Raw genomic sequence first — 1136250 nt, 5'->3', positions numbered from 1 at the left:
TGCGAGCATGCACAACCTGGCCTGGGGCAAGGAGGAGAAAGAAGGCCCTGGAGCTGAACCAGCACAGCAGCCTGAAGTGGTGGAGCAGTTCCAGCCTCTGCAGAAGGGTGAGTGGCAGAGCTGGGCTGCAGGGCTGGTGCCTGCAGCCAGCTTGGCCCCATCCCATCCCATCCCATCCCATCCCATCCCATCCCATCCCATCCCATCCCATCCCATCCCATCCCATCCCATCCCATCCCATCCCATCCCCTGGGGCCATGCCCATGGACAGGATGGAATAGGGGCCGGGCAGACACCCCACAGCTGTGCTCCGTGCCCTGGGCCGTCGCGGGGCTGTCCCTGCCTGGGCAGCGCAGGGCTGGGCTGTGTTCTCCGGCCTCTCCCGCAGCCCCTCAGCTCGGGCTGCGCTCGCTCTTTGCCAGGTGCAGCCGTGCAGCGCACACGAGAGCAGGAACGCACCCGTGGCCGCTTCCGCAGAACAGCGCAGGTACCTGCAGCCATCCCCACCTGGGCTGGGCCTGCTGGCACTGCTCAGCCCAGCAGCACGCCTGCAGCACTCCGTGGCTTCTTGCCCTTCTCCTACAGCTTGTTTGCAAATTCATCAAGAGAATTCAGCAGGAAGAGACCAGCGCCATGGGCCCTGGGCTCAGAGCATACTCAGAGCTCCTCGGACATGAGACCAGTGCCGCCCTGCTGGATTTGCTTGTGCAGAGGGGTGTTTCCAGAGCAGAGCAAGTAAGCAGATGTGGCCAGGCTTCAATTCCCCCATGAGTCACACGGCTTCCCAAGCCACAGTGCTGGGCCCTGTGAGCCTTTGAGGCAATTGCACTGTGGTGGGAAGGGAAGCACTTCTCTGGGGACACTGGGAACCCTGCTCCCTCTGGCAGCTTTCCAAGTCTCCCTGAGCCTTCTCCAGGTGCCTGTCATGGAGAGATACATCCACAAGTGGTTCATGGCCAATGATTCTGCTGTGCACAGGATGGACATCACCCTGCTGTATCTCACAGAAGCGCAGCCAAATGACGCGGTAATGACACTCCTGCGTGTGGCCCCATCCTGTGACAGGTATGGGGCCCACCTGCCCAGAGGGCTCAGGGCTCACCCCAACCCATCGCCCTGTACAGCGTGTCCCAAGTGTCTGACCAACAGAGAGTCTAAGGGCCCTCTGGCTGCTCCCTTTGCCAGCCCAGGCATGTCAGCCCCCGAGCCTGCTGCCATGCTCCCTCGCTGCCCCACAGGGGCCTGTCCCCACAGGGCTGGGCTGCCTGGCTGCTGCTGGAGAGGGACAGTGGGCAGAGGCAGAGCCAGTGGTCAACCTGGGCCCCTAGAGATGCCCAGGCCACGGTGCTGTGTCTGAGATCCCCTGAGACAGATCTCTAACCCTGCAGAGCTGCCATGGCCATGTGGAAGAGCATCATGTGCATGCCCTGGACTGCAGAGCTGGCACAGCAGATACTCCTGGATGTGCTGGGGAGCTGGCCAGAGCACAGCACGTGCACCTCCGATGGGGACAAAATGGGTGTCTTTGTCCTGACTGTGAGTTTCTGCCAGTGGCCTTTGCTGGCCCCAAGGCCACCTCTCCAGCAGCTCTCCATCCTCCTTCCCCCACTGCATCTCCCTGCCTCAGGCACTGGCCTGAAAGCTGGCCTAGGGACAGCTGCAGGGCCACCAGGTCCGGTGCTCCCCCTGTGTCTCTCTGGGCCTCTCCCTGCCACACTCAGGCCCTGCCACATGAACACCTTGGCACTGAGCGCTGTCTCAGGGGGCTTTGTCCTTTGCAGGCAACTGTGGTAATATGGAAGCTCCTCCAGGAGCCCTGTGTCCAAGATATAGTGATGGTGCATTTCCCACAGTTATTTTTGCATCTGCTCTTCCATGTGTTCTTCAGCACCAAAGAGATGCCAGAGGTGGTCTATACCTTCTGGAAGGGATGCCAGGAAGAACACGGCCTTGCCAGCAGCCCCAACAGGTGCTCTATCCCAATCCTTCTGTCCCTGCCACATGGCCAGGGCAGGAGCCAGTGCTCCCAGTGTGACCCGGGCTTTGACCTGCACTCAGGTTTGCAGTGAGGACCCTGAAGTCCCTGCTGTGCCGAATGGACTATGAGGATGTGGTGGTGTCAATGGAACGCAAGCGTGGCTGGGACACGCTGCTCTGTGCTGACACCCACCATTATGCCGTGGGTCTGCTGGCCAGGTGAGACCCCCTTCTCCCCATTGCTCCCGGCATTTGTGCTTTGTGTCTGGGGTATCCCACTCAGTCCCCATGGCTGTGGGCCAGAGGGATGAGGGATGGCCAAGCAGACTGGGGAAGGCTGGGAGAGGAGGGTGCCCAGTAGCAGCCACATCTCAAAGGGCCCAGGTCCCCCTGCAGGGTGGGGGGTAAAGACAAGAACTGCATCAGTCTGTCTTGGGAGGGGCTTCCCCACCATGGATCAGGGTCTTAGTGTTGTAGGAGCGGGCCCCCGGCCAAGTAATCATTATCACTGACTCCATGTATTGCAGAAGTCTGATCAATAATAATCTTTAGTAAGAAACCCATTGTTCTTATAGATAGTTATGATATAGGTTGATTTTAATTGCTTTTCTAGTCTAAACACAATCACCATTAGATAATTAAGATAGCACCCTTTGGTAGACAAATCTCTGTAACATATTCCAGATGTTCACAATACCAGGTGCAGCATGTTAAGATAAGAATGTTTTTTCGTTCTTTCCTCTTATCTTTCTCAGACTTTCTCAGGCAATGCCTGGGAAAGTTGTCTGTTTCTCTCTGAGGCCAGAGAGCTGCTGCCACATCTTAATGCCATTTACCACCTTGCAGGGAGATGCTCAATGAATCCATCTGCTTGTGCAAAAGCATCTCAGGCTGTCATCTTGAGTTGCTCATCAAAGAGATGCCGTACTGGAACTTCCCTGCCCTGGCATTCCTTGTGGAGGTGAGTCTGAAGGCCGGCGCTGCCTCCGAGCTCTCTGCCCTCTCGTAGCCGCAGCTGCCTGGGATGGTGCCCACGCCCTGCGCTGCTGCCTGGTCCCCGCCCTGTGCGGTTCTGGGCTCCCGCCGGCCGGGTCCCCTGTCACTGCCCTGTGCCTTTCAGGTCCTGCATTGCCTGGACTTGAGAGCATGCAGTGACAGCATCATGGATCTCTTGTCGAGGCACTTGCTGAGTGAGTGCACAGAGATGCGCCGCCAGGTTCTGAGGGCCCTCCTCTTGCTCAGGGATAATCCCTCGCTGGTAAGGAGGGGCAACAGCTGAAGCCGTGCAGGCAGCGTGGGGCTGGGGAACGCAGTCGCTGGAACTTGGCTGGGCTTCAGGCACTGGGGCAGCCGTTCCCAGCTCTCCTGCCTCCCACTTCAGCTGCCCGAGTGCTGCGGGACAGGCCTTTGGCCTCTGGGCCCTGTGGCAGCAGGGTGGCCTTTCACACACTTTTGTTCCAAATAGGCCAAAAGAATGTGGAGCCTGACTGAGGTCTTGCAGTGCTCACCAAGGATCCTTGGATGGTGAGAAGGGGGCAGTGGCTGAAGCTGCGCTGGGCAGAGCAGCCCCTTGGGCTTGCAGGGCTTCAGGAGATGAGGCAGCTGCTCCCAGCTCTCCTGCCTCACCTACCCCAGGGCTTTGGGACAGGACTGCGGCCTCTCTGTGATGTCACACGGACATCTCTGTGATGTCACACTGAAACTGTGAGGTCACATAGCTGTTTGTGATGTCACAATCACAGCTATATGATGTCTCAAAGCCCTCTGTGATGTCCCACAAACATTTCTGTGATATCATACAACTTCCTGTGATGTCACACTGACATCTCTGTGATGTCACACAGCTCTCTGTGATTTCACAGGGACATCTTTCTGATGTCACAATATCTCTTGTGATGTACACAGACAACTCTGTGACGCCACAAAGCTCTATGTGATGTCGCATGGACATCGCTGTGCTCTCACACATCCTCCTCTGATGTCACAGAGACATTTTTGTGATGTCACACTGACATCTCTCTAATGTCAGACAGCTCTCTGTGATGTCACATAGACATCTCTGTGATGTCACACAACTCTCTTTGATGTCACACTGACATGTCTGTGACATCACACAGCTCTCTGTGTTGTCACACTGAGACCTCTGTGATGTCACACAATTGCCTGTGAGGTCACACAATCATCTCTGTGATGTCACACAGCTTTTTGTGAGGTCACACAGACATCTCTCTGATGTCACACAACTCTCTTTGATGTCACACTGACATTTCTGTGACGTCACACAACTGTCTTTAATGTCACATAGATCTCTGTGATGTCACACAGCTTTTTGTGATGTCACATGGACATCTCTGTGATGTCACACTGCTCTCTGTCATGTCGCAAGGTCATCTTTGTGATGTCACACAACCTCCACTTGATGTCACATAGACATCTGTGTGAGGTCACTCTGACATCTCTGTGATGTCACACAGCTCTCTGTGATGCCACACGGTCATCTCAGTGATGTCATACAACCTCCTATGATGTCACAATGACATCTCTATGATGTCACACTGAAACCTTTGTGACGTGGCACAGCTCTCTCTGATGTCGCACTAACCCTGTGATGTCACAAAGCTCTCTGTGAGGCCACACTGACATCTCTGTGATGTCACACAACTTCCTGTCCTGTGATGTCAGAGAGACATATCTGTGAGGTCACACTTACATATCTGTGACGTCACAGAGCTCTCTGTGACGTCACATGGACATCTCTGTGATGTCACACAACCTCCTGTGATGTCACACAAACATCTCTGTGATGTCACACTGACATCTCTCTGATGTCACACAGCTCCCTGTGATGTCACATTGACTTCCCTGTGATGTCACACACTCTGTGATGTCATAATGACATCTCTGTGATGTCACACCGCTCTCTGTGATGTCACATGGACACCTTTGTGATGTCACACAACTTCCTGTGATGTCACAGAGACATTTTTGTGATGTCATATTGACTCACTGTGATGTCACACAGCTCTCTGTGATGTCACACGGTCATCTCTGTTATGTCACACTGAGATCTCAGTGATGTCACACAACTCTCTTTGATGTCACACTGACATTTCTGTGATGTCACACAACTCTCTTTAATGTCAAACAGCTCTCTGTGGTGTCACACAACTTTTTGTGATGTCACACGGACATCTCTGTGATGTAACACTGTCATATCCGTGATGTCGCACCAAATACTGTGATATCACATTGGCATCCCTTTGGTGTCACACAGCTCTCTGTCATTTCACGCGGTCACATCTGTGATGTCACACTGACATTTCTGTGATGTCACACAGCTTTTTGTGACGTCACATGGACATCTCTTTGACGTCACACAACTCTCTGTCATGTCACACTGTTCTCTGTCATGTCACAAGGTCATCTTTGTGATGTCACACAAGCTCCACTTTATGTCACCTAGACATCTTTGTGATGGCACTCTGACATCCCTGTGATGTCACATTGACATGTCTGTGATGTCACACTGACATGTCTGTGATGTCACACTGACATCACAGCCTGGATCAGAGCCCGCGCGGCCTCGGGCTGCAGCAGCGGGCAGGGGCACAGCTGCCAGCCCGCACACCGAGCACCGCGCTCAGGGGCTGCTCCAGGCTGGGGCTGCGGCTTCCCGGCCCTCCTTACCAGGATCTCTATGAACTTCCACAGTTTCTCCTTCTTTACAGATTTTTCAAGATCTCTCCTATTCAGGAATTTGGCCAAACAAAGCAGGGTTTCCTGAGAAGACTGGAGAGCAATAGAGACACGGAAATGTCCCCACAGCCCAGGGCCCAGATTCAGTATCCCAGTGCCAGGGCCAGGAGGAGGCTGCAGCCCGCCAGGCACCAGGGCAGGAGACAGCCGAGCCCCCTCCCAGGGGGACAGCAGCAGCCCGCGAGTCCTCACCTCTGCCACACACTGATTCTCATCATGGCAGTGGAAGAAGAGTGGGAGCAGGCTCTGACACACTTGTGTCATCAGGGGCTTTTTTCCGTCTTCTGCTACAGCAGACAGCAAGGTTCGAAATACAAACATGGAGAGCTGCTGCACGTGGCTATCATCCTGTGGAACAGGAAGGAAACAAGACCTTGGCATCAGCTGATTCTGGCCCACGTGGGCGCAGGCCTGCATCTCCACAGGGCACCAAGTGTCTGGGCAGCAGCCAGTGGCCGTGGCTGAGGGCACAGAGACTTACGTGGTCAAAGAGTGGCAGGAGCACCTTAGCCAGCTGCAGGGCGATGGGGCTGGGTATTGGGGTGTCATTACCCAGGAACAAATCACTAACTAGAACAATGGCCATCCTGACCACATCACTGTCATTTTCCTGCAGGAGCTCCCCGAGGCTTTCGGTCAGGCTCCACATTCTTTTGGCCTGTTTGGAACAAAAGTGTGCGAAAGGCCACCCTGCTGCCACAGTGCCCAGAGGCCAAAGGCCTGTCCCGCAGCCCTCGGGCAGCTGAAGTGGGAGGCAGGAGAGCTGGGAGCGGCTGCCCCAGTGCCTGAAGCCCAGCCAAGTTCCAGCGACTGCGTTCCCCAGCCCCACGCTGCCTGCACGGCTTCAGCTGTTGCCCCTCCTTACCAGCGAGGGATTATCCCTGAGCAAGAGGAGGGCCCTCAGAACCTGGCGGCGCATCTCTGTGCACTCACTCAGCAAGTGCCTCGACAAGAGATCCATGATGCTGTCACTGCATGCTCTCAAGTCCAGGCAATGCAGGACCTGAAAGGCACAGGGCAGTGACAGGGGACCCGGCCGGCAGGAGCCCAGAACCGCACAGGGCGGGGACCAGGCAGCAGCGCAGGGCGTGGGCACCATCCCAGGCAGCTGCGGCTACGAGAGGGCAGAGAGCTGGGAGGCAGCCCCAGCCTTCAGACTCACCCCCACAAGGAATGCCATGGTAGGGAAGTTCCAGTATGGCATCTCTTTGCTTAGCAACTCAAGGAGACAGCCTGTGATGCTTTTGCACAAGCAGATGGATTCATTGAGCATCTCCCTGCAAGGTGGAAAATGGCACTAACATGTGGCAGCAGCTCTCTGGCCTCAGAGAGAAACAGACAGCCTTCCCAGGCATCGCCTGAGAAAGTCTGAGAAAGATCAGAGGAAAGAATGAAAAAACATTCTTATCTTAACATGCTGCACCTGGTATTGTGAACATGTGGAATATGTTACGGAGATTTGTCTACCAAAGGGTGCTTTCTTAATTAACTAATGGTGATAGTTTTTAGACTAGAAAACCAATTAAAATCAACCTATATCATAACTATCTATAAGAACAATGGTTTTCCTAATAAAGATTATTATTGATCAGACTTCTGCAATACATGGAGTCAGTGATAATGATTACCTGGCCGGGGGCCTGCTCCTATGACACTAAGACCCTGAGCCGAGGGGGGAAGCCCCTCCCAGGACAGACTGACGCAGTTCTTGTCTTTACCCCCCACCCTGCAGGGGGACCTGGGCTGTTTGAGATGTGGCTGCTACTGGGCACCCTCCTCTCCCAGCCTTTCCCAGTCTGCTTGGCCATCCGTCGTCCCTCTGGCCCACGGCCACGGGGACTGAGTGGAATACCCCAGACACAGAGCACAAATGCCGGGAGCAATGGGGAGAAGAGGGTCTCACCTGGCCAGGAGACCCACGGCATAATGGTGGGTGTCAGCACAGAGCAGCGTGTCCCAGCCACGCTTGCGCTCCATTGACAACACCACATCCTCATAGTCAATTCGGCACAGCAGGGACTTCAGGGTCCTCACTGCAAACCTGAGTGCAGATCAAAGCCCGGGTCACAATGGGAGCACTGGCTCCTGCCCTGGCCGTGTGGCAGGGACAGAAGGATTGGGATAGAGCACCTGTTGGGGCTGCTGGCAAGGCCATGTTCTTCCTGGCATCCCTTCCAGAAGGTACCAACCGCCTCTGGCATCTCTTTGGTGCTGAAGAACACTTGGAAGAGCAGATGCACAAATAACTGCGGGAAATGCTCATCCACTATATCTGGGACACAGGGCTCCTGGAGGATCTTCCACATCACCACAGTTGCCTGCAAAGGACAAAGCCCCCCAATACAGCGCTCAGTGCCGAGGTGCCTGTGTGACAGGGTCTGGGCGTGGCAGGGAGAGGCCCAGAGAGACACAGGGGGAGCACCGGACCTGGTGGCCCTGCAGCTGTCCCTAGGCCAGCTTTCAGGCCCTGAGGCAGGGAGATGCAGTGGGGGAAGGAGGATGGAGAGCTGCTGGAGAGGTGGCCTTGGGGCCAGCAAAGGCCACTGACAGAAACTCACAGCCAGGACAAAGACACCCATTTTGTCCCCATCGGAGGTGCACGTGCTGTGCTCTGGCCACCTCCCCAGCACATCCAGGAGTATCTGCTGTGCCAGCTCTGCAGTCCAGGGCGTGCACATGATGGTCTTCCACATGGCCATGGCAGCTCTGCGGGGTTAGAGCTCTGTCTCAGGGCATCTCAGACACAGCACCGTGGCCTGGGCATCTCTAGGGGTCCGGGCTGACCGCCGGCTCTGCCTTTGTCCACTGCCCCTCTCCAGCAGCAGCCAGGCAGCCCAGCCCTGTGGGGACAGGCCCCTGTGGGGCAGCGAGGAAGAATGGCAGCAGGCTCGGGGGCTGACGTGCCAGGGCTGGCAGAGGGAGCAGCCAGAGGGCCCTGGGACTCTCTGTTGGTCAGAAACCTGGCCCAGGCTGTACAGGGCGATGGGTTGGGGTGAGCCCTGAGCCCTCTGGGCAGGTGGGCCCCGTACCTGTCACAGGATGGGGCCACACGCAGGAGTGTCTTTACTGCGTCATTTGGCTGCGCTTCTGTGAGATACAGCAGGGCGTTGTCCAGCCTGTGCTCAGCAGAATCATTGGCCATGAGCCACTGGTGGATGTATCTCACCATGCCGGGCACCTGGAGAAGGCACAGGGAGACTTGGAAAGCTGCCAGAGGGATCAGCGTTCCCAGGGTCCCCAGAGAAGTGCTTCCCTTCCCGCCGCACTGCGATGGCCTCAAAGGCTCACAGGGGCCAGCACTAGTGGCTTGGGAAGCCATGTGACTCATGGGGCAATTGAAGCCTGTCCACATCTGCTTACTTGCTCTGCTCTGGGAACACCACTCTGCACAAGCAAATCCAGCAGGGCGGCACTGGTCTCATGTCCGAGGAGCTCTGAGTATGCTCTGAGCCCAGGGCTCATGACACTGGTCTCTTCCTGCCGAATTCTCTTGATGAATTTGCAAACGAGCTGTAGGAGAAGAGCAAGAAGCCATGGAGTGCTGCAGGTGTGCTGCTGGGCTGAGCAGTGACAGCAGGCCCAGCCCAGGTGGGGATGGCTGCAGGTACCTGTGCTGTTCTGTGGAAGCGGCCATGGGCGGGTTCCTGCTCTTGTGTCTGGTCCAGGGCTGCATCTGGGAAATAGCGAGCGCAGCCAGGGCTGAGGGTCTGCGGGAGAGGCCGGAGAACACAGCCCAGCCCTGCGCTCCCCAGGCAGGGACAGCCCCAGGATGCCCCAGGTGGATGGAGCACGGCCACTGTGGGGTGTCTGCCCGGGCCCCTTTTTGGTCCTGTCCATGGGCACGTCCCCAGGGGATGGGACAGGACGGGATGGGATGTGACAGCGTGTGATGGGATGGGGTGGGATGGAGCCAAGCTGGCTGAAGGCACCAGCCCTGTGGCCTGGCTCGGCCACTCACCCTCCTGTGCTGGATGGAACGGCACCACCTCTTCAGTCTCCAGTGCTGGAGCAGCTGCAGGGCCGCATTCTTCCTCCTCCATCCAGCTCAGCTTGGGCACTCTCAGGGCTCCCTGCCCCATGTCACTGCCCGGATTTTTGGCTACCCTCAAGAGGGATGCCTCAGAAAACTCTGGGTCACCAAGTCCCACGGTGTGTCCTCAAAGGCACCTGCAGAATTGAAGCCTCGGAAGGCCACAGGTCACCAAGTCCTGTGCTCTGGCCTCGAGGTCAGCTGCAGGAACAATGCCTCAGAAACGCTCCAGGTAGGGCAGGAACAAGCGTGCTGTGCAGGGGCTCCTCACAGCACCGCTCTGTCCCGTCCTGTCCCGTCGCCTGCTCTGAGCACTGTGGCGTGCTCTTGCCACTTACAGCTCCTATGTCAGCACGTGTCACAAAGGGCCCTTGGAGACCTGGATCCGTTCCATGCTGCACCGTGTCACCAAGGGCACTTGGAGACCTGGGTCCGTTCCATGCTGCACCGTGGCACCAAGGGCCCTTGGACACCCGGCTCCATTCCGTGCTGTATGTGTCACAAAGGGCCTTGCACACACTGCCACCTGCCCTGGGGCCACCCCGTGCTCACCCAAAGTGGCCCAGGTGGGAAGGAATCCCTGGCCCCAAGTGTCTGAGACAGCCCGACGGGATCTTTAGGAATGACTCAGACCATCAGCCAACGCTGCCCTGCTCTGCGGGCTCAGGGCAGCAGAAGGAGCCCCCACGGGCTCTGCAGGAGCTGGCAGAGGCTGCCCAGCAGGGAGGCCATGGGGCACAGAGCCCCAAGGCTGCCCAGGGCCCCACGGCACAGGGGCCGTTCCCAGCCCCAATGCTCCTGTCCTGGCCTGGGCTGCACAGGGGCTGTGGCACCATGGCTGGGCCAGCACAGGGCCACAAAGGGGCCCCGCAGCCGCTGCCGGGGCTGGCAGCAAGTCCGGGCACAGACAAGGAATTGCTGAGCATGGCCTGCGCTGGCCAGGGCTGACTGTGCCAAAGGCAGAGCTCAGCTGCTCTTGATGCCTGCAGGAAAAGTCAAGAGGCCAAAGAGCCTCCATGGCTGTGCTGGGGACAGAGGCTGGAGGAGGGAAATGCAGGGAAGCTGTGGCATGGGGAGGACATGCAATTCCAGCAGACACCTCAGCCTGCAAGGTGCTCTGCTCTACCTCAGCTCCTCTCTTAGATATGCCAATCCCAGCTCAGCACCTCAGGGTACTGGGGCCCAACAAGTAGAACATGCCTGTTCATGGAAAGGGGAGCAGGTTTCAATATCTCTCTGTTCCATAACATACAAGCAAATCTTTATTATCTGCCTCACTGGAGAACTTTGAAGAAATGGTAATGTTTTCCCACCCAGAACAGGAATTTCCTGGCTCTACTGCTTTCTTCTACTGATGGCAGGAGAAGAAATACTCATCTTCCCCTCTACCTCTGCCACCAACATTCAGTATAATATTTCATGACGCGCTTCCTTTGGGTGTTTCCAGGACTCCTGGTTAAATGGCCCTATCTAAGGACATCTCTTCATTTAGAGCAGCTGCATGTATGTCCTTCCCATTGCTCCCAGATTTCCTCCTGCAGCTGTTCTCTGGTCATTCCAATGCATCTCCTTTAAATGGCTTCATGCTTTGAGCTTTTGGGAGTTTCCCAATTTTTCAGAAGTTTAAATAACTCCTTACTCAGCATCTTATTGTAAGTTTTACCTATCACCTCTTCTTATGCCTTTGTCTAAAATCCTGCCTTTATGGCAATGCCTTGTAGATGGTGGACATGTCAGATGCTGCTGGGATGTCACAAGGAGCAGAGGGAAGGGTTTTGCTTGATTCAATTTATCATATTCACATTTTTTGATGTTGGCCATGAAGAGAAAGTTTTCAGTACCCTCTTACCCCTGCCTCTGTGCGAACTGGCCAAGGAGAGACCGGGCGGGGGCGGGAAAAGTCTGCAGGCGGTGCCAGGGAGTCTGATGGGGCAGGGTGGGGCGCTCCCAACCATGGCTGGGCGGGGGCCGCGACAGACAGGGGCAGGGGCAGGGGCAGGGGCAGGGGCAGGGGCAGGGGCAGGGGCAGGGGCAGGGGCAGGGGCAGGGCAGGGCAAGGGCGGGGAGAGAGGGGATGCGAGAGTGTGCGGCCGTGCGAGCGGGAGCGGCGGGGGCGGTGGGGAGCGGTGGTGTCTGAGGAGCCGGGCGTGTGTCCCTGTGTCTGTCTCTCTCTCTGTGTCAACGAGGCCCGAGGGCGGGCGGCTTCGTGCCGGCCCCGGGCGCCTCGGCACCGAGCCCCCGCGGCCCCCCAGGCTCCTTCCGAGCACCGAAGACCTCTGCGGGCCCTGAAGGAACCGGCCCCAAAGCGGCCGCCCGCTTGCCGGCGGTGCTGCCGGCGGCGGGCCGGGCCGGGCCGAGTCGCACCGGGGCCGGCGGCTGCGAGCTGATTTCCGCCGCACGGACGGGCTTCTCTTCCCCGCTGGCCCCGCTGACATTCTCTTCTGCGGGGCAGGGCTGTGTCGGCTCCCGGACGGGGGGCGGGGGGCACTGGGGACGCCGTTTCCACAGTTCTGCACCTCAGGAGACCCCAGCACAGGGCACGGGCTGCCCGTCGGCTCGCCTGCGGGTGCTCTGCATAATAAAGGAAACTGAACAAAATCTGCCAAGAAAATTTCTTTTTCGGCTAAGTTTCTCATACCAGGCAAATAGAAGAGCCATTCTTTCAAGAAAGGAGAAAATGGGGGGGAATAAAACCCTAAAGACAAACTGAATAAAACCCCAAACCAAAAAAATCTCAAAACAAAACACAAAACCCAAAGGAAAAAAACCCAAAAAATCCAAAACAAAACCAGAAAACCCAAAACAAAAGCCCTGCACCTCACCTGCCCTCCAAAAAAACACCCCAAAAAACGAAATACAACCCAGAAAAATACAAAAATATGTGTTGGTCTTGAAAGTGGGCGGTTTATGGGCTGGGATGGGGCTGCTAGAGCTGTCCGGCTCTGGGCTGTAAGGAGGCTGTGAGCTTCCCCTGGCTCCAGGGCCGCCGGTGCTGGGTCGGCACCCTTGCGGCAAGCGTTGTCAGGGGGCAGCAGGTCTACTCTTGCTCCAGGCAAGCCTGGAGCAATCAGGTCTACCCGTCTCCGGAGCCATCAGGTCTACCGGGATCTGGGGACTCCCGGCTCTTGGCGGTGCCCGTGCCACGGGCAGTGACGGGTGACATCAGGTCATCCCCAACTCCGCGCCGGCCCAGGGTTATCAGGTCTACCCAGCTCCAGGGTCACCTGCTTCGTGGCAGGACCTTCATGGCCAGGGTCAACAGGTCTACCCCGATGCTGAGTGACCGTAAGGTGTTGTGGCCAGGACAACAGGTCTACCCTGGCTCCGGGGCTGCTGGGTTCATTGCAGAGCCCTGGATGTGAGTGGTGGCGGGGGACAAAAGGTCTACCCTGGCTCCGGGCCGGCCCGGGGCCATCAGGACTACCCCTCTCCACGGCCGCCGTGCTCGTGGTTGCGCTCAAGCTGCGGGTGGGATTGACAGCTAGCAGAACAGAATGGTTGGAAAAAGATCTGCCACCACCAGACACCAGACCACACCCAACAGGGTCACCCACCTCCTCTTGTCTATGGACGGTAATTAGGGGACCCGAAGACTTAAAACTAATTTTAAAAAACTTGCTAGAAGCTGATATACAGTAAGGTAGTAATAACCATTTCTGAGTTAAAGTACCACAGTAAAAGTTTAAACACTTTGTAATTCTTTAATAAGTGTCCTTTAGCCAAGGAAGTCAACTGAAGAAAGTTTTAGTTAGAATATTATTAAGTCTCACTTAGTTGCTAGGAATTAAGAGAATTACCCAAAGAAGCTAACCCTCAAAAGCCAGAGACTGTAAGTTGATGCGGGCTTAAGCCCGATCAAAGAAATAGTGGAGGGATTTATTATGAACAAAACAGCCTTGCTGAGACATTTCGGTTTGGGCTAAGTACTGACATTGAAATATTAATTAGCGAATTGCTCCTGGGAATCACCTACACCCCCACCCACACTACCATTCTAGGACTGGGATGCAAAATAGAGAGACCAGTGGAATCACGGGAGGGGGTTTTGGGGATGAAAACACCCCTAAGTGGAAGGCTGGGCACAGTGGAGGGGGCTGGATGGGTGCGCTGCTTGGGGAAAAGGGAACCACATCCCTGGTCTGTGTCTGACCTGTCACCATAGCCTGCAGGGGACCAGACTGGACTGGGCTGTGGGAAGCAGGAACAAAGGAACAACTCTTCCTGGTGTTCCCAGGAGGGAAGGACAGGGGACAGCTGCTGCTGCACTTTGGCAGCAGGCTCTGCACATGCCCTCACCCTTCGGCTACCAGGACTTCAGACACAGACTGCACACCTCTTCACCTCCGGCTACCAGTGTGCCACGGAGACTCCAGGGACAGACTCTGCAGCCTTCTCGCCCTTTGGCTACTGGGATAAAGCTACAACAGCGGGGGTGAGCTCTGTATTGAGCTCCCTTGCTCTGCTGATCTTTTGAATAAAGAGCTGAACATTAATAAAGGCACGAGCCCTGTTTACTACATGAAGGCCCCCAAAATTCCACTAAAAAGCCCCAAAATCCCCTAAAAATCACCGCTGTTGTGCCCCCGTCCCCCGAATCCCCCATACCCCATTCAGGGTGGGCCTGGGACTGCCTGGGACCCCCAGATCTCCATAGGACCCCCTCCAGGAACCCCAAATCTTCCCCAGAGCCCCCCGCCAAAGTTGGCCCAGGACCCCCTGAGAGCCCCCAGACCCCAATTGCACCCAGCCCAGGATGCCCCCTGAGACCCCCCCAGACCCTTCCCAAGACCCCCCCCAGGACCCTTCCAGGACCCTCCAGACCCCGCCCCAAACCCAACTCTGGACCCCCCAGCCTCTCCCCAGATCCCTCCAGGACCTCTCCCAAAAACCCCCAACCCCCCCCAGACCCTCTCTGGGACCCTTCCAGATCCCCCAAAGCCCCTCCCCAAAACCTCCAAAACCTCCTAGGACGCCACCAGGACCCCCCAAACCGCTCCCCCAACTCCGCCCAGACCCTCCCAAGACCCCCCCTCCAGGCCCCTCTCAGGACCCATCCCCACCCCCCAGGTCCCCCCACAATGCTCCAAGACCCCTCCCCAGACTCTCCCTGACACCTCCAGGACCCCTCAGGATCCCCCACCCAAGAGCCCTCCAGGACGCCCAGACTGCCCCGAGGACTCCTCCATGAGCCATCCAGGACCCCCCAGAGCCCTCCCTAAACTCCCCCCGGCTCCCTCCCCAAAGGCCCCCGATCCCCCCAGGACCCCTCCCCAGCCCCCCCAGCCCCTCCCAGCCCCCGGCCCCTGTGCGGAGCCCCCTCCCCAGCGTTGCGGCCCCCGCGGCTCCCGCGGCTCCCGCCTCTCCCAGCGCCTCCCCCGCTCTGGCAGCGCCGCCCGCAGGGCCCGCCCGAGCCCGGGGGGCGGGGCCGCCGGGGGAGGGGCGCCGCTCCCGGCTCCCTCTGATTGGCTGCAGCCGCGCGCTGATTGGTTGGTTCGGCACGGGGCGCGCCGCTATTGGCTGGAGGAGCCCGCGCGCGCGGTGCAGGCGGGAAATTGTCAGGGGAGCGCGGCTGAGGAGGGGCTGAGGTGGGGCCGGGGAAACTGAACGGGGGGTTTGGGGCGGCTCGGGGAGAAATTGGGGATTTCTGGGGAACTGACAGGAAATAGGCGTGTGTCTGCTGGGTTTGGGGGAATGAGGGGGCTTTAGGAAGCTTTGGGGGGAGCTTGAGAGCTTCTGGAGCGTTCTCCGTTGGGTTTAGGGGGATCTGAGGGTAATTGCGGGGGTCCGAGGGGACTTTGGCGGAGTTGTGAGAGGAACTGGGGGGATCTGGGTGTTCTGAGGTGGGTCTGGGGTCAATTTTGGGGTAAAGTGGGGGGATCTGAGGGTAATTTGGGGGCTTTAGGTGGGTCTGGGGTGGATTTGGGGCTCTGGGGACACCTAAAGGGGTGCCAGGGGGTGAAGGGGTCGCAGCCCCCCAGACGCCCCCTGAAGCCCCCCTGTCCCCACAGAGGGGTCCCGGCCCTGGCGGTGCAGGACCCCCGGCCCCAGCCCAGCATCTCCATCAACCACCTGAACCGGGACACCAAGGAGGACGGGGATGGCTGGGGGGTCCTGGGGGCTCTGAGAGTGTCCGTGCCTGTCCCCAGGGGCTCAGGCTGTCCCCTGGGTGTCCCCGAGCTGGAGAAGTCCCTCTGCGCCGTTTCCTCGCCGTTTGGGCAGATTTTGGACATTTTGGTGCGGCGCAGTCTCGGCCTGCGGGGCCAGGCCTTCCTCACCTTCAGGGAGATGAGCAGCGCCACCAACGCCCTGCGCTCCCTGCAGGGCTTCCCCTCCTGCGGCCAACCCGTGGGGAGACAGCGACTGGGGGAGTTCTGGCACTGGGGAAAGAACTGCAATGCTGGGGAAAAACCGCCAAACTCTGGCCTCAGATATCCCCAAAGTCCAACTTGGAATCCCACCAAATTCATTCACCCTGAACACCCCAAAGCTTCCCTTTCTATGACAAGCCCATGGTAAGACAGAAATGCTGGGTGAAATCCTGGAATTCTCATGGAAAAAACCCAAAATCCTGAGGAAAAAAAACAAACCCAACCAGGATTCCCCCCAAAATCCCATCAAGAATCCCTGAAATTGAGTTGGAAACACCCCTAAATCCAACCAGGAACCCCCCAAAGCTTCCCCTTCTATGACAAGTCCATGGTGAGACCCAAATCCTTGGGAAAATCCTGACATTTTGGGAAAAAAACCTGAAATTCTGGGAGAAATCCTGAATTCCTGGGGGGAAAACTCAAAATGCAGCCTCAAATATCCCCAAAATCCAACCAGGAACCGCCCCAAAGCTTCCCCTTCTACCAAATGTCCATGGTAAGAGACAAATCAGAGTAGAAGTCCTGGGATTTTGGGAACAATCCTGAAATTCTGGGAAAAACTCCAAAATCCTTGGGAAAAAACCCAAATCCAGCCTCAGTTATCCCTAAAATTCACCCTAACGCCGCCCCCCCCCCCCCCCCACCAAAGCTTCCCCTTCCGGGACAAACCAGTGGTAATAGCAGAATCTTCAGGCAAATACCCAAATTTTGGGAAAAATCCTGAAATTCTGGGACAAAAGCACAAAATTCAATTGGGAACCCACCCCAAATCCGTCCAGGAGCCCCCAAGAATTCACCCTGAATCTCCTAAACCTTCCCCTTCTACCCCACAGTGAGACCCAAATTCAGGGAAAAATCCACAGATTCTTGAAAAAACAGGAAATCTCGGGAAAAAGCCTGAAATCTGGGGAAGAAACGGAAATCTCACCAGAAATCCACCCCCCAATCCCCTGGGAATGACCCCAAATCCCTGCTGGAACCTCCCCAATTCCTCTGAATTACCCCAAAATCCTGCTGAAATTCCCTGAATTCCTTATAGGACTTGCCAAAATCCCTCAAAAACGTCCCTGATTGCTTCTGGAACTGCCCCAGATCCATTCTGGAGCATCCCCAAATCCCTCCGAACTTCTGAAAATCCCTTGGAAGACCCCAAAATCCCTCTTGAAACTCTCCCAGATCCCCTCAGAATTCCCCCAGATCCCTCAGAAAGCCCCAGATCCCCTCTGGAGCCTCTTCCAGATCCCCCCAAAATCCTCGGGAACAACCCCAAACCCCCCGAGCCGTCCCCAGCTCCCCCCGGACTGATCCCAAATCCCCCCGGAGCCAGCCCAGGTCCCCTCTGGAAGCTCCCCGAGTCCCTCGGGAAGCCGCAGATCCCCGGGAGCCGCCGGGCAGCGCCGGGAAAGCCCAAAGCCCCGCGGCAGTGCCGCATCCCGGCCGGAGCTGCCCCGGGAGCCCCGCGGGGCCGGGGCCGGGGCCGGGATGCGCCGTCCCAGCGGATCCAGCGCGCCCGGCCGGGCTCGGCCAGCGCGGCCCAGGGCAGGGAGCGCTGGTGGGGCGGGAGCGGGAGCGGAGCGCGAACGGGACCAGCGCAGAGCCAAGGGGGGAGAGGCCCCGGCCCCACAGAGAGCGGGGCCGGAGCGCGGGGCCGGGCGGGGATGGCTCGGCGATTGTTCCGGGCGATTCGGGCACTCGCAGCGATCTCTGCGGGATTCTTGGGCTGCTCCTGGGAGGTTTGGCTGGGATTTTGAGGGAAGTTTTCGTGGGGATTTTTTGGGTGGATTTCCTCGCACTTCGGGTGGGATGTGATAGGACTTGGGGGCATTTTTTGGGGAATTTGAGAGGGGTTTGGTGGGATTTCGGCGCGGATTTTTTGAGTGTATTTGGTGTGGATTTTGCGGGGGTTTAGGGAAATTTTGGTCGGATATTTTGGGTGATTTGGTGGGATTTTTTGTGTGGATTTTGTGTGATTGGGGGATTTTTGGCTGCATTTTTGTACAAATTTTTCTCTGTGGATTCTGTGGGATTTTCATGGGGATTTAGTGGGACTTTTTGTGGAATTTTTGTGTGGCATTTAAGGGGATTTTGGGGGCGATTTTTATGGGGATTTTGAGGGATTTCTGTGAGCCTTGGGGTGATTTTTTGTGGATTTTTTTGGGTGAGTTTTGTGGGCTTTTGGGTGGAATTTTTGTGGAGATTTACCTGGGATTTTGTGTGGTTTTTCTGGCATTTTCAAGGAATCTACAGTGGAATTTTTGTGGGAATTTTATGATATTTTTGGTGGGATTTTTTGTGAGGATTTTGAGTCGATTTCTATTGGATTTTGGGGAGTTTTGGGGGATTTTTTAGGAAGATTTTAGTTGGGTTTTGGGTGTTTTGGGGGGGATTTTTATGGGATTTTGATGATATTTTTGTGAGGACTTTTGGTGATATTTTTGTGAGGGTGAGTGGTGCCTTTGGTTCCAACCAACTTTCCTCCCCGAGCCAACGTTACCCACTCCCTCACACGTCCCCCCGTGCCTTCCCACTGCCTTGTCCTGTCTGGGCTTCCACAGCCCCTCATCCCTTCGTGGCCCCGTCCCCTCAGGGTCTCCCCCAGCCTGGCCAACCTGCCCCATCAAGAGGCACCTGGGAGCCCTCAGCATTCCAGGCAGCAACACACGGGCAGGAGGACACGGATGGCGCTTCCTGCCTGGGACAGGGCTTGTGGCCATCTCCAGGCACCGCTCTCACAGAGATCCCCACAGCTCCAGCCCCTGCCCATCTGCTCTGTGGGCAGCACAAAGGCTTCAGCAGAACCACCAAAGGCCAAGGGGCTTCTGGCCATTTTCCCTGCAACCCTGCATGCCTGGGCAGCTTGCTGAGCCCAGGAACCCTTTTCTCCCTCTTCCCCTAGGCCCTGCAGAGCCTGGGCAGCAAAAGAAAGATCCTGGGAGTCTGTCTATTACAACACATCCTATATTTCTATGCTAAAGAAAAACAAAAAGAAGAAAAGAACAATCCTAAAGAAACGAAATATTCCTGCTGGCTCGGGTGGTCCCAGCAGACAGAGCCTCTGGGATCAGCTCTCTGCAGAGCTGCAGCAGCGCAGCCAGCCGAGCCCCGACAGACGAGGCTGTCTCCTCCATGCCCTGCAGAGCCGATCATGCAGGCTGTGGAAGCGGGAATATCGAGCTCTCTCTATTCCCTGGAGGACATATAACGTTTGAACTCCCAGGCTCGCAACGGCAACACTGATGTCATTGGCCGTGTCTTCTAGGGCTGAAAGAGAGAGGAACAGCGCCATGGTCAGTTCCCGCATCTGAGGGGACCCGAGGAGATCCCTGTGCCAGGGCCATCCCAGCCGGCTCTGGCCATGGCCAGCAGGGAGCAGGGACCAGCTGGATCAGCCCAAACCTGCTGGCCACGAATCCCCCAGGTGCCCTGAAAGCTCTGTGTGCTCTGTCCACGCCGCCCCTGGTCTGCACAGGGAGCAGAGCCCTCCACAGCCAGGGCAGGGCTCGCAGCTCCCCCGCCAGCCCTCGCTGGCAGCCCGCTGCCCTCACTCACCCTCACAGATGAGATGGAGCTCTTCCTTCCTCCCCCTCAGGTGCCGCCCGGCCGTCCCTGGGAACACAGAGCCTGTCAGGCCCAGCGGCACAGCTCCCTGCCAGCAGCTCTGCCAGCCCTGTGCCCACACGCCCTCCTGGCCCAGCTCGTGGCTCACCCATGAACCTGACGGCCGCCTCTCGCAGGGGCTCCTGTGGGCTCTGCAGGTAGGGCAGGGCCCGGCGCAGGTGCTCGGCCACGCTGCTGCTGTCCTCTGCCAGCTGGAGAGAGCGACAGGAGGGAAGGGTTGGCCCCGCAGCCCCCCGGGCCGGGGCTCCATGGGCACCCGGCTGGGGCCGCAGGAGCCTGGAGCAGAGCCCACGCGGCCTCGGGCTGCAGCAGCGGGCAGGGGCACAGCTGCCAGCCCGCACACCGAGCACCGCGCTCAGGGGCTGCTCCAGGCTGGGGCTGCGGCTTCCCGGCCCTCCTTACCAGGATCTCAATGAACCTCCACAGTTTCTCCTTCTTTACAGGTTTTTCAAGATCTCTCCTGTTTAAGAATTTGGCCACACAAAGCAGGGTTTCCCAAGAAGCCTGGAGAGCAGTAGAGACACGGAAATGGCCCCACAGCCCAGGATCAGCATCCCTGTGCCAGGGCCGGGAGGAGGATGCAGCCTGCCAGGCGCCAGGGCAGGAGGCAGCCAAGCCCCCTCCCAGGGCGACAGCAGCAGCCCGTGAGTCCTCACCTCTGCCACACTCTGATTCTCATCATGGCAGTGGAAGAAGAGTGGGAGCAGGCTGTGACACACTTGTGTCATCAGGAGCTTTTTCTCTTCTTCCACTACAGTAGACAGCAAGGCTCGAAATACAAACATGGAGATCCACTGCACATGCCAGTCATCCTGTGTAACAGGAAGGAAACAAGACCTTGGCATCAGCTGATTCTGGCCCACCTTGGCGCAGGCCTGCATCTCCACAGGGCACCAAGTGTCTGGGCAGCAGCCAGTGGCCGTGGCTGAGGGCACAGAGCCTTACGTGTTCAAAGAGTGGCAGGAGCACCTTAGCCAGCTGCAGGGTGATGGGGCTGGGTATTGGGGTGTCATTATCCAAGAACAAATCACTAAGTAGAACAATGCTCATCCTGACCACATCACTATCATTTTCCTGCAGGAGCTCCCCGAGGCTTTCGGTCAGGCTCCGCATTCTTTTGGCCTGTGCGGAACAAAAGTGTGTGAAAGGCCACCCTGCTGCCACAGGGCCCAGAGGCCAAAGGCCTGTCCCGCAGCCCTCGGGCAGCTGAAGTGGGAGGCAGGAGAGCTGGGAGCGGCTGACCCAGTGCCTGAAGACCAGCAACTGTGTTCCCCAGCACCACGCTGCCTGCACGGCTTCAGCTGCTGCCCCCTCCTTACCAGCGAGGGATTATCCCTGACCAAGAGGAGGGCTCTCAGAACCTGGCGGCGCATCTCTGTGTGCTCACTCAGCAAGTGCCTCGACAAGAGATCCATGATGCTGTCACTGCATGCGCTCAAGTCCAGGCAATGCAGGACCTGAAAGGCACAGGGCAGTGACAGGGGACCCGGCCGGCAGGAGCCCAGAACCGCACAGGGCGGGGACCAGGCAGCAGCGCAGGGCGTGGGCACCATCCCAGGCAGCTGCGGCTACGAGAGGGCAGAGAGCTGGGAGGCAGCGCCGGCCTTCCGACTCACCTCCACAAGGAATGCCAGGGCAGGGAAGTGCCAGTATGGCATCTCTTTGCGGAGCAACTGAAGGAGATAGTCTAAGATGCTTTTACACAAGTCGATGGATTCTTTGCCCATCTCCCTGGAAGGCAGAAAATGGCACTAAGATGTGGCAGCAGCTCTCTGGCCTCAGAGAGAAACAAACAACTTTCCCAGGCATCGCCTGAGAAAGTCTGAGAAGATCAGAGGAAAGAATGAAAAAACATTCTTATCTTAACATGCTGCACCTGGCATTGTGAACATTCGGAATATGTTACAGAGATTTGTCTACCAAAATGTGCTTTCTTAAGTAACTAATGGTATAGTGTTTAGACTAGAAAACACATTAAATCAACCTATATCATAACTATCTATAAGAACAATGGGTTTCTTAATAATAATTATTATTGATCGGACCTCTGAAATACATGGAGTCAGTGATAATTACTGGCCGGGGGCCCGCTCCTACGACACTAAGACCCTGAGCCGGTGGGGGAAGCCCCTCCCAGGACAGACTGATGCAGTTCTTGTCTTTACCCCCCACCCTGCAGGGGGACCTGGGCCCTTTGAGATGTGGCTGCTGCTGGGCACCCTCCTCTCCCAGCCTTTCCCAGTCTGCTTGGCTGTCCCTCGTCCCTCTGGCCCATGGCCATGGGGACTGAGTGGGATATCCCAGCCACAGAGCACAAATGCCGGGAGCAATGGGGAGAAGGGGGTCTCACCTGGCCAGCAGACCCACGGCATAAATGTGGGTGTCAGCACAGAGCAGCGTGTCCCAGCCACGCTTGCGCTCCATTGACAACACCACATCCTCATAGTCCATTTGGCACAGCAGGGACTTCAGGGTCCTCACTGCAAACCTGAGTGCAGAGCAAAGCCCGGGTCACACTGGGAGCACTGGCTCCTGCCCTGGCCATGTGGCAGGGACAGAAGGATTGGGATAGAGCACCTGTTGGGGCTGCTGGCAAGGCCGTGTTCTTCCTGGCATCCCTTCCAGAAGGTATCCACCTCCTCTGGCATCTCTTTGGTGCTGAAGAACACTTGGAAGAGCAGATGCACAAATAACTGCGGGAAATGCTCATCCACTATATCTGGGACACAGCGCTCCTGGAGGATCTTCCATATCACCACAGTTGCCTGCAAAGGACAAAGCCCCCCGAGGCAGCGTTCAATGCCAAGGTGTCCGTGGGACAGGGCCCGAGCGTGGCAGGGAGAGGCCCAGAGAGACACAGGGGGAGCAGCGGGCCTGGTGGCCCTGCAGCTGTCCCTAGGCCAGCTTTCAGGCCAGTGCCTGAGGCAGGGAGATGCAGTGGGGAAAGGAGGATGGAGAGCTGCTGGACAGGTGGCCTTGGGGCCAGCAAAGTCCACTGGCAGAAACTCACAGCCAGGGCAAAGACACCCGTTTTGTCCCCATCGCAGGTGCTCGTGCTGTGCTCTGGCCAGCTCCCCAACACATCCAGGAGTATCTGCTGTGCCAGCTCTGCAGTCCAGGGTGTGCACATGATGGTCTTCCACATGGCCATGGCAGCTCTGCGGGGTTAGAGCTCTGTCTCAGGGCATCTCAGACACAGCACCGTGGTCTGGGCATCTCTAGAGGCCCGGGTTGACTGCCGGCTCTGCCTTTGCCCACTGCCCCTCTCCAGCAGCAGCCAGGCAGCCCAGCCCTGTGGGGACAGGCCCCTGTGGGGCAGCGAGGGAGCATGGCAGCAGGCTTGGGGCTGACATGCCAGGGCCTGGAAAGGGAGCAGCCAGAGGGCCCTGGGACTCTCTGTTGGTCAGAAACCTGGCCCAGGCTGTACAGGGCGATGGGTTGGGGTGAGCCCTGAGCCCTCTGGGCAGATGGGCCCCATACCTGTCACAGGATGGGGCCACACGCAGGAGTGTCATTACTGCCTCATTTGGCTGCGCTTCTGTGAGATACAGCAGGGCGTTGTCCAGCCTGTGCTCAGCAGAATCATTGGCCATGAGCCACTGGTGGATGTATCTCACCATGCCGGGCACCTGGAGAAGGCACAGGGAGACTTGGAAAGCTGCCAGAGGGATCAGCGTTCCCAGGGTCCCCAGAGAAGTGCTTCCCTTCCCGCCGCACTGCGATGGCCTCAAAGGCTCACAGGGGCCAGCACTAGTGGCTTGGGAAGCTATGTGACTCATGGGGCAATTGAAGCCTGGCCACATCTGCTTACTTGCTCTGCTCTGGGAACACCCCTCTGCACAAGCAAATCCAGCAGGGCGGCACTGGTCTCATGTCCGAGGAGCTCTGAGTATGCTCTGAGCCCAGGGCTCATGACACTGGTCTCTTCCTGCCGAATTCTCTTGATGAATTTGCAAACGAGCTGTAGGAGAAGAGCAAGAAGCCATGGCATGCTGCAGGTGTGCTGCTGGGCTGAGCAGTGCCAGCAGGCCCAGCCCAGGTGGGGATGGCTGCAGGTACCTGCGCTGTTCTGCGGAAGCGGCCACGGGTGCGTTCCTGCTCTCGTGTGCGCTGCACGGCTGCACCTGGCAAAGAGCGAGCGCAGCCCGAGCTGAGGGGCTGCGGGAGAGGCCGGAGAACAGAGCCCAGCCCTGCGCTGCCCAGGCAGGGACAGCCCCGCGACGGCCCAGGGCACGGAGCACGGCTGTGGGGTGTCTGCCCGGCCCCTATTCCATCCTGACCATGGGCATGGCCCCAGGGGATGGGATGGCATGGCATGGCATGGCATGGCATGGCATGGCATGGCATGGCATGGCATGGCATGGCATGGCATGGCATGGGGCCAAGCTGGCTGCAGGCACCAGCCCTGTGGCCCAGCTCTGCCACTCACCCTTCTGCCGTGGCTGGAACTGCTCCAGCTCTTCAGGCTGCTGTGCTGGGGCAGTTCCAGGGCCTTCTTTCTCCTCCTTCCCCCAGGCCAGCTTGGGCACGCTCACAGGTCTGTGCTCTACGACACTGCCTGGATTCATGGCTGCTTGCAGAAGGTGAAAAGGAAAAGGTCCAAGTCAGCAAGTGCTGCAGTCGTGCCTTGAGGGCACCTGCAAGTGTGAAGACTTGGCAAGGCTACAGGACAGCAAGTCCTGCACTCTGCTCTTGGGGCTCCAGCCACAAGGACAGGAGACTCCTGTCAAGGACAGTGAAAAGCAAATGCCACAGTCTGCCCTCGAGGGCAGCTGCAGAAGATTTGCCTTGGGAAGGCCAGGGGTCACCAAGTGCTCTGCTCTGGCCACGAGCTCACCTGCAGGAGTAATACCTTGGGAAAGCTCTGGGTCAGCAAGGCACGAGTGGCTGTGCGAGGGCTCCTCACAGCACCGCTCTCTCGCGTCCTCTCTCGTCGTGTGCACCGAGCACTGTGGAGTGTAACTGTAACTTGTAACTGCCAACACCTCTGCCAGAGCGTGTCACCAAGGGCCCTTGGAATCCCTGTCCCGTTCCATTCCATGGTGACCATGCTGCACCGTGTCACCAAGGGCCCTTGGATCCCCTGTCCCGTTCCATTCCACGGTGACCATGCTGCACTGTGTCACCAAGGGCCCTTGCACGCACTGCCACCTGGCCTGGGGCCACCCCCAGCCCCCCAGAGTGGCCCAGGGTGGAAGGAATGCCTTGCCCCAGGTGTGTCAGACAGCCCAACAGGATCTTTGGGAAGGGCTCAGCCCATCAGCAAACGCTGCCCTGCTCTGCGGGCTCAGAGCAGCAGGAGCCCCCGCAGCTGCCGACGCAGCCGCGGCGGGAAGGGCACGGGGCCTCCACAGAAGCTGGCACGGCCTCCTCGGGACACGTCCCACATGGTGGCCGTCCTAAGCACGGCCGTGGGACACAGACCGGGAACGTGTGGGCCAGGGCAGGAATGCTGCTCTGAGCCCTGGGGCCCGGGCAGCGCTGACAGCAGCAGGTGAGGCACAGTCCCCGCCCAAGCAGAGTTCCCCCGAGCCCTGGCAGCACCGGTGCCCGTCTCCTGCCCAGAAACCTGTGCCCCAAAAGGGCTTCTCTGCCAGAGGGCAGCCAAAGCTGGTGTGCACTGGGGGCTGTGCTCTGTCCTACAGGGGCTATTGGGAGCAGCACCTGGAGCAACTGGTGGCAACATTTGGTGCGTGTCAGATGTTGTTGCTCCTTCCCAGAATGATTTTTTCATGGAGGGGATTAGCAGTAGCACAGAAACACCAACAGCTACTGAACTTCACAGGACAAAGGGACTCCACCGAAACACTGCCATGTTTCCTTGTGCTTTTGCGTCTTTCTTGCACTCTGAAAGAAAAAGAATTGGCCCAAGCCCTGCTATTCAAATCTCCAGCTGCTGTGTGTCTTCCTGTGGCAGCTCTCTGCGAACAAAACTGGCTGCCTGCTCAGCTGGGCAATGGACGGCCACAAACAGGGAGGGCCCTGGTGAACATCTCTTTGGTCTCGTGGGGCAGCGAGGGCACAGGAGACAAAGACTGCTCCTCCCGAGTTCATGGGGCAACAGAGAGATTTTATTTCCCAAGTCCACCCTTACACAGGGCATTTGAAAGACCAGGCCTGGAAGCTCTCATTGGTTTGAGCTCCACGCCCCTTCAGGTTCTGGCCTGTGAGGTGCCTGCAGTTTTGGGAGATATTTGATTGGTCAAGACCCCTGTCAATCATGGGAACACCTCACCCTCCTTTTCTTTATAAAATTCTGTGTATTGTTCTCTGTCACCCATCTGCAAGGGCCCTTTGCCAACATGGTGACAGAGGACAGCGTGCATCTAATTTGCACTGGAGCTGCAGCATTCCCCTCCAGGAACTGTTAGGGGAGAACTCAGGCCACAGGCATAATGCTTCTTGGTTACAAATTGAACTTATCTCTAAAAGCAGAAAGCTATTTAATCCTGAGCCCATTAAACACTTAGAGAAAAACCCAATTTTAAAAAACAACCTTTAAGCACTTGATCCCTTGGGGAAAAACCAAACTTCCAGAAAACAATCTGTAAACAGAAAAACTGTTTGTAAACTTGAGAAATAATTTGTAAACAAATCAAATCCATCTATGAACTGTCCATGAGGCAGGTGATCATTTGTAATGCTGTCTGTGGTTTCCAGTGTCCATATTTTAGGCAGCTGTATTGTACTGTTGTAGGATTTATTGTAAAACATGAGAACAGACTCAGAGGGGAGGAGGGTGTACCCTCAATCCAACCCCTTTCCCCTTTTTTCTTTGTATAAAAATAATAATAGGAACAGAACATGGACTTTGAATACTATTAACTTATGCAACGTTTCATCCACATTTACTGAAAAGGTTCAGGGCAAAGAACTTGATTGGGAGATGTTTTGATCAGGGCAAGGAACTTGGTTGGGAGACATTTTCTGTATTTATATTTTATCTAGTGCAAACCATATACTTTTTTCCCTTTGTTAGAAGTTAGAAATTTTGTTATTGACTTTAATAGCTGACTTTTCACTTTTAAAATGATGACAAGTGGCAGAATGTCAGTGAAAATCTCTGCAACTGCAATTTGCTTATGATATATCGATGTTCTATGTGTACCTCAGTGGATATTCTTTGAATCATACCAGTTTATCTTAAAGCAATGCAAGAATAATTACTCGAATATTAAGAAAAGACATGTTAATGCACATACTAGGACTTCTTTAGGACAATGATTTACTAAAATATGAATATCAATCTAATATCGATATCCAACTGAGATGGACAAAAACTCTCTAAGAGTTTAAAGTTAGAAAGTGTATGTTTATTGAGACAGCCGGGCAGTACCTGGGATAATTCCCTAATGCACACTGCAAAAATCACAGGTATTACAAAGCTTTTCTATTTACAGAAGTCTTGAATACACAAAATATGAATGCATATTCATATCCCTGTCACTTCCTCTGATCCGCTTCACATGCTAATTGGCAAAAAGGCAATTAAGCATGTGTAGTTCTGTTCCCTGAAATGAGTCTGGGGTCCATTTTGGGGAGGGGTTTCCAAAATGAGGAAGTAAAATAAGTCTTCCTCGTTCTGACCTTTCTGCCTTTCCCATGCACACGTGACAAATGAATCCTTGCCGTTTTCCTGTGCTTAATGGATTCCTAAAGTATGGGAAGTCTGCAACTGTTTTTGTGTCCCTGAAATCTGTTTATCACATTCTGTTTCACATGATAAGCACAGCTACCCAAGCATAAAGCTGGCAAGCAATGAGTTAATAGATCCTGGATATCTTATCTAAGATCCAGCTACTGTTAACTATGAACAAAGCCCATTTATCTACTTTCGATAAGTCAGCAACATCTAATTTAACTATCATCTTAACTTTCCTAAAATTCTTAATTCTTCAAAATTAATGTCTCACCGGGATTGGGGACAGGGAATGGGAATGGGGACAGGGAATGGGAATGGGGACAGGGAATGGGGAATGGGAATGGAGACAGGGACTGGGAGTGGTGACAGAGACAGGGAATGGGGACAGGGACCAGGAATGGGGACAGGGAATAGGACTGGGACAGGGACAGGGACAGGGAATACGGTACAAGGATCAAGAATGGGGTCCGGATTGGGATGGGAGCAGGACGGGAACGGGACGGGGGGACACGGGAACAGGCAGGGCCAGGGGAGTATGGAAGGGGAGTAAGGAATGGGGCAGCCGCTGCAGGTGGACGAGGCGTTGGGATGGGGCACATGGAGACAGTTCCAGGGCAGGGGATCCTTGACCAGCTGCCCAGAACCTCCACCAGGGTCTCCCAGGGCAACTGGAGCCGCTCAGCCTGGGGTGCCCAAAGCCCTGAGCAACTCCCAGGTCCCTCCCAGGAACCCCCAAGTCCTTCAAACCCAGCATCCCCCATATCCCCTGCAAGACCCCCCCCTCCATGTTCCTATCCTTGTCTTAGCTCAACATCTTTATTTTTGCCTGCTTTTAAGAGTTTTGAAAGGGCAAAGAGAAATGAAAAGAAAATCCAGGCCACGGGGAGCCAGGAGGATGTGGATCCCCCCAGCCGGGTGTCTTCCCAACATGGATCAGCAGCACCACGGGTCACCGTGGCTCTGCCCACTGGGGCTCACTGGGGATCAACCAGCACAGATCCTCCCATGGGGGATGGAGCTGGAGCAGTGCACGGAGCTCTTCCCACACTGGGGCACTCACAGAGCTGCCCTTCGTCTATGCCAGGCCAGGGGGACAGGCCGTGCCCCCTGTCCCCTGCTGCTGGGCCAGGGGTGTTATGGACAAATTCAATTGGGGAGGCTAATTATAGATAAATCAATTAACAAGAATTGATTAAGCAAGTGGTATTAAGCAAATGAACAGTGCTGGGCGGCTGGGGAGCCTCTGCTCTGCCACGGCGCACCTTCCCCCTTTTACCTTTTTGTTTTTATAGTCCCTTTTTATTTCCTGTTGACGCATTTTCTCTCGATGCACTCTGTGTCGGTGCAATTGGTTCCTGGGGGGGTCTTTTGTTCTGCCCTTGGTGGTCATAGGAATGAAGGCTCCTCCTCTTCCTTGCAGATTGTCCTTGGCCTAAAAGTTAACTTGTATATAATTAGTTACACAGTCTTCTATGCTAATTGCATTCCCTACTCAGTTCAGATTCTTATCTCCTATATCGCTCGTTTTGATGAGCAAAACAATTTTTATTTATTACAATTCCCCCTTTTTCTCTTTACCAATTTGTTCATTAAAACGCTTTAACTCTTGGTAGCTTAAGACCAGGGTTTCATCTACTTCTAAGTCCCTGGGCAATGTTTCCTACCTATCTCTAATAAGTGTTAGATGAGCTGCCTCTAATCTTCCTTTTACAATGTCTATGATTTTATTAAAAATGTAAGGTCTGAAAGTTAAACTTAGTAACAACAATATTACGGGACCTGCAATCTCCCTTATACAGAATTTCTCCTTGAGTGCCATACCCCGGAGTTTTGCACCCCTCAGGGTACCATGAGGTCTTTAAAAATTTACCTGGATGGGTGACAGCCAAGGCGGTTGCTATGGTTTCACAGCCCCAATACCCACACAGATATTCCCCGGGATAATGACAATATCCCCTCCAAGGATTGGAACTAGGACGCCAATAGGTAGCCCGGAGTTCAGGTTTACTCCATCTCCACATAGAGTCTGCCAAGTCTTTGTTAGTAACAAAAAAAATGGGAGCTACAGTGGTGGCATTATGCTTAACAACTTTCCCTTGGTCTATTTTGGTCAGAGTCCAATTAAATGGCTGGTGTGCATAGTCCCCTTGACCAGGCCAGGTACAACATATAACTAATATGCACAGAATTTGCCAGCAAGGGTGGAGTCCAAACTGCCCCAGGGTTTGATTATCATTATCTCCCCATTCCCAGTGTTTGTTTTGACATGTTATTGCCGGGCTCACCTTTACCCTTGGGAGATCAGTATCCTTGAGGCAGTTCTTGAAATACTTTCAATTGTCCCAGTCTGAGGGCTCTTTCCTCCACCGCTTCTTATCCCTCTGCCTCGCTCGCCGACTCGGTTGCTCCAAGCCACGAGGTGCACCATCTTCTCGGAACAAGGATATTCTTCAAGAGGACCCAAACTCTGTTTTTGCTGCCTCTTTTTGAATGATTTCCAGTTTTTATCCTTCACTTGTGGTGAGTCACACTGAATCCCAGGTAAAGTTTTCCAGCAATTCCCTTTTATAATTTGAACAATTAAGGGAATTGGTTCATTGGAGTGGAAACAACAATTTTCAGGTCTGGCCCCCTTAGTAAACACCTCCCATCACTCTTGGGATTCCCTTGGTAGGGTCCCGTTCTCTTCTCCAATCCTTAGGACTGACTTTGTCAGTTCTCTTTCTAACTGATAACACCCTTAACAAATACCCCTAGGAGGAGTGCCTCTGTAACTATGGACCCACCACCGTTCCTGGCAAATTTTACAAATATAGCATACAAAAGGGTAACAATCACAATCCTTATTTGTACAATATACTCTAAAATCATTAGTTATAGGATATCCATAGTCCAATATCTCACTCTACCAGCTGGTTCGTACAATTTTTACTGAGTCCATTCAGTCCATTTAAATGTGACCTTAAGGTCCCCGGGCTGGCTGGTTATTCTCCAGGGCTCTTGGGCAGCAGCAGGAATCGCTCCCTTTATTTGGCTCGCATGGGTCCACCCCTTCTCGGCGGTTCTGACTGCAGTTTCTGTAGTGAGTAAAACAACATAGGGGGCTTCCCAGTTTGGGGTTAGTGAGGTTTCTTTCTAGGTTTCTTATTAAAACCTTATCACCTGGATTTATATTGTGGATTGCTAGGTCTAAAGGAGGTTGTTGCACTAGTAACCCAGCTCTTCTAAGCCCTTCCTGAGCCTTCACAAGTTGCATGACATATTGGTTAATTTGTTGATTACTTATTTCAGGGTGATCTATAGGAGAATCCATGTCATAAGGCATCCCATAAAGCATTTCAAATGGAGAAATTCCAATATCGGTTCTGGGCAGAGTTCTTATATTTAACAAGGCTAAAGGTAAACATTTTACCCAAGATAACTGTGTTTTATACATCAATTTAGTTAGTTGTTTCTTAATTTTCCCATTTACCCTTTTCACTTTACCTGAGCTTTGTGGATGCTGGGGAGTATGATATTGCCACTTTGTTCCTAGAGCTGTAACTACTTCTTTAATTATTTTGGAGGCAAAGTGTGGCCCTCTGTCTGAGTCTAGTACTTCTGCTAGTCTGTAGCAGGGGATTATCTCTTCTAATAGTATTTTTACTACTGTTTGTGTACTTGCCCTGGAGGTAGGGAATGCCTCTACAAAGTGAGTCAAGTGATCTGTTATCACCAATAAGTGTTTATACCTTCCTACTTCAGGCAAATCAGTAAAATAGATTTGAATGTGGGAAAACGGTCTATGTGCCAATTCCCGCCTCCCCCATTTCCCACACCACTCAGGATTTCTCACACCTGGGTCTACTCCTGGGTCAGGGGTCTCTTCAGCCCCGCTAGAAATCTCAGCCCTCATTCTAGAGAGACTGCAGACTGTATAGAGAAAGTTACCAGATTAAACACCAGGAAGATGGTCTCTTTAACAGTCAGGGGAAACGGAACATTCTCTAATAGGGAGCTAAGAGATTCTGAGGAGAAGAAGGAAAGCAAAGGCTGAAAAGCCTCATCCCCTGCTTCCCCTCTAACAAACTGGCTGCACAACCATGACCATGAGCCATGCATTCCTGGAACAGACTTCAGCACCTTTATAAACCCTCTGCAAGCCATTACACCCATGCCCAGCCCGATGGATATTCTGGTTAGTGCCCTTCTACTGCAAAAGCTACGTATTAGGGACAATACCAGAGCTATTCCTGAATAAGAAAATAAACCTAGGGACCATAGAGGGATTAAGATCTCAAAAAAATTTAGGGACCAGAAACACATACAGGCCTCCACTCTAAAAGACACTCTGAATTCAATCAACAAAGCCAGTAACTGCTCCATACTAACACAAAGTAATTGGAACCAAAATATGATTAGAATGGGGTTTGTTTTTTCACTCTCTCCAGCCACGAAATGGGCAGCAAAATATTTGTCCTCGTTTAGGGCAAATCTGGGGAAAAACCTCTGGAAGGAGCCCCCAGAAAACAATCCCCCACAGCCCCTCCCCACCCACCTGAATCAGGAAGAATTTTCTCTGAGAGAAGTGGAAAAGAACCTGTTTATTTAACAAACAAAACCCTTCCCAGCACTAAAAAAATGAACAACACCAGATGACAACAAAACTCTTTCACCACTCTGCAGAGATGACAAATCCAGAAAGTCTCTCCTGGGAGTGGTCGCCCGGGTCTGGGCGCTGGGGATTGCTCTGGGCACTGGGGATGGCTGCTGCAGATCACAGAGCGCAGGCTCTCGGTGCTTCTCGGTGTTTAGAGGGTCCCAGTCCAGAGCAGGTTGGATGGTATTCAGGAAAGGGAAAGGGAAAAGAAACAGTCCAGGGAAAGAATTGGACTGCTTAGCTAAACTAATTTAAAAAGCAAAGGCAAAAGCAAAAGCAAGCAAAAAAGCAAAGCAAAGCAAGCAAAAGCCAGCAAGCAAAAGAAAGCAAGTCAGTCAACACTGGCCTCTTCTAGACAGCAGACCATGGGGGCAGGTGAGCCGGCCGATAACAAGGCAAAACAAACCTTCACTTTCTGAGTCAGTTCTGAAAGCAAAGAACATAATATCAAACATAAACAGAACACACGATTGGAGATACAAACACCATAATGTCACCCTTGGACATTCCACCCCTTACCTCCATATCTTCAACATCATGTAAAAACTCCATCAAGTAAAAACTTCCATCTTTCACTTACTCATACACATTTCCTTCTATTTCACTTGCTCAAACCTTTGAGCCTTACACATTTCCTTCTGTCTCATGTCTGTGTGTTTTCGTGTACAGACACTGGCAGTAAAATCCAGCAAATAGTGATATTTGCACGAGTCTCACCCCACAGTCAGATCCCCCTGAGGTACACATCATGTTGCTCCATCTCTCTGCATTATCCACCATGTACAACCTGGTCCCTGAGCAAAGACAATCCCACAAATGGGTTTTTCTTACTTGAGGCAGAATTGATCCACACTGATTTCCCTAACAAACCTCTGGCATGTGCCACTGGGACTTTATCTCCATCTACTATATTCAGGGGCTCAGACTGGGCAGGACCTGCTCAATTGGTGGAACCTCGGCTGTTAACTAACCAGGTGGCCTTTGCTAAATGCTGCTCCCAATTTTTGAAAGAACCCCCACCCAATGCTTTTAAGATTGTTTTTAACAGTCCATTGTGCCTCTCCACTTTGCCTGCAGCTGGTGCATGGTTTGGGATGTGGTACGCCCACTCAATGCCATGTTCCCTAGCCCAGGTGTTGATAAGGCTGTTCTTGAAATGAGTCCCATTTTCTGACTCAATCCTCTCAGGGGTACCATGCCTCCAAAGGACCTGCTTCTCAAGGCCCAGGATGGTGTTACGGGCTGTAGCATGAGACACAGGGTAGCTTTCCAACCATCCAGTGGTGGCTTCTACCATGGTCAGCACGTAGCGCTTGCCTTGGCGTGTCTGGGGCAGTGTGATATAGTCAATCTGCCAGGCCTCCCCATACTTGTCCTTGGACCACCGCCCACCATACCATAGGGGCTTTACGTGCTTCGCCTGTTTGATGGCAGCACACGTCTCACAGTCATGGATCACCTGAGAAACACTGTCCATGGTTAGAGCCACCCCTCGGTCTCGTGCCCGCTTGTAGGTGGCATCTCTGCCCTGATGGCCTGAGGTATCATGGGCCCATCGAGGCAGGAACAACTCCCCCTTATGGTGCCAGTCTAAGTCTATCTTTGACACCTCTATTCCTGCTGCCTGATCTACCTGCTCATTGTTTTGGTGCTCCTCATTAGCCCGACTTTTGGGGACATGGGCATCTACATGATGGACTTTCACTGTTAGTTTATCCACCCGAGAGGCAATGTCTTTCCATATATCAGCAGCCCAGATTGGTTTTCCTCTACGTTGCCAGTTGGCCTTTCTCCACCTTCCCAGCCAGATCCACAGAGCATTGGCTACCATCCATGAATCAGTATAAAGGTTGAGCTTTGGCCACTTCTCCCTTTCAGCAATGTCCAGAGCCAGCTGAACGGCCTTGAGTTCAGCGAGTTGGCTCGATCCACCTTCTCCTTCGGTAGCTTGTGCAACTTGGCGTGTGGTGCTCCATATGGCTGCTTTCCACTTCCGGTTCATCCCTAAGATGCGACAGGAACCGTCAGTGAAAAGAGCGTAGCAGGTCTCCTCTGCTGGTAGTTGGTTGTATGGTGGAGCTTCTTCAGCCTGTGTCACTTCTCCCTGCTCTTTTTTGTTAGTGAGGCCAAAGTTTTCACTTTCCGTCCAGTCTGTAATTATCTCCAAAATCCCAGGGTGATTCGGGTTTCCAATACGGCATGCTGTGTGATGAGGGCAATCCACTCGCTCCATGTGGCGTCAGTGGCATGGTGGGTGGAGGGAACCTTTGCTTTGAACATCCACCCCAGCACCGGCAGTCAGGGTGCCAGGAGGAGTTGTGCTTCTGTGCCAATCACCTCCGAGGCAGCTTGAACTCCTTCATAGGAAGCCAAGATTCCCTTCTCTGTTGGGATGTAGCTGGCTTCAGACCATCTGTAACTTTGGATCCAGAATCCCAATGGTGGGCCTCGAATCTGCCCAGGCACCTTCTGCCAAAGGCTCCAGGACAGACCATTGTTCCCAGATACAGAGTAGAGCACATTCCTCAACTCTGGTCCTGTCCTGACTGGGCCAAGGGCCACAGCATGAGCGATCTCCTGCTTGATCTGGGTGAAGGCTTGTTGCTGCTCAAGGCCCCAGTGGAAATCATTCTTCTTTCGGGTAACCAGATAAAGAGGGCTCACAATCTGGCTATACTCGGGAATATGCATTCTCCAGAAACCTATGGCACCTAGGAAAGCTTGTGTTTCCTTTTTGCTGGTTGGTGGGGACATAGCCCTGATCTTGTTGATGACCTCAGTGGGAATCTGGTGCCATCCGTCATGCCATTTCAGTCCCAGGAACTGGATCTCTTCAGCAGGTCCATTGACTTTGCTTTTCTTGATGGCGAAGCTTCTAGTAGTATCTGGATGATCTTCTCACCTGTGTCAAACACTTCCATTGCCGTGTTCCCCCACACAATGATGCCATTTATGTACTGCAGGTGTTCTGGAGCCTCACCCTTTTCCAGTGCAGCCTGGATCAGTCCATGGCAGATGGTGGGGCTGTGCTTCCACACCTGGAGCAGTCAGTTCCAGGAGTACTGCACACCCTTCTGGGTGAAAGGAAACTGAGGCCTGCATTCTACTGCCAGAGGAATGGAGAAAAATGCATTAGCAATGTCAGCAGGGGTGTACCACTTTGCTGCCTTGGACTCCAGCTCATACTGGAGTTCCAGCATGTCCAGCACAGCAGCGCTCAGCGGTGGAGTCACTTCATTCAAGCCACAATAATCCACAGTCAATCTCCATTCTCCATCAGACATGTGCACAGGCCAGATGGGGCTGTGGAAGGGTGAGTGGGCCTTACTGACCACCCCTTGGCTCTCCAGCTCACAGATCATTCTGTGGATGGGGATCAAAGCACCTTGATTTGTCTGATACTGCCGGTTGTGCACTGTTGAGGTGGCAATTGGTACTCATTGCTCTTCCACCCTCAGGAGTCCTACTGCAGATGGGTTCTCAGACAGTCCAGGCAAGGTGTTCAATTACTTAATGTCCTCTGCCTCTGCAGCAGCTATGCCAAAAGCCCACCTGAGTCCCTTTGGGTCTCTGTAACATCCGTTCTGGAGGAAGTCTATGCCCAGAACACACGGGGCCTCTGGGCCGGTCACAATGGATGTTTCTGCTGCTCATTCCCAGCCAGGCTCACCTCAGCTCCCAACAGGGTCAATTGCTGTGATCCCCCCGCCACCCCGGCAATGGAAACAGGTTCTGCCCCCACATGTCCCGATGGCATTGGGGTACACTGCGCACCAGTGTCACCTAAGGCTTCAAATTTCTGTGGCTCTGATGTGCCAGGCCATCGGATCCACACCATCCAGAAGATCCAGTTTTCCAGTGCTTCTCCCTGGCTAGAGACAGGGCCCCTCTAACCCTGGTTATTGTTTCTTTCCTAGGCATACATGGTAGAGGTATTTTAAAGGTGATCTGACAAATCATACTCAGCAGCTCGGTCATGGGAGGCTGAGGCTACCTTCACTTTACTGGAATTCCCTCGGTCAGTGCTTCCCTCCTTGAGCTGACACACCCACGCTGCCAGGACAGAAATGGGTTTCCCATCCCACCTTCCCATGTCTTCCCCATGGTCACGCAGAAAGAGCCCCAGGCCAGCCCGTGGGGCGTACCCTCTCTCTCTGGCTGGGGAACGTTGGGCTCTGACTTTGGGGCCTGTGACTCGCACTGGGGCAATGTGGGAACTGTTCCTCCTCACCTCCTCCCTCATCTCCCTCATGTCCTCTTTGAGTTCCTTGCCCACAGCAGAGCCATGAGCCTGCACTGGGCCATAGATCATACTCTCACAATTTCTCAGCTGTTGGCAGCAGAGCCCACTGTCTCTCGGCTGTTATCAGCATTAATCGTGGCAATGAAGGTGGTGTACTGAGATGGCCCCAGCCTTGCCAGACTCAACAGCATTTTCCCTGTGCCCCTGACCTTGTCGGGGTCATTATCATGCTGTCCATCCCTCCCAAAGAGTACCTCCAATGCTGCCATTTCCTTCAGCTGTTGGTCCCTTCCTCAAGGGTTTTCCATCATGTTCTGTGCTGGTGCTCCTGCATTCTCACCCTGTGAACAAACCTCTCTCTGGCACTCATTAAAATCCACTCCCAGAGGGAAAGGGACCCTGGCTCCCTTACAAAAATCTGATTCATACCTGAGCCGTGGGTCAAGGGTCCCATATTCCTTGCCTCACCACCATCCAGCTGGACACCTGTACCCATGAGGTCTCAGACTTGAAGCAGTCAGGTTGTATAAGCCTCACGTCTCTGACGTACAATGTCCTTGTGCAGGTTACGGAGACTTTTGTACATCAGGGACTCGGTGATGATCGCAACCTCTGGTTCCCCTGTGGGTTGTGAGGGCCTTCCCTTATCTGGGTGCTCTGATTCCATCTTAGACCTCCTTGTTTCTACAGGGGCGACTGCTGCTGGCTGTGGCTGCCTTTGTGGCTCAGCTGGAACCTGGACAGTTCTAACATCTGTGGGTTCCACTGCTGCCCCATCAGACTCTCCTTTTTCGAGGCAGGGGGAGGGCTTCTCACCAGCTGGGGAAATGCACTCCTTCAGCATCTCCTGCATCTCCCTCAGCAGACCCCCACCCAGTCTGGGTGGTTCATATCTGGGGTGGCTGTGGGGCAGGGTCAGGCTCTGGGGCAGCAGCATCCCTGGTCTCTGGGGCCGTGTCAGGTTCTGGGCTGGGTGTCAGGGTGGTTATCCAGGTTAATCTTCCCTTGTCTCTCAGTGCCAAATAGAACAGGGCTAACAGCAACACAGCCCCTGTATGATATCATTGGTATTTGGAGTGGATCTGAGCCCTTCACAAACTGGTGGGGCAGCCCCAAAGAGATGGTTAAAGGCTTGGGAGAAAATTTCCCCCGGTGTCATTTCCTCACAGTAGGTGCCATTATTAAAGTAACCCCAAAAGCACACAGTTAGTGTGTGATAGCTGTGAATCCATGTGCCTGCTTCCCAGAGGAAGTTAAAGATCCTGAATTCTTCCCCTTATTCACCCATAAAACAAACCAGAGAACAGCCACAGCAGCCTTGGCTGTAGGAGCCGTGTTTAGATCAGGGCCTGCAAATGGAGAAATGCAGCCACGGTTCCGTGTCACCCAAACCACGGCAGGCTGGAGCACAGGGTGCCGCTTAACGAGGTTTCTGTAGCAGCACACAAAAATCAAAAATTGGATTACTCAAGAACTGTTATTCCCTTTTTTGTTTCTTTGCCTTCGAGCTACACTTTGGGTGCCAAAATCTGTCTTGGTTTGCAAAGACAGGAGTCTGCTAAGGAAGGCAGGAGCCTCCCTGAAATGGGGAAAAAAATAAATGTAGAACCCCCTCCCTGTAAATTGCTATAAATTTGAAGTTAAGGGTGACTCTCAGGCAAAAATATGGGAGCAGGAAAAACAGTTCTTTATTAGGGAAGAAAACTAAAAGATAAAATAAACAATGCAGTGAACCAACCTCTAACAGATGGCAATTGAATACATCTTGCCTTGCAGTCTAGGACAACAACTTATTCAGCATGAATCACATCCATTTACCACATGCCCCTTACCGACAGATATTGCCCACCTGGGGCTGACATGCCAAAAGTTTTTTAAAAAATTATGCATTTTTTCATAATTAAAATTTAATTAAATCTTAATAAACGAATACAATTAATTAATTTTAGCTTAATAACAATTACAATTTAATTTTGCTTATGCATAAAAATATTATTAAATCTTTTATTATTTCATTTTAATGCTTCTATAAAAAAATCTCTATATGTGTTTTCTAACTAAAAACTTATTGGTCATTGGTTCTAAGTAACACAATTCCCTTCATTAATTCATTGACCACTCTTGGCTATTGATTTTGCCCTCTTTATTCTAATTTTTGTTTATTTGTATTATTTTTGTCATAATTTCTTATCATTTTCACAGGCAGGGTAAAAGCGGCCACTTTGGGGCCCACGGAGACATTTCTGGGCACATTTGGGGCAGTTTTGTGTCTGGGGAGGGAATTCAGAGAGAACTTGAGGGTCTGGGGACCCCTGGGGGAGCCGGGAGGGCGCTTGGAGGGGCACTCAGGGATCCTGAGGGGCAGTTCGGGGTCCGGGGGAGCACTCGGGGGGCTCGGGCGGGGCTCGCTGGGCGCGGGGGCTGATGGGAGTTGTAGGCGCGGGTACAATGCGGTGTAACGGGGCCGCGGAGCATCACGGGAGTTCTAGGCGCAGCTACAGCTGCTCTCGGTGGGGCGCGGGGCATGACGGGAGATGAAGTCACGGCTGGAACAGCGCTGCCCGTGCGCCGCGGAGCATGACGGGAGCTGTATCCCGGAAGTGTCTCGGACGCGGCGTTTGGGGTCCGGGAAGGCCTCGGGAGACACTTTTGTATGGGGCAGATGGGGGCGGATACTGGAGGGGGGGAGGGTGTCTTTGTAGAGCGCGGGGCATGCCGGGCGTTGTAGTCCCGGCCCCAATGGGGCTCTATTGGGCTGCGGGGCATTATGGGAGTTGTAAGCAAAAAGAATAGACGCCGCTGACTCCAGGCACCGCCCCCAAAGCCATGATCCCTGACGCTGATTGGTTGGGAGCTGTGATGGGCGGGAGCCTCGGCAAATGGGAGGTGGCAGAGGCGGGAACGGCCATTCAACCCCTCCAATTCCTCCCAGCACAGCCCAGTTCATCCCCAGTACAGCCCAGTACAGACCCAGTGCCCCTCCAGTCCCTCCCAGCACAGCCCAGTTCATCCCAAGCACAGCCCAGTACAGCCCCTGTGCCCCTCCAGTCCCTCCCAGCACAGCCCAGTCCCTCCCAATACACCTGAGTTCATTCCCAGGCCCTCCCAGTCCCCCCAGTGCCATCCATATCCCGCTCCAGTGTCCCCCAGTCTTCCCCACAGCGTTCCCGCCCATTGCGTGGCAGCGGCGCAGACGGAATGTCCTGCGGCCCAAACCTCCTGCTCCTGCCACACAGCGCCAGCCTTCTCCCCTCCTCCTCCTCTCCCAGCACGGCACAAATTCCAGCTTGGAGGAGGCTTCCCCAGAAAGGGCTCCGGCTCCTGTCTCAGCCCGAGTGTCCCTGCAGAGGAACTGGGCATCTGTCAGGCACTTCCACAAGCTCAGGGTTCCCATTTCATGGGGAATCTGGGATGAAAATGGCCTTTTTCAGAAAGACAAATGCAGAGGAGATGGATTAGAAATTATTTGGGAAAAGTGACCCTTCTTCCAGACAAAGTTCACCAAGTCATTGCCTGCATTTCTCCTTTTCAGGTTCTTACAGTCATCTCCTGAAAGGTCCAGATTGTTCTGGTGCTTTTCATGAACTGATTGAACTCTTGATATATATCAGTGCATGAGATGTGGAAGCTTCTAAAATGAACACAGAAACAAACTCCCTCTGTCAGCCCATTTTCATCTTCTACATCACCTTCAAGCTGTCCATAGGGATGTTGGAATGATTATCACAGAGCTCCCCATTTCTGGCTGCAGGCTCTGGAGATTCTTTCTCTGCATTCAGTCAGGCTTGCATTCCCTGACAATTCCTGGTAGCCCATCATGGTTTCTTAGGGCAGAACAATAACAGTGAGAATCTCACCAATGGCCCAACTGCCCAGCCCACAAGGAAAAGAAAGAACAAGTTGTAAAATTCTTCAACTATTTGTCCCACTTTTCTGCAAGAGTCGAGCTGCACACACGGTGTGGAAAGCCAAGAGAAGCTGCAGCTGGTGGCACATCTTGTGACAGAAGCTGCTCAAAGCTTCCTTGTCCTCCAGCAAAGGTTCTTGGAAACAGCAAACAGGACTGTGGAGAAGATTCTAGGAAAACGGAAACAGCTTTTAAGAAATGAAATGAAAATGGAAAGAAACAATCCAAGATGTTTTTCTCTGTTTATTTTTAGGCTACCCTTTTCTATCTTTCACTACTTCTCCTTCCCACTAATTGCAAATGGATCTCACTTCTAAGATCCACGACTTGGCAAGTTTTAGACAGTGTAAAATACCATGAGCTTCACACAGTTTGCCTTCCCCTGGTTTGTTTTTTTTTTTTTTTCTTTTTTTGGATATCAGTGCTGGGGACTAAGTGCAGTTCTTGGGTCAGGTACAAATTCAGCATTGAGGGAATGTGCTCCAAGAGCGTTTGACCCTCAGCAGGGACAATGAACAGCAGTGACCGAGGGGATTCCTGTGCCCCTGAGCAGGAGTCCAGACTCTGGGTCTGGGCTGGACACGGCAAAGTTCCCGTGTTTGGACAGGCTCAGGGGCTGCCCCGGGGAGCGCGGGGCTGGGCGCGGGGGTGAGCGGGCAGCGGATACACGGACACGGGACACACGGACACAGGGACACACGGATATGGACACACAGACACAGGGACACACAGACATGGGGACACATGGACACAGGGACACATGGACACAGGGACACATGGACACGGAGCTTCAGCTGCAGCGGCAGCAGCGGCAGCGAAAGCAGCGAAAGCAGCGAAAGCAGCGAAAGCATCCGGCACCGGGGCGAGCTGGTGAGCGAGCGGGGCCAGCGGCAGAAGCCGGGCCGTGCCGGGCGGGGCTGAGCCGGGCCCGGCAGGGTGGGAGCTGCCAGGACGCCTGGAGGGAGAGCGGGCGTGGGGCCAGCGCAGGGCGCAGAGCATCCCGGGCTGGCCGAGGGGTTCCCGACCCCCGGCACGGCATCAGCCCCACTGACGGCATCGTGCTCCTCCCGCAGCCCCACGGCACCAGCGCAGCCCTGGAGATCGCGCTGCTGGACAAGGTCTCCTCTGGCTGTGCTGGTGTCATTCAGCTCCTGCAGTGGCTTCAGCTCCCCGACAGCTTTGTGCTGGTGCTGGAGCATCCGGAGCGGTGCCAGGACCTGTCGGGTTTCCTGGCGGAGCGGGGGTTCCTGCTGGAGGAGGAGGCGCGGGGGCTGCTCTGCCAGGTGCTGGAGGCCGTGCGGCGCTGCCCCAGCTGCGGGGTCCTGCACAGGGACATCAAACCAGGGAACATCCTGCTCGACCTGGCCACCGGGCAGCTGACACTGATCGACTTTGGCTGTGGCACTTTCCTCCAAGACACAGCCTACACCCAGTTTGCAGGTGAGCCCTGCCAGGGGATGCTCCTGGGCGTTTCATGGCCCAGCCGAGGTGCAGCACCGGGGCTTCCCCTATTGCAGCCGGGATGGGATTAATGCTGGAGCCAGGTTGATTTGTGTGGGGTGTGAGGGGGCCAACTCCCATCCCTGCCGACAGCCTTCAGCACCCACTGTGCCCTGGGCTGGGACTGGAGCTGGGGCAGCCAGCCCGACAAAAACCCTCATGGGGGTAGCAGAGAGGGGGTCTGACCCCGTGCCCAGACGGTTTGGTGTGCAGGTGAGGAAGGGCTTGGACTGCTGTGCTCCCCTTGTTTGCCTTGGCTTATTAACATTTTGTGGGGCCATGCAAGCACGGAGGAGAGGGGGTTTTCTCCACTACTGGGTGAGCTTTTCTTTTGTGTGTCATGGTTGTGCCTTCCCAGGGCTTCTGCTGCCCTCTTCCAGCACCAGTGGCTTCTTTTCCAGCCCTGTGTCTGTACACAAGTCCCAGGTGCTGGCGAGAGGGCAGCGGTCACACCGTGTGCCACTGGGGCAGCCCCCGCATGCCCAGGGGTGCTGGGGCCAGGCTCTGGGAGCAGCAGCATCCCCCTGATGAACTGTCTGTGTTCCACAGGAACCCTGTCCTACAGCCCACCAGAGTGGATCCGCCAGCAACGCTACCACGGCGAGGCAGCGACGATCTGGTCCCTGGGCCTCCTGCTGCACCACCTGGTCATGGGGAAGCACCCGTTCAGGAGGGGCCAGGAGATATCTGGGGCAGATCTTGTTCCCAAGACGGCTCTCTCAAGGTGGAGTCTCATCGCTGGGCACAGGGGCAAAGCCAGTGCTGGGAGACAGCAGCAGCTTGTGAGCATCTCACTCTGGCAGCTGCTGAGGAGGTGGCACATGTCCTGTTCTCCTGCTCTCCTCCAAACAGAGAATCCATGGGGAAGTTTAGGCCCAGCTCTGGGCACACCCAGCATGGCCTGGGCATGGGAACAGGGGGCAACTTCTCCAGCTGACTGGTGGATTGCTGGTTTCTCTCCCCAGAGTGCCAGGATGTCATTAAGAGGGGTTTGTCCATGCAGCCCTTGGACAGGCCATCCTTAGAAGAGCTTTTCCGTGATCCTTGGGTGCAGGGAGTTCCTCTGCCCTAGAAGATGGGAGAGATCCAAGTGCACAGTTAGATCCAGGGGCCTGGCAGGTAACAGCTCCACACATCTCTTGGCACTCAGTGGCAAAGCTAACCGGACAGGTTTTGTCCTGCCTGTAGCTCTAAGCAGGGGTCAGCAGAAGGGAAGACGCAGCTCTTGGGCTGGAGCTGAGCTGGAGACCTGGTGTGGCAAGCACTGGGGGCCACCATCCCCCTGGTTTTGCTTGCCATGGTTCATGGATGGCTGGGGCCCTGGGCAGAGCCCTGACAGCCTGGTCTGGCCCAGGGAAGGAGAAGGAACCCCTGGAGAAGCTGTCCCAGGTGGGGCTGCTGCTGCTGGGGACAGCGAGGACAACACCAAGGATGACAACCTCTTGCACCACCTGACCACTGGCAGGCTGAAGATGATGGACTTTGATTCCGACATCTCATTCAAAGTCAGGTTCCACAGGGAATTTGCAGATGAGTCCACACACAGGGGGATGCTCCCAGATTTGGGCATTGCACAGCCTGGCTGGGAACCAAAGGTTTCCCCTTTGCTGGGGCAGATGCAGCTGATCCTTCAGTTGGCTGCCAGGCTGCTTTTGGCAGGGCTGGGGGCATGGGCTGGGGTGGATATGAAATGAGAGTGGGATCCTGGCCCTGACAACAGCCCCCAGCACCCACCGTGCCCCAGGCTGGGGCTGGGCTTGGGCAGCCAGCCCGACACAAACAAACCCCCATGGTGGGAGCAGAGGTGGGACTCCAGACCCTGTGCAGGGGCTGCTTTGCTTTGCAGGCAAGGAAGGGCTTGGGCTGCTCCACTGCCCTTGTTTGCTTTGGGATCACCATGGGGGCAGTGCAGGGGAAGAGAGAAAGCCTGGGATTCCCTCACCCATGGTGGGTTTTTCCCTGGCATGCAGGGGTTGGGCCTTCCTTAAGGCCCTGACAGAGGTAAGATCTTTGACCTTTTTTCTTGTTCCCCTTTTTGTCTGTAACCTATTTTCCATAATTTGATGTTTGTTTTTCTAGAGGAAGCGTTCCAGGTGGGGCCCAGTCTGGATCAGGAAGTGCTTGGGAGCAGCTGCGGCGTGGATGGGCTGTGCCCTTGGAGAAGGCTGAGGGCATCGTTTGGGAGCAGCTTTTCTTCCAGCCGGGGATGGCGTGAGGTGGGTCCTGTCTGCTGGGGATGGTGGGATCAGAGCTCTGGGGAGATGGCAGCGAGCACAGGAGCGTCCTGCTCTGGGCAGCTGCTGAGGGCTGGAGGTGCCGTGGCTGGCTGCAGGCTGGGCACATGTCCTGCCCTCCTGCTCTGCTCCCAAAGGCAGCAGTGATGGGCAGCTCTGGGCACAGCTCTGGCACGGCCAGCATGGCCTGGGCACCGCGGGCGGCTGGGACAAGGGGACAGGAGCCTTCAGCTGACGGGGCTTTCTGGTTTCTCTCCTTGCAGCCGGGCTCTGCGGGTGCTGAGGCTGCTCTGGGCTCTGCCAGGGTTCTGCTGGAGCTCAGCACCGGGCCGCAATCAGCCAAAGAAGAAATGGGGTGCCCTGCAGCACAGACTGGCTTGAGCATTTCAGCAACACAGCTCAAGTTTGCGGGGTGTACACCTCCAAGGAAAAACATGGCACCACTCAAAAAATAAACTTGTTCAATATCTTCTGAAATGAAAACAATCTCAGATGACCCCAAATTACTTTTTGCAGCTTGCTCAAGCTGTAGCTCAGCCCTTCTCTGAACTGTTCTCTCCCCGACCTGCCTTTTACTTCCCAACTGCTCCCTCTTTTCCCCCAGAGAGTTCCCAGCCCATTCCAGTCTCCATCACACTGTTGCCTTCCTTGGTGCCCCTCACCATGAGGAAGGCCAAGCCCCAGGCTTATGGACTCATCCTGTCACTGGCTGAGGAGCAGCAATGTCTCAGAGGCCTGGTGGGATTTTAGTGTCATTCAGAGCTGCTCTCCAGCCCCCAGCTCTCCTCACTGCTGTGTTCCCACTCCATTTTCCTCGTCCTTGCAGCAGGATGAGCTCTGTGAATCCCCTTGAGCCTCCCCACTCTTCCCAGCCCATGCACCACCTCAGTTAGGCTGAAGCTGCAGCTTCTCTGTCTCCTCTGGCACACAAGTGCAGTCCCCTGTGCGGGGAGCCCCAGCCCCAGAGCACAGCACTCAGCAGTGCAGTCGGGGCTGGAGCAGCTGCCCTGCAGCCCTGCCTTGGCTCTTTGTGGCAGGGAATGCTCCCTGTTTGCAGCTGTCCCTGCAGGATGGCCCCAGGGCAGAGCCCAGCCGGGCTCCCACTGCAGCCCCTGAAGCTTGGGGCAGACAGTGGTCCCAGAGCTGAGGTTCACGGGGAGCACCCGGAGCTGTGCCTCGCACTCTGTTGCCGTGTGTCACCGCGCAGGCTGGCTTGTACTGGGTGAATGTACCAGCCCTGGTTTGACTGACAGGGGCCTGGCTCATCACATCTCTCCCAAGGCTGCAGGCATTCCCTAGGCCAGAATCTGAAGGGGCACAGAGATTAGACCAGTGAAATCATCCAGACTGCATTTTTCAAAGGCCCTTTAGAAGGAAGATCTTGAGAATAAACGTGCTGTTTGCCACATGAACATTGGGGTGAGTGGTCTCTTTGGCTCCAACCCATTTTCCTCCCTGAGCCAACGTTACCCACTCCCTCACACGTCCCCCCCGTGCCTTCCCACTGCCTTGTCCTGTCAGGGCTTCCGCAGCCCCTCATCCCTTCGTGGCCCTGTCCCCTCAGGGTCTCCCCCAGCCTGGCCAACCTGCCCCATCAAGAGGCACCTGGGAGCCCTCAGCATTCCAGGCAGCAACACACGGGCAGGAGGACACGGATGGCGCTTCCTGCCTGGGACAGGGCTTGTGGCCATCTCCAGGCACCGCTCTCACAGAGATCCCCATAGCTCCAGCCCCTGCCAATCTGCTCTGTGGGCAGCACAAAGGCTTCAGCAGAACCACCAAAGGCCAAGGGGCTTCTGGCCATTTTCCCTGCAACCCTGCATGCCTGGGCAGCTTGCTGAGCCCAGGAACCCTTTTCTCCCTCTTCCCCTAGGCCCTGCAGAGCCTGGGCAGCAAAAGAAAGATCCTGGGAGTCTGTCTATTACAACACATCCTATATTTCTATGCTAAAGAAAAACAAAAAAATGGAAAGAGCTATCTTGAATAAATGAAACATTCCTGCTGGCTCGGGTGGTCCCAGCAGACAGAGCCTCTGGGATCAGCTCTCTGCAGAGCTGCAGCAGCGCAGCCAGCCGAGCCCCGACAGACGAGGCCGTCTCCTCCATGCCCTGCAGAGCCGATCATGCAGGCTGTGGAAGCGGGAATATCGAGCTCTCTCTATTCCCTGGAGGACATATAACGTTTGAACTCCCAGGCTCGCAACGGCAACACTAATGTCATTGGCCGTGTCTTCTAGGGCTGAAAGAGAGAGGAACAGCGCCATGGTCAGTTCCCGCATCTGAGGGGACCCGAGGAGATCCCTGTGCCAGGGCCATCCCAGCCGGCTCTGGCCATGGCCAGCAGGGAGCAGGGACCAGCTGGATCAGCCCAAAGCTGCTGGCCATGAATCCCCCAGGTGCCCTGAAAGCTCTGTGTGCTCTGCCCACGCCGCCCCTGGTCTGCACAGGGAGCAGAGCCCTCCACAGCCGGGGCAGGGCTCGCAGCTCCCCCGGCAGCCCCCGCTGGCAGCCCGCTGCCCTCACTCACCCTCACAGATGAGCTGGAGCTCTTCCTTCCTCCCCCTCAGGTACCGCCCGGCCGTCCCTGAGAACACAGAGCCTGTCAGGCCCAGCGGCACAGCTCCCTGCCAGCGGCGCCGCCAGCCCTGTGCCCACACGCCCTCCTGGCCCAGCTCGTGGCTCACCCATGAACCTGACGGCCGCCTCTCGCAGGGGCTCCTGTGGGCTCTGCAGGTAGGGCAGGGCCCGGCGCAGGTGCTCGGCCACGCTGCTGCTGTCCTCTGCCAGCTGGAGAGAGCGACAGGAGGGAAGGGTTGGCCCCGCAGCCCCTCGGGCCGGGGCTCCATGGGCACCCGGCTGGGGCCGCAGGAGCCTGGAGCAGAGCCCGCGCAGCCTCGGGCTGCAGCAGCGGGCAGGGGCACAGCTGCCAGCCCGCACACCGAGCACCGCACTCAGGGGCTGCTCCAGGCTGGGGCTGCGGCTTCCCGGCCCTCCTTACCAGGATCTCAATGAACCTCCACAGTTTCTCCTTCTTTACAGGTTTTTCAAGATCTCTCCTGTTTAAGAATTTGGCCACACAAAGCAGGGTTTCCCAAGAAGCCTGGAGAGCAGTAGAGACACGGAAATGGCCCCACAGCCCAGGATCAGCATCCCTGTGCCAGGGCCAGGAGGAGGATGCAGCCTGCCAGGCACCAGGGCAGGAGGCAGCCAAGCCCCCTCCCAGGGCGACAGCAGCAGCCCGTGAGTCCTCACCTCTGCCACACTCTGATTCTCATCATGGCAGTGGAAGAAGAGTGGGAGCAGGCTGTGACACACTTGTGTCATCAGGAGCTTTTTCTCTTCTTCCACTACAGTAGACAGCAAGGCTCGAAATACAAACATGGAGATCCACTGCACATGCCAGTCATCCTGTGTAACAGGAAGGAAACAAGACCTTGGCATCAGCTGATTCTGGCCCACCTTGGCGCAGGCCTGCATCTCCACAGGGCACCAAGTGTCTGGGCAGCAGCCAGTGGCCGTGGCTGAGGGCACAGAGCCTTACGTGTTCAAAGAGTGGCAGGAGCACCTTAGCCAGCTGCAGGGCGATGGGGCTGGGTATTGGGGTGTCATTATCCAAGAAGAAATCACTAAGTAGAACAATGCTCATCCTGACCACATCACTATCATTTTCCTGCAGGAGCTCCCCGAGGCTTTCGGTCAGGCTCCGCATTCTTTTGGCCTGTGCGGAACAAAAGTGTGTGAAAGGCCACCCTGCTGCCACAGGGCCCAGAGGCCAAAGGCCTGTCCCGCAGCCCTCGGGCAGCTGAAGTGGGAGGCAGGAGAGCTGGGAGCGGCTGACCCAGTGCCTGAAGACCAGCAACTGTGTTCCCCAGCACCACGCTGCCTGCACGGCTTCAGCTGCTGCCCCCTCCTTACCAGCGAGGGATTATCCCTGAGCAAGAGGAGGGCTCTCAGAACCTGGCGGCGCATCTCTGTGTGCTCACTCAGCAAGTGCCTCGACAAGAGATCCATGATGCTGTCACTGCATGCACTCAAGTCCAGGCAATGCAGGACCTGAAAGGCACAGGGCAGTGACAGGGGACCCGGCCGGCAGGAGCCCAGAACCGCACAGGGCGGGGACCAGGCAGCAGCACAGGGCGTGGGCACCATCCCAGGCAGCTGCGGCTACGAGAGGGCAGAGAGCTGGGAGGCAGCGCCGGCCTTCCGACTCACCTCCACAAGGAATGCCAGGGCAGGGAAGTGCCAGTATGGCATCTCTTTGCGGAGCAACTGAAGGAGATAGTCTAAGATGCTTTTACACTCATCGATGGATTCTTTGCCCATCTCCCTGGAAGGCAGAAAATGGCACTAAGATGTGGCAGCAGCTCTCTGGCCTCAGAGAGAAACAAACAACTTTCCCAGGCATCGCCTGAGAAAGTCTGAGAAGATCAGAGGAAAGAATGAAAAAACATTCTTATCTTAACATGCTGCACCTGGCATTGTGAACATTCGGAATATGTTACAGAGATTTGTCTACCAAAATGTGCTTTCTTAAGTAACTAATGGTATAGTGTTTAGACTAGAAAACACATTAAATCAACCTATATCATAACTATCTATAAGAACAATGGGTTTCTTAATAATAATTATTATTGATCGGACCTCTGAAATACATGGAGTCAGTGATAATTACTGGCCGGGGGCCCGCTCCTACGACACTAAGACCCTGAGTCGGGGGGGGAAGCCCCTCCCAGGACAGACTGATGCAGTTCTTGTCTTTACCCCCCACCCTGCAGGGGGACCTGGGCCCCTTGAGATGTGGCTGCTGCTGGGCACCCTCCTCTCCCAGCCTTTCCCAGTCTGCTTGGCTGTCCCTCGTCCCTCTGGCCCATGGCCATGGGGACTGAGTGGGATATCCCAGCCACAGAGCACAAATGCCGGGAGCAATGGGGAGAAGGGGGTCTCACCTGGCCAGCAGACCCACGGCATAAATGTGGGTGTCAGCACAGAGCAGCGTGTCCCAGCCACGCTTGCGCTCCATTGACAACACCACATCCTCATAGTCCATTTGGCACAGCAGGGACTTCAGGGTCCTCACTGCAAACCTGAGTGCAGAGCAAAGCCCGGGTCACACTGGGAGCACTGGCTCCTGCCCTGGCCATGTGGCAGGGACAGAAGGATTGGGATAGAGCACCTGTTGGGGCTGCTGGCAAGGCCATGTTCTTCCTGGCATCCCTTCCAGAAGGTATCCACCTCCTCTGGCATCTCTTTGGTGCTGAAGAACACTTGGAAGAGCAGATGCACAAATAACTGCGGGAAATGCTCATCCACTATATCTGGGACACAGCGCTCCTGGAGGATCTTCCATATCACCACAGTTGCCTGCAAAGGACAAAGCCCCCCGAGGCAGCGTTCAGTGCCAAGGTGTCCGTGGGACAGGGCCCGAGCGTGGCAGGGAGAGGCCCAGAGAGACACAGGGGGAGCAGCGGGCCTGGTGGCCCTGCAGCTGTCCCTAGGCCAGCTTTCAGGCCAGTGCCTGAGGCAGGGAGATGCAGTGGGGGAAGGAGGATGGAGAGCTGCTGGACAGGTGGCCTTGGGGCCAGCAAAGTCCACTGGCAGAAACTCACAGCCAGGGCAAAGACACCCGTTTTGTCCCCATCGGAGGTGCACGTGCTGTGCTCTGGCCAGCTCCCCAGCACATCCAGGAGTATCTGCTGTGCCAGCTCTGCAGTCCAGGGTGTGCACATGATGGTCTTCCACATGGCCATGGCAGCTCTGCGGGGTTAGAGCTCTGTCTCAGGGGATCTCAGACACAGCACCGTGGTCTGGGCATCTCTAGAGGCCCGGGTTGACTGCCGGCTCTGCCTTTGCCCACTGCCCCTCTTCAGTAGCGGCCAGGCAGCCCGGCCCTGTGGGGACAGGCCCCTGTGGGACAACGAGGGAGCATGGCAGCAGGCTTGGGGCTGACATGCCAGGGCCTGGAAAGGGAGCAGCCAGAGGGCCCTGGGACTCTCTGTTGGTCAGAAACCTGGCCCAGGCTGTACAGGGCGATGGGTTGGGGTGAGCCCTGAGCCCTCTGGGCAGATGGGCCCCATACCTGTCACAGGATGGGGCCACACGCAGGAGTGTCATTACTGCCTCATTTGGCTGCGCTTCTGTGAGATACAGCAGGGCGTTGTCCAGCCTGTGCTCAGCAGAATCATTGGCCATGAGCCACTGGTGGATGTATCTCACCATGCCGGGCACCTGGAGAAGGCACAGGGAGACTTGGAAAGCTGCCAGAGGGATCAGCGTTCCCAGGGTCCCCAGAGAAGTGCTTCCCTTCCCGCCGCACTGCGATGGCCTCAAAGGCTCACAGGGGCCAGCACTAGTGGCTTGGAAAGCCATGTGACTCATGGGGCAATTGAAGCCTGGCCACATCTGCTTACTTGCTCTGCTCTGGGAACACCACTCTGCACAAGCAAATCCAGCAGGGCGGCACTGGTCTCATGTCCGAGGAGCTCTGAGTATGCTCTGAGCCCAGGGCTCATGACACTGGTCTCTTCCTGCCGAATTCTCTTGATGAATTTGCAAACAAGCTGTAGGAGAAGAGCAAGAAGCCATGGGGTGCTGCAGGTGTGCTGCTGGGCTGAGCAGTGACAGCAGGCCCAGCCCAGGTGGGGATGGCTGCAGGTACCTGTGCTGTTCTGTGGAAGCGGCCATGGGCGGGTTCCTGCTCTTGTGTCTGGTCCAGGGCTGCATCTGGGAAAGAGTGAGCGCAGCCAGGGCTGAGGGTCTGCGGGAGAGGCCAGAGAACACAGCCCAGCCCTGCGCTGCCCAGGCAGGGACAGCCCCGCAACGGCCCAGAGCATGGAGCATGGCTGTGGGGTGTCTGCCCGGCCTCTATTCCATCCTGACCATGGGCATGGCCCCAGGGGATGGGATGGCATGGCATGGCATGGCATGGCATGGCATGGCATGGCATGGCATGGCATGGCATGGCATGGCATGGCATGGCATGGCATGGCATGGCATGGCATGGGGCCAAGCTGGCTGCAGGCACCAGCCCTGTGGCCCAGCTCTGCCACTCACCCTTCTGCCGTGGCTGGAACTGCTCCAGCTCTTCAGGCTGCTGTGCTGGGGCAGTTCCAGGGCCTTCTTTCTCCTCCTTCCCCCAGGCCAGCTTGGGCACGCTCGCAGGTCTGTGCTCTACGACACTGCCTGGATTCATGGCTGCTTGCAGAAGGTGAAAAGGAAAAGGTCCAAGTCAGCAAGTGCTGCAGTCGTGCCTTGAGGGCACCTGCAAGTGTGAAGACTTGGCAAGGCTACAGGACAGCAAGTCCTGCACTCTGCTCTTGGGGCTCCAGCCACAAGGACAGGAGACTCCTGTCAAGGACAGTGAAAAGCAAATGCCACAGTCTGCCCTCGAGGGCAGCTGCAGAAGATTTGCCTTGGGAAGGCCAGGGGTCACCAAGTGCTCTGCTCTGGCCACGAGCTCACCTGCAGGAGTAATACCTCGGGAAAGCTCTGGGTCAGCAAGGAACGAGTGGCTGTGCGAGGGCTCCTCACAGCACCGCTCTCTCGCGTCCTCTCTCGTCGTGTGCACCGAGCACTGTGGAGTGTAACTGTAACTTGTAACTGCCAACACCTCTGCCAGAGCGTGTCACCAAGGGCCCTTGGAATCCCTGCCCCGTTCCATTCCATGGTGACCATGCTGCACGGTGTCACCAAGGGCCCTTGGAATCCCTGTCCCGTTCCATTCCATAGTGACCATGCTGCACCCTGTCACCAAGGGCCCTTGCACGCACTGCCACCTGCCCTGGGGCCACCCCGTGCCCACCCAAAGTGGCCCAGGTTGGAAGGAATCCCTGGCCCCAAGTGTCTGAGACAGCCCGACGGGATCTTTAGGAATGACTCAGACCATCAGCCAACGCTGCCCTGCTCTGCAGGCTCAGGGCAGCAGAAGGAGCCCCCACGGGCTCTGCAGGAGCTGGCAGAGGCTGCCCAGCAGGGAGGCCATGGGGCACAGAGCCCCAAGGCTGCCCAGGGCCCCACGGCACAGGGGCCGTTCCCAGCCCCAATGCTCCTGTCCTGGCCTGGGCTGCACAGGGGCTGTGGCACCATGGCTGGGCCAGCACAGGGCCACAAAGGGGCCCCGCAGCCGCTGCCGGGGCTGGCAGCAAGTCCGGGCACAGACAAGGAATTGCTGAGCATGGCCGGCGCTGGCCAGGGCTGACTGTGCCAAAGGCAGAGCTCAGCTGCTCTTGATGCCTGCAGGAAAAGTCAAGAGGCCAAAGAGCCTCCATGGCTGTGCTGGGGACAGAGGCTGGAGGAGGGAAATGCAGGGAAGCTGTGGCATGGGGAGGACATGCAATTCCAGCAGACACCTCAGCCTGCAAGGTGCTCTGCTCTACCTCAGCTCCTGTCTTAGATATGCCAATCCCAGCTCAGCACCTCAGGGTACTGGGGCCCAACAAGTAGAACATGCCTGTTCATGGAAAGGGGAGCAGGTTTCAATATCTCTCTGTTCCATAACATACAAGCAAATCTTTATTATCTGGGTCACTGGAGAACTTTGAAGAAATGGTAATGTTTTCCCACCCAGAACAGGAATTTCCTGGCTCTACTGCTTTCTTCTACTGATGGCAGGAGAAGAAATACTCATCTTCCCCTCTACCTCTGCCACCAACATTCAGTATAATATTTCATGACGCGCTTCCTTTGGGTGTTTCCAGGACTCCTGGTTAAATGGCCCTATCTAAGGACATCTCTTCATTTAGAGCAGCTGCATGTATGTCCTTCCCATTGCTCCCAGATTTCCTCCTGCAGCTGTTCTCTGGTCATTCCAATGCATCTCCTTTAAATGGCTTCATGCTTTGAGCTTTTGGGAGTTTCCCAATTTTTCAGAAGTTTAAATAACTCCTTACTCAGCATCTTATTGTAAGTTTTACCTATCACCTCTTCTTATGCCTTTGTCTAAAATCCTGCCTTTATGGCAATGCCTTGTAGATGGTGGACATGTCAGATGCTGCTGGGATGTCACAAGGAGCAGAGGGAAGGGTTTTGCTTGATTCAATTTATCATATTCACATTTTTTGATGTTGGCCATGAAGAGAAAGTTTTCAGTACCCTCCTACCCCTGCCTCTGTGCGAACTGGCCAAGGAGAGACCGGGCGGGGGCGGCAAAAGTCTGCAGGCGGTGCCAGGGAGTCTGATGGGGCAGGGCGGGGCGCTCCCAACCATGGCTGGGCGGGGGCCGCGACAGACAGGGGCAGGGGCAGGGGCAGGGGCAGGGGCAGGGGCAGGGGCAGGGGCAGGGGCAGGGGCAGGGCAGGGGCAGGGCAGGGGCGGGGAGAGAGGGGATGCGAGAGTGTGCGGCCGTGCGAGCGGGAGCGGCGGGGGCGGTGGGGAGCGGTGGTGTCTGAGGAGCCGGGCGTGTGTCCCTGTGTCTGTCTCTCTCTCTGTGTCAACGAGGCCCGAGGGCGGGCGGCTTCGTGCCGGCCCCGGGCGCCTCGGCACCGAGCCCCCGCGGCCCCCCAGGCTCCTTCCGAGCACCGAAGACCTCTGCGGGCCCTGAAGGAACCGGCCCCAAAGCGGCCGCCCGCTTGCCGGCGGTGCTGCCGGCGGCGGGGCGGGCCGGGCCGAGTCGCACCGGGGCCGGCGGCTGCGAGCTGATTTCCGCCGCACGGACGGGCTTCTCTTCCCCGCTGGCCCCGCTGACATTCTCTTCTGCGGGGCAGGGCTGTGTCGGCTCCCGGACGGGGGGCGGGGGGCACTGGGGACGCCGTTTCCACAGTTCTGCACCTCAGGAGACCCCAGCACAGGGCACGGGCTGCCCGTCGGCTCGCCTGCGAGTGCTCTGCATAATAAAGGAAACTGAACAAAATCTGCCAAGAAAATTTCTTTTTCGGCTAAGTTTCTCATACCAGGCAAATAGAAGAGCCATTCTTTCAAGAAAGGAGAAAATGGGGGGGAATAAAACCCTAAAGACAAACTGAATAAAACCCCAAACCAAAAAAATCTCAAAACAAAACACAAAACCCAAAGGAAAAAAACCCAAAAAATCCAAAACAAAACCAGAAAACCCAAAACAAAAGCCCTGCACCTCACCTGCCCTCCAAAAAACCACCCCAAAAAACGAAATACAACCCAGAAAAATACAAAAATATGTGTTGGTCTTGAAAGTGGGCGGTTTATGGGCTGGGATGGGGCTGCTAGAGCTGTCCGGCTCTGGGCTGTAAGGAGGCTGTGAGCTTCCCCTGGCTCCAGGGCCGCCGGTGCTGGGTCGGCACCCTTGCGGCAAGCGTTGTCAGGGGGCAGCAGGTCTACTCTTGCTCCAGGCAAGCCTGGAGCAATCAGGTCTACCCGTCTCCGGAGCCATCAGGTCTACCAGGATCTGGGGACTCCCGGCTCTTGGCGGTGCCCGTGCCACGGGCAGTGACGGGTGACATCAGGTCATCCCCAACTCCGCGCCGGCCCAGGGTTATCAGGTCTACCCAGCTCCAGGGTCACCTGCTTCGTGGCAGGACCTTCATGGCCAGGGTCAACAGGTCTACCCCGATGCTGAGTGACCGTAAGGTGTTGTGGCCAGGACAACAGGTCTACCCTGGCTCCGCGGCTGCTGGGTTCATTGCAGTGCCCTGGATGTGAGCGGTGGCGGGGGACAAAAGGTCTACCCTGGCTCCGGGCCGGCCCGGGGCCATCAGGACTACCCCTCTCCACGGCCGCCGTGCTCGTGGTTGCGCTCAAGCTGCGGGTGGGATTGACAGCTAGCAGAACAGAATGGTTGGAAAAAGATCTGCCACCACCAGACACCAGACCACACCCAACAGGGTCACCCACCTCCTCTTGTATATGGACGGTAATTAGGGGACCCGAAGACTTAAAACTAATTTAAAAAAACTTGCTAGAAGCTGATATACAGTAAGGTAGTAATAACCATTTCTGAGTTAAAGTACCACAGTAAAAGTTTAAACACTTTGTAATTCTTTAATAAGTGTCCTTTAGCCAAGCAGGTCAACTGAAGAAAGTTTTAGTTAGAATATTATTAAGTCTCACTTAGTTGCTAGGAATTAAGAGAATTACCCAAAGAAGCTAACCCTCAAAAGCCAGAGACTGTAAGTTGATGCGGGCTTAAGCCCGATCAAAGAAATAGTGGAGGGATTTATTATGAACAAAACAGCCTTGCTGAGACATTTCGGTTTGGGCTAAGTACTGACATTGAAATATTAATTAGCGAATTGCTCCTGGGAATCACCTACACCCCCACCCACACTACCATTCTAGGACTGGGATGCAAAATAGAGAGACCAGTGGAATCACGGGAGGGGGTTTTGGGGATGAAAACACCCCTAAGTGGAAGGCTGGGCACAGTGGAGGGGGCTGGATGGGTGCGCTGGTTGGGGAAAAGGGAACCACATCCCTGGTCTGTGTCTGACCTGTCACCATAGCCTGCAGGGGACCAGACTGGACTGGGCTGTGGGAAGCAGGAACAAAGGAACAACTCTTCCTGGTGTTCCCAGGAGGGAAGGACAGGGGACAGCTGCTGCTGCACTTTGGCAGCAGGCTCTGCACATGCCCTCACCCTTCGGCTACCAGGACTTCAGACACAGACTGCACACCTCTTCACCTCCGGCTACCAGTGTGCCACGGAGACTCCAGGGACAGACTCTGCAGCCTTCTCGCCCTTTGGCTACTGGGAAAAAGCTACAACAGCGGGGGTGAGCTCTGTATTGAGCTCCCTTGCTCTGCTGATCTTTTTAATAAAGAGCTGAACATTAATAAAGGCACGAGCCCTGTTTACTACATGAAGGCCCCCAAAATTCCACTAAAAAGCCCCAAAATCCCCTAAAAATCACCGCTGTTGTGCCCCCGTCCCCCGAATCCCCCATACCCCATTCAGGGTGAGCCTGGGACTGCCTGGGACCCCCAGATCTCCATAGGACCCCCTCCAGGAACCCCAAATCTTCCCCAGAGCCCCCCGCCAAAGTTGGCCCAGGACCCCCTGAGAGCCCCCAGACCCCAATTGCACCCAGCCCAGGATGCCCCCTGAGACCCCCTGAGACCCTTCCCAAGACCCCACCCAGGACCCTTCCAGGACCCTCCAGACCCCGCCCCAAACCCAACTCTGGACCCCCCAGCCTCTCCCCAGATCCCTCCAGGACCTCTCCCAAAAACCCCCAACCCCCCCCAGACCCTCTCTGGGACCCTTCCAGATCCCCCAAAGCCCCTCCCCAAAACCTCCAAAACCTCCTAGGACGCCACCAGGACCCCCCAAACCGCTCCCCCAACTCCGCCCAGACCCTCCCAAGACCCCCCCTCCAGGCCCCTCTCAGGACCCATCCCCACCCCCCAGGTCCCCCCACAATGCTCCAAGACCCCTCCCCAGACTCTCCCTGACACCTCCAGGACCCCTCAGGATCCCCCACCCAAGAGCCCTCCAGGACGCCCAGACTGCCCCGAGGACTCCTCCATGAGCCATCCAGGACCCCCCAGAGCCCTCCCTAAACTCCCCCCGGCTCCCTCCCCAAAGGCCCCCGATCCCCCCAGGACCCCTCCCCAGCCCCCCCAGCCCCTCCCAGCCCCCGGCCCCTGTGCGGAGCCCCCTCCCCAGCGTTGCGGCCCCCGCGGCTCCCGCGGCTCCCGCCTCTCCCAGCGCCTCCCCCGCTCTGGCAGCGCCGCCCGCAGGGCCCGCCCGAGCCCGGGGGGCGGGGCCGCCGGGGGAGGGGCGCCGCTCCCGGCTCCCTCTGATTGGCTGCAGCCGCGCGCTGATTGGTTGGTTCGGCACGGGGCGCGCCGCTATTGGCTGGAGGAGCCCGCGCGCGCGGTGCAGGCGGGAAATTGTCAGGGGAGCGCGGCTGAGGAGGGGCTGAGGTGGGGCCGGGGAAACTGAACGGGGGGTTTGGGGCGGCTCGGGGAGAAATTGGGGATTTCTGGGGAACTGACAGGAAATAGGCGTGTGTCTGCTGGGTTTGGGGGAATGAGGGGACTTTAGGGAGCTTTGGGGGGAGCTTGAGAGCTTCTGGAGCGTTCTCCGTTGGGTTTAGGGGGATCTGAGGGTAATTGCGGGGGTCCGAGGGGACTTTGGCGGAGTTGTGAGAGGAACTGGAGGGATCTGGGGGTTCTGAGGTGGGTCTGGGGTCAATTTTGGGGTAAAGTGGGGGGATCTGAGGGTAATTTGGGGGCTTTAGGTGGGTCTGGGGTGGATTTGGGGCTCTGGGGACACCTAAAGGGGTGCCAGGGGGTGAAGGGGTCGCAGCCCCCCAGACGCCCCCTGAAGCCCCCCTGTCCCCACAGAGGGGTCCTGGCCCTGGCGGTGCAGGACCCCCGGCCCCAGCCCAGCATCTCCATCAACCACCTGAACCGGGACACCAAGGAGGACGGGGATGGCTGGGGGGTCCTGGGGGCTCTGAGAGTGTCCGTGCCTGTCCCCAGGGGCTCAGGCTGTCCCCTGGGTGTCCCCGAGCTGGAGAAGTCCCTCTGCGCCGTTTCCTCACCGTTTGGGCAGATTTTGGACATTTTGGTGCGGCGCAGTCTCGGCCTGCGGGGCCAGGCCTTCCTCACCTTCAGGGAGATGAGCAGCGCCACCAACGCCCTGCGCTCCCTGCAGGGCTTCCCCTCCTGCGGCCAACCCGTGGGGAGACAGCGACTGGGGGAGTTCTGGCACTGGGGAAAGAACTGCAATGCTGGGGAAAAACCGCCAAACTCTGGCCTCAGATACCCCCAAAGTCCAACTTGGAATCCCACCAAATTCATTCACCCTGAACACCCCAAAGCTTCCCTTTCTATGACAAGCCCATGGTAAGACAGAAATGCTGGGTGAAATCCTGGAATTCTCATGGAAAAAACCCAAAATCCTGAGGAAAAAAAACAAACCCAACCAGGATTCCCCCCAAAATCCCATCAAGAATCCCTGAAATTGAGTTGGAAACACCCCTAAATCCAACCAGGAACCCCCCAAAGCTTGCCCTTCTATGACAAGTCCATGGTGAGACCCAAATCCTTGGGAAAATCCTGACATTTTGGGAAAAAATCCTGAAATTCTGGGAGAAATCCTGAATTCCTGGGGGAAAAACTCAAAATGCAGCCTCAAATATCCCCAAAATCCAACCAGGAACCGCCCCAAAGCTTCCCCTTCTACCAAATGTCCATGGTAAGAGACAAATCAGAGTAGAAGTCCTGGGATTTTGGGAACAATCCTGAAATTCTGGGAAAAACTCCAAAATCCTTGGGAAAAAACCCAAATCCAGCCTCAGTTATCCCTAAAATTCACCCTAACGCCCCCCCCCCCCCCCCCCCCTCGCCCGCCAAAGCTTCCCCTTCCGGGACAAACCTGTGGTAATAGCAGAATCTTCAGGCAAATACCCAAATTTTGGGAAAAATCCTGTAATTCTGGGACAAAAGCACAAAATTCAATTGGGAACCCACCCCAAATCCGTCCAGGAGCCCCCAAGAATTCACCCTGAATCTCCTAAACCTTCCCCTTCTACCCCACAGTGAGACCCAAATTCAGGGAAAAATCCACAGATTCTTGAAAAAACAGGAAATCTCGGGAAAAAGCCTGAAATCTGGGGAAGAAACGGAAATCTCACCAGAAATCCACCCCCCAATCCCCTGGGAATGACCCCAAATCCCTGCTGGAACCTCCCCAATTCCTCTGAATTACCCCAAAATCCTGCTGAAATTCCCTGAATTCCTTCTAGGACTTGCCAAAATCCCTCAAAAACGTCCCTGATTGCTTCTGGAACTGCCCCAGATCCATTCTGGAGCATCCCCAAATCCCTCCGAACTTCTGAAAATCCCTTGGAAGACCCCAAAATCCCTCTTGAAACTCTCCCAGATCCCCTCAGAATTCCCCCAGATCCCTCAGAAAGCCCCAGATCCCCTCTGGAGCCTCTTCCAGATCCCCCCAAAATCCTCGGGAACAACCCCAAACCCCCCGAGCCGTCCCCAGCTCCCCCCGGAGTGATCCCAAATCCCCCCGGAGCCAGCCCAGGTCCCCTCTGGAAGCTCCCCGAGTCCCTCGGGAAGCCGCAGATCCCCGGGAGCCGCCGGGCAGCGCCGGGAGAGCCCAAAGCCCCGCGGCAGTGCCGCATCCCGGCCGGAGCTGCCCCGGGAGCCCCGCGGGGCCGGGGCCGGGGCCGGGATGCGCCGTCCCAGCGGATCCAGCGCGCCCGGCCGGGCTCGGCCAGCGCGGCCCAGGGCAGGGAGCGCTGGTGGGGCGGGAGCGGGAGCGGAGCGCGAACGGGACCAGCGCAGAGCCAAGGGGGGAGAGGCCCCGGCCCCACAGAGAGCGGGGCCGGAGCGCGGGGCCGGGCGGGGATGGCTCGGGGATTGTTCCGGGCGATTCGGGCACTCGCAGCGATCTCTGCGGGATTCTTGGGCTGCTCCTGGGAGGTTTGGCTGGGATTTTGAGGGAAGTTTTCGTGGGGATTTTTTGGGTGGATTTCCTCGCACTTCGGGTGGGATGTGATAGGACTTGGGGGCATTTTTTGGGGAATTTGAGAGGGGTTTGGTGGGATTTCGGCGCGGATTTTTTGAGTGTATTTGGTGTGGATTTTGCGGGGTTTAGGGAAATTTTGGTCGGATATTTTGGGTGATTTGGTGGGATTTTTTGTGTGGATTTTGTGTGATTGGGGGATTTTTGGCTGCATTTTTGTACAAATTTTTCTCTGTGGATTCTGTGGGATTTTCATGGGGATTTAGTGGGACTTTTTGTGGGATTTTTGTGTGGCATTTAAGGGGATTTTGGGGGCGATTTTTATGGGGATTTTGAGGGATTTCTGTGAGCCTTGGGGTGATTTTTTGTGGATTTTTTTGGGTGAGTTTTGTGGGCTTTTGGGTGGAATTTTTGTGGAGATTTACCTGGGATTTTGTGTGGTTTTTCTGGCATTTTCAAGGAATCTACAGTGGAATTTTTGTGGGAATTTTATGGTATTTTTGGTGGGATTTTTTGTGAGGATTTTGAGTCGATTTCTATTGGATTTTGGGGAGTTTTGGGGGATTTTTTAGGAAGATTTTAGTTGGGTTTTGGGTGTTTTGGGGGGGATTTTTATGGGATTTTGATGATATTTTTGTGAGGACTTTTGGTGATATTTTTGTGAGGGTGAGTGGTGCCTTTGGTTCCAACCAACTTTCCTCCCCGAGCCAACGTTACCCACTCCCTCACACGTCCCCCCGTGCCTTCCCACTGCCTTGTCCTGTCTGGGCTTCCACAGCCCCTCATCCCTTCGTGGCCCCGTCCCCTCAGGGTCTCCCCCAGCCTGGCCAACCTGATCCATCAAGAGGCACCTGGGAGCTCTCAGCATTCCAGGCAGCAACACACGGGCAGGAGGACACGGATGGCGCTTCCTGCCTGGGACAGGGCTTGTGGCCATCTCCAGGCACCGCTCTCACAGAGATCCCCACAGCTCCAGCCCCTGCCCATCTGCTCTGTGGGCAGCACAAAGGCTTCAGCAGAACCACCAAAGGCCAAGGGGCTTCTGGCCATTTTCCCTGCAACCCTGCATGCCTGGGCAGCTTGCTGAGCCCAGGAACCCTTTTCTCCCTCTTCCCCTAGGCCCTGCAGAGCCTGGGCAGCAAAAGAAAGATCCTGGGAGTCTGTCTATTACAACACATCCTATATTTCTATGCTAAAGAAAAACAAAAAGAAGAAAAGAACAATCCTAAAGAAACGAAACATTCCTGCTGGCTCGAGTGGCCCCAGCAGACAGAGCCTCTGGGATCAGCTCTCTGCAGAGCTGCAGCAGCGCAGCCAGCCGAGCCCCGACAGACGAGGCCGTCTCCTCCATGCCCTGCAGAGCCGACCATGCAGGCTGTGGAAGCGGGAATATCGAGCTCTCTCTATTCCCTGGAGGACAGACAATGTTTGAACTGCCAGGCTCGCAACGGCGACACTGATGTCATTGGCCGTGTCTTCTAGGGCTGAAAGAGAGAGGAACAGCGCCATGGTCAGTTCCCGCATCTGAGGGGACCCGAGGAGATCCCTGTGCCAGGGCCATCCCAGCCGGCTCTGGCCATGGCCAGCAGGGAGCAGGGACCAGCCGGATCAGCCCAAAGCTGCTGGCCACGAATCCCCCAGGTGCCCTGAAAGCTCTGTGTGCTCTGTCCACGCTGCCCCTGGTCTGCACAGGGAGCAGAGCCCTCCACAGCCGGGTCAGGGCTTGCAGCTCCCCCGGCAGCCCTCGCGTGCAGCCCGCTGCCCTCACTCACCCTCACAGATGAGCTGGAGCTCTTCCTTCCTCCCCCTCAGGTGCCGCCCGGCCGTCCCTGGGAACACAGAGCCTGTCAGGCCCAGGGCACAGCTCCCTGCCAGCGGCACCGCCAGCCCTGTGCCCACACGCCCTCCTGGCCCGGCTCGTGGCTCACCCATGAACCTGATGGCCGCCTCTCGCAGGGGCTCCTGTGGGCTCTGCAGGTAGGGCAGGGCCCGGCGCAGGTGCTCGGCCACGCTGCTGCTGTCCTCTGCCAGCTGCAGAGAGCGACAGGAGGGAAGGGTTGGCCCTGCAGCCCCCCGGGCCGGGGCTCCATGGGCACCCGGCTCGGGCCGCAGGAGCCTGGAGCAGAGCCCGCGCGGCCTCGGGCTGCAGCAGCGGGCAGGGGCACAGCTGCCAGCCCGCACACCGAGCACCGCACTCAGGGGCTGCTCCAGGCTGGGGCTGCGGCTTCCCGGCCCTCCTTACCAGGATCTCAATGAACTTCCACAGTTTCTCCTTCTTTACAGATTTTTCAAGATCTCTCCTGTTCAGGAATTTGGCCACACAAAGGAGAGTTTCCTGAGAAGCCTGGAGAGCAGTAGAGACACGGAAATCGCCCTACAGCCCAGGATCAGCATCCCTGTGCCAGGGCCAGGAGGAGGATCCAGCCTACTAGGTGCCAGGGCAGGAGGCAGCCAAGCCCTCTCCCAGGGGGACAGCAGCAGCCCGCGAGTCCTCACCTCTGCCACACTCTGATTCTCATCATGGCAGTGGAAGAAGAGTGGGAGCAGGCTGTGACACACTTGTGTCATCAGGAGCTTTTTTCCTTCTTCTTCTACAGCAGACAGCAAGGTTCGAAATACAAACATGGAGATCCACTGCACATGCCTGTCATCCTGTGTATCAGGAAGGAAACAAGACCTTGGCATCAGCTGATTCTGGCCCACGTTGGTGCAGGCCTGCATCTCCACAGGGCACCAAGTGTCTGGGCAGCAGCCAGTGGCCGTGGCTGAGGGCACAGAGCCTTACGTGTTCAAAGAGTGGCAGGAGCACCTTAGCCAGCTGCAGGGTGATGAGGCTGGGTATTGGGGCATCATTATCCAGGAACAAATCACTAACTAGAACAATGGCCATCCTGACCACATCACTATCATTTTCCTGCAGGAGCTCCCCGAGGCTTTCGGTCAGGCTCCACATTCTTTTGGCCTGTTTGGAACAAAAGTGTGTGAAAGGCCACCCTGCTGCCACAGTGCCCAGAGGCCAAAGGCCTGTCCCACAGCCCTCGGGCAGCTGAAGTGGGAGGTAGGAGAGCTGGGAGCGGCTGCCCCAGTGCCTGAAGCCCAGCCAAGTTCCAGCGACTGCGTTCCCCAGCCCCACGCTGCCTGCACGGCTTCAGCTGCTGCCCCTCCTTACCAGCGAGGGATTATCCCTGAGCAAGAGGAGGGCCCTCAGAACCTGGCGGCGCATCTCTGTGCACTCACTCAGCAAGTGCCTCGACAAGAGATCCATGATGCTGTCACTGCATGCGCTCAAGTCCAGGCAATGCAGGACCTGAAAGGCACAGGGCAGTGACAGGGGACCCGGCCGGCAGGAGCCCAGAACCGCACAGGGCGGGGACCAGGCAGCAGCGCAGGGCGTGGGCACCGTCCCAGGCAGCTGCGGCTACGAGAGGGCAGAGAGCTGGGAGGCAGCGCTGGCCTTCAGACTCACCTCCACAAGGAATGCCATGGCAGGGAAGTTCCAGTATGGCATCTCTTTGCTGAGCAACTCGAGACAGCCTGAGATGCTTTTACACAAATCGATGGATTCATTGTGCATCTCCCTGGAAGGCGGAAAATGGCACTAAGATGTGGCAGCATCTCTCTGGCCTCAGAGAGAAACAGACAACCTTCCCAGGCATCGCCTGAGAAAGTCTGAGAAGATCAGAGGAAAGAATGAAAAAACATTCTTATCTTAACATGCTGCACCTGGTATTGTGAACATCTGAATATGTTACGGAGATTTGTCTACCTAAGCGTGATTTTTTAATTAACTAATGGTGATAATGTTTGGACTTGAAAACCCATTAAATCAATCTATATCATAACAATCTATAAGAACACTGGGTTTCTTAATAATAATTATTATTGATGGAACCTCTGAAATATATGGAGTCAGTGATAATGATTACCCAGCTGGGGGCCTGCTCCTATGACACTAAGACCCTGAGCCAGGGGGGGAAGCCCCTCCCAGGACAGACTGATGCAGTTCTTGTCTTTACCCCCCACCCTGCAGGGGGACCTGGGCCCTTTGAGATGTGCCTGCTACTGGGCACCCTCCTCTCCCAGCCTTTCCCAGTCTGCTTGGCCGTCCCTCGTGCCTCTGGCCCACAGCCACAGGGACTGAGTGGAATACCCCAGACACAGAGCACAAATGCCGGGAGCAATGGGGAGAAGGGGGTCTCACCTGGCCAGCAGACCCACGGCATAAATGTGGGTGTCAGCACAGAGCAGCGTGTCCCAGCCACGCTTGCGCTCCATTGACAACACCACATCCTCATAGTCCATTTGGCACAGCAGGGACTTCAGGGTCCTCACTGCAAACCTGAGTGCAGAGCAAAGCCCGGGTCACACTGGGAGCACTGGCTCCTGCCCTGGCCATGTGGCAGGGAGAGAAGGACTGGGATGGAGCACCTGCTGGGGCTGGTGGCAAGGCCATGTTCTTCCTGGCATCCCTTCCAGAAGGTACCAACCGCCTCTGGCATCTCTTTGGTGCTGAAGAACACTTGGAAGAGCAGATGCACAAATAACTGCGGGAAATGCTCATCCACTATATCTGGGACACGGTGCTCCTGGAGGATCTTCCATATCACCACAGTTGCCTGCAAAGGACAAAGCCCCCCAAGACAGCGCTCAGTGCCGAGGTGTTCGTGTGACAGGGCCCGAGTGTGGCAGGGAGAGGCCCAGAGAGACACAGGGGGAGCAGCGGGCCTGGTGGCCCTGCAGCTGTCCCTAGGCCAGCTTTCAGGCCCTGAGGCAGGGAGATGCAGTGGGGGAAGGAGGATGGAGAGCTGCTGGACAGGTGACCTTGGGGCCAGCAAAGGCCACTGGCAGAAACTCACAGCCAGGACAAAGACACCCGTTTTGTCCCCATCGGAGGTGCACGTGCTGTGCTCTGGCCAGCTCCCCAGCACATCCAGGAGTATCTGCTGTGCCAGCTCTGCAGTCCAGGGCGTGCACATGATGGTCTTCCACATGGCCATGGCAGCTCTGTGGGGTTAGAGATCTGTCTCAGGGGATCTCAGACACAGCACCGTGGCCTGGGCATCTCTAGGGGCCTGGGTTGACCGACGGCTCTGCCTTTGCCCACTGCCCCTCTCCAGCAGCAGCCAGGCAGCCCAGCCCTGTGGGGACAGGCCCCTGTGGGGCAGCGAGGGAGCATGGCAGCAGGCTTGGGGCTGACATGCCAGGGCCTGGAAAGGGAGCAGCCAGAGGGCCCTGGGACTCTCTGTTGGTCAGAAACCTGGCCCAGGCTGTACAGGGCGATGGGTTGGGGTGAGCCCTGAGCCCTCTGGGCAGATGGGCCCCATACCTGTCACAGGATGGGGCCACACGCAGGAGTGTCATTACTGCGTCATTTGGCTGCGCTTCTGTGAGATACAGCAGGGCGTTGTCCAGCCTGTGCTCAGCAGAATCATTGGCCATGAGCCACTGGTGGATGTATCTCACCATGCCAGCACCTGGAGAAGGCACAGGGAGACTTGGAAAGCTGCCAGAGGGAGCAGTGTTCCCAGTGTCCCCAGAGAAGTGCTTCCCTTCCCACCGCACTGTGATGGCCTCAAAGGCTCACAGGGCCCAGCACTGTGGCTTGGGAAGCCGTGTGACTCATGGGGGAATTGAAGCCTGGCCACAGCTGCCTACTTGCTCTGCTCTGGAAACACCCCTCTGCACAAGCAAATCCAGCAGGGCGGCACTGGTCTCATGTCCGAGGAGCTCTAGAGCCCATGGTGCTGGTCTCTTCCTGCCGAATTCTCTTGATGAATTTGCAAACGAGCTGTAGGAGAAGGGCAAGAAGCCACGGAGTGTTGCAGGCGTGCTGCTGGGCTGAGCAGTGCCAGCAGGCCCAGCCAAGGTGGGGATGGCTGCAGGTACCTGCGCTGTTCTGCGGAAGCGGCCACGGGTGCGTTCCTGCTCTCGTGTGCGCTGCACGGCTGCACCTGGCAAAGAGCGAGCGCAGCCCGAGCTGAGGGGCTGCGGGAGAGGCCGGAGAACACAGCCCAGCCCTGCGCTGCCCAGGCAGGGACAGCCCCGCGCCGGCCCTGGGCACGGAGCACGGCTGTGGGGTGTCTGGCCGGCCCCTATTCCATCCTGTCCATGGGCATGGCCCCAGGGGATGGGATGGGATGGGATGGGATGGGATGGGATGGGATGGGATGGGATGGGATGGGATGGGATGGGATGGGATGGGATGGGATGGGATGGGATGGGATGGGGACAAGCTGGCTGAAGGCACCGGCCCTGTGGCCCAGCTCTGCCACTCACCCTTCTGCCGTGGCTGGAACTGCTCCACCTCTTCAGGCTGCTGTGCTGGGGCAGCTCCAGGGCCTTTTTTCTCCTCCTTCCCCCAGGCCAGCTTGGGCACGCTCGCAGGTCTGTGATCTACGTCACAGCCTGGATTCATGGCTGCTTGCAGAAGGTGAAAAGGAAAAGGTCCGAGTCAGCAAGTGATGCAGTCGTGCCTTGAGGGCACCTGCAAGAGTGAAGACTTGGCAAGCTACAGGACAGCAAGTCCTGCACTCTGCTCTTGGGGCTCCAGCCACAAGGACAGGAGACTCCTGTCAAGGACAGTGCTAAGCAAATGCCACAGTCTGCCCTCGAGGGTCAGCTGCAGAAGAGATGCCTCGGGAAGGCCAGGGGTCACCAAGTGCTCTGGTCTGGCCACGAGGTCACCTGCAGGAGTAACACCTCGGGAAAGCCTCAGAGTCATCAAGGAACGAGTGGCTGTGCGAGAGCTCTTCACAGCACCTCTCTGTCCTGTCCTGTCCTGTCGCGTGCACCGAGCACTGTGGCGTGGCCATGTCACTGCCAATGCCACAGCGTGTCACAAAGGGCCCTTGGATCCCCTGTCCCGTTCCATTCCATGGTGACCATGCTGCACCGTGTCACAAAGGGCCCTTGCACGCACTGCCACCTGCCCTGGGGCCACCCCCAGCCCCCCAGAGTGGCCCAGGTTGGAAGGAATGCCTTGCCCCAGGTGTGTCAGACAGCCCAACAGGATCTTTAGGAAGGGCTCAGCCCATCAGCAAACGCTGCCCTGCTCTGCGGGCTCAGAGCAGCAGGAGCCCCCGCAGCTGCCGACGCAGCCGCGGCGGGAAGGGCACGGGGCCTCCACAGAAGCTGGCACGGCCTCCTCGGGACACGTCCCACATGGTGGCCATCCTGAGCATGGCTGTGGGACACAGACCAGGAACGTGTGGGCCAGGGCAGGAATGCTGCTCTGAGCCCTGGGGCCTGGGCAGCGCTGACAGCAGCAGGTGAGGCACAGTCCCTGCCCAAGCAGAGTTCCCCCGAGCCCTGGCAGCACCGGTGCCCGTCTCCTGCCCCAGAAACCTGTGCCCCAAAAGGGCTTCTCTGCCAGAGGGCAGCCAAAGCTGGTTTCTGTTGGAGCAGTGGTCCTGTAGAAAAGGTGTAGTTGGTCCAGTGGAAAACCCCAGCTGTGTCCTCTTGGAAAGCTGTGGGAAGGCTGCCTCTCTGTCTAGAAATCCCAGGTTAAATCTAGGTGGGAATGTTTAGCTCTTCTCCCCTGGGTGGAGCATCTCACCATGGGCTGATTTCATTCTGAGTAACACAGTGGGTCCTTGATAAAAACCAGGAATGTCATAAAATGGGAAAGCTGGCCGGACAGAATGCACATCCAACCAATATTATTAATGCAACGTTCTCTGCTTATTTGAGAGAAGATGGCAGTTTTTATACACATCTACATAGTTTACAATTTACAAAGGTACTCTGATTGGCAAGCTAACATTGTTTATCTTTGTCTTAAGGTGGCCAAAACCTTACACTATAAACCTATACTACTTCACACCCAGACAGCCCAGTGCTCCCCATCACACCTTAATACAATTTCTAACTGCGCCACAAACTATTAATTTCTAACTGCGTCAGAGGCTGGAAGGCCTCACAAGGCCCAAATCTGAGGCCCAGACTGGAGTAGCTCAAATCTCATTCCAAACATAAATCATGATCTTTCTCTCTCAGAAATGCTGCAACACTTGATCCCCTGTTAAACAGAAATGGCTCTGGAGGGAGTTATCTCTGAGCCATGTGGGGAGACACTGATGGGCCCATTCACAGGAGATAAGGAAAACAGTCCAGAGGCAACTGCTACACAGATGGCAATAGAAAACATCTGGACTCTCAATCTCAGACAACAAACGAACTGTAGGTTTACTGATAAATGAAATTGGATATTGAAAGATGAAAGAAATGATGGGGAAAAAACATAGATTCCATGAAAATTAAAATCTAAAAGTGAGGGTCATATATTAGAGGGGAATCTTTGGTATCAGACATATCAGGAAGTCTGTACCGCATAAGTGCCTCATCCAGTGTGGGAAGACAGAAGGGAAATTAGGATAAAAAGGAGGCTGCATCCTCCAAAAATTGGAAAGACCTCAAGAGAATGCCCCATGGCCTCTCCCTTTATTTGAATAAAATAAAAGGACTCCTCTGTCTCTGTTTAGGACATAAACCTGTGGCAGCAGCTCTCTGGCCACAGAGAGAAACAACTTTCCCAGGCATTGTCCTGGGGGCAGGCTGTGAGAAGATCAGAGAAAAGAATGAGAAACAATTCTTATCTTCACTTGCTGCACCTGCTGTTGTGAACATATGGAATGTGTTATGGAGATTTGTTTGCCAAAAGGGTGTTTTTTTAATTAGCCAATGGTGGTGGTGTTTGGATTGGTGGACCAATTAGGTCCAGGTGTATTATAACTGTATAAAAGCAATGGATTTCTTAATAATGATATATAATATAATGAAGAGGTTGATCAGCCTTCTGTGAATCATGGGGTCAATGCTAATTATTACCCAGCTGGGGGCATGTGACAATGACATAAACCTCTGTTGTTTGTGGATTAATTTTCCTGACAAGTTCTTCCCAAACTGTTCCAACGGGGATCACTCTTCCACAGAGCGCAGTCCTTCAAGGACAGCCTGCTCCAGCTCGGGTCCCCCCAGGATCACACGTCCGACCAGGAAACCTCCTCTGGGGTGGGCTCCTCTCTCCACAGGTCTGCAGGTCCCTGCCAGCAATCTGTTCCAGCACAGGCCTCCCACGGGCTCACAGCCTCCTCTCAGGCATCCTCCTGCTGGGGCATGTGCTCCTGCAGGGCTGCAGGGCAATCTCAGCATCCCCGTGCCCTCCCTGTGCTCAGGGCTCAGCTGCCTCCCCAGGGCTGCCCCAGGGCTGCAGGGCAATCTCAGCATCCCTGTGCCTGGAGCACCTCCTGCCCCTCCTGCAGGGACCTGGCTGTCTGCAGGGCTGCTCCTCTCATACATCCTCACTCCTTTCTGGACACAATTCCTTTGCTGCACTTGCTTTTCCCTTCTTCAGTGAGTTTACATATTCACAGCAATAACAGAGGCATCAGCACATCCCTGATGGGCCCGGCCCAAGCCAGTGGGCCTCTCCTGGAGCCGGCTGGCATTTGCTCTGTGGGCATGGGGGAGCTTCCAACAGCTTCTTACAGAAACCATTACTTCACCTACCAAAACCTGGCCATGCTAACCCAACAGACTTTCTTATCTATTTCCCACCTCCTCACTACACTAAGAATTTAATGCTAGTGATGATAATCATCAAGTGGTGACCAAGAGAGATATTTAACATGTAAGTCTGCAGGCACTGAAGTTCACACTACAGACTAAATGAAAAAATGCCTCAAACCTACTCATCAAAGAGTCTAACTGTTGGCACATTTGTACATGTGCATTTATTCAATAAAACTCATAATTAGTTGTAATGTTTAGGCTGAATACTAATTTCGCACCAAGATCCAGGTGGCACTGAATTTTAATGTTAAGAGGGACTGGAACATACTACATTCTTTATAATGATTTACATTGACAGTTCACCCTTACTGCTTATGTCACAGCCCTCAGGTATCCAGCTGACACTACAGACTGTCTTTCTCAGGTTCAACACCTACACAAACAGAGAGATGGCCTCCCATCACATCTGCATAGGTAAGATGGGTAAAACGAGAGAAAAATTTCCTTTTCTGATTGTCCAAGATTGGAGCACCAAGATGTTTCTTATTACCATCTGAGTAGGAGCTGCCTCTGGGCAGTTTTCCTTAACTCCTGTTAATGGCCCATCAATGTCTTGCCTCATGGCTCAGAGACACTCTCCAGGAGACAGTTCTGTTCAACAGGTGATCAAGGACACACCTCGTGACTCAGAATAACATCAGCCAATTGTGAGATGCTCCAGCCAGGGGGGAGCAGCTAGGCATTCCCACCTGGATAAAACCGGGACTTTCTAGACAGAGAGGCAGTCTTTCCACAGGTTTCCAAGAAGACACAGCAACCACATCTACCAATCCAAGAGAACTGCAGCCACTCCAATTTGGACTGCTACCAGCATGCTGGCCAGAGGGGTGTTAGGTTGTATTCTGACTTTGTCAGTGGTCTTCTTTTTGTATTATTGCAGATATTTTTGGGTTTTTTTCTCTTTTCCCAATACATTGTATTTCTGACTTACAGTCTCTCACTGGTTTTTCTTTCAAACCAGAACATTGATACAAAATAAAGAGGAAAGCTGGCAGTCCTCACCCAGAGCTCTGCAGAAGGCTCTGTGGGGAGAGCACCTGATGTTATTGAAGCTGTGTGTTCAGCCCAGAGCCCTGGAAAGATGGGATTGGCCTGGCTGCCTCAGCCTGTTTGGCGCTGGCTCTTGCGCCGTTCTGGCCCTGCTGGTACAGCACTCACTGCTTGCCCAGCTTCCCTGCCATGTGTTGTACATGTTCCTGACCCATAAATCCTGTGAGACTATTGCTGATGGAATAGGGAGGAGTCACACTTTGAAAGAATCCTCTTCAGTTCCCCTTTGTTTGAACAGAGGTAATTCAACAAGTCTATCCACAAATGCTGGAAGATATCCTCCAGTTCTGCCCATGGAGATGCAAATGGCCCTGAGCAGCACAAGGGCTTTGGCAGGAAGGCCACTCCTTTCCAGGCTTTCCCCAGGAGCCCCGGGTCAGTCTTTTCTTCTCTGTGCTCCCCTCTGGCTCCATTGCTACGCTGCCTCCAGATCATGAATGTGGCAGGGACAGCCAAGCAAACCACCGTGCATGTGTGACAATGGATCTTTCCTCCAGTTCCCACAAAGGCCATGCCAGACACTCCTGTCTGGCTTCCAGGTCTGCAATTTCCTCCTCCAAGTGCAGCTGATGCTGCCGAAGGGTTACCTCCTGCTCCTTCATCCTCTGGGCAATTCCTTTGTCGTCCTCAGGAGAAATCCCATTTTTTCCAGGGGGCTGGTTGATGCTGACAATGGCCATCAGCACCAGGTACCTATGGAAGATTCCTTCAGCCATGGCTGATCCTTCCCTGAAAGACAAAGAAAGGAAGACAGAGCCAAGATCCAGACTATATTGCCTCGGGAAGAGACAGGAAAGAGGCTCGCCCCTGGCAGGAAGGCTCTGGCCAGCCCTGCAGAAAGGCTGGAGGCCAGAGGTGCTCCTCAGGGCTCACCTGCTGCTGCCAGTTCCAGTCCAGCTGCCCAAAGAGGCTCCATGAGTATGTGATAAGGAGGAAGAGGAGGAAGTGTGAGACACAGGGACACAAACCTGAGCAGCTGGGTCTGAGGAGAAAGAAGCTCAGCATTGTAGATGGCAGGAGAAACCAAGCCCAGTCCCCCAAGCAGGAGGAGGAGAGGAAGGGCGCCCAAGCTGGCTGCAGGTAGACAATGGAGACCTTGCCCAGATGTTCCCAAATGGGCTGGGGGGAGGGAATACACGGCCTTGCTTTCCAGCTGCTCCCACCACTTCTGTCCCTGCCACTGACTTGAGACAAAGCCTGATGAAATCCTGCTCAGCATGGGCAAATGAGACCTTGAAGGGCTTAGTGTCAGGTCAAGGCTTCCTTTCCCTCCCAAAGCCTTCCCTTGGCAGCCTTGGGCAGGGGATTCATCCTCCCTCCCTCGCTCCTTCCCACAGACCTGCTCTGAACCACTCCATGGGCACTTTCCATTCTCTGTGTCTGTCCTCAAGTGCTTTGCCAGCCTAGGTCAGTCCTGGCTCTGTCCTGAGCTCCCAGGAGCTCACAGGCTGAGATGGCAATGCTCAGCCACACCAGGGCACTGCCCCTGCCAGCAGCACCTCCAACAGCAGCAGCAGCAGCAGCAGCAGCAGCAGCAGCTGCAGTCGCCTCTCAGCTGTTGGTGCCCCTGCACTGCAGCCCCTCCCGCTGGCACCAACGTTCCCCTGTGACCTTGGAGACAGTCCTGAATCCATCCATGGGGTCACAGAGCCATGGAATCCCAGAGTTCCAGGTTCCTGTAATCCTAGAGTCATTGAATCCTGAGAACCACACTCAGAGGAGGAGGAGGGGGAGGAGGACGAGGACGAGGATGATGATGAGGAGGAGGAGGATGAGGAGGAGGACAAAGAGGAGGTGGAAAATGAGGAGGAGGAATAGGAGGAGGAAGAGAGAGAACAAGGACAAAGAGGATGATGAGGAGGATGAGGAGGAAGAGGAGGAGAACGAGGAGGAGGAGGAGGAGGAGGAGGAGAAGGAGGAGGAGGAGGAGGGGGAGGAAAAGGATGAAGAAGAGGAGAACAAGGAGGACACGGAGGAGGATGACAAGGAGGAGAATAATGAGGAGGAGGAGGAGGAGGGGGAGGAAAAGGATGAAGAAGAGGAGAACAAGGAGGACACGGAGGAGGATGACAAGGAGGAGAATAATGAGGAGGAGGAGGAGGAGGACAAGGATGAAGAGGACCAGGAGGAGAAGGGCAAGGAGGATGCGGAAAAGCAGGATGGGGAGGACGAGGAGGAAGTGGAGGAGGAAGATGAGGAGGAGGAGAAAGAGGAGAATGAGGATGAGGAAGAGGACGATGAGGAGTAGGAGGAGGATAAGGATGAGGAGGATGAGGAGGAGGATGATGAGGATGAGGAAAAGGACAATGATGAGGAGGACAAGGAGGATGAGGAGGACAAGGAGGACAAGGAGGAGGAGGACGAGGATGAGGAAAAGGACAAGGATGAGCAGGACAAGGAGGATGAGGAGGACAAGGAGGACAAGGAGGAGGAGGACGAGGAAGATGAGGAGGAGGAGGAATAGGAGAAGGAAGAGGAGGAGAATGAGGATGTGGAGGAGGATGATGAGGACGAGGAGGATAAGGATGAGCAGGACAAGGAGGACGAGGATGAGGAGAAGAAGGAGGAGGAGGAGTAGGAGGACAAGTAAATGGAGGAGGAGGATGAGGAGGAGCAAGAGGACAAGGAGGATGAGGAAGACCAGTAGGAGGAGGACGAAGAGGAGGAGGAGGAGAAGGAGGAGGAGGAGGAGGAGGACGAGGAGGAGGAGGCGGAGAAGGGGTTGTTCAAAGAGCAGTTAAAGAATGAGTGCTGGGAACCTGTCCCCATGGAGAACCCATCTCCAGATGTGCTCCATGCCCTTAACAATGGCCCCGGGGGAAATGGAAACCCCCTGGCTGTGCACGGCTGCTCCCAGTGTGCAAATACAGCCCTGGGCAGTGATACTGGGACTGCCTGGGAAATTATTCTGGGTGTGATGGCCCTGGCAGGGCCAGCCCAGAGGCTGCAGAACTGGACCTTCATCCACTGGAATTAGTTAGGATAAATCAGAAGCAAAGGAGAGTTAACAATGCAGGAACAGGAATCCAGATTCCTCCAGGACACTTTGGTAACTGCTCTCTGGAGCTTGGCCTTGCAAAGTGCTCATGTCATGGGAGGAGGAACTGATGCAGATTATCAAGGAGAAATTGAAGTAATTTGGTTAAAGAATAGTGAACAAGATGGGATTATTCAACCCCATGACAGGGTAGCACAATTATTGATATTGTCAGGGTTTAAAACAATTAGGAAAAAAGGAGATCCACCTCAAATCACTGCTGTTGGTGGAGATAAAGGGTTTGGATCCAGCAGTGCTAATAATGGAGCCAGAGTGTGGCTCCAGAGGCCAAAAGGCCTCCCGAGGCAGCTGAAGGAACAGCTCCTGGGAAGGACAGCAGTGTTTGAATCCTGAAACCTGGGCAGGAACGATGGGAATGTGTCCCTGCAGCCAAGTGCTCTGTGTGAGAACAAGTAGATATCACAGGAGATTGTTTTACACATCCTGCCAGACCAAATCCCCCTGTTTGCCCCAGTGAAAACTCGTGACCTGGACTCCATTCTAGGATGGAGCCAGGGCCAGGCTCTTGTACTGCCAAAGGTGTATCCCTTGAAGGCCTTTTAATAAATACCTGCTTTATTCCTTTAACACTGCCTAGCTCTGTTCTAGGCAGCCTCTCAAGGCATCACCACCAAACCAAGGGAGCACAGACCAGGTCTGGCTGGCTGGGCCTCCTGGGGACCACCTGACCACCTTGGCATGTCGAGGGCTGCTTCTCATCTGTCCTGAGGCACTGGGGCTCTGGGCTTTCCTTCCGATGGGAGAGAACTCTCCTTCTCCTCCGTGGGCCATGGCCAAAACCGGGATTCATCCTCCAAGACAGTACATCCAAGGATTGCTGCTAAGTGAAAGATGCAGGACAGACAGGTCTGGCTGCCCTTGGCTTCTAAGGGGTCATCTCTCATCTGCTTTCCAAACATTGGGGCTTGGTGCTTTCCTTCTCATGAATGGAATTGTCCTTCTTCTCAAGGTGACTGTGGTCAAAATAGAGATTCCTCCTCCCAGATTCCCTATATCCAATGATTCCTCCATGACAAAAGCTGCCAGGAAGAACAGGTCTGGTGGCTGAGCCTCCCAGGAGCCACCTCTTTCTGCTTCTGCCTTTGAAACACTTGGGCTCTGTGCTTTCCTTCCTATGGAAAAGAAAGGTCCTTCTTATCTACGCAGGAATGGCTGGAATTTGTTGTCCACCTCCCAAATTCCCTATATCCAAGGGTTGCTCCCAGGCAAAAGTTACCAGAACAGAGAGATCTGGCTGACCTTAGGCCTCTGGTGTCCGCCTTTCATCTGTCCCTCAAACACCGGTGTTCTGTCCATTCCTTCCTTTGGAAAAAACACATCATTCTACTCCATGTGTGAAAGTGAGATTCCACCTCTAAAATTCCTTATATCCAAGGGTTGCTTCCAGCCAAAATCTGCCAGTACCATAAAGTCTGGCTGGCCTTGGCTTCTGCTGGCTGCCCCTGCCACACTGGGGCTCGGTTCTTTCCTTCCCATGGAGATCACTGTGACACTGTGGGCACCTCATGGAACCAAGGGGATCATTGTGGCACCACTGGAGCCCATGGAACCAAGGGGCCATGGTGACACCGCGGGGCTTCATGGACCCAGAGACCATTATGACTCTGTGGGGCCTGTTGGAACCGTGGAGACCATTCCCACCCTTCAGGGCCTGGTGTCACCAAGGGGACATTGTGACACCTCAGGGCCTCCTGGAAGCCAGGGACCATTGGGACACTGTGGGGCCCCATGGAAGCGAGGGAACATGGAACAGGTCTAGCTGACTTGGCCTGCCAGGGGCCACCTGACAGGTCTGGCTGACCTTGGAATGTCAAGGGTTGCCTCTCATCAGCTCCTGGAGCACTGGAGCTCTGTGCTTTCCTTTGTATGGAAAAGAACAGTCTTTCTTTTCAGATGCCCATTGCCAAAACTGACACTCTGCCTAAAAAATTTCTGATATTCAAGGGTCTCTCTCAGAACAAAATCTGGCAGCTCTGGCTGGCTTTGTCCTCTTGTGGTCACCTCTCATCTGCCCCTAAAATAGTGACACTCTGTTCCTTCATTCCTATGACAAACAACTGGTATTCATGTCCCGGAACCATGGCCAAAATTAGAATTGGCTAATGAGCCTGGCTGGGCTAACGGAACCATCTGCAGCCCCGGGCAGATATTGACTCTGCCAGTGCTGCCATCCTCCCTCCAGTGAGAGAAAAGGACACAGGGCAGGCACACAGAGGAGCAGCATGGACACACAGAGGTCACTGAAGAGGAAGTTGAGTCCCAGATTGGAGGGATGAGGAGATGCCTTGATCTTAGGGCTGAAATCCTCTGGTAAAGCTATGGAGAAGGATGTCATTGATACATCAGACTCTCTTTTAAGGGAAAATTATGGGGAGATTACTTGTTCAGCAAAGGCCTCCATGCTAAAGTAAGCAAAGATTGAAGTAGCTGTGATCCCATGAGAAGTTTGAACAGAGAAACAGAGTAAAGTGATGAGACCCTGTGTCCTCAGGGAGAGAAGACCTCTGTTCCCAGAGATGAAGATGATTTCAGAAATAGATGAAGAGAACATTTACTCTTAAACAGATCATCTTGAAACTAATACCTCATAAATGGACATGGCCCCTAAACACAGCTGTGGGAAAACTGAAAAAATGGAAGGGACTTCATGAAGGCAGATTCTTCCAGATAGCTGCTATTCATGGTAATGAAAAGACATGAGATAACTATTTTATTGTGGAGAAGTCTCCATAACATTAACAAGAAGGACTTCTCTCCCTAAGTGAACTGAAGAAAGACTATTATAGAGGTAGAAAACTGACTGAAAATGTTAGGTTTTGTCTCTTTACATTGTCAGTAAGAAAGAAGATTTTGTAGAGAGAGGGGATGGGTTCTGAAAGTTTTGTTCTGATCCTTATTACTCTTGCTTTTAGTTACTGTTAATAAACTTTTCTTTATACTCTTAAAGCTTGAGGCCACTTTGCCTTTCTCCTAATCCTACCTCACAGCAGGAAATGAGTAAGTATATTCTAGAGAGTGCACTGGTAATTAGCCAGCACTGAACCTACCACACTAATTGAAGCATTGGCCGAAAAATCTCAAAATGTTGAACCAAAACCACTACAGAAACTTCCTGATGAACTGGGCAAGAGCAGAGGGAAATCAAGGCAGAGCCATGGTTTTTCAGGACTTGCTTGATCCTAATGAGCCCCGTGGTGCATTTGGAGCTAAGACCTGGAACCTCAGGGCCTGAGAGGAAATTGCAAAAACTTTTCCCAGAGTCAAAGTCAGAAGAAGACACCAAAGTTTTTCAAGGCAGTTGAAGGGATCATCAAAGGAATGTTTGAACATTTACAGAGACTCCAGAACTGTGACTTTGGGTGGTCAGTGTCTCTGCTGGGAGCCTCCCAAAGGGCCTTCAGCCACTCCTCAGCCCTGGGCAGCAGCAGCAGCATCACCTCTGCAGGTGGGGTAACAAGCCCATCCAGTCCGTCACCTTCTCTCAGCCACAAGGAATCCTTTGCCTCTCACATCTCTCAGTGCCAAACTCTGAGTGCAGCAGGAACGCTGGGGATTTCTGACCTCAGAGAGCCAGCAATGGTGTGTGGGTAGGAAAAACATTCCCTACATATTTTCCCTGCTGTCCATGTCCTCCAGACATGGTAGTGCAGATGGTACCAAACCCTTCTGCAGTATGAGCAATTCCCCTGACAACTCCTGAATATCCAGCCTTGTCCCTCTGCCACATGGCCACAAACCCATGGCAGTAGGGCAGGGATGGCTCCTTGAGTGCCCGCACACACAGGCCTGGCTGCTCCTGGCACACTCAGCCAGCACAACTGGAGCTCAGGCAGGGACCTGGGTGAAGGTTTTCCCAGAGCAGGAACAAGGGTGGGTGAGTCCCAGCAGGACAGCCTGCAGGGAATGGCCCAGGTTTGGCTGCAAGCATCCTCTCCTGACTTGTCCCTGTCCTTTCTCCATGAACAGGTGCCCATGTGCAGCCACAGCAAATGTCCAACAGCAGCTCCATCAGCCACTTCCTCCTGCTGGCACTGGCAGACACGCGGCAGCTGCAGCTCCTGCACTTCTGCCTCTTCCTGGGCATCTCCCTGGCTGCCCTCCTGGGCAACGGCCTCATCATCAGCGCCGTAGCCTGCGGCCACCACCTGCACACGCCCATGTTCTTCTTCCTGCTCAACCTGGCCCTCAGCGACCTGGGCTCCATCTGCACCACTGTCCCCAAAGCCATGCACAATTCCCTCTGGAACACCAGGAACATCTCCTACACAGGATGTGCTGCACAGGTCTTGTTCTTCATGTTCTTCATCTCAGCAGAGTATTTCCTCCTGACCATCATGTGCTAAGACCGCTACATGTCCATCTGCAAACCCCTGCACTATGGGACCCTCCTGGGCAGCAGAGCTTGTGCCCACATGGCAGCAGCTGCCTGGGCCAGTGCCTTTCTCTATTCACTGCTGCACACAGCCAATACATTTTCCCTGCCCCTGTGCCATGGCAATGTCCTGGGCCAGTTCTTCTGTGAAATACCCCAGATCCTCAAGCTCTCCTGCTCCAAATACTACCTCAGGGAACTTGGGCTTCTTGCTGTTAGTGTGTGTGTAGGACTCAGATGTTTTGTGTTCATTGTTTTCTCCTATGTGCAGATCTTCAGGGCTGTGCTGAGGATCCCCTCTGAGCAGGGACAGCACAAAGCCTTTTCTACCTGCCTCCCTCACCTGGCTGTGGTCTCCTTGTTCCTCAGCACTGCAGCGTTTGGCAATCTCAAGCCCCCCTCGATGTCCTCCCCATCCCTGGATCTGGCCCTGTCAGTTCTGTACTCAGTGATGCCTCCAGCCCTGAACCCCCTCATCTACAGCCTGAGGAACCAGGAGCTCAAGGCTGCACTGTGGAGACTGATGAGAGGAAGGTTTCAGGAACATTAAACTGCTGTCCAATTTCTGCAAATAACCTGTAATAAAAGTAATCTGTGATGCTTCTTATTGGTTTCATTTTGGAGGTTCTTTTTCTTTGTTTTATTTCTTAATCTTGTCCACAAAGGAAAGCCATTCCATGTGCCATTTCTCATTTTGCTTCTTTCCACCTTCCTTGTGCCCACAGACTGTGTCAATGAGGGGCTGCACTCTCAGTGGCTTTAAAGGAACTAAAGGATCTCTCAGCAGAGTTTTCTGCAGAGATGTGCTTTTGTTGACTTCTCTGGAGCTGCAGCAGCATTGTCTGTGTGCAGAGCTGGGGCAGATCAGTGCTGGCACAGCAGCTCTGCTCCTGCTGGCCACACCATTCCTGATCCAGGCCAGGAGCCATTGGCCTTCTTGGCCACCTGGGCACACTGCTGGCTCATGTCCAGCCTGCTGTCCATCAGTCCCTGCAGGTCCCTTTCTGCCTGGCTGCTGTCCAGCCCCTCTCTCCCCAGCCTGTAGCACTGCAGGGGTTGCTGTGGCCAAAGTGCAGGACCCGGCACTTGGACTTGTTAAACCTCACCTTGTTGGATTTGGGCCCTGGATCCAGCCTGGCCAGGGCCCTGTGCAGAGCCCTCCTACCCTCCAGCAGACTAACACTCCCAGCCAACTTGGCGTCCCCAGGGTTCCATGAGGCCCCAGAGTGTCCCAATGGTCTCCATGATTCCATGAGGCCTCCCAGTGTCACAATGTCCCTTTGGTTCCATGGGACCCCTTGGTATCACAAAATCCCTTGGATCCTTGGGCCCTGCAGTGTCACAATGTCACCGTGGTCCCCCAAGGCCCTGCAGTGTCACAGTGGATCCTTGGTTCCATGATGTCTGGCAGGGCAGCAATGCTCTCCTTGCTCCCACAGTGTCACAAAGGCCTCTTGGTCCCAAGGGACACTGTCAGTCTGTGGTGGTGGCGGGCACAACTTTCCCTGGGAGTGTTTTGTGCTCACGGGTAGGAGCCACGGGAGCCCAGCACACACACAAGCACACACACACACACATGGAGCTGCTCAGCAGTGAGGACACGGGAGGGCCCAGGCATGGAGCTCCAGCGAGGGTTTATCTGGCGGTCAAGGGGTCTGGGGGTTAAAGACAAAGGAGGGTTTAGGGTATAAATACAGGAACAGAGGGGGTTGAGGAGAGCATCAGGGATGTCAGGGTTTAGGGGTGGTACACAGGAAAAGGGACTAATAGGGAATGCCAGGGTGGATAGGCGGGGACATAAAGCAATGAGAAGACAGGGAAGGGAGAACTTGCTAGAACATGAACATATGAGGGTAAAAAGGTTAGGAAAGGCCAACAGGCCAATTTGGAGGACAGATCTGGGACAAATTAACACAGTGCTGCAGAGTACCATGGGGGAAGCTTCTGTCCTCACCCTGAGCTGTGAGGAATGCCCAGAGCCTAAGGTGCATCTCTCCAGGGCATTGCTGTTGCCCTCTCCCCAGTAAGCTCACAGGCCTCCACACACACACACTGGAGATGTCTGGGGCCATTCATCATTTCTCTGCTCTCAGCACCGAGGCAATGGACTCTGGCACAGCACTGAGCTCATGCCTGTGGCAACCACCCCTGGCCATGGGGCTCCATGGAACTGCTTTCAGGAGACCCCCCAAGAGTTTGGGAGTGCCCCAAAACTGCTTCAGGAATGTGAGATACCCCAGCATCTCTTCATGAATGTAGACTATTCAAAAACTCACTCAGTAACGGGTTCCCCCTATCTTAATCATCCCCAAACTTTGGCTGTCTATTCCAGACCCCACCCCACCTTCCCAATGCCAACCCCAACTCACCCCACCCATCCTGGACATCAATACCTCTTCCCAGGCTGTACTTCCCCCATTTCACACCTCCCAAACCCCATCCCACCCATCCCGCCCCACCCAATGCCCATCCTGATTTGCATCCCACTTTGCCCAATCTCCTTGCAACCTAATTTCACCCTGAGATGCAGTGGAAGCAAGTAGTTTTGGGGTGGGATTCAGTAGTTTTTAGTGGCACTGAGTGGTTTTGAGCTGACAGATCTGTCCCTCTCACCTTTGGAGTGCCAAGAAATAAAGACAACTAAACCAAATACGCTGAACACCCCCATTTCCTCACAGATATCTCCTGGAATTGAAGATTCCCCAAAACACAAGTAAAATGTGAGGCTTTAGATGCCTTTGATGAATTTGTTGATTTTTACCACAATTTTCTGTGTTTTGAATGGAGGAAGAGAAAAGATAACTGGAGCAAAAATAAAAGGAACACCAGCCAATTCCCTTGTGTATCACAGGGAATGTGGTCACCAGGGCTCTGACCAGGGCGGGTCCTCTGATGGGGATGGAGCTGGAGCAGCACACGAAGCTCTTCCTGCAGGCGGGGTTCTCGCAGGGCTTCCTTTACTGGTGCCTCCGCTGGTGCTGGATAAAGAACGAGCGGTCTGAGAGGCTCTTCCCACACAGGAGACACTCGTAGGGCCTCTCCCCAGTGTGGATGGGCCAGTGGGTGACAAGGGCAGAGCTGCAGCTGAAGCCCTTCCCACACTCCCTACACTGTGAGGCCTGTGAGACCAAGGGACCATTGTGACACTGTGAGGTCTCATGGAATCCTGGAGAGCACTGTGACATTGCTGGGCCTCATGGAACCAAGGAGACTGTAGTGACACTGTGTGACTCCAGGGAATGTCGGGATCATTGTGACACTGAGAAGCCCCATCAAACCAAGGGTCCATTGTGACACCACGGGGCTTCATGGAACCATGGAGACCATTATGACTCTTTGGGGTGTCATGGGACCAAGGGACCATTGTGACACGGTGAGACCCCAGGGAGCCAAAGGTCCATTGTGACATTGGAAGGCCTCATGGAGTCATAGAGACACCATGAAGAGACTTCACAGCCTCATGGAACCAAGGGGCCATTGTGACACTGTGGGGCACTTTGGAACCAAGGAGACCATTGTGACACTGAGGGGACTCATGGGATCATGGAGACCATTGGGACACTATGAGGCCCCATGGAATAAGCAAATCATTGTGACACTGTGATGTGGCTGCAACTCTCTGGCCACAGAGCTGCAGGCACAACTTTCCCAGGCATCATCCTGGGGAAAGCTGTGAGAAGCTCAGAGAAAAGATTGAGAAATAATTCTTACCTTCACTTGCTGCACCTGCTGTTGCGAACATGTGGAATGTGTTATGGAGATTTGTTACCAAAAGGTGATGTCTTAAATGGCCAGTGGTGCTGTTGTTTGCATTCAAGGACCAATCTGTTCTGAGTGCATTGGACTGTCTGTAAGCACAATGAGTTTGTCTGAATAAGTATAGTATAGTATAGTATAGTATAGTATAGTATAGTATAGTATAGTATAGTATAGTATAATATAATAAAGCAGTTGATCAGCCTTCTGGAATGATAAAGTCAATGCTAATTATCACCACGATGGGGATATTATGCTACAATACTGTGAGGCCTCACGGCACCAGTGAGACCATTGTGACTATGGGGGGTCCCCACAGAACCAAGGGGACCATTGTGACACTGTGGGGCCTCGTGAAACCAAGAGGCCTTTGTGGCACTGCAGGGCTGCAGGGAACCAAAGGTCCATTGTGACACTGCAGGGCCTCGTGTCATCAGTGTTCTATTGTGACCCTGTGGAGCCAAAGGAGATCATTGTGACATCGCAAAACCCCAGGGCCCAAAGATCCATTGTGACATTGTGGCCTCATGGAACAGAGGAGTCACGTGCCATTGTGGGGCCTCAAGGAACCATGGAGACCAATGTGACACTTGAGGGTCCCATGGAACCAAAGGTCCATTGTGACACTGCAGGGCCTCGCGTCATCAGTGTTCCATTGTGACACTGTGGAGCCAAAGGAGACCATTGTGACATCACAAACCCCCAGGGTCCAAAGGTCCATTGTGACATTGCGGCCTCATAGAACAGAGGAGTCACGTGTCATTATGGGGCCTGAGAAACCACGGAGACCCCTGGGACACTGCGGGGCCCCAGGGAACCAAGGGAACACGGAACAGGTCTGGCTGGTTTGGCCTCCAGGGGCTGCCTGACAGCTTGGCACCTGCAGGGTCTCTTCTCATCTGCTATTGAAGCACTGGGGCTCGGGGTTTCCTTCCTATGGAAAAGAACTCTCCTTCTCCTCTAGGCACACATGGCCAGAATTGGGATTTCACCTCCATTTCCTTATATCCAGGGATTGTTCCCATGGACATACTGCCAGGACAAATCTGGCAGGAAGTTGTTTGGAAAGGGTCACTGCTTATCTGCCTCCAAAACACGGGGGAAGGCTCCACACTTTCCTTCCTTTGGGAAAGAACTGTCCTGCTTCTCCAGGTGCCATGGCCAAAATTGAGATTGTCTCCAAAGACTGCCCCTGGACAAAATCTGCCATTCCTGACAAGTCTGCCTGGCCTTGACCTAGTGAGGCTCTCACCTGCCTTCCAAACACTGGGGCTCTGTGCTTTCCTTCCTATGGAAAAGAACTGTCCTTCTCCTGCAGGTGCCAATGGCCATATTGGGATTTCACCTCCAATGTTGACTATTGTGACAGACTGGAGGAGATTACTGGCTGGAAATATTTCATGTGTGGGGGAGGAAGGGGCAGGTCCAGCCTTGCCCTATCCTGGAACCCCAGCACTGCCCTGCCCTGGAACCCCAATCCCCCCAGAGCCTCTATCCCAGCCCAGCAGTGTCTGCCAGTTCCTGGCACAGCACAGGCAATGCTCCACAGCCACCTCTGGAGCCCCAGCCCAGCTCCTGAGTGACCAAATGACCCCAAGTCCCACCTGGGGGAAGGGCCCAGGAAGACCAAGGAGTATTTAAGGCTGACTGCAAGGCAAGCACACATCTTGACCCTACCTCCTCTTGGAATTTCCATCTGAACATTGCTGGAATCCAGGAGTTGGTAACTGAGTGTGTGCTCCTCTGTATCTTCTTGTTCTCTCTTTTTGTATCTATTTCTTCTATTTCTGTACTTATGCAAATATTGATTAACTTTAAATTGAACAGGCTTAAAGTTTGTGAGGTTGAATGGGCCAAGTCAATACTTTGAGAAGTTTTTTTTTGTTGATTGAATGCCATATTAAAATGTTTGCCAAAGTTTCTCTGATTTTCTAGATTTCCCAGTAAAGGCTGTTTTGTTGTTTAGAGCTCCTGAGAAACTCTTGATAGTATTGCTCCAGTGCATCCAACTCAGAGGACACAAATTATTGTCATTCCTTTTAAATGTCTCCATGAAAGAGTTTTTTAGTGGGTGGGGGTCAGGGCTTGTGTGTCCTGCTTGGCACAGCCCAGGCAGGGCTTTCACAGCCCCATCCCACACTCCATTTCCCACCTGGAGCTGTGGTGCCTCTGAGTTCTGCTGCCCCAGCCCCAGGGACGCTCTCCTTGTCTGCCCATTCCCCCAGGGTCTCTGGGCAGGGATGGCCTCAGTGGGGGCTGCTGACATCCTCAGCAACTTGGAGGCTGCTGCTGAATTTTACTGCTCCAGAGGCTTCTTCAGCCTTCAGTTCTTCAGTTCAGGAATTCAGCGCCCCAGGGCTCATTAATATTCAGAACACCTTAACAAGCCAAGCCTCTGGGAATAATTTGATTTAAGCTTTCAAATCCTTTGTGGTTGACTAGGTGAATTCCATTAGTTTAGTTGAAATAAATGAATTTTATTTACACAGGGAGTGAGAAAACATTTTTTAGGTCCTGTTTTGATTTTTTAGTTAATACATTGATATGTGCAATCTCCAATTGAGACTGAATCCAACTACCTCCCCATGCAGTTGGAATAGATATGAATATCAAGACCCTTTATGGCTGACAATCCATCAGACTCTGTCCCTACCCTCACCCCACCATTTCCCCCATCCCAGCCCTGGCACTCAGAGCAGCCTTGTGCAAATCTGAGCTTCCTCCAGCCCAGGCTGCACCTGCAGGTTTCAGCTCCTTGGCTCCCATTCCCACCTGCTTTCCTTGGAGAAAGAGCTGCCCCAGACACAGAGGGATGTTCATTTATTGCCAGCCAAAAAAGCCTGGGGAAGGCACAGCTCCATCAAATGCAAAAGTCATTCCTCTGCTGGATATTAAACCCACTGTGCACAGCAGACAGTCTCAGAGCAATGGAAAACACCTTCTGTGCCCAGCACAGATCCCAAGGTCCCCCCAAACCCTCCCTGCCCCGATTCTTCCTAGATTTGCTCTTTGCACACATGAGTCACAGGCTGAAGTCCGGAGCTGCCTCCATGGCCAGAGGGAGGAAGAGAGGGAAAGTGGATGAAGAGCTCTCCTGTGCAGAGCCAAGGTCCAAGTGCAGCCCCTGCAGTGAGAACCACAACTCATCAAAGAGGAGAGCTGGAAACACCTGAAGGAAGAGGGAGAGGAAATAATAAACAGAATATTGGTGACACTAGTCAACAGGAAGATTAATATTTCTTCTCCTGCCACTTGCAGGGAATTCCTGTTTCTGGTGGGAAAACTTTGCCATTTCTTAAAAGTACTCAAACGACCCAGATAATAAAGATGACCTTGAATATTATGAAACTAACAGGTATTAATACCTGCACCCTTTCCAGGCAGACATCAGCTGTGTGCCCATGAACAGACAGTGCCACTTGTGCCCTGAGGTGCTGAGATGGGATTGGATCTCTCAGAGAGGAGCTGAGGGAGGGCACAGCACCTTGCAAACTGCAGGTCCCTGCCAGCCCCGCAGGGCTCCTGTGCCATCAACATCTGCTCTGCTCCAGTCTGGAACAGGGCCCAGCACGGTGCCAGGATCATCAGAGAGCTGAGGTGTGTGCTGGAATCCCATGCCCTCCCCATGGCGCAGCAGCCCTGCATTTCCCTGCTCCAGCCTTGGTCTCCAGCACAGCCATGGAGGCTCTTTGGGCTCCTGAGTGTTCCTGCAGCCCCCAAGGGCAGCTGAGCTCTGCCTTGGGCACAGGCAGCCCTGGCCAGCGCAGGCCATGCTCAGCAATTCCTTGTCTGTGCCCGGCCTTGCTGCCAGCCCCGGCAGCGGCTGCGTGGCCCCTCTGTGGCCCTGTGCTGGCCCAGCCATGGCGCCACAGCCCCTGTGCAGCCCAGCCCAGGACAGGAGCATTGGGGCTGGGAACGGCCCCTGTGCCGTGGGGCCCTGGGCAGCCTTGGGGCTCTGTGCCCCATGGCCTCCCTGCTGGGCAGCCTCTGCCAGCTCCTGCCGAGCCCGTGGCACCTGTGGGGCTGCACAGACAGCCCTGCCCGGGCTCTGCCGGCCTCGGGGCCAGCAGAGAGGCGGCCAGGGCTGGCCATGGCCGGGAACAGGCCCTGAGCCCCGCAGGAGGATGGAGCTGGGCCACAGCCAAACTCAGCCCAGGGCAGAGCTGGGCTCAGCAGCCAGGGCTGCCCAGGGCTGGCACAGACAGAGGCTGGCGCTGACAAATGTCCTGGGCCCCTCCCTGCTCTGTCCGTGCCCCAAGGGCACAGAGCAGCCTCCTCTCTCGGGCTCTTGCCTGTTTTCAATGCCTGCCCAGGCGCTGGCCCTGCCCCACAAGGCCTGGGCTGAGTCCTGCCTCTGCCCGCTCAGCCAGGCTGAGATGGACACTGATGGTTCCTGTGCCAGGCTCTCCCAGCCCAGCCCAGCTCCCTGCCAGCTCTGCCAGCTGCCCTGAGCTCTGGGCAGCACCAAGGGCCTCTCCCCAGCACAGCCCAGCCGGCTCTGGCCCCACAGCTCTGCTCAGCCCAGGCTGCTCTGGGCACTGCCCCACGGCCTCAGCCCCTGCCAAGGGCACAGCAGCAGCTGCAGCTCAGCCAGGACTCAGCCCCACCATGGGGGAAGGAGCTTGGCCAAGGCCAAAGGAGCTCCCTGGCTGCCCTGCTCCCCTCTGCCTGAGGTGCTGAGAGCTCTGCAGCCCCTCCTGCCATCCCATCTGCCCAGGCCAGCACAAGAGCCCCGGCCCTGGGGCCCTCCAGAGCTGCTCCTGCTCCAGGCCCAGGGCCCATCCCAGAGCTGGGGCAGCCACAAAGCTGTGCCCATTTCTGCTCATTGCTGCTCTGATGGGGATGCATCCTCAGCCATTTGGAGTTTGATGATGAATTTTACTGCTCCAGAGGTCTCTTCCTTCTTTAGCCCTTCATTCAGGAATTCAGTGAGAAATGCTCATAAATATTTGTTCAAAATACCCAAACAAGAAAAACCTCTGGGAATAATTGGAGTTTTCAGTTATTCTGTGGTTAATTGAACAGATTATGGAAGTTTATTCAAAGTGAATATACTATATTGAAAACAATGCAGAGAGAATTGTTTTGTCCTGATAAGTTTTCTTTTCTTGTTTATTGATTGATATCAGCAATGTCCAATTAATACTGATCCCCAGAACCTTCTAATGCAGTCTAAAAATATATGAGAATCAAGACCCTTCATGTCTGATAATCAATAACACTTTGTCCCCACTCCCTCCCCACCATGTCCCTCATCAAATCCCTGACAATCCTATGGATCAGGAATGTTGTGGCCATCAGGAGCAGGGCACTGATTCTTCCCCTGTGCCTCCCACTGGTTGGGCAGCACCTTGAGTGCTGTGTCCAGCTCTGGGCCCCCAATTTAGGAAGGACATGGAGGGTCTGGAGTTTGTCCAAAGAAGGGCAACAAGGCTGATGAGGTGTCTGGAGTACAAGTCTTATGAGGAGTGGAGGTGGGGTTGTTGATCCTGATGACACTGCAGTGACTAAGGATCTTAGGGACTTTGTGACACCAAGGGGCCCCATGGAACCAAAGGGACATTGTGACACTGGGAGGCCTCATGGAATCATGGACACCATTGGGACACTCTGGGGCCTCATGGAACCCTGGTGGCACCAAGTTGGCTGGGAGTGCTAATCTGCTGGAGGGTAGAAGGGCTCTGCACAGGGCCCTGGACAGGCTGGATCCCGGGCCCAAATCCAACAAGGTGAGGTTTAACAAGTCCAAGTGCTGGGTCCTGCACTTTGGCCACAACAACCCCTGCAGTGCTACAGGCTGGGGAGAGAGGGGCTGGACAGCAGCCAGGCAGAAAGGGACCTGCAGGGACTGATGGACAGCAGGCTGGACATGAGCCAGCAGAGTGCCCAGGTGGCCAAGAAGGCCAATGGCTCCTGGTCTGGATCAGGAATGGTGTGGCCAGCAGGAGCAGGGCAGTGATTCTTCCCCTGTGCTGGGCACTGGTTAGGCAGCACCTCGAGTGCTGTGTCCAGTTCTGGGCCCCCAATTAAGGAAGGACATGAAGGGGATGGAGCATGTCCAGAGAAGGGCAACAAGGTTGGTGAGGTGTCTGGAGCACAAGTGCTGTGAGGAGCGGCTGAGGGAGCTGGTGTTGTTGATATTGGAGAAGAGGAGGCTCAGGGAAGAAAAGGTGGTGTCAGGGCACACATTGGACTTGATGATATCCAGGGTCTTTTCCAACCTTGCTGGTTCTGTGATTCTCTGAAACCACCCTTGGAGCAGCTGCAGGAGGAGCCCTGGGCCTCCTCTTCAGAAGCTCCAGCAGCCCAGGTCCCTCAGCTTCTCCTCACAGCCCCAAAGCCCATCCTGTCAGTCCTGCAGAGCCTCTGCAGCTCCTCCTCACTGCCCAGAACAGGGAGCCCCAGAGCCAGACACAGCAGCCCAGATGTGCACCCTGGCCTGGGGTGCCTCTGGCAGGGGAGCAGCACCAGACACTGCAGGAGCCTGCAGACAATTCCTGCAGCACTTGTGGGATGATCCTGCTCCCCAAGGGACGTTCCCATGGTGCTGAGCCAGGAACTGCAATGGGGAGTGGGGCCAGAGAGGAAAGGGCAAACAGGGATGGGCTGTGTGCAGGGGAGGGAACAGGGGTGTGCAAGAGGAAGAAATCTGTGGCAGGAAGAGTAAAGAAAGCAAAGGTGAAGCCAAGGAAATGCTCAGGGCAGTTTGGGGGTGGCTGCCAGGCAGCCCTGGCTCTGAGCAGCAGTGTCTGCAGTGGGACAGGAAACTCCCAGCTGATGGGAACAAACTTTCTGGCTGACTGCAGAGGCCAGGACAAAGCTGAGTGGTTTCCCTGGCATCCCCCAGCCCTTCCTGGCCCCAGGGCCTGATGGCATTTGTGCTGCCTCAGGTTCATGTCCCCACTGCACCAGCATGGGGGTGCTCCTGCCTGCTGTGTGCAATGCAAACAGGGGCTGCTGAGCCAGTGCTGCCGTGTCTGTGCCTGCAAGGATGCGGCACCTCTGTGAGCTGGGGAAGAGGCCAGGGCTGCAGAGGGGGGATGTTGTTGGCAGCTCCATGAGGACGCTCTGGGACGCTGCCCTGGGCTGTGCAGCGCACTGGGGATGGATCAGCCCCTGCTCTGCTGCTCCTTCCCGTCTTCCCCAGGGCCCCTGCAGAGCATCAGCCATGCTGTTTGCCCCCAGCCTGCCCACGGCCAGCCTGGGGCTGCTCACGGGGGTTTTCTGTGCTGAGCATTGGCCTGGCCGTGTTCTTGAGACAGCCTGGGCAAGGAGCCTGGAGCCCCCAGGCCCTGGCCTGAGGCGTCAGCGCTGCCCCAGCAGTGCCCATGGCCTGTCCCTGCTGCAGCCCTGGCACTGCCACCCCCAGGACTGTGCCCGGCCCCGAGAGCACTCAGGCCCTGCAGCAACACCAGGGCCACCAGGACAGCGGGGCAGGGCCATGGGAGCAGCACTGGCAGCACCAAGTGCTGCTGCTCCTGGGCACAGCTGCTGTGCCAGCACTGATCTGCCCCAGCTCTGCACACAGACATTGCTGCTGCAGCTCCAGAGAAGGCAACAAAAGGGCATCTCTGCAGAAAACTCTGCTGGGAGATCCTTTAGTTCCTTGAAAGCCACTGAGAGCGCAGACTCTCATTGACACAGTCTGTGGCCACAGGGAAGGTGCAGAGAAACAAAATGAGAAATGGCACAAGCAAAGGCATTTCTTTGTTGATAACATTAAAAAGTAAAACAAAGGAAAAGCACCTTCAAAATGAAACCAACAAGAAGTATCAAAAATTACTTTTATTACAAGTGATTTGCAGAAATTGGCCAGGCGTTTAATGTCCCTGGAAGCATCCAGTCATCAGTCTCCTCACTGCAGCCTTGAGCTCCTGGTTCCTCAGGCTATAGATGACGGGGTTCAGGGCTGGAGAAACCACTGAGTACAGAACTGACAGGGCCAGATCCAGGGATTGGGAGGACATCGAGGGGGGCTTGAGATTGGCAAATGCTGCAGTGCTGAGGAACAGGGAGACCACGGCCAGGTGAGGGAGGCAAGTGGAAAAGGCTTTGTGCCGTCCCTGCTCAGAGGGGATCCTCAGCACAGCCCTGAAGATCTGCACATAAGAGAAAACAATGAACACAAAACAACCAAATGCCAAGCAGGCACTAACAGCAAGAAGCCCAAGTTCCCTGAGGTGGGATTTGGAGCAGGAGACCTTGAGGATCTGTGGGATTTCGCAGAAGAACTGGCCCAGGGCATTGCCATGGCACAGGGGCAGGGAAAATGTATTGGCTGTGTGCATGAGAGCATAGAGAAAGGCACTGGCCCAGGCAGCTGCTGCCATGAGGGCACAAGCTCTGCTGCCCAGGAGGGTCCCGTAGTGCAGGGGTTTGCAGATGGACACGTAGCGGTCGTAGCACATGATGGTCAGGAGGGAAAACTCTCCTGAGATGAAGAACGCAAAAAAATATAGTTGGGCAGCACATCCTGTGTAGGAGATGTTCCTGGTGTTCCAGAGGGAATTGTGCATGGCTTTGGGGACAGTGGTGCAGATGGAGCCCAGGTCGCTGAGGGCCAGGTTGAGCAGGAAGAAGAACATGGGCGTGTGCAGGTGGTGGCCGCAGGCTACGGCGCTGATGATGAGGCCGTTGCCCAGGAGGGCAGCCAGGGAGATGCCCAGGAAGAGGCAGAAGTGCAGGAGCTGCAGCTGCCGCGTGTCTGCCAGTGCCAGCAGGAGGAAGTGGCTGATGGAGCTGCTGTTGGACATTTGCTGTGGCTGAACATGGGCACCTGTTCATGGAGAAAGGACAGTGAAGTGCTAGAGGAGATACCTGTAACCAAAATCAAAGACATTTCCCATACACTCTCCCCTGGAGCACACATAGACAGCCTTTTGTGTTCTACAGTTCTGGGGTTTTCTTCATAAACACCCTTATATCAGTCCTGGTGTTCCTGGAAATCAGAAACCTTCAGCATTTCTGCTGCACTCAGGGAGAGCAGAGCACATTATATGCGGCAAAGTGATGAGAGGAGAGTGAGGGGAGATGGTCTGATATTCTGATCTTTTTAGAATTTCTCTGGGCTTTGACCTTTCTCCCGAGGAGGATGATCAGCTTCCCACATTTTCCCTAAAAAACCCCCAGGTACAGCTGAGAGGAGATGGATCCACCACAGCCCAGCTCCACATTTGTAGCCAAGGACTCACATTGCTTATTTCACCAACCCAGTGGTATTTTCAGTGTCTCAAAACCTCTGCCTTTTCCCATCAATCTTATAACTCAGAGATGCTCTAGGACAGGTTTGCACCCTGGATTGAAGCTCCCTGCTTGGACTGAAATCCCAGGCACATTTCCAAGTGTCCTTCTGATGGCACTGGATGAAGGGAGGTGCAGCTCCTTCCCTGGCTGCACTGCCAGCACTGCCCAGAGCCGGGCACTGGGGACAGCTGTGTCACCCTGAGCCAGCTGTGCCCCCTGCCAGAGCCCCCAGTGCCGGGCAGCTGCTCCCAGCCCTGTGCTCTGCAGAGGGAACTGGGCCCGGGGCTGCAGAGCTGCCCCACGGCTCTGCTGCAGCTCTGCCTGCACAGGAGGGGCTGCACGCCTTGGAGCCCCGGCCCTGAGGGCAGAGGCTTGGCTGGGGCAGAGGAGGGAGGGGGCTTGTGCAGAGGGAGGGGCTGCACTGGAGGGGATCCTCTGGACATCTCTAAACTCTCCCTGGCTCAGCATTTCTGGGTTTTCTTTTCTCTCCTTCCCTGATCTTCTCTCTGCTTCCTGGAGATTTTCCTCCTGCAAGTGTTTCCCTGTGCCTGATCTCTCCCTGCCAGCACTCCCAGACCCCAAATCTCTGTGCACTCTCCTTGGCCTGACAGAACCCTGCCTGTTTGAGGGGCACTGGCTGGGGCAGGTTCTGTTTACAGCTTGGAGAAAGGACAGCTCAGACTGAGCCTGATGGCTCCAGCAAAGGTGATGCTGGTGCTGTCCATGGGCAGAGTGGCTGAAAGCACATTAGGGATCTCCTCTGAAGCTATTGATCACTAAAATAACAGTTCTAATGTCTCATGCGCTTGTCAAAATTCATAATCCACCATTAATATTAATCCCCCTTCCCTGCCACTCTCCAATAACAGGAAAGTGAATAAAAAGTCTTACAATATTTTCTCATTTTTATCAAAATCTTTGTCTTGGAAATATTCTATGAATGATCAGAACCCCTCAGCATGTCAGAGCTTCATGAGCATTTCACCTCCCCTCATCAGAAATACTCAGAGTTGTACTCACAGGGTCTGTGGGCATTGGCATGTTCCAGCTTTAGGAGATCACTCCAGGAGCTGCAGCTGCATTGTCCTGCAGCCAGAGGTTCCTGTGCCAAGGGCTGGCAGTGATTCTGCCCCAGGCACTTCTCAGCCCCTTCCCAGCCCTGACTGATTGAAGCTCTCTGTGCCTCTGTGCTGTGCCCGGGCTGCCTGCAGGCAGTGCCCCAGCCCTGCTGGGCTGGGAGAAGAGCTGCTCAGCAAGAGAAATGTGCTTTTGAAGCTCTGCTTGGTTACCAGGATCACCCTCTGTGCCAGGAGCCCGGCCCAGCTCAGCAGCACAGACACAGCACAAGGACTTTAATCACCCTCTGGGGCTTTGTGCTCAGGCCCTGAACATCAGGCCCTGAGAGGGAGCTGCAGAAACCTCTCCAGAACTCCAAGTCAGAATCCAACTCCAAAGTTTCTTGGACTTTTAATGGATCCCACTGAGGGACGCAACTGAGAAAGTGTCCCCAGGCCCCAGGCAGAGCAGAGAACTGGAGGCACTGATGACAGGAGGGGACAAAGAGAAGCCAAGTCTTGGTGCCCTGGGGCACAGCAGGCTCTGTGCCACCAAGGGCTGTGAGGAGACACCTTGGCCTGAGGCCCTGGGGCCTCCTGGCACAGCCCCAGCCAGGCTGGGCACTGTCAGCCCCTGGTCTTGCCCTCAGCATCCCCCCCTAGTCCACATCCCAGTGGCCTCAAGGATCTGCTGGAAGGAGTCCCTGGGGAGCCTTGGTCAGGAATGGCCCTGGGGGCTCCTTCATGCTGCCAGGGACTGCAGGTTTTTCAAAGGACTTTGGCTTTTGCTTTTGCCTTGGAGTCTCTGAGAGGTTTGGCAATCATGGCCTCTAATTATCTGCTGCAATTAGTCCCTGGAGAGGCTTTGAAATTAACAACACTCAGTGGAGCCCTTTAATGCTTCAAGGTACTTCAGTTATTTTAATGTACTTGGTGTTTCCCTTTTGATACCAACTCTGTGAGAGGTTTGTGCAATCATGACCCAAATTATCTGCTTTAATGAGTCCCTTGAGAGCTTTGTTCTGACACTCAGTGGAGCTCATTAATACTCTGAAATATTCAACTTTTTTGTGGTACTTTGCATTTTCCTTTGAACACTGAGAGGGTCTTATGCCATTTTGAGTCTCTGAGAGGTTTTTGAGACATGCTGGCCTTCAATTCTCTCCTCCAAGAAGTCCATGAGGAGCCTGCGTTGGGGATGGACCTCAGTGGGACCCATTATTGCCTCGAAAAACTTTGGGGTCTTCTGGCTTTGACTGCAAGAAAAGTTTGTGCAATCTCCTCTATGGCCCTGAGGTTCAAGGTCTCAGCTCCAAATGCACCACGGGGCTCATTAGGATCAAGCAAGTCCTGAGAAACCATGGCTCTGCCTTGATTTGCCACTGTTGTCGTGCAGTTCATCAGGAAGTTTCTGTGGTGGTTTTGGTTCAACATTTTGAGATTTCTCGGCCAATGCATTAATTAGTGTGGTAGGTTCAGTGTTGGCTAATTACAAGTGCACTCACTAGAATATACTTACTCATTTCCTGCTGTGAGGTAGGATTAGGAGAAAGGCAAAGTGGGCTCATGTCCTGGTTTGTAAGATAAGCTTGTATTCTATTTGCCATCTGTTGGAGGTTGGGCAGTTTTGTTATCTCTTCCAAGAACAATGGTTTGCTCCTAAGAGGTAATGGTTTGTTAATGGGCCATTGACTGACTCACTGCAGGGCTGGTAACGTAACACCATCCCATTGTGAGATGCTCCACCCAGAGGGGGAAGCCAAGCACTCTTTTATTGTATAAAGGGGTACCTTTTGGGGGACAGAGCAGCTCTCTCTTTGCGGGATTTCCCAGAGAAGCAGCTCCTTCGGCAGAACTCCCGAGAGAAGCAGCTGGAGCGCGGTGAGGCGGTGGCGGCGGAGCTCGGAGGCGGCCCCGGCCCAAAGGAAGACCGGCCCAACTGCCACCAGATCTTCAGAGAAAACTATACCCTTTTGAAGATCACCACTTCAGCTGCAATTCATCAGCCACTGCAAGAGAAGCAGCTATCATTTCAACCGGACTGCTACCAACACCCCGAATCCTCAGGTTGTGGACTTTATCACTAGTTTTGTTTGTACCAATTGCATTTGCCTTTTTAAATTGTTATCTAGTTTTCTCCTAGTAAAGAATTGTTACTCCCATTCCCATATCTTTGCCTGAGAGCCTTTTAATTTAAAAATCCTGGTAATTCGGAGGGAGGGGGTTTACCTTCCCAATGCACAGGAGGCTTTTGCCCTCCTCCACAGACTCCTGTCTTGTCAAACCAAGGCAGCATGGCCACCAGAATCCAATGCACCGGGTACCACAAGCCTGAGCAGGGACTGTTATAAACGAGCACAATAGGCTGTCTAATCCAATTAAAAGGATTTATTAATAGTAGAAAGCGAAAGCAAATCAGCGCGCGCTGGGCGGCAGTTGTTCCAACTACCGCGCTTCGTTCCCCGTTTCCCCCCCACTTATTGGGTCGTCTCTTCCGGATGTGTGACAGTCTGGTGACGCTCTGGTGTCTTTTCTGCGCAGGCGCACCCTGTTGTTAGGTGGTCGTTTTCTGCCTCTTGGTGGCGCCAGTAGTCTTCCTCGAGGTTGTCTCTGTGACCTGGAAATTTTCTCAAAACAAGAAATGTTATCTCTAGGCACGTTTACATGTTTTGCTAAGTCTGTAACGGAACTGTCCTTGAAAGATATTCACTCGCTTAGGTGTTTAGGTGCCTAGCAGCAACTTTCTCAAAACAGTTTCAACTCCCTAAAAAGTTTGTAACGGAATTGTCCTTGAGAGATATTTACTGGAATGTCTGGCAAAATGAGAACATGTTCAGACAAGTGAAAACTCTAAGTAAAAACTCTATTCTGTGAATGTGAGAAAACTCTATATTATGAACAAAAAGGCCTTATTTTCCTAACAATATCCCCCCTTTTTATTTTTAACCCCCTTTTTGTTCATTAAAGCGCTCTAATTCCCTTTTGCTCAATTCTAAATACTCTTCAGTCTCTACTCCGCTAAGTGGCTCATACTTTGGCCTTACTATCATTAAATGTGCAGCTTCTAACCTATTTTTCACTAGTGTAATAAGCTTGCTAAGAATACATGGCCCAAAAGTAAGTATTAGAATTAGTAAAATTACTGGTCCTGCAAGGGTGGATAATAGAGTGGTTAGCCAGGGAGAATAGGTGAACCAGGATTCATACCAACTCTGCTGGGATTCTCTTTCTCTTTTTCGTTGTTCTATTTGTTTGCGTAACTCAGCCATCGTGTCTTTTACAATACCTGTGTGATCTACATAAGCACAACATTCTTCTTGCAAAGCAACACACAGTCCCCCTTGCTGTAAGAATAACAAATCTAATCCCCTTCGGTTTTGGAGGACTACCTCAGAAAGGGATTTTATTGATTTAACTAGTTCACTTATGGCTTTATCTATTCTACTCAGATCTTCATCTACAGATGTGCGCAGAGCTTTCATACCCTGGGTTTGACTTACTAAGGAAGCGACCCCTGTTCCTACTCCCCCTCCTCCTATGCTGAGCAAAATTGCTACTGTTAGTGCTGTAAGTGGTTCCCTTTTAACCAGGTAGTGTTCAGGGGTCTTCTGATGTTCTAATACATATTCTTTTGGATGGTATACGATTCTGGGGATTATTAGAACTTGAATGCAGAAGTCTGAATTATTAAAGGCTCTTACCGATAGGCAGGGTGTGACTCCAAGTTGTTGACATACCCACTTAGTATTGACTGCTGGCATAAGCCAATCAGAAGGCTTGTCTGTTCTGCTAATGCTCATTGTTGTGTTGCAGAGGTGTCGCATATCTGCTGGAACTTTCCCTACACACCTTCCTTGTCCACTAACCTGGGACAGGGTAATGCCTGAAACATTATCTCCTTCCTTTTTCCAGAGACACTCTTTTGGATTTGTACCATTTATTTCCCTTGCCTCAGATGTAATCCCAATAGCTTCATAAAAGGGTGGATTTATCATATAGCAAAGCCAACATCCTTTAGTTAGGTTAGGATGGGTATGATTCAAAACTCCAGAAGTAGCTTGCATAATTTTCCATAAGGTTGTATACTTCTGCACTAATAGCTGAGGTTCTTGATTACCTTTGTTTGATTTTATAACATTATCTCTGGTTTTATTACTCTCCTTTAAGTCATTGCTTATTACTGGATTTGGGCCTATAGGGCTAGGGTCATGTGGTGCTACCTCCTTTTTTATTTGTATCAGATTCCCTGGATCATGTCCTTCTATCCAATCCCTAATCCCCCATGTTTTGCCTATTAACCATCCAGAATCACTTGGTTGAGTGACATTTAGGTAAAGAAAGGTGCAGTTCCCAAGTAAGTTTTTCCCAGTCCAAGGCCACTCTCGTGGTCATTTACACCCTGCTGGTCCATGTCCTACTTTTAAATATTTGTCTAATCCTCCACCCGGAGCCCACGCTGATGCTATTGTTTCACAGCCCCAATAGGCGCAGTAATAATGTTCGGGGTAATTACAGTATTGCTTCCCTGGGTTCGAAGCAGGGCACATATAGAAGCTTGTTAAATTTAACAGTCGCCCGCATTTTAAATTTCGAGTTAGATCACAGATCCCAACCTTGAAGCTTGGTGCTCCAGGTCCCGTTATTGTCTGTAAAATATGACGGGTATCGTGATCCTCCCATCTGCTTAAGGTCCGTTTAAAGGGTTCATGTATATTAACTGTGGCACTCTGAAGGGGAAGCCATACAAACATAAAAACCCATAGGATTGAGTGATACGCACTGCAGGGGAGGGTGTTACTTATCATGCTCAGTTTTACATTCCCATTCTCCCTCCTTCCGTTGTCACCATTCTCATACTCATGATGATTTACGTTCTTTTTCAAGGTTTGGGAGGGCCCCTCATCCCCACTACCTACCTCTCTGTCTCGCCTGTCAACTTGGTTGCTACAAGTTACAGGGCAAGCCATCTTCCCGACAGCAGAGATATTCTTCAGGGGTGGGATCGTTCCCTCTCTCCCACTTTGATCTCCGGGAGTTCCAATTTTTCGTATTCAACTGTGGAGTGTCGCACCTGAGCCTTTTGACTAATTTGCGACACTTGACCTGGACTATATCCGTGAGGAACGGACCCAGGGGTTCATTGGAATGGTAACAGTGGAATTCAGGGTTTATTCCTTTTATGAAAACCTCCCACCACTCAGGGGATCCTTTAGTCAATTCCCGAGTGGCAACCTTGTAATTTAGTACTTCAGATGTCAATTTGCGCTGCTCCAGCCAGCAGCGTTGACATACACTTCTTGGAGCTCTCCCCTTTCTGCAGTGAGCCCACCACAATCCTTTACAGATTTTGCAGGAAAAACAGGCAAAAGGGTAACAATGACAATCTAACCAGCTACACCTTACTCTAATACTTTGATGTTCAGCATGGCCCTCCCCTTCCCAAGGTCTCTGTTCTTTTTCAAGTCGGATGAACCGATAAAAGGGCTGCTGGGCTGAATCCTCTAGACGTTTACAGTATCCTGGGGGCTTTGTTTCTCCAACTAGTTGTACTTTCAGCCCCCAGTTATCTCCAACCCAAATGTCCCTAGAGCTGATAGAGTTCATGAAAATTATTTGTAAGTCCTTTTTACTGTTAGCTTTAAATCCCCCGGCTTCCCGTCAATTTTCCAGCTCGTTTCTCTGGAAGCTGTATGAAATCGAGTTGGATCCACCGGCCCCTTTATTCTGCTAGCATGAGTCCATCCCTTCTCTGCTGTGCGGACTGTGGAGTCAGTGGTGATTAAAACCAGGTATGGTCCGTCCCACTTTGGGGTGATTGAATCTTCTTTCCAGCTCCGGATGAGGACCCAGTCGCCGGGTTGTACCTGGTGTAACACAAGATCTAGGGGTGGTCTTTGGGCCCACATCCCCTTTTCCCATAACTGTTTTTTATATTTCATTAAAATGGTTAAATATTTATTAATACTTTGATCAGTAATGTTAGGATTGGTTTGAACTTTTTCTAGGGAATAGGGCATCCCATACAGCATTTCAAATGGGGACAGTCCTATATCAGCTCGTGGCTGAGTTCGAACATTTAATAATGCCAACGGCAAACATTTTATCCAGGATAATTTAGTTTCTAGTACTAATTTGGTGAGTTGTTTCTTAATTTCCCCATTCATTCTTTCTACCCTCCCCGAACTCTGTGGATGCCAGGGAGTATGTTGTTCCCATCTTATGCCCAGAGCTTCTGCTAGCATCTGTGTTATTTTTGAAGTGAAATGGGGGCCTTTATCAGAGTCTATCGTCTCTGGGACCCCATATCTAGGTATTATTTCTTCCAGCAAGGCTTTTGTTACTGTCCGAGCTGTCTCTCTGGCAGTGGGGATTACTTCCACATAATGTGTTAAATGATCCACTATAACTAAAAGATATTTTAGTCTCCCTATCTTGGGGAGCTCAGTAAAGTCTACTTGCAGATTTGAAAAGGGTCTCTTTGCCACTGGCCTCCCACCCAGGGGTAGTTTCCTTAGATTTTTCCTGTTTACCCGTAGACAGGTTGGACAACTCCTAGTAATCCCTTTCGCTAAGTCATGTAGGCCCACCGTCATATAATGGGTGGCAAAGTGATCCACTAGTCCTTGAGCGCCCCAGTGTGTTCTCTGGTGTAATTTACTGAGCACCCGCTGGGCTATGGCTCTAGGTAGAACTTCCCTCCCATCCTTTAACAGCCATTTCCCTGATTCCTCTTTTATTCCTAATTTTGTAAGCTTCTCCTGTTCTTCTATTGTAAATATAAGCTTATCCTGGGTAGTCGACTCAGGGTCCTTTGGGGTATCCACAAGGTCCTTCCTAATTCCCTCACTTAAAGTTAGTGTTTTAATAATTGCAGCCTTCTTTGCCTCATAATCTGCCGCATTGTTACCCCTACTCCGGTAATCCATTCCCCGTTGATGCCCTTTTAAATGGACCACTGCTATCCTGGTAGGGCCTCTCAAAGCCCTCAGGAGGGCTATTATTAGTTTCTGATGTATTAAGTCCCTTCCCTGTGAGTTCACGAGGCCCCTCTCTTCCCATAACTTCCCAAAAGTGTGCACCACCCCGTATCCACATTTAGAATCTGTATAGATGGTCCCCTCTTTTCCTTCTAATAGTTCCAAGGCTCTTAGGATAGCGTATATCTCGCAGGCTTGGGCTGACCATGTTTTGTCTAGGGGTCCAGATTCGATTACTTTTAAGTCAGGCCCCCCCACTATGGCATATCCTGATCTTCCTTGACCCTCGACTACTCTGGATGATCCATCAACAAACAATTTTTCTCCAGTCTCTAATTCCTCTTCCTCTAGGTCAGGTCTAATTTTGGTTTGTTCTTCTATAGTGATTACACAGTCGTGCATCAGTGATTCAGTTTCGGGCTCTCCGAAGAGGAAGGAGGCTGGATTTTGCAATGAGGTGGTTTCTAAAGTGAAATTAGGGGTTTCTAATAGAATCCCCTCATACTTTAGGAGCCTGGCATCAGAGATCCATTTGTCTGCTTTTTGCTGCATCACACTCCGTATGTTATGTGGAGTTAACACCTTCAGAGTGGCATTAAAGGTGATCTTCCTTGCTTCTTCTACTAACTCCGCACAGCCTGCAATTATTTGTAAACAGCCCGGCCATCCCCTACTTACAGGGTCTAAAATTTTAGACAGATATGCAATAGGTTTCTTTTTCCCCGCCCAGTCCTGGGTAAGTACTCCATAAGTTACCCCATCTGTGATATTGACAAATGAAAAGAAGGGCCTCTTTAAATCTGGGAGGCTTAGGACTGGAGCATGGACCAGAGTTTCTTTTAATTCCTGGAATTTAGATTTTTCCTCTTCTGTCCACTTAAGGTGCCCATCTTGGGTAAGTTTTTGATACAGAAATCTTGCCTTCCCAATATAGTGCTCAATCCACTGCCTACAATACCCTGTAAGTCCTAATATCTGACGAATTTGTCGTTTATTTTGCGGTAGAGGCAGGGATAGGATTGCTTGTACTCTATCTGGATCAATTCTCTTTTCTCCCTTTTTCAAATAATGTCCCAGGTACCTAACTTCCTCTTCTACAAATTGTAGTTTTGCTTTAGAGACTTTTAATCCTTTCAGTCCCAGGAAATTCAATAGTTTGATACTTTCTTTCTGGACTTTGTCTTCTTCTTTACCTGCTATTAACAAATCATCCACATACTGAACTAGCTTTACCTCTGGGTCTGTTTTATAATCTTGCAAAGTTTGTTCCAGGGCTTGCCCAAATAAATTGGGCGATTCCGTAAAGCCTTGAGGTAATACAGCCCACCTGAGTTGCTGTCGCCTCCCCGTGTCAGGGTCCTCCCATTCAAAGGCAAAATAATCTCGACTGGATTCGTCCAGAGGGCAGGCCCAAAAGGCATCTTTCAGGTCTATGACACTATACCACTCGTTCTCAGGTCCCAGTTTGCTTAAAAGAGTATAGGGATTTGCCACTACTGGGAATCGGGCCACGGTTCGCTTATTAATTTCCCTAAGGTCGTGCACCAAACGATAGGATCCATCTGCCTTTTTTACCGGGAGTATAGGGGTGTTAAAAGGCGACATACATGTTCTAGCAGTCCTTGGTTTAACAGCCTTTCAACCTCAGGTTTTAACCCTCTCCTCCCTTCTAGTGAAATTGGATACTGTTTTATTCTTACCGGGACCTCGGGATTTCTGATTTTTACTGTAAATGGGGTTATATTTAATTTGCCTACGGTCCCTGGATTATACCACACTTCGGGGTTTATTTTCTCTTCATCTTCTAAACGGAGGGAACAGAGTCTGATCTTTAACTCCTTCTCTACCACCTCAATTTGAACTCCTAATTCAACAATCAAGTCTCTCCCTAACAAATTGTAGTCTGCTTCAGGAACTAATAGGAAGTCACCCATCCCCATTTTAGTTCCCGATTCTACCACCACCCCTTTAATAATTTGTACTTCAAATGGTTCCCCCTTAGCCCCTATTACCGTGGCTGTCTGTTTCGATAAATTACAGCCCTGAGGCAGAAATTGAATAGTAGATCTTTCTGCCCCCGTATCGACCAAGAAATCTATTTCCTGGCCCTGGGGACCCACCTTCAATTTTATCAAGGGCTCTTTTTGATGTTTCCTGGTCCCCATAAAGTAGAGCCCCTGACTCCCCTATTCGATTTTGAACTCCTCCTCGTCCCTTAGCCTCCTTCTGCACTCCTTCTTGAAATGTTCCTTCTTACCGCAATAATAACACACCCTTTCTCCTACCTTTCCCTTGTCACCCTCCCTATTCCGAGTGACTCTCTTCTGTCCTTCCTCCGCCCGCCTGCTTTCCCTCACTGCAGCAACCATCATTTTCACCTGTCTCTTCTGACTTTCATCCTCTCTTCGGACATAAACCTTCTGCGCCTCTCGCAATAATTCTGCTAAATCCCTGTCCTGCCAATCATCCATTTTCTGTATCTTTCTCCTAATATCATCCCAGGATTTAGAGACAAACTGGACTTTAAGAATTGCCTGTCCCATTGGGTTATTCGGGTCTAACCCCGAGTACAGCTGAAAACTTTTCCTTAACCTCTCTAACCATTCAGTGGGGGTTTCATCCTTCTTTTGTCTGTCATTAAATGCTTTATTTATATTCTGGCCCCTAGGAACGGACTCTCTTATGCCATCAATTAATATGGTCCGAAAGTCCCGCATGTTAGCTCTATGGGCCGCATCCTGGTTATTCCAATTAGGATTCTGGAGAGGCCATTTGGTATCGGCCGGGTGCTGGGCATGTGCGGGTTGGGCATCCCAGGCCCGCATTCCAGCAGTTCTTATCATGTTCTTTTCCTCAGCCGTGAATAAAATGTTAAGTATAGATTGTAATTCCTCCCAAGTGTATATATTAGGACCTAAAAATTGATCCACCCGCTCTGCCACGCCCAGGGGGTCTTCTAGCAAATTTCCCATCTCCTTCTTAAAGTCTCTAACATCCCCCGAACTCAAGGGCACCGAAATAAACCCAATCCCCGGCTGTGGTCCCCCCATCGGCATTTCCCTTAAAGGAAATAGTTTGCCTTGCGTCTTACTTCGGGTAAGAGGACCACGCGAGCCTGAGGGTTGATCAGAGTCTGAGTCTGATTCTTCCCCATCCGATTGTGGAGGAGGAGGGGGTGCATTTGGCGCAGGGGGAATGTAGGGCGGGGGTGCAATAATTACTTCTTCCGCTCGCCCCTTCTTTTTCTTTCCTCCTGAAACCCCCGAGAGTTTAAACACGAGCACCTCCGGCTTTTCTGTCCAGACTCGGGCATAGGCACTCTCCTCAGGGTTAGAAGGTTGTTTAGCGTGTATCCAACCATTCAACAGTTGCTTTACCCAGTCCTCTGAGGACCCAAAGATGGGCCAAAACACACCTTTAGAAATCTCTTGTCCTCCCCATACTTCTATGCAATAATGTATCATCTTTGCCTTATCCTTCCCAAGTGCCCCTGGAAAGTGCTCCCAATTTGTCAGCATAAACCCTAAGGGACTATCCTTAGGAATTGGGGGAAGTTTTACCCCCACAAGGGAGGGGGATTTACTCTTGCTCTTCCCCTGCCCCATGTCCTCCAGAGTACCTTCAATCACTCACGACAGCACAATCGCTTCCCCTGGTTCGTGGCCCAGGCCCTCGCGGGCTCTGGAAAACGCACTACTAAGGGTCCACACTCGCTTGGAGAATCCGGCTGCCGGTTCTCCTCTCATTCACACACACACTCGCCGTACTCCGGGATCCCGAACCCCGCCCGGACGGATCCCCTTTATACTTACGCGTCCTGCGTCTTCGTCCGGACTTTTGTGCACAAAAATTAAGGGGTACCCTGGGCCCGCTTCCCTTTCTTTGCTTTCGCTCTCTAGGCTTTTAGGTTCGTCGGTCGGGATGAGGGTGAAAACCCCGATCTGAGTCCGCTCAAAGGAGCGGAATCGTGGCGCCCCTCTCAGAGAGAGGTTCCCCAGATCCCGATCCGAGTCACGGCACCAAATTGTTATAAACGAGAACAATAGGCTGTCTAATCCAATTAAAAGGATTTATTAATAGTAGAAAGCGAAAGCAAATCAGCGCGCGCTGGGCGGCAGTCGTTCCAACTACCGCGCTTCGTTCCCCGTTTCCCCCCCACTTATTGGGTCGTCTCTTCCGGATGTGTGACAGTCTGGTGACGTTCTGGTGTCTTTTCTGCGCAGGCGCACCCTGTTGTTAGGTGGTCGTTTTCTGCCTCTTGGTGGCGCCAGTAGTCTTCCTCGAGGTTGTCTCTGTGACCTGGAAATTTTCTCAAAACAAGAAATGTTATCTCTAGGCACGTTTACGTGTTTTGCTAAGTCTGTAACGGAACTGTCCTTGAAAGATATTCACTTGCTTAGGTGTTTGGGTGATTAGCAGCAACTTTCTCAAAACAGTTTCAACTCCCTAAAAAGTTTGTAACGGAATTGTCCTTGAGAGATATTTACTGGAATGTCTGGCAAAATGAGAACATGTTCAGACAAGTGAAAACTCTAAGTAAAAACTCTATTCTGTGAATGTGAGAAAACTCTATATTATGAACAAAAAGGCCTTATTTTCCTAACAGGGACCACCCAGCCTAGCCCCGCCCCAGCCTGGCTGCAGGGAACCCACTCTGCCTGTGGGGACCACATGCCTCTCCTGCTGCTGGCATTGGTCTTCATCGCAGGACCATGGCCTCCTCTTCATCTTTTTCATCTATGTCCATGTCCTCGGTGTACTCCTCCATGTCCACGTCCATCTCCTCTTCCACATCCACATCCACCTCCATCTCTTCCTCTCCAGTCTGTTCTCCACCCACCTCCATCTCCTCCTCCGTATCAATTGGTGTGTCCACCTCCATCTCTTCCTCTCCTGTCTTTTCTCCCTCCACTTTCATCTTCTCCTCCCTATCAGTCTGTGTGTCCACCTCCATCTTGTCCTCTCTGCCTGCCACAGCCTGCAGAGGTAGCAAACCTCAGAGTGGGGTCCCTATCCCACCCCATCCCCCCAGAACTCCAGCCCACCCGGGCAGCTGGGGGGATCCACCTCCATGGAATGGCACGTAACCTTCCTCAGGACAAATGTCAGCATCCTGCAGGGATGGATGGTACAATCCAGGCCTTAGGCAGCAGAGTCCAGGCTGGAGTCAAATGGCATCAGGAACGGAGAGATGGAAGCTTTAGGCCCAGCTTTGCCTCTAAATGTTCAAAATTGAATAAGAGTGGAGGGCAAATGGTGGGACACTGGTTTAGCTCTAATTGGTGAATATAGTCTCTGGTTTTTTCTTTTTTTCTTTCATGCTGTTGCAGGTTTAGCTGTTTGAAAGGAAGCTTGGCACAATATCCATTGTCTTCTCCATTTATGAAACACTGAGCAGAGTCTGGGCAAGCTGATGTTGCAGAGCAAAACCTGCCAATGTACTGGTGATCCTAAGCCTGGAGGATTCAATTAAACCCAGCCAAAAGTAATTTCTGGAAAGTCAAGCCTGGTGTAAATTTTCTTGAGTTTGGCTATGCCAACTTCAACTGGGTTTTATAATACAGCAAACAAAAACCTCAAACCGAAAACGACAAAACCCAGAAACAAACAAACCCACGCAATCAAACAAATAGATTTAAAAAATCCAAATAAAACCAAAGGGAATGAGGAGTTAGTATTAGGTTTGAGTTCATCACAGCAGGCAAGTGGCTACTTTCCACGGGATCACCATAAAAAGCCACAGATAACAGCTGCTCCAAAATACACCCAACAGGAGAACCATCAAAGTCATACATAGCAACTCTGGGGGCAGCTCCCCATGAAGGTGAGGGATGAGCACACAGTGGTACAGCTCCAGCCTTCCCCAGCCTCCAGGCTGCTCTTTGCTCCTGATGTAAGAGCCGTGCAGGACTGTGGCCCCTCTCAGTGCATTGTAACTCATTCCCACAGCTCTCACTTGAGCCCCTGGCATTTCCAGAGCGAGATGCAGGCACAATCCTACTGCCTGCTGAGCCTCTCTGGGAGATCCTCAGCATCTTCCTGCCTAGAGCCACAAAAGAGCTCAGGCTCTCCCTGAACTGGGTTTTCAGGGGAAGTTTCCATGTCCCTGCGAGATGTGTTCATCGTTCATCAGGCTGTGCCCAGCCTGGATCAGGACAGGTTGGATGCCACATGGGATCCATCCTTTGTCCTACCATGTGATCCTCAATGCAGTGGGGATAAAAGCCCAGCATTGGGGAACCCCCAGGTGCTGCAGCAGTGATACTTTTGGGAGAAACACGGAGCTGTGCATGGCCAGCTTGAAGTCTGCACTGCTGTGAGCACCAGGCCTGCCATGCTGAGCCCAGGGCCACAACCAGTGCTCACCCTGACTGGGACATTGAGTCCCAACATGGGATCCCGTGGGACAGGGCACGCTGGGATTTGCCCCTGCAGCTACCCAGTGTGTCCAGAGAGACTGCAAGGAGACAGTGACTTCTGTCAGTGGGACCCTCTGAGTGGGACAACCACTCCTGGGGTGGCTGTGCCAGCTCCCCCATGAACCTCCAGCCCTGGGAACCTGGAGCAAGTGGAAACCGCAACTTGGCCAATACAGCCTGTGCCTGAAGCAAATGGAAAGAGAACTGGGGTGGGAAAAATCACGGTTGTTTATTTACAGAAGAACAGCAATGAAAACACAGAACACATTTAGATTTGTAAGAATATTTGTAATAACAACAGTTTATAGAAGGTATATACCTAAGAACATATCTAACAACAATATCTGAAATGTATTTACAGAAGACAAAACAACGCCCTAAAACCTATATCCTAAAGGCAACAACAAACTCTAAAAACTATGTACAAAAGGGTGCCATCTCTGTCCGGGATCTCCATCACTCGAGGAAGAAAAGCAGGTGCCATGGTCACTGCAGTCAGGCACAGAGGGCTCTTCCGTGTGTCCCAAGGCTAGCACAGCAGGACTCAGCTGCCAGAGCTGAGGCCGGCTGGGTCTGGGGGCTGGGCCCCAGGCACTGCCATGGGGCTTGTGTGGCCCAAAGCAAGCACAGGACAGGCTGGGCATGGCCACCAGAATCCAATGCACTGGGTACCACGGGCCTGAGCAGAGACCACCCAGCCCAGCCCCGCCCCAGCCTGGCTGCAGGGAACCCACTCTGCCTGTGGGGACCACATGCCTGTCCTGCTGCTGGCATCGGTCTTCATCCCAGGACCATGGCCTCCTCTTCATCTTTTTCATCTATGTCCATGTCCTCGGTGTACTCTTCCATGTCCACGTCCATCTCCTCTTCCACATCCACATCCACCTCCATCTCTTCCTCTCCAGTCTGCTCTCCATCCACCTCCATCTCCTCCTCCATATCAATTTCTGTGTCCACCTCCATCTCTTCCTCTCCTGTCTTTTCTCCCTCCACTTCCATCTTCTCCTCTCTATCAGTTTGTGTGTCCACCTCCATCTTGTCCTCTCTGCCTGCCACAGCCTGCAGAGGTAGCAAAACCTCAGAGTGGGGTCCCTGTCCCACCCCATCCCCCCAGAACTCCAGCCCACCCGGGCAGCTGGGGGGATCCACCTCCATGGAATGGCACCGTACCTTCCTCAGGACAAATGTCAGCATCCTGCAGGGATGGATGGCACAATCCAGGCCTTAGGCAGCTTTGGAGACTGATGCTCTGAGGTATCGGGGCAGGAAAAAGAAGGGTGACAGGAGCAGCAGGAGCAGCGTGCAGCGTGTGCTGAGCCCAGGGCCAGCGGTTGTGTTGTGCTGCTTGCTGGCTGCTGGCAGTTCCAGATGGGACATGGATTGTGACATGACCATTGAGCTAGAGAGCCTTTGGTTCCATGCTTAGCAACGTTCCCCCAGACCATGGTGCTCAGAGCCCTGTTCCCAAGGATGGGGCATCCACAGCCTGGGCCAGTGCCTCAGCACCCTCAGTGGCAAAGAGCAGCTTCCTTAGATCCAGCTTCAATCTGCCTCCTGCAGGTGAAAGCCGTCCCCCCTTGTCCTGGTGCCACAGGCCCTGTGGAACACTCTGTCCCAGTCTTTCTTGTGGCACCCTTGCAGTGCTGCAGAGCTGCAGTGAGGCCTCCCCAGGGTCTCCTCTTTCCAGGCTGAGCATCCCCAGCCCCACGTGGACAGCAGGCAGTGTGATCAGGGGGAGTCCAGGCTGGAGTCAAATGGCATCAGGAACTGGGAGATGGAAGCTTTAGGCCCAGCTTTGCCTCTCAATGTACAAAATTAATAAGAGTGGAGGGCAAGATGGTGGGACACTGGTTCTGCACTAATTGGTGAATATAGTCTCTGGTTTTTTCTTTTTTTCTGTCATGCTGATGCAGGTTTGGCTGTTTGAAAGGAAGCTTGGCACAATATCCACTGTCTTCTCCATTTGTGAAACACCGAGCAGAGTCTGGTCAAGCTGATGTTGCAGAGCAAAACCTGCCAATGTACTGGTGATCCTGAGCCTGGAGGATTCAATTAAACCCAGCCAAAAGTAATTTCTGGAAAGTCAAGCCTGGTGTACATTTTCTTGAGTTTGGCTATGCCAACTTCACCTGAGTCTTATGAAAAAGCAAACAGAAAACTCAAACCAAAACAGACAAAACCCAGAAGCAAACAAACCCACGCAAACCAATCAAACACAGAGACTAAAATAGCCCAGATGAAACCAAAGGGAATGAGGAATTAGTATTAGTTTTGAGATCATCACGGCAGGCAAATGGCTGCTTTCCACGGGATCACCATAAAAAGCCACAGATAACAGCTGCTCCAAAATACACCCAACGGGAGAACCATCAAAGTGATACATAGCAACTCTGGGGGCAGCTCCCCATGAGGGTGAGGGATGAGCACACAATGGTACAGCTCCAGCCTTCCCCAGCCTCCAGGCTGCTCTTTGCTCCTGATGTAAGAGCCGTGCAGGACTGTGGCCCCTCTCAGTGCATTCTAAATCATTCCCACAGCTCTCACTTGAGCCCCTGGCATTTCCAGAGCGAGATGCAGGCACAATCCTACTGCCTGCTGAGCCTCTCTGGGAGATCCTCAGCATCTTCCTGCCTAGAGCCACAAAAGAGCTCAGGCTCTCCCTGAACTGGGTTTTCAGGGGAAGTTTCCATGTCCCTGCGAGATGTGTTCATCGTTCATCAGGCTGTGCCCAGCCTGGATCAGGGCAGCTTGGATGCCACATGGGATCCATCCTTTGCCCTGCCATGTGATCCTCCATGCAGTGGGGATAAAAAGCCAAGCACTGGGGAAACCCCAGGTGCTGCAGCAGTGATATTTTTGGGAGAAACACGGAGCTGTGCATGGCCAGCTTGAAGTCTGCACTGGTGTGAGCACCAGGCCTGCCATGCTGAGCCCAGGGCCACAAGCAGTGCTCACCCTGGCTGAGACATTGAGTCCAAACATGGGATCCCGTGGGACAGGGCACGCTGGGATTTGCCCCTGCAGCTACCCAGTGTGTCCAGAGAGACTGCAAGGAGACAGTGACCTCTGTCAGCGGGACCCTCTGAGTGGGACAACCACTCCTGGGGTGGCTGTGCCAGCTCCTCCATGAACCTCCAGCCCTGGGAACCTGGAGCAAGTGGAAACCACAGCTTGGCCAATACAGCCTGTGCCCGAAGCAATTGGAAAGAGAACTGGGGTGGGAAAAATCACGGTTGTTTATTTACAGAAGAACAGCAATGAAAACACAGAACACATCTAGATTTGTAAGAATATTTGTAATAACAACAGTTTATAGAAGGTATATACCTAAGAACATATCTAACAACAATATCTGAAATGTATTTACAGAAGACAAAACAACGCCCTAAAACCTATATCCTAAAAGCAACAACAAACTGTAAAAACTATGTACAAAAGGGTGGCATCTCTGTCCGGGATCTCCATCAGTCAGGAACAAAAGCAGGTGCCATGGCCACTGCAGTCAGGCACAGAGGGCTCTTCCCTGTGTCCCCAGGCTGGCACAGCAGGACTCTGCTGCCAGAGCTGAGGCTGGCTGGGTCTGGGGGCTGGGCCCCAGGCACTGCCATGGGGCTTGTGTGGCCCAAAGCAAGCACAGGACAGGCTGGGCATGGCCACCAGAATCCAAGGCACTGGGTACCACGGGCCTGAGCAGAGACTACCCAGCCCAGCCCCGCCCCAGCCTGGCTGCAGGGAACCCACTCTGCCTGTGGGGACCACATGCCTCTCCTGCTGCTGGCATTGGTCTTCATCGCAGGACCATGGCCTCCTCTTCATCTTTTTCATCTATGTCCATGTCCTCGGTGTACTCTTCCATGTCCACGTCCATCTCCTCTTCCACATCCACATCCACCTCCATCTCTTCCTCTCCAGTCTGCTCTCCATCCACCTCCATCTCCTCCTCCATATCAATTTCTGTGTCCACCTCCATCTCTTCCTCTCCTATCTTTTCTCCCTCCACTTCCATCTCCTCCTCTCTATCAGTTTGTGTGTCCACCTCCATCTTGTCCTCTCTGCCTGCCACAGACTTCAGAGGTAGCAAAACCTCAGAGTGGGGTCCCTGTCCCACCCCATCCCTCCAGAACTCCAGCCCACCCGGGCAGCTGGGGGGATCCACCTCCATGGAATGGCACCGTACCTTCCTCAGGACAAATGTCAGCATCCTGCAGGGATGGATGACACAATCCAGGCCTTAGGCAGCTTTGGAGACTGAAGAGATGAGCTATCTGGGCAGGAACAAGAAGGGTGACAGGAGCAGCAGGAGCAGCGTGCAGCGTGTGCTGAGCCCAGGGCCAGCGGTTGTGTTGTGCTGCTTGCTGGCTGCTGGCAGTTCCAGATGGGACATGGATTGTGATATGACCATTGAGCTAGAGAGCCTTTGGTTCCATGCTTAGCAACGTTCCCCCAGACCATGGTGCTCGGAGCCCTGTTCCCAAGGATGGGGCATCCACAGCCTGGGCCAGTGCCTCAGCACCCTCAGTGGCAAAGAGCAGCTTCCTTAGATCCAACTTCAATCAGCCTCCTGCAGCTGAAAGCCGTCCCCCCTTGTCCTGGTGCCTTAGGCCCTGTGCAACACTCTGTCCCAGTCTTTCTTGTGGCACCCTTGCAGTGCTGCAGAGCTGCAGTGAGGCCTCCCCAGGGTCTCCTCTTTCCAGGCTGAGCATCCCCAGCCCCACATGGACAGCAGGCAGTGTGATCAGGGGGAGTCCAGGCTGGAGTCAAATGGCATCAGGAACGGAGAGATGGAAGCTTTAGGCCCAGCTTTGCCTCTCAATGTAGAAAATTAATAACAGTGGAGGTCAAAATGGTGGGACACTGGTTCTGCACTAATTGGTGAATATAGTCTCTGTTTTTTTTCTTTTTTTCTCTCATGCAGTTGCAGTTTTGGCTGTTTGAAAGGAAGCTTGGCACAATATCCACTGTCTTCTCCATTTGTGAAACACTGAGCAGAGTCTGGTCAAGCTGATGTTGCAGAGCAAAACCTGCCAATGTACTGGTGATCCTGAGCCTGGAGGATTCAATTAAACCCAGCCAAAAGTAATTTCTGGAAAGTCAAGCCTGGTGTACATTCTCTTGACTTTGGCTTTGCCAACTTCACCTGAGTCTTATGAAAAAGCAAACAAAAAACTCAAACCAAAACAGACAAAACCCAGAAACAAACAAACCCACGCAAACCAATCAAACAAATAGATTTAAAAAATCCAAATAAAACCAAAGGGAATGAGGTATTAGTATTAGTTTTGAGTTCATCACAGCAGGCAAGTGGCTGCTTTCCACGGGACCACCGTAAAAAGCCACAGATAACAGCTGCTCCAAAATACACCCAACAGGAGAACCATCAAAGTCATACATAGCAACTCTGGGGGCAGCTCCCCATGAAGGTGAGGGATGAGCACACAGTGGTACAGCTCCAGCCTTCCCCAGCCTCCAGGCTGCTCTTTGCTCCTGATGTAGTAGCCGTGCAGGACTGTGGCCCCTCTCAGTGCATTCTAAATCATTCCCACAGCTCTCACTTGAGCCACTGGCATTTCCAGAGCGAGATGCAGGCACAATCCTACTGCCTGCTGAGCCTCTCTGGGAGATCCTCAGCATCTTTCTGCCTAGAGCCACAAAAGAGCTCAGGCTCTCCCTGAACTGGGTTTTCAGGGGACGTTTCCATGTCCCTGCGAGATGTGTTCATCGTTCATCAGGCTGTGCCCAGCCTGGATCAGGGCAGCTTGGATGCCACATGGGATCCATCCTTTGCCCTGCCATGTGATCCTCCATGCAGTGGGGATAAAAAGCCGAGCACTGGGGAACCCCCAGGTGCTGCAGCAGTGATATTTTTGGGAGAAACACGGAGCTGTGCATGGCCAGCTTGAAGTCTGCACTGGTGTGAGCACCAGGCCTGCCATGCTGAGCCCAGGGCCACAAGCAGTGCTCACCCTGGCTGGGACATTGAGTCCCAACATGGGATCCCATGGGACAGGGCACGCTGGGATTTGCCCCTGCAGCTACCCAGTGTGTCCAGAGAGACTGCAAGGAGACAGTGACCTCTGTCAGCGGGACCCTCTGAGTGGGACAACCAGTCCTGGGGTGGCTATGCCAGCTCCTCCATGAACCTCCAGCCCTGGGAACCTGGAGCAAGTGGAAACCGCAACTTGGCCAATACAGCCTGTGCCTGAAGCAAATGGAAAGAGAACTGGGGTGGGAAAAATCACGGTTGTTTATTTACAGAAGAACAGCAATGAAAACACAGAACACATCTAGATTTGTAAGAATATTTGTAATAACAACAGTTTATAGAAGGTATATACCTAAGAACATATCTAACAACAATATCTGAAATGTATTTACAGAAGACAAAACAAAGCCCTAAAACCTATATCCTAAAGTCAACAACAAACTGTAAAAACTATGTACAAAAGGGTGCCATCTCTGTCCGGGATCTCCATCACTCCAGGAAGAAAAGCAGGTGCCATGGTCACTGCAGTCAGGCACAGAGGGCTCTTCCGTGTGTCCCCAGGCTGGCACAGTGGGACTCTGCTGCCAGAGCTGAGGCTGGCTGGGTCTGGGGGCTGGGCCCCAGGCACTGGCATGGGGCTTGTGTGGCCCAAAGCAAGCACAGGACAGGCTGGGCATGGCCACCAGAATCCAAGGCACTGGGTACCACGGGCCTGAGCAGAGACCACCCAGCCCAGCCCCGCCCCAGCCTGGCTGCAGGGAACCCACTCTGCCTGTGGGGACCACATGCCTGTCCTGCTGCTGGCATCGGTCTTCATCCCAGGACCATGGCCTCCTCTTCATCTTTTTCATCTATGTCCATGTCCTCGGTGTACTCTTCCATGTCCACGTCCATCTCCTCTTCCACATCCACATCCACCTCCATCTCTTCCTCTCCAGTCTGCTCTCCATCCACCTCCATCTCCTCCTCCGTATCAATTGGGGTGTCCACCTCCATCTCTTCCTCTCCTGTCTTTTCTCCCTCCACTTCCATGTTCTCCTCTCTATCAGTTTGTGTGTCCACCTCCATCTTGTCCTCTCTGCCTGCCACAGCCTGCAGAGGTAGCAAAACCTCAGAGTGGGGTCCCTGTCCCACCCCATCCCCCCAGAACTCCAGCCCACCCAGGCAGCTGGGGGGATCCACCTCCATGGAATGGCACCGTACCTTCCTCAGGACAAATGTCAGCATCCTGCAGGGATGGATGACACAATCCAGGCCTTAGGCAGCTTTGGAGACTGAAGAGATGAGCTATCTGGGCAGGAACAAGAAGGGTGACAGGAGCAGCAGGAGCAGCGTGCAGCGTGTGCTGAGCCCAGGGCCAGCGGTTGTGTTGTGCTGCTTGCTGGCTGCTGGCAGTTCCAGATGGGACATGGATTGTGACATGACCATTGAGCTAGAGAGCCTTTGGTTCCATGCTTAGCAACGTTCCCCCAGACCATGGTGCTCAGAGCCCTGTTCCCAAGGATGGGGCATCCACAGCCTGGGCCAGTGCCTCAGCACCCTCAGTGGCAAAGAGCAGCTTCCTTAGATCCAACTTCAATCAGCCTCCTGCAGCTGAAAGCCGTCCCCCCTTGTCCTGGTGCCACAGGCCCTGTGGAACACTCTGTCCCAGTCTTTCTTGTGGCACCCTTGCAGTGCTGCAGAGCTGCAGTGAGGCCTCCCCAGGGTCTCCTCTTTCCAGGCTGAGCATCCCCAGCCCCACGTGGACAGCAGGCAGTGTGATCAGGGGAAGTCCAGGCTGGAGTCAAATGGCATCAGGAACGGAGAGATGGAAGCTTTAGGCCCAGCTTTGCCTCTCAATGTAGAAAATTAATAAGAGTGGAGGGCAAGATGGTGGGACACTGGTTCTGCACTAATTGGTGAATATAGTCTCTGTTTTTTTTCTTTTTTTCTGTCATGCAGTTGCAGTTTTGGCTGTTTGAAAGGAAGCTTGGCACAATATCCACTGTCTTCTCCATTTGTGAAACACCGAGCAGAGTCTGGTCAAGCTGATGTTGCAGAGCAAAACCTGCCAATGTACTGGTGATCCTGAGCCTGGAGGATTCAATTAAACCCAGCCAAAAGTAATTTCTGGAAAGTCAAGCCTGGTGTACATTTTCTTGAGTTTGGCTATGCCAACTTCACCTGAGTCTTATGAAAAAGCAAACAGAAAACTCAAACCAAAACAGACAAAACCCAGAAGCAAACAAACCCACGCAAACCAATCAAACACAGAGACTAAAATAGCCCAGATGAAACCAAAGGGAATGAGGAATTAGTATTAGTTTTGAGATCATCACGGCAGGCAAATGGCTGCTTTCCACGGGATCACCATAAAAATACACAGATAACAGCTGCTCCAAAATACACCCAACGGGAGAACCATCAAAGTGATACATAGCAACTCTGGGGGCAGCTCCACATGAAGGTGAGGGATGAGCACACAGTGGTACAGCTCCAGCCTTCCCCAGCCTCCAGGCTGCTCTTTGCTCCTGATGTAAGAGCCGTGCAGGACTGTGGCCCCTCTCAGTGCATTCTAAATCATTCCCACAGCTCTCACTTGAGCCCCTGGCATTTCCAGAGCGAGATGCAGGCACAATCCTACTGCCTGCTGAGCCTCTCTGGGAGATCCTCAGCATCTTCCTGCCTAGAGCCACAAAAGAGCTCAGGCTCTCCCTGAACTGGGTTTTCAGGGGAAGTTTCCATGTCCCTGCGAGATGTGTTCATCGTTCATCAGGCTGTGCCCAGCCTGGATCAGGGCAGCTTGGATGCCACATGGGATCCATCCTTTGCCCTGCCATGTGATCCTCCATGCAGTGGGGATAAAAAGCCAAGCACTGGGGAACCCCCAGGTGCTGCAGCAGTGATATTTTTGGGAGAAACACGGAGCTGTGCATGGCCAGCTTGAAGTCTGCACTGGTGTGAGCACCAGGCCTGCCATGCTGAGCCCAGGGCCACAAGCAGTGCTCACCCTGGCTGGGACATTGAGTCCCAACATGGGATCCCATGGGACAGGGCACGCTGGGATTTGCCCCTGCAGCTACCCAGTGTGTCCAGAGAGACTGCAAGGAGACAGTGACCTCTGTCAGCGGGACCCTCTGAGTGGGACAACCAGTCCTGGGGTGGCTATGCCAGCTCCTCCATGAACCTCCAGCCCTGGGAACCTGGAGCAAGTGGAAACCGCAACTTGGCCAATACAGCCTGTGCCTGAAGCAAATGGAAAGAGAACTGGGGTGGGAAAAATCACGGTTGTTTATTTACAGAAGAACAGCAATGAAAACACAGAACACATCTAGATTTGTAAGAATATTTGTAATAACAACAGTTTATAGAAGGTATATACCTAAGAACATATCTAACAACAATATCTGAAATGTATTTACAGAAGACAAAACAAAGCCCTAAAACCTATATCCTAAAGTCAACAACAAACTGTAAAAACTATGTACAAAAGGGTGCCATCTCTGTCCGGGATCTCCATCACTCCAGGAAGAAAAGCAGGTGCCATGGTCACTGCAGTCAGGCACAGAGGGCTCTTCCGTGTGTCCCCAGGCTGGCACAGTGGGACTCTGCTGCCAGAGCTGAGGCTGGCTGGGTCTGGGGGCTGGGCCCCAGGCACTGGCATGGGGCTTGTGTGGCCCAAAGCAAGCACAGGACAGGCTGGGCATGGCCACCAGAATCCAAGGCACTGGGTACCACGGGCCTGAGCAGAGACCACCCAGCCCAGCCCCGCCCCAGCCTGGCTGCAGGGAACCCACTCTGCCTGTGGGGACCACATGCCTGTCCTGCTGCTGGCATCGGTCTTCATCCCAGGACCATGGCCTCCTCTTCATCTTTTTCATCTATGTCCATGTCCTCGGTGTACTCTTCCATGTCCACGTCCATCTCCTCTTCCACATCCACATCCACCTCCATCTCTTCCTCTCCAGTCTGCTCTCCATCCACCTCCATCTCCTCCTCCGTATCAATTGGGGTGTCCACCTCCATCTCTTCCTCTCCTGTCTTTTCTCCCTCCACTTCCATGTTCTCCTCTCTATCAGTTTGTGTGTCCACCTCCATCTTGTCCTCTCTGCCTGCCACAGCCTGCAGAGGTAGCAAAACCTCAGAGTGGGGTCCCTGTCCCACCCCATCCCCCCAGAACTCCAGCCCACCCAGGCAGCTGGGGGGATCCACCTCCATGGAATGGCACCGTACCTTCCTCAGGACAAATGTCAGCATCCTGCAGGGATGGATGACACAATCCAGGCCTTAGGCAGCTTTGGAGACTGAAGAGATGAGCTATCTGGGCAGGAACAAGAAGGGTGACAGGAGCAGCAGGAGCAGCGTGCAGCGTGTGCTGAGCCCAGGGCCAGCGGTTGTGTTGTGCTGCTTGCTGGCTGCTGGCAGTTCCAGATGGGACATGGATTGTGACATGACCATTGAGCTAGAGAGCCTTTGGTTCCATGCTTAGCAACGTTCCCCCAGACCATGGTGCTCAGAGCCCTGTTCCCAAGGATGGGGCATCCACAGCCTGGGCCAGTGCCTCAGCACCCTCAGTGGCAAAGAGCAGCTTCCTTAGATCCAACTTCAATCAGCCTCCTGCAGCTGAAAGCCGTCCCCCCTTGTCCTGGTGCCACAGGCCCTGTGGAACACTCTGTCCCAGTCTTTCTTGTGGCACCCTTGCAGTGCTGCAGAGCTGCAGTGAGGCCTCCCCAGGGTCTCCTCTTTCCAGGCTGAGCATCCCCAGCCCCACGTGGACAGCAGGCAGTGTGATCAGGGGAAGTCCAGGCTGGAGTCAAATGGCATCAGGAACGGAGAGATGGAAGCTTTAGGCCCAGCTTTGCCTCTCAATGTAGAAAATTAATAAGAGTGGAGGGCAAGATGGTGGGACACTGGTTCTGCACTAATTGGTGAATATAGTCTCTGTTTTTTTTCTTTTTTTCTGTCATGCAGTTGCAGTTTTGGCTGTTTGAAAGGAAGCTTGGCACAATATCCACTGTCTTCTCCATTTGTGAAACACCGAGCAGAGTCTGGTCAAGCTGATGTTGCAGAGCAAAACCTGCCAATGTACTGGTGATCCTGAGCCTGGAGGATTCAATTAAACCCAGCCAAAAGTAATTTCTGGAAAGTCAAGCCTGGTGTACATTTTCTTGAGTTTGGCTATGCCAACTTCACCTGAGTCTTATGAAAAAGCAAACAGAAAACTCAAACCAAAACAGACAAAACCCAGAAGCAAACAAACCCACGCAAACCAATCAAACACAGAGACTAAAATAGCCCAGATGAAACCAAAGGGAATGAGGAATTAGTATTAGTTTTGAGATCATCACGGCAGGCAAATGGCTGCTTTCCACGGGATCACCATAAAAATACACAGATAACAGCTGCTCCAAAATACACCCAACGGGAGAACCATCAAAGTGATACATAGCAACTCTGGGGGCAGCTCCACATGAAGGTGAGGGATGAGCACACAGTGGTACAGCTCCAGCCTTCCCCAGCCTCCAGGCTGCTCTTTGCTCCTGATGTAAGAGCCGTGCAGGACTGTGGCCCCTCTCAGTGCATTCTAAATCATTCCCACAGCTCTCACTTGAGCCCCTGGCATTTCCAGAGCGAGATGCAGGCACAATCCTACTGCCTGCTGAGCCTCTCTGGGAGATCCTCAGCATCTTCCTGCCTAGAGCCACAAAAGAGCTCAGGCTCTCCCTGAACTGGGTTTTCAGGGGAAGTTTCCATGTCCCTGCGAGATGTGTTCATCGTTCATCAGGCTGTGCCCAGCCTGGATCAGGGCAGCTTGGATGCCACATGGGATCCATCCTTTGCCCTGCCATGTGATCCTCCATGCAGTGGGGATAAAAAGCCAAGCACTGGGGAACCCCCAGGTGCTGCAGCAGTGATATTTTTGGGAGAAACACGGAGCTGTGCATGGCCAGCTTGAAGTCTGCACTGCTGTGAGCACCAGGCCTGCCATGCTGAGCCCAGGGCCACAAGCAGTGCTCACCCTGGCTGAGACATTGAGTCCCAACATGGGATCCCATGGGACAGGGCACGCTGGGATTTGCCCCTGCAGCTACCCAGTGTGTCCAGAGAGACTGCAAGGAGACAGTGACCTCTGTCAGCGGGACCCTCTGAGTGGGACAACCACTCCTGGGGTGGCTGTGCCAGCTCCCCCATGAACCTCCAGCCCTGGGAACCTGGAGCAAGTGGAAACCACAGCTTGGCCAATACAGCCTGTGCCCGAAGCAATTGGAAAGAGAACTGGGGTGGGAAAAATCACGGTTGTTTATTTACAGAAGAACAGCAATGAAAACACAGAACACATTTAGATTTGTAAGAATATTTGTAATAACAACAGTTTATAGAAGGTATATACCTAAGAACATATCTAACAACAATATCTGAAATGTATTTACAGAAGACAAAACAACGCCCTAAAACCTATATCCTAAAAGCAACAACAAACTGTAAAAACTATGTACAAAAGGGTGCCATCTCTGTCCGGGATCTCCATCAGTCAGGAACAAAAGCAGGTGCCATGGTCACTGCAGTCAGGCACAGAGGGCTCTTCCCTGTGTCCCCAGGCTGGCACAGCGGGACTCTGCTGCCAGAGCTGAGGCTGGCTGGGTCTGGGGGCTGGGCCCCAGGCACTGGCATGGGGCTTGTGTGGCCCAAAGCAAGCACAGGACAGGCTGGGCATGGCCACCAGAATCCAAGGCACTGGGTACCACGGGCCTGAGCAGAGACCACCCAGCCCAGCCCCGCCCCAGCCTGGCTGCAGGGAACCCACTCTGCCTGTGGGGACCACATGCCTGTCCTGCTGCTGGCATCGGTCTTCATCCCAGGACCATGGCCTCCTCTTCATCTTTTTCATCTATGTCCATGTCCTCGGTGTACTCTTCCATGTCCACGTCCATCTCCTCTTCCACATCCACATCCACCTCCATCTCTTCCTCTCCAGTCTGCTCTCCATCCACCTCCATCTCCTCCTCCATATCAATTTCTGTGTCCACCTCCATCTCTTCCTCTCCTGTCTTTTCTCCCTCCACTTCCATCTTCTCCTCTCTATCAGTTTGTGTGTCCACCTCCATCTTGTCCTCTCTGCGTGCCACAGCCTGCAAAGGTAGCAAAACCTCAGAGTGGGGTCCCTGTCCCACCCCATCCCCCCAGAACTCCAGCCCACCTGGGCAGCTGGGGGGATCCACCTCCATGGAATGGCACCGTACCTTCCTCAGGACAAATGTCAGCATCCTGCAGGGATGGATGACACAATCCAGGCCTTAGGCAGCTTTGGAGACTGAAGAGATGAGCTATCTGGGTAGGAACAAGAAGGGTGACAGGAGCAGCAGGAGCAGCGTGCAGCGTGTGCTGAGCCCAGGGCCAGCGGTTGTGTTGTGCTGCTTGCTGGCTGCTGGCAGTTCCAGATGGGACATGGATTGTGACATGACCATTGAGCTAGAGAGCCTTTGGTTCCATGCTTAGCAACGTTCCCCCAGACCATGGTGCTCGGAGCCCTGTTCCCAAGGATGGGGCATCCACAGCCTGGGCCAGTGCCTCAGCACCCTCAGTGGCAAAGAGCAGCTTCCTTAGATCCAACTTCAATCAGCCTCCTGCAGCTGAAAGCCGTCCCCCCTTGTCCTGGTGCCTTAGGCCCTGTGGAACACTCTGTCCCAGTCTTTCTTGTGGCACCCTTGCAGTGCTGCAGAGCTGCAGTGAGGCCTCCCCAGGGTCTCCTCTTTCCAGGCTGAGCATCCCCAGCCCCACATGGACAGCAGGCAGTGTGATCAGGGGAAGTCCAGGCTGGAGTCAAATGGCATCAGGAACGGAGAGATGGAAGCTTTAGGCCCAGCTTTGCCTCTCAATGTAGAAAATTAATAAGAGTGGAGGGCAAGATGGTGGGACACTGGTTCTGCACTAATTGGTGAATATAGTCTCTGTTTTTTTTCTTTTTTTCTGTCATGCAGTTGCAGTTTTGGCTGTTTGAAAGGAAGCTTGGCACAATATCCACTGTCTTCTCCATTTGTGAAACACCGAGCAGAGTCTGGTCAAGCTGATGTTGCAGAGCAAAACCTGCCAATGTACTGGTGATCCTGAGCCTGGAGGATTCAATTAAACCCAGCCAAAAGTAATTTCTGGAAAGTCAAGCCTGGTGTACATTTTCTTGAGTTTGGCTATGCCAACTTCACCTGAGTCTTATGAAAAAGCAAACAGAAAACTCAAACCAAAACAGACAAAACCCAGAAGCAAACAAACCCACGCAAACCAATCAAACACAGAGACTAAAATAGCCCAGATGAAACCAAAGGGAATGAGGAATTAGTATTAGTTTTGAGATCATCACGGCAGGCAAATGGCTGCTTTCCACGGGATCACCATAAAAATACACAGATAACAGCTGCTCCAAAATACACCCAACGGGAGAACCATCAAAGTGATACATAGCAACTCTGGGGGCAGCTCCACATGAAGGTGAGGGATGAGCACACAGTGGTACAGCTCCAGCCTTCCCCAGCCTCCAGGCTGCTCTTTGCTCCTGATGTAAGAGCCGTGCAGGACTGTGGCCCCTCTCAGTGCATTCTAAATCATTCCCACAGCTCTCACTTGAGCCCCTGGCATTTCCAGAGCGAGATGCAGGCACAATCCTACTGCCTGCTGAGCCTCTCTGGGAGATCCTCAGCATCTTCCTGCCTAGAGCCACAAAAGAGCTCAGGCTCTCCCTGAACTGGGTTTTCAGGGGAAGTTTCCATGTCCCTGCGAGATGTGTTCATCGTTCATCAGGCTGTGCCCAGCCTGGATCAGGGCAGCTTGGATGCCACATGGGATCCATCCTTTGCCCTGCCATGTGATCCTCCATGCAGTGGGGATAAAAAGCCAAGCACTGGGGAACCCCCAGGTGCTGCAGCAGTGATATTTTTGGGAGAAACACGGAGCTGTGCATGGCCAGCTTGAAGTCTGCACTGCTGTGAGCACCAGGCCTGCCATGCTGAGCCCAGGGCCACAAGCAGTGCTCACCCTGGCTGAGACATTGAGTCCCAACATGGGATCCCATGGGACAGGGCACGCTGGGATTTGCCCCTGCAGCTACCCAGTGTGTCCAGAGAGACTGCAAGGAGACAGTGACCTCTGTCAGCGGGACCCTCTGAGTGGGACAACCACTCCTGGGGTGGCTGTGCCAGCTCCCCCATGAACCTCCAGCCCTGGGAACCTGGAGCAAGTGGAAACCACAGCTTGGCCAATACAGCCTGTGCCCGAAGCAATTGGAAAGAGAACTGGGGTGGGAAAAATCACGGTTGTTTATTTACAGAAGAACAGCAATGAAAACACAGAACACATTTAGATTTGTAAGAATATTTGTAATAACAACAGTTTATAGAAGGTATATACCTAAGAACATATCTAACAACAATATCTGAAATGTATTTACAGAAGACAAAACAACGCCCTAAAACCTATATCCTAAAAGCAACAACAAACTGTAAAAACTATGTACAAAAGGGTGCCATCTCTGTCCGGGATCTCCATCAGTCAGGAACAAAAGCAGGTGCCATGGTCACTGCAGTCAGGCACAGAGGGCTCTTCCCTGTGTCCCCAGGCTGGCACAGCGGGACTCTGCTGCCAGAGCTGAGGCTGGCTGGGTCTGGGGGCTGGGCCCCAGGCACTGGCATGGGGCTTGTGTGGCCCAAAGCAAGCACAGGACAGGCTGGGCATGGCCACCAGAATCCAAGGCACTGGGTACCACGGGCCTGAGCAGAGACCACCCAGCCCAGCCCCGCCCCAGCCTGGCTGCAGGGAACCCACTCTGCCTGTGGGGACCACATGCCTGTCCTGCTGCTGGCATCGGTCTTCATCCCAGGACCATGGCCTCCTCTTCATCTTTTTCATCTATGTCCATGTCCTCGGTGTACTCTTCCATGTCCACGTCCATCTCCTCTTCCACATCCACATCCACCTCCATCTCTTCCTCTCCAGTCTGCTCTCCATCCACCTCCATCTCCTCCTCCATATCAATTTCTGTGTCCACCTCCATCTCTTCCTCTCCTGTCTTTTCTCCCTCCACTTCCATCTTCTCCTCTCTATCAGTTTGTGTGTCCACCTCCATCTTGTCCTCTCTGCGTGCCACAGCCTGCAAAGGTAGCAAAACCTCAGAGTGGGGTCCCTGTCCCACCCCATCCCCCCAGAACTCCAGCCCACCTGGGCAGCTGGGGGGATCCACCTCCATGGAATGGCACCGTACCTTCCTCAGGACAAATGTCAGCATCCTGCAGGGATGGATGACACAATCCAGGCCTTAGGCAGCTTTGGAGACTGAAGAGATGAGCTATCTGGGTAGGAACAAGAAGGGTGACAGGAGCAGCAGGAGCAGCGTGCAGCGTGTGCTGAGCCCAGGGCCAGCGGTTGTGTTGTGCTGCTTGCTGGCTGCTGGCAGTTCCAGATGGGACATGGATTGTGACATGACCATTGAGCTAGAGAGCCTTTGGTTCCATGCTTAGCAACGTTCCCCCAGACCATGGTGCTCGGAGCCCTGTTCCCAAGGATGGGGCATCCACAGCCTGGGCCAGTGCCTCAGCACCCTCAGTGGCAAAGAGCAGCTTCCTTAGATCCAACTTCAATCAGCCTCCTGCAGCTGAAAGCCGTCCCCCCTTGTCCTGGTGCCTTAGGCCCTGTGCAACACTCTGTCCCAGTCTTTCTTGTGGCACCCTTGCAGTGCTGCAGAGCTGCAGTGAGGCCTCCCCAGGGTCTCCTCTTTCCAGGCTGAGCATCCCCAGCCCCACATGGACAGCAGGCAGTGTGATCAGGGGAAGTCCAGGCTGGAGTCAAATGGCATCAGGAACGGAGAGATGGAAGCTTTAGGCCCAGCTTTGCCTCTCAATGTAGAAAATTAATAACAGTGGAGGTCAAAATGGTGGGACACTGGTTCTGCACTAATTGGTGAATATAGTCTCTGTTTTTTTTCTTTTTTTCTCTCATGCAGTTGCAGTTTTGGCTGTTTGAAAGGAAGCTTGGCACAATATCCACTGTCTTCTCCATTTGTGAAACACCGAGCAGAGTCTGGTCAAGCTGATGTTGCAGAGCAAAACCTGCCAATGTACTGGTGATCCTGAGCCTGGAGGATTCAATTAAACACAGCCAAAAGTAATTTCTGGAAAGTCAAGCCTGGTGTACATTCTCTTGACTTTGGCTTTGCCAACTTCACCTGAGTCTTATGAAAAAGCAAACAAAAAACTCAAACCAAAACAGACAAAACCCAGAAACAAACAAACCCACGCAAACCAATCAAACAAATAGATTTAAAAAATCCAAATAAAACCAAAGGGAATGAGGTATTAGTATTAGTTTTGAGTTCATCACAGCAGGCAAGTGGCTGCTTTCCACGGGACCACCGTAAAAAGCCACAGATAACAGCTGCTCCAAAATACACCCAACAGGAGAACCATAAAAGTGGTACATAGCAACTCTGGGGGAAGCTCCCCATGAAGGTGAGGGATGAGCACACAGTGGTACAGCTCCAGCCTTCCCCAGCCTCCAGGCTGCTCTTTGCTCCTGATGTAGGAGCCGTGCAGGACTGTGGCCCCTCTCAGTGCATTCTAAATCATTCCCACAGCTCTCACTTGAGCCACTGGCATTTCCAGAGCGAGATGCAGGCACAATCCTACTGCCTGCTGAGCCTCTCTGGGAGATCCTCAGCATCTTTCTGCCTAGAGCCACAAAAGAGCTCAGGCTCTCCCTGAACTGGGTTTTCAGGGGACGTTTCCATGTCCCTGCGAGATGTGTTCATCGTTCATCAGGCTGTGCCCAGCCTGGATCAGGGCAGCTTGGATGCCACATGGGATCCATCCTTTGCCTTGCCATGTGATCCTCCATGCAGTGGGGATAAAAAGCCGAGCACTGGGGAACCCCCAGGTGCTGCAGCAGTGATATTTTTGGGAGAAAAACGGAGCTGTGCATGGCCAGCTTGAAGTCTGCACTGGTGTGAGCACCAGGCCTGCCATGCTGAGCCCAGGGCCACAAGCAGTGCTCACCCTGGCTGGGACATTGAGTCCCAACATGGGATCCCATGGGACAGGGCACGCTGGGATTTGCCCCTGCAGCTACCCAGTGTGTCCAGAGAGACTGCAAGGAGACAGTGACCTCTGTCAGCGGGACCCTCTGAGTGGGACAACCAGTCCTGGGGTGGCTATGCCAGCTCCTCCATGAACCTCCAGCCCTGGGAACCTGGAGCAAGTGGAAACCGCAACTTGGCCAATACAGCCTGTGCCTGAAGCAAATGGAAAGAGAACTGGGGTGGGAAAAATCACGGTTGTTTATTTACAGAAGAACAGCAATGAAAACACAGAACACATCTAGATTTGTAAGAATATTTGTAATAACAACAGTTTATAGAAGGTATATACCTAAGAACATATCTAACAACAATATTGGAAATGTATTTACAGAAGACAAAACAAAGCCCTAAAACCTATATCCTAAAGTCAACAACAAACTGTAAAAACTATGTACAAAAGGGTGCCATCTCTGTCCGGGATCTCCATCACTCCAGGAAGAAAAGCAGGTGCCATGGTCACTGCAGTCAGGCACAGAGGGCTCTTCCGTGTGTCCCCAGGCTGGCACAGTGGGACTCTGCTGCCAGAGCTGAGGCTGGCTGGGTCTGGGGGCTGGGCCCCAGGCACTGGCATGGGGCTTGTGTGGCCCAAAGCAAGCACAGGACAGGCTGGGCATGGCCACCAGAATCCAAGGCACTGGGTACCACGGGCCTGAGCAGAGACCACCCAGCCCAGCCCCGCCCCAGCCTGGCTGCAGGGAACCCACTCTGCCTGTGGGGACCACATGCCTGTCCTGCTGCTGGCATCGGTCTTCATCCCAGGACCATGGCCTCCTCTTCATCTTTTTCATCTATGTCCATGTCCTCGGTGTACTCTTCCATGTCCACGTCCATCTCCTCTTCCACATCCACATCCACCTCCATCTCTTCCTCTCCAGTCTGCTCTCCATCCACCTCCATCTCCTCCTCCGTATCAATTGGGGTGTCCACCTCCATCTCTTCCTCTCCTGTCTTTTCTCCCTCCACTTCCATGTTCTCCTCTCTATCAGTTTGTGTGTCCACCTCCATCTTGTCCTCTCTGCCTGCCACAGCCTGCAGAGGTAGCAAAACCTCAGAGTGGGGTCCCTGTCCCACCCCATCCCCCCAGAACTCCAGCCCACCCGGGCAGCTGGGGGGATCCACCTCCATGGAATGGCACCGTACCTTCCTCAGGACAAATGTCAGCATCCTGCAGGGATGGATGACACAATCCAGGCCTTAGGCAGCTTTGGAGACTGAAGAGATGAGCTATCTGGGCAGGAACAAGAAGGGTGACAGGAGCAGCAGGAGCAGCGTGCAGCGTGTGCTGAGCCCAGGGCCAGCGGTTGTGTTGTGCTGCTTGCTGGCTGCTGGCAGTTCCAGATGGGACATGGATTGTGACATGACCATTGAGCTAGAGAGCCTTTGGTTCCATGCTTAGCAACGTTCCCCCAGACCATGGTGCTCGGAGCCCTGTTCCCAAGGATGGGGCATCCACAGTCTGGGCCAGTGCCTCAGCACCCTCAGTGGCAAAGAGCAGCTTCCTTAGATCCAACTTCAATCAGCCTCCTGCAGCTGAAAGCCGTCCCCCCTTGTCCTGGTGCCACAGGCCCTGTGGAACACTCTGTCCCAGTCTTTCTTGTGGCACCCTTGCAGTGCTGCAGAGCTGCAGTGAGGCCTCCCCAGGGTCTCTTCTTTCCAGGCTGAGCATCCCCAGCCCCACATGGACAGCAGGCAGTGTGATCAGGGGAAGTCCAGGCTGGAGTCAAATGGCATCAGGAACGGAGAGATGGAAGCTTTAGGCCCAGCTTTGCCTCTCAATGTAGAAAATTAATAAGAGTGGAGGGCAAGATGGTGGGACACTGGTTCTGCACTAATTGGTGAATATAGTCTCTGTTTTTTTTCTTTTTTTCTGTCATGCAGTTGCAGTTTTGGCTGTTTGAAAGGAAGCTTGGCACAATATCCACTGTCTTCTCCATTTGTGAAACACCGAGCAGAGTCTGGTCAAGCTGATGTTGCAGAGCAAAACCTGCCAATGTACTGGTGATCCTGAGCCTGGAGGATTCAATTAAACCCAGCCAAAAGTAATTTCTGGAAAGTCAAGCCTGGTGTACATTTTCTTGAGTTTGGCTATGCCAACTTCACCTGAGTCTTATGAAAAAGCAAACAGAAAACTCAAACCAAAACAGACAAAACCCAGAAGCAAACAAACCCACGCAAACCAATCAAACACAGAGACTAAAATAGCCCAGATGAAACCAAAGGGAATGAGGAATTAGTATTAGTTTTGAGATCATCACGGCAGGCAAATGGCTGCTTTCCACGGGATCACCATAAAAATACACAGATAACAGCTGCTCCAAAATACACCCAACAGGAGAACCATAAAAGTGGTACATAGCAACTCTGGGGGCAGCTCCACATGAAGGTGAGGGATGAGCACACAGTGGTACAGCTCCAGCCTTCCCCAGCCTCCAGGCTGCTCTTTGCTCCTGATGTAAGAGCCGTGCAGGACTGTGGCCCCTCTCAGTGCATTCTAAATCATTCCCACAGCTCTCACTTGAGCCCCTGGCATTTCCAGAGCGAGATGCAGGCACAATCCTACTGCCTGCTGAGCCTCTCTGGGAGATCCTCAGCATCTTCCTGCCTAGAGCCACAAAAGAGCTCAGGCTCTCCCTGAACTGGGTTTTCAGGGGACGTTTCCATGTCCCTGCGAGATGTGTTCATCGTTCATCAGGCTGTGCCCAGCCTGGATCAGGGCAGCTTGGATGCCACATGGGATCCATCCTTTGCCCTGCCATGTGATCCTCCATGCAGTGGGGATAAAAAGCCAAGCACTGGGGAACCCCCAGGTGCTGCAGCAGTGATATTTTTGGGAGAAACACGGAGCTGTGCATGGCCAGCTTGAAGTCTGCACTGCTGTGAGCACCAGGCCTGCCATGCTGAGCCCAGGGCCACAAGCAGTGCTCACCCTGGCTGGGACATTGAGTCCCAACATGGGATCCCGTGGGACAGGGCACGCTGGGATTTGCCCCTGCAGCTACCCAGTGTGTCCAGAGAGACTGCAAGGAGACAGTGACTTCTGTCAGTGGGACCCTTTGAGTGGGACAACCACTCCTGGGGTGGCTGTGCCAGCTCCTCCATGAACCTCCAGCCCTGGGAACCTGGAGCAAGTGGAAACCACAGCTTTGCCAATACAGCTTGTGCCCGAAGCAATTGGAAAGAGAACTGGGGTGGGAAAAATCACGGTTGTTTATTTACAGAAGAACAGCAATGAAAACACAGAACACATTTAGATTTGTAAGAATATTTGTAATAACAACAGTTTATAGAAGGTATATACCTAAGAACATATCTAACAACAGTATCTGAAATGTATTTACAGAAGACAAAACAACGCCCTAAAACCTATATCCTAAAAGCAACAACAAACTGTAAAAACTATGTACAAAAGGGTGGCATCTCTGTCCGGGATCTCCATCAGTCAGGAACAAAAGCAGGTGCCATGGTCACTGCAGTCAGGCACAGAGGGCTCTTCCGTGTGTCCCCAGGCTGGCACAGCGGGACTCTGCTGCCAGAGCTGAGGCTGGCTGGGTCTGGGGGCTGGGCCCCAGGCACTGTCATGGGGCTTGTGTGGCCCAAAGCAAGCACAGGACAGGCTGGGCATGGCCACCAGAATCCAATGCACTGGGTACCACGGGCCTGAGCAGAGACCACCCAGCCCAGCCCCGCCCCAGCCTGGCTGCAGGGAACCCACTCTGCCTGTGGGGACCACATGCCTGTCCTGCTGCTGGCATCGGTCTTCATCCCAGGACCATGGCCTCCTCTTCATCTTTTTCATCTATGTCCATGTCCTCGGTGTACTCTTCCATGTCCACGTCCATCTCCTCTTCCACATCCACATCCACCTCCATCTCTTCCTCTCCAGTCTGCTCTCCATCCACCTCCATCTCCTCCTCCATATCAATTTCTGTGTCCACCTCCATCTCTTCCTCTCCTGTCTTTTCTCCCTCCACTTCCATCTTCTCCTCTCTATCAGTTTGTGTGTCCACCTCCATCTTGTCCTCTCTGCCTGCCACAGCCTGCAGAGGTAGCAAAACCTCAGAGTGGGGTCCCTGTCCCACCCCATCCCCCCAGAACTCCAGCCCACCTGGGCAGCTGGGGGGATCCACCTCCATGGAATGGCACCGTACCTTCCTCAGGACAAATGTCAGCATCCTGCAGGGATGGATGACACAATCCAGGCCTTAGGCAGCTTTGGAGACTGAAGAGATGAGCTATCTGGGTAGGAACAAGAAGGGTGACAGGAGCAGCAGGAGCAGCGTGCAGCGTGTGCTGAGCCCAGGGCCAGCGGTTGTGTTGTGCTGCTTGCTGGCTGCTGGCAGTTCCAGATGGGACATGGATTGTGACATGACCATTGAGCTAGAGAGCCTTTGGTTCCATGCTTAGCAACGTTCCCCCAGACCATGGTGCTCGGAGCCCTGTTCCCAAGGATGGGGCATCCACAGCCTGGGCCAGTGCCTCAGCACCCTCAGTGGCAAAGAGCAGCTTCCTTAGATCCAACTTCAATCAGCCTCCTGCAGCTGAAAGCCGTCCCCCCTTGTCCTGGTGCCTTAGGCCCTGTGCAACACTCTGTCCCAGTCTTTCTTGTGGCACCCTTGCAGTGCTGCAGAGCTGCAGTGAGGCCTCCCCAGGGTCTCCTCTTTCCAGGCTGAGCATCCCCAGCCCCACATGGACAGCAGGCAGTGTGATCAGGGGAAGTCCAGGCTGGAGTCAAATGGCATCAGGAACGGAGAGATGGAAGCTTTAGGCCCAGCTTTGCCTCTCAATGTAGAAAATTAATAACAGTGGAGGTCAAAATGGTGGGACACTGGTTCTGCACTAATTGGTGAATATAGTCTCTGTTTTTTTTCTTTTTTTCTCTCATGCAGTTGCAGTTTTGGCTGTTTGAAAGGAAGCTTGGCACAATATCCACTGTCTTCTCCATTTGTGAAACACCGAGCAGAGTCTGGTCAAGCTGATGTTGCAGAGCAAAACCTGCCAATGTACTGGTGATCCTGAGCCTGGAGGATTCAATTAAACACAGCCAAAAGTAATTTCTGGAAAGTCAAGCCTGGTGTACATTCTCTTGACTTTGGCTTTGCCAACTTCACCTGAGTCTTATGAAAAAGCAAACAAAAAACTCAAACCAAAACAGACAAAACCCAGAAACAAACAAACCCACGCAAACCAATCAAACAAATAGATTTAAAAAATCCAAATAAAACCAAAGGGAATGAGGTATTAGTATTAGTTTTGAGTTCATCACAGCAGGCAAGTGGCTGCTTTCCACGGGACCACCGTAAAAAGCCACAGATAACAGCTGCTCCAAAATACACCCAACAGGAGAACCATAAAAGTGGTACATAGCAACTCTGGGGGAAGCTCCCCATGAAGGTGAGGGATGAGCACACAGTGGTACAGCTCCAGCCTTCCCCAGCCTCCAGGCTGCTCTTTGCTCCTGATGTAGGAGCCGTGCAGGACTGTGGCCCCTCTCAGTGCATTCTAAATCATTCCCACAGCTCTCACTTGAGCCACTGGCATTTCCAGAGCGAGATGCAGGCACAATCCTACTGCCTGCTGAGCCTCTCTGGGAGATCCTCAGCATCTTTCTGCCTAGAGCCACAAAAGAGCTCAGGCTCTCCCTGAACTGGGTTTTCAGGGGACGTTTCCTTGTCCCTGCGAGATGTGTTCATCGTTCATCAGGCTGTGCCCAGCCTGGATCAGGGCAGCTTGGATGCCACATGGGATCCATCCTTTGCCTTGCCATGTGATCCTCCATGCAGTGGGGATAAAAAGCCGAGCACTGGGGAACCCCCAGGTGCTGCAGCAGTGATATTTTTGGGAGAAAAACGGAGCTGTGCATGGCCAGCTTGAAGTCTGCACTGGTGTGAGCACCAGGCCTGCCATGCTGAGCCCAGGGCCACAAGCAGTGCTCACCCTGGCTGGGACATTGAGTCCCAACATGGGATCCCATGGGACAGGGCACGCTGGGATTTGCCCCTGCAGCTACCCAGTGTGTCCAGAGAGACTGCAAGGAGACAGTGACCTCTGTCAGCGGGACCCTCTGAGTGGGACAACCAGTCCTGGGGTGGCTATGCCAGCTCCTCCATGAACCTCCAGCCCTGGGAACCTGGAGCAAGTGGAAACCGCAACTTGGCCAATACAGCCTGTGCCTGAAGCAAATGGAAAGAGAACTGGGGTGGGAAAAATCACGGTTGTTTATTTACAGAAGAACAGCAATGAAAACACAGAACACATCTAGATTTGTAAGAATATTTGTAATAACAACAGTTTATAGAAGGTATATACCTAAGAACATATCTAACAACAATATTGGAAATGTATTTACAGAAGACAAAACAAAGCCCTAAAACCTATATCCTAAAGTCAACAACAAACTGTAAAAACTATGTACAAAAGGGTGCCATCTCTGTCCGGGATCTCCATCACTCCAGGAAGAAAAGCAGGTGCCATGGTCACTGCAGTCAGGCACAGAGGGCTCTTCCGTGTGTCCCCAGGCTGGCACAGTGGGACTCTGCTGCCAGAGCTGAGGCTGGCTGGGTCTGGGGGCTGGGCCCCAGGCACTGGCATGGGGCTTGTGTGGCCCAAAGCAAGCACAGGACAGGCTGGGCATGGCCACCAGAATCCAAGGCACTGGGTACCACGGGCCTGAGCAGAGACCACCCAGCCCAGCCCCGCCCCAGCCTGGCTGCAGGGAACCCACTCTGCCTGTGGGGACCACATGCCTGTCCTGCTGCTGGCATCGGTCTTCATCCCAGGACCATGGCCTCCTCTTCATCTTTTTCATCTATGTCCATGTCCTCGGTGTACTCTTCCATGTCCACGTCCATCTCCTCTTCCACATCCACATCCACCTCCATCTCTTCCTCTCCAGTCTGCTCTCCATCCACCTCCATCTCCTCCTCCGTATCAATTGGGGTGTCCACCTCCATCTCTTCCTCTCCTGTCTTTTCTCCCTCCACTTCCATGTTCTCCTCTCTATCAGTTTGTGTGTCCACCTCCATCTTGTCCTCTCTGCCTGCCACAGCCTGCAGAGGTAGCAAAACCTCAGAGTGGGGTCCCTGTCCCACCCCATCCCCCCAGAACTCCAGCCCACCCAGGCAGCTGGGGGGATCCACCTCCATGGAATGGCACCGTACCTTCCTCAGGACAAATGTCAGCATCCTGCAGGGATGGATGACACAATCCAGGCCTTAGGCAGCTTTGGAGACTGAAGAGATGAGCTATCTGGGCAGGAACAAGAAGGGTGACAGGAGCAGCAGGAGCAGCGTGCAGCGTGTGCTGAGCCCAGGGCCAGCGGTTGTGTTGTGCTGCTTGCTGGCTGCTGGCAGTTCCAGATGGGACATGGATTGTGACATGACCATTGAGCTAGAGAGACTCTGGTTCCATGCTTAGCAACGTTCCCCCAGACCATGGTGCTCGGAGCCCTGTTCCCAAGGATGGGGCATCCACAGTCTGGGCCAGTGCCTCAGCACCCTCAGTGGCAAAGAGCAGCTTCCTTAGATCCAACTTCAATCTGCCTCCTGCAGCTGAAAGCCGTCCCCCCTTGTCCTGGTGCCACAGGCCCTGTGCAACACTCTGTCCCAGTCTTTCTTGTGGCACCCTTGCAGTGCTGCAGAGCTGCAGTGAGGCCTCCCCAGGGTCTCCTCTTTCCAGGCTGAGCATCCCCAGCCCCACGTGGACAGCAGGCAGTGTGATCAGGGGAAGTCCAGGCTGGAGTCAAATGGCATCAGGAACGGAGAGATGGAAGCTTTAGGCCCAGCTTTGCCTCTCAATGTAGAAAATTAATAAGAGTGGAGGGCAAGATGGTGGGACACTGGTTCTGCACTAATTGGTGAATATAGTCTCTGTTTTTTTTCTTTTTTTCTGTCATGCAGTTGCAGTTTTGGCTGTTTGAAAGGAAGCTTGGCACAATATCCACTGTCTTCTCCATTTGTGAAACACCGAGCAGAGTCTGGTCAAGCTGATGTTGCAGAGCAAAACCTGCCAATGTACTGGTGATCCTGAGCCTGGAGGATTCAATTAAACCCAGCCAAAAGTAATTTCTGGAAAGTCAAGCCTGGTGTACATTTTCTTGAGTTTGGCTATGCCAACTTCACCTGAGTCTTATGAAAAAGCAAACAGAAAACTCAAACCAAAACAGACAAAACCCAGAAGCAAACAAACCCACGCAAACCAATCAAACACAGAGACTAAAATAGCCCAGATGAAACCAAAGGGAATGAGGAATTAGTATTAGTTTTGAGATCATCACGGCAGGCAAATGGCTGCTTTCCACGGGATCACCATAAAAATACACAGATAACAGCTGCTCCAAAATACACCCAACAGGAGAACCATAAAAGTGGTACATAGCAACTCTGGGGGCAGCTCCACATGAAGGTGAGGGATGAGCACACAGTGGTACAGCTCCAGCCTTCCCCAGCCTCCAGGCTGCTCTTTGCTCCTGATGTAAGAGCCGTGCAGGACTGTGGCCCCTCTCAGTGCATTCTAAATCATTCCCACAGCTCTCACTTGAGCCCCTGGCATTTCCAGAGCGAGATGCAGGCACAATCCTACTGCCTGCTGAGCCTCTCTGGGAGATCCTCAGCATCTTCCTGCCTAGAGCCACAAAAGAGCTCAGGCTCTCCCTGAACTGGGTTTTCAGGGGACGTTTCCATGTCCCTGCGAGATGTGTTCATCGTTCATCAGGCTGTGCCCAGCCTGGATCAGGGCAGCTTGGATGCCACATGGGATCCATCCTTTGCCCTGCCATGTGATCCTCCATGCAGTGGGGATAAAAAGCCAAGCACTGGGGAACCCCCAGGTGCTGCAGCAGTGATATTTTTGGGAGAAACACGGAGCTGTGCATGGCCAGCTTGAAGTCTGCACTGCTGTGAGCACCAGGCCTGCCATGCTGAGCCCAGGGCCACAAGCAGTGCTCACCCTGGCTGGGACATTGAGTCCCAACATGGGATCCCGTGGGACAGGGCACGCTGGGATTTGCCCCTGCAGCTACCCAGTGTGTCCAGAGAGACTGCAAGGAGACAGTGACTTCTGTCAGTGGGACCCTTTGAGTGGGACAACCACTCCTGGGGTGGCTGTGCCAGCTCCTCCATGAACCTCCAGCCCTGGGAACCTGGAGCAAGTGGAAACCACAGCTTTGCCAATACAGCTTGTGCCCGAAGCAATTGGAAAGAGAACTGGGGTGGGAAAAATCACGGTTGTTTATTTACAGAAGAACAGCAATGAAAACACAGAACACGTTTAGATTTGTAAGAATATTTGTAATAACAACAGTTTATAGAAGGTATATACCTAAGAACATATCTAACAACAGTATCTGAAATGTATTTACAGAAGACAAAACAACGCCCTAAAACCTATATCCTAAAAGCAACAACAAACTGTAAAAACTATGTACAAAAGGGTGGCATCTCTGTCCGGGATCTCCATCAGTCAGGAACAAAAGCAGGTGCCATGGTCACTGCAGTCAGGCACAGAGGGCTCTTCCGTGTGTCCCCAGGCTGGCACAGCGGGACTCTGCTGCCAGAGCTGAGGCTGGCTGGGTCTGGGGGCTGGGCCCCAGGCACTGTCATGGGGCTTGTGTGGCCCAAAGCAAGCACAGGACAGGCTGGGCATGGCCACCAGAATCCAATGCACTGGGTACCACGGGCCTGAGCAGAGACCACCCAGCCCAGCCCCGCCCCAGCCTGGCTGCAGGGAACCCACTCTGCCTGTGGGGACCACATGCCTGTCCTGCTGCTGGCATCGGTCTTCATCCCAGGACCATGGCCTCCTCTTCATCTTTTTCATCTATGTCCATGTCCTCGGTGTACTCTTCCATGTCCACGTCCATCTCCTCTTCCACATCCACATCCACCTCCATCTCTTCCTCTCCAGTCTGCTCTCCATCCACCTCCATCTCCTCCTCCATATCAATTTCTGTGTCCACCTCCATCTCTTCCTCTCCTGTCTTTTCTCCCTCCACTTCCATCTTCTCCTCTCTATCAGTTTGTGTGTCCACCTCCATCTTGTCCTCTCTGCCTGCCACAGCCTGCAGAGGTAGCAAAACCTCAGAGTGGGGTCCCTGTCCCACCCCATCCCCCCAGAACTCCAGCCCACCCAGGCAGCTGGGGGGATCCACCTCCATGGAATGGCACCGTACCTTCCTCAGGACAAATGTCAGCATCCTGCAGGGATGGATGACACAATCCAGGCCTTAGGCAGCTTTGGAGACTGAAGAGATGAGCTATCTGGGCAGGAACAAGAAGGGTGACAGGAGCAGCAGGAGCAGCGTGCAGCGTGTGCTGAGCCCAGGGCCAGCGGTTGTGTTGTGCTGCTTGCTGGCTGCTGGCAGTTCCAGATGGGACATGGATTGTGACATGACCACTGAGCTAGAGAGCCTTTGGTTCCATGCTTAGCAACGTTCCCCCAGACCATGGTGCTCAGAGCCCTGTTCCCAAGGATGGGGCATCCACAGCCTGGGCCAGTGCCTCAGCACCCTCAGTGGCAAAGAGCAGCTTCCTTAGATCCAGCTTCAATCTGCCTCCTGCAGGTGAAAGCCGTCCCCCCTTGTCCTGGTGCCACAGGCCCTGTGCAACACTCTGTCCCAGTCTTTCTTGTGGCACCCTTGCAGTGCTGCAGAGCTGCAGTGAGGCCTCCCCAGGGTCTCCTCTTTCCAGGCTGAGCATCCCCAGCCCCACGTGGACAGCAGGCAGTGTGATCAGGGGGAGTCCAGGCTGGAGTCAAATGGCATTAGGAACGGAGAGATGGAAGCTTTAGGCCCAGCTTTGCCTCTCAATGTACAAAATTAATAAGAGTGGAGGGCAAAATGGTGGGACACTGGTTCTGCACTAATTGGTGAATATAGTCTCTGGTTTTTTCTTTTTTTCTGTCATGCTGATGCAGGTTTGGCTGTTTGAAAGGAAGCTTGGCACAATATCCACTGTCTTCTCCATTTGTGAAACACCGAGCAGAGTCTGGTCAAGCTGATGTTGCAGAGCAAAACCTGCCAATTTACTGGTGATCCTGAGCCTGGAGGATTCAATTAAACCCAGCCAAAAGTAATTTCTGGAAAGTCAAGCCTGGTGTACATTTTCTTGAGTTTGGCTATGCCAACTTCACCTGAGTCTTATGAAAAAGCAAACAGAAAACTCAAACCAAAACAGACAAAACCCAGAAGCAAACAAACCCACGCAAACCAATCAAACACAGAGACTAAAATAGCCCAGATGAAACCAAAGGGAATGAGGAATTAGTATTAGTTTTGAGATCATCACGGCAGGCAAATGGCTGCTTTCCACGGGATCACCATAAAAATACACAGATAACAGCTGCTCCAAAATACACCCAACGGGAGAACCATCAAAGTGATACATAGCAACTCTGGGGGCAGCTCCACATGAAGGTGAGGGATGAGCACACAGTGGTACAGCTCCAGCCTTCCCCAGCCTCCAGGCTGCTCTTTGCTCCTGATGTAAGAGCCGTGCAGGACTGTGGCCCCTCTCAGTGCATTCTAAATCATTCCCACAGCTCTCACTTGAGCCACTGGCATTTCCAGAGCGAGATGCAGGCACAATCCTACTGCCTGCTGAGCCTCTCTGGGAGATCCTCAGCATCTTCCTGCCTAGAGCCACAAAAGAGCTCAGGCTCTCCCTGAACTGGGTTTTCAGGGGAAGTTTCCATGTCCCTGCGAGATGTGTTCATCATTCATCAGGCTGTGCCCAGCCTGGATCAGGGCAGCTTGGATGCCACATGGGATCCATCCTTTGCCCTGCCATGTGATCCTCCATGCAGTGGGGATAAAAAGCCAAGCACTGGGGAACCCCCAGGTGCTGCAGCAGTGATATTTTTGGGAGAAACACGGAGCTGTGCATGGCCAGCTTGAAGTCTGCACTGCTGTGAGCACCAGGCCTGCCATGCTGAGCCCAGGGCCACAAGCAGTGCTCACCCTGGCTGAGACATTGAGTCCCAACATGGGATCCCATGGGACAGGGCACGCTGGGATTTGCCCCTGCAGCTACCCAGTGTGTCCAGAGAGACTGCAAGGAGACAGTGACTTCTGTCAGCGGGACCCTCTGAGTGAGACAACCACTCCTGGGGTGGCTGTGCCAGCTCCTCCATGAACCTCCAGCCCTGGGAACCTGGAGCAAGTGGAAACCACAGCTTGGCCAATACAGCCTGTGCCCGAAGCAATTGGAAAGAGAACTGGGGTGGGAAAAATCACAGTTGTTTATTTACAGAAGAACAGCAATGAAAACACAGAACACATTTAGAGTTGTAAGAATATTTGTAATAACAACAGTTTATAGAAGGTATATACCTAAGAACATATCTAACAACAATATCTGAAATGTATTTACAGAAGACAAAACAACGCCCTAAAACCTATATCCTAAAAGCAACAACAAACTGTAAAAACTATGTACAAAAGGGTGGCATCTCTGTCCGGGATCTCCATCAGTCAGGAACAAAAGCAGGTGCCATGGTCACTGCAGTCAGGCACAGAGGGCTCTTCCCTGTGTCCCCAGGCTGGCACAGCGGGACTCTGCTGCCAGAGCTGAGGCTGGCTGGGTCTGGGGGCTGGGCCCCAGGCACTGTCATGGGGCTTGTGTGGCCCAAAGCAAGCACAGAACAGGCTGGGCATGGCCACCAGAATCCAATGCACTGGGTACCACGGGCCTGAGCAGAGACCACCCAGCCCAGCCCCGCCCCAGCCTGGCTGCAGGGAACCCACTCTGCCTGTGGGGACCACATGCCTCTCCTGCTGCTGGCATCGGTCTTCATCCCAGGACCATGGCCTCCTCTTCATCTTTTTCATCTATGTCCATGTCCTCGGTGTACTCTTCCATGTCCACGTCCATCTCCTCTTCCACATCCACATCCACCTCCATCTCTTCCTCTCCAGTCTGCTCTCCATCCACCTCCATCTCCTCCTCCATATCAATTTCTGTGTCCACCTCCATCTCTTCCTCTCCTGTCTTTTCTCCCTCCACTTCCATCTTCTCCTCTCTATCAGTTTGTGTGTCCACCTCCATCTTGTCCTCTCTGCCTGCCACAGCCTGCAGAGGTAGCAAAACCTCAGAGTGGGGTCCCTGTCCCACCCCATCCCCCCAGAACTCCAGCCCACCTGGGCAGCTGGGGGGATCCACCTCCATGGAATGGCACCGTACCTTCCTCAGGACAAATGTCAGCATCCTGCAGGGATGGATGACACAATCCAGGCCTTAGGCAGCTTTGGAGACTGAAGAGATGAGCTATCTGGGCAGGAACAAGAAGGGTGAGAGGAGCAGCAGGAGCAGCGTGCAGCGTGTGCTGAGCCCAGGGCCAGCGGTTGTGTTGTGCTGCTTGCTGGCTGCTGGCAGTTCCAGATGGGACATGGATTGTGACATGACCATTGAGCTAGAGAGCCTTTGGTTCCATGCTTAGCAACGTTCCCCCAGACCATGGTGCTCGGAGCCCTGTTCCCAAGGATGGGGCATCCACAGCCTGGGCCAGTGCCTCAGCACCCTCAGTGGCAAAGAGCAGCTTCCTTAGATCCAACTTCAATCAGCATCCTGCAGGTGAAAGCCGTCCCCCCTTGTCCTGGTGCCACAGGCCCTGTGCAACACTCTGTCCCAGTCTTTCTTGTGGCACCCTTGCAGTGCTGCAGAGCTGCAGTGAGGCCTCCCCAGGGTCTCCTCTTTCCAGGCTGAGCATCCCCAGCCCCACGTGGACAGCAGGCAGTGTGATCAGGGGGAGTCCAGGCTGGAGTCAAATGGCATCAGGAACGGAGAGATGGAAGCTTTAGGCCCAGCTTTGCCTCTCAGTGTAGAAAATTAATAACAGTGGAGGTCAAAACGGTGGGACACTGGTTCTGCACTAATTGGTGAATATAGTCTCTGTTTTTTTTCTTTTTTTCTCTCATGCAGTTGCAGTTTTGGCTGTTTGAAAGGAAGCTTGGCACAATATCCATTGTCTTCTCCATTTGTGAAACACCGAGCAGAGTCTGGTCAAGCTGATGTTGCAGAGCAAAACCTGCCAATGTACTGGTGATCCTGAGCCTGGAGGATTCAATTAAACACAGCCAAAAGTAATTTCTGGAAAGTCAAGCCTGGTGTACATTTTCTTGAGTTAGGCTATGCCAACTTCACCTGAGTCTTATGAAAAAGCAAACAGAAAACTCAAACCAAAACAGACAAAACCCAGAAGCAAACAAACCCACGCAAACCAATCAAACACAGAGACTAAAATAGCCCAGATGAAACCAAAGGGAATGAGGAATTAGTATTAGTTTTGAGATCATCACGGCAGGCAAATGGCTGCTTTCCATGGGATCACCATAAAAATACACAGATAACAGCTGCTCCAAAATACACCCAACGGGAGAACCATCAAAGTGATACATAGCAACTCTGGGGGCAGCTCCCCATGAAGGTGAGGGATGAGCACACAGTGGTACAGCTCCAGCCTTCCCCAGCCTCCAGGCTGCTCTTTGCTCCTGATGTAAGAGCCGTGCAGGACTGTGGCCCCTCTCAGTGCATTCTAAATCATTCCCACAGCTCTCACTTGAGCCCCTGGCATTTCCAGAGCGAGATGCAGGCACAATCCTACTGCCTGCTGAGCCTCTCTGGGAGATCCTCAGCATCTTCCTGCCTAGAGCCACAAAAGAGCTCAGGCTCTCCCTGAACTGGGTTTTCAGGGGAAGTTTCCATGTCCCTGCGAGATGTGTTCATCGTTCATCAGGCTGTGCCCAGCCTGGATCAGGGCAGCTTGGATGCCACATGGGATCCATCCTTTGCCCTGCCATGTGATCCTCCATGCAGTGGGGATAAAAAGCCGAGCACTGGGGAATCCCAGGTGCTGCAGCAGTGATATTTTTGGGAGAAACACGGAGCTGTGCATGGCCAGCTTGAAGTCTGCACTGGTGTGAGCACCAGGCCTGCCATGCTGAACCCAGGGCACCAAGCAGAGGTCACCCTGGCTGGGACATTGAGTCCCAACATGGGATCCCATGGGACAGGGCACGCTGGGATTTGCCCCTGCAGCTACCCAGTGTGTCCAGAGAGACTGCAAGGAGACAGTGACCTCTGTCAGCGGGACCCTCTGAGTGGGACAACCACTCCTGGGGTGGCTGTGCCAGCTCCTCCATGAACCTCCAGCCCTGGGAACCTGGAGCAAGTGGAAACCACAACTTGGCTAATACTGCCTGTGCCTGAAGCAAATGGAAAGAGAACTGGGGTGGGAAAAATCACGGTTGTTTATTTACAGAAGAACAGCAATGAAAACACAGAACACATCTAGATTTGTAAGAATATTTGTAATAACAACAGTTTATAGAAGGTATATACCTAAGAACATATCTAACAACAATATCTGAAATGTATTTACAGAAGACAAAACAAAGCCCTAAAACCTATATCCTAAAGTCAACAACAAACTGTAAAAACTATGTACAAAAGGGTGCCATCTCTGTCCGGTATCTCCATCAGTCAGGAAGAAAAGCAGGTGCCATGGTCACTGCAGTCAGGCACAGAGGGCTCTTCCGTGTGTCCCCAGGCTGGCACAGTGGGACTCTGCTGCCAGAGCTGAGGCTGGCTGGGTCTGGGGGCTGGGCCCCAGGCACTGGCATGGGGCTTGTGTGGCCCAAAGCAAGCACAGGACAGGCTGGGCATGGCCACCAGAATCCAATGCACTGGGTACCACGGGCCTGAGCAGAGACCACCCAGCCCAGCCCCGCCCCAGCCTGGCTGCAGGGAACCCACTCTGCCTGTGGGGACCACATGCCTGCCCTGCTGCTGGCATCGGTCTTCATCCCAGGACCATGGCCTCCTCTTCATCTTTTTCATCTATGTCCATGTCCTCGGTGTACTCTTCCATGTCCATGTCCATCTCCTCTTCCACATCCACATCCACCTCCATCTCTTCCTCTCCAGTCTGCTCTCCATCCACCTCCATCTCCTCCTCCATATCAATTTCTGTGTCCACCTCCATCTCTTCCTCTCCTGTCTTTTCTCCCTCCACTTCCATCTTCTCCTCTCTATCAGTTTGTGTGTCCACCTCCATCTTGTCCTCTCTGCCTGCCACAGCCTGCAGAGGTAGCAAAACCTCAGAGTGGGGTCCCTGTCCCACCCCATCCCCCCAGAACTCCAGCCCACCCGGGCAGCTGGGGGGATCCACCTCCATGGAATGGCACCGTACCTTCCTCAGGACAAATGTCAGCATCCTGCAGGGATGGATGACACAATCCAGGCCTTAGGCAGCTTTGGAGACTGAAGAGATGAGCTATCTGGGCAGGAACAAGAAGGGTGACAGGAGCAGCAGGGGCAGCGTGCAGTGCGTGCTGAGCCCAGGGCCAGCGGTTGTGTTGTGCTGCTTGCTGGCTGCTGGCAGTTCCAGATGGGACATGGATTGTGACATGACCATTGAGCTAGAAAGCCTTTGGTTCCAAGCTTAGCAACGTTCCCCCAGAGCATGGTGCTCAGAGCCCTGTTCCCAAGGATGGGGCATCCACAGCCTGGGCCAGTGCCTCAGCACCCTCAGTGGCAAAGAGCAGCTTCCTTAGATCCAACTTCAATCAGCCTCCTGCAGGTGAAAGCCGTCCCCCCTTGTCCTGGTGCCACAGGCCCTGTGGAACACTCTGTCCCAATCTTTCTTGTGGCACCCTTGCAGTGCTGCAGAGCTGCAGTGAGGCCTCCCCAGGGTCTCCTCTTTCCAGGCTGAGCATCCGCAGTGCCACGTGGACAGCAGGCAGTGTGATCAGGGGGAGTCCAGGCTGGAGTCAAATGGCATCAGGAACGGAGAGATGGAAGCTTTAGGCCCAGCTTTGCCTCTCAATGTAGAAAATTAATAACAGTGGAGGTCAAAACAGTGGGACACTGGTTCTGCACTAATTGGTGAATATAGTCTCTGTTTTTTTTCTTTTTTTCTGTCATGCAGTTGCAGTTTTGGCTGTTTGAAAGGAAGCTTGGCACAATATCCATTGTCTTCTCCATTTGTGAAACACCGAGCAGAGTCTGGGCAGACTGATGTTGCAGAGCAAAACCTGCCAAAGTACTGGTGATCCTGAGCCTGGAGGTTTCCATTAAACCCAGCCAAAAGTAATTTCTGGAAAGTCAAGCCTGGTGTACATTCTCTTGACTTTGGCTTTGCCAACTTCACCTGAGTCTTATGAAAAAGCAAACAAAAAACTCAAACCAAAACAGACAAAACCCAGAAACAAACAAACCCACGCAAACCAATCAAACAAATAGATTTAAAAAATCCAAATAAAACCAAAGGGAATGAGGTATTAGTATTAGTTTTGAGTTCATCACAGCAGGCAAGTGGCTGCTTTCCACGGGATCACCGTAAAAAGCCACAGATAACAGCTGCTCCAAAATACACCCAACAGGAGAACCATAAAAGTGGTACATAGCAACTCTGGGGGAAGCTCCCCATGAAGGTGAGGGATGAGCACACAGTGGTACAGCTCCAGCCTTCCCCAGCCTCCAGGCTGCTCTTTGCTCCTGATGTAAGAGCCGTGCAGGACTGTGGCTCCTCTCAGTGCATTCTAAATCATTCCCACAGCTCTCACTTGAGCCACTGGCATCTCCAGAGCGAGATGCAGGAACAATCCTACTGCCTGCTGAGCCTCTCTGGGAGATCCTCAGCATCTTCCTGCCTAGAGCCACAGAAGAGCTCAGGCTCTCCCTGAACTGGGTTTTCAGGGGACGTTTCCATGTCCCTGCAAGATGTGTTCATCGTTCATCAGGCTGTGCCCAGCCTGGATCAGGGCAGCTTGGATGCCACATGGGATCCATCCTTTGCCCTGCCATGTGATCCTCCATGCAGTGGGGATAAAAAGCCGAGCACTGGGGAATCCCAGGTGCTGCAGCAGTGATATTTTTGGGAGAAACACGGAGCTGTGCATGGCCAGCTTGAAGTCTGCACTGGTGTGAGCACCAGGCCTGCCATGCTGAACCCAGGGCACCAAGCAGAGCTCACCCTGGCTGGGACATTGAGTCCCAACATGGGATCCCATGGGACAGGGCACGCTGGGATTTGCCCCTGCAGCTACCCAGTGTGTCCAGAGAGACTGCAAGGAGACAGTGACCTCTGTCAGCGGGACCCTCTGAGTGGGACAACCACTCCTGGGGTGGCTGTGCCAGCTCCTCCATGAACCTCCAGCCCTGGGAACCTGGAGCAAGTGGAAACCGCAACTTGGCTAATACTGCCTGTGCCTGAAGCAAATGGAAAGAGAACTGGGGTGGGAAAAATCACGGTTGTTTATTTACAGAAGAACAGCAATGAAAACACAGAACACATCTAGATTTGTAAGAATATTTGTAATAACAACAGTTTATAGAAGGTATATACCTAAGAACATATCTAACAACAATATCTGAAATGTATTTACAGAAGACAAAACAAAGCCCTAAAACCTATATCCTAAAGTCAACAACAAACTGTAAAAACTATGTACAAAAGGGTGCCATCTCTGTCCGTGATCTCCATCAGTCAGGAAGAAAAGCAGGTGCCATGGTCACTGCAGTCAGGCACAGAGGGCTCTTCCATGTGTCCCCAGGCTGGCACAGTGGGACTCTGCTGCCAGAGCTGAGGCTGGCTGGGTCTGGGGGCTGGGCCCCAGGCACTGGCATGGGGCTTGTGTGGCCCAAAGCAAGCACAGGACAGGCTGGGCATGGCCACCAGAATCCAATGCACTGGGTACCACGGGCCTGAGCAGAGACCACCCAGCCCAGCCCCGCCCCAGCCTGGCTGCAGGGAACCCACTCTGCCCGTGGGGACCACATGCCTGTCCTGCTGCTGGCATCGGTCTTCATCCCAGGACCATGGCCTCCTCTTCATCTTTTTCATCTATGTCCATGTCCTCGGTGTACTCTTCCATGTCCACGTCCATCTCCTCTTCCACATCCACATCCATCTCCATCTCTTCCTCTCCAGTCTGCTCTCCATCCACCTCCATCTCCTCCTCCATATCAATTTCTGTGTCCACCTCCATCTCTTCCTCTCCTGTCTTTTCTCCCTCCACTTCCATCTTCTCCTCTCTATCAGTTTGTGTGTCCACCTCCATCTTGTCCTCTCTGCCTGCCACAGCCTGCAGAGGTAGCAAAACCTCAGAGTGGGGTCCCTGTCCCACCCCATCCCCCCAGAACTCCAGCCCACCCGGGCAGCTGGGGGGATCCACCTCCATGGAATGGCACCGTACCTTCCTCAGGACAAATGTCAGCATCCTGCAGGGATGGATGACACAATCCAGGCCTTAGGCAGCTTTGGAGACTGAAGAGATGAGCTATCTGGGCAGGAACAAGAAGGGTGACAGGAGCAGCAGGAGCAGCGTGCAGCGTGTGCTGAGCCCAGGGCCAGCGGTTGTGTTGTGCTGCTTGCTGGCTGCTGGCAGTTCCAGATGGGACATGGATTGTGACATGACCATTGAGCTAGAGAGCCTTTGGTTCCATGCTTAGCAACGTTCCCCCAGAGCATGGTGCTCAGAGCCCTGTTCCCAAGGATGGGGCATCCACAGCCTGGGCCAGTGCCTCAGCACCCTCAGTGGAAGAGAGCAGCTTCCTCAGATCCAACTTCAATCTGCCTCCTGCAGCTGAAAGCCGTCCCCCCTTGTCCTGGTGCCACAGGCCCTGTGCAACACTCTGTCCCAGTCTTTCTTGTGGCACCCTTGCAGTGCTGCAGAGCTGCAGTGAGGCCTCCCCAGGGTCTCCTCTTTCCAGGCTGAGCATCCGCAGTGCCACGTGGACAGCAGGCAGTGTGATCAGGGGGAGTCCAGGCTGGAGTCAAATGGCATCAGGAACGGAGAGATGGAAGCTTTAGGCCCAGCTTTGCCTCTCAATGTAGAAAATTAATAACAGTGGAGGTCAAAACAGTGGGACACTTGTTCTGCACTAATTGGTGAATATAGTCTCTGTTTTTTTCTTTTTTTCTCTCATGCAGTTGCAGTTTTGGCTGTTTGAAAGGAAGCTTGGCACAATATCCATTGTCTTCTCCATTTGTGAAACACCGAGCAGAGTCTGGGCAGACTGATGTTGCAGAGCAAAACCTGCCAAAGTACTGGTGATCCTGAGCCTGGAGGTTTCCATTAAACCCAGCCAAAAGTAATTTCTGGAAAGTCAAGCCTGGTGTACATTCTCTTGACTTTGGCTTTGCCAACTTCACCTGAGTCTTATGAAAAAGCAAACAAAAAACTCAAACCAAAACAGACAAAACCCAGAAACAAACAAACCCACGCAAACCAATCAAACAAATAGATTTAAAAAATCCAAATAAAACCAAAGGGAATGAGGTATTAGTATTAGTTTTGAGTTCATCACAGCAGGCAAGTGGCTGCTTTCCACGGGATCACCGTAAAAAGCCACAGATAACAGCAGCTCCAAAATACACCCAACAGGAGAACCATAAAAGTGGTACATAGCAACTCTGGGGGAAGCTCCCCATGAAGGTGGGGGATGAGCACACAGTGGTACAGCTCCAGCCTTCCCCAGCCTCCAGGCTGCTCTTTGCTCCTGATGTAAGAGCCGTGCAGGACTGTGGCTCCTCTCAGTGCATTCTAAATCATTCCCACAGCTCTCACTTGAGCCACTGGCATGTCCAGAGCGAGATGCAGGCACAATCCTACTGCCTGCTGAGCCTCTCTGGGAGATCCTCAGCATCTTCCTGCCTAGAGCCACAAAAGAGCTCAGGCTCTCCCTGAACTGGGTTTTCAGGGGACGTTTCCATATCCCTGCGAGATGTGTTCATCATTCATCAGGCTGTGCCCAGCCTGGATCAGGGCAGCTTGGATGCCACATGGGATCCATCCTTTGCCCTGCCATGTGATTCTCCATGCAGTGGGGATAAAAAGCCGAGCACTGGGGAATCCCAGGTGCTGCAGCAGTGATATTTTTGGGAGAAACACGGAGCTGTGCATGGCCAGCTTGAAGTCTGCACTGGTGTGAGCACCAGGCCTGCCATGCTGAACCCAGGGCCACAAGCAGAGCTCACTCTGGCTGGGACATTGAGTCCCAACATGGGATCCCGTGGGACAGGGCACGCTGGGATTTGCCCCTGCAGCTACCCAGTGTGTCCAGAGAGACTGCAAGGAGACAGTGACCTCTGTCAGCGGGACCCTCTGAGTGGGACAACCACTCTTGGGGTGGCTGTGCCAGCTCCTCCATGAACCTCCAGCCCTGGGAACCTGGAGCAAGTGGAAACCGCAACTTGGCTAATACTGCCTGTGCCTGAAGCAAATGGAAAGAGAACTGGGGTGGGAAAAATCACGGTTGTTTATTTACAGAAGAACAGCAATGAAAACACAGAACACATCTAGATTTGTAAGAATATTTGTAATAACAACAGTTTATAGAAGGTATATACCTAAGAACATATCTAACAACAATATCTGAAATGTATTTACAGAAGACAAAACAAAGCCCTAAAACCTATATCCTAAAGTCAACAACAAACTGTAAAAACTATGTACAAAAGGGTGCCATCTCTGTCCGGTATCTCCATCAGTCAGGAAGAAAAGCAGGTGCCATGGTCACTGCAGTCAGGCACAGAGGGCTCTTCCGTGTGTCCCCAGGCTGGCACAGTGGGACTCTGCTGCCAGAGCTGAGGCTGGCTGGGTCTGGGGGCTGGGCCCCAGGCACTGGCATGGGGCTTGTGTGGCCCAAAGCAAGCACAGGACAGGCTGGGCATGGCCACCAGAATCCAATGCACTGGGTACCACGGGCCTGAGCAGAGACCACCCAGCCCAGCCCCGCCCCAGCCTGGCTGCAGGGAACCCACTCTGCCTGTGGGCACCACATGCCTGTCCTGCTGCTGGCATTGGTCTTCATCCCAGGACCATGGCCTCCTCTTCATCTTTTTCATCTATGTCCATGTCCTCGGTGTACTCTTCCATGTCCACGTCCATCTCCTCTTCCACATCCACATCCACCTCCATCTCTTCCTCTCCAGTCTGCTCTCCATCCACCTCCATCTCCTCCTCCATATCAATTTCTGTGTCCACCTCCATCTCTTCCTCTCCTGTCTTTTCTCCCTCCACTTCCATCTTCTCCTCTCTATCAGTTTGTGTGTCCACCTCCATCTTGTCCTCTCTGCCTGCCACAGCCTGCAGAGGTAGCAAAACCTCAGAGTGGGGTCCCTGTCCCACCCCATCCCCCCAGAACTCCAGCCCACCCGGGCAGCTGGGGGGATCCACCTCCATGGAATGGCACCGTACCTTCCTCAGGACAAATGTCAGCATCCTGCAGGGATGGATTGCACAATCCAGGCCTTAGGCAGCTTTGGAGACTGATGATAGAAGGTATCGGGGCAGGAACAAGAAGGGTGACAGGAGCAGCAGGAGCAGCGTGCAGCGTGTGCTGAGCCCAGGGCCAGCGGTTGTGTTGTGCTGCTTGCTGGCTGCTGGCAGTTCCAGATGGGACATGGATTGTGACATGACCATTGAGCTAGAGAGCCTTTGGTTCCATGCTTAGCAACGTTCCCCCAGAGCATGGTGCTCAGAGCCCTGTTCCCAAGGATGGGGCATCCACAGCCTGGGCCAGTGCCTCAGCACCCTCAGTGGCAAAGAGCAGCTTCCTGAGATCCAGCTTCAATCAGCCTCCTGCAGGTGAAAGCCGTCCCCCCTTGTCCTGGTGCCACAGGCCCTGTGCAACACTCTGTCCCAGTCTTTCTTGTGGCACCCTTGCAGTGCTGCAGAGCTGCAGTGAGGCCTCCCCAGGGTCTCCTCTTTCCAGGCTGAGCATCCGCAGTGCCACGTGGACAGCAGGCAGTGTGATCAGGGGGAGTCCAGGCTGGAGTCAAATGGCATCAGGAACGGAGAGATGGAAGCTTTAGGCCCAGCTTTGCCTCTCAATGTAGAAAATTAATAACAGTGGAGGTCAAAACAGTGGGACACTGGTTCTGCACTAATTGGTGAATATAGTCTCTGTTTTTTTTCTTTTTTTCTGTCATGCAGTTGCAGTTTTGGCTGTTTGAAAGGAAGCTTGGCACAATATCCATTGTCTTCTCCATTTGTGAAACACCGAGCAGAGTCTGGGCAGACTGATGTTGCAGAGCAAAACCTGCCAAAGTACTGGTGATCCTGAGCCTGGAGGTTTCCATTAAACCCAGCCAAAAGTAATTTCTGGAAAGTCAAGCCTGGTGTACATTCTCTTGACTTTGGCTTTGCCAACTTCACCTGAGTCTTATGAAAAAGCAAACAAAAAACTCAAACCAAAACAGACAAAACCCAGAAACAAACAAACCCACGCAAACCAATCAAACAAATAGATTTAAAAAATCCAAATAAAACCAAAGGGAATGAGGTATTAGTATTAGTTTTGAGTTCATCACAGCAGGCAAGTGGCTGCTTTCCACGGGATCACCGTAAAAAGCCACAGATAACAGCAGCTCCAAAATACACCCAACAGGAGAACCATAAAAGTGGTACATAGCAACTCTGGGGGAAGCTCCCCATGAAGGTGGGGGATGAGCACACAGTGGTACAGCTCCAGCCTTCCCCAGCCTCCAGGCTGCTCTTTGCTCCTGATGTAAGAGCCGTGCAGGACTGTGGCTCCTCTCAGTGCATTCTAAATCATTCCCACAGCTCTCACTTGAGCCACTGGCATGTCCAGAGCGAGATGCAGGCACAATCCTACTGCCTGCTGAGCCTCTCTGGGAGATCCTCAGCATCTTCCTGCCTAGAGCCACAAAAGAGCTCAGGCTCTCCCTGAACTGGGTTTTCAGGGGACGTTTCCATATCCCTGCGAGATGTGTTCATCATTCATCAGGCTGTGCCCAGCCTGGATCAGGGCAGCTTGGATGCCACATGGGATCCATCCTTTGCCCTGCCATGTGATCCTCCATGCAGTGGGGATAAAAAGCCGAGCACTGGGGAATCCCAGGTGCTGCAGCAGTGATATTTTTGGGAGAAACACGGAGCTGTGCATGGCCAGCTTGAAGTCTGCACTGCTGTGAGCACCAGGCCTGCCATGCTGAACCCAGGGCCACAAGCAGAGCTCACCCTGGCTGGGACATTGAGTCCCAACATGGGATCCAATGGGACAGGGCACGCTGGGATTTGCCCCTGCAGCTACCCAGTGTGTCCAGAGAGACTGCAAGGAGACAGTGACCTCTGTCAGCGGGACCCTCTGAGTGGGACAACCACTCCTGGGGTGGCTGTGCCAGCTCCTCCATGAACCTCCAGCCCTGGGAACCTGGAGCAAGTGGAAACCGCAACTTGGCTAATACTGCCTGTGCCTGAAGCAAATGGAAAGAGAACTGGGGTGGGAAAAATCACGGTTGTTTATTTACAGAAGAACAGCAATGAAAACACAGAACACATCTAGATTTGTAAGAATATTTGTAATAACAACAGTTTATAGAAGGTATATACCTAAGAACATATCTAACAACAATATCTGAAATGTATTTACAGAAGACAAAACAAAGCCCTAAAACCTATATCCTAAAGTCAACAACAAACTGTAAAACCTATGTACAAAAGGGTGCCATCTCTGTCCGGTATCTTCATCAGTCAGGAAGAAAAGCAGGTGCCATGGTCACTGCAGTCAGGCACAGAGGGCTCTTCCGTGTGTCCCCAGGCTGGCACAGTGGGACTCTGCTGCCAGAGCTGAGGCTGGCTGGGTCTGTGGGCTGGGCCCCAGGCACTGGCATGGGGCTTGTGTGGCCCAAAGCAAGCACAGGACAGGCTGGGCATGGCCACCAGAATCCAATGCACTGGGTACCACGTGCCTGAGCAGAGACCACCCAGCCCAGCCCCGCCCCAGCCTGGCTGCAGGGAACCCACTCTGCCTGTGGGCACCACATGCCTGTCCTGCTGCTGGCATCGGTCTTCATCCCAGGACCATGGCCTCCTCTTCATCTTTTTCATCTATGTCCATGTCCTCGGTGTACTCTTCCATGTCCACATCCATCTCCTCTTCCACATCCACATCCACCTCCATCTCTTCCTCTCCAGTCTGCTCTCCATCCACCTCCATCTCCTCCTCCATATCAATTTCTGTGTCCACCTCCATCTCTTCCTCTCCTGTCTTTTCTCCCTCCACTTCCATCTTCTCCTCTCTATCAGTTTGTGTGTCCACCTCCATCTTGTCCTCTCTGCCTGCCACAGCCTGCAGAGGTAGCAAAACCTCAGAGTGGGGTCCCTGTCCCACCCCATCCCCCCAGAACTCCAGCCCACCCGGGCAGCTGGGGGGATCCACCTCCATGGAATGGCACCGTACCTTCCTCAGGACAAATGTCAGCATCCTGCAGGGATGGATTGCACAATCCAGGCCTTAGGCAGCTTTGGAGACTGATGATAGAAGGTATCGGGGCAGGAACAAGAAGGGTGACAGGAGCAGCAGGAGCAGCGTGCAGCGTGTGCTGAGCCCAGGGCCAGCGGTTGTGTTGTGCTGCTTGCTGGCTGCTGGCAGTTCCAGATGGGACATGGATTGTGACATGACCATTGAGCTAGAGAGCCTTTGGTTCCATGCTTAGCAACGTTCCCCCAGAGCATGGTGCTCAGAGCCCTGTTCCCAAGGATGGGGCATCCACAGCCTGGGCCAGTGCCTCAGCACCCTCAGTGGCAAAGAGCAGCTTCCTTAGATCCAGCTTCAATCAGCCTCCTGCAGCTGAAAGCCGTCCCCCCTTGTCCTGGTGCCACAGGCCCTGTGCAACACTCTGTCCCAGTCTTTCTTGTGGCACCCTTGCAGTGCTGCAGAGCTGCAGTGAGGCCTCCCCAGGGTCTCCTCTTTCCAGGCTGAGCATCCGCAGTGCCAGGTGGACAGCAGGCAGTGTGATCAGGGGGAGTCCAGGCTGGAGTCAAATGGCATCAGGAACGGAGAGATGGAAGCTTTAGGCCCAGCTTTGCCTCTCAATGTAGAAAATTAATAACAGTGGAGGTCAAAACAGTGGGACACTGGTTCTGCACTAATTGGTGAATATAGTCTCTGTTTTTTTCTTTTTTTCTCTCATGCAGTTGCAGTTTTGGCTGTTTGAAAGGAAGCTTGGCACAATATCCATTGTCTTCTCCATTTGTGAAACACCGAGCAGAGTCTGGGCAGACTGATGTTGCAGAGCAAAACCTGCCAAAGTACTGGTGATCCTGAGCCTGGAGGTTTCCATTAAACCCAGCCAAAAGTAATTTCTGGAAAGTCAAGCCTGGTGTACATTCTCTTGACTTTGGCTTTGCCAACTTCACCTGAGTCTTATGAAAAAGCAAACAAAAAACTCAAACCAAAACAGACAAAACCCAGAAACAAACAAACCCACGCAAACCAATCAAACAAATAGATTTAAAAAATCCAAATAAAACCAAAGGGAATGAGGTATTAGTATTAGTTTTGAGTTCATCACAGCAGGCAAGTGGCTGCTTTCCACGGGATCACCGTAAAAAGCCACAGATAACAGCTGCTCCAAAATACACCCAACAGGAGAACCATAAAAGTGGTACATAGCAACTCTGGGGGAAGCTCCCCATGAAGGTGGGGGATGAGCACACAGTGGTACAGCTCCAGCCTTCCCCAGCCTCCAGGCTGCTCTTTGCTCCTGATGTAAGAGCCGTGCAGGACTGTGGCTCCTCTCAGTGCATTCTAAATCATTCCCACAGCTCTCACTTGAGCCACTGGCATGTCCAGAGCGAGATGCAGGCACAATCCTACTGCCTGCTGAGCCTCTCTGGGAGATCCTCAGCATCTTCCTGCCTAGAGCCACAAAAGAGCTCAGGCTCTCCCTGAACTGGGTTTTCAGGGGACGTTTCCATATCCCTGCGAGATGTGTTCATCATTCATCAGGCTGTGCCCAGCCTGGATCAGGGCAGCTTGGATGCCACATGGGATCCATCCTTTGCCCTGCCATGTGATCCTCCATGCAGTGGGGATAAAAAGCCGAGCACTGGGGAATCCCAGGTGCTGCAGCAGTGATATTTTTGGGAGAAACACGGAGCTGTGCATGGCCAGCTTGAAGTCTGCACTGCTGTGAGCACCAGGCCTGCCATGCTGAGCCCAGGGCCACAAGCAGTGCTCACCCTGGCTGGGACATTGAGTCCCAACATGGGATTCCGTGGGACAGGGCACGCTGGGATTTGCCCCTGCAGCTACCCAGTGTGTCCAGAGAGACTGCAAGGAGACAGTGACCTCTGTCAGCGGGACCCTCTGAGTGGGACAACCAGTCCTGGGGTGGCTCTGCCAGCTCCCCCATGAACCTCCAGCCCTGGGAACCTGGAGCAAGTGGAAACCGCAACTTGGCCAATACAGCCTTTGCCTGAAGCAAATGGAAAGAGAACTGGGGTGGGAAAAATCACGGTTGTTTATTTACAGAAGAACAGCAATGAAAACACAGAACACATCTAGATTTGTAAGAATATTTGTAATAACAACAGTTTATAGAAGGTATATACCTAAGAACATATCTAACAACAATATCTGAAATGTATTTACAGAAGACAAAAAAAAGCCCTAAAACCTATATCCTAAAGTCAACAACAAACTGTAAAAACTATGTACAAAAGGGTGGCATCTCTGTCTGGTATCTCCATCACTCCAGGAAGAAAAGCAGGTGCCATGGTCACTGCAGTCAGGCACAGAGGGCTCTTCCGTGTGTCCCCAGGCTGGCACAGTGGGACTCTGCTTCCAGAGCTGAGGCTGGCTGGGTCTGGGGGCTGGGCCCCAGGCACTGGCATGGGGCTTGTGTGGCCCAAAGCAAGCACAGGACAGGCTGGGCATGGCCACCAGAATCCAATGCACTGGGTACCACGGGCCTGAGCAGAGACCACCCAGCCCAGCCCTGCCCCAGCCTGGCTGCAGGGAACCCACTCTGCCTGTGGGCACCACATGCCTGTCCTGCTGCTGACATCGGTCTTCATCCCAGGACCATGGCCTCCTCTTCATCTTTTTCATCTATGTCCATGTCCTCGGTGTACTCTTCCATGTCCACGTCCATCTCCTCTTCCACATCCACATCCACCTCCATCTCTTCCTCTCCAGTCTGCTCTCCATCCACCTCCATCTCCTCCTCCATATCAATTTCTGTGTCCACCTCCATCTCTTCCTCTCCTGTCTTTTCTCCCTCCACTTCCATCTTCTCCTCTCTATCAGTTTGTGTGTCCACCTCCATCTTGTCCTCTCTGCCTGCCACAGCCTGCAGAGGTAGCAAAACCTCAGAGTGGGGTCCCTGTCCCACCCCATCCCCCCAGAACTCCAGCCCACCCGGGCAGCTGGGGGGATCCACCTCCATGGAATGGCACCGTACCTTCCTCAGGACAAATGACAGCATCCTGCAGGGATGGATTGCACAATCCAGGCCTTAGGCAGCTTTGGAGACTGATGATAGAAGGTATCGGGGCAGGAACAAGAAGGGTGACAGGAGCAGCAGGAGCAGCGTGCAGCGTGTGCTGAGCCCAGGGCCAGCGGTTGTGTTGTGCTGCTTGCTGGCTGCTGGCAGTTCCAGATGGGACATGGATTGTGACATGACCATTGAGCTAGAGAGCCTTTGGTTCCATGCTTAGCAACGTTCCTCCAGGGCATGGTGCTCAGAGCCCTGTTCCCAAGGATGGGGCATCCACAGCCTGGGCCAGTGCCTCAGCACCCTCAGTGGCAAAGAGCAGCTTCCTTAGATCCAGCTTCAATCAGCCTCCTGCAGCTGAAAGACGTCCCCCCTTGTCCTGGTGCCACAGGCCCTGTGCAACACTCTGTCCCAGTCTTTCTTGTGGCACCCTTGCAGTGCTGCAGAGCTGCAGTGAGGCCTCCCCAGGGTCTCTTCTTTCCAGGCTGAGCATCCCAACCCCCATGTGGACAGCAGGCAGTGTGATCTGGGGATGTCCAGGCTAGAGTCAAATGGCATCAGGAACGGAGAGAGGGAAGCTTTAGGCCCAGCTTTGCCTCTCAATGTAGAAAATTAATAACAGTGGAGGTCAAAACAGTGGGACACTGGTTCTGCACTAATTGGTGAATATAGTCTCTGTTTTCTTCTTTTTTTCTCTCATGCAGTTGCAGTTTTGGCTGTTTGAAAGGAAGCTTGGCACAATATCCATTGTCTTCTCCTTTTGTGAAACACCGAGCAGAGTCTGGGCAAGCTGATGTTGCAGAGCAAAACCTGCCAATGTACTGGTGATCCGGAGCCCGGAGGATTCAATTAAACCCAGCCAAAAGTAATTTCTGGAAAGTCAAGCCTGGTGTACATTTTCTTGAGTTTGGCTATGCCAACTTCACCTGAGTCTTATAATAAAGCAAACAAAAAACTCAAACCGAAACCAACAAAACCCAGAAGCAAACAAACCCACGCAAACCAATCAAACAAATAGATTTTAAAAAATCCAAATAAAACCAAAGGGAATGAGGAATTAGTATTAGTTTTGAGTTCATCACAGCAGGCAAGTGGCTGCTTTCCACGGGATCACCATAAAAACCACAGATAAGAGCTGCTCCAAAATACACCCAACGGGGGTGGATCAGGGCAGGTTGGATTCCACATGGGATCCATCCTTTGCCCTGCCATGTTATCCTCCATGCAGTGGGATGTCCTGGTTTGTAAGATAAGCTTGTATTTGATTTGCCATCTGTTGGTGGTTGATCAGGTTTGTTATCTCTTCCAAGAACAATGGCTTGCTCTGAAGAGGTAATAATTTGTTAATGGGCCATTGACTCACTCACTGCAGGGCTGGTAACGTAACACCATCCCATTGTGAGATGCTCCACACAGTGGGGGAAGCCAAGCACTCTATTATTGTATAAAGGGGTACCTTTTCGGAGACAGAGCTGCTCTCTCTCTTTGCAGGATTCCCAGAGAAGCAGCTCCTTTGGTGGGATTCCCAGAGAAGCAGCTCCTTCGGCAGGATTCCCAGAGAAATGGCCGGAGCGCGGTGAGGCGGCAGTGGCAGAGCTCAGAGGCGGCCCAACTGCCACCAGATCTTCAGAGAAAACTATACCCTTTTAAAGATCACCACTTCAGCTGCAATTCATCAGCCACTGCAAGAGGAGCAGCTATCATTTCAACCGGACTGCTACCAACACCCCGAATCCTCAGGTTGTGGACTTTATCACTAGTTTTGTTTGTACCAATTGCATTTGCCTTTTTAAATTGTTATCTAGTTTTCTCCTAGTAAAGAACTGTTACTCCCATTCCCATATCTTTGCCTGAGAGCATTTTAATTTAAAAATCCTAGTAATTCGGAGGGAGGGGGTTTACCTTCTCCATTGCACAGGACGCTTTTGCCCTCCTTCACAGACTCCTGTCTTGTCAAACCAAGACAGATTTTGGCGCCCAATGTGGGGTTCGAGGGCATTGAGAGGGAAAAAGGATTAACAGTTCTTAAGTAATTTGTTTTTTGTTGTGTGTAGAAATATCTTAAGCATCACTATGTGGTCTAGTTTAGCTTGGTTTGGTGATCGTAGCTATACTTTTCCCATTTGCAGACCCTTATCTAAAAATGGGTCCTATAACTAAGGCTACTGTGTCTATTATCAAGTTTGGCTTCTGGGTTAATTGGGTGAGGAATTCATGGATCTTTAATTTCCTCTGGAAGGCAGGTACATGGATTCATAGCTATCACACACTAACTGTATGTTTTTGGGGTTACTTTAATAACGGTACCTACTGCGAGGAAATAGCACCGGGGAAACTTTCTCCCAACCTTTTAACCATCTTTTTGGGTCTGCTCCACCAGTTCTCAAAGGGTTAAGATCCTCTCTAAGTGCTAATGATATCACACAATGGGTGGTGTTGCTGATAGTCCTGTTATATTTAGCACTCAGAGATAAGGCAAGATTAACCTGGATAACTACCCTCACACCTACACCAGAGGCAAGGGATGCTCCTGCAGAACCTGACACTGCCCCAGAGATTCGAGATGCTGCTGCTCCAGAGCATGACCCTGCCCCACAGCCCACCTCAGAAATGAACCGCCCAGATTGGGTGAGGGTTCTGGTTAAGGAGATACGAGAGATGCTGAAGGAGTGCATTTCCCCAGCTGGTGAGAAACCGGCCCTTTGCCTTGAGGAAGGACAGTCTAATAGTACAGCTGTGGAACCCACTAATGTTACAACTGTCCAGGTTCCAGCTGAACCACAAAGGCAGTCACAGCCAGCAGCAGTTGCCCCGGTAGAAACAAGGAGGTCTAAGATGAAAGCAGACCACCCTGCAGATAGGGACAGGAATGGAGGAACCTCACAACCCACAGGGGACCCAGAGATTGCTATCATCACCGAGTCCCTGACGTACGAAAGTCTTTAATCTGCATAAAGAACTTGTGCGACGAGGGCGTGAGTCTTATACTACCTGGTTACTCCGGGTTTGGGATCTTACGGGTACAGGCGTGCAGCTGGACGGTGGTGAGGCAAGGAACTTGGGACCCTTGACCCAGGACTCGGGTATAAATCAGGTTTTTGTAAGGGAACCAGGGTCCCTTTCTCTCTGGGAGCAGCTCTTAATGAGTGTCAGGGAGAGGTTTGTCCACAGGGACAGAATGCAGGAACACCATCATAGAATGCGCTGGAAGACCCTCGAGGAAGGGATCCAACAGCTGAGGGAAGTGGCAGTATTGGAGGTACTCTTTGGGAGGGATGGACGACACAATAATGACCCTGACAAGGTCAGGTGTACGGGACAAATGCTGTGGAGTCTGGCAAATCTTGGGCCATCTCAATACACCACTTTCATTGCAACAATCAATGCTGACGCTCACTGAGAGACAGTGGGCTCTGTTGCCAACAAACTTAGGAATTATGAGAGTGATTAATGGCCCAATGCAGGCTCATATCTCAGCCGTGATTAAGGAGTTTAAAGAGGAGATGAGGGAGGAGATAAGGAAGGTTAATACAGCACCCATGAGAGTCACAGGCCCCAGAATCAGCGCCCAACAATCCCCAGCTAGAGAGAGAGGGTACACCCCAAGGGCTAATCTGTGGTTCTTCCTGTGTGACCATGGGGAAGACATGGGGAGGTGGGATGGGAAACCCACTTCTGTCCTGGCAGCCAGGGTCCGTCAACTCAAGGAGGGAAACTAACCAGGGGAGTTCCACCAAAGTGAAGGTAGCCTCAACCTCCCGTGACCAAGCTTGTGGGTACGATCTGTCAGACCCCCTTGAAGGGACCTCTAGTATGTTTGCCCAGGAAAGGAATGATAACCAGTGCTAGAGGGGCCCTGTCTCTAGCCAGGGAGAGGCACGGGAAAACCATGTCTTCTGGACAGTGTGGATCCGATGGCCTGGCACATCAGAGCCACAAAAATATGATGCTTTAGTTGATACTGGTGCACAGTGTACTCTGATACCATCGGGACATGTGGGGGCAGAGCCTGTTTCCATTGCTGGTGTGACAGCGGGATCACAACAATTGACTCTGGTGGAAGCTGAGGTGAGCCTGACTGGGAAGGAGTGGAAGAAACATCCTATAGTGACTGGCCCAGATGCTCCGTGTATCCTAGGCATAGACTTCCTCCGGAACGGCTATTACAAAGACCCAAAGGGACTCAGGTGGGCTTTTGGAATAGCCGCTGTAGAGGCAGAAGACATTAAGCAATTGAACGCCTTGCCTGGACTGTCAGAAAACCCCTCTGCAGTAGGACTCCTAAGGGTGGAAGAACAACACGTGCCAATTGCGACCTCGACAGTGCACCGCCGGCAGTATCGGACGGATCGAGATGCCGTGATCCCCATCCACAAAATGATTCGGGAGCTGGAGAGCCAAGGGGTGGTCAGCAAAACCCACTCACCCTTCAACAGCCCCATCTGGCCTGTGCGCAAATCTGACAAAGAATGGAGATTGACTGTGGACTATCGTGGCTTAAATGAAGTGACTCCGCCACTGAGCGCTGCTGTACCAGATATGCTGGAACTCCAGTACGAGCTGGAGTCCAAGGCAGCAAAGTGGTATGCCACCATTGATATTGCTAATGCGTTTTTCTCCATTCCTCTGGCAGCAGAATGCAGGCCTCAGTTTGCTTTCACCTGGAGCGGCGTGCAGTACACCTGGAACCGACTGCCCCAGGGGTGGAAACACAGCCCCACCATCTGCCATGGACTGATCCAGGCTGCACTAGAAAAGGGTGAGGCTCCAGAACATCTACAGTATATTGATGATATCATTGTGTGGAGGAACACAGCAGCAGAAGTGTTCGAGAAAGAAGAGAAAATCATCCAGATACTACTAGAAGCTGGCTTCGCCATCAAGGAGAGCAAAGTCAAGGGACCTGCCCGAGAGATCCAGTTCCTGGGAGTGAAATGGCAAGACGGACGGTGCCAGATTCCCACTGAGGTCATCAACAAGATCACAGCTATGTCCCCACCAACCAGCAAAAAGGAAACACAAGCTTTCCTAGGTGCCATCGGTTTCTGGAGAATGCACATTCCCGAGTATAGCCAGATTGTGAGCCCTCTTTACCTGGTTACCCGCAAGAAGAATGATTTCCAGTGGGGCCCTGAGCAGCAACAAACATTCACCCAGATCAAGCAGGAGATCGCTCATGCTGTAGCCCTTGGCCCAGTCAGGACGGGACCAGAGGTCAAGAATGTGCTCTACTCTGCAGCCGGGAGCCATGGTTTGTCCTGGAGCCTTTGGCAGAAAGTGCCTGGGGAGACTCGAGGCCGACCACTGGGATTCTGGAGTTGGAGCTACAGAGGGTCTGAAGCCAACTACACTCCCACAGAGAAGGAAATCTTGGCTGCCCATGAAGGAGTCCAGGCCACCTCAGAGGTGATTGGCACAGAAGCACAACTCCTCCTGGCACCCCGACTGCCGGTGCTGGGCTGGATGTTCAGAGGAAAGGTTCCTTCTACCCACCATGACACCAGAGCTACATGGAGCAAGTGGACTGCTCTCATCATGCAGCGTGCCCATATTGGTAAACTGAATCGCCCTGGGATTTTGGAATTAATTACAAATTGGCCCAAAGGTGAAAGTTTTGGTGTCACAGATGAAGAAGAACCAGTGACACGGGCTGAAGAAGCTCCACCATACAACCAACTGCCAGCAGAGGAAACACGCTATGCTCTTTTTACTGATGGTTCCTGTCGCATCGTAGGGATGAACCGGAAGTGGAAAGCAGCCATATGGAGTCCCACATGACAGGTTGCAGAGGCCACTGAAGGAGAAGGTGGATCAAGCCAGCTTGCTGAACTCAAAGCCATTCAACATTGCAGAAAGGGAGAAGTGGCCAAAGCTCTACCTCTACACTGATTCATGGATGGTAGCTAGTGCTCTGTGGGGGTGGCTGGAGAGGTGGAAAGAGGCTAACTGGCAGTGTAGAGGAAAACCAATTTGGACTGCTGAAGAATGGAAAGATATCGCTACCCGGGTAGAGAAGCTACCTGTGAAGGTTCTCCACGTAGATGCCCATGTCCCCAGAAGTAGAGCTAATGAAGAGCAGAAAAACAATCAGCAGGTAGATCAGGCTGCAAAGATAGGGGTATCAAAGATAGACTTCGATTGGGAACACAAGGGAGAGTTGTTCCTAGCACGATGGGCCCGTGATGCCTCAGGCCATCAGGGCAGAGATGCCACCTACAAGTGGGCATGAGACCGAGGGGTGGATCTAACCATGGACAGTGTTTCCCAGGTGATCTATGACTGTGAGACCTGTGCTGCCATCAAACAGGCCAAGAGGATGAAGCCCCTCTGGTATGGTGGGCGGGGGTCCAAGTACAAGTATGGGGAGGCCTGGCAGATTGACTACATCACACTGCCCCAGACACGCCAAGGCAAGCGCTACGTGCTCACAATGGTAAAAGCCACCACTGGATGGTTGGAAACCTACCCTGTGTCTCATGTTACAGCCTGTAACACCATCCTGGGCCTTGAGAAGCAGGTCCTTTGGAGGCATGGTACCCCTGAGAGGATTGAGTCAGACCATGGGACTCATTTCAAGAACAGTCTTATCAACACCTGGGCTAGGGAATATGGCATTGAGTGGGTGTACCACATCCCAAACCATGCACCAGCTGCAGGCAAAGTGGAGAGGTACAATGGACTGTTAAAAACCACCTTAAAAGCATTGGGTGGGGGATCTTTCAAAAATTGGGAGCAACATTTAGCAAAGGCCACCTGGTTAGTTAACAGCCGAGGTTCCACCAGTCGAGCAGGTCCTGCCCAGTCTGAGCCCCTGAATATAGTAGATTGAGATAAAGTCCCAGTGGCACATGCCAGAGGTTTGTTAGGGAAATCAGTGTGGATCAATTCTGCCTCGAGTACAGACAAACCTATTTGTGGGATTGTCTTTGCTCAGGGACCAGGTTGTACATGGTGGATAATGCAGAGAGATGGAACAGCACGATGTGTACCTCAGGGAGATCTGATTGTGGGGTGAGACTTATATGCAAATATCACTGTTTGCTGGATGTTACTGCCAGTGTCTGTAAACGAAAACACACAGACATGAGACAGAAAAAATATGTAAGGCTCAAAGGTTTAAGCAAGTGAAATAGAAGGAAATGTGTGTCAAAGGTATGAGTAAGTGAAAGGTGGAAGTTTTAACTTGATGGAGTTTTTAACATGATGTTAAAGACATGGAGATAAGGGGTGGAATGTCCAAAGGTGACGTTATGGTGTTTGTATCTCCAATCGTGTGTTCTGTTTATGTTTGATATTATGTTCTGTGCTTTCAGAACTGGCTCTGAAAGTGAAGGTTTGTTTTGCCTTGTTATCAGCCGGCTCACCTCCCCCCATGCTCTGCTGTCTAGAAGAGGCCAGTGCTGGCTGGCTTGCTTTGCTTTGCTTGCTGGCTTTTGCTTGCTTTGCTTTGCTTTTTTGCTTGCTTTTGCTTTTGCTTTTGCTTTTTAAATTAGTTTAGCTAAGCAGTCCAATTCTTTCCCTGGACTGTTTCTTTTCCCTTTCCCTTTCCTGAATATCATCTAACCTGCTCCAGACTGGGATCTGGGAAACACCGAGGAGCACCCAGAGCCTGCGCTCTGTGATCTGCAGCAGCCATCCCCAGTGCCCAGAGCAATCCCCAGCGCCCAGACCCGGGCGACCACTCCCAGGAGAGACTTTCTGGATTTGTCATCTCTTCAGAGTGGTGAAAGAGTTTGTTGTCATCTGGTGTTGTTCATTTTTCTAGTGCTGGGAAGGGTTTTGTTTGTTAAATAAACAGGTCATTTTCCACTTCTCTCAGAGAAAATTCTTCCCGAATCAGGTGGGTGGGGAGGGGCCGTGGGGGATTGTTTTCTGGGGGCTCCTTCCAGAGGTTTTTCTCACAAAATTTGCCCTAAACGAGGACAAATATTTTCCTGCCCATTTCGTGGCTGGAGAGAGTGAAAAAACAAACCCCGTTCTAATCATATTTTGGTTCCAATCACTTTGTGTTAGTATGGAGCAGTTACTGGCTTTGTTGTTTGAATCATAGTGTCTTTTAGAGTGAAGGCCTGTATGTGTTTCTGGTCCCTAGGATTTTTTTGAGATCTTAATTCCTCTATGGTCCCTATGTTTATATTCTTATCCAGGAATAGCTCTGGTATTGTCCCTAGTACGTAGTTTTTGCAGTAGGGCACTGACAAGAATATCCATCGGGCTGGGCTTGGGTGTCATGGCTTGCAAGGGGGTTTATGAAGGTGCTGAAGTCTGTTCCAGGAATGCATGGCTCATAGTCATGGTTGTGCAGCCAGTTTGTTAGAGGGGAAGCAGGGGATGAGGCTTTTCAGCCGTTGCTTTCCTTCTTCTCCTCTGAATCTCTTAGCTCCCTATTAGAGAATGTTCCGTTTCCCCTGACTGTTAAAGAGACCATCTTCCTGGTGTTTAATCTGGTAAGCTTTCTCTCTACAGTCTGCAGTCTCTCTAGAATGAGGGCTGAGATTTCTAGAGGGGCTGAAGAGACCCCTGACCCAGGAGTAGACCCAGGTGTGAGAAATCCTGAGTGGTGTGGGAAATGGGGGAGATGGGAATTGGCACATAGAGGGTTTTCCCACATTCAAAATGATTTTACTGATTTGCCTAAAGTAGGAAGGTATAAACACTTATTGGTGATAATAGATCACTTGACTCACTTTGTAGAGGCATTCCCTACCTCCAGGGCAACTACACAAACATAGTAAAAATATTATTAGAAGTGATAATCCCCTGCTACAGACTAGCAGAAGTAATAGACTCAGACAGAGGGCCACACTTTGCCCCCAAAATAATTAAAGAAGTAGTTACAGCTCTAGGAACAAAGTGGCAATATCATACTCCCTGACATCCACAAAGCTCAGGTAAAGTGTAAAGGGTAGATGGGAAAATTAAGAAACAACTAACTAAATTGATGTATAAAACACAGTTATCTTGGGTAATATGTTTACCTTTAGCCTTGTTAAATATAAGAACTCTGCCCAGAACCGATATTGGAATCTCTCCATTTGAAATGCTTTATGGGATGCCTTATGACATGGATTCTCCTATAGATCATCCTGAAATAAGTAATCAACAAATTAACCAATATGTCATGCAACTTGTGAAGGCTCGGGAAGGGCTTAGAAGAGCTGAGTTACTAGTGCAACAACCTCCTTTAGACCTAGCAATCCACAATATAAATCCAGGTGATAAGGTTTTAATAAGAAACCTAGAAAGAAACCTCACAACCCCAAATTGGGAAGCCTCCTATGTTGTTTTACTCACTATAGAAACTGCAGTCAGAACCGCCGAGGAGGGGTGGACCCATGCGAGCCGAATAAAGGGAGCGATTCCTGCTGCTGCCTAAGAGCCCTGGAGAATAACCAGCCAGCCCGGGGATCTTAAGGTCACACTTAAATGGACTGAATGGACTCAGTAAGAAATGTACGAACCAGCTGGTAGAGTGAGATATTTGACTATGGATATCCTATAACTAATGATTTTAGAGTATATTGTGCAAATAAGGATTGTGGTTGTTACCCTTTTTTATGCTATATTTGTAAAATTTGCAGGAACGGTGGTGGGTCCATAGTTACAGAGGCACTCCTCCTAGGGGTATTTGTTAAGGGTGTTATCAGTTAGAAAGAGAACTGACAGAGTCAGTCCTAAGGATTGGAGAAGAGAATGGGACCCTACCAAGGGAATCCCAAGAGTGGTGGGAGGTGTTTATTAAGGGGGCTAGACCTGAAAATTGTTGTTTCCACTCCAATGAACCAATTCCCCTAATTGTTCAAATTATCAAAGGGATTTGCCGGAAATCTTTACCTGGGATTCAGTGTGACTCACCACAAGTGAAGGATAAAAGCTGGGAATCATTCAAAAAGAGGCAACAAAAGCAGAGTTTGGGTCCTCCTGAAGAATATCCTTGCTGCTGAGAAGATGGTGCGCTTCGCGGCTTGGAGCAACCGAGTCGGTGAGCGAGGCAGAGGGATGAGAAGCGGTGGAGGAAAGAGCCCTCAGACTGGGACAATTCAAAGTATTTCAAGAACTGCCTCAAGGATACTGATCTCCCAAGGGTAAAGGTGAGCCCGGCAATAACATGTCAAAACAAACACTGGGAATGGGGAGATAATGATAATCAAATCCTGGGGCAGTTTGGACTCCACCCTTGCTGGCAAATTCTGTGCATATTAGTTATATGTTGTACCTGGCCTGGTCAAGGGGACTATGCACACCAGCCATTTAATTGGACTCTGACCAAAACAGACCAAGGGAAAGTTGTTAAGCATAATGCCACCACTGTAGCTCCCATTTTTTTGTTACTAACAAAGGCTTGATAAACTCTATGTGGGGATGGAGTAAACCTGAACTCCAGGCTACCCATTGGCGTCCTAGTTCCAATCCTGGGAGGGGATATTGTCATTATCCTGGGTAATATCTGTGTGGGTATTGGGGCTGTGAAGCCATAGCAACCGCCCAGGCTGTCACCCATCCAGATAAATTTTTAAAGACCTCATGGTACCCTGAGGGGTGTAAAATTCCGGGGTATGGCACTCAAGGAGAAATTCTGTATAAGGGGGATTGCAGGTCCCGTAACATTGTTGTTACTAAGTTTAACTTTCAAACCTTATATTTTTAATAAAATCATCGACATTGTAAACAGAAGATTAGAGGCAGCTCATCTAACACTTATTAGAGATAGGTAGGAAACATTGCCCAGGGACTTAGAAGTAGATGAAACCCTGGTCTTAAGCTACCAAGAGTTAAAGCGTTTTAATGAACAAATTGGTAAAGAGAAAAAGGGGGGTTTGTAATAAATAAAAATTATTTTGCTCATCAAACAAGCGATAAAGGAGATAAGAATTTGAACTGAGTAGGGAATACAACTAGCATAGAAGACTGTGTAACTAATTATGTACAAGTTAACTTTTAGGCCAAGGACAATCTGCAAGGAAGATGAGGAGCCTTCATTCCTATGACCACCAAGGGCAGAAAAAGAGACCCCCCAGGAACCAATTGTACCGGCACAGAGTGCACAGAGAGAAAATACGTCAACCAGAAATAAAAAGGGACTATAAAAACAAAAAGGTAAAAGGGGGAAGGTGCGCCGTGGTGGAAGAGAGGCTCCCTGGCCACCCAGCGCTGTTCTTTTGCTTAATACCACTTGCTTAATAAATTCTTGGTAATTGATTTATCTATAATTAGCCTCCCCAATTGAATTTGTCCATAACACCCCTGGCCCAGCAGCAGGGGACAGGGGGCACGGCCTGTCCCCCTGGCCCAGCAGCAGGGGACAGGGGGCACGGCCTGTCCCCCTGGCCCAGCAGCAGCCCCGTGCCCTGCCCAAGGCGCTCCCAGCAGGGGCTGGGCCCCAGAGGCAGGGGCAGACCCCAGTCCCGGGGCAGCGTTTCTGCCCCGTCCCCTGTCCAGCCCAGCCTGCCCCGTGTGCGCAGTGACCGCTGGCACGGGCTGCCCTGGACACTGTGACCTGCTGGGGACACTGAGAGCTGCCCCGCTGTGACACTGCCCTTGGGATTGCACAGGCACCAAACAAACCCCAGCCAGCACCGCCCCGTGTCATGTCCCAGGCACCGGAGAGCATCAGAGCCAGCCCCGCTTGTGGTGATGTCCCAGGCACCAGGGCACATCCCAGCCCCGCTCCTGATGATGTCCCAGGCACCAAGGCACATCTCAGCCCTGTTCCTGGTGATGTCCCAGGCACCAGGGCACATCCCAGCCCTGCTCCTGGTGATGTCCCAGGCACCAGGGCACATCCCAGCCCTCTTCCTGGTGAAGTTCCAGGCCCTATGAATGTCCCCAGTGTGGGAAGAGCTCATCACACAGCTCAGCCTTGACCCAAAACCAGCAGAGGCACCACAAAGGGCAGCCCTGCGAGTGCCCCAGTGTTGGAGGAGCTCCATGCGCTGCTCCAGCTCCATCCCCCACAGGAGGATCCGTGCTGGATGATCCCCAGTGAGCCCCGGTGGGCAGAGTCCTGGTGACCCGTGGTGCTGCTGATCCATGTTGGGAAGACACCCAGCTGGGGGGCTCAACATTCTCCTGGTTCCCCGTGGCCTGGATTTTCTTTTCATTTCTCTTTGCCCTTTCAAAACTCTTAAAAGCAGGTAAAAATAAAGATGTTGAGCTAAGACAAGGATGGGGACATGGGGAGGGTCTTGCAGGGGATGTGGGGGATGCTGGGTTTGAGGGACTTGAGGGTTCCTGGGAGGGACCTGGGAGTTTCTCAGGGCTTTGGGCACCCCAGGCTGAGCGGCTCCGGTTGCCCTGGGAGACCCTGGTGGAGGTTCTGGGCAGCTGGTCAAGGACCCCCTGCCCTGGAACTGTCCCCATGTGCCCCTGCAGCAGCTGCCCCATTCCTTACTCCCCTTCCATACTCCCCTTGCCCCTGCCTGTTCCCGTGTCCCCCCTGTCCCGTTCCATCCTGTTCCCATCCCAATCCGGGCCCCGTTCTTGATCCCTGTACCGTATTCCCTGTCCCTGTCCCCATTCCCAGTCCTATTCCCTGTCCCCATTCCTGGTCCCTGTCCCCATTCCCTGTCTCTGTCACCACTCCCAGTCCCTGTCTCCATTCCCATTCCCATTCCCTGTCCCCATTCCCGGTGAGACATTAATTTTGAAGAATTTAGAATTTTAGGAAAGTTAAGATGATAGTTAAATTGGATGTTGCTGACTTATTGGAAGTAGATAAATCGACTTTGTTCATAGTTAACAGTAGCTGGATCTTAGATAAGATATCCAGGATCTATTAACTCATTGCTTGCCAGCTTTTTGTTTGGGTAGATGTGCTTATCATGAGAATGTGATAAACAGATTTCAGGGACACAAAAACAGTTGCAGACTTCCCATACTTTAGGAATCCATTAAGCACAGGAAAACAGCAAGGATTCATTTCTCACGTATGCATGGGAAAGGCAGAAAGGTCAGAACAAGGAAGACTTATTTTACTTCTTCATTTTGGAGACCCCTCCCCAAAATGGACCCCCGACTCATTTCAGGGAACAGAACCACACATGCTTAATTGCCTTTTTGCCAATTAGCATGTGAAGCGGATCAGAGGAAGTGACAGGGATATGAATATGCATTCATATTTTGTGTATTCAAGACTTCTGCAAATAAAAAAGCTTTGTAATACCTGTGATTTTTGCAGTGTGCATTAGGGAATTATCCGACGTACTGCCCATCTGTCTCAATAAACATACACTTTATAACTTTAAACTCTTAGAGAGTTTTTGTCTGTCTCAATTGGATATCGATATTAGATTGATATTCATATTTCAGTAAATCATTGTCTTAAAGAAGTCCTAGTATGTGTATTAACATGCCCTTTCTTAATATTCTAGTAATTATTCTTGCATTGCTTCAAGATAAACTGGTATGATTCAAAGAAGATCTACGGGGGTACACATAGAACATCTATTTGTCATAAGCAAATTGTAGTTGCAAAGATTTTCACTGAAATTCTGCCACTTGTCATCATTTTAAAAGTTAAAAGTCAGCTTTTATTAAAGTCAATAAAAGATTTCTAATTTCTAACAAAAAGGGAAAAGTATATGGTTTGCACTAGATAAAATATAAATACAGAAAATTTCTCCTAACCGAGTTCCTTGCCCATATCAAAACATCTCCCAATCAAGTTCTTTGCCCTGAACCTGGCTGGTAAAGAAAAATATTATCAGTAAACGTGGATGAAACTTTGCATAAGTTAATAGTATTCAAAATCCATGTGTTGTTCCTATTATTACTTATTATACAAAGAAAAAAGGGGAAAGGGGTTGGATTGAGGGTACACCCTCCTCCCCTCTGAGTCTGTTCTCATGTTTTACAATAAATCCTACAACAGTACAATGCAGCTGCCTAAAATATGGACACTGGAAGCCACAGACAGCATTACAAATGATCACCTGCCTCATGGACAGTTCATAGAAGGACTTGATTTGTTTACTAATTATTTCTCATGTTTACAAACAGTTTTTCTTTTTACAGATTGTTTTCTGGGAGTTCGGTTTTTCCCCAAGGGATCAAGTGCTTAAAGGTTGTTTTTTAAAATTGGGTTTTCCTCTAAGGGTTAAATGGGCTCAGGGTTAAATAGCTTTCTGCTTTTAGAGATAAGTTCAATTTGTAACCAAGAAGCATTATGCCTGTAGCCTGAGTTCTCCCCTAACAGTTCCTGGAGGGGAATGCTGCAGCTCCAGTGCAAATTAGATGCACGCTGTCCTCTGTCCCCATGTTTGCAAAGGGCCCTTGCAGATGGGTGACAGAGAACAATACACAGAATTTTATAAAGAAAAGAAGGGTGAGGTGTTACCATGATTGACAGGGGTCTTGACCAATCAAATATCTCCCAAAACTGCAGGCACCTCACAGGCCAGAACCTGAAGGGGCGTGGAGCTCAAACCAATGAGAGCTTCCAGGCCTGGTCTTTCAAATGTCCTGTGTAAGGGGGGGCTTGGGAAATAAAATCTCTTTGTTGCCCCATGAACTCGGGAGGAGCAGTCTTTGTCTCCTGTGCCCTCACTGCCCCACGAGACCAAAGAGATGTTCACCAGGGCTCTCCCTGTTTGTGGCCGTCCATTGCCCAGCTGAGCAGGCAGCCAGTTGTGTTTACAGTGAGCTGCCACAGGAAGACACACAGCAGCTGGAGATTTGAATAGCAGGGCTTGGGCCAATTCTTCTTCTTTCAGAGTGCAAGAAAGACGCAAAAGCACATGGAAACATGGCAGTGTTTCGGTGGAGTCTCTTTGTCCTGTGAAGTTCAGTAGCTGTTAGTGTTTCTGTGCTGCTGCTAATCCCTTCCATGAAAAAATCATTCTGGGAAGGAGCAACAACATCTATTAAGCACCAAGTGTTGCCACCAGTTGCTCCAGGTGCTGCTACCAACAGCCCCTGTAGGACAGAGCACAGCCCCCAGTGCACACCAGCTTTGGCTGCCCTCTGGCAGAGAAGCCCTTTTGGGGCACAGGTTTCTGGGGCAGGAGACGGGCACCGGTGCTGCCAGGGCTCGGGGGAACTCTGCTTGGGCAGGGACTGTGCCTCACCTGCTGCTGTCAGCGCTGCCCGGGCCCCAGGGCTCAGAGCAGCATTCCTGCCCTGGCCCACACGTTCCTGGTCTGTGTCCCACGGCCGTGCTCAGGACGGCCACCATGTGGGACGTGTCCCGAGGAGGCCGTGCCAGCTTCTGTGGAGGCCCCGTGCCCTTCTCGCCGCGGCTGCGTCGGCAGCTGCGGGGGCTCCTGCTGCTCTGAGCCCGCAGAGCAGGGCAGCGTTTGCTGATGGGCTGAGCCCTTCCTAAAGATCCTGTTGGGCTGTCTGACACACCTGGGGCAAGGCATTCCTTCCACCCTGGGCCACTTTGGGTGGGCACGGGGTGGCCCCAGGGCAGGTGGCAGTGCGTGCAAGGGCCCTTGGTGACACGGTGCAGCATGGTCACCGTGGAATGGAACGGGACAGGGGATCCAAGGGCCCTTTGTGACACGGTGCAGCATGGTCACCGTGGAATGGAACGGGACGAGGGATCCAAGGGCCCTTTGTGACACGCTGTGCCAGAGGTCTTGGCAGTGGCAGGGCCACGCCAGAGTGCTCCGTGCACGCGACGAGAGAGGACGGGAGAGAGCGGTGCTGTGAGGAGCCCTCACACAGCCACTCATTCCTTGATGACTCTGAGGCTTTCCCAAGGTATTACTCCTGCAGGTGAGCTTGTGGCCAGACCAGAGCACTTGGTGACCCCTGGCCTTCCCGAGGCATCTCTTCTGCAGCTGCCCTCGAGGTCAGACCGTGGCATTTGCTTTTCACCATCCTTGACAGGAGTCTCCTGTCCTTCTGGCTGGTGCCCCCAGGACCAGAGTGCAGGACTTGCTGTCCTGTAGCCTTGCCAAGACTTCACTCTTGCAGGTGCCCTCAAGGCACGACTGCAGCACTTGCTGACTCGGACCTTTTCCTTTTCACCTTCTGCAAGTAGCCATGAATCCAGGCAGTGTCGTAGAGCACAGACCTGCGAGCGGGCCCAAGCTGGCCTGGGGCAAGGAGGAGAAAGAAGGCCCTGGAGCTGCCCCAGCAGAGCAGCCTGAAGAGGTGGAGCAGTTCCAGCCACAGCAGAAGGGTGAGTGGCAGAGCTGGGCCACAGGGTTGGTGCCTGCAGCCAGCTTGGCCCCATGCCATGCCATGCCATGCCATGCCATGCCATGCCATGCCATGCCATCCCATCCCATCCCATCCCATCCCATCCCATCCCATCCCATCCCCTCCCCTGGGGCCATGCCCATGGACAGGATGGAATAGGGGCCGGGCAGACACCCCACAGCCGTGCTCCGTGCCCTGGGCCGTCGCGGGGCTGTCCCTGCCTGGGCAGCGCAGGGCTGGGCTGTGTTCTCCGGCCTCTCCCGCAGCCCCTCAGCTCGGGCTGCGCTCGCTCTTTGCCAGGTGCAGCCGTGCAGCGCACACGAGAGCAGGAACGCACCCGTGGCCGCTTCCGCAGAACAGCACAGGTACCTGCAGCCATCCCCACCTGGGCTGGGCCTGCTGGCACTGCTCAGCCCAGCACTGTGCTCAGAGCACTCCATGCAGCATCCCGGGCTTCTTGCCCTTCTGCTGCAGATGGTTTGCAAATTCATGAAGAGGATTCGGGAGGAAGAGAGCAGCGCCATGGGCACCGTGCTCAGAGTGTACTCTCCCATCTTCAAAACCAAGACCAGCGCTGCCCTGCTGGATATGCTTGTGGAGGAGGGTCCTTCCAGCCCAAAGCAAGTAAGCAGCCTGTGGCCTGGCTTTTCTCCTCCCAGCAATTGCTTGGCCTCCCAAGCCATGCCTGCTGCTCCCTGGGAGCCTTTGAGGCCATGGCAGTGTGGTGGCAAGGGAAGCACTTCTCTGGGGCAGCTGGGCACATTCCTTCCTCCAGCAGCTTTCCAAGTCTCCCCTTCCTTCTCCAGGTGCCCGCCATGGTGAGGTACATCCACCAGTGGCTCGTGGCCAATGAGTTTCCTGAGTACAATCTGTACAGGCCCCTTCTGGATCTGACAGAGGCACAGCCCTCTGACGTGGTGATGGCTCTCCTGCGTGTGGCCCCATTGTGTGACAGGTATGGGGCTCACCTGCCCAGAGGGCTCAGGGCTCAGCAGCCCTTCCCCATGTGCAGCCTTTCCCAGGTGTCTGACACAGAGAATTCCAGGGCCCTCTGGCTGCTCCCTTTGCCAGCCCTGGCCCCTGCCAGCCCCCCAGCGTGCTGCCATGCTTTCCCCCTGCCCCTCAGGGGCCAGTGCCCACAGGGCTGGGCTGCCTGCGTGCTGCCAGTGAGGGGCAGTGGGCAGAGGCAGGGCTGGCAGAGCAGCTCAGCTCCCCGCTGCCGCCCAGGCCACGCTGCTGTGTCCCAGACTCCTCTGAGACAGAGCTCTGACCCCACAGAGCTGCTCTGGCCATGTGGAAGAACATCATGTGCTCGCTGAGGACTGCAGAGCCGGCCATGCTCGTACTCCTGGATGTGCTGGGGAGCTGGCCAGAGCACAGCACGTGCACCTCCGATGGGGACCACACGGCTGTCCTTGCCCTGGCTGTGAGTTTCTGCCTCTGCTGGCCCCAAGGCCACCTCTCCAGCAGCTCTCCATCCTCCCTCCCCCACGGCGTCTCCCTGCCTCAGGCGCTGGGCTGAAACCTGGCCTCGGGGCAGCTCCAGGGTCACCAGGCCCGGTGCTCCCCCTGCGTCTCTCCGGGCCTCTCCCTCCCGTGCTCGGGCCCTGCCACACGGACACCTCGGCACTGAACGCTGTCTCGGGCTGCTCTGTCCTTTGCAGGCAACCGTGGTGATGTGGAAGATCCTCCAGCTGCCCTGTGTGCCACATGTAGTCACCGTGTATTTCCCCGGCCTCTTTGTGCATCTGCTCTTCCAAGTGCTCTTCAGCACTCTGGATGTGCCAGAGGAGGTCGATACCTTCTGGAAGGGATGCCAGCAGCAACACGGCCTTGCCACCAGCCCCAGCAGGTGCTCCATGCCAGTCCTCCTGTCCCTGCCATGTGCCCAGGGCAGGGGCCAGTGCTCCCAGTGTAACCTCAGCTTTGCTCTGTGCACAGCTTTGCAGAGCAGACCCTCAAGGCCCTGCTCTGCCAACTTCACTATGAGGATGTGGTGGTGGCCATGGAAGACAAGCGTGGCTGGGACACACTGCTCTGTGCTGACACCCACCACTGTGCTGTGGGCGTGCTGGCCAGGTGAGACCCCCTGCTCCCCAGCTGTCCCCGGCATGTGTGCCCTGTGCCCGAGGTGCCCCACACAGTCCCTGTGGCCGTGGGCCAGAAGGCCTTGTCACCAAGGGACGGCCAAGGAGGCTGCAAAAGGCTGGGAGAGGAGCGTGCCCAAGAGCAGCAACCTCCCAGAGGGCTCAGCTGCCCCTTGCAGGGTGGTGGAGAAAGGCCAGAGCTCTGTGAGGCAGTCCTGGGAGAGGTTTGCCCCCACTGGCTAAGGGCTTTGACTCGTGTTTCCTCCTGTCAGAGAAATGCACCGCGCATCCGAAGCCGCGTGTTCCAGGATTGCGTTCCACCTGCTCGGGCTGCTCAGCAAGGACACGCCGTGCCGGGATTTGGCTGCCCTGGCGTTCCTTGTGGAGGTGAGCCTGAAGGCCAGCGCTGCCTCGCTGAGCTGCCTCCCGGCTCTCTGCCCTCTCTTGGCCGCAGTGCCTGGGACGGAGCCCGTGCCCTGTGCTGCTACCTGGGCCCGGCCCTGGGCAGTTCTGGGCTCCCGCAGGCCGCTCCCCCGTCACCGGCCTGTGCCTTTCAGATCCTGGAACACCTGAACTTGAGTGAGCGCCGTGACAGCGTCCTGCAGTTCCTGTCCAAGCACCTGCAGGGCGAGTGCAGGGGGAGGCGTCGCTTGGCGCTCCGAGGCCTCGTGGCGCTCGGCACCACCAGTGTCTCGGTGAGAAGAGCGCAGGGGCTGAAGCCGTGCTGCCAGCGTGGGGCTGGGGAAGGCAGTCCCTGGGGCTTGGCTGGCCTTGGGGCACTGAGGCAGCTGCTGCCAGCTCTCCTGCCTCCTGCTGCAGCTGCCCCAGGGCTTTGGCACAGGCCTTGGGCCCCTGGGCCCTGTGGCAGCAGGATGGTGTTTCACACACTTGTGTTCCACAAATAGATGGCCATAAGGATGTGGAGCCTGCATGAGAGGCTCGTGGAACTCCTGAAGGAAGATGACAGCACCATGCTCAGGATGACCACGGTTCTCCTCAGAGCTTTATTTTTCTGCAATGGTGCCCCAATAACCAGCACCATCGCCCTGCAGCTGGCTGAGGCACTCCTGCCACTCTTTGACAATGTAAGGGTCTGCGCCTCCAGCCACGGCCAGTGCGTGCTGCCCGCACACTTTGTGCCCTGTGCACTCACAGGCTGTGCCCAGGTGGGCCTGAAGCAGCTGATGCTGAGGTCTTTCTTCCTTCCTTTCCTACAGGAGGACAGCCAGGTGCAGTTGTGCTCCCTGTTTGTCTTCAAGGAGATGCTGGATTTTTTTCCGGAAGAGGAGAGAAAGGTCCTGAAGGCACACGTGCGCCAGAGCCTGCTGCCACTCTCCTTGCACTGCCACGATGAGAACCAGAGAGTGGCAGAGGTGAGGACTCGGCAGCTGCCGCTGGCCCCTGGCAGGGGCTGGGCTGGCCCTGCCCTGGTGCCTCGCAGGCTGCAGCTCCTGCTGGCCTTGGCACAGGGACGGGGTCCTGCGCCCTGGGCTGTGGGGCCATCTCCGCGTCTCTGCTGCTCTCCAGGCTTCTCAGGAAACACTGCTCTGTGCGGCCGAGTTCCTCAAGAGGAGGGATCTTGGAGAACTGGTGCAGAACCAGAAGCTGTGGCAGTTCCCCGAGTGCCTGGTAAGGAGGGCCGGGAAGCCGCAGCCCCAGCCTGGAGCAGCCCCTGAGCGCGGTGCTCGGTGTGCGGGCTGGCAGCTGTGCCCCTGCCCGCTGCTGCAGCCCGAGGCCGCGCGGGCTCTGCTCCAGGCTCCTGCGGCCTGAGCCGGGTGCCCATGGAGCCCCAGCCCGGGGGGCTGCGGGGCCAACCCTTCCCTCCTGCCGCTCTCTCCAGCTGGCAGAGGACAGCAGCAGCGTGGCCAAGCACCTGCGCCGGGCCCTGCCCTACCTGCAGAGCCCACAGGAGCCCCTGCGAGAGGCGGCCGTCAGGTTCATGGGTGAGCCACGAGCCGGGCCAGGAGGGCGTGTGGGCACAGGGCTGGCGGCGCCGCTGGCAGGGAGCTGTGCCCTGGGCCTGACAGGCTCTGTGTTCCCAGGGACGGCCGGGCGGCACCTGAGGGGGAGGAAGGAAGAGCTCCAGCTCCTCTCTGAGGGTGAGCGAGGGCAGCGGGCTGCCAGCGGGGGCTGCCGGGGGAGCTGCGAGCCCTGCCCCGGCTGCGGAGGGCTCTGCTCCCTGTGCGGACCAGGGCCGGCGTGGGCAGAGCACACAGAGCTTTCAGGGCACCTGGGGGATTCGTGGCCAGCAGCTTCGGGCTAATCCAGCTGGTCCCTGCTCCCTGCTGGCCATGGCCAGAGCCGGCTGGGATGGCCCTGGCACAGAGTCTTCTTGGGTCCCCTCAGATGTGGGAACTGACCATGGCTCTGTTCCTCTCTCTTTCAGCCCTTGAAGGCATGGAAAATGACACCAGCGTCGCCGTCGCAAGCCTGGCAGTACAAACATTGTGCATCCTCCAGGAAGCAGAGAGAGCTCCATATTCCATCTTTGACAACCTGCAGGATCGGCTCCGCAGGGCATGGAGGAGACGGCCTCGTCTGTCGGGGCTCGGCTGGCTGCGCTGCTGCAGCTCTGCAGAGAGCTGATCCCAGAGGCTCTGTCTGCTGGGGCCACCCGAGCCAGCAGGAATGTCTCGTTTCTTTAAGATTGTTCTTTTCTTTCTTTTTGTTTTTCTTTAGCGTATAAATATAGGATGTGTTGCTATAGACAGACTGCCAGGATCTTTATTTTGCTGCCCAGGCTCTGCAGGGCCGAGGGGAAGAGGGTGTAAAAGGGTTCCTGGGCTCAGCAAGCTGCCCAGGCATGCAGGGTTGCAGGGAAAATGGCCAGAAGCCCCTTGGCCTTTGGTGGCTCTGCTGAAGCCTTTGTGCTGCCCACAGAGCAGATGGGCAGGGGCTGGAGCTGTGGGGATCTCTGTGATAGCGGTGCCTGGAGATGGCCACAAGCCCTGTCCCAGGCAGGAAGCGCCATCCGTGTCCTCCTGCCCGTGTGTTGCTGGCTGGATTGCTGAGGGCTCCCAGGTGCCTCTTGGTGGGGCTCCTCTGGAGCTCCTGTGGGGCTGTGGCGCTGCTGCCGGGCAGGTTGGCCGGGCTGGGGAGACCCTGAGGGGACGGGGCCACGAAGGGATGAGGGGCTGTGGGAGCCCTGACAGGACAAGGCAGTGGGAAGGCACAGGGGGGACGTGTGAGGGAGTGGGTAACGTTGGCTCGGGGAGGAAAGTGGGTTGGAGCCAAAGAGACCACTCACCCCGATGTTCGTGTGGCAAACAGAGCACGTTTATTCTCAAGCCCTTCCTTCTAAAGGGCCTTTGAAAACCCAGTCTGGATGATTTCACTGCTCTGATCTCTGTGCCCCTTCAGATTCTGGCCTGGGCAATGCCTGCAGCCTTGGGAGAGATGTGATGGGCCCGGCCCCTGTCAGTCAAAGCAGGGCTGGTACATTCACCCCGTACAAGCCAGCCTGCACGGTGACACGGCAACAGAGTGCGAGGCACAGCTCCGGGGGCTCCCCGTGAACCTCAGCTCTGGGACCACTGTCTGCCTCAAGCTTCAGGGGCTGCATTGGGAGCCCGGCTGGGCTCTGCCCTGGGGCCATCCTGCAGGGACAGCTGCAAACAGGGAGCATTCCCTGCCACCAAGAGCCAAGGCAGGGCTGCAGGGCAGCTGCTCCAGCCCCGACTGCACTGCTGAGTGCTGTGCTCTGGGGCTGGGGCTCCCCGCACAGGGGACTGCACTGGTGTGCCAGAGGAGACACAGAAGCTGCAGCTTCAGCCTAACTGAGGTGGGTGCGTGGGCTGGGAAGAGTGGGGAGGCTCCAGGGGATTCACAGAGCTCATCCTGCTGCAAGGACGAGGAAAAGGGACCGGGAACTCAGCAGTGAGGAGAGCTAGGGGCTGGAGAGCAGCTCTGAATGACACTAAAATCCCACCAGACCTCTGAGACATTGCTGCTCCTCAGCCAGTGACAGGATGAGTCCCTAAGCCTGGGACTGGGCCTTCCTCATGGTGAGGGGCAGCAAGGAAGGCAACAGTGTGCTGGAGACTGGAATGGGCTGGGAACTCACTGGGGGAAAAGAGGGAGCAGTTGGGAAGTAAAAAGCAGGTGTGGGAGAGAACAGTTCAGAGAAGGGCTGAGCTACTGCTTGAGCAAGCTGCAAAAAGTCATTTGGGGTCATCCCAGATTGATTTCATTTCAGAAGTTATTGAACAAGTTTATTTTTTGGGTGGCTGTGTGTTTTTCCTTGGAGGTGTACACTCTGCAGACTTGAGCTGTGTTGCTGAAATGCTCAAGCCAGTCTGTGCTGCAGGGCACCCCATTTCTCCTTTGGCTGATTGCAGTCCGGTGCTGAGCTCCAGCAGGGCCCTGGCAGAGCCCAGAGCAGCCTCAGCACCCACAGAGCCCGGCTGCAAGGAGAGAAACCAGAAAGCCCAGTCAGCTGAAGGCTCCTGTCCCCTTGTCCCAGCCGCCCGCGGTGCCCAGGCCATGCTGGCCGTGCCAGAGCTGTGCCCAGAGCTGCCCATCACTGCTGCCTTTGGGAGCAGAGCAGGAGGGCAGGACATGTGCCCAGCCTGCAGCCGGCCACGGCACCTCCAGCCCTCAGCAGCTGCCCAGAGCAGGACGCTCCTGTGCTCGCTGCCATCTCCCCAGAGCTCTGATCCCACCATCCCCAGCAGACAGGACCCACCTCACGCCATCCCCTGCTGGAAGAAAAGCTGGTCCCAAACGATGCCCTCAGCCTTCTCCAAGGGCACGGCCCATCCACGCCGCAGCTGCTCCCAGGCACGGCCTGATCCAGACTGGACCCCACCTGGAACGCTTCCTCAAGGAAAACAAACATCAAATTATTGATAATAGATTACAGACAAAAAGGGGAACAAGAAAAAAGGTCAAAGATCTTATCTCTGTCAGGGCCTTAAGGAAGGCCCAACCCCTGCATGCCAGGGAAAAACCCACCATGGGGAGGGAACCCCAGGCTTTCTCCCTTCCCCTGCACGGCCCCCATGATGATCCCAAAGCAAACAAGGGCAGTGGAGCAGCCCAAGCCCTTCCTTGCCTGCAAAGCAAAGCAGCCCCTGCACAGGGTCTGGAGTCCCACCTCTGCTCCCACCATGGGGGTTTGTTTGTGTCGGGCTGGCTGCCCCAGCCCAGCCCCAGCCCGGGGCACGGTGGGTGCTGGGGGCTGTTGGCAGGGCCAGGAGCCCACTCCCATTTCGTACCCACCCCAGCCCATGCCCCAGCCCTGCCAAAAGCAGCCTGGCAGCCGACTGAAGGATCAGCTGCATCCGCCCCAGCAAAGGGGGAACCTTTGGTTCCCAGCCAGGCTGTACAATGCCCAAATCTGGGAGCATCCCCCTGCGTGTGGACTCATCTGCAAACTCCCTGTGGAACCTGGCTTTGAAGGAGATGTCAGAATCAAAGTCCACCATCTTCAGCCTGCCGGTGGTCAGGTGGAGCAAGAGGTTGTCATCCTTGACATCGTCCTCGCTGCCCCCAGCAGCAGCAGGGCCCGACCCTGCTCAGCTCCCGAGATCAGACGAGACCGGGCGCTCTCAGGGCGGTGTGCCATGGGCACCTGGCAGCCCCCAGCAGCGACCTTCAACCCACCCCAGAACCCTCCTGGCACAAGCCCAGAAAACCACGGGGGCTCCGCACGGCCAACAGGGCCGCCCCTGCCTACAAGGGGATCTAGAGACAGACCCGAGCCCACAACACACACACAAGGGACAAAAAACGAACAAGGACCATGTCTAGGTTTGAAAAGACAGGAGTCTGTGAAGGAAGGCAAAAGCCTCCTGTGAAATGGAAAAGGTAAACCCCCTCCCTCCGAATTACCACAATTTAAGAAAAGGCTCTCAGGCAAAGATATGGGAATGGAATAACAGTTCTTTACTAGGAGTAAAACTAAATTAAAATAATAATTTTTAAAAAATGTAATTAGTATGAATAAAACTAGTGATGGAGTCAGAAACCTGACACCCTGAGGAGTCAGGGTGTTGGTAGTAGTCCAGTTAAATGGTGGCTGCTCCTCCTGGAGTGGCAGATGAAATGCTGCTGAAGCAGTGATCTCTAGAAGGGTGGAGTTTTCTCTGAAGTGCTGGTAGTAGTTGGGCTTGGTCTTCCTCTGGGAATTCAGCAGAGAAGAAGCTGCTCCTCGGGGAATCCAGCGAAGTGGCTGTCCAGTGCCCCAAAAATGCTGATTTTATTCAGGTAGGGGTGCTTGGCTCCTCCCTCTGGGTGGAGCATCTCACAATGGGATGATGTAACTTTACCGGTCATGCAGTGAGTCATTCAATGGTCCATGAACAGAAGATATCTCCCCGGAGGGAGACATTGTTCTTGGAAGAGATAAGAATACTGCCCGACCTCCAACAGATGGCAATAGAATACATGCTTATCTTACAAGCCAGGACATCCCACATCCCCATTTTCCACATTGTCCCCCCACTGTCCCAATGTCCCCAATGTCCCTGATGTCTCTGATGTCCCCAGTGTCCCCCCATTGTCCCCATTATCCCTATTGTCCCCACATCCCCAATGTGACCCCAATGTCCCCATGTCCCCGATGTCCACCCATTATCCCAATGTCTCTGATGTCCCCAATGTCCCCCCAGATGTTCCCACATCCCTGATGTCCCCCTATTGTCCCCGATGTCCCCATTATCCCCACGTCTCCTACATCCCTGATGTCCCCGATGTCCCCCCAGATCCGCATTGTTCCCAATGTCTCTGGTGTCCCCAATGTCCCCCCACTTCCCTGATGTCCCCACATCCCCAATGTTCCCCCGGTGTCCCCGATGTCCGCACACCCATGACGCCCTGTCCCACCGTGCAGTGTCCCTGTTGGTGTCCACGCGGATGCCGCAGATGTGGGCGCTGCTGGGGGCGCCGGGGCGGCTGCATTGCGCCTTTGCGCCCCGGCCGGGCCCTTCACGCTGCAGCGGCTGCGGCACCGCCACGGCGCCACGCGGCGCCTGCTGGCCTTCGACTCGGCCGCCGCCCGCCGCACCGAGGCCGTGCCGGGGGTGCTGCTGCTCCTGGGGGGCCACGGGAGCCCCCCCGGCACCGCGCAGGGGAGGGGAGGGGAGGGGCTGCGGAGCCCTGCGGGGACAGCGGGGGGCGCCGCCGAGCGGGGGGGTAGTTCAAATCCTCCTGGCCGCCAGGGGGCGCTGCTGGGAGTGGGCGGCCTCAGTCCTCCCAGCCGGTAGGGGGCGCCAATGGACAGCCTTGGTCCTCCTGGCCACCAGGGGGCGCTGTGGGCCTGGAACAGCCGTGGTCCTCCTGGCCGCTAGGGGGCGCTGCAGGCATGGAACTGCTTTGGTCCTCCCAGCCGCTAGGGGACGCCACTGGCAGTGGATGGTTTTGGCCCTCCCGGCCACCAGGGGGCGCCACTGGCACGGGACAGCCTTGAACCTGCTGGCCACTAGGGGGCGCTGTGGGCATTGAATGGTTTTTTGGAAGGTTTTGGGAGCATTTTTGGGGCTTTTTGGGAGGTCCTGGAGCAGTTTGGTGGGTGATTTCTGGGGGTTTTGAGGGCATTTTTTGCGTTTTTTTGGGGGAGTTTTGGGGGTGATTTCTGGCGACTTTTTTAATGTGTTTCTGGAAGGGTTTAGGGGGCAATTTTTGAGGGGTTTTGGGAGTATTTTTTGGGGTTTTTTTGGGGGGGTTCTGGTGTGATTTTGGGCACAGACCAGCCACGGTCCTCCCAGCCGCCGGGGGGCGCCACTGAGGCCGAACGTTTCCTCGGTCCTCCCAGCCGCCGGGGGGCGCCAGGGTGGTGTCGCTGCAGCTGCCGCCGCTCTCGGGGTCGGACGACGGCGCCTTCGTCTGCTCCGTGAGCGCGCCCAGGGCAGGTGCAGCAGGTGCTGCGGCTGCGCCTGATTGGTCAGTGCCGGGAATGGGCGGGGCCGGGGCTCCCAGGGGCTCCCAGTATGTCCCAGTCCCTCCCAGTATGTCCCAGTCCTTCCCAGTTCCTCCCAGTCCCTCCCAGTATGTCCCAGTTCCCTCCCAGTTTCCTCCCAGTCCCTCCCAGTTCCTTCCCAATCCATTCCCAGTCCCTCCCAGTTCCCTCCCAGTCCCTCCCAGTTCCTCCCAGTATCCCCAGCTCACTGTCCCGTGTCCCAGCCCCTCCCAGGGTGTCCCTGCTGCCGTCCCGGCTGTCCCCGGGGCTCCCGGCCGAGCTGCGCTGCGACGCCGTCGGCTTCTTCCCGCTGGACGTGGAGATCCGCTGGGAGCGCCGTGCCCGCGGCCACGCCCGGCCACGCCTGGAGGACACCTTGGGGGACACTTTGGGGGACACTTTGGGGGACACCCCGGTGACCACCCTGGGGCCCAGCTGGAGCTCCGGGCACCAGCACGCGGCCGACGGCACCTTCAGCCGCAGCGCAGGGCTGCGCGTGGCTGCAGCGGTGCCAGGGGACAGCTACAGCTGCCTGGTGACACACGCGCCATGGGACACCCCACACCGGGTCACCGTGGTGGTGGCAGGTGAGGGACACCTGGGGACACACCTGGAGACATCAGGGATGGGGTCTGGGGATGCCTGGGGACATCTAGGACAGGGTTTGGGCACAGCTGGGAATATTGGGGACATCTGGGGACATCAAGGACAGGGTTTGTGGACACCTGAGGACATCAGGGATGGAGTTTGGGAGACTTGAAAACATCAGGGATGCGGTTAGGGACAACTGGGGACATCAGGGATGGGGTGTGGAGGGTCTTGGGACACCAGGACTGGAGCTGGGGACACCTGGGGTGGAGTTGGGGACACAGGAGCAAGGCTGGGGACACCTGCAGCTGGGTTTGGAGGGTCTTGGATACCAGGACTGGGGCTGGGGACACCTGGGATGGGGTTGGGGACATCAGGAATGGTGTTGGGGACACTGAGGATAGAGTTGGGAACACCAGGATGGGGTTGGGGACATCAGGAGTGGGGTTTGGGACACTTGGGGACATTGGGAACGGGGTTTGGAGGGTCTTGGGACACCAGGGATGCCTGGGGACACTGGGGACAGGGTTGGAGACACCTGGGTTGGAATTGGGGACAGGGTTGGAGACACCTGGGAAGGGGTTGGGGATACTGGGGACAGGGTTGGGGACACAGGGATGGAGATGGGGACAGCTGGGACAGGGTTGGGAACACTTGGGACAGGACTGGGATCTCCTATGGGACATCAGGAGCAGAGCTGGGGACATTGGGGTGAGGCCGGTGCCACCAGGACGGGCTCAGTGCCACCCGGGGGTGTCGGTGACGCGTCCCCAATGTCCCCACAGGTGCCACCGGGCCCAGCGTGGAGGACATGGTGGGGATGGCCCTGGTGACCATCGTCATCGGGGCGCTCAGCCTGCGCCTGTGGCCCTCGGCGGGGAGGTGACACTGGTGTCCCCAATGTCCCCAGTGTCCCACTTCATCTCCGTGTCCCCAGTGTCCCAATGTGTCCCCTCCTCTCTCACTCCAGTGGGGCTCTTCATGTGACAGCTCTGATGTCCCCAAACCCCCAAAAATGTCCCCAACCACCCCCCCACCCAAAATGTCCCCAACCACAAATTTCCCCAGTGTCCCCAAATGTCCCCAGTGTCACCAAATATTTCCAAAATAAACGGGGGTTGACATCCACCCCCCAAACCGAAGTGTCCTGAGTGGGGATTTGGAACATTTGGAGACATTTGGGGACATTGGGGACACTGGTGGGGTTGGTGGCACTGGAGGAGTTTGTTCCAGTTTGGATTTTAAGGTTCTTTTTTAAAGCATTGATTAAAAAACCCAAAGCACAAATTTAAAGTCATTAAAGAACCAATTACCCAGCTCCAATTGTTCATTGGATTTTTTTTTAAAAAGCAATTTTAGAAAAGTTTCGTTTCCCATTTTATCGATTTCTCATCAAATCTTCACTTTTGTCACAGGAGAGAGAGGGGCAAAAAAAGGAGGAAAAAATGGGGGGAAAAAAAGTGACAAAAAAAGGGGGAAAAAAATGGGGGAGGAAAGGAAAAAAAAGGAGTTTCCTCCCCCCGGGTTCCTTCATCTCCCCACCTCCAATTCAATAACAGTGAGTTATCAATAATCAACAGCAGTTACTTATCAATAATCAACAGCAGTGAGTTATCAATAATCAATAGCAGTGAGTTATCAATGACCAATAGCAGATTATCAATAATCAATAGCAGATTATCAATAATAAATAGCAGTGAGTTATCAATAGTCAATAGCAAATTATCAATAATCAATAGCAGATTATCAATAATAGTAAGTTATCAATGATCAGTAGCAGGGAGTTATCAATAATCAATAGCAGAGAGTTATCAACAATCAATAGCAGATTATCAACAATCAATAGCAGAGAGTTATCAATAATCCGAAGCAGTGAGTCATCAATAATCAATAGGAGGGACTTATCAATAATCAATAGCAGGGAGTTACCAATGAGCAATAGCAACAAGTTATCAATAACCAATAGCAGTGAATCATCAATAATCAGTATCAGTGAGTTATCAATAATCAACAGCTGCGCATCATTCAATCGGCATTTTTAACAATATTACAAATAAATCAATCCAATATTAATTATTGATTATTGATTATTGATACTTGATTATTACTAACCATTACAAATAAATTTATCCGATATCAACTATTGATTATTAATTAATCAATATTGCAGAGAAATAAATTCAGTACTAATTATTAATTCTTTATTATTACTAGCATTGCAAAGAAATAGACCCAATATCAACTATTGATTATTAATTAATCAACACTAAAAAGAAATTGATCTATTATCAATTATTAAGGATTAATTAATCAATATTACAAAGAAATCTATCCAATATTAATTATTAATTATTGATTATTAAGAATCAATATTACACGTAAATTAATCCTATGTTATTATTTATTTATTATTAATCAATATTACAAGAAAATCAATCCTATATTATTAATTATTATTAATATTACAAAGTAACAAATCCAATAGTGTTAATCAATGTTAAAAATAAAATAATCCAATATAAATTATAAATTATTAATCAATATCACAAAGGAATCTATCTATGTTATTAGATATTAGTAATTATTAATTATTAATCACTCGATATTACAGAAACTTTTATCCACTCATTATTATTTAATATTAATCAATGCTACAGAGAAATCAATCCTATGTCAATTATTTATTATTAATTAATCAATATCACAAATTAATAGTTCCAATATTAGTTATTAATTATTGATTATTGAACAATGTCACACAGGAATCGATCAAGCATTAGTTATTGATTATTGATTATTGATCAGTATCACACAGGAATCGATCCAGCATTAGTTATTGATTATTGATTATTGATCAATGTCACAAATTAATTGATCCACCATTAGTTATTGATTATTGATCAATGTCACACAGGAATCGATCCATCATTAGTTATTGATTATTGATCAGTATCACACAGGAATCGATCCATCATTAGTTATTGATTATTGATCAGTATCACACAGGAATCGATCCAAAGCTCGTTCCCGTGTAACATTTCCCGCTCGCCGCGAGCTCTGAAAGCGCTGATCGCGCGTCTGTAAAATCACAAACCAATCACTGATTACACAAGTTAATTAGTAATTAATTAATTATTACACAAGTTAGTAATAAATTAATAGCTAAACAAGTTAATTAGTAATAAATTAATAATTATAATAGCGATAAAATCGGAGCAATAAAAATGTGGACAATGAGGGTCAGGACACCACAAGAAGATAAAAAATGAAGAATTTTGGACATCTGGGAGTTTTGGGCACTGTTAAAACACCAGTCAGTTGTTCTTGAAATTTTAAAAAATTATTAGAAATAAAATAGTTATTAAAAAAGAAAATAAAATATTAAAATAATAAAAAATAAAATTAAAATAAAAAATAAAATCAGAGTAATCAAAATCTGGACAATGACATTTAGGCCACCACGAGGCGATAAAAAGAAAAAAATTTTGGATGCCCGGATGTTTTTGGGCACCATGAAAAATACCAGTTCTGCTTCTTTAAAATCTTTTAAAAATTACTGATTCAAACAAGTTAATTATTAATAGAGTAAGTATAAAAATAGCAATAAAATAGGATTAATAAAAATTTGGACAATGAGAGTCAGAGCACCACGAGACGATAAAAAATGAAGAATTTCAGACATCCAGCAGTTTTTGGGCGCTGTGAAAACACTGATCAGATGTTTCTGAAATGTTAAAAGTTTATTAGTAATAAAATAGTTATTAAAAATATAAACAATAAAAATAAAATAAGAAAAAAATAAAATAAAAATAAAATAAAATTTAAAAATAAAATCAGAGTAATAAAAATGTGGACAGCGAGGGTCAGGCACCACAAGCCGATGAAAAACAAAGAATTTCGGACATCTGCGAGTTTTTGGGCACTGTGGAAAATAACAATCAGTTATTTTTTAAATTTTAAAAATTTATTAGTAATAAAATAGTTATTAAAAATAAAAATAAAAATACAATAGTAACAAAAAAAATAAACTAATAAATAATATCAGAGTAATAAAAATGTGGACAATGAGGATGAGGACACCATGAGACGATAAAAAATGAAGAATTTTGGACATCCAGGAGTTCTTGGGCACCATGAAAAATGCCACTCGCTGGTTTTGAAAATGTTAAAAAATTAGTGATTCAAAAAGTTAATTAGTAATAAAATAGTTATAAAAATAGCAATGAAATCGGAGCAATAAGAATCTGGACAATGAGGGTCAGGACGATGACAAGACAATAAAAAGTGAAGAATTTCGGACATCCGGATGTTTTTGGGCACTGCAAAAAATGCCAATCAGTTGGTTTTTAAAATTGTAAAAGTTTATTAGTAATAAAACAGTTACTAAAAACCAGCGATAAAATCAGAGCAATAACAATGTGGACAATGAGGTCAGGACAGTGACAAGACAATAAAAAGCGAGGGATTACGGACGTCCGGATGGTTCGGGCACTGAGCTGCCAAAGCCACGCCTTGAACAAGGAATAACCCAAAAGCAGCAGCCTGTTGCATATTCATCGATCTCATGCATGATGCATCAATCCTGTCCAGCCACAGAGCCCGGAGCAGTGGCAGCCTCTTCTCAATCCCGCGGCGCCCGCAGGGCTGAGCGGGGCACGGAGAGTGAATTTCCTTTAATCAGGGAGCGCTTGTGGCAGCACATTGCTCTGCCTCCCAGCATTTTCCACAGAGGAGCACAGAGGGAAACGAAAGAGAAAACAATTTCTGTTTCTGCTCCTTGTTTTAGTATGTGGAACGTGTTTGGAGAATTGTTTAACGATTTGTTACCCAAATTGTTGTGGGGTGGTTGCTGGGTTGGGCTCTGGTGAGGATCGTTTGAGCCTGGGGCCAATCCAACCCACCTGGGGCTGGAATCTCAGAGAGGGTCACGAGTTGTGAGGAGTTCGATTTGGGAGTTAGAAAAAGCAGGTTTGTAATTTTAGTATCTCCTTTAAACAGTATATTAATAGAAAAAGCGGGTTTGTAGTTTTAGTATCTCCTTTAAATAGAGTATTAATAGAAAAAGCAGGTTTGTAGTTTTAGTGTCTCCTTTAAACAGTATATTAATGTATATTAGTATAGTTCTAATAAAGAAACCATTCATCCTTCTGAGCTGGAGTCAGGCATCGTCATTTCTTCCCCCCGGCTCGCCTGCATTTACAATAAGCTGTAAATTCTTTTTCTCTGCAAGATTTCGGTGTCCTGCGGCTGCTGTCCCGGTGCAAGTACCTCATTCCTTTCTTCCCACACACAGAGTTTCTGTTTTAACCACAAAAGCTCCGTTTTAACCACAAATCTGCATTTACCCTACCATTAAAATGTTAATACAGCACTACTAATCAATGTAACATAATACAAATCCTATTCAATTTAATACTTGCAAAAGCCAACCATAAAATATGCATTTTTCACAGAGGACATCCCGAGGCTGCTGCAGGGACAGCGATGTCACCGCTGTGACGTCGTCGGGGACGGTGACATCATCAGGGACATCGCTGCTGTCACTTCTCCCCTCTCCCCTCCCCACGCGGGATTTGAGACGAATTCGGGGAATTTTCTGGGAATTTTCATTGCAATTGTCCCAAATGCTGATGGGAATTCCTGGGGTGACGTCACTGGGGACACTTGGGGACATTCTGAGGACGCTCTGGGGACACTGATGGGGTGGAGGTGGGTCAGGGGCTGAATGAGCCCCTCGGTGCCTTGCAGCAGAGCCAGGTTATAAATGACAATAGAATAATCAGCTTTTGAAATTCTGTATTGCCTTCTGCACGTTGTTATTGAGCAGGAGGATTTTGCTGTGGTACTTGGTATTGATATTGATTACTGATAATTCCTTGCAGCTGTTCGCTGGTAAAATAAAATCGATCAGTTTATGTGTGCAGTGTATAATAAATTTACTGCTTGAGTAATAAACAGATATTGTATCATAGGCCTTAATAAATTAAAAATAGATAAACATTAAATAGATTAATAACAAATACTGAAATAGAGACTATGCAATGTTAAAATACTTTTGTGTGACTGACTCAGGTGTAAAACAATTCAGTTGTTTCCCACATCTGCGGACCAGCCTCACCAGGTGATACCAGTGACACAAAGCTCAGAAGAATTTATGAATTTATCAGGGGGCCTGAAACAACAGGGTGGAACCATGAGAAGAAATCAAATATATCGACTTAATCTACAGAATGTTCTGCAGACAAGTCAGAGGTGAGACCCAAACACGAGTTCCTGGGACACCCAAACCTCCCGGGAGTGTTTGAATAATGTCAAAACTCAGGAGTGTGTTCGTGGCCCTGCAGTGGAACCGGATCCGGAGAACAAAGGGTCAAGTTGAGGGGGAGTTCTTTGGCCGAGCCCCAAAACCCTTTTTTATCCCTGATTAACTTTGTTTAGTAATCCCTTAGTGAACTTTGTTTTTCACACCCCACTGGGATTTGGGGGGGCCGGGGGGGGTCCCTGGACAGCCCCCGCTGCTGAGCACTGACCCCCCCTCACCGAGCACCGGGACCCCCCAAAAACCGCACCCGCACCCCTTCAGTGCCCCCGACCTCCCCGAGCACTGGGCCCGGACCCCCCTTTGTGCCCCCCACCCATCACGGGGGTTCCGCCCCCTCCCCTTTGACCCCCAGAGCCACGGGACCCCCGGGAACAGCACCGGGACCGGGGGGGCCCAGGGATGTGAGAATTGGATTCGTAAAGGATTCCCAAATCCTGGCAGAAAGCTCACACTGCCTTGGACTTGTCCATGCACACTCTGAGATTTTATTGTGCCAGGAATCCCCGGCCCGGATGGCAGCGATGGCCGCGTCCCAGCGGGCGTCGCGGAGCTCGGTGGCATCCCAGGCCAGCAGGGCCCGGCTGTCCTTGAGCCTGACCACCAACTCCTGCCAGGCCCAGCCCGCAGCTCTCACATCGGCCCAGGTGCCCCTGGGGTGGCCCCAAGCACGGCCAGGGCCTGGCCCAGGGAGGGGACACCACGGTGGCCCAGGGAGGTGACATCGCCCTGCTCGAGGGTCTCACCGAGACTCCAGGTGAAGTTCCTCAGGTTCCCGTGCAGGGACTCTGGGGACATGAGCTGCTGCTCGTCCCTCTGTAACCTGGTCACGGTGGCTGCCACACACAGGGTGGCCACCACATTCACCAGTGACTCCAGCTGGTACGGGGACACCTGGGGAGGGGACAAGGGAGGTGTCAGGGACCTGGTGGCACTTGTGGCCTCCAGCGGTGGCCCCTGTGTCCTCCCAGGGTCCCCTTTGTCCCCTCCCTGGAGGGCTCTGTTGTCCTCTCTGTCCCTTTGTCACCCCCTCATCCCCTCTGTCACACCCCTGTCACCCCCCACTGTCCCTTCTTCTTGCCCAGGGAGACAAACTGTGTCTGTGTCTCCCACAGTTTCTGCTCAGTCAGGCCTCAGATGTCGGGCCCCTTTATCAGCTCCATTGCTTTACTCTCTGTTTTATTCCCCATACAGGGACACCAGGGCTCTGCCCCACGGGGGTCACTGGGGATCATCCAGCCCGGATCCTCCCATGGGGGATGGAGCTGCAGCAGCGCACCAAGCTCTTCCCTCACTCTCTTCCCTCACTCCAAACTTCTTCCCTCACTCGGGGCACTCACAGGGCTTCCCTTAGTGGGGCGTCCGTTGGTGTTTGGTCAAGGTTGATCTCTGTGTGAAGCTCTTCCCACACTTCCCACACTCGTAGGGCCTCTCTCCAGTGTGGATGCGCTGGTGCTCAGTGAGGTGGGAGTTGTGCTTGAAGCCCTTCCCGCAGTCGGGGCAGCGGTAGGGCCTCTCCTCTGTGTGAATCCGCTCATGTAGGAGGACACTGGAGCTGGTCTGAAACCTCTTCCCACACTGGGGACACTCGTAGAGCCTCTCCGCAGTGTGGATGCGCTGGTGTTTTCTCAGGGCAGTGATCCACCCAAAGCTCTTCCCACATTCCAAGCACTCATAGGGCCGTTCCCCAGTGTGGACCACCTGGTGCTTGATCAGGCAAGACCTGTCTATGAAGCTCTTCCCACACTTCCCACACTCGTAGGGCCTCTCCCCAGTGTGGATGCGCCGGTGCTCAGTGAGGCTGGAGTTGTGCTTGAAGCCCTTCCCACAGTCGGGGCAGCGGTAGGGCCTCTCCCCTGAGTGACTCCGCTCATGTCTGAGGAGATGGGAGCTGGTCCGAAACCTCTTCCCACACTCCCCACACTCGTAGGGCCTCTCCCCAGTGTGGATCCTCTCGTGCCGGATCAGGTGGTAGCTCCGGCTGAAACCCTTCCCACATTCCAAGCACTTGTGGGGCTTCTCCCTGCCATGAGGCTTCTCCACCAGCTCCGAGCTCCGCCTGGATCTCCGCCTGCCTTCCTGGCTCAGGGGGGCTCTTTCCTTCCCACTGCTCCCTGGGCTGGGTTTGCAGCTCCTCCTCCTGCAGCATCTCCGGGGCTTTCCCTCCTCCTCCATCCAGCCACGCCCTGGAAATGAAAAATCCTGGTTTGAGGGAAAAAACAAGAGAAGAGCACCTTGGACTGGAGGTTCCTCCTTGCCCAAGTTGATCTCAGGAAGTCATCGGGAATCTTGTGTCTGTAAGAACCTCCAAAACACCAAGATTCAGCCCAAAAATCCCGTAAACTTTCAAGACACAAACCAAAAACACCCCAAACACCAAAAGCCAGCAAAACCCTCCTCCAAAAGATAAATATTCAGCTGCCAAATAAAACCAAAGCACCAACATTTAGCTCAAGAAATCTCAGAAACACCAAGATTCACCCCGTGAAAATCGTGAATCCCCCTCAACGGTCACCTGCTACATGTGGAGGGAGCAGCGCTCCTGGGGCTGGGGGGAGGCTGCAACTATAAGGAGTGGTGGAAACTTGTACTGCTTCCTCTTTCTGCTCCTTCTCCTCCTCCTCTTGTGTCTCTACTCTTCCTCACACTCCTCTTCCTCCTGCTATTCCTCCTTCTCCTGCACAATCCCATCTTCTCCCGCCACCTGCATCACTTGACCATTTTGTTCCTCAAGCCTGCTTCTCCTTCCCTTCTCCTCCTGCCCCCAGCCCCAGCACCCACTGCCGGCTCCTTTCCATCCCTGGTTTCCAGGAGAGGAAAAGCAGGAGGTCAGGATGCCAGGGGTTTCTCTGCGGTGGCAGCGGCAGCACCGGGCGCAGAGGTGCGGCACCGGGAGCACGGGCTGGGGCCTGTGGGGAGCTGCGGGGCCGGGCCGGGGCTGTGGGGCAGCCGGGGCTCAGCGCCGGGCGCTGCCTGACCCCACCAGCCCCGGGCAGGGCCGGCAGTGGCCCCCGGCCCCCAGGAGGCTGCGGGACGCCCCGGCCGCTGCCCGGCCCCGGGGAGCTGCCGGCCCTGCCCGCCGGGGGGGCCGCCTTTGGACACTGCGGCAGGACAGGCACCGGCTCTGCCACACGGGCTGGGCAGGGACCCTGAGCACAACGGGGAAAACAAAGGAACAGCTGGGAAATGCAGAGTGCACATGGAAGGATCAGGATTTGCTGTTCAGGATTTGCTTTGGGTCCCTGCAGAAAGGAAAGGTTTTGCAGAAAGCTCAGCAGCTCTCAGAGGATGAGCACCCACGGGCAGTGACCGGGGCTGCAGGAGTGGCACAAGAAGGCCCTGCAGCACTTGGGCACAAGGGCACAGCAGCTGAAAGCAAGAAGGGATGAGCAAAAGGCCAAGCTGAAGGCAAAGGCCATGGCAGAGTTCCCACAGCCCCTGAGGGATCAACCCCAGGGCCCAAGGGGGCCCCAGCACCCAGGGCATGACGGGGTCGGCCACAAGCACCTGGCAGAGGCATTGCCCTCCTGGCCAGGGCAGAGCCCACCCAAACAGCCCCTGGGAAGGAGTCAGGGCTCCAGCTGCAGCCCACAAGGACACTGCAAGCACAGACAGCAGCACCCTCAGCAGGAGCAAGTCCACCCCTGCATGGACATGGATTGTCAGGGCTCTCTGAGCTCCCATCCCACTGGGGACCCACCACACTGGAGCCCTGGAGAACATTCAGGCTGCGTCTGCATCCAGAGGAGGCCTCTCCTGATGGACACAGGGGCCTCTCCATCCACTCTGAATCTTACACCTAAGGGGGGAAAATTGTAAAGGTATGTTTAATTATTAAGGGAATAAATGGGAAAGCTGAGCTGGTGTCATTTGTTCAATCACTATTAGGAGCTGAAGAGAATAGGTTTGAAATAAACTAATTTATTTCTCTTCCTACTGTCATTTTTATGAACCAGGAAGGAATTTGATGGTGGTATTGTAATATTGTAAAAGGTGATACAGAGGCTATTGCTGCTGTACCTTTGTGTCAAATGTCAGGCAAGGCCTGTGCTGAAGGGAACCCAGAGGTGTGGGCAGCCCCAGGGGGAAAATTTGATGTGGAGCCTCTCCAAGTTACTCGGAAGCAACCAGGCCAAGTGAGGGCTAAAAGCAACACCCTGTTCCAGGGGAGGGAAGGAAGGGCTCAGCCTGGTATGGAGCCCCTGCTAAAGGCAGGGCTCTTGGAGCCAGGGATGTCTCCCTACAGCACTCCTATCCTGCCAGTCAGGGAATCGGATGGCTCCAATGAGGAGGACAAGGAGAAGTGGCAGACTAAGCCCCTGTGAAATAGCTCAATTTGCTATCTAAAAAATACCTTTTGAGTATCTGAAAAAGAAGTGCAAATGCTGGAGAAAAAGGTTAAACATTTGAGAAATAGTGGGACTGAAGATTCCTGGTGGATTGACCCAGAGAGGGTCTGGGCAATCTCAGAAGTAACATTTCCCAGCACCAAAAACGAGCTGAGACAATTCGAAAGATAAATAGGGAAGTACACAGCCTGGATTGAGGATTCTCTGTTCCAGCCAGAACATTGTAGGACTTTTTAATCCCACACAGCCTCCATGCTGTGGTATGGACAGGAGAAAGTGAGCAAAACTTGGGAAAATGAAGAACCAAAAATATTGATGCCTCAGCTGGGGCTCTTCCAGACTCAGAAAAGAAATTGGAATTGTAGGTGAATGTTCAACAGGGCCATGCCAAAGGAATCCTTGGGCCAAAATATTTCACCCAGTGGCCAGAGTGGCCTCATTGCCTGCAGAATTGTGCAGCCACAGCTTCAACAGAACCGAGGCTCAAAACCTGATGACAACAGGATCTCCAACTGTTCCAGTCTGCCATCAAGTTCAAGCTTTGATAACCAAAAGAACCTCACAATGGATGAGGAGTGCTCGGTTATTACAGTGTGAAACTTGTTCAGTGGCACAGGAGGATTCAGAACTGAGGACAGGGGAAGGGTTTAACCCAGCCTCCTGTTTGAACAGCCCACAGAGGGGCTGGGAAGAAACCCAGCACTGCATTCAAGTGACACAGCTCCAGACCCAGCCTGGGGGAGATTCAGGAGACATTGCCTGGCCTGAGGCAGAAAATGTCTTGGTGGATGGCTCTTCAAGGGCAGCAGAAGGGAAAAGAGTTCCAAGACACGCTGTTATTGAGGAAAGGGAATCAGACAAAGCACAGGTTACCCCCATGGTCAGCTCAACCGGCACAGCTGTGTGTGCTTGTAAGAGCCTGGCACTGAAATGCCCTGAGCAGGAAGGCTTCAATATCTTCTGGTGACACCATCTCACCTAACAGGGGGGCAAAAGCAATTCTGATTGCTCAGCAACCACTGGATCACTTATTAAGGTATTTCTAAAAGACATAATTTCAAGAAAAGGGATTGTGGAAGCAACAGACTCAGAGAGCAGAACTCATTCTCCAGGAACGATCCTCCAGGGGGCTATGGGAGCTTTAGGAACACAATGGGACCTCCAGAACCCCTGGCACCCCCAGAGCTCAGGCTGGGTACAAAGAATGAATGGGGAAAGAAAGAAACACCTTTGGAAGCTGGGGATAGAAACCAAGATGCCATGGGGACGGCTTTTGCCATTGGCTTGGGCAAGAAGAAGAGTCAGACCTAGGGCAGATATTCAATTATTTCCCCTTGCAATTGATCTCAGGAATTCCTTACCCTGGGAATTCTCCACCTAGTGCAGGGTGGAGATAAGGGATGCACATTTAAAGCAGTCTGTGGCCAGAATCCTGTCTCTGGTGCAATCTCTCTCCCAGCAAGCTGGGCTGGCACAGAGCCTGCCTTGGCACTTTGCTGCTGCCAACATCCAAGCAGGACATGGGCTCTGCCTAAGGAGTGCAAAGCAGCACCACTGGTGGCCAAGTGGCGTGGCCCATGCCAAGGGGCCCCGAGGCCAGAAACAGCCGCCAGCACAGCTGAACACGGGGGGACCCCTCAGCCTGGGCTCCAGGTCTCTGCAGCCCCGGAGATTTGCACTTCCCGCCTGCAGCAGGAGGATGGGAGGCCCCCCTGAGCCTGCACTGAAGGCAGCGCAGCAGCAGCCAGGGCTCCACAGCGGGGCAAGGCCCTGGGCCTGCCCACACCTCCTCTGCTGAAATCCTCGGCCTGGCCACCCTCCCTGGGCAGCTCCAGCCACCGGGGCCAGCCCTTGCTGCCACTGCTGCAGCTTCAGTGCTCTCTGGGCCTGCACTGCCACAGCTGCTGGGGACACACCGGGACAATTCCACTCACTTACACTCACACTGCATTAGCTGGGTTGGTGGAAAATGTAGCAAGTTTCATTAAAAAAAAAAATTATTTCTCTACTCAGGCTTGCTTTGCCTTGGCCTTGGGGAAAGAAATGTTAAAGGTTTTGTTAAGGGATGTTACACCACTCCGTGGAGATGAGTTTAACATCTCAACCCACTGGGAATACCCCAAAAGATACCCACAAAACATCAGTGCCCAGCAGGAAACAGCAACCAACACCTACCCCAGACACTGCCCCCGGCAGAGTTAGAGGCACCTGGTCTGCAAAAGGCTGAGAAGGAAATCCAGGAGTTCGAACCTAATTAACATCAGAGGCAAAGAAATCTGGGTCCAGTAGGAAACCAAATACTAAAAACTACACAACTTGGAAGCAATGAACATTAAACCAATGGATTTAGATTAGTTCAGACTGTATAAATTTAGGAAAATCTAGTAAAACTCACATGTCATGGGATAATTTTCTCTGCACAGCCGGCCTATGTGTGAATGAAATGATTTCTGTTGCACATCTTTGCCAGAACCAAGGAATGCCTTGACTCTCTAGCACTAAAGATATTGTTGGAAATTTTTTTTCCCTGCAGTTTCAGAGACAAGATTACACTATGAGAATAATTTTCCGTAATAATTGTCCTGGCTTGTAAGAGAAGCATGTATCCTATCTGCCATCTGTTGGAGGTTGGGCAGTTTTCTTATCTCTTCCAAGAACAAATGTCTCCCTCTGGGGAGATATCTTCAGTTCATGGACCATCGATAGACTCACTGCATGACCAGTAAAGTTACATCATCCCATTGTGAGATGCTCCACCCAGAAGGAGGAGCCAAGCACCCCTACCTGTATAAAATCAGCACTTTTTGGGACACTGAGCAGCTATTAGCTAGATTCCCAGAAAAGCAGCTCTTTTCTCTGCTGGATTCCCAGAGGAAGACCAAGCCCAACTACTACCAGACCTCCAAAGAAAACTCCACCCTTCTAGAGATCACCAATCCAGCAGCATTTCATCTGCCACTCCAGGAAAAACAGCCACCATTTAACTAGACTACTGCCAACACCCTAACTCCTCAGGGTGTTAGGTTTCTGACTCTATCACTAGTTTTGTTTGTACTAATTACATTTTTATTGTTATTATTTTTATTTAATTTTTCTCCTAATAAGGTACTGTTATTCCCATTCCCATATCTTTACCTAAGAGCTTTTTTTGAAATTGTGGTAATTCGGAGAGAGGGAGTTTACCTTTTCCATTTCACAAGAGGCTTTTGCCTTCCTTCACAGACTCCTGCCTTCTCAAACCAAGACAGAGCCCTTGGACAATCTTCCACCCCTGTACCTGAATTCTCCTCCCCAGGCTCAGGCCCCTGTGCCTGCACCAGCAGGGCACCCGCCTCAGCCTGCACAGGCACAGGCACCGCCGTTTAACACACAGCCCTCGGCTCCGCTGCTGCCGGACCCATCAGGTCCCTCCCAGCCCCACCTGCACCACAACAGGCAGACGATCCCGGGCACACACCTCCCCCTGGGAAAACTGCTTATCCTCCAGCTAGCAGAACACGGTGCAAGACACGGAGAGAAAACCATGATGATAGTGAGGAGGAAGGGGACAGACCCAGTCTTTACCCTCTAAGGGAAGTACCAACCGCTCCCGGAGTCATTGGGTACGTAAATGTGCCGATCAATATGGGAGATGTAAGAGCTTTCAGCAAGGAAATGCGGAAATTAATGGATAATCCTCTAGGGGTGGCAGAGAGGCTGGATGAATTTTTGGGGAACATCATCTATTCATATGATGACATCTGCGCCATTCTAAGGTCGTTATTCAACGCCGAGGAACGGGACATGATACGGCAGGCTGCAATAAATGATTGAGAACACAGGAATCCCCAGGGAGGGAGTGGCACGAGAGAAAGCCTGAACAGAGGCCATCATAGAACACCCAGGCAGAGAAGGATCAGTCTAAAATGATAGGGCTAAGGAACATGGTAATACAGGGAATTTGGGGGATGGTACCAAAGGGACAGAACATTAGTAAAGCATTGGGGGAATGCCAGGGGAGGGATGAAATACCCACCAAATGGCTGGAGAGGCTGAGAAAGAGCCTCCAAATGTATTCGGGCACCGACCCTAATTCACCTGTCAGGGGTATTCTGTTTAAAACACAATTTGTTGCTAAATCATGGGAGGACATATGGAAAAAGCTAGAAAAAAGAGAAACTTGTCAAGAGAAAAGCCTCCAAGAATTGCTAAGGGAGACACAGAAGGCTTACATGAGAAGGAATGATGAAAAATAAAAAGCACAGGCAAGGATACTGGTGGCACGATAAGGGAAGTGCAAAAACAGGAGCAGATACAAAATCCCGGAAAGCTGGCACAAACACAACAGCCCCAGGGAAAACCTAACCCCTCTCAGAAGAAAGGCATAAACAAACAGGTTAGCAGCCCTGAGTGCTTTTACTGTCAACAGAAAGGGCACTTCAAAAGAGACTGTAAAAGAGAATGAAGGATGAACAGATCTTCCAGAAGGATTAGAGGTGTCAGGGGCTTTATAATTTGGGGTCCAGAACACCTGGAGAGCCCTTGATAAAATTAAAAATTAGACCCCAAAAACAAGAATTGGTGGTTTTGGTCAATTCAGGAGCAGAAAGAACTACAGTTCAGCGACTGCCACCTGGATGTACTAAAAGCAAGGATTCAATGGTGGTCATTGGGGCTAAAGGGGAACCCTTTAAGGTTCCGGTTTTAACAAATGTGGAAATAGAAAATAAGTTTTGTCTGGGGAACATAGTACTGGTAGAAGAAGCAGATTATAATTTGCTGGGGGGGGATCTAATGGTAGCTCTGGGGATAAGCCTGATAGCACAGGACTCCCAGCTCACAGTAAGTTTATACAAAATAACTGCTGAGGACAAAAATGAGATAAATCCCAAAGTGTGATTTGGGAAGAGGCGGGGAGGTTAAACACTCCACTCAGGAAGAGGCGGGGAGGTTAAACATGGAGCCAATTCACACTGAGATCCAGAGACTGGAGGATCCAATCAGGATTAAACAGTACTGCATTCCCATGAAAGGCAGGAATGGACTGAAGGCTGTAATAGAAGATCTAAGAAAGAAAGGCACATTGGAACTGTGCATGTCAAGACATTACACTCCTACCTTGGCAGTACAGAAGGCAGATGGTAATTACAGGCTGGTGCAAGATTTGAGGGTGGTAAATCTATTCTCTGTACTCACCAAACCTATTTGGACAAGCCCTTGAAAAACTCTTAAGTGAGTTTGTGCCCATTAAAGGGACCAAATTACTACAATACGTAGATGACCTATTGGCAGCCGGACTTAGGGAGGAGGATGTGTGGGACCATAGCACTATTAAACTTCTTTGGGGAAAAAGGGTTGAAGGTCTCAAACTGAAATTACAGTTCACAGAGCCTGAGGTCAAGTACCTAGGGCATTGGTTAACAAAAGGTAAGAAGTTGGATCCGGACAGGATAACAGGTATCATTACTTTACCCCCTCCATGAACAAAAAAGGAGGTCAGGCAGCTGCTGGGGCTTCCAGGATACTGCAGGCAATGGATCGAGGGATATAGTGAGAAGGAAAAGTTTCTTCATGAAAAGCTTATCACGGACAAGCTAAAGTAGACAGAGCAGGATGAGGAGGGTTCCAAGAAATTAAAAGAAACCCTCGCAGCAGCTCCAGAGTTGAGCCTCCCTGATGTAAAGAAACCTTTTCAGCTGTTCCTGGACATCAGTAATCACACTGCCCATGGGGTTTTAACGCAGGATTGGGCAGGGGCCAAGAAGCTGGTGGGGTATGTATCAAAGCTTTTAGATCCTGTAAGCAGGGATCTTACAAGCAATTGTAGCAGTGACAGTATTGGTGGAGGAGGCTAAGAAGGTGACTGTTACAGAATTTCTGAGAGAGAGGGCATGATTTATGTCTGAAGTGAGAATTGAGCTTCCCCTCAGTCTAGGCCACAGATTTGGGGCTTGTGAGGCCTTCCAGCCTCTGACGCAGTTAGAAATGAAGAGCTTGTGGCGCAGATAGAAATTGTATTAAGGTGTGATGCGAAGCACTGGGCTGTCTGGGTGTAAAGTAGTATAGGTTTATAGTGTAAGGTTTAGGCCACTTTAAGACAAAGGTAAACAATGTTAGCTTGCCAATGAGAGTGCTTTGTAAACTATAAACTGTATAGAAGTGTATAAAAACTGCCATCTTCTCTCAAATAAATGGAGAACATTGCATTAATCATATTGGTTGGATGTGTGTTCTGTCCTGTCCAGCTTCCCGTTATCTGAGGTCCCTGGTTGCAGGTGACCGTCGGGGCATTCTGCAGCAAAAGGCTGACAAGTGGCCAACTGACGCCAGGCTCCTACAATATGAGGCTGTATTAATCCACTCCCGGGATTTGGAATTGTGAACTACCTCGGTGCAAAATCACGCGCGATTCCTGGCTGGGGAAGCCGCAGGAGTGCCTTCCCATGACTGCGCAGAAGTGGTGGAGCTGCAGATCAAAATAATGCCAGATTTAGAAGAAGGTGAAAAATGGTTTGTGGGTGGTTCTGCAAGGGTCATAGATGAGAAAAGGAAATCAGGATATTTCCTGATGGCAAAACCGGGGAGGTAGTGGAATCAGGACCCCTGAATCCCGGATGGTCAGCACAAGCTTGTGAGTTGTACGCAGTATTGAGGGCCCTGTGGAAATTAGAAGGGAAAAAAGGAACAATTTTTACAGATTCAAATTATGCATTTAGGGTGGTACACATATTTGGAAAGATTTGGGAAGAACGAGGGTTACTCAATACTCAGGGAAAGAGGCTAGTGCATGAAGAAATAATCAGGCAAATCTTAAAGGTTATAAGGGGGCCAGAGGCAATTGCCATAGTCCACGTGAAAGGGCACCAGACAGGAATGCAGTTCAGGACCCAAGGGAACAATTTAGCAGACAAAGAGGCCAAAAGCGTGCCTCTAATGAAGGTAAGTACCCCAGGAATCGAAGAAGGGGAGTTTCAGGAATATCCTCCCCACCCCTTCCTGAAGGAAATCGAGGGGTACAAGAAGATAGGAGGCCAGCTAGAAGGAGGTAAGTGGAAATTGCCAGATGGGAGGGAGCTGTTGTCTAAAGACTACAGCAGAAACATCCTGAGGAGATTACATCAACAAACACACTGGGGATTCCAGGCCCTGGCAGAGCAATTCCCTGGATTCTTCGGGTGCAAGGGGATTTATGAACTGGTAAAACAAGAGGTGCAGGGGTGTATGATTTGTCAAAAGATTAATCAGGCAAAAACACGGCAGCTGGCACTGGGAAGTCACCCAGTGGCATACAGACCTTTCAAAAGGATTCAGGTAGATTTTACTGATCTGCCTAAGGTGGGGAGATATAAATTTTTATTGGTAATAGTGGACAAACTAACCCACAGGGTAGAAGCTCTCCTGAGCTCTCAGGTGATGGCTCAGACAGTATCAAAATTTCTACTAGAAGAAATCATACCCTGATATGGGTTAGTAAAATACATAGATGCGGACCAGGAGACACACTTCACCTCAAAAATTATTAGACAACAAGCCAACGCTCTGGGGATCCAGTGGGAATACCACACCCCATGGCATCCTCAGAGCTCTGAACAAGTTGAAAGGATAAATCAAACATTAAAGGTTCAATTAGCAAAATTGATTTTGGAAACAAAAATGTCCTGGTTAGAGCGCCTCCCTTTAGCCTTGCTGAATATCCAGACCATGCCTCACTCCGAGACTGGAGTGTCACCTTTCAAAATGCTGTATGGGATGCCATATGAACATGGTATGCCAGTGGGGCATCCGAGGATAGAAGATGCACAGACACAGCCGTATCTCATAGCCATAAGTAAGAATCTGCAGGAATTGCGGAAGCAGGGAATAATAACACAAGGTGCCCCTTTAGGTTTTTCCACACATAAAGTACAACCTGGGGACAAAGTGCTCATAAAAACGTGGAGAGAAGCCCCACTGACACCTCACTGGGAAAGCCCTTTTCTTGTCCTCTTAACCACAGATACAGCAATACAAACAGCAGAAAAGGGGTGGACACACGCATCCCGAGTGAAGAAGGTCGAGCACCAGGAAGAGATGCCAGAGTGAAAAGTCACCTCTCCTCCTGGGGATTTGAAGATAACCTTGTGGTGGCCAAGTAAATGACTGACAGGGATCTGATAAGATGCACTGAACCTCATTGTGAATGTTATCCATTTGTATATTTCAAATGTGAGTATTGTAACAAGGTTTGGGTCACACACTGTAGAAGGGAATATTGGCCAAAGGGTTTATGTGATAAGTGCCTAGAAGGGGAACTAGCCATATCTTAGAGCTGTGGGTCTCAGATTCAGTCAAAGAAAGAAACTGAGAATTTCTAGCCAGGCAAAAAAGCTGGGAAAGAGCTGGGGAAGAATGTAAATAATGCTTTATTTCTCTTGTTTTTCACATTGTTTATAGTTAAGTTCTATCACTGTGTGTCAAGCACTTTTGCACCAATGCTCTGGATGGTTTTCACTTCAGAACAAATAGATTTGATCCTTGCGAAGCTCTGTATAAAAGAGCTGTGTATTTTGAATAAATGGGAGTTTTACTCTCAGCAGCCTTCTGAGTCAAGTCTATTCATTCCCATCCTGCCTCGACAGCAACAAGAGCTTGCCACAAGCCTAGGAATAATAGAAGCGGACTCTGAGATCTGCTTTCATTTGTTTCAAAACAGGCTAAGGGGAAAATTGAGATCAAAAGCTCAAATCATTACTGTTGAGTGCCGGAGGTTAAATAAAGTACCCTGCAGTGCAGATACAGTTAAACTACCAAGGTGGAGCATCTTTTAACGGAGGTATGCAGCTCAGTCCAGGTATGACACCACAGAAGACTATTCTTGCTGCCGAGAAAATGGTTTACCTCACCACTGGTGGCAACCCAGTGAGCACAGGCAAAGGCAGAGGAATAATAATCGTGGGGATCCTGATCAATCTGAGTCCAGCAATGTGCCTCAGGACCAGCACGCGTTGCACTAACTGGCCCAGCACAGAGGTGTGAGGCCCCGGTGAAGGTGCGGGCTCTGCATACAGACTGTCCGGAGAGCACACGGGGAATCGGAGGCTCCGACAGCCCCAGCCCCAAGGAACTGCGGCAAGGGTAAGATAAGCGGGCACTGTCCCATAAACGGCACCCTGCAGGGGATACGCGAGCTAAAAGAAAGAATAAGGTGTTACTCACAAAGGGCGACCCCCAAGGACGGGCAGTCAGAGCACAAGGTACACAAAAGAAATGTTGAACAGATATCTGTCCCAATCTGTGATAAATGTAACCGCACAGTATGGACTGGGAGAAGGATGGAGTCAGTGTTTGTAGCATACTTTCAGGCTAACCCATTGTGTTATGACAATAACCACTTGGGAATGTGTGTTATGGGTGGACAGACATACTGGGTCGGGAAGAATTTAAATATGAGACCAAGATGTCCCTCAAAAATGAGCCAAAAATGGACCTTTTAGAGGATTGGGATGACCGCGTTTGTTTGCAATATGACAGGATGTTCTGCTTTTCAAGAACAAAGAGGGAGTGGACCCGGAGAGCAAAATTAAACAGGTATCACAGGAACTAAAAAGACAAGAGGCAGAGATGAGAAAAAGAAGGATGGAGCAAGAAAGGCTGAGAACTCTAAGCGAGCAATATGATCAGCTCAAAAAACAATATACCAGTTGGAGTTTCCCTGCCTCCAATCAAAACCTATTTGTGGATCTGATGCAAGAAACTGCAACAGAATTGGGGCTGTCCAATTGCTGGATCTGCAGAGGGCTCAAGTCTGCAGAGAAGTGGCCTTGAAAAGGTGAGAGCTTAGCTCTAGATCAACTCCTGAAATGGGATAATGCTATACTTGGGACATTTTGCATTAGCAGGGAGGGAAAGGAGCACACTGAAATGGTGGGATACACTTCATGTCTGTCCACTCCAACAGTAAATTCCTTTAACAAAAGCCAGTACCTAGTAGGTACCTAGTAGGGTACTGGAGCTGGGAAAAAGGCACTAAATGTGAATGGAGAGAAAAAAATCGAACACTGCTGGAACAAAGGCTCTGGAGCTAACCCTTACCAATCCTTAGAGAATTGAGAGGATTCTGGAGTAAACCCAAAAACACAAAAGTCAGGTGGAAAGCCCTGAATGGTTTATATTGGATTTGTGGGAAGAAAGCATACAGCAAACTACCTCAGTGGTGGAGAGGATCATGCACTATTCAATTGATCAGACACGTTTTCTTTACCCTACCTCAATCAGAACACAGCTCACTAGGGGCCCCCTTATACAAAACTTTGAGCAGAAGAAGGGATTTGAAAAAGAAATTCCCTATCTTTGGTGGGGGTCAGACCTGGGGCGAGAAGTGGCCAGCAGAAAGAATAATAGAGGATTATGGTCCTGCAACATGGGCCCAGGATGAAAGCTGGGGGTATAGGACCCCAATTTATCTGTTAAACCGACTAATAAGACTTTGGGCAGTGGTAGACATGGTCTCTAACCACACCTCAAATGCCCTTGAGCTGTTGTCTAAACAACACTCCCAAATGAGGGCCTTCGTGTATCAAAACAGAATAGCCCTGGACTATTTACTAGCAGAGGGAGTAGGGGTCTGTGGAAAGTTTAATGAATCATAATGCTCTATAGAGATTGATGACTATGGAGAAACCATCAGAGGCCTGTGACAGAAATTAAAAGGGTAGCACATGTCCCAGTACAAAAATGGAACTCCGTACTCCAAGCATCCTGGTGGGATCATCTGTTTGATGGAGCATGGTGGAAAAAGGTAATATTTTTTTATATTGTGTTCAATAGCTGGGATCATATTCCTACCCTGCCTGATACCATGCTTTATCAGGTCGATACACTCAGTAGTGCAGGGTATGCAGGTGGCTGCCATGCCCACAGACCCAGAATGTGCTATGGGAAAAACAAATCAGGTATCAAAAATAATGAAATTGGGGGAGGAAAATCTACATGGTAGGGCAGCAGATGCTTTGGCCAGATTCAAAGAGCAGATACAGGGAGAAGGGGATGTCTACAAATTGTACCAGGGAATTCCAAGACAAGAGTGGGATAATAAGCCTTCAGGGAACTAAGAGGATTATTTCCTTCTTATAAAGAACTAGGAAATGAGATAGTAGTATAGGGTAAAGTCACACATAATTATGTAGAAAGTTTAGAAATCAGGAATTACTATGTTTATGTAGAAGGGGAGGGATTGTTTTGTGTATATGGGATAATTCATGCAGATAAAAATTGCCATATATATTTTATGTATGTATTGGTAAGAAATACCCTTATAAAAAGATTTTTAAGCACACAAGTCAGTGTCCGGGATTGCATCACAGCGTTGAAACCACCTGGACAAGAGGAAGGAGATCTTCATTTACAAATGAATGAATGTGGCCAGCCCAGAGATGGGTGTTCCTCAAGGTGATCCACCAGGATGATGAATACCTGATAAATATCTAAGACTGAGATAGCTGGAGCCATCTGTGAGATACATCTCAATACTGGATTCCTGGATTCTGGGAACACATCGTGGATGTTTATCACTCCCCGGACATGGTTTTGTTCCCTGGATGTTTATCACTCCCCGGCCATGGTTTTGTTCAGCTCCTTGCAGAGAAAGAACTCCACAGGAATATGTGCAGACCTGAAAGGAAGAAAAGGGACTCTGCCTCGGGCAGGAAAAATCATATAAAGACCTCTCAGCAGGACAGTCGGTGTGAAACAGAGGGGACCCTCTGCTGTAGCGATCAGACCTGTGTCTCGCCCAGCACCGGTACCCAGGCTCTGCACTGACCCTTTTTGACTGGATTGTGGCTCTTCTTTTTTTTTTTTTCTCTAAATTTATACTTTGATCATTTAATAAATTTTCATTAATTAATAAATTGGAGCATTCATTTATCACAAAGGTAATCCTTTAACTCATTAACAGTTAATAGTGTGTTTAAAAATATGCTTTAAAAAGAAAAAATAAAACCAGCATATTCTGGGGTGGCCACATATGAGTCATCCAATGGCTGATCTGGAAGAGAATTTTCCTTCCAGCAGCCTGGAGAGGAGCTTAAGAAATGCAAATTAACAGTGCTGGGGTAAAGCATGGACAATGTATTTGGGTTTCTTGCCTGGGGCTGGAATTGGGCTGATTCCCTCTGCCCCCTCACCCCAAACTCTGCCATCTCCCACAGATGGAATTTGCACAGCTGAAGGCAGAGCCCATGCTGAGGATCTCTGACTCTGCAACAGAAATGGCTGAAGCTGCAAAGGGAAACAGCAAATGGAGAATGTTGGGAAAACTTCACCAAAATAAGGGAGGGATCATCCCTCTGCCCACTCCAACATCTGCTGTCACAGTCTGTGTTTTATAGGGTGGATTCGAGCATGGGGGTTTTGCTACCACAAATTCAGAAAAATCAGTTAGAATACAAGTATTTGATGTTTACATTAGAGAAAATCAGTCAATTGATGGAGCCCCAGCTGAAGGGAGCACCCCAAAATGGGGAAAAGATGAAGGGCCACCAGAACAAATCCTACAACACCATGGACCAGCCCCTGAGAACCCAAACCAATTCCTATCAGGAGACAGATAAACCATTTATCATTTCAATGGCATCATTAAATTACAAGCTGTCCTCCAAATAAGAACCAACCAGACAACTCCAACTCCTGACCTTCCTGCTGACCAAGCCACTGAAATGAGGAACACAACATTTCACCAGGGGATGGGATCAGATTATCTGTTAGCAGAAAAAGGAGGAGTTTATGGAAAACTCAGTGACTCAAACTGCTGTTGGCAAAGAGATGACCAAGGAAAACTGGTGAAAAAGCTAACAAAGGAAATAAGAAAGCAGCTCATGTTCTGGCCCAAATGTGGAAAGGATGGGAATGGGACACGATTTTGTGGTGCACTGGCAGACCATGGGTTAAACGAATGCTGCTTCTCCTCTTCTGTGCTGCAGCAACTCTCATCTTTTTACCATGCTCCACACCTTGGCAGTGCAGCTCATCCAGAAGCTGAGCCAGGGCATGCAGGTGGCAGCCAGGCCTCCTGATCCACAAACGGCTACAAAAGGACAGGGAATGAGGGCAGTGAGAATAATCCCAAAACCAAAGAGGACCCGAGAAGAACAAAACAGAGTCAAGGAGTGAATCTGCCTGGAGATAGGGCCAGGCACTTGTAGATAAGGAAGCAACGTGAGAAACCATCAGTTCAATTAAATGTTACAAATCGACCCAGACAGCTGCTCAAAGTCCCGCTACATTCCCGAACTTCGAGGAGAAGAACAAAGACTTAACAGAGCCATGAATATCGGCTGTTCTACAAAAGGAGGGTGCACATTAACGAGGACAGGCAGCAGGCGCATCGGGAAGTCGGAACCTGCCAAGGAACTCAGCCGGTGGGCAAAGGCAGAGGGAGATGCGGCCGGGAAAATGAGGATAAAAAGGAGGCTGCGGACTACAAGCACGGCAGAGAGCGCACGGCAAATGCCCCACGGCCTCTGCCCCTGCTCGGCAATAAAGTCACTTTGACAGGACTCCTCGCTCTCCCCCGGGCACACGAACCTCCGGCGACGGGAATTTCCCCGCCCGCTCCCGGCCGCGGGGCAGCCCCTCTGTCCTACCCACAGCAGCCGGGCCGAGCCAGCGCTGCTCCGGCAGCGGCTCCTGCCCGGCCCCGGCGGGAAGGAGACCGCGGGCAGCCGCTCCCGCAGCGCCCTCAGCCCGGGGCCGGCACGGGCCGGACACGGCACCGGCGAGCCGCCGGAGCCCCCTGCCGCCCCCTCCGCCCGCAGCCGGCCCCGAGCCCCCGCAGAGCCCAGCGCGGCTCCCACCTGCGCCGGGGCCGCCTCCGAGCTCCGCCGCCGCCGCCTCACCGCGCTCCGGCCGCTGCCGCCGCTGCCGGGCCCGCACAGCCGCTCGGCCAATGGCGGCGCTGCGCGGCCACGGCCGCCCTCAGCCCGCCGCCGGGGCCGCGCCGCGCCCCGCTCCCACCAATCAGCGCGCCGCAACCGCGACTGACGGCACCGGCGGCCAATGGCAGCGAGCTCGGGGCGGGCTCTGCGCACGGCCCCGCCTCGCCCCGCGCTCTCGGCGGCCCCGGGCTGCGTGAGGGGAAAGCCGGAGATGAGGAACAGCCCCGGCACGGGCCCGGGCCCGAGCCGGGATTGAGCTGCCCACACAAACAAACTTCTCCGCGCCTCCCGCCACGGCTTTCCCGGCCCTGCGCCTCCCGTGCCTCCGCCTCTGCGGGAAGCCCAGGAGCCTCACTTCTCCTGCCCCTCGTTAGCGCATCAGTGCTTCGCTTTGATTTCCCCCGAAAAGGGAAACCTGCCCCAAGCCCTGTGGGTGGGTGGGGCAGGGGAGAGATTTCTGGCGGAAAACTCCAAAGACTCGGAGCAGGAGAAGGAGAAGTCAGTGCAGAGCCTTAAATGCAGCTTTCCCCACGCCTCCCTGCTCCCAGCTGCACCTCCTCCCCCGGCAGGGCAGGAGACAGGGAATGGGGCCATGCTCAGCTCATCCCCCGGGGCTTCTCCCTCTGCTCAGGGACAGGAGTCGTTCCCTGCTGCACCCTGCGCTCTCTCCCGGCCGAGACTTCTCCAGGAACTTCTCGGAGCGGAGTCCATCCCCTGGGCACAGCCCCCTCCGAGTGCTGCAGCGTGGGTCACTGTGCCACGGGCTCAGTCCTGCCAGGACAGGCTGCTCCAGCGGGGCCCCTCTGCCCGCGGGCTCACAGCCTCCTCTCGGGCATCGCCGAGCTCCAGCCCGGCTCCTCCAGGGGCTGCAGGGGATCTCTGCATCCCCACGGACCTGCAGGGGATCTCTGCATCCCCATGGACCTGCAGGGGATCTCTGCATCCCCAGGGACCTGCAGGGAGATTTCCGCAGCCCCATTGTAATATATGTTATGGAATAATTCGTGCTTATATAAAATATGCATCAAGTCAGTTGTGCTTGTACAAAAAGATTCTTAAAGTTTTAAATGACCAGTGGCTGCAGCCGGGGCTGGAGAAACCACAGTTGGCAGAGAGAGAAAGACCTAATTTACAAATGAAAAAAGGTAGCTCGGTGCAGAGATGGGCGCTTTCCGGGGACAATCCAGAAGACTCCCAACGTTTAACCCCTGGTCTGCCGGGGAGCCAGAAAACCGTGTCTCATTCCCATCCTTTCCATGCTTAGACCCATACAGAAACTGCTTTCCTATTTCCTTTATTATCTTTTTCAACACTTTCCCCATGTCATCTCTTTGCCAGCAGCAGTTTGAGTCATTTAGTTTTCCTCAAACTGCTTTTTTCCTGCACACAGATAATCTGATCCCATCCCCATGTGAAATGTTGTGTTCCTCATTTCAGTGGCTTGGTCGGCAGGAAGGTCAGGAGCTGGAGCTGTCTGGTTGGTTCTTATTCCGAGGACAGCTTTTAATCTAATGATGCCATTGAAATGATAAATTGTTTCTCTGTCTCCTGATAGGAATTTGTGAAAAATGCCAATCACTTGGTTTTTAGAATTTTAAAAGTTTAATAATAATAAAATGGTGGAAAAAATAGGAATAGAATTAGACTGATAAAAATTTAGAGTTAAGACAATTACAAGACAATAAAAAAGAAAGAATATCTGAGGTCCAGATGCTCTCTGGTACTTAAGCCAAGAGGAATGTACCTTGTGAATAAAGGAATCACCCCTAAAACAATACACTGTTGCATATTCATATATCCTTCATGGTTATGCATACATTCTATTTGAAACAAAAAACTCTGTCTGTTTTATGTCAACTGCTTTCTTTAATTCCCACGGGGTCTTCGAGTCTGAGCAAGGTGTGAAGAAATCAGCTTCTTCTAATAAGAAAACCATAAATTGCTCTTCTCTGGAGAATTTGCGTGTTCCTTGAAGCGAGTATCTCATTCCTTAAACCCCCCCCCCCCCAACACACACATACATAGTTTCTTTTTTAACTACTAAAGCTTCATTTTATCTACAAAGCTACATTTACCATACTGTTATATGTAGCAGATATAATTGGTGCCGATTCTAATATGATATATGTGATATTGAATATTTGTTAGATTTGTTAGAACACTCTAACACTCTACACGTTTGTATTAGGATTCCCCCCCACCCTCGCAGGTGAGACCGGGTGTATATTGGAAACTGATTTACAAGTAAGAAGGTGCGGCTCCCCAGGAGATGGGCCATGGCTGGGGAGATACAGGAACCCCCGGTGCTGATCCTTGCCTGAAGGACCCGAGATGGATATCATGGAAATCCTTGGGCAGACACAGGTGAATGCAGCGTTCCCTCCCGTAAATTTCATCAAGGGATTCAACAAACTCCAGACACTGAATTGTTCTCCCTCATCACCAAAAAAGAAAATCTCATTAACATATAGACTCTTGATGGAAGAAAAGACTGATTGCTGAAATCTTGGCCTCAGGCAGAATTTTCCCTATAAAACCTGCATGTGCCAGGATGGAGGTGTGTGGGCTTAGAGGAAAACCTCTGCTGAGGCTGACCTCTTTGTTGCACACCCAGGGCCGACCCCGGGCTCGGCTCTGTTCTTTCCTTGTGGCTGGCTAGGTAGAATTTGATTGCAAAATAAATATTTTATTTTTTAATTTAATTTGTCTAGACAAACTTTAATTTATAACAGTTATAATACATAAAACGAAGAATCCCCATTTCTTCCACCATCCCATGCTCAATACATTACCCCACTAGTTAGTTTTTAACATTGTTTTCCCATTTTTGGTCTGGTATCTGGGTTGTTTTTTTCTAGGATGACTCCCCGTTGTCATCTATTTTCAACAATCTGATATATTAAACTTTCCACAAACACCCTTTCATTAGCCAATAAATGGTCTAAAGCCAACCTATTCTGGTACACTGCAGTTTTTGTTTGGCCTTTATGATTTGATATTAATTCCAGTGCCTGAGCAGCTTTGTTTGTTATCTCCTCTATAACAGCGTGGAGGCCTATAATATGATGCAGTATATAATTTGGAGTCAAAACAGAGCTAGATTGCTGTGCTGGTTTCACCTTTTTGTTTATTAATTGTCTTTATACCAAATCTTGGACTATATCTCTAAGATCAAATGTAAAGCAAATCCATCTCTCTCAGACATTCGATGCCCCATCTATTATCACATTTTCCTAATTTCCTTGTAATCCAATATTTTTCCCCATTTTGCCTGCAGGTACTCAATTTGGGTGGGTCTGTGGCTGTTGACATGGGTGTGTGTGACAAAAAGGAACTTTGGGTTCTTTCCGTGTAATACTTTCTGTAACATTTGTGACACGATCTTGCTGCTATCTCAGAAGGGAAAAGACAACAAATGAGAGACAGAAACAGGAATGACAGAGGTCTGGCATGGCTTATACCCCCACCTCCCCTGCCTGTGGGGTTGCTGCCCACAGCAGGTACGTGTGATCTTCTCGCTGGTGAGTACAGTGCTCAATCCAGGCTTGCCCTCTGTTTCCCTTGTCACTCCTTTTTACTGATATTTTTAGGCAAGTCCTTTTTGACACTCCTTAACTGTGGTTTCACATTGTTCCTCAGGTATCTCTCAGTCAACAGGCACTAATAATTCCCATCCACAAAACAGAGTTATTACTTCAGTTGTTTTGAGTTCTATCTGTATTGGGAATTGATTCAGTACTGATACCTCTTGCAACAAGAACATAGATTTTGTGAGATACAACACCAATTATTCTCATAATTTGAACATTCACTTGTCACCCAGCTGGCGTGTCCAGTATTGGGATGAATCACATAAAGTATACAGCATAGCACTGATGGCAATTTCCTTTCTTCCCTGTACAAGTCACAGGCTAAGGCCAGACTATAAGAACTCTTTGACTCAAACACTCCCGATCCTCCTGTTTGAAGTGACAGTGTTCCTCTGCCAAGGAGGTGTCGGAGGCGTCTCAGGGCTTATTCAGGCAGGGCTTAGAACCAGTGATGCAAGCTTTGCCTTATTTCTCAGTTAGGTGTTATTCTTTGTACCTGCCTTGGATCATTTGGGTCTTCCCAAACCATTACCACCCAGTCCTGGTTGAAAGTCAATTTGGTGTCACCAGTTTAGATGTGATAGTCCATTCCTCACGTTTCTTCACAAGTCCTCTGCCTCTGTTTCCCACTTTCTCTAACAACCTGAATACCACCTTCTTTCAACTACTCAAAAAGTCCTTTCTCTCACAATACCATTCAACACAATCCACCTCCCTCCAAGGAGATAAAGTAAAGCTCAAAATAAACAATCTACATTATATACACTTCCATTAATCTACATTTACTCACTTTTATTTTTCACTCACTCTCACATACAACAAGAAGATACCTTTCACTTTCAAACAGTCTACATTACATATCTACATCCTGAGTGCTCATGGAATGTTAATCCATCAACCCAGCATGTTTAATCCTGGATGTCTCTCAACCCAGCAGAATTTTAGGTGTTAATGTTACTGTTGTCCAACCCCAGATCCCCGTGGGCATATCCTCAATCTGGCAACCCTGGGTGCTCTTGGAATGCAAATCCCTCAACCCAGCAGGTTTAATCCTGGATGCTCTTGGGCACACTTATCCCTCAATCCAGCAGAATTTTTTGGGGCCCCTTATTTTTTCTTTTTTTTTCAAATTTTTTTCCACCTGTTTTTCCACTGCCAGGAAAACTTTTGGCTTCTCTCCACGAGGTTCCACTTCTTCCCTAAGACCCAGTCCCAGTTTCCCCGGGGTGGGGGGGATTCTCTCTTTTTTATCACTCCCTTGGTCTCTTTACTGGCCGCTTTTCTCACGAAAAAGACAAAACACAGCATGAGAGACTGCAGCAATCACTCATTCCCCCCTTATCCACCCCATCCCAACAAATACTCACCTGTCCTTTGTCCTTGGGTCTTGGTTCTTCGTGTACACTTTAGTCTCAGGGGCTAATTACCAAGGGTTTAGGGAATCCTTTCCCTTTTCTTTGTTTTATTGTCTCCTTTTGCCCATGGATCATAACCTGTGTCTGTGGTCACACACCAGGGGAACAGAGCGAGGCTGCCTAAATAGGGCAGGACCCATCTTCCTCACCCTGACTCTCCTCAGGCCCCGGCAGAGAGGTGTTAGAAACCATCTTTGCCACCATAGTTGTGAAAAACGCCAATCACTTGGCCTTGAAAATTTTAATAATAATAACATAGTTATTAAAATACTAATACAATTAGAGTGATAAAAATTTAGAGTTAGGACAATTAAACACAATAAAAACAAAAGACTTAAGGATGTCTGGATGCTCTTGGGAACTTAAGCCACAACATGCATACTTTGTGAACAAAGGGATCACCCTTAAAATTACACTATTGCATATTCATATATCCTTCATGGTTATGCATACATTCTATTTAAAACAAGACACTCTGACTGTTCTATGACAAGTGTTTCCTTTAATCTCCATGGCGTCTTTGAGTCTGAGCAAGGGATGAAGAAATTTGCTTCTTCTGATAAGAAAGCCATAATTTCCTATTCACTGGAAGACTTAGGTGTTCTGTGATGGTTACCTCAAAGCGAGTATCTCATGCCTTAAAAGAAAAGCCACATAGATATTTTATGTTTTAACTACTAAAGCTTCATTTTAACTATGAAACTACATTTACCATGCTATTAAAATGTTAATACAGCACTACTAATTAAACTAACATATATGCATTCTTCATGTTGGGTGTCTGCTGGATTTTCCCCGGAAAGGACCCATCTCTGCACAAAGCCACCTTTTTTCATTTCTAAATTAAGTCTTTCTTTCTCTGCCAACTGTGGTTTCTCCACCCCGGCTGCAGCCACTGGTCATTTAAAACTTTAAGAATCTTTTTGTACAAGCACAACTGACTTGATGTATATTTTACATAAGAACGAATTATTCCGCAACATATATTAGAATGGGGCTGCAGAGACCCACCGGCAGATCCATGCGGCTGCAGAGACCCACCTGCAGATCCATGGGGATGCAGAGATCCCCCTGCAGGTCCGTGGGGATGCAGAGATCCCCTGCAGTTCCATGGGGATGCAGAGATTCCCATGCAGGTCCAGGGGGATGCAGAGATCCCCTGCAGGTCCATGGGGGTGCAGAGATCCCCTGCAGCCCCTGCAGGAGCCGGGCTGGAGCTCGGCGATGCCCGAGAGGAGGCTGTGAGCCCGCGGGCAGAGGGGCCCCGCTGGAGCAGCCTGTCCTGGCAGGACTGAGCCCGTGGCACAGTGACCCACGCTGCAGCACTCGGAGGGGGCTGTGCCCAGGGGATGGACTCCGCTCCGAGAAGTTCCTGGAGAAGTCTCGGCCGGGAGAGAGCGCAGGGTGCAGCAGGGAACGACTCCTGTCCCTGAGCAGAGGGAGAAGCCCCGGGGGATGAGCTGAGCATGGCCCCATTCCCTGTCTCCTGCCCTGCCGGGGGAGGAGGTGCAGCTGGGAGCAGGGAGGCGTGGGGAAAGCTGCATTTAAGGCTCTGCACTGACTTCTCCTGCTCTTGCTCCGAGTCTTTGGAGTTTTCTGCCAGAAATCTCTCCCCTGCCCCACCCACCCACAGGGCTTGGGGCAGGTTTCCCTTTTCGGGGGAAATCAAAGCGAAGCACTGATGCGCTAACGAGGGGCAGGAGAAGTGAGGCTCCTGGGCTTCCCGCAGAGGCGGAGGCACGGGAGGCGCAGGGCCGGGAAAGCCGTGGCGGGAGGCGGGAGAAGTTTGTTTGTGTGGGCAGCTCAATCCCGGCTCGGCCCGGGCCCGTGCCGGGGCTGTTCCTCATCTCCGGCTTTCCCCTCACGCAGCCCGGGGCCGCCGAGAGCGCGGGGCGAGGCGGGGCCGTGCGCAGAGCCCGCCCCGAGCTCGCTGCCATTGGCCGCCGGTGCCGTCAGTCGCGGTTGCGGCGCGCTGATTGGTGGGAGCGGGGCGCGGCGCGGCCCCGGCGGCGGGCTGAGGGCGGCCGTGGCCGCGCAGCGCCGCCATTGGCCGAGCGGCTGTGCGGGCCCGGCAGCGGCGGCAGCGGCCGGAGCGCGGTGAGGCGGCGGCGGCGGAGCTCGGAGGCGGCCCCGGCGCAGGTGGGAGCCGCGCTGGGCTCTGCAGGGGCTCGGGGCTGGCTGCGGGCGGAGGGGGCGGCAGGGGGCTCCGGCGGCTCGCCGGTGCCGTGTCCGGCCCGTGCCGGCCCCGGGCTGAGGGCGCTGCGGGAGCGGCTGCCCGCGGTCTCCTTCCCGCCGGGGCCGGGCAGGAGCCGCTGCCGGAGCAGCGCTGGCTCGGCCCGGCTGCTGTGGGTAGGACAGAGGGGCTGCCCCGCGGCCGGGAGCGGGCGGGGAAATTCCCGTCGCCGGAGGTTTGTGTGCCCGGAGGAGAGCGAGGAGTCCTGTCAAAGTGACTTTATTGCCGAGCAGGGGCAGAGGCCGTGGGGCATTTGCCGTGCGCTCTCTGCCGTGCTCGTAGTCCGCAGCCTCCTTTTTATCCTCATTTTCCCGGCCGCATCTCCCTCTGCCTTTGCCCACCGGCTGAGTTCCTTGGAAGGTTCCGACTTCCCGATGCGCCTGGAGCCTGTCCTCGTTAATGTGCACCCTCCTTTTGTAGAACAGCCGATATTCATGGCTCTGTTAAGTCTTTGTTCTTCTCCTCGAAGTTCGGGAATGTAGCGGCACTTTGAGCAGCTGTCTGTGTCTATTTGAAACATTTATTGGACCTGATGGTTTCTCCCCTTATCTACAAGTGCCTGGCCCTATCTCCAGGCAGATTCACTCCTTGACTCTGTTTTGTTCTTCCCGGGTCCTCTTTGGTTTTGGGATTATTCTCGGTGCCCTCATTCCCTGTCCTTTTGTAGCCGTTTGTGGATCAGGAGGCCTGGCTGCCACCTGCGTGCCCTGGCTCAGCTGCTGGATGAGCTGCACTGCCAAGGTGTGGAGCATGGTAAAAAGATGAGAGTTGCTGCAGCACAGAAGAGGAGAAGCAGCATTCGTTTGACCCCTGGTCTGCTGGGGAGCCGGGGAACCGTGTCCCATTCCCATCCTTTCCATGTTTGGACCAATACATAAAGTGCTCTCCTATTTCCTTTGTTATCTTTTTTAGCAGTTTTCTCTTGTCATGTCTTTGCCGACTGCAGTTTGAGCCACTTTGTTTCCCCCAGACTCCTGTTTTTTCTGCTCACAGATAATCTGATCCCATCCTTTGGTGAAATGTTGTGTTCCTCATTTTAGTGGCTTGGTCGGCAGGAAGGTCAGGAGCTGGAGCTGTCTGGTTGGTTCTTATTCCGAGGATAGCTTGTAATCTAATGATGCCATTGAAATGATAAATTGTTTCTCTGTGTCCTGATATTAATTGATTCGGGTCCCAGGGGCTGGTCCATGGTGTTGTAGGATTTGTTCTGATGGTCCTTTAATTCTTTTGCCCATTTTTGTGTGTTCCCTCCATCCGGGGCTGTGTCAATTGATTGCTTTTTTCTAATTACATTATCAAATAGTTGAATTCCAACTGATTTCCTTGAACTTGTTATAGCAAAATCCCCAGTGCTCTGATACACCCTGTACAGCACAGACAGTGACAGCAGATGTTGGAGTGGGCAGAGGGATGATCCCCCCCTTATTTTAGTGAAGTTTTCCCAACATTCTCCATTTGCTGTTTCCCTTTGCAGCTTCAGCCGTTTCTGTTGCAGAGTCAGAGATCCTCAGCATGGGCTCTGCCTTCAGCTGTGCAGATTCCATCTGTGCAAGCAGGCAGAGCTTGGGGTGAGGGGCAGAGGGAATCAGCCAATTCCTGCCTCAGGCAAGAAGAGCCAGGTACATTGTCCCCACTTTGCCCCAGCAGTGTTAATTTGCATTTCTGAAGTTCCTTCTGGGTGCCTGGAATGCAGCTTCTCTTCCAGAGGAGCTTCAGCAGCCTCACATGTGCCCCCCCCACAACCTGCTGCTTTTTTTTTTTCCCCTTCAAATGATCCATTTAATATTTGTGACATAAAGGGTGACCTTTAAATCTCTTCTATTTTTGTGAAGTACAGCCTAAAGGTGAATGTTGAAAAACCCAGAAAAAAATTTTTGTATCTCTTACAGAAACATACTCAAACAATTCCAAGGCAATTCAGTTCTTTTCTACTTCTCCTTGGAGTAAAAATTCATTTTCACATCTCTGACCCAAACCTAACCGGCAATATAGAAGAGGGATTATTAGAAAAATATACTCTAATTCTCTAAACTTTGCATTGGAACTGCAGGAAAAAGAAAAACTCCACCAATAGGTTTAGTGTTAGAGTCAAGGCATTCCTTGATTCTGGCCAGGATGTGCAACAGAAATCATTCCATCCCCACACAGCCCGGGTGTGCAAAGAAAATTGTTCCATGACATGTGGGTTTTAGTCTATTTTTCCCAAACTGGATACAGTCTAAATGCATTGGTTTAATGTTCTGTAGTTTCGAGTTGTGCAGTTTTTAGTATTTGGTTTCCTGTTGGACCCGGATTTCTTTGCTTGTGCTGTTAATGAGGTGGGAAGTGCTGGATTTCCTTCTCAGCCTTTTGCAGACCAGGTGTCTGCAGCCCTGCCGGGGGCAGTGTCTGGGGTAGGTGTTGGTTGCTGTTTGCTGCTGGGGTTGATGTTTTGCTGCTGGTCGTTATCTTTGTGGGTATCTTTTGGGCCATTCCCAGTGTGTTGAGATGTTAAACTCATCTCCACTGAGTGGTGTAACATCCCTTAACAAAACCTTTAACATTTCTTTCCCCAAGGCCAAGGCAAAGCATGCCTGAGTAGAGAAATCAAAGGTTAACAATGTTCAAGTCTATGAGCTGGTCTATTTTCCATGGATGCACTGGCAGGCAGGGCAGTGTGTGAGTGTGAGTGAGAGCCAGAGTGGAATTGTCCCGGTGTGTCCCCAGCAGCTGTGGCAGTGCAGGCCCAGAGAGCACTGAAGCTGCAGCAGTGGCAGCAAGGGCTGGCCCCGGTGGCTGGAGCTGCCCAAGGAGGGTGGCCAGGCCGAGGATTTCAGCAGAGGAGGTGTGGGCAGGCCCAGGGCCTTGCCCCGCTGTGGAGCCCTGGCTGCTGCTGCGCTGCCTTCAGTGCAGGCTCAGGGGGGCCTCCCATCCTCCTGCTGCAGGCGGGAAGTGCAAATCTCCGGGGCTGCAGAGACCTGGAGCCCAGGCTGAGGGGTCCCCCCGTGTTCAGCTGTGCTGGCGGCTGTTTCTGGCCTCGGGGCCCCTTGGCATGGCCCACGCCACTTGGCCACCAGTGGTGCTGCTTTGCACTCCTTAGGCAGAGCCCATGTCCTGCTTGGATGTTGGCAGCAGCAAAGTGCCAAGGCAGGCTCTGTGCCAGCCCAGCTTCCTGGGGGAGAGATTGCACCAGAGACAGGATTCTGGCCACAGACTGCTTTAAATGTGCATCCCTTATCTCCACCCTGCACTAGGTGGAGAATTCCCAGGGTAAGGAATTCCTGATATCAATTGCAAGGGGAAATAATTGAATATCTGCCTTGGGTCTGGCTCTTCTTCTTGCCCAAGCCAATGGCAAAAGCCGTACCCATGGCATCTTGGTTTCTATCCCCAGCTTCCAAAGGTGTTTCTTTCTTTCCCCATTCATTTTTTGTACTCAGCCTGAGCTGTGGGGGTGCCAAGGGTTCTGGAGGTCCCACTGTATTCCTAAAGCTGCCATAACCCCCTGGAGGATCTTTCCTGTCAAATGAGTTCTGCTCTCTGAGTCTGTTGCTTCCACAATCCCTTTTATTGGAATTATGTCTTATAAAAATACCTTAATAAGTGATCCAGTGGTTGCTGAGCAATCAGAATTGCTTTTGCCCCACTGTTAGGTGAGATGGTGTCACCAGAAGATATTGAAGCCTTCCTGCTCAGGGCATTTCAGTGCCAGGCTCTTACAAGCACACACAGCTGTGCTGGTTGAGCTGACCATGGGGGGTAACCTGTGCTTTGTCTGATTCCCTTTCCTCAATAACAGCTTGTCTTGGAACTCTTTTCCCTTCTGCTGCCCTTGAAGAGCCATCCACAAAGACATTTTCTGCCTCAGGCCAGGCAATGTCTCCTGAATCTCCCCCAGGCTGGGTCTGGAGCTGTGTCACTTGAATGCAGTGCTGGGTTTCTTCCCAGCCCCTCTGTGGGCTGTTCAAACAGGAGGCTGGGTTAAACCCTTCCCCTGTGCTCAGTTCTGAATCCTCCTGTGCCACTGCACAAGTTTCACACTGTAATAACCGAGCACTGCTCATCCGTTGCGAGGCTCTTTTGGTTATCAAAGCTTGAACTTGATGGCAGACTGGAACAATTGGAGATCCTGTTGTCAACAGGTTTTGGGCCTCGGTTCCCGGTGAAGCTGTGGCTGCACAATTCTGCAGACATGAGGCCACTTTGGCCACTGGGTGAAACATTTTGGCCCAAGAATTCCTTTGGCATGGCCCTGTTGAACATTCACCTGCAATTCCAATTTCTTTTCTGAGTCTGGAAGAGCCCCAGCTGAGACATCAATATTTTTGGTTCTTCATTTTCCCAAGTTTTGCTCACTTTCTCCTGTCCATACCACAGCATGGAGGCTGTGTGATGTTAAAAATTCCTACAATGTCCTGGCTGGGAAGAGAATCCTCAATCCGGGCTGTGTAATTCCCTGTTAATCCTCAGTATTGTCTCAGCTCCTTTTTGGTCCTGGGAAATGTTACTTCTGAGATTGCCCAGACTCTCTCTGGGTCAATCTACCCAGAATCTTCAGTCCCAGTGTTTACCAAATATTTAACCTCTTTCTGCATCATTAGCACTTCTTTTTCAGATACTCAAAAGGTATTTTTTAGATTGCAAATTGAGCTATTTCACAGGGGCTTTGTCTGCCACTTCTCCTTGTCCTCCTCATTGGAGCCATCTGATTCCCTGACTGGCAGGATAGGAGTGCTGTAGGGAGACATCCCTGGCTCCAAGAGCCCTGCCTTTAGCAGGGACTCCATACCAGGCTGTGAGCCCTTCCTTCCCTCCCCTGGAACAGGGTGTTGCTTTTAGACACCACTTGTCCTGGTTGCTTCCAAGTAATGTGGAGAGGCTCCACATCAAATTTTCCCCCTGGGGGTGCCCACACCTCTGGGTTCCCTTCAGCACAGGCCTTGCCAGACATTTGACACAAAGGTACAGCAGCAGTAGCCTCTGTATCACCTTTTACAATATTAAAATGCCACCATCAAATTCCTTCCTGGTTCATAAAAATGACAGTAGGAAGAGAAATAAATTAGTTTATTTCAAACCTATCCCTCACAGCTCCTAATAGTGATTAAACAAATGATACCAGCTCAGCTTTCGCATCTATTCCCTTAATAATTAAACATTCCTTTACAATTTTCCCCCCTTAGGTGTAAGATTCAGAGTGGATGGAGAGGCCCCTGTGTCCATCAGGAGAGGCCTCCTCTGGATGCAGACCCAGCCTGAATGTTCTGCAGGGCTCCAGTGTGGTGGGTCCCCGGTGGGATGGGAGCTCAGAGAGCCCTGACAATCCATGTCCATGCAGGGGTGGACTTGCTCCTGCTGAGGGTGCTGCTGTCTGTGCTTGCAGTGTCCTTGTGGGCTGCAGCTGGAGCCCTGACTCCTTCCCAGGGGCTGTTTGGGTGGGCTCTGCCCTGGCCAGGAGGGCAATGCCTCTGCCAGGTGCTTGTGGCCGACCCCGTCATGCCCTGGGTGCTGGGGCCCCCTTGGGCCCTGGGGTTGATCCCTCAGGGGCTGTGGGAACTCTGCCATGGCCTTTGCCTTCAGCTTGGCCTTTTGCTCATCCCTTCTTGCCTTCAGCTGCTGTGCCTTTGTGCCCAAGTGCTGCAGGGCCTTCTTGTGCCACTCCTGCAGCCCCTGTCACTGCCTGTGGGTGCTCATCCTCTGAGAGCTGCTGAGCTTTCTGCAAAACCTTTCCTTTCTGCAGGGACCCAAAGCAAATCCTGAACAGCAAATCCTGATCCTTCCATGTGCACTCTGCATTTCCCAGCTGTTCCTTTGTTTTCCCCGTTGTGCTCAGGGTCCCTGCCCAGCCCGTGTGGCAGAGCCGGTGCCTGTCCTGCCGCAGTGTCCAAAGGCGGCCCCCCCGGCGGGCAGGGCCGGCAGCTCCCCGGGGCCGGGCAGCGGCCGGGGCGTCCCGCAGCCTCCTGGGGGCCGGGGGCCACTGCCGGCCCTGCCCGGGGCTGGTGGGGTCAGGCAGCGCCCGGCGCTGAGCCCCGGCTGCCCCACAGCCCCGGCCCGGCCCCGCAGCTCCCCACAGGCCCCAGCCCGTGCTCCCGGTGCCGCACCTCTGCGCCCGGTGCTGCCGCTGCCACCGCAGAGAAACCCCTGGCATCCTGACCTTCTTCTTCTCCTCTCCTGGAAACCGGGGATGGAAAGGATCTGGATCAGCTGGCAAATTGTGAGGATAAAACAGTGCTGGAAAACAAAACAATCCAGAGTATTTTTCTCTTCCTCCTCTTTCCTCATCCTTTTTCTTACCACACAGATTCCTCCTGCTGCTTCTTGCCTGAACAATATTGCTGCACTCTCCTTCACCCAATCCCTTCCCAGCACACCAACATCATCCATCCCCTGTTGTCCAAATCCCTTCTCCACTTCCCTTGTTGCCTCCCTGGGTGTCCATGTCCTTAATTACCTCTGGGGGAATGTGTAAACTACCTCAACATTCTCCCAAGGGACCCTTCAGAGACATTTTGGGATCATCATCCCTTTGGCCAGGACCCCTCCCTGGCTTTCCCTTTTCTCCCCTCCATGGGTGCCCTGCCATGTTCACTCCCCGAGGATCCCAGGGCACTCACTGATGAGATTTTCAGTGCTCTCTCCCTGCTGACTCTTCACAGACCCCCCTGATGTGTCACTCGTCTGTCTCCTGGTCACTCCCGGGTCCCCAATCAATCCCCGGTGCCGCCGCCATCCAAGGGAGGCGATCACCCAAAGTGGGTGAGGCACCTTCAGCTGCACTCCCTGCCCGCCGCCCCGGAGGGTGGAAGGAATTCGGGATGAACCCCAGGGTGTGTGGAAAAATAGACATCAGCAGAGGATTCTGTCCACAAAGCAGACAGAGGAGTCCTGTGAAAGTAATTTCATTCTTAAAAATGGGAGAGGCCAAGGGACATTCCCCATGGGATCTCTCCAATTGTTGGAGGACACAGTCTCTTTTTCATCTGAACTTTCCTGGCCACATCTCCCTCTGCTTTCCCCACTGGCTGAAGTTCTTGAGAGCTACAGACTTCTCAGTCCACCTACTAGATACCCACCTTGATATGTTCCCTGCTGTTATATAGGAAATTATATTTATGGCTCTGTTAAGTCTTTGTTGTTGTTCTTCTGGAAGTTCGTGAATTGTGCAGGACCTTGGCTGAGCAGCAGTTTGTGTCATCAATTGATAACATTTTCTGAAACTGATGGTGTCTCCTGTCATTTCCTTATGTACAGGTTCCTGGCCGTATCTCCGGGCAGCTTCAGAGCATCTGTTTGTAAAGACACTTTCTTGTTGTTCCTTTCGTGGGTTCCCCGTTTGTGGGACATCCCCCCTGGAGCAGGGTGTCCCCTCTGTGCTGCAGCCCCAGGGCTCGGGCAGAGCTCAGCCAATCAGAGCCCGCGGCGCTGATGACTCACCAGTTGCCAGGCAGACTCGCAGCTCCCCGCGTTCCCCACCTGGACCCACCTGCGCCCCCCCCTCGGCCCCATGGCCCCGCGAGGGGAATTTGGGGAGGTGGGAGTGGGGCAGCGCCAAGGCCGGGCCCCCCCGCGCTGTCCTGGCGGGAGCGGCTGCAGTGGGGACCGAGTGCGGGCGGGAGCGGCCGAGAGCCCAGCGCTGCCCCAGCCCGACCTGCCCCAGCTCCATCCCTGCCCCTGCGCTGGGATGCTGTGGGTGTGGGGGGAAGAGGGAGCCGGCAGTGGGTGCTGGGCCTGGGGGCAGGAGGAGAAGGGAAGGAGAAGCAGGCTTGAGGAACAGAATGGTCAAACGGTGCAGGTGGCAGGAGAGGGTGGGATTGTGCAGGAGAAGGAGGAATAGCAGGAGGAAGAGGAATCTGAGGAAGAGGAGAGACAGAGGAGGAGGAGGAGCAGAAAGAGGAAGCAGCAGAAGGTTCCACCCCTCCCTGTGTCTGCAGCCTCCCCCCAGCCCCAGGAGTGCTGCTCCCCCCACATGCAGCAGGTGACTGTGGAGGGGGATCCACAATTTTCACGGGGTGAATCTTGGTGTTTCTGAGCTTTCTTGGGCTAAATGTTGCTGCTTTGGTTTTATGTGGCAGCTGAATCTTTATGTTTTGGAGGAGGTTTTTCCTGAGCTGTGATGTTTAGGGAGTTTTTGTTCTGTGTCTTGAAGTTTGCAGGATTTTTGGGCTGAATCTTGGTGTTTTGTGTCTTAAGAAACCTTGCTTTCCCTGGGGTTTCTTATAGACACAAGATTCCCAATAACTTCCTCCTTGGGCAAGGAGGAACCTCCAGTCCAAGATGCTCTCCTCTTGTTTTTTCCCCAAACCAGGATTTGACATTACCAGGGCGTGCCTGATGGAGGAGGAAAAGCCCCGGAGATGCTGCAGGAGGAGGAGCTGCAAACCCAGCCCAGGTAGCAGCGGGAAGGAAAGAGCCCCCTGAGCCAGGAAGGCGAGCGGAGATCCAGGCGGAGCTCGGAGCTGGTGGAGAAGCCTCATGGCAGGGAGAAGCCCCACAAGTGCTTGGAATGTGGGAAGGATTTCAGCCGGAGCTCCAGACTGGTCTGTCATCAGAGGATCCACACTGGGGAGAGGCCCTACGAGTGTGGGGAGTGTGGGAAGAGGTTTAGGACCACTGCCAATCTCCTCGTACATGAGCGGATTCACACAGAGGAGACGCCCTACCGCTGCCCCGACTGTGGGAAGGGCTTCAAGCAAAACTCCAACCTCACTATGCACCGGCGCATCCACACCGGGGAGAGGCCCTACGAGTGTGGGAAGTGTCAGAAGAGTTTCATACACATGTCTGGCCTGATCGAGCACCAGGTGATCCACACTGGGGAACGGCCCTACGAGTGCTTGGAATGTGGGAAGAGCTTTGGGTGGAGCTCTGCCCTGAGAACACACCAGCGGATCCACACTGGGGAACGGCCCTACGAGTGTCCCCAGTGTGGGAAGAGGTTTCAGACCAGCTCCAGTGTCCTCAGACATGAGCGGATTCACACAGAGGAGAGGCCCTACCGCTGCCCCGACTGCGGGAAGGGCTTCAAGCGAAACTGCCACCTCACCATGCACCAGCGCATCCACACCGGGGAGAGGCCCTACGAGTGTGGGAAGTGTGGGAAGAGCTTCTCCACGAGCTCAAACTTGACCACACACCAACGGAGGCACCACTAAGGGAAGCCCTGTGAGTGCCCTGAGTGAGGAAAGAGCTTGGAGTGAGGGAAGAGAGTGAGGGAAGAGCTCAGTGTTACCAGGTGATGTGATGTCATGAAGAATGTGTACCCAATGGGAAATTGTTACCAAAAACAGAGCCCTCTATAAGCCCCATACAAGTCAATCCCTGTATAAACACCTGGTAGACGCAATAAAATTGGCTTTGGTCTAAACTCGTATGTCTCCGTCTGGATGATCCCCAGTGACCCCCGTTGGGCAGAGCCCTGGTGCCCCCGTATGGGGAATAAAACAGAGAGTAAAGCAATGGAGCTGATAAAGGGGCTTGATACCTGAGGTCTGACTGAGCAGAAACTGTATTAGACACAGACACACTTGAAGTCTCCCTGGGCAAGAAGTGACCAGAAAAAATGCTGTGAGACTTTGTGATAAGATAAATGTTCCCAGGTTACTGGATGTCACCAAGAATGTGTATCCAATGGGAAATTGTTACCAAAAACAGAGCCCTCTATAAGCACCATACAAGTCAATCCCTGTATAAACACCTGGTACACTTAATAAAATTGGCTTTGTTCTAAACTCGGATGTCCCCGTCTCTCCATGGTGGATAACCCTGTTGTGGGTGATCCCTGTTGGGTGGGGGAAGGTGCTGGAGGGATTTCTTTCCCTTCTCCTGGTGCTGCCGTGGTTTGGTTGGTAATAAATTCCCTCCCTGTGCCCAGGCTGGGTCTGTTGTCCCCGTGCCGGTGCTCGGGGCGGGATCTCTCCCGTTCCTTCTCTGCACTGCCGGGCCTCTCCTCAGCCAATGAGAGAACGCGGTGGAGAAGAGTCAGCCAATGAGAGCGAGCGGGGCTGATGACTCACCAGTTGCCGGGCAGACCCGCAGCAGGCAGTGTTCCTCACCTGGACCCGCCCTCCCTGCCCAGGGCCGGCCCCGCCGTGGGGTCCCCCCAAGTCCCTCCCCAGTGCCCCCATGAACTGGGCTGGGTTTAACTGGGAAGCTTTACTGGGAACACTGGGAGCAGGGGGCAGGGGCAGAGTGACAGCAGGGCTGGGGGACACTCAATCCCCCCAAAATCAGCGTGGGGATAGAGCCGGGGGGGTGTCCTGGCTGGGCCCGAGGCCACAGGGAGGGGCTGCGGCCGCCGGCGGCTCAGGAGCTCTGTGGGCAGATGTCATGGTTTGACACTGGGAACAGAGCAAAGCAGGCCCAAGCTTAATAATAGAAAAAAACTTTATTAAACTACTACTACTAAAGAAAAGAGAAAACTAAAGAACGGGAAAAAAAAACACACAAAGATCAAATGAAAACCTTGCAAAACATTCCTTCCCCCACCACCCAACTCCAACAAACCACAGTGAGACACAATCTGGACCCCAATCAGGTTTCCACCCTCCAAACAACCGATACTCAGTCTATCGAGGGAACAGAGTCTCTCCTGTGCCACAGACTCCCCCAAGAAACACAGCTCCACATCCTGTGCTTCCATGTCACACATGGCACCGCCCGGAGAAAAAGTTTGCCATGGTGACCCTTCTCCTTTCCATGCACAGTGCTCTCACCACCAATGCATGGATGGACAGACTGCTTTTAGGATTTTTCCTTTCAAGGATGCCCTGCCAAGAGGGGAGAAAAACAACAGTTCAGTTTTCATTGTTTGGGACCACAGTCCCCTCCATTTTCCCCTGGGGCCGAGGGCTCAAGAACAGAGATCTTCTCTTCTCTTTCCTTTCCAGGACTAGGAGGCGCCACCACAAACCCCCTAACTTTTTCTCTGTTCACTCCAATTTTGTCTTTTTCCCAGCTGAAGCAGGTCTCTTGACTCACTGGCATCCTCCCAAAACACAGTCTCTCTCAGAGGAGAAGATTGGTTCAGGTTGTGGCTAACACGGAAAAGTCCAGCCAAAAGCCACTCCTTGTCCCCCTCCCATCCAGAATTCCTCCTTCCAACATCACAGGGTCCAAGGTGTCCCTCTTCCTCTCTTTCAAACCGAGGAGGGGAAGGAAAAATTCACAAGCTTTCATTTCTCAAGGAAGGGTTAAAAGTCCGAACTCCCAGGGATGGCCCGATGCCCGGACATCCAGCAACTCCCACACAACTGGGCACCTTGCAGCTTCCCCCGCTCCGCTGACTGCCACTGTCTCTATTCTCTCTCCCTGTCGGGAGAGAAACTCTGGGCAGGGGGGAACGGAGACATCCCAGATTTCTTCCACATTTCCATCTGCAGGGGCCAGCCTGGTTCCAGTCCCTCCACCCTTCGGAGTTACCTCCATCAGGCCATGGGGCTTCACCTCTCCCACCCGGCTCGTGGCTGGGCAGGGGAGGTTTGCACTGCACGCTGACCGGAACCAAAGAGAGCGAGTTCCCCTGGGAATTCTGCTTTCAACCCCTCTGTGTTCTCAGAGGCGTGCCTACTTTCAATTGGTCAATATCTAAATTGACCTCTTCCTTCCGGAAAAAATTCTCTTTCCGTGTCAAACCACAACATTCGGGAAAGTCCCGCTTCAGCATTCCTCTGTAAACCCCCTTCTCCCCACCCCTGAGCAGTTCCCATTGGACCTGGCCTCTGGGGTGGTTCTGATGTGCCTTAGCTGAACACTGTCTCTATTGTTTAGACCTTCTCTCTTAATTTTGCTGTATAAAACTGTATCTGGGCAATAGCCCGGGGCCTTTGGTCCCTGCTACCATTCAGGCAATACAATCTCTCTGGACAGCATACCATTGGTTTCTCTTGGTCTCTTTATCTCGAATCCTAGCGGCGACCGAGGCAACGCCGCAGCTCGGACCGTGCTAACCCAGATGCTGCCTGGTAAGCCCAGGGCAGCGGGACCGCGGAAAACCCTGGCCCCGGAGGGGACAGCTAGCCGGAGGGTCCCGGGGGGCCGGGGCAGGGACGGGGGACAGCAGCGAGGAACCCTCAAAAGCAACAAGTGGCAGTCCAAAGAGAAGCAACAAGTGGCGCACCAATGTTGGGCTTTGCATTGGTCTGAGCGAGTGAGGCCCCAGCCGTTGTGGACAGTGCACTGGCTAGGAGCTTTTCCAGACGCTTTGCAGCGTCACCGCGAGCGACAGAGTGGCGAGCGGTGCGAATAAACCATCAGGCAGGCTGTCAGCTCCATGGGGAAAAGCTCTTGGATCACGCTGGTGGTGAGGCATTTGCCTCTCCATGCAGCCCACTGTGGAGACAGACGCCTATTTCTGTCCGGTGCGGTCTCCGCGAGTGCGGGCGTCACCTCCCAACACCCGGGAAACCGCCCGCGGATGCGGGAACCGTTGCTGCAGTTGGTGTCTAAAGGACGGTGGTGGGTGAGTCTCGGTACTGGGGGGCAGGGGCCCTGCCAGGAGACATTGGCTCTCGTGTGCCCGTGGGGGAACACACCAGCGCGCAGGCATGACGAGAGTTTCCGTCGTCGCTTTAGAACTTTGGGGTTTGTTGCAGTAACTGGTTGAGACTTGCTCTAAAGGCAGCGATGGGTGTTACGCTGACTACACAGCAGAAAGAGATTTATAAACAAGTTCAGGAACCCCTGCAGAGAGCAGGTGTCAAATTTCCTAAGAGCCTTGTGAAAGAGTTTGTCAGATGGTTATCAGTAAGTTTTCCGGAGGTAACAGAGCAAGTAGTGAGAGAAAGACGATTTTGGAAGCGTGTGGGTGCAGTGCTGACAAAGGCAGGAGATCCCTCAGTGAAAGAAGGTTTTATGAGAATGTTTTTGTTCATTTACAATGTTGTGAAAGAGAGTGCAGACACTCAGGGCGCCTGGGGAGAAGAAAAGGGCCCCGTCGCGTCCCCTGTGTCCCCCCGCACCCCCTGCGGTGAAAAAACTAACCGTGAAGATGTAGATTTAGTTTCTAACCCTTCTCCATCTCCTGCTTTCGCTCCCGCAGCTGAAAATCCATGCTTTGCACTCCCCACCCCAAACCCCCCCCCGTGCAGCCCCCACAAGATGGAGGCGGCCACGCGGTGTTCCCTGTGCTCCCTGTGCCAGCCCTCGCACCCCTCCCTTCGCCCGTCCCCGATCCCAACGCCTCCTCCCTTGTGGCGATTCAGCCCCCGGCTCAACCCACATTCCAGCCCCCATTCCAGCCCGCAGTCCAGCCCTCAGCTCCTCCTCTCGCAGTTGCATCACCATCCCCTGGCCCCGCCCCACTCCACATGGCCCCGCCGGCTGCGGCCACTCCCACACAAGCCGGCCCCTCTCCCTCTCTCTCTCTCCCAGTCTCCCTGACAATGGCAGTGCCGAGACTGTCAGCACGAGGAACCGGGAAGCGGTCAGTGACACCGACCCTGCGTTCCTGGCCCCTGTGATCTATAATGCCAGGGGACAGAATGCCAAATGGGAGCCCCTTTCATAGGATAGTATTAGGGAACTTTGCAAAACAAAGCGTGAGTTTGGGGAAAGAAGTGATTTTTTAAAGAGCATTTTAAAAGCTACTCTAAGCTTCAAAACATATGTCCCTGCTGACTTGAAACGTCTTTTCAGTTGCTTGCTCCCTCAGTCTGAGTTTAGATTGTGGGAAAGAACCTGGAAAAGGATTGCAGGACATCTCCTCCCAGAGATTTTGCAAAGTCCAAGCCATTCCACAGATATAGAGGATGAGGAAATCACTTTAGAACATCTAGTGGGTGAGGGTGATTGGAGCCAAGCTGAAAAGCAAGCCGCAGGCATCCCCAGAGCAGTGTTGGACCTGTCCAGGGATGCAGCAGAAAGTGCATTTTTTAACATGCCTTCTAAAGAACCTGTTGTTTCTTATACCGCTTTGAAGCAGTCTGTTGCAGAACCATTCATGGATTTTGTGGATCGAGTGCGAGCCTCTGTGGAAAAGAGGGTGCAAAATCCAGAGCTCCAAGACCAACTTACATTAGAACTTGTCACCGCAAATGCAAATGAAGCCTGTCAGCGAGTCATCCTGGCCCTTCCATCATCGCCTCCCCCCACACTCGATCAGCTCATCGAGGAGTGCACCAGGAAAGCTGTGCTGATGACAGAGGACTCAGTGATAAAGCCACGGGAAAGGGTGGTTGCTTCAGCAGCAGCAACCCCTTAGACTCCTGGGTCCGCAGGGCCTCCTCAACAAGGGGGGAAAGTGGGAGCGTGGGGAATCTTTTTCCTTTATACTGGCAGAGCAAATTGTATCTTTTTCAGAGTTAGTTCACTTTGTTGTATGATTTTATCTTTCTTTCAGACTAGCAGAATGTCAATTTCCACATTCCTGCTCATCGTTTGGTTCCAGGGAATGGCCATCTACCCTTCCACAGTGGATGCATGGATTGTTCCACAGCCCAAGAAAAATGTATGGGTCAGGCTAGCCCAAGCCTTGCAACAAGATCATATGTGTTTGTCCACTGCCTCAGCAGAAAATCCAATGTCCACATGTTTAATAGGGGTGCCAAGTAAGGAGGATGAGTTTCCAATTGATCTGGTCCATTTGCAAAACCAGGTGAACGAAAATAAAATACCTAAAGGTGCAGGACAAATTAAAGCACCAGTGCGAAACCCCCTCATTTTGTGGCAAGGATGGGTCTCACATTTGCCCACTGCCAAGGGAGAGCCCCAGGAATTAGAACTCCTAGGCTCTGCAAAAGCTGAATTTTGCATTCAATTTGATTTTTCCCCAACCAAAGAAGTAAAATTATATGAGCATGTCAAACAGTACAAGGTAGAATTCAGAGCAGGTCAATGGTGCACAGCTGTCTATAAGCTGAAATTTGCATCCACCACTGATTTCCGTCCACGCAAGCTGGACAAGGGAATGTTTCTTATCTGTGGGGACAGAGCATACCCAGGAATCCCCTCTCGTCTTATTGGAGGTCCAAGCACTTTTGGGCATCTGACCCTTGCTTCCCCCAACATGACCCAAATTCCAATTAGGCAAGCAAAAGGTGAGAAAAAAATTACTAAGCGGAGTGCGAGTCAATTTGATGAACATTGTGATGCAGAAATTTACCATTGGGCAAAATCCAAAAGAGTTGCCGTATCTGGGTTTTTACCATGGGTTGCGGCAGCCAAAGCATTGAGTGAATTAGGCAATCTAGAATGCTGGGTGACCAAGCAGGCAAATTTAACATCAGTGGCCCTGAGTGACCTCCTGGAAGATGAGGAAATAACCAGAAATGCTACCCTCCAAAATAGGGCAGCTATTGATTTCCTGTTGGCACATGGTCATGGATGTAAAGAATTTGATGGGTTGTGTTGTTTTGATCTGTCATCTAAAGGTCAGAGTGTCCACTCGTCCATTCAGGAAATGAGAAGCCTCATTGGGAGTGTGAAGCAAGAAAATGAGGATTGGTTTAAAAATCTGTTCAAAGATTGGGATCTTTCTGGGTGGGAAGTGATTCTTTTAAAAGACATCCTTTACTTTCTAGTTGCATTGTTTTTAGTTCTGTTAGCATTCGGGATTCTGAAGCGAATCATCTCCAAGGTCATCACCTCGAAGCTGAAGGCTTCTGCACCAGTTTTCATCGCTGCTGCCGACACGGAAAGCGATTGGTGGGAAGACGACAAGCAGAAAGACACTGCAGTTTAAGAGCCACAGTTTTACTTTCTCCCAAGGCACTGTTCTTCTTAATAAGTAAAGAAGGGGGAATTGTAGCTATCATGCTGGCATGGTAGCATGGAGGAAGGTTTTGGAAAGGCCTTGGGAATGGTAAACTGAGGAAAAGGATACATTCATGTATGCCCCATTGTTTTAGAAAGGCTTTGGGAATGAGAAACTGAAGGAAAAGATAAATTTATGTATGCTCCACTGTCTTGGGAAAGTCCCGCTTCAGCATTCCTCTGTAAACCCCCTTCTCCCCACCCCTGAGCAGTTCCCATTGGACCTGGCCTCTGGGGTGGTTCTGATGTGCCTTAGCTGGACACTGCCTCTATTGTTTAGACCTTATCTCTTAATTTTGCTGCATAAAACTGTATCTGGGCAATAGCCCGGGGCCTTTGGTCCCTGCTACCGTTCAGGCAATATAATCTCTCTGGACAAGCATACCATTGGTTTCTCTTGGTCTCTTTATCTCGAATCCTAGTGGCAACTGAGGCAACGCCGCAGCTCGGGCCGTGCTAACCCAGACGCTGCCTGGTAAGCCCAGGGCAGCGGGACCGCGGAAAACCCCGGCCCTGGAGGGGACAGCTAGCAGGCGGGTCCCAGGGGGCCAGGGAGGGACGGGGGACAGCAGCGAGGAACCCTCAAAAGCAACAAGTGGCAGTCCAAAGAGAAGCAACAAGAAAACAGATTATCCAGAACCACACTTGATCTGTCTCCTCTCACTCCCTGCACTTGGAGAAGGTGCTGGATAAATGACGGAGGGCAAGTGTAGGAAATCAGGAGGAACTCTGATTTTACTCCCCGTGTGCTGCCATGCAGCCTCGGAAAGGAGAGGAGCTTTTGTGCACGGCTGAAGCGTGCGAGTCCTCCGGGAGTTCCACAACCATTCTGAAGCCTTGGACCCAGCTAGGGGTTTTTCCCTGATGCTGCTCAGTTTTGCTTCATTGTGCCCAAAATAAAAAAGATCACAGGAAACAAATTTAAACATGGTAAAAGACAAGAGCTACAGGTGACAAGACTCTGAAAATTTTTGATAGCCTAGCTTTTTCTTTTATTGAATCTTTTGTTAGTAGAGATGTTGCTAACTATTTGTTTATGACTTTTTACCCTCAGGGACCTCTAATTATGCCAGTTTAGTGTTTATGATTTTTTTCACACCACTGTACGACAGAATAGTTCAATCAAAAGCGGTTTTCTATCCCAAGGAGACCGAAACATTCATTTCTCTCTCCCAAGAAGACTAAAGCCTGTGGGTTTAGTGTCACATCCCACAGAGCTCGGGCCTGGAGCGCTGCTGCCGCGGCCGAGCGCAGCCCCGGGGCCGCTGTGCGGGTGCATTGGAAGGGCACGGACACAATGGCAGCGCCGTGTGTCTTTGTGCTCCAGGTTTGCGCTGCCCGTGCGGGCGGAGCGGGGCTGGCGGGAGCCGCGCTCCCCTCAGAGCCCCTGAGGGCGGCAGCGATGGCGGCGCCGCTCCCTCAGCGCCCGGCCCCGGCCCCGGCGGGCGGGGAGCCCTCGGCAGCGCCCGGCCGGCAGCAGGGAGCGAGCCCCGGCCCGGCCGTGCGGCCAATTCCTCGTGCCCTGGGCAGCGCAGCCCGCACGGCCAGGGCTCAGCACTGCGGGGCTGGGCTGCCGTGGGCCAGCGGGGCCAAAGCCTCGCAGGGCTCGGGGCACAGCAGGGCCCGCCAGGACACCGCTCCGGGGATGCTCCCGGCCAGCTCCTGCCCGAGCCCCCGGAACCCGGGCTGGCTCTGTGCGCTCCGGCAGCCACGACGGGACCGGCCAACAGCCGGGGACTGGGCTTTGCCCACGGCTGAACCTGCAGAGCTGCAAGCTCTGCCCTGCACGCTCTTACAGCCACGGCAGGGACCAGGCAAAGGAGGAAGGAAGAGCCTCTATGCCTTCAGCTTCCATGGAGAAGGTTTATTCGAGGTGCAGAGAGCGGGATAAAAAAGAGCCACTCATCCTCATTTGCAAGGGGTTTTGCTCAGATCCACATCAGGCGGTGGGCACAAACAGCGAAGCAACAGGGAATCCTCACGGCAGGAGTGAGAGGATTATATCAACACTGTGGGACCATCAGGATCGGGAAAGGCACAGGGGACAATGGGGCAACCTGGATTAGGAGATTTCCAAGTGGGGGTTTCAATCAGGGGTTGGCTAAGGGGCTGAGTGGCAGGGAACAGTCAGGAGAAAGTGGCAGAGTTGCCTGGACAGGCAGGGAAGGGACTGGGACAAAGGGAGGGGAATAACTTGAGCGAAGGCATAAAAGGGAGTGTACAACGTTGGGGAAAAAAAACGACTTGAGGAAAACGTGGCGGGATAACAGAATGAACCAGTTAACAATAACTTAATGAAATAAACATAAACTGCAACAGGTTCCTCTATGCTCCAGTGCCGTTGGGGTGCCGGGGCTGGCCCTTTAAAACACGGCACATGGTGTCATGGCCCTTTGTGATGTGGGCCATGATGGTGGCCGGAGACCCTTGTGACATCAGGGAGCCCCGCCCGGGCTGAGGGTCTCCAAGGGGCGCAGAGCCCTGGGGTGCCCAGTCCCAGGAGAGCCGCTCTCTGAGGAGGACGCAGCTCCCTGGCTCTGTCTGCGCCAGACGCCGACAGCGACAGCGGCCGACAGCGACAGACAGAGACAGCGACGAGGACAAAGCCAACTCCACCTCCCGGTCCCACAGCACCTTGCCCAGCTGGCTGGAAGCCACCAGTGAGCTGTGGTCAGGGGCAGTGGGCAGCTCAGTCCTGCCACTGTCACAGACTGAGGAGGAGGAGAGGCTCTTCGTGAAAATGGACCGTGAGCTTTCCCAGAGGGAAGATGTGGAAGAGACCCGCCAGAGAGGAGGTCCAGGAGACCAAGAAGTGTCCCAGCATGGAGCCTGGTGCAGCCAAGAGCTGTACCAAGGCCAGGTACGTGTGGGAGTTTGGGGAGTTTCCCAGTCCAGATGGGGGACACATCAAGAGCTCAATGAAGGGGAAGAAACCATCAGAGCTCAGGAGCTGTCCCAGTGGGAGGAGGACAGTGAGATGTATCAAGAGGGGTGGGAGAGGGAAGAACGTGTGACAACCCAAGAGATTTCCCAGTGGGGAATAGATGTGAGTGGGCAGCAGGAGATGGGATGGGGAGAAGATGAGAGGTGCCATGAGCTGTACCTGCAGAGAGATCTGAGTGTCCCAGAGGATTCCCAAGGGGATGATGCCCAAGAGCATTCCCAGAGCGAAGGTGAGAGGTACCAGGACCTCTCAGCATGGGTACAAGGTGTACACTCCCACATGTCCCAATGGGAAGACAGGAGAGAGCTGGAATTGTCCCAAGTGAGAGACAGCAGTGTCAGGGAGCTGTGCCAAGGACCAGACGCTGCAGCCCAAGAGCTGCCCCAGTGGGACAATGTGAGTGAGCGAAAGCTGTCCCAAAGGGGGGAAGATGTGAGCAGGCAGGAGCTGTCCCAATGGGGACACAACATCAGCTCTGAGATCTGGGACAGACCCTTGTGCCCAGGGAGGGACGAGGAGCCTCAGCCTTGTCCCCCAGAGGGGCCCAGCTCTGCCAGCCCCGCGGACACAGAGGTGGCAGCAGAGGCAGTGCCTGCCCTGACCAGCGCCTCTCCTTCCCTGCAGAGTCCCACGGAGGCCGAGCCGGCAGCTGCTGCCCCGGCTGGAGCTGCTGAGGAGGACGAGGAGCCCTCTGAGCCTCTCTTGACCCAAGGGGAAGATTTGGGAAACCAAGAGCTGCTCCCTTGGGACGACGATGTCAGCTCCAGTTCTTTGGAGAACCCACTGGGCTCAGTGAAGGAGAAGAACACCCAGACTTGTTCCTCATCCAGTGACGAGGAGCTGTCCCAGGTCGAAGAGGCCATCGAGCTCCCTCCAGGGGACGGCAACACTGACCCAGAGCTGTCCTCAGTGGAAGAGGCAATTGAGGACATCCCATGGGACAGCACAAGTGACCAGGAGCTGTCCCCAGTGAAAGAGTCCATTGAGGGCATTCCAGAGGACAGCACAAGAGAGAAGGAGCTGTCCTCAGTGGAAGAGGACGTCGAGGTTGTTCCAGAGGACAGCAGAAATGAGCAAGAGCTGTCCTCAGTGGAAGAGGCCATCAACAACATTCCAGAGGACAGCACAAGAGACCAGGAGCTGTCCTTAGTGGAAGAGGCAAGTGATGATTTTGCATGGGACAGCACAAGTGACCCAGAGCTGTCCTCAGTGGAAGAGGCAATTGAAGATATTCCATGGGACAGCACAAGTGACCCAGAGCTGTCCTCCGTGGAAGAGGCCCTCAAGGATATTCCAGAGGACAGCACAAGCGACCAGGAGCTGTCCTCAGTGGACAAAACCATCAAGATTTTTCCAAAGGATGGTACAAGTGCCGAGGAGTTGTCCCCAGTGGAAGAGGCCATTGAGAACATTCCAGAGGACAGCACAAGTGATCAGGAGCTGTCCTCAGTGGAAGAGGCCATCGAGGTTGCTCCAGAAGAGAGCACAAGTGATCAGGAGCTGTCCTCAGTGGAAGAAGACATCGAGGTTGGTCCAGAAGAGAGCACAAGTGACCAGGAGCTGTCGTCAGTGGAAAAGGACATCGAGAACAATCCAGAGGACAGTGAGAGTGACCAGGAGCTGTCCTCAGTGGAAGAAGACATAGAGAACATTCCAGAGGACAGTATGAGTGACCAGGAACTGTCCTCAGTGGAAGAAGACATCGAGAACATTCCAGAGGACAGTGAGAGTGACCAGGAGCTGTCCTCAGTGGAAGAAGACATCGAGAACATTCCCGAGGACAGTATGAGTGACCAGGAGCTGTCCCCAGTGGAAGAGGACATTGAGGTCTCTGAAGGGGACAGCACAAGAGAGGAGAAGCTGTCCCCTGCAGTACAGGACATCATGGTCTCTTCAGGGTACAGTCTGATTGCTGAGGGGCAGTCCAAAGTGGAATTGGCCAGCAAGCTTAGTCCCGAGGACAGCACAGCTCTTCCCCCAGAGGGGCCCAGCTCTGCCAGCCCCGTGGGCACAGAGGTGGCAGCAGAGGCAGCCCCTGCCCTGCCCAGCGCCTCCCCTGCCCCAGGCAGTCCCAGGGAGGCCGAGCCGGGAGCTGCTGCCCCGTCCGGAGCTGCTGAGGAGGCAGAAGTGTGGTCAGGGCTGGCAGTGCAGGAGAGGATGGACGGCTCCGATGAGGAAAACAAAAGTTGGCAATTCTTGCATGACCTGGAGCCTTTCCTGCTTGGAGACCCTGAGCTGTCCCAGGAAGCGTCCTACAGTGAAGAATGCACGGAGGATGATCTGCCCCACGGGGAAGTCACGAGTTACCACCAACACTTTGACTGGGAAAAATATTTGGACCAAGACCTGTCCCAGGGAGAAGTCAGCAGCTCCCAAGACCCCTCGGACTGGGAAGAATGCATTGAGCAAGTGCTGTCCGGAGGAGATGTCGTCAGCTATGCAGAAATTTCAGACTGGGAAGAATACGTTGGCCAAAACGTTTCCAGAGGGAATGGCAGCAGACCCTCAGGACTCTCCAACTGGGAAAATGACAGCAACACGGGGCTCGTGCAGGAGAACTGGCCCAAGCATGTGATCTTGGCCAAGCCCTTGTACCCAGAGGACGACGAGTGGGACGATGTGAGCCTCCTGGAGCTGCCCCCAGAACAGGACAAAGAAAAGAATGTGGACAAGTGGAAAGTTTTTGTGTCAGAGGGGCTCGCAGTGCCCGTCCCTCGGGAGGCCTGGGCTGAGTGCCCGGCACAGGAGCCGTGCAGCCGAGGGCCGGCGCCTGCCCCGCACAGCCCCCCCAGCCCCCGGCCTGCCCGGCTGGGAGCCCAGGCCCTCCGCGGGCAGCCGGCTGCCCCCAGGAAACGTCCCTCCCGCTTCAGGCGGGCGCTGCGGGTGCTGCGGGGGCTGTTCCGCTGTCCCTGCCTCAGGCCACGCTCTGAAGACTGAAAGAGACACAGAGAAAGGTGAAGAAGATGAGGAGAAGGAAGGTGAAGAACAGGAGGAAGATGAAGATGACTTCTCCTGCCAGTCCCGCTCCTCTGTGTCGGAGCAGCAGCTGTCCGGTTCGGCTCGAGGGGCTCAGAGATTGCTGCTGCAGCTCCTCCAAGCCAGGGAAGAGAAAAGCCTTTGGATGGGCCAAGCAAGCCAAGCAAAACCCAACCAGGCAGAGCCACGAAGGCCTGGGCAGTGGGGCTTGGAAAATGCCCACCCAAAGAGCCCAAAGCTCCCCCATCCCTGCCCCGCACACACCCGGCCCCGGGCTGGAAGGTGCAGCAACCACTTCTGGGGCACAAAGCAGAGGGTCCTGAAACAGACTCTGAGCACAAACCGCTCCAGGACAATGGCAAAGACGACAAAGACAAAGATGAAGACAAAGACACAGAAAAAGAGGACAAAGACGACATAGAAGATGAAGAAGATGAAGACTGTGAAGAAGATGAAGACAATGAAGAAGGTGAAGACAAATAGGAAGAAGAAGATGAAGACAGCAAAGAGGAAGAAGACAAAGATGAAGACTAAAAAGACAAGACATAGAATGATTATTTAAGAATAGATAGAAGAAGTATAGTAATAAGAATTTAGAAATACTTAGAAGAGTACTAGGAATAGGAATTTCAATATATGCAGAAGAAAAAGTATAGGAATAGGAATAAGAATTTCAAAATATGTCGAAGAAGAATAGGAATAGGAATAAGAATATAAAAATACATAGAAGTAGCAAAGAAGAAGAAGAATAGAAAAGAGTAGGAAAAGAACCATAAGAAGAATAAGAATAGAAAAGTGAAGAGAAAATTGAAGGAATAAGGAAAACTAGCAATTAATTTATTTTTATTACATATTGTATATTTCTATAACAGTTATGGAATAAAAACATTACTCTACATTATTTTGTAATCACAATGTGGTCGAGAACAGATCAAAGCAGACTGAAGCTTAAGAACAAGGGAAAAACTTTATTAAGCTACTACTATTATGCTACTATAAAATAAAAAAAGAAAGGAAAAAAAAAATACGCACAAAATTTAAAATGAAGACATTTTCAAACATTCAGAATCTTACCACCTAACTTGAACAAAGTACAGTGAGACATAACATGGACCATAATCGGTTCCCACTCTCTAGATAATTAATAAAAAGAGAGAGTTCTCCTGGGAATTCTGCTTTTAACACCTCTCTGTTCACAGAGGCGTGTCCACCTTCAAGTGGTCAGTATCCAAACTGACCTCTTCTTTCCAATAAAATTCTTTATCCTCATCAAACCACGACAGGATCTCAATCAGGGAGTGGCCCAGGGGCTGAGTGGCAGGGAACATTCAGGAAAAAGTGGCAGGGTTGCCTGGACAGGCAGGGAAGGGACTGGGACAAAGGGAGGGGAATAATTGAGGGACACCTTTAAAGGGAGTGTGCAACATAGGGAAAAAAAACAACTAGGTAAAACCATGGGAAGTCAAAAAAATGTACCACTTAACAATAACTTAATGAAATAAACATAAACTGCAACAGGTTCCTGTCTGCTCCAGTGCTGTTGGGGTGCCGGGGGTGGCCCTTTGTGACACGGCACATGGTGTCACGGCCCTTTGTGATGTGGGACGTGGTGGTGGCCAGAGACCCTTGTGACATCAGGGAGCCCCGCCCGGGCTGAGGGTCTCCAAGGGGCGCAGAGCCCTGGGGTGCCCAGTCCCAGGAGAGCCGCTCTCTGAGGAGGACGCAGCTCCCTGTCTCTGCGCCAGACGCCGACAGCGACAGCGGCCGACAGCGACAGACAGAGACAGCGACGAGGACAAAGCCAACTCCACCTCCCGGTCCCAAAGCACCTTGCCCAGCTGGCTGGAAGCCACCAGTGAGCCGTGGTCAGGGGCAGTGGGCAGCTCAGTCCTGCCACTGTCACAGCCTGAGGAGGAGGAGAGGCTCTTCGTGAAAATGGACCGAGAGCTTTCCCGGAGAGAAGATGTGGAAGAGACCTGCAGGAGAGAAGTTCCAGGAGCCCAAGAAATGTCCCGGTGGGGAGCCTGGAGCAGCCAAGAGCTGTACCAAGGCCAGGTACGTGTGGGAGTTTGGGAAGTTTCCCAGTCCAGAGGGGGGACACACCAAGCGCTCAATGAAGGGGAAGAAACCATCAGAGCTCAGGAGCTGTCCCAGTGGGAGGAGGACAGTGAGATGTACCAAGAGGGGTGGGAGAGGGAAGAATGTGTGACAACCCAAGAGATTTCCCAGTGGAAAATAAATGTGAGTGGGCGGTAGGAGATGGGATGGGGAGAAGACGAGAGGTGCCACGAGCTGTCCCTGCAGAGAGATCTGAGTGTCCCAGAGGATTCCCAAGGGGATGATGCCCAAGAGCATTCCCAGAGGGAAGGTGAGAGGTACCAAGACCTCTCAGCATGGGGACAAGGTGTACACTCCCACATGTCCCAATGGGAAGACAGGAGAGAGCTGGAATTGTCCCAAGTGGGAGACAGCAGTGTCAGGGAGCTGTGCCAAGGACCAGACGCTGCAGCCCAAGAGCTGCCCCAGTGGGATGATGTGAGTGAGCGAAAGCTGTCCCAAAGGGGGGAAGATGTGAGCAGGCAGGAGCTGTCCCAATGGGGACACAACATCAGCTCTGAGATCTGGGACAGACCCTTGTGCCCAGTGAGGGACGAGGAGCCTCAGCCTTGTCCCCCAGAGGGGCCCAGCTCTGCCAGCCCCGCGGACACAGAGGTGGCAGCAGAGGCAGTGCCTGCCCTGACCAGCGCCTCTCCTTCCCTGCAGAGTCCCACGGAGGCCGAGCCGGCAGCTGCTGCCCCGGCTGGAGCTGCTGAGGAGGACGAGGAGCCCTCTGAGCCTCTCCTGTCCCAAGGGGAAGATTTGGGAAACCAAGAGCTGCTCCCTTGGGAGGACGATGTCAGCTCCAGTTCTTTGGAGAACCCACTGGGCTCAGTGAAGGAGGAGAAGAACACCCAGACTTGTTCCTCATCCAGTGACGAGGAGCTGTCCCAGGTCGAAGAGGCCATCGAGCTCCCTCCAGGGGACAGCAACACTGACCCAGAGCTGTCCTCAGTGGAAGAGGCAATTGAGGACATCCCATGGGACAGCACAAGTGACCAGGAGCTGTCCCCAGTGAAAGAGTCCCTTGAGGGCATTCCAGAGGACAGCACAAGAGAGAAGGAGCTGTCCTCAGTGGAAGAGGACGTCGAGGTTGTTCCAGAGGACAGCAGAAATGAGCAAGAGCTGTCCTCCGTGGAAGAGGCCATCAACAACATTCCAGAGGACAGCACAAGAGACAAGGAGCTGTCCTTAGTGGAAGAGGCAAGTGATGATTTTGCATGGGACAGCACAAGTGACCCAGAGCTGTCCTCAGTGGAAGAGGCAATTGAAGATATTCCATGGGACAGCACAAGTGACCCAGAGCTGTCCTCCGTGGAAGAGGCCCTCGAGAACATTCCAGAGGACAGCACAAGCGACCAGGAGCTGTCCTCAGGGGAAAAAACCATCAAGATTTTTCCAAAGGATGGTACAAGTGCCGAGGAGTTGTCCCCAGTGGAAGAGGCCATTGAGAACATTCCAGAGGACAGCACAAGTGATCAGGAGCTCTCCTCTGTGGAAGAGGCCATCGAGGTTGCTCCAGAGGATGGCACAAGTGACCAGGAGCTGTCCTCAGTGGAAGAAGACATCGAGGTTGCTCCAGAAGAGAGCACAAGTGACCAGGAGCTGTCCTCAGTGGAAGAGGCCATCGAGAACATTCCAGAGGACAGTGAGAGTGACCAGGAGCTGTCCTCAGTGGAAGAAGACATAGAGAACATTCCAGAGGACAGCATGAGTGACCAGAAGTTGTCCTCAGTGGAAGAAGACATCGAGAACATTCCAGAGGACAGTGAGAGTGACCAGGAGCTGTCCTCAGTGGAAGAAGACATCGAGAACATTCCCGAGGACAGTGAGAGTGACCAGGAGCTGTCCTCAGTTGAAGAAGACATCGAGAACATTCCCGAGGACAGTATGAGTGACCAGGAGCTGTCCCCAGTGGAAGAGGACATTGAGGTCTCTGAAGGGGACAGCACGAGAGAGGAGAAGCTGTCCCCTGCAGGAGAGGACATCATGCTCTCTTCAGGGTACAGTCTGATTGCTGAGGGGCAGTCCAAAGTGGAATTGGCCAGCAAGCTTAGTCCCGAGGACAGCACAGCTCTTCCCCCAGAGGGGCCCAGCTCTGCCAGCCCCGTGGGCACAGAGGTGGCAGCAGAGGCAGCCCCTGCCCTGCCCAGCGCCTCCCCTGCCCCAGGCAGTCCCAGGGAGGCCGAGCCGGGAGCTGCTGCCCCGTCCGGAGCTGCTGAGGAGGCAGCAGTGTGGTCAGAGCTGGCAGTGCAGGAGAGGATGGACGGCTCCGATGAGGAAAACAAAAGTTGGCAATTCTTGCATGACCTGGAGCCTTTCCTGCTTGGAGACCCTGAGCTGTCCCAGGAAGCGTCCTACAGTGAAGAATGCACGGAGGATGATCTGCCCCACGGGGAAGTCACGAGTTACCACCAACATTTTGACTGGGAAAAATATTTGGACCAAGACCTGTCCCAGGGAGAAGTCAGCAGCTCCCAAGACCCCTCGGACTGGGAAGAATGCATTGAGCAAGTGCTGTCCGGAGGAGATGTCGTCAGCTATGCAGAAATTTCAGACTGGGAAGAATACGTTGGCCAAAACGTTTCCAGAGGGAATGGCAGCAGACCCTCAGGACTCTCCAACTGGGAAAATGACAGCAACACGGGGCTCATGCAGGAGAACTGGCCCAAGCATGTGATCTTGGCCAAGCCCTTGTACCCAGAGGATGACGAGTGGGACAATGTGAGCCTCCTGGAGCTGCCCCCAGAACAGGACAAAGAAAAGAATGTGGACAAGTGGAAAGTTTTTGTGTCAGAGGGGCTCGCAGTGCCCGTCCCTTGGGAGGCCTGGGCTGAGTGCCCGGCACAGGAGCCGTGCAGCCGAGGGCCGGCGCCTGTCCCGCACAGCCCCCCCAGCCCCCGGCCTGCCCGGCTGGGAGCCCAGGCCCTCCGCGGGCAGCCGGCTGCCCCCAGGAAACGTCCCTCCCGCTTCAGGCGGGCGCTGCGGGGGCTGTTCCGCTGTCCCTGCCTCAGGCCACGCTCTGAGGACTGAAAGAGACACAGAGAAAGGTGAAGAAGATGAGGGGAAGGAAGGTGAAGAACAGGAAGAAGATGAAGATGACTTCTCCTGCCAGTCCCGCTCCTCTGTGTCGGAGCAGCGGCTGTCCGGTTCGGCTCGAGGGGCTCAGAGATTGCTGCTGCAGCTCCTCCAAGCCAGGGAAGAGAAAAGCCTTTGGATGGGCCAAGCAAGCCAAGCAAAACCCAACCAGGCAGAGCCACGAAGGCCTGGGCAGTGGGGCTTGGAAAATGCCCACCCAAAGAGCCCAAAGCTCCCCCATCCCTGCCCCGCACACACCCGGCCCCGGGCTGGAAGGTGCAGCAACCACTTCTGGGGCACAAAGCAGAGGCTCCTGGAACTGACTCTGAGCACAAACCGCTCCAGGACAATGGCAAAGACGACAAAGACAAAGATGAAGACAAAGACACAGAAAAAGAGGGCAAAGACGACATAGCAGATGAAGAAGATGAAGACTGTGAAGAAGATGAAGACAATGAAGAAGGTGAAGACAAATAGGATGAAGAAGATGAAGACAGCAAAGAGGAAGAAGACAAAGATGAAGACTAAAAAGACAAGACATAGAATGATTATTTAAGAGTAGATAGAAGAAGTATAGTAATAAGAATTTAGAAATACTTAGAAGAGTACTAGGAATAGGAATTTCAATATATGCAGAAGAAAAAGTATAGGAATAGGAATAAGAATTTCAAAATATGTCGAAGAAGAATAGGAATAGGAATAAGAATATAAAAATACATAGAAGTAGCAAAGAAGAAGAAGAATAGAAAAGAGTAGGAAAAGAACCATAAGAAGAATAAGAATAGAAAAGTGAAGAGAAAATTGAAGGAATAAGGAAAACTAGCAATTAATTTATTTTTATTACATATTGTATATTTCTATAACAGTTATGGAATAAAAACATTACTCTACATTATGTTGTAATCACAATGTGGTCGAGAACAGATCAAAGCAGACTGAAGCTTAAGAACAAGGGAAAAACTTTATTAAGCTACTACTATTATGCTATTATAAAATAAAAAAAGAAAGGAAAAAAAAAATACGCACAAAATTTAAAATGAAGACATTTTCAAACATTCAGAATCTTACCACCTAACTTGAACAAAGTACAGTGAGACATAACATGGACCATAATCGGTTCCCACTCTCTAGATAATTAATAAAAAGAGAGAGTTCTCCTGGGAATTCTGCTTTTAACACCTCTCTGTTCACAGAGGCGTGTCCACCTTCAAGTGGTCAGTATCCAAACTGACCTCTTCTTTCCAATAAAATTCTTTATCCTCATCAAACCACGACAGGATCTCAATCAGGGAGTGGCCCAGGGGCTGAGTGGCAGGGAACATTCAGGAAAAAGTGGCAGGGTTGCCTGGACAGGCAGGGAAGGGACTGGGACAAAGGGAGGGGAATAATTGAGGGACACCTTTAAAGGGAGTGTGCAACATAGGGAAAAAAAACAACTAGGTAAAACCATGGGAAGTCAAAAAAATGTACCACTTAACAATAACTTAATGAAATAAACATAAACTGCAACAGGTTCCTGTCTGCTCCAGTGCTGTTGGGGTGCCGGGGGTGGCCCTTTGTGACACGGCACATGGTGTCACGGCCCTTTGTGATGTGGGACGTGGTGGTGGCCAGAGACCCTTGTGACATCAGGGAGCCCCGCCCGGGCTGAGGGTCTCCAAGGGGCGCAGAGCCCTGGGGTGCCCAGTCCCAGGAGAGCCGCTCTCTGAGGAGGACACAGCTCCCTGTCTCTGCGCCAGACGCCGACAGCGACAGCGGCCGACAGCGACAGACAGAGACAGCGACGAGGACAAAGCCAACTCCACCTCCCGGTCCCACAGCACCTTGCCCAGCTGGCTGGAAGCCAGCAGCGAGCTGTGGTCAGGGGCAGTGGGCAGCTCAGTCCTGCCACTGTCACAAACTGAGGAGGAGGAGAGGCCCTTCGCCAAAATGGACCGAGAGCTTTCCCGGAGAGAAGATGTGGAAGAGACCTGCAGGAGAGAAGTTCCAGGAGCCCAAGAAATGTCCCGGTGGGGAGCCTGGAGCAGCCAAGAGCTGTACCAAGGCCAGGTACGTGTGGGAGTTTGGGAAGTTTCCCAGTCCAGAGGGGGGACACACCAAGCGCTCAATGAAGGGGAAGAAACCATCAGAGCTCAGGAGCTGTCCCAGTGGGAGGAGGACAGTGAGATGTACCAAGAGGGGTGGGAGAGGGAAGAATGTGTGACAACCCAAGAGATTTCCCAGTGGAAAATAAATGTGAGTGGGCGGTAGGAGATGGGATGGGGAGAAGACGAGAGGTGCCACGAGCTGTCCCTGCAGAGAGATCTGAGTGTCCCAGAGGATTCCCAAGGGGATGATGCCCAAGAGCATTCCCAGAGGGAAGGTGAGAGGTACCAAGACCTCTCAGCATGGGGACAAGGTGTACACTCCCACATGTCCCAATGGGAAGACAGGAGAGAGCTGGAATTGTCCCAAGTGGGAGACAGCAGTGTCAGGGAGCTGTGCCAAGGACCAGACGCTGCAGCCCAAGAGCTGCCCCAGTGGGATGATGTGAGTGAGCGAAAGCTGTCCCAAAGGGGGGAAGATGTGAGCAGGCAGGAGCTGTCCCAATGGGGACACAACATCAGCTCTGAGATCTGGGACAGACCCTTGTGCCCAGTGAGGGACGAGGAGCCTCAGCCTTGTCCCCCAGAGGGGCCCAGCTCTGCCAGCCCCGCGGACACAGAGGTGGCAGCAGAGGCAGTGCCTGCCCTGACCAGCGCCTCTCCTTCCCTGCAGAGTCCCACGGAGGCCGAGCCGGCAGCTGCTGCCCCGGCTGGAGCTGCTGAGGAGGACGAGGAGCCCTCTGAGCCTCTCCTGTCCCAAGGGGAAGATTTGGGAAACCAAGAGCTGCTCCCTTGGGAGGACGATGTCAGCTCCAGTTCTTTGGAGAACCCACTGGGCTCAGTGAAGGAGGAGAAGAACACCCAGACTTGTTCCTCATCCAGTGACGAGGAGCTGTCCCAGGTCGAAGAGGCCATCGAGCTCCCTCCAGGGGACAGCAACACTGACCCAGAGCTGTCCTCAGTGGAAGAGGCAATTGAGGACATCCCATGGGACAGCACAAGTGACCAGGAGCTGTCCCCAGTGAAAGAGTCCCTTGAGGGCATTCCAGAGGACAGCACAAGAGAGAAGGAGCTGTCCTCAGTGGAAGAGGACGTCGAGGTTGTTCCAGAGGACAGCAGAAATGAGCAAGAGCTGTCCTCCGTGGAAGAGGCCATCAACAACATTCCAGAGGACAGCACAAGAGACAAGGAGCTGTCCTTAGTGGAAGAGGCAAGTGATGATTTTGCATGGGACAGCACAAGTGACCCAGAGCTGTCCTCTGTGGAAGAGGCAATTGAAGATATTCCATGGGACAGCACAAGTGACCCAGAGCTGTCCTCCGTGGAAGAGGCCCTCGAGAACATTCCAGAGGACAGCACAAGCGACCAGGAGCTGTCCTCAGGGGAAAAAACCATCAAGATTTTTCCAAAGGATGGTACAAGTGCCGAGGAGTTGTCCCCAGTGGAAGAGGCCATTGAGAACATTCCAGAGGACAGCACAAGTGATCAGGAGCTCTCCTCTGTGGAAGAGGCCATCGAGGTTGCTCCAGAGGATGGCACAAGTGACCAGGAGCTGTCCTCAGTGGAAGAAGACATCGAGGTTGCTCCAGAAGAGAGCACAAGTGACCAGGAGCTGTCCTCAGTGGAAGAGGCCATCGAGAACATTCCAGAGGACAGTGAGAGTGACCAGGAGCTGTCCTCAGTGGAAGAAGACATAGAGAACATTCCAGAGGACAGCATGAGTGACCAGAAGTTGTCCTCAGTGGAAGAAGACATCGAGAACATTCCAGAGGACAGTGAGAGTGACCAGGAGCTGTCCTCAGTGGAAGAAGACATCGAGAACATTCCCGAGGACAGTGAGAGTGACCAGGAGCTGTCCTCAGTTGAAGAAGACATCGAGAACATTCCCGAGGACAGTATGAGTGACCAGGAGCTGTCCCCAGTGGAAGAGGACATTGAGGTCTCTGAAGGGGACAGCACGAGAGAGGAGAAGCTGTCCCCTGCAGGAGAGGACATCATGCTCTCTTCAGGGTACAGTCTGATTGCTGAGGGGCAGTCCAAAGTGGAATTGGCCAGCAAGCTTAGTCCCGAGGACAGCACAGCTCTTCCCCCAGAGGGGCCCAGCTCTGCCAGCCCCGTGGGCACAGAGGTGGCAGCAGAGGCAGCCCCTGCCCTGCCCAGCGCCTCCCCTGCCCCAGGCAGTCCCAGGGAGGCCGAGCCGGGAGCTGCTGCCCCGTCCGGAGCTGCTGAGGAGGCAGCAGTGTGGTCAGAGCTGGCAGTGCAGGAGAGGATGGACGGCTCCGATGAGGAAAACAAAAGTTGGCAATTCTTGCATGACCTGGAGCCTTTCCTGCTTGGAGACCCTGAGCTGTCCCAGGAAGCGTCCTACAGTGAAGAATGCACGGAGGATGATCTGCCCCACGGGGAAGTCACGAGTTACCACCAACATTTTGACTGGGAAAAATATTTGGACCAAGACCTGTCCCAGGGAGAAGTCAGCAGCTCCCAAGACCCCTCGGACTGGGAAGAATGCATTGAGCAAGTGCTGTCCGGAGGAGATGTCGTCAGCTATGCAGAAATTTCAGACTGGGAAGAATACGTTGGCCAAAACGTTTCCAGAGGGAATGGCAGCAGACCCTCAGGACTCTCCAACTGGGAAAATGACAGCAACACGGGGCTCATGCAGGAGAACTGGCCCAAGCATGTGATCTTGGCCAAGCCCTTGTACCCAGAGGATGACGAGTGGGACAATGTGAGCCTCCTGGAGCTGCCCCCAGAACAGGACAAAGAAAAGAATGTGGACAAGTGGAAAGTTTTTGTGTCAGAGGGGCTCGCAGTGCCCGTCCCTCGGGAGGCCTGGGCTGAGTGCCCGGCACAGGAGCCGTGCAGCCGAGGGCCGGCGCCTGCCCCGCACAGCCCCCCCAGCCCCCGGCCTGCCCGGCTGGGAGCCCAGGCCCTCCGCGGGCAGCCGGCTGCCCCCAGGAAACGTCCCTCCCGCTTCAGGCGGGCGCTGCGGGGGCTGTTCCGCTGTCCCTGCCTCAGGCCACGCTCTGAGGACTGAAAGAGACACAGAGAAAGGTGAAGAAGATGAGGGGAAGGAAGGTGAAGAACAGGAAGAAGATGAAGATGACTTCTCCTGCCAGTCCCGCTCCTCTGTGTCGGAGCAGCGGCTGTCCGGTTCGGCTCGAGGGGCTCAGAGATTGCTGCTGCAGCTCCTCCAAGCCAGGGAAGAGAAAAGCCTTTGGATGGGCCAAGCAAGCCAAGCAAAACCCAACCAGGCAGAGCCACGAAGGCCTGGGCAGTGGGGCTTGGAAAATGCCCACCCAAAGAGCCCAAAGCTCCCCCATCCCTGCCCCGCACACACCCGGCCCCGGGCTGGAAGGTGCAGCAACCACTTCTGGGGCACAAAGCAGAGGCTCCTGGAACTGACTCTGAGCACAAACCGCTCCAGGACAATGGCAAAGACGACAAAGACAAAGATGAAGACAATGACACAGAAAAAGAGGGCAAAGACGACATAGCAGATGAAGAAGATGAAGACTGTGAAGAAGATGAAGACAATGAAGAAGGTGAAGACAAATAGGATGAAGAAGATGAAGACAGCAAAGAGGAAGAAGACAAAGATGAAGACTAAAAAGACAAGACATAGAATGATTATTTAAGAGTAGATAGAAGAAGTATAGTAATAAGAATTTAGAAATACTTAGAAGAGTACTAGGAATAGGAATTTCAATATATGCAGAAGAAAAAGTATAGGAATAGGAATAAGAATTTCAAAATATGTCGAAGAAGAATAGGAATAGGAATAAGAATATAAAAATACATAGAAGTAGCAAAGAAGAAGAAGAATAGAAAAGAGTAGGAAAAGAACCATAAGAAGAATAAGAATAGAAAAGTGAAGAGAAAATTGAAGGAATAAGGAAAACTAGCAATTAATTTATTTTTATTACATATTGTATATTTCTATAACAGTTATGGAATAAAAACATTACTCTACATTATGTTGTAATCACAATGTGGTCGAGAACAGATCAAAGCAGACTGAAGCTTAAGAACAAGGGAAAAACTTTATTAAGCTACTACTATTATGCTACTATAAAATAAAAAAAGAAAGGAAAAAAAAAATACGCACAAAATTTAAAATGAAGACATTTTCAAACATTCAGAATCTTACCACCTAACTTGAACAAAGTACAGTGAGACATAACATGGACCATAATCGGTTCCCACTCTCTAGATAATTAATAAAAAGAGAGAGTTCTCCTGGGAATTCTGCTTTTAACACCTCTCTGTTCACAGAGGCGTGTCCACCTTCAAGTGGTCAGTATCCAAACTGACCTCTTCTTTCCAATAAAATTCTTTTTCCTCATCAAACCACGACAGGATCTCAATCAGGGAGTGGCCCAGGGGCTGAGTGGCAGGGAACATTCAGGAAAAAGTGGCAGGGTTGCCTGGACAGGCAGGGAAGGGACTGGGACAAAGGGAGGGGAATAATTGAGGGACACCTTTAAAGGGAGTGTGCAACATAGGGAAAAAAAACAACTAGGTAAAACCATGGGAAGTCAAAAAAATGTACCACTTAACAATAACTTAATGAAATAAACATAAACTGCAACAGGTTCCTGTCTGCTCCAGTGCTGTTGGGGTGCCGGGGGTGGCCCTTTGTGACACGGCACATGGTGTCACGGCCCTTTGTGATGTGGGACGTGGTGGTGGCCAGAGACCCTTGTGACATCAGGGAGCCCCGCCCGGGCTGAGGGTCTCCAAGGGGCGCAGAGCCCTGGGGTGCCCAGTCCCAGGAGAGCCGCTCTCTGAGGAGGACACAGCTCCCTGTCTCTGCGCCAGACGCCGACAGCGACAGCGGCCGACAGCGACAGACAGAGACAGCGACGAGGACAAAGCCAACTCCACCTCCCGGTCCCACAGCACCTTGCCCAGCTGGCTGGAAGCCAGCAGCGAGCTGTGGTCAGGGGCAGTGGGCAGCTCAGTCCTGCCACTGTCACAAACTGAGGAGGAGGAGAGGCCCTTCGCCAAAATGGACCGAGAGCTTTCCCGGAGAGAAGATGTGGAAGAGACCTGCAGGAGAGAAGTTCCAGGAGCCCAAGAAATGTCCCGGTGGGGAGCCTGGAGCAGCCAAGAGCTGTACCAAGGCCAGGTACGTGTGGGAGTTTGGGAAGTTTCCCAGTCCAGAGGGGGGACACACCAAGCGCTCAATGAAGGGGAAGAAACCATCAGAGCTCAGGAGCTGTCCCAGTGGGAGGAGGACAGTGAGATGTACCAAGAGGGGTGGGAGAGGGAAGAATGTGTGACAACCCAAGAGATTTCCCAGTGGAAAATAAATGTGAGTGGGCGGTAGGAGATGGGATGGGGAGAAGACGAGAGGTGCCACGAGCTGTCCCTGCAGAGAGATCTGAGTGTCCCAGAGGATTCCCAAGGGGATGATGCCCAAGAGCATTCCCAGAGGGAAGGTGAGAGGTACCAAGACCTCTCAGCATGGGGACAAGGTGTACACTCCCACATGTCCCAATGGGAAGACAGGAGAGAGCTGGAATTGTCCCAAGTGGGAGACAGCAGTGTCAGGGAGCTGTGCCAAGGACCAGACGCTGCAGCCCAAGAGCTGCCCCAGTGGGATGATGTGAGTGAGCGAAAGCTGTCCCAAAGGGGGGAAGATGTGAGCAGGCAGGAGCTGTCCCAATGGGGACACAACATCAGCTCTGAGATCTGGGACAGACCCTTGTGCCCAGTGAGGGACGAGGAGCCTCAGCCTTGTCCCCCAGAGGGGCCCAGCTCTGCCAGCCCCGCGGACACAGAGGTGGCAGCAGAGGCAGTGCCTGCCCTGACCAGCGCCTCTCCTTCCCTGCAGAGTCCCACGGAGGCCGAGCCGGCAGCTGCTGCCCCGGCTGGAGCTGCTGAGGAGGACGAGGAGCCCTCTGAGCCTCTCCTGTCCCAAGGGGAAGATTTGGGAAACCAAGAGCTGCTCCCTTGGGAGGACGATGTCAGCTCCAGTTCTTTGGAGAACCCACTGGGCTCAGTGAAGGAGGAGAAGAACACCCAGACTTGTTCCTCATCCAGTGACGAGGAGCTGTCCCAGGTCGAAGAGGCCATCGAGCTCCCTCCAGGGGACAGCAACACTGACCCAGAGCTGTCCTCAGTGGAAGAGGCAATTGAGGACATCCCATGGGACAGCACAAGTGACCAGGAGCTGTCCCCAGTGAAAGAGTCCCTTGAGGGCATTCCAGAGGACAGCACAAGAGAGAAGGAGCTGTCCTCAGTGGAAGAGGACGTCGAGGTTGTTCCAGAGGACAGCAGAAATGAGCAAGAGCTGTCCTCCGTGGAAGAGGCCATCAACAACATTCCAGAGGACAGCACAAGAGACAAGGAGCTGTCCTTAGTGGAAGAGGCAAGTGATGATTTTGCATGGGACAGCACAAGTGACCCAGAGCTGTCCTCTGTGGAAGAGGCAATTGAAGATATTCCATGGGACAGCACAAGTGACCCAGAGCTGTCCTCCGTGGAAGAGGCCCTCGAGAACATTCCAGAGGACAGCACAAGCGACCAGGAGCTGTCCTCAGGGGAAAAAACCATCAAGATTTTTCCAAAGGATGGTACAAGTGCCGAGGAGTTGTCCCCAGTGGAAGAGGCCATTGAGAACATTCCAGAGGACAGCACAAGTGATCAGGAGCTCTCCTCTGTGGAAGAGGCCATCGAGGTTGCTCCAGAGGATGGCACAAGTGACCAGGAGCTGTCCTCAGTGGAAGAAGACATCGAGGTTGCTCCAGAAGAGAGCACAAGTGACCAGGAGCTGTCCTCAGTGGAAGAGGCCATCGAGAACATTCCAGAGGACAGTGAGAGTGACCAGGAGCTGTCCTCAGTGGAAGAAGACATAGAGAACATTCCAGAGGACAGCATGAGTGACCAGAAGTTGTCCTCAGTGGAAGAAGACATCGAGAACATTCCAGAGGACAGTGAGAGTGACCAGGAGCTGTCCTCAGTGGAAGAAGACATCGAGAACATTCCCGAGGACAGTGAGAGTGACCAGGAGCTGTCCTCAGTTGAAGAAGACATCGAGAACATTCCCGAGGACAGTATGAGTGACCAGGAGCTGTCCCCAGTGGAAGAGGACATTGAGGTCTCTGAAGGGGACAGCACGAGAGAGGAGAAGCTGTCCCCTGCAGGAGAGGACATCATGCTCTCTTCAGGGTACAGTCTGATTGCTGAGGGGCAGTCCAAAGTGGAATTGGCCAGCAAGCTTAGTCCCGAGGACAGCACAGCTCTTCCCCCAGAGGGGCCCAGCTCTGCCAGCCCCGTGGGCACAGAGGTGGCAGCAGAGGCAGCCCCTGCCCTGCCCAGCGCCTCCCCTGCCCCAGGCAGTCCCAGGGAGGCCGAGCCGGGAGCTGCTGCCCCGTCCGGAGCTGCTGAGGAGGCAGCAGTGTGGTCAGAGCTGGCAGTGCAGGAGAGGATGGACGGCTCCGATGAGGAAAACAAAAGTTGGCAATTCTTGCATGACCTGGAGCCTTTCCTGCTTGGAGACCCTGAGCTGTCCCAGGAAGCGTCCTACAGTGAAGAATGCACGGAGGATGATCTGCCCCACGGGGAAGTCACGAGTTACCACCAACATTTTGACTGGGAAAAATATTTGGACCAAGACCTGTCCCAGGGAGAAGTCAGCAGCTCCCAAGACCCCTCGGACTGGGAAGAATGCATTGAGCAAGTGCTGTCCGGAGGAGATGTCGTCAGCTATGCAGAAATTTCAGACTGGGAAGAATACGTTGGCCAAAACGTTTCCAGAGGGAATGGCAGCAGACCCTCAGGACTCTCCAACTGGGAAAATGACAGCAACACGGGGCTCATGCAGGAGAACTGGCCCAAGCATGTGATCTTGGCCAAGCCCTTGTACCCAGAGGATGACGAGTGGGACAATGTGAGCCTCCTGGAGCTGCCCCCAGAACAGGACAAAGAAAAGAATGTGGACAAGTGGAAAGTTTTTGTGTCAGAGGGGCTCACAGTGCCCGTCCCTCGGGAGGCCTGGGCTGAGTGCCCGGCACAGGAGCCGTGCAGCCGAGGGCCGGCGCCTGCCCCGCACAGCCCCGCCAGCCCCCGGCCTGCCCGGCTGGGAGCCCAGGCCCTCCGCGGGCAGCCGGCTGCCCCCAGGAAACGTCCCTCCCGCTTCAGGCGGGCGCTGCGGGGGCTGTTCCGCTGTCCCTGCCTCAGGCCACGCTCTGAGGACTGAAAGAGACACAGAGAAAGGTGAAGAAGATGAGGGGAAGGAAGGTGAAGAACAGGAAGAAGATGAAGATGACTTCTCCTGCCAGTCCCGCTCCTCTGTGTCGGAGCAGCGGCTGTCCGGTTCGGCTCGAGGGGCTCAGAGATTGCTGCTGCAGCTCCTCCAAGCCAGGGAAGAGAAAAGCCTTTGGATGGGCCAAGCAAGCCAAGCAAAACCCAACCAGGCAGAGCCACGAAGGCCTGGGCAGTGGGGCTTGGAAAATGCCCACCCAAAGAGCCCAAAGCTCCCCCATCCCTGCCCCGCACACACCCGGCCCCGGGCTGGAAGGTGCAGCAACCACTTCTGGGGCACAAAGCAGAGGCTCCTGGAACTGACTCTGAGCACAAACCGCTCCAGGACAATGGCAAAGACGACAAAGACAAAGATGAAGACAATGACACAGAAAAAGAGGGCAAAGACGACATAGCAGATGAAGAAGATGAAGACTGTGAAGAAGATGAAGACAATGAAGAAGGTGAAGACAAATAGGATGAAGAAGATGAAGACAGCAAAGAGGAAGAAGACAAAGATGAAGACTAAAAAGACAAGACATAGAATGATTATTTAAGAGTAGATAGAAGAAGTATAGTAATAAGAATTTAGAAATACTTAGAAGAGTACTAGGAATAGGAATTTCAATATATGCAGAAGAAAAAGTATAGGAATAGGAATAAGAATTTCAAAATATGTCGAAGAAGAATAGGAATAGGAATAAGAATATAAAAATACATAGAAGTAGCAAAGAAGAAGAAGAATAGAAAAGAGTAGGAAAAGAACCATAAGAAGAATAAGAATAGAAAAGTGAAGAGAAAATTGAAGGAATAAGGAAAACTAGCAATTAATTTATTTTTATTACATATTGTATATTTCTATAACAGTTATGGAATAAAAACATTACTCTACATTATGTTGTAATCACAATGTGGTCGAGAACAGATCAAAGCAGACTGAAGCTTAAGAACAAGGGAAAAACTTTATTAAGCTACTACTATTATGCTACTATAAAATAAAAAAAGAAAGGAAAAAAAAAATACGCACAAAATTTAAAATGAAGACATTTTCAAACATTCAGAATCTTACCACCTAACTTGAACAAAGTACAGTGAGACATAACATGGACCATAATCGGTTCCCACTCTCTAGATAATTAATAAAAAGAGAGAGTTCTCCTGGGAATTCTGCTTTTAACACCTCTCTGTTCACAGAGGCGTGTCCACCTTCAAGTGGTCAGTATCCAAACTGACCTCTTCTTTCCAATAAAATTCTTTTTCCTCATCAAACCACGACAGGATCTCAATCAGGGAGTGGCCCAGGGGCTGAGTGGCAGGGAACATTCAGGAAAAAGTGGCAGGGTTGCCTGGACAGGCAGGGAAGGGACTGGGACAAAGGGAGGGGAATAATTGAGGGACACCTTTAAAGGGAGTGTGCAACATAGGGAAAAAAAACAACTAGGTAAAACCATGGGAAGTCAAAAAAATGTACCACTTAACAATAACTTAATGAAATAAACATAAACTGCAACAGGTTCCTGTCTGCTCCAGTGCTGTTGGGGTGCCGGGGGTGGCCCTTTGTGACACGGCACATGGTGTCACGGCCCTTTGTGATGTGGGACGTGGTGGTGGCCAGAGACCCTTGTGACATCAGGGAGCCCCGCCCGGGCTGAGGGTCTCCAAGGGGCGCAGAGCCCTGGGGTGCCCAGTCCCAGGAGAGCCGCTCTCTGAGGAGGACACAGCTCCCTGTCTCTGCGCCAGACGCCGACAGCGACAGCGGCCGACAGCGACAGACAGAGACAGCGACGAGGACAAAGCCAACTCCACCTCCCGGTCCCACAGCACCTTGCCCAGCTGGCTGGAAGCCAGCAGCGAGCTGTGGTCAGGGGCAGTGGGCAGCTCAGTCCTGCCACTGTCACAAACTGAGGAGGAGGAGAGGCCCTTCGCCAAAATGGACCGAGAGCTTTCCCGGAGAGAAGATGTGGAAGAGACCTGCAGGAGAGAAGTTCCAGGAGCCCAAGAAATGTCCCGGTGGGGAGCCTGGAGCAGCCAAGAGCTGTACCAAGGCCAGGTACGTGTGGGAGTTTGGGAAGTTTCCCAGTCCAGAGGGGGGACACACCAAGCGCTCAATGAAGGGGAAGAAACCATCAGAGCTCAGGAGCTGTCCCAGTGGGAGGAGGACAGTGAGATGTACCAAGAGGGGTGGGAGAGGGAAGAATGTGTGACAACCCAAGAGATTTCCCAGTGGAAAATAAATGTGAGTGGGCGGTAGGAGATGGGATGGGGAGAAGACGAGAGGTGCCACGAGCTGTCCCTGCAGAGAGATCTGAGTGTCCCAGAGGATTCCCAAGGGGATGATGCCCAAGAGCATTCCCAGAGGGAAGGTGAGAGGTACCAAGACCTCTCAGCATGGGGACAAGGTGTACACTCCCACATGTCCCAATGGGAAGACAGGAGAGAGCTGGAATTGTCCCAAGTGGGAGACAGCAGTGTCAGGGAGCTGTGCCAAGGACCAGACGCTGCAGCCCAAGAGCTGCCCCGGTGGGACAATGTGAGTGAGCGAAAGCTGTCCCAAAGGGGGGAAGATGTGAGCAGGCAGGAGCTGTCCCAATGGGGACACAACATCAGCTCTGAGATCTGGGACAGACCCTTGTGCCCAGTGAGGGACGAGGAGCCTCAGCCTTGTCCCCCAGAGGGGCCCAGCTCTGCCAGCCCCGCGGACACAGAGGTGGCAGCAGAGGCAGTGCCTGCCCTGACCAGCGCCTCTCCTTCCCTGCAGAGTCCCACGGAGGCCGAGCCGGCAGCTGCTGCCCCGGCTGGAGCTGCTGAGGAGGACGAGGAGCCCTCTGAGCCTCTCCTGTCCCAAGGGGAAGATTTGGGAAACCAAGAGCTGCTCCCTTGGGAGGACGATGTCAGCTCCAGTTCTTTGGAGAACCCACTGGGCTCAGTGAAGGAGGAGAAGAACACCCAGACTTGTTCCTCATCCAGTGACGAGGAGCTGTCCCAGGTCGAAGAGGCCATCGAGCTCCCTCCAGGGGACAGCAACACTGACCCAGAGCTGTCCTCAGTGGAAGAGGCAATTGAGGACATCCCATGGGACAGCACAAGTGACCAGGAGCTGTCCCCAGTGAAAGAGTCCCTTGAGGGCATTCCAGAGGACAGCACAAGAGAGAAGGAGCTGTCCTCAGTGGAAGAGGACGTCGAGGTTGTTCCAGAGGACAGCAGAAATGAGCAAGAGCTGTCCTCAGTGGAAGAGGCCATCAACAACATTCCAGAGGACAGCACAAGAGACAAGGAGCTGTCCTTAGTGGAAGAGGCAAGTGATGATTTTGCATGGGACAGCACAAGTGACCCAGAGCTGTCCTCTGTGGAAGAGGCAATTGAAGATATTCCATGGGACAGCACAAGTGACCCAGAGCTGTCCTCCGTGGAAGAGGCCCTCGAGAACATTCCAGAGGACAGCACAAGCGACCAGGAGCTGTCCTCAGGGGAAAAAACCATCAAGATTTTTCCAAAGGATGGTACAAGTGCCGAGGAGCTGTCCCCAGTGGAAGAGGCCATTGAGAACATTCCAGAGGACAGCACAAGTGATCAGGAGCTGTCCTCTGTGGAAGAGGCCATCGAGGTTGCTCCAGAGGATGGCACAAGTGACCAGGAGCTGTCCTCAGTGGAAGAAGACATCGAGGTTGCTCCAGAAGAGAGCACAAGTGACCAGGAGCTGTCCTCAGTGGAAGAAGACATCGAGAACATTCCAGAGGACAGTGAGAGTGACCAGGAGCTGTCCTCAGTGGAAGAAGACATAGAGAACATTCCAGAGGACAGCATGAGTGACCAGAAGTTGTCCTCAGTGGAAGAAGACATCGAGAACATTCCAGAGGACAGTGAGAGTGACCAGGAGCTGTCCTCAGTGGAAGAAGACATCGAGAACATTCCAGAGGACAGTATGAGTGACCAGGAGCTGTCCCCAGTGGAAGAGGACATTGAGGTCTCTGAAGGGGACAGCACGAGAGAGGAGAAGCTGTCCCCTGCAGGAGAGGACATCATGCTCTCTTCAGGGTACAGTCTGATTGCTGAGGGGCAGTCCAAAGTGGAATTGGCCAGCAAGCTTAGTCCCGAGGACAGCACAGCTCTTCCCCCAGAGGGGCCCAGCTCTGCCAGCCCCGTGGGCACAGAGGTGGCAGCAGAGGCAGCCCCTGCCCTGCCCAGCGCCTCCCCTGCCCCAGGCAGTCCCAGGGAGGCCGAGCCGGGAGCTGCTGCCCCGTCCGGAGCTGCTGAGGAGGCAGCAGTGTGGTCAGAGCTGGCAGTGCAGGAGAGGATGGACGGCTCCGATGAGGAAAACAAAAGTTGGCAATTCTTGCATGACCTGGAGCCTTTCCTGCTTGGAGACCCTGAGCTGTCCCAGGAAGCGTCCTACAGTGAAGAATGCACGGAGGATGATCTGCCCCACGGGGAAGTCACGAGTTACCACCAACATTTTGACTGGGAAAAATATTTGGACCAAGACCTGTCCCAGGGAGAAGTCAGCAGCTCCCAAGACCCCTCGGACTGGGAAGAATGCATTGAGCAAGTGCTGTCCGGAGGAGATGTCGTCAGCTATGCAGAAATTTCAGACTGGGAAGAATACGTTGGCCAAAACGTTTCCAGAGGGAATGGCAGCAGACCCTCAGGACTCTCCAACTGGGAAAATGACAGCAACACGGGGCTCATGCAGGAGAACTGGCCCAAGCATGTGATCTTGGCCAAGCCCTTGTACCCAGAGGATGACGAGTGGGACAATGTGAGCCTCCTGGAGCTGCCCCCAGAACAGGACAAAGAAAAGAATGTGGACAAGTGGAAAGTTTTTGTGTCAGAGGGGCTCGCAGTGCCCGTCCCTCGGGAGGCCTGGGCTGAGTGCCCGGCACAGGAGCCGTGCAGCCGAGGGCCGGCGCCTGCCCCGCACAGCCCCCCCAGCCCCCGGCCTGCCCGGCTGGGAGCCCAGGCCCTCCGCGGGCAGCCGGCTGCCCCCAGGAAACGTCCCTCCCGCTTCAGGCGGGCGCTGCGGGGGCTGTTCCGCTGTCCCTGCCTCAGGCCACGCTCTGAGGACTGAAAGAGACACAGAGAAAGGTTAAGAAGATGAGGGGAAGGAAGGTGAAGAACAGGAAGAAGATGAAGATGACTTCTCCTGCCAGTCCCGCTCCTCTGTGTCGGAGCAGCGGCTGTCCGGTTTGGCTCGAGGGGCTCAGAGATTGCTGCTGCAGCTCCTCCAAGCCAGGGAACAGAAAAGCCTTTGGATGGGCCAAGCAAGCCAAGCAAAACCTAACCAGGCAGAGCCACGAAGGCCTGGGCAGTGGGGCTTGGAAAATGCCCACCCAAAGAGCCCAAAGCTCCCCCATCCCTGCCCCACACACACCCGGCCCCGGGCTGGAAGGTGCAGCAACCACTTCTGGGGCACAAAGCAGAGGCTCCTGGAACGGACTCTCAGCACAAACCACTCCAGGACAATGGCAAAGACGACAAAGACAAAGATGAAGACAATGACACAGAAAAAGAGGGCAAAGACGACATAGCAGATGAAGAAGATGAAGACTGTGAAGAAGATGAAGACAATGAAGAAGGTGAAGACAAATAGGATGAAGAAGATGAAGACAGCAAAGAGGAAGAAGACAAAGATGAAGACTAAAAAGACAAGACATAGAATGATTATTTAAGAGTAGATAGAAGAAGTATAGTAATAAGAATTTAGAAATACTTAGAAGAGTACTAGGAATAGGAATTTCAATATATGCAGAAGAAAAAGTATAGGAATAGGAATAAGAATTTCAAAATATGTCGAAGAAGAATAGGAATAGGAATAAGAATATAAAAATACATAGAAGTAGCAAAGAAGAAGAAGAATAGAAAAGAGTAGGAAAAGAACCATAAGAAGAATAAGAATAGAAAAGTGAAGAGAAAATTGAAGGAATAAGGAAAACTAGCAATTAATTTATTTTTATTACATATTGTATATTTCTATAACAGTTATGGAATAAAAACATTACTCTACATTATGTTGTAATCACAATGTGGTCGAGAACAGATCAAAGCAGACTGAAGCTTAAGAACAAGGGAAAAACTTTATTAAGCTACTACTATTATGCTACTATAAAATAAAAAAAGAAAGGAAAAAAAAAATACGCACAAAATTTAAAATGAAGACATTTTCAAACATTCAGAATCTTACCACCTAACTTGAACAAAGTACAGTGAGACATAACATGGACCATAATCGGTTCCCACTCTCTAGATAATTAATAAAAAGAGAGAGTTCTCCTGGGAATTCTGCTTTTAACACCTCTCTGTTCACAGAGGCGTGTCCACCTTCAAGTGGTCAGTATCCAAACTGACCTCTTCTTTCCAATAAAATTCTTTTTCCTCATCAAACCACGACAGGATCTCAATCAGGGAGTGGCCCAGGGGCTGAGTGGCAGGGAACATTCAGGAAAAAGTGGCAGGGTTGCCTGGACAGGCAGGGAAGGGACTGGGACAAAGGGAGGGGAATAATTGAGGGACACCTTTAAAGGGAGTGTGCAACATAGGGAAAAAAAACAACTAGGTAAAACCATGGGAAGTCAAAAAAATGTACCACTTAACAATAACTTAATGAAATAAACATAAACTGCAACAGGTTCCTGTCTGCTCCAGTGCTGTTGGGGTGCCGGGGGTGGCCCTTTGTGACACGGCACATGGTGTCACGGCCCTTTGTGATGTGGGACGTGGTGGTGGCCAGAGACCCTTGTGACATCAGGGAGCCCCGCCCGGGCTGAGGGTCTCCAAGGGGCGCAGAGCCCTGGGGTGCCCAGTCCCAGGAGAGCCGCTCTCTGAGGAGGACGCAGCTCCCTGTCTCTGCGCCAGACGCCGACAGCGACAGCGGCCGACAGCGACAGACAGAGACAGCGACGAGGACAAAGCCAACTCCACCTCCCGGTCCCAAAGCACCTTGCCCAGCTGGCTGGAAGCCACCAGTGAGCCGTGGTCAGGGGCAGTGGGCAGCTCAGTCCTGCCACTGTCACAGCCTGAGGAGGAGGAGAGGCTCTTCGTGAAAATGGACCGAGAGCTTTCCCGGAGAGAAGATGTGGAAGAGACCTGCAGGAGAGAAGTTCCAGGAGCCCAAGAAATGTCCCGGTGGGGAGCCTGGAGCAGCCAAGAGCTGTACCAAGGCCAGGTACGTGTGGGAGTTTGGGAAGTTTCCCAGTCCAGAGGGGGGACACACCAAGCGCTCAATGAAGGGGAAGAAACCATCAGAGCTCAGGAGCTGTCCCAGTGGGAGGAGGACAGTGAGATGTACCAAGAGGGGTGGGAGAGGGAAGAATGTGTGACAACCCAAGAGATTTCCCAGTGGAAAATAAATGTGAGTGGGCGGTAGGAGATGGGATGGGGAGAAGACGAGAGGTGCCACGAGCTGTCCCTGCAGAGAGATCTGAGTGTCCCAGAGGATTCCCAAGGGGATGATGCCCAAGAGCATTCCCAGAGGGAAGGTGAGAGGTACCAAGACCTCTCAGCATGGGGACAAGGTGTACACTCCCACATGTCCCAATGGGAAGACAGGAGAGAGCTGGAATTGTCCCAAGTGGGAGACAGCAGTGTCAGGGAGCTGTGCCAAGGACCAGACGCTGCAGCCCAAGAGCTGCCCCAGTGGGATGATGTGAGTGAGCGAAAGCTGTCCCAAAGGGGGGAAGATGTGAGCAGGCAGGAGCTGTCCCAATGGGGACACAACATCAGCTCTGAGATCTGGGACAGACCCTTGTGCCCAGTGAGGGACGAGGAGCCTCAGCCTTGTCCCCCAGAGGGGCCCAGCTCTGCCAGCCCCGCGGACACAGAGGTGGCAGCAGAGGCAGTGCCTGCCCTGACCAGCGCCTCTCCTTCCCTGCAGAGTCCCACGGAGGCCGAGCCGGCAGCTGCTGCCCCGGCTGGAGCTGCTGAGGAGGACGAGGAGCCCTCTGAGCCTCTCCTGTCCCAAGGGGAAGATTTGGGAAACCAAGAGCTGCTCCCTTGGGAGGACGATGTCAGCTCCAGTTCTTTGGAGAACCCACTGGGCTCAGTGAAGGAGGAGAAGAACACCCAGACTTGTTCCTCATCCAGTGACGAGGAGCTGTCCCAGGTCGAAGAGGCCATCGAGCTCCCTCCAGGGGACAGCAACACTGACCCAGAGCTGTCCTCAGTGGAAGAGGCAATTGAGGACATCCCATGGGACAGCACAAGTGACCAGGAGCTGTCCCCAGTGAAAGAGTCCCTTGAGGGCATTCCAGAGGACAGCACAAGAGAGAAGGAGCTGTCCTCAGTGGAAGAGGACGTCGAGGTTGTTCCAGAGGACAGCAGAAATGAGCAAGAGCTGTCCTCCGTGGAAGAGGCCATCAACAACATTCCAGAGGACAGCACAAGAGACAAGGAGCTGTCCTTAGTGGAAGAGGCAAGTGATGATTTTGCATGGGACAGCACAAGTGACCCAGAGCTGTCCTCTGTGGAAGAGGCAATTGAAGATATTCCATGGGACAGCACAAGTGACCCAGAGCTGTCCTCCGTGGAAGAGGCCCTCGAGAACATTCCAGAGGACAGCACAAGCGACCAGGAGCTGTCCTCAGGGGAAAAAACCATCAAGATTTTTCCAAAGGATGGTACAAGTGCCGAGGAGTTGTCCCCAGTGGAAGAGGCCATTGAGAACATTCCAGAGGACAGCACAAGTGATCAGGAGCTGTCCTCTGTGGAAGAGGCCATCGAGGTTGCTCCAGAGGATGGCACAAGTGACCAGGAGCTCTCCTCAGTGGAAGAAGACATCAAGGTTGCTCCAGAAGAGAGCACAAGTGACCAGGAGCTGTCCTCAGTGGAAGAGGCCATCGAGAACATTACAGAGGACAGTGAGAGTGACCAGGAGCTGTCCTCAGTGGAAGAAGACATAGAGAACATTCCAGAGGACAGTGAGAGTGACCAGGAGCTGTCCTCAGTGGAAGAAGACATCGAGAACATTCCCGAGGACAGTATGAGTGACCAGGAGCTGTCCCCAGTGGAAGAGGACATTGAGGTCTCTGAAGGGGACAGCACGAGAGAGGAGAAGCTGTCCCCTGCAGGAGAGGACATCATGCTCTCTTCAGGGTACAGTCTGATTGCTGAGGGGCAGTCCAAAGTGGAATTGGCCAGCAAGCTTAGTCCCGAGGACAGCACAGCTCTTCCCCCAGAGGGGCCCAGCTCTGCCAGCCCCGTGGGCACAGAGGTGGCAGCAGAGGCAGCCCCTGCCCTGCCCAGCGCCTCCCCTGCCCCAGGCAGTCCCAGGGAGGCCGAGCCGGGAGCTGCTGCCCCATCCGGAGCTGCTGAGGAGGCAGCAGTGTGGTCAGAGCTGGCAGTGCAGGAGAGGATGGACGGCTCCGATGAGGAAAACAAAAGTTGGCAATTCTTGCATGACCTGGAGCCTTTCCTGCTTGGAGACCCTGAGCTGTCCCAGGAAGCGTCCTACAGTGAAGAATGCACGGAGGATGATCTGCCCCACGGGGAAGTCACGAGTTACCACCAACATTTTGACTGGGAAAAATATTTGGACCAAGACCTGTCCCAGGGAGAAGTCAGCAGCTCCCAAGACCCCTCGGACTGGGAAGAATGCATTGAGCAAGTGCTGTCCGGAGGAGATGTCGTCAGCTATGCAGAAATTTCAGACTGGGAAGAATACGTTGGCCAAAACGTTTCCAGAGGGAATGGCAGCAGACCCTCAGGACTCTCCAACTGGGAAAATGACAGCAACACGGGGCTCATGCAGGAGAACTGGCCCAAGCATGTGATCTTGGCCAAGCCCTTGTACCCAGAGGATGACGAGTGGGACAATGTGAGCCTCCTGGAGCTGCCCCCAGAACAGGACAAAGAAAAGAATGTGGACAAGTGGAAAGTTTTTGTGTCAGAGGGGCTCGCAGTGCCCGTCCCTCGGGAGGCCTGGGCTGAGTGCCCGGCACAGGAGCCGTGCAGCCGAGGGCCGGCGCCTGTCCCGCACAGCCCCCCCAGCCCCCGGCCTGCCCGGCTGGGAGCCCAGGCCCTCCGCGGGCAGCCGGCTGCCCCCAGGAAACGTCCCTCCCGCTTCAGGCGGGCGCTGCGGGGGCTGTTCCGCTGTCCCTGCCTCAGGCCACGCTCTGAGGACTGAAAGAGACACAGAGAAAGGTGAAGAAGATGAGGGGAAGGAAGGTGAAGAACAGGAAGAAGATGAAGATGACTTCTCCTGCCAGTCCCGCTCCTCTGTGTCGGAGCAGCGGCTGACCGGTTTGGCTCGAGGGGCTCAGAGATTGCTGCTGCAGCTCCTCCAAGCCAGGGAACAGAAAAGCCTTTGGATGGGCCAAGCAAGCCAAGCAAAACCTAACCAGGCAGAGCCACGAAGGCCTGGGCAGTGGGGCTTGGAAAATGCCCACCCAAAGAGCCCAAAGCTCCCCCATCCCTGCCCCACACACACCCGGCCCCGGGCTGGAAGGTGCAGCAACCACTTCTGGGGCACAAAGCAGAGGCTCCTGGAACAGACTCTCAGCACAAACCACTCCAGGACAATGGCAAAGACGACAAAGACAAAGATGAAGACAAAGACACAGAAAAAGAGGGCAAAGACGACATAGCAGATGAAGAAGATGAAGACTGTGAAGAAGATGAAGACAATGAAGAAGGTGAAGACAAATAGGATGAAGAAGATGAAGACAGCAAAGAGGAAGAAGACAAAGATGAAGACTAAAAAGACAAGACATAGAATGATTATTTAAGAGTAGATAGAAGAAGTATAGTAATAAGAATTTAGAAATACTTAGAAGAGTACTAGGAATAGGAATTTCAATATATGCAGAAGAAAAAGTATAGGAATAGGAATAAGAATTTCAAAATATGTCGAAGAAGAATAGGAATAGGAATAAGAATATAAAAATACATAGAAGTAGCAAAGAAGAAGAAGAATAGAAAAGAGTAGGAAAAGAACCATAAGAAGAATAAGAATAGAAAAGTGAAGAGAAAATTGAAGGAATAAGGAAAACTAGCAATTAATTTATTTTTATTACATATTGTATATTTCTATAACAGTTATGGAATAAAAACATTACTCTACATTATGTTGTAATCACAATGTGGTCGAGAACAGATCAAAGCAGACTGAAGCTTAAGAACAAGGGAAAAACTTTATTAAGCTACTACTATTATGCTACTATAAAATAAAAAAAGAAAGGAAAAAAAAAATACGCACAAAATTTAAAATGAAGACATTTTCAAACATTCAGAATCTTACCACCTAACTTGAACAAAGTACAGTGAGACATAACATGGACCATAATCGGTTCCCACTCTCTAGATAATTAATAAAAAGAGAGAGTTCTCCTGGGAATTCTGCTTTTAACACCTCTCTGTTCACAGAGGCGTGTCCACCTTCAAGTGGTCAGTATCCAAACTGACCTCTTCTTTCCAATAAAATTCTTTTTCCTCATCAAACCACGACAGGATCTCAATCAGGGAGTGGCCCAGGGGCTGAGTGGCAGGGAACATTCAGGAAAAAGTGGCAGGGTTGCCTGGACAGGCAGGGAAGGGACTGGGACAAAGGGAGGGGAATAATTGAGGGACACCTTTAAAGGGAGTGTGCAACATAGGGAAAAAAAACAACTAGGTAAAACCATGGGAAGTCAAAAAAATGTACCACTTAACAATAACTTAATGAAATAAACATAAACTGCAACAGGTTCCTGTCTGCTCCAGTGCTGTTGGGGTGCCGGGGGTGGCCCTTTGTGACACGGCACATGGTGTCACGGCCCTTTGTGATGTGGGACGTGGTGGTGGCCAGAGACCCTTGTGACATCAGGGAGCCCCGCCCGGGCTGAGGGTCTCCAAGGGGCGCAGAGCCCTGGGGTGCCCAGTCCCAGGAGAGCCGCTCTCTGAGGAGGACACAGCTCCCTGTCTCTGCGCCAGACGCCGACAGCGACAGCGGCCGACAGCGACAGACAGAGACAGCGACGAGGACAAAGCCAACTCCACCTCCCGGTCCCACAGCACCTTGCCCAGCTGGCTGGAAGCCAGCAGCGAGCTGTGGTCAGGGGCAGTGGGCAGCTCAGTCCTGCCACTGTCACAAACTGAGGAGGAGGAGAGGCCCTTCGCCAAAATGGACCGAGAGCTTTCCCGGAGAGAAGATGTGGAAGAGACCTGCAGGAGAGAAGTTCCAGGAGCCCAAGAAATGTCCCGGTGGGGAGCCTGGAGCAGCCAAGAGCTGTACCAAGGCCAGGTACGTGTGGGAGTTTGGGAAGTTTCCCAGTCCAGAGGGGGGACACACCAAGCGCTCAATGAAGGGGAAGAAACCATCAGAGCTCAGGAGCTGTCCCAGTGGGAGGAGGACAGTGAGATGTACCAAGAGGGGTGGGAGAGGGAAGAATGTGTGACAACCCAAGAGATTTCCCAGTGGAAAATAAATGTGAGTGGGCGGTAGGAGATGGGATGGGGAGAAGACGAGAGGTGCCACGAGCTGTCCCTGCAGAGAGATCTGAGTGTCCCAGAGGATTCCCAAGGGGATGATGCCCAAGAGCATTCCCAGAGGGAAGGTGAGAGGTACCAAGACCTCTCAGCATGGGGACAAGGTGTACACTCCCACATGTCCCAATGGGAAGACAGGAGAGAGCTGGAATTGTCCCAAGTGGGAGACAGCAGTGTCAGGGAGCTGTGCCAAGGACCAGACGCTGCAGCCCAAGAGCTGCCCCAGTGGGATGATGTGAGTGAGCGAAAGCTGTCCCAAAGGGGGGAAGATGTGAGCAGGCAGGAGCTGTCCCAATGGGAACACAACATCAGCTCTGAGATCTGGGACAGACCCTTGTGCCCAGTGAGGGACGAGGAGCCTCAGCCTTGTCCCCCAGAGGGGCCCAGCTCTGCCAGCCCCGCGGACACAGAGGTGGCAGCAGAGGCAGTGCCTGCCCTGACCAGCGCCTCTCCTTCCCTGCAGAGTCCCACGGAGGCCGAGCCGGCAGCTGCTGCCCCGGCTGGAGCTGCTGAGGAGGACGAGGAGCCCTCTGAGCCTCTCCTGTCCCAAGGGGAAGATTTGGGAAACCAAGAGCTGCTCCCTTGGGAGGACGATGTCAGCTCCAGTTCTTTGGAGAACCCACTGGGCTCAGTGAAGGAGGAGAAGAACACCCAGACTTGTTCCTCATCCAGTGACGAGGAGCTGTCCCAGGTCGAAGAGGCCATCGAGCTCCCTCCAGGGGACAGCAACACTGACCCAGAGCTGTCCTCAGTGGAAGAGGCAATTGAGGACATCCCATGGGACAGCACAAGTGACCAGGAGCTGTCCCCAGTGAAAGAGTCCCTTGAGGGCATTCCAGAGGACAGCACAAGAGAGAAGGAGCTGTCCTCAGTGGAAGAGGACGTCGAGGTTGTTCCAGAGGACAGCAGAAATGAGCAAGAGCTGTCCTCCGTGGAAGAGGCCATCAACAACATTCCAGAGGACAGCACAAGAGACAAGGAGCTGTCCTTAGTGGAAGAGGCAAGTGATGATTTTGCATGGGACAGCACAAGTGACCCAGAGCTGTCCTCTGTGGAAGAGGCAATTGAAGATATTCCATGGGACAGCACAAGTGACCCAGAGCTGTCCTCCGTGGAAGAGGCCCTCGAGAACATTCCAGAGGACAGCACAAGCGACCAGGAGCTGTCCTCAGGGGAAAAAACCATCAAGATTTTTCCAAAGGATGGTACAAGTGCCGAGGAGTTGTCCCCAGTGGAAGAGGCCATTGAGAACATTCCAGAGGACAGCACAAGTGATCAGGAGCTCTCCTCTGTGGAAGAGGCCATCGAGGTTGCTCCAGAGGATGGCACAAGTGACCAGGAGCTGTCCTCAGTGGAAGAAGACATCGAGGTTGCTCCAGAAGAGAGCACAAGTGACCAGGAGCTGTCCTCAGTGGAAGAGGCCATCGAGAACATTCCAGAGGACAGTGAGAGTGACCAGGAGCTGTCCTCAGTGGAAGAAGACATAGAGAACATTCCAGAGGACAGCATGAGTGACCAGAAGTTGTCCTCAGTGGAAGAAGACATCAAGAACATTCCAGAGGACAGTGAGAGTGACCAGGAGCTGTCCTCAGTGGAAGAAGACATCGAGAACATTCCCGAGGACAGTGAGAGTGACCAGGAGCTGTCCTCAGTTGAAGAAGACATCGAGAACATTCCCGAGGACAGTATGAGTGACCAGGAGCTGTCCCCAGTGGAAGAGGACATTGAGGTCTCTGAAGGGGACAGCACGAGAGAGGAGAAGCTGTCCCCTGCAGGAGAGGACATCATGCTCTCTTCAGGGTACAGTCTGATTGCTGAGGGGCAGTCCAAAGTGGAATTGGCCAGCAAGCTTAGTCCCGAGGACAGCACAGCTCTTCCCCCAGAGGGGCCCAGCTCTGCCAGCCCCGTGGGCACAGAGGTGGCAGCAGAGGCAGCCCCTGCCCTGCCCAGCGCCTCCCCTGCCCCAGGCAGTCCCAGGGAGGCCGAGCCGGGAGCTGCTGCCCCGTCCGGAGCTGCTGAGGAGGCAGCAGTGTGGTCAGAGCTGGCAGTGCAGGAGAGGATGGACGGCTCCGATGAGGAAAACAAAAGTTGGCAATTCTTGCATGACCTGGAGCCTTTCCTGCTTGGAGACCCTGAGCTGTCCCAGGAAGCGTCCTACAGTGAAGAATGCACGGAGGATGATCTGCCCCACGGGGAAGTCACGAGTTACCACCAACATTTTGACTGGGAAAAATATTTGGACCAAGACCTGTCCCAGGGAGAAGTCAGCAGCTCCCAAGACCCCTCGGACTGGGAAGAATGCATTGAGCAAGTGCTGTCCGGAGGAGATGTCGTCAGCTATGCAGAAATTTCAGACTGGGAAGAATACGTTGGCCAAAACGTTTCCAGAGGGAATGGCAGCAGACCCTCAGGACTCTCCAACTGGGAAAATGACAGCAACACGGGGCTCATGCAGGAGAACTGGCCCAAGCATGTGATCTTGGCCAAGCCCTTGTACCCAGAGGATGACAAGTGGGACAATGTGAGCCTCCTGGAGCTGCCCCCAGAACAGGACAAAGAAAAGAATGTGGACAAGTGGAAAGTTTTTGTGTCAGAGGGGCTCGCAGTGCCCGTCCCTCGGGAGGCCTGGGCTGAGTGCCCGGCACAGGAGCCGTGCAGCCGAGGGCCGGCGCCTGTCCCGCACAGCCCCCCCAGCCCCCGGCCTGCCCGGCTGGGAGCCCAGGCCCTCCGCGGGCAGCCGGCTGCCCCCAGGAAACGTCCCTCCCGCTTCAGGCGGGCGCTGCGGGGGCTGTTCCGCTGTCCCTGCCTCAGGCCACGCTCTGAGGACTGAAAGAGACACAGAGAAAGGTGAAGAAGATGAGGGGAAGGAAGGTGAAGAACAGGAAGAAGATGAAGATGACTTCTCCTGCCAGTCCCGCTCCTCTGTGTCGGAGCAGCGGCTGTCCGGTTCGGCTCGAGGGGCTCAGAGATTGCTGCTGCAGCTCCTCCAAGCCAGGGAAGAGAAAAGCCTTTGGATGGGCCAAGCAAGCCAAGCAAAACCCAACCAGGCAGAGCCACGAAGGCCTGGGCAGTGGGGCTTGGAAAATGCCCACCCAAAGAGCCCAAAGCTCCCCCATCCCTGCCCCGCACACACCCGGCCCCGGGCTGGAAGGTGCAGCAACCACTTCTGGGGCACAAAGCAGAGGCTCCTGGAACTGACTCTGAGCACAAACCGCTCCAGGACAATGGCAAAGACGACAAAGACAAAGATGAAGACAATGACACAGAAAAAGAGGGCAAAGACGACATAGCAGATGAAGAAGATGAAGACTGTGAAGAAGATGAAGACAATGAAGAAGGTGAAGACAAATAGGATGAAGAAGATGAAGACAGCAAAGAGGAAGAAGACAAAGATGAAGACTAAAAAGACAAGACATAGAATGATTATTTAAGAGTAGATAGAAGAAGTATAGTAATAAGAATTTAGAAATACTTAGAAGAGTACTAGGAATAGGAATTTCAATATATGCAGAAGAAAAAGTATAGGAATAGGAATAAGAATTTCAAAATATGTCGAAGAAGAATAGGAATAGGAATAAGAATATAAAAATACATAGAAGTAGCAAAGAAGAAGAAGAATAGAAAAGAGTAGGAAAAGAACCATAAGAAGAATAAGAATAGAAAAGTGAAGAGAAAATTGAAGGAATAAGGAAAACTAGCAATTAATTTATTTTTATTACATATTGTATATTTCTATAACAGTTATGGAATAAAAACATTACTCTACATTATGTTGTAATCACAATGTGGTCGAGAACAGATCAAAGCAGACTGAAGCTTAAGAACAAGGGAAAAACTTTATTAAGCTACTACTATTATGCTACTATAAAATAAAAAAAGAAAGGAAAAAAAAAATACGCACAAAATTTAAAATGAAGACATTTTCAAACATTCAGAATCTTACCACCTAACTTGAACAAAGTACAGTGAGACATAACATGGACCATAATCGGTTCCCACTCTCTAGATAATTAATAAAAAGAGAGAGTTCTCCTGGGAATTCTGCTTTTAACACCTCTCTGTTCACAGAGGCGTGTCCACCTTCAAGTGGTCAGTATCCAAACTGACCTCTTCTTTCCAATAAAATTCTTTATCCTCATCAAACCACGACAGGATCTCAATCAGGGAGTGGCCCAGGGGCTGAGTGGCAGGGAACATTCAGGAAAAAGTGGCAGGGTTGCCTGGACAGGCAGGGAAGGGACTGGGACAAAGGGAGGGGAATAATTGAGGGACACCTTTAAAGGGAGTGTGCAACATAGGGAAAAAAAACAACTAGGTAAAACCATGGGAAGTCAAAAAAATGTACCACTTAACAATAACTTAATGAAATAAACATAAACTGCAACAGGTTCCTGTCTGCTCCAGTGCTGTTGGGGTGCCGGGGGTGGCCCTTTGTGACACGGCACATGGTGTCACGGCCCTTTGTGATGTGGGACGTGGTGGTGGCCAGAGACCCTTGTGACATCAGGGAGCCCCGCCCGGGCTGAGGGTCTCCAAGGGGCGCAGAGCCCTGGGGTGCCCAGTCCCAGGAGAGCCGCTCTCTGAGGAGGACGCAGCTCCCTGTCTCTGCGCCAGACGCCGACAGCGACAGCGGCCGACAGCGACAGACAGAGACAGCGACGAGGACAAAGCCAACTCCACCTCCCGGTCCCACAGCACCTTGCCCAGCTGGCTGGAAGCCAGCAGCGAGCTGTGGTCAGGGGCAGTGGGCAGCTCAGTCCTGCCACTGTCACAAACTGAGGAGGAGGAGAGGCTCTTCGTGAAAATGGACCGAGAGGTTTCCCAGAGGGAAGATGTGGAAGAGACCTGCAGGAGAGAAGTTCCAGGAGCCCAAGAAATGTCCCGGTGGGGAGCCTGGAGCAGCCAAGAGCTGTACCAAGGCCAGGTACGTGTGGGAGTTTGGGAAGTTTCCCAGTCCAGAGGGGGGACACACCAAGCGCTCAATGAAGGGGAAGAAACCATCAGAGCTCAGGAGCTGTCCCAGTGGGAGGAGGACAGTGAGATGTACCAAGAGGGGTGGGAGAGGGAAGAATGTGTGACAACCCAAGAGATTTCCCAGTGGAAAATAAATGTGAGTGGGCGGTAGGAGATGGGATGGGGAGAAGACGAGAGGTGCCACGAGCTGTCCCTGCAGAGAGATCTGAGTGTCCCAGAGGATTCCCAAGGGGATGATGCCCAAGAGCATTCCCAGAGGGAAGGTGAGAGGTACCAAGACCTCTCAGCATGGGGACAAGGTGTACACTCCCACATGTCCCAATGGGAAGACAGGAGAGAGCTGGAATTGTCCCAAGTGGGAGACAGCAGTGGCAGGGAGCTGTGCCAAGGACCAGACGCTGCAGCCCAAGAGCTGCCCCAGTGGGACGATGTGAGTGAGCGAAAGCTGTCCCAAAGGGGGGAAGATGTGAGCAGGCAGGAGCTGTCCCAATGGGGACACAACATCAGCTCTGAGATCTGGGACAGACCCTTGTGCCCAGTGAGGGACGAGGAGCCTCAGCCTTGTCCCCCAGAGGGGCCCAGCTCTGCCAGCCCCGCGGACACAGAGGTGGCAGCAGAGGCAGTGCCTGCCCTGACCAGCGCCTCTCCTTCCCTGCAGAGTCCCACGGAGGCCGAGCCGGCAGCTGCTGCCCCGGCTGGAGCTGCTGAGGAGGACGAGGAGCCCTCTGAGCCTCTCCTGTCCCAAGGGGAAGATTTGGGAAACCAAGAGCTGCTCCCTTGGGAGGACGATGTCAGCTCCAGTTCTTTGGAGAACCCACTGGGCTCAGTGAAGGAGGAGAAGAACACCCAGACTTGTTCCTCATCCAGTGACGAGGAGCTGTCCCAGGTCGAAGAGGCCATCGAGCTCCCTCCAGGGGACAGCAACACTGACCCAGAGCTGTCCTCAGTGGAAGAGGCAATTGAGGACATCCCATGGGACAGCACAAGTGACCAGGAGCTGTCCCCAGTGAAAGAGTCCCTTGAGGGCATTCCAGAGGACAGCACAAGAGAGAAGGAGCTGTCCTCAGTGGAAGAGGACGTCGAGGTTGTTCCAGAGGACAGCAGAAATGAGCAAGAGCTGTCCTCAGTGGAAGAGGCCATCAACAACATTCCAGAGGACAGCACAAGAGACAAGGAGCTGTCCTTAGTGGAAGAGGCAAGTGATGATTTTGCATGGGACAGCACAAGTGACCCAGAGCTGTCCTCTGTGGAAGAGGCAATTGAAGATATTCCATGGGACAGCACAAGTGACCCAGAGCTGTCCTCCGTGGAAGAGGCCCTCGAGAACATTCCAGAGGACAGCACAAGCGACCAGGAGCTGTCCTCAGGGGAAAAAACCATCAAGATTTTTCCAAAGGATGGTACAAGTGCCGAGGAGTTGTCCCCAGTGGAAGAGGCCATTGAGAACATTCCAGAGGACAGCACAAGTGACCAGGAGCTCTCCTCAGTGGAAGAAGACATCAAGGTTGCTCCAGAAGAGAGCACAAGTGACCAGGAGCTGTCCTCAGTGGAAGAGGCCATCGAGAACATTACAGAGGACAGTGAGAGTGACCAGGAGCTATCCTCAGTGGAAGAAGACATAGAGAACATTCCAGAGGACAGTGAGAGTGACCAGGAGCTGTCCTCAGTGGAAGAAGACATCGAGAACATTCCCGAGGACAGTATGAGTGACCAGGAGCTGTCCCCAGTGGAAGAGGACATTGAGGTCTCTGAAGGGGACAGCACGAGAGAGGAGAAGCTGTCCCCTGCAGGAGAGGACATCATGCTCTCTTCAGGGTACAGTCTGATTGCTGAGGGGCAGTCCAAAGTGGAATTGGCCAGCAAGCTTAGTCCCGAGGACAGCACAGCTCTTCCCCCAGAGGGGCCCAGCTCTGCCAGCCCCGTGGGCACAGAGGTGGCAGCAGAGGCAGCCCCTGCCCTGCCCAGCGCCTCCCCTGCCCCAGGCAGTCCCAGGGAGGCCGAGCCGGGAGCTGCTGCCCTGTCCGGAGCTGCTGAGGAGGCAGCAGTGTGGTCAGAGCTGGCAGTGCAGGAGAGGATGGACGGCTCCGATGAGGAAAACAAAAGTTGGCAATTCTTGCATGACCTGGAGCCTTTCCTGCTTGGAGACCCTGAGCTGTCCCAGGAAGCGTCCTACAGTGAAGAATGCACGGAGGATGATCTGCCCCACGGGGAAGTCACGAGTTACCACCAACATTTTGACTGGGAAAAATATTTGGACCAAGACCTGTCCCAGGGAGAAGTCAGCAGCTCCCAAGACCCCTCGGACTGGGAAGAATGCATTGAGCAAGTGCTGTCCGGAGGAGATGTCGTCAGCTATGCAGAAATTTCAGACTGGGAAGAATACGTTGGCCAAAACGTTTCCAGAGGGAATGGCAGCAGACCCTCAGGACTCTCCAACTGGGAAAATGACAGCAACACGGGGCTCATGCAGGAGAACTGGCCCAAGCATGTGATCTTGGCCAAGCCCTTGTACCCAGAGGATGACAAGTGGGACAATCTGAGCCTCCTGGAGCTGTCCCCAGAACAGGACAAAGAAAAGAATGTGGACAAGTGGAAAGTTTTTGTGTCAGAGGGGCTCGCAGTGCCCGTCCCTCGGGAGGCCTGGGCTGAGTGCCCGGCACAGGAGCCGTGCAGCCGAGGGCCGGCGCCTGTCCCGCACAGCCCCCCCAGCCCCCGGCCTGCCCGGCTGGGAGCCCAGGCCCTCCGCGGGCAGCCGGCTGCCCCCAGGAAACGTCCCTCCCGCTTCAGGCGGGCGCTGCGGGGGCTGTTCCGCTGTCCCTGCCTCAGGCCACGCTCTGAGGACTGAAAGAGACACAGAGAAAGGTGAAGAAGATGAGGGGAAGGAAGGTGAAGAACAGGAAGAAGATGAAGATGACTTCTCCTGCCAGTCCCGCTCCTCTGTGTCGGAGCAGCGGCTGTCCGGTTTGGCTCGAGGGGCTCAGAGATTGCTGCTGCAGCTCCTCCAAGCCAGGGAAGAGAAAAGCCTTTGGATGGGCCAAGCAAGCCAAGCAAAACCCAACCAGGCAGAGCCACGAAGGCCTGGGCAGTGGGGCTTGGAAAATGCCCACCCAAAGAGCCCAAAGCTCCCCCATCCCTGCCCCGCACACACCCGGCCCTGGGCTGGAAGGTGCAGCAACCACTTCTGGGGCACAAAGCAGAGGCTCCTGGAACAGACTCTCAGCACAAACCACTCCAGGACAATGGCAAAGACGACAAAGACAAAGATGAAGACAATGACACAGAAAAAGAGGGCAAAGACGACATAGCAGATGAAGAAGATGAAGACTGTGAAGAAGATGAAGACAATGAAGAAGGTGAAGACAAATAGGATGAAGAAGATGAAGACAGCAAAGAGGAAGAAGACAAAGATGAAGACTAAAAAGACAAGACATAGAATGATTATTTAAGAGTAGATAGAAGAAGTATAGTAATAAGAATTTAGAAATACTTAGAAGAGTACTAGGAATAGGAATTTCAATATATGCAGAAGAAAAAGTATAGGAATAGGAATAAGAATTTCAAAATATGTCGAAGAAGAATAGGAATAGGAATAAGAATATAAAAATACATAGAAGTAGCAAAGAAGAAGAAGAATAGAAAAGAGTAGGAAAAGAACCATAAGAAGAATAAGAATAGAAAAGTGAAGAGAAAATTGAAGGAATAAGGAAAACTAGCAATTAATTTATTTTTATTACATATTGTATATTTCTATAACAGTTATGGAATAAAAACATTACTCTACATTATGTTGTAATCACAATGTGGTCGAGAACAGATCAAAGCAGACTGAAGCTTAAGAACAAGGGAAAAACTTTATTAAGCTACTACTATTATGCTACTATAAAATAAAAAAAGAAAGGAAAAAAAAAATACGCACAAAATTTAAAATGAAGACATTTTCAAACATTCAGAATCTTACCACCTAACTTGAACAAAGTACAGTGAGACATAACATGGACCATAATCGGTTCCCACTCTCTAGATAATTAATAAAAAGAGAGAGTTCTCCTGGGAATTCTGCTTTTAACACCTCTCTGTTCACAGAGGCGTGTCCACCTTCAAGTGGTCAGTATCCAAACTGACCTCTTCTTTCCAATAAAATTCTTTTTCCTCATCAAACCACGACAGGATCTCAATCAGGGAGTGGCCCAGGGGCTGAGTGGCAGGGAACATTCAGGAAAAAGTGGCAGGGTTGCCTGGACAGGCAGGGAAGGGACTGGGACAAAGGGAGGGGAATAATTGAGGGACACCTTTAAAGGGAGTGTGCAACATAGGGAAAAAAAACAACTAGGTAAAACCATGGGAAGTCAAAAAAATGTACCACTTAACAATAACTTAATGAAATAAACATAAACTGCAACAGGTTCCTGTCTGCTCCAGTGCTGTTGGGGTGCCGGGGGTGGCCCTTTGTGACACGGCACATGGTGTCACGGCCCTTTGTGATGTGGGACGTGGTGGTGGCCAGAGACCCTTGTGACATCAGGGAGCCCCGCCCGGGCTGAGGGTCTCCAAGGGGCGCAGAGCCCTGGGGTGCCCAGTCCCAGGAGAGCCGCTCTCTGAGGAGGACGCAGCTCCCTGTCTCTGCGCCAGACGCCGACAGCGACAGCGGCCGACAGCGACAGACAGAGACAGCGACGAGGACAAAGCCAACTCCACCTCCCGGTCCCACAGCACCTTGCCCAGCTGGCTGGAAGCCAGCAGCGAGCTGTGGTCAGGGGCAGTGGGCAGCTCAGTCCTGCCACTGTCACAAACTGAGGAGGAGGAGAGGCCCTTCGCCAAAATGGACCGAGAGCTTTCCCGGAGAGAAGATGTGGAAGAGACCTGCAGGAGAGAAGTTCCAGGAGCCCAAGAAATGTCCCGGTGGGGAGCCTGGAGCAGCCAAGAGCTGTACCAAGGCCAGGTACGTGTGGGAGTTTGGGAAGTTTCCCAGTCCAGAGGGGGGACACACCAAGCGCTCAATGAAGGGGAAGAAACCATCAGAGCTCAGGAGCTGTCCCAGTGGGAGGAGGACAGTGAGATGTACCAAGAGGGGTGGGAGAGGGAAGAATGTGTGACAACCCAAGAGATTTCCCAGTGGAAAATAAATGTGAGTGGGCGGTAGGAGATGGGATGGGGAGAAGACGAGAGGTGCCACGAGCTGTCCCTGCAGAGAGATCTGAGTGTCCCAGAGGATTCCCAAGGGGATGATGCCCAAGAGCATTCCCAGAGGGAAGGTGAGAGGTACCAAGACCTCTCAGCATGGGGACAAGGTGTACACTCCCACATGTCCCAATGGGAAGACAGGAGAGAGCTGGAATTGTCCCAAGTGGGAGACAGCAGTGGCAGGGAGCTGTGCCAAGGACCAGACGCTGCAGCCCAAGAGCTGCCCCAGTGGGATGATGTGAGTGAGCGAAAGCTGTCCCAAAGGGGGGAAGATGTGAGCAGGCAGGAGCTGTCCCAATGGGGACACAACATCAGCTCTGAGATCTGGGACAGACCCTTGTGCCCAGTGAGGGACGAGGAGCCTCAGCCTTGTCCCCCAGAGGGGCCCAGCTCTGCCAGCCCCGCGGACACAGAGGTGGCAGCAGAGGCAGTGCCTGCCCTGACCAGCGCCTCTCCTTCCCTGCAGAGTCCCACGGAGGCCGAGCCGGCAGCTGCTGCCCCGGCTGGAGCTGCTGAGGAGGACGAGGAGCCCTCTGAGCCTCTCCTGTCCCAAGGGGAAGATTTGGGAAACCAAGAGCTGCTCCCTTGGGAGGACGATGTCAGCTCCAGTTCTTTGGAGAACCCACTGGGCTCAGTGAAGGAGGAGAAGAACACCCAGACTTGTTCCTCATCCAGTGACGAGGAGCTGTCCCAGGTCGAAGAGGCCATCGAGCTCCCTCCAGGGGACAGCAACACTGACCCAGAGCTGTCCTCAGTGGAAGAGGCAATTGAGGACATCCCATGGGACAGCACAAGTGACCAGGAGCTGTCCCCAGTGAAAGAGTCCCTTGAGGGCATTCCAGAGGACAGCACAAGAGAGAAGGAGCTGTCCTCAGTGGAAGAGGACGTCGAGGTTGTTCCAGAGGACAGCAGAAATGAGCAAGAGCTGTCCTCCGTGGAAGAGGCCATCAACAACATTCCAGAGGACAGCACAAGAGACAAGGAGCTGTCCTTAGTGGAAGAGGCAAGTGATGATTTTGCATGGGACAGCACAAGTGACCCAGAGCTGTCCTCTGTGGAAGAGGCAATTGAAGATATTCCATGGGACAGCACAAGTGACCCAGAGCTGTCCTCCGTGGAAGAGGCCCTCGAGAACATTCCAGAGGACAGCACAAGCGACCAGGAGCTGTCCTCAGGGGAAAAAACCATCAAGATTTTTCCAAAGGATGGTACAAGTGCCGAGGAGTTGTCCCCAGTGGAAGAGGCCATTGAGAACATTCCAGAGGACAGCACAAGTGATCAGGAGCTGTCCTCTGTGGAAGAGGCCATCGAGGTTGCTCCAGAGGATGGCACAAGTGACCAGGAGCTGTCCTCAGTGGAAGAAGACATCGAGGTTGCTCCAGAAGAGAGCACAAGTGACCAGGAGCTGTCCTCAGTGGAAGAGGCCATCGAGAACATTCCAGAGGACAGTGAGAGTGACCAGGAGCTGTCCTCAGTGGAAGAAGACATAGAGAACATTCCAGAGGACAGCATGAGTGACCAGAAGTTGTCCTCAGTGGAAGAAGACATCGAGAACATTCCAGAGGACAGTGAGAGTGACCAGGAGCTGTCCTCAGTGGAAGAAGACATCGAGAACATTCCCGAGGACAGTATGAGTGACCAGGAGCTGTCCCCAGTGGAAGAGGACATTGAGGTCTCTGAAGGGGACAGCACGAGAGAGGAGAAGCTGTCCCCTGCAGGAGAGGACATCATGCTCTCTTCAGGGTACAGTCTGATTGCTGAGGGGCAGTCCAAAGTGGAATTGGCCAGCAAGCTTAGTCCCGAGGACAGCACAGCTCTTCCCCCAGAGGGGCCCAGCTCTGCCAGCCCCGTGGGCACAGAGGTGGCAGCAGAGGCAGCCCCTGCCCTGCCCAGCGCCTCCCCTGCCCCAGGCAGTCCCAGGGAGGCCGAGCCGGGAGCTGCTGCCCCGTCCGGAGCTGCTGAGGAGGCAGCAGTGTGGTCAGAGCTGGCAGTGCAGGAGAGGATGGACGGCTCCGATGAGGAAAACAAAAGTTGGCAATTCTTGCATGACCTGGAGCCTTTCCTGCTTGGAGACCCTGAGCTGTCCCAGGAAGCGTCCTACAGTGAAGAATGCACGGAGGATGATCTGCCCCACGGGGAAGTCACGAGTTACCACCAACATTTTGACTGGGAAAAATATTTGGACCAAGACCTGTCCCAGGGAGAAGTCAGCAGCTCCCAAGACCCCTCGGACTGGGAAGAATGCATTGAGCAAGTGCTGTCCGGAGGAGATGTCGTCAGCTATGCAGAAATTTCAGACTGGGAAGAATACGTTGGCCAAAACGTTTCCAGAGGGAATGGCAGCAGACCCTCAGGACTCTCCAACTGGGAAAATGACAGCAACACGGGGCTCATGCAGGAGAACTGGCCCAAGCATGTGATCTTGGCCAAGCCCTTGTACCCAGAGGATGACAAGTGGGACAATCTGAGCCTCCTGGAGCTGTCCCCAGAACAGGACAAAGAAAAGAATGTGGACAAGTGGAAAGTTTTTGTGTCAGAGGGGCTCGCAGTGCCCGTCCCTCGGGAGGCCTGGGCTGAGTGCCCGGCACAGGAGCCGTGCAGCCGAGGGCCGGCGCCTGTCCCGCACAGCCCCCCCAGCCCCCGGCCTGCCCGGCTGGGAGCCCAGGCCCTCCGCGGGCAGCCGGCTGCCCCCAGGAAACGTCCCTCCCGCTTCAGGCGGGCGCTGCGGGGGCTGTTCCGCTGTCCCTGCCTCAGGCCACGCTCTGAGGACTGAAAGAGACACAGAGAAAGGTGAAGAAGATGAGGGGAAGGAAGGTGAAGAACAGGAAGAAGATGAAGATGACTTCTCCTGCCAGTCCCGCTCCTCTGTGTCGGAGCAGCGGCTGTCCGGTTCGGCTCGAGGGGCTCAGAGATTGCTGCTGCAGCTCCTCCAAGCCAGGGAAGAGAAAAGCCTTTGGATGGGCCAAGCAAGCCAAGCAAAACCCAACCAGGCAGAGCCACGAAGGCCTGGGCAGTGGGGCTTGGAAAATGCCCACCCAAAGAGCCCAAAGCTCCCCCATCCCTGCCCTGCACACACCCGGCCCCGGGCTGGAAGGTGCAGCAACCACTTCTGGGGCACAAAGCAGAGGCTCCTGGAACTGACTCTGAGCACAAACCGCTCCAGGACAATGGCAAAGACGACAAAGACAAAGATGAAGACAATGACACAGAAAAAGAGGGCAAAGACGACATAGCAGATGAAGAAGATGAAGACTGTGAAGAAGATGAAGACAATGAAGAAGGTGAAGACAAATAGGATGAAGAAGATGAAGACAGCAAAGAGGAAGAAGACAAAGATGAAGACTAAAAAGACAAGACATAGAATGATTATTTAAGAGTAGATAGAAGAAGTATAGTAATAAGAATTTAGAAATACTTAGAAGAGTACTAGGAATAGGAATTTCAATATATGCAGAAGAAAAAGTATAGGAATAGGAATAAGAATTTCAAAATATGTCGAAGAAGAATAGGAATAGGAATAAGAATATAAAAATACATAGAAGTAGCAAAGAAGAAGAAGAATAGAAAAGAGTAGGAAAAGAACCATAAGAAGAATAAGAATAGAAAAGTGAAGAGAAAATTGAAGGAATAAGGAAAACTAGCAATTAATTTATTTTTATTACATATTGTATATTTCTATAACAGTTATGGAATAAAAACATTACTCTACATTATGTTGTAATCACAATGTGGTCGAGAACAGATCAAAGCAGACTGAAGCTTAAGAACAAGGGAAAAACTTTATTAAGCTACTACTATTATGCTACTATAAAATAAAAAAAGAAAGGAAAAAAAAAATACGCACAAAATTTAAAATGAAGACATTTTCAAACATTCAGAATCTTACCACCTAACTTGAACAAAGTACAGTGAGACATAACATGGACCATAATCGGTTCCCACTCTCTAGATAATTAATAAAAAGAGAGAGTTCTCCTGGGAATTCTGCTTTTAACACCTCTCTGTTCACAGAGGCGTGTCCACCTTCAAGTGGTCAGTATCCAAACTGACCTCTTCTTTCCAATAAAATTCTTTTTCCTCATCAAACCACGACAGGATCTCAATCAGGGAGTGGCCCAGGGGCTGAGTGGCAGGGAACATTCAGGAAAAAGTGGCAGGGTTGCCTGGACAGGCAGGGAAGGGACTGGGACAAAGGGAGGGGAATAATTGAGGGACACCTTTAAAGGGAGTGTGCAACATAGGGAAAAAAAACAACTAGGTAAAACCATGGGAAGTCAAAAAAATGTACCACTTAACAATAACTTAATGAAATAAACATAAACTGCAACAGGTTCCTGTCTGCTCCAGTGCTGTTGGGGTGCCGGGGGTGGCCCTTTGTGACACGGCACATGGTGTCACGGCCCTTTGTGATGTGGGACGTGGTGGTGGCCAGAGACCCTTGTGACATCAGGGAGCCCCGCCCGGGCTGAGGGTCTCCAAGGGGCGCAGAGCCCTGGGGTGCCCAGTCCCAGGAGAGCCGCTCTCTGAGGAGGACGCAGCTCCCTGTCTCTGCGCCAGACGCCGACAGCGACAGCGGCCGACAGCGACAGACAGAGACAGCGACGAGGACAAAGCCAACTCCACCTCCCGGTCCCACAGCACCTTGCCCAGCTGGCTGGAAGCCAGCAGCGAGCTGTGGTCAGGGGCAGTGGGCAGCTCAGTCCTGCCACTGTCACAAACTGAGGAGGAGGAGAGGCCCTTCGCCAAAATGGACCGAGAGCTTTCCCGGAGAGAAGATGTGGAAGAGACCTGCAGGAGAGAAGTTCCAGGAGCCCAAGAAATGTCCCGGTGGGGAGCCTGGAGCAGCCAAGAGCTGTACCAAGGCCAGGTACGTGTGGGAGTTTGGGAAGTTTCCCAGTCCAGAGGGGGGACACACCAAGCGCTCAATGAAGGGGAAGAAACCATCAGAGCTCAGGAGCTGTCCCAGTGGGAGGAGGACAGTGAGATGTACCAAGAGGGGTGGGAGAGGGAAGAATGTGTGACAACCCAAGAGATTTCCCAGTGGAAAATAAATGTGAGTGGGCGGTAGGAGATGGGATGGGGAGAAGACGAGAGGTGCCACGAGCTGTCCCTGCAGAGAGATCTGAGTGTCCCAGAGGATTCCCAAGGGGATGATGCCCAAGAGCATTCCCAGAGGGAAGGTGAGAGGTACCAAGACCTCTCAGCATGGGGACAAGGTGTACACTCCCACATGTCCCAATGGGAAGACAGGAGAGAGCTGGAATTGTCCCAAGTGGGAGACAGCAGTGGCAGGGAGCTGTGCCAAGGACCAGACGCTGCAGCCCAAGAGCTGCCCCAGTGGGACGATGTGAGTGAGCGAAAGCTGTCCCAAAGGGGGGAAGATGTGAGCAGGCAGGAGCTGTCCCAATGGGGACACAACATCAGCTCTGAGATCTGGGACAGACCCTTGTGCCCAGTGAGGGACGAGGAGCCTCAGCCTTGTCCCCCAGAGGGGCCCAGCTCTGCCAGCCCCGCGGACACAGAGGTGGCAGCAGAGGCAGTGCCTGCCCTGACCAGCGCCTCTCCTTCCCTGCAGAGTCCCACGGAGGCCGAGCCGGCAGCTGCTGCCCCGGCTGGAGCTGCTGAGGAGGACGAGGAGCCCTCTGAGCCTCTCCTGTCCCAAGGGGAAGATTTGGGAAACCAAGAGCTGCTCCCTTGGGAGGACGATGTCAGCTCCAGTTCTTTGGAGAACCCACTGGGCTCAGTGAAGGAGGAGAAGAACACCCAGACTTGTTCCTCATCCAGTGACGAGGAGCTGTCCCAGGTCGAAGAGGCCATCGAGCTCCCTCCAGGGGACAGCAACACTGACCCAGAGCTGTCCTCAGTGGAAGAGGCAATTGAGGACATCCCATGGGACAGCACAAGTGACCAGGAGCTGTCCCCAGTGAAAGAGTCCCTTGAGGGCATTCCAGAGGACAGCACAAGAGAGAAGGAGCTGTCCTCAGTGGAAGAGGACGTCGAGGTTGTTCCAGAGGACAGCAGAAATGAGCAAGAGCTGTCCTCAGTGGAAGAGGCCATCAACAACATTCCAGAGGACAGCACAAGAGACAAGGAGCTGTCCTTAGTGGAAGAGGCAAGTGATGATTTTGCATGGGACAGCACAAGTGACCCAGAGCTGTCCTCTGTGGAAGAGGCAATTGAAGATATTCCATGGGACAGCACAAGTGACCCAGAGCTGTCCTCCGTGGAAGAGGCCCTCGAGAACATTCCAGAGGACAGCACAAGCGACCAGGAGCTGTCCTCAGGGGAAAAAACCATCAAGATTTTTCCAAAGGATGGTACAAGTGCCGAGGAGTTGTCCCCAGTGGAAGAGGCCATTGAGAACATTCCAGAGGACAGCACAAGTGATCAGGAGCTGTCCTCTGTGGAAGAGGCCATCGAGGTTGCTCCAGAGGATGGCACAAGTGACCAGGAGCTCTCCTCAGTGGAAGAAGACATCAAGGTTGCTCCAGAAGAGAGCACAAGTGACCAGGAGCTGTCCTCAGTGGAAGAGGCCATCGAGAACATTACAGAGGACAGTGAGAGTGACCAGGAGCTATCCTCAGTGGAAGAAGACATAGAGAACATTCCAGAGGACAGTGAGAGTGACCAGGAGCTGTCCTCAGTGGAAGAAGACATCGAGAACATTCCCGAGGACAGTATGAGTGACCAGGAGCTGTCCCCAGTGGAAGAGGACATTGAGGTCTCTGAAGGGGACAGCACGAGAGAGGAGAAGCTGTCCCCTGCAGGAGAGGACATCATGCTCTCTTCAGGGTACAGTCTGATTGCTGAGGGGCAGTCCAAAGTGGAATTGGCCAGCAAGCTTAGTCCCGAGGACAGCACAGCTCTTCCCCCAGAGGGGCCCAGCTCTGCCAGCCCCGTGGGCACAGAGGTGGCAGCAGAGGCAGCCCCTGCCCTGCCCAGCGCCTCCCCTGCCCCAGGCAGTCCCAGGGAGGCCGAGCCGGGAGCTGCTGCCCCGTCCGGAGCTGCTGAGGAGGCAGCAGTGTGGTCAGAGCTGGCAGTGCAGGAGAGGATGGACGGCTCCGATGAGGAAAACAAAAGTTGGCAATTCTTGCATGACCTGGAGCCTTTCCTGCTTGGAGACCCTGAGCTGTCCCAGGAAGCGTCCTACAGTGAAGAATGCACGGAGGATGATCTGCCCCACGGGGAAGTCACGAGTTACCACCAACATTTTGACTGGGAAAAATATTTGGACCAAGACCTGTCCCAGGGAGAAGTCAGCAGCTCCCAAGACCCCTCGGACTGGGAAGAATGCATTGAGCAAGTGCTGTCCGGAGGAGATGTCGTCAGCTATGCAGAAATTTCAGACTGGGAAGAATACGTTGGCCAAAACGTTTCCAGAGGGAATGGCAGCAGACCCTCAGGACTCTCCAACTGGGAAAATGACAGCAACACGGGGCTCATGCAGGAGAACTGGCCCAAGCATGTGATCTTGGCCAAGCCCTTGTACCCAGAGGATGACAAGTGGGACAATCTGAGCCTCCTGGAGCTGCCCCCAGAACAGGACAAAGAAAAGAATGTGGACAAGTGGAAAGTTTTTGTGTCAGAGGGGCTCGCAGTGCCCATCCCTCGGGAGGCCTGGGCTGAGTGCCCGGCACAGGAGCCGTGCAGCCGAGGGCCGGCGCCTGTCCCGCACAGCCCCCCCAGCCCCCGGCCTGCCCGGCTGGGAGCCCAGGCCTTCCGCGGGCAGCCGGCTGCCCCCAGGAAACGTCCCTCCCGCTTCAGGCGGGCGCTGCGGGGGCTGTTCCGCTGTCCCTGCCTCAGGCCACGCTCTGAGGACTGAAAGAGACACAGAGAAAGGTGAAGAAGATGAGGGGAAGGAAGGTGAAGAACAGGAAGAAGATGAAGATGACTTCTCCTGCCAGTCCCGCTCCTCTGTGTCGGAGCAGCGGCTGTCCGGTTTGGCTCGAGGGGCTCAGAGATTGCTGCTGCAGCTCCTCCAAGCCAGGGAAGAGAAAAGCCTTTGGATGGGCCAAGCAAGCCAAGCAAAACCCAACCAGGCAGAGCCACGAAGGCCTGGGCAGTGGGGCTTGGAAAATGCCCACCCAAAGAGCCCAAAGCTCCCCCATCCCTGCCCCGCACACACCCGGCCCCGGGCTGGAAGGTGCAGCAACCACTTCTGGGGCACAAAGCAGAGGCTCCTGGAACAGACTCTCAGCACAAACCACTCCAGGACAATGGCAAAGACGACAAAGACAAAGATGAAGACAATGACACAGAAAAAGAGGGCAAAGACGACATAGCAGATGAAGAAGATGAAGACTGTGAAGAAGATGAAGACAATGAAGAAGGTGAAGACAAATAGGATGAAGAAGATGAAGACAGCAAAGAGGAAGAAGACAAAGATGAAGACTAAAAAGACAAGACATAGAATGATTATTTAAGAGTAGATAGAAGAAGTATAGTAATAAGAATTTAGAAATACTTAGAAGAGTACTAGGAATAGGAATTTCAATATATGCAGAAGAAAAAGTATAGGAATAGGAATAAGAATTTCAAAATATGTCGAAGAAGAATAGGAATAGGAATAAGAATATAAAAATACATAGAAGTAGCAAAGAAGAAGAAGAATAGAAAAGAGTAGGAAAAGAACCATAAGAAGAATAAGAATAGAAAAGTGAAGAGAAAATTGAAGGAATAAGGAAAACTAGCAATTAATTTATTTTTATTACATATTGTATATTTCTATAACAGTTATGGAATAAAAACATTACTCTACATTATGTTGTAATCACAATGTGGTCGAGAACAGATCAAAGCAGACTGAAGCTTAAGAACAAGGGAAAAACTTTATTAAGCTACTACTATTATGCTACTATAAAATAAAAAAAGAAAGGAAAAAAAAAATACGCACAAAATTTAAAATGAAGACATTTTCAAACATTCAGAATCTTACCACCTAACTTGAACAAAGTACAGTGAGACATAACATGGACCATAATCGGTTCCCACTCTCTAGATAATTAATAAAAAGAGAGAGTTCTCCTGGGAATTCTGCTTTTAACACCTCTCTGTTCACAGAGGCGTGTCCACCTTCAAGTGGTCAGTATCCAAACTGACCTCTTCTTTCCAATAAAATTCTTTTTCCTCATCAAACCACGACAGGATCTCAATCAGGGAGTGGCCCAGGGGCTGAGTGGCAGGGAACATTCAGGAAAAAGTGGCAGGGTTGCCTGGACAGGCAGGGAAGGGACTGGGACAAAGGGAGGGGAATAATTGAGGGACACCTTTAAAGGGAGTGTGCAACATAGGGAAAAAAAACAACTAGGTAAAACCATGGGAAGTCAAAAAAATGTACCACTTAACAATAACTTAATGAAATAAACATAAACTGCAACAGGTTCCTGTCTGCTCCAGTGCTGTTGGGGTGCCGGGGGTGGCCCTTTGTGACACGGCACATGGTGTCACGGCCCTTTGTGATGTGGGACGTGGTGGTGGCCAGAGACCCTTGTGACATCAGGGAGCCCCGCCCGGGCTGAGGGTCTCCAAGGGGCGCAGAGCCCTGGGGTGCCCAGTCCCAGGAGAGCCGCTCTCTGAGGAGGACGCAGCTCCCTGTCTCTGCGCCAGACGCCGACAGCGACAGCGGCCGACAGCGACAGACAGAGACAGCGACGAGGACAAAGCCAACTCCACCTCCCGGTCCCACAGCACCTTGCCCAGCTGGCTGGAAGCCAGCAGCGAGCTGTGGTCAGGGGCAGTGGGCAGCTCAGTCCTGCCACTGTCACAAACTGAGGAGGAGGAGAGGCCCTTCGCCAAAATGGACCGAGAGCTTTCCCGGAGAGAAGATGTGGAAGAGACCTGCAGGAGAGAAGTTCCAGGAGCCCAAGAAATGTCCCGGTGGGGAGCCTGGAGCAGCCAAGAGCTGTACCAAGGCCAGGTACGTGTGGGAGTTTGGGAAGTTTCCCAGTCCAGAGGGGGGACACACCAAGCGCTCAATGAAGGGGAAGAAACCATCAGAGCTCAGGAGCTGTCCCAGTGGGAGGAGGACAGTGAGATGTACCAAGAGGGGTGGGAGAGGGAAGAATGTGTGACAACCCAAGAGATTTCCCAGTGGAAAATAAATGTGAGTGGGCGGTAGGAGATGGGATGGGGAGAAGACGAGAGGTGCCACGAGCTGTCCCTGCAGAGAGATCTGAGTGTCCCAGAGGATTCCCAAGGGGATGATGCCCAAGAGCATTCCCAGAGGGAAGGTGAGAGGTACCAAGACCTCTCAGCATGGGGACAAGGTGTACACTCCCACATGTCCCAATGGGAAGACAGGAGAGAGCTGGAATTGTCCCAAGTGGGAGACAGCAGTGGCAGGGAGCTGTGCCAAGGACCAGACGCTGCAGCCCAAGAGCTGCCCCAGTGGGACGATGTGAGTGAGCGAAAGCTGTCCCAAAGGGGGGAAGATGTGAGCAGGCAGGAGCTGTCCCAATGGGGACACAACATCAGCTCTGAGATCTGGGACAGACCCTTGTGCCCAGTGAGGGACGAGGAGCCTCAGCCTTGTCCCCCAGAGGGGCCCAGCTCTGCCAGCCCCGCGGACACAGAGGTGGCAGCAGAGGCAGTGCCTGCCCTGACCAGCGCCTCTCCTTCCCTGCAGAGTCCCACGGAGGCCGAGCCGGCAGCTGCTGCCCCGGCTGGAGCTGCTGAGGAGGACGAGGAGCCCTCTGAGCCTCTCCTGTCCCAAGGGGAAGATTTGGGAAACCAAGAGCTGCTCCCTTGGGAGGACGATGTCAGCTCCAGTTCTTTGGAGAACCCACTGGGCTCAGTGAAGGAGGAGAAGAACACCCAGACTTGTTCCTCATCCAGTGACGAGGAGCTGTCCCAGGTCGAAGAGGCCATCGAGCTCCCTCCAGGGGACAGCAACACTGACCCAGAGCTGTCCTCAGTGGAAGAGGCAATTGAGGACATCCCATGGGACAGCACAAGTGACCAGGAGCTGTCCCCAGTGAAAGAGTCCCTTGAGGGCATTCCAGAGGACAGCACAAGAGAGAAGGAGCTGTCCTCAGTGGAAGAGGACGTCGAGGTTGTTCCAGAGGACAGCAGAAATGAGCAAGAGCTGTCCTCAGTGGAAGAGGCCATCAACAACATTCCAGAGGACAGCACAAGAGACAAGGAGCTGTCCTTAGTGGAAGAGGCAAGTGATGATTTTGCATGGGACAGCACAAGTGACCCAGAGCTGTCCTCTGTGGAAGAGGCAATTGAAGATATTCCATGGGACAGCACAAGTGACCCAGAGCTGTCCTCCGTGGAAGAGGCCCTCGAGAACATTCCAGAGGACAGCACAAGCGACCAGGAGCTGTCCTCAGGGGAAAAAACCATCAAGATTTTTCCAAAGGATGGTACAAGTGCCGAGGAGTTGTCCCCAGTGGAAGAGGCCATTGAGAACATTCCAGAGGACAGCACAAGTGATCAGGAGCTGTCCTCTGTGGAAGAGGCCATCGAGGTTGCTCCAGAGGATGGCACAAGTGACCAGGAGCTGTCCTCAGTGGAAGAAGACATCGAGGTTGCTCCAGAAGAGAGCACAAGTGACCAGGAGCTGTCCTCAGTGGAAGAGGCCATCGAGAACATTCCAGAGGACAGTGAGAGTGACCAGGAGCTGTCCTCAGTGGAAGAAGACATAGAGAACATTCCAGAGGACAGCATGAGTGACCAGAAGTTGTCCTCAGTGGAAGAAGACATCGAGAACATTCCAGAGGACAGTGAGAGTGACCAGGAGCTGTCCTCAGTGGAAGAAGACATCGAGAACATTCCAGAGGACAGTGAGAGTGACCAGGAGCTGTCCTCAGTGGAAGAAGACATCGAGAACATTCCCGAGGACAGTATGAGTGACCAGGAGCTGTCCCCAGTGGAAGAGGACATTGAGGTCTCTGAAGGGGACAGCACGAGAGAGGAGAAGCTGTCCCCTGCAGGAGAGGACATCATGCTCTCTTCAGGGTACAGTCTGATTGCTGAGGGGCAGTCCAAAGTGGAATTGGCCAGCAAGCTTAGTCCCGAGGACAGCACAGCTCTTCCCCCAGAGGGGCCCAGCTCTGCCAGCCCCGTGGGCACAGAGGTGGCAGCAGAGGCAGCCCCTGCCCTGCCCAGCGCCTCCCCTGCCCCAGGCAGTCCCAGGGAGGCCGAGCCGGGAGCTGCTGCCCCGTCCGGAGCTGCTGAGGAGGCAGCAGTGTGGTCAGAGCTGGCAGTGCAGGAGAGGATGGACGGCTCCGATGAGGAAAACAAAAGTTGGCAATTCTTGCATGACCTGGAGCCTTTCCTGCTTGGAGACCCTGAGCTGTCCCAGGAAGCGTCCTACAGTGAAGAATGCACGGAGGATGATCTGCCCCACGGGGAAGTCACGAGTTACCACCAACATTTTGACTGGGAAAAATATTTGGACCAAGACCTGTCCCAGGGAGAAGTCAGCAGCTCCCAAGACCCCTCGGACTGGGAAGAATGCATTGAGCAAGTGCTGTCCGGAGGAGATGTCGTCAGCTATGCAGAAATTTCAGACTGGGAAGAATACGTTGGCCAAAACGTTTCCAGAGGGAATGGCAGCAGACCCTCAGGACTCTCCAACTGGGAAAATGACAGCAACACGGGGCTCATGCAGGAGAACTGGCCCAAGCATGTGATCTTGGCCAAGCCCTTGTACCCAGAGGATGACAAGTGGGACAATGTGAGCCTCCTGGAGCTGCCCCCAGAACAGGACAAAGAAAAGAATGTGGACAAGTGGAAAGTTTTTGTGTCAGAGGGGCTCGCAGTGCCCGTCCCTCGGGAGGCCTGGGCTGAGTGCCCGGCACAGGAGCCGTGCAGCCGAGGGCCGGCGCCTGTCCCGCACAGCCCCCCCAGCCCCCGGCCTGCCCGGCTGGGAGCCCAGGCCCTCCGCGGGCAGCCGGCTGCCCCCAGGAAACGTCCCTCCCGCTTCAGGCGGGCGCTGCGGGGGCTGTTCCGCTGTCCCTGCCTCAGGCCACGCTCTGAGGACTGAAAGAGACACAGAGAAAGGTGAAGAAGATGAGGGGAAGGAAGGTGAAGAACAGGAAGAAGATGAAGATGACTTCTCCTGCCAGTCCCGCTCCTCTGTGTCGGAGCAGCGGCTGTCCGGTTTGGCTCGAGGGGCTCAGAGATTGCTGCTGCAGCTCCTCCAAGCCAGGGAAGAGAAAAGCCTTTGGATGGGCCAAGCAAGCCAAGCAAAACCCAACCAGGCAGAGCCACGAAGGCCTGGGCAGTGGGGCTTGGAAAATGCCCACCCAAAGAGCCCAAAGCTCCCCCATCCCTGCCCCGCACACACCCGGCCCTGGGCTGGAAGGTGCAGCAACCACTTCTGGGGCACAAAGCAGAGGCTCCTGGAACAGACTCTCAGCACAAACCACTCCAGGACAATGGCAAAGACGACAAAGACAAAGATGAAGACAATGACACAGAAAAAGAGGGCAAAGACGACATAGCAGATGAAGAAGATGAAGACTGTGAAGAAGATGAAGACAATGAAGAAGGTGAAGACAAATAGGATGAAGAAGATGAAGACAGCAAAGAGGAAGAAGACAAAGATGAAGACTAAAAAGACAAGACATAGAATGATTATTTAAGAGTAGATAGAAGAAGTATAGTAATAAGAATTTAGAAATACTTAGAAGAGTACTAGGAATAGGAATTTCAATATATGCAGAAGAAAAAGTATAGGAATAGGAATAAGAATTTCAAAATATGTCGAAGAAGAATAGGAATAGGAATAAGAATATAAAAATACATAGAAGTAGCAAAGAAGAAGAAGAATAGAAAAGAGTAGGAAAAGAACCATAAGAAGAATAAGAATAGAAAAGTGAAGAGAAAATTGAAGGAATAAGGAAAACTAGCAATTAATTTATTTTTATTACATATTGTATATTTCTATAACAGTTATGGAATAAAAACATTACTCTACATTATGTTGTAATCACAATGTGGTCGAGAACAGATCAAAGCAGACTGAAGCTTAAGAACAAGGGAAAAACTTTATTAAGCTACTACTATTATGCTACTATAAAATAAAAAAAGAAAGGAAAAAAAAAATACGCACAAAATTTAAAATGAAGACATTTTCAAACATTCAGAATCTTACCACCTAACTTGAACAAAGTACAGTGAGACATAACATGGACCATAATCGGTTCCCACTCTCTAGATAATTAATAAAAAGAGAGAGTTCTCCTGGGAATTCTGCTTTTAACACCTCTCTGTTCACAGAGGCGTGTCCACCTTCAAGTGGTCAGTATCCAAACTGACCTCTTCTTTCCAATAAAATTCTTTTTCCTCATCAAACCACGACAGGATCTCAATCAGGGAGTGGCCCAGGGGCTGAGTGGCAGGGAACATTCAGGAAAAAGTGGCAGGGTTGCCTGGACAGGCAGGGAAGGGACTGGGACAAAGGGAGGGGAATAATTGAGGGACACCTTTAAAGGGAGTGTGCAACATAGGGAAAAAAAACAACTAGGTAAAACCATGGGAAGTCAAAAAAATGTACCACTTAACAATAACTTAATGAAATAAACATAAACTGCAACAGGTTCCTGTCTGCTCCAGTGCTGTTGGGGTGCCGGGGGTGGCCCTTTGTGACACGGCACATGGTGTCACGGCCCTTTGTGATGTGGGACGTGGTGGTGGCCAGAGACCCTTGTGACATCAGGGAGCCCCGCCCGGGCTGAGGGTCTCCAAGGGGCGCAGAGCCCTGGGGTGCCCAGTCCCAGAAGAGCCGCTCTCTGAGGAGGACGCAGCTCCCTGTCTCTGCGCCAGACGCCGACAGCGACAGCGGCCGACAGCGACAGACAGAGACAGCGACGAGGACAAAGCCAACTCCACCTCCCGGTCCCACAGCACCTTGCCCAGCTGGCTGGAAGCCAGCAGCGAGCTGTGGTCAGGGGCAGTGGGCAGCTCAGTCCTGCCACTGTCACAAACTGAGGAGGAGGAGAGGCCCTTCGCCAAAATGGACCGAGAGCTTTCCCGGAGAGAAGATGTGGAAGAGACCTGCAGGAGAGAAGTTCCAGGAGCCCAAGAAATGTCCCGGTGGGGAGCCTGGAGCAGCCAAGAGCTGTACCAAGGCCAGGTACGTGTGGGAGTTTGGGAAGTTTCCCAGTCCAGAGGGGGGACACACCAAGCGCTCAATGAAGGGGAAGAAACCATCAGAGCTCAGGAGCTGTCCCAGTGGGAGGAGGACAGTGAGATGTACCAAGAGGGGTGGGAGAGGGAAGAATGTGTGACAACCCAAGAGATTTCCCAGTGGAAAATAAATGTGAGTGGGCGGTAGGAGATGGGATGGGGAGAAGACGAGAGGTGCCACGAGCTGTCCCTGCAGAGAGATCTGAGTGTCCCAGAGGATTCCCAAGGGGATGATGCCCAAGAGCATTCCCAGAGGGAAGGTGAGAGGTACCAAGACCTCTCAGCATGGGGACAAGGTGTACACTCCCACATGTCCCAATGGGAAGACAGGAGAGAGCTGGAATTGTCCCAAGTGGGAGACAGCAGTGTCAGGGAGCTGTGCCAAGGACCAGACGCTGCAGCCCAAGAGCTGCCCCAGTGGGACAATGTGAGTGAGCGAAAGCTGTCCCAAAGGGGGGAAGATGTGAGCAGGCAGGAGCTGTCCCAATGGGGACACAACATCAGCTCTGAGATCTGGGACAGACCCTTGTGCCCAGTGAGGGACGAGGAGCCTCAGCCTTGTCCCCCAGAGGGGCCCAGCTCTGCCAGCCCCGCGGACACAGAGGTGGCAGCAGAGGCAGTGCCTGCCCTGACCAGCGCCTCTCCTTCCCTGCAGAGTCCCACGGAGGCCGAGCCGGCAGCTGCTGCCCCGGCTGGAGCTGCTGAGGAGGACGAGGAGCCCTCTGAGCCTCTCCTGTCCCAAGGGGAAGATTTGGGAAACCAAGAGCTGCTCCCTTGGGAGGACGATGTCAGCTCCAGTTCTTTGGAGAACCCACTGGGCTCAGTGAAGGAGGAGAAGAACACCCAGACTTGTTCCTCATCCAGTGACGAGGAGCTGTCCCAGGTCGAAGAGGCCATCGAGCTCCCTCCAGGGGACAGCAACACTGACCCAGAGCTGTCCTCAGTGGAAGAGGCAATTGAGGACATCCCATGGGACAGCACAAGTGACCAGGAGCTGTCCCCAGTGAAAGAGTCCCTTGAGGGCATTCCAGAGGACAGCACAAGAGAGAAGGAGCTGTCCTCAGTGGAAGAGGACGTTGAGGTTGTTCCAGAGGACAGCAGAAATGAGCAAGAGCTGTCCTCCGTGGAAGAGGCCATCAACAACATTCCAGAGGACAGCACAAGAGACAAGGAGCTGTCCTTAGTGGAAGAGGCAAGTGATGATTTTGCATGGGACAGCACAAGTGACCCAGAGCTGTCCTCTGTGGAAGAGGCAATTGAAGATATTCCATGGGACAGCACAAGTGACCCAGAGCTGTCCTCCGTGGAAGAGGCCCTCGAGAACATTCCAGAGGACAGCACAAGCGACCAGGAGCTGTCCTCAGGGGAAAAAACCATCAAGATTTTTCCAAAGGATGGTACAAGTGCCGAGGAGTTGTCCCCAGTGGAAGAGGCCATTGAGAACATTCCAGAGGACAGCACAAGTGATCAGGAGCTCTCCTCTGTGGAAGAGGCCATCGAGGTTGCTCCAGAGGATGGCACAAGTGACCAGGAGCTGTCCTTAGTGGAAGAAGACATCGAGGTTGCTCCAGAAGAGAGCACAAGTGACCAGGAGCTGTCCTCAGTGGAAGAGGCCATCGAGAACATTCCAGAGGACAGTGAGAGTGACCAGGAGCTGTCCTCAGTGGAAGAAGACATCGAGAACATTCCAGAGGACAGTGAGAGTGACCAGGAGCTGTCCTCAGTGGAAGAAGACATCGAGAACATTCCCGAGGACAGTATGAGTGACCAGGAGCTGTCCCCAGTGGAAGAGGACATTGAGGTCTCTGAAGGGGACAGCACGAGAGAGGAGAAGCTGTCCCCTGCAGGAGAGGACATCATGCTCTCTTCAGGGTACAGTCTGATTGCTGAGGGGCAGTCCAAAGTGGAATTGGCCAGCAAGCTTAGTCCCGAGGACAGCACAGCTCTTCCCCCAGAGGGGCCCAGCTCTGCCAGCCCCGTGGGCACAGAGGTGGCAGCAGAGGCAGCCCCTGCCCTGCCCAGCGCCTCCCCTGCCCCAGGCAGTCCCAGGGAGGCCGAGCCGGGAGCTGCTGCCCCGTCCGGAGCTGCTGAGGAGGCAGCAGTGTGGTCAGAGCTGGCAGTGCAGGAGAGGATGGACGGCTCCGATGAGGAAAACAAAAGTTGGCAATTCTTGCATGACCTGGAGCCTTTCCTGCTTGGAGACCCTGAGCTGTCCCAGGAAGCGTCCTACAGTGAAGAATGCACGGAGGATGATCTGCCCCACGGGGAAGTCACGAGTTACCACCAACATTTTGACTGGGAAAAATATTTGGACCAAGACCTGTCCCAGGGAGAAGTCAGCAGCTCCCAAGACCCCTCGGACTGGGAAGAATGCATTGAGCAAGTGCTGTCCGGAGGAGATGTCGTCAGCTATGCAGAAATTTCAGACTGGGAAGAATACGTTGGCCAAAACGTTTCCAGAGGGAATGGCAGCAGACCCTCAGGACTCTCCAACTGGGAAAATGACAGCAACACGGGGCTCATGCAGGAGAACTGGCCCAAGCATGTGATCTTGGCCAAGCCCTTGTACCCAGAGGATGACGAGTGGGACAATGTGAGCCTCCTGGAGCTGCCCCCAGAACAGGACAAAGAAAAGAATGTGGACAAGTGGAAAGTTTTTGTGTCAGAGGGGCTCGCAGTGCCCGTCCCTCGGGAGGCCTGGGCTGAGTGCCCGGCACAGGAGCCGTGCAGCCGAGGGCCGGCGCCTGTCCCGCACAGCCCCCCCAGCCCCCGGCCTGCCCGGCTGGGAGCCCAGGCCCTCCGCGGGCAGCCGGCTGCCCCCAGGAAACGTCCCTCCCGCTTCAGGCGGGCACTGCGGGCGCTGCGGGGGCTGTTCCGCTGTCCCTGCCTCAGGCCACGCTCTGAGGACTGAAAGAGACACAGAGAAAGGTGAAGAAGATGAGGAGAAGGAAGGTGAAGAACAGGAAGAAGATGAAGATGACTTCTCCTGCCAGTCCCGCTCCTCTGTGTCGGAGCAGCGGCTGTCCGGTTCGGCTCGAGGGGCTCAGAGATTGCTGCTGCAGCTCCTCCAAGCCAGGGAACAGAAAAGCCTTTGGATGGGCCAAGCAAGCCAAGCAAAACCCAACCAGGCAGAGCCACGAAGGCCTGGGCAGTGGGGCTTGGAAAATGCCCACCCAAAGAGCCCAAAGCTCCCCCATCCCTGCCCTGCACACACCCGGCCCCGGGCTGGAAGGTGCAGCAACCATTTCTGGGGCACAAAGCAGAGGCTCCTGGAACTGACTCTGAGCAAAAACCACTCCAGGACAACGGCAAAGAAGACAAAGACAAAGATGAAGACAATGACACAGAAAAAGAGGACAAAGACGACATAGCAGATGAAGAAGATGAAGACTGTGAAGAAGACAAAGATAAACAGGATGAAGACGATGAGGAAGACAGCAAAGAGGAAGAAGACAAAGATGAAGACTAAAAAGACAAGACATAGAACTTTTATTTTAGAATAGATAGATGAAATATAGTCATAAGAATTTAGAAATACTTAGAAGAAGAAGTGTACTAGGAATAGGAATTTCAAAATATGTAGAAGAAGAAGAAGAAGAATAGGAGAAAGAATTTAAAACTACATAGAAGTAGCAAAGAAGAAGTAGAATAGTAAAGAGTAGGAAAAGAAGAACAATAAGAAGAATAAGAATAGAAAAGAGAAAATTGAAGGAATAAGTAAAACAAGCAAATAATTTCTTGTTATTATATATTGTATATTTCTATTACGGTTATGAAATAAAAAATTAATATACATTATCTTCTAATCGCAATGCATTCTAATGTCCCCACGCTGTTCCTCTTATTGAAAAATCTGTGTGTTTCTAATAAAGTCTGTAGGGCACCAGAGCAGAGTGCCGGATTCCATGTCCTGTCTCCCCGAGGTGCCGATGGATTGTCCCAGCCCGAGCCACGGAGCGCCCCGCGAGCAGCGCGGGCTCAGCCCCGGCGGCAGCGGGAGAGTTCCCGGCCGGGCCGGCGGGGCAGGGCTGTCGCTGCTCTCTGCAGGCAAACGGGAGGCGCAGGCTGAGCCCGGCTGGCAGAGAGCTGTGCCGGGCAGCCCTTTGCAGCAGGGCTGTGCAGCCAGCACAGCGAAGGCAGCAGAGCCCCGCTCTGCCGCTGCCCGTGGCCGGGGAGCCGGGCCGGGGCTGTTCCTGCAGCCCTGCCTGCCTCCGGCAGCCCCGGGCCGGGCGGGAGGGGTTCCCCCGCTGCAGCCCCAGCTGAGGCAGCAGCAGCAGCTCTGTGCTGCTCCTGGCACATCCCTGCGGCAGCAGCTGCACGGGGCTGGGCAGCCGCAGAGCCCAAAGCAGCACAGCAGCAGCGCAGCAGCAGCGCAGCTCTGGGGCTCTGCTGCTGCTGCTGCTGCTGCTGGGCAGCCCCACAGGGCTCAGGGCTGTGCAGCCGTGCCTGGAGCCCGCTCCTGGCTCCCCCAGCCTCGGGGCTGCTCCTCTGCTGCTCCAGGGCAGGGCCTTTCTCCGGGACTGGCTTTTCTTTCTGCTGGGAGAACTCTCTCACAAACCCCAGGATCCCCGGGGCTGGAAAACCCCTCCCAGCCCAGGGAGTCCCAGCTGGGCCCCATGCCCACCTTGTCCCCAGCCCAGAGCACTCAGTGCCACCTCCAGGGGACACCTGCAGGGATGGGCACTCCAAAGCTCCCTGGGCAGCCCCTGCCAGGGCCTGAGCACCCTTTCCATGGGGAAATTCCTGCTGCTGTCCCAGCTGAGCCTGCCCTGGCCCAGCCTGAGGCCGTTCCCTCTCCTCCTCTCCCTGTTCCCTGGGAGCAGAGCCCGACCCCCCGGCTGTCCCCTCCTGGCAGGGGCTACAGAAGGATTGCTCCTTTCCTAGGCCCTCTCCTCCTCTTCTCTGCTTTCCAAAACTAAAAAGGAATCACTGAAGGATGACAAATCCCATACGAATATTTGGGACTGGATGTTGGCCCATTTCTTGTGTCCACAGGGACAACCAAGTGTCTCCCTCCTCCCATGCCCAATATCCAACCGCAGAGAGTCCCTAGGCCAGCATTCTCTCTATGGGAGCAGCAGGAAGGAAGTTTGAGAACTTCTGCAGCCCTGAGAGAGGGGAAGGCAGGAATTCTCCTTTCTTTCTGTCTTTTCCACACCAAAGGAGATTCCTGCAATGGGAAAAGAAATTGTTCATGGTGGTGCTGCCCCGTGGGGCTCCAGCCCACAGGAGAATCCTGCAGGATATCAGGTGTGCTCCCACCTGCAGGTTGGCACTTCATAGCTGTGCCAGGAGTGGAAAAAATGGAGAGAAAATGTAGCTATCATGCTGGCATGGTAGCATCGAGGAAAGTTTTGGAAAGGCCTTGGGAATGGTAAACTGAGGAAAAGGATACATTCATGTATGCCCCATTGTTTTAGAAAGGCTTTGGGAATGAGAAACTGAGGGAAAAGATAAATTTATGTATGCTCCACTGTTTCGGGAAAGTCCTGCTTCAGCATTCCTCTGTAAACCCCCTTCTCCCCACCCCTGAGCAGTTCCCATTGGACCTGGCCCCTGGGGTGGTTCTGATGTGCTTTAGCTGAACACTGCCTCTATTGTTTAGACCTTATCTCTTAATTTTGCTGTATAAAACCGTATCTGGGCAATAGCCCGGGGCCTTTGGTCCCTGCTACCATTCAGGCAATACAATCTCTCTGGACAAGCATACCATTGGTCTCTCTTGGTCTCTTTATCTCGAATCCTAGCGGTGACTGAGGCAACGCCGCAGCTCGGACCGTGCTAACCCAGACGCTGCCTGGTAAGCCCAGGGCAGTGGGACCGCGGAAAACCCCGGCCCCGAGAGGGGACAGCTAGCCGGAGGGTCCCGGGGGGCCGGGGGAGGAACGGGGGACAGCAGCGAGGAACCCTCAAAAGCAACAAGTGGCAGTCCAAAGAGAAGCAACAAGTGGCGCACCAACGTTGGGCTTTGCATTGGTCTGAGCGAGCGAGGCCCCAGCCGTTGTGGACAGTGCACTGGCTAGGAGCTTTTCCAGATGCTTTGCAGTGTCACCGCGAGCCACAGAGTGGCGAGCGGTGCGAATAAGCCGCCACGCAGGCTGTCAGCTACGCGGGGAGAAGCTCTCGGATCACGCTGGTGGTGAGGCATTTGCCTCTCCACGCAGCCCGGTGGGACTGTTGCCGTGGGGACAGACGCCGATTTCTGTCCGGCACGGTCTCCGCGGGTTTGGACGACACCTCCCAACACCCGGGAAACCGCCCGCGGATTCGGGAACCGTTGCAGCAGTTGATGTCTAAAGGATGGCAGTGGGTGAGTCTCGGTACTGGGGGGCAGGGGCCCTGCCAGGAGACATTGGGTCTCGTGTGCCCGAGAGGGGACACGCCAGCGCGCAGGCGTGACGAGAGTTTCCGTCGTCACTTTAGAACTTTGGTGTTTGCTGCAGTAACTGGTTGAGATTTGCTGTGAAGGCAGCAATGGGTGTTACGCTGACTACACAGCAGAAAAAGATTTATAAACAAGTTCAGGAACCCCTGCAGAGAGCAGGTGTCAAATTTCCTAAGAGCCTTGTGAAAGAGTTTGTCAGATGGTTATCAGTAAGTTTTCCGAAGGTAACAGAGCAAGTAGTGAGAGAAAGACGATTTTGGAAGCGTGTGGGTGCAGTGCTGAGTGAAAGGACAAAGGCAGGAGATCCCTCAGTGAAAGAAGGTTTTATGAGAATGTTTTTGTTCATTTACGATGTTGTGAAAGAGAGTGCAGACACTCAGGGCGCCCGGGAGCAAAAAAGAGCCCCGTCGCGTCCCCTGTGTCCCCCCGCACCCCCTGCGGTGATAAAACTAACCGTGAAGATGTAGATTTAGTTCTTAATTCTTCTCCATCTCCTGCTTTCGCTCCTGCAGCTGAAAATCCATGCTTTGCACCCACCATCCCCCTCGTGCAGCCACCAAAAGATGGAGGCGGCCACGCGGTGTTCCCTGTCCTCCCTCTGCCAGACTTCGCACCCCTCCCTTCGCCCATCCCCAATCCCAACCCCTCCTCCCTTGTGGCGATTCAGCCCCCGGCTCAGCCCACATTCCAGCCCACATTCCAGCCCGCAGTCCAGCCCTCAGCTCCTCCTCTCGCAGTAGCATCACCACCCCCTGTCCCTGCTCCGCTCCACATGGCCCCGCCGGCTGCGGCCACTCCCACACAAGCCGGCCCCTCTCCCTCTCTCTCTCCCAGTCTCCCTGACAACGGCAGTGCCGAGACTGTCAGCACGAGGAACCGGGAAGCGGTCAGTGACACCGACCCTGCGTTCCTGGTCCCTGTGATCTATAATGCCAGGGGACAGAACGCCAAATGGGAGCCCCTTTCGTAGGATAGTATTAGGGAACTTTGCAAAACAAAGCGTGAGTTTGGGGAAAGAAGTGAATTTTTAAAGAACATTTTAAAAGCTACTCTAAGCTTCAAAACATATGTCCCTGCTGACTTGAAACGTCTTTTCAGTTGCTTGCTCCCTCAGTCTGAGTTTAGATTGTGGGAAAGAACCTGGAAAAGGATTGCAGGACATCTCCTCCCAGAGATTTTGCAAAGTCCAAGCCATTCCACAGATATAGAGGTTGAGGAAATCACTTTAGAACATCTAGTGGGTGAGGGTGATTGGAGCCAAGCTGAAAAGCAAGCCGCAGGCATCCCCAGAGCAGTGTTGGACCTGTCCAGGGATGCAGCAGAAAGTGCATTTTTTAACATGCCTTCTAAAGAACCTGTTGTTTCTTATACCGCTTTGAAGCAGTCTGTTGCAGAACCATTCATGGATTTTGTGGATCGAGTGCGAGCCTCTGTGGAAAAGAGGGTGCAAAATCCAGAGCTCCAAGACCAACTTACATTAGAACTTGTCACCGCAAATGCAAATGAAGCCTGTCAGCGAGTCATCCTGGCCCTTCCATCATCGCCTCCCCCCACACTCGATCAGCTCATCGAGGAGTGCACCAGGAAAGCTGTGCTGATAACAGAGGACTCAGTGATAAAGCCACGGGAAAGGGTGGTTGCTTCAGCAGCAGCAACCCCTAGGACTCCAGGGTCTGAAGGGCTTCCTCAACAAGGGGGGAAAGTGGGAGGGGGGGGAATCTTTTTCCTTTATACTGGCAGAGCAAATTGTATCTTTTTCAGAGTTAGTTCACTTTGTTGTATGACTTTATCTTTCTTTCAGACTAGCAGAATGTCAATTTCCACATTCCTGCTCATCGTTTGGTTCCAGGGAATGGCCATCTACCCTTCCACAGTGGATGCATGGATTGTTCCACAGCCCAAGAAAAATGTATGGGTCAGGCTAGCCCAAGCCTTGCAACAAGATCATATGTGTTTGTCCACTGCCTCAGCAGAAAATCCAATGTCCACATGTTTAATAGGGGTGCCAAGTAAGGAGGATGAGTTCCCAATTGATCTGGTCCATTTGCAAAACCAGGTGAATGAAAATAAAATACCTAAAGGTGCAGGACAAATTAAAGCACCAGTGCGAAACCCCCTCATTTTGTGGCAAGGATGGGTCTCACATTTACCCACTGCCAAGGGAGAGCCCCAGGAATTAGAACTCCTAGGCTCTGCAAAAGCTGAATTTTGCATTCAATTTGATTTTTCCCCAACCAAAGAAGTAAAATTATATGAGCATGTCAAACAGTACAAGGTAGAATTCAGAGCAGGTCAATGGTGCACAGCTGTCTATAAGCTGAAATTTGCATCCACCACTGATTTCCGTCCACGCAAGCTGGACAAGGGAATGTTTCTTATCTGTGGGGACAGAGCATACCCAGGAATCCCCTCTCGTCTTATTGGAGGTCCATGCACTTTTGGGCATCTGACCCTTGCTCCCCCCAACATGACCCAAATTCCAATTGGGCAAGCAAAAGGTGAGAAAAAAATTACTAAGCGGAGTGCGAGTCAATTTGATGAACATTGTGATGCAGAAATTTACCATTGGGCAAAATCCAAAAGAGTTGCCGTATCTGGGTTTTTACCATGGGTTGCGGCAGCCAAAGCATTGAGTGAATTAGGCAATCTAGAATGCTGGGTGACCAAGCAGGCAAATTTAACATCAGTGGCCCTGAGTGACCTCCTGGAAGATGAGGAAATAACCAGAAATGCTACCCTCCAAAATAGGGCAGCTATTGATTTCCTGCTGTTGGCACATGGTCATGGATGTAAAGAATTTGATGGGTTGTGTTGTTTTGATCTGTCATCTAAAGGTCAGAGTGTCCACTCGTCCATTCAGGAAATGAGAAGCCTCATTGGGAGTGTGAAGCAAGAAAATGAGGATTGGTTTAAAAATCTGTTCAAAGATTGGGATCTTTCTGGGTGGGAAGTGATTCTTTTAAAAGACATCCTTTACTTTCTAGTTGCATTGTTTTTAGTTCTGTTAGCATTCGGGATTCTGAAGCGAATCATCTCCAAGGTCATCACCTCGAAGCTGAAGGCTTCTGCACCAGTTTTCATCGCTGCTGCCGACACGGAAAGCGATTGGTGGGAAGACGACAAGCAGAAAGACACTGCAGTTTAAGAGCCACAGTTTTACTTTCTCCCAAGGCACTGTTCTTCTTAATAAGTAAAGAAGGGGGAATTGTAGCTATCATGCTGGCATGGTAGCATGGAGGAAGGTTTTGGAAAGGCCATGGGAATGGTAAACTGAGGAAAAGGATACATTCATGTATGCCCCATTGTTTTAGAAAGGCTTTGGGAATGGTAAACTGAGGGAAAAGATACATTTATGTATGCTCCACTGTCTCGGGAAAGTCCCGCTTCAGCATTCCTCTGTAAACTCCCTTCTCCCCACCCCTGAGCAGTTCCCATTGGACCTGGCCCCTGGGGTGGTTCTGATGTGCCTTAGCTGGACACTGTCTCTATTGTTTAGACCTTATCTCTTAATTTTGCTGCATAAAACTGTATCTGGGCAATAGCCCGGGGCCTTTGGTCCCTGCTACCATTCAGGCAATATAATCTCTCTGGACAAGCATACCATTGGTCTCTCTTGGTCTCTTTATCTCGAATCCTAGCGGCGACTGAGGCAACACCGCAGCTTAGACCGTGCTAACCCAGATGCTGCCTGGTAAGCCCAGGGCAGCGGGACCGCGGAAAACCCCGGCCCTGGAGGGGACAGCTAGCCGGCGGGTCCTGGCGGGCCAAGGAGGGATGGGGGACAGCAGCGAGGAACCCTCAAAAGCAACAAGTGGCAGTCCAAAGAGAAGCAACAAGAAAACAGATTATCCAGAACCACACGTGATCTGTCTCCTCTCACTCCCTGCACTTGGAGAAGGTGCTGGATAAATGACGGAGGGCAAGTGTAGGAAATCAGGAGGAACTCTGATTTTACTCCCCGTGTGCTGCCGTGCAGCCTCGGAAAGGAGAGGAGCTTTTGTGCACGGCTGAAGCGTGCGAGTCCTCCGGGAGTTCCACAACCATTCTGAAGCCTTGGACCCAGCTAGGGGTTTTTCCCTGATGCTGCTCAGTTTTGCTTCATTGTGCCCAAAATAAAAAAGATCACAGGAAACAAATTTAAACATGGTAAAAGACAAGAGCAACAGGTGACAAGACTCTGAAAATTTTTGATAGCCTAGCTTTTTCTTTTATTGAATCTTTTGTTAGTAGAGATGTTGCTAACTATTTGTTTATGACTTTTGACCCACAGGGACCTCTAATAATGCCAGTTTAGTGTTTATGATTTTTTTCACACCACTGTACGACAGAATAGTTAAATCAAAAGCGGTTTTCTATCCCAAGGAGACCGAAACATTAATTTGTCTCTCCCAAGAAGACTAAAGCCTGTGGGTTTAGTGTCACATCCCACAGAGCTCGGGCCTGGAGCGCTGCTGCCGCGACCGAGCGCAGCCCCGGGGCCGCTGTGCGGGTGCATTGGAAGGGCACGGACACAATGGCAGCGCCGTGTGTCTTTGTGCTCCAGGTTTGCGCTGCCCGTGCGGGCGGAGCGGGGCTGGCGGGAGCCGCGCTCCCCTCAGAGCCCCTGAGGGCGGCAGCGATGGCGGCGCCGCTCCCTCAGCGCCCGGCCCCGGCCCCGGCGGGCGGGGAGCCCTCGGCAGCGCCCGGCCGGCAGCAGGGAGCGAGCCCCGGCCCGGCCGCTGTGCCCTGGCGCCGCAGGAGCCGCTGCCTCGGGCCCTGCCCCGGGCCGGGGGCAGCGGCCGGGCCCCGGCCCCGCGGCAGCGCAGGAGGCTCTGGCGGTGCCGCTTCTCCAGCTCGGCCCGGTGCCCGGGCACGGCCCCGGCCTCGGGGCTGCCCCTGCCCCGCTCGGCTGCCCGTGCCCTGCCCGGCCGCCGAGGCCGCGCTCGCTGCCCCCGGGTGCCGCTGCTGCGGGCAGGGCCGAGCCCCGGGGCCCGGGCACAGCCCTGAGGGACACCCCTGCTCCCCGGGCTGCCGCGGCTCCTGGAGCCGCTGCCCACGAGCCCCCGGCACGGCTGTGCGGCCAATTCCTCGTGCCCTGGGCAGCGCAGCCCGCACGGCCAGGGCTCGGCACTGCGGGGCCGGGCTGCCGTGGGCCAGCGGGGCCAAAGCCTCGCAGGGCTCGGGGCACAGCAGGGCCCGCCAGGACACCGCTCCGGGGATGCTCCCGGCCAGCTCCTGCCCGAGCCCCCGGAACCCGGGCTGGCTCTGTGCGCTCCGGCAGCCACGACGGGACCGACCAACAGCCGGGGACTGGGCTTTGCCCACAGGTGAACCTGCAGAGCTGCAAGCTCTGCCCTGCACGCTGTTACAGCCACGGCAGGGACCAGGCCAGGGAGGAAGGAGGAGCCTCTTTGCCTTCAGCTTCCATGGAGAAGGTTTATTCGAGGTGCAGAGAGCGGGATAAAAAAGAGCCACTCACCCTCGTTTGCAAGGGGTTTTGCTCAGATCCACATCAGGCGGTGGGCACAAACAGCAAAGAAACAGGGAATCCTCACGGCAGGAGTGAGAGGATTATATCAACACTGTGGGACCATCAGGATCGGGAAAGGCACAGGGGACAATGGGGCAACCTGGATTAGGAGATTTCCAAGTGGGGGTTTCAATCAGGGGTTGGCTAAGGGGCTGAGTGGCAGGGAAAAGTCAGGAAAAAGTGGCAGAGTTGCCTGGACAGGCAGGGAAGGGACTGGGACAAAGGGAGGGGAATAACTTGAGCGAAGGCATAAAAGGGAGTGTACAACGTTGGGGAAAAAAAATGACTTGAGGAAAACGTGGTGGGATAACAGAATGAACCAGTTAACAATAACTTAATGAAATAAACATAAACTGCAACAGGTTCCTCTATGCTCCAGTGCCGTTGGGGTGCCGGGGCTGGCCCTTTAAAACACAGAACATGGTGTCATGGCCCTTTGTGATGTGGGCCATGATGGTGGCCAGAGACCCTTGTGACATCAGGGAGCCCCGCCCGGGCTGAGGGTCTCCAAGGGGCGCAGAGCCCTGGGGTGCCCAGTCCCAGGAGAGCCGCTCTCTGAGGAGGACGCAGCTCCCTGGCTCTGTCTGCGCCAGACGCCGACAGCGACAGCGGCCGACAGCGACAGACAGAGACAGCGACGAGGACAAAGCCAACTCCACCTCCCGGTCCCACAGCACCTTGCCCAGCTGGCTGGAAGCCACCAGTGAGCCGTGGTCAGGGGCAGTGGCAGCTCAGTCCTGCCACTGTCACAGACTGAGGAGGAGGAGAGGCCCTTCGCCAAAATGGACCGAGAGCTTTCCCCTAGAGAAGATGTGGAAGAGACCCGCCAGAGAGGAGTTCCAGGAGCCCAAGAAATGTCCCGGCAGGGAGCTAGGAGCAGCCAAGAGCTGTATCAAGGCCAGGTACGTGTGGGAGTTTGGGAAGTTTCCCAGTCCAGAGGGGGGACACATCAAGAGCTCAATGAAGGGGAAGAAACCATCAGAGCTCAGGAGCTGTCCCAGTGGGAGGAGGACAGTGAGATGTACCAAGAGGGGTGGGAGAGGGAAGAATGTGTGACAACCCAAGAGATTTCCCAGTGGGAAATAGATGTGAGTGGGCAGCAGGAGATGGGATGGGGAGAAGATGAGAGGTGCCACGAGCTGTACCTGCAGAGAGATCTGAGTGTCCCAGAGGATTCCCAAGGGGATGATGCCCAAGAGCATTCCCGGAAGGAAGGTGAGAGTTACCAAGACCTCTCAGCATGGGGACATGGTATGGACTCCCACATGTCCCAATTGGCAGACAGGAGAGAGCTGGAATTGTCCCAAGTGAGAGACAGCAGTGGCAGCGAGCTGTGCCAAGGACCAGACGCTGCAGCCCAAGAGCTGCCCCAGTGGGACAATGTGAGTGAGCGAAAGCTGTCCCAAAGGGAGGAAGATGTGAGCAGGCAGGAGCTGTCCCAATGGGGACACAACATCAGCTCTGAGATCTGGGACAGACCCTTGTGCCCAGGGAGGGACAAGGAGCCTCAGCCTTGTCCCCCAGAGGGGCCCAGCTCTGCCAGCCCCGCGGGCACAGAGGTGGCAGCAGAGGCAGTGCCTGCCCTGACCAGCGCCTCTCCTTCCCTGCAGAGTCCCACGGAGGCCGAGCCGGCAGCTGCTGCCCCGGCTGGAGCTGCTGAGGAGGACGAGGAGCCCTCTGAGCCTCTCCTGTCCCAAGGGGAAGATTTGGGAAACCAAGAGCTGCTCCCTTGGGAGGACGATGTCAGCTCCAGTTCTTTGGAGAACCCACTGGGCTCAGTGAAGGAGGAGAAGAACACCCAGACTTGTTCCTCATCCAGTGACGAGGAGCTGTCCCAGGTCGAAGAGGCCATCGAGCTCCCTCCAGGGGACAGCAACACTGACCCAGAGCTGTCCTCAGTGGAAGAGGCAATTGAGGACATCCCATGGGACAGCACAAGTGACCAGGAGCTGTCCCCAGTGAAAGAGTCCCTTGAGGGCATTCCAGAGGACAGCACAAGAGAGAAGGAGCTGTCCTCAGTGGAAGAGGACATCGAGGTTGTTCCAGAGGACAGCAGAAATGAGCAAGAGCTGTCCTCAGTGGTAGAGGCCATCAACAACATTCCAGAGGACAGCACAAGTGACCAGGAGCTGTCCTTAGTGGAAGAGGCAAGTGATGATTTTGCATGGGACAGCACAAGTGACCCAGAGCTGTCCTCTGTGGAAGAGGCAATTGAAGATATTCCATGGGACAGCACAAGTGACCCAGAGCTGTCCTCCGTGGAAGAGGCCCTCGAGAACATTCCAGAGGACAGCACAAGTGACCAGGAGCTGTCCTCAGGGGAAAAAACCATCAAGATTTTTCCAAAGGATGGTACAAGTGCCGAGGAGTTGTTCCCAGTGGAAGAGGCCATTGAGAACATTCCAGAGGACAGCACAAGTGATCAGGAGCTGTCCTCAGTGGAAGAGGCCATCGAGGTTGCTCCAGAGGATGGCACAAGTGACCAGGAGCTGTCCTCAGTGGAAGAGGCCATCGAGAACATTCCAGAGGACAGTGCGAGTGACCAGGAGCTGTCCTCAGTGGAAGAGGCCATCGAGAACATTCCAGAGGACAGTGAGAGTGACCAGGAGTTGTCCTCAGTGGAAGAAGACATAGAGAACATTCCAGAGGACAGCATGAGTGACCAGGAGCTGTCCTCAGTGGAAGAAGACATAGAGAACATTCCCGAGGACAGTATGAGTGACCAGGAGCTGTCCTCAGTGGAAGAGGACATCAAATCTATTCTGGAGGACAGCACAAGGGATGAGGAGCTGTCCCCAGTGGAAGAGGACATTGAGGTCTCTGAAGGGAACAGCACAAGAGAGGAGAAGCTGTCCCCTGCAGGAGAGGACATCATGCTCTCTTCAGGGTACAGTCTGATTACTGAGGGGCAGTCCAAAGTGGAAGCGGCCATCAAGCTTAGTCCCGACGACAGCACGGCTCTTCCCCCAGAGGGGCCCAGCTCTGCCAGCCCCGTGGGCACAGAGGTGGCAGCAGAGGCAGCCCCTGCCCTGCCCAGCGCCTCTCCTGCCCCAGGCAGTCCCACGAAGGCCAAGCCGGGAGCTGCTGCCCCATCCGGAGCTGCTGAGGAGGCAGCAGTGTGGTCAGGGCTGGCAGTGCAGGAGAGGATGGACAGCTCCGATGAGGAAAACAAAAGTTGGCAATTCTTGCATGACCTGGAGCCTTTCCTGCTTGGAGACCCTGAGCTGTCCCAGGAAGCGTCCTACAGTGAAGAATGCATGGAGGAAGATCTGCCCAACGGGGATGTCACGAGTTACCACCAACACTTTGACTGGGAAAAATATTTGGACCAAGACCTGTCCCATGGAGAAGTCAGCAGCTCCCAAGACCCCTCGGACTGGGAAGAATGCATTGAGCAAGTGCTGTCCGGAGGAGATGTCGTCAGCTATGCAGAAATTTCAGACTGGGAAGAATACGTTGGCCAAAACGTTTCCAGAGGGAATGGCAGCAGACCCTCAGGACTCTCCAACTGGGAAAATGACAGCAACACGGGGCTCGTGCAGGAGAACTGGCCCAAGCATGTGATCTTGGCCAAGCCCTTATACCCAGAGGATGACGAGTGGGACGATGTGAGCCTCCTGGAGCTGCCCCCAGAACAGGACAAAGAAAAGAATGTGGACAAGTGGAAAGTTTTTGTGTCAGAGGGGCTCGCAGTGCCCGTCCCTCGGGAGGCCTGGGCTGAGTGCCCGGCACAGGAGCCGTGCAGCCGAGGGCCGGCGCCTGTCCCGCACAGCCCCCCCAGCCCCCGGCCTGCCCGGCTGGGAGCCCAGGCCCTCCGCGGGCAGCCGGCTGCCCCCAGGAAACGTCCCTCCCGCTTCAGGCGGGCACTGCGGGCACTGCGGGGGCTGTTCCGCTGTCCCTGCCTCAGGCCACGCTCTGAAGACTGAAAGAGACACAGAGAAAGGTGAAGAAGATGAGGAGAAGGAAGGTGAAGAACAGGAAGAAGATGAAGATGACTTCTCCTGCCAGTCCCGCTCCTCTGTGTCGGAGCAGCAGCTCTCCGGTTCGGCTCGAGGGGCTCAGAGATTGCTGCTGCAGCTCCTCCAAGCCAGGGAAGAGAAAAGCCTTTGGATGGGCCAAGCAAGCCAAGCAAAACCCAACCAGGCAGAGCCACGAAGGCCTGGGCAGTGGGGCTTGGAAAATGCCCACCCAAAGAGCCCAAAGCTCCCCCATCCCTGCCCCGCACACACCCGGCCCCGGGCTGGAAGGTGCAGCAACCACTTCTGGGGCACAAAGCAGAGGCTCCTGGAACTGACTCTGAGCACAAACCGCTCCAGGACAATGGCAAAGAAGACAAAGACAAAGATGAAGACAATGACACAGAAAAAGAGGGCAAAGACGACATAGCAGATGAAGAAGATGAAGACTGTGAAGAAGATGAAGACAATGAAGAAGGTGAAGACAAATAGGATGAAGAAGATGAAGACAGCAAAGAGGAAGAAGACAAAGATGAAGACTAAAAAGACAAGACATAGAATGATTATTTAAGAGTAGATAGAAGAAGTATAGTAATAAGAATTTAGAAATACTTAGAAGAGTACTAGGAATAGGAATTTCAATATATGCAGAACAAAAAGTATAGGAATAGGAATAAGAATTTCAAAATATGTAGAAGAAGAAGAAGAATAGGAGTAAGAATTTAAAACTACATAGAAGAAGCAAAGAAGAAGAAGAATAGTAAAGAGTAGGAAAAGAAGAACAATAATAAGAATAAGAATAGGAAAGAGAAAATTGAAGGAATAAGTAAAACTAGCAAATAATTTCTTGTTATTATATATTGTATATTTCTATTACAGTTATTAAATAAAAAATTAATATACATTATCTTCTAATCGCAATGCATTCTAATGTCCCCACGCTGTTCCTCTTATTGAAGAATCTGTGTGTTTCTAATAAAGTCTGTAGGGCACCAGAGCAGAGTGCCGGATCCCATGTCCTGTCTCCCCGAGGTGCCGATGGATTGTCCCAGCCCGTGGCACGGAGCGCCCCGCGAGCAGCGCGGGCTCAGCCCCGGCGGCAGCGGGAGAGTTCCCGGCCGGGCCGGCGGGGCAGGGCTGTCGCTGCTCTCTGCAGGCAAACGGGAGGCGCAGGCTGAGCCCGGCTGGCAGAGAGCTGTGCCGGGCAGCCCTTTGCAGCAGGGCTGTGCAGCCAGCACAGCGAAGGCAGCAGAGCCCCGCTCTGCCGCTGCCCGTGGCCGGGGAGCCGGGCCGGGGCTGTTCCTGCAGCCCTGCCTGCCTCCGGCAGCCCCGGGCCGGGCGGGAGGGGTTCCCCCGCTGCAGCCCCAGCTGAGGCAGCAGCAGCAGCTCTGTGCTGCTCCTGGCACATCCCTGCGGCAGCAGCTGCACGGGGCTGGGCAGCCGCAGAGCCCAAAGCAGCGCAGCAGCAGCGCAGCAGCAGCGCAGCTCTGGGGCTCTGCTGCTGCTGCTGGGTGGAGAAGATAAAGATGATGAAAATATTAAATATACATAGAAGTAGAATAGTCATAGGAACTGAAAAATACGTCGAAGAAGACAAGGATAAAAACAGTAGTAATATTAATGTAAATTATAAGAGGAATAACAATTTAAGAATATACAAATGATAATATTTAATGAATAACAGAGGTACAGCTCCAATCTCTGCTCCCTGGGACAGGGACAGCACCAGGGAGCAGCTGGGGCTGGCCCAGGAGGGATTTAGGGTGGGTTTTAGGGAAAGCTTATTCCCCAGAGGTGCTGGCACTGCCCAGGCTGCCCAGGGAATGGGCACGGCCCCGAGGCTGCCAGAGCTGCAGGAGCCTTTGGCCAGCGCTGCCAGGGATGCCCAGGGTGGGGTTGGTGGTGAGTCTGGGCTGGGACAGGACTTGGACTGGATGGATCCCTTGCAGCTCAGGATATTCTGTGATTTCATGGAATTTCAGGAGAGTGGGCAGCAGGTGCAGAACAGAAGGGTCTGGCTCAGCATAGATAGAATTCCCAAGCTCTGAGGCTTTTCTGAGCATGTTGGTGCCATCACCTCTGGAGACTTTAAGAACAGGCTGGAGAAATACCTCTCAAGAATAACAATTTTTTAAGACAGCTGACGTTTCTAGTCCCTTCCAGCCCTCTGTTTCTACCATTTGGGGACTTTTCTTAAATAATACTTTTGAAAGCTCACCCTGGGGGTAAATTTACTGGGTTACATCTCTAACAAGTGCAGCAGGAATGTGCCATCTATTGGGCTCTGCTACTGTAGGTCTGAGAAGCAGCAGGAATTCAGGTGTCACTTCTACATCCACCTTTCCACCACGAAAAATACTCCCCAAAAAGCTTTGAGGTGAAGGGAGCAGCCAGTTTGTAATTCTGAGGCTGTTACTTCCAGAGAGATATGAGACATTAGCAGCTAAATGAGAAAATCGGCACAAATCCAGACTGCACCATCCCATCCACAAATGGAATAAAACTTTTCTTTATTTCTACATTTTTTCTTTATTCTCCCTTATCTTGATTTGTTTTCTCTTCACTGAACTTTGCACAAGTGGCTGGAATCAGGTATTCCCTTGACTCCACTCAAAACAATATCCCCAAACTCCTCTGGCAGTGCAGGCAGGAAAACGCCTGGACAAGTGGCTCACAGAGACCACATCGAAGAGAGAAAAATTATTTAAATTATTAAAAAAAAAAAAACAAAAAAACCAAAAACAAACTGCAGCCTGCTGTTAATTGGCGCCGTCCAAATGCCGATGTACACGGAGGGCAGGCAGTGGTGCAGTGTGTTAAGAGATGTCTGTATCTCTCCTGGTAAATAAATTGTTTAGAGCTCTCAGATTTCCAGCTAAATGGTGGTGAAGTTTATCAGAGAGTGTTGGTTCAAAAGAGGAACTGGCAATTATCACTCAATTACAGCCCCTGGAAATCAGACAATGAGGCACCATTGGCACAGCCCCAGGAAAACACTGAGGACAAAGATACTCCTCGGGCTGGTGCTCCTCACAGCGAACAAGACATTCATTTTAATGTCATGTACACTGAGCACTTGGATGTTGTCAGATCAATTTGCCCCTTTGATTTTCCAGAGGCCCCGTGAAGAAATATTCATCCCAGCTATTCCATTATTTACCAGGCGTTGCAGCTGAGCTTTTATGGGGGATTTAAAGCCTGGAAGAAGGAGGGGAAGCATGGAACAAACTGCTGAAAGGCAGGGACTCAACCCCCCGGTCACCCATGGCAGCTCCACAGAGATTTTCTGATGGGATATTTGAATGGAAAAAAATCAGATTTTTAAGCAGCAAGGATTTCTCCCATCAGCATTGCCTGGGGAGGGGGGTGAGGGCAAACAGAGCAGCAAAAAAAAGTGAAGTGGGAGAAATGGGGTGAGTTAAATAAACTGGAAGATTAAAAAGTTTTTTGTTTTAAACTTTTAAAAAAAAGTTTAAAGGGGGTGGAACTGAATGAGCTGCAAGTTCCTCTCCAACCCAAACCATTCCAGGATTCCATGAGGTGAAAGCACAGCTGTACAAATCAGAGAAATGCCCCGTGGAGGAGATGCAGATGCTTCACCTCAGACCAGGAGGGCACTTTAAACAAATTATCGTGTCAGACTTGATGGTATTTGTCTGATTGGTCCCAGTCAGAGAGCTGAGAAATGAACAATGACATCAATAAAAGATAAAAATATTTCCTAGAGGGAAGATGAAACAGTTGCCACTGATTTTTCTCAGAATCTTGCAGAGGAAGAAATCTTCCAAGAAAATATCAGATCAGTAGAAACTGTGAAGCAGAAGTGGAAAACTTTCTGCAGAACCTGAATTTGCTCATTTAGAAACAATGGGTATCATTTATTGGAAGGCCCCAAGAAATGTCACAGAAACACCAAAAAAGACCTAAATTTAAATGCACAGATTGATGCTCAGATAGGGTTAACTTGTTCTTTTATCAGGAATGACATGCTCTAGGCTTTGATAATTCAATTACAAGATAACACAAGTGGAGCAAGAAAATGTTTTCAAGTGTTTTTATCAAAAGGCTTTGGTTTGGGAAAGGGCTTCCTAGATTCTTTTCTGATCAGTCAAAGCTTCTTCTTTTGTATAAAATAATGATTTTTGTTCATTTTCTAAGGGAATTAAAGAGAGAATTCTATTCAAAATAAGCGTTGCTTACAAAAATTTCTTACATTAAGCCCCAAGACCATTCCAGTACCTAAAGAAGGCTGGAGAGGGACTTTTCCCAAGGGCATGGAGGGACAGGAAAAGAGGGAATGGCCTTAAACTGAAGGAGGACAGGGCTGGATGAGAGATTGGGAATTAGGAATTGTTCCCAGGGCAGGGCTGGGATGGAATTCCCAGATTCCCCTGGATCCCTGGCAGTGCCCAAGGCCAGGTTGGACACTGGGGCTAGAGCAGCCTGGGACAGTGGGAGGTGTCCCTGCCATGGCAGGGGTGGCACTGGGTGGGATTTGGGGTCCCTCTAACCCAAAATGATTCTCTGAACCGAGACAAGTTGTGCACAACGGCTGTCAGGCAGCAAATTGCTGGAATTGGACAAATAACTGGAATAATCACCTAAAACTGTCATGGGAGGCAAGGGTCAGCACTTCTTGATGCTACAGGTGATGAATTTGGTGTTCAGGGAAAAAAAAAAAATCTTTCTAAATTCCCAAAAGCCTTTTAGCATCCAGCTGGCCCTTCCACCTATTCCTCACCTGCGGGTAGGAATTTGATCCATCCCATGGAATTGCCGTGGGATAATCCCCTGTGAAGGGAATAATGCAGCTTTTTCTCATTGTGGAGCAGCAGGAACCACCGTGCTGGCAGGCAGCAGCAGAGTTTCCTCCCTGTCCCTGTGTCTGTCTCACAGAACCAGTTCCTCCTGCCCCTGCTTTCTCAGAACCCCACGCTGTATCTCAGCTATTTGCAGCTACTTCTGCTCCGAGGCACAGATGTGTGGGATGCCAGATAAACGAAGGGTAGGAAATAAATCCCCAGCGCTCTGCTTGGGTTTTCTTCCCCAGCAGAAAGGGATCCTCATCTCTCTGCACTCTCAGCTCCCTGCAGGGACAGACGAACGCTGTGCTTTGCCTGGCTGTGGTGTTGATGCTCTGCACCTCTGTTTTGGCTCAGCTCTGGAGAAAAACTGAGAAAAAACATGATTTCTTCCAGTCCGAGTTGCTCAGATTTCATATCCTGGCTTGGGTTTGGGTCAGTTTTATAAAGCTGAGGTGTGGAAAAAAAAAGTCTATTTTCCAGCAGACTAATTTCTCCTTTGCCAGCTGTGCTGGCTTCTGCCTCTCCTTTCTTGTAAGTGAAAAAAACCCCACCCAAATATAATCTGTCTCCCTGAAGGGGAATTTTAGCCTCAGCTCAGCAGGTTTCTCCAATTGCTCACATGCATTCCCTGTCTCACTTCTTAACAGCTGGAGGGGAAAGAATGGAAGGGGCTGAGCACAAAGGGTGGGATGAGGAAAACAGGAGAGCACAGGAGAGGAGCACCTTTGGAAGGGGACCAGCACAGGCTGGCAAACTGGGATCTGGTTTTACTCCCTGGAAATTGGGTAGAAAAGTGTTGTGACAGGATTTGAGTCTGCCAGAGCTCTCATCCTTCTGGAGAGCTCCTCAGGGATGGATTAAACCACAAAAGTGCTAAAAAAATGAGGTCATAAGCAAAGAAATTAAGTGTTTATCCACATATCTCCACCTGCCCACTGTGTCTTTGTGGGGTTTTGGTCCTAGAAAATCTTTGTCCGGGGTCTTTTCCCAAATATTCTTTTTGAGGTCTCAAGAGGTGTTTGCTCCTTGTTTATCTCAATTATTTCTCTTCCCTGCCATCCCTGGCTTGGGCAACTGTATCATTTTTTGAAGAGAGCCTGACAGAGGAATGGTTGAACGACAAGGGACATGATACTGTAAAATTAATCCAAATAGGGAGGACTATGTTATAAACGAGCACAATAGGCTGTCAAATCCAATTAAAAGGATTTATTAATAGCGGAAAGCGAAAGCAAACCAGCGCGCGCTGGGCGGCAGTCGTTTCAACTACCGCGCCTAGCTCTCCGTTTCCCCCCCACTTATTGGGTCGTCCCTTCCGGATGTGTGACGTTCTGGTGACGCTCTGATGTTTCTTCTGCGCAGGCGCACCCTGTTGTTAGGTGGTCATTCTTTGCCTCTTGGTGGCGCCAGTGGTCTTCTTTAAGGTTGTCTCTGCGACCTGGAAATTCCCTCAAAAACAAGAAATGTTATCTCTAGGCACGTTTACATGTTTTGCCAAGTCTGTAACGGAACTATCCTTGAAACATATCTATTTGCTTAGGTGTTTGGGTGCCTAGCAGCAGCTTTTTCAAAACAGTTTTAACTCCCTAAAAAGTTTGTAACGAAGTTGTCCTTGAGAGATAGTCACTGGAATGCATGAGATAGACACTGGAATGCCTGGCAAGATGAGAACATGTTCAGACAAGTAAAAACTTTAATTAAAACTCTATTCTGTGAATATGAGAGACTCTATATGAACAAAAAGGCCTTATTTTCCTAACAATATCCCCCCTTTTTATTTTAACCTCCTTTTTGTTCATTAAAGCGTTCTAATTCTTTCTTGCTCAATTCTAAATACTCTTCAGTCTCTACTTCGCTAAGTGGCTCATACTTTGGCCTTACTATCATTAAATGTGCAGCTTCTAACCTATTTTTCACTAGTGTAATAAGTTTGCTAAGAATGCATGGCCCAAAAGTAAGTATTAGAATTAGTAAAATTACTGGTCCTGCAAGGGTGGACAATAGAGTGGTCAGCCAGGGAGAATATGTAAACCAGGATTCATACCAACTTTGCTGGGATTCTCTTTCTCTTTTTCGTTGTTCTATTTGTTTGCGTAACTCAGCCATCGTGTCTTTTACAATACCTGTGTGATCTACATAAGCGCAACATTCTTCTTGTAAAGCAACACATAGTCCCCCTTGCTGTAAGAACAACAAATCTAATCCCCTTCGGTTTTGGAGGACTACCTCAGAAAGGGATTTTACTGATTTAACTAGTTCACTTATGGCTTTATCTATTCTACTCAGATCCTCATCTACAGATGTGCGCAGAGCTTTCATACCTTGGGTTTGACTTACCAGGGAGGCGACCCCTGTTCCTACTCCTGCTCCTCCTATGCTGAGCAAGATTGCTACCGTTAGTGCTGTAAGTGGTTCTCTCTTAACCAGGTAGTGTTCAGGGGTCTTTTGATGTTCTAACACGTATTCTTTTGGGTGGTATACGATTCTGGGGATTATTAGAACTTGAATGCAGAAGTCTGAATTATTAAAGGCTCTTACCGATAGGCAGGGTGTAACTCCAAGTTGTTGACATACCCATTTAGTATTGACTGCTGGCATAAGCCAATCAAAAGGCTTGTCTGTTCTGCTAATGCTCATTGTTGTGTTGCAGAGGTGTCGCATATCTGCTGGAACTTCTCCTACACATCTTCCTTGCCCACTAACCTGGGACAAGGTAATGCCTGGAACATTATCTCTTTCTTTTTCCCAGAGACACTCTTTTGGATTTGTACCATTTATTTCCCTTGCCTCAGATGTAATCCCAATAGCTTCATAAAAGGGTGGATTTATCATATAGCAAAGCCAACATCCTTTAGTTAGGTTAGGATGGGTATGATTCAAAACTCCAAAAGTAGCTTGCATGATTTTCCATAAAGTTGTATACCTCTGCACTAATAACTGAGGTTCTTGATTACCTTTGTCTATAACATTATCTCTGGCTTTATTACTTTCTTTTAAGTCATTGCTTATTACTGGGTTTGGGCCTATAGGGCTAGGGTCGTGTGGCGCTACTTCTTTTTTTATTTGAATCAGATTTCCCGGATCATGTCCTTCTATCCAATGCCTAACTCCCCATGTTTTGCCTATTAACCACCCAGAATCGCTTGGTTGAGTGACATTTAGGTAAAGAAAGGTGCAGTTCCCAAGTAAGTTTTTCCCAGTCTAAGGCCACTCTCGTGGTCGTTTACATCCTACTGGTCCATGTCCTACCTTTAAATATTTGTCTAATCCCCCACCCGGAGCCCACGCTGATGCTATTGTTTCACAGCCCCAATAGGCACAGTAATAATGTTTGGGGTAATTACAGTATTGCTTCCCTGGGTTTGAAGCGGGGCACATATAGAAGCTTGTTAAGTTTAACAGTTGCCCGCATTTTAAATTCCGAGTTAAATCACAGATCCCAACTTTGAAGCTTGGTGCTCCAGGTCCCGTTATTGTTTGTAAAATATGACGGGTATCGTGATCCTCCCATCTGCTTAAGGTCCATTTAAAGGGTTCATGTGAATTAACTGTAGCACTCTGAAGGGGAAACCATACAAACATAAAAACCCATAGGATTGAGTGATACGCACTGCAGGGGAGGATGTTACTTATCATGCTCAGTTTTACATTCCCATTTTCCCCCATTCCGTTGTCACCATTCTCATACTCATGATGATTTACGTTCTCTTTCAAGGTTTGGGAGGGCCCCTCATCCCCACTATCTACCTCTCTGTCTCGCCTGTCAACTTGGTTGCTACAAGTTACAGGGCAAGCCATCTTCCCGACAGCAGAGATATTCTTCAGGGGTGGGATCGTTCCCTCTCTCCCACTTTGATCTCCGGGAGATCCAATTTTTTGTATTCAACTGTGGGGTGTCACACCTGAGTTTTTTAACTAATTTGCGACACTTGACCTGGACTATATCCGTGAGGAACGGACCCAGGGGCTCGTTGGAATGGTAACAGTGGAATTCAGGGTTTATTCCCTTTATGAAAACCTCCCACCACTCAGGGGATCCTTTAGTCAATTCCCGAGTGGCAACTTTGTAATTTAGTACTTCAGATGTCAATTTGCGCTGCTCCAGCCAGCAGCGTTGACATACACTTTTTGGAGCTCTCCCCTTTCTGCAGTGAGCCCACCACAATCCTTTACAGATTTTGCAGGAAAAACAGCCAAAAGGGTAACAATGACAATCTAACCAGCTACACCTTACTCTAATACTTTGATGTTCAGCGTGGCCCTCCCCTTCCCAAGGTCTCTGTTCTTTTTCAAGTCGGATGAACCGATAGAAGGGCTGCTGGGCTGAATCCTCTAGACGTTTACAGTATCCTGGAGGTTTTGTTTCTCCAACTAGTTGTACTTGCAGTTCCCAGTTATCTCCAACCCAAATGTCTTTAGAGCTGATAGAGTTCATGAAAATTATTTGTAAGTTCTCTTTACTGTTAGCTTTAAATCCCCCGGCTTCCCGTCAATTTTCCAGCTCGCTTCTTTGGAAGCTGTATGAAATCGAGTTGGATCCACTGGCCCCTTTATTCTGCTAGCATGAGTCCATCCCTTCTCTGCTGTACGGACTGCGGAGTCAGTGGTGATTAAAACCAGGTATGGTCCGTCCCACTTTGGGGTGATTGAATCTTCCTTCCAGCTCCGGATGAGGACCCAGTCGCCGGGTTGTACCTGGTGTAACACAAGATCTAGGGGTGGTCTTTGGGCCCACATCCCTTTTTCCCATAACTGTTTTTTATATTTCATTAAAATGGTTAAGTATTTATTAATACTTTGATCAGTAATATTAGGATTGGTTTGAACTTTTTCTAGGGAATAGGGCATCCCATATAGCATTTCAAATGGGGACAGTCCTATATCAGCTCGTGGCTGAGTTCGAACATTTAATAATGCCAACGGCAAACATTTTATCCAGGATAATTTAGTTTCTAGTGCTAATTTGGTGAGTTGTTTCTTAATTTCCCCATTCATTCTTTCTACCCTCCCCGAACTCTGTGGATGCCAGGGAGTATGTTGTTCCCATTTTGTGCCCAGAGCTTCTGCTAGCATCTGTGTTATTTTTGAAGTGAAATGGGGGCCTTTATCAGAGTCTATCGTTTCTGGGACCCCATATCTAGGTATTATTTCTTCCAGCAAGGCTTTTGTTACTGTCCGAGCTGTTTCTCTGGCAGTGGGGATTGCTTCTACATAATGTGTTAAATGGTCCACTATAACCAAAAGATATTTTAGTCTCCCTATCTTGGGGAGCTCAGTAAAGTCTACTTGCAGATTTGAAAAGGGCCTCTTTGCCACTGGCCTCCCACCCAGGGGTAGTTTCCTTAGGTTTCTTCTGTTTACTCGTAGACAGGTTGGACAACTTCTAGTAATCCCTTTCGCTAAGTCATGTAGGCCCACCGTCATATAATGGGTGGCAAAGTGATCCACCAGTCCTTGAGCGCCCCAGTGTGTTCTCTGGTGTAATTTACTGAGCATCCGCTGGGCTATGGCTCTAGGTAAAACCTCCCTCCCATCCTTTAACAGCCATTTCCCTGATTCCTCTTTTATTCCCAATTTTGTAAGCTTCTCCTGTTCTTCTATTGTAAATATAAGCTTATCCTGGGTAGTCGACCCAGGGTTCTTTGGGGTATCCACAAGGTCCTTCCTAATTCCCTCACTTAAGGTTAATGTCTTAATAATTGCAGCTTTCTTTGCCTCATAGTCTGCCGCATTGTTACCCCTACTCCGGTAATCCATTCCCCGTTGATGCCCTTTTAAATGGACCACCGCTATTCTGGTAGGGCCTCTCAAAGCCCTCAGGAGGGCTACTATTAGTTTCTGATGTATTAAGTCCCTTCCCTGTGAGTTCACGAGGCCCCTCTCTTCCCATAATTTCCCAAAAGTGTGTACCACCCCGTATCCATATTTAGAATCTGTATAGATGGTCCCCTCTTTTCCTTCTAATAGCTCCAAGGCTCTTAGGATAGCGTATATCTCGCAGGCTTGGGCTGACCATGTTTTGTCTAGGGCTCCAGATTCGATTACCTTTAAATCAGGCCCCCCCACTATGGCATATCCTGATCTCCTTTGACCCTCAACTACTCTGGATGATCCATCAACAAACAATTTTTCCCCAGTCTCTAATTCCTCTTCCTCCAGGTCAGGTCTAATTTTGGTTTGTTCTTCTATAGTAATTACACAGTCATGTATCAGTGATTCAGTTTCGGGCTCTCCGAAGAGGAAGGAGGCTGGATTTTGTAATGAGGTGGTTTCTAAAGTGAAATTAGGGGTTTCTAATAGAATCCCCTCATATTTTAGGAGCCTGGCATCGGAGATCCATTTGTCTGCTTTTTGCTGCATTACACTCCGTATGTTATGTGGAGTTAATACCTTCAGAGTGGCATTAAAGGTGATCTTCCTTGCTTCTTCTACTAACTCTGCACAGCCTGCAATTATTTGTAAACAGCCTGGCCATCCCCTGCTTACAGGGTCTAAAATTTTAGACAGATATGCAATAGGTTTCTTTTTCCCCGCCCAGTCCTGGGTAAGTACTCCATAAGTTACTCCATCTGTGATATTAACAAATAAAAAGAAGGGCCTCTTTAAATCTGGGAGGCTTAGGACTGGAGCATGGACCAGAGTTTCTTTTAATTCTTGGAATTTAGATTTTTCCTCCTCTGTCCACTTGAGGTGCCCGTCTTGGGTAAGTTTTTGATACAGAAATCTTGCCTTCCCGCTATAGTTCTCAATCCACTGCCTACAATATCCTGTAAGTCCTAATACCTGACGAATTTGTCGTTTACTTTGCGGTAGAGGCAGAGATAGGATTGCTTGTACTCTATCTGGATCAATTCTCTTTTCTCCCTTTTTCAAATAATGTCCCAGGTACCTAACTTCTTCTTCCACAAATTGTAGTTTTGCTTTAGAGACTTTTAATCCTTTCAGTCCCAGGAAATTCAATAGTTTAATACTTTCCTTCCGGACTTTGTCTTCTTCTTTACCTGCTATTAACAAATCATCCACATACTGAACTAGCTTTACCTCTGGGTCTGTTTTATAGTCTTGCAAAATTTGTTCCAGGGCTTGCCCGAATAAATTGGGTGATTCCGTAAAGCCTTGTGGAAGTACCGCCCACCTGAGTTGCTGTCGCCTCCCCGTGTCAGGATCTTCCCATTCAAAGGCAAAATAATCTCGACTGGATTCGTCCAGAGGGCAGGCCCAAAAGGCATCCTTCAGGTCTATTACACTATACCACTCATTTTCAGGTCCCAGTTTGCTTAAAAGAGTATAGGGATTTGCCACTACTGGGAATCGGGCTACAGTTCGCTTATTAATTTCCCTAAGGTCGTGCACCAGCCGATAGGATCCGTCTGCCTTTTTTACCGGGAGTATAGGGGTGTTAAAAGGCGACATACAAGGCTCTAGCAGTCCTTGGTTTAACAGCCTTTCAACCTCAGGTTTTAACCCTCTCCTCCCTTCTAGTGAAATTGGATACTGTTTTATTCTTACCGGGATTTCGGGATTTCTGATCTTCACTGTAAATGGGGTTATATTTAATTTGCCCACAGTCCCTGGATTATACCACACTTCGGGGTTTATTTTCTCTTCATCTTCTAAACGGAGGGAACAAAGTCTGATCTTTAATTCCTTCTCTACCACCTCAATTTGAACTCCCAATTCGACAATCAAGTCTCTCCCTAACAAATTGTAATCTGCTTCAGGAACTAATAGGAAGTCACCCAACCCCACTTTAGTTCCCGATTCCACCACCACCCCTTTAATAATTTATACTTCAAAAGGTTCCCCCTTAGCCCCTATTACCGTGGCTGTCTGTTTTGACAAATTACAGCCCTGAGGCAGAAATTGAATAGTAGATCTTTCTGCCCCTGTATCGACCAGGAAATCTATTTCCTGGCCCTGGGGACCCACCTTCAATTTTATCAAGGGCTCTTTCTGATGTTTCCTGGTCCCCATAAAATAGAGCCCCTGACTCCCCTATTCGATTTTGAACTCCTCCTCGTCCCTTAGCCTCCTCCTGCACTCCCTCTTGAAATGTCCCTTCTTACCGCAATAATAGCATACCCTTTCTCCTACCTTTCCCTTGTCACCCCCCCCCCTTCCGAGTGACTCTCTTTTGTTCTTCCTCTACCCGCCTGCTTTCCCTCACTGCAGCAACCATCATTTTCACCTGTCTCTTCTGACTTTCATCCTCTCTGCGGACATAAACCTTCTGCGCCTCTCGCAATAATTCTGCTAAATCCCTATCCTGCCAATCATCCATTTTCTGTATCTTCCTCCTAATATCATCCCAAGATTTAGAGACAAACTGGACTTTGAGAATTGCCTGTCCCATTGGGTTATTCGGGTCTAACCCCGAGTACAGCTGGAAACTTTTCCTTAACCTCTCTAACCATTCAGTGGGGGTTTCATCCTTCCTTTGTCTGTCGTTAAATGCTTTATTTATATTCTGGCCCCTAGGAACGGACTCTCTTATGCCATCAATTAATATGGTTCGAAAGTCCTGCATATTAGCTCTATGGGCCGCATCCTGGTTATTCCAATTGGGGTTCTGGAGAGGCCATTTGGTGTCGGCTGGCTGCTGGGCATGCGCGGGTAGGGCATCCCAGGCTCGCATTCCAGCAATTCTTATCATGTTCTTTTCCTCGGCCGTGAATAAAATGTTAAGTATAGCTTGTAATTCCTCCCAAGTGTATATATTAGGACCTAAAAATTGATCCACCCGCTCTGCCACACCCAGGGGGTCTTCTAGCAAATTTCCCATCTCCTTCTTAAAGTCTCTAACATCCCCCGAACTTAAGGGCACCGAAATAAATCCAATCCCCGGCTGTGGTCCCCCCATCGGCATTTCCCTTAAAGGAAATAGTTTGCCTTGCGTCTTACTCCGGGTAAGAGGACCACGCGAGCCTGAGGGTTGATCAGAGTCTGAGTCTGATTCTTCCTCATCCGATTGTGGAGGAGGAGGGGGTGCATTTGGTGCAGGGGGAATGTAGGGCGGGGGTGCAATAATTACTTCTTCCGCTCGCCCCTTCTTTTTCTTTCCCCCTGAAACCTCCGAGAGTTTAAACACGAGCACCTCCGGCTTTTCTATCCAGACTTGGGCATAGGCACTCTCCTCAAGGTTAGAAGGTTGTTTAGCGTGTACCCAACCATTCAACAGTTGCTTTACCCAGTCCTCTGAGGACCCAAAGATGGGCCAAAACACACCTTTAGAAATCTCTTGTCCTCCCCATACTTCTATGCAATAGTGTATCATCTTTGCCTTATCCTTCCCAGGTGCCCCTGGAAAGTGCTCCCAATTTGTTAGCATAAACCCTAAGGGACTCCCCTTAGGAATTGGGGGAAGTTTTACCCCCACCGGGGAGGGGGATTTATCCTTGCTTCTCCCCTGCCCCATGTCCTCCAGAGTACCTTCAATCACTCACGACAGCACAATCGCTTCCCCTGGTTCGTGGCCCAGGCCCTCGCGGGCTCTGGAAAACGCACTACTGAGGGTCCACACTCGCTTGGAGAATCCGGCTGCCAGTCCTCCTCTCACACACACACACACTCGCCGTACTCCGGGATCCCGAACCCCGCCCGAACGGATCCCCTTTATACTCACGCGTCCTGCGCCTTCGTCCGGACTTTTGTGCACAAAAATTACGGGGTACCCTGGGCCCGCTTCCCTTTCTTTGCTTTCGCTCTCTAGGCTTTTAGGTTCGTCGGTCGGGATGAGGGTAAAAACCCCGGTCTGAGTCCGCTCAAGGGAGCGGAATCGTGGCGCCCCTCTCAGAGAGAGGTTCCCCAGATCCCGATCCGAGTCACGGCACCAAATTGTTATAAACGAGCACAATAGGCTGTCAAATCCAATTAAAAGGATTTATTAATAGCGGAAAGCGAAAGCAAACCAGCGCGCGCTGGGCGGCAGTCGTTTCAACTACCGCGCCTAGCTCTCCGTTTCCCCCCCACTTATTGGGTTGTCTCTTCCGGATGTGTGACGTTCTGGTGACGCTCTGATGTTTCTTCTGCGCAGGCGCACCCTGTTGTTAGGTGGTCATTCTTTGCCTCTTGGTGGCGCCAGTGGTCTTCTTTAAGGTTGTCTCTGCGACCTGGAAATTCCCTCAAAAACAAGAAATGTTATCTCTAGGCACGTTTACATGTTTTGCCAAGTCTGTAACGGAACTATCCTTGAAACATATCTATTTGCTTAGGTGTTTGGGTGCCTAGCAGCAGCTTTTTCAAAACAGTTTTAACTCCCTAAAAAGTTTGTAACGAAGTCGTCCTTGAGAGATAGTCACTGGAATGCATGAGATAGACACTGGAATGCCTGGCAAGATGAGAACATGTTCAGACAAGTAAAAACTTTAATTAAAACTCTATTCTGTGAATATGAGAGACTCTATATGAACAAAAAGGCCTTATTTTCCTAACAGCTACGTGACTGCTGCAAAGTTCGCATGGCCCTGAAGAGTAGATGGTGTGCAGAAAGCAGGATATTGAAACTGCTTGGTATGTAGAAGTAGATAGAGAAGAACAAAGGGGTACTAAGCTGTTCTAACTGCAAGGCCAGCTGGACAGGCATGTATCGATCATAAAGATACTTTTAAGATAATAGTACAAGTCACATAGCAACCAATCATGAGCTCGGCTTTTGCAATATGTATGAGCTAATTAACGACATATATAAACTGTGTAAGCTGTTGTTAGGAAAATAGGGCCTTTTTGTTCATAATATAGAGTTTTCTCACATCCATAGAATAGAGTTTTTACTTAGAGTTTTCACTTGTCTGAACATGTTCTCATTTTGCCAGACATTCCAGTAAGTATCTCTCAAGGACAATTCCGTTACAAACTTTTTAGGGAGTTGAAACTGTTTTAGGGAGTTAATGCTGCTAGGCACCTAAACACCTAAGCGAGTGAGTATCTTTCAAGGACAGTTCCGTTACGGGCTTAGCAAAACATGTACTCTTGTGGAATGCAAGTAAACGTGCCTAGAGATAACATTTCTTGTTTTGAGAAAGTTCCCAGATCACAGGGACAACCTTGAGGGGACAACCCTGAGGAAGACTACTGGCACCACCTAGAGGCAGAAAACGACCACCTAGCAACAGAGTGCGCCTGCGCAGACAAGACACCAGAACGTCACACATCCGGAAGAGAAGACCCAATAAGTGGGGGGGAACGGGAGACAAAGGCGCGGTAGTTGGAATAACTGCCGCCCAGCGCAGCGCTGATTTTGCTTTCGCTTTCTACTACTAATAAATCTTTTTAATTGGATTAGAAAGCCTATTGTGCTCGTTCATAACACATTGTAGGGCTCATTAAAGTACACAAAACCCTCATTGGGGCGGGCTTCCTCTTCCTGCAATTCTCTACAAGTTTTCAGGCCCTGTACAGCAGATTGGAGTCAGTTTAAAGATCCTTTAAGAAGAGAGTTTTAATAAAACATTAATTATTTATTTTAACAGAGCATTTTTTATTTCCCAGTTCGGAGAAGAGCTGATAGAAGCATTCCCCAGGTGATCTTGACACTGAAGTTCTCCTTAGGAGGTCTGGGCATATAGAAGAATGAGCCCCTTGAGGGCTGACCCTGTTTGGACAAGCTGCTCCTCACCCCCATCCTCACCATGTCTGACATCACCCACCTGGCACTGACATCCCTGTGCCCTGCAGCAGAACCTTGTCCCTGAGCTCTGCAGCTCCACGTCCTAGCCCATTGCACCGTGTCCCACCAGCTCTCCTCAGGGCTCTGCCTGCACACAGGCCCAGGAGAAGTTTTCCTCGTGGGAAGGAAAGAATGGAAAAGCCTGAGCAGGTTTCCTGAACAACAAACCCTGTTGTAGTGCGGCAATGCGCTCCCGTCGCCGCGATACCCCGAGCAGTGCCGTGCTGGGCTGCGAGAGGGAAGAGAACGGGCGGCCGCTCCCCCTGCGAAGCTCTGCAGTCCCAGTCGGTGGTGCGGGAACAGATGGAGGCGACACGGGACTTGGGGGTGAACAGGATGATTTTATTCAGTGAGCCCCAAGACCCCTCGGGAGCGGGAGCAGAGGTTTTATACAAGAATTCAGGGAGACGGGTGTAGGAACAGCAACCAATGAGGGAACAGCAGGGGAGGAGTTTAGGGCAGAACTAACATATCACAAACCTATCAGGGGGAGCAGGGAAGTGAAATAACACAAAATAAGCAATAGGGTTTTGAGTCTCACTAAACAGACAGGGAATGCTCTGGAAGCAGAGGAGGGGGCTAGGATGAATGACAGGGAAGGTTCCAGGGAAAGGGGCAGGGAAAGGGAGGATTGACAACTTGGAGATGAGGGGGTTAGGGGAGAGCTAGGGAAGACTGACAACTGGGGAGAGGCGGAGATTAGGGATGGGGGCGGGGGGGGAAACAGATATTGAACAAAAATCAAATAAAGACATACCACCGCAAAACCCCACTCAGGAGCCACCTGCTCAGTACAGGCTGCCTGGAATTGTGTCACCTTTCTACAAGGGACAGTGTGGCCAGAAATGATCTCTGGAAGCAGAAATCTCTGAGTCTCCCAGCTGAATTCTCTGTCCCTGCCCTTTCCCTGGACCTCTGTTGCAGATGGAAGCTGCTGCCGCCATCCTCACCTTTAACCTATTTCTAGAATGCAAGCAGATATTCCCAGCTGTGTTAAGCAGGATTTCCTCAATGTTTCTATAAATCTTTTGTGTCCCCCATGGAACGAAGGGGACATTTTGGCACTGAGGGAGTGACATGGAAGCAAGGAGTCAATTGTGACCCTGGGGTCCCATGGAACCAAGGGGCCATGGTGACACAGCAGGGCCACGTGGATCCAGTGGCCCATTGTGACACTGTGGATCCAAGGAGACCATGGAGACACCCCCAGAACCTCATGGAATCAAGGAGTCCACCCAGCGGGGCTGCATGGAGCCAATGGTCCATGGTGACACTGCCCATCCAAGGAGGCCATTTGGACACTGCAAAAGCTCATGGAGCGAGGTGGCCATTGTGACACTGAAGAACTTCATGACACCAAATATCCATGGGGGACACAGCAGGGTATCATGGAACCCAGGAACTGCTGATGGCAGTGCAGAAACTCCTGGAACCAGGGGCTGTTGTGGCACTGCAGAACCAACACAGCTGCTGCACCTTGTCCCCTGCCCTGCACAGCTCCTTGGGAGGCACAGCAGGAGCAGCACCCTGAGAGCCTCGGGAATGCCCCTCTGGGATCCATGGCACACGCTCTCAGGGTCCAGTTCCCAGCCAGAAAAAGATGTTCCTGGCCTTGAAGGCAAAGCTCTTAAGAAAGGGCCAAAAGCCAAGTGGAGCAAGATCCTACAGGGACATTTCACTGCCAGCCTTCATAACTTCACCCATGGTTGTTGTAGCTCATGGATTGGGAATGAAATCAGGGCAGGGTCTTTGGTGAGAGCTTCCCTGGGTCAAAGGAGACACTGAGAGAGAAACAGAGAAGGCAAAGGAAGGCAGGAGAGAAAGGAGGTGTTTTAATTTGGAAAGACAGGTGTCTTCTAAGGAAGGCAGGAGCCTCCCCTGAAATTTAAAAATGTAGACTCTTTCTGAATTGTTATAAATTTGAAATTAAGGGGGCTCTCAGGTAAAAATATGGAAGCAGGAATGACTGTTTTTTATTAGGGAAGAAAATTAAAAGATAAAATAAACAATGCAGTGAACTAAAACAACACTGACAGAGTCAGAATAAAACCTGACACCCTGTTGGACAGGGTGTCAGCCACAGTCCAATTGGAATTGTGGCTGCAGTCCTCCAGGAGTGTCAGGTGTGGTTCTGTTGGAGAAGTGATCCTGTAGGAATGGGAGTCTTCCTCTGAAGAGGAAGAGGAAGAGGCAGCTGTTCCTCTGGGAAAATCCAGCCCAGAAAAGTTGTGTTGGTGGGCCAGAATCTCAAGACTAGATGCAGGTAGGAATGCTTGGCTCCTCCCTCCGGGTGGAACATCTCACAATGGGATGTTACAGTTCTTATCAGTCATGCAGTGACATTCAATAGCCCATTATCAGCAGATGTCTCCCCTGAGGGAGGATTGATTGTGGAAGAGATAAGGGAAAACTGCCCACTTAACACAGGACAACTGCTATACAGATGGCAAAAAGAACACATCTTGCTTTTCAGTCAGGGACAGGAGGTCACAAAATCAGCTGAGAAGGCGGCACTCTGAAAAGCAAACCAGAGCTGACAGAAAAGGAATGGGACAGAAATCAATAATTCTGATCGTTTTATTTATTATCAAAATAAACGACACCCACCGGTCCCCACGCAATCCTGATCCCACACCCTCATATCACACCCTTATATCTCACTTCTCCCGATCTCCTTCCAACCCCATCTCATCGTGGAGGCTGAGGAATTGAGCAATTTTGGCATGGGACTGAGGTGGGAACCAGCCATTTTGAGATGGGATTGAGTCATTTTGGGGTAAGATTGAGGGGTTTTGAGTGGGATTGAGTCATTTTGAGGTGACAGATAAATCCACCTTGGATTTTGGAGTGCAAAGATATGGAGAATACTCCCATATATCCCCCAAGAACCCACAAATCCTCCAGAATATGTTCCCAAACAGTAAATTCCACCTCAAATACCTCTAAAATGGTGGGACTTCTGACATCTCTGGTCAATACTCTTTTTAGTAATTTTTCAGGTGTTTTTAAGTGATAAAGACAAATCAGAAGAAAATTAGGTCCAAACCAAAACTAGAGACACCTTGAGCATCCCCTGGGCACTGGACAAAACAAACTCAGCAGAAATCAAATTTAACCCTCCATAAAATGCCTTGAGGAAGATTTGCTCTTCCCACATGTCACTTCTGATGGAAACACAAACAAATCCCAAACATTAATAGACCAACAACAGAAGCAATTCTGTGGTAATTCCAAATTTCATCAGTTTCTGCACAGCTGGCAGGTTCCAAAAAAAGAAATATGGAAATTTGACCCAATACAGATTATTAAAAGGAAGGGAAAGGTCTGTGTAGCTGTCACAAAGGTGACAGGGATGAAGAAAATAATGATTCTCCCCCCAGACATGTGAATTCAGAAGTTATTTGGGAATAACTTGAGCTGGGCTTCTTGTAGGACTTTAGTAGCCTTGTGTTTTCTCACCTTGGGTGTGAATGATCCTTGTCAGTCTCGCTGGTATCATTTGGTTCCTTTCCTCCAGTGATTTTAACAGACTTTTCAAAGAAGGAAAACAAAATATTTTCTTTACACTGGCCACCCACAACTTCCACTTTTCTCATAAGGTCTCCTAAAAGTTGCTCAGAGGAAGCTGCATCCAAGTTTCCAAGAGTTCCTTGGGAAAGAGGCAGAACCTCCGCGAGGAGGAAACCAGGCTGTTGTCAAAGGAGCTTGGGGTCCGACAACAGTGCCCTGAACTCACTGTGCAAAATAATATTGCACTCTGGTTAATAAAATTGTTAGAGAGATGCCCCTGCCCCAATTCAGGTGCTAAGGTGACCAAATCCTAAGTGGATTTTATTGAACAGTAAATGTGAGGTAGAGAGACATGGAAAGAAAAAGAAAAGGGGGGAGAGCAAGGGAGTGACAAGGACAGAGATCTCCCCTGGGGCAGGGCAAGTGTGACATTGTCCCCTGTGTGCGTGGCCTCCCCAGGGTGGGGGTTTTACACCTGAGCCAGTTTGGGTAAGGGGGGTGGTGTTCACCCCCCACCCCGAGCAGGGATTGCCTCACTGTTTCAGGTTACAGTGTCAGATGTAACCAAAAGTGTTTTCAGTCCCCATCTCCATAAACTGTTATCAACAGGTGGGGCAGTGTTCTTTATCTCTTCCATGGCTCAGCCCTGATAACGCCCTCCAGGGGCCATCTTCTGTTAATGGGCCATTGAGTGTCACTGCAGGACTGATAAAATTACATCATCCCATTGTGGGATGCTCCGCCCAGGGGGAGGAACCAAGCATTCCTACCTGGATATAATCTCACCCTTGCAACACCACAACCACCTTGCCTACTGCATTCCTAGAGGACAAGAGCTCCATAACCACCACTGGACTTTCCGAGCAAGACCATACTGTTCTACAGGATCACTGCTTTGACAGAATCACGTTGATCACTCCAGCCGGACTGCAGTCACCATTTCATCAGACTGCTACCACCACCCTGACCAACGGGGTGTCCGGTTACATCCTGACTCTGTGAGTTTAAACCAGTGTTTCTCTATTATTGCCGTGATCTTAATTTTCTTATTCAATTGTCATTCTGGCTTAGACTCTCCCCCTGGTTTGCTTTGAAGCCAGTACAAAACTCACTGTGCTCATCACTTGTTTTCCTCCCAAAACAGGATTTCCCATACCCAAACGTTCACCAGATAGAGAAGGTTGCAAGGAAGAGGAACATGCCCTGGGACACCGAGGCAGGTGAGGAGGAAGTCAGTGCCCCTTTTCCCCCTCTCTCCTGCTCCATCTCCCAGCCTGGCCCCCAGCTGCAGGACAGTCCCGCTGCCGGTGCCCTCCTGCTGGAGATGCACTGGGGGGATCTCCTTGCCCTTCCCTGTGGCACGGAGGCAAATCCCACCTACTCCTTGTCATTTCCTCCCCCAGAGCAGGAGCTGAGGATGGAGACCAGGAAGGACAAATCCCTGCAGCAGAACCTCATGGAAGAGGCCGTTTTGAGCAACTCCACAGCGCAGGAATCCAACAGGGAGGAAAATCCCTGGAGGTCTCACAGGAGGAGGGGCTGCAAGCCCAGCCCAGGATGCTCTGAGGAGGAAAGACCCACTCTGGGCCAGGAAGGTGGGCAGAGCTTCAGCCAGAGCTTGGAGCTGGTGGTCCCTGAGAAGCTTCCTGATGGGCAGAAGCCCTACAAGTGCTTGGAGTGTGGGAAGAGCTTCAGGGAGAGCAAGAGTCTGAAACGCCACCTGATGATCCACACTGGGGAATGGGCCTACGAGTGTGGGGAGTGTGGAAAGGGATTCAGCTCCAACTCTCACCTTGTCAGCCACCAACACATCCACACCGGGGAATGGCCCTACGAGTGTGGGGAATGTGGGAAGGGCTTCAGACGGAGCTCCGACCTCATCATTCACCAACGCATCCACACTGGGGAGAGGCCCTACGAGTGTCCTGAGTGTCAGAAGAGGTTTCACAGCAGCTCTGGTCTCCTCAGACACCAGTGGATTCACGTGGATGAGAGGCCCTTCCGCTGCCCTGACTGCAGGAAGGGCTTCAAGCGCAACTCCACCCTCATCACACACCAGCGCATCCACACCGGGGAGAGGCTCTACATGTGCCCCACTTGTGGGAAGATGTTTAACAGCAGCTCAGATCTCCTCCAGCATGAGCGGATTCACTCCGAGGAGAGGCATTTCCTCTGCCCTGACTGTGGCAAGGGCTTCAAGCAAAAGTCCAATCTTGTCAGCCACCAACGCATCCACACTGGGGAGAGGCCCTACGAGTGTCCCCAGTGTGGGAAAAGCTTCACCTGGAGCTCTGGCTTGACCAAACACCAACGGAGGCACCGGTAAGGGAAATCCTGAAAGTTCCCCAGCTGCAGGAAGAGCTTTGTGCACTGCTCCAGCTTCATCCCCCATTAAAAAACCCACATTGGGAAGAGCCTTGGTGATCCATGTTCCCTGTGATCCATGCTGGGAAGACACCTGTCCCTTTTCCTGCCCCTACCAATGGCCTGATATGGGATTGAAGGGCATGAGGGTCTGGCCATGGCCCTGTCACTGCATTCACTCCCACCTCAGGTCATTGCCAGGGGCAGGAAAGGGACTCTCTCTCTCTTTCCCTGAGGAGACGGGTGTCCTTTCCATGCAGGAGGAAACATGTGGCCAGGAAGATACAATTGATGGTGATGTAGCTTTCCCTGTAAGTAGTTTTTCTTATCCCTTCTGTTGTCAATTTTTTTTCTGTTTCTGTTTGTTCCTTATCTCATTGCTGTTCCCAGTAAATTGTTCTTATCCCAGCTAGGGATCTTTACCTTTTTTCCTTCAATGGAAGGTGGGAGGGCAACGAGCACCAGCCGGGTTTTAGCGAGAGCAGGAAATTGGGGAATCCCATTCCTGAACCCCGGCCCCTGGAAATGGAGCATCCCAGCTTGTGCCAGCCCTGGTGGCCATGGCAGCAGCCTTGGGAGCGGGTCCCTGGCTGGGGCTGAGGGAACCTCTTCACTCTGGTGCCCAGGGACAGGAGTGGAGGGAGCGGCTGCAACTGAGTCGGGGCAGGCTTAGGTTGGATCTCAGGAAAAGGTTTTTGCCCAGAGGCTGCTGGGGCACTGCCCAGGCTCCCCAGGGAAGGGTCACAGCTCCAGGGCTCTCTGAGCTCCAGCAGCGTTTGGACAGCGCTGCCAGGCCCAGGCTGGCAGTGTTGGGGTGTCCTGTGCAGGGCCAGCAGTTGGTCTCCATGAAGCTGCCCAGGGACTGACCATAGCAACAGGGGCTGGGGATGGTTGCCATGGAAACTGACCATAGCAACAGGGGTTGGGGATGGTTGCCATGGAAACTGACCATAGCAACAGGGTTTCCTGGTGATGGTTGCCTTCTAAGGATGAGATTTGTCACTGGACCTCAGAGGGGTTCCATGGGGACTTTCCAAGAGTCTCCAGGCTGTTCAAGAGCTGGAATGTCACACACAAAGACAGGGGCTCCATGGAGCCATCCCAACCATTTCTGGGGATGGCAAAGAGCCGTGTGGTCAGAGGCAGTCACAGCCATTCCATGGTGACATCCCAGGGCACCTTGGCCTGCAAAGGCACCGATCTGTCACAGGCACTCACGGGGGCTCCACAGTGACATCCCCAGGCTGCCAAAGAGCCAGGATGTCACAGGTACTCACAGGGGTTCCTGTCATGGGCAGAGTGGGATCTTCAGGCAAAAGCTTTATTTCATTATTGGAGAAACTCCTGCTGAGTCATGAGATGGAGACACACAGCAGCCACCATGGGTTCTAAAACCCCTGCAGGGCCCCCAGACTTCTAAAATTCCTTTTAAGAGAGGAGACTGGGAGTGACTGGATCCAATCCCGGCCCCAGAATTTGTCAAAGGTTTATGTATAAACTATTGGACAGGTAGAATTGAACAATTTGTCAATGCAATTTTTCCTACAGGATTAATGATGGAATACCAGATATATTTATATAAATACAATCTGATCATGATTAGACAATAAGCTCTTAACCAGAGTTATTTACTCCACAGTCCAGAATCTATAACAATTATAGGATATTCTGCTCTAGGAAGCAATTTTGAAGTCAGCAGGGCCTTGCTGGAGTGGTTTGAGCCCATTGCAGGCAGAGCCTCCTGCTCCAGCAGGAACTGCCTTTCCTGTGCCAGGAGCAGGGCAGGTCCCGCTGCAGGAACAGCCCCAGGCCAGCCCCAGCACAGGGAAGGCCTCGGGCACAAGGGCAGAGTGCCATGCTGGGAGCTGTGCCAGGGACAGCCCGAGGCACCAAAGGCACCTTGGCAGCAGCAGCTGCTTGCAGGGCATGGCCAGAAGCCTCCCTTGGCACCTGGCCTGGTGGCCAGCGCTGCAGAGCTGCTGCCTCAGGGCTCATTTCTGGCTGGGCTCTGAAAAGCCACTTCTGCTCCAGGACCCTGACTGGGAAGCCATTCGCCCAGCACCTTGGGGACAAGATATTAATGACAAAACTCTTCATGCCAGCAGATGTTGGAGGGTGCCACGGGAGACAAGACTCATGATATCATGATCATCAAGTCTCAGTTTATTGTGACAGATTACATAGTTTATATATGTTTGTTAATTAGCTCATACATATTGCAAAAGTTGAGCTCATGATTGGTTGCTATGTGACTTGTACTATTATCTTAAAACTCTGCTTGTGATTGCTACTTGCCTGTCCAGCTGGCCTTGCAGTTAGAACAGCTTAGCACTTCTTTGTTCTTCTCTATCTATTTCTACATACCAAGCAGTTTCAATATCCTGCTTTCTGCACACCATCTGCTCTTCAGGGTCATGCGAACTTTGCAGCAGTCACGTAGCCCTCCCTACTTGGATTAATTTTACAGTATCATGTCCCCTGCTGTACAACCATTCTTCTGCCAAGCTCTCTTCATCTCCCCCGTTTTCTTTTTGTATAAGAAGATGTGCATTCAGCATTTTCTGCAAAAGCTGTTGTATCAGGCCTTGTAAGCAAGTAAACACACAGGGCAAAACAAGCAAAAGTATTATAATTATGCTTAGAACTATTATGCTGTATTTGATAATGTCTCTTAACCATGGTCCGATCCCCAATCCCTTCAGCCAGCATTCTAGACCCAATCCGTCCTCCACCTTTAATTGTTGAGTTAGCTCAGTCAATTTTCGTATTTGCTTATGGATAGATGTAGAGTGATCAGATAAGTTCATGCAGCACATTCCTTCAAATTTTTTACAACTATGACCTTGGGCTAGAAGAAGTAAATTAGTGGCAGCTGCTCTGTTTTGCAGAACTGCATGACAGATACTACCTATATTTGTGGCAAGCTCACTTAATATTTTAGATGGAATACTAATTTATTTTTCTGTCCAGTAGGCTAGGATTTTTAATTGTGTGAGAGCTTGCACTGAAGTAACTCGTGGGGTGAAAAATGAGGTTAGTATTACAGAAGTGCACCCCACTTCATATTTCTCATGTTTTTGATTGTTCTGTTTAATATGAAAGGAACAAACTTAATTCTAAAGACAAACTATATTTATGATAAACTTAATGTTATGCTTTTGATTATCTAATTGATTGTATATTATTATCTATAAAAACTCAAAGACAGAGATTACAAACTCAATACTAAAATTCTATCAGATGACATTTTCTCAACTCTTTGTTCTCAGAGACATTTTTGGTAATTAAATCATTACTAACATTTCTATCTTTATACAGTGATTTTTATCTATATCATATTTGAAATAACATTGATTCACATAATGTTCATCCTTCTTGGTATCTTGGAAAACACTCGGTACTGCTGTACTTTTTCATTACGTCTTCTGACTCTTGTAAGAAATTGGGAAGATGCTGTTGAAATTTTTGCTGTAGTGTTGCGATCCTGCCACCGGCGGCGCTGCTGCTCTCGGCGTTGTCGCTGCCATGGCAACCAGGACTGTGCCGCCATCTCCGCCGCCATTGCTGGGCGCTGCGGGGAGATGAGGGGCGGTGCCGCCTCGCTCCCGTCCTTGTTGTGTCACCTTGTGGATGGGAGAAGAGACACCCCCGCCACGGCCGCGCCCCGCCTGCTCCGGCTCCAGCGCGGCCGAGCCCCAGGAACGCCCCTCTCCCCCCTTGCGCTGCTGCTCGGCAGCAAGGAGCCTTCCGTCTCTCGGCTGATGTCTGCTCCGCCCCGGGCTCGCCTCCGGCTCGGTGCTGGCCGGCCCCGCTCTGTCTGGCCCCGCGCCCGCCGCTCCGCGCTGCCGCTTCTGCGCTCCGCCCGGGCGGCTGGCCGGTGCTCACCGCCGCAGCCCGCTGCCTTAGTTCTGCCAACCTCCAACCTCCGCGGGTTGCTGCGCTCGCTTTTCTTCGGCAAGGCAGCACTCCCGCTCCAGCTCCCGGCCCCGGCCACGTCCACACCCGCCGTTTGGGTTCCTCGTGAACGCCGAGGTCTTCACTGCTCCAGCGGACTCTCACAAACAAACAACAATGCGAAAAGTATTTTTCCTCCGTTGGAAACGGCCCAATTTGGAGTCTGGAGACTTTTACTCTGTTCTACCTGATTCCTGTTCACAAAAAGTGAATTTGGGATCCCAGTCCCGTTGCCATAAAGCAATTTGGATCTCAATTTCCAGCACCTCAATGCTACTAGTGTCTATGGGAGGTACAGGCATTTCAGGAGCAGAGATGGGAACGGGAAAATTTGTGAGAACCGGAGGGTTTGGCTCACTGGAGAGAAGCGAGGATTTACATTCCTTATTTTTCTCCAGAGCTGTCCGTATCACTTCCACCGCCCTCTTTTCTGCCTGACACATTAACAATTCGTTATCAACCACTCTCCAAAGTTTACTCATTTTCTTGCCCGGTTTATCCTCATCTAACACTAATTCCCACAACTTATCCCTATATCTTCTCCATTCTGAAAGTTTATGAACACTATGGGGGTTAACGAAAAAGCCGTAAGACTCAGCATGATGCAATAGCGAGGGGAGATCCTTATCTAAGTCAATCCCCCTAATCTACCTTTTTCTAAGAGAAGCACTAAATAAATCATATGCTGCTTGCCTTTCCATGATTACGTCGGTACCGTTGCTGGCTCCTTCAGGCTTCGGCAGCACGTATCGGCTGAGCCCGCTGCTGCGGTCACTCAGGGCGCGGAGCAGAGAGTATCGGCTCTTTCGCCATCCTTCCAGCTGCAGGACCCGAACCCCAACGCAGCACCTCTCTCGCCTTAGGCTCGGATCAGGTCCCTGCTTTCGGGAGCCAGTTGTTAGAGGGAATGCCGCGGGAGACAAGACTCATGATATCATGATCATCAAGTCTCAGTTTATTGTGACAGATTACACAGTTTATATATGTTCGTTAATTAGCTCGTACATATTGCAAAAGCCAAGCTCATGATTGGTTGCTATGTGACTTGTACTATTATCTTAAAAGTATCTTTATGATCGATACATGCCTGTCCAGCTGGCCTTGCAGTTAGAACAGCTTAGTACTCCTTTGTTCTTCTCTATCTACTTCTACATACCAAGCAGTTTCAATATCCTGCTTTCTGCACACCATCTACTCTTCAGGGCCATGAGAACTTTGCAGCAGTCACACCTGAGAACCAAAATGATTTTGTGAAAAATACATGTTATATGGCTCTGTGCAGATAGTTACTATATGTATTATGTTATATTGATTAGCTGTGCTGTATTAACATTTTAACAGTATGGTAAATGTAGCTTTGTAGATAAAATGAAGCTTTAGTAGTTAAAAGAGAAAATATGCATGCAAGGGTTTACGAAATGAGAACACCTAAATTCGCTCTAGGAACACTTAAATTCTCCAGACAAGAGGAATTTATGGTCTTCTTACTAGAAGAATCTAATTTCTTCAGGCCATGCTCAGACTGGACGATGCCGTGGGGATTAAAAAAAACAGTTGACATACAAAAGACAGAGTTTCTTGTTGAAATAGAATGTATGCATAACCATGAAGGATATATGAATATGCAACAGTGTATTTTTTTAGGGGTGATTCCTTTATTCACAAGATATGCTTGTTGTGGCTTAAGTGCCCAAGAGACCATCCAGACATATGTAAGTCTTTGTTTTTATTGTCTTGCAATTGTCCTAACTCTAAATTTTTATTAGTTTAATTGTATTCCTACTTTTATAACCATTTTACTAGTATTAAACTTCTAACATTTTAAAAACCAAGTGATTGGCGTTTCTCACAAATTCCTATCAGGAGACAGAGAACCCATTTAGCATTTCAATGCCATAATTAGCTTACAATCTGTCCTCGGAATAAGAAACAACCAGACAGCTCCAGCTCCTGACCTTCCTGCCGACCAAGCCACTAAAATGAGGAACAAAACATTTCACCAGGGGATGGGATCAGATTATCTGTTGGCAGAAAAAAACAGAAGTTTGTGGAAAACTAACTTACTCAAACTGATGTAGGCAAAGAGATGACAAGAGAAAACTGCTAAAAAAGATAACAAAGGAAATAGGAGAGCAGTTTATGTATTGCTCCAAACATGGAAAGGATGGAAATGAAAGACGGTTCCCCGGCTCCCCAGCAGACCAGGGGTTAAACGAATGCTGCTTCTCCTCTTCTGTGCTGCAGCAACTCTCATCTTTTTACCATGCTCCACACCTTGGCAGTGCAGCTCATCCAGCAGCTGAGCCAGGGCATGCAGGTGGCAGCCAGGCCTCCTGATCCACAAACGGCTACAAAAGGACAGGGAATGAGGGCACCGAGAATAATCCCAAAACCAAAGAGGACCCGGGAAGAACAAAACAGAGTCAAGGAGTGAATCTGCCTAGAAATAGGGCCAGGCACTTGTAGAGAAGGGGAGAAACCATCAGTTCCAATAAATGTTACAAATTGACCCAGACAGCTGCTCATAGTCCCGCCACATTCCCGAACTTCGAGGAGAAGAACAAAGACTTAACAGAGCCATGAATATCGGCTGTTCTACAAAAGGAGGGTGCACATTAACGAGGACAGGCTCCAGGCGCATCGGGAAGTCGGAACCTTCCAAGGAACTCAGCCGGTGGGCAAAGGCAGAGGGAGATGCGGCCGGAAAAATGAGGATAAAAAGGAGGCTGCGGGCTACAAGCACGGCAGAGAGCGCACGGCAAATGCCCCACGGCCTCTGCCCCTGCTCGGCAATAAAGTCACTTTGACAGGACTCCTCGCTCTCCGCCGGGCACACAAACCTCCGGCGACGGGAATTTCCCCGCCCGCTCCCGGCCGCGGGGCAGCCCCTCTGTCCTACCCACAGCAGCCGGGCCGAGCCAGCGCTGCTCCGGCAGCGGCTCCTGCCCGGCCCCGGCAGGAAGGAGACCGCGGGCAGCCGCTCCCGCAGCGCCCTCAGCCCGGGGCCGGCACGGGCCGGACACGGCACCGGCGAGCCGCCGGAGCCCCCTGCCGCCCCCTCCGCCCGCAGCCAGCCCCGAGCCCCCGCAGAGCCCAGCGCGGCTCCCACCTGCGCCGGGGCCGCCTCCGAGCTCCGCCGCCGCCGCCTCACCGCGCTCCGGCCGCTGCCGCCGCTGCCGGGCCCGCACAGCCGCTCGGCCAATGGCGGCGCTGCGCGGCCACGGCCGCCCTCAGCCCGCCGCCGGGGCCGCGCCGCGCCCCGCTCCCACCAATCAGCGCGCCGCAACCGCGACTGACGGCACCGGCGGCCAATGGCAGCGAGCTCGGGGCGGGCTCTGCGCACGGCCCCGCCTCGCCCCGCGCTCTCGGCGCCCCCGGGCTGCGTGAGGGGAAAGCCGGAGATGAGGAACAGCCCCGGCACGGGCCCGGGCCGAGCCGGGATTGAGCTGCCCACACAAACAAACTTCTCCGCGCCTCCCGCCACGGCTTTCCCGGCCCTGCGCCTCCCGTGCCTCCGCCTCTGCGGGAAGCCCAGGAGCCTCACTTCTCCTGCCCCTCTTTAGCGCATCAGTGCTTCGCTTTGATTTCCCCCGAAAAGGGAAACCTGCCCGAAGCCCTGTGGGTGGGTGGGGCAGGGGAGAGATTTCTGTCAGAAAACTCCAAAGACTCGGAGCAGGAGAAGGAGAAGTCAGTGCAGAGCCTTAAATGCAGCTTTCCCCACGCCTCCCTGCTCCCAGCTGCACCTCCTCCCCCGGCAGGGCAGGAGACAGGGAATGGGGCTCAGCTCATCCCCCGGGGCTTCTCCCTCTGCTCAGGGACAGGAGTCGTTCCCTGCTGCACCCTGCGCTCTCTCCCGGCCGAGACTTCTCCAGGAACTTCTCGGAGCGGAGTCCATCCCCTGGGCACAGCCCCCTCCGAGTGCTGCAGCGTGGGTCACTGTGCCACGGGCTCAGTCCTGCCAGGACAGGCTGCTCCAGCGGGGCCCCTCTGCCCGCGGGCTCACAGCCTCCTCTCAGGCATCGCCGAGCTCCAGCCCGGCTCCTCCAGGGGCTGCAGGGGATCTCTGCATCCCCATGGACCTGCATGGGGATCTCTGCATCCCCATGGACCTGCAGGGGATCTCTGCATCCCCAGGGACCTGCAGGGGATCTCTGCATCCCCATGGACCTGCAGGGGGATTGTGGCAGTCCAGGGCGTCGCTTTGGCTGCCCTGAAGTCCTGGGTCCCTGGCAGGGGTCAGGAACCCCTCTGTACAGACCCCCCATAGACACTGTCTCTGATCTCTGTCCATGGAAAAGAGTTTTCAATCTTACAGGATGAATTACAAGCTCTGTTTGATATAAGTAATAAGAAAGTATGGCACGTGTGCAAAAGTAAAATTTTAGGATTCTCGATAAGTGGCCCAAAGGGGACAAGATGGAAGAAATTGCATGTGTCTTGTCCTTTTTCTTCTTCATGCCCTCCATGTTTCACTGTAGTTTTGGCATTTTTCTGTTGGTTTAGGCTGGGGACACACTGTTCAACGTAGGTGACAGATATTGGCACATTATTGTAAATATAGCACAGGTAGTTTCTGGTATTTAATGTTTGTAACATCCCACTGAGGACAGAGCCCCACACGCTGCCTTGCAGGACAGAGCTGCGGCAGGGCAGCAGAACATGTTAGAGATAAACAGAATAAACAACCTTGAAACCAGCACAGACGATTTATTACTTCTTCTTTGGCAGCAGGGCTGACAGAGACTTCCTACAATCTTGGAACCATCAATACCACAGATTCCAACAGGGGATCTCTGCATCCCCATGGATCTGCAGGAGGATTTCTGCAGCCCTACTGTAATATATGTTATGGAATTATTCGTGCTTACGTAAAGTGTACAGGTAATAAGTTGTGCTTGTATAAAAATATTCTCAAAGTTATAAAAGACCACAAGCTGCAGCCGGGGAAAGATTGCAAAACCACAGATGGCAGCAGAAAGAAAGTCCTAATACACAAAAGAAAATTTCCACCAGAACCGGCAGAATTTCGCACAAAGAGCTGGGCATTTTGCACAGAACCGCCGGAATCGCACACAAATATTCGGGAATTTCGCGCAGACCCGCCCGGACGGCGAATCCCGGAGCCGCCCGCAGCGCGCCCCGCATGGCGGGGGCGGGTCCCGCCCCTCGCAGCCCTCACCTGCCGCCCAGGTGAGCTGGTGCAGCTCGGCCGAGGTGTTTTGTGCCACTGCGGGAAGGCGTTCTCGCAGCGCAGCGCGAGCGGCGCCTGAACCTGCACCTGGGCCCGCGGCCTTCACCTGCGCGCAGCGCCGCGAGCGCTTCGGGATGAAACAGCGCTGCCGAGACATGGAACCCACCCCGGGCTGCGGCCCTGCACCCGCAGCACCTGCGAGCGCACCTTCGTGTGGAGGGACGGCTTCGTCAGGCACCGGGACACCTGTGCGGGGACAGCTGGCACACCTGAGTGACACCTGGATGACACATGGCACACCTGAGTGACACCTGAGTGACACCTGAGTGACCCCTGAGCGACACCTGGCACACTTAAGTGACACCTGAGTGACACCTGGCACACCTGAGTGACACCTGGGTGACACATGGTACACCTGAGTGACACCTGAGTGACACCTGAGTGACCCCTGAGCAACACCTGAGCCACATCTGAGTGACACCTGAGTGACACCTGAGCCACATCTGAGTGACACCTGGCACACCTGGACACAGGTACATCACACCTCAGTAACACCTGAGTAACACCTGGGTGACACCTGGGCACAGGTAATGTTACAGCTAGGGACGGATGTCACACCTTGGCACAGGTGATGTCACACCTGGGTGGGTGCAGGGACACAGAGCCACCTGTGCAGGGACACGGTGATGTCACGTGCGTGACATTATCACATATGGGGGATGAGACACCTGGGGACGGGGGGGAACATCACAGCTGGTGAGGTGACATCACACCTGGTGGATTTAGTGACATCACACCTGGTGGAGTGACATCACACCTGGTGGAGTTGGTGACATCACACCTGGTGGGCTGGAGAGGTGACAGGGGAGGGGACAGGTGGGCACGACAGTGATGTCACGCCCAGATGAGCCTGGAGGTCACACATCTGGATGATGTCACAGCTGGGCAGGAGGGGTGTGTGGACAGGTGATGTCATGGCCAGGTGAGCTGGTGATGTCACACCTGGGTGGGGGGGAGGTCATAACCAGGTGACACCACACCTGAGTGGAGAGGTGATGTCACACCTGGGTAGGTGGGTGATGTCATAACCAGGTGACATCACACCTGGATAACCAGGTCCCACCCACACCTGGGCACCTGGAACCCTCACACCTGCTTTCCTCTCACCTAGATCCCTCATACCTGAGTCCCAGCCCACCCAGATGTTGGGGTGCCTGCCCACCTGGATCACCAGTTCCCAGAACACCTGGGCATCTGCACCCCGCCCAGACACACCTGGATCCACCCAGGACACCAGGATCCCTCCAAAAAACACCTGGAGCCATGGAGGAACACCTGGAACTGCCCCCAGGATACCTGAGACCCCTCCCAGGCACACCTGGATGCCTCCTGAACACAGCAGGAACCCCCAGGCACACCTGGATTCCCCCAAAAAACACCTGGGACACGCCCAAAAACACCTGGAAATGCCTCAGGGACACCTGGATCACCCCTGGGACATCTGAACCTCCCTCAAGGACACCTGGATCCCCCCAAAAACCACCTGGGCCCACCCAAAACCCACTTGGACCCACCCAGGAACACCAGGGACCCCCCAAACTCATTTGGACCCCCCCCAAAGCCCACCTAGAACCCCCTAAAAATCCCACCTGGCCCCTCCCCCGTGACATCACAGGTGTGGTCCTGCTCCCCCACTAGCCTGGGTTTGAAATTTTGGGTCGATTTGTGGCGATTCTTGGTTTCCATTGATAAAACTATCTACTATGGGGCGGGGCCAAGGTTGATTCGGGGCGGGGCCTCAGGGGGGGCGGGCCCAGAACGCGGAGCTGGGAATGGGGAGGGGCGGGGCCTGAGGGGGCGGGGCGCTCGGTGGGCGTGTCCAGCAGCGAGGGGCGGGGCTAAAACACGGGGCGGGGCCCAAGGGGGCGGGGTCAGTGTCTGGGGGTTCGTCCTGCCCCCACCCACCCCCCCAAATTCCCCCAGACCCTCCCTCACCGCCCCTCCCCCACCCATGGGACACACCCCGAAACCTCCCCAGCCCCTCCCCCCTCGGTCCCCCGGAGCTGTTTTCACCTGGGAACCCCCAAATCTTTGGGAATTCTCACCTGGGACACCCTAAAGCTCACCTGCACCCCTCCAAAATCTCCTCAGGACCCTGCAAACCTCACCTGGGACCCCCAAACCTCACCTGGAACCCCCCAAACTCTCACCTGAGACCCCCAAACTTCTCCTGGGACCCCCAGACCTCACCTGGGCAGCTGGGAAACCACAAATCATTGGGAATTCTCCTCTGGGACCCTCCAAACCCTCACCTGGGACCCCCTAAAGCTCACCTAGGACTTCCCCAAAATCTCCTCAGGACTCCCCAAAAGCGGCCAAAGGTGGGGCGGGGCCGGGGCGATGATGTCACCTCTTCCTGTTTTCCCTCCCCAGCCATGTTCCCGCGTGTCCCCAAGTGTACCCGGCCGTGTCCCCTCCCCGGAGTGTCCCCAGCAGCCATGGAGCCCCACGAGGTGCGACAATCCCGGCTTGGGGGCGGGAGGGGACTGGGGGCACACGGGTGGCAGAGGGACAGAGGCGTGGCAGGAGGGGACAGTGGGGACACGGGGGGGGGGCAGAGGGGTGGAGGGGACTGAAGGTGGCAGGAGGGAACAGGGAGGGACAGTGGGGGATGAGGGGGTGGCAAAGGGACAGAGGGGACAGCAGAGCCCTCCAGGGAGGGGACAATGGAACCCTGGGAGGGCACAGGGGCCACTGTAGGAGGCCACAAGTGCCACCAGGTCCCTGACACCTCCCTTGTCCCCTCCCAAGCTGTCCCCCCACCAGCTGCTGGAGGCGATGGTGGCCGTGGTGGCCACACTGGGCAAGCTGGTGGCCACCCTGAGAGAACTGATGGCCACCGTGGCCAGGCCGCACAGGGACGTGCTGCTGGCCGTGTCCCCAGAGTTCCTGCGCGTGGCTGTGGGGACCTTGATCTTTCACCTCCAGGACGCCCTGCGCCACTACCGTGTCCCCTACCTGTGCCACCGCCCTGTCCCCTCCCTGGGCCACCGCCCTGTCCCCTCCCTGGGCTGGACCCTGGCCCACCTCGGGGACACCCCAGGGACCACCTGGGCCGATGTGAGAGCCCTGGCCAGTGCCTGGCAGTGTGTCCTGGACAGGCTCATGGACAGCTGGGCCCGGCTGGCCAAGGGGGCCACCAAGCTCCGCGATGCCTGCAGGGATGCGGCCACCAGGAGCGGACAGCGGCTGGAGCTGCACCTGGGGCTGCTGGGGGACTTGGTGGCCGCGTGTGACGAAGCCACCGCGTTCCCCCGGGAGCTGCAGCGCCGGCTCGGGGACATCGAGGCTGCCCTGGAGGGGACAATGGAGGTGTCCCCTGATTTCCGTGTGGCCTTGGTGGCCACAGTGACCGAGGCTGAGCAGCTGTGGGAGGCCAGTGCCCGCCTGGCCACGCGTCACCTGCTGGGGACACTTGGGGACATCAACACCCTCTTCTTCTGTCCCTCTCCTGGCCACGGTGGCCGCGTGGTGGCCGAGCAGTGCCAAAGAGCCTTGGAGGACATCCCGAGGCTGCTATGCACAGAGCAACATCACCACTGGGCTGTAATCAGGCCGGTGTCACCTCTGCAGAGACTCGGGGACATCCTGATGGCACTTTGGGAGCACTTGGGGACACTTTGGGAAGGCGTGTGGCGACGCTGGTGGGGGCAGGGGGGTGAACGAGCCTCCCCTCAGTGCCCTGCAGGAGACCCGGCTGGGATTTGGGGGCCGGGGGGGTCCCCAGGCAGCCCCCGCTGCTGAGCACTGACCCTGCCCAGGGGGGTGCCAGGACCCCCCAAAAACCGCACCCGCACCCCCTTCAGTGCCCCCGAACCCCGTCGAGCCCTGACCCCCCCTCACCGGGCACTGGGACGAGTGGAAACCCTCCCTCAGTTTTCTGGTGGTCGAGATGACCCCGAGATTGTGAAAAGTCCTTTTCTCCCAGCCCACGCGGGCAGAGAAGGAGTCGAGATGTGGAGCTTTGCTTCTCAGGGCCGTTTATTTTCCCTTGTCTCTAACACGCTTTGTCTGCTCTGCTGAGCTCTGTCTGGCAGCTCGGTCTGTGGCAGCCTCCCTGCCCTCAGGGCGCTGTTTGCCTTTTACACTAAAAACTACCTGTACTGTGTTTACATTAACGTGCCAATATCTATAATTTATGTTGGACAGTGAATAGAATAGTGTCATCATCTCAGCAAGACATGGAGGGCAAGAAGAAGGAGAAGAAAGTCAGGACACGCCCAAATCCCTCCATCTTCTTCCCTTAAACCCCGTATTGTAAAACCCTAAAATTTTACTTTTCCACCCTGTGTTAATTCACCTACCACGCTACTCAAACCCTTGTATTTTGTAATTCCTCATACAAAGTTGGCAATTTTCTCCAGGGGCTAAAACCAAAGCCACTGTTGTTCTTGACACCGTGCCAAGGTCTCTGAGCCCACTGCCAGGGTCTCGAGCCATCCTGGCAGCCAGAGGAATGTCCTGGATTCCGACACCCCCCAATTACCGAGCAGTGGGAGCCCCCCGGGCACTGTCCCCCCCTCACCAGGCACCGGGATAGGGACCGAACCCCCCTCAAACCCTGGGAACCCCCCAGGCACCGGTACCCCCGGGCAGCACCACCCCCATGCACCGGGACAGGGACCGGGTCCCCCTCGTGCTCTGACCCCCCCAAGCACTGGGCCTGGATTCCCCTTTGTGTCCCCCACCCATGACGGAGGTTCCATCCCCTCCCCTTTGATCCCCCCAGAGCTGTGGGACCCCCAGGAACAGTGCTGTGACTGGGGGGGACCCCAAGCACTGAGGGGGCTTGGGGGGTTCACCAGCACCAGGGGAGTCCCTTAGGGTTTGGTCTTTCCCCCCCCCCCCCCACCCGCCCCGTTATCTCCCAGGACCCCCTGTTATCATCAGGGTCTCCCCCAGTTTACTGGGACCCCCCCAATACCTGCTTCCCCTCTTCACCGATCCCCCCAAAAGCACTGGGACCCCCCGAGCCATGAGCCCCCCCAGTGCACCAGGACCCCCACTCACCTCCCATCCCCCATCCATGGGAACCCACCAAAATCACAGCAGCACAAGGAGAAAAAGCCAACACCTTCCCCACACCCAACAGGGATCACCAGGAACACGGATCATCAGGGCTCTGCCCAACGGGGGTCACTGGGGATCATCCAGGCCTGATCCTCCCATGGGGGATGGAGCTGCAGCAGCACACCAAGCTCTTCCCTCACTTCAAGCTCTTCCCTCACTCTGAGCACTTACAGGGCTTCCCTTAGTGGTGCCTCTGTTGGTGCTGGGTCAAGTTTGAGCTCATGGAGAAGTTCTTCCCACACTTCCCACACTTGTAGGGCCTCTCCCCGGTGTGGATGCGCTGGTGCTCAGTGAGGTGGGAGTTTCGCTTGAAGCCCTTCCCGCAGTCGGGGCAGCGGTAGGGCCTCTCCTCTGTGTGAATCCGCTCATGTAGGAGGACACTGGAGCTGGTCCGAAAGCTCTTCCCACACTCCCCACACTCGTAGGGCCTCTCCCCAGTGTGGATGCGCCGGTGCACGGTGAGGTAGGAGTTGTGCTTGAAGCCCTTCCCGCAGTCGGGGCAGCGGAAGGGCCTCTCCTCTGTGTGAATCCGCTCATGGAGGAGGAGATGGGAGCTGGTCCGAAACCTCTTCCCACACTCCCCACACTCGTAGGGCCTCTCCCCGGTGTGGATGCGCCGGTGCATGGTGAGGTGGGAGTTTTGCTTGAAGCCCTTCCCGCAGTCAGGGCAGCGGAAGGGCCTCTCCTCTGTGTGAATCTGCTCGTGTCTGAGGAGATTGGAGCTGGTCTGAAACCTCTTCCCACACTCCCCACACATGTAGGGCCTCTCCCCAGTGTGGATGCGCTGGTGTTTTCTCAGGCCTGACCTCCTCCCAAAGCTCTTCCCACATTCCAAGCACTCAAAGGGCCGTTCCCCAGTGTGGACCACCTGGTGCTCATTCAGGACAGACATGTCTTTGAAACCCTTCCCACACTTCCCACACTCGTAGGGCCTCTCCCCAGTGTGGATGCGCCGGTGCACAGTGAGGTAGGAGTTGTGCTTGAAGCCCTTCCCGCAGTCGGGGCAGCGGAAGGGCCTCTCCTCTGTGTGAATCCGCTCATGGAGGAGGAGATGGGAGCTGGTCCGAAACCTCTTCCCACACTCCCCACACTCGTAGGGCCTCTCCCCAGTGTGGATCCTCTGGTGCTCGATCAGTTGGTAGCTCCAGCTGAAACCCTTCCCACATTCCAAGCACTTGTGGGGCTTCTCCCTGCCATGAGGCTTCTCCACCAGCTCCGAGCTCCGCCTGGATCTCCGCCCGCCTTCCTGGCTCAGGGGGGCTCTTTCCTACCTGAAGCTCCCTGGGCTGGGTTTGCAGCTCCTCCTCCTGCAGCATCTCCGGGGCTTTTCCTCCTCCTCCATCCAGCCACACCCAGGGAATGACAAATCCTGGTTTGAGGGAAAAACAAGAGGAGAGCTGCTTGGACTGGAAGTTCCTTCTTCCCAAGTTCATCTCAGGAAGTCATTGGGAATCTTGTGTCTGTAAGAACCTCCAAAACACCAAGATTCAGCCCAAAAATCCCACAAACTTTAAGACACAAATCAAAACCTCCCCAAACATCACAGCTCAGCAAAAACCTCCTCCAAAATATAAAGATTCAGCTGCCACATAAAACCAAAGCACCAACATTTAGCCCAAGCAAGCTCAGAAACACCAAGATTCACCCCGTGAAAATCATGGATCCACTTCCACAGTCACCTGCTGCATGTGGAGGGAGCAGCGCTCCTGGGGCTGGGGGAGGCTGCAGACACAGGGAGTGGTGGAACCTTCTGCTACTTCCTCTTTCTGCTCCTTCTCCTCCTCCTCTTGTGTCTCTACTCTTCCTCACACTCCTCTTCCTCCTGCTATTCCTCCTTCTCCTGCACAATCCCACCTTCTCATGCCACCTGCACCGTTTGACCATTCTGTTCCTCAAGCCTGCTTCTCCTTCCCTTCTCCTCCTGCCCCCAGGCCCAGCACCCACTGCCGGCTCCCTCTTCCCCCCAGACCCACCGCATCCCAGCGCAGGGGCAGGGATGGAGCTGGGGCAGGTCGGGCTGGGGCAGCGCTGGGCTCTCGGCCGCTCCCGCCCGCACTCGGTCCCCACTGCAGCCGCTCCCGCCAGGACAGCGCGGGGGGGCCCGGCCTTGGCGCTGCCCCACTCCCACCTCCCCAAATTCCCCTCGCGGGGCCATGGGGCCGAGGGGGGGCGCAGGTGGGTCCAGGTGGGGAACGCGGGGAGCTGCGAGTCTGCCTGGCAACTGGTGAGTCATCAGCGCCGCGGGCTCTGATTGGCTGAGCTCTGCCCGAGCCCTGGGGCTGCAGCACAGAGGGGACACCCTGCTCCAGGGGGGATGTCCCACAAACGGGGGACCCCATGAAAGGAACAACAGGAAAGTGTCTTTACAAACAGATGCTCTGAATCTGCTCGGAGATAGGGCCAGGGAGCTGTAAAAAAGGAAATGACAGGAGACACCATCAGTTTCAGAAAATGTTATCAATTGATGACACAAACTGCTGCTCAGCCAAGGTCCTTCCCTATTCATGAAATTCCAGAAGAACAACAAAGACTTAACAGAGCCATGAATATCGTTTGCTATATAACAGCAGGGAACATATCAAGGTATGTAGTAGGTGGATTGGGAAGTCTGTACCTGTCAAGTGCTTCAGCCAGTGGGGAGAGCACAGGGAGATGTGGCCAAGAAAGTTCAGATGAAAAAGAGACTGTGTCCTCCAACAATTGGAGATATCCCATGGGGAATGTCCCATGGCCTCTCCCATTTTTAGGAATGAAATTACATTTACAGGACTCCTCTGTCTGCTCTGTGGACAGAATCGTCTGGTGATGTCAATTTTTCCGCACACCCTGGGGCTCATCCCGAATTCCTTCCACCCTCCAGGGCAGCGGGCAGGGAGGGCAGCTGAAGGTGCCTCACCCACTTTGGGTGATCAGCTCCCTTGGCTGGCGGCGGCACCGGGGATTGATTGGGGACCCGGGAGTGATCAGGAGACAGACGAGTGACACATCAGGGGGGTCTGTGAAGAGTCAGCAGGGAGAGAGCACTGAAAATCTCATCAGTGAGTGCCCGGGATCTTCGGGGAGTGAACATGGCAGGGCACCCATGGAGGGGAGAAAAGGGAAAGCCAGGGAGGGGGCCTAGCCAAAGGGATGATGATCCCAAAATGTCTCTGAAGGGTCCCTTGGGAGAATGTTGAGGTAGTTTGCACATTCCCCCAGAGCTAATTAAGGACATGGACACCCAGGGAGGCAACAAGGAAAGTGGAGAAGGCATTTAGACAACAGGGGATGGATGGTATTCGTGTCCTGGGAAGGAATCAGGTGAAGGGGAGTGTGCAGCAATATGGTTCTGGCAAGAAGCAGCAGGAGGAATCTGTGTGGTAAGAAAAAGGATGATAGCAAAGAGGAGGAAGAGAAAAATACTCTGGATTGGGATGTTTTTCCACAGAGTCTTAACCTCACAATTTGCCAGCTAATATTTTGAAGTCCCAGTTGCCCAAGACAAGAAAAGCAGGAGGTCAGGATGCCAGGGGTTTCTCTGCGGTGGCAGCGGCAGCACCGGGCGCAGAGGTGCGGCACCGGGAGCACGGGCTGGGGCCTGTGGGGAGCTGCGGGGCCGGGCCGGGGCTGTGGGGCAGCCGGGGCTCAGCGCCGGGCGCTGCCTGACCCCACCAGCCCCGGGCAGGGCCGGCAGTGGCCCCCGGCCCCCAGGAGGCTGCGGGACGCCCCGGCCGCTGCCCGGCCCCGGGGAGCTGCCGGCCCTGCCCGCCGGGGGGGCCGCCTTTGGACACTGCGGCAGGACAGGCACCGGCTCTGCCACACGGGCTGGGCAGGGACCCTGAGCACAACGGGGAACACAAAGGAACAGCTGGGAAATGCAGAGTGCACATGGAAGGATCAGGATTTTCTGTGCAGGATTTGCTTTGGGTCCCTGCAGAAAGGAAAGGTTTTGCAGAAAGCTCAGCAGCTCTCAGAGGATGAGCACCCACAGGCAGTGACCGGGCCTGCAGGACTGGCAGAAGAAGCCCTGCAGCACTTGGGCACAAAGGCACAGCAGCTGAAGGCAAGAAGGGATGAGCAAAAGGCCAAGCTGAAGGCAAAGGCCACGGCAGAGTTCCCACAGCCCCTGAGGGATCAACCCCAGGGCCCAAGGGGGCCCCAGCACCCAGGACATGACGGGGTCGGCCACAAGCACCTGGCAGAGGCATTGCCCTCCTGGCCAGGGCAGAGCCCACCCAAACAGCCCCTGGGAAGGAGTCAGGGCTCCAGCTGCAGCCCACAAGGACACTGCAAGCACAGACAGCAGCACCCTCAGCAGCAGCAAGTCCACCCCTGCATGGACATGGATTGTCAGGGCTCTCTGAGCTCCCATCCCACCGGGGACCCACCACACTGGAGCCCTGGAGAACACTCAGTCTTCGTCTGAAAATGGAGAAAATGTGTTTGTGGATGGCTCTTCAGGGGCAGCAGAAGGGAAAAGACTTCCACGACACGCTGTTATTGAGGAAAGGGAATCAGACAAAGCGCAGGTTACCCCCCATGGTCAGCTCAACCAGCACAGCTGTGTGTGCTTGTAAGAGTCTGGCACTGAAATGCCCTGAGCAGGAAGGCTTCAATATCTTCTGGTGACACCATCTCACCTAACAGTGGGGCAAAAGCAATTCTGATTGCTCAGCAACCACTGGATCACTTATTAAGGTATCTGTAAAAGAAGTAATTAATATAAAAGGGATTGTGGAAGAAACAGACTCAGACAAGCAGAACTCATTCTCCAGGAAAGATCCTCCAGGGGCTTATGGAAGCTTTAGGAATACAGTGGGACCTCCAGAACCCCTGGCACCCCCACAGCTCAGGCTGGGTACAAAGAATGAATGGGGAAAGAAAGAAACACCTTTGGAAGCTGGGGATAGAGACCAAGATGCCATGGGTACAGCTTTTGCCATTGGCTTGGGCAAGAAGAAGAGCCAGACCCAGGGCAGATACTAAATTATTTCCCTTGCACTTGATCTCGGGAATTCCTTACCCTGGGAATTCTCCACCTAGTGCAGGGTGCAGATAAGGGATGCACATTTAAAGCAGTCTGTGGCCAGAATCCTGTCTCTGGTGCAATCTCTCCCCCAGGAAGCTGGGCTGGCACAGAGCCTGCCTTGGCACTTTGCTGTTGCCAACATCCAAGCAGGACATGGGCTCTGCCTAAGGAGTGCAAAGCAGCACCACTGGTGGCCAAGTGGCGTGGCCCATGCCAAGGGGCCCCGAGGCCAGAAACAGCCGCCAGCACAGCTGAACACGGGGGGACCCCTCAGCCTGGGCTCCAGGTCTCTGCAGCCCCGGAGATTTGCACTTCCCGCCTGCAGCAGGAGGATGGGAGGCCCCCCTGAGCCTGCACTGAAGGCAGCGCAGCAGCAGCCAGGGCTCCACAGCGGGGCAAGGCCCTGGGCCTGCCCACACCTCCTCTGCTGAAATCCTCGGCCTGGCCACCCTCCTTGGGCAGCTCCAGCCACCGGGGCCAGCCCTTGCTGCCACTGCTGCAGCTTCAGTGCTCGCTGGGCCTGCACTGCCACAGCTGCTGGGGACACACCGGGACAATTCCACTGTGGCTCTCACTCACACTCACACACTGCCCTGCCTGCCAGTGCATCCATGGAAAATAGACCAGCTCATAGACTTGAACATTGTTAACCTTTGATTTCTCTACTCAGGCTTGCTTTGCCTTGGCCTTGGGGAAACAAATGTTAAAGGTTTTGTTAAGGGATGTTACACCACTCAGTGGAGATGAATTTAACATCTCAACACACTGGTAATGGCCCAAAAGAGACCCACAAAGATAACGACCAGCAGCAAAACATCAACCCCAGCAGCAAACAGCAACCAACATCTACCCCAGACACTGCCCCCGGCAGGGCTGCAGACACCTGGTCTGCAAAAGGCTGAGAAGGAAATCCAGCACTTCCCACCTCATTAACAGCACAAACCAATAAATCCGGGTCCAATAGGAAACCAAATAATATAAACTGCACAACTTGAAACTACAGAATATTAAACCAGTTGATTTAGATTGCTTCAGACTGCACAAATTTGGGGAAAACCTAGTAAAACCCGCATGTAATGGAACTATTTTCTCTGCACACCTGGGCTATGTGGGAATGGAATGATTTTTGTTGCACATCCTGGCCAGAATCAAGGAATGCCTCGACTCTAACACTAAAAAGATTAGTGAAGTTTTTCTTTTTCCTGAAGTTTCAGTGCAAAGTTTAGAGCATTAGAGTATTTTTTTATTACTCATACTTCTATATAGTGCTTAGGTTTGGGTAAAGGATGTGAGAATGAGTTTTTCTTCCGAGAGGAAGTAGAAAAAACTGAATTACCTTGAGCCTTTTTCTCTATGTTTTTGTGAAGCTGTAAAAGATACAAAAATTTTGATCTGGGTTTTTCAAAGTTCACCTTTAGGCTGCATCACTAGAAGAGATTTAAAGGTGACCCCTTAATGTTTAAACAGGTAGCCTGGATAGGAGCTTTAGAAATGCAAATTAGCACTGCAGGGGCAAAGTGAGGACAAGGTACCTGGCTCTTCTTGCCTGGGGCAGGAATTGGCTGATTCCCTCTGCCCCTCACCCCAAGCTCTGCCTGCTTGCACAGATGGAATCTGCACAGCTGAAGGCAGAGCCCATGCTGAGGATCTCTGACTCTGCAACAGAAATGGCTGAAGCTGCAAAGGGAAACAGCAAATGGAGAATGTTGGGAAAACTTCACTAAAATAAGGGGGGGATCATCCCTCTGCCCACTCCAACATCTGCTGTCACTGTATGTGCTGTACAGGGTGTATCAGAGCACTGGGGTTTTTGCTAGAACAAGTTCAGGAAAATCAGTTGGAATTCAAGTATTTGATGATGTAATTAGAAAAAAGCGGTCAATTGATGGAGTCCCAGCTGAAGGGAGCACCCAAAAATGGGGAAAAGATTAATGGCCACCAGAAGAAATCCTACAACACCATGGACCAGCCCCTGAGAACCCGAACCAATTCATATCAGGAGACAGAGAACCCATTTATCATTTCAATGGCATCATTACATTACAAGCGGTCCTCAAAAGAAGAACGAACCAGACAGCTCCAGCTCCTGACCTTCCTGCCGACCAATCCACTGAAATGAGGAACACAACATTTCACCAGGGGATGGGATCAGATTATCTGTGAGCAGAAAAAACAGGAGTTTGTGGAAAACTAAATTACTCAAACTACTGCTGGTAAGAGATGACAAGTGAAAAGTGGTGAAAAGGATAACAAAGGAAATAGGAGAGCAGTTTATGTATTGGTCAGTCACGGAAAGGATGGAAATGGGACACGCTTTCCTGGCTCCCCACCAGACCAGGGGTTAAAGGAATGCGGCTTCTCTTCTTCTGTGCTGCAGCAACTCTCATCTTTTTACCATGCTCCACACCTTGGCAGTGCAGCTCATCCAGCAGCTGAGCCAGGGCAGGCAGGTGGCAGCCAGGCCTCCTGATCCACAAACGGCTACAAAAGGACAGGGAATGAGGGCACCGAGAATAATCCCAAAACCAAAGAGGACCCGGGAAGAACAAAACAGAGTCAAGGAGTGAATCTGCCTGGAGATAGGGCCGGGCACCTGTAGATAAGGGGAGAAACCATCAGGTCCAATAAATGTTCCAAATTGACCCAGACAGCTGCTCAAAGTCCCGCTGCATTCCCGAACTTCGAGGAGGAGAACAAAGACTTAACAGAGCCATGAATATCGGCTGTTCTACAAAAGGAGGGTGCACATTAACGAGGACAGGCTCCAGGCACATCGGGAAGTCGGAACCTGCCAAGGATCTCAGCCGGTGGGCAAAGGCAGAGGGAGATCGGCCGGGAAAATGAGGATAAAAAGGAGGCTGCGGACTACAGCCACGGCAGAGAGCGCACGGCAAATGCCCCACGGCCTCTGCCCCTGCTCGGCAATAAAGTCACTTTGACAGGACTCCTCGCTCTCCGCCGGGCACACGAACCTCCGGCGACGGGAATTTCCCCGCCCGCTCCCGGCCGCGGGGCAGCCCCTCTGTCCCACCCACAGCAGCCGGGCCGAGCCAGCGCTGCTCCGGCAGCGGCTCCTGCCCGGCCCCGGCGGGAAGGAGACCGCGGGCAGCCGCTCCCGCAGCGCCCTCAGCCCGGGGCCGGCACGGGCCGGACACGGCACCGGCGAGCCGCCGGAGCCCCCTGCCGCCCCCTCCGCCCGCAGCCAGCCCCGAGCCCCCGCAGAGCCCAGCGCGGCTCCCACCTGCGCCGGGGCCGCCTCCGAGCTCCGCCGCCGCCGCCTCACCGCGCTCCGGCCGCTGCCGCCGCTGCCGGGCCCGCACAGCCGCTCGGCCAATGGCGGCGCTGCGCGGCCACGGCCGCCCTCAGCCCGCCGCCGGGGCCGCGCCGCGCCCCGCTCCCACCAATCAGCGCGCCGCGACCGCGACTGACGGCACCGGCGGCCAATGGCAGCGAGCTCGGGGCGGGCTCTGCGCACGGCCCCGCCTCGCCCCGCGCTCTCGGCGCCCCCGGGCTGCGTGAGGGGAAAGCCGGAGATGAGGAACAGCCCCGGCACGGGCCCGGGCCCGAGCCGGGATTGAGCTGCCCACACAAACAAACTTCTCCGCGCCTCCCGCCACGGCTTTCCCGGCCCTGCGCCTCCCGTGCCTCCGCCTCTGCGGGAAGCCCAGGAGCCTCACTTCTCCTGCCCCTCGTTAGCGCATCAGTGCTTCGCTTTGATTTCCCCCCTAAAGGGAAACCTGCCCAAAGCCCTGTGGGTGGGTGGGGCAGGGGAGAGATTTCTGTCAGAAAACTCCAAAGACTCGGAGCAGGAGAAGGAGAAGTCAGTGCAGAGCCTTAAATGCAGCTTTCCCCACGCCTCCCTGCTCCCAGCTGCGGGATCTCTGCATCCCCATGGATCTGCAGGGGCATCTCCGCAGCCCCATTGTAATATATATTATGGAATAATTCGTGCTTATGAAAAATATACATCAAGTCAGTTTTGCTTGTAGAAAAAGAATCTTCAAGTTTTAAATGAGCAGTGGCTGCAGCCGGGGCTGGAGACACCACAGTTGGCAGAGAAAGAAAGACCTAATTTACAAATGAAAAAAGGTATCTCTGTGCAGAGATGGGCCCTTTCCGGGGAAAATCCAGGAGACACCCAACGTTTAACCCCTGGTCTGCCGGGGAGCCAGGAAACCGTGTCCCATTCCCATCCTTTCCATGTTTGGACCAATACATAAACTGATCTCCTATTTACTCTTTTATCTTTTTCAGGACTTTCCCCTTCTCTTTGCCAACATCAGTTTGAGAGATTTAGTTTTCCACAAACTCCTCCTTTTTCTGCTCACAGATAATCTGATCCCATCCCCTGGTGAAATGTTGTGTTCCTCATTTTAGTGGCTTGGTCGGCAGGAAGGTCAGGAGCTGGAGCTGTCTGGTTGGTTCTTATTCCGAGGACAGCTTGTAATCAAATGATGCCATTGAAATGATGAATGGGTTCTCTGTCTCCTGATAGGAATTTGTGAAAAATGCCAATCATTTGATTTTTAGAATTTTAAAAGTTTAGTAATAATAAAATGGTGAAAAAATAGGAATAGAATTAGAGTGATAAAAATTTAGAGTTAGGACAATTACAAGACAATAAAAAAGAAAGAATATCTGAGGTCCAGATGCTCTGAGGCACTTAAGCCAAGAGGAATGTACCTTGTGAATGAAGGAATCACAATACACTGTTGCATATTCATATATCCTTCATGGTTATGCATACATTCTATTTGAAACAAAAAACTCTGTCTGTTGTATGTCAACTGTTTTCTTTAATCCCCACGGGGTCTTCAAGTCTGAGCAAGGCATGAAGAATCCAGCTTCTTCTAATAAGAAAACCATAAATTGCTCTTCTCTGGAGAATTTGCGTGTTCCTTGAAGCGAGTATCTCATTCCTTAAATCCCCCCCCCAACACACACATACATAGTTTCTTTTTTACTACTAAAGCTTCATTTTATCTACAAAGCTACATTTACCATACTGTTATATGTAGCAGATATAATTGGTGCCATTTCTAATATGATATATGTGACACTGAATATTTGTTAGATTTGTTAGAACACTGTAACACTCTACACGTTTGTATTAGGATTCCCCCCCTCCCTCGCAGGTGAGACCGGGTGTATATTGGAAACTGATTTACAAGTAAGAAGGTGCGGCTCCCCAGGAGATGGGCCATGGCTGGGGAGATACAGGAACCCCCGGTGCTGATCCCTGCCTGAAGGACCCGAGATGGATATCATGGAAATCCTTGGGCAGACACAGGTGAATGCAGCGTTCCCTCCCGTAAATTTCATCAAGGGATTCAACAAACTCCAGACACTGAATTGTTCTCCCTCATCACCAAAGCAGAAAATCTTATTAACATGTGGACTCTGAAGAGAAGACTGACTGCCGAAATCTTGGCCTCAGGCAGAATTTTCCCTATAAAAACCGCTTGTGCCAGGATGGAGGTGTGTGGGCTTAGAGAAAAACCTCTGCTGAGGCTGACCTCTTTGTTGCACACCCAGGGCCGACCCCGGGCTCGGCTCTGTTCTTTCCTTGTGGCTGGCCAGGTAGAATTTGATTGCAAAATAAATATTTTATTTTTTCATATTAATTTGGCTGGACAAATTTTCATTTATAACAGTTGTAACACATAAAAGGAAGAATCCCCATTTATTCCACCATCCCAGCCTCAATACATTACCCCACCAGTTAATTTTTAACACTGTTTTCCCATTTTTGGATTGGTGTCTGGGTTGTTTTTTTCTAGGATGACCTCCCCGTTGTCATCTATTTTCAACAGTCTGATATATTAAACTTTCCACAAACACCCCTTCATTAGCCAATAAATAGTCTAAAGCCAGCCTATTCTGGTACACTGCAGTTTTTCCCCATTTTGCCTGCAGGTACTCAATTTGGGTGGGTCTGTGGCTGTTGACATGGGTGTGTGTACCAAAAAGGAACTTTGGTATCTTTCCGTGTAATACTTTCTGTAGCATTTGTGACACGATCTTGCTGCTATCTCAGAAGGGAAAAGACAACAAATGAGAGACAGAAACAGGAATGACAGAGGTCTGGCATGGCTTATACCCCCACCTCCCCTGCCTGTGGGGTTGCTGCCCACAGCAGGTACGTGTGATCTTCTCACTGGTGCGTACAGTGCTCAATCCAGGCTTGCCCTCTGTTTCCCTTGTCACTCCTTTTTGCTGATTTTTCTAGGCAAGTCCTTTTCAACACTCCTTTGGTGTGTTTTGGTGTTGCCCATTTTAGATGTGATAGTCCATTCCTCACGTTTCTTCACAAGTCCTCTGCCTCTGTTTCCCACTTTCTCTAACAACCTGAATACCACCTTCTTTCAACTACTCAAAAAGTCCTTTCTCTCACAATACCATTCAACACAATCCACCTGCCTCCAAGGAGATAAAGTAAAGCTCAAAATAAACAATCTACATTATATATACTTCCATTCATCTACATTTACTCACTTCTATTTTTCACTCACTTTCACATACAAGGTACCTTTTACTTTCAAACAGTCTACATTACATATCTACACCCTGAGTGCTCATGGAATGTTAATCCATCAACCCAGCAGGTTTAATCCTGGATGTCTCCCAACCCAGCAGAATTTTAGGTGTTACTGTTTTCCAACCCCAGATCCCCTTGGACATTTTTAACCTTCAGTCCAGCTGTGTTGTCCAACCCCAGATCCCCTTGGGCATAACCTCAATCCGCAACCCTGAGTGCTCTTGGAATGCAAATCCCCCAACCCTCTGGAAGGAGCCCCCAGAAAACAAACCCCCACGGCTCCTCCCCACCCACCTGATTTGGGAAGAATTTTCTCTGAGAGAAGTGGAAAAGAACCTGTTTATTTAACAAACAAAACACTCCCCAGCACTAAAAAAAATGAACAACACCAGATGACAACAAAACTCTTTCACCACTCTGAAGAGATGACAAATCCAGAAAGTCTCTCCTGGGGGTGGTCGCCCGGGTCTGGGCACTGGGGATTGCTCTGGGCACTGGGGATGGCTGCTGCAGATCACAGAGCGCAGGCTCCCGGTGCTCCTCGGGGTTCCCAGGTCCCAGTCCAGAGCAGGTTGGATGGTATTCAGAAGAAGGAAAGGGAAAGAAACAGTCCAGGGAAAAAATTGGACTGCCTAGTTAAACTAACTAACAGGAAAAAGCAAAGGCAAGAGCGGAAGCAAGAGCAAGCAAACAAAGCCAGCAAAAGCAAGCCAAGCCAGCCCACACAAGCCTCTTGTGGAGAACAGACCATGGGGGGAGGTGAGACAGCTGATAACAAGACAAAACAAACCTTCACTTTCAGAGTCAGTTCTGAGAGCACAGAACAGAATATCAAACATGAACAGAACCTACAACTGGGGATACAAACACCAGAACCTCACCCTGGGACACCTGGGTTTCCACATCAGCAGGAGACAGTTCCTGACAGTCGAAGGATCAGCGGCAGGGTCCTCATCACACCCGTTCCTTAAATGTTATCTGGCCATGCAGACGGTTTTAGCTACTTCCACAAGTACTTTAAATCAACATTGGCTGTTTCACAAATACCTCTGAGTTATTACTGTCAGTTAGTTACAAAAATAAAAGCATTAGTTATTATTTCACAACTACAGCTACTTCTGCAAAAGTTAACATTCTAATGCACAAACCATGGCATCCAGTTCAATATTTTGCAAAAGCCAAAAGTAGTATGTATGTTTTTCACACTGTGCACAAACTAAACTATCATCCAAGAATGATGTTCTGAGGATATGAGCTACACAGGGGCCAGGGCATTGGCCACAAAAAGCTGACAAATTATATTACAGCAAAAGCAGTTAAAAGTGATTACAAACTATACTGCATCAAAATCGTTGTGACTAAGAATAAGTTGCAGAAGTCAAGACATAAGAGCAAAAGCCACCAACTACATAGTTCTCTATAACAAACCCAGGGCAGGTGTTTCCCTTGCAGGGAGCACTGGGGCCTTCCCCGGGCCCCTTCTGCCCTCTGGCAGAGCCGGTGGCATTTTCCAGCACACGCAGTTTGTAACCAAGAGTCGGGTGCAGCCCAGAAGGCTCCGAGCGCCTCCTCCCAGGCTGACTCTGCAGATCCGAGGCTGCTCTGGGCTCTGCCAGGGCTCTGCTGGGGCTCAGCTCTGGGCCAGGCTGGGCCCGCTCTCCCCTCACATTGCTCCGGGCAGCCGAGTCACAGAGGGAGGAGGAAGGGACACCTCAAGGGAGTTGAGGTTTAAGAGAGTTTTTATTCAAAAAACTGCCATACCAAACAGGCTGTCATAAGAGCCATAACAAACAGGCTGTCCTAACTACCATAACCAACTAGCACTGCTAGCTGCCATCACTAACTAGTTGTCCTAACTAACTACTGTAACTAAAAGCTGTCCTCAAGTGCTTCATCTCCTCTGCTGCTCCCTCAGTTGCTTTGCTGCGGTGATCAGAGGGGTCAGGCTGGAGAGAGGCTTGGCTGATGATAAAAATGGGTGCTGCCCAAAGGATAAAAAAAAGAAAGAAATGAACTGTTACTTTCCAGAGCAACTTTCTCACAGGCTCTGTTGCAACAGGACAAAGGGAAATGGTCTGAAACTCAGGAGAGGGAAGCAGGCTCAGGTTAGATCGAAGGCAGAATATTTTTGCCAGGAGAGTGGGGAAACACTGACAGAAGGTGCCCAGGGATGTGGGAGGTGCCTCCTCCCTGGGAACATCCAAGCTCAGGCCAGGCAGGGCTCTGAGCACCAGACCTGCCTGAAGATGGCCCTGCTTCTTGTGGGGCACCAGGGGCAGATGCCCTCGAAAGGACCCTGCCAAGCCAAACCCGGTGAGGATTCTGCTTGCTTTGCGTGTGGAACGCAGCGAGGCTGGAGACTATCGGAGGGGCCCCAGCAGAAAACCCCTCCCTGGCGCTGCTGCTTCCCCTCGGCCGCTCGGCATTCACCTGCAGCAGCTCCTGGGCAGACCAGCGCTGCTCCTCGTCCGGCTCCAGGCTGCACTCGAGGAAGTCCCGCAGCAGAGCCGACAGGCGCCGGGGCTCCTGCAGCTGCGGGGTCCCGTTGTGCCGGATCAGAGCGCGAGCCTGCAGGAAAAGCAAACTCAGCGCTCTGCCAGCTTCCTTCCCACCCACAGGTGCTCACAGCGACCCCGGGTTCTCAGCCCCAGCTCCAGGGGCACTTTCCTCCCTGGCAGAGATGCTGCTCACAGCTCATTGTCCTGTGCTAACCAAAAAACCCAAACCCTGGTGCTGCCACAGTCATTTGAAACAGCTGATGCACTTGCATCACATTTTCAGGTCATCCTCACAGCCAGAAGAGCTGCAACAGCATAAATCCCAAAGCAAATTGTTGCTGGAGACTGCGGAATCTTTGTCTGTGTTGAGGCTCAAGTCCTCTGGGAATTCCCTTCCCCAGGTGCAGAAACCTCCAGCTGCTGCTCCCAGTGCAGGGTCACCCTGTGCTCACAGGGCTCTGCAGCCCCTGGAGAATTTGCCTCTTACCATGGCCCTCATTTCCTTGAAGTAAGGAGGTTCTCCTTCCACCATCTCGATGGTCACAATGCCAAAGGACCAGATGTCCACCTTGGGGCCATAAGGAGAACTGGTCACAACTTCTGGGGCCATCCAGTGAGCAGTGCCCACCATGGAGCTGCGCCGGTCCTGCTCAGAGCTGAGCTGAGCACAGAGGCCAAAATCAGCTGAGGACAGAAACAAACACTGTCAACGGCAGCTGGAATGAGGAAACCAAGCACCAAGACTCCCCACTCTCAGTCTGAGAATGCAGTAGTGAAGTGAGCTGGAAAAGTGCTCAGGGCTGTAGCCAAGGGAAGGTGGAACTGGACCCTTAAAGAAACCCTCAGCTTTTGTGCAGTGGCTTTTACTGATTCCCTTGAAGCTTTAGATTCCAACTCCTGCCCCTCTGGCAGGGCCATACCCAGAGCAAAGCCACCCCTGGCACCCTGCTGCTCTCCGGAGCTCTCTGCAGGGGCAGCCGCTCTCAGCTGGCAGCAGGGGCCGGGCAGTGCCCCCAGCAGCCCTTGTGGGGCTCTGGCCGGCACTGGGAAGCAGCCCCACAGCCGCACCCGGGAGCGCCGTGCCTGGCCAGGAACACCCACCCAGCTTGACAGAGCCGGCCATGCCCAGGAGGATGTTGGAGCTCTTCAGATCTCTGTGGATCACCCGGTTCGCATGGAGGAAATCCAGGCCCTGCAGGCACTGAGAGAGAACAAGAAACACCAGGACAAAAACCAATGGCCGGAATCTATCACACAAGAAAGGACAGGTTGGAATTCTGCCAGCAGCAGCTTTGCTGTGACAGGCCAGGAGTGCAGAGCAGACAGGCTCCAGGCAAACGGTTCAGGGCAAAGCTGAGAACAGCACATCAAATCCAGAACAGACAGAGAGTGCCACAACAGCAGGAAAGAGAGCAAGAACAGAGCAGAACTGCAGCGATGCTGGCAGGCCGTTCACTGCAGAGCCTCTTTCTTCTCCAGCTCATAAAAACAACAGAGAAACAGAACCCTGAGCATGGAGCCACTCCTGTTCTCACGCCTCTGTGGAAGGACCATCGTGTCCAAGCCGTGGCAGCCACAGGCAGGATCCCTCACCTCCCGACTGACAGCTGCCATCTCTCCTTCAGCCATGCGTGTCTGTCTGACAACGTCCTGCAAAGTTCCTCCATCCATGTATTCCATCACCAGCCAGAGATCTCCGTCAACAAGGAAGCTGGAAGAGAAAAGCAGTGACATGGAGACGAATGTGCAGTGCTCAATTCCCCCATGGAAAAGCCTGGAGTGTAGTTTTGTTTCCAGGTCACTTGTTCATGAGGACAGAATCAGATGGAGAGACATTCCTGCCAGGCTGCAGAGTCCTTGGAATCTGCACAGTCTAAAGGAAGAGACACCTGTGAGAAAGGAGATGCCTTAGATGGCAAGCAGGTGAAAAAAGCAGTTTAGCAACAGCCCAGATCAGTGTGGAACCACAACACTGGCCCCCAGCTGGTTCAGCTTCTGAGCTCATCAGTTCCACCATTCCCTGCAGAACAAGGCACCACAACCCCCAGGGTTATCCAGGGGAGGAGGCCGTGCAGCACTTGGGACAAAAGCAATCAGAAAACCTTTCAGAAAGTCCCTTCAGAAACAGGCAAGGCCAGTGCAAAATGGGCAAATGAGGCATTTCTGGAAACAAGGCCCTGGTTTTCCTGGCATCTGCAGCAATGGAAAAGGGCTGGGAAGAAGAAGCCAAGGGAAATAATTTCTGCTGTGATTTATCAGCACTTGCTGTAAGACACAGAAAACGGGGTCAACTTGAAGGAAAAAACAAACCAAAGTAACCAAAGCACACGGAGGGAGCGAACTGCCAGGCTGTTGTTTTGGGAAGATACGGCTGGGTCAGGCATTTTCAAAACAGGCTACAGACTACGGGTGCCAGGAAAGGTTGAGGCAGGGCCCGTGCACGGGGTGAGGCCTGAAGCACTCACCTGTCCAAAGAGTTGACAATGTTGGGGTTCTTCTTGTCCTTCAGGAGCAGGAGCTCATTCACAGCGTGTTCCCCGTTCTGCCCTCTGAGACTCATTTTCTTTATGGCCACCTGAGGGGACATTGCAGACCTTTAACTGGAGGAGTCTGTGGCAGGAGGCCACAGCCAACACGGGGCGAGGCTTTTTGGAGCGACGGAGCCGGGCTGTGCCAAACTGCCCTGGGATGGGCACCAGAGCTCAGCAAGGGCCACTCCCACAGCCCATTGCTCTGCTCGCTGGGGCTGCTTACAGGACACACGGCCAGAGACATTTGGCCTTGCAAGCTCTGCAGAAATGGCCCCTCAGCTGTCAGCCTCCAAGCTCTAACCACATTCTCTGCACCTACAGTCTTCTCAAATGGCCTCAACACTCTCATTACTATTCAAACACATTTTGCAAGCAGGAGGTCATTCTGGTTCTGTGAAAACAGAGCAAAACAGCCAGGAGCCCTTTAGCAATTCCATGGGATTTGGTCATGATTTCAGATGCAGCTGCTTTGTTTGGGATTGCACAACAAAGCAAACACACACATCCATTGCTCAGGTGATCCCTGTCACAGGCTGTCACTGACCCCAGACCCAAACAACTGCAGGGTTTAGGAGAGAGCTTTGCCCTGGACATCCATCTTCTCATTTCTCTCCCTCTCTCTCTGTGGACAGCTGAAGTGGAATTAAATCCCCAAATTGACCCCAAGCAGGATCTCACCCTAATTAGGCCTTGAGGTACCCTTTGAAGATGAAAGGCTGGATGGAAAAACTGCTAAATAATGCTCCTGTCTGAGGCTGGGGTGAAGATAAATTGAGCCTCAGTCTCCAGCCCTGATCCATTCACACTTTTAGATATGAAGAGCAAGCCAGCGCGTCCTGCTCTGACAGACACCGCTGCCCTCCTTGCATCCCTTTGGGCACTCCAGAAGGACCAAGTGTGTCCCAGCTGTGCTCTGCAGGCTGACACTGCTCTGCCTTCAGAGGAGCAGCCTGTGCAGGAAAGCTCTGCTGGCCCCCAGAGCTGCAGCCACAGCTCCCAGCAGAGGGGAGAGCCCTGGAGAGCTGCCAGACGTGCTGGGCGTGTTGGCACTGACCTCTCCTCCAGTGGCCCTGTCGAGTCCTTTGGAAACGGTTCCGAAAGCCCTCGAGACAAAACAGCAGAGAAGAAAGAAGCAGCGCTTGAGGCCCTGGGAGTGAAAGCCAGCCCAGACAGGAGATCTCTGCTGCCTGCAGTGCTCACAAACACCTGGGTGCATCAACCCTTGCAACAACAGCACAGCAGCCACCAGCCCTCTGCCATGCCAGGTGTGCAAGGGAAAACTGAGACCCAACACGAAGGAATTGGGCTGGAGCAAATCCCAAATGTCCACACTTAATTGCTTTAGTTCAAAACCTGAAGTGAGCAATGGGTGTCTAAAGAACTGGAAAAGAATGCATTTCATCCTTTTCCATTTCCTGCCTAAGACCTGCAGGATCCACAAGGGCCCTGCCATCAGGCAGGTGATGCATTTTCCCCCAGAGTGCATCAGCTCTGTGTCTGTTGCTGAATGTATGGGCTCTACAAGCTGTGCTAGAATAGAGCACTTATTAGTTCATCTCTGGTTCCTGTTTCCAAACCATTAGGTTGTTAATGCTGACTGGAGGATATTTTTTGAAGCAAAATATTTGAAAGAAATCTCCTTGAGAGCTGTTGTCTGACAGTCACCAGATGGTGAGTGGCTCTTTTAAGCAATCCAGTTCCAGACACAGAAGATCTCCCAGGTCCTGCTCCTTGCTGCAGGCAGGACACTGCCAGCCTCAGGGGCCTGTGACGGCTCCTTCTGACCACAGTTCTCAATTCTGATCAGGACTGAGAGACAGCAGGATGGCACCCCAGTGTCTGAAGGTGTTTGCAGCTCTCCTGACTTCTCCCTTGATCCTGCATCAGCACAGCCCCTGGGCTGCTTGTGCAGAAGTAGCTGCCGTGCACTTACCCTTGGCCAATCTGCTCCACTTCCAGGTATTTCTCGGCAGGCTCCTCCACGCTCACGATGTTCCCTGAAAGAAACCACATGGAAGAGGCTCCCTCCCAGAGCGAGACCCCACCAGAGCAGAGCCAGAATGCAGCCCCACTCCCTGGGGCCGTGAGCCCCTTGGTCTCAGCTGGGGAAGGACAATAAATGCCCCTGTGACATTCAGCTGCAGAGCAACGCTGGCTGCAGCTGATGCCGAGACACACACACAGCCCCTGCTCTGAACACAGGAACAGAGCAGACGTACTCAGCTGCACCAGGCACCACTCCCCTCTCCCCTCTGGCTGCAGGGCTGTGCTGCTGTCAGAACCTTCAGCCCAGGATCCCACAGCGGAGGGAGGTTCCGTGTCCTCTTCCCAAGCACAGGGAGGATCAGTGTCCTCTTCCCAAGCACAGGGAGGTTCTCCATCCTCTTCCCAAGCACAGGGAGATTCTCCATCCTCTTCCCAAAACGCTGCAGGTTCGCCATCATCTTTCCAAGCCACAGGACATTCACTGTCCTCTTCCCATGCTGGGAGAAGTTCACCCTCCTCTTCCCAAGGCACAGGATGTCCTCTGTCCTCATCCCACACTATGGGGGCTTGGCCATCCTCGTCCCGCACCAGGGGACATCCACCGCCCTCGTCCCACGCCGGGAGATGTCCACTGTCCTTGTCCCATGCCGTGGGAGCCTCGCCGCTGTATTCCCACAGCGTGGGATGTTCGCCCTCGTCTCCCAGAGCAGCGGGAAGTTCACTGTCATCCCCCGGCACCGAGGGAAGTTCACCAGCGTCCCCCAGAACAGCGGGGAGCTCACTGCTGTCTTCCTCCTCTTTGGCCTCCTCTTTGGGAGCAGAGGGAGCCAGAGGAGGGGCTGGTGCTGCTTTTGTGCCCTGTGGACAGACGGCAGCGTGAGGGACGGGAAGTTCTATCTCAGTGATCACCTTATTTACCTTCAGCTGCACATCCAGCTGCACGAAGCAGAAATTTGGTTTGGAGTACTTCAAACTAACAATGGGCTAAAGTCCGCATTGCCACTTATTGTTGGGAATTCCATATTCCACCGTGGCTAAAGCCAGCAAGCAATCCTCTGCCTGCAAAACCAGACCTGCAGCTCTTCAAAAGCTCTGCAGCAGAAAAGGAGAAATCTGCTGGGATCCCTTTGCTGCTGCTGCTGCTGCTGCAAAGACTCTGACAGGAACTTTCCTTCAGCCTCCCAGGCTGGCACTCGGCTGCCACATGCCGAGCTCACAGCTTGCTGCACAATTCCAAACACCAAAGGTTCCTTTCCCACTCACCGGAGGAGGAGCTGCTCGGAATCCACACATGAGGTGCCCTGCAACGGGAGAGGGAACATGAACCAGATGCTATCAGGAAAAACTGCCTGTGGTGGGAAATGCAACGGAGCAAGGCAACCACGAGAGAGCATTTTGCTTTCCCAGCGTCCCTCCAGGAGCCACAGTCCCTTCCCACAGCAAGAGAACAGCACAAAATGCTGGGCTGGGTCAGTTCTTGGCAGGGCAGGGAGTTCCCGGCTCTGCTGCCACAGACTCCCCGCTGGAGGGAACAGAACCCCCCAGGGCTCATTGCAAATGCTGTGCACGCCCCGCTGGCTGCAGACACCCCCTTTTTCAGCTGCAGCTGCTGGCAGGAGCTCTCCCAAAGCAATGGTGCCTTCATGGCCATTTGGTTACAAAGTCAGCTCGGGTCCAGAGGAGGAACAGAAAGCACACAGCAAGCCCAAAGCCACAGCAGCGAGGGAAAACCTCGACTTACGTGCCAAGTGGGTTAAAAAATAGCCCGAATAAGCCACAGAGTACAGCATGCAAACTGCAGCAGCCACGTGCTGGATCATTTTGGCTGAGCTGCACACGTCTGCAGACTGCAGCCCTGCAAGCACACAAGGACACCCCTCAGGGCTGGGCTGGTGCTGAGAATGCCTCGGGCAGGAGGATCCTCCGGCAAGGAGCAGTGCCCAGAGCCACTGGGGACACTGAGGCCTCCGTGTCCCACAGCCACGGGAGCACCTCGGGGACGTGGCAGTGCTCCTGTGACATCACAGCAGCAGCTCACGCAGAAACCGCCCGGAAGGTTCTCCTGGGTCACAAAGGAGCACAAAGAACCCTCCCAGGGCACAGCCTATTGCCCAAAGGCTCCAGGAGGAGCTCTGAAAATGCAGCAAACAGGGACACCCCATAGCCCAGCCTGAACACTGAGGAGGAACAAGGACGGGAGCACAGCAGAGGAAACAGGACCTTTAGTCACTGCTACTTCTGACTAAAGCCAGCAAGCCGTGTTCCCGCGGGGATCTTTGTTCTCGCTCTAAAAACAAGCAAGGTGCTCCACTCTAAATATACAGAAGGCAGGAACTGGGCAGGAGGTGGGATTAGGAAGGAGGAGGAGGAGGGAGAGAGGAAAAGGAGGAGGAAGAGGAGGATGAGGAGCAGGAAAAGGAGGAGAAACAGGAGGTTCCAGTGCCCCCTGAGGCCGCAGCACCCTTGGCCCCAGGACCATCGCCCCCAGCTCATCCTGCAGGTGAGAGGGGAGGGGGAGCTTGTCCCAAATATATCGGGGAGTCTCTGAGAGGGTTTTTTATTGGGGTGTGTTGGGAGCTTGCAGATTGTGGAATTGAGCCCCAGATGTCGTCTGGGAGGCCCAAATAAACCCTGGGAGGTTTTTTTCTGTGTGTGTGTGTAGGTTTGGATCTTTCAGGACCCCAAAGCTGAGCCCCCTGGGGGATCTTTGGGAGTCCACGTGGCCATTGCCCAGTGTCACCAGGGGGAGGACATTGGTCCTGGGGACCCCCGGGGGAGCAGAGGAGGGGAACCCCTGGGACCCCCGGAGTGGGGAGAGCAGAGAGGGGCGATCCTGGAGCTGGGGGACCCCCGGCTGGCTGGAAAGGGGGGGAGCCTGGAGAGGAAGGACCTCTGGGATCTCAAAGTAGAGCATCAGGGGAGAAGGGACCCCATGGAGCCCCAACAGCCCCTGGATCATCCCTAAGCAAGACACCTGAGAAGGGGGAACCCCTGAAGACATTGGACCCCCATCATCCCAAGGAAAGGAAACCTCTGGAACCCCAAAAGTGGAGAGATCAGAGATAGGGAACTCCTGGGAGTGTTGTTTTGGGCTGAACCTTGATACTGTGGAGATTTTCATGGACACAAGAGTCCTGCTGAGTTCTAGGGATGGACTTGGGCAGGAGGAGCCTCCAGTCCAAGGCGCTCCCACCTTGTTTTTCCCCAAACCAGGATTTTTCATTCCCAGGGCATGGCTGGATGGCAGAGGAGGAAAAGCCCCGGAGATGCTGCAGGAGGAGGAGCTGCAAACCCAGCCCAGGGAGCCAAGTGATTGGCGTTTTTCACAATTATGGTAGCACAGGATGATTTCTAACACCTCTCTGCCGGGGCTTGAGGAGAGTCAGGGTGAGGAAGATGGGTCCTGCCCTATTTAGGCAGCCTCGCTCTGTTTCCCTGGGGTGTGACCACAGACACAGGTTATGATCCATGGGCAGAAGGAGACAATAAAACAAAGAAAAGGGAAAGGATTCCCTAAAACTGCGGTAATTAGCCCCTGAGACTAAAGTGTACACGAAGAACCAAGGACAAAGGACAGGTGAGTATTTGTTGGGATGGGGCGGATAAGGGGGGAATGAATGTGTGTGACAGAGGCTGCTGGGTACCCCAGACTTGCCAAGTGATTGCTGCAGCCTCTCACGCTGCTTTTCGTCTTTTTCGTGGGAAAAGCGGCCAGTAAAGAGACCAAGGGAGTGATAAAAAAGAGAGAATCCCCCCCGGGGAAACTGGGACTGGGTCTTAGGAAGAAGAGGAACCCCGTGGAGAGGAGAAGCCGAGGGTTTCCTGGCCACTGTTATAACCCATCCAAATTAAGTGCCTGCAGGAAAAAGGGGGAAAATTATTAGATTGCAAAGAACTTAAGAAAAAATAGTAATACATAAAACATAGAATATCCAAAAGGAGAGAGATGCATTTGTTTTACATTTAATCTTAAAAACATAGTCCAAAATCCAGTAAAAAACAATTAGTAAACAAAAAAAAAAAAAGTAAAACCAACACAACAGTCTAACTCTGTATTAACCCCCAATTTTATACTAAATCATATTATAAAACTCCAAACAGTTATAAGGAAGATAACAAACAAAGATACTCAAACATTAGAATTAATATTAAGTCAGGAAATCCAAACAAAAACTGCAGTGTATTAAAATATGTTAGCTTTAAACTATTTATTATCTAAAAAAAAGAGTATACAAATTATTAAAAATAGATAGCAATAGGGAAGTCATCCTAGAAAAGAAAAAAAAAAACCAAAACCAAAAGATATATTAAAAAAATTATGACCCAGGTATCAGTCCAAAAATGAGAAAATAATGTTAAAAACTAAGAAGTGGGTTACTGTATTGAGAATTAAATAGTAGAAAAAATTAAAATTCTTCCTTTTATGTGTTACAAGTGTTTTAATGTTTCTTCTTTGTTTAATCCCATGTTTTATTAGATTACCAACGGAGTCCAAAGAATACAAGTAAATAAAAAATATTGTTCAAGCCAAATGATTTATAAAATATAAGAAGAAAGATTGTGAAAAATGCATATTTTATGACTGGCTTTTTGCAAATATTATAATGAATATTATATGTGTAATGTTAGAAAGTTATTCTGTATTCATTCTCTTAAGTAGTGTGTTAAATAAACTAGTGGTGTAAGTTTTAGGTTCCAAAATAATATTAAAATAGAGACTATGTATGTGGTGGGAGTTTGTTTTTTTTTTTTTAGAATGAGATACTCACTTTGAAGAACACCTAAATCTTTAAAAAAAAAAAAAAAGAATTTATAATTTTGTTATCAAAAGAAGCTAATTTCTTCAAGCTTTATTCAGAGTCGAAGATGCCTTAAGAATTAAAAGAAAGTTTACATACAACAGACAGAGATATTGTTTTAAATAGAATGTATGCATAACCATGGAAGATATATGAATATGCAGCCAGCTATTGTTTTTAAAGCTATTCCTTTGTCCACAAAGACTGCTTTTGGTAACTTAGTGTGCAAGAGCATCCAGACGTCCGTAATTCTTTGCTTTTTATTGTCTTATAATTATCTTAACTCTAAACTTTATTAATCTAATTGTATTATTATTTTTATAACAATTTTATTATTAGGAAAGATTTAAAATTTTAATTCACAACGGGGATGCCTGAGAGGAGGCTGTGAGCCCGCGGGCAGAGGGGCCCCGCTGGAGCAGCCTGTCCTGGCAGGACTGAGCCCGTGGCACAGTGACCCACGCTGCAGCACTCGGAGGGGGCTGTGCCCAGGGGATGGACTCCGCTCCGAGAAGTTCCTGGAGAAGTCTCGGCCGGGAGAGAGCGCAGGGTGCAGCAGGGAACGACTCCTGTCCCTGAGCAGAGGGAGAAGCCCCGGGGGATGAGCTGAGCATGGCCCCATTCCCTGTCTCCTGCCCTGCCGGGGGAGGAGGTGCAGCTGGGAGCAGGGAGGCGTGGGGAAAGGTGCATTTAAGGCTCTGCACTGACTTCTCCTGCTCCTGCTCCGAGTCTTTGGAGTTTTCTGCCAGAAATCTCTCCCCTGTCCCACCCACCCACAGGGCTTGGGGCAGGTTTCCCTTTTCGGGGGAAATCAAAGCGAAGCACTGATGCGCTAACGAGGGGCAGGAGAAGTGAGGCTCCTGGGCTTCCCGCAGAGGCGGAGGCACGGGAGGCGCAGGGCCGGGAAAGCCGTGGCGGGAGGCGCGGAGAAGTTTGTTTGTGTGGGCAGCTCAATCCCGGCTCGGCCCGGGCCCGTGCCGGGGCTGTTCCTCATCTCCGGCTTTCCCCTCACGCAGCCCGGGGGCGCCGAGAGCGCGGGGCGAGGCGGGGCCGTGCGCAGAGCCCGCCCCGAGCTCGCTGCCATTGGCCGCCGGTGCCGTCAGTCGCGGTCGCGGCGCGCTGATTGGTGGGAGCGGGGCGCGGCGCGGCCCCGGCGGCGGGCTGAGGGCGGCCGTGGCCGCGCAGCGCCGCCATTGGCCGAGCGGCTGTGCGGGCCCGGCAGCGGCGGCAGCGGCCGGAGCGCGGTGAGGCGGCGGCGGCGGAGCTCGGAGGCGGCCCCGGCGCAGGTGGGAGCCGCGCTGGGCTCTGCGGGGGCTCGGGGCTGGCTGCGGGCGGAGGGGGCGGCAGGGGGCTCCGGCGGCTCGCCGGTGCCGTGTCCGGCCCGTGCCGGCCCCGGGCTGAGGGCGCTGCGGGAGCGGCTGCCCGCGGTCTCCTTCCCGCCGGGGCCGGGCAGGAGCCGCTGCCGGAGCAGCGCTGGCTCGGCCCGGCTGCTGTGGGTAGGACAGAGGGGCTGCCCCGCGGCCGGGAGCGGGCGGGGAAATTCCCGTCGCCGGAGGTTTGTGTGCCCGGAGGAGAGCGAGGAGTCCTGTCAAAGTGACTTTATTGCCGAGCAGGGGCAGAGGCCGTGGGGCATTTGCCGTGCGCTCTCTGCCGTGCTTGTAGCCCGCAGCCTCCTTTTTATCCTCATTTTCCCGGCCGCATCTCCCTCTGCCTTTGCCCACCGGCTGAGTTCCTTGGAAGGTTCCGACTTCCCGATGCGCCTGGAGCCTGTCCTCGTTAATGTGCACCCTCCTTTTGTAGAACAGCCGATATTCATGGCTCTGTTAAGTCTTTGTTCTTCTCCTCGAAGTTCGGGAATGTAGCGGAACTTTGAGCAGCTGTCTGGGTCAACTTGTAACATTTATTGGAACTGATTTTTTCTCGCCTTGCTTCCTTCTCTACAAGTGCCTGGCCCTATCTCCAGGCAGATTCACTCCTTGACTCTGTTTTGTCCTTCCCGGGTCCTCTTTGGTTTTGGGATTATTCTCGGTGCCCTCATTCCCTGTCCTTTTGTAGCCGTTTGTGGATCAGGAGGCCTGGCTGCCACCTGCATGCCCTGGCTCAGCTGCTGGATGAGCTGCACTGCCAAGGTGTGGAGCATGGTAAAAAGATGAGAGTTGCTGCAGCACAGAAGAGGAGAAGCAGCATTCGTTTAACTCCTGGTCTGCTGGGGAGCCGGGGAACCGTCTCTCATTTCCATCCTTTCCATGTTTGGACCAGTACATAAACTGCTCTCCTATTTCCTTTGTTAGCTTTTTTAGCAGTTTTCTCTTGTCATCTCTTTGCCAATATAAGTTTGAGTCATTTACTTTTCCACAAACTCCTGTTTTTTCTGCACACAGATAATCTGATCCCATCCCCTGGTGAAATTTTGTGTTCCTCATTTTAGTGGCTTGGTCGGCAGGAAGGTCAGGAGCTGGAGCTGTCTGGTTGGTTCTTATTCCGAGGACAGCTTGTAAGCTAATTATGGCATTGAAATGCTAAATGGGTTCTCTCTCTCCCGATATGAATTTGTGAGAAACGCCAATCACTTGGTTTTTAAAATGTTAGAAGTTTAATACTAGTAAAATGGTGATAAAAGTAGGAATACAATTAGACCAATAAAAATTTAGAGTTAGGACAATTGCAAGACAATAAAAACAAAGACTTACATATGTCTGGATGGTCTCTTGGGCACTTAAGCCACAACAAGCATATCTTGTGAATAAAGGAATCACCCCTAAAAAAATACACTGTTGCATATTCATATATCCTTCATGATTATGTATACATTCTATTTCAAACAAGAAACTCTGTCTGTTGTATGTCAACTGTTTTTTTTAATCCCCACGGCATCCTCCAGTCTGAGCATGGCCTGAAGAAATTAGATTCTTCTAGTAAGAAGACCATAAATTCCTCTTGTCTGGAGAATTTAAGTGTTCCTAGAGCGAATTTCGGTGTTCTCATTTCGTAAACCCCCGCATGCATATTTTCTCTTTTAACTACTAAAGCTTCATTTTATCTACAAAGCTACATTTACCATACTGTTAAAATGTTAATACAGCACAACTAATCAATATAACATAATACATATAGTAACTATCTGCACAGAGCCATATAACATGTATTTTTCACAAAATCATTTTGGTTCCCAGGGGCTGGTCCATGGTGTTGTAGGATTTGTTCTGGTGGCCCTTCATCTTTTCCCCATGTTTGGGCGCTCTCTCAAACTGGGGCTGCATCAATTGACCATTTTTTTTCTTACTCCTTCATCATATACTTGAATTCCAACTGATTTCCCTGAACATGTTATAGCAAAACCCCATTGCTCTGATACACCCTGTACAGCACAGACAGAGGCAGCAGATGTTGGAGTGGGCAGAGGGATGATCCCCCCCCCCCCCTTATTTTAGTGAAGTTTTCCCAACATTCTCCATTTGCTGTTTCCCTTTGCAGCTTCAGCCATTTCTGTTGCAGAGTCAGAGATCCTCAGCATGGGCTCTGCCTTCAGCTGTGCAGATTCCATCTGTGCAAGCAGGCAGAGCTTGGGGTGAGGGGCAGAGGGGATCAGCCAATTCCTGCCCCAGGCAAGAAGAGCCAGGTACATTGTCCCCAGTTTGCCCCAGCAGTGTTAATTTGCATTTCTAAAGTTCCTCCCGGGTGCCTGGAATGCAGCTTCTCTTCCACAGCAGCCTTCAGCAGCCTCACTTGTGCCCCCCCCACAACCTGCTGCTTTTTTTTCCCCCTTCAAATCATCTATTTATTGTTTATGAGTTAAAGGGTCACTTTTAAATCTCATCTAGTTTTGTACATTTTGAAAAAATCCAATCATTTTGTTTTTAAAATTTTATAAGTATCATAATAATAATATGGTTATAAAAATAATAATACAATTAGAGTAATACGGTTTAGAGTTAGGACAATTACAAGACAATAAAAAGCAAAGAATTACGGATGTCCCAAGAAAAGCATGACTTGTGAACAAAGGAATCACCCTTAAACCAATACACTTGTTGCATATTCATACATCCTTCATGGTTATGCACACATTCTATTCTAAACAAGAAACTCTGTTGTATGTCAACTGTTTCCTTTAATCCCCTGGTGTCTTCAAGTCTGAGCAGGGCCTGAAGAAATTATCTTCTTCTGATAAGAAGCCATAAATTCCTCTCCTTTGGAAGATTTAGGTGTTCTTCGAAGGGAGCATCTCATTCCTAAAAAGAAAACTCCCCCCACATACATAATCTCTATTTTAACTATTTATGTTGTAACATAAAACTACACTTAACACAATACTTAAGGGAATTAATACAGCATAACTTTCTAACTTTACATATATATTATTCATTGTAACATTTGCGAAAAGCCAATCTTAAATATGCATTTTTCACAATCCCGCCTCTTATTAATTATAAATCATTTGGCTTGAGCAATATTTCTTATCCTCTTCCATTCTTTGGACTTTGTTGGTAATCAAATAAAACATGGGATTAAACAAAGAAGAAATATCAAAACACTTGTAACACATAAAAGGAAGAATCCTAATTTCTTCCAGCATCCCATTCTCAATACCTTACCCCACCTGCTAGTTTTTAACATTATTTTCCCATTTTTGGACTAGGTCAATACCTGGGTCATAATTTTTTTCTGATATCCTTTGTTTTTTCCAGGATGACATCCTCATTGCCATCTATTTTCAACAATCTGTACGCCCCATTCTTTAGCCAATAAATAGCGTAAAGCCAACCTATTTTAATACACTGCAGGTGATGTTTGGCTTTGCAGACTCAATATTTACTCCAATGCCTGAGCAGCTTTGTTTGTTATCTTCTCTATAAGTGCTTGGAGTCGTTTAATATGATTCAGGATATAATTTGGTGTTAATACAGAGCTAGACTGCTGTGCTTGTTTTACTTTTTTTTTACTAATTGTCTCTTTACCGAATCTTGGACTATATTTCTAAGATCAAATGTAAAACAAATGAATCTCTCTCCTTTTGGACATTCCATGCCCCAAGTATTACTACTTTTCCCTAAGTTCTTTGTAATGTGATAATTTTCCCCCTTTTTCCTGCAGGTACTTAATTTGGATGGGTTATAACAGTGGCTGTTGACATGGGTGTGTGTACCAAAAAGGAACTTTGGTTTCTTTCCATGTAACACTTTCTGTAGCATTTGTGACATGATCTTGCTGCTATCTCAGAAGGGAAAAGACAACAAATGAGAGACAGAAACAGGAATGACAGAGGTCTGGCTTGGCTTATACCCCCACCTCCCCTGCCTGTGGGGTGCTGCCCACAGCAGGTACGTGTGATCTTCTCGCTGGTGAGTACAGTGCTCAATCCAGGCTTGCCCTCTGTTTCCCTTGTCACTCCTTTTTTACTCATTTCCAGGCAAATTGGTTTTGACACCTTTTAACTGTGGTTTTCCATCATTCCTCAGGTATCTCTCAGTCCACAGGCACTGATTATTCCCATCTACAAAAGCAATTTATTACTTCAATTTTTGAGGTCTTTCTGTATAGGGGATTGATTCAGTACTCAATACTACTTGCAACAAGAACATAGATTTTGTGAACTACAATGCCAATTATTCTCATAATTTAAACATTCACTTATAACCCAGCTGCCATGCCCAATGTGGGGATGAATCAAATAAAGTATACAGCATAGTATTAATGGTAATTTCCCTTCTTGCCTGTACAAGTCACAGGCTAAGGCCAGACTATAAGAACTCTTTGACTCAAACACTCCCGATCCTCCTGTTTGAAGTGGCAGTGTTCCTCTGCCAAGGAGGTGTCGGAGGCGTCTCAGGGCTTATTCAGGCAGGGCTTAGAACCAGTGATGCAAGCTTTGCCTTATTTCTCAGTTAGGTGTTGTTCTTTGTACCTGCCTTGGATCATGTGGGTCTTCCCAAACCATTACCACCCAGTCCTGGTTGAAAGTCAATTTGGTGTCACCCAGTTTGGATGTGATAGTCCATTCCTCACGTTTCTTCACAAAATCTTTTATTTTGCTGTCATGAATTCACCCTCTTTCCATGGTTGGGATTGCTGCTTTAGTAGTACCTGGAAAGGACTTCTCAATCGCACAGTGTTAAAAGAAAAACAATTCTGCATTAACTTTTACCATTAGTTTTCTTCAAAACTTTCTGTGTTTAACTAAAAACTTTTTCTATAGCTGCTTCTTCTTCTTGTATCCAGCTGTGCTAATTGCTGCAGAGGCCAATTCTTCTTCCTGTGAGTTATAATTAGTTAAATAAAAAAAGACTAGCCCAAATTTAACACAAGATGTATCACATCTCTTGGGTTTTTGCTTTTTAGGCAACATCTAACTGTTTTAGTCTTACAGACCCATTCTTCAGAACAAAACCCTCCTTTCCTTAACAACAAAAATCAGAAGGAAAAAAAAGAAGTCTTGTTTAAAAAAATAAACCATATTGTGAGAGTGAGCTATCTCTGCTTTGATCTTATCTCTATTGGTGGTCCAGCTCTCCCTGTTTTTCACAGCTTTGGTTTTGACTCTGTCCTTGTCACTCCCCTCCCCTTGTTGTCACTCTGTCTAGCAGGAATGGGGGAGAACTTACAAATATCGACGGTATGGGGACTTTGGGGTGTATTTCGCTCTCCCTCTCTCTCTCTCTTTCTCTTTTCCTTTCTCTCTCTTTCGCTCTCTTTTTCTCTCTTCATATTTCAACATCCACATTCCAATATCAGTCCACTTTCTAACATTAGTCCTACATCCTGGAGAGGTGAGTCTGCCAATCACCTCTCCCTCCTTTTCCAACTTCCTTACAAATTTAATTACTTTTGTTTAATGTATTCTGCAGGCCTGTAATTCACGGCACCCTCCGCCAAGGGCTACCAGCTACCCACAGCTGACAGTGCTAAAACTAAAGACTTATTTTGCTGTCACAATTTTCCATTCACAAGCTTGGAAGGGTTGTAGGAACAAGGTAGACAACAACTTACTTCCAAAGTGACCTTGCCTGCACTAAAAAATTTAAGGCAATCCTTGTTGATGCAATATGATTTGCAAAGAAGCCAAGGTTTGATTTGGGAAGGGCATCTGAGGACACAGAGCATGAGTTTTACCAATCTATAATTTGAAGAGGGAATACACAAAATGTGGATACAGTGGGGGAGACGGCAAGTAAGGAATTTATCTCTGCAATACTCTCTTTTTGACTGCCAGGAAACACTCTCTGAAGAGGTTTCTACGGTACACACAATAACTGGATGGGAAGAGGCACTCCTGAATTTAAGCTTTGATGTCAAAATAGGAAACTGCCCCTGAGCACTGCAGTGCTGGAGCACCCTGCCTGCAAACTCACCAGAGGCAAGCCACTGCTGCCACGCTGCAGGGCTGCCTGCAGCACAGAGGGAATCATGGCCAAGCCCTCCCTGCAGGCCTGGGTAATCCACACAAGGAATCACAGTTGCTTCATAGCTCTCTAACTCATCAAAGAAATAGGAAACTGTAGTAAACAGAGATCTCCCTCACCATCTTTTTCATATGTGTGTCACACACCCACTGTGACGCTGAAACTAACAAATTAACAATTTACATTAGAAGATACTGAAATTTTTCTTCATCTAGCTTTGTAGGTTCCCTTTTCTATATGTAGCCATCTCCCATTCTGGGAAAAAATGAGCCCTATGTTTTTTACAAGTGTTTTTTATGCACATTTTTAATTGCTGTTCTAGATACACTGCAAGTAGTTAGCACTTCCAGAAAAACTAGCAAACAAACAAAACAAAAAAACTAAGAAAGCAAAATACATTTGGGTACTTGAAAAAGGACTGGTTGGAAGGAAAAATGTTTCTCATTGACCTACCAAGCAGCTGGTGTTACCTTTAGTTTAACTTTACACACTGAGAACACTTGATTGAACAACCTGCATTGACTCAAATTAATAGCAGGTTTTTCTATGTCACAGCTGTAAACTAGTTTTTCAATGTTAGAGTACAGTAAGTTATGTCTTTCAAGATAAAAATCACAGTGCAAATTGGAAGAAATTTAGTACACAATTAATTTACCTCCAAAAGTCAGTTTACGACTTTCCTCTACCAGGATTGCAGAAGCTGCTATAGCTTGAATACACACTGGCCAACCTTGATTTACTGGATCCCACATCTTTGATAAATAAGCCATGGGTCTCTTTACTCCTCCCCACTCTTGAAACAAAACCCTATTTTGAGCTACCCCCTTTTCTTCATTTACATACAGATGAAAGGGTTTTGCTAGTGCAGGTAAGCTTAAAGTTGATATTGGGGCTAGTATTAACTTCTTTTTTCTTTGTTTTTCATTATCCTTTTTGGTCCATTTTATATCATCTCCCTCTGTAATTTTTTTAATTCAAAAATTTTACTGCCTGTGTATATCCTTCAATCCACAATTTATAATATCCCAATAATCTGAGTAGCTTTCTGATTTCCCCCTTTGAAGGGGGAGGGGGAAGGGATAGAATCCCTGTGTTTCATTCTGGGTTGAGCTTTCAACTACCCTTCCTAATCAAGTGTCCAAGATATTTTACCTCTGATTCTACAAATTGCAGCTTCCCTTTTGATACCTTTAATCCTTTTTCCCCAAGAAAATTCAAAAGCTTTATAGTAGCCTCTCTAACTTCAGCTTCAGCTTCCCCAGAAAGTAAAAGATCATCTATACATTAAATAACTTGTATTCCATGGGGAGTGGGGAAAGTTTGTAGTATTGTTTCTAAAGCTTGTCCAAATAAGTTTGGGGATTCTGTAAAGCCCTGTGGTAGTTTTGTCCATCTTAATTGCTGTTTTCTCCCAGTTAGTGGGTCCTTCCATTCAAAAGCAAAGATTACTTGCTCTCCTGGGCTAATGGGCAAGCCCAAAAGGCATCTTTAAGGTCCACTACACTAAACCACTGATGCTGGGGAGGAACTTTACTGAAAAGAGTATAAGGATTTGGTACCACTGGATAGCGGGTCTGAGTTCTTTTGTTAACCTCCCTTAAGGCTTGTACCAGTCTATAGCTCCCATCAGGCTTCTTTACTGGGAGTATTGGGGTATTATGGGGAGACATACAAGGTTCTAATGTCCCATCCTTTATTAGTCCTTCTATTACTGGCTTTAAACATTCCCGTCCTTCTAAAGATACAGGATACTGCCGTTCACGTATGGGACAATTTTTTTTCCTCAATTGTAATCTTTATGGAGTCAATATTTAATCTTCCCCTATTTCCCTCCCCAGCCCAAACTTCCTTGTTAATTCTTCTTCCATCCTCCTGGCCTAGTTTTAAAGGTCTAGCTGTCATCTTCCCATCTTCTGGAACAACCCCTATTCCTAATTTCACTTGTAAATCTTGTCCCAGTAAATTGTACCTGCCCCTGGGACCAAGAAAACATCCGTCATCCAAAATCTAGTTTCTCCCTCTATTGCCACATTTTTAATAACGGGTACTGTGAAACTCTCTCCTTTTGCTCCTGTTACTTTTAGAGTATCTTTGCTTACACTATAACCTTATGGAATATTTAACAGAAAAGTTCTTTCTGCCCCTGTGTCTACCACAAACTCCAATTTTTCTTCTTGGGGACCCACTCTTGAAATTATCTCAGCATTCCCCACCTGGACCCCACCTGCGACCCCCCCTCGGCCCCATGGCCCCGCGAGGGGAATTTGGGGAGGTGGGAGTGGGGCAGCGCCAAGGCCGGGCCCCCCCGCGCTGTCCTGGCGGGAGCGGCTGCAGTGGGGACCGAGTGCGGGCGGGAGCGGCCGAGAGCCCAGCGCTGCCCCAGCCCGACCTGCCCCAGCTCCATCCCTGCCCCTGCGCTGGGATGCTGTGGGTGTGGGGGGAAGAGGGAGCCGGCAGTGGGTGCTGGGCCTGGGGGCAGGAGGAGAAGGGAAGGAGAAGCAGCCTTGAGGAACAAAATGGTCAAACGATGTAGGTGGCAGGAGAGGGTGGGATTGTGCAGGAGAAGGAGGAACAGCAGGAGCAAGAGGAGTGTGAGGAAGAGCAGAGACACAGGAGGAGGAGGAGGAGCAGAAAGAGGAAGCAACAGAAGGTTCCACCCCTCCCTGTGTCTGCAGCCTCCCCCCAGCCCCAGGAGCGCTGCTCCCCCCACATGCAGCAGGTGACTGTGGAGGGGGATCCACAATTTTCACGGGGTGAATCTTGGTGTTTCTGAGCTTGCTTGGGCTAAATGTTGGTGCTTTGGTTTTATGTGGGAACTGAATCTTTATCTTGTAGAGGAGGTTTTTGCTGACTTGTGATGTTCAGGGAGTTTTTGATTTGTGTCTTGAAGTTTGTGGGATTTTTGGGCTGAATCTTGGTGTTTTGGAGGTTCTTACAGATACAAGATTCCCAATGACTTCCAGGGATGAACTTGGGCAAGGCGGAACCTCCAGTCCAAGCAGCTCTTCTGTTGTTTTTCCCTCTAACCAGGATTTGTCATTTCCAGGGTGTGGCTGAATGGAGGAGGAGGAAAAGCCCCGGAGATGCTGCAGGAGGAGGAGCTGCAAACCCAGCCCAGGGAGCTGCGGGGAGGAAAGAGCCCCCCTGAGCCAGGAAGGCGGGCGGAGATCCAGGCGGAGCTCGGACCTGGTGCAGAAGCCGCATGGCAGGGAGAAGCCCCACAAGTGCTTGGAATGTGGGAAGGATTTCAGCCGGAGCTGCCACCTGATCCGGCACCAGAGGATCCACACTGGGGAGAGGCCCTATGAGTGTGGGGAGTGTGGGAAGAGGTTTCAGAGAAGCTCCCATCTGCTCCTACATGAGCGGATTCACACAGAGGAGAGGCCCTACCGCTGCCCCAACTGCGGGAAGGGCTTCAAGGAAAACTCCAGCCTCACCATGCACCAGCGCATCCACACTGGGGAGAGGCCCTACGAGTGTGGGGAGTGTGGGAAGAGCTTCATAGACAGGTCTGGCCTGATCAAGCACCAGGTGGTCCACACTGGGGAACGGCCCTATGAGTGCTTGGAATGTGGGAAGAGCTTTGGGTGGAGCTCATACCTGCGAGCACATCAGCGCATCCACACTGGGGAAAGGCCCTATGAGTGTCCCCAGTGTGGGAAGAGGTTTCCGACCAGCTCCGATGTCCTCAGACATGAGCGGAGTCATACAGAGGAGAGGCCCTACCGCTGCCCCAACTGTGGGAAGGGCTTCAAGCAAAACTCCAATCTCACTGTGCACCGGCGCATCCACACTGGGGAGAGGCCCTACGAGTGTGGGAAGTGTGGGAAGAGCTTCTCCAGGAGCTCTCAACTGACACAACACCAACGGAGGCACCACTAAGGGAAGCCCTGTGAGTGCCCCACATGAGGGAAGAGCTTGGAGTGAGGGAAGAGAGTGAGGGAAGAGCTTGGAGTGAGGGAAGAGAGTGAGGGAAGAGCTTGGAGTGCTGCTGCAGCTCCATCCCCCATGGGAGGATCCGGGCTGGATGATCCCCAGTGACCCCCGTGGGGCAGAGCCCTGATGTCCCCGTATGGGGAATAAAACAGAGAGTAAAGCAATGGAGCTGATAAAGGGGCCCGATATCTGAGGCCTGACTGAGCAGAAACTGTGGGAGACACAGACACAGTTTCAGTCTCCCTGGGCAAGAAGTGACCAGGCAACATGGTGTGAGACTTTGTGATAAGATAAATGCTCCCAGGTTACTGGATGTCACAAAGAATGTGTAACCAATGGGAAATTGTTACCAAAAACAGAGCCCTCTATAAGCCCCATACAAGTAAATCCCTGTATAAACACCTGGTACACTCAATAAAATTGGCTGTGGTCTAAACTGGGATGTCCCCGTCTCTCCATGGTGGATAACCCTGTTGTGGGTGATCCCCGTTGGGTGGGGGAAGGTGCTGGAGGGATTTCTTTCCCTTCTCCTGGTGCTGCCGTGGTTTGGTTGGTAATAAATTCCCTCCCTGTGCCCAGGCCGGGTCTGTTGTCCCCGTGCCGGTGCTCGGGGCGGGATCTCTCCCGTTCCTTCTCTGCACTGCCGGGCCTCTCCTCAGCCAATGAGAGAACGCGGTGGAGAAGAGTCAGCCAATGAGAGCGAGCGGGGCTGATGACTCACCAGTTGCCGGGCAGACCCGCAGCAGGCAGTGTTCCCCACCTGGACCCGCCCTCCCTGCCCAGTGCCGGCCCCGCCGTGGGGTCCCCCCAAGTCCCTCCCCAGTGCCCCCATGAACTGGGCTGGGTTTAACTGGGAAGCTTTACTGGGAACACTGGGAGCAGGCGGGCAGGGGCAGAGTGACAGCAGGGCTGGGGGGACACGACCCCCCCAAAATCAGTGTGGGGATGGAGGGTGGGTTCTCGACTGGGCTCCAGGCCTCGGGGAGCGGCTGCGGCCGCCGGCGGATCAGGACCTCTGTGGGCAGAGAAAAGGGGGTGACATCGGATTGGGAGCCCCGGGGAGCACACACGTTCCAGAGGAGGGGAGACACGACTCACGGGACCTACCTGACTCTTGCGCCGGTAGAACCCGATCCCCAGTGCCAGGAAGACGAAGCCCAACTCGGGAGTCTCCAGTTCCTGTCAGCATCTTGCTGCGGCATCATCCAGCAGAATCTCTGGGGTTTCCACAGTGGTCAGGATCTCCCAAAAACTCTCATAGACACCCAAAGCCCCTCCAACCACCATCCTCATCACTCCCAGCCCACTCAGGATCCCCTGAAACCTCCCTCTTGATCCTTTCCTGACCTCCACAGGACCCACCAAAGTTCCTCCTGTCCCTCTCAAGATCCCGCAGCCTCCTTCCAGTCGCCCCCACTGCCCCAAGACCCCCAAATCCTCTCCCAGTCCCTTCCCAGTGCCCACCAGGACCCCCAGAACATCATCCCACCCTCCCCAGTATCCCCCAAACCCCTTCTTAGCCCTTCCAAACCCACAACCTCCTCTCCCAGTTGAAACCAGGCTCTCTCCAACTCCCTCCCAGGTGCTCCCAGCACATCCCAGTGGCTCTCCCAGCACCCCCGGTTCCTCCCGTGTACCCCAGTGTCAGCTCACAGGGTGCTCCAGGCTGACGTGCTCCACTTGGCAGGTGGAGGTGAGTCTGGCCCGGGTTGGGGTTTCCAGCAGCACCAGGAGCTGGTGGGTCCAGTCCCTGTTGGGGACCACGTTGGTGGCCACCACAGAGAGCTCCTGCTGGCCCTGGAACCACCTCAGATGGATGGGAGCAGGCGGCCGGGGCCGGGCCAGGAGCTCGAGGGCAGCAGAGAGATGGACACACTGGGGGGCACTGGGAGAGAGTGGGTGTAATAAATAAAATGGTCGTTGTTCATCAAAATGAATGTTAAAGGAGATAATTTGAATTGAGTAGGGAATGCAACTAGCATAGAAGACTGTGTAACTAATTATATACAAGTTGACTTTTAGGTCAAGGACAATCTGCAAGGAAGATGAGGAGCCTTCATTCCTATGACCACCAAGGGCAGAAAAAAAAGACCCCCAGCAACCAATTGCACCGGCACAGAGTGCATCAAGAGAAAATACATCAACTGGAAATAAAAAGGGACTATAAAAACAAAAAGGTCAAAGTGGGAAGGTGTGCCGTGGCAGAGCAGAGGCTCCCTGGCTGCCCAGCGTTGTTCTTTTGCGCCCTGGGCTGTGGGGCCATCTCCGCGTCTCTGCTGCTCTCCAGGCTTCTCAGGAAACGCTGCTCTGTGCGGCCGAGTTCCTCAAGAGGAGGGATCTTGGAGAGCTGGTGCAGAACCAGAAGCTATGGCAGTTCCCCGAGTGCCTGGTAAGGAGGGCCGGGAAGCCGCAGCCCCAGCCTGGTGCAGCCCCTGAGCGCGGTGCTCGGTGTGCGGGCTGGCAGCTGTGCCCCTGCCCGCTGCTGCAGCCCGAGGCCGCGCAGGCTCTGCTCCAGGCTCCTGCAGCCCCAGCCGGGTGCCCATGGAGCCCCGGCCCGGGGGGCTGCGGGGCCAACCCTTCCCTCCTGTCGCTCTCTCCAGCTGGCAGAGGACAGCAGCAGCGTGGCCGAGCACCTGCGCCGGGCCCTGCCCTACCTGCAGAGCCCACAGGAGCCCCTGCGAGAGGCGGCCGTCAGGTTCATGGGTGAGCCACGAGCCGGGCCAGGAGGGCGTGTGGGCACAGGGCTGGCAGAGCCGCTGGCAGGGAGCTGTGCCCTGGGCCTGACAGGCTCTGTGTTCCCAGGGACGGCCGGGCGGCACCTGAGGGGGAGGAAGGAAGAGCTCCAGCTCCTCTCTGAGGGTGAGTGAGGGCAGCGGGCTGCCAGCGGGGGCTGCCTGGGGAGCTGCGAGCCCTGCCCCGGCTGCGGAGGGCTCTGCTCCCTGTGCGGACCAGGGCCGGCGTGGGCAGAGCACACAGAGCTTTCAGGGCACCTGGGGGATTCGTGGCCAGCAGCTTCGGGCTGATCCAGCTGGTCCCTGCTCCCTGCTGGCCATGGCCAGAGCCGGCTGGGATGGCCCTGGCACAGAGTCCCCTCGGGTCCCCTCAGATGTGGGAACTGACCATGGCTCTGTTCCTCTCTCTTCCAGCCCTTGAAGGCATGGAAAATGACACCAGCGTCACCGTCGCAAGCCTGGCAGTACAAACATTGTGCATCCTCCAGGAAGCAGAGAGAGCTCCATATTCCATCTTTGACAACCTGCAGGATCGGCTCTGCAGGGCATGGAGGAGACGGCCTCATCTGTCGGGGCTCGGCTGGCTGCGCTGCTGGAGCTCTGCAGAGAGCTGATCCCAGAGGCTCTGTCTGCTGGGGCCACCCGAGCCAGCAGGAATGTTTAGTTTCTTTAAGATTGTTCTTTTATTTCTTTTTGTTTTTCTTTTGCTTTAAATATAGGATGTGTATAGACAGACTCCCAGGATCTTTCTTTGGCTGCCCAGGCTCTGCAGGGCCTAGGGGTAGAGGGACAAAAGGGTTCCTGGGCTCAGCAAGCTGCCCAGGCTTGCAGGGTTGCAGGGAAAATGGCCACAAGCCCCTTGGCCTTTGGTGATTCTGCCAAAGCCTCTGTGCTGCCCACAGAGCAGATGGGCAGGGGCTGGAGCTGTGGGGATCTCTGTGAGAGTGGTGCCTGGAGATGGCCACAAGCCCTGTCCCAGGCAGGAAGCGCCATCCGTGTCCTCCTGCCCGTGTGTTGCTGGCTGGATTGCTGAGGGCTCCCAGGTGCCTCTTGGTGGGGCTCCTCTGGAGCTCCTGTGGGGCTGCGGCGCTGCTGCCGGGCAGGTTGGCCGGGCTGGGGAGACCCTGAGGGGACGGGGCCACGAAGGGATGAGGGGCTGCGGAAGCCCTGACAGGACAAGGCAGTGGGAAGGCACGGGGGGGACGTGTGAGGGAGTGGGTAATGTTGGCTCGGGGAGGAAAGTGGGTTGGAGCCAAAGAGACCACTCACCCCGATGTTCGTGAGGCAAACAGAGCACATTTATTCTCAAGCCCTTCCTTCTAAAGGGCCTTTGAAAACCCAGTCTGGATGATTTCACTGCTCTGATCTCTGTGCGCCTTCAGATTCTGGCCTGGGCAATGCCTGCAGCCTTGGGAGAGATGTGATGGGCCAGGCCCCTGTCAGTCAAAGCAGGGCTGGTACATTCACCCCGTACAAGCCAGCCTGCACGGGGACACGGCAACAGAGTGCGAGGCACAGCTCCGGGAGCTCCCCGTGAACCTCAGCTCTGGGACCACTGTCTGCCCCAAGCTTCAGGGGCTGCAGTGGGAGCCCGGCTGGGCTCTGCCCTGGGGCCATCCTGCAGGGACAGCTGCAAACAGGGAGCATTCCCTGCCACAAAGAGCCAAGGCAGGGCTGCAGGGCAGCTGCTCCAGCCCCGACTGCACTGCTGAGTGCTGTGCTCTGGGGCTGGGGCTCCCCGCACAGGGGACTGCACTGGTGTGCCAGAGGGGACAGAGAAGCTGCAGCTTCAGCCTAACTGAGGTGGGTGCGTGGGCTGGGAAGAGTGGGGAGGCTCCAGGGGATTCACAGAGCTCATCCTGCTGCAAGGACGAGGAAAATGGAGCAGGAACTCAGCAGTGAGGAGAGCTCGGGGCTGGAGAGCAGCTATGAATGACACTAAAATCCCACCAGACCTCTGAGACATTGCTGTTTCTCTGCCAGTGACAGGATGAGTCCCTAAGTCTGGGGCTCAGCCTTCCTCATGGTGAGGGGCAACAAGGAACACAACAGTGTGATGGAGACTGGAATGGGCTGGGAACTCACTGGGGGAAAAGAGGGAGCAGTTGGGAAGTAAAAGGCAGGTGGGGGAGAGAACAGTTCAGAGAAGGGCTGAGCTGCTGCTTGAGCAAGCTGCAAAAAGTCATTTGGGGTCATCCCAGATTGATTTAATTTCAGAAGTTATTGAACAAGTTTATTTTTTGGGTGGCTGCATGTTTTCTCTTGGAGGTGTGCACTCTGCAGACTTGACCAGTGTTGCTGAAATGCTCAAGCCAGTCTGTGCTGCAGGTCACCCCATTTCTCCTTTGGCTGATTGCAGCCCGGTGCTGAGCTCCAGCAGGGCCCTGGCAGAGCCCAGAGCAGCCTCAGCACCCGCAGAGCCCGGCTGCAAGGAGAGAAACCAGAAAGCCCCGTCAGCTGAAGGCTCCTGTCCCCTTGTCCCAGCCGCCCGCGGTGCCCAGGCCATGCTGGCCGTGCCAGAGCTGTGCCCAGAGCTGCCCATCACTGCTGCCTTTGGGAGCAGAGCAGGAGGGCAGGACATGTGCCCAGCCTGCAGCCAGCCACGGCACCTCCAGCCCTCAGCAGCTGCCCAGAGCAGGACGCTCCTGTGCTCGCTGCCATCTCCCCAGAGCTCTGATCCCACCATCCCCAGCAGACAGGACCCACCTCACGCCATCCCCCGCTGGAAGAAAAGCTGCTCCCAAACGATGCCCTCAGCCTTCTCCAAGGGCACGGCCCATCCACGCCGCAGCTGCTCCCAAGCACGTCCTGATCCAGACTGGACCCCACCTGAAACACTTCCTCTAGAAAGACAAACATCAAATTATTGAAAATAGATTACAGACAAAAAGGGGAACAAGAAAAAAGGTCAAAGATCTTATCTCTGTCAGGGCCTTAAGGAAGGCCCAACCCCTGCATGCCAGGGAAAAACCCACCATGGGTAAGGGAATCCCAGGCTTTCTCCCTTCCCCTGCACGGCCCCCATGGTGATCCCAAAGCAAACAAGGGCAGTGGAGCAGCCCAAGCCCTTCCTTGCCTGCAAAGCAAAGCAGCCCCTGCACAGGGTCTGGAGTCCCACCTCTGCTCCCACCATGGGGGTTTGTTTGTGTCGGGTTGGCTGCCCCAGCCCAGCCCCAGCCCGGGGCACGGTGGGTGCTGGGGGCTGTTGGCAGGGCCAGGAGCCCACTCCCATTTCGTACCCACCCCAGCCCATGCCCCAGCCCTGCCAAAAGCAGCCTGGCAGCCGACTGAAGGATCAGCTGCATCCGCCCCAGCAAAGGGGAAACCTTTGGTTCCCAGCCAGGCTGTGCAATGCCCAAATCTGGGAGCATCCCCCTGCGTGTGGACTCATCTGCAAATTCCCTGTGGAACCTGGCTTTGAAGGAGATGTCAGAATCAAAGTCCACCATCTTCAGCCTGCCGCTGGTCAGGTGGAGCAAGAGGTTGTCATCCTTGACATCGTCCTTGCTGCCCCCAGCAGCAGCAGGGCCCGACCCTGCTCAGCTTCCGAGATCAGACGAGACCGGATGCTCTCAGGGTGGTGTGCCAGAGGCACCTGGCAGCCCCTCAGCAGCTCCCTTCAACCCACCACAGAACCCTCCAGGCACAAGTCCTGAACATCACGGGGGCCGCACACAGCCAACAGGGATGCCCATGCCCACAAGAAAATCCAGAGACAGACCAGAGATGTCCTAGTTTAGGGAAAATTTGGGAGAAAAACCTCTGGAAGTAGCCCCCAGAAAACAAACCCCCACGACCCCTGCCCACCCGCCTGGTTTGGGAAAAAATTTTATCTGAGAGAAGTGGAAAAAGACCTGTTTATTTAACAAAAAAACCCCTTCCCAGCACTAAAAAAATGAACAACACCAGATGCCAAAAAACTCTTTCACCACTCTGCAGAGATGACAAATCCAGAAAGTGCCTCCTGGGAGTGGTCGCCCGGGTCTGGGTGCTGGGGATTGCTCCGGGCACTGGGGATGGCTGCTGCAGATCAGAAAATGCAGGCTTCTGGTGTTCCTTGGGGTTTCCCAGATCCCAGTCCGGAGCAGGCTGGATGGTATCCAGGAAGAGGAAAGGAAAAGAAACAGTCCAGGGAAAGAACTGGACTGCTCAGCTAAACTAACTGGGAAGCAAAGGCAAAAGCAGAAGCAAGCAAAGCAAAGCAAGCCAGCCAGCACTGGCCTCTTCTAGACAGCAGATCATGGGGCGACTTGAGCCGGCTGATAACAAGGCAAAACAGACCTTCACTTTCAGAGTCAGTTCTGAAAGCACAAAACAGAATATCAAACATAAACAGAACACATGATTGCAGATACAAACACCATAATGTCACCCTTGGACATTCCACCCCTTATCTCCATATCTTCAACATCATGTAAAAATTCCATCAAGTTAAAACTTCTATCTTTCACTTGCTCAAACCTTTGACACGTACCCATTTCTTTCTGTCTCACGTCTGTGTGTTTTCTTGCACAGACACTGGCAGCAACATCCAGCAAACAGGGATTTTTGCCATGAGTCTCATCCCACAATCAGATCTCCCTGAGGTACACATCGTGTTGCTCCATCTCTCTGCATTATCCACCATGTACAACCTGGTCCCTGAGCAAAGACAATCCCACAAATGGGTTTGTCTGTACTCGAGGCAGAATTGATCCACACTGATTTCCCTAATAAACCTCTGGCATGTGCCGCTGGGACTTTATCTCCATCTGCTATACTTAGGGGCTCAGATTGGGCAGGACCTGCTCGATTGGTGGAACCTCAGCTGTTAACTAACCAGGTGGCCTTTGCTAAATGCTGCTCCCAATTTTTGAAAGATCCCCCACCCAATGCTTTTAAGGTGGTTTTTAACAGTCCATTGTGCCTCTCCACTTTGCCTGCAGCTGGGGCATGGTTTGGGATGTGGCACACCCACTCAATGCCATGTTCCCTAGGCCAGGTGTTGATAAGGCTGTTCTTGACATGAGTCCCATGGTCTGACTCAATCCTCTCAGGGGTACCATGCCTCCACAGGACCTGCTTTTCAAGGCCCAGGATGGTGTTACGGGCTGTAGCATGAGACACAGGGTAGGTTTCCAACCATCCAGTGGTGGCTTTTACCATGGTCAGCACGTAGTGCTTGCCTTGGCGTGTCTGGGGCAGTGTGATGTGGTCAATCTGCCAGGCCTCCCCATACTTGTACTTGGACCACCGCCCACCATACCACAGGGGCTTCACCTGCTTGGCCTGTTTGATGGCAGCACAGGTCTCACAGTCATGGATCACCTGAGAAATACTGTCCATGGTTAGATCCACCCCTCGGTCTCGTGCCCACTTGTAGGTGGCATCTCTGCCCTGATGGCCTGAGGCATCATTGGCCCATTGTGCTCGTAGCAACAGCCACTGGTTGAGGCTCACAGTCTGGTTTAGCTGCTGGCTTAGGCTCAGTGTCTGGTTTAGCTGCTGGCTTAGGCTCACTGTCTGGTTTAGCTGCTGGCTTCCAGCCGGGGCTGTTGGCTGCAGCCTGAGTGACTGGGATCGCTGCTGATTTATCTCCCTGCCCCCCTTCCTCTGTCTGCTGCCCTACAGTATCTAGCAGGGTGTGATAAGCACATGCCAGGGCCCAGCTCACTGCAATGATACTTTTCTCCTTAGACTTATCATGGCATTTCTCTTTCAGGTACCTTGCCACCTCAGCTGGATTCTGAATTTGTTCACATGGGAAGTCCCAGGCTATAGGGTCAGAAAATTCCTTTAAGATTTGGCCCATATTTCCCATTTCTTTCTTGAACTCCCTCACATCTCCTGAGTTGAGAGGTACCTCCACATGACCTATTCCCAGAATTTGGGTTGGTTGTCCCTGCTGACCAGCACTGGGGTTAGGGATCATTCCCAAAGCTACTTCCCTTCATGGATATAGAGCTTGCCCTTCCCTTTCTCTTTCCCCCCTTGTTAGACTACGAGTAACACAGCGATTTTCTTCAGGGACCGGCTCTGGGATTTCTACCTCTTGGTTCTCAAAATCTCCCCCTTGATCTAAATCGGGGTAGACTGTGGGTGGTGCTGGTGGGGGTGGAGGCGGGGGAGGTATGTATGGTAGAGGGGGTGCAGTTGGAACTTCCTCAGGCTTTTTATTTTTCTTTTTCCCTCCCTGGGTGCTTCAGGCAAAAAGTTTTGCTCTTGTTTCCCCCACTATCCAGAGAGCAGCATACTTGCTCTCTTCCATATCAAAAGGTTCTTTAGAATTTACGTAAATGTTTAATGCCTGGAAAATCCAGTCTTTCAAGTTTCCAAACACTGGCCAAAATAAATTATCACTACAGATGTGTTTTCCTCCCCATACTTTTATACAATAATGTATCATTTTTGCCCTATCCTTCCCTTTCCTTGAAGGATATTCATCCCAAGATTTTATCATTAGACCTAACGGACTGTCAGGGGGGATCTGGGGAAGCGTTACCGGGGTCCCCGTCCCCATGGAAGCAGAGGGCTTGCTTTTCCTCTGTCCCATCTCCCAGGACACCTTCAGGCACACACACACTCGCGGCCCCTGTTGGTGCCCAGCCCCTCGCGGGCTCTGCAAACCGCACTACTCAGAGCTCTGCCCGTGCCTCGTCCTACAAGGACGTCTCACGCGTTATGTCCTGGGATCCCAGCCCAACCCAGCGGATCCCCACTTTTATACTCACGCTGTCCTGCGTCTTCGCCCGGCTTCGTGCACGAAGATTACGGGGTTACCGGTATCCCTTGTGCTCAATACCGAATTTGGGTTCGTCGGTAAGGGTCTGGGAAGGAAAAGCCTGCACCAGGGCCGCTGCAGAGGCAGCGGGGCGCCTCCCTGATTAGGAATTCCCACCCGGTCGCCCTTATCCGAGTCACGGCACCAAATTTGTTATGGACAAATTCAACTGGGGAGGCTAATTATAGATAAATCAATTAACAAGAATTAATTAAGCAAGCGGTATTAAGCAAAAGAACAGCGCTGGGCTGCCAGGGAGCCTCTGCTCTGCCACGGAGCACCTTCCCCCTTTGACCTTTTTGTTTTTATAGTCCCTTTTTTATTTCCGGTTGACGTATTTTCTCTCGATGCACTCTGTGCCGGTGCAATTGGTTGCTGGGGGTCTTTTTTTCTGCCTTGGTGGTCATAGGAATGTAGGCTCCTCATCTTCCTTGCAGATTGTCCTTGGCCTAAAAGTTAACTTGTATATAATTAGTTACACAGTCTTCTATGCTAGTTGCATTCCCTACTCAGTTCAAATTCTTGTCTCCTTTAACACTCATTTTGATGAACAACGACCTTTTTATTTATTACACCCACTCTCTCCCAGTGCCCCCCAGCGTGTCCATCTCTCTGCTGCCCTCGAGCTCCCGGCCCGGCCCCGGCCGCCTGCTCCCATCCAGCTGAGGTGGTTCCAGGGCCAGCAGGAGCTCTCTGTGGTGGCCACCGACGTGGTCCCCAACGGGGACTGGACCCACCAGCTCCTGGTGCTGCTGGAAACCCCAGCCCAGGGCGGGCTCACCTCAGTCTGGAACACCATGTGAGCCAGAACTGGGGTACGGGGGAGGAACTGGGGGTGCTGGGAGAGCCACTGGGATGTGCTGGGAGCACCTGGGAGGGAGATGGAGAGAGCCTGGTTTCAACTGGGAGACGAGGTTGGGGGTTTGGAAGGGCTAAGAAGGGGTTTGAAGGATACTGGGGAGGGTGGGATGGGGTTCTGGGGGTCCTGGTGGGCACTGGGAAGAGACTGGGAGAGGATTTGGGGGTCCTGGGGCAGTGGGGGTGACTGGAAAGAGGCTGTGGGATCCTGAGAGGGACAGGAGGGGCTTTGGTGGGTCCTGGGGAGGTCAGGAAGGGATCAAGAGGGAGGTTTCAGGGGATCCTAAGTGGGCTGGGAGTGACCTGGAGGGTGCTTGGAGGGGCCTGGGTGTCTGTGAGAGTTTTTGGGAGATCCTGACCCCTCTGGACCCCCCAGAGATGCTGCTGGATGCTGCCGCAGCAAGATGCTGACAGGAACTGGAGACTCCCGAGTTCGGTTTTGTCTTCCTGGCACGGGGGATCGGGTTCTACCTGTGCAAGAGAGTCTGGGGGGTCCCGTGAGTCGTGTCCCCCCTCCTCTGGAATGTGTGTGCTACGCTGGGCCCCCAGCCCGGTGTCACCCCCTTTTCTCTGCCCACAGAGCTCCTGAGCCGCCGGCGGCCGCAGCCGCTCCCCGTGGCCTCGGGCCTTGCCGGGACGCCCCGCTCTATCCCCACGCTGATTTTGGGGGATCCTGTGCCCCCAGCCCTGCTGTCACTCTACCCCTGCCCGCCTGCTCCCAGTGTTCCCAGTAAAGCTTCCCAGTTAAACCCAGCCCAGTTCATGGGGGCACTGGGGAGGGACTTGGGGGGACCCCACGGCGGGGCCGGCCCTGGGCAGGGAGGGCGGGTCCAGGTGGGGAACACTGCCTGCTGCGGGTCTGCCCGGCAACTGGTGAGTCATCAGCCCCGCTCGCTCTCATTGGCTGACTCTTCTCCACCGCGTTCTCTCATTGGCTGAGGAGAGGCCCGGCAGTGCAGAGAAGGAACGGGAGAGATCCCGCCCCGAGCACCGGCACGGGGACAACAGACCCGGCCTGGGCACAGGGAGGGAATTTATTACCAACCAAACCACGGCAGCACCAGGAGAAGGGAAAGAAATCCCTCCAGCACCTTCCCCCACCCAACGGGGATCACCCACAACAGGGTTATCCACCATGGAGAGACGGGGACATCCCAGTTTAGACCACAGACAATTTTATTGAGTGTACCAGGTGTTTATACAGGGATTTACTTGTATGGGGCTTATAGAGGGCTCTGTTTTTGGTAACAATTTCCCATTGGTTTCACATTCTTGGTGACATCCAGTAACCTGGGAACATTTATCTTATCACAAAGTCTCACACCATGTTGCTTGGTCACTTCTTGCCCAGGGAGACTGAAACTGTGTCTGTGTCTCCCACAGTTTCTGCTCAGTCAGGCCTCAGATATCGGGCCCCTTTATCAGCTCCATTGCTTTACTCTCTGTTTTATTCCCCATACGGGGACACCAGGGCTCTGCCCAACGGGGGTCACTGGGGATCATCCAGCCCGGATCCTCCCATGGGGGATGGAGCTGCAGCAGCACACCAAGCTCTTCCCTCACTCTCTTCCCTCACTCCAAGCTCTTCCCTCATGTGGGGCACTCACAGGGCTTCCCTTAGTGGTGCCTCCGTTGGTGCTGGGTCAAGTGAAAGCTCCTGGAGAAACTCTTCCCACACTTCCCACACTCGTAGGGCCTCTCCCCAGTGTGGATGCGCCGGTGCACAGTGAGATTGGAGTTTTGCTTGAAGCCCTTCCCACAGTCGGGGCAGCGGTAGGGCCTCTCCTCTGTGTGAATCCGCTCATGTCTGAGGACATCAGAGCTGGTGTGAAACCTCTTCCCACACCGGGGACACTCGTAGGGCCTCTCCCCAGTGTGGATGCGCTGGTGTGCTTGCAGGTATGAGCTCCACCCAAAGGTCTTCCCACATTCCAAGCACTCATAGGGCCGTTCCCCAGTGTGGACCACCTGGTGATTGATCAGGCCAGACCTGTCTATGAAGCTCTTCCCACACTTCCCACACTCGTAGGGCCTCTCTCCAGTGTGGATGCGCTGGTGCTCAGTGAGGCTGGAGTTGTGCTTGAAGCCCTTCCCGCAGTCGGGGCAGCGGTAGGGCCTCTCCTCTGTGTGAATCCGCTCATGACTGAGGAGATGGGAGCTGGTCCGAAACCTCTTCCCACACTCCCCACACTCGTAGGGCCTCTCCCCAGTGTGGATGCGCTGGTGCAAAGTGAGGCTGGAGTTTTCCTTGAAGCCCTTCCCGCAGTCGGGGCAGCGGTAGGGCCTCTCCTCTGTGTGAATCCGCTCATGTAGGAGGAGATGGGAGCTTCTCTGAAACCTCTTCCCACACTCCCCACACTCGTAGGGCCTCTCCCCAGTGTGGATGCGCTGGTGTGCTCGCAGGTGTGAGCTCCACCCAAATCTCTTCCCACATTCCAAGCACTCGTAGGGCCGTTCCCCAGTGTGGATCACCATGTGCCGGACCAGGTCCGAGCTGTCTCTGAGACTCTTCCCACACTCCCCACACTCGTAGGGCCTCTCCCCAGTGTGGATCCTCTGGTGCCGGATCAGGTGGCAGCTCCGGCTGAAACCCTTCCCACATTCCAAGCACTTGTGGGGCTTCTCCCTGCCATGAAGCTTCTGCACCAGCTCCGAGCTCCGGCTGGATCTCCGCCCGCCTTCCTGGCTCAGGGGGGCTCTTTCCTCCCCGCAGCTCCCTGGGCTGGGTTTGCAGCTCCTCCTCCTGCAGCATCTCCGGGGCTTTTCCTCCTCCTCCATCCAGCCACGCCCTGGAAATGACAAATCCTGGTTTGAGGGAAAAACAAGAGAAGAGCACCTTGGACTGGAGGTTCCTCCTTGCCCAAGTTCATCTCAGGAAGTCATTGGGAATCTTGTGTCTGTAAGAACCTCCAAAACACGAAGTTCCAGCCCAAAAATCCCACAAACTTCAAGACACAGATGAAGCTCAGAAACACCAAGATTCACCCCGTGAAGATCGTGGATCCATCTCCATAGTCACCTGCTGCATGTGGGGGGAGCAGCGCTCCTGGGGCTGGGGGGAGGCTGCAGACACAGCGAGTGGTGGAACCTTCTGCTGCTTCCTCTTTCTGCTCCTCCTCCTCCTCTTGTGTCCCTGGTCTTCCTCACACTCCTCTTCCTCCTGCTATTCCTCCTTCTCCTGCACAATCCCACCCTCTCCTGCCACCTATATTGTTTGACCATTTTGTTCCTCAAGCCTGCTTCTCCTTCCCTTCTCCTCCTGGCCCCAGGCCCAGCACCCACTGCCGGCTCCCTCTTCCCCCCAGCCCCACAGCATCCCAGCGCAGGGGCAGGGATGGAGCTGGGGCAGGTCGGGCTGGGGCAGCGCTGGGCTCTCGGCCGCTCCCGCCCGCACTCGGTCCCCACTGCAGCCGCTCCCGCCAGGACAGCGCGGGGGGGCCCGGCCTTGGCGCTGCCCCACTCCCACCTCCCCAAATTCCCCTCGCGGGGGCCATGGGGCCGAGGGGGGGGCGCAGGTGGGTCCAGGTGGGGAATGCTGAGATAACTTTAAGAGTGGGTCCCCAAGAAGAAGAATTGGAATTTGTAGTAGACACAGGGGCAAAAAGAACCTTTATGTTAAATATTCCAAAAGGTTATAGTGTAAGCAAAGATACTCTAAAAGTAACAGGAGCAAAAGGAGAGAGTTTCACAGTACCCATTATTAAAAATGTGGCAATAGAGGGAGAAACTAGATTTTGGATGAGGGATGTTTTCTTGGTCCCAGGAGCAGGTAGCAATTTATTGGGACAAGATTTACAAGTGAAATTACGAATAGGGGTTGATCCAAAACATGGGAAGATGACAGGTAGACTTTTAAAACTAGGCCAGGAGGATGGAAGAAGAATTAACAAGGAAGTTTGGGCTGGGGAGGGAAATAGGGGAAGATTAAATATTGACCCCATAAAGATTACAATTGAGGAAAAAAAAATTGTCCCATACGTGTACGGCAGTATCCTGTATCTTTAGAAGGACGGGAATGTTTAAAGCCAGTAATAGAAGGACTAATAAAGGATGGGACATTAGAACCTTGTATGTCTCCCCATAATACCCCAATACTCCCAGTAAAGAAGCCTGATGGGAGCTATAGACTGGTACAAGCCTTAAGGGAGGTTAACAAAAGAACTCAGACCCGCTATCCAGTGGTACCAAATCCTTATACTCTTTTCAGTAAAGTTCCTCCCCAGCATCAGTGGTTTAGTGTAGTGGACCTTAAAGATGCCTTTTGGGCTTGCCCATTAGCCCAGGAGAGCAAGTTATCTTTGCTTTTGAATGGAAGGACCCACTAACTGGGAGAAAACAGCAATTAAGATGGACAAAACTACCACAGGGCTTTACAGAATCCCCAAACTTATTTGGACAAGCTTTAGAAACAATACTACAAACATTCCCCACTCCCCCTGGAATACAAGTTATCTAATGCATAGATGATCTTTTACTTTCTGGGAAAGCTGAAGCTGAAGTTAGAGAGGCTACTATAAAGCTTTTGAATTTTCTTGGGGAAAAAGGATTAAAGGTATCAAAAGGGAAGCTGCAATTTGTAGAATCAGAGTTAAAATATCTTGGACACTTGATTAGGAAGGGTAGTTGAAAGCTCAACCCAGAATGAAACACAGGGATTCTATCCCTTCCCCCTCCCCCTTCAAAGGGGGAAATCAGAAAGATACTCAGATTATTGGGATATTATAGATTGTGGATTGAAGGATATACACAGGCAGTAAAATTTTTGAATAAAAAAATTGACAGAGGGAAATGATATAAAATGGACCAAAAAGGATAATGAAAAACTAAGAAAAATGAAGTTAAAACTAGCCCCAATATCAACTTTAAGCTTACCTGCACTAGCAAAACCCTTTCATTTGTATGTAAATGAAGAAAGGGGGGTAGCTCATAGGGTTTTGTTTCCAGAGTGGGGAGGAGTAAAGAGACCCGTGGCTTATTTATCAAAGATGTGGGATCCAGTAAATCAAGGCTGGCCAGTGTGTATTCAAGCTATAGCAGCTTCTGTAATCCTGGTAGAGGAAAGTCGTAAACTGACTTTTGGAGGTAAATTAATTGTGTACTAAATTTCTTCCAATTTGCATTGTGATTTTTATCTTGAAATACATAATTTACTGTACTCTAGGATTGAAAAACTAGCTTACAGCTGTGACATAGCAAAACCTGCTATTAATTTGAGTCAATGCAGGCTGTTCAATCAAGTGTTCTCAGTGTGTAAAGTTAAACTAAAGGTAACACCAGCTGCTTGGTAGGTCAATGAGAAACATTTTTCCTTCCAACCAGTCCTTTTTCAAGTACCCAAATGTATTTTGCTTTCTTAGTTTTTTTGTTTTGTTTGTTTGTTAGTTTTTCTGGAAGTGCTAACTACTTGCAGTGCATCTAGAACAGCAATTCAAGTTGTGCATACAAAACACTTGTAAAAAAATAGTGCTCATTTTTTCCCAGAATGGGAGGTGGCTACATATAGAAAAGGGAACCTACAAAGCTAGATGAAGAAAAATTTCAGTATCTTCTACTGTAAACTGTTAATTTGTTACTTTCAGCATCACAGTGGGTGTGTGACAGAGACATATGAAAAAGATGGTGAGGGAGATCTCTGTTTACTATGGTTTCCTATTTCTTGAATGAGTTAGAGAGCTATGAAGCAATTGTGATTCCTTGTGTGGATTACCCAGGCCTGCAGGGAGGGCTTGGCCATGGTTCCCTCTGTGCTGCAGGCAGCCCTGCAGCGTGGCAGCAGTGGCTTGCCTCTGGTGAGTTTGCAGGCAGGGTGCTCCAGCACTGCAGTGCTCAGGGGCAGTTTCCTACTTTGACATCAAAGCTTAAATTCAGGAGTGCCTCTTCCCATCCAGTTATTTTTTGTACTGTAGAAACCTCTTCAGAGAGTGTTTCCTGGCAGTCAAAAAGAGAGTATTGCAGAGATAAATTCCTTACTTGCTGTCTCCCCCACTGTATCCACATTTTGTCTATTCCCTCTTCAAATTATAGATTGGTAAAACTCATGCTCTGTGTCCTCAGATGCCCTTCCCAAATCAAACCTTGGCTTCTTTGCAAATTAAATTGCATGAACAAGGATTGCCTTAAATTTTTTAGTGCAGGCAAGGTCACTTTGGAAGTAAGTTGTTGTTTACCTTGTTCCTACAACCCTTTCAAGCTTGTGACTGGAAAATTGTGACAGCAAAATAAGTCTTTAGTTTTAGCACTGTCAGCTGTGGGTAGCTGGTAGCCCTTGGCGGAGGGTGCCGTGAATTACAGGCCTGCAGAACACACATAACAAAAGTAATTTAATTTGTAAGGAAGTTGAAAAAGGGGGGAGAGGTGATTGGCAGACTCACGTCTCCAGGATGTAGGATTAATGTTAGAAAGTGGACTGATATTGCAATGTGGATGTTGAAATGTGAAGAGAGAAAAAGAGAGCGAAAGAGAGAGAAAAGGAGAAATAAAAAGAGACAGAGAGGGAGAGCGAAATACACCCCAAAGTCCCCATACTGTCGATATTTGTAAGTTCTCCCCCATTCCTGCTAGACAGAGTGACAACAAGGGGAGGGGAGTGACAAGGACAGAGTCAAAACCAAAGCTGTGAAAAACAGGGAGAGCTGGACCACCAATACAGATAAGATCAAAGCAGAGGTCGCTGACTCTCACAATGTGGTTTATTTTTTTAAACAAGACTTCTTTTTTTTCCTTCTGATTTTTGTTGTGAAGCAAAGGAGAGTTTTGCTCTGAAGAATGTGTCTGTAAGACTAAAACAGTTAGATGTTGCCTAAAAAGCAAAAAACCAAGAGATGTGATACATCTTGTGTTAAATTTGGGCTAGTCTTTTTTTAACTACTTATAGCTCACAGGAAGAAGAATTGGCCTCTGCAGGAATTAGCACAGCTGGATACAAGAAGAAGAAGCAGCTATAGAAAAAGTTTTTAGTTAAACCCAGAAAGTTTTGAAGAAAACTAATGGTAAAAGTTAATGCAGTATTGTTTTTCTTTTAACACTGTGCTATTAAGAAGTCCTTTCCAGATACCAATGAAGCAGCAATCCCAACCATGGAAAAGAGGGTGAATTCATGACAGCAAAATAAAAGATTTTGTGAAGAAACGTGAGGAATGGACTATCACATCTAAACCGGGTGACACCAAATTGACTTTCAACCAGGACTGGGTGGTAATGGTTTGGGAAGACCCACATGATCCAAGGCAGGTACAAAGAATAACACCTAACTGAGAAATAAGGCAAAGCTTGCATCACTGGTTCTAAGCCCTGCCTGAATAAGCCCTGAGACGCCTCCGACACCTCCTTGGCAGAGGAACACTGCCACTTCAAACAGGAGGATCGGGAGTGTTTGAGTCAAGAGTTCTTATAGTCTGGCCTTAGCCAGTGACTTGTACAGGGAAGAAAGGAAATTGCCATCAGTGCTATACTGTATACTTTATGTGATTCATCCCAATACTGGACACGCTAGCTGGGTTACAAGTGAATATTAAAATTATGGGAATAATTGGTGTTATAGTTCACAAAATCTATGTTCTCGTTGCAAGAGGTATCAGTACTGAATCAATCCCCTAGACAGAGAGAACCCAAACCAACTGAAGTAATAACTCTGTTTTGTAGATGGGAATTATCAGTGCCTGTGGACTGAGAGATACCTGAGGAATGGTGGGAAACCACAGTTAAAAGGTGTCAAAAACAATTTGCCTGGAAATGAGTAAAAAAGGAGTGACAAGGGAAACAGAGGGCAAGCCTGGATTGAGCACTGTACTCACCAGCGAGAAGATCACACGTACCTGCTGTGGGCAGCAACCCCACAGGCAGGGGAGGTGGGGGTATAAGCCATGCCAGACCTCTGTCATTCCTGTTTCTGTCTCTCATTTGTTGTCTTTTCCTTTCTGAGATAGCAGCAAGATCGTGTCACAAATGCTACAGAAAGTGTTACATGAAAAGAAACCAAAGTTCCTTTTTGGTACACACCCCCATGTCAACAGCCACTGTTATAACCCATCCAAATTAAGTACCTGCAGGAAAAAGGGGGAAAATTATCACATTACAAAGAACTTAGGGAAAAGTAGTAATACTTGGGGCATGGAATGTCCAAAAGGAGAGAGATGGATTTGTTTTACATTTGATCTTAGAAATATAGTCCAAGATTCTGTAAAGAGACAATTAGTAAACAAAAGGTAAAACAAGCACAGCAGTCTAGCTCTGTATTAACCCCAAATTATATCCTGAGTCATATTAAATGACTCCAAGCAGTTATAGAGAAGATAATAAACAAAGCTGCTCAGGCATTGGAATTAATATTGAGTCTGCAAAGCCAAACATCACCTGCAGTGTGTTAAAATATGTTGGCTTTATGCTATTTATTGGCTAAAGAATGGGGTGTACAGATTGTTAAAAATAGATGGCAATGAGGATGTCATCCTGGAAAAAAAAAAGGATATCAGAAAAAAATTATGACCCAGGTATCAGTCCAAAAATGAGAAAATAATGTTAAAAACTAAGAAGTGGGGTAATGTATTGAGAATGGGATGCTGGAAGAAATTAGGATTCTTCCTTTTATGTGTTACAAGTGTTTTGATATTTCTTCTTTGTTTAATCCCATGTTTTATTTGATTACCAACAGAGTCCAAAGAATGCAAGAGGATAAGAAATATTGCTCAAACCAAATGAATTATAATGATTAAGAGGTGGGATTGTGAAAAATGCATATTTAAGATTGGCTTTTCGCAAATGTTACAATGAATAATATATATGTAATGTTAGAAAGTTATGCTGTATTAATTCCTGTACGTATTAAGTGTAGTTTTATGTTACAACATAATGTTAAAATAGAGATTATGTATGTGGGGGGAGTTTTCTTTTTTGGAATGAGATGCTCCCTTCCAAGAACACCTAAATCTTCCAAAGGAGAGGAATTTATGGCTTCTTATCAGAAGAAGATAATTTCTTCAGGCCTTGCTCAGACTTGAAGACACCAGGGGATTAAAGGGAACAGTTGACATACAACAGAGTTTCTTGTTTAGAATAGAATGTGTGCATAACCATGAAGGATGTATGAAGATGCAACAAGTGTATTGGTTTAAGGGTGATTCCTTTGTTCACAAGTCATGCTTTTCTTGGGATGTCTGTAATTCTTTGCTTTTTATTGTCTTGTAATTGTCCTAACTCCAAAATGTATTACTCTAATTGTATTATTATTTTTATAACCATTTTATTATTATGATACTTATAAAATTTTAAAAACAAAATGATTGAAATTTTTCAAAATTTACAAAACTAGATGAGATTTAAAAGTGACCCTTTAACTCATAAACAATAAATAGATGATTTGAAGGGGGAAAAAAAAGCAGCAGGTTGTGGGGGGGGCACAAGTGAGGCTGCTGAAGGCTGCTGTGGAAGAGAAGCTGCATTCCAGGCACCCGGGAGGAACTTTAGAAATGCAAATTAACACTGCCAGGGCAAAGTGGGACAATGTACCTGGCTCTTCTTGCCTGGGGCAGGAATTGGCTGATTCCCTCTGCCCCTCACCCCAAGCTCTGCCTGCTTGCACAGATGGAATCTGCACAGCTGAAGGCAGAGCCCATGCTGAGGATCTCTGACTCTGCAACAGAAATGGCTGAAGCTGCAAAGGGAAACAGCAAATGGAGAATGTTGGGAAAACTTCACTAAAATAAGGGGGGGATCATCCCTCTGCCCACTCCAACATCTGCTGTCACTGTCTGTGCTGTACAGGGTGTATCAGAGCACTGGGATTTTGCTATAACAAGTTCAGGAGTAAGAAAAAAAATGATCAATTGATGCAGCCCCAGTTTGAGGGAGTGCCCAAACATGGGAAAAAGATGAAGGGGCACCAGAACAAATCCTACAACACCATGGACCAGCCCCTGGGAACCAAAATTATTTTGTGGAAAATGCATGTTATATGGCTCTGTGCAGACAGTTACTATATGTATTATGTTATATTGATTAGTTGTGCTGTATTAACATTTTAACAGTATGGTAAATGTAGCTTTAAGGAATGAGAACAACTAAATTCACTCTAGGAACACATAAATTGTCCAGACAAGAGGAATTTATGGTTTTCTTACTAGAAGTTAATTTCTTGTTAATTTCTGGAGGATGCCGTGGGGATTAAAAAAAACAGCTGACATACAACAGACAGAGTTTCTTGTTTGAAATAGAATGTATGCATAACCATGAAGGATATATGAATATGCAATAGTTTATTTTTTTAGGGGTGATTCCTTTATTCACAAGGTATGCTTGTTGTGGTTTAAGTGCCCAAGAGAGCATCCAGACATCTGTAAGTCTTTGTTTTTATTGTCTTGCAATTGTCCTAACTCTAAATTTTTATTAGTCTAATTGTATTCCTTTTTTTTTAACCATTTTATTACTATTATACTTCTAATATTTTAAAAACCAAGTGATTGGCTTTTCTCACAAATTCATATCAGGAGACAGAGAACCAATTTATCATTTCAATGGCATCATTAGATTAAAAGCTGTCCTCGGAATAAGAACCAACCAGACAGCTCCAACTCCTGACCTTCCTGCCGACCAAGCCATGAAATGAGGAACACAACATTTCACGAGGGGATGGGATCAGATTATCTGTGTGCAGAAAAAACAGGAGTTTGTGGAAAACTAAATGACTCAAACTTATATTGGCAAAGAGATGACAAGAGAAAACTGCTAAAAAAGCTAACAAAGGAAATAGGAGAGCAGTTTATGTACTGGTCCAAACATGGAAAGGATGGAAATGAAAGACGGTTCCCCGGCTCCCCAGCAGACCAGGGGTTAAAGGAATGCTGCTTCTCCTCTTCTGTGCTGCAGCAACTCTCATCTTTTTACCATGCTCCACACCTTGGCAGTGCAGCTCATCCAGCAGCTGAGCCAGGGCATGCAGGTGGCAGCCAGGCCTCCTGATCCACAAACGGCTACAAAAGGACAGGGAATGAGGGCACCGAGAATAATTCCAAAACCAAAGAGGACCCGGGAAGAACAAAACAGACTCAAGGAGTGAATCTGCCTGGAGATAGGGCCGGGCACTTGTAGATAAGGAAGTAACGGGAGAAACCATCAGTTCCAATAAATGTTCCAAATTGACCCAGACAGCTGCTCAAAGTGCCGCTACATTCCCGAACTTCGAGGAGAAGAACAAAGACTTAACAGAGCCATGAATATCGGCTGTTCTACAAAAGGAGGGTGCACATTAACGAGGACAGGCTCCAGGCGCATCGGGAAGTCGGAACCTTCCAAGGAACTCAGCCGGTGGGCAAAGGCAGAGGGAGATGCGGCCGGGAAAATGAGGATAAAAAGGAGGCTGCGGACTACGAGCACGGCAGAGAGCGCACGGCAAATGCCCCACGGCCTCTGCCCCTGCTCGGCAATAAAGTCACTTTGACAGGACTCCTCGCTCTCCGCCGGGCACACGAACCTCCGGCGACGGGAATTTCCCCGCCCGCTCCCGGCCGCGGGGCAGCCCCTCTGTCCCACCCACAGCAGCCGGGCCGAGCCAGCGCTGCTCCGGCAGCGGCTCCTGCCCGGCCCCGGCGGGAAGGAGACCGCGGGCAGCCGCTCCCGCAGCGCCCTCAGCCCGGGGCCGGCACGGGCCGGACACGGCACCGGCGAGCCGCCGGAGCCCCCTGCCGCCCCCTCCGCCCGCAGCCAGCCCCGAGCCCCCGCAGAGCCCAGCGCGGCTCCCACCTGCGCCGGGGCCGCCTCCGAGCTCCGCCGCCGCCGCCTCACCGCGCTCCGGCCGCTGCCGCCGCTGCCGGGCCCGCACAGCCGCTCGGCCAATGGCGGCGCTGGGCGGCCACGGCCGCCCTCAGCCCGCCGCCGGGGCCGCGCCGCGCCCCGCTCCCACCAATCAGCGCGCCGCGACCGCGACTGACGGCACCGGCGGCCAATGGCAGCGAGCTCGGGGCGGGCTCTGCGCACGGCCCCGCCTCGCCCCGCGCTCTCGGCGCCCCCGGGCTGCGTGAGGGGAAAGCCGGAGATGAGGAACAGCCCCGGCACGGGCCCGGGCCGAGCCGGGATTGAGCTGCCCACACAAACAAACTTCTCCGCGCCTCCCGCCACGGCTTTCCCGGCCCTGCGCCTCCCGTGCCTCCGCCTCTGCGGGAAGCCCAGGAGCCTCACTTCTCCTGCCCCTCGTTGGCGCATCAGTGCTTCGCTTTGATTTCCCCCGAAAAGGGAAACCAGCCCCAAGCCCTGTGGGTGGGTGGGGCAGGGGAGAGATTTCTGTCAGAAAACTCCAAAGACTCGGAGCAGGAGAAGGAGAAGTCAGTGCAGAGCCTTAAATGCAGCTTTCCCCACGCCTCCCTGCTCCCAGCTGCACCTCCTCCCCCGGCAGGGCAGGAGACAGGGAATGGGGCCATGCTCAGCTCATCCCCCGGGGCTTCTCCCTCTGCTCAGGGACAGGAGTCGTTCCCTGCTGCACCCTGCGCTCTCTCCCGGCCGAGACTTCTCCAGGAACTTCTCGGAGCGGAGTCCATCCCCTGGGCACAGCCCCCTCCGAGTGCTGCAGCGTGGGTCACTGTGCCACGGGCTCAGTCCTGCCAGGACAGGCTGCTCCAGCGGGGCCCCTCTGCCCGCGGGCTCACAGCCTCCTCTCAGGCATCGCCGAGCTCCAGCCCGGCTCCTGCAGGGGCTGCAGGGGATCTCTGCATCCCCATGGACCTGCAGGGGATCTCTGCATCCCCAGGGACCTGCAGGGGGATCTCCGCAGCCCCATTGTAATATATGTTATGGAATAATTTGTGCTTATGAAAAATATACATCAAGTCAGTTGTGCTTGTAGAAAAAGATTCTTAAAGTTTTATATGACCGGTGGCTGCAGCCGGGGCTGGAGAAACCACAGTTGGCAGAGAAAGAAAGACCTAATTTACAAATGAAAAAAGGTGTCTCTGTGCAGAGATGGGCGCTTTCCGGGGACAATCCAGGAGACACCCAACGTTTAACCCCTGGTCTGCCGGGGAGCCAAGAAACCGTGTCCCATTCCCATCTTTTCCTTGCTTGGACCAATACAGAAACTGCTTTCCTATTTCCTTTATTATCTTTTTCAACACTTTCCCCTTGTCATCTCTTTGCCAACATCAGTTTGAGTAATTTAGTTTTCCACAAACTGCTTTTTTTTCTGCTAACAGATAACCTGATCCCATCCCCTGGTGAAATTTGTTCCTCATTTCAGTGGCTTGGTCGGCAGGAAGGTCAGGAGCTGGAGCTGTCTGGTTGGTTCTCATTCCGAGGACAGCTTGTAATCTACTGATGCCATTGAAATGATAAATTGTTTCTCTGTCTCCTGATAGGATTTTGTGAAAAATGCCAATCACTTGGTTTTTAGAATTTTAAAAGTTTAATAATAATAAAATGGTGAAAAAAATAGGAATATAATTAGACTGATAAAAATTTAGAGTTAAGACAATTACAAGACAAAAAAAAGGAAAGAATATCTGAGGTCCAGATGCTCTCAGGCACTTAAACCAAGATGAATGTACCTTGTGAACAAAGGAATCACCCCTAAAACAATACACTGTTGCATATTCATATATCCTTCATGGTTATGCATACATTCTATTTGAAACAAAAAACTCTGTCTGTTTTATGTCAACTGCTTTCTTTAATTCCCACGGGGTCTTCAAGTCTGAGCAAGGCGTGAAGAAATCAGCTTCTTCTAATAAGAAAACCATAAATTGCTCTTCTCTGGAGAATTTGCGTGTTCCTTGAAGCGAGTATCTCATTCCTTAAACCCCCCCCAACACACACATACATAGTTTCTTTTTTACTACTAAAGCTTCATTTTATCTACAAAGCTACATTTACCATACTGTTATATGTAGCAGATATAATTGGCGCCATTTCTAATATGATATATGTGATATTGAATATTTGTTAGATTTGTTAGAACACTCTAACACTCTACACGTTTGTATTAGGATTCTCCCCCTCCCTCGCAGGTGAGACCGGGTGTATATTGGAAACTGATTTACAAGTAAGAAGGTGCGGCTCCCCAGGAGATGGGCCATGGCTGGGGAGATACAGGAACCCCCGGTGCTGATCCCTGCCTGAAGGACCCGAGATGGATATCATGGAAATCCTTGGGCAGACACAGGTGAATGCAGCCTTCCCTCCCGTAAATTTAATCAAGGGATTCAACAAACTCCAGACACTGAATTGTTCTCCCTCATCACCAAAGCAGAAAATCTTGTTAACATGTGGACTCTGAAGAGAAGACTGACTGCCGAAATCTTGGCCTCAGGCAGAATTTTCCCTATAAAAACCGCTTGTGCCAGGATGGAGGTGTGTGGGCATAGAGGAAAACCTCTGATGAGGCTGACCTCTTTGTTGCACACCCAGGGCCGATCCCGGGCTCGGCTCTGTTCTTTCCTTCTGGCTGGCTAGGTAGAATTTGATTGCAAAATAAATATTTTATTTTTTCATATTAATTTGGCTGGACAAATTTTCATTTATAACAGTTGTAACACATAAAAGGAAGAATTCCCATTTCTTCCACATCCCAGCCTCAATACATTACCCCACCAGTTAGTTTTTAACATTGTTTTCCCATTTTTGGATTGGTGTCTGGGTTGTTTTTTTCTAGGATGACCTCCCCATTGTCATCTATTTTCAACAATCTGATACATTAAACTTTCCACAAACACCCCTTCATTAGCCAATAAATAGTCTAAAGCCAACCTATTCTGGTACACTGCAGTTTTTCCCCATTTTGCTTGCAGGTACTCAATTTGGGTGGGTCTGTGGCTGTTGACATGGGTGTGTGTACCAAAAAGGAACTTTGGTTTCTTTCCATGTAATACTTTCTGTAGCATTTGTGACACGATCTTGCTGCTATCTCAGAAGGGAAAAGACAACAAATGAGAGACAGAAACAGGAATGACAGAGGTCTGGCATGGCTTATACCCCCACCTCCCCTGCCTGTGGGGTTGCTGCCCACAGCAGGTACGTGTGATCTTCTCGCTGGTGAGTACAGTGCTCAGTCCAGGCTTGCCCTCTGTTTCCCTTGTCACTCCTTTTTGCTGATTTTTCTATGCAAGTCCTTTTCAACACTCCTTTGGTGTGTTTTGGTGTTGCCCATTTTAGATGTGATAGTCCATTCCTCACGTTTCTTCACAAGTCCTCTGCCTCTGTTTCCCACTTTCTCTAACAACCTGAATACCACCTTCTTTCAACTACTCAAAAAGTCCTTTCTCTCACAATACCATTCAACATAATCTACCTGCCTCCAAGGAGATAAAGTAAAGCTCAAAAAAAACAATCTACATTATATATACTTCCATTCATCTACATTTACTCCCTTTTATTTTTCACTCACTTTCACATACAAGGTACCTTTTACTTTCAAACAGTCTACATTACATATCTACACCCTGAGTGCTCATGGAATGTTAATCCATCAACCCAGTAGGTTTAATCCTGGATGTCTCTCAACTCAGCAGAATTTTAGGTGTTACTGTTGTCCAACCCCAGATCCCCTTGGGCATAACCTCTATCCGCAACCCTGAGTGCTCTTGGAATGCAAATCCACCAGATCCTCCTCTGAAGGAGCCCCCAGAAAACAAACCCCCACGGCTCCTCCCCACCCACCTGATTTGGGAAGAATTTTCTCTGAGAGAAGTGGAAAAGAACCGGTTTATTTAACAAACAAAACACTCCCCAGCACTAAAAAAAATGAACAACACCAGATGACAAGAAAACTCTTTCACCACTCTGAAGAGATGACAAATCCAGAAAGTCTCTCCTGGGGGTGGTCGCCCGGGTCTGGGCGCTGGGGATTGCTCTGGGCACTGGGGATGGCTGCTGCAGATCACAGAGCGCAGGCTCCCGGTGCTCCTCGGGGTTCCCAGGTCCCAGTCCAGAGCAGGTTGGATGGTATTCAGGAAAGGGAAATGGAAAGAAACAGTCCAGGGAAAAAAATGGAATGCCTAGTTAAACTAACTAACAGGAAAAAGCAAAGGCAAGAGCGGAAGCAAGAGCAAGCAAACAAAGCCAGCAAAAGCAAGCCAAGCCAGCCCGCACAAGCCTCTTGTAGAGAACAGACCATGGGGGGAGGTGAGCCAGCTGATAACAAGACAAAACAAACCTTCACTTTCAGAGTCAGTTCTGAGAACACAGAACAGAATATCAAACATGAACAGAACCCACGACTGGGGATACAAACACCAGAACCTCACCCTGGGACACCTGGGTTTCCACATCAGCAGGAGACAGTTCCTGACAGTCGAAGGGTCAGCGGCAGGGTCCTCATCACACCCGTTCCTTAAATGTTATCTGGCCATGCAGACGGTTTTAGCTACTTCCACAAGTACTTTAAATCAACATTGGCTGTTTCACAAATACCTCTGAGTTATTACTGTCAGTTAGTTACAAAAATAAAAGCATTAGTTATTATTTCACAACTACAGCTACTTCTGCAAATGTTAACATTCTAATGCATGATACATGGCATCCACTTCAATATTTTGCAAAAGCCAAAACTAGTATGTATGTTTTTCACACTGTGCACAAACTAAACTATCAGCCATGAATGATGTTCTGAGGATATGAGCTACACAGGGGCCAGGGCACTGGCCACAAAAAGCTAACAAATTATACTACAGCAAAAGCAGTTAAAAGTGATTACAAACTGTACTGTATCAAAATCGTTGTGACTAAGAATAAGTTGCAGAAGTCAAGACATAAGAGCAAAAGCCACCAACTACATAGTTCTCTATAACAAACCCAGGGCAGGTGTTTCCCTTGCAGGGAGCACTGGGGCCTTCCCCGGGCCCCTTCTGCCCTCTGGCAGAGCCGGTGGCATTTTCCAGCACACGCAGTTTGTAACCAAGAGTCGGGTGCAGCCCAGAAGGCTCCGAGCGCCTCCTCCCAGGCTGACTCTGCAGATCCGAGGCTGCTCTGGGCTCTGCCAGGGCTCTGCTGGGGCTCAGCTCTGGGCCAGGCTGGGCCCGCTCTCCCCTCACATTGCTCCGGGCAGCCGAGTCACAGAGGGAGGAGGAAGGGACACCTCAAGGGAGTTGAGGTTTAAGAGAGGTTTTATTCAAAAAACTGCCATACCAAACAGGCTGTCATAAGAGCCGTAACAAACAGGCTGTCCTAACTACCATAACCAACTAGCACTGCTAGCTACCATCACTAACTAGTTGTCCTAACTAACTACTGTAACTAAAAGCTGTCCTCCAGTGCTTCATCTCCTCTGCTGCTCCCTCAGTTGCTTTGCTGCGGTGATCAGAGGGGTCAGGCTGGAGAGAGGCTTGGCTGATTATAAAAATGGGTGCTGCCCAAAGGATAAAAAAAAGAAAGAAATGAACTGTTACTTTCCAAAGCCAACTTTCTCACAGGCTCTGTTGCAACAGGACAAAGGGAAATGGTCTGAAACTCAGGAGAGGGAAGCAGGCTCAGGTTAGATCGAAGGCAGAATATTTTTGCCAGGAGAGTGGGGAAACACTGACAGAAGGTGCCCAGAGATGTGGGAGGTGCCTCCTCCCTGGGAACATCCAAGCTCAGGCCAGGCAGGGCTCTGAGCACCGGACCTGCCTGAAGATGGCCCTGCTCCTTGTGGGGCACCAGGGGCAGATGCCCTCGAAAGGACCCTGCCAAGCCAAACCCGGCGAGGATTCTGCTTGCTTTGCGTGTGGAACGCAGCGAGGCTGGAGACTATCGGAGGGGCCCCAGCAGAAAACCCCTCCCTGGCGCTGCTGCTTCCCCTCGGCCGCTCGGCATTCACCTGCAGCAGCTCCTGGGCAGACCAGCGCTGCTCCTCGTCCGGCTCCAGGCTGCACTCGAGGAAGTCCCGCAGCAGAGCCGACAGGCGCCGGGGCTCCTGCAGCTGCGGGGTCCCGTTGTGCCGGATCAGAGCGCGAGCCTGCAGGAAAAGCAAACTCAGCGCTCTGCCAGCTTCCTTCCCACCCACAGGTGCTCAAAGCGACCCCGGGTTCTCAGCCCCAGCTCCAGGGGCACTTTCCTCCCTGGCAGAGATGCTGCTCACAGCTCATTTTCCTGTGCCAACCAAAAAACCCAAACCCTGGTGCTGCCACAGCCATTGGAAAGAGCTGATGCGCTTGCTTCACATTTTCAGGTCACCCTCAGAGCCAGAAGAGCTGGAACAGCATAAATCCCAAAGCAAATTGTTGCTGGAGACTGCAAAATATTTGTCTGTGTTGAGGCTCAAGTGCTCTGGGAATTCCCTTCCCCAGGTGCAGAAACCTCCAGCTGCTGCTCCCAGTGCAGGGTCACCCTGTGCTCACAGGGCTCTGCAGCCCCTGGAGAATTTGCCTCTTACCATGGCCCTCGTTTCCTTGAAGTAAGGAGGTTCTCCTTCCACCATCTCGATGGTGACAATGCCAAAGGACCAGATGTCCACCTTGGGGCCATAAGGAGAACTGGTCACAACTTCTGGGGCCATCCAGTGAGCAGTGCCCACCATGGAGCTGCGCCGGTCCTGCTCAGAGCTGAGCTGAGCACAGAGGCCAAAATCAGCTGAGGACAGAAACAAACACTGTCAAAGGCAGCTGGAATGAGGAAACCAAGCACCAAGACTCCCCACTCTCAGTCTGAGAATGCAGTAGTGAAGTGAGCTGGAAAAGTGCTCAGGGCTGTAGCCAAGGGAAGGTGGAACTGGACCCTTAAAGAAACCCTCAGCTTTTGTGCAGTGGCTTTTACTGATTCCCTTGAAGCTTTAGATTCCAACTCCTGCCCTCTGGGAGGGCCATACCCAGAGCAAAGCCACCCCTGGCACCCTGCTGCTCTCCGGAGCTCTCTGCAGGGGCAGCCGCTCTCAGCTGGCAGCAGGGGCCGGGCAGTGCCCCCAGCAGCCCTTGTGGGGCTCTGGCCGGCACTGGGAAGCAGCCCCACAGCCGCACCCGGGAGCGCCGTGCCTGGCCAGGAACACCCACCCAGCTTGACAGAGCCGGTCATGCCCAGGAGGATGTTGGAGCTCTTCAGATCTCTGTGGATCACCCGGTTTGCATGGAGGAAATCCAGACCCTGCAGGCACTGAGAGAGAACAAGAAACACCAGGACAAAAACCAATGGCCAGAATCTATCACACAAGAAAGGACAGGTCGGAATTCTGCCAGCAGCAGCTTTGCTGTGACAGGCCAGGAGTGCAGAGCAGACAAGCTCCAGGCAAATGGTTCAGGGCAAAGCTGAGAACAGCACATCAAATCCAGAACAGACAGAGAGTGCCACAACAGCAGGAAAGAGAGCAAGAACAGAGCAGAAGTGCAGCGATGCTGGCAGGCCGTTCACTGCAGAGGCTCTTTCTTCTCCAGCTCATAAAAACAACAGAGAAACAGAGCCCTGAGCATGGAGCCACTCCTGTTCTCACGCCTGTGTGGAAGGACCATCGTGTCCAAGCCGTGGCAGCCACAGGCAGGATCCCTCACCTCCCGACTGACAGCTGCCATCTCTCCTTCAGCCATGCGTGTCTGTCTGACAACGTCCTGCAAAGTTCCTCCATCCATGTATTCCATCACCAACCAGAGATCTCCGCAACAAGGAAGCTGGAAGAAAAAAGAAGTGACATGGAGACGAATGTGCAGTGCTCAATTCCCCCATGGAAAAGCCTGGAGTGTAGTTTTGTTTCCAGGTCACTTGTCCAGGAGGACAGAATCTGATGGAGAGACATTCCTGCCAGGCTGCAGAGTCCTTGGAATCTGCACAGTCTAAAGGAGGAGACACCTGTGAGAAAGGAGAGGCCTTAGATGGCAAGCAGGTGAAAAATGCAGTTTAGCAACAGCCCAGATCAGTGTGGAACCACAACACTGGCCCCCAGCTGGTTCAGCTTCTGAGCTCATCAGTTCCACCATTCCCTGCAGAACAAGGCAACACAACTCCCAGGGTTATCCAGGGGAGGAGGCCATGCAGCACTTGGGACAAAAGCAATCAGAAACCTTTCAGAAAGTCCCTTCAGAAACAGGCAAGGCCAGTGAAAAATGGGCAAATGAGGCATTTCTGGAAACAAGGCCCTGGTTTTCCTGGCATCTGCAGCAATGGAAAAGGGCTGGGAAGAAGAAGCCAAGGGAAATAATTTCTGCTGTGGTTTATCAGCACTTGTTGTAAGACACAGAAAATGGGGTCAACTTGAAGGAAAAAACAAACCAAAGTAACCAAAGCACATGGAGGGAGCGAACTGCCAGGCTGCTGTTTTGGGAAGATACGGCTGGGTCAGGCATTTTCAAAACAGGCTACAGACTACGGGTGCCAGGAAAGGTTAAGGCAGGGCCCGTGCACGGGGTGAGGCCTGGAGCACTCACCTGTCCAAAGAGTTGACAATGTTGGGGTTCTTCTTGTCCTTCAGGAGCAGGAGCTCATTCACAGCGCGTTCCCTGTTCTGCCCTCTGAGACTCATTTTCTTTATGGCCACCTGAGGGGACATTGCAGACCTTTAACTGGAGGAGTCTGTGGCAGGAGGCCACAGCCAACACGGGGTGAGGCTTTTTGGAGCGACGGAGCCGGGCTGTGCCAAACTGCCCTGGGATGGGCACCAGAGCTCAGCAAGGGCCACTCCCACAGCCCATTGCTCTGCTCGCTGGGGCTGCTTACAGGACACACGGCCAGAGACATTTGGCCTTGCAAGCTCTGCAGAAATGGCCCCTCAGCTGTCAGCCTCCCAGCTCTAACCACATTCTCTGCACCTACAGTCTTCTCAAATGGCCTCAACACTCTCATTATTATTCAAACACATTTTGCAAGCAGGAGGTAATTCTGGTTCTGTGAAAACAGAGCAAAACAGCCAGGAACCCTTTAGCAATTCCATGGGATTTGGTCATGATTTCAGATGCAGCTGCTTTTTTTGGGATTGCACAACAAAGCAAACACACATATCCATTGCTCAGGTGATCCCTGTCACAGGCTGTCACTGACCCCAGACCCAAACACAACTGCAGGGTTTAGGAGAGAGCTTTGCCCTGGACATCCATCTTCTCATTTCTCTCCCTCTCTCTCTGTGGACAGCTGAAGTGGAACTAAAGCCCCAAATTGAGCCCAAGCAGAATCTCTCCCTAATTAGGCCTTGAGGTACCCTTTGAAGATGAAAGGCAGGATGGAAAAACTGCTAAATAGTGTTCCTGTCTGAGGCTGGGGTGAAGATAAATTGGGCCTCAGTCTCCAGCACTGATCCATTCACACTTTTAGATGTGAAGAGCAAGCCAGCGCGTCCTGCTCTGACAGACACCGCTGCCCTCCTTGCATCCCTTTGGGCACTCCAGAAGGACCAAGTGTGTCCCAGCTGTGCTCTGCAGGCTGACACTGCTCTGCCTTCAGAGGAGCAGCCTGTGCAGGAAAGCTCTGCTGGCCCCCAGAGCTCCAGCCACAGCTCCCAGCAGAGGGGAGAGCCCTGGAGAGCTGCCAGATGTGCATATTTCCTAAAATATGAATATCGATCTAATATCGATCTCCAACTGAGACAGACAAAAACTCTCTAAGTGTTTAAAGTTAGAAAGTGTACGTTTATTGACACAGCCAGGCAGTACGTGGGATAATTCCCTAATGCACACTGCAAAAATCACAGGTATTATAAAGCTTTTTTATTTACAGAAGTCTTGAATACACAACATATGAATGCATATTCATATCCCTGTCACTTCCTCTGCTCCGCTTCACATGCTAATTGGCAAAAAGGCAATTAAGCATGTGTGGTTCTGTTGCCTGAAATGAGTCGGGGGTCCATTTTGGGGAGGGATCTCCAAAATGAAGAAGTAAAATAAGTCTTCCTCGTTCTGACCTTTCTGCCTTTCCCATGCACACGTGACAAATGAATCCTTGCCGTTTCCCTGTGCTTAATGGATTCCTAAAGAATGGGAAGTCTGCAACTGTTTTTATCATCTTCAGTTTTGGCCCTGGCCCACACTGGGAAGGAGTCAGATAAACCCAGTGGGCATTTCCCTTCCCAAGGGGCTCCTGGGGAGACAAAGGAGACAAGAAGGATTCCCCATCTCGTGACATTCCCTTTTTTCCTTCAGTAGCCCTATTGCAGTCACTGCATACAAGAGTTTACTTGATCCCTTTGGTGCCAGGGAGCACCCAGAACTTGAACCTTGCTGGATCCAGCCCTGTCTGCCCATCACAGAGGGAAAAGATAAAGAACCTGGGTGGGGGTTGAGCCAAAATGGCATTTTGCCACTTCTGATCTGCTCCCAGCTTTTGCAGCAGGGCAACAACCCCATCTCTGCAAACCAATCCCTTTTGCAAGGCACACGTGGACCTCACTGGCAGCTCAGGGCTCCTGAAGGGGCTGCTGCAGTTGGCAACTGGAGCTGTTGTTGAACTTTTCACATTGATAAACCCCCCCTGCCAAATGCCATCAACTACCTGAGGAAGGACACAAAAATATTACCCTAGAGGAAGTGGGGCCAAAAGCTTGGAAAAGGATGAAAGAAATGTTCTGATGATGACAATGACAAAAAAACACAATTTATTTTTGACAGCAAATGAGTACTCACAGCCCTCCAGCCCTCCCAGACTGGCAGCCGAGTGGGGCCGTTTCCATGGCATGAGGAGCTGGCAGCCTGCAGAGAGAAACCAGAGAGCCACGGTCAGTCACAGAAGGCTCCTGTGCCCCTGTCCCACCACGGCCTGTGCCTGGGCCAGGCTGCTGTGTGCTCAGAGCCCAAACCTCCTGACCCATTCTCCGTTTTTAGAGAAGGGCAGAGTGGTAAGCCACATTCCATCTCCTCTGCTGAAGCACAGCCCAGCAGCCTCCTCAGCAGCTGCAAGGGCGGGATGCCCGTGTGCTCGGTTTCCTGGCTCCCCGGCAGACCAGGGGTTAAACGTTGGGTGTCTCCTGGATTTTCCCCGGAAAGAGCCCATCTCTGCACCGAGATACCTTTTTTCATTTGTAAATTAGGTCTTTCTTTCTCTGCCATCTGTGGTTTCTCCAGCCCCGGCTGCAGCCACTGGTCATTTAAAACTTGAAGATTCTTTTTCTACAAGCAAAACTGACATGATGTATATTTTACAAAAGCACAAATTATTCCATAACATATATTACAATGAGGCCGCAGAGATCCCCCTGCAGGTCCATGGGGGTGCAGAGATCCCCTGCAGGTCCGTGGGGATGCAGAGATCCCCCTGCAGGTCCGTGGGGATGCAGAGATCCCCTGCAGCCCCTGGAGGAGCCGGGCTGGAGCTCGGCGATGCCTGAGAGGAGGCTGTGAGCCCGCGGGCAGAGGGGCCCCGCTGGAGCAGCCTGTCCTGGCAGGACTGAGCCCGTGGCACAGTGACCCACGCTGCAGCACTCGGAGGGGGCTGTGCCCAGGGGATGGACTCCGCTCCGAGAAGTTCCTGGAGAAGTCTCGGCCGGGAGAGAGCGCAGGGTGCAGCAGGGAACGACTCCTGTCCCTGAGCAGAGGGAGAAGCCCCGGGGGATGAGCTGAGCATGGCCCCATTCCCTGTCTCCTGCCCTGCCGGGGGAGGAGGTGCAGCTGGGAGCAGGGAGGCGTGGGGAAAGGTGCATTTAAGGCTCTGCACTGACTTCTCCTTCTCCTGCTCCGAGTCTTTGGAGTTTTCTGACAGAAATCTCTCCCCTGCCCCACCCACCCACAGGGCTTGGGGCTGGTTTCCCTTTTCGGGGGAAATCAAAGCGAAGCACTGATGCGCTAACGAGGGGCAGGAGAAGTGAGGCTCCTGGGCTTCCCGCAGAGGCGGAGGCACGGGAGGCGCAGGGCCGGGAAAGCCGTGGCGGGAGGCGCGGAGAAGTTTGTTTGTGTGGGCAGCTCAATCCCGGCTCGGGCCCGGGCCCGTGCCGGGGCTGTTCCTCATCTCCGGCTTTCCCCTCACGCAGCCCGGGGGCGCCGAGAGCGCGGGGCGAGGCGGGGCCGTGCGCAGAGCCCGCCCCGAGCTCGCTGCCATTGGCCGCCGGTGCCGTCAGTCGCGGTTGCGGCGCGCTGATTGGTGGGAGCGGGGCGCGGCGCGGCCCCGGCGGCGGGCTGAGGGCGGCCGTGGCCGCGCAGCGCCGCCATTGGCCGAGCGGCTGTGCGGGCCCGGCAGCGGCGGCAGCGGCCGGAGCGCGGTGAGGCGGCGGCGGCGGAGCTCGGAGGCGGCCCCGGCGCAGGTGGGAGCCGCGCTGGGCTCTGCGGGGGCTCGGGGCCGGCTGCGGGCGGAGGGGGCGGCAGGGGGCTCCGGCGGCTCGCCGGTGCCGTGTCCGGCCCGTGCCGGCCCCGGGCTGAGGGCGCTGCGGGAGCGGCTGCCCGCGGTCTCCTTCCCGCCGGGGCCGGGCAGGAGCCGCTGCCGGAGCAGCGCTGGCTCGGCCCGGCTGCTGTGGGTAGGACAGAGGGGCTGCCCCGCGGCCGGCAGCGGGCGGGGAAATTCCCGTCGCCGGAGGTTTGTGTGCCCGGCGGAGAGCGAGGAGTCCTGTCAAAGTGACTTTATTGCCGAGCAGGGGCAGAGGCCGTGGGGCATTTGCCGTGCGCTCTCTGCCGTGCTTGTAGTCCGCAGCCTCCTTTTTATCCTCATTTTCCCGGCCGCATCTCCCTCTGCCTTTGCCCACCGGCTGAGTTCCTTGGCAGGTTCCGACTTCCCGATGCGCCTGGAGCCTGTCCTCGTTAATGTGCACCCTCCTTTTGTAGAACAGCCGATATTCATGGCTCTGTTAAGTCTTTGTTCTTCTCCTCGAAGTTCGGGAATGTAGCGGCACTTTGAGCAGCTGTCTGGGTCAATTTGTAACATTTATTGGGACTGATGGTTTCTCCCGTTACTTTCTTCTCTACAAGTGCTTGGCCCTATCTCCAGGCAGATTCACTCCTTGACTTTTGTTTTGTTCTTCCCGGGTCCTCTTTGGTTTGGGGATTATTCTCGGTGTCCTCATTCCCTGTCCTTTTGTAGCCGTTTGTGGATCAGGAGGCCTGGCTGCCACCTGCATCCCCTGGTTCAGCTGCTGGATGAGCTGCACTGCCAAGGTGTGGAGCATGGTAAAAAGATGAGAGTTGCTGCAGCACAGAAGAGGAGAAGCAGCATTCCTTTAACCTCTGGTGTGCCTGGGAGCCACGAAAACTTGTCCCATTTCCATCCTTTCCATGTTTGGACCAGTACATAAACTGCTCTCCTATTTCCTTTCTTAGCTTTTTCACCACTTTTCCCTTGCCATCTCTTTACCAGCAGCAGTTTGAGACACTTAGTTTTCCACAAACTCCTCCTTTTTCTGCTAACAGATAATCTGATCCCATCCCCTCGTGAAATGTTGTGTTCCTCATTTTAGTGGCTTGGTCGGCAGGAAGGTCAGGAGCTGGAGCTCTCTGGTTGGTTCTTATTCTGAGGACATATTGAAATCTAATGATGCCATTGAAATGATAAATGGGTTCTCTGTCTCCTGATATGAATTTGTGAGAAACGCCAATGACTTGGTTTTTAAAATGTTAGAAGTTTAATACAGTAAAATGGTGATAAAAGTAGGAATACAATTAGACCAATAAAAATTTAGAGTTAGGACAATTGCAAGACAATAAAAAGCAAAGACTTACAGATGTCTGGATGCTGTCTTGGGCACTTAAGCCACAACAAGCATATCTTGTGAATAAAGGAATCACCCCTAAAAAAATACACTGTTGCATATTCATATATCCTTCATGATTATGTATACATTCTATTTCAAACAAGAAAGTCTGTCTGTTGTATGTCAACTGTTTTTTTTAATCCCCACGGCATCCTCCAGTCTGAGCATGGCCTGAAGAAATTAGATTCTTCTAGTAAGAAGACCATAAATTCCTCTTGTCTGGAGAATTTAAGTGTTCCTAGAGCGAATTTAGGTGTTCTCATTTCGTAAACCCCCGCATGCATATTTTCTCTTTTAACTACTAAAGCTTCATTTTATCTACAAAGCTACATTTACCATACTGTTAAAATGTTAATACAGCACAACTAATCAATATAACATAATACATATAGTAACTATCTGCCCAGAGCCATATAACATGTATTTTTCACAAAATCATTTTGCTTCCTAGGGGCTGGTCCATGGTGTTGTAGGATTTGTTCTGGTGCCCCTTCATCTTTTCCCCATGTTTGGGCGTTCCCTCAAGCTGGGGCTGCATCAATTGACCATTTTTTTTCTTACTCCATCATATACTTGAATTCCAACTGATTTCCCTGAACTTGTTATAGCAAAACCCCACTGCTCTGATACACCCTGTAGAGCACAGACAGAGGCAGTAGATCTTGGAGTGGGCAGAGGGATGATCCCCCCTGTGAGAACCCCGGCCTTGCTCTGGGGTCTCATGTGGTGGTGAAATTCCTCCTCCAACCTGTGCTTCCAAAGAAAAACTCCACAGGCTTTAGCTGTTCAGTCTCAAGGCAGTTTATTGCTAGTTATCTAACAGATTATGTTCTTGGACTGTGGCTATTTGATCAGCGGCCTGGGTAGAGGCACACACACCCTGACATCCTCTCTATCTGCTGTCTTCTTCGTCTCTTCCCCCACCCAGGGCTGCTGCTATATTTTATATGATATATTACGTATAACATGTTTACAATTATTCCCCAATACCTACTACCTACGTTGCCAAGTGTTTTTCTACTCTAAACCAATCTGTGAGTGCCAACATCACCAAGAACATGGAGGTAAAGAAGAAGAAGGAGGAAGAACAGGATCAGCCCACTTTCCTCCATGTTAGAACTTCTGACCCCCATGTACAAAGTGAAAACCCCCCTGTACAAGTGTTAAAACCCCCCTGTACGATACTAAAAAAATTTCCCCTCTACTTTGTAATTACTTATACTATACTATTTAACCTTTTGTGACTGCTTGTTCCATCTCCAAAGTTGGTCATTCATTCCATGGCTCAAACTCAAAATCACAGCTGTTTTTCAGCTGTCTGCCAGGGTCTAGAATGCTTCTGACCAGGGCCTGGAACCTCTAAAAATGTCTGAGAGACATTTTGAGTTCCCACACCTTTTTATTAGTCCGGCACCAGTGTGATTGTGAAATGTACTCCCTGAATCCTAAGCAAAGACAAACTTGCTGGCTTTAACCTGCCTGTGGTAGGGAATTCTGCAAAAGAAAGCCTGAAAATATTGCTTTGCCTGTTTTTTATAATGCAAAAAGGAATACTGCTGCTTCTGGTTATGCTGGCTGAGCCCCGCTCTCTCTGCAGGCCAGGTCAGTGCTGAAGGTGTTGTGCCTTCTGGTGTTCCACAGCTGACTGACACACTTTGCCAAGTTACTTCCTTATCTACAAGTGCCCGGCCCTATCTCCAGGCAGATTCACTCCTTGACTCTGTTTTGTCCTTCCCGGGTCCTCTTTGGTTTTGGGATTATTCTCGGTGCCCTCATTCCCTGTCCTTTTGTAGCCGTTTGTGGATCAGGAGGCCTGGCTGCCACCTGCATGCCCTGGCTCAGCTGCTGGATGAGCTGCACTGCCAAGGTGTGGAGCATGGTAAAAAGATGAGAGTTGCTGCAGCACAGAAGAGGAGAAGCAGCATTCCTTTAACCCCTGGTGTGCTGGGGAGCCAGGAAAGTGTGTCCCATTTCCATCCTTTCCATGTTTGGACCAATACATAAACTACTCTCCCATTTCCTTTGTTATCTTTTTCAGCACTTTTCCTTTGTCTTCTCTTTGCCAACATCAGTTTGAGTCACTTAGTTTTCCACAAACTCCTGTTTTTTCTTCTAACAGATAACCTGATCCCATCCCCTGGTGAAATGTTGTGTTCCTCATTTCAGTGGCTTGGTCAGCAGGAAGGTCAGGAGCTGGAGCTGTCTGGTTGGTTCTTATTCCGAGGACAGCTTGTAATCTAATTATGCCATTTAAATAATAAATGGGTTCTCTGCATTTTGATAGGAATTTGTGAAAAACTCAATCACTTGGTTTTTAAAATTTTAAAGGTTTAATAATAGTAAAAAGGTGAAAAAAGTAATAATACATTTAGAGTAATAAAAATTTAGAGTTAGGACATGTACATGACAATAAAAAACAAAGAATTACGGAGGTCCGGATGCTCAGGCACTTAAACCAAGACGAGCATACCTTGGGATCTAGAGGAATCACCCTTAAAACAATACACAATTAGCTTCTTATAGTAAGAAAACCATAACTTCCTCTTCTCTGGAAAATTTAGGTGTTCCTTGAGTGAGTATCTCATTCCTTAAACCCCTCCTCCACATACATAGTTTCTCTTTTAACTACTAAAGCTTCATTTTATCTGCAAAGCTACATTTATTATACTATTAATATGTTAATACAGCACAACTAATCAATATGACATAAGACATATAGTAACTATCTGCGTAGAGCCATATAATATGCATTTTTAACAAATTTGTTGGGGTTCCCAGTGGCTGGTCCATGGTGTTGTAGAATTTGTTCTGGTGGCTGTTAAACTTTTCCCAGTTTTTGGGCTCTGCCTCAAGCTGGGGCTGCATCAATTGACCCCGTTTTTCTTATTCCATCATCATATACATGAATTCCAACTGATTTCCCTGAACTTGTTATAGCAAAACCCCCAGTGCTCTGATACACCCTGTACAGCACAGACAGGGACAGCAGATGTTGGAGTGGGCAGAGGGATGATCCCCCCCTTATTTTAGTGCAGTTTTCTCAACATTCTCCATTTGCTGTTTCCCTTTGCAGCTTCAGCCATTTCTGTTGCAGAGTCAGAGATCCTCAGCATGGGCTCTGCCTTCAGCTGTGCAGATTCCATCTGTGCAAGCAGGCAGAGCTTGGGGTGAGGGGCAGAGGGAATCAGCCAATTCCTGCCCCAGGCAAGAAGAGCCAGGTACATTGTCCCCACTTTGCCCCAGCGGTGTTAATTTGCATTTCTGAAGCTCCTTCTGGGTGCCTGGAATGCAGCTTCTCTTCCAGCAGCCTCACATGTGCCACCTCCCCCACAACCTGCTGCTTTATTTTTTTTTCCTTCAAATAATCCATTTAGTATTTGTGACTTAAAGGGTCACCTTTAAATCTCTTCTAGTTTTGTGAAGTGCAGCCTAAAGGTGTGTGTTGAAAAACCCAGACCAAAATTTTGGTATCTCTTACAGAAACATACACAAAAAAATTCCAAGGCAATTCAGTTTTTTCTACTTCTCGGAGTAAAAATTCATTCTCACATCCCTAACCGAAACCTAACCAGAAATACAGAAGTAGGATTATTACAAAAAATACTCTAATGCTCTAAACTTTGCACTGGAACTGCAGGAAAAAGGAAAACTCCACCAATATGTTTATTGTTAGAGTCAAGGCATTCCTTGATTCTGGCCAGGATGTGCAACAGAAATCATTCCAGCCCCACATAGCCCGGGTGTGCAGAGAAAATAGTTCCATTACATGTGGGTTTTACTCGAGTTTTCCCAAAATTGATACAGTCTAAAGCAATCTAAATCCATTGGTTTAATGTTCTGTAGTTTCAAGTTGTGCAGTTTTGAGTGTTCCTTTGCTTCTACTGTTAATGAGGTGGGAAGTGCTGGATTTCCTTCTCAGCCTTTTGCAGACCAGGTGTCTGCAGCCCTGCCGGGGGCAGTGTCTGGGGTAGGTGTTGGTTGCTGTTTGCTGCTGGGGTTGATGTTTTGCTGCTGGTCGTTATCTTTGTGGGTATCTTTTGGGCCATTCCCAGTGTGTTGAGGTGTGAAACTCATCTCCACTGAGTGGTGTAACAGCCCTTAACAAAACCTTTAACATTTGTTTCCCCAAGGCCAAGGCAAAGCAAGCCTGAGTAGAGAAATCAAAGGTTAACAATGTTCAAGTCTATGAGCTGGTCTATTTTCCATGGATGCAGTGGCAGGCAGGGCAGTGTGTGAGTGTGAGTGAGAGCCAGAGTGGAATTGTCCCGGTGTGTCCCCAGCAGCTGTGGCAGTGCAGGCCCAGCGAGCACTGAAGCTGCAGCAGTGGCAGCAAGGGCTGGCCCCGGTGGCTGGAGCTGCCCAAGGAGGGTGGCCAGGCCGAGGATTTCAGCAGAGGAGGTGTGGGCAGGCCCAGGGCCTTGCCCCACTGTGGAGCCCTGGCTGCTGCTGCGCTGCCTTCAGTGCAGGCTCAGGGGGGCCTCCCATCCTCCTGCTGCAGGCGGGAAGTGCAAATCTCCGGGGCTGCAGAGACCTGGAGCCCAGGCTGAGGGGTCCCCCCGTGTTCAGCTGTGCTGGCGGCTGTTTCTGGCCTCGGGGCCCCTTGGCATGGGCCACGCCACTTGGCCACCAGTGGTGCTGCTTTGCACTCCTTAGGCAGAGCCCATGTCCTGCTTGGATGTTGGCAACAGCAAAGTGCCAAGGAAGGCTCTGTGCCAGCCCAGCTTCCTGGGGGAGAGATTGCACCAGAGACAGGATTCTGGCCACAGACTGCTTTAAATGTGCATCCCTTATCTCCACCCTGCACTAGGTGGAGAACTCCCAGGGTATGGAATTCCCGAGATCAATTCCAAGGGAAATAATTGAATATCTGCCCTGGGTCTGGCTCTTCTTCTTGCCCAAGCCAATGTCAAAAGCCGTACCCATGGCATCTTGGTTTCTATCCCCAGCTTCCACAGGTGTTTCTTTCCCCATTCATTCTTTGTACCCAGCCTGAGCTCTGGGGGTGCCAGGGGTTATGGAGGTCCCATTGTATTCCTAAAGCTGCCATAAGCCCCTGGAGGATATCTCCTGTAAAATGAGTTCTGCTTCCTGAGTCTGTTGCTTCCACAGTCCCTTTTCTTGAAATTATGTCTTTTAGACATACCCTAATAAGTGATCCAGTGGTTGCTGAGCAATCAGAATTGCTTTTGCCCCCCTGTTAGGTGAGATGGTGTCACCAGAAGATATTGAAGCCTTCCTGCTCAGGGCATTTCAGTGCCAGGCTCTTACAAGCACACACAGCTGTGCCGGTTGAGCTGACCATGGGGGTAACCTGCGCTTTGTCTGATTCCCTTTCCTCAATAACAGCGTGTCTTGGAACTCTTTTCCCTTCTGCTGCCCTTGAAGAGCCATCCACAAAGACATTTTCTGCCTCAGGCCAGGCAATGTCTCCTGAATCTCCCCCAGGCTGGGTCTGGAGCTGTGTCACTTGAATGCAGTGCTGGGTTTCTTCCCAGCCCCTCTGTGGGCTGTTCAAACAGGAGGCTGGGTTAAACCCTTCCCGTGTGCTCAGTTCTGAATCCTCCTGTGCCACTGCACAAGTTTCACACTGTAATAACCGAGCACTGCTCATCCATTGCGAGGCTCTTTTGGTTATCAAAGCTTGAACTTGATGGCAGACTGGAACAATTGGAGATCCTGTTGTCATCAGGTTTTGGGCCTCAGTTCTGTTGAATCTGTGGCTGCCCAATTCTGCAGACAATGAGGCCACTCTGGCCACTGGGTGAAACATTTTGGCCCAAGAGTTCCTTTGGCATGGCCCTGTTTAATATTCACCTACAATTCCAATTTCTTTTCTGAGTCTGGAAGAGCCAGGGCTGAGGCATCAATATTTTTGGGTTTTCATTTTCTCAAGTTTTGCTCACTTTTTCCTTTCCATACCACAGCATGGAGGCTGTCTGGGGTTACAAAGTCCTACAATGTTCTGTCCGGAACAGAGAATCCTCAGTCCAGGCTGTGTAATTCCCTGTTAATCCTCAGAATTATCGCAGCTCCTTTTTGGTGCTGGGAAATGTTACTTCTGAGATTTCCCAGACCCTCTTTGTGTCAAACCACAACAAACCTTCAATCCCATTATGTCCCAAATATTTAATCTTTGTCTCCATTATTTGCACTTCTTTTTTTTTTCAGATACTTAAAAGATGTTTTAGCCAAGAAATTCAGCGTTTTCACAGAGGCTTTGTCTAGCACTTTTTCTTGTCCTCCTCATTGGAGCCATCCGATTCCCTGACTGGCAGGATAGGAGTGCTGTAGGGAGACATCCCTGGCTCCAAGAGCCCTGCCTTTAGCTGGGACTCCATACCAGGCTGTGAGCCCTTCCTTCCCTCCCCTGGAACAGGGTGTTGCTTTTAGCCCCCACTTGTCCTGGTTGCTTCCGAGTAACTTGGAGAGCCTCTACATCAAATTTTCCTTTTGGGGCTGCCCACGCCTCTGAGTTCACTGAGCAGAGGCCTTGCCAGACATTTGACACAAAGGTACAGCAGCAATAGCCTCTGTACCACCTTTTACAATATTCCAATGCCACCATCAAATTCCTTCCTGGTTCATAAAAATGACAGTAGGAAGAAAAATAAAAAAGTTCATTTCAAACATATCCTCCACAGATCCTAATAGTGATTGAACAAATGATACCAGTTCAACTTTCCCATTTATTCCCTTAATAATTGAAACATTCCTTTACAATTTTCCCTCCTTAGGTGTAAAATTCAGAGTGGATGGAAAGGCCCCTGTGTCCATCAGGAGAGGCCTCCTCTGGATGCAGACCCAGCCTGAATGTTCTGCAGGGCTCCAGTGTGGTGGGTCCCCGGTGGGATGGGAGCTCAGAGAGCCCTGACAATCCATGTCCATGCAGGGGTGGACTTGCTCCTGCTGAGGGTGCTGCTGTCTGTGCTTGCAGTGTCCTTGTGGGCTGCAGCTGGAGCCCTGACTCCTTCCCAGGGGCTGTTTGGGTGGGCTCTGCCCTGGCCAGGAGGGCAATGCCTCTGCCAGGTGCTTGTGGCCGACCCCATCATGCCCTGGGTGCTGGGGCCCCCTTGGGCCCTGGGGTTGATCCCTCAGGGGCTGTGGGAACTCTGCCATGGCCTTTGCCTTCAGCTTGGCCTTTTGCTCATCCCTTCTTGCCTTCAGCTGCTGTGCCTTTGTGCCCAAGTGCTGCAGGGCCTTCTTGTGCCACTCCTGCAGCCCCGGTCACTGCCCGTGGGTGCTCATCCTCTGAGAGCTGCTGAGCTTTCTGCAAAACCTTTCCTTTCTGCAGGGACCCAAAGCAGATCCTGAACAGCAAATCCTGATCCTTCCATGTGCACTCTGCATTTCCCAGCTGTTCCTTTGTTTTCCCCGTTGTGCTCAGGGTCCCTGCCCAGCCCGTGTGGCAGAGCCGGTGCCTGTCCTGCCGCAGTGTCCAAAGGCGGCCCCCCCGGCGGGCAGGGCCGGCAGCTCCCCGGGGCCGGGCAGCGGCCGGGGCGTCCCGCAGCCTCCTGGGGGCCGGGGGCCACTGCCGGCCCTGCCCGGGGCTGGTGGGGTCAGGCAGCGCCCGGCGCTGAGCCCCGGCTGCCCCACAGCCCCGGCCCGGCCCCGCAGCTCCCCACAGGCCCCAGCCCGTGCTCCCGGTGCCGCACCTCTGCGCCCGGTGCTGCCGCTGCCACCGCAGAGAAACCCCTGGCATCCTGACCTCCTCCTTTTACTCTCCTGGAAACTGGGGATGGAAAGGATCTGGATCAGCTGGCAAATTCTGAGGATAAGACCCTGCTGAAAATCATCCCAATCGTGACTAATTTTCTCTTTCTCCTCTTTTCCATCATACTTTTTCTTGCCACATAGATTCCTCCTGCTGCTTCTTGCCTGAACCATATTGCTGCACACTCCCCTTCACCTGATCCCTTCCCAGCACACCAACACCATCCATCCCCTGTTGTACAAATGCCTTCTCTACTTCACTTATTGCTCCCCTGGGTGTCCATACCTTAATTAGCTCTGGGGGAATGTGCAAACTATTTCAGCATTCTCCCAAGGGACCCTTCAGAGACATTTTGGGATCATCATCCCTTTGGCCAGGCCCCTTCCCTGGCTTTCCCTTTTCTCCCCTCCATGGGAACCCTGCCATGTTCACTCCCCGAGGATCCCAGGGCACTCACTGATGAGATTTTCAGTGCTCTCTCCCTGCTGACTCTTCCCAGACCCCCCTGATGTGTCACTCGTCTGTCTCCTGGTCACTCCCGGGTCCCCAATCAATGCCCGGTGCCTCCGCCAGCCATGGGAGCCGATCACCCAAAGTGGGTGAGGCACCTTCAGCTGAACTCCCTGCCTCCCGCTCCGGATGGTGGAAGGAATTGGGGATGAGCCCCAGGGTGTGTGGAAAAATTGACATCAGCAGAGGATTCTGTCCACAAAGCAGACAGAGTTGTCTCTAAAAGTAATTTCATTCCTAAAACTGGGAGAGGCCATGGGACATTCCCCATGGGATCTTCCTAATTATTGGAGGACACAGCTTCGTTTTCATCCTAATTCTCCTGGCCACATCTCCCTCTGCTTTCCCCATTGGCTGAAGTGCTTGAGAGGTACAGACTTCCCAATCCACCTACTACATACCCACCGTAATATGCTCCCCACTTTTGTATAGCAAACGATATTCATGGCTCTGTTAAGGCTTTGTTGTTCGTCTGGAAGTTAATGAATTGAGCAGGACCTTGTCTGAGCAGCAGTCTGTGTCATCAACTGATGACATTTTCTGACACCGTTGGCTTCTCCTGTCACTCCCTTAAGTACAGGTATCTTGCCCTCTGAGCATTCCCTACCTGGACCAACCCCCCTCGGCCCCATGGCCCCGCGAGGGGAATTTGGGGAGGTGGGAGTGGGGCAGCGCCAAGGCCGGGCCCCCCCGCGCTGTCCTGGCGGGAGCGGCTGCAGTGGGGACCGAGTGCGGGCGGGAGCGGCCGAGAGCCCAGCGCTGCCCCAGCCCGACCTGCCCCAGCTCCATCCCTGCCCCTGCGCTGGGATGCTGTGGGTGTGGGGGGAAGAGGGAGCCGGCAGTGGGTGCTGGGCCTGGGGGCAGGAGGAGAGGGGAAGGAGAAGCAGGCTTGAGGAACAAAATGGTCAAACGATGCAGGTGGCAGGAGAGGGTGGGATTGTGCAGGAGAAGGAGGAATAGCAGGAGGAAGAGGAGTGTGAGGAAGAGCAGAGACACAGGAGGAGGAGGAGGAGCAGAAAGAGGAAGCAGCAGAAGGTTCCACCCCTCCCTGTGTCTGCAGCCTCCCCCCAGCCCCAGGAGCGCTGCTCCCTCCACATGCAGCAGGTGACTGTAGAGGGGGATCCAAGATTTTCAGGGGGTGAATCTTGTTGTTTCTGAGCTTTCTTGGGTTAAATGTTGGTGCTTTGGTTTTATGTGGCAGCTGAATCTTTATGTTTTGGAGAAGGATTTGCTGACTTGTGATGTTTGGGGAGTTTTTGATCTGTGTCTTGAAGTTTGTGGGATTTTTGGGCTGAATCTTGGTGTTATGGAGGTTCTTACAGACACAAGATTCCCAATGACTTCCTGAGATCAACTTGGGCAAGGAGGAACCTGCAGTCCAAGGTGCTCTTCTCTTGTTTTTCTGTCAAACCAGGATTTGTCATTACCTGGGTGTGGCTGGATGGAGGAGGAGGAAAAGCCCCGGAGATGCTGCAGGAGGAGGAGCTGCAAACCCAGCCCAGGGAGCTGCAGGGAGGAAAGAGTCCCCCTGAGCCAGGAAGGCGGGCGGAGATGCAGGCAGAGCTCGGAGCTGGTGGAGAAGCCTCATGGCAGGGAGAAGCCCCACAAGTGCTTGGAATGTGGGAAGGGTTTCAGCCGGAGATCCAGCCTGATCGAGCACCAGAGGATCCACACTGGGGAGAGGCCCTACGAGTGTGGGGAGTGTGGGAAGAGGTTTCAGACCAGCTCCCATCTCCTCAGACACGAGCGGAGTCACACAGAGGAGAGGCCATTCCGCTGCCCCGACTGCGGGAAGGGCTTCAAGCACGACTCCAGCCTCACCGTGCACCGGCGCATCCACACCGGGGAGAGGCCCTACGAGTGTGGGAAGTGTGGGGAGAGCTTCAAAGACAGGTCTGGCCTGATCCAGCACCGGGTTATCCACACTGGGGAACGGCCCTTTGAGTGCTTGGAATGTGGGAAGAACTTTGGGTGGAGCTCTGCCCTGAGATCACACCAGCTCATCCACACTGGGGAGAGGCCCTACGAGTGTCCCCAGTGTGGGAAGAGGTTTCGGACCAGCTCCAGTGTCCTCCTACATGAGCGGATTCACACAGAGGAGAGGCCCTACCGCTGCCCTGACTGCGGGAGGGGCTTCAAACACAACTCCCACCTCATCAGGCACCAGCGCATCCACACCGGGGAGAGGCCCTACGAGTGTGGGAAGTGTGGGAAGAGCTTCTCACAGAGCTCAGTCTTGATCAGACACCAATGGAGGCACCACTAAAGGAAGCCCTTTGAGTGCCATGAGTGAGGGAAGAGAGTGAGGGAAGAGCTTGGAGTGAGGGAAGAGAGTGAGGGAAGAGCTTGGTGTGCTGCTGCAGCTCCATCCCCCATGGGAGGATCCGGGCTGGATGATCCCCAGTGACCCCCGTGGGGCAGAGCCCTGGTGCCCCGGTATGGGGAATAAAACAGAGAGTAAAGCAATGGAGCTGATAAAGGGGCCCGATATCTGAGGCCTGACTGAGCAGAAACTGTGGGAGACACAGATGCAGTTTAAGTCTCCCTGGGCAAGAAGTGACCAGAATAAATGGTGCGAGTGTTTGTGATAAGATAAATGTTCCCAGGTTACTGGATGTCACGAAGAATGTGTAACCAATGGCAAATTGTTACCAAAAACAGAGCCCTCTATAAGCCCCATACAAGTCAATCCCTGTATAAACACCTGGTACACTCAATAAAATTGGCTTTGTTCTAAACTCGGATGTCCCCGTCTCTCCATGGTGGATTACCCTGTTGTGGGTGATCCCCGTTGGGTGGGGGAAGGTGCTGGAGGGATTTCTTTCCCTTCTCCTGGTGCTGCCGTGGTTTGGTTGGTAATAAATTCCCTCCCTGTGCCCAGGCCGGGTCTGTTGTCCCCGTGCCGGTGCTCGGGGCGGGATCTCTCCCGTTCCTTCTCTGCACTGCCGGGCCTCTCCTCAGCCAATGAGAGAACGCGGTGGAGAAGAGTCAGCCAATGAGAGCGAGCGGGGCTGATGACTCACCAGTTGCCGGGCAGACCCGCAGCAGGCAGTGTTCCCCACCTGGACCCGCCCTCCCTGCCCAGTGCCGGCCCCGCCGTGGGGTCCCCCCAAGTCCCTCCCCAGTGCCCCCATGAACTGGGCTGGGTTTAACTGGGGAGCTTTACTGGGAACACTGGGAGCAGGGGGCAGGGGCAGAGTGACAGCAGGGCTGGGGGCACTCAATCACCCCAAAATCAGCGTGGGGATACAGCTGGGGGGGGTCCTGGCTGGGCCCGAGGCCACGGGGAGGGGCTGCGGCCGCTGGCGGCTCAGGAGCTCTGTGGGCAGATGTCATGGTTTGACACTGGCACAATGCCAGTGCCCCCATGAAAATGTGATCCCTCCCTTGAATGCTGTGAAGTGGAATCTAGAACAGAGCAAAGCAGGCCCAAGCTTAATAACAGAAAAAAACTTTATTAAACTACTACTACTAAAGAAAAGAGAAAACTAAAGAACGGGAAAAAAAAAACACACAAAGATCAAATGAAAACCTTGCAAAACATTCCTTCCCCCACCACCCAACTCCAACAAACCACAGTGAGACACAATCTGGACCCCAATCAGGTTTCCACCCTCCAAACAACCGATACTCAGTCTATCGAGGGAACAGAGTCTCTCCTGTGCCACAGACTCCCCCAAGAAACACAGCTCCACATCCTGTGCTTCCATGTCACACATGGCACCGCCCGGAGAAAAAGTTTGCCATGGTGACCCTTCTCCTTTCCATGCACAGTGCTCTCACCACCAATGCATGGATGGACAGACTGCTTTTAGGATTTTTCCTTTCAAGGATGCCCTGCCAAGAGGGGAGAAAAACAACAGTTCAGTTTTCATTGTTTGGGACCACAGTCCCCCCCATTTTCCCCTGGGGCCGAGGGCTCAAGAACAGAGATCTTCTTCTCTTCTCTTTCCTTTCCAGGACTAGGAGGCGCCACCACAAACCCCCTAACTTTTTCTCTGTTCACTCCAATTTTGTCTTTTTCCCAGATGAAGCAGGTCTCTTGACTCACTGGCATCCTCCCAAAACACAGTCTCTCTCAGAGGAGAAGATTGGTTCAGGTTGTGGCTAACACGGAAAAGTCCAGCCAAAAGCCACTCCTTGTCCCCCTCCCATCCAGAATTCCTCCTTCCAACATGACAGGGTCCAAGGTGTCCCTCTTCCTCTCTTTCAAACCGAGGAGGGGAAGGAAAAATTCACAAAATTTCTCAAGGAAGGGTTAAAAGTCCGAACTCCCAGGGATGGCCCGATGCCCGGACATCCAGCAACTCCCACACAACTGGGCACCTTGCAGCTTCCCCCGCTCCGCTGACTGCCACTGTCTCTATTCTCTCTCCCTGTCGGGAGAGAAACTCTGGGCAGGGGGGAACGGAGACATCCCAGATTTCTTCCACATTTCCATCTGCAGGGGCCAGCCTGGTTCCAGTCCCTCCACCCTTCGGAGTTACCTCCATCAGGCCATGGGGCTTCACCTCTCCCACCCGGCTCGTGGCTGGGCAGGGGAGGTTTGCACTGCACGCTGACCGGAACCAAAGAGAGCGAGTTCCCCTGGGAATTCTGCTTTCAACCCCTCTGTGTTCTCAGAGGCGTGCCTACTTTCAATTGGTCAATATCTAAATTGACCTCTTCCTTCCGGAAAAAATTCTCTTTCCGTGTCAAACCACGACAGCAGAGAAAAGGGGGTGACACTGGGCTGGGGGCCCCAGGGAGCACACACACTCCAGAGGAGAGGGGACAAAACTCAGGGGATCCCCCAGACTTCCTTGCGCCGATCCCCAGTGCCAGGAAGATAAAACCCAACTCAGGAGTCTCCAGTTCCTGTCAGCATCTTGCTGCGGCAGCATCCAGCAGCATCTCTGGGGTTTCCACAGGGGTCAGGATCTCCCAAAAACTCTCACAGGCACCCAGGCCCCTGCAAGCACCCTCCTGGTCGCTCCCAACCCACTCAGGATCCCCTGAAACCTCCCTCTTGATCCCTTCCTGACCTCCTCAGGACCCACCAAAGCCCCTCCTGTCCCTCTCAGAATCCCACAGCCTCCTTCCAGTTGCCCCCACTGCCCCAGGACCCCCAAATCCTCTCCCAGTCACATCCCAGTGCCCTCCAGGGACCCCCAGAACCCCATCCCACCCTCCTACCCTCCCCAGAATCCTTCAAACACTTTCTTAGCCCTTCCAAACCCACAACCTTCTCTCCCAGTTGAAACCAGGCTCTCTCCAGCTCACTCCCAATTGCTCCCAGCATATTCCAGTGGCTCTCCCAGTGCCCCCAATTCCTCCCTCGTACCTCAGTTCCGGCTCACAGGGTGCTCCGGGATGATGTGCTCCACCTGGCAGGTGGAGGTGAGTCCGGCCCGGGTTGGGGTTTCCAGCAGCACCAGGAGCTGGTAGGTCCAGTCCCCACTGGGGACCACGTCGGTGGCCACCACAGAGAGCTCCTGCTGGCCCTGGAACCACCTCAGCTGGATGGGAGCAGGCGGCCGGGGCCGGGCTGGGAACTCGAGGGCAGCAGCGAGATGGACACGCTGGGGGTCACTCGGAGAGAGCGGGGACACACTGGGATCAACTGTGGGGAACTGGGAGAGAGAGGGGAGGCGTGGTGTGGCCTTGGGGCAGACTGGGAGTGGACTGGGAAGGATTGGGGTGGCACTCAGAGAGATGGGAGGGGATGGGGGGGCACTGGCAGAGAGGGTGGAGATCTCGGAGTGAACTGGGGAGGAACTGGGAATGGGCTGGGAAGGAGTGGGAGGGACGGGGGCGGCACTGGGAGGAACTGGGAATGGGCTGGGAAGGAGTGGGAGGGACTGGGGCGGCACTGGGAGGAACTGGGAATGGGCTGGGAAGGAGTGGGAGGGACTGGGGCGGCACTGGGAGGAACTGGGAATGGGCTGGGAAGGAGTGGGAGGGACTGGGGCGGCACTGGGAGGAACTGGGAATGGGCTGGGAAGGAGTGGGAGGGACTGGGGCGGCACTGGGAGGAACTGGGAATGGGCTGGGAAGGAGTGGGAGGGACTGGGGCGGCACTGGGAGGAACTGGGAATGGGCTGGGAAGGAGTGGGAGGGACTGGGGCGGCACTGGGAGGAACTGGGAATGGGCTGGGAAGGAGTGGGAGGGACTGGGGCGGCACTGGGAGGAACTGGGAATGAAGCGCGCGGCACTGGGAGGCCGAGTCCAGCGCGGGGCACGCGGCGCTGCGGGTCTGCCTGGCAACTGATGAGTCATCAGAGACTCGCGCTCTGATTGGCTGCGGGGCGGCAGCGCCACGCCAGGCTGAGATGGACAGCCGGGAGGCACTGGGAGAGACTGGGATGGACTGGGAGAGCCACGGGGTCAGTGTCAGGGACAGAAGGTCTCGGGGATGGGCACAAGGAGGGCTGAGGGCTCTGGGGCGATTCCCAGGGAGGTTTTGAGGGCCCTCAGGGTCATTGCCAGAGCAGGGCTCGAGGGCACACGCTCTGCCCCACGCTCACCTCGGCGCTCCCTGAGGAACGGGCTGAGATACTCGTGGTTGCACCGGCAGAGCCAGTCCACCGCAGTCCTTCTTTGCTCCATAACGTGCGGGTCGCTGTTGCAGTACCTGGCTGCTGTCCCTGGAGTATCTGTCCCGTGGTATCTGTGGATACCATGCAAAGGCCTTTTCTGCTTCTTTACCCTGCACTCTCCTCGTAGCAGTTCAGGCTGGAACAAATGGCTCCCAGAACAGGGACCTTGGACAGTTGTCCAGTCCCGGAGAGCGTCTCCTGAAGGTCATCGGATCCGGGATCTTTGGGAATTCAAGCGCCGTTTGGGACCAGCTCCAGGAGGAGCTTCTTCCTTCGCTTTGTGAGGACTGTTTCTCCTGGCCTGTCGGCACCCCTTTGGAATTCTGAGGGAAGGCTGCCGCTTTGGAAGGGAAGCTTTCAGAATCCAAAGGACCGGCAGGAGCCCACCAGCCCCCTCGAGGTTTCGCTTTTCCTTCGTGTCCCTCGCATTGGTGAGTACTCGCAGCGTGGGCTGCCAGGTGCCCGGGGGAGAGCACCACACACGAACACATTTATCTTCAGTTAATCCTTTTGCCTCGTGGGGGGGAATTTTGGGTTGTTTGGGGAACATGGACAATCATTTATCCCCAGCTCAACGAGAGATTTATATTCATATTAAAGCAACTTTAGTACTAGGGAATGTTTCATTTAAAAAGAGGGATCTTAAAACTTTTGTTCAGTTTTTGTTTGAGCACTTTCCTGAGGCTTCCCAGGAAGATGTTTTGTCACTTTCATTCTGGGGGAAAGTTGGGTGATGCATTTATGATATACAAGTGGGGGGGAATTATAAAGTGGGCAAGTTTAATCCTATTTTCAATTTGATTTTTAAATTAGTAAAGCCTAAGTGAGAAAGTTGGGTCCCTGGTTTTTGTTCCCCGTGTTCCTCCCTCCCTGATCCTAACCCTGCTTCCCCTATGGGTGGGATGGGAGCCAGACCCTGCCCACGGGCACAGGGCTGTCACCTACTCCCTGCTGCCTCCTGCCCCACTCAGTCCCTCTCTCGGGCTGGCCCTGGCCACTCCAGCCCGAGCCTTCCCCGCTCCCTTGTCCCCGACTGCCCTGTCCCCAGTTTGGTCCCCAGCTCCAGGAATGTCAGTTGTACAGCCCCGCCTCGGGTCCCTCCTCTGCGCTCGCAGCTGCGTCGATGGTGTCACCATTGGGACCAGCCCCTTCTGTCCCCTGCCCACATCCCCGAGTGGGCCCTTGAGGGTGGTTCCCTCCTTCTCCAGCCCATCCCGGTTCCCACGCCGCGGAACCGAACGCGGGCCTGGCTGGAAGCCTGCCATGCTGGCCTGCAGGCCCCGAGTCACCGGGCCCCACCGCTCCGCCGGAGGCTGCGCGCTCCAGCCCGCCCCGACCCACCTTCCGAAGAGGATGAGGACGGCGGCACCCCGGCAGTAACAACAGGCCGGGAGGAGGCTGGACACGGATCAGGGAGGAGCCCTGTGGGATGGGGACCTGGACTTGGTGAGAGATCTCGATTGCCTTGTGGCGCCTGTCGTCATTAAACGGGGAAAGGAGCCGCGATGGGAGCGGATTCCTCACACTGAGGGGAAGGAGTTGAGAAAAGCGGCCAGAGACTACGGCCACAATTCTCCATATTTTAAAAATGTATTGGACTAAACTTTCACAGGATATACCTTAATTCCCCATGCCTTCCATTACATTACCACTGCACTATTGTAGTGGAAAAAACTTTTAAAGCCAATCCTATCCAAGTATGACTTGAGTGAAGTTTTAGGCGAAGGCCAGGAAGGCATTGAGGCTTTGGCAGGAGAGGGGGAATTTAGCAGACCAGAGGATCAGGTCATGCTGCCCAACAATGTCTTAGATGACATCAAATCTGCTGCAAAGACTGCTCTTTTAAAAATCCCTGATGGAACCACCCTTGTCCAAAACTTTTCTTCAATCCATCATGGGGTTGAAGAGACATTTGTTAGGTTTGTTGACCACCTCCCAGAGGCCATCGATCACCAAATTGATAATGTAGAGGCCAGGGATGAACTCCTGGGAAAAATGGCAATGTCTAACGCCAACCCGGAAACCAAAAAGATTCTCGGAGCTCTTCCCCAAGATCCAGAGCCACTCATCGCACAGATGGTCGACACCTGCACTAAGGCCTCTTCTTCAGAAACTGCTTTAGCCCTGGCCCTGAGCAAAGGGGTGGGGGAGGCAGTGGTGCCCATTAACAACGAGAGGTGCTTGAACTGTGGCCAGTTCGGCCATTTCCAAGCAAACTGCCCTCACTGGCCTCCTGTGCACTTTAACTCACCTCGCTGCCCTCTCCAGAACACCTAGAAATGATCAGCCCTCGCAGCGTCCGGGAAACGGGCGGGGAGCGCGGCACGGTCCCGCACGGAGACAACGAGCGGCAGCCGCGGCCCCGGGGCCGAGGGCGGGCGGGCGAGGCCGGCGGGCGGGCAGCCCCGCCGGGGGCGGCTCAGAACCGCAGTCCTGGGGCGAAACTGCCGCCCCCGCCCCGCTGCTGCTCCGGAGCTCCTGCGCCTGCAGCGTCCGCGGGCACCGGCCGGGACAGAGCCCGGGAAGGAGAAGGGGCCGAGCCTCGGCGCGGCCGCCAGCGCCGGGAGCGGGACGAGCCCCGCACGGCAGCGCCCCAGCACCGGCGCCACGTCCAGCATCACCAACACACACGCAAACCCGCTGGCCAAGGTAAAAAAGTCCTTGCCATGAACATTCTGGGGACAGGAAATGGTTCAATGTCAAAAACAGATACCGTTTCATAACCCAGAATGATAACAAACAAGATGTGCTTGTTCATCAGACTGCTATAAAAAAGAATAACCCCAGGAAATAACTCCACAGTCTAGGAGATGGAGAAATTGTGGAATTTAATATAATACAAGGAAGAAAAGGCCCCCAAGCAGCCGATGTGACAGGACCTGGTGGAGTTCCAGTGCAAGGTGGCAAACATGCACCAAACTGCAAACCTGCAAAATATTACCCATGTCATGGAAGTCCTCCACACTCCTACCGGGGAAATAAAACCCAAAACCAACAACCAAATCCCAGCAACAGCCCAAAAGCTGAAAGAGCACAGAACACCAACAAGCCGCCCTCCATCCAAGACTCCACCTCCATATCAAAACAACTTTCCAGTCCGATAAATCTCACTTCTTCTACTACCCTTCCCCAATTCCTGTGGCCTCCCTGCCCCCCTCCCACTTTCCCCGTTTCCTTTCCGTTGTCCTATTACCCCTTTTTTATGTTCCCACAAATTCCTACCTCCTTTTCCCCCTTTCCATGGCCTCCCTCCACTAGTCCCTTTCCCCAGAGTTCCTTCATAATACCCGAGGGAGTGTAATTGGGGGGAAAGAAAGGAAGATTTTCCTAAAGTAACTATCTTTTTCTTAAAAGGTAATGATTTCTATTTGGAGTTTCCAACAGGCACACCACCACCTACATTACCTCGTACAAAGTCTGTCACAGCCAGCAGCACTGCCACAGGGGCCAGAGAACCAGTCCCTACTGAAGGCTCCTGACTCCATCTCCTGATAAACTGGACTAAGAAAACCCCACATCCCTCCTGCCAGCTTGTCCTGGGTTGTAAGATAAGCTTGTATTCCATTTGCCATCTGTTGAAGGCAAACCGGTTGGACAGGTTTTTGTTATCTCTCTCAGAGACAATGGTTTGCCCTGTAGAGGCAATGGTTTGTTTATACACCATTGACTGATCCAATGCAGGGCTGGTAAATGTAACACCGTGAGGGGTCCCACCCAGAGGGGGGAAGCCAAGCACTCTATTGTTGTTTAAAGGGGTAGCTTTTTGGGGAGAGGAGGCAGCTCTCTGGGCGGGACTCCGAGAGAAGCAGCTCTCTCTCTCTCTCTTCGCGGGATTCCCGGGGAAGCAGCTCGCTCTCGCTCTCTTTTCGGCGACACTCACAGCGAAGCAGCTGGCGCGCGGAGGCGACGGCAGCGGAGCTCAGAGGCAACCCCGGCGCAGAGGAAGACCGGCCCCACTGCCACCAGATCTTCAGAGGAAAACTATACCCTTCTAAAGATCACCACTGCAGCTAAAATTCATCAGTCACTGCAAGGGAAGCAATTGTCCCAGCGGAACTGATACTGGCACCCCTCAGGTTCTGGACTTTTTCTTTCACTGGTTTTGTTTGTACCGATTGCATTTGCCTTTTTAAATTGTTGTCTAGTTTTCTCCTAGTAAAGAATTGTTACTCCCACTCCCATACCTTTGCCTGAGAGCCTTTTAATTTAAAGACCCTGGTAATTCAGAGGGAGGGGGGTTTGCCGTTCTCCATTGCACAGGAGGCTTTGCCCTCTTTCACAGACTCCTGTCTTGTCGAACCAAGACACAGCTCTAAGAAAATCTATTTGGACATTAGAGACTCAGAATTGTTTGCATTTTGAAAATTGTCATATGAGCGCTTTTGATTGTTTTTATCATTTTGTGTTGATTCAGTTGATCCTCCAGAGAAGCTTTCTTAATAATATAAAAAGGGGAATTGTGGGGACCCTGGGGGGCATTTCCCTGGTTTGGGGAGACGCAGGAGGCTTCCCTCAAGGGGCTGCTGGACTCCGTTTGCTCCTTTCCCTGTTCCTGTGTCTGTTCCTGTGTCCCTGGGCCACTCCCTCCCTGTTCCCTGACTGGGCCTCATCTTTGTACTGCCCAGGGACCAGGGTCACCCCCACCCCGACTCCTCGGGACAGGGAGAGCTGAGAGTTGGAGCAGGGGGATGGGTGTGCTGGGGAAAACCCTGAACATCTCATGGCATGGCTGAATCAAACATCTGTGGATACCATGCAAAGGCCTTTTCTGCTTCTTTACCCTGGACTCTCCTTGTAGCAGCTCAGGCTGCAACAACTGGGGACCGTCCAGCCCAGATCCTCCCATGGGGATGGAGCTGGAGCAGCGCACGAAGCTCTGCCCCCACTCAGGACACCCGCAGAGCCTCCCTGGTGTGGAGGTGCTGGTGAGTGATGATCTCTGAATTCCACCTGAAGCTCTTCTGACATTCCAAGCACTCATAGGGCCTCTCCCCAGTGTGGATCCTCTGGTGTTCCATCAGGTGGTAGCTCCGGCTAAAACCCTTCCCACATTCCAAGCACTTGTGGGGCTTCTCCCTGCCATGAGGCTTCTCCACCAGCTCCGAGCTCCGCCTGGATCTCCGCCCGCCTTCCTGGCTCAGGGGGGCTCTTTCCTCCCCACAGCTCCCTGGGCTGGGTTTACAGCTCCTCCTCCTGCAGCATCTCTGGGGCTTTTCCTCCTCCTCCATCTAGCCACGCGCAGGGAATGACAAATCCTGGTTTGGGGGAAAAACAAGAGGAGAGCACCTTGGACTGGAGGCTCCTCCTGCCCAAGTCCATCCCTAGAACTCAGCAGGGCTCTTGTGTCCATGAAAATCTCCACAGTATCAAGGTTCAGCCCAAAACAACTCTCCCAGGAGTTCCCTATCTCTGATCTCTCCACTTTTGGGGTTCCAGAGGTTTCCTTTCCTTGGGATGATGGGGGTCCAATGGCTCCAGGGGTTCCCCCTTCTCAGGTGTCCTGCTTAGGGATGATCCAGGGGCTGTTGGGGCTCCATGGGGTCCCTTCTCCCCTGATGCTCTACTTTGAGATCCCAGAGGTCCTTCCTCTCCAGGCTCCCCCCCTTTCCAGCCAGCCGGGGGTCCCCCAGCTCCAGGATCACCCCTCTCTGCTCTCCCCACTCCGGGGGTCCCAGGGGTTCCCCTCCTCTGCTCCCCCGGGGGTCCCCAGGACCAATGTCCTCCCCCTGGTGACACTGGGCAATGGCCACGTGGACTCCCAAAGATCCCCCAGGGGGCTCAGCTTTGGGGTCCTGCAAGATCCAAACCCACACACACACACAGAAAAAAACCTCCCAGGGTTTATTTGGGCCTCCCAGATGACATCTGGGGCTCAATTCCACAATCTGCACATTCCCAACACACCCCAATAAAAAACCCTCTCAGGGACCCCCCGAAAGATTTGGGACGAGCTTCCCCTCCCCTCTCACCTGCAGGATGAGCTGGGGGCGATGGTCCTGGGGCCAAGGGTGCTGCGGCCTCAGGGGGCACTGGAACCACCTGTTTCTCCTTTTCCTGCTCCTCATCCTCCTCTTCCTGTTCCTCCTTTTCCTCTCTCCCTCCTCCTCCTCCTTCCTAATCCCACCTCCTGCCCAGTTCCTGCCTTCTGTATATTTAGAGTGGAGCACCTTGCTTGTTTTTATAGGGAGAACAAAGATCCCAGTGGGAACACGGCTTGCTGGCTTCAGTCAGAAGTAGCAGTGACTAAAGGTCCTGTTTCCTCTGCTGTGCTCCCGTCCTTGTTCCTCCTCAGTGTTCAGGCTGGGCTATGGGGTGTCCCTGTTTGCTGCATTTTCAGAGCTCCTCCTGGAGCCTTTGGGCAATAGGCTGTGCCCTGGGAGGGTTCTTTGTGCTCCTTTGTGACCCAGGAGAACCTTCCGGGCGGTTTCTGCGTGAGCTGCTGCTGTGATGTCACAGGAGCACTGCCACGTCCCCGAGGTGCTCCCGTGGCTGTGGGACACGGAGGCCTCAGTGTCCCCAGTGGCTCTGGGCACTGCTCCTTGCTGGAGGATCCTCCTGCCCGAGGCATTCTCAGCACCAGCCCAGCCCTGACGGGTGTCCTTGTGTGCTTGCAGGGCTGCAGTCTGCAGACGTGTGCAGTGCAGCCAAAATGATCCAGTGCGCGCTGTACTCTGTGGCTTATTCGGGCTATTTTTTAACCCACTTGGCACGTAAGTCGAGGTTTTCCCTCGGTGCTGTGGCTTTGGGCTTGCTGTGTGCTTTCTGTTCTTCCTCTGGACCCGAGCTGACTTTGTAACCAAATGGCCATGAAGGCTCCATTGCTTTGGGAGAGCTCCTGCCAGCAGCTGCAGCTGAAAAAGGGGGTGTCTGCAGCCAGCGGGGCGTGCACAGCATTTGCAATGAGCCCTGGGGGGTTCTGTTCCCTCCAGCGGGGAGTCTGTGGCAGCAGAGCCGGGAACTCCCTGCCCTGCCAAGAACTGACCCAGCCCAGCATTTTGTGCTGTTCTCTTGCTGTGGGAAGGGACTGTGGCTCCTGGAGGGATGCTGGGAAAGCAAAATGCTCTCTCGGGGTTGCCCTGCTCCGTGGCATTTCCCACCACAGGCAGTTTTTTCCTGACAGCACCTGGTTCATGTTCCCTCTCCCGTTGCAGGGCACCTCATGTGTGGATTCCGAGCAGCTCCTCCTCCGGTGAGTGGGAAAGGAATCTTTGGTGTTTGGAATTGTGCAGCAAGCTGTGAGCTTGGCGTGTGGCAGCCGAGTGCCAGCTTAGGAGGCTGAAGGAAAGTTCCTGTCAGAGTCTTTGCAGCAGCAGCAGCAGCAGCGGGATCCCAGCAGATTTCTCCTTTTCTGCTGCAGAGCTTTTGAAGAGCTGCAGGTCTGGTTTTGCAGGCAGAGGATTGCTTGATGGCTTTAGCCACGGTGGAATATTGTTTTCCCAACAATAAGTGGCAATGTCGACTTTAGCCCATTGTTAGTTTGAAGAGCCCCAATCCCAATTTCTGCTTCGTGCAGCTGGATGTGCAGCTGAAGGTAAATAAGGTGATCTCTGAGATAGAACTTCCTGTCCCTCACGCTGCCGTCTGTCCACAGGGCACAAAAGCAGCACCAGCCCCTCCTCTGGCTCCCTCTGCTCCCAAAGAGGAGGCCAAAGACGAGGAAGACAGCAGTGAGCTCCCCACTGTTCTGGGGGACGCTGGTGAACTTCCCTCGGTGCCGGGAGATGACAGTGAACTTCCCGCTGCTCTGGGAGACGAGGGCGAACATCCCGCGCTGTGGGAATACAGCGGCGAGGCTCCCGCGGCGTGGGACAAGGACAGTGGACATCTCCCGGCGTGGGACGAGGGCGGTGGATGTCCCCTGGTGCGGGATGAGGATGGCCAAGCCCCCATGGTGTGGGATGAGGACAGAGGACATCCTGTGCCTTGGGAAGAGGAGGCTGAACTTCTCCAGCATGGGAAGAGGACAGTGAATGTCCCATGGCTTGGAAAGATGATGGAGAACCTGCAGCGTTTTGGGAAGAGGATGGAGAATCTCCCTGTGCTTGGGAAGAGGATGGAGAACCTCCCTGTGCTTGGGAAGAGGACATGGAACCTCCCTCCGCTGTGGGATCCTGGGCTGAAGGTTCTGACAGCAGCACAGCCCTGCAGCCAGAGGGGAGAGGGGAGTGGTGCCTGGTGCAGCTGAGTACGTCTGCTCTGTTCCTGTGTTCAGAGCAGGGGCTGTGTGTGTGTCTCGGCATCAGCTGCAGCCAGCGTTGCTCTGCAGCTGAATGTCACAGGGGCATTTATTGTCCTTCCCAGCTGAGACCAAGGGGCTCACGGCCCCAGGGAGTGGGGCTGCATTCTGGCTCTGCTCTGGTGGGGTCTGGCTCTGGGAGGGAGCCTCTTCCACGTGGTTTCTTTCAGGGAACATCGTGAGCGTGGCGGAGCCTGCCGAGAAATACCTGGAAGTGGAGCAGATTGGCCAAGGGTAAGTGCACGGCAGCTACTTCTGCACAAGCAGCCCAGGGGCTGTGCTGGTGCAGGATCAAGGGAGAAGTCAGGAGAGCTGCAAACACCTTCAGACACTGGGGTGCCATCCTGCTGTCTCTCAGTCCTGATCAGAATTGAGAACTCTGGTCAGAAGGAGCCATCACAGGCCCCTGAGGCTGGCAGTGTCCTGCCTGCAGCAAGGAGCAGGACATGGAAGATCTTCTGTGTCTGGAGCTGGATTGCCTAAAAGAGCCACTCACCATCTGGTGACTGTCAGAAAACAGTTCTCAAGGAGATTTCTTTCAAATATTTTGCTTCAAAAAATATCCTTCAGTCAGCATTAACAACCTAATGGTTTAGAAACAGGAACCAGAGATGAACTAATGAGTGCTCTATTCTAGCACAGCTTGTAGAGCCCATACATTCAGCAACAGACACAGAGCTGATGCACTCTGGGGGAAAATGCATCACCTGCCTGATGGCAGGACCCTTGTGGATCCTGCAGATCTTAGGCAGGAAATGGAAAAGGATGAAATGCATTCTTTTCCAGCTCTTTAGACACCCATTGCTCACCTCAGGTTTTGAACTAAAGCAATTAAGTGTGGACATTTGGGATTTGCTCCAGCCCAATTCCTTCGTGTTGGGTCTCAGTATTCCCTTGCACACCTGGCATGGCAGAGGGCTGGTGGCTGCTGCACTGTTGTTGCAAGGGTCGATGCACCCAGGTGTTTGTGAGCGCTGCAGGCAGCAGAGATCTCCTGTCTGGGCTGGCTTTCACTCCCAGGGCCTCAAGCGCTGCTTCTTTCTTCTCTGCTGTTTTGTCTCCAGGGCTTTCGGAACCGTTTCCAAAGGACTCGACAGGGCCACTGGAGGAGAGGCTATTTGAGAAGACTGTAGGTGCAGAGAATGTGGTTAGAGCTTGGAGGCTGACAGCTGAGGGGCCATTTCTGCAGAGCTTGCAAGGCCAAATGTCTCTGGCCGTGTGTCCTGTAAGCAGCCCCAGCGAGCAGAGCAATGGGCTGTGGGAGTGGCCCTTGCTGAGCTCTGGTGCCCATCCCAGGGCAGTTTGGCACAGCCCGGCTCCGTCGCTCCAAAAAGCCTCGCCCCGTGTTGGCTGTGGCCTCCTGCCACAGACTCCTCCAGTTAAAGGTCTGCAATGTCCCCTCAGGTGGCCATAAAGAAAATGAGTCTCAGAGGGCAGAACGGGGAACGCGCTGTGAATGAGCTCCTGCTCCTGAAGGACAAGAAGAACCCCAACATTGTCAACTCTTTGGACCGGTGAGTGCTCCAGGCCTCACTCCGTGCACGGGCCCTGCCTTAACCTTTCCTGGCACCCGTAGTCTGTAGCCTGTTTTGAAAATGCCTGACCCAGCCATATCTTCCAAAAACAGCAGCCTGGCAGTTCGCTCCCTTTGTGTGCTTTGGTTGCTTTGGTTTGGTTTTTCCTTCAAGTTGACCCCGTTTTCTGTGTCTTACAGCAAGGGCTGATAAACCACAGCAGAAATTATTTCCCTTGGCTTCTTCTTCCCAGCCCTTTTCCATTGCTGCAGATGCCAGGAAGACCAGCGCCTTGTTTCCAGAAATGCCTCATTTGCCCATTTTGCACTGGCCTTGCCTGTTTCTGAAGGGACTTTCTGAAAGGTTTTCTGATTGCTTTTGTCCCAAGTGCTGCACGGCCTCCTCCCCTGGATAACCCTGGGGGTTGTGTTGCCTTGTTCTGCAGGGAATGGTGGAACTGATGAGCTCAGAAGCTGAACCAGCTGGGGGCCAGTGTTGTGGTTCCACACTGATCTGGGCTTTTGCTAAACTGCATTTTTCACCTGCTTGCCATCTAAGGCCTCTCCTTTCTCACAGGTGTCTCCTCCTTTAGACTGTGCAGATTCCAAGGACTCTGCAGCCTGGCAGGAATGTCTCTCCATCAGATTCTGTCCTCATGAACAAGTGACCTGGAAACAAAACTCCACTCCAGGCTTTTCCATGGGGGAATTGAGCACTGCACATTCGTCTCCATGCCACTGCTTTCCTCTTCCAGCTTCCTTGTTGGCGGAGATCTCTGGCTGGTGATGGAATACATGGATGGAGGAACTTTGCAGGACGTTGTCAGACAGACACGCATGGCTGAAGGAGAGATGGCAGCTGTCAGTCGGGAGGTGAGGGATCCTGCCTGTGGCTGCCACGGCTTGGACACGATGGTCCTTCCACAGAGGCGTGAGAACAGGAGTGGCTCCATGCTCAGGGCTCTGTTTCTCTGTTGTTTTAATGAGCTGGAGAAGAAAGAGCCTCTGCAGTGAACGGCCTGCCAGCATCGCTGCACTTCTGCTCTGTTCTTGCTCTCTTTCCTGCTGTTGTGGCACTCTCTGTCTGGTCTGGATTTGATGTGCTGTTCTCAGCTTTGCCCTGAACCATTTGCCTGGAGCCTGTCTGCTCTGCACTCCTGGCCTGTCACAGCAAAGCTGCTGCTGGCAGAATTCCGACCTGTCCTTTCTTGTGTGATAGATTCTGGCCATTGGTTTTTGTCCTGGTGTTTCTTGTTCTCTCTCAGTGCCTGCAGGGCCTGGATTTCCTCCATGCGAACCGGGTGATCCACAGAGATCTGAAGAGCTCCAACATCCTCCTGGGCATGGCCGGCTCTGTCAAGCTGGGTGGGTGTTCCTGGCCAGGCACGGCGCTCCCGGGTGCGGCTGTGGGGCTGTGGGGCCAGAGGGGCAGGAGTTGGAATCTAAAGCTTCAAGGGAATCAGTAAAAGCCACTGCACAAAAGCTGAGGGTTTCTTTAAGGGTCCAGTTCCACCTTCCCTTGGCTACAGCCCTGAGCACTTTTCCAGCTGACTTCACTACTCCATTCTCAGACTGAGAGTGGGGAGTCTTGGTGCTCAGTTTCCTCATTCCAGCTGCCTTTGACAGTGTTTGTTTCTGTCCTCAGCTGATTTTGGCCTCTGTGCTCAGCTCAGCTCTGAGCAGGACTGGCGCAGCTCCATGGTGGGCACTGCTCACTGGATGGCCCCAGAAGTTGTGACCAGTTCTCCTTATGGCCCCAAGGTGGACATCTGGTCCTTTGGCATTGTGACCATCGAGATGGTGGAAGGAGAACCTCCTTACTTCAAGGAAACGAGGGCCATGGTAAGAGGCAAAATCTCCAGGGGCTGCAGAGCCCTGTGAGCACAGGGTGACCCTGCACTGGGAGCAGCAGCTGGAGGTTTCTGCACCTGGGGAAGGGAATTCCCAGAGCACTCGAGCCTCAACACAGACAAATATTCCGCAGTCTCCAGCAACAATTTGCTTTGGGATTTATGCTGTGTCAGCTCTTCTGGCTCTGAGGATGACCTGAAAATGTGAAGCAAGTGCATCAGCTCTTTCCAATGGCTGTGGCAGCACCAGGCTTTGGGTTTCTTGGTTGGCACAGGAAAATAAGCTGTGAGCAGCATCTCTGCCAGGGAGGAAAGTGCCCCTGGAGCTGGGGCTGAGAACCCGGGGTCGCTGTGAGCACCTGTGGGTGGGAAGGAAGCTGGCAGAGCGCTGAGTTTTCTTTTCCTGCAGGCTCGCGCTCTGATCCGGCACAACGGGACCCCGCAGCTGCAGGAGCCCCGGCGCCTGTCGGCTCTGCTGCGGGACTTCCTCGAGTGCAGCCTGGAGCCGGACGAGGAGCAGCGCTGGTCTGCCCAGGAGCTGCTGCAGGTGAATGCCGAGCGGCTGAGGGGAAGCAGCAGCACCAGGGAGGGGTTTTCTGCTGGGGCCCCTCTGATAGTCTCCAGCCTCGCTGCGTTCCACACGCAAAGCAAGCAGAATCCTCGCCGGGTTTGGCTTGGCAGGGTCCTTTCGAGGGCATCTGCCCCTGGTGCCCCACAAGGAGCAGGGCCATCTTCAGGCAGGTCCGGTGCTCAGAGCCCTGCCTGGCCTGAGCTTGGATGTTCCCAGGGAGGAGGCACCTCCCACATCTCTGGGCACCTTCTGTCAGTGTTTCCCCACTCCTGGCAAAAAGATTCTGCCTTTGATCTAACCTGAGCCTGCTTCCCTCTCCTGAGTTTCAGACCATTTCCCTTTGTCCTGTTGCAACAGAGCCTGTGAGTAAGTTGGCTTTGGAAAGTAACAGTTCATTTCTTTCTTTTTTATCCTTTGGGCAGCACCCATTTTTATCATCAGCCAAGCCTCTCTCCAGCCTGACCCCTCTGATCACCACAGCAAAGCAACTGAGAGAGCAGCAGAGGAGATGAAGCACTGGAGGAAAGCTGTTAGTTACAGTAGTTAGTTAGGACAACCAGTTAGTGATGGTAGTTAGCAGTGCTAGTTGGTTATGGTAGTTAGGACAGCCTGTTTGTTACAGCTCTTATGACAGCCTGTTTTGTATGGCAGTTTTTTGAATAAAAACTCTCTTAAACCTCAACTCCCTTGAGGTGTCCCTTCCTCCTCCCTCCGTGACTCGGCTGCCCGCAGCAATGTGAGGGGAGAGCGGGCCCAGCCTGGCCCAGAGCTGAGCCCCAGCAGAGCCCTGGCAGAGCCCAGAGCAGCCTCGGATCTGCAGAGTCAGCCTGGGAGGAGGCGCTCGGAGCCTTCTGGGCTGCACCCGACTCTTGGTTACAAACTGCGTGTGCTGGAAAATGCCACCGGCTCTGCCAGAGGGCAGAAGGGGCCCGGGGAAGGCCCCAGTGCTCCCTGCAAGGGAAACACCTGCCCTGGGTTTGTTATAGAGAACTATGTAGTTGGTGGCTTTTGCTCTTATGTCTTGACTTCTGCAACTTATTCTTAATCACAACGATTTTGATACAGTACAATTTGTAATCACTTTTAACTGCTTTTGCTGTAGTATAATTTGTCAGCTTTTTGTGGCCAATGCCCTGGCCCCTGTGTAGCTCATATCCTCAGAACATCATTCATGGCTGATAGTTTAGTTTGTGCACAGTGTGAAAAACATACATACTAGTTTTGGCTTTTGCAAAATATTGAAGTGGATGCCATGTGTTGTGCATTAGAATGTTAACTTTTGCAGAAGTAGCTGTAGTTGTGAAATAATAACTAATGCTATTATTTTTGTGTGTGAACTCAAAATGTCTCTCAGACATTTTTAGAGGTTCCAGGCCTTGGTCAGAAGCATTCTAGACCCTGGCAGACAACTGAAAAACAGTTGTGATTTTGAGTTTGAGCCATGGAATGAATTGCCAACTTTGGAGGTGGAACAAGCAATCACAAAAGGTGAGATAGTATAGTAAAAGTAGTTACAAAATAGAGGGGAATTTTTTTTAGTATTGTACAGGGGGGTTTTAACACATGTACAGGGGGGTTTTCACTTTGTACATGGGGGTCAGAAGTTCTGAGATGGAGGAAAGTGGGCTGATCCTGTTCTTCCTCCTTCTTTTTCCTTACCTCCATGTTCTTGGTGATGTTGGCACTCACAGATTGGTTTAGAATAGAAAAACACTTGGCAACGTAGGTAGTAGGTATTGGGGAATAATTGTAAACATGTTATACGTAATATATCTTATAAAAGATAGCAGCAGCCCTGGGAGGGGAGAGAGACGAAGAAGACAGCAGACAGAGAGGATGTCAGGGTGTGTGTGCCTCTACCCAGGCCGCTGATCAAATAGCCGCAGTCCAAGAACATAATCTGTTAGATAACTAGCAATAAACTGCCTTGAGACCGAACAGCTAAAGCCTGCGGAGTTTTTCTTTGGAAGCACGGGTTGGAGGAGGAATTTCACCACCACATGAGACCCCAGAGCAAGGCCAGGGTTCTCACATTTTTGTAACTAACTGACAGTAATAACTCAGAGGTATTTGTGAAACAGCCAATGTTGATTTAAAGTACTTGTGGAAGTAGCTAAAACCGTCTGCATGGCCAGATAACATTTAAGGAACGAGTGTGATGAGGACCCTGCCGCTGACCCTTTGACTGTCAGGAACTGTCTCCTGCTGATGTGGAAATCCAGGTGTCCCAGGGTGAGGTTCTGGTGTTTGTATCCCCAATCGTGGGTTCTGTTCATGTTTGATATTCTGTTCTGTGCTCTCAGAACTGACTCTGAAAGTGAAGGTTTGTTTTGTCTTGTTATCAGCTGTCTCACCTCCCCCCATGGTCTGTTCTCCACAAGAGGCTTGTGCGGGCTGGCTTGGCTTGCTTTTGCTGGCTTTGTTTGCTTGCTCTTGCTTCCGCTCTTGCCTTTGCTTTTTCCTGTTAGTTAGTTTAACTAGGCATTCCAATTTTTTCCCTGGACTGTTTCTTTCCCTTTCCTTCTTCTGAATACCATCCAACCTGCTCCAGACTGGGACCCTGTAAACACCGAGGAGCACCGGGAGCCTGCGCTCTGTGATCTGCAGCAGCCATCCCCAGTGCCCAGAGCAATCCCCAGCACCCAGACCCGGGCGACCACCCCCAGGAGAGACTTTCTGGATTTGTCATCTCTGCAGAGTGGTGAAAGAGTTTTGTTGTCATCTGGTGTTGTTCATTTTTTAGTGCTGGGGAGTATTTTGTTTGTTAAATAAACAGGTTCTTTTCCACTTCTCTCAGAGAAAGTTCTTCCCGAATCAGGTGGGTGGGGAGGAGCTGTGGGGGTTTGTTTTCTGGGGGCTCCTTCCAGAGGGTTGGGGGATTTGCATTCCAAGAGCACTCAGGGTTGCGTGTTGAGGTTATGCCCAAGGGGATCTGGGGTTGGACAACACAGCAGGACTGAAGGTTAAAAATGTCCAAGGGGATCTGGGGTTGGAAAACAGTAACACCTAAAATTCTGCTGGTTTGAGAGACATCCAGGATTAAACCTGCTGGGTTGATGGATTAACATTCCATGAGTACTCACGGTGTAGATATGTAATGTAGACTGTTTGAAAGTAAAAGGTACCTTGTATGTGAGAGTGAGTGAAAAATAAAAGTGAGTAAATGTAGATTGATGGAAGTTTATATAATGTAGATTGTTTATTTTGAGCTTTATCTCCTTGGAGGGAGGTGGATTGTGTTGAATGGTATTGTGAGAGAAAGGACTTTTTGAGTAGTTGAAAGAAGGTGGTATTCAGGTTGTTAGAGAAAGTGGGAAACAGAGGCAGAGGACTTGTGAAGAAACGTGAGGAATGGACTATCACATCTAAAATGGGCAACACCAAAACACACCAAAGGAGCGTTGAAAAGGACTTGCTTAGAAAAATCAGCAAAAAGGAGTGACAAGGGAAACAGAGGGCAAGCCTGGATTGAGCACTGTACTCACCAGCGAGAAGATCACACGTACCTGCTGTGGGCAGCAACCCCACAGGCAGGGGAGGTGGGGGTATAAGCCATGCCAGACCTCTGTCATTCCTGTTTCTGTCTCCCATTTGTTGTCTTTTCCCTTCTGAGATACAAGCAAGGTCATGTCACAAATGCTACAGAAAGTGTTACATGGAAAGAACCCAAAGTTCATTTTTGGTACACACACCCATGTCAACAGCCACAGACCCACCCAAATTGAGTACCTGCAGGCAAAATGGGGAAAAACTGCAGTGTACCAGAATAGGCTGGCTTTAGACTGTTTATTGGCTAATGAAGGGGGTGTTTGTGGAAAGTTTAATATATCAGACTGTTGAAAATAGATGACAACGGGGAGGTCATCCTAGAAAAAAACAACCCAGACACCAATCCAAATATGGGAAAACAGTGTTAAAAATTAACTGGTGGGGTAATGTATTGAGGATGGGATGGTGGAAGGAATGGGGATTCTTCCTTTTATGTGTTACAACTGTTATAAATGAAAATTTGTCCAGCCAAATTAACATGAAAAAAAAAATATTTATTTTGCAATCAAATTCTATCTAGGCCAGCCACAAGGAAAGAACAGAGCCGAGCCCGGGGTCGGCCCTGGGTGTGCAACAAAGAGGTCAGCCTCAGCAGAAGTTTTCCTCTAAGCCCACACACCTCCATCCTGGCACAAGCGGTTTTTATAGGGAAAATTCTGCCTGAGGCCAAGATTTCGGCAGTCAGTCTTCTCTTCAGAGTCCACATGTTAATAAGATTTTCTGCTTTGGTGATGAGGGAGAACAGTGTCTGGAGTTTGTTGAATCCCTTGATGAAATTTACGGGAGAGAACGCTGCATTCACCTGTGTCTGCCCAAGGATTTCCATGATATCCATCTCGGGTCCTTCCAGCAAGGATCAGCACCGGGGGTTCCTGTATCTCCCCAGCCATGGCCCATCTCCTGGGGAGCCGCACCTTCTTACTTGTAAATCAGTTTCCAATATACACCCGGTCTCACCTGCGAGGGTGGGGGGGAATCCTAATACAAACGTGTAGAGTGTTAGAGTGTTCTAACAAATCTAACAAATATTCAATATCACATATATCATATTAGAAATGGCGCCAATTATATCTGCTACATATAACAGTATGGTAAATGTAGCTTTGTAGGTAAAATGAAGCTTTAGTAGTTAAAAGAGAAACTATGTATGTGTGTGTTGTGGGGGGCGGGGGGTTTAAGGAATGAGATACTCGCTTCAAGGAACACGCAAATTCTCCAGGGAAAAGCAATTTATGGTTTTCTTATTAGAATAAGCTGATTTCTTCACGCCTTCCTCAGACTCGAAGACCCCGTGGGAATTAAAGGAAACAGCTGACATACAACAGACAGAGTTTTTTGTTTCAAATATAATGTATGTATAACCATAAAGGATATATGAATATGCAACAGTGTATTGTTTTAGGGGTGATTCCTTCATTCACAAGGTACATTGCTCTTGGCTTAAGCGCCTGAGAGCATCTGGACCTCAGATATTCTTTCCTTTTTATTGTCTTGTAATTGTCTTAACTCTAAATTTTTATCAGTCTAATTATATTCCTATTTTTTTCACCATTTTATTATTATTAAACTTTTAAAATTCTAAAAACCAAGTGATTGCCATTTTTCACAAATTCCTATCAGGAGACAGAGAACCCATTCATCATTTCAATGGCATAATTAGCTTACAAGCTGTTCTCGGAATAAGAACCAACCAGACAGCTCCAGCTCCTGACCTTCCTGCCGACCAAGCCACTGAAATGAGGAACACAACATTTCACATGGGGATGGGATCAGATTATCTGTGTGCAGAAAAAACAGGAGTTTGTGGAAAACTAAATTACTCAAACTGATGTTGGCAAAGAGAAGGGGAAAGTGTTGAAAAAGATAAAAAAGGAAATAGGAGAGCAGTTTATGTATTGGTCCAAGCATGGAAAGGATGGGAATGAGACACGGTTTCCTGGCTCCCCGGCAGACCAGGGGTTAAACGTTGGGTGTCTCCTGGATTTTCCCCGGAAAGCGCCCATCTCTGCACAGAGACACCTTTTTTCATTTGTAAATTAGGTCTTTCTTTCTCTGCCAACAGTGGTTTCTCCAGCCCCGGCTGTAGCCACTGCTCATTTAAAACTTGAAGAATCTTTTTCTACAAGCACAACTGAATTGATGTATATTTTTCATAAGCCGAATTATTCCATAACATATATTACAATGGCGATGCAGAGATCCCGCAGCTGGGAGCAGGGAGGCGTTGGGAAAGCTGCATTTAAGGCTCTGCACCGACTTCTCTTTCTCCTGCTCCGAGTCTTTGGAGTTTTCTGACAGAAATCTCTCCCCTGCCCCACCCACCCACAGGGCTTGGGGCTGGTTTCCCTTTTTGGGGGAAATCAAAGCGAAGCACTGATGCGCTAACGAGGGGCAGGAGAAGTGAGGCTCCTGGGCTTCCCGCAGAGGCGGAGGCACGGGAGGCGCAGGGCCGGGAAAGCCGTGGCGGGAGGCGCGGAGAAGTTTGTTTGTGTGGGCAGCTCAATCCCGGCTCGGGCCCGGGCCCGTGCCGGGGCTGTTCCTCATCTCCGGCTTTCCCCTCACGCAGCCCGGGGGCGCCGAGAGCGCGGGGCGAGGCGGGGCCGTGCGCAGAGCCCGCCCCGAGCTCGCTGCCATTGGCCGCCGGTGCCGTCAGTCGCGGTTGCGGCGCGCTGATTGGTGGGAGCGGGGCGCGGCGCGGCCCCGGCGGCGGGCTGAGGGCGGCCGTGGCCGCGCAGCGCCGCCATTGGCCGAGCGGCTGTGCGGGCCCGGCAGCGGCGGCAGCGGCCGGAGCGCGGTGAGGCGGCGGCGGCGGAGCTCGGAGGCGGCCCCGGCGCAGGTGGGAGCCGCGCTGGGCTCTGCGGGGGCTCGGGGCTGGCTGCGGGCGGAGGGGGCGGCAGGGGGCTCCGGCGGCTCGCCGGTGCCGTGTCCGGCCCGTGCCGGCCCCGGGCTGAGGGCGCTGCGGGAGCGGCTGCCCGCGGTCTCCTTCCCGCCGGGGCCGGGCAGGAGCCGCTGCCGGAGCAGCGCTGGCTCGGCCCGGCTGCTGTGGGTAGGACAGAGGGGCTGCCCCGCGGCCGGGAGCGGGCGGGGAAATTCCCGTCGCCGGAGGTTCGTGTGCCCGGCGGAGAGCGAGGAGTCCTGTCAAAGTGACTTTATTGCCGAGCAGGGGCAGAGGCCGTGGGGCATTTGCCGTGCGCTCTCTGCCGTGCTCGTAGTCCGCAGCCTCCTTTTTATCCTCATTTTCCCGGCCGCATCTCCCTCTGCCTTTGACCACCGGCTGAGTTCCTTGGAATGTTCCGACTTCCCGATGCGCCTGGAGCCTGTCCTCGTTAATGTGCACCCTCCTTTTGTAGAACAGCCGATATTCATGGCTCTGTTAAGTCTTTGTTCTTCTCGAAGTTCGGGAATGTAGCGGGACTTTGAGCAGCTGTCTGGGTCAATTTGAAACACTTATTGGAACTGATGGTTTCTCCCCTTATCTACATGTGCCTGGCCCTATCTCCAGGCAGATTCACTCCTTGAATCTGTTTTGTTCTTCCCGGGTCCTCTTTGGTTTTGGGATTATTCTCGGTGCCCTCATTCCCTGTCCTTTTGTAGCCGTTTGTGGATCAGGAGGCCTGGCTGCCACCTGCATGCCCTGGCTCAGCTGCTGGATGAGCTGCACTGCCAAGGTGTGGAGCATGGTAAAAAGATGAGAGTTGCTGCAGCACAGAAGAGGAGAAGCAGCATTCCTTTAACCCCTGGTGTGCCTGGGAGCCACGAAAGCGTGTCCCATGCTCATCCTTTTCATGTTTGGACCAATATATAAACTGCTCTCATATTTCCTTTCTTATCTTGTCAGCACTTTTCCCTTGTCATCCCTTTGCCAGCAGCTGTTTGAGCCACTTTGTTTCCCCCAAACTCCTGTTTTTTCTGCTCACAGATAATCTGATCCCATCCCCATGTGAAATGTTGTGTTCCTTATTTCAGTGGATTGGTCAGCAGGAATATCAGGAGCTGGAGCTGTCTGGTTGGTTCTTATTCCGAGGACAGCTTGAAATCTAATGATGCCATTGAAATGATAAATGGTTTCTCTGTGTCTGATATGAATTGGTTCGGGTCCCAGGGCCTGGCCCATGGTGTTGTAGGATTTGTTCTGGTGGCCCTTCAATTCTTTTGCCCATTTTTGGGTGTTCCCTCCATCCGGGGCTGCGTCAATTGACTGCTTTTTTCTAATTACATCATCAAATACTTGAATTCCAGCTGATTTCCCTGAACTTGTTATAGCAAAACCCCCAGTGCTCTGATACACCCTGTACAGAATAGACAGTGACAGCAGATGTTGGAGTGGGCAGAGGGATGATCCCCCCTTTATTTTAGTGAAGTTTTCACAGCATTCTCCATTTGCTGTTTCCCTTTGCAGCTTCAGCCATTTCTGTTGCAGAGTCAGAGATCCTCAGCATGGGCTCTGCCTTCAGCTGTGCAGATTCCATCCCTGCAAGCAGGCAGAGCTTGGGGTAAGGGGCAGAGGGAATCAGCCATTTCCTGCCCCAGGCAAGAAGAGCCAGGTACATTGTCCCCACTTTGCCCCAGCGGTGTTAATTTGCATTTCTGAAGCTCCTTCTGGGTGCCTGGAATGCAGTTTCTCTTCCACAGCAGCCTCAGCTGTCCCCCTCCCCCTGAACCTGCTGCTTTTTTTTTTCCCCTTCAAATAATCCATTTAATATTTGTGACTTAAAGGGTCACCTTTAAATCTCTTCTAGTTTTGCAAAGTGCAGCTTAAAGGTCAATGTGGAAAAACACAGACCAAAATTTTGGTATCTCTTACAGAAACATACACAAAAAATTCCAAGGCAATTCACTCTTTTCTACTTCTCCTCAGAGTAAAAGTTCATTCTCACATCTCTGACCCAGACATAACTGACAATACAGAAGTGGGATTATTACAAAAAAATACTCTAATGCTCTAAACTTTGCACTGGAACTGCAGGAAAAAGAAAAACTCCACCAATATGTTTAGTGTTAGAGTCAAGGCATTCCTTGATTCTGGCCAGGATAAGCAACAGAAATCATTCCATCCCACACAGCCCGGGTGTGCAAAGAAAATTGTTCCATGACACGTGGGTTTTACTAGATTTTTCCCCAAACTTGATACAGTCTGAAGCAATCTAGGCCCACTGGTTTAATGTTCTGTAGTTTCAAGTTGTGCAGTTTTTAGTATTCCTTTGCTTGTGCTCTTAATGAGGTGGGAAGTGCTGGATTTCCTTCTCAGCCTTTTGCAGACCAGGTGTCTGCAGCCCTGCCCGGGGCAGTGTCTGGGGTAGGTGTTGGTTGCTGTTTGCTGCTGGGGTTGATGTTTTGCTGCTGGTCGTTATCTTTGTGGGTATCTTTTGGGCCATTCCCAGTGTGTTGAGGTGTGAAACTCATCTCCACTGAGTGGTGTAACAGCCCTTAACAAAACCTTTAACATTTGTTTCCCCAAGGCCAAGGCAAAGCAAGCCTGAGTAGAGAAATCAAAGGTTAACCATGCTCAAGTCTATGAGCTGGTCTATTTTCCATGGATGCACTGGCAGGCAGGGCAGTGTGTGTGTGTGAGTGAGAGCCAGAGTGGAATTGTCCCGGTGTCTCCCCAGCAGCTGTGGCAGTGCAGGCCCAGAGAGCACTGAAGCTGCAGCAGTGGCAGCAAGGGCTGGCCCCGGTGGCTGGAGCTGCCCAAGGAGGGTGGCCAGGCCGAGGATTTCAGCAGAGGAGGTGTGGGCAGGCCCAGGGCCTTGCCCCGCTGTGGAGCCCTGGCTGCTGCTGCGCTGCCTTCAGTGCAGGCTCAGGGGGGGCCTCCCATCCTCCTGCTGCAGGCGGGAAGTGCAAATCTCCGGGGCTGCAGAGACCTGGAGCCCAGGCTGAGGGGTCCCCCCGTGTTCAGCTGTGCTGGCGGCTGTTTCTGGCCTCGGGGCCCCTTGGCATGGGCCACGCCACTTGGCCACCAGTGGTGCTGCTTTGCACTCCTTAGGCAGAGCCCATGTCCTGCTTGGATGGTGGCAGCAGCAAAGTGCCAAGGCAGGCTCTGTGCCAGCCCAGCTTCCTGGGGGAGAGATTGCACCAGAGACAGGATTCTGGCCACAGACTGCTTTAAATGTGCATCCCTTATCTCCACACTGCACTAGGTGGAGAATTCCCAGGGTGAGGAATTCCTGAGATCAATTGCAAGGGAAATAATGGAATATCTGCCCTGGGTCTGGCCCTTCTTCTTGCCCAAGCCAATGGCAAAAACCATACCCATGTCATCTTGGTCTCTATCCCCAGCTTCCAAAGGTGTTTCTTTCTTTCCCCATTCATTCTTTGTACCCAGCCTGAGCTCTGGGGTTGCCAAGAGGTTACGGAGGTCCCATTGTATTCCTAAAGCTGCCATAACCCCCTGGAGGATCTTTCCTGTAAAATGAGTTCTGCTTCCTGAGTCTGTTGCTTCCACAATCCCTTTTATTGGAATTATGTCTTTTAGAAATACCTTAGTAAGTGATCCAGTGGTTGCTGAGCAATCAGAATTGCTTTTGCCCCCCTGTTAGGTGAGATGGTGTCACCAGAAGATATTGAAGCCTTCCTGCTCAGGGCATTTCAGTGCCAGGCTCTTACAGGCACACACAGCTGTGCCGGTTGAGCTGACCATGGGGGTAACCTGCACTTTGTCTGATTCCCTTTCCTCAATAACAGCGTGTCTTGGAACTCTTTTCCCTTCTGCTGCCCTTGAAGAGCCATCCACAAAGACATTTTCTGCCTCAGGCCAGGCAATGTCTCCTGAATCTCCCCCAGGCTGGGTCTGGAGCTGTGTCACTTGAATGCAGTGCTGGGTTTCTTCCCAGCCCCTCTGTGGGCTGTTCAAACAGGAGGCTGGGTTAAACCCTTCCCCTGTGCTCAGTTCTGAATCCTCCTGTGCCACTGCACAAGTTTCACACTGTAATAACCGAGCACTGCTCATCCATTGCGAGGCTCTTTTGGTTATCAAAGCTTGAACTTGATGGCAGACTGGAACAGTTGGAGATCCTGTTGTCATCAGGTTTTGGGCCTCAGTTCTGTTGAAGCTGTGGCTGCCCAATTCTGCAGACAATGAGGCCACTCTGGCCACTGGGTGAAACATTTTGGTGCAAGAGTTCCTTTGGCATGGCCCTGTTGAACATTCACCTACAATTCCAATTTCTTTTCTGAGTCTGGAAGAGCCAGGGCTGAGGCATCAATATTTTTGGGTTTTCATTTTCTCAAGTTTTGCTCACTTTTTCCTTTCCATACCACAGCATGGAGGCTGTCTGGGGTTACAAAGTCCTACAATGTTCTGTCTGGAACAGAGAATCCTCATTCCAGGCTGTGTAATTCCCTGTTAATCCTCAGAATTGTCGCAGCTCCTTTTTGGTGCTGGGAAATGTTACTTCTGAGATTTCCCAGACCCTCTTTGTGTCAAACCACAACAAACCTTCAGTCCCATTATGTCCCAAATATTTAATCTTTGTCTCCATTATTTGCACTTCTTTTTTTTTTCAGATACTTAAAAGATGTTTTAGCCAAGAAATTCAGCCATTTCACAGGGGCTTTGTCTAGCACTTGTTCTTGTCCTCCTCATTGGAGCCATCTGATTCCCTGACTGGCAGGATAGGAGTGCTGTAGGGAGACATCCCTGGCTCCAAGAGCCCTGCCTTTAGCAGGGACTCCATACCAGGCTGTGAGCCCTTCCTTCCCTCCCCTGGAACAGGGTGTTGCTTTTAGCCCCCACTTGTCCTGGTTGCTTCCAAGTAACTTGGAGAGGCTCCACATCAAATTTTCCCCCTGCGGCTGCCCACATCTTTGGGTTCCCTTCAGCACAGGCCTTGCCAGACATTTGACCCAAAGGTACAGCAGCAATAGCCTCTGTACCACCTTTTACAGTATTCCAATGCCACCATCAAATTCCTTCCTGGTTCATAAAAATGACAGTAGGAAGAAAAATAAAAAAGTTCATTTCAAACATATCCTCCACAGATCCTAATAGTGATTGAACAAATGATACCAGTTCAACTTTCCCATTTATTCCCTTAATAATTGAAACATTCCTTTACAATTTTCCCTCCTTAGGTGTAAAATTCAGAGTGGATGGAGAGGCCCCTGTGTCCATCAGGAGAGGCCTCCTCTGGATGCAGACCCAGCCTGAATGTTCTCCAGGGCTCCAGTGTGGTGGGTCCCCGGTGGGATGGGAGCTCAGAGAGCCCTGCCAATCCATGTCCATGCAGGGGTGGACTTGCTCCTGCTGAGGGTGCTGCTGTCTGTGCTTGCAGTGTCCTTGTGGGCTGCAGCTGGAGCCCTGACTCCTTCCCAGGGGCTGTTTGGGTGGGCTCTGCCCTGGCCAGGAGGGCAATGCCTCTGCCAGGTGCTTGTGGCCGACCCCGTCATCCCCTGGGTGCTGGGGCCCCCTTGGGCCCTGGGGTTGATCCCTCAGGGGCTGTGGGAACTCTGCCATGGCCTTTGCCTTCAGCTTGGCCTTTTGCTCATCCCTTCTTGCCTTCAGCTGCTGTGCCTTTGTGCCCAAGTGCTGCAGGGCCTTCTTGTGCCACTCCTGCAGCCCCGGTCACTGCCTGTGGGTGCTCATCCTCTGAGAGCTGCTGAGCTTTCTGCAAAACCTTTCCTTTCTGCAGGGACCCAAAGCAAATCCTGAACAGCAAATCCTGATCCTTCCATGTGCACTCTGCATTTCCCAGCTGTTCCTTTGTTTTCCCCGTTGTGCTCAGGGTCCCTGCCCAGCCCGTGTGGCAGAGCCGGTGCCTGTCCTGCCGCAGTGTCCAAAGGCGGCCCCCCCGGCGGGCAGGGCCGGCAGCTCCCCGGGGCCGGGCAGCGGCCGGGGCGTCCCGCAGCCTCCTGGGGGCCGGGGGCCACTGCCGGCCCTGCCCGGGGCTGGTGGGGTCAGGCAGCGCCCGGCGCTGAGCCCCGGCTGCCCCACAGCCCCGGCCCGGCCCCGCAGCTCCCCACAGGCCCCAGCCCGTGCTCCCGGTGCCGCACCTCTGCGCCCGGTGCTGCCGCTGCCACCGCAGAGAAACCCCTGGCATCCTGACCTCCTGCTTTTCCTCTCCTGGAAACTGGGAATTCAAAATATTAGCTGGCAAATTGTGAGGTTAAGACTCTGTGGAAAAACATCCCTATCCAGAGTATTTTTCTCTTCCTCCTCTTTGCTATCATCCTTTTTCTTACCACATCGATTCCTCCTGCTGCTTCTTGCCTGAACCATATTGCTGCACACTCCCCTTCACCTGATTCCTTCCCAGCACACCAACTCCATCCATCCCCTGTTGTCCAAATCCCTTCTCCACTTCTTCTGCATTCTCCCAAGGGACCCTTCAGAGACATTTTGGGATCATCATCCCTTTGGCCAGGACCCCTCCCTGGCTTTCCCTTTTCTCCCCTCCATGGGTGCCCTGCCATGTTCACTCCCCGAGGATCCCAGGGCACTCACTGATGAGATTTTCAGTGCTCTCTCCCTGCTGACTCTTCACAGACCCCCTGATGTGTCACTCGTCTGTCTCCTGGTCACTCCCGGGTCCCCAATCAATCCCCGGTGCCGCCGCCAGTCAAGGGAGCCGATCACCCGAAGTGGGTGAGGCACCTTCAGCTGCACTCCCTGCCCGCCGCCCCGGACAGTGGAAGGAATTCCGGATGGGCCCCAGGGTGTGTGGAAAAATTGACATCAGCAGAGGATTCTGTCCACAAAGCAGACAGAGAATCCTGTAAAATAATTTAATTCCTAAAAATGGGAAAGAGTAGGGGACAGTCCTCATGGGATCTCTCCACTTGTTGGAGGACACAGCCTCCTTTTCCTCCTATTTCTCCTGGCCACATCTCCCTCTGCTTTCCCCATTGGCTGAAGTACTTGAGAGGTACAGACTTCCCAATCCACCTATTACATACCCACCTTGATATACTCCGTGCTTTCATATAGCAAACGATATTCATGGCTCTGTTAAGTCTTGTTCTTCTGGAAGCTCATGAATAGAGCAGGACCTTGGCTGAGCAGCAGTCTCTATCATCAATTAGTAACATTTTCTGAAACCGATGTCTTCTCCTGTCACTTCCTAACATAAAAGTTCTTTGGCCCTATCTCCGAGCAGATTCAGAGCATCTGTTTGTGAAGACACTTTCCTGTTGTTCCTTTCATGGGGTCCCCCGTTTGTGGGACATCCCCCCTGGAGCAGGGTGTCCCCTCTGTGCTGCAGCCCCAGGGCTCGGGCCGAGCTCAGCCAATCAGAGCCCGCGGCGCTGATGACTCACCAGTTGCCAGGCAGACTCGCAGCTCCCCGCGTTCCCCACCTGGACCCACCTGCGCCCCCCCCTCGGCCCCATGGCCCCGCGAGGGGAATTTGGGGAGGTGGGAGTGGGGCAGCGCCAAGGCCGGGCCCCCCCGCGCTGTCCTGGCGGGAGCGGCTGCAGTGGGGACCGAGTGCGGGCGGGAGCGGCCGAGAGCCCAGCGCTGCCCCAGCCCGACCTGCCCCAGCTCCATCCCTGCCCCTGCGCTGGGATGCTGTGGGTGTGGGGGGAAGAGGGAGCCGGCAGTGGGTGCTGGGCCTGGGGGCAGGAGGAGAAGGGAAGGAGAAGCAAGCTTGAGGAATGAGATGGTGAAACGATGGACGTGGCAGGAGAAGGAGGAATAGCAGGAGGAAGAGGAGTGTGAGGAAGAGTAGGGACACAAGAGGAGGAGCAGAAAGAGGAAGCAGCAGAAGGTTCCGCCCCTCCCTGTGTCTGCAGCCTCCCCCCAGCCCCAGGAGTGCTGCTCCCCGCACATGCAGCAGGTGATTGTGGAGGGGGATCCATGATTTTCACAGGGTGAATCTTGGTGTTTCTGAGTTTTCTTGGGCTAAATGTTGGTGCTTTGGTTTTATGTGGCAGCTGAATCTTTGTGTTTTGGAGGAGGTTTTTGCTGAGCTGTGATGTTTGGGGAGGTTTTGTTTTGTGTCTTAAAGTTTGTGGGATTCTTGGGCTGAATCTTGGTGTTTTGGAGGTTCTTACAGACACAAGATTCCCAATGACTTCCTGAGATGAACTTGGGCAAGGAGGAACCTCCAGCCCAAGGTGCTCTTCTCTTGTTTTTCCCTCAAACCAGGATTTGTCATTTCCAGGGCGTGGCTGGATGGAGGAGGAGGAAAAGCCCCGGAGATGCTGCAGGAGGAGGAGCTGCAAACCCAGCCCAGGGAGCTGCGGGGAGGAAAGAGCCCCCCTGAGCCAGGAAGGCGGGCGGAGATCCAGGCAGAGCTCGGAGCTGGTGGAGAAGCCTCATGGCAGGGAGAAGCCCCACAAGTGCTTGGAATGTGGGAAGGGTTTCAGCCAGAGCTGCACCCTGATCCGGCACGAGAGGATCCACACTGGGGAGAGGCCCTACGAGTGTGGGGAGTGTGGGAAGAGTGTCAGAGACAGCTCGGACCTGCTCCGGCACATGGTGATCCACACTGGGGAACGGCCCTATGAGTGCTTGGAATGTGGGAAGAGCTTTGGGTGGAGCTCAGACCTGAGAAAACACCAGCGCATCCACACTGGGGAAAGGCCCTACGAGTGTTCCCAGTGTGGGAAGAGGTTTCGGACCAGCTCCAGTGTCCTCAGACACGAGCGGATTCACACAGAGGAGAGGCCCTTCCGCTGCCCCGACTGCGGGAAGGGCTTCAAGCAAAACTCCAGCCTCACCGTGCACCGGCGCATCCACACTGGGGAGAGGCCCTACAAGTGTGGGAAGTGTGGGAAGGGCTTTTCACAGATCTCAAACTTGACCCAACACCAACGGAGGCACCACTAAGGGAAGCCCTGTGAGTGCCCCGAGTGAGGGAAGAGCTTGGAGTGAGGGAAGAGAGTGAGGGAAGAGCTTGGTGTGCTGCTGCAGCTCCATCCCCCATGGGAGGATCCGGGCTGGATGATCCCCAGTGACCCCCGTGGGGCAGAGCCCTGGTGCCCCGGTATGGGGAATAAAACAGAGAGTAAAGCAATGGAGCTGATAAAGGGGCTTGATACCTGAGGCCTGACTGAGCAGAAACTGTGGGAGACACAGACACAGTTTAAGTCTCCCTGGGCAAGAAGTGGCCAAGCAACATGGTGTGAGACTTTGTGATAAAATAAATGTTCCCAGGTTACTGGATGTCACCAAGAATGTGTAACCAATGGCAAATTGTTACCAAAAACAGAGCCCTCTATAAGCCCCATACAAGTCAATCCCTGTATAAACACCTGGTACACTCAATAAAATTGGCTTTGTTCTAAACTCGGATGTCCCCGTCTCTCCATGGTGGATTACCCTGTTGTGGGTGATCCCCGTTGGGTGGGGGAAGGTGCTGGAGGGATTTCTTTCCCTTCTCCTGGTGCTGCCGTGGTTTGGTTGGTAATAAATTCCCTCCCTGTGCCCAGGCTGGGTCTGTTGTCCCCGTGCCGGTGCTCGGGGCGGGATCTCTCCCGTTCCTTCTCTGCACTGCCGGGCCTCTCCTCAGCCAATGAGAGAACGCGGTGGAGAAGAGTCAGCCAATGAGAGCAAGCGGGGCTGATGACTCACCAGTTGCCGGGCAGACCCGCAGCAGGCAGTGTTCCCCACCTGGACCCGCCCTCCCTGCCCAGTGCCGGCCCCGCCGTGGGGTCCCCCCAAGTCCCTCCCCAGTGCCCCCATGAACTGGGCTGGGTTTAACTGGGAAGCTTTACTGGGAACACTGGGAGCAGGCTGGCAGGGGCAGAGTGACAGCAGGGCTGGGGGGACACTCAATCCCCCTTAAAATCACCGTGGAGTTGGAGTGGGGGTCCCGGCCAAGCTCAAGGGCACGGGGAGCGGCTGCGGCCGCCGGCGGCTCAGGAGCTCTGTGGGCAGAGAAAAGGGGGTGACACCGGGCGGGAGGGGCCCGTGGGCAGCACACACCCTGGGGGAAGGGGGGACACGACTCCTGGGATCCCCCTAACCTTGCACAGGTAGAAGCCATGCCCAAGCGCCAGGAAGACGAAGCCCAACACTAAACCCTCAGTGTCTGACAGCATCTTGCTGCATGCAGCATGTCTGGGGGGTTCCGCAGGGATCAGATCCCCTAAAAGCTCTCACAAACACCCCAAGCCCCTCCAAGCACCTTCCCAATCGCTCCCACCCAGCCAGGACCCACTGAAACCTTTCCCCAATCCCTTCCCGGCCTTTCCAGGACCCACCAAAGCCATTCCCATCCCTCTCAGGATCCCACAACCCCCTTTCAGTTGCCCTCCACTGCCCCAGGACCCCCAAACCCTCTTCCAGTTCTTTCCCAGCCCCACCAGGACTCACCCAGACCTCTCCCAGTGTCTTCCCAGTACAGCCAACTTCATCCCAAGCTTCAGTAATCCATCCCCAATCTCCTTCCAGCCCCTCCAGGCTCTCTCCAATCTCTCCCGTCACACCCAGTACCCCCAGACTCCTCCCCAGTTCCCACCAGGACCCCCAGAACCCCATTCCTCCCTCCCCTGTATTCTTCAAACCCATTCTTAGCTCTTCCAAACCCACAACCTTCTCTGCCAGTTGAAACCAGGCTCTCTCCAACTCCCTCCCAGTTGCTCCCACCACATCCCAGTGGCTCTCCCAGCGCCCCCAATTCCTCCCCTGTACCCCAGTGGTGGCTCAGGGGGTGCTCCAGGCTGACGTGCTGCACCTGGCAGGTGGAGGTGACCCTGGCCCAGGCTGGGGTTTCCAGCAGCACCAGGAGCTGGTGGATCCAGTCCCTGTTGGGGACCACGTCGGTGGCCACCACAGAGAGCTCCTGCTGGCCCTGGAACCACCTCAGCTGGGTGTGGGCCGGGTAGAAATCCACCAAGGAGCAGAGCAGGTGCCGGGGCTGGGCTGGGAGCTCGAGGGCACCAGCGAGATGGACACGCTGGGTGGGGGGCACTGGGAGAGAGGAGGGAGGGTTGGTGTGGCCTTGGGGAAGTCTGGAAATTGACTGGGAGATACTGGGAATGGACTGGGAAGACTGGGGTGGCACCCAGAGAGAGGGGAGGGGATGGGGGGCACAGGGAGAGAGCGTGGAGATCTCGGAATGAACTGGGGAGGAACTGGGAATGGGCTGGGAAGGAGTGGGAGGGACTGGGGCGGCACTGGGAGGAACTGGGAATGGGCTGGGAAGGAGTGGGAGGGACTGGGGCGGCACTGGGAGGAACTGGGAACGGGCTGGGAAGGAGTGGGAGGGACTGGGGCGGCACTGGGAGGAACTGGGAATGAAGCGCGCGGCACTGGGAGGCCGAGTCCAGCGCGGGGCACGCGGCGCTGCGGGTCTGCCTGGCAACTGATGAGTCATCAGAGACTCGCGCTCTGATTGGCTGAGGGGCGGCAGCGCCACGCCAGGCTGAGATGGACAGCCGGGAGGCACTGGGAGAGACTGGGATGGACTGGGAGAGCCACGGGGTCAGTAATTAGTTGGTTGGTCCGTACTTGGGATGCTGCAGGCGAGGCTACAATTCTGGATGGCACTGAAGTGAGACATTTGGGATCCCTGTCACATGATCCTGTCATTGATCAAGAAATGATGAGGGGGGCTAACCCTCACAGCCTCTGGGCACGGGTTCTGGAAAGTGTAGCACAAAGATACCTGTGTGCAGATGATCTTTATATGCAGCAGACTCAGTGGAAGACTATAGAAAACAAGGGATCCAATATCTGAGAGAAATGGCAGTGGCAGAGATTATCTTCTCAGATGAAATAACAACTAGGAATCCAGGCTTGGTACCATGTACATCTGTGATGTGGCGAAAACCTTTATGGCTTGGGCCACATGAATACGCTTCTGCTTTAGCAATAATGAAGCAGGAGAAGAGGGATGAGACCGTGCTCAACATGGCAAGGAAACTCCAAGCATATGCAGATGCTGTACATGGCCCAACCCATGCCAGAATTGCAGCAGTGCAAACACGTCTGCAGAAATTAGACGATAAGATAGAGGAGAATCATAAAAGACTCGGAGGACATTAAGGAGGACCTTTTCCAAATCTCAGCAGTACAGATCAGAGGTTCTGGTATGCAATGTAGATGTTCCTCAGATGGTGAGAGAAGGTACACCCCACAAGCTGAGCTGTGGTTCTTCCTGCGCGACTGCAGAGAAAACATGAGGAGATGGGACGGAAAATCTACTGCTGCTCTGGCACAACGGGTGCATGAATTGAAGGAAGGCAAGACCCAGAGAGGAAGTGCCACCAAAAGGAGAACAGCTCCAGTTGCCCGTAGCCAAACTGCCAGGCATGATGATGATGATGACATGTCCGATCCCCTTGAAGGAACCTCTAAGACATACGCCCAAGGCAAGAAGGATAGCCAGGCTTAGAGGGGCCCTGCCTCTAGCCAGGTAGAGGCGAGGGAAAACCGTGTTTTCTGGACTGTGTGGATTCGCTGGCCTGGCACATCAGAGCCACAAAGATAAAAGGCTTTGGTCGATACTGGTGCACAATGCACGTTAATTCCATCGAGACACATAGGGGCAGAATCTGTCTCTATCGCCGGTGTGACAGGGGGATCACAGGACTTTACCTTGGTGGAAGCTGATGTAAGTCTGGCAGGAAAGGAGTGGAAGAAACACCCTATTGTGACTGGCCCAGAGGCCCCATGTATCTTGGGCATAGATTACCTTTGAAGGAGGTATTTTAAAGACCCAAAGGGACTCAGGTGGGCATTTGGGAGAGCAGCTGTAGCGACAGAGGGCATCCAGCAATTGAACACTTTGCCTGGACTGTCTGAGAATCCAACTACAGTAGGACTTCTGAAGGGAGAAGAACAAAAGGTACCAATTTCCACTTCAACAGTGCATCGTCGACAGTACAGAACAACTCGAGATGCTGTGGTTCCCATCCATAGGATGATCCGAGAGCTGGAGAGCCAAGGGGTGGTCAGCAAAACCCACTTACCCTTCAACAGCCCCATCTGGCCTGTGCGCAAATCTGACAAAGAATGGAGATTGACTGTAGACTATCATGCATTGAATGAAGTGACTCCACCACTGAGCGCTGCTGTGCCGGACATGCTGGAACTCCAGTACGAGCTGGAGTCCAAGGCAGCAAAGTGGTATGCCACTATTGATATTGCCAATGCATTTTTCTCCATCCCTCTGGCAGCAGAATGCAGGCCTCAGTTCGCTTTCACCTGGAGGGGCATGCAGTACACCTGGAACCGACTGCCCCAGGGGTGGAAACACAGCCCCACCATCTGCCATGGGCTGATCCAGGCTGCACTAGAAAAGGGTGAGGCTCCAGAACACCTGCAATACATTGATGACATCATTGTGTGGGGGACCACAGCGGCAAAAGTGTTTGAGAAAGGAGAGAAAATCATCCGAATCCTCCTGGAAGCTGGTTTTGCCATCAAGAAGAGCAAAGTCAAGGGACCTGCTCGAGAGATCCAGTTTTTGGGAGTGAAGTGGCAAGACGGACGGGGTCAGATTCCTACAGATGTCATCAACAAGATCATGGCGATGTCGCTACCAACCAACAGGAAGGAGACACAAGCTTTCCTAAGTGCCATAGGTTTCTGGAGAATGCACATTCCTGAGTATAGCCAGATTGTGAGCCCTCTTTACCTGGTTACCTGCAAGAAGAACAATTTCCCCTGGGGCCCTGAGCAGCAACAAGCCTTCACCCAGATCAAGCAGGAGATCGCTCATGCTGTAGCCCTTGGCCCAGTCAGGACAGGACCAGAGGTCAAGAATGTGCTCTACTCTGCAGCTGGGAACCATGGGTTGTCCTGGAGCCTTTGGCAGAAAGTGCCTGGGGAGACTCGAGGCCGACCACTGGGATTCTGCAGCCGAAGTTACAGAGGGTCTGAAGCCAACTACACTCCCACAGAGAAGGAAATCTTGGCTGCCTTTGAAGGAGTTCAAGCCGCCTCAGAGGTAATTGGCACAGAAACACAACTCCTCCTGGCACCCCGACTGCCGGTGCTGGGGTGGATGTTCAGAGGAGAGGTTCCCTCCACCCACCATGCCACCAGAGCTGCATGGAGCAAGTGGATTGCTCTCATCATGCAGCGTGCCCATATGGGTAAACTGAATCAACCTGGGATTTTGGAAATAATTACAAATTGGCCCCAAGGTGAAAGTTTTGGTGTCACAGATGAAGAAGAAGAACCAGTGACATGGGCTGAAGAAGCTCCACCATACAACCAACTGCCAGAAGATGAAACACGCTACGCTCTCTTCACCGACAGTTCCTGTCACATCGTAGGGATGAATCGGAAGTGGAAAGCAGCCGTATGGAGTCCCACACGACGGGTTGCAGAGGCCACTGAAGGAGAAGGTGGATCAAGCCAGCTTGCTGAACTCAGAGCTGTTCAACTGGCCCTGGACATTGCAGAAAGGGAGAAGTGGCCAAAGCTTTACCTCTACACTGATTCATGGATGGCAGCCAATGCCCTGTGGAGGTGGCTGGAGAAGTGGAAAGAGGCTAACTGGCAGTGTAGAGGAAAACCTATTTGGGCTGCTGAAGAGTGGAAAGATATTGCTACCCGGGTAGAGAAGCTACCTGTGAAGGTTCGCCACGTAGATGCCCATGTCCCCAGAAGCAGAGCTAATGAAGAGCAGCAAAACAACCAGCAGGTAGACCAGACTGCAAAGATAGGGGTGTCAAAGACAGACCTCGATTGGGAACACAAGGGAGAGTTGTTCCTGACTCAATGGGCTCATGATGCCTCAGGCCATCAGGGCAGAGATGCCACCTACAAGTGGGCACGAGACCAAGGGGTGGATCTAACCATGAACAGTATTTCTCAGGTGATCCATGACTGTGAGACCTGTGCTGCCATCAAACAGGCCAAGCGGGTGAAGCCCCTGTGGTATGGTGGGCGGGGGTCCAAGTACAAGTATGGGGAGGCCTGGCAGATTGACTACATCACACTGCCCCAGACACGCCAAGGCAAGCACTACGTGCTCACCATGGTGGAAGCCACCACAGGATGGTTGGAAAGCTACCCTGTGTCTCATGCTACAGCCTTATCAACACCATCCTGGGCCTTGAAAAGCAGGTCCTTTGGAGGCATGGTACCCCTGAGAGGATTGAGTCAGACCATGGGACTCATGTCAAGAACAGCCTTATCAACACCTGGGCTAGGGAACATGGCATTGAGTGGGTGTACCACATCCCAAACCATGCCCCAGCTGCAGGCAAAGTGGAGAGGCACAATGGACTGTTAAAAACCACCTTAAAAGCATTGGGTGGGGGATCTTTCAAAAATTGGGAGCAACATTTAGCAAAGGCCACCTGGTTGGTTAACAGCCGAGGTTCCACCAATCGAGCAGGTCTTGCCCAGTCTGAGTCCCTGAATGTAGTAGATGGAGATAAAGTCCCAGTGGCACATGTCAGAGGTTTGTTAGGGAAATCAGTGTGGATCAATTCTGCCTTGAGTACAGACAAACCCATTTGTGGGATTGTCTTTGCTCAGGGACCAGGTTGTACATGGTGGATAATGCAGAGAGATGGAGCAACACGATGTGTACCTCAGGGGGATCTGATTGTGGGGTGAGACTCATGGCAAATATCACTGTTTGCTGCATGTTACTGCCAGTGTCTGTACATGAAAACACACAGACATGAAACAGAAAGAAATGTGTACGTGCCAAAGGTTTGAGCAAGTGAAATAGAAGGAAATGTGTAAGTGTTGAAGGTTTGAGTAAGTGAAAGATGGAAGTTTTAACTTGATGGAGTTTTTACATGATGTTGAAGATATGGAGATAAGGGGTGGAATGTCCGAGGGTGACGTTATGGTGTTTGTATCTCCAATCGTGTGTTCTGTTTATGTTTGATATTCTGTTCTGTGCTTTCAGAACTGACTCAGAAAGTGAAGGTTTGTTTTGCCTTATTATCAGCTGGCTCACCTCCCCCCATGGTCTGCTGTCTAGAAGAGGCCAGTGCTGGCTGGCTTGCTTTGCTTTGCTTGCTGGCTTTTCCTTGATTTGCTTTGCTTTTTTTCCTTGCTTCTGCTTTTGCCTTTGCTTTTTAAAATTAGTTAAGTTAAGCAGTCCAATTCTTTCCCTGCATTGTTCCTTTTCCCTTTCCCTTTAGTGAATACCATCCAACCTGCTCTGGACTGGGACCTGGGAACCCCGAGGAGCACCGGGAGCCTGCGCTCTGTGATCTGCAGCAGCCATCCCCAGTGCCCAGAGCAATCCCCAGCGCCCAGACCCGGGCCACCACCCCCAGGAGAGACTTTCTGGATTTGTCATCTCTTCAGAGTGGTGAAAGAGTTTTGTTGTCATCTGGTGTTGTTCATTTTTTTAGTGCTGGGAAGGGTTTTGTTTGTTAAGTAAACAGGTTCTTTTCCACTTCTCTCAGAGAAAATTCTTCCCAAATCAGGTGGGTGGGGAGGGGCCGTGGGGGTTTGTTTTCTGGGGGCTCCTTCCAGAGGTTTTTCTCCCAAATTTGCCCTAAACTAGGACGAATATTTTAATGCCCATTTTGTGTCTGGAGAGAGTGAAAAAAAAAAAACCCTGTTCTAATAATATTTTGGTTCCAATTACTTTGTGTTAGTATGGAGTAGTTACTGGCTTTGTTGTTTGAATTCATAGTGTCTTTTAGAGTGGAGGCCTGTATGTGTTTCTGGTCCCTAGGGTTTTTTGAGATCTTAATCCCTCTATGGTCCCTAGGTTTATTTTCTTATCCAGGAATAGCTCTGGTATTGTCCCTAATACGTAGCTTTTGCAGTAGAAGGGCACTGACCAGAATATCCATCGGGCTGTGCTAGGGTGTGATGGCATCCAGGGGGTTTATGAAGGTGCTGAAGTCTGTTCCAGGAATGCATGGCTCATGGTCATGGTTGTGCAGCCAGTTAGTTAGAGGGGAAGCAGGGGATGAGGCTTTTCAGCCGTTGCTTTCCTTCTTCTCCTCTGAATCTCTCAGCTCCCTATTAGAGAATGTTCCGTCTCCCCTGACTGTTAAAGAGACCATCTTCCTGGTATTTAATCTGGTAAGCTTTCTCTCTACAATCTGCAGTCTCTCTAGAATGAGGGCTGAGATTTCTAGAGGGGCTGAAGAGACCCCTGACCCAGGAGTAGACCCAGGTGTGAGAAATCCTGAGTGGTGTGGGAAATGGGGGGGACGGGAATTGGCACATAGACCATTTTCCCACATTCAAATAGATTTTACTGATTTGCCTAAAGTAGGAAGGTATAAACATTTATTGGTGATAATAGATCACTTGACTCAGTTTGTAGAGGCTTTCCCTACCTTCAGGGCAACTACACAAACAGTAGTAAAAATACTATTAGAAGAGATAATCCCCCGCTATGAACTAGCAGAAGTAATAGACTCAGACAGAGGGCCACACTTTGCCTCCAAAATAATTAAAGAAGTAGTTACAGCTCTAGGAACAAAGTGGCAATATCATACACCCTGGCATCCACAAAGCTTGGGTAAAGTGGAAAGGGTAAATGGGAAAATTAAGAAACAACTAACTAAATTGATGTATGAAACACAGTTATCTTGGGTAAAATGTTTACCTTTAGCCTTGTTAAATATAAGAATTCAGCCCAGAACCGATATTGGAATTTCTCCCTTTGAAATGCTTTATGGGATGCCTTATGACATGGATTCTCCTATAGATCACCCTGAAATAAGTAATCAACAAATTAACCAATATGTCATGCAACTTATGAAGGCTCGGGAAGGGCTTAGAAGAGCTGGGTTACTAGTGCAACAACCTCCTTTAGACCTAGCAATCCACAATATAAATCCAGGTGATAAGGTGTTAATAAAAACCTAGAAAGAAACCTCACTACCCCCAAACTGGGAAGCCCCCTATGTTGTTTTACTCACTACAGAAACTGCAGTCAGACCCGCCGAGAAGGGGTGGACCCATGCGAGCCGAATAAAGGGAGCGATTCCTGCTGCTGCCCAAGAGCCCTGGAGAATAACCAGCCAGCCCGGGACCTTAAGGTCACATTTAAATGGACTGAATGGACTCAGTAAAAATTGTACGAAACAGCTGGTAGAGTGAGATATTGGACTATGGATATCCTATAACTAATGATTTTAGAGTATATTGTGCAAATAAGGATAGTGATTGTTACCCTTTTGTATGCTATATTTGTAAAATTTGCCAGGAACGGTGGTGGGTCCATAGTTACAGAGGCACTCCTCCTAGGGGTATTTGTAAAGGTGTTATCAGTTAGAAAGAGAACTGACAGAGTCAGTCCTAAGGATTGGAGAAGAGAACGGGACCCTACCAAGGGAATCCCAAGAGTGGTGGGAGGTGTTTACTAAGGGGGCTAGACCCGAAAATTGTTGTTTCCACTCCAATGAACCAATTCCCTTAATTGTTCAAATTATAAAAGGGAATTGCTAAAAAACTTTACCTAGGATTCGGTGTGACTCACCACAAGTGAAGGATAAAAACTGGAAATCATTCAAAAAGAGGCAACAAAAACAGAGTTTGGGTCCTCCTGAAGAATATTCTTGCTCCGAGAAGATGGTGCGCCTCGCGGCCCGGAGCAGAGGGATGAGAAGCGGTGGAGGAAAGAGCCCTCAGACTGGGACAATTCAAAGTATTTCAAGAACTGCCTCAAGGATACTGATCTCCCAAGGGTAAAGGTGAGCCCAGCAATAACATGTCAAAACAAACACTGGGAATGGGGAGATAATGATAATCAAACCCTGGGGCAGTTTGAACTCCACCCTTGCTGGCAAATTCTGTGCATATTAGTTATATGTTGTACCTGGCCTGTACAAGGGGACTATGCACACCAGCCAGTTTTCCCCAGCAGCAGCTGCAGGCAGTGACCCTAATTGAAAGGTAGGGATGGTGTTTCCTGGTTATAGAGGAACTGGTAGGGGTTGGTTGGACTCTGACCGAAATAGACCAAGGGAAAGTTGTTAAGCATAATGCCACCACTGTAGCTCCCATTTTTTTTGTTACTAATGAGGACTTGGTAAACTCTATGTGGAGATGGAGTAAACCTGAACTCCGGGCTACCTATTGGTGTCCTAGTTCCAATCGTGGGGGGGGGATATTGAAATTATCCTGGGGAATATCTGTGAGTATTAGGGCTGTAAAGCCATAGCAACCGCCTTGGCTGTCACCCATCCAGATAAATTTTTAAAGGTCTCATGGTACCCTGAGAGGTGCAAAATTCCAGAGTATGGCACTCAAGGACAAATTCTGTATAAGGGAGATTGCAGGTTATTGTTGCTACTAAGTTTAACTTTCAAACCTTGCATTTTTAATAAAATCATAGGCATTATAAAAGGAAGACTAGAGGCAGCTCATCTAATGCTTATTAGAGATGGGTACGAAGCATTGCCCAGAGATTCAAAAGCAGATAAAATCCTGGTCTTAAGCTACCAAAAGTTAAAGTGTTTTAATGAACAAATTGGTAAAGAGAAAAAGGAGGGATTGTAATAAATAAAAAGGTCTTTGTTCATCAAACGAGCATTGAAGGAGATAAGAATTTGAACGGAGGAGGGAATCTCAAGATGTGGGAGGAGAAGGAGAAAGGGGGGGAAACAGCAAGTATTCTGCTTAAGAATTGTGCAGATGTAACTAGCATAGAAGACTGTGTAACAAATTATATACAAGTTAACTTTTAGGCCAAGGACCATCCGCAAGGAAGATGAGGAGCCTTCATTCTTATGACCACCAAGGGCAGAAAAAAAGACCCCCAGCAACCAATTGCACCGGTGAAGAGTACATCGAGAGAAAACACGTCAACCAGAAAAAAAAAAAGGGACTATAAAAACAAAAAGGTCAAAGGGGGAAGGTGCACCGTGGCAGAGCAGACACTCCCCGGCCACCCAGCGCTGTTCTTTTGCTTAATTCTGCTTGCTTAATAAATTCATGTTAATTGATTTATCTATAATTAGCCTCCCCAATTGAATTTGTCCATAACAAGCCTGACTAGAGAAATGAAAAAAAATTAAAGTTGGTATATTATCCAACACACATGTGCAGAGCAAGCCCCCGGCTGCTGAGTCTCAGGAGAAGGCTGAGGGAAATGCACCCACTACGACCCCTCTGCGACTCACTCCGCATCTGGTGCAGAAGTTTGGATACCTGCAGGGGTTGCTTGTCTCCTCTGGGTGTGTTCTTCCTTCCCTCTGGGAGGGCCTTAATGGAAATTAGTTCCATTTCTCCTGCAGACCAGAGTGGCAGGGAGTCACTGCAGGCTGGTGATACTCTGATACAAGGAAACGGGTGTGCATACAAACCACGCTGTGAAAAGCCAGTGTCCATAAGGGAGCCAGAGGAGCCCTGCATCTTTATTTGAATAAAGGGAGAGAGTCCATGGGGACATCTGCTGCTGGGGTTTTCTCTCTCAAAGTTTTGGAGGACACAGCCCCCTTTTAAACTCCTGGCCACATGCTGCCCTCTTCCTTTCCCCACTGGCTGGGGTACCAGGCCAGGGGACTGCAGGGACCTTTGTACCCTCTTTTCCTTTTGCAAGGTATTAGTTCTGGTCTCCATCAAAACTGTAATAGATAGATAATGAGATGATTGGCTCTCACAATTAAGGGATGAATATTGTGTGTATCTTAAGAGAAGCTTTATTGATGTAGAGTTATGTTATTGTGATTTGTTGTTTAGATGTTCTCTGTTCTCCCCACAGTCCCCGTCCCCCCCACTCCCTATTGTTCCCACCTGGAACAGGTGGGCTTTCTAGGACAGGTAGAAAGAAGGCATGTGTGGTATTCACATATCCTTTGAACAGTGAGAGACACAGACTTTCCCAGGAAAATCCTGGGGAAGGCTGTGAGAAAGCTCAGAGAAAGAAAAACAATTATCTTCATTTGCTGCATCTGTTGTTTGGCACATGTGGAATGGAGATTGTTTACCAAAGAGGGGTTTCTTCATTGGACTCTGGTGATGGTGTTTTGATTTAATTTGACCAACTGGAGCCACTCTGTGTTGGACTGTCTCTAAGGGTCATGGGTTTTTCTTCAGGATAGCAGTAGTATAGTTTTTAGTATAGTGTAATATAGGACAGCTTAATAAATCTTTTGTTCAGCCTTCTGCAAACATAGAGTCAATGCACGTCATTCCCTGAGGTGGAGGTCCACCACAATAGGTGTCGACATATACCCCTTGCATGGGAGAGTTAGGAAAGGAAATGCTTGTTGCTGGGGGAACACGACGTGACAACACCTGACCTTCAAATGCAGCTACAAGAAATAAATTCTACCAATAAAGGGCAAAGAAGGGTTGACTGAGAGACTTTGGGAGGGGCCAGGGTGGCTGATGCACCCTCCAGGAATGTGAAAGGTGAAGCATCAATCTTGAATATGAGGCAGCCACCTGGCAGGCAGCCATGGGGCAGGGGCACTTCCCAGGCCTGTTCTTCCTTATTTATCCTTCTCTTATGTTTTTGTAAATGTTTAATAAACATTTTAAAATTTTTAAAGTGAACAGTTGTTTCTCACAAAACACAGTCCTAAGGTGAGATGGTCGTGTGTCGTGGTTTGACACGGGAAAAGAATTTTCTTGTAAGAAAGAGGTCAGTCCAGTCAGGGGTCAGGTTTGGATACTGACACTTGGGGTGACCAATTGAAGGTGGACACGCCTCTGAGAACACAGAGGGGTTAAAAGCAGAACTCCCAGGAGAACTCGCTCTCTTTGGTTCCGGTCATTGGAGAGTGCAAACCTCCCCTGCCCAGCCATGAGCTGGGTGGGGAAGGGGAAGCCATGTGGCCTGCAGAGGTAGGCCAGGGGGTGAAGGGTCTGGAACCGAGCTGGGCCAGTTCCTGCGGACGGAAGGGTGGAGAACGTCTGAGATGTCTTTGTTTCCCCCCCCCCACCCCCAGCCTAGAGGAAAAGACATAGAGAGCCTGCAGACACCTGGGAGTTTGCTGGCAGAGGAGAAGGAGGAGGAGGGGGGAGATACCCAGCATGGGAACGGGAGACAGAGTCCTGGGCCGAGAGATTTCAGCTGTCCGGGGAGTCCGGGAATTTTAACCCTTTCCTGTGAAATGAAGGCTTTGTGAAATATTGCTCCTCTTCAATTTGAAGGAAAGAGAGACAGCCGGGGACCTCAGTTGTTAGGGAAAGAAGGTTGTGGGGAGATGATGGAGTGGCTGTTGGCTGGACTCTTCTTGTCAGCCATAGACTGAACCAACTTCTCCAAGAGAGACTGCATTTTAGGGGGATGCAATGGTGAGCCAAGAAACTCCTCCAGCAAATACCAGTTCAGGGATGAACAGAGGTCAGCGGAGGAGGGTGTGATGATGCTCTCCATCTTCAGAGAAGAAGAGAAGGTGATCTCTGTTCTTGGACCCCTGGCCTCAGGGGAAAATGGGGGGAACTGTAGTCCCAAAATGAGACACTGGACTGTTGTTCCTGTTGGTCCTTGGCAAAGCATCCTTAAAGGGGCCCTATAAGCAGTCTCTGTCCATGCACGGTGGTGAGAGCACTGTGACATGGAGAGGAGAGTGTCAGACTGGCTTGGTGTGTTTGGGCGGTGCCATGTATGACATGGAAAGACAAGAGGTGGCATCTGTGTTTCCTGGGGGTCTATGGTGCAAGGGAGACTCCTCTCTCCCCTGATGGACTCGGTATTGATTATGTGGAAGGGTGAAGACTTGATTAAGGGTCCAATCGTGTCTCGCTGTGGTTTGTTGGAGGTGGGTGGTGGGAGGAGGAATGTTTTGAAAGGTTTTCATTTCAAATTTTGTGTGTGTTTTTTTTTTCCTCCCTTTTTTTTCCCTTTTATAGTAGTAGTAGTGTAATAAAGTTTTCCCCTTGTTATTAAGTTTGGCCTGCTTTTCTCTGTTCTCAATCGCATTTCACAGCATTCAATTGATAGGTTACATTTTCATGGGGGCACTGGCATTGTGCCAGTGTCAAACCATGACATCGTGTTACTCCTGACAGGAATGGGCTCCCTGCAGTTCGAGCTGTTCTGCAGCCGGTGCTTTTCCGTACCCTGCTTTGCTCTTCAGGTGGCAGATGCCTTGGGCAGGTTACTCCAGACACACGAGAGGGCCAGGGCAGGCCCAATCCCTAAAGCTCTCACAGAGCTGTGCTTGACTCCAAATTATGTAAGCATGAAACGGATTTTAAAGACTTGTCTTGGTTCGACAAGACAGGAATCTGCGAAGGAGGGCTAAAGCCTCCTGTGCAATGGAGAAGGCAAACCCCCTCCCTCTGAATTACTAGGAGTTTTAAATCAAAAGGCTCTCAGGCAAAGATATGGGAATGGGAGTAACAATTCTTTACTAGGAGAAAACTAGACAACAATTTAAAAAGGCAAATGCAATCGGTACAAACAAAACCAGTGAAAAAAGTCCAGAACCTGAGGATTCGGGGTGCCGGTAGCAGTCTTGTTGGGATGATTGCTCCCCTTGCAGTGACTGATGAATTGCAGCTGCAGTGGTGATCTTTTGAAGGGTATAGTTTTCCTCTGAAGATCTGGTGGCAGTGGGGCTGGTCTTCCTCTGCGCCGGGGTTGCCTCCAGGCTCCGCCGCCGTCACCTCAGCGTGCTCTGGCTGCTTCTCTGCGAGTGCCGCCGAAGAGAGCTGCTTCTCTGGGAATCCCCCAAAGTAAAGAGCTGCTTCTCTCGGAGTCCCGCCCAGAGAGCTGCCTCCTCTCCCCAAAAAGCTACCCCTTTAAACAATAATAGAGTGCTTGGCTTCCCCCTCTGGGTGGGACCCCTCACGGTGTTACATTTACCAGCCCTGCATTGAATCAGTCAATGGCCCACTAACAAACCATTACCTCTTAGGAGCAAAACCGGTTCTTGGAAAAGATAACAAAACCTGTCCAACAGGTTTGCCTTCAACAGATGGCAAATAGAATACAAGCTTATCTTACAACCAAGGACATTATCCACCCCTTATTCTATTTCCATCTGCACACCATGAAATCTTACACCCAGTTCTCTCTTAAGACCTAGTTTCCCTGTGGTACACAGCGGGTCTCCCCATCTTTCTGCATTACCCACCAAGTGTAACCAGGTCCTTGAGCAAAGACAATCCCACGAATGGGTTGGTCTTTGCCTGAGGTGGGATTAATCCAAACAGTTTTCCCTAAAATACCTTTCATATGTACTACAGGGACCTTATCTCCATCTACTGCGTATAAGGGTTCTGACTGGGCAGGGCCAGCTCGATTGACAGACCCTCGGGTGTTGACCATCCAGGTTGCTTTTGCCAGGTTAATTTCCCAGTTTCTAAATGTTCCCCCACCAAGTGCCTTTAGGGTAGTCTTAAGGAGTCCGTTGCACCGTTCAACTTTGCTGGCAGCTGGAGCATGATAGGGAATATGATATATCCATTCGATACCATGTTCTCTGGCCCAGGTGTTGATAAGGCTGTTCTTGAAATGGGTGCCGTTGTCAGACTCAATTCTCTCAGGGGTGCCGTGTCTCCACAGGACTTGCTTTTCCAAGCCTAAGATGGTGTTCCGGGCAGTGGCATGAGGTAAAGGGAAAGTCTCCAGCCATCCAGTGGTGGCTTCCACCATGGTCAGCACGTAGCGCTTGCCTTGGCGTGTCTGGGGCAGAGTGATATAGTCAATCTGCCAGGCCTCCCCATACTTGTACTTGGACCACCACCCACCATACCATAGGGGCTTCACTCTCTTGGCCTGTTTGATGGCAGCACACGTCTCACAGTCATGGATAACCTGGGAAACACTGTCCATGGTTAGATCCACCCCTCGGTCTCGTGCCCACTTGTAGGTGGCATCTCTGCCCTGATGACCTGAGGCATCATGAGCCCATCGAGCCAGGAACAACTCCCCCTTATGGTGCCAATCTAAGTCTATCTTTGACACCTCTATTTTTGCTGCCTGATCTACCTGCTCGTTGTTTCGGTGCTCCTCATTAGCCCGACTTTTGGGGACATGGGCATCTACATGACGGACTTTCGCCATCAGCTTTTCCACCCGAGAGGCAATGTCTTTCCATATATCAGCAGCCCAGATTGGCTTTCCTCTACGTTGCCAGTTGGCCTTCCTCCACCTTCCCAGCCAGCCCCACAGAGCATTGGCTACCATCCATGAATCAGTATAAAGGTAGAGCTTTGGCCACTTCTCCCTTTCAGCAATGTCCAGAGCCAGCTGAACGGCCTTGAGCTCAGCGAGCTGGCTTGATCCACCTTCTCCTTCGGTAGCTTGTGCAACTTGGCGTGTGGGGCTCCATACGGCTGCTTTCCACTTCCGGTTCATCCCTACGATGCGACAGGAACCGTCAGTGAAAAGAGCGTAGCAGGTCTCCTCTGCTGGTAGTTGGTTGTATGGTGGAGCTTCTTCAGCCCTTGCCACTTGTACCTGCTCCTCCACATCAGAGAGACCAAAGTTTTCACCTTCTGGCCAGTTCGTAATTATCTCCAAAATCCCAGGGCGATTCAGGTTTCCAATACGGGCGCGTTGAGTGATGAGGGCAATCCATTTGCTCCATGTGGCGTCAGTGGCATGGTGGGTAGTAGGAACCTTTCCTTTAAACATCCACCCCAGCACCGGTAGTCGGGGTGCCAGGAGGAGTTGTGTTTCTGTGTCAATTACCTCTGAGGCGGTGTTATGGTTTGACACTGGCACAATGCCAGTGCTCTTATGAAAATGTGATCTTTACTTTGAATGCTGTGAAGTGGAATTTAGAATAGAGCAAAGCAGGCTTAAGCTTAATAACAGGAAAAAAAACTTTATTAAACTACTATTATTAAAGAAAAGAGAAAACTAAAGAAGGGGGGAAAAAAAACACATAAAGATTAAATGAAAACTTTGCAAAATATTCCTCCCCCCACTACCCAACTCTAATAAACTACAGTGAGACACAATCTGGACCTTAATTAGGTTTCCACCCTCCAAGCAATTGATATTTAGTCTATTGAGGGAATAGAGTCTCTCTTGTGCCACAGACCCCCTAAGAAATACAGCTTTACATCTTGTGTTTCTATGTTACACATGGCACCGCCCGGAGAAAAGGTTTGCTATGGTGACCCTTCTCTTTTCTATGTACAGTGCTCTCACTACTAATGTATGGATGGTTACTGCCTTTAGGATTTTTCCTTTTAAGGATGCCCTGCCAAGAGGGGAGAAAACAATAGTTCAGTTTTTTATTGTTTGGGACCACAGTCCTCCCCCATTTTCCCCTGGGGCCGAGGGCTCAAGAACAGAGATCTTTTTCTCTTTTCTTTCTTTTCTAGGGCAAGGGGGCGCTACCACAAACCCCCTAAGCTTTTCTCTGTTCACTCTACTTTTGTCTTTTTCTTAGCTGAAGTAGGTCTCTTGACTCACTGGCATCTTCTCAAAACACAGTCTCTCTTGACGGAGAAGATTTGGTTCAGGTTGTGGCTAACACGGAAAAGTCTAGCCAAAAGCTACTCTTTGTTTCCTTTTTATCTAAAATTTTTCCTTCTAACATCTCATCTTAGGGTCTAAGGTGTCTTTCTTCTTCTCTTTCAAACTGAGGAGGGGAAAGGAAAATTCACAAAGCTTTCATTTTTTAAGAAAGGGTTAAAAGTTTGAATTTCTAGGATGGCTTGATGCTTAGACATCTAGCAACTCTCACACAACTGGGCACCTTGCAGCAGCTCCCCCCGCTCTTCCTTCTTTGCGGTTTTCTCTCTCCCTCTCAGGAGAGGAACTCCGGGGGGGGAAATGGAGACATCCCAGATTTCTTCTACCCTTCTATCTGCAGGGGCCAGCTCAGTTTCAGTCCTTTCACCACCTTTGGGGCTTGCGGCCTACCTTTTTCAGGCCATGGGGGCTTCCCCTCCCCTACCCAGCTCGTGGCTGGGCGGGGGAAGGTCTGCACTGCACGCTGACCGGAACTAAAGAGAGCGAGTTTTCCTGGGAATTCTGCTTCCAACCCCTCTGTGTTCTCAGAGGCATGTCTATTTTTAATTGGTTAATATCTAAATTGACCTCTTCCTTCCGGGGAAAAATTATCTTTCCGTGTCAAACCACGACATTCTACCTTTTGCTTCTGAGAACACAGACTATAAAAAAATCATTATTAAAATTACATTTAACACATTTTATATAAAATAGCAACTTACACTAAATCTTTACTCTAATTTATTTTAAAATTTAACACATGCTTTGCTCTTATTTTTTTCTGATCTTATTTTATAGTATTCACCTTATTACTATTTTATCTTATTTTATTTGATCTTATCTTATTTTTTCCCGGTCAGGGAACCAAATGTTATGGTTTGACACTGGCACAATGCCAGTGCTCTTATGAAAATGTGATCTTTACTTTGAATGCTGTGAAATGGAATTTAGAATAGAGCAAAGCAGGCTTAAGCTTAATAACAGGAAAAAAAACTTTATTAAACTACTACTACTAAAGAAAAGAGAAAACTAAAGAAGGGGGAAAAAAAACACATAAAGATTAAATGAAAACTTTGCAAAATATTCCTCCCCCCACTACCCAACTCTAATAAACTACAGTGAGACACAATCTGGACCTTAATCAGGTTTCCACCCTCCAAGCAATTGATATTTAGTCTATTGAGGGAATAGAGTCTCTCTTGTGCCACAGACCCCCTAAGAAATACAGCTTTACATCTTGTGTTTCCATGTTACACATGGCACCGCCCGGAGAAAAGGTTTGCTATGGTGACCCTTCTCTTTTCTATGTACAGTGCTCTCACTACTAATGTATGGATGGTTACTGCCTTTAGGATTTTTCCTTTTAAGGATGCCCTGCCAAGAGGGGAGAAAACAATAGTTCAGTTTTTTATTGTTTGGGACCACAGTCCCCCCCCATTTTCCCCTGGGGCCGAGGGCTCAAGAACAGAGATCTTTTTCTCTTTTCTTTCTTTTCTAGGGCAAGGGGGCGCTACCACAAACCCCCTAAGCTTTTCTCTGTTCACTCTACTTTTGTCTTTTTCTTAACTGAAGTAAGTCTCTTGACTCACTGGCATCTTCTCAGAACACAGTCTCTCTTAACAGAGAAGATTTAGTTCAGGTTGTGGCTAACACAGAAAACTCTAGCCAAAAGCTACTCTTTGTTTCCTTTTTATCTAAAATTTTTCCTTCTAACATCTCATCTTAGAGTCTAAGGTGTCTTTCTTCTTCTCTTTCACACTGAAGAAGAAAAAGGAAAATTCACAAAGCTTTCATTTTTTAAGAAAGGGTTAAAAGTTTGAATTTCTAAGATGGCTTAATGCTTAGACATCTAGCAACTCTCACAGAACTGGGCACCTTGCAGCAGCTCCCCCCGCTCTTCCTTCTTTGCGGTTTTCTCTCGCCCTCTCGGGAGAGGAACTCTGAGAGGAGAAATAGAAACATCCCAGATTTCTTCTACCCTTCTATCTGCAAGGGCCAGCTCAATTTCAGTCCTTTCACCACCTTTAGAGCTTTCAGCCTACCTTTTTCAGGCCATAGGGACTTCCCCTCCCCTACCCAGCTCGTAGCTAAGCGAGGGAAAGTCTGCACTGCACGCTAACCAGAACTAAAAAGAGCGAGTTTCCCTGGGAATTCTGCTTCCAACCCCTCTGTGTTCTCAGAGGCGTGTCTATTTTTAATTGATTAATATCTAAATTGACCTCTTCCTTCCAGGGAAAAATTATCTTTCCGTATCAAACCACGACAGGCGGCTTGAACTCCTTCAAAGGCAGCCAAGATTTCCTTCTCTGTGGGAGTGTAGTTGGCTTCAGACCCTCTGTAACTTCGGCTCCAGAATCCCAGTGGTCGGCCTCGAGTCTCCCCAGGCACTTTCTGCCAAAGGCTCCAGGACAACCCATGGTTCCCGGCTGCAGAGTAGAGCACATTCTTGACCTCTGGTCCCGTTCTGACTGGGCCAAGGGCTACAGCATGAGCGATCTCCTGCTTGATCTGGGTGAAAGCTTGTTGCTGCTCAGGGCCCCAGTGGAAATCATTCTTCTTTCGGGTAACCAGACAAAGAGGGCTCACAATCTGGCTATACTCAGGAATGTGCATTCTCCAGAAACCTATGGCACCCAGGAAAGCTTGTGTTTCCTTTTTGCTGGTTGGTGGGGACATAGCTGTGATCTTGTTGATGACCTCAGTGGGAATCTGGCGCCGTCCATCTTGCCATTTCACTCCCAGGAACTGGATCTCTCGGGCAGGTCCCTTGACTTTGCTCTTCTTGATGGCAAAGCCAGCTTCTAGTAGTATCTGGATGATCCTCTCACCTTTCTCAAACACTTCTGCCGCTGTGCTCCCCCACACAATGATGTCATCAATTATTGCAGGTGTTCTGGAGCCTCACCCTTTTCTAGTGCAGCCTGGATCAGTCCATGGCAGATGGTGGGGCTGTGTTTCCACCCCTGGGGCAGTCGGTTCCAGGTGTACTGCACGCCCCTCCAGGTGAAAGCAAACTGAGGCCTGCATTCTGCTGCCAGAGGAATGGAGAAAAACGCATTAGCAATATCAATGGTGGCATACCACTTTGCTGCCTTGGACTCCAGCTCGTCCTGGAGTTCCAGCATGTCCGGCACAGCCGCGCTCAGCGGTGGAGTCACTTCATTTAAGCCATGATAGTCCACAGTCAATCTCCATTCTTTGTCAGATTTGCGCACAGGCCAGATGGGGCTGTTGAAGGGTGAGTGGGTTTTGCTGACCACCCCTTGGCTCTCCAGCTCCCGAATCATTTTGTGGATGGGGATCACAGCATCTCGATCCGTCCGATACTGCCGGCGGTGCACTGTCGAGGTCGCAATTGGCACGCGTTGCTCTTCCACCCTTAGGAGTCCTACTGCAGAGGGGTTTTCTGACAGTCCAGGCAAGGCGTTCAATTGCCTAATGTCTTCTGCCTCTACAGCGGCTATTCCAAAAGCCCACCTGAGTCCCTTTGGGTCTTTGTAATAGCCGTTCCGGAGGAAGTCTATGCCTAGGATACATGGAGCATCTGGGCCAGTCACTATAGGATGTTTCTTCCACTCCTTCCCAGTCAGGCTCACCTCGGCTTCCACCAGAGTCAATTGTTGTGATCCCCCTGTCACACCAGCAATGGAAACAGGCTCTGCCCCTACATGTCCCGATGGTATCAGAGTACACTGTGCACCAGTATCAACTAAAGCATCATATTTTTGTGGCTCTGATGTGCCAGGCCATCGGATCCACACTGTCCAGAAGATCCGGTTTTCCTGTGCCTCTCCCTGGCTAGAGACAGGGCCCCTCTAACACTGGTTATCATTCCTTTCCTGGGCATACATACTAGAGGTCCCTTCAAGGGGGTCTGACAGATCATACCCACAAGCTTGGTCACGGGAGGTTGAGGCTACCTTCACTTTGGTGGAACTCCCCCGGTTAGAGTTTCCCTCCTTAAGTTGACGGACCCGTGCTGCCAGGACAGAAGTGGGTTTCCCATCCCACCTCCCCATGTCTTCCCCATGGTCACGCAGGAAGAACCACAGATTAGCCCTTGGGGTGTACCCTCTCTCTCTAGCTGGGGATTGTTGGGTGCTGATTCTGGGGCCTGTGACTCTCATGGGTGCTGTATTAACCTTCCTTATCTCCTCCCTCATCTCCTCTTTAAACTCCTTAATCACGGCTGAGATATGAGCCTGCATTGGGCCATTAATCATACTCTCATAATTCCTAAGTTTGTTGGCAACAGAACCCACTGTCTCACGGTGAGCGTCAGCATTGATTGTTGCAATGAAGGTGGTGTATTGAGATGGCCCAAGATTTGCCAGACTCCACAGCATTTGTCCCGTATACCTGACCTTGTCGGGGTCATTATTGTGTCGTCCATCCCTCCCAAAGAGTACCTCTAATACTGCCACTTCCCTCAGCTGTTGGGTCCCTTCCTCGAGGGTCTTCCAGCGCATTCTATGATGGTGCTCTTGCATTCTCTCTCTGTGGACAAACCTCTCCCTGACACTCATTAAGAGCCGCTCCCAGAGAGAAAGGGACTCTGGTTCCCTTACAAAAACCTGATTTATACCCGAGTCCTGGGTCAAGGGTCCCAAGTTCCTTGCCTCACCACCGTCCAGCTGCACGCCTGTACCCATAAGATCCCAAACCCCGAGTAGCCAGGTAGCATAAGCCTCACGCCCTCATCGCACAATGTCTTTATGCAGATTACGAAGACTTTCGTACGTCAGGGACTCGGTGATGATAGCAATCTCTGGGTCCCCTGTGGGTTGTGAGGTTCCTCCATTCCTGTCCCTATCTGCAGGGTGCTCTGCTTTCACCTTAGACTTCCTTGTTTCTACCGGGGCAACTGCTGCTGACCGTGACTGCCTTTGTGGTTCAGCTGGAACCTGGACAGTTGTAACATCTGTGGGTTCCACAGCTGTACTATTAGACTGTCCCTCCTCAAGGCAAAGGGCCGGTTTCTCACCAGCTGGGGAAATGTACTCCTTCATCATCTCTCGTATCTCCTTAACCAGAACCCTCACCCAATCTGTCTGGTTCATTTCTGAGGTGGGCTGTGGTGCAGTGTCAGGTTCTGCAGGAGCATCCCTAGCCTCTGGTGTAGGTGTGAGGGTAGTTATCCAGGTTAATCTTCCCTTATCTCTGAGTGCTAAATATAACAGGACTATCAGCAACACCACCCATTGTATGATATCATCAGCACTTAGAAAGGATCTTAACCCTTTGAGAACTGGTGGAGCAGACCCAAAAAGATGGTTAAAAGGTTGGGAGAAAGTTTGCCCAGGCACTATTTCCTCGCAGTAGGTACCGTTATTAAAGTAACCCCAAAAACATACAGTTAATGTGTGATAGCTATGAATCCATGTACCTGCCTTCCAGAGGAAATTAAAGATCCATGAATTCCTCACCCAATTAACCCAGAAGCCAAACTTGATAACAGACACCGTAGCCTTAGTTATAGGACCCATTTTTAGATAAGGGTCTGCAAATGGGAAAAGTATAGCTACGATCACATGCCACCCAAACCAAGGTAAACTAGACCACATGGTGATGCTGAAGATGTTTTTACACGCAACAAAAAACCAAATTACTTAAGAACTGTTAATCCTTTTTCCCTCTCAATGCCCTCGAGCCCTACATTGGGCGCCAAAATCTGTCTTGGTTCAACAAGACAGGAATCTGCGAAGGAGGGCTAAAGCCTCCTGTGCAATGGAGAAGGCAAACCCCCTCCCTCTGAATTACTAGGAGTTTTAAATCAAAAGGCTCTCAGGCAAAGATATGGGAATGGGAGTAACAATTCTTTACTAGGAGAAAACTAGACAACAATTTAAAAAGGCAAATGCAATCGGTACAAACAAAACCAGTGAAAGAAAAAGTCCAGAACCTGAGGATTCGGGGTGCCAGTAGCAGTCCTGCTGGGACGATTGCTCCCCTTGCAGTGATTGATGAATTGCAGCTGCAGTGGTGATCTTTTGAAGGGTATAGTTTTCCTCTGAAGATCTGGTGGCAGTGGGGCTGGTCTTCCTCTGCGCCGGGGTTGCCTCCAGGCTCCGCCGCCGTCACCTCAGCACGCTCTGGCTGCTTCTCTGCGAGTGCCGCCGAAGAGAGCTGCTTCCCTGGCAATCCCCCAAAGTAAAGAGCTGCTTCTCTCGGAGTCCCGCCCAGAGAGCTGCCTCCTCTCCCCAAAAAGCTACCCCTTTAAACAATAATAGAGTGCTTGGCTTCCCCCTCTGGGTGGGACCCCTCACGGTGTTACATTTACCAGCCCTGCATTGAATCAGTCAATGGCCCACTAACAAACCATTACCTCTTAGGAGCAAAACCGGTTCTTGGAAAAGATAACAAAACCTGTCCAACAGGTTTGCCTTCAACAGATGGCAAATAGAATACAAGCTTATCTTACAACCCAGGACAAGACTGTAGCACATCTGCAGATTCAAGGGATAGTAAAGCCAGTGCTACACTCTGAGAAGTAAGTCCACAGTCTGAGTCGTTAATGTCATTTAACTAATTTGCAGTTCATTGTGATGATGATGCTGATAGTATCATAGAACATTTCCTTTTTTTTTTCCCTCCCCCAAATAAAATGGTGCCATTCAGCTTCTGGAGAAAAGAACTCTCAAAGGTGCACTTTGGCAGTCATGGAGGCAAAGGTGGGGGAGAGACAGATATGCCCTGGAGGGATGCTCTGGTGGGCTCCAGCATTTAAACAAGCTACTTTGATACAAAGACTGGGCCATTTTCAATACTAAATGGCTGCATTAAATGGTTTTCCAAGCCTTATGCTGGCCAGAAAGATTTTAAAGCCCATGGGAGTTTAGCCTCCATGAGAAAGGCAGCATCAGTTCCTGTGCCAGGTGAGACATAGTGTTCAAAAGCTCAGCTTGCGTCTAGAGAAGCCACCAGCCTAATGTAAGCAAGGCCAGAAAGCTTCTCCAGTCCTGCTGAGCGGGTGTGGCAGAGCTGTTGTGTTTTACAGCAGCTCCATGGCAGAGCAGCAGCTGCAGGAGAGGGCTCAGGACAGGCTTGGGGGGAGCGGGGCGGCAGGAAGCTGAGCGAAATCCCCGCTCTATGACTGACCAACTTTGTGCAGAAGCAAACAAAGATGGTGACTTGTAGAGGTTCCTGCTGTGCTCAAAGTTTGCCTCTGAAGACTGAGAGGTGAGCTTGTCAGGAATCCCAGCAAACATCAGGGTAAAGGTTTTAGATTAGTTGTTGTGATTAGGCACAAGTGTCCAGTGAGAAAAGAGCCTCTGAAGCAGGCTGTGAGTCATAGGGTGTCTTAGGTTTTAGTAAAGCATAGATCACCAATTAAATACAATTTTAATTTTTATTCTAGAAATGTAAAAATATTCTAAGTTTTTCTGAATTCTAAAACTACTTTGAAAAATATAGAACTGCTGTGGGAAAAGGGACAAAATATTTGGAGAATTCTCTATGAAAAATATTCCTAAATCTTGCAAAACGAAAAATAAAGGCAGTAGCTGCTGGTCTCAGGAGCCCGAAGCCCAGCTGCTGCCTGCCCAGCACTGGCTGTGCCCAGACAAGCAGCTCCGCCAGTGCTGGTGGTAGCAGCCAGGGACCAGAGCTGAAGCCCAAAGATGCTGCTGGAGTCAGGCCCTGCCCTGGCAGGAGGGCTGCACCTCCTGTCCTGGCTGGACACCAGGGCCAGCACCTTTGGGGACAGAGGGTTCTGTTATGGGTGGTGGCAGCATGTCCCCAGCAGTAAGTGGGTAATGCAGCTCTGGAAGGGCTGTTGGAAACTGGCTTGGGGACGGCTGATGACAGGCACAGGTCTCCCTGGCTGAAGTCTTTGTCTGGTCTTGTGAAGCTGCAGAGGCGCTGCTGTGGAGAGAGGAGTGGCTGAGGCCCCAGCTGCCAGTGGCACACAGGGACCCTCGTGCACAGCAGGGCCCAGAGCTGGCAGGGCTCCCCAGCATGGCTGGAGTGGCTGGCACACCTTGGCCCAGCTGCACAGCTGCCCCTCAAGGCCCCGGCGAGCAGGGGACGGCTCTGGGCAGGCTCCCTGGCCAGGAGCAGTCCCCGAGCCCCTCTGCCTTCCAGGGGCAATCTTGTCCCCGCTCCTTCTCCTGCCCACCTTGCTGTGCCTCTGCCCTGTGCCCCTGGGGCTGCTCCTGGCCAGGCAGCCCCAGGGGAAGCCAGCACTGGCTGCAGCCCCAGCGGCCCCCCAGGACAAGGCCCAGCAATGAAGAGGCCAAGGAAAGCACTGGGCATCAGCAGAACCCTCAGCAGAGTGCTTTGGGCAGCCATGGACTGGCCACAACTCCACTGCAGCCTGACTGTAAATGTTTCCCATCTACATTAGACTTTTAAAAGAAACTGTTTGAGGGAAAAATGATGAAAACACTCACTGTTTTCTCTTCCAGTAACACCAGATTCCAACACAGGGCAATATGAAGATAAGCTCCAAAAACAGCAGACCTGCAATTAACTGTAGCACACAGTGTGTTTCCCAATAGCAACCACTTCTGAGGCTGTTCTGGGAATCGGGAACAGGTGTTGTGGGGCCGACTGCATCTGTGGGAGCAATGGGGAGCGTGAGCCCGCGCTGTGCTGCACTGCTGAGCTGGCAGCACGGTGCATATGGCCAGGATGTTCTCTGTTTGCCCAGAGCTGGGGCCTGCAGGCACCTTGCCGCCCCTTGGCACAGGCTGTGCCTCCCAACACAGCCCAGCAGGCTGGGAGGAGAGCCCGGGGCCAGCGCAGCTGCTTGGGCCGTGGCTGCTTGGAGGGACAGGGGCCAAACCCATCCCTGAGCAGCCCCTGCCAGCCCTGGCCCTCCCTGCCCTGGGACAGCTCCCCCAGCCCCAGGGGACAGAGCCAGGCCCTGTCAGGACCCAGTGCAGCCCCTGCCCAGCCGGGAGCCAGGGCTGGCTCTGGCCCTGGGCTGGCAGCAGGGCTCCCGCTCGGGGCTGCTCCTGTGCCTGGGGCCTCTGGGCACTCAGGGCGGCTGCGGGAGCAGCTGCAGCGGGAGGGAAATTGGTGCAGAGTCCCGATTCCCCGGGGCTGCCAACGAGCTCCAGAGCCCTGGAAGCCCAGGTGCCTCCAGCTTTGGCTGCTGCCGGGCCGTGCAAGGGCAGGGCCTGGGGGAAGAGCTGCTGCCACACAGCCCCGCCGAGGGCTGAGCCCGGCTGAGCCTGGCACAGCAATCACCTTCTGTGCCTGTGCCCGTGCCTGGCATCGCCTTCCTTCCTGCAGCAGAGGCTGGCACTGAGCCACTCCTTCCTCCGGGTTGTACCGCCTTCTGCAGAGATGTTTGGTCCATTACTTGGAAAAGGAAGAGAGACAACTGGATCAGATGGAACCATCCATCATTAAGGGAAGTGGCACCTTCAGGGGGCAAAGGTTTTCAAAGTCATGGTTAAGGATCAGAAAAACATCTGGGAATTGGCACTGGGCCAGGGCCCTCCCTCCATCAAGCATCTGCCAGGCCTGAGCAGAAGTCATAAGGGGATGGCCCAGGGCGAGGGCACACACGTGCATGATTCTGTCCTGGCACCTACACTGATGCCCCTATGGCCGAGCTTTGGGCTCTGAGCTGGCAGCTCTCACAGGGGGAAAGGCCTTGACCTACCCTCAGCATCTCCCAGAGGCTCCATCCTGAAGGTGGGTTGGGAAGCCAGATCACTTTCACTAGCAGGGTTATCTGCAAAGAAAGGCAGGACAGAACATCTCCTGTGATGACACTGTAGGAGATCCTCAGGTTGCAGCCAAGGCTCAGCCCCAGGGCCCAGCCCTGGGCTCGGCTCCTTCCCTCTCTGCTCTTCTCTGTGGCTGCACAGAGCACACGGAAGGACAAACTGGCATTGCACACAGGAAGAAAACTGACAGCTAAATGCTCCTTCCTCCCACTGACAGTGATCCTGTGGGATCACTCAGGGCTCTAGAAGGGAGCAGGGCAGGGCTTCCCAATCTCAACAACCTTCAGGCTCTTAAGGGAATGGCACATGATTGAGCTCTTGCAAAATGGACATTGATTGTTCCTTCAGGAAGAGGGACGATGAGAGTTTGCCTCCAAAATTCTCCAAGGATTTCAAACTGTCTTGTGCTAGGCCTCCCAGATAAGCCATGTCACGCTCCCAGTCTATACAGAAGCACAGATCAGAAGCATTTCCATGGTGTTCTGGGATCTCCCTCTGCCTTTGGGAAATGGGCACTGCAAGGGGGTCAGGTAAGGCAGTGGGAGCCAGATGTGAATGGCCACGGCCAAAGCTGCACAGGGGCCTGGAGAGCCCTGCACTGGCTCCTGGTCACTCTCCACCCTCTTTGCAGGCCCTGTGCAACATCCCTGGAGGGGTTGCTGAACCTGCCCGGGGCCCATGGTGGTTCTCTGACTCACACAGAGGAAACCCTCACTAATTTCCTGAGGAAATGTGCAGCAGGCAGTGCCACAACTATTCCTTCCTGCCTATCTCTGCTCAGTCAGCTCAGACCGGCCAAGGAACAGTCAGACCCTCTCACACAGGTCAGGGCCTTGGAAAAGAGCTTCTGCCACACAGCCTCAGCAAGGGCTGAGGCCAGCACAGCAATTACCTCCTGTGCCTGTGCCCATGCCTGGAATTTCCTCCCTTCCTTCAGGAAATGCTGCCTTCCAGAGAGCGTCTCTGTCCATCCCTTGAGAAAGGAAGAGGCACAGGTGAATCAGATGGAAGCATTCCACATCAGGGGGGTGGAAACTTCAGGAGGCAATCCTTGTCAAAGACATGGATAAGGATCAGGAAAAGGCCCAGGCTCCTGGGGCTGTGACAGGGCTCTCTCTTTTCTAAACCGCCAGCCCTCCTGATCTTCTGGGGACTGGGAAATTGCAGGGGACATCAGGGTGTGCGTGGCCCGTGGCGAAGTTGGGGCTCCCTGTCAGCTGGTGCCAAATGCCTTCCTGCAGAGGCTGGGGAGAAGCTGCAGCCAGGCCAGCTTGGGAAACAGCCCTGCAGGGCATGAGAGCAGCAGCGGGGCAGCGAGGCTGCCATGGATCCCTTCCCGCTGTGCCGGGCACGGCCTATCCAGATGTGCAGGGAAAGCCCCCAGCTGCTGAGTCCCAGGGGATGGCCGAGGAAATGCACCCACCTTGTCCTGCCTGAAGCATTTCCTTCAGCATTTGCCTCATGTTTTTGGATGGCTCAAGGGGTTTCTTGCATCCTGTAGCTTTGTTCTTTCCTGTCGGAGGACCTTAGAGCAAAACAGTGCCATTTCCCAGGAATGGATCCCACAAAACCAGTGCCCAGCCTGTGGGATCAGCAGGGACACACTACTCACCCCTGCGATGGGAGCTGGGCTTGCGAGCAACATCCACCAAAGGACCCGGGAAAGTCCTCCCGGCAGCCACACCTGTAACTCAACAGCCACAGAAGCTTCTGTCATCTCTGCAGATCGGCACGGGCAGCACTGAGCCGCAGGAGCAGTGAGGGCATGGCCCAGGGCGAGGGCACACACGTGCATGATTCTGTCCTGGCACCTGCAGTGATGCCCCTATGGCCGAGCTTTGGGCTCTGAGCTGGCAGCTCTCACAGGGGGAAAGGCCTTGACCTACCCTCAGCATCTCCCAGAGGCTCCATCCTGAAGGTGGGTTGGGAAGCCAGATCACTTTCACTAGCAGGGTTATCTGCAAAGAAAGGCAGGACAGAACATCTCCTGTGATGACACTGTAGGAGATCCTCAGGTTGCAGCCAAGGCTCAGCCCCAGGGCCCAGCCCTGGGCTCGGCTCCTTCCCTCTCTGCTCTTCTCTGTGGCTGCACAGAGCACACGGAAGGACAAACTGGCATTGCACACAGGAAGAAAACTGACAGCTAAATGCTCCTTCCTCCCACTGACAGTGATCCTGTGGGATCACTCAGGGCTCTAGAAGGGAGCAGGGCAGGGCTTCCCAATCTCAACAACCTTCAGGCTCTTAAGGGAATGGCACATGATTGAGCTCTTGCAAAATGGACATTGATTGTTCCTTCAGGAAGAGGGACGATGAGAGTTTGCCTCCAAAATTCTCCAAGGATTTCAAACTGTCTTGTGCTAGGCCTCCCAGATAAGCCATGTCACGCTCCCAGTCTATACAGAAGCACAGATCAGAAGCATTTCCATGGTGTTCTGGGATCTCCCTCTGCCTTTGGGAAATGGGCACTGCAAGGGGGTCAGGTAAGGCAGTGGGAGCCAGATGTGAATGGCCACGGCCAAAGCTGCACAGGGGCCTGGAGAGCCCTGCACTGGCTCCTGGTCACTCTCCACCCTCTTTGCAGGCCCTGTGCAACATCCCTGGAGGGGTTGCTGAACCTGCCCGGGGCCCATGGTGGTTCTCTGACTCACACAGAGGAAACCCTCACTAATTTCCTGAGGAAATGTGCAGCAGGCAGTGCCACAACTATTCCTTCCTGCCTATCTCTGCTCAGTCAGCTCAGACCGGCCAAGGAACAGTCAGACCCTCTCACACAGGTCAGGGCCTTGGAAAAGAGCTTCTGCCACACAGCCTCAGCAAGGGCTGAGGCCAGCACAGCAATTACCTCCTGTGCCTGTGCCCATGCCTGGAATTTCCTCCCTTCCTTCAGGAAATGCTGCCTTCCAGAGAGCGTCTCTGTCCATCCCTTGAGAAAGGAAGAGGCACAGGTGAATCAGATGGAAGCATTCCACATCAGGGGGGTGGAAACTTCAGGAGGCAATCCTTGTCAAAGACATGGATAAGGATCAGGAAAAGGCCCAGGCTCCTGGGGCTGTGACAGGGCTCTCTCTTTTCTAAACCGCCAGCCCTCCTGATCTTCTGGGGACTGGGAAATTGCAGGGGACATCAGGGTGTGCGTGGCCCGTGGCGAAGTTGGGGCTCCCTGTCAGCTGGTGCCAAATGCCTTCCTGCAGAGGCTGGGGAGAAGCTGCAGCCAGGCCAGCCTGGGAAACAGCCCTGCAGGGCATGAGAGCAGCAGTGGGGCAGCGAGGCTGCCATGGATCCCTTCCCACTGTGCCGGGCACGGTCTGTCCAGATGTGCAGGGAAAGCCCCCAGCTGCTGAGTCCCAGGGGATGGCCGAGGAAATGCACCCACCTTGTCCTGCCTGAAGCATTTCCTTCAGCATTTGCCTCATGTTTTTGGATGGCTCAAGGGGTTTCTTGCATCCTGTAGCTTTGTTCTTTCCTGTCGGAGGACCTTAGAGCAAAACAGTGCCAATTCCCAGGAATGGATCCCACAAAACCAGTGCCCAGCCCGTGGGATCAGCAGGGACACACTACTCACCCCTGCGATGGGAGCTGGGCTTGCGAGCAACATCCACCAAAGGACCCGGGAAAGTCCTCCCGGCAGCCACACCTGTAACTCAACAGCCACAGAAGCTTCTGTCATCTCTGCAGATCGGCACGGGCAGCACTGAGCCGCAGGAGCAGTGAGGGCATGGCCCAGGGCGAGGGCACACACGTGCATGATTCTGTCCTGGCACCTGCAGTGATGCCCCTATGGCCGAGCTTTGGGCTCTGAGCTGGCAGCTCTCACAGGGGGAAAGGCCTTGACCTACCCTCAGCATCTCCCAGAGGCTCCATCCTGAAGGTGGGTTGGGAAGCCAGATCACTTTCACTAGCAAGGTTATCTGCAAAGAAAGGCAGGACAGAACATCTCCTGTGATGACACTGTAGGAGATCCTCAGGTTGCAGCCAAGGCTCAGCCCCAGGGCCCAGCCCTGGGCTCGGCTCCTTCCCTCTCTGCTCTTCTCTGTGGCTGCACAGAGCACACGGAAGGACAAACTGGCATTGCACACAGGAAGAAAACTGACAGCTAAATGCTCCTTCCTCCCACTGACAGTGATCCTGTGGGATCACTCAGGGCTCTAGAAGGGAGCAGGGCAGGGCTTCCCAATCTCAACAACCTTCAGGCTCTTAAGGGAATGGCACATGATTGAGCTCTTGCAAAATGGACATTGATTGTTCCTTCAGGAAGAGGGACGATGAGAGTTTGCCTCCAAAATTCTCCAAGGATTTCAAACTGTCTTGTGCTAGGCCTCCCAGATAAGCCATGTCACGCTCCCAGTCTATACAGAAGCACAGATCAGAAGCATTTCCATGGTGTTCTGGGATCTCCCTCTGCCTTTGGGAAATGGGCACTGCAAGGGGGTCAGGTAAGGCAGTGGGAGCCAGATGTGAATGGCCACGGCCAAAGCTGCACAGGGGCCTGGAGAGCCCTGCACTGGCTCCTGGTCACTCTCCACCCTCTTTGCAGGCCCTGTGCAACATCCCTGGAGGGGTTGCTGAACCTGCCCGGGGCCCATGGTGGTTCTCTGACTCACACAGAGGAAACCCTCACTAATTTCCTGAGGAAATGTGCAGCAGGCAGTGCCACAACTATTCCTTCCTGCCTATCTCTGCTCAGTCAGCTCAGACCGGCCAAGGAACAGTCAGACCCTCTCACACAGGTCAGGGCCTTGGAAAAGAGCTTCTGCCACACAGCCTCAGCAAGGGCTGAGGCCAGCACAGCAATTACCTCCTGTGCCTGTGCCCATGCCTGGAATTTCCTCCCTTCCTTCAGGAAATGCTGCCTTCCAGAGAGCGTCTCTGTCCATCCCTTGAGAAAGGAAGAGGCACAGGTGAATCAGATGGAAGCATTCCACATCAGGGGGGTGGAAACTTCAGGAGGCAATCCTTGTCAAAGACATGGATAAGGATCAGGAAAAGGCCCAGGCTCCTGGGGCTGTGACAGGGCTCTCTCTTTTCTAAACCGCCAGCCCTCCTGATCTTCTGGGGACTGGGAAATTGCAGGGGACATCAGGGTGTGCGTGGCCCGTGGCGAAGTTGGGGCTCCCTGTCAGCTGGTGCCAAATGCCTTCCTGCAGAGGCTGGGGAGAAGCTGCAGCCAGGCCAGCCTGGGAAACAGCCCTGCAGGGCATGAGAGCAGCAGTGGGGCAGCGAGGCTGCCATGGATCCCTTCCCACTGTGCCGGGCACGGTCTGTCCAGATGTGCAGGGAAAGCCCCCAGCTGCTGAGTCCCAGGGGATGGCCGAGGAAATGCACCCACCTTGTCCTGCCTGAAGCATTTCCTTCAGCATTTGCCTCATGTTTTTGGATGGCTCAAGGGGTTTCTTGCATCCTGTAGCTTTGTTCTTTCCTGTCGGAGGACCTTAGAGCAAAACAGTGCCATTTCCCAGGAATGGATCCCACAAAACCAGTGCCCAGCCCGTGGGATCAGCAGGGACACACTACTCACCCCTGCGATGGGAGCTGGGCTTGCGAGCAACATCCACCAAAGGACCCGGGAAAGTCCTCCCGGCAGCCACACCTGTAACTCAACAGCCACAGAAGCTTCTGTCATCTCTGCAGATCGGCACGGGCAGCACTGAGCCGCAGGAGCAGTGAGGGCATGGCCCAGGGCGAGGGCACACACGTGCATGATTCTGTCCTGGCACCTGCAGTGATGCCCCTCTGGCCGAACTTTGGGCTCTGAGCTGGCAGCTCTCGCAGGGGAAAAGGCCTTGACCTACCCTCAGCATCTCCCAGAGGCTCCATCCTGAAGGTGGGTTGGGAAGCCAGATCACTTTCACTAGCAGGGTTATCTGCAAAGAAAGGCAGGACAGAACATCTCCTGTGATGACACTGTAGGAGATCCTCAGGTTGCAGCCAAGGTTCAGCCCCAGGGCCCAGCCCTGGGCTCAGCTCCTTCCCTCTCTGCTCTTCTCTGTGGCTGCACAGAGCACACGGAAGGACAAACTGGCATTGCACACAGGAAGAAAACTGACAGCTAAATGCTCCTTCCTCCCACTGACAGTGATCCTGTGGGATCACTCAGGGCTCTAGAAGGGAGCAGGGCAGGGCTTCCCAATCTCAACAACCTTCAGGCTCTTAAGGGAATGGCACATGATTGAGCTCTTGCAAAATGGACATTGATTGTTCCTTCAGGAAGAGAGACATTGAGAGTTTGCCTCCAAAATTCTCCAAGGATTTCAAACTGTCTTGTGCTAGGCCTCCCAGATAAGCCATGTCACGCTCCCAGTCTATACAGAAGCAAAGATCAGAACCATTTCCATGGTGTGCTGGGATCCCCTTCTGCCTGAGGGAAGGGGCTCTCCAAGGGGGTTGGGGATGGTCGTGGGAGCCTGATGTGAAAGGATAAGGCTGATGCTGCAGAGGGGTCTTGGGAGCTCTGGGCTGGCTCCTGATCAATCCCCATCCACTTTGCAGGCCCTGTGCAACATCCCTGGAGAGGAAACTGGAGCAGCAGGGGGCCCATGGGGATGTTTCATTTGCACAGAGGAAACTCTCTTTAATCCCTGGGGAAAACTGCAGCAGGCAGTGCTGCAAATATCCATTCCTAACTCCCTCCCTCCCTCCTGTCCTACCAACTGCCCATCATCCTTCGGCTGAAACAGCTCCCCTGTCACAACGGGAGATGGCAGAGCTTTTACAGGACACCCTGGAGCCTTGCTCTCCCCCTCTGCCCTTTCCCCACCATGGGCACCCCGTGCAGTCGCTCCCAGGTCTCGGGACGTGTCTCCCACGGAGGGACCCCAGCAGGACTGCTCAGTACCCGAGTGCCCTGAGCATAATAATTCCTCTGGGCTGTGCTGGCCCTGTCTGAGCTGTGCCCGCACTGCCAAGCAGCAGAGAGGGCAGCTCAAGCCTCAGCAGGGCGCAAGCCCAGAGGCACAGTAATTACCTCCTGTGACTGTGCCTGGCAGCAACTCCCTTCCTGCAGCAGAGGCTGCCAATGAGCCACTGCTTCCTCTGGGAAATGCGGCCTTCAGACCAGCTTCTACATCCACTTCTGGAGAAAAGAAAAGACACAGGCGGGGCTGTTCCACATAGTGGAGTTGGCATCTTCAGGAGGCAATGCTTGTCAAAGGCAAGCATGGTTAAGGATCAGGAAATCTCTATAAAATTTCTGGGTAGGCTACGACCCACTCCCTCCTCCAAACCGCCACCTCTCCTAATCGGCCTTGAGAGTGGGAAATTGCAGAGGAACTCAGGGTGGGCATGGGCTGTGGTGAAGTTGGGCTCCCTGTCTGCTGGTGCCAAATGCCTTCCTGCAGAGGCTGGGGAGAAGCTGCAGCCAGGCCAGCCTGGGAAACAGCCCTGCAGGGCATGAGAGCAGCAGTGGGGCAGCGAGGCTGCCATGGATCCCTTCCCACTGTGCCGGGCACGGTCTGTCCAGATGTGCAGGGAAAGCCCCCAGCTGCTGAGTCCCAGGGGATGGCCGAGGAAATGCACCCACCTTGTCCTGCCTGAAGCATTTCCTTCAGCATTTGCCTCATGTTTTTGGATGGCTCAAGGGGTTTCTTGCATCCTGTAGCTTTGTTCTTTCCTGTCGGAGGACCTTAGAGCAAAACAGTGCCATTTCCCAGGAATGGATCCCACAAAACCAGTGCCCAGCCCGTGGGATCAGCAGGGACACACTACTCACCCCTGCGATGGGAGCTGGGCTTGCGAGCAACATCCACCAAAGGACCCGGGAAAGTCCTCCCGGCAGCCACACCTGTAACTCAACAGCCACAGAAGCTTCTGTCATCTCTGCAGATCGGCACGGGCAGCACTGAGCCGCAGGAGCAGTGAGGGCATGGCCCAGGGCGAGGGCACACACGTGCATGATTCTGTCCTGGCACCTGCAGTGATGCCCCTATGGCCGAGCTTTGGGCTCTGAGCTGGCAGCTCTCACAGGGGGAAAGGCCTTGACCTACCCTCAGCATCTCCCAGAGGCTCCATCCTGAAGGTGGGTTGGGAAGCCAGATCACTTTCACTAGCAGGGTTATCTGCAAAGAAAGGCAGGACAGAACATCTCCTGTGATGACACTGTAGGAGATCCTCAGGTTGCAGCCAAGGCTCAGCCCCAGGGCCCAGCCCTGGGCTCGGCTCCTTCCCTCTCTGCTCTTCTCTGTGGCTGCACAGAGCACACGGAAGGACAAACTGGCATTGCACACAGGAAGAAAACTGACAGCTAAATGCTCCTTCTTCCCACTGACAGTGATCCTGTGGGATCACTCAGGGCTCTAGAAGGGAGCAGGGCAGGGCTTCCCAATCTCAACAACCTTCAGGCTCTTAAGGGAATGGCACATGATTGAGCTCTTGCAAAATGGACATTGATTGTTCCTTCAGGAAGAGGGACGATGAGAGTTTGCCTCCAAAATTCTCCAAGGATTTCAAACTGTCTTGTGCTAGGCCTCCCAGATAAGCCATGTCACGCTCCCAGTCTATACAGAAGCACAGATCAGAAGCATTTCCATGGTGTTCTGGGATCTCCCTCTGCCTTTGGGAAATGGGCACTGCAAGGGGGTCAGGTAAGGCAGTGGGAGCCAGACGTGAATGGCCACGGCCAAAGCTGCACAGGGGCCTGGAGAGCCCTGCACTGGCTCCTGGTCACTCTCCACCCTCTTTGCAGGCCCTGTGCAACATCCCTGGAGGGGTTGCTGAACCTGCCCGGGGCCCATGGTGGTTCTCTGACTCACACAGAGGAAACCCTCACTAATTTCCTGAGGAAATGTGCAGCAGGCAGTGCCACAACTATTCCTTCCTGCCTATCTCTGCTCAGTCAGCTCAGACCGGCCAAGGAACAGTCAGACCCTCTCACACAGGTCAGGGCCTTGGAAAAGAGCTTCTGCCACACAGCCTCAGCAAGGGCTGAGGCCAGCACAGCAATTACCTCCTGTGCCTGTGCCCATGCCTGGAATTTCCTCCCTTCCTTCAGGAAATGCTGCCTTCCAGAGAGCGTCTCTGTCCATCCCTTGAGAAAGGAAGAGGCACAGGTGAATCAGATGGAAGCATTCCACATCAGGGGGGTGGAAACTTCAGGAGGCAATCCTTGTCAAAGACATGGATAAGGATCAGGAAAAGGCCCAGGCTCCTGGGGCTGTGACAGGGCTCTCTCTTTTCTAAACCGCCAGCCCTCCTGATCTTCTGGGGACTGGGAAATTGCAGGGGACATCAGGGTGTGCGTGGCCCGTGGCGAAGTTGGGGCTCCCTGTCAGCTGGTGCCAAATGCCTTCCTGCAGAGGCTGGGGAGAAGCTGCAGCCAGGCCAGCCTGGGAAACAGCCCTGCAGGGCATGAGAGCAGCAGTGGGGCAGCGAGGCTGCCATGGATCCCTTCCCACTGTGCCGGGCACGGCCTGTCCAGATGTGCAGGGAAAGCCCCCAGCTGCTGAGTCCCAGGGGATGGCCGAGAAAATGCACCCACCTTGTCCTGCCTGAAGCATTTCCTTCAGCATTTGCCTCATGTTTTTGGATGGCTCAAGGGGTTTCTTGCATCCTGTAGCTTTGTTCTTTCCTGTCGGAGGACCTTAGAGCAAAACAGTGCCAATTCCCAGGAATGGATCCCACAAAACCAGTGCCCAGCCCGTGGGATCAGCAGGGACACACTACTCACCCCTGCGATGGGAGCTGGGCTTGCGAGCAACATCCACCAAAGGACCCGGGAAAGTCCTCCCGGCAGCCACACCTGTAACTCAACAGCCACAGGAGCTTCTGTCATCTCTGCAGATCGGCACGGGCAGCACTGAGCCGCAGGAGCAGTGAGGGCATGGCCCAGGGCGAGGGCACACACGTGCATGATTCTGTCCTGGCACCTGCAGTGATGCCCCTATGGCCGAGCTTTGGGCTCTGAGCTGGCAGCTCTCACAGGGGGAAAGGCCTTGACCTACCCTCAGCATCTCCCAGAGGCTCCATCCTGAAGGTGGGTTGGGAAGCCAGATCACTTTCACTAGCAGGGTTATCTGCAAAGAAAGGCAGGACAGAACATCTCCTGTGATGACACTGTAGGAGATCCTCAGGTTGCAGCCAAGGCTCAGCCCCAGGGCCCAGCCCTGGGCTCGGCTCCTTCCCTCTCTGCTCTTCTCTGTGGCTGCACAGAGCACACGGAAGGACAAACTGGCATTGCACACAGGAAGAAAACTGACAGCTAAATGCTCCTTCCTCCCACTGACAGTGATCCTGTGGGATCACTCAGGGCTCTAGAAGGGAGCAGGGCAGGGCTTCCCAATCTCAACAACCTTCAGGCTCTTAAGGGAATGGCACATGATTGAGCTCTTGCAAAATGGACATTGATTGTTCCTTCAGGAAGAGGGACGATGAGAGTTTGCCTCCAAAATTCTCCAAGGATTTCAAACTGTCTTGTGCTAGGCCTCCCAGATAAGCCATGTCACGCTCCCAGTCTATACAGAAGCACAGATCAGAAGCATTTCCATGGTGTTCTGGGATCTCCCTCTGCCTTTGGGAAATGGGCACTGCAAGGGGGTCAGGTAAGGCAGTGGGAGCCAGATGTGAATGGCCACGGCCAAAGCTGCACAGGGGCCTGGAGAGCCCTGCACTGGCTCCTGGTCACTCTCCACCCTCTTTGCAGGCCCTGTGCAACATCCCTGGAGGGGTTGCTGAACCTGCCCGGGGCCCATGGTGGTTCTCTGACTCACACAGAGGAAACCCTCACTAATTTCCTGAGGAAATGTGCAGCAGGCAGTGCCACAACTATTCCTTCCTGCCTATCTCTGCTCAGTCAGCTCAGACCGGCCAAGGAACAGTCAGACCCTCTCACACAGGTCAGGGCCTTGGAAAAGAGCTTCTGCCACACAGCCTCAGCAAGGGCTGAGGCCAGCACAGCAATTACCTCCTGTGCCTGTGCCCATGCCTGGAATTTCCTCCCTTCCTTCAGGAAATGCTGCCTTCCAGAGAGCGTCTCTGTCCATCCCTTGAGAAAGGAAGAGGCACAGGTGAATCAGATGGAAGCATTCCACATCAGGGGGGTGGAAACTTCAGGAGGCAATCCTTGTCAAAGACATGGATAAGGATCAGGAAAAGGCCCAGGCTCCTGGGGCTGTGACAGGGCTCTCTCTTTTCCAAACCGCCAGCCCTCCTGATCTTCTGGGGACTGGGAAATTGCAGGGGACATCAGGGTGTGCGTGGCCCGTGGCGAAGTTGGGGCTCCCTGTCAGCTGGTGCCAAATGCCTTCCTGCAGAGGCTGGGGAGAAGCTGCAGCCAGGCCAGCCTGGGAAACAGCCCTGCAGGGCATGAGAGCAGCAGTGGGGCAGCGAGGCTGCCATGGATCCCTTCCCACTGTGCCGGGCACGGTCTGTCCAGATGTGCAGGGAAAGCCCCCAGCTGCTGAGTCCCAGGGGATGGCCGAGGAAATGCACCCACCTTGTCCTGCCTGAAGCATTTCCTTCAGCATTTGCCTCATGTTTTTGGATGGCTCAAGGGGTTTCTTGCATCCTGTAGCTTTGTTCTTTCCTGTCGGAGGACCTTAGAGCAAAACAGTGCCAATTCCCAGGAATGGATCCCACAAAACCAGTGCCCAGCCCGTGGGATCAGCAGGGACACACTACTCACCCCTGCGATGGGAGCTGGGCTTGCGAGCAACATCCACCAAAGGACCCGGGAAAGTCCTCCCGGCAGCCACACCTGTAACTCAACAGCCACAGAAGCTTCTGTCATCTCTGCAGATCGGCACGGGCAGCACTGAGCCGCAGGAGCAGTGAGGGCATGGCCCAGGGCGAGGGCACACACGTGCATGATTCTGTCCTGGCACCTGCAGTGATGCCCCTATGGCCGAGCTTTGGGCTCTGAGCTGGCAGCTCTCACAGGGGGAAAGGCCTTGACCTACCCTCAGCATCTCCCAGAGGCTCCATCCTGAAGGTGGGTTGGGAAGCCAGATCACTTTCACTAGCAAGGTTATCTGCAAAGAAAGGCAGGACAGAACATCTCCTGTGATGACACTGTAGGAGATCCTCAGGTTGCAGCCAAGGCTCAGCCCCAGGGCCCAGCCCTGGGCTCGGCTCCTTCCCTCTCTGCTCTTCTCTGTGGCTGCACAGAGCACACGGAAGGACAAACTGGCATTGCACACAGGAAGAAAACTGACAGCTAAATGCTCCTTCCTCCCACTGACAGTGATCCTGTGGGATCACTCAGGGCTCTAGAAGGGAGCAGGGCAGGGCTTCCCAATCTCAACAACCTTCAGGCTCTTAAGGGAATGGCACATGATTGAGCTCTTGCAAAATGGACATTGATTGTTCCTTCAGGAAGAGGGACGATGAGAGTTTGCCTCCAAAATTCTCCAAGGATTTCAAACTGTCTTGTGCTAGACCTCCCAGATAAGCCATGTCACGCTCCCAGTCTATACAGAAGCACAGATCAGAAGCATTTCCATGGTGTTCTGGGATCTCCCTCTGCCTTTGGGAAATGGGCACTGCAAGGGGGTCAGGTAAGGCAGTGGGAGCCAGATGTGAATGGCCACGGCCAAAGCTGCACAGGGGCCTGGAGAGCCCTGCACTGGCTCCTGGTCACTCTCCACCCTCTTTGCAGGCCCTGTGCAACATCCCTGGAGGGGTTGCTGAACCTGCCCGGGGCCCATGGTGGTTCTCTGACTCACACAGAGGAAACCCTCACTAATTTCCTGAGGAAATGTGCAGCAGGCAGTGCCACAACTATTCCTTCCTGCCTATCTCTGCTCAGTCAGCTCAGACCGGCCAAGGAACAGTCAGACCCTCTCACACAGGTCAGGGCCTTGGAAAAGAGTTTCTGCCACACAGTCTCAGCAAGGGCTGAGGCCAGCACAGCAATTACCTCCTGTGCCTGTGCCCATGCCTGGAATTTCCTCCCTTCCTTCAGGAAATGCTGCCTTCCAGAGAGCGTCTCTGTCCATCCCTTGAGAAAGGAAGAGGCACAGGTGAATCAGATGGAAGCATTCCACATCAGGGGGGTGGAAACTTCAGGAGGCAATCCTTGTCAAAGACATGGATAAGGATCAGGAAAAGGCCCAGGCTCCTGGGGCTGTGACAGGGCTCTCTCTTTTCTAAACCGCCAGCCCTCCTGATCTTCTGGGGACTGAGAAATTGCAGGGGACATCAGGGTGTGCGTGGCCCGTGGCGAAGTTGGGGCTCCCTGTCAGCTGGTGCCAAATGCCTTCCTGCAGAGGCTGGGGAGAAGCTGCAGCCAGGCCAGCCTGGGAAACAGCCCTGCAGGGCATGAGAGCAGCAGTGGGGCAGCGAGGCTGCCATGGATCCCTTCCCACTGTGCCGGGCACGGTCTGTCCAGATGTGCAGGGAAAGCCCCCAGCTGCTGAGTCCCAGGGGATGGCCGAGGAAATGCACCCACCTTGTCCTGCCTGAAGCATTTCCTTCAGCATTTGCCTCATGTTTTTGGATGGCTCAAGGGGTTTCTTGCATCCTGTAGCTTTGTTCTTTCCTGTCGGAGGACCTTAGAGCAAAACAGTGCCATTTCCCAGGAATGGATCCCACAAAACCAGTGCCCAGCCCGTGGGATCAGCAGGGACACACTACTCACCCCTGCGATGGGAGCTGGGCTTGCGAGCAACATCCACCAAAGGACCCGGGAAAGTCCTCCCGGCAGCCACACCTGTAACTCAACAGCCACAGAAGCTTCTGTCATCTCTGCAGATCGGCACGGGCAGCACTGAGCCGCAGGAGCAGTGAGGGCATGGCCCAGGGCGAGGGCACACACGTGCATGATTCTGTCCTGGCACCTGCAGTGATGCCCCTCTGGCCGAACTTTGGGCTCTGAGCTGGCAGCTCTCGCAGGGGAAAAGGCCTTGACCTACCCTCAGCATCTCCCAGAGGCTCCATCCTGAAGGTGGGTTGGGAAGCCAGATCACTTTCACTAGCAGGGTTATCTGCAAAGAAAGGCAGGACAGAACATCTCCTGTGATGACACTGTAGGAGATCCTCAGGTTGCAGCCAAGGTTCAGCCCCAGGGCCCAGCCCTGGGCTCAGCTCCTTCCCTCTCTGCTCTTCTCTGTGGCTGCACAGAGCACACGGAAGGACAAACTGGCATTGCACACAGGAAGAAAACTGACAGCTAAATGCTCCTTCCTCCCACTGACAGTGATCCTGTGGGATCACTCAGGGCTCTAGAAGGGAGCAGGGCAGGGCTTCCCAATCTCAACAACCTTCAGGCTCTTAAGGGAATGGCACATGATTGAGCTCTTGCAAAATGGACATTGATTGTTCCTTCAGGAAGAGAGACATTGAGAGTTTGCCTCCAAAATTCTCCAAGGATTTCAAACTGTCTTGTGCTAGGCCTCCCAGATAAGCCATGTCACGCTCCCAGTCTATACAGAAGCAAAGATCAGAACCATTTCCATGGTGTGCTGGGATCCCCTTCTGCCTGAGGGAAGGGGCTCTCCAAGGGGGTTGGGGATGGTCGTGGGAGCCTGATGTGAAAGGATAAGGCTGATGCTGCAGAGGGGTCTTGGGAGCTCTGGGCTGGCTCCTGATCAATCCCCATCCACTTTGCAGGCCCTGTGCAACATCCCTGGAGAGGAAACTGGAGCAGCAGGGGGCCCATGGGGATGTTTCATTTGCACAGAGGAAACTCTCTTTAATCCCTGGGGAAAACTGCAGCAGGCAGTGCTGCAAATATCCATTCCTAACTCCCTCCCTCCCTCCTGTCCTACCAACTGCCCATCATCCTTCGGCTGAAACAGCTCCCCTGTCACAACGGGAGATGGCAGAGCTTTTACAGGACACCCTGGAGCCTTGCTCTCCCCCTCTGCCCTTTCCCCACCATGGGCACCCCGTGCAGTCGCTCCCAGGTCTCGGGACGTGTCTCCCACGGAGGGACCCCAGCAGGACTGCTCAGTACCCGAGTGCCCTGAGCATAATAATTCCTCTGGGCTGTGCTGGCCCTGTCTGAGCTGTGCCCGCACTGCCAAGCAGCAGAGAGGGCAGCTCAAGCCTCAGCAGGGCGCAAGCCCAGAGGCACAGTAATTACCTCCTGTGACTGTGCCTGGCAGCAACTCCCTTCCTGCAGCAGAGGCTGCCAATGAGCCACTGCTTCCTCTGGGAAATGCGGCCTTCAGACCAGCTTCTACATCCACTTCTGGAGAAAAGAAAAGACACAGGCGGGGCTGTTCCACATAGTGGAGTTGGCATCTTCAGGAGGCAATGCTTGTCAAAGGCAAGCATGGTTAAGGATCAGGAAATCTCTATAAAATTTCTGGGTAGGCTACGACCCACTCCCTCCTCCAAACCGCCACCTCTCCTAATCGGCCTTGAGAGTGGGAAATTGCAGAGGAACTCAGGGTGGGCATGGGCTGTGGTGAAGTTGGGCTCCCTGTCTGCTGGTGCCAAATGCCTTCCTGCAGAGGCTGGGGAGAAGCTGCAGCCAGGCCAGCCTGGGAAACAGCCCTGCAGGGCATGAGAGCAGCAGTGGGGCAGCGAGGCTGCCATGGATCCCTTCCCACTGTGCCGGGCACGGTCTGTCCAGATGTGCAGGGAAAGCCCCCAGCTGCTGAGTCCCAGGGGATGGCCGAGGAAATGCACCCACCTTGTCCTGCCTGAAGCATTTCCTTCAGCATTTGCCTCATGTTTTTGGATGGCTCAAGGGGTTTCTTGCATCCTGTAGCTTTGTTCTTTCCTGTCGGAGGACCTTAGAGCAAAACAGTGCCATTTCCCAGGAATGGATCCCACAAAACCAGTGCCCAGCCCGTGGGATCAGCAGGGACACACTACTCACCCCTGCGATGGGAGCTGGGCTTGCGAGCAACATCCACCAAAGGACCCGGGAAAGTCCTCCCGGCAGCCACACCTGTAACTCAACAGCCACAGAAGCTTCTGTCATCTCTGCAGATCGGCACGGGCAGCACTGAGCCGCAGGAGCAGTGAGGGCATGGCCCAGGGCGAGGGCACACACGTGCATGATTCTGTCCTGGCACCTGCAGTGATGCCCCTATGGCCGAGCTTTGGGCTCTGAGCTGGCAGCTCTCACAGGGGGAAAGGCCTTGACCTACCCTCAGCATCTCCCAGAGGCTCCATCCTGAAGGTGGGTTGGGAAGCCAGATCACTTTCACTAGCAGGGTTATCTGCAAAGAAAGGCAGGACAGAACATCTCCTGTGATGACACTGTAGGAGATCCTCAGGTTGCAGCCAAGGCTCAGCCCCAGGGCCCAGCCCTGGGCTCGGCTCCTTCCCTCTCTGCTCTTCTCTGTGGCTGCACAGAGCACACGGAAGGACAAACTGGCATTGCACACAGGAAGAAAACTGACAGCTAAATGCTCCTTCTTCCCACTGACAGTGATCCTGTGGGATCACTCAGGGCTCTAGAAGGGAGCAGGGCAGGGCTTCCCAATCTCAACAACCTTCAGGCTCTTAAGGGAATGGCACATGATTGAGCTCTTGCAAAATGGACATTGATTGTTCCTTCAGGAAGAGGGACGATGAGAGTTTGCCTCCAAAATTCTCCAAGGATTTCAAACTGTCTTGTGCTAGGCCTCCCAGATAAGCCATGTCACGCTCCCAGTCTATACAGAAGCACAGATCAGAAGCATTTCCATGGTGTTCTGGGATCTCCCTCTGCCTTTGGGAAATGGGCACTGCAAGGGGGTCAGGTAAGGCAGTGGGAGCCAGATGTGAATGGCCACGGCCAAAGCTGCACAGGGGCCTGGAGAGCCCTGCACTGGCTCCTGGTCACTCTCCACCCTCTTTGCAGGCCCTGTGCAACATCCCTGGAGGGGTTGCTGAACCTGCCCGGGGCCCATGGTGGTTCTCTGACTCACACAGAGGAAACCCTCACTAATTTCCTGAGGAAATGTGCAGCAGGCAGTGCCACAACTATTCCTTCCTGCCTATCTCTGCTCAGTCAGCTCAGACCGGCCAAGGAACAGTCAGACCCTCTCACACAGGTCAGGGCCTTGGAAAAGAGCTTCTGCCACACAGCCTCAGCAAGGGCTGAGGCCAGCACAGCAATTACCTCCTGTGCCTGTGCCCATGCCTGGAATTTCCTCCCTTCCTTCAGGAAATGCTGCCTTCCAGAGAGCGTCTCTGTCCATCCCTTGAGAAAGGAAGAGGCACAGGTGAATCAGATGGAAGCATTCCACATCAGGGGGGTGGAAACTTCAGGAGGCAATCCTTGTCAAAGACATGGATAAGGATCAGGAAAAGGCCCAGGCTCCTGGGGCTGTGACAGGGCTCTCTCTTTTCTAAACCGCCAGCCCTCCTGATCTTCTGGGGACTGGGAAATTGCAGGGGACATCAGGGTGTGCGTGGCCCGTGGCGAAGTTGGGGCTCCCTGTCAGCTGGTGCCAAATGCCTTCCTGCAGAGGCTGGGGAGAAGCTGCAGCCAGGCCAGCCTGGGAAACAGCCCTGCAGGGCATGAGAGCAGCAGTGGGGCAGCGAGGCTGCCATGGATCCCTTCCCACTGTGCCGGGCACGGCCTGTCCAGATGTGCAGGGAAAGCCCCCAGCTGCTGAGTCCCAGGGGATGGCCGAGAAAATGCACCCACCTTGTCCTGCCTGAAGCATTTCCTTCAGCATTTGCCTCATGTTTTTGGATGGCTCAAGGGGTTTCTTGCATCCTGTAGCTTTGTTCTTTCCTGTCGGAGCACCTTAGAGCAAAACAGTGCCAATTCCCAGGAATGGATCCCACAAAACCAGTGCCCAGCCCGTGGGATCAGCAGGGACACACTACTCACCCCTGCGATGGGAGCTGGGCTTGCGAGCAACATCCACCAAAGGACCCGGGAAAGTCCTCCCGGCAGCCACACCTGTAACTCAACAGCCACAGGAGCTTCTGTCATCTCTGCAGATCGGCACGGGCAGCACTGAGCCGCAGGAGCAGTGAGGGCATGGCCCAGGGCGAGGGCACACACGTGCATGATTCTGTCCTGGCACCTGCAGTGATGCCCCTATGGCCGAGCTTTGGGCTCTGAGCTGGCAGCTCTCACAGGGGGAAAGGCCTTGACCTACCCTCAGCATCTCCCAGAGGCTCCATCCTGAAGGTGGGTTGGGAAGCCAGATCACTTTCACTAGCAGGGTTATCTGCAAAGAAAGGCAGGACAGAACATCTCCTGTGATGACACTGTAGGAGATCCTCAGGTTGCAGCCAAGGCTCAGCCCCAGGGCCCAGCCCTGGGCTCGGCTCCTTCCCTCTCTGCTCTTCTCTGTGGCTGCACAGAGCACACGGAAGGACAAACTGGCATTGCACACAGGAAGAAAACTGACAGCTAAATGCTCCTTCCTCCCACTGACAGTGATCCTGTGGGATCACTCAGGGCTCTAGAAGGGAGCAGGGCAGGGCTTCCCAATCTCAACAACCTTCAGGCTCTTAAGGGAATGGCACATGATTGAGCTCTTGCAAAATGGACATTGATTGTTCCTTCAGGAAGAGGGACGATGAGAGTTTGCCTCCAAAATTCTCCAAGGATTTCAAACTGTCTTGTGCTAGGCCTCCCAGATAAGCCATGTCACGCTCCCAGTCTATACAGAAGCACAGATCAGAAGCATTTCCATGGTGTTCTGGGATCTCCCTCTGCCTTTGGGAAATGGGCACTGCAAGGGGGTCAGGTAAGGCAGTGGGAGCCAGATGTGAATGGCCACGGCCAAAGCTGCACAGGGGCCTGGAGAGCCCTGCACTGGCTCCTGGTCACTCTCCACCCTCTTTGCAGGCCCTGTGCAACATCCCTGGAGGGGTTGCTGAACCTGCCCGGGGCCCATGGTGGTTCTCTGACTCACACAGAGGAAACCCTCACTAATTTCCTGAGGAAATGTGCAGCAGGCAGTGCCACAACTATTCCTTCCTGCCTATCTCTGCTCAGTCAGCTCAGACCGGCCAAGGAACAGTCAGACCCTCTCACACAGGTCAGGGCCTTGGAAAAGAGCTTCTGCCACACAGCCTCAGCAAGGGCTGAGGCCAGCACAGCAATTACCTCCTGTGCCTGTGCCCATGCCTGGAATTTCCTCCCTTCCTTCAGGAAATGCTGCCTTCCAGAGAGCGTCTCTGTCCATCCCTTGAGAAAGGAAGAGGCACAGGTGAATCAGATGGAAGCATTCCACATCAGGGGGGTGGAAACTTCAGGAGGCAATCCTTGTCAAAGACATGGATAAGGATCAGGAAAAGGCCCAGGCTCCTGGGGCTGTGACAGGGCTCTCTCTTTTCTAAACCGCCAGCCCTCCTGATCTTCTGGGGACTGGGAAATTGCAGGGGACATCAGGGTGTGCGTGGCCCGTGGCGAAGTTGGGGCTCCCTGTCAGCTGGTGCCAAATGCCTTCCTGCAGAGGCTGGGGAGAAGCTGCAGCCAGGCCAGCCTGGGAAACAGCCCTGCAGGGCATGAGAGCAGCAGTGGGGCAGCGAGGCTGCCATGGATCCCTTCCCACTGTGCCGGGCACGGTCTGTCCAGATGTGCAGGGAAAGCCCCCAGCTGCTGAGTCCCAGGGGATGGCCGAGGAAATGCACCCACCTTGTCCTGCCTGAAGCATTTCCTTCAGCATTTGCCTCATGTTTTTGGATGGCTCAAGGGGTTTCTTGCATCCTGTAGCTTTGTTCTTTCCTGTCGGAGGACCTTAGAGCAAAACAGTGCCATTTCCCAGGAATGGATCCCACAAAACCAGTGCCCAGCCCGTGGGATCAGCAGGGACACACTACTCACCCCTGCGATGGGAGCTGGGCTTGCGAGCAACATCCACCAAAGGACCCGGGAAAGTCCTCCCGGCAGCCACACCTGTAACTCAACAGCCACAGAAGCTTCTGTCATCTCTGCAGATCGGCACGGGCAGCACTGAGCCGCAGGAGCAGTGAGGGCATGGCCCAGGGCGAGGGCACACACGTGCATGATTCTGTCCTGGCACCTGCAGTGATGCCCCTATGGCCGAGCTTTGGGCTCTGAGCTGGCAGCTCTCACAGGGGGAAAGGCCTTGACCTACCCTCAGCATCTCCCAGAGGCTCCATCCTGAAGGTGGGTTGGGAAGCCAGATCACTTTCACTAGCAGGGTTATCTGCAAAGAAAGGCAGGACAGAACATCTCCTGTGATGACACTGTAGGAGATCCTCAGGTTGCAGCCAAGGCTCAGCCCCAGGGCCCAGCCCTGGGCTCGGCTCCTTCCCTCTCTGCTCTTCTCTGTGGCTGCACAGAGCACACGGAAGGACAAACTGGCATTGCACACAGGAAGAAAACTGACAGCTAAATGCTCCTTCCTCCCACTGACAGTGATCCTGTGGGATCACTCAGGGCTCTAGAAGGGAGCAGGGCAGGGCTTCCCAATCTCAACAACCTTCAGGCTCTTAAGGGAATGGCACATGATTGAGCTCTTGCAAAATGGACATTGATTGTTCCTTCAGGAAGAGGGACGATGAGAGTTTGCCTCCAAAATTCTCCAAGGATTTCAAACTGTCTTGTGCTAGGCCTCCCAGATAAGCCATGTCACGCTCCCAGTCTATACAGAAGCACAGATCAGAAGCATTTCCATGGTGTTCTGGGATCTCCCTCTGCCTTTGGGAAATGGGCACTGCAAGGGGGTCAGGTAAGGCAGTGGGAGCCAGATGTGAATGGCCACGGCCAAAGCTGCACAGGGGCCTGGAGAGCCCTGCACTGGCTCCTGGTCACTCTCCACCCTCTTTGCAGGCCCTGTGCAACATCCCTGGAGGGGTTGCTGAACCTGCCCGGGGCCCATGGTGGTTCTCTGACTCACACAGAGGAAACCCTCACTAATTTCCTGAGGAAATGTGCAGCAGGCAGTGCCACAACTATTCCTTCCTGCCTATCTCTGCTCAGTCAGCTCAGACCGGCCAAGGAACAGTCAGACCCTCTCACACAGGTCAGGGCCTTGGAAAAGAGCTTCTGCCACACAGCCTCAGCAAGGGCTGAGGCCAGCACAGCAATTACCTCCTGTGCCTGTGCCCATGCCTGGAATTTCCTCCCTTCCTTCAGGAAATGCTGCCTTCCAGAGAGCGTCTCTGTCCATCCCTTGAGAAAGGAAGAGGCACAGGTGAATCAGATGGAAGCATTCCACATCAGGGGGGTGGAAACTGCAGGAAGCAATCCTTGTTGAAGACATGGATAAGGATCAGGAAAAGGCCCAGGCTCCTGGGGCTGTGACAGGGCTCTCTCTTTTCCAAACCGCCAGCCCTCCTGATCTTCTGGGGACTGGGAAATTGCAGGGGACATCAGGGTGTGCGTGGCCCGTGGCGAAGTTGGGGCTCCCTGTCAGCTGGTGCCAAATGCCTTCCTGCAGAGGCTGGGGAGAAGCTGCAGCCAGGCCAGCCTGGGAAACAGCCCTGCAGGGCATGAGAGCAGCAGCGGGGCAGCGAGGCTGCCATGGATCCCTTCCCGCTGTGCCGGGCACGGCCTATCCAGATGTGCAGGGAAAGCCCCCAGCTGCTGAGTCCCAGGGGATGGCCGAGGAAATGCACCCACCTTGTCCTGCCTGAAGCATTTCCTTCAGCATTTGCCTCATGTTTTTGGATGGCTCAAGGGGTTTCTTGCATCCTGTAGCTTTGTTCTTTCCTGTCGGAGGACCTTAGAGCAAAACAGTGCCATTTCCCAGGAATGGATCCCACAAAACCAGTGCCCAGCCCGTGGGATCAGCAGGGACACACTACTCACCCCTGCGATGGGAGCTGGGCTTGCGAGCAACATCCACCAAAGGACCCGGGAAAGTCCTCCCGGCAGCCACACCTGTAACTCAACAGCCACAGAAGCTTCTGTCATCTCTGCAGATCGGCACGGGCAGCACTGAGCTGCAGGAGCAGTGAGGGCATGGCCCAGGGCGAGGGCACACACGTGCATGATTCTGTCCTGGCACCTGCAGTGATGCCCCTCTGGCCGAGCTTTGGGCTCTGAGCTGGCAGCTCTCAAAGGGGGAAAGGCCTTGACCTACCCTCAGCATCTCCCAGAGGCTCCATCCTGAAGGTGGGTTGGGAAGCCAGATCACTTTCACTAGCAGGGTTATCTGCAAAGAAAGGCAGGACAGAACATCTCCTGTGATGACACTGTAGGAGATCCTCAGGTTGCAGCCAAGGTTCAGCCCCAGGGCCCAGCCCTGGGCTCAGCTCCTTCCCTCTCTGCTCTTCTCTGTGGCTGCACAGAGCACACGGAAGGACAAACTGGCATTGCACACAGGAAGAAAACTGACAGCTAAATGCTCCTTCCTCCCACTGACAGTGATCCTGTGGGATCACTCAGGGCTCTAGAAGGGAGCAGGGCAGGGCTTCCCAATCTCAACAACCTTCAGGCTCTTAAGGGAATGGCACATGATTGAGCTCTTGCAAAATGGACATTGATTGTTCCTTCAGGAAGAGAGACATTGAGAGTTTGCCTCCAAAATTCTCCAAGGATTTCAAACTGTCTTGTGCTAGGCCTCCCAGATAAGCCATGTCACGCTCCCAGTCTATACAGAAGCAAAGATCAGAACCATTTCCATGGTGTGCTGGGATCCCCTTCTGCCTGAGGGAAGGGGCTCTCCAAGGGGGTTGGGGATGGTCGTGGGAGCCTGATGTGAAAGGATAAGGCTGATGCTGCAGAGGGGTCTTGGGAGCTCTGGGCTGGCTCCTGATCAATCCCCATCCACTTTGCAGGCCCTGTGCAACATCCCTGGAGAGGAAACTGGAGCAGCAGGGGGCCCATGGGGATGTTTCATTTGCACAGAGGAAACTCTCTTTAATCCCTGGGGAAAACTGCAGCAGGCAGTGCTGCAAATATCCATTCCTAACTCCCTCCCTCCCTCCTGTCCTACCAACTGCCCATCATCCTTCGGCTGAAACAGCTCCCCTGTCACAACGGGAGATGGCAGAGCTTTTACAGGACACCCTGGAGCCTTGCTCTCCCCCTCTGCCCTTTCCCCACCATGGGCACCCCGTGCAGTCGCTCCCAGGTCTCGGGACGTGTCTCCCACGGAGGGACCCCAGCAGGACTGCTCAGTACCCGAGTGCCCTGAGCATAATAATTCCTCTGGGCTGTGCCGGCCCTGTCTGAGCTGTGCCCGCACTGCCAAGCAGCAGAGAGGGCAGCTCAAGCCTCAGCAGGGCGCAAGCCCAGAGGCACAGTAATTACCTCCTGTGACTGTGCCTGGCAGCAACTCCCTTCCTGCAGCAGAGGCTGCCAATGAGCCACTGCTTCCTCTGGGAAATGCGGCCTTCAGACCAGCTTCTACATCCACTTCTGGAGAAAAGAAAAGACACAGGCGGGGCTGTTCCACATAGTGGAGTTGGCATCTTCAGGAGGCAATGCTTGTCAAAGGCAAGCATGGTTAAGGATCAGGAAATCTCTATAAAATTTCTGGGTAGGCTACGACCCACTCCCTCCTCCAAACCGCCACCTCTCCTAATCGGCCTTGAGAGTGGGAAATTGCAGAGGAACTCAGGGTGGGCATGGGCTGTGGTGAAGTTGGGCTCCCTGTCTGCTGGTGCCAAATGCCTTCCTGCAGAGGCTGGGGAGAAGCTGCAGCCAGGCCAGCCTGGGAAACAGCCCTGCAGGGCATGAGAGCAGCAGCAGGGCAGTGAGGCTGCCATGGATCCCTTCCCACTGTGCTGGGCACGGCCTGTCCAGATGTGCAGAGAAAGCTCCCAGATGCTGAGTCCCAGGGGAAGAGTGAGGGAAATGCACCCACCTTGTCCTGCCTGCAGCATTTCCTTCAGCATTTGCCTCATGTTTTCGGATGGCTCAAGGGGTTTCTTGCGTCCTGTAGCTTTGTTCTTTCCTGTCAGAGGACCTTAGAGCAAAACAATGCCATTTCCCAGGAATGGATCCCACAATACCAGTGCCCAGCCTGCGGGATCAGCAGGGACACACTACTCACCCCTGCGATGGGAGCTGGGCTTGTGGGTAGTAATCAGCAAAGGACCTGGGAAAGTCCTCCCGGCAGCCACACCTGTAACTCAACAGCCACAGAAGCTTCTGTCATCTCTGCAGATCAGCACGGGCAGCACTGAGCTGCAGGAGCAGTGAGGGGATGGCCCAGGGCGAGGGCACACACGTGCATGATTCTGTCCTGGCACCTGCAGCGATGCCCCTATGGCCGAGCTTTGGGCTCTGAGCTAGCAGCTCTCGCAGGGGGAAAGGCCTTGACCTACCCTCAGCATCTCCCAGAGGCTCAGTAATGCGTATGGGTGGGGAAGCTGCACCACCTTCACCAACAGGTTCAGCTGCAAAGAAAGGCAGAACAAAACATCTCCTGTGGCAATGTAGGAGATCCTCAGGCTGCACCAAGGCTCAGCCCCAGGGCCCAGCCCTGGGCTCTGCCCCTTCCCTCTCTGCTCTTCTCTGTGGCTGCGCAGAGCACATGGAAGGACACACTGGCATTGCACATGGGAGGAAGATGAACAGCTAAATGCTCCTTCCTCCCACTGACAGTGATCCTGTGGGATCACTCAGGGCTCCAGAAGGGGAGCAGGGAAAAGTTTTCAGCATTCTTCAACTTTCAACAAAAATGGCATGTGTGAGTTCTTGCCACCTTGATACTGATTATGCTGTCAGGAAAAAGGGAAATGCAGAACTTGCCTTCAGCATTTTCCAAGATCTTTAACGTGTCATTCACCAGCACTTGCAAATCATTCAAGTCGTGATCCAAATCTAGAGGGAAGCAGAGACCAGACCCATTTCCATTGTGCTGGGATCCCCTTTTGCCTCCGGGAACTGGGCACTTCAAGGGGATCAATAAGGCTGTGGAAGCCAGGTGGCAATGGGCAAGGCCAAAGATGCACAGGGGCCTGGGGAGCTCTGGGCTGGCTCCTGGTCACTCTCCACCCTCTTTCCCTGTCCTGTGTAACATCCCTGGAGAGGAAAATGGGGCTGCCCAGGGCCAATGGGGGGGTTCTCTCCCTCCTACAGAGGAAACCCTCCCGAAAGCCCACAGGAAAACCATCCCCAGTGCTTCCTGGGGAGCAGGGAGAGCTGTCCTGGGAAAGGGCAGCCAGGCTGCCGGCTCACCTGCTTCCCGCACTTGCAGAGGAGCAGCCTGGGCAGCCCTGGCAGGCAGGGCCACGGCCAGGAGGAGCAGGAGGAGGAGGCGCAGAGCAAGGGCCATGGTGCCTTGCCCTGTGCCAGTCCCGCCGCTCTCGCTGCCACCACTGTCCTGAGGCCACTGTCCCAATGTCAGCACCGCTGCTGCCACCGCTGCTGCTGCCGCAGCAGTTGTGCTCCAGGACTGCCTGCTGGGGCCTTGTGGTGCTGTGCAGCCACGGGGCTCTGGGACCTCTGTGACCTCAGAGCCTGCTGTGACCTCAGCCTGCTGTGACCCAGAGCCCTCTGTGACCTCGGCCTGCTGTGACCCAGAGCCCTCTGTGACCTCATGGTCTCAGCTGTACCCCCAGAGTGTACCCCCTTCTGTACAAATGGACTGCCCTGACTGTAAATGTTTTGCTTCATCCAAGGGTCATTGCTCAGAAAAACCTTCAGGGACACAGGGTTTTGTTTGGGTGGAGGCAGCATCTGCAGAGCAACAAGCTGGTAATGCAGCTGTGACAGGGACATCAGGCATGGGCATGGAGATGGGAAATGAGGGCAGATGTGTCCCTGACTGAGATGTTTGGCCGTTCTTGGAATTCTTTGCCCCATTCAGAGGAGCAGTTGCTGAGAGAGGAGGTAGCTGAGGCCCCAGTTGCAGCTGGGACACTGTCCCTGGGTGCCTTTATGATGCTTATATCCCCATTTGTCAGTTCAGCCCAGAAATAAGTTTTGCACCTTTAAAACTGGTTCCAAGAGTGAAGGGGGAGGCAAGAAGAAGCGCAGAGTTTATTGTCAGAAACTGCACTTGCTCCCCCACATCCTTCTCCTGGACTCTGCTGTCTGCAGACAGACAAGACAGCAGGATAGAGCTCTCCTTTGCTTTTTAGTTAGTATTTAGCTAGCTGAGGAAGGGAATTTCTCTGGACTGTGATTTTTCTTTTTTCATGGAACTGTTTAAACCTGCTCTGGACTGAACACCCAGAAGAGCCCCAGCAGCTCACACCTGTGGCCCACCAGGCTGGGCCTGGGCTGCGGCATTTCCAGGGCCAGAGGGACTGATAACAGAATGAGTTTGCAGAGCCACAGCCCACAGAGGGGACTTTCTGAGTTTGTAATTTCTTCTATGTGGCGAGAGGTTTTATTGTTTAATAATGTTCTTTTTTTTTTTCTTTTTTTTTTTTTCCTGATGGTGAATGCTTTGCCTGTTAAATATAGAGGTTTTTTCCACTTTTCTAAAAAAAAATATTTTTCCCAAACTAGCTGGGGGCAGGGCTGCTGTTTTCTCAGGAACCCCTTTGGAGGTCATCTCCCAAATTTGCCCTAAACCAAGATAAAAAGAGGAGCCCTACCTGCACAGCAGGAGATTCCCACTGTGCTCAAAGTTTGCCTCTGAAGATTAAGAGGCGAGCTTGTCAGAAATCCTGGAAAACATCAGGGAAAAGGTTTTACATTAGTTGTTGTGGCTAGGTACAAATCTGCAGTGGGAAAAGAGCCTCTCCAGTAGGCTAGGTGCCATGGGTTGTCTCAGTTCTTCCCAGAGTAAATATGACCAATTAAATGTAATTCTAATTTTTACTCTAGAAGTGTAAAAATGTTCTAAGTTTTTCTAAATTTTAAAACCACTTTGAAAATTCTTAAAGTACTATGGAAAAACTTTCTAAAAATTTGTAATTTCTAAAATGAAAAGCAAAGCCAAAACATGGTGTCCCAGGAGCCCCTGCCCAGCCGCTGCCTGCCCACCCCTGGCTGTGCCCAGACTAGCAGCTCCACCAGTGCTGGTGGTAGCACCACCTGAGCTGAAGCCCAAAGATGTTGCTCAAGCCCTTCCCTGGCAGGAGGGGCCTCCCTTCAGTCCTGGCCAGACACCAGGGCCAGCACCTTCGGGGACAGAGGGTCCTGTTCTGGGTGGTGTCACCATGCCCCAGACACAAGCTGATAATGCAGCTGTGGACGAGATCTTGGAACCTGGCTTGGGGATGGCTGATGGCAGGTACAGGTCTCTGCAAGTGAAGATTTTGTCCAATCTTGTGAGGCTGCACAGGCGCTGCTGTGGAGAGAGGAGGTGGCTGAGGCCCCAGCTGCCAGTGGCACACTGGGACCTATTGGTATTGCCAATAATGAGGATGGGACATGCCTTGGCTTGTCTGGCCCCTTCGGCTGATCCAAATAGCGGCAACTGTGGCCTTTCACCCCAGAGACACTTTTGGCTAGCTGGATGTTTCAGCTGGGCACAAGGAGACAAATCCAGGCATGCCAGAGCTCCGGTGGCGGCGGGATGGAGCTTCCTCTCATAGAGGGTCCGCTCCCTCAGGATTCTATCTGCTGGAGAAGCTTTTGAAGTGAAAATGAAGGAAAAGAGTCAGTTCTGATGGAGGGTTTTAATCCAGAGCTTTTATTCTGGCCTGCGGGACTCTGAATCCAGCAACTGCTCCAACAGAACTCCCCGACTGAATGGTTGCTTATTGTAAATGCAGGTGAACCCAATGGGAAGAAATGACAATGTCTGACTCAATTCAGAAGGCTGACTGATTTCTTTATTATAACTGTGGCTAATATACATTAATATACTGCTATGTGTAGTAAACATGATTTGCGCCATTCCTTGAATGAAATGTGTAATATTGGATGCTTGTTAGATTATGCTCGTTTGTATTATCCCTGCCTCCACCCTCACAGGCGAGACAGGGTGTATATTGGTAACTGATTTACAAGTAAGAAGGTGCAGCTCGGCCAGGAGATGAGCCATGTCTGGAGAGATACGGGACCCCAGGTGCTGATCATCGCCTGAATGACCCGGGATGGATGTCATGGAAATCCTCGGGCACATACATGTGAATGCAGCGCTCCTGTAAATTTCATCAAGGGATTCAACAACTCTGGACGCTGAATTGTTCTTCCTCATCACTAAAAAAGAAAATCTTATTAACCTATGGACTCTGAATGGAAGAAAAGACTGATTGCTGAAATCTTGGCCTCAGGCGGAATTTTCCCCATAAAATCTGCTTGTACCAGGATGGAGGTGTGTGGGCATAGGGGAAAAACCTCTCCTGAGGCTAACTCCTTGTTGCACACCCAGGGTCGATACCTGGGCTCGGCACTGTGTTGTTTTGGGTTTTTTCCATGGCTGGCTAGATAGAATTTGACCGCTAATAAAATTATTTTTATTTTTAATTTGGATGAATAAATTTTCATTTATAACAATACCATATAAAAAGGAAGAGACTAAAACTACATACTCCTTTTCCTAACTCTAACACAACTTGTGACCCTCTCTCGAGAGTCCAGACACATGTGGATTGGATTGGATTGGATTGGATTGGATTGGATTGGATTGGATTGGATTGGATTTGCCATCAGGCTCAAACGATCCTCACCAGAATCCAATCAAGCACTCACTCCAGGTAAACAATTCTCCAAACACATTCCACATAGGAAAAACAAGGAGCAGAAATAGAAATTGTTTTCTCTTTCATTTCTCTCTGTGCACATCTATGAAAAATACTGAGAGGGAGAGAAATGTGCTTGCCACAGTTGCTGTCTCTTTTACCTGGGGGAGGGGAGGAGGGAAGGGGTAAGGGAGCCCAACAACCAGGAACGGGAGAGGAGGTCTCAGGGGACAAAGGACACCTGGATGGTCCAAAGTCCCAAGGGGTAGAGGACATCTTTTGAATCTGCCCAATCACTCAATGCCCTTCTGGAATTCCAGAAGTGACAGACAGTGCTTGGCAGGGGTCAGATTGGGGAAAGGAGGAGTGACTGACACACCTGGGAGGAAATGATCAGGGGAGAAACCCGGGGTTCAGGGTTAAACCATGAAATCACACTGCAACAGGGACCCTCGTGCACACCAGGGCCCAGAGCTGGCAGGGCTCCCCAGCACGGCTGGAGCGGCTGGCACACCTTGGCCCAGCTGCACAGCTGCCCCTCGAGGCCCCGGCGAGCAGGGGACGGCTCTGGGCAGGCTCCCTGCCACCCAACACAGCCCAGCAGGCTGGCAGGAGAGCCCGGGGCCAGCGCAGCTGCTTGGGCCGTGGCTGCTGGAGGGACAGGGGCCAAACCCATCTGTTTAAGTTCGACAAGACAGGAATCTGCGAAGGAGGGCTAAAGCCTCCTGTGCAATGGAGAAGGTAAACCCCCTCCCTCTGAATTACTAGGAGTTTTAAATCAAAAGGCTCTCAGGCAAAGATATGGGAATGGGAGTAACAATTCTTTACTAGGAGAAAACTAGACAACGATTTAAAAAGGCAAATGCAATCGGTACAAACAAAACCAGTGAAAAAGTCCAGAACCTGAGGATTCGGGGTGTTGGTAGCAGTCCAGTTGAAATAACAGCTGCTCCTCTTGCAGTGGCTGATGAATTGCAGCTAAAGTGGTGATCTTTAGAAGGGTATAGTTTTCCTCTGAAGATCTGGTGGCAGTGGGGCCGGTCTTCCTCCGCGCCGGGGTTGCCTCCAAGCTCCGCCGCCGTCGCCTCAGCGCGCGCCGGCTGCTTCGCTGCGAGATCCCGCGAAGAGAGAGAGCGAGCTGCTTCTCTGGGAATCCCGCGAAGAGAGAGAGCGAGCTGCTTCTCTCGGAGTCCCGCCCAGAGAGCTGCCTCCTCTCTCCAAAAAGCTACCCCTTTAAACAATAATAGAGTGCTTGGCTTCTCCCTCTGGGTGGGACCCCTCACGGTGTTACATTTACCAGCCCTGCATTGAATCAGTCAATGGCCCACTAACAAACCATTACCTCTTAGGAGCAAAACCGGTTCTTGGAAAAGATAACAAAACCTGTCCAACAGGTTTGCCTTCAACAGATGGCAAATAGAATACAAGCTTATCTTACAACCTAGGACACCATCCCTGAGCAGCCCCTGCCAGCCCTGGCCCTCTCTGCCCTGGGACAGCTCCCCCAGCCCCAGGGGACAGAGCCAGGCCCTGTCAGGACCCAGTGCAGCCCCTGCCCAGCCGGGAGCCAGGGCTGGCTCTGGCCCTGGGCTCGCAGCAGGGCTCCCGCTCGGGGCTGCTCCTGTGCCTGGGGCCTCTGGGCACTCAGGGTGGCTGCGGGAGCAGCTGCAGCAGGAGGGACGTTGGTGCAGAGTCCCGATTCCCCGGGGCTGGCAATGAGCTCCAGAGGCCTGGAAGCCCAGGTGCCTCCAGCTTTGGCTGCTGCCGGGAGTATTTACAGTCTGCGCGGAGTAGAGCGTTTCGCCTCTTCTCTTTATTTCGCTGTCCTTCCAGCTGCAGGACCCGAACTCCAACGCAGCACCTCTCTCGCCTTTGACTCAGATGAGGTCCCTGTTCGGGCGCCAGTTGTTGGAGGGTGCCGCGGGAGACAAGACTCATGCTATCATGATCATCAAGTCTCAGTTTATTGTGACAGATTACACAGTTTATATATGTTTGTTAATTAGCTCATACATATTGCAAAAGCCAAGCTCATGATTGGTTGCTATGTGACTTGTACTATTATCTTAAAAGTATCTTTGTGAATGATACTTGCCTGTCCAGCTGGCCTTGCAGTTAGAACAGCTTAGTACTCCTTTGTTCTTCTCTATCTATTTCTACATACCAAGCAGTTTCAATATCCTGCTTTCTGCACACCATCTACTCTTCAGGGCCATGCGAACTTTGCAGCAGTCACGTAGCCCTCCCTACTTGGATTAATTTTACAGTATCATGTCCCCTGTTGTACAACCATTCCTCTGTCAAGCTCTCTTCATCTCCCCCGTTTTCTTTTTGTACAAGAAGGTGTGCATTCTGCATTTTCTGCAAAAGCTGCTGCATCAAGCCTTGCAAGCAAGTAAACACACAGGGCAAAACAAGCAAAAGTATCACAATTATGCTTAGAACTATTACGCCGTATTTGATAATGTCTCTTAACTATGGTCCGATCCCCAATCCTTTTAGCTATCTTTTTAAACCTAATCTATCCTCTACCTTTAACTGTTGAGTTAGCTCGGTCAATTTTCGTATTTGCTTTTGGATAGATGTAGAGTGATCAGATAAGTTCATACAGCACATTCCTTCAAATTCTTCACAACTATGACCTTGGGCTAGAAGAAGTAAATTAGTGGTAGCTGCTCTGTTTTGCAGAACTGCATGACAGATACTACCTATATTTGTGGCAAGCTCACTTAATATTTTAGATGGAATACTAATTTATTTTTTTGTCCAGTAGGCTAGGATTTTTAATTGTGTGAGAGCTTGCACTGAAGTAACTCGTGGGGTGAAAAATGAGGTTAGTTTTACAGAAGTGCACCCCACTTCATATTTCTCAGGTTTTTGATTGTTCTGTTTAACATGAAAGGAACAAACTTAATTCTAAATACAAACTACATTTATGATAAACTTAATGTTATGCTTTTGATTATCTAATTGATTGTTCCTCTTTTTCTTTTGCCATTGAAAAGCAATGGCAAAATGAACAGAAAAATCACAGGCATTACTAAAACTCATTAAAACTTAGTAAAAAAGTCTATAACATAATTAAAAACACACTTATGAAAAAACCCAAAGTCCACAATCTTCTGTGGGTGAAACACAAATCTTTGCACAATCCACTTTTGATGTGCATCCTCTGATTTACTTGTGGAGAGATTAGTGTTCTCTTGAAATTGATAAGTTTAACATTCTTCACTGAAATCTATCTAGATTCTGCACCTGCTAAAACACAAACAAACTCAACACCCCCCACAGGGACTGGAGGATCCTCTCTCAATTCTGTTTCCTAAAATTTGCATGAAGAAATGGAAATATCAACATTTTTGTTATAAACATGAAAAAACATCAAGAACAAAACAATGCATATAGTAAAGAAACTAACAACAAATAAAAATCAATCAGATAATACACAATTAATATTACATATAAAATCACAGTTACCAAGTGCTACACTATCAAATTGTCATCCCAGAGTCTGAAGCAGCTGATAAACCTTAAAACAACAGAGATTTGGATAAAACATGTCCGGATCATGTTTCTCCAAAACTCCTTTCGAGGCTCAGCTGCCCTACATGGTCAAATTGTTAAGCCAAAAGGACTTGAATACTTTTTGATGCAGAAAACACCTGGGTCAATCACACCATCCACGTAGAGCCAGAGCTTGGCCAGAGCTCAAACTCTAATTGGAGGATATGTTTTAACACATTATAAAACAAAAGTCATAGAAATAACAGTTATAAGTAAAAAACCTTACTATTAAAAATTTATCAAACTATCAAATAATTGAACCTGTCCAAAAATCTCTTTCAAGATAAAAATTCTCTAAATATAACAAACCCTTTCTTCAGAAATCTGAAAATTTGAAGTCTGAAATTTTGAACCAAAATTTGGATAACGAATTTTTAAAGGAAGATGAATTGCAGCTGCATAAAAGATTGGATAAAGAAAACACATGAGTAGTTAAAAAATCAAAAACACAGGATCCTGAAAAAACATCTTGTAATCAATCACCTAAAGAGACAATAAAACATATGAAAACTGACTGTAAATACTATAACAACACCTTAATACCTTAATACCTTAATAATAATTCTTATCACAAAAATCAGACAACTCACATTTTATGATCAACCTATTGTTTAAAATAGTTTAAGACAATCCTTTTAAAGCACTCATATAACATTAGTAACAATCACTACTTATCATTACCTACAAAAACTTAACAATCACTATTTATCGTATTATCCATAAAACTTAAAAATCATTATTACTTATATTATTATCTATAAAAACCCAAAGACAGAGATTACAAAATCAATACTAAAATTCCATCAGATGACATTTTCTCAACTCTTTGTTTGCAGAGACATTTTTGGTAATTAAATCATTACTAACATTTTTATCTTTATACAGTGATTTTCATCCATATCATATTTGAAATAACATTGATTGACATAATGTTCATCCTTCTTGGTATCTTGGAAAACACTCGGTCCTGCTGTACTTTTTCATTACGTCTTCTGACTCTTGTAAGAAATTGGAAAGATGCTGTTGAAATTTTTGCTGTAGTGTTGCGATCCTGCCATCGGTGGCGCTGCTGCTCTTGGCGTTGTCGCTGCCATGGCAACCAGGACTGTGCCGCCATCTCCGCCACCATTGCTGGGCGCTGCGGGGAGATGAGGGGCGGCGCCACCTCGCTCCCGTCCTTGTTGCATCACCTTGTGGATGGGAGAAGAGACACCCCCGCCACGGCCGCGCCCCGCCTGCTTCGACTCCAGTGCGGCTGAGCCCCAGGAACGCCCCTCTTCCCCCTTGCGCTGTTGCTCGGCAACAAGGAGCCTTCCATCTCTCGGCTGATGTCCGCTCCGCCCCGGGCTCGCCTCCGGCTCGGTGCTGGCCGTACCCGCTCTGTCTGGCCCCGCGCCCGCAGCTCCGCGCTGCCGCTTCTGCGCTCCGCCCGGGTGGCTGGCCGGTGCTCACTGCCGCAGCCCGCTGCCTTAGTTCTGCCAACCTCCAACCTCCGCGGGTTGCTGCGCTCACTTTTCTTCGGCAAGGCAGCACTCCCGCTCCAGCTCCCGGCCCCGGCCACGTCCACACCCGCCGTTTGGGTTCCTCGTGAACGCCGAGGTCTTCACTGCTCCAGCAGACTCTCACAAACAAACAACAATGCGAAAAGTATTTTTCCTCCCGTTGGGAACGGCCCAATTTGGAGTCTGGAGACTTTTGCTCTGTTCTACCTGATTCCTGTTCACAAAAAGTGAATTTGGGATCCCAGTCCTGTTGCCATAAAGCAATTTGGACCTCAATTTCTAGCACCTCAATGCTACTAGTGTCTATGGGAGGTACAGGCATTTCAGAAGCAGAGATGGGAATGGGAAAATTTGTGAGAACCGGAGGGTTTGGCTCACTGGAGAGAAGCGAGGGTTCATATTCTTTATTCTTCTCCCGAGCTGTCTGTATCCCTTCCACCGCCCTCTTTTCTGCCTGACACATTAACAATTCGTTATGAACCACTCTCCAAAGTTTACTCATTTTCTTGCCCGGTTTGTCATCATCTAACACTAATTCCCACAACTTATCCCTATATCTTCTCCATTCTGAAAGTTCATGAACACTATGCAGGTTAATGAAAAAGCTATAGGACTTGACATGATGCAATAGCGAGGGGAGATCCTTATCTAAGTCAATCTTCCTAATCTGCCTTTTTCTAAGAGAAGTACTAAACAAATCATATGCTGCTTGCCTTTCCATGATTACATCGGTACTGTTGCTGGCTCCTTCAGGCTTCGGCAGCACGTATCGGCTGAGCCCACTTCTACGGTCACTCAGGGCACGGAGCAGAGCGTTTCGCCTCTTCTCTTTATTTTCGCCGTCCTTCCAGCTGCAGGACCCGCACTCCAACGCAGCACCTCTCTCGCCTTTGACTCAGATGAGGTCCCTGTTCGGGCGCCAGTTGTAGGAGGGATGCCGCGGGAGACAAGACTCATGCTATCATGATCATCAAGTCTCAGTTTATTGTGACAGATTACACAGTTTATATATGTTTGTTAATTAGCTCATACATATTGCAAAAGCCAAGCTCATGATTGGTTGCTATGTGACTTGTACTATTATCTTAAAAGTATCTTTGTGAATGATACTTGCCTGTCCAGCTGGCCTTGCAGTTAGAACAGCTTAGCACTTCTTTGTTCTTCTCTATCTATTTCTACATACCAAGCAGTTTCAATATCCTGCTTTCTGCACACCATCTACTCTGCAGGGTCATGCGAACTTTGCAGCAGTCACGTAGCCCTCCCTACTTGGATTAATTTTACAGTATCATGTCCCCTGTTGTACAACCATTCCTCTCTCAAGCTCTCTTCATTGTCCCTTCCTAGTCCTCTCTCTTTTCCCCTTCATCTCATGGAATAAACAGCTTGGACAACCACAGCAGGGGAATTGAAGCCTCTTTGGAATCTTTGCCCAACTCCTGACGCGCCTTCCCTCAAGGCCCCCGTATATCTGGGCCAGCCTGGTGATATGGGGGCTGTGAGGGTTAGGCGCGTCAAGAATGTACAACAGAAATTATTTCAACTACACATAGCATGGGTAGGCTGAGAAAATCATCCCATGACACCTGAGTTTTACAAGATTTTGCCCAAACCTTTTACAGTCCAAAACCAACAGAAGGCCATTTGTTTAATGTTCATTGGTCTCCATTTGCAAAGTTCTTAGTATTTTTTTCCCACTGGACCTGGATTTCTTCACCTCTGATGTTAATAAAGGCCATACTCCTTGATTTCCTTCTCAGGCTTTTCCAGTCCAGGTGTCTCCAACTATGCCAGGGGGCAGTGTCTGGGGTTGACGTTCCTTGCTGTTTGCGGATGATGGTCATAGATTTTTCTCGATGGTCATGATATTTTTGGGTACCTTTTGGGTTATTCCCAGTTTATTGAGATGTTAAGCTCATTTCCCTTGAGTGGTGTAACATCCCTTTAAAAACCCATTAGAATTCCTTTCCCCGAGGCAAAGGCAAACCAAGCCTGACTAGGGAAATGAAAAAAAATTAAACTTGGTGTATTATCCAACACACATGTGCAGAGCAAGCCCCCGGCTGCTGAGTCTCAGGAGAAGGCTGAGGGAAATGCACCCACTACGACCCCTCTGCGACTCACTCCGCATCTGGTGCAGAAGTTTGGATGCCTGCAGGGGTTGCTTGTCTCCTCTGGGTGTGTTCTTCCTTCCCTCTGGGAGGGCCTTAATGGAAATTAGTTCCATTTCTCCTGCAGACCAGAGTGGCAGGGAGTCACTGCAGGCTGGTGATACTCTGATACAAGGAAACGGGTGTGCATACAAACCACGCTGTGAAAAGCCAGTGTCCATAAGGGAGCCAGAGGAGCCCTGAATCTTTATTTGAATAAAGGGAGAGAGTCCATGGGGTCATCTGCTGCTGGGGTTTTCTCTCTCAAAGTTTTGGAGGACACAGCTTCCTTCTAAACTCCTGGCCACATGCTGCCCTCTTCCTTTCCCCACTGGCTGGGGTACCAGGCCAGGGGACTGCAGGGACCTTTGTACCCTCTTTTCCTTTTGCAAGGTATTAGTTCTGGTCTCCATCCAAACTGTAATAGATAATGAGATGATTGGCTCTCACAATTAAGGGATGAATATTGTGTGTATCTTAAGAGAAGCTTTATTGATGTAGAGTTATGTTATTGTGATTTGTTGTTTAGATGTTCTCTGTTCTCCCCACAGTCCCCTTTCCCCTTTTATAAATGAAAATTAGTCCAGCCAAATTAAAAATGAAATAATATAAAATTTATTTAGGAATGAATTCTCTCTGAGCCAGCCACAAGGAAAAGGACAGCGCTGAGCCCGGGTTTGGCGCTGGGTGTGTGACAGGAAGGAGCCTCTCGGCAGAGGTTCCCCTGGACACACACACCACCCTCCTGGGCCCTGCAGTTCTTATAGGAAATTTTCTGCCCGAGGCCAGGATTTCAGTCATCTGCCTTTTCTTTCTATTCAGAGTCCCACATATTCATAAAGTTCTTTTCTCTGAGCCAGGGTTGAACAATCCAGGTCCAGGTGTGGACAATTTTTCCTGATGAGGTTATGGGAACCGTGGCATTCAGATGTATCAGCCCGGAGGACTCCAGCGATCCCAATCTTGGGTCGCTACCAGCATGATCAGCTCCCAGGTGTTCCAGTATCGCCTTTTGGGACAGCCCATCTGCAGACCAGCCACATGTATTGGATTGTAAATGAGGCATTGGCCAAAAAAAACCTGGCTCTGGTGGAACTGAATATGTGGAGGGCAGCAGCTCACAGTGCTGGTGTGTATATTTTGTAATAACTAAATATTTTGTGGAACTCTGGAATTTTGGGCATTTTATTGGATTTTTGGGGGATTTAATGGCATTCTTTGGGGATTTGGTTTTTGGTTTTGTTTGGTTTTTTTTGTGGTGGGATTTTGGGGGATTTTGTGGGGTTTTGGGGTGTTGCAAGGATTTCTTTGGGTGTTGGGGGGATTTTCTTGTGGTTTTGGGTACATTTTTGGGGGGGATTTGTGGGGTTTATTTGGGATTTTGTGGGCTTTTATTGGAATTCTGGGGTGTTCTAATGAGGTTTTTGTGAGATTTAATTGGGATTTTGTGAGTTTTACTGGGACTTTCAGGGGTTTAAAGGAGATTTTGGTGCCTCTCAGCCCTTCCCCACACCCTGGGACAACTGCAAAGCCACCCCAAAATTCTTCTTAAACACCAAAATATCCCAATAAAACTCTCCAAAACCACAAAGAATCCAACAAAATCCCAGTGAAACCCACCACAATTCAAAAAAACTCTCAAAAACTTCAATAAAGCCTCCAAAAAACAACATCCCCAAATCCCTAAAAAAACCCCTCAAAATCCAATGTCCCCAAAGCCACAAAACCCCGAAACATCCTGTAACTGCCACAAAACCCAGTAATTCTCTCCAAAAACCCAATAATTCTCCCTAAACTCCCAACAAACTCCTCCAAAGCCCAAAAACGCCATCAAAATCCCCCCAAACCCCCCCAGAGCCCGCCAGACTCACTGGGGGCTGTCCTGGGTCAGGGGCACTGCCCGGTGGAACAGGAGCCACTTCAGGGGCCCTCGGAGCTTTTTGGGGAGGGGGCACCATGGGAGACCCCCAAAATCGGGGCAGGGGGAACCCCTGTTGTGCTCCTCCCCCAAACCCCCAGACCCCGGCTCAGGGTGGGCCTGGGACCCCCCGGGACCCCCAAATCCCCCCAGGACCCCCTCCAGGAACTGAAAACCCAGCCAGAGACCCCCAAGGCTGGCCCAGGACCCCCTGAGAGCCCCCAGACCCCAATCGAGCCCAGCCCAGGATGTCCCCTGAGACCCCCGCAGACCCTTCCAAAGACCCCACCCAGGACCCTTCCGGGACCCCCCCAGACCCCTCCCCAAAACCTCTGAGGACCCACCCCAGACCTCATAAGACCCCTCCAAGACCCCTCCCCCAGGATCCCCAAGACCCCTCCCAAAACCCCTCCAGGACCCCCCAGACCCCTCCCGAAACTCCCCCCGGATCCCTCCCCCAAGGCCCCGATCCCCCCAGCCCCTCCCCAGCCCCTCCCCAGCCCCCAGCCCCAGCCCCTGTGCGGACCCCCCTCCCCAGCGGCGCCGCCCCAGCCGCTCCCGCGGCTCCCGCCTCTCCCAGCGCCTCCCCCGCTCTGGCAGCGCCGCCCGCAGGGCCCGCCCGAGCCCGCTCCCGGCTCCCTCTGATTGGCTGCCGCGGCGCGGGGAGGCGGGCGCTGCTGAGGGGAGCCGCGCGATGATTGGTCGATTCGGCACGGGGCGCGCCGCTATTGGCTGGGGAGCCCGCGCGCGTGGCGGAGGCGGGAAACTGTGAGGAGAGCGCGGCTGAGGAGGGGCTGAGGGGGGGCCGGGGGGAGCTGGGGGGGTTTGGGGCGGGTCTGGGGAGAAATTGGGGATTTTGGGGGGATTGACGGGAAATAGGGGGTGTGCGGTGGGTTTTGGGGGCAATGCGGGGGTCTGAGGGGGCTTTGGTGGGTCTGAGGGGGTTTAGGGAGCTTAGGGGGGAGCTTGAGAGGGTCTGGAGCGTTCTCAGGTGGGTTTAGGAAGATCTGAGGGGCATTGGAGGGTCTGGGGGTATTTTGGGGGGGGTTGTGAGAGGAACTGGGGGGTTCTGAGGGGATCTGAGGGAATTTGGGGGGTCTGAGGGGATTTCATAGGGTTTAGGTAGGATTCAGGGGTGTAAAGGGGATTTGGGGGGGTCCAATAGGATTTGGGCGGTCTCAGGTGGGTCTGGGGTCAATTTGGGGTAAAGTGGGAGGATCTGAGGGTACCTGGGGGGTTTAGGTGGGTCTGGGTGGATTTGGGGCTCTGGGGGCACCTAAAGGGGTGCCAGGGGGTGAAGGGGTCGCAGCCCCCAGACGCCCCTGAAGCCCCCCTGTCCCCACAGAGGGGTCCCGGCCCTGGCGGTGCAGGACCCCCGGCCCCAGCCCAGCATCTCCATCAACCACCTGAACCGGGACACCAAGGAGGACGGGGATGGCTGGGGGGTCCTGGGGGCTCTGAGAGTGTCCGTGCCTGTCCCCAGGGGCTCAGGCTGTCCCCTGGGTGTCCCAGAGCTGGAGACGTCCCTCTGCACCGTTTCCTCGCCGTTTGGGCAGATTTTGGACATTTTGGTGCGGCGCAGTCTCGGCCTGCGGGGCCAGGCCTTCCTCACCTTCAGGGAGATGAGCAGCGCCACCAACGCCCTGCGCTCCCTGCAGGGCTTCCCCTCCTGCGGCCAACCCGTGGGGAGACAGCGACTGGGGGAGTTCTGGCACTGGGGAAAGAACTGCAATGCTGGGGAAAAACCGCCAAACTCTGGCCTCAGATATCCCCAAAATCCAGCTTGGAATCCCTCCAAATGCACCCTGAACACCCCAAAGCTTCCCCTTCTATGACAAGCCCGTGGTGAGACAGAAATGCTGGGGGAAAATCCTGGAATCCTGGGAAAAAAACCCAAATCCTGAGGGAAAAAAACCAAACCCAACCAGGATTCCCCCCAAAATCCCATCAAGAATCCCTGAAGTCAAATTGGAAACACCCCCTAAATCCAACCAGGAACCTCCTAAAGCTTCCCCTTCTATGACAAGTCCATGGTGAGATCCAAATCCCTGGGAAAATCCTGACATTTTGGGGAAAAAATCCTGAAATTCTGGGATAAATCCTGAATTCCTGGAGGAAAAACTCAAAATGTAGCCTCAAATATCCCCATAATCCAACCAGGAGCCCCCCAAAGCTTCCCCTTCTACCACAAGCCCATGGTGAGAGAGAAATCAGAGTAGAAGTCCTGCAATTTTGGGAACAATTCTGAAATCCTGGGGAAAACTCCAAAATTCTTGGGAAAAAACCCAAATCCAGCCTCAATTATCCCTAAAATCCACCCTAAAACTCCCCAGAGCTTCCCCTTCTGGGATAAACCCGTGGTAACAGCAGAATCTTCAGAAAAATACCCAAATTTTGGGAACAATCCTGAAATTCTGGGAAAAAAAGCACAAAATTCAATTGGGAACCCACCCAAAATCCTGTGGGAAGCACCCAAATCCAGCCAGGAACCCCCCAGAATTCACCCTGAATCTCCCAAACCTTCCCCTTCTACCCCACAGTGAGATCCAAATCCAGGGGAAAATCCACAGATCCTTGGGAAAACAGGAAATGTTGGGAAAAAGCCTGAAATCCGCGGAAGAAACAGAAATCCACCTCCAATCCCCTGGGAATGACCCCAGACCCCTGTTGGAACCTCCAAAATTGCTCTAAATTCCCCCAAAATCCTGCTGAATTTCCCCAAATTCCTTCTAGGACTTGCCAAAATCCCTCAAAAACGTCCCTGATTGCTCCTGGAACTGCCCCAGATCCCTTCTGGAGCCTCCCCAAATCCCTCAGAACTCTTGAAAATCCCTTGGAAAACCCCAAAATCCCTCTTGGAACTGCCCCAAATCCCTGAGAATTCCCCCAGATCCCTCAGAAAGCCCCAAATCCTCCCCAGACCCCCTCTGAATTCCCCCAGATCCCTCAGAAAGCCCCAGATCCCCTCTGGAGCCTCTTCCAGATCCCCCCAAAATCCTCGGGAACAACCCCAAACCCCCCGAGCCGTCCCCAGATCCCCCCGGACTGATCCCAAATCCCCCCGGAGCCAGCCCAGGTCCCCTCTGGAAGCTCCCCGAGTCCCTCGGGAAGCCGCAGATCCCCGGGAGCCGCCGGGCAGCGCCGGGAAAGCCCAAAGCCCCGCGGCAGTGCCGCATCCCGGCCGGAGCTGCCCCGGGAGCCCCGCGGGGCCGGGGCCGGGGCCGGGATGCGCCGTCCCAGCGGATCCAGCGCGCCCGGCCGGGCTCGGCCAGCGCGGCCCAGGGCAGGGAGCGCTGGTGGGGCGGGAGCGGGAGCGGAGCGCGAACGGGACCAGCGCAGAGCCAAGGGGGGAGAGGCCCCGGCCCCACAGAGAGCGGGGCCGGAGCGCGGGGCCGGGCGGGGATGGCTCGGGGATTGTTCCGGGCGATTCGGGCACTCGCAGCGATCTCTGCGGGATTCTTGGGCTGCTCCTGGGAGGTTTGGCTGGGATTTTGAGGGAAGTTGCTGTGGGGATTTTTTGGGTGCATTTCCTCGGGCTTTGGGTGGGATGTGAAGGGACTTGGGGGCATTTTTTGGGGGATTTGAATGGGGTTTGGTGGGATTTCGGTACGGATTTTTGGAGTGGATTTTGTGTGGATTTTGGGGGGTTTTTGGGGAAATTTCGGTGGGATATTTTGGGTGATTTGGTGGGATTTTTTTGTGTGGATTTTGTGTGATTGGGGAATTTTTGGGGGCATTTTTGTACAGTTTTTTTCTGTGTGGATTCTGTGGGATTTTCATGGGAATTTAGTGGGACTTTTTGAGGGATTTTTCTGTGGGATTTCTGGGGATTTTGAGGGCAATTTTTTATGGGGATTTTGAGGGATTTCTATGAGCCTTGGGGTGATTTTTGTGAGGAGTTTTGGGGTGAGTTTTGTGGGCTTTTGGGTGGAATTTTTGTGGAGATTTTCCTGGGATTTTGTGTGGATTTTCTGGCATTTTCGAGGATTCTATGGTGGAATTTTTATGTGATTTTAATGGTATTTTTGGTGGGATTTTTTGTGAGGATTTTGAGTGATTTTTATTGGATTTTGGTGGGGTTTTGGGGGTATTTTTTTGGGAGATTTTTGCTGGATTTGGGGTAGTTTTTTTGGGGATTTTATGGGATTTTGGTGATATTTTTGTGGGGGATTTTGGGGAGATTTTTGTGAGTTTTTTTAAATTATTAATATTTCGGTGGGGTATTTTTTTGTGGTTTTTTTTCAGGATTTTGTTGGGATTTTGGTGTTTTCTCTTGGGATTTTGGGCAGATTTTGTGTTGCGTATCCAGAGTGACTTTGGGCAGCTCTGGGGCAGCTTTTGGGGTTTGTCTCCCGTGTCCCCCAGCTGTGGCAAAGCCCCGAAGCACATCCTGTTCCTGCCCAGCTCCCTGAGCAGCCCCAGGAGCTGATGCTCCCCCTGCTCCTCAGCCAGGGAGATCTGGGGCAATCCCGGCATTCCAGCATTCCGGCCGGGCTTTGGGGCACTGCGGGATTTTGGGGCTTGGGGGGTGAGAGGCTGAGGGGGCTTGGGGCTGGATTTTTTTTGGACAATATTGGAATTTTGGGGGGGAATGTCTGGATTTTTAGGAGGAAATTTCTGAGTTTTTTGAGGAAAATAACAAATTTGAGTGGGAGGAAATTCTGGACTTCTTAGGGAGGAATAATTTGGAGTTTTGGTGGGAAATTTCTGGATTTTTGGGGATGAATTTCTGGATTTTTTAGGGGGGAATTTCTGAATTTTTTTGGTGGGGGAGTTTCTGGTTTTTTGGGGAGGGATTTTTGGATTTTTTTGAGGGGGAATTTCTGGATTTTTTTGGAATGTTTCTGTATTGTTTGGAAATTATTCCGGATGGGGAACAGGGTTGGGTTTGGATTTGGGGAGAAATGTTTCTGGATTTTCTGGGTAAATTTCCTAGTTTTTTGAGAATATTTCAGGAGTTTTTTGAGGAACATTTCTGGATTTCTTTGGGGAACATTTCTGAATTTCTGGGGGAAATGTTTAGGATTTTTTTTTTTTGTTTTTGAGCATTTCTTGATTTTGGGGGATATTCCCGGGTGTCTGGGGAACATTTCTGGGTGTCTGGGGAACATTCCCGGGGTGTATGGGGGAGGTTCCCGGGGTGTCTGGGGGAGGTTCCCAGGTGTCTGGGGAAGGTTCCCGGGTGTCTGGGGAACATTCCCGGGTGTCTGGGGAACATTCCCGGGTGTCTGGGGAAGGTTCCCGGGTATCTGGGGAACATTCCCGGCTGTCTGGGGAAGGTTCCCGGGTGTCTAGGGAAGGTTCCCGGGTGTTCCGGGCTCTCCTGGCCCCGTTCCCATCCCAGGTTCCCGGGGTTCCAGGAGCTGCGCTGGTGCCCGGGCGCCGCGACATCGCCTCGCTGCAGTTGGACACCGAGGTGCAGGCGGGTGCCGCCCGCGAGGCCCTGCAGGGCTCCAGCATCACCCAGAGCCACCCATGGAGATCTCCTTCACCAAAAAGTGACCCAGAACACCCCAAACCCCACCAAAATAACCCCAAACCCCCCCAAAATGGGCCTGAAATACCCCTCAAAAACTGCCTCAAACCCACCACTAAATAACCAAAATCTGCCCCCAAACACCCCAAATCCCTCCAAACCACCCTGTAATCTCAGAGGAATGCCTTGAAATCCCTCCAAACCACCCTGAAATTCTTCAAAGCTGCACCTGAATGCCATAAATCTGCTCCAAAACACCTCAAATGCCTTCAAGCTGCCCCAAAATCCCATGGAAACACCCTGCAGTCCCTCCAGACCACCTAAAAATCCCATAGAAATACCCTGAAATCCCTCAAAGCACCCCAAAATCCCATCGAAACCCCTGAAATCCCATAAAAGTGCTCCCAAATCCCATAGAAACACCCAAAAATCCCTTAAAACCACCCCTAAACACCCTAAATCCCATAAACCTGCACCCAAATCCCATAGACCACCCGCCAAATCCCAAGAAAATACTCCAAAATCTCAGAAAACTGCCCCAAAAATGGTCCTGACCCTGCCCCAAACCCCCTGCACGCCCCCACTCCCCCAGGTAAGTTCAGCTCAGCCCAGCCCAAATCCTCCCTTTTTTATCCTAAATCCTTTTTTGTCCTACATCCTCCTTTTCTATCCCAAATCCTCATTTTTTTTATTCCAAATCCTCCTTTTTTAACCCCAAAATCACTTTTAATCCCTAATGTCTTTTTGACCCTAAATCCTTCTTTTCCCCACCTAAATCCTCCTTTTCCCATGACAAATTCTCCTTTTTTCTCCCCACATCCTTTGTCTGTCCCCAAATCCCTTTTCCAATACCAAAATCTCTCTTTTCCACCCCAGTTCCCCGCCTCGCTCCCCTTTCCACATCCCAAATCCCCTTTTCCCATCCCAAATCCTTCCCTGTCCACCATAAATCCCCTTTTCCCACGCAGGATCTTTCCCCATCCTGAATCCCCCAATTCCCACCCATTCCCCTTTTTTTCCCGGTGTTGTACCCAGGGTCTTTCTGCAGACATTGCACCTGGAGCTGCCCCAAATAACCCCAAACAAACCCCAAATAACCCCAAACAAACCCCAAAAAACCCCAAACAAACCCCAAAAAACCCCAAACAAACCCCAAATAACCCCAAACAAACCCCAAATAACCCCAAACAAACCCCACTGTGTCCCCCAGGACTGGAGTGGATATGGGGGGGTCATGACCCGAAACTTTGGGGACTGGGAGGATTGATCCTAAAATTTGGGGTTTAGGGGGGTTTGACACCTCGGGGTTTGGGAGTTTTTGACTCCAAACTTTGGGAACTGGGGGAGTTCAACACCCCAGGCTTTGGGATTTTGCGGTTTTTTTCCCATGATTTGGGGATCAGGGGGTTTCACCCCCAAACGTTGGGATCAGGGTGATTGGACAACCCAGGTGTTTCAACCCCCAGGATTTGGGGTTTGGGGGTTTAGACCCAAAAATTTGGAAACTGGGGGGATTGACCAACTGATTTTGGGGGATTTAACCCCAAAGTGGGGGAGATCAGGGGTATTTGACACCCCAGGGTTTGGGATTGAGGAGGTTGACCCCAAAGTTTGGGAATTGAGGGGTTTCACCCCAAACTTTGGAGAGGAGGAGGGTTGGACAACCCAGGTATTTCAAACCCCAGGAGTCGGGGATTGGGGGTTTTAACCCCAAACTTTGGGGGCTGGGGGTGTTTGACACATCAGGATTTGGGATTTGGTGGTATTTGACCCCAGACTTTGGGAATTGGGGGTGTTGGACACCCCAAATATTTTGAAACCCAGGATTTCGGGTCAGGAGGGTTTAACACCAACGTCTGGGATTTTGGGAGTGTTTGACACCCCAGGATCGGGGATTTGGGGGGTTTGATCCTAAAATTTGGGGTTTGGGGCAGGGGGGAGGTTGACATCCCAGAGTTTGGGTTTGGGGGTGTTTGACCTCTCCCCTCCCAGTGTTGGGATTTGGGGTGTTTGACCCCAATGTTTGACCCCCCGGGTTTGGGGTCGGGGTTGGGATAGGAGCCATTCCCTGGAAACAGCGGTGGGATCGGGATCGAGAACAGGAACGGGAATGGGATCGGGATCCGGAGTGGGAGTGTAATGGGGTTGGGAATGAGATCGGGATCGGGAACTGGCCCGGGAACGGGAACAGAAATGGGAATGGGATCGGGAACAGGATCAGGGAACGGGATTGGGATCGGGAAGGGGAGAGACCCTGACTCAATAATGGAGCCCACCCCCAGGGAGCGATCCTGCCCCAGTCCCGGAATGGACCCATCCCCTCAATCCCGGACCCCTCCCCAATCCCAGCCCCTCCGCAGCCGCTGACCGGACCCTCCCTCAATCCCAGCCCGCCCCAATCCGGATCGGAGCCATTCCCGGACCGGACCCTTCAATCCCTTTTTGGGGCGGCTCCTGCCGCTTCCAGCCCATTTTTGGGGCTTCCAAGCGGCTCCGGGGACCCTCCCCATTTTGGGGTGTTGGGGTGGCCCCAAGGCCGCCCCGAGGGCCGAGGGGGGATGGAAACCCCCAAACCCGGGGGGCTCCTGGGGGTCCCCAGTTCCTCCCGGCCCCGCCCCGAAGCAGATCCTGGCCAATCAGAGCGCGCGGCGTTGATGACGATTCAGTTCCCGGGCAGAAACTCGGCGCTGGTCCCGCCTGGCGATTTTCAGCCAATCAGCGCCCGGGACGGCTCTGACTCATCAGTTGCCAGGCAGAGCCCAGCGCCCCTCGCAGCACCGGCCAATCTAAACATACAATCGAACACACCTGAGTAAAACAATTCATACTACAGATATACTAAACACGAAACCAAACACCACTGTAATGTCTCATACAATTTAACCAAACAATTAAATTTTAAAAACACCCTTAAACACTCTAAAAAAATTAAAATTGTTTTAACAAATGTAATTGCAGATGGGTGGTTCTATATGAATATTGGTTTTTGGATTGTTTGGGCCAGCTGATTTAAAAAATATATATTTTTATAGGAATTTAATAATCTGAGAAGGAGCCACTCTACAAACATAACTGACTGAAAATGAAGGGGACAAAAATCAGTAACTCTGAAAGTTTTCTTTGCTATCAAACACATCCCACCACTCCAAACTGGGATCCCACTTCTCCCAATCTCCTCCCAACCCCATCTCACCCTGGCAGCTGTGGAATCAAGTGAGCTTTGTGTGGGATTGAGTTTTTTCACGGTCAGAACATGAAATTTGAAGTGGGATTGTGCCTTTATAGGTTAAAATTCAGTTGTTTTTAGTGGGATTGAGTGGTTTTGTGGTGACAAATTCATCCCTCTTGGCTTTTGGAGTGCAAAGAGATGGAGAATACTACCCAAAATTCCCCCAGAACCCACAAATCCTCCAGAAGTTGAGTTCATTTTATCCAGGGAGAGTGCAGCTGCAAGTGCCAGGAACAAACGAGACGGGGCTTGGTTTCACAAAGCTCCAGAATCCATTTCTTACCCCCAAAAGACAGGGCAAAGGCAGCGCTGTGGGGTTTTAGAGAACTTGGCAGAGGGGCAGGGCGAAGGGAGAAGCCTGTGAAGAGCAGGTTTGGCATCCACCTGGACCTGCAGAGACCAACCCAAGCACCTGCAGCAGCGTGTGTTACTCCCCTTTGGACAGAGGGGTGAGCAGAACCATCTCTGTCCATCCGTGAGCCCCAAAGTTCTCTGTGGGAGCTGTGAATTAAAAGGCCTTTGCACACTCACTTTTCACATCTTCCCTGTCTGCTGTGTTTCAACTCTTGGTAAGATTTGCCTCCTGCTTGCTGGGAGCTGCCATGGCCCAGGGCCAGCACAGAGCTGGGCTGGGTGGGCCAGGCAGAGTGGTGGAAAGTCTTGGCTGATCTTGGTGTGTGCCTGGCCTCAGAAAAGGCTTGGAAGGTTTGCCTGACAAGGTGTCCTGCTCACTGGCTCTCCCTGTGCATCTTGGAGAGCACAAGGTAGGCATTTTGGGCAGCTGGGCATCAGCAGGCCTTCCAATGGGGGCGTGTTGTGGAGCGAGCCCAGCTGAGATACCCTGAGAGGAGCCCAGGGCTCCTTGCTCCTCTCTGCTGGCCCGTGAGCGTCTGTCTGCTCTCGGGATGGCCCTGGCTGTGTCAGGGCTGCTGCATGGACACGAGACAGCCGGTCCTGTCCCGCTGGGTCCCAGCAGTGCCTGGCAGCCGTCCTGCATCCACATCAGGATGCTGGCCAAGAGAGGCCCTGGAAGCTGAGGCAGCTGATTTGAAGCTTTTGCAGGTGCCAACAGGTCAAGGCCAACAGTGTTCCCTCAGGATACAGCATTCCTGAGGGGCTTCCCCGGAGCTGCCTGATGCCACCCACTCCTTGTGGCAGTAGTTGCTTTCCTGTGGAAGGTTCTACCTTCCCCAAGAGCACAGAGGGAGCTGGAGAAAGAGTTTGCCAGGCTGCTCTCTATCCTTTACCAGCAGCCCTGGGTGAGCGGAGTAGTCCCAGCTGAGCACAGATGTGCCAATGGAAGAGCCGTGCCAATGGAAGGCTCGGTGGGAAGGATGATCCAGGATCCATAGGCCTGGCAGCCTGAGCTTGCTGCCGGGGAAGGCCTTGGATCAGATCCTCCTGAGTGCCATCCCATGGCATGTCAGGGAACCAGGGGGTCTGCAGGAGGGTGGGACAGGGACAGGGACAGGGACAGGGACAGGGACAGGGACAGGGACAGGGACAGGGACAGCTGGGGCTCCTGGCAGGATATTGAGGGCTTCTGTGCGGTGTTTTCAGATTGTTGGTGTTGGAGGTGTGTTGGGGAAGGAGTTGTCTGGGAGGTGAGAGGTCTAGGCTGGAATTTGAGTCTGTTTGAAGGCAGCATCTGTGGTTTGGCACAGCTTTGCTTATGGGGTGCAGAAAGAATATCTGTGACTGCTTCTGTTCATGGTCCTGATTCTGCTGCAGGGAACAAGAGGGGAGAGCTGTACTCTATTGGCCACTTAGATCTCTATACCGGAGCAGGGTTAACCATTTTGCCATCTACTCATTGTTGCCATCAGTTGCTCCAGGTGTTCCTGCCAACAGCCCCTGCAGGCAGGAGCACAGCCCCCAGTGCCCCTGGGCTTTGGCTCCCTCTGGCACAGAAGCCCCCGGGTGCAAAGGTCTCTGGGGCAGGAGATGGCACCAGCCCTGCCAGGGCTCGGGGGGTGGCAGGTCTGCTTGGGCAGGGACTCTGCCTCACCTGCTGGTGTCAGCGCTCCCCAGGCCCCAGGGCTCAGAGCAGCATTCCTGCCCTGGCCCACAGTTCCTTGTCCGTGTCACACCTGCGGGTTTGGGATGGCCACGAGCCGGGACGTGTCCCAAGGAGGCCGTGCCAACTTCTGTGGAGGCCCTGTGCCCTTCCCAGCACAGCTGCGTCGGCAGCCCTGGGGGCTCCTTCTGCTGCCCTGAGCCCGCAGAGCAGGGCAGCGTTTGCGGATGGTTTGAGCCGTTCCTAAAGATCCTGTTGGGCTGTCTCAGACACTTGAGGCCAGGGATTCCTTCCAACCTGGGCCACTTTGGGTGGGCAGGGGGCAGCCCCAGAGCAGGTGGCAGTGTTTCCAAGGGCCCTTTGTGACACATGCAGCATGGAATGGAGCCCAGTGTCCAAGGGCCCTTGCTGACATGGTGCAGCATGGAATGGATCCAGGTGTCCAAGGGCCCTTTGTGACACGTGCTGACACAGGAGCTGGAAGTGGCAAGAGCATGCCACAGTGCTCGGAGCAGGTGACAGGACAGGACGGGACAGAGCGGTGCCGTGAGGAGCCCCCACACAGCACGCTCATTCCTGTCTGACCCGGAGCTTTTCTGAGGCATTTTTCCTGCAGCTGACCTCGAGACCAGACCACAGGACTCGGTGACCTGTGGCCTTCTGAGGCTTCAATTCTGCAGGTGCCCTTGAGGGCAGAGCGTGGGACTTGATAGCCCAGAGTTTTCCAAGTTATCTCTCCTGAGGGTAGCCAGAAATCCGGTCAGTGACATGGAGCAGGGAGCCCTGAGAGTGCCCAAGCTGACCTGGATGGAGGAGAAAGAAGGCAGCCCTGCAGCTGCCCCAGCACAGGAGACTGAAGAGGTGGTGCTGTTCCATCCACCACAGGAGAGTGAGTGGCAGAGCCAGGCTGCAGGGCTGGTGCCTTCAGCCAGCTTGGCCCCATCCCATCCCATCCCATCCCATCCCATCCCATCCCATCCCATCCCATCCCATCCCATCCCATCCCATCCCATCCCATCCCATCCCATCCCATCCCATCCCCTGGGGCCATGCCCATGGACAGGATGGAATAGGGGCCGGGCAGACACCCCACAGCCGTGCTCCGTGCCCTGGGCTGTCACGGGGCTGTCCCTGCCTGGGCAGCGCAGGGCTGGGCTGTGTTCTCCGGCCTCTCCCGCAGCCCCTCAGCTCGGGCTGCACTCGCTCTTTGCCAGGTGCAGCCGTGCAGCGCACACGAGAGCAGGAACGCACCCGTGGCCGCTTCCGCAGAACAGCGCAGGTACCTGCAGCCATCCCCACCTGGGCTGGGCCTGCTGGCACTGCTCAGCCCAGCAGCACGCCTGCAGCACTCCGTGGCTTCTTGCCCTTCTCCTACAGCTCGTTTGCAAATTCATCAAAAGAATTTGGCAGGAAGAGACCAGCACCATGGACCCTGGGCTCAGAGCGTACTCAGAGCTCCTCGGACATGAGACCAGTGCCGCCCTGCTGGATTTGCTTGTGCAGAGGGGTGTTTCCAGAGCAGAGCAAGTAGGCAGCTGTGGCCAGGCTTCAATTCCCCCATGAGTCACACGGCTTCCCAAGCCACAGTGCTGGGCCCTGTGAGCCTTTGAGGCCATCGCAGTGCGGTGGGAAGGGAAGCACTTCTCTGGGGACACTGGGAACACTGCTCCCTCCGGCAGCTTTCCAAGTCTCCCTGTGCCTTCTCCAGGTGCCCGCCATGGTGAGATACATCCACCAGTGGCTCATGGCCAATGATTCTACTGAGCACAGGCTGGACAACGCCCTGCTGTATCTCACAGAAGCGCAGCCAAATGACGCAGTAATGAAGCTCCTGTGTGTGGCCCCATTGTGTGACAGGTACGGGGCCCACCTGCCCAGAGGGCTCAGGGCTCACCCCAACCCATCGCCCTGCACAGCCTGTCCCAGGTGTCTGACCCACAGAGAGTCCCAGGGCCCTCTGGCTGCTCCCTCTGCCAGCCCTGGCACGTCAGCCCCCGAGCCTGCTGCCATGCTCCCTCGCTGCCCCACAGGGGCCTGTCCCCACAGGGCTGGGCTGCCTGGCTGATGCTGGAGAGGGGCAGTGGGCAAAGGCAGAGCCGGCAGTCAACCCAGGCCCCTAGAGATGCCCAGGCCACGGTGCTGTGTCTGAAATCCCCTGAGACGGACCTCTAACCCCACAGAGCTGCCATGGCCATGTGGAAGAGCATCATGCGCATGCCCTGGACTGCAGAGCTGGCACAGCAGATACTCCTGGATGTGCTGGGGAGCTGGCCAGAGCACAGCACATGCACCTCTGATGGGGACCACACGGCTGTCCTTGCCCTGGCTGTGAATTTCTGCCAGTGGCCTTTGCTGGCCCCAAGGCCACCTCTCCAGCAGCTCTCCATCCTCCCTCCCCCACGGCGTCTCTCTGCCTCAGGCGCTGGGCTGAAACCTGGCCTCGGGGCAGCTCCAGGGCCACCAGGCCCGGTGCTCCCCCTGCGTCTCTCCGGGCCTCTCCCTCCCGTGCTCGGGCCCTGCCACACGGACACCTCGGCACTGAGCGCTGTCTCGGGCTGCTCTGTCCTTTGCAGGCAACCGTGGTGATGTGGAAGATCCTCCAGCTGCCCTGTGTCCCAGATATAGTGATGGAGCATTTCCCACAGTTTTTTGTGCATCTGCTCTTCCAAGTGTTCTTCAGCACCAAAGAGATGCCAGAGGCAGTTGGTACCTTCTGGAAGGGATGCCAGGAAGAACACGGCCTTGCCACCAGCCCCAACAGTTGCTCCATCCCAGTCCTTCTGTCCCTGCCACATGACCAGGGCAGGAGCCAGTGTTCCCAGTGTGACCCGGCTTTGCTCTGCACTCAGGTTTGCAGTGAGGACCCTGAAGTCCCTGCTGTGCCGAATGGACTATGAGGATGTGGTGGTGTCAATGGAACACAAGCGTGGCTGGGACACGCTGCTCTGTGCTGACACCCACATTTATGCCGTGGGTCTGCTGGCCAGGTGAGACCCCCTTCTCCCCATTGCTCCCGGCATTTGTGCTCCGTGTCTGGGGTATCCCACTCAGTCCCCATGGCTGTGGGCCGGAGGGACAAGGGATGGCCAAGCAGACTGGGAAAGGCTGGGAGAGGAGGCTGCCCAGTAGCAGCCACATCTCAAAGGGCCCAGGTCCCCCTGCAGGGTGGGGGGTAAAGACAAGAACTGCATCAGTCTGTCCTGGGAGGGGCTTCCCCCCCCAGCTCAGGGTCTTAGTGTCGTAGGAGCAGGCCCCCAGCCGGGTAATCATTATCACTGACTCCATGTATTGCAGAAGTCTGATCAATAATAATCTTTATTAAGAAACTCATTGTTCTTAGAGATAGTTATGATATAGGTTGATTTTAATTGGTTTTCTAGTCTAAACACTATCATGATTAGTTAATTAAGAAAGCACCCTTTGGTAGACAAATCTCTGTAACATAGTCCACATGTTCACAATACCAGGTGCAGCATGTTAAGAATGTTTTTTCATTCTTTCCTCTGATCTTCTCAGACTTTCTCAGGCGATGCTGTCTCCTTGAGTTGCTCCGCAAAGAGATGCCGTACTGAAACTTCCCTGCCCTGGCATTCCTTGTGGAGGTGAGTCTGAAGGCCAGCGCTGCCTCCCAGCTCTCTGCCCTCTCGTAGCCGCAGCTGCCTGGGATGGTGCCCACGCCCTGCGCTGCTGCCTGGTCCCCGCCCTGTGCGGTTCTGGGCTCCTGCCGGCCGGGTCCCCTGTCACTGCCCTGTGCCTTTCAGGTCCTGCATTGCCTGGACTTGAGCGCATGCAGTGACAGCATCATGGATCTCTTGTCGAGGCACTTGCTGAGTGAGTGCACAGAGATGCGCCGCCAGGTTCTGAGGGCCCTCCTCTTGCTCAGGGATAATCCCTCGCTGGTAAGGAGGGGCAGCAGCTGAAGCCGTGCAGGCAGCATGGGGCTGGGGAACGCAGTCTCTGGAACTTGGCTGGGCTTCAGGCACTGGGGCAGCCGCTCCCAGCTCTCCTGCCTCCCACTTCAGCTGCCCGAGTGCTGCGGGACAGGCCTGTGGCCTCTGGGCCCTGTGGCAGCAGGGTGGCCTTTCACACACTTTTGTTCTGCACAGGCCAAAAGAATGTGGATCCTGACCAAAGCCTCGCGGTGCTCACCAAGGATCCTTGGATGGTGAGAAGGGGGCAGTGGCTGAAGCTGCGCTGGGCAAAGTAGCCCCTTGGGCTGGCAGGGCTTCAGGAGCTGAGGCAGCTGCTCCCAGCTCTCCTGCCTCACCTGCCCAGTGCTTTGGGACAGGCCTTAAGCTTCTCTGTGATGTTACAGTGATCCTTTGAGGTCACACATCTTTTTGTGATGTCACAGTGACAACTCTCTGTGATGTCACAGTGACATCTTTGTGACGTCACACAACCTCCACTTGATGTCACATACACATCTGTGTGATGTCACTCTGATATCTCTGTGATGTCATACAGTTCTCTGTGATTTCACACAACCTCCTGTGATGTCACAGAGATATCTCTGTGATGTCACACTGATATCACTGTGATGTCACACTGCTCTCTGTGAAGTCATACAGACAGCTCTGTGATGTCACTCTTACATCTCTATGATGTCACACAGCTGTCTGTGATGTCACACAGCTCTCTGAGATGTCACACTGACACCTCCATGACGTCACACTGACATACCTGTGATGTCACAATGACACCTCTATGATGTCACACAGCTCTCTGTGATGTCACTTTGACATCTCTGTGATGTCACACAGCTGTCTCTGATGTCACACTGACATCTCTCTGATGTCACACAACTCTCTGTGACGCCACACTGACACCTCTGTGATGTCACACTGACACCTCTGTGACATGACACAGCTCTCTATGATGTCACAGTGATATCCCTGTGATGTCACACAATCTCCTGTGATGTCACACAGATATTTCTGTGAAGTCACTCTGACACCTCTATGATGTCACAGTGACCCTGTGATGTCACACAGCTCTCTGTGATGTCACAAGGACATCTTTGTGATGTCACACAACCTCCACTTGATGTCACATAGATATCTGTTTTGATGTCACAGAGACATCTCTGTGATGTCACACAGCTCTCTGTGATGTCACACAGATCTCTGTGATGTCACATGGCCATCACTGCCATGTCACACAACATGCTCTGATGTCACAATGACATCTCTATGATGTCAAACTGACACCTCTGTGACGTGACACTGCTCTCTGTTATATCACACTCCCCCTGTGAGGTCATAAAGCATTTTGTGATGTCACACTGACATCTCTGAGATTTTACACAGCTCTCTGTGTTGTCACAGTGACCCTGTGAGGTCACACAGCTTTTTGTGATGTCACAGTGATAACTCTGTGATGTCACACAGCTCTCTGTGATGTCACAAGGACATCTTTGTGATGTCACACATCCTCCACTTGATGTCATATACACATCTGTGTGATGTCACTCTGACATCTCTGTGATGTAATACAGCTCTCTGTGATGTCACACAAGATCCTCTGTTGTCACACTGACATCTCTGAGGTGTCACACAGATCTCTGTGATGCCACATGGACATCTCTGTGATGTCACTCTGAGGTTTAACAAGTCCAAGTGCTGGGTCCTGCCATTTGGCCACAACAACCCCTGGAACCTCAGGGCCTGAGAGGAGATTGCACAAACCTGTCCGTGAGTCAGAGGAAAATCCTAAAGTTTCTCAAGGCATTAATGGGTGCCACTGAGGTCCATCCCAACACAGGCTCCTCATGGGCTCTTTGGAGAAGAGAACTGGAGGCCAGGATGGCACAAAAACCTCGCATACACTCAGTGTGGGAAGGAAAATCCAAAGTACCTTAAACACCTTGAGTACCTGTCCTGGTTTGTAAGATAAGCTTGTATTCTATTTGCCATCTGTTGGAGGTTGGGCAGGTTTGTTATCACTTCCAAGAACAATGGTTTGCTCCGAAGAGGTAATGGTTTGTTAATGGGCTCTTGACTGGCTCACTGCAGGCCTGGTAACATAAAACCATCCCATTGTGAGGTGCTCCACCCAGAGGGGGAAGCCAAGCACTCCTTTATTGTATAAGGGGGTACCTTTTTGGGGACAGAGTAGCTCTCTCTCTTTACGGGATTCACAGAGAAACAGCTCTCTCTTTGCAGGATTTCCCAGAGAAGCAGCTCCTTCAGCAGGACTCCCGAGAGAAGCGGCTGGAGTGTGGTGAGGCGGCAGCGGCAGAGCTCAGAGGCGGCCCCAGCGCAGAGGAACACCGGCCCAACTGCCACCAGATCTTCAGAGAAAACTATACCCTTCTAAAGATCACCACTTCAGCTGCAATTCATCAGCCACTGCAAGAGGAGCAGCTATCATTTCAACCGGACTGCTACCAACACTCCGACTCCTCAGGTTGTGGACTTTATCACTAATTTTGTTTGTACCAATTGCATTTGCCTTTTTAAATTGTTATCTAGTTTCTCCTAGTAAAGAATTGTTACTCCCATTCCCATATCTTTGCCTGAGAGCCTTTTAATTTAAAAATCCTGGTAATTCAGAGGGAGGGTGAAGAGAGCCTGACAGAGGAATGGTTGAACGACAAGGGACATGATACTGTAAAATTAATCCAAATAGGGAGGGCTACGTGACTGCTGCAAAGTTCGCATGGCCCTGAAGAGTAGATGGTGTGCAGAAAGCAGGATATTGAAACTGCTTGGTATGTAGAAATAGATAGAGAAGAACAAAGAAGTGCTAAGCTGTTCTAACTGCAAGGCCAGCTGGACAGGCATGTATTGATCACAAAGATACTTTTAAGATAATAGTACAAGTCACATAGCAACCAATCATGAGCTCGGCTTTTGCAATATGTATGAGCTAATTAACGAACATATATAAACTGTGTAATCTGTCACAATAAACTGAGACTTGATGATCATGATATCATGAGTCTTGTCTCCCGCGGCATCCCTCCTACAACTGGCGCCCGAAAGCAGGGACCTGATCCGAGCCTAAGGCGAGAGAGGTGCTGCGTTGGAGTGCGGGTCCTGCAGCTGGAAGGACGGCGAAAGAGCCGATACTCTCTGCTCCGCGCCCTGAGTGACCGCAGCGGCGAGCTCAGCCGATACGTGCTGCCGAAGCCTGAAGGAGCCAGCAACAGTACCGACGTAATCATGGAAAGGCAAGCAGCATATGTTTTATTTTGTGCTTCTCTTAGAAAAAGGCAGATTAGGAGGATTGACTTAGATAAGGATTTCCCTTCGCTATTGCATCATGCTGAGTCTTACGGCTTTTTCGTTAACCCCCATAGTGTTCATAAACTTTCAGAATGGAGAAGATATAGAGATAAGTTGTGGGAATTAGTGTTAGATGAGGATAAACCGGGCAAGAAAATGACTAAACTTTCGAGAGTGGTTGATAACGAATTGTTAATGTGTCAGGCAGAAGAGAGGGCGGTGGAAGTGATACGGACAGCTCTGGAGAAAAATAAGGAATGTGAACCCTCGCTTCTCTCCAGTGAGCCAAACCCTCCAGTTCTCACAAATTTTCCCGTTCCCATCTCTGCTTCTGAAATGCCTGTACCTCCCATAGACACTAGTAGCATTGAGGTGCTGGAAATTGAGATCCATGCCATGCCATGGCAGTGACAACGCCGAGAGCAGCAGCGCCACCGATGGCAGAATTGCAACACTACAGCAAAAATTTCAACAGCATCTTTCCAATTTCTTACAAGAGTCAGAAAACTTAATGAAAAAATATAGCAGTACCGAGTGTTTTCCAAGATACCAAGAAGGATGAACATTATGTGAATCAATGTTATTTCAAATATGATATGGATAAAAATCACTGTATAAAGATAGAAATGTTAGTAATGATTTAATTACCAAAAATGTCTCTGAAAACAAAGAGTTGAGAAAATGTCATCTGATGGAATTTTAGTATTGAGTTTGTAATCTCTGTCTTTGGGTTTTTATAGATAATAATATAAGTAATAATGATTTTTAAGTTTTATAGATAATATGATAAATAGTGAGTGTTAAGTTTTTGTAAGTAATGATAAGTAGTGATTGTTACTAATGTTATATGAGTGCTTTAAAAGGATTGTCTTAAACTATTTTAAACATTTCTTGTTAATAGGTTAATCATAAAATGTGAGTTGTCTGATTTTTGTGATAAGAATTATTATTAAGGTATTAAGGTGTTGTTATAGTATTTACAGTCAGTTTTCATATGTTTTATTGTCTCTTTAGGTGATTGATTACAAGATGTTTTTTCAGGATCCTGTGTTTTTGATTTTTTAACTACTCATGTGTTTTCTTTATCCAATCTTTTATGCAGCTGCAATTCATCTTCCTTTAAAAATTCATTGTCCAAATTTTAATTCAAAATTTCAGACTTCAAATTTTCAGATTTCTGAAGAAAGGGTTTGTTGTATTTAGAGAATTTTTGTCTTGAAAGAGATTTTAAACAGGTTGTCTTGGTTCGACAAGACAGGAGTCTGTGGAAGAGGGCAAAGCCTCCTGTAAATGGAGAACGGCAAACCCCCCCTCCCTCTGAATTACCAGGATCTTTAAATTAAAAGGCTCTCAGGCAAAGATGTGGGAATGGGAGTAACAATTCTTTACTAGGAGAAAACTAGACAACAATTTAAAAAGGCAAATGCAATTGGTACAAACAAAACCAGTGAGAAAGTCCAGAACCTGAGGAGTCGGGGTGCCCGTAGCAGTTCTGCTGGGACAATTGCTCCCCTTGCAATGGTTGATGAGTTGCAGCTGAAGTGGTGATCTTTAGAAGGGTACAGTTTTCCTCTGAAGATCTGGTGGCAGTGGGGCCGGTCTTCCTCTGTGCCGGGGTTGCCTCTGAGCTTCGCTGCCGTCGCCTCAGCGCGCTCCGGCTGCTTCGCTGCGAGATCCCGCGAAGAGAGAGAGAGAGAGCTGCTTCTCTGGGAATCCCCCAAAGTAAAGAGCTGCTTCTCTCGGAGTCCCGCCCAGAGAGCTGCCTCCCTCCCCAAAAAGCTACCCCTTTAAACAATAATAGAGTGCTTGGCTTCCCCCTCTGGGTGGGACCCCTCACGGTGTTACATTTACCAGCCCGGCAGTGAGTCAGTCAATAGTGTATAAACAAACCATTGCCTCTATGGGGCAAACCATTGTCTCTGAGAGAGATAACAAAAACCTGTCCAACCGGTTTGCCTTCAACAAATGGCAAATGGAATACAAGCTTATCTTACAACCCAGGACATTATCCACCCCTTATTCTATTTCCATCTGCACACCATGAAATCTTACACCCAGTTCTCTCTTAAGACCAAGTTTCCCTGTGGTACACAGCGGGTCTCCCCATCTTTCTGCATTACCCACCAAGTGTAACCAGGTCCTTGAGCAAAGACAATCCCACGAATGGGTTGGTCTTTGCCTGAGGTGGGATTAATCCAAACAGTTTTCCCTAAAATACCTTTCATATCTACTACAGGGACCTTATCTCCATCTACTGCGTGTAAGGGTTCTGACTGAGCAGGGCCAGCTCGATTGACAGACCCCCGGGTGTTGACCATCCAGGTTGCTTTTGCCAGGTTAATTTCCCAGTTTCTAAATGTTCCCCCACCAAGTGCCTTTAGGGTAGTCTTAAGGAGTCCGTTGCACCGTTCAACTTTGCCGGCAGCTGGAGCATGATAGGGAATATGATATATCCATTCGATACCATGTTCTCTGGCCCAGGTGTTGATAAGGCTGTTCTTAAAATGGGTGCCGTTGTCAGACTCAGTTCTCTCAGGGGTGCCGTGTCTCCACAGGACTTACTTTTCCAAGCCTAAGATGGTGTTCCGGGCAGTGGCATGAGGTACAGGGAAAGTCTCCAGCCATCCAGTGGTGGCTACCACCATGGTCAGCACGTAGCGCTTGCCTTGGCGTGTCTGGGGCAGAGTGATATAGTCAATCTGCCAGGCCTCCCCATACTTGTACTTGGACCACCGCCCACCATACCATAGGGGCTTCACTCTCTTGGCCTGTTTGATGGCAGCACACGTCTCACAGTCATGGATAACCTGGGAAACACTGTCCATGGTTAGATCCACCCCTCGGTCTCGTGCCCACTTGTAGGTGGCATCTCTGTCCTGATGACCTGAGGCATCATGAGCCCATCGAGCCAGGAACAACTCCCCCTTATGGTGCCAATCTAAGTCTATCTTTGACACCTCTATTTTTGCTGCCTGATCTACCTGCTCGTTGTTTCGGTGCTCCTCATTAGCCCGACTTTTGGGGACATGGGCATCTACATGACGGACTTTCACCGTCAGCTTTTCCACCCGAGAGGCAATGTCTTTCCATATATCAGCAGCCCAGATTGGCTTTCCTCTACGTTGCCAGTTGGCCTTCCTCCACCTTCCCAGCCAGCCCCACAGAGCATTGGCTACCATCCATGAATCAGTATAAAGGTAGAGCTTTGGCCACTTCTCCCTTTCAGCAATGTCCAGAGCCAGATGAACGGCCTTGAGCTCAGCGAGCTGGCTTGATCCACCTTCTCCTTCGGTAGCTTGTGCAACTTGGCGTGTGGGGCTCCATACGGCTGCTTTCCACTTCCGATTCATCCCTACGATGCGACAGGAACCGTCAGTGAAAAGAGCGTAGTAGGTCTCCTCTGCTGGTAGTTGGTTGTATGGTGGAGCTTCTTCAGCCCTTGCCACTTGTACCTGCTCCTCATCATCAGTGAGACCAAAGTTTTCACCTTCTGGCCAGTTCGTAATTATCTCCAAAATCCCAGGGCGATTCAGGTTTCCAATACGGGCGCGTTGAGTGATGAGGGCAATCCATTTGCTCCATGTGGCGTCAGTGGCATGGTGGGTAGTAGGAACCTTTCCTTTAAACATCCACCCCAGCACCGGTAGTCGGGGTGCCAGGAGGAGTTGTGCTTCTGTGCCAATTACCTCCGAGGCGGCTTGAACTCCTTCAAAGGCAGCCAAGATTTCCTTCTCTGTGGGAGTGTAGTTGGCTTCAGACCCTCTGTAACTTCGGCTCCAGAATCCCAGTGGTCGGCCTCGAGTCTCCCCAGGCACTTTCTGCCAAAGGCTCCAGGACAACCCATGGTTCCCGGCTGCAGAGTAGAGCACATTCTTGACCTCTGGTCCCGTTCTGACTGGGCCAAGGGCTACAGCATGAGCGATCTCCTGCTTGATCTGGGTGAAGGCTTGTTGCTGCTCAGGGCCCCAGTGGAAATCATTCTTCTTTCGGGTAACCAGATAAAGAGGGCTCACAATCTGGCTATACTCAGGAATGTGCATTCTCCAGAAACCTATGGTACCCAGGAAAGCTTGTGTTTCCTTTTTGCTGGTTGGTGGGGACATAGCTGTGATCTTGTTGATGACCTCAGTGGGAATCTGGTGCCATCCATCTTGCCATTTCACTCCCAGGAACTGGATCTCTTGGGCAGGTCCCTTGACTTTGCTCTTCTTGATGGCAAAGCCAGCTTCTAGTAGTATCTGGATGATCCTCTCACCTTTCTCAAACACTTCTGCCGCTGTGCTCCCCCACACAATGATGTCATCAATGTATTGCAGGTGTTCTGGAGCCTCACCCTTTTCTAGTGCAGCCTGGATCAGTCCATGGCAGATGGTGGGGCTGTGTTTCCACCCCTGGGGCAGTCGGTTCCAGGTGTACTGCACGCCCCTCCAGGTGAAAGCAAACTGAGGCCTGCATTCTGCTGCCAGAGGAATGGAGAAAAACGCATTAGCAATATCAATGGTGGCATACCACTTTGCTGTCTTGGACTCCAGCTCGTACTGGAGTTCCGGCATATCCGGTACAGCAGCGCTCAGCAGTGGAGTCACTTCATTTAAGCCACGGTAGTCCACAGTCAATCTCCATTCTTTGTCAGATTTGCGTACAGGCCAGATGGGGCTGTTAAAGGCTGAGTGGGTTTTGCTGACCACCCCTTGGCTCTCCAGCTCCCAAATCATTTTGTGGATGGGGATCACGGCATCTCGATCCGTCCGATACTGCCGGCGGTGCACTGTCGAGGTCGCAATTGGCACGCGTTGTTCTTCCACCCTTAGGAGTCCTACTGCAGAGGGGTTTTCTGACAGTCCAGGCAAGGTGTTCAATTGCCTAATGTCTTCTGCCTCTACAGCGGCTATTCCAAAAGCCCACCTGAGTCCCTTTGGGTCTTTGTAATATCCGTTCCGGAGGAAGTCTATGCCTAGGATACATGGAGCATCTGGGCCAGTCACTATAGGATGTTTCTTCCACTCCTTCCCAGTCAGGCTCACCTCAGCTTCCACCAGAGTCAATTGTTGTGATCCCCCTGTCACACCAGCAATGGAAACAGGCTCTGCCCCCACATGTCCCAATGGTATCAGAGTACACTGTGCACCAGTATCAACTAAAGCATCATATTTTTGTGGCTCTGATGTGCCAGGCCATCGGATCCACACTGTCCAGAAGATCCGGTTTTCCCATGCCTCTCCCTGGCTAGAGACAGGGCCCCTCTAACACTGGTTATCATTCCTTTCCTGGGCATACATACTAGAGGTCCCTTCAAGGGGGTCTGACAGATCGTACCCACAAGCTTGGTCACGGGAGGTTGAGGCTACCTTCACTTTGGTGGAGCTCCCCCGGTTAGAGTTTCCCTCCTTGAGTTGACGGACCCGTGCTGCCAGGACAGAAGTGGGTTTCCCATCCCACCTCCCCATGTCTTCCCCATGGTCACGCAGGAAGAACCACAGATTAGCCCTTGGGGTGTACACTCTCTCTCTAGCTGGGGATTGTTGGGCGCTGATTCTGGGGCCTGTGACTCTCACGGGTGCTGTATTAACCTTCCTTATCTCCTCCCTCATCTCCTCTTTAAACTCCTTAATCACAGCTGAGATATGAGCCTGCATTGGGCCATTAATCATACTCTCATAATTCCTAAGTTTGTTGGCAACAGAACCTATTGTCTCCCGGTGGGCGTCAGCATTGATTGTTGCAATGAAGGTGGTGTATTGAGATGGCCCAAGATTTGCCAGACTCCACAGCATTTGTCCCGTACACCTGACCTTGTCAGGGTCATTATTGTGTCATCCATCCCTCCCAAAGAGTACCTCCAATACTGCCACTTCCCTCAGCTGTTGGATCCCTTCCTCGAGGGTCTTCCAGCGCATTCTATGATGGTGCTCTTGCATTCTCTCTCTGTGGACAAACCTCCCTGACACTCATTAAGAGCCGCTCCCAGAGAGAAAGGGACCCTGGTTCCCTTACAAAAACCTGATTTATACCTGAGTCCTGGGTCAAGGGTCCCAAGTTCCTTGCCTCACCACCGTCCAGCTGCATGCCTGTACCCATAAGATCCCAAACCCGCAGTAGCCAGGTAGCATAAGCCTCACGCCCTCGTCGCACAATGTCTTTATGCAGATTATGAAGACTTTCGTACGTCAGGGACTCGGTGATGATAGCAATCTCTGGGTCCCCTGTGGGTTGTGAGGTTCCTCCATTCCTGTCCCTATCTGCAGGGTGCTCTGCTTTCACCTTAGACTTCCTTGTTTCTACCAGGGCAACTGCTGCTGACCGTGACTGCCTTTGTGGTTCAGCTGGAACCTGGACAGTTGTAACATCTGTGGGTTCCACAGCTGTACTATTAGACTGTCCCTCCTCAAGGCAAAGGGCCGGTTTCTTACCAGCTGGGGAAATGCACTCCTTCAGCATCTCTCGTATCTCCTTAACCAGAACCCTCACCCAATCTGGCTGGTTCATTTCTGAGGTGGGCTGTGGGGCAGGGTCAGGCTCTGGAGCAGCAGCATCTCGAGTCTGTGGTGTAGGTGTGAAGGTAGTTATCCAGGTTAATCTTCCCTTATCTCTGAGTGCTAAATATAACAGGACTGTCAGCAACACCACCCATTGTATGGTATCATCAGCACTTAGAAAGGATCTTAACCCTTTGAGAACTGGTGGAGCAGACCCAAAAAGATGGTTAAAAGGTTGGGAGAAAGTTTGCCCAGGCACTATTTCCTCGCAGTAGGTACCGTTATTAAAGTAACCCCAAAAACATACAGTTAATGTGTGATAGCTATGAATCCATGTACCTGCCTTCCCGATGAAATTAAAGATCCATGAATTCCTCACCCAATTAACCCAGAAGCCAAACTTGATAACAGACACCGTAGCCTTAGTTATAGGACCCATTTTTAGATAAGGGTCTGCAAATGGGAAAAGTATAGCTACGATCACATGCCACCTAAACCAAGGTAAACTAGACCACATGGTGATGATGAAGATGTTTTTACACGCAACAAAAAACCAAATTACTTAAGAACTGTTAATCCTTTTTCCCTCTCAATGCCCTCGAGCCCCACATTGGGCGCCAAAATCTGTCTTGGTTCGACAAGACAGGAGTCTGTGAAAGAGGGCAAAGCCTCCTGTGCAATGGATAACGGCAAACCCCCCTCCCTCTGAATTACCAGGATCTTTAAATTAAAAGGCTCTCAGGCAAAGATGTGGGAATGGGAGTAACACTTCTTTACTAGGAGAAAACTAGACAACAATTTAAAAAGGCAAATGCAATCGGTACAAACAAAACCAGTGAAAAAAGTCCAGAACCTGAGGATTCGGGGTGCCAGTAGCAGTCCTGCTGGGACAATTGCTCCCCTTGAGGTGATTGATGAATTGCAGCTGCAGTGGTGATCTTTTGAAGGGTATAGTTTTCCTCTGAAGATCTGGTGGCAGTGGGGCCGGTCTTCCTCTGTGCCGGGGTTGCCTCTGAGCTCCGCCGCCGCCGCCTCAGCGCGCTCCGGCTGCTTCGCTGCGAGTGCCGCCGAAGAGCGCTGCTTCCCTGGGAATCCCGCGAAGAGAGAGAGCAAGCTGCCTCTCTCCCCAAAAGCTACCCCTTTAAACCATAATAGAGTGCTTGGCTTCCCCCTCTGGGTGGGACCCCTCACAATAGGATGGTGTTACATTTACCAGCCCGGCAGTGAGTCAGTCAATAGTGTATAAACAAACCATTGCCTCTATGGGGCAAACCATTGTCTCTGAGAGAGATAACAAAAACCTGTCCAACCGGTTTGCCATCAACAGATGGCAAATAGAATACAAGCTTATCTTACAACCCAGGACACCTTTTTAAATTGTTGTCTAGTTTTCTCCTAGTAAAGAATTGTTACTCCCATTCCCATATCTTTGCCTGAGAGCCTTTTGATTTAAAACTCCTAGTAATTCAGAGGGAGGGGGTTTACCTTCTCCATTGCACAGGAGGCTTTAGCCCTCCTTCGCAGATTCCTGTCTTGTCGAACTTAGACAGATGGGTTTGGCCCCTGTCCCTCCAGCAGCCACGGCCCAAGCAGCTGCGCTGGCCCCGGGCTCTCCTGCCAGCCTGCTGGGCTGTGTTGGGTGGCAGGGAGCCTGCCCAGAGCCGTCCCCTGCTCGCCGGGGCCTCGAGGGGCAGCTGTGCAGCTGGGCCAAGGTGTGCCAGCCGCTCCAGCCGTGCTGGGGAGCCCTGCCAGCTCTGGGCCCTGGTGTGCACAAGGGTCCCTGTTGCAGTGTGATTTCATGGTTTAACCCTGAGCCCCAGGTTTCTCCCCTGATCATTTCCTCCCAGGTGTGTCAATCACTCCTCCTTTCCCCAATCTGACCCCTGCCAAGCACTGTCTGTCACTTCTGGAATTCCAGAAGGGCATTGAGTGATTGGGCAGATTCAAAAGATGTCCTCTACCCCTTGGGACTTTGGACCATCCAGGTGTCCTTTGTCCCCTGAGACCTCCTCTCCCGTTCCTGGTTGTTGGGCTCCCTTACCCCTTCCCTCCTCCCCTCCCCAAGGTAAAAGAGACAGCAACTGTGGCAAGCACATTTCTCTCCCTCTCAGTATTTTTCATAGATGTGCACAGAGAGAAATGAAAGAGAAAACAATTTCTATTTCTGCTCCTTGTTTTTCCTATGTGGAATGTGTTTGGAGAATTGTTTACCTGGAGTGAGTGCTTGATTGGATTCTGGTGAGGATCGTTTGAGCCTGATGGCAAATCCAATCCAATCCAATCCAATCCAATCCAATCCAATCCAATCCAATCCAATCCAATCCAGTCCACATGTGTCTGGACTCTCGAGAGAGGGTCACAAGTTGTGTTAGAGTTAGGAAAAGGAGTATGTAGTTTTAGTCTCTTCCTTTTTATATGGTATTGTTATAAATGAAAATTTATTCATCCAAATTAAAAATAAAAATGATCTTATTAGCGGTCAAATTCTATCTAGCCAGCCATGGAAAAAACCCAAAACAACACAGTGCCGAGCCCAGGTATTGACCCTGGGTGTGCAACAAGGAGTTAGCCTCAGGAGAGGTTTTTCCCCTATGCCCACACACCTCCATCCTGGTACAAGCAGATTTTATGGGGAAAATTCCGCCTGAGGCCAAGATTTCAGCAATCAGTCTTTTCTTCCATTCAGAGTCCATAGGTTAATAAGATTTTCTTTTTCAGTGATGAGGAAGAACAATTCAGTGTCCAGAGTTGTTGAATCACTTGATGAAATTTACAGGAGCGCTGCATTCACATGTATGTGCCCGAGGATTTCCATGACATCCATCCCGGGTCATTCAGGCGATGATCAGCACCTGGGGTCCCGTATCTCTCCAGACATGGCTCATCTCCTGGCCGAGCTGCACCTTCTTACTTGTAAATCAGTTACCAATATACACCCTGTCTCGCCTGTGAGGGTGGAGGCGGGGATAATACAAACGAGCATAATCTAACAAGCATCCAATATTACACATTTCATTCAAGGAATGGCGCAAATCATGTTTACTACACATAGCAGTATATTAATGTATATTAGCCACAATTATAATAAAGAAATCAGTCAGCCTTCTGAATTGAGTCAGACATTGTCATTTCTTCCCATTGGGTTCACCTGCATTTACAATAAGCAACCATTCAGTCGGGGAGTTCTGTTGGAGCAGTTGCTGGATTCAGAGTCCCGCAGGCCAGAATAAAAGCTCTGGATTAAAACCCTCCATCAGAACTGACTCTTTTCCTTCATTTTCACTTCAAAAGCTTCTCCAGCAGATAGAATCCTGAGGGAGCGGACCCTCTATGAGAGGAAGCTCCATCCCGCCGCCACCGGAGCTCTGGCATGCCTGGATTTGTCTCCTTGTGCCCAGCTGAAACATCCAGCTAGCCAAAAGTGTCTCTGGGGTGAAAGGCCACAGTTGCCGCTATTTGGATCAGCCGAAGGGGCCAGACAAGCCAAGGCATGTCCCATCCTCATTATTGGCAATACCAATAGGTCCCAGTGTGCCACTGGCAGCTGGGGCCTCAGCCACCTCCTCTCTCCACAGCAGCACCTGTGCAGCCTCACAAGATTGGACAAAATCTTCACTTGCAGAGACCTGTACCTGCCATCAGCCATCCCCAAGCCAGGTTCCAAGATCTCGTCCACAGCTGCATTATCAGCTTGTGTCTGGGGCATGGTGACACCACCCAGAACAGGACCCTCTGTCCCCGAAGGTGCTGGCCCTGGTGTCTGGCCAGGACTGAAGGGAGGCCCCTCCTGCCAGGGAAGGGCTTGAGCAACATCTTTGGGCTTCAGCTCAGGTGGTGCTACCACCAGCACTGGTGGAGCTGCTAGTCTGGGCACAGCCAGGGGTGGGCAGGCAGCGGCTGGGCAGGGGCTCCTGGGACACCATGTTTTGGCTTTGCTTTTCATTTTAGAAATTACAAATTTTTAGAAAGAAAACCCCAAAAATTTCTTCAGTTTTTCCATAGTACTTTAAGAATTTTCAAAGTAGTTTTAAAATTTAGAAAAACTTAGAACATTTTTACACTTCTAGAGTAAAAATTAGAATTACATTTAATTGGTCATATTTACTCTGGGAAGAACTGAGACAACCCATGGCACCTAGTCTACTGGAGAGGCTCTTTTCCCACTGCAGATTTGTACCTAGCCACAACAACTAATGTAAAACCTTTTCCCTGATGTTTTCCAGGATTTCTGACAAGTTCGCCTCTTAATCTTCAGAGGCAAACTTTGAGCACAGTGGGAATCTCCTGCTGTGCAGGTAGGGCTCCTCTTTTTATCTTGGTTTAGGGCAAATTTGGGAGATGACCTCCAAAGGGGTTCCTGAGAAAACAGCAGCCCTGCCCCCAGCTAGTTTGGGAAAAATATTTTTTTTTGAGAAAAGTGGAAAAAACCTCTATATTTAACAGGCAAAGCATTCACCATCAGGAAAAAAAAAAAAAAACAAAAAAAAAACCAAAAAAAAACCAAACCATTATTAAACAATAAAACCTCTCGCCACATAGAAGAAATTACAAACTCAGAAAGTCCCCTCTGTGGGCTGTGGCTCTGCAAACTCATTCTGTTATCAGTCCCTCTGTCCCTGGAAATGCCGCAGCCCAGGCCCAGCCTGGTGGGCCACAGGTGTGAGCTGCTGGGGCTCTTCTGGGTGTTCAGTCCAGAGCAGGTTTAAACAGTTCCATGAAAAAAGAAAAATCACAGTCCAGAGAAATTCCCTTCCTCAGCTAGCTAAATACTAACTAAAAAGCAAAGGAGAGCTCTATCCTGCTGTCTTGTCTGTCCACAGACAGCAGAGTCCAGGAGAAGGATGTGGGGGAGCAAGTGCAGTTTCTGACAATAAACTCTGCGCTTCTTCTTGCCTCCCCCTTCACTCTTGGAACCAGTTTTAAAGGTGCAAAACTTATTTCTGGGCTGAACTGACAAATGGGGATATAAGCATCATAAAGGCACCCAGGGACAGTGTCCCAGCTGCAACTGGGGCCTCAGCTACCTCTTCTCTCAGCAACTGCTCCTCTGAATGGGGCAAAGAATTCCAAGAACGGCCAAACATCTCAGTCAGGGACACATCTGCCCTCATTTCCCATCTCCATGCCCATGCCTGATGTCCCTGTCACAGCTGCATTACCAGCTTGTTGCTCTGCAGATGCTGCCTCCACCCAAACAAAACCCTGTGTCCCTGAAGGTTTTTCTGAGCAATGGCCCTTGGATGAAGCAAAACCTTTACAGTCAGGGCAGTCCATTTGTACAGAAGGGGGTACACTCTGGGGGTACAGCTAAGAGCATGAGGTCACAGAGGGCTCTGGGTCACAGCAGGCCGAGGTCACAGCGGGCTCTGGGTCACAGCAGGCTCTGAGGTCACAGAGGTCTCTGGGTCACAGCAGGCTGAGGTCACAGCGGGCTCTGAGGTCACAGAGGTCCCAGAGCCCTGTGGCTGCACAGCACCACAAGGCCCGAGCAGGCAGTCCTGGAGCACAACTGCTGCGGCAGCAGCGGCGGTGGCAGCAGCGGTGCTGACATTGGGACAGCGGCCTCAGGACAGTAGTGGCAGCGAGAGCGGTGGGACTGGCACAGGGCAAGGCACCATGGCCCTTGCTCTGCGCCTCCTCCTCCTGCTGCTCCTGGCCGTGGCCCTGCCTGCCAGGGCTGCCCAGGCTGCTCCGCTGCAAGTGCGGGGAGCAGGTGAGCCGGCACCTGGCTGCCCTTTCCCAGGACAGCGCTCCCTGCTCCCCAGGAAGCGCTGGGGATGGTTTTCCCGTGGGCTTTCGGGAGGGTTTCCTCTGTAGGAGGGAGAGAACCCCCCCATTGGCCCTGGGCAGCCCCATTTTCCTCTCCAGGGATGTTACACAGGACAGGGAAAGAGGGTGGAGAGTGACCAGGAGCCAGCCCAGAGCTCCCCAGGCCCCTGTGCATCTTTGGCCTTGCCCATTGCCACCTGGCTTCCACAGCCTTATTGATCCCCTTGCAGTGCCCAGTTCCCGGAGGCAAAAGGGGATTCCAGCACAATGGAAATGGGTCTGGTCTCTGCTTCCCTCTAGATTTGGATCGCGACTTTAATGATTTGCAAGTGCTGGTGAATGACACGTTAAAGATCTTGGAAAATGCTGAAGGCAAGTTCTGCATTTCCCTTTTTCCTGACAGCATAATCAGTATCAAGGTGGCAAGAACTCACACATGCCATTTTTGTTGAAAGTTGAAGAATGCTGAAAACTTTTCCCTGCTCCCCTTCTGGAGCCCTGAGTGATCCCACAGGACCACTGTCAGTAGGAGGAAGGAGCATTTAGCTGTTCATCTTCCTCCCATGTGCAATGCCAGTGTGTCCTTCCATGTGCTCTGCGCAGCCACAGAGAAGAGCAGAGAGGGAAGGGGCAGAGCCTAGGGCTGGGCCCTGGGGCTGAGCCTTGGTGCAGCCGGAGGATCTCCTACATTGCCACAGGAGATGTTTTGTCCTGCCTTTCTTTGCAGCTGAACCTGTTGGTGAAGGTGGTGCAGCTTCCCCACCCATACGCATTACTGAGCCTCTGGGAGATGCTGAGGGTAGGTCAAGGCCTTTCCCCCTGCGAGAGGTGCCAGCTCAGAGCCCAAAGCTCGGCCAGGGGGGCATCGCTGCAGGTGCCAGGACAGAATCATGCACGTGTGTGCCCTCGCCCTGGGCCATCCCCTCACTGCTCCTGCTGCTCAGTGCTGCCCGTGCTGATGTGCAGAGATGGCAGAAGCTTCTGTGGCTGTTGAGTTACAGGTGTGGCTGCCGGGAGGACTTTCCCGGGTCCTTTGCTGATTACTACCCACAAGCCCAGCTCCCATCGCAGGGGTGAGTAGTGTGTCCCTGCTGATCCCGCAGGCTGGGCACTGGTATTGTGGGATCCATTCCTGGGAAATGGCATTGTTTTGCTCTAAGGTCTTCCGACAGGAAAGAACAAAGCTACAGGATGCAAGAAACCCCATGAGCCATCCGAAAACATGAGGCAAATGCTGAAGGAAATGCTGCAGGCAGGACAAGGTGGGTGCATTTCCTCAGCCATCCCCTGGGACTCAGCAGCTGGGAGCTTTCTCTGCACATCTGGACAGGCCGTGCCCTGCACAGTGGGAAGGGATCCATGGCAGCCTCACTGCCCTGCTGCTGCTCTCATGCCCTGCAGGGCTGTTTCCCAGGCTGGCCTGGCTGCAGCTTCTCCCCAGCCTCTGCAGGAAGGCATTTGGCACCAGCAGACAGGGAGCCCAACTTCACCACAGCCCATGCCCACCCTGAGTTCCTCTGCAATTTCCCACTCTCAAGGCCGATTAGGAGAGGTGGCGATTTTGAGGAGGGTGTGGGTTGTAGCCTACCCAGAAATTTTATAGAGATTTCCTGATCCTTAACCATGCTTGCCTTTGACAAGCATTGCCTCCTGAAGATGCCAACTCCACTATGTGGAACAGCCCCGCCTGTGTCTTTTCTTTTCTCCAGAAGTGGATGTAGAAGCTGGTCTGAAGGCCGCATTTCCCAGAGGAAGCAGTGGCTCATTGGCAGCCTCTGCTGCAGGAAGGGAGGTGCTGCCAGGCACAGTCACAGGAGGTAATTGCTGTGCCTCTGGGCTTGCGCCCTGCTGAGGCTTGAGCTGCCCTCTCTGCTGCTTGGCAGTGCGGGCACAGCTCAGACAGGGCCAGCACAGCCCAGAGGAATTATTATGCTCAGGGCACTCGGGTACTGAGCAGTCCTGCTGGGGTCCCTCCGTGGGAGACACGTCCCGAGACCTGGGAGCGACTGCACGGGGTGCCCATGGTGGGGAAAGGGCAGAGGGGGAGAGCAAGGCTCCAGGGTGTCCTGTAAAAGCTCTGCCATCTCCCGTTGTGACAGGGGAGCTGTTTCAGCCGAAGGACGATGGGCAGTTGGTAGGACAGGAGGGAGGGAGGGAGTTAGGAAGGGATATTTGCAGCACTGCCTGCTGCAGTTTTCCCCAGGGATTAAAGAGAGTTTCCTCTGTGCAAATGAAACATCCCCATGGGCCCCCTGCTGCTCCAGTTTCCTCTCCAGGGATGTTGCACAGGGCCTGCAAAGTGGATGGGGATTGATCAGGAGCCAGCCCAGAGCTCCCAAGACCCCTCTGCAGCATCAGCCTTATCCTTTCACATCAGGCTCCCATGACCTTCCCCAACCCCCTTGGAGAGCCCCTTCCCTGAGGCAGAAGGGGATCCCAGCACACCATGGAAATGCTTCTGATCTTTGCTTCTGTATAGACTGGGAGCGTGACATGGCTTATCTGGGAGGCCTAGCACAAGACAGTTTGAAATCCTTGGAGAATTTTGGAGGCAAACTCTCAATGTCTCTCTTCCTGAAGGAACAATCAATGTCCATTTTGCAAGAGCTCAATCATGTGCCATTCCCTTAAGAGCCTGAAGGTTGTTGAGATTGGGAAGCCCTGACCTGCTCCCTTCTAGAGCCCTGAGTGATCCCACAGGATCACTGTCAGTGGGAGGAAGGAGCATTTAGCTGTCAGTTTTCTTCCTGTGTGCAATGCCAGTTTGTCCTTCCGTGTGCTCTGTGCAGCCACAGAGAAGAGCAGAGAGGGAAGGAGCCGAGCCCAGGGCTGGGCCCTGGGGCTGAGCCTTGGGTGCAGCCTGAGGATCTCCTACAGTGTCATCACAGGAGATGTTCTGTCCTGCCTTTCTCTGCAGATAACCCTGCTAGTGAAAGTGATCTGGCTTCCCAACCCACATTCAGGATGGAGCCTCTGGGAGATGCTGAGGGTAGGTCAAGGCCTTTCCCCCTGTGAGAGCTGCCAGCTCAGAGTCCAAAGCTCGGCCAGAGGGGCATCACTGCAGGTGCCAGGACAGAATCACGCACGTGTGTGCCATTACCCTGGGCCATGCCCTCACTGCTCCTGCGGCTCAGTGCTGCCCATGACAATCTGCAGAGATGGCAGAACTTCTGTGGCTGTTGAGTTACAGGTGTGGCTGAAGGGAGGTCGTTACCAGGTCCTTGGGTGGATGTTGCTCGCAAGCCCAGCTCCCATCGCAGGGGTGAGCAGTGTGTCCCTGCTGATCCCACAGGCTGGGCACTGGTTTTGTGGGATCCATTCCTGGGAATTGGCATTGTTTTGCTCTAAGGTCCTCCGACAGGAAAGGACAAAGCTACAGGATGCAAGAAACCCCATGAGCCATCCAAAAACATGAGGCAAATGCTGAAGGAAATGCTTCAGGCAGGACAAGGTGGGTGCATTTCCTCAGCCATCCCCTGGGACTCAGCAGCTGGGGGCTTTCCCTGCACATCTGGATAGGCCGTGCCTGGCACAGCGGGAAGGGATCCATGGCAGCCTCGCTGCCCCACTGCTGCTCTCATGCCCTGCAGGGCTGTTTCCCAGGCTGGCCTGGCTGCAGCTTCTCCCCAGCCTCTGCAGGAAGGCATTTGGCACCAGCTGACAGGGAGCCCCAACTTCGCCACGGGCCATGCACACCCTGATGTCCCCTGCAATTTCCCAGTCCCCAGAAGATCAGGAGGGCTGGCGGTTTGGAAAAGAGAGAGCCCTGTCACAGCCCCAGGAGCCTGGGCCTTTTCCTGATCCTTATCCATGTCTTTGACAAGGATTGCCTCCTGAAGTTTCCACCCTCCTGATGTGGAATGCTTCCATCTGATTCACCTGTGCCTCTTCCTTTCTCAAGGGATGGACAGAGACGCTCTATGGAAGGCAGCATTTCCTGAAGGAAGGGAGGAAATTCCAGGCATGGGCACAGGCACAGGAGGTAATTGCTGTGCTGGCCTCAGCCCTTGCTGAGACTGTGTGGCAGAAGCTCTTTTCCAAGGCCCTGACCTGTGTGAGAGGGTCTGACTGTTCCTTGGCCGGTCTGAGCTGACTGAGCAGAGATAGGCAGGAAGGAATAGTTGTGGCACTGCCTGCTGCACATTTCCTCAGGAAATTAGTGAGGGTTTCCTCTGTGTGAGTCAGAGAACCACCATGGGCCCCGGGCAGGTTCAGCAACCCCTCCAGGGATGTTGCACAGGGCCTGCAAAGAGGGTGGAGAGTGATCAGGAGCCAGTGCAGGGCTCTCCAGGCCCCTGTGCAGCTTTGGCCGTGGCCATTCACGTCCGGCTCCCACTGCCTTACCTGACCCCCTTGCAGTGCCCATTTCCCAAAGGCAGAGGGAGATCCCAGAACACCATGGAAATGCTTCTGATCTGTGCTTCTGTATAGACTTGGGAGCGTGACATGGCTTATCTGGGAGGCCTAGCACAAGACAGTTTGAAATCCTTGGAGAATTTTGGAGGCAAACTCTCAATGTCTCTCTTCCTGAAGGAACAATCAATGTCCATTTTGCAAGAGCTCAATCATGTGCCATTCCCTTAAGAGCCTGAAGGTTGTTGAGATTGGGAAGCCCTGACCTGCTCCCTTCTAGAGCCCTGATTGATCCCACAGGATCACTGTCAGTGGGAGGAAGGAGCATTTAGCTGTCAGTTTTCTTCCTGTGTGCAATGCCAGTTTGTCCTTCCGTGTGCTCTGTGCAGCCACAGAGAAGAGCAGAGAGGGAAGGAGCCGAGCCCAGGGCTGGGCCCTGGGGCTGAGCCTTGGGTGCAGCCTGAGGATCTCCTACAGTGTCATCACAGGAGATGTTCTGTCCTGCCTTTCTTTGCAGATAACCCTGCTAGTGAAAGTGATCTGGCTTCCCAACCCACGTTCAGGATGGAGCCTCTGGGAGATGCTGAGGGTAGGTCAAGGCCTTTCCCCCTGTGAGAGCTGCCAGCTCAGAGCCCAAAGCTCGGCCAGAGGGGCATCACTGCAGGTGCCAGGACAGAATCACGCACGTGTGTGCCCTCGCCCTGGGCCATCCCCTCACTGCTCCTGCAGCTCAGTGCTGCCCGTGCCGATCTGCAGAGATGACAGAAGCTTCTGTGGCTGTTGAGTTACAGGTGTGGCTGCCGGGAGGACTTTCCCGGGTCCTTTCGTGGATGTTGCTCGCAAGCCCAGCTCCCATCGCAGGGGTGAGTAGTGTGTCCCTGCTGATCCCACGGGCTGGGCACTGGTTTTGTGGGATCCATTCCTGGGAAATGGCATTGTTTTGCTCTAAGGTCCTCCGACAGGAAAGGACAAAGCTACAGGATGCAAGAAACCCCATGAGCCATCCAAAAACATGAGGCAAATGCTGAAGGAAATGCTTCAGGCAGGACAAGGTGGGTGCATTTCCTCAGCCATCCCCTGGGACTCAGCAGCTGGGGGCTTTCCCTGCACATCTGGACAGGCCGTGCCCGGCACAGCGGGAAGGGATCCATGGCAGCCTCGCTGCCCCGCTGCTGCTCTCATGCCCTGCAGGGCTGTTTCCCAGGCTGGCCTGGCTGCAGCTTCTCCCCAGCCTCTGCAGGAAGGCATTTGGCACCAGCTGACAGGGAGCCCCAACTTCGCCACGGGCCATGCACACCCTGATGTCCCCTGCAATTTCCCAGTCCCCAGAAGATCAGGAGGGCTGGCGGTTTGGAAAAGAGAGAGCCCTGTCACAGCCCCAGGAGCCTGGGCCTTTTCCTGATCCTTATCCATGTCTTTGACAAGGATTGCCTCCTGAAGTTTCCACCCTCCTGATGTGGAATGCTTCCATCTGATTCACCTGTGCCTCTTCCTTTCTCAAGGGATGGACAGAGACGCTCTATGGAAGGCAGCATTTCCTGAAGGAAGGGAGGAAATTCCAGGCATGGGCACAGGCACAGGAGGTAATTGCTGTGCTGGCCTCAGCCCTTGCTGAGGCTGTGTGGCAGAAGCTCTTTTCCAAGGCCCTGACCTGTGTGAGAGGGTCTGACTGTTCCTTGGCCGGTCTGAGCTGACTGAGCAGAGATAGGCAGGAAGGAATAGTTGTGGCACTGCCTGCTGCACATTTCCTCAGGAAATTAGTGAGGGTTTCCTCTGTGTGAGTCAGAGAACCACCATGGGCCCCGGGCAGGTTCAGCAACCCCTCCAGGGATGTTGCACAGGGCCTGCAAAGAGGGTGGAGAGTGATCAGGAGCCAGTGCAGGGCTCTCCAGGCCCCTGTGCAGCTTTGGCCGTGGCCATTCACGTCCGGCTCCCACTGCCTTACCTGACCCCCTTGCAGTGCCCATTTCCCAAAGGCAGAGGGAGATCCCAGAACACCATGGAAATGCTTCTGATCTGTGCTTCTGTATAGACTTGGGAGCGTGAAATGGCTTATCTGGGAGGCCTAGCACAAGACAGTTTGAAATCCTTGGAGAATTTTGGAGGCAAACTCTCAATGTCTCTCTTCCTGAAGGAACAATCAATGTCCATTTTGCAAGAGCTCAATCATGTGCCATTCCCTTAAGAGCCTGAAGGTTGTTGAGATTGGGAAGCCCTGACCTGCTCCCTTCTAGAGCCCTGATTGATCCCACAGGATCACTGTCAGTGGGAGGAAGGAGCATTTAGCTGTCAGTTTTCTTCCTGTGTGCAATGCCAGTTTGTCCTTCCGTGTGCTCTGTGCAGCCACAGAGAGGAGCAGAGAGGGAAGGAGCCGAGCCCAGGGCTGGGCCCTGGGGCTGAGCCTTGGGTGCAGCCTGAGGATCTCCTACAGTGTCATCACAGGAGATGTTCTGTCCTGCCTTTCTTTGCAGATAACCCTGCTAGTGAAAGTGATCTGGCTTCCCAACCCACGTTCAGGATGGAGCCTCTGGGAGATGCTGAGGGTAGGTCAAGGCCTTTCCCCCTGTGAGAGCTGCCAGCTCAGAGCCCAAAGCTCGGCCAGAGGGGCATCACTGCAGGTGCCAGGACAGAATCACGCACGTGTGTGCCCTCGCCCTGGGCCATGCCCTCACTGCTCCTGCGGCTCAGTGCTGCCCGTGCCGATCTGCAGAGATGACAGAAGCTTCTGTGGCTGTTGAGTTACAGGTGTGGCTGCCGGGAGGACTTTCCCGGGTCCTTTGGTGGATGTTGCTCGCAAGCCCAGCTCCCATCGCAGGGGTGAGTAGTGTGTCCCTGCTGATCCCACGGGCTGGGCACTGGTTTTGTGGGATCCATTCCTGGGAATTGGCATTGTTTTGCTCTAAGGTCCTCCGACAGGAAAGAACAAAGCTACAGGATGCAAGAAACCCCATGAGCCATCCAAAAACATGAGGCAAATGCTGAAGGAAATGCTTCAGGCAGGACAAGGTGGGTGCATTTCCTCAGCCATCCCCTGGGACTCAGCAGCTGGGGGCTTTCCCTGCACATCTGGATAGGCCGTGCCTGGCACAGCGGGAAGGGATCCATGGCAGCCTCGCTGCCCCACTGCTGCTCTCATGCCCTGCAGGGCTGTTTCCCAGGCTGGCCTGGCTGCAGCTTCTCCCCAGCCTCTGCAGGAAGGCATTTGGCACCAGCTGACAGGGAGCCCCAACTTCGCCACGGGCCATGCACACCCTGATGTCCCCTGCAATTTCCCAGTCCCCAGAAGATCAGGAGGGCTGGCGGTTTGGAAAAGAGAGAGCCCTGTCACAGCCCCAGGAGCCTGGGCCTTTTCCTGATCCTTATCCATGTCTTTGACAAGGATTGCCTCCTGAAGTTTCCACCCTCCTGATGTGGAATGCTTCCATCTGATTCACCTGTGCCTCTTCCTTTCTCAAGGGATGGACAGAGACGCTCTATGGAAGGCAGCATTTCCTGAAGGAAGGGAGGAAATTCCAGGCATGGGCACAGGCACAGGAGGTAATTGCTGTGCTGGCCTCAGCCCTTGCTGAGACTGTGTGGCAGAAGCTCTTTTCCAAGGCCCTGACCTGTGTGAGAGGGTCTGACTGTTCCTTGGCCGGTCAGAGCTGACTGAGCAGAGATAGGCAGGAAGGAATAGTTGTGGCACTGCCTGCTGCACATTTCCTCAGGAAATTAGTGAGGGTTTCCTCTGTGTGAGTCAGAGAACCACCATGGGCCCCGGGCAGGTTCAGCAACCCCTCCAGGGATGTTGCACAGGGCCTGCAAAGAGGGTGGAGAGTGATCAGGAGCCAGTGCAGGGCTCTCCAGGCCCCTGTGCAGCTTTGGCCGTGGCCATTCACGTCTGGCTCCCACTGCCTTACCTGACCCCCTTGCAGTGCCCATTTCCCAAAGGCAGAGGGAGATCCCAGAACACCATGGAAATGCTTCTGATCTGTGCTTCTGTATAGACTTGGGAGCGTGAAATGGCTTATCTGGGAGGCCTAGCACAAGACAGTTTGAAATCCTTGGAGAATTTTGGAGGCAAACTCTCAATGTCTCTCTTCCTGAAGGAACAATCAATGTCCATTTTGCAAGAGCTCAATCATGTGCCATTCCCTTAAGAGCCTGAAGGTTGTTGAGATTGGGAAGCCCTGACCTGCTCCCTTCTAGAGCCCTGATTGATCCCACAGGATCACTGTCAGTGGGAGGAAGGAGCATTTAGCTGTCAGTTTTCTTCCTGTGTGCAATGCCAGTTTGTCCTTCCGTGTGCTCTGTGCAGCCACAGAGAAGAGCAGAGAGGGAAGGAGCCGAGCCCAGGGCTGGGCCCTGGGGCTGAGCCTTGGGTGCAGCCTGAGGATCTCCTACAGTGTCATCACAGGAGATGTTCTGTCCTGCCTTTCTTTGCAGATAACCCTGCTAGTGAAAGTGATCTGGCTTCCCAACCCACGTTCAGGATGGAGCCTCTGGGAGATGCTGAGGGTAGGTCAAGGCCTTTCCCCCTGTGAGAGCTGCCAGCTCAGAGCCCAAAGCTCGGCCAGAGGGGCATCACTGCAGGTGCCAGGACAGAATCATGCACGTGTGTGCCCTCGCCCTGGGCCATGCCCTCACTGCTCCTGCAGCTCAGTGCTGCCCGTGCCGATCTGCAGAGATGACAGAAGCTTCTGTGGCTGTTGAGTTACAGGTGTGGCTGCCGGGAGGACTTTCCCGGGTCCTTTGGTGGATGTTGCTCGCAAGCCCAGCTCCCATCGCAGGGGTGAGTAGTGTGTCCCTGCTGATCCCACGGGCTGGGCACTGGTTTTGTGGGATCCATTCCTGGGAAATGGCATTGTTTTGCTCTAAGGTCCTCCGACAGGAAAGGACAAAGCTACAGGATGCAAGAAACCCCATGAGCCATCCAAAAACATGAGGCAAATGCTGAAGGAAATGCTTCAGGCAGGACAAGGTGGGTGCATTTCCTCAGCCATCCCCTGGGACTCAGCAGCTGGGGGCTTTCCCTGCACATCTGGATAGGCCGTGCCTGGCACAGCGGGAAGGGATCCATGGCAGCCTCGCTGCCCCACTGCTGCTCTCATGCCCTGCAGGGCTGTTTCCCAGGCTGGCCTGGCTGCAGCTTCTCCCCAGCCTCTGCAGGAAGGCATTTGGCACCAGCTGACAGGGAGCCCCAACTTCGCCACGGGCCATGCACACCCTGATGTCCCCTGCAATTTCCCAGTCCCCAGAAGATCAGGAGGGCTGGCGGTTTGGAAAAGAGAGAGCCCTGTCACAGCCCCAGGAGCCTGGGCCTTTTCCTGATCCTTATCCATGTCTTTGACAAGGATTGCCTCCTGAAGTTTCCACCCTCCTGATGTGGAATGCTTCCATCTGATTCACCTGTGCCTCTTCCTTTCTCAAGGGATGGACAGAGACGCTCTATGGAAGGCAGCATTTCCTGAAGGAAGGGAGGAAATTCCAGGCATGGGCACAGGCACAGGAGGTAATTGCTGTGCTGGCCTCAGCCCTTGCTGAGACTGTGTGGCAGAAGCTCTTTTCCAAGGCCCTGACCTGTGTGAGAGGGTCTGACTGTTCCTTGGCCGGTCAGAGCTGACTGAGCAGAGATAGGCAGGAAGGAATAGTTGTGGCACTGCCTGCTGCACATTTCCTCAGGAAATTAGTGAGGGTTTCCTCTGTGTGAGTCAGAGAACCACCATGGGCCCCGGGCAGGTTCAGCAACCCCTCCAGGGATGTTGCACAGGGCCTGCAAAGAGGGTGGAGAGTGATCAGGAGCCAGTGCAGGGCTCTCCAGGCCCCTGTGCAGCTTTGGCCGTGGCCATTCACGTCCGGCTCCCACTGCCTTACCTGACCCCCTTGCAGTGCCCATTTCCCAAAAGCAGAAGGAGATCCCAGAACACCATGGAAATGCTTCTGATCTGCGCTTCTGTATAGATTGGGATCGTGACATGGCTTATCTGGGAGGCCTAGCACAAGACAGTTTGAAATCCTTGGGGAACTTTGGAGGCAAGCTCTCATCGTCCCTCTTCCTGAAGGAACAATCAATGTCCATTTTGCAAGAGCTCAATCATGTGCCATTCCCTTAAGAGCCTGAAGGTTGTTGAGATTGGGAAGCCCTGCCCTGCTCCCTTCAAGAGCCCTGATTGATCCCACAGGATCACTGTCAGTGGGAGGAAGGAGCATTTAGCTGTCAGTTTTCTTCCTGTGTGCAATGCCAGTTTGTCCTTCCATGTGCTCTGTGCAGCCACAGAGAGGAGCAGAGAGGGAAGGAGCCGAGCCCAGGGCTGGGCCCTGGGGCTGAGCCTTGGGTGCAGCCTGAGGATCTCCTACAGTGTCATCACAGGAGATGTTCTGTCCTGCCTTTCTTTGCAGATAACCCTGCTAGTGAAAGTGATCTGGCTTCCCAACCCACGTTCAGGATGGAGCCTCTGGGAGATGCTGAGGGTAGGTCAAGGCCTTTCCCCCTGTGAGAGCTGCCAGCTCAGAGCCCAAAGCTCGGCCAGAGGGGCATCGCTGCAGGTGCCAGGACAGAATCACGCACGTGTGTGCCCTCGCCCTGGGCCATGCCCTCACTGCTCCTGCAGCTCAGTGCTGCCCGTGCCGATCTGCAGAGATGACAGAAGCTTCTGTGGCTGTTGAGTTACAGGTGTGGCTGCCGGGAGGACTTTCCCGGGTCCTTTGGTGGATGTTGCTCGCAAGCCCAGCTCCCATTGCAGGGGTGAGTAGTGTGTCCCTGCTGATCCCACAGGCTGGGCACTGGTTTTGTGGGATCCATTCCTGGGAAATGGCATTGTTTTGCTCTAAGGTCCTCCGACAGGAAAGGACAAAGCTACAGGATGCAAGAAACCCCATGAGCCATCCAAAAACATGAGGCAAATGCTGAAGGAAATGCTTCAGGCAGGACAAGGTGGGTGCATTTCCTCAGCCATCCCCTGGGACTCAGCAGCTGGGGGCTTTCCCTGCACATCTGGACAGGCCGTGCCCGGCACAGCGGGAAGGGATCCATGGCAGCCTCGCTGCCCCGCTGCTGCTCTCATGCCCTGCAGGGCTGTTTCCCAGGCTGGCCTGGCTGCAGCTTCTCCCCAGCCTCTGCAGGAAGGCATTTGGCACCAGCTGACAGGGAGCCCCAACTTCGCCACGGGCCACGCACACCCTGATGTCCCCTGCAATTTCCCAGTCCCCAGAAGATCAGGAGGGCTGGCGGTTTAGAAAAGAGAGAGCCCTGTCACAGCCCCAGGAGCCTGGGCCTTTTCCTGATCCTTATCCATGTCTTTGACAAGGATTGCCTCCTGAAGTTTCCACCCCCCTGATGTGGAATGCTTCCATCTGATTCACCTGTGCCTCTTCCTTTCTCAAGGGATGGACAGAGACGCTCTATGGAAAGCAGCATTTCCTGAAGGAAGGGAGGAAATTCCAGGCATGGGCACAGGCACAGGAGGTAATTGCTGTGCTGGCCTCAGCCCTTGCTGAGGCTGTGTGGCAGAAGCTCTTTTCCAAGGCCCTGACCTGTGTGAGAGGGTCTGACTGTTCCTTGGCCGGTCTGAGCTGACTGAGCAGAGATAGGCAGGAAGGAATAGTTGTGGCACTGCCTGCTGCACATTTCCTCAGGAAATTAGTGAGGGTTTCCTCTGCGTGAGTCAGAGAACCACCATGGGCCCCGGGCAGGTTCAGCAACCCCTCCAGGGATGTTGCACAGGGCCTGCAAAGAGGGTGGAGAGTGACCAGGAGCCAGTGCAGGGCTCTCCAGGCCCCTGTGCAGCTTTGGCCGTGGCCATTCACATCTGGCTCCCACTGCCTTACCTGACCCCCTTGCAGTGCCCATTTCCCAAAGGCAGAGGGAGATCCCAGAACACCATGGAAATGCTTCTGATCTGTGCTTCTGTATAGACTGGGAGCGTGACATGGCTTATCTGGGAGGCCTAGCACAAGACAGTTTGAAATCCTTGGAGAATTTTGGAGGCAAACTCTCATCGTCCCTCTTCCTGAAGGAACAATCAATGTCCATTTTGCAAGAGCTCAATCATGTGCCATTCCCTTAAGAGCCTGAAGGTTGTTGAGATTGGGAAGCCCTGACCTGCTCCCTTCTAGAGCCCTGAGTGATCCCACAGGATCACTGTCAGTGGGAGGAAGGAGCATTTAGCTGTCAGTTTTCTTCCTGTGTGCAATGCCAGTTTGTCCTTCCGTGTGCTCTGTGCAGCCACAGAGAAGAGCAGAGAGGGAAGGAGCCGAGCCCAGGGCTGGGCCCTGGGGCTGAGCCTTGGCTGCAACCTGAGGATCTCCTACAGTGTCATCACAGGAGATGTTCTGTCCTGCCTTTCTTTGCAGATAACCCTACTAGTGAAAGTGATCTGGCTTCCCAACCCACGTTCAGGATGGAGCCTCTGGGAGATGCTGAGGGTAGGTCAAGGCCTTTCCCCCTGTGAGAGCTGCCAGCTCAGAGCCCAAAGCTTGGCCAGAGGGGCATCAGTGTAGGTGCCAGGACAGAATCATGCACGTGTGTGCCCTCGCCCTGGGCCATGCCCTCACTGCTTTTGCAGCTCAGTGCTGCCCGTGCCGATCTGCAGAGATGACAGAAGCTTCTGTGGCTGTTGAGTTACAGGTGTGGCTACCGGGAGGACTTTCCCGGGTCCTTTGGTGGATGTTGCTCGCAAGCCCAGCTCCCATCGCAGGGGTGAGTAGTGTGTCCCTGCTGATCCCACGGGCTGGGCACTGGTTTTGTGGGATCCATTCCTGGGAAATGGCATTGTTTTGCTCTAAGGTCCTCCGACAGGAAAGAACAAAGCTACAGGATGCAAGAAACCCCTTGAGCCATCCAAAAACATGAGGCAAATGCTGAAGGAAATGCTTCAGGCAGGACAAGGTGGGTGCATTTCCTCAGCCATCCCCTGGGACTCAGCAGCTGGGGGCTTTCCCTGCACATCTGGACAGGCCGTGCCCGGCACAGTGGGAAGGGATCCATGGCAGCCTCGCTGCCCCACTGCTGCTCTCATGCCCTGCAGGGCTGTTTCCCAGGCTGGCCTGGCTGCAGCTTCTCCCCAGCCTCTGCAGGAAGGCATTTGGCACCAGCTGACAAGGAGCCCCAACTTCGCCACGGGCCATGCACACCCTGATGTCCCCTGCAATTTCCCAGTCCCCAGAAGATCAGGAGGGCTGGCGGTTTAGAAAAGAGAGAGCCCTGTCACAGCCCCAGGAGCCTGGGCCTTTTCCTGATCCTTATCCATGTCTTTGACAAGGATTGCCTCCTGAAGTTTCCACCCCCCTGATGTGGAATGCTTCCATCTGATTCACCTGTGCCTCTTCCTTTCTCAAGGGATGGACAGAGACGCTCTATGGAAAGCAGCATTTCCTGAAGGAAGGGAGGAAATTCCAGGCATGGGCACAGGCACAGGAGGTAATTGCTGTGCTGGCCTCAGCCCTTGCTGAGGCTGTGTGGCAGAAGCTCTTTTCCAAGGCCCTGACCTGTGTGAGAGGGTCTGACTGTTCCTTGGCCGGTCTGAGCTGACTGAGCAGAGATAGGCAGGAAGGAATAGTTGTGGCACTGCCTGCTGCACATTTCCTCAGGAAATTAGTGAGGGTTTCCTCTGCGTGAGTCAGAGAACCACCATGGGCCCCGGGCAGGTTCAGCAACCCCTCCAGGGATGTTGCACAGGGCCTGCAAAGAGGGTGGAGAGTGACCAGGAGCCAGTGCAGGGCTCTCCAGGCCCCTGTGCAGCTTTGGCCGTGGCCATTCACATCTGGCTCCCACTGCCTTACCTGACCCCCTTGCAGTGCCCATTTCCCAAAGGCAGAGGGAGATCCCAGAACACCATGGAAATGCTTCTGATCTGTGCTTCTGTATAGACTGGGAGCGTGACATGGCTTATCTGGGAGGCCTAGCACAAGACAGTTTGAAATCCTTGGAGAATTTTGGAGGCAAACTCTCATCGTCCCTCTTCCTGAAGGAACAATCAATGTCCATTTTGCAAGAGCTCAATCATGTGCCATTCCCTTAAGAGCCTGAAGGTTGTTGAGATTGGGAAGCCCTGACCTGCTCCCTTCTAGAGCCCTGAGTGATCCCACAGGATCACTGTCAGTGGGAGGAAGGAGCATTTAGCTGTCAGTTTTCTTCCTGTGTGCAATGCCAGTTTGTCCTTCCGTGTGCTCTGTGCAGCCACAGAGAAGAGCAGAGAGGGAAGGAGCCGAGCCCAGGGCTGGGCCCTGGGGCTGAGCCTTGGCTGCAACCTGAGGATCTCCTACAGTGTCATCACAGGAGATGTTCTGTCCTGCCTTTCTTTGCAGATAACCCTACTAGTGAAAGTGATCTGGCTTCCCAACCCACGTTCAGGATGGAGCCTCTGGGAGATGCTGAGGGTAGGTCAAGGCCTTTCCCCCTGTGAGAGCTGCCAGCTCAGAGCCCAAAGCTTGGCCAGAGGGGCATCACTGCAGGTGCCAGGACAGAATCATGCACGTGTGTGCCCTCGCCCTGGGCCATGCCCTCACTGCTTTTGCAGCTCAGTGCTGCCCGTGCCGATCTGCAGAGATGACAGAAGCTTCTGTGGCTGTTGAGTTACAGGTGTGGCTACCGGGAGGACTTTCCCGGGTCCTTTGGTGGATGTTGCTCGCAAGCCCAGCTCCCATCGCAGGGGTGAGTAGTGTGTCCCTGCTGATCCCACGGGCTGGGCACTGGTTTTGTGGGATCCATTCCTGGGAAATGGCATTGTTTTGCTCTAAGGTCCTCCGACAGGAAAGAACAAAGCTACAGGATGCAAGAAACCCCTTGAGCCATCCAAAAACATGAGGCAAATGCTGAAGGAAATGCTTCAGGCAGGACAAGGTGGGTGCATTTCCTCAGCCATCCCCTGGGACTCAGCAGCTGGGGGCTTTCCCTGCACATCTGGACAGGCCGTGCCTGGCACAGCGGGAAGGGATCCATGGCAGCCTCGCTGCCCCACTGCTGCTCTCATGCCCTGCAGGGCTGTTTCCCAGGCTGGCCTGGCTGCAGCTTCTCCCCAGCCTCTGCAGGAAGGCATTTGGCACCAGCTGACAGGGAGCCCCAACTTCGCCACGGGCCATGCACACCCTGATGTCCCCTGCAATTTCCCAGTCCCCAGAAGATCAGGAGGGCTGGCGGTTTGGAAAAGAGAGAGCCCTGTCACAGCCCCAGGAGCCTGGGCCTTTTCCTGATCCTTATCCATGTCTTTGAAAAGGATTGCCTCCTGAAGTTTCCACCCTCCTGATGTGGAATGCTTCCATCTGATTCACCTGTGCCTCTTCCTTTCTCAAGGGATGGACAGAGACGCTCTATGGAAGGCAGCATTTCCTGAAGGAAGGGAGGAAATTCCAGGCATGGGCACAGGCACAGGAGGTAATTGCTGTGCTGGCCTCAGCCCTTGCTGAGACTGTGTGGCAGAAGCTCTTTTCCAAGGCCCTGACCTGTGTGAGAGGGTCTGACTGTTCCTTGGCCGGTCAGAGCTGACTGAGCAGAGATAGGCAGGAAGGAATAGTTGTGGCACTGCCTGCTGCACATTTCCTCAGGAAATTAGTGAGGGTTTCCTCTGTGTGAGTCAGAGAACCACCATGGGCCCCGGGCAGGTTCAGCAACCCCTCCAGGGATGTTGCACAGGGCCTGCAAAGAGGGTGGAGAGTGATCAGGAGCCAGTGCAGGGCTCTCCAGGCCCCTGTGCAGCTTTGGCCGTGGCCATTCACGTCTGGCTCCCACTGCCTTACCTGACCCCCTTGCAGTGCCCATTTCCCAAAAGCAGAAGGAGATCCCAGAACACCATGGAAATGCTTCTGATCTGCGCTTCTGTATAGATTGGGATCGTGACATGGCTTATCTGGGAGGCCTAGCATAAGACAGTTTGAAATCCTTGGGGAATTTTGGAGGCAAGCTCTCATCGTCCCTCTTCCTGAAGGAACAATCAATGTCCATTTTGCAAGAGCTCAATCATGTGCCATTCCCTTAAGAGCCTGAAGGTTGTTGAGATTGGGAAGCCCTGACCTGCTCCCTTCAAGAGCCCTGAGTGATCCCACAGGATCACTGTCAGTGGGAGGAAGGAGCATTTAGCTGTCAGTTTTCTTCCTGTGTGCAATGCCAGTTTGTCCTTCCATGTGCTCTGTGCAGCCACAGAGAGGAGCAGAGAGGGAAGGAGCCGAGCCCAGGGCTGGGCCCTGGGGCTGAGCCTTGGGTGCAGCCTGAGGATCTCCTACAATGTCATCACAGGAGATGTTCTGTCCTGCCTTTCTTTGCAGATAACCCTGCTAGTGAAAGTGATCTGGCTTCCCAACCCACGTTCAGGATGGAGCCTCTGGGAGATGCTGAGGGTAGGTCAAGGCCTTTCCCCCTGCGAGAGCTGCCAGCTCAGAGCCCAAAGCTCGGCCAGAGGGGCATCACTGCAGGTGCCAGGACAGAATCACGCACGTGTGTGCCCTCGCCCTGGGCCATCCCCTTATGACTTCTGCTCAGGCCTGGCTGATGCTTGATGGAGGGATGGCCCTGGCCTAGTGCCAATTCCCAGATGTTTTCGTGATCCTTAACCATGACTTTGAAAACCTTTGCCCCCTGAAGGTGCTACTTCCCTTAATGATGGATGGTTCCATCTGATCCAGCTGTCTCTCTTCCTTTTCCAAGTAATGGACCAAACATCTCTGCAGAAGGCAGTACAACCCGGAGGAAGGAGTGGCTCCCTGGCAGCCTCTGCTGCAGGAAGGAAGGCGATGCCAGGCACGGGCACAGGCACAGGAGGTGATTGCTGTGCCGGGCTCAGCCAGGCTCAGCCCTCGGCGGGGCTGTGTGGCAGCAGCTCTTCCCCCAGGCCCTGCCCTTGCACGGCCCGGCAGCAGCCAAAGCTGGAGGCGCCTGGGCTTCCAGGCCTCTGGAGCTCGTTGGCAGCCCCGGGGAATCAGGACTCTGCACCAATGTCCCTCCCGCTGCAGCTGCTCCCGCAGCCGCCCTGAGTGCCCAGAGGCCCCAGGCACAGGAGCAGCCCCGAGCGGGAGCCCTGCTGCCAGCCCCGGGCCAGAGCCAGCCCTGGCTCCCGGCTGGGCAGGGGCTGCACTGGGTCCTGACAGGGCCTGGCTCTGTCCCCTGGGGCTGGGGGAGCTGTCCCAGGGCAGGGAGGGCCAGGGCTGGCAGGGGCTGCTCAGGGATGGGTTTGGCCCCTGTCCCTCCAAGCAGCCACGGCCCAAGCAGCTGCGCTGGCCCCGGGCTCTCCTCCCGGCCTGCTGGGCTGTGTTGGGAGGCAAAGCCTGTGCCAAGGGGCGGCAAGGTGCCTGCAGGCCCCAGCTCTGGGCAAACAGAGAACATCCTGGCCATATGCACCGTGCTGCCAGCTCAGCAGTGCAGCACAGCGCGGGCTCACGCTCCCCATTGCTCCCACAGATGCAGCCGGCCCCACAACACCTGTTCCCGATGCCCAGAACAGCCTCAGAAGTGGTTGCTATTGGGAAACACACTGTGTGCTACAGTTAATTGCAGGTCTGCTGTTTTTGGAGCTTATCTTCATATTGCCCTGTGTTGGAATCTGGTGTTACTGGAAGAGAAAACAGTGAGTGTTTTCATCATTTTTCCCTCAAACAGTTTCTTTTAAAAGTCTAATGTAGATGGGAAACATTTACAGTCAGGCTGCAGTGGAGTTGTGGCCAGTCCATTGCTGCCCAAAGCACTCTGCTGAGGGTTCTGCTGCTGCCCAGTGCTTTCCTTGGCCTCTTCATTGCTGGGCCTTGTCCTGGGGGGCCGCTGGGGCTGCAGCCAGTGCTGGCTCCCCCTGAGGCTGCCTGGCCAGGAGCAGCCCCAGGGGCACAGGGCAGAGGCACAGCAAGGTGGACAGGAGAAGGAGCGGGGACGAGATTGCCCCTGGAAGGCAGAGGCGCTCTGGGGCTGCTCCTGGCCAGGGAGCGGCCCAGAGCCGTCCCCTGCTCGCCGGGGCCTCGAGGGGCAGCTGTGCAGCTGGGCCAAGGTGTGCCAGCCGCTCCAGCCATGCTGGGGAGCCCTGCCAGCTCTGGGCCCTGCTGTGCACGAGGGTCCCTGTGTGCCACTGGCAGCTTTGGCCTCAGCCACTCCTCTCTCCACAGCAGCGCCTCTGCAGCTTCACAAGACCAGACAAAGACTTCAGCCACGGAGACCTGTGCCTGTCATCAGCCGTCCCCAAGCCAGTTTCCAACAGCCCTTCCAGAGCTGCATTACCCACTTACTGCTGGGGACATGCTGCCACCACCCATAACAGAACCCTCTGTCCCCAAAGGTGCTGGCCCTGGTGTCCAGCCAGGACAGGAGGTGCAGCCCTCCTGCCAGTGTATGCTCTGACTCCAGCAGCATCTTTGGGCTTCAGCTCTGGTCCCTGGCTGCTACCACCAGCACTGGCGGAGCTGCTTGTCTGGGCACAGCCAGTGCTGGGCAGGCAGCAGCTGGGCTTCGGGCTCCTGAGACCAGCAGCTACTGCCTTTATTTTTCGTTTTGCAAGATTTAGGAATATTTTTCATAGAGAATTCTCCAAATATTTTGTCCCTTTTCCCACAGCAGTTCTATATTTTTCAAAGTAGTTTTAGAATTCAGAAAAACTTAGAATATTTTTACATTTCTAGAATAAAAATTAAAATTGTATTTAATTGGTGATCTATGCTCTACTAAAACCTAAGACACCCTATGACTCACAGCCTGCTTCAGAGGCTCTTTTCTCACTGGACACTTGTGCCTAATCACAACAACTAATCTAAAACCTTTACCCTGATGTTTGCTGGGATTCCTGACAAGCTCACCTCTCAGTCTTCAGAGGCAAACTTTGAGCACAGCAGGAACCTCTACAAGTCACCATCTTTGTTTGCTTCTGCACAAAGTTCGTCAGTCATAGAGCGGGGATTTCGCTCAGCTTCCTGCCGCCCCGCTCCCCCCAAGCCTGTCCTGAGCCCTCTCCTGCAGCTGCTGCTCTGCCATGGAGCTGCTGTAAAACACAACAGCTCTGCCACACCCGCTCAGCAGGACTGGAGAAGCTTTCTGGCCTTGCTTACATTAGGCTGGTGGCTTCTCTAGACGCAAGCTGAGCTTTTGAACACTATGTCTCACCTGGCACAGGAACTGATGCTGCCTTTCTCATGGAGGCTAAACTCCCATGGGCTTTAAAATCTTTCTGGCCAGCATAAGGCTTGGAAAACCATTTAATGCAGCCATTTAGTATTGAAAATGGCCCAGTCTTTGTATCAAAGTAGCTTGTTTAAATGCTGGAGCCCACCAGAGCATCCCTCCAGGGCATATCTGTCTCTCCCCCACCTCTGCCTCCATGACTGCCAAACTGCACCTTTGAGACTTCTTTTCTCCAGAAGCTGAATGGCACCATTTTATTTGGGGGAGGAAAAAAAAAAGGAAATGTTCTATGATACTATCAGCATCATCATCACAATGAACTGCAAATTAGTTAAATGACATCAACGACTCAGACTGTGGACTTACTTCTCAGAGTGCAGCACTGGCTTTACTATCCCTTGAATCTGCAGATGTGCTACAGTCTTGTCCTGGGTTGTAAGATAAGCTTGTATTCTATTTGCCATCTGTTGAAGGCAAACCTGTTGGACAGGTTTTGTTATCTTTTCCAAGAACCGGTTTTGCTCCTAAGAGGTAATGGTTTGTTAGTGGGCCATTGACTGATTCAATGCAGGGCTGGTAAATGTAACACCGTGAGGGGTCCCACCCAGAGGGGGAAGCCAAGCACTCTATTATTGTTTAAAGGGGTAGCTTTTTGGGGAGAGGAGGCAGCTCTCTGGGCGGGACTCCGAGAGAAGCAGCTCTTTACTTTGGGGGATTGCCAGAGAAGCAGCTCTCTTCGGCGGCACTCGCAGCGAAGCAGCCGGAGCGCCCTGAGGCGACGGCGGCGGAACTTGGAGGCAACCCCGGCGCAGAGGAAGACCGGCCCCACTGCCACCAGATCTTCAGAGGAAAACTATACCCTTCAAAAGATCACCACTGCATCTGCAATTCATCAATCACTGCAAGGGGAGCAATCGTCCCAGCAGGACTGCTACTGGCACCCCGAATCCTCAGGTTCTGGACTTTTTTCACTGGTTTTGTTTGTACCAATTGCATTTGCCTTTTTAAATTGTTGTCTAGTTTTCTCCTAGTAAAGAATTGTTACTCCCATTCCCATATCTTTGCCTGAGAGCCTTTTGATTTAAAACTCCTAGTAATTCAGAGGGAGGGGGTTTGCCTTCTCCATTACACAGGAGGCTTTAGCCCTCCTTCGCAGATTCCTGTCTTGTCGAACCAAGACAAGTCTTTAAAATCCGTTTCATGCTTACATAATTTGGAGTCAAGCACAGCTCTGTGAGAGCTTTAGGGATTGGGCCTGCCCTGGCCCTCTCATGTGTCTGGAGTAACCTGCCCAAGGCATCTGCCACCTGAAGAGCAAAGCAGGGTACGGAAAAGCACCGGCTGCAGAACAGCTCGAACTGCAGGGAGCCCATTCCTGTCAGGAGTAACACGATGTCATGGTTTGACACTGGCACAATGCCAGTGCCCCCATGAAAATGTAACCTATCAATTGAATGCTGTGAAATGCGATTGAGAACAGAGCAAAGCAGGCCAAACTTAATAACAAGGGGAAAACTTTATTACACTACTACTACTATAAAAGGGAAAAAAAAGGGAGGAAAAAAAAACCACACACAAAATTTGAAATGAAAACCTTTCAAAACATTCCTCCTCCCACCACCCACCTCCAACAAACCACAGCGAGACACGATTGGACCCTTAATCAAGTCTTCACCCTTCCACATAATCAATACCGAGTCCATCAGGGGAGAGAGGAGTCTCCCTTGCACCATAGACCCCCAGGAAACACAGATGCCACCTCTTGTCTTTCCATGTCATACATAGCACCGCCCAAACACACCAAGCCAGTCTGACACTCTCCTCTCCATGTCACAGTGCTCTCACCACCGTGCATGGACAGAGACTGCTTATAGGGCCCCTTTAAGGATGCTTTGCCAAGGACCAACAGGAACAACAGTCCAGTGTCTCATTTTGGGACTACAGTTCCCCCCATTTTCCCCTGAGGCCAGGGGTCCAAGAACAGAGATCGCCTTCTCTTCTTCTCTGAAGACGGAGAGCATCATCACACCCTCCTCCGCTGACCTCTGTTCATCCCTGAACTGGTATTTGCTGGAGGAGTTTCTTGGCTCACCATTGCATCCCCCTAAAATGCAGTCTCTCTTGGAGAAGTTGGTTCAGTCTATGGCTGACAAGAAGAGTCCAGCCAACAGCCACTCCATCATCTCCCCCCAACCTTCTTTCCCTAACAACTGAGGTCCCCGGCTGTCTCTCTTTCCTTCAAATTGAAGAGGAGCAATATTTCACAAAGCCTTCATTTCACAGGAAAGGGTTAAAATTCCCGGACTCCCCGGACAGCTGAAATCTCTCGGCCCAGGACTCTGTCTCCCATTCCCATGCTGGGTATCTCCCCCCTCCTCCTCCTTCTCCTCTGCCAGCAAACTCCCAGGTGTCTGCAGGCTCTCTGTCTTTTCCTCTAGGCTGGGGGGGCGGGGGGAAACAAAGACATCTCAGACGTTCTCCACCCTTCCGTCCGCAGGAACTGGCCCAGCTCGGTTCCAGACCCTTCACCCCCTGGCCTACCTCTGCAGGCCACATGGCTTCCCCTTCCCCACCCAGCTCATGGCTGGGCAGGGGAGGTTTGCACTCTCCGCTGACCGGAACCAAAGAGAGCGAGTTCTCCTGGGAGTTCTGCTTTTAACCCCTCTGTGTTCTCAGAGGCGTGTCCACCTTCAATTGGTCACCCCAAGTGTCAGTATCCAAACCTGACCCCTGACTGGACTGACCTCTTCCTTCCAAGAAAATTCTTTTCCCGTGTCAAACCACGACACACGACCATCTCACCTTAGGACTGGGTTTTGTGAGAAACAACTGTTCACTTTAAAAATTTTAAAATGTTTATTAAACATTTACAAAAACATAAGAGAAGGATAAATAAGGAAGAACAGGCCTGGGAAGTGCCCCTGCCCCATGGCTGCCTGCCAGGTGGCTGCCTCATATTCAAGATTGATGCTTCACCTTTCACATTCCTGGAGGGTGCATCAGCCACCCTGGCCCCTCCCAAAGTCTCTCAGTCAACCCTTCTTTGCCCTTTATTGGTAGAATTTATTTCTTGTAGCTGCATTTGAAGGTCAGGTGTTGTCACGTCGTGTTCCCCCAGCAACAAGCATTTCCTTTCCTAACTCTCCCATGCAAGGGGTATATGTCGACACCTATTGTGGTGGACCTCCACCTCAGGGAATGACGTGCATTGACTCTATGTTTGCAGAAGGCTGAACAAAAGATTTATTAAGCTGTCCTATATTACACTATACTAAAAATTATACTACTGCTATCCTGAAGAAAAACCCATGACCCTTAGAGACAGTCCAACACAGAGTGGCTCCAGTTGGTCAAATTAAATCAAAACACCATCACCAGAGTCCAATGAAGAAACCCCTCTTTGGTAAACAATCTCCATTCTACATGTGCCAAACAACAGATGCAGCAAATGAAGATAATTGTTTTTCTTTCTCTGAGCTTTCTCACAGCCTTCCCCAGGATTTTCCTGGGAAAGTCTGTGTCTCTCACTGTTCAAAGGATATGTGAATACCACACATGCCTTCTTTCTACCTGTCCTAGAAAGCCCACCTGTTCCAGGTGGGAACAATAGGGAGTGGGGGGGACGGGGACTGTGGGGAGAACAGAGAACATCTAAACAACAAATCACAATAACATAACTCTACATCAATAAAGCTTCTCTTAAGATACACACAATATTCATCCCTTAATTGTGAGAGCCAATCATCTCATTATCTATCTATTACAGTTTGGATGGAGACCAGAACTAATACCTTGCAAAAGGAAAAGAGGGTACAAAGGTCCCTGCAGTCCCCTGGCCTGGTACCCCAGCCAGTGGGGAAAGGAAGAGGGCAGCATGTGGCCAGGAGTTTAAAAGGAAGCTGTGTCCTCCAAAACTTTGAGAGAGAAAACCCCAGCAGCAGATGTCCCCATGGACTCTCTCCCTTTATTCAAATAAAGATGCAGGGCTCCTCTGGCTCCCTTATGGACACTGGCTTTTCACAGCGTGGTTTGTATGCACACCCGTTTCCTTGTATCAGAGTATCACCAGCCTGCAGTGACTCCCTGCCACTCTGGTCTGCAGGAGAAATGGAACTAATTTCCATTAAGGCCCTCCCAGAGGGAAGGAAGAACACACCCAGAGGAGACAAGCAACCCCTGCAGGCATCCAAACTTCTGCACCAGATGCGGAGTGAGTCGCAGAGGGGTCGTAGTGGGTGCATTTCCCTCAGCCTTCTCCTGAGACTCAGCAGCCGGGGGCTTGCTCTGCACATGTGTGTTGGATAATATACCAACTTTAATTTTTTTTCATTTCTCTAGTCAGGCTTGTTATGGACAAATTCAATTGGGGAGGCTAATTATAGATAAATCAATTAACATGAATTTATTAAGCAAGCAGAATTAAGCAAAAGAACAGCGCTGGGTGGCCGGGGAGTGTCTGCTCTGCCACGGTGCACCTTCCCCCTTTGACCTTTTTGTTTTTATAGTCCCTTTTTTTTTTTCTGGTTGACGTGTTTTCTCTCGATGTACTCTTCACCGGTGCAATTGGTTGCTGGGGGTCTTTCTTTCTGCCCTTGGTGGTCATAGGAATGAAGGCTCCTCATCTTCCTTGTGGATGGTCCTTGGCCTAAAAGTTAACTTGTATATAATTAGTTACACAGTCTTCTATGCTAGTTACATCTGCACAATTCTTAAGCAGAATACTTGCTGTTTCCCCCCCTTTCTCCTTCTCCTCCCACATCTTGAGATTCCCTCCTCCGTTCAAATTCTTATCTCCTTCAATGCTCATTTGATGAACAAAGACCTTTTTATTTATTACAATCCCTCCTTTTTCTCTTTACCAATTTGTTCATTAAAACACTTTAACTTTTGGTAGCTTAAGACCAGGATTTTATCTGCTTTTGAATCTCTGGGCAATGCTTCGTACCCATCTCTAATAAGCATTAGATGAGCTGCCTCTAGTCTTCCTTTTATAATGCCTATGATTTTATTAAAAATGCAAGGTTTGAAAGTTAAACTTAGTAGCAACAATAACCTGCAATCTCCCTTATACAGAATTTATCCTTGAGTGCCATACTCTGGAATTTTGCACCTCTCAGGGTACCATGAGACCTTTAAAAATTTATCTGGATGGGTGACAGCCAAGGCGGTTACTATGGCTTTACAGCCCTAATACTCACAGATATTCCCCAGGATAATTTCAATATCCCCCCCCCCACGATTGGAACTAGGACACCAATAGGTAGCCTGGAGTTCAGGTTTACTCCATCTCCACATAGAGTTTACCAAGTCCTCATTAGTAACAAAAAAAATGGGAGCTACAGTGGTGGCATTATGCTTAACAACTTTCCCTTGGTCTATTTCGGTCAGAGTCCAACCAACCCCTACCAGTTCCTCTATAACCAGGAAACACCATCCCTACCTTTTAATTAGGGTCACTGCCTGCAGCTGCTGCTGGGGAAAACTGGCTGGTGTGCATAGTCCCCTTGTACAGGCCAGGTACAACATATAACTAATAGGCACAGAATTTGCCAGCAAGGGTGGAGTCCAAACTGCCCCAGGGTTTGATTATCATTATCTCCCCATTCCCAGTGTTTGTTTTGACATGTTATTGCTGGGCTCACCTTTACCCTTGGGAGATCAGTATCCTTGAGGCAGTTCTTGAAATACTTTGAATTGTCCCAGTCTGAGGGCTCTTTCCTCCACCGCTTCTCATCCCTCTGCTCCGGGCCGCGAGGCGCACCATCTTCTCGGAGCAAGGATATTCTTCAGGAGGACCCTTACTCTGTTTTTGTTGCCTCTTTTTGAATGATTCCTAGCTTTTATCCTTCACTTGTGGTGAGTCACACTGAATCCCAGGTAAAGTTTTCCAGCAATTCCCTTTTATAATTTGAACAATTAAGGGAATTGGTTCATTGGAGTGGAAACAACAATTTTCGGGTCTAGCCCCCTTAGTAAACACCTCCCACCACTCTTGGGATTCCCTTGGTAGGGTCCCGTTCTCTTCTCCAATCCTTAGGACTGACTCTGTCAGTTCTAACTGATAACACCTTTAGAAATACCCCTAGGAGGAGTGCCTCTGTAACTATGGACCCACCACCGTTCCTGGCAAATTTTACAAATAGAGCATACAAAAGGGTAACAATCACAATCCTTCTTTGTACAATATACTCTAAAATCATTAGTTATAGGATATCCATAGTCCAATATCTCACTCTACCAGCTGGTTCGTACAATTCTTACTGAGTCCATTCAGTCCATTTAAATGTGACCTTAAGGTCCCCGGGCTGGCTGGTTATTCTCCAGGGCTCTTGGGCAGCAGCAGGAATCGCTCCCTTTATTCGGCTCGCATGGGTCCACCCCTTCTCGGCGGTTCTGACTGCAGTTTCTGTAGTGAGTAAAACAACATAGGGGGCTTCCCAGTTTGGGGGTAGTGAGGTTTTTTTCTAGGTTTTTATTAACACCTTATCACCTGGATTTATATTGTGGATTGCTAGGTCTAAAGGAGGTTGTTGCACTAGTAACCCAGCTCTTCTAAGCCCTTCCCGAGCCTTCATAAGTTGCATGACATATTGGTTAATTTGTTGATTACTTATTTCAGGGTGATCTATAGGAGAATCCATGTCATAAGGCATCCCATAAAGCATTTCAAAGGGAGAAATTCCAATATCGGTTCTGGGCTGAATTCTTATATTTAACAAGGCTAAAGGTAAACATTTTACCCAAGATAACTGTGTTTCATACATCAATTTAGTTAGTTGTTTCTTAATTTTCCCATTTACCCTTTCCACTTTACCCAAGCGTTGTGGATGCCAGGGTGTATGATATTGCCACTTTGTTCCTAGAGCTGTAACTACTTCTTTAATTATTTTGGAGGCAAAGTGTGGCCCTCTGTCTGAGTCTATTACTTCTGCTAGTTCATAGCGGGGGATTATCTCTTCTAATAGTATTTTTACTACTGTTTGTGTAGTTGCCCTGAAGGTAGGGAAAGCCTCTACAAACTGAGTCAAGTGATCTATTATCACCAATAAGTGTTTATACCTTCCTACTTCAGGCAAATTGGTAAAATCTATTTGAATGTGGGAAAATGGTCTATGTGCCAATTCCCGTCCCCCCCATTTCCCACACCACTCAGGATTTCTCACACCTGGGTCTACTCCTGGGTCAGGGGTCTCTTCAGCCCCTCTAGAAATCTCAGCCCTCATTCTAGAGAGACTGCAGACTGTAGAGAGAAAGCTTACCAGATTAAATACCAGGAAGATGGTCTCTTTAACAGTCAGGGGAAATGGAACATTCTCTAATAGGGGGCTGAGAGATTCAGAGGAGAAGAAGGAAAGCAACGGCTGAAAAGCCTCATCCCCCGCTTCCCCTCTAACAAACTGGCTGCACAACCATGACCATGAGCCATGCATTCCTGGAACAGACTTCAGCACCTTCATAAACCCCCTGGATGCCATCACACCCTAGCACAGCCCGATGGATATTCTGGTCAGTGCCCTTCTACTGCAAAAACTACGTATTAGGGACAATACCAGAGCTATTCCTGGATAAGAAAATAAACCTAGGGACCATAGAGGGATTAAGATCTCAAAAAACCCTAGGGACCAGAAACACATACAGGCCTCCACTCTAAAAGACACTATGAATTCAAACAACAAAGCCAGTAACTACTCCATACTAACACAAAGTAATTGGAACCAAAATATTATTAGAACAGGTTTTTTTTTTTTTTCACTCTCTCCAGACACGAAATGGGCAGTAAAATATTTGTCCTAGTTTAGGGCAAATTTGGGAGAAAAACCTCTGGAAGGAGCCCCCAGAAAACAAACCCCCACGGCCCCTCCCCACCCACCTGATTTGGGAAGAATTTTCTCTGAGAGAAGTGGAAAAGAACCGGTTTATTTAACAAACAAAACACTCCCCAGCACTATAAAAATGAACAACACCAGATGACAACAAAACTCTTTCACCACTCTGAAGAGATGACAAATCCAGAAAGTCTCTCCTGGGGGTGGTCGCCCAGGTCTGGGCGCTGGGGATTGCTCTGGGCACTGGGGATGGCTGCTGCAGATCACAGAGCGCAGGCTCCCGGTGCTCCTCGGGGTTCCCAGGTCCCAGTCCAGAGCAGGTTGGATGGTATTCACTAAAGGGAAAGGGAAAAGGAACAATGCAGGGAAAGAATTGGACTGCTTAACTTAACTAATTTTAAAAAGCAAAGGCAAAAGCAGAAGCAAGGAAAAAAAGCAAAGCAAATCAAGGAAAAGCCAGCAAGCAAAGCAAAGCAAGCCAGCCAGCACTGGCCTCTTCTAGACAGCAGATCATGGGGGGAGGTGAGCCGGCTGATAACAAGGCAAAACAAACCTTCACTTTCTGAGTCAGTTCTGAAAGCACAGAACAGAATATCAAACATAAACAGAACACACGATTGGAGATACAAACACCATAACGTCACCCTCGGACATTCCACCCCTTATCTCCATATCTTCAACATCATGTAAAAACTCCATCAAGTTAAAACTTCCATCTTTCACTTACTCAAACCTTCAACACTTACACATTTCCTTCTATTTCACTTGCTCAAACCTTTGGCACGTACACATTTCTTTCTGTCTCATGTCTGTGTGTTTTCATGTACAGACACTGGCAGTAACATGCAGCAAACAGTGATATTTGCCATGAGTCTCACCCCACAATCAGATCCCCCTGAGGTACACATCGTGTTGCTCCATCTCTCTGCATTATCCACCATGTACAACCTGGTCCCTGAGCAAAGACAATCCCACAAATGGGTTTGTCTGTACTCAAGGCAGAATTGATCCACACTGATTTCCCTAACAAACCTCTGACATGTGCCACTGGGACTTTATCTCCATCTACTACATTCAGGGACTCAGACTGGGCAAGACCTGCTCGATTGGTGGAACCTCGGCTGTTAACCAACCAGGTGGCCTTTGCTAAATGTTGCTCCCAATTTTTGAAAGATCCCCCACCCAATGCTTTTAAGGTGGTTTTTAACAGTCCATTGTGCCTCTCCACTTTGCCTGCAGCTGGGGCATGGTTTGGGATGTGGTACACCCACTCAATGCCATGTTCCCTAGCCCAGGTGTTGATAAGGCTGTTCTTGACATGAGTCCCATGGTCTGACTCAATCCTCTCAGGGGTACCATGCCTCCAAAGGACCTGCTTTTCAAGGCCCAGGATGGTGTTGATAAGGCTGTAGCATGAGACACAGGGTAGCTTTCCAACCATCCTGTGGTGGCTTCCACCATGGTGAGCACGTAGTGCTTGCCTTGGCGTGTCTGGGGCAGTGTGATGTAGTCAATCTGCCAGGCCTCCCCATACTTGTACTTGGACCCCCGCCCACCATACCACAGGGGCTTCACCCGATTGGCCTGTTTGATGGCAGCACAGGTCTCACAGTCATGGATCACCTGAGAAATACTGTTCATGGTTAGATCCACCCCTTGGTCTCGTGCCCACTTGTAGGTGGCATCTCTGCCCTGATGGCCTGAGGCATCATGAGCCCATCGAGCCAGGAACAACTCTCCCTTGTGTTCCCAATCGAGCTCTGTCTTTGACACCCCTATCTTTGCAGTCTGATCTACCTGCTGCTTGTTTTGCTGCTCTTCATTAGCTCTACTTCTGGGGACATGGGCATCTACATGGAGAACCTTCACAGGTAGCTTCTCTACCCAGGTAGCAATATCTTTCCACTCTTCAGCAGCCCAAATAGGTTTTCCTCTACACTGCCAGTTAGCCTCTTTCCACTTCTCCAGCCACCTCCATAGGGCATTGGCTGCCATCCATGAATCAGTGTAGAGGTAGAGCTTTGGCCACTTCTCCCTTTCTGCAATGTCCAGGGCCAGTTGAACAGCTCTGAGTTCAGCAAGCTGGCTTGATCCACCTTCTCCTTCAGTGGCCTCTGCAACCCGTCGTGTGGGACTCCATACGGCTGCTTTCCACTTCCGATTCATCCCTACGATGTGACAGGAACTGTCGGTGAAGAGAGCGTAGCGTGTTTCATCTCCTGGCAGTTGGTTGTATGGTGGAGCTTCTTCAGCCCATGTCACTGGTTCTTCTTCTTCATCTGTGACACCAAAACTTTCACCTTGGGGCCAATTTGTAATTATTTCCAAAATCCCAGGTTGATTCAGTTTACCCATATGGGCACGCTGCATGATGAGAGCAATCCACTTGCTCCATGCAGCTCTGGTGGCATGGTGGGTGGAGGGAACCTCTCCTCTGAACATCCACCCCAGCACCGGCAGTCGGGGTGCCAGGAGGAGTTGTGTTTCCGTGCCAGTCACCTCTGAGGTGGCCTGGACTCCCTCGTGGGTGGCCAAGATTTCCTTCTCTGTGGGAGTGTAGTTGGCTTCAGACCCTCTGTAACTTCTGCTCCAGAATCCCAGTGGTCGGCCTCGAGTCTCCCCAGGCACTTTCTGCCAAAGGCTCCAGGACAACCCATGGTTCCCCGCTGCAGAGTAGAGCACATTCTTGACCTCTGGTCCCGCCCTGACCGGTCCAAGGGCTACAGCATGAGCGATCTCCTGCTTGATCTGGGTGAAGGCTTGTTGCTGCTCAGGGCCCCAGGGGAAATTGTTCTTCTTGCAGGTAACCAGGTAAAGAGGGCTCATGATCTGACTGTACTCAGGAATCTGCATTCTCCAGAAACCTATGGCACTTAGGAAAGCTTGTGTCTCCTTCCTGTTGGTTGGTAGCGACATCGCCATGATCTTGTTGATGACATCTGTAGGAATCTGACCCCGTCCGTCTTGCCACTTCACTCCCAAAAACTGGATCTCTCGAGCAGGTCCCTTGACTTTGCTCTTCTTGATGGCAAAACCAGCTTCCAGGAGGATTTGGATGATTTTCTCTCCTTTCTCAAACACTTCTGCCGCTGTGCTCCCCCACACAATGATGTCATCAATGTATTGCAGGTGTTCTGGAGCCTCACCCTTTTCTAGTGCAGCCTGGATCAGTCCATGGCAGATGGTGGGGCTGTGTTTCCACCCCTGGGGCAGTCGGTTCCAGGTGTACTGCACGCCCCTCCAGGTGAAAGCAAACTGAGGCCTGCATTCTGCTGCCAGAGGGATGGAGAAAAATGCATTGGCAATATCAATAGTGGCATACCACTTTGCTGCCTTGGACTCCAGCTCGTACTGGAGTTCCAGCATGTCCAGCACAGCAGCACTCAGCGGTGGAGTCACTTCATTCAATGCATGATAGTCCACAGTCAATCTCCATTCTTTGTCAGATTTGCGCACAGGCCAGATGGGGCTGTTGAAGGGTAAGTGGGTTTTGCCGACCACCCCTTGGCTCTCCAGCTCTCGGATCATCCTATGGATGGGAACCACAGCATCTCGAGTTGTTCTGTACTGTCGACGATGCACTGTTGAAGTGGAAATTGGTACCTTTTGTTCTTCTCCCTTCAGAAGTCCTACTGTAGTTGGATTCTCAGACAGTCCAGGCAAAGTGTTCAATTGCTGGATGCCCTCTGTCGCTACAGCTGCTCTCCCAAATGCCCACCTGAGTCCCTTTGGGTCTTTAAAATACCCCCTTCGAAGGTAATCTATGCCCAAGATTCATGGGGCCTCTGGGCCAGTCACAATAGGGTGTTTCTTCCATTCCTTTCCTGCCAGACTTACATCAGCTTCCACCAAGGTAAAGTCCTGTGATCCCCCTGTCACACCGGCGATAGAGACAGATTCTGCCCCTATGTGTCTCGATGGAATTAACGTGCATTGTGCACCAGTATCGACCAAAGCCTTTTATCTTTGTGGCTCTGATGTGCCAGGCCAGCGAATCCACACAGTCCAGAAAACACGGTTTTCCCTCGCCTCTACCTGGCTAGAGGCAGGGCCCCTCTAAGCCTGGCTATCCTTCTTGCCTTGGGCGTATGTCTTAGAGGTTCCTTCAAGGGGATCGGACATGTCATCATCATCATCATGCCTGGCAGTTTGGCTACGGGCAACTGGAGCTGCTCTCCTTTTGGTGGCACTTCCTCTCTGGGTCTTGCCTTCCTTCAATTCATGCACCCGTTGTGCCAGAGCAGCAGCAGATTTTCCGTCCCATCTCCTCATGTTTTCTCTGCAGTCGCGCAGGAAGAACCACAGCTCAGCTTGTGGGGTGTACCTTCTCTCACCATCTGAGGAACATCTACATTGCATACCAGAACCTCTGATCTGTACTGCTGAGATTTGGAAAAGGTCCTCCTTAATCTCCTCCGAGTCTTTTATGATTCTCCTCTATCTTATCGTCTAATTTCTGCAGACGTGTTTGCACTGCTGCAATTCTGGCATGGGTTGGGCCATGTACAGCATCTGCATATGCTTGGAGTTTCCTTGCCATGTTGAGCACGGTCTCATCCCTCTCCTCCCGCTTCATTATTGCTAAAGCAGAAGCATATTCATGTGGCCCAAGCCATAAAGGTTTTCGCCACATCACAGATGTACATGGTACCAAGCCTGGATTCCTAGTTGTTATTTCATCTGAGAAGATAATCTCTGCCACTGCCATTTCTCTCAGATATTGGATCCCTTGTTTTCTATAGTCTTCCACTGAGTCTGCTGCATATAAAGATCATCTGCACACAGGTACCTTTGTGCTACACTTTCCAGAACCCGTGCCCAGAGGCTGTGAGGGTTAGCCCCCCTCATCATTTCTTGATCAATGACAGGATCATGTGACAGGGATCCCAAATGTCTCACTTCAGTGCCATCCAGAATTGTAGCCTCGCCTGCAGCATCCCAAGTACGGACCAACCAACTAATTACTGACCCCGTGGCTCTCCCAGTCCATCCCAGTCTCTCCCAGTGCCTCCCGGCTGTCCATCTCAGCCTGGCGTGGCGCTGCCGCCTCTCAGCCAATCAGAGCGCGAGTCTCTGATGACTCATCAGTTGCCAGGCAGATCCGCAGCGCCGCGTGCCCCGCACTGGACTCGGCCTCCCAGTGCCGCGCGCTTCATTCCCAGTTCCTCCCAGTGCCGCCCCAGTCCCTCCCACTCCTTCCCAGCCCATTCCCAGTTCCTCCCAGTGCCGCCCCAGTCCCTCCCACTCCTTCCCAGCCCATTCCCAGTTCCTCCCAGTGCCGCCCCAGTCCCTCCCACTCCTTCCCAGCCCATTCCCAGTTCCTCCCAGTGCCGCCCCAGTCCCTCCCACTCCTTCCCAGCCCATTCCCAGTTCCTCCCAGTGCCGCCCCAGTCCTTCCCACTCCTTCCCAGCCCATTCCCAGTTCCTCCCAGTGCCGCCCCAGTCCCTCCCACTCCTTCCCAGCCCATTCCCAGTTCCTCCCAGTGCCGCCCCAGTCCCTCCCACTCCTTCCCAGCCCATTCCCAGTTCCTCCCAGTGCCGCCCCAGTCCCTCCCACTCCTTCCCAGCCCATTCCCAGTTCCTCCCCAGTTCACTCCGAGATCTCCACGCTCTCTCCCTGTGCCCCCCATCCCCTCCCCTCTCTCTGGGTGCCACCCCAGTCTTCCCAGTCCATTCCCAGTATCTCCCAGTCAATTCCCAGACTTCCCCAAGGCCACACCAACCCTCCCTCCTCTCTCCCAGTGCCCCCCACCCAGCGTGTCCATCTCGCTGGTGCCCTCGAGCTCCCAGCCCGGCCCCGGCCGCCTCCTCTGCTCCTTGGTGGATTTCTACCCGGCCCACACCCAGCTGAGGTGGTTCCAGGGCCAGCAGGAGCTCTCTGTGGTGGCCACCAACGTGGTCCCCAACAGGGACTGGATCCACCAGCTCCTGGTGCTGCTGGAAACCCCAGCCTGGGCCAGGGTCACCTCCACCTGCCAGGTGCAGCACGTCAGCCTGGAGCACCCCCTGAGCCACCACTGGGGTACAGGGGAGGAATTGGGGGTGCTGGGAGAGCCACTGGGATGTGGTGGGAGCAACTGGGAGGGAGTTGGAGAGAGCCTGGTTTCAACTGGCAGAGAAGGTTGTGGGTTTGGAAGAGCTAAGAATGGGTTTGAAGAATACAGGGGAGGGAGGAATGGGGTTCTGGGGGTCCTGGTGGGAACTGGGGAGGAGTCTGGGGGTACTGGGTGTGACGGGAGAGATTGGAGAGAGCCTGGAGGGGCTGGAAGGAGATTGGGGATGGATTACTGAAGCTTGGGATGAAGTTGGCTGTACTGGGAAGACACTGGGAGAGGTCTGGGTGAGTCCTGGTGGGGCTGGGAAAGAACTGGAAGAGGGTTTGGGGGTCCTGGGACAGTGGAGGGCAACTGAAAGGGGGTTGTGGGATCCTGAGAGGGATGGGAATGGCTTTGGTGGGTCCTGGAAAGGCCGGGAAGGAATTGGGGAAAGGTTTCAGTGGGTCCTGGCTGGGTGGGAGGGATCGGGAAGGTGCTTGGAGGGGCTTGGGGTGTTTGTGAGAGCTTTTAGGGGATCTGATCCCTGCGGAACCCCCCAGACATGCTGCATGCAGCAAGATGCTGTCAGACACTGAGGGTTTAGTGTTGGGCTTCGTCTTCCTGGCGCTTGGGCATGGCTTCTACCTGTGCAAGGTCAGGGGGATCCCAAGAGTCGTGTCCCCCCTTCCCCCAGGGTGTGTGCTGCCCACGGGCCCCTCCCGCCCGGTGTCACCCCCTTTTCTCTGCCCACAGAGCTCCTGAGCCGCCGGCGGCCGCAGCCACTCCCCGTGGCCTTGAGCTTGGCCGGGACCCCCACTCCAACTCCACGGTGATTTTAAGGGGGATTGAGTGTCCCCCCAGCCCTGCTGTCACTCTGCCCCTGCCCGCCTGCTCCCAGTGTTCCCAGTAAAGCTTCCCAGTTAAACCCAGCCCAGTTCATGGGGGCACTGGGGAGGGACTTGGGGGGACCCCACGGCGGGGCCGGCCCTGGGCAGGGAGGGCGGGTCCAGGTGGGGAACACTGCCTGCTGCGGGTCTGCCCGGCAACTGGTGAGTCATCAGCCCCGCTCGCTCTCATTGGCTGACTCTTCTCCACCGCGTTCTCTCATTGGCTGAGGAGAGGCCCGGCAGTGCAGAGAAGGAACGGGAGAGATCCCGCCCCGAGCACCGGCACGGGGACAACAGACCCGGCCTGGGCACAGGGAGGGAATTTATTACCAACCAAACCACGGCAGCACCAGGAGAAGGGAAAGAAATCCCTCCAGCACCTTCCCCCACCCAACGGGGATCACCCACAACAGGGTTATCCACCATGGAGAGACGGGGACATCCGAGTTTAGACCAAAGCCAATTTTATTGAGTGTACCAGGTGTTTATACAGGGATTTACTTGTATGGGGCTTATAGAGGGCTGGTTTTGGTAACAATTTCCCATTGGTTACACATTCTTCAAGACATCCAGTAACCTGGGAACATTTATCTTATCACAAAGTCTCACACCATGTTGCCTGGTCACTTCTTGCCCAGGGAGACTGAAACTGTGTCTGTGTCTCCCACAGTTTCTGTTCAGTCAGGCCTCACATATCGGGCCTCTTTATCAGCTCCATTGCTTTACTCTCTGTTTTATTCCCCATACGGGGACACCAGGGCTCTGCCCAACGGGGGTCACTGGGGATCATCCAGCCCAGATCCTCCCATGGGGGATGGAGCTGCAGCAGCACACCAAGCTCTTCCCTCACTCTCTTCCCTCACTCCAAGCTCTTCCCTCACTCGGGGCACTCACAGGGCTTCCCTTAGTGGTGCCTCCGTTGGTGCTGGGTCAAGTGAGAGCTCATGGAGAAGCTCTTCCCACACTTCCCACACTCGTAGGGCCTCTCCCCAGTGTGGATGCGCCGGTGCACGGTGAGGTGGGAGTTTTGCTTGAAGCCCTTCCCACAGTCGGGGCAGCGGTAGGGCCTCTCCTCTGTGTGAATCCGCTCATGTATGAGGAGATTGGAGGTGGTATGAAACCTCTTCCCACACTGGGAACACTCGTAGGGCCTCTCCCCAGTGTGGATGCGTTGGTGTATTCTCAGGGCAGAGCTCCACCCAAAGCTCTTCCCACATTCCAAGCACTCATAGGGCCGTTCCCCAGTGTGGATCACCTGGTGCTGGATCAGGCCAGACATGTGCATGAAGCTCTTCTGACACTTCCCACACTCGTAGGGCCTCTCCCCAGTGTGGATGCGCCGGTGCACGGTGAGGTTGGAGTTGTGCTTGAAGCCCTTCCCACAGTCGGGGCAGCGGAAGGGCCTCTCCTCTGTGTGAATCTGCTCATGTCTGAGGAGATGGGAGCTTCTCTGAAACCTCTTCCCACACTCCCCACACTCGTAGGGCCTCTCCCCAGTGTGGATCCTCTGGTGCTGGATCAGGCTGGATCTCCAGCTGAAACCCTTCCCACATTCCAAGCACTTGTGGGGCTTCTCCCTGCCATGAGGCTTCTCCACCAGCTCCGAGCTCTGCCTGGATCTCCGCCCGCCTTCCTGGCTCAGGGGGGCTCTTTCCTCCCTGCAGCTCCCTGGGCTGGGTTTGCAGCTCCTCCTCCTGCAGCATCTCCGGGGCTTTTCCTCCTCCATCAGGCACGCCCTGGTAATGTCAAATCCTGGTTTGGGGAAAAAACAGGAGGAGAGCATCTTGGACTGGAGGTTCCTCCTTGCCCAAGGAGGAAGTTATTGGGAATCTTGTGTCTATAAGAAACCCCAGGGAAAGCAAGGTTTCTTAAGACACAAAACACCAAGATTCAGCCCAAAAATCCTGCAAACTTCAAGACACAGAACAAAAACTCCCTAAACATAACAGCTCAGGAAAAACCTCCTCCAAAACATAAAGATTCAGCTGCCACATAAAACCAAAGCACCAACATTTAGCCCAAGAAAGCTCAGAAACACCAAGATTCACCCCCTGAAAATTGTGGACCCCCCTCCATAGTCACCTGCTGCATGTGGGGGAAGCAGCGCTCCTGGGGCTGGGGGGGAGGCTGCAGACACAGGGAGGGGTGGAACCTTCTGCTGCTTCCTCTTTCTGCTCCTCCTCCTCCTCCTGTGTCTCTACTCTTCCTCACACTCCTTTTCCTCCTGCTATTTTTCCTTCTCCTGCACAATCCCACCTTCTCCTGCCACCTGCGTCGTTTGACTATTTTGTTCCTCAAGCCTGCTTCTCCTTCCCTTCTCCTCCTGCCCCCAGGCCCAGCACCCACTGCCGGCTCCCTCTTCCCCCCACACCCACAGCATCCCAGCGCAGGGGCAGGGATGGAGCTGGGGCAGGTCGGGCTGGGGCAGCGCTGGGCTCTCGGCCGCTCCCGCCCGCACTCGGTCCCCACTGCAGCCGCTCCCGCCAGGACAGCGCGGGGGGGCCCGGCCTTGGCGCTGCCCCACTCCCACCTCCCCAAATTCCCCTCGCGGGGCCATGGGGCCGAGGGGGGGGCGCAGGTGGGTCCAGGTGGGGAACGCGGGGAGCTGCGAGTCTGCCTGGCAACTGGTGAGTCATCAGCGCCGCGGGCTCTGATTGGCTGAGCTCTGCCCGAGCCCTGGGGCTGCAGCACAGAGGGGACACCCTGCTCCAGGGGGGATGTCCCACAAACGGGGGACCCCATGGAAGGAACCACAGGAAAGTGTCTTTACAAACAGATGCTCTGAATCTGCTCGGACATAGGGCCAGGGAGCTGTAAAAAAGGAAATTACAGGAGACACCATCAGTTTCAGAAAATGTTATCAATTGATGACACAAACTGCTGCTCAGCCAAGGTCCTTCCCTATTCATGAACTTCCAGAAGAACAACAAAGACTTAACAGAGCCATGAATATCGTTTGCTATATAACAGCAGGGAACATATCAAGGTGGGTATCTAGTAGGTGGATTGGGAAGTCTGTACCTGTCAAGTGCTTCAGCCAGTGGGGAGAGCAGAGGGAGATGTGGCCAAGAAAGTTCAGATGAAAAAGAGACTGTGTCCTCCAACAATTGGAGATATCCCATGGGGAATGTCCCATGGCCTCTCCCATTTTTAGGAATGAAATTACTTTTACAGTACTCCTCTGTCTGCTCTGTGGACAGAATCCTCTAGTGATGGCAATTTTCCCGCACACCCTGGGGCTCATCCTGAATTCCTTCCACTGTCCAGGGCGGCGGGCAGGGAGTGCAGCTGAAGGTGCCTCACCCACTTTGGGTGATTGGCTCCCTTGGCTGGTGGCGGCACCGGGGATTGATTGGGGACCCGGGAGTGACCAGGAGACAGACGAGTGACACATCAGGGGGTCTGTGAAGAGTCAGCAGGGAGAGAGCACTGAAAATCTCATCAGTGAGTGTCCTGAGATCTTCGGGGAGTGAACATGGCAGGGCACCCACGGAGGGGAGAAAAGGGAAAGCCAGGGAGGGGTCCTGGCCAAAGGGATGATATCCCAAAATGTCTCTGAAAGGGTCCCTTGGGAGAATACTGAGGGAGTGGAGAAGGGATTTGGACAACAGGGGATGGATGGTGTTGGTGTGCTTTGAACGAATCAGGTGAAGGGGAGTGTGCAAAAATATGGTTCAGGCAAGAAGCAGCAGGAGGAATCTATGTGGTAAGAAAAAGGATTATAGCAAAGAGGAGGAAGAGAAAAATACTCTGGATTGGGATGTTTTTCCACAGAGTCTTAACCTCACAATTTGCCAGCTAATATTTTGAATTCCCAGTTGCCCAAGACAGGAAAAGCAGGAGGTCAGGATGCCAGGGGTTTCTCTGCGGTGGCAGCGGCAGCACCGGGCGCAGAGGTGCGGCACCGGGAGCACGGGCTGGGGCCTGTGGGGAGCTGCGGGGCCGGGCCGGGGCTGTGGGGCAGCCGGGGCTCAGCGCCGGGCGCTGCCTGACCCCACCAGCCCCGGGCAGGGCCGGCAGTGGCCCCCGGCCCCCAGGAGGCTGCGGGACGCCCCGGCCGCTGCCCGGCCCCGGGGAGCTGCCGGCCCTGCCCGCCGGGGGGGCCGCCTTTGGACACTGCGGCAGGACAGGCACCGGCTCTGCCACACGGGCTGGGCAGGGACCCTGAGCACAACGGGGAAAACAAAGGAACAGCTGGGAAATGCAGAGTGCACATGGAAGGATCAGGATTTGCTGTTCAGGATTTGCTTTGGGTCCCTGCAGAAAGGAAAGGTTTTGCAGAAAGCTCAGCAGCTCTCAGAGGATGAGCACCCACAGGCAGTGACCGGGGCTGCAGGAGTGGCACAAGAAGGCCCTGCAGCACTTGGGCACAAAGGCACAGCAGCTGAAGGCAAGAAGGGATGAGCAAAAGGCCAAGCTGAAGGCAAAGGCCACGGCAGAGTTCCCACAGCCCTGAGGGATCAACCCCAGGGCCCAAGGGGGCCCCAGCACCCAGGGCATGACGGGGTCGGCCACAAGCACCTGGCAGAGGCATTGCCCTCCTGGCCAGGGCAGAGCCCACCCAAACAGCCCCTGGGAAGGAGTCAGGGCTCCAGCTGCAGCCCACAAGGACACTGCAAGCACAGACAGCAGCACCCTCAGCAGGAGCAAGTCCACCCCTGCATGGACATGGATTGTCAGGGCTCTCTGAGCTCCCATCCCACCGGGGACCCACCACACTGGAGCCCTGCAGAACATTCAGGCTGGGTCTGCATCCAGAGGAGGCCTCTCCTGATGGACACAGGGGCCTCTCCATCCACTCGGAATCTTACACCTAAGGGGGGAAAATTCTAAAGGAGTGTTTTCATTATTAAGGGAATAAATGGGAAAGCTGAGCTGGTATCATTTGTTCAATCACTATTAGGAGCTGTGGAGGATAGGTTTGAAATAAACTATTTTCTTTTTCTTCCTACTCTGATTGTAATTAACTAGGAAGGAATCTGATGGTGGCATTGTAATATTGTAAAAGGTGATACAGAGGCTATTGCTGCTGTACCTTTGTGTCATATGTCTATCAAGGCCTGTGCTGAAGGGAACCCAGAGGTGTGGGCAGCCCCATGGAAAGAGGGAAAATTTGATATGGAGCCTCTCCAAATTACTTGGAAGCAACCAGGACAAGTGGTGTCTAAAAGCAACACCCTGTTCCAGGGCAGGGAAGGAAGGGCTCACAGCCTGGTATGGAGTCCCTGCTAAAGGCAGGGCTCTTGGAGCCAGGGATGTCTCCCTACAGCACTCCTATCCTGCCAGTCAGGGAATCAGATGGCTCCAATGAGGAGGACAAGAACAAGTGGTAGACAAACAAAGCCTCTGTGAAATGGCTGAATTTTCTGGCTAAGAAAAATCTTTTGACTACTTGGTAAAAAAAAAGGCAAATGGTGGAGAAAAAGGTTAAAAATTTGGGATATATTTTGACGGAAGGTTTGTGCTTGAATGACCCAGAGTGGGTGTGGGCAATCTTAGAAGTAACACTACCCAGGAACAAAAAGGAGCTGTGACAATGCTGAGGATTAGAAAGGAATTACACAACCTGGATTGAGGATTCTCTGTTCCAGCCAGAACACTGTAGGACTTTTTAACCCCAGACAGCCTCCATGCTGTGGTATGGACAGGAGAAAGAGAGCAGAACTTGAGAAAATGAACAACCAAAAATATTGATGCCTCAGCTGTGGCTCTTCCAGACTCAGAAAAGTGTTGGGAAGGATGGATAAATATAATTATTCATAATACAGCCATGCTGAAAACAATCCTCCCTACTGGCTGGACAATACCGTTACCTACAGATAAGTCCAAAAGTCAAATAGAACTGTTCCATCTCACCCCCCAAAATGTATGGTTCACCTGTAACCCTCCCCTAAAACATCAAGTGCCTGTAACACCATTGGCCCAAGTCTTGCTCCAGCCCACCTTGAAGCCCCTGATAAGGGGTCTCCGAGGGGCCAGACGCTCTCTTGTATCTTCCCCCCTCTGAGGACCTCCACCCTGTCCTAGAGCATCCTCTTGTCTCTCCCCTCCCCCATCCCCTCAAGCTTGCCAGGTGCTGCATCTGGCAGCTCCAAGCAAGACCTTTCTCCATCCCTAATAAACCTTATATCCCAAGAGCAACTTCAGAGATCTCTCGTCTCCATTCCCCTAAACCGTCCTGGAGCACAGTGCTCCCTACAGAAAAGAAATTGGAATTGTAGGTGAATGTTAAACAGGGCCATGCCAAAGGAATCCTTGGGCCAAAATGTTTCACCCAATGGCCGGAGTGGCCTCATTGTCTGCAGAATTATGCAGCCACAGATTCAACAGAACCGAGGCCCAAAACTGATGACAACAGGATCTCCAACTGTTCCAGTCTCCCATCAAGTTCAAGCTTTGATCACCAAAAGAGCCTCGCAATGGATGAGCAATGCTCGGTTATTACAGTGTGAAACTTGTGCAGTGGCACAGGAGGATTCAGAAGTGAGGACATGTGAGAACCCCGGCCTTGCTCTGGGGTCTCATATGGTGGTGAAATTCCTCCTCCAACCCGTGCTTCCAAAGAAAAACTCTGCAGGCTTTAGCTGTTCGGTCTCAAGGCAGTTTATTGCTAGTTATCTAACAGATTATGTTCTTGGACTGCAGCTATTTGATCAGTGGCCTGGGCAGAGGCACACACACACACTGACATCCTCTCTCTCTGCTGTCTTCTTCGTCTCTCTCCCCGCCCAGGGCTGCTGCTATCTTTTATAAGATATATTTTGTATAACATGTTTACAATTATTCCCCAATACCTACTACCTACGTTGCCAAGTGTTTTTCTACTCTAAACCAATCTGTGAGTGCCAACATCACCAAGAACATGGAGGTAAGGAAAAAGAAGGAGGAAGAACAGGATCAGCCCACTTTCCTCCATCTTAAAACTTCTGACCCCCATGTACAAAGTGAAAACCCCCCTGTACATGTGTTAAAACCCCCCTGTACAATACTAAAAAAATTTCCCCTCTACTTTGTAACTACTTTTACTACACTATCTAACCTTTTGTGACTGCTTGTTCCACCTCCAAAGTTGGTAATTCATTCCATGGCTCAAACTCAAAATCACAGCTGTTTTTCAGCTGTCTGGCAGGGTCTAGAATGCTTCTGACCAAGGCCTGGAACCTCTAAAAATGTCTGAGAGACATTTTGAGTTCCCACAAGGACAGGGGAAGGGTTTAACCCAGCCTCCTGTTTGAACAGCCCACAGAGGGGCTGGGAAGAAACCCAGCACTGCATTCAAGTGACACAGCTCCAGACCCAGCCTGGGGGAGATTCAGGAGACATTGCCTGGCCTGAGGCAGAAAATGTCTTGGTGGATGGCTCTTCAAGGGCAGCAGAAGGGAAAAGAGTTCCAAGACACGCTGTTATTGAGGAAAGGGAATCAGACAAAGTGCAGGTTACCCCCACGGTCAGCTCAACCAGCACAGCTGTGTGTGCCTGTAAGAGCCTGGCACTGAAATGCCCTGAGCAGGAAGGCTTCAATATCTTCTGGTGACACCATCTCACCTAACAGGGGGGGCAAAAGCAATTCTGATTGCTCAGCAACCACTGGATCACTTAATAAGGCATCTCTAAAAGAAGTAATTTCTATAAAAGGGATTGCAGAAACAACAGATTCAAAGAGCAGAACTCATTTTACAGGAAAGATCCTCCAGGGGCTTATGGCAGCTTTAGGAATACAATGGGACCTCTTGACCCAGAGCTCAGGCTGGGTACAAAGAATGAATGGGGAAAGAAAGAAACACCTTTGGAAGCTGGGGATAGAAACCAAGATGTCATGGGTATGGCTTTTGCCATTGGCTTGGGCAAGAAGAAGAGCCAGAGCCAGGGCAGATATTCAATTATTTCCCCTTGGAATTGACCTTGTGAATTCCTTACCCTGGGAATTCTCCACCCAGTGCAGGGTGCAGATAAGGGATGCACATTTAAAGCAGTCTGTGGCCAGAATCCTGTCTCTGGTGCAATCTCTCCCCCAGGAAGCTGGGCTGGCACAGAGTCTGCCTTGGCACTTTGCTGTTGCCAACATCCAAGCAGGACATGGGCTCTGCCTAAGGAGTGCAAAGCAGCACCACTGGTGGCCAAGTGGCGTGGCCCATGCCAAGGGGCCCGAGGCCAGAAACAGCCGCCAGCACAGCTGAACACGGGGGGACCCCTCAGCCTGGGCTCCAGGTCTCTGCAGCCCCGGAGATTTGCACTTCCCGCCTGCAGCAGGAGGATGGGAGGCCCCCCTGAGCCTGCACTGAAGGCAGCGCAGCAGCAGCCAGGGCTCCACAGCGGGGCAAGGCCCTGGGCCTGCCCACACATCCTCTGCTGAAATCCTCGGCCTGGCCACCCTCCCTGGGCAGCTCCAGCCACCGGGGCCAGCCCTTGCTGCCACTGCTGCAGCTTCAGTGCTCTCTGGGCCTGCACTGCCACAGCTGCTGGGGACACACCGGGACAATTCCACTCTGGCTCTCACTCACACTCACACACTGCCTGCCAGTGCATCCATGGAAAATAGACCAGCTCATAGACTTGAACATTGTTAACCTTTGATTTCTCTACTCAGGCTTGCTTTGCCTTGGCCTTGGGGAAAGAAATGTTAAAGGTTTTGTTAAGGGATGTTACACCACTCAGTGGAGATGAGTTTAACATCTCAACACACTGGGAATGGCCCAAAAGATACCCACAAAGATAACGACCAGCAGCAAAACATCAACCCCAACAGCAAACAGCAACCAACACCTACCCCAGACACTGCCCCCGGCAGGGCTGCAGACACCTGGTCTGCAAAAGGCTGAGAAGGAAATCCAGCACTTCCCACCTCATTAACAGTAGAAGCAAAGAAATCCGGATCCAATAGGAAACCAAATACTAAAAACTGCATTACTTGAAACTACAGAACATTAAACCAATCTATTTAGATTGCTTGAGACTGCACAACTTTGGGAAAAACCTAGTAAAACCCACATATAATGGAACGATTTTCTCTGCACACCCAGGTTATGTGAGGATGGAATGATTTCTGTTACACATCCTGGCCAGAATCAAGGAATGCCTTGATTCTAACACTAAAAAGAATAGTGAAGTTTTTCTTTTTCCTAAAGTTTCAGTGCAAAGTTTATAGCATTAGAGTATTTTTTTAATACTCATACTTCTATATAGCTGGTTATGTTTGGGTAAAGGAGGTAAGAATCAGTTTTTCTTCCGAGGGGAAGTAGAAAAAGCTGAATTACCTTGGGATTTTTTGTCTATGTTTGTGCGTAGCTGTAAAAGATACCAAAATTTTGATCTGGGTTTTTCGAAGTTCACCTTTAGGCTGCATCACTAGAAGAGATTTAAAGGTGACCCCTAAACTCTTAAGCAGGCAGCCAAGAGAGGAGCTTCAGAAATGCAAATTAACACTGCTGGGGCAAAGTGGGGACAATGTACCTGGCTCTTCTTGCCTGGGGCAGGAATTAGCTGATTCCCTCTGCCCCTCACCCCAAGCTCTGCCTGCTTGCACAGATGGAATTTGCACAGCTGAAGGCAGAGCCCATGCTGAGGATCTCTGACTCTGCAACAGAAACGGCTGAAGCTGCAAAGGGAAACAGCAAATGGAGAATGTTGGGAAAACTTCACTAAAATAAGGGGGGGATCATCCCTCTGCCCACCCCAACATCTGCTGTCACTGTCTGTGCTGTACAGGGTGTATCAGAGCACTGGGGTTTTTCCTATAAAAAGTTCAGGGAGGTCAGCTGGAATTCAAGTATTTGAAGATGGAATAAGAAAAAAACACTCAGTTGATGCAACCTTAGCTTGCGGAAGCACCCAAAAATGGGGAAAAGTATTGAATGGCCACCAGAACAAATCCTACAACACCATGGACCAGCCACTGGGAACCCAAACCAATTCATATCAGGAGACAGAGAAACCTTTTATCATTTCAATACCATCAATTGATTACAAGCTGTCCTTGAAAGAAGAACCAACGAGACAGCTCCAGCTCCTGACCTTCCTGCCGACCAATCCACTGAAATGAGGAACACAACATTTCACCAGGGGATGGGATCAGATTATCTGTCAGCAGAAAAAAGCAAGAGTTTGTGGAAAACTAAATTTCTCAAACTGCCGTTGGCAAAGAGATGACAAGGGAAAGGTGCTGAAAAAGATAACAAAGGAAATAGGAGAGCAGTTTATGTATTGGTCCAAACATGGAAAGGATGGGAATGGGACACGCTTTTGTGGCTCCCAGGCACACCAGGGGTTAAATGAATGCTGCTTCTCCTCTTCTGTGCTGCAGCAACTCTCATCTTTTTACCATGCTCCACACCTTGGCAGTGCAGCTCATCCAGCAGCTGAGCCAGGGGATGCAGGTGGCAGCCAGGCCTCCTGATCCACAAACGGCTACAAAAGGACAGGGAATGAGGGCACCGAGAATAATCCCAAAACCAAAGAGGACCCGGGAAGAACAAAACAAAAGTCAAGGAGTGAATCTGCCTGGATATAGGGCCGGGCACTTGTAGAGAAGGGGAGAAACCATCAGTTCCAATAAATGTTACAAATTGACCCAGACAGCTGCTAAAAGTCCCGCTACATTCCCGAACCTCGAGGAGCAGCACAAAGACTTAACAGAGCCATGAATATCGGCTGTTCTACAAAAGGAGGGTGCACATTAACGACGACAGGCTCCAGGCGCATCGGGAAGTCGGAACCTTCCAAGGAACTCAGCCGGTGGGCAAAGGCAGAGGGAGATGCGGCCGGGAAAATGAGGATAAAAAGGAGGCTGCGGACTACGAGCACGGCAGAGAGCGCACGGCAAATGCCCCACGGCCTCTGCCCCTGCTCGGCAATAAAGTCACTTTGACAGGACTCCTCGCTCTCCGCCGGGCACACGAACCTCCGGCGACGGGAATTTCCCCGCCCGCTCCCGGCCGCGGGGCAGCCCCTCTGTCCTACCCACAGCAGCCGGGCCGAGCCAGCGCTGCTCCGGCAGCGGCTCCTGCCCGGCCCCGGCGGGAAGGAGACCGCGGGCAGCCGCTCCCGCAGCGCCCTCAGCCCGGGGCCGGCACAGGCCGGACACGGCACCGGCGAGCCGCCGGAGCCCCCTGCCGCCCCCTCCGCCCGCAGCCAGCCCCGAGCCCCCGCAGAGCCCAGCGCGGCTCCCACCTGCGCCGGGGCCGCCTCCGAGCTCCGCCGCCGCCGCCTCACCGCGCTCCGGCCGCTGCCGCCGCTGCCGGGCCCGCACAGCCGCTCGGCCAATGGCGGCGCTGCGCGGCCACGGCCGCCCTCAGCCCGCCGCCGGGGCCGCGCCGCGCCCCGCTCCCACCAATCAGCGCGCCGCAACCGCGACTGACGGCACCGGCGGCCAATGGCAGCGAGCTCGGGGCGGGCTCTGCGCACGGCCCCGCCTCGCCCCGCGCTCTCGGCGCCCCCGGGCTGCGTGAGGGGAAAGCCGGAGATGAGGAACAGCCCCGGCACGGGCCCGGGCCCGAGCCGGGATTGAGCTGCCCACACAAACAAACTTCTCCGCGCCTCCCGCCACGGCTTTCCCGGCCCTGCGCCTCCCGTGCCTCCGCCTCTGCGGGAAGCCCAGGAGCCTCACTTCTCCTGCCCCTCGTTAGCGCATCAGTGCTTCGCTTTGATTTCCCCCGAAAAGGGAAACCTGCCCCAAGCCCTGTGGGTGTGTGGGGCAGGGGAGAGATTTCTGGCAGAAAACTCCAAAGACTCGGAGCAGGAGAAGGAGAAGTCAGTGCAGAGCCTTAAATGCAGCTTTCCCCACGCCTCCCTGCTCCCAGCTGCACCTCCTCCCCCGGCAGGGCAGGAGACAGGGAATGGGGCCATGCTCAGCTCATCCCCCGGGGCTTCTCCCTCTGCTCAGGGACAGGAGTCGTTCCCTGCTGCACCCTGCGCTCTCTCCCGGCCGAGACTTCTCCAGGAACTTCTCGGAGCGGAGTCCATCCCCTGGGCACAGCCCCCTCCGAGTGCTGCAGCGTGGGTCACTGTGCCACGGGCTCAGTCCTGCCAGGACAGGCTGCTCCAGCGGGGCCCCTCTGCCCGCGGGCTCACAGCTCCTCTCAGGCATCGCCGAGCTCCAGCCCGGCTCCTCCAGGGGCTGCAGGGGATCTCTGCATCCCCATGGACCTGCAGGGGATCTCTGCATCCCCCTGGACCTGCAGGGGATCTCTGCATCCCCATGGACCCGCAGGGGATCTCTGCACCCCCATGGACCTGCAGGGAGATTTCCGCAGCCCCATTATAATATATGTTATGGAATAATTCGTGCTTATGTAAAATATGCATCAAGTCAGTTGTGCTTGTAGAAAGAGATTCTTCAAGTTTTAAATGACCAGTGGCTGTAGCCGGGGCTGGAGAAACCACAGTTGGCAGAGAAAGAAAGACCTAATTTACAAATGAAAAAAGGTGTCTCGGTGCAGAGATGGGCCCTTTCCGGGGAAAATCCAGGAGACACCCAACGTTTAACCCCTGGTCTGCCGGGGAGCCAGAAAACCGTGTCTCATTCCCATCCTTTCCATGCTTGGACCCATACAGAAACTGCTTTCCTATTTCCTTTATTATCTTTTTCAGCACTTTCCCCTTGTCATCTCTTTGCCAGCAGCAGTTTGAGTCATTTAGTTTTCCTCAAACTGCTTTTTTTCCTGCTAACAGATAATCTGATCCCATCCCCTGGTGAAATGTTTTGTTCCTCATTTCAGTGGCTTGGTCGGCAGGAAGGTCAGGAGCTGGAGCTGTCTGGTTGGTTCTTATTCCGAGGACAGCTTGTAATCAAATGATGGCATTGAAATGATAAAAGCTTTCTCTGTCTCCTGATAGGAATTTGTGAAAAATGCCAATCACTTGGTTTTTAGAATTTTAAAAGTTTAATAATAATAAAATGGTGAAAAAAATAAGAATATAATTAGACTGATAAAAATTTATAGTTAGGGCAATTACAAGACAATAAAAAAGAAAGAATATCTGAGGTCCAGATGCTCTCTGGTACTTAAGCCAAGAGGAATGTACCTTGTGAATAAAGGAATCACCCCTAAAACAATACACTGTTGCATATTCATATATCCTTCGTGGTTATGCATACATTATATTTGAAACAAAAAACTCTGTCTGTTGTATGTCAACTGTTTTCTTTAATCCCCACGGGGTCTTCGAGTCTGAGCAAGGCGTGAAGAAATCAGCTTCTTCTAATAAGAAAACCATAAATTGCTCTTCTCTGGAGAATTTGCGTGTTCCTTGAAGCGACTATCTCATTCCTTAAACCCCCCCCAACACACACATACATAGTTTATTTTTTAACTACTAAAGCTTCATTTTATCTACAAAGCTACATTTACCATACTGTTATATGCAGCAGATATAATTGGCGCCATTTCTAATATGATATATGTGACATTTAATATTTGTTAGATTTGTTAGAACACTCTAACACTCTACACGTTTGTATTAGGATTCCCCCCCACCCTCGCAGGTGAGACCGGGTGTATATTGGAAACTGATTTACAAGTAAGAAGGTGCGGCTCCCCAGGAGATGGGCCATGGCTGGGGAGATACAGGAACCCCCGGTGCTGATCCTTGCCTGAAGGACCCGAGATGGATATCATGGAAATCCTTGGGCAGACACAGGTGAATGCAGGTTCCCTCCCGTAAATTTCATCAAGGGATTCAACAAACTCCAGACACTGAATTGTTCTCCCTCATCACCAAAAAAGAAAATCTCATTAACATATAGACTCTTAATGGAAGAAAAGACTGATTGCTGAAATCTTGGCCTCAGGCAGAATTTTCCCTATAAAAACCGCTTGTGCCAGGATGGAGGTGTGTGGGCATAGAGGAAAACCTCTGCTGAGGCTGACCTCTTTGTTGCACACCCAGGGCCGACCCCGGGCTCCACTCTGTTCTTTCCTTGTGGCTGGCTAGGTAGAATTTGATTGCAAAATAAATATTTTAGTTTTTCATATTAATTTGTCTAGACAAACTTTCATTTATAACAGTTGTAACACATAAAAGGAAGAATCCCCATTTCTTCCACCATCCCATCCTCAATACATTACCCCACCAGTTAGTTTTTAACACTGTTTTCCCATTTTTGGACTGGTATCTGGGTTGTTTTTTTCTAGGATGACCTCCCCATTGTCATCTATTTTCAACAGTCTGATACATTAACCTTTCCACAGAAATCCCCTTCATTAGCCAATAAACAGTCTCAAGCCAGCCTATTCTGGTACACTGCAGTTTTTCCCCATTTTGCCTGCAGGTACTCAATTTGGGTGGGTCTGTGGCTGTTGACATGGGTGTGTGTACCAAAAAGGAACTTTGGTTTCTTTCCATGTAATACTTTCTGTAGCATTTGTGACACGATCTTGCTGCTATCTCAGAAGGGAAAAGACAACAAATGAGAGACAGAAACAGGAATGACAGAGGTCTGGCGTGGCTTATACCCCCACCTCCCCTGCCTGTGGGGTTGCTGCCCACAGCAGGTACGTGTGATCTTCTCACTGGTGAGTACAGTGCTCAATCCAGGCTTGACCTCTGTTTCCCTTGTCACTCCTTTTTGCTGATTTTTCTATGCAAGTCCTTTTCAACACTCCTTTGGTGTGTTTTGGTGTTGTCCATTTTAGATGTGATAGTCCATTCCTCACGTTTCTTCACAAGTCCTCTGCCTCTGTTTCCCACTTTCTCTAACAACCTGAATACCACGTTCTTTCAACTACTCAAAAAGTCCTTTCTCTCAATATACCATTCAACACAATCCACCTGCCTCCAAGGAGATAAAGTAAAGCTCAGAATAAACAATCTACATTTTATATACTTCCATTCATCTACATTTACTCACTTTTATTTTTCACTCACTTTCACATACAAGGTACCTTTTACTTTCAAACAGTCTACATTACATATCTACACCCTGAGTGCTCATGGAATGTTAATCCATCAACCCAGCAGGTTTAATCCTGGATGTCTCTCAACCCAGCAGAATTTTAGGTGTTACTGTTTTCCAACCCCAGATCCCCTTGGACATTTTTAACCTTCAGTCCAGCTGTGTTGTCCAACCCCAGATCCCCTTGGGCATAACCTCAACACGCAACCCTGAGTGCTCTTGGAATGCAAATCCCCCAAATCCTCCTCTGGAAGGAGCCCCCAGAAAACAAACCCCCACGGCTCCTCCCCACCCACCTGATTCGGGAAGAACTTTCTCTGAGAGAAGTGGAAAAGAACCTGTTTATTTAACTAACAAAACAATCCCCAGCACTAAAAAAAATGAACAACACCAGATGACAACAAAACTCTTTCACCACTCTGAAGAGATGACAAATCCAGAAAGTCTCTCCTGGGGGTGGTCGCCCGGGTCTGGGCGCTGGGGATTGCTCTGGGCACTGGGGATGGCTGCTGCAGATCACAGAGCGCAGGCTCCCGGTGCTCCTCGGGGTTCCCAGGTCCCAGTCCAGAGCAGGTTGGATGGTATTCAGAAGAAGGAAAGGGAAAGAAACAGTCCAGGGAAAAAATTGGAATGCCTAGTTAAACTAAAACTAACAGGAAAAAGCAAAGGCAAGAGCGGAAGCAAGAGCAAGCAAACAAAGCCAGCAAAAGCAAGCCAAGCCAGCCCGCACAAGCCTCTTGTGGAGAACAGACCATGGGGGGAGGTGAGCCAGCTGATAACAAGACAAAACAAACCTTCACTTTCAGAGTCAGTTCTGAGAGCACAGAACAGAATATCAAACATGAACAGAACCTACAACTGGGGATACAAACACCAGAACCTCACCCTGGGACACCTGGGTTTCCACATCAGCAGGAGACGGTTCCTGACAGTCGAAGGGTCAGCGGCAGGGTCCTCATCACACCCGTTCCTTAAATGTTATCTGGCCATGCAGACGGTTTTAGCTACTTCCACAAGTACTTTAAATCAACATTGGCTGTTTCACAAATACCTCTGAGTTATTACTGTCAGTTAGTTACAAAAATAAAAGCATTAGTTATTATTTCACAACTACAGCTACTTCTGCAAAAGTTAACATTCTAATGCACAACCCATGGCATCCAGTTCAATATTTTGCAAAAGCCAAAAGTAGTATGTATGTTTTTCACACTGTGCACAAACTAAACTATCATCCAAGAATGATGTTCTGAGGATATGAGCTACACAGGGGCCAGGGCATTGGCCACAAAAAGCTGACAAATTATATTACAGCAAAAGCAGTTAAAAGTGATTACAAACTATACTGCATCAAAATCGTTGTGACTAAGAATAAGTTGCAGAAGTCAAGACATAAGAGCAAAAGCCACCAACTACATAGTTCTCTATAACAAACCCAGGGCAGGTGTTTCCCTTGCAGGGAGCACTGGGGCCTTCCCCGGGCCCCTTCTGCCCTCTGGCAGAGCCGGTGGCATTTTCCAGCACACGCAGTTTGTAACCAAGAGTCGGGTGCAGCCCAGAAGGCTCCGAGCGCCTCCTCCCAGGCTGACTCTGCAGATCCGAGGCTGCTCTGGGCTCTGCCAGGGCTCTGCTGGGGCTCAGCTCTGGGCCAGGCTGGGCCCGCTCTCCCCTCACATTGCTCCGGGCAGCCGAGTCACAGAGGGAGGAGGAAGGGACACCTCAAGGGAGTTGAGGTTTAAGAGAGTTTTTATTCAAAAAACTGCCATACCAAACAGGCTGTCATAAGAGCCGTAACAAACAGGCTGTCCTAACTACCATAACCAACTAGCACTGCTAACTACCATCACTAACTAGTTGTCCTAACTAACTACTGTAACTAAAAGCTGTCCTCCAGTGCTTCATCTCCTCCGCTGCTCCCTCAGTTGCTTTGCTGTGGTGATCAGGGGAGTCAGGCTGGAGAGAGGCTTGGCTGATGATAAAAATGGGTGCTGCCCAAAGGATAAAAAAGAAAGAAATGAACTGTTACTTTCCAAAGCCAACTTACTCACAGGCTCTGTTGCAACAGGACAAAGGGAAATGGTCAGAAACTCAGGAGAGGGAAGCAGGCTCAGGTTAGATCGCAGGCAGAATCTTTTTGCCAGGAGTGGGGAAACACTGACAGAAGGTGCCCAGAGATGTGGGAGGTGCCTCCTCCCTGGGAACATCCAAGCTCAGGCCAGGCAGGGCTCTGAGCACCGGACCTGCCTGAAGATGGCCCTGCTCCTCGTGGGGCACCAGGGGCAGATGCCCTCGAAAGGACCCTGCCAAGCCAAACCCGGCGAGGATTCTGCTTGCTTTGCGTGTGGAACGCAGTGAGGCTGGAGACTATCGGAGGGGCCCCAGCAGAAAACCCCTCCCTGGCGCTGCTGCTTCCCCTCGGCCGCTCGGCATTCACCTGCAGCAGCTCCTGGGCAGACCAGCGCTGCTCCTCGTCCGGCTCCAGGCTGCACTCGAGGAAGTCCCGCAGCAGAGCCGACAGGCACCGGGGCTCCTGCAGCTGCGGGGTCCCGTTGTGCCGGATCAGAGCGCGAGCCTGCAGGAAAAGAAAACTCAGCACTCTGCCAGCTTCCTTCCCACCCACAGGTGCTCACAGCGACCCCGGGTTCTCAGCCCCAGCTCCAGGGGCACTTTCCTCCCTGGCAGAGATGCTGCTCACAGCTCATTGTCCTGTGCCAACCAAAAAACCCAAACCCTGGTGCTGCCACAGCCATTGGAAAGAGCTGATGCACTTGCTTCACATTTTCAGGTCATCCTCACAGCCAGAAGAGCTGCAACAGCATGAATCCCAAAGCAAATTGTTGCTGGAGACTGCAGAATATTTGTCTGTGTTGAGGCCCGAGTGCTCTGGGAATTCCCTTCCCCAGGTGCAGAAACCTCCAGCTGCTGCTCCCAGTGCAGGGTCACCCTGTGCTCACAGGGCTCTGCAGCCCCTGGAGAATTTGCCTCTTACCATGGCCCTCGTTTCCTTGAAGTAAGGAGGTTCTCCTTCCACCATCTCGATGGTCACAATGCCAAAGGACCAGATGTCCACCTTGGGGCCATAAGGAGAACTGGTCACAACTTCTGGGGCCATCCAGTGAGCAGTGCCCACCATGGAGCTGCGCCGGTCCTGCTCAGAGCTGAGCTGAGCACAGAGGCCAAAATCAGCTGAGGACAGAAACAAACACTGTCAAAGGCAGCTGGAATGAGGAAACCAAGCACCAAGACTCCCCATTCTCAGTCTGAGAATGCAGTAGTGAAGTCAGCTGGAAAAGTGCTGAGGGCTGTAGCCAAGGGAAGGTGGAACTGAACCCTTAAAGAAACCCTCAGCTTTCATGCAGTGGCTTTTACTGATTCTCTTTAAGATTTAGATTCCAACTCCTGCCCTCTGGGAGGGCCATACCCAGAGCAAAGCCACCCCTGGCACCCTGCTGCTCTCCGGAGCTCTCTGCAGGGGCAGCCGCTCTCAGCTGGCAGCAGGGGCCGGGCAGTGCCCCCAGCAGCCCTTGTGGGGCTCTGGCCGGCACTGGGAAGCAGCCCCACAGCCGCACCCGGGAGCGCTGTGCCTGGCCAGGAACACCCACCCAGCTTGACAGAGCCGGCCATGCCCAGGAGGATGTTGGAGCTCTTCAGATCTCTGTGGATCACCCGGTTCGCATGGAGGAAATCCAGGCCCTGCAGGCACTGAGAGAGAACAAGAAACACCAGGACAAAAACCAATGGCCGGAATCTATCACACAAGAAAGGACAGGTCGGAATTCTGCCAGCAGCAGCTTTGCTGTGACAGGCCAGGAGTGCAGAGCAGACAGGCTCCAGGCAAACGGTTCAGGGCAAAGCTGAGAACAGCACATCAAATCCAGAACAGACAGAGAGTGCCACAACAGCAGGAAAGAGAGCAAGAACAGAGCAGAAGTGCAGCGATGCTGGCAGGCCGTTCACTGCAAAGGCTCTTTCTTCTCCAGCTTATAAAAACAACAGAGAAACAGAGCCCTGAGCATGGAGCCACTCCTGTTCTCACGCCTCTGTGGAAGGACCATCGTGCCCAAGCCATGGCAGCCACAGGCAGGATCCCTCACCTCCCGACTCACAGCTGCCATCTCTCCTTCAGCCATGCGTGTCTGTCTGACAACGTCCTGCAAAGTTCCTCCATCCATGTATTCCATCACCAGCCAGAGATCTCCGTCAACAAGGAAGCTGGAAGAGAAAAGCAGTGACATGGAGACGAATGTGCAGTGCTCAATTCCCCCATGGAAAAGTCTGGAGTGCAGTTTTGTTTCCAGGTCACTTGTCCATGAGGACAGAATCCGATGGAGAGACATTCCTGCCAGGCTGCAGAGCCCTTGGAATCTGCACAGTCTAAAGGAAGAGACACCTGTGAGAAAGGAGAGGCCTTAGATGGCAAGCAGGTGAAAAATGCAGTTTAGCAACAGCCCAGATCAGTGTGGAACCACAACACTGGCCCCAGCTGGTTCAGCTTCTGAGCTCATCAGTTCCACCATTCCCTGCAGAACAAGGCAACACAACTCCCAGGGTTATCCAGGGGAGGAGGCCGTGCAGCACTTGGGACAAAAGCAATCAGAAAACCTTTCAGAAAGTCCCTTCAGAAACAGGCAATGCCAGTGAAAAATGGGCAAATGAGGCATTTCTGGAAACAAGGCCCTGGTTTTCCTGATATCTGCAGCAATGGAAAAGGGCTGGGAAGAAGAAGCCAAGGGAAATAATTTCTGCTGTGGTTTATCAGCACTTGCTGTAAGACACAGAAAACGGGGTCAACTTGAAGGAAAAAACAAACCAAAGTAACCAAAGCACACGGAGGGAGCGAACTGCCAGGCTGTTGTTTTGGGAAGATACGGCTGGGTCAGGCATTTTCAAAACAGGCTACAGACTACGGGTGCCAGGAAAGGTTGAGGCAGGGCCCGTGCACGGGGTGAGGCCTGGAGCACTCACCTGTCCAAAGAGTTGACAATGTTGGGGTTCTTCTTGTCCTTCAGGAGCAGGAGCTCATTCACAGCGCATTCCCTGTTCTGCCCTCTGAGACTCATTTTCTTTATGGCCACCTGAGGGGACATTGCAGACCTTTAACTGGAGGAGTCTGTGGCAGGAGGCCACAGCCAACACGGGGCGAGGCTTTTTGGAGCAACGGAGCTGGGCTGTGCCAAACTGCCCTGGGATGGGCACCAGAGCTCAGCAAGGGCCACTCCCACAGCCCATTGCTCTGCTCGCTGGGGCTGCTTACAGGACACACGGCCAGAGACATTTGGCCTTGCAAGCCCTGCAGAAATGGCCCCTCAGCTGTCAGCCTCCAAGCTCTAACCACATTCTCTGCACCTACAGTCTTCTCATATGGCCTCAACACTCTCATTATTATTCAAACACATTTTGCAAGCAGGAGGTAATTCTGGTTCTGTGAAAACAGAGCAAAACAGCCAGTAACCCTTTAGCAATTCTATGGGATTTGGTCATGATTTCAGATGCAGCTACTCTGTTTGGGATTGCACAACAAAGCAAACACACACATCCATTGCTCAGGTGATCCCTGTCACAGGCTGTCACTGACCCCAGACCCAAAAACAACTGCAGGGTTTAGGAGAGAGCTTTGCTCTGGACATCCATCTTCTCATTTCTCTCCCTCTCTCTCTGTGGACAGCTGAAGTGGAATTAAATCCCCAAATTGAGCCCAAGCAGGACTTCTCCCTAATTAGGCCTTGAGGTACCCTTTAAAGATGAAAGGCTGGATGGAAAAACTGCTAAATAGTGTTCCTGTCTGAGGCTGGGGTGAAGATAAATTGGGCCTCAGTCTCCAGCCCTGATCCATTCACACTTTTAAATATGAAGAGGAAGCCAGCGCGTCCTGCTCTGACAGACACCGCTGCCCTCCTTGCATCCCTTTGGGCACTCCAGAAGGACCAAGTGTGTCCCAGCTGTGCTCTGCAGGCTGACACTGCTCTGCCTTCAGAGGAGCAGCCTGTGCAGGAAACTCTGCTGGCCCCCAGAGCTGCAGCCACAGCTCCCAGCAGAGGGGAGAGCCCTGGAGAGCTGCCAGACGTGCTGGGCGTGTTGGCACTGACCTCTCCTCCAGTGGCCCTGTCGAGTCCTTTGGAAACGGTTCCGAAAGCCCTGGAGACAAAACAGCAGAGAAGAAAGAAGCAGCGCTTGAGGCCCTGGGAGTGAAAGCCAGCCCAGACAGGAGATCTCTGCTGCCTGCAGCGCTCACAAACACCTGGGTGCATCGACCCTTGCAACAACAGCGCAGCAGCCACCAGCCCTCTGCCATGCCAGGTGTGCAAGGGAATACTGAGACCCAACACGAAGGAATTGGGCTGGAGCAAATCCCAAATGTCCACGCTGAATTGCTTTAGTTCAAAACCTGAGGTGAGCAATGGGTGTCTAAAGAACTGGAAAAGAATGCATTTCATCCTTTTCCATTTCCTGCCTAAGACCTGCAGGATCCACAAGGGTCCTGCCATCAGGCAGGTGATGCATTTTCCCCCAGAGTGCATCAGCTCTGTGTCTGTTGCTGAATGTATGGGCTCTACGAGCTGTGCTAGAATAGAGCACTCATTAGTTCATCTCTGGTTCCTGTTTCCAAACCATTAGCTTGTTAATGCTGACTGGAGGATATTTTTTGAAGCAAAATATTTGAAAGAAATCTCCTTGAGAACTGTTTTCTGACAGTCTCCAGATGGTGAGTGGCTCTTTTAAGCAATCCAGCTCCAGACACAGAAGATCTTCCAGGTCCTGCTCCATGCTGCAGGCAGGACACTGCCAGCCTCAGGGGCCTGTGACGGCTCCTTCTGACCACACTTCTCAATTCTGATCAGGACTGAGAGACAGCAGGATGGCACCCCAGTGTCTGAAGGTGTTTGGAGCTCTCCTGACTTCTCCCTTGATCCTGCACCAGCACAACCCCTGGGCTGCTTGTGCAGAAGTAGCTGCCGTGCACTTACCCTTGGCCAATCTGCTCCACTTCCAGGTATTTCTCGGCAGGATCCTCCACGCTCACGATGTTCCCTGAAAGAAACCACGTGGAAGAGGCTCCCTCCCAGAGCCAGACCCCGCCAGAGCAGAGCCAGAATGCAGCCCCACTCCCTGGGGCCGTGAGCCCCTTGGTCTCAGCTGGGGAAGGACAATAAATGCCCCTGTGACATTCAGCTTCAGAGCAACGCTGGCTGCAGCTGATGCCGAGACACACACACAGCCCCTGCTCTGAACACAGGAACAGAGCAGACGTACTCAGCTGCACCAGGCACCACTCCCCTCTTCCCTCTGGCTGCAGGGCTGTGCTGCTGTCAGAACCTTCAGCCCAGGATCCCACAGCGGAGGGAGGTTCCGTGTCCTCTTCCCAAGCACAGGGAGGATCAGTGTCCTCTTCCCAAGCACAGGGAGGTTCTCCATCCTCTTCCCAATCACAGGGAGATTCTCCATCCTCTTCCCAAAATGCTGCAGGTTCGCCATCATCTTTCCAAGCCACGGGACATTCACTGTCCTCTTCCCATGCTGGGAGAAGTTCAACCTCCTCTTCCCAAGGCACAGGATGTCCTCTGTCCTCATCCCACACCATGGGGGCTTGGCCATCCTCGTCCCGCACCAGGGGACATCCACTGCCCTCGTCCCACGTCGGGAGATGTCCACTGTCCTTGTCCCACCCCGTGGGAGCCTCGCCGCTGTATTCCCACAGCGCGGGATGTTCGCCCTCGTCTCCCAGAGCAGCGGGAAGTTCACTGTCATCTCCCGGCACCGAGGGAAGTTCACCAGCGTCCCCGAGAACAGCGGGGAGCTCACTGCTGTCTTCCTCCTCTTTGGCCTCCTCTTGGGAAGCAGAGGGAGCCAGAGGAGGGGCTGGTGCTGCTTTTGTGCCCTGTGGACAAATGGCAGCGTGAGGGACGGGAAGTTCTATCTCAGTGACCACCTTATTTACCCTCAGCTGCACATCCAGCTGCACTTAGCAGAAATTGGGTTTGGAGCCCTTCAAACTAACAATGGGCTAAAGTCAACATTGCCACTTATTGTTGGGAATTCCATATTCCACCGTGGCTAAAGCCAGCAAGCAATCCTCTGCCTGCAAAACCAGACCTGAAGCCCTTCAAAAGCTCTGCAGCAGAAAAGGAGAAATCTGCTGGGATCCCTTTGCTGCTGCTGCTGCTGCTGCAAAGACTCTGACAGGAACTTTCCTTCAGCCTCCCAGGCTGGCACTCGGCTGCCACACGCCGAGCTCACAGCTTGCTGCACAATTCCAAACACCAAAGGTTCCTTTCCCACTCACCGGAGGAGGAGCTGCTCGGAAACCACACATGAGGTGCCCTGCAACGGGAGAGGGAACATGAACCAGATGCTGTCAGGAAAAAACTGCCTGTGGTGGGAAATGCCATGGAGCAAGGCAACCCCGAGAGAGCATTTTGCTTTCCCAGCGTCCCTCCAGGAGCCACAGTCCCTTCCCACAGCAAGAGAACAGCACAAAATGCTGGGCTGGGTCGGTTCTTGGCTGGGCAGGGAGTTCCCGGCTCTGCTGCCACAGACTCCCCGCTGGAGGGAACAGAACCCCCCAGGGCTCATTGCAAATGCTGTGCGCGCCCCGCTGGCTGCAGACACCCCCTTTTTCAGCTGCAGCTGCTGGCAGGAGCTCTCCCAAAGCAATGGGGCCTTCATGGCCATTTGGTTACAAAGTCAGCTCGGGTCCAGAGGAAGAACAGAAAGCACACAGCAAGCCCAAAGCCACAGCACCGAGGGAAAACCTCGACTTACGTGCCAAGTGGGTTAAAAAATAGCCCGAATAAGCCACAGAGTACAGCGTGCAAACTGCAGCAGCCACGTGCTGGATCATTTTGGCTGCGCTGCACACGCCTGCAGACTGCAGCCCTGCAAGCACACAAGGACACCCGTCAGGGCTGGGCTGGTGCTGAGAATGCCTCGGGCAGGAGGATCCTCCGGCAAGGAGCAGTGCCCAGAGCCACTCGGGACACTGAGGCCTCCGTGTCCCACAGCCACGGGAGCACCTCGGGGACGTGGCAGTGCTCCTGTGACATCACAGCAGCAGCTCACGCAGAAACCGCCCGGAAGGTTCTCCTGGGTCACAAAGGAGCACAAAGAACCCTCCCAGGGCACAGCCTATTGCCCAAAGGCTCCAGGAGGAGCTCTGAAAATGCAGCAAACAGGGACACCCCATAGCCCAGCCTGAACACTGAGGAGGAACAAGGACGGGAGCACAGCAGAGGAAACAGGACCTTTAGTCACTGCTACTTCTGACTGAAGCCAGCAAGCCGTGTTCCCGCTGGGATCTTTGTTCTCGCTCTAAAAACAAGCAAGGTGCTCCACTCTAAATATACAGAAGGCAGGAACTGGGCAGGAGGTGGGATTAGGAAGGAGGAGGAGGAGGGAGAGAGGAAAAGGAGGAGGAAGAGGAGGATCAGGAGCAGGAAAAGGAGGAGAAACAGGAGGTTCCAGTGCCCCCTGAGGCCGCAGCACCCTTGGCCCCGGGACCATCGCCCCCAGCTCATCCTGCAGGTGAGAGGGGAGGGGGAGCTTGTCCCAAATATATCGGGGAGTCTCTGAGAGGGTTTTTTTATTGGGGTGTGTTGGGAGCTTACAGATTGTGGAATTGAGCCCCAGATGTCATCTGGGAGGCCCAAATAAACCCTGGGAGGTTTTTTTCTCTGTGTGTGTAGGTTTGGATCTTGCAGGACCCCAAAGCTGAGCCCCCTGGGGGATCTTTGGGAGTCCACGTGGCCATTGCCCAGTGTCACCAGGGGGAGGACATTGGTCCTGGGGACCCCCGGGGGAGCAGAGGAGGGGAACCCCTGGGACCCCCGGAGTGGGGAGAGCAGAGAGGGGCGATCCTGGAGCTGGGGGACCCCCGGCTGGCTGGAAAGGGGGGGGAGCCTGGAGAGGAGGAACCCCTGGGACCCCTGGGATCTCAGAGTAGAGCATCAGGGGAGAAGGGACCCCATGGAGCCCCAACAGCCCCAGGATCATCCCTAAGCAAGACACCTGAGAAGGGGGAACCCGTGGAGCCATTGGACCCCCATCATCCCAAGGAAAGGAAACCTCTGGAACCCCAAAAGTGGCGAGATCAGAGATAGGGAACTCCAGGGAGAGTTGTTTTGGGCTGAACCTTGATACTGTGGAGATTTTCATGGACACAAGAGCCCTGCTGAGTTCTAGGAATGGACTTGGGCAGGAGGAGCCTCCAGTCCAAGGTGCTCTCCTCTTGTTTTTCCCCCAAACCAGGATTTGTCATTCCCTGCGCGTGGCTGGATGGAGGAGGAGGAAAAGCCCCAGAGATGCTGCAGGAGGAGGAGCTGCAAACCCAGCCCAGGGAGCTGCGGGGAGGAAAGAGCCCCCCTGAGCCAGGAAGGCGGGCGGAGATCCAGGCGGAGCTCGGAGCTGGTGGAAGAAGCCTCATGGCAGGGAGAAGCCCCACAAGTGCTTGGAATGTGGGAAGGGTTTCAGGTGGAGATCCCACCTGATGGAACACCAGAGGATCCACACTGGGGAGAGGCCCTATGAGTGCTTGGAATGTCAGAAGAGCTTCAGGTGGAATTCAGAGATCATCACTCAGCAGCACTTCCACACCAGGGAGGCCCTGCGGGTGTCCTGAGTGGGGGCAGAGCTTCGTGCGCTGCTCCAGCTCCATCCCCGTGGGAGGATCTGGGCTGGACGGTCCCCAGTTGTTGCAGCCTGAGCTGCTACAAGGAGAGTCCAGGGTAAAGAAGCAGAAAAGGCCTTTGCATGGTATCCATGGATGTTTGATTCAGCCACGCCGTGAGATGTTCAGGGTTTTCCCCAGCACACCCATCCCCCTGCTCCAACTCTCAGCTCTCCCTGTCCCGAGGAGTCAGGGTGGGGGTGACCCTGGTCCCTGGGCAGTACAAAGATGAGGCCCAGCCAGGGAACAGGGAGGGAGTGGCCCAGGGACACAGGAACAGACACAGGAACAGGGAAAGGAGCAAACGGAGTCCAACAGCCCCTTGAGGGAAGCCTCCCGCGTCTCCCCAAACCAGGGAAATGCCCCCCAGGGTCCCCACAATTCCCCTTTTTATATTATTAAGAAAGCTTCTCTGGAGGATCAACTGAATCAACACAAAATGACAAAAACAATCAAAAGCACTCATACAATTTTCAAAATGCAAACAATTCTGAGTCTCTAATGTCCAAATAGATTTTCTTAGAGCTGGCAGGAGGGATGTGGGGTTTTCTTAGTCCAGTTTATCAGGAGATGGAGTCAGGAGCCTTCGGTAGGGACTGGTTCTCTGGCCCCTGTGGCAGTGCTGCTGGCTGTGACAGACTCTGTACGAGGTAATGTAGGTGGTGGTGTGCCTTTTGGAAACTCCAAATAGAAATCATTACCTTTTAAGAAAAAGATGGTTACTTTAGGAAAACTGTCCTTTCTTCCCCCCCAATTACACTCCCTCGGGTATTATGAAGGAACTCTGGGGAAAGGGACTAGTGTAGGGAGGCCATGGAAAGGAGGAAAAGGAGGTAGGAATTTGTGGGAACATAAAAAAGGGGTAATAGGACAACGGAAAGGAAAAGGGGAAAGTGGGAGGGGGGCAGGGAGGCCACAGGAATTGGGGAAGGGTATTAGAAGAAGTGAGATTTATCGGACTGGAAAGTTGTTTTGATATGGAGGTGGAGTCTTGGATGGAGGATGGCTTATTGGTCTTCTGTGCTCTTTCAGCTTTTGGGCTGTTGCTGGGATTTGGTTGTTGGTTTTGGGTTTTATTTCCTCAATAGGAGTGTGGAGGACTTCCATGACATGGGTAATATTTTGCAGGTTTGCAGTTTGTTGCATGTTTGCTACCTTGCACTGGAACTCCACCAGGTCCTGTCACATCGGCTGCTTGGGGGCCTTTTCTTCCTTGTATTATATTAAATTCCACAATTTCTCCATCTCCTAGACTGTGGAGTTATTTCCTGGGGTTATTCTTTTTTATAGCAGTCTGTTGAACAAGCACATCTTGTTTGTTATCATTCTGGGTTATGAAACGGTATCTGTTTTTGACATTGAACCATTTCCTGTCCCCAGAACGTTCATGGCAAGGACTTTTTTACCTTGGCCAGCGGGTTTGCGTGTGTGTTGGTGATGCTGGACGTGGCGCCGGTGCTGGGGCGCTGCCGTGCGGGGCTCGTCCCGCTCCCGGCGCTGGCGGCCGCGCCGAGGCTCGGCCCCTTCTCCTTCCCGGGCTCTGTCCCGGCCGGTGCCCGCGGACGCTGCGGGCGCAGGAGCTCCGGAGCAGCAGCGGGGCGGGGGCGGCAGTTTCGCCCCAGGACTGCGGTTCTGAGCCGCCCCCGGCGGGGCTGCCCGCCCGCCGGCCTCGCCCGCCCGCCCTCGGCCCCGGGGCCGCGGCTGCCGCTCGTTGTCTCCGTGCGGGACCGCGCCGCGCTCCCCGCCCGTTTCCCGGACGCTGCGAGGGCTGATCATTTCTAGGTGTTCTGGAGAGGGCAGCGAGGTGAGTTAAAGTGCACAGGAGGCCAGTGAGGGCAGTTTGCTTGGAAATGGCCGAACTGGCCACAGTTCAAGCACCTCTCGTTGTTAATGGGCACCACTGCCTCCCCCACCCCTTTGCTCACGGCCAGGGCTAAAGCAGTTTCTGAAGAAGAGGCCTTAGTGCAGGTGTCGACCATCTGTGGGATGGGTGGCTCTGGATCTTGGGGAAGAGCTCCGAGAAGCTTTTTGGTTTCCGGGTTGGCGTTAGACATTGCCATTTTTCCCAGGAGTTCATCCCTGGCCTCTACATTATCAATTTGGCGATCGATGGCCTCTGGGAGGTGGTCAACAAACTTAACAAATGTCTCTTCAACCCCCTGATGGATTGAAGAAAAGTTTTGGACAAGGGTGGTTCCATCAGGGATTTTTAAAAGAGCAGTCTTTGCAGCAGATTTGATGTCATCTAAGACATTGTTGGGCAGCATGACCTGATCCTCTGGTCTGCTAAATTCCCCCTCTCCTGCCAAAGCCTCAAGGCCTTCCTGGCCTTCGCCTAAAACTTCACTCAAGTCATACTTGGATAGGATTGGCTTTAAAAGTTTTTTCCACTGCAATAGTGCAGTGGTAATGTAATGGAAGGCATGGGGAATTAAGGTATGTCCTGTGAAAGTTTAGTCCAATACATTTTTAAAATATGGAGAATTGCGGCCGTAGTCTCTGGCCACTTTTCTCAACTCCTTCCCCTCAGTGTGAGGAATCCGCTCCCATCGTGGCTCCTTTCCCCATTTAATGATGACAGGCGCCGCAAGGCAATCGAGATCTCTCACCAAGTCCAGGTCCCCATCCCGCAGGGCTCCTCCCTGATCCGTGTCCAGCCTCCTCCCGGCCTGTTGTTACTGCCGGGGTGCCGCCGTCCTCATCCTCTTCGGAAGGTGGGTCGGGGCGGGCTGGAGCGCGCAGCCTCCGGCGGAGCGGTGGGGCCCGGTGACTCGGGGCCTGCAGGCCAGCATGGCGGGCTTCCAGCCAGGCCCGCGTTCGGTTCCACGGCGTGGGAACCGGGATGGGCTGGAGAAGGAGGGAACCACCCTCAAGGGCCCACTCGGGGATGTGGGCAGGGGACAGAAGGGGCTGGTCCCGACGGTGACACCTGATGCGAGCGCAGGGGAGGGACCCGAGGCGGGGCTGTACAACTGACATTCCTGGAGCTGGGGACCAAACTGGGGACAGGGCAGTCGGGGACAAGGGAGCGGGGAAGGCTCGGGCTGGAGTGGCCAGGGCCAGCCCGAGAGAGGGACTGAGTGGGGCAGGAGGCAGCAGGGAGTAGGTGACAGCCCTGTGCCCGTGAGCAGGGTCTGGCTCCCATCCCACCCATAGGGGAAGCAGGGTTAGGATCAGGGAGGGAGGAACACGGGGAACAAGAACCAGGGACCCAACTTTCTCTCTTAGGCTTTACTAATTTAAAAATCAAATCAAAAATAGGATTAAACTTGCCCACTTTATAATTTCCCCCCGTTTGTATATCATAAATGCATCACCAATCTTTTCCCCAGAACGAAACTTATGAAACATCTTCCTGGGAAGCATCAGGAAAGTGCTCAAACAAAAACTGAACAAAAGTTTTAAGATCCCTCTTTTTAAATGAAATGTTCCCTAGTACTAAAGTTGCTTTAATCTGAATATAAATCTCTCGTTGAGCTGGGGATAAATGATTGTCCATGTTCCCCAAACAACCCAAAATTCCCCCCCACGAGGCAAAAGGATTAACTTAAGATAAATGTGTTCATGTGTGGTGCTCTCCCCCGGGCACCTGGCAGCCCACGCTGCGAGTACTCACCAATGCGAGGGACACAAAGGAAAAGCGAAACCTCGAGGGGGCTGGTGGGCTCCTGCCGGTCCTTTGGATTCTGAAAGCTTCCCTTCCAAAGCGGCAGCCTTCCCTCAGAATTCCAAAGGGGTGGCGACAGGCCAGGAGAAACAGTCCTCACAAAGCGAAGGAAGAAGCTCCTCCTGGAGCTGGTCCCAAACGACGCTTGAATTCCCGAAGATCCCGGATCCGATGACCTTCAGGAGACGCTCTCCGGGACTGGACAACTGCCCAAGGTCCCTGTTCTGGGAGCCATTTGTTCCAGCCTGAACTGCTACAAGGAGAGTGCAGGGTAAAGAAGCAGAAAAGGCCTTTGCATGGTATCCACAGATACCACGGGACAGAGACTCCAGGGACAGCAGCCAGGTACTGCAACAGCGACCCGCACGTTATGGAGCAAAGAAGGACTGCGGTGGACTGGCTCTGCCGGTACAACCACGAGTATCTCAGCCCGTTCCTCAGGGAGCGCCGAGGTGAGCGCGGGGCACAGCGTGTGCCCTCGAGCCCTGCTTTGGCAATGACACTGAGGGCCCTCAAAACCTCTCTGGGAATCGCTCCAGAGCCCTCAGCCCTCCTTGTGCCCATCCCCGAGACCTTCTGTCCCTGCCACTGATCCCCGTGGCTCTCCCAGTCCATCCCAGTCTCTCCCAGCGCCTCCCGGCTGTCCATCTCAGCCTGGCGTGGCGCTGCCGCCCCTCAGCCAATCAGAGCGCGAGTCTCTGATGACTCATCAGTTGCCAGGCAGACCCGCAGCGCCGCGTGCCCCGCGCTGGACTCGGCCTCCCAGTGCCGCGCGCTTCATTCCCAGTTCCTCCCAGTGCCGCCCCAGTCCCTCCCACTCCTTCCCAGCCCATTCCCAGTTCCTCCCAGTGCCGCCCCAGTCCCTCCCACTCCTTCCCAGCCCATTCCCAGTTCCTCCCAGTGCCGCCCCAGTCCCTCCCACTCCTTCCCAGCCCATTCCCAGTTCCTCCCAGTACCGCCCCAGTCCCTCCCACTCCTTCCCAGCCCATTCCCAGTTCCTCCCAGTGCCGCCCCAGTCCCTCCCACTCCTTCCCAGCCCATTCCCAGTTCCTCCCAGTGCCGCCCCAGTCCCTCCCACTCCTTCCCAGCCCATTCCCAGTTCCTCCCAGTGCCGCCCCAGTCCCTCCCACTCCTTCCCAGCCCATTCCCGGTTCCTCCCCAGTTCACTCCGAGATCTCCACCCTCTCCGAGTGCCCCCCATCCCCTCCCCTCTCTCTGAGTATCATCCCAGTCTTTCCCAGTTCATTCCAAGTCCCTCTCAGTCCATTCCCAGTCTGCCCCAAGGCCACACCACCCCTCCCCTCTCTCTCCCAGTTCCCCCCAGCTGATCCCAGTGTGTCCCCGCTCTCTCCCAGTGCCCCCCACCGTGTCCATCTCGCTGGTGCCCTCGAGCTCCCGGCCCAGCCCCAGTCACCTGCTCTGCTCCTTGGTGGATTTCTACCCTGCTCCCATTCAGCTGAGGTGGTTCCAGGGCCAGCAGGAGCTCTCTGTGGTGGCCACCGACATGGTCCCGAATGGGGACTGAACCCACCAGCTCCTGGTGCTGCTGGAAACCCCAACCTGGGCCAGGGTCACCTCCACCTGCCAGGTGGAGCACGTCAGCCTGGAGCACCCCCTGATCCAGCACTGGGATACAGGTGAGGAATTGGAGGCACTAGGAGAGCCACTGGGATGTGCTGGAATCACCTGGGAGGGAGTTGGAGAGAGCCTGGTTTCAACAGGGAGAGGAGGTTGTGGGTTTGGAAGGGCTAAGAAGGGGTTTGGAGAATACTGGGGAGGGTGGGATGGGGTTCTGGGGGTCCTGGTGGACACTGGGAGGGAGTTTGGGTGTGCTGGGTGTGACTGGGAGGGATGAGAGTGAGCCTGGAAGAGTTGGATGGAGACTGGGGATGGAAAAGCAGAGGTTGGGACAAGGTTGGTTGTGCTGGGAAGAGACTGGGAGGAGTCTGGATGACCCCTGGTGGGGCTGGGAAGGGACTGACAGTTTGGGGGTCCTGGAGCAGTGGGGGGCAACTGGAAGGAGGCTGTGAGATACTGAGCGGGACAGGAGGGGCTTTGGTGGGTCCTGGGAAGGTGAGGAAGGGATCAAGAGGGAGGTTTCAGGGATCCTGAGTAGGTTGGGAGCAACCAGGAGGGTGCTTGAAGAGGCTTGGGTGCCTCTGAGAGTTTCTGGGGGGTCCTGACCCCTGCGGAAACCCCGGAGATGCTGGTGGATGCTGCCACAGCAAGATGCTGACAGGAACTGGGGATTCTGTGTTGGGCTTCATCTTCCTGGCACTGGGGATCGGGTTCTACCTGCACAAGAATAGGGGGGTTCCGGGGGTTGTGTCCCCCCTCCCCCAGAATGTGAATGCTTCCCCAGGGTCCCCAGCCTGGTGTCACCCCCTTTTTTCTGCCCACAGAGCTCCTGAGCCGCCGGCGGTGAGAGCCCCTCGCCGTGACCCCGGGCCCGGCCGGCACCCCCTGCTCCATCCCCACGCTGATTTTGGGGGGACCTGTGTCTCCAGACCTGCTGTCACTCTGCCCCTGCCCCCTGCTCCCAGTGTTCCCAGTAAAGCTTCCCAGTTAAACCCAGCCCAGTTCATGGGGGCACTGGGGAGGGACTTGGGGGGACCCCACGGCGGGGCCGGCCCTGGGCAGGGAGGGCGGGTCCAGGTGGGGAACACTGCCTGCTGCGGGTCTGCCCGGCAACTGGTGAGTCATCAGCCCCGCTCGCTCTCATTGGCTGACTCTTCTCCACCGCGTTCTCTCATTGGCTGAGGAGAGGCCCGGCAGTGCAGAGAAGGAACGGGAGAGATCCCGCCCCGAGCACCGGCACGGGGACAACAGACCCAGCCTGGGCACAGGGAGGGAATTTATTACCAACCAAACCACGGCAGCACCAGGAGAAGGGAAAGAAATCCCTCCAGCACCTTCCCCCACCCAACGGGGATCACCCACAACAGGGTTATCCACCATGGAGAGACGGGGACATCCCAGTTTAGACCACAGCCAATTTTATTGAGTGTACCAGGTGTTTATACAGGGATTTACTTGTATGGTGATTATAGAGGGCTCTGTTTTTGGTAACAATTTCCCATTGGTTACACATTCTTTGTGACATCAGGTCACCTGGGAACATTTATCTTATCACAAAGTCTCACACCATGTTGCTTGGTCAGTCTTCTTGCCCAGGGAGACTGAAACTGTGTCTGTGTCTCCCACAGTTTCTGCTCAGTCAGGCCTCAGATGTCGGGCCCCTTTATCAGCTCCATTGCTTTACTCTCTGTTTTATTCCCCATATGGGGGCACCAGGGCTCTGCCCCACGGGGGTCACTGGGGATCATCCAGCCCGGATCCTCCCATGGGGGATGGAGCTGCAGCAGCACACCAAGCTCTTCCTTCACTCTCTTCCCTCACTCCAAGCTCTTCCCTCACGTGGGGCACTCACAGGGCTTCCTTTAGTGGTGCCTCCGTTGGTGCTGGGTCAAGGTTGAGCTCTGTGAGAAGCCCTTCCCACACTTCCCACACTCGTAGGGCCTCTCCCCGGTGTGGATGCGCTGGTGCACGGTGAGGTTGGAGTTTTGCTTGAAACCGTTCCCGCAGTCGGGGCAGCGGAAGGGCCTCTCCTCTGTGTGAATCCGCTCATGGAGGAGGAGATTGGAGCTGGTCTGAAACCTCTTCCCACACTTCCCACACTCGTAGGGCCTCTCCCCAGTGTGGATGTGCTGGTGTCTTCTCAGGTGTGAGCTCCGCCCAAAGCTCTGCCCACATTCCAAGCACTCATAGGGCCGTTCCCCAGTGTGGAACACCTGGTGCCAGATCAGGCCAGACATGTCTTTGAAGCCCTTCCCACACTTCCCACACTCGTAGGGCCTCTCCCCAGTGTGGATGCGCTGGTGCACGGTGAGGTTGGAGTTTTGCTTGAAACCCTTCCCGCAGTCGGAGCAGCGGAAGGGCCTCTCCTCTGTGTGAATCCGCTCATGTACAAGGAGATGGGATCTGGTCTGAAACCTCTTCCCACACTCCCCACACTCGTAGGGCCTCTCCCCAGTGTGGATCCTCTGGTGCACGATCAGGTTGGATCTCCAGCTGAAACCCTTCCCACATTCCAAGCACTTGTGGGGCTTCTCCCTGCCATGAGGCTTCTCCACCAGCTCCGAGCTCCGCCTGGATCTCCGCCCGCCTTCCTGGCTCAGGGGGGCTCTTTCCTCCCCACAGCTCCCTGGGCTGGGTTTGCAGCTCCTCCTCCTGCAGCATCTCCGGGGCTTTTCCTCCTCCTCCATTCAGCCACACCCTGGGTATGACAAATCCTGGTTTGGGGAAAAAACAAGAGGAGAGCTCCTTGGACTGGAGGTTCCACCTTGCCCAAGTTCATCTCAGGAAATCATTGGGAATCTTGTGTCTGTAAGAACCTCCAAAACACCAAGATTCAGCCCAAAAATACCGCAAACTTCCAAGACACAAATCAAAAACTCCCTAAACATCACAACTCAGGAAAATACTCCTCCAGGATATAAATATTCAGCTGCCACATAAAACCAAAGCACAAACATTTATCCCAAGCAAGCTCAGAAACACCAAGATTCACCCCATGAAAATCGTGGATCCATTTCCACAGTCACCTGCTGCATGTGGAGGGAGCAGCACTCCTGGGCTGGGGGGAGGCTGCAGACACAGGGAGGGGTGGAACCTTCTGCTGCTTCCTCTTTCTGCTCCTCCTTCTTCCTCCTGTGTCTCTGCTCTTCCACACACTCCTCTTCCTCCTGCTATTCCTCCTTCTCCTGCACAATCCCACTCTCTCCTGCCACCTGCATCTTTTGACCATTCTGTTTCTCAAGCCTCCTTCTCCTTCCCTTCTCCTCCTGCCCCAAGGCCCAGCACCCACTGCCGGCTCCCTCTTCCCCCCACACCCACAGCATCCCAGCGCAGGGGCAGGGATGGAGCTGGGGCAGGTCGGGCTGGGGCAGCGCTGGGCTCTCGGCCGCTCCCGCCCGCACTCGGTCCCCACTGCAGCCGCTCCCGCCAGGACAGCGCGGGGGGGCCCGGCCTTGGCGCTGCCCCACTCCCACCTCCCCAAATTCCCCTCGCGGGGCCATGGGGCCGAGGGGGGGCGCAGGTGGGTCCAGGTGGGGAACGCGGGGAGCTGCGAGTCTGCCTGGCAACTGGTGAGTCATCAGCGCCGCGGGCTCTGATTGGCTGAGCTCTGCCCGAGCCCTGCGGCTGCAGCACAGAGGGGACACCCTGCTCCAGGGGGGATGTCCCACAAACGGGGGACCCCATGGAAGGAACAACAGGAAAGTGTCTTTACAAACAGATGCTCTGAATCTGCTCGGAGATAGGGCTAGAGAATTGTACATAAGGGTGTGACAGGAGAATCCATTGGTTTCCGAAAATGTCAGCCAAGGTCTTGCTAAATTCATTAACTTGGAGAAGAACAACAAAGCCTTAACAGAGCCATGAGTATCATCTGCTATACAAAACTGGGGTGCATATGAAAGGGGTAAGTAGTATGTGGATTGAGAAGTCTGTAGCTCTCAAGTATTTCAGCCAACACAGAAAGGGAAAGGGAGATGCAGCTGGGAAAATTTGGATGAAAATGAGACGGTGTCCTCCAACAATTGGCGAGATCCCATGGCCTGAATGTCCCATGGCCTCTCCCTTTTCTTAGGAATGAAATTACTTTTACAGGATTCCTCTGTCTGCTTTGTGGACAGAATTCTCTGCTGATGTCAATTTTTCCACACACCCTGGGGTTCATCCCGAATTCCTTCCACTCTCCGGGGCGGCGGGCAGGGAGTGCAGCTGAAGGTGCCTCACCCACTTTGGGTGATTGGCTCCCTTGGCTGGCGGCGGCACCGAGGATTGATTGGGGACCCGGGAGTGACCAGGAGACAGACGAGTGACACATCAGGGGGTCTGTGAAGAGTCAGCAGGGAGAGAGCACTGAAAATCTCATCAGTGAGTGCCCTGGGATCCTCGGGGAGTGAACATGGCAGGGCACCCATGGAGGGGAGAAAAGGGAAAGCCGGGGAGGGGTCCTGGCCAAAGGGATGATGATCCCAAAATGTCTCTGAAGGGTCCCTTGGGAGAATGTTGAGGTAGTTTGCATATTCTCCCAGAGGTAATTAAGGACATGGACACCCAGTGGGGGAATGAGGGAAGTGGAGAAGGGATTTGGACAACAGGTGATGTATGGTGTTGGTGTGCTGGGAAGGGATCAGGTGAAGGGGAGTGTGCAGCAATATGGTTCAGGCAAGAAGCAGCAGGAGGAATCTGTGTGGTAAGAAAAAGGATGATGGCAAAGAGGACGAACAGAAAACTACTCAGGATTGGTTTCTTTTCTAGCACCGTTTTTTCTCAGAATTTACCATCTCATACTTTCAATTTGCAGGAGAGGAAAAGCAGGAGGTCAGGATGCCAGGGGTTTCTCTGCGCTGGCAGCGGCAGCACCGGGCGCAGAGGTGCGGCACCGGGAGCACGGGCTGGGGCCTGTGGGGAGCTGCGGGGCCGGGCCGGGGCTGTGGGGCAGCCGGGGCTCAGCGCCGGGCGCTGCCTGACCCCACCAGCCCCGGGCAGGGCCGGCAGTGGCCCCCGGCCCCCAGGAGGCTGCGGGACGCCCCGGCCGCTGCCCGGCCCCGGGGAGCTGCCGGCCCTGCCCGCCGGGGGGGCCGCCTTTGGACACTGCGGCAGGACAGGCACCGGCTCTGCCACACGGGCTGGGCAGGGACCCTGAGCACAACGGGGAAAACAAAGGAACAGCTGGGAAATGCAGAGTGCACATGGAAGGATCAGGATTTGCTGTTCAGGATTTGCTTTGGGTCCCTGCAGAAAGGAAAGGTTTTGCAGAAAGCTCAGCAGCTCTCAGAGGATGAGCACCCACAGGCAGTGACCGGGGCTGCAGGAGTGGCACAAGAAGCCCTGCAGCACTTGGGCACAAAGGCACAGCAGCTGAAGGCAAGAAGGGATGAGCAAAAGGCCAAGCTGAAGGCAAAGGCCACGGCAGAGTTCCCACAGCCCTGAGGGATCAACCCCAGGGCCCAAGGGGGCCCCAGCACCCAGGGCATGACGGGGTCGGCCACAAGCACCTGGCAGAGGCATTGCCCTCCTGGCCAGGGCAGAGCCCACCCAAACAGCCCCTGGGAAGGAGTCAGGGCTCCAGCTGCAGCCCACAAGGACACTGCAAGCACAGACAGCAGCACCCTCAGCAGCAGCAAGTCCACCCCTGCATGGACATGGATTGTCAGGGCTCTCTGAGCTCCCATCCCACCGGGGACCCACCACACTGGAGCCCTGGAGAACATTCAGGCTGGGTCTGCATCCAGAGGAGGCCTCTCCTGATGGACACAGGGGCCTCTCCATCCACTCTGAATCTTACACCTAAGGGGGGAAAATTCTAAAGGAGTGTTTTCATTATTAAGGGAATAAATGGGAAAGCTGAGCTGGTATCATTTGTTCAATCACTATTAGGAGCTGTGGAGGATAGGTTTGAAATAAACTATTTTCTTTTTCTTCCTACTCTGATTGTAATTAACTAGGAAGGAATCTGATGGTGGCATTGTAATATTGTAAAAGGTGATACAGAGGCTATTGCTGCTGTACCTTTGTGTCATATGTCTGGCAAGGCCTGTGCTGAAGGGAACCCAGAGGTGTGGGCAGCCCCATGGAAAGAGGGAAAATTTGATATGGAGCCTCTCCAAATTACTTGGAAGCAACCAGGACAAGTGGTGTCTAAAAGCAACACCCTGTTCCAGGGGAGGGAAGGAAGGGCTCAGCCTGGTATGGAGTCCCTGCTAAAGGCAGGGCTCTTGGAGCCAGGGATGTCTCCCTACAGCACTCCTATCCTGCCAGTCAGGGAATCAGATGGCTCCAATGAGGAGGACAAGAACAAGTGGTAGACAAACAAAGCCTCTGTGAAATGGCTGAATTTTCTGGCTAAGAAAAATCTTTTGACTACTTGGTAAAAAAAAAGGCAAATGGTGGAGAAAAAGGTTAAAAATTTGGGATATATTTTGACGGAAGGTTTGTGCTTGAATGACCCAGAGTGGGTGTGGGCAATCTTAGAAGTAACACTACCCAGGAACAAAAAGGAGCTGTGACAATGCTGAGGATTAGAAAGGAATTACACAACCTGGATTGAGGATTCTCTGTTCCAGCCAGAACACTGTAGGACTTTTTAACCCCAGACAGCCTCCATGCTGTGGTATGGACAGGAGAAAGAGAGCAGAACTTGAGAAAATGAACAACCAAAAATATTGATGCCTCAGCTGTGGCTCTTCCAGACTCAGAAAAGTGTTGGGAAGGATGGATAAATATAATTATTCATAATACAGCCATGCTGAAAACAATCCTCCCTACTGGCTGGACAATACCGTTACCTACAGATAAGTCCAAAAGTCAAATAGAACTGTTCCATCTCACCCCCCAAAATGTATGGTTCACCTGTAACCCTCCCCTAAAACATCAAGTGCCTGTAACACCATTGGCCCAAGTCTTGCTCCAGCCCACCTTGAAGCCCCTGATAAGGGGTCTCCGAGGGGCCAGACGCTCTCTTGTATCTTCCCCCCTCTGAGGACCTCCACCCTGTCCTAGAGCATCCTCTTGTCTCTCCCCTCCCCCATCCCCTCAAGCTTGCCAGGTGCTGCATCTGGCAGCTCCAAGCAAGACCTTTCTCCATCCCTAATAAACCTTATATCCCAAGAGCAACTTCAGAGATCTCTCGTCTCCATTCCCCTAAACCGTCCTGGAGCACAGTGCTCCCTACAGAAAAGAAATTGGAATTGTAGGTGAATGTTAAACAGGGCCATGCCAAAGGAATCCTTGGGCCAAAATGTTTCACCCAATGGCCGGAGTGGCCTCATTGTCTGCAGAATTATGCAGCCACAGATTCAACAGAACCGAGGCCCAAAATTGATGACAACAGGATCTCCAACTGTTCCAGTCTCCCATCAAGTTCAAGCTTTGATCACCAAAAGAGCCTCGCAATGGATGAGCAATGCTCGGTTACTACGGTGTGAAACTTGTTCAGTGGCACAGGAGGATTCAGAAGTGAGGACATGTGAGAACCCCGGCCTTGCTCTGGGGTCTCATATGGTGGTGAAATTCCTCCTCCAACCCGTGCTTCCAAAGAAAAACTCCACAGGCTTAGCTGTTCGGTCTCAAGGCAGTTTATTGCTAGTTATCTAACAGATTATGTTCTTGGACTGCAGCTATTTGATCAGTGGCCTGGGTAGAGGCACACACACACACTGACATCCTCTCTCTCTGCTGTCTTCTTCGTCTCTCTCCCCGCCCAGGGCTGCTGCTATCTTTTATAAGATATATTATGTATAACATGTTTACAATTATTCCCCAATACCTACTACCTACGTTGCCAAGTGTTTTTCTACTCTAAACCAATCTGTGAGTGCCAACATCACCAAGAACATGGAGGTAAGGAAAAAGAAGGAGGAAGAACAGGATCAGCCCACTTTCCTCCATCTTAAAACTTCTGACCCCCATGTACAAAGTGAAAACCCCCCTGTACATGTGTTAAAACCCCCCTGTACAATACTAAAAAAATTTCCCCTCTACTTTGCAACTACTTTTACTACACTATCTAACCTTTTGTGACTGCTTGTTCCACCTCCAAAGTTGGTAATTCATTCCATGGCTCAAACTCAAAATCACAGCTGTTTTTCAGCTGTCTGCCAGGGTCTACAATGCTTCTGACCAAGGCCTGGAACCTCTAAAAATGTCTGAGAGACATTATGAGTTCCCACAAGGACAGGGGAAGGGTTTAACCCAGCCTCCTGTTTGAACAGCCCACAGAGGGGCTGGGAAGAAACCCAGCACTGCATTCAAGTGACACAGCTCCAGACCCAGCCTGGGGGAGATTCAGGAGACATTGCCTGGCCTGAGGCAGAAAATGTCTTTGTGGATGGCTCTTCAAGGGCAGCAGAAGGGAAAAGAGTTCCAAGACACGCTGTTATTGAGGAAAGGGAATCAGACAAAGCACAGGTTACCCCCCATGGTCAGCTCAACCAGCACAGCTGTGTGTGCCTGTAAGAGCCTGGCACTGAAATGCCCTGAGCAGGAAGGCTTCAATATCTTCTGGTGACACCATCTCACCTAACAGGGGGGGCAAAAGCAATTCTGATTGCTCAGCAACCACTGGATCACTTAATAAGGCATCTCTAAAAGAAGTAATTTCTATAAAAGGGATTGCGGAAACAACAGATTCAAAGAGCAGAACTCATTTTACAGGAAAGATCCTCCAGGGGCTTATGGCAGCTTTAGGAATACAATGGGACCTCTTGACCCAGAGCTCAGGCTGGGTACAAAGAATGAATGGGGAAAGAAAGAAACACCTTTGGAAGCTGGGGATAGAAACCAAGATGCCATGGGTATGGTTTTTGACATTGGCTTGGGCAAGAAGAAGAGCCAGAGCCAGGGCAGATATTCAATTATTTCCCCTTGGAATTGACCTTGTGAATTCCTTACCCTGGGAATTCTCCACCCAGTGCAGGGTGCAGATAAGGGATGCACATTTAAAGCAGTCTGTGGCCAGAATCCTGTCTCTGGTGCAATCTCTCTCCCAGCAAGCTGGGCTGGCACAGAGCCTGCCTTGGCACTTTGCTGCTGCCAACATCCAAGCAGGACATGGGCTCTGCCTAAGGAGTGCAAAGCAGCACCACTGGTGGCCAAGTGGCGTGGCCCATGCCAAGGGGCCCTGAGGCCAGAAACAGCCGCCAGCACAGCTGAACACGGGGGGACCCCTCAGCCTGGGCTCCAGGTCTCTGCAGCCCCGGAGATTTGCACTTCCCGCCTGCAGCAGGAGGATGGGAGGCCCCCCTGAGCCTGCACTGAAGGCAGCGCAGCAGCAGCCAGGGCTCCACAGCGGGGCAAGGCCCTGGGCCTGCCCACACATCCTCTGCTGAAATCCTCGGCCTGGCCACCCTCCTTGGGCAGCTCCAGCCACCGGGGCCAGCCCTTGCTGCCACTGCTGCAGCTTCAGTGCTCTCTGGGCCTGCACTGCCACAGCTGCTGGGGAGACACCGGGACAATTCCACTTACACTCACACTGCATTAGCTGGGTTGGTGGAAAATGTAGCAAGTTTCATTAAAAAAAAAAAATTATTTCTCTACTCAGGCTTGGTTTGCCTTTGCCTTGCAGAAAGAAATTTTAAAGGTTTTGTTAAGGGCTGTTACACCACTCAATGGAGATGAGCTTAACATCTCAACACACTGGGAATACCCCAAAAGATACCCACAAAACATCAGTGCCCAGCAGCAAACAGCAACCAACACCTACCCCAGACACTGCCCCCGGCAGAGTTAGAGGCACCTGGTCTGCAAAAGTCTGGGAAGGAAATCCAGGAGTTTGAATCTAATTTACATCAGAGGCAAAGAAATCTGGGTCCAATAGAAAACCAAATACTAAAAACTACACAACTTGGAAGCAATGAACATTAAACCAATGGATTTAGATTGGTTCAGACTGTATATAGTTTAGGAAAAATCTAGTAAAACTCACATGTCATGGAATGATTTTCTCTGCACAGCTAGGCTGTGTGTGGATGAAATTATTTCTGTTGCACATCTTTGCCAGAACCAAGGAATGCCTTGACTCTCTAACACTAAAGATATTGTTGGAAATTTTTTTTCCCTGCAGTTTCAGAGACAAGATTACACCATGAGAATAACTTTCCATAACAATTGTCCTGGCTTGTAAAATAAGCATGTATTCTATCTGCCATCTGTTGGAGGTTGGGCAGTTTTCTTATCTCTTCCAAGAACAATCTCTGGGGAGATATCTTCTGACAATGGACCATTGAATGACTCACTGCATGACCTGTAAAGTTATATCATCCCATTGTGAGATGCTCCACCCAGGGGGAGGAGCCAAGCACCCCTACCTGCATAAAATCTGCACTTTTTGGGACACTGAGCAGCTATTAGCTGGATTCCCAGAAAAGCAGCTCTCTTCTCTGCTGGTGTCCCAGAGGAAGACCAAGCCCAACTACTACCAGACCTTCAAAGAAAACTCCACCCTTCTAGAGATCACCAATCCAGCAGCATTTCATCTGCCACTCCAGGAAAAACAGCCACCATTTAACTGGACTACTGCCAACACCCTAACTCCTCAGGGTGTTAGGTTTCTGACTCTCACTAGTTTTGTTTGTACTAATTACATTTTTATTATTATTATTTTTATTTAGTTTTTCTCCTAATAAAGAACTGTTATTCCCATTCCCATATCTTTACCTAAGAGCTTTTTTTGAAATTGTGGTAATTCGGAGAGAGGGAGTTTACCTTTTCCATTTCACAAGAGGCTTTTGCCTTCCTTCACAGACTCCTGCCTTTCCAAACCAAGACAGAGCCCTTGGACAATCTTCCACCCCTGTACCTGAATTCTCCTCCCCAGGCTCAGGCCCCTGTGCCTGCACCAGCGGGGCACCCGCCTCAGCCTGCACAGGCACAGGCACCGCCGTGTAACACACAGCCCTCGGCTCCGCTGCTGCCGGACCCATCAGGTCCCTCCCAGCCCCACCTGCACCACAACAGGCAGACGATCCCGGGCACACACCTCCCCCTGGGAAAACTGCTTATCCTCCAGCTAGCAGAACACGGTGCAAGACACAGAGAGAAAACCATGACGATAGTGAGGAGGAAGGGGACAGACCCAGTCTTTACCCTCTAAGGGAAGTACCAACCGCTCCCGGAGTCATTGGGTACATAAATGTGCCGATCAATATGGGAGATGTAAGAGCTTTCAGCAAGGAAATGCGGAAATTAATGGATAATCCTCTAGGGGTGGCAGAGAGGCTGGATGAATTTTTGGGGAACACCATCTATTCATATGATGACATCTGCGCCATTCTAAGGTCGTTATTCAACGCCGAGGAACGGGACATGATACGGCAGGCTGCAATAAATGATTGAGAACACAGGAATCCCCAGGGAGGGAGTGGCACGAGAGAAAGCCTGAACAGAGGCCATCATAGAACACCCAGGTGGAGGAGGATCAGTCTAAAATGATAGGGCTAAGGAACATGGTAATACAGGGAATTTGGGGGATGGTACCAAAGGGACAGAACATTAGTAAAGCATTGGGGGAATGCCAGGGGAGGGATGAAATACCCACCAAATGGCTGGAGAGGCTGAGAAAGAGCCTCCAAACATATTTGGGCACCGACCCTAATTCACCTGTCGGGGGTATTCTGTTTAAAACACAATCTGTTGCTAAATCATGGGAGGACATACGGAAAAAGCTAGAAAAAATAGAAACTTGTCAAGAGAAAAGCCTCCAAGAATTGTTAAGGGAGACACAGAAGGTTTACATGAGAAGGGATAATGAAAAATAAAAAGCACAGGCAAGGATACCTGGTGGTGGCAGTAAGGGAATGCAAAAACAGGAGCAGATACAAAATCCCGGAAAGCTGGCACAAACACAACAGCCCCAGGGAAAACCTAACCCCTCTCAGAAGAAAGGCATAAACAAACAGGTAAGCAGCCCTGAGTGCTTTTACTGTAAACAGAAAGGGCACTTTAAAAGAGACTGTAAGAAGAGAATGAAGGATGAACAGATCTTCCAGAAGGATTAGAGGTGTCAGGGGCTTTATAATTTGGGGTCCAGAACACCTGGAGAGCCCTTGATAAAATTAAAAATTAGACCCCCAAAAACAAGAATTGGTGTTTTTGGTCAATTCAGGTGCAGAAAGAACTACAGTTCAGCAACTGCCACCTGGATTTACTAAAAGCAAGGATTCAATGGTGGTCATTGGGGCTAAAGGGGAACCCTTTAAGGTACTGGTTTTAACAAATGTGGAAATAGAAAATAAGTTTTGTCTGGGGAACATAGTACTGGTAGAAGAAGCAGATTATAATTTGCTGGGGGGGGATCTAATGGTAGCTCTGGGGATAAGACTGATAGCACAGGACTCCCAGCTCACAGTAAGTTTATACAAAATAACCGCTGAGGACAAAAATGAGATAAATCCCAAAGTGTGATTTGGGAAGAGGCGGGGAGGTTAAACACTCCACTCAGGAAGAGGCGGGGAGGTTAAACATGGAGCCAATTCACACTGAGATCCAGAGACTGGAAGATCCAATCAGGATTAAACAGTACTGCATTCCCATGAAAGGCAGGAATGGACTGAAGGCTGTAATAGAAGATCTAAGAAAGAAAGGCACATTGGAACTGTGCATGTCAAGACATTACACTCCTATCTTGGCAGTAGAGAAGGCGGATGGTAATTACAGGCTGGTGCAAGATTTGAGGGTGGTAAATCTATTCTCTATACTCACCAAACCTATTTGGACAAGCCCTTGAAAAACTCTTAAGTGAGTTTGTGCCCGTTAAAGGGACCAAATTACTACAATACGTAGATGACCTATTGGCAGCCGGACTCAGGGAGGAGGATGTGTGGGACCATAGCACTATTAAACTTCTTTGGGGAAAAAGGGTTGAAGGTCTCAAATTGAAATTACAGTTCACAGAGCCTGAGGTCAAGTACCTAGGGCATTGGTTAACAAAAGGTAAGAAGCTGGATCTGGACAGGATAACAGGTATCATTACTTTACCCCCTCCACGAAGAAAAAAGGAGGTCAGGCAGCTGCTGGGGCTTCCAGGATACTGCAGGCAATGGATCGAGGGATATAGTGAGAAGGAAAAGTTTCTTCATGAAAAGCTTATCACGGACAAGCTAAAGTAGACAGAGCAGGATGAGGAGGGTTTCAAGAAATTAAAAGAAACCCTCGCAGCAGCTCCAGAGTTGAACCTCCCTGATGTAAAGAAACCTTTTCAGCTGTTCCTGGACATCAGTAATCACACTGCCCATGGGGTTTTAACGCAGGATTGGGCAGGGGCCAAGAAGCTGGTGGGGTATGTATCAAAGTTTTTAGATCCTGTAAGCAGAGATCTTACCAAGCAATTGTAGCAGTGACAGTATTGGTGGAGGAGGCTAAGAAGGTGACTGTTACAGAATTTCTGAGAGAGAGGGCATGATTTATGTCTGGAGTGAGAACTGAGCTTCCCCTCAGTCTAGGCCACAGATTTGGGGCTTGTGAGGCCTTCCAGCCTCTGACACAGTTAGAAATTAAGAGCTTGTGGCGCAGATAGAAATTGTATTAAGGTGTGATGCGAAGCACTGGGCTGTCTGGGTGTAAAGTAGTATAGGTTTATAGTGTAAGGTTTAGGCCACTTTAAGACAAAGGTAAACAATGTTAGCTTGCCAATGAGAGTGCTTTGTAAAGTATAAACTATATAGAAGTGTATACAACCTGCCATCTTCTCTCGAATAAATGGAGAACGTTGCATTAATCATATTGGTTGGATGTGTGTTCTGTCCCGTCCAGCTTCCCGTTATCTGAGGTCCCTGGTCGCAGGTGACCGTCGGGGCATTCTGCAGCAAAAGGCTGACAAGTGGCCAACTGACGCCAGGCTCCTACAATATGAGGCTGTATTAATCCACTCCCGGGATTTGGAATTGTGAACTACCTCGGTGCAAAATCACGCGCGATTCCTGGCTGGGGAAGCCGCAGGAGTGCCTTCCCATGACTGCGCATAAGTGGTGGAGCTGCAGATCAAAATAAGGCCAGATGTAGAAGAAGGTGAAAAATGGTTTGTGGGTGGTTCTGCAAGGGTCATAGATGGGAAAAGGAAATCAGGATATTTCCTGATGGCAAAACCAGGGAGGTAGTGGAATCAGGACCCCTGAATCCCGGATGGTCAGCACAAGCTTGTGAGTTGTACGCAGTATTGAGGGCCCTGTGGAAATTAGAAGGGAAAAAAGGAACAATTTTTACAGATTCAAATTATGCATTTGGGGTGGTACACATATTTGGAAAGATTTGGGAAGAACAAGGGTTACTCAATACTCAGGGAAAGAGGCTAGTGCATGAAGAAATAATCAGGCAAATCTTAAAGGTTATAAGGGGGCCAGAGGCAATTGCCATAGTCCACGTGAAAGGGCACCAGACAGGAATGCAGTTCAGGACCCAAGGGAACAATTTAGCAAAAAGGCCAAAAGCGTGCCTCTAATGAAGGTAAGTACCCCAGGAATCGAAGAAGGGGAGTTTCAGGAATATCCTCCCCACCCCTTCCTGAAAGAAATCGAGGGGTACAAGAAGATAGGAGGCCAGCTAGAAGGAGGTAAGTGGAAATTGCCAGATGGGAGGGAGCTGTTGTCTAAAGACTACAGCAGAAACATCCTGAGGAGATTACATCAACAAACACACTGGGGATTCCAGGCCCTGGCAGAGCAATTCCCTGGATTCTTCAGGTGCAAGAGGATTTATGAACTGGTAAAACAAGAGGTGCAGGGGTGTATGATTTGTCAAAAGATTAATCAGGCAAAAACACGGCAGCTGGCACTGGGAAGTCACCCAGTGGCATACAGACCTTTCAAAAGGATTCAGGTAGATTTTACTGATCTGCCTAAGGTGGGGAGATATAAATTTTTATTGGTAATAGTGGACAAACTAACCCACAGGGTAGAAGCCCTCCTGAGCTCTCAGGTGATGGCTCAGACAGTATCAAAATTTCTACTAGAAGAAATCATACCCTGATGTGGGTTAGTAAAATACATAGATGCGGACCAGGAGACACACTTCACCTCAAAAATTATTAGACAACAAGCCAACGCTCTGGGGATCCAGTGGGAATACCACACCCCATGGCATCCTCAGAGCTCTGAACAAGTTGAAAGGATAAATCAAACATTAAAGGTTCAATTAGCAAAATTGATTCTGGAAACAAAAATGTCCTGGTTAGAGCGCCTCCCCTTAGCCTTGCTGAATATCCAGACCATGCCTCACTCCGAGACTGGAGTGTCACCTTTCAAAATGCTGTATGGGATGCCATATGAACATGGTATGCCAGTGGGGCATCCGAGGATAGAAGATGCACAGACACAGCCGTATCTCATAGCCATAAGTAAGAATCTGCAGGAATTGCAGAAGCAGGGAATAATAACACAAGGTGCCCCTTTAGGTTTTTCCACACATAAAGTACAACCTGGGGACAAAGTGCTCATAAAAACGTGGAGAGAAGCCCCACTGACACCTCACTGGGAAAGCCCTTTTCTTGTCCTCTTAACCACAGATACAGCAATACAAACAGCAGAAAAGGGGTGGACACACGCATCCCGAGTGAAGAAGGTCGAGCACCAGGAAGAGATGCCAGAGTGCAAAGTCACCTCTCCTCCTGGGGATTTGAAGATAACCTTGTGGTGGCCAAGTAAATGACTGACAGGGATCTGATAAGGTGCACTGAACCTCATTGTGAATGTTATCCATTTGTATATTTCAAATGTGAGTATTGTAACAAGGTTTGGGTCACACACTGTAGAAGGGAATATTGGCCAAAGGGTTTATGTGATAAGTGCCTAGAAGGGGAACTAGCCATATCTTAGAGCTGTGGGTCTCAGATTCAGTCAAAGAAAGAAACTGAGAGTTTCTAGCCAGGCAAAAAGCTGGGAAAGAGCTGGGAAAGAATGTAAATAATGCTTTATTTCTCTTGTTTTTCACATTGTTTATAGTTAAGTTCTATCACTGTGTGTCAAGCCCTTTTGCACCAATGCTCTGGGTTGTTTTCACTTCAGAACAAATAGATTTGATCCTTGCGAAGCTCTGTATAAAAGAGCTGTGTATTTTGAATAAATGGGAGTTTTACTCTCAGCAGCCTTCTGAGTCAAGTCTATTCATTCCCATCCTGCCTCGACAGCAACAAGAGCTTGCCACAAGCCTAGGAATAATCGAAGCGGACTCTGAGATCTGCTTTCATTTGTTTCAAAACAGGCTAAGGGGAAAATTGAGATCAAAAGCTCAAATCATTACTGTTGAGTGCCGGAGGTTAACTAAAGTACCCTGCAGTGCAGATACAGTTAAACTACCGAGGTGGAGCATCTTTAAACGGAGGTATGCAGCTCAGTCCAGGTATGACACCACAGAAGACTATTCTTGCTGCCGAGAAAATGGTTTACCTCACCACTGGTGGCAACCCAGTGAGCACAGGCAAAGGCAGAGGAATAACAATCGTGGGGATCCTGATCAATCTGAGTCCAGCAATGTGCCTCAAGACCAGCACGCGTTGCACTGACTGGCCCAGCACAGAGGTGTGAGGCCCCGGTGAAGGTGCGGGCTCTGCATACAGACTGTCCGGAGAGCACACGGGGAATCGGAGGCTCCGACAGCCCCAGCCCCAAGGAACTGCGGCAAGGGTAAGATAAGCGGGCACTGTCCCATAAACGGCACCCAGCAGGGGATACGCAAGCTAAAAGAAAGAATAAGGTGTTACTCACAAAGGGCGACCCCCAAGGACAGGCAGTCAGAGCACAAGGTACATAAAAGAAATGTTGAACAGATATCTGTCCCAATCTGTGATAAATGTAACCGCACAGTATGGACTGGGGGAAGGATGGAGTCAGTGTTTGTAGCATACTTTCAGGCTAACCCATTGTGTTATGACAATAACCACTTGGGAATGTGTGTTATGGGTGGACAGACATACTGGGTCGGGAAGAATTTAAATATGAGACCAAGATGTCCCCCAAAAATGAGCCAAAAATGGACCTTTTAGAGGATTAGGACGACCGCGTTTGTTTGCAATATGACACAATGTTCTGCTTTTCAAGAACAAAGAGGGAGTGGACCCGGAGAGCAAAATTAAACAGGTATCACAGGAACTAAAAAGACAAGAGGCAGAGATGAGAAAAAGGATGGAGCAAGAAAGGCTGAGAACCCTAAGCGAGCAATATGATCAGCTCAAAAAACAATATACCAGTTGGAGTTTCCCTGCCTCCAATCAAAACCTATTTGTGGATCTGATGCAAGAAACTGCAACAGAATTGGGGCTGTCCAATTGCTGGATCTGCAGAGGGCTCAAGTCTGCAGAGAAGTGGCCTTGAAAAGGTGAGAGCTTAGCTCTAGATCAACTCCTGAAATGGGATAATGCTATACTTGGGACATTTTGCATTAGCAGGGAGGGAAAGGAGCACACTGAAATGGTGGGATACACTTCATGTCTGTCCACTCCAACAGTAAATTCCTTTAACAAAAGCAGAATCTGGCAGCCAGAAATCCCTACTGGAGTACTCCAGTACCTAGTAGGTACCTAGTAGGGTACTGGAGCTGGGAAAAAGGCACTAAATGTGAATGGAGAGAAAAAAATTGAACACTGCTGGAACAAAGGCTCTGGAGCTAACCCTTACCAATCCTTAGATGAATTGAGAGGATTCTGGAGTAAACCCAAGAACACAAAAGTCAGGTGGAAAGCCCTGAATGGTTTATATTGGATTTGTGGGAAGAAAGCATACAGCAAACTACCTCAGTGGTGGAGAGGATCATGCACTATTCAATTGATCAGACACGTTTTCTTTACCCTACCTCAATCAGAACACAGCTCACTAGGGGCCCCCTTATACGAAACTTTGAGCAGAAGAAGAAGGGATTTGAAAAAGAAATTCCCTATCTTCGGTGGGGGTCAGACCTGGGGCGAGAAGTGGCCAGCAGAAAGAATAATAGAGAATTATGGTCCTGCAACATGGGCCCAGGATGAAAGCTGGGGGTATAGGACCCCAATTTATCTGTTAAACCGACTAATAAGACTTTGGGCAGTGGTAGACATGGTCTCTAACCACACCTCAAATGCCCTTGAGCTGTTGTCTAAACAACACTCCCAAATGAGCCTTTGTGTATCAAAACAGAATAGCCCTGGACTATTTACTAGCAGAGGGAGTAGGGGTCTGTGGAAAGTTTAATGAATCATAATGCTCTATAGAGATTGATGACTATGGAGAAACCATCAGAGGCCTGTGACAGAAATTAAAAGGGTAGCACATGTCCCAGTACAAAAATGGAACTCTGTACTCCAAGCATCCTGGTGGGATCATCTGTTTGATGGAGCATGGTGGAAAAAGGTAATATTTTTTTATATTGTGTTCAATAGCTGGGATCATATTCCTACCCTGCCTGATACCATGCTTTATCAGGTCGATACACTCAGTAGTGCAGGGTATGCAGGTGGCTGCCATGCCCACAGACCCAGAATGTGCTATGGGAAAAACAAATCAGGTATCAAAAATAATGAAATTGGGGGAGGAAAATCTACACGGTAGGGCAGCAGGTGCTTTGGCCAGATTCAAAGAGCAGATACAGGGAGAAGGGGATGTCTACAAATTGTACCAGGGAATTCCAAGACAAGAGTGGGATAATAAGCCTTCAGGGAACTAAGAGGATTATTTCCTTCTTATAAAGAACTAGGAAATGGGATAGTAGTATAGGGAAAAGTCACACATAATTATGTAAAAAGTTTAGAAATCAGGAATTACTATGTTTATGTAGAAGGGGAGGGATTGTTTTGTGTATATGGGATAATTCATGCAGATAAAAATTGCCATATATATTTTATGTATGTATTGGTAAGAAATACCCTTATAAAAAGATTTTTAAGCACACAAGTCAGTGTCGGGGATTGCATCACAGTGTTGAAACCACCTGGACAAGAGGAAGGAGATCTTCATTTACAAATGAATGAATGTGGCCAGCCCAGAGATGGGTGTTCCTCAAGGTGATCCACCAGGATGATGAATACCTGATAAATACCTAAGACTGAGATAGCTGGAGCCATCTGTGAGATACATCTCAATACTGGATTCCTGGATTCTGGGAACACATCGTGGATGTTTATCACTCCCTGGACATGGTTTTGTTCAGCTCCTTGCAGAGAAAGAACTCCACAGGAATATGTGCAGACCTGAAAGGAAGAAAAGGGACTCTGCCTCGGGCAGGAAAAATCATATAAAGACCTCTCAGCAGGACAGTCGGTGTGAAACAGAGGGGACCCTCTGCTGTAGCGATCAGACCTGTGTCTCGCCCAGCACCGGTACCCAGGCTCTGCACTGACCCTTTTTGACTGGATTGTGGCTCTTCTTTTTTTTTTTTCTCTAAATTTATACTTTGATCATTTAATAAATTTTCATTAATTAATAAATTGGAGCATTCATTTATCACAAAGGTAATCCTTTAACTCATTAACAGTTAATAGTGTGTTTAAAAATATGCTTTAAAAAGAAAAAATAAAAGCAGCATATTCTGGGGTGGCCACATATGAGTCATCCAATGGCTGATCTGGAAGAGAATTTTCCTTCCAGCAGCCTGGAGGGGAGCTTAAGAAATGCAAATTAACAGTGCTGGGGTAAAGCATGGACAATGTATTTGGGTTTCTTGCCTGGGGCTGGAATTGGGCTGATTCCCTCTGCCCCCTCACCCCAAACTCTGCCATCTCCCACAGATGGAATTTGCACAGCTGAAGGCAGAGCCCGTGGTGAGGATCTCTGACTCTGCAACAGAAATGGCTGAAGCTGCAAAGGGAAACAGCAAATGGAGTATGTTGGGAAAACTTCACCAAAATAAGGGAGGGATCATCCCTCTGCCCACTCCAACATCTGCTGTCACTGTCTGTGTTTTATAGGGTGGATTCGAGCATGGGGGTTTTGCTACCACAAGTTCAGAAAAATCAGTTAGAATACAAGTATTTGATGTTTACATTAGAGAAAATCAGTCAATTGATGGAGCCCCAGCTGAAGGGAGCACCCCAAAATGGGGAAAAGATGAAGGGCCACCAGAACAAATCCTACAACACCATGGACCAGCCCCTGAGAACCCAAACCAATTCCTATCAGGAGACAGATAAACCATTTATCATTTCAATGGCATCATTAAATTACAAGCTGTCCTCCAAATAAGAACCAACCAGACAACTCCAACTCCTGACCTTCCTGCTGACCAAGCCACTGAAATGAGGAACACAACATTTCACCAGGGGATGGGATCAGATTATCTGTTAGCAGAAAAAGGAGGAGTTTATGGAAAACTCAGTGACTCAAACTGCTGTTGGCAAAGAGATGACCAAGGAAAACTGGTGAAAAAGCTAACAAAGGAAATAAGAAAGCAGCTCATGTTCTGGCCCAAATGTGGAAAGGATGGGAATGGGACACGATTTTGTGGTGCACTGGCAGACCACGGGTTAAAGGAATGCTGCTTCTCCTCTTCTGTGCTGCAGCAACTCTCATCTTTTTACCATGCTCCACACCTTGGCAGTGCAGCTCATCCAGCAGCTGAGCCAGGGCATGCAGGTGGCAGCCAGGCCTCCTGATCCACAAACGGCTACAAAAGGACAGGGAATGAGGGCACCGAGAATAATCCCAAAACCAAAGAGGACCCGGGAAGAACAAAACAGAGTCAAGGAGTGAATCTGCCTGGAGATAGGGCCAGGCACTTGTAGATAAGGAAGCAACGTGAGAAACCATCAGTTCAATTAAATGTTACAAATCGACCCAGACAGCTGCTAAAAGTCCCGCTACATTCCCGAACTTCGAGGAGAAGAACAAAGACTTAACAGAGCCATGAATATCGGCTGTTCTACAAAAGGAGGGTGCACATTAACGAGGACAGGCAGCAGGCGCATCGGGAAGTCGGAACCTGCCAAGGAACTCAGCCGGTGGGCAAAGGCAGAGGGAGATGCGTCCGGGAAAATGAGGATAAAAAGGAGGCTGCGGACTACAGCCACGGCAGAGAGCGCACGGCAAATGCCCCACGGCCTCTGCCCCTGCTCGGCAATAAAGTCACTTTGACAGGACTCCTCGCTCTCCCCCGGGCACACGAACCTCCGGCGACGGGAATTTCCCCGCCCGCTCCCGGCCGCGGGGCAGCCCCTCTGTCCTACCCACAGCAGCCGGGCCGAGCCAGCGCTGCTCCGGCAGCGGCTCCTGCCCGGCCCCGGCGGGAAGGAGACCGCGGGCAGCCGCTCCCGCAGCGCCCTCGGCCCGGGGCCGGCACGGGCCGGACACGGCACCGGCGAGCCGCCGGAGCCCCCTGCCGCCCCCTCCGCCCGCAGCCGGCCCCGAGCCCCCGCAGAGCCCAGCGCGGCTCCCACCTGCGCCGGGGCCGCCTCCGAGCTCCGCCGCCGCCGCCTCACCGCGCTCCGGCCGCTGCCGCCGCTGCCGGGCCCGCACAGCCGCTCGGCCAATGGCGGCGCTGGGCGGCCACGGCCGCCCTCAGCCCGCCGCCGGGGCCGCGCCGCGCCCCGCTCCCACCAATCAGCGCGCCGCAACCGCGACTGACGGCACCGGCGGCCAATGGCAGCGAGCTCGGGGCGGGCTCTGCGCACGGCCCCGCCTCGCCCCGCGCTCTCGGCGCCCCCGGGCTGCGTGAGGGGAAAGCCGGAGATGAGGAACAGCCCCGGCACGGGCCCGGGCCCGAGCCGGGATTGAGCTGCCCACACAAACAAACTTCTCCGCGCCTCCCGCCACGGCTTTCCCGGCCCTGCGCCTCCCGTGCCTCCGCCTCTGCGGGAAGCCCAGGAGCCTCACTTCTCCTGCCCCTCGTTAGCGCATCAGTGCTTCGCTTTGATTTCCCCCAAAAAGGGAAACCTGCCCGAAGCCCTGTGGGTGGGTGGGGCAGGGGAGAGATTTCTGTCAGAAAACTCCAAAGACTCGGAGCAGGAGAAGGAGAAGTCAGTGCAGAGCCTTAAATGCAGCTTTCCCCACGCCTCCCTGCTCCCAGCTGCACCTCCTCCCCCGGCAGGGCAGGAGACAGGGAATGGGGCCATGCTCAGCTCATCCCCCGGGGCTTCTCCCTCTGCTCAGGGACAGGAGTCGTTCCCTGCTGCACCCTGCGCTCTCTCCCGGCCGAGACTTCTCCAGGAACTTCTCGGAGCGGAGTCCATCCCCTGGGCACAGCCCCCTCCGAGTGCTGCAGCGTGGGTCACTGTGCCACGGGCTCAGTCCTGCCAGGACAGGCTGCTCCAGCGGGGCCCCTCTGCCCGCGGGCTCACAGCCTCCTCTCAGGCATCGCCGAGCTCCAGCCCAGCTCCTGCAGGGGCTGCAGGGGATCTCTGCATCCCCATGGACCTGCAGGGGATCTCTGCCTCCCCATGGACCTGCAGGGGATCTCTGCCTCCCCATGGACCTGCAGGGGATCTCTGCATCCCCATGGACCTGCAGGGGATCTCTGCATCCCCATGGACCTGCATGGGGATCTCTGCATCCCCATGGACCTGCAGGGGATCTCTGCACCCCCACGGACCTGCAGGGGGATCTCTGCATCCCCATTGTAATATATGTTGTGGAATAATTCGTGCTTATGAAAAATATACATCAAGTCAGTTGTGCCTCTAGAAAAAGAATCTTCAAGTTTTAAATGACCAGTGGCTGCAGCCGGGGCTGGAGACACCACAGTTGGCAGAGAAAGAAAGACCTAATTTACAAATGAAAAAAGGTAGCTTGGTGCAGAGATGGGCCCTTTCCGGGGAAAATCCAGGAGAGTCCCAACGTTTAACCCCTGGTCTGCTGGGGAGCCACGAGAGTGTGTCCCATTCCCATCCTTTACATGCTTGGACCAATACATAAACTGCTTTCCTATTTCCTTTTTTATCTTTTTCAACACTTTCCCCTTGTCATCTCTTTGCCAACATCAGTTTGAGTAATTTAGTTTTCCACAAACTCCTCCTTTTTCTGCTAACAGATAACCTGATCCCATCTCCTGGTGAAATGTGTTCCTCATTTCAGTGGCTTGGTCGGCAGGAAGGTCAGGAGCTGGAGCTGTCTGGTTGGTTCTTATTCCGAGGACAGCTTGTAATCTAATGATGCCATTGAAATGATAAATGGTTTCTCTGTCTCCTGATAGGAATTTGTGAAAAATGCTGATCATTTGGTTTATAGAATTTTAAAAGTTTACTAATAATAAAATGGTGAAAAAAATAGGAATAGAATTAGACTGATAAAAATTTAGAGTTAGGACAATTACAAGACAATAAAAAGGAAAGAATATCTGAGGTCCAGATGCTCTCAGGCACTTAAGCCAAGAGGAATGTACCTTGTGAATGAAGGAATCACCCCTAAAACAATACACTGTTGCATATTCATATATCCTTTATGGTTATACATACATTCTATTTGAAACAAAAAACTCTGTCTCTTGTATGTCAACTGCTTTCTTTAATTCCCACGGGGTCTTCAAGTCTGAGCCAGGCATGAAGAAATCAGCTTCTTCTAATAAGAAAACCATAAATTGCTCTTCTCTGGAGGATTTGCGTGTTCCTTGAAACGAGTATCTCATTCCTTAAACACCCCCCCCACACACACATACATAGTTTCTTTTTTAACTACTAAAGCTTCATTTTATCTACAAAGCTACATTTACCATACTGTTATATGCAGCAGATATAATTGGCTCCATTTCTAATATGATATATGTGATATTGAATATTTGTTAGATTTGTTAGAACACTGTAACACTCTACACGTTTGTATTAGGATTCCCCCCCACCCTCGCAGGCGAGACCGGGTGTATATTGGAAACTGATTTACAAGTAAGAAGGTGCGGCTCCCCAGGAGATGGGCCATGGCTGGGGAGATACAGGAACCCCCGGTGCTGATCCTTGCCTGAAGGACCCGAGATGGATATCATGGAAATCCTTGGGCAGACACAGGTGAATGCAGCGTTCCCTCCCGTAAATTTCATCAAGGGATTCAACAAACTCCAGACACTGAATTGTTCTCCCTCATCACCAAAAAAGAAAATCTTATTAACATGTGGACTCTGAAGAGAAGACTGACTGCCGAAATCTTGGCCTCAGGCAGAATTTTCCCTATAAAAACCGCTTGTGCCAGGATGGAGGTGTGTGGGCATAGAGGAAAACCTCTGCTGAGGCTGACCTCTTTGTTGCACACGCAGGGCCGACCCCGGGCTCGGCTCTGTTCTTTCCTTGTGGCTGGCCTAGATAGAATTTGATTGCAAAATAAATATTTTATTTTTTCATGTTAATTTGGCTGGACAAATTTTCATTTATAACAGTTGTAACACATAAAAGGAAGAATCTCCATTTCTTCCACCATCCCATCCTCAATACATTACCCCACCAGTTAGTTTTTAACATTGTTTTCCCATTTTTGGATTGGTGTCTGGGTTGTTTGTTTCTAGGATGACCTCCCCGTTGTCATCTATTTTCAACAGTCTGATATATTAAACTTTCCACAAACACCCCTTCATTAGCCAATAAACAGTCTCAAGCCAGCCTATTCTGGTACACTGCAGTTTTTCCCCATTTTGCCTGCAGGTACTTAATTTGGATGGGTTATAACAGTGGCTGTTGACATGGGGGTGTGTAACGAAAAGGAACTTTGGTTTCTTTCCGTGTAATACTTTCTGTAGCATTTGTGACACGATCTTGCTGCTATCTCAGAAGGGAAAAGACAACAAATGAGAGACAGAAACAGGAATGACAGAGGTCTGGCATGGCTTATAGCCCCACCTCCCCTGCCTGTGGGGTTGCTGCCCACAGCAGGTACGTGTGATCTTCTCGCTGGTGAGTACAGTGCTCAATCCAGGCTTGCCCTCTGTTTCCCTTGTCACTCCTTTTTGCTGATTTTTCTATGCAAGTCCTTTTCAACGCTCCTTTGGTGTGTTTCGGTGTTGCCCATTTTAGATGTGATAGTCCATTCCTCACATTTCTTCACAAGTCCTCTGCCTCTGTTTCCCACTTTCTCTAACAACCTGAATACCACCTTCTTTCAACTACTCAAAAAGTCCTTTCTCTCACAATACCATTCAACACAATCCACCTGCCTCCAAGGAGATAAAGTAAAGCTCAAAATAAACAATCTACATTATATATACTTCCATTCATCTACATTTACTCACTTCTATTTTTCACTCACTTTCACATACAAGGTACCTTTTACTTTCAAACAGTCTACATTACATATCTACACCCTGAGTGCTCATGGAATGTTAATCCATCAACCCAGCAGGTTTAATCCTGGATGTCTCCCAACCCAGCAGAATTTTAGGTGTTACTGTTTTCCAACCCCAGATCCCCTTGGACATTTTTAACCTTCAGTCCAGCTGTGTTGTCCAACCCCAGATCCCCTTGGGCATAACCTCAATCCGCAACCCTGAGTGCTCTTGGAATGCAAATCCCCCAACCCTCTGGAAGGAGCCCCCAGAAAACAAACCCCCACGGCCCCTCCGCACCCACCTGATTTAGGAAGAATTTTCTCTGAGAGAAGTGGAAAAGAACCGGTTTATTTAACAAACAAAACACTCCCCAGCACTAAAAAAAATGAACAACACCAGATGACAACAAAACTCTTTCACCACTCTGCAGAGATGACAAATCCAGAAAGTCTCTCCTGGGGGTGGTCGCCCGGGTCTGGGCACTGGGGATTGCTCTGGGCACTGGGGATGGCTGCTGCAGATCACAGAGCGCAGGCTCCCGGTGCTCCTCGGGGTTCCCAGGTCCCAGTCCAGAGCAGGTTGGATGGTATTCAGAAGAAGGAAAGGGAAAGAAACAGTCCAGGGAAAAAATTGGACTGCCTAGTTAAACTAACTAACAGGAAAAAGCAAAGGCAAGAGCGGAAGCAAGAGCAAGCAAACAAAGCCAGCAAAAGCAAGCCAAGCCAGCCCACACAAGCCTCTTGTGGAGAACAGACCATGGGGGGAGGTGAGCCAGCTGATAACAAGACAAAACAAACCTTCACTTTCAGAGTCAGTTCTGAGAGCACAGAACAGAATATCAAACATGAACAGAACCTACAACTGGGGATACAAACACCAGAACCTCACCCTGGGACACCTGGGTTTCCACATCAGCAGGAGACAGTTCCTGACAGTCGAAGGATCAGCGGCAGGGTCCTCATCACACCCGTTCCTTAAATGTTATCTGGCCATGCAGACGGTTTTAGCTACTTCCACAAGTACTTTAAATCAACATTGGCTGTTTCACAAATACCTCTGAGTTATTACTGTCAGTTAGTTACAAAAATAAAAGCATTAGTTATTATTTCACAACTACAGCTACTTCTGCAAAAGTTAACATTCTAATGCACAAACCATGGCATCCAGTTCAATATTTTGCAAAAGCCAAAAGTAGTATGTATGTTTTTCACACTGTGCACAAACTAAACTATCATCCAAGAATGATGTTCTGAGGATATGAGCTACACAGGGGCCAGGGCATTGGCCACAAAAAGCTGACAAATTATATTACAGCAAAAGCAGTTAAAAGTGATTACAAACTATACTGCATCAAAATCGTTGTGACTAAGAATAAGTTGCAGAAGTCAAGACATAAGAGCAAAAGCCACCAACTACATAGTTCTCTATAACAAACCCAGGGCAGGTGTTTCCCTTGCAGGGAGCACTGGGGCCTTCCCCGGGCCCCTTCTGCCCTCTGGCAGAGCCGGTGGCATTTTCCAGCACACGCAGTTTGTAACCAAGAGTCGGGTGCAGCCCAGAAGGCTCCGAGCGCCTCCTCCCAGGCTGACTCTGCAGATCCGAGGCTGCTCTGGGCTCTGCCAGGGCTCTGCTGGGGCTCAGCTCTGGGCCAGGCTGGGCCCGCTCTCCCCTCACATTGCTCCGGGCAGCCGAGTCACAGAGGGAGGAGGAAGGGACACCTCAAGGGAGTTGAGGCTTAAGAGAGTTTTTATTCAAAAAACTGCCATACCAAACAGGCTGTCATAAGAGCCGTAACAAACAGGCTGTCCTAACTACCATAACCAACTAACACTTCTAACTACCATCACTAACTAGTTGTCCTAACTAACTACTGTAACTAACAGCTGTCCTCCAGTGCTTCATCTCCTCCGCTGCTCCCTCAGTTGCTTTGCTGCGGTGATCAGAGGGGTCAGGCTGGAGAGAGGCTTGGCTGATGATAAAAACGGGTGCTGCCCAAAGGATAAAAAAGAAAGAAATGAACTGTTACTTTCCAGAGCAACTTCCTCACAGGCTCTGTTGCAACAGGACAAAGGGAAATGGTCTGAAACTCAGAAGAGGGAAGCAGGCTCAGATTAGATCGCAGGCAGAATCTTTTTGCCAGGAGTGGGGAAACACTGACAGAAGGTGCCCAGAGATGTGGGAGGTGCCTCCTCCCTGGGAACATCCAAGCTCAGGCCAGGCAGGGCTCTGAGCACCGGACCTGCCTGAAGATGGCCCTGCTCCTCGTGGGGCACCAGGGGCAGATGCCCTCGAAAGGACCCTGCCAAGCCAAACCCGGCGAGGATTCTGCTTGCTTTGCGTGTGGAACGCAGCGAGGCTGGAGACTATCGGAGGGGCCCCAGCAGAAAACCCCTCCCTGGCGCTGCTGCTTCCCCTCAGCCGCTCGGCATTCACCTGCAGCAGCTCCTGGGCAGACCAGCGCTGCTCCTCGTCCGGCTCCAGGCTGCACTCGAGGAAGTCCCGCAGCAGAGCCGACAGGCGCCGGGGCTCCTTCAGCTGCGGGGTCCCGTTGTGCCGGATCAGAGCGCGAGCCTGCAGGAAAAGCAAACTCAGCGCTCTGCCAGCTTCCTTCCCACCCACAGGTGCTCACAGCGACCCCGGGTTCTCAGCCCCAGCTCCAGGGGCACTTTCCTCCCTGGCAGAGATGCTGCTCACAGCTCATTGTCCTGTGCCAACAAAAAACCCAAACCCTGGTGCTGCCACAGCCATTGGAAAGAGCTGATGCACTTGATTCACATTTTCAGGTCATCCTCACAGCCAGAAGAGCTGCAACAGCATAAATCCCAAAGCAAATTGTTGCTGGAGACTGCAGAACATTTGTCTGTGTTGAGGCCCAAGTGCTCTGGGAATTCCCTTCCCCAGGTGCAGAAACCTCCAGCTGCTGCTCCCAGTGCAGGGTCACCCTGTGCTCACAGGGCTCTGCAGCCCCTGGAGAATTTGCCTCTTACCATGGCCCTCGTTTCCTTGAAGTAAGGAGGTTCTCCTTCCACCATCTCGATGGTCACAATGCCAAAGGACCAGATGTCCACCTTGGGGCCATAAGGAGAACTGGTCACAACTTCTGGGGCCATCCAGTGAGCAGTGCCCACCATGGAGCTGCGCCGGTCCTGCTCAGAGCTGAGCTGAGCACAGAGGCCAAAATCAGCTGAGGACAGAAACAAACACTGTCAAAGGCAGCTGGAATGAGGAAACCAAGCACCAAGACTCCCCACTCTCAGTCTGAGAATGCAGTAGTGAAGTCAGCTGGAAAAGTGCTCAGGGCTGTAGCCAAGGGAAGGTGGAACTGGACCCTTAAAGAAACCCTCAGCTTTCGTGCAGTGGCTTTTACTGATTCCCTTGAAGCTTTAGATTCCAACTCCTGCCCCTCTGGCAGGGCCATACCCAGAGCAAAGCCACCCCTGGCACCCTGCTGCTCTCCGGAGCTCTCTGCAGGGGCAGCCGCTCTCAGCTGGCAGCAGGGGCCGGGCAGTGCCCCCAGCAGCCCTTGTGGGGCTCTGGCCGGCACTGGGAAGCAGCCCCACAGCCGCACCCGGGAGCGCCGTGCCTGGCCAGGAACACCCACCCAGCTTGACAGAGCTGGCCATGCCCAGGAGGATGTTGGAGCTCTTCAGATCTCTGTGGATCACCCGGTTCGCATGGAGGAAATCCAGACCCTGCAGGCACTGAGAGAGAACAAGAAACACCAGGACAAAAACCAATGGCTGGAATCTATCACACAAGAAAGGACAGTTCTGAATTCTGCCAGCAGCAGCTTTGCTGTGACAGGCCAGGAGTGCAGAGCAGACAGGCTCCAGGCAAACGGTTCAGGGCAAAGCTGAGAACAGCACATCAAATCCAGAACAGACAGAGAGTGCCACAACAGCAGGAAAGAGAGCAAGAACAGAGCAGAAGTGCAGCGATGCTGGCAGGCCGTTCACTGCAGAGGCTCTTTCTTCTCCAGCTCATAAAAACAACAGAAAAACAGAGCCCTGAGCATGGAGCCACTCCTGTTCTCACGCCTCTGTGGAAGGACCATCGTGCCCAAGCCATGGCAGCCACAGGCAGGATCCCTCACCTCCCGACTGACAGCTGCCATCTCTCCTTCAGCCATGCGTGTCTGTCTGACAACGTCCTGCAAAGTTCCTCCATCCATGTATTCCATCACCAGCCAGAGATCTCCGTCAACAAGGAAGCTGGAAGAGGAAAGCAGTGGCATGGAGACAAATGTGCAGTGCTCAATTCCCCCATGGAAAAGCCTGGAGTAGAGTTTTTTTTCCAGGTCACTTGTCCATGAGGACAGAATCAGATGGAGAGACATTCCTGCCAGGCTGCCGAGTCCTTGGAATCTGCACAGTCTAAAGGAAGAGACACCTGTGAGAAAGGAGAGGCCTTAGATGGCAAGCAGGTGAAAAAAGCAGTTTAGCAACAGCCCAGATGAGCGTGGAACCACAACACTGGCCCCCAGCTGGTTCAGCTTCTGAGCTCATCAGTTCCACCATTCCCTGCAGAACAAGGCAACACAACTCCCAGGGTTATCCAGGGGAGGAGGCCGTGCAGCACTTGGGACAAAAGCAATCAGAAAACCTTTCAGAAAGTCCCTTCAGAAACAGGCAAGGCCAGTGCAAAATGGGCAAATGAGGCATTTCTGGAAACAAGGCCCTGGTCTTCCTGGCATCTGCAGCAATGGAAAAGGGCTGGGAAGAAGAAGCCAAGGGAAATAATTTCTGCTGTGGTTTATCAGCACTTGTTGTAAGACACAAAAAACGGGGTCAGCTTGAAGGAAAAACCAAACCAAAGCAACCAAAGCACACGGAGGGAGCGAACTGCCAGGCTGTTGTTTTGGGAAGATACGGCTGGGTCAGGCATTTTCAAAACAGGCTACAGACTACGGGTGCCAGGAAAGGTTGAGGCAGGGCCCGTGCACGGGATGAGGCCTGGAGCACTCACCTGTCCAAAGAGTTGACAATGTTGGGGTTCTTCTTGTCCTTCAGGAGCAGGAGCTCATTCACAGCGCGTTCCCCGTTCTGCCCTCTGAGACTCATTTTCTTTATGGCCACCTGAGGGGACATTGCAGACCTTTAACTGGAGGAGTCTGTGGCAGGAGGCCACAGCCAACACGGGGCGAGGCTTTTTGGAGCGACGGAGCCAGGCTGTGCCAAACTGCCCTGGGATGGGCACCAGAGCTCAGCAAGGGCCACTCCCACAGCCCATTGCTCTGCTCGCTGGGGCTGCTTACAGGACACACGGCCAGAGACATTTGGCCTTGCAAGCTCTGCAGAAATGGCCCCTCAGCTGTCAGCCTCCCAGCTCTAACCACATTCTCTGCACCTACAGTCTTCTCAAATGGCCTCAACACTCTCATTATTATTCAAACACATTTTGCAAGCGGGAGGTAATTCTGGTTCTGTGAAAACAGAGCAAGACAGCCAGGAACCCTTTAGCAATTCCATGGGATTTGGTCATGATTTCAGATGCAGCTGCTTTGTTTGGGATTGCACAACAAAGCAAACACACACATCCATTGCTCAGGTGATCCCTGTCACAGGCTGTCACTGACCCCAGACCCAAACACAACTGCAGGGTTTAAGAGAGAGCTTTGCTCTGGACATCCATCTTCTCATTTCTCTCCCTCTCTCTCTGTGGACAGCTGAAGTGGAACTACAGCCCCAAATTGAGCCAAAGCAGGATCTCCCCCTAATTAATCCTTGAGGTACCCTTTGAAGATGAAAGGTAGGATAGAAAAACTGCTAAATAGTGTTCCTGTCTGCGGCTGGGGTGAAGATAAATTGGGCCTCAGTCTCCAGCCCTGATCCATTCACACTTTTAGATATGAAGAGCAAGCCAGCGTGTCCTGCTCTGACAGACACCGCTGCCCTCCTTGCATCCCTTTGGGCACTCCAGAAGGACCAAGTGTGTCCCAGCTGTGCTCTGCAGGCTGACACTGCTCTGCCTTCAGAGGAGCAGCCTGTGCAGGAAAGCTCTGCTGGCCCCCAGAGCTGCAGCCACAGCTCCCAGCAGAGGGGAGAGCCCTGAAGAGCTGCCAGACGTGCTGGGCATGTTGGCACTGACCTCTCCTCCAGTGGCCCTGTCGAGTCCTTTGGAAACGGTTCCGAAAGCCCTGGAGACAAAACAGCAGAGAAGAAAGAAGCAGCGCTTGAGGCCCTGGGAGTGAAAGCCAGCCCAGACAGGAGATCTCTGCTGCCTGCAGCGCTCACAAACACCTGGGTGCATCGACCCTTGCAACAACAGCGCAGCAGCCACCAGCCCTCTGCCATGCCAGGTGTCCAAGGGAAAACTAAGACCCAACACGAAGGAATTGGGCTGGAGCAAATCCCAAATGTCCACACTTAATTGCTTTAGTTCAAAACCTGAAGTGAGCAATGGGTGTCTAAAGAACTGGAAAAGAATGCATTTCATCCTTTTCCATTTCCTGCCTAAGACCTGCAGGATCCACAAGGGCCCTGCCATCAGGCAGGTGATGCATTTTCCCCCAAAGTGCATCAGCTCTGTGTCTGTTGCTGAATGTATGGGGTCTACGAGCTGTGCTAGAATAGAGCACTCATTAGTTCATCTCTGGTTCCTGTTTCCAAACCATTAGGTTGTTAATGCTGACTGGAGGATATTTTTTGAAGCAAAATATTTGAAAGAAATCTCCTTGAGAACTGTTTTCTGACAGTCACCAGATGGTGAGTGGCTCTTTTAGGCAATCCAGTTCCAGACACAGAAGATCTTCCAGGTCCTGCTCCTTGCTGCAGGCAGGACACTGCCAGCCTCAGGGGCCTGTGACGGCTCCTTCTGACCACACTTCTCAATTCTGATCAGGACTGAGAGACAGCAGGATGACACTCCAGTGTCTGAAGTTGTTTGGAGCTCTCCTGACTTCTCCCTTGATCCTGCACCAGCACAACCCCTGGGCTGCTTGTGCAGAAGTAGCTGCTGTGCACTTACCCTTGGCCAATCTGCTCCACTTCCAGGTATTTCTCGGCAGGATCCTCCACGCTCACGATGTTCCCTGAAAGAAACCACGTGGAAGAGGCTCCCTCCCAGAGCCAGACCCCGCCAGAGCAGAGCCAGAATGCAGCCCCACTCCCTGGGGCCGTGAGCCCCTTGGTCTCAGCTGGGGAAGGACAATAAATGCCCCTGTGACATTCAGCTGCAGAGCAACGCTGGCTGCAGCTGATGCCGAGACACACACACACAGCCCCTGCTCTGAACACAGGAACAGAGCAGACGTACTCAGCTGCACCAGGCACCACTCCCCTCTCCCCTCTGGCTGCAGGGCTGTGCTGCTGTCAGAACCTTCAGCCCAGGATCCCACAGGGGAGGGAGATTCAGTGTCCTCTTCCCAAGCACAGGGAGGTTCAATGTCCTCTTCCCAAGCACAGGGAGAATCAGTGTCCTCTTTCCAACCACTGGGAGGTTCTCCATCCTCTTCCCAAGCACAGGGAGATTCTCCATCCTCTTCCCAAAACGCTGCAGGTTTGCCATCATCTTTCCAAGCCACAGGACGTTCACTGTCCTCTTCCCATGCTGGGAGAAGTTCAGCCTCCTCTTCCCAAGGCACAGGATGTCCTCTGTCCTCATCCCACACCATGGGGGCTTGGCCATCCTCGTCCCGCACCAGGGGACATCCACTGCCCTCGTCCCACGCCGGGAGATGTCCACTGTCCTTGTCCCACGCCGCGGGAGCCTCGCCGCTGTATTCCCACAGCGCGGGATGTTCGCCCTCGTCTCCCAGAGCAGCGGGAAGTTCACTGTCATCTCCCGGCACCGAGGGAAGTTCACCAGCGTCCCCCAGAACAGCGGGGAGCTCACTGCTGTCTTCCTCCTTTTTGGCCTCCTCTTGGGAAGCAGAGGGAGCCAGAGGAGGGGCTGGTGCTGCTTTTGTGCCCTGTGGACAGACGGCAGCGTGAGGGACGGGAAGTTCTATCTCAGTGATCACCTTATTCATCCTCAGCTGCACATCCAGCTGCACGAAGCAGAAATTGGGTTTGGAGCCCTTCAAACTAACAATGGGCTAAAGTCGACATTGCCACTTATTGTTGGGAATTCCATATTCCACTGTGGCTAAAGCCAGCAAGCAATCCTCTGCCTGCAAAACCAGACCTCTTCAGAAGATCAGCAGCAGAAAAGGAGAAATCTGCTGGGGATCCCTTTGCTGCTGCTGCTGCTGCTGCAAAGACTCTGACAGGAACTTTCCTTCAGCCTCCCAGGCTGGCACTCGGCTGCCACACGCCGAGCTCACAGCTTGTTGCACAATTCCAAACACCAAAGGTTCCTTTCCCACTCACCGGAGGAGGAGCTGCTCGGAATCCACACATGAGGTGCCCTGCAACGGGAGAGGGAACATGAACCAGATGCTGTCAGGAAAAAACTGCCTGTGGTGGGAAATGCCACGGAGCAGGGCAACCACGAGAGAGCATTTTGCTTTCCCAGCGTCCCTCCAGGAGCCACAGTCCCTTCCCACAGCAAGAGAACAGCACAAAATGCTGGGCTGGGTCAGTTCTTGGCTGGGCAGGGAGTTCCCGGCTCTGCTGCCACAGACTCCCCGCTGGAGGGAACAGAACCCCCCAGGGCTCATTGCAAATGCTGTGCACGCCCCGCTGGCTGCAGACACCCCCTTTTTCAGCTGCAGCTGCTGGCAGGAGCTCTCCCAAAGCAATGGGGCCTTCATGGCCATTTGGTTACAAAGTCAGCTCGGGTCCAGAGGAAGAACAGAAAGCACACAGCAAGCCCAAAGCCACAGCAGCGAGGGAAAACCTCAACTTACGTGCCAAGTGGGTTAAAAAATAGCCCGAATAAGCCACAGAGTACAGCGTGCAAACTGCAGCAGCCACGTGCTGGATCATTTTGGCTGCGCTGCACACGCCTGCAGACTGCAGCCCTGCAAGCACACAAGGACACCCGTCAGGGCTGGGCTGGTGCTGAGAATGCCTCGGGCAGGAGGATCCTCCGGCAAGGAGCAGTGCCCAGAGCCACTGGGAACACTGAGGCCTCCGTGTCCCACAGCCACGGGAGCACCTTGGGGACGTGGCAGTGCTCCTGTGACATCACAGCAGCAGCTCACGCAGAAACCGCCCGGAAGGTTCTCCTGGGTCACAAAGGAGCACAAAGAACCCTCCCAGGGCACAGCCTATTGCCCAAAGGCTCCAGGAGGAGCTCTGAAAATGCAGCAAACAGGGACACCCCATAGCCCAGCCTGAACACTGAGGAGGAACAAGGACGGGAGCACAGCAGAGGAAACAGGACCTTTAGTCACTGCTACTTCTGACTGAAGCCAGCAAGCCGTGTTCCCGCGGGGATCTTTGTTCTCGCTCTAAAAACAAGCAAGGTGCTCCACTCTAAATATACAGAAGGCAGGAACTGGGCAGGAGGTGGGATTAGGAAGGAGGAGGAGGAGGGAGAGAGGAAAAGGAGGAGGAAGAGGAGGATGAGGAGCAGGAAAAGGAGGAGAAACAGGAGGTTCCAGTGCCCCCTGAGGCCGCAGCACCCTTGGCCCCGGGACCATCGCCCCCAGCTCATCCTGCAGGTGAGAGGGGAGGGGGAGCTCGTCCCAAATATATCGGGGAGTCTCTGAGAGGGTTTTTTATTGGGGTGTGTTGGGAGCTTGCAGATTGTGGAATTGAGCCCCAGATGTCGTCTGGGAGGCCCAAATAAACCCTGGGAGGATTTTTCTGTGTGTGTGTAGGTTTGGATCTTTCAGGACCCCAAAGCTGAGCCCCCTGGGGGATCTTTGGGAGTCCACGAGGCCATTGCCCAGTGTCACCAGGGGGAGGACATTGGTCCTGGGGACCCCCGGGGGAGCAGAGGAGGGGAACCCCTGGGACCCCCGGAGTGGGGAGAGCAGAGAGGGGCGATCCTGGAGCTGGGGGACCCCCAGCTGGCTGGAAAGGGGGGGAGCCTGGAGAGGAAGGACCTCTGGGATCTCAAAGTAGAGCATCAGGGGAGAAGGGACCCCATGGAGCCCCGACAGCCCCTGGATCATCCCTAAGCAAGACACCTGAGAAGGGGGAACCCCTGGAGACATTGGACCCCCATCATCCCAAGGAAAGGAAACCTCTGGAACCCCAAAAGTGGAGAGATCAGAGATAGGGAACTCCTGGGAGTGTTGTTTTGGGCTGAACCTTGATACTGTGGAGATTTTCATGGACACAAGAGCCCTGCTGAGTTCTAGGGATGGACTTGGGCAGGAGGAGCCTCCAGTCCAAGGCGCTCCCACCTTGTTTTTCCCCAAACCAGGATTTTTCATTGCCAGGGCATGGCTGGATGGCAGAGGAGGAAAAGCCCCGGAGATGCTGCAGGAGGAGGAGCTGCAAACCCAGCCCAGGGAGCCAAGTGATTGGCGTTTTTCACAATTCTGGTAGCACAGGATGGTTTCTAACACCTCTCTGCCGGGGCTTGAGGAGAGTCAGGGTGAGGAAGACGGGTCCTGCCCTATTTAGGCAGCCTCGCTCTGTTCCCCTGGTGTGTGACCACAGACACAGGTTATGATCCACGGGCAGAAGGAGACAATAAAACAAAGAACAGGGAAAGGATTCCCTAAAACCGCGGTAATTAGCCCCTGAGACTAAAGTGTACACGAAGAACCAAGACCCAAGGACAAAGGACAGGTGAGTATTTGTTGGGATGGGGCGGATAAGGGGGGAATGAATGTGTGTGACAGAGGCTGCTGGGTACCCCAGACTTGCCAAGTGATTGCTGCAGCCTCTCACGCTGCTTTTCGTCTTTTTCGTGGGAAAAGCGGCCAGTAAAGAGACCAAGGGAGTGATAAAAAAGAGAGAATCCCCCCCGGGGAAACTGGGACTGGGTCTTAGGAAGAAGAGGAACCCCGTGGAGAGAAGAAGCCGAGGGTTTCCTGGCCACTGTTATAACCCATCCAAATTAAGTACCTGCAGGAAAAAGGGGGAAAATTATTAGATTGCAAAGAAGTTAAGAAAAAGTAGTAATACATAAAGCATAGAATATCCAAAAGGAGAGAGATGGATTTGCTTTACATTTAATCTTAAAAACATAGTCCAAAATCCAGTAAAAAACAATTAGTAAACAAAAAAAAGTAAAACCAACACAACAGTCTAACTCTGTATTAACCCCCAATTTTATACTAAATCATATTATAAAACTCCAAACAGTTATAAGGAACATAAGAAACAAAGCTACTCAAACATTAGAGTTAATATTAAGCCAGGAAAACCAAACAAAATCTGCAGTGTATTAAAATATGTTAGCGTTAAACTATTTATTAGATAAAAAAAAGAGTATACAAATTATTAAAAATAGATAGCAATAGGGAAGTCATCCTAGAAAAGAAAAAAAATCCCAAAACCAAAAGATATATTAAAAAAGATTATGACCCAGGTATCAGTCCAAAAATGAGAAAATAATGTTAAACACTAAGAAGTGGGTTACTGTATTGAGAATGAAATAGTAGAAAAAAATAAAATTCTTCCTTTTATGTGTTACAAGTGTTTTAATGTTTCTTCTTTGTTTAATCCCATGTTTTATTAGATTACCAACGGAGTCCAAAGAATACAAGCAAATAAAAAATATTGCTTAAGCCAAATGATTTATAAAAAATAAGAAGAAAGATGGTGAAAAATGCATATTTTATGACTGGCTTTTCGCAAATATTTTAATGAATATTATATGTGTAATGTTAGAAAGTTATTCTGTATTCATTCTCTTAATTAGTGTGTTAAATAAACTAATGGTGTAAGTTTTAGGTTCCAAAATAATAAAATAGAGACTATGTATGTGGTGGGAGGTTTTTTTTTTTTTTTTAGAATGACATACTCACTTTAAAGAACACCTAAATCTTCAGGAAAAAAAAAAAAAAGCATTTATAGTTTTGCTATCAAAAGAAGCTAATTTCTTCAAACCTTACTCAGAGTTGAAGACGCCTTAAGAATTAAATGAAACAGTTTACATACAACAGAAAGAGTTCTTGTTTTAAACAGAAGGTATGAAAAATATATGAATATGCAACCAGCTTTACTTTTAAAGCTATTCCTTTGTCCATAAAGTATGCTTTTCGTAATTTAGTGTCCAAAAGCATCCAGACGTCTGTAATTCTTTGCTTTTTATTGTCTTATAATTATCCTAACTCTAAACTTTACTATTCTAACAGTATTATTATTTTTATAACAATTTTATTATTATTAAAGTTTAAAAATTTTAAAAACCAGGTAATTAGCGTTTTTCCCACCGGCGATGCCTGAGAGGAGGCTGTGAGCCCGCGGGCAGAGGGGCCCCGCTGGAGCAGCCTGTCCTGGCAGGACTGAGCCCGTGGCACAGTGACCCACGCTGCAGCACTCGGAGGGGGCTGTGCCCAGGGGATGGACTCCGCTCCGAGAAGTTCCTGGAGAAGTCTCGGCCGGGAGAGAGCGCAGGGTGCAGCAGGGAACGACTCCTGTCCCTGAGCAGAGGGAGAAGCCCCGGGGGATGAGCTGAGCATGGCCCCATTCCCTGTCTCCTGCCCTGCCGGGGGAGGAGGTGCAGCTGGGAGCAGGGAGGCGTGGGGAAAGCTGCATTTAAGGCTCTGCACTGACTTCTCCTTCTCCTGCTCCGAGTCTTTGGAGTTTTCTGACAGAAATCTCTCCCCTGCCCCACCCACCCACAGGGCTTCGGGCAGGTTTCCCTTTTTGGGGGAAATCAAAGCGAAGCACTGATGCGCTAACGAGGGGCAGGAGAAGTGAGGCTCCTGGGCTTCCCGCAGAGGCGGAGGCACGGGAGGCGCAGGGCCGGGAAAGCCGTGGCGGGAGGCGCGGAGAAGTTTGTTTGTGTGGGCAGCTCAATCCCGGCTCGGGCCCGGGCCCGTGCCGGGGCTGTTCCTCATCTCCGGCTTTCCCCTCACGCAGCCCGGGGGCGCCGAGAGCGCGGGGCGAGGCGGGGCCGTGCGCAGAGCCCGCCCCGAGCTCGCTGCCATTGGCCGCCGGTGCCGTCAGTCGCGGTCGCGGCGCGCTGATTGGTGGGAGCGGGGCGCGGCGCGGCCCCGGCGGCGGGCTGAGGGCGGCCGTGGCCGCGCAGCGCCGCCATTGGCCGAGCGGCTGCGCGGGCCCGGCAGCGGCGGCAGCGGCCGGAGCGCGGTGAGGCGGCGGCGGCGGAGCTCGGAGGCGGCCCCGGCGCAGGTGGGAGCCGCGCTGGGCTCTGCGGGGGCTCGGGGCTGGCTGCGGGCGGAGGGGGCGGCAGGGGGCTCCGGCGGCTCGCCGGTGCCGTGTCCGGCCCGTGCCGGCCCCGGGCTGAGGGCGCTGCGGGAGCGGCTGCCCGCGGTCTCCTTCCCGCCGGGGCCGGGCAGGAGCCGCTGCCGGAGCAGCGCTGGCTCGGCCCGGCTGCTGTGGGTAGGACAGAGGGGCTGCCCCGCGGCCGGGAGCGGGCGGGGAAATTCCCGTCGCCGGAGGTTTGTGTGCCCGGAGGAGAGCGAGGAGTCCTGTCAAAGTGACTTTATTGCCGAGCAGGGGCAGAGGCCGTGGGGCATTTGCCGTGCGCTCTCTGCCGTGCTTGTAGTCCGCAGCCTCCTTTTTATCCTCATTTTCCCGGACGCATCTCCCTCTGCCTTTGCCCACCGGCTGAGTTCCTTGGAAGGTTCCGACTTCCCGATGCGCCTGGAGCCTGTCGTCGTTAATGTGCACCCTCCTTTTGTAGAACAGCCGATATTCATGGCTCTGTTAAGTCTTTGTTCTTCTCCTCGAAGTTCGGGAATGTAGCGGGACTTTGAGCAGCTGTCTGCGTCTATTTGGAACATTTATTGGAACTGATGGTTTCTCCCCTTACGTACAAGTGCCTGGCCCTATCTCCAGGCAGATTCACTCCTTGACTCTGTTTTGTTCTTCCCGGGTCCTCTTTGGTTTTGGGATTATTCTCGGTGCCCTCATTCCCTGTCCTTTTGTAGCCGTTTGTGGATCAGGAGGCCTGGCTGCCACCTGCATGCCCTGGCTCAGCTGCTGGATGAGCTGCATTGCCAAGGTGTGGAGCATGGTAAAAAGATGAGAGTTGCTGCAGCACAGAAGAGAAGCAGCATTCGTTTGACCCCTGGTCTGCTGGGGACCCGGAGAACCGTGTCCCATTCCCATCCTTTCCATGTTTGGACCAATACATAAAGTGCTCTCCTATTTCCTTTGTTATCTTTTTTAGCAGTTTTCTCTTGTCATGTCTTTGCCAACAGCAGTTTGAGCCACTTTGTTTCCCCCAGACTCCTGTTTTTTCTGCTCACAGATAATCTGATCCCATCCCCTGGTGAAATGTGTTTCTCATTTCAGTGGCTTGGTCGGCAGGAAGGTCAGGAGCTGGAGCTGCCTGGTTGGTTCTTATTCCGAGGACAGCTTGTAATCTAATGATGCCATTGAAATAATAAATGGGTTCTCTGTCTCCTGAAATGAATTGATTCGGGTCCCAGGGGCTGGTCCATGGTGTTGTAGGATTTGTTCTGATGGTCCTTTAATTCTTTTGCCCATTTTTGTGTGTTCCCTCCATCCGGGGCTGCGTCAATTGATTGCTTTTTTCTAATTACATCATCAAATACTTGAATTCCAGCTGATTTCCCTGAACTTGCTATAGCAACAACCCCAGTGCTCTGATACACCCTGTACGGCACATACAGTGACAGCAGGTGTTGCAGTGGGCAGAGGGATGATCCCCCCCTTATTTTAGTGCAGTTTTCCCAACATTCTCCATTTGCTGTTTCCCTTTGCAGCTTCAGCCATTTCTGTTGCAGAGTCAGAGATCCTCAGCATGGGCTCTGCCTTCAGCTGTGCAGATTCCATCTGTGCAAGCAGGCAGGGCTTGGGGTGAGGGGCAGAGGGAATCAGCCAATTCCTGCCCCAGGCAAGAATAGCCAGGTACATTGTCCCCACTTTGCCCCAGCAGTGTTAATTTGCATTTCTGAAGCTCCTTCTGGGTGCCTGGAATGCAGCTTCTCTTCCAGCAGCCTCACATGTGCCACCTCCCCCACAACCTGCTGCTTTATTTTTTTTTTCCTTCAAATAATCCATTTAGTATTTGTGACTTAAAGGGTCACCTTTAAATCTCTTCTAGTTTTGTGAAGTGCAGCCTAAAGGTGTGTGTTGAAAAACCCAGACCAAAATTTTGGTATCTCTTACAGAAACATACACAAAAAAATTCCAAGGCAATTCAGTTTTTTCTACTTCTCGGAGTAAAAATTCATTCTCACATCCCTAACCGAAACCTAACCAGAAATACAGAAGTAGGATTATTACAAAAAATACTCTAATGCTCTAAACTTTGCACTGGAACTGCAGGAAAAAGAAAAACTCCACCAATATGTTTATTGTTAGAGTCAAGGCATTCCTTGATTCTGGCCAGGATGTGCAACGGAAATCATTCCAGCCCCACATAGCCCGGGTGTGCAGAGAAAATAGTTCCATTACATGTGGGTTTTACTCGAGTTTTCTCAAAATTGATACAGTCTAAAGCAATCTAAATCCATTGGTTTAATGTTCTGTAGTTTCAAGTTGTGCATTTTTGAGTGTTCCTTTGCTTGTGCTGTTAATGAGGTGGGAAGTGCTGGATTTCCTTCTCAGCCTTTTGCAGACCAGGTGTCTGCAGCCCTGCTGGGGGCAGTGTCTGGGGTAGGTGTTGGTTGCTGTTTGCTGCTGGGGTTGATGTTTTGCTGCTGGTCGTTATCTTTGTGGGTATCTTTCGGGCCATTCCCAGTTTGTTGAGGTGCTAAACTCATCTCCACTGAGTGGTGTAACATCCCTTAACAAAACCTTTAACATTTCTTTCCCCAAGGCCAAGGCAAAGCAAGCCTGAGTAGAGAAATCAAAGGTTAACAATGTTCAAGTCTATGAGCTGGTCTATTTTCCATGGATGCACTGGCAGGCAGGGCAGTGTGTGAGTGTGAGTGAGAGCCAGAGTGGAATTGTCCCGGTGTGTCCCCAGCAGCTGTGGCAGTGCAGGCCCAGAGAGCACTGAAGCTGCAGCAGTGGCAGCAAGGGCTGGCCCCGGTGGCTGGAGCTGCCCAAGGAGGGTGGCCAGGCCGAGGATTTCAGCAGAGGAGGTGTGGGCAGGCCCAGGGCCTTGCCCCGCTGTGGAGCCCTGGCTGCTGCTGCGCTGCCTTCAGTGCAGGCTCAGGGGGGCCTCCCATCCTCCTGCTGCAGGCGGGAAGTGCAAATCTCCGGGGCTGCAGAGACCTGGAGCCCAGGCTGAGGGGTCCCCCCGTGTTCAGCTGTGCTGGCGGCTGTTTCTGGCCTCGGGCCCCTTGGCATGGGCCACGCCACTTGGCCACCAGTGGTGCTGCTTTGCACTCCTTAGGCAGAGCCCATGTCCTGCTTGGATGTTGGCAGCAGCAAAGTGCCAAGGCAGGCTCTGTGCCAGCCCAGCTTCCTGGGGGAGAGATTGCACCAGAGACAGGATTCTGGCCACAGACTGCTTTAAATGTGCATCCCTTATCTCCACCCTGCACTAGGTGGAGAACTCCCAGGGTATGGAATTCCCGAGATCAATTCCAAGGGAAATAATTGAATATCTGCCCTGGCTCTGGCTCTTCTTCTTGCCCAAGCCAATGTCAAAAACCATACCCATGGCATCTTGGTTTCTATCCCCAGCTTCCACAGGTGTTTCTTTCCCCATTCATTCTTTGTACCCAGCCTGAGCTGTGGGGGTGCCAGGGGTATGGAGGTCCCATTGTATTCCTAAAGCTGCCATAAGCCCCTGGAGGATATCTCCTGTAAAATGAGTTCTGCTCTCTGAGTCTGTTGCTTCCACAGTCCCTTTTCTTGAAATTATGTCTTTTAGACATACCCTAATAAGTGATCCAGTGGTTGCTGAGCAATCAGAATTGCTTTTGCCCCCCTGTTAGGTGAGATGGTGTCACCAGAAGATATTGAAGCCTTCCTGCTCAGGGCATTTCAGTGCCAGGCTCTTACAAGCACACACAGCTGTGCTGGTTGAGCTGACCATGGGGGTAACCTGCACTTTGTCTGATTCCCTTTCCTCAATAACAGCGTGTCTTGGAACTCTTTTCCCTTCTGCTGCCCTTGTAGAGCCATCCACAAAGACATTTTCTGCCTCAGGCCAGGCAATGTCTCCTGAATCTCCCCCAGGCTGGGTCTGGAGCTGTGTCACTTGAATGCAGTGCTGGGTTTCTTCCCAGCCCCTCTGTGGGCTGTTCAAACAGGAGGCTGGGTTAAACCCTTCCCCTGTGCTCAGTTCTGAATCCTCCTGTGCCACTGCACAAGTTTCACACTGTAATAACCGAGCACTGCTCATCCATTGCGAGGCTCTTTTGGTGATCAAAGCTTGAACTTGATGGCAGACTGGAACAATTGGAGATCCTGTTGTCATCAGGTTTTGGGCCTCAGTTCTGTTGAATCTGTGGCTGCACAATTCTGCAGGCAATGAGGCCACTCTGGCCACTGGGTGAAACATTTTGGCCCAAGAGTTCCTTTGGCATGGCCCTGTTTAATATTCACCTACAATTCCAATTTCTTTTCTGAGTCTGGAAGAGCCAGGGCTGAGGCATCAATATTTTTGGGTTTTCATTTTCTCAAGTTTTGCTCACTTTTTCCTTTCCATACCACAGCATGGAGGCTGTCTGGGGTTACAAAGTCCTACAATGTTCTGTCCGGAACAGAGAATCCTCAGTCCAGGCTGTGTAATTCCCTGTTAATCCTCAGAATTATCGCAGCTCCTTTTTGGTGCTGGGAAATGTTACTTCTGAGATTTCCCAGACCCTCTTTGTGTCAAACCACAACAAACCTTCAGTCCCATTATGTCCCAAATATTTAATCTTTGTCTCCATTATTTGCACTTCTTTTTTTTTTCAGATACTTAAAAGATGTTTTAGCCAAGAAATTCAGCGTTTTCACAGAGGCTTTGTCTAGCACTTTTTCTTGTCCTCCTCATTGGAGCCATCTGATTCCCTGACTGGCAGGATAGGAGTGCTGTAGGGAGACATCCCTGGCTCCAAGAGCCCTGCCTTTAGCAAGGACTCCATACCAGGCTGTGAGCCCTTCCTTCCCTCCCCTGGAACAGGGTGTTGCTTTTAGCCCCCACTTGTCCTGGTTGCTTCCGAGTAACTTGGAGAGCCTCTACATCAAATTTTCCTTTTGGGGCTGCCCACGCCTCTGAGTTCACTGAGCAGAGGCCTTGCTAGACATTTGACACAAAGGTACAGCAGCAATAGCCTCTGTACCACCTTTTACAATATTCCAATGCCACCATCAAATTCCTTCCTGGTTCATAAAAATGACAGTAGGAAGAAAAATAAAAAAGTTCATTTCAAACATATCCTCCACAGATCCTAATAGTGATTGAACAAATGATACCAGTTCAACTTTCCCATTTATTCCCTTAATAATTGAAACATTCCTTTACAATTTTCCCTCCTTAGGTGTAAAATTCAGAGTGGATGGAAAGGCCCCTGTGTCCATCAGGAGAGGCCTCCTCTGGATGCAGACCCAGCCTGAATGTTCTGCAGGGCTCCAGTGTGGTGGGTCCCCGGTGGGATGGGAGCTCAGAGAGCCCTGACAATCCATGTCCATGCAGGGGTGGACTTGCTCCTGCTGAGGGTGCTGCTGTCTGTGCTTGCAGTGTCCTTGTGGGCTGCAGCTGGAGCCCTGACTCCTTCCCAGGGGCTGTTTGGGTGGGCTCTGCCCTGGCCAGGAGGGCAATGCCTCTGCCAGGTGCTTGTGGCCGACCCCGTCATGCCCTGGGTGCTGGGGCCCCCTTGGGCCCTGGGGTTGATCCCTCAGGGCTGTGGGAACTCTGCCGTGGCCTTTGCCTTCAGCTTGGCCTTTTGCTCATCCCTTCTTGCCTTCAGCTGCTGTGCCTTTGTGCCCAAGTGCTGCAGGGCCTTCTTGTGCCACTCCTGCAGCCCCGGTCACTGCCTGTGGGTGCTCATCCTCTGAGAGCTGCTGAGCTTTCTGCAAAACCTTTCCTTTCTGCAGGGACCCAAAGCAAATCCTGAACAGCAAATCCTGATCCTTCCATGTGCACTCTGCATTTCCCAGCTGTTCCTTTGTTTTCCCCCTTGTGCTCAGGGTCCCTGCCCAGCCCGTGTGGCAGAGCCGGTGCCTGTCCTGCCGCAGTGTCCAAAGGCGGCCCCCCCGGCGGGCAGGGCCGGCAGCTCCCCGGGGCCGGGCAGCGGCCGGGGCGTCCCGCAGCCTCCTGGGGGCCGGGGGCCACTGCCGGCCCTGCCCGGGGCTGGTGGGGTCAGGCAGCGCCCGGCGCTGAGCCCCGGCTGCCCCACAGCCCCGGCCCGGCCCCGCAGCTCCCCACAGGCCCCAGCCCGTGCTCCCGGTGCCGCACCTCTGCGCCCGGTGCTGCCGCTGCCACCGCAGAGAAACCCCTGGCATCCTGACCTCCTGCTTTTCCTCTCCTGCGAATTGAAAGTATGAGATGGTAAATTCTGAGAAAAAACGGTGCTAGAAAAGAAACCAATCCTGAGTATTTTTCTGTTCATCCTCTTTGCCATCATCCTTTTTCTTATTACACAGATTCCTCCTGCTGCTTCTTGCCTGAACCATATTGCTGCACACTCCCCTTCACCTGATCCCTTCCCAGCACACCAACACCATCCATCCCCTTGCTGTACAAATCCCTTCTCCACTTCCCTCATTCCCCCACTGGGTGTCCATGTCCTTAATTACCTCTGGGGGAATGTGCAGACTACCTCAACATTCTCCCAAGGGACCCTTCAGAGACATTTTGGGATCATCATCCCTTTGGCCAGGCCCCTCCCTGGCTTTCCCTTTTCTCCCCTCCATGGGTGCCCTGCCATGTTCACTCCCCGAGGATCCCAGGGCACTCACTGATGAGATTTTCAGTGCTCTCTCCCTGCTGACTCTTCACAGACCCCCCTGATGTGTCACTCATCTGTCTCCTGGTCACTCCCGGGTCCCCAGTCAATCCCCGGTGCCGCCGCCATCCAAGGGAGCCGATCACCCAAAGTGGGTGAGGCACCTTCAGCTGCACTCCCTGCCCGCCGCCCCGGAGGGTGGAAGGAATTCGGGATGAACCCCAGGGTGTGTGGAAAAATTGACATCAGCAGAGAATTCTGTCCACAAAGCAGATGGAGGAATCCTGTAAAAGTAATTTCATTCCTAAGAAAAGGGAGAGGCCATGGGACATTCAGGCCATGGGATCTCGCCAATTGTTGGAGGACACCGTCTCATTTTCATCCAAATTTTCCCAGCTGCATCTCCCTTTCCCTTTCTGTGTTGGCTGAAATACTTGAGAGCTACAGACTTCTCAATCCACCTACTACTTACCCCTTTCATATGCACCCCACTTTTGTATAGCAGATGATATTCATGGCTCTGTTAAGGCTTTGTTGTTCTTCTCCAAGTTAATGAATTTAGCAAGACCTTGGCTGACATTTTCGGAAACCAATGGATTCTCCTGTCACACCCTTATGTACAATTCTCTAGCCCTATCTCCGAGTAGATTCACAGCATCTGTTTGTAAAGACACTTTCCTGTTGTTCCTTCCATGGGGTCCCCCGTTTGTGGGACATCCCCCCTGGAGCAGGGTGTCCCCTCTGTGCTGCAGCCCCAGGGCTCGGGCAGAGCTCAGCCAATCAGAGCCCGCGGCGCTGATGACTCACCAGTTGCCAGGCAGACTCGCAGCTCCCCGCATTCCCCACCTGGACCCACCTGCGCCCCCCCCTCGGCCCCATGGCCCCGCGAGGGGAATTTGGGGAGGTGGGAGTGGGGCAGCGCCAAGGCCGGGCCCCCCCGCGCTGTCCTGGCGGGAGCGGCTGCAGTGGGGACCGAGTGCGGGCGGGAGCGGCCGAGAGCCCAGCGCTGCCCCAGCCCGACCTGCCCCAGCTCCATCCCTGCCCCCTGCGCTGGGATGCTGTGGGTGTGGGGGGAAGAGGGAGCCGGCAGTGGGTGCTGGGCCTGGGGGCAGGAGGAGAAGGGAAGGAGAAGCAGGCTTGAGGAACAAAATGGTCAAACGATGCAGGTGGCAGGAGAGGGTGGGATTGTGCAGGAGAAGGAGGAATAGCAGGAGGAAGAGGAGTGTGAGGAAGAGCAGAGACACAGGAGGAGGACGAGGAGCAGAAAGAGGAAGCAGCAGAAGGTTCCACCACTCGCTGTGTCTGCAGCCTCCCCCCAGCCCAGGAGTGCTGCTCCCTCCACATGCAGCAGGTGACTGTGAAGTGGATCCACGATTTTCACGGGGTGAATCTTGGTGTTTCTGAGCTTGCTTGGGCTAAATGTTGGTGCTTTGGTTTTATGTGGCAGCTGAATCTTTATCTTTTGGAGGAGGTTTTTCCTGAGTTGTGATGTTTAGGGAGTTTTTGATTTGTGTCTTGGAAGTTTGCAGTATTTTTGGGCTGAATCTTGGTGTTTTGGAGGTTCTTACAGACACAAGATTCCCAGTGACTTCCTGAGATAAACTTGGGCAAGGTGGAACCTCCATTCCAAGGTGCTCTCCTCTTGTTTTTTCCCCAAACCAGGATTTGTCATACCCAGGGTGTGCCTGGATGGAGGAGGAGGAAAAGCCCCGGAGATGCTGCAGGAGGAGGAGCTGCAAACCCAGCCCAGGGAGCTGCGGGGAGGAAAGAGCCCCCCTGAGCCAGGAAGGCGGGCGGAGATGCAGGCGGAGCTCGGAGCTGGTGGAGAAGACTCATGGCAGGGAGAAGCCACACAAGTGCTTGGAATGCGGGAAGGGTTTCAGCTGGAGCGACCACCTGGTCCAGCACCAGAGGATCCACACTGGGGAGAGGCCCTACGAGTGTGGGGAGTGTGGGAAGAGGTTTCAGAGAAGCTCCAGTCTCCTCAGTCATGAGCGGAGTCACACAGAGGAGAGGCCCTTCCGCTGCCCCGACTGCGGGAAGGGCTTCAAGCACAACTCCAGCCTCACCGTGCACCGGCGCATCCACACCGGGGAGAGGCCCTACGAGTGTGGGAAGTGTGGGAAGGGTTTCAAAGACATGTCTGGCCTGATGGTGCACCAGGTAATCCACACTGGGGAACGGCCCTATGAGTGCTTGGAATGTGGGAAGAGCTTTGGGCGGAGCTCACACCTGAGAAGACACCAGCGCATCCACACTGGGGAGAGGCCCTACGAGTGTCCCCAGTGTGGGAAGAGGTTTCAGACCAGCTCCAATCTCCTCCTCCATGAGCGGATTCACACAGAGGAGAGTCCCTTCCGCTGCCCCGACTGCGGGAAGGGCTTCAAGCAAAACTCCCACCTCGCCATGCACCGGCGCATCCACACCGGGGAGAGGCCCTACGAGTGTGGGAAGTGTGGGAAGAGCTTCTCCATGAGCTCAAACTTGACCCAGCACCAACGGAGGCACCACTAAGGGAAGCCCTGTGAGTGCCCCGAGTGAGGGAAGAGCTTGGAGTGAGGGAAGAGAGTGAGGGAAGAGCTTGGTGTGCTGCTGCAGCTCCATCCCCCATGGGAGGATCCGGGATGGATGATCCCCAGTGAACCCCATTGGGCAGAGCCCTGGTGCCCCCATATGGGGAATAAAACAGAGAGTAAAGCAATGGAGCTGATAAAGGGGCCCGATATCTGAGGCCTGACTGAGCAGAAACTGTGGGAGACACAGACACAGTTTCAGTCTCCCTGGGCAAGAAGACTGACCAAGCAACATGGTGTGAGACTTTGTGATAAGATAAATGTTCCCAGGTGACCTGATGTCACAAAGAATGTGTAACCAATGGGAAATTGTTACCAAAAACAGAGCCCTCTATAATCACCATACAAGTAAATCCCTGTATAAACACCTGGTACACTCAATAAAATTGGCTGTGGTCTAAACTGGGATGTCCCCGTCTCTCCATGGTGGATAACCCTGTTGTGGGTGATCCCCGTTGGGTGGGGGAAGGTGCTGGAGGGATTTCTTTCCCTTCTCCTGGTGCTGCCGTGGTTTGGTTGGTAATAAATTCCCTCCCTGTGCCCAGGCTGGGTCTGTTGTCCCCGTGCCGGTGCTCGGGGCGGGATCTCTCCCGTTCCTTCTCTGCACTGCCGGGCCTCTCCTCAGCCAATGAGAGAACGCGGTGGAGAAGAGTCAGCCAATGAGAGCGAGCGGGGCTGATGACTCACCAGTTGCCGGGCAGACCCGCAGCAGGCAGTGTTCCCCACCTGGACCCGCCCTCCCTGCCCAGGGCCGGCCCCGCCGTGGGGTCCCCCCAAGTCCCTCCCCAGTGCCCCCATGAACTGGGCTGGGTTTAACTGGGAAGCTTTACTGGGAACACTGGGAGCAGGGGGCAGGGGCAGAGTGACAGCAGGGCTGGGGGACACTCAATCCCCCCAAAATCAGCGTGGGGATAGAGCTGGGAAGGTACTGGCTCGGCCCAAGGCCACGGGGAGCGGCTGCGGCCGCCGGCGTCTCAGGAGCTCTGTGGGCAGAGAAAAGGGGGTGACACCGGGCTGGGGGCCCCAGGGGAGCACACACATTCTAGAGGAGGGGGGACACGACACACGGGACCCCCCAGACATTCTTGCGCAGGTAGAACCCGATCCCCAGTGCCAGGAAGACAGAACCCAACTCGGGTGTCTCCAGTTCCTGTCAGCATCTTGCTGCGGCAGCATCCAGCAGCATCTCTGGAGGGTCCGCAGGGGTCAGGATCTCCCAAAAACTCTCACAGACACCCTGGCCCTTCCAAGCACCCTCCAGGTCACTCCCAGCCCACTTAGGATCCCCTGAAACCTCCCTCTTGATCCCTTCCTGACCTCCCCTGGACCCACCAAAGCCCCTCCTGTCACTCACAGGATCCCACAGCCTCCTTACAGTCACCCCCACTGTCCCTGGACCCCCAAATCCTCTCCCAGTCTCTTCCCAGTGCCCACCAGGACCCTCAGAACCCCATCCCACCCTCCCCAGTATCCTTCAAACCCCTTCTTAGCCCTTCCAAACCCCCAACCTCGTCTCCCAGTTGAAACCAGGCTCTCTCCAACTCCCTCCCAGGTGCTCCCAGCACATCCCAGTGGCTCTCGCAGCGCCCCCAGTTCCTCCCCCGTACCCCAGTTCCGGCTCACAGGTTGTTCCAGGCTGATGTTGTTGGCAGGTGAAGGTGAGCCCGGCCCGGGTTGGGGTTTCCAGCAGCACCAGGAGCTGGTGGGTCCAGTCCCCATTGGGGAGCACGTTGGTGGCCACCACAGAGAGCTCCTGCTGGCCCTGGAACCACCTCAGCTGGATGGGAGCAGGCGGCCGGGGCCGGGCCAGGAGCTCGAGGGCAGCAGAGAGATGGACACGCTGGGGGGCACTGGGAGAGAGTGGGTGTAATAAATACAAAGGTCATTGTTCATCAAAATGAGTGTTAAAGGAGACAAGAATTTGAACTGAGTAGGGAATGCAACTAGCATAGAAGACTGTGTAATTATATACAAGTTTAGTTTTAGGCCAAGGACAATCTGCAAGGAAGATGAGGAGCCTTCATTCCTGCGACCTCCAAAGGCAGAAAAAAAGACCCCCAGCGACCAATTGCACCCGTGCAGAGTGCATCGAGAGAAAATACGTCAACAGGGACGTATAAAAACAAAAAGGTCAAAGGGGGAAGGTGCTCCGTGGCAGAGCAGAGGCTCCCTGGCTGCCCCGCGCTGTTCTTTTGCTTAATACCGCTTGCTTAATAAATTTTTGTTAATTGATTTATCTATAATTAGCCTCCCCAGTTGAATTTGTCCGTAACAAACTTGGTGCCGTGACTCGGATAAGGGAGAACGGGTGGGAATTCCTAATCAGGGAGGCGCCCCGCTGCCTCTGCAGCGGCCCTGGTGCAGGCTTTTCCTTCCCAGACCCTTACCGACGAACCCAAATTCGGTATTGAGCACAAGGGATACCGGTAACCCCGTAATCTTTGTGCACGAAGCCGGGCGAAGACGCAGGACAGCGTGAGTATAAAAGTGGGGATCCGCTGGGTTGGGCTGGGATCCCAGGACATAACGCGTGAGACGTCCTTGTAGGACGAGGCACGGGCAGAGCTCTGAGTAGTGCGGTTTGCAGAGCCCGCGAGGGGCTGGGCACCAACAGGGGCCGCGAGTGTGTGTGTGCCTGAAGGTGTCCTGGGAGATGGGACAGAGAAAAAGCAAGGCCTCTGCTTCCATGGGGACGGGGACCCCGGTAACGCTTCCCCAGATCCCCCCTGACAGTCCATTAGGTCTAATGATAAAATCTTGGGATGAATATCCTTCAAGGAAAGGGAAAGATAGGGCAAAAATGATACATTATTGTATAAAAGAATGGGGAGGAAAACACATCTGTAGTGATAATTTATTTTGGCCAGTTTGGAAACTTCAAGGACTGGATTTGCCGGGCATTAAACATTTATGCAAACTCCAAAGAACCTTTTGATATGGAAGAGAGCAAGTATGCTGCTCTCTGGATAGTGGGGGAAACAAGAGCAAAACTTTTTGCCTGAAGCACCCAGGGAGGGAAAAAGAAAAATAAAAAGCCTGAGGAAGTTCCAACTGCACCCCCTCTACCATACATCCCTCCTCCTCCTCCACCCCCACCAGCACCACCAGCAGTCTACCCCGATTTCGATCAAGGGGGAGATTTTGATAACCAAGAGGTAGAAATCCCAGAGCCGGTCCCTGAGGAAAATCGCTGTGTTACTCGTAGTCTAACAAGGGGGGAAAGAGAAAGGGAAGGGCAAGCTCTATATCCATGAAGGGAAGTAGCTTTGGGAATGATCCCTAACCCCAATGTTGGTCAGCACGGACAATCAACCCAAATTCTGGGACTAGGTTATGTGGAGGTACCTCTCAACTCAGGAGATGTGAGGGAGTTCAAGAAAGAAATGGGAGCATATGGGCCAAATCTTAAAGGAATTTTCTGACCCTATAGCCTGGGACTTCCCATGTGAACAAATTCAGAATCCAGCTGAGGTGGCAAAGTACCTGAAAGAGAAATGCCATGATAAGTCTAAGGAGAAAAAGATCATTGCAGCGAGCTGGGCCCTGGCATGTGCTTATCACACCCTGCTAGATACTGTAGGGCAGCAGACAGAGGAAGGGGGGCAGGGAGATAAATCAGCAGCTATCCCAGTCACTCAGGCTGCAGCCAACAGCCCCGGCTCGAAGCCAGCAGCTAACCCAGTCTGTGAGCCTAAGCCAGCAGCTAAACCAGACTGTGAGCCTCAACCAGTGGCTGTTGCTATGAGCACAATGGGCCAGTGATACCTCAGGCCATCAGGGCAGAGATGCCACCTACAAGTGGGCACGAGACCGAGGGGTGGATCTAACCATGGACAGTGTTTCTCAGGTGATCCATGACTGTGAGACCTGTGCTGCCATCACAGGCCAAGCAGGTGAAGCCCCTGTGGTATGGTGGGCAGGGGTCCAAGTACAAGTATGGGGAGGCCTGGCAGATTGACCACATCACACTGCCCCAGACACGCAAGGCAAGCGCTACGTGCTGACGATGGTAAAAGCCACCACAGGATGGTTGGAAAGCTACCCTGTGTCTCATGCTACAGCCCGTAACACCATCCTGGGCCTTGAAAAGCAGGTCCTGTGGAGGCATGGTACCCCTGAGAGGATTGAGTCAGACCATGGGACTCATGTCAAGAACAGCCTTATCAACACCTGGGCTAGGGAACATGGAATTGAGTGGGTGTACCACATCCCAAACCATGCACCAGCTGCAGGCAAAGTGGAGAGGCACAATGGACTGTTAAAAATCACCTTAAAAGCATTGGGTGGGGGATCTTTCAAAAATTGGGAGCAACATTTAGCAAAGGCCACCTGCTTAGTTAACAGCTGAGGTTCCACCAATCTAGCAGATCCTGGCCAATCTGAGCCCCTGAATATAGAATATGGAGATAAAGTCCCAGTGGCACATGCCAGAGGTTTGTTAGGGAAATCAGTGTGGATCAATTCTGACTCGAGTACAGACAAACCCATTTGTGGGATTGTCTTTGCTCAGGGACCAGGTTGTACATGGTGGATAATGCAGAGAGATGGAACAACGCAATGTGTACCTCAGGTAGATCTGATTGTGGGGTGAGACTCATGTGCAAATATCACTGTTTGCTGGATGTTGCTGCCAGTGTCTGTACATGAAAACATACAGACATGAGACAGAAAGAAATGTATAAGTGTCAAAGGTTTGAGCAAGTGAAATAGAAAGAAATGTGTAAGTGTTGAAGGTTTGAGTAAGTGAAAGATAGAAGTTTTTACTTGATGGTGTTTTTACATGATGTTGAAGATATGGAGATAAGGGGTGGAATGTCCGAGGGTGACATTATGGTGTTTCTGTCCCCAGTCGTGTGTTCTGTTTATGTTTGATATTCTGTTCTGTGCTCTCAGAACTGACTCAGAAAGTGAAGGTTTGTTTTGCCTTGTTATCAGCCGGCTCACCTCCCCCCATGGTCTGCTGTCTAGAAGAGGCCAGTGCTGGCGGGCTTGCTTTGTTTGGCTTGCTTCTGCTTTTTCCTTTGCTTCCCAGTTAGTTTAGCTGAGCAGTCCAGTTCTTTCCCTGGACTGTTTCTTTTCCTTTCCTCTTCCTGAATACCATCCAGCCTGCTCCAGACTCGGATCTGGGAAACCCCAAGGAACACCAGAAGCCTGCATTTTCTGATCTGCAGCAGCCATCCCCAGTGCCCGGAGCAATCCCCAGCACCCAGACCCGGGTGACCACTCCCAGGAGGCACTTTCTGGATTTGTCATCTCTGCAGAGTGGTGAAAGAGCTTTTTGGCATCTGGTGTTGTTCATTTTTTTAGTGCTGGGAAGGGTTTTGTTTGTTAAATAAACAGGTCTTTTTCCACTTCTCTCAGATAAAATATTTTCCCAAACCAGGTGGGTGGGGAGGGGCCGTGGGGGTTTGTTTTCTGGGGGCTACTTCCAGAGGTTTTTCTCCCAAATTTTCCCTAAACTAGGACATCTCTGGTCTGTCTCTGGATTTTCTTGTGGGCATGGGCATCCCTGTTGGCTGTGTGGGGCCCCCGTGATGTTCAGGACTTGTGCCCGGAGGGTTCTGTGGTGGGTTGAAGGGCGCTGCTGGGGGCTGCCAGGTGCCTATGGCACACTGCCCTGAGAGCGCCCGGTCTCGTCTGATCTCGGGAGCTGAGCAGGGTCGGGCCCTGCTGCTGCTGGGGACAGCGAGGACGATGTCAAGGATGACAACCTCTTGCTCCACCTGACCACCGGCAGGCTGAAGATGGTGGACTTTGATTCTGACATCTCCTTCAAAGCCAGGATCCACAGGGAATTTGCAGATGAGTCCACACGCAGGGGGATGCTCCCAGATTTGGGCATTGCACAGCCTGGCTGGGAACCAAAGGTTCCCCCTTTGCTGGGGCGGATGCAGCTGATCCTTCAGTTGGCTGCCAGGCTGCTTTTGGCAGGGCTGGGGGCATGGGCTGGGGTGGATATGAAATGGGAGTGGGCTCCTGGCCCTGCCAACAGCCCTCAGCACCCACTGTGCCCCGGGCTGGGGCTGGGCTGGGGCAGCCAGCCCGACACAAACAAACCCCCATGGTGGGAGCAGAGGTGGAACTCCAGACCCTGTGCAGGGGCTGCTTTGCTTTGCAGGCAAGGAAGGGCTTGGGCTGCTCCACTGCCCTTGTTTGCTTTGGGATCACCATGGGGGCCGTGCAGGGGAAGGGAAAAAGCCTGTGATTCCCTCACCCATGGTGGGTTTTTCCCTGGCATGCAGGGGTTGGGCCTTCTTTAAGGTCCTGACAGAGATAAGATTTTTGACCATTTTTCTTGTTCCCCTTTTTGTCTGTAACCTATTTTCCATAATTTGATGTTTGTTTTTCTAGAGGAAGCGTTGAGGTGGGGCCCAGTCTGGATCAGTGAAGAGAGCCTGACAGAGGAATGGTTGAACGACAAGGGACATGATACTGTAAAATTAATCCAAATAGGGAGGGCTACGTGACTGCTGCAAAGTTCGCATGGCCCTGAAGAGTAGATGGTGTGCAGAAAGCAGGATAGTGAAACTGCTTGGTATGTAGAAGTAGATAGAGAAGAACAAAGGGGTACTAAGCTGTTCTAACTGCAAGGCCAGCTGGACAGGCATGTATCGATCATAAAGATACTTTTAAGATAATAGTACAAGTCACATAGCAACCAATCATGAGCTTGGCTTTTGCAATATGTATGAGCTAATTTACGAACATATATAAACTGTGTAATCTGTTACAATAAACTGAGACTTGATGATCATGATATCATGAGTCTTGTCTCCCACGGCATCCCTCTAACAACTGGCGCCCGAAAGCAGGGACCTGATCCGAGCCTAAGGCGAGAGAGGTGCTGCGTTGGGGTTCGGGTCCTGCGGCTGGAAGGATGGCGAAAGAGCCGAAACGCTCTGCTCCGTGCCCTGAGTGACCGCAGCAGCGGGCTCAGCCGATACGTGCTGCCGAAGCCTGAAGGAGCCAGCAACGGTACCGACGTAATCATGGAAAGGCAAGCAGCATATGATTTATTTAGTGCTTCTCTTAGAAAAAGGCAGATTAGGGGGATTGACTTAGATAAGGATCTCCCTTCGCTATTGCATCATGCTGAGTCTTACGGCTTTTTCGTTAACCCCCATAGTGTTCATGAACTTTCAGAATGGAGAAGATATAGGGATAAGTTGTGGGAATTAGTGTTAGATGAGGATAAACCGGGCAAGAAAATGAGTAAACTTTGGAGTGTGGTTGATAACGAATTGTTAATGTGTCAGGCAGAAAAGAGGGCGGTGGAAGTGATACGGACAGCTCTGGAGAAAAATAAGGAATGTAAACCCTCGCTTCTCTCCAGTGAGCCAAACCCTCCGGTTCTCACAAATTTTCCCATTCCCATCTCTGCTTCTGAAATGCCTGTACCTCCCATAGACACTAGTAGCATTGAGGTGCTGGAAATTGAGATCCAAATTGCTTTATGGCAACGGGACTGGGATCCCAAATTCACTTTTTGTGAACGGGAATCAGGTAGAATGGAGCGGGCGCGGGGCCAGACAGAGCGGGGCCGGCCAGCACCGAGCCGGAGGCGAGCCCGGGGCGGAGCGGACATCAGCCGAGAGACGGAAGGCTCCTTGCTGCCGAGCAGCAGCGCAAGGGGGGAGAGGGGCGTTCCTGGGGCTCAGCCGCGCTGGAGTCGGAGCAGGCGGGGCGCAGCCGTGGCGGGGGTGTCTCTTCTCCCATCCACAAGGTGACACAACAAGGACGGGAGCGAGGCGGCGCCGCCCCTCATCTCCCCGCAGCGCCCAGCAATGGCGGCGGAGATGGCGGCACAGTCCTGGTTGCCATGGCAGCGACAACGCCGAGAGCAGCAGCGCCACCGGTGGCGGGACCGCAACACTACAGCAAAAATTTCAACAGCATCTTCCCAATTTCTTACAAGAGTCAGAAGACGTAATGAAAAAGTACAGCAGGACCGAGTGTTTTCCAAGATACCAAGAAGGATGAACATTATGTCAATCAATGTTATTTCAAATATGATATGGATGAAAATCACTGTATAAAGATAAAAATGTTAGTAATGATTTAATTACCAAAAATGTCTCTAAAAACAAAGAGTTGAGAAAATGTCATCTGATGGAATTTTAGTATTGATTTTGTAATCTCTGTCTTTGGGTTTTTATAGATAATAATATAAGTAATAATGATTTTTAAGTTTTATAGATAATACGATAAATAGTGATTGTTAAGTTTTTGTAGGTAATGATAAGTAGTGATTGTTACTAATGTTATATGAGTGCTTTAAAAGGATTGTCTTAAACTATTTTAAACAATAGGTTGATCATAAAATGTGAGTTGTCTGATTTTTGTGATAAGAATTATTATTAAGGTATTAAGGTATTAAGGTGTTGTTATAGTATTTACAGTCAGTTTTCATATGTTTTATTGTCTCTTTAGGTGATTGATTACAAGATGTTTTTTCAGGATCCTGTGTTTTTGATTTTTTAACTACTCATGTGTTTTCTTTATCCAATCTTTTATGCAGTTGCAATTCATCTTCCTTTAAAAATTCATTGTCCAAATTTTGGTTCAAAATTTCAGACTTCAAATTTTCAGATTTCTGAAGAAAGGGTTTGTTATATTTAGAGAACTTTTATCTTGAAAGAGATTTTTGGACAGGTTCAATTATTTGATAGTTTGATAAATTTTTAATAGTAAGGTTTTTTACTTATAACTGTTATTTCTATGACTTTTGTTTTATAATGTGTTAAAACATATCCTCCAATTAGAGTTTGAGCTCTGGCCAAGCTCTGGCTCTACGTGGATGGTGTGATTGACCCAGGTGTTTTCTGCATCAAAAAGTATTCAAGTCCTTTTGGCTTAACAATTTGACCATATAGGGCCGCTGAGCCTCAAAAGGAGTTTTGGAGAAACATGATCCGGACATGTTTTATCCAAATCTCTGTTGTTTTAAGGTTTATCAGCTGCTTCAGACTCTGGGATGACAATTTGATAGTGTAGCACTTGGTACCTGTGATTTTATATGTAATATTAATTGTGTATTATCTGATTGATTTTTATTTGTTGTTAGTTTCTTTACTATATGCATTGTTTTGTTCTTGATGTTTTTTCATGTTTATAACAAAAATGTTGATATTTCCATTTCTTCATGCAAATTTTAGGAAACAGAATTGAGAGAGGACCCTCCAGTCCCTGTGGGGGGTGTTGAGTTTGTTTGTGTTTTAGCAGGTGCAGAATCTAGATAGATTTCAGTGAAGAATGTTAAACTTATCAATTTCAAGAGAACACTAATCTCTCCACAAGTAAATCAGAGGATGTACATCAAAAGTGGATTGTGCAAAGATTTGTGTTTCACCCACAGAAGATTGTGGACTTTGGGTTTTTTCATAAGTGTGTTTTTAATTATGTTATAGACTTTTTTACTAAGTTTTAATGAGTTTTAGTAATGCCTGTGATTTTTCTGTTCATTTTGCCATTGCTTTTCAATGGCAAAAGAAAAAGAGGAACAATCAATTAGATAATCAAAAGCATAACATTAAGTTTATCGTAAATGTAGTTTGTATTTAGAATTAAGTTTGTTCCTTTCATGTTAAACAGAACAATCAAAAACCTGAGAAATATGAAGTGGGGTGCACTTCTGTAAAACTAACCTCATTTTTCACCCCACGAGTTACTTCAGTGCAAGCTCTCACACAATTAAAAATCCTAGCCTACTGGACAAAAAAATAAATTAGTATTCCATCTAAAATATTAAGTGAGCTTGCCACAAATATAGGTAGTATCTGTCATGCAGTTCTGCAAAACAGAGCAGCTACCACTAATTTACTTCTTCTAGCCCAAGGTCATAGTTGTGAAGAATTTGAAGGAATGTGCTGTATGAACTTATCTGATCACTCTACATCTATCCACAAGCAAATACGAAAACTGACCGAGCTAACTCAACAGTTAAAGGTAGAGGATAGATTAGGTTTAAAAAGATAGCTAAAAGGATTGGGAATCGGACCATAGTTAAGAGACATTATCAAATACGGCATAATAGTTCTAAGCATAATTGTGATACTTTTGCTTGTTTTGCCCTGTGTGTTTACTTGCTTGCAAGGCTTGATGCAGCAGCTTTTGCAGAAAATGCTGAATGCACACCTTCTTGTACAAAAAGAAAACGGGGGAGATGAAGAGAGCTTGACAGAGGAATGGTTGTACAACAGGGGACATGATACTGTAAAATTAATCCAAGTAGGGAGGGCTACGTGACTGCTGCAAAGTTCGCATGACCCTGCAGAGTAGATGGTGTGCAGAAAGCAGGATATTGAAACTGCTTGGTATGTAGAAATAGATAGAGAAGAACAAAGAAGTGCTAAGCTGTTCTAACTGCAAGGCCAGCTGGACAGGCAAGTATCATTCACAAAGATACTTTTAAGATAATAGTACAAGTCACATAGCAACCAATCATGAGCTCGGCTTTTGCAATATGTATGAGCTAATTAACAAACATATATAAACTGTGTAATCTGTCACAATAAACTGAGACTTGATGATCATGATAGCATGAGTCTTGTCTCCCGCGGCACCCTCCAGCAACTGGCGCCTGAACAGGGACCTCATCTGAGTCAAAGGCGAGAGAGGTGCTGCGTTGGAGTTCGGGTCCTGCAGCTGGAAGGACGGCGAAATAAAGAGAAGAGGCGAAACGCTCTGCTCCGCGCAGACTGTAAATACTCCCGGCAGCAGCCAAAGCTGGAGGCACCTGGGCTTCCAGGCCTCTGGAGCTCATTGCCAGCCCCGGGGAATCGGGACTCTGCACCAACGTCCCTCCCGCTGCAGCTGCTCCCGCAGCCACCCTGAGTGCCCAGAGGCCCCAGGCACAGGAGCAGACCCGAGCGGGAGCCCTGCTGCGAGCCCAGGGACAGAGCCAGCCCTGGCTCCCGGCTGGGCAGGGGCTGCACTGGGTCCTGACAGGGCCTGGCTCTGTCCCCTGGGGCTGGGAAAGCTGTCCCAGGGCAGAGAGGGCCAGGGCTGGCAGGGGCTGCTCAGGGATGGTGTCCTAGGTTGTAAGATAAGCTTGTATTCTATTTGCCATCTGTTGAAGGCAAACCTGTTGGACAGGTTTTGTAATCTTTTCCAAGAACCGGTTTTGCTCCTAAGAGGTAATGGTTTGTTAGTGGGCCATTGACTGATTCAATGCAGGGCTGGTAAATGTAACACCGTGAGGGGTCCCACCCAGAGGGGGAAGCCAAGCACTCTATTGTTGTTTAAAGGGGTAGCTTTTTGGGGAGAGGAGGCAGCTCTCTGGGCGGGACTCCGAGAGAAGCAGCTCGCTCTCTCTCTTCGCGGGATTCCCAGAGAAGCAGCTCTCTCTCTCTCTTCTTCGCGGGATCTTGCAGCGAAGCAGCCGGAGCGCGCTGAGACGACGGCGGCGGAGCTCGGAGGCAACCCCGGCGCAGAGGAAGACCGGCCCCACTGCCACCAGATCTTCAGAGGAAAACTATACCCTTCAAAAGATCACCACTGCAGCTGCAATTCATCAGCCACTGAAAGAGGAGCAGCTGTTATTTCAACCGGACTGCTACCAACACCCCGAATCCTCAGGTTCTGGACTTTTTCACTGGTTTTGTTTGTAGCGATTGCATTTGCCTTTTTAAATTGTTGTCTAGTTTTCTCCTAGTAAAGAATTGTTACTCCCATTCCCGTATCTTTGCCTGAGAGCCTTTTGATTTAAAACTCCTAGTAATTCAGAGGGAGGGGGTTTACCTTCTCCATTGCACAGGAGGCTTTAGCCCTCCTTCGCAGATTCCCGTCTTGTCGAACTTAGACAGATTTTGGCGCATCAACGTGGGGCCCGAGGGCATTGAGAGGGAAAAAGGATTAACAGTTCTTAAGTAATTTGGTTTTTTGTTGCGTGTAAAAACATCTTCAGCATCACCATGTGGTCTAGTTTACCTTGGTTTGGATGGCATGTGATCGTAGCTATACTTTTCCCATTTGCAGACCCTTATCTAAAAATGGGTCCTATAACTAAGGCTACGGTGTCTGTTATCAAGTTTGGCTTCTGGGTTAATTGGGTGAGGAATTCATGGATCTTTAATTTCCTCTGGAAGGCAGGTACATGGATTCATAGCTATCACACATTAACTGTATGTTTTTGGGGTTACTTTAATAATGGTACCTACTGCGAGGAAATAGTGCCTGGGCAAACTTTCTCCCAACCTTTTAACCATCTTTTTGGGTCTGCTCCACCAGTTCTCAAAGGGTTAAGATCCTTTCTAAGTGCTAATGATACCATACAATGGGTGGTGTTGCTGATAGTCCTGTTATATTTAGCATTCAGAGATAAGGGAAGATTAACCTGGATAACTACCCTCACACCTACACCACAGACTCGAGATGCTGCTGCTCCAGAGCCTGACCCTGCCCCACAGCCCACCTCAGAAATGAACCGCCCAGATTGGGCGAGGGTTCTGGTTAAGGAGATACGAGAGATGCTGAAGGAGTGCATTTCCCCAGCTGGTGAGAAACCGGCCCTTTGCCTTGAGGAGGGACAGTCTAATAGTACAGCTGTGGAACCCACAGATGTTACAACTGTCCAGGTTCCAGCTGAACCACAAAGGCAGTCACGGTCAGCAGCAGTTGCCCCGGTAGAAACAAGGAAGTCTAAGGTGAAAGCAGAGCACCCTGCAGATAGGGACAGGAATGGAGGAACCTCACAACCCACAGGGGACCCAGAGATTGCTATCATCACCGAGTCCCTGACGTACGAAAGTCTTCGTAATCTGCATAAAGACATTGTGCGACGAGGGCGTGAGGCTTATGCTACCTGGTTACTCCGGGTTTGGGATCTTACGGGTACAGGCGTGCAGCTGGACGGTGGTGAGGCAAGGAACTTGGGACCCTTGACCCAGGACTCGGGTATAAATCAGGTTTTTGTAAGGGAACCAGGGTCCCTTTCTCTCTGGGAGCGGCTCTTAATGAGTGTCAGGGAGAGGTTTGTCCACAGAGAGAGAATGCAAGAGCACCATCATAGAATGCGCTGGAAGACCCTCGAGGAAGGGATCCAACAGCTGAGGGAAGTGGCAGTATTGGAGGTACTCTTTGGGAGGGATGGACGACACAATAATGACCCTGACAAGGTCAGGTGTACGGGACAAATGCTGTGGAGTCTGGCAAACCTTGGGCCATCTCAATACACCACCTTCATTGCAACAATCAATGCTGACGCCCACCGAGAGACAATAGGTTCTGTTGCCAACAAACTTAGGAATTATGAGAGTATGATTAATGGCCCAATGCAGGCTCATATCTCAGCTGTGATTAAGGAGTTTAAAGAGGAGATGAGGGAGGAGATAAGGAAGGTTAATACAGCACCCGTGAGAGTCACAGGCCCCAGAATCAGCACCCAACAATCCCCAGCTAGAGAGAGAGGGTACACCCCAAGGGCTAATCTGTGGTTCTTCCTGCGTGACCATGGGGAAGACATGGGGAGGTGGGATGGGAAACCCACTTCTGTCCTGGCAGCACGGGTCCGTCAACTTAAGGAGGGAAACTCTAACCGGGGGAGTTCCACCAAAGTGAAGGTCGCCTCAACCTCCCGTGACCAAGCTTGTGGGTATGATCTGTCAGACCCCCTTGAAGGGACCTCTAGTATGTATGCCCAAGAAAGGAATGATAACCAGTGTTAGAGGGGCCCTGTCTCTAGCCAGGGAGAGGCATGGGAAAACCGGATCTTCTGGACAGTGTGGATCCGATGGCCTGGCACATCAGAGCCACAAAAATATGATGCTTTAGTTGATACTGGTGCACAGTGTACTCTGATACCATCGGGACATGTGGGGGCAGAGCCTGTTTCCATTGCTGGTGTGACAGGGGGATCACAACAATTGACTCTGGTGGAAGCCGAGGTGAGCCTGACTGGGAAGGAGTGGAAGAAACATCCTATAGTGACTGGCCCAGATGCTCCGTGTATCCTAGGCATAGACTTCCTCCGGAACGGCTATTACAAAGACCCAAAGGGACTCAGGTGGGCTTTTGGAATAGCCGCTGTAGAGGCAGAAGACATTAGGCAATTGAACGCCTTGCCTGGACTGTCAGAAAACCCCTCTGCAGTAGGACTCCTAAGGGTGGAAGAGCAACGAGTGCCAATTGCGACCTCGACAGTGCACCGCTGGCAGTATCGGATGGATCGAGATGCCGTGATCCCCATCCACAAAATGATTCGGGAGCTGGAGAGCCAAGGGGTGGTCAGCAAAACCCACTCACCCTTCAACAGCCCCATCTGGCCTGTGCGCAAATCTGACAAAGAATGGAGATTGACTGTGGACTATCGTGGCTTAAATGAAGTGACTCCACCGCTGAGCGCGGCTGTGCCGGACATGCTGGAACTCCAGTACGAGCTGGAGTCCAAGACAGCAAAGTGGTATGCTACCATTGATATTGCTAATGCGTTTTTCTCCATTCCTCTGGCAGCAGAATGCAGGCCTGAGTTTGCTTTCACCTGGAGGGGCATGCAGTACACCTAAAACCGACTGCCCCAGGGGTGGAAACACAGCCCCACCATCTGCCATGGACTGATCCAGACTGCACTAGAAAAGGGTGAGGCTCCAGAACACCTGCAATACATAGATGACATCATTGTGTGCGGGAGCACAGCGGCAGAAGTGTTTGAGAAAGGTGAGAGGATCATCCAGATACTACTAGAAGCTGGCTTTGCCATCAAGAAGAGCAAAGTCAAGGGACCTGCCCGAGAGATCCAGTTCCTGGGAGTGAAATGGCAAGATGGATGGTGCCAGATTCCCACAGAGGTCATCAACAAGATCACAGCTATGTCCCCACCAACCAGCAAAAAGGAAACACAAGCTTTCCTGGGTGCCATAGGTTTCTGGAGAATGCACATTCCTGAGTATAGCCAGATTGTGAGCCCTCTTTATCTGGTTACCCGAAAGAAGAATGATTTCCACTGGGGCCCTGAGCAGCAACAAGCCTTCACCCAGATCAAGCAGGAGATCGCTCATGCTGTAGCCCTTGGCCCAGTCAGAACGGGACCAGAGGTCAAGAATGTGCTCTACTCTGCAGCCGGGAACCATGGGTTGTCCTGGAGCCTTTGGCAGAAAGTGCCTGGGGAGACTCGAGGCCGACCACTGGGATTCTGGAGCCGAAGTTACAGAGGGTCTGAAGCCAACTACACTCCCACAGAGAAGGAAATCTTGGCTGCCTTTGAAGGAGTTCAAGCCGCCTTGGAGGTAATTGGCACAGAAGCACAACTCCTCCTGGCACCCCGACTACCGGTGCTGGGGTGGATGTTTAAAGGAAAGGTTCCTACTACCCACCATGCCACTGACGCCACATGGAGCAAATGGATTGCCCTCATCACTCAACGCGCCCGTATTGGAAACCTGAATCGCCCTGGGATTTTGGAGATAATTACAAACTGGCCAGAAGGTGAAAACTTTGGTCTCACTGATGATGAGGAGCAGGTAGAATTGGCAAGAGCTGAAGAAGCTCCACCATACAACCAACTACCAGCAGAGGAGACCTGCTACGCTCTTTTCACTGACGGTTCCTGTCGCATTGTAGGGATGAAACGGAAGTGGAAAGCAGCCGTATGGAGCCCCACACGCCAAGTTGCACAAGCTACCGAAGGAGAAGGTGGATCGAGCCAACTCGCCGAACTCAAGGCTGTTCAGCTGGCTCTGGACATTGCTGAAAGGGAGAAGTGGCCAAAGCTCTACCTTTATACTGATTCATGGATGGTAGCCAATGCTCTGTGGGGCTGGCTGGGAAGGTGGAGGAAGGCCAACTGGCAACGTAGAGGAAAGCCAATCTGGGCTGCTGATATATGGAAAGACATTGCCTCTCGGGTGGAAAAGCTGATGGTGAAAGTCCGTCATGTAGATGCCCATGTCCCCAAATTCGGGATAATGAGGAGCACCGAAACAACGAGCAGGTAGATCAGGCAGCAAAAATAGAGGTGTCAAAGATAGATTTAGATTGGCACCATAAGGGGGAGTTGTTCCTGGCTCGATGGGCTCATGATGCCTCAGGTCATCAGGGCAGAGATGCCACCTACAAGTGGGCACGAGACCGAGGGGTGGATCTAACCATGGACAGTGTTTCCCAGGTTATCCATGACTGTGAGACGTGTGCTGCCATCAAACAGGCCAAGAGAGTGAAGCCCCTATGGTATGGTGGGCGGTGGTCCAAGTACAAGTATGCGGAGGCCTGGCAGATTGACTACATCACACTGCCCCAGACACGCCAAGGCAAGCGCTACGTGCTGACCATGGTGGAAGCCACCACTGGATGGCTGGAGACTTTCCCTGTACCTCATGCCACTGCCCGGAACACCATCTTAGGCTTGGAAAAGCAAGTCCTGTGGAGACACGGCACCCCTGAGAGAATTGAGTCTGACAACGGTACCCATTTCAAGAACAGCCTTATCAACACCTGGGCCAGAGAACATGGTATCGAATGGATATATCATATTCCCTATCATGCTCCAGCTGCCGGCAAAGTTGAAAGGTGCAACGGACTCCTTAAGACTACCCTGAAGGCACTTGGTGGGGGAACAATTAGAAACTGGGAAATTAACCTGGCAAAAGCAACCTGGATGGTCAACACCCGAGGGTCTGTCAATCGAGCTGGCCCTGCCCAGTCAGAACCCTTACACGCAGTAGATGGAGATAAGGTCCCTGTAGTACATATGAAAGGTATTCTAGGGAAAACTCTTTGGATTAATCCCACCTCAGGCAAAGACCAACCCATTTGTGGGATTGTCTTTGCTCAAGGACCTGGTTACACTTGGTGGGTAATGCAGAAAGATGGGGAGACCCGCTGTGTACCAGAGGGAAACTTGGTCTTAAGAGAGAACTGGGTGTAAGATTTCATGGTGTGCAGATGGAAATAGAATAAGGGGTGGATAATGTCCTGGGTTGTAAGATAAGCTTGTATTCTATTTGCCATCTGTTGAAGGCAAACCGGTCGGACAGGTTTTTGTTATCTCTCTCAGAGACAATGGTTTGCCCCGTAGAGGCAATGGTTTGTTTATACACTATTGACTGACTCACTGCCGGGCTGGTAAATGTAACACCATCCTATTGTGAGGGGTCCCACCCAGAGGGGGAAGCCAAGCACTCTATTATGGTTTAAAGGGGTAGCTTTTTGGGGAGAGGAGGCAGCTCTCTGGGCGGGACTCCGAGAGAAGCAGCTCTCTCTCTTCTTCGCGGGATCTCGCAGCGAAGCAGCCGGAGCGCGCTGAGGCGACGGCGGCGGAGCTCGGAGGCAACCCCGGCGCAGAGGAAGAGCGGCCCCACTGCCACCAGATCTTCAGAGGAAAACTATACCCTTCTAAAGATCACCACTTTAGCTGCAATTCATCAGCCACTGCAAGAGGAGCAGCTGTTATTTCAACCGGACTGCTACCAACACCCTGAATCCTCAGGTTCTGGACTTTTTCACTGGTTTTGTTTGCACCGATTGCATTTGCCTTTTGTCTTGGTTCGACAAGACAGGAGTCTGTGAAAGAGGGCAAAGCCTCCTGTGCAATGGAGAACGGCAAACCCCCCTCCCTCTGAATTACCAGGATCTTTAAATTAAAAGGCTCTCAGGCAAAGATGTGGGAATGGGAGTAACAATTCTTTACTAGGAGAAAACTAGACAACAATTTAAAAAGGCAAATGCAATCGGTGCAAACAAAAACCAGTGAAAAAGTCCAGAACCTGAGGAGTCGGGGTGCCAGTAGTTCTGCTGGGACAATTGCTCCCCTTGCAATGGTTGATGAATTGCAGCTGAAGTGGTGATCTTTAGAAGGGTATAGTTTTCCTCTGAAGATCTGGTGGCAGTGGGGCCGGTCTTCCTCTGTGCCGGGGTTGCCTCCGAGCTCCGCCGCCACCGCCTCAGCGCGCTCCGGCTGCTTCGCTGCGAGTGCCGCCAAAGAGCGCTGCTTCCCTGGGAATCCCGCGAAGAGAGAGAGCCAGCTGCCTCTCTCCCCAAAAGCTACCCCTTTAAACCATAATAGAGTGCTTGGCTTCCCCCTCTGGGTGGGACCCCTCACAATAGGATGGTGTTACATTTACCAGCCCGGCAGTGAGTCAGTCAATAGTGTATAAGCAAACCATTGCCTCTACGGGGCAAACCATTGTCTCTGAGAGAGATAACAAAAACCTGTCCGACAGGTTTGCCTTCAACAGATGGCAAATAGAATACAAGCTTATCTTACAACCAAGGTCATTATCCACCCCTTATTCTATTTCCATCTGCACACCATGAAATCTTACACCCAGTTCTCTCTTAAGACCAAGTTTCCCTCTGGTACACAGCGGGTCTCCCCATCTTTCTGCATTACCCACCAAGTGTAACCAGGTCCTTGAGCAAAGACAATCCCACAAATGGGTTGGTCTTTGCCTGAGGTGGGATTAATCCAAAGAGTTTTCCCTAGAATACCTTTCATATGTACTACAGGGACCTTATCTCCATCTACTGCGTGTAAGGGTTCTGACTGGGCAGGGCCAGCTCGATTGACAGACCCTCGGGTGTTGACCATCCAGGTTGCTTTTGCCAGGTTAATTTCCCAGTTTCTAATTGTTCCCCCACCAAGTGCCTTCAGGGTAGTCTTAAGGAGTCCGTTGCACCTTTCAACTTTGCCAGCAGCTGGAGCATGATAGGGAATATGATATATCCATTCGATACCATGTTCTCTGGCCCAGGTGTTGATAAGGCTGTTCTTGAAATGGGTACCGTTGTCAGACTCAATTCTCTCAGGGGTGCCGTGTCTCCACAGGACTTGCTTTTCCAAGCCTAAGATGGTGTTCCGGGCAGTGGCATGAGGTACAGGGAAAGTCCCCAGCCATCCAGTGGTGGCTTCCACCATGGTCAGCACGTAGCGCTTGCCTTGGCGTGTCTGGGGCAGTGTGATGTAGTCAATCTGCCAGGCCTCCGCATACTTGTACTTGGACCACCGCCCACCATACCATAGGGGCTTCACTCTCTTGGCCTGTTTGATGGCAGCACACGTCTCACAGTCATGGATAACCTGGGAATCACTGTCCATGGTTAGATCCACCCCTCGGTCTCGTGCCCACTTGTAGGTGGCATCTCTGCCCTGATGACCTGAGGCATCATGAGCCCATCGAGCCAGGAACAACTCCCCCTTATGGTGCCAATCTAAGTCTATCTTTGACACCTCTATTTTTGCTGCCTGATCTACCTGCTCGTTGTTTCGGTGCTCCTCATTAGCCCGACTTTTGGGGACATGGGCATCTACATGACGGACTTTCACCATCAGCTTTTCCACCCGAGAGGCAATGTCTTTCCATATATCAGCAGCCCAGATTGGCTTTCCTCTACGTTGCCAGTTGGCCTTCCTCCACCTTCCCAGCCAGCCCCACAGAGCATTGGCTACCATCCATGAATCAGTATAAATGTAGAGCTTTGGCCACTTCTCCCTTTCAGCAATGTCCAGAGCCAGATGAACAGCCTTGAGTTCGGCAAGTTGGCTCGATCCACCTTCTCCTTCGGTAGCTTGTGCAACTTGGCGTGTGGGGCTCCATACGGCTGCTTTCCACTTCCGTTTCATCCCTACAATGCGACAGGAACCGTCAGTGAAAAGAGCGTAGCAGGTCTCCTCTGCTGGTAGTTGGTTGTATGGTGGAGCTTCTTCAGCTCTTGCCAATTCTACCTGCTCCTCATCATCAGTGAGACCAAAGTTTTCACCTTCTGGCCAGTTTGTAATTATCTCCAAAATCCCAGGGCGATTCAGGTTTCCAATACGGGCGCGTTGAGTGATGAGGGCAATCCATTTGCTCCATGTGGCGTCAGTGGCATGGTGGGTAGTAGGAACCTTTCCTTTAAACATCCACCCCAGCACCGGTAGTCGGGGTGCCAGGAGGAGTTGTGTTTCTGTGCCAATTACCTCTGAGGCAGCTTGAACTCCTTCAAAGGCAGCCAAGATTTCCTTCTCTGTGGGAGTGTAGTTGGCTTCAGACCCTCTGTAACTTCGGCTCCAGAATCCCAGTGGTCGGCCTCGAGTCTCCCCAGGCACTTTCTGCCAAAGGCTCCAGGACAACCCATGGTTCTTGGCTGCAGAGTAGAGCACATTCTTGACCTCTGGTCCCGTTCTGACTGGGCCAAGGGCTACAGCATGAGCGATCTCCCGCTTGATCTGGATGAAGGCTTGTTGCTGCTCAGGGCCCCAGTGGAAATCATTCTTCTTTCAGGTAACCAGATAAAGAGGGCTCACAATCTGGCTATACTCAGGAATGTGCATTCTCCAGAAACCTATGGCACCCAGGAAAGCTTGTGTTTCCTTTTTGCTGGTTGGTGGGGACATAGCTGTGATCTTGTTGATGACCTCTGTGGGAATCTGGCACCATCCATCTTGCCATTTCACTCCCAGGAACTGGATCTCTCGGGCAGGTCCCTTGACTTTGCTCTTCTTGATGGCAAAGCCAGCTTCTAGTAGTATCTGGATGATCCTCTCACCTTTCTCAAACACTTCTGCCGCTGTGCTCCCGCACACAATGATGTCATCTATGTATTGCAGGTGTTCTGGAGCCTCACCCTTTTCTAGTGCAGCCTGGATCAGTCCATGGCAGATGGTGGGGCTGTGTTTCCACCCCTGGGGCAGTCGGTTCCAGGTGTACTGCACGCCCCTCCAGGTGAAATCAAACTGAGGCCTGCATTCTGCTGCCAGAGGAATGGAGAAAAACGCATTAGCAATATCAATGGTGGCATACCACATTGCTGCCTTGGACTCCAGCTCGTACTGGAGTTCCAGCATGTCCGGTACAGCAGCACTCAGCAGTGGAGTCACTTCATTTAAGCCACGGTAGTCCACAGTCAATCTCCATTCTTTGTCAGATTTGCGCACAGGCCAGATGGGGCTGTTGAAGGGTGAGTGGGTTTTGCTGACCACCCCTTGGCTCTCCAGCTCCCGAATCATTTTGTGGATGGGGATCACGGCATCTCGATCCGTCCGATACTGCCAGCGGTGCACTGTCGAGGTCGCAATTGGCACGCGTTGTTCTTCCACCCTTAGGAGTCCTACTGCAGAGGGGTTTTCTGACAGTCCAGGCAAGGTGTTCAATTGCCTAATGTCTTCTGCCTCTACAGCGGCTATTCCAAAAGCCCACCTGAGTCCCTTTGGGTCTTTGTAATAGCCGTTCCGGAGGAAGTCTATGCCTAGGATACATGGAGCATCTGGGCCAGTCACTATAGGATGTTTCTTCCACTCCTTCCCAGTCAGGCTCACCTCGGCTTCCACCAGAGTCAATTGTTGTGATCCCTCTGTCACACCAGCAATGGAAACAGGCTCTGCCCCCACATGTCCCGATGGTATCAGAGTACACTGTGCACCAGTATCAACTAAAGCATCATATTTTTGTGGCTCTGATGTGCCAGGCCATCGGATCCACACTGTCCAGAAGATCCGGTTTTCCCATGCCTCTCCCTGGCTAGAGACAGGGCCCCTCTAACACTGGTTATCATTCCTTTCCTGGGCATACATACTAGAGGTCCCTTTAAGGGGGTCTGACAGATCATACCCACAAGCTTGGTCACGGGAGGTTGAGGCTACCTTCACTTTGGTGGAACTCCCCCGGTTAGAGTTTCCCTCCTTAAGTTGACGGACCCGTGCTGCCAGGACAGAAGTGGGTTTCCCATCCCACCTCCCCATGTCTTCCCCATGGTCACGCAGGAAGAACCACAGATTAGCCCTTGGGGTGTACCCTCTCTCTCTAGCTGGGGATTGTTGGGCGCTGATTCTGGGGCCTGTGACTCTCACGGGTGCTGTATTAACCTTCCTTATCTCCTCCCTCATCTCCTCTTTAAACTCCTTAATCACAGCTGAGATATGAGCCTGCATTGGGCCATTAATCATACTCTCATAATTCCTAAGTTTGTTGGCAACAGAACCTATTGTCTCTCGGTGGGCGTCAGCATTGATTGTTGCAATGAAGGTGGTGTATTGAGATGGCCCAAGATTTGCCAGACTCCACAGCATTTGCCCCGTACACCTGACCTTGTCGGGGTCATTATTGTGTCGTCCATCCCTCCCAAAGAGTACCTCTAATACTGCCACTTCCCTCAGCTGTTGGATCCCTTCCTCGAGGGTCTTCCAGCGCATTTTATGATGGTGCCCTTGCATTCTCTCTCTGTGGACAAACCTCTCCCTGACACTCATTAAGAGCCGCTCCCAGAGAGAAAGGGACCCTGGTTCCCTTACAAAAACCTGATTTATACCCGAGTCCTGGGTCAAGGGTCCCAAGTTCCTTGCCTCACCACCGTCCAGCTGCACGCCTGTACCCATAAGATCCCAAACCTGGAGTAGCCAGGTAGCATAAGCCTCACGCCCTCGTCGCACAATGTCTTTATGCAGATTACGAAGACTTTCGTACGTCAGGGACTCGGTGATGATAGCAATCTCTGGGTCCCCTGTGGGTTGTGAGGTTCCTCCATTCCTGTCCCTATCTGCAGGGTGCTCTGCTTTCACCTTAGACTTCCTTGTTTCTACCGGGGCCACTGCTGCTGACTGTGACTGCCTTTGTGGTTCAGCTGGAACCTGGACAGTTGTAACATCTGTGGGTTCCACAGCTGTACTATTAGACTGTCCCTCCTCAAGGCAAAGGGCCGGTTTCTCACCAGCTGGGGAAATGCACTCCTTCAGCATCTCTCGTATCTCCTGAACCAGAACCCTCACCCAATCTGGGCGGTTCATTTCTGAGGTGGGCTGTGGGGCAGGGTCAGGCTCTGGAGCAGCAGCATCTCGAGTCTGTGGTGTAGGTGTGAGGGTAGTTATCCAGGTTAATCTTCCCTTATCTCTGAATGCTAAATATAACAGGACTATCAGCAACACCACCCATTGTATGGTATCATTAGCACTTAGAAAGGATCTTAACCCTTTGAGAACTGGTGGAGCAGACCCAAAAAGATGGTTAAAAGGTTGGGAGAAAGTTTGCCCAGGTGCTATTTCCTCGCAGTAGGTACCGTTATTAAAGTAACCCCAAAAACATACAGTTAATGTGTGATAGCTATGAATCCATGTACCTGCCTTCCAGAGGAAATTAAAGATCCATGAATTCCTCACCCAATTAACCCAGAAGCCAAACTTGATAACAGACACCGTAGCCTTAGTTATAGGACCCATTTTTAGATAAGGGTCTGCAAATGGGAAAAGTATAGCTACGATCACATGCCACCCAAACCAAGGTAAACTAGACCACATGGTGATGCTGAAGATGTTTTTACACGCAACAAAAAACCAAATTACTTAAGAACTGTTAATCCTTTTTCCCTCTCAATGCCCTCGAGCCCCACATTGGGCGCCAAAATCTGTCTTGGTTCGACAAGACAGGAGTCTGTGAAAGAGGGCAAAGCCTCCTGTGCAATGGAGAACGGCAAACCCCCCTCCCTCTGAATTACCAGGATCTTTAAATTAAAAGGCTCTCAGGCAAAGATGTGGGAATGAGAGTAACAATTCTTTACTAGGAGAAAACTAGACAACAATTTAAAAAGGCAAATGCAATCGGTACAAACAAAAACCAGTGAAAAAGTCCAGAACCTGAGAAGTCGGGGTGCCAGTAGCAGTCCTGCTGGGACAATTGCTCCCCTTGCAGTAGTTGATGAATTGCAGATGCAGTGGTGATCCTTTGAAGGGTATAGTTTTCCTCTGAAGATCTGGTGGCAGTGGGGCCGGTCTTCCTCTGCGCCGGGGTTGCCTCTGAGCTCCGCCGCCGGCTGCTTCAGCGCGCTCCGGCTGCTTCGCTGCGAGTGCCGCCAAAGAGCGCTGCTTCCCTGGGAATCCCGCGAAGAGAGAGAGCCAGCTGCCTCTCTCCCCAAAAAGCTACCCCTTTAAACCATAATAGAGTGCTTGGCTTCCCCCTCTGGGTGGGACCCCTCACAATAGGATGGTGTTACATTTACCAGCCCGGCAGTGAGTCAGTCAATAGTGTATAAGCAAACCATTGCCTCTACGGGGCAAACCATTGTCTCTGAGAGAGATAACAAAAACCTGTCCGACAGGTTTGCCTTCAACAGATGACAAATAGAATACAAGCTTATCTTACAACCCAGGACACCTTTTTAAATTGTTGTCTAGTTTTCTCCTAGTAAAGAATTGTTACTCCCATTCCCATATCTTTGCCTGAGAGCCTTTTGATTTAAAACTCCTAGTAATTCAGAGGGAGGGGGTTTACCTTCTCCATTGCACAGGAGGCTTTAGCCCTCCTTCGCAGATTCCTGTCTTGTCGAACTTAGACAGATGGGTTTGGCCCCTGTCCCTCCAGCAGCCACGGCCCAAGCAGCTGTGCTGGCCCCGGGCTCTCCTGCCAGCCTGCTGGGCTGTTTTGAGTGTCAGGGAGCCTGCCCAGAGCCGTTCCCTGCTCGCCGGGGCCTCGAGGGGCAGTTGTGCAGCTGGGCCAAGGTGTGCCAGCCGCTCCAGCCGTGCTGGGGTGCCCTGCCAGCTCTGGGCCCTGGTGTGCACGAGGGTCCCTGTTGCAGTGTGATTTCATGGTTTAACCCTGAACCCCGGGTTTCTCCCCTGATCATTTCCTCCCAGGTGTGTCAGTCACTCCTCCTTTCCCCAATCTGACCCCTGCCAAGCACTGTCTGTCACTTCTGGAATTTCAGAAGGGCATTGAGTGATTGGGCAGATTCAAAAGATGTCCTCTACCCCTTGGGACTTTGGACCATCCAGGTGTCCTTTGTCCCCTGAGACCTCCTCTCCCGTTCCTGGTTGTTGGGCTCCCTTACCCCTTCCCTCCTCCCCTCCCCCAGGTAAAAGAGACAGCAACTGTGGCAAGCACATTTCTCTCCCTCTCAGTATTTTTCATAGATGTGCACAGAGAGAAATGAAAGAGAAAACAATTTCTATTTCTGCTTCTTGTTTTTCCTTTGTGGAATGTGTTTGGAGAATTGTTTACCTGGAGTGAGTGCTTGATTGGATTCTGGTGAGGATCGTTTGAGCCTGATGGCAAATCCAATCCAATCCAATCCAATCCAATCCAATCCAATCCAATCCAATCCAATCCAATCCAGTCCACATGTGTCTGGACTCTCGAGAGAGGGTCACAAGTTGTGTTAGAGTTAGGAAAAGGAGTATGTAGTTTTAGTCTCTTCCTTTTTATATGGTATTGTTATAAATGAAAATTTATTCATCCAAATTAAAAATAAAAACAATTTTATTAGTGGTCAAATTCTATCTAGCCAGCCATGGAAAAAACCCAAAACAACACAGTGCTGAGCCCAGGTATCGACCCTGGGTGTGCAACAAGGAGTTAGCCTCAGGAGAGGTTTTTCCCCTATGCCCACACACCTCCATCCTGGTACAAGCAGATTTTATGGGGAAAATTCCGCCTGAGGCCAAGATTTCAGCAATCAGTCTTTTCTTCCATTCAGAGTCCATAGGTTAATAAGATTTTCTTTTTTAGTGATGAGGAAGAACAATTCAGTGTCCAGAGTTGTTGAATCCCTTGATGAAATTTACAGGAGCGCTGCATTCACATGTATGTGCCCGAGGATTTCCATGACATCCATCCCGGGTCATTCAGGCGATGATCAGCACCTGGGGTCCCGTATCTCTCCAGACATGGCTCATCTCCTGGCCGAGCTGCACCTTCTTACTTGTAAATCAGTTTCCAATATACACCCTGTCTCGCCTGTGAGGGTGGAGGCGGGGATAATACAAACGAGCATAATCTAACAAGCATCCAATATTACACATTTCATTCAAGGAATGGCGCAAATCATGTTTACTACACATAGCAGTATATTAATGTATATTAGCCACAATTATAATAAAGAAATCAGTCAGCCTTCTGAATTGAGTCAGACATTGTCATTTCTTCCCATTGGGTTCACCTGCATTTACAATAAGCAACCATTCAGTCGGGGAGTTCTGTTGGAGCAGTTGCTGGATTCAGAGTCCCGCAGGCCAGAATAAAAGCTCTGGATTAAAACCCTCCATCAGAACTGACACCTTTCCTTCATTTTCACTTCAAAAGCTTCTCCAGCAGATGGAATCCTGAGGGAGCGGACCCTCTATGAGAGGAAGCTCCATCCCGCCGCCACCGGAGCTCTGGCATGCCTGGATTTGTCTCCTTGTGCCCAGCTGAAACATCCAGCTAGCCAAAAGTGTCTCTGGGGTGAAAGGCCACAGTTGCCGCTATTTGGATCAGCCGAAGGGGCCAGACAAGCCAAGGCATGTCCCATCCTCATTATTGGCAATACCAATAGGTCCCAGTGTGCCACTGGCAGCTGGGGCCTCAGCCACCTCCTCTCCCCACAGTAGCGCCTGTGCAGCCTCACAAGATTGGACAAAATCTTCACTTGCAGAGACCTGTACCTGCCATCAGCCATCCCCAAGCCAGGTTCCAAGATCTCGTCCACAGCTGCATTATCAGCTTGTGTCTGGGGCATGGTGACACCACCCAGAACAGGACCCTCTGTCCCCGAAGGTGCTGGCCCTGGTGTCTGGCCAGGACTGAAGGGAGGCCCCTCCTGCCAGGGAAGGGCTTGAGCAACATCTTTGGGCTTCAGCTCAGGTGGTGCTACCACCAGCACTGGTGGAGCTGCTAGTCTGGGCACAGCCAGGGGTGGGCAGGCAGCGGCTGGGCAGGGGCTCCTGGGACACCATGTTTTGGCTTTGCTTTTCATTGTAGAAATTACAAATTTTTAGAAAGTTTTTCCATAGTACTTTAAGAATTTTCAAAGTGGTTTTAAAATTTAGAAAAACTTAGAACATTTTTACACTTCTAGAGTAAAAATTAGAATTACATTTAATTGGTCATATTTACTCTGGGAAGAACTGAGACAACCCATGGCACCTAGCCTACTGGAGAGGCTCTTTTGCCACTGCAGATTTGTACCTAGCCACAACAACTAATGTAAAACCTTTTCCCTGATGTTTTCCAGGATTTCTGACAAGCTCGCCTCTTAATCTTCAGAGGCAAACTTTGAGCACAGTGGGAATCTCCTGCTGTGCAGGTAGGGCTCCTCTTTTTATCTTGGTTTAGGGCAAATTTGGGAGATGACCTCCAAAGGGGTTCCTGAGAAAACAGCAGCCCTGCCCCCAGCTAGTTTGGGAAAAATATTTTTTTTGAGAAAAGTGGAAAAAACCTCTATATTTAACAGGCAAAGCATTCACCATCAGGAAAAAAAAAAAAAAAGAAAAAAAAAAAAGAACATTATTAAACAATAAAACCTCTCGCCACATAGAAGAAATTACAAACTCAGAAAGTCCCCTCTGTGGGCTGTGGCTCTGCAAACTCATTCTGTTATCAGTCCCTCTGGCCCTGGAAATGCCGCACCCCAGGCCCAGCCTGGTGGGCCACAGGTGTGAGCTGCTGGGGCTCTTCTGGGTGTTCAGTCCAGAGCAGGTTTAAACAGTTCCATGAAAAAAGAAAAATCACAGTCTAGAGAAATTCCCTTCCTCAGCTAGCTAAATACTAACTAAAAAGCAAAGGAGAGCTCTATCCTGCTGTCTTGTCTGTCTGCAGACAGCAGAGTCCAGGAGAAGGATGTGGGGGAGCAAGTGCAGTTTCTGACAATAAACTCTGCGCTTCTTCTTGCCTCCCCCTTCACTCTTGGAACCAGTTTTAAAGGTGCAAAACTTATTTCTGGGCTGAACTGACAAATGGGGATATAAGCATCATAAAGGCACCCAGGGACAGTGTCCCAGCTGCAACTGGGGCCTCAGCTACCTCTTCTCTCAGCAACTGCTCCTCTGAATGGGGCAAAGAATTCCAAGAACGGCCAAACATCTCAGTCAGGGACACATCTGCCCTCATTTCCCATCTCCATGCCCATGCCTGATGTCCCTGTCACAGCTGCATTACCAGCTTGTTGCTCTGCAGATGCTGCCTCCACCCAAACAAAACCCTGTGTCCCTGAAGGTTTTTCTGAGCAATGACCCTTGGATGAAGCAAAACCTTTACAGTCAGGGCAGTCCATTTGTACAGAAGGGGGTACACTCTGGGGGTACAGCTAAGAGCATGAGGTCACAGAGGGCTCTGGGTCACAGCAGGCCGAGGTCACAGCAGGCTCTGGGTCACAGCAGGCTGAGGTCACAGCGGGCTCTGAGGTCACAGAGGTCCCAGAGCCCCGTGGCTGCACAGCACCACAAGGCCCGAGCAGGCAGTCCTGGAGCACAACTGCTGCAGCAGCAGCGGCGGTGGCAGCAGCGGTGCTGACATTGGGACAGTGGCCTCAGGACAGTGGTGGCAGCGAGAGCGGCGGGACTGGCACAGGGCAAGGCACCATGGCCCTTGCTCTGCGCCTCCTCCTCCTGCTCCTCCTGGCCATGGCCCTGCCTGCCAGGGCTGCCCAGGCTGCTCCGCTGCAAGCGCGGGGAGCAGGTGAGCCGGCAGCCTGGCTGCCCTTTCCCAGGACAGTGCTCCCTGCTCCCCAGGAAGCGCTGGGGATGGTTTTCCTGTGGGCTTTCGGGAGGGTTTCCTCTGTAGGAGGGAGAGAACCCCCCCATTGGCCCTGGGCAGCCCCATTTTCCTCTCCAGGGATGTTACACAGGACAGGGAAAGAGGGTGGAGAGTGACCAGGAGCCAGCCCAGAGCTCCCCAGGCCCCTGTGCATCTTTGGCCTTGCCCATTGCCACCTGGCTTCCACAGCCTTATTGATCCCCTTGAAGTGCCCAGTTCCCGGAGGCAAAAGGGGATCCCAGCACAATGGAAATGGGTCTGGTCTCTGCTTCCCTCTAGATTTGGATCACGACTTGAATGATTTGCAAGTGCTGGTGAATGACACGTTAAAGATCTTGGAAAATGCTGAAGGCAAGTTCTGCATTTCCCTTTTTCCTGACAGCATAATCAGTATCAAGGTGGCAAGAACTCACACATGCCATTTTTGTTGAAAGTTGAAGAATGCTGAAAACTTTTCCCTGCTCCCCTTCTGGAGCCCTGAGTGATCCCACAGGATCACTGTCAGTGGGAGGAAGGAGCATTTAGCTGTTCATCTTCCTCCCATGTGCAATGCCAGTGTGTCCTTCCATGTGCTCTGCGCAGCCACAGAGAAGAGCAGAGAGGGAAGGGGCAGAGCCCAGGGCTGGGCCCTGGGGCTGAGCCTTGGTGCAGCCTGAGGATCTCCTACATTGCCACAGGAGATGTTTTGTCCTGCCTTTCTTTGCAGCTGAACCTGTTGGTGAAGGTGGTGCAGCTTCCCCACCCATACGCATTACTGAGCCTCTGGGAGATGCTGAGGGTAGGTGAAGGCCTTTCCCCCTGCGAGAGCTGCTAGCTCAGAGCCCAAAGCTCGGCCAGGGGGGCATCGCTGCAGGTGCCAGGACAGAATCATGCACGTGTGTGCCCTCGCCCTGGGCCATGCCCTCACTGCTCCTGCAGCTCAGTGCTGCCCGTGCCGATCTGCAGAGATGGCAGAAGCTTCTGTGGCTGTTGAGTTACAGGTGTGGCTGCCGGGAGGACTTTCCTGGGTCCTTTGCTGATTACTACCCACAAGCCCAGCTCCCATCGCAGGGGTGAGTAGTGTGTCCCTGCTGATCCCGCAGGCTGGGCACTGGTATTGTGGGATCCATTCCTGGGAAATGGCATTGTTTTGCTCTAAGGTCCTCCGACAGGAAAGAACAAAGCTACAGGACGCAAGAAACCCCTTGAGCCATCCGAAAACATGAGGCAAATGCTGAAGGAAATGCTGCAGGCAGGACAAGGTGGGTGCATTTCCCTCACTCTTCCCCTGGGACTCAGCATCTGGGAGCTTTCTCTGCACATCTGGACAGGCCGTGCCCGGCACAGTGGGAAGGGATCCATGGCAGCCTCACTGCCCTGCTGCTGCTCTCATGCCCTGCAGGGCTGTTTCCCAGGCTGGCCTGGCTGCAGCTTCTCCCCAGCCTCTGCAGGAAGGCATTTGGCACCAGCAGACAGGGAGCCCAACTTCACCACAGCCCATGCCCACCCTGAGTTCCTCTGCAATTTCCCACTCTCAAGGCCGATTAGGAGAGGTGGCGGTTTGGAGGAGGGAGTGGGTCGTAGCCTACCCATAAATTTTATAGAGATTTCCTGATCCTTAACCATGCTTGCCTTTGACAAGCATTGCCTCCTGAAGATGCCAACTCCACTATGTGGAACAGCCCCGCCTGTGTCTTTTCTTTTCTCCAGAAGTGGATGTAGAAGCTGGTCTGAAGGCCGCATTTCCCAGAGGAAGCAGTGGCTCATTGGCAGCCTCTGCTGCAGGAAGGGAGTTGCTGCCAGGCACAGTCACAGGAGGTAATTGCTGTGCCTCTGGGCTTGCGCCCTGCTGAGGCTTGAGCTGCCCTCTCTGCTGCTTGGCAGTGCGGGCACAGCTCAGACAGGGCCGGCACAGCCCAGAGGAATTATTATGCTCAGGGCACTCGGGTACTGAGCAGTCCTGCTGGGGTCCCTCCGTGGGAGACACGTCCCGAGACCTGGGAGCGACTGCACGGGGTGCCCATGGTGGGGAAAGGGCAGAGGGGGAGAGCAAGGCTCCAGGGTGTCCTGTAAAAGCTCTGCCATCTCCCGTTGTGACAGGGGAGCTGTTTCAGCCGAAGGATGATGGGCAGTTGGTAGGACAGGAGGGAGGGAGGGAGTTAGGAAGGGATATTTGCAGCACTGCCTGCTGCAGTTTTCCCCAGGGATTAAAGAGAGTTTCCTCTGTGCAAATGAAACATCCCCATGGGCCCCCTGCTGCTCCAGTTTCCTCTCCAGGGATGTTGCACAGGGCCTGCAAAGTGGATGGGGATTGATCAGGAGCCAGCCCAGAGCTCCCAAGACCCCTCTGCAGCATCAGCCTTAGCCTTTCACATCAGGCTCCCACGACCATCCCCAACCCCCTTGGAGAGCCCCTTCCCTCAGGCAGAAGGGGATCCCAGAACACCATGGAAATGGTTCTGATCTTTGCTTCTGTATAGACTGGGAGCGTGACATGGCTTATCTGGGAGGCCTAGCACAAGACACTTTGAAATCCTTGGAGAATTTTGGAGGCAAACTCTCAATGTCTCTCTTCCTGAAGGAATAATCAATGTCCATTTTGCAAGAGCTCAATCATGTGCCATTCCCTTAAGAGCCTGAAGGTTGTTGAGATTGGGAAGCCCTGCCCTGCTCCCTTCTAGAGCCCTGATTGATCCCACAGGATCACTGTCAGTGGGAGGAAGGAGCATTTAGCTGTCAGTTTTCTTCCTGTGTGCAATGCCAGTTTGTCCTTCCGTGTGCTCTGTGCAGCCACAGAGAGGAGCAGAGAGGGAAGGAGCCGAGCCCAGGGCTGGGCCCTGGGGCTGAGCCTTGGCTGCAACCTGAGGATCTCCTACAGTGTCATCACAGGAGCTGTTCTGTCCTGCCTTTCTTTGCAGATAACCCTGCTAGTGAAAGTGATCTGGCTTCCCAACCCACGTTCAGGATGGAGCCTCTGGGAGATGCTGAGGGTAGGTCAAGGCCTTTCCCCCTGTGAGAGCTGCCAGCTCAGAGCCCAAAGCTCGGCCAGAGGGGCATCACTGCAGGTGCCAGGACAGAATCATGCACGTGTGTGCCCTTGCCCTGGGCTATCCCCTCACTGCTCCTGCGGCTCAGTGCTGCCTGTGCAGATCTGCAGAGATGACAGAAGCTCCTGTGGCTGTTGAGTTACAGGTGTGGTTGCCGGGAGGACTTTCCCGGGTCCTTTGGTGGATGTTGCTCGCAAGCCCAGCTCCCATCGCAGGGGTGAGCAGTGTGTCCCTGCTGATCCCACAGGCTGGGCACTGGTTTTGTGGGATCCATTCCTGGGAATTGGCATTGTTTTGCTCTAAGGTCCTCCGACAGGAAAGAACAAAGCTACAGGATGCAAGAAACCCCATGAGCCATCCAAAAACATGAGGCAAATGCTGAAGGAAATGCTTCAGGCAGGACAAGGTGGGTGCATTTTCCTCAGCCATCCCCTGGGACTCAGCAGCTGGGGGCTTTCCCTGCACATCTGGATAGGCTGTGCCTGGCACAGCGGGAAGGGATCCATGGCAGCCTCGCTGCCCCACTGCTGCTCTCATGCCCTGCAGGGCTGTTTCCCAGGCTGGCCTGGCTGCAGCTTCTCCCCAGCCTCTGCAGGAAGGCATTTGGCACCAGCTGACAGGGAGCCCCAACTTCGCCATGGGCCATGCACACCCTGATGTCCCCTGCAATTTCCCAGTCCCCAGAAGATCAGGAGGGCTGGCGGTTTGGAAAAGAGAGAGCCCTGTCACAGCCCCAGGAGCCTGGGCCTTTTCCTGATCCTTATCCATGTCTTTGACAAGGATTGCCTCCTGAAGTTTCCACCCTCCTGATGTGGAATGCTTCCATCTGATTCACCTGTGCCTCTTCCTTTCTCAAGGGATGGACAGAGACGCTCTATGGAAGGCAGCATTTCCTGAAGGAAGGGAGGAAATTCCAGGCATGGGCACAGGCACAGGAGGTAATTGCTGTGCTGGCCTCAGCCCTTGCTGAGACTGTGTGGCAGAAGCTCTTTTCCAAGGCCCTGACCTGTGTGAGAGGGTCTGACTGTTCCTTGGCCGGTCTGAGCTGACTGAGCAGAGATAGGCAGGAAGGAATAGTTGTGGCACTGCCTGCTGCACATTTCCTCAGGAAATTAGTGAGGGTTTCCTCTGTGTGAGTCAGAGAACCACCATGGGCCCCGGGCAGGTTCAGCAACCCCTCCAGGGATGTTGCACAGGGCCTGCAAAGAGGGTGGAGAGTGATCAGGAGCCAGTGCAGGGCTCTCCAGGCCCCTGTGCAGCTTTGGCCATGGCCATTCACGTCCGGCTCCCACTGCCTTACCTGACCCCCTTGCAGTGCCCATTTCCCAAAGGCAGAGGGAGATCCCAGAACACCATGGAAATGCTTCTGATCTGTGCTTCTGTATAGACTTGGGAGCGTGAAATGGCTTATCTGGGAGGCCTAGCACAAGACACTTTGAAATCCTTGCAGAATTTTGGAGGCAAGTTCTCATCGTCCCTCTTCCTGAAGGAACAATCAATGTCCATTTTGCAAGAGCTCAATCATGTGCCATTCCCTTAAGAGCCTGAAGGTTGTTGAGATTGGGAAGCCCTGCCCTGCTCCCTTCTAGAGCCCTGATTGATCCCACAGGATCACTGTCAGTGGGAGGAAGGAGCATTTAGCTGTCAGTTTTCTTCCTGTGTGCAATGCCAGTTTGTCCTTCCGTGTGCTCTGTGCAGCCACAGAGAGGAGCAGAGAGGGAAGGAGCCGAGCCCAGGGCTGGGCCCTGGGGCTGAGCCTTGGCTGCAGCCTGAGGATCTCCTACATTGTCATCACAGGAGATGTTCTGTCCTGCCTTTCTTTGCAGATAACCCTGCTAGTGAAAGTGATCTGGCTTCCCAACCCACGTTCAGGATGGAGCCTCTGGGAGATGCTGAGGGTAGGTCAAGGCCTTTCCCCCTGTGAGAGCTGCCAGCTCAGAGCCCAAAGCTCGGCCAGAGGGGCATCACTGCAGGTGCCAGGACAGAATCATGCACGTGTGTGCCCTCACCCTGGGCCATCCTCTTATGACTTCTGCTCAGGCCTGGCAGATGCTTGATGGAGGGAGGGCCTTGGCCCAGTGCCAATTCCCAGATGTTTTTGTGATCCTTAACCATGAATTTGAAAACCTTTGCCCCCTGAAGGTGCTACTTCCCTTAATGATGGATGGTTCCATCTGATCCAGCTGTCTCTCTTCCTTTTCCAAGTAATGGACCAAACATCTCTGCAGAAGGCGGTACAACCCGGAGGAAGGAGTGGCTCAGTGCCAGCCTCTGCTTCAGGAAGGAAGGCGATGCCAGGCACGGGCACAGGCACAGGAGGTGATTGCTGTGCCGGGCTCAGCCGGGCTCAGCCCTCGGCGGGGCTGTGTGGCAGCAGCTCTTCCCCCAGGCCCTGCCCTTGCACGGCCCGGCAGCAGCCAAAGCTGGAAGTGCCTCGGCTTCCAGGCCTCTGGAGCTCATTGCCAGCCCCGGGGAATCGGGACTCTGCACCAACGTCCCTCCTGCTGCAGCTGCTCCCGCAGCCGCCCTGAGTGCCCAGAGGCCCCAGGCACAGGAGCAGCCCCGAGCGGGAGCCCTGCAGCCAGCCCAGGGCCAGAGCCAGCCCTGGCTCCCGGCTGGGCAGGGGCTGCAGTGGGTCCTGACAGGGCCTGGCTCTGTCCCCTGGGGCTGGGGGAGCTGTCCCAGGGCAGGGAGGGCCAGGGCTGGCAGGGGCTGCTCAGGGATGGGTTTGGCCCCTGTCCCTCCAAGCAGCCACGGCCCAAGCAGCTGCGCTGGCCCCGGGCTCTCCTCCCGGCCTGCTGGGCTGTGTTGGGAGGCACAGCCTGTGCCAAGGGGCGGCAAGGTGCCTGCAGGCCCCAGCTCTGGGCAAACAGAGAACATCCTGGCCATATGCACCGTGCTGCCAGCTCAGCAGTGCAGCACAGCGCGGGCTCACGCTCCCCATTGCTCCCACAGATGCAGCCAGCCCCACAACACCTGTTCCCGATGCCCAGAACAGCCTCAGAAGTGGTTGCTATTGGGAAACACACTGTGTGCTACAGTTAATTGCAGGTCTGCTGTTTTTGGAGCTTATCTTCATATTGCCCTGTGTTGGAATCTGGTGTTACTGGAAGAGAAAACAGTGAGTGTTTTCATCATTTTTCCCTCAAACAGTTTCTTTTAAAAGTCTAATGTAGATGGGAAACATTTACAGTGAGGCTGCAGTGGAGTTGTGGCCAGTCCATGGCTGTCCAAAGCACTCTGCTGAGGGTTCTGCTGATGCCCAGTGCTTTCCTTGGCCTCTTCATTGCTGGGCCTTGTCCTGGGGGGCCGCTGGGGCTGCAGCCAGTGCTGGCTCCCCCTGAGGCTGCCTGGCCAGGAGCAGCCCCAGGGGCACAGGGCAGAGGCACAGCAAGGTGGGCAGGAGAAAGAGCGGGGACGAGATGGCCCCTGAAAGGCAGAGGCGCTCTGGGGCTGCTCCTGGCCAGGGAGCTGCCCAGAGCCGTCCCCTGCTCGCCGGGGCCTCGAGGGGCAGCTGTGCAGCTGGGCCAAGGTGTGCCAGCCGCTCCAGCCGTGCTGGGGAGCCTTGCCAGCTCTGGGCCCTGCTGTGCAAGAGGGTCCCCGTGTGCCACCGGCAGCTGGGGCCTCAGCCACTCCTCTCTCCACAGCAGCGCCTCTGCAGCTTCACAAGACCAGACAAAGACTTCAGCCACGGAGACCTGTGCCTGTCATCAGCCGTCCCCAAGCCAGTTTCCAACAGCCCTTCCAGAGCTGCATTACCCACTTACTGCTGGGGACATGCTGCCACCACCCATAACAGAACCCTCTGTCCCCAAAGGTGCTGGCCCTGGTGTCCAGCCAGGACAGGAGGTGCAGCCCTCCTGCCAGTGTATGCTCTGACTCCAGCAGCATCTTTGGGCTTCAGCTCTGGTCCCTGGCTGCTACCACCAGCACTGGCGGAGCTGCTTGTCTGGGCACAGCCAGTGCTGGGCAGGCAGCAGCTGGGCTTCGGGCTCCTGAGACCAGCAGCTACTGCCTTTATTTTTCGTTTTGCAAGATTTAGGAATATTTTTCATAGAGAATTCTCCAAATATTTTGTCCCTTTTCCCACAGCAGTTCTATATTTTTCAAAGTAGTTTTAGAATTCAGAAAAACTTAGAATATTTTTACATTTCTAGAATAAAAATTAAAATTGTATTTAATTGGTGATCTATGCTTTACTAAAACCTAAGACACCCTATGACTCACAGCCTGCTTCAGAGGCTCTTTTCTCACTGGACACTTGTGCCTAATCACAACAACTAATCTAAAACCTTTATCCTGATGTTTGCTGGGATTCCTGACAAGCTCACCTCTCAGTCTTCAGAGGCAAACTTTGAGCACAGCAGGAACCTCTACAAGTCACCATCTTTGTTTGCTTCTGCACAAAGTTCGTCAGTCATAGAGCGGGGATTTCGCTCAGCTTCCTGCCGCCCCGCTCCCCCCAAGCCTGTCCTGAGCCCTCTCCTGCAGCTGCTGCTCTGCCATGGAGCTGCTGTAAAACACAACAGCTCTGCCACACCCGCTCAGCAGGACTGGAGAAGCTTTCTGGCCTTGCTTACATTAGGCTGGTGGCTTCTCTAGACGCAAGCTGAGCTTTTGAACACTATGTCTCACCTGGCACAGGAACTGATGCTGCCTTTCTCATGGAGGCTAAACTCCCATGGGCTTTAAAATCTTTCTGGCCAGCATAAGGCTTGGAAAACCATTTAATGCAGCCATTTAGTATTGAAAATGGCCCAGTCTTTGTATCAAAGTAGCTTGTTTAAATGCTGGAGCCCACCAGAGCATCCCTCCAGGGCATATCTGTCTCTCCCCCACCTCTGCCTCCATGACTGCCAAACTGCACCTTTCAGAGTTCTTTTCTCCAGAAGCTGAATGGCACCATTTTATCTGGGGGAGGGAAAAAAAAAGGAAATGTTCTATGATACTATCAGCATCATCATCACAATGAACTGCAAATTAGTTAAATGACATCAACGACTCAGACTGTGGACTTACTTCTCAGAGTGCAGCACTGGCTTTACTATCCCTTGAATCTGCAGATGTGCTACAGTCTTGTCCTGGGTTGTAAGATAAGCTTGTATTCTATTTGCCATCTGTTGAAGGCAAACCTGTTGGACAGGTTTTGTTATCTTTTCCAAGAACCGGTTTTGCTCCTAAGAGGTAATGGTTTGTTAGTGGGCCATTGACTGATTCAATGCAGGGCTGGTAAATGTAACACCGTGAGGGGTCCCACCCAGAGGGGGAAGCCAAGCACTCTATTATTGTTTAAAGGGGTAGCTTTTTGGGGAGAGGAGGCAGCTCTCTGGGCGGGACTCCGAGAGAAGCAGCTCTTTACTTTGGGGGATTGCCAGGGAAGCAGCTCTCTTCGGCGGCTCTCGCAGCGAAGCAGCCAGAGCGCCCTGAGGCGACGGCGGCGGAACTTGGAGGCAACCCCGGCGCAGAGGAAGACCGGCCCCACTGCCACCAGATCTTCAGAGGAAAACTATACCCTTCAAAAGATCACCACTGCAGCTGCAATTCATCAGCCACTGCAAGGGGAGCAATCATCCCAACAAGACTGCTACCGGCACCCCGAATACTCAGGTTCTGGACTTTTTTCACTGGTTTTGTTTGTACCGATTGCATTTGCCTTTTTAAATTGTTGTCTAGTTTTCTCCTAGTAAAGAATTGTTACTCCCATTCCCATATCTTTGCCTGAGAGCCTTTTGATTTAAAACTCCTAGTAATTCAGAGGGAGGGGGTTTGCCTTCTCCATTGCACAGGAGGCTTTAGCCCTCCTTCGCAGATTCCTGTCTTGTCGAACCAAGACAAGTCTTTAAAATCCGTTTCATGCTTACATAATTTGGAGTCAAGCACAGCTCTGTGAGAGCTTTAGGGATTGGGCCGGCCCTGGCCCTCTCGTGTGTCTGGAGTAACCTGCCCAAGGCATCTGCCACCTGAAGAGCAAAGCAGGGTACGGAAAAGCACCGGCTGCAGAACAGCTCGAACTGCAGGGAGCCCATTCCTGTCAGGAGTAACACGATGTCATGGTTTGACACTGGCACAATGCCAGTGACCCCATGAAAATGTAACCTATCAATTGAATGATGTGAAATGCGATTGAGAACAGAGCAAAGCAGGCCAAACTTAATAACAAGGGGAAAACTTTATTACACTACTACTACTATAAAAGGGAAAAAAAAGGGAGGAAAAAAAAACCACACACAAAATTTGAAATGAAAACCTTTCAAAACATTCCTCCTCCCACCACCCACCTCCAACAAACCACAGCGAGACACGATTGGACCCTTAATCAAGTCTTCACCCTTCCACATAATCAATACCGAGTCCATCAGGGGAGAGAGGAGTCTCCCTTGCACCATAGACCCCCAGGAAACACAGATGCCACCTCTTGTCTTTCCATGTCATACATGGCACCGCCCAAACACACCAAGCCAGTCTGACACTCTCCTCTCCATGTCACAGTGCTCTCACCACCGTGCATGGACAGAGACTGCTTATAGGGCCCCTTTAAGGATGCTTTGCCAAGGACCAACAGGAACAACAGTCCAGTGTCTCATTTTGGGACTACAGTTCCCCCCATTTTCCCCTGAGGCCAGGGGTCCAAGAACAGAGATCGCCTTCTCTTCTTCTCTGAAGACGGAGAGCATCATCACACCCTCCTCCGCTGACCTCTGTTCATCCCTGAACTGGTATTTGCTGGAGGAGTTTCTTGGCTCACCACTGCATCCCCCTAAAATGCAGTCTCTCTTGGAGAAGTTGGTTCAGTCTATGGCTGACAAGAAGAGTCCAGCCAACAGCCACTCCATCATCTCCCCCCAACCTTCTTTCCCTAACAACTGAGGTCCCCGGCTGTCTCTCTTTCCTTCAAATTGAAGAGGAGCAATATTTCACAAAGCCTTCATTTCACAGGAAAGGGTTAAAATTCCCGGACTCCCCGGACAGCTGAAATCTCTCGGCCCAGGACTCTGTCTCCCATTCCCATGCTGGGTATCTCCCCCCTCCTCCTCCTTCTCCTCTGCCAGCAAACTCCCGGGTGTCTGCAGGCTCTCTATGTCTTTTCCTCTAGGCTGGGGGTGGGGGGGGGAAACAAAGACATCTCAGATGTTCTCCACCCTTCCGTCCACAGGAACTGGCCCAGCTCGGTTCCAGACCCTTCACCCCCTGGCCTACCTCTGCAGGCCACATGGCTTCCCCTTCCCCACCCAGCTCATGGCTGGGCAGGGGAGGTTTGCACTCTCCGCTGACCGGAACCAAAGAGAGCGAGTTCTCCTGGGAGTTCTGCTTTTAACCCCTCTGTGTTCTCAGAGGCGTGTCCACCTTCAATTGGTCACCCCAAGTGTCAGTATCCAAACCTGACCCCTGACTGGACTGACCTCTTCCTTCCAAGAAAATTCTTTTCCCGTGTCAAACCACGACACACGACCATCTCACCTTAGGACTGGGTTTTGTGAGAAACAACTGTTCACTTTAAAAATTTTAAAATGTTTATTAAACATTTACAAAAACATAAGAGAAGGATAAATAAGGAAGAACAGGCCTGGGAAGTGCCCCTGCCCCATGGCTGCCTGCCAGGTGGCTGCCTCATATTCAAGATTGATGCTTCACCTTTCACATTCCTGGAGGGTGCATCAGCCACCCTGGCCCCTCCCAAAGTCTCTCAGTCAACCCTTCTTTGCCCTTTATTGGTAGAATTTATTTCTTGTAGCTGCATTTGAAGGTCAGGTGTTGTCACGTCGTGTTCCCCCAGCAACAAGCATTTCCTTTCCTAACTCTCCCATGCAAGGGGTATATGTCGACACCTATTGTGGTGGACCTCCACCTCAGGGAATGACGTGCATTGACTCTATGTTTGCAGAAGGCTGAACAAAAGATTTATTAAGCTGTCCTATATTACACTATACTAAAAATTATACTACTGCTATCCTGAAGAAAAACCCATGACCCTTAGAGACAGTCCAACACAGAGTGGCTCCAGTTGGTCAAATTAAATCAAAACACCATCACCAGAGTCCAATGAAGAAACCCCTCTTTGGTAAACAATCTCCATTCTACATGTGCCAAACAACAGATGCAGCAAATGAAGATAATTGTTTTTCTTTCTCTGAGCTTTCTCACAGCCTTCCCCAGGATTTTCCTGGGAAAGTCTGTGTCTCTCACTGTTCAAAGGATATGTGAATACCACACATGCCTTCTTTCTACCTGTCCTAGAAAGCCCACCTGTTCCAGGTGGGAACAATAGGGAGTGGGGGGGACGGGGACTGTGGGGAGAACAGAGAACATCTAAACAACAAATCACAATAACATAACTCTACATCAATAAAGCTTCTCTTAAGATACACACAATATTCATCCCTTAATTGTGAGAGCCAATCATCTCATTATCTATCTATTACAGTTTGGATGGAGACCAGAACTAATACCTTGCAAAAGGAAAAGAGGGTACAAAGGTCCCTGCAGTCCCCTGGCCTGGTACCCCAGCCAGTGGGGAAAGGAAGAGGGCAGCATGTGGCCAGGAGTTTAAAAGGAAGCTGTGTCCTCCAAAACTTTGAGAGAGAAAACCCCAGCAGCAGATGTCCCCATGGACTCTCTCCCTTTATTCAAATAAAGATGCAGGGCTCCTCTGGCTCCCTTATGGACACTGGCTTTTCACAGCGTGGTTTGTATGCACACCCGTTTCCTTGTATCAGAGTATCACCAGCCTGCAGTGACTCCCTGCCACTCTGGTCTGCAGGAGAAATGGAATTAATTTCCATTAAGGCCCTCCCAGAGGGAAGGAAGAACACACCCAGAGGAGTCAAGAAACCCCTGCAGGCATCCAAACTTCTGCACCAGGTGCCAAGTGAGTCACAGAGGAGTCGTAGTGGGTGCATTTCCCTCAGCCTTCTCCTGAGACTCAGCAGCTGGGGGCTTGCTCTGCACATGTGTGTTGGATAATATACCAACTTTAATTTTTTTTCATTTCTCTAGTCAGGGTTGTTATGGACAAATTCAATTGGGGAGGCTAATTATAGATAAATCAATTAACATGAATTTATTAAGCAAGCAGAATTAAGCAAAAGAACAGCGCTGGGTGGCCGGGGAGTGTCTGCTCTGCCACGGTGCACCTTCCCCCTTTGACCTTTTTGTTTTTATAGTCCCTTTTTTTTTTTCTGGTTGACGTGTTTTCTCTCGATGTACTCTTCACTGGTGCAATTGGTTGCTGGGGGTCTTTCTTTCTGCCCTTGGTGGTCATAGGAATGAAGGCTCCTCATCTTCCTTGCGGATGGTCCTTGGCCTAAAAGTTAACTTGTATATAATTAGTTACACAGTCTTCTATGCTAGTTACATCTGCACAATTCTTAAGCAGAATACTTGCTGTTTCCCCCCCTTTCTCCTTCTCCTCCCACATCTTGAGATTCCCTCCTCCGTTCAAATTCTTATCTCCTTCAATGCTCGTTTGATGAACAAAGACCTTTTTATTTATTACAATCCCTCCTTTTTCTCTTTACCAATTTGTTCATTAAAACACTTTAACTTTTGGTAGCTTAAGACCAGGATTTTATCTGCTTTTGAATCTCTGGGCAATGCTTCGTACCCATCTCTAATAAGCATTAGATGAGCTGCCTCTAGTCTTCCTTTTATAATGCCTATGATTTTATTAAAAATGCAAGGTTTGAAAGTTAAACTTAGTAGCAACAATAACCTGCAATCTCCCTTATACAGAATTTATCCTTGAGTGCCATACTCTGGAATTTTGCACCTCTCAGGGTACCATGAGACCTTTAAAAATTTATCTGGATGGGTGACAGCCAAGGCGGTTGCTATGGCTTTACAGCCCTAATACTCACAGATATTCCCCAGGATAATTTCAATATCGCCCCCCAGGATTGGAACTAGGACACCAATAGGTAGCCCGGAGTTCAGGTTTACTCCATCTCCACATAGAGTTTACCAAGTCCTCATTAGTAACAAAAAAATGGGAGCTACAGTGGTGGCATTATGCTTAACAACTTTCCCTTGGTCTATTTCGGTCAGAGTCCAACCAACCCCTACCAGTTCCTCTATAACCAGGAAACACCATCCCTACCTTTCAATTAGGGTCACTGCCTGCAGCTGCTGCTGGGGAAAACTGGCTGGTGTGCATAGTCCCCTTGTACAGGCCAGGTACAACATATAACTAATAGGCACAGAATTTGCCAGCAAGGGTGGAGTCCAAACTGCCCCAGGGTTTGATTATCATTATCTCCCCATTCCCAGTGTTTGTTTTGACATGTTATTGCCTGGCTCACCTTTACCCTTGGGAGATCAGTATCCTTGAGGCAGTTCTTGAAATACTTTGAATTGTCCCAGTCTGAGGGCTCTTTCCTCCACCGCTTCTCATCCCTCTGCTCCGGGCCGCGAGGCGCACCATCTTCTCGGAGCAAGGATATTCTTCAGGAGGACCCTTACTCTGTTTTTGTTGCCTCTTTTTGAATGATTCCTAGCTTTTATCCTTCACTTGTGGTGAGTCACACTGAATCCCAGGTAAAGTTTTCCAGCAATTCCCTTTGATAATTTGAACAATTAGGGGAATTGATTCAATGGAGTGGAAACAACAATTTTCGGGTCTAGCCCCCTTAGTAAACACCTCCCACCACTCTTGGTATTCCCTTGGTAGGGTCCCGTTCTCTTCTCCAATCCTTAGGACTGACTCTGTCAGTTCTAACTGATAACACCTTTACAAATACCCCTAGGAGGAGTGCCTCTGTAACTATGGACCCACCACCGTTCCTGGCAAATTTTACCAATATAGCATACAAAAGGGTAACAATCACAATCCTTCTTTGTACAATATACTCTAAAATCATTAGTTATAGGATATCCATAGTCCAATATCTCACTCTACCAGCTGGTTCGTACAATTCTTACTGAGTCCATTCAGTCCATTTAAATGTGACCTTAAGGTCCCCGGGCTGGCTGGTTATTCTCCTGGGCTCTTGGGCAGCAGCAGGAATCGCTCCCTTTATTCGGCTCGCATGGGTCCACCCCTTCTCGGCGGTTCTGACTGCAGTTTCTGTAGTGAGTAAAACAACATAGGGAGCTTCCCAGTTTGGGGGTAGTGAGGTTTTTTTCTAGGTTTTTATTAACACCTTATCACCTGGATTTATATTGTGGATTGCTAGGTCTAAAGGAGGTTGTTGCACTAGTAACCCAGCTCTTCTAAGCCCTTCCTGAGCCTTCACAAGTTGCATGACATATTGGTTAATTTGTTGATTACTTATTTCAGGGTGATCTATAGGAGAATCCATGTCATAAGGCATCCCATAAAGCATTTCAAAGGGAGAAATTCCAATATCGGTTCTGGGCTGAATTCTTATATTTAACAAGGCTAAAGGTAAACATTTTACCCAAGATAACTGTGTTTCATACATCAATTTAGTTAGTTGTTTCTTAATTTTCCCATTTACCCTTTCCACTTTACCCAAGCGTTGTGGATGCCAGGGTGTATGATATTGCCACTTTGTTCCTAGAGCTGTAACTACTTCTTTAATTATTTTGGAGGCAAAGTGTGGCCCTCTGTCTGAGTCTATTACTTCTGCTAGTTCATAGCGGGGGATTATCTCTTCTAATAGTATTTTTACTACTGTTTGTGTAGTTGCCCTGAAGGTAGGGAAAGCCTCTACAAACTGAGTCAAGTGATCTATTATCACCAATAAGTGTTTATACCTTCCTACTTCAGGCAAATTGGTAAAATCTATTTGAATGTGGGAAAATGGTCTATGTGCCAATTCCCGTCCCCCCCATTTCCCACACCACTCAGGATTTCTCACACCTGGGTCTACTCCTGGGTCAGGGGTCTCTTCAGCCCCTCTAGAAATCTCAGCCCTCATTCTAGAGAGACTGCAGACTGTAGAGAGAAAGCTTACCAGATTAAATACCAGGAAGATGGTCTCTTTAACAGTCAGGGGAAATGGAACATTCTCTAATAGGGGGCTGAGAGATTCAGAGGAGAAGAAGGAAAGCAACGGCTGAAAAGCCTCATCCCCCGCTTCCCCTCTAACAAACTGGCTGCACAACCATGACCATGAGCCATGCATTCCTGGAACAGACTTCAGCACCTTCATAAACCCCCTGGATGCCATCACACCCTAGCACAGCCCGATGGATATTCTGGTCAGTGCCCTTCTACTGCAAAAACTACGTATTAGGGACAATACCAGAGCTATTCCTGGATAAGAAAATAAACCTAGGGACCATAGAGGGATTAAGATCTCAAAAAACCCTAGGGACCAGAAACACATACAGGCCTCCACTCTAAAAGACACTATGAATTCAAACAACAAAGCCAGTAACTACTCCATACTAACACAAAGTAATTGGAACCAAAATATTATTAGAACAGGTTTTTTTTTTTTTTCACTCTCTCCAGACACGAAATGGGCAGTAAAATATTTGTCCTAGTTTAGGGCAAATTTGGGAGAAAAACCTCTGGAAGGAGCCCCCAGAAAACAAACCCCCACGGCCCCTCCCCACCCACCTGATTTGGGAAGAATTTTCTCTGAGAGAAGTGGAAAAGAACCGGTTTATTTAACAAACAAAACACTCCCCAGCACTATAAAAATGAACAACACCAGATGACAACAAAACTCTTTCACCACTCTGAAGAGATGACAAATCCAGAAAGTCTCTCCTGGGGGTGGTCGCCCAGGTCTGGGCGCTGGGGATTGCTCTGGGCACTGGGGATGGCTGCTGCAGATCACAGAGCGCAGGCTCCCGGTGCTCCTCGGGGTTCCCAGGTCCCAGTCCAGAGCAGGTTGGATGGTATTCACTAAAGGGAAAGGGAAAAGGAACAATGCAGGGAAAGAATTGGACTGCTTAACTTAACTAATTTTAAAAAGCAAAGGCAAAAGCAGAAGCAAGGAAAAAAAGCAAAGCAAATCAAGGAAAAGCCAGCAAGCAAAGCAAAGCAAGCCAGCCAGCACTGGCCTCTTCTAGACAGCAGATCATGGGGGGAGGTGAGCCGGCTGATAACAAGGCAAAACAAACCTTCACTTTCTGAGTCAGTTCTGAAAGCACAGAACAGAATATCAAACATAAACAGAACACACGATTGGAGATACAAACACCATAACGTCACCCTCGGACATTCCACCCCTTATCTCCATATCTTCAACATCATGTAAAAACTCCATCAAGTTAAAACTTCCATCTTTCACTTACTCAAACCTTCAACACTTACACATTTCCTTCTATTTCACTTGCTCAAACCTTTGGCACGTACACATTTCTTTCTGTCTCATGTCTGTGTGTTTTCATGTACAGACACTGGCAGTAACATGCAGCAAACAGTGATATTTGCCATGAGTCTCACCCCACAATCAGATCCCCCTGAGGTACACATCGTGTTGCTCCATCTCTCTGCATTATCCACCATGTACAACCTGGTCCCTGAGCAAAGACAATCCCACAAATGGGTTTGTCTGTACTCAAGGCAGAATTGATCCACACTGATTTCCCTAACAAACCTCTGACATGTGCCACTGGGACTTTATCTCCATCTACTACATTCAGGGACTCAGACTGGGCAAGACCTGCTCGATTGGTGGAACCTCGGCTGTTAACCAACCAGGTGGCCTTTGCTAAATGTTGCTCCCAATTTTTGAAAGATCCCCCACCCAATGCTTTTAAGGTGGTTTTTAACAGTCCATTGTGCCTCTCCACTTTGCCTGCAGCTGGGGCATGGTTTGGGATGTGGTACACCCACTCAATGCCATGTTCCCTAGCCCAGGTGTTGATAAGGCTGTTCTTGACATGAGTCCCATGGTCTGACTCAATCCTCTCAGGGGTACCATGCCTCCAAAGGACCTGCTTTTCAAGGCCCAGGATGGTGTTGATAAGGCTGTAGCATGAGACACAGGGTAGCTTTCCAACCATCCTGTGGTGGCTTCCACCATGGTGAGCACGTAGTGCTTGCCTTGGCGTGTCTGGGGCAGTGTGATGTAGTCAATCTGCCAGGCCTCCCCATACTTGTACTTGGACCCCCGCCCACCATACCACAGGGGCTTCACCCGATTGGCCTGTTTGATGGCAGCACAGGTCTCACAGTCATGGATCACCTGAGAAATACTGTTCATGGTTAGATCCACCCCTTGGTCTCGTGCCCACTTGTAGGTGGCATCTCTGCCCTGATGGCCTGAGGCATCATGAGCCCATCGAGCCAGGAACAACTCTCCCTTGTGTTCCCAATCGAGGTCTGTCTTTGACACCCCTATCTTTGCAGTCTGATCTACCTGCTGCTTGTTTTGCTGCTCTTCATTAGCTCTACTTCTGGGGACATGGGCATCTACATGGAGAACCTTCACAGGTAGCTTCTCTACCCAGGTAGCAATATCTTTCCACTCTTCAGCAGCCCAAATAGGTTTTCCTCTACACTGCCAGTTAGCCTCTTTCCACTTCTCCAGCCACCTCCATAGGGCATTGGCTGCCATCCATGAATCAGTGTAGAGGTAGAGCTTTGGCCACTTCTCCCTTTCTGCAATGTCCAGGGCCAGTTGAACAGCTCTGAGTTCAGCAAGCTGGCTTGATCCACCTTCTCCTTCAGTGGCCTCTGCAACCCGTCGTGTGGGACTCCATACGGCTGCTTTCCACTTCCGATTCATCCCTACGATGTGACAGGAACTGTCGGTGAAGAGAGCGTAGCGTGTTTCATCTCCTGGCAGTTGGTTGTATGGTGGAGCTTCTTCAGCCCATGTCACTGGTTCTTCTTCTTCATCTGTGACACCAAAACTTTCACCTTGGGGCCAATTTGTAATTATTTCCAAAATCCCAGGGTGATTCAGTTTACCCATATGGGCACGCTGCATGATGAGAGCAATCCACTTGCTCCATGCAGCTCTGGTGGCATGGTGGGTGGAGGGAACCTCTCCTCTGAACATCCACCCCAGCACCGGCAGTCGGGGTGCCAGGAGGAGTTGTGTTTCCGTGCCAGTCACCTCTGAGGTGGCCTGGACTCCCTCGTGGGTGGCCAAGATTTCCTTCTCTGTGGGAGTGTAGTTGGCTTCAGACCCTCTGTAACTTCTGCTCCAGAATCCCAGTGGTCGGCCTCGAGTCTCCCCAGGCACTTTCTGCCAAAGGCTCCAGGACAACCCATGGTTCCCCGCTGCAGAGTAGAGCACATTCTTGACCTCTGGTCCTGTCCTGACTGGGCCAAGGGCTACAGCATGAGCGATCTCCTGCTTGATCTGGGTGAAGGCTTGTTGCTGCTCAGGGCCCCAGGGGAAATTGTTCTTCTTGCAGGTAACCAGGTAAAGAGGGCTCATGATCTGACTGTACTCAGGAATCTGCATTCTCCAGAAACCTATGGCACTTAGGAAAGCTTGTGTCTCCTTCCTGTTGGTTGGTAGCGACATCGCCATGATCTTGTTGATGACATCTGTAGGAATCTGACCCCGTCCGTCTTGCCACTTCACTCCCAAAAACTGGATCTCTCGAGCAGGTCCCTTGACTTTGCTCTTCTTGATGGCAAAACCAGCTTCCAGGAGGATTTGGATGATTTTCTCTCCTTTCTCAAACACTTCTGCCGCTGTGCTCCCCCACACAATGATGTCATCAATGTATTGCAGGTGTTCTGGAGCCTCACCCTTTTCTAGTGCAGCCTGGATCAGTCCATGGCAGATGGTGGGGCTGTGTTTCCACCCCTGGGGCAGTCGGTTCCAGGTGTACTGCACGCCCCTCCAGGTGAAAGCAAACTGAGGCCTGCATTCTGCTGCCAGAGGGATGGAGAAAAATGCATTGGCAATATCAATAGTGGCATACCACTTTGCTGCCTTGGACTCCAGCTCGTACTGGAGTTCCAGCATGTCCAGCACAGCAGCACTCAGCGGTGGAGTCACTTCATTCAATGCATGATAGTCCACAGTCAATCTCCATTCTTTGTCAGATTTGCGCACAGGCCAGATGGGGCTGTTGAAGGGTAAGTGGGTTTTGCCGACCACCCCTTGGCTCTCCAGCTCTCGGATCATCCTATGGATGGGAACCACAGCATCTCGAGTTGTTCTGTACTGTCGACGATGCACTGTTGAAGTGGAAATTGGTACCTTTTGTTCTTCTCCCTTCAGAAGTCCTACTGTAGTTGGATTCTCAGACAGTCCAGGCAAAGTGTTCAATTGCTGGATGCCCTCTGTCGCTACAGCTGCTCTCCCAAATGCCCACCTGAGTCCCTTTGGGTCTTTAAAATACCCCCTTCGAAGGTAATCTATGCCCAAGATTCATGGGGCCTCTGGGCCAGTCACAATAGGGTGTTTCTTCCATTCCTTTCCTGCCAGACTTACATCAGCTTCCACCAAGGTAAAGTCCTGTGATCCCCCTGTCACACCGGCGATAGAGACAGATTCTGCCCCTATGTGTCTCGATGGAATTAACGTGCATTGTGCACCAGTATCGACCAAAGCCTTTTATCTTTGTGGCTCTGATGTGCCAGGCCAGCGAATCCACACAGTCCAGAAAACACGGTTTTCCCTCGCCTCTACCTGGCTAGAGGCAGGGCCCCTCTAAGCCTGGCTATCCTTCTTGCCTTGGGCGTATGTCTTAGAGGTTCCTTCAAGGGGATCGGACATGTCATCATCATCATCATGCCTGGCAGTTTGGCTACGGGCAACTGGAGCTGCTCTCCTTTTGGTGGCACTTCCTCTCTGGGTCTTGCCTTCCTTCAATTCATGCACCCGTTGTGCCAGAGCAGCAGTAGATTTTCCGTCCCATCTCCTCATGTTTTCTCTGCAGTCGCGCAGGAAGAACCACAGCTCAGCTTGTGGGGTGTACCTTCTCTCACCATCTGAGGAACATCTACATTGCATACCAGAACCTCTGATCTGTACTGCTGAGATTTGGAAAAGGTCCTCCTTAATCTCCTCCGAGTCTTTTATGATTCTCCTCTATCTTATCGTCTAATTTCTGCAGACGTGTTTGCACTGCTGCAATTCTGGCATGGGTTGGGCCATGTACAGCATCTGCATATGCTTGGAGTTTCCTTGCCATGTTGAGCACGGTCTCATCCCTCTCCTCCCGCTTCATTATTGCTAAAGCAGAAGCATATTCATGTGGCCCAAGCCATAAAGGTTTTCGCCACATCACAGATGTACATGGTACCAAGCCTGGATTCCTAGTTGTTATTTCATCTGAGAAGATAATCTCTGCCACTGCCATTTCTCTCAGATATTGGATCCCTTGTTTTCTATAGTCTTCCACTGAGTCTGCTGCATATAAAGATCATCTGCACACAGGTACCTTTGTGCTACACTTTCCAGAACCCGTGCCCAGAGGCTGTGAGGGTTAGCCCCCCTCATCATTTCTTGATCAATGACAGGATCATGTGACAGGGATCCCAAATGTCTCACTTCAGTGCCATCCAGAATTGTAGCCTCGCCTGCAGCATCCCAAGTACGGACCAACCAACTAATTACTGACCCCGTGGCTCTCCCAGTCCATCCCAGTCTCTCCCAGTGCCTCCCGGCTGTCCATCTCAGCCTGGCGTGGCGCTGCCGCCTCTCAGCCAATCAGAGCGCGAGTCTCTGATGACTCATCAGTTGCCAGGCAGATCCGCAGCGCCGCGTGCCCCGCACTGGACTCGGCCTCCCAGTGCCGCGCGCTTCATTCCCAGTTCCTCCCAGTGCCGCCCCAGTCCCTCCCACTCCTTCCCAGCCCATTCCCAGTTCCTCCCAGTGCCGCCCCAGTCCCTCCCACTCCTTCCCAGCCCATTCCCAGTTCCTCCCAGTGCCGCCCCAGTCCCTCCCACTCCTTCCCAGCCCATTCCCAGTTCCTCCCAGTGCCGCCCCAGTCCCTCCCACTCCTTCCCAGCCCATTCCCAGTTCCTCCCAGTGCCGCCCCAGTCCCTCCCACTCCTTCCCAGCCCATTCCCAGTTCCTCCCAGTGCCGCCCCAGTCCCTCCCACTCCTTCCCAGCCCATTCCCAGTTCCTCCCAGTGCCGCCCCAGTCCCTCCCACTCCTTCCCAGCCCATTCCCAGTTCCTCCCAGTGCCGCCCCAGTCCCTCCCACTCCTTCCCAGCCCATTCCCAGTTCCTCCCCAGTTCACTCCGAGATCTCCACGCTCTCTCCCTGTGCCCCCCATCCCCTCCCCTCTCTCTGGGTGCCACCCCAGTCTTCCCAGTCCATTCCCAGTATCTCCCAGTCAATTCCCAGACTTCCCCAAGGCCACACCAACCCTCCCTCCTCTCTCCCAGTGCCCCCCACCCAGCGTGTCCATCTCGCTGGTGCCCTCGAGCTCCCAGCCCGGCCCCGGCCGCCTCCTCTGCTCCTTGGTGGATTTCTACCCGGCCCACACCCAGCTGAGGTGGTTCCAGGGCCAGCAGGAGCTCTCTGTGGTGGCCACCAACGTGGTCCCCAACAGGGACTGGATCCACCAGCTCCTGGTGCTGCTGGAAACCCCAGCCTGGGCCAGGGTCACCTCCACCTGCCAGGTGCAGCACGTCAGCCTGGAGCACCCCCTGAGCCACCACTGGGGTACAGGGGAGGAATTGGGGGTGCTGGGAGAGCCACTGGGATGTGGTGGGAGCAACTGGGAGGGAGTTGGAGAGAGCCTGGTTTCAACTGGCAGAGAAGGTTGTGGGTTTGGAAGAGCTAAGAATGGGTTTGAAGAATACAGGGGAGGGAGGAATGGGGTTCTGGGGGTCCTGGTGGGAACTGGGGAGGAGTCTGGGGGTACTGGGTGTGACGGGAGAGATTGGAGAGAGCCTGGAGGGGCTGGAAGGAGATTGGGGATGGATTACTGAAGCTTGGGATGAAGTTGGCTGTACTGGGAAGACACTGGGAGAGGTCTGGGTGAGTCCTGGTGGGGCTGGGAAAGAACTGGAAGAGGGTTTGGGGGTCCTGGGACAGTGGAGGGCAACTGAAAGGGGGTTGTGGGATCCTGAGAGGGATGGGAATGGCTTTGGTGGGTCCTGGAAAGGCCGGGAAGGAATTGGGGAAAGGTTTCAGTGGGTCCTGGCTGGGTGGGAGGGATCGGGAAGGTGCTTGGAGGGGCTTGGGGTGTTTGTGAGAGCTTTTAGGGGATCTGATCCCTGCGGAACCCCCCAGACATGCTGCATGCAGCAAGATGCTGTCAGACACTGAGGGTTTAGTGTTGGGCTTCGTCTTCCTGGCGCTTGGGCATGGCTTCTACCTGTGCAAGGTCAGGGGGATCCCAAGAGTCGTGTCCCCCCTTCCCCCAGGGTGTGTGCTGCCCACGGGCCCCTCCCGCCCGGTGTCACCCCCTTTTCTCTGCCCACAGAGCTCCTGAGCCGCCGGCGGCCGCAGCCACTCCCCGTGGCCTTGAGCTTGGCCGGGACCCCCACTCCAACTCCACGGTGATTTTAAGGGGGATTGAGTGTCCCCCCAGCCCTGCTGTCACTCTGCCCCTGCCCGCCTGCTCCCAGTGTTCCCAGTAAAGCTTCCCAGTTAAACCCAGCCCAGTTCATGGGGGCACTGGGGAGGGACTTGGGGGGACCCCACGGCGGGGCCGGCCCTGGGCAGGGAGGGCGGGTCCAGGTGGGGAACACTGCCTGCTGCGGGTCTGCCCGGCAACTGGTGAGTCATCAGCCCCGCTCGCTCTCATTGGCTGACTCTTCTCCACCGCGTTCTCTCATTGGCTGAGGAGAGGCCCGGCAGTGCAGAGAAGGAACGGGAGAGATCCCGCCCCGAGCACCGGCACGGGGACAACAGACCCAGCCTGGGCACAGGGAGGGAATTTATTACCAACCAAACCACGGCAGCACCAGGAGAAGGGAAAGAAATCCCTCCAGCACCTTCCCCCACCCAACGGGGATCACCCACAACAGGGTTATCCACCATGGAGAGACGGGGACATCCGAGTTTAGAACAAAGCCAATTTTATTAAGTGTACCAAGTGTTTATACAGGGATTTACTTGTATGGTGCTTATACATGGCTCTGTTTTTGGTAACAATTTCCCATTGGATACACATTCTTGGTGACATCCAGTAACCTGGGAACATTTATCTTATCACAAAGTCTCACACCATGTTGCCTGGCCACTTCTTGCTCAGGGAGACTTAAACTGTGTCTGTGTCTCCCACAGTTTCTGCTCAGTCAGGCCTCAGATATCGGGCCCCTTTATCAGCTCCATTGCTTTACTCTCTGTTTTATTCCCCATACGGGGGCACCAGGGCTCTGCCCAACGGGGGTCACAGGGGATCATCCAGCCCGGATCCTCCCATGGGGGATGGAGCTGCAGCAGCACACCAAGCTCTTCCCTCACTTTCTTCCCTCACTCCAAGCTCTTCCCTCACGTGGGGCACTCACAGGGCTTCCCTTAGTGGTGCCTCCGTTGGTGCTGGGTCAAGTGAAAGCTCCTGGAGAAACTCTTCCCACACTTCCCACACTCGTAGGGCCTCTCCCCGGTGTGGATGAGCCGGTGCACGGTGAGGTGGGAGTTTTGCTTGAAGCCCTTCCCGCAGTCGGGGCAGCGGAAGGGCCTCTCCTCTGTGTGACTCCGCTCATGTAGGAGGACACTGGAGCTGGTCTGAAACCTCTTCCCACACTGGGGACACTCGTAGGGCCTTTCCCCAGTGTGGATGCGCTGGTGTGCTCGCAGGTGTGAGCTCCTCCCAAAGCTCTTCCCACATTCCAAGCACTCATAGGGCCGTTCCCCAGTGTGGATCACCTCGTGCTTGATCAGGCCAGACCTGTCTATGAAGCCCTTCCCACACTTCCGACACTCGTAGGGCCTCTCCCCGGTGTGGATGTACTGGTGCTCAGTGAGGCTGGAGTTGTGCTTGAAGCCCTTCCCACAGTCGGGGCAGCGGAAGGGCCTCTCCTCTGTGTGACTCCGCTCATGTCTGAGGAGATGGGATCTGGTCTGAAACCTCTTCCCACACTCTCCACACTCGTAGGGCCTCTCCCCAGTGTGGATCCTCTGGTGCTCGATCAGGTTGGATCTCCAGCTGAAACCCTTCCAACATTCCAAGCACTTGTGGGGCTTCTCCCTGCCATGAGGCTTCTCCACCAGCTCCGAGCTCCGCCTGGATCTCCGCCCGCCTTCCTGGCTCAGGGGGGCTCTTTCCTCCCCGCAGCTCCCTGGGCTGGGTTTGCAGCTCCTCCTCCTGCAGCATCTCCGGGGCTTTTCCTCCACCTCCATTCAGCCACGCCCTGGCAATGATAAATCCTGGTTTGGGGAAAAAAAAGAGGGGAGCAGCTTGGACTGGAGGTTACTCCTTGCCCAAGTTCATCTCAGGAAGTCATTGGGAATCTTGTGTCTGTAAGAACATCCAAAACACCAAGTTTCAGCACAAAAATCCCACAAACTTCAAGACACAGATCAAGCTCAGAAACACCATGATTCACCCCGTGAAGATCGTGGATCCATCTCCATAGTCACCTGCTGCATGTGGGGGGAGCAATGCTACTGGGGCTGGGGGGACACTGCAACTAGAAGGAGTGGTGGAACCTTCTACTGCTTCCTCTTTCTGCTCCTCCTCCTCCTCCTCTTGTGTCGCTCTGCTTCCTCACACTCCTCTTCCTCCTGCTATTCCTCCTTCTCCTGCACAATCCCACTCTCTCCTGCCACCTACATCGTTTGACCATTTTATTCCTCAAGCCTGCTTCTCCTTCCCTTCTCTTCCTGCCCCCAGGCCCAGCACCCACTGCCGGCTCCCTCTTCCCCCCACACCCACAGCATCCCAGCGCAGGGGCAGGGATAGAGCTGGGGCAGGTCGGGCTGGGGCAGCGCTGGGCTCTCGGCCGCTCCCGCCCGCACTCGGTCCCCACTGCAGCCGCTCCCGCCAGGACAGCGCGGGGGGGCCCGGCCTTGGCGCTGCCCCACTCCCACCTCCCCAAATTCCCCTCGCGGGGCCATGGGGCCGAGGGGGGGCGCAGGTGGGTCCAGGTGGGGAACGCGGGGAGCTGCGAGTCTGCCTGGCAACTGGTGAGTCATCAGCGCCGCGGGCTCTGATTGGCTGAGCTCGGCCCGAGCCCTGGGGCTGCTCCTCAGACAAGGTCCTACTCTATTCATGAACTTCCAGAAACATAAAAAAGCCTTAACAGAGCCATGAATATCGTTTACCACATAGAAGTGGGGCGCATATGAAGGGGGTATATAGAAGGTGGATTGGGAAGTCTGTACCTCTCAAGTGCTTCAGCCAATGAGGAAAGCAGAGGGAGATGTGGCCAGGAGAATTAGGATGAAAAGGAGGCTGTGTGCTCCAACAATTGGAGATATCCATTCGGGAATGTCCAATGGCCTTTCCCATTTTTGAAATGAAATTACTTCTACAGGACTCCTCTGTCTGCTTTGTGGACAGAATCCTCTGCTGATGTCAATTTTTCCACACACCCTGGGGCCCATCCGGAATTCCTTCCACGGTCCGTGGCGGCGGGCAGGGAGTGCAGCTGAAGGTGCCTCACCCACTTTGGGTGATCGGCTCCCTTGGCTGGCGGCAGCACCGGGGATTGACTGGGGACCCGGGAGTGACCAGGAGACAGACGAGTGACACATCAGGGGGTCTGTGAAGAGTCAGCAGGGAGAGAGCACTGAAAATCTCATCAGTGAGTGCACTGGGATCTTCGGGGAGTGAACATGGAAGGGCACCCATGGAGGGGAGAAAAGGGAAAGCCAGGGAGGGGTCCTGGCCAAAGGGATGATGATCCCAAAATGTCTCTGAAGGGTCCCTTGGGAGAATACTGAGGAAGTGGAGAAGGGATTTGGACAACAGGGGATGGATGGTGTTGGTGTGCTTTGAACGAATCAGGTGAAGGGGAGTGTGCAAAAATATGGTTCAGGCAAGAAGCAGCAGGAGGAATCTATGTGGTAAGAAAAAGGATTATAGCAAAGAGGAGGAAGAGAAAAATACTCTGGATTGGGATGTTTTTCCACAAAGTCTTAACCTCACAATTTGCCAGCTAATATTTTGAATTCCCACTTTCCCAGAAGGAAAAGCAGGAGGTCAGGATGGCAGGGGTTTCTCTGCGCTGGCAGCGGCAGCACCGGGCGCAGAGGTGCGGCACCGGGAGCACGGGCTGGGGCCTGTGGGGAGCTGCGGGGCCGGGCCGGGGCTGTGGGGCAGCCGGGGCTCAGCGCCGGGCGCTGCCTGACCCCACCAGCCCCGGGCAGGGCCGGCAGTGGCCCCCGGCCCCCAGGAGGCTGCGGGACGCCCCGGCCGCTGCCCGGCCCCGGGGAGCTGCCGGCCCTGCCCGCCGGGGGGGCCGCCTTTGGACACTGCGGCAGGACAGGCACCGGCTCTGCCACACGGGCTGGGCAGGGACCCTGAGCACAAGGGGAAACACAAAGGAACAGCTGGGAAATGCAGAGTGCACATGGAAGGATCAGGATTTGCTGTTCAGGATTTGGTTTGGGTCCCTGCAGAAAGGAAAGGTTTTGCAGAAAGCTCAGCAGCTCTCAGAGGATGAGCACCCACAGGCAGTGACCGGGGCTGCAGGAGTGGCACAAGAAGGCCCTGCAGCACTTGGGCACAAAGGCACAGCAGCTGAAGCAAGAAGGGATGAGCAAAAGGCCAAGCTGAAACCAAAGGCCATGGCAGAGTTCCTACAGCCCCTGAGGGATCAACCCCAGGGCCCAAGGGGGCCCCAGCACCCAGGGCATGACGGGGTCGGCCACAAGCACCTGGCAGAGGCATTGCCCTCCTGGCCAGGGCAGAGCCCACCCAAACAGCCCCTGGGAAGGAGTCAGGGCTCCAGCTGCAGCCCACAAGGACACTGCAAGCACAGACAGCAGCACCCTCAGCAGGAGCAAGTCCACCCCTGCATGGACATGGATTGTCAGGGCTCTCTGAGCTCCCATCCCACCGGGGACCCACCACACTGGAGCCCTGGAGAACATTCAGGCTGCATCTACATCGAGAGGAGGCCTCTCCTGATGGACACAGGGGCCTCTCCATCCACTCTGAATCTTACACCTAAGGGGGGAAAATTGTAAAGGTATGTTTAATTATTAAGGGAATAAATGGGAAAGCTGAGCTGGTGTCATTTGTTCAATCACTATTAGGAGCTGAAGAGAATAGGTTTGAAATAAACTAATTTATTTCTCTTCCTACTGTCATTTTTATGAACCAGGAAGGAATTTGATGGTGGTATTGTAATATTGTAAAAGGTGATACAGAGGCTATTGCTGCTGTACCTTTGTGTCAAATGTCAGGCAAGGCCTGTGCTGAAGGGAACCCAGAGGTGTGGGCAGCCCCAGGGGGAAAATTTGATGTGGAGCCTCTCCAAGTTACTCGGAAGCAACCAGGACAAGTGAGGGCTAAAAGCAACACCCTGTTCCAGGGGAGGGAAGGAAGGGCTCAGCCTGGTATGGAGCCCCTGCTAAAGGCAGGGCTCTTGGAGCCAGGGATGTCTCCCTACAGCACTCCTATCCTGCCAGTCAGGGAATCGGATGGCTCCAATGAGGAGGACAAGGAGAAGTGGCAGACTAAGCCCCTGTGAAATAGCTCAATTTGCTATCTAAAAAATACCTTTTGAGTATCTGAAAAAGAAGTGCAAATGCTGGAGAAAAAGGTTAAACATTTGAGAAATAGTGGGACTGAAGATTCCTGGTGGATTGACCCAGAGAGGGTCTGGGCAATCTCAGAAGTAACATTTCCCAGCACCAAAAACGAGCTGAGACAATTCGAAAGATTAATAGGGAAGTACACAGCCTGGATTGAGGATTCTCTGTTCCAGCCAGAACATTGTAGGACTTTTTAATCCCACACAGCCTCCATGCTGTGGTATGGACAGGAGAAAGTGAGCAAAACTTGGGAAAATGAAGAACCAAAAATATTGATGCCTCAGCTGGGGCTCTTCCAGACTCAGAAAAGAAATTGGAATTGTAGGTGAATGTTCAACAGGGCCATGCCAAAGGAATCCTTGGGCCAAAATATTTCACCCAGTGGCCAGAGTGGCCTCATTGCCTGCAGAATTGTGCAGCCACAGCTTCAACAGAACCGAGGCTCAAAACCTGATGACAACAGGATCTCCAACTGTTCCAGTCTGCCATCAAGTTCAAGCTTTGATAACCAAAAGAACCTCACAATGGATGAGGAGTGCTCGGTTATTACAGTGTGAAACTTGTTCAGTGGCACAGGAGGATTCAGAACTGAGGACAGGGGAAGGGTTTAACCCAGCCTCCTGTTTGAACAGCCCACAGAGGGGCTGGGAAGAAACCCAGCACTGCATTCAAGTGACACAGCTCCAGACCCAGCCTGGGGGAGATTCAGGAGACATTGCCTGGCCTGAGGCAGAAAATGTCTTGGTGGATGGCTCTTCAAGGGCAGCAGAAGGGAAAAGAGTTCCAAGACACGCTGTTATTGAGGAAAGGGAATCAGACAAAGCACAGGTTACCCCCATGGTCAGCTCAACCGGCACAGCTGTGTGTGCTTGTAAGAGCCTGGCACTGAAATGCCCTGAGCAGGAAGGCTTCAATATCTTCTGGTGACACCATCTCACCTAACAGGGGGGCAAAAGCAATTCTGATTGCTCAGCAACCACTGGATCACTTATTAAGGTATTTCTAAAAGACATAATTTCAAGAAAAGGGATTGTGGAAGAAACAGACTCAGAGAGCAGAACTCATTCTCCAGGAACGATCCTCCAGGGGGCTATGGGAGCTTTAGGAACACAATGGGACCTCCAGAACCCCTGGCACCCCCAGAGCTCAGGCTGGGTACAAAGAATGAATGGGGAAAGAAAGAAACACCTTTGGAAGCTGGGGATAGAAACCAAGATGCCATGGGGACGGCTTTTGCCATTGGCTTGGGCAAGAAGAAGAGTCAGACCTAGGGCAGATATTCAATTATTTCCCCTTGCAATTGATCTCAGGAATTCCTTACCCTGGGAATTCTCCACCTAGTGCAGGGTGGAGATAAGGGATGCACATTTAAAGCAGTCTGTGGCCAGAATCCTGTCTCTGGTGCAATCTCTCTCCCAGCAAGCTGGGCTGGCACAGAGCCTGCCTTGGCACTTTGCTGCTGCCAACATCCAAGCAGGACATGGGCTCTGCCTAAGGAGTGCAAAGCAGCACCACTGGTGGCCAAGTGGCGTGGCCCATGCCAAGGGGCCCCGAGGCCAGAAACAGCCGCCAGCACAGCTGAACACGGGGGGACCCCTCAGCCTGGGCTCCAGGTCTCTGCAGCCCCGGAGATTTGCACTTCCCGCCTGCAGCAGGAGGATGGGAGGCCCCCCTGAGCCTGCACTGAAGGCAGCGCAGCAGCAGCCAGGGCTCCACAGCGGGGCAAGGCCCTGGGCCTGCCCACACCTCCTCTGCTGAAATCCTCGGCCTGGCCACCCTCCTTGGGCAGCTCCAGCCACCGGGGCCAGCCCTTGCTGCCACTGCTGCAGCTTCAGTGCTCTCTGGGCCTGCACTGCCACAGCTGCTGGGGACACACCGGGACAATTCCACTCACTTACACTCACACTGCATTAGCTGGGTTGGTGGAAAATGTAGCAAGTTTCATTAAAAAAAAAAATTATTTCTCTACTCAGGCTTGCTTTGCCTTGGCCTTGGGGAAAGAAATTTTAAAGGTTTTGTTAAGGGCTGTTACACCACTCAATGGAGATGAGCTTAACATCTCAACACACTGGGAATACCCCAAAAGATACCCACAAAACATCAGTGCCCAGCAGCAAACAGCAACCAACACCTACCCCAGACACTGCCCCCGGCAGAGTTAGAGGCACCTGGTCTGCAAAAGGCTGAGAAGGAAATCCAGGAGTTCGAACCTAATTAACATCAGAGGCAAAGAAATCTGGGTCCAGTAGGAAACCAAATACTAAAAACTACACAACTTGGAAGCAATGAACATTAAACCAATGGATTTAGATTAGTTCAGACTGTATAAATTTAGGAAAATCTAGTAAAACTCACATGTCATGGGATAATTTTCTCTGCACAGCCGGCCTATGTGTGAATGAAATGATTTCTGTTGCACATCTTTGCCAGAACCAAGGAATGCCTTGACTCTCTAGCACTAAAGATATTGTTGGAAATTTTTTTTCCCTGCAGTTTCAGAGACAAGATTACACTATGAGAATAATTTTCCGTAATAATTGTCCTGGCTTGTAATAGAAGCATGTATCCTATCTGCCATCTGTTGGAGGTTGGGCAGTTTTCTTATCTCTTCCAAGAACAAATGTCTCCCTCTGGGGAGATATCTTCAGTTCATGGACCATCGATAGACTCACTGCATGACCAGTAAAGTTACATCATCCCATTGTGAGATGCTCCACCCAGAAGGAGGAGCCAAGCACCCCTACCTGTATAAAATCAGCACTTTTTGGGACACTGAGCAGCTATTAGCTAGATTCCCAGAAAAGCAGCTCTTTTCTCTGCTGGATTCCCAGAGGAAGACCAAGCCCAACTACTACCAGACCTCCAAAGAAAACTCCACCCTTCTAGAGATCACCAATCCAGCAGCATTTCATCTGCCACTCCAGGAAAAACAGCCACCATTTAACTAGACTACTGCCAACACCCTAACTCCTCAGGGTGTTAGGTTTCTGACTCTATCACTAGTTTTGTTTGTACTAATTACATTTTTATTGTTATTATTTTTATTTAATTTTTCTCCTAATAAGGTACTGTTATTCCCATTCCCATATCTTTACCTAAGAGCTTTTTTTGAAATTGTGGTAATTCGGAGAGAGGGAGTTTACCTTTTCCATTTCACAAGAGGCTTTTGCCTTCCTTCACAGACTCCTGCCTTCTCAAACCAAGACAGAGCCCTTGGACAATCTTCCACCCCTGTACCTGAATTCTCCTCCCCAGGCTCAGGCCCCTGTGCCTGCACCAGCGGGGCACCCGCCTCAGCCTGCACAGGCACAGGCACCGCCGTGTAACACACAGCCCTCGGCTCCGGTGCTGCCGGACCCATCAGGTCCCTCCCAGCCCCACCTGCACCACAACAGTCAGACGATCCCGGGCACACACCTCCCCCTGGGAAAACTGCTTATCCTCCAGCTAGCAGAACACGGTGCAAGACACGGAGAGAAAACCATGATGATAGTGAGGAGGAAGGGGACAGACCCAGTCTTTACCCTCTAAGGGAAGTACCAACCGCTCCCGGAGTCATTGGGTACGTAAATGTGCCGATCAATATGGGAGATGTAAGAGCTTTCAGCAAGGAAATGCGGAAATTAATGGATAATCCTCTAGGGGTGGCAGAGAGGCTGGATGAATTTTTGGGGAACACCATCTATTCATATGATGACATCTGCGCCATTCTAAGGTCGTTATTCAACGCCGAGGAACGGGACATGATACGGCAGGCTGCAATAAATGATTGAGAACACAGGAATCCCCAGGGAGGGAGTGGCACGAGAGAAAGCCTGAACAGAGGCCATCATAGAACACCCAGGCAGAGAAGGATCAGTCTAAAATGATAGGGCTAAGGAACATGGTAATACAGGGAATTTGGGGGATGGTACCAAAGGGACAGAACATTAGTAAATCATTGGGGGAATGCCAGGGGAGGGATGAAATACCCACCAAATGGCTGGAGAGGCTGAGAAAGAGCCTCCAAATGTATTCGGGCACCGACCCTAATTCACCTGTCAGGGGTATTCTGTTTAAAACACAATTTGTTGCTAAATCATGGGAGGACATATGGAAAAAGCTAGAAAAAAGAGAAACTTGTCAAGAGAAAAGCCTCCAAGAATTGCTAAGGGAGACACAGAAGGCTTACATGAGAAGGAATGATGAAAAATAAAAAGCACAGGCAAGGATACTGGTGGCACAATAAGGGAAGTGCAAAAACAGGAGCAGATACAAAATCCCGGAAAGCTGGCACAAACACAACAGCCCCAGGGAAAACCTAACCCCTCTCAGAAGAAAGGCATAAACAAACAGGTTAGCAGCCCTGAGTGCTTTTACTGTCAACAGAAAGGGCACTTCAAAAGAGACTGTAAGAAGAGAATGAAGGATGAACAGATCTTCCAGGAGGATTAGAGGTGTCAGGGGCTTTATAATTTGGGGTCCAGAACACCTGGAGAGCCCTTGATAAAATTAAAAATTAGACCCCAAAAACAAGAATTGGTGGTTTTGGTCAATTCAGGAGCAGAAAGAACTACAGTTCAGCGACTGCCACCTGGATGTACTAAAAGCAAGGATTCAATGGTGGTCATTGGGGCTAAAGGGGAACCCTTTAAGGTTCCGGTTTTAACAAATGTGGAAATAGAAAATAAGTTTTATCTGGGGAACATAGTACTGGTAGAAGAAGCAGATTATAATTTGCTGGGGGGGGATCTAATGGTAGCTCTGGGGATAAGCCTGATAGCACAGGACTCCCAGCTCACAGTAAGTTTATACAAAATAACTGCTGAGGACAAAAATGAGATAAATCGCAAAGTGTGATTTGGGAAGAGGCGGGGAGGTTAAACACTCCACTCAGGAAGAGGCGGGGAAGTTAAACATGGAGCCAATTCACACTGAGATCCAGAGACCGGAGGATCCAATCAGGATTAAACAGTACTGCATTCCCATGAAAGGCAGGAATGGACTGAAGGCTGTAATAGAAGATCTAAGAAAGAAAGGCACATTGGAACTGTGCATGTCAAGACATTACACTCCTACCTTGGCAGTACAGAAGGCAGATGGTAATTACAGGCTGGTGCAAGATTTGAGGGTGGTAAATCTATTCTCTGTACTCACCAAACCTATTTGGACAAGCCCTTGAAAAACTCTTAAGTGAGTTTGTGCCCGTTAAAGGGACCAAATTACTACAATACGTAGATGACCTATTGGCAGCCGGACTTAGGGAGGAGGATGTGTGGGACCATAGCACTATTAAACTTCTTTGGGGAAAAAGGGTTGAAGGTCTCAAACTGAAATTACAGTTCACAGAGCCTGAGGTCAAGTACCTAGGGCATTGGTTAACAAAAGGTAAGAAGTTGGATCCGGACAGGATAACAGGTATCATTACTTTACCCCCTCCATGAACAAAAAAGGAGGTCAGGCAGCTGCTGGGGCTTCCAGGATACTGCAGGCAATGGATCGAGGGATATAGTGAGAAGGAAAAGTTTCTTCATGAAAAGCTTATCACGGACAAGCTAAAGTAGACAGAGCAGGATGAGGAGGGTTCCAAGAAATTAAAAGAAACCCTCGCAGCAGCTCCAGAGTTGAGCCTCCCTGATGTAAAGAAACCTTTTCAGCTGTTCCTGGACATCAGTAATCACACTGCCCATGGGGTTTTAACGCAGGATTGGGCAGGGGCCAAGAAGCTGGTGGGGTATGTATCAAAGCTTTTAGATCCTGTAAGCAGGGATCTTACAAGCAATTGTAGCAGTGACAGTATTGGTGGAGGAGGCTAAGAAGGTGACTGTTACAGAATTGCTGAGAGAGAGGGCATGATTTATGTCTGAAGTGAGAATTGAGCTTCCCCTCAGTCTAGGCCACAGATTTGGGGCTTGTGAGGCCTTCCAGCCTCTGACGCAGTTAGAAATGAAGAGCTTGTGGCGCAGATAGAAATTGTATTAAGGTGTGATGCGAAGCACTGGGCTGTCTGGGTGTAAAGTAGTATAGGTTTATAGTGTAAGGTTTAGGCCACTTTAAGACAAAGGTAAACAATGTTAGCTTGCCAATGAGAGTGCTTTGTAAACTATAAACTGTATAGAAGTGTATAAAAACTGCCATCTTCTCTCAAATGGAGAACATTGCATTAATCATATTGGTTGGATGTGTGTTCTGTCCTGTCCAGCTTCCCGTTATCTGAGGTCCCTGGTTGCAGGTGACCGTCGGGGCATTCTGCAGCAAAAGGCTGACAAGTGGCCAACTGACGCCAGGCTCCTACAATATGAGGCTGTATTAATCCACTCCCGGGATTTGGAATTGTGAACTACCTCGGTGCAAAATCACGCGCGATTCCTGGCTGGGGAAGCCGCAGGAGTGCCTTCCCATGACTGCGCAGAAGTGGTGGAGCTGCAGATCAAAATAATGCCAGATTTAGAAGAAGGTGAAAAATGGTTTGTGGGTGGTTCTGCAAGGGTCATAGATGGGAAAAGGAAATCAGGATATTTCCTGATGGCAAAACCAGGGAGGTAGTGGAATCAGGACCCCTGAATCCCGGATGGTCAGCACAAGCTTGTGAGTTGTACGCAGTATTGAGGGCCCTGTGGAAATTAGAAGGGAAAAAAGGAACAATTTTTACAGATTCAAATTATGCATTTGGGGTGGTACACATATTTGGAAAGATTTGGGAAGAACGAGGGTTACTCAATACTCAGGGAAAGAGGCTAGTGCATGAAGAAATAATCAGGCAAATCTTAAAGGTTATAAGGGGGCCAGAGGCAATTGCCATAGTCCACGTGAAAGGGCACCAGACAGGAATGCAGTTCAGGACCCAAGGGAACAATTTAGCAGACAAAGAGGCCAAAAGCGTGCCTCTAATGAAGGTAAGTACCCCAGGAATCGAAGAAGGGGAGGTACAGGAATATCCTCCCCACCCCTTCCTGAAGGAAATCGAGGGGTACAAGAAGATAGGAGGCCAGCTAGAAGGAGGTAAGTGGAAATTGCCAGATGGGAGGGAGCTGTTGTCTAAAGACTACAGCAGAAACATCCTGAGGAGATTACATCAACAAACACACTGGGGATTCCAGGCCCTGGCAGAGCAATTCCCTGGATTCTTCGGGTGCAAGGGGATTTATGAACTGGTAAAACAAGAGGTGCAGGGGTGTATGATTTGTCAAAAGATTAATCAGGCAAAAACACGGCAGCTGGCACTGGGAAGTCACCCAGTGGCATACAGACCTTTCAAAAGGATTCAGGTAGATTTTACTGATCTGCCTAAGGTGGGGAGATATAAATTTTTATTGGTAATAGTGGACAAACTAACCCACAGGGTAGAAGCTCTCCTGAGCTCTCAGGTGATGGCTCAGACAGTATCAAAATTTCTACTAGAAGAAATCATACCCTGATGTGGGTTAGTAAAATACATAGATGCGGACCAGGAGACACACTTCACCTCAAAAATTATTAGACAACAAGCCAACGCTCTGGGGATCCAGTGGGAATACCACACCCCATGGCATCCTCAGAGCTCTGAACAAGTTGAAAGGATAAATCAAACATTAAAGGTTCAATTAGCAAAATTGATTTTGGAAACAAAAATGTCCTGGTTAGAGCGCCTCCCTTTAGCCTTGCTGAATATCCAGACCATGCCTCACTCCGAGACTGGAGTGTCACCTTTCAAAATGCTGTATGGGATGCCATATGAACATGGTATGCCAGTGGGGCATCCGAGGATAGAAGATGCACAGACACAGCCGTATCTCATAGCCATAAGTAAGAATCTGCAGGAATTGCGGAAGCAGGGAATAATAACACAAGGTGCCCCTTTAGGTTTTTCCACACATAAAGTACAACCTGGGGACAAAGTGCTCATAAAAACGTGGAGAGAAGCCCCACTGACACCTCACTGGGAAAGCCCTTTTCTTGTCCTCTTAACCACAGATACAGCAATACAAACAGCAGAAAAGGGGTGGACACACGCATCCCGAGTGAAGAAGGTCGAGCACCAGGAAGAGATGCCAGAGTGAAAAGTCACCTCTCCTCCTGGGGATTTGAAGATAACCTTGTGGTGGCCAAGTAAATGACTGACAGGGATCTGATAAGATGCACTGAACCTCATTGTGAATGTTATCCATTTGTATATTTCAAATGTGAGTATTGTAACAAGGTTTGGGTCACACACTGTAGAAGGGAATATTGGCCAAAGGGTTTATGTGATAAGTGCCTAGAAGGGGAACTAGCCATATCTTAGAGCTGTGGGTCTCAGATTCAGTCAAAGAAAGAAACTGAGAATTTCTAGCCAGGCAAAAAAGCTGGGAAAGAGCTGGGGAAGAATGTAAATAATGCTTTATTTCTCTTGTTTTTCACATTGTTTATAGTTAAGTTCTATCACTGTGTGTCAAGCACTTTTGCACCAATGCTCTGGATGGTTTTCACTTCAGAACAAATAGATTTGATCCTTGCGAAGCTCTGTATAAAAGAGCTGTGTATTTTGAATAAATGGGAGTTTTACTCTCAGCAGCCTTCTGAGTCAAGTCTATTCATTCCCATCCTGCCTCGACAGCAACAAGAGCTTGCCACAAGCCTAGGAATAATAGAAGCGGACTCTGAGATCTGCTTTCATTTGTTTCAAAACAGGCTAAGGGGAAAATTGAGATCAAAAGCTCAAATCATTACTGTTGAGTGCCGGAGGTTAAATAAAGTACCCTGCAGTGCAGATACAGTTAAACTACCGAGGTGGAGCATCTTTTAACGGAGGTATGCAGCTCAGTCCAGGTATGACACCACAGAAGACTATTCTTGCTGCTGAGAAAATGGTTTACCTCACCACTGGTGGCAACCCAGTGAGCACAGGCAAAGGCAGAGGAATAATAATCGTGGGGATCCTGATCAATCTGAGTCCAGCAATGTGCCTCAAGACCAGCACGCGTTGCACTAACTGGCCCAGCACAGAGGTGTGAGGCCCCGGTGAAGGTGCGGGCTCTGCATACAGACTGTCCGGAGAGCACACGGGGAATCGGAGGCTCCGACAGCCCCAGCCCCAAGGAACTGCGGCAAGGGTAAGATAAGCGGGCACTGTCCCATAAACGGCACCCAGCAGGGGATACGCAAGCTAAAAGAAAGAATAAGGTGTTACTCACAAAGGGCGACCCCCAAGGACAGGCAGTCAGAGCACAAGGAACATAAAAGAAATGTTGAACAGATATCTGTCCCAATCTGTGATAAATGTAACCGCACAGTATGGACTGGGGGAAGGATGGAGTCAGTGTTTGTAGCATACTTTCAGGCTAACCCATTGTGTTATGACAATAACCACTTGGGAATGTGTGTTATGGGTGGACAGACATACTGGGTCGGGAAGAATTTAAATATGAGACCAAGATGTCCCTCAAAAATGAGCCAAAAATGGACCTTTTAGAGGATTGGGATGACCGCGTTTGTTTGCAATATGACAGGATGTTCTGCTTTTCAAGAACAAAGAGGGAGTGGACCCGGAGAGCAAAATTAAACAGGTATCACAGGAACTAAAAAGACAAGAGGCAGAGATGAGAAAAAGAAGGATGGAGCAAGAAAGGCTGAGAACTCTAAGCGAGCAATATGATCAGCTCAAAAAACAATATACCAGTTGGAGTTTCCCTGCCTCCAATCAAAACCTATTTGTGGATCTGATGCAAGAAACTGCAACAGAATTGGGGCTGTCCAATTGCTGGATCTGCAGAGGGCTCAAGTCTGCAGAGAAGTGGCCTTGAAAAGGTGAGAGCTTAGCTCTAGATCAACTCCTGAAATGGGATAATGCTATAATTGGGACATTTTGCATTAGCAGGGAGGGAAAGGAGCACACTGAAATGGTGGGATACACTTCATGTCTGTCCACTCCAACAGTAAATTCCTTTAACAAAAGCCAGTACCTAGTAGGTACCTAGTAGGGTACTGGAGCTGGGAAAAAGGCACTAAATGTGAATGGAGAGAAAAAAATTGAACACTGCTGGAACAAAGGCTCTGGAGCTAACCCTTACCAATCCTTAGAGAATTGAGAGGATTCTGGAGTAAACCCAAAAACACAAAAGTCAGGTGGAAAGCCCTGAATGGTTTATATTGGATTTGTGGGAAGAAAGCATACAGCAAACTACCTCAGTGGTGGAGAGGATCATGCACTATTCAATTGATCAGACACGTTTTCTTTACCCTACCTCAATCAGAACACAGCTCACTAGGGGCCCCCTTATACAAAACTTTGAGCAGAAGAAGGGATTTGAAAAAGAAATTCCCTATCTTTGGTGGGGGTCAGACCTGGGGTGAGAAGTGGCCAGCAGAAAGAATAATAGAGGATTATGGTCCTGCAACATGGGCCCAGGATGAAAGCTGGGGGTATAGGACCCCAATTTATCTGTTAAACCGACTAATAAGACTTTGGGCAGTGGTAGACATGGTCTCTAACCACACCTCAAATGCCCTTGAGCTGTTGTCTAAACAACACTCCCAAATGAGGGCCTTGGTGTATCAAAACAGAATAGCCCTGGACTATTTACTAGCAGAGGGAGTAGGGGTCTGTGGAAAGTTTAATGAATCATAATGCTCTATAGAGATTGATGACTATGGAGAAACCATCAGAGGCCTGTGACAGAAATTAAAAGGGTAGCACATGTCCCAGTACAAAAATGGAACTCCGTACTCCAAGCATCCTGGTGGGATCATCTGTTTGATGGAGCATGGTGGAAAAAGGTAATATTTTTTTATATTGTGTTCAATAGCTGGGATCATATTCCTACCCTGCCTGATACCATGCTTTATCAGGTCGATACACTCAGTAGTGCAGGGTATGCAGGTGGCTGCCATGCCCACAGACCCAGAATGTGCTATGGGAAAAACAAATCAGGTATCAAAAATAATGAAATTGGGGGAGGAAAATCTACACGGTAGGGCAGCAGGTGCTTTGGCCAGATTCAAAGAGCAGATACAGGGAGAAGGGGATGTCTACAAATTGTACCAGGGAATTCCAAGACAAGAGTGGGATAATAAGCCTTCAGGGAACTAAGAGGATTATTTCCTTCTTATAAAGAACTAGGAAATGAGATAGTAGTATAGGGTAAAGTCACACATAATTATGTAGAAAGTTTAGAAATCAGGAATTACTATGTTTATGTAGAAGGGGAGGGATTGTTTTGTGTATATGGGATAATTCATGCAGATAAAAATTGCCATATATATTTTATGTATGTATTGGTAAGAAATACCCTTATAAAAAGATTTTTAAGCACACAAGTCAGTGTTCGGGATTGCATCACAGCGTTGAAACCACCTGGACAAGAGGAAGGAGATCTTCATTTACAAATGAATGAATGTGGCCAGCCCAGAGATGGGTGTTCCTCAAGGTGATCCACCAGGATGATGAATACCTGATAAATATCTAAGACTGAGATAGCTGGAGCCATCTGTGAGATACATCTCAATACTGGATTCCTGGATTCTGGGAACACATCGTGGATGTTTATCACTCCCCGGACATGGTTTTGTTCCCTGGATGTTTATCACTCCCCGGCCATGGTTTTGTTCAGCTCCTTGCAGAGAAAGAACTCCACAGGAATATGTGCAGACCTGAAAGGAAGAAAAGGGACTCTGCCTCGGGCAGGAAAAATCATATAACGACCTCTCAGCAGGACAGTCGGTGTGAAACAGAGGGGACCCTCTGCTGTAGCGATCAGACCTGTGTCTCGCCCAGCACCGGTACCCAGGCTCTGCACTGACCCTTTTTGACTGGATTGTGGCTCTTCTTTTTTTTTTTTTTCTCTAAATTTATACTTTGATCATTTAATAAATTTTCATTAATTAATAAATTGGAGCATTCATTTATCACAAAGGTAATCCTTTAACTCATTAACAGTTAATAGTGTGTTTAAAAATATGCTTTAAAAAGAAAAAATAAAAGCAGCATATTCTGGGGTGGCCACATATGAGTCATCCAATGGCTGATCTGGAAGAGAATTTTCCTTCCAGCAGCCTGGAGAGGAGCTTAAGAAATGCAAATTAACAGTGCTGGGGTAAAGCATGGACAATGTATTTGGGTTTCTTGCCTGGGGCTGGAATTGGGCTGATTCCCTCTGCCCCCTCACCCCAAACTCTGCCATCTCCCACAGATGGAATTTGCACAGCTGAAGGCAGAGCCCGTGCTGAGGATCTCTGACTCTGCAACAGAAATGGCTGAAGCTGCAAAGGGAAACAGCAAATGGAGAATGTTGGGAAAACTTCACTAAAATAAGGGGGGGATCATCCCTCTGCCCACTCCAACATCTGCTGTCACTGTCTATGTTTTATAGGGTGGATTAGAGCATTGGGGGTTTTGCTACCACAAGTTCAGAAAAATCAGTTAGAATACAAGTATTTGATGTTTACATTAGAGAAAATCAGTCAATTGATGGAGCCCCAGCTGAAGGGAGCACCCCAAAATGGGGAAAAGATGAAGGGCCACCAGAACAAATCCTACAACACCATGGACCAGCCCCTGAGAACCCAAACCAATTCCTATCAGGAGACAGATAAACCATTTATCATTTCAATGGCATCATTAAATTACAAGCTGTCCTCCAAATAAGAACCAACCAGACAACTCCAACTCCTGACCTTCCTGCTGACCAAGCCACTGAAATGAGGAACACAACATTTCACCAGGGGATGGGATCAGATTATCTGTTAGCAGAAAAAGGAGGAGTTTATGGAAAACTCAGTGACTCAAACTGCTGTTGGCAAAGAGATGACCAAGGAAAACTGGTGAAAAAGCTAACAAAGGAAATAAGAAAATAGCTCATGTTCTGGCCCAAATGTGGAAAGGATGGGAATGGGACACGATTTTGTGGTGCACTGGCAGACCACGGGTTAAACGAATGCTGCTTCTCCTCTTCTGTGCTGCAGCAACTCTCATCTTTTTACCATGCTCCACACCTTGGCAGTGCAGCTCATCCAGCAGCTGAGCCAGGGCATGCAGGTGGCAGCCAGGCCTCCTGATCCACAAACGGCTACAAAAGGACAGGGAATGAGGGCACCGAGAATAATCCCAAAACCAAAGAGGGCCCGGGAAGAACAAAACAGAGTCAAGGAGTGAATCTGCCTGGAGATAGGGCCAGGCACTTGTAGATAAGGAAGCAACGTGAGAAACCATCAGTTCAATTAAATGTTACAAATTGACCCAGACGGCTGCTCAAAGTCCCGCTACATTCCCGAACTTCGAGGAGTAGAACAAAGACTTAACAGAGCCATGAATATCGGCTGTTCTACAAAAGGAGGGTGCACATTAACGAGGACAGGCAGCAGGCGCATCGGGAAGTCGGAACCTTCCAAGGAACTGAGCCGGTGGGCAAAGGCAGAGGGAGATGCGGCGGGGAAAATGAGGATAAAAAGGAGGCTGCGGACTACAGCCACGGCAGAGAGCGCACGGCAAATGCCCCACGGCCTCTGCCCCTGCTCGGCAATAAAGTCACTTTGACAGGACTCCTCGCTCTCCGCCGGGCACACGAACCTCCGGCGACGGGAATTTCCCCGCCCGCTGCCGGCCGCGGGGCAGCCCCTCTGTCCTACCCACAGCAGCCGGGCCGAGCCAGCGCTGCTCCGGCAGCGGCTCCTGCCCGGCCCCGGCGGGAAGGAGACCGCGGGCAGCCGCTCCCGCAGCGCCCTCAGCCCGGGGCCGGCACGGGCCGGACACGGCACCGGCGAGCCGCCGGAGCCCCCTGCCGCCCCCTCCGCCCGCAGCCAGCCCCGAGCCCCCGCAGAGCCCAGCGCGGCTCCCACCTGCGCCGGGGCCGCCTCCGAGCTCCGCCGCCGCCGCCTCACCGCGCTCCGGCCGCTGCCGCCGCTGCCGGGCCCGCACAGCCGCTCGGCCAATAGCGGCGCTGCGCGGCCACGGCCGCCCTCAGCCCGCCGCCGGGGCCGCGCCGCGCCCCGCTCCCACCAATCAGCGCGCCGCAACCGCGACTGACGGCACCGGCGGCCAATGGCAGCGAGCTCGGGGCGGGCTCTGCGCACGGCCCCGCCTCGCCCCGCGCTCTCGGCGCCCCCGGGCTGCGTGAGGGGAAAGCCGGAGATGAGGAACAGCCCCGGCACGGGCCCGGGCCCGAGCCGGGATTGAGCTGCCCACACAAACAAACTTCTCCGCGCCTCCCGCCACGGCTTTCCCGACCCTGCGCCTCCCGTGCCTCCGCCTCTGCGGGAAGCCCACGAACCTCACTTCTCCTGCCCCTCGTTAGCGCATCAGAGCTTCGCTTTGATTTCCCCCAAAAAGGGAAACCTGCCCCAAGCCCTGTGGGTGAGTGGGGCAGGGGAGAGATTTCTGGCAGAAAACTCCAAAGACGCGGAGCAGGAGCAGGAGAAGTCAGTGCAGAGCCTTAAATGCAGCTTTCCCCACGCCTCCCTGCTCCCAGCTGCACCTCCTCCCCCGGCAGGGCAGGAGACAGGGAATGGGGCCATGCTCAGCTCATCCCCCGGGGCTTCTCCCTCTGCTCAGGGACAGGAGTCGTTCCCTGCTGCACCCTGCGCTCTCTCCCGGCCGAGACTTCTCCAGGAACTTCTCGGAGCGGAGTCCATCCCCTGGGCACAGCCCCCTCCGAGTGCTGCAGCGTGGGTCACTGTGCCACGGGCTCAGTCCTGCCAGGACAGGCTGCTCCAGCGGGGCCCCTCTGCCCGCGGGCTCACAGCCTCCTCTCAGGCATCGCCGAGCTCCAGCCCGGCTCCTCCAGGGGCTGCAGGGGATCTCTGCATCCCCATGGACCTGCAGGGGGATCTCTGCATCCCCATGGATCTGCAGGGGATCTCTGCAGCCCCATTGTAATATACGTTATGGAACAATTTGTACTTATGAAAAATATACATCAAGTCAGTTGTGCTTGTAGAAAAAGATTCTTAAAGTTTTATATGACCAGTGGCTGCAGCCGAGGCTGGAGAAACCACAGATGGCAGAGAAAGAAAGACCTAATTTACAAATGAAAAAAGGTAGCTCGGTGCAGAGATGGGCTCTTTCCGGGGACAATCCAGGAGACACCCAACGTTTAACCCCTGGTCTGCCGGGGAGCCAGGAAACCGAGCACACGGGCATCCCGCCCTTGCAGCTGCTGAGGAGGCTGCTGGGCTGTGCTTCAGCAGAGGAGATGGAATGTGGCTTACCACTCTGCCCTTCTCTAAAAACGGAGAATGGGTCAGGAGGTTTGGGCTCTGAGCACACAGCAGCCTGGCCCAGGCACAGGCCGTGGTGGGACAGGGGCACAGGAGCCTTCTGTGACTGACCGTGGCTCTCTGGTTTCTCTCTGCAGACTGCCAGCTCCTCGTGCCATGGAAACAGCCCCACTCGGCTGCCAGTCTGGGAGGGCTGGAGGGCTGTGGGTACTCATTTGCTGTCAAAAATAAATTGTGGGTTTTTTTGTCATTGTCATTGTCATCATCAGAACATTTCTTTCATCCTTTTCCAAGTTTTTGGCCCCTCCAGGGTAATATTTTTGTGTCCTTCCTCAGCCACTTGATGGCATTTGGATGGGGGGGGGGTAAGCAATGTGAAAAGTTCAACAACAGCTCCAGTTGCCAACTGCAGCAGCCCCTTCAGGAGCCCTGAGCTACCAGCGAGGTCCACGTGTGCCTTGCAAAAGGGAGTGGTTTGCAGCGATGGGGTTGGTGCCCTGCTGCAAAAGCTGGGAGAAGATCAGAAGTGGCAAAATGCCATTTTGGCTCAACCCCCACCCAGGTTCTTTATCTTTTCCCTCTGCTCGGTGATAGGCAGACAGGGCTGGATCCAGCGAGGTTCAAGTTCTGGGTTCTCCCTGGCATCAAAGGGATCAACTAAACTCTTGTATGCAGTGACTGCAATAGGGCTACTGAAGGAAAAAAGGGAATGTCATGAGATGGGGAATCCTTCTTGTCTCCTTTGTCTCCCCAGGAGCCCCTTGGAAAGGGAAATACCCACTGGGTTTATCTGACTCCTTCCCAGCCAGCCCTTCCCTCGCTCCCGGGTCTCATTTGCTCCGCAGGATTCACCAGCTCACTCAGCTCAGAGGAGCTCTCAAAGGAGAAAACGCTGCCTGGCGTGGGGCTGCCTGATCCCTGTCTCACCTTGATTCCATTTGCCCCCTCCCTGCCCCATCCAAGAGACCGAAGGATCCCCCACAGCCCCACGGTCCTGCAGCAGATCCCGGCACGTTCCCTGCTCCGCTCCTTGGTGCCCTGGGAGGCTCCAGAGCCCTCCCTGTGTGCGGGACAGCGGCTGCAGCACCGCTGCGCCCGCGGGCGAGCAGCGCCCAGGAGCAGCTGCGCCAGCTCCGAGCCTGAAGGGAATCCTCAGCGCACACAAATGACAGCTGGCACTTCAGGGGCTGGCAGGAGAAGCTCAACCCATCTGCTCGCTGCCCTTCCCAGCCATGGCCACGCTGGTGCAATTGGAAGAGTCGCCCCTGCCCAGGAAGCTCTCAGGTCGAAGAGAGGAGCAAAAGCCACAGGTTTCTGAGGTGTTAGCTGCCACTGCCTCTGGTTTTCCTTCCAATTCCTAAGGGGTTTTGACTGGTTTTACCATTTCAACACTTTCTGTGTAGAATGCTTATTTTATGATTGGCTTTTCACAAATGTTACCATGAATATTATATGTGTAATGTTAGAAAGTTATGCTGTATTCATTCTCTTAAGTAGTGTGTTAAATAGAGTTTTAGGTAACAACATAATATTAAAATAGAAACTCTGCGATGTAGGATTTTTTTACTTGCCCAAGCAAGAGATGAGATAATCAATAAACTCTTCACACAGGGATGGCGGTGACTTGGGGCACATAAAGAGTTACAACCTCCTTATCAGAAAAGACAAACATTCTTCCATCTTGTCTCCATCTTTATGGAAGCACCAGGATTAAGGGAAAGAAGCTGACAAAATCCAGAAAAGTTCCTAATTTGCAAGGAATTTATGCATCATGTATGAGATACATGAATATGCAATAGGCTATTGCTTTTAAGGTTATTCCTTTGTTCACAAGGCATGCTTGTCCTGGCTTAAATGTCCGAGAGCATCTGGACGTCTATAATTTTTTGCTTTTTATTGTCTTGTAATTGTCCTAACTCTAAATTTGATTACTCTAATTGTGTTACTATTTTTATAACCATTTTATTATTATTAAACGTTTAAAATTTTAAAAACCAAGTGATTGGCGTTTTTCACAACGTTCCAGGCTCCCGGGGACCCCCTTATCGGTATGTCCGACCCCGCAGGCTGCAGAGGGTCCCCCAGCTCCGGTGCCGCCCTTCTCCGCTCCCCAGCCCCGCCCCGCCGGTACCGGGCGATCCCCGGTGGCTCCGGGCTGACGATGCAGCGCCTGCCCCGGGCAGCCCAACCCCACCGCGGGAGGGTCCCACGCATCCCCGGCCCAGCGCCGGGGCTCTGCCGGCAGCCAGCACCGGGACCCCAAAATTCTGCTGTCCCGGGGCCGCCGAGCGGGCACCCGGCCCTTGGCCCTGTTATAGATACATATTATAATATTGGCTTTTTGCAAATATTCCACTGGATTTTATATGTGTGGTGTTACAATAACTTTGTTATATAGTTGTTATTTCTGTTGTTCATTGATTACGCTCAGACATACTAGTGCCATAGCTGATAGAAGCATGCTTGTGTTAAAATTCCTGCTTGGATGGGATAACATCCAGTGAGCACAGGATGAGGACACCTGTACAGATCTGCCGACCATCAGCACTCACCGTCTGAAGGCAGTGTGGGCCGGGGCCAAAACTGAAGATGATGATAAAAAAGGACCAAAACCACAACCAAGGAATACACATGCCCTAAAAAGGTGGAACCGAGGAGGAGCCATGCTGAACAGTTCTTGGAATATGTAAACTAGCTTGGGAAAAAGTTTACTGTGCATAAGGGACTATGAATATGCAACAGGCTGGTGTAAGGGAAAAGGTATTCAAGGGGTATCTCCGGAGATAACCGTGTGCTCTTGGCTCAGTGCCGAGATGCACCCGGCCCTAACAACCTTTGCTCTATGGCCTTGTCTCCTCTTGTCCTGTATTAAACTTTTTAAATGTTCCCAGGGCAGTGAAGGTGTTTTTCCCAGCCCCGAGCAGAGAGCTCTGCCCGGCGGCTCCCGGGAAAGGCGGCGGCGCTCGGCAGCGGCCCCGGCCCGCCCGGCCCGCGGGAATTCCCCGCAGCGGGACAAAATCCTGCCCCGAAGGAGCGCTCGGAACGCCGCCTGCGGCTCCTCCGTGCCCCGCAGGTGCCGCAGCTGCCCCGCTGCGGCAGGCGCGGCTCTGGAGCAGGGAGGCTCTGCGGGACCCCCGGGCTGTGCCCCCTCCCGGGCCGTGCCCCGGGGCTGATGCTCGGCCCGGGCTCTCTCGCTGTCCCGGCTCCCGCAGGCTCCCGGCGGGAGCGGCACCGCCCGCCCGGCGCCGCAGGGCCGAGCCCTGCCCAGCAAAGGCTCCGTGTCCACGGCCGGGCCCTGCCGGGGCTGCGGCCGCTGCCCGGCCCGGCACAACCCGCAGCGCCCGGCGCGGCTCCCTCCAGCCGGGCACTGCGGCTCCAACGAGCCGGAATATTCAGCGCACGGAATCTCTGTCAGCGCTGCTCACATTGCAAAACCAGCTGCTGCCGAGGCAATCCCAGCTCCCACTGAAGCCTCCCACCCAAAATGCTGCCTTCAGCTTGGACACACCGGTAAGAAACCCAAGAGCAAACTGGAAGCTCATTAGAGAATCTTGCACAATCACACCCAAGAACATTTTGTTATACAATCACAAATATTAACAGAAGCTGAGAAAGTCAACAATGTTAGAAAACAAGCTTCCAACAATGGGACTCGAAGAGCTAAGGGCATGTGTTTGAATGGAATGAGCTTTCTCTTTCTGACATGTGAGCAATGCCATGGAATTTCCCAAACCAGAGAAACAGGGAGGCCTGGCAGCAGCAGCTTCAGACACAGACACAGCAATGACACAGAACAGGGCAGGGCAAGAGGCTGACAAAACTCTAACCGCTACTTGCAATGAAGTACCTTTGTTTCCAGTTCTAATCTAGCCACTATTAATATAGAGTCCAAAAGACTAAAAATACTAGTAATAATAATAACAACTGTACCATTAATAGCAAAAAATTGAGAGAATAGAAATAATAAGAATTAATAGTGGTAATAAAAACCCTACCATACTTATACCAGGTTTGCATGGCCAGGTTTTGGTAAGGGAGGGGCTCTAGGAGCAGCTTTCGTGAGAGCAGCTGCTCCTCCATGTCCCACAGAGTCAATTCCAGCCGGCTCCAGGACAGACTGGCTGCTGGACAAGGCTGGCCCAGTTAGAAATGGTGGTAACACCTTTGGAATAAGAGATTTAAGGAAATGGGTGATCCTGGAATTGTGGCTGTGGGCAGGGAGGAACAGGGTGAGGACCTGTGAGGGGAACAGCTCTGCACATCCCCAGGGCAGGGCAGGGCAGGAGGGGCAGGAGCTGCTCCAGCTGCTGGAGCTGATTGCCCTGAGATTCCCTGGTCAGTCCCTGGGGAGGCAGCTGGGCCCTGCAGCCCGTGGAGGGCACGGAGGGCAGAGATGCACCTGCAGCGCCTGGAGGAGCCCGTGCTGGAGCAGGGGGATGCCTGAGCGGAGGCTGCGACCCCATGAGAAACCTGTGCTGGAGCAGGGACCTGGCAGGGACCTGCAAACCCCTGGAGAGGAGCCCACGCTGGAGCAGGGCCCTGCCAGGACTTGTGAGCCCATGGAGGAGCGAGCCACGCTGCAGCAGCTTGTGGAGAACTGCTGTCCGTGGGATGAACTCACCGTGGAGAAGTTCATGGAGAAGTGTCTCCAGGAGGGACCCCTGGCACAGCAGGGGAATGACTCCTCTCCCCAAGCAGCAGGAGAAACAACAGGGGATGAACTGACCAGAGCCCCCATTCCCTGTCTCCCTGCACCCACTGCGGGGGGAGGTAGAGATGGGAAGGAGGGAGGAAAGGGCAGAAGGTGTTTTTAAAGCTTGGTTTTACTTCTCACTATCCTGCCCTGATCCAGATAGCAAAAATTCCATTAATATCTCCAATTTTGAAAATGGTTTGCCCATGATGGCATTTGCTGAGTGATCTGTCGCAGTCCTTAGCTCTACCCATGAAGCCTTCATTCTGTTTTCTCCCTCCAGTCCATCTCTGGAGGGGAGTGAGAGAGCAGCTTTGGTGGGTGCCTGACATCTAGCCAGGGTGAACAGCCAACACTTCCTTTCCTTCATTCATTCTTTCTTTCCAGAGGTCACTGTGAAGGGGTTGAGTGGGGCTTTGACAGAGGGAGTGAAGGTGGTGGGGAGTGGTGGGGACAGGAGCCACAGGGACGAGGGACAGGCATCAGAGGGTCCTGGGCAGCTGACAGGGGGCACAGCCTGTCCCCCTGGCCCAGCGGCAGGGGACAGGGGGCACGGCCTGTCCCCCTGGCCCAGCGGCAGGGGACAGGGGGCACGGCCTGTCTCCCTGGCCCAACGGCAGGGGACAGGGGGCACGGCCTGTCCCCCTGGCCCAGCGGCAGCCCCGTGCCCTGCCCAAGGCGCTCCCAGCAGGGGCTGGGCCCCAGAGGCAGGGGGAGACCCCAGTCCCAGGGCAGCGTTTCTGCCCCGTCCCCTGTCCAGCCCAGCCTGCCCCGTGTGCGCAGTGACCGCTGGCACGGGCTGCCCTGGACACTGTGACCTGCTGGGGACACTGAGAGCTGCCCCGCTGTGACACTGCCCTTGGGATTGCACAGGCACCAAACAAACCCCAGCCAGCACCGCCCCTTGTCATGTCCCAGGCACCGGAGAGCATCAGAGCCAGCCCCGCTCCTGGTGATGTCCCAGGCACCAGGGCACATCCCAGCCCCACTCCTGGTGATGTCCCAGGCACCAGGGCACATCCCAGCCCTGCTCCTGGTGATGTCCCAGGCACCAGGGCACATCCCAGCCCCACTCCTGGTGATGTCCCAGGCCCTACGAGTGTCCCAGGTGTGGGAAGAGCTCATCACACAGCTCAGCCTTGACCCCAAACCAGCAGAGGCACCACGAAGGGCAGCCCTGTGAGTGCCCCAGTGTGGGAAGAGCTCCGTGCGCTGCTCCAGCTCCATCCCCCATGGGAGGATCCGTGCTGGATGATCCCCAGTGAGCCCCGGTGGGCAGAGCCCTGGTGACCCGTGGTGCTGCTGATCCATGTTGGGAAGACACCCGGCTGGGGGGATCCACATCCTCCTGGCTCCCCGTGGCCTGGATTTTCTTTTCATTTCTCTTTGCCCTTTCAAAACTCTTAAAAGCAGGTAAAAATAAAGATGTTGAGCTAAGACAAGGATGGGGACATGGGGGGGGTCTTGCAGGGGATGTGGGGGATGCTGGGTTTGAGGGACTTGAGGGTTCCTGGGAGGGACCTGGGAGTTTCTCAGGGCTTTGGGCACCCCAGGCTGAGCGGCTCCAGTTGCCCTGGGAGACCCTGGTGGAGGTTCTGGGCAGCTGGTCAAGGACCTCCTGCCCTGGAACTGTCCCCATGTGCCCCATCCCAACGCGTCATCCCCCTGCAGCGGCTGCCCCATTCCTTACTCCCCTTTCATACTCCCCTGGCCCCTGCCTGTTCCCGTGTCCCCCCTGTCCCATTCCCGTCCTGCTCCCATCCCAATCCAGACCCCATTCTTAATCCCTGTACCATATTCCCTGTCCCTGTCCCATTCCCAGTCCTATTCCCTGTCCCCATTCCTGGTCCCTTTTCCCATTCCCTGTCTCTGTCACCACTCCCAGTCCCTGTCTCCATTCCCATTCCCCATTCCCTGTCCCCATTCCCATTCCCTGTCCCCATTCCCATGAGACATTAATTTTGAAGAATTAAGAATTTTAGGAAAGTTAAGATGATAGTTAAATCGGGTGTTGCTGACTTACTGGAAGTAGATAAATAGGCTTTGTTCATAGTTAACAGTAGCTGGATCTTAGATAAGATATCCAGGATCTATTAACTCATTGCTTGCCAGCTTTATGTTTGGGTAGCTGTGCTTATCATGAGGAACAGAATGTGATCAACAGATTTCAGGGACACAAAAACAGTTGCAGACTTCCCATAGTTTAGGAATCCATTAAGCACAGGAAAATGGCAAGGATTCATTTGTCACGTATCCATGGGAAAGGCAGAAAGGTCAGAATGAGGAAGACTTATTTTACTTCCTCATTTTGGAGATCCCTCCCCAAAATGGACCCCTGACTCATTTCAGGGAACAGAACCACACATGCTTAATTGCCTTTTTGCCAATTATCATATGAAGCGGAGCAGAGGAAGTGACAGGGATATGAATATGCATTCATATTTTGTGTATTCAGGACTTCTGTAAATATAAAAGCTTTGTAATACCTGTGATTTTTGCAGTGTGCATTAGGGAATTATCCCAGGTACTGCCTGGCTGTCTCAATAAACATACACTTTCTAACTTTAAACCCGTAGAGAGTTTTTGTCCATCTCAGTTGGATATCAATATTAGATTGATATTCATATTTTAGTAAATCATTGTCCTAAAGAAGTCCTAGTATGTGCATTAACATGTCTTTTCTTAATATTCTAGTAATTATTCTTGCATTGCTTCAAGATAAACTGGTATGATTCAAAGAATATCCACTGAGGTACACATAGAACATCGATTTATCATAAGCAAATTGCAGTTGCAGAGATTTTCACTAAAATTCTGCCACTTGTCATCATTTTAAAAGTGAAAAGTCAGATATTAAAGTCAATAACAAAATTTCTAACTTCTAACAAAGGGAAAAAAGTATATGGTTTGCACTAGATAAAATATAAATACAGAAAATGTCTCCCAACCAAGTTCCTTGCCCTGATCAAAACATCTCCCAATCAAGTTCTTTGCCCTGAACCTGGCTGATAAAGACAAATATTATCAGTAAATGTGGATGAAACTTTGCATAAGTTAATAGTATTCAAAATCCATGTTCTGTTCCTATTATTATTTCTTAGACAAAGAAAAAAGGGGAAAGGGGTTGGATTGAGGGTACACCTTCCTCCCCTCTGAGTCTGTTCTCATGTTTTACAATAAATCCTACAACAGTACAATACAGCTGCCTAAAATATGGACACTGGAAACCACAGACAGCATTACAAATTATCACCTGCCTCATGGACAGTTCATAGATGGATTTGATTTTTTTACAAATTATTTCTCATGTTTACAAACAGTTTTTCTGTTTACAGACTGTTTTCTGGGAGTTTGGTTTTTCCCCTAGGGATCAAGTGCTTAAAGGTTGTTTTTTAAAATTGGGTTTTTCTCTAAGTGTTAAATGGGCTCAGGGTTAAATAGCTTTCTGCTTTTAGAGATAAGTTCAATTTGTAACCAAGAAGCATTATGCCTGTGGCCTCAGTTCTCCCCTAACAGTTCCTGGAGGGGAATGCTGCAGCTCCAGTGTAAATTAGATGCACGCTGTCCTCTGTCACCATGTTTGCAAAGGGCCCTTGCAGATGGGTGACAGAACAATACACAGAATTTTATAAAGAAAAGAAGGGTGAGGTGTTACCATGATTGACAGGGGTCTTGACCAATCAAATATCTCCCAAAACTGCAGGCACCTCACGGGCCAGAACCTGAAGGGGTGTGGAGCTCAAACCAATGAGAGCTTCCAGGCCTGGTCTTTCAAATGCCCTGTCTAAGGGGGGGCTTGGGAAATAAAATCTCTCTGTTGCCCCATGAACTCGGGAGGAGCAGTCTTTGTCTCCTGTGCCCTCGCTGCCCCACGAGACCAAAGAGATGTTCACCAGGGCCCTCCCTGTTTGTGGCTGTCCATTGCCCAGCTGAGCAGGCAGCCAGTTGTGTTTGCAGTGAGCTGCCACAGGCAGACACACAGCAGCTGGAGATTTGAACAGCAGGGCTTGGGCCAATTCTTCTTCTTTCAGAGTGCAAGAAAGACACAAAAGCACAAGGAAACATGGCAGTGTTTCGGTGGAGTCTCTTTGTCCTGTGAAGTTCAGTAGCTGTTGGTGTTTCTGTGCTGCTGCTAATCCCCTCCATGAAAAAATCATTCTGGGAAGGAGCAACAACATCTGACACTCACCAAGTGTTGCCACCAGTTGCTCCAGGTGCTGCTCCCAACAGCCCCTGTAGGACGGAGCACAGCCCCCAGTGCACACCAGCTTTGGCTGCCCTCGGGCAGAGAAGCCCTTTTGGGGCACAGGTTTCTGGGGCAGGAGACGGGCACCGGTGCTGCCAGGGCTCGGGGGAACTCTGCTTGGGCAGGGACTGTGCCTCACCTGCTGCTGTCAGCGCTGCCCGGGCCCCAGGGCTCAGAGCAGCATTCCTGCCCTGGCCCACACGTTCCCGGTCTGTGTCCCACGGCCGTGCTCAGGATAGCCACCATGTGGGACGTGTCCCGAGGAGGCCGTGCCAGCTTCTGTGGAGGCCCCGTGCCCTTCCCGCCGCCGCTGCGTCGGCAGCTGCGGGGGCTCCTGCTGCTCTGAGCCCGCAGAGCAGGGCAGCGTTTGCTGATGGGCTGAGCCCTTCCTAAAGATCCTGTTGGGCTGTCTGACACACCTGGGGCAAGGCATTCCTTCCACCCTGGGCCACTCTGGGGGGCTGGGGGTGGCCCCAGGCCAGGTGGCAGTGCGTGCAAGGGCCCTTGGTGACACGGTGCAGCATGGTCACCGTGGAATGGAACAGGGCAGGGATTCCAAGGGCCCTTGGTGACACGCTCTGGCAGAGGTGTTGGCAGTTACAAGTTACAGTTACACGCCAGAGTGCTCGGTGCACACGACGAGAGAGGACGCGAGAGAGCGGTGCTGTGAGGAGCCCTCGCACAGCTACTTGTTCCTTGCTGACCCAGAGCTTTCCCAAGGTATTACTCCTGCAGGTGAGCTCGTGGCCAGACCAGAGCACTTGGTGACCCCTGGCCTTCCCGAGGCATCTCTTCTGCAGCTGCCCTCGAGGGCAGACCGTGGTATTTGCTTTTCACTGCCCTTGACAGGAGTCTCCTGTCCTTGTGGCTGGAGCCCCCAGGACCAGAGTGCAGGACTTGCTGTCCTGTAGCCTTGCCAAGACTTCACTCTTGCAGGTGCCCTCAAGGCACGACTGCAGCACTTGCTGACTTGGACCTTTTCCTTTTCACCTTCTGCAAGCAGCCATGAATCCAGGCAGTGACGTAGAGCTCAGACCTGCGAGCGTGCCCAAGCTGGCCTGGGGGAAGGAGGAGAAAGAAGGCCCTGGATCTGCCCCAGCAGAGCAGCCTAAAGAGGTGGAGCAGTTCCAGCCACGGCAGAAGGGTGAGTGGCAGAGCTGGGCCACAGGGCTGGTGCCTTCAGCCAGCTTGGCCCCATGCCATGCCATGCCATGCCATGCCATGCCATGCCATGCCATCCCATCCCATCCCATCCCCTGGGGCCATGCCCATGGACAGGATGGAATAGGGGCCGGGCAGACACCCCACAGCCGTGCTCCGTGCCCTGGGCCGTTGCGGGGCTGTCCCTGCCTGGGCAGCGCAGGGCTGGGCTGTGTTCTCCGGCCTCTCCCGCAGCCCCTCAGCTCGGGCTGCGCTCGCTCTTTGCCAGGTGCAGCCGTGCAGCACACACGAGAGCAGGAACGCACCCGTGGCCGCTTCCGCAGAACAGCGCAGGTACCTGCAGCCATCCCCACCTGGGCTGGGCCTGCTGGCACTGCTCAGCCCAGCACTGTGCTCGGAACACTCCATGCAGCATCCCGGGCTTCTTGCCCTTCTGCTGCAGATGGTTTGCAAATTCATGAAGAGGATTCGGGAGGAAGAAAGCAGCCCCATGGGCACTGTGCTCAGAGCGTACTCTCCCATCTTCAAAACCAAGACCAGCGCTGCCCTGCTGGATATGCTTGTAGAGGAGGGTCCTTCCAGCCCAAAGCAAGTAAGCAGCCTGTGGCCTGGCTATTCTTCTCCCAGCAATTGCTTGGCCTCCCAAGCCACACCTGCTGCTCCCTGGGAGCCTTTGAGGCCATGGCAGTGTGGAGGCAAGGGAAGCACTTCTCTGGGGCAGCTGGGCACATTCCTTCCTCCGGCAGCTTTCCAAGTCTCCCCTTCCTTCTTCAGGTGCCCGCCATGGTGAGGTACATCCACCAGTGGCTCATGGCCAATGAGTTTCCTGAATACAATCTGTACAGGCCCCTTCTGGATCTGACAGAGGCACAGCCCTCTGACGTGGTGATGGCTCTCCTGCGTGTGGCCCCATTGTGTGACAGGTACGGGGCCCACCTGCCCAGAGGGCTCAGGGCTCAGCAGCCCTTCCCCCTGCGCAGCCTGTGCCAGGTGTCTGACACAGAGAATTCCAGGGCCCTCTGGCTGCTCCCTCTGCCAGCCCTGGCCCCTGCCAGCCCCGCAGCGTGCTGCCATGCTTCCCCCCTGCCCCTCAGGGGCCAGTGCCCACAGGGCTGGGCTGCCTGCGTGCTGCCAGTGAGGGGCAGTGGGCAGAGGCAGGGCTGGCAGAGCAGCTCAGCTCCCCGCTGCCGCCCAGGCCACGCTGCTGTGTCCCAGACTCCTCTGAGACAGAGCTCTGACCCCACAGAGCTGCTCTGGCCATGTGGAAGAACATCATGTGCTCGCTGAGGACTGCAGAGCCAGCCATGCTCGTGCTCCTCGATGTGCTGGGGAGCTGGCCAGAGCACAGCACGTGCACCTCCGATGGGGACCACGCGGCTGTCCTTGCCCTGGCTGTGAGTTTCTGCCTTTGCTGGCCCCAAGGCCACCTTTCCAGCAGCTCTCCATCCTCCCTCCCCCACGGCGTCTCCCTGCCTCAGGCGCTGGGCTGAAACCTGGCCTCGGGGCAGCTCCAGGGCCACCAGGCCCGGTGCTCCCCCTGTGTCTCTCCGGGCATCTCCCTCCCGTGCTCGGGCCCTGCCACACGGACACCTCGGCACTGAGCGCTGTCTCAGGCTGCTCTGTCCTTTGCAGGCAACCGTGGTGATGTGGAAGATCCTCCAGCTGCCCTGTGTGCCACATGTAGTCACCGTGCATTTCCCCGGCCTCTTTGTGCATCTGCTCTTCCAAGTGCTCTTCATCACTCTGGATGTGCCAGAGGAGGTCGATACCTTCTGGAAGGGATGCCAGCAGCAACACGGTCTTGCCACCAGCCCCAGCAGGTGCTCCATGCCAGTCCTCCTGTCCCTGCCATGTGCCCAGGGCAGGGGCCAGTGCTCCCAGTGTAACCTCAGCTTTGCTCTGTGCACAGCTTTGCAGAGCAGACCCTCAAGGCCCTGCTCTGCCAACTTCACTATGAGGATGTGGTGGTGGCCATGGAAGACAAGCGTGGCTGGGACACACTGCTCTGTGCTGACACCCACCACTGTGCTGTGGGCGTGCTGGCCAGGTGAGACCCCCTGCTCCCCAGCTGTCCCCGGCATGTGTGCCCTGTGCCCGAGGTGCCCCACACAGTCCCCGTGGCCGTGGGCCAGAAGGCCTTGTCACCAAGGGACGGCCAAGGAGGCTGCAAAAGGCTGGGAGAGGAGCGTGCCCAAGAGCAGCAACCTCCCAGAGGGCTCAGCTGCCCTTGCAGGGTGGTGGAGAAAGGCCAGATCTCTGTGAGGCAGTCCTGGGAGAGGTTTGCCCCCGCTGGCTCAGGGCTTTGACTCGTGTTTCCTCCTGTCAGAGAAATGCACCGCGCATCCGAAGCCGCGTGTTCCAGGATTGCGTTCCACCTGCTCGGGCTGCTCAGCAAGGACACGCCGTGCCGGGATTTGGCCGCCCTGGCGTTCCTTGTGGAGGTGAGCCTGAAGGCCGGCGCTGCCTCGCTGAGCTGCCTCCCGGCTCTCTGCCCTCTCTTGGCCGCAGTGCCTGGGACGGAGCCCGCGCCCTGTGCTGCTGCCTGGGCCCGGCCCTGGGCAGTTCTGGGCTCCCGCCAGCCGCTCCCCCGTCACCGGCCTGTGCCTTTCAGATCCTGGAGCACCTGAACTTGAGTGAGTGCCGGGACAGCGTCCTGCAGTTCCTGTCCAAGCACCTGCAGGGCGAGTGCAGGGGGAGGCGTCGCTTGGCGCTCCGAGGCCTCGTGGCGCTCGGCACCACCAGTGTCTCGGTGAGAAGAGCGCAGGGGCTGAAGCCGTGCTGCCAGCGTGGGGCTGGGGAAGGCAGTCCCTGGGGCTTGGCTGGCCTTGGGGCACTGGGGCAGCTGCTGCCAGCTCTCCTGCCTCCTGCTGCAGCTGCCCCAGGGCTTTGGCACAGGCCTTTGGCCCCTGGGCCATGTGGCAGCAGGATGGTGTTTCACACACTTGTGTTCCACAAGTAGATGGCCATAAGGATGTGGAGCCTGCATGAAAGGCTCGTGGAGCTCCTTCAGGAAGATGACAGCACCATGCTCAGGATGACCACAGTTCTCCTCAGGGGTTTGTTCCTGTGCAATGGTGCCCCAGTAACCAGCACCCTCGCCCTGCAGCTGGCTGAGGCGCTCCTGCCACTCTTTGACAACGTAAGGCTCTGCGCCTCCAGCCACGGCCAGCGGGTGCTGCCCGCACACTTTGTGCCCTGTGCACTCAGTGGGTTGTGCCCAGGTGGGCCTGAAGCAGCTGACACTGAGGTCTTTCTTCCTCCCATCCATACAGGAGGACAGCGAGGTGCAGTTGTGCTCCATGTTTATCTTCAAGGAGATGCTGGATGTTTTTCCAGAAGAGGAAAAAAAGGTCCTGAAGGCACATGTGCGCCAGAGCCTGGTGCCACTCTTCTTCCACTGCCACGATGAGAACCAGCGAGTGGCAGAGGTGAGGACTCGGCAGCTGCCGCTGGCCCCTGGCAGGGGCTGGGCTGGCCCTGCCCTGGCGCCTGGCAGGCTGCAGCTCCTGCTGGCCTTGGCACAGGGATGGGGTCCTGCACCCTGGGCTGTGGGGCCATCTCCGCGTCTCTGCTGCTCTCCAGGCTTCTCAGGAAACGCTGCTCTGTGCGGCCGAGTTCCTCAGGAGGAGGGACCTTGAACAGCTGGTGAAGAACCAGAAGCTGTGGCAGTTCAGCGAGTGCCTGGTAAGGAGGGCCGGGAAGCCGCAGCCCCAGCCTGGAGCAGCCCCTGAGCACGGTGCTCGGTGTGCGGGCTGGCAGCTGTGCCCCTGCCCGCTGCTGCAGCCCGAGGCCGCGCGGGCTCTGCTCCAGGCTCCTGCGGCCCCAGCCGGGTGCCCATGGAGCCCCAGCCCGGGGGGCTGCGGGGCCAACCCTTCCCTCCTGCCGCTCTCTCCAGCTGGCAGAGGACAGCAGCAGCGTGGCCGAGCACCTGCGCCGGGCCCTGCCCTACCTGCAGAGCCCACAGGAGCCCCTGCGAGAGGCGGCCGTCAGGTTCATGGGTGAGCCACGAGCCGGGCCAGGAGGGCGTGTGGGCACAGGGCTGGCGGCGCCGCTGGCAGGGAGCTGTGCCCTGGGCCTGACAGGCTCTGTGTTCCCAGGGACGGCCGGGCGGCACCTGAGGGGGAGGAAGGAAGAGCTCCAGCTCCTCTCTGAGGGTGACCAAGGGCAGCGGGCTGCCAGCGGGGGCTGCCGGGGGAGCTGCGAGCCCTGCCCCGGCTGCGGAGGGCTCTGCTCCCTGTGCAGACCAGGACCGGCGTGGGCAGAGCACACAGAGCTTTCAGGGCACCTGGGGGATTCGTGGCCAGCAGCTTTGGGCTGATCCAGCTGGTCCCTGCTCCCTGCTGGCCATGGCCAGAGCCAGCTGGGATGGCCCTGGCACAGAGTCCCCTCGGGTCCCCTCAGATGTGGGAACTGACCATGGCTCTGTTCCTCTCTCTTTCAGCCCTTGAAGGCATGGAAAATGACATCAGTGATGCCGTCGGAAGCCTGGCAGTTCAAACATCGTACATTCTCCAGGAAGCAGAGAGAGCTCCATATTCCACCTTTGACAGCCTGCGTGATCGGCTCTGCAGGGCATGGAGGAGACGGCCTCGTCTGTCGAGGCTCGGCTGGCTGCGCTGCTGGAGCTCTGCACAGAGCTGATTCCAGAGGCTCTGTCTGCTGGGGCCACCTGAGCCAGCAGGAATGTTTTGTTTCGTTAAGATTGTTCTTTTCTTTCTTTTTGTTTTTCTTTAGCATGTTAATATAGGATGTGTTGCTATAGACAGACTCCCAGGATCTTTCTTTGGCTGTCCAGGCTCTGCAGGGCTGAGGGGAAGAGGGAGAAAAGGGTTCCTGGGCTCAGGAAGCTGCTCAGGCTTGCAGGGTTGCAGGGAAAATGGCCAGAAGCCCCTTGGCCTTTGGTGGCTCTGATGAAGCCTTTGTGCTGCCCACAGAGCAGATGGGCAGGGGCTGGAGCTCTGGGGATCTCTGTGAGAGCGGTGCCTGGAGATGGCCACAAGCCCTGTCCCAGCCAGGAAGCGCCATCCGTGTCCTCCTGCCCATGTGTTGCTGGCTGGATTGCTGAGGGCTCCCAGGTGCCTCTTGGTGGGGCTCCTCTGGAGCTCCTGTGGGGCTGTGGCGCTGCTGCCGGGCAGGTTGGCCGGGCTGGGGAGACCCTGAGGGGACGGGGCCACGAAGGGATGAGGGGCTGTGGAAGCCCTGACAGGACAAGGCAGTGGGAAGGCACGAGGGGGACGTGTGAGGGAGAGGGTAACGTTGGCTCGGGGAGGAAAGTGGGTTGGAGCCAAAGAGACCACTCACCCTTATGTTTGTGTGGCAAACAGAGCACATTTATTCTCAAGCCCTTCCTTCTAAAGGGCCTTTGAAAACCCGGTCTGGATTATTTCACTGCTCTGATCTCTGTGCCCCTTCAGATTCTGGCCTGGGCAATGCCTGCAGCCTTGGGAGAGATGTGATGGGCCCGGCCCCTGTCAGTCAAAGCAGGGCTGGTACATTCACCCCGTACAAGCCAGCCTGCACGGTGACACGGCAACAGAGTGCGAGGCACAGCTCCGGGAGCTCTCCGTGAACCTCAGCTCTGGGACCACTGTCTGCCCCAAGCTTCAGGGGCTGCAGTGGGAGCCCGGCTGGGCTCTGCCCTGGGGCCATCCTGCAGGGACAGCTGCAAACAGGGAGCATTCCCTGCCACAAAGAGCCAAGGCAGGGCTGCAGGGCAGCTGCTCCAGCCCCGACTGCACTGCTGAGTGCTGTGCTCTGGGGCTGGGGCTGCCTGCACAGGGGACTGCACTGGTGTGCCAGGGGAGACAGAGAAGCTGCAGCTTCAGCCTAACTGAGGTGGGTGCGTGGGCTGGAAAGAGTGGGGAGGCTCCAGGGGATTCACAGAGCTCATCCTGCTGCAAGGACGAGGAAAAAGGAGCGGGAACTCAGCAGTGAGGAGAGCTGGGGGCTGGAGAGCAGCTCTGAATGACACTAAAATCCCACCAGACCTCTTGAGACATTGCTGCTCCTCAGCCAGTGACAGGATGAGTCCCTTAGCCTGGGGCTTGGCCTTCCTCATGGCGAGGGGCACCAGGGAAGGGAACAGTGTGATGGAGACAGGAATGGGCTGGGAACTCACTGGGGGAAAAGAGGAAGCAGTTTGGATGTAAAAGGCAGGGAGAAGAGAGAACAGTTCAGAGAAGGGCTGAGGTACTGCTTGAGCAAGCTGCAAAAAGTCATTTGGGGTCATCCCAGATTGATTTCATTTCAGAAGTTATTGAACAAGTTTATTTTTTGGGTGGCTGCATGTTTTCTTGTGCTGTATTGCTAAAATGCTCAAGCCAGTCTGTGCTGCAGGTCACCCCATTTCTCCTTTGGCTGATTGCAGCCCCGTGCTGAGCTCCAGCAGGGCCCTGGCAGAGCCCAGAGCAGCCTCAGCACCCGCAGAGCCCGGCTGCAAGGAGAGAAACCAGAAAGCCCAGTCAGATGAAGGCTCCTGTCCCCTTGTCCCAGCCACCCGTGGTGCCCAGGCCATGCTGGCCGTGCCAGAGCTGTGCCCAGAGCTGCCCATCACTGCTGCCTTTGGGAGCAGAGCAGGAGGGCAGGACATGTGCCCAGCCTGCAGCCAGCCACGGCACCTCCAGCCCTCAGCAGCTGCCCAGAGCAGGACGCTCCTGTGCTCGCTGCCATCTCCCCAAAGCTCTGACCCCACCATCCCCAGCAGACAGGACCCACGTCACGCCATCCCCCGCTGGAAGAAAAGCTGCTCCCAAACGATGCCCTCAGCCTTCTCCAAGGGCACGGCCCATCCACGCCGCAGCTGCTCCCAAGCAGATCCAGATCCAGACTGGGCCCCACCTGAAACGCTTCCTCTAGAAAGACAAACATCAAATTATGGAAAATAGGTTACAGAGAAAAAGGGGAACAAGAAAAAAGGTCAAAAATCTTATCTCTGTCAGGGCCCTAAGGAAGGCCCAACCCCTGCGTGCCAGGGAAAAACCCACCATGGGGGAGGGAATCCCAGGCTTTCTCCCTTCCCCTGCACTGCCCCCATGGTGATCCCAAAGCAAACAAGGGCAGTGGAGCAGCCCAAGCCCTTCCTTGCCTGCAAAGCAAAGCAGCCCCTGCACAGGGTCTGGAGTCCCACCTCTGCTCCCACCATGGGGGTTTGTTTGTGTCAGGCTGGCTGCCCCAGCCCAGCCCCAGCCCGGGGCACGGTGGGTGCTGGGGGCTGTTGGCAGGGCCAGGAGCCCACTCCCATTTCGTACCCACCCCAGCCCATGCCCCCAGCCCTGCCAAAAGCAGCCTGGCAGCCGACTGAAGGATCAGCTGCATCCGCCCCAGCAAAGGGGGAACCTTTGGTTCCCAGCCAGGCTGTGCAATGCACAAATCTGGGAGCATTCCCCTGTGTCCTCACTGTCCCCAGCAGCAGCCCCACCTGGGACAGCTTCTCCAGGGGCTCCTTCTTCCCTGGGCCAGACCAGGCTGTCAGGGCTCTGCCCAGGGCCCCAGCCATCCATGAGCCATGGCAGGCAAAACCAGGGGGATGTTGGCCACCAGTGCTTGCCACACCAGGTCTCCAGCTCAGCTCCAGCCCATGAGCTGTGTTCCCTCCTGCTGACCCCTGCTCAGAGCTACAGGCAGGACAAAACCTGTCTGGTTGGCTTTGCTACTTAGTGCCAAGAGATGTGTGGAGCTGTTACCTGCCAGGCCCCTGGATCCAACTGTGCATGTGGATCTCTCCCATCTTCTAGGGCAGAGGAACATGGATCACGGAAAATCTCTTCTAAGGATGGCCTGTCCAAGGGCTGCATGGACAAACACCTCTTAATGACATCCTGGCACTCCTGGGAGAGAAACCAGAAATCACCAGTCATTTGGAGAAGTTGCCCCCTTTTCCCGTGCCCAGGCCATGCTGGGTGTGCTTAGAGGTGGGCCTAAACTTCCCCATGGATTTTCTGTTTGGAGGAGAGCAGGAGAGCAGGACATGTGCCACCTCCTCAGCAGCTGCCAGACCAGAATGCCCATGAGCTGCTGCTGTCTCCCAGCACTGGTATTGCTCCCGAGGCCAGAGATGAGGATCCACCTTGAGAGAGCCATGGTGGGAACAAGATCTGACCCCAGATATCTCCTGGCCCCTCCTGAATGGGTGCTTCCCCGTGACAAGGTGGTGCAGCAGGAGGCCCAGGGATCAGATCGTCGCTGCCTCACCGTGGTAGCATTGATGGTGGATCCCCTCTGGTGGGCTGTAGGACAGGGTTCCTGTGGAACACAGACACAGTTCATCAGGGGGATGCTGCAGCCTCCAGCACCTGGAGGAGCAGCCCCCGTGCCTCCTCCTCCGGCAGGAATCCCCGCTCCGCCAGGAAACCCGACAGGTCCTGGCAGCGCTCCGGATGCTCCAGCACCAGCACAAAGCTGTCGGGGAGCTGAAGCCACTGCAGGAGCTGAATGACACCAGCACAGCCAGAGGAGACCTTGTCCAGCAGCGCGATCTCCAGGGCTGCGCTGGTGCCGTGGGGCTGCGGGAGGAGCACGATGCCGTCAGTGGGGCTGATGCCGTGCCGGGGGTCGGGAACCCCTCAGCCAGCCCGGGATGCTCTGCGCCCTGCGCTGGCCCCACGCCCGCTCTCCCTCCAGGCGTCCTGGCAGCTCCCACCCTGCCGGGCCCCGGCTCAGCCCCGCCCGGCACGGCCCGGCTTCTGCCGCTGGCCCCGCTCATCACCAGCTCGCCCCGGCGCCGGACGCGGTTCCCTGGCACCCTTTTGATGGCCACCTGCGAGCCGAGGGCAGCAGCGGGCTGAGCTCGCCGCCTGCCCCGCACAGCCCCATCCTTCTCCTCCTTCTCCTTCTCTCCCTCCTCCTCCTCCTTCCCCTCCTCCGTGCCCGCCGCCGGCCCCGCCGCTCCCCGGGCGCCGTCCGAGAGCCGCGTGGCCGCGCAGCCGCCGCCGCAGCCGCCGCTGCCCAGCAGCGAACCCGCCGGGGCCGCTCCTGCCGGGCCTCCTGCGCCTTCCCTGCGGGCGGGACGCGGCTGTCAGCGCTCGGCCCGGGCCAGGAGCGGCCCCGAGCGCCGCCCGAGCGCCCCGGGCCGGCCATGCCCCGGCGTTCTCCCCCGGCATCCCAGATTCGCCATGAAATGGGAACCCTGAACCTGTGGATGTGCCTGAAGGATGCCCTGTTCCTCTGCAGGGACATTCGGGCTGAGACAGGAGCCGGAGCCCTCTCTGGGGAAGCCTCCTCCGAGCTGGAATTTGTGCCGTGCTGGGAGAGGAGGAGGAGGGGAGAAGGCTGGCGCTGTGTGGCAGGAGCAGGAGGTTTGGGCTGCAGGACATTCCGTCTGCGCCGCTGCCCCGCAATGGGCAGGAATGCTGTGGGGAAAACTGGGGGACACTGGGGTGGGATATGGATGGAACTGGGGGGAACTGGGAGGGCCTGGGAATGAACTCAGGTGTATTGGGAGGGACTGGGCTGTACTGGGAGGGACTGGAGGGGCACTGGGGCTGTACTGGGCTGTACTGGGGATGAACTGGGCTGGGCTGGGAGGGACTGGAGGGGCACTGGGGCTGTACTGGGCTGTACTGGGGATGAACTGGGCTGTACTGGGAGGGACTGGAGGGGTTGAATGGGCTGTTCCCGCCCCTGCTGCCTCCCATTGGTCAGGGCTCCCGCCCATCACGGCTCCAACCAATCAGCGCCAGGGATCATGGCGTTGTGGGCGGGGCCTGGGGGCTGCGCCATCTTTTCTTTTGCCTACAACTCCCGTCATGCTCTGCGGCCCCATAGAGCCCCATTAAAGCCGGGACTACAACGCCCGTCATGCCCCGCGCTCCACAGAACCTCGGTACCGCCCCCATCTGTCCCATCAGTGTCCCCCAGACCATCCGGGACCCCCAAGTGCCCTCAGCGCCCATTAGGGACCCCCAAAATTTTACTGGCAAAGTACAAAAGAACAAGGAACTTTGGAAAAGTGTTTAATACAAATCCAATCCAACTTAAATCACTTGTCACAGCTGTAACTTCATTCCGTCAGCCCATTTAGCCTGGAAAGCCCTAAACACTGAAGTTGTTCAGGTACCCACAAATGTTTCATATAAAGAGCATTAGAAGGAGAGGAAAGAGAGAGAGAGACAGGAAGACAGAAGCTCCACAGAAAGACACACATGTGGCTCCCAGCTCCCGGGGCTCCAGTGTGGGCGAGACACAAACCCCAGGAGAAGGCAGAGTCCATACCAGGGGCTGACCTTGTGCTCCTTGGTTTTAAGCCCCTGGGCCTTCGTGGGCCTCCCCCCAGCTGGGACTTCTGATATCTCAGGTGTTCAGAGCTGGGTCAGCGCTGTCCCATCTGTGTGACTGATTGACAGCTCAGCCCAAGGTGTCTGGGGACATTGATCTCATCCAGCCTCTGACAGCGACCACGGTGACACAGGGGAACCACATGGAGCCTCATGGAGCCATGGGTCAGTTGTGACACTGTCGGGACCTCGTGGAATCAGAGGAGACCATTGGGAAATTCCCATGGATCCAAGGGCCCAGGGTGACACTGTGGATCCCAGAGTGTCACGGAGGAGCCATTGTAACACTGTGTGTCCCCATGGAACCAAGGGAACATGGGACAGTCTGATGCCTTAAGTTTTAGCTTCCATATTTTCCCAATTCTGTCCTGCATCAGTCTGTAACTCTGAACTTCATGCAGAGTGTCAGCAAGTTCTCTTACAGTGTAGTCAGACAAAACAATCCTTTTCCTGCCCGAGAACCAAAGACACCACTGCAGCTTCAGGCCCAAAAAGTGAAAACAGCAGCGAATTGAGGAGAGCAGACTGGGAGGGTAGGGCTGCATAATCTGAAGGTGTAATTGGACAATTAACCCCGATATGGAAATGAACCAAATCTTACAAAATTGTGAAAACATGTGACCTGGCGTCCATCCTGGATGTACCCTCAGCCAGGCCCTTGTACTGCCCAGGTGAATCCTTTGAAGGCCTTTTTAATAAATCCCCACTTTACTCCTGTAACACTGTCCAGCCTCTGCTCTAGGTGGCCTCTCAAGGCATCAAGGCCTGGCTGGCTGGGCCACCTGGGGGCCACCTGACAGGTCCAGCTGACCTTGGCATGTCCAGGGCTGCTGCTCATCTGCCCCTGGAGCACTGTGGCTCGGTGCTCTCCTTCCTGTGGAAAGAACTGTCCTTCTCTTCCAGGTGCCCATGGCCAAAATCTGGATTCCTCTTCTTAGTTTGCTTCTATGCAAAGATTGTTCCCAGATGAAACCTGCCAGGACAGACAGACCTGGCTGGCTTGGCCACCCAGGGGCCACCTCTCATCTTCCTGTGAAACACTGGGACCCTGTGCTTTTCTTTCTTATGGGAAAAAAGCACCTTTCACATCCAGGCACCCATGGCCAAAGTTGGGAATCCGCCTCCAGGATTCCCTATATCCAGGGATTTCTCCCAGGTGAAAGCTTCCAGGAGAGACAAGTCTGGCTGGCCTTGGTCTCCAAAGAGCTGATCCTTATCTGCCTTTGAAACACTGGGGCTTTGTGCTTTCCTTTATGATGAAAAGAACTCTTCTTCCTGCCCAGGTGCCCATGGCCAGAACTGAGATTCCACCTTCAAAATTCTGAATATCCAAGGATTTCCCCCAGATGAAAGGTGCCAGGAGAGACAGGTCTGGCTCTCTTGGCCTATGGTGACCACCTCTCATCTCCTTCCAAAACACCTGGGCTCCACACTTCTCTTTCCTATGGGAAAAACCATCCATCTCGACCAGATGCCCATGGCCAAAGTTTGGAATCCTCCTCCAGAATTCCCTAGGTCCAAGGATTTCTCAGTGACAAAAGCTCCCAGGACAAACAGGTCTGAATGGCTTGGCCTCCCAGGAGCCTTCTCTCTCTGCTTCTGCCCCTGCAACAGTGGGGCTCGGTGCTTTCCTTCCTATGGAAAAGAACCATCCTTCTTAACAATGCAGAAATGGCTGAAACTGGGGTTCCACCTCCCAAATTCCCTATATCCAAGGGTTGCTTTCAGACAAAAAAATACCAGAACAGAGAGGTCTGGCTGCCCTTGGCCTCTGATGTTCACCTTTCATCTGTCCCTGAAACACCGGTGTTCTGTGCTTGTCTTCCTATGGAAAAGAACTGTCCTTCTCCTCCAGGCAGCCAGGTCTGAAACTGGCATTCCATCTCTAAAATTCCCTATATCCAAGGACAAAATCTGCCAGCACCATCTGATCTGGCTGCCTTTGGCCTCTGGTGGCTGTGGCTCATCTGCCCCTGCAGCACTGGGGCTGGGTTGTTCCCTTCCTTTGCGGAGCATGGTGGCATGATGAGGACCTGGAGGAACCATGGAGTGCATTGTGAAACTTTGGGGCCGCGGTGACACCGTGGGGCTCCATGGAACCCAGAGACCACCATGACTCTGTGGGGCCTTGTGGAACCATGGAGACCATTCCGCCCCTTCAGGGCCTCGTGTCACCAAGGGGGCATTGTGACACCTCAGGGCCTCCTGGAAGCAAGGGACCAGGCTCCATGGAATGAGGGGAACAGGGAACAGGTCTGGCAGGCTTGGCCTCCCAGGGGCCACCTGACAGGTCTGGCTGATCTTGGAATATCAAGGGCTGCTTCTCATCTGCCCATGAACCACTGGGGCTCTGTGCTTTCCTTGCTATGGAAAAGAACTGTCCCTCTTTTCAGACACCCATGGACAAAATTGGTATTTCCCCTAAAAAATTTCCTGTATGCAAGGGTATCTGCCAGAAAAAAACCTTCCAGCTCTGGCTGGCCTTGGCCTCTGATGGTCACATCTCAGTTGCCTCAGAAGCACTGGGGCTCTGTGCCTTCCTTCCTGCAGAAAAGAACTGACCCTCTTGTCCAGGGGCCATGGCAGGAACTGGAATGTGGCCGCCAAAATTCCATCTATCCTAGGATTGCTCCCAGACAAAAGCTGCCAGGACAGACAGTTCTGCCTAGCCTTGGCCTCTGGTGATATGAGCAGAAGGTTTTCCTTTGCAAACACCTTGGAGAGGGCCAAGAGATCTCCCGAGCTGGGTTTTGCAGGCCTCAGGAACATAACCCATGTATGGAGGCTGATGTGCCTGGGCTCAGCTGTGAAGAGACTGAGGACAGATCAGGAGTGGCCTGGCAGGGCTTGAAAGGTGGATTCCGAAATGGTGGAGCTTTTCTCCATAGTGGGAATCAGGCAGGGAGAGAAATTATGCCTCAGATGCAGCTGGGGAAGTCCAGACTGGACACATGAGGAGAGGAATTTCCCTCCCAGGGCAGGGCTGTGGTGCAGCACGTCCCCAGCAGGAGCCTGGAGCAGCCCAAGGCTTTGTGTGTCCAGGCAGGGGCAGCAGGAGGCAGAGCTGCCAGCAAAGGAAGGGCCAGCGAGGTGGGGCAGCCGGGGGTGACGACAGCCTGCAGGGACAGAGGCGCAGGGCAGGGACACCATGGGACAGCCTGGGCTGCAGAGGGCTCAGGGATGTGCAGCAGCTGCAAGGCCCTGACAGAGCCAACCTGTGCAGCCCTTTGGCCATGGCTGCTGGCCCTGGGCCTGAGGCCACGAGGGGACAAGTGACCCTTGCAGCCCTGGGGCCTCAGTGCCTCCTTGTCCCTGCTCAGCAGCCTGGCAGGGGCCGCCCCATGGTCCTGCCCTTGGCACTGCACATCCCCACATGCCAGTGCCCATCCCGGGAAGAGCCCTGAGCAATGAGGGAGGGACAGAATCTGCCTTGCCAGGGGCTGGGGCTCAGGCCTGTGCCCTTTGCATTCCTGAAACACATCCAGGTTTGCTCAGCACCAGAGACACCTTCCCCTTGCTTGTCTCCAGCTGTCATCACTGCCTCCAGTGTTGTGCTCTGACTGGAACCTGGGGACACTTTCTCAGTCCTGTCCCTCAGTGGGACCCATGTGTGAGAACCCCGGGTTTGGTTTGGGGTCTCGTGTGGTGGTAAAGCTTCTCCTCCAACCCGTGTTCCCAAAGAAAAACTCCGCACCCTCTTCTTGCTCGGCCTGAAGACGATTTATTGCTAGTTATCTAACAGATTAGGTTCTCGGGCTGCGGCCCTTTGGTCAGCGGCCCAGGCAGAGAGGCACACACTCCTGACACCCTGACTGTCTGGTGTCTTCTTCTCTCTCTCCGCCCAGGGCTGCTGCTATCTTTTATAAGATATATTACGTATAACATGTTTACAATTATTCCCCAATACCTACTACCTACGTTGCCAAGTGTTTTTCTATTCTAAACCAATCTGTGAGTGCCAACATCACCAAGAACATGGAGGCAAGGAAGAAGAAAGAAGAAGGATGGGTTCAGCCCACTTTCCTCCATCTTAGAACTTCTGACCCCCATGTACAAAGTAAAAACCCCCCTGTACATGCACTAAAACCCCCCTGTACACTACCAAAAAATATTTCCCTCTACTTTGTGACTACATTTACTATACTATCTAGCACTTTGTGACTGCTTGTTCTACCTTCAAAGTTGGTAATTCATTCCATGGTTCAAACTCGAAATCACAGCTAAATCCAGCTGCCTGCCGGGGTCCAGACTGCGTCTGACCACGGCCTGGAACCTCTAAAAATGTCTGAGAGGCATTTTGAGTTCCCACATCTCCCCTCCCTGTTTGAACCAAAAACACCTGCTTTGCCACTTTGTTCAAGGCCCTTCGAATACACATGAAAATGCATGGCATGACAAGCAGAAGAACTACAAGCCCTATAAGAATATATGATATTACTTTCAAAATTTCTTTCCACACTGGTGAGAGATCAAAAAGGTTAAAGAAATCATCCCACCAGGACCCTGCTACTTTTTTCAGCTTGGTGATACTACTTTCTATTTGTTTTATATTTTCATGAATGGATTTTGAATGATCTGACAAGTTCATGCAGCACATCCCCTCAAATTCTTCACATCCGTGCCCATGTGACAGCAGCAAATAATCAATTGCTGCCCTGTTTTGAAGCACTGCCTGTCTTGCACTGCTGATGTCTGTTAACATGTCACTCAGTGCAGACGAAATGGCACGACTGTGTTTGCTCAACCAGCAAGCTATGTGGTCCAATTGTGTCAAGGCCACCCCTGATGCTGTTTGGGGCGAGAAAATTGCAACTGCAATTCTCCGAGCCTTGTCCCAGGTATAAACATCATCATCACAATTCGGACTATATTGATCAAGGGATCTTTTTTCCCCTGCGTGTCTGTTCCTTTAAAGTTTTCAAATCAGGCGTTATCAATGAGAGCTCCCCAATGCTGCATGGACCGCCCTTGATTTTTGCAGGGATAGCAGGCCAAACTCTTTCCCCGCAAATCAAAAACACTCCCTTTGGTAAAGTGACTGGGTGTTGAAGGGATGCTTTGCTTGTCACCTTGGTGTAATTGCACCAGGATGATGCATTTTTATAAAAAGGCTGATTCGGAGTGACATCTATTGTATGATTATCTGTCTTTGCCACTCCCACTGGATTAAATTTGATGCAGTATTTCATTTTTGTTGACCCAAATATGTCTAACTCTGGGGGTTCCAGGTGAACCACAGGAAGGTATTGTGTCCAAGCATGCCACCCTTCCACAGGATCCGAAAAGGTTTTCAAAACCTTTGGAGGGATATTTTTTGGAATTGGCCACTCCTTCACTGGCACACCTACCAAACATGTTGAAAATGGTTTCCCTGGCTTTGAATGAGTCAGACAAATACTGTCCAGACCCGCTGCCTTTGCCAAAGTTTCCCACACATTTTCCCTCAGTTGTTTCATGGGAAAGTCTGTCTCATTGTCCAAAGCAACAGACAAGAGAATGAGACACATGAACACTGCCTGTCTAAACTCCATGTCCATGTCCCCAACCTCTGTGAAAAACCCCTCAATGCAGCAATGTTCAAATGACACTTAATTTCCCCGAAAAACCCCAAGTCTCTGGGTAATCAATCGTTATCTGGCGAGATGTCTGCAGCGTCCTTGTCTGCCTCCGTCTGCGTGCTCTCTTCTTTGCTTCTCGGGTCCGCGTCCACCTGTGTCTGCACCCGGAAAGGTTTCACGTGCCTCGCTGACACCCACTTCGGTCCTCGCTCTGTGGAAACACAAGCGAAACCCTTGCCCCAAGTTATTAATGTAAATGGACCTTCAATTTGTCCTGATTCTGGATTTCTGATCAAAACCAAAGGATTTTCCCTTAACTTTGCTTGTGCACTGTTTGTAAAATGCCTAACAATTGGCGGTGTGGGCTCTGAGAAATAACCATTTAAAAAATTCAATACATACAGAGCTTTGTTCAGCCGCATATAAGGTGTTGAGCCTGCCTCTCCCCTTTTCTGTTTATCCAAGAGGGATTTCAGGGTGTGATGTGTTCTTTCAATGATTGCTTGACCTGAGGGAGAATAAGGAATACCAAAAATGTGCTTCACTCCCCATTTTTTCAGAAATTTGTCAAGCACTATGCCTGTATAAGTTGGACCATTATCTGTTTTTATTTCTTGTGGCACCCCGAGTGATGCAAATGCTTGTAAAAAGTGTCTGCAGGCATGTTCTGCGATTTCCCCTGTATGTAATGATGCAAAAATCGCCCCTGAAAATGTGTCAACTGAGACATGGATATTTTTGAGCCTCCCAAAAGATGGGTATTTTGTGACATCAGCTTGCCAGAGCTGAAGACTCTGCAATCCCCTTGGATTGACAGCTCCTGTAGACGCAGGAGGCTGCACAAGCTGACAGTCTGGACAAGCACTGAAGATCTCCCTCGCCTGACTTTTGGAGAGGCGAAAGGATTCCATCAACGCCTGTGCATTCTGATGGAAAAATGCGTGGCTCAATTTTGCCTGCTCAAAAATATCCAGCAATGTCTGTGACATAGTCATTGTGAGTCTGTCTGCATTAGCATTTTCTTCTGCTAAGAACCCTAGGAGTGATGAATGTGCCCTGATATGCATGTTCTCTACTTTCTAGGATCGTCCTTATGCATGACAAATATGAATATAAAATTTCATTGTCAGTGTGTTTCAAAAGTGACCCCTCCAACCGTTTGACCACATTTGCAACCTATGCTGAATCTGTGATCAGATTGATGGTTTCTGAAACAATTGAAAAACCCTGACCACTGCTGCCATATCCACAATTTGTGGTGAACCCTGTACTATTTTAATATCTGATTCCCACTCCCCTGTTTTTGAATTTTGCCATGTGACCACTGATTTGTGAGTTTTTCCCGAACCATCAGTGAACACTGTCACCCCTTCCACCAGTTCCTGGCTTATTTTTGGTTTTTCCCTGAAACTTACTTTCGCATTCAGCATCCTGTGAGCTGGAAAATGAACAGTACAAATTCCTGGATAACCTAACAAAGCAATTGCAAAATCCTGTGATTTTTGCATCACCCATTCAAAATACACTTTCTTTAAAGGTACGTGAATAACTGAGAAATCTCTGCTTGACATTGTCAGCAACCTGGTTCTCGCCTTAATAATAATCTGTGCTACCATTTCTAGATCCGTGAGAATTGTTTTTGAGGGCCTGTAAGCTAAGAAAACCCACTCTATCAACAAAAGAGGGTCCACTTGAGACAAATCCCACTGAAAAATCAACCCATATAACTGTGCCGTTTCCCCCAACACCGCTAAATGAAAAGGCAATGATTCTACAAAGTGATGTGCTTCTCTCTGCTGAATCATGTCTGTGATCTTTTCAAGGTCTCTTTTTGCTTCAGGCGTCAGAGTTCTGGGAGATTTGATGTTATTGTCCCCTCTCAAAAGATCGAGCAACGACGAGATGTCATCATTGGTGATTCCCAGGATCGGTCTCATCCAGTTGATCTCCCCCAAAAGCTGTTGCAAGTCCTGGAGATTGGTGACCTTTGTGTTGATTTCCAGTTTCTGTGGCCTTATCGTTTGCTTTGTGATCTTCCATCCCAAGTATTTCCAAGGTGCAATTTCCTGTATTTTTGGTGTCCTAATTTCCAGTCCTGCTTTTTGCACCTGCGCAATCACACATTCATGAACTTCTTGCACCTCCTGTTTTGTTGGTGCTGCAATGAGCAAATCATCCATATAATGGATAATTTTTTGTTTTGGATGTTTTTCTCGTGCTGGATGCAAAGCTTGGGCCACGTACCATTGGCAAATGCTTGGAGAGTTTTTGAGTCCCTGAGGAAGAACCGTCCAGTGGTATCTCTGCAAAGGTTCCTCTCTGTTGATGCTTGGGACAGAAAATGCAAAGCGTGGAGCATCATCTGGATGAAGTGGAATGCTGAAAAAACAGTCCTTGAGATCAATGATCACAAGTGACCAGTCCCTCGGGATCATCGAGAGAGATGGAAGCCCAAGCTGCAGTGGCCCCATGTCGTCAATGACCTCGTTGATTTTCCCGAGATCATGAAGCAGTCTCCAAGACCCTGAAGTTTTCTTGCGAATGACAAACACTGGGGAATTCCATGGGCTGTCTGTTGGTTTGATGTGTCCCTTCTGCAGCTGTTCTTGGACCAACTTTTTCAATGCACTCAATTTTTTCCGCTCCAGGGGCCACTGATCCACCCAAACAGGATCATTTGTTTTCCATGTCAGTTTCAAAGTGGCGAGTGCCACAGTGACCCCTGTCAAAAATCCAATTCTAATTTCAGTCCCCATTGTGCCAAAAGGTCCCTTCCCCATACTGTGATGGGCTTTTGCACGATGAAAGGACGGATAACTGCTGTCTTTTTTCCTGGGCCTGTGACAACAATTGCGTTCTCACTCTGCATGCACAGGGAACTCCCCCCTATGCCTGTGAGGGAACCCAAAGGTGCAACCAAGCCCCATTCCCGAGGCCAAAAAATGTATGAAATAACTGTAACATCTGCTCCTGTGTCGAGCATCCCTGTAATAGCAATTGTCTCCTCGTTACAAGTCAACTGACAAGTAACAATGGGCCGATCTCGGCTCAAATGTTTCACCCAAGATGCATGCACGTCTGCTTGATCACCAGGAAAAGAGTCCTGTTTGTTGAACACCGGCATGGCTTGCCTTTCTGGATGAGATGGCAGAGCCATAGCTCGAGCAATCGGTGTGTTTTGTGGAATTGTCAGAGGTGGTCGCAAGGCTTTTGCCGTGACCATCAACTCCTCATTACGGTTTGCTGAAATCAAAGATGGATAAACAACAAGTCCAAGGATACTGCTCCTGTCCCTGGCCATTATTAAAAAGTCCTGCCTTTTCCAAGAAGTCCCTGTGACACCTGTAGGTATCACTGCATGGCTATTGTCCAAAAGACACGTCAATTTGGAGGTTGCCAAGACGCATTGGAATCCGGGTGGTACCAAGTCTGGGTCGCTGGGGATTTTGGAGATTGCTCTGCTGAGGGGTTTTGTTTGTTGCTCCCCGAGGATTGTCCCTGCTGGTTCTGTGTCACTGCCAGGATTTGTGTCTGAGCGCGCTGGCGTTGATTCGCGCTCTTTTTCCCGTTTCCCGGAATAGGAAGAAGTTTCCCATCCACATCTGTTTGTGAGTGACACTCACTTGTGAGATGTTTCCCTCTCCTGCATCAAGGACAAAGGTCTGGTGGCTTGTTGGGCTTTGAAAGTTGTGGACAATTCCTTTTAATATGTGCTTGTGCCCCACACCCAAAGCACCGTCTCTCTGCATTAGGGTTGCCCTTTGTATAATTTGCAAGAGCTTCCCTAACACGTTTTTCAATTCGATCCCCCAAGTGTTCCTCCATGATGGAAGCAACATGTTGTGGTGTCCCCACCTTGCTGCACGCCTCAATCATGTCTGCCAATGTGGCCTGGTGCGGCATCATGCTGATGATCCGTCTGCACTCCGGATTGGCATTGGAGAACGCGAGGCTTTTGACCAGGTGTGGTTTCGCTCCCTCCTCGCTCACCTGCCGCTCCACCACCTGAGAAAGACGATCCACGAATGAAGAAAACAGCTCCAAAGGACCCTGTTTGATCTCGGTGTAGATGGTGTCCTGGACCCCCGCTGGAGCAATCTGAAGAATTGCCCTCCGTGCTGCCTCTTTGATGTCGCTGAGCACGACGCGGGAGCCTCACCGCCTGTTGAGTTGGATCGTCCTCAGGAGGATCACCAGCAAGCTGCGCCATGGTGAGGTTTGCATTCGGCCCGCCCTGGTATCTGGCTCTCAGCTGCTCCACGGATCTCCTCCACGCCTTCTGCCACACGAGAGCTTGGGTGTCTGTAAGAACTGATGTCGCAAGATGTTTAAGATCATATGGTGTTAAGTCATACATTCCAAAAATACTTTTTAACATTTGCTTGAAATATGGTGATGACAACCCATTGTCCCGAATGGCCTTTGCTAAATCTTTGATTGCTCCACGGTCCAGGCGTTCCCATCTCGGGTTTTGGCCCTGAGCATCATAGTTCACCGGCATTGTTATATTTCCTGAGCCCTGCAATAAACCTTTCTCTTTCTCCAACTCTGCTTGAATGTCCTGCCAGTCCACTTTTGCACTCTGCAAAGCTGTAAATTCAGTGGGTACTTGCCTGTAGAGTGGAGTCATCTGCTGTGGCTGCAGTTCTGGTGCAGCAGCACTCACCGATACCAACGGTGTCTGCAGCATCTGCAAAGATGAAGGCTGGGAGTCTCTGGAGAAAAGTGAAGCATCTGCTGTGGAGGAGAACACACGACTGCCTTGCATTATTTGGAAAATTTTTGGAAGATGAACCAACAGTTCTGGCTGTGACTCCAAGGCTGTGCTTAAATATTGTAAAAGAAATTCAACAACCCCCTTTGATATTAAAATTGACTCTCCCTGCCCCGAAAGTTTGGCAGACCTTGATTTTGGAATTGTCCAAGCTGGGACACCCTCCGAAGCAGTGATGCGTATCGTTTCATCCCGTTACTGCGCCTCAGCAGAAGTGTCCTGAGTCCCGCACGGTTCCGGTGTCAGTGGAGGTTCCTGCTGCCGTGCAGATGTGACCTTTTTCACCCTGGATTTTTTCTTATAAGAAACTGGAAAAAAGTCCTGCAATGTCACAGTCCCACCACTGGGTGGCGCAGTGCCTTGACCCCGCAAGTTCTGTGACGCCTGTTGCAATGTTGTGGTTCCGCCGCTAGATGGCGCTGCCGCCTGACCAGCTGAGGTGGGAACCGCACTCTGCTCTTCAATCTGCACTTCGATAAACATTTTAGCATCTCTTCTGTCAAGTGATTTACATTCGCAAATCCCGCACTAATTCCCAATAAACCTTTGAGCATTTCTCCTAATAACTGATTCACATTTGCGATCCATGCAGTCGGTGAAACTGACTCTTGTTGCAATAACTGTTCTAACTTGGCCATGTCTGAAGCTGACAGGGATTGGCTGTGGGCTTGGGCTGTCTGTTGCCATGGGAACTGTGATGGAACCGTGCCCTGAGGAATGTTTACATCCTGGCCACCCTCCATCCCTGCCTGCGTCATCTCAGGGGAGTGAACGCTCCTGCTCCGACCCCGGCTATGCTTTGGCCTCGTTCCGCCCCGCACCGCCTCCGAATCAGAGCCACTGCCATCCCCCCCAAGGCTGCTGTATCCACCCTCCTGTTCCCATTCCAGCCCTGATGTCTCCACCTCGCTTTGCCTGTCTCCTGGCTCCGTGCCAGCACCCACAGCCCATGCGTGCTGGCTCCGCCCCTCCTGTGTCCGTACCGCGCATTCGAAATGTGAGAAATCCCCTCCACCCGTGGCTGTCGGGTTCTGCTCGACCTTCACACATGTGCCCGCCATCTCAGCTGCAGCGAGGAATGCCTCCCGCTGTCCCTCTGCCGCTTTCTCAGCAGCACTGGCTGCCATGGTCAGGGAGCTATCTTCCCGCGCCTTTTGGGCAGCCGCTTCTGTGGCTTCACAGATTCCCGACATTGAACGTGTCACCGGGCGCTCCGAGCGTACCACCGTCGCACTCGCACTCCCCGCTTTCGCCCCGATCCGTCCCGCCCCCGCCGCTCTCCCCGGCTTCGCCTTCTGCACGGGCTGTTTTGAACTCCCAGCCTGTGCAGATGCGAAAGCACTTTCCTCTCCCTCCTCCCCCTGCTCTGCACTCACGTTTGCACCTTCCCCCACCGGAGCTGCTGCCGCCGCTGCCCCCCTCACCGTGGGTTTGGACTCGGGCAATGCCTTCCTCCCACTGAGGGTCGCAGCTGTGCCGGGCTTGCTTGCCTCCGTCTGGGGAATTTCTGCGTCAAAGGAGCTTAGGGACTCTTGGGAAACTGAGGAACAGTGAGAACTCGGGGACACAGGACGCGATTGGGTATCATCTCCCTGATTTTCCACTGCCTGTGCTATGCCTGTGTTGAGAGGGGCTGTCCCAGCTGCTGGCTAGACTGTCCCCCACCCTGTTTTTCACCAGGAGCCTTAGCTGCCTGGCTTGAGCTACCATGTTGTGAGAGTGACTCTAAAACTGTTCTTGCTGAAGGTAAAAGTTTTGCGACAAGCTTATTATTCCTTATAGCTTGATAATATAATTGCTTATTAATTTCCTGCCAAAAATTTGGCTCAAAAAATAAATCTGGGTCTGAGTGTGGGAAATTACACCTCACCCACAATAATAAATCTTTCAGCTCTTTTTGAGCGATCTCCACCGGATGGGCAGAGATGATGCCCTGGAAGGCAGATACAATTTCTTTTTCCTCTTGGGAGAATTCCCCCGCCATGTTCTTAATTTTGACCTTTCTCACCAAAAGCTGAGTCAACCCGAGGTCAGTCCGGAGATGGCACTGATCACCGTCCAGCAGTTCACAGGTGAGAGATCCCAGGCGCGCTTCTGTGTAATCTCCTCCCTGGAAAGTCCCCGAGACGATTTGTTTCAGTGAAGGTCAGGTTCTTATCTCGAGCTGTCTGCTCCCTCTCTTCTTGGAATTTGCTGTGAGTGTGTGTGCTCTGCTCTTCTTTTGTTTTTCTTCTCCGCTGATGAAGGTTGGAGGTTATTTGATGTTTCTTTTCATTCTTCTTGCTGATGCCCACACAGGGACGCCAGATGTGAGAACCCCGGGTTTGGTTTGGGGTCTCGAGTGGTAGTAAAGTCTCTCCTCCAACCCGTGTTCCCAAAGAAAAACTCCGCAGTCTCTTGTTGCTCAGTCTCAAGACGATTTATTGCTAGTTATCTAACAGATTATGTTCTCGGGCTGCGGCTGTTTGATCAGCGGCCCGGGCAGAGACGCACACACTCCTGACACCCTGACTGTCCAGTGTCTTCTTCTTCTCCCTCCCCGCCCAGGGCTGCTGCTATCTTTTATAAGATATATTACGCATAGCATGTTTAAAATTATTCCCCAATACCTACTCCTATATTACCAAGTGCTTTTCTACTGTAAACCAATCAGTGAGTGCCAACATCACCAAGAACATGGAGGTAAGGAAGAAGAAAGAGGAAGGACAGGAACAGCCCACTTTCCTCCATCTTAGAACTTCTGACCCCCATGTACAAAGTAAAAACCCCCCTGTATATATGCTAAAACCCCCTGTACAATACTAAAAAAATTTCCCCTCTACTTTGTAACTACTTTTACTATACTATCTAACCCTTTCTGACTGTTTGTTCCACCTTCAAAGTTGGTAGTTCATTCCATGGCTCAAACTCAAAATCACAGCTGTTTCCAGCTGCCTGCTGGGGTCTAGAGTGCCTCTGACAAAGGCCTGGAACCTCTAAAAATGTCTGAGAGACATTTTGAGTTCCCACAGATGAAGAGCCTTCATTCCTATGACCACCAAGGGCAGAAAAAAATGGACTTCCTAGCAACCAATTGCACTGGCACAGAGTGCATTGAGAAAAAAATATGTCTACCAGAAAAAAAAAAAAAGAAAAAGAAAAAAAAAAGAAATAGAAAAAAAAGGACTATAAAAACAAAAACATCAGAGGGGGAGGGTGCGTGCCATGGTGGAGAAGAGACTCCCCGGCCACCCAGAGCTGCCTTTTTTGCTTAATACTGCTTGCTTAATAAATTCTTGTTAGTTGATTTATCTGTAATTGTCCTCCCCAATTGAATTTGTCCATAATTCAGGCATCCAGGGAGCATCCTTTTGCCTATGCAAGGGATTGAAAACAGGCAAGTGCCCAAGAAAGGAGGCTGCTCTGTGCCCTTGGGGGCATGGACAGAGCAGGGAGGGGGCCCAGGACATTTGTCAGTGCCAGCCTCTGTCTGTGCCAGCCCTGGGCAGCCCTGGCTGCTGAGCCCAGCTCTGCCCTGGGCTGAGTTTGGCTGTGGCCCAGCTCCATCCTCCTGCGGGGCTCAGGGCCTGTTCCCGGCCATGGCCAGCCCTGGCCGCCTCTCTGCTGGCCCAGAGGCCGGCAGAGCCCGGGCAGGGCTGTCTGTGCAGCCCCACAGGTGCCACGGGCTCTGCAGGAGCTGGCAGAGGCTGCCCAGCAGGGAGGCCATGGGGCACAGAGCCCCAAGGCTGCTGTGGGTACCTAATAAGTGCTTGAATGTCTTCAGGAACATGTGAATTGTCCCAGCTGATAGCATTTCACTGAGGGTTCTGAGATAATGGGCCTGCAGCTGCCCCTCCCTCTGTTGGTTGGTGTTTCTCAGCTGTTGTTATCCTTATCAGAATGGTGACTGATCTTGGGATCTGTTTTCCTTCCAGTCACTGGTCTCCCAGGCATCTGACTCCTCTCAAGATCAATGTCCAAGTCCCTTCTCAGGCCCAAAGAGGCTCTCCTGGTTTCATGCCTCATCCCAGGTTTCTTATCTACATGTTCAGCTGGTTTCTTCGTCAGAAATCTTATTTTGTCCCTGATTTATTTAGCCATTTTGGTTGTGATGTGTGTTCTGCAATGAGTTTATTGATGTTTTTGTTCCCCTCAAACTGAGCCTCCAATCTTATCAGTAGTTCTTACTCCTCTTTAGTCAAGAATATTTTGTGGGCTTTTTTGACCACAACATCCCCTGCAGCATTACAGGCTGGGGACAAAGGGGCTGGACAGTGGCCAGGCAGAAAGGGACCTGGGGGGACTGATGGACAGCAAGCTGGACATGAGCCAGCAGTGTGCCCAGGTGGCCAAGAAGGCCAATGGCTCCTGGGCTGGATCAGAAATGGTGTGGCCAGGAGGAGCAGGGCAGTGATTCTTCCTGTGTGCTCAGCACTGGTTGGGCAGCACCTCGAGTGCTGTGTCCAGTTCTGGGCCACCAATTTAGGAAGGGCATGGAGGGGTGGAGCATGTCCAGAGAACAGCAACAAGGCTGCTGAGGTGTGTGGAACACAATTCCTGTGAGGAGTGGCTGTGGGATCTCTTGTTGTTTAACCTGAAGAAGAGGAGGCTCAGGTGAGACAAGGCAGTGTCAGGGCACAGGCTGGACTTTTGATCTCCAAGGTTTTTTCCAACCTTGCTGGTTGTGTTATTCTCTGAAACCACCCTTGGAGCAGTTGCAGGATTGCCCAGAACAGGGAGCCCCACAGCCAGACACAGCAGCCCAGATGTGCCCCCCTGGTCTGTGGTGCCTCTGGCAAGAGAGCAGCATGAGGCATGCAGGAGCCTCCAGACAATTCCTGAAGCATTTGTAGGATGATCCTGCTCCCCAGGGGACATTCCCATGGTGCCAATTTTGGGAGTGAGGCCAAAGAGGAAAGGGCAAACAGGGATGGGCTGCCTGCAAGAGAGGGAAAAGCAGTGGGCAACAGGAAGAAATTTGTAGCAGGAGGAATAAAGAAAGCAAAGCTGAAGCCAAGGAAATGCTCAGGGCAGTTTGGGGGTGGCTGCCAGGCAGCCCTGGCTCTGAGCAGCAGCGTCTGCAGTGGGACAGGAAACTCCCAGCTGATGGGAACAAACTTTCTGGCTGACTGCAGAGGCCATGACAAAGCTGAGTGGTTTCCCTGCCATGCCCCAGCCCTTCCTGGCCCCTGGGGCTGATGGCATTTGTGCTCCCTCAGGTTCATGTACCCACAGCAATGCCATGGGCTGCTCCCAGCTGCTCTGTGCAATGCAAACAGGGGCTGCTGAGCCTGTCCTGCCGTGTCTGTGCCTGCAAGGACAAAGCACCTGTGTGAGCTGGGGGAGAGGCCAGGGCTGCAGAGGGTGGTTATTGCTGACAGATCCATGAGGATGCTCTGGGACGGTGCTCTGGGCTGTCCAGCGCACTGGGGATGGATCAGCCCCTGATCTTCTGTTCCTTCCCATCTCCCTCAGGGACCCTGCAGAGCACCAGCCATGCTGTTTGCCCCCAGCCTGCCAACAGCACCCTGGGGCTGCTCACAGGGGTTTTCTGTGCTGAGCATTGGCCTGACCATGTTCTTGAGAGAGCCTGGGCAAGGAGCCTGGAGCCCCCAGGCCCTGGCCTGAGGCGTCAGCGCTGCCCCAGCAGTGCCCATGGCCTGTCCCTGCTGCAGCCCCGGCACTGCCACCCCCAGGACTGTACCCGGCCCCGAGAGCACTCAGGCCCTGCAGCAACACCAGGGCCACCAGGGCAGTGGGGCAGTGGCACAGGAGCAGCACTGGCAACACCAAGTGCTGCTGCTCCTGGGCACAGCTGCTGTGCCAACACTGATCTGCCCCAGCTCTGCACACAGACATTGCTGCTGCAGCTCCAGAGAAGGCAACAAAAGGGGTAACTCTGGAGAAAAACTTTGCTGGGAGATCCTTTATTTCCTTTAAAGCCATCAAGAGCACAGCCCCTCCTTGACACATTCTGTGGGCACAGGGAAGGTGGACAGAAACAAAATGAGAAGTGGCACAAGGAATGGCTTTTCTTTGTGGACAACATGTGAAAACTAAAACAAAGTGAAAAAAAACCCACCACAATGCAACCAACAAGAAATATCAAAGATTACTTTTATTCCAAGTGATTTGTAGTTTATTAGAATTTATTTGCCGGCACATTAATGTTCCTGAAATCATCCAGTCATCAGTGTTCACACTGCAGCCTTGATCTCCTGGTTCCCTAGGCTGTGGATGAGGGGGTTCAGGGCTGGAGTCACCACCGAATACAGAACTGACAGTGCCAGATCCAGGAATGGTGAAGAAATGGAGAGGGTCTTCAGGCAGACATTGTGCCAGTTACAAACAGGGAGAGCAGAGGCTGATGAGGGAGAGAGGTGGAAAAGGCTTTGTGCCATCCCTGCTCAGAGGGGATGCTCAGCACGGCCCTGGATATAGGCAGAGAGGAGAAAACAATGAACACAAAACATCTGAATCTTAAATGTACTCTAACTGCAATGAGCCCAAGTTCCCTGAGATAGGATTTGGATCAAGGGAGCTTCAATTTCTGGGGTATTTCACAGAAGAACTGGCCCAGAGCATTGCCCTGGCAAAGGGGCAAAGAAAATGATTTGGCTGGGTGCAGCAGTGAAAAGAGAAAGCTGTGGGAACTCAAAGTGTCTCTCAGACATTTTTAGAGGTTCCAGGCCGTGGTCAGACGCAGTCTGGACCCCAGCAGGCAGCTGGATTTAGCTGTGATTTCGAGTTTGAACCATTGAATGAATTACCAACTTTTAAGGTGGAACAAGCAGTCACAAAGTGCTAGATAGTATAGTAAATGCAGTCACAAAGTAGAGGGAAATATTTTTTGGTAGTGTACAGGGGGATTTTAGTGCATGTACAGGGGGGTTTTTACTTTGTACATGGGGGTCAGAAGTTCTAAGATGGAGGAAAGTGGGCTGAACCCATCCTTCTTCTTTCTTATTCCTTACCTCCATGTTCTTGGTGATGTTGGCACTCACAGATTGGTTTAGAGTAGAAAAGCACTTGGCAATGTAGGTAATAGGTATTGGGGAATAATTGTAAATATGTTATACGTAATATATCTTATAAAAGATAGCAGCAGCCCTGGGCGGGGAGAGAGAAGAGGAAGACACCAGACAGTCAGGGTGTCAGGAGTGTGTGCCTCTCTGCCTGGGCCGCTGACCAAAGGGCCGCAGCCCGAGAACCTAATCTGTTAGATAACTAGCAATAAATCGTCTTGAGACTGAACAACAAGAGACTGCGGAGTTTTTCTTTGGGAACATGGATTGGAGGAGAAGCTTTACCACCACACGAGACCCCAAACCAAACCCGGGGTTCTCACATCTGGCGTCCCTGTGTGGGCATCAGCAAGAAGAATGAAAAGAAACATCAAACAACCTCCAACCTTCATCAGCGGACAAGAAAAAAAAAAAAAAGAGAAGAGCAGAGCACACACTCGCCGTAAATTCCAAGAAGAGAGGGAGCGGACAGCTCGAGATAAGAACCTGACCTTCACTGAAACAAGTCATCTCGGGGACTTTCCAGGGAGGAGATGACACAGAAGCGCACCTGGGATCTCTCACCTGTGAACTGCTGGACAGTGATCAGTGCCATCTCCGGACTGACCTCGAGCCGACACAGCTTTTGGTGAGAAAGGTCAAAATTAAGAACATGGCGGGGGAATTCTCCCAAGAAGAAAAACAAATTGTATCTGCCTTCCAGGGCATCATCTCTGCCCATCCGGTAGAGATTGCACAAAAGGAGCTGAAAGATTTATTATTATGGGTGAGGTGTAACTTCCCACACTCAGATCCAGATTTATTGTATAAGCCAAATTTTTGGCAGGAAATTAACAAGCAATTATATTATCAGGCTATAAAAAATAATAAGCTGGCCGCAAAACTTTTATCTTCAGCAAGAACAGTTTTAGAGTCACTGTCACAACGCGGCAGCTCAAGCCAGGCAGCTACGGCTCCTGGTGACAAACGGGGGGGGGACAGTCCGGCCAGCAGCTTGGGACAGACCCTCTCACCACAGACACAGGACAGGCAGGATTGCTTCCTGTGGAACATCAGGGAGATGATACCCCATCGCGTCCCATGTCCCGGGTTCTCACTGTTCCTCAGTTTCCCAAGAGTCCCTAAGCTCCTCCGACGCAGAAATTCCCCAGACGGAGGCGGGCGAGCCCGGCACAGCCGCGACCCTCAGTGGGAGGAAGGCATTGCCCAAGTCCAAACCCACGGTGGGGGGGCAGCGGTGGCGGTGGCACCAGCTCCGGTGGGGGAAGGTGCGAACGTGAGTGCAGAGCAGGGGGAGGAGGGAGAGGAAAGTGCTTTCGCATCTGCACAGGCTGGGAGTTCAAAACAGCCCGCGCAGAAGGAGAAGCTGGGGAGAGCAGATGGGGCGGAACGGATCGGGGCGAAAGCGGGGAGTATGAGTGCGACGGTGGTACGCTCGGAGCGCCCGGTGACACGTTCAGTGTCGAGAATCCGCGAAGCCATAAACGCGGCTGCCCAAGGGGTGCGGGAAGATAGCTCCCTGACCGCGGCAGCCAGGGCTGCTGAGAAAGCGGCAGAGGGACAGTGGGAGGCATTCCTCGCTGCAGCTGAGATGGCGGGCACATGCGTGAAGGTCGAGCAAAACCCAACAGCCATGGGTGGAGGGGATTTCTCGCATTTCGAACGCGTGGGATGAGCACAGATGGGGCGCAGCTGGCGCGCGCAGGCTGTGGGTGCTGCCACAGAGCCAGGAGACGGGCAAAGCGAGACAGAAACATCAGGGCCGGAATGGGAACAGAAGAGTAGTTATGTCAGTCTCGGGGGGTACGACAGTGGCTCTGAATCAGAGGCGGTGCGGGGCAGAGTGAGGCCGAAGCATAGCCAGGGTCAGAGCAGAAGCGTTCACTCCCCTGTGATGATGCAGGCAGGGACAGGGCATGGCCAGGATGTAAAAATTCCTCAGGGCACGGTTCCGTCATCGTTCCTATGGCAACAGACAGCCCAAGCCCATGGCCAATCCCTGTCAGCTTCAGACATGGCCAAATTAGAACAATTATTGCAACAAGAGTCAGCTTCTCCGATTGCAGTGATCGCAAACGTGAATCAGTTGTTAGGAGAAATGCTCAAAGGTTTATCAGGAATATTGCGGGATTTGCAAATGTAAATCAATTGTCAGAAGAAATGCTCAAATGTTTATCGGAAGTGCAGATTGAAGAGCAGAGTGTGGTTCCCACCTCAGCTGGTCAGGCGGCAGCGCCATCTAGCGGCAGAACCACAACATTGCAACAGGCGGCACAGAACTTGTCCGGTCAAGGCACTGCGCCACCCAGTGGTGGGACTGTGACATTGCAGGACTTTTTTCCAGTTTCTTATAAGAAAAACTCCAGGGTGAAAAAGGTCACATCTGCACGGCAGCAGGAACCTCCACTGACACCAGAACAGTGCGGGACTCAGGACACTTCTGCTGAGGCGCAGCAACGGGAGGAAACGATACGCATCACTGCTTCGCAGGGTGTCCCAGCTTGGACAATTCCAAAATCAAGGTCTGCCAAAATTTTGGGGGAGGGAGAGTCAATTTTAATATCAAAGGGGGTTGTTGAATTTCTTTTACAATATTTAAGCACAGCCCTGGAGTCACAGCCAGAACTGTTGGTTCACCTTCCAAAAATTTTCCAAATAATGCAGGGCAGTCGTGTGTTCTCCTCCACAGCAGATGCTTCACTTTTCTCCAGAGACTCTCAGCCTTCATCTTCGCAGATGCTGCAGACGCCGTTGGTATCAGTGAGTGCTGCTGCACCAGAGCTGCAGCCACAACAGATGACTCCACTCTACAGGCAAGTACCCACTGAATTTACAGCTTTGCAGAGTGCAAAAGTGGACTGGCAGGACATTCTAGCAGAGTTGGAGAAGGAGAAAGGTTTATTACAGGGCTCGGGAAACATAATGATGCCAGTGAACTATGACGCTCAGTGCCAAAACCCGAGATGGGAACACCTGGATTGTGGAGCAATCAAAGATTTAGCTAAGGCCATTTGGGACAATGGGTTGTCATCACCATATTTCAAGCAGATGTTAAAAAGTATTTTTGGCATGTATGACTTAACACCATATGATCTTAAATATCTTGCAACATCAGTCCTTACAGACACCCAATCTCTCATGTGGCAGAAGGCGTGGAGGAGATCTGTGGAGCAGCTGAGAGCCAGATACCAGGGCGGGCCAAATGCAAACCTCACCATGGTGCAGCTTGCTGGTGATCCTCCTGAGGACGGTCTAACTCAACAGGCGGTGAGGCTCCCGCATCACGTGCTCAGCGACATCAAAGAGGCAGCACGGAGGGCAATTCTTCAGATTGCTCCAACGGGGGTCCAGGACAACATCTACACCGAGATCAAACAGGGTCCTGCAGAGCCGTTTTCTTCATTTGTGGATCGTCTTTCTCAGGTGGTGGAGCGGCAGGTGAGCGAGGAGGAAGCGAAACCACACCTGGTCAAAAGCCTCGCGTTCTCCAATGCCAATCCGGAGTGCAGACGGATCATCAGCATGATGCCGTACCAGGCCACCTTGGCAGACATGATCGAGGCGTGCAGCAAGGTGGGAACACCACAACATGTTGCTTCCATCATGGAGGAACATTTGGGGGATCAAATTGAAAAACGTGTTAGGGAAGTTCTTGCAAATTATACAAAGGGCAACTCCAGTGCAGAGAGACGGTGCTTTGGGTGTGGGAGACAAGGACATATTAAAAGGAACTGCCCACAACTTGCAAAGCCCAACAAGCCACCAGACCTTTGCCCTCGATGCAGGAGAGGGAAACATCTTGCGAGTGTCACTCACAGACAGATGTGGATGGGAAACTTCTTCCGATTCCAGGAAACAGGAAAAGGAGCGCGAATCAACGCCGGCGCACTCAGGCAAAAATCCTGGCAGGGACACAGAACCAACAGGAACAATCCTCGGGGAGCAACAAACAGAACCCCTTGGCAGAGCAATCTCCAAAATCCCCAGCGACCCAGACTTGGTACCACCCGGATTCCAATGCGTCTTGGCAACCTCCAAATTGATGTGTCTTTTGTACAATAGCCATGCAGTGATACCTACAGGTGTCACAGGGACTTCTTGGAAAAGGCAGGACTTTTTAATAATGGCCAGGGACAGAAGAACTATCCTTGGACTTGTTGTTTATCCATCTTTGATTTCAGCAAACCATAATGAGGAGCTGATGGTCACGGCAAAAGCCTTGCAACCACCTCTGACAATTCCACAAAACACACCGATTGCTCGAGCTATGGCTCTGCCATCTCATCCAGAAAGGCAAGCCATGCTGGTGTTCAACAAACAGGACTCTTTTCCTGGTGATCAAGCAGACGTGCATGCATCTTGAGTGAAACATTTGAGCCGGGATCGACCCATCGTTACTTGTCAGTTGACTTGTAACGAAAAGACAATTGCTATTACAGGGATGCTCGACACAGGAGTAGATTTTACAGTTATTTCATACATTTTTTGGCCTTGGGAATGGGATTTGGTTGCACCTTTGGGTTCTCTCACAGGCATAGTGGGGAGTTCCCTATACATGCAGAGTGAGAATGCAATTGTTGTCACAGGCCCGGGAAAAAAGACAGCAGTTATCCATCCTTTCATCATGCAAAAGCCCATCACAGTGTGGGGAAGGGACCTTTTGGCAAAATAGGGACTGAAATTAGAGTTGGATTTTTAACAGGGGTCACTGTGGCACTCGCCACTCTGAAATTTACCTGGAAAACAAATGATCCTCTTTGGGTGGATCAGTGGCCCCTGGAGTGGAAAAAATTGAGTGCGTTGAAAAAGTTGGTCCAGGAACAGCTGCAGAAGGGACACATCAAACCAACAGACAGCTCATAGAACTCCCCAGTGTTTGTCATTCGCAAGAAAACTTCAGGGTATTGGAGACTGCTTCATGATCTCAGGAAAATCAACGAGGTCATCAGGACATGGGGCCACTGCAGCTTGGGCTTCCATCTCCCTCGATGATCCCGAGGGACTGGTCGCTTGTGATCATTGATCTCAAGGACTGTTTTTTCAGCATTCCACTTCATCCAGATGACGCTCCATGCTTTGCATTTTCTGTCTCAAGCATCAACAGAGAAGAACCTCTGCAAAGACACCACTGGACGGTTCTTCCTCAGGGGCTCGAAAATTCTCCAAGTATTTGCCAATGGTATGTGGCCCAAGCTTTGCATCCAGCATGAGAGAAACATCCAAAAAAATATTATCCATTATATGGACAATTTGCTCTTTGCAGCACCAACAAAACAGGAGGTGCAAGAGGTTTGTGACTGTGTGATTGCACAGGTGCAAAAAGCAGGACTGGAAATTAGGACACCAAAAATACAGGAAATTACACCTTGGAAATACCTGGGGTGGAAGATCACGAAACAAACGATAAGGCCACAGAAACTGGAAATCAACACAAAGTTCACCAATCTCCAGGACTTGCAACAGCTTTTGGGAGAGATCAACTGGATGAGACCGATCATGGGAATCACCAATGATGACATCTCGTCATTGCTCGATCTTTTGAGAGGGGACAACAACATCAAATCTCCCAGAACTCTGACGCCTGAAGCAAAAAGAGACCTTGAAAAGATCACAGACATGATTCAGCAGAGACAAGCACATCATTGCCTTTTCATTTAGCAGTGTTGGGGGAAACAGCACAGTTATATGGGTTGATTTTTCAGTGGGATTTGTCTCAAGTGGACCCTCTTTTGTTAATAGAGTGGCTCTTTTTAGCTTACAGGCCCTCAAAAAAAATTCTCACAGATCTAGAAATGGTAGCACAGATTATTGTCAAGGCAAGAACCAGGTTGCTGACAATGTCAGGCAGAGATTTCTCAGTTATTCATGTTCCTTTGAAAATAGTGTATTTTGAATGGGCAATGCAGAAATCACAGGATATTGCAATTGCTTTGTTAGGATATCCGGGAGTTTGTACAATTAATTTTCCAGCTCACAGGATGCTGAATGTGAAAGTAAGTTTCAGGGAAAAACCAAAAATAAGCCAGGAACCAGTGGAAGGGGTGACAGTGTTCACTGATGGTTTGGGAAAAACTCAGAAATCAGTAGTTACATGGCAAAACCCAAAAACAGGGGAGTGGGAATCAGACATTAAAATGGTACAGGATTCACCACAAATTGTGGAATTGGCAGCAGTGGTCAGGGTTTTTCAATTGTTTCAGGAACCTCTCAATCTGATCACAGATTCAGCATATGTTGTGAATGTGGTCAAACAGTTAGAGGAATCACTTTTGAAACTCACTGACAATGAAATTTCATATTTATCATGCATGAGGACAATTCTAGAAGGTAGAGAACACGAATATTTTGTTATACATATCAGGGCACATTCATCACTCCCAGGGTTCTTAGCAGAAGGAAATGCTCACGCAGACAGGCTCAAAATGACCATATCTCAGACATTGCCAGATATTTTTGAGCAGGCAAAATTGAGCCATGCATTTTTCCATCAAAATGCACAGCCATTGATGGAATCCTTTCGCCTCTCTAAAAGTCAGGCATAGGAGATCATCAGTGCTTGTCCAGACTGTCAGCTTGTGCAGCCTCCTGCATCTGCAGGAGCTGTCAATCCAAGGGGATTGCAGAGTCTTCAGCTCTGGCAAGCTGATGTCACAAAATACCCATCCTTTGGGAGGCTCAAAAATATCCATGTCTCAGTAGACACATTTTCAGGGGCGATTTTTGCATCATTACATACAGGGGAGACCGCAGAACATGCCTGCAGACACTTTCTACAAGCATTTGCATCACTCGGGGTGCCACAAGAAATAAAAACAGATAATGGTCCAACTTATACAGGCAAAGTGCTTGACAAATGTCTGAAAAAATGGGGAGTGAAACACATTTTTGGTACTCCTTATTCTCCCTCAGGTCAAGCAATCATTGAAAGAACACATCACACCCTGAAATCCCTTTTGGATAAACAGAAAAGGGGAGAGGCAGGCTCAACACCTTATATGTGGCTGAACAAAGCTCTGTATGTGTTGAATTTTTTAAATAGTTCATTCTCAGAGCCCACACCACCAATTGTCAGGCATTTTACAAACAGTGCACAAGCAAAGTTAAGGGAAAATCCTTTGGTTTTGATCAGAAATCCGGAATCAGGACAAATTGAAGTTCCATTTACATTAATAACTCGGGGCAAGGGTTTCTCTTGTGTTTCCACACACCGAGGACCGAAGTGGGTGTCAGTGAGGCACGTGAAACCTTTTCAGGTGCAGACGCAGGTGGACGCGGACCCTAGGAGCAAAGAAGAGAGCACGCAGACGGAGGCAGACAATGACGCTGCAGACGTCTCGTCAGACAACGATTGATTACCCAGAGACTTGGGGTTTTTTTGGGGAAATTAAGTGTTATTTGAGTGTTGCTGTATTGCAGGGTTTTTCACAGAGGTTGGGGACATGGACATGGAGTTTAGACAGGCAGTGTTCATGTGTCTCCTCTTGGCTGTTGCTTTGGGCAATGAGACAGACTTTCCCATGAAACAACCAAGGGAAAATGTGTGGGAAACTTTGGCAAAGGCAGCAGGTCTGGACAGTATTTGTCTGACTCATTCAAAGCCAGGGAAACCATTTCCAACATGTTTGGTAGGTGTGCCAGTGAAGGAGTGGCCAATTCCAAAAAATATCCCTCCAAAGGTTTTGAAAACTTTTTCGGATCCTATGGAAGGATGGCATGTTTGGACGCAGTACCTCCCTGTGCCTCACCTGGAACCCCCAGAGTTAGACATTTTTGGGTCAACAAAAATGAAATACTGCATCAAATTTAATCCAGTGGGAGTGGCAAAGACAGATAATCATACAATAGATGTCACTCCAAATCAGCCTTTTTATAAAAATGCATCATCCTGGTGCAATTACACCAAGGTGATGAGCAAATCATCCCTTCAACACCCAGCCACTTTACCGAAGGGAGTGTTTCTGATTTGTGGGGACAGAGTTTGTCCTGCTATCCCTGCAAAAGTCAAGGGCGGTCCACGCAGCATTGGGGAGCTGTCATTGATAACACCTGATTTGAAAACTTTAAAGGAGCAGATATGCAAAGAAAAAAAGATCCTTTGATCAATAGAGTCCAAATTGTGATGATGATGTTTATACCTGGGACAAGGCTCGGAGAGCAGTTGCAATTTTCTCGCCCCAAACAGCATCAGGGGTGGCCTTGACACAATTGGACCACATAGCTTGCTGGCTGAGCAAACACAGTCGTGCCATTTCGTCTGCACTGAGTGACATGTTAACAGATATCAGCAGTGCAAGACAGGCAGTGCTTCAAAACAGGGCGGCAATTGATTATTTGTTGCTGTCACATGGGCATGGATGTGAAGAATTTGAGGGGATGTGCTGCATGAACTTGTCCGATCATTCAAAATCCATTCATGAAAATATAAAACAGTTAGAAAGTAGTATCACCAAGTTGAAAAAAGTAACAGGATCCTGGTGGGATGATTTCTTTAACCTTTTTGATCTCTCACCAGTGTGGAAAGAAATTTTAAAAATAATATTTTACATTCTTATAGGGCTTGTAGTTCTTCTGCTTGTTATGCCATGCATTTTCATGTGTATTCTAAGGGCCTTGAACAAAGTGGCAAAGCAGGTGTTTTTGGTTCAAACAGGGAGGGGAGATGTGGGAACTCAAAATGTCTCTCAGACATTTTTAGAGGTTCCAGGCCTTTGTCAGAGGAACTCTAGACCCCAGCAGGCAGCTGGAATCAGCTGTGATTTTGAGTTTGAGCCATGGAATGAATTACCAACTTTTAAGGTGGAAAAATCAGTCACAAAGGGTTAGATACTATAGTAAAAGTAGTTACAAAGTAGAGGGGAATTTTTTTTTTTTTTGGTACAGGGGGTTTTAGCACATGTACAGGGGGGTTTTTACTTTGTACATGGGGGTCAGAAGTTCTAAGATGGAGGAAAGTGGGCTGTTCCTGTTCTTCCTCCTTCTTCTTCCTTACATCCATGTTCTTGGTGATGTTGGCACTCACAGATTGGTTTAGAGTAGAAAAGCACTTGGGAATATAGGTAGTAGGTATTGGGGAATAATTGTAAACATGTTATACATAATATATCTTATAAAAGATAGCAGCAGCCCTGGGCGGGGAGGGAGAAGAAGAAGACACCGGACAGTCAGGGTGTCAGGAGTGTGTGCGTCTCTGCCCGGGCCGCTGATCAAACAGCCGCAGCCCGAGAACATAATCTGTTAGATAACTAGCAATAAATTGTCTTGAGACCGAACAACAAGAGACTGCGGAGTTTTTCTTTGGAAGCACGGGTTGGAAGAGAGACTTTACCACCACATGAGACCCCAAACCAAACCCGGGGTTCTCACAACTTGCAAATCCAATTAAGGGTAAGGACCATCCCACGAGATAAAAAGATAATAGTTCAAGTCATGAATTGACCCACTGGGGAATCCAAGGTTTGTGCGACCACTTTTTATGGGAAAATTTATCTATTGGAGTGTATGACCTGGCAAAGGCAGTCACAAGTGGATGTGCGATTTGCCTGAAAACTGACCAATAGGTAATGAGAAAAACAGCACATGGGGGAGGAAAACTTGCTTTAAGACCTTTCCAAAACATACAAGTAGATTTCAGTAAAATGCCCTCTGTGCAGAGGTACAAACATTTACTAGTGATCGTAGATCATCTCACTCACTGGGCAGAGGCTTTCCCAATCAAAAGAAGTTGCAAAAATAATCTTAGAAAATATCATACCTCCATACGGGCTAGTCAGTAACATTGACTCGCACTGAGGTCCACATTTTGTCGCTTGAACTTTGCATCAAGTAACAAAAGCCCTGGGGATAAGGTAGAGATTGCACACCCCATGGCATCTTCAAAGCTCGAAAGGGCAGAAAGGATGAATAGAACTCTTAAAAATGTAACAACCGAATTAATTAAATAGACAAAAATTAATTAGCTCAAATATTTACCTCTTATTCTCTTGTGCATCAGAACAAGACCTCGGTCCGACATAGGGGCTTCTCCTTATGAAATAATGTTTAGACTCCCTCTTCTAATCACCCCTTTCAGTACTGCAGATTATTTAGAAGGGGAGGCAGCAACTCAAAAATATTTAAAAACCATAAGAAAATCCCTAGAAGGCCTCAGAAAGAAGGGGTATCTCCCCCAAACCTCCCCTCTGGATACCAATGCCCACATCAGTCCTGAGGACTGGGTGTTAATAAAATCCTAGAGCACCACCACTCCACTAACCCTCAAATTTGAAGGACCTTTCCAGGTGTTCAAGAAAAAGGCTGAACCCATATCACCAGAGTAAAAGGATCAGTGCCACCCCCAGACACCAGACCAGACCCAACAGGGTCACCCACCTCCTCTTGTATATGGACGGTAATTAGGGGACCAGAAGACTTAAAATTAATTTTAAAAAACTTGCTAGAAGCTGATATACAGTAAGGTAGTAATAACCATTTCTGAGTTAAAGTACCACAGTAAAAGTTTAAACACTTTGTAATTCTTTAATAAGTGTCCTTTAGCCAAGCAAGTCAACTGAAGAAAGTTTTAGTTAGAATATTATTAAGTCTTACTTAGATGCTAGGAATTAAGAGAATTACCCAAAGAAGCTAACCCTCAAAAGCCAGAGACTGTAAGTTGATGCGGGCTTAAGCCCGATCAAAGAAATAGTGGAGGGATTTGTTATGAACAAAACAGCCTTGCTGAGACAATTCGGTTTGGGCTAAGTACTGACATTGAAATATTAATTAGCGAATTGCTCCTGGGAATCACCTACACCCCCACCCACACTACCATTCTAGGACTGGGATGCAAAATAGAGAGACCAGTGGAATCACGGGAGGGGGTTTTGGGGATGAAAACACCCCTAAATGGAAGGCTGGGCACAGTGGAGGGGGCTGGATGGGTGAGCTGCTTGGGGAAAAGGGAACCACATCCCTGGTCTGTGTCTGACCTGTCACCATAGCCTGCAGGGGACCAGACTGGACGGGGCTGTGGGAAGCAGGAACAAAGGAACAACTCTTCCTGGTGTTCCCAGGAGGAAAGGACAGGGGACAGCTGCTGCTGCACTTTGGCAGCAGGCTCTGCACATCCCCTCACCCTTCGGCTACCAGGACTTCAGACACAGACTGCACACCTCTTCACCTCCAGCTACCAGTGTGCCACGGAGACTCCAGGGACAGACTCTGCAGCCTTCTCACCCTTCGGCTACCGGGAAAAAGCTACAACAGCGGGGGTGAGCTCTGCATTGAGCTCCCTTGCTCTGCTGATCTTTTTAATAAAGAGCTGAACATTAATAAAGGCATGAGCCCTGTTTACTACATGGAGCCCCCCAAAATTCCACTAAAAACACCCAAAATCTCCTAAAAATCACCGCTGTTGTGCCCCCTGCCCCCGAATCCCCCATACCCCATTCAGGGTGGGCCTGGGACTGCCTGGGACTGCCTGGGACCCCCAGATCTCCATAGGACCCCCTCCAGGAACCCCAACCCCACCCAGAGCCCTCCAAAGTTTGGCCCAGGACCCCCTGAGAGCCCCCAGACCCCAATTGCACCCAGCCCAGGATGCCCCCTGAGACCCCCTGAGACCCTTCCCAAGACCCCACCCAGGACCCTTCCAGGACCCTGCAGACCCCGCCCCAAACCCAACCTGGGACCCCCAGCCCCCCCCAGATCCCTCCAGGACCTCTCCCAAAAACCCCCAAACCCCCCCCGACCCTCTCTGGGACCCTTCCAGATCCCCCAAAGCCCCTCCCCAAAACCTTCAAAACCTCCTAGGATGCCCCCAGGACCCCCCAAACCGCTCCCCCAACTCCGCCCAGACCCTCCCAAGACCCCCCCTCCAGGCCCCTCTCAGGACCCATCCCCACCCCCCAGGTCCCCCCACAATGCTCCAAGACTCCTCCCCAGACTCTCCCTGACACCTCCAGGACCCCTCAGGATCCCCCACCCAAGAGCCCTCCAGGACGCCCAGACTGCCCCGAGGACTCCTCCATGAGCCATCCAGGACCCCCCAGAGCCCTCCCTAAACTCCCCCCGGCTCCCTCCCCAAAGGCCCCCGATCCCCCCAGGCCCCCTCCCCAGCCCCCCCAGCCCCTCCCAGCCCCCGGCCCCTGTGCGGAGCCCCCTCCCCAGCGTTGCGGCCCCCGCGGCTCCCGCGGCTCCCGCCTCTCCCAGCGCCTCCCCCGCTCTGGCAGCGCCGCCCGCAGGGCCCGCCCGAGCCCGGGGGGCGGGGCCGCCGGGGGAGGGGCGCCGCTCCCGGCTCCCTCTGATTGGCTGCAGCCGCGCGCTGATTGGTTGGTTCGGCACGGGGCGCGCCGCTATTGGCTGGAGGAGCCCGCGCGCGCGGTGCAGGCGGGAAATTGTCAGGGGAGCGCGGCTGAGGAGGGGCTGAGGTGGGGCCGGGGAAACTGAACGGGGGGTTTGGGGCGGCTCGGGGAGAAATTGGGGATTTCTGGGGAACTGACAGGAAATAGGCGTGTGTCTGCTGGGTTTGGGGGAATGAGGGGGCTTTAGGAAGCTTTGGGGGGAGCTTGAGAGCTTCTGGAGCGTTCTCCGTTGGGTTTAGGGGGATCTGAGGGTAATTGCGGGGGTCCGAGGGGACTTTGGCGGAGTTGTGAGAGGAACTGGGGGGATCTGGGTGTTCTGAGGTGGCTCTGGGGTCAATTTTGGGGTAAAGTGGGGGGATCTGAGGGTAATTTGGGGGCTTTAGGTGGGTCTGGGGTGGATTTGGGGCTCTGGGGACACCTAAAGGGGTGCCAGGGGGTGAAGGGGTCGCAGCCCCCCAGACGCCCCCTGAAGCCCCCCTGTCCCCACAGAGGGGTCCCGGCCCTGGCGGTGCAGGACCCCCGGCCCCAGCCCAGCATCTCCATCAACCACCTGAACCGGGACACCAAGGAGGACGGGGATGGCTGGGGGGTCCTGGGGCCTCTGAGAGTGTCCGTGCCTGTCCCCAGGGGCTCAGGCTGTCCCCTGGGTGTCCCCGAGCTGGAGAAGTCCCTCTGCGCCGTTTCCTCGCCGTTTGGGCAGATTTTGGACATTTTGGTGCGGCGCAGTCTCGGCCTGCGGGGCCAGGCCTTCCTCACCTTCAGGGAGATGAGCAGCGCCACCAACGCCCTGCGCTCCCTGCAGGGCTTCCCCTCCTGCGGCCAACCCGTGGGGAGACAGCGACTGGGGGAGTTCTGGCACTGGGGAAAGAACTGCAATGCTGGGGAAAAACCGCCAAACTCTGGCCTCAGATATCCCCAAAGTCCAACTTGGAATCCCACCAAATTCATTCACCCTGAACACCCCAAAGCTTCCCTTTCTATGACAAGCCCATGGTAAGACAGAAATGCTGGGTGAAATCCTGGAATTCTCATGGAAAAAACCCAAAATCCTGAGGAAAAAAAACAAACCCAACCAGGATTCCCCCCAAAATCCCATCAAGAATCCCTGAAATTGAGTTGGAAACACCCCTAAATCCAACCAGGAACCCCCCAAAGCTTGCCCTTCTATGACAAGTCCATGGTGAGACCCAAATCCTTGGGAAAATCCTGACATTTTGGGAAAAAAACCTGAAATTCTGGGAGAAATCCTGAATTCCTGGGGGAAAAACTCAAAATGCAGCCTCAAATATCCCCAAAATCCAACCAGGAACCGCCCCAAAGCTTCCCCTTCTACCAAATGTCCATGGTAAGAGACAAATCAGAGTAGAAGTCCTGGGATTTTGGGAACAATCCTGAAATTCTGGGAAAAACTCCAAAATCCTTGGGAAAAAACCCAAATCCAGCCTCAGTTATCCCTAAAATTCACCCTAACGCCGCCCCCCCCCCCCCCCACCAAAGCTTCCCCTTCCGGGACAAACCAGTGGTAATAGCAGAATCTTCAGGCAAATACCCAAATTTTGGGAAAAATCCTGAAATTCTGGGACAAAAGCACAAAATTCAATTGGGAACCCACCCCAAATCCGTCCAGGAGCCCCCAAGAATTCACCCTGAATCTCCTAAACCTTCCCCTTCTACCCCACAGTGAGACCCAAATTCAGGGAAAAATCCACAGATTCTTGAAAAAACAGGAAATCTCGGGAAAAAGCCTGAAATCTGGGGAAGAAACGGAAATCTCACCAGAAATCCACCCCCCAATCCCCTGGGAATGACCCCAAATCCCTGCTGGAACCTCCCCAATTCCTCTGAATTACCCCAAAATCCTGCTGAAATTCCCTGAATTCCTTCTAGGACTTGCCAAAATCCCTCAAAAACGTCCCTGATTGCTTCTGGAACTGCCCCAGATCCATTCTGGAGCATCCCCAAATCCCTCCGAACTTCTGAAAATCCCTTGGAAGACCCCAAAATCCCTCTTGAAACTCTCCCAGATCCCCTCAGAATTCCCCCAGATCCCTCAGAAAGCCCCAGATCCCCTCTGGAGCCTCTTCCAGATCCCCCCAAAATCCTCGGGAACAACCCCAAACCCCCCGAGCCGTCCCCAGCTCCCCCCGGACTGATCCCAAATCCCCCCGGAGCCAGCCCAGGTCCCCTCTGGAAGCTCCCCGAGTCCCTCGGGAAGCCGCAGATCCCCGGGAGCCGCCGGGCAGCGCCGGGAAAGCCCAAAGCCCCGCGGCAGTGCCGCATCCCGGCCGGAGCTGCCCCGGGAGCCCCGCGGGGCCGGGGCCGGGGCCGGGATGCGCCGTCCCAGCGGATCCAGCGCGCCCGGCCGGGCTCGGCCAGCGCGGCCCAGGGCAGGGAGCGCTGGTGGGGCGGGAGCGGGAGCGGAGCGCGAACGGGACCAGCGCAGAGCCAAGGGGGGAGAGGCCCCGGCCCCACAGAGAGCGGGGCCGGAGCGCGGGGCCGGGCGGGGATGGCTCGGCGATTGTTCCGGGCGATTCGGGCACTCGCAGCGATCTCTGCGGGATTCTTGGGCTGCTCCTGGGAGGTTTGGCTGGGATTTTGAGGGAAGTTTTCGTGGGGATTTTTTGGGTGGATTTCCTCGCACTTCGGGTGGGATGTGATAGGACTTGGGGGCATTTTTTGGGGAATTTGAGAGGGGTTTGGTGGGATTTCGGCGCGGATTTTTTGAGTGTATTTGGTGTGGATTTTGCGGGGGTTTAGGGAAATTTTGGTCGGATATTTTGGGTGATTTGGTGGGATTTTTTGTGTGGATTTTGTGTGATTGGGGGATTTTTGGCTGCATTTTTGTACAAATTTTTCTCTGTGGATTCTGTGGGATTTTCATGGGGATTTAGTGGGACTTTTTGTGGGATTTTTGTGTGGCATTTAAGGGGATTTTGGGGGCGATTTTTATGGGGATTTTGAGGGATTTCTGTGAGCCTTGGGGTGATTTTTTGTGGATTTTTTTGGGTGAGTTTTGTGGGCTTTTGGGTGGAATTTTTGTGGAGATTTACCTGGGATTTTGTGTGGTTTTTCTGGCATTTTCAAGGAATCTACAGTGGAATTTTTGTGGGAATTTTATGATATTTTTGGTGGGATTTTTTGTGAGGATTTTGAGTCGATTTCTATTGGATTTTGGGGAGTTTTGGGGGATTTTTTAGGAAGATTTTAGTTGGGTTTTGGGTGTTTTGGGGGGGATTTTTATGGGATTTTGATGATATTTTTGTGAGGACTTTTGGTGATATTTTTGTGAGGGTGAGTGGTGCCTTTGGTTCCAACCAACTTTCCTCCCCGAGCCAACGTTACCCTCTCCCTCACACGTCCCCCCCGTGCCTTCCCACTGCCTTGTCCTGTCAGGGCTTCCACAGCCCCTCATCCCTTCGTGGCCCCGTCCCCTCAGGGTCTCCCCCAGCCTGGCCAACCTGCCCCATCAAGAGGCACCTGGGAGCCCTCAGCATTCCAGGCAGCAACACACGGGCAGGAGGACACGGATGGCGCTTCCTGCCTGGGACAGGGCTTGTGGCCATCTCCAGGCACCGCTCTCACAGAGATCCCCACAGCTCCAGCCCCTGCCCATCTGCTCTGTGGGCAGCACAAAGGCTTCAGCAGAACCACCAAAGGCCAAGGGGCTTCTGGCCATTTTCCCTGCAACCCTGCATGCCTGGGCAGCTTGCTGAGCCCAGGAACCCTTTTCTCCCTCTTCCCCTAGGCCCTGCAGAGCCTGGGCAGCAAAAGAAAGATCCTGGGAGTCTGTCTATTACAACACATCCTATATTTCTATGCTAAAGAAAAACAAAAAGAAGAAAAGAACAATCCTAAAGAAACGAAATATTCCTGCTGGCTCGGGTGGTCCCAGCAGACAGAGCCTCTGGGATCAGCTCTCTGCAGAGCTGCAGCAGCGCAGCCAGCCGAGCCCCGACAGACGAGGCTGTCTCCTCCATGCCCTGCAGAGCCGATCATGCAGGCTGTGGAAGCGGGAATATCGAGCTCTCTCTATTCCCTGGAGGACATATAACGTTTGAACTCCCAGGCTCGCAACGGCAACACTGATGTCATTGGCCGTGTCTTCTAGGGCTGAAAGAGAGAGGAACAGCGCCATGGTCAGTTCCCGCATCTGAGGGGACCCGAGGAGATCCCTGTGCCAGGGCCATCCCAGCCGGCTCTGGCCATGGCCAGCAGGGAGCAGGGACCAGCTGGATCAGCCCAAACCTGCTGGCCACGAATCCCCCAGGTGCCCTGAAAGCTCTGTGTGCTCTGTCCACGCCGCCCCTGGTCTGCACAGGGAGCAGAGCCCTCCACAGCCAGGGCAGGGCTCGCAGCTCCCCCGCCAGCCCTCGCTGGCAGCCCGCTGCCCTCACTCACCCTCACAGATGAGATGGAGCTCTTCCTTCCTCCCCCTCAGGTGCCGCCCGGCCGTCCCTGGGAACACAGAGCCTGTCAGGCCCAGCGGCACAGCTCCCTGCCAGCAGCTCTGCCAGCCCTGTGCCCACACGCCCTCCTGGCCCAGCTCGTGGCTCACCCATGAACCTGACGGCCGCCTCTCGCAGGGGCTCCTGTGGGCTCTGCAGGTAGGGCAGGGCCCGGCGCAGGTGCTCGGCCACGCTGCTGCTGTCCTCTGCCAGCTGGAGAGAGCGACAGGAGGGAAGGGTTGGCCCCGCAGCCCCCCGGGCCGGGGCTCCATGGGCACCCGGCTGGGGCCGCAGGAGCCTGGAGCAGAGCCCACGCGGCCTCGGGCTGCAGCAGCGGGCAGGGGCACAGCTGCCAGCCCGCACACCGAGCACCGCGCTCAGGGGCTGCTCCAGGCTGGGGCTGCGGCTTCCCGGCCCTCCTTACCAGGATCTCAATGAACCTCCACAGTTTCTCCTTCTTTACAGGTTTTTCAAGATCTCTCCTGTTTAAGAATTTGGCCACACAAAGCAGGGTTTCCCAAGAAGCCTGGAGAGCAGTAGAGACACGGAAATGGCCCCGCAGCCCAGGATCAGCATCCCTGTGCCAGGGCCGGGAGGAGGATGCAGCCTGCCAGGCGCCAGGGCAGGAGGCAGCCAAGCCCCCTCCCAGGGCGACAGCAGCAGCCCGTGAGTCCTCACCTCTGCCACACTCTGATTCTCATCATGGCAGTGGAAGAAGAGTGGGAGCAGGCTGTGACACACTTGTGTCATCAGGAGCTTTTTCTCTTCTTCCACTACAGTAGACAGCAAGGCTCGAAATACAAACATGGAGATCCACTGCACATGCCAGTCATCCTGTGTAACAGGAAGGAAACAAGACCTTGGCATCAGCTGATTCTGGCCCACCTTGGCGCAGGCCTGCATCTCCACAGGGCACCAAGTGTCTGGGCAGCAGCCAGTGGCCGTGGCTGAGGGCACAGAGCCTTACGTGTTCAAAGAGTGGCAGGAGCACCTTAGCCAGCTGCAGGGTGATGGGGCTGGGTATTGGGGTGTCATTATCCAAGAACAAATCACTAAGTAGAACAATGCTCATCCTGACCACATCACTATCATTTTCCTGCAGGAGCTCCCCGAGGCTTTCGGTCAGGCTCCGCATTCTTTTGGCCTGTGCGGAACAAAAGTGTGTGAAAGGCCACCCTGCTGCCACAGGGCCCAGAGGCCAAAGGCCTGTCCCGCAGCCCTCGGGCAGCTGAAGTGGGAGGCAGGAGAGCTGGGAGCGGCTGACCCAGTGCCTGAAGACCAGCAACTGTGTTCCCCAGCACCACGCTGCCTGCACGGCTTCAGCTGCTGCCCCCTCCTTACCAGCGAGGGATTATCCCTGACCAAGAGGAGGGCTCTCAGAACCTGGCGGCGCATCTCTGTGTGCTCACTCAGCAAGTGCCTCGACAAGAGATCCATGATGCTGTCACTGCATGCGCTCAAGTCCAGGCAATGCAGGACCTGAAAGGCACAGGGCAGTGACAGGGGACCCGGCCGGCAGGAGCCCAGAACCGCACAGGGCGGGGACCAGGCAGCAGCGCAGGGCGTGGGCACCATCCCAGGCAGCTGCGGCTACGAGAGGGCAGAGAGCTGGGAGGCAGCGCCGGCCTTCCGACTCACCTCCACAAGGAATGCCAGGGCAGGGAAGTGCCAGTATGGCATCTCTTTGCGGAGCAACTGAAGGAGATAGTCTAAGATGCTTTTACACAAGTCGATGGATTCTTTGCCCATCTCCCTGGAAGGCAGAAAATGGCACTAAGATGTGGCAGCAGCTCTCTGGCCTCAGAGAGAAACAAACAACTTTCCCAGGCATCGCCTGAGAAAGTCTGAGAAGATCAGAGGAAAGAATGAAAAAACATTCTTATCTTAACATGCTGCACCTGGCATTGTGAACATTCGGAATATGTTACAGAGATTTGTCTACCAAAATGTGCTTTCTTAAGTAACTAATGGTATAGTGTTTAGACTAGAAAACACATTAAATCAACCTATATCATAACTATCTATAAGAACAATGGGTTTCTTAATAATAATTATTATTGATCGGACCTCTGAAATACATGGAGTCAGTGATAATTACTGGCCGGGGGCCCGCTCCTACGACACTAAGACCCTGAGCCGGTGGGGGAAGCCCCTCCCAGGACAGACTGATGCAGTTCTTGTCTTTACCCCCCACCCTGCAGGGGGACCTGGGCCCTTTGAGATGTGGCTGCTGCTGGGCACCCTCCTCTCCCAGCCTTTCCCAGTCTGCTTGGCTGTCCCTCGTCCCTCTGGCCCATGGCCATGGGGACTGAGTGGGATATCCCAGCCACAGAGCACAAATGCCGGGAGCAATGGGGAGAAGGGGGTCTCACCTGGCCAGCAGACCCACGGCATAAATGTGGGTGTCAGCACAGAGCAGCGTGTCCCAGCCACGCTTGCGCTCCATTGACAACACCACATCCTCATAGTCCATTTGGCACAGCAGGGACTTCAGGGTCCTCACTGCAAACCTGAGTGCAGAGCAAAGCCCGGGTCACACTGGGAGCACTGGCTCCTGCCCTGGCCATGTGGCAGGGACAGAAGGATTGGGATAGAGCACCTGTTGGGGCTGCTGGCAAGGCCGTGTTCTTCCTGGCATCCCTTCCAGAAGGTATCCACCTCCTCTGGCATCTCTTTGGTGCTGAAGAACACTTGGAAGAGCAGATGCACAAATAACTGCGGGAAATGCTCATCCACTATATCTGGGACACAGCGCTCCTGGAGGATCTTCCATATCACCACAGTTGCCTGCAAAGGACAAAGCCCCCCGAGGCAGCGTTCAATGCCAAGGTGTCCGTGGGACAGGGCCCGAGCGTGGCAGGGAGAGGCCCAGAGAGACACAGGGGGAGCAGCGGGCCTGGTGGCCCTGCAGCTGTCCCTAGGCCAGCTTTCAGGCCAGTGCCTGAGGCAGGGAGATGCAGTGGGGAAAGGAGGATGGAGAGCTGCTGGACAGGTGGCCTTGGGGCCAGCAAAGTCCACTGGCAGAAACTCACAGCCAGGGCAAAGACACCCGTTTTGTCCCCATCGCAGGTGCTCGTGCTGTGCTCTGGCCAGCTCCCCAACACATCCAGGAGTATCTGCTGTGCCAGCTCTGCAGTCCAGGGTGTGCACATGATGGTCTTCCACATGGCCATGGCAGCTCTGCGGGGTTAGAGCTCTGTCTCAGGGCATCTCAGACACAGCACCGTGGTCTGGGCATCTCTAGAGGCCCGGGTTGACTGCCGGCTCTGCCTTTGCCCACTGCCCCTCTCCAGCAGCAGCCAGGCAGCCCAGCCCTGTGGGGACAGGCCCCTGTGGGGCAGCGAGGGAGCATGGCAGCAGGCTTGGGGCTGACATGCCAGGGCCTGGAAAGGGAGCAGCCAGAGGGCCCTGGGACTCTCTGTTGGTCAGAAACCTGGCCCAGGCTGTACAGGGCGATGGGTTGGGGTGAGCCCTGAGCCCTCTGGGCAGATGGGCCCCATACCTGTCACAGGATGGGGCCACACGCAGGAGTGTCATTACTGCCTCATTTGGCTGCGCTTCTGTGAGATACAGCAGGGCGTTGTCCAGCCTGTGCTCAGCAGAATCATTGGCCATGAGCCACTGGTGGATGTATCTCACCATGCCGGGCACCTGGAGAAGGCACAGGGAGACTTGGAAAGCTGCCAGAGGGATCAGCGTTCCCAGGGTCCCCAGAGAAGTGCTTCCCTTCCCGCCGCACTGCGATGGCCTCAAAGGCTCACAGGGGCCAGCACTAGTGGCTTGGGAAGCTATGTGACTCATGGGGCAATTGAAGCCTGGCCACATCTGCTTACTTGCTCTGCTCTGGGAACACCACTCTGCACAAGCAAATCCAGCAGGGCGGCACTGGTCTCATGTCCGAGGAGCTCTGAGTATGCTCTGAGCCCAGGGCTCATGACACTGGTCTCTTCCTGCCGAATTCTCTTGATGAATTTGCAAACGAGCTGTAGGAGAAGAGCAAGAAGCCATGGCATGCTGCAGGTGTGCTGCTGGGCTGAGCAGTGCCAGCAGGCCCAGCCCAGGTGGGGATGGCTGCAGGTACCTGCGCTGTTCTGCGGAAGCGGCCACGGGTGCGTTCCTGCTCTCGTGTGCGCTGCACGGCTGCACCTGGCAAAGAGCGAGCGCAGCCCGAGCTGAGGGGCTGCGGGAGAGGCCGGAGAACAGAGCCCAGCCCTGCGCTGCCCAGGCAGGGACAGCCCCGCGACGGCCCAGGGCACGGAGCACGGCTGTGGGGTGTCTGCCCGGCCCCTATTCCATCCTGACCATGGGCATGGCCCCAGGGGATGGGATGGCATGGCATGGCATGGCATGGCATGGCATGGCATGGCATGGCATGGCATGGCATGGCATGGCATGGGGCCAAGCTGGCTGCAGGCACCAGCCCTGTGGCCCAGCTCTGCCACTCACCCTTCTGCCGTGGCTGGAACTGCTCCAGCTCTTCAGGCTGCTGTGCTGGGGCAGTTCCAGGGCCTTCTTTCTCCTCCTTCCCCCAGGCCAGCTTGGGCACGCTCACAGGTCTGTGCTCTACGACACTGCCTGGATTCATGGCTGCTTGCAGAAGGTGAAAAGGAAAAGGTCCAAGTCAGCAAGTGCTGCAGTCGTGCCTTGAGGGCACCTGCAAGTGTGAAGACTTGGCAAGGCTACAGGACAGCAAGTCCTGCACTCTGCTCTTGGGGCTCCAGCCACAAGGACAGGAGACTCCTGTCAAGGACAGTGAAAAGCAAATGCCACAGTCTGCCCTCGAGGGCAGCTGCAGAAGATTTGCCTTGGGAAGGCCAGGGGTCACCAAGTGCTCTGCTCTGGCCACGAGCTCACCTGCAGGAGTAATACCTTGGGAAAGCTCTGGGTCAGCAAGGCACGAGTGGCTGTGCGAGGGCTCCTCACAGCACCGCTCTCTCGCGTCCTCTCTCGTCGTGTGCACCGAGCACTGTGGAGTGTAACTGTAACTTGTAACTGCCAACACCTCTGCCAGAGCGTGTCACCAAGGGCCCTTGGAATCCCTGTCCCGTTCCATTCCATGGTGACCATGCTGCACCGTGTCACCAAGGGCCCTTGGATCCCCTGTCCCGTTCCATTCCACGGTGACCATGCTGCACTGTGTCACCAAGGGCCCTTGCACGCACTGCCACCTGGCCTGGGGCCACCCCCAGCCCCCCAGAGTGGCCCAGGGTGGAAGGAATGCCTTGCCCCAGGTGTGTCAGACAGCCCAACAGGATCTTTGGGAAGGGCTCAGCCCATCAGCAAACGCTGCCCTGCTCTGCGGGCTCAGAGCAGCAGGAGCCCCCGCAGCTGCCGACGCAGCCGCGGCGGGAAGGGCACGGGGCCTCCACAGAAGCTGGCACGGCCTCCTCGGGACACGTCCCACATGGTGGCCGTCCTAAGCACGGCCGTGGGACACAGACCGGGAACGTGTGGGCCAGGGCAGGAATGCTGCTCTGAGCCCTGGGGCCCGGGCAGCGCTGACAGCAGCAGGTGAGGCACAGTCCCCGCCCAAGCAGAGTTCCCCCGAGCCCTGGCAGCACCGGTGCCCGTCTCCTGCCCCAGAAACCTGTGCCCCAAAAGGGCTTCTCTGCCAGAGGGCAGCCAAAGCTGGTGTGCACTGGGGGCTGTGCTCTGTCCTACAGGGGCTATTGGGAGCAGCACCTGGAGCAACTGGTGGCAACATTTGGTGCGTGTCAGATGTTGTTGCTCCTTCCCAGAATGATTTTTTCATGGAGGGGATTAGCAGTAGCACAGAAACACCAACAGCTACTGAACTTCACAGGACAAAGGGACTCCACCGAAACACTGCCATGTTTCCTTGTGCTTTTGCGTCTTTCTTGCACTCTGAAAGAAAAAGAATTGGCCCAAGCCCTGCTATTCAAATCTCCAGCTGCTGTGTGTCTTCCTGTGGCAGCTCTCTGCGAACAAAACTGGCTGCCTGCTCAGCTGGGCAATGGACGGCCACAAACAGGGAGGGCCCTGGTGAACATCTCTTTGGTCTCGTGGGGCAGCGAGGGCACAGGAGACAAAGACTGCTCCTCCCGAGTTCATGGGGCAACAGAGAGATTTTATTTCCCAAGTCCACCCTTACACAGGGCATTTGAAAGACCAGGCCTGGAAGCTCTCATTGGTTTGAGCTCCACGCCCCTTCAGGTTCTGGCCTGTGAGGTGCCTGCAGTTTTGGGAGATATTTGATTGGTCAAGACCCCTGTCAATCATGGGAACACCTCACCCTCCTTTTCTTTATAAAATTCTGTGTATTGTTCTCTGTCACCCATCTGCAAGGGCCCTTTGCCAACATGGTGACAGAGGACAGCGTGCATCTAATTTACACTGGAGCTGCAGCATTCCCCTCCAGGAACTGTTAGGGGAGAACTCAGGCCACAGGCATAATGCTTCTTGGTTACAAATTGAACTTATCTCTAAAAGCAGAAAGCTATTTAATCCTGAGCCCATTAAACACTTAGAGAAAAACCCAATTTTAAAAAACAACCTTTAAGCACTTGATCCCTTGGGGAAAAACCAAACTTCCAGAAAACAATCTGTAAACAGAAAAACTGTTTGTAAACTTGAGAAATAATTTGTAAACAAATCAAATCCATCTATGAACTGTCCATGAGGCAGGTGATCATTTGTAATGCTGTCTGTGGTTTCCAGTGTCCATATTTTAGGCAGCTGTATTGTACTGTTGTAGGATTTATTGTAAAACATGAGAACAGACTCAGAGGGGAGGAGGGTGTACCCTCAATCCAACCCCTTTCCCCTTTTTTCTTTGTATAAAAATAATAATAGGAACAGAACATGGACTTTGAATACTATTAACTTATGCAACGTTTCATCCACATTTACTGAAAAGGTTCAGGGCAAAGAACTTGATTGGGAGATGTTTTGATCAGGGCAAGGAACTTGGTTGGGAGACATTTTCTGTATTTATATTTTATCTAGTGCAAACCATATACTTTTTTCCCTTTGTTAGAAGTTAGAAATTTTGTTATTGACTTTAATAGCTGACTTTTCACTTTTAAAATGATGACAAGTGGCAGAATGTCAGTGAAAATCTCTGCAACTGCAATTTGCTTATGATATATCGATGTTCTATGTGTACCTCAGTGGATATTCTTTGAATCATACCAGTTTATCTTAAAGCAATGCAAGAATAATTACTCGAATATTAAGAAAAGACATGTTAATGCACATACTAGGACTTCTTTAGGACAATGATTTACTAAAATATGAATATCAATCTAATATCGATATCCAACTGAGATGGACAAAAACTCTCTAAGAGTTTAAAGTTAGAAAGTGTATGTTTATTGAGACAGCCGGGCAGTACCTGGGATAATTCCCTAATGCACACTGCAAAAATCACAGGTATTACAAAGCTTTTCTATTTACAGAAGTCTTGAATACACAAAATATGAATGCATATTCATATCCCTGTCACTTCCTCTGATCCGCTTCACATGCTAATTGGCAAAAAGGCAATTAAGCATGTGTAGTTCTGTTCCCTGAAATGAGTCTGGGGTCCATTTTGGGGAGGGGTTTCCAAAATGAGGAAGTAAAATAAGTCTTCCTCGTTCTGACCTTTCTGCCTTTCCCATGCACACGTGACAAATGAATCCTTGCCGTTTTCCTGTGCTTAATGGATTCCTAAAGTATGGGAAGTCTGCAACTGTTTTTGTGTCCCTGAAATCTGTTTATCACATTCTGTTTCACATGATAAGCACAGCTACCCAAGCATAAAGCTGGCAAGCAATGAGTTAATAGATCCTGGATATCTTATCTAAGATCCAGCTACTGTTAACTATGAACAAAGCCCATTTATCTACTTTCGATAAGTCAGCAACATCTAATTTAACTATCATCTTAACTTTCCTAAAATTCTTAATTCTTCAAAATTAATGTCTCACCGGGATTGGGGACAGGGAATGGGAATGGGGACAGGGAATGGGAATGGGGACAGGGAATGGGGAATGGGAATGGAGACAGGGACTGGGAGTGGTGACAGAGACAGGGAATGGGGACAGGGACCAGGAATGGGGACAGGGAATAGGACTGGGACAGGGACAGGGACAGGGAATACGGTACAAGGATCAAGAATGGGGTCCGGATTGGGATGGGAGCAGGACGGGAACGGGACGGGGGGACACGGGAACAGGCAGGGCCAGGGGAGTATGGAAGGGGAGTAAGGAATGGGGCAGCCGCTGCAGGTGGACGAGGCGTTGGGATGGGGCACATGGAGACAGTTCCAGGGCAGGGGATCCTTGACCAGCTGCCCAGAACCTCCACCAGGGTCTCCCAGGGCAACTGGAGCCGCTCAGCCTGGGGTGCCCAAAGCCCTGAGCAACTCCCAGGTCCCTCCCAGGAACCCCCAAGTCCTTCAAACCCAGCATCCCCCATATCCCCTGCAAGACCCCCCCCTCCATGTCCCTATCCTTGTCTTAGCTCAACATCTTTATTTTTGCCTGCTTTTAAGAGTTTTGAAAGGGCAAAGAGAAATGAAAAGAAAATCCAGGCCACGGGGAGCCAGGAGGATGTGGATCCCCCCAGCCGGGTGTCTTCCCAACATGGATCAGCAGCACCACGGGTCACCGTGGCTCTGCCCACCAGGGCTCACTGGGGATCATCCAGCACGGATCCTCCCATGGGGGATGGAGCTGGAGCAGTGCACGGAGCTCTTCCCACACTGGGGCACTCACAGAGCTGCCCTTCGTCTATGCCAGGCCAGGGGGACAGGCCGTGCCCCCTGTCCCCTGCTGCTGGGCCAGGGGTGTTATGGACAAATTCAATTGGGGAGGCTAATTATAGATAAATCAATTAACAAGAATTGATTAAGCAAGTGGTATTAAGCAAATGAACAGTGCTGGGCGGCTGGGGAGCCTCTGCTCTGCCACGGCGCACCTTCCCCCTTTTACCTTTTTGTTTTTATAGTCCCTTTTTATTTCCTGTTGACGCATTTTCTCTCGATGCACTCTGTGTCGGTGCAATTGGTTCCTGGGGGGGTCTTTTGTTCTGCCCTTGGTGGTCATAGGAATGAAGGCTCCTCCTCTTCCTTGCAGATTGTCCTTGGCCTAAAAGTTAACTTGTATATAATTAGTTACACAGTCTTCTATGCTAATTGCATTCCCTACTCAGTTCAGATTCTTATCTCCTATATCGCTCGTTTTGATGAGCAAAACAATTTTTATTTATTACAATTCCCCCTTTTTCTCTTTACCAATTTGTTCATTAAAACGCTTTAACTCTTGGTAGCTTAAGACCAGGGTTTCATCTACTTCTAAGTCCCTGGGCAATGTTTCCTACCTATCTCTAATAAGTGTTAGATGAGCTGCCTCTAATCTTCCTTTTACAATGTCTATGATTTTATTAAAAATGTAAGGTCTGAAAGTTAAACTTAGTAACAACAATATTACGGGACCTGCAATCTCCCTTATACAGAATTTCTCCTTGAGTGCCATACCCCGGAGTTTTGCACCCCTCAGGGTACCATGAGGTCTTTAAAAATTTACCTGGATGGGTGACAGCCAAGGCGGTTGCTATGGTTTCACAGCCCCAATACCCACACAGATATTCCCCGGGATAATGACAATATCCCCTCCAAGGATTGGAACTAGGACGCCAATAGGTAGCCCGGAGTTCAGGTTTACTCCATCTCCACATAGAGTCTGCCAAGTCTTTGTTAGTAACAAAAAAAATGGGAGCTACAGTGGTGGCATTATGCTTAACAACTTTCCCTTGGTCTATTTTGGTCAGAGTCCAATTAAATGGCTGGTGTGCATAGTCCCCTTGACCAGGCCAGGTACAACATATAACTAATATGCACAGAATTTGCCAGCAAGGGTGGAGTCCAAACTGCCCCAGGGTTTGATTATCATTATCTCCCCATTCCCAGTGTTTGTTTTGACATGTTATTGCCGGGCTCACCTTTACCCTTGGGAGATCAGTATCCTTGAGGCAGTTCTTGAAATACTTTCAATTGTCCCAGTCTGAGGGCTCTTTCCTCCACCGCTTCTTATCCCTCTGCCTCGCTCGCCGACTCGGTTGCTCCAAGCCACGAGGTGCACCATCTTCTCGGAACAAGGATATTCTTCAAGAGGACCCAAACTCTGTTTTTGCTGCCTCTTTTTGAATGATTTCCAGTTTTTATCCTTCACTTGTGGTGAGTCACACTGAATCCCAGGTAAAGTTTTCCAGCAATTCCCTTTTATAATTTGAACAATTAAGGGAATTGGTTCATTGGAGTGGAAACAACAATTTTCAGGTCTGGCCCCCTTAGTAAACACCTCCCATCACTCTTGGGATTCCCTTGGTAGGGTCCCGTTCTCTTCTCCAATCCTTAGGACTGACTTTGTCAGTTCTCTTTCTAACTGATAACACCCTTAACAAATACCCCTAGGAGGAGTGCCTCTGTAACTATGGACCCACCACCGTTCCTGGCAAATTTTACAAATATAGCATACAAAAGGGTAACAATCACAATCCTTATTTGTACAATATACTCTAAAATCATTAGTTATAGGATATCCATAGTCCAATATCTCACTCTACCAGCTGGTTCGTACAATTTTTACTGAGTCCATTCAGTCCATTTAAATGTGACCTTAAGGTCCCCGGGCTGGCTGGTTATTCTCCAGGGCTCTTGGGCAGCAGCAGGAATCGCTCCCTTTATTTGGCTCGCATGGGTCCACCCCTTCTCGGCGGTTCTGACTGCAGTTTCTGTAGTGAGTAAAACAACATAGGGGGCTTCCCAGTTTGGGGTTAGTGAGGTTTCTTTCTAGGTTTCTTATTAAAACCTTATCACCTGGATTTATATTGTGGATTGCTAGGTCTAAAGGAGGTTGTTGCACTAGTAACCCAGCTCTTCTAAGCCCTTCCTGAGCCTTCACAAGTTGCATGACATATTGGTTAATTTGTTGATTACTTATTTCAGGGTGATCTATAGGAGAATCCATGTCATAAGGCATCCCATAAAGCATTTCAAATGGAGAAATTCCAATATCGGTTCTGGGCAGAGTTCTTATATTTAACAAGGCTAAAGGTAAACATTTTACCCAAGATAACTGTGTTTTATACATCAATTTAGTTAGTTGTTTCTTAATTTTCCCATTTACCCTTTTCACTTTACCTGAGCTTTGTGGATGCTGGGGAGTATGATATTGCCACTTTGTTCCTAGAGCTGTAACTACTTCTTTAATTATTTTGGAGGCAAAGTGTGGCCCTCTGTCTGAGTCTAGTACTTCTGCTAGTCTGTAGCAGGGGATTATCTCTTCTAATAGTATTTTTACTACTGTTTGTGTACTTGCCCTGGAGGTAGGGAATGCCTCTACAAAGTGAGTCAAGTGATCTATTATCACCAATAAGTGTTTATACCTTCCTACTTCAGGCAAATCAGTAAAATAGATTTGAATGTGGGAAAACGGTCTATGTGCCAATTCCCGCCTCCCCCATTTCCCACACCACTCAGGATTTCTCACACCTGGGTCTACTCCTGGGTCAGGGGTCTCTTCAGCCCCGCTAGAAATCTCAGCCCTCATTCTAGAGAGACTGCAGACTGTATAGAGAAAGTTACCAGATTAAACACCAGGAAGATGGTCTCTTTAACAGTCAGGGGAAACGGAACATTCTCTAATAGGGAGCTAAGAGATTCTGAGGAGAAGAAGGAAAGCAAAGGCTGAAAAGCCTCATCCCCTGCTTCCCCTCTAACAAACTGGCTGCACAACCATGACCATGAGCCATGCATTCCTGGAACAGACTTCAGCACCTTTATAAACCCTCTGCAAGCCATTACACCCATGCCCAGCCCGATGGATATTCTGGTTAGTGCCCTTCTACTGCAAAAGCTACGTATTAGGGACAATACCAGAGCTATTCCTGAATAAGAAAATAAACCTAGGGACCATAGAGGGATTAAGATCTCAAAAAAATTTAGGGACCAGAAACACATACAGGCCTCCACTCTAAAAGACACTCTGAATTCAATCAACAAAGCCAGTAACTGCTCCATACTAACACAAAGTAATTGGAACCAAAATATGATTAGAATGGGGTTTGTTTTTTCACTCTCTCCAGCCACGAAATGGGCAGCAAAATATTTGTCCTCGTTTAGGGCAAATCTGGGGAAAAACCTCTGGAAGGAGCCCCCAGAAAACAATCCCCCACAGCCCCTCCCCACCCACCTGAATCAGGAAGAATTTTCTCTGAGAGAAGTGGAAAAGAACCTGTTTATTTAACAAACAAAACCCTTCCCAGCACTAAAAAAATGAACAACACCAGATGACAACAAAACTCTTTCACCACTCTGCAGAGATGACAAATCCAGAAAGTCTCTCCTGGGAGTGGTCGCCCGGGTCTGGGCGCTGGGGATTGCTCTGGGCACTGGGGATGGCTGCTGCAGATCACAGAGCGCAGGCTCTCGGTGCTTCTCGGTGTTTAGAGGGTCCCAGTCCAGAGCAGGTTGGATGGTATTCAGGAAAGGGAAAGGGAAAAGAAACAGTCCAGGGAAAGAATTGGACTGCTTAGCTAAACTAATTTAAAAAGCAAAGGCAAAAGCAAAAGCAAGCAAAAAAGCAAAGCAAAGCAAGCAAAAGCCAGCAAGCAAAAGAAAGCAAGTCAGTCAACACTGGCCTCTTCTAGACAGCAGACCATGGGGGCAGGTGAGCCGGCCGATAACAAGGCAAAACAAACCTTCACTTTCTGAGTCAGTTCTGAAAGCAAAGAACATAATATCAAACATAAACAGAACACACGATTGGAGATACAAACACCATAATGTCACCCTTGGACATTCCACCCCTTACCTCCATATCTTCAACATCATGTAAAAACTCCATCAAGTAAAAACTTCCATCTTTCACTTACTCATACACATTTCCTTCTATTTCACTTGCTCAAACCTTTGAGCCTTACACATTTCCTTCTGTCTCATGTCTGTGTGTTTTCGTGTACAGACACTGGCAGTAAAATCCAGCAAATAGTGATATTTGCACGAGTCTCACCCCACAGTCAGATCCCCCTGAGGTACACATCATGTTGCTCCATCTCTCTGCATTATCCACCATGTACAACCTGGTCCCTGAGCAAAGACAATCCCACAAATGGGTTTTTCTTACTTGAGGCAGAATTGATCCACACTGATTTCCCTAACAAACCTCTGGCATGTGCCACTGGGACTTTATCTCCATCTACTATATTCAGGGGCTCAGACTGGGCAGGACCTGCTCAATTGGTGGAACCTCGGCTGTTAACTAACCAGGTGGCCTTTGCTAAATGCTGCTCCCAATTTTTGAAAGAACCCCCACCCAATGCTTTTAAGATTGTTTTTAACAGTCCATTGTGCCTCTCCACTTTGCCTGCAGCTGGTGCATGGTTTGGGATGTGGTACGCCCACTCAATGCCATGTTCCCTAGCCCAGGTGTTGATAAGGCTGTTCTTGAAATGAGTCCCATTTTCTGACTCAATCCTCTCAGGGGTACCATGCCTCCAAAGGACCTGCTTCTCAAGGCCCAGGATGGTGTTACGGGCTGTAGCATGAGACACAGGGTAGCTTTCCAACCATCCAGTGGTGGCTTCTACCATGGTCAGCACGTAGCGCTTGCCTTGGCGTGTCTGGGGCAGTGTGATATAGTCAATCTGCCAGGCCTCCCCATACTTGTCCTTGGACCACCGCCCACCATACCATAGGGGCTTTACGTGCTTCGCCTGTTTGATGGCAGCACACGTCTCACAGTCATGGATCACCTGAGAAACACTGTCCATGGTTAGAGCCACCCCTCGGTCTCGTGCCCGCTTGTAGGTGGCATCTCTGCCCTGATGGCCTGAGGTATCATGGGCCCATCGAGGCAGGAACAACTCCCCCTTATGGTGCCAGTCTAAGTCTATCTTTGACACCTCTATTCCTGCTGCCTGATCTACCTGCTCATTGTTTTGGTGCTCCTCATTAGCCCGACTTTTGGGGACATGGGCATCTACATGATGGACTTTCACTGTTAGTTTATCCACCCGAGAGGCAATGTCTTTCCATATATCAGCAGCCCAGATTGGTTTTCCTCTACGTTGCCAGTTGGCCTTTCTCCACCTTCCCAGCCAGATCCACAGAGCATTGGCTACCATCCATGAATCAGTATAAAGGTTGAGCTTTGGCCACTTCTCCCTTTCAGCAATGTCCAGAGCCAGCTGAACGGCCTTGAGTTCAGCGAGTTGGCTCGATCCACCTTCTCCTTCGGTAGCTTGTGCAACTTGGCGTGTGGTGCTCCATATGGCTGCTTTCCACTTCCGGTTCATCCCTAAGATGCGACAGGAACCGTCAGTGAAAAGAGCGTAGCAGGTCTCCTCTGCTGGTAGTTGGTTGTATGGTGGAGCTTCTTCAGCCTGTGTCACTTCTCCCTGCTCTTTTTTGTTAGTGAGGCCAAAGTTTTCACTTTCCGTCCAGTCTGTAATTATCTCCAAAATCCCAGGGTGATTCGGGTTTCCAATACGGCATGCTGTGTGATGAGGGCAATCCACTCGCTCCATGTGGCGTCAGTGGCATGGTGGGTGGAGGGAACCTTTGCTTTGAACATCCACCCCAGCACCGGCAGTCAGGGTGCCAGGAGGAGTTGTGCTTCTGTGCCAATCACCTCCGAGGCAGCTTGAACTCCTTCATAGGAAGCCAAGATTCCCTTCTCTGTTGGGATGTAGCTGGCTTCAGACCATCTGTAACTTTGGATCCAGAATCCCAATGGTGGGCCTCGAATCTGCCCAGGCACCTTCTGCCAAAGGCTCCAGGACAGACCATTGTTCCCAGATACAGAGTAGAGCACATTCCTCAACTCTGGTCCTGTCCTGACTGGGCCAAGGGCCACAGCATGAGCGATCTCCTGCTTGATCTGGGTGAAGGCTTGTTGCTGCTCAAGGCCCCAGTGGAAATCATTCTTCTTTCGGGTAACCAGATAAAGAGGGCTCACAATCTGGCTATACTCGGGAATATGCATTCTCCAGAAACCTATGGCACCTAGGAAAGCTTGTGTTTCCTTTTTGCTGGTTGGTGGGGACATAGCCCTGATCTTGTTGATGACCTCAGTGGGAATCTGGTGCCATCCGTCATGCCATTTCAGTCCCAGGAACTGGATCTCTTCAGCAGGTCCATTGACTTTGCTTTTCTTGATGGCGAAGCTTCTAGTAGTATCTGGATGATCTTCTCACCTGTCTCAAACACTTCCATTGCCGTGTTCCCCCACACAATGATGCCATTTATGTACTGCAGGTGTTCTGGAGCCTCACCCTTTTCCAGTGCAGCCTGGATCAGTCCATGGCAGATGGTGGGGCTGTGCTTCCACACCTGGAGCAGTCAGTTCCAGGAGTACTGCACACCCTTCTGGGTGAAAGGAAACTGAGGCCTGCATTCTACTGCCAGAGGAATGGAGAAAAATGCATTAGCAATGTCAGCAGGGGTGTACCACTTTGCTGCCTTGGACTCCAGCTCATACTGGAGTTCCAGCATGTCCAGCACAGCAGCGCTCAGCGGTGGAGTCACTTCATTCAAGCCACAATAATCCACAGTCAATCTCCATTCTCCATCAGACATGTGCACAGGCCAGATGGGGCTGTGGAAGGGTGAGTGGGCCTTACTGACCACCCCTTGGCTCTCCAGCTCACAGATCATTCTGTGGATGGGGATCAAAGCACCTTGATTTGTCTGATACTGCCGGTTGTGCACTGTTGAGGTGGCAATTGGTACTCATTGCTCTTCCACCCTCAGGAGTCCTACTGCAGATGGGTTCTCAGACAGTCCAGGCAAGGTGTTCAATTACTTAATGTCCTCTGCCTCTGCAGCAGCTATGCCAAAAGCCCACCTGAGTCCCTTTGGGTCTCTGTAACATCCGTTCTGGAGGAAGTCTATGCCCAGAACACACGGGGCCTCTGGGCCGGTCACAATGGATGTTTCTGCTGCTCATTCCCAGCCAGGCTCACCTCAGCTCCCAACAGGGTCAATTGCTGTGATCCCCCCGCCACCCCGGCAATGGAAACAGGTTCTGCCCCCACATGTCCCGATGGCATTGGGGTACACTGCGCACCAGTGTCACCTAAGGCTTCAAATTTCTGTGGCTCTGATGTGCCAGGCCATCGGATCCACACCATCCAGAAGATCCAGTTTTCCAGTGCTTCTCCCTGGCTAGAGACAGGGCCCCTCTAACCCTGGTTATTGTTTCTTTCCTAGGCATACATGGTAGAGGTATTTTAAAGGTGATCTGACAAATCATACTCAGCAGTTCGGTCATGGGAGGCTGAGGCTACCTTCACTTTACTGGAATTCCCTCGGTCAGTGCTTCCCTCCTTGAGCTGACACACCCACGCTGCCAGGACAGAAATGGGTTTCCCATCCCACCTTCCCATGTCTTCCCCATGGTCACGCAGAAAGAGCCCCAGGCCAGCCCGTGGGGCGTACCCTCTCTCTCTGGCTGGGGAACGTTGGGCTCTGACTTTGGGGCCTGTGACTCGCACTGGGGCAATGTGGGAACTGTTCCTCCTCACCTCCTCCCTCATCTCCCTCATGTCCTCTTTGAGTTCCTTGCCCACAGCAGAGCCATGAGCCTGCACTGGGCCATAGATCATACTCTCACAATTTCTCAGCTGTTGGCAGCAGAGCCCACTGTCTCTCGGCTGTTATCAGCATTAATCGTGGCAATGAAGGTGGTGTACTGAGATGGCCCCAGCCTTGCCAGACTCAACAGCATTTTCCCTGTGCCCCTGACCTTGTCGGGGTCATTATCATGCTGTCCATCCCTCCCAAAGAGTACCTCCAATGCTGCCATTTCCTTCAGCTGTTGGTCCCTTCCTCAAGGGTTTTCCATCATGTTCTGTGCTGGTGCTCCTGCATTCTCACCCTGTGAACAAACCTCTCTCTGGCACTCATTAAAATCCACTCCCAGAGGGAAAGGGACCCTGGCTCCCTTACAAAAATCTGATTCATACCTGAGCCGTGGGTCAAGGGTCCCATATTCCTTGCCTCACCACCATCCAGCTGGACACCTGTACCCATGAGGTCTCAGACTTGAAGCAGTCAGGTTGTATAAGCCTCACGTCTCTGACGTACAATGTCCTTGTGCAGGTTACGGAGACTTTTGTACATCAGGGACTCGGTGATGATCGCAACCTCTGGTTCCCCTGTGGGTTGTGAGGGCCTTCCCTTATCTGGGTGCTCTGATTCCATCTTAGACCTCCTTGTTTCTACAGGGGCGACTGCTGCTGGCTGTGGCTGCCTTTGTGGCTCAGCTGGAACCTGGACAGTTCTAACATCTGTGGGTTCCACTGCTGCCCCATCAGACTCTCCTTTTTCGAGGCAGGGGGAGGGCTTCTCACCAGCTGGGGAAATGCACTCCTTCAGCATCTCCTGCATCTCCCTCAGCAGACCCCCACCCAGTCTGGGTGGTTCATATCTGGGGTGGCTGTGGGGCAGGGTCAGGCTCTGGGGCAGCAGCATCCCTGGTCTCTGGGGCCGTGTCAGGTTCTGGGCTGGGTGTCAGGGTGGTTATCCAGGTTAATCTTCCCTTGTCTCTCAGTGCCAAATAGAACAGGGCTAACAGCAACACAGCCCCTGTATGATATCATTGGTATTTGGAGTGGATCTGAGCCCTTCACAAACTGGTGGGGCAGCCCCAAAGAGATGGTTAAAGGCTTGGGAGAAAATTTCCCCCGGTGTCATTTCCTCACAGTAGGTGCCATTATTAAAGTAACCCCAAAAGCACACAGTTAGTGTGTGATAGCTGTGAATCCATGTGCCTGCTTCCCAGAGGAAGTTAAAGATCCTGAATTCTTCCCCTTATTCACCCATAAAACAAACCAGAGAACAGCCACAGCAGCCTTGGCTGTAGGAGCCGTGTTTAGATCAGGGCCTGCAAATGGAGAAATGCAGCCACGGTTCCGTGTCACCCAAACCACGGCAGGCTGGAGCACAGGGTGCCGCTTAACGAGGTTTCTGTAGCAGCACACAAAAATCAAAAATTGGATTACTCAAGAACTGTTATTCCCTTTTTTGTTTCTTTGCCTTCGAGCTACACTTTGGGTGCCAAAATCTGTCTTGGTTTGCAAAGACAGGAGTCTGCTAAGGAAGGCAGGAGCCTCCCTGAAATGGGGAAAAAAATAAATGTAGAACCCCCTCCCTGTAAATTGCTATAAATTTGAAGTTAAGGGTGACTCTCAGGCAAAAATATGGGAGCAGGAAAAACAGTTCTTTATTAGGGAAGAAAACTAAAAGATAAAATAAACAATGCAGTGAACCAACCTCTAACAGATGGCAATTGAATACATCTTGCCTTGCAGTCTAGGACAACAACTTATTCAGCATGAATCACATCCATTTACCACATGCCCCTTACCGACAGATATTGCCCACCTGGGGCTGACATGCCAAAAGTTTTTTAAAAAATTATGCATTTTTTCATAATTAAAATTTAATTAAATCTTAATAAACGAATACAATTAATTAATTTTAGCTTAATAACAATTACAATTTAATTTTGCTTATGCATAAAAATATTATTAAATCTTTTATTATTTCATTTTAATGCTTCTATAAAAAAATCTCTATATGTGTTTTCTAACTAAAAACTTATTGGTCATTGGTTCTAAGTAACACAATTCCCTTCATTAATTCATTGACCACTCTTGGCTATTGATTTTGCCCTCTTTATTCTAATTTTTGTTTATTTGTATTATTTTTGTCATAATTTCTTATCATTTTCACAGGCAGGGTAAAAGCGGCCACTTTGGGGCCCACGGAGACATTTCTGGGCACATTTGGGGCAGTTTTGTGTCTGGGGAGGGAATTCAGAGAGAACTTGAGGGTCTGGGGACCCCTGGGGGAGCCGGGAGGGCGCTTGGAGGGGCACTCAGGGATCCTGAGGGGCAGTTCGGGGTCCGGGGGAGCACTCGGGGGGCTCGGGCGGGGCTCGCTGGGCGCGGGGGCTGATGGGAGTTGTAGGCGCGGGTACAATGCGGTGTAACGGGGCCGCGGAGCATCACGGGAGTTCTAGGCGCAGCTACAGCTGCTCTCGGTGGGGCGCGGGGCATGACGGGAGATGAAGTCACGGCTGGAACAGCGCTGCCCGTGCGCCGCGGAGCATGACGGGAGCTGTATCCCGGAAGTGTCTCGGACGCGGCGTTTGGGGTCCGGGAAGGCCTCGGGAGACACTTTTGTATGGGGCAGATGGGGGCGGATACTGGAGGGGGGGAGGGTGTCTTTGTAGAGCGCGGGGCATGCCGGGCGTTGTAGTCCCGGCCCCAATGGGGCTCTATTGGGCTGCGGGGCATTATGGGAGTTGTAAGCAAAAAGAATAGACGCCGCTGACTCCAGGCACCGCCCCCAAAGCCATGATCCCTGACGCTGATTGGTTGGGAGCTGTGATGGGCGGGAGCCTCGGCAAATGGGAGGTGGCAGAGGCGGGAACGGCCATTCAACCCCTCCAATTCCTCCCAGCACAGCCCAGTTCATCCCCAGTACAGCCCAGTACAGACCCAGTGCCCCTCCAGTCCCTCCCAGTACAGCCCAGTTCATCCCAAGCACAGCCCAGTACAGCCCCTGTGCCCCTCCAGTCCCTCCCAGCACAGCCCAGTCCCTCCCAATACACCTGAGTTCATTCCCAGGCCCTCCCAGTCCCCCCAGTGCCATCCATATCCCGCTCCAGTGTCCCCCAGTCTTCCCCACAGCGTTCCCGCCCATTGCGTGGCAGCGGCGCAGACGGAATGTCCTGCGGCCCAAACCTCCTGCTCCTGCCACACAGCGCCAGCCTTCTCCCCTCCTCCTCCTCTCCCAGCACGGCACAAATTCCAGCTTGGAGGAGGCTTCCCCAGAAAGGGCTCCGGCTCCTGTCTCAGCCCGAGTGTCCCTGCAGAGGAACAGGGCATCTGTCAGGCACTTCCACAAGCTCAGGGTTCCCATTTCATGGGGAATCTGGGATGAAAATGGCCTTTTTCAGAAAGACAAATGCAGAGGAGATGGATTAGAAATTATTTGGGAAAAGTGACCCTTCTTCCAGACAAAGTTCACCAAGTCATTGCCTGCATTTCTCCTTTTCAGGTTCTTACAGTCATCTCCTGAAAGGTCCAGATTGTTCTGGTGCTTTTCATGAACTGATTGAACTCTTGATATATATCAGTGCATGAGATGTGGAAGCTTCTAAAATGAACACAGAAACAAACTCCCGCTGTCAGCCCATTTTCATCTTCTACATCACCTTCAAGCTGTCCATAGGGATGTTGGAATGATTATCACAGAGCTCCCCATTTCTGGCTGCAGGCTCTGGAGATTCTTTCTCTGCATTCAGTCAGGCTTGCATTCCCTGACAATTCCTGGTAGCCCATCATGGTTTCTTAGGGCAGAACAATAACAGTGAGAATCTCACCAATGGCCCAACTGCCCAGCCCACAAGGAAAAGAAAGAACAAGTTGTAAAATTCTTCAACTATTTGTCCCACTTTTCTGCAAGAGTCGAGCTGCACACACGGTGTGGAAAGCCAAGAGAAGCTGCAGCTGGTGGCACATCTTGTGACAGAAGCTGCTCAAAGCTTCCTTGTCCTCCAGCAAAGGTTCTTGGAAACAGCAAACAGGACTGTGGAGAAGATTCTAGGAAAACGGAAACAGCTTTTAAGAAATGAAATGAAAATGGAAAGAAACAATCCAAGATGTTTTTCTCTGTTTATTTTTAGGCTACCCTTTTCTATCTTTCACTACTTCTCCTTCCCACTAATTGCAAATGGATCTCACTTCTAAGATCCACGACTTGGCAAGTTTTAGACAGTGTAAAATACCATGAGCTTCACACAGTTTGCCTTCCCCTGGTTTGTTTTTTTTTTTTTTTTCTTTTTTTGGATATCAGTGCTGGGGACTAAGTGCAGTTCTTGGGTCAGGTACAAATTCAGCATTGAGGGAATGTGCTCCAAGAGCGTTTGACCCTCAGCAGGGACAATGAACAGCAGTGACCGAGGGGATTCCTGTGCCCCTGAGCAGGAGTCCAGACTCTGGGTCTGGGCTGGACACGGCAAAGTTCCCGTGTTTGGACAGGCTCAGGGGCTGCCCCGGGGAGCGCGGGGCTGGGCGCGGGGGTGAGCGGGCAGCGGATACACGGACACGGGACACACGGACACAGGGACACACGGATATGGACACACAGACACAGGGACACACAGACATGGGGACACATGGACACAGGGACACATGGACACAGGGACACATGGACACGGAGCTTCAGCTGCAGCGGCAGCAGCGGCAGCGAAAGCAGCGAAAGCAGCGAAAGCAGCGAAAGCATCCGGCACCGGGGCGAGCTGGTGAGCGAGCGGGGCCAGCGGCAGAAGCCGGGCCGTGCCGGGCGGGGCTGAGCCGGGCCCGGCAGGGTGGGAGCTGCCAGGACGCCTGGAGGGAGAGCGGGCGTGGGGCCAGCGCAGGGCGCAGAGCATCCCGGGCTGGCCGAGGGGTTCCCGACCCCCGGCACGGCATCAGCCCCACTGACGGCATCGTGCTCCTCCCGCAGCCCCACGGCACCAGCGCAGCCCTGGAGATCGCGCTGCTGGACAAGGTCTCCTCTGGCTGTGCTGGTGTCATTCAGCTCCTGCAGTGGCTTCAGCTCCCCGACAGCTTTGTGCTGGTGCTGGAGCATCCGGAGCGGTGCCAGGACCTGTCGGGTTTCCTGGCGGAGCGGGGGTTCCTGCCGGAGGAGGAGGCGCCGGGGCTGCTCCTCCAGGTGCTGGGGGCCGTGCGGCGCTGCCCCAGCTGCGGGGTCCTGCGCAGGGACATCAAACCAGGGAACATCCTGCTCGACCTGGCCACCGGGCAGCTGACACTGATCGACTTTGGCTGTGGCACTTTCCTCCAAGACACAGCCTACACCCAGTTTGCAGGTGAGCCCTGCCAGGGGATGCTCCTGGGCGTTTCATGGCCCAGCCGAGGTGCAGCACCGGGGCTTCCCCTATTGCAGCCGGGATGGGATTAATGCTGGAGCCAGGTTGATTTGTGTGGGGTGTGAGGGGGCCAACTCCCATCCCTGCCGACAGCCTTCAGCACCCACTGTGCCCTGGGCTGGGACTGGAGCTGGGGCAGCCAGCCCGACAAAAACCCTCATGGGGGTAGCAGAGAGGGGGTCTGACCCCGTGCCCAGACGGTTTGGTGTGCAGGTGAGGAAGGGCTTGGACTGCTGTGCTCCCCTTGTTTGCCTTGGCTTATTAACATTTTGTGGGGCCATGCAAGCACGGAGGAGAGGGGGTTTTCTCCACTACTGGGTGAGCTTTTCTTTTGTGTGTCATGGTTGTGCCTTCCCAGGGCTTCTGCTGCCCTCTTCCAGCACCAGTGGCTTCTTTTCCAGCCCTGTGTCTGTACACAAGTCCCAGGTGCTGGCGAGAGGGCAGCGGTCACACCGTGTGCCACTGGGGCAGCCCCCGCATGCCCAGGGGTGCTGGGGCCAGGCTCTGGGAGCAGCAGCATCCCCCTGATGAACTGTCTGTGTTCCACAGGAACCCTGTCCTACAGCCCACCAGAGTGGATCCGCCAGCAACGCTACCACGGCGAGGCAGCGACGATCTGGTCCCTGGGCCTCCTGCTGCACCACCTGGTCATGGGGAAGCACCCGTTCAGGAGGGGCCAGGAGATATCTGGGGCAGATCTTGTTCCCAAGACGGCTCTCTCAAGGTGGAGTCTCATCGCTGGGCACAGGGGCAAAGCCAGTGCTGGGAGACAGCAGCAGCTTGTGAGCATCTCACTCTGGCAGCTGCTGAGGAGGTGGCACATGTCCTGTTCTCCTGCTCTCCTCCAAACAGAGAATCCATGGGGAAGTTTAGGCCCAGCTCTGGGCACACCCAGCATGGCCTGGGCATGGGAACAGGGGGCAACTTCTCCAGCTGACTGGTGGATTGCTGGTTTCTCTCCCCAGAGTGCCAGGATGTCATTAAGAGGGGTTTGTCCATGCAGCCCTTGGACAGGCCATCCTTAGAAGAGCTTTTCCGTGATCCTTGGGTGCAGGGAGTTCCTCTGCCCTAGAAGATGGGAGAGATCCAAGTGCACAGTTAGATCCAGGGGCCTGGCAGGTAACAGCTCCACACATCTCTTGGCACTCAGTGGCAAAGCTAACCGGACAGGTTTTGTCCTGCCTGTAGCTCTAAGCAGGGGTCAGCAGAAGGGAAGACGCAGCTCTTGGGCTGGAGCTGAGCTGGAGACCTGGTGTGGCAAGCACTGGGGGCCACCATCCCCCTGGTTTTGCTTGCCATGGTTCATGGATGGCTGGGGCCCTGGGCAGAGCCCTGACAGCCTGGTCTGGCCCAGGGAAGGAGAAGGAACCCCTGGAGAAGCTGTCCCAGGTGGGGCTGCTGCTGCTGGGGACAGCGAGGACAACACCAAGGATGACAACCTCTTGCACCACCTGACCACTGGCAGGCTGAAGATGATGGACTTTGATTCCGACATCTCATTCAAAGTCAGGTTCCACAGGGAATTTGCAGATGAGTCCACACACAGGGGGATGCTCCCAGATTTGGGCATTGCACAGCCTGGCTGGGAACCAAAGGTTTCCCCTTTGCTGGGGCAGATGCAGCTGATCCTTCAGTTGGCTGCCAGGCTGCTTTTGGCAGGGCTGGGGGCATGGGCTGGGGTGGATATGAAATGAGAGTGGGATCCTGGCCCTGACAACAGCCCCCAGCACCCACCGTGCCCCAGGCTGGGGCTGGGCTTGGGCAGCCAGCCCGACACAAACAAACCCCCATGGTGGGAGCAGAGGTGGGACTCCAGACCCTGTGCAGGGGCTGCTTTGCTTTGCAGGCAAGGAAGGGCTTGGGCTGCTCCACTGCCCTTGTTTGCTTTGGGATCACCATGGGGGCAGTGCAGGGGAAGAGAGAAAGCCTGGGATTCCCTCACCCATGGTGGGTTTTTCCCTGGCATGCAGGGGTTGGGCCTTCCTTAAGGCCCTGACAGAGGTAAGATCTTTGACCTTTTTTCTTGTTCCCCTTTTTGTCTGTAACCTATTTTCCATAATTTGATGTTTGTTTTTCTAGAGGAAGCGTTCCAGGTGGGGCCCAGTCTGGATCAGGAAGTGCTTGGGAGCAGCTGCGGCGTGGATGGGCTGTGCCCTTGGAGAAGGCTGAGGGCATCGTTTGGGAGCAGCTTTTCTTCCAGCCGGGGATGGCGTGAGGTGGGTCCTGTCTGCTGGGGATGGTGGGATCAGAGCTCTGGGGAGATGGCAGCGAGCACAGGAGCGTCCTGCTCTGGGCAGCTGCTGAGGGCTGGAGGTGCCGTGGCTGGCTGCAGGCTGGGCACATGTCCTGCCCTCCTGCTCTGCTCCCAAAGGCAGCAGTGATGGGCAGCTCTGGGCACAGCTCTGGCACGGCCAGCATGGCCTGGGCACCGCGGGCGGCTGGGACAAGGGGACAGGAGCCTTCAGCTGACGGGGCTTTCTGGTTTCTCTCCTTGCAGCCGGGCTCTGCGGGTGCTGAGGCTGCTCTGGGCTCTGCCAGGGTTCTGCTGGAGCTCAGCACCGGGCCGCAATCAGCCAAAGAAGAAATGGGGTGCCCTGCAGCACAGACTGGCTTGAGCATTTCAGCAACACAGCTCAAGTTTGCGGGGTGTACACCTCCAAGGAAAAACATGGCACCACTCAAAAAATAAACTTGTTCAATATCTTCTGAAATGAAAACAATCTCAGATGACCCCAAATTACTTTTTGCAGCTTGCTCAAGCTGTAGCTCAGCCCTTCTCTGAACTGTTCTCTCCCCGACCTGCCTTTTACTTCCCAACTGCTCCCTCTTTTCCCCCAGAGAGTTCCCAGCCCATTCCAGTCTCCATCACACTGTTGCCTTCCTTGGTGCCCCTCACCATGAGGAAGGCCAAGCCCCAGGCTTATGGACTCATCCTGTCACTGGCTGAGGAGCAGCAATGTCTCAGAGGCCTGGTGGGATTTTAGTGTCATTGAGAGCTGCTCTCCAGCCCTCAGCTCTCCTCACTGCTGTGTTCCCACTCCATTTTCCTCGTCCTTGCAGCAGGATGAGCTCTGTGAATCCCCTTGAGCCTCCCCACTCTTCCCAGCCCATGCACCACCTCAGTTAGGCTGAAGCTGCAGCTTCTCTGTCTCCTCTGGCACACCAGTGCAGTCCCCTGTGCGGGGAGCCCCAGCCCCAGAGCACAGCACTCAGCAGTGCAGTCAGGGCTGGAGCAGCTGCCCTGCAGCCCTGCCTTGGCTCTTTGTGGCAGGGAATGCTCCCTGTTTGCAGCTGTCCCTGCAGGATGGCCCCAGGGCAGAGCCCAGCCGGGCTCCCACTGCAGCCCCTGAAGCTTGGGGCAGACAGTGGTCCCAGAGCTGAGGTTCACGGGGAGCACCCGGAGCTGTGCCTCGCACTCTGTTGCCGTGTGTCACCGCGCAGGCTGGCTTGTACTGGGTGAATGTACCAGCCCTGGTTTGACTGACAGGGGCCTGGCTCATCACATCTCTCCCAAGGCTGCAGGCATTCCCTAGGCCAGAATCTGAAGGGGCACAGAGATTAGACCAGTGAAATCATCCAGACTGCATTTTTCAAAGGCCCTTTAGAAGGAAGATCTTGAGAATAAACGTGCTGTTTGCCACATGAACATTGGGGTGAGTGGTCTCTTTGGCTCCAACCCATTTTCCTCCCTGAGCCAACGTTACCCACTCCCTCACACGTCCCCCCCGTGCCTTCCCACTGCCTTGTCCTGTCAGGGCTTCCGCAGCCCCTCATCCCTTCGTGGCCCTGTCCCCTCAGGGTCTCCCCCAGCCTGGCCAACCTGCCCCATCAAGAGGCACCTGGGAGCCCTCAGCATTCCAGGCAGCAACACACGGGCAGGAGGACACGGATGGCGCTTCCTGCCTGGGACAGGGCTTGTGGCCATCTCCAGGCACCGCTCTCACAGAGATCCCCATAGCTCCAGCCCCTGCCAATCTGCTCTGTGGGCAGCACAAAGGCTTCAGCAGAACCACCAAAGGCCAAGGGGCTTCTGGCCATTTTCCCTGCAACCCTGCATGCCTGGGCAGCTTGCTGAGCCCAGGAACCCTTTTCTCCCTCTTCCCCTAGGCCCTGCAGAGCCTGGGCAGCAAAAGAAAGATCCTGGGAGTCTGTCTATTACAACACATCCTATATTTCTATGCTAAAGAAAAACAAAAAAATGGAAAGAGCTATCTTGAATAAATGAAACATTCCTGCTGGCTCGGGTGGTCCCAGCAGACAGAGCCTCTGGGATCAGCTCTCTGCAGAGCTGCAGCAGCGCAGCCAGCCGAGCCCCGACAGACGAGGCCGTCTCCTCCATGCCCTGCAGAGCCGATCATGCAGGCTGTGGAAGCGGGAATATCGAGCTCTCTCTATTCCCTGGAGGACATATAACGTTTGAACTCCCAGGCTCGCAACGGCAACACTAATGTCATTGGCCGTGTCTTCTAGGGCTGAAAGAGAGAGGAACAGCGCCATGGTCAGTTCCCGCATCTGAGGGGACCCGAGGAGATCCCTGTGCCAGGGCCATCCCAGCCGGCTCTGGCCATGGCCAGCAGGGAGCAGGGACCAGCTGGATCAGCCCAAAGCTGCTGGCCATGAATCCCCCAGGTGCCCTGAAAGCTCTGTGTGCTCTGCCCACGCCGCCCCTGGTCTGCACAGGGAGCAGAGCCCTCCACAGCCGGGGCAGGGCTCGCAGCTCCCCCGGCAGCCCTCGCTGGCAGCCCGCTGCCCTCACTCACCCTCACAGATGAGCTGGAGCTCTTCCTTCCTCCCCCTCAGGTACCGCCCGGCCGTCCCTGGGAACACAGAGCCTGTCAGGCCCAGGGCACAGCTCCCTGCCAGCGGCGCCGCCAGCCCTGTGCCCACACGCCCTCCTGGCCCAGCTCGTGGCTCACCCATGAACCTGACGGCCGCCTCTCGCAGGGGCTCCTGTGGGCTCTGCAGGTAGGGCAGGGCCCGGCGCAGGTGCTCGGCCACGCTGCTGCTGTCCTCTGCCAGCTGGAGAGAGCGACAGGAGGGAAGGGTTGGCCCCGCAGCCCCTCGGGCCGGGGCTCCATGGGCACCCGGCTGGGGCCGCAGGAGCCTGGAGCAGAGCCCGCGCAGCCTCGGGCTGCAGCAGCGGGCAGGGGCACAGCTGCCAGCCCGCACACCGAGCACCGCACTCAGGGGCTGCTCCAGGCTGGGGCTGCGGCTTCCCGGCCCTCCTTACCAGGATCTCAATGAACCTCCACAGTTTCTCCTTCTTTACAGGTTTTTCAAGATCTCTCCTGTTTAAGAATTTGGCCACACAAAGCAGGGTTTCCCAAGAAGCCTGGAGAGCAGTAGAGACACGGAAATGGCCCCACAGCCCAGGATCAGCATCCCTGTGCCAGGGCCAGGAGGAGGATGCAGCCTGCCAGGCACCAGGGCAGGAGGCAGCCAAGCCCCCTCCCAGGGCGACAGCAGCAGCCCGTGAGTCCTCACCTCTGCCACACTCTGATTCTCATCATGGCAGTGGAAGAAGAGTGGGAGCAGGCTGTGACACACTTGTGTCATCAGGAGCTTTTTCTCTTCTTCCACTACAGTAGACAGCAAGGCTCGAAATACAAACATGGAGATCCACTGCACATGCCAGTCATCCTGTGTAACAGGAAGGAAACAAGACCTTGGCATCAGCTGATTCTGGCCCACCTTGGCGCAGGCCTGCATCTCCACAGGGCACCAAGTGTCTGGGCAGCAGCCAGTGGCCGTGGCTGAGGGCACAGAGCCTTACGTGTTCAAAGAGTGGCAGGAGCACCTTAGCCAGCTGCAGGGCGATGGGGCTGGGTATTGGGGTGTCATTATCCAAGAAGAAATCACTAAGTAGAACAATGCTCATCCTGACCACATCACTATCATTTTCCTGCAGGAGCTCCCCGAGGCTTTCGGTCAGGCTCCGCATTCTTTTGGCCTGTGCGGAACAAAAGTGTGTGAAAGGCCACCCTGCTGCCACAGGGCCCAGAGGCCAAAGGCCTGTCCCGCAGCCCTCGGGCAGCTGAAGTGGGAGGCAGGAGAGCTGGGAGCGGCTGACCCAGTGCCTGAAGACCAGCAACTGTGTTCCCCAGCACCACGCTGCCTGCACGGCTTCAGCTGCTGCCCCCTCCTTACCAGCGAGGGATTATCCCTGAGCAAGAGGAGGGCTCTCAGAACCTGGCGGCGCATCTCTGTGCACTCACTCAGCAAGTGCCTCGACAAGAGATCCATGATGCTGTCACTGCATGCACTCAAGTCCAGGCAATGCAGGACCTGAAAGGCACAGGGCAGTGACAGGGGACCCGGCCGGCAGGAGCACAGAACCGCACAGGGCGGGGACCAGGCAGCAGCACAGGGCGTGGGCACCATCCCAGGCAGCTGCGGCTACGAGAGGGCAGAGAGCTGGGAGGCAGCGCCGGCCTTCAGACTCACCTCCACAAGGAATGCCAGGGCAGGGAAGTGCCAGTATGGCATCTCTTTGCGGAGCAACTGAAGGAGATAGTCTAAGATGCTTTTACACTCATCGATGGATTCTTTGCCCATCTCCCTGGAAGGCAGAAAATGGCACTAAGATGTGGCAGCAGCTCTCTGGCCTCAGAGAGAAACAAACAACTTTCCCAGGCATCGCCTGAGAAAGTCTGAGAAGATCAGAGGAAAGAATGAAAAAACATTCTTATCTTAACATGCTGCACCTGGCATTGTGAACATTCGGAATATGTTACAGAGATTTGTCTACCAAAATGTGCTTTCTTAAGTAACTAATGGTATAGTGTTTAGACTAGAAAACACATTAAATCAACCTATATCATAACTATCTATAAGAACAATGGGTTTCTTAATAATAATTATTATTGATCGGACCTCTGAAATACATGGAGTCAGTGATAATTACTGGCCGGGGGCCCGCTCCTACGACACTAAGACCCTGAGTCGGGGGGGGAAGCCCCTCCCAGGACAGACTGATGCAGTTCTTGTCTTTACCCCCCACCCTGCAGGGGGACCTGGGCCCCTTGAGATGTGGCTGCTGCTGGGCACCCTCCTCTCCCAGCCTTTCCCAGTCTGCTTGGCTGTCCCTCGTCCCTCTGGCCCATGGCCATGGGGACTGAGTGGGATATCCCAGACACAGAGCACAAATGCCGGGAGCAATGGGGAGAAGGGGGTCTCACCTGGCCAGCAGACCCACGGCATAAATGTGGGTGTCAGCACAGAGCAGCGTGTCCCAGCCACGCTTGCGCTCCATTGACAACACCACATCCTCATAGTCCATTTGGCACAGCAGGGACTTCAGGGTCCTCACTGCAAACCTGAGTGCAGAGCAAAGCCCGGGTCACACTGGGAGCACTGGCTCCTGCCCTGGCCATGTGGCAGGGACAGAAGGATTGGGATAGAGCACCTGTTGGGGCTGCTGGCAAGGCCATGTTCTTCCTGGCATCCCTTCCAGAAGGTATCCACCTCCTCTGGCATCTCTTTGGTGCTGAAGAACACTTGGAAGAGCAGATGCACAAATAACTGCGGGAAATGCTCATCCACTATATCTGGGACACAGCGCTCCTGGAGGATCTTCCATATCACCACAGTTGCCTGCAAAGGACAAAGCCCCCCGAGGCAGCGTTCAGTGCCAAGGTGTCCGTGGGACAGGGCCCGAGCGTGGCAGGGAGAGGCCCAGAGAGACACAGGGGGAGCAGCGGGCCTGGTGGCCCTGCAGCTGTCCCTAGGCCAGCTTTCAGGCCAGTGCCTGAGGCAGGGAGATGCAGTGGGGGAAGGAGGATGGAGAGCTGCTGGACAGGTGGCCTTGGGGCCAGCAAAGTCCACTGGCAGAAACTCACAGCCAGGGCAAAGACACCCGTTTTGTCCCCATCGGAGGTGCACGTGCTGTGCTCTGGCCAGCTCCCCAGCACATCCAGGAGTATCTGCTGTGCCAGCTCTGCAGTCCAGGGTGTGCACATGATGGTCTTCCACATGGCCATGGCAGCTCTGCGGGGTTAGAGCTCTGTCTCAGGGCATCTCAGACACAGCACCGTGGTCTGGGCATCTCTAGAGGCCCGGGTTGACTGCCGGCTCTGCCTTTGCCCACTGCCCCTCTTCAGTAGCGGCCAGGCAGCCCGGCCCTGTGGGGACAGGCCCCTGTGGGACAACGAGGGAGCATGGCAGCAGGCTTGGGGCTGACATGCCAGGGCCTGGAAAGGGAGCAGCCAGAGGGCCCTGGGACTCTCTGTTGGTCAGAAACCTGGCCCAGGCTGTACAGGGCGATGGGTTGGGGTGAGCCCTGAGCCCTCTGGGCAGATGGGCCCCATACCTGTCACAGGATGGGGCCACACGCAGGAGTGTCATTACTGCCTCATTTGGCTGCGCTTCTGTGAGATACAGCAGGGCGTTGTCCAGCCTGTGCTCAGCAGAATCATTGGCCATGAGCCACTGGTGGATGTATCTCACCATGCCGGGCACCTGGAGAAGGCACAGGGAGACTTGGAAAGCTGCCAGAGGGATCAGCGTTCCCAGGGTCCCCAGAGAAGTGCTTCCCTTCCCGCCGCACTGCGATGGCCTCAAAGGCTCACAGGGGCCAGCACTAGTGGCTTGGAAAGCCATGTGACTCATGGGGCAATTGAAGCCTGGCCACATCTGCTTACTTGCTCTGCTCTGGGAACACCACTCTGCACAAGCAAATCCAGCAGGGCGGCACTGGTCTCATGTCCGAGGAGCTCTGAGTATGCTCTGAGCCCAGGGCTCATGACACTGGTCTCTTCCTGCCGAATTCTCTTGATGAATTTGCAAACAAGCTGTAGGAGAAGAGCAAGAAGCCATGGGGTGCTGCAGGTGTGCTGCTGGGCTGAGCAGTGACAGCAGGCCCAGCCCAGGTGGGGATGGCTGCAGGTACCTGTGCTGTTCTGTGGAAGCGGCCATGGGCGGGTTCCTGCTCTTGTCTCTGGTCCAGGGCTGCATCTGGGAAAGAGCGAGCGCAGCCCGAGCTGAGGGGCTGCCGGAGAGGCCGGAGAACACAGCCCAGCCCTGCGCTGCCCAGGCAGGGACAGCCCCGCAACGGCCCAGAGCATGGAGCATGGCTGTGGGGTGTCTGCCCGGCCTCTATTCCATCCTGACCATGGGCATGGCCCCAGGGGATGGGATGGCATGGCATGGCATGGCATGGCATGGCATGGCATGGCATGGCATGGCATGGCATGGCATGGCATGGGGCCAAGCTGGCTGCAGGCACCAGCCCTGTGGCCCAGCTCTGCCACTCACCCTTCTGCCGTGGCTGGAACTGCTCCAGCTCTTCAGGCTGCTGTGCTGGGGCAGTTCCAGGGCCTTCTTTCTCCTCCTTCCCCCAGGCCAGCTTGGGCACGCTCGCAGGTCTGTGCTCTACGACACTGCCTGGATTCATGGCTGCTTGCAGAAGGTGAAAAGGAAAAGGTCCAAGTCAGCAAGTGCTGCAGTCGTGCCTTGAGGGCACCTGCAAGTGTGAAGACTTGGCAAGGCTACAGGACAGCAAGTCCTGCACTCTGCTCTTGGGGCTCCAGCCACAAGGACAGGAGACTCCTGTCAAGGACAGTGAAAAGCAAATGCCACAGTCTGCCCTCGAGGGCAGCTGCAGAAGATTTGCCTTGGGAAGGCCAGGGGTCACCAAGTGCTCTGCTCTGGCCACGAGCTCACCTGCAGGAGTAATACCTCGGGAAAGCTCTGGGTCAGCAAGGAACGAGTGGCTGTGCGAGGGCTCCTCACAGCACCGCTCTCTCGCGTCCTCTCTCGTCGTGTGCACCGAGCACTGTGGAGTGTAACTGTAACTTGTAACTGCCAACACCTCTGCCAGAGCGTGTCACCAAGGGCCCTTGGAATCCCTGTCCCGTTCCATTCCATAGTGACCATGCTGCACCGTGTCACCAAGGGCCCTTGCACGCACTGCCACCTGCCCTGGGGCCACCCCGTGCCCACCCAAAGTGGCCCAGGTTGGAAGGAATCCCTGGCCCCAAGTGTCTGAGACAGCCCGACGGGATCTTTAGGAATGACTCAGACCATCAGCCAACGCTGCCCTGCTCTGCGGGCTCAGGGCAGCAGAAGGAGCCCCCACGGGCTCTGCAGGAGCTGGCAGAGGCTGCCCAGCAGGGAGGCCATGGGGCACAGAGCCCCAAGGCTGCCCAGGGCCCCACGGCACAGGGGCCGTTCCCAGCCCCAATGCTCCTGTCCTGGCCTGGGCTGCACAGGGGCTGTGGCACCATGGCTGGGCCAGCACAGGGCCACAAAGGGGCCCCGCAGCCGCTGCCGGGGCTGGCAGCAAGTCCGGGCACAGACAAGGAATTGCTGAGCATGGCCGGCGCTGGCCAGGGCTGACTGTGCCAAAGGCAGAGCTCAGCTGCTCTTGATGCCTGCAGGAAAAGTCAAGAGGCCAAAGAGCCTCCATGGCTGTGCTGGGGACAGAGGCTGGAGGAGGGAAATGCAGGGAAGCTGTGGCATGGGGAGGACATGCAATTCCAGCAGACACCTCAGCCTGCAAGGTGCTCTGCTCTACCTCAGCTCCTGTCTTAGATATGCCAATCCCAGCTCAGCACCTCAGGGTACTGGGGCCCAACAAGTAGAACATGCCTGTTCATGGAAAGGGGACCAGGTTTCAATATCTCTCTGTTCCATAACATACAAGCAAATCTTTATTATCTGGGTCACTGGAGAACTTTGAAGAAATGGTAATGTTTTCCCACCCAGAACAGGAATTTCCTGGCTCTACTGCTTTCTTCTACTGATGGCAGGAGAAGAAATACTCATCTTCCCCTCTACCTCTGCCACCAACATTCAGTATAATATTTCATGACGCGCTTCCTTTGGGTGTTTCCAGGACTCCTGGTTAAATGGCCCTATCTAAGGACATCTCTTCATTTAGAGCAGCTGCATGTATGTCCTTCCCATTGCTCCCAGATTTCCTCCTGCAGCTGTTCTCTGGTCATTCCAATGCATCTCCTTTAAATGGCTTCATGCTTTGAGCTTTTGGGAGTTTCCCAATTTTTCAGAAGTTTAAATAACTCCTTACTCAGCATCTTATTGTAAGTTTTACCTATCACCTCTTCTTATGCCTTTGTCTAAAATCCTGCCTTTATGGCAATGCCTTGTAGATGGTGGACATGTCAGATGCTGCTGGGATGTCACAAGGAGCAGAGGGAAGGGTTTTGCTTGATTCAATTTATCATATTCACATTTTTTGATGTTGGCCATGAAGAGAAAGTTTTCAGTACCCTCCTACCCCTGCCTCTGTGCGAACTGGCCAAGGAGAGACCGGGCGGGGGCGGCAAAAGTCTGCAGGCGGTGCCAGGGAGTCTGATGGGGCAGGGCGGGGCGCTCCCAACCATGGCTGGGCGGGGGCCGCGACAGACAGGGGCAGGGGCAGGGGCAGGGGCAGGGGCAGGGGCAGGGGCAGGGGCAGGGGCAGGGGCAGGGGCAGGGGCAGGGCAGGGGCAGGGCAGGGGCGGGGAGAGAGGGGATGCGAGAGTGTGCGGCCGTGCGAGCGGGAGCGGCGGGGGCGGTGGGGAGCGGTGGTGTCTGAGGAGCCGGGCGTGTGTCCCTGTGTCTGTCTCTCTCTCTGTGTCAACGAGGCCCGAGGGCGGGCGGCTTCGTGCCGGCCCCGGGCGCCTCGGCACCGAGCCCCCGCGGCCCCCCAGGCTCCTTCCGAGGACCGAAGACCTCTGCGGGCCCTGAAGGAACCGGCCCCAAAGCGGCCGCCCGCTTGCCGGCGGTGCTGCCGGCGGCGGGCCGGGCCGGGCCGAGTCGCACCGGGGCCGGCGGCTGCGAGCTGATTTCCGCCGCACGGACGGGCTTCTCTTCCCCGCTGGCCCCGCTGACATTCTCTTCTGCGGGGCAGGGCTGTGTCGGCTCCCGGACGGGGGGCGGGGGGCACTGGGGACGCCGTTTCCACAGTTCTGCACCTCAGGAGACCCCAGCACAGGGCACGGGCTGCCCGTCGGCTCGCCTGCGAGTGCTCTGCATAATAAAGGAAACTGAACAAAATCTGCCAAGAAAATTTCTTTTTCGGCTAAGTTTCTCATACCAGGCAAATAGAAGAGCCATTCTTTCAAGAAAGGAGAAAATGGGGGGGAATAAAACCCTAAAGACAAACTGAATAAAACCCCAAACCAAAAAAATCTCAAAACAAAACACAAAACCCAAAGGAAAAAAACCCAAAAAATCCAAAACAAAACCAGAAAACCCAAAACAAAAGCCCTGCACCTCACCTGCCCTCCAAAAAACCACCCCAAAAAACGAAATACAACCCAGAAAAATACAAAAATATGTGTTGGTCTTGAAAGTGGGCGGTTTATGGGCTGGGATGGGGCTGCTAGAGCTGTCCGGCTCTGGGCTGTAAGGAGGCTGTGAGCTTCCCCTGGCTCCAGGGCCGCCGGTGCTGGGTCGGCACCCTTGCGGCAAGCGTTGTCAGGGGGCAGCAGGTCTACTCTTGCTCCAGGCAAGCCTGGGGCAATCAGGTCTACCCGTCTCCGGAGCCATCAGGTCTACCAGGATCTGGGGACTCCCGGCTCTTGGCGGTGCCCGTGCCACGGGCAGTGACGGGTGACATCAGGTCATCCCCAACTCCGCGCCGGCCCAGGGTTATCAGGTCTACCCAGCTCCAGGGTCACCTGCTTCGTGGCAGGACCTTCATGGCCAGGGTCAACAGGTCTACCCCGATGCTGAGTGACCGTAAGGTGTTGTGGCCAGGACAACAGGTCTACCCTGGCTCCGCGGCTGCTGGGTTCATTGCAGTGCCCTGGATGTGAGCGGTGGCGGGGGACAAAAGGTCTACCCTGGCTCCGGGCCGGCCCGGGGCCATCAGGACTACCCCTCTCCACGGCCGCCGTGCTCGTGGTTGCGCTCAAGCTGCGGGTGGGATTGACAGCTAGCAGAACAGAATGGTTGGAAAAAGATCTGCCACCACCAGACACCAGACCACACCCAACAGGGTCACCCACCTCCTCTTGTATATGGACGGTAATTAGGGGACCCGAAGACTTAAAACTAATTTAAAAAAACTTGCTAGAAGCTGATATACAGTAAGGTAGTAATAACCATTTCTGAGTTAAAGTACCACAGTAAAAGTTTAAACACTTTGTAATTCTTTAATAAGTGTCCTTTAGCCAAGCAGGTCAACTGAAGAAAGTTTTAGTTAGAATATTATTAAGTCTCACTTAGTTGCTAGGAATTAAGAGAATTACCCAAAGAAGCTAACCCTCAAAAGCCAGAGACTGTAAGTTGATGCGGGCTTAAGCCCGATCAAAGAAATAGTGGAGGGATTTATTATGAACAAAACAGCCTTGCTGAGACATTTCGGTTTGGGCTAAGTACTGACATTGAAATATTAATTAGCGAATTGCTCCTGGGAATCACCTACACCCCCACCCACACTACCATTCTAGGACTGGGATGCAAAATAGAGAGACCAGTGGAATCACGGGAGGGGGTTTTGGGGATGAAAACACCCCTAAGTGGAAGGCTGGGCACAGTGGAGGGGGCTGGATGGGTGCGCTGGTTGGGGAAAAGGGAACCACATCCCTGGTCTGTGTCTGACCTGTCACCATAGCCTGCAGGGGACCAGACTGGACTGGGCTGTGGGAAGCAGGAACAAAGGAACAACTCTTCCTGGTGTTCCCAGGAGGGAAGGACAGGGGACAGCTGCTGCTGCACTTTGGCAGCAGGCTCTGCACATGCCCTCACCCTTCGGCTACCAGGACTTCAGACACAGACTGCACACCTCTTCACCTCCGGCTACCAGTGTGCCACGGAGACTCCAGGGACAGACTCTGCAGCCTTCTCGCCCTTTGGCTACTGGGAAAAAGCTACAACAGCGGGGGTGAGCTCTGTATTGAGCTCCCTTGCTCTGCTGATCTTTTTAATAAAGAGCTGAACATTAATAAAGGCACGAGCCCTGTTTACTACATGAAGGCCCCCAAAATTCCACTAAAAAGCCCCAAAATCCCCTAAAAATCACCGCTGTTGTGCCCCCGTCCCCCGAATCCCCCATACCCCATTCAGGGTGAGCCTGGGACTGCCTGGGACCCCCAGATCTCCATAGGACCCCCTCCAGGAACCCCAAATCTTCCCCAGAGCCCCCCGCCAAAGTTGGCCCAGGACCCCCTGAGAGCCCCCAGACCCCAATTGCACCCAGCCCAGGATGCCCCCTGAGACCCCCTGAGACCCTTCCCAAGACCCCACCCAGGACCCTTCCAGGACCCTCCAGACCCCGCCCCAAACCCAACTCTGGACCCCCCAGCCTCTACCCAGATCCCTCCAGGACCTCTCCCAAAAACCCCCAACCCCCCCCAGACCCTCTCTGGGACCCTTCCAGATCCCCCAAAGCCCCTCCCCAAAACCTCCAAAACCTCCTAGGACGCCACCAGGACCCCCCAAACCGCTCCCCCAACTCCGCCCAGACCCTCCCAAGACCCCCCCTCCAGGCCCCTCTCAGGACCCATCCCCAACCCCCAGGTCCCCCCACAATGCTCCAAGACCCCTCCCCAGACTCTCCCTGACACCTCCAGGACCCCTCAGGATCCCCCACCCAAGAGCCCTCCAGGACGCCCAGACTGCCCCGAGGACTCCTCCATGAGCCATCCAGGACCCCCCAGAGCCCTCCCTAAACTCCCCCCGGATCCCTCCCCAAAGGCCCCCGATCCCCCCAGGACCCCTCCCCAGCCCCCCCAGCCCCTCCCAGCCCCCGGCCCCTGTGCGGAGCCCCCTCCCCAGCGTTGCGGCCCCCGCGGCTCCCGCGGCTCCCGCCTCTCCCAGCGCCTCCCCCGCTCTGGCAGCGCCGCCCGCAGGGCCCGCCCGAGCCCGGGGGGCGGGGCCGCCGGGGGAGGGGCGCCGCTCCCGGCTCCCTCTGATTGGCTGCAGCCGCGCGCTGATTGGTTGGTTCGGCACGGGGCGCGCCGCTATTGGCTGGAGGAGCCCGCGCGCGCGGTGCAGGCGGGAAATTGTCAGGGGAGCGCGGCTGAGGAGGGGCTGAGGTGGGGCCGGGGAAACTGAACGGGGGGTTTGGGGCGGCTCGGGGAGAAATTGGGGATTTCTGGGGAACTGACAGGAAATAGGGGTGTGTCTGCTGGGTTTGGGGGAATGAGGGGACTTTAGGGAGCTTTGGGGGGAGCTTGAGAGCTTCTGGAGCGTTCTCCGTTGGGTTTAGGGGGATCTGAGGGTAATTGCGGGGGTCCGAGGGGACTTTGGCGGAGTTGTGAGAGGAACTGGAGGGATCTGGGGGTTCTGAGGTGGGTCTGGGGTCAATTTTGGGGTAAAGTGGGGGGATCTGAGGGTAATTTGGGGGCTTTAGGTGGGTCTGGGGTGGATTTGGGGCTCTGGGGACACCTAAAGGGGTGCCAGGGGGTGAAGGGGTCGCAGCCCCCCAGACGCCCCCTGAAGCCCCCCTGTCCCCACAGAGGGGTCCTGGCCCTGGCGGTGCAGGACCCCCGGCCCCAGCCCAGCATCTCCATCAACCACCTGAACCGGGACACCAAGGAGGACGGGGATGGCTGGGGGGTCCTGGGGGCTCTGAGAGTGTCCGTGCCTGTCCCCAGGGGCTCAGGCTGTCCCCTGGGTGTCCCCGAGCTGGAGAAGTCCCTCTGCGCCGTTTCCTCACCGTTTGGGCAGATTTTGGACATTTTGGTGCGGCGCAGTCTCGGCCTGCGGGGCCAGGCCTTCCTCACCTTCAGGGAGATGAGCAGCGCCAACAACGCCCTGCGCTCCCTGCAGGGCTTCCCCTCCTGCGGCCAACCCGTGGGGAGACAGCGACTGGGGGAGTTCTGGCACTGGGGAAAGAACTGCAATGCTGGGGAAAAACCGCCAAACTCTGGCCTCAGATACCCCCAAAGTCCAACTTGGAATCCCACCAAATTCATTCACCCTGAACACCCCAAAGCTTCCCTTTCTATGACAAGCCCATGGTAAGACAGAAATGCTGGGTGAAATCCTGGAATTCTCATGGAAAAAACCCAAAATCCTGAGGAAAAAAAACAAACCCAACCAGGATTCCCCCCAAAATCCCATCAAGAATCCCTGAAATTGAGTTGGAAACACCCCTAAATCCAACCAGGAACCCCCCAAAGCTTGCCCTTCTATGACAAGTCCATGGTGAGACCCAAATCCTTGGGAAAATCCTGACATTTTGGGAAAAAATCCTGAAATTCTGGGAGAAATCCTGAATTCCTGGGGGAAAAACTCAAAATGCAGCCTCAAATATCCCCAAAATCCAACCAGGAACCGCCCCAAAGCTTCCCCTTCTACCAAATGTCCATGGTAAGAGACAAATCAGAGTAGAAGTCCTGGGATTTTGGGAACAATCCTGAAATTCTGGGAAAAACTCCAAAATCCTTGGGAAAAAACCCAAATCCAGCCTCAGTTATCCCTAAAATTCACCCTAACGCCCCCCCCCCCCCCCCCCCCTCGCCCGCCAAAGCTTCCCCTTCCGGGACAAACCTGTGGTAATAGCAGAATCTTCAGGCAAATACCCAAATTTTGGGAAAAATCCTGTAATTCTGGGACAAAAGCACAAAATTCAATTGGGAACCCACCCCAAATCCGTCCAGGAGCCCCCAAGAATTCACCCTGAATCTCCTAAACCTTCCCCTTCTACCCCACAGTGAGACCCAAATTCAGGGAAAAATCCACAGATTCTTGAAAAAACAGGAAATCTCAGGAAAAAGCCTGAAATCTGGGGAAGAAACGGAAATCTCACCAGAAATCCACCCCCCAATCCCCTGGGAATGACCCCAAATCCCTGCTGGAACCTCCCCAATTCCTCTGAATTACCCCAAAATCCTGCTGAAATTCCCTGAATTCCTTCTAGGACTTGCCAAAATCCCTCAAAAACGTCCCTGATTGCTTCTGGAACTGCCCCAGATCCATTCTGGAGCATCCCCAAATCCCTCCGAACTTCTGAAAATCCCTTGGAAGACCCCAAAATCCCTCTTGAAACTCTCCCAGATCCCCTCAGAATTCCCCCAGATCCCTCAGAAAGCCCCAGATCCCCTCTGGAGCCTCTTCCAGATCCCCCCAAAATCCTCGGGAACAACCCCAAACCCCCCGAGCCGTCCCCAGCTCCCCCCGGAGTGATCCCAAATCCCCCCGGAGCCAGCCCAGGTCCCCTCTGGAAGCTCCCCGAGTCCCTCGGGAAGCCGCAGATCCCCGGGAGCCGCCGGGCAGCGCCGGGAGAGCCCAAAGCCCCGCGGCAGTGCCGCATCCCGGCCGGAGCTGCCCCGGGAGCCCCGCGGGGCCGGGGCCGGGGCCGGGATGCGCCGTCCCAGCGGATCCAGCGCGCCCGGCCGGGCTCGGCCAGCGCGGCCCAGGGCAGGGAGCGCTGGTGGGGCGGGAGCGGGAGCGGAGCGCGAACGGGACCAGCGCAGAGCCAAGGGGGGAGAGGCCCCGGCCCCACAGAGAGCGGGGCCGGAGCGCGGGGCCGGGCGGGGATGGCTCGGCGATTGTTCCGGGCGATTCGGGCACTCGCAGCGATCTCTGCGGGATTCTTGGGCTGCTCCTGGGAGGTTTGGCTGGGATTTTGAGGGAAGTTTTCGTGGGGATTTTTTGGGTGGATTTCCTCGCACTTCGGGTGGGATGTGATAGGACTTGGGGGCATTTTTTGGGGAATTTGAGAGGGGTTTGGTGGGATTTCGGCGCGGATTTTTTGAGTGTATTTGGTGTGGATTTTGCGGGGGTTTAGGGAAATTTTGGTCGGATATTTTGGGTGATTTGGTGGGATTTTTTGTGTGGATTTTGTGTGATTGGGGGATTTTTGGCTGCATTTTTGTACAAATTTTTCTCTGTGGATTCTGTGGGATTTTCATGGGGATTTAGTGGGACTTTTTGTGGGATTTTTGTGTGGCATTTAAGGGGATTTTGGGGGCGATTTTTATGGGGATTTTGAGGGATTTCTGTGAGCCTTGGGGTGATTTTTTGTGGATTTTTTTGGGTGAGTTTTGTGGGCTTTTGGGTGGAATTTTTGTGGAGATTTACCTGGGATTTTGTGTGGTTTTTCTGGCATTTTCAAGGAATCTACAGTGGAATTTTTGTGGGAATTTTATGGTATTTTTGGTGGGATTTTTTGTGAGGATTTTGAGTCGATTTCTATTGGATTTTGGGGAGTTTTGGGGGATTTTTTAGGAAGATTTTAGTTGGGTTTTGGGTGTTTTGGGGGGGATTTTTATGGGATTTTGATGATATTTTTGTGAGGACTTTTGGTGATATTTTTGTGAGGGTGAGTGGTGCCTTTGGTTCCAACCAACTTTCCTCCCCGAGCCAACGTTACCCACTCCCTCACACGTCCCCCCGTGCCTTCCCACTGCCTTGTCCTGTCTGGGCTTCCACAGCCCCTCATCCCTTCGTGGCCCCGTCCCCTCAGGGTCTCCCCCAGCCTGGCCAACCTGATCCATCAAGAGGCACCTGGGAGCTCTCAGCATTCCAGGCAGCAACACACGGGCAGGAGGACACGGATGGCGCTTCCTGCCTGGGACAGGGCTTGTGGCCATCTCCAGGCACCGCTCTCACAGAGATCCCCACAGCTCCAGCCCCTGCCCATCTGCTCTGTGGGCAGCACAAAGGCTTCAGCAGAACCACCAAAGGCCAAGGGGCTTCTGGCCATTTTCCCTGCAACCCTGCATGCCTGGGCAGCTTGCTGAGCCCAGGAACCCTTTTCTCCCTCTTCCCCTAGGCCCTGCAGAGCCTGGGCAGCAAAAGAAAGATCCTGGGAGTCTGTCTATTACAACACATCCTATATTTCTATGCTAAAGAAAAACAAAAAGAAGAAAAGAACAATCCTAAAGAAACGAAACATTCCTGCTGGCTCGAGTGGCCCCAGCAGACAGAGCCTCTGGGATCAGCTCTCTGCAGAGCTGCAGCAGCGCAGCCAGCCGAGCCCCGACAGACGAGGCCGTCTCCTCCATGCCCTGCAGAGCCGACCATGCAGGCTGTGGAAGCGGGAATATCGAGCTCTCTCTATTCCCTGGAGGACAGACAATGTTTGAACTGCCAGGCTCGCAACGGCGACACTGATGTCATTGGCCGTGTCTTCTAGGGCTGAAAGAGAGAGGAACAGCGCCATGGTCAGTTCCCGCATCTGAGGGGACCCGAGGAGATCCCTGTGCCAGGGCCATCCCAGCCGGCTCTGGCCATGGCCAGCAGGGAGCAGGGACCAGCCGGATCAGCCCAAAGCTGCTGGCCACGAATCCCCCAGGTGCCCTGAAAGCTCTGTGTGCTCTGTCCACGCTGCCCCTGGTCTGCACAGGGAGCAGAGCCCTCCACAGCCGGGTCAGGGCTTGCAGCTCCCCCGGCAGCCCTCGCGTGCAGCCCGCTGCCCTCACTCACCCTCACAGATGAGCTGGAGCTCTTCCTTCCTCCCCCTCAGGTGCCGCCCGGCCGTCCCTGGGAACACAGAGCCTGTCAGGCCCAGGGCACAGCTCCCTGCCAGCGGCACCGCCAGCCCTGTGCCCACACGCCCTCCTGGCCCGGCTCGTGGCTCACCCATGAACCTGACGGCCGCCTCTCGCAGGGGCTCCTGTGGGCTCTGCAGGTAGGGCAGGGCCCGGCGCAGGTGCTCGGCCACGCTGCTGCTGTCCTCTGCCAGCTGCAGAGAGCGACAGGAGGGAAGGGTTGGCCCTGCAGCCCCCCGGGCCGGGGCTCCATGGGCACCCGGCTCGGGCCGCAGGAGCCTGGAGCAGAGCCCGCGCGGCCTCGGGCTGCAGCAGCGGGCAGGGGCACAGCTGCCAGCCCGCACACCGAGCACCGCGCTCAGGGGCTGCTCCAGGCTGGGGCTGCGGCTTCCCGGCCCTCCTTACCAGGATCTCAATGAACTTCCACAGTTTCTCCTTCTTTACAGATTTTTCAAGATCTCTCCTGTTCAGGAATTTGGCCACACAAAGGAGAGTTTCCTGAGAAGCCTGGAGAGCAGTAGAGACACGGAAATCGCCCTACAGCCCAGGATCAGCATCCCTGTGCCAGGGCCAGGAGGAGGATCCAGCCTACTAGGTGCCAGGGCAGGAGGCAGCCAAGCCCTCTCCCAGGGGGACAGCAGCAGCCCGCGAGTCCTCACCTCTGCCACACTCTGATTCTCATCATGGCAGTGGAAGAAGAGTGGGAGCAGGCTGTGACACACTTGTGTCATCAGGAGCTTTTTTCCTTCTTCTTCTACAGCAGACAGCAAGGTTCGAAATACAAACATGGAGATCCACTGCACATGCCTGTCATCCTGTGTATCAGGAAGGAAACAAGACCTTGGCATCAGCTGATTCTGGCCCACGTTGGTGCAGGCCTGCATCTCCACAGGGCACCAAGTGTCTGGGCAGCAGCCAGTGGCCGTGGCTGAGGGCACAGAGCCTTACGTGTTCAAAGAGTGGCAGGAGCACCTTAGCCAGCTGCAGGGTGATGAGGCTGGGTATTGGGGCATCATTATCCAGGAACAAATCACTAACTAGAACAATGGCCATCCTGACCACATCACTATCATTTTCCTGCAGGAGCTCCCCGAGGCTTTCGGTCAGGCTCCACATTCTTTTGGCCTGTTTGGAACAAAAGTGTGTGAAAGGCCACCCTGCTGCCACAGTGCCCAGAGGCCAAAGGCCTGTCCCACAGCCCTCGGGCAGCTGAAGTGGGAGGTAGGAGAGCTGGGAGCGGCTGCCCCAGTGCCTGAAGCCCAGCCAAGTTCCAGCGACTGCGTTCCCCAGCCCCACGCTGCCTGCACGGCTTCAGCTGCTGCCCCTCCTTACCAGCGAGGGATTATCCCTGAGCAAGAGGAGGGCCCTCAGAACCTGGCGGCGCATCTCTGTGCACTCACTCAGCAAGTGCCTCGACAAGAGATCCATGATGCTGTCACTGCATGCGCTCAAGTCCAGGCAATGCAGGACCTGAAAGGCACAGGGCAGTGACAGGGGACCCGGCCGGCAGGAGCCCAGAACCGCACAGGGCGGGGACCAGGCAGCAGCACAGGGCGTGGGCACCGTCCCAGGCAGCTGCGGCTACGAGAGGGCAGAGAGCTGGGAGGCAGCGCTGGCCTTCAGACTCACCTCCACAAGGAATGCCATGGCAGGGAAGTTCCAGTATGGCATCTCTTTGCTGAGCAACTCGAGACAGCCTGAGATGCTTTTACACAAATCGATGGATTCATTGTGCATCTCCCTGGAAGGCGGAAAATGGCACTAAGATGTGGCAGCATCTCTCTGGCCTCAGAGAGAAACAGACAACCTTCCCAGGCATCGCCTGAGAAAGTCTGAGAAGATCAGAGGAAAGAATGAAAAAACATTCTTATCTTAACATGCTGCACCTGGTATTGTGAACATCTGAATATGTTACGGAGATTTGTCTACCTAAGCGTGATTTTTTAATTAACTAATGGTGATAATGTTTGGACTTGAAAACCCATTAAATCAATCTATATCATAACAATCTATAAGAACACTGGGTTTCTTAATAATAATTATTATTGATGGAACCTCTGAAATATATGGAGTCAGTGATAATGATTACCCAGCTGGGGGCCTGCTCCTATGACACTAAGACCCTGAGCCAGGGGGGGAAGCCCCTCCCAGGACAGACTGATGCAGTTCTTGTCTTTACCCCCCACCCTGCAGGGGGACCTGGGCCCTTTGAGATGTGCCTGCTACTGGGCACCCTCCTCTCCCAGCCTTTCCCAGTCTGCTTGGCCGTCCCTCGTGCCTCTGGCCCACAGCCACAGGGACTGAGTGGAATACCCCAGACACAGAGCACAAATGCCGGGAGCAATGGGGAGAAGGGGGTCTCACCTGGCCAGCAGACCCACGGCATAAATGTGGGTGTCAGCACAGAGCAGCGTGTCCCAGCCACGCTTGCGCTCCATTGACAACACCACATCCTCATAGTCCATTTGGCACAGCAGGGACTTCAGGGTCCTCACTGCAAACCTGAGTGCAGAGCAAAGCCCGGGTCACACTGGGAGCACTGGCTCCTGCCCTGGCCATGTGGCAGGGAGAGAAGGACTGGGATGGAGCACCTGCTGGGGCTGGTGGCAAGGCCATGTTCTTCCTGGCATCCCTTCCAGAAGGTACCAACCGCCTCTGGCATCTCTTTGGTGCTGAAGAACACTTGGAAGAGCAGATGCACAAATAACTGCGGGAAATGCTCATCCACTATATCTGGGACACGGTGCTCCTGGAGGATCTTCCATATCACCACAGTTGCCTGCAAAGGACAAAGCCCCCCAAGACAGCGCTCAGTGCCGAGGTGTTCGTGTGACAGGGCCCGAGCGTGGCAGGGAGAGGCCCAGAGAGACACAGGGGGAGCAGCGGGCCTGGTGGCCCTGCAGCTGTCCCTAGGCCAGCTTTCAGGCCCTGAGGCAGGGAGATGCAGTGGGGGAAGGAGGATGGAGAGCTGCTGGACAGGTGACCTTGGGGCCAGCAAAGGCCACTGGCAGAAACTCACAGCCAGGACAAAGACAGTCATTCTGTTCCCATCGCAGGTGCTCATGCTGTGCTCTGGCCAGCTCCCCAGCACATCCAGGAGTATCTGCTGTGCCAGCTCTGCAGTCCAGGGCGTGCACATGATGGTCTTCCACATGGCCATGGCAGCTCTGTGGGGTTAGAGATCTGTCTCAGGGGATCTCAGACACAGCACCGTGGCCTGGGCATCTCTAGGGGCCTGGGTTGACCGACGGCTCTGCCTTTGCCCACTGCCCCTCTCCAGCAGCAGCCAGGCAGCCCAGCCCTGTGGGGACAGGCCCCTGTGGGGCAGCGAGGGAGCATGGCAGCAGGCTTGGGGCTGACATGCCAGGGCCTGGAAAGGGAGCAGCCAGAGGGCCCTGGGACTCTCTGTTGGTCAGAAACCTGGCCCAGGCTGTACAGGGCGATGGGTTGGGGTGAGCCCTGAGCCCTCTGGGCAGATGGGCCCCATACCTGTCACAGGATGGGGCCACACGCAGGAGTGTCATTACTGCGTCATTTGGCTGCGCTTCTGTGAGATACAGCAGGGCGTTGTCCAGCCTGTGCTCAGCAGAATCATTGGCCATGAGCCACTGGTGGATGTATCTCACCATGCCAGCACCTGGAGAAGGCACAGGGAGACTTGGAAAGCTGCCAGAGGGAGCAGTGTTCCCAGTGTCCCCAGAGAAGTGCTTCCCTTCCCACCGCACTGTGATGGCCTCAAAGGCTCACAGGGGCCAGCACTGTGGCTTGGGAAGCCGTGTGACTCATGGGGGAATTGAAGCCTGGCCACAGCTGCCTACTTGCTCTGCTCTGGAAACACCCCTCTGCACAAGCAAATCCAGCAGGGCGGCACTGGTCTCATGTCCGAGGAGCTCTAGAGCCCATGGTGCTGGTCTCTTCCTGCCGAATTCTCTTGATGAATTTGCAAACGAGCTGTAGGAGAAGGGCAAGAAGCCACGGAGTGTTGCAGGCGTGCTGCTGGGCTGAGCAGTGCCAGCAGGCCCAGCCAAGGTGGGGATGGCTGCAGGTACCTGCGCTGTTCTGCGGAAGCGGCCACGGGTGCGTTCCTGCTCTCGTGTGCGCTGCACGGCTGCACCTGGCAAAGAGCGAGCGCAGCCCGAGCTGAGGGGCTGCGGGAGAGGCCGGAGAACACAGCCCAGCCCTGCGCTGCCCAGGCAGGGACAGCCCCGCGCCGGCCCTGGGCACGGAGCACGGCTGTGGGGTGTCTGGCCGGCCCCTATTCCATCCTGTCCATGGGCATGGCCCCAGGGGATGGGATGGGATGGGATGGGATGGGATGGGATGGGATGGGATGGGATGGGATGGGATGGGATGGGATGGGATGGGATGGGATGGGATGGGGACAAGCTGGCTGAAGGCACCGGCCCTGTGGCCCAGCTCTGCCACTCACCCTTCTGCCGTGGCTGGAACTGCTCCACCTCTTCAGGCTGCTGTGCTGGGGCAGCTCCAGGGCCTTTTTTCTCCTCCTTCCCCCAGGCCAGCTTGGGCACGCTCGCAGGTCTGTGATCTACGTCACAGCCTGGATTCATGGCTGCTTGCAGAAGGTGAAAAGGAAAAGGTCCGAGTCAGCAAGTGATGCAGTCGTGCCTTGAGGGCACCTGCAAGAGTGAAGACTTGGCAAGCTACAGGACAGCAAGTCCTGCACTCTGCTCTTGGGGCTCCAGCCACAAGGACAGGAGACTCCTGTCAAGGACAGTGCTAAGCAAATGCCACAGTCTGCCCTCGAGGGTCAGCTGCAGAAGAGATGCCTCGGGAAGGCCAGGGGTCACCAAGTGCTCTGGTCTGGCCACGAGGTCACCTGCAGGAGTAACACCTCGGGAAAGCCTCAGAGTCATCAAGGAACGAGTGGCTGTGCGAGAGCTCTTCACAGCACCTCTCTGTCCTGTCCTGTCCTGTCGCGTGCACCGAGCACTGTGGCGTGGCCATGTCACTGCCAATGCCACAGCGTGTCACAAAGGGCCCTTGGATCCCCTGTCCCGTTCCATTCCATGGTGACCATGCTGCACCGTGTCACAAAGGGCCCTTGCACGCACTGCCACCTGCCCTGGGGCCACCCCCAGCCCCCCAGAGTGGCCCAGGTTGGAAGGAATGCCTTGCCCCAGGTGTGTCAGACAGCCCAACAGGATCTTTAGGAAGGGCTCAGCCCATCAGCAAACGCTGCCCTGCTCTGCGGGCTCAGAGCAGCAGGAGCCCCCGCAGCTGCCGACGCAGCCGCGGCGGGAAGGGCACGGGGCCTCCACAGAAGCTGGCACGGCCTCCTCGGGACACGTCCCACATGGTGGCCATCCTGAGCATGGCTGTGGGACACAGACCAGGAACGTGTGGGCCAGGGCAGGAATGCTGCTCTGAGCCCTGGGGCCTGGGCAGCGCTGACAGCAGCAGGTGAGGCACAGTCCCTGCCCAAGCAGAGTTCCCCCGAGCCCTGGCAGCACCGGTGCCCGTCTCCTGCCCCAGAAACCTGTGCCCCAAAAGGGCTTCTCTGCCAGAGGGCAGCCAAAGCTGGTTTCTGTTGGAGCAGTGGTCCTGTAGAAAAGGTGTAGTTGGTCCAGTGGAAAACCCCAGCTGTGTCCTCTTGGAAAGCTGTGGGAAGGCTGCCTCTCTGTCTAGAAATCCCAGGTTAAATCTAGGTGGGAATGTTTAGCTCTTCTCCCCTGGGTGGAGCATCTCACCATGGGCTGATTTCATTCTGAGTAACACAGTGGGTCCTTGATAAAAACCAGGAATGTCATAAAATGGGAAAGCTGGCCGGACAGAATGCACATCCAACCAATATTATTAATGCAACGTTCTCTGCTTATTTGAGAGAAGATGGCAGTTTTTATACACATCTACATAGTTTACAATTTACAAAGGTACTCTGATTGGCAAGCTAACATTGTTTATCTTTGTCTTAAGGTGGCCAAAACCTTACACTATAAACCTATACTACTTCACACCCAGACAGCCCAGTGCTCCCCATCACACCTTAATACAATTTCTAACTGCGCCACAAACTATTAATTTCTAACTGCGTCAGAGGCTGGAAGGCCTCACAAGGCCCAAATCTGAGGCCCAGACTGGAGTAGCTCAAATCTCATTCCAAACATAAATCATGATCTTTCTCTCTCAGAAATGCTGCAACACTTGATCCCCTGTTAAACAGAAATGGCTCTGGAGGGAGTTATCTCTGAGCCATGTGGGGAGACACTGATGGGCCCATTCACAGGAGATAAGGAAAACAGTCCAGAGGCAACTGCTACACAGATGGCAATAGAAAACATCTGGACTCTCAATCTCAGACAACAAACGAACTGTAGGTTTACTGATAAATGAAATTGGATATTGAAAGATGAAAGAAATGATGGGGAAAAAACATAGATTCCATGAAAATTAAAATCTAAAAGTGAGGGTCATATATTAGAGGGGAATCTTTGGTATCAGACATATCAGGAAGTCTGTACCGCATAAGTGCCTCATCCAGTGTGGGAAGACAGAAGGGAAATTAGGATAAAAAGGAGGCTGCATCCTCCAAAAATTGGAAAGACCTCAAGAGAATGCCCCATGGCCTCTCCCTTTATTTGAATAAAATAAAAGGACTCCTCTGTCTCTGTTTAGGACATAAACCTGTGGCAGCAGCTCTCTGGCCACAGAGAGAAACAACTTTCCCAGGCATTGTCCTGGGGGCAGGCTGTGAGAAGATCAGAGAAAAGAATGAGAAACAATTCTTATCTTCACTTGCTGCACCTGCTGTTGTGAACATATGGAATGTGTTATGGAGATTTGTTTGCCAAAAGGGTGTTTTTTTAATTAGCCAATGGTGGTGGTGTTTGGATTGGTGGACCAATTAGGTCCAGGTGTATTATAACTGTATAAAAGCAATGGATTTCTTAATAATGATATATAATATAATGAAGAGGTTGATCAGCCTTCTGTGAATCATGGGGTCAATGCTAATTATTACCCAGCTGGGGGCATGTGACAATGACATAAACCTCTGTTGTTTGTGGATTAATTTTCCTGACAAGTTCTTCCCAAACTGTTCCAACGGGGATCACTCTTCCACAGAGCGCAGTCCTTCAAGGACAGCCTGCTCCAGCTCGGGTCCCCCCAGGATCACACGTCCGACCAGGAAACCTCCTCTGGGGTGGGCTCCTCTCTCCACAGGTCTGCAGGTCCCTGCCAGCAATCTGTTCCAGCACAGGCCTCCCACGGGCTCACAGCCTCCTCTCAGGCATCCTCCTGCTGGGGCATGTGCTCCTGCAGGGCTGCAGGGCAATCTCAGCATCCCCGTGCCCTCCCTGTGCTCAGGGCTCAGCTGCCTCCCCAGGGCTGCCCCAGGGCTGCAGGGCAATCTCAGCATCCCTGTGCCTGGAGCACCTCCTGCCCCTCCTGCAGGGACCTGGCTGTCTGCAGGGCTGCTCCTCTCATACATCCTCACTCCTTTCTGGACACAATTCCTTTGCTGCACTTGCTTTTCCCTTCTTCAGTGAGTTTACATATTCACAGCAATAACAGAGGCATCAGCACATCCCTGATGGGCCCGGCCCAAGCCAGTGGGCCTCTCCTGGAGCCGGCTGGCATTTGCTCTGTGGGCATGGGGGAGCTTCCAACAGCTTCTTACAGAAACCATTACTTCACCTACCAAAACCTGGCCATGCTAACCCAACAGACTTTCTTATCTATTTCCCACCTCCTCACTACACTAAGAATTTAATGCTAGTGATGATAATCATCAAGTGGTGACCAAGAGAGATATTTAACATGTAAGTCTGCAGGCACTGAAGTTCACACTACAGACTAAATGAAAAAATGCCTCAAACCTACTCATCAAAGAGTCTAACTGTTGGCACATTTGTACATGTGCATTTATTCAATAAAACTCATAATTAGTTGTAATGTTTAGGCTGAATACTAATTTCGCACCAAGATCCAGGTGGCACTGAATTTTAATGTTAAGAGGGACTGGAACATACTACATTCTTTATAATGATTTACATTGACAGTTCACCCTTACTGCTTATGTCACAGCCCTCAGGTATCCAGCTGACACTACAGACTGTCTTTCTCAGGTTCAACACCTACACAAACAGAGAGATGGCCTCCCAACACATCTGCATAGGTAAGATGGGTAAAACGAGAGAAAAATTTCCTTTTCTGATTGTCCAAGATTGGAGCACCAAGATGTTTCTTATTACCATCTGAGTAGGAGCTGCCTCTGGGCAGTTTTCCTTAACTCCTGTTAATGGCCCATCAATGTCTTGCCTCATGGCTCAGAGACACTCTCCAGGAGACAGTTCTGTTCAACAGGTGATCAAGGACACACCTCGTGACTCAGAATAACATCAGCCAATTGTGAGATGCTCCAGCCAGGGGGGAGCAGCTAGGCATTCCCACCTGGATAAAACCGGGACTTTCTAGACAGAGAGGCAGTCTTTCCACAGGTTTCCAAGAAGACACAGCAACCACATCTACCAATCCAAGAGAACTGCAGCCACTCCAATTTGGACTGCTACCAGCATGCTGGCCAGAGGGGTGTTAGGTTGTATTCTGACTTTGTCAGTGGTCTTCTTTTTGTATTATTGCAGATATTTTTGGGTTTTTTTCTCTTTTCCCAATACATTGTATTTCTGACTTACAGTCTCTCACTGGTTTTTCTTTCAAACCAGAACATTGATACAAAATAAAGAGGAAAGCTGGCAGTCCTCACCCAGAGCTCTGCAGAAGGCTCTGTGGGGAGAGCACCTGATGTTATTGAAGCTGTGTGTTCAGCCCAGAGCCCTGGAAAGATGGGATTGGCCTGGCTGCCTCAGCCTGTTTGGCGCTGGCTCTTGCGCCGTTCTGGCCCTGCTGGTACAGCACTCACTGCTTGCCCAGCTTCCCTGCCATGTGTTGTACATGTTCCTGACCCATAAATCCTGTGAGACTATTGCTGATGGAATAGGGAGGAGTCACACTTTGAAAGAATCCTCTTCAGTTCCCCTTTGTTTGAACAGAGGTAATTCAACAAGTCTATCCACAAATGCTGGAAGATATCCTCCAGTTCTGCCCATGGAGATGCAAATGGCCCTGAGCAGCACAAGGGCTTTGGCAGGAAGGCCACTCCTTTCCAGGATTTCCCCAGGAGCCCTGGGTCAGTCTTTTCTTCTCTGTGCTCCCCTCTGGCTCCATTGCTACGCTGCCTCCAGATCATGAATGTGGCAGGGACAGCCAAGCAAACCACCGTGCATGTGTGACAATGGATCTTTCCTCCAGTTCCCACAAAGGCCATGCCAGACACTCCTGTCTGGCTTCCAGGTCTGCAATTTCCTCCTCCAAGTGCAGCTGATGCTGCCGAAGGGTTACCTCCTGCTCCTTCATCCTCTGGGCAATTCCTTTGTCGTCCTCAGGAGAAATCCCATTTTTTCCAGGGGGCTGGTTGATGCTGACAATGGCCATCAGCACCAGGTACCTATGGAAGATTCCTTCAGCCATGGCTGATCCTTCCCTGAAAGACAAAGAAAGGAAGACAGAGCCAAGATCCAGACTATATTGCCTCGGGAAGAGACAGGAAAGAGGCTCGCCCCTGGCAGGAAGGCTCTGGCCAGCCCTGCAGAAAGGCTGGAGGCCAGAGGTGCTCCTCAGGGCTCACCTGCTGCTGCCAGTTCCAGTCCAGCTGCCCAAAGAGGCTCCATGAGTATGTGATAAGGAGGAAGAGGAGGAAGTGTGAGACACAGGGACACAAACCTGAGCAGCTGGGTCTGAGGAGAAAGAAGCTCAGCATTGTAGATGGCAGGAGAAACCAAGCCCAGTCCCCCAAGCAGGAGGAGGAGAGGAAGGGCGCCCAAGCTGGCTGCAGGTAGACAATGGAGACCTTGCCCAGATGTTCCCAAATGGGCTGGGGGGAGGGAATACACGGCCTTGCTTTCCAGCTGCTCCCACCACTTCTGTCCCTGCCACTGACTTGAGACAAAGCCTGATGAAATCCTGCTCAGCATGGGCAAATGAGACCTTGAAGGGCTTAGTGTCAGGTCAAGGCTTCCTTTCCCTCCCAAAGCCTTCCCTTGGCAGCCTTGGGCAGGGGATTCATCCTCCCTCCCTCGCTCCTTCCCACAGACCTGCTCTGAACCACTCCATGGGCACTTTCCATTCTCTGTGTCTGTCCTCAAGTGCTTTGCCAGCCTAGGTCAGTCCTGGCTCTGTCCTGAGCTCCCAGGAGCTCACAGGCTGAGATGGCAATGCTCAGCCACACCAGGGCACTGCCCCTGCCAGCAGCACCTCCAACAGCAGCAGCAGCAGCAGCAGCAGCAGCAGCAGCTGCAGTCGCCTCTCAGCTGTTGGTGCCCCTGCACTGCAGCCCCTCCCGCTGGCACCAACGTTCCCCTGTGACCTTGGAGACAGTCCTGAATCCATCCATGGGGTCACAGAGCCATGGAATCCCAGAGTTCCAGGTTCCTGTAATCCTAGAGTCATTGAATCCTGAGAACCACACTCAGAGGAGGAGGAGGGGGAGGAGGACGAGGACGAGGATGATGATGAGGAGGAGGAGGATGAGGAGGAGGACAAAGAGGAGGTGGAAAATGAGGAGGAGGAATAGGAGGAGGAAGAGAGAGAACAAGGACAAAGAGGATGATGAGGAGGATGAGGAGGAAGAGGAGGAGAACGAGGAGGAGGAGGAGGAGGAGGAGGAGGAGAAGGAGGAGGAGGAGGAGGGGGAGGAAAAGGATGAAGAAGAGGAGAACAAGGAGGACACGGAGGAGGATGACAAGGAGGAGAATAATGAGGAGGAGGAGGAGGAGGGGGAGGAAAAGGATGAAGAAGAGGAGAACAAGGAGGACACGGAGGAGGATGACAAGGAGGAGAATAATGAGGAGGAGGAGGAGGAGGACAAGGATGAAGAGGACCAGGAGGAGAAGGGCAAGGAGGATGCGGAAAAGCAGGATGGGGAGGACGAGGAGGAAGTGGAGGAGGAAGATGAGGAGGAGGAGAAAGAGGAGAATGAGGATGAGGAAGAGGACGATGAGGAGTAGGAGGAGGATAAGGATGAGGAGGATGAGGAGGAGGATGATGAGGATGAGGAAAAGGACAATGATGAGGAGGACAAGGAGGATGAGGAGGACAAGGAGGACAAGGAGGAGGAGGACGAGGATGAGGAAAAGGACAAGGATGAGCAGGACAAGGAGGATGAGGAGGACAAGGAGGACAAGGAGGAGGAGGACGAGGAAGATGAGGAGGAGGAGGAATAGGAGAAGGAAGAGGAGGAGAATGAGGATGTGGAGGAGGATGATGAGGACGAGGAGGATAAGGATGAGCAGGACAAGGAGGACGAGGATGAGGAGAAGAAGGAGGAGGAGGAGTAGGAGGACAAGTAAATGGAGGAGGAGGATGAGGAGGAGCAAGAGGACAAGGAGGATGAGGAAGACCAGTAGGAGGAGGACGAAGAGGAGGAGGAGGAGAAGGAGGAGGAGGAGGAGGAGGACGAGGAGGAGGAGGCGGAGAAGGGGTTGTTCAAAGAGCAGTTAAAGAATGAGTGCTGGGAACCTGTCCCCATGGAGAACCCATCTCCAGATGTGCTCCATGCCCTTAACAATGGCCCCGGGGGAAATGGAAACCCCCTGGCTGTGCACGGCTGCTCCCAGTGTGCAAATACAGCCCTGGGCAGTGATACTGGGACTGCCTGGGAAATTATTCTGGGTGTGATGGCCCTGGCAGGGCCAGCCCAGAGGCTGCAGAACTGGACCTTCATCCACTGGAATTAGTTAGGATAAATCAGAAGCAAAGGAGAGTTAACAATGCAGGAACAGGAATCCAGATTCCTCCAGGACACTTTGGTAACTGCTCTCTGGAGCTTGGCCTTGCAAAGTGCTCATGTCATGGGAGGAGGAACTGATGCAGATTATCAAGGAGAAATTGAAGTAATTTGGTTAAAGAATAGTGAACAAGATGGGATTATTCAACCCCATGACAGGGTAGCACAATTATTGATATTGTCAGGGTTTAAAACAATTAGGAAAAAAGGAGATCCACCTCAAATCACTGCTGTTGGTGGAGATAAAGGGTTTGGATCCAGCAGTGCTAATAATGGAGCCAGAGTGTGGCTCCAGAGGCCAAAAGGCCTCCCGAGGCAGCTGAAGGAACAGCTCCTGGGAAGGACAGCAGTGTTTGAATCCTGAAACCTGGGCAGGAACGATGGGAATGTGTCCCTGCAGCCAAGTGCTCTGTGTGAGAACAAGTAGATATCACAGGAGATTGTTTTACACATCCTGCCAGACCAAATCCCCCTGTTTGCCCCAGTGAAAACTCGTGACCTGGACTCCATTCTAGGATGGAGCCAGGGCCAGGCTCTTGTACTGCCAAAGGTGTATCCCTTGAAGGCCTTTTAATAAATACCTGCTTTATTCCTTTAACACTGCCTAGCTCTGTTCTAGGCAGCCTCTCAAGGCATCACCACCAAACCAAGGGAGCACAGACCAGGTCTGGCTGGCTGGGCCTCCTGGGGACCACCTGACCACCTTGGCATGTCGAGGGCTGCTTCTCATCTGTCCTGAGGCACTGGGGCTCTGGGCTTTCCTTCCGATGGGAGAGAACTCTCCTTCTCCTCCGTGGGCCATGGCCAAAACCGGGATTCATCCTCCAAGACAGTACATCCAAGGATTGCTGCTAAGTGAAAGATGCAGGACAGACAGGTCTGGCTGCCCTTGGCTTCTAAGGGGTCATCTCTCATCTGCTTTCCAAACATTGGGGCTTGGTGCTTTCCTTCTCATGAATGGAATTGTCCTTCTTCTCAAGGTGACTGTGGTCAAAATAGAGATTCCTCCTCCCAGATTCCCTATATCCAATGATTCCTCCATGACAAAAGCTGCCAGGAAGAACAGGTCTGGTGGCTGAGCCTCCCAGGAGCCACCTCTTTCTGCTTCTGCCTTTGAAACACTTGGGCTCTGTGCTTTCCTTCCTATGGAAAAGAAAGGTCCTTCTTATCTACGCAGGAATGGCTGGAATTTGTTGTCCACCTCCCAAATTCCCTATATCCAAGGGTTGCTCCCAGGCAAAAGTTACCAGAACAGAGAGATCTGGCTGACCTTAGGCCTCTGGTGTCCGCCTTTCATCTGTCCCTCAAACACCGGTGTTCTGTCCATTCCTTCCTTTGGAAAAAACACATCATTCTACTCCATGTGTGAAAGTGAGATTCCACCTCTAAAATTCCTTATATCCAAGGGTTGCTTCCAGCCAAAATCTGCCAGTACCATAAAGTCTGGCTGGCCTTGGCTTCTGCTGGCTGCCCCTGCCACACTGGGGCTCGGTTCTTTCCTTCCCATGGAGATCACTGTGACACTGTGGGCACCTCATGGAACCAAGGGGATCATTGTGGCACCACTGGAGCCCATGGAACCAAGGGGCCATGGTGACACCGCGGGGCTTCATGGACCCAGAGACCATTATGACTCTGTGGGGCCTGTTGGAACCGTGGAGACCATTCCCACCCTTCAGGGCCTGGTGTCACCAAGGGGACATTGTGACACCTCAGGGCCTCCTGGAAGCCAGGGACCATTGGGACACTGTGGGGCCCCATGGAAGCGAGGGAACATGGAACAGGTCTAGCTGACTTGGCCTGCCAGGGGCCACCTGACAGGTCTGGCTGACCTTGGAATGTCAAGGGTTGCCTCTCATCAGCTCCTGGAGCACTGGAGCTCTGTGCTTTCCTTTGTATGGAAAAGAACAGTCTTTCTTTTCAGATGCCCATTGCCAAAACTGACACTCTGCCTAAAAAATTTCTGATATTCAAGGGTCTCTCTCAGAACAAAATCTGGCAGCTCTGGCTGGCTTTGTCCTCTTGTGGTCACCTCTCATCTGCCCCTAAAATAGTGACACTCTGTTCCTTCATTCCTATGACAAACAACTGGTATTCATGTCCCGGAACCATGGCCAAAATTAGAATTGGCTAATGAGCCTGGCTGGGCTAACGGAACCATCTGCAGCCCCGGGCAGATATTGACTCTGCCAGTGCTGCCATCCTCCCTCCAGTGAGAGAAAAGGACACAGGGCAGGCACACAGAGGAGCAGCATGGACACACAGAGGTCACTGAAGAGGAAGTTGAGTCCCAGATTGGAGGGATGAGGAGATGCCTTGATCTTAGGGCTGAAATCCTCTGGTAAAGCTATGGAGAAGGATGTCATTGATACATCAGACTCTCTTTTAAGGGAAAATTATGGGGAGATTACTTGTTCAGCAAAGGCCTCCATGCTAAAGTAAGCAAAGATTGAAGTAGCTGTGATCCCATGAGAAGTTTGAACAGAGAAACAGAGTAAAGTGATGAGACCCTGTGTCCTCAGGGAGAGAAGACCTCTGTTCCCAGAGATGAAGATGATTTCAGAAATAGATGAAGAGAACATTTACTCTTAAACAGATCATCTTGAAACTAATACCTCATAAATGGACATGGCCCCTAAACACAGCTGTGGGAAAACTGAAAAAATGGAAGGGACTTCATGAAGGCAGATTCTTCCAGATAGCTGCTATTCATGGTAATGAAAAGACATGAGATAACTATTTTATTGTGGAGAAGTCTCCATAACATTAACAAGAAGGACTTCTCTCCCTAAGTGAACTGAAGAAAGACTATTATAGAGGTAGAAAACTGACTGAAAATGTTAGGTTTTGTCTCTTTACATTGTCAGTAAGAAAGAAGATTTTGTAGAGAGAGGGGATGGGTTCTGAAAGTTTTGTTCTGATCCTTATTACTCTTGCTTTTAGTTACTGTTAATAAACTTTTCTTTATACTCTTAAAGCTTGAGGCCACTTTGCCTTTCTCCTAATCCTACCTCACAGCAGGAAATGAGTAAGTATATTCTAGAGAGTGCACTGGTAATTAGCCAGCACTGAACCTACCACACTAATTGAAGCATTGGCCGAAAAATCTCAAAATGTTGAACCAAAACCACTACAGAAACTTCCTGATGAACTGGGCAAGAGCAGAGGGAAATCAAGGCAGAGCCATGGTTTTTCAGGACTTGCTTGATCCTAATGAGCCCCGTGGTGCATTTGGAGCTAAGACCTGGAACCTCAGGGCCTGAGAGGAAATTGCAAAAACTTTTCCCAGAGTCAAAGTCAGAAGAAGACACCAAAGTTTTTCAAGGCAGTTGAAGGGATCATCAAAGGAATGTTTGAACATTTACAGAGACTCCAGAACTGTGACTTTGGGTGGTCAGTGTCTCTGCTGGGAGCCTCCCAAAGGGCCTTCAGCCACTCCTCAGCCCTGGGCAGCAGCAGCAGCATCACCTCTGCAGGTGGGGTAACAAGCCCATCCAGTCCGTCACCTTCTCTCAGCCACAAGGAATCCTTTGCCTCTCACATCTCTCAGTGCCAAACTCTGAGTGCAGCAGGAATGCTGGGGATTTCTGACCTCAGAGAGCCAGCAATGGTGTGTGGGTAGGAAAAACATTCCCTACATATTTTCCCTGCTGTCCATGTCCTCCAGACATGGTAGTGCAGATGGTACCAAACCCTTCTGCAGTATGAGCAATTCCCCTGACAACTCCTGAATATCCAGCCTTGTCCCTCTGCCACATGGCCACAAACCCATGGCAGTAGGGCAGGGATGGCTCCTTGAGTGCCCCCACACACAGGCCTGGCTGCTCCTGGCACACTCAGCCAGCACAACTGGAGCTCAGGCAGGGACCTGGGTGAAGGTTTTCCCAGAGCAGGAACAAGGGTGGGTGAGTCCCAGCAGGACAGCCTGCAGGGAATGGCCCAGGTTTGGCTGCAAGCATCCTCTCCTGACTTGTCCCTGTCCTTTCTCCATGAACAGGTGCCCATGTGCAGCCACAGCAAATGTCCAACAGCAGCTCCATCAGCCACTTCCTCCTGCTGGCACTGGCAGACACGCGGCAGCTGCAGCTCCTGCACTTCTGCCTCTTCCTGGGCATCTCCCTGGCTGCCCTCCTGGGCAACGGCCTCATCATCAGCGCCGTAGCCTGCGGCCACCACCTGCACACGCCCATGTTCTTCTTCCTGCTCAACCTGGCCCTCAGCGACCTGGGCTCCATCTGCACCACTGTCCCCAAAGCCATGCACAATTCCCTCTGGAACACCAGGAACATCTCCTACACAGGATGTGCTGCACAGGTCTTGTTCTTCATGTTCTTCATCTCAGCAGAGTATTTCCTCCTGACCATCATGTGCTAAGACCGCTACATGTCCATCTGCAAACCCCTGCACTATGGGACCCTCCTGGGCAGCAGAGCTTGTGCCCACATGGCAGCAGCTGCCTGGGCCAGTGCCTTTCTCTATTCACTGCTGCACACAGCCAATACATTTTCCCTGCCCCTGTGCCATGGCAATGTCCTGGGCCAGTTCTTCTGTGAAATACCCCAGATCCTCAAGCTCTCCTGCTCCAAATACTACCTCAGGGAACTTGGGCTTCTTGCTGTTAGTGTGTGTGTAGGACTCAGATGTTTTGTGTTCATTGTTTTCTCCTATGTGCAGATCTTCAGGGCTGTGCTGAGGATCCCCTCTGAGCAGGGACAGCACAAAGCCTTTTCTACCTGCCTCCCTCACCTGGCTGTGGTCTCCTTGTTCCTCAGCACTGCAGCGTTTGGCAATCTCAAGCCCCCCTCGATGTCCTCCCCATCCCTGGATCTGGCCCTGTCAGTTCTGTACTCAGTGATGCCTCCAGCCCTGAACCCCCTCATCTACAGCCTGAGGAACCAGGAGCTCAAGGCTGCACTGTGGAGACTGATGAGAGGAAGGTTTCAGGAACATTAAACTGCTGTCCAATTTCTGCAAATAACCTGTAATAAAAGTAATCTGTGATGCTTCTTATTGGTTTCATTTTGGAGGTTCTTTTTCTTTGTTTTATTTCTTAATCTTGTCCACAAAGGAAAGCCATTCCATGTGCCATTTCTCATTTTGCTTCTTTCCACCTTCCTTGTGCCCACAGACTGTGTCAATGAGGGGCTGCACTCTCAGTGGCTTTAAAGGAACTAAAGGATCTCTCAGCAGAGTTTTCTGCAGAGATGTGCTTTTGTTGACTTCTCTGGAGCTGCAGCAGCATTGTCTGTGTGCAGAGCTGGGGCAGATCAGTGCTGGCACAGCAGCTCTGCTCCTGCTGGCCACACCATTCCTGATCCAGGCCAGGAGCCATTGGCCTTCTTGGCCACCTGGGCACACTGCTGGCTCATGTCCAGCCTGCTGTCCATCAGTCCCTGCAGGTCCCTTTCTGCCTGGCTGCTGTCCAGCCCCTCTCTCCCCAGCCTGTAGCACTGCAGGGGTTGCTGTGGCCAAAGTGCAGGACCCGGCACTTGGACTTGTTAAACCTCACCTTGTTGGATTTGGGCCCTGGATCCAGCCTGGCCAGGGCCCTGTGCAGAGCCCTCCTACCCTCCAGCAGACTAACACTCCCAGCCAACTTGGCGTCCCCAGGGTTCCATGAGGCCCCAGAGTGTCCCAATGGTCTCCATGATTCCATGAGGCCTCCCAGTGTCACAATGTCCCTTTGGTTCCATGGGACCCCTTGGTATCACAAAATCCCTTGGATCCTTGGGCCCTGCAGTGTCACAATGTCACCGTGGTCCCCCAAGGCCCTGCAGTGTCACAGTGGATCCTTGGTTCCATGATGTCTGGCAGGGCAGCAATGCTCTCCTTGCTCCCACAGTGTCACAAAGGCCTCTTGGTCCCAAGGGACACTGTCAGTCTGTGGTGGTGGCGGGCACAACTTTCCCTGGGAGTGTTTTGTGCTCACGGGTAGGAGCCACGGGAGCCCAGCACACACACAAGCACACACACACACACATGGAGCTGCTCAGCAGTGAGGACACGGGAGGGCCCAGGCATGGAGCTCCAGCGAGGGTTTATCTGGCGGTCAAGGGGTCTGGGGGTTAAAGACAAAGGAGGGTTTAGGGTATAAATACAGGAACAGAGGGGGTTGAGGAGAGCATCAGGGATGTCAGGGTTTAGGGGTGGTACACAGGAAAAGGGACTAATAGGGAATGCCAGGGTGGATAGGCGGGGACATAAAGCAATGAGAAGACAGGGAAGGGAGAACTTGCTAGAACATGAACATATGAGGGTAAAAAGGTTAGGAAAGGCCAACAGGCCAATTTGGAGGACAGATCTGGGACAAATTAACACAGTGCTGCAGAGTACCATGGGGGAAGCTTCTGTCCTCACCCTGAGCTGTGAGGAATGCCCAGAGCCTAAGGTGCATCTCTCCAGGGCATTGCTGTTGCCCTCTCCCCAGTAAGCTCACAGGCCTCCACACACACACACTGGAGATGTCTGGGGCCATTCATCATTTCTCTGCTCTCAGCACCGAGGCAATGGACTCTGGCACAGCACTGAGCTCATGCCTGTGGCAACCACCCCTGGCCATGGGGCTCCATGGAACTGCTTTCAGGAGACCCCCCAAGAGTTTGGGAGTGCCCCAAAACTGCTTCAGGAATGTGAGATACCCCAGCATCTCTTCATGAATGTAGACTATTCAAAAACTCACTCAGTAACGGGTTCCCCCTATCTTAATCATCCCCAAACTTTGGCTGTCTATTCCAGACCCCACCCCACCTTCCCAATGCCAACCCCAACTCACCCCACCCATCCTGGACATCAATACCTCTTCCCAGGCTGTACTTCCCCCATTTCACACCTCCCAAACCCCATCCCACCCATCCCGCCCCACCCAATGCCCATCCTGATTTGCATCCCACTTTGCCCAATCTCCTTGCAACCTAATTTCACCCTGAGATGCAGTGGAAGCAAGTAGTTTTGGGGTGGGATTCAGTAGTTTTTAGTGGCACTGAGTGGTTTTGAGCTGACAGATCTGTCCCTCTCACCTTTGGAGTGCCAAGAAATAAAGACAACTAAACCAAATACGCTGAACACCCCCATTTCCTCACAGATATCTCCTGGAATTGAAGATTCCCCAAAACACAAGTAAAATGTGAGGCTTTAGATGCCTTTGATGAATTTGTTGATTTTTACCACAATTTTCTGTGTTTTGAATGGAGGAAGAGAAAAGATAACTGGAGCAAAAATAAAAGGAACACCAGCCAATTCCCTTGTGTATCACAGGGAATGTGGTCACCAGGGCTCTGACCAGGGCGGGTCCTCTGATGGGGATGGAGCTGGAGCAGCACACGAAGCTCTTCCTGCAGGCGGGGTTCTCGCAGGGCTTCCTTTACTGGTGCCTCCGCTGGTGCTGGATAAAGAACGAGCGGTCTGAGAGGCTCTTCCCACACAGGAGACACTCGTAGGGCCTCTCCCCAGTGTGGATGGGCCAGTGGGTGACAAGGGCAGAGCTGCAGCTGAAGCCCTTCCCACACTCCCTACACTGTGAGGCCTGTGAGACCAAGGGACCATTGTGACACTGTGAGGTCTCATGGAATCCTGGAGAGCACTGTGACATTGCTGGGCCTCATGGAACCAAGGAGACTGTAGTGACACTGTGTGACTCCAGGGAATGTCGGGATCATTGTGACACTGAGAAGCCCCATCAAACCAAGGGTCCATTGTGACACCACGGGGCTTCATGGAACCATGGAGACCATTATGACTCTTTGGGGTGTCATGGGACCAAGGGACCATTGTGACACGGTGAGACCCCAGGGAGCCAAAGGTCCATTGTGACATTGGAAGGCCTCATGGAGTCATAGAGACACCATGAAGAGACTTCACAGCCTCATGGAACCAAGGGGCCATTGTGACACTGTGGGGCACTTTGGAACCAAGGAGACCATTGTGACACTGAGGGGACTCATGGGATCATGGAGACCATTGGGACACTATGAGGCCCCATGGAATAAGCAAATCATTGTGACACTGTGATGTGGCTGCAACTCTCTGGCCACAGAGCTGCAGGCACAACTTTCCCAGGCATCATCCTGGGGAAAGCTGTGAGAAGCTCAGAGAAAAGATTGAGAAATAATTCTTACCTTCACTTGCTGCACCTGCTGTTGCGAACATGTGGAATGTGTTATGGAGATTTGTTACCAAAAGGTGATGTCTTAAATGGCCAGTGGTGCTGTTGTTTGCATTCAAGGACCAATCTGTTCTGAGTGCATTGGACTGTCTGTAAGCACAATGAGTTTGTCTGAATAAGTATAGTATAGTATAGTATAGTATAGTATAGTATAGTATAGTATAGTATAGTATAGTATAATATAATAAAGCAGTTGATCAGCCTTCTGGAATGATAAAGTCAATGCTAATTATCACCACGATGGGGATATTATGCTACAATACTGTGAGGCCTCACGGCACCAGTGAGACCATTGTGACTATGGGGGGTCCCCACAGAACCAAGGGGACCATTGTGACACTGTGGGGCCTCGTGAAACCAAGAGGCCTTTGTGGCACTGCAGGGCTGCAGGGAACCAAAGGTCCATTGTGACACTGCAGGGCCTCGTGTCATCAGTGTTCTATTGTGACCCTGTGGAGCCAAAGGAGATCATTGTGACATCGCAAAACCCCAGGGCCCAAAGATCCATTGTGACATTGTGGCCTCATGGAACAGAGGAGTCACGTGCCATTGTGGGGCCTCAAGGAACCATGGAGACCAATGTGACACTTGAGGGTCCCATGGAACCAAAGGTCCATTGTGACACTGCAGGGCCTCGCGTCATCAGTGTTCCATTGTGACACTGTGGAGCCAAAGGAGACCATTGTGACATCACAAACCCCCAGGGTCCAAAGGTCCATTGTGACATTGCGGCCTCATAGAACAGAGGAGTCACGTGTCATTATGGGGCCTGAGAAACCACGGAGACCCCTGGGACACTGCGGGGCCCCAGGGAACCAAGGGAACACGGAACAGGTCTGGCTGGTTTGGCCTCCAGGGGCTGCCTGACAGCTTGGCACCTGCAGGGTCTCTTCTCATCTGCTATTGAAGCACTGGGGCTCGGGGTTTCCTTCCTATGGAAAAGAACTCTCCTTCTCCTCTAGGCACACATGGCCAGAATTGGGATTTCACCTCCATTTCCTTATATCCAGGGATTGTTCCCATGGACATATTGCCAGGACAAATCTGGCAGGAAGTTGTTTGGAAAGGGTCACTGCTTATCTGCCTCCAAAACACGGGGGAAGGCTCCACACTTTCCTTCCTTTGGGAAAGAACTGTCCTGCTTCTCCAGGTGCCATGGCCAAAATTGAGATTGTCTCCAAAGACTGCCCCTGGACAAAATCTGCCATTCCTGACAAGTCTGCCTGGCCTTGACCTAGTGAGGCTCTCACCTGCCTTCCAAACACTGGGGCTCTGTGCTTTCCTTCCTATGGAAAAGAACTGTCCTTCTCCTGCAGGTGCCAATGGCCATATTGGGATTTCACCTCCAATGTTGACTATTGTGACAGACTGGAGGAGATTACTGGCTGGAAATATTTCATGTGTGGGGGAGGAAGGGGCAGGTCCAGCCTTGCCCTATCCTGGAACCCCAGCACTGCCCTGCCCTGGAACCCCAATCCCCCCAGAGCCTCTATCCCAGCCCAGCAGTGTCTGCCAGTTCCTGGCACAGCACAGGCAATGCTCCACAGCCACCTCTGGAGCCCCAGCCCAGCTCCTGAGTGACCAAATGACCCCAAGTCCCACCTGGGGGAAGGGCCCAGGAAGACCAAGGAGTATTTAAGGCTGACTGCAAGGCAAGCACACATCTTGACCCTACCTCCTCTTGGAATTTCCATCTGAACATTGCTGGAATCCAGGAGTTGGTAACTGAGTGTGTGCTCCTCTGTATCTTCTTGTTCTCTCTTTTTGTATCTATTTCTTCTATTTCTGTACTTATGCAAATATTGATTAACTTTAAATTGAACAGGCTTAAAGTTTGTGAGGTTGAATGGGCCAAGTCAATACTTTGAGAAGTTTTTTTTTGTTGATTGAATGCCATATTAAAATGTTTGCCAAAGTTTCTCTGATTTTCTAGATTTCCCAGTAAAGGCTGTTTTGTTGTTTAGAGCTCCTGAGAAACTCTTGATAGTATTGCTCCAGTGCATCCAACTCAGAGGACACAAATTATTGTCATTCCTTTTAAATGTCTCCATGAAAGAGTTTTTTAGTGGGTGGGGGTCAGGGCTTGTGTGTCCTGCTTGGCACAGCCCAGGCAGGGCTTTCACAGCCCCATCCCACACTCCATTTCCCACCTGGAGCTGTGGTGCCTCTGAGTTCTGCTGCCCCAGCCCCAGGGACGCTCTCCTTGTCTGCCCATTCCCCCAGGGTCTCTGGGCAGGGATGGCCTCAGTGGGGGCTGCTGACATCCTCAGCAACTTGGAGGCTGCTGCTGAATTTTACTGCTCCAGAGGCTTCTTCAGCCTTCAGTTCTTCAGTTCAGGAATTCAGCGCCCCAGGGCTCATTAATATTCAGAACACCTTAACAAGCCAAGCCTCTGGGAATAATTTGATTTAAGCTTTCAAATCCTTTGTGGTTGACTAGGTGAATTCCATTAGTTTAGTTGAAATAAATGAATTTTATTTACACAGGGAGTGAGAAAACATTTTTTAGGTCCTGTTTTGATTTTTTAGTTAATACATTGATATGTGCAATCTCCAATTGAGACTGAATCCAACTACCTCCCCATGCAGTTGGAATAGATATGAATATCAAGACCCTTTATGGCTGACAATCCATCAGACTCTGTCCCTACCCTCACCCCACCATTTCCCCCATCCCAGCCCTGGCACTCAGAGCAGCCTTGTGCAAATCTGAGCTTCCTCCAGCCCAGGCTGCACCTGCAGGTTTCAGCTCCTTGGCTCCCATTCCCACCTGCTTTCCTTGGAGAAAGAGCTGCCCCAGACACAGAGGGATGTTCATTTATTGCCAGCCAAAAAAGCCTGGGGAAGGCACAGCTCCATCAAATGCAAAAGTCATTCCTCTGCTGGATATTAAACCCACTGTGCACAGCAGACAGTCTCAGAGCAATGGAAAACACCTTCTGTGCCCAGCACAGATCCCAAGGTCCCCCCAAACCCTCCCTGCCCCGATTCTTCCTAGATTTGCTCTTTGCACACATGAGTCACAGGCTGAAGTCCGGAGCTGCCTCCATGGCCAGAGGGAGGAAGAGAGGGAAAGTGGATGAAGAGCTCTCCTGTGCAGAGCCAAGGTCCAAGTGCAGCCCCTGCAGTGAGAACCACAACTCATCAAAGAGGAGAGCTGGAAACACCTGAAGGAAGAGGGAGAGGAAATAATAAACAGAATATTGGTGACACTAGTCAACAGGAAGATTAATATTTCTTCTCCTGCCACTTGCAGGGAATTCCTGTTTCTGGTGGGAAAACTTTGCCATTTCTTAAAAGTACTCAAACGACCCAGATAATAAAGATGACCTTGAATATTATGAAACTAACAGGTATTAATACCTGCACCCTTTCCAGGCAGACATCAGCTGTGTGCCCATGAACAGACAGTGCCACTTGTGCCCTGAGGTGCTGAGATGGGATTGGATCTCTCAGAGAGGAGCTGAGGGAGGGCACAGCACCTTGCAAACTGCAGGTCCCTGCCAGCCCCGCAGGGCTCCTGTGCCATCAACATCTGCTCTGCTCCAGTCTGGAACAGGGCCCAGCACGGTGCCAGGATCATCAGAGAGCTGAGGTGTGTGCTGGAATCCCATGCCCTCCCCATGGCGCAGCAGCCCTGCATTTCCCTGCTCCAGCCTTGGTCTCCAGCACAGCCATGGAGGCTCTTTGGGCTCCTGAGTGTTCCTGCAGCCCCCAAGGGCAGCTGAGCTCTGCCTTGGGCACAGGCAGCCCTGGCCAGCGCAGGCCATGCTCAGCAATTCCTTGTCTGTGCCCGGCCTTGCTGCCAGCCCCGGCAGCGGCTGCGTGGCCCCTCTGTGGCCCTGTGCTGGCCCAGCCATGGCGCCACAGCCCCTGTGCAGCCCAGCCCAGGACAGGAGCATTGGGGCTGGGAACGGCCCCTGTGCCGTGGGGCCCTGGGCAGCCTTGGGGCTCTGTGCCCCATGGCCTCCCTGCTGGGCAGCCTCTGCCAGCTCCTGCCGAGCCCGTGGCACCTGTGGGGCTGCACAGACAGCCCTGCCCGGGCTCTGCCGGCCTCGGGGCCAGCAGAGAGGCGGCCAGGGCTGGCCATGGCCGGGAACAGGCCCTGAGCCCCGCAGGAGGATGGAGCTGGGCCACAGCCAAACTCAGCCCAGGGCAGAGCTGGGCTCAGCAGCCAGGGCTGCCCAGGGCTGGCACAGACAGAGGCTGGCGCTGACAAATGTCCTGGGCCCCTCCCTGCTCTGTCCGTGCCCCAAGGGCACAGAGCAGCCTCCTCTCTCGGGCTCTTGCCTGTTTTCAATGCCTGCCCAGGCGCTGGCCCTGCCCCACAAGGCCTGGGCTGAGTCCTGCCCCTGCCCGCTCAGCCAGGCTGAGATGGACACTGATGGTTCCTGTGCCAGGCTCTCCCAGCCCAGCCCAGCTCCCTGCCAGCTCTGCCAGCTGCCCTGAGCTCTGGGCAGCACCAAGGGCCTCTCCCCAGCACAGCCCAGCCGGCTCTGGCCCCACAGCTCTGCTCAGCCCAGGCTGCTCTGGGCACTGCCCCACGGCCTCAGCCCCTGCCAAGGGCACAGCAGCAGCTGCAGCTCAGCCAGGACTCAGCCCCACCATGGGGGAAGGAGCTTGGCCAAGGCCAAAGGAGCTCCCTGGCTGCCCTGCTCCCCTCTGCCTGAGGTGCTGAGAGCTCTGCAGCCCCTCCTGCCATCCCATCTGCCCAGGCCAGCACAAGAGCCCCGGCCCTGGGGCCCTCCAGAGCTGCTCCTGCTCCAGGCCCAGGGCCCATCCCAGAGCTGGGGCAGCCACAAAGCTGTGCCCATTTCTGCTCATTGCTGCTCTGATGGGGATGCATCCTCAGCCATTTGGAGTTTGATGATGAATTTTACTGCTCCAGAGGTCTCTTCCTTCTTTAGCCCTTCATTCAGGAATTCAGTGAGAAATGCTCATAAATATTTGTTCAAAATACCCAAACAAGAAAAACCTCTGGGAATAATTGGAGTTTTCAGTTATTCTGTGGTTAATTGAACAGATTATGGAAGTTTATTCAAAGTGAATATACTATATTGAAAACAATGCAGAGAGAATTGTTTTGTCCTGATAAGTTTTCTTTTCTTGTTTATTGATTGATATCAGCAATGTCCAATTAATACTGATCCCCAGAACCTTCTAATGCAGTCTAAAAATATATGAGAATCAAGACCCTTCATGTCTGATAATCAATAACACTTTGTCCCCACTCCCTCCCCACCATGTCCCTCATCAAATCCCTGACAATCCTATGGATCAGGAATGTTGTGGCCATCAGGAGCAGGGCACTGATTCTTCCCCTGTGCCTCCCACTGGTTGGGCAGCACCTTGAGTGCTGTGTCCAGCTCTGGGCCCCCAATTTAGGAAGGACATGGAGGGTCTGGAGTTTGTCCAAAGAAGGGCAACAAGGCTGATGAGGTGTCTGGAGTACAAGTCTTATGAGGAGTGGAGGTGGGGTTGTTGATCCTGATGACACTGCAGTGACTAAGGATCTTAGGGACTTTGTGACACCAAGGGGCCCCATGGAACCAAAGGGACATTGTGACACTGGGAGGCCTCATGGAATCATGGACACCATTGGGACACTCTGGGGCCTCATGGAACCCTGGTGGCACCAAGTTGGCTGGGAGTGCTAATCTGCTGGAGGGTAGAAGGGCTCTGCACAGGGCCCTGGACAGGCTGGATCCCGGGCCCAAATCCAACAAGGTGAGGTTTAACAAGTCCAAGTGCTGGGTCCTGCACTTTGGCCACAACAACCCCTGCAGTGCTACAGGCTGGGGAGAGAGGGGCTGGACAGCAGCCAGGCAGAAAGGGACCTGCAGGGACTGATGGACAGCAGGCTGGACATGAGCCAGCAGAGTGCCCAGGTGGCCAAGAAGGCCAATGGCTCCTGGTCTGGATCAGGAATGGTGTGGCCAGCAGGAGCAGGGCAGTGATTCTTCCCCTGTGCTGGGCACTGGTTAGGCAGCACCTCGAGTGCTGTGTCCAGTTCTGGGCCCCCAATTAAGGAAGGACATGAAGGGGATGGAGCATGTCCAGAGAAGGGCAACAAGGTTGGTGAGGTGTCTGGAGCACAAGTGCTGTGAGGAGCGGCTGAGGGAGCTGGTGTTGTTGATATTGGAGAAGAGGAGGCTCAGGGAAGAAAAGGTGGTGTCAGGGCACACATTGGACTTGATGATATCCAGGGTCTTTTCCAACCTTGCTGGTTCTGTGATTCTCTGAAACCACCCTTGGAGCAGCTGCAGGAGGAGCCCTGGGCCTCCTCTTCAGAAGCTCCAGCAGCCCAGGTCCCTCAGCTTCTCCTCACAGCCCCAGAGCCCATCCTGTCAGTCCTGCAGAGCCTCTGCAGCTCCTCCTCACTTCCCAGAACAGGGAGCCCCAGAGCCAGACACAGCAGCCCAGATGTGCACCCTGGCCTGGGGTGCCTCTGGCAGGGGAGCAGCACCAGGCACTGCAGGAGCCTGCAGACAATTCCTGCAGCACTTGTGGGATGATCCTGCTCCCCAAGGGACGTTCCCATGGTGCTGAGCCAGGAACTGCAATGGGGAGTGGGGCCAGAGAGGAAAGGGCAAACAGGGATGGGCTGTGTGCAGGGGAGGGAACAGGGGTGTGCAAGAGGAAGAAATCTGTGGCAGGAAGAGTAAAGAAAGCAAAGGTGAAGCCAAGGAAATGCTCAGGGCAGTTTGGGGGTGGCTGCCAGGCAGCCCTGGCTCTGAGCAGCAGTGTCTGCAGTGGGACAGGAAACTCCCAGCTGATGGGAACAAACTTTCTGGCTGACTGCAGAGGCCAGGACAAAGCTGAGTGGTTTCCCTGGCATCCCCCAGCCCTTCCTGGCCCCAGGGCCTGATGGCATTTGTGCTGCCTCAGGTTCATGTCCCCACTGCACCAGCATGGGGGTGCTCCTGCCTGCTGTGTGCAATGCAAACAGGGGCTGCTGAGCCAGTGCTGCCGTGTCTGTGCCTGCAAGGATGCGGCACCTCTGTGAGCTGGGGAAGAGGCCAGGGCTGCAGAGGGGGGATGTTGTTGGCAGCTCCATGAGGACGCTCTGGGACGCTGCCCTGGGCTGTGCAGCGCACTGGGGATGGATCAGCCCCTGCTCTGCTGCTCCTTCCCGTCTTCCCCAGGGCCCCTGCAGAGCATCAGCCATGCTGTTTGCCCCCAGCCTGCCCACGGCCAGCCTGGGGCTGCTCACGGGGGTTTTCTGTGCTGAGCATTGGCCTGGCCGTGTTCTTGAGACAGCCTGGGCAAGGAGCCTGGAGCCCCCAGGCCCTGGCCTGAGGCGTCAGCGCTGCCCCAGCAGTGCCCATGGCCTGTCCCTGCTGCAGCCCCGGCACTGCCACCCCCAGGACTGTGCCCGGCCCCGAGAGCACTCAGGCCCTGCAGCAACACCAGGGCCACCAGGACAGCGGGGCAGGGCCATGGGAGCAGCACTGGCAGCACCAAGTGCTGCTGCTCCTGGGCACAGCTGCTGTGCCAGCACTGATCTGCCCCAGCTCTGCACACAGACATTGCTGCTGCAGCTCCAGAGAAGGCAACAAAAGGGCATCTCTGCAGAAAACTCTGCTGGGAGATCCTTTAGTTCCTTGAAAGCCACTGAGAGCGCAGACTCTCATTGACACAGTCTGTGGCCACAGGGAAGGTGCAGAGAAACAAAATGAGAAATGGCACAAGCAAAGGCATTTCTTTGTTGATAACATTAAAAAGTAAAACAAAGGAAAAGCACCTTCAAAATGAAACCAACAAGAAGTATCAAAAATTACTTTTATTACAAGTGATTTGCAGAAATTGGCCAGGCGTTTAATGTCCCTGGAAGCATCCAGTCATCAGTCTCCTCACTGCAGCCTTGAGCTCCTGGTTCCTCAGGCTATAGATGACGGGGTTCAGGGCTGGAGAAACCACTGAGTACAGAACTGACAGGGCCAGATCCAGGGATTGGGAGGACATCGAGGGGGGCTTGAGATTGGCAAATGCTGCAGTGCTGAGGAACAGGGAGACCACGGCCAGGTGAGGGAGGCAAGTGGAAAAGGCTTTGTGCCGTCCCTGCTCAGAGGGGATCCTCAGCACAGCCCTGAAGATCTGCACATAAGAGAAAACAATGAACACAAAACAACCAAATGCCAAGCAGGCACTAACAGCAAGAAGCCCAAGTTCCCTGAGGTGGGATTTGGAGCAGGAGACCTTGAGGATCTGTGGGATTTCGCAGAAGAACTGGCCCAGGGCATTGCCATGGCACAGGGGCAGGGAAAATGTATTGGCTGTGTGCATGAGAGCATAGAGAAAGGCACTGGCCCAGGCAGCTGCTGCCATGAGGGCACAAGCTCTGCTGCCCAGGAGGGTCCCGTAGTGCAGGGGTTTGCAGATGGACACGTAGCGGTCGTAGCACATGATGGTCAGGAGGGAAAACTCTCCTGAGATGAAGAACGCAAAAAAATATAGTTGGGCAGCACATCCTGTGTAGGAGATGTTCCTGGTGTTCCAGAGGGAATTGTGCATGGCTTTGGGGACAGTGGTGCAGATGGAGCCCAGGTCGCTGAGGGCCAGGTTGAGCAGGAAGAAGAACATGGGCGTGTGCAGGTGGTGGCCGCAGGCTACGGCGCTGATGATGAGGCCGTTGCCCAGGAGGGCAGCCAGGGAGATGCCCAGGAAGAGGCAGAAGTGCAGGAGCTGCAGCTGCCGCGTGTCTGCCAGTGCCAGCAGGAGGAAGTGGCTGATGGAGCTGCTGTTGGACATTTGCTGTGGCTGAACATGGGCACCTGTTCATGGAGAAAGGACAGTGAAGTGCTAGAGGAGATACCTGTAACCAAAATCAAAGACATTTCCCATACACTCTCCCCTGGAGCACACATAGACAGCCTTTTGTGTTCTACAGTTCTGGGGTTTTCTTCATAAACACCCTTATATCAGTCCTGGTGTTCCTGGAAATCAGAAACCTTCAGCATTTCTGCTGCACTCAGGGAGAGCAGAGCACATTATATGCGGCAAAGTGATGAGAGGAGAGTGAGGGGAGATGGTCTGATATTCTGATCTTTTTAGAATTTCTCTGGGCTTTGACCTTTCTCCCGAGGAGGATGATCAGCTTCCCACATTTTCCCTAAAAAACCCCCAGGTACAGCTGAGAGGAGATGGATCCACCACAGCCCAGCTCCACATTTGTAGCCAAGGACTCACATTGCTTATTTCACCAACCCAGTGGTATTTTCAGTGTCTCAAAACCTCTGCCTTTTCCCATCAATCTTATAACTCAGAGATGCTCTAGGACAGGTTTGCACCCTGGATTGAAGCTCCCTGCTTGGACTGAAATCCCAGGCACATTTCCAAGTGTCCTTCTGATGGCACTGGATGAAGGGAGGTGCAGCTCCTTCCCTGGCTGCACTGCCAGCACTGCCCAGAGCCGGGCACTGGGGACAGCTGTGTCACCCTGAGCCAGCTGTGCCCCCTGCCAGAGCCCCCAGTGCCGGGCAGCTGCTCCCAGCCCTGTGCTCTGCAGAGGGAACTGGGCCCGGGGCTGCAGAGCTGCCCCACGGCTCTGCTGCAGCTCTGCCTGCACAGGAGGGGCTGCACGCCTTGGAGCCCCGGCCCTGAGGGCAGAGGCTTGGCTGGGGCAGAGGAGGGAGGGGGCTTGTGCAGAGGGAGGGGCTGCACTGGAGGGGATCCTCTGGACATCTCTAAACTCTCCCTGGCTCAGCATTTCTGGGTTTTCTTTTCTCTCCTTCCCTGATCTTCTCTCTGCTTCCTGGAGATTTTCCTCCTGCAAGTGTTTCCCTGTGCCTGATCTCTCCCTGCCAGCACTCCCAGACCCCAAATCTCTGTGCACTCTCCTTGGCCTGACAGAACCCTGCCTGTTTGAGGGGCACTGGCTGGGGCAGGTTCTGTTTACAGCTTGGAGAAAGGACAGCTCAGACTGAGCCTGATGGCTCCAGCAAAGGTGATGCTGGTGCTGTCCATGGGCAGAGTGGCTGAAAGCACATTAGGGATCTCCTCTGAAGCTATTGATCACTAAAATAACAGTTCTAATGTCTCATGCGCTTGTCAAAATTCATAATCCACCATTAATATTAATCCCCCTTCCCTGCCACTCTCCAATAACAGGAAAGTGAATAAAAAGTCTTACAATATTTTCTCATTTTTATCAAAATCTTTGTCTTGGAAATATTCTATGAATGATCAGAACCCCTCAGCATGTCAGAGCTTCATGAGCATTTCACCTCCCCTCATCAGAAATACTCAGAGTTGTACTCACAGGGTCTGTGGGCATTGGCATGTTCCAGCTTTAGGAGATCACTCCAGGAGCTGCAGCTGCATTGTCCTGCAGCCAGAGGTTCCTGTGCCAAGGGCTGGCAGTGATTCTGCCCCAGGCACTTCTCAGCCCCTTCCCAGCCCTGACTGATTGAAGCTCTCTGTGCCTCTGTAGAGGCACTGCAGGCAGTGCCCCAGCCCTGCTGGGCTGGGAGAAGAGCTGCTCAGCAAGAGAAATGTGCTTTTGAAGCTCTGCTTGGTTACCAGGATCACCCTCTGTGCCAGGAGCCCGGCCCAGCTCAGCAGCACAGACACAGCACAAGGACTTTAATCACCCTCTGGGGCTTTGTGCTCAGGCCCTGAACATCAGGCCCTGAGAGGGAGCTGCAGAAACCTCTCCAGAACTCCAAGTCAGAATCCAACTCCAAAGTTTCTTGGACTTTTAATGGATCCCACTGAGGGACGCAACTGAGAAAGTGTCCCCAGGCCCCAGGCAGAGCAGAGAACTGGAGGCACTGATGACAGGAGGGGACAAAGAGAAGCCAAGTCTTGGTGCCCTGGGGCACAGCAGGCTCTGTGCCACCAAGGGCTGTGAGGAGACACCTTGGCCTGAGGCCCTGGGGCCTCCTGGCACAGCCCCAGCCAGGCTGGGCACTGTCAGCCCCTGGTCTTGCCCTCAGCATCCCCCCCTAGTCCACATCCCAGTGGCCTCAAGGATCTGCTGGAAGGAGTCCCTGGGGAGCCTTGGTCAGGAATGGCCCTGGGGGCTCCTTCATGCTGCCAGGGACTGCAGGTTTTTCAAAGGACTTTGGCTTTTGCTTTTGCCTTGGAGTCTCTGAGAGGTTTGGCAATCATGGCCTCTAATTATCTGCTGCAATTAGTCCCTGGAGAGGCTTTGAAATTAACAACACTCAGTGGAGCCCTTTAATGCTTCAAGGTACTTCAGTTATTTTAATGTACTTGGTGTTTCCCTTTTGATACCAACTCTGTGAGAGGTTTGTGCAATCATGACCCAAATTATCTGCTTTAATGAGTCCCTTGAGAGCTTTGTTCTGACACTCAGTGGAGCTCATTAATACTCTGAAATATTCAACTTTTTTGTGGTACTTTGCATTTTCCTTTGAACACTGAGAGGGTCTTATGCCATTTTGAGTCTCTGAGAGGTTTTTGAGACATGCTGGCCTTCAATTCTCTCCTCCAAGAAGTCCATGAGGAGCCTGCGTTGGGGATGGACCTCAGTGGGACCCATTATTGCCTCGAAAAACTTTGGGGTCTTCTGGCTTTGACTGCAAGAAAAGTTTGTGCAATCTCCTCTATGGCCCTGAGGTTCAAGGTCTCAGCTCCAAATGCACCACGGGGCTCATTAGGATCAAGCAAGTCCTGAGAAACCATGGCTCTGCCTTGATTTGCCACTGTTGTCGTGCAGTTCATCAGGAAGTTTCTGTGGTGGTTTTGGTTCAACATTTTGAGATTTCTCGGCCAATGCATTAATTAGTGTGGTAGGTTCAGTGTTGGCTAATTACAAGTGCACTCACTAGAATATACTTACTCATTTCCTGCTGTGAGGTAGGATTAGGAGAAAGGCAAAGTGGGCTCATGTCCTGGTTTGTAAGATAAGCTTGTATTCTATTTGCCATCTGTTGGAGGTTGGGCAGTTTTGTTATCTCTTCCAAGAACAATGGTTTGCTCCTAAGAGGTAATGGTTTGTTAATGGGCCATTGACTGACTCACTGCAGGGCTGGTAACGTAACACCATCCCATTGTGAGATGCTCCACCCAGAGGGGGAAGCCAAGCACTCTTTTATTGTATAAAGGGGTACCTTTTGGGGGACAGAGCAGCTCTCTCTTTGCGGGATTTCCCAGAGAAGCAGCTCCTTCGGCAGAACTCCCGAGAGAAGCAGCTGGAGCGCGGTGAGGCGGTGGCGGCGGAGCTCGGAGGCGGCCCCGGCCCAAAGGAAGACCGGCCCAACTGCCACCAGATCTTCAGAGAAAACTATACCCTTTTGAAGATCACCACTTCAGCTGCAATTCATCAGCCACTGCAAGAGAAGCAGCTATCATTTCAACCGGACTGCTACCAACACCCCGAATCCTCAGGTTGTGGACTTTATCACTAGTTTTGTTTGTACCAATTGCATTTGCCTTTTTAAATTGTTATCTAGTTTTCTCCTAGTAAAGAATTGTTACTCCCATTCCCATATCTTTGCCTGAGAGCCTTTTAATTTAAAAATCCTGGTAATTCGGAGAGAGGGGGTTTACCTTCCCAATGCACAGGAGGCTTTTGCCCTCCTCCACAGACTCCTGTCTTGTCAAACCAAGGCAGCATGGCCACCAGAATCCAATGCACCGGGTACCACAAGCCTGAGCAGGGACTGTTATAAACGAGCACAATAGGCTGTCTAATCCAATTAAAAGGATTTATTAATAGTAGAAAGCGAAAGCAAATCAGCGCGCGCTGGGCGGCAGTTGTTCCAACTACCGCGCTTCGTTCCCCGTTTCCCCCCCACTTATTGGGTCGTCTCTTCCGGATGTGTGACAGTCTGGTGACGCTCTGGTGTCTTTTCTGCGCAGGCGCACCCTGTTGTTAGGTGGTCGTTTTCTGCCTCTTGGTGGCGCCAGTAGTCTTCCTCGAGGTTGTCTCTGTGACCTGGAAATTTTCTCAAAACAAGAAATGTTATCTCTAGGCACGTTTACATGTTTTGCTAAGTCTGTAACGGAACTGTCCTTGAAAGATATTCACTCGCTTAGGTGTTTAGGTGCCTAGCAGCAACTTTCTCAAAACAGTTTCAACTCCCTAAAAAGTTTGTAACGGAATTGTCCTTGAGAGATATTTACTGGAATGTCTGGCAAAATGAGAACATGTTCAGACAAGTGAAAACTCTAAGTAAAAACTCTATTCTGTGAATGTGAGAAAACTCTATATTATGAACAAAAAGGCCTTATTTTCCTAACAATATCCCCCCTTTTTATTTTTAACCCCCTTTTTGTTCATTAAAGCGCTCTAATTCCCTTTTGCTCAATTCTAAATACTCTTCAGTCTCTACTCCGCTAAGTGGCTCATACTTTGGCCTTACTATCATTAAATGTGCAGCTTCTAACCTATTTTTCACTAGTGTAATAAGCTTGCTAAGAATACATGGCCCAAAAGTAAGTATTAGAATTAGTAAAATTACTGGTCCTGCAAGGGTGGATAATAGAGTGGTTAGCCAGGGAGAATAGGTGAACCAGGATTCATACCAACTCTGCTGGGATTCTCTTTCTCTTTTTCGTTGTTCTATTTGTTTGCGTAACTCAGCCATCGTGTCTTTTACAATACCTGTGTGATCTACATAAGCACAACATTCTTCTTGCAAAGCAACACACAGTCCCCCTTGCTGTAAGAATAACAAATCTAATCCCCTTCGGTTTTGGAGGACTACCTCAGAAAGGGATTTTATTGATTTAACTAGTTCACTTATGGCTTTATCTATTCTACTCAGATCTTCATCTACAGATGTGCGCAGAGCTTTCATACCCTGGGTTTGACTTACTAAGGAAGCGACCCCTGTTCCTACTCCCCCTCCTCCTATGCTGAGCAAAATTGCTACTGTTAGTGCTGTAAGTGGTTCCCTTTTAACCAGGTAGTGTTCAGGGGTCTTCTGATGTTCTAATACGTATTCTTTTGGATGGTATACGATTCTGGGGATTATTAGAACTTGAATGCAGAAGTCTGAATTATTAAAGGCTCTTACCGATAGGCAGGGTGTGACTCCAAGTTGTTGACATACCCACTTAGTATTGACTGCTGGCATAAGCCAATCAGAAGGCTTGTCTGTTCTGCTAATGCTCATTGTTGTGTTGCAGAGGTGTCGCATATCTGCTGGAACTTTCCCTACACACCTTCCTTGTCCACTAACCTGGGACAGGGTAATGCCTGAAACATTATCTCCTTCCTTTTTCCAGAGACACTCTTTTGGATTTGTACCATTTATTTCCCTTGCCTCAGATGTAATCCCAATAGCTTCATAAAAGGGTGGATTTATCATATAGCAAAGCCAACATCCTTTAGTTAGGTTAGGATGGGTATGATTCAAAACTCCAGAAGTAGCTTGCATAATTTTCCATAAGGTTGTATACTTCTGCACTAATAGCTGAGGTTCTTGATTACCTTTGTTTGATTTTATAACATTATCTCTGGTTTTATTACTCTCCTTTAAGTCATTGCTTATTACTGGATTTGGGCCTATAGGGCTAGGGTCATGTGGTGCTACCTCCTTTTTTATTTGTATCAGATTCCCTGGATCATGTCCTTCTATCCAATCCCTAATCCCCCATGTTTTGCCTATTAACCATCCAGAATCACTTGGTTGAGTGACATTTAGGTAAAGAAAGGTGCAGTTCCCAAGTAAGTTTTTCCCAGTCCAAGGCCACTCTCGTGGTCATTTACACCCTGCTGGTCCATGTCCTACTTTTAAATATTTGTCTAATCCTCCACCCGGAGCCCACGCTGATGCTATTGTTTCACAGCCCCAATAGGCGCAGTAATAATGTTTGGGGTAATTACAGTATTGCTTCCCTGGGTTCGAAGCAGGGCACATATAGAAGCTTGTTAAATTTAACAGTCGCCCGCATTTTAAATTTCGAGTTAGATCACAGATCCCAACCTTGAAGCTTGGTGCTCCAGGTCCCGTTATTGTCTGTAAAATATGACGGGTATCGTGATCCTCCCATCTGCTTAAGGTCCATTTAAAGGGTTCATGTATATTAACTGTGGCACTCTGAAGGGGAAGCCATACAAACATAAAAACCCATAGGATTGAGTGATACGCACTGCAGGGGAGGGTGTTACTTATCATGCTCAGTTTTACATTCCCATTCTCCCTCCTTCCGTTGTCACCATTCTCATACTCATGATGATTTACGTTCTTTTTCAAGGTTTGGGAGGGCCCCTCATCCCCACTACCTACCTCTCTGTCTCGCCTGTCAACTTGGTTGCTACAAGTTACAGGGCAAGCCATCTTCTCGACAGCAGAGATATTCTTCAGGGGTGGGATCGTTCCCTCTCTCCCACTTTGATCTCCGGGAGTTCCAATTTTTCGTATTCAACTGTGGAGTGTCGCACCTGAGCCTTTTGACTAATTTGCGACACTTGACCTGGACTATATCCGTGAGGAACGGACCCAGGGGTTCATTGGAATGGTAACAGTGGAATTCAGGGTTTATTCCTTTTATGAAAACCTCCCACCACTCAGGGGATCCTTTAGTCAATTCCCGAGTGGCAACCTTGTAATTTAGTACTTCAGATGTCAATTTGCGCTGCTCCAGCCAGCAGCGTTGACATACACTTTTTGGAGCTCTCCCCTTTCTGCAGTGAGCCCACCACAATCCTTTACAGATTTTGCAGGAAAAACAGGCAAAAGGGTAACAATGACAATCTAACCAGCTACACCTTACTCTAATACTTTGATGTTCAGCATGGCCCTCCCCTTCCCAAGGTCTCTGTTCTTTTTCAAGTCGGATGAACCGATAAAAGGGCTGCTGGGCTGAATCCTCTAGACGTTTACAGTATCCTGGGGGCTTTGTTTCTCCAACTAGTTGTACTTTCAGCCCCCAGTTATCTCCAACCCAAATGTCCCTAGAGCTGATAGAGTTCATGAAAATTATTTGTAAGTCCTTTTTACTGTTAGCTTTAAATCCCCCGGCTTCCCGTCAATTTTCCAGCTCGTTTCTCTGGAAGCTGTATGAAATCGAGTTGGATCCACCGGCCCCTTTATTCTGCTAGCATGAGTCCATCCCTTCTCTGCTGTGCGGACTGTGGAGTCAGTGGTGATTAAAACCAGGTATGGTCCGTCCCACTTTGGGGTGATTGAATCTTCTTTCCAGCTCCGGATGAGGACCCAGTCGCCGGGTTGTACCTGGTGTAACACAAGATCTAGGGGTGGTCTTTGGGCCCACATCCCCTTTTCCCATAACTGTTTTTTATATTTCATTAAAATGGTTAAATATTTATTAATACTTTGATCAGTAATGTTAGGATTGGTTTGAACTTTTTCTAGGGAATAGGGCATCCCATACAGCATTTCAAATGGGGACAGTCCTATATCAGCTCTGGCTGAGTTCGAACATTTAATAATGCCAACGGCAAACATTTTATCCAGGATAATTTAGTTTCTAGTACTAATTTGGTGAGTTGTTTCTTAATTTCCCCATTCATTCTTTCTACCCTCCCCGAACTCTGTGGATGCCAGGGAGTATGTTGTTCCCATCTTATGCCCAGAGCTTCTGCTAGCATCTGTGTTATTTTTGAAGTGAAATGGGGGCCTTTATCAGAGTCTATCGTCTCTGGGACCCCATATCTAGGTATTATTTCTTCCAGCAAGGCTTTTGTTACTGTCCGAGCTGTCTCTCTGGCAGTGGGGATTACTTCCACATAATGTGTTAAATGATCCACTATAACTAAAAGATATTTTAGTCTCCCTATCTTGGGGAGCTCAGTAAAGTCTACTTGCAGATTTGAAAAGGGTCTCTTTGCCACTGGCCTCCCACCCAGGGGTAGTTTCCTTAGATTTTTCCTGTTTACCCGTAGACAGGTTGGACAACTCCTAGTAATCCCTTTCGCTAAGTCATGTAGGCCCACCGTCATATAATGGGTGGCAAAGTGATCCACTAGTCCTTGAGCGCCCCAGTGTGTTCTCTGGTGTAATTTACTGAGCACCCGCTGGGCTATGGCTCTAGGTAGAACTTCCCTCCCATCCTTTAACAGCCATTTCCCTGATTCCTCTTTTATTCCTAATTTTGTAAGCTTCTCCTGTTCTTCTATTGTAAATATAAGCTTATCCTGGGTAGTCGACTCAGGGTCCTTTGGGGTATCCACAAGGTCCTTCCTAATTCCCTCACTTAAAGTTAGTGTTTTAATAATTGCAGCCTTCTTTGCCTCATAATCTGCCGCATTGTTACCCCTACTCCGGTAATCCATTCCCCGTTGATGCCCTTTTAAATGGACCACTGCTATCCTGGTAGGGCCTCTCAAAGCCCTCAGGAGGGCTATTATTAGTTTCTGATGTATTAAGTCCCTTCCCTGTGAGTTCACGAGGCCCCTCTCTTCCCATAACTTCCCAAAAGTGTGCACCACCCCGTATCCATATTTAGAATCTGTATAGATGGTCCCCTCTTTTCCTTCTAATAGTTCCAAGGCTCTTAGGATAGCGTATATCTCGCAGGCTTGGGCTGACCATGTTTTGTCTAGGGGTCCAGATTCGATTACTTTTAAGTCAGGCCCCCCCACTATGGCATATCCTGATCTTCCTTGACCCTCGACTACTCTGGATGATCCATCAACAAACAATTTTTCTCCAGTCTCTAATTCCTCTTCCTCTAGGTCAGGTCTAATTTTGGTTTGTTCTTCTATAGTGATTACACAGTCGTGCATCAGTGATTCAGTTTCGGGCTCTCCGAAGAGGAAGGAGGCTGGATTTTGCAATGAGGTGGTTTCTAAAGTGAAATTAGGGGTTTCTAATAGAATCCCCTCATACTTTAGGAGCCTGGCATCAGAGATCCATTTGTCTGCTTTTTGCTGCATCACACTCCGTATGTTATGTGGAGTTAACACCTTCAGAGTGGCATTAAAGGTGATCTTCCTTGCTTCTTCTACTAACTCCGCACAGCCTGCAATTATTTGTAAACAGCCCGGCCATCCCCTACTTACAGGGTCTAAAATTTTAGACAGATATGCAATAGGTTTCTTTTTCCCCGCCCAGTCCTGGGTAAGTACTCCATAAGTTACCCCATCTGTGATATTGACAAATGAAAAGAAGGGCCTCTTTAAATCTGGGAGGCTTAGGACTGGAGCATGGACCAGAGTTTCTTTTAATTCCTGGAATTTAGATTTTTCCTCTTCTGTCCACTTAAGGTGCCCATCTTGGGTAAGTTTTTGATACAGAAATCTTGCCTTCCCAATATAGTGCTCAATCCACTGCCTACAATACCCTGTAAGTCCTAATATCTGACGAATTTGTCGTTTATTTTGCGGTAGAGGCAGGGATAGGATTGCTTGTACTCTATCTGGATCAATTCTCTTTTCTCCCTTTTTCAAATAATGTCCCAGGTACCTAACTTCCTCTTCTACAAATTGTAGTTTTGCTTTAGAGACTTTTAATCCTTTCAGTCCCAGGAAATTCAATAGTTTGATACTTTCTTTCTGGACTTTGTCTTCTTCTTTACCTGCTATTAACAAATCATCCACATACTGAACTAGCTTTACCTCTGGGTCTGTTTTATAATCTTGCAAAGTTTGTTCCAGGGCTTGCCCAAATAAATTGGGCGATTCCGTAAAGCCTTGAGGTAATACAGCCCACCTGAGTTGCTGTCGCCTCCCCGTGTCAGGGTCCTCCCATTCAAAGGCAAAATAATCTCGACTGGATTCGTCCAGAGGGCAGGCCCAAAAGGCATCTTTCAGGTCTATGACACTATACCACTCGTTCTCAGGTCCCAGTTTGCTTAAAAGAGTATAGGGATTTGCCACTACTGGGAATCGGGCCACGGTTCGCTTATTAATTTCCCTAAGGTCGTGCACCAAACGATAGGATCCATCTGCCTTTTTTACCGGGAGTATAGGGGTGTTAAAAGGCGACATACATGTTCTAGCAGTCCTTGGTTTAACAGCCTTTCAACCTCAGGTTTTAACCCTCTCCTCCCTTCTAGTGAAATTGGATACTGTTTTATTCTTACCGGGACCTCGGGATTTCTGATTTTTACTGTAAATGGGGTTATATTTAATTTGCCTACGGTCCCTGGATTATACCACACTTCGGGGTTTATTTTCTCTTCATCTTCTAAACGGAGGGAACAGAGTCTGATCTTTAACTCCTTCTCTACCACCTCAATTTGAACTCCTAATTCAACAATCAAGTCTCTCCCTAACAAATTGTAGTCTGCTTCAGGAACTAATAGGAAGTCACCCATCCCCATTTTAGTTCCCGATTCTACCACCACCCCTTTAATAATTTGTACTTCAAATGGTTCCCCCTTAGCCCCTATTACCGTGGCTGTCTGTTTCGATAAATTACAGCCCTGAGGCAGAAATTGAATAGTAGATCTTTCTGCCCCCGTATCGACCAAGAAATCTATTTCCTGGCCCTGGGGACCCACCTTCAATTTTATCAAGGGCTCTTTTTGATGTTTCCTGGTCCCCATAAAGTAGAGCCCCTGACTCCCCTATTCGATTTTGAACTCCTCCTCGTCCCTTAGCCTCCTTCTGCACTCCTTCTTGAAATGTTCCTTCTTACCGCAATAATAACACACCCTTTCTCCTACCTTTCCCTTGTCACCCTCCCTATTCCGAGTGACTCTCTTCTGTCCTTCCTCCGCCCGCCTGCTTTCCCTCACTGCAGCAACCATCATTTTCACCTGTCTCTTCTGACTTTCATCCTCTCTTCGGACATAAACCTTCTGCGCCTCTCGCAATAATTCTGCTAAATCCCTGTCCTGCCAATCATCCATTTTCTGTATCTTTCTCCTAATATCATCCCAGGATTTAGAGACAAACTGGACTTTAAGAATTGCCTGTCCCATTGGGTTATTCGGGTCTAACCCCGAGTACAGCTGAAAACTTTTCCTTAACCTCTCTAACCATTCAGTGGGGGTTTCATCCTTCTTTTGTCTGTCATTAAATGCTTTATTTATATTCTGGCCCCTAGGAACGGACTCTCTTATGCCATCAATTAATATGGTCCGAAAGTCCCGCATGTTAGCTCTATGGGCCGCATCCTGGTTATTCCAATTAGGATTCTGGAGAGGCCATTTGGTATCGGCCGGGTGCTGGGCATGTGCGGGTTGGGCATCCCAGGCCCGCATTCCAGCAGTTCTTATCATGTTCTTTTCCTCAGCCGTGAATAAAATGTTAAGTATAGATTGTAATTCCTCCCAAGTGTATATATTAGGACCTAAAAATTGATCCACCCGCTCTGCCACGCCCAGGGGGTCTTCTAGCAAATTTCCCATCTCCTTCTTAAAGTCTCTAACATCCCCCGAACTCAAGGGCACCGAAATAAACCCAATCCCCGGCTGTGGTCCCCCCATCGGCATTTCCCTTAAAGGAAATAGTTTGCCTTGCGTCTTACTTTGGGTAAGAGGACCACGCGAGCCTGAGGGTTGATCAGAGTCTGAGTCTGATTCTTCCCCATCCGATTGTGGAGGAGGAGGGGGTGCATTTGGCGCAGGGGGAATGTAGGGCGGGGGTGCAATAATTACTTCTTCCGCTCGCCCCTTCTTTTTCTTTCCTCCTGAAACCCCCGAGAGTTTAAACACGAGCACCTCCGGCTTTTCTGTCCAGACTCGGGCATAGGCACTCTCCTCAGGGTTAGAAGGTTGTTTAGCGTGTATCCAACCATTCAACAGTTGCTTTACCCAGTCCTCTGAGGACCCAAAGATGGGCCAAAACACACCTTTAGAAATCTCTTGTCCTCCCCATACTTCTATGCAATAATGTATCATCTTTGCCTTATCCTTCCCAAGTGCCCCTGGAAAGTGCTCCCAATTTGTCAGCATAAACCCTAAGGGACTATCCTTAGGAATTGGGGGAAGTTTTACCCCCACAAGGGAGGGGGATTTACTCTTGCTCTTCCCCTGCCCCATGTCCTCCAGAGTACCTTCAATCACTCACGACAGCACAATCGCTTCCCCTGGTTCGTGGCCCAGGCCCTCGCGGGCTCTGGAAAACGCACTACTAAGGGTCCACACTCGCTTGGAGAATCCGGCTGCCGGTTCTCCTCTCATTCACACACACACTCGCCGTACTCCGGGATCCCGAACCCCGCCCGGACGGATCCCCTTTATACTTACGCGTCCTGCGTCTTCGTCCGGACTTTTGTGCACAAAAATTAAGGGGTACCCTGGGCCCGCTTCCCTTTCTTTGCTTTCGCTCTCTAGGCTTTTAGGTTCGTCGGTCGGGATGAGGGTGAAAACCCCGATCTGAGTCCGCTCAAAGGAGCGGAATCGTGGCGCCCCTCTCAGAGAGAGGTTCCCCAGATCCCGATCCGAGTCACGGCACCAAATTGTTATAAACGAGAACAATAGGCTGTCTAATCCAATTAAAAGGATTTATTAATAGTAGAAAGCGAAAGCAAATCAGCGCGCGCTGGGCGGCAGTCGTTCCAACTACCGCGCTTCGTTCCCCGTTTCCCCCCCACTTATTGGGTCGTCTCTTCTGGATGTGTGACAGTCTGGTGACGTTCTGGTGTCTTTTCTGCGCAGGCGCACCCTGTTGTTAGGTGGTCGTTTTCTGCCTCTTGGTGGCGCCAGTAGTCTTCCTCGAGGTTGTCTCTGTGACCTGGAAATTTTCTCAAAACAAGAAATGTTATCTCTAGGCACGTTTACGTGTTTTGCTAAGTCTGTAACGGAACTGTCCTTGAAAGATATTCACTTGCTTAGGTGTTTGGGTGATTAGCAGCAACTTTCTCAAAACAGTTTCAACTCCCTAAAAAGTTTGTAACGGAATTGTCCTTGAGAGATATTTACTGGAATGTCTGGCAAAATGAGAACATGTTCAGACAAGTGAAAACTCTAAGTAAAAACTCTATTCTGTGAATGTGAGAAAACTCTATATTATGAACAAAAAGGCCTTATTTTCCTAACAGGGACCACCCAGCCTAGCCCCGCCCCAGCCTGGCTGCAGGGAACCCACTCTGCCTGTGGGGACCACATGCCTCTCCTGCTGCTGGCATTGGTCTTCATCGCAGGACCATGGCCTCCTCTTCATCTTTTTCATCTATGTCCATGTCCTCGGTGTACTCCTCCATGTCCACGTCCATCTCCTCTTCCACATCCACATCCACCTCCATCTCTTCCTCTCCAGTCTGTTCTCCACCCACCTCCATCTCCTCCTCCGTATCAATTGGTGTGTCCACCTCCATCTCTTCCTCTCCTGTCTTTTCTCCCTCCACTTTCATCTTCTCCTCCCTATCAGTCTGTGTGTCCACCTCCATCTTGTCCTCTCTGCCTGCCACAGCCTGCAGAGGTAGCAAACCTCAGAGTGGGGTCCCTATCCCACCCCATCCCCCCAGAACTCCAGCCCACCCGGGCAGCTGGGGGGATCCACCTCCATGGAATGGCACGTAACCTTCCTCAGGACAAATGTCAGCATCCTGCAGGGATGGATGGTACAATCCAGGCCTTAGGCAGCAGAGTCCAGGCTGGAGTCAAATGGCATCAGGAACGGAGAGATGGAAGCTTTAGGCCCAGCTTTGCCTCTAAATGTTCAAAATTGAATAAGAGTGGAGGGCAAATGGTGGGACACTGGTTTAGCTCTAATTGGTGAATATAGTCTCTGGTTTTTTCTTTTTTTCTTTCATGCTGTTGCAGGTTTTGGCTGTTTGAAAGGAAGCTTGGCACAATATCCATTGTCTTCTCCATTTATGAAACACTGAGCAGAGTCTGGGCAAGCTGATGTTGCAGAGCAAAACCTGCCAATGTACTGGTGATCCTAAGCCTGGAGGATTCAATTAAACCCAGCCAAAAGTAATTTCTGGAAAGTCAAGCCTGGTGTAAATTTTCTTGAGTTTGGCTATGCCAACTTCAACTGGGTTTTATAATAAAGCAAACAAAAACCTCAAACCGAAAACGACAAAACCCAGAAACAAACAAACCCACGCAATCAAACAAATAGATTTAAAAAATCCAAATAAAACCAAAGGGAATGAGGAGTTAGTATTAGTTTTGAGTTCATCACAGCAGGCAAGTGGCTACTTTCCACGGGATCACCATAAAAAGCCACAGATAACAGCTGCTCCAAAATACACCCAACAGGAGAACCATCAAAGTCATACATAGCAACTCTGGGGGCAGCTCCCCATGAAGGTGAGGGATGAGCACACAGTGGTACAGCTCCAGCCTTCCCCAGCCTCCAGGCTGCTCTTTGCTCCTGATGTAAGAGCCGTGCAGGACTGTGGCCCCTCTCAGTGCATTGTAACTCATTCCCACAGCTCTCACTTGAGCCCCTGGCATTTCCAGAGCGAGATGCAGGCACAATCCTACTGCCTGCTGAGCCTCTCTGGGAGATCCTCAGCATCTTCCTGCCTAGAGCCACAAAAGAGCTCAGGCTCTCCCTGAACTGGGTTTTCAGGGGAAGTTTCCATGTCCCTGCGAGATGTGTTCATCGTTCATCAGGCTGTGCCCAGCCTGGATCAGGACAGGTTGGATGCCACATGGGATCCATCCTTTGTCCTACCATGTGATCCTCAATGCAGTGGGGATAAAAGCCCAGCATTGGGGAACCCCCAGGTGCTGCAGCAGTGATACTTTTGGGAGAAACACGGAGCTGTGCATGGCCAGCTTGAAGTCTGCACTGCTGTGAGCACCAGGCCTGCCATGCTGAGCCCAGGGCCACAACCAGTGCTCACCCTGACTGGGACATTGAGTCCCAACATGGGATCCCGTGGGACAGGGCACGCTGGGATTTGCCCCTGCAGCTACCCAGTGTGTCCAGAGAGACTGCAAGGAGACAGTGACTTCTGTCAGTGGGACCCTCTGAGTGGGACAACCACTCCTGGGGTGGCTGTGCCAGCTCCCCCATGAACCTCCAGCCCTGGGAACCTGGAGCAAGTGGAAACCGCAACTTGGCCAATACAGCCTGTGCCTGAAGCAAATGGAAAGAGAACTGGGGTGGGAAAAATCACGGTTGTTTATTTACAGAAGAACAGCAATGAAAACACAGAACACATTTAGATTTGTAAGAATATTTGTAATAACAACAGTTTATAGAAGGTATATACCTAAGAACATATCTAACAACAATATCTGAAATGTATTTACAGAAGACAAAACAACGCCCTAAAACCTATATCCTAAAGTCAACAACAAACTGTAAAAACTATGTACAAAAGGGTGCCATCTCTGTCCGGGATCTCCATCACTCGAGGAAGAAAAGCAGGTGCCATGGTCACTGCAGTCAGGCACAGAGGGCTCTTCCGTGTGTCCCAAGGCTAGCACAGCAGGACTCAGCTGCCAGAGCTGAGGCCGGCTGGGTCTGGGGGCTGGGCCCCAGGCACTGCCATGGGGCTTGTGTGGCCCAAAGCAAGCACAGGACAGGCTGGGCATGGCCACCAGAATCCAATGCACTGGGTACCACGGGCCTGAGCAGAGACTACCCAGCCCAGCCCCGCCCCAGCCTGGCTGCAGGGAACCCACTCTGCCTGTGGGGACCACATGCCTCTCCTGCTGCTGGCATTGGTCTTCATCCCAGGACCATGGCCTCCTCTTCATCTTTTTCATCTATGTCCATGTCCTCGGTGTACTCTTCCATGTCCACGTCCATCTCCTCTTCCACATCCACATCCACCTCCATCTCTTCCTCTCCAGTCTGCTCTCCATCCACCTCCATCTCCTCCTCCATATCAATTTCTGTGTCCACCTCCATCTCTTCCTCTCCTGTCTTTTCTCCCTCCACTTCCATCTTCTCCTCTCTATCAGTTTGTGTGTCCACCTCCATCTTGTCCTCTCTGCCTGCCACAGCCTGCAGAGGTAGCAAAACCTCAGAGTGGGGTCCCTGTCCCACCCCATCCCCCCAGAACTCCAGCCCACCCGGGCAGCTGGGGGGATCCACCTCCATGGAATGGCACCGTACCTTCCTCAGGACAAATGTCAGCATCCTGCAGGGATGGATGGCACAATCCAGGCCTTAGGCAGCTTTGGAGACTGATGCTCTGAGGTATCGGGGCAGGAAAAAGAAGGGTGACAGGAGCAGCAGGAGCAGCGTGCAGCGTGTGCTGAGCCCAGGGCCAGCGGTTGTGTTGTGCTGCTTGCTGGCTGCTGGCAGTTCCAGATGGGACATGGATTGTGACATGACCATTGAGCTAGAGAGCCTTTGGTTCCATGCTTAGCAACGTTCCCCCAGACCATGGTGCTCAGAGCCCTGTTCCCAAGGATGGGGCATCCACAGCCTGGGCCAGTGCCTCAGCACCCTCAGTGGCAAAGAGCAGCTTCCTTAGATCCAGCTTCAATCTGCCTCCTGCAGGTGAAAGCCGTCCCCCCTTGTCCTGGTGCCACAGGCCCTGTGGAACACTCTGTCCCAGTCTTTCTTGTGGCACCCTTGCAGTGCTGCAGAGCTGCAGTGAGGCCTCCCCAGGGTCTCCTCTTTCCAGGCTGAGCATCCCCAGCCCCACGTGGACAGCAGGCAGTGTGATCAGGGGAAGTCCAGGCTGGAGTTAAATGGCATCAGGAACTGGGAGATGGAAGCTTTAGGCCCAGCTTTGCCTCTCAATGTACAAAATTAATAAGAGTGGAGGGCAAGATGGTGGGACACTGGTTCTGCACTAATTGGTGAATATAGTCTCTGGTTTTTTCTTTTTTTCTGTCATGCTGATGCAGGTTTGGCTGTTTGAAAGGAAGCTTGGCACAATATCCACTGTCTTCTCCATTTGTGAAACACCGAGCAGAGTCTGGTCAAGCTGATGTTGCAGAGCAAAACCTGCCAATGTACTGGTTATCCTGAGCCTGGAGGATTCAATTAAACCCAGCCAAAAGTAATTTCTGGAAAGTCAAGCCTGGTGTACATTTTCTTGAGTTTGGCTATGCCAACTTCACCTGAGTCTTATGAAAAAGCAAACAGAAAACTCAAACCAAAACAGACAAAACCCAGAAGCAAACAAACCCACGCAAACCAATCAAACACAGAGACTAAAATAGCCCAGATGAAACCAAAGGGAATGAGAAATTAGTATTAGTTTTGAGATCATCACGGCAGGCAAATGGCTGCTTTCCACGGGATCACCATAAAAATACACAGATAACAGCTGCTCCAAAATACACCCAACGGGAGAACCATCAAAGTGATACATAGCAACTCTGGGGGAAGCTCCCCATGAGGGTGAGGGATGAGCACACAGTGGTACAGCTCCAGCCTTCCCCAGCCTCCAGGCTGCTCTTTGCTCCTGATGTAGGAGCCGTGCAGGACTGTGGCCCCTCTCAGTGCATTGTAACTCATTCCCACAGCTCTCACTTGAGCCCCTGGCATTTCCAGAGCGAGATGCAGGCACAATCCTACTGCCTGCTGAGCCTCTCTGGGAGATCCTCAGCATCTTCCTGCCTAGAGCCACAAAAGAGCTCAGGCTCTCCCTGAACTGGGTTTTCAGGGGAAGTTTCCATGTCCCTGCGAGATGTGTTCATCATTCATCAGGCTGTGCCCAGCCTGGATCAGGGCAGCTTGGATGCCACATGGGATCCATCCTTTGCCCTGCCATGTGATCCTCCATGCAGTGGGGATAAAAAGCCAAGCACTGGGGAAACCCCAGGTGCTGCAGCAGTGATATTTTTGGGAGAAACACGGAGCTGTGCATGGCCAGCTTGAAGTCTGCACTGGTGTGAGCACCAGGCCTGCCATGCTGAGCCCAGGGCCACAAGCAGTGCTCACCCTGGCTGAGACATTGAGTCCAAACATGGGATCCCGTGGGACAGGGCACGCTGGGATTTGCCCCTGCAGCTACCCAGTGTGTCCAGAGAGACTGCAAGGAGACAGTGACCTCTGTCAGCGGGACCCTCTGAGTGGGACAACCACTCCTGGGGTGGCTGTGCCAGCTCCTCCATGAACCTCCAGCCCTGGGAACCTGGAGCAAGTGGAAACCACAGCTTGGCCAATACAGCCTGTGCCCGAAGCAATTGGAAAGAGAACTGGGGTGGGAAAAATCACGGTTGTTTATTTACAGAAGAACAGCAATGAAAACACAGAACACATCTAGATTTGTAAGAATATTTGTAATAACAACAGTTTATAGAAGGTATATACCTAAGAACATATCTAACAACAATATCTGAAATGTATTTACAGAAGACAAAACAACGCCCTAAAACCTATATCCTAAAAGCAACAACAAACTGTAAAAACTATGTACAAAAGGGTGGCATCTCTGTCCGGGATCTCCATCAGTCAGGAACAAAAGCAGGTGCCATGGCCACTGCAGTCAGGCACAGAGGGCTCTTCCCTGTGTCCCCAGGCTGGCACAGCAGGACTCTGCTGCCAGAGCTGAGGCTGGCTGGGTCTGGGGGCTGGGCCCCAGGCACTGCCATGGGGCTTGTGTGGCCCAAAGCAAGCACAGGACAGGCTGGGCATGGCCACCAGAATCCAAGGCACTGGGTACCACGGGCCTGAGCAGAGACTACCCAGCCCAGCCCCGCCCCAGCCTGGCTGCAGGGAACCCACTCTGCCTGTGGGGACCACATGCCTGTCCTGCTGCTGGCATCGGTCTTCATCCCAGGACCATGGCCTCCTCTTCATCTTTTTCATCTATGTCCATGTCCTCGGTGTACTCTTCCATGTCCACGTCCATCTCCTCTTCCACATCCACATCCACCTCCATCTCTTCCTCTCCAGTCTGCTCTCCATCCACCTCCATCTCCTCCTCCATATCAATTTCTGTGTCCACCTCCATCTCTTCCTCTCCTATCTTTTCTCCCTCCACTTCCATCTCCTCCTCTCTATCAGTTTGTGTGTCCACCTCCATCTTGTCCTCTCTGCCTGCCACAGACTTCAGAGGTAGCAAAACCTCAGAGTGGGGTCCCTGTCCCACCCCATCCCTCCAGAACTCCAGCCCACCCGGGCAGCTGGGGGGATCCACCTCCATGGAATGGCACCGTACCTTCCTCAGGACAAATGTCAGCATCCTGCAGGGATGGATGACACAATCCAGGCCTTAGGCAGCTTTGGAGACTGAAGAGATGAGCTATCTGGGCAGGAACAAGAAGGGTGACAGGAGCAGCAGGAGCAGCGTGCAGCGTGTGCTGAGCCCAGGGCCAGCGGTTGTGTTGTGCTGCTTGCTGGCTGCTGGCAGTTCCAGATGGGACATGGATTGTGATATGACCATTGAGCTAGAGAGCCTTTGGTTCCATGCTTAGCAACGTTCCCCCAGACCATGGTGCTCGGAGCCCTGTTCCCAAGGATGGGGCATCCACAGCCTGGGCCAGTGCCTCAGCACCCTCAGTGGCAAAGAGCAGCTTCCTTAGATCCAACTTCAATCAGCCTCCTGCAGCTGAAAGCCGTCCCCCCTTGTCCTGGTGCCTTAGGCCCTGTGCAACACTCTGTCCCAGTCTTTCTTGTGGCACCCTTGCAGTGCTGCAGAGCTGCAGTGAGGCCTCCCCAGGGTCTCCTCTTTCCAGGCTGAGCATCCCCAGCCCCACATGGACAGCAGGCAGTGTGATCAGGGGGAGTCCAGGCTGGAGTCAAATGGCATCAGGAACGGAGAGATGGAAGCTTTAGGCCCAGCTTTGCCTCTCAATGTAGAAAATTAATAACAGTGGAGGTCAAAATGGTGGGACACTGGTTCTGCACTAATTGGTGAATATAGTCTCTGGTTTTTTTCTTTTTTTCTCTCATGCAGTTGCAGTTTTGGCTGTTTGAAAGGAAGCTTGGCACAATATCCACTGTCTTCTCCATTTGTGAAACACTGAGCAGAGTCTGGTCAAGCTGATGTTGCAGAGCAAAACCTGCCAATGTACTGGTGATCCTGAGCCTGGAGGATTCAATTAAACCCAGCCAAAAGTAATTTCTGGAAAGTCAAGCCTGGTGTACATTCTCTTGACTTTGGCTTTGCCAACTTCACCTGAGTCTTATGAAAAAGCAAACAAAAAACTCAAACCAAAACAGACAAAACCCAGAAACAAACAAACCCACGCAAACCAATCAAACAAATAGATTTAAAAAATCCAAATAAAACCAAAGGGAATGAGGTATTAGTATTAGTTTTGAGTTCATCACAGCAGGCAAGTGGCTGCTTTCCACGGGACCACCGTAAAAAGCCACAGATAACAGCTGCTCCAAAATACACCCAACAGGAGAACCATCAAAGTCATACATAGCAACTCTGGGGGCAGCTCCCCATGAAGGTGAGGGATGAGCACACAGTGGTACAGCTCCAGCCTTCCCCAGCCTCCAGGCTGCTCTTTGCTCCTGATGTAGTAGCCGTGCAGGACTGTGGCCCCTCTCAGTGCATTCTAAATCATTCCCACAGCTCTCACTTGAGCCACTGGCATTTCCAGAGCGAGATGCAGGCACAATCCTACTGCCTGCTGAGCCTCTCTGGGAGATCCTCAGCATCTTTCTGCCTAGAGCCACAAAAGAGCTCAGGCTCTCCCTGAACTGGGTTTTCAGGGGACGTTTCCATGTCCCTGCGAGATGTGTTCATCGTTCATCAGGCTGTGCCCAGCCTGGATCAGGGCAGCTTGGATGCCACATGGGATCCATCCTTTGCCTTGCCATGTGATCCTCCATGCAGTGGGGATAAAAAGCCGAGCACTGGGGAACCCCCAGGTGCTGCAGCAGTGATATTTTTGGGAGAAACACGGAGCTGTGCATGGCCAGCTTGAAGTCTGCACTGCTGTGAGCACCAGGCCTGCCATGCTGAGCCCAGGGCCACAAGCAGTGCTCACCCTGGCTGGGACATTGAGTCCCAACATGGGATCCCATGGGACAGGGCACGCTGGGATTTGCCCCTGCAGCTACCCAGTGTGTCCAGAGAGACTGCAAGGAGACAGTGACCTCTGTCAGCGGGACCCTCTGAGTGGGACAACCAGTCCTGGGGTGGCTATGCCAGCTCCTCCATGAACCTCCAGCCCTGGGAACCTGGAGCAAGTGGAAACCGCAACTTGGCCAATACAGCCTGTGCCTGAAGCAAATGGAAAGAGAACTGGGGTGGGAAAAATCACGGTTGTTTATTTACAGAAGAACAGCAATGAAAACACAGAACACATCTAGATTTGTAAGAATATTTGTAATAACAACAGTTTATAGAAGGTATATACCTAAGAACATATCTAACAACAATATCTGAAATGTATTTACAGAAGACAAAACAAAGCCCTAAAACCTATATCCTAAAGTCAACAACAAACTGTAAAAACTATGTACAAAAGGGTGCCATCTCTGTCCGGGATCTCCATCACTCCAGGAAGAAAAGCAGGTGCCATGGTCACTGCAGTCAGGCACAGAGGGCTCTTCCGTGTGTCCCCAGGCTGGCACAGTGGGACTCTGCTGCCAGAGCTGAGGCTGGCTGGGTCTGGGGGCTGGGCCCCAGGCACTGGCATGGGGCTTGTGTGGCCCAAAGCAAGCACAGGACAGGCTGGGCATGGCCACCAGAATCCAAGGCACTGGGTACCACGGGCCTGAGCAGAGACCACCCAGCCCAGCCCCGCCCCAGCCTGGCTGCAGGGAACCCACTCTGCCTGTGGGGACCACATGCCTGTCCTGCTGCTGGCATCGGTCTTCATCCCAGGACCATGGCCTCCTCTTCATCTTTTTCATCTATGTCCATGTCCTCGGTGTACTCTTCCATGTCCACGTCCATCTCCTCTTCCACATCCACATCCACCTCCATCTCTTCCTCTCCAGTCTGCTCTCCATCCACCTCCATCTCCTCCTCCGTATCAATTGGGGTGTCCACCTCCATCTCTTCCTCTCCTGTCTTTTCTCCCTCCACTTCCATGTTCTCCTCTCTATCAGTTTGTGTGTCCACCTCCATCTTGTCCTCTCTGCCTGCCACAGCCTGCAGAGGTAGCAAAACCTCAGAGTGGGGTCCCTGTCCCACCCCATCCCCCCAGAACTCCAGCCCACCCAGGCAGCTGGGGGGATCCACCTCCATGGAATGGCACCGTACCTTCCTCAGGACAAATGTCAGCATCCTGCAGGGATGGATGACACAATCCAGGCCTTAGGCAGCTTTGGAGACTGAAGAGATGAGCTATCTGGGCAGGAACAAGAAGGGTGACAGGAGCAGCAGGAGCAGCGTGCAGCGTGTGCTGAGCCCAGGGCCAGCGGTTGTGTTGTGCTGCTTGCTGGCTGCTGGCAGTTCCAGATGGGACATGGATTGTGACATGACCATTGAGCTAGAGAGCCTTTGGTTCCATGCTTAGCAACGTTCCCCCAGACCATGGTGCTCGGAGCCCTGTTCCCAAGGATGGGGCATCCACAGTCTGGGCCAGTGCCTCAGCACCCTCAGTGGCAAAGAGCAGCTTCCTTAGATCCAACTTCAATCAGCCTCCTGCAGCTGAAAGCCGTCCCCCCTTGTCCTGGTGCCACAGGCCCTGTGGAACACTCTGTCCCAGTCTTTCTTGTGGCACCCTTGCAGTGCTGCAGAGCTGCAGTGAGGCCTCCCCAGGGTCTCCTCTTTCCAGGCTGAGCATCCCCAGCCCCACGTGGACAGCAGGCAGTGTGATCAGGGGAAGTCCAGGCTGGAGTCAAATGGCATCAGGAACGGAGAGATGGAAGCTTTAGGCCCAGCTTTGCCTCTCAATGTAGAAAATTAATAAGAGTGGAGGGCAAGATGGTGGGACACTGGTTCTGCACTAATTGGTGAATATAGTCTCTGTTTTTTTTCTTTTTTTCTGTCATGCAGTTGCAGTTTTGGCTGTTTGAAAGGAAGCTTGGCACAATATCCACTGTCTTCTCCATTTGTGAAACACCGAGCAGAGTCTGGTCAAGCTGATGTTGCAGAGCAAAACCTGCCAATGTACTGGTGATCCTGAGCCTGGAGGATTCAATTAAACCCAGCCAAAAGTAATTTCTGGAAAGTCAAGCCTGGTGTACATTTTCTTGAGTTTGGCTATGCCAACTTCACCTGAGTCTTATGAAAAAGCAAACAGAAAACTCAAACCAAAACAGACAAAACCCAGAAGCAAACAAACCCACGCAAACCAATCAAACACAGAGACTAAAATAGCCCAGATGAAACCAAAGGGAATGAGGAATTAGTATTAGTTTTGAGATCATCACGGCAGGCAAATGGCTGCTTTCCATGGGATCACCATAAAAATACACAGATAACAGCTGCTCCAAAATACACCCAACGGGAGAACCATCAAAGTGATACATAGCAACTCTGGGGGCAGCTCCCCATGAAGGTGAGGGATGAGCACACAGTGGTACAGCTCCAGCCTTCCCCAGCCTCCAGGCTGCTCTTTGCTCCTGATGTAAGAGCCGTGCAGGACTGTGGCCCCTCTCAGTGCATTCTAAATCATTCCCACAGCTCTCACTTGAGCCCCTGGCATTTCCAGAGCGAGATGCAGGCACAATCCTACTGCCTGCTGAGCCTCTCTGGGAGATCCTCAGCATCTTCCTGCCTAGAGCCACAAAAGAGCTCAGGCTCTCCCTGAACTGGGTTTTCAGGGGACGTTTCCATGTCCCTGCGAGATGTGTTCATCGTTCATCAGGCTGTGCCCAGCCTGGATCAGGGCAGCTTGGATGCCACATGGGATCCATCCTTTGCCCTGCCATGTGATCCTCCATGCAGTGGGGATAAAAAGCCAAGCACTGGGGAACCCCCAGGTGCTGCAGCAGTGATATTTTTGGGAGAAACACGGAGCTGTGCATGGCCAGCTTGAAGTCTGCACTGCTGTGAGCACCAGGCCTGCCATGCTGAGCCCAGGGCCACAAGCAGTGCTCACCCTGGCTGAGACATTGAGTCCCAACATGGGATCCCGTGGGACAGGGCACGCTGGGATTTGCCCCTGCAGCTACCCAGTGTGTCCAGAGAGACTGCAAGGAGACAGTGACTTCTGTCAGTGGGACCCTTTGAGTGGGACAACCACTCCTGGGGTGGCTGTGCCAGCTCCTCCATGAACCTCCAGCCCTGGGAACCTGGAGCAAGTGGAAACCACAGCTTTGCCAATACAGCTTGTGCCCGAAGCAATTGGAAAGAGAACTGGGGTGGGAAAAATCACGGTTGTTTATTTACAGAAGAACAGCAATGAAAACACAGAACACGTTTAGATTTGTAAGAATATTTGTAATAACAACAGTTTATAGAAGGTATATACCTAAGAACATATCTAACAACAGTATCTGAAATGTATTTACAGAAGACAAAACAACGCCCTAAAACCTATATCCTAAAAGCAACAACAAACTGTAAAAACTATGTACAAAAGGGTGGCATCTCTGTCCGGGATCTCCATCAGTCAGGAACAAAAGCAGGTGCCATGGTCACTGCAGTCAGGCACAGAGGGCTCTTCCGTGTGTCCCCAGGCTGGCACAGCGGGACTCTGCTGCCAGAGCTGAGGCTGGCTGGGTCTGGGGGCTGGGCCCCAGGCACTGTCATGGGGCTTGTGTGGCCCAAAGCAAGCACAGGACAGGCTGGGCATGGCCACCAGAATCCAATGCACTGGGTACCACGGGCCTGAGCAGAGACCACCCAGCCCAGCCCCGCCCCAGCCTGGCTGCAGGGAACCCACTCTGCCTGTGGGGACCACATGCCTGTCCTGCTGCTGGCATCGGTCTTCATCCCAGGACCATGGCCTCCTCTTCATCTTTTTCATCTATGTCCATGTCCTCGGTGTACTCTTCCATGTCCACGTCCATCTCCTCTTCCACATCCACATCCACCTCCATCTCTTCCTCTCCAGTCTGCTCTCCATCCACCTCCATCTCCTCCTCCATATCAATTTCTGTGTCCACCTCCATCTCTTCCTCTCCTGTCTTTTCTCCCTCCACTTCCATCTTCTCCTCTCTATCAGTTTGTGTGTCCACCTCCATCTTGTCCTCTCTGCCTGCCACAGCCTGCAGAGGTAGCAAAACCTCAGAGTGGGGTCCCTGTCCCACCCCATCCCCCCAGAACTCCAGCCCACCCAGGCAGCTGGGGGGATCCACCTCCATGGAATGGCACCGTACCTTCCTCAGGACAAATGTCAGCATCCTGCAGGGATGGATGACACAATCCAGGCCTTAGGCAGCTTTGGAGACTGAAGAGATGAGCTATCTGGGCAGGAACAAGAAGGGTGACAGGAGCAGCAGGAGCAGCGTGCAGCGTGTGCTGAGCCCAGGGCCAGCGGTTGTGTTGTGCTGCTTGCTGGCTGCTGGCAGTTCCAGATGGGACATGGATTGTGACATGACCACTGAGCTAGAGAGCCTTTGGTTCCATGCTTAGCAACGTTCCCCCAGACCATGGTGCTCAGAGCCCTGTTCCCAAGGATGGGGCATCCACAGCCTGGGCCAGTGCCTCAGCACCCTCAGTGGCAAAGAGCAGCTTCCTTAGATCCAGCTTCAATCTGCCTCCTGCAGGTGAAAGCCGTCCCCCCTTGTCCTGGTGCCACAGGCCCTGTGCAACACTCTGTCCCAGTCTTTCTTGTGGCACCCTTGCAGTGCTGCAGAGCTGCAGTGAGGCCTCCCCAGGGTCTCCTCTTTCCAGGCTGAGCATCCCCAGCCCCACGTGGACAGCAGGCAGTGTGATCAGGGGGAGTCCAGGCTGGAGTCAAATGGCATTAGGAACGGAGAGATGGAAGCTTTAGGCCCAGCTTTGCCTCTCAATGTACAAAATTAATAAGAGTGGAGGGCAAAATGGTGGGACACTGGTTCTGCACTAATTGGTGAATATAGTCTCTGGTTTTTTCTTTTTTTCTGTCATGCTGATGCAGGTTTGGCTGTTTGAAAGGAAGCTTGGCACAATATCCACTGTCTTCTCCATTTGTGAAACACCGAGCAGAGTCTGGTCAAGCTGATGTTGCAGAGCAAAACCTGCCAATTTACTGGTGATCCTGAGCCTGGAGGATTCAATTAAACCCAGCCAAAAGTAATTTCTGGAAAGTCAAGCCTGGTGTACATTTTCTTGAGTTTGGCTATGCCAACTTCACCTGAGTCTTATGAAAAAGCAAACAGAAAACTCAAACCAAAACAGACAAAACCCAGAAGCAAACAAACCCACGCAAACCAATCAAACACAGAGACTAAAATAGCCCAGATGAAACCAAAGGGAATGAGGAATTAGTATTAGTTTTGAGATCATCACGGCAGGCAAATGGCTGCTTTCCACGGGATCACCATAAAAATACACAGATAACAGCTGCTCCAAAATACACCCAACGGGAGAACCATCAAAGTGATACATAGCAACTCTGGGGGCAGCTCCACATGAAGGTGAGGGATGAGCACACAGTGGTACAGCTCCAGCCTTCCCCAGCCTCCAGGCTGCTCTTTGCTCCTGATGTAAGAGCCGTGCAGGACTGTGGCCCCTCTCAGTGCATTCTAAATCATTCCCACAGCTCTCACTTGAGCCACTGGCATTTCCAGAGCGAGATGCAGGCACAATCCTACTGCCTGCTGAGCCTCTCTGGGAGATCCTCAGCATCTTCCTGCCTAGAGCCACAAAAGAGCTCAGGCTCTCCCTGAACTGGGTTTTCAGGGGAAGTTTCCATGTCCCTGCGAGATGTGTTCATCATTCATCAGGCTGTGCCCAGCCTGGATCAGGGCAGCTTGGATGCCACATGGGATCCATCCTTTGCCCTGCCATGTGATCCTCCATGCAGTGGGGATAAAAAGCCAAGCACTGGGGAACCCCCAGGTGCTGCAGCAGTGATATTTTTGGGAGAAACACGGAGCTGTGCATGGCCAGCTTGAAGTCTGCACTGCTGTGAGCACCAGGCCTGCCATGCTGAGCCCAGGGCCACAAGCAGTGCTCACCCTGGCTGAGACATTGAGTCCCAACATGGGATCCCATGGGACAGGGCACGCTGGGATTTGCCCCTGCAGCTACCCAGTGTGTCCAGAGAGACTGCAAGGAGACAGTGACTTCTGTCAGCGGGACCCTCTGAGTGAGACAACCACTCCTGGGGTGGCTGTGCCAGCTCCTCCATGAACCTCCAGCCCTGGGAACCTGGAGCAAGTGGAAACCACAGCTTGGCCAATACAGCCTGTGCCCGAAGCAATTGGAAAGAGAACTGGGGTGGGAAAAATCACAGTTGTTTTTTTACAGAAGAACAGCAATGAAAACACAGAACACATTTAGAGTTGTAAGAATATTTGTAATAACAACAGTTTATAGAAGGTATATACCTAAGAACATATCTAACAACAATATCTGAAATGTATTTACAGAAGACAAAACAACGCCCTAAAACCTATATCCTAAAAGCAACAACAAACTGTAAAAACTATGTACAAAAGGGTGGCATCTCTGTCCGGGATCTCCATCAGTCAGGAACAAAAGCAGGTGCCATGGTCACTGCAGTCAGGCACAGAGGGCTCTTCCGTGTGTCCCCAGGCTGGCACAGCGGGACTCTGCTGCCAGAGCTGAGGCTGGCTGGGTCTGGGGGCTGGGCCCCAGGCACTGGCATGGGGCTTGTGTGGCCCAAAGCAAGCACAGAACAGGCTGGGCATGGCCACCAGAATCCAATGCACTGGGTACCACGGGCCTGAGCAGAGACCACCCAGCCCAGCCCCGCCCCAGCCTGGCTGCAGGGAACCCACTCTGCCTGTGGGGACCACATGCCTCTCCTGCTGCTGGCATCGGTCTTCATCCCAGGACCATGGCCTCCTCTTCATCTTTTTCATCTATGTCCATGTCCTCGGTGTACTCTTCCATGTCCACGTCCATCTCCTCTTCCACATCCACATCCACCTCCATCTCTTCCTCTCCAGTCTGCTCTCCATCCACCTCCATCTCCTCCTCCATATCAATTTCTGTGTCCACCTCCATCTCTTCCTCTCCTGTCTTTTCTCCCTCCACTTCCATCTTCTCCTCTCTATCAGTTTGTGTGTCCACCTCCATCTTGTCCTCTCTGCCTGCCACAGCCTGCAGAGGTAGCAAAACCTCAGAGTGGGGTCCCTGTCCCACCCCATCCCCCCAGAACTCCAGCCCACCTGGGCAGCTGGGGGGATCCACCTCCATGGAATGGCACCGTACCTTCCTCAGGACAAATGTCAGCATCCTGCAGGGATGGATGACACAATCCAGGCCTTAGGCAGCTTTGGAGACTGAAGAGATGAGCTATCTGGGCAGGAACAAGAAGGGTGAGAGGAGCAGCAGGAGCAGCGTGCAGCGTGTGCTGAGCCCAGGGCCAGCGGTTGTGTTGTGCTGCTTGCTGGCTGCTGGCAGTTCCAGATGGGACATGGATTGTGACATGACCATTGAGCTAGAGAGCCTTTGGTTCCATGCTTAGCAACGTTCCCCCAGACCATGGTGCTCGGAGCCCTGTTCCCAAGGATGGGGCATCCACAGCCTGGGCCAGTGCCTCAGCACCCTCAGTGGCAAAGAGCAGCTTCCTTAGATCCAACTTCAATCAGCATCCTGCAGGTGAAAGCCGTCCCCCCTTGTCCTGGTGCCACAGGCCCTGTGCAACACTCTGTCCCAGTCTTTCTTGTGGCACCCTTGCAGTGCTGCAGAGCTGCAGTGAGGCCTCCCCAGGGTCTCCTCTTTCCAGGCTGAGCATCCCCAGCCCCACGTGGACAGCAGGCAGTGTGATCAGGGGGAGTCCAGGCTGGAGTCAAATGGCATCAGGAACGGAGAGATGGAAGCTTTAGGCCCAGCTTTGCCTCTCAGTGTAGAAAATTAATAACAGTGGAGGTCAAAACGGTGGGACACTGGTTCTGCACTAATTGGTGAATATAGTCTCTGTTTTTTTTCTTTTTTTCTCTCATGCAGTTGCAGTTTTGGCTGTTTGAAAGGAAGCTTGGCACAATATCCATTGTCTTCTCCATTTGTGAAACACCGAGCAGAGTCTGGTCAAGCTGATGTTGCAGAGCAAAACCTGCCAATGTACTGGTGATCCTGAGCCTGGAGGATTCAATTAAACACAGCCAAAAGTAATTTCTGGAAAGTCAAGCCTGGTGTACATTTTCTTGAGTTAGGCTATGCCAACTTCACCTGAGTCTTATGAAAAAGCAAACAGAAAACTCAAACCAAAACAGACAAAACCCAGAAGCAAACAAACCCACGCAAACCAATCAAACACAGAGACTAAAATAGCCCAGATGAAACCAAAGGGAATGAGGTATTAGTATTAGTTTTGAGATCATCACGGCAGGCAAATGGCTGCTTTCCATGGGATCACCATAAAAATACACAGATAACAGCTGCTCCAAAATACACCCAACGGGAGAACCATCAAAGTGATACATAGCAACTCTGGGGGCAGCTCCCCATGAAGGTGAGGGATGAGCACACAGTGGTACAGCTCCAGCCTTCCCCAGCCTCCAGGCTGCTCTTTGCTCCTGATGTAAGAGCCGTGCAGGACTGTGGCCCCTCTCAGTGCATTCTAAATCATTCCCACAGCTCTCACTTGAGCCCCTGGCATTTCCAGAGCGAGATGCAGGCACAATCCTACTGCCTGCTGAGCCTCTCTGGGAGATCCTCAGCATCTTCCTGCCTAGAGCCACAAAAGAGCTCAGGCTCTCCCTGAACTGGGTTTTCAGGGGAAGTTTCCATGTCCCTGCGAGATGTGTTCATCGTTCATCAGGCTGTGCCCAGCCTGGATCAGGGCAGCTTGGATGCCACATGGGATCCATCCTTTGCCCTGCCATGTGATTCTCCATGCAGTGGGGATAAAAAGCCGAGCACTGGGGAACCCCCAGGTGCTGCAGCAGTGATATTTTTGGGAGAAACACGGAGCTGTGCATGGCCAGCTTGAAGTCTGCACTGGTGTGAGCACCAGGCCTGCCATGCTGAACCCAGGGCACCAAGCAGAGCTCACCCTGGCTGGGACATTGAGTCCCAACATGGGATCCCATGGGACAGGGCACGCTGGGATTTGCCCCTGCAGCTACCCAGTGTGTCCAGAGAGACTGCAAGGAGACAGTGACCTCTGTCAGCGGGACCCTCTGAGTGGGACAACCACTCCTGGGGTGGCTGTGCCAGCTCCTCCATGAACCTCCAGCCCTGGGAACCTGGAGCAAGTGGAAACCACAACTTGGCTAATACTGCCTGTGCCTGAAGCAAATGGAAAGAGAACTGGGGTGGGAAAAATCACGGTTGTTTATTTACAGAAGAACAGCAATGAAAACACAGAACACATCTAGATTTGTAAGAATATTTGTAATAACAACAGTTTATAGAAGGTATATACCTAAGAACATATCTAACAACAATATCTGAAATGTATTTACAGAAGACAAAACAAAGCCCTAAAACCTATATCCTAAAGTCAACAACAAACTGTAAAAACTATGTACAAAAGGGTGCCATCTCTGTCCGGTATCTCCATCAGTCAGGAAGAAAAGCAGGTGCCATGGTCACTGCAGTCAGGCACAGAGGGCTCTTCCGTGTGTCCCCAGGCTGGCACAGTGGGACTCTGCTGCCAGAGCTGAGGCTGGCTGGGTCTGGGGGCTGGGCCCCAGGCACTGCCATGGGGCTTGTGTGGCCCAAAGCAAGCACAGGACAGGCTGGGCATGGCCACCAGAATCCAATGCACTGGGTACCACGGGCCTGAGCAGAGACCACCCAGCCCAGCCCCGCCCCAGCCTGGCTGCAGGGAACCCACTCTGCCTGTGGGCACCACATGCCTGTCCTGCTGCTGGCATCGGTCTTCATCCCAGGACCATGGCCTCCTCTTCATCTTTTTCATCTATGTCCATGTCCTCGGTGTACTCTTCCATGTCCACGTCCATCTCCTCTTCCACATCCACATCCACCTCCATCTCTTCCTCTCCAGTCTGCTCTCCATCCACCTCCATCTCCTCCTCCATATCAATTTCTGTGTCCACCTCCATCTCTTCCTCTCCTGTCTTTTCTCCCTCCACTTCCATCTTCTCCTCTCTATCAGTTTGTGTGTCCACCTCCATCTTGTCCTCTCTGCCTGCCACAGCCTGCAGAGGTAGCAAAACCTCAGAGTGGGGTCCCTGTCCCACCCCATCCCCCCAGAACTCCAGCCCACCCGGGCAGCTGGGGGGATCCACCTCCATGGAATGGCACCGTACCTTCCTCAGGACAAATGTCAGCATCCTGCAGGGATGGATGACACAATCCAGGCCTTAGGCAGCTTTGGAGACTGAAGAGATGAGCTATCTGGGCAGGAACAAGAAGGGTGACAGGAGCAGCAGGGGCAGCGTGCAGTGCGTGCTGAGCCCAGGGCCAGCGGTTGTGTTGTGCTGCTTGCTGGCTGCTGGCAGTTCCAGATGGGACATGGATTGTGACATGACCATTGAGCTAGAAAGCCTTTGGTTCCAAGCTTAGCAACGTTCCCCCAGAGCATGGTGCTCAGAGCCCTGTTCCCAAGGATGGGGCATCCACAGCCTGGGCCAGTGCCTCAGCACCCTCAGTGGCAAAGAGCAGCTTCCTTAGATCCAACTTCAATCAGCCTCCTGCAGGTGAAAGCCGTCCCCCCTTGTCCTGGTGCCACAGGCCCTGTGGAACACTCTGTCCCAATCTTTCTTGTGGCACCCTTGCAGTGCTGCAGAGCTGCAGTGAGGCCTCCCCAGGGTCTCCTCTTTCCAGGCTGAGCATCCGCAGTGCCACGTGGACAGCAGGCAGTGTGATCAGGGGGAGTCCAGGCTGGAGTCAAATGGCATCAGGAACGGAGAGATGGAAGCTTTAGGCCCAGCTTTGCCTCTCAATGTAGAAAATTAATAACAGTGGAGGTCAAAACAGTGGGACACTGGTTCTGCACTAATTGGTGAATATAGTCTCTGTTTTTTTTCTTTTTTTCTGTCATGCAGTTGCAGTTTTGGCTGTTTGAAAGGAAGCTTGGCACAATATCCATTGTCTTCTCCATTTGTGAAACACCGAGCAGAGTCTGGGCAGACTGATGTTGCAGAGCAAAACCTGCCAAAGTACTGGTGATCCTGAGCCTGGAGGTTTCCATTAAACCCAGCCAAAAGTAATTTCTGGAAAGTCAAGCCTGGTGTACATTCTCTTGACTTTGGCTTTGCCAACTTCACCTGAGTCTTATGAAAAAGCAAACAAAAAACTCAAACCAAAACAGACAAAACCCAGAAACAAACAAACCCACGCAAACCAATCAAACAAATAGATTTAAAAAATCCAAATAAAACCAAAGGGAATGAGGTATTAGTATTAGTTTTGAGTTCATCACAGCAGGCAAGTGGCTGCTTTCCACGGGATCACCGTAAAAAGCCACAGATAACAGCAGCTCCAAAATACACCCAACAGGAGAACCATAAAAGTGGTACATAGCAACTCTGGGGGAAGCTCCCCATGAAGGTGAGGGATGAGCACACAGTGGTACAGCTCCAGCCTTCCCCAGCCTCCAGGCTGCTCTTTGCTCCTGATGTAAGAGCCGTGCAGGACTGTGGCTCCTCTCAGTGCATTCTAAATCATTCCCACAGCTCTCACTTGAGCCACTGGCATGTCCAGAGCGAGATGCAGGAACAATCCTACTGCCTGCTGAGCCTCTCTGGGAGATCCTCAGCATCTTCCTGCCTAGAGCCACAGAAGAGCTCAGGCTCTCCCTGAACTGGGTTTTCAGGGGACGTTTCCATGTCCCTGCAAGATGTGTTCATCGTTCATCAGGCTGTGCCCAGCCTGGATCAGGGCAGCTTGGATGCCACATGGGATCCATCCTTTGCCCTGCCATGTGATCCTCCATGCAGTGGGGATAAAAAGCCGAGCACTGGGGAATCCCAGGTGCTGCAGCAGTGATATTTTTGGGAGAAACACGGAGCTGTGCATGGCCAGCTTGAAGTCTGCACTGGTGTGAGCACCAGGCCTGCCATGCTGAACCCAGGGCACCAAGCAGAGCTCACCCTGGCTGGGACATTGAGTCCCAACATGGGATCCCATGGGACAGGGCACGCTGGGATTTGCCCCTGCAGCTACCCAGTGTGTCCAGAGAGACTGCAAGGAGACAGTGACCTCTGTCAGCGGGACCCTCTGAGTGGGACAACCACTCCTGGGGTGGCTGTGCCAGCTCCTCCATGAACCTCCAGCCCTGGGAACCTGGAGCAAGTGGAAACCGCAACTTGGCTAATACTGCCTGTGCCTGAAGCAAATGGAAAGAGAACTGGGGTGGGAAAAATCACGGTTGTTTATTTACAGAAGAACAGCAATGAAAACACAGAACACATCTAGATTTGTAAGAATATTTGTAATAACAACAGTTTATAGAAGGTATATACCTAAGAACATATCTAACAACAATATCTGAAATGTATTTACAGAAGACAAAACAAAGCCCTAAAACCTATATCCTAAAGTCAACAACAAACTGTAAAAACTATGTACAAAAGGGTGCCATCTCTGTCCGTGATCTCCATCAGTCAGGAAGAAAAGCAGGTGCCATGGTCACTGCAGTCAGGCACAGAGGGCTCTTCCGTGTGTCCCCAGGCTGGCACAGTGGGACTCTGCTGCCAGAGCTGAGGCTGGCTGGGTCTGGGGGCTGGGCCCCAGGCACTGGCATGGGGCTTGTGTGGCCCAAAGCAAGCACAGGACAGGCTGGGCATGGCCACCAGAATCCAATGCACTGGGTACCACGGGCCTGAGCAGAGACCACCCAGCCCAGCCCCGCCCCAGCCTGGCTGCAGGGAACCCACTCTGCCCGTGGGGACCACATGCCTGTCCTGCTGCTGGCATCGGTCTTCATCCCAGGACCATGGCCTCCTCTTCATCTTTTTCATCTATGTCCATGTCCTCGGTGTACTCTTCCATGTCCACGTCCATCTCCTCTTCCACATCCACATCCATCTCCATCTCTTCCTCTCCAGTCTGCTCTCCATCCACCTCCATCTCCTCCTCCATATCAATTTCTGTGTCCACCTCCATCTCTTCCTCTCCTGTCTTTTCTCCCTCCACTTCCATCTTCTCCTCTCTATCAGTTTGTGTGTCCACCTCCATCTTGTCCTCTCTGCCTGCCACAGCCTGCAGAGGTAGCAAAACCTCAGAGTGGGGTCCCTGTCCCACCCCATCCCCCCAGAACTCCAGCCCACCCGGGCAGCTGGGGGGATCCACCTCCATGGAATGGCACCGTACCTTCCTCAGGACAAATGTCAGCATCCTGCAGGGATGGATGACACAATCCAGGCCTTAGGCAGCTTTGGAGACTGAAGAGATGAGCTATCTGGGCAGGAACAAGAAGGGTGACAGGAGCAGCAGGAGCAGCGTGCAGCGTGTGCTGAGCCCAGGGCCAGCGGTTGTGTTGTGCTGCTTGCTGGCTGCTGGCAGTTCCAGATGGGACATGGATTGTGACATGACCATTGAGCTAGAGAGCCTTTGGTTCCATGCTTAGCAACGTTCCCCCAGAGCATGGTGCTCAGAGCCCTGTTCCCAAGGATGGGGCATCCACAGCCTGGGCCAGTGCCTCAGCACCCTCAGTGGAAGAGAGCAGCTTCCTCAGATCCAACTTCAATCTGCCTCCTGCAGCTGAAAGCCGTCCCCCCTTGTCCTGGTGCCACAGGCCCTGTGCAACACTCTGTCCCAGTCTTTCTTGTGGCACCCTTGCAGTGCTGCAGAGCTGCAGTGAGGCCTCCCCAGGGTCTCCTCTTTCCAGGCTGAGCATCCGCAGTGCGACGTGGACAGCAGGCAGTGTGATCAGGGGGAGTCCAGGCTGGAGTCAAATGGCATCAGGAACGGAGAGATGGAAGCTTTAGGCCCAGCTTTGCCTCTCAATGTAGAAAATTAATAACAGTGGAGGTCAAAACAGTGGGACACTTGTTCTGCACTAATTGGTGAATATAGTCTCTGTTTTTTTCTTTTTTTCTCTCATGCAGTTGCAGTTTTGGCTGTTTGAAAGGAAGCTTGGCACAATATCCATTGTCTTCTCCATTTGTGAAACACCGAGCAGAGTCTGGGCAGACTGATGTTGCAGAGCAAAACCTGCCAAAGTACTGGTGATCCTGAGCCTGGAGGTTTCCATTAAACCCAGCCAAAAGTAATTTCTGGAAAGTCAAGCCTGGTGTACATTCTCTTGACTTTGGCTTTGCCAACTTCACCTGAGTCTTATGAAAAAGCAAACAAAAAACTCAAACCAAAACAGACAAAACCCAGAAACAAACAAACCCACGCAAACCAATCAAACAAATAGATTTAAAAAATCCAAATAAAACCAAAGGGAATGAGGTATTAGTATTAGTTTTGAGTTCATCACAGCAGGCAAGTGGCTGCTTTCCACGGGATCACCGTAAAAAGCCACAGATAACAGCAGCTCCAAAATACACCCAACAGGAGAACCATAAAAGTGGTACATAGCAACTCTGGGGGAAGCTCCCCATGAAGGTGGGGGATGAGCACACAGTGGTACAGCTCCAGCCTTCCCCAGCCTCCAGGCTGCTCTTTGCTCCTGATGTAAGAGCCGTGCAGGACTGTGGCTCCTCTCAGTGCATTCTAAATCATTCCCACAGCTCTCACTTGAGCCACTGGCATGTCCAGAGCGAGATGCAGGCACAATCCTACTGCCTGCTGAGCCTCTCTGGGAGATCCTCAGCATCTTCCTGCCTAGAGCCACAAAAGAGCTCAGGCTCTCCCTGAACTGGGTTTTCAGGGGACGTTTCCATATCCCTGCGAGATGTGTTCATCATTCATCAGGCTGTGCCCAGCCTGGATCAGGGCAGCTTGGATGCCACATGGGATCCATCCTTTGCCCTGCCATGTGATCCTCCATGCAGTGGGGATAAAAAGCCGAGCACTGGGGAATCCCAGGTGCTGCAGCAGTGATATTTTTGGGAGAAACACGGAGCTGTGCATGGCCAGCTTGAAGTCTGCACTGGTGTGAGCACCAGGCCTGCCATGCTGAACCCAGGGCCACAAGCAGAGCTCACTCTGGCTGGGACATTGAGTCCCAACATGGGATCCCGTGGGACAGGGCACGCTGGGATTTGCCCCTGCAGCTACCCAGTGTGTCCAGAGAGACTGCAAGGAGACAGTGACCTCTGTCAGCGGGACCCTCTGAGTGGGACAACCACTCTTGGGGTGGCTGTGCCAGCTCCTCCATGAACCTCCAGCCCTGGGAACCTGGAGCAAGTGGAAACCGCAACTTGGCTAATACTGCCTGTGCCTGAAGCAAATGGAAAGAGAACTGGGGTGGGAAAAATCACGGTTGTTTATTTACAGAAGAACAGCAATGAAAACACAGAACACATCTAGATTTGTAAGAATATTTGTAATAACAACAGTTTATAGAAGGTATATACCTAAGAACATATCTAACAACAATATCTGAAATGTATTTACAGAAGACAAAACAAAGCCCTAAAACCTATATCCTAAAGTCAACAACAAACTGTAAAAACTATGTACAAAAGGGTGCCATCTCTGTCCGGTATCTCCATCAGTCAGGAAGAAAAGCAGGTGCCATGGTCACTGCAGTCAGGCACAGAGGGCTCTTCCGTGTGTCCCCAGGCTGGCACAGTGGGACTCTGCTGCCAGAGCTGAGGCTGGCTGGGTCTGGGGGCTGGGCCCCAGGCACTGGCATGGGGCTTGTGTGGCCCAAAGCAAGCACAGGACAGGCTGGGCATGGCCACCAGAATCCAATGCACTGGGTACCACGGGCCTGAGCAGAGACCACCCAGCCCAGCCCCGCCCCAGCCTGGCTGCAGGGAACCCACTCTGCCTGTGGGCACCACATGCCTGTCCTGCTGCTGGCATTGGTCTTCATCCCAGGACCATGGCCTCCTCTTCATCTTTTTCATCTATGTCCATGTCCTCGGTGTACTCTTCCATGTCCACGTCCATCTCCTCTTCCACATCCACATCCACCTCCATCTCTTCCTCTCCAGTCTGCTCTCCATCCACCTCCATCTCCTCCTCCATATCAATTTCTGTGTCCACCTCCATCTCTTCCTCTCCTGTCTTTTCTCCCTCCACTTCCATCTTCTCCTCTCTATCAGTTTGTGTGTCCACCTCCATCTTGTCCTCTCTGCCTGCCACAGCCTGCAGAGGTAGCAAAACCTCAGAGTGGGGTCCCTGTCCCACCCCATCCCCCCAGAACTCCAGCCCACCCGGGCAGCTGGGGGGATCCACCTCCATGGAATGGCACCGTACCTTCCTCAGGACAAATGTCAGCATCCTGCAGGGATGGATTGCACAATCCAGGCCTTAGGCAGCTTTGGAGACTGATGATAGAAGGTATCGGGGCAGGAACAAGAAGGGTGACAGGAGCAGCAGGAGCAGCGTGCAGCGTGTGCTGAGCCCAGGGCCAGCGGTTGTGTTGTGCTGCTTGCTGGCTGCTGGCAGTTCCAGATGGGACATGGATTGTGACATGACCATTGAGCTAGAGAGCCTTTGGTTCCATGCTTAGCAACGTTCCCCCAGAGCATGGTGCTCAGAGCCCTGTTCCCAAGGATGGGGCATCCACAGCCTGGGCCAGTGCCTCAGCACCCTCAGTGGCAAAGAGCAGCTTCCTTAGATCCAGCTTCAATCAGCCTCCTGCAGCTGAAAGCCGTCCCCCCTTGTCCTGGTGCCACAGGCCCTGTGCAACACTCTGTCCCAGTCTTTCTTGTGGCACCCTTGCAGTGCTGCAGAGCTGCAGTGAGGCCTCCCCAGGGTCTCCTCTTTCCAGGCTGAGCATCCGCAGTGCCACGTGGACAGCAGGCAGTGTGATCAGGGGGAGTCCAGGCTGGAGTCAAATGGCATCAGGAACGGAGAGATGGAAGCTTTAGGCCCAGCTTTGCCTCTCAATGTAGAAAATTAATAACAGTGGAGGTCAAAACAGTGGGACACTGGTTCTGCACTAATTGGTGAATATAGTCTCTGTTTTTTTCTTTTTTTCTCTCATGCAGTTGCAGTTTTGGCTGTTTGAAAGGAAGCTTGGCACAATATCCATTGTCTTCTCCATTTGTGAAACACCGAGCAGAGTCTGGGCAGACTGATGTTGCAGAGCAAAACCTGCCAAAGTACTGGTGATCCTGAGCCTGGAGGTTTCCATTAAACCCAGCCAAAAGTAATTTCTGGAAAGTCAAGCCTGGTGTACATTCTCTTGACTTTGGCTTTGCCAACTTCACCTGAGTCTTATGAAAAAGCAAACAAAAAACTCAAACCAAAACAGACAAAACCCAGAAACAAACAAACCCACGCAAACCAATCAAACAAATAGATTTAAAAAATCCAAATAAAACCAAAGGGAATGAGGTATTAGTATTAGTTTTGAGTTCATCACAGCAGGCAAGTGGCTGCTTTCCACGGGATCACCGTAAAAAGCCACAGATAACAGCTGCTCCAAAATACACCCAACAGGAGAACCATAAAAGTGGTACATAGCAACTCTGGGGGAAGCTCCCCATGAAGGTGGGGGATGAGCACACAGTGGTACAGCTCCAGCCTTCCCCAGCCTCCAGGCTGCTCTTTGCTCCTGATGTAAGAGCCGTGCAGGACTGTGGCTCCTCTCAGTGCATTCTAAATCATTCCCACAGCTCTCACTTGAGCCACTGGCATGTCCAGAGCGAGATGCAGGCACAATCCTACTGCCTGCTGAGCCTCTCTGGGAGATCCTCAGCATCTTCCTGCCTAGAGCCACAAAAGAGCTCAGGCTCTCCCTGAACTGGGTTTTCAGGGGACGTTTCCATATCCCTGCGAGATGTGTTCATCATTCATCAGGCTGTGCCCAGCCTGGATCAGGGCAGCTTGGATGCCACATGGGATCCATCCTTTGCCCTGCCACGTGATCCTCCATGCAGTGGGGATAAAAAGCCGAGCACTGGGGAATCCCAGGTGCTGCAGCAGTGATATTTTTGGGAGAAACACGGAGCTGTGCATGGCCAGCTTGAAGTCTGCACTGCTGTGAGCACCAGGCCTGCCATGCTGAGCCCAGGGCCACAAGCAGTGCTCACCCTGGCTGGGACATTGAGTCCCAACATGGGATTCCGTGGGACAGGGCACGCTGGGATTTGCCCCTGCAGCTACCCAGTGTGTCCAGAGAGACTGCAAGGAGACAGTGACCTCTGTCAGCGGGACCCTCTGAGTGGGACAACCACTCCTGGGGTGGCTCTGCCAGCTCCCCCATGAACCTCCAGCCCTGGGAACCTGGAGCAAGTGGAAACCGCAACTTGGCCAATACAGCCTGTGCCTGAAGCAAATGGAAAGAGAACTGGGGTGGGAAAAATCACGGTTGTTTATTTACAGAAGAACAGCAATGAAAACACAGAACACATCTAGATTTGTAAGAATATTTGTAATAACAACAGTTTATAGAAGGTATATACCTAAGAACATATCTAACAACAATATCTGAAATGTATTTACAGAAGACAAAAAAAAGCCCTAAAACCTATATCCTAAAGTCAACAACAAACTGTAAAAACTATGTACAAAAGGGTGGCATCTCTGTCTGGTATCTCCATCACTCCAGGAAGAAAAGCAGGTGCCATGGTCACTGCAGTCAGGCACAGAGGGCTCTTCCGTGTGTCCCCAGGCTGGCACAGTGGGACTCTGCTTCCAGAGCTGAGGCTGGCTGGGTCTGGGGGCTGGGCCCCAGGCACTGGCATGGGGCTTGTGTGGCCCAAAGCAAGCACAGGACAGGCTGGGCATGGCCACCAGAATCCAATGCACTGGGTACCACGGGCCTGAGCAGAGACCACCCAGCCCAGCCCTGCCCCAGCCTGGCTGCAGGGAACCCACTCTGCCTGTGGGCACCACATGCCTGTCCTGCTGCTGACATCGGTCTTCATCCCAGGACCATGGCCTCCTCTTCATCTTTTTCATCTATGTCCATGTCCTCGGTGTACTCTTCCATGTCCACGTCCATCTCCTCTTCCACATCCACATCCACCTCCATCTCTTCCTCTCCAGTCTGCTCTCCATCCACCTCCATCTCCTCCTCCATATCAATTTCTGTGTCCACCTCCATCTCTTCCTCTCCTGTCTTTTCTCCCTCCACTTCCATCTTCTCCTCTCTATCAGTTTGTGTGTCCACCTCCATCTTGTCCTCTCTGCCTGCCACAGCCTGCAGAGGTAGCAAAACCTCAGAGTGGGGTCCCTGTCCCACCCCATCCCCCCAGAACTCCAGCCCACCCGGGCAGCTGGGGGGATCCACCTCCATGGAATGGCACCGTACCTTCCTCAGGACAAATGACAGCATCCTGCAGGGATGGATTGCACAATCCAGGCCTTAGGCAGCTTTGGAGACTGATGATAGAAGGTATCGGGGCAGGAACAAGAAGGGTGACAGGAGCAGCAGGAGCAGCGTGCAGCGTGTGCTGAGCCCAGGGCCAGCGGTTGTGTTGTGCTGCTTGCTGGCTGCTGGCAGTTCCAGATGGGACATGGATTGTGACATGACCATTGAGCTAGAGAGCCTTTGGTTCCATGCTTAGCAACGTTCCTCCAGGGCATGGTGCTCAGAGCCCTGTTCCCAAGGATGGGGCATCCACAGCCTGGGCCAGTGCCTCAGCACCCTCAGTGGCAAAGAGCAGCTTCCTTAGATCCAGCTTCAATCAGCCTCCTGCAGCTGAAAGACGTCCCCCCTTGTCCTGGTGCCACAGGCCCTGTGCAACACTCTGTCCCAGTCTTTCTTGTGGCACCCTTGCAGTGCTGCAGAGCTGCAGTGAGGCCTCCCCAGGGTCTCTTCTTTCCAGGCTGAGCATCCCAACCCCCATGTGGACAGCAGGCAGTGTGATCTGGGGATGTCCAGGCTAGAGTCAAATGGCATCAGGAACGGAGAGAGGGAAGCTTTAGGCCCAGCTTTGCCTCTCAATGTAGAAAATTAATAACAGTGGAGGTCAAAACAGTGGGACACTGGTTCTGCACTAATTGGTGAATATAGTCTCTGTTTTCTTCTTTTTTTCTCTCATGCAGTTGCAGTTTTGGCTGTTTGAAAGGAAGCTTGGCACAATATCCATTGTCTTCTCCTTTTGTGAAACACCGAGCAGAGTCTGGGCAAGCTGATGTTGCAGAGCAAAACCTGCCAATGTACTGGTGATCCGGAGCCCGGAGGATTCAATTAAACCCAGCCAAAAGTAATTTCTGGAAAGTCAAGCCTGGTGTACATTTTCTTGAGTTTGGCTATGCCAACTTCACCTGAGTCTTATAATAAAGCAAACAAAAAACTCAAACCGAAACCAACAAAACCCAGAAGCAAACAAACCCACGCAAACCAATCAAACAAATAGATTTTAAAAAATCCAAATAAAACCAAAGGGAATGAGGAATTAGTATTAGTTTTGAGTTCATCACAGCAGGCAAGTGGCTGCTTTCCACGGGATCACCATAAAAACCACAGATAAGAGCTGCTCCAAAATACACCCAACGGGGGTGGATCAGGGCAGGTTGGATTCCACATGGGATCCATCCTTTGCCCTGCCATGTTATCCTCCATGCAGTGGGATGTCCTGGTTTGTAAGATAAGCTTGTATTTGATTTGCCATCTGTTGGTGGTTGATCAGGTTTGTTATCTCTTCCAAGAACAATGGCTTGCTCTGAAGAGGTAATAATTTGTTAATGGGCCATTGACTCACTCACTGCAGGGCTGGTAACGTAACACCATCCCATTGTGAGATGCTCCACACAGTGGGGGAAGCCAAGCACTCTATTATTGTATAAAGGGGTACCTTTTCGGAGACAGAGCTGCTCTCTCTCTTTGCAGGATTCCCAGAGAAGCAGCTCCTTTGGTGGGATTCCCAGAGAAGCAGCTCCTTCGGCAGGATTCCCAGAGAAATGGCCGGAGCGCGGTGAGGCGGCAGTGGCAGAGCTCAGAGGCGGCCCAACTGCCACCAGATCTTCAGAGAAAACTATACCCTTTTAAAGATCACCACTTCAGCTGCAATTCATCAGCCACTGCAAGAGGAGCAGCTATCATTTCAACCGGACTGCTACCAACACCCCGAATCCTCAGGTTGTGGACTTTATCACTAGTTTTGTTTGTACCAATTGCATTTGCCTTTTTAAATTGTTATCTAGTTTTCTCCTAGTAAAGAACTGTTACTCCCATTCCCATATCTTTGCCTGAGAGCATTTTAATTTAAAAATCCTAGTAATTCGGAGGGAGGGGGTTTACCTTCTCCATTGCACAGGACGCTTTTGCCCTCCTTCACAGACTCCTGTCTTGTCAAACCAAGACAGATTTTGGCGCCCAATGTGGGGTTCGAGGGCATTGAGAGGGAAAAAGGATTAACAGTTCTTAAGTAATTTGTTTTTTGTTGTGTGTAGAAATATCTTAAGCATCACTATGTGGTCTAGTTTAGCTTGGTTTGGTGATCGTAGCTATACTTTTCCCATTTGCAGACCCTTATCTAAAAATGGGTCCTATAACTAAGGCTACTGTGTCTATTATCAAGTTTGGCTTCTGGGTTAATTGGGTGAGGAATTCATGGATCTTTAATTTCCTCTGGAAGGCAGGTACATGGATTCATAGCTATCACACACTAACTGTATGTTTTTGGGGTTACTTTAATAACGGTACCTACTGCGAGGAAATAGCACCGGGGAAACTTTCTCCCAACCTTTTAACCATCTTTTTGGGTCTGCTCCACCAGTTCTCAAAGGGTTAAGATCCTCTCTAAGTGCTAATGATATCACACAATGGGTGGTGTTGCTGATAGTCCTGTTATATTTAGCACTCAGAGATAAGGCAAGATTAACCTGGATAACTACCCTCACACCTACACCAGAGGCAAGGGATGCTCCTGCAGAACCTGACACTGCCCCAGAGATTCGAGATGCTGCTGCTTCAGAGCATGACCCTGCCCCACAGCCCACCTCAGAAATGAACCGCCCAGATTGGGTGAGGGTTCTGGTTAAGGAGATACGAGAGATGCTGAAGGAGTGCATTTCCCCAGCTGGTGAGAAACCGGCCCTTTGCCTTGAGGAAGGACAGTCTAATAGTACAGCTGTGGAACCCACTAATGTTACAACTGTCCAGGTTCCAGCTGAACCACAAAGGCAGTCACAGCCAGCAGCAGTTGCCCCGGTAGAAACAAGGAGGTCTAAGATGAAAGCAGACCACCCTGCAGATAGGGACAGGAATGGAGGAACCTCACAACCCACAGGGGACCCAGAGATTGCTATCATCACCGAGTCCCTGACGTACGAAAGTCTTTAATCTGCATAAAGAACTTGTGCGACGAGGGCGTGAGTCTTATACTACCTGGTTACTCCGGGTTTGGGATCTTACGGGTACAGGCGTGCAGCTGGACGGTGGTGAGGCAAGGAACTTGGGACCCTTGACCCAGGACTCGGGTATAAATCAGGTTTTTGTAAGGGAACCAGGGTCCCTTTCTCTCTGGGAGCAGCTCTTAATGAGTGTCAGGGAGAGGTTTGTCCACAGGGACAGAATGCAGGAACACCATCATAGAATGCGCTGGAAGACCCTCGAGGAAGGGATCCAACAGCTGAGGGAAGTGGCAGTATTGGAGGTACTCTTTGGGAGGGATGGACGACACAATAATGACCCTGACAAGGTCAGGTGTACGGGACAAATGCTGTGGAGTCTGGCAAATCTTGGGCCATCTCAATACACCACTTTCATTGCAACAATCAATGCTGACGCTCACTGAGAGACAGTGGGCTCTGTTGCCAACAAACTTAGGAATTATGAGAGTGATTAATGGCCCAATGCAGGCTCATATCTCAGCCGTGATTAAGGAGTTTAAAGAGGAGATGAGGGAGGAGATAAGGAAGGTTAATACAGCACCCATGAGAGTCACAGGCCCCAGAATCAGCGCCCAACAATCCCCAGCTAGAGAGAGAGGGTACACCCCAAGGGCTAATCTGTGGTTCTTCCTGTGTGACCATGGGGAAGACATGGGGAGGTGGGATGGGAAACCCACTTCTGTCCTGGCAGCCAGGGTCCGTCAACTCAAGGAGGGAAACTAACCAGGGGAGTTCCACCAAAGTGAAGGTAGCCTCAACCTCCCGTGACCAAGCTTGTGGGTACGATCTGTCAGACCCCCTTGAAGGGACCTCTAGTATGTTTGCCCAGGAAAGGAATGATAACCAGTGCTAGAGGGGCCCTGTCTCTAGCCAGGGAGAGGCACGGGAAAACCATGTCTTCTGGACAGTGTGGATCCGATGGCCTGGCACATCAGAGCCACAAAAATATGATGCTTTAGTTGATACTGGTGCACAGTGTACTCTGATACCATCGGGACATGTGGGGGCAGAGCCTGTTTCCATTGCTGGTGTGACAGCGGGATCACAACAATTGACTCTGGTGGAAGCTGAGGTGAGCCTGACTGGGAAGGAGTGGAAGAAACATCCTATAGTGACTGGCCCAGATGCTCCGTGTATCCTAGGCATAGACTTCCTCCGGAACGGCTATTACAAAGACCCAAAGGGACTCAGGTGGGCTTTTGGAATAGCCGCTGTAGAGGCAGAAGACATTAAGCAATTGAACGCCTTGCCTGGACTGTCAGAAAACCCCTCTGCAGTAGGACTCCTAAGGGTGGAAGAACAACACGTGCCAATTGCGACCTCGACAGTGCACCGCCGGCAGTATCGGACAGATCGAGATGCCGTGATCCCCATCCACAAAATGATTCGGGAGCTGGAGAGCCAAGGGGTGGTCAGCAAAACCCACTCACCCTTCAACAGCCCCATCTGGCCTGTGCGCAAATCTGACAAAGAATGGAGATTGACTGTGGACTATCGTGGCTTAAATGAAGTGACTCCGCCACTGAGCGCTGCTGTACCAGATATGCTGGAACTCCAGTACGAGCTGGAGTCCAAGGCAGCAAAGTGGTATGCCACCATTGATATTGCTAATGCGTTTTTCTCCATTCCTCTGGCAGCAGAATGCAGGCCTCAGTTTGCTTTCACCTGGAGCGGCGTGCAGTACACCTGGAACCGACTGCCCCAGGGGTGGAAACACAGCCCCACCATCTGCCATGGACTGATCCAGGCTGCACTAGAAAAGGGTGAGGCTCCAGAACATCTACAGTATATTGATGATATCATTGTGTGGAGGAACACAGCAGCAGAAGTGTTCGAGAAAGAAGAGAAAATCATCCAGATACTACTAGAAGCTGGCTTCGCCATCAAGGAGAGCAAAGTCAAGGGACCTGCCCGAGAGATCCAGTTCCTGGGAGTGAAATGGCAAGACGGACGGTGCCAGATTCCCACTGAGGTCATCAACAAGATCACAGCTATGTCCCCACCAACCAGCAAAAAGGAAACACAAGCTTTCCTAGGTGCCATCGGTTTCTGGAGAATGCACATTCCCGAGTATAGCCAGATTGTGAGCCCTCTTTACCTGGTTACCCGCAAGAAGAATGATTTCCAGTGGGGCCCTGAGCAGCAACAAACATTCACCCAGATCAAGCAGGAGATCGCTCATGCTGTAGCCCTTGGCCCAGTCAGGACGGGACCAGAGGTCAAGAATGTGCTCTACTCTGCAGCCGGGAGCCATGGTTTGTCCTGGAGCCTTTGGCAGAAAGTGCCTGGGGAGACTCGAGGCCGACCACTGGGATTCTGGAGTTGGAGCTACAGAGGGTCTGAAGCCAACTACACTCCCACAGAGAAGGAAATCTTGGCTGCCCATGAAGGAGTCCAGGCCACCTCAGAGGTGATTGGCACAGAAGCACAACTCCTCCTGGCACCCCGACTGCCGGTGCTGGGCTGGATGTTCAGAGGAAAGGTTCCTTCTACCCACCATGACACCAGAGCTACATGGAGCAAGTGGACTGCTCTCATCATGCAGCGTGCCCATATTGGTAAACTGAATCGCCCTGGGATTTTGGAATTAATTACAAATTGGCCCAAAGGTGAAAGTTTTGGTGTCACAGATGAAGAAGAACCAGTGACACGGGCTGAAGAAGCTCCACCATACAACCAACTGCCAGCAGAGGAAACACGCTATGCTCTTTTTACTGATGGTTCCTGTCGCATCGTAGGGATGAACCGGAAGTGGAAAGCAGCCATATGGAGTCCCACATGACAGGTTGCAGAGGCCACTGAAGGAGAAGGTGGATCAAGCCAGCTTGCTGAACTCAAAGCCATTCAACATTGCAGAAAGGGAGAAGTGGCCAAAGCTCTACCTCTACACTGATTCATGGATGGTAGCTAGTGCTCTGTGGGGGTGGCTGGAGAGGTGGAAAGAGGCTAACTGGCAGTGTAGAGGAAAACCAATTTGGACTGCTGAAGAATGGAAAGATATCGCTACCCGGGTAGAGAAGATACCTGTGAAGGTTCTCCACGTAGATGCCCATGTCCCCAGAAGTAGAGCTAATGAAGAGCAGAAAAACAATCAGCAGGTAGATCAGGCTGCAAAGATAGGGGTATCAAAGATAGACTTCGATTGGGAACACAAGGGAGAGTTGTTCCTAGCACGATGGGCCCGTGATGCCTCAGGCCATCAGGGCAGAGATGCCACCTACAAGTGGGCATGAGACCGAGGGGTGGATCTAACCATGGACAGTGTTTCCCAGGTGATCTATGACTGTGAGACCTGTGCTGCCATCAAACAGGCCAAGAGGATGAAGCCCCTCTGGTATGGTGGGCGGGGGTCCAAGTACAAGTATGGGGAGGCCTGGCAGATTGACTACATCACACTGCCCCAGACACGCCAAGGCAAGCGCTACGTGCTCACAATGGTAAAAGCCACCACTGGATGGTTGGAAACCTACCCTGTGTCTCATGTTACAGCCTGTAACACCATCCTGGGCCTTGAGAAGCAGGTCCTTTGGAGGCATGGTACCCCTGAGAGGATTGAGTCAGACCATGGGACTCATTTCAAGAACAGTCTTATCAACACCTGGGCTAGGGAATATGGCATTGAGTGGGTGTACCACATCCCAAACCATGCACCAGCTGCAGGCAAAGTGGAGAGGTACAATGGACTGTTAAAAACCACCTTAAAAGCATTGGGTGGGGGATCTTTCAAAAATTGGGAGCAACATTTAGCAAAGGCCACCTGGTTAGTTAACAGCCGAGGTTCCACCAGTCGAGCAGGTCCTGCCCAGTCTGAGCCCCTGAATATAGTAGATTGAGATAAAGTCCCAGTGGCACATGCCAGAGGTTTGTTAGGGAAATCAGTGTGGATCAATTCTGCCTCGAGTACAGACAAACCTATTTGTGGGATTGTCTTTGCTCAGGGACCAGGTTGTACATGGTGGATAATGCAGAGAGATGGAACAGCACGATGTGTACCTCAGGGAGATCTGATTGTGGGGTGAGACTCATATGCAAATATCACTGTTTGCTGGATGTTACTGCCAGTGTCTGTAAACGAAAACACACAGACATGAGACAGAAAAAATATGTAAGGCTCAAAGGTTTAAGCAAGTGAAATAGAAGGAAATGTGTGTCAAAGGTATGAGTAAGTGAAAGGTGGAAGTTTTAACTTGATGGAGTTTTTAACATGATGTTAAAGACATGGAGATAAGGGGTGGAATGTCCAAAGGTGACGTTATGGTGTTTGTATCTCCAATCGTGTGTTCTGTTTATGTTTGATATTATGTTCTGTGCTTTCAGAACTGGCTCTGAAAGTGAAGGTTTGTTTTGCCTTGTTATCAGCCGGCTCACCTCCCCCCATGCTCTGCTGTCTAGAAGAGGCCAGTGCTGGCTGGCTTGCTTTGCTTTGCTTGCTGGCTTTTGCTTGCTTTGCTTTGCTTTTTTGCTTGCTTTTGCTTTTGCTTTTGCTTTTTAAATTAGTTTAGCTAAGCAGTCCAATTCTTTCCCTGGACTGTTTCTTTTCCCTTTCCCTTTCCTGAATATCATCTAACCTGCTCCAGACTGGGATCTGGGAAACACCGAGGAGCACCCAGAGCCTGCGCTCTGTGATCTGCAGCAGCCATCCCCAGTGCCCAGAGCAATCCCCAGCGCCCAGACCCGGGCGACCACTCCCAGGAGAGACTTTCTGGATTTGTCATCTCTTCAGAGTGGTGAAAGAGTTTGTTGTCATCTGGTGTTGTTCATTTTTCTAGTGCTGGGAAGGGTTTTGTTTGTTAAATAAACAGGTCATTTTCCACTTCTCTCAGAGAAAATTCTTCCCGAATCAGGTGGGTGGGGAGGGGCCGTGGGGGATTGTTTTCTGGGGGCTCCTTCCAGAGGTTTTTCTCACAAAATTTGCCCTAAACGAGGACAAATATTTTCCTGCCCATTTCGTGGCTGGAGAGAGTGAAAAAACAAACCCCGTTCTAATCATATTTTGGTTCCAATCACTTTGTGTTAGTATGGAGCAGTTACTGGCTTTGTTGTTTGAATCATAGTGTCTTTTAGAGTGAAGGCCTGTATGTGTTTCTGGTCCCTAGGATTTTTTTGAGATCTTAATTCCTCTATGGTCCCTATGTTTATATTCTTATCCAGGAATAGCTCTGGTATTGTCCCTAGTACGTAGTTTTTGCAGTAGGGCACTGACAAGAATATCCATCGGGCTGGGCTTGGGTGTCATGGCTTGCAAGGGGGTTTATGAAGGTGCTGAAGTCTGTTCCAGGAATGCATGGCTCATAGTCATGGTTGTGCAGCCAGTTTGTTAGAGGGGAAGCAGGGGATGAGGCTTTTCAGCCGTTGCTTTCCTTCTTCTCCTCTGAATCTCTTAGCTCCCTATTAGAGAATGTTCCGTTTCCCCTGACTGTTAAAGAGACCATCTTCCTGGTGTTTAATCTGGTAAGCTTTCTCTCTACAGTCTGCAGTCTCTCTAGAATGAGGGCTGAGATTTCTAGAGGGGCTGAAGAGACCCCTGACCCAGGAGTAGACCCAGGTGTGAGAAATCCTGAGTGGTGTGGGAAATGGGGGAGATGGGAATTGGCACATAGAGGGTTTTCCCACATTCAAAATGATTTTACTGATTTGCCTAAAGTAGGAAGGTATAAACACTTATTGGTGATAATAGATCACTTGACTCACTTTGTAGAGGCATTCCCTACCTCCAGGGCAACTACACAAACATAGTAAAAATATTATTAGAAGTGATAATCCCCTGCTACAGACTAGCAGAAGTAATAGACTCAGACAGAGGGCCACACTTTGCCCCCAAAATAATTAAAGAAGTAGTTACAGCTCTAGGAACAAAGTGGCAATATCATACTCCCTGACATCCACAAAGCTCAGGTAAAGTGTAAAGGGTAGATGGGAAAATTAAGAAACAACTAACTAAATTGATGTATAAAACACAGTTATCTTGGGTAATATGTTTACCTTTAGCCTTGTTAAATATAAGAACTCTGCCCAGAACCGATATTGGAATCTCTCCATTTGAAATGCTTTATGGGATGCCTTATGACATGGATTCTCCTATAGATCATCCTGAAATAAGTAATCAACAAATTAACCAATATGTCATGCAACTTGTGAAGGCTCGGGAAGGGCTTAGAAGAGCTGAGTTACTAGTGCAACAACCTCCTTTAGACCTAGCAATCCACAATATAAATCCAGGTGATAAGGTTTTAATAAGAAACCTAGAAAGAAACCTCACAACCCCAAATTGGGAAGCCTCCTATGTTGTTTTACTCACTATAGAAACTGCAGTCAGAACCGCCGAGGAGGGGTGGACCCATGCGAGCCGAATAAAGGGAGCGATTCCTGCTGCTGCCCAAGAGCCCTGGAGAATAACCAGCCAGCCCGGGGATCTTAAGGTCACACTTAAATGGACTGAATGGACTCAGTAAGAAATGTACGAACCAGCTGGTAGAGTGAGATATTTGACTATGGATATCCTATAACTAATGATTTTAGAGTATATTGTGCAAATAAGGATTGTGGTTGTTACCCTTTTTTATGCTATATTTGTAAAATTTGCAGGAACGGTGGTGGGTCCATAGTTACAGAGGCACTCCTCCTAGGGGTATTTGTTAAGGGTGTTATCAGTTAGAAAGAGAACTGACAGAGTCAGTCCTAAGGATTGGAGAAGAGAATGGGACCCTACCAAGGGAATCCCAAGAGTGGTGGGAGGTGTTTATTAAGGGGGCTAGACCTGAAAATTGTTGTTTCCACTCCAATGAACCAATTCCCCTAATTGTTCAAATTATCAAAGGGATTTGCCGGAAATCTTTACCTGGGATTCAGTGTGACTCACCACAAGTGAAGGATAAAAGCTGGGAATCATTCAAAAAGAGGCAACAAAAGCAGAGTTTGGGTCCTCCTGAAGAATATCCTTGCTGCTGAGAAGATGGTGCGCTTCGCGGCTTGGAGCAACCGAGTCGGTGAGCGAGGCAGAGGGATGAGAAGCGGTGGAGGAAAGAGCCCTCAGACTGGGACAATTCAAAGTATTTCAAGAACTGCCTCAAGGATACTGATCTCCCAAGGGTAAAGGTGAGCCCGGCAATAACATGTCAAAACAAACACTGGGAATGGGGAGATAATGATAATCAAATCCTGGGGCAGTTTGGACTCCACCCTTGCTGGCAAATTCTGTGCATATTAGTTATATGTTGTACCTGGCCTGGTCAAGGGGACTATGCACACCAGCCATTTAATTGGACTCTGACCAAAACAGACCAAGGGAAAGTTGTTAAGCATAATGCCACCACTGTAGCTCCCATTTTTTTGTTACTAACAAAGGCTTGATAAACTCTATGTGGGGATGGAGTAAACCTGAACTCCAGGCTACCCATTGGCGTCCTAGTTCCAATCCTGGGAGGGGATATTGTCATTATCCTGGGTAATATCTGTGTGGGTATTGGGGCTGTGAAGCCATAGCAACCGCCCAGGCTGTCACCCATCCAGATAAATTTTTAAAGACCTCATGGTACCCTGAGGGGTGTAAAATTCCGGGGTATGGCACTCAAGGAGAAATTCTGTATAAGGGGGATTGCAGGTCCCGTAACATTGTTGTTACTAAGTTTAACTTTCAAACCTTATATTTTTAATAAAATCATCGACATTGTAAACAGAAGATTAGAGGCAGCTCATCTAACACTTATTAGAGATAGGTAGGAAACATTGCCCAGGGACTTAGAAGTAGATGAAACCCTGGTCTTAAGCTACCAAGAGTTAAAGCGTTTTAATGAACAAATTGGTAAAGAGAAAAAGGGGGGTTTGTAATAAATAAAAATTATTTTGCTCATCAAACAAGCGATAAAGGAGATAAGAATTTGAACTGAGTAGGGAATACAACTAGCATAGAAGACTGTGTAACTAATTATGTACAAGTTAACTTTTAGGCCAAGGACAATCTGCAAGGAAGATGAGGAGCCTTCATTCCTATGACCACCAAGGGCAGAAAAAGAGACCCCCCAGGAACCAATTGTACCGGCACAGAGTGCACAGAGAGAAAATACGTCAACCAGAAATAAAAAGGGACTATAAAAACAAAAAGGTAAAAGGGGGAAGGTGCGCCGTGGTGGAAGAGAGGCTCCCTGGCCACCCAGCGCTGTTCTTTTGCTTAATACCACTTGCTTAATAAATTCTTGGTAATTGATTTATCTATAATTAGCCTCCCCAATTGAATTTGTCCATAACACCCCTGGCCCAGCAGCAGGGGACAGGGGGCACGGCCTGTCCCCCTGGCCCAGCAGCAGGGGACAGGGGGCACGGCCTGTCCCCCTGGCCCAGCAGCAGCCCCGTGCCCTGCCCAAGGCGCTCCCAGCAGGGGCTGGGCCCCAGAGGCAGGGGCAGACCCCAGTCCCGGGGCAGCGTTTCTGCCCCGTCCCCTGTCCAGCCCAGCCTGCCCCGTGTGCGCAGTGACCGCTGGCACGGGCTGCCCTGGACACTGTGACCTGCTGGGGACACTGAGAGCTGCCCCGCTGTGACACTGCCCTTGGGATTGCACAGGCACCAAACAAACCCCAGCCAGCACCGCCCCGTGTCATGTCCCAGGCACCGGAGAGCATCAGAGCCAGCCCCGCTTGTGGTGATGTCCCAGGCACCAGGGCACATCCCAGCCCCGCTCCTGATGATGTCCCAGGCACCAAGGCACATCTCAGCCCTGTTCCTGGTGATGTCCCAGGCACCAGGGCACATCCCAGCCCTGCTCCTGGTGATGTCCCAGGCACCAGGGCACATCCCAGCCCTCTTCCTGGTGAAGTTCCAGGCCCTATGAATGTCCCCAGTGTGGGAAGAGCTCATCACACAGCTCAGCCTTGACCCAAAACCAGCAGAGGCACCACAAAGGGCAGCCCTGCGAGTGCCCCAGTGTTGGAGGAGCTCCATGCGCTGCTCCAGCTCCATCCCCCACAGGAGGATCCGTGCTGGATGATCCCCAGTGAGCCCCGGTGGGCAGAGTCCTGGTGACCCGTGGTGCTGCTGATCCATGTTGGGAAGACACCCAGCTGGGGGGCTCAACATTCTCCTGGTTCCCCGTGGCCTGGATTTTCTTTTCATTTCTCTTTGCCCTTTCAAAACTCTTAAAAGCAGGTAAAAATAAAGATGTTGAGCTAAGACAAGGATGGGGACATGGGGAGGGTCTTGCAGGGGATGTGGGGGATGCTGGGTTTGAGGGACTTGAGGGTTCCTGGGAGGGACCTGGGAGTTTCTCAGGGCTTTGGGCACCCCAGGCTGAGCGGCTCCGGTTGCCCTGGGAGACCCTGGTGGAGGTTCTGGGCAGCTGGTCAAGGACCCCCTGCCCTGGAACTGTCCCCATGTGCCCCTGCAGCAGCTGCCCCATTCCTTACTCCCCTTCCATACTCCCCTTGCCCCTGCCTGTTCCCGTGTCCCCCCTGTCCCGTTCCATCCTGTTCCCATCCCAATCCGGGCCCCGTTCTTGATCCCTGTACCGTATTCCCTGTCCCTGTCCCCATTCCCAGTCCTATTCCCTGTCCCCATTCCTGGTCCTTGTCCCCATTCCCTGTCTCTGTCACCACTCCCAGTCCCTGTCTCCATTCCCATTCCCATTCCCTGTCCCCATTCCCGGTGAGACATTAATTTTGAAGAATTTAGAATTTTAGGAAAGTTAAGATGATAGTTAAATTGGATGTTGCTGACTTATTGGAAGTAGATAAATCGACTTTGTTCATAGTTAACAGTAGCTGGATCTTAGATAAGATATCCAGGATCTATTAACTCATTGCTTGCCAGCTTTTTGTTTGGGTAGATGTGCTTATCATGAGAATGTGATAAACAGATTTCAGGGACACAAAAACAGTTGCAGACTTCCCATACTTTAGGAATCCATTAAGCACAGGAAAACAGCAAGGATTCATTTCTCACGTATGCATGGGAAAGGCAGAAAGGTCAGAACAAGGAAGACTTATTTTACTTCTTCATTTTGGAGACCCCTCCCCAAAATGGACCCCCGACTCATTTCAGGGAACAGAACCACACATGCTTAATTGCCTTTTTGCCAATTAGCATGTGAAGCGGATCAGAGGAAGTGACAGGGATATGAATATGCATTCATATTTTGTGTATTCAAGACTTCTGCAAATAAAAAAGCTTTGTAATACCTGTGATTTTTGCAGTGTGCATTAGGGAATTATCCGACGTACTGCCCATCTGTCTCAATAAACATACACTTTATAACTTTAAACTCTTAGAGAGTTTTTGTCTGTCTCAATTGGATATCGATATTAGATTGATATTCATATTTCAGTAAATCATTGTCTTAAAGAAGTCCTAGTATGTGTATTAACATGCCCTTTCTTAATATTCTAGTAATTATTCTTGCATTGCTTCAAGATAAACTGGTATGATTCAAAGAAGATCTACGGGGGTACACATAGAACATCTATTTGTCATAAGCAAATTGTAGTTGCAAAGATTTTCACTGAAATTCTGCCACTTGTCATCATTTTAAAAGTTAAAAGTCAGCTTTTATTAAAGTCAATAAAAGATTTCTAATTTCTAACAAAAAGGGAAAAGTATATGGTTTGCACTAGATAAAATATAAATACAGAAAATTTCTCCTAACCGAGTTCCTTGCCCATATCAAAACATCTCCCAATCAAGTTCTTTGCCCTGAACCTGGCTGGTAAAGAAAAATATTATCAGTAAACGTGGATGAAACTTTGCATAAGTTAATAGTATTCAAAATCCATGTGTTGTTCCTATTATTACTTATTATACAAAGAAAAAAGGGGAAAGGGGTTGGATTGAGGGTACACCCTCCTCCCCTCTGAGTCTGTTCTCATGTTTTACAATAAATCCTACAACAGTACAATGCAGCTGCCTAAAATATGGACACTGGAAGCCACAGACAGCATTACAAATGATCACCTGCCTCATGGACAGTTCATAGAAGGACTTGATTTGTTTACTAATTATTTCTCATGTTTACAAACAGTTTTTCTTTTTACAGATTGTTTTCTGGGAGTTCGGTTTTTCCCCAAGGGATCAAGTGCTTAAAGGTTGTTTTTTAAAATTGGGTTTTCCTCTAAGGGTTAAATGGGCTCAGGGTTAAATAGCTTTCTGCTTTTAGAGATAAGTTCAATTTGTAACCAAGAAGCATTATGCCTGTAGCCTGAGTTCTCCCCTAACAGTTCCTGGAGGGGAATGCTGCAGCTCCAGTGCAAATTAGATGCACGCTGTCCTCTGTCCCCATGTTTGCAAAGGGCCCTTGCAGATGGGTGACAGAGAACAATACACAGAATTTTATAAAGAAAAGAAGGGTGAGGTGTTACCATGATTGACAGGGGTCTTGACCAATCAAATATCTCCCAAAACTGCAGGCACCTCACAGGCCAGAACCTGAAGGGGCGTGGAGCTCAAACCAATGAGAGCTTCCAGGCCTGGTCTTTCAAATGTCCTGTGTAAGGGGGGGCTTGGGAAATAAAATCTCTTTGTTGCCCCATGAACTCGGGAGGAGCAGTCTTTGTCTCCTGTGCCCTCACTGCCCCACGAGACCAAAGAGATGTTCACCAGGGCTCTCCCTGTTTGTGGCCGTCCATTGCCCAGCTGAGCAGGCAGCCAGTTGTGTTTACAGTGAGCTGCCACAGGAAGACACACAGCAGCTGGAGATTTGAATAGCAGGGCTTGGGCCAATTCTTCTTCTTTCAGAGTGCAAGAAAGACGCAAAAGCACATGGAAACATGGCAGTGTTTCGGTGGAGTCTCTTTGTCCTGTGAAGTTCAGTAGCTGTTAGTGTTTCTGTGCTGCTGCTAATCCCTTCCATGAAAAAATCATTCTGGGAAGGAGCAACAACATCTATTAAGCACCAAGTGTTGCCACCAGTTGCTCCAGGTGCTGCTACCAACAGCCCCTGTAGGACAGAGCACAGCCCCCAGTGCACACCAGCTTTGGCTGCCCTCTGGCAGAGAAGCCCTTTTGGGGCACAGGTTTCTGGGGCAGGAGACGGGCACCGGTGCTGCCAGGGCTCGGGGGAACTCTGCTTGGGCAGGGACTGTGCCTCACCTGCTGCTGTCAGCGCTGCCCGGGCCCCAGGGCTCAGAGCAGCATTCCTGCCCTGGCCCACACGTTCCTGGTCTGTGTCCCACGGCCGTGCTCAGGACGGCCACCATGTGGGACGTGTCCCGAGGAGGCCGTGCCAGCTTCTGTGGAGGCCCCGTGCCCTTCTCGCCGCGGCTGCGTCGGCAGCTGCGGGGGCTCCTGCTGCTCTGAGCCCGCAGAGCAGGGCAGCGTTTGCTGATGGGCTGAGCCCTTCCTAAAGATCCTGTTGGGCTGTCTGACACACCTGGGGCAAGGCATTCCTTCCACCCTGGGCCACTTTGGGTGGGCACGGGGTGGCCCCAGGGCAGGTGGCAGTGCGTGCAAGGGCCCTTGGTGACACGGTGCAGCATGGTCACCGTGGAATGGAACGGGACAGGGGATCCAAGGGCCCTTTGTGACACGGTGCAGCATGGTCACCGTGGAATGGAACGGGACGAGGGATCCAAGGGCCCTTTGTGACACGCTGTGCCAGAGGTCTTGGCAGTGGCAGGGCCACGCCAGAGTGCTCCGTGCACGCGACGAGAGAGGACGGGAGAGAGCGGTGCTGTGAGGAGCCCTCACACAGCCACTCATTCCTTGATGACTCTGAGGCTTTCCCAAGGTATTACTCCTGCAGGTGAGCTTGTGGCCAGACCAGAGCACTTGGTGACCCCTGGCCTTCCCGAGGCATCTCTTCTGCAGCTGCCCTCGAGGTCAGACTGTGGCATTTGCTTTTCACCATCCTTGACAGGAGTCTCCTGTCCTTCTGGCTGGTGCCCCCAGGACCAGAGTGCAGGACTTGCTGTCCTGTAGCCTTGCCAAGACTTCACTCTTGCAGGTGCCCTCAAGGCACGACTGCAGCACTTGCTGACTCGGACCTTTTCCTTTTCACCTTCTGCAAGTAGCCATGAATCCAGGCAGTGTCGTAGAGCACAGACCTGCGAGCGGGCCCAAGCTGGCCTGGGGCAAGGAGGAGAAAGAAGGCCCTGGAGCTGCCCCAGCAGAGCAGCCTGAAGAGGTGGAGCAGTTCCAGCCACAGCAGAAGGGTGAGTGGCAGAGCTGGGCCACAGGGTTGGTGCCTGCAGCCAGCTTGGCCCCATGCCATGCCATGCCATGCCATGCCATGCCATGCCATGCCATGCCATGCCATCCCATCCCATCCCATCCCATCCCATCCCATCCCATCCCATCCCATCCCATCCCCTCCCCTGGGGCCATGCCCATGGACAGGATGGAATAGGGGCCGGGCAGACACCCCACAGCCGTGCTCCGTGCCCTGGGCCGTCGCGGGGCTGTCCCTGCCTGGGCAGCGCAGGGCTGGGCTGTGTTCTCCGGCCTCTCCCGCAGCCCCTCAGCTCGGGCTGCGCTCGCTCTTTGCCAGGTGCAGCCGTGCAGCGCACACGAGAGCAGGAACGCACCCGTGGCCGCTTCCGCAGAACAGCACAGGTACCTGCAGCCATCCCCACCTGGGCTGGGCCTGCTGGCACTGCTCAGCCCAGCACTGTGCTCAGAGCACTCCATGCAGCATCCCGGGCTTCTTGCCCTTCTGCTGCAGATGGTTTGCAAATTCATGAAGAGGATTCGGGAGGAAGAGAGCAGCGCCATGGGCACCGTGCTCAGAGTGTACTCTCCCATCTTCAAAACCAAGACCAGCGCTGCCCTGCTGGATATGCTTGTGGAGGAGGGTCCTTCCAGCCCAAAGCAAGTAAGCAGCCTGTGGCCTGGCTTTTCTCCTCCCAGCAATTGCTTGGCCTCCCAAGCCATGCCTGCTGCTCCCTGGGAGCCTTTGAGGCCATGGCAGTGTGGTGGCAAGGGAAGCACTTCTCTGGGGCAGCTGGGCACATTCCTTCCTCCAGCAGCTTTCCAAGTCTCCCCTTCCTTCTCCAGGTGCCCGCCATGGTGAGGTACATCCACCAGTGGCTCGTGGCCAATGAGTTTCCTGAGTACAATCTGTACAGGCCCCTTCTGGATCTGACAGAGGCACAGCCCTCTGACGTGGTGATGGCTCTCCTGCGTGTGGCCCCATTGTGTGACAGGTATGGGGCTCACCTGCCCAGAGGGCTCAGGGCTCAGCAGCCCTTCCCCATGTGCAGCCTTTCCCAGGTGTCTGACACAGAGAATTCCAGGGCCCTCTGGCTGCTCCCTTTGCCAGCCCTGGCCCCTGCCAGCCCCCCAGCGTGCTGCCATGCTTTCCCCCTGCCCCTCAGGGGCCAGTGCCCACAGGGCTGGGCTGCCTGCGTGCTGCCAGTGAGGGGCAGTGGGCAGAGGCAGGGCTGGCAGAGCAGCTCAGCTCCCCGCTGCCGCCCAGGCCACGCTGCTGTGTCCCAGACTCCTCTGAGACAGAGCTCTGACCCCACAGAGCTGCTCTGGCCATGTGGAAGAACATCATGTGCTCGCTGAGGACTGCAGAGCCGGCCATGCTCGTACTCCTGGATGTGCTGGGGAGCTGGCCAGAGCACAGCACGTGCACCTCCGATGGGGACCACACGGCTGTCCTTGCCCTGGCTGTGAGTTTCTGCCTCTGCTGGCCCCAAGGCCACCTCTCCAGCAGCTCTCCATCCTCCCTCCCCCACGGCGTCTCCCTGCCTCAGGCGCTGGGCTGAAACCTGGCCTCGGGGCAGCTCCAGGGTCACCAGGCCCGGTGCTCCCCCTGCGTCTCTCCGGGCCTCTCCCTCCCGTGCTCGGGCCCTGCCACACGGACACCTCGGCACTGAACGCTGTCTCGGGCTGCTCTGTCCTTTGCAGGCAACCGTGGTGATGTGGAAGATCCTCCAGCTGCCCTGTGTGCCACATGTAGTCACCGTGTATTTCCCCGGCCTCTTTGTGCATCTGCTCTTCCAAGTGCTCTTCAGCACTCTGGATGTGCCAGAGGAGGTCGATACCTTCTGGAAGGGATGCCAGCAGCAACACGGCCTTGCCACCAGCCCCAGCAGGTGCTCCATGCCAGTCCTCCTGTCCCTGCCATGTGCCCAGGGCAGGGGCCAGTGCTCCCAGTGTAACCTCAGCTTTGCTCTGTGCACAGCTTTGCAGAGCAGACCCTCAAGGCCCTGCTCTGCCAACTTCACTATGAGGATGTGGTGGTGGCCATGGAAGACAAGCGTGGCTGGGACACACTGCTCTGTGCTGACACCCACCACTGTGCTGTGGGCGTGCTGGCCAGGTGAGACCCCCTGCTCCCCAGCTGTCCCCGGCATGTGTGCCCTGTGCCCGAGGTGCCCCACACAGTCCCTGTGGCCGTGGGCCAGAAGGCCTTGTCACCAAGGGACGGCCAAGGAGGCTGCAAAAGGCTGGGAGAGGAGCGTGCCCAAGAGCAGCAACCTCCCAGAGGGCTCAGCTGCCCCTTGCAGGGTGGTGGAGAAAGGCCAGAGCTCTGTGAGGCAGTCCTGGGAGAGGTTTGCCCCCACTGGCTAAGGGCTTTGACTCGTGTTTCCTCCTGTCAGAGAAATGCACCGCGCATCCGAAGCCGCGTGTTCCAGGATTGCGTTCCACCTGCTCGGGCTGCTCAGCAAGGACACGCCGTGCCGGGATTTGGCTGCCCTGGCGTTCCTTGTGGAGGTGAGCCTGAAGGCCAGCGCTGCCTCGCTGAGCTGCCTCCCGGCTCTCTGCCCTCTCTTGGCCGCAGTGCCTGGGACGGAGCCCGTGCCCTGTGCTGCTACCTGGGCCCGGCCCTGGGCAGTTCTGGGCTCCCGCAGGCCGCTCCCCCGTCACCGGCCTGTGCCTTTCAGATCCTGGAACACCTGAACTTGAGTGAGCGCCGTGACAGCGTCCTGCAGTTCCTGTCCAAGCACCTGCAGGGCGAGTGCAGGGGGAGGCGTCGCTTGGCGCTCCGAGGCCTCGTGGCGCTCGGCACCACCAGTGTCTCGGTGAGAAGAGCGCAGGGGCTGAAGCCGTGCTGCCAGCGTGGGGCTGGGGAAGGCAGTCCCTGGGGCTTGGCTGGCCTTGGGGCACTGGGGCAGCTGCTGCCAGCTCTCCTGCCTCCTGCTGCAGCTGCCCCAGGGCTTTGGCACAGGCCTTGGGCCCCTGGGCCCTGTGGCAGCAGGATGGTGTTTCACACACTTGTGTTCCACAAATAGATGGCCATAAGGATGTGGAGCCTGCATGAGAGGCTCGTGGAACTCCTGAAGGAAGATGACAGCACCATGCTCAGGATGACCACGGTTCTCCTCAGAGCTTTATTTTTCTGCAATGGTGCCCCAATAACCAGCACCATCGCCCTGCAGCTGGCTGAGGCACTCCTGCCACTCTTTGACAATGTAAGGGTCTGCGCCTCCAGCCACGGCCAGCGGGTGCTGCCCTCACACTTTGTGCCCTGTGCACTCACAGGCTGTGCCCAGGTGGGCCTGAAGCAGCTGATGCTGAGGTCTTTCTTCCTTCCTTTCCTACAGGAGGACAGCCAGGTGCAGTTGTGCTCCCTGTTTGTCTTCAAGGAGATGCTGGATTTTTTTCCGGAAGAGGAGAGAAAGGTCCTGAAGGCACACGTGCGCCAGAGCCTGCTGCCACTCTCCTTGCACTGCCACGATGAGAACCAGAGAGTGGCAGAGGTGAGGACTCGGCAGCTGCCGCTGGCCCCTGGCAGGGGCTGGGCTGGCCCTGCCCTGGTGCCTCGCAGGCTGCAGCTCCTGCTGGCCTTGGCACAGGGACGGGGTCCTGCGCCCTGGGCTGTGGGGCCATCTCCGCGTCTCTGCTGCTCTCCAGGCTTCTCAGGAAACACTGCTCTGTGCGGCCGAGTTCCTCAAGAGGAGGGATCTTGGAGAACTGGTGCAGAACCAGAAGCTGTGGCAGTTCCCCGAGTGCCTGGTAAGGAGGGCCGGGAAGCCGCAGCCCCAGCCTGGAGCAGCCCCTGAGCGCGGTGCTCGGTGTGCGGGCTGGCAGCTGTGCCCCTGCCCGCTGCTGCAGCCCGAGGCCGCGCGGGCTCTGCTCCAGGCTCCTGCGGCCTGAGCCGGGTGCCCATGGAGCCCCAGCCCGGGGGGCTGCGGGGCCAACCCTTCCCTCCTGCCGCTCTCTCCAGCTGGCAGAGGACAGCAGCAGCGTGGCCAAGCACCTGCGCCGGGCCCTGCCCTACCTGCAGAGCCCACAGGAGCCCCTGCGAGAGGCGGCCGTCAGGTTCATGGGTGAGCCACGAGCCGGGCCAGGAGGGCGTGTGGGCACAGGGCTGGCGGCGCCGCTGGCAGGGAGCTGTGCCCTGGGCCTGACAGGCTCTGTGTTCCCAGGGACGGCCGGGCGGCACCTGAGGGGGAGGAAGGAAGAGCTCCAGCTCCTCTCTGAGGGTGAGCGAGGGCAGCGGGCTGCCAGCGGGGGCTGCCGGGGGAGCTGCGAGCCCTGCCCCGGCTGCGGAGGGCTCTGCTCCCTGTGCGGACCAGGGCCGGCGTGGGCAGAGCACACAGAGCTTTCAGGGCACCTGGGGGATTCGTGGCCAGCAGCTTCGGGCTAATCCAGCTGGTCCCTGCTCCCTGCTGGCCATGGCCAGAGCCGGCTGGGATGGCCCTGGCACAGAGTCTTCTTGGGTCCCCTCAGATGTGGGAACTGACCATGGCTCTGTTCCTCTCTCTTTCAGCCCTTGAAGGCATGGAAAATGACACCAGCGTCGCCGTCGCAAGCCTGGCAGTACAAACATTGTGCATCCTCCAGGAAGCAGAGAGAGCTCCATATTCCATCTTTGACAACCTGCAGGATCGGCTCTGCAGGGCATGGAGGAGACGGCCTCGTCTGTCGGGGCTCGGCTGGCTGCGCTGCTGCAGCTCTGCAGAGAGCTGATCCCAGAGGCTCTGTCTGCTGGGGCCACCCGAGCCAGCAGGAATGTCTCGTTTCTTTAAGATTGTTCTTTTCTTTCTTTTTGTTTTTCTTTAGCGTATAAATATAGGATGTGTTGCTATAGACAGACTGCCAGGATCTTTATTTTGCTGCCCAGGCTCTGCAGGGCCGAGGGGAAGAGGGTGTAAAAGGGTTCCTGGGCTCAGCAAGCTGCCCAGGCATGCAGGGTTGCAGGGAAAATGGCCAGAAGCCCCTTGGCCTTTGGTGGCTCTGCTGAAGCCTTTGTGCTGCCCACAGAGCAGATGGGCAGGGGCTGGAGCTGTGGGGATCTCTGTGATAGCGGTGCCTGGAGATGGCCACAAGCCCTGTCCCAGGCAGGAAGCGCCATCCGTGTCCTCCTGCCCGTGTGTTGCTGGCTGGATTGCTGAGGGCTCCCAGGTGCCTCTTGGTGGGGCTCCTCTGGAGCTCCTGTGGGGCTGTGGCGCTGCTGCCGGGCAGGTTGGCCGGGCTGGGGAGACCCTGAGGGGACGGGGCCACGAAGGGATGAGGGGCTGTGGGAGCCCTGACAGGACAAGGCAGTGGGAAGGCACAGGGGGGACGTGTGAGGGAGTGGGTAACGTTGGCTCGGGGAGGAAAGTGGGTTGGAGCCAAAGAGACCACTCACCCCGATGTTCGTGTGGCAAACAGAGCACGTTTATTCTCAAGCCCTTCCTTCTAAAGGGCCTTTGAAAACCCAGTCTGGATGATTTCACTGCTCTGATCTCTGTGCCCCTTCAGATTCTGGCCTGGGCAATGCCTGCAGCCTTGGGAGAGATGTGATGGGCCCGGCCCCTGTCAGTCAAAGCAGGGCTGGTACATTCACCCCGTACAAGCCAGCCTGCACGGTGACACGGCAACAGAGTGCGAGGCACAGCTCCGGGGGCTCCCCGTGAACCTCAGCTCTGGGACCACTGTCTGCCTCAAGCTTCAGGGGCTGCATTGGGAGCCCGGCTGGGCTCTGCCCTGGGGCCATCCTGCAGGGACAGCTGCAAACAGGGAGCATTCCCTGCCACCAAGAGCCAAGGCAGGGCTGCAGGGCAGCTGCTCCAGCCCCGACTGCACTGCTGAGTGCTGTGCTCTGGGGCTGGGGCTCCCCGCACAGGGGACTGCACTGGTGTGCCAGAGGAGACACAGAAGCTGCAGCTTCAGCCTAACTGAGGTGGGTGCGTGGGCTGGGAAGAGTGGGGAGGCTCCAGGGGATTCACAGAGCTCATCCTGCTGCAAGGACGAGGAAAAGGGACCGGGAACTCAGCAGTGAGGAGAGCTAGGGGCTGGAGAGCAGCTCTGAATGACACTAAAATCCCACCAGACCTCTGAGACATTGCTGCTCCTCAGCCAGTGACAGGATGAGTCCCTAAGCCTGGGACTGGGCCTTCCTCATGGTGAGGGGCAGCAAGGAAGGCAACAGTGTGCTGGAGACTGGAATGGGCTGGGAACTCACTGGGGGAAAAGAGGGAGCAGTTGGGAAGTAAAAAGCAGGTGTGGGAGAGAACAGTTCAGAGAAGGGCTGAGCTACTGCTTGAGCAAGCTGCAAAAAGTCATTTGGGGTCATCCCAGATTGATTTCATTTCAGAAGTTATTGAACAAGTTTATTTTTTGGGTGGCTGTGTGTTTTTCCTTGGAGGTGTACACTCTGCAGACTTGAGCTGTGTTGCTGAAATGCTCAAGCCAGTCTGTGCTGCAGGGCACCCCATTTCTCCTTTGGCTGATTGCAGTCCGGTGCTGAGCTCCAGCAGGGCCCTGGCAGAGCCCAGAGCAGCCTCAGCACCCACAGAGCCCGGCTGCAAGGAGAGAAACCAGAAAGCCCAGTCAGCTGAAGGCTCCTGTCCCCTTGTCCCAGCCGCCCGCGGTGCCCAGGCCATGCTGGCCGTGCCAGAGCTGTGCCCAGAGCTGCCCATCACTGCTGCCTTTGGGAGCAGAGCAGGAGGGCAGGACATGTGCCCAGCCTGCAGCCGGCCACGGCACCTCCAGCCCTCAGCAGCTGCCCAGAGCAGGACGCTCCTGTGCTCGCTGCCATCTCCCCAGAGCTCTGATCCCACCATCCCCAGCAGACAGGACCCACCTCACGCCATCCCCTGCTGGAAGAAAAGCTGCTCCCAAACGATGCCCTCAGCCTTCTCCAAGGGCACGGCCCATCCACGCCGCAGCTGCTCCCAGGCACGGCCTGATCCAGACTGGACCCCACCTGGAACGCTTCCTCAAGGAAAACAAACATCAAATTATTGATAATAGATTACAGACAAAAAGGGGAACAAGAAAAAAGGTCAAAGATCTTATCTCTGTCAGGGCCTTAAGGCAGGCCCAACCCCTGCATGCCAGGGAAAAACCCACCATGGGGAGGGAACCCCAGGCTTTCTCCCTTCCCCTGCACGGCCCCCATGATGATCCCAAAGCAAACAAGGGCAGTGGAGCAGCCCAAGCCCTTCCTTGCCTGCAAAGCAAAGCAGCCCCTGCACAGGGTCTGGAGTCCCACCTCTGCTCCCACCATGGGGGTTTGTTTGTGTCGGGCTGGCTGCCCCAGCCCAGCCCCAGCCCGGGGCACGGTGGGTGCTGGGGGCTGTTGGCAGGGCCAGGAGCCCACTCCCATTTCGTACCCACCCCAGCCCATGCCCCAGCCCTGCCAAAAGCAGCCTGGCAGCCGACTGAAGGATCAGCTGCATCCGCCCCAGCAAAGGGGGAACCTTTGGTTCCCAGCCAGGCTGTACAATGCCCAAATCTGGGAGCATCCCCCTGCGTGTGGACTCATCTGCAAACTCCCTGTGGAACCTGGCTTTGAAGGAGATGTCAGAATCAAAGTCCACCATCTTCAGCCTGCCGGTGGTCAGGTGGAGCAAGAGGTTGTCATCCTTGACATCGTCCTCGCTGCCCCCAGCAGCAGCAGGGCCCGACCCTGCTCAGCTCCCGAGATCAGACGAGACCGGGCGCTCTCAGGGCGGTGTGCCATGGGCACCTGGCAGCCCCCAGCAGCGACCTTCAACCCACCCCAGAACCCTCCTGGCACAAGCCCAGAAAACCACGGGGGCTCCGCACGGCCAACAGGGCCGCCCCTGCCTACAAGGGGATCTAGAGACAGACCCGAGCCCACAACACACACACAAGGGACAAAAAACGAACAAGGACCATGTCTAGGTTTGAAAAGACAGGAGTCTGTGAAGGAAGGCAAAAGCCTCCTGTGAAATGGAAAAGGTAAACCCCCTCCCTCCGAATTACCACAATTTAAGAAAAGGCTCTCAGGCAAAGATATGGGAATGGAATAACAGTTCTTTACTAGGAGTAAAACTAAATTAAAATAATAATTTTTAAAAAATGTAATTAGTATGAATAAAACTAGTGATGGAGTCAGAAACCTGACACCCTGAGGAGTCAGGGTGTTGGTAGTAGTCCAGTTAAATGGTGGCTGCTCCTCTTGGAGTGGCAGATGAAATGCTGCTGAAGCAGTGATCTCTAGAAGGGTGGAGTTTTCTCTGAAGTGCTGGTAGTAGTTGGGCTTGGTCTTCCTCTGGGAATTCAGCAGAGAAGAAGCTGCTCCTCGGGGAATCCAGCGAAGTGGCTGTCCAGTGCCCCAAAAATGCTGATTTTATTCAGGTAGGGGTGCTTGGCTCCTCCCTCTGGGTGGAGCATCTCACAATGGGATGATGTAACTTTACCGGTCATGCAGTGAGTCATTCAATGGTCCATGAACAGAAGATATCTCCCCGGAGGGAGACATTGTTCTTGGAAGAGATAAGAATACTGCCCGACCTCCAACAGATGGCAATAGAATACATGCTTATCTTACAAGCCAGGACATCCCACATCCCCATTTTCCACATTGTCCCCCCACTGTCCCAATGTCCCCAATGTCCCTGATGTCTCTGATGTCCCCAGTGTCCCCCCATTGTCCCCATTATCCCTATTGTCCCCACATCCCCAATGTGACCCCAATGTCCCCATGTCCCCGATGTCCACCCATTATCCCAATGTCTCTGATGTCCCCAATGTCCCCCCAGATGTTCCCACATCCCTGATGTCCCCCTATTGTCCCCGATGTCCCCATTATCCCCACGTCTCCTACATCCCTGATGTCCCCGATGTCCCCCCAGATCCGCATTGTTCCCAATGTCTCTGGTGTCCCCAATGTCCCCCCACTTCCCTGATGTCCCCACATCCCCAATGTTCCCCCGGTGTCCCCGATGTCCGCACACCCATGACGCCCTGTCCCACCGTGCAGTGTCCCTGTTGGTGTCCACGCGGATGCCGCAGATGTGGGCGCTGCTGGGGGCGCCGGGGCGGCTGCATTGCGCCTTTGCGCCCCGGCCGGGCCCTTCACGCTGCAGCGGCTGCGGCACCGCCACGGCGCCACGCGGCGCCTGCTGGCCTTCGACTCGGCCGCCGCCCGCCGCACCGAGGCCGTGCCGGGGGTGCTGCTGCTCCTGGGGGGCCACGGGAGCCCCCCCGGCACCGCGCAGGGGAGGGGAGGGGAGGGGCTGCGGAGCCCTGCGGGGACAGCGGGGGGCGCCGCCGAGCGGGGGGGTAGTTCAAATCCTCCTGGCCGCCAGGGGGCGCTGCTGGGAGTGGGCGGCCTCAGTCCTCCCAGCCGGTAGGGGGCGCCAATGGACAGCCTTGGTCCTCCTGGCCACCAGGGGGCGCTGTGGGCCTGGAACAGCCGTGGTCCTCCTGGCCGCTAGGGGGCGCTGCAGGCATGGAACTGCTTTGGTCCTCCCAGCCGCTAGGGGACGCCACTGGCAGTGGATGGTTTTGGCCCTCCCGGCCACCAGGGGGCGCCACTGGCACGGGACAGCCTTGAACCTGCTGGCCACTAGGGGGCGCTGTGGGCATTGAATGGTTTTTTGGAAGGTTTTGGGAGCATTTTTGGGGCTTTTTGGGAGGTCCTGGAGCAGTTTGGTGGGTGATTTCTGGGGGTTTTGAGGGCATTTTTTGCGTTTTTTTGGGGGAGTTTTGGGGGTGATTTCTGGCGACTTTTTTAATGTGTTTCTGGAAGGGTTTAGGGGGCAATTTTTGAGGGGTTTTGGGAGTATTTTTTGGGGTTTTTTTGGGGGGGTTCTGGTGTGATTTTGGGCACAGACCAGCCACGGTCCTCCCAGCCGCCGGGGGGCGCCACTGAGGCCGAACGTTTCCTCGGTCCTCCCAGCCGCCGGGGGGCGCCAGGGTGGTGTCGCTGCAGCTGCCGCCGCTCTCGGGGTCGGACGACGGCGCCTTCGTCTGCTCCGTGAGCGCGCCCAGGGCAGGTGCAGCAGGTGCTGCGGCTGCGCCTGATTGGTCAGTGCCGGGAATGGGCGGGGCCGGGGCTCCCAGGGGCTCCCAGTATGTCCCAGTCCCTCCCAGTATGTCCCAGTCCTTCCCAGTTCCTCCCAGTCCCTCCCAGTATGTCCCAGTTCCCTCCCAGTTTCCTCCCAGTCCCTCCCAGTTCCTTCCCAATCCATTCCCAGTCCCTCCCAGTTCCCTCCCAGTCCCTCCCAGTTCCTCCCAGTATCCCCAGCTCACTGTCCCGTGTCCCAGCCCCTCCCAGGGTGTCCCTGCTGCCGTCCCGGCTGTCCCCGGGGCTCCCGGCCGAGCTGCGCTGCGACGCCGTCGGCTTCTTCCCGCTGGACGTGGAGATCCGCTGGGAGCGCCGTGCCCGCGGCCACGCCCGGCCACGCCTGGAGGACACCTTGGGGGACACTTTGGGGGACACTTTGGGGGACACCCCGGTGACCACCCTGGGGCCCAGCTGGAGCTCCGGGCACCAGCGCGCGGCCGACGGCACCTTCAGCCGCAGCGCAGGGCTGCGCGTGGCTGCAGCGGTGCCAGGGGACAGCTACAGCTGCCTGGTGACACACGCGCCATGGGACACCCCACACCGGGTCACCGTGGTGGTGGCAGGTGAGGGACACCTGGGGACACACCTGGAGACATCAGGGATGGGGTCTGGGGATGCCTGGGGACATCTAGGACAGGGTTTGGGCACAGCTGGGAATATTGGGGACATCTGGGGACATCAAGGACAGGGTTTGTGGACACCTGAGGACATCAGGGATGGAGTTTGGGAGACTTGAAAACATCAGGGATGCGGTTAGGGACAACTGGGGACATCAGCGATGGGGTGTGGAGGGTCTTGGGACACCAGGACTGGAGCTGGGGACACCTGGGGTGGAGTTGGGGACACAGGAGCAAGGCTGGGGACACCTGCAGCTGGGTTTGGAGGGTCTTGGATACCAGGACTGGGGCTGGGGACACCTGGGATGGGGTTGGGGACATCAGGAATGGTGTTGGGGACACTGAGGATAGAGTTGGGAACACCAGGATGGGGTTGGGGACATCAGGAGTGGGGTTTGGGACACTTGGGGACATTGGGAACGGGGTTTGGAGGGTCTTGGGACACCAGGGATGCCTGGGGACACTGGGGACAGGGTTGGAGACACCTGGGTTGGAATTGGGGACAGGGTTGGAGACACCTGGGAAGGGGTTGGGGATACTGGGGACAGGGTTGGGGACACAGGGATGGAGATGGGGACAGCTGGGACAGGGTTGGGAACACTTGGGACAGGACTGGGATCTCCTATGGGACATCAGGAGCAGAGCTGGGGACATTGGGGTGAGGCCGGTGCCACCAGGACGGGCTCGGTGCCACCCGGGGGGTGTCGGTGACGCGTCCCCAATGTCCCCACAGGTGCCACCGGGCCCAGCGTGGAGGACATGGTGGGGATGGCCCTGGTGACCATCGTCATCGGGGCGCTCAGCCTGCGCCTGTGGCCCTCGGCGGGGAGGTGACACTGGTGTCCCCAATGTCCCCAGTGTCCCACTTCATCTCCGTGTCCCCAGTGTCCCAATGTGTCCCCTCCTCTCTCACTCCAGTGGGGCTCTTCATGTGACAGCTCTGATGTCCCCAAACCCCCAAAAATGTCCCCAACCACCCCCCCACCCAAAATGTCCCCAACCACAAATTTCCCCAGTGTCCCCAAATGTCCCCAGTGTCACCAAATATTTCCAAAATAAACGGGGGTTGACATCCACCCCCCAAACCGAAGTGTCCTGAGTGGGGATTTGGAACATTTGGAGACATTTGGGGACATTGGGGACACTGGTGGGGTTGGTGGCACTGGAGGAGTTTGTTCCAGTTTGGATTTTAAGGTTCTTTTTTAAAGCATTGATTAAAAAACCCAAAGCACAAATTTAAAGTCATTAAAGAACCAATTACCCAGCTCCAATTGTTCATTGGATTTTTTTTTAAAAAGCAATTTTAGAAAAGTTTCGTTTCCCATTTTATCGATTTCTCATCAAATCTTCACTTTTGTCACAGGAGAGAGAGGGGCAAAAAAAGGAGGAAAAAATGGGGGGAAAAAAAGTGACAAAAAAAGGGGGAAAAAAATGGGGGAGGAAAGGAAAAAAAAGGAGTTTCCTCCCCCCGGGTTCCTTCATCTCCCCACCTCCAATTCAATAACAGTGAGTTATCAATAATCAACAGCAGTTACTTATCAATAATCAACAGCAGTGAGTTATCAATAATCAATAGCAGTGAGTTATCAATGACCAATAGCAGATTATCAATAATCAATAGCAGATTATCAATAATAAATAGCAGTGAGTTATCAATAGTCAATAGCAAATTATCAATAATCAATAGCAGATTATCAATAATAGTAAGTTATCAATGATCAGTAGCAGGGAGTTATCAATAATCAATAGCAGAGAGTTATCAACAATCAATAGCAGAGAGTTATCAATAATCCGAAGCAGTGAGTCATCAATAATCAATAGGAGGGACTTATCAATAATCAATAGCAGGGAGTTACCAATGAGCAATAGCAACAAGTTATCAATAACCAATAGCAGTGAATCATCAATAATCAGTATCAGTGAGTTATCAATAATCAACAGCTGCGCATCATTCAATCGGCATTTTTAACAATATTACAAATAAATCAATCCAATATTAATTATTGATTATTGATTATTGATACTTGATTATTACTAACCATTACAAATAAATTTATCCGATATCAACTATTGATTATTAATTAATCAATATTGCAGAGAAATAAATTCAGTACTAATTATTAATTCTTTATTATTACTAGCATTGCAAAGAAATAGACCCAATATCAACTATTGATTATTAATTAATCAACACTAAAAAGAAATTGATCTATTATCAATTATTAAGGATTAATTAATCAATATTACAAAGAAATCTATCCAATATTAATTATTAATTATTGATTATTAAGAATCAATATTACACGTAAATTAATCCTATGTTATTATTTATTTATTATTAATCAATATTACAAGAAAATCAATCCTATATTATTAATTATTATTAATATTACAAAGTAACAAATCCAATAGTGTTAATCAATGTTAAAAATAAAATAATCCAATATAAATTATAAATTATTAATCAATATCACAAAGGAATCTATCTATGTTATTAGATATTAGTAATTATTAATTATTAATCACTCGATATTACAGAAACTTTTATCCACTCATTATTATTTAATATTAATCAATGCTACAGAGAAATCAATCCTATGTCAATTATTTATTATTAATTAATCAATATCACAAATTAATAGTTCCAATATTAGTTATTAATTATTGATTATTGAACAATGTCACACAGGAATCGATCAAGCATTAGTTATTGATTATTGATTATTGATCAGTATCACACAGGAATCGATCCAGCATTAGTTATTGATTATTGATTATTGATCAATGTCACAAATTAATTGATCCACCATTAGTTATTGATTATTGATCAATGTCACACAGGAATCGATCCATCATTAGTTATTGATTATTGATCAGTATCACACAGGAATCGATCCATCATTAGTTATTGATTATTGATCAGTATCACACAGGAATCGATCCAAAGCTCGTTCCCGTGTAACATTTCCCGCTCGCCGCGAGCTCTGAAAGCGCTGATCGCGCGTCTGTAAAATCACAAACCAATCACTGATTACACAAGTTAATTAGTAATTAATTAATTATTACACAAGTTAGTAATAAATTAATAGCTAAACAAGTTAATTAGTAATAAATTAATAATTATAATAGCGATAAAATCGGAGCAATAAAAATGTGGACAATGAGGGTCAGGACACCACAAGAAGATAAAAAATGAAGAATTTTGGACATCTGGGAGTTTTGGGCACTGTTAAAACACCAGTCAGTTGTTCTTGAAATTTTAAAAAATTATTAGAAATAAAATAGTTATTAAAAAAGAAAATAAAATATTAAAATAATAAAAAATAAAATTAAAATAAAAAATAAAATCAGAGTAATCAAAATCTGGACAATGACATTTAGGCCACCACGAGGCGATAAAAAGAAAAAAATTTTGGATGCCCGGATGTTTTTGGGCACCATGAAAAATACCAGTTCTGCTTCTTTAAAATCTTTTAAAAATTACTGATTCAAACAAGTTAATTATTAATAGAGTAAGTATAAAAATAGCAATAAAATAGGATTAATAAAAATTTGGACAATGAGAGTCAGAGCACCACGAGACGATAAAAAATGAAGAATTTCAGACATCCAGCAGTTTTTGGGCGCTGTGAAAACACTGATCAGATGTTTCTGAAATGTTAAAAGTTTATTAGTAATAAAATAGTTATTAAAAATATAAACAATAAAAATAAAATAAGAAAAAAATAAAATAAAAATAAAATAAAATTTAAAAATAAAATCAGAGTAATAAAAATGTGGACAGCGAGGGTCAGGCACCACAAGCCGATGAAAAACAAAGAATTTCGGACATCTGCGAGTTTTTGGGCACTGTGGAAAATAACAATCAGTTATTTTTTAAATTTTAAAAATTTATTAGTAATAAAATAGTTATTAAAAATAAAAATAAAAATACAATAGTAACAAAAAAAATAAACTAATAAATAATATCAGAGTAATAAAAATGTGGACAATGAGGATGAGGACACCATGAGACGATAAAAAATGAAGAATTTTGGACATCCAGGAGTTCTTGGGCACCATGAAAAATGCCACTCGCTGGTTTTGAAAATGTTAAAAAATTAGTGATTCAAAAAGTTAATTAGTAATAAAATAGTTATAAAAATAGCAATGAAATCGGAGCAATAAGAATCTGGACAATGAGGGTCAGGACGATGACAAGACAATAAAAAGTGAAGAATTTCGGACATCCGGATGTTTTTGGGCACTGCAAAAAATGCCAATCAGTTGGTTTTTAAAATTGTAAAAGTTTATTAGTAATAAAACAGTTACTAAAAACCAGCGATAAAATCAGAGCAATAACAATGTGGACAATGAGGTCAGGACAGTGACAAGACAATAAAAAGCGAGGGATTACGGACGTCCGGATGGTTCGGGCACTGAGCTGCCAAAGCCACGCCTTGAACAAGGAATAACCTAAAAGCAGCAGCCTGTTGCATATTCATCGATCTCATGCATGATGCATCAATCCTGTCCAGCCACAGAGCCCGGAGCAGTGGCAGCCTCTTCTCAATCCCGCGGCGCCCGCAGGGCTGAGCGGGGCACGGAGAGTGAATTTCCTTTAATCAGGGAGCGCTTGTGGCAGCACATTGCTCTGCCTCCCAGCATTTTCCACAGAGGAGCACAGAGGGAAACGAAAGAGAAAACAATTTCTGTTTCTGCTCCTTGTTTTAGTATGTGGAACGTGTTTGGAGAATTGTTTAACGATTTGTTACCCAAATTGTTGTGGGGTGGTTGCTGGGTTGGGCTCTGGTGAGGATCGTTTGAGCCTGGGGCCAATCCAACCCACCTGGGGCTGGAATCTCAGAGAGGGTCACGAGTTGTGAGGAGTTCGATTTGGGAGTTAGAAAAAGCAGGTTTGTAATTTTAGTATCTCCTTTAAACAGTATATTAATAGAAAAAGCGGGTTTGTAGTTTTAGTATCTCCTTTAAATAGAGTATTAATAGAAAAAGCAGGTTTGTAGTTTTAGTGTCTCCTTTAAACAGTATATTAATGTATATTAGTATAGTTCTAATAAAGAAACCATTCATCCTTCTGAGCTGGAGTCAGGCATCGTCATTTCTTCCCCCCGGCTCGCCTGCATTTACAATAAGCTGTAAATTCTTTTTCTCTGCAAGATTTCGGTGTCCTGCGGCTGCTGTCCCGGTGCAAGTACCTCATTCCTTTCTTCCCACACACAGAGTTTCTGTTTTAACCACAAAAGCTCCGTTTTAACCACAAATCTGCATTTACCCTACCATTAAAATGTTAATACAGCACTACTAATCAATGTAACATAATACAAATCCTATTCAATTTAATACTTGCAAAAGCCAACCATAAAATATGCATTTTTCACAGAGGACATCCCGAGGCTGCTGCAGGGACAGCGATGTCACCGCTGTGACGTCGTCGGGGACGGTGACATCATCAGGGACATCGCTGCTGTCACTTCTCCCCTCTCCCCTCCCCACGCGGGATTTGAGACGAATTCGGGGAATTTTCTGGGAATTTTCATTGCAATTGTCCCAAATGCTGATGGGAATTCCTGGGGTGACGTCACTGGGGACACTTGGGGACATTCTGAGGACGCTCTGGGGACACTGATGGGGTGGAGGTGGGTCAGGGGCTGAATGAGCCCCTCGGTGCCTTGCAGCAGAGCCAGGTTATAAATGACAATAGAATAATCAGCTTTTGAAATTCTGTATTGCCTTCTGCACGTTGTTATTGAGCAGGAGGATTTTGCTGTGGTACTTGGTATTGATATTGATTACTGATAATTCCTTGCAGCTGTTCGCTGGTAAAATAAAATCGATCAGTTTATGTGTGCAGTGTATAATAAATTTACTGCTTGAGTAATAAACAGATATTGTATCATAGGCCTTAATAAATTAAAAATAGATAAACATTAAATAGATTAATAACAAATACTGAAATAGAGACTATGCAATGTTAAAATACTTTTGTGTGACTGACTCAGGTGTAAAACAATTCAGTTGTTTCCCACATCTGCGGACCAGCCTCACCAGGTGATACCAGTGACACAAAGCTCAGAAGAATTTATGAATTTATCAGGGGGCCTGAAACAACAGGGTGGAACCATGAGAAGAAATCAAATATATCGACTTAATCTACAGAATGTTCTGCAGACAAGTCAGAGGTGAGACCCAAACACGAGTTCCTGGGACACCCAAACCTCCCGGGAGTGTTTGAATAATGTCAAAACTCAGGAGTGTGTTCGTGGCCCTGCAGTGGAACCGGATCCGGAGAACAAAGGGTCAAGTTGAGGGGGAGTTCTTTGGCCGAGCCCCAAAACCCTTTTTTATCCCTGATTAACTTTGTTTAGTAATCCCTTAGTGAACTTTGTTTTTCACACCCAGCTGGGATTTGGGGGGGCCGGGGGGGGTCCCTGGACAGCCCCCGCTGCTGAGCACTGACCCCCCCTCACCGAGCACCGGGACCCCCCAAAAACCGCACCCGCACCCCTTCAGTGCCCCCGACCTCCCCGAGCACTGGGCCCGGACCCCCCTTTGTGCCCCCCACCCATCACGGGGGTTCCGCCCCCTCCCCTTTGACCCGCAGAGCCACGGGACCCCCGGGAACAGCACCGGGACCGGGGGGGCCCAGGGATGTGAGAATTGGATTCGTAAAGGATTCCCAAATCCTGGCAGAAAGCTCACACTGCCTTGGACTTGTCCATGCACACTCTGAGATTTTATTGTGCCAGGAATCCCCGGCCCGGATGGCAGCGATGGCCGCGTCCCAGCGGGCGTCGCGGAGCTCGGTGGCATCCCAGGCCAGCAGGGCCCGGCTGTCCTCGAGCCTGACCACCAACTCCTGCCAGGCCCAGCCCGCAGCTCTCACATCGGCCCAGGTGCCCCTGGGGTGGCCCCAAGCACGGCCAGGGCCTGGCCCAGGGAGGGGACACCACGGTGGCCCAGGGAGGTGACATCGCCCTGCTCGAGGGTCTCACCGAGACTCCAGGTGAAGTTCCTCAGGTTCCCGTGCAGGGACTCTGGGGACATGAGCTGCTGCTCGTCCCTCTGTAACCTGGTCACGGTGGCTGCCACACACAGGGTGGCCACCACATTCACCAGTGACTCCAGCTGGTACGGGGACACCTGGGGAGGGGACAAGGGAGGTGTCAGGGACCTGGTGGCACTTGTGGCCTCCAGCGGTGGCCCCTGTGTCCTCCCAGGGTCCCCTTTGTCCCCTCCCTGGAGGGCTCTGTTGTCCTCTCTGTCCCTTTGTCACCCCCTCATCCCCTCTGTCACACCCCTGTCACCCCCCACTGTCCCTTCTTCTTGCCCAGGGAGACAAACTGTGTCTGTGTCTCCCACAGTTTCTGCTCAGTCAGGCCTCAGATGTCGGGCCCCTTTATCAGCTCCATTGCTTTACTCTCTGTTTTATTCCCCATACAGGGACACCAGGGCTCTGCCCCACGGGGGTCACTGGGGATCATCCAGCCCGGATCCTCCCATGGGGGATGGAGCTGCAGCAGCGCACCAAGCTCTTCCCTCACTCTCTTCCCTCACTCCAAACTTCTTCCCTCACTCGGGGCACTCACAGGGCTTCCCTTAGTGGGGCGTCCGTTGGTGTTTGGTCAAGGTTGATCTCTGTGTGAAGCTCTTCCCACACTTCCCACACTCGTAGGGCCTCTCTCCAGTGTGGATGCGCTGGTGCTCAGTGAGGTGGGAGTTGTGCTTGAAGCCCTTCCCGCAGTCGGGGCAGCGGTAGGGCCTCTCCTCTGTGTGAATCCGCTCATGTAGGAGGACACTGGAGCTGGTCTGAAACCTCTTCCCACACTGGGGACACTCGTAGAGCCTCTCCGCAGTGTGGATGCGCTGGTGTTTTCTCAGGGCAGTGATCCACCCAAAGCTCTTCCCACATTCCAAGCACTCATAGGGCCGTTCCCCAGTGTGGACCACCTGGTGCTTGATCAGGCAAGACCTGTCTATGAAGCTCTTCCCACACTTCCCACACTCGTAGGGCCTCTCCCCAGTGTGGATGCGCCGGTGCTCAGTGAGGCTGGAGTTGTGCTTGAAGCCCTTCCCACAGTCGGGGCAGCGGTAGGGCCTCTCCCCTGAGTGACTCCGCTCATGTCTGAGGAGATGGGAGCTGGTCCGAAACCTCTTCCCACACTCCCCACACTCGTAGGGCCTCTCCCCAGTGTGGATCCTCTCGTGCCGGATCAGGTGGTAGCTCCGGCTGAAACCCTTCCCACATTCCAAGCACTTGTGGGGCTTCTCCCTGCCATGAGGCTTCTCCACCAGCTCCGAGCTCCGCCTGGATCTCCGCCTGCCTTCCTGGCTCAGGGGGGCTCTTTCCTTCCCACTGCTCCCTGGGCTGGGTTTGCAGCTCCTCCTCCTGCAGCATCTCCGGGGCTTTCCCTCCTCCTCCATCCAGCCACGCCCTGGAAATGAAAAATCCTGGTTTGAGGGAAAAAACAAGAGAAGAGCACCTTGGACTGGAGGTTCCTCCTTGCCCAAGTTGATCTCAGGAAGTCATCGGGAATCTTGTGTCTGTAAGAACCTCCAAAACACCAAGATTCAGCCCAAAAATCCCGTAAACTTTCAAGACACAAAACAAAAACACCCCAAACACCAAAAGCCAGCAAAACCCTCCTCCAAAAGATAAATATTCAGCTGCCAAATAAAACCAAAGCACCAACATTTAGCTCAAGAAATCTCAGAAACACCAAGATTCACCCCGTGAAAATCGTGAATCCCCCTCAACGGTCACCTGCTACATGTGGAGGGAGCAGCGCTCCTGGGGCTGGGGGGAGGCTGCAACTATAAGGAGTGGTGGAAACTTGTACTGCTTCCTCTTTCTGCTCCTTCTCCTCCTCCTCTTGTGTCTCTACTCTTCCTCACACTCCTCTTCCTCCTGCTATTCCTCCTTCTCCTGCACAATCCCATCTTCTCCCGCCACCTGCATCACTTGACCATTTTGTTCCTCAAGCCTGCTTCTCCTTCCCTTCTCCTCCTGCCCCCAGCCCCAGCACCCACTGCCGGCTCCTTTCCATCCCTGGTTTCCAGGAGAGGAAAAGCAGGAGGTCAGGATGCCAGGGGTTTCTCTGCGGTGGCAGCGGCAGCACCGGGCGCAGAGGTGCGGCACCGGGAGCACGGGCTGGGGCCTGTGGGGAGCTGCGGGGCCGGGCCGGGGCTGTGGGGCAGCCGGGGCTCAGCGCCGGGCGCTGCCTGACCCCACCAGCCCCGGGCAGGGCCGGCAGTGGCCCCCGGCCCCCAGGAGGCTGCGGGACGCCCCGGCCGCTGCCCGGCCCCGGGGAGCTGCCGGCCCTGCCCGCCGGGGGGGCCGCCTTTGGACACTGCGGCAGGACAGGCACCGGCTCTGCCACACGGGCTGGGCAGGGACCCTGAGCACAACGGGGAAAACAAAGGAACAGCTGGGAAATGCAGAGTGCACATGGAAGGATCAGGATTTGCTGTTCAGGATTTGCTTTGGGTCCCTGCAGAAAGGAAAGGTTTTGCAGAAAGCTCAGCAGCTCTCAGAGGATGAGCACCCACGGGCAGTGACCGGGGCTGCAGGAGTGGCACAAGAAGGCCCTGCAGCACTTGGGCACAAGGGCACAGCAGCTGAAAGCAAGAAGGGATGAGCAAAAGGCCAAGCTGAAGGCAAAGGCCATGGCAGAGTTCCCACAGCCCCTGAGGGATCAACCCCAGGGCCCAAGGGGGCCCCAGCACCCAGGGCATGACGGGGTCGGCCACAAGCACCTGGCAGAGGCATTGCCCTCCTGGCCAGGGCAGAGCCCACCCAAACAGCCCCTGGGAAGGAGTCAGGGCTCCAGCTGCAGCCCACAAGGACACTGCAAGCACAGACAGCAGCACCCTCAGCAGGAGCAAGTCCACCCCTGCATGGACATGGATTGTCAGGGCTCTCTGAGCTCCCATCCCACTGGGGACCCACCACACTGGAGCCCTGGAGAACATTCAGGCTGCGTCTGCATCCAGAGGAGGCCTCTCCTGATGGACACAGGGGCCTCTCCATCCACTCTGAATCTTACACCTAAGGGGGGAAAATTGTAAAGGTATGTTTAATTATTAAGGGAATAAATGGGAAAGCTGAGCTGGTGTCATTTGTTCAATCACTATTAGGAGCTGAAGAGAATAGGTTTGAAATAAACTAATTTATTTCTCTTCCTACTGTCATTTTTATGAACCAGGAAGGAATTTGATGGTGGTATTGTAATATTGTAAAAGGTGATACAGAGGCTATTGCTGCTGTACCTTTGTGTCAAATGTCAGGCAAGGCCTGTGCTGAAGGGAACCCAGAGGTGTGGGCAGCCCCAGGGGGAAAATTTGATGTGGAGCCTCTCCAAGTTACTCGGAAGCAACCAGGCCAAGTGAGGGCTAAAAGCAACACCCTGTTCCAGGGGAGGGAAGGAAGGGCTCAGCCTGGTATGGAGCCCCTGCTAAAGGCAGGGCTCTTGGAGCCAGGGATGTCTCCCTACAGCACTCCTATCCTGCCAGTCAGGGAATCGGATGGCTCCAATGAGGAGGACAAGGAGAAGTGGCAGACTAAGCCCCTGTGAAATAGCTCAATTTGCTATCTAAAAAATACCTTTTGAGTATCTGAAAAAGAAGTGCAAATGCTGGAGAAAAAGGTTAAACATTTGAGAAATAGTGGGACTGAAGATTCCTGGTGGATTGACCCAGAGAGGGTCTGGGCAATCTCAGAAGTAACATTTCCCAGCACCAAAAACGAGCTGAGACAATTCGAAAGATTAATAGGGAAGTACACAGCCTGGATTGAGGATTCTCTGTTCCAGCCAGAACATTGTAGGACTTTTTAATCCCACACAGCCTCCATGCTGTGGTATGGACAGGAGAAAGTGAGCAAAACTTGGGAAAATGAAGAACCAAAAATATTGATGCCTCAGCTGGGGCTCTTCCAGACTCAGAAAAGAAATTGGAATTGTAGGTGAATGTTCAACAGGGCCATGCCAAAGGAATCCTTGGGCCAAAATATTTCACCCAGTGGCCAGAGTGGCCTCATTGCCTGCAGAATTGTGCAGCCACAGCTTCAACAGAACCGAGGCTCAAAACCTGATGACAACAGGATCTCCAACTGTTCCAGTCTGCCATCAAGTTCAAGCTTTGATAACCAAAAGAACCTCACAATGGATGAGGAGTGCTCGGTTATTACAGTGTGAAACTTGTTCAGTGGCACAGGAGGATTCAGAACTGAGGACAGGGGAAGGGTTTAACCCAGCCTCCTGTTTGAACAGCCCACAGAGGGGCTGGGAAGAAACCCAGCACTGCATTCAAGTGACACAGCTCCAGACCCAGCCTGGGGGAGATTCAGGAGACATTGCCTGGCCTGAGGCAGAAAATGTCTTGGTGGATGGCTCTTCAAGGGCAGCAGAAGGGAAAAGAGTTCCAAGACACGCTGTTATTGAGGAAAGGGAATCAGACAAAGCACAGGTTACCCCCATGGTCAGCTCAACCGGCACAGCTGTGTGTGCTTGTAAGAGCCTGGCACTGAAATGCCCTGAGCAGGAAGGCTTCAATATCTTCTGGTGACACCATCTCACCTAACAGGGGGGCAAAAGCAATTCTGATTGCTCAGCAACCACTGGATCACTTATTAAGGTATTTCTAAAAGACATAATTTCAAGAAAAGGGATTGTGGAAGCAACAGACTCAGAGAGCAGAACTCATTCTCCAGGAACGATCCTCCAGGGGGCTATGGGAGCTTTAGGAACACAATGGGACCTCCAGAACCCCTGGCACCCCCAGAGCTCAGGCTGGGTACAAAGAATGAATGGGGAAAGAAAGAAACACCTTTGGAAGCTGGGGATAGAAACCAAGATGCCATGGGGACGGCTTTTGCCATTGGCTTGGGCAAGAAGAAGAGTCAGACCTAGGGCAGATATTCAATTATTTCCCCTTGCAATTGATCTCAGGAATTCCTTACCCTGGGAATTCTCCACCTAGTGCAGGGTGGAGATAAGGGATGCACATTTAAAGCAGTCTGTGGCCAGAATCCTGTCTCTGGTGCAATCTCTCTCCCAGCAAGCTGGGCTGGCACAGAGCCTGCCTTGGCACTTTGCTGCTGCCAGCATCCAAGCAGGACATGGGCTCTGCCTAAGGAGTGCAAAGCAGCACCACTGGTGGCCAAGTGGCGTGGCCCATGCCAAGGGGCCCCGAGGCCAGAAACAGCCGCCAGCACAGCTGAACACGGGGGGACCCCTCAGCCTGGGCTCCAGGTCTCTGCAGCCCCGGAGATTTGCACTTCCCGCCTGCAGCAGGAGGATGGGAGGCCCCCCTGAGCCTGCACTGAAGGCAGCGCAGCAGCAGCCAGGGCTCCACAGCGGGGCAAGGCCCTGGGCCTGCCCACACCTCCTCTGCTGAAATCCTCGGCCTGGCCACCCTCCCTGGGCAGCTCCAGCCACCGGGGCCAGCCCTTGCTGCCACTGCTGCAGCTTCAGTGCTCTCTGGGCCTGCACTGCCACAGCTGCTGGGGACACACCGGGACAATTCCACTCACTTACACTCACACTGCATTAGCTGGGTTGGTGGAAAATGTAGCAAGTTTCATTAAAAAAAAAAATTATTTCTCTACTCAGGCTTGCTTTGCCTTGGCCTTGGGGAAAGAAATGTTAAAGGTTTTGTTAAGGGATGTTACACCACTCCGTGGAGATGAGTTTAACATCTCAACCCACTGGGAATACCCCAAAAGATACCCACAAAACATCAGTGCCCAGCAGCAAACAGCAACCAACACCTACCCCAGACACTGCCCCCGGCAGAGTTAGAGGCACCTGGTCTGCAAAAGGCTGAGAAGGAAATCCAGGAGTTCGAACCTAATTAACATCAGAGGCAAAGAAATCTGGGTCCAGTAGGAAACCAAATACTAAAAACTACACAACTTGGAAGCAATGAACATTAAACCAATGGATTTAGATTAGTTCAGACTGTATAAATTTAGGAAAATCTAGTAAAACTCACATGTCATGGGATAATTTTCTCTGCACAGCCGGCCTATGTGTGAATGAAATGATTTCTGTTGCACATCTTTGCCAGAACCAAGGAATGCCTTGACTCTCTAGCACTAAAGATATTGTTGGAAATTTTTTTTCCCTGCAGTTTCAGAGACAAGATTACACTATGAGAATAATTTTCCGTAATAATTGTCCTGGCTTGTAAGAGAAGCATGTATCCTATCTGCCATCTGTTGGAGGTTGGGCAGTTTTCTTATCTCTTCCAAGAACAAATGTCTCCCTCTGGGGAGATATCTTCAGTTCATGGACCATCGATAGACTCACTGCATGACCAGTAAAGTTACATCATCCCATTGTGAGATGCTCCACCCAGAAGGAGGAGCCAAGCACCCCTACCTGTATAAAATCAGCACTTTTTGGGACACTGAGCAGCTATTAGCTAGATTCCCAGAAAAGCAGCTCTTTTCTCTGCTGGATTCCCAGAGGAAGACCAAGCCCAACTACTACCAGACCTCCAAAGAAAACTCCACCCTTCTAGAGATCACCAATCCAGCAGCATTTCATCTGCCACTCCAGGAAAAACAGCCACCATTTAACTAGACTACTGCCAACACCCTAACTCCTCAGGGTGTTAGGTTTCTGACTCTATCACTAGTTTTGTTTGTACTAATTACATTTTTATTGTTATTATTTTTATTTAATTTTTCTCCTAATAAGGTACTGTTATTCCCATTCCCATATCTTTACCTAAGAGCTTTTTTTGAAATTGTGGTAATTCGGAGAGAGGGAGTTTACCTTTTCCATTTCACAAGAGGCTTTTGCCTTCCTTCACAGACTCCTGCCTTCTCAAACCAAGACAGAGCCCTTGGACAATCTTCCACCCCTGTACCTGAATTCTCCTCCCCAGGCTCAGGCCCCTGTGCCTGCACCAGCGGGGCACCCGCCTCAGCCTGCACAGGCACAGGCACCGCCGTTTAACACACAGCCCTCGGCTCCGCTGCTGCCGGACCCATCAGGTCCCTCCCAGCCCCACCTGCACCACAACAGGCAGACGATCCCGGGCACACACCTCCCACTGGGAAAACTGCTTATCCTCCAGCTAGCAGAACACGGTGCAAGACACGGAGAGAAAACCATGATGATAGTGAGGAGGAAGGGGACAGACCCAGTCTTTACCCTCTAAGGGAAGTACCAACCGCTCCCGGAGTCATTGGGTACGTAAATGTGCCGATCAATATGGGAGATGTAAGAGCTTTCAGCAAGGAAATGCGGAAATTAATGGATAATCCTCTAGGGGTGGCAGAGAGGCTGGATGAATTTTTGGGGAACATCATCTATTCATATGATGACATCTGCGCCATTCTAAGGTCGTTATTCAACGCCGAGGAACGGGACATGATACGGCAGGCTGCAATAAATGATTGAGAACACAGGAATCCCCAGGGAGGGAGTGGCACAAGAGAAAGCCTGAACAGAGGCCATCATAGAACACCCAGGCAGAGAAGGATCAGTCTAAAATGATAGGGCTAAGGAACATGGTAATACAGGGAATTTGGGGGATGGTACCAAAGGGACAGAACATTAGTAAAGCATTGGGGGAATGCCAGGGGAGGGATGAAATACCCACCAAATGGCTGGAGAGGCTGAGAAAGAGCCTCCAAATGTATTCGGGCACCGACCCTAATTCACCTGTCAGGGGTATTCTGTTTAAAACACAATTTGTTGCTAAATCATGGGAGGACATATGGAAAAAGCTAGAAAAAAGAGAAACTTGTCAAGAGAAAAGCCTCCAAGAATTGCTAAGGGAGACACAGAAGGCTTACATGAGAAGGAATGATGAAAAATAAAAAGCACAGGCAAGGATACTGGTGGCACGATAAGGGAAGTGCAAAAACAGGAGCAGATACAAAATCCCGGAAAGCTGGCACAAACACAACAGCCCCAGGGAAAACCTAACCCCTCTCAGAAGAAAGGCATAAACAAACAGGTTAGCAGCCCTGAGTGCTTTTACTGTCAACAGAAAGGGCACTTCAAAAGAGACTGTAAAAGAGAATGAAGGATGAACAGATCTTCCAGAAGGATTAGAGGTGTCAGGGGCTTTATAATTTGGGGTCCAGAACACCTGGAGAGCCCTTGATAAAATTAAAAATTAGACCCCAAAAACAAGAATTGGTGGTTTTGGTCAATTCAGGAGCAGAAAGAACTACAGTTCAGCGACTGCCACCTGGATGTACTAAAAGCAAGGATTCAATGGTGGTCATTGGGGCTAAAGGGGAACCCTTTAAGGTTCCGGTTTTAACAAATGTGGAAATAGAAAATAAGTTTTGTCTGGGGAACATAGTACTGGTAGAAGAAGCAGATTATAATTTGCTGGGGGGGGATCTAATGGTAGCTCTGGGGATAAGCCTGATAGCACAGGACTCCCAGCTCACAGTAAGTTTATACAAAATAACTGCTGAGGACAAAAATGAGATAAATCCCAAAGTGTGATTTGGGAAGAGGCGGGGAGGTTAAACACTCCACTCAGGAAGAGGCGGGGAGGTTAAACATGGAGCCAATTCACACTGAGATCCAGAGACTGGAGGATCCAATCAGGATTAAACAGTACTGCATTCCCATGAAAGGCAGGAATGGACTGAAGGCTGTAATAGAAGATCTAAGAAAGAAAGGCACATTGGAACTGTGCATGTCAAGACATTACACTCCTACCTTGGCAGTACAGAAGGCAGATGGTAATTACAGGCTGGTGCAAGATTTGAGGGTGGTAAATCTATTCTCTGTACTCACCAAACCTATTTGGACAAGCCCTTGAAAAACTCTTAAGTGAGTTTGTGCCCATTAAAGGGACCAAATTACTACAATACGTAGATGACCTATTGGCAGCCGGACTTAGGGAGGAGGATGTGTGGGACCATAGCACTATTAAACTTCTTTGGGGAAAAAGGGTTGAAGGTCTCAAACTGAAATTACAGTTCACAGAGCCTGAGGTCAAGTACCTAGGGCATTGGTTAACAAAAGGTAAGAAGTTGGATCCGGACAGGATAACAGGTATCATTACTTTACCCCCTCCATGAACAAAAAAGGAGGTCAGGCAGCTGCTGGGGCTTCCAGGATACTGCAGGCAATGGATCGAGGGATATAGTGAGAAGGAAAAGTTTCTTCATGAAAAGCTTATCACGGACAAGCTAAAGTAGACAGAGCAGGATGAGGAGGGTTCCAAGAAATTAAAAGAAACCCTCGCAGCAGCTCCAGAGTTGAGCCTCCCTGATGTAAAGAAACCTTTTCAGCTGTTCCTGGACATCAGTAATCACACTGCCCATGGGGTTTTAACGCAGGATTGGGCAGGGGCCAAGAAGCTGGTGGGGTATGTATCAAAGCTTTTAGATCCTGTAAGCAGGGATCTTACAAGCAATTGTAGCAGTGACAGTATTGGTGGAGGAGGCTAAGAAGGTGACTGTTACAGAATTTCTGAGAGAGAGGGCATGATTTATGTCTGAAGTGAGAATTGAGCTTCCCCTCAGTCTAGGCCACAGATTTGGGGCTTGTGAGGCCTTCCAGCCTCTGACGCAGTTAGAAATGAAGAGCTTGTGGCGCAGATAGAAATTGTATTAAGGTGTGATGCGAAGCACTGGGCTGTCTGGGTGTAAAGTAGTATAGGTTTATAGTGTAAGGTTTAGGCCACTTTAAGACAAAGGTAAACAATGTTAGCTTGCCAATGAGAGTGCTTTGTAAACTATAAACTGTATAGAAGTGTATAAAAACTGCCATCTTCTCTCAAATAAATGGAGAACATTGCATTAATCATATTGGTTGGATGTGTGTTCTGTCCTGTCCAGCTTCCCGTTATCTGAGGTCCCTGGTTGCAGGTGACCGTCGGGGCATTCTGCAGCAAAAGGCTGACAAGTGGCCAACTGACGCCAGGCTCCTACAGTATGAGGCTGTATTAATCCACTCCCGGGATTTGGAATTGTGAACTACCTCGGTGCAAAATCACGCGCGATTCCTGGCTGGGGAAGCCGCAGGAGTGCCTTCCCATGACTGCGCAGAAGTGGTGGAGCTGCAGATCAAAATAATGCCAGATTTAGAAGAAGGTGAAAAATGGTTTGTGGGTGGTTCTGCAAGGGTCATAGATGAGAAAAGGAAATCAGGATATTTCCTGATGGCAAAACCGGGGAGGTAGTGGAATCAGGACCCCTGAATCCCGGATGGTCAGCACAAGCTTGTGAGTTGTACGCAGTATTGAGGGCCCTGTGGAAATTAGAAGGGAAAAAAGGAACAATTTTTACAGATTCAAATTATGCATTTAGGGTGGTACACATATTTGGAAAGATTTGGGAAGAACGAGGGTTACTCAATACTCAGGGAAAGAGGCTAGTGCATGAAGAAATAATCAGGCAAATCTTAAAGGTTATAAGGGGGCCAGAGGCAATTGCCATAGTCCACGTGAAAGGGCACCAGACAGGAATGCAGTTCAGGACCCAAGGGAACAATTTAGCAGACAAAGAGGCCAAAAGCGTGCCTCTAATGAAGGTAAGTACCCCAGGAATCGAAGAAGGGGAGTTTCAGGAATATCCTCCCCACCCCTTCCTGAAGGAAATCGAGGGGTACAAGAAGATAGGAGGCCAGCTAGAAGGAGGTAAGTGGAAATTGCCAGATGGGAGGGAGCTGTTGTCTAAAGACTACAGCAGAAACATCCTGAGGAGATTACATCAACAAACACACTGGGGATTCCAGGCCCTGGCAGAGCAATTCCCTGGATTCTTCGGGTGCAAGGGGATTTATGAACTGGTAAAACAAGAGGTGCAGGGGTGTATGATTTGTCAAAAGATTAATCAGGCAAAAACACGGCAGCTGGCACTGGGAAGTCACCCAGTGGCATACAGACCTTTCAAAAGGATTCAGGTAGATTTTACTGATCTGCCTAAGGTGGGGAGATATAAATTTTTATTGGTAATAGTGGACAAACTAACCCACAGGGTAGAAGCTCTCCTGAGCTCTCAGGTGATGGCTCAGACAGTATCAAAATTTCTACTAGAAGAAATCATACCCTGATATGGGTTAGTAAAATACATAGATGCGGACCAGGAGACACACTTCACCTCAAAAATTATTAGACAACAAGCCAACGCTCTGGGGATCCAGTGGGAATACCACACCCCATGGCATCCTCAGAGCTCTGAACAAGTTGAAAGGATAAATCAAACATTAAAGGTTCAATTAGCAAAATTGATTTTGGAAACAAAAATGTCCTGGTTAGAGCGCCTCCCTTTAGCCTTGCTGAATATCCAGACCATGCCTCACTCCGAGACTGGAGTGTCACCTTTCAAAATGCTGTATGGGATGCCATATGAACATGGTATGCCAGTGGGGCATCCGAGGATAGAAGATGCACAGACACAGCCGTATCTCATAGCCATAAGTAAGAATCTGCAGGAATTGCGGAAGCAGGGAATAATAACACAAGGTGCCCCTTTAGGTTTTTCCACACATAAAGTACAACCTGGGGACAAAGTGCTCATAAAAACGTGGAGAGAAGCCCCACTGACACCTCACTGGGAAAGCCCTTTTCTTGTCCTCTTAACCACAGATACAGCAATACAAACAGCAGAAAAGGGGTGGACACACGCATCCCGAGTGAAGAAGGTCGAGCACCAGGAAGAGATGCCAGAGTGAAAAGTCACCTCTCCTCCTGGGGATTTGAAGATAACCTTGTGGTGGCCAAGTAAATGACTGACAGGGATCTGATAAGATGCACTGAACCTCATTGTGAATGTTATCCATTTGTATATTTCAAATGTGAGTATTGTAACAAGGTTTGGGTCACACACTGTAGAAGGGAATATTGGCCAAAGGGTTTATGTGATAAGTGCCTAGAAGGGGAACTAGCCATATCTTAGAGCTGTGGGTCTCAGATTCAGTCAAAGAAAGAAACTGAGAATTTCTAGCCAGGCAAAAAAGCTGGGAAAGAGCTGGGGAAGAATGTAAATAATGCTTTATTTCTCTTGTTTTTCACATTGTTTATAGTTAAGTTCTATCACTGTGTGTCAAGCACTTTTGCACCAATGCTCTGGATGGTTTTCACTTCAGAACAAATAGATTTGATCCTTGCGAAGCTCTGTATAAAAGAGCTGTGTATTTTGAATAAATGGGAGTTTTACTCTCAGCAGCCTTCTGAGTCAAGTCTATTCATTCCCATCCTGCCTCGACAGCAACAAGAGCTTGCCACAAGCCTAGGAATAATAGAAGCGGACTCTGAGATCTGCTTTCATTTGTTTCAAAACAGGCTAAGGGGAAAATTGAGATCAAAAGCTCAAATCATTACTGTTGAGTGCCGGAGGTTAAATAAAGTACCCTGCAGTGCAGATACAGTTAAACTACCAAGGTGGAGCATCTTTTAACGGAGGTATGCAGCTCAGTCCAGGTATGACACCACAGAAGACTATTCTTGCTGCCGAGAAAATGGTTTACCTCACCACTGGTGGCAACCCAGTGAGCACAGGCAAAGGCAGAGGAATAATAATCGTGGGGATCCTGATCAATCTGAGTCCAGCAATGTGCCTCAAGACCAGCACGCGTTGCACTAACTGGCCCAGCACAGAGGTGTGAGGCCCCGGTGAAGGTGCGGGCTCTGCATACAGACTGTCCGGAGAGCACACGGGGAATCGGAGGCTCCGACAGCCCCAGCCCCAAGGAACTGCGGCAAGGGTAAGATAAGCGGGCACTGTCCCATAAACGGCACCCTGCAGGGGATACGCGAGCTAAAAGAAAGAATAAGGTGTTACTCACAAAGGGCGACCCCCAAGGACGGGCAGTCAGAGCACAAGGTACACAAAAGAAATGTTGAACAGATATCTGTCCCAATCTGTGATAAATGTAACCGCACAGTATGGACTGGGAGAAGGATGGAGTCAGTGTTTGTAGCATACTTTCAGGCTAACCCATTGTGTTATGACAATAACCACTTGGGAATGTGTGTTATGGGTGGACAGACATACTGGGTCGGGAAGAATTTAAATATGAGACCAAGATGTCCCTCAAAAATGAGCCAAAAATGGACCTTTTAGAGGATTGGGATGACCGCGTTTGTTTGCAATATGACAGGATGTTCTGCTTTTCAAGAACAAAGAGGGAGTGGACCCGGAGAGCAAAATTAAACAGGTATCACAGGAACTAAAAAGACAAGAGGCAGAGATGAGAAAAAGAAGGATGGAGCAAGAAAGGCTGAGAACTCTAAGCGAGCAATATGATCAGCTCAAAAAACAATATACCAGTTGGAGTTTCCCTGCCTCCAATCAAAACCTATTTGTGGATCTGATGCAAGAAACTGCAACAGAATTGGGGCTGTCCAATTGCTGGATCTGCAGAGGGCTCAAGTCTGCAGAGAAGTGGCCTTGAAAAGGTGAGAGCTTAGCTCTAGATCAACTCCTGAAATGAGATAATGCTATAATTGGGACATTTTGCATTAGCAGGGAGGGAAAGGAGCACACTGAAATGGTGGGATACACTTCATGTCTGTCCACTCCAACAGTAAATTCCTTTAACAAAAGCCAGTACCTAGTAGGTACCTAGTAGGGTACTGGAGCTGGGAAAAAGGCACTAAATGTGAATGGAGAGAAAAAAATCGAACACTGCTGGAACAAAGGCTCTGGAGCTAACCCTTACCAATCCTTAGAGAATTGAGAGGATTCTGGAGTAAACCCAAAAACACAAAAGTCAGGTGGAAAGCCCTGAATGGTTTATATTGGATTTGTGGGAAGAAAGCATACAGCAAACTACCTCAGTGGTGGAGAGGATCATGTACTATTCAATTGATCAGACACGTTTTCTTTACCCTACCTCAATCAGAACACAGCTCACTAGGGGCCCCCTTATACAAAACTTTGAGCAGAAGAAGGGATTTGAAAAAGAAATTCCCTATCTTTGGTGGGGGTCAGACCTGGGGCGAGAAGTGGCCAGCAGAAAGAATAATAGAGGATTATGGTCCTGCAACATGGGCCCAGGATGAAAGCTGGGGGTATAGGACCCCAATTTATCTGTTAAACCGACTAATAAGACTTTGGGCAGTGGTAGACATGGTCTCTAACCACACCTCAAATGCCCTTGAGCTGTTGTCTAAACAACACTCCCAAATGAGGGCCTTCGTGTATCAAAACAGAATAGCCCTGGACTATTTACTAGCAGAGGGAGTAGGGGTCTGTGGAAAGTTTAATGAATCATAATGCTCTATAGAGATTGATGACTATGGAGAAACCATCAGAGGCCTGTGACAGAAATTAAAAGGGTAGCACATGTCCCAGTACAAAAATGGAACTCCGTACTCCAAGCATCCTGGTGGGATCATCTGTTTGATGGAGCATGGTGGAAAAAGGTAATATTTTTTTATATTGTGTTCAATAGCTGGGATCATATTCCTACCCTGCCTGATACCATGCTTTATCAGGTCGATACACTCAGTAGTGCAGGGTATGCAGGTGGCTGCCATGCCCACAGACCCAGAATGTGCTATGGGAAAAACAAATCAGGTATCAAAAATAATGAAATTGGGGGAGGAAAATCTACATGGTAGGGCAGCAGATGCTTTGGCCAGATTCAAAGAGCAGATACAGGGAGAAGGGGATGTCTACAAATTGTACCAGGGAATTCCAAGACAAGAGTGGGATAATAAGCCTTCAGGGAACTAAGAGGATTATTTCCTTCTTATAAAGAACTAGGAAATGAGATAGTAGTATAGGGTAAAGTCACACATAATTATGTAGAAAGTTTAGAAATCAGGAATTACTATGTTTATGTAGAAGGGGAGGGATTGTTTTGTGTATATGGGATAATTCATGCAGATAAAAATTGCCATATATATTTTATGTATGTATTGGTAAGAAATACCCTTATAAAAAGATTTTTAAGCACACAAGTCAGTGTCCGGGATTGCATCACAGCGTTGAAACCACCTGGACAAGAGGAAGGAGATCTTCATTTACAAATGAATGAATGTGGCCAGCCCAGAGATGGGTGTTCCTCAAGGTGATCCACCAGGATGATGAATACCTGATAAATATCTAAGACTGAGATAGCTGGAGCCATCTGTGAGATACATCTCAATACTGGATTCCTGGATTCTGGGAACACATCGTGGATGTTTATCACTCCCCGGACATGGTTTTGTTCCCTGGATGTTTATCACTCCCCGGCCATGGTTTTGTTCAGCTCCTTGCAGAGAAAGAACTCCACAGGAATATGTGCAGACCTGAAAGGAAGAAAAGGGACTCTGCCTCGGGCAGGAAAAATCATATAAAGACCTCTCAGCAGGACAGTCGGTGTGAAACAGAGGGGACCCTCTGCTGTAGCGATCAGACCTGTGTCTCGCCCAGCACCGGTACCCAGGCTCTGCACTGACCCTTTTTGACTGGATTGTGGCTCTTCTTTTTTTTTTTTCTCTAAATTTATACTTTGATCATTTAATAAATTTTCATTAATTAATAAATTGGAGCATTCATTTATCACAAAGGTAATCCTTTAACTCATTAACAGTTAATAGTGTGTTTAAAAATATGCTTTAAAAAGAAAAAATAAAACCAGCATATTCTGGGGTGGCCACATATGAGTCATCCAATGGCTGATCTGGAAGAGAATTTTCCTTCCAGCAGCCTGGAGAGGAGCTTAAGAAATGCAAATTAACAGTGCTGGGGTAAAGCATGGACAATGTATTTGGGTTTCTTGCCTGGGGCTGGAATTGGGCTGATTCCCTCTGCCCCCTCACCCCAAACTCTGCCATCTCCCACAGATGGAATTTGCACAGCTGAAGGCAGAGCCCATGCTGAGGATCTCTGACTCTGCAACAGAAATGGCTGAAGCTGCAAAGGGAAACAGCAAATGGAGAATGTTGGGAAAACTTCACCAAAATAAGGGAGGGATCATCCCTCTGCCCACTCCAACATCTGCTGTCACAGTCTGTGTTTTATAGGGTGGATTCGAGCATGGGGGTTTTGCTACCACAAATTCAGAAAAATCAGTTAGAATACAAGTATTTGATGTTTACATTAGAGAAAATCAGTCAATTGATGGAGCCCCAGCTGAAGGGAGCACCCCAAAATGGGGAAAAGATGAAGGGCCACCAGAACAAATCCTACAACACCATGGACCAGCCCCTGAGAACCCAAACCAATTCCTATCAGGAGACAGATAAACCATTTATCATTTCAATGGCATCATTAAATTACAAGCTGTCCTCCAAATAAGAACCAACCAGACAACTCCAACTCCTGACCTTCCTGCTGACCAAGCCACTGAAATGAGGAACACAACATTTCACCAGGGGATGGGATCAGATTATCTGTTAGCAGAAAAAGGAGGAGTTTATGGAAAACTCAGTGACTCAAACTGCTGTTGGCAAAGAGATGACCAAGGAAAACTGGTGAAAAAGCTAACAAAGGAAATAAGAAAGCAGCTCATGTTCTGGCCCAAATGTGGAAAGGATGGGAATGGGACACGATTTTGTGGTGCACTGGCAGACCATGGGTTAAACGAATGCTGCTTCTCCTCTTCTGTGCTGCAGCAACTCTCATCTTTTTACCATGCTCCACACCTTGGCAGTGCAGCTCATCCAGAAGCTGAGCCAGGGCATGCAGGTGGCAGCCAGGCCTCCTGATCCACAAACGGCTACAAAAGGACAGGGAATGAGGGCAGTGAGAATAATCCCAAAACCAAAGAGGACCCGAGAAGAACAAAACAGAGTCAAGGAGTGAATCTGCCTGGAGATAGGGCCAGGCACTTGTAGATAAGGAAGCAACGTGAGAAACCATCAGTTCAATTAAATGTTACAAATCGACCCAGACAGCTGCTCAAAGTCCCGCTACATTCCCGAACTTCGAGGAGAAGAACAAAGACTTAACAGAGCCATGAATATCGGCTGTTCTACAAAAGGAGGGTGCACATTAACGAGGACAGGCAGCAGGCGCATCGGGAAGTCGGAACCTGCCAAGGAACTCAGCCGGTGGGCAAAGGCAGAGGGAGATGCGGCCGGGAAAATGAGGATAAAAAGGAGGCTGCGGACTACAAGCACGGCAGAGAGCGCACGGCAAATGCCCCACGGCCTCTGCCCCTGCTCGGCAATAAAGTCACTTTGACAGGACTCCTCGCTCTCCCCCGGGCACACGAACCTCCGGCGACGGGAATTTCCCCGCCCGCTCCCGGCCGCGGGGCAGCCCCTCTGTCCTACCCACAGCAGCCGGGCCGAGCCAGCGCTGCTCCGGCAGCGGCTCCTGCCCGGCCCCGGCGGGAAGGAGACCGCGGGCAGCCGCTCCCGCAGCGCCCTCAGCCCGGGGCCGGCACGGGCCGGACACGGCACCGGCGAGCCGCCGGAGCCCCCTGCCGCCCCCTCCGCCCGCAGCCAGCCCCGAGCCCCCGCAGAGCCCAGCGCGGCTCCCACCTGCGCCGGGGCCGCCTCCGAGCTCCGCCGCCGCCGCCTCACCGCGCTCCGGCCGCTGCCGCCGCTGCCGGGCCCGCACAGCCGCTCGGCCAATGGCGGCGCTGCGCGGCCACGGCCGCCCTCAGCCCGCCGCCGGGGCCGCGCCGCGCCCCGCTCCCACCAATCAGCGCGCCGCAACCGCGACTGACGGCACCGGCGGCCAATGGCAGCGAGCTCGGGGCGGGCTCTGCGCACGGCCCCGCCTCGCCCCGCGCTCTCGGCGCCCCCGGGCTGCGTGAGGGGAAAGCCGGAGATGAGGAACAGCCCCGGCACGGGCCCGGGCCCGAGCCGGGATTGAGCTGCCCACACAAACAAACTTCTCCCGCCTCCCGCCACGGCTTTCCCGGCCCTGCGCCTCCCGTGCCTCCGCCTCTGCGGGAAGCCCAGGAGCCTCACTTCTCCTGCCCCTCGTTAGCGCATCAGTGCTTCGCTTTGATTTCCCCCGAAAAGGGAAACCTGCCCCAAGCCCTGTGGGTGGGTGGGGCAGGGGAGAGATTTCTGGCGGAAAACTCCAAAGACTCGGAGCAGGAGAAGGAGAAGTCAGTGCAGCTTTCCCCACGCCTCCCTGCTCCCAGCTGCACCTCCTCCCCCGGCAGGGCAGGAGACAGGGAATGGGGCCATGCTCAGCTCATCCCCCGGGGCTTCTCCCTCTGCTCAGGGACAGGAGTCGTTCCCTGCTGCACCCTGCGCTCTCTCCCGGCCGAGACTTCTCCAGGAACTTCTCGGAGCGGAGTCCATCCCCTGGGCACAGCCCCCTCCGAGTGCTGCAGCGTGGGTCACTGTGCCACGGGCTCAGTCCTGCCAGGACAGGCTGCTCCAGCGGGGCCCCTCTGCCCGCGGGCTCACAGCCTCCTCTCGGGCATCGCCGAGCTCCAGCCCGGCTCCTCCAGGGGCTGCAGGGGATCTCTGCATCCCCACGGACCTGCAGGGGATCTCTGCATCCCCATGGACCTGCAGGGGATCTCTGCATCCCCAGGGACCTGCAGGGAGATTTCCGCAGCCCCATTGTAATATATGTTATGGAATAATTCGTGCTTATATAAAATATGCATCAAGTCAGTTGTGCTTGTACAAAAAGATTCTTAAAGTTTTAAATGACCAGTGGCTGCAGCCGGGGCTGGAGAAACCACAGTTGGCAGAGAGAGAAAGACCTAATTTACAAATGAAAAAAGGTAGCTCGGTGCAGAGATGGGCGCTTTCCGGGGACAATCCAGAAGACTCCCAACGTTTAACCCCTGGTCTGCCGGGGAGCCAGAAAACCGTGTCTCATTCCCATCCTTTCCATGCTTAGACCCATACAGAAACTGCTTTCCTATTTCCTTTATTATCTTTTTCAACACTTTCCCCATGTCATCTCTTTGCCAGCAGCAGTTTGAGTCATTTAGTTTTCCTCAAACTGCTTTTTTCCTGCACACAGATAATCTGATCCCATCCCCATGTGAAATGTTGTGTTCCTCATTTCAGTGGCTTGGTCGGCAGGAAGGTCAGGAGCTGGAGCTGTCTGGTTGGTTCTTATTCCGAGGACAGCTTTTAATCTAATGATGCCATTGAAATGATAAATTGTTTCTCTGTCTCCTGATAGGAATTTGTGAAAAATGCCAATCACTTGGTTTTTAGAATTTTAAAAGTTTAATAATAATAAAATGGTGGAAAAAATAGGAATAGAATTAGACTGATAAAAATTTAGAGTTAAGACAATTACAAGACAATAAAAAAGAAAGAATATCTGAGGTCCAGATGCTCTCTGGTACTTAAGCCAAGAGGAATGTACCTTGTGAATAAAGGAATCACCCCTAAAACAATACACTGTTGCATATTCATATATCCTTCATGGTTATGCATACATTCTATTTGAAACAAAAAACTCTGTCTGTTTTATGTCAACTGCTTTCTTTAATTCCCACGGGGTCTTCGAGTCTGAGCAAGGTGTGAAGAAATCAGCTTCTTCTAATAAGAAAACCATAAATTGCTCTTCTCTGGAGAATTTGCGTGTTCCTTGAAGCGAGTATCTCATTCCTTAAACCCCCCCCCCCCCAACACACACATACATAGTTTCTTTTTTAACTACTAAAGCTTCATTTTATCTACAAAGCTACATTTACCATACTGTTATATGTAGCAGATATAATTGGTGCCGATTCTAATATGATATATGTGATATTGAATATTTGTTAGATTTGTTAGAACACTCTAACACTCTACACGTTTGTATTAGGATTCCCCCCCACCCTCGCAGGTGAGACCGGGTGTATATTGGAAACTGATTTACAAGTAAGAAGGTGCGGCTCCCCAGGAGATGGGCCATGGCTGGGGAGATACAGGAACCCCCGGTGCTGATCCTTGCCTGAAGGACCCGAGATGGATATCATGGAAATCCTTGGGCAGACACAGGTGAATGCAGCGTTCCCTCCCGTAAATTTCATCAAGGGATTCAACAAACTCCAGACACTGAATTGTTCTCCCTCATCACCAAAAAAGAAAATCTCATTAACATATAGACTCTTGATGGAAGAAAAGACTGATTGCTGAAATCTTGGCCTCAGGCAGAATTTTCCCTATAAAACCTGCATGTGCCAGGATGGAGGTGTGTGGGCTTAGAGGAAAACCTCTGCTGAGGCTGACCTCTTTGTTGCACACCCAGGGCCGACCCCGGGCTCGGCTCTGTTCTTTCCTTGTGGCTGGCTAGGTAGAATTTGATTGCAAAATAAATATTTTATTTTTTAATTTAATTTGTCTAGACAAACTTTAATTTATAACAGTTATAATACATAAAACGAAGAATCCCCATTTCTTCCACCATCCCATGCTCAATACATTACCCCACTAGTTAGTTTTTAACATTGTTTTCCCATTTTTGGTCTGGTATCTGGGTTGTTTTTTTCTAGGATGACCTCCCCGTTGTCATCTATTTTCAACAATCTGATATATTAAACTTTCCACAAACACCCTTTCATTAGCCAATAAATGGTCTAAAGCCAACCTATTCTGGTACACTGCAGTTTTTGTTTGGCCTTTATGATTTGATATTAATTCCAGTGCCTGAGCAGCTTTGTTTGTTATCTCCTCTATAACAGCGTGGAGGCCTATAATATGATGCAGTATATAATTTGGAGTCAAAACAGAGCTAGATTGCTGTGCTGGTTTCACCTTTTTGTTTATTAATTGTCTTTATACCAAATCTTGGACTATATCTCTAAGATCAAATGTAAAGCAAATCCATCTCTCTCAGACATTCGATGCCCCATCTATTATCACATTTTCCTAATTTCCTTGTAATCCAATATTTTTCCCCATTTTGCCTGCAGGTACTCAATTTGGGTGGGTCTGTGGCTGTTGACATGGGTGTGTGTGACAAAAAGGAACTTTGGGTTCTTTCCGTGTAATACTTTCTGTAACATTTGTGACACGATCTTGCTGCTATCTCAGAAGGGAAAAGACAACAAATGAGAGACAGAAACAGGAATGACAGAGGTCTGGCATGGCTTATACCCCCACCTCCCCTGCCTGTGGGGTTGCTGCCCACAGCAGGTACGTGTGATCTTCTCGCTGGTGAGTACAGTGCTCAATCCAGGCTTGCCCTCTGTTTCCCTTGTCACTCCTTTTTACTGATATTTTTAGGCAAGTCCTTTTTGACACTCCTTAACTGTGGTTTCACATTGTTCCTCAGGTATCTCTCAGTCAACAGGCACTAATAATTCCCATCCACAAAACAGAGTTATTACTTCAGTTGTTTTGAGTTCTATCTGTATTGGGAATTGATTCAGTACTGATACCTCTTGCAACAAGAACATAGATTTTGTGAGATACAACACCAATTATTCTCATAATTTGAACATTCACTTGTCACCCAGCTGGCGTGTCCAGTATTGGGATGAATCACATAAAGTATACAGCATAGCACTGATGGCAATTTCCTTTCTTCCCTGTACAAGTCACAGGCTAAGGCCAGACTATAAGAACTCTTTGACTCAAACACTCCCGATCCTCCTGTTTGAAGTGACAGTGTTCCTCTGCCAAGGAGGTGTCGGAGGCGTCTCAGGGCTTATTCAGGCAGGGCTTAGAACCAGTGATGCAAGCTTTGCCTTATTTCTCAGTTAGGTGTTATTCTTTGTACCTGCCTTGGATCATTTGGGTCTTCCCAAACCATTACCACCCAGTCCTGGTTGAAAGTCAATTTGGTGTCACCAGTTTAGATGTGATAGTCCATTCCTCACGTTTCTTCACAAGTCCTCTGCCTCTGTTTCCCACTTTCTCTAACAACCTGAATACCACCTTCTTTCAACTACTCAAAAAGTCCTTTCTCTCACAATACCATTCAACACAATCCACCTCCCTCCAAGGAGATAAAGTAAAGCTCAAAATAAACAATCTACATTATATACACTTCCATTAATCTACATTTACTCACTTTTATTTTTCACTCACTCTCACATACAACAAGAAGATACCTTTCACTTTCAAACAGTCTACATTACATATCTACATCCTGAGTGCTCATGGAATGTTAATCCATCAACCCAGCATGTTTAATCCTGGATGTCTCTCAACCCAGCAGAATTTTAGGTGTTAATGTTACTGTTGTCCAACCCCAGATCCCCGTGGGCATATCCTCAATCTGGCAACCCTGGGTGCTCTTGGAATGCAAATCCCTCAACCCAGCAGGTTTAATCCTGGATGCTCTTGGGCACACTTATCCCTCAATCCAGCAGAATTTTTTGGGGCCCCTTATTTTTTCTTTTTTTTTCAAATTTTTTTCCACCTGTTTTTCCACTGCCAGGAAAACTTTTGGCTTCTCTCCACGAGGTTCCACTTCTTCCCTAAGACCCAGTCCCAGTTTCCCCGGGGTGGGGGGGATTCTCTCTTTTTTATCACTCCCTTGGTCTCTTTACTGGCCGCTTTTCTCACGAAAAAGACAAAACACAGCATGAGAGACTGCAGCAATCACTCATTCCCCCCTTATCCACCCCATCCCAACAAATACTCACCTGTCCTTTGTCCTTGGGTCTTGGTTCTTCGTGTACACTTTAGTCTCAGGGGCTAATTACCAAGGGTTTAGGGAATCCTTTCCCTTTTCTTTGTTTTATTGTCTCCTTTTGCCCATGGATCATAACCTGTGTCTGTGGTCACACACCAGGGGAACAGAGCGAGGCTGCCTAAATAGGGCAGGACCCGTCTTCCTCACCCTGACTCTCCTCAGGCCCCGGCAGAGAGGTGTTAGAAACCATCTTTGCCACCATAGTTGTGAAAAACGCCAATCACTTGGCCTTGAAAATTTTAATAATAATAACATAGTTATTAAAATACTAATACAATTAGAGTGATAAAAATTTAGAGTTAGGACAATTAAACACAATAAAAACAAAAGACTTAAGGATGTCTGGATGCTCTTGGGAACTTAAGCCACAACATGCATACTTTGTGAACAAAGGGATCACCCTTAAAATTACACTATTGCATATTCATATATCCTTCATGGTTATGCATACATTCTATTTAAAACAAGACACTCTGACTGTTCTATGACAAGTGTTTCCTTTAATCTCCATGGCGTCTTTGAGTCTGAGCAAGGGATGAAGAAATTTGCTTCTTCTGATAAGAAAGCCATAATTTCCTATTCACTGGAAGACTTAGGTGTTCTGTGATGGTTACCTCAAAGCGAGTATCTCATGCCTTAAAAGAAAAGCCACATAGATATTTTATGTTTTAACTACTAAAGCTTCATTTTAACTATGAAACTACATTTACCATGCTATTAAAATGTTAATACAGCACTACTAATTAAACTAACATATATGCATTCTTCATGTTGGGTGTCTGCTGGATTTTCCCCGGAAAGGACCCATCTCTGCACAAAGCCACCTTTTTTCATTTCTAAATTAAGTCTTTCTTTCTCTGCCAACTGTGGTTTCTCCACCCCGGCTGCAGCCACTGGTCATTTAAAACTTTAAGAATCTTTTTGTACAAGCACAACTGACTTGATGTATATTTTACATAAGAACGAATTATTCCGCAACATATATTAGAATGGGGCTGCAGAGACCCACCTGCAGATCCATGGGGATGCAGAGATCCCCCTGCAGGTCCGTGGGGATGCAGAGATCCCCTGCAGTTCCATGGGGATGCAGAGATTCCCATGCAGGTCCAGGGGGATGCAGAGATCCCCTGCAGGTCCATGGGGGTGCAGAGATCCCCTGCAGCCCCTGCAGGAGCCGGGCTGGAGCTCGGCGATGCCTGAGAGGAGGCTGTGAGCCCGCGGGCAGAGGGGCCCCGCTGGAGCAGCCTGTCCTGGCAGGACTGAGCCCGTGGCACAGTGACCCACGCTGCAGCACTCGGAGGGGGCTGTGCCCAGGGGATGGACTCCGCTCCGAGAAGTTCCTGGAGAAGTCTCGGCCGGGAGAGAGCGCAGGGTGCAGCAGGGAACGACTCCTGTCCCTGAGCAGAGGGAGAAGCCCCGGGGGATGAGCTGAGCATGGCCCCATTCCCTGTCTCCTGCCCTGCCGGGGGAGGAGGTGCAGCTGGGAGCAGGGAGGCGTGGGGAAAGCTGCATTTAAGGCTCTGCACTGACTTCTCCTGCTCTTGCTCCGAGTCTTTGGAGTTTTCTGCCAGAAATCTCTCCCCTGCCCCACCCACCCACAGGGCTTGGGGCAGGTTTCCCTTTTCGGGGGAAATCAAAGCGAAGCACTGATGCGCTAACGAGGGGCAGGAGAAGTGAGGCTCCTGGGCTTCCCGCAGAGGCGGAGGCACGGGAGGCGCAGGGCCGGGAAAGCCGTGGCGGGAGGCGGGAGAAGTTTGTTTGTGTGGGCAGCTCAATCCCGGCTCGGCCCGGGCCCGTGCCGGGGCTGTTCCTCATCTCCGGCTTTCCCCTCACGCAGCCCGGGGGCGCCGAGAGCGCGGGGCGAGGCGGGGCCGTGCGCAGAGCCCGCCCCGAGCTCGCTGCCATTGGCCGCCGGTGCCGTCAGTCGCGGTTGCGGCGCGCTGATTGGTGGGAGCGGGGCGCGGCGCGGCCCCGGCGGCGGGCTGAGGGCGGCCGTGGCCGCGCAGCGCCGCCATTGGCCGAGCGGCTGCGCGGGCCCGGCAGCGGCGGCAGCGGCCGGAGCGCGGTGAGGCGGCGGCGGCGGAGCTCGGAGGCGGCCCCGGCGCAGGTGGGAGCCGCGCTGGGCTCTGCAGGGGCTCGGGGCTGGCTGCGGGCGGAGGGGGCGGCAGGGGGCTCCGGCGGCTCGCCGGTGCCGTGTCCGGCCCGTGCCGGCCCCGGGCTGAGGGCGCTGCGGGAGCGGCTGCCCGCGGTCTCCTTCCCGCCGGGGCCGGGCAGGAGCCGCTGCCGGAGCAGCGCTGGCTCGGCCCGGCTGCTGTGGGTAGGACAGAGGGGCTGCCCCGCGGCCGGGAGCGGGCGGGGAAATTCCCGTCGCCGGAGGTTTGTGTGCCCGGAGGAGAGGGAGGAGTCCTGTCAAAGTGACTTTATTGCCGAGCAGGGGCAGAGGCCGTGGGGCATTTGCCGTGCGCTCTCTGCCGTGCTCGTAGTCCGCAGCCTCCTTTTTATCCTCATTTTCCCGGCCGCATCTCCCTCTGCCTTTGCCCACCGGCTGAGTTCCTTGGAAGGTTCCGACTTCCCGATGCGCCTGGAGCCTGTCCTCGTTAATGTGCACCCTCCTTTTGTAGAACAGCCGATATTCATGGCTCTGTTAAGTCTTTGTTCTTCTCCTCGAAGTTCGGGAATGTAGCGGCACTTTGAGCAGCTGTCTGTGTCTATTTGAAACATTTATTGGACCTGATGGTTTCTCCCCTTATCTACAAGTGCCTGGCCCTATCTCCAGGCAGATTCACTCCTTGACTCTGTTTTGTTCTTCCCGGGTCCTCTTTGGTTTTGGGATTATTCTCGGTGCCCTCATTCCCTGTCCTTTTGTAGCCGTTTGTGGATCAGGAGGCCTGGCTGCCACCTGCGTGCCCTGGCTCAGCTGCTGGATGAGCTGCACTGCCAAGGTGTGGAGCATGGTAAAAAGATGAGAGTTGCTGCAGCACAGAAGAGGAGAAGCAGCATTCGTTTGACCCCTGGTCTGCTGGGGAGCCGGGGAACCGTGTCCCATTCCCATCCTTTCCATGTTTGGACCAATACATAAAGTGCTCTCCTATTTCCTTTGTTATCTTTTTTAGCAGTTTTCTCTTGTCATGTCTTTGCCGACTGCAGTTTGAGCCACTTTGTTTCCCCCAGACTCCTGTTTTTTCTGCTCACAGATAATCTGATCCCATCCTTTGGTGAAATGTTGTGTTCCTCATTTTAGTGGCTTGGTCGGCAGGAAGGTCAGGAGCTGGAGCTGTCTGGTTGGTTCTTATTCCGAGGATAGCTTGTAATCTAATGATGCCATTGAAATGATAAATTGTTTCTCTGTGTCCTGATATTAATTGATTCGGGTCCCAGGGGCTGGTCCATGGTGTTGTAGGATTTGTTCTGATGGTCCTTTAATTCTTTTGCCCATTTTTGTGTGTTCCCTCCATCCGGGGCTGTGTCAATTGATTGCTTTTTTCTAATTACATTATCAAATAGTTGAATTCCAACTGATTTCCTTGAACTTGTTATAGCAAAATCCCCAGTGCTCTGATACACCCTGTACAGCACAGACAGTGACAGCAGATGTTGGAGTGGGCAGAGGGATGATCCCCCCCTTATTTTAGTGAAGTTTTCCCAACATTCTCCATTTGCTGTTTCCCTTTGCAGCTTCAGCCGTTTCTGTTGCAGAGTCAGAGATCCTCAGCATGGGCTCTGCCTTCAGCTGTGCAGATTCCATCTGTGCAAGCAGGCAGAGCTTGGGGTGAGGGGCAGAGGGAATCAGCCAATTCCTGCCTCAGGCAAGAAGAGCCAGGTACATTGTCCCCACTTTGCCCCAGCAGTGTTAATTTGCATTTCTGAAGTTCCTTCTGGGTGCCTGGAATGCAGCTTCTCTTCCAGAGGAGCTTCAGCAGCCTCACATGTGCCCCCCCCACAACCTGCTGCTTTTTTTTTTTCCCCTTCAAATGATCCATTTAATATTTGTGACATAAAGGGTGACCTTTAAATCTCTTCTATTTTTGTGAAGTACAGCCTAAAGGTGAATGTTGAAAAACCCAGAAAAAAATTTTTGTATCTCTTACAGAAACATACTCAAACAATTCCAAGGCAATTCAGTTCTTTTCTACTTCTCCTTGGAGTAAAAATTCATTTTCACATCTCTGACCCAAACCTAACCGGCAATATAGAAGAGGGATTATTAGAAAAATATACTCTAATTCTCTAAACTTTGCATTGGAACTGCAGGAAAAAGAAAAACTCCACCAATAGGTTTAGTGTTAGAGTCAAGGCATTCCTTGATTCTGGCCAGGATGTGCAACAGAAATCATTCCATCCCCACACAGCCCGGGTGTGCAAAGAAAATTGTTCCATGACATGTGGGTTTTAGTCTATTTTTCCCAAACTGGATACAGTCTAAATGCATTGGTTTAATGTTCTGTAGTTTCGAGTTGTGCAGTTTTTAGTATTTGGTTTCCTGTTGGACCCAGATTTCTTTGCTTGTGCTGTTAATGAGGTGGGAAGTGCTGGATTTCCTTCTCAGCCTTTTGCAGACCAGGTGTCTGCAGCCCTGCCGGGGGCAGTGTCTGGGGTAGGTGTTGGTTGCTGTTTGCTGCTGGGGTTGATGTTTTGCTGCTGGTCGTTATCTTTGTGGGTATCTTTTGGGCCATTCCCAGTGTGTTGAGATGTTAAACTCATCTCCACTGAGTGGTGTAACATCCCTTAACAAAACCTTTAACATTTGTTTCCCCAAGGCCAAGGCAAAGCATGCCTGAGTAGAGAAATCAAAGGTTAACAATGTTCAAGTCTATGAGCTGGTCTATTTTCCATGGATGCAGTGGCAGGCAGGGCAGTGTGTGAGTGTGAGTGAGAGCCAGAGTGGAATTGTCCCGGTGTCTCCCCAGCAGCTGTGGCAGTGCAGGCCCAGCGAGCACTGAAGCTGCAGCAGTGGCAGCAAGGGCTGGCCCCGGTGGCTGGAGCTGCCCAAGGAGGGTGGCCAGGCCGAGGATTTCAGCAGAGGAGGTGTGGGCAGGCCCAGGGCCTTGCCCCGCTGTGGAGCCCTGGCTGCTGCTGCGCTGCCTTCAGTGCAGGCTCAGGGGGGCCTCCCATCCTCCTGCTGCAGGCGGGAAGTGCAAATCTCCGGGGCTGCAGAGACCTGGAGCCCAGGCTGAGGGGTCCCCCCGTGTTCAGCTGTGCTGGCGGCTGTTTCTGGCCTCGGGGCCCCTTGGCATGGCCCACGCCACTTGGCCACCAGTGGTGCTGCTTTGCACTCCTTAGGCAGAGCCCATGTCCTGCTTGGATGTTGGCAGCAGCAAAGTGCCAAGGCAGGCTCTGTGCCAGCCCAGCTTCCTGGGGGAGAGATTGCACCAGAGACAGGATTCTGGCCACAGACTGCTTTAAATGTGCATCCCTTATCTCCACCCTGCACTAGGTGGAGAATTCCCAGGGTAAGGAATTCCTGAGATCAATTGCAAGGGGAAATAATTGAATATCTGCCTTGGGTCTGGCTCTTCTTCTTGCCCAAGCCAATGGCAAAAGCCGTACCCATGGCATCTTGGTTTCTATCCCCAGCTTCCAAAGGTGTTTCTTTCTTTCCCCATTCATTTTTTGTACTCAGCCTGAGCTGTGGGGGTGCCAAGGGTTCTGGAGGTCCCACTGTATTCCTAAAGCTGCCATAACCCCCTGGAGGATCTTTCCTGTCAAATGAGTTCTGCTCTCTGAGTCTGTTGCTTCCACAATCCCTTTTATTGGAATTATGTCTTATAAAAATACCTTAATAAGTGATCCAGTGGTTGCTGAGCAATCAGAATTGCTTTTGCCCCACTGTTAGGTGAGATGGTGTCACCAGAAGATATTGAAGCCTTCCTGCTCAGGGCATTTCAGTGCCAGGCTCTTACAAGCACACACAGCTGTGCTGGTTGAGCTGACCATGGGGGGTAACCTGTGCTTTGTCTGATTCCCTTTCCTCAATAACAGCTTGTCTTGGAACTCTTTTCCCTTCTGCTGCCCTTGAAGAGCCATCCACAAAGACATTTTCTGCCTCAGGCCAGGCAATGTCTCCTGAATCTCCCCCAGGCTGGGTCTGGAGCTGTGTCACTTGAATGCAGTGCTGGGTTTCTTCCCAGCCCCTCTGTGGGCTGTTCAAACAGGAGGCTGGGTTAAACCCTTCCCCTGTGCTCAGTTCTGAATCCTCCTGTGCCACTGCACAAGTTTCACACTGTAATAACCGAGCACTGCTCATCCGTTGCGAGGCTCTTTTGGTTATCAAAGCTTGAACTTGATGGCAGACTGGAACAATTGGAGATCCTGTTGTCAACAGGTTTTGGGCCTCGGTTCCCGGTGAAGCTGTGGCTGCACAATTCTGCAGACATGAGGCCACTTTGGCCACTGGGTGAAACATTTTGGCCCAAGAATTCCTTTGGCATGGCCCTGTTGAACATTCACCTGCAATTCCAATTTCTTTTCTGAGTCTGGAAGAGCCCCAGCTGAGACATCAATATTTTTGGTTCTTCATTTTCCCAAGTTTTGCTCACTTTCTCCTGTCCATACCACAGCATGGAGGCTGTGTGATGTTAAAAATTCCTACAATGTCCTGGCTGGGAAGAGAATCCTCAATCCGGGCTGTGTAATTCCCTGTTAATCCTCAGTATTGTCTCAGCTCCTTTTTGGTCCTGGGAAATGTTACTTCTGAGATTGCCCAGACTCTCTCTGGGTCAATCTACCCAGAATCTTCAGTCCCAGTGTTTACCAAATATTTAACCTCTTTCTGCATCATTAGCACTTCTTTTTCAGATACTCAAAAGGTATTTTTTAGATTGCAAATTGAGCTATTTCACAGGGGCTTTGTCTGCCACTTCTCCTTGTCCTCCTCATTGGAGCCATCTGATTCCCTGACTGGCAGGATAGGAGTGCTGTAGGGAGACATCCCTGGCTCCAAGAGCCCTGCCTTTAGCAGGGACTCCATACCAGGCTGTGAGCCCTTCCTTCCCTCCCCTGGAACAGGGTGTTGCTTTTAGACACCACTTGTCCTGGTTGCTTCCAAGTAATGTGGAGAGGCTCCACATCAAATTTTCCCCCTGGGGGTGCCCACACCTCTGGGTTCCCTTCAGCACAGGCCTTGCCAGACATTTGACACAAAGGTACAGCAGCAGTAGCCTCTGTATCACCTTTTACAATATTAAAATGCCACCATCAAATTCCTTCCTGGTTCATAAAAATGACAGTAGGAAGAGAAATAAATTAGTTTATTTCAAACCTATCCCTCACAGCTCCTAATAGTGATTAAACAAATGATACCAGCTCAGCTTTCGCATCTATTCCCTTAATAATTAAACATTCCTTTACAATTTTCCCCCCTTAGGTGTAAGATTCAGAGTGGATGGAGAGGCCCCTGTGTCCATCAGGAGAGGCCTCCTCTGGATGCAGACCCAGCCTGAATGTTCTGCAGGGCTCCAGTGTGGTGGGTCCCCGGTGGGATGGGAGCTCAGAGAGCCCTGACAATCCATGTCCATGCAGGGGTGGACTTGCTGCTGCTGAGGGTGCTGCTGTCTGTGCTTGCAGTGTCCTTGTGGGCTGCAGCTGGAGCCCTGACTCCTTCCCAGGGGCTGTTTGGGTGGGCTCTGCCCTGGCCAGGAGGGCAATGCCTCTGCCAGGTGCTTGTGGCCGACCCCGTCATGCCCTGGGTGCTGGGGCCCCCTTGGGCCCTGGGGTTGATCCCTCAGGGGCTGTGGGAACTCTGCCATGGCCTTTGCCTTCAGCTTGGCCTTTTGCTCATCCCTTCTTGCCTTCAGCTGCTGTGCCTTTGTGCCCAAGTGCTGCAGGGCTTCTTGTTCCACTCCTGCAGCCCCTGTCACTGCCTGTGGGTGCTCATCCTCTGAGAGCTGCTGAGCTTTCTGCAAAACCTTTCCTTTCTGCAGGGACCCAAAGCAAATCCTGAACAGCAAATCCTGATCCTTCCATGTGCACTCTGCATTTCCCAGCTGTTCCTTTGTTTTCCCCGTTGTGCTCAGGGTCCCTGCCCAGCCCGTGTGGCAGAGCCGGTGCCTGTCCTGCCGCAGTGTCCAAAGGCGGCCCCCCCGGCGGGCAGGGCCGGCAGCTCCCCGGGGCCGGGCAGCGGCCGGGGCGTCCCGCAGCCTCCTGGGGGCCGGGGGCCACTGCCGGCCCTGCCCGGGGCTGGTGGGGTCAGGCAGCGCCCGGCGCTGAGCCCCGGCTGCCCCACAGCCCCGGCCCGGCCCCGCAGCTCCCCACAGGCCCCAGCCCGTGCTCCCGGTGCCGCACCTCTGCGCCCGGTGCTGCCGCTGCCAGCGGAGAGAAACCCCTGGCATCCTGACCTTCTTCTTCTCCTCTCCTGGAAACCGGGGATGGAAAGGATCTGGATCAGCTGGCAAATTGTGAGGATAAAACAGTGCTGGAAAACAAAACAATCCAGAGTATTTTTCTCTTCCTCCTCTTTCCTCATCCTTTTTCTTACCACACAGATTCCTCCTGCTGCTTCTTGCCTGAACAATATTGCTGCACTCTCCTTCACCCAATCCCTTCCCAGCACACCAACATCATCCATCCCCTGTTGTCCAAATCCCTTCTCCACTTCCCTTGTTGCCTCCCTGGGTGTCCATGTCCTTAATTACCTCTGGGGGAATGTGTAAACTACCTCAACATTCTCCCAAGGGACCCTTCAGAGACATTTTGGGATCATCATCCCTTTGGCCAGGACCCCTCCCTGGCTTTCCCTTTTCTCCCCTCCATGGGTGCCCTGCCATGTTCACTCCCCGAGGATCCCAGGGCACTCACTGATGAGATTTTCAGTGCTCTCTCCCTGCTGACTCTTCACAGACCCCCCTGATGTGTCACTCGTCTGTCTCCTGGTCACTCCCGGGTCCCCAATCAATCCCCGGTGCCGCCGCCATCCAAGGGAGGCGATCACCCAAAGTGGGTGAGGCACCTTCAGCTGCACTCCCTGCCCGCCGCCCCGGAGGGTGGAAGGAATTCGGGATGAACCCCAGGGTGTGTGGAAAAATAGACATCAGCAGAGGATTCTGTCCACAAAGCAGACAGAGGAGTCCTGTGAAAGTAATTTCATTCTTAAAAATGGGAGAGGCCAAGGGACATTCCCCATGGGATCTCTCCAATTGTTGGAGGACACAGTCTCTTTTTCATCTGAACTTTCCTGGCCACATCTCCCTCTGCTTTCCCCACTGGCTGAAGTTCTTGAGAGCTACAGACTTCTCAGTCCACCTACTAGATACCCACCTTGATATGTTCCCTGCTGTTATATAGGAAATTATATTTATGGCTCTGTTAAGTCTTTGTTGTTGTTCTTCTGGAAGTTCGTGAATTGTGCAGGACCTTGGCTGAGCAGCAGTTTGTGTCATCAATTGATAACATTTTCTGAAACTGATGGTGTCTCCTGTCATTTCCTTATGTACAGGTTCCTGGCCGTATCTCCGGGCAGCTTCAGAGCATCTGTTTGTAAAGACACTTTCTTGTTGTTCCTTTCGTGGGTTCCCCGTTTGTGGGACATCCCCCCTGGAGCAGGGTGTCCCCTCTGTGCTGCAGCCCCAGGGCTCGGGCAGAGCTCAGCCAATCAGAGCCCGCGGCGCTGATGACTCACCAGTTGCCAGGCAGACTCGCAGCTCCCCGCGTTCCCCACCTGGACCCACCTGCGCCCCCCCCTCGGCCCCATGGCCCCGCGAGGGGAATTTGGGGAGGTGGGAGTGGGGCAGCGCCAAGGCCGGGCCCCCCCGCGCTGTCCTGGCGGGAGCGGCTGCAGTGGGGACCGAGTGCGGGCGGGAGCGGCCGAGAGCCCAGCGCTGCCCCAGCCCGACCTGCCCCAGCTCCATCCCTGCCCCTGCGCTGGGATGCTGTGGGTGTGGGGGGAAGAGGGAGCCGGCAGTGGGTGCTGGGCCTGGGGGCAGGAGGAGAAGGGAAGGAGAAGCAGGCTTGAGGAACAGAATGGTCAAACGGTGCAGGTGGCAGGAGAGGGTGGGATTGTGCAGGAGAAGGAGGAATAGCAGGAGGAAGAGGAATCTGAGGAAGAGGAGAGACAGAGGAGGAGGAGGAGCAGAAAGAGGAAGCAGCAGAAGGTTCCACCCCTCCCTGTGTCTGCAGCCTCCCCCCAGCCCCAGGAGTGCTGCTCCCCCCACATGCAGCAGGTGACTGTGGAGGGGGATCCACAATTTTCACGGGGTGAATCTTGGTGTTTCTGAGCTTTCTTGGGCTAAATGTTGCTGCTTTGGTTTTATGTGGCAGCTGAATCTTTATGTTTTGGAGGAGGTTTTTCCTGAGCTGTGATGTTTAGGGAGTTTTTGTTCTGTGTCTTGAAGTTTGCAGGATTTTTGGGCTGAATCTTGGTGTTTTGTGTCTTAAGAAACCTTGCTTTCCCTGGGGTTTCTTATAGACACAAGATTCCCAATAACTTCCTCCTTGGGCAAGGAGGAATCTCCAGTCCAAGATGCTCTCCTCTTGTTTTTTCCCCAAACCAGGATTTGACATTACCAGGGCGTGCCTGATGGAGGAGGAAAAGCCCCGGAGATGCTGCAGGAGGAGGAGCTGCAAACCCAGCCCAGGGAGCTGCAGGGAGGAAAGAGCCCCCCTGAGCCAGGAAGGCGAGCGGAGATCCAGGCGGAGCTCGGAGCTGGTGGAGAAGCCTCATGGCAGGGAGAAGCCCCACAAGTGCTTGGAATGTGGGAAGGATTTCAGCCGGAGCTCCAGACTGGTCTGTCATCAGAGGATCCACACTGGGGAGAGGCCCTACGAGTGTGGGGAGTGTGGGAAGAGGTTTAGGACCACTGCCAATCTCCTCGTACATGAGCGGATTCACACAGAGGAGACGCCCTACCGCTGCCCCGACTGTGGGAAGGGCTTCAAGCAAAACTCCAACCTCACTATGCACCGGCGCATCCACACCGGGGAGAGGCCCTACGAGTGTGGGAAGTGTCAGAAGAGTTTCATACACATGTCTGGCCTGATCGAGCACCAGGTGATCCACACTGGGGAACGGCCCTACGAGTGCTTGGAATGTGGGAAGAGCTTTGGGTGGAGCTCTGCCCTGAGAACACACCAGCGGATCCACACTGGGGAACGGCCCTACGAGTGTCCCCAGTGTGGGAAGAGGTTTCAGACCAGCTCCAGTGTCCTCAGACATGAGCGGATTCACACAGAGGAGAGGCCCTACCGCTGCCCCGACTGCGGGAAGGGCTTCAAGCGAAACTGCCACCTCACCATGCACCAGCGCATCCACACCGGGGAGAGGCCCTACGAGTGTGGGAAGTGTGGGAAGAGCTTCTCCACGAGCTCAAACTTGACCACACACCAACGGAGGCACCACTAAGGGAAGCCCTGTGAGTGCCCTGAGTGAGGAAAGAGCTTGGAGTGAGGGAAGAGAGTGAGGGAAGAGCTCAGTGTTACCAGGTGATGTGATGTCATGAAGAATGTGTACCCAATGGGAAATTGTTACCAAAAACAGAGCCCTCTATAAGCCCCATACAAGTCAATCCCTGTATAAACACCTGGTAGACGCAATAAAATTGGCTTTGGTCTAAACTCGTATGTCTCCGTCTGGATGATCCCCAGTGACTCCCGTTGGGCAGAGCCCTGGTGCCCCCGTATGGGGAATAAAACAGAGAGTAAAGCAATGGAGCTGATAAAGGGGCTTGATACCTGAGGTCTGACTGAGCAGAAACTGTATTAGACACAGACACACTTGAAGTCTCCCTGGGCAAGAAGTGACCAGAAAAAATGCTGTGAGACTTTGTGATAAGATAAATGTTCCCAGGTTACTGGATGTCACCAAGAATGTGTATCCAATGGGAAATTGTTACCAAAAACAGAGCCCTCTATAAGCACCATACAAGTCAATCCCTGTATAAACACCTGGTACACTTAATAAAATTGGCTTTGTTCTAAACTCGGATGTCCCCGTCTCTCCATGGTGGATAACCCTGTTGTGGGTGATCCCTGTTGGGTGGGGGAAGGTGCTGGAGGGATTTCTTTCCCTTCTCCTGGTGCTGCCGTGGTTTGGTTGGTAATAAATTCCCTCCCTGTGCCCAGGCTGGGTCTGTTGTCCCCGTGCCGGTGCTCGGGGCGGGATCTCTCCCGTTCCTTCTCTGCACTGCCGGGCCTCTCCTCAGCCAATGAGAGAACGCGGTGGAGAAGAGTCAGCCAATGAGAGCGAGCGGGGCTGATGACTCACCAGTTGCCGGGCAGACCCGCAGCAGGCAGTGTTCCTCACCTGGACCCGCCCTCCCTGCCCAGGGCCGGCCCCGCCGTGGGGTCCCCCCAAGTCCCTCCCCAGTGCCCCCATGAACTGGGCTGGGTTTAACTGGGAAGCTTTACTGGGAACACTGGGAGCAGGGGGCAGGGGCAGAGTGACAGCAGGGCTGGGGGACACTCAATCCCCCCAAAATCAGCGTGGGGATAGAGCCGGGGGGGTGTCCTGGCTGGGCCCGAGGCCACAGGGAGGGGCTGCGGCCGCCGGCGGCTCAGGAGCTCTGTGGGCAGATGTCATGGTTTGACACTGGGAACAGAGCAAAGCAGGCCCAAGCTTAATAATAGAAAAAAACTTTATTAAACTACTACTACTAAAGAAAAGAGAAAACTAAAGAACGGGAAAAAAAAACACACAAAGATCAAATGAAAACCTTGCAAAACATTCCTTCCCCCACCACCCAACTCCAACAAACCACAGTGAGACACAATCTGGACCCCAATCAGGTTTCCACCCTCCAAACAACCGATACTCAGTCTATCGAGGGAACAGAGTCTCTCCTGTGCCACAGACTCCCCCAAGAAACACAGCTCCACATCCTGTGCTTCCATGTCACACATGGCACCGCCCGGAGAAAAAGTTTGCCATGGTGACCCTTCTCCTTTCCATGCACAGTGCTCTCACCACCAATGCATGGATGGACAGACTGCTTTTAGGATTTTTCCTTTCAAGGATGCCCTGCCAAGAGGGGAGAAAAACAACAGTTCAGTTTTCATTGTTTGGGACCACAGTCCCCTCCATTTTCCCCTGGGGCCGAGGGCTCAAGAACAGAGATCTTCTCTTCTCTTTCCTTTCCAGGACTAGGAGGCGCCACCACAAACCCCCTAACTTTTTCTCTGTTCACTCCAATTTTGTCTTTTTCCCAGCTGAAGCAGGTCTCTTGACTCACTGGCATCCTCCCAAAACACAGTCTCTCTCAGAGGAGAAGATTGGTTCAGGTTGTGGCTAACACGGAAAAGTCCAGCCAAAAGCCACTCCTTGTCCCCCTCCCATCCAGAATTCCTCCTTCCAACATCACAGGGTCCAAGGTGTCCCTCTTCCTCTCTTTCAAACCGAGGAGGGGAAGGAAAAATTCACAAGCTTTCATTTCTCAAGGAAGGGTTAAAAGTCCGAACTCCCAGGGATGGCCCGATGCCCGGACATCCAGCAACTCCCACACAACTGGGCACCTTGCAGCTTCCCCCGCTCCGCTGACTGCCACTGTCTCTATTCTCTCTCCCTGTCGGGAGAGAAACTCTGGGCAGGGGGGAACGGAGACATCCCAGATTTCTTCCACATTTCCATCTGCAGGGGCCAGCCCGGTTCCAGTCCCTCCACCCTTCGGAGTTACCTCCATCAGGCCATGGGGCTTCACCTCTCCCACCCGGCTCGTGGCTGGGCAGGGGAGGTTTGCACTGCACGCTGACCGGAACCAAAGAGAGCGAGTTCCCCTGGGAATTCTGCTTTCAACCCCTCTGTGTTCTCAGAGGCGTGCCTACTTTCAATTGGTCAATATCTAAATTGACCTCTTCCTTCCGGAAAAAATTCTCTTTCCGTGTCAAACCACAACATTCGGGAAAGTCCCGCTTCAGCATTCCTCTGTAAACCCCCTTCTCCCCACCCCTGAGCAGTTCCCATTGGACCTGGCCTCTGGGGTGGTTCTGATGTGCCTTAGCTGAACACTGTCTCTATTGTTTAGACCTTCTCTCTTAATTTTGCTGTATAAAACTGTATCTGGGCAATAGCCCGGGGCCTTTGGTCCCTGCTACCATTCAGGCAATACAATCTCTCTGGACAGCATACCATTGGTTTCTCTTGGTCTCTTTATCTCGAATCCTAGCGGCGACCGAGGCAACGCCGCAGCTCGGACCGTGCTAACCCAGATGCTGCCTGGTAAGCCCAGGGCAGCGGGACCGCGGAAAACCCTGGCCCCGGAGGGGACAGCTAGCCGGAGGGTCCCGGGGGGCCGGGGCAGGGACGGGGGACAGCAGCGAGGAACCCTCAAAAGCAACAAGTGGCAGTCCAAAGAGAAGCAACAAGTGGCGCACCAACGTTGGGCTTTGCATTGGTCTGAGCGAGTGAGGCCCCAGCCGTTGTGGACAGTGCACTGGCTAGGAGCTTTTCCAGACGCTTTGCAGCGTCACCGCGAGCGACAGAGTGGCGAGCGGTGCGAATAAACCATCAGGCAGGCTGTCAGCTCCATGGGGAAAAGCTCTTGGATCACGCTGGTGGTGAGGCATTTGCCTCTCCATGCAGCCCACTGTGGAGACAGACGCCTATTTCTGTCCGGTGCGGTCTCCGCGAGTGCGGGCGTCACCTCCCAACACCCGGGAAACCGCCCGCGGATGCGGGAACCGTTGCTGCAGTTGGTGTCTAAAGGACGGTGGTGGGTGAGTCTCGGTACTGGGGGGCAGGGGCCCTGCCAGGAGACATTGGCTCTCGTGTGCCCGTGGGGGAACACACCAGCGCGCAGGCATGACGAGAGTTTCCGTCGTCGCTTTAGAACTTTGGGGTTTGTTGCAGTAACTGGTTGAGACTTGCTCTAAAGGCAGCGATGGGTGTTACGCTGACTACACAGCAGAAAGAGATTTATAAACAAGTTCAGGAACCCCTGCAGAGAGCAGGTGTCAAATTTCCTAAGAGCCTTGTGAAAGAGTTTGTCAGATGGTTATCAGTAAGTTTTCCGGAGGTAACAGAGCAAGTAGTGAGAGAAAGACGATTTTGGAAGCGTGTGGGTGCAGTGCTGACAAAGGCAGGAGATCCCTCAGTGAAAGAAGGTTTTATGAGAATGTTTTTGTTCATTTACAATGTTGTGAAAGAGAGTGCAGACACTCAGGGCGCCCGGGGAGAAGAAAAGGGCCCCGTCGCGTCCCCTGTGTCCCCCCGCACCCCCTGCGGTGAAAAAACTAACCGTGAAGATGTAGATTTAGTTTCTAACCCTTCTCCATCTCCTGCTTTCGCTCCCGCAGCTGAAAATCCATGCTTTGCACTCCCCACCCCAAACCCCCCCCCGTGCAGCCCCCACAAGATGGAGGCGGCCACGCGGTGTTCCCTGTGCTCCCTGTGCCAGCCCTCGCACCCCTCCCTTCGCCCGTCCCCGATCCCAACCCCTCCTCCCTTGTGGCGATTCAGCCCCCGGCTCAACCCACATTCCAGCCCCCATTCCAGCCCGCAGTCCAGCCCTCAGCTCCTCCTCTCGCAGTTGCATCACCATCCCCTGGCCCCGCCCCACTCCACATGGCCCCGCCGGCTGCGGCCACTCCCACACAAGCCGGCCCCTCTCCCTCTCTCTCTCTCCCAGTCTCCCTGACAATGGCAGTGCCGAGACTGTCAGCACGAGGAACCGGGAAGCGGTCAGTGACACCGACCCTGCGTTCCTGGCCCCTGTGATCTATAATGCCAGGGGACAGAATGCCAAATGGGAGCCCCTTTCATAGGATAGTATTAGGGAACTTTGCAAAACAAAGCGTGAGTTTGGGGAAAGAAGTGATTTTTTAAAGAGCATTTTAAAAGCTACTCTAAGCTTCAAAACATATGTCCCTGCTGACTTGAAACGTCTTTTCAGTTGCTTGCTCCCTCAGTCTGAGTTTAGATTGTGGGAAAGAACCTGGAAAAGGATTGCAGGACATCTCCTCCCAGAGATTTTGCAAAGTCCAAGCCATTCCACAGATATAGAGGATGAGGAAATCACTTTAGAACATCTAGTGGGTGAGGGTGATTGGAGCCAAGCTGAAAAGCAAGCCGCAGGCATCCCCAGAGCAGTGTTGGACCTGTCCAGGGATGCAGCAGAAAGTGCATTTTTTAACATGCCTTCTAAAGAACCTGTTGTTTCTTATACCGCTTTGAAGCAGTCTGTTGCAGAACCATTCATGGATTTTGTGGATCGAGTGCGAGCCTCTGTGGAAAAGAGGGTGCAAAATCCAGAGCTCCAAGACCAACTTACATTAGAACTTGTCACCGCAAATGCAAATGAAGCCTGTCAGCGAGTCATCCTGGCCCTTCCATCATCGCCTCCCCCCACACTCGATCAGCTCATCGAGGAGTGCACCAGGAAAGCTGTGCTGATGACAGAGGACTCAGTGATAAAGCCACGGGAAAGGGTGGTTGCTTCAGCAGCAGCAACCCCTTAGACTCCTGGGTCCGCAGGGCCTCCTCAACAAGGGGGGAAAGTGGGAGCGTGGGGAATCTTTTTCCTTTATACTGGCAGAGCAAATTGTATCTTTTTCAGAGTTAGTTCACTTTGTTGTATGATTTTATCTTTCTTTCAGACTAGCAGAATGTCAATTTCCACATTCCTGCTCATCGTTTGGTTCCAGGGAATGGCCATCTACCCTTCCACAGTGGATGCATGGATTGTTCCACAGCCCAAGAAAAATGTATGGGTCAGGCTAGCCCAAGCCTTGCAACAAGATCATATGTGTTTGTCCACTGCCTCAGCAGAAAATCCAATGTCCACATGTTTAATAGGGGTGCCAAGTAAGGAGGATGAGTTTCCAATTGATCTGGTCCATTTGCAAAACCAGGTGAACGAAAATAAAATACCTAAAGGTGCAGGACAAATTAAAGCACCAGTGCGAAACCCCCTCATTTTGTGGCAAGGATGGGTCTCACATTTGCCCACTGCCAAGGGAGAGCCCCAGGAATTAGAACTCCTAGGCTCTGCAAAAGCTGAATTTTGCATTCAATTTGATTTTTCCCCAACCAAAGAAGTAAAATTATATGAGCATGTCAAACAGTACAAGGTAGAATTCAGAGCAGGTCAATGGTGCACAGCTGTCTATAAGCTGAAATTTGCATCCACCACTGATTTCCGTCCACGCAAGCTGGACAAGGGAATGTTTCTTATCTGTGGGGACAGAGCATACCCAGGAATCCCCTCTCGTCTTATTGGAGGTCCAAGCACTTTTGGGCATCTGACCCTTGCTTCCCCCAACATGACCCAAATTCCAATTAGGCAAGCAAAAGGTGAGAAAAAAATTACTAAGCGGAGTGCGAGTCAATTTGATGAACATTGTGATGCAGAAATTTACCATTGGGCAAAATCCAAAAGAGTTGCCGTATCTGGGTTTTTACCATGGGTTGCGGCAGCCAAAGCATTGAGTGAATTAGGCAATCTAGAATGCTGGGTGACCAAGCAGGCAAATTTAACATCAGTGGCCCTGAGTGACCTCCTGGTAGATGAGGAAATAACCAGAAATGCTACCCTCCAAAATAGGGCAGCTATTGATTTCCTGTTGGCACATGGTCATGGATGTAAAGAATTTGATGGGTTGTGTTGTTTTGATCTGTCATCTAAAGGTCAGAGTGTCCACTCGTCCATTCAGGAAATGAGAAGCCTCATTGGGAGTGTGAAGCAAGAAAATGAGGATTGGTTTAAAAATCTGTTCAAAGATTGGGATCTTTCTGGGTGGGAAGTGATTCTTTTAAAAGACATCCTTTACTTTCTAGTTGCATTGTTTTTAGTTCTGTTAGCATTCGGGATTCTGAAGCGAATCATCTCCAAGGTCATCACCTCGAAGCTGAAGGCTTCTGCACCAGTTTTCATCGCTGCTGCCGACACGGAAAGCGATTGGTGGGAAGACGACAAGCAGAAAGACACTGCAGTTTAAGAGCCACAGTTTTACTTTCTCCCAAGGCACTGTTCTTCTTAATAAGTAAAGAAGGGGGAATTGTAGCTATCATGCTGGCATGGTAGCATGGAGGAAGGTTTTGGAAAGGCCTTGGGAATGGTAAACTGAGGAAAAGGATACATTCATGTATGCCCCATTGTTTTAGAAAGGCTTTGGGAATGAGAAACTGAAGGAAAAGATAAATTTATGTATGCTCCACTGTCTTGGGAAAGTCCCGCTTCAGCATTCCTCTGTAAACCCCCTTCTCCCCACCCCTGAGCAGTTCCCATTGGACCTGGCCTCTGGGGTGGTTCTGATGTGCCTTAGCTGGACACTGCCTCTATTGTTTAGACCTTATCTCTTAATTTTGCTGCATAAAACTGTATCTGGGCAATAGCCCGGGGCCTTTGGTCCCTGCTACCGTTCAGGCAATATAATCTCTCTGGACAAGCATACCATTGGTTTCTCTTGGTCTCTTTATCTCGAATCCTAGTGGCAACTGAGGCAACGCCGCAGCTCGGGCCGTGCTAACCCAGACGCTGCCTGGTAAGCCCAGGGCAGCGGGACCGCGGAAAACCCCGGCCCTGGAGGGGACAGCTAGCAGGCGGGTCCCAGGGGGCCAGGGAGGGACGGGGGACAGCAGCGAGGAACCCTCAAAAGCAACAAGTGGCAGTCCAAAGAGAAGCAACAAGAAAACAGATTATCCAGAACCACACTTGATCTGTCTCCTCTCACTCCCTGCACTTGGAGAAGGTGCTGGATAAATGACGGAGGGCAAGTGTAGGAAATCAGGAGGAACTCTGATTTTACTCCCCGTGTGCTGCCATGCAGCCTCGGAAAGGAGAGGAGCTTTTGTGCACGGCTGAAGCGTGCGAGTCCTCCGGGAGTTCCACAACCATTCTGAAGCCTTGGACCCAGCTAGGGGTTTTTCCCTGATGCTGCTCAGTTTTGCTTCATTGTGCCCAAAATAAAAAAGATCACAGGAAACAAATTTAAACATGGTAAAAGACAAGAGCTACAGGTGACAAGACTCTGAAAATTTTTGATAGCCTAGCTTTTTCTTTTATTGAATCTTTTGTTAGTAGAGATGTTGCTAACTATTTGTTTATGACTTTTTACCCTCAGGGACCTCTAATTATGCCAGTTTAGTGTTTATGATTTTTTTCACACCACTGTACGACAGAATAGTTCAATCAAAAGCGGTTTTCTATCCCAAGGAGACCGAAACATTCATTTGTCTCTCCCAAGAAGACTAAAGCCTGTGGGTTTAGTGTCACATCCCACAGAGCTCGGGCCTGGAGCGCTGCTGCCGCGGCCGAGCGCAGCCCCGGGGCCGCTGTGCGGGTGCATTGGAAGGGCACGGACACAATGGCAGCGCCGTGTGTCTTTGTGCTCCAGGTTTGCGCTGCCCGTGCGGGCGGAGCGGGGCTGGCGGGAGCCGCGCTCCCCTCAGAGCCCCTGAGGGCGGCAGCGATGGCGGCGCCGCTCCCTCAGCGCCCGGCCCCGGCCCCGGCGGGCGGGGAGCCCTCGGCAGCGCCCGGCCGGCAGCAGGGAGCGAGCCCCGGCCCGGCCGTGCGGCCAATTCCTCGTGCCCTGGGCAGCGCAGCCCGCACGGCCAGGGCTCAGCACTGCGGGGCTGGGCTGCCGTGGGCCAGCGGGGCCAAAGCCTCGCAGGGCTCGGGGCACAGCAGGGCCCGCCAGGACACCGCTCCGGGGATGCTCCCGGCCAGCTCCTGCCCGAGCCCCCGGAACCCGGGCTGGCTCTGTGCGCTCCGGCAGCCACGACGGGACCGGCCAACAGCCGGGGACTGGGCTTTGCCCACGGCTGAACCTGCAGAGCTGCAAGCTCTGCCCTGCACGCTCTTACAGCCACGGCAGGGACCAGGCAAAGGAGGAAGGAAGAGCCTCTATGCCTTCAGCTTCCATGGAGAAGGTTTATTCGAGGTGCAGAGAGCGGGATAAAAAAGAGCCACTCATCCTCATTTGCAAGGGGTTTTGCTCAGATCCACATCAGGCGGTGGGCACAAACAGCGAAGCAACAGGGAATCCTCACGGCAGGAGTGAGAGGATTATATCAACACTGTGGGACCATCAGGATCGGGAAAGGCACAGGGGACAATGGGGCAACCTGGATTAGGAGATTTCCAAGTGGGGGTTTCAATCAGGGGTTGGCTAAGGGGCTGAGTGGCAGGGAACAGTCAGGAGAAAGTGGCAGAGTTGCCTGGACAGGCAGGGAAGGGACTGGGACAAAGGGAGGGGAATAACTTGAGCGAAGGCATAAAAGGGAGTGTACAACGTTGGGGAAAAAAAACGACTTGAGGAAAACGTGGCGGGATAACAGAATGAACCAGTTAACAATAACTTAATGAAATAAACATAAACTGCAACAGGTTCCTCTATGCTCCAGTGCCGTTGGGGTGCCGGGGCTGGCCCTTTAAAACACGGCACATGGTGTCATGGCCCTTTGTGATGTGGGCCATGATGGTGGCCGGAGACCCTTGTGACATCAGGGAGCCCCGCCCGGGCTGAGGGTCTCCAAGGGGCGCAGAGCCCTGGGGTGCCCAGTCCCAGGAGAGCCGCTCTCTGAGGAGGACGCAGCTCCCTGGCTCTGTCTGCGCCAGACGCCGACAGCGACAGCGGCCGACAGCGACAGACAGAGACAGCGACGAGGACAAAGCCAACTCCACCTCCCGGTCCCACAGCACCTTGCCCAGCTGGCTGGAAGCCACCAGTGAGCTGTGGTCAGGGGCAGTGGGCAGCTCAGTCCTGCCACTGTCACAGACTGAGGAGGAGGAGAGGCTCTTCGTGAAAATGGACCGTGAGCTTTCCCAGAGGGAAGATGTGGAAGAGACCCGCCAGAGAGGAGGTCCAGGAGACCAAGAAGTGTCCCAGCATGGAGCCTGGTGCAGCCAAGAGCTGTACCAAGGCCAGGTACGTGTGGGAGTTTGGGGAGTTTCCCAGTCCAGATGGGGGACACATCAAGAGCTCAATGAAGGGGAAGAAACCATCAGAGCTCAGGAGCTGTCCCAGTGGGAGGAGGACAGTGAGATGTATCAAGAGGGGTGGGAGAGGGAAGAACGTGTGACAACCCAAGAGATTTCCCAGTGGGGAATAGATGTGAGTGGGCAGCAGGAGATGGGATGGGGAGAAGATGAGAGGTGCCATGAGCTGTACCTGCAGAGAGATCTGAGTGTCCCAGAGGATTCCCAAGGGGATGATGCCCAAGAGCATTCCCAGAGCGAAGGTGAGAGGTACCAGGACCTCTCAGCATGGGTACAAGGTGTACACTCCCACATGTCCCAATGGGAAGACAGGAGAGAGCTGGAATTGTCCCAAGTGAGAGACAGCAGTGTCAGGGAGCTGTGCCAAGGACCAGACGCTGCAGCCCAAGAGCTGCCCCAGTGGGACAATGTGAGTGAGCGAAAGCTGTCCCAAAGGGGGGAAGATGTGAGCAGGCAGGAGCTGTCCCAATGGGGACACAACATCAGCTCTGAGATCTGGGACAGACCCTTGTGCCCAGGGAGGGACGAGGAGCCTCAGCCTTGTCCCCCAGAGGGGCCCAGCTCTGCCAGCCCCGCGGACACAGAGGTGGCAGCAGAGGCAGTGCCTGCCCTGACCAGCGCCTCTCCTTCCCTGCAGAGTCCCACGGAGGCCGAGCCGGCAGCTGCTGCCCCGGCTGGAGCTGCTGAGGAGGACGAGGAGCCCTCTGAGCCTCTCTTGACCCAAGGGGAAGATTTGGGAAACCAAGAGCTGCTCCCTTGGGAGGACGATGTCAGCTCCAGTTCTTTGGAGAACCCACTGGGCTCAGTGAAGGAGAAGAACACCCAGACTTGTTCCTCATCCAGTGACAAGGAGCTGTCCCAGGTCGAAGAGGCCATCGAGCTCCCTCCAGGGGACGGCAACACTGACCCAGAGCTGTCCTCAGTGGAAGAGGCAATTGAGGACATCCCATGGGACAGCACAAGTGACCAGGAGCTGTCCCCAGTGAAAGAGTCCATTGAGGGCATTCCAGAGGACAGCACAAGAGAGAAGGAGCTGTCCTCAGTGGAAGAGGACGTCGAGGTTGTTCCAGAGGACAGCAGAAATGAGCAAGAGCTGTCCTCAGTGGAAGAGGCCATCAACAACATTCCAGAGGACAGCACAAGAGACCAGGAGCTGTCCTTAGTGGAAGAGGCAAGTGATGATTTTGCATGGGACAGCACAAGTGACCCAGAGCTGTCCTCAGTGGAAGAGGCAATTGAAGATATTCCATGGGACAGCACAAGTGACCCAGAGCTGTCCTCCGTGGAAGAGGCCCTCAAGGATATTCCAGAGGACAGCACAAGCGACCAGGAGCTGTCCTCAGTGGACAAAACCATCAAGATTTTTCCAAAGGATGGTACAAGTGCCGAGGAGTTGTCCCCAGTGGAAGAGGCCATTGAGAACATTCCAGAGGACAGCACAAGTGATCAGGAGCTGTCCTCAGTGGAAGAGGCCATCGAGGTTGCTCCAGAAGAGAGCACAAGTGATCAGGAGCTGTCCTCAGTGGAAGAAGACATCGAGGTTGGTCCAGAAGAGAGCACAAGTGACCAGGAGCTGTCGTCAGTGGAAAAGGACATCGAGAACAATCCAGAGGACAGTGAGAGTGACCAGGAGCTGTCCTCAGTGGAAGAAGACATAGAGAACATTCCAGAGGACAGTATGAGTGACCAGGAACTGTCCTCAGTGGAAGAAGACATCGAGAACATTCCAGAGGACAGTGAGAGTGACCAGGAGCTGTCCTCAGTGGAAGAAGACATCGAGAACATTCCCGAGGACAGTATGAGTGACCAGGAGCTGTCCCCAGTGGAAGAGGACATTGAGGTCTCTGAAGGGGACAGCACAAGAGAGGAGAAGCTGTCCCCTGCAGTACAGGACATCATGGTCTCTTCAGGGTACAGTCTGATTGCTGAGGGGCAGTCCAAAGTGGAATTGGCCAGCAAGCTTAGTCCCGAGGACAGCACAGCTCTTCCCCCAGAGGGGCCCAGCTCTGCCAGCCCCGTGGGCACAGAGGTGGCAGCAGAGGCAGCCCCTGCCCTGCCCAGCGCCTCCCCTGCCCCAGGCAGTCCCAGGGAGGCCGAGCCGGGAGCTGCTGCCCTGTCCGGAGCTGCTGAGGAGGCAGAAGTGTGGTCAGGGCTGGCAGTGCAGGAGAGGATGGACGGCTCCGATGAGGAAAACAAAAGTTGGCAATTCTTGCATGACCTGGAGCCTTTCCTGCTTGGAGACCCTGAGCTGTCCCAGGAAGCGTCCTACAGTGAAGAATGCACGGAGGATGATCTGCCCCACGGGGAAGTCACGAGTTACCACCAACACTTTGACTGGGAAAAATATTTGGACCAAGACCTGTCCCAGGGAGAAGTCAGCAGCTCCCAAGACCCCTCGGACTGGGAAGAATGCATTGAGCAAGTGCTGTCCGGAGGAGATGTCGTCAGCTATGCAGAAATTTCAGACTGGGAAGAATACGTTGGCCAAAACGTTTCCAGAGGGAATGGCAGCAGACCCTCAGGACTCTCCAACTGGGAAAATGACAGCAACACGGGGCTCGTGCAGGAGAACTGGCCCAAGCATGTGATCTTGGCCAAGCCCTTGTACCCAGAGGACGACGAGTGGGACGATGTGAGCCTCCTGGAGCTGCCCCCAGAACAGGAGAAAGAAAAGAATGTGGACAAATGGAAAGTTTGTGTGTCAGAGGGGCTCGCAGTGCCCGTCCCTTGGGAGGCCTGGGCTGAGTGCCCGGCACAGGAGCCGTGCAGCCGAGGGCCGGCGCCTGCCCCGCACAGCCCCCCCAGCCCCCGGCCTGCCCGGCTGGGAGCCCAGGCCCTCCGCGGGCAGCCGGCTGCCCCCAGGAAACGTCCCTCCCGCTTCAGGCGGGCGCTGCGGGTGCTGCGGGGGCTGTTCCGCTGTCCCTGCCTCAGGCCACGCTCTGAAGACTGAAAGAGACACAGAGAAAGGTGAAGAAGATGAGGAGAAGGAAGGTGAAGAACAGGAGGAAGATGAAGATGACTTCTCCTGCCAGTCCCGCTCCTCTGTGTCGGAGCAGCAGCTGTCCGGTTCGGCTCGAGGGGCTCAGAGATTGCTGCTGCAGCTCCTCCAAGCCAGGGAAGAGAAAAGCCTTTGGATGGGCCAAGCAAGCCAAGCAAAACCCAACCAGGCAGAGCCACGAAGGCCTGGGCAGTGGGGCTTGGAAAATGCCCACCCAAAGAGCCCAAAGCTCCCCCATCCCTGCCCCGCACACACCCGGCCCCGGGCTGGAAGGTGCAGCAACCACTTCTGGGGCACAAAGCAGAGGGTCCTGAAACAGACTCTGAGCACAAACCGCTCCAGGACAATGGCAAAGACGACAAAGACAAAGATGAAGACAAAGACACAGAAAAAGAGGACAAAGACGACATAGAAGATGAAGAAGATGAAGACTGTGAAGAAGATGAAGACAATGAAGAAGGTGAAGACAAATAGGAAGAAGAAGATGAAGACAGCAAAGAGGAAGAAGACAAAGATGAAGACTAAAAAGACAAGACATAGAATGATTATTTAAGAATAGATAGAAGAAGTATAGTAATAAGAATTTAGAAATACTTAGAAGAGTACTAGGAATAGGAATTTCAATATATGCAGAAGAAAAAGTATAGGAATAGGAATAAGAATTTCAAAATATGTCGAAGAAGAATAGGAATAGGAATAAGAATATAAAAATACATAGAAGTAGCAAAGAAGAAGAAGAATAGAAAAGAGTAGGAAAAGAACCATAAGAAGAATAAGAATAGAAAAGTGAAGAGAAAATTGAAGGAATAAGGAAAACTAGCAATTAATTTATTTTTATTACATATTGTATATTTCTATAACAGTTATGGAATAAAAACATTACTCTACATTATGTTGTAATCACAATGTGGTCGAGAACAGATCAAAGCAGACTGAAGCTTAAGAACAAGGGAAAAACTTTATTAAGCTACTACTATTATGCTACTATAAAATAAAAAAAGAAAGGAAAAAAAAAATACGCACAAAATTTAAAATGAAGACATTTTCAAACATTCAGAATCTTACCACCTAACTTGAACAAAGTACAGTGAGACATAACATGGACCATAATCGGTTCCCACTCTCTAGATAATTAATAAAAAGAGAGAGTTCTCCTGGGAATTCTGCTTTTAACACCTCTCTGTTCACAGAGGCGTGTCCACCTTCAAGTGGTCAGTATCCAAACTGACCTCTTCTTTCCAATAAAATTCTTTATCCTCATCAAACCACGACAGGATCTCAATCAGGGAGTGGCCCAGGGGCTGAGTGGCAGGGAACATTCAGGAAAAAGTGGCAGGGTTGCCTGGACAGGCAGGGAAGGGACTGGGACAAAGGGAGGGGAATAATTGAGGGACACCTTTAAAGGGAGTGTGCAACATAGGGAAAAAAAACAACTAGGTAAAACCATGGGAAGTCAAAAAAATGTACCACTTAACAATAACTTAATGAAATAAACATAAACTGCAACAGGTTCCTGTCTGCTCCAGTGCTGTTGGGGTGCCGGGGGTGGCCCTTTGTGACACGGCACATGGTGTCACGGCCCTTTGTGATGTGGGACGTGGTGGTGGCCAGAGACCCTTGTGACATCAGGGAGCCCCGCCCGGGCTGAGGGTCTCCAAGGGGCGCAGAGCCCTGGGGTGCCCAGTCCCAGGAGAGCCGCTCTCTGAGGAGGACGCAGCTCCCTGTCTCTGCGCCAGACGCCGACAGCGACAGCGGCCGACAGCGACAGACAGAGACAGCGACGAGGACAAAGCCAACTCCACCTCCCGGTCCCAAAGCACCTTGCCCAGCTGGCTGGAAGCCACCAGTGAGCCGTGGTCAGGGGCAGTGGGCAGCTCAGTCCTGCCACTGTCACAGCCTGAGGAGGAGGAGAGGCTCTTCGTGAAAATGGACCGAGAGCTTTCCCGGAGAGAAGATGTGGAAGAGACCTGCAGGAGAGAAGTTCCAGGAGCCCAAGAAATGTCCCGGTGGGGAGCCTGGAGCAGCCAAGAGCTGTACCAAGGCCAGGTACGTGTGGGAGTTTGGGAAGTTTCCCAGTCCAGAGGGGGGACACACCAAGCGCTCAATGAAGGGGAAGAAACCATCAGAGCTCAGGAGCTGTCCCAGTGGGAGGAGGACAGTGAGATGTACCAAGAGGGGTGGGAGAGGGAAGAATGTGTGACAACCCAAGAGATTTCCCAGTGGAAAATAAATGTGAGTGGGCGGTAGGAGATGGGATGGGGAGAAGACGAGAGGTGCCACGAGCTGTCCCTGCAGAGAGATCTGAGTGTCCCAGAGGATTCCCAAGGGGATGATGCCCAAGAGCATTCCCAGAGGGAAGGTGAGAGGTACCAAGACCTCTCAGCATGGGGACAAGGTGTACACTCCCACATGTCCCAATGGGAAGACAGGAGAGAGCTGGAATTGTCCCAAGTGGGAGACAGCAGTGTCAGGGAGCTGTGCCAAGGACCAGACGCTGCAGCCCAAGAGCTGCCCCAGTGGGATGATGTGAGTGAGCGAAAGCTGTCCCAAAGGGGGGAAGATGTGAGCAGGCAGGAGCTGTCCCAATGGGGACACAACATCAGCTCTGAGATCTGGGACAGACCCTTGTGCCCAGTGAGGGACGAGGAGCCTCAGCCTTGTCCCCCAGAGGGGCCCAGCTCTGCCAGCCCCGCGGACACAGAGGTGGCAGCAGAGGCAGTGCCTGCCCTGACCAGCGCCTCTCCTTCCCTGCAGAGTCCCACGGAGGCCGAGCCGGCAGCTGCTGCCCCGGCTGGAGCTGCTGAGGAGGACGAGGAGCCCTCTGAGCCTCTCCTGTCCCAAGGGGAAGATTTGGGAAACCAAGAGCTGCTCCCTTGGGAGGACGATGTCAGCTCCAGTTCTTTGGAGAACCCACTGGGCTCAGTGAAGGAGGAGAAGAACACCCAGACTTGTTCCTCATCCAGTGACGAGGAGCTGTCCCAGGTCGAAGAGGCCATCGAGCTCCCTCCAGGGGACAGCAACACTGACCCAGAGCTGTCCTCAGTGGAAGAGGCAATTGAGGACATCCCATGGGACAGCACAAGTGACCAGGAGCTGTCCCCAGTGAAAGAGTCCCTTGAGGGCATTCCAGAGGACAGCACAAGAGAGAAGGAGCTGTCCTCAGTGGAAGAGGACGTCGAGGTTGTTCCAGAGGACAGCAGAAATGAGCAAGAGCTGTCCTCCGTGGAAGAGGCCATCAACAACATTCCAGAGGACAGCACAAGAGACAAGGAGCTGTCCTTAGTGGAAGAGGCAAGTGATGATTTTGCATGGGACAGCACAAGTGACCCAGAGCTGTCCTCTGTGGAAGAGGCAATTGAAGATATTCCATGGGACAGCACAAGTGACCCAGAGCTGTCCTCCGTGGAAGAGGCCCTCGAGAACATTCCAGAGGACAGCACAAGCGACCAGGAGCTGTCCTCAGGGGAAAAAACCATCAAGATTTTTCCAAAGGATGGTACAAGTGCCGAGGAGTTGTCCCCAGTGGAAGAGGCCATTGAGAACATTCCAGAGGACAGCACAAGTGATCAGGAGCTCTCCTCTGTGGAAGAGGCCATCGAGGTTGCTCCAGAGGATGGCACAAGTGACCAGGAGCTGTCCTCAGTGGAAGAAGACATCGAGGTTGCTCCAGAAGAGAGCACAAGTGACCAGGAGCTGTCCTCAGTGGAAGAGGCCATCGAGAACATTCCAGAGGACAGTGAGAGTGACCAGGAGCTGTCCTCAGTGGAAGAAGACATAGAGAACATTCCAGAGGACAGCATGAGTGACCAGAAGTTGTCCTCAGTGGAAGAAGACATCGAGAACATTCCAGAGGACAGTGAGAGTGACCAGGAGCTGTCCTCAGTGGAAGAAGACATCGAGAACATTCCCGAGGACAGTGAGAGTGACCAGGAGCTGTCCTCAGTTGAAGAAGACATCGAGAACATTCCCGAGGACAGTATGAGTGACCAGGAGCTGTCCCCAGTGGAAGAGGACATTGAGGTCTCTGAAGGGGACAGCACGAGAGAGGAGAAGCTGTCCCCTGCAGGAGAGGACATCATGCTCTCTTCAGGGTACAGTCTGATTGCTGAGGGGCAGTCCAAAGTGGAATTGGCCAGCAAGCTTAGTCCCGAGGACAGCACAGCTCTTCCCCCAGAGGGGCCCAGCTCTGCCAGCCCCGTGGGCACAGAGGTGGCAGCAGAGGCAGCCCCTGCCCTGCCCAGCGCCTCCCCTGCCCCAGGCAGTCCCAGGGAGGCCGAGCCGGGAGCTGCTGCCCCGTCCGGAGCTGCTGAGGAGGCAGCAGTGTGGTCAGAGCTGGCAGTGCAGGAGAGGATGGACGGCTCCGATGAGGAAAACAAAAGTTGGCAATTCTTGCATGACCTGGAGCCTTTCCTGCTTGGAGACCCTGAGCTGTCCCAGGAAGCGTCCTACAGTGAAGAATGCACGGAGGATGATCTGCCCCACGGGGAAGTCACGAGTTACCACCAACATTTTGACTGGGAAAAATATTTGGACCAAGACCTGTCCCAGGGAGAAGTCAGCAGCTCCCAAGACCCCTCGGACTGGGAAGAATGCATTGAGCAAGTGCTGTCCGGAGGAGATGTCGTCAGCTATGCAGAAATTTCAGACTGGGAAGAATACGTTGGCCAAAACGTTTCCAGAGGGAATGGCAGCAGACCCTCAGGACTCTCCAACTGGGAAAATGACAGCAACACGGGGCTCATGCAGGAGAACTGGCCCAAGCATGTGATCTTGGCCAAGCCCTTGTACCCAGAGGATGACGAGTGGGACAATGTGAGCCTCCTGGAGCTGCCCCCAGAACAGGACAAAGAAAAGAATGTGGACAAGTGGAAAGTTTTTGTGTCAGAGGGGCTCGCAGTGCCCGTCCCTCGGGAGGCCTGGGCTGAGTGCCCGGCACAGGAGCCGTGCAGCCGAGGGCCGGCGCCTGCCCCGCACAGCCCCCCCAGCCCCCGGCCTGCCCGGCTGGGAGCCCAGGCCCTCCGCGGGCAGCCGGCTGCCCCCAGGAAACGTCCCTCCCGCTTCAGGCGGGCGCTGCGGGGGCTGTTCCGCTGTCCCTGCCTCAGGCCACGCTCTGAGGACTGAAAGAGACACAGAGAAAGGTGAAGAAGATGAGGGGAAGGAAGGTGAAGAACAGGAAGAAGATGAAGATGACTTCTCCTGCCAGTCCCGCTCCTCTGTGTCGGAGCAGCGGCTGTCCGGTTCGGCTCGAGGGGCTCAGAGATTGCTGCTGCAGCTCCTCCAAGCCAGGGAAGAGAAAAGCCTTTGGATGGGCCAAGCAAGCCAAGCAAAACCCAACCAGGCAGAGCCACGAAGGCCTGGGCAGTGGGGCTTGGAAAATGCCCACCCAAAGAGCCCAAAGCTCCCCCATCCCTGCCCCGCACACACCCGGCCCCGGGCTGGAAGGTGCAGCAACCACTTCTGGGGCACAAAGCAGAGGCTCCTGGAACTGACTCTGAGCACAAACCGCTCCAGGACAATGGCAAAGACGACAAAGACAAAGATGAAGACAATGACACAGAAAAAGAGGGCAAAGACGACATAGCAGATGAAGAAGATGAAGACTGTGAAGAAGATGAAGACAATGAAGAAGGTGAAGACAAATAGGATGAAGAAGATGAAGACAGCAAAGAGGAAGAAGACAAAGATGAAGACTAAAAAGACAAGACATAGAATGATTATTTAAGAGTAGATAGAAGAAGTATAGTAATAAGAATTTAGAAATACTTAGAAGAGTACTAGGAATAGGAATTTCAATATATGCAGAAGAAAAAGTATAGGAATAGGAATAAGAATTTCAAAATATGTCGAAGAAGAATAGGAATAGGAATAAGAATATAAAAATACATAGAAGTAGCAAAGAAGAAGAAGAATAGAAAAGAGTAGGAAAAGAACCATAAGAAGAATAAGAATAGAAAAGTGAAGAGAAAATTGAAGGAATAAGGAAAACTAGCAATTAATTTATTTTTATTACATATTGTATATTTCTATAACAGTTATGGAATAAAAACATTACTCTACATTATGTTGTAATCACAATGTGGTCGAGAACAGATCAAAGCAGACTGAAGCTTAAGAACAAGGGAAAAACTTTATTAAGCTACTACTATTATGCTACTATAAAATAAAAAAAGAAAGGAAAAAAAAAATACGCACAAAATTTAAAATGAAGACATTTTCAAACATTCAGAATCTTACCACCTAACTTGAACAAAGTACAGTGAGACATAACATGGACCATAATCGGTTCCCACTCTCTAGATAATTAATAAAAAGAGAGAGTTCTCCTGGGAATTCTGCTTTTAACACCTCTCTGTTCACAGAGGCGTGTCCACCTTCAAGTGGTCAGTATCCAAACTGACCTCTTCTTTCCAATAAAATTCTTTTTCCTCATCAAACCACGACAGGATCTCAATCAGGGAGTGGCCCAGGGGCTGAGTGGCAGGGAACATTCAGGAAAAAGTGGCAGGGTTGCCTGGACAGGCAGGGAAGGGACTGGGACAAAGGGAGGGGAATAATTGAGGGACACCTTTAAAGGGAGTGTGCAACATAGGGAAAAAAAACAACTAGGTAAAACCATGGGAAGTCAAAAAAATGTACCACTTAACAATAACTTAATGAAATAAACATAAACTGCAACAGGTTCCTGTCTGCTCCAGTGCTGTTGGGGTGCCGGGGGTGGCCCTTTGTGACACGGCACATGGTGTCACGGCCCTTTGTGATGTGGGACGTGGTGGTGGCCAGAGACCCTTGTGACATCAGGGAGCCCCGCCCGGGCTGAGGGTCTCCAAGGGGCGCAGAGCCCTGGGGTGCCCAGTCCCAGGAGAGCCGCTCTCTGAGGAGGACACAGCTCCCTGTCTCTGCGCCAGACGCCGACAGCGACAGCGGCCGACAGCGACAGACAGAGACAGCGACGAGGACAAAGCCAACTCCACCTCCCGGTCCCACAGCACCTTGCCCAGCTGGCTGGAAGCCAGCAGCGAGCTGTGGTCAGGGGCAGTGGGCAGCTCAGTCCTGCCACTGTCACAAACTGAGGAGGAGGAGAGGCCCTTCGCCAAAATGGACCGAGAGCTTTCCCGGAGAGAAGATGTGGAAGAGACCTGCAGGAGAGAAGTTCCAGGAGCCCAAGAAATGTCCCGGTGGGGAGCCTGGAGCAGCCAAGAGCTGTACCAAGGCCAGGTACGTGTGGGAGTTTGGGAAGTTTCCCAGTCCAGAGGGGGGACACACCAAGCGCTCAATGAAGGGGAAGAAACCATCAGAGCTCAGGAGCTGTCCCAGTGGGAGGAGGACAGTGAGATGTACCAAGAGGGGTGGGAGAGGGAAGAATGTGTGACAACCCAAGAGATTTCCCAGTGGAAAATAAATGTGAGTGGGCGGTAGGAGATGGGATGGGGAGAAGACGAGAGGTGCCACGAGCTGTCCCTGCAGAGAGATCTGAGTGTCCCAGAGGATTCCCAAGGGGATGATGCCCAAGAGCATTCCCAGAGGGAAGGTGAGAGGTACCAAGACCTCTCAGCATGGGGACAAGGTGTACACTCCCACATGTCCCAATGGGAAGACAGGAGAGAGCTGGAATTGTCCCAAGTGGGAGACAGCAGTGTCAGGGAGCTGTGCCAAGGACCAGACGCTGCAGCCCAAGAGCTGCCCCAGTGGGATGATGTGAGTGAGCGAAAGCTGTCCCAAAGGGGGGAAGATGTGAGCAGGCAGGAGCTGTCCCAATGGGGACACAACATCAGCTCTGAGATCTGGGACAGACCCTTGTGCCCAGTGAGGGACGAGGAGCCTCAGCCTTGTCCCCCAGAGGGGCCCAGCTCTGCCAGCCCCGCGGACACAGAGGTGGCAGCAGAGGCAGTGCCTGCCCTGACCAGCGCCTCTCCTTCCCTGCAGAGTCCCACGGAGGCCGAGCCGGCAGCTGCTGCCCCGGCTGGAGCTGCTGAGGAGGACGAGGAGCCCTCTGAGCCTCTCCTGTCCCAAGGGGAAGATTTGGGAAACCAAGAGCTGCTCCCTTGGGAGGACGATGTCAGCTCCAGTTCTTTGGAGAACCCACTGGGCTCAGTGAAGGAGGAGAAGAACACCCAGACTTGTTCCTCATCCAGTGACGAGGAGCTGTCCCAGGTCGAAGAGGCCATCGAGCTCCCTCCAGGGGACAGCAACACTGACCCAGAGCTGTCCTCAGTGGAAGAGGCAATTGAGGACATCCCATGGGACAGCACAAGTGACCAGGAGCTGTCCCCAGTGAAAGAGTCCCTTGAGGGCATTCCAGAGGACAGCACAAGAGAGAAGGAGCTGTCCTCAGTGGAAGAGGACGTCGAGGTTGTTCCAGAGGACAGCAGAAATGAGCAAGAGCTGTCCTCCGTGGAAGAGGCCATCAACAACATTCCAGAGGACAGCACAAGAGACAAGGAGCTGTCCTTAGTGGAAGAGGCAAGTGATGATTTTGCATGGGACAGCACAAGTGACCCAGAGCTGTCCTCTGTGGAAGAGGCAATTGAAGATATTCCATGGGACAGCACAAGTGACCCAGAGCTGTCCTCCGTGGAAGAGGCCCTCGAGAACATTCCAGAGGACAGCACAAGCGACCAGGAGCTGTCCTCAGGGGAAAAAACCATCAAGATTTTTCCAAAGGATGGTACAAGTGCCGAGGAGTTGTCCCCAGTGGAAGAGGCCATTGAGAACATTCCAGAGGACAGCACAAGTGATCAGGAGCTCTCCTCTGTGGAAGAGGCCATCGAGGTTGCTCCAGAGGATGGCACAAGTGACCAGGAGCTGTCCTCAGTGGAAGAAGACATCGAGGTTGCTCCAGAAGAGAGCACAAGTGACCAGGAGCTGTCCTCAGTGGAAGAGGCCATCGAGAACATTCCAGAGGACAGTGAGAGTGACCAGGAGCTGTCCTCAGTGGAAGAAGACATAGAGAACATTCCAGAGGACAGCATGAGTGACCAGAAGTTGTCCTCAGTGGAAGAAGACATCGAGAACATTCCAGAGGACAGTGAGAGTGACCAGGAGCTGTCCTCAGTGGAAGAAGACATCGAGAACATTCCCGAGGACAGTGAGAGTGACCAGGAGCTGTCCTCAGTTGAAGAAGACATCGAGAACATTCCCGAGGACAGTATGAGTGACCAGGAGCTGTCCCCAGTGGAAGAGGACATTGAGGTCTCTGAAGGGGACAGCACGAGAGAGGAGAAGCTGTCCCCTGCAGGAGAGGACATCATGCTCTCTTCAGGGTACAGTCTGATTGCTGAGGGGCAGTCCAAAGTGGAATTGGCCAGCAAGCTTAGTCCCGAGGACAGCACAGCTCTTCCCCCAGAGGGGCCCAGCTCTGCCAGCCCCGTGGGCACAGAGGTGGCAGCAGAGGCAGCCCCTGCCCTGCCCAGCGCCTCCCCTGCCCCAGGCAGTCCCAGGGAGGCCGAGCCGGGAGCTGCTGCCCCGTCCGGAGCTGCTGAGGAGGCAGCAGTGTGGTCAGAGCTGGCAGTGCAGGAGAGGATGGACGGCTCCGATGAGGAAAACAAAAGTTGGCAATTCTTGCATGACCTGGAGCCTTTCCTGCTTGGAGACCCTGAGCTGTCCCAGGAAGTGTCCTACAGTGAAGAATGCACGGAGGATGATCTGCCCCACGGGGAAGTCACGAGTTACCACCAACATTTTGACTGGGAAAAATATTTGGACCAAGACCTGTCCCAGGGAGAAGTCAGCAGCTCCCAAGACCCCTCGGACTGGGAAGAATGCATTGAGCAAGTGCTGTCCGGAGGAGATGTCGTCAGCTATGCAGAAATTTCAGACTGGGAAGAATACGTTGGCCAAAACGTTTCCAGAGGGAATGGCAGCAGACCCTCAGGACTCTCCAACTGGGAAAATGACAGCAACACGGGGCTCATGCAGGAGAACTGGCCCAAGCATGTGATCTTGGCCAAGCCCTTGTACCCAGAGGATGACGAGTGGGACAATGTGAGCCTCCTGGAGCTGCCCCCAGAACAGCACAAAGAAAAGAATGTGGACAAGTGGAAAGTTTTTGTGTCAGAGGGGCTCGCAGTGCCCGTCCCTCGGGAGGCCTGGGCTGAGTGCCCGGCACAGGAGCCGTGCAGCCGAGGGCCGGCGCCTGCCCCGCACAGCCCCCCCAGCCCCCGGCCTGCCCGGCTGGGAGCCCAGGCCCTCCGCGGGCAGCCGGCTGCCCCCAGGAAACGTCCCTCCCGCTTCAGGCGGGCGCTGCGGGGGCTGTTCCGCTGTCCCTGCCTCAGGCCACGCTCTGAGGACTGAAAGAGACACAGAGAAAGGTGAAGAAGATGAGGGGAAGGAAGGTGAAGAACAGGAAGAAGATGAAGATGACTTCTCCTGCCAGTCCCGCTCCTCTGTGTCGGAGCAGCGGCTGTCCGGTTCGGCTCGAGGGGCTCAGAGATTGCTGCTGCAGCTCCTCCAAGCCAGGGAAGAGAAAAGCCTTTGGATGGGCCAAGCAAGCCAAGCAAAACCCAACCAGGCAGAGCCACGAAGGCCTGGGCAGTGGGGCTTGGAAAATGCCCACCCAAAGAGCCCAAAGCTCCCCCATCCCTGCCCCGCACACACCCGGCCCCGGGCTGGAAGGTGCAGCAACCACTTCTGGGGCACAAAGCAGAGGCTCCTGGAACTGACTCTGAGCACAAACCGCTCCAGGACAATGGCAAAGACGACAAAGACAAAGATGAAGACAATGACACAGAAAAAGAGGGCAAAGACGACATAGCAGATGAAGAAGATGAAGACTGTGAAGAAGATGAAGACAATGAAGAAGGTGAAGACAAATAGGATGAAGAAGATGAAGACAGCAAAGAGGAAGAAGACAAAGATGAAGACTAAAAAGACAAGACATAGAATGATTATTTAAGAGTAGATAGAAGAAGTATAGTAATAAGAATTTAGAAATACTTAGAAGAGTACTAGGAATAGGAATTTCAATATATGCAGAAGAAAAAGTATAGGAATAGGAATAAGAATTTCAAAATATGTCGAAGAAGAATAGGAATAGGAATAAGAATATAAAAATACATAGAAGTAGCAAAGAAGAAGAAGAATAGAAAAGAGTAGGAAAAGAACCATAAGAAGAATAAGAATAGAAAAGTGAAGAGAAAATTGAAGGAATAAGGAAAACTAGCAATTAATTTATTTTTATTACATATTGTATATTTCTATAACAGTTATGGAATAAAAACATTACTCTACATTATGTTGTAATCACAATGTGGTCGAGAACAGATCAAAGCAGACTGAAGCTTAAGAACAAGGGAAAAACTTTATTAAGCTACTACTATTATGCTACTATAAAATAAAAAAAGAAAGGAAAAAAAAAATACGCACAAAATTTAAAATGAAGACATTTTCAAACATTCAGAATCTTACCACCTAACTTGAACAAAGTACAGTGAGACATAACATGGACCATAATCGGTTCCCACTCTCTAGATAATTAATAAAAAGAGAGAGTTCTCCTGGGAATTCTGCTTTTAACACCTCTCTGTTCACAGAGGCGTGTCCACCTTCAAGTGGTCAGTATCCAAACTGACCTCTTCTTTCCAATAAAATTCTTTTTCCTCATCAAACCACGACAGGATCTCAATCAGGGAGTGGCCCAGGGGCTGAGTGGCAGGGAACATTCAGGAAAAAGTGGCAGGGTTGCCTGGACAGGCAGGGAAGGGACTGGGACAAAGGGAGGGGAATAATTGAGGGACACCTTTAAAGGGAGTGTGCAACATAGGGAAAAAAAACAACTAGGTAAAACCATGGGAAGTCAAAAAAATGTACCACTTAACAATAACTTAATGAAATAAACATAAACTGCAACAGGTTCCTGTCTGCTCCAGTGCTGTTGGGGTGCCGGGGGTGGCCCTTTGTGACACGGCACATGGTGTCACGGCCCTTTGTGATGTGGGACGTGGTGGTGGCCAGAGACCCTTGTGACATCAGGGAGCCCCGCCCGGGCTGAGGGTCTCCAAGGGGCGCAGAGCCCTGGGGTGCCCAGTCCCAGGAGAGCCGCTCTCTGAGGAGGACACAGCTCCCTGTCTCTGCGCCAGACGCCGACAGCGACAGCGGCCGACAGCGACAGACAGAGACAGCGACGAGGACAAAGCCAACTCCACCTCCCGGTCCCACAGCACCTTGCCCAGCTGGCTGGAAGCCAGCAGCGAGCTGTGGTCAGGGGCAGTGGGCAGCTCAGTCCTGCCACTGTCACAAACTGAGGAGGAGGAGAGGCCCTTCGCCAAAATGGACCGAGAGCTTTCCCGGAGAGAAGATGTGGAAGAGACCTGCAGGAGAGAAGTTCCAGGAGCCCAAGAAATGTCCCGGTGGGGAGCCTGGAGCAGCCAAGAGCTGTACCAAGGCCAGGTACGTGTGGGAGTTTGGGAAGTTTCCCAGTCCAGAGGGGGGACACACCAAGCGCTCAATGAAGGGGAAGAAACCATCAGAGCTCAGGAGCTGTCCCAGTGGGAGGAGGACAGTGAGATGTACCAAGAGGGGTGGGAGAGGGAAGAATGTGTGACAACCCAAGAGATTTCCCAGTGGAAAATAAATGTGAGTGGGCGGTAGGAGATGGGATGGGGAGAAGACGAGAGGTGCCACGAGCTGTCCCTGCAGAGAGATCTGAGTGTCCCAGAGGATTCCCAAGGGGATGATGCCCAAGAGCATTCCCAGAGGGAAGGTGAGAGGTACCAAGACCTCTCAGCATGGGGACAAGGTGTACACTCCCACATGTCCCAATGGGAAGACAGGAGAGAGCTGGAATTGTCCCAAGTGGGAGACAGCAGTGTCAGGGAGCTGTGCCAAGGACCAGACGCTGCAGCCCAAGAGCTGCCCCAGTGGGATGATGTGAGTGAGCGAAAGCTGTCCCAAAGGGGGGAAGATGTGAGCAGGCAGGAGCTGTCCCAATGGGGACACAACATCAGCTCTGAGATCTGGGACAGACCCTTGTGCCCAGGGAGGGACGAGGAGCCTCAGCCTTGTCCCCCAGAGGGGCCCAGCTCTGCCAGCCCCGCGGACACAGAGGTGGCAGCAGAGGCAGTGCCTGCCCTGACCAGCGCCTCTCCTTCCCTGCAGAGTCCCACGGAGGCCGAGCCGGCAGCTGCTGCCCCGGCTGGAGCTGCTGAGGAGGACGAGGAGCCCTCTGAGCCTCTCCTGTCCCAAGGGGAAGATTTGGGAAACCAAGAGCTGCTCCCTTGGGAGGACGATGTCAGCTCCAGTTCTTTGGAGAACCCACTGGGCTCAGTGAAGGAGGAGAAGAACACCCAGACTTGTTCCTCATCCAGTGACGAGGAGCTGTCCCAGGTCGAAGAGGCCATCGAGCTCCCTCCAGGGGACAGCAACACTGACCCAGAGCTGTCCTCAGTGGAAGAGGCAATTGAGGACATCCCATGGGACAGCACAAGTGACCAGGAGCTGTCCCCAGTGAAAGAGTCCCTTGAGGGCATTCCAGAGGACAGCACAAGAGAGAAGGAGCTGTCCTCAGTGGAAGAGGACGTCGAGGTTGTTCCAGAGGACAGCAGAAATGAGCAAGAGCTGTCCTCAGTGGAAGAGGCCATCAACAACATTCCAGAGGACAGCACAAGAGACAAGGAGCTGTCCTTAGTGGAAGAGGCAAGTGATGATTTTGCATGGGACAGCACAAGTGACCCAGAGCTGTCCTCTGTGGAAGAGGCAATTGAAGATATTCCATGGGACAGCACAAGTGACCCAGAGCTGTCCTCCGTGGAAGAGGCCCTCGAGAACATTCCAGAGGACAGCACAAGCGACCAGGAGCTGTCCTCAGGGGAAAAAACCATCAAGATTTTTCCAAAGGATGGTACAAGTGCCGAGGAGTTGTCCCCAGTGGAAGAGGCCATTGAGAACATTCCAGAGGACAGCACAAGTGATCAGGAGCTGTCCTCTGTGGAAGAGGCCATCGAGGTTGCTCCAGAGGATGGCACAAGTGACCAGGAGCTGTCCTCAGTGGAAGAAGACATCGAGGTTGCTCCAGAAGAGAGCACAAGTGACCAGGAGCTGTCCTCAGTGGAAGAGGCCATCGAGAACATTCCAGAGGACAGTGAGAGTGACCAGGAGCTGTCCTCAGTGGAAGAAGACATAGAGAACATTCCAGAGGACAGCATGAGTGACCAGAAGTTGTCCTCAGTGGAAGAAGACATCGAGAACATTCCAGAGGACAGTGAGAGTGACCAGGAGCTGTCCTCAGTGGAAGAAGACATCGAGAACATTCCAGAGGACAGTATGAGTGACCAGGAGCTGTCCCCAGTGGAAGAGGACATTGAGGTCTCTGAAGGGGACAGCACGAGAGAGGAGAAGCTGTCCCCTGCAGGAGAGGACATCATGCTCTCTTCAGGGTACAGTCTGATTGCTGAGGGGCAGTCCAAAGTGGAATTGGCCAGCAAGCTTAGTCCCGAGGACAGCACAGCTCTTCCCCCAGAGGGGCCCAGCTCTGCCAGCCCCGTGGGCACAGAGGTGGCAGCAGAGGCAGCCCCTGCCCTGCCCAGCGCCTCCCCTGCCCCAGGCAGTCCCAGGGAGGCCGAGCCGGGAGCTGCTGCCCCGTCCGGAGCTGCTGAGGAGGCAGCAGTGTGGTCAGAGCTGGCAGTGCAGGAGAGGATGGACGGCTCCGATGAGGAAAACAAAAGTTGGCAATTCTTGCATGACCTGGAGCCTTTCCTGCTTGGAGACCCTGAGCTGTCCCAGGAAGCGTCCTACAGTGAAGAATGCACGGAGGATGATCTGCCCCACGGGGAAGTCACGAGTTACCACCAACATTTTGACTGGGAAAAATATTTGGACCAAGACCTGTCCCAGGGAGAAGTCAGCAGCTCCCAAGACCCCTCGGACTGGGAAGAATGCATTGAGCAAGTGCTGTCCGGAGGAGATGTCGTCAGCTATGCAGAAATTTCAGACTGGGAAGAATACGTTGGCCAAAACGTTTCCAGAGGGAATGGCAGCAGACCCTCAGGACTCTCCAACTGGGAAAATGACAGCAACACGGGGCTCATGCAGGAGAACTGGCCCAAGCATGTGATCTTGGCCAAGCCCTTGTACCCAGAGGATGACGAGTGGGACAATGTGAGCCTCCTGGAGCTGCCCCCAGAACAGGACAAAGAAAAGAATGTGGACAAGTGGAAAGTTTTTGTGTCAGAGGGGCTCGCAGTGCCCGTCCCTCGGGAGGCCTGGGCTGAGTGCCCGGCACAGGAGCCGTGCAGCCGAGGGCCGGCGCCTGTCCCGCACAGCCCCCCCAGCCCCCGGCCTGCCCGGCTGGGAGCCCAGGCCCTCCGCGGGCAGCCGGCTGCCCCCAGGAAACGTCCCTCCCGCTTCAGGCGGGCGCTGCGGGGGCTGTTCCGCTGTCCCTGCCTCAGGCCACGCTCTGAGGACTGAAAGAGACACAGAGAAAGGTTAAGAAGATGAGGGGAAGGAAGGTGAAGAACAGGAAGAAGATGAAGATGACTTCTCCTGCCAGTCCCGCTCCTCTGTGTCGGAGCAGCGGCTGTCCGGTTTGGCTCGAGGGGCTCAGAGATTGCTGCTGCAGCTCCTCCAAGCCAGGGAACAGAAAAGCCTTTGGATGGGCCAAGCAAGCCAAGCAAAACCTAACCAGGCAGAGCCACGAAGGCCTGGGCAGTGGGGCTTGGAAAATGCCCACCCAAAGAGCCCAAAGCTCCCCCATCCCTGCCCCACACACACCCGGCCCCGGGCTGGAAGGTGCAGCAACCACTTCTGGGGCACAAAGCAGAGGCTCCTGGAACGGACTCTCAGCACAAACCACTCCAGGACAATGGCAAAGACGACAAAGACAAAGATGAAGACAATGACACAGAAAAAGAGGGCAAAGACGACATAGCAGATGAAGAAGATGAAGACTGTGAAGAAGATGAAGACAATGAAGAAGGTGAAGACAAATAGGATGAAGAAGATGAAGACAGCAAAGAGGAAGAAGACAAAGATGAAGACTAAAAAGACAAGACATAGAATGATTATTTAAGAGTAGATAGAAGAAGTATAGTAATAAGAATTTAGAAATACTTAGAAGAGTACTAGGAATAGGAATTTCAATATATGCAGAAGAAAAAGTATAGGAATAGGAATAAGAATTTCAAAATATGTCGAAGAAGAATAGGAATAGGAATAAGAATATAAAAATACATAGAAGTAGCAAAGAAGAAGAAGAATAGAAAAGAGTAGGAAAAGAACCATAAGAAGAATAAGAATAGAAAAGTGAAGAGAAAATTGAAGGAATAAGGAAAACTAGCAATTAATTTATTTTTATTACATATTGTATATTTCTATAACAGTTATGGAATAAAAACATTACTCTACATTATGTTGTAATCACAATGTGGTCGAGAACAGATCAAAGCAGACTGAAGCTTAAGAACAAGGGAAAAACTTTATTAAGCTACTACTATTATGCTACTATAAAATAAAAAAAGAAAGGAAAAAAAAAATACGCACAAAATTTAAAATGAAGACATTTTCAAACATTCAGAATCTTACCACCTAACTTGAACAAAGTACAGTGAGACATAACATGGACCATAATCGGTTCCCACTCTCTAGATAATTAATAAAAAGAGAGAGTTCTCCTGGGAATTCTGCTTTTAACACCTCTCTGTTCACAGAGGCGTGTCCACCTTCAAGTGGTCAGTATCCAAACTGACCTCTTCTTTCCAATAAAATTCTTTTTCCTCATCAAACCACGACAGGATCTCAATCAGGGAGTGGCCCAGGGGCTGAGTGGCAGGGAACATTCAGGAAAAAGTGGCAGGGTTGCCTGGACAGGCAGGGAAGGGACTGGGACAAAGGGAGGGGAATAATTGAGGGACACCTTTAAAGGGAGTGTGCAACATAGGGAAAAAAAACAACTAGGTAAAACCATGGGAAGTCAAAAAAATGTACCACTTAACAATAACTTAATGAAATAAACATAAACTGCAACAGGTTCCTGTCTGCTCCAGTGCTGTTGGGGTGCCGGGGGTGGCCCTTTGTGACACGGCACATGGTGTCACGGCCCTTTGTGATGTGGGACGTGGTGGTGGCCAGAGACCCTTGTGACATCAGGGAGCCCCGCCCGGGCTGAGGGTCTCCAAGGGGCGCAGAGCCCTGGGGTGCCCAGTCCCAGGAGAGCCGCTCTCTGAGGAGGACACAGCTCCCTGTCTCTGCGCCAGACGCCGACAGCGACAGCGGCCGACAGCGACAGACAGAGACAGCGACGAGGACAAAGCCAACTCCACCTCCCGGTCCCACAGCACCTTGCCCAGCTGGCTGGAAGCCAGCAGCGAGCCGTGGTCAGGGGCAGTGGGCAGCTCAGTCCTGCCACTGTCACAGCCTGAGGAGGAGGAGAGGCTCTTCGTGAAAATGGACCGAGAGCTTTCCCGGAGAGAAGATGTGGAAGAGACCTGCAGGAGAGAAGTTCCAGGAGCCCAAGAAATGTCCCGGTGGGGAGCCTGGAGCAGCCAAGAGCTGTACCAAGGCCAGGTACGTGTGGGAGTTTGGGAAGTTTCCCAGTCCAGAGGGGGGACACACCAAGCGCTCAATGAAGGGGAAGAAACCATCAGAGCTCAGGAGCTGTCCCAGTGGGAGGAGGACAGTGAGATGTACCAAGAGGGGTGGGAGAGGGAAGAATGTGTGACAACCCAAGAGATTTCCCAGTGGAAAATAAATGTGAGTGGGCGGTAGGAGATGGGATGGGGAGAAGACGAGAGGTGCCACGAGCTGTCCCTGCAGAGAGATCTGAGTGTCCCAGAGGATTCCCAAGGGGATGATGCCCAAGAGCATTCCCAGAGGGAAGGTGAGAGGTACCAAGACCTCTCAGCATGGGGACAAGGTGTACACTCCCACATGTCCCAATGGGAAGACAGGAGAGAGCTGGAATTGTCCCAAGTGGGAGACAGCAGTGTCAGGGAGCTGTGCCAAGGACCAGACGCTGCAGCCCAAGAGCTGCCCCAGTGGGATGATGTGAGTGAGCGAAAGCTGTCCCAAAGGGGGGAAGATGTGAGCAGGCAGGAGCTGTCCCAATGGGGACACAACATCAGCTCTGAGATCTGGGACAGACCCTTGTGCCCAGGGAGGGACGAGGAGCCTCAGCCTTGTCCCCCAGAGGGGCCCAGCTCTGCCAGCCCCGCGGACACAGAGGTGGCAGCAGAGGCAGTGCCTGCCCTGACCAGCGCCTCTCCTTCCCTGCAGAGTCCCACGGAGGCCGAGCCGGCAGCTGCTGCCCCGGCTGGAGCTGCTGAGGAGGACGAGGAGCCCTCTGAGCCTCTCCTGTCCCAAGGGGAAGATTTGGGAAACCAAGAGCTGCTCCCTTGGGAGGACGATGTCAGCTCCAGTTCTTTGGAGAACCCACTGGGCTCAGTGAAGGAGGAGAAGAACACCCAGACTTGTTCCTCATCCAGTGACGAGGAGCTGTCCCAGGTCGAAGAGGCCATCGAGCTCCCTCCAGGGGACAGCAACACTGACCCAGAGCTGTCCTCAGTGGAAGAGGCAATTGAGGACATCCCATGGGACAGCACAAGTGACCAGGAGCTGTCCCCAGTGAAAGAGTCCCTTGAGGGCATTCCAGAGGACAGCACAAGAGAGAAGGAGCTGTCCTCAGTGGAAGAGGACGTCGAGGTTGTTCCAGAGGACAGCAGAAATGAGCAAGAGCTGTCCTCCGTGGAAGAGGCCATCAACAACATTCCAGAGGACAGCACAAGAGACAAGGAGCTGTCCTTAGTGGAAGAGGCAAGTGATGATTTTGCATGGGACAGCACAAGTGACCCAGAGCTGTCCTCTGTGGAAGAGGCAATTGAAGATATTCCATGGGACAGCACAAGTGACCCAGAGCTGTCCTCCGTGGAAGAGGCCCTCGAGAACATTCCAGAGGACAGCACAAGCGACCAGGAGCTGTCCTCAGGGGAAAAAACCATCAAGATTTTTCCAAAGGATGGTACAAGTGCCGAGGAGTTGTCCCCAGTGGAAGAGGCCATTGAGAACATTCCAGAGGACAGCACAAGTGATCAGGAGCTGTCCTCTGTGGAAGAGGCCATCGAGGTTGCTCCAGAGGATGGCACAAGTGACCAGGAGCTCTCCTCAGTGGAAGAAGACACCAAGGTTGCTCCAGAAGAGAGCACAAGTGACCAGGAGCTGTCCTCAGTGGAAGAGGCCATCGAGAACATTACAGAGGACAGTGAGAGTGACCAGGAGCTGTCCTCAGTGGAAGAAGACATAGAGAACATTCCAGAGGACAGTGAGAGTGACCAGGAGCTGTCCTCAGTGGAAGAAGACATCGAGAACATTCCCGAGGACAGTATGAGTGACCAGGAGCTGTCCCCAGTGGAAGAGGACATTGAGGTCTCTGAAGGGGACAGCACGAGAGAGGAGAAGCTGTCCCCTGCAGGAGAGGACATCATGCTCTCTTCAGGGTACAGTCTGATTGCTGAGGGGCAGTCCAAAGTGGAATTGGCCAGCAAGCTTAGTCCCGAGGACAGCACAGCTCTTCCCCCAGAGGGGCCCAGCTCTGCCAGCCCCGTGGGCACAGAGGTGGCAGCAGAGGCAGCCCCTGCCCTGCCCAGCGCCTCCCCTGCCCCAGGCAGTCCCAGGGAGGCCGAGCCGGGAGCTGCTGCCCCATCCGGAGCTGCTGAGGAGGCAGCAGTGTGGTCAGAGCTGGCAGTGCAGGAGAGGATGGACGGCTCCGATGAGGAAAACAAAAGTTGGCAATTCTTGCATGACCTGGAGCCTTTCCTGCTTGGAGACCCTGAGCTGTCCCAGGAAGCGTCCTACAGTGAAGAATGCACGGAGGATGATCTGCCCCACGGGGAAGTCACGAGTTACCACCAACATTTTGACTGGGAAAAATATTTGGACCAAGACCTGTCCCAGGGAGAAGTCAGCAGCTCCCAAGACCCCTCGGACTGGGAAGAATGCATTGAGCAAGTGCTGTCCGGAGGAGATGTCGTCAGCTATGCAGAAATTTCAGACTGGGAAGAATACGTTGGCCAAAACGTTTCCAGAGGGAATGGCAGCAGACCCTCAGGACTCTCCAACTGGGAAAATGACAGCAACACGGGGCTCATGCAGGAGAACTGGCCCAAGCATGTGATCTTGGCCAAGCCCTTGTACCCAGAGGATGACGAGTGGGACAATGTGAGCCTCCTGGAGCTGCCCCCAGAACAGGACAAAGAAAAGAATGTGGACAAGTGGAAAGTTTTTGTGTCAGAGGGGCTCGCAGTGCCCGTCCCTCGGGAGGCCTGGGCTGAGTGCCCGGCACAGGAGCCGTGCAGCCGAGGGCCGGCGCCTGTCCCGCACAGCCCCCCCAGCCCCCGGCCTGCCCGGCTGGGAGCCCAGGCCCTCCGCGGGCAGCCGGCTGCCCCCAGGAAACGTCCCTCCCGCTTCAGGCGGGCGCTGCGGGGGCTGTTCCGCTGTCCCTGCCTCAGGCCACGCTCTGAGGACTGAAAGAGACACAGAGAAAGGTGAAGAAGATGAGGGGAAGGAAGGTGAAGAACAGGAAGAAGATGAAGATGACTTCTCCTGCCAGTCCCGCTCCTCTGTGTCGGAGCAGCGGCTGTCCGGTTTGGCTCGAGGGGCTCAGAGATTGCTGCTGCAGCTCCTCCAAGCCAGGGAACAGAAAAGCCTTTGGATGGGCCAAGCAAGCCAAGCAAAACCTAACCAGGCAGAGCCACGAAGGCCTGGGCAGTGGGGCTTGGAAAATGCCCACCCAAAGAGCCCAAAGCTCCCCCATCCCTGCCCCACACACACCCGGCCCCGGGCTGGAAGGTGCAGCAACCACTTCTGGGGCACAAAGCAGAGGCTCCTGGAACAGACTCTCAGCACAAACCACTCCAGGACAATGGCAAAGACGACAAAGACAAAGATGAAGACAATGACACAGAAAAAGAGGGCAAAGACGACATAGCAGATGAAGAAGATGAAGACTGTGAAGAAGATGAAGACAATGAAGAAGGTGAAGACAAATAGGATGAAGAAGATGAAGACAGCAAAGAGGAAGAAGACAAAGATGAAGACTAAAAAGACAAGACATAGAATGATTATTTAAGAGTAGATAGAAGAAGTATAGTAATAAGAATTTAGAAATACTTAGAAGAGTACTAGGAATAGGAATTTCAATATATGCAGAAGAAAAAGTATAGGAATAGGAATAAGAATTTCAAAATATGTCGAAGAAGAATAGGAATAGGAATAAGAATATAAAAATACATAGAAGTAGCAAAGAAGAAGAAGAATAGAAAAGAGTAGGAAAAGAACCATAAGAAGAATAAGAATAGAAAAGTGAAGAGAAAATTGAAGGAATAAGGAAAACTAGCAATTAATTTATTTTTATTACATATTGTATATTTCTATAACAGTTATGGAATAAAAACATTACTCTACATTATGTTGTAATCACAATGTGGTCGAGAACAGATCAAAGCAGACTGAAGCTTAAGAACAAGGGAAAAACTTTATTAAGCTACTACTATTATGCTACTATAAAATAAAAAAAGAAAGGAAAAAAAAAATACGCACAAAATTTAAAATGAAGACATTTTCAAACATTCAGAATCTTACCACCTAACTTGAACAAAGTACAGTGAGACATAACATGGACCATAATCGGTTCCCACTCTCTAGATAATTAATAAAAAGAGAGAGTTCTCCTGGGAATTCTGCTTTTAACACCTCTCTGTTCACAGAGGCGTGTCCACCTTCAAGTGGTCAGTATCCAAACTGACCTCTTCTTTCCAATAAAATTCTTTTTCCTCATCAAACCACGACAGGATCTCAATCAGGGAGTGGCCCAGGGGCTGAGTGGCAGGGAACATTCAGGAAAAAGTGGCAGGGTTGCCTGGACAGGCAGGGAAGGGACTGGGACAAAGGGAGGGGAATAATTGAGGGACACCTTTAAAGGGAGTGTGCAACATAGGGAAAAAAAACAACTAGGTAAAACCATGGGAAGTCAAAAAAATGTACCACTTAACAATAACTTAATGAAATAAACATAAACTGCAACAGGTTCCTGTCTGCTCCAGTGCTGTTGGGGTGCCGGGGGTGGCCCTTTGTGACACGGCACATGGTGTCACGGCCCTTTGTGATGTGGGACGTGGTGGTGGCCAGAGACCCTTGTGACATCAGGGAGCCCCGCCCGGGCTGAGGGTCTCCAAGGGGCGCAGAGCCCTGGGGTGCCCAGTCCCAGGAGAGCCGCTCTCTGAGGAGGACACAGCTCCCTGTCTCTGCGCCAGACGCCGACAGCGACAGCGGCCGACAGCGACAGACAGAGACAGCGACGAGGACAAAGCCAACTCCACCTCCCGGTCCCACAGCACCTTGCCCAGCTGGCTGGAAGCCAGCAGCGAGCTGTGGTCAGGGGCAGTGGGCAGCTCAGTCCTGCCACTGTCACAAACTGAGGAGGAGGAGAGGCCCTTCGCCAAAATGGACCGAGAGCTTTCCCGGAGAGAAGATGTGGAAGAGACCTGCAGGAGAGAAGTTCCAGGAGCCCAAGAAATGTCCCGGTGGGGAGCCTGGAGCAGCCAAGAGCTGTACCAAGGCCAGGTACGTGTGGGAGTTTGGGAAGTTTCCCAGTCCAGAGGGGGGACACACCAAGCGCTCAATGAAGGGGAAGAAACCATCAGAGCTCAGGAGCTGTCCCAGTGGGAGGAGGACAGTGAGATGTACCAAGAGGGGTGGGAGAGGGAAGAATGTGTGACAACCCAAGAGATTTCCCAGTGGAAAATAAATGTGAGTGGGCGGTAGGAGATGGGATGGGGAGAAGACGAGAGGTGCCACGAGCTGTCCCTGCAGAGAGATCTGAGTGTCCCAGAGGATTCCCAAGGGGATGATGCCCAAGAGCATTCCCAGAGGGAAGGTGAGAGGTACCAAGACCTCTCAGCATGGGGACAAGGTGTACACTCCCACATGTCCCAATGGGAAGACAGGAGAGAGCTGGAATTGTCCCAAGTGGGAGACAGCAGTGTCAGGGAGCTGTGCCAAGGACCAGACACTGCAGCCCAAGAGCTGCCCCAGTGGGATGATGTGAGTGAGCGAAAGCTGTCCCAAAGGGGGGAAGATGTGAGCAGGCAGGAGCTGTCCCAATGGGGACACAACATCAGCTCTGAGATCTGGGACAGACCCTTGTGCCCAGTGAGGGACGAGGAGCCTCAGCCTTGTCCCCCAGAGGGGCCCAGCTCTGCCAGCCCCGCGGACACAGAGGTGGCAGCAGAGGCAGTGCCTGCCCTGACCAGCGCCTCTCCTTCCCTGCAGAGTCCCACGGAGGCCGAGCCGGCAGCTGCTGCCCCGGCTGGAGCTGCTGAGGAGGACGAGGAGCCCTCTGAGCCTCTCCTGTCCCAAGGGGAAGATTTGGGAAACCAAGAGCTGCTCCCTTGGGAGGACGATGTCAGCTCCAGTTCTTTGGAGAACCCACTGGGCTCAGTGAAGGAGGAGAAGAACACCCAGACTTGTTCCTCATCCAGTGACGAGGAGCTGTCCCAGGTCGAAGAGGCCATCGAGCTCCCTCCAGGGGACAGCAACACTGACCCAGAGCTGTCCTCAGTGGAAGAGGCAATTGAGGACATCCCATGGGACAGCACAAGTGACCAGGAGCTGTCCCCAGTGAAAGAGTCCCTTGAGGGCATTCCAGAGGACAGCACAAGAGAGAAGGAGCTGTCCTCAGTGGAAGAGGACGTCGAGGTTGTTCCAGAGGACAGCAGAAATGAGCAAGAGCTGTCCTCAGTGGAAGAGGCCATCAACAACATTCCAGAGGACAGCACAAGAGACAAGGAGCTGTCCTTAGTGGAAGAGGCAAGTGATGATTTTGCATGGGACAGCACAAGTGACCCAGAGCTGTCCTCTGTGGAAGAGGCAATTGAAGATATTCCATGGGACAGCACAAGTGACCCAGAGCTGTCCTCCGTGGAAGAGGCCCTCGAGAACATTCCAGAGGACAGCACAAGCGACCAGGAGCTGTCCTCAGGGGAAAAAACCATCAAGATTTTTCCAAAGGATGGTACAAGTGCCGAGGAGTTGTCCCCAGTGGAAGAGGCCATTGAGAACATTCCAGAGGACAGCACAAGTGATCAGGAGCTCTCCTCTGTGGAAGAGGCCATCGAGGTTGCTCCAGAGGATGGCACAAGTGACCAGGAGCTGTCCTCAGTGGAAGAAGACATCGAGGTTGCTCCAGAAGAGAGCACAAGTGACCAGGAGCTGTCCTCAGTGGAAGAGGCCATCGAGAACATTCCAGAGGACAGTGAGAGTGACCAGGAGCTGTCCTCAGTGGAAGAAGACATAGAGAACATTCCAGAGGACAGCATGAGTGACCAGAAGTTGTCCTCAGTGGAAGAAGACATCAAGAACATTCCAGAGGACAGTGAGAGTGACCAGGAGCTGTCCTCAGTGGAAGAAGACATCGAGAACATTCCCGAGGACAGTGAGAGTGACCAGGAGCTGTCCTCAGTTGAAGAAGACATCGAGAACATTCCCGAGGACAGTATGAGTGACCAGGAGCTGTCCCCAGTGGAAGAGGACATTGAGGTCTCTGAAGGGGACAGCACGAGAGAGGAGAAGCTGTCCCCTGCAGGAGAGGACATCATGCTCTCTTCAGGGTACAGTCTGATTGCTGAGGGGCAGTCCAAAGTGGAATTGGCCAGCAAGCTTAGTCCCGAGGACAGCACAGCTCTTCCCCCAGAGGGGCCCAGCTCTGCCAGCCCCGTGGGCACAGAGGTGGCAGCAGAGGCAGCCCCTGCCCTGCCCAGCGCCTCCCCTGCCCCAGGCAGTCCCAGGGAGGCCGAGCCGGGAGCTGCTGCCCCGTCCGGAGCTGCTGAGGAGGCAGCAGTGTGGTCAGAGCTGGCAGTGCAGGAGAGGATGGACGGCTCCGATGAGGAAAACAAAAGTTGGCAATTCTTGCATGACCTGGAGCCTTTCCTGCTTGGAGACCCTGAGCTGTCCCAGGAAGCGTCCTACAGTGAAGAATGCACGGAGGATGATCTGCCCCACGGGGAAGTCACGAGTTACCACCAACATTTTGACTGGGAAAAATATTTGGACCAAGACCTGTCCCAGGGAGAAGTCAGCAGCTCCCAAGACCCCTCGGACTGGGAAGAATGCATTGAGCAAGTGCTGTCCGGAGGAGATGTCGTCAGCTATGCAGAAATTTCAGACTGGGAAGAATACGTTGGCCAAAACGTTTCCAGAGGGAATGGCAGCAGACCCTCAGGACTCTCCAACTGGGAAAATGACAGCAACACGGGGCTCATGCAGGAGAACTGGCCCAAGCATGTGATCTTGGCCAAGCCCTTGTACCCAGAGGATGACGAGTGGGACAATGTGAGCCTCCTGGAGCTGCCCCCAGAACAGGACAAAGAAAAGAATGTGGACAAGTGGAAAGTTTTTGTGTCAGAGGGGCTCGCAGTGCCCGTCCCTCGGGAGGCCTGGGCTGAGTGCCCGGCACAGGAGCCGTGCAGCCGAGGGCCGGCGCCTGCCCCGCACAGCCCCCCCAGCCCCCGGCCTGCCCGGCTGGGAGCCCAGGCCCTCCGCGGGCAGCCGGCTGCCCCCAGGAAACGTCCCTCCCGCTTCAGGCGGGCGCTGCGGGGGCTGTTCCGCTGTCCCTGCCTCAGGCCACGCTCTGAGGACTGAAAGAGACACAGAGAAAGGTGAAGAAGATGAGGGGAAGGAAGGTGAAGAACAGGAAGAAGATGAAGATGACTTCTCCTGCCAGTCCCGCTCCTCTGTGTCGGAGCAGCGGCTGTCCGGTTTGGCTCGAGGGGCTCAGAGATTGCTGCTGCAGCTCCTCCAAGCCAGGGAAGAGAAAAGCCTTTGGATGGGCCAAGCAAGCCAAGCAAAACCCAACCAGGCAGAGCCACGAAGGCCTGGGCAGTGGGGCTTGGAAAATGCCCACCCAAAGAGCCCAAAGCTCCCCCATCCCTGCCCCGCACACACCCGGCCCCGGGCTGGAAGGTGCAGCAACCACTTCTGGGGCACAAAGCAGAGGCTCCTGGAACTGACTCTGAGCACAAACCGCTCCAGGACAATGGCAAAGACGACAAAGACAAAGATGAAGACAATGACACAGAAAAAGAGGGCAAAGACGACATAGCAGATGAAGAAGATGAAGACTGTGAAGAAGATGAAGACAATGAAGAAGGTGAAGACAAATAGGATGAAGAAGATGAAGACAGCAAAGAGGAAGAAGACAAAGATGAAGACTAAAAAGACAAGACATAGAATGATTATTTAAGAGTAGATAGAAGAAGTATAGTAATAAGAATTTAGAAATACTTAGAAGAGTACTAGGAATAGGAATTTCAATATATGCAGAAGAAAAAGTATAGGAATAGGAATAAGAATTTCAAAATATGTCGAAGAAGAATAGGAATAGGAATAAGAATATAAAAATACATAGAAGTAGCAAAGAAGAAGAAGAATAGAAAAGAGTAGGAAAAGAACCATAAGAAGAATAAGAATAGAAAAGTGAAGAGAAAATTGAAGGAATAAGGAAAACTAGCAATTAATTTATTTTTATTACATATTGTATATTTCTATAACAGTTATGGAATAAAAACATTACTCTACATTATGTTGTAATCACAATGTGGTCGAGAACAGATCAAAGCAGACTGAAGCTTAAGAACAAGGGAAAAACTTTATTAAGCTACTACTATTATGCTACTATAAAATAAAAAAAGAAAGGAAAAAAAAAATACGCACAAAATTTAAAATGAAGACATTTTCAAACATTCAGAATCTTACCACCTAACTTGAACAAAGTACAGTGAGACATAACATGGACCATAATCGGTTCCCACTCTCTAGATAATTAATAAAAAGAGAGAGTTCTCCTGGGAATTCTGCTTTTAACACCTCTCTGTTCACAGAGGCGTGTCCACCTTCAAGTGGTCAGTATCCAAACTGACCTCTTCTTTCCAATAAAATTCTTTTTCCTCATCAAACCACGACAGGATCTCAATCAGGGAGTGGCCCAGGGGCTGAGTGGCAGGGAACATTCAGGAAAAAGTGGCAGGGTTGCCTGGACAGGCAGGGAAGGGACTGGGACAAAGGGAGGGGAATAATTGAGGGACACCTTTAAAGGGAGTGTGCAACATAGGGAAAAAAAACAACTAGGTAAAACCATGGGAAGTCAAAAAAATGTACCACTTAACAATAACTTAATGAAATAAACATAAACTGCAACAGGTTCCTGTCTGCTCCAGTGCTGTTGGGGTGCCGGGGGTGGCCCTTTGTGACACGGCACATGGTGTCACGGCCCTTTGTGATGTGGGACGTGGTGGTGGCCAGAGACCCTTGTGACATCAGGGAGCCCCGCCCGGGCTGAGGGTCTCCAAGGGGCGCAGAGCCCTGGGGTGCCCAGTCCCAGGAGAGCCGCTCTCTGAGGAGGACGCAGCTCCCTGTCTCTGCGCCAGACGCCGACAGCGACAGCGGCCGACAGCGACAGACAGAGACAGCGACGAGGACAAAGCCAACTCCACCTCCCGGTCCCACAGCACCTTGCCCAGCTGGCTGGAAGCCAGCAGCGAGCTGTGGTCAGGGGCAGTGGGCAGCTCAGTCCTGCCACTGTCACAAACTGAGGAGGAGGAGAGGCCCTTTGCCAAAATGGACCGAGAGCTTTCCCGGAGAGAAGATGTGGAAGAGACCTGCAGGAGAGAAGTTCCAGGAGCCCAAGAAATGTCCCGGTGGGGAGCCTGGAGCAGCCAAGAGCTGTACCAAGGCCAGGTACGTGTGGGAGTTTGGGAAGTTTCCCAGTCCAGAGGGGGGACACACCAAGCGCTCAATGAAGGGGAAGAAACCATCAGAGCTCAGGAGCTGTCCCAGTGGGAGGAGGACAGTGAGATGTACCAAGAGGGGTGGGAGAGGGAAGAATGTGTGACAACCCAAGAGATTTCCCAGTGGAAAATAAATGTGAGTGGGCGGTAGGAGATGGGATGGGGAGAAGACGAGAGGTGCCACGAGCTGTCCCTGCAGAGAGATCTGAGTGTCCCAGAGGATTCCCAAGGGGATGATGCCCAAGAGCATTCCCAGAGGGAAGGTGAGAGGTACCAAGACCTCTCAGCATGGGGACAAGGTGTACACTCCCACATGTCCCAATGGGAAGACAGGAGAGAGCTGGAATTGTCCCAAGTGGGAGACAGCAGTGTCAGGGAGCTGTGCCAAGGACCAGACGCTGCAGCCCAAGAGCTGCCCCAGTGGGATGATGTGAGTGAGCGAAAGCTGTCCCAAAGGGGGGAAGATGTGAGCAGGCAGGAGCTGTCCCAATGGGGACACAACATCAGCTCTGAGATCTGGGACAGACCCTTGTGCCCAGTGAGGGACGAGGAGCCTCAGCCTTGTCCCCCAGAGGGGCCCAGCTCTGCCAGCCCCGCGGACACAGAGGTGGCAGCAGAGGCAGTGCCTGCCCTGACCAGCGCCTCTCCTTCCCTGCAGAGTCCCACGGAGGCCGAGCCGGCAGCTGCTGCCCCGGCTGGAGCTGCTGAGGAGGACGAGGAGCCCTCTGAGCCTCTCCTGTCCCAAGGGGAAGATTTGGGAAACCAAGAGCTGCTCCCTTGGGAGGACGATGTCAGCTCCAGTTCTTTGGAGAACCCACTGGGCTCAGTGAAGGAGGAGAAGAACACCCAGACTTGTTCCTCATCCAGTGACGAGGAGCTGTCCCAGGTCGAAGAGGCCATCGAGCTCCCTCCAGGGGACAGCAACACTGACCCAGAGCTGTCCTCAGTGGAAGAGGCAATTGAGGACATCCCATGGGACAGCACAAGTGACCAGGAGCTGTCCCCAGTGAAAGAGTCCCTTGAGGGCATTCCAGAGGACAGCACAAGAGAGAAGGAGCTGTCCTCAGTGGAAGAGGACGTCGAGGTTGTTCCAGAGGACAGCAGAAATGAGCAAGAGCTGTCCTCAGTGGAAGAGGCCATCAACAACATTCCAGAGGACAGCACAAGAGACAAGGAGCTGTCCTTAGTGGAAGAGGCAAGTGATGATTTTGCATGGGACAGCACAAGTGACCCAGAGCTGTCCTCTGTGGAAGAGGCAATTGAAGATATTCCATGGGACAGCACAAGTGACCCAGAGCTGTCCTCCGTGGAAGAGGCCCTCGAGAACATTCCAGAGGACAGCACAAGCGACCAGGAGCTGTCCTCAGGGGAAAAAACCATCAAGATTTTTCCAAAGGATGGTACAAGTGCCGAGGAGTTGTCCCCAGTGGAAGAGGCCATTGAGAACATTCCAGAGGACAGCACAAGTGATCAGGAGCTGTCCTCTGTGGAAGAGGCCATCGAGGTTGCTCCAGAGGATGGCACAAGTGACCAGGAGCTCTCCTCAGTGGAAGAAGACATCAAGGTTGCTCCAGAAGAGAGCACAAGTGACCAGGAGCTGTCCTCAGTGGAAGAGGCCATCGAGAACATTACAGAGGACAGTGAGAGTGACCAGGAGCTGTCCTCAGTGGAAGAAGACATAGAGAACATTCCAGAGGACAGTGAGAGTGACCAGGAGCTGTCCTCAGTGGAAGAAGACATCGAGAACATTCCCGAGGACAGTATGAGTGACCAGGAGCTGTCCCCAGTGGAAGAGGACATTGAGGTCTCTGAAGGGGACAGCACGAGAGAGGAGAAGCTGTCCCCTGCAGGAGAGGACATCATGCTCTCTTCAGGGTACAGTCTGATTGCTGAGGGGCAGTCCAAAGTGGAATTGGCCAGCAAGCTTAGTCCCGAGGACAGCACAGCTCTTCCCCCAGAGGGGCCCAGCTCTGCCAGCCCCGTGGGCACAGAGGTGGCAGCAGAGGCAGCCCCTGCCCTGCCCAGCGCCTCCCCTGCCCCAGGCAGTCCCAGGGAGGCCGAGCCGGGAGCTGCTGCCCCATCCGGAGCTGCTGAGGAGGCAGCAGTGTGGTCAGAGCTGGCAGTGCAGGAGAGGATGGACGGCTCCGATGAGGAAAACAAAAGTTGGCAATTCTTGCATGACCTGGAGCCTTTCCTGCTTGGAGACCCTGAGCTGTCCCAGGAAGCGTCCTACAGTGAAGAATGCACGGAGGATGATCTGCCCCACGGGGAAGTCACGAGTTACCACCAACATTTTGACTGGGAAAAATATTTGGACCAAGACCTGTCCCAGGGAGAAGTCAGCAGCTCCCAAGACCCCTCGGACTGGGAAGAATGCATTGAGCAAGTGCTGTCCGGAGGAGATGTCGTCAGCTATGCAGAAATTTCAGACTGGGAAGAATACGTTGGCCAAAACGTTTCCAGAGGGAATGGCAGCAGACCCTCAGGACTCTCCAACTGGGAAAATGACAGCAACACGGGGCTCATGCAGGAGAACTGGCCCAAGCATGTGATCTTGGCCAAGCCCTTGTACCCAGAGGATGACGAGTGGGACAATGTGAGCCTCCTGGAGCTGCCCCCAGAACAGGACAAAGAAAAGAATGTGGACAAGTGGAAAGTTTTTGTGTCAGAGGGGCTCGCAGTGCCCGTCCCTCGGGAGGCCTGGGCTGAGTGCCCGGCACAGGAGCCGTGCAGCCGAGGGCCGGCGCCTGTCCCGCACAGCCCCCCCAGCCCCCGGCCTGCCCGGCTGGGAGCCCAGGCCCTCCGCGGGCAGCCGGCTGCCCCCAGGAAACGTCCCTCCCGCTTCAGGCGGGCGCTGCGGGGGCTGTTCCGCTGTCCCTGCCTCAGGCCACGCTCTGAGGACTGAAAGAGACACAGAGAAAGGTGAAGAAGATGAGGGGAAGGAAGGTGAAGAACAGGAAGAAGATGAAGATGACTTCTCCTGCCAGTCCCGCTCCTCTGTGTCGGAGCAGCGGCTGTCCGGTTTGGCTCGAGGGGCTCAGAGATTGCTGCTGCAGCTCCTCCAAGCCAGGGAAGAGAAAAGCCTTTGGATGGGCCAAGCAAGCCAAGCAAAACCTAACCAGGCAGAGCCACGAAGGCCTGGGCAGTGGGGCTTGGAAAATGCCCACCCAAAGAGCCCAAAGCTCCCCCATCCCTGCCCCGCACACACCCGGCCCCGGGCTGGAAGGTGCAGCAACCACTTCTGGGGCACAAAGCAGAGGCTCCTGGAACAGACTCTCAGCACAAACCACTCCAGGACAATGGCAAAGACGACAAAGACAAAGATGAAGACAATGACACAGAAAAAGAGGGCAAAGACGACATAGCAGATGAAGAAGATGAAGACTGTGAAGAAGATGAAGACAATGAAGAAGGTGAAGACAAATAGGATGAAGAAGATGAAGACAGCAAAGAGGAAGAAGACAAAGATGAAGACTAAAAAGACAAGACATAGAATGATTATTTAAGAGTAGATAGAAGAAGTATAGTAATAAGAATTTAGAAATACTTAGAAGAGTACTAGGAATAGGAATTTCAATATATGCAGAAGAAAAAGTATAGGAATAGGAATAAGAATTTCAAAATATGTCGAAGAAGAATAGGAATAGGAATAAGAATATAAAAATACATAGAAGTAGCAAAGAAGAAGAAGAATAGAAAAGAGTAGGAAAAGAACCATAAGAAGAATAAGAATAGAAAAGTGAAGAGAAAATTGAAGGAATAAGGAAAACTAGCAATTAATTTATTTTTATTACATATTGTATATTTCTATAACAGTTATGGAATAAAAACATTACTCTACATTATGTTGTAATCACAATGTGGTCGAGAACAGATCAAAGCAGACTGAAGCTTAAGAACAAGGGAAAAACTTTATTAAGCTACTACTATTATGCTACTATAAAATAAAAAAAGAAAGGAAAAAAAAAATACGCACAAAATTTAAAATGAAGACATTTTCAAACATTCAGAATCTTACCACCTAACTTGAACAAAGTACAGTGAGACATAACATGGACCATAATCGGTTCCCACTCTCTAGATAATTAATAAAAAGAGAGAGTTCTCCTGGGAATTCTGCTTTTAACACCTCTCTGTTCACAGAGGCGTGTCCACCTTCAAGTGGTCAGTATCCAAACTGACCTCTTCTTTCCAATAAAATTCTTTTTCCTCATCAAACCACGACAGGATCTCAATCAGGGAGTGGCCCAGGGGCTGAGTGGCAGGGAACATTCAGGAAAAAGTGGCAGGGTTGCCTGGACAGGCAGGGAAGGGACTGGGACAAAGGGAGGGGAATAATTGAGGGACACCTTTAAAGGGAGTGTGCAACATAGGGAAAAAAAACAACTAGGTAAAACCATGGGAAGTCAAAAAAATGTACCACTTCACAATAACTTAATGAAATAAATATAAACTGCAACAGGTTCCTGTCTGCTCCAGTGCTGTTGGGGTGCCGGGGGTGGCCCTTTGTGACACGGCACATGGTGTCACGGCCCTTTGTGATGTGGGACGTGGTGGTGGCCAGAGACCCTTGTGACATCAGGGAGCCCCGCCCGGGCTGAGGGTCTCCAAGGGGCGCAGAGCCCTGGGGTGCCCAGTCCCAGGAGAGCCGCTCTCTGAGGAGGACGCAGCTCCCTGTCTCTGCGCCAGACGCCGACAGCGACAGCGGCCGACAGCGACAGACAGAGACAGCGACGAGGACAAAGCCAACTCCACCTCCCGGTCCCACAGCACCTTGCCCAGCTGGCTGGAAGCCAGCAGCGAGCTGTGGTCAGGGGCAGTGGGCAGCTCAGTCCTGCCACTGTCACAAACTGAGGAGGAGGAGAGGCCCTTTGCCAAAATGGACCGAGAGCTTTCCCGGAGAGAAGATGTGGAAGAGACCTGCAGGAGAGAAGTTCCAGGAGCCCAAGAAATGTCCCGGTGGGGAGCCTGGAGCAGCCAAGAGCTGTACCAAGGCCAGGTACGTGTGGGAGTTTGGGAAGTTTCCCAGTCCAGAGGGGGGACACACCAAGCGCTCAATGAAGGGGAAGAAACCATCAGAGCTCAGGAGCTGTCCCAGTGGGAGGAGGACAGTGAGATGTACCAAGAGGGGTGGGAGAGGGAAGAATGTGTGACAACCCAAGAGATTTCCCAGTGGAAAATAAATGTGAGTGGGCGGTAGGAGATGGGATGGGGAGAAGACGAGAGGTGCCACGAGCTGTCCCTGCAGAGAGATCTGAGTGTCCCAGAGGATTCCCAAGGGGATGATGCCCAAGAGCATTCCCAGAGGGAAGGTGAGAGGTACCAAGACCTCTCAGCATGGGGACAAGGTGTACACTCCCACATGTCCCAATGGGAAGACAGGAGAGAGCTGGAATTGTCCCAAGTGGGAGACAGCAGTGGCAGGGAGCTGTGCCAAGGACCAGACGCTGCAGCCCAAGAGCTGCCCCAGTGGGATGATGTGAGTGAGCGAAAGCTGTCCCAAAGGGGGGAAGATGTGAGCAGGCAGGAGCTGTCCCAATGGGGACACAACATCAGCTCTGAGATCTGGGACAGACCCTTGTGCCCAGTGAGGGACGAGGAGCCTCAGCCTTGTCCCCCAGAGGGGCCCAGCTCTGCCAGCCCCGCGGACACAGAGGTGGCAGCAGAGGCAGTGCCTGCCCTGACCAGCGCCTCTCCTTCCCTGCAGAGTCCCACGGAGGCCGAGCCGGCAGCTGCTGCCCCGGCTGGAGCTGCTGAGGAGGACGAGGAGCCCTCTGAGCCTCTCCTGTCCCAAGGGGAAGATTTGGGAAACCAAGAGCTGCTCCCTTGGGAGGACGATGTCAGCTCCAGTTCTTTGGAGAACCCACTGGGCTCAGTGAAGGAGGAGAAGAACACCCAGACTTGTTCCTCATCCAGTGACGAGGAGCTGTCCCAGGTCGAAGAGGCCATCGAGCTCCCTCCAGGGGACAGCAACACTGACCCAGAGCTGTCCTCAGTGGAAGAGGCAATTGAGGACATCCCATGGGACAGCACAAGTGACCAGGAGCTGTCCCCAGTGAAAGAGTCCCTTGAGGGCATTCCAGAGGACAGCACAAGAGAGAAGGAGCTGTCCTCAGTGGAAGAGGACGTCGAGGTTGTTCCAGAGGACAGCAGAAATGAGCAAGAGCTGTCCTCCGTGGAAGAGGCCATCAACAACATTCCAGAGGACAGCACAAGAGACAAGGAGCTGTCCTTAGTGGAAGAGGCAAGTGATGATTTTGCATGGGACAGCACAAGTGACCCAGAGCTGTCCTCTGTGGAAGAGGCAATTGAAGATATTCCATGGGACAGCACAAGTGACCCAGAGCTGTCCTCCGTGGAAGAGGCCCTCGAGAACATTCCAGAGGACAGCACAAGCGACCAGGAGCTGTCCTCAGGGGAAAAAACCATCAAGATTTTTCCAAAGGATGGTACAAGTGCCGAGGAGTTGTCCCCAGTGGAAGAGGCCATTGAGAACATTCCAGAGGACAGCACAAGTGATCAGGAGCTGTCCTCTGTGGAAGAGGCCATCGAGGTTGCTCCAGAGGATGGCACAAGTGACCAGGAGCTGTCCTCAGTGGAAGAGGCCATCGAGAACATTCCAGAGGACAGTGAGAGTGACCAGGAGCTGTCCTCAGTGGAAGAAGACATAGAGAACATTCCAGAGGACAGTGAGAGTGACCAGGAGCTGTCCTCAGTGGAAGAAGACATCGAGAACATTCCAGAGGACAGTATGAGTGACCAGGAGCTGTCCCCAGTGGAAGAGGACATTGAGGTCTCTGAAGGGGACAGCACGAGAGAGGAGAAGCTGTCCCCTGCAGGAGAGGACATCATGCTCTCTTCAGGGTACAGTCTGATTGCTGAGGGGCAGTCCAAAGTGGAATTGGCCAGCAAGCTTAGTCCCGAGGACAGCACAGCTCTTCCCCCAGAGGGGCCCAGCTCTGCCAGCCCCGTGGGCACAGAGGTGGCAGCAGAGGCAGCCCCTGCCCTGCCCAGCGCCTCCCCTGCCCCAGGCAGTCCCAGGGAGGCCGAGCCGGGAGCTGCTGCCCCGTCCGGAGCTGCTGAGGAGGCAGCAGTGTGGTCAGAGCTGGCAGTGCAGGAGAGGATGGACGGCTCCGATGAGGAAAACAAAAGTTGGCAATTCTTGCATGACCTGGAGCCTTTCCTGCTTGGAGACCCTGAGCTGTCCCAGGAAGCGTCCTACAGTGAAGAATGCACGGAGGATGATCTGCCCCACGGGGAAGTCACGAGTTACCACCAACATTTTGACTGGGAAAAATATTTGGACCAAGACCTGTCCCAGGGAGAAGTCAGCAGCTCCCAAGACCCCTCGGACTGGGAAGAATGCATTGAGCAAGTGCTGTCCGGAGGAGATGTCGTCAGCTATGCAGAAATTTCAGACTGGGAAGAATACGTTGGCCAAAACGTTTCCAGAGGGAATGGCAGCAGACCCTCAGGACTCTCCAACTGGGAAAATGACAGCAACATGGGGCTCATGCAGGAGAACTGGCCCAAGCATGTGATCTTGGCCAAGCCCTTGTACCCAGAGGATGACAAGTGGGACAATGTGAGCCTCCTGGAGCTGCCCCCAGAACAGGACAAAGAAAAGAATGTGGACAAGTGGAAAGTTTTTGTGTCAGAGGGGCTCGCAGTGCCCATCCCTCGGGAGGCCTGGGCTGAGTGCCCGGCACAGGAGCCGTGCAGCCGAGGGCCGGCGCCTGTCCCGCACAGCCCCCCCAGCCCCCGGCCTGCCCGGCTGGGAGCCCAGGCCCTCCGCGGGCAGCCGGCTGCCCCCAGGAAACGTCCCTCCCGCTTCAGGCGGGCGCTGCGGGGGCTGTTCCGCTGTCCCTGCCTCAGGCCACGCTCTGAGGACTGAAAGAGACACAGAGAAAGGTGAAGAAGATGAGGGGAAGGAAGGTGAAGAACAGGAAGAAGATGAAGATGACTTCTCCTGCCAGTCCCGCTCCTCTGTGTCGGAGCAGCGGCTGTCCGGTTTGGCTCGAGGGGCTCAGAGATTGCTGCTGCAGCTCCTCCAAGCCAGGGAAGAGAAAAGCCTTTGGATGGGCCAAGCAAGCCAAGCAAAACCCAACCAGGCAGAGCCACGAAGGCCTGGGCAGTGGGGCTTGGAAAATGCCCACCCAAAGAGCCCAAAGCTCCCCCATCCCTGCCCCGCACACACCCGGCCCCGGGCTGGAAGGTGCAGCAACCACTTCTGGGGCACAAAGCAGAGGCTCCTGGAACAGACTCTCAGCACAAACCACTCCAGGACAATGGCAAAGACGACAAAGACAAAGATGAAGACAATGACACAGAAAAAGAGGGCAAAGACGACATAGCAGATGAAGAAGATGAAGACTGTGAAGAAGATGAAGACAATGAAGAAGGTGAAGACAAATAGGATGAAGAAGATGAAGACAGCAAAGAGGAAGAAGACAAAGATGAAGACTAAAAAGACAAGACATAGAATGATTATTTAAGAGTAGATAGAAGAAGTATAGTAATAAGAATTTAGAAATACTTAGAAGAGTACTAGGAATAGGAATTTCAATATATGCAGAAGAAAAAGTATAGGAATAGGAATAAGAATTTCAAAATATGTCGAAGAAGAATAGGAATAGGAATAAGAATATAAAAATACATAGAAGTAGCAAAGAAGAAGAAGAATAGAAAAGAGTAGGAAAAGAACCATAAGAAGAATAAGAATAGAAAAGTGAAGAGAAAATTGAAGGAATAAGGAAAACTAGCAATTAATTTATTTTTATTACATATTGTATATTTCTATAACAGTTATGGAATAAAAACATTACTCTACATTATGTTGTAATCACAATGTGGTCGAGAACAGATCAAAGCAGACTGAAGCTTAAGAACAAGGGAAAAACTTTATTAAGCTACTACTATTATGCTACTATAAAATAAAAAAAGAAAGGAAAAAAAAAATACGCACAAAATTTAAAATGAAGACATTTTCAAACATTCAGAATCTTACCACCTAACTTGAACAAAGTACAGTGAGACATAACATGGACCATAATCGGTTCCCACTCTCTAGATAATTAATAAAAAGAGAGAGTTCTCCTGGGAATTCTGCTTTTAACACCTCTCTGTTCACAGAGGCGTGTCCACCTTCAAGTGGTCAGTATCCAAACTGACCTCTTCTTTCCAATAAAATTCTTTTTCCTCATCAAACCACGACAGGATCTCAATCAGGGAGTGGCCCAGGGGCTGAGTGGCAGGGAACATTCAGGAAAAAGTGGCAGGGTTGCCTGGACAGGCAGGGAAGGGACTGGGACAAAGGGAGGGGAATAATTGAGGGACACCTTTAAAGGGAGTGTGCAACATAGGGAAAAAAAACAACTAGGTAAAACCATGGGAAGTCAAAAAAATGTACCACTTAACAATAACTTAATGAAATAAATATAAACTGCAACAGGTTCCTGTCTGCTCCAGTGCTGTTGGGGTGCCGGGGGTGGCCCTTTGTGACACGGCACATGGTGTCACGGCCCTTTGTGATGTGGGACGTGGTGGTGGCCAGAGACCCTTGTGACATCAGGGAGCCCCGCCCGGGCTGAGGGTCTCCAAGGGGCGCAGAGCCCTGGGGTGCCCAGTCCCAGGAGAGCCGCTCTCTGAGGAGGACGCAGCTCCCTGTCTCTGCGCCAGACGCCGACAGCGACAGCGGCCGACAGCGACAGACAGAGACAGCGACGAGGACAAAGCCAACTCCACCTCCCGGTCCCACAGCACCTTGCCCAGCTGGCTGGAAGCCAGCAGCGAGCTGTGGTCAGGGGCAGTGGGCAGCTCAGTCCTGCCACTGTCACAAACTGAGGAGGAGGAGAGGCCCTTTGCCAAAATGGACCGAGAGCTTTCCCGGAGAGAAGATGTGGAAGAGACCTGCAGGAGAGAAGTTCCAGGAGCCCAAGAAATGTCCCGGTGGGGAGCCTGGAGCAGCCAAGAGCTGTACCAAGGCCAGGTACGTGTGGGAGTTTGGGAAGTTTCCCAGTCCAGAGGGGGGACACACCAAGCGCTCAATGAAGGGGAAGAAACCATCAGAGCTCAGGAGCTGTCCCAGTGGGAGGAGGACAGTGAGATGTACCAAGAGGGGTGGGAGAGGGAAGAATGTGTGACAACCCAAGAGATTTCCCAGTGGAAAATAAATGTGAGTGGGCGGTAGGAGATGGGATGGGGAGAAGACGAGAGGTGCCACGAGCTGTCCCTGCAGAGAGATCTGAGTGTCCCAGAGGATTCCCAAGGGGATGATGCCCAAGAGCATTCCCAGAGGGAAGGTGAGAGGTACCAAGACCTCTCAGCATGGGGACAAGGTGTACACTCCCACATGTCCCAATGGGAAGACAGGAGAGAGCTGGAATTGTCCCAAGTGGGAGACAGCAGTGGCAGGGAGCTGTGCCAAGGACCAGACGCTGCAGCCCAAGAGCTGCCCCAGTGGGATGATGTGAGTGAGCGAAAGCTGTCCCAAAGGGGGGAAGATGTGAGCAGGCAGGAGCTGTCCCAATGGGGACACAACATCAGCTCTGAGATCTGGGACAGACCCTTGTGCCCAGTGAGGGACGAGGAGCCTCAGCCTTGTCCCCCAGAGGGGCCCAGCTCTGCCAGCCCCGCGGACACAGAGGTGGCAGCAGAGGCAGTGCCTGCCCTGACCAGCGCCTCTCCTTCCCTGCAGAGTCCCACGGAGGCCGAGCCGGCAGCTGCTGCCCCGGCTGGAGCTGCTGAGGAGGACGAGGAGCCCTCTGAGCCTCTCCTGTCCCAAGGGGAAGATTTGGGAAACCAAGAGCTGCTCCCTTGGGAGGACGATGTCAGCTCCAGTTCTTTGGAGAACCCACTGGGCTCAGTGAAGGAGGAGAAGAACACCCAGACTTGTTCCTCATCCAGTGACGAGGAGCTGTCCCAGGTCGAAGAGGCCATCGAGCTCCCTCCAGGGGACAGCAACACTGACCCAGAGCTGTCCTCAGTGGAAGAGGCAATTGAGGACATCCCATGGGACAGCACAAGTGACCAGGAGCTGTCCCCAGTGAAAGAGTCCCTTGAGGGCATTCCAGAGGACAGCACAAGAGAGAAGGAGCTGTCCTCAGTGGAAGAGGACGTCGAGGTTGTTCCAGAGGACAGCAGAAATGAGCAAGAGCTGTCCTCCGTGGAAGAGGCCATCAACAACATTCCAGAGGACAGCACAAGAGACAAGGAGCTGTCCTTAGTGGAAGAGGCAAGTGATGATTTTGCATGGGACAGCACAAGTGACCCAGAGCTGTCCTCTGTGGAAGAGGCAATTGAAGATATTCCATGGGACAGCACAAGTGACCCAGAGCTGTCCTCCGTGGAAGAGGCCCTCGAGAACATTCCAGAGGACAGCACAAGCGACCAGGAGCTGTCCTCAGGGGAAAAAACCATCAAGATTTTTCCAAAGGATGGTACAAGTGCCGAGGAGTTGTCCCCAGTGGAAGAGGCCATTGAGAACATTCCAGAGGACAGCACAAGTGATCAGGAGCTGTCCTCTGTGGAAGAGGCCATCGAGGTTGCTCCAGAGGATGGCACAAGTGACCAGGAGCTGTCCTCAGTGGAAGAAGACATCGAGGTTGCTCCAGAAGAGAGCACAAGTGACCAGGAGCTGTCCTCAGTGGAAGAGGCCATCGAGAACATTCCAGAGGACAGTGAGAGTGACCAGGAGCTGTCCTCAGTGGAAGAAGACATAGAGAACATTCCAGAGGACAGCATGAGTGACCAGAAGTTGTCCTCAGTGGAAGAAGACATCGAGAACATTCCAGAGGACAGTGAGAGTGACCAGGAGCTGTCCTCAGTGGAAGAAGACATCGAGAACATTCCAGAGGACAGTATGAGTGACCAGGAGCTGTCCCCAGTGGAAGAGGACATTGAGGTCTCTGAAGGGGACAGCACGAGAGAGGAGAAGCTGTCCCCTGCAGGAGAGGACATCATGCTCTCTTCAGGGTACAGTCTGATTGCTGAGGGGCAGTCCAAAGTGGAATTGGCCAGCAAGCTTAGTCCCGAGGACAGCACAGCTCTTCCCCCAGAGGGGCCCAGCTCTGCCAGCCCCGTGGGCACAGAGGTGGCAGCAGAGGCAGCCCCTGCCCTGCCCAGCGCCTCCCCTGCCCCAGGCAGTCCCAGGGAGGCCGAGCCGGGAGCTGCTGCCCCGTCCGGAGCTGCTGAGGAGGCAGCAGTGTGGTCAGAGCTGGCAGTGCAGGAGAGGATGGACGGCTCCGATGAGGAAAACAAAAGTTGGCAATTCTTGCATGACCTGGAGCCTTTCCTGCTTGGAGACCCTGAGCTGTCCCAGGAAGCGTCCTACAGTGAAGAATGCACGGAGGATGATCTGCCCCACGGGGAAGTCACGAGTTACCACCAACATTTTGACTGGGAAAAATATTTGGACCAAGACCTGTCCCAGGGAGAAGTCAGCAGCTCCCAAGACCCCTCGGACTGGGAAGAATGCATTGAGCAAGTGCTGTCCGGAGGAGATGTCGTCAGCTATGCAGAAATTTCAGACTGGGAAGAATACGTTGGCCAAAACGTTTCCAGAGGGAATGGCAGCAGACCCTCAGGACTCTCCAACTGGGAAAATGACAGCAACACGGGGCTCATGCAGGAGAACTGGCCCAAGCATGTGATCTTGGCCAAGCCCTTGTACCCAGAGGATGACAAGTGGGACAATGTGAGCCTCCTGGAGCTGCCCCCAGAACAGGACAAAGAAAAGAATGTGGACAAGTGGAAAGTTTTTGTGTCAGAGGGGCTCGCAGTGCCCATCCCTCGGGAGGCCTGGGCTGAGTGCCCGGCACAGGAGCCGTGCAGCCGAGGGCCGGCGCCTGTCCCGCACAGCCCCCCCAGCCCCCGGCCTGCCCGGCTGGGAGCCCAGGCCCTCCGCGGGCAGCCGGCTGCCCCCAGGAAACGTCCCTCCCGCTTCAGGCGGGCGCTGCGGGGGCTGTTCCGCTGTCCCTGCCTCAGGCCACGCTCTGAGGACTGAAAGAGACACAGAGAAAGGTGAAGAAGATGAGGGGAAGGAAGGTGAAGAACAGGAAGAAGATGAAGATGACTTCTCCTGCCAGTCCCGCTCCTCTGTGTCGGAGCAGCGGCTGTCCGGTTTGGCTCGAGGGGCTCAGAGATTGCTGCTGCAGCTCCTCCAAGCCAGGGAAGAGAAAAGCCTTTGGATGGGCCAAGCAAGCCAAGCAAAACCCAACCAGGCAGAGCCACGAAGGCCTGGGCAGTGGGGCTTGGAAAATGCCCACCCAAAGAGCCCAAAGCTCCCCCATCCCTGCCCCGCACACACCCGGCCCCGGGCTGGAAGGTGCAGCAACCACTTCTGGGGCACAAAGCAGAGGCTCCTGGAACAGACTCTCAGCACAAACCACTCCAGGACAATGGCAAAGACGACAAAGACAAAGATGAAGACAATGACACAGAAAAAGAGGGCAAAGACGACATAGCAGATGAAGAAGATGAAGACTGTGAAGAAGATGAAGACAATGAAGAAGGTGAAGACAAATAGGATGAAGAAGATGAAGACAGCAAAGAGGAAGAAGACAAAGATGAAGACTAAAAAGACAAGACATAGAATGATTATTTAAGAGTAGATAGAAGAAGTATAGTAATAAGAATTTAGAAATACTTAGAAGAGTACTAGGAATAGGAATTTCAATATATGCAGAAGAAAAAGTATAGGAATAGGAATAAGAATTTCAAAATATGTCGAAGAAGAATAGGAATAGGAATAAGAATATAAAAATACATAGAAGTAGCAAAGAAGAAGAAGAATAGAAAAGAGTAGGAAAAGAACCATAAGAAGAATAAGAATAGAAAAGTGAAGAGAAAATTGAAGGAATAAGGAAAACTAGCAATTAATTTATTTTTATTACATATTGTATATTTCTATAACAGTTATGGAATAAAAACATTACTCTACATTATGTTGTAATCACAATGTGGTCGAGAACAGATCAAAGCAGACTGAAGCTTAAGAACAAGGGAAAAACTTTATTAAGCTACTACTATTATGCTACTATAAAATAAAAAAAGAAAGGAAAAAAAAAATACGCACAAAATTTAAAATGAAGACATTTTCAAACATTCAGAATCTTACCACCTAACTTGAACAAAGTACAGTGAGACATAACATGGACCATAATCGGTTCCCACTCTCTAGATAATTAATAAAAAGAGAGAGTTCTCCTGGGAATTCTGCTTTTAACACCTCTCTGTTCACAGAGGCGTGTCCACCTTCAAGTGGTCAGTATCCAAACTGACCTCTTCTTTCCAATAAAATTCTTTTTCCTCATCAAACCACGACAGGATCTCAATCAGGGAGTGGCCCAGGGGCTGAGTGGCAGGGAACATTCAGGAAAAAGTGGCAGGGTTGCCTGGACAGGCAGGGAAGGGACTGGGACAAAGGGAGGGGAATAATTGAGGGACACCTTTAAAGGGAGTGTGCAACATAGGGAAAAAAAACAACTAGGTAAAACCATGGGAAGTCAAAAAAATGTACCACTTAACAATAACTTAATGAAATAAACATAAACTGCAACAGGTTCCTGTCTGCTCCAGTGCTGTTGGGGTGCCGGGGGTGGCCCTTTGTGACACGGCACATGGTGTCACGGCCCTTTGTGATGTGGGACGTGGTGGTGGCCAGAGACCCTTGTGACATCAGGGAGCCCCGCCCGGGCTGAGGGTCTCCAAGGGGCGCAGAGCCCTGGGGTGCCCAGTCCCAGGAGAGCCGCTCTCTGAGGAGGACGCAGCTCCCTGTCTCTGCGCCAGACGCCGACAGCGACAGCGGCCGACAGCGACAGACAGAGACAGCGACGAGGACAAAGCCAACTCCACCTCCCGGTCCCACAGCACCTTGCCCAGCTGGCTGGAAGCCAGCAGCGAGCTGTGGTCAGGGGCAGTGGGCAGCTCAGTCCTGCCACTGTCACAAACTGAGGAGGAGGAGAGGCCCTTCGCCAAAATGGACCGAGAGCTTTCCCGGAGAGAAGATGTGGAAGAGACCTGCAGGAGAGAAGTTCCAGGAGCCCAAGAAATGTCCCGGTGGGGAGCCTGGAGCAGCCAAGAGCTGTACCAAGGCCAGGTACGTGTGGGAGTTTGGGAAGTTTCCCAGTCCAGAGGGGGGACACACCAAGCGCTCAATGAAGGGGAAGAAACCATCAGAGCTCAGGAGCTGTCCCAGTGGGAGGAGGACAGTGAGATGTACCAAGAGGGGTGGGAGAGGGAAGAATGTGTGACAACCCAAGAGATTTCCCAGTGGAAAATAAATGTGAGTGGGCGGTAGGAGATGGGATGGGGAGAAGACGAGAGGTGCCACGAGCTGTCCCTGCAGAGAGATCTGAGTGTCCCAGAGGATTCCCAAGGGGATGATGCCCAAGAGCATTCCCAGAGGGAAGGTGAGAGGTACCAAGACCTCTCAGCATGGGGACAAGGTGTACACTCCCACATGTCCCAATGGGAAGACAGGAGAGAGCTGGAATTGTCCCAAGTGGGAGACAGCAGTGGCAGGGAGCTGTGCCAAGGACCAGACGCTGCAGCCCAAGAGCTGCCCCAGTGGGATGATGTGAGTGAGCGAAAGCTGTCCCAAAGGGGGGAAGATGTGAGCAGGCAGGAGCTGTCCCAATGGGGACACAACATCAGCTCTGAGATCTGGGACAGACCCTTGTGCCCAGTGAGGGACGAGGAGCCTCAGCCTTGTCCCCCAGAGGGGCCCAGCTCTGCCAGCCCCGCGGACACAGAGGTGGCAGCAGAGGCAGTGCCTGCCCTGACCAGCGCCTCTCCTTCCCTGCAGAGTCCCACGGAGGCCGAGCCGGCAGCTGCTGCCCCGGCTGGAGCTGCTGAGGAGGACGAGGAGCCCTCTGAGCCTCTCCTGTCCCAAGGGGAAGATTTGGGAAACCAAGAGCTGCTCCCTTGGGAGGACGATGTCAGCTCCAGTTCTTTGGAGAACCCACTGGGCTCAGTGAAGGAGGAGAAGAACACCCAGACTTGTTCCTCATCCAGTGACGAGGAGCTGTCCCAGGTCGAAGAGGCCATCGAGCTCCCTCCAGGGGACAGCAACACTGACCCAGAGCTGTCCTCAGTGGAAGAGGCAATTGAGGACATCCCATGGGACAGCACAAGTGACCAGGAGCTGTCCCCAGTGAAAGAGTCCCTTGAGGGCATTCCAGAGGACAGCACAAGAGAGAAGGAGCTGTCCTCAGTGGAAGAGGACGTCGAGGTTGTTCCAGAGGACAGCAGAAATGAGCAAGAGCTGTCCTCCGTGGAAGAGGCCATCAACAACATTCCAGAGGACAGCACAAGAGACAAGGAGCTGTCCTTAGTGGAAGAGGCAAGTGATGATTTTGCATGGGACAGCACAAGTGACCCAGAGCTGTCCTCTGTGGAAGAGGCAATTGAAGATATTCCATGGGACAGCACAAGTGACCCAGAGCTGTCCTCCGTGGAAGAGGCCCTCGAGAACATTCCAGAGGACAGCACAAGCGACCAGGAGCTGTCCTCAGGGGAAAAAACCATCAAGATTTTTCCAAAGGATGGTACAAGTGCCGAGGAGTTGTCCCCAGTGGAAGAGGCCATTGAGAACATTCCAGAGGACAGCACAAGTGATCAGGAGCTGTCCTCTGTGGAAGAGGCCATCGAGGTTGCTCCAGAGGATGGCACAAGTGACCAGGAGCTGTCCTCAGTGGAAGAAGACATCGAGGTTGCTCCAGAAGAGAGCACAAGTGACCAGGAGCTGTCCTCAGTGGAAGAGGCCATCGAGAACATTCCAGAGGACAGTGAGAGTGACCAGGAGCTGTCCTCAGTGGAAGAAGACATAGAGAACATTCCAGAGGACAGCATGAGTGACCAGAAGTTGTCCTCAGTGGAAGAAGACATCGAGAACATTCCAGAGGACAGTGAGAGTGACCAGGAGCTGTCCTCAGTGGAAGAAGACATCGAGAACATTCCCGAGGACAGTATGAGTGACCAGGAGCTGTCCCCAGTGGAAGAGGACATTGAGGTCTCTGAAGGGGACAGCACGAGAGAGGAGAAGCTGTCCCCTGCAGGAGAGGACATCATGCTCTCTTCAGGGTACAGTATGATTGCTGAGGGGCAGTCCAAAGTGGAATTGGCCAGCAAGCTTAGTCCCGAGGACAGCACAGCTCTTCCCCCAGAGGGGCCCAGCTCTGCCAGCCCCGTGGGCACAGAGGTGGCAGCAGAGGCAGCCCCTGCCCTGCCCAGCGCCTCCCCTGCCCCAGGCAGTCCCAGGGAGGCCGAGCCGGGAGCTGCTGCCCCGTCCGGAGCTGCTGAGGAGGCAGCAGTGTGGTCAGAGCTGGCAGTGCAGGAGAGGATGGACGGCTCCGATGAGGAAAACAAAAGTTGGCAATTCTTGCATGACCTGGAGCCTTTCCTGCTTGGAGACCCTGAGCTGTCCCAGGAAGCGTCCTACAGTGAAGAATGCACGGAGGATGATCTGCCCCACGGGGAAGTCACGAGTTACCACCAACATTTTGACTGGGAAAAATATTTGGACCAAGACCTGTCCCAGGGAGAAGTCAGCAGCTCCCAAGACCCCTCGGACTGGGAAGAATGCATTGAGCAAGTGCTGTCCGGAGGAGATGTCGTCAGCTATGCAGAAATTTCAGACTGGGAAGAATACGTTGGCCAAAACGTTTCCAGAGGGAATGGCAGCAGACCCTCAGGACTCTCCAACTGGGAAAATGACAGCAACACGGGGCTCATGCAGGAGAACTGGCCCAAGCATGTGATCTTGGCCAAGCCCTTGTACCCAGAGGATGACGAGTGGGACAATGTGAGCCTCCTGGAGCTGCCCCCAGAACAGGACAAAGAAAAGAATGTGGACAAGTGGAAAGTTTTTGTGTCAGAGGGGCTCGCAGTGCCCGTCCCTCGGGAGGCCTGGGCTGAGTGCCCGGCACAGGAGCCGTGCAGCCGAGGGCCGGCGCCTGTCCCGCACAGCCCCCCCAGCCCCCGGCCTGCCCGGCTGGGAGCCCAGGCCCTCCGCGGGCAGCCGGCTGCCCCCAGGAAACGTCCCTCCCGCTTCAGGCGGGCGCTGCGGGGGCTGTTCCGCTGTCCCTGCCTCAGGCCACGCTCTGAGGACTGAAAGAGACACAGAGAAAGGTGAAGAAGATGAGGGGAAGGAAGGTGAAGAACAGGAAGAAGATGAAGATGACTTCTCCTGCCAGTCCCGCTCCTCTGTGTCGGAGCAGTGGCTGTCCGGTTTGGCTCGAGGGGCTCAGAGATTGCTGCTGCAGCTCCTCCAAGCCAGGGAAGAGAAAAGCCTTTGGATGGGCCAAGCAAGCCAAGCAAAACCCAACCAGGCAGAGCCACGAAGGCCTGGGCAGTGGGGCTTGGAAAATGCCCACCCAAAGAGCCCAAAGCTCCCCCATCCCTGCCCCGCACACACCCGGCCCCGGGCTGGAAGGTGCAGCAACCACTTCTGGGGCACAAAGCAGAGGCTCCTGGAACAGACTCTCAGCACAAACCACTCCAGGACAATGGCAAAGACGACAAAGACAAAGATGAAGACAATGACACAGAAAAAGAGGGCAAAGACGACATAGCAGATGAAGAAGATGAAGACTGTGAAGAAGATGAAGACAATGAAGAAGGTGAAGACAAATAGGATGAAGAAGATGAAGACAGCAAAGAGGAAGAAGACAAAGATGAAGACTAAAAAGACAAGACATAGAATGATTATTTAAGAGTAGATAGAAGAAGTATAGTAATAAGAATTTAGAAATACTTAGAAGAGTACTAGGAATAGGAATTTCAATATATGCAGAAGAAAAAGTATAGGAATAGGAATAAGAATTTCAAAATATGTCGAAGAAGAATAGGAATAGGAATAAGAATATAAAAATACATAGAAGTAGCAAAGAAGAAGAAGAATAGAAAAGAGTAGGAAAAGAACCATAAGAAGAATAAGAATAGAAAAGTGAAGAGAAAATTGAAGGAATAAGGAAAACTAGCAATTAATTTATTTTTATTACATATTGTATATTTCTATAACAGTTATGGAATAAAAACATTACTCTACATTATGTTGTAATCACAATGTGGTCGAGAACAGATCAAAGCAGACTGAAGCTTAAGAACAAGGGAAAAACTTTATTAAGCTACTACTATTATGCTACTATAAAATAAAAAAAGAAAGGAAAAAAAAAATACGCACAAAATTTAAAATGAAGACATTTTCAAACATTCAGAATCTTACCACCTAACTTGAACAAAGTACAGTGAGACATAACATGGACCATAATCGGTTCCCACTCTCTAGATAATTAATAAAAAGAGAGAGTTCTCCTGGGAATTCTGCTTTTAACACCTCTCTGTTCACAGAGGCGTGTCCACCTTCAAGTGGTCAGTATCCAAACTGACCTCTTCTTTCCAATAAAATTCTTTTTCCTCATCAAACCACGACAGGATCTCAATCAGGGAGTGGCCCAGGGGCTGAGTGGCAGGGAACATTCAGGAAAAAGTGGCAGGGTTGCCTGGACAGGCAGGGAAGGGACTGGGACAAAGGGAGGGGAATAATTGAGGGACACCTTTAAAGGGAGTGTGCAACATAGGGAAAAAAAACAACTAGGTAAAACCATGGGAAGTCAAAAAAATGTACCACTTAACAATAACTTAATGAAATAAACATAAACTGCAACAGGTTCCTGTCTGCTCCAGTGCTGTTGGGGTGCCGGGGGTGGCCCTTTGTGACACGGCACATGGTGTCACGGCCCTTTGTGATGTGGGACGTGGTGGTGGCCAGAGACCCTTGTGACATCAGGGAGCCCCGCCCGGGCTGAGGGTCTCCAAGGGGCGCAGAGCCCTGGGGTGCCCAGTCCCAGGAGAGCCGCTCTCTGAGGAGGACGCAGCTCCCTGTCTCTGCGCCAGACGCCGACAGCGACAGCGGCCGACAGCGACAGACAGAGACAGCGACGAGGACAAAGCCAACTCCACCTCCCGGTCCCACAGCACCTTGCCCAGCTGGCTGGAAGCCAGCAGCGAGCTGTGGTCAGGGGCAGTGGGCAGCTCAGTCCTGCCACTGTCACAAACTGAGGAGGAGGAGAGGCCCTTCGCCAAAATGGACCGAGAGCTTTCCCGGAGAGAAGATGTGGAAGAGACCTGCAGGAGAGAAGTTCCAGGAGCCCAAGAAATGTCCCGGTGGGGAGCCTGGAGCAGCCAAGAGCTGTACCAAGGCCAGGTACGTGTGGGAGTTTGGGAAGTTTCCCAGTCCAGAGGGGGGACACACCAAGCGCTCAATGAAGGGGAAGAAACCATCAGAGCTCAGGAGCTGTCCCAGTGGGAGGAGGACAGTGAGATGTACCAAGAGGGGTGGGAGAGGGAAGAATGTGTGACAACCCAAGAGATTTCCCAGTGGAAAATAAATGTGAGTGGGCGGTAGGAGATGGGATGGGGAGAAGACGAGAGGTGCCACGAGCTGTCCCTGCAGAGAGATCTGAGTGTCCCAGAGGATTCCCAAGGGGATGATGCCCAAGAGCATTCCCAGAGGGAAGGTGAGAGGTACCAAGACCTCTCAGCATGGGGACAAGGTGTACACTCCCACATGTCCCAATGGGAAGACAGGAGAGAGCTGGAATTGTCCCAAGTGGGAGACAGCAGTGGCAGGGAGCTGTGCCAAGGACCAGACGCTGCAGCCCAAGAGCTGCCCCAGTGGGATGATGTGAGTGAGCGAAAGCTGTCCCAAAGGGGGGAAGATGTGAGCAGGCAGGAGCTGTCCCAATGGGGACACAACATCAGCTCTGAGATCTGGGACAGACCCTTGTGCCCAGTGAGGGACGAGGAGCCTCAGCCTTGTCCCCCAGAGGGGCCCAGCTCTGCCAGCCCCGCGGACACAGAGGTGGCAGCAGAGGCAGTGCCTGCCCTGACCAGCGCCTCTCCTTCCCTGCAGAGTCCCACGGAGGCCGAGCCGGCAGCTGCTGCCCCGGCTGGAGCTGCTGAGGAGGACGAGGAGCCCTCTGAGCCTCTCCTGTCCCAAGGGGAAGATTTGGGAAACCAAGAGCTGCTCCCTTGGGAGGACGATGTCAGCTCCAGTTCTTTGGAGAACCCACTGGGCTCAGTGAAGGAGGAGAAGAACACCCAGACTTGTTCCTCATCCAGTGACGAGGAGCTGTCCCAGGTCGAAGAGGCCATCGAGCTCCCTCCAGGGGACAGCAACACTGACCCAGAGCTGTCCTCAGTGGAAGAGGCAATTGAGGACATCCCATGGGACAGCACAAGTGACCAGGAGCTGTCCCCAGTGAAAGAGTCCCTTGAGGGCATTCCAGAGGACAGCACAAGAGAGAAGGAGCTGTCCTCAGTGGAAGAGGACGTTGAGGTTGTTCCAGAGGACAGCAGAAATGAGCAAGAGCTGTCCTCCGTGGAAGAGGCCATCAACAACATTCCAGAGGACAGCACAAGAGACAAGGAGCTGTCCTTAGTGGAAGAGGCAAGTGATGATTTTGCATGGGACAGCACAAGTGACCCAGAGCTGTCCTCTGTGGAAGAGGCAATTGAAGATATTCCATGGGACAGCACAAGTGACCCAGAGCTGTCCTCCGTGGAAGAGGCCCTCGAGAACATTCCAGAGGACAGCACAAGCGACCAGGAGCTGTCCTCAGGGGAAAAAACCATCAAGATTTTTCCAAAGGATGGTACAAGTGCCGAGGAGTTGTCCCCAGTGGAAGAGGCCATTGAGAACATTCCAGAGGACAGCACAAGTGATCAGGAGCTGTCCTCTGTGGAAGAGGCCATCGAGGTTGCTCCAGAGGATGGCACAAGTGACCAGGAGCTGTCCTCAGTGGAAGAAGACATCGAGGTTGCTCCAGAAGAGAGCACAAGTGACCAGGAGCTGTCCTCAGTGGAAGAGGCCATCGAGAACATTCCAGAGGACAGTGAGAGTGACCAGGAGCTGTCCTCAGTGGAAGAAGACATCGAGAACATTCCCGAGGACAGTATGAGTGACCAGGAGCTGTCCCCAGTGGAAGAGGACATTGAGGTCTCTGAAGGGGACAGCACGAGAGAGGAGAAGCTGTCCCCTGCAGGAGAGGACATCATGCTCTCTTCAGGGTACAGTCTGATTGCTGAGGGGCAGTCCAAAGTGGAATTGGCCAGCAAGCTTAGTCCCGAGGACAGCACAGCTCTTCCCCCAGAGGGGCCCAGCTCTGCCAGCCCCGTGGGCACAGAGGTGGCAGCAGAGGCAGCCCCTGCCCTGCCCAGCGCCTCCCCTGCCCCAGGCAGTCCCAGGGAGGCCGAGCCGGGAGCTGCTGCCCCGTCCGGAGCTGCTGAGGAGGCAGCAGTGTGGTCAGAGCTGGCAGTGCAGGAGAGGATGGACGGCTCCGATGAGGAAAACAAAAGTTGGCAATTCTTGCATGACCTGGAGCCTTTCCTGCTTGGAGACCCTGAGCTGTCCCAGGAAGCGTCCTACAGTGAAGAATGCACGGAGGATGATCTGCCCCACGGGGAAGTCACGAGTTACCACCAACATTTTGACTGGGAAAAATATTTGGACCAAGACCTGTCCCAGGGAGAAGTCAGCAGCTCCCAAGACCCCTCGGACTGGGAAGAATGCATTGAGCAAGTGCTGTCCGGAGGAGATGTCGTCAGCTATGCAGAAATTTCAGACTGGGAAGAATACGTTGGCCAAAACGTTTCCAGAGGGAATGGCAGCAGACCCTCAGGACTCTCCAACTGGGAAAATGACAGCAACACGGGGCTCATGCAGGAGAACTGGCCCAAGCATGTGATCTTGGCCAAGCCCTTGTACCCAGAGGATGACGAGTGGGACAATGTGAGCCTCCTGGAGCTGCCCCCAGAACAGGACAAAGAAAAGAATGTGGACAAGTGGAAAGTTTTTGTGTCAGAGGGGCTCGCAGTGCCCGTCCCTCGGGAGGCCTGGGCTGAGTGCCCGGCACAGGAGCCGTGCAGCCGAGGGCCGGCGCCTGTCCCGCACAGCCCCCCCAGCCCCCGGCCTGCCCGGCTGGGAGCCCAGGCCCTCCGCGGGCAGCCGGCTGCCCCCAGGAAACGTCCCTCCCGCTTCAGGCGGGCACTGCGGGCGCTGCGGGGGCTGTTCCGCTGTCCCTGCCTCAGGCCACGCTCTGAGGACTGAAAGAGACACAGAGAAAGGTGAAGAAGATGAGGAGAAGGAAGGTGAAGAACAGGAAGAAGATGAAGATGACTTCTCCTGCCAGTCCCGCTCCTCTGTGTCGGAGCAGCGGCTGTCCGGTTCGGCTCGAGGGGCTCAGAGATTGCTGCTGCAGCTCCTCCAAGCCAGGGAAGAGAAAAGCCTTTGGATGGGCCAAGCAAGCCAAGCAAAACCTAACCAGGCAGAGCCACGAAGGCCTGGGCAGTGGGGCTTGGAAAATGCCCACCCAAAGAGCCCAAAGCTCCCCCATCCCTGCCCTGCACACACCCGGCCCCGGGCTGGAAGGTGCAGCAACCATTTCTGGGGCACAAAGCAGAGGCTCCTGGAACTGACTCTGAGCAAAAACCACTCCAGGACAACGGCAAAGAAGACAAAGACAAAGATGAAGACAATGACACAGAAAAAGAGGACAAAGACGACATAGCACATGAAGAAGATGAAGACTGTGAAGAAGACAAAGATAAACAGGATGAAGACGATGAGGAAGACAGCAAAGAGGAAGAAGACAAAGATGAAGACTAAAAAGACAAGACATAGAACTTTTATTTTAGAATAGATAGATGAAATATAGTCATAAGAATTTAGAAATACTTAGAAGAAGAAGTGTACTAGGAATAGGAATTTCAAAATATGTAGAAGAAGAAGAAGAAGAATAGGAGAAAGAATTTAAAACTACATAGAAGTAGCAAAGAAGAAGTAGAATAGTAAAGAGTAGGAAAAGAAGAACAATAAGAAGAATAAGAATAGAAAAGAGAAAATTGAAGGAATAAGTAAAACAAGCAAATAATTTCTTGTTATTATATATTGTATATTTCTATTACGGTTATGAAATAAAAAATTAATATACATTATCTTCTAATCGCAATGCATTCTAATGTCCCCACACTGTTCCTCTTATTGAAAAATCTGTGTGTTTCTAATAAAGTCTGTAGGGCACCAGAGCAGAGTGCCGGATTCCATGTCCTGTCTCCCCGAGGTGCCGATGGATTGTCCCAGCCCGAGCCACGGAGCGCCCCGCGAGCAGCGCGGGCTCAGCCCCGGCGGCAGCGGGAGAGTTCCCGGCCGGGCCGGCGGGGCAGGGCTGTCGCTGCTCTCTGCAGGCAAACGGGAGGCGCAGGCTGAGCCCGGCTGGCAGAGAGCTGTGCCGGGCAGCCCTTTGCAGCAGGGCTGTGCAGCCAGCACAGCGAAGGCAGCAGAGCCCCGCTCTGCCGCTGCCCGTGGCCGGGGAGCCGGGCCGGGGCTGTTCCTGCAGCCCTGCCTGCCTCCGGCAGCCCCGGGCCGGGCGGGAGGGGTTCCCCCGCTGCAGCCCCAGCTGAGGCAGCAGCAGCAGCTCTGTGCTGCTCCTGGCACATCCCTGCGGCAGCAGCTGCACGGGGCTGGGCAGCCGCAGAGCCCAAAGCAGCACAGCAGCAGCGCAGCAGCAGCGCAGCTCTGGGGCTCTGCTGCTGCTGCTGCTGCTGCTGGGCAGCCCCACAGGGCTCAGGGCTGTGCAGCCGTGCCTGGAGCCCGCTCCTGGCTCCCCCAGCCTCGGGGCTGCTCCTCTGCTGCTCCAGGGCAGGGCCTTTCTCCGGGACTGGCTTTTCTTTCTGCTGGGAGAACTCTCTCACAAACCCCAGGATCCCCGGGGCTGGAAAACCCCTCCCAGCCCAGGGAGTCCCAGCTGGGCCCCATGCCCACCTTGTCCCCAGCCCAGAGCACTCAGTGCCACCTCCAGGGGACACCTGCAGGGATGGGCACTCCAAAGCTCCCTGGGCAGCCCCTGCCAGGGCCTGAGCACCCTTTCCATGGGGAAATTCCTGCTGCTGTCCCAGCTGAGCCTGCCCTGGCCCAGCCTGAGGCCGTTCCCTCTCCTCCTCTCCCTGTTCCCTGGGAGCAGAGCCCGACCCCCCGGCTGTCCCCTCCTGGCAGGGGCTACAGAAGGATTGCTCCTTTCCTAGGCCCTCTCCTCCTCTTCTCTGCTTTCCAAAACTAAAAAGGAATCACTGAAGGATGACAAATCCCATACGAATATTTGGGACTGGATGTTGGCCCATTTCTTGTGTCCACAGGGACAACCAAGTGTCTCCCTCCTCCCATGCCCAATATCCAACCGCAGAGAGTCCCTAGGCCAGCATTCTCTCTATGGGAGCAGCAGGAAGGAAGTTTGAGAACTTCTGCAGCCCTGAGAGAGGGGAAGGCAGGAATTCTCCTTTCTTTCTGTCTTTTCCACACCAAAGGAGATTCCTGCAATGGGAAAAGAAATTGTTCATGGTGGTGCTGCCCCGTGGGGCTCCAGCCCACAGGAGAATCCTGCAGGATATCAGGTGTGCTCCCACCTGCAGGTTGGCACTTCATAGCTGTGCCAGGAGTGGAAAAAATGGAGAGAAAATGTAGCTATCATGCTGGCATGGTAGCATCGAGGAAAGTTTTGGAAAGGCCTTGGGAATGGTAAACTGAGGAAAAGGATACATTCATGTATGCCCCATTGCTTTAGAAAGGCTTTGGGAATGAGAAACTGAGGGAAAAGATAAATTTATGTATGCTCCACTGTTTCGGGAAAGTCCTGCTTCAGCATTCCTCTGTAAACCCCCTTCTCCCCACCCCTGAGCAGTTCCCATTGGACCTGGCCCCTGGGGTGGTTCTGATGTGCTTTAGCTGAACACTGCCTCTATTGTTTAGACCTTATCTCTTAATTTTGCTGTATAAAACCGTATCTGGGCAATAGCCCGGGGCCTTTGGTCCCTGCTACCATTCAGGCAATACAATCTCTCTGGACAAGCATACCATTGGTCTCTCTTGGTCTCTTTATCTCGAATCCTAGCGGTGACTGAGGCAACGCCGCAGCTCGGACCGTGCTAACCCAGACGCTGCCTGGTAAGCCCAGGGCAGTGGGACCGCGGAAAACCCCGGCCCCGAGAGGGGACAGCTAGCCGGAGGGTCCCGGGGGGCCGGGGGAGGAACGGGGGACAGCAGCGAGGAACCCTCAAAAGCAACAAGTGGCAGTCCAAAGAGAAGCAACAAGTGGCGCACCAACGTTGGGCTTTGCATTGGTCTGAGCGAGCGAGGCCCCAGCCGTTGTGGACAGTGCACTGGCTAGGAGCTTTTCCAGATGCTTTGCAGTGTCACCGCGAGCCACAGAGTGGCGAGCGGTGCGAATAAGCCGCCACGCAGGCTGTCAGCTACGCGGGGAGAAGCTCTCGGATCACGCTGGTGGTGAGGCATTTGCCTCTCCACGCAGCCCGGTGGGACTGTTGCCGTGGGGACAGACGCCGATTTCTGTCCGGCACGGTCTCCGCGGGTTTGGACGACACCTCCCAACACCCGGGAAACCGCCCGCGGATTCGGGAACCGTTGCAGCAGTTGATGTCTAAAGGATGGCAGTGGGTGAGTCTCGGTACTGGGGGGCAGGGGCCCTGCCAGGAGACATTGGCTCTCGTGTGCCCGAGAGGGGACACGCCAGCGCGCAGGCGTGACGAGAGTTTCCGTCGTCGCTTTAGAACTTTGGTGTTTGCTGCAGTAACTGGTTGAGATTTGCTGTGAAGGCAGCAATGGGTGTTACGCTGACTACACAGCAGAAAAAGATTTATAAACAAGTTCAGGAACCCCTGCAGAGAGCAGGTGTCAAATTTCCTAAGAGCCTTGTGAAAGAGTTTGTCAGATGGTTATCAGTAAGTTTTCCGAAGGTAACAGAGCAAGTAGTGAGAGAAAGACGATTTTGGAAGCGTGTGGGTGCAGTGCTGAGTGAAAGGACAAAGGCAGGAGATCCCTCAGTGAAAGAAGGTTTTATGAGAATGTTTTTGTTCATTTACGATGTTGTGAAAGAGAGTGCAGACACTCAGGGCGCCCGGGAGCAAAAAAGAGCCCCGTCGCGTCCCCTGTGTCCCCCCGCACCCCCTGCGGTGATAAAACTAACCGTGAAGATGTAGATTTAGTTCTTAATTCTTCTCCATCTCCTGCTTTCGCTCCTGCAGCTGAAAATCCATGCTTTGCACCCACCATCCCCCTCGTGCAGCCACCAAAAGATGGAGGCGGCCACGCGGTGTTCCCTGTCCTCCCTCTGCCAGACTTCGCACCCCTCCCTTCGCCCATCCCCAATCCCAACCCCTCCTCCCTTGTGGCGATTCAGCCCCCGGCTCAGCCCACATTCCAGCCCACATTCCAGCCCGCAGTCCAGCCCTCAGCTCCTCCTCTCGCAGTAGCATCACCACCCCCTGTCCCTGCTCCGCTCCACATGGCCCCGCCGGCTGCGGCCACTCCCACACAAGCCGGCCCCTCTCCCTCTCTCTCTCCCAGTCTCCCTGACAACGGCAGTGCCGAGACTGTCAGCACGAGGAACCGGGAAGCGGTCAGTGACACCGACCCTGCGTTCCTGGTCCCTGTGATCTATAATGCCAGGGGACAGAACGCCAAATGGGAGCCCCTTTCGTAGGATAGTATTAGGGAACTTTGCAAAACAAAGCGTGAGTTTGGGGAAAGAAGTGAATTTTTAAAGAACATTTTAAAAGCTACTCTAAGCTTCAAAACATATGTCCCTGCTGACTTGAAACGTCTTTTCAGTTGCTTGCTCCCTCAGTCTGAGTTTAGATTGTGGGAAAGAACCTGGAAAAGGATTGCAGGACATCTCCTCCCAGAGATTTTGCAAAGTCCAAGCCATTCCACAGATATAGAGGTTGAGGAAATCACTTTAGAACATCTAGTGGGTGAGGGTGATTGGAGCCAAGCTGAAAAGCAAGCCGCAGGCATCCCCAGAGCAGTGTTGGACCTGTCCAGGGATGCAGCAGAAAGTGCATTTTTTAACATGCCTTCTAAAGAACCTGTTGTTTCTTATACCGCTTTGAAGCAGTCTGTTGCAGAACCATTCATGGATTTTGTGGATCGAGTGCGAGCCTCTGTGGAAAAGAGGGTGCAAAATCCAGAGCTCCAAGACCAACTTACATTAGAACTTGTCACCGCAAATGCAAATGAAGCCTGTCAGCGAGTCATCCTGGCCCTTCCATCATCGCCTCCCCCCACACTCGATCAGCTCATCGAGGAGTGCACCAGGAAAGCTGTGCTGATAACAGAGGACTCAGTGATAAAGCCACGGGAAAGGGTGGTTGCTTCAGCAGCAGCAACCCCTAGGACTCCAGGGTCTGAAGGGCTTCCTCAACAAGGGGGGAAAGTGGGAGGGGGGGAATCTTTTTCCTTTATACTGGCAGAGCAAATTGTATCTTTTTCAGAGTTAGTTCACTTTGTTGTATGACTTTATCTTTCTTTCAGACTAGCAGAATGTCAATTTCCACATTCCTGCTCATCGTTTGGTTCCAGGGAATGGCCATCTACCCTTCCACAGTGGATGCATGGATTGTTCCACAGCCCAAGAAAAATGTATGGGTCAGGCTAGCCCAAGCCTTGCAACAAGATCATATGTGTTTGTCCACTGCCTCAGCAGAAAATCCAATGTCCACATGTTTAATAGGGGTGCCAAGTAAGGAGGATGAGTTCCCAATTGATCTGGTCCATTTGCAAAACCAGGTGAATGAAAATAAAATACCTAAAGGTGCAGGACAAATTAAAGCACCAGTGCGAAACCCCCTCATTTTGTGGCAAGGATGGGTCTCACATTTACCCACTGCCAAGGGAGAGCCCCAGGAATTAGAACTCCTAGGCTCTGCAAAAGCTGAATTTTGCATTCAATTTGATTTTTCCCCAACCAAAGAAGTAAAATTATATGAGCATGTCAAACAGTACAAGGTAGAATTCAGAGCAGGTCAATGGTGCACAGCTGTCTATAAGCTGAAATTTGCATCCACCACTGATTTCCGTCCACGCAAGCTGGACAAGGGAATGTTTCTTATCTGTGGGGACAGAGCATACCCAGGAATCCCCTCTCGTCTTATTGGAGGTCCATGCACTTTTGGGCATCTGACCCTTGCTCCCCCCAACATGACCCAAATTCCAATTGGGCAAGCAAAAGGTGAGAAAAAAATTACTAAGCGGAGTGCGAGTCAATTTGATGAACATTGTGATGCAGAAATTTACCATTGGGCAAAATCCAAAAGAGTTGCCGTATCTGGGTTTTTACCATGGGTTGCGGCAGCCAAAGCATTGAGTGAATTAGGCAATCTAGAATGCTGGGTGACCAAGCAGGCAAATTTAACATCAGTGGCCCTGAGTGACCTCCTGGTAGATGAGGAAATAACCAGAAATGCTACCCTCCAAAATAGGGCAGCTATTGATTTCCTGTTGGCACATGGTCATGGATGTAAAGAATTTGATGGGTTGTGTTGTTTTGATCTGTCATCTAAAGGTCAGAGTGTCCACTCGTCCATTCAGGAAATGAGAAGCCTCATTGGGAGTGTGAAGCAAGAAAATGAGGATTGGTTTAAAAATCTGTTCAAAGATTGGGATCTTTCTGGGTGGGAAGTGATTCTTTTAAAAGACATCCTTTACTTTCTAGTTGCATTGTTTTTAGTTCTGTTAGCATTCGGGATTCTGAAGCGAATCATCTCCAAGGTCATCACCTCGAAGCTGAAGGCTTCTGCACCAGTTTTCATCGCTGCTGCCGACACGGAAAGCGATTGGTGGGAAGACGACAAGCAGAAAGACACTGCAGTTTAAGAGCCACAGTTTTACTTTCTCCCAAGGCACTGTTCTTCTTAATAAGTAAAGAAGGGGGAATTGTAGCTATCATGCTGGCATGGTAGCATGGAGGAAGGTTTTGGAAAGGCCTTGGGAATGGTAAACTGAGGAAAAGGATACATTCATGTATGCCCCATTGTTTTAGAAAGGCTTTGGGAATGAGAAACTGAAGGAAAAGATAAATTTATGTATGCTCCACTGTCTTGGGAAAGTCCCGCTTCAGCATTCCTCTGTAAACCCCCTTCTCCCCACCCCTGAGCAGTTCCCATTGGACCTGGCCTCTGGGGTGGTTCTGATGTGCCTTAGCTGGACACTGCCTCTATTGTTTAGACCTTATCTCTTAATTTTGCTGCATAAAACTGTATCTGGGCAATAGCCCGGGGCCTTTGGTCCCTGCTACCATTCAGGCAATATAATCTCTCTGGACAAGCATACCATTGGTCTCTCTTGGTCTCTTTATCTCGAATCCTAGCGGCGACTGAGGCAACACCGCAGCTTAGACCGTGCTAACCCAGATGCTACCTGGTAAGCCCAGGGCAGCGGGACCGCGGAAAACCCCGGCCCTGGAGGGGACAGCTAGCCGGCGGGTCCTGGCGGGCCAAGGAGGGATGGGGGACAGCAGCGAGGAACCCTCAAAAGCAACAAGTGGCAGTCCAAAGAGAAGCAACAAGAAAACAGATTATCCAGAACCACACGTGATCTGTCTCCTCTCACTCCCTGCACTTGGAGAAGGTGCTGGATAAATGACGGAGGGCAAGTGTAGGAAATCAGGAGGAACTCTGATTTTACTCCCCGTGTGCTGCCGTGCAGCCTCGGAAAGGAGAGGAGCTTTTGTGCACGGCTGAAGCGTGCGAGTCCTCCGGGAGTTCCACAACCATTCTGAAGCCTTGGACCCAGCTAGGGGTTTTTCCCTGATGCTGCTCAGTTTTGCTTCATTGTGCCCAAAATAAAAAAGATCACAGGAAACAAATTTAAACATGGTAAAAGACAAGAGCAACAGGTGACAAGACTCTGAAAATTTTTGATAGCCTAGCTTTTTCTTTTATTGAATCTTTTGTTAGTAGAGATGTTGCTAACTATTTGTTTATGACTTTTGACCCACAGGGACCTCTAATAATGCCAGTTTAGTGTTTATGATTTTTTTCACACCACTGTACGACAGAATAGTTAAATCAAAAGCGGTTTTCTATCCCAAGGAGACCGAAACATTAATTTGTCTCTCCCAAGAAGACTAAAGCCTGTGGGTTTAGTGTCACATCCCACAGAGCTCGGGCCTGGAGCGCTGCTGCCGCGACCGAGCGCAGCCCCGGGGCCGCTGTGCGGGTGCATTGGAAGGGCACGGACACAATGGCAGCGCCGTGTGTCTTTGTGCTCCAGGTTTGCGCTGCCCGTGCGGGCGGAGCGGGGCTGGCGGGAGCCGCGCTCCCCTCAGAGCCCCTGAGGGCGGCAGCGATGGCGGCGCCGCTCCCTCAGCGCCCGGCCCCGGCCCCGGCGGGCGGGGAGCCCTCGGCAGCGCCCGGCCGGCAGCAGGGAGCGAGCCCCGGCCCGGCCGCTGTGCCCGTGGCGCCGCAGGGGCGAGGGGAGAGCCGCAGGAGCCGCTGCCTCGGGCCCTGCCCCGGGCCGGGGGCAGCGGCCGGGCCCCGGCCCCGCGGCAGCGCAGGAGGCTCTGGCGGTGCCGCTTCTCCAGCTCGGCCCGGTGCCCGGGCACGGCCCCGGCCTCGGGGCTGCCCCTGCCCCGCTCGGCTGCCCGTGCCCTGCCCGGCCGCCGAGGCCGCGCTCGCTGCCCCCGGGTGCCGCTGCTGCGGGCAGGGCCGAGCTCCGGGGCCCGGGCACAGCCCTGAGGGACACCCCTGCTCCCCGGGCTGCCGCGGCTCCTGGAGCCGCTGCCCACGAGCCCCCGGCACGGCCGTGCGGCCAATTCCTCGTGCCCTGGGCAGCGCAGCCCGCACGGCCAGGGCTCGGCACTGCGGGGCCGGGCTGCCGTGGGCCAGCGGGGCCAAAGCCTCGCAGGGCTCGGGGCACAGCAGGGCCCGCCAGGACACCGCTCCGGGGATGCTCCCGGCCAGCTCCTGCCCGAGCCCCCGGAACCCGGGCTGGCTCTGTGCGCTCCGGCAGCCACGACGGGACCGACCAACAGCCGGGGACTGGGCTTTGCCCACAGGTGAACCTGCAGAGCTGCAAGCTCTGCCCTGCACGCTGTTACAGCCACGGCAGGGACCAGGCCAGGGAGGAAGGAGGAGCCTCTTTGCCTTCAGCTTCCATGGAGAAGGTTTATTCGAGGTGCAGAGAGCGGGATAAAAAAGAGCCACTCACCCTCGTTTGCAAGGGGTTTTGCTCAGATCCACATCAGGCGGTGGGCACAAACAGCAAAGAAACAGGGAATCCTCACGGCAGGAGTGAGAGGATTATATCAACACTGTGGGACCATCAGGATCGGGAAAGGCACAGGGGACAATGGGGCAACCTGGATTAGGAGATTTCCAAGTGGGGGTTTCAATCAGGGGTTGGCTAAGGGGCTGAGTGGCAGGGAAAAGTCAGGAAAAAGTGGCAGAGTTGCCTGGACAGGCAGGGAAGGGACTGGGACAAAGGGAGGGGAATAACTTGAGCGAAGGCATAAAAGGGAGTGTACAACGTTGGGGAAAAAAAACGACTTGAGGAAAACGTGGTGGGATAACAGAATGAACCAGTTAACAATAACTTAATGAAATAAACATAAACTGCAACAGGTTCCTCTATGCTCCAGTGCCGTTGGGGTGCCGGGGCTGGCCCTTTAAAACACAGAACATGGTGTCATGGCCCTTTGTGATGTGGGCCATGATGGTGGCCAGAGACCCTTGTGACATCAGGGAGCCCCGCCCGGGCTGAGGGTCTCCAAGGGGCGCAGAGCCCTGGGGTGCCCAGTCCCAGGAGAGCCGCTCTCTGAGGAGGACGCAGCTCCCTGGCTCTGTCTGCGCCAGACGCCGACAGCGACAGCGGCCGACAGCGACAGACAGAGACAGCGACGAGGACAAAGCCAACTCCACCTCCCGGTCCCACAGCACCTTGCCCAGCTGGCTGGAAGCCACCAGCGAGCCGTGGTCAGGGGCAGTGGCAGCTCAGTCCTGCCACTGTCACAGACTGAGGAGGAGGAGAGGCCCTTCGCCAAAATGGACCGAGAGCTTTCCCCTAGAGAAGATGTGGAAGAGACCCGCCAGAGAGGAGTTCCAGGAGCCCAAGAAATGTCCCGGCAGGGAGCTAGGAGCAGCCAAGAGCTGTATCAAGGCCAGGTACGTGTGGGAGTTTGGGAAGTTTCCCAGTCCAGAGGGGGGACACATCAAGAGCTCAATGAAGGGGAAGAAACCATCAGAGCTCAGGAGCTGTCCCAGTGGGAGGAGGACAGTGAGATGTACCAAGAGGGGTGGGAGAGGGAAGAATGTGTGACAACCCAAGAGATTTCCCAGTGGGAAATAGATGTGAGTGGGCAGCAGGAGATGGGATGGGGAGAAGATGAGAGGTGCCACGAGCTGTACCTGCAGAGAGATCTGAGTGTCCCAGAGGATTCCCAAGGGGATGATGCCCAAGAGCATTCCCGGAAGGAAGGTGAGAGTTACCAAGACCTCTCAGCATGGGGACATGGTATGGACTCCCACATGTCCCAATTGGCAGACAGGAGAGAGCTGGAATTGTCCCAAGTGAGAGACAGCAGTGGCAGGGAGCTGTGCCAAGGACCAGACGCTGCAGCCCAAGAGCTGCCCCAGTGGGACAATGTGAGTGAGCGAAAGCTGTCCCAAAGGGAGGAAGATGTGAGCAGGCAGGAGCTGTCCCAATGGGGACACAACATCAGCTCTGAGATCTGGGACAGACCCTTGTGCCCAGGGAGGGACGAGGAGCCTCAGCCTTGTCCCCCAGAGGGGCCCAGCTCTGCCAGCCCCGCGGGCACAGAGGTGGCAGCAGAGGCAGTGCCTGCCCTGACCAGCGCCTCTCCTTCCCTGCAGAGTCCCACGGAGGCCGAGCCGGCAGCTGCTGCCCCGGCTGGAGCTGCTGAGGAGGACGAGGAGCCCTCTGAGCCTCTCCTGTCCCAAGGGGAAGATTTGGGAAACCAAGAGCTGCTCCCTTGGGAGGACGATGTCAGCTCCAGTTCTTTGGAGAACCCACTGGGCTCAGTGAAGGAGGAGAAGAACACCCAGACTTGTTCCTCATCCAGTGACGAGGAGCTGTCCCAGGTCGAAGAGGCCATCGAGCTCCCTCCAGGGGACAGCAACACTGACCCAGAGCTGTCCTCAGTGGAAGAGGCAATTGAGGACATCCCATGGGACAGCACAAGTGACCAGGAGCTGTCCCCAGTGAAAGAGTCCCTTGAGGGCATTCCAGAGGACAGCACAAGAGAGAAGGAGCTGTCCTCAGTGGAAGAGGACATCGAGGTTGTTCCAGAGGACAGCAGAAATGAGCAAGAGCTGTCCTCAGTGGTAGAGGCCATCAACAACATTCCAGAGGACAGCACAAGTGACCAGGAGCTGTCCTTAGTGGAAGAGGCAAGTGATGATTTTGCATGGGACAGCACAAGTGACCCAGAGCTGTCCTCTGTGGAAGAGGCAATTGAAGATATTCCATGGGACAGCACAAGTGACCCAGAGCTGTCCTCTGTGGAAGAGGCCCTCGAGAACATTCCAGAGGACAGCACAAGTGACCAGGAGCTGTCCTCAGGGGAAAAAACCATCAAGATTTTTCCAAAGGATGGTACAAGTGCCGAGGAGTTGTCCCCAGTGGAAGAGGCCATTGAGAACATTCCAGAGGACAGCACAAGTGATCAGGAGCTGTCCTCAGTGGAAGAGGCCATCGAGGTTGCTCCAGAGGATGGCACAAGTGACCAGGAGCTGTCCTCAGTGGAAGAGGCCATCGAGAACATTCCAGAGGACAGTGCGAGTGACCAGGAGCTGTCCTCAGTGGAAGAGGCCATCGAGAACATTCCAGAGGACAGTGAGAGTGACCAGGAGTTGTCCTCAGTGGAAGAAGACATAGAGAACATTCCAGAGGACAGCATGAGTGACCAGGAGCTGTCCTCAGTGGAAGAAGACATAGAGAACATTCCCGAGGACAGTATGAGTGACCAGGAGCTGTCCTCAGTGGAAGAGGACATCAAATCTATTCTGGAGGACAGCACAAGGGATGAGGAGCTGTCCCCAGTGGAAGAGGACATTGAGGTCTCTGAAGGGAACAGCACAAGAGAGGAGAAGCTGTCCCCTGCAGGAGAGGACATCATGCTCTCTTCAGGGTACAGTCTGATTACTGAGGGGCAGTCCAAAGTGGAAGCGGCCATCAAGCTTAGTCCCGACGACAGCACGGCTCTTCCCCCAGAGGGGCCCAGCTCTGCCAGCCCCGTGGGCACAGAGGTGGCAGCAGAGGCAGCCCCTGCCCTGCCCAGCGCCTCTCCTGCCCCAGGCAGTCCCACGAAGGCCAAGCCGGGAGCTGCTGCCCCATCCGGAGCTGCTGAGGAGGCAGCAGTGTGGTCAGGGCTGGCAGTGCAGGAGAGGATGGACAGCTCCGATGAGGAAAACAAAAGTTGGCAATTCTTGCATGACCTGGAGCCTTTCCTGCTTGGAGACCCTGAGCTGTCCCAGGAAGCGTCCTACAGTGAAGAATGCATGGAGGAAGATCTGCCCAACGGGGATGTCACGAGTTACCACCAACACTTTGACTGGGAAAAATATTTGGACCAAGACCTGTCCCATGGAGAAGTCAGCAGCTCCCAAGACCCCTCGGACTGGGAAGAATGCATTGAGCAAGTGCTGTCCGGAGGAGATGTCGTCAGCTATGCAGAAATTTCAGACTGGGAAGAATACGTTGGCCAAAACGTTTCCAGAGGGAATGGCAGCAGACCCTCAGGACTCTCCAACTGGGAAAATGACAGCAACACGGGGCTCGTGCAGGAGAACTGGCCCAAGCATGTGATCTTGGCCAAGCCCTTATACCCAGAGGATGACGAGTGGGACGATGTGAGCCTCCTGGAGCTGCCCCCAGAACAGGAGAAAGAAAAGAATGTGGACAAGTGGAAAGTTTTTGTGTCAGAGGGGCTCGCAGTGCCCGTCCCTCGGGAGGCCTGGGCTGAGTGCCCGGCACAGGAGCCGTGCAGCCGAGGGCCGGCGCCTGTCCCGCACAGCCCCCCCAGCCCCCGGCCTGCCCGGCTGGGAGCCCAGGCCCTCCGCGGGCAGCCGGCTGCCCCCAGGAAACGTCCCTCGGGCTTCAGGCGGGCACTGCGGGCACTGCGGGGGCTGTTCCGCTGTCCCTGCCTCAGGCCACGCTCTGAAGACTGAAAGAGACACAGAGAAAGGTGAAGAAGATGAGGAGAAGGAAGGTGAAGAACAGGAAGAAGATGAAGATGACTTCTCCTGCCAGTCCCGCTCCTCTGTGTCGGAGCAGCAGCTCTCCGGTTCGGCTCGAGGGGCTCAGAGATTGCTGCTGCAGCTCCTCCAAGCCAGGGAAGAGAAAAGCCTTTGGATGGGCCAAGCAAGCCAAGCAAAACCCAACCAGGCAGAGCCACGAAGGCCTGGGCAGTGGGGCTTGGAAAATGCCCACCCAAAGAGCCCAAAGCTCCCCCATCCCTGCCCCGCACACACCCGGCCCCGGGCTGGAAGGTGCAGCAACCACTTCTGGGGCACAAAGCAGAGGCTCCTGGAACTGACTCTGAGCACAAACCGCTCCAGGACAATGGCAAAGAAGACAAAGACAAAGATGAAGACAATGACACAGAAAAAGAGGGCAAAGACGACATAGCAGATGAAGAAGATGAAGACTGTGAAGAAGATGAAGACAATGAAGAAGGTGAAGACAAATAGGATGAAGAAGATGAAGACAGCAAAGAGGAAGAAGACAAAGATGAAGACTAAAAAGACAAGACATAGAATGATTATTTAAGAGTAGATAGAAGAAGTATAGTAATAAGAATTTAGAAATACTTAGAAGAGTACTAGGAATAGGAATTTCAATATATGCAGAACAAAAAGTATAGGAATAGGAATAAGAATTTCAAAATATGTAGAAGAAGAAGAAGAATAGGAGTAAGAATTTAAAACTACATAGAAGTAGCAAAGAAGAAGAAGAATAGTAAAGAGTAGGAAAAGAAGAACAATAATAAGAATAAGAATAGGAAAGAGAAAATTGAAGGAATAAGTAAAACTAGCAAATAATTTCTTGTTATTATATATTGTATATTTCTATTACAGTTATTAAATAAAAAATTAATATACATTATCTTCTAATCGCAATGCATTCTAATGTCCCCACGCTGTTCCTCTTATTGAAGAATCTGTGTGTTTCTAATAAAGTCTGTAGGGCACCAGAGCAGAGTGCCGGATCCCATGTCCTGTCTCCCCGAGGTGCCGATGGATTGTCCCAGCCCGAGCCACGGAGCGCCCCGCGAGCAGCGCGGGCTCAGCCCCGGCGGCAGCGGGAGAGTTCCCGGCCGGGCCGGCGGGGCAGGGCTGTCGCTGCTCTCTGCAGGCAAACGGGAGGCGCAGGCTGAGCCCGGCTGGCAGAGAGCTGTGCCGGGCAGCCCTTTGCAGCAGGGCTGTGCAGCCAGCACAGCGAAGGCAGCAGAGCCCCGCTCTGCCGCTGCCCGTGGCCGGGGAGCCGGGCCGGGGCTGTTCCTGCAGCCCTGCCTGCCTCCGGCAGCCCCGGGCCGGGCGGGAGGGGTTCCCCCGCTGCAGCCCCAGCTGAGGCAGCAGCAGCAGCGCTGTGCTGCTCCTGGCACATCCCTGCGGCAGCAGCTGCACGGGGCTGGGCAGCCGCAGAGCCCAAAGCAGCGCAGCAGCAGCGCAGCAGCAGCGCAGCTCTGGGGCTCTGCTGCTGCTGCTGGGTGGAGAAGATAAAGATGATGAAAATATTAAATATACATAGAAGTAGAATAGTCATAGGAACTGAAAAATACGTCGAAGAAGACAAGGATAAAAACAGTAGTAATATTAATGTAAATTATAAGAGGAATAACAATTTAAGAATATACAAATGATAATATTTAATGAATAACAGAGGTACAGCTCCAATCTCTGCTCCCTGGGACAGGGACAGCACCAGGGAGCAGCTGGGGCTGGCCCAGGAGGGATTTAGGGTGGGTTTTAGGGAAAGCTTATTCCCCAGAGGTGCTGGCACTGCCCAGGCTGCCCAGGGAATGGGCACGGCCCCGAGGCTGCCAGAGCTGCAGGAGCCTTTGGCCAGCGCTGCCAGGGATGCCCAGGGTGGGGTTGGTGGTGAGTCTGGGCTGGGACAGGACTTGGACTGGATGGATCCCTTGCAGCTCAGGATATTCTGTGATTTCATGGAATTTCAGGAGAGTGGGCAGCAGGTGCAGAACAGAAGGGTCTGGCTCAGCATAGATAGAATTCCCAAGCTCTGAGGCTTTTCTGAGCATGTTGGTGCCATCACCTCTGGAGACTTTAAGAACAGGCTGGAGAAATACCTCTCAAGAATAACAATTTTTTAAGACAGCTGACGTTTCTAGTCCCTTCCAGCCCTCTGTTTCTACCATTTGGGGACTTTTCTTAAATAATACTTTTGAAAGCTCACCCTGGGGGTAAATTTACTGGGTTACATCTCTAACAAGTGCAGCAGGAATGTGCCATCTATTGGGCTCTGCTACTGTAGGTCTGAGAAGCAGCAGGAATTCAGGTGTCACTTCTACATCCACCTTTCCACCACGAAAAATACTCCCCAAAAAGCTTTGAGGTGAAGGGAGCAGCCAGTTTGTAATTCTGAGGCTGTTACTTCCAGAGAGATATGAGACATTAGCAGCTAAATGAGAAAATCGGCACAAATCCAGACTGCACCATCCCATCCACAAATGGAATAAAACTTTTCTTTATTTCTACATTTTTTCTTTATTCTCCCTTATCTTGATTTGTTTTCTCTTCACTGAACTTTGCACAAGTGGCTGGAATCAGGTATTCCCTTGACTCCACTCAAAACAATATCCCCAAACTCCTCTGGCAGTGCAGGCAGGAAAACGCCTGGACAAGTGGCTCACAGAGACCACATCGAAGAGAGAAAAATTATTTAAATTATTAAAAAAAAAAAAACAAAAAAACCAAAAACAAACTGCAGCCTGCTGTTAATTGGCGCCGTCCAAATGCCGATGTACACGGAGGGCAGGCAGTGGTGCAGTGTGTTAAGAGATGTCTGTATCTCTCCTGGTAAATAAATTGTTTAGAGCTCTCAGATTTCCAGCTAAATGGTGGTGAAGTTTATCAGAGAGTGTTGGTTCAAAAGAGGAACTGGCAATTATCACTCAATTACAGCCCCTGGAAATCAGACAATGAGGCACCATTGGCACAGCCCCAGGAAAACACTGAGGACAAAGATACTCCTCGGGCTGGTGCTCCTCACAGCGAACAAGACATTCATTTTAATGTCATGTACACTGAGCACTTGGATGTTGTCAGATCAATTTGCCCCTTTGATTTTCCAGAGGCCCCGTGAAGAAATATTCATCCCAGCTATTCCATTATTTACCAGGCGTTGCAGCTGAGCTTTTATGGGGGATTTAAAGCCTGGAAGAAGGAGGGGAAGCATGGAACAAACTGCTGAAAGGCAGGGACTCAACCCCCCGGTCACCCATGGCAGCTCCACAGAGATTTTCTGATGGGATATTTGAATGGAAAAAAATCAGATTTTTAAGCAGCAAGGATTTCTCCCATCAGCATTGCCTGGGGAGGGGGGTGAGGGCAAACAGAGCAGCAAAAAAAAGTGAAGTGGGAGAAATGGGGTGAGTTAAATAAACTGGAAGATTAAAAAGTTTTTTGTTTTAAACTTTTAAAAAAAAGTTTAAAGGGGGTGGAACTGAATGAGCTGCAAGTTCCTCTCCAACCCAAACCATTCCAGGATTCCATGAGGTGAAAGCACAGCTGTACAAATCAGAGAAATGCCCCGTGGAGGAGATGCAGATGCTTCACCTCAGACCAGGAGGGCACTTTAAACAAATTATCGTGTCAGACTTGATGGTATTTGTCTGATTGGTCCCAGTCAGAGAGCTGAGAAATGAACAATGACATCAATAAAAGATAAAAATATTTCCTAGAGGGAAGATGAAACAGTTGCCACTGATTTTTCTCAGAATCTTGCAGAGGAAGAAATCTTCCAAGAAAATATCAGATCAGTAGAAACTGTGAAGCAGAAGTGGAAAACTTTCTGCAGAACCTGAATTTGCTCATTTAGAAACAATGGGTATCATTTATTGGAAGGCCCCAAGAAATGTCACAGAAACACCAAAAAAGACCTAAATTTAAATGCACAGATTGATGCTCAGATAGGGTTAACTTGTTCTTTTATCAGGAATGACATGCTCTAGGCTTTGATAATTCAATTACAAGATAACACAAGTGGAGCAAGAAAATGTTTTCAAGTGTTTTTATCAAAAGGCTTTGGTTTGGGAAAGGGCTTCCTAGATTCTTTTCTGATCAGTCAAAGCTTCTTCTTTTGTATAAAATAATGATTTTTGTTCATTTTCTAAGGGAATTAAAGAGAGAATTCTATTCAAAATAAGCGTTGCTTACAAAAATTTCTTACATTAAGCCCCAAGACCATTCCAGTACCTAAAGAAGGCTGGAGAGGGACTTTTCCCAAGGGCATGGAGGGACAGGAAAAGAGGGAATGGCCTTAAACTGAAGGAGGACAGGGCTGGATGAGAGATTGGGAATTAGGAATTGTTCCCAGGGCAGGGCTGGGATGGAATTCCCAGATTCCCCTGGATCCCTGGCAGTGCCCAAGGCCAGGTTGGACACTGGGGCTAGAGCAGCCTGGGACAGTGGGAGGTGTCCCTGCCATGGCAGGGGTGGCACTGGGTGGGATTTGGGGTCCCTCTAACCCAAAATGATTCTCTGAACCGAGACAAGTTGTGCACAACGGCTGTCAGGCAGCAAATTGCTGGAATTGGACAAATAACTGGAATAATCACCTAAAACTGTCATGGGAGGCAAGGGTCAGCACTTCTTGATGCTACAGGTGATGAATTTGGTGTTCAGGGAAAAAAAAAAAATCTTTCTAAATTCCCAAAAGCCTTTTAGCATCCAGCTGGCCCTTCCACCTATTCCTCACCTGCGGGTAGGAATTTGATCCATCCCATGGAATTGCCGTGGGATAATCCCCTGTGAAGGGAATAATGCAGCTTTTTCTCATTGTGGAGCAGCAGGAACCACCGTGCTGGCAGGCAGCAGCAGAGTTTCCTCCCTGTCCCTGTGTCTGTCTCACAGAACCAGTTCCTCCTGCCCCTGCTTTCTCAGAACCCCACGCTGTATCTCAGCTATTTGCAGCTACTTCTGCTCCGAGGCACAGATGTGTGGGATGCCAGATAAACGAAGGGTAGGAAATAAATCCCCAGCGCTCTGCTTGGGTTTTCTTCCCCAGCAGAAAGGGATCCTCATCTCTCTGCACTCTCAGCTCCCTGCAGGGACAGACGAACGCTGTGCTTTGCCTGGCTGTGGTGTTGATGCTCTGCACCTCTGTTTTGGCTCAGCTCTGGAGAAAAACTGAGAAAAAACATGATTTCTTCCAGTCCGAGTTGCTCAGATTTCATATCCTGGCTTGGGTTTGGGTCAGTTTTATAAAGCTGAGGTGTGGAAAAAAAAAGTCTATTTTCCAGCAGACTAATTTCTCCTTTGCCAGCTGTGCTGGCTTCTGCCTCTCCTTTCTTGTAAGTGAAAAAAACCCCACCCAAATATAATCTGTCTCCCTGAAGGGGAATTTTAGCCTCAGCTCAGCAGGTTTCTCCAATTGCTCACATGCATTCCCTGTCTCACTTCTTAACAGCTGGAGGGGAAAGAATGGAAGGGGCTGAGCACAAAGGGTGGGATGAGGAAAACAGGAGAGCACAGGAGAGGAGCACCTTTGGAAGGGGACCAGCACAGGCTGGCAAACTGGGATCTGGTTTTACTCCCTGGAAATTGGGTAGAAAAGTGTTGTGACAGGATTTGAGTCTGCCAGAGCTCTCATCCTTCTGGAGAGCTCCTCAGGGATGGATTAAACCACAAAAGTGCTAAAAAAATGAGGTCATAAGCAAAGAAATTAAGTGTTTATCCACATATCTCCACCTGCCCACTGTGTCTTTGTGGGGTTTTGGTCCTAGAAAATCTTTGTCCGGGGTCTTTTCCCAAATATTCTTTTTGAGGTCTCAAGAGGTGTTTGCTCCTTGTTTATCTCAATTATTTCTCTTCCCTGCCATCCCTGGCTTGGGCAACTGTATCATTTTTTGAAGAGAGCCTGACAGAGGAATGGTTGAACGACAAGGGACATGATACTGTAAAATTAATCCAAATAGGGAGGACTATGTTATAAACGAGCACAATAGGCTGTCAAATCCAATTAAAAGGATTTATTAATAGCGGAAAGCGAAAGCAAACCAGCGCGCGCTGGGCGGCAGTCGTTTCAACTACCGCGCCTAGCTCTCCGTTTCCCCCCCACTTATTGGGTTGTCTCTTCCGGATGTGTGACGTTCTGGTGACGCTCTGATGTTTCTTCTGCGCAGGCGCACCCTGTTGTTAGGTGGTCATTCTTTGCCTCTTGGTGGCGCCAGTGGTCTTCTTTAAGGTTGTCTCTGCGACCTGGAAATTCCCTCAAAAACAAGAAATGTTATCTCTAGGCACGTTTACATGTTTTGCCAAGTCTGTAACGGAACTATCCTTGAAACATATCTATTTGCTTAGGTGTTTGGGTGCCTAGCAGCAGCTTTTTCAAAACAGTTTTAACTCCCTAAAAAGTTTGTAACGAAGTCGTCCTTGAGAGATAGTCACTGGAATGCATGAGATAGACACTGGAATGCCTGGCAAGATGAGAACATGTTCAGACAAGTAAAAACTTTAATTAAAACTCTATTCTGTGAATATGAGAGACTCTATATGAACAAAAAGGCCTTATTTTCCTAACAATATCCCCCCTTTTTATTTTAACCTCCTTTTTGTTCATTAAAGCGTTCTAATTCTTTCTTGCTCAATTCTAAATACTCTTCAGTCTCTACTTCGCTAAGTGGCTCATACTTTGGCCTTACTATCATTAAATGTGCAGCTTCTAACCTATTTTTCACTAGTGTAATAAGTTTGCTAAGAATGCATGGCCCAAAAGTAAGTATTAGAATTAGTAAAATTACTGGTCCTGCAAGGGTGGACAATAGAGTGGTCAGCCAGGGAGAATATGTAAACCAGGATTCATACCAACTTTGCTGGGATTCTCTTTCTCTTTTTCGTTGTTCTATTTGTTTGCGTAACTCAGCCATCGTGTCTTTTACAATACCTGTGTGATCTACATAAGCGCAACATTCTTCTTGTAAAGCAACACATAGTCCCCCTTGCTGTAAGAACAACAAATCTAATCCCCTTCGGTTTTGGAGGACTACCTCAGAAAGGGATTTTACTGATTTAACTAGTTCACTTATGGCTTTATCTATTCTACTCAGATCCTCATCTACAGATGTGCGCAGAGCTTTCATACCTTGGGTTTGACTTACCAGGGAGGCGACCCCTGTTCCTACTCCTGCTCCTCCTATGCTGAGCAAGATTGCTACCGTTAGTGCTGTAAGTGGTTCTCTCTTAACCAGGTAGTGTTCAGGGGTCTTTTGATGTTCTAACACGTATTCTTTTGGGTGGTATACGATTCTGGGGATTATTAGAACTTGAATGCAGAAGTCTGAATTATTAAAGGCTCTTACCGATAGGCAGGGTGTAACTCCAAGTTGTTGACATACCCATTTAGTATTGACTGCTGGCATAAGCCAATCAAAAGGCTTGTCTGTTCTGCTAATGCTCATTGTTGTGTTGCAGAGGTGTCGCATATCTGCTGGAACTTCTCCTACACATCTTCCTTGCCCACTAACCTGGGACAAGGTAATGCCTGGAACATTATCTCTTTCTTTTTCCCAGAGACACTCTTTTGGATTTGTACCATTTATTTCCCTTGCCTCAGATGTAATCCCAATAGCTTCATAAAAGGGTGGATTTATCATATAGCAAAGCCAACATCCTTTAGTTAGGTTAGGATGGGTATGATTCAAAACTCCAAAAGTAGCTTGCATGATTTTCCATAAAGTTGTATACCTCTGCACTAATAACTGAGGTTCTTGATTACCTTTGTCTATAACATTATCTCTGGCTTTATTACTTTCTTTTAAGTCATTGCTTATTACTGGGTTTGGGCCTATAGGGCTAGGGTCGTGTGGCGCTACTTCTTTTTTTATTTGAATCAGATTTCCCGGATCATGTCCTTCTATCCAATGCCTAACTCCCCATGTTTTGCCTATTAACCACCCAGAATCGCTTGGTTGAGTGACATTTAGGTAAAGAAAGGTGCAGTTCCCAAGTAAGTTTTTCCCAGTCTAAGGCCACTCTCGTGGTCGTTTACATCCTACTGGTCCATGTCCTACCTTTAAATATTTGTCTAATCCCCCACCCGGAGCCCACGCTGATGCTATTGTTTCACAGCCCCAATAGGCACAGTAATAATGTTTGGGGTAATTACAGTATTGCTTCCCTGGGTTTGAAGCGGGGCACATATAGAAGCTTGTTAAGTTTAACAGTTGCCCGCATTTTAAATTCCGAGTTAAATCACAGATCCCAACTTTGAAGCTTGGTGCTCCAGGTCCCGTTATTGTTTGTAAAATATGACGGGTATCGTGATCCTCCCATCTGCTTAAGGTCCATTTAAAGGGTTCATGTGAATTAACTGTAGCACTCTGAAGGGGAAACCATACAAACATAAAAACCCATAGGATTGAGTGATACGCACTGCAGGGGAGGATGTTACTTATCATGCTCAGTTTTACATTCTCATTTTCCCCCATTCCGTTGTCACCATTCTCATACTCATGATGATTTACGTTCTCTTTCAAGGTTTGGGAGGGCCCCTCATCCCCACTATCTACCTCTCTGTCTCGCCTGTCAACTTGGTTGCTACAAGTTACAGGGCAAGCCATCTTCCCGACAGCAGAGATATTCTTCAGGGGTGGGATCGTTCCCTCTCTCCCACTTTGATCTCCGGGAGATCCAATTTTTTGTATTCAACTGTGGGGTGTCACACCTGAGTTTTTTAACTAATTTGCGACACTTGACCTGGACTATATCCGTGAGGAACGGACCCAGGGGCTCGTTGGAATGGTAACAGTGGAATTCAGGGTTTATTCCCTTTATGAAAACCTCCCACCACTCAGGGGATCCTTTAGTCAATTCCCGAGTGGCAACTTTGTAATTTAGTACTTCAGATGTCAATTTGCGCTGCTCCAGCCAGCAGCGTTGACATACACTTTTTGGAGCTCTCCCCTTTCTGCAGTGAGCCCACCACAATCCTTTACAGATTTTGCAGGAAAAACAGCCAAAAGGGTAACAATGACAATCTAACCAGCTACACCTTACTCTAATACTTTGATGTTCAGCGTGGCCCTCCCCTTCCCAAGGTCTCTGTTCTTTTTCAAGTCGGATGAACCGATAGAAGGGCTGCTGGGCTGAATCCTCTAGACGTTTACAGTATCCTGGAGGTTTTGTTTCTCCAACTAGTTGTACTTGCAGTTCCCAGTTATCTCCAACCCAAATGTCTTTAGAGCTGATAGAGTTCATGAAAATTATTTGTAAGTTCTCTTTACTGTTAGCTTTAAATCCCCCGGCTTCCCGTCAATTTTCCAGCTCGCTTCTTTGGAAGCTGTATGAAATCGAGTTGGATCCACTGGCCCCTTTATTCTGCTAGCATGAGTCCATCCCTTCTCTGCTGTACGGACTGCGGAGTCAGTGGTGATTAAAACCAGGTATGGTCCGTCCCACTTTGGGGTGATTGAATCTTCCTTCCAGCTCCGGATGAGGACCCAGTCGCCGGGTTGTACCTGGTGTAACACAAGATCTAGGGGTGGTCTTTGGGCCCACATCCCTTTTTCCCATAACTGTTTTTTATATTTCATTAAAATGGTTAAGTATTTATTAATACTTTGATCAGTAATATTAGGATTGGTTTGAACTTTTTCTAGGGAATAGGGCATCCCATATAGCATTTCAAATGGGGACAGTCCTATATCAGCTCGTGGCTGAGTTCGAACATTTAATAATGCCAACGGCAAACATTTTATCCAGGATAATTTAGTTTCTAGTGCTAATTTGGTGAGTTGTTTCTTAATTTCCCCATTCATTCTTTCTACCCTCCCCGAACTCTGTGGATGCCAGGGAGTATGTTGTTCCCATTTTGTGCCCAGAGCTTCTGCTAGCATCTGTGTTATTTTTGAAGTGAAATGGGGGCCTTTATCAGAGTCTATCGTTTCTGGGACCCCATATCTAGGTATTATTTCTTCCAGCAAGGCTTTTGTTACTGTCCGAGCTGTTTCTCTGGCAGTGGGGATTGCTTCTACATAATGTGTTAAATGGTCCACTATAACCAAAAGATATTTTAGTCTCCCTATCTTGGGGAGCTCAGTAAAGTCTACTTGCAGATTTGAAAAGGGCCTCTTTGCCACTGGCCTCCCACCCAGGGGTAGTTTCCTTAGGTTTCTTCTGTTTACTCGTAGACAGGTTGGACAACTTCTAGTAATCCCTTTCGCTAAGTCATGTAGGCCCACCGTCATATAATGGGTGGCAAAGTGATCCACCAGTCCTTGAGCGCCCCAGTGTGTTCTCTGGTGTAATTTACTGAGCATCCGCTGGGCTATGGCTCTAGGTAAAACCTCCCTCCCATCCTTTAACAGCCATTTCCCTGATTCCTCTTTTATTCCCAATTTTGTAAGCTTCTCCTGTTCTTCTATTGTAAATATAAGCTTATCCTGGGTAGTCGACCCAGGGTTCTTTGGGGTATCCACAAGGTCCTTCCTAATTCCCTCACTTAAGGTTAATGTCTTAATAATTGCAGCTTTCTTTGCCTCATAGTCTGCCGCATTGTTACCCCTACTCCGGTAATCCATTCCCCGTTGATGCCCTTTTAAATGGACCACCGCTATTCTGGTAGGGCCTCTCAAAGCCCTCAGGAGGGCTACTATTAGTTTCTGATGTATTAAGTCCCTTCCCTGTGAGTTCACGAGGCCCCTCTCTTCCCATAATTTCCCAAAAGTGTGTACCACCCCGTATCCATATTTAGAATCTGTATAGATGGTCCCCTCTTTTCCTTCTAATAGCTCCAAGGCTCTTAGGATAGCGTATATCTCGCAGGCTTGGGCTGACCATGTTTTGTCTAGGGCTCCAGATTCGATTACCTTTAAATCAGGCCCCCCCACTATGGCATATCCTGATCTCCTTTGACCCTCAACTACTCTGGATGATCCATCAACAAACAATTTTTCCCCAGTCTCTAATTCCTCTTCCTCCAGGTCAGGTCTAATTTTGGTTTGTTCTTCTATAGTAATTACACAGTCATGTATCAGTGATTCAGTTTCGGGCTCTCCGAAGAGGAAGGAGGCTGGATTTTGTAATGAGGTGGTTTCTAAAGTGAAATTAGGGGTTTCTAATAGAATCCCCTCATATTTTAGGAGCCTGGCATCGGAGATCCATTTGTCTGCTTTTTGCTGCATTACACTCCGTATGTTATGTGGAGTTAATACCTTCAGAGTGGCATTAAAGGTGATCTTCCTTGCTTCTTCTACTAACTCTGCACAGCCTGCAATTATTTGTAAACAGCCCGGCCATCCCCTGCTTACAGGGTCTAAAATTTTAGACAGATATGCAATAGGTTTCTTTTTCCCCGCCCAGTCCTGGGTAAGTACTCCATAAGTTACTCCATCTGTGATATTAACAAATAAAAAGAAGGGCCTCTTTAAATCTGGGAGGCTTAGGACTGGAGCATGGACCAGAGTTTCTTTTAATTCTTGGAATTTAGATTTTTCCTCCTCTGTCCACTTGAGGTGCCCGTCTTGGGTAAGTTTTTGATACAGAAATCTTGCCTTCCCGCTATAGTTCTCAATCCACTGCCTACAATATCCTGTAAGTCCTAATACCTGACGAATTTGTCGTTTACTTTGCGGTAGAGGCAGAGATAGGATTGCTTGTACTCTATCTGGATCAATTCTCTTTTCTCCCTTTTTCAAATAATGTCCCAGGTACCTAACTTCTTCTTCCACAAATTGTAGTTTTGCTTTAGAGACTTTTAATCCTTTCAGTCCCAGGAAATTCAATAGTTTAATACTTTCCTTCCGGACTTTGTCTTCTTCTTTACCTGCTATTAACAAATCATCCACATACTGAACTAGCTTTACCTCTGGGTCTGTTTTATAGTCTTGCAAAATTTGTTCCAGGGCTTGCCCGAATAAATTGGGTGATTCCGTAAAGCCTTGTGGAAGTACCGCCCACCTGAGTTGCTGTCGCCTCCCCGTGTCAGGATCTTCCCATTCAAAGGCAAAATAATCTCGACTGGATTCGTCCAGAGGGCAGGCCCAAAAGGCATCCTTCAGGTCTATTACACTATACCACTCATTTTCAGGTCCCAGTTTGCTTAAAAGAGTATAGGGATTTGCCACTACTGGGAATCGGGCTACAGTTCGCTTATTAATTTCCCTAAGGTCGTGCACCAGCCGATAGGATCCGTCTGCCTTTTTTACCGGGAGTATAGGGGTGTTAAAAGGCGACATACAAGGCTCTAGCAGTCCTTGGTTTAACAGCCTTTCAACCTCAGGTTTTAACCCTCTCCTCCCTTCTAGTGAAATTGGATACTGTTTTATTCTTACCGGGATTTCGGGATTTCTGATCTTCACTGTAAATGGGGTTATATTTAATTTGCCCACAGTCCCTGGATTATACCACACTTCGGGGTTTATTTTCTCTTCATCTTCTAAACGGAGGGAACAAAGTCTGATCTTTAATTCCTTCTCTACCACCTCAATTTGAACTCCCAATTCGACAATCAAGTCTCTCCCTAACAAATTGTAATCTGCTTCAGGAACTAATAGGAAGTCACCCAACCCCACTTTAGTTCCCGATTCCACCACCACCCCTTTAATAATTTATACTTCAAAAGGTTCCCCCTTAGCCCCTATTACCGTGGCTGTCTGTTTTGACAAATTACAGCCCTGAGGCAGAAATTGAATAGTAGATCTTTCTGCCCCTGTATCGACCAGGAAATCTATTTCCTGGCCCTGGGGACCCACCTTCAATTTTATCAAGGGCTCTTTCTGATGTTTCCTGGTCCCCATAAAATAGAGCCCCTGACTCCCCTATTCGATTTTGAACTCCTCCTCGTCCCTTAGCCTCCTCCTGCACTCCCTCTTGAAATGTCCCTTCTTACCGCAATAATAGCATACCCTTTCTCCTACCTTTCCCTTGTCACCCCCCCCCCTTCCGAGTGACTCTCTTTTGTTCTTCCTCTACCCGCCTGCTTTCCCTCACTGCAGCAACCATCATTTTCACCTGTCTCTTCTGACTTTCATCCTCTCTGCGGACATAAACCTTCTGCGCCTCTCGCAATAATTCTGCTAAATCCCTATCCTGCCAATCATCCATTTTCTGTATCTTCCTCCTAATATCATCCCAAGATTTAGAGACAAACTGGACTTTGAGAATTGCCTGTCCCATTGGGTTATTCGGGTCTAACCCCGAGTACAGCTGGAAACTTTTCCTTAACCTCTCTAACCATTCAGTGGGGGTTTCATCCTTCCTTTGTCTGTCGTTAAATGCTTTATTTATATTCTGGCCCCTAGGAACGGACTCTCTTATGCCATCAATTAATATGGTTCGAAAGTCCTGCATATTAGCTCTATGGGCCGCATCCTGGTTATTCCAATTGGGGTTCTGGAGAGGCCATTTGGTGTCGGCTGGCTGCTGGGCATGCGCGGGTAGGGCATCCCAGGCTCGCATTCCAGCAATTCTTATCATGTTCTTTTCCTCGGCCGTGAATAAAATGTTAAGTATAGCTTGTAATTCCTCCCAAGTGTATATATTAGGACCTAAAAATTGATCCACCCGCTCTGCCACACCCAGGGGGTCTTCTAGCAAATTTCCCATCTCCTTCTTAAAGTCTCTAACATCCCCCGAACTTAAGGGCACCGAAATAAATCCAATCCCCGGCTGTGGTCCCCCCATCGGCATTTCCCTTAAAGGAAATAGTTTGCCTTGCGTCTTACTCCGGGTAAGAGGACCACGCGAGCCTGAGGGTTGATCAGAGTCTGAGTCTGATTCTTCCTCATCCGATTGTGGAGGAGGAGGGGGTGCATTTGGTGCAGGGGGAATGTAGGGCGGGGGTGCAATAATTACTTCTTCCGCTCGCCCCTTCTTTTTCTTTCCCCCTGAAACCTCCGAGAGTTTAAACACAAGCACCTCCGGCTTTTCTATCCAGACTTGGGCATAGGCACTCTCCTCAAGGTTAGAAGGTTGTTTAGCGTGTACCCAACCATTCAACAGTTGCTTTACCCAGTCCTCTGAGGACCCAAAGATGGGCCAAAACACACCTTTAGAAATCTCTTGTCCTCCCCATACTTCTATGCAATAGTGTATCATCTTTGCCTTATCCTTCCCAGGTGCCCCTGGAAAGTGCTCCCAATTTGTTAGCATAAACCCTAAGGGACTCCCCTTAGGAATTGGGGGAAGTTTTACCCCCACCGGGGAGGGGGATTTATCCTTGCTTCTCCCCTGCCCCATGTCCTCCGGAGTACCTTCAATCACTCACGACAGCACAATCGCTTCCCCTGGTTCGTGGCCCAGGCCCTCGCGGGCTCTGGAAAACGCACTACTGAGGGTCCACACTCGCTTGGAGAATCCGGCTGCCAGTCCTCCTCTCACACACACACACACTCGCCGTACTCCGGGATCCCGAACCCCGCCCGAACGGATCCCCTTTATACTCACGCGTCCTGCGCCTTCGTCCGGACTTTTGTGCACAAAAATTACGGGGTACCCTGGGCCCGCTTCCCTTTCTTTGCTTTCACTCTCTAGGCTTTTAGGTTCGTCGGTCGGGATGAGGGTAAAAACCCCGGTCTGAGTCCGCTCAAGGGAGCGGAATCGTGGCGCCCCTCTCAGAGAGAGGTTCCCCAGATCCCGATCCGAGTCACGGCACCAAATTGTTATAAACGAGCACAATAGGCTGTCAAATCCAATTAAAAGGATTTATTAATAGTGGAAAGCGAAAGCAAACCAGCGCGCGCTGGGCGGCAGTCGTTTCAACTACCGCGCCTAGCTCTCCGTTTCCCCCCCACTTATTGGGTTGTCTCTTCCGGATGTGTGACGTTCTGGTGACGCTCTGATGTTTCTTCTGCGCAGGCGCACCCTGTTGTTAGGTGGTCATTCTTTGCCTCTTGGTGGCGCCAGTGGTCTTCTTTAAGGTTGTCTCTGCGACCTGGAAATTCCCTCAAAAACAAGAAATGTTATCTCTAGGCACGTTTACATGTTTTGCCAAGTCTGTAACGGAACTATCCTTGAAACATATCTATTTGCTTAGGTGTTTGGGTGCCTAGCAGCAGCTTTTTCAAAACAGTTTTAACTCCCTAAAAAGTTTGTAACGAAGTCGTCCTTGAGAGATAGTCACTGGAATGCATGAGATAGACACTGGAATGCCTGGCAAGATGAGAACATGTTCAGACAAGTAAAAACTTTAATTAAAACTCTATTCTGTGAATATGAGAGACTCTATATGAACAAAAAGGCCTTATTTTCCTAACAGCTACGTGACTGCTGCAAAGTTCGCATGGCCCTGAAGAGTAGATGGTGTGCAGAAAGCAGGATATTGAAACTGCTTGGTATGTAGAAGTAGATAGAGAAGAACAAAGGGGTACTAAGCTGTTCTAACTGCAAGGCCAGCTGGACAGGCATGTATCGATCATAAAGATACTTTTAAGATAATAGTACAAGTCACATAGCAACCAATCATGAGCTCGGCTTTTGCAATATGTATGAGCTAATTAACGACATATATAAACTGTGTAAGCTGTTGTTAGGAAAATAGGGCCTTTTTGTTCATAATATAGAGTTTTCTCACATCCATAGAATAGAGTTTTTACTTAGAGTTTTCACTTGTCTGAACATGTTCTCATTTTGCCAGACATTCCAGTAAGTATCTCTCAAGGACAATTCCGTTACAAACTTTTTAGGGAGTTGAAACTGTTTTAGGGAGTTAATGCTGCTAGGCACCTAAACACCTAAGCGAGTGAGTATCTTTCAAGGACAGTTCCGTTACGGGCTTAGCAAAACATGTACTCTTGTGGAATGCAAGTAAACGTGCCTAGAGATAACATTTCTTGTTTTGAGAAAGTTCCCAGATCACAGGGACAACCTTGAGGGGACAACCCTGAGGAAGACTACTGGCACCACCTAGAGGCAGAAAACGACCACCTAGCAACAGAGTGCGCCTGCGCAGACAAGACACCAGAACGTCACACATCCGGAAGAGAAGACCCAATAAGTGGGGGGGAACGGGAGACAAAGGCGCGGTAGTTGGAATAACTTCCGCCCAGCGCAGCGCTGATTTTGCTTTCGCTTTCTACTACTAATAAATCTTTTTAATTGGATTAGAAAGCCTATTGTGCTCGTTCATAACACATTGTAGGGCTCATTAAAGTACACAAAACCCTCATTGGGGCGGGCTTCCTCTTCCTGCAATTCTCTACAAGTTTTCAGGCCCTGTACAGCAGATTGGAGTCAGTTTAAAGATCCTTTAAGAAGAGAGTTTTAATAAAACATTAATTATTTATTTTAACAGAGCATTTTTTATTTCCCAGTTCGGAGAAGAGCTGATAGAAGCATTCCCCAGGTGATCTTGACACTGAAGTTCTCCTTAGGAGGTCTGGGCATATAGAAGAATGAGCCCCTTGAGGGCTGACCCTGTTTGGACAAGCTGCTCCTCACCCCCATCCTCACCATGTCTGACATCACCCACCTGGCACTGACATCCCTGTGCCCTGCAGCAGAACCTTGTCCCTGAGCTCTGCAGCTCCACGTCCTAGCCCATTGCACCGTGTCCCACCAGCTCTCCTCAGGGCTCTGCCTGCACACAGGCCCAGGAGAAGTTTTCCTCGTGGGAAGGAAAGAATGGAAAAGCCTGAGCAGGTTTCCTGAACAACAAACCCTGTTGTAGTGCGGCAATGCGCTCCCGTCGCCGCGATACCCCGAGCAGTGCCGTGCTGGGCTGCGAGAGGGAAGAGAACGGGCGGCCGCTCCCCCTGCGAAGCTCTGCAGTCCCAGTCGGTGGTGTGGGAACAGATGGAGGCGACACGGGACTTGGGGGTGAACAGGATGATTTTATTCAGTGAGCCCCAAGACCCCTCGGGAGCGGGAGCAGAGGTTTTATACAAGAATTCAGGGAGACGGGTGTAGGAACAGCAACCAATGAGGGAACAGCAGGGGAGGAGTTTAGGGCAGAACTAACATATCACAAACCTATCAGGGGGAGCAGGGAAGTGAAATAACACAAAATAAGCAATAGGGTTTTGAGTCTCACTAAACAGACAGGGAATGCTCTGGAAGCAGAGGAGGGGGCTAGGATGAATGACAGGGAAGGTTCCAGGGAAAGGGGCAGGGAAAGGGAGGATTGACAACTTGGAGATGAGGGGGTTAGGGGAGAGCTAGGGAAGACTGACAACTGGGGAGAGGCGGAGATTAGGGATGGGGGCGGGGGGGGAAACAGATATTGAACAAAAATCAAATAAAGACATACCACCGCAAAACCCCACTCAGGAGCCACCTGCTCAGTACAGGCTGCCTGGAATTGTGTCACCTTTCTACAAGGGACAGTGTGGCCAGAAATGATCTCTGGAAGCAGAAATCTCTGAGTCTCCCAGCTGAATTCTCTGTCCCTGCCCTTTCCCTGGACCTCTGTTGCAGATGGAAGCTGCTGCCGCCATCCTCACCTTTAACCTATTTCTAGAATGCAAGCAGATATTCCCAGCTGTGTTAAGCAGGATTTCCTCAATGTTTCTATAAATCTTTTGTGTCCCCCATGGAACGAAGGGGACATTTTGGCACTGAGGGAGTGACATGGAAGCAAGGAGTCAATTGTGACCCTGGGGTCCCATGGAACCAAGGGGCCATGGTGACACAGCAGGGCCACGTGGATCCAGTGGCCCATTGTGACACTGTGGATCCAAGGAGACCATGGAGACACCCCCAGAACCTCATGGAATCAAGGAGTCCACCCAGCGGGGCTGCATGGAGCCAATGGTCCATGGTGACACTGCCCATCCAAGGAGGCCATTTGGACACTGCAAAAGCTCATGGAGCGAGGTGGCCATTGTGACACTGAAGAACTTCATGACACCAAATATCCATGGGGGACACAGCAGGGTATCATGGAACCCAGGAACTGCTGATGGCAGTGCAGAAACTCCTGGAACCAGGGGCTGTTGTGGCACTGCAGAACCAACACAGCTGCTGCACCTTGTCCCCTGCCCTGCACAGCTCCTTGGGAGGCACAGCAGGAGCAGCACCCTGAGAGCCTCAGGAATGCCCCTCTGGGATCCATGGCACACGCTCTCAGGGTCCAGTTCCCAGCCAGAAAAAGATGTTCCTGGCCTTGAAGGCAAAGCTCTTAAGAAAGGGCCAAAAGCCAAGTGGAGCAAGATCCTACAGGGACATTTCACTGCCAGCCTTCATAACTTCACCCATGGTTGTTGTAGCTCATGGATTGGGAATGAAATCAGGGCAGGGTCTTTGGTGAGAGCTTCCCTGGGTCAAAGGAGACACTGAGAGAGAAACAGAGAAGGCAAAGGAAGGCAGGAGAGAAAGGAGGTGTTTTAATTTGGAAAGACAGGTGTCTTCTAAGGAAGGCAGGAGCCTCCCCTGAAATTTAAAAATGTAGACTCTTTCTGAATTGTTATAAATTTGAAATTAAGGGGGCTCTCAGGTAAAAATATGGAAGCAGGAATGACTGTTTTTTATTAGGGAAGAAAATTAAAAGATAAAATAAACAATGCAGTGAACTAAAACAACACTGACAGAGTCAGAATAAAACCTGACACCCTGTTGGACAGGGTGTCAGCCACAGTCCAATTGGAATTGTGGCTGCAGTCCTCCAGGAGTGTCAGGTGTGGTTCTGTTGGAGAAGTGATCCTGTAGGAATGGGAGTCTTCCTCTGAAGAGGAAGAGGAAGAGGCAGCTGTTCCTCTGGGAAAATCCAGCCCAGAAAAGTTGTGTTGGTGGGCCAGAATCTCAAGACTAGATGCAGGTAGGAATGCTTGGCTCCTCCCTCCGGGTGGAACATCTCACAATGGGATGTTACAGTTCTTATCAGTCATGCAGTGACATTCAATAGCCCATTATCAGCAGATGTCTCCCCTGAGGGAGGATTGATTGTGGAAGAGATAAGGGAAAACTGCCCACTTAACACAGGACAACTGCTATACAGATGGCAAAAAGAACACATCTTGCTTTTCAGTCAGGGACAGGAGGTCACAAAATCAGCTGAGAAGGCGGCACTCTGAAAAGCAAACCAGAGCTGACAGAAAAGGAATGGGACAGAAATCAATAATTCTGATCGTTTTATTTATTATCAAAATAAACGACACCCACCGGTCCCCACGCAATCCTGATCCCACACCCTCATATCACACCCTTATATCTCACTTCTCCCGATCTCCTTCCAACCCCATCTCATCGTGGAGGCTGAGGAATTGAGCAATTTTGGCATGGGACTGAGGTGGGAACCAGCCATTTTGAGATGGGATTGAGTCATTTTGGGGTAAGATTGAGGGGTTTTGAGTGGGATTGAGTCATTTTGAGGTGACAGATAAATCCACCTTGGATTTTGGAGTGCAAAGATATGGAGAATACTCCCATATATCCCCCAAGAACCCACAAATCCTCCAGAATATGTTCCCAAACAGTAAATTCCACCTCAAATACCTCTAAAATGGTGGGACTTCTGACATCTCTGGTCAATACTCTTTTTAGTAATTTTTCAGGTGTTTTTAAGTGATAAAGACAAATCAGAAGAAAATTAGGTCCAAACCAAAACTAGAGACACCTTGAGCATCCCCTGGGCACTGGACAAAACAAACTCAGCAGAAATCAAATTTAACCCTCCATAAAATGCCTTGAGGAAGATTTGCTCTTCCCACATGTCACTTCTGATGGAAACACAAACAAATCCCAAACATTAATAGACCAACAACAGAAGCAATTCTGTGGTAATTCCAAATTTCATCAGTTTCTGCACAGCTGGCAGGTTCCAAAAAAAGAAATATGGAAATTTGACCCAATACAGATTATTAAAAGGAAGGGAAAGGTCTGTGTAGCTGTCACAAAGGTGACAGGGATGAAGAAAATAATGATTCTCCCCCCAGACATGTGAATTCAGAAGTTATTTGGGAATAACTTGAGCTGGGCTTCTTGTAGGACTTTAGTAGCCTTGTGTTTTCTCACCTTGGGTGTGAATGATCCTTGTCAGTCTCGCTGGTATCATTTGGTTCCTTTCCTCCAGTGATTTTAACAGACTTTTCAAAGAAGGAAAACAAAATATTTTCTTTACACTGGCCACCCACAACTTCCACTTTTCTCATAAGGTCTCCTAAAAGTTGCTCAGAGGAAGCTGCATCCAAGTTTCCAAGAGTTCCTTGGGAAAGAGGCAGAACCTCCGCGAGGAGGAAACCAGGCTGTTGTCAAAGGAGCTTGGGGTCCGACAACAGTGCCCTGAACTCACTGTGCAAAATAATATTGCACTCTGGTTAATAAAATTGTTAGAGAGATGCCCCTGCCCCAATTCAGGTGCTAAGGTGACCAAATCCTAAGTGGATTTTATTGAACAGTAAATGTGAGGTAGAGAGACATGGAAAGAAAAAGAAAAGGGGGGAGAGCAAGGGAGTGACAAGGACAGAGATCTCCCCTGGGGCAGGGCAAGTGTGACATTGTCCCCTGTGTGCGTGGCCTCCCCAGGGTGGGGGTTTTACACCTGAGCCAGTTTGGGTAAGGGGGGTGGTGTTCACCCCCCACCCCGAGCAGGGATTGCCTCACTGTTTCAGGTTACAGTGTCAGATGTAACCAAAAGTGTTTTCAGTCCCCATCTCCATAAACTGTTATCAACAGGTGGGGCAGTGTTCTTTATCTCTTCCATGGCTCAGCCCTGATAACGCCCTCCAGGGGCCATCTTCTGTTAATGGGCCATTGAGTGTCACTGCAGGACTGATAAAATTACATCATCCCATTGTGGGATGCTCCGCCCAGGGGGAGGAACCAAGCATTCCTACCTGGATATAATCTCACCCTTGCAACACCACAACCACCTTGCCTACTGCATTCCTAGAGGACAAGAGCTCCATAACCACCACTGGACTTTCCGAGCAAGACCATACTGTTCTACAGGATCACTGCTTTGACAGAATCACGTTGATCACTCCAGCCGGACTGCAGTCACCATTTCATCAGACTGCTACCACCACCCTGACCAACGGGGTGTCCGGTTACATCCTGACTCTGTGAGTTTAAACCAGTGTTTCTCTATTATTGCCGTGATCTTAATTTTCTTATTCAATTGTCATTCTGGCTTAGACTCTCCCCCTGGTTTGCTTTGAAGCCAGTACAAAACTCACTGTGCTCATCACTTGTTTTCCTCCCAAAACAGGATTTCCCATACCCAAACGTTCACCAGATAGAGAAGGTTGCAAGGAAGAGGAACATGCCCTGGGACACCGAGGCAGGTGAGGAGGAAGTCAGTGCCCCTTTTCCCCCTCTCTCCTGCTCCATCTCCCAGCCTGGCCCCCAGCTGCAGGACAGTCCCGCTGCCGGTGCCCTCCTGCTGGAGATGCACTGGGGGGATCTCCTTGCCCTTCCCTGTGGCACGGAGGCAAATCCCACCTACTCCTTGTCATTTCCTCCCCCAGAGCAGGAGCTGAGGATGGAGACCAGGAAGGACAAATCCCTGCAGCAGAACCTCATGGAAGAGGCCGTTTTGAGCAACTCCACAGCGCAGGAATCCAACAGGGAGGAAAATCCCTGGAGGTCTCACAGGAGGAGGGGCTGCAAGCCCAGCCCAGGATGCTCTGAGGAGGAAAGACCCACTCTGGGCCAGGAAGGTGGGCAGAGCTTCAGCCAGAGCTTGGAGCTGGTGGTCCCTGAGAAGCTTCCTGATGGGCAGAAGCCCTACAAGTGCTTGGAGTGTGGGAAGAGCTTCAGGGAGAGCAAGAGTCTGAAACGCCACCTGATGATCCACACTGGGGAATGGGCCTACGAGTGTGGGGAGTGTGGAAAGGGATTCAGCTCCAACTCTCACCTTGTCAGCCACCAACACATCCACACCGGGGAATGGCCCTACGAGTGTGGGGAATGTGGGAAGGGCTTCAGACGGAGCTCCGACCTCATCATTCACCAACGCATCCACACTGGGGAGAGGCCCTACGAGTGTCCTGAGTGTCAGAAGAGGTTTCACAGCAGCTCTGGTCTCCTCAGACACCAGTGGATTCACGTGGATGAGAGGCCCTTCCGCTGCCCTGACTGCAGGAAGGGCTTCAAGCGCAACTCCACCCTCATCACACACCAGCGCATCCACACCGGGGAGAGGCTCTACATGTGCCCCACTTGTGGGAAGATGTTTAACAGCAGCTCAGATCTCCTCCAGCATGAGCGGATTCACTCCGAGGAGAGGCATTTCCTCTGCCCTGACTGTGGCAAGGGCTTCAAGCAAAAGTCCAATCTTGTCAGCCACCAACGCATCCACACTGGGGAGAGGCCCTACGAGTGTCCCCAGTGTGGGAAAAGCTTCACCTGGAGCTCTGGCTTGACCAAACACCAACGGAGGCACCGGTAAGGGAAATCCTGAAAGTTCCCCAGCTGCAGGAAGAGCTTTGTGCACTGCTCCAGCTTCATCCCCCATTAAAAAACCCACATTGGGAAGAGCCTTGGTGATCCATGTTCCCTGTGATCCATGCTGGGAAGACACCTGTCCCTTTTCCTGCCCCTACCAATGGCCTGATATGGGATTGAAGGGCATGAGGGTCTGGCCATGGCCCTGTCACTGCATTCACTCCCACCTCAGGTCATTGCCAGGGGCAGGAAAGGGACTCTCTCTCTCTTTCCCTGAGGAGACGGGTGTCCTTTCCATGCAGGAGGAAACATGTGGCCAGGAAGATACAATTGATGGTGATGTAGCTTTCCCTGTAAGTAGTTTTTCTTATCCCTTCTGTTGTCAATTTTTTTTCTGTTTCTGTTTGTTCCTTATCTCATTGCTGTTCCCAGTAAATTGTTCTTATCCCAGCTAGGGATCTTTACCTTTTTTCCTTCAATGGAAGGTGGGAGGGCAACGAGCACCAGCCGGGTTTTAGCGAGAGCAGGAAATTGGGGAATCCCATTCCTGAACCCCGGCCCCTGGAAATGGAGCATCCCAGCTTGTGCCAGCCCTGGTGGCCATGGCAGCAGCCTTGGGAGCGGGTCCCTGGCTGGGGCTGAGGGAACCTCTTCACTCTGGTGCCCAGGGACAGGAGTGGAGGGAGCGGCTGCAACTGAGTCGGGGCAGGCTTAGGTTGGATCTCAGGAAAAGGTTTTTGCCCAGAGGCTGCTGGGGCACTGCCCAGGCTCCCCAGGGAAGGGTCACAGCTCCAGGGCTCTCTGAGCTCCAGCAGTGTTTGGACAGCGCTGCCAGGCCCAGGCTGGCAGTGTTGGGGTGTCCTGTGCAGGGCCAGCAGTTGGTCTCCATGAAGCTGCCCAGGGACTGACCATAGCAACAGGGGCTGGGGATGGTTGCCATGGAAACTGACCATAGCAACAGGGGTTGGGGATGGTTGCCATGGAAACTGACCATAGCAACAGGGTTTCCTGGTGATGGTTGCCTTCTAAGGATGAGATTTGTCACTGGACCTCAGAGGGGTTCCATGGGGACTTTCCAAGAGTCTCCAGGCTGTTCAAGAGCTGGAATGTCACACACAAAGACAGGGGCTCCATGGAGCCATCCCAACCATTTCTGGGGATGGCAAAGAGCCGTGTGGTCAGAGGCAGTCACAGCCATTCCATGGTGACATCCCAGGGCACCTTGGCCTGCAAAGGCACCGATCTGTCACAGGCACTCACGGGGGCTCCACAGTGACATCCCCAGGCTGCCAAAGAGCCAGGATGTCACAGGTACTCACAGGGGTTCCTGTCATGGGCAGAGTGGGATCTTCAGGCAAAAGCTTTATTTCATTATTGGAGAAACTCCTGCTGAGTCATGAGATGGAGACACACAGCAGCCACCATGGGTTCTAAAACCCCTGCAGGGCCCCCAGACTTCTAAAATTCCTTTTAAGAGAGGAGACTGGGAGTGACTGGATCCAATCCCGGCCCCAGAATTTGTCAAAGGTTTATGTATAAACTATTGGACAGGTAGAATTGAACAATTTGTCAATGCAATTTTTCCTACAGGATTAATGATGGAATACCAGATATATTTATATAAATACAATCTGATCATGATTAGACAATAAGCTCTTAACCAGAGTTATTTACTCCACAGTCCAGAATCTATAACAATTATAGGATATTCTGCTCTAGGAAGCAATTTTGAAGTCAGCAGGGCCTTGCTGGAGTGGTTTGAGCCCATTGCAGGCAGAGCCTCCTGCTCCAGCAGGAACTGCCTTTCCTGTGCCAGGAGCAGGGCAGGTCCCGCTGCAGGAACAGCCCCAGGCCAGCCCCAGCACAGGGAAGGCCTCGGGCACAAGGGCAGAGTGCCATGCTGGGAGCTGTGCCAGGGACAGCCCGAGGCACCAAAGGCACCTTGGCAGCAGCAGCTGCTTGCAGGGCATGGCCAGAAGCCTCCCTTGGCACCTGGCCTGGTGGCCAGCGCTGCAGAGCTGCTGCCTCAGGGCTCATTTCTGGCTGGGCTCTGAAAAGCCACTTCTGCTCCAGGACCCTGACTGGGAAGCCATTCGCCCAGCACCTTGGGGACAAGATATTAATGACAAAACTCTTCATGCCAGCAGATGTTGGAGGGTGCCACGGGAGACAAGACTCATGATATCATGATCATCAAGTCTCAGTTTATTGTGACAGATTACATAGTTTATATATGTTTGTTAATTAGCTCATACATATTGCAAAAGTTGAGCTCATGATTGGTTGCTATGTGACTTGTACTATTATCTTAAAACTCTGCTTGTGATTGCTACTTGCCTGTCCAGCTGGCCTTGCAGTTAGAACAGCTTAGCACTTCTTTGTTCTTCTCTATCTATTTCTACATACCAAGCAGTTTCAATATCCTGCTTTCTGCACACCATCTGCTCTTCAGGGTCATGCGAACTTTGCAGCAGTCACGTAGCCCTCCCTACTTGGATTAATTTTACAGTATCATGTCCCCTGCTGTACAACCATTCTTCTGCCAAGCTCTCTTCATCTCCCCCGTTTTCTTTTTGTATAAGAAGATGTGCATTCAGCATTTTCTGCAAAAGCTGTTGTATCAGGCCTTGTAAGCAAGTAAACACACAGGGCAAAACAAGCAAAAGTATTATAATTATGCTTAGAACTATTATGCTGTATTTGATAATGTCTCTTAACCATGGTCCGATCCCCAATCCCTTCAGCCAGCATTCTAGACCCAATCCGTCCTCCACCTTTAATTGTTGAGTTAGCTCAGTCAATTTTCGTATTTGCTTATGGATAGATGTAGAGTGATCAGATAAGTTCATGCAGCACATTCCTTCAAATTTTTTACAACTATGACCTTGGGCTAGAAGAAGTAAATTAGTGGCAGCTGCTCTGTTTTGCAGAACTGCATGACAGATACTACCTATATTTGTGGCAAGCTCACTTAATATTTTAGATGGAATACTAATTTATTTTTCTGTCCAGTAGGCTAGGATTTTTAATTGTGTGAGAGCTTGCACTGAAGTAACTCGTGGGGTGAAAAATGAGGTTAGTATTACAGAAGTGCACCCCACTTCATATTTCTCATGTTTTTGATTGTTCTGTTTAATATGAAAGGAACAAACTTAATTCTAAAGACAAACTATATTTATGATAAACTTAATGTTATGCTTTTGATTATCTAATTGATTGTATATTATTATCTATAAAAACTCAAAGACAGAGATTACAAACTCAATACTAAAATTCTATCAGATGACATTTTCTCAACTCTTTGTTCTCAGAGACATTTTTGGTAATTAAATCATTACTAACATTTCTATCTTTATACAGTGATTTTTATCTATATCATATTTGAAATAACATTGATTCACATAATGTTCATCCTTCTTGGTATCTTGGAAAACACTCGGTACTGCTGTACTTTTTCATTACGTCTTCTGACTCTTGTAAGAAATTGGGAAGATGCTGTTGAAATTTTTGCTGTAGTGTTGCGATCCTGCCACCGGCGGCGCTGCTGCTCTCGGCGTTGTCGCTGCCATGGCAACCAGGACTGTGCCGCCATCTCCGCCGCCATTGCTGGGCGCTGCGGGGAGATGAGGGGCGGCGCCGCCTCGCTCCCGTCCTTGTTGTGTCACCTTGTGGATGGGAGAAGAGACACCCCCGCCACGGCCGCGCCCCGCCTGCTCCGGCTCCAGCGCGGCCGAGCCCCAGGAACGCCCCTCTCCCCCCTTGCGCTGCTGCTCGGCAGCAAGGAGCCTTCCGTCTCTCGGCTGATGTCCGCTCCGCCCCGGGCTCGCCTCCGGCTCGGTGCTGGCCGGCCCCGCTCTGTCTGGCCCTGCGCCTGCAGCTCCGCGCTGCCGCTTCTGCGCTCCGCCCGGGCGGCTGGCCGGTGCTCACCGCCGCAGCCCGCTGCCTTAGTTCTGCCAACCTCCAACCTCCGCGGGTTGCTGCGCTCGCTTTTCTTCGGCAAGGCAGCACTCCCGCTCCAGCTCCCGGCCCCGGCCACGTCCACACCCGCCGTTTGGGTTCCTCGTGAACGCCGAGGTCTTCACTGCTCCAGCGGACTCTCACAAACAAACAACAATGCGAAAAGTATTTTTCCTCCGTTGGAAACGGCCCAATTTGGAGTCTGGAGACTTTTACTCTGTTCTACCTGATTCCTGTTCACAAAAAGTGAATTTGGGATCCCAGTCCCGTTGCCATAAAGCAATTTGGATCTCAATTTCCAGCACCTCAATGCTACTAGTGTCTATGGGAGGTACAGGCATTTCAGGAGCAGAGATGGGAACGGGAAAATTTGTGAGAACCGGAGGGTTTGGCTCACTGGAGAGAAGCGAGGATTTACATTCCTTATTTTTCTCCAGAGCTGTCCGTATCACTTCCACCGCCCTCTTTTCTGCCTGACACATTAACAATTCGTTATCAACCACTCTCCAAAGTTTACTCATTTTCTTGCCCGGTTTATCCTCATCTAACACTAATTCCCACAACTTATCCCTATATCTTCTCCATTCTGAAAGTTTATGAACACTATGGGGGTTAACGAAAAAGCCGTAAGACTCAGCATGATGCAATAGCGAGGGGAGATCCTTATCTAAGTCAATCCCCCTAATCTACCTTTTTCTAAGAGAAGCACTAAATAAATCATATGCTGCTTGCCTTTCCATGATTACGTCGGTACCGTTGCTGGCTCCTTCAGGCTTCGGCAGCACGTATCGGCTGAGCCCGCTGCTGCGGTCACTCAGGGCGCGGAGCAGAGAGTATCGGCTCTTTCGCCATCCTTCCAGCTGCAGGACCCGAACCCCAACGCAGCACCTCTCTCGCCTTAGGCTCGGATCAGGTCCCTGCTTTCGGGAGCCAGTTGTTAGAGGGAATGCCGCGGGAGACAAGACTCATGATATCATGATCATCAAGTCTCAGTTTATTGTGACAGATTACACAGTTTATATATGTTCGTTAATTAGCTCGTACATATTGCAAAAGCCAAGCTCATGATTGGTTGCTATGTGACTTGTACTATTATCTTAAAAGTATCTTTATGATCGATACATGCCTGTCCAGCTGGCCTTGCAGTTAGAACAGCTTAGTACTCCTTTGTTCTTCTCTATCTACTTCTACATACCAAGCAGTTTCAATATCCTGCTTTCTGCACACCATCTACTCTTCAGGGCCATGAGAACTTTGCAGCAGTCACACCTGAGAACCAAAATGATTTTGTGAAAAATACATGTTATATGGCTCTGTGCAGATAGTTACTATATGTATTATGTTATATTGATTAGCTGTGCTGTATTAACATTTTAACAGTATGGTAAATGTAGCTTTGTAGATAAAATGAAGCTTTAGTAGTTAAAAGAGAAAATATGCATGCAAGGGTTTACGAAATGAGAACACCTAAATTCGCTCTAGGAACACTTAAATTCTCCAGACAAGAGGAATTTATGGTCTTCTTACTAGAAGAATCTAATTTCTTCAGGCCATGCTCAGACTGGAGGATGCCGTGGGGATTAAAAAAAACAGTTGACATACAAAAGACAGAGTTTCTTGTTGAAATAGAATGTATGCATAACCATGAAGGATATATGAATATGCAACAGTGTATTTTTTTAGGGGTGATTCCTTTATTCACAAGATATGCTTGTTGTGGCTTAAGTGCCCAAGAGACCATCCAGACATATGTAAGTCTTTGTTTTTATTGTCTTGCAATTGTCCTAACTCTAAATTTTTATTAGTTTAATTGTATTCCTACTTTTATAACCATTTTACTAGTATTAAACTTCTAACATTTTAAAAACCAAGTGATTGGCGTTTCTCACAAATTCCTATCAGGAGACAGAGAACCCATTTAGCATTTCAATGCCATAATTAGCTTACAATCTGTCCTCGGAATAAGAAACAACCAGACAGCTCCAGCTCCTGACCTTCCTGCCGACCAAGCCACTAAAATGAGGAACAAAACATTTCACCAGGGGATGGGATCAGATTATCTGTTGGCAGAAAAAAACAGAAGTTTGTGGAAAACTAACTTACTCAAACTGATGTAGGCAAAGAGATGACAAGAGAAAACTGCTAAAAAAGATAACAAAGGAAATAGGAGAGCAGTTTATGTATTGCTCCAAACATGGAAAGGATGGAAATGAAAGACGGTTCCCCGGCTCCCCAGCAGACCAGGGGTTAAACGAATGCTGCTTCTCCTCTTCTGTGCTGCAGCAACTCTCATCTTTTTACCATGCTCCACACCTTGGCAGTGCAGCTCATCCAGCAGCTGAGCCAGGGCATGCAGGTGGCAGCCAGGCCTCCTGATCCACAAACGGCTACAAAAGGACAGGGAATGAGGGCACCGAGAATAATCCCAAAACCAAAGAGGACCCGGGAAGAACAAAACAGAGTCAAGGAGTGAATCTGCCTAGAAATAGGGCCAGGCACTTGTAGAGAAGGGGAGAAACCATCAGTTCCAATAAATGTTACAAATTGACCCAGACAGCTGCTCATAGTCCCGCCACATTCCCGAACTTCGAGGAGAAGAACAAAGACTTAACAGAGCCATGAATATCGGCTGTTCTACAAAAGGAGGGTGCACATTAACGAGGACAGGCTCCAGGCGCATCGGGAAGTCGGAACCTTCCAAGGAACTCAGCCGGTGGGCAAAGGCAGAGGGAGATGCGGCCGGAAAAATGAGGATAAAAAGGAGGCTGCGGGCTACAAGCACGGCAGAGAGCGCACGGCAAATGCCCCACGGCCTCTGCCCCTGCTCGGCAATAAAGTCACTTTGACAGGACTCCTCGCTCTCCGCCGGGCACACAAACCTCCGGCGACGGGAATTTCCCCGCCCGCTGCCGGCCGCGGGGCAGCCCCTCTGTCCTACCCACAGCAGCCGGGCCGAGCCAGCGCTGCTCCGGCAGCGGCTCCTGCCCGGCCCCGGCGGGAAGGAGACCGCGGGCAGCCGCTCCCGCAGCGCCCTCAGCCCGGGGCCGGCACGGGCCGGACACGGCACCGGCGAGCCGCCGGAGCCCCCTGCCGCCCCCTCCGCCCGCAGCCGGCCCCGAGCCCCCGCAGAGCCCAGCGCGGCTCCCACCTGCGCCGGGGCCGCCTCCGAGCTCCGCCGCCGCCGCCTCACCGCGCTCCGGCCGCTGCCGCCGCTGCCGCCGCTGCCGGGCCCGCACAGCCGCTCGGCCAATGGCGGCGCTGCGCGGCCACGGCCGCCCTCAGCCCGCCGCCGGGGCCGCGCCGCGCCCCGCTCCCACCAATCAGCGCGCCGCAACCGCGACTGACGGCACCGGCGGCCAATGGCAGCGAGCTCGGGGCGGGCTCTGCGCACGGCCCCGCCTCGCCCCGCGCTCTCGGCGCCCCCGGGCTGCGTGAGGGGAAAGCCGGAGATGAGGAACAGCCCCGGCACGGGCCCGGGCCGAGCCGGGATTGAGCTGCCCACACAAACAAACTTCTCCGCGCCTCCCGCCACGGCTTTCCCGGCCCTGCGCCTCCCGTGCCTCCGCCTCTGCGGGAAGCCCAGGAGCCTCACTTCTGCCCCTCTTTAGCGCATCAGTGCTTCGCTTTGATTTCCCCCGAAAAGGGAAACCTGCCCGAAGCCCTGTGGGTGGGTGGGGCAGGGGAGAGATTTCTGTCAGAAAACTCCAAAGACTCGGAGCAGGAGAAGGAGAAGTCAGTGCAGAGCCTTAAATGCAGCTTTCCCCACGCCTCCCTGCTCCCAGCTGCACCTCCTCCCCCGGCAGGGCAGGAGACAGGGAATGGGGCCATGCTCAGCTCATCCCCCGGGGCTTCTCCCTCTGCTCAGGGACAGGAGTCGTTCCCTGCTGCACCCTGCGCTCTCTCCCGGCCGAGACTTCTCCAGGAACTTCTCGGAGCGGAGTCCATCCCCTGGGCACAGCCCCCTCCGAGTGCTGCAGCGTGGGTCACTGTGCCACGGGCTCAGTCCTGCCAGGACAGGCTGCTCCAGCGGGGCCCCTCTGCCCGCGGGCTCACAGCCTCCTCTCAGGCATCGCCGAGCTCCAGCCCGGCTCCTCCAGGGGCTGCAGGGGATCTCTGCATCCCCATGGACCTGCATGGGGATCTCTGCATCCCCATGGACCTGCAGGGGATCTCTGCATCCCCAGGGACCTGCAGGGGATCTCTGCATCCCCATGGACCTGCAGGGGGATTGTGGCAGTCCAGGGCGTCGCTTTGGCTGCCCTGAAGTCCTGGGTCCCTGGCAGGGGTCAGGAACCCCTCTGTACAGACCCCCCATAGACACTGTCTCTGATCTCTGTCCATGGAAAAGAGTTTTCAATCTTACAGGATGAATTACAAGCTCTGTTTGATATAAGTAATAAGAAAGTATGGCACGTGTGCAAAAGTAAAATTTTAGGATTCTCGATAAGTGGCCCAAAGGGGACAAGATGGAAGAAATTGCATGTGTCTTGTCCTTTTTCTTCTTCATGCCCTCCATGTTTCACTGTAGTTTTGGCATTTTTCTGTTGGTTTAGGCTGGGGACACACTGTTCAACGTAGGTGACAAATATTGGCACATTATTGTAAATATAGCACAGGTAGTTTCTGGTATTTAATGTTTGTAACATCCCACTGAGGACAGAGCCCCACACGCTGCCTTGCAGGACAGAGCTGCGGCAGGGCAGCAGAACATGTTAGAGATAAACAGAATAAACAACCTTGAAACCAGCACAGACGATTTATTACTTCTTCTTTGGCAGCAGGGCTGACAGAGACTTCCTACAATCTTGGAACCATCAATACCACAGATTCCAACAGGGGATCTCTGCATCCCCATGGATCTGCAGGAGGATTTCTGCAGCCCTACTGTAATATATGTTATGGAATTATTCGTGCTTACGTAAAGTGTACAGGTAATAAGTTGTGCTTGTATAAAAATATTCTCAAAGTTATAAAAGACCACAAGCTGCAGCCGGGGAAAGATTGCAAAACCACAGATGGCAGCAGAAAGAAAGTCCTAATACACAAAAGAAAATTTCCACCAGAACCGGCAGAATTTCGCACAAAGAGCTGGGCATTTTGCACAGAACCGCCGGAATCGCACACAAATATTCGGGAATTTCGCGCAGACCCGCCCGGACGGCGAATCCCGGAGCCGCCCGCAGCGCGCCCCGCATGGCGGGGGCGGGTCCCGCCCCTCGCAGCCCTCACCTGCCGCCCAGGTGAGCTGGTGCGGCTCGGCCGAGGTGTTTTGTGCCACTGCGGGAAGGCGTTCTCGCAGCGCAGCGCGAGCGGCGCCTGAACCTGCACCTGGGCCCGCGGCCTTCACCTGCGCGCAGCGCCGCGAGCGCTTCGGGATGAAACAGCGCTGCCGAGACATGGAACCCACCCCGGGCTGCGGCCCTGCACCCGCAGCACCTGCGAGCGCACCTTCGTGTGGAGGGACGGCTTCGTCAGGCACCGGGACACCTGTGCGGGGACAGCTGGCACACCTGAGTGACACCTGGATGACACATGGCACACCTGAGTGACACCTGAGTGACACCTGAGTGACCCCTGAGCGACACCTGGCACACTTAAGTGACACCTGAGTGACACCTGGCACACCTGAGTGACACCTGAGTGACACATGGCACACCTGAGTGACACCTGGGTGACACCTGAGCGACACCTGGCACACCTGACACCTGAGTGACACCTGAGTGACACCTGGCACACCTGAGTGACACCTGGGTGACACATGGTACACCTGAGTGACACCTGAGTGACACCTGAGTGACCCCTGAGCAACACCTGAGCCACATCTGAGTGACACCTGAGTGACACCTGAGCCACATCTGAGTGACACCTGGCACACCTGGACACAGGTACATCACACCTCAGTAACACCTGAGTAACACCTGGGTGACACCTGGGCACAGGTAATGTTACAGCTAGGGACGGATGTCACACCTTGGCACAGGTGATGTCACACCTGGGTGGGTGCAGGGACACAGAGCCACCTGTGCAGGGACACGGTGATGTCACGTGCGTGACATTATCACATCTGGGGGATGAGACACCTGGGGACGGGGGGGAACATCACAGCTGGTGAGGTGACATCACACCTGGTGGATTTAGTGACATCACACCTGGTGGAGTGACATCACACCTGGTGGAGTTGGTGACATCACACCTGGTGGGCTGGAGAGGTGACAGGGGAGGGGACAGGTGGGCACGAGCAGTGATGTCACGCCCAGATGAGCCTGGAGGTCACACATCTGGATGATGTCACAGCTGGGCAGGAGGGGTGTGTGGACAGGTGATGTCATGGCCAGGTGAGCTGGTGATGTCACACCTGGGTGGGGGGGAGGTCATAACCAGGTGACACCACACCTGAGTGGAGAGGTGATGTCACACCTGGGTAGGTGGGTGATGTCATAACCAGGTGACATCACACCTGGATAACCAGGTCCCACCCACACCTGGGCACCTGGAACCCTCACACCTGCTTTCCTCTCACCTAGATCCCTCATACCTGAGTCCCAGCCCACCCAGATGTTGGGGTGCCTGCCCACCTGGATCACCAGTTCCCAGAACACCTGGGCATCTGCACCCCGCCCAGACACACCTGGATCCACCCAGGACACCGGGATCCCTCCAAAAAACACCTGGAGCCATGGAGGAACACCTGGAACTGCCCCCAGGATACCTGAGACCCCTCCCAGGCACACCTGGATGCCTCCTGAACACAGCAGGAACCCCCAGGCACACCTGGATTCCCCCAAAAAACACCTGGGACACGCCCAAAACCACCTGGAAATGCCTCAGGGACACCTGGATCACCCCTGGGACATCTGAACCTCCCTCAAGGACACCTGGATCCCCCCAAAAACCACCTGGGCCCACCCAAAACCCACTTGGACCCACCCAGGAACACCAGGGACCCCCCAAACTCATTTGGACCCCCCCCAAAGCCCACCTAGAACCCCCTAAAAATCCCACCTGGCCCCTCCCCCGTGACATCACAGGTGTGGTCCTGCTCCCCCACTAGCCTGGGTTTGAAATTTTGGGTCGATTTGTGGCGATTCTTGGTTTCCATTGATAAAACTATCTACTATGGGGCGGGGCCAAGGTTGATTCGGGGCGGGGCCTCAGGGGGGGCGGGCCCAGAACGCGGAGCTGGGAATGGGGAGGGGCGGGGCCTGAGGGGGCGGGGCGCTCGGTGGGCGTGTCCAGCAGCGAGGGGCGGGGCTAAAACACGGGGCGGGGCCCAAGGGGGCGGGGTCAGTGTCTGGGGGTTCGTCCTGCCCCCACCCACCCCCCCAAATTCCCCCAGACCCTCCCTCACCGCCCCTCCCCCACCCATGGGACACACCCCGAAACCTCCCCAGCCCCTCCCCCCTCGGTCCCCCGGAGCTGTTTTCACCTGGGAACCCCCAAATCTTTGGGAATTCTCACCTGGGACACCCTAAAGCTCACCTGCACCCCTCCAAAATCTCCTCAGGACCCTGCAAACCTCACCTGGGACCCCCAAACCTCACCTGGAACCCCCCAAACTCTCACCTGAGACCCCCAAACTTCTCCTGGGACCCCCAGACCTCACCTGGGCAGCTGGGAAACCACAAATCATTGGGAATTCTCCTCTGGGACCCTCCAAACCCTCACCTGGGACCCCCTAAAGCTCACCTAGGACTTCCCCAAAATCTCCTCAGGACTCCCCAAAAGCGGCCAAAGGTGGGGCGGGGCCGGGGCGATGATGTCACCTCTTCCTGTTTTCCCTCCCCAGCCATGTTCCCGCGTGTCCCCAAGTGTCCCCGGCCGTGTCCCCTCCCCGGAGTGTCCCCAGCAGCCATGGAGCCCCACGAGGTGCGACAATCCCGGCTTGGGGGCGGGAGGGGACTGGGGGCACACGGGTGGCAGAGGGACAGAGGCGTGGCAGGAGGGGACAGTGGGGACACGGGGGGGGGGCAGAGGGGTGGAGGGGACTGAAGGTGGCAGGAGGGAACAGGGAGGGACAGTGGGGGATGAGGGGGTGGCAAAGGGACAGAGGGGACAGCAGAGCCCTCCAGGGAGGGGACAATGGAACCCTGGGAGGGCACAGGGGCCACTGTAGGAGGCCACAAGTGCCACCAGGTCCCTGACACCTCCCTTGTCCCCTCCCAAGCTGTCCCCCCACCAGCTGCTGGAGGCGATGGTGGCCGTGGTGGCCACACTGGGCAAGCTGGTGGCCACCCTGAGAGAACTGATGGCCACCGTGGCCAGGCCGCACAGGGACGTGCTGCTGGCCGTGTCCCCAGAGTTCCTGCGCGTGGCTGTGGGGACCTTGATCTTTCACCTCCAGGACGCCCTGCGCCACTACCGTGTCCCCTACCTGTGCCACCGCCCTGTCCCCTCCCTGGGCCACCGCCCTGTCCCCTCCCTGGGCTGGACCCTGGCCCACCTCGGGGACACCCCAGGGACCACCTGGGCCGATGTGAGAGCCCTGGCCAGTGCCTGGCAGTGTGTCCTGGACAGGCTCATGGACAGCTGGGCCCGGCTGGCCAAGGGGGCCACCAAGCTCTGCGACGCCTGCAGGGATGCGGCCATCAGGAGCGGACAGCGGCTGGAGCTGCACCTGGGGCTGCTGGGGGACTTGGTGTCCGCGTGTGACGAAGCCACCGCGTTCCCCCGGGAGCTGCAGCGCCGGCTCGGGGACATCGAGGCTGCCCTGGAGGGGACAATGGAGGTGTCCCCTGATTTCCGTGCAGCCTTGGTGGCCACAGTGACCGAGGCTGAGCAGCTGTGGGAGGCCAGTGCCCGCCTGGCCACGCGTCACCTGCTGGGGACACTTGGGGACATCAACACCCTCTTCTTCTGTCCCTCTCCTGGCCACGGTGGCCGCGTGGTGGCCGAGCAGTGCCAAAGAGCCATGGAGGACATCCCGAGGCTGCTGTGCACAGAGCAACATCACCACTGGGCTGTCATCAGGCCGGTGTCACCTCTGCAGAGACTCGGGGACATCCTGATGGCACTTTGGGAGCACTTGGGGACACTTTGGGAAGGCGTGTGGCGACGCTGGTGGGGGCAGGGGGGTGAACGAGCCTCCCCTCAGTGCCCTGCAGGAGACCCGGCTGGGATTTGGGGGCCGGGGGGTCCCCAGGCAGCCCCCGCTGCTGAGCACTGACCCTGCCCAGGGGGGTGCCAGGACCCCCTAAAAACCGCACCCGCACCCCCTTCAGTGCCCCCGAACCCCCTCGAGCCCTGACCCCCCCCCTCACCAGGCACTGGGACGAGTGGAGACCCCCCCTCGGTTTTCTGGTGGTCGAGATGACCCTGAGATTGTGAAAAGTCCTTTTCTCCCAGCCCACGCGGGCAGAGAAGGAGTCGAGATGTGGAGCTTTGCTTCTCAGGGCCGTTTATTTTCCCTTGTCTCTAACACGCTTTGTCTGCTCTGCTGAGCTCTGTCTGGCAGCTCGGTCTGTGGCAGCCTCCCTGCCCTCAGGGCGCTGTTTACCTTTTACACTAAAAACTACCTGTACTGTGTTTACATTAACGTGCCAATATCTATAATTTATGTTGGAGAGTGAATAGAATAGTGTCATCATCTCAGCAAGACATGGAGGGCAAGAAGAAGGAGCAGAAAGTCAGGACACGCCCAAATCCCTCCATCTTCTTCCCTTAAACCCCGTATTGTAAAACCCTAAAATTTTACTTTTCCACCCTGTGTTAATTCACCTACCACGCTACTCAAACCCTTGTACCTTGTAATTCCTCATACAAAGTTGGCAATTTTCTCCAGGGGCTAAAACCAAAGCCACTGTTGTTCTTGACACCGTGCCAAGGTCTCTGAGCCGCCTGCCAGGGTCTCGAGCCATCCTGGCAGCCAGAGGAATGTTCTGGATTACGACACCTCAAAATTACGGAGCAGTGGGAGCCCCCCGGGAACTGCCCCCCCCTCACCAAGCACCGGGATAGGGACCGAACCCCCCTTGAACCCTGGGAACCCCCCAGGCACCGGGACAACCCCGGCAGCAAAACCCCCGTGCACCGGGACAGGGACCAGGCCCCCCTCGTGCTCCGACCCCCCCAAGCGCTGGACCCGGACCCCCCTTTGTGCCCCCCACCCATCACAGAGGTTCCACCCCCTCCCATTTGACCCCCCAGAGCTGTGGGACCCCCAGAAACAGTGCTGGGACTGGGGCAGACCCCAAGCGCTGGGGGGGGCACGGGGGGTTCATCAGCACCAGGGGAGTCCCTTAGGGCTTGGTCTTTTCCCTCCCACCCACCCCCCCGTTATCTCCCAGGACCCCCTGTTATCATCAGGGTCTCCCCCAATTTAGTGAGATCCCCCCATTACCTGCTTCCCCTCTTCACCGATCCCCCCCAAAGCACTGGGACCCCCCGAGCCATGAGCCCCCCCCCCCAGTGCACCAGAACCCCCCACTCACCACTCCCACCCCCCATCCATGGGAACCCACCCAAATCACAGCAGCACAAGGAGAAGAAGCCAAAACCTTCCCCACACCCAACAGGGATCACCAGGACCACGGATAAGCAGGGCTCTGCCCAACGGGGGTCACTGGGGATCATCCAGCCCTGATCCTCCCATGGGGGATGGAGCTGCAGCAGCACACCAAGCTCTTCCCTCGCTCTCTTCCCTCACTCCAAGTTCTTCCCTCACTCTCTTCCCTCACTCGGGGCACTCACAGGGCTTCCCTTAGTGGTGCCTTCGTTGGTGTGTGGTCAAGGTTGAGCACATGGAGAAGCTCTTCCCACACTTCCCACATTTGTAGGGCCTCTGCCTGGTGTGGATGCGCTGGTGCATGGCGAGGTGGGAGTTTCGCTTAAAGCCCTTCCCGCAGTCGGGGCAGCGGTAGGGCCTCTCCTCTGTGTGAATCCGCTCATGTACGAGGAGATGGGAGCTGGTCTGAAACCTCTTCCCACACTGGGGACACTCGTAGGGCCTCTCCCTGGTGTGGATGCGCTGGTGTCTTCTCAGGGAAGAGCTCCACCCAAAGCTCTTCCCACATTCCAAGCACTCATAGGGCCGTACCCCAGTGTGGAGCACCTGGTGCACCATCAGGCCAGACATGTCTTTGAAGTTCTTCCCACATTTCCCACACTCGTAGGGCCTCTCCCCGGTGTGGATGCGCCGGTGCACAGTGAGGCTGGAGTTGTGCTTGAAGCCCTTCCCGCAGTCGGGGCAGTGGTAGGGCCTCTCCTCTGTGTGACTCCGCTCATGTCTGAGGAAATCGGAGCTGGTGTGAAACCTCTTCCCACACTGGGGACACTCGTAGGGCCTCTCTCCGGTGTGGAAGTGCCGGTGCCAGATGAGGTGGGAGTTGTGCTTGAAGCCCTTCCCGCAGTCGGGGCAGCGGAAGGGCCTCTCCTCTGTGTGACTTCGCTCGTGTCTGAGGAGATTGGAGCTGCTCTGAAACCCCTTCCCACACTTCCCACACTCGTAGGGCCTCTCCCCAGTGTGGATCCTCTGGTGCTGGATCAGGCCTGCGCTCCGGCTGAAACCCTTCCCACATTCCAAGCACTTGTGGGGCTTCTCCCTGCCATGAGGCTTCTCCACCAGCTCCGAGCTCCGCCTGGATCTCCGCCTGCCTTCCTGGCTCAGGGGGGCTCTTTCCTCCCCACAGCTCCCTGGGCTGGGTTTGCAGCTCCTCCTCCTGCAGCATCTCCGGGGCTTTTGCTCCTCCTCCATCCAGCCACGCCCTGGAAATGACAAATCCTGGTTTGAGGGAAAAACAAGAGGAGAGCACCTTGGACTGGAGGTTCCTCCTTGCCCAAGTTGATCTCAGGAAGTCATTGGGAATCTTATGTTTGTAAGAACCTCCAAAACACCAAGATTCTGCCCAAAAATCCCACAAACTTCAAAACACAAATCAAAAACTCCCCAAACATCACAAGTCAGCAAAAATCTCCTCCAAAAGATAAAGATTCAGCTCCCATATAAAACCAAAGCACCAACATTTAGCCCAAGAAAGCTCAGCAATACCAAGATTCACCCCATGAAAATTGTGCATCCCCCTCCACAGTCACCTGCTCCATGTGGGGGGAGCAGCGCTCCTGGGGCTGGGGGGAGGCTGCAGACACAGGGAGGGGTGGAACCTTCTGCTGCTTCCTCTTTCTGCTCCTCCTCCTCCTGTGTCTCTCCTCTTCCACAGATTCCTCTTCCTCCTGCTATTCCTCCTTCTCCTGCACAATCCCACTCTCTCCTGCCACCTGCATCGTTTGACCATTCTGTTCCTCAAGGCTGCTTCTCCTTCCCTTCTCCTCCTGCCCCCAGCCCCAGCACCCACTGCCGGCTCCCTCTTCCCCCCACACCCACAGCATCCCAGCGCAGGGGCAGGGATGGAGCTGGGGCAGGTCGGGCTGGGGCAGCGCTGGGCTCTCGGCCGCTCCCGCCCGCACTCGGTCCCCACTGCAGCCGCTCCCGCCAGGACAGCGCGGGGGGGCCCGGCCTTGGCGCTGCCCCACTCCCACCTCCCCAAATTCCCCTCGCGGGGCCATGGGGCCGAGGGGGGGGCGCAGGTGGGGTCCAGGTGGGGAAAGCTGAGATAACTTTAAGAGTGGGTCCCCAAGAAGAAGAATTGGAATTTGTGGTAGACACAGGGGCAGAAAGAACCTTTATGTTAAATATTCCAAAAGGTTATAGTGTAAGCAAAGATACTGTAAAAGTAACAGGAGCAAAAGGAGAGAGTTTCACAGTACCCGTTATTAAAAATGTGGCAATAGAGGGAGAAACTAGATTTTGGATGAGGGATGTTTTCTTGGTCCCAGGGGCAGGTAGCAATTTACTGGGACAAGATTTACAAGTGAAATTAGGAATAGGGGTTGTTCCAGAAGATGGGAAGATGACAGCTAGACTTTTAAAACTAGGCCAGGAGGATGGAAGAAGAATTAACAAGGAAGTTTGGGCTGGGGAGGGAAATAGGGGAAGATTAAATATTGACCCCATAAAGATTACAATTGAGGAAAAAAAAATTGTCCCATACGTGTACGGCAGTATCCTGTATCTTTAGAAGGACGGGAATGTTTAAAGCCAGTAATAGAAGGACTAATAAAGGATGGGACATTAGAACCTTGTATGTCTCCCCATAATACCCCAATACTCCCAGTAAAGAAGCCTGATGGGAGCTATAGACTGGTACAAGCCTTAAGGGAGGTTAACAAAAGAACTCAGACCCGCTATCCAGTGGTACCAAATCCTTACACTCTTTTAAGTAAAGTTCCTCCCCAGCATCAGTGGTTTAGTGTAGTGGACCTTAAAGATGCCTTTTGGGCTTGCCCATTGGCCCAGGAGAGCAAGTTATCTTTGCTTTTGAATGGAAGGACCCACTAACTGGGAGAAAACAGCAATTAAGATGGACAAAACTACCACAGGGCTTTACAGAATCCTCAAACTTATTTGGACAAGCTTTAGAAACAATAGTACAAACTTTCTCCACTCCCCCTGGAATGCAAGTTATCTAATGCATAGATGATCTTTTACTTTCTGGGGAAGCTGAAGCTGAAGTTAGAGAGGCTACTATAAAGCTTTTGAATTTTCGTGGGGAAAAGGGATTAAAGGTATCAAAAGGGAAGCTGCAATTTGTAGAATCAGAGGTAAAATATCTTGGACACTTGATTAGGAAGGGTAGTTGAAAGCTCAACCCAGAATGAAACACAGGGATTCTATCCCTTCCCCCTCCCCCTTCAAAGGGGGAAATCAGAAAGCTACTCAGATTATTGGGATATTATAAATTGTGGATTGAAGGATATACACAGGCAGTAAAATTTTTGAATAAAAAAATTGACAGAGGGAGATTATATAAAATGGACCAAAAAGGATAATGAAAAACTAAGAAAAAAGAAGTTAAAACTAGCCCCAATATCAACTTTAAGCATACCTGCACTAGCAAAACCCTTTCATCTGTATGTAAATGAAGAAAGGGGGGTAGCTCATAGGGTTTTGTTTCAAGAGTGGGGAGGAGTAAAGAGACCCGTGGCTTATTTATCAAAGATGTTGGGATCCAGAAAATCAAGGCTGGCCAGTGTGTATTCAAGCTACAGCAGCTTTTGCAATCCTGGTAGAGGAAAGTCATAAACTGACTTTTGGAGGTAAATTAATTTTGTGCTAAATTTCTTCCAATTTGCATTGTGATTTTTATCTTGAAAGACATAACTTACTGTACTCTAGGATTGAAAAACTAGTTTACAGCTGTGACATGGCAAAACCTGCTATTAATTTGAGTCAATGCAGGCTGTTCAATCAAGTGTTCTCAGTGTGTAAAGTTAAACTAAAGGTAACACCATCTCCTTGGTAGGTCAATGAGAAACATTTTTCCTTCCAACCAGTCCTTTTTCAAGTACCCAAATGTATTTTGCTTTCTTAGTCTTTTTGTTTTGTTTGTTTGCTAGTTTTTCTGGAAGTGCTAACTACTTGCAGTGTATCTAGAACAGCAATTAAAAATGTGCATAAAAAACATTTGTAAAAAACATAGGGCTCATTTTTTCCCAGAATGGGAGGTGGCTACATATAGAAAAGGGAACCTACAAAGCTAGATGAAGAAAAATTTCAGTATCTTCTAATGTAAACTGTTAATTTGTTAGTTTCAGCATCACAGTGGGTGTGTGACACAGACATATGAAAAAGATGGTGAGGGAGATCTCTGTTTACTACAGTTTCCTATTTCTTTGATGAGTTAGAGAGCTATGAAGCAACTGTGATTCCTTGTGTGGATTACCCAGGCCTGCAGGGAGGGCTTGGCCATGGTTCCCTCTGTGCTGCAGGCAGCCCTGCAGCGTGGCAGCAGTGGCTTGCCTCTGGTGAGTTTGCAGGCAGGGTGCTCCAGCACTGCAGTGCTCAGGGGCAGTTTCCTACTTTGACATCAAAGCTTAAATTCAGGAGTGCCTCTTCCCATCCAGTTATTGTTTGTACTGTAGAAACCTCTTTAGACAGTGTTTCCTGGCAGTCAAAAAGAGAGTATTGCAGAGATAAATTCCTTACTTGCCATCTCCCCCAGTGTATCCACATTTTGTCTATTCCCTCTTCAAATTATAGATTGGTAAAACTCATGCTCTGTGTCCTCAGATGCCCTTCCCAAATCAAACCTTGGCTTCTTTGCAAATTATATTGCATCAACAAGGATTGCCTTAAATTTTTTAGTGCAGGCAAGGTCACTTTGGAAGTAAGTTGTTGTTTACCTTGTTCCTACAACCCTTCCAAGCTTGTGAATGGAAAATTGTGACAGCAAAATAAGTCTTTAGTTTTAGCACTGTCAGCTGTGGGTAGCTGGTAGCCCTTGGTGGAGGGTGCTGTGAATTACAGGCCTGCAGAATACATTCAACAAAAGTAATTAAATTTGTAAGGAAGTTGGAAAAGGAGGGAGAGGTGATTGGCAGACTCACCTCTCCAGGATGTAGGACTAATGTTAGAAAGTGGACTGATATTGGAATGTGGATGTTGAAATGTGAAGAGAGAAAAAGAGAGTGAAAGAGAGAGAAAGGAAAAGATAAAGCGAGAGAGAGAGGGAGAGCGAAATACACCCCAAAGTCCCCATACCGTCGATATTTGTAAATTCTCCCCCATTCCTGCTAGACAGAGTCACAACAAGGGGAGGGGAGTGATGAAGGACAGAGTCAAAACCAAAGCTGTGAAAAACAGGGAGATCGGGACCACCGATAGAGATAAGATCAAAGAGAGATAGCTGACTCCCACAAAGTGGTTTATTTTTTTAAACAAGACTTCTTTTTTTTCCTTCTGATTTTTGTTATTAAGAAAAGGAGGCTTTTGTTCTGAAGAATGGGTCTGTAAGACTAAAACAGTTAGATGTTGCCTAAAAAGCAAAAAACCAAGAGATGTGATACATCTTGTGTTAAATTTGGGCTAGTCTTTTTTTATTTAACTAATTATAGCTCACAGGAAGAAGAATTGGCCTCTGCAGCAATTAGCAGAGCTGGATACAAGAAGAAGAAGCAGCTATAGAAAAAGTTTTTAGTTAAACCCAGAAAGTTTTGAAGAAAACTAATGGTAAAAGTTAATGCAGAATTGTTTTTCTTTTAACACTGTGCGATTGAGAAGTCCTTTCCAGGTACTACTAAAGCAGCAATCCCAACCATGGAAAGAGGGTGAATTCATGACAGCAAAATAAAAGAATTTGTGAAGAAACGTGAGGAATGGACTATCACATCTAAACCGGGTGATACCAAATTGACTTTCAACCAGGACTGGGTGGTAATGGTTTGGGAAGACCCACATGATCCAAGGCAGGTACAAAGAATAACACCTAACTGAGAAATAAGGCAAAGCTTGCATCACTGGTTCTAAGCCCTGCCTGAATAAGCCCTGAGACGCCTCCGACACCTCCTTGGCAGAGGAACACTGCCACTTCAAACAGGAGGATCGGGAGTGTTTGAGTCAAAGAGTTCTTATAGTCTGGCCTTAGCCTGTGACTTGTACAGGCAAGAAGGGAAATTACCATTAATACTATGCTGTATACTTTATTTGATTCATCCCCACATTGGGCATGGCAGCTGGGTTATAAGTGAATGTTTAAATTATGAGAATAATTGGCATTGTGGTTCACAAAATCTATGTTCTCGTTGCAAGAAGTATTGAGTACTGAATCAATCCCCTATACAGAAAGACCTCAAAAATTGAAGTAAAAAATTGGTTTTGCAGATGGGAATTATCAGTGCCTGTGGACTGAGAGATACCTGAGGAATGATGGAAAACCACAGTTAAAAGGTGTCAAAACCAATTTGCCTGGAAATGAGTAAAAAAGGAGTGACAAGGGAAACAGAGGGCAAGCCTGGGTTGAGCACTGTACTCACCAGTGAGAAGATCACACGTACCTGCTGTGGGCAGCAGCCCCACAGGCAGGGGAGGTGGGGCTATAAGCTATGCCAGACCTCTGTCATTCCTGTTTCTGTCTCTCATTTGTTGCCTTTTCCCTTCTGAGATAGCAGCAAGATCGTGTCACAAATGCTACAGAAAGTGTTACATGGAAAGAAACCAAAGTTCCTTTTTGTTACACACCCCCATGTCAACAGCCACTGTTATAACCCATCCAAATTAAGTACCTGCAGGAAAAAGGGGGAAAATTATCACATTACAAAGAACTTAGGGAAAAGTAGTAATACTTGGGGCATGGAATGTCCAAAAGGAGAGAGATCCATTTGTTTTACATTTGATCTTAGAAATATAGTCCAAGATTCGGTAAAGAGACAATTAGTAAAAAAAAAGTAAAACAAGCACAGCAGTCTAGCTTTGTATTAACACCAAATTATATCCTGAATCATATTAAATGACTCCAAGCACTTATAGAGAAGATAACAAACAAAGCTGCTCAGGCATTGGAATAAATATTGAGTCTGCAAAGCCAAACATCACCTGCAGTGTATTAAAATAGGTTGGCTTTACGCTATTTATTGGCTAAAGAATGGGGTGTACAGATTGTTGAAAACAGATGGCAATGAGGATGTCATCCTGGAAAAAACAAAGGATATCAGAAAAAAATTATGACCCAGGTATTGACCTAGTCCAAAAATGGGAAAATAATGTTAAAAACTAGCAGGTGGGGTAAGGTATTGAGAATGGGATGGTGGAAGAAACTAGGATTCTTCCTTTTATGTGTTACAAGTGTTTTGATATTTCTCTTTCTTTAATCCCATGTTTTATTTGATTACCAACAAAGTCCAAAGAATGGAAGAGGATAAGAAATATTGCTCAAGCCAAATGATTTATAATTAATAAGAGGCGGGATTGTGAAAAATGCATATTTAAGACTGGCTTTTCGCAAATGTTACAATGAATATATATATGTAATGTTAGAAAGTTATGCTGTATTAATTCCCTTACGTATTGTGTTAAGTGTAGTTTTAGGTTACAACATAATGTTAAAATAGAGATTATGTATGTGGGGGGAGTTTTCTTTTTAAGAAAGAGACGCTCCCTTTGAAGAACACCTAAATCTTCCAAAGGAGAGGAATTTATGGCTTCTTATCAGAAGAAGATAATTTCTTCAGGCCCTGCTCAGACTTGAAGACACCAGGGGATTAAAGGAAACAGTTGACATACAACAGAGTTTCTTGTTTAGAATAGAATGTGTGCATAACCATGAAGGATGTATGAATATGCAACAAGTGTATTGGTTTAAGGGTGATTCCTTTGTTCACAAGTCATGCTTTTCTTAGGACGTCCGTAATTCTTTGTTTTTATTGTCTTGTAATTGTCCTAACTCTAAACCATATTACTCTAATTGTATTATTATTTTTATAACCATATTATTATTATGATACTTATAAAATTTTAAAAACAAAATGATTGGATTTTTTCAAAATTTACAAAACTAGATGAGATTTAAAAGTGACCCTTTAACTCATAAACAATAAATAGATGATTTGAAGGGGGAAAAAAAAGCAGCAGGTTGTGGGGGGGGCACAAGTGAGGCTGCTGAAGACTGCTGTGGAAGAGAAGCTGCATTCCAGGCACCCAGGAGGAGCTTTAGAAATGCAAATTAACACTGCTGGGGCAAAGTGGGGACAATGTACCTGGCTCTTCTTGCCTGGGGCAGGAATTGGCTGATTCCCTCTGCCCCTCACCCCAAGCCCTGCCTGCTTGCACAGATGGAATCTGCACTGCTGAAGGCAGAGCCCATGCTGAGGATCTCTGACTCTGCAACAGAAATGGCTGAAGCTGCAAAGGGAAACAGCAAATGGAGAATGTCGGGAAAACTGCACTAAAATAAGGGGGGGTGTGGGAACTCAAAATGTCTCTCAGACATTTTTAGAGGTTCCAGGCCTTGGTCAGAAGCATTCTAGACCCTGGCAGACAGCTGAAAAACAACTGTGATTTTGAGTTTGAGCCATGGATAGAATTACCAACTGTGGAGGTGGAACAAGCAATCACAAAAGGTTAAATAGTATAGTATAAGTAATTACAAAGTAGAGGGGAAATTTTTTTAGTATCGTACAGGGGGGTTTTAGCACATGTACAGGGGGGTTTTCACTTTGTACATGGGGGTCAGAAGTTCTAAGATGGAGGAAAGTGGGCTGATCCTGTCCTTCTTCCTTCTTCTTCCTTACCTCCATGTTCTTGGTGATGTTGGCACTCACAGATTGGTTTAGAGTAGAAAAACACTTGGCAACGTAGGTAGTAGGTATTGGGGAATAATTGTAAACATGTTATACGTAATATATCTTATAAAAGATAGCAGCAGCCCTGGGCGGGGGGAGAGACGAAGAAGACAGCAGAGAGAGAGGATGTCAGTGTGTGTGTGCCTCTACCCAGGCCACTGATCAAATAGCCGCAGTTCAAGAACATAATCTGTTAGATAACTAGCAATAAACTGCCTTGAGACCGAACAGCTAAGCCTGTGGAGTTTTTCTTTGGAAGCACGGGTTGGAGGAGGAATTTCACCACCACATGTGGCCCCAAAACAAGGCTGGGGTTCTCACAGGGGGGATCATCCCTCTGCCCACTCCAAGATCTACTGCCTCTGTCTGTGCTGTACAGGGTGTATCAGAGCACTGGGGGTTTTGCTATAACAAGTTCAGGGAAATCAGTTGGAATTCAAGTATATGATGAAGGAATAAGAAAAAAAATGGTCAATTGATGCAGCCCCAGTTTGAGAGAGCGCCCAAACATGGGGAAAAGATGAAGGGGCACCAGAACAAATCCTACAACACCATGGACCAGCCCCTGAGAACCAAAATGATTTTGTGAAAAATACATGTTATATGGCTCTGTGCAGATAGTTACTATATGTATTATGTTATATTGATTAGTTGAGCTGTATTAACATTTTAACAGTATGGTAAATGTAGCTTTGTAGATAAAATGAAGCTTTAGTAGTTAAAAGAGAAAATATGCATGCGGGGGTTTACGAAATGAGAACACCTAAATTCGCTCTAGGAACACTTAAATTCTCCAGACAAGAGGAATTTATGGTCTTCTTACTAGAAGAATCTAATTTCTTCAGGCCATGCTCAGACTGGAGGATGCCGTGGGGATTAAAAAAAACAGCTGACATACAACAGACAGAGTTTCTTGTTTTAAATAGAATGTATACATAATCATGAAGGATATATGAATATGCAGCAGTGTATTTATTTAGGGGTGATTCCTTTATTCACAAGATATGCTTGTTGTGGCTTAAGTGCCCAAGAGACCATCCAGACATATGTAAGTCTTTGTTTTTATTGTCTTCCAATTGTCCTAACTCTAAATTTTTATTAGTTTCATTGTATTCCTACTTTTATAACCATTTTACTAGTATTTAACTTCTAACATTTTAAAAACCAAGTGATTGGCGTTTCTCACAAATTCCTATCAGGAGACAGAGAACCCATTTAGCATTTCAATGCCATAATTAGCTTACAAGCTGTCCTCGGAATAAGAAACAACCAGACAGCTCCAGCTCCTGACCTTCCTGCCGACCAAGCCACTAAAATGAGGAACACAACATTTCACCAGGGGATGGGATCAGATTATCTGTTGGCAGAAAAAAACAGAAGTTTGTGGAAAACTAACTTACTCAAACTGATGTTGGCAAAGAGATGACAAGAGAAAACTGCTAAAAAAGATAACAAAGGAAATAGGAGAGCAGTTTATGTATTGCTCCAAACATGGAAAGGATGGAAATGAAAGACGGTTCTCTGGCTCCCCAGCAGACCAGGGGTTAAACGAATGCTGCTTCTCCTCTTCTGTGCTGCAGCAACTCTCATCTTTTTACCATGCTCCACACCTTGGCAGTGCAGCTCATCCAGCAGCTGAGCCAGGGCATGCAGGTGGCAGCCAGGCCTCCTGATCCACAAACGGCTACAAAAGGACAGGGAATGAGGGCACCGAGAATAATCCCAAAACCAAAGAGGACCCGGGAAGAACAAAACAGAGTCAAGGAGTGAATCTGCCTAGAGATAGGGCCGGGCACTTGTAGATAAGGAAGCAAGGCGAGAAAAAATCAGTTCCAATAAATGTTAGACATTGACCCAGACAGCTGCTCAAAGTCCCGCTACATTCCCGAACTTCGAGGAGAAGAACAAAGACTTAACAGAGCCATGAATATCGGCTGTTCTACAAAAGGAGGGTGCACATTAACGAGGACAGGCTCCAGGCGCATCGGGAAGTCGGAACCTTCCAAGGAACTCAGCCGGTGGGCAAAGGCAGAGGGAGATGCGGCCGGGAAAATGAGGATAAAAAGGAGGCTGCGGGCTACAAGCACGGCAGAGAGCGCACGGCAAATGCCCCACGGCCTCTGCCCCTGCTCGGCAATAAAGTCACTTTGACAGGACTCCTCGCTCTCCGCCGGGCACACGAACCTCCGGCGACGGGAATTTCCCCGCCCGCTCCCGGCCGCGGGGCAGCCCCTCTGTCCCACCCACAGCAGCCGGGCCGAGCCAGCGCTGCTCCGGCAGCGGCTCCTGCCCGGCCCCGGCGGGAAGGAGACCGCGGGCAGCCGCTCCCGCAGCGCCCTCAGCCCGGGGCCGGCACGGGCCGGACACGGCACCGGCGAGCCGCCGGAGCCCCCTGCCGCCCCCTCCGCCCGCAGCCGGCCCCGAGCCCCCGCAGAGCCCAGCGCGGCTCCCACCTGCGCCGGGGCCGCCTCCGAGCTCCGCCGCCGCCGCCTCACCGCGCTCCGGCCGCTGCCGCCGCTGCCGGGCCCGCACAGCCGCTCGGCCAATGGCGGCGCTGCGCGGCCACGGCCGCCCTCAGCCCGCCGCCGGGGCCGCGCCGCGCCCCGCTCCACCAATCAGCGCGCCGCAACCGCGAGTGACGGCACCGGCGGCCAATGGCAGCGAGCTCGGGGCGGGCTCTGCGCACGGCCCCGCCTCGCCCCGCGCTCTCGGCGCCCCCGGGCTGCGTGAGGGGAAAGCCGGAGATGAGGAACAGCCCCGGCACGGGCCCGGGCCCGAGCCGGGATTGAGCTGCCCGCACAAACAAACTTCTCCGCGCCTCCCGCCACGGCTTTCCCGGCCCTGCGCCTCCCGTGCCTCCGCCTCTGCGGGAAGCCCAGGAGCCTCACTTCTCCTGCCCCTCGTTAGCGCATCAGTGCTTCGCTTTGATTTCCCCCAAAAGGGAAACCTGCCCCAAGCCCTGTGGGTGGGTGGGGGAGGGGAGAGATTTCTGGCGGAAAACTCCAAAGACTCGGAGCAGGAGAAGGAGAAGTCAGTACAGAGCCTTAAATGCAGCTTTCCCCACGCCTCCCTGCTCCCAGCTGCACCTCCTCCCCTGGCAGACCAGGGGTTAAACATTGGGTGTCTCCTGGATTTTCCCCGGAAAGGGCCCATCTCTGCACAGAACCACATTTTTTCATTTGTAAATTAGGTCTTTCTTTCTCTGCCATCTGTGGTTTTTCCAGCCCCGGCTGCAGCCACTGGTCATTTAAAACTTAAAGAATATTTTTCTACAAGCACAACTGACTTGATGTATATTTTTCATAAGCACGAATTATTCCATAATATATATTACAATGGGGCTGCGGAGATCCCCCTACAGATCCATGGGGATGCAGAGATCCCGCAGCTGGGAGCAGGGAGGCGTGGGGAAAGCTGCATTTAAGGCTCTGCACTGACTTCTCCTTCTCCTGCTCCGAGTCTTTGGAGTTTTCTGACAGAAATCTCTCCCCTCACCCACCCACCCACAGGGCTTGGGGCAGGTTTCCCTTTCCGGGGGAAATCAAAGCGAAGCACTGACGCGCTAACGAGGGGCAGGAGAAGTGAGGCTCCTGGGCTTCCCGCAGAGGCGGAGGCACGGGAGGCGCAGGGCCGGGAAAGCCGTGGCGGGAGGCGCGGAGAAGTTTGTTTGTGTGGGCAGCTCAATCCCGGCTCGGGCCCGGGCCCGTGCCGGGGCTGTTCCTCATCTCCGGCTTTCCCCTCACGCAGCCCGGGGGCGCCGAGAGCGCGGGGCGAGGCGGGGCCGTGCGCAGAGCCCGCCCCGAGCTCGCTGCCATTGGCCGCCGGTGCCGTCAGTCGCGGTTGCGGCGCGCTGATTGGTGGGAGCGGGGCGCGGCGCGGCCCCGGCGGCGGGCTGAGGGCGGCCGTGGCCGCGCAGCGCCGCCATTGGCCGAGCGGCTGTGCGGGCCCGGCAGCGGCGGCAGCGGCCGGAGCGCGGTGAGGCGGCGGCGGCGGAGCTCGGAGGCGGCCCCGGCGCAGGTGGGAGCCGCGCTGGGCTCTGCGGGGGCTCGGGGCCGGCTGCGGGCGGAGGGGGCGGCAGGGGGCTCCGGCGGCTCGCCGGTGCCGTGTCCGGCCCGTGCCGGCCCCGGGCTGAGGGCGCTGCGGGAGCGGCTGCCCGCGGTCTCCTTCCCGCCGGGGCCGGGCAGGAGCCGCTGCCGGAGCAGCGCTGGCTCGGCCCGGCTGCTGTGGGTAGGACAGAGGGGCTGCCCCGCGGCCGGGAGCGGGCGGGGAAATTCCCGTCGCCGGAGGTTCGTGTGCCCGGAGGAGAGCGAGGAGTCCTGTCAAAGTGACTTTATTGCCGAGCAGGGGCAGAGGCCGTGGGGCATTTGCCGTGCGCTCTCTGCCGTGCTTGTAGTCCGCAGCCTCCTTTTTATCCTCATTTTCCCGGCCGCATCTCCCTCTGCCTTTGCCCACCGGCTGAGTTCCTTGGAAGGTTCCGACTTCCCGATGCGCCTGGAGCCTGTCCTCGTTAATGTGCACCCTCCTTTTGTAGAACAGCCGATATTCATGGCTCTGTTAAGTCTACGTTCTTTTCCTCGAAGTTCGGGAATGTGGCGGGACTATGAGCAGCTGTCTGGGTCAATTTGTAACATTTATTGGGACTGATTTTTTCTCTCGTTACTTTCTTCTCTACAAGTGCCTGGCCCTATCTCCAGGCAGATTCACTCCTTGACTTTTGTTTTGTTCTTTCCGGGTCCTCTTTGGTTTTGGGATTATTCTCGGTGCCCTCATTCCCTGTCCTTTTGTAGCCGTTTGTGGATCAGGAGGCCTGGCTGCCACCTGCATGCCCTGGCTCAGCTGCTGGCTGAGCTGCACTGCCAAGGTGTGGAGCATGGTAAAAAGATGAGAGTTGCTGCAGCACAGAAGAGGAGAAGCAGCATTCCTTTAACCTCTGGTGTGCCTGGGAGCCACGAAAACTTGTCCCATTTCCATCCTTTCCATGTTTGGAGCAATACATAAACTGCTCTCCTATTTCCTTTGTTAGCTTTTTCACCACTTTTCCCATGCCATCTCTTTACCAGCAGCAGTTTGAGACACTTAGTTTTCCACAAACTCCTCCTTTTTCTGCTAAGAGATAATCTGATCCCATCTCCTGGTGAAATGTTGTGTTCCTCATTTTAATGGCTTGGTCAGCAGGAAGGTCAGGAGCTGGAGCTGTCTGGTTGTTTCTTATTCCGAGGACAGCTTGTAAGCTAATGATGCCATTGAAATGCTAAATGGGTTCTCTGTCTCCTGATAGGAATTTGTGAGAAACGCCAATGACTTGGTTTTTAAAATGTTAGAAGTTTAATACAGTAAAATGGTGATAAAAGTAGGAATACAATTAGACCAATAAAAATTTAGAGTTAGGACAATTGCAAGACAGTAAAAAGCAAAGACTTATGGATGTCTGGATGCTCTCTTGGGGACTTAAGCCACAACAAGCATACCTTGTAAATAAAGGAGTCACCCCTAATAAAATACACTGTTGCATATTCATATGTCCTTCATGGTTATGCATACATTCTATTTCAAACAAGAAACTCTGTCTGTTGTATGTCAGCTGTTTTTTTTAATCCCCACGGCATCCTCCAGTCTGAGCATGGCCTGAGGAAATTAGCTTCTTCTAGTAAGAAAAACATAAATTCCTCTTGTCTGGAGAATTTAGGTGTTCCTAGAGCGAATTTAGGTGTTCTCATTCCTTAACACCCCCCCCCATGCATATTTTCTCTTTTAACTACTAAAGCTTCATTTTATCTACAAAGCTACGTTTACCATACTGTTAAAATGTTAATACAGCTCAACTAATCAATATAACATAATACATATAGTAACTATCTGCACAGAGCCATATAACATGTATTTTTCACAAAATCATTTTGGTTCTCAGGGGCTGGTCCATGGTGTTGTAGGATTTGTTCTGGTGGCCGTTCATCTTTTCCCCATGTTTGGGCGTTCCCTCAAGCTGGGGCTGCATCAATTGACCATTTTTTTTCTTATTCCTTCATCATATACTTGAATTCCAACTGATTTCCCTGAACTTATTATAGCAAAACCCCACTGCTCTGATACACCCTGTACAGCACAGACAGGGACAGCATATGTTGGAGTGGGCAGAGGGATGATCCCCCCCCCCTTATTTTAGTGAAGTTTTCCCAAAATTCTCCATTTGCTGTTTCCCTTTGCAGCTTCAGCCATTTCTGTTGCAGAGTCAGAGATCCTCAGCATGGGCTCTGCCTTCAGCTGTGCAGATTCCATCTGTGCAAGCAGGCAGAGCTTGGGGTGAGGGGCAGAGGGAATCAGCCAATTCCTGCCCCAGGCAAGAAGAGCCAGGTACATTGTCCCCACTTTGCCCCAGCAGTGTTAATTTGCATTTCTAAAGCTCCTCCCGGGTGCCTGGAATGCAGCTTCTCTTCCACAGCAGCCTCAGCTGTGTCCCCCCCAGAACCTGCTTCTTTTTTTCCCTTCAAATAATCTATTTATTGTTTATGAGTTAAAGGGTCACCTTTAAATCTCATCTAGTTTTGAAAATTGTGAAAAAAGGCAATCACTTGGTTTTTAAAATTTTAAAAGTTTAGTAATAATAAAATGGTTATAAAAATAATAATACAATTAGAGTAATACGGTTTAGAGTTAGAACAATTACAAGACAATAAAAAGCAAAGAATTACGGTAGTAAGTCAAGAAAAGCATGACTTGTGAACAAAGGAATCACCCTTAAACCAAGACACTTGTTGCATATTCATACATCCTTCATTGTTATGCATACATCCTATTCTAAACAAGAAACTGTTGTATCTCAACTGTTCCCTTTAATCCCCTGTAGTCTTCAAGTCTGAGCAAGGCCTGAAGAAATTAGGTTCTTCTGATAAGAAGCCATAAATTCCTCTCCTTTGGAAGATTTAGGTGTTCTTCAAAGGGAGCATCTCATTCCTAAAAAGAAAACTCCCCCCACATACATAATCTCTATTTTAACATTATGTTGTAACCTAAAACTACACTTAACACAATACGTAAGGGAATTAATACAGCATAACTTTCTAACATTACATTTATATTATTCATTGTATCATTTGCGAAAAGCCAATCATAAATATGCATTTTTCACAATCCTTCCTCTTATTGCTCAAGCCAAATGATTTATAAAGAATATTTCCTGTCCTCTTGCATTTTTTGGACTCTGTTGGTAATCAAATAAAACATGGGATTAAACAAAGAAAAAATATCAAAACACTTGTAACACATAAAAGGAAGAATCCTAATTTCTTCCACCATCCCATTCTCAATACATTACCCCACCTGCTAGTTTTTAACATTATTTTCCCATTTTTGGACTGATACCTGGGTCATAATTTTTTTCTGATATCCTTTGTTTTTTCCAGGATGACATCCTCATTGCCATCTGTTTTCAACAATCTGTACACCCCATTCTTTAGCCAATAAATAGCGTAAAGCCGACCTATTTTAATACACTGCAGGTGATGTTTGGCTTTGCAGACTCAATATTTATTCCAATGCCTGAGCAGCTTTGTTTATTATCTTCTCTATAAGTGCTTGGAGTCATTTAATATGATTCAGGATATAATTTGGTGTTAATACAAAGCTAGACTGCTGTGCTTGTTTTACCTTTTTTTTTACTAATTGTCTCTTTACCGAATCTTGGACTATATTTCTAAGATCAAATGTAAAACAAATCCATCTCTCTCCTTTTGGACATTCCATGCCCCAAGTATTACTACTTTTCCCTAAGTTCTTTGTAATGTGATAATTTTCCCCCTTTTTCCTGCAGGTACTTAATTTGGATGGGTTATAACAGTGGCTGTTGACATGGGTGTGTAACAAAAAGGAACTTTGGTTTCTTTCCATGTAACACTTTCTGTAGCATTTGTGACACGATCTTGCTGCTATCTCAGAAGGGAAAAGACAACAAATGAGAGACAGAAACAGGAATGACAGAGGTCTGGCTTGGCTTATAGCCCCACCTCCCCTGCCTGTGGGGTTGCTGCCCACAGCAGGTACGTGTGATCTTCTCGCTGGTGAGTACAGTGCTCAACCCAGGCTTGCCCTCTGTTTCCCTTGTCACTCCTTTTTTACTCATTTCCAGGCAAGTTGTTTTTGACACCTTTTAACTGTGGTTTTCCATCATTCCTCAGGTATCTCTCAGTCCACAGGCACTGATAATTCCCATCTACAAAACCAATTTATTACTTCAGTTTTTGAGGTCATTCTGTATAGGGGATTGATTCAGTACTCAATACTTCTTGCAACGAGAACATAGATTTTGTGAACCACAATGCCAATTATTCTCATAATTTAAACATTCACTTATAACCCAGCTGCCATGTCCAATGTGGGGATGAATCAAATAAAGTATACAGCATAGTATTAATGGTAATTTCCCTTCTTGCCTGTACAAGTCACAGGCTAAGGCCAGACTATAAGAACTCTTTGACTCAAACACTCCCGATCCTCCTGTTTGAAGTGGCAGTGTTCCTCTGCCAAGGAGGTGTCGGAGGCGTCTCAGGGCTTATTCAGGCAGGGCTTAGAACCAGTGATGCAAGCTTTGCCTTATTTCTCAGTTAGGTGTTGTTCTTTGTACCTGCCTTGGATCATGTGGGTCTTCCCAAACCATTACCACCCAGTCCTGGTTGAAAGTCAATTTGGTATCACGCAGTTTAGATGTGATAGTCCATTCCTCACGTTTCTTCACAAATTCTTTTATTTTGCTGTCATGAATTCACCCTCTTTCCATGGTTGGGATTGCTGCTTTAGTAGTACCTGGAAAGGACTTCTCAATCGCACAGTGTTAAAAGAAAAACAATTCTGCATTAACTTTTACCATTAGTTTTCTTCAAAACTTTCTGGGTTTAACTAAAAACTTTTTCTATAGCTGCTTCTTCTTCTTGTATCCAGCTCTGCTAATTGCTGCAGAGGCCAATTCTTCTTCCTGTGAGCTATAATTAGTTAAATAAAAAAAGACTAGCCCAAATTTAACACAAGATGTATCACATCTCTTGGGTTTTTGCTTTTTACTGAACATCTAACTGTTTTAGTCTTACAGACCCATTCTTCAGAACAAAAGCCTCCTTTTCTTAACAACAAAAATCAGAAGGAAAAAAAAGAAGTCTTGTTTAAAAAAATAAACCACTTTGTGAGAGTCAGCTATCTCTCTTTGATCTTATCTCTATTGGTGGTCCCGATCTCCCTGTTTTTCACAGCTTTGGTTTTGACTCTGTCCTTCATCACTCCCCTCCCCTTGTTCTCACTCTGTCTAGCAGGAATGGGGGAGAACTTACAAATATCTACGGTATGGGGACTTTGGGGTGTATTTCGCTCTCCCTCTCTCTCTCTCTCTTTCTCCTTCACTCTCTTTTTCTCTCTTCACATTTCAACATCCACATTCCAATATCAGTCCACTTTCTAACATTAGTTCTACATCCTGGAGAGGTGAGTCTGCCAATCACCTCTCCCTCCTTTTCCAACTTCCTTACAAATTTAATTACTTTTGCTTAATGTATTCTGCAGGCCTGTAATTCACGGCACCCTCCACCAAGGGCTACCAGCTACCCACAGCTGACAGTGCTAAAACTAAAGACTTATTTTGCTGTCACAATTTTCCATTCACAAGCTTGGAAGGGTTGTAGGAACAAGGTAAACCACAACTTACTTCCAAAGTGACCTAGTCTGCACTAAAAAATTTAAGACAATCCTTGTTCATGCAATATGATTTGCAAAGAAGCCACGGTTTGATTTGGGAAGGGCATCTGAGGACACAGAGCATGAGTTTTACCAATCTATAATTTGAAGAGGGAATAGACAAAATGTGGATACAGTGGGGGAGACAGCAAGTAAGGAATTTATCTCTGCAATACTCTCTTTTTGACTGCCAGGAAACACTCTCTGAAGAGGTTTCTACGGTACAAACAATAACTGGATGGGAAGAGGCACTCCTGAATTTAAGCTTTGATGTCAAAGTAGGAAACTGCCCCTGGGCACTGCAGTGCTGGAGCACCCTGCCTGCAAACTCACCAGAGGCAAGCCACTGCTGCCACGCTGCAGGGCTGCCTGCAGCACAGAGGGAACCATGGCCAAGCCCTCCCTGCAGGCCTGGGTAATCCACACAAGGAATCACAGTTGCTTCATAGCTCTCTAACTCATCAAAGAAATAGGAAACTGTAGTAAACAGAGATCTCCCTCACCATCTTTTTCATATGTCTGTGTCACACACCCACTGTGATGCTGAAACTAACAAATTAACAGTTTACATTAGAAGATACTGAAATTTTTCTTCATCTAGCTTTGTAGGTTCCCTTTTCTATATGTAGCCACCTCCCATTCTGGGAAAAAATGAGCCCTATGTTTTTTACAAGTGTTTTTTATGCACATTTTTAATTGCTGTTCTAGATACACTGCAAATAGTTAGCACTTCCAGAAAAACTAGCAAACAAACAAAACAAAAAAACTAAGAAAGCAAAATACATTTGGGTACTTGAAAAAGGACTGGTTGGAAGGAAAAATGTTTCTCATTGACCTACCAAGGAGATGGTGTTACCTTTAGTTTAATTTTACACACTGAGAACACTTGATTGAACAGCCTGCACTGACTCAAAATAATAGCAGGTTTTGCTATGTCACAGCTGTAAACTAGTTTTTCAATCCTAGAGTACAGTAAGTTATGTCTTTCAAGATAAAAATCACAATGCAAATTGGAAGAAATTTAGCACAAAATTAATTTACCTCCAAAAGTCAGTTTATGACTTTCCTCTACCAGGATTGCAGTAGCTGCTATAGCTTGAATACACACTGGCCAGCCTTGATTTACTTAATCCCACATCTTTGATAAATAAGCCACGGGTCTCTTTACTCCTCCCCACTCTTGAAACAAAACCCTATGAGCTACCCCCTTTTCTTCATTTACATACAGATGAAAGGGTTTTGCTAGTGCAGGTAAGCTTAAAGTTGATATTGGGGCTAGTTTTAACTTCATTTTTCTTAGTTTTTCATTATCCTTTTTGGTCCATTTTATATCATCTCCCTCTGTCAATTTTTTTATTCAAAAATTTTACTGCCTGTGTATATCCTTCAATCCACAATCTATAATATCCCAATAATCTGAGTAGCTTTCTGATTTCCCCCTTTGAAGGGGGAGGGGGAAGGGATAGAATCCCTGTGTTTCATTCTGGGTTGAGCTTTCAACTACCCTTCCTAATCAAGTGTCCAAGATATTTTACCTCTGATTCTACAAATTGCAGCTTCCCTTTTGATACCTTTAATCCTTTTTCCCCAAGAAAATTCAAAAGCTTTATAGTAGCCTCTCTAACTTCAGCTTCAGCTTCCCCAGAAAGTAAAAGGTCATCTATGCATTAGATAACTTGCATTCCAGGGGGAGTGGGGAAAGTTTGTAGTATTGTTTCTAAAGCTTGTCCAAATAAGTTTGGGGATTCTGTAAAGCCCTGTGGTAGTTTTGTCCATCTTAATTGCTGTTTTCTCCCAGTTAGTGGGTCCTTCCATTCAAAAGCAAAGATTACTTGCTCTCCTTGGCTAATGGGCAAGCCCAAAAGGCATCTTTAAGCTCCACTACACTAAATCACTGATGCTGGGGAGGAACTTTACTGAAAAGAGTGTAAGGATTTGGTACCACTGGATAGCGGGTCTGAGTTCTTTTGTTAACCTCCCTTAAGGCTTGTACCAGTCTATAACTCCCATCAGGCTTCTTTACTGGGAGTATTGGGGTATTATGGGGAGACATACAAGGTTCTAATGTCCCATCCTTTATTAGTCCTTCTATTACTGGCTTTAAACATTCCCGTCCTTCTAAAGATACAGGATACTGCCGTTCACGTATGGGACAATTTTTTTTTCCTCAGTTGTAATCTTTATGGGGTCAATATTTAATCTTCCCCTATTTCCCTCCCCAGCCCAAACTTCCTTGTTAATTCTTCTTCCATCCTCCTGGCCTAGTTTTAAAAGTCTAGCTGTCATCTTCCCATCTTCTGGAACAACCCCTATTCCTAATTTCACTTGTAAATCTTGTCCCAGTAAATTGCTACCTGCCCCTGGGACCAAGAAAACATCCCTCATCCAAAATCTAGTTTCTCCCTCTATTGCCACATTTTTAATAACGGGTACTGTGAAACTCTCTCCTTTTGCTCCTGTTACTTTTACAGTATCTTTGCTTACACTATAACCTTTTGGAATATTTAACAGAAAGGTTCATTCTGCCCCTGTGTCTACCACAAACTCCAATTCTTCTTCTTGGGGACTCACTCTTAAAGTTATCTCAGCATTCCCCACCTGGACCCCACCTGCGCCCCCCCTCGGCCCCATGGCCCCGCGAGGGGAATTTGGGGAGGTGGGAGTGGGGCAGCGCCAAGGCCGGGCCCCCCCGCGCTGTCCTGGCGGGAGCGGCTGCAGTGGGGACCGAGTGCGGGCGGGAGCGGCCGAGAGCCCAGCGCTGCCCCAGCCCGACCTGCCCCAGCTCCATCCCTGCCCCTGCGCTGGGATGCTGTGGGGCTGGGGGGAAGAGGGAGCCGGCAGTGGGTGCTGGGGCTGGGGGCAGGAGGAGAAGGGAAGGAGAAGCAGGCTTGAGGAACAGAATGGTCAAACGATGCAGGTGGCAGGAGAGAGTGGGATTGTGCAGGAGAAGGAGGAATAGCAGGAGGAAGAGGAATCTGTGGAAGAGGAGAGATACAGGGGGAGGAGGAGCAGAAAGAGGAAGCAGCAGAAGGTTCCACCCCTCCCTGTGTCTGCAGCCTCCCCCCAGCCCCAGGAGCGCTGCTCCCCCCACATGGAGCAGGTGACTGTGGAGGGGGATGCACAATTTTCATGGGGTGAATCTTGGTGTTTCTGAGCTTGCTTGGGCTAAATGTTGGTGCTTTGGTTTTATATGGGAGCTGAATCTTTATCTTTTGGAGGAGATTTTTGCTGACTTGTGATGTTTGGGGAGTTTTTGATTTGTGTCTTGAAGTTTGTGGGACTTTTGGGCTGAATCTTGGTGTTTTGGAGGTTCTTACAGGTACAAGATTCCCAATGACTTCCAGGGATGAACTTGGGCAAGGAGGAACCTCCAGTCCAAGGTGCTCTCCTCTTGTTTTTCCCTCAAACCAGGATTTGTCATTCCCTGGGCGTGGCTGGATGGAGGAGGAGGAAAAGCCCCGGAGATGCTGCAGGAGGAGGAGCTGCAAACCCAGCCCAGGGAGCTGTGGGGAGGAAAGAGCCCCCCTGAGCCAGGAAGGCGGGCGGAGATCCAGGCGGAGCTCGGAGCTGGTGGAGAAGCCTCATGGCAGGGAGAAGCCCCACAAGTGCTTGGAATGTGGGAAGGGTTTCAGCTCCAGCTACCACCTGATCGAGCACCAGAGGATTCACACTGGGGAGAGACCCTACGAGTGTGGGGAGTGTGGGAAGAGGTTTCACACCAGCTCCCATCTCCTTAGACATGAGCGGAGTCACACAGAGGTGAGGCGCTTCCGCTGCCCCGACTGCGGGAAGGGCTTTAAGCACAACTCCCACCTCACTGTGCACCGGCGCATCCACACTGGGGAGAGGCCCTACAAGTGTGGGAAGTGTGGGAAGAGCTTCACAGACAGGGCTTACCTGATCCGGCACCAGGTGCTCCACACTGGGGAACGGCCCTATGAGTGCTTGGAATGTGGGAAGAGCTTTGGGTGGAGCTCACACCTGAGAAGACACCAGCGCATCCACACTGGGAAGAGGCCCTATGAGTGTCCCCAGTGTGGGAAGAGGTTTCAGACCAGCTCCCATCTCCTCGTACATGAGCGGATTCACACAGAGGAGAGGCCCTACCGCTGCTCCGACTGCGGGAAGGGCTTCAAGCACAACTCCAGCCTCACCAAGCACCGGCGCATCCACACTGGGGAGAGGCCCTACAAGTGTGAGAAGAGCTTCTCACACAGCTCTCACTTGACCACAGACCAACACGGAGGCACCACTAAGGGAAGCCCTGTGTGTGCCCCGAGTGAGGGAAGAGCTTGGAAGTGAGGGAAGAGAGTGAGGGAAGAGCTCAATGTTACCAGGTGATGTGATGTCATGAAGAATGTGTAAACAATGAGAAATTTTTACCAAAAACAGAGCCCTCTATAAGCACCATACAAGTAAATCCCTGTATAAACACCTGGTACACTCAATAAAATTGGCTGTGGTCTAAACTCGTATGTCTCCGTCTCTCGCAGGGGCAGAGTGACAGCAGGGCTGGGGGGACACTTGACCCCCCCAAAATCAGCATGGGGATGGAGCAGGGGTCCCGGCCGGGCCCGAGGCCACGGGGAGGTGCTGCGGCCGCCGGCGGCTCAGGAGCTCTGTGGGCAGAGAAAAGGGGGTGACACCGGGCTGGGGACCCCGGGGGAGCATTCACACTCTGGCGAAGGGGGGACACGACCCCCGGGACCCCCCTTTCTTGTGCAGGTAGAACTCCATCCCCAGTGCCAGGAAGACAAAGCCCAATTCGGGAGTCTCCAGTTCCTGTCAGCATCTTGGTGCGGCAGCATCCAGCAGCATCTCTGGGGGGTCCGCATGGGTCAGGATCCCCCAAAAACTCTCACAGACACCCAAGCCTTCCCAAGCACCCTCCTGGTCGCTCCCAACCCACTCAGGATCCCCTGAAACCTCCCTCTTGATCCCTTCCTCATCTCCCCAGGACCCACCAAAGCCCCTCCTGTCCCTCTCAGGATTCCACAGCCTCCTTCCAGTTGCCCCCACTGCCCCAGGACCCCCAAAGTCTCTCCCAGTCCCTTCCCAGCCCCACCAGGACTCACCCAGAGCCCTCCCAGTCTCTTCTCAGCACAACCAACCTCATCCCAATCTCTGCTTTTCCATCCCCAATCTCCATCCAGCTCCTTCGGGCTCACTCTATTCCCTCCCACTTAAACCTAGCACCCCCAAACTTGCTCCCAGTGCCCACCAGGACCCCCAGAACCTCATCCCACCCTTCCCAGTATTCTCCAAACCCCTACTTAGCCCTTCCAAACCCACAATCTCCTCTCCCAGTTGAAACCAGGCTCTCTCCAATTCCCTCCCAGTTGCTCCCAGCACATCCCAGTGGCTCTCCCAGCACCCCCAATTCCTCCCCTGTACCCCAGTTCCAACTCAGGGGGTGGTCCAGGCTGACATGCTCCACCTGGCAGGTGGAGGTGAGCCCGGCCCGCGTTGGGGTTTCCAGCAGCACCAGGAGCTGGTGGGTCCAGTCCCCGTTGGGGACCACGTCAGTGGCCACCACAGAGAGCTCCTGCTGGCCCTGGAACCACCTCAGCTGGATGGGAGCAGGCGGCCGGGGCCGGGCCGGGAGCTCGAGGGCAGCAGAGAGATGGACACGCTGGGGGGCACTGGGAGAGAGTGGGTGTAATAAATAAAATGGTCTTTGTTCATCAAAATGAGTGTTAAAGGAGATAAGAATTTGAACTGAGTAGGTAATGCAATTAGCATAGAAGGCTGTGTAACTAGTTATATACAAGTTGACTTTTAGGCCAAGGACAATCTGCAAGGAAGATGAGGAGCCTTCATTCCTATGACCACCAAGGGCAGAAAAAAAGACCCCCCAGCAACCAATTGCACCGGCACAGAGTGCATCGAGAGAAAATACATCAACCCGAAAGAAAATGGGACTATAAAAACAAAAAGGTCAAAGGGGGAAGGTGCTCCGTGGCAGAGCAGAGGCTCCCTGGCCACCCTGCCCTGTTCTTTTGCTTAATACCATTTGCTTAATAAATTATTGTTAATTGATTTATCTATAATTAGCCTCCCCAGTTGAATTTGTCCATAACAAATTTGGTGCCGTGACTCGGATAAGGGCGACCGGGTGGGAATTCCTAATCAGGGAGGCGCCCCGCTGCCTCTGCAGCGGCCCTGGTGCAGGCTTTTCCTTCCCAGACCCTTACCGACGAACCCAAATTCGGTATTGAGCACAAGGGATACCGGTAACCCCGTAATCTTTGTGCACGAAGCCGGGCGAAGACGCAGGACAGTGTGAGTATAAAAGTGGGGATCCGCTGGGTTGGGCTGGGATCCCAGGACATAACGCGTGAGACGTCCTTGTAGGACGAGGCACGGGCAGAGCTCTGAGTAGTGCGGTTTGCAGAGCCCGCGAGGGGCTGGGCACCAACAGGGGCCGCGAGTGTGTGTGTGCCTGAAGGTGTCCTGGGAGATGGGACAGAGGAAAAGCAAGCCCTCTGCTTCCATGGGGACGGGGACCCCGGTAACGCTTCCCCAGATCCCCCCTGACAGTCCGTTAGGTCTAATGATAAAATCTTGGGATGAATATCCTTCAAGGAAAGGGAAGGATAGGGCAAAAATGATACATTATTGTATAAAAGTATGGGGAGGAAAACAAATCTGTAGTGATAATTTATTTTGGCCAGTGTTTGGAAACTTCAGGGACTGGATTTGCCAGGCATTAAACATTTATGTAAACTCTAGAGAACCTTTTGATATGGAAGAGAGCAAGTATGCTGCTCTCTGGATAGTGGGGGAAACAAGAGCAAAACTTTTTGCCTGAAGCACCCAGGGAGGGAAAAAGAAAAATAAAAATCTGAGGAAGTTCCAACTGCACCCCCTCTACCATACATACCTCCTCCTCCTCCACCCCCACCAGCACCACCCGCAGTCTACCCCGATTTAGATCAAGGGGGAGATTTTGATAACCAAGAGGTAGAAATCCCAGAGCCGGTCCCTGAGGAAAATCGCTGTGTTACTCACAGTCTAACAAGGGGGGAAAGAGAAAGGGAAGGGCAAGCTCTATATCCATGAAGGGAAGTAGCTTTGGGAATGATCCCTAACCCAAGTGTTGGTCAGCAGGGACAACCAACCCAAATTCTGGGAATAGGTCATGTGGAGGTACCTCTCAACTCAGGAGATGTGAGGGAACTCAAGAAAGAAATGGGAGCATATGGGACCCTGCAGCCGGGGCTGGAGAAACCACAGTTGGCAGGGAAAGAAAAACCTAATTTACAAATGAAAACACATGGCTCCGTGCAGAGATGGGCTCTTTCCGGGGACAAGGGGACAATTCAGGTGACACCCAACCTTTAACCCCTGGTCTGCCGGGGAGCCAGGAAACCGGGCACATGGGCATCCCCTCTTGCAGCTTCTGAGGAGGCTGCTGGGATGTGCTTCAGCAGAGGAGCTGGAATGTGGCTTACCACTCTGCCCTTCGCTAAAAACAGAGAATGGGTTGGGGGGTTTGGGCTCTGAGCACAGAGCAGCCTGGCCCAGGCACAGGCCGTGGTGGGACAGGGGCACAGGAGCCTTCTGTGACTGACCGTGGCTCTCTGGTTTCTCTCTGCAGGCTGCCAGCTCCTCATGCCATGGAAACGGCCCCACTCGGCTGCCAGTCTGGGAGGGCTGGAGGGCTGTGGGTACTCATTTGCTGTCAAAAATAAATTGTGTTTTTTTTGTCATTATCATCATAACATTTCTTTCATCCTTTTCCAAGCTTTTGGCCCCACTTTCTCTAGGGTAATATTTTTGTGTCCTTCCTCAGGTAGTTGATGGCATTTGGCAGGGAGGGTTTAGCAATGTGAAAAGTTCAACAACAGCTCCAGTTGCCAACTGCAGCAGCCCCTTCAGGAGCCCTGAGCTGCCAGCGAGGTCCACGTGTGCCTTGCAAAAGGGAGTGGTTTGCAGCGATGGGGTTGTTGCCCTGCTGCAAAAGCTGGGAGCAGATCAGAAGTGGCAAAATGCCATTTTGGCTCAACCCCCACCCAGGTTCTTTATCTTTTCCCTCTGCTCTGTGATAGGCAGACAAGGCTGGATCCAGCGAGGTTCAAGTTCTGGGTGCTCCCTGGCATCAAAGGGATCAAGTAAACTCTTGTATGCAGTGACTGCAATAGGGCTACTGAAGGAAAAAAGGGAATGTCATGAGATGGGGAATCCTTCTTGTCTCCTTTGTCTCCCCCGGAGCCCCTTGGGAAGGGAAATACCCACTGGGTTTATCTGACTCCTTCCCAGCCAGCCTTTCCCTCGCTCCCGGGTCTCATTTGCTCCGCAGGATTCACCAGCTCGCTCAGCTCAGAGGAGCTCTCAGAGGAGAAAACGCTGTCTGGCGTGGGGCTGCCTGATCCCTGTCTCACCTTGATTCCATTTGCCCCCTCCCTGCCCCATCCAAGAGACCGAAGGATCCCCCACAGCCCCACGGTCCTGCAGCAGATCCCGGCACGTTCCCTGCTCCGCTCCTTGGTGCCCTGGGAGGCTCCAGAGCCCTCCCTGTGTGCGGGACAGCGGCTGCAGCACCGCTGCGCCCGCGGGCGAGCAGCGCCCAGGAGCAGCTGCGCCAGTTCCGAGCCTGAAGGGAATCCTCAGCGCACACAAATGACAGCTGGCACTTCAGGGGCTGGCAGGAGAAGCTCAACCCATCTGCTCGCTGCCCTTCCCAGCCATGGCCACGCTGATGCAATTGGAAGAGTCGCCCCTGCCCAGGAAGCTCTCAGGTCGAAGAGAGGAGCAAAAGCCACGGGTTTCTGAGGTGTTAGCTGCCACTGCCTCAGGTTTTCCTTCCAGTTCCTATGGGGTTTTGACTGTTTTTACCATTTCAACACTTTCTGTGAAGAATGCATATTTTATGATTGGCTTTTTGCAAATGTTACAATGGATATTATATGTGTAATGTTAGAAAGTTATGCTGTATTAATTCTCTTAAGTAGTGTGTTAAATAGAGTTTTAGTAACAACATAATATTAAAATGGAAACTCTGCATGTAGTATTTTTTTTACTAGCTCAAGCAAGAGATGAGATAATCAAGAAACTCTTCACACAGAGATGACAGTGACTTGGGGCGCAAGTTATAACCTCCTTGTCGGAAAAGACAAACATTCTTCCACCTTTTCTCTGTCTTTATGGAACCACCAGGATTAAGGAGAAGAAGTTGACAAAATCCAGAAAAGTTCCTAATTTGCAAGGAATTTATGCATCATGTATGAGATATATGAATATGCAATAGGCTATTGCTTTTAAGGTTATTCCTTTATTCACAAGGCATGCTTTTCATGACCTAGAGTCCGAGAGCATCTGGACGTCTATAATTTTTTGCTTTTTATTGTTTTGTAATTGTCCTAACTCTAAATTTAATTAGTCTAATTGTGTTACTATTTTTATAACCATTTTATTATTATTAAACGTTTAAACTTTTAAAACCCAAGTGATTAGCGTTTTTCACAACGTTCCAGGCTCCCGGGGACCCCCTTATCGGTATGTCCGACCCCGCAGGCTGCAGAGGGTCCCCCAGCTCCGGTGCCGCCCTTCTCCGCTCCCCAGCCCCGCCCCGCCGGTACCGGGCGATCCCCGGTGGCTCCGGGCTGACGATGCAGCGCCTGCCCCGGGCAGCCCAACCCCACCGCGGGAGGGTCCCACGCATCCCCGGCCCAGCGCCGGGGCTCTGCCGGCAGCCAGCACCGGGACCCCAAAATTCTGCTGTCCTGGGGCCGCCGAGCGGGCACCCGGCCCTTGGCCCTGTCATAGATACATATTATAATATTGGCTTTTTGCAAATATTCCATTGGATTTTATATGTGTGGTGTTACAATAACTTTGTTATATAGTTTTTATTTCTGTTGTTCATTGATTAAGCTCAGACATACTAGTGCCATAGCTGATAGAAGCATGCTTGTGTTAAAATTCCTGCTTGGATGGGATAACATCCAGTGAGCACAGGATGAGGACACCTGTACAGATCTGCCGACCATCAGCACTCACCGTCTGAAGGCAGTGTGGGCCGGGGCCAAAACTGAAGATGATGATAAAAAAGGACCAAAATCACAACCAAGGAATATACATGCCCTAAAAAGGTGGAACCCAGGAGGAGCCATGCTGAACAGTTCTTGGAATAGGTAAACTAGCTTGGGAAAAAGTTTACTATGCATAAGGCTTTATGAATATGCAACCGGCTGGTGTAAGGGAAAAGGTATTCAAGGGGTATCTCCGGAGATAACCGTGTGCTCTTGGCTCAGTGCCGAGATGCACCCGGCCGTAAGAACCTTTGCTCTATGGCCTTGTCTCCTCTTGTCCTGTATTAAACTTTTTAAATGTTCCCAGGGCAGTGAAGGTGTTTTTCCCAGCCCCGAGCAGAGAGCTCTGCCCGGCGGCTCCCGGGAAAGGCGGCGGCGCTCGGCAGCGGCCCCGGCCCGCCCGGCCCGCGGGAATTCCCCGCAGCGGGACAAAATCCTGCCCCGAAGGAGCGCTCGGAACGCCGCCTGCGGCTCCTCCGTGCCCCGCAGGTGCCGCAGCTGCCCCGCTGCGGCAGGCGCGGCTCTGGAGCAGGGAGGCTCTGCGGGACCCCCGGGCTGTGCCCCCTCCCGGGCCGTGCCCCGGGGCTGATGCTCGGCCCGGGCTCTCTCGCTGTCCCGGCTCCCGCAGGCTCCCGGCGGGAGCGGCACCGCCCGCCCGGCGCCGCAGGGCCGAGCCCTGCCCAGCAAAGGCTCCGTGTCCACGGCCGGGCCCTGCCGGGGCTGCGGCCGCTGCCCGGCCCGGCACAACCCGCAGCGCCCGGCGCGGCTCCCTCCAGCCGGGCACTGCGGCTCCAACCAGGCGGAATATTCAGCGCACGGAATCTCTGTCAGCGCTGCTCACATTGCAAAACCAGCTGCTGCCGAGGCAATGCCAGCTCCCACTGAAGCCTCCCACCCAAAATGCTGCCTTCAGCTCGGACACACCGGTAAGAAACCCAAGAGCAAACTGAAAGCTGATTAGAGAATCTTGCACAATCACATCCAAGGACATTTTGTCATGAAATCACAAATATTAACAGAAGCTGAGAAAGTCAACAATGTTAGAAAACAAGCTTCCAACAAAGGGACTCGAAGAGCTAAGGACATTCGTTTGAATGTAATGAGCCTTCTCCTTCTGCCATGTGAGCAATGCCATGGAATTTCCCAAACCAGGGAAATAGAGAGGCCTGGCAGCAGCAGCTTCAGACACAGCAATGACACAGAACAGGGCAGGGCAAGAGGCTAACTGCTCTAACTGCTACTTGCAATGAAGTACCTTTGCTTCCAGTTCTAATCTAGCCACTATTAATATAGAGTCCAAAAGACTAAAAATACTAGTAATAATAATAACAACTGTATCATTAATAGCAAAAATAGAGGTAATAGAAATTATAAGAGTTAATAGTGGTAATAAAAACCTTACCATACTTATACCATGTTTGCATGGCCAGGTTTTGGTAAGGGAGGGGCTCTAGGAGCAGCTTCTGTGAGAGCAGCTGCTCCTCCATGTCCCACAGAGTCAATTCCAGCCGGCTTCAGGACAGACTGGTTGCTGGCCAAGGCTAGCCCTGTTAGAAATGGTGGTAATGGCCTTTGGGATAAGAGATTTAAGGAAATGGGTGATCCTGGAGTTGTGACTGTGAGCAGGGAGGAGCAGGGTGAGGACATGTGAGAGGAACAGCTCTGCACATCCCCAGGGCAGGGCAGGGCAGGAGGGGCAGGAGCTGCTCCAGCTGCTGGAGCTGATTGCCCTGAGATTCCCTGGTCAGTCCCTGGGGAGGCAGCTGGGCCCTGCAGCCCATGGAGGGCATGGAGGGCAGAGATGCCCCTGCAGCGCCTGGAGGAGCCCGTGCTGGAGCAGGGGGATGCCTGAGCGGAGGCTGCGACCCCATGAGAAACCTGTGCTGGAGCAGGGACCTGGCAGGGACCTGCAAACCCCTGGAGAGGAGCCCACGCTGGAGCAGGGCCCTGCCAGGACTTGTGAGCCCATGGAGGAGCGAGCCACGCTGCAGCAGCTTGTGGAGAACTGCTGTCCGTGGGATGAACTCACCGTGGAGAAGGTTCATGGAGAAGTGTCTTCAGGAGGGACCCAATGGTGCAGCAGGGGAACGACTCCTCTCCCCAAGCAGCAGGAGAAACAACGGGGGATGAACTGACCAGAGCCCCCATTCCCTGTCTCCCTGCACCCACTGGGGGGGGAGGTAGGGCTGGGAAGGAGGGAGGGATGGGCAGAAGGTGTTTTTAAAGCTTTATTTTACTTCTCACTATTCTGCTCTGATTTTGATAGTAATAAATTCCATTAATTTCTCTAATTTCAAACCTGCTTTGCCATGATGGCATTTGCTGAGTGATCTGTCCCAGTCCTTAGCTCAACCCATGAAGCCTTCATTCTGTTTTCTATCTCCTGTCCATCTCTGGAGAGGAGAGAGCAGCTTTGGTGGGTGCCTGACATCCAGCCAGGGTGAACAGACAACACTTCCTTTCCTTCATTCTTTCTTTCTTTCCAGAGGTCACCATGAAGCATTTGAGTGGGGCTTTGATGGAGGGAGTGAAGGTAGCATGGAGTAGCAGAGAGAGGAGCCACAGGGACGTGGGACAGGCATCAGAGGGGCCCAGCAGCAGGGGACAGGGGGCACGGCCTGTCCCCCTGGCACAGCAGCAGGGGACAGGGGGCACGGCCTGTCCCCCTGGCCCAGCAGCAGCCCCGTGCCCTGCCCAAGGTGCTCCCAGCAGGGGCTGGGCCCCAGAGGTAGGGGCAGACCCCAGTCCCGGGGCAGCGTTTCTGCCCCGTCCCCTGTCCAGCCCAGCCTGCCCCGTGTGCGCAGTGACCGCTGGCACGGGCTGCCCTGGACACTGTGACCTGCTGGGGACACTGAGAGCTGCCCCGCTGTGACACTGCCCTTGGGATTGCACAGGCACCAAACAAACCGCAGCCAGCACCGCCCCTTGTCATGTCACAAGCCCTACGAGTGTCCTGAATGTGGGAAGAAGTTTCAGAGCAGCTCCTATCTCCACATCAGTGGATTCACACTGGAGAGAGGCCATACTAGTGTCTCGAGTGTGGCGAGAGCTTCAGGCACAGCTCAGCCTTGATCCAACACCAACAGAGGAATCACTAAGGGAATCTCTGTGAGTGCCCTGAGTGTGGGAAGACCTTCTCCCATGGGAGGATCCATACTGGAGGATCCCCAGTGACCCTTGTTGGGCAGAGCCCTGGTGATTTGTGGTCCTGGTGATCCATGTTGAGAAGACACCTGCCCAGGGGGCTCCACCTCTTCCAGGCTCCTTGTGGCCTTGATGTTCTCTTAATTTCTCTTTGACCTTTCCAAACTCCCAAAGCTGGGGTAAAAATAAAGACCTTGAACTAAGACATGGTCGGTGCCATGGGAGGAACTTGCAGAGGCTGTGTGGGCTGGAGGGCATCGAGTGCTTCTGGGAGGGACTTGAGGGTTGCTCAGGGTTTTGGGAAACCAAGGCCAAGAGGCTCTGGCTGCGCTGGGAGGCGCTGGTGGAGGTTTTGGGGCAGCTGATAAAGGACTCACTGCTCTGGGCGTATCCCCATGTCCCCCTGTCCCGGTTCCCGGTTCCCCCATCCGGATGCCCCTCTCCTCACTGTCACTCCCGTCCCCCCGCTCCTTCCCGCGTCCCGTCCTGCTCCCATCCCAGTCCGGATCCTATTCCCGGTCTCATTCCCTGTTTCTATCCCGTATTCTCTGGCTGCCGTTCCCATATTCTCCGTCCCGTATTCCCTTTCCTGTTCCCGTTTGCATATTTCTATTTCTATATTCCCTCTTCCGTATCCACATTCCCATTTCCGGTCTCGTTCCCATATTCCAGTTCCCGTATTTCTGTTCCCTTATTCCCGTCCCCGATCCCGGTCCTCTCTTCCAATTCCTCATCCCATATTCTCAGTCCGGTTGCTGTTTCCGTGTTCCCACTCCCGTTCTCATATTCCGTCCCCGTTCCCACGACCGTATTTCCAGTCCTATTCCCGATCTCTGTCCCGTATTTCCAGACCCATTCCCGGTCTCTGTCCCTGTCCCCATTCCCGGTCCCGCCCCCTCTCACCGGACGCCGCCGCCGCCATCGCTCCGACGCGCCCCAGTCCTCACGTGACCGGGGAAACGCGGCGCTGCTCCCGCCCACCAATCACAGCGCGCGCTCATCCCTGCATTTGCATAACTCCGCCCCCGCCTGGCCGCGCCCCCCGCCGGCGCCACCGACCCCGGGCGCTGTTTGCTGCCCGCCCCTTCCCAGTGCTCCCAGTCAGGGCGGCGCTGGGAGGGAGAGTGCTCCCGGCCCTTTCCCAGTGCTCCCAGTCAGGGCGGTGCTAGGAAGGAGAGCGCTCCCGGCTCCCTTCCCAGTGCTCCCAGTCAGGGCGGCGCTGGGAATGAGAGAGCTCCTGGCCCCTTCCCAGTGCTCCCAGTCAGGGCGGCGCTGGGAGGGAGAGCGCTCCCGGCCCCTTCCCAGTGCTCCCAGTCAGGCCGGCGCTGGGAGGGAGAGCGCTCCCGGCCCCTTCCCAGTGCTCCCAGTCAGGGCGGCGCTGGGAGGGAGAGCGCTCCCGGCCCCTTCCCAGTGCTCCCAGTCAGAGCGATGCTCGGAAGGAGAGAGCTCCCGGCCCCTTCCCAGTGCTCCCAGTCGGGGCGGCGCTGGGAATGAGAGCGCTCCCGGCCCCTTCCCAGTGCTCCCAGTCAGGCCGGCGCTGGGAATGAGAGCGCTCCCGGCCCCCTTCCCAGTGCTCCCAGTCAGGGCGGCGCTGGGAGGGAGAGCGCTCCCGGCTCCCTCCCGGTGCTCCCAGTCAGGGCGGTGTTAGGAAGGAGAGCGCTCCCGGCTCCCTTCCCAGTGCTCCCAGTCAGAGCGGTGCTAGGAAGGAGAGCGCCCCTGGCCCCCTTCCCAGTGCTCCCAGTCAGGGCGGCGGTGGGAGGCAGAGCGCTCCCGGCCCCTTCCCAGTGCTCCCAGTCAGGGTGGCGCTGGGAGGCAGAGCGCTCCCGGCTCCCTTCCCAGTGCTCCCAGTCAGAGCGGTGCTCGGAAGGAAAGCGCTCCCGGCCCCTTCCCAGTGCTCCCAGTCAGAGCGGCGCTAGGAAGGAGAGCGCTCCCAGCTCCCTCCCGGTGCTCCCAGTCAGAGCGGTGCTAGGAAGGAGAGCGCTCCCGGCCCCTTCCCAGTGCTCCCAGTCAGGGCGGCGCTGGGAGGGAGAGCGCTCCCGGCCCCTTCCCAGTGCTCCCAGTCAGGGCGGCGCTAGGAAGGAGAGCGCTCCCAGCTCCCTCCCGGTGCTCCCAGTGTTGCTCCCAGTACCGGGCGGGGCTGCTTTACAACCCCCTCAGAGTAGAGCGCGGCTCCTGCGTGTCGGCACCGCCCGGGCCGGGCTGGGAGCGGAGGAGGAGCGGGAGGGAGAGAAGAGGAGGAAGAGGAAAAACAGGAGCGGGAGGAAGAGCAGGAGCAGAAATAGGAGAAGGATGAAGAGGAGGGGGAGGCGCAGCAGCAGGAAGCCATGCGGTTCCCTGGCGCGCCCGCTGAGGCTCCCCCGGAGACCGCAGGTGGGAGGGAACGGCGAGCTCGGCTCAAATCCATCGGGGGGTCTCCGGGAGGATGTTTTTGCGGGGCAGGGGATGTTTGGATCTTGCAGGACCCCAAAGCTGAGCTGCACATTCCACTCTGGGGGTATCTAGGCGGTCCCAGGTAGTGATCGCGCGGTACCAGCGGGGACGGGGGCGATGTCGGTGTTGGGGATTCCCCGGAGAGAGCCGGGGTGGAGAGCTCGGAGTGGGGAGGGCGCAGAGGGACGATCCCGGACGTGGGGGAGGCTGGAGATGAGCGGGGTCCGGGCTCCCGAGGATGAAAGGGGTGGTCATTTGTCCGACTGAACTTGCGCAGCCAGGACCATCAAACCCAACACGCTCTTGTTTTTCCCCCGCAAACCAGGATTTCCCATTCCCAAACCTTGGTCGGATAGAGGGGGAGGCGACCGCGAGGAGGAGGAAGATGTCTCGGCAGACTCAGGCAGGTGAGGAGGAAGCCACTGCCCCTTTTCCTCTCTCTCCTGCTCCATCTCTGTCACGATCCGCTAGGACAAGCAGGGTGTCGTGATGGTTCGTTTTACCGGTCCTAAAAGTGCTAAAGGCAAACAGCAGGAGACCATTAGTTTAATCACAACAAATGCACCTTTTATTGAGTGCCCACAGCAAATGTGATAGAGGAGTCAGAAAGAAAATAAAGGATAGAGAGAGAGAGAAAGAGGGGGAAGAAGGATACAGCTACCAAACGGAGAGACTAAATCCTCAATGGTCCAGCCACATAGATTCGCCGTCGTCTGTGGGGGTTCACTGAAGTCTTGGTTAACTTAGGGGTCTTTTATAGTCCTCTGCCAAGTGGGGGGAACAGGTAATGGAGAAATGAGTCTATTGAAAAACAGGTACAGACAGTCCATGTTCCAAAGGAGGACAAAATTATAGCAATGAGTGAGACTCATTGTTTTCTTGGTCCAGCGAACACCTGCAAGCACCATTTGGCAAACATCTCGCTTCAGTCAGGCTAGTGCCCCTGTGTTAGGATTATATGGGTCTCAGTCCTTGGGAGGGAGCTTCAATCTCTGTCCCCACGGTGGTCGTGAGGCAGATGAGGGATCTTCTGCAGGAGATCACCAAAGTTACCCCAGAAATTTCATTTGGCCAAGAGGTGGGAAAATTCATGGGTTATTAATTAATTAATTCATGGTGATGAGTGGGGATCATGAAGCAGGTGTAAGCATATGGAGCAAACAGCTCCTTGCCGGGCCCTGCTTGAAGCAGTGTAGTGTGGCAACACAGCAAACACACCTGCAAACAATCACTTGACAAGCATCCACTGCAGCCAGGCCAGAACTCCAGGCAGGGTCTTCAGGACCTTAGTCTCTGCTATTACAACGATCATGAGGCAAAAATGAGGGGAACTTCAGACCGTCTCTTACAATCTCCCAGCCCAGCATGGCTCCAGGACAGCCCTGCTGCCAACACCATCCTGCCAGGGATAGACTGGGGGGATCTCCTTCCCCTTCCCTCCGGCACAGAGGCAAATCCCATTCTCTCCTTGTCCTTCCTCCCTCAGGCGGAGGATGGAGCTGAGGATGGAGACCAGAGAGGACAAATCCCCACAGCAGAACCTCATGGAAGAAGCTGTTTTGAGCAGCTCCATATCGCAGGAATCCAAAAGGGAGGAAAAGCCCCAGAGATCCTTTATGAGGAGGGGCTGCAAACCCAGCCCCAGGATCTGTGAGGAAGAAAGACCCACCCTGGGCCAGAAACACAGCTAGAGATAGGCCAGAGCTCAGAGCTGGGTGTCCATGAGCAGCTTCGTGGCAGGGAGAAGCCCCACAAGTGCTTGGAATGTGTGAAGGGCTTCAACCAGAGCTGAGCTCTAATCTACCACTGGAGAATCCACACTAGGGAAAGACCTTACAAGTGTGGAGAGTGTGGGAAGAGCTTCACGATGAGCTGGTGATCTGTGGTCCTGGTGATCTGTGTTGGGAAGATCCCTGGCTGGGGTCCTCCACATCTTCCTGGCTCCCCGTGGGTACCTGGACACATCCACAATCAGAAGTCCATTGTGGAGAGCAGACTTGTCCCTAGAAAAATCTCACCTTTTACATCTTCTGGTGGCATCAAGCAACACTGGATGACCTTGGAGGTCTTTTCCAACAAAAATCCATTGTTTTAATTCTCTCAGGCCCACAGGCATTTTCCACAGCCAAATGGGGATGTGCTGGGGCAAACCTCACAATTTTGGAGACAGTGGGATGGAAACCCCTCCTAAAAAGGTTCTTCCACCCATGTAAGCATGTGGATGCTCAGTTGGCACAGACACATAAATCCTTTTGGTTTAGCCTTGATTTTTTTCATTTGTGTTCATCCCTTTGAAACCCCTGAAACTGGGGTAAAAATAAAGATGTTGAACAAAGGCATGGGTGAGGAACAATGACATGGGGGGACATGGCCATGGATGGAGACATGGCCATGGATGGGGACATGGGGGACATGGACATGGGTGGGGTCATGAACTGGGACAGTGTCAGTGCCACCACAGTGCCACCAGCATCTTCATCTCGACCACATAAAAGCACTGCCTGATGGAGTTCCTGCCACCATGTCCCCACAGTCACCACCACGGTGTCCCAGCTGAATGTCACTACCCACTAGAGCGGGATAGGGAGCTTGTTCAGCTGGTGACAAGTGGCCCGGATGCAGGTGACAGCCATCAGGGTGTCCCAGAGCCACTGCACTCAGGGGACCCCAGCTGCCCCTAGGAACAGGCTGGGGACAGCACAAGGGTGAGTGTCACCCAGGGTGTCACATGGCCTGGTGACAGTGTCCCCTGACACATCCTGGTGGCTTCATGCGCTGACATCTCATAGTGGCAGCATCCCCACAGGTGTGGCAACATTGTCCCTGATGTGTGTCCTGGTGGTATTGTGTCCCCTCCTCCCCCTATGTCCCCATCCCCGCCATGTGTCCCTGTACCTTTCCGTGTCTCCCTGTTGCTTTCCCTGTGTCCCCTCCTCCCCATGTGTCCCCATCCCCCCCATGTGTCCCTGTCCCTTTCCATGTCTCCCTGTTGCTTTCCCTGTGTCCCTGTCCCTCTCCCATGTGTCCCTGTGGGGTCAAAGTCCCCGAGGCCCTGGGCCATGTCCTGCAGGGTGTCCCCCTGGCCCACAGGGTGTCCCCGTGTCCCTCAAGGTGTCGCCATGTCCTGCAGGATATTTCCGTGGCTGCTCCTGGCACTGAGTGTCTGCGCCCACCCTGGCAGAGGTAAGGACACACCATGTCATCCCACAACACCCCAGGACACCTTTTTTCCTCTGATTTTGGGTTGTTCCTCTCTCTTTTGGGTCTGTTCCCCCCTATTTTAGATCCTTTCCCTGGTTTGGAGCCTTTCTCCCTCTTTTGGGTCCTTTCCCCCTTATTTTGGGTCCTTTCCTCCTCTTTTGAGTCCTTTCCCCTTTCTTTGAGTCCTTTACACCTTTTTTGTGTCCTTTAGCCCTATTTTGGGTTCTTTCCCCCTGGTTTGGGTCTTTTCGCCTTATTTGAGGTCCTTTCCCCCTCTTTTGGGTCCTTTCCCCCTGGTTTGGGTCCTTTGTCCCCTATTTGGGGTGCCCTCCCCTTGCTTGTGGCCCATTTTTGAGTGCCTCCCCCTCCTCCAAACCCCTCCCCACCCCTTGACCCCCCTCACCCCCTACCCCCTGTCCCCCCAGGCATGTCCCTAGCTGTGTCCCCAGTTGTGCCCCCACGCCACATGGACTCCGTGCTCGACATCCTGGACGCCCTCGAGTCCCCGGCCCGGGGCGGCTCCCCCGGCACCGCCGCGGCCTTAGGGAGGGGGCTGGGGGTCTGCAGCACCCCGGGGTGCCGGGCGGTGCTGGGCGAGCCCCTCGGGAACCCCGGACGCCCCCCGGCTCTCACGCCAGGCCAGTGGCAGCTCCTGACGGAGCTCCTCCACCACGACCCGGCGACACCGGAGCTGGGGGCGGTGCTGGCCCCCGACGGCTCCACGGTGGCCCTCGGTCCCCTCCTGGCTGGCATCGAGGCGGGGCTGAGATCTGGCGGCTTTGGGCGACCCCTCCCCACCCTCAACCCTCCCGCCGACCCCCTCTTGGCTGTCACCATCGCCGAGGCTTTGGGGACATCCTTCCTGCTGGCGCAGGGGGGTGACAACAACGCCACCGCACTGGGACCCGGCGGCTGCTGGGACGATGTGGAGAACCCCCAAAATTATACCTTGAGGGGTCCCCCGTCCCCTGTCCCCGACCCTGTGGCCATCGGGGCCATGGATGGGGTGGTCCTGGGGGCGCAGCTGGCCCGGGGACCCCTCCCGGTGGCCGAACTGCTTCGGAGCTACTACGGGACTGGGAATGGCTCAGAAGCGGAGAGACCCCCCAGCAGTTACCGGCGCCGGGTTTTTCGGGCACTGGCGGGACAGGGACGACTGGAGAAGGAGGTGGCAGCGGTTTTGGAGCTTCTGAGGACGCTGTCACCCACCTCGGAGCTCCTGAGGGGCATGGGGACAGAGGAGGTGGCGGCTGTGGCTCGTAGGGCGGCACGGGAGTTCAGCGAGCGCTACGTGGGTACGAGTGGGGTGGAATCTCCGAAATGGGGTTGACACCTCCCAGACAGGGGTTGTCATCCCTAAACAGGGATTGCCACCTCACAAATAGGCTTTGTGACCTCCCAAATAGAGATTGTCACTGCTCAAATGGGCATTGTCCCCCCCAAAAGGAGTTGTCACCCCCTAAACAGTAGTTGTTACCTCCCAGACAGGGATTGTTACCCCCAAACGGGGGTGTCACCCCTCAAACAGGGATTGTCACCCCCTAAATGGGCATTGTCACCTCCCAGACAAAGATTATCTCCACACAGACTCTGCTGTGACCCCAAGTACTTATCAAGCACCTTGTCCCAGCATGGCCTCTGCCATATCTCCAGTGGTTATACAGGGACATATCTAGCCCCTTGTCCCCACATGGATACCAAGGAGCCCCTTGTTCCCTAGTGGACTTTAGTGTGTCCCCTTCAAGCCTTATGTCCCCACATGGCCTCTGCCATGTTCCCAAGGACCTGTCAAGTCCCTTGTCCCCTGGTGGACTCTACTACGTCCCCAAGGAGTTCCTTGTCCCCATATGGCCTATGCCATGTCCCCAAGATCTCAGGGGACACCTCCCCCGTGTTGTCCCCGCAGAGTGCCCAGCCATCGTGCCACGCTGCCTGTGGGGTGCCCGTCCCTACCGGGGCAGCCCAGCCCTGCTGCAGCCCCCACTGGGCTCAGTGTTCCTGCACCACACCCTGGAGCCATCGCAGCCCTGCCGGACCTTCAGTGCCTGTGCCCACGCCATGAGAAACATGCAGCGCTTCCACCAGGACACCCGCGGCTGGGATGACATCGGCTACAGGTCACTGTCACCTCCCCGGGGCAATGGCACCTGCCACGGGCCCCGGCACCCCCTGTGGGAGCAGTCATTGTACCTCTGTGGGGACTGTCACCTCCGTTGGTTCCCACCTTACATGGGCCGTGTCATCCTCTGCAGTCTCCATCATCTTCAGTTCTTGTCATCCACCACAGTCCCTGTCACCCCCCCAGTTCCTGTCATTGTACCCCTGTGGGCATTGTCACTCCCGTAGTCCTTGTCACCTCCCATGGGACTACCATTATACCCCTGTGGGCACTGTCACACCCACAATCCCTATCACCCCCCCTGGATCCTGTCATTGTACCCCTTTGGGCACTGTCACCTCCACTGGTTCCTGTTACCCCCCATAGGGCTGGTCATTGTCTCCCCATGGTCCCTGTCAACCCCCATGGTCGCTGTCATCCCCTGTGGTCCCCATCACTGTCCCCTTGCAGTCTATGTCATTGTCCCCTCACAGACCCCACCACTGTCTTCTCACAGTCCCCAACACTGTCCCCCCATGCCCCCACCATTGTCCCCACACAGTCTCTACCACTGCCCCTTCATGGTCCCCATAACTGCCCCTCCATGGTCCTCACCACTGTCCCCTTGCAGTCCCCACCATTGTCCCCCTGCAGTCCCCACCACTGTCCCTTCCCAGTCCCCATCCTTGTCCCCACACTGTCTTCATAACCCCCACAGTCCCCATCCCTGTCCCTTTCCAGTCCCCATCACTGGCCCCTCACAGTCCCCATCCCTGTTGACCCACAGTCCCCATTTCCATTTCCCCTTCTGTCCCCATAAGCTCCCATAGCCCCCACCATTGTCCCCGCATTGTCCCCACCACTGTCCTCTTGTAATCCCCATCACTGTCTGCACTATCCCCATCCCTGTCCCTTTGCAGTCCCCGCCATTGTCCCCCACTGTCCCCTCACTGCCATCGTGTCCTTGCAGCTTTGCGGTGGGCTCGGATGGGTACCTGTACGAGGGCCGGGGGTGGCACTGGGTGGGTGCCCACACCAAGGGCTACAACACCCAAGGCTTTGGCGTTGGCATCATTGGGAACTTCACGGGCACGCTGCCGGACCCCGACACGCTGGCCCTTGTGCGGGATGAGCTCCTGCCCTGCGCTGTCCGCTCTGGACACATCCGGCAGGACTTCACCCTCCGCGGCCACCGCCAGCTCGTCCACACCGACTGCCCTGGCAACGCCCTCTTCCAGGAGATCCAGAGCTGGCCCAGCTTCCAGGGGACACCGGTGGCACTGGGGCTTCGGGTGGGTGGCCTGGTGGGATTGGTGGGAAGGGGTTTAGGGTCATCTTGTGACTGACTGTGGGTCTTGTCCACTCTGCAGTGAGGAGCAGCTCCAGGCCAGGGAGCCTGGGCTGGATAGAGGCAGGAGAGGTTGGAAAGTGGTCCAGATGGACACCAGCCCAGTTTGGATGGACACTGGTCCAGCAGATGTTGGTCTGATGCATCAAGCTGGGCACTGGTCCAGATGAACACCAGACCCATGGATCCCAGCTGGACTCTGGTCTGCAGCTCCTCAGCCTGGACAGCCCCCAGCCCAGATGACCACCAGCCCAGCCACACCCTGGCCTACCAGCCCACAGTAGCCCCAACCCCAAAACCCCTCAAAATAAATCCAATTTCAGGACATCAGCTCTGGGTGGTCCGTGCAGAGCAAGGGGAAATCTGACGCAATGCGCTGGGGGTGACTTCGGGGTGATGGGAGTGGACTTTGGAAGCCACCCTGGAGACGCCAACCACCCCCCCACCCGCACCCCCCCCAAAACGAGCACCCAGCCCCCAAACTGGCACCTGCAGCATCCTAGGCCCCACAGCTGTCATTTCAGAGGGACTCTAGGAGCCACCATGACCCCGCAGTCTCTTTGAGAGGTGACCTGCAGTGTCCCACAGGTGTCACCGGCATGTCCCCAGCGGGAACAGTGGCATCACCTCCCAGGGCAGCGGCAGATGAGGAGGAGGAGGTGGTGAAGGGGTGATTGAAACTCCTGCCTGGTGTCATGATCCACTCATGCAGGGTGTCGTGATGGTTCATTAATCCATCCCAAAAGTGCAAAAAGGCAAACAGCAGGGGACCATCAGTTTAATCGTAACAAATGCACCTTTATTGTGGTACCAACAGCAAATGCGATAGAGGGGACAGAAAAGGAAATAAATAGAGAGAAAAGAGGGGAAAGGGGAATAGCTACCATCATCTGAGACAAGACCCTCAATGGTCCAGCCACATGGATTTGCCGTCCTGCATGGGAGTTAACCAAAGTCATCCCAAAAAAGTTACAGTTTATATAGTCTTTAGCCAAAGCCAGTGGCATCTAGCCAGAAGGTTGGGAAGACTGATGGGCCATTGTGAAGAGACCCCTTGGTCTGTGAAGCAGGTGCAGGCATGAGGGACAAGCCGCTGCTTGTTACAACCTGCTCAAATGCAGTGTTCTGTAGAAATACAGCGAGTGCACCTGCAAACAGTCACTTGGCAAGTGTCCACATCCACCTCAGCCAAGCCAGAATTCCTGTCAGGGGTCTTCAGGGTCCTTGTGAAAATTGTGAGGCAAGTGAAGGAAACTTCGGATTGTCTCATGGGGAAGCCACAACAGGAATGGGGACCAAGCACATGTGCAGCAGTGGATGTACTTGGAGGACGGGAGACTGGGTGGGAGGGACATGGGGGCAGTCCCCAAGATCCTCTTGGGGGATGCTGTGTCCAGGACAGCGTGGGGGATATAGGGTCACACAGCATCATTGGGGGGATGCAGGGGGCTGGATGTGGCATGGGGGGACTCCATAAAGGCTGTCACTCCCCTTGTAGGATGTGTTTATATACCCTTAAGTTCATATATATTTGTGAAGATTTCAACATCGCCTATACATATTCATAGCCTAACCTCACCTACCCCCTCTTTGTATGGTAATCAGTTTCTTATCGTTCTGTGCTTGCATACTATCTTCTGGTGGTCTTGGGTGGGGGTCGTCAGATGAAGTTGATTTACTAAAATATAAATATCGATCTAAGATCGATATCTAACTGAGATGGACAGAAACTCTCTAACAGTTTAAAGTTAGAAAGTGTATGTTTATTATAATGGCCGGGCAGTACATGGGATAATTCCCTAATGCGCACTGTAAAAATCACAGATATTGTTATGAACAGAACAGCCTTGCTGGTTCCCATGGCAATACTGGGACACTGCTGGTTTGAGCTAAGTACTGATATTGAAATGTTAATTTAGCTAATTGCTCCTGAGGATCACCTACACCCCCACCCACACTGCCATTCTAGGACTAGGATGCAAACTAGGGAAACCCATGGAATCATGGGAGGGGGTTTTAGGAATGAAAACACCCCTTAAAGGGAAGGCTGAGCACAGTGGAGGGGACTGGATGGGTGTGCTGGTTGGGGAAAAGGGAACCACATCCCTGGTCCATGTCTGACCTGTCACCATAGCCTGGACTGGACTGGGTTGTGGGAAGCAGGAACAAGGGAGCAACATTTTCTGGTGTTACTAGGAGGGAAGCAGAGGGGACACCTGCTGCTGGCCTTCGGCAGCAGGATCTGCACATCCCCTCACCCTTCAGCTACCAGTGTGCCAGGAGGAAAGGATGAGGGGGGGTTGCTGATCAGGACTTGAGCTACAGACTGGGCACCTCTTCACCCTTCAGCTGACAGTGTGCCACAAAAGCTTCATGGACACACTCTGCACACCTTCTCCCTTTGGCTACCTGGAAAAAGCTACAATAGCGGGGGTGAACTCTGTGTTGAGCCCCCTGCCCAGCTGATATTTTTTAATAAAGAGCTGAACATTAATAAAGGCATACACCCTGTTCATTTCAGGTATTACAAAGCCTTTTTATTTACAGAAGTCTTGAATACACAAAATATGAATGCATATTCATATCCCTGTCACTTCCTCTGATCCGCTTCATATGCTAATTGGCAAAAAGGCTATTAAGCATGTGTAGTTCTGTTCCCTGAAATGAGTCAGGGGTCCATTTTGGGAAGGGGTCTCCAACATGAAGAAGTAAAAGAAGTCTTCCTCGTTCTGACCTTTCTGCCTTTCCCATGCATATGTGACAAATGAATCCTTGCTGTTTTCCTGTGCTTAATGGGCTCCTAAAGTATGGGAAGTCTGCAACTGTTTTTGTGTCCCTGAAATCTGTTTATCACATTCTGCATTTCATTATAAGCACAGTTACCCAAACATAAAGTTGGCAAGCAATGAGTTAATAGATCCTGGATATCTTATCTAAGATCCAGCTACTGTTAACTATGAACAAAGCCTATTTATCTACTTCCACTAAGTTAGCAACATCCAATTTAACTATCATCTTAACTTTCCTAAAATTCTTAATTCTTCAAAATTAATGTCTCAAAGTAAATAGGGTAAAAACAGTCTTCCTCGGGGTGTGCTTTGGATGAACCTGGTCTTTGTGCATGCTCTCTGGGTAGCTGGCTGTTTTCCGAGGCTTCTGGCCATAGACCAAACTACGGATCCAGTTTTTTTCCTGCTTATCAGTTTTAAACAAATACACAAAGTCTTGTTTATGGTAGCAAAGAAGCAAAGTCCTCTTGTGGTGAAGCAAGAATTGTCTGTTTTTAACATACTTGACTGTACAGCAAATTATAAATTTAATTATAAGTTCCTTACATCGCTATGGTGCTAGGGTCTGTTCGAGTCTGGCAGCTTTTAGCTCTGGGGCTGTGATCTCCACCCTGAAGGTGTTAAGCTTGTGCTCTGTGAATGTCTCCAGCCCTGAGTTGTTACTTTATCTTATCTTCATGAGTGAACTGCCGCAGGACTTAAGTCAGGAGGCCTGTTCAGGGTGTGGTGGTTGTCACTGCAGCTTTTGCAATAGTTTTGCTACATTAGGCAAAAGTCCTTCATGAAAATGTTTTAGTCATAAAAGTAATTTAAGTCATATTTCAGTCTCTGACAGGCGTCTGTGGAAATGGGATGGGATCTGTTGGGCTGTGATGAGGATCCATGGGGCAGGGATGGGATCTGTGGGGTTGGGCTGGCAATTCGTGGGGCTTAAGGATAGAAAACCTGAAGTAAGACCAGCACCTAAGGTGAGAGATCCTCTGAATGCTGCTGGTGCTGCCTTTCCAACACAACTCAGGGTGTTACCAGGACACCAAATCTGATTAGGACAATGATGCTGGCAGTGATGACGGACACAGTGACCCACCACCACCTTGAAATTCCAGCCAGATTCTGGCTCTGGGAAGCACGGGATGGTGAGGAGGGGAAGGAGAAACCCCATCCCGGTGCTCTGCAGTTCTGAATTCCTGTCCCAAATTCCCACATTCCACATTCCCAGCCTCACCCCGGGAGGGCAGGGAGTGGGGAACTGGGGGAACACAGGGACTTAGGAGGTCTGGGGGTCCCAGAACCAAGGAAAAGGGGGGCTGGGGCTGGGGAACTGAGGGAACACAGGGACATAGAAGGAGTCAAGAAAAGCGGGGGCTGGGGGTGGAGAGAGTTTGGATGGTCGGGAAAGAGGGTGCCAAGGGCGATTGGTGCAGGATTAGGGGGTGCATGGTGTATGCGTTGCTGGGAAGATGGTTTCAAGGGTGTTATAGATGAGTAACACAATAGTTGGCTCTCGCAATTAAGATATGAATATTATGTATATGTTATCAATGTATAATTATGTTATTGTGATTTGTTGTCTAGGCATCCTCTGTTCCCCCCATAGTGAAATAAGAGATCTTCCAGAGATCACTTGAGCTAACAAAATGAATGTATTAAAAATGAATGTATCAAAAATGAATGTATCAAAATGAATGTATCATGTGTTGCAGTCATGCTGGCATGGTAGCATAGAGGATTGTTTTAGAAAGGCCTTGGGAATGGTAAACTGAGGAAAAGGATACATTCATGTATGCCCCATTGTTTTAGAAAGGCTTTGGGAATGAGAAACTGAGGGAAAAGATACATTTATGTATGCTCCACTGTTTCGGGAAAGTCCCGCTTCAGCATTCCTCTGTAAACCCCCTTCTCCCCACCCCTGAGCAGTTCCCATTGGACCTGGCCCCTGGGGTGGTTCTGATGTGCCTTAGCTGAACACTGTCTCTATTGTTTAAGACCTTATCTCTTAATTTTGCTGTATAAAACTGTATCTGGGCAATAGCCCAGGGCCTTTGGTCACTGCAATGCTTCAGGCAATACAATCTCTCTGGACAAGCATACCATTGGTCTCTCTTGGTCTCTTTATCTCGAACCCTTGCGGCGACTGAGGCAGCGCCGCAGCTCGGACCGTGCTAACCCAGACGCTGCCTGGTAAGCCCAGGGCAGCGGGACCGCGGAAAACCCTGGCCCTGGAGGGGACAGCTAGCCGGAGGGTCCCGGGGGGCCGGGGAGGGACGGGGGACAGCGGCGAGAAACCCCCGAGAGCAAAGTGGCGGTCGAAAGAGAAGCAACATCATGTTTGTAGAATCATGTGTTGAATTTTAAGAAACCTCTGCCATGGCGCAAAAGACATAGGAAAAAATTTATTTAAAGCTTCTTGCAAAAAGACAAATACCAGAGAAGACCAAGAATGCAAAGAACTCAGATAAGGAGGCCCCTCTGTCAAGGATGATGGACTTATCCAGATAAGATAGCAGAAGACCAAAAGCGCATGCGCAGAGGAGAAGAGTTCAGAAGTTCAATGCAGAAGAAGACTATGGTTTCAGCCTCAAAAGACCATCAGAGACCTCCGTAAAGACCACCACAAAAAACCACGCATGCCCAAAAGGGCGTAGACCTATTTAGCACGAGAGGCGAAGACAGGCGGGGCCAGGGGTTGAATATGCATAGAAAAGTTGTGTAATGTATTGCATATGGAACACCTTTGTGAATAAAATTGTGGGACAAACTCCAGCTCGGGGCACAAGATTTTGGAGAGCTATCTCACTTGTGCCGGGTGCTGTCATACATACCCACTTCATAGCTACATTGAGTTGTGGAGTTGATTTATTTATTCCGCATATCGCTTCAATAGTCCCCTTTCCCCCTCGATATCTTCGCCACAGCCTGGGCTGTGAAAGGCTCGCGGAGGGAGGGCAGCGGGGAATAGGGAAGGGCGGTGCGGAGGGGGCGTGCCATGACGACACTGACCCGCCAATCAAGCTGCGAGAAAGCAGACTCCACCAATGGGCGGCAAAGAAGAGTTGATTGACAGACTTTGGGCGGGGCCAGGGTTGGCTGATGCACCTCCCCCCCCCGCCAGGGCTATAAAACGGGGAGCAGCCACTTTGCACAGGAGCACATGGGAGATAATCGTATGTTCTTATTGATGTCCTTTTTCCTTACTCAGTCCTTTGTTGTGGTTTGATGAGGTTTAATAAACCTTTAAAATTTTAAAAGTGAGCATTGTTTCTCACAAGGGGGTGCAGGATCTTGTAGAGAGGATTCCAGGATGTTCTTGTGCCCAGGAAAGGTTGTCCACTATTCCCCAGTTTCAAGGAAAGGGGAGTCACAGGGTGGGGAGACCCAGGTTAGCCAGGAATGGATGACCTGGAGGTCCTCAGTGTGAAAGAACAGGGGGTCTGGAGGCTGGGAAAGGCAGGAACGAGGATCCAGGTCCCAGAGTCAAGGAAAAGGGGAAGGCTGGGGACTAGTGACAATGGGATGGCCAAGAAAGGGAGTGAAGGGGGGTATAAGTGGAGGATAAGGGTGCAGGATTGGGATCCCGGTGACATACAGGAGCGTTCAGGGGGACCCGGTGTGGAGAAGTTGGTGCAGGGGTTGTCAGTACGGGGTTGGGGGTGCAGGGGGATGCGTCCAGTGCACAGGAAAGAGGATTCAGAGCAGTCCCAAGGTCAAGGAAATAGGGTGTACAGGGATTAGGAGAAGTAGGATGGGAGGTTCAAGGGGTGTCGTGCAAAGATTAGTCATGGGTTAGAGAGAGCCAGGACAGCTGAGAAGGGCAGCTAAGGGAGTCCCCAGTGTTAAGGAAAGGAGAAAGGCAGGAATGGGGGTGCAGGGGTCCCCAGATGAAGGAAAAGAAGTGCCTGGAGGCTGGAGAGACGGAGTGGCCAGGAAAGGCGATTCAGGGTTGTTCTGTGCATGGAATGGTGTATCAGGCAATCTTAGCACTCTTGAATTCTGGTTCAGGGTTCCTGGTGCTGGGAATTGCAATTCAGGGGGGTCCCAGGGTAAGGAAAAGTGGGGATAAGGGTGGGGAGAGGTGAGATCTCTGGGAAGCAGGGTTCAGGGCATTACTGGTGTTGAGGAAAGGAGGGTCTGGGGACTGGGGAACGGGCACGGCATGCCAGATTCAAGGGAAAGGGAGAGAGTGGGGGCTGGGAGAAGTGGGATGGCTGGGAAAGAGGATGGAGAGTGGTGCCAGGGCCAGGCAATGGGGTGCAGGGGGGTCTCGGCGTACAGGAATGTGGGGCTCAGGGGGGTCACAGTTTCGGGCAATAGCTGTTCTGAGGTTCTGGTTCCCAGGAATGCTGTTTCAGGGGTGTTCTGGTGCCAGGGGTCCCACTCACCCCTCACCACCCCCCAGGAGTGCCCCCAGACCCAGTGCTGGAACCACCGATGGTACTGCTCCACTGTGGCCTAGCCCCCAAAGCCGCCTCCAGGCCCATGATTTGGGCCACTGTTTCCTGCCTGTCAATGGCAGTTGGGGATGTTCATGATGGAGGAGACCCGGGGTGGGGGTACGTGAAGCTCCTGGCCCACAGTGAATACCCCTCCTTTGGCTCAAACCACCCCCGTGGCCATCATTTGGGTCATGTTCCCATAGACAGGAACATGGGACGGTTTCTTGGGTAATGTGCCCGTGGTTGGTCCTGGGGCCACCACTTGGGTAATGTCCCCACAGCCACCCACAGGGCCGTTGCTTGGGTAATGTCCCTGCAGCCATCCCCAGGGCTATAGCTTTCGTAATGTCCCCATGACCACATCAGTTGAGATCAGATATACTCAACATTGGCCAGTTGCGGTGATCTGATAACACTTCCCTGACAAGGAAGGACCCATCACCCACTCACACAACGGCCATGGGGGTTGCGACACCCACATCACCCAAAACAGCAGGCTTGCACCCCACAGCCCCTCACTCTTCTCTGAAGGCATCTCCAGGAGATCACGGCAGCTTGTCATGGCCACCTACAAGGTGACAGTGGCAACAGGTGACATGGTGGAAGCTGGGACCAACAACTCCATCTCCATCACCTTGGTGGGCAGCAATGGTGAAAGCCGCCAGACCACCGTCTCGTTCTTGTTCCTGCCAGGGAAGGTGGGGACGGCGATGGGGATAGGGACAAAATGCACAAGGGGTGGTAGTAGTAGAGCTGTCCTGGGGACATGAGGGGCTGCATAGACTGTCCTGGGGATGCAAGGGGATGGTGAGAAGGGATTTGAGGGAGATGGAAGAAAGGGGTTCCAGGGTCTAGAGGAAAAAATCTGGGGAGGATGGTGGGTAGAGGTCCGGGGGGGATTGGAGGAATGGTGTTCTGGGAGGATGGAGAAAAAGGACTTTGAGGGGATGATGGAGGATAAGGATCCTGGAGGCAATGGAAGCAAGTGTGGATGCTTTGAGCCCCTTCTCTGCTGATGTCCCCAGTGCTGCCACAGGGCATCTGCCCATTCCCCCAGAAGCCATTTCTTCTCCAGGAGAAGAGCCTGTCTGTGCACTGTGGTCAGGACTTGGGCCCCATTGTCCTCATCCGCCTGCATAAGTGGCGGCTCTTCCTGGAGGATGCCTGGTTCTGCAAGGATGTCCGGGTGACAGCCCCCAATGGCACCCTGTATCGCTTCCCCTGCTATCAGTGGCTGGAGGGGGTCACCACGGTGGAGGTGCGAGAGGGCTCAGGTAGGACCCATCCTGCCCCCATCCTCCTCTGATGGCCAGAGGTCCGACTTCTGACACCTCCCTTCTTTCTAGGGAAGAAGCTGGTGGACGACAAGCTGCAGATCCTCAAGGAACACCGTAATCGGGAGCTGGCAGCACGGCAGGAGGCTTACCGGTGACAGCAGGGACATGGGGACAACAAGATCTTCTTTGTTCAGGTGGGCTGGTCAGCAGTGATGCTGATGTCTGCTCCCATTTTCCCCCCCACTCAGGTGGAAGAACTTCGCCCAGGGCTGGCCCCGTTGCCTCAGCGTGGACTCCATCTTTGAGTTGGACTCCAACATCCAGTTCTCCTGCATCAGGGCCACCAACTTCACTGGTTTCCTCGTCTTCCAGTAAGCAGTACTCTGAGGCCATGGAGAACGTGGGTGACGGTAGGGAAAGGGGCCAGACAAGGCAAGAAGTGTGCTGAGGTCCCCCCTCTGCCCTGTAGAGGGGCCTCCCACTTTATGTCAGGGTTCCTACTGAGATACAGCTCCTGGAACAGCCTGGATGAGATGCGCACCATCTTCTCCCGGACACAGGGCAGGGACATTGGTGGGTACCTTGTATGTTGTTCCCTGCCCTTCCCCTTGCATCACTCAAGGCTTCACAAGATGTGCCTGGAGGGTGGGTAAGTGGGTGCTGATGTCTGACCATCCCCTTAGTCCCTGAGTATGTGGCCAAGCACTGGCAAGAAGATGACTTCTTCGGTTCCCAGTTCCTCAATGGCAACAACCCCATCATCATCCGTTGCTGCACCACGCTGCCACTTAACTTCCCAGTGACACCAGAGATGGTCGCTGGCTCACTGGGAAGTGACACTGACCTGGGCAAGGAGTTGCAAGAAGGTCGGATTTTCATTGTGGACTACAAGGTGCTGGAGGACATCCCAACAGACACCATTTACGGGCGCCAGCAGTACATAGCGGCCCCACTCTGCCTGCTTCACCAAGGCACCGATGGGCTCCTGCGCCCCATTGCTATCCAGGTAGGGGTGTCCCACCCTAAATCTTGCTATCAGGAGGGTGGCAATGGTCCTAGACCACTGTGTTGTGTCCAACAGCTCAGCCAAACACCAGGACCCTGCAGCCCCATCTTCCTGCCCAGTGATGATGAGTGGGACTGGCTGTTGGCCAAGACCTGGGTGCGCAACGCTGACTTCTACATCCACCAGCTCCTCACCCACCTGCTGAGGACTCACCTGTTTGGGGAGGTCTTTGCCATCGCCACCCTGCGCCACCTGCCCACCTGTCACCCCTTCTTCAAGGTAAAGTTCCCCCTCAGGACTACCTGCTGCTCCCCGCCCCTAGATCTGAGGGCAGTTATGCCCCACCTGCCAGTCCCCCAGCTCCATGAAGGGGTCCCAAGTCACCTGCCAGGTGTTTGTTCCTCCCTCAGCTCCTGATGCCCCACTTCCACTTCACACTGCACATCAACACCTTGGCCCGCAGTGTCCTCATAAACCAGGGTGGCCTCATTGACAAGGTGAGCCCTGGGGACTGGGACCACTGGGCTCTGCTGGGGCACTGAATGCTCTGGGGTATTGGGAGGCACAGGGGTGTACTGGGGACACTGGGGGTCTACTGATGTCCACTGGGGCACTGGAGGGCACTAGAGTCTTGGCAGTGCTGGGGTCTCCTGGGGGCACTGGAAACACTGGGGGTACTGGGGTGCTACTGGGACCAATGTGGAGTACTGGCATGTACTGGGAACACTGGGTGTACTAGAATTGCTGGGGAGCACTGTAGTGTACTGGGGGCACTAGAGGGCACTGGGAAGCATGAGAGACCTGAGAAACCTTAGAGAACACGGTGTGGAGGACACTGGGGAGCACTGGGATATATGGGGGTACTGGGTGTGTACTTGGAGTACTTGTACTCTGGGAGCAGTACAGGGTACTGGAGTATACTGGGAACACTGTGGGACACTGAAGCCTGGCACCTCCTGCCCTCCCAAACCATGGGTGGCCCTCCTCCCAGGGTTCAGGAGTGACCTATGAGGGGCTGCTGCTGGTGGTGCAGCGAGGCCTGGAGCAGGTGACCTACACGTCCCTGTGCCTCCCCGATGACATCCGCCAACGTGGCATGTCCCATGTCCCCAACTACCACTACCGAGATGATGGGATGAGCCTCTGGGAAGCCATTGAGAGGTGAGACTGGTTTTGGGGGGTAGAGGGTGGTCCTGGCATGCCCCAGGATCTCACAATCACCTCATCCCTATGGCAGCTTTGTCACCGGCATTGTGACATTCTACTATGATGGGGATGCAGCGGTGAGCGGGGACACCGAGTTACAGGCCTGGGTGATGGACATCTTCACCAATGGCTTCCTGGGCAGGACCTCCTCAGGTAGCACACCTGTGGCTGCTGCAGGATGTCCCCAGGGTAGGCAAAGAACAGGCAGGTCCCTGAGGCTCTTGGTTGTCCCATCCCCACCCAGGTATTCCCTCATCACTGCAGACAGTGGCAGAGCTCATCAAGTTCCTCACCATGGTGATGTTCACCTGCTCGGTGCAGCATGCGGCTGTCAACAATGGGCAGGTGGGACATGGGCTAAGGAACCAAAGGATATCCCCAGGTGCCCGTGAGCCATGCTGGGGACATGTCCCCCTCCCACTCCCCTGTGCACAGGAAGGATGTCCCCATCCTGAAACAATGTCCCCATCCATCCTATCTCCATGTTGGATGTCCTCACCCTACATCCCTATTCAATGGGTCCCCATGCCAGAAGGATGTCTTCATCCATCCCCTCTTCATACTGGAGACATCCCTATCCGTCTCCCTTGCCATGCTGACATGTTCCCATCTACCCCCTCTCTGTGCCAAAGAATGTTCCCACGTGTCCCTTCGCTGTTTTGGGAGGATGTCCCTACCCATCCCATTGCTGTTTTGGGGGAATGTTGTCTGCAGTGATCTTTCCCGCTGCAGTATGATCTGGGGGCCTTCGTCCCCAACGCCCCATCCTCCATGCGCCACCCACCACCCTGCGAGAAGGGCCGAGCCTTCCTCCAGCACTTCCTCGACACCATTCCTGAGGTGGCCACCACTGCTAACATCTTGGTGGCCCTCATTCTTCTCAGCTCCCAACTCAAGGACAGGGTGAGTATGGCCCCACAGTCCCCATGTGCCTCCCCAAACAGCTGTGTAGGCCTCAGGAACTGCAAGAGGTGCCCACAAGGGTGGATGTCACCACCTTTGGTGTCACTAAACTTGGGGGACAGACACCATTGCTCCACATCTACCAGGGTGCCACAGAACCCCTGAACAGCACCAAGGGGTTGGAGCTGAAGGGTCCATGTTGCTGTCTCCCTCCAGAGGCTTCTGGGACAATACCCAGAGGAGAGGTTCACAGAGGCGGAACCCCGGCGGCTCATCCGGGCCTTCCAAGGGCGGCTGGAGGAGATCCGGGACCAGATTGAGGCGAGGAACCAAGTGGCTGAGCTGAGATACAACTACCTGAACCCACTGGAGACAGAGAACAGCATCTCCATCTGACCACAGGAGCTGCACCCACTCAGCACCACCAGCACTCCCAGCACCCTGCACCTGGGCACCCGCAACAGACAGAACCATCAGCATCTGGATATCCAGTACACCCAGCACTCCCAGCACCCCTTACATGGCCATCCCCAAAAGCCTTGTCACCCAGCATCCTGCACTTGGACAACCCCAGCAACCCCACACCTAGAGATCTCCAGCATCTATCCCCCCAGTGCCCTCAGCACCCCCACTTCATTTTCCTCTCCCCAATAAATGCCAGCTGTCAATCAAACCCTTGCTGCTTGTAGGCATATTCCAAAACCACAGGGATCAACACAGCCCCACTCAAAGTGGGAAGCTGAACTGAGGCAATTAGGAGACATTACAGAGTTTCCAGTGCTTTCTCCCAGTGGTTCCTCCCTTGCTCACAGTGTTCATCACTGGTCTTCCGTGACCCGGTGCGCCCCTGCAGTGCTTCCTTCATTGTGGGCAGAGTGGGAGCTTCACACGAAGTTTATTAGAGAAGCTTCTTTTGAAATATAAAGTACAGAAACAATCCCAAACACCTCCAAAACCTACCCAAGACCCCCTGTCATTCTGAACTCTTCAGAAGAGAATGTGGGTATGGCTGGATCTAATCCAAGTCCAGCTTCTGCAGCCTCCTCACAGGCAAGGTGCTGCAGCCCTACATTTGAGGCCCTTCACTAAATCTGCTTAGGCTTACAGACATCTCTCCTGTGTTGAGGAATCAATGCCAAGGCACAGTAACCTGGATAATCCACATCCTTAATCTCCTGGTCACACAGCCCAGGGTGCTCCTGCCCTTCCTTGCTGCCAGGACATATGGCTGCCTCCAGCTCCCTGTCCACCAAGTCCTTTCCCACAGAGATACTCCCAGTCAGGCAGCTGCAGCTGGTGCCACTGCAGAGGCTGGCCCCAGCATTTGTTCTTCTTTCATTAATTTAATGAGTGTGTGAACTGAATATATGCAAGTAACCAAGACAGCCAAAATACACAGCTGAAGTGTAAAGAGTAGATTTATTCTATTGCCACACTAACAAAATAGGGACAGATACAGTCCTAAGCCTATTCCATTTTAACAGGGGCAAAAAGCATGCATGCCAAGCCTGTTCCCCTGCCATAACATACCACATGGCCCATCAAAGGCATATTCCTTCACAAGGCTGTGATTTTGCAATCTCCACACTTCTTATCTCTCTTCCCTTTCACCAGGAGGCCTAGACCTGTGAAAAATGCATTTTAGGACTTTTTGACAACATCCTGTTGTCTTCTGCAGAAATTCCACTTCTCAAAGCAGACAGAAAACAACCCAAAGCAATCACAATATGTGAAATTTCTCCCACCGAATATTAGCAACTTTCAGCTGCAAGCTCATCTATGAGTGAAAATATTACTTTTTCTTATTTTTTTCTTCCTTGCCAAATCTTCTGCTTTTAACTTCTACCCCGCCTCAGTGAGGTTCCTGCCAATACATGCTTTCCTACTCCTTGAAGCCCTTCACTGAATGCAGAGACCTGAGAGACCTTTCCAGCAAAGACTCAGGCAAAGAAGCCATTTTATCCCTCAACATCAGTATCAGTCTTTGCTGGTGTTAAAGCCCCCTCCCTGTTCTGAAACAGCCCTGCACAGCACAAACAATGCACAGAAATTCCCTGTCTTTTGCTGGCCTTGCAGTTATCCAATGTCTCCACGGCTCTGGTTTGTAAGGTGTCCTGTGACATCGCAGTCCTTCTCCCTTCACATGTCCCCACAGCCCCTGTGCTGGCCCAGCCATGGTGCCACAGCCCCTGTGCAGCCCAGCCCAGGACAGGAGCATTGCGGCTGGGAACGGCCCCTGTGCCGTGGGGCCCTGGGCAGCCTTGGGGCTCTGTGCCCCATGGCCTCCCTGCTGGGCAGCCTCTGCCAGCTCCTGCCGAGCCCGTGGCACCTGTGGGGCTGCACAGACAGCCCTGCCCGGGCTCTGCCGGCCTCGGGGCCAGCAGAGAGGCGGCCAGGGCTGGCCATGGCCGGGAACAGGCCCTGAGCCCCGCAGGAGGATGGAGCTGGGCCACAGCCAAACTCAGCCCAGGGCAGAGCTGGGCTCAGCAGCCAGGGCTGCCCAGGGCTGGCACAGACAGAGACTGGCGCTGACAAATGTCCTGGGCCCCTCCCTGCTCTGTCCATGCCCCAAGGGCACAGAGCAGCCTCCTTTCTCGGGCTCTTGCCTGTTTTCAATGCCTGCCCAGGCGCTGGCCCTGCCCCACAAGGCCTGGGCTGAGTCCTGCCCCTGCCCGCTCAGCCAGGCTGAGATGGACACTGATGGTTTCTGTGCCAGGCTCTCCCAGCCCAGCCCAGCTCCCTGCCAGCTCTGCCAGCTGCCCTGAGCTCTGGGCAGCACCAAGGGCCTCTCCCCAGCACAGCCCAGCCGGCTCTGGCCCCACAGCTCTGCTCAGCCCAGGCTGCTCTGGGCACTGCCCCACGGCCTCAGCCCCTGCCAAGGGCACAGCAGCAGCTGCAGCTCAGCCAGGACTCAGCCCCACCATGGGGGAAGGGGCTTGGCCAAGGCCAAAGGAGCTCCCTGGCTGCCCTGCTCCCCTCTGCCTGAGGTGCTGAGAGCTCTGCAGCCCCTCCTGCCATCCCATCTGCCCAGGCCAGCACAAGAGCCCCGGCCCTGGGGCCCTCCAGAGCTGCTCCTGCTCCAGGCCCAGGGTGCATTCCAAGCCTGGTGCAGCCATAAATTTGTTTTCATTTCCCATTCATTCCTGCTCTGCTGAGGATGGATCTCAAGACCATGAGATCTCAAGACCATGCTTCAGGTTAATTTATTTCATTTAAATACAATGTGAGTTTCCCTATTTACACAGTCTCTGGGTCACACAAGCTTGGTGGATGGTGAAGGAGGAGAGGATGAGTAATGACGTTTCTTCTTAAAGACAAAAACATCACAACTGGAGAAGAAAAGTATGTATTATGTAATATGTAAATAAGGAAAGACAGTATCTGTCATGACATGCACTGGGAGTCACTGACAGTACAACGGGCAGGCTGTGGCTACTCAAATTCATCCACTCCTAAGTTTCCTCAAGGAATCCTTGAGCTCCTGGTTCCTCAGGCTGTAGATGAGGGGGTTCAGTGCTGGAGGCACCACTGAGTACAGAACTGACACCAGCAGATGTAACAATGGGGAGAAGGTGAAGGAGGACTTCAAGTAAACAAACATGGAAGTGATGATAAAGGGAGACCAGCCAGGTGAGGGAAGCACATGGCTTTGTGCTGTCCCTGCTCAGAGGAGATCCTCAGCATGGCCCTGAAGATCTGCACAGGGTAGAAAAAATATAGTGTAAAGCACTAAAATCCTAAACAGACACTAAACACAAGAATCCCAACTTTGACCAGTTATTTTCAGAGACACTCCAGTCTTCAGATTCTCAGAGACTTGAATCTTTGTTGTCATTGTCTCAGAACCCTGCAAGGTCAAGGGCCTGTTGAAGATGAAGGCTGGAAGAGAGTAATTTCAGGTACCAGGAGGGAGGTTCCTTCTGAACACCTGACAAGTAGGACAGGTACCTTCTACAACAATTAAGAGGCCCTGGAACTAGGCAGCCAGACAGCTGATGAGGTGAGTGAAGGTGCTTCTGGGATAGAGGAGCCTCCTAAAGCAACACCACCTGTACCTAGCATCAATCTCCTCTGTTACCTGTACCTAGCATCAATCTCCTCTGTTAAGAGGAAAAGAAGGGTAGTTTAATAGGAGACTATTCTCCCTTCTGAGGAGAATGGAGGGCCTGATTTGCAAAGAGGACACAACTCACAGGCAAGTCTGCAGTCTCTCAGGGGCTCGGGTAAGGGACATTACTGGAAAATTCTCCAGTCTATTAAGGCCCTCTGATTACTATCTGCTATTGGTTTTCCAGGATGGCAATGACAAAGTAATTAAGAGAAGTCCAAGGGCAATCAAAAGAGATTTCAAATCCTGGAGACAATTGGGTGCAGGATCAGGAGCACAGTGATTTCCTTGGTCCTTCTGGTAACAAGGAATAATAAAATACATCATATCAATGCGTGGACCCAAGGCTGATGCGATTGGAAAAAAATTGGTTATTTGACCATGAGATGATCTATTCAACACCTGGTCTACTGACATCTGATGGGATTTACCTTTAAGAGGGAAAGGGACAAAACCAGGCTCACCAGTGAAGAGCAATTGGATGGAGTGCCAAAATTTGAGGAAAGAAGCACTGATAGGATCCCTCAATCCTGCTCCAATGTACCACACCTGAAATGTTTCTACACTAATGCATGCAGCATAAGTAACAAACATGAGCTGGAAGCTCTGCCCTACAGCTAAAGATTTGACATCACTGGCATAAGTGACACCTGATGGGATGAGACAACTCTGTTATAGGAGTGCCCCATTGGATGGTTAAAGACTCTTTCAGAAGGGTAACCAGGAGAGGTGTGAGGTGGCATTGGATGTAGTGGAATGTCTGGAGCTCACAGCTGGCAACAGCACAGTTGAGTGTCTGGGTGAGAATAAAGGGGCAAACAAATAATGCAGATGTCACTGTGTGAGTCTACTATAGACCACCAAGCCAGGCCCACATAGTGAAGAGTTATTCATTGAGGAACTAAGGGACACTTCAAATGAAAGATGCTCTCCTGCTTTCCTTCTGCTTGTCAACAGAGAGATCTTGTGAGCAAAATGGAGATTGGTGGCCATCTTAGCCACAGAGACCACAGAGCAATCAAGTTTAAATCTCTGTTGACAGGAGGAAAAGTGACAGCAGAACTTCAACTCTGGCCATGAGAGCAGACCTCAGGCTGTTCAGGGAACAAATGAGTACCCTGGGAAAATGTTTCTACAGGTACTGGAGCCCATCACTGCATCACCTTCTAAGGACACAGGAGTAGCAATTCCTAAATGCTGAAGTCAAGCAGGAAAGGTAGAAAGATGGCATGACTGAACAGGGATTTACCCTTGGATATAAGGAAAAAAGGAATGTATGTGCCTAGTGGAAGACAAGTCAGGTAACACAGAAAGTATACAGAGATGCTGCTCAACACTGTAGGGAGAAAATGGGTGTGGCCAAAGCTCAGTTGGAATTGAAGCTGCCAGAAATCGGGGGGGGGGGGGGGGAATAAAAAGTTTTAAAAAATATATTAATGGTAAAACAAAGGGTAGAAATTACATTGTCCTGTTCCAGGATTAAGATGGTCACCTAACAAACAGGGACATGCACAAGGCAGATGTGTTTTAATACACTCTTTGCCACTGTCTTCAACACAGATGACAGACCAAGGGAATCTCAGTGCAGGAGATCAAGAATGGTTAACTCTCAGTTGACCCTGAACTTGTGTGGGATCTGCTGATCCAGCTGGATCCCTACAAATCTATGGAGTCTGATGGGATTCATACAAGAATATTCAAAGAGCTGCTGATATCATTGAAAAGCCTCTCTTGATGATTTTTGAGTACTCTTGGGAAACTCAAGAGGTCCCAACTGACTGGAAGCTAGCAAATGTCCCAGTTTTCAAGAAAGGCAAGGAGGAGGACTCTGGAAACTATAGGCCTGTCAGTGTCACTTCAGTATCCAATGATATAACAGAAAATATTACTCTGGGAAGTATTGAAAAATACCTGTGATACCACAGTTATTGGTCACAGCAGGTACCAACCTCTCCATTGTTGTGATCAGTGGCAGGACTCAAGGAAACAGCTGGAGATGAGTCAGAGAGGTTTAGGTGAGATATCAGGAAAAGGTTTTTACCCCAGAGGTTGGTCAGGTACTGGAACAGGCTGCCCAGGGAAGTGGTCACACCACCAAACCTGTCACAGCTCAAGGAGCATTTGAATAATGCTGTCAGCCCATGGTCGGATTGTTGGAGTGTCCTGTGCAAGGTCCAGAGTCAGACTTGGTGATCCTGATGGGTCTTTTCCAATTCAGCCTACTCTGTGATTCTGTGAACTCCCTGCACTGCCCAAAGACTTGTGGTCAGCCCCTCTGTCTCACACACTGGAGAAGGATGCCTGTGCCCACAGGAAAAAAACCCACCAAAAGTCTGCTTTACACAAGATGCTGCACCAGGTGAATTGGAAAAAGGAGCAGATCAGGCCCCCTCACTCTTTTCTCTCTCTCTTTTCACTGCCTCTCTTTATTCTCTCTCTCCCCCCTCTCTTTCTGTTTTTTCTCTGCCCAGTTCTGGCCCATCCACATGGCAGCACCAACATAGGATTGAAGCACTGAAATATTCTTTTCTTCCTTTCCTGGCTGTGCCTGGACAAAGGAAGCTTCTCCCATTCTCCACATGAATTGTGATGGGATTGGGGACATTGTGGAGCTATGCTGCACCTTGTAAGCCAGCACCTTGGAGGAGTTTGTGGTGGGAGCAGAGAATGCATGGAAATCTTTTGAACAGCAAAACATAAGAGTTTCTTAGATATGTCCAGGTCTTTGTTTAGCTTGATGGGAATTTATAACATACCTCACTCCCCTACCAGTGGATCATGACAGGGGTCCTGGGGCTCCCCACTTTTCACACTCCACCCCCCTCCAGGCTGCTGGGGGTCCCCCCCTCGATAGGTCCACCATTTCAGAATCCCAGAGCTCCCTGCTCTCTAGGCTGCTTGGGGTCCCAGGGGTTCCCCCTCTCCCAGCTGTCAGTGGTTCTGAAGGTCTGTCAGAGAATGGAATGTTCTGGGTTAATGGCTCAAACAATTGGCCATTTGTGAAAGCAGGGGGCTTTGCTGATTATGTGCAAGGGAACAGCCCAGGTGCAGAGAGTGTCAGTCCCAGAGGCTCACCATGACAAATCAACCTTGGTTTAGCAAGAAGCTGGGCTTTGAGCCAAATAAGAGAAGAAGCCTATAAGCAGCTGATCCAGTGAGGTGGGACAGTGCTTTTGATCAGGGCAATTTCATCCTTTACACAACTGGCTCAGTTGTAAAACTCCCCCCTCCATGAGGGACATACTGGGACATTCAGACAGAGGGCTGAAAGTTTTGTCATGTCTTAACAGATGTCAAAAACCATCAGAGATCTCTGAAGTGCCCCCGACTAATTTCTGGAGCCTTCCACTAGAGGACTGCATATGATCCAGTGTCACAATAATCTAGTGTTGTAACAGACAGTGCAAACTTGCCCCTCCAAGGGAAGGACATGGACCTTCCTGCATGAGCCCAAGTGTATATTAACCCATTGAAGTCTGTGTTTCATGGGCTTTACCCACCCTCAACAAATCAAGACTGTGACCATCACTTCAACCAACTGACATCAAAATTGCAACAATCAAGTCCCATGTCTGGATCCACAGATGGTTATACCTTTCTACTCTTATCCTTTCTTTCTCTTTCTTTCTTTTCCTTATATGTTTTCTTACATGTTGTTTTTATGCTTTTATATTGTTACATTTCTGGAGATAATAATGGTTGCCTACCTCCTTTCCATTGCATCCAAACTGGGGAGTTCTCAAAAAAAGTGCATAAAGATAGATGATAGATAGATAGATAGATAGATAGATAGATAGATAGATAGATAGACATCAGTATAATCTTCAGAGGCCAGTCATAACCACCCCTCTCCAGGGTTGACGTTCCCCACCTCACACAGCTCCCTGAATATCAGGCTAGCCCAGAGGTCCGAGGCTGTGAGGGGAGGAATATCAGGAGATGGCAAAGATTTCCAAAAGAGGCTCTTACCCCGATATATGTTGGTGCAGCTCTCTTTATTCTGTGGTGTCCAAGGTGAGAGCAGGGCAAAAGAGAACGAACAGGAAATGTCAGGGGTCTATATAGACTTTGGACAGGGTGGGCTTCCCTGGCTCTCCGCCAACCCCGTTGGGGCAGGAAGGAGGGGTCCAGGGTTATCTTGACCAGAGTCACAGGGTCCTGGGGACAGGGGAAATAGAGTGCCCATGAGCTCACTGTAACACAGGGTCTCTGCTCTCTAGGCCCCTGGGGGTCCCCTGTCTTCAGGGTTCCCTTTTCAGCATCCCAGGGATCCAAGGGCTGCCCACCTCTCCAGGCTCCTTCCATCTCTCTCAGGGCTACAGACCCTCTCCAGACTCCTGGGGGTCCAGCCTCTCCATGCTTCCCCCTTTCAGGCTCCTCCCTCACCTCCAGGCTTCCAGGGGTTTCCCCTCGCCAGGTTCCCTACTTCAGGGTCCCAGGGGGTCCAGAGACTTCCCCCTTTTCAGGATCCCTCCTCGCCAGGCCACCTCCTCTCCATTCTTCCTCTGCTTCCAGGCTGCTACGGGTCCTCAAGCTTCGGTATGGCCTCTCTCCACTGTCCCCATTCTGGGGATCCCAGAGCTCCCACACCCCATCTGGCTCTCTGGAGAGAGTCCCCAAAACCAGTGTCATACCTCCCTCCGACCCCGCCATCGCCAGCGGTGACCGCCACCCAGTTCAGGCTGCCTGACCCAGAGGGCACAACCCACCAGGCCGAGCAATCCCCCGCCCCCGTCAGCAGGCGCCACTGGGACCATCTTGCTGTTGTAGATGCATATTATATGGCTAGCTTTTCGTAAATATTAAAATGAATACTATATGTGTTATGTTGGAAAGTTATGCTGTATTAATCTCTTTTAAGTAATGTGCTAAATATAGTTTTTAGGCTATAGCATAATATTAAAATAGAGACTATGTGATATAAGATACTTTTTGTAATTAGCTCAAGGAATGGAAAAATAACCAAGAAATTATTTGCATACTGATAACAGCAACAAGACACCAAAAATCCTAAGAGAAGAATTATGGCCTCCTTATCGGGACTGTTCAGACTTCTTCCAGACTTCTAAGAGCCAAAAAATTTATTTACAAGATGAAGGGGGGGGGGGGGGGGGTGTCAGAAATTAAGCAGAAACGAATTTTGGAAAGAATGTTTGCATCATGTATGAGCTATATGAATATTCAACAGTCTATTACTTTTAAGGGTAAGCAAGGTGTGCTTTTGTGGCTTAGTGCCCAAGAGCACCTGGACCTCTGTAATTCTTTGCTTTTTATTGTCCTTTATTGTCCTAATGATGATTGTCCAAATTCGTATTGTTCTAATTTTTTATTACTGTTTTTAAAACTATTTTATTACTATTAAACATTTAAAATTTTAAAATAAGCGACTGGCGTTTTTCACACTCCCAAGAAAACACCTCCTGGGAACCCCGCAGGATCCCCCCAGGGGGCATTTGCTGTTCAGCTTTGGCATCCTGCAAGGACGAAATATTCCCCCATCCCCCGAAAAAAACAAGAGACCCACCCCAAGATATTTGAGGTGAACTTGAAATATTTTCCCTCCCCCCCAAAAAAGGTCCCAGGCAGCCCCCACAGGATATCTGGGGGGAGCTCCGCTTCCCCAGTCACCGGCGGGATGCAGGGATGGAGGCAGCGCTCCCGAGGGGAGCGGCTGCGGATGCACTGAGCAGCAGCCCCGTGAGCTTCCTCCTTTTCGGCTTCCTGCTCCTCCTTCTACCTTCGCTTCTCCTCCTCCTCCTCGTCCTCTGTACTGCCACCTCCTTCTCTTCTTACCTTCGTCCCTTACCCTGCTCCTTCTTCATCCTTCCTCCTCCATTCCTTCTCCTTCTCCCACAGCCTGCGCCCATGCTTCTCCCCGAAGCCCCTTCTGTCCCGCAGGAGGAGCAGGGATGCAGATGGTGCAGGTCTGAATGGGCAGCGCCGGGCTCTTGGCTGCTCCTACCCGCTGTGGCAGAACACGGGAAGGGGAGAAGCAGAGGAAAACAGAAAATTGGTGAATGGAGGTAACATTTTGGGGTTTATGGCCTCCCTGGTCGGGGACTTCCACTCCTTTGTGCTCATCTCAGGAGCCCGGAGATCTTGGAGGGGGGATGCAGAGATGGATGGGGGATCCCAAAGCGTTTTGGAGGCAAGATGAGAGGCTGTGTGAGCCCCTTCCTAGGGCTCAGCAGAGTCTCGCTGGAAACCTTCAGGTGTTCCTGGGGCCCCGGCCTTAAGGCTTGTTACCACTTTCTACTTCAGGTGTTAGTTCTGTCAGGATCTTGACTCCTTGTGCCTCTTCCTGCAGAGAGAGAACTTGTGGAGACCTCCTCCAGATAGGTCCTAGAGGTG

The 1136250-nt window shown here is 52.4% G+C and overlaps 20 protein-coding genes, 2 long non-coding RNA genes and 1 pseudogene across 28 annotated transcripts; 15 read left to right on the top strand and 8 right to left on the bottom strand.

The window, feature by feature from the left end:
• Positions 1-88572: 88572 nt before the first annotated feature.
• On the bottom strand, positions 88573-90534 carry LOC146764263 (olfactory receptor 14J1-like). The gene has a single exon (XM_085565303.1). The coding sequence runs from the start codon at positions 89867-89869 to the stop codon at positions 88937-88939; it is 933 nt and encodes a 310-aa protein (XP_085421429.1). The 5' UTR covers positions 89870-90534; the 3' UTR covers positions 88573-88936.
• Positions 90535-175105: 84571 nt separating this feature from the next.
• On the top strand, positions 175106-178733 carry LOC146764262 (tapasin-like). Its single transcript, XM_085564991.1, has 5 exons — positions 175106-175113; positions 176195-176372; positions 177116-177193; positions 177540-177846; positions 178633-178733. Exons 1-5 carry the CDS (start codon positions 175106-175108, stop codon positions 178731-178733), a joined length of 672 nt encoding a protein of 223 aa, XP_085421117.1.
• Positions 178734-179156: 423 nt separating this feature from the next.
• LOC146764261 (uncharacterized) lies at positions 179157-187312 on the bottom strand. The gene is made up of 2 exons (XM_085565332.1): positions 185507-187312; positions 179157-185060 (listed from the first exon to the last, which is right to left on the bottom strand). The coding sequence occupies exon 1, from the start codon at positions 186339-186341 to the stop codon at positions 185517-185519; it is 825 nt and encodes a 274-aa protein (XP_085421458.1). The 5' UTR covers positions 186342-187312; the 3' UTR covers positions 179157-185060; positions 185507-185516.
• Positions 187313-193451: 6139 nt separating this feature from the next.
• LOC146764260 (uncharacterized) lies at positions 193452-220604 on the top strand. Its single transcript, XM_085564989.1, has 6 exons — positions 193452-193635; positions 195342-195539; positions 196176-196322; positions 197497-197608; positions 205685-205697; positions 218018-220604. The coding sequence occupies exons 1-6, from the start codon at positions 193452-193454 to the stop codon at positions 218774-218776; spliced, it is 1413 nt and encodes a 470-aa protein (XP_085421115.1). The 3' UTR covers positions 218777-220604.
• Positions 220605-222800: 2196 nt separating this feature from the next.
• Positions 222801-226729, top strand: LOC146764259 (uncharacterized). The gene is given in 1 exon segment (XM_085565253.1): positions 222801-226729. A coding segment is annotated over 1 exon segment (1803 nt). The 5' UTR covers positions 222801-223497; the 3' UTR covers positions 225301-226729.
• Positions 226730-291032: 64303 nt separating this feature from the next.
• Positions 291033-294181, top strand: LOC146764258 (uncharacterized). Its single transcript, XM_085565251.1, has one exon. The coding sequence runs from the start codon at positions 292274-292276 to the stop codon at positions 294077-294079; it is 1806 nt and encodes a 601-aa protein (XP_085421377.1). The 5' UTR covers positions 291033-292273; the 3' UTR covers positions 294080-294181.
• A 41730-nt stretch (positions 294182-335911) lies between these two features.
• On the bottom strand, positions 335912-711539 carry LOC144247632 (uncharacterized). The gene is given in 7 exon segments (XM_085565237.1): positions 335912-338136; positions 383692-384701; positions 528934-528943; positions 579755-580405; positions 611469-611981; positions 709238-709674; positions 710632-711539. Coding segments are annotated over 6 exon segments (3531 nt in total). The 5' UTR covers positions 709648-709674; positions 710632-711539; the 3' UTR covers positions 335912-337199.
• LOC144247634 (uncharacterized) lies at positions 335912-1084797 on the bottom strand. Of its 2 annotated transcripts, XM_085565290.1 has the most exons (3): positions 1084662-1084797; positions 1073788-1074801; positions 335912-338387 (listed from the first exon to the last, which is right to left on the bottom strand). In XM_085565290.1, exon 2 carries the CDS (start codon positions 1074788-1074790, stop codon positions 1073798-1073800), a length of 993 nt encoding a protein of 330 aa, XP_085421416.1. In that variant the 5' UTR covers positions 1074791-1074801; positions 1084662-1084797; the 3' UTR covers positions 335912-338387; positions 1073788-1073797. The 2 variants fall into 2 exon arrangements, with proteins under 2 accessions (XP_085421416.1, XP_085421415.1); XM_085565289.1 differs by lacking the exon at positions 335912-338387 and having other exon boundaries at positions 1072479-1074801.
• On the bottom strand, positions 350248-372903 carry LOC144248431 (serine/threonine-protein kinase PAK 3-like). The gene is made up of 13 exons (XM_085564959.1): positions 372822-372903; positions 357321-357434; positions 356843-356880; positions 356498-356563; positions 356092-356386; positions 355527-355590; positions 354648-354696; positions 353528-353637; positions 352656-352773; positions 352164-352263; positions 351550-351746; positions 350995-351132; positions 350248-350545 (listed from the first exon to the last, which is right to left on the bottom strand). Exons 1-13 carry the CDS (start codon positions 372901-372903, stop codon positions 350456-350458), a joined length of 1461 nt encoding a protein of 486 aa, XP_085421085.1. The 3' UTR covers positions 350248-350455.
• Positions 422354-426579, top strand: LOC146764257 (uncharacterized). The gene is made up of 2 exons (XR_014950949.1): positions 422354-422829; positions 423607-426579. It is a non-coding gene; the product is annotated as an uncharacterized LOC146764257 (long non-coding RNA).
• Positions 429048-434287, top strand: LOC146764256 (serine/threonine-protein kinase PAK 3-like). The gene is made up of 10 exons (XM_085564957.1): positions 429048-429108; positions 429550-429587; positions 429990-430407; positions 430805-430868; positions 431699-431747; positions 432039-432148; positions 432903-433020; positions 433413-433512; positions 433793-433989; positions 434273-434287. Exons 1-10 carry the CDS (start codon positions 429048-429050, stop codon positions 434285-434287), a joined length of 1170 nt encoding a protein of 389 aa, XP_085421083.1.
• LOC144247609 (H-2 class II histocompatibility antigen, E-S beta chain-like) lies at positions 607762-610453 on the top strand (annotated as a pseudogene).
• On the bottom strand, positions 636427-643609 carry LOC144247610 (serine/threonine-protein kinase PAK 3-like). The gene is made up of 11 exons (XM_085565362.1): positions 643531-643609; positions 643052-643089; positions 642171-642651; positions 641709-641772; positions 640830-640878; positions 639708-639817; positions 638836-638953; positions 638344-638443; positions 637730-637926; positions 637176-637313; positions 636427-636730 (listed from the first exon to the last, which is right to left on the bottom strand). The coding sequence occupies exons 1-11, from the start codon at positions 643607-643609 to the stop codon at positions 636641-636643; spliced, it is 1464 nt and encodes a 487-aa protein (XP_085421488.1). The 3' UTR covers positions 636427-636640.
• Positions 647818-657581, top strand: LOC146764255 (uncharacterized). Its single transcript, XM_085565340.1, has 2 exons — positions 647818-647884; positions 656176-657581. Exon 2 carries the CDS (start codon positions 656203-656205, stop codon positions 657025-657027), a length of 825 nt encoding a protein of 274 aa, XP_085421466.1. The 5' UTR covers positions 647818-647884; positions 656176-656202; the 3' UTR covers positions 657028-657581.
• Positions 801774-803466, top strand: LOC146764254 (uncharacterized). Its single transcript, XR_014950898.1, has 2 exons — positions 801774-801840; positions 802722-803466. It is a non-coding gene; the product is annotated as an uncharacterized LOC146764254 (long non-coding RNA).
• Positions 851447-853365, bottom strand: LOC144247657 (olfactory receptor 14J1-like). Its single transcript, XM_077788967.2, has one exon. The coding sequence runs from the start codon at positions 852698-852700 to the stop codon at positions 851768-851770; it is 933 nt and encodes a 310-aa protein (XP_077645093.2). The 5' UTR covers positions 852701-853365; the 3' UTR covers positions 851447-851767.
• LOC146764253 (tapasin-like) lies at positions 916886-920514 on the top strand. The gene is made up of 5 exons (XM_085564988.1): positions 916886-916893; positions 917975-918152; positions 918896-918973; positions 919320-919626; positions 920414-920514. Exons 1-5 carry the CDS (start codon positions 916886-916888, stop codon positions 920512-920514), a joined length of 672 nt encoding a protein of 223 aa, XP_085421114.1.
• Positions 920938-928101, bottom strand: LOC146764252 (uncharacterized). Its single transcript, XM_085565335.1, has 2 exons — positions 927267-928101; positions 920938-926820 (listed from the first exon to the last, which is right to left on the bottom strand). The coding sequence occupies exon 1, from the start codon at positions 928099-928101 to the stop codon at positions 927277-927279; it is 825 nt and encodes a 274-aa protein (XP_085421461.1). The 3' UTR covers positions 920938-926820; positions 927267-927276.
• On the top strand, positions 951200-962319 carry LOC146764251 (uncharacterized). Its single transcript, XM_085565359.1, has 2 exons — positions 951200-951266; positions 959644-962319. Exon 2 carries the CDS (start codon positions 959670-959672, stop codon positions 960489-960491), a length of 822 nt encoding a protein of 273 aa, XP_085421485.1. The 5' UTR covers positions 951200-951266; positions 959644-959669; the 3' UTR covers positions 960492-962319.
• Positions 964525-968444, top strand: LOC146764250 (uncharacterized). The gene is given in 1 exon segment (XM_085565252.1): positions 964525-968444. A coding segment is annotated over 1 exon segment (1803 nt). The 5' UTR covers positions 964525-965212; the 3' UTR covers positions 967016-968444.
• Positions 1084798-1086131: 1334 nt separating the features above from the next.
• Positions 1086132-1096391, top strand: LOC144247640 (uncharacterized). Its single transcript, XM_085565330.1, has 2 exons — positions 1086132-1086225; positions 1095334-1096391. The coding sequence occupies exon 2, from the start codon at positions 1095361-1095363 to the stop codon at positions 1096222-1096224; it is 864 nt and encodes a 287-aa protein (XP_085421456.1). The 5' UTR covers positions 1086132-1086225; positions 1095334-1095360; the 3' UTR covers positions 1096225-1096391.
• Positions 1096392-1107089: 10698 nt separating this feature from the next.
• On the top strand, positions 1107090-1114507 carry PGLYRP2 (peptidoglycan recognition protein 2). 5 transcript variants are annotated; one of them, XM_085565256.1, is made up of 7 exons: positions 1107090-1107470; positions 1107856-1107937; positions 1110661-1110713; positions 1111157-1112026; positions 1112638-1112848; positions 1113800-1114121; positions 1114200-1114507. In XM_085565256.1, the coding sequence occupies exons 1-7, from the start codon at positions 1107425-1107427 to the stop codon at positions 1114200-1114202; spliced, it is 1587 nt and encodes a 528-aa protein (XP_085421382.1). In that variant the 5' UTR covers positions 1107090-1107424; the 3' UTR covers positions 1114203-1114507. The 5 variants fall into 5 exon arrangements, with proteins under 5 accessions (XP_085421382.1, XP_085421381.1, XP_085421384.1 ...); XM_085565255.1 differs by having other exon boundaries at positions 1107092-1107470; positions 1110642-1110713; XM_085565258.1 differs by lacking the exon at positions 1107090-1107470 and adding an exon at positions 1107474-1107612 and having other exon boundaries at positions 1110642-1110713.
• Positions 1114508-1121878: 7371 nt separating this feature from the next.
• On the top strand, positions 1121879-1126464 carry LOC110480955 (hydroperoxide isomerase ALOXE3). Of its 2 annotated transcripts, XM_021549360.3 has the most exons (13): positions 1121879-1122097; positions 1122475-1122673; positions 1122746-1122827; positions 1122925-1123047; positions 1123146-1123249; positions 1123360-1123682; positions 1123758-1123961; positions 1124093-1124179; positions 1124674-1124843; positions 1124920-1125041; positions 1125133-1125233; positions 1125621-1125791; positions 1126008-1126464. In XM_021549360.3, the coding sequence occupies exons 1-13, from the start codon at positions 1121960-1121962 to the stop codon at positions 1126185-1126187; spliced, it is 2004 nt and encodes a 667-aa protein (XP_021405035.2). In that variant the 5' UTR covers positions 1121879-1121959; the 3' UTR covers positions 1126188-1126464. The 2 variants fall into 2 exon arrangements, with proteins under 2 accessions (XP_021405035.2, XP_085421372.1); XM_085565246.1 differs by lacking the exon at positions 1125621-1125791.
• Positions 1126465-1136250: the final 9786 nt, after the last annotated feature.

Source organism: Lonchura striata, chromosome 35 (genome assembly GCF_050655825.1).
Source record: "Lonchura striata isolate lonStrDom1 chromosome 35, ASM5065582v1, whole genome shotgun sequence".
Lineage (NCBI taxonomy): Eukaryota > Metazoa > Chordata > Aves > Passeriformes > Estrildidae > Lonchura > Lonchura striata.
Note: the sequence above shows the minus strand (reverse complement) of the source record. Positions and strands in the feature narration are given on the sequence as shown.

What these genes read in the sequence shown, in the direction of transcription:
- LOC146764258 (XM_085565251.1), top strand. Translation starts at nt 292,274, where the DNA reads ATGCCTTCTAAAGAACCTGTTGTTTCTTATACCGCTTTGAAGCAGTCT.
- PGLYRP2 (XM_021549361.4), top strand. Translation starts at nt 1,107,769, where the DNA reads ATGAAAGGGGTGGTCATTTGTCCGACTGAACTTGCGCAGCCAGGACCA. An exon ending in GTCTCGGCAGACTCAGGCAG is followed by an intron (nt 1,107,938 to 1,110,641) that starts GTGAGGAGGAAG and finishes GTGTCCCTCAAG; the next exon opens with GTGTCGCCATGTCCTGCAGG. An exon ending in TGGGATGACATCGGCTACAG is followed by an intron (nt 1,112,849 to 1,113,799) that starts GTCACTGTCACC and finishes GTGTCCTTGCAG; the next exon opens with CTTTGCGGTGGGCTCGGATG.
- LOC146764255 (XM_085565340.1), top strand. Translation starts at nt 656,203, where the DNA reads ATGGAGGAGGAGGAAAAGCCCCGGAGATGCTGCAGGAGGAGGAGCTGC.
- LOC110480955 (XM_021549360.3), top strand. Translation starts at nt 1,121,960, where the DNA reads ATGGCCACCTACAAGGTGACAGTGGCAACAGGTGACATGGTGGAAGCT. An exon ending in CCTGTCACCCCTTCTTCAAG is followed by an intron (nt 1,123,962 to 1,124,092) that starts GTAAAGTTCCCC and finishes TTCCTCCCTCAG; the next exon opens with CTCCTGATGCCCCACTTCCA. An exon ending in CTCTGGGAAGCCATTGAGAG is followed by an intron (nt 1,124,844 to 1,124,919) that starts GTGAGACTGGTT and finishes TCCCTATGGCAG; the next exon opens with CTTTGTCACCGGCATTGTGA.
- LOC146764252 (XM_085565335.1), bottom strand. Translation starts at nt 928,101, where the DNA reads ATGGAGGAGGAGGGAAAGCCCCGGAGATGCTGCAGGAGGAGGAGCTGC.
- LOC144247657 (XM_077788967.2), bottom strand. Translation starts at nt 852,700, where the DNA reads ATGTCCAACAGCAGCTCCATCAGCCACTTCCTCCTGCTGGCACTGGCA.
- LOC146764260 (XM_085564989.1), top strand. Translation starts at nt 193,452, where the DNA reads ATGGAGCCAATTCACACTGAGATCCAGAGACTGGAGGATCCAATCAGG. An exon ending in GGCAGTACAGAAGGCAGATG is followed by an intron (nt 193,636 to 195,341) that starts GTAATTACAGGC and finishes CAATTGCCATAG; the next exon opens with TCCACGTGAAAGGGCACCAG. An exon ending in AGGAGGCCAGCTAGAAGGAG is followed by an intron (nt 195,540 to 196,175) that starts GTAAGTGGAAAT and finishes GCCTCCCTTTAG; the next exon opens with CCTTGCTGAATATCCAGACC.
- LOC146764263 (XM_085565303.1), bottom strand. Translation starts at nt 89,869, where the DNA reads ATGTCCAACAGCAGCTCCATCAGCCACTTCCTCCTGCTGGCACTGGCA.
- LOC146764261 (XM_085565332.1), bottom strand. Translation starts at nt 186,341, where the DNA reads ATGGAGGAGGAGGGAAAGCCCCGGAGATGCTGCAGGAGGAGGAGCTGC.
- LOC144248431 (XM_085564959.1), bottom strand. Translation starts at nt 372,903, where the DNA reads ATGCTGACAGGAACTGGAGACTCCCGAGTTGGGCTTCGTCTTCCTGGC. An exon ending in ACAGGGCCACTGGAGGAGAG is followed by an intron (nt 353,638 to 354,647) that starts GTCAGTGCCAAC and finishes ATGTCCCCTCAG; the next exon opens with GTGGCCATAAAGAAAATGAG. An exon ending in GGCCGGCTCTGTCAAGCTGG is followed by an intron (nt 351,747 to 352,163) that starts GTGGGTGTTCCT and finishes TTCTGTCCTCAG; the next exon opens with CTGATTTTGGCCTCTGTGCT.
- LOC144247634 (XM_085565290.1), bottom strand. Translation starts at nt 1,074,790, where the DNA reads ATGGAGGAGGAGCAAAAGCCCCGGAGATGCTGCAGGAGGAGGAGCTGC.
- LOC146764253 (XM_085564988.1), top strand. An exon ending in ACGGCGCCTTCGTCTGCTCC is followed by an intron (nt 918,974 to 919,319) that starts GTGAGCGCGCCC and finishes CTCCCGGCCGAG; the next exon opens with CTGCGCTGCGACGCCGTCGG. An exon ending in GGTCACCGTGGTGGTGGCAG is followed by an intron (nt 919,627 to 920,413) that starts GTGAGGGACACC and finishes ATGTCCCCACAG; the next exon opens with GTGCCACCGGGCCCAGCGTG.
- LOC146764256 (XM_085564957.1), top strand. Translation starts at nt 429,048, where the DNA reads ATGATCCAGTGCGCGCTGTACTCTGTGGCTTATTCGGGCTATTTTTTA. An exon ending in TTTTTTAACCCACTTGGCAC is followed by an intron (nt 429,109 to 429,549) that starts GTAAGTCGAGGT and finishes CTCCCGTTGCAG; the next exon opens with GGCACCTCATGTGTGGATTC. An exon ending in GTGGAGCAGATTGGCCAAGG is followed by an intron (nt 430,869 to 431,698) that starts GTAAGTGCACGG and finishes TTTTGTCTCCAG; the next exon opens with GGCTTTCGGAACCGTTTCCA.
- LOC146764251 (XM_085565359.1), top strand. Translation starts at nt 959,670, where the DNA reads ATGGAGGAGGAAAAGCCCCGGAGATGCTGCAGGAGGAGGAGCTGCAAA.
- LOC144247610 (XM_085565362.1), bottom strand. Translation starts at nt 643,609, where the DNA reads ATGATCCAGCACGTGGCTGCTGCAGTTTGCACGCTGTACTCTGTGGCT. An exon ending in GGATGGAGAACCTCCCAGTG is followed by an intron (nt 641,773 to 642,170) that starts GTTGGAAAGAGG and finishes GGTTTCTTTCAG; the next exon opens with GGAACATCGTGAGCGTGGAG. An exon ending in GTGGAGCAGATTGGCCAAGG is followed by an intron (nt 640,879 to 641,708) that starts GTAAGTGCACAG and finishes TTTTGTCTCCAG; the next exon opens with GGCTTTCGGAACCGTTTCCA.
- LOC144247640 (XM_085565330.1), top strand. Translation starts at nt 1,095,361, where the DNA reads ATGGAGGAGGAGGAAAAGCCCCGGAGATGCTGCAGGAGGAGGAGCTGC.
- LOC146764262 (XM_085564991.1), top strand. An exon ending in ACGGCGCCTTCGTCTGCTCC is followed by an intron (nt 177,194 to 177,539) that starts GTGAGCGCGCCC and finishes CTCCCGGCCGAG; the next exon opens with CTGCGCTGCGACGCCGTCGG. An exon ending in GGTCACCGTGGTGGTGGCAG is followed by an intron (nt 177,847 to 178,632) that starts GTGAGGGACACC and finishes ATGTCCCCACAG; the next exon opens with GTGCCACCGGGCCCAGCGTG.